The 1116455-nt window shown below is 32.9% G+C and overlaps 16 protein-coding genes, 9 long non-coding RNA genes and 2 pseudogenes across 41 annotated transcripts; 14 read left to right on the forward strand and 13 right to left on the reverse strand.

Moving 5' to 3' along the window:
• The first annotated feature begins 60099 nt into the window (after positions 1–60099).
• LOC139519885 (uncharacterized) lies at positions 60100–61915 on the forward strand. Its single transcript, XR_011663737.1, has 3 exons — positions 60100–60257; positions 60849–60966; positions 61484–61915. It is a non-coding gene; the product is annotated as an uncharacterized lncRNA (long non-coding RNA).
• Positions 61916–66304: 4389 nt separating this feature from the next.
• LOC139521421 (uncharacterized) lies at positions 66305–66862 on the reverse strand. Its single transcript, XM_071314896.1, has one exon. It carries the CDS (start codon positions 66860–66862, stop codon positions 66305–66307), a length of 558 nt encoding a protein of 185 aa, XP_071170997.1.
• Positions 66863–79458: 12596 nt separating this feature from the next.
• LOC139519896 (zinc finger RNA-binding protein-like) lies at positions 79459–111021 on the forward strand. 2 transcript variants are annotated; one of them, XM_071312188.1, is made up of 24 exons: positions 79459–79577; positions 82048–82261; positions 83608–83695; positions 85705–85926; positions 87858–87920; positions 91183–91340; positions 91770–91961; positions 92878–93085; positions 93754–93837; positions 95473–95529; positions 96130–96269; positions 97340–97485; positions 98149–98254; positions 98969–99046; positions 99631–99704; positions 100759–100827; positions 101164–101365; positions 101878–102013; positions 103993–104096; positions 105385–105480; positions 105743–105854; positions 107536–107633; positions 108775–108916; positions 110033–111021. In XM_071312188.1, the coding sequence occupies exons 2-24, from the start codon at positions 82061–82063 to the stop codon at positions 110086–110088; spliced, it is 2832 nt and encodes a 943-aa protein (XP_071168289.1). In that variant the 5' UTR covers positions 79459–79577; positions 82048–82060; the 3' UTR covers positions 110089–111021. The 2 variants fall into 2 exon arrangements, with proteins under 2 accessions (XP_071168289.1, XP_071168290.1); XM_071312189.1 differs by having other exon boundaries at positions 79464–79577; positions 110039–111021.
• Positions 111022–118982: 7961 nt separating this feature from the next.
• Positions 118983–129215, reverse strand: LOC139519900 (ankyrin repeat and SOCS box protein 13-like). Of its 2 annotated transcripts, none has more exons than XM_071312201.1 (2): positions 128865–129215; positions 118983–120225 (listed from the first exon to the last, which is right to left on the reverse strand). In XM_071312201.1, the coding sequence occupies exons 1-2, from the start codon at positions 128866–128868 to the stop codon at positions 119375–119377; spliced, it is 855 nt and encodes a 284-aa protein (XP_071168302.1). In that variant the 5' UTR covers positions 128869–129215; the 3' UTR covers positions 118983–119374. The 2 variants fall into 2 exon arrangements, with proteins under 2 accessions (XP_071168302.1, XP_071168301.1); XM_071312200.1 differs by lacking the exon at positions 128865–129215 and adding an exon at positions 124463–124721.
• Positions 129216–149616: 20401 nt separating this feature from the next.
• On the forward strand, positions 149617–160828 carry LOC139519886 (uncharacterized). Of its 3 annotated transcripts, none has more exons than XR_011663740.1 (12): positions 149617–152352; positions 152847–153095; positions 153472–153540; positions 153892–153940; positions 154475–155100; positions 155477–155545; positions 157252–157904; positions 158271–158461; positions 158838–158906; positions 159253–159320; positions 159957–160021; positions 160261–160828. It is a non-coding gene; the product is annotated as an uncharacterized lncRNA (long non-coding RNA). The 3 variants fall into 3 exon arrangements; XR_011663738.1 differs by having other exon boundaries at positions 149618–152352; positions 158256–158461; XR_011663739.1 differs by having other exon boundaries at positions 149618–152352; positions 158268–158461.
• Positions 160829–183323: 22495 nt separating this feature from the next.
• On the reverse strand, positions 183324–195094 carry LOC139519901 (uncharacterized; annotated as a pseudogene).
• LOC139521422 (uncharacterized) lies at positions 185525–189539 on the reverse strand (annotated as a pseudogene).
• A 3068-nt stretch (positions 195095–198162) lies between the features above and the next one.
• Positions 198163–199878, reverse strand: LOC139519902 (uncharacterized). The gene is made up of 3 exons (XR_011663746.1): positions 199794–199878; positions 198614–198688; positions 198163–198212 (listed from the first exon to the last, which is right to left on the reverse strand). It is a non-coding gene; the product is annotated as an uncharacterized lncRNA (long non-coding RNA).
• A 3838-nt stretch (positions 199879–203716) lies between these two features.
• Positions 203717–212618, forward strand: LOC139519897 (uncharacterized). Its single transcript, XM_071312190.1, has 2 exons — positions 203717–203805; positions 208916–212618. The coding sequence occupies exon 2, from the start codon at positions 208938–208940 to the stop codon at positions 211212–211214; it is 2277 nt and encodes a 758-aa protein (XP_071168291.1). The 5' UTR covers positions 203717–203805; positions 208916–208937; the 3' UTR covers positions 211215–212618.
• An 8025-nt stretch (positions 212619–220643) lies between these two features.
• Positions 220644–295913, reverse strand: LOC139519898 (limbic system-associated membrane protein-like). Of its 8 annotated transcripts, none has more exons than XM_071312195.1 (10): positions 295504–295724; positions 250659–250768; positions 247216–247420; positions 243740–243895; positions 240617–240685; positions 238414–238473; positions 237170–237298; positions 232379–232666; positions 228695–228823; positions 223348–223591 (listed from the first exon to the last, which is right to left on the reverse strand). In XM_071312195.1, exons 1-10 carry the CDS (start codon positions 295571–295573, stop codon positions 223482–223484), a joined length of 1326 nt encoding a protein of 441 aa, XP_071168296.1. In that variant the 5' UTR covers positions 295574–295724; the 3' UTR covers positions 223348–223481. The 8 variants fall into 8 exon arrangements, with proteins under 8 accessions (XP_071168298.1, XP_071168299.1, XP_071168295.1 ...); XM_071312192.1 differs by having other exon boundaries at positions 228626–228823; XM_071312191.1 differs by having other exon boundaries at positions 228611–228823.
• A 26724-nt stretch (positions 295914–322637) lies between these two features.
• On the reverse strand, positions 322638–818042 carry LOC139519895 (erythroid differentiation-related factor 1-like). 2 transcript variants are annotated; one of them, XR_011663745.1, is made up of 23 exons: positions 817906–818042; positions 814551–814777; positions 811566–811629; positions 810825–810950; positions 810090–810146; positions 808517–808596; positions 807230–807323; positions 805089–805210; positions 804347–804458; positions 803007–803154; positions 802111–802319; positions 801026–801145; positions 796307–796468; positions 795194–795533; positions 793715–793906; positions 791399–791611; positions 789596–789819; positions 787748–787906; positions 786006–786155; positions 785240–785387; positions 784198–784417; positions 779897–780562; positions 322638–323265 (listed from the first exon to the last, which is right to left on the reverse strand). XR_011663745.1 is itself a non-coding variant. In XM_071312187.1 (22 exons), the coding sequence occupies exons 1-22, from the start codon at positions 817927–817929 to the stop codon at positions 780394–780396; spliced, it is 3360 nt and encodes a 1119-aa protein (XP_071168288.1). In that variant the 5' UTR covers positions 817930–818042; the 3' UTR covers positions 779889–780393. The 2 variants fall into 2 exon arrangements, 1 of the variants encoding a protein (XP_071168288.1); XM_071312187.1 differs by lacking the exon at positions 322638–323265 and having other exon boundaries at positions 779889–780562.
• On the reverse strand, positions 339395–343779 carry LOC139518460 (uncharacterized). The gene is made up of 3 exons (XR_011663355.1): positions 343610–343779; positions 341197–341399; positions 339395–339784 (listed from the first exon to the last, which is right to left on the reverse strand). It is a non-coding gene; the product is annotated as an uncharacterized lncRNA (long non-coding RNA).
• On the forward strand, positions 349655–354304 carry LOC139518461 (uncharacterized). The gene is made up of 3 exons (XR_011663356.1): positions 349655–349806; positions 352859–352953; positions 353848–354304. It is a non-coding gene; the product is annotated as an uncharacterized lncRNA (long non-coding RNA).
• On the forward strand, positions 367796–386957 carry LOC139519887 (uncharacterized). Of its 2 annotated transcripts, XM_071312180.1 has the most exons (6): positions 367796–368683; positions 370948–371004; positions 375088–375481; positions 379867–380093; positions 380735–380939; positions 381221–386957. In XM_071312180.1, the coding sequence occupies exons 3-6, from the start codon at positions 375217–375219 to the stop codon at positions 383644–383646; spliced, it is 3123 nt and encodes a 1040-aa protein (XP_071168281.1). In that variant the 5' UTR covers positions 367796–368683; positions 370948–371004; positions 375088–375216; the 3' UTR covers positions 383647–386957. The 2 variants fall into 2 exon arrangements, with proteins under 2 accessions (XP_071168281.1, XP_071168282.1); XM_071312181.1 differs by lacking the exon at positions 375088–375481 and having other exon boundaries at positions 367925–368683.
• On the forward strand, positions 438256–439356 carry LOC139521423 (tripartite motif-containing protein 2-like). Its single transcript, XM_071314898.1, has one exon. The coding sequence runs from the start codon at positions 438256–438258 to the stop codon at positions 439354–439356; it is 1101 nt and encodes a 366-aa protein (XP_071170999.1).
• Positions 439978–464680, reverse strand: LOC139519888 (lysophosphatidic acid receptor 6-like). Its single transcript, XM_071312182.1, has 2 exons — positions 463976–464680; positions 439978–441919 (listed from the first exon to the last, which is right to left on the reverse strand). Exons 1-2 carry the CDS (start codon positions 464009–464011, stop codon positions 440705–440707), a joined length of 1251 nt encoding a protein of 416 aa, XP_071168283.1. The 5' UTR covers positions 464012–464680; the 3' UTR covers positions 439978–440704.
• Positions 481531–491490, forward strand: LOC139519891 (uncharacterized). 2 transcript variants are annotated; one of them, XR_011663743.1, is made up of 3 exons: positions 481531–481639; positions 489486–489649; positions 491051–491490. It is a non-coding gene; the product is annotated as an uncharacterized lncRNA (long non-coding RNA). The 2 variants fall into 2 exon arrangements; XR_011663742.1 differs by having other exon boundaries at positions 491055–491488.
• On the reverse strand, positions 492512–528889 carry LOC139519889 (organic cation transporter protein-like). 2 transcript variants are annotated; one of them, XR_011663741.1, is made up of 11 exons: positions 528591–528889; positions 524943–525154; positions 522961–523191; positions 519296–519498; positions 517866–518156; positions 516481–516615; positions 515039–515124; positions 504095–504215; positions 502554–502626; positions 500447–500844; positions 492512–492620 (listed from the first exon to the last, which is right to left on the reverse strand). XR_011663741.1 is itself a non-coding variant. In XM_071312183.1 (10 exons), the coding sequence occupies exons 1-10, from the start codon at positions 528775–528777 to the stop codon at positions 500629–500631; spliced, it is 1755 nt and encodes a 584-aa protein (XP_071168284.1). In that variant the 5' UTR covers positions 528778–528889; the 3' UTR covers positions 499511–500628. The 2 variants fall into 2 exon arrangements, 1 of the variants encoding a protein (XP_071168284.1); XM_071312183.1 differs by lacking the exon at positions 492512–492620 and having other exon boundaries at positions 499511–500844.
• LOC139519892 (uncharacterized) lies at positions 505924–508159 on the forward strand. The gene is made up of 2 exons (XR_011663744.1): positions 505924–506761; positions 507985–508159. It is a non-coding gene; the product is annotated as an uncharacterized lncRNA (long non-coding RNA).
• Positions 562503–621573, forward strand: LOC139519893 (dual oxidase 2-like). Its single transcript, XM_071312184.1, has 31 exons — positions 562503–562664; positions 567765–567851; positions 576124–576285; positions 576840–577021; positions 577947–578166; positions 578599–578765; positions 581244–581349; positions 582849–582972; positions 583451–583562; positions 585119–585212; positions 586692–586879; positions 589685–589869; positions 591407–591528; positions 592018–592182; positions 595221–595334; positions 600450–600667; positions 601453–601638; positions 602806–603031; positions 603673–603766; positions 605894–606075; positions 607387–607465; positions 611010–611203; positions 611451–611681; positions 613444–613537; positions 614414–614463; positions 614936–615217; positions 615704–615936; positions 616594–616752; positions 618531–618686; positions 619042–619170; positions 619533–621573. The coding sequence occupies exons 1-31, from the start codon at positions 562616–562618 to the stop codon at positions 619656–619658; spliced, it is 4716 nt and encodes a 1571-aa protein (XP_071168285.1). The 5' UTR covers positions 562503–562615; the 3' UTR covers positions 619659–621573.
• LOC139521424 (atrial natriuretic peptide receptor 1-like) lies at positions 621705–687287 on the reverse strand. Its single transcript, XM_071314899.1, has 24 exons — positions 687178–687287; positions 683114–683295; positions 682729–682807; positions 668547–668656; positions 664562–664924; positions 662728–662921; positions 661730–661843; positions 661054–661189; positions 660453–660583; positions 660053–660161; positions 655719–655797; positions 654919–655024; positions 654324–654506; positions 653960–654064; positions 649666–649737; positions 648631–648796; positions 648000–648149; positions 646718–646916; positions 639731–639871; positions 631928–632120; positions 630025–630214; positions 629491–629574; positions 623012–623103; positions 621705–622821 (listed from the first exon to the last, which is right to left on the reverse strand). The coding sequence occupies exons 1-24, from the start codon at positions 687285–687287 to the stop codon at positions 622726–622728; spliced, it is 3384 nt and encodes a 1127-aa protein (XP_071171000.1). The 3' UTR covers positions 621705–622725.
• On the forward strand, positions 699673–713718 carry LOC139519894 (uncharacterized). Its single transcript, XM_071312185.1, has 9 exons — positions 699673–699790; positions 701290–701836; positions 702937–703079; positions 703845–703898; positions 705410–705661; positions 706852–706974; positions 707783–708034; positions 709467–709550; positions 712521–713718. Exons 1-9 carry the CDS (start codon positions 699763–699765, stop codon positions 713585–713587), a joined length of 2550 nt encoding a protein of 849 aa, XP_071168286.1. The 5' UTR covers positions 699673–699762; the 3' UTR covers positions 713588–713718.
• A 16009-nt stretch (positions 818043–834051) lies between the features above and the next one.
• Positions 834052–844894, forward strand: LOC139518462 (uncharacterized). The gene is made up of 3 exons (XR_011663357.1): positions 834052–834166; positions 837537–837613; positions 844256–844894. It is a non-coding gene; the product is annotated as an uncharacterized lncRNA (long non-coding RNA).
• A 964-nt stretch (positions 844895–845858) lies between these two features.
• On the forward strand, positions 845859–862363 carry LOC139519903 (uncharacterized). Of its 2 annotated transcripts, XR_011663748.1 has the most exons (8): positions 847149–847475; positions 847561–847785; positions 848281–848530; positions 848902–848970; positions 850591–850797; positions 851166–851234; positions 851712–851776; positions 852012–862363. It is a non-coding gene; the product is annotated as an uncharacterized lncRNA (long non-coding RNA). The 2 variants fall into 2 exon arrangements; XR_011663747.1 differs by having other exon boundaries at positions 845859–847785.
• A 138462-nt stretch (positions 862364–1000825) lies between these two features.
• On the forward strand, positions 1000826–1006518 carry LOC139519904 (cytochrome P450 26A1-like). The gene is made up of 5 exons (XM_071312202.1): positions 1000826–1001007; positions 1001436–1001637; positions 1004298–1004795; positions 1005126–1005548; positions 1005975–1006518. Exons 1-5 carry the CDS (start codon positions 1000892–1000894, stop codon positions 1006302–1006304), a joined length of 1569 nt encoding a protein of 522 aa, XP_071168303.1. The 5' UTR covers positions 1000826–1000891; the 3' UTR covers positions 1006305–1006518.
• Positions 1006519–1029588: 23070 nt separating this feature from the next.
• LOC139518463 (uncharacterized) lies at positions 1029589–1033667 on the reverse strand. Its single transcript, XM_071309994.1, has 2 exons — positions 1033553–1033667; positions 1029589–1030561 (listed from the first exon to the last, which is right to left on the reverse strand). Exons 1-2 carry the CDS (start codon positions 1033572–1033574, stop codon positions 1029600–1029602), a joined length of 984 nt encoding a protein of 327 aa, XP_071166095.1. The 5' UTR covers positions 1033575–1033667; the 3' UTR covers positions 1029589–1029599.
• A 61689-nt stretch (positions 1033668–1095356) lies between these two features.
• Positions 1095357–1102749, reverse strand: LOC139519905 (RING finger protein 145-like). Its single transcript, XM_071312203.1, has 3 exons — positions 1102615–1102749; positions 1099467–1099623; positions 1095357–1097041 (listed from the first exon to the last, which is right to left on the reverse strand). The coding sequence occupies exons 1-3, from the start codon at positions 1102627–1102629 to the stop codon at positions 1095474–1095476; spliced, it is 1740 nt and encodes a 579-aa protein (XP_071168304.1). The 5' UTR covers positions 1102630–1102749; the 3' UTR covers positions 1095357–1095473.
• Positions 1102750–1116455: the final 13706 nt, after the last annotated feature.

The raw sequence follows: 1116455 nt of genomic DNA on the forward strand, positions 1-1116455 counted from the left end.
TTAAGTGGTAAGCTCTTGATGATTCAGAAATACATGCCTCCGCTCGCAAAACTTGAAACTGCATTATCTCTAAAACGACAATAGATATCTCAAATCTGTTAAATGATAAATGATCTACAGTTCAAGGACAACATTATAGAAAAAGAATTGGGACAATTTCAAAGTTCACCAAGGTCACAATTAATCATCAAATATATGATGCAATACAAAACTTGAGAACCGGAAGTCGTAGAGACATGGGACTATCACCATTCAACTCAGAACCACTTGACCTTTCAAATGTCACAAGGTCAAGGTCATAGTATAATGTGAAGGTCAAGGTGAAATTTCATCATGACCTGACATTGACCTCAAATTGAAGGTCTTGAACTACTGATCATCTTTGCAGTTTATAGTAGGTTGATATCTGTTACCTTTAAAAAGATATACACACAATACTATACTTTTAAGAATCATCCCGTCGTAACTTTTGAACAGACAGTCGGAATCTTTTGAGCTCAGTGTATAAAATGTACAGCTCGTCGAGAGGAACGTTTTATACGCTGTAAGTATGCAGCAAACTCTTATCGTTTTCTTAATATGCAAGCTTGAAATTGCAGCGTAATTTTTTTTTGAACTTGGTGACCTTTGAACTTGGGTGCAAATTAAAGGTTACATGAACTTAAGATTATTGGTGTAGGTCCCAAGTCTTTATGACTTCCGGTTCTCGAGATACAATTTTTCAAAAATTGTGTATATTTTTTCAAGGGAAATAACTCCTTATAAGGGTTAACAACCAAATGATTGTATATGTTTATTATCATTGCCATCTGGTCTTGTACATGTTGCCGTTTTCAAATCGATTCTATCTTGAATACTTTTTGAGAAAAATGTAAAAGAAAGAAATTGCTTCAAGGGGACGTAACTCTCATATGGGATAATGAAATCCTTAGCAGCCTCATATGGTAACACATCATGATGAGATCTGACTTTTGTCCAAATAAGGTCATGATATCTTTAAAAACAACGAGGGGGGGCTATGTCGAAAAAAACCAATAAAAGGGAGATAACTTCTAAAGGGGATGATGAAATCCTACACAGCCTCATCTGGTAATACTTCATGATGATGTCTACCGATGGTACATATTTGGTCTTGATAACTCGAACAGAAACGAGGGGAGGATATGTCAAACAAATGCTGGATGAAAAAAAAACAAAAAAACTAGTATCTCAATTGTTTGTAAAACAATTGAAAGGTCTTTCCTGTAAAAGTGATGTTTTCATAATGTACTTTGTATGACCTTTCGTTTGATATAACGACAAGCATACCTTCTGAAACTTTTCGCTTTTTACACTTAATGACCTCATCCGCCTACATTTTTGAGATCGGAAGTATGATATATGTAACACAGGGTAGATGAGCTTCGATTTGATATGTGACAACGCAATGTTCTAAAAAGTTTGATTTTTGCACTTAATAACCCCATCCAACCAATTTTTGGAGGTTGGGAATTTGATATTTCAAATGTACACATCATGACCTTTCATTTGATATACAACAACCCTTTCGTAAAAGAAAATTTATTTTTTGCACTCAATGACTCCTTTCAACCAATTTAGGGGGGACGTCAATTTGAAATTTGAAATGTACGCTTTATGTTCTTTCATTTGATATGCGACAACCTTACCATGTGAGAAATTTGAATTTTTGCACTAAATGACCCCACCCCTTCCGCCTGGGATGAAAAAGAGGTTTAAAATTTTCATTTTTTAGTAGAGTTTATGGAGACCTTCAATTTGATATATCAGATGACCCCATTTGACAAAGTGCCAAAAATGATGCAATATCAATTATATAAATAGAAGTTATGAAACTTATAAAGTCAATGAAAAACATGAAAATTTCAAAATGATTTTTTGGTGTTTTTTTCAATGGATTTTTTTTTGGTATTTGGTCAAACATATAACTATGTTAACTTCTTCAATTTCTTAAACATTTTAAGTTGTAAGATGTTGTAGATTCAGAAATACATGCCGCCGCTCGCAAAATTTCAAACTGCATTATCTCTAAAATGACATAAGATATCTCAAATCTGTTAAATGATAAATGATCTACAGTTAAAGGACAACATTATAGAGAAAGATTTTGGACAATATCAAAGTTCACCACGGTCACAATTAATCATCAAATATATGATGCAATACCAAACTTGAGAACCGGAAGTCGTAGAGACATGGGACTATCACCATTCAACTCAGGACCACTTGACCTTTCAAATATCACAAGGTCAAGGTCATAGTATGCTGTGAAGGTCAAGGTGAAATTTCATCATGACCTGACATTGACCTCAAATTGACGGTCTTGAATTACTGATCATCTTTGCTGTTTATAATAGGTTGATATCTGTTACCTTTAAAAAGATATACACACAATACTATACTTTTAAGAATCATCCCGTTGTAACTTTTGAACAGACAGTCAGACATTTTTCAACTTATCATATAAAATGTAGAGCTCGTCGAGAGGATCAATTTATACGCTGTATGTATGCAGCAAAGTCTTATCGTGTTCTTAATATGTACGCTTGAAATTGCAGCATAATTTTTTTTTGCACTCAGTGACCTTTGACCTTGACTGCATATTAAAGGTCACATGAATTAAAGATTATTGGTGAAGGTCCCAAGTCTCTACGACTTCTGGTTCTCGAAATACAATTTTTCTAAAATTATGTACAATTTTTCAAGGAGAATAACTCCTTATAAGGGTTAATAACAAAATGATTGTACATGTTCATTAACATTGCCATCTGTTCCTGTACATGTTGCCGTTTTGAAATCGATTCTATCTCTTATACTTTTTGAGAAAAATGCAAAGGAAAGAAATTGTTTCAAGGGGATGTAACTCTCATAGGGGACGATGAAATCCTATTCAGCTTCACATGGTAATACATCATGATGAGATCTACATTATGTCTAATTAAGGTCATGATATCTTTAAAACCAACGAGGGGGGGCCATGTTCAAAAAAATCAATAAAAGGGAGATAACTCCTAAAGGGGATGATGAAATCCTTAACAGGGTCATTTGGTAATACATCTTGGTGAGGTCTAGCTATGGTCCATATTTGGTCTTAATAACTTCAACAGAAACAAGAGGCGGGCATGTCAAAAAAATGTTGGAAGAAAAAAAAGAAAAAGAAAAAAAAACACTAGTATCTCAATTGTTTGTAAAACAATTGAAAGGTCTTTCCTGTAAAAGTGATGTTTTCGTAATGTTCTTTGTACGACCCTTCGTTTGATATACGACAAGCATACCTTCTGAACCTTTTCGCTTTTTACACTTAATGACCTCATCCGCCTACATTTTTGAGATCGGAAGTATGATATATGTAACACAGGGTAGATGAGCTTCCATTTGATATGCGACAACGCCATGTTCTAAAAAGTTAGATTTTTGCACTTAATAACCCCATCCAACCAATTTTTGAAGGTTGGAAATTTGATATTTCAAATGTATACATCATGACCTTTCATTTGATATACAACAACCCTATCGTAAAAGAAAATTTATTTTTTGCACTCAATGAACCCATCCAACCAATTTTTGGGGGACGTCAATTTGAAATTTGAAATGTACGCTTTATGTTCTTTCATTTGATATGCGACAACCTTACCATCTGAGAAATTTGAATGTTTGCACTAAATGACCCCACCCTTCCCCCTGGGATGAAAAGGGGGTTTAAAATTTTCATTTTTTAAGTAGAGTTTATTAAGACCTTCAATTTGATATATATGAGGCCCCCATTTGACAAAGTGCAAATAATGATGCAATATCAACTATATAAATAGAAGTTATGAAACATACAAAGTCAATGCAAAACATGAAAATTTCAAATTGATTTTTTGGTGTTTTTTTCCATGGAATGTTTTTGGTATTTGGTCAAACATATAACTATGTCAACCTCTTCAATTACTAAAACATTTTAAGTGGTAAGTTCTTGATGATTCAGAAATACATGCCTCCGCTCGCAAAACTTGAAACTGCATTATCTCTAAAACGACAATAGATATCTCAAATTTGTTAAATGATAAATGATCTACAGTTGAAGGACAACATTATAGAAAAAAATGTGAACAATTTCAAAGTTCACCAAGGTCACAATTAATCATCAAATATATGATGCAATACCAAACTTGAGAACCGGAAGTCGTAGAGACATGGGACTATCACCATTCAACTCAGGATCACTTGACCTTTCAAATGTCACAAGGTCAAGGTCATAGTATAATGTGAAGTTCAAGGTGAAATTTCATCATGACCTGACATTGACCTCAAATTGAAAGTCTTGAACTACTGATCATCTTTGCATTTTATAGTAGGTTGATATCTGTTACCATTAAAAAGATATACACACAATACTATACTTTTAAGAATCATCCCGTCGTAACTTTTGAACAGACAGTCGGACTCTTTTGAGCTCAGTGTATGAAATGTAGAGCTCGTCGAGAGGAACATTTTATACGCTGTAAGTATGCAGAAAACTCTTATCGTTTTCTTAATATGAAAGCTTGAAATTGCAGCGTAATTTTTTTTTGCACTCAGCGACCTTTGACCTTGGGTGCAAATTAAAGGTCACATGAACTTAAGATTATTGGTGCAGGTCCGAAGTCTTTACGACTTCCGGTTCTCGAGATACAATTTTTCAAAAATTGTGTATATTTTTTCAAGGGAAATAACTCCTTATAAGGGTTAACAACAAAATGATTGTATATGTTTATTATCATTGCCATCTGGTCTTGTACATGTTGCCGTTTTCAAATCGATTCTATCTTGAATACTTTTTGAGAAAAATGTAAAAGAAAGAAATTGCTTCAAGGGGACGTAACTCTCATAGGGAATGATGAAATCCTTAGCAGCCTCATATGGTAACACATCATGATGAGATCTAACTTTTGTCCAAATAAGGTCATGATATCTTTAAAAACAACGAGGGGGGGCCATGTCGAAAAAAACCAATAAAAGGGAGATAACTTCTAAAGGGGATGATGAAATCCTACACAGCCTCATCTGGTAATACTTCATGATGAGGTCTACCGATGGTCCATATTTGGTCTTGATAACTCCAATAGAAACGAGGGGAGGCCATGTCAAACAAATGCTGGATGAAAAAAAAAAAAAAAAAAAAAAAAAAAAAAAAAAAAAAAACAGGAGAAAAACAATAAGGTCTTTCCTCGCGGAGAGGAAAGACCTTAAAAAGAAAAAAACTAGTATCTCAATTGTTTGTAAAACAATTGAAAGGTCTTTCCTGTAAAATTGATGTTTTCGTATTGTACTTTGTAAGACCTTTTGTTTGAAAAACGACAAGCATACCTTCTGAAACTTTTCGCTTTTTACACTTAATGACCTAATCCGCCTACATTTTTGAGATCGGAATTATGATATATAGAACAGAGTAGATGAGCTTTCATTTGATATGCGACAACACCATGTTCTAAAAAGTTTGATTTTTGCACTTAATTACCTTATCCAACTAATTTTTGGAGGTCGGGAATTTGATATTTCAAATGTACACATCATGACCTTTCATTTGATATGCAACAACCCTACCTTAAAAGAACATTTATTTTTTGCACTCAATGACCCCATCCAACAAATTTTTGGGAGACGTCAATTTGAAATTTGAAATGTACGCTTTATGTTCTTTCATTTGATATGCGACAACCTTACCATCTGAGAAATTTGAATGTTTGCACTAAATGACCCCACCCGTCCCCCTGGTATGAAAAGGGGGTTTAAAATTTTCATTTTTAAGTAGAGTTTATTAAGATCTTCAATTTGATATATCAGATGACCCCATTTGACAAAGTGCAAATAATGATGCAATATCAACTATATAAATAGAAGTTATGAAACTTACAAAGTCAATGCAAAACTTGAAAATTTCAAATTGATTTTTTGGTGTTTTTATCCATGGAATGTTTTTGGTATTTGGTCAAACATATAACTATGTCAACCTCTTCAATTTCTAAAACATTTTAAGTGGTAAGCTCTTGACGATTCAGAAATACATGCCTCCGCTTGCAAAATTTCAAACTGCATTATCTCTAAAACGACAATAGATATCTCAAATCTGTTAAATGATAAATGATTTACAGTTGAAGGACAACATTATAAAAAAAGAATTGGGACAATTTCAAAGTTCACCAAGGTCACAATTAATCATCAAATATATGATGCAATACAAAACTTGAGAACCGGAAGTCGTAGAGACATGGGACTATCACCATTCAAATCAGAACCACTTGACCTTTCAAATATCAAAAGGTCAAAGTCATAGTATAATGTGAAGGTCAAGGTGAAATTTCATCATGACCTGACATTGACCTCAAATTGAAGGTCTTGAACTACTGATTATCTTTGCAGTTTATAGTAGGTTGATATCTGTTACCTTTAAAAAGATATACACACAATACTATACTTTTAAGAATCATCCCGTTGTAACTTTTGAACAGACAGTCGAATCCTTTTGAGCTCAGTGTATGAAATGTAGAGCTCGTCGAGAGGAACATTTTATATGCTGTAAGTATGCAGCAAACTCTTATCGTTTTCCTAATATGAAAGCTTGAAATTGCAGCGTAATTTTTTTTTTGCACTCAGTGACCTTTGACCTTGGGTGCAAATTAAAGGTCACATGAACTTAAGATTATTGGTGCAGGTCCCAAGTCTTTACGACTTCCGGTTCTCGAGATACAATTTTTCAAAAATTGTTTATATTTTTTCAAGGGAAATAACTCCTTATAAGGGTAAACAACAAAATGATTGTATATGTTAATTAACATTGCCATCTGGTCTTGTACATGTTGCCGTTTTCAAATGGATTCTATCTTGAATACTTTTTGAGAAAAATGTAAAAGAAAGAAATTGCTTTAAGGGGACATAACTCTCATAGGGAATAATGAAATCCTTAGCAGCCTCATATGGTAACACATCATGATGAGATCTAACTATTGTCCAAATAAGGTCATGATATCTTCAAAAAAAACGAGGGGGGGCCATGTCGAAAAAAACCAATAAAAGAGAGATAACTTCTAAAGGGGATGATGAAATCCTACACAGCCTCATCTGGTAATACTTCATGATGAGGTCTACAGATGGTCCATATTTGGTCTTGATAACTCCAAAAGAAACGAGGGGAGGCCATGTCAAACAAATGCTGGATGAAAAAAAAAAAAAAAAAAAAAAAAAAAAAACAGGAGAAAAACAATAAGGTCTTTCCTCGCGGAGAGGAAAGACCTTAAAAACAGGAGAAAAACAATAAGGTCTTTCCTCGCGGAGAGGAAAGACCTTAAAAACAATAAGGTCTTTCCTCGCGGAGAGGAAAGACCTTAAATATAAATAACATAGAGTAGATGAGCTTTCATTTGATATGCAACAACTCTATGTTCTAGAAAGTTTGATTTTTGCACTTAATAACCCTATCCAACTAATTTTTGGAGGTCGGGATTTGATATTTCCAATGTACACATCGTGACCTTTCATTTAATATACAACAACCCTATCTAAAAAGAAAATTTATTTTTTGCACTCAATGACACCATCCAACCCATTTTTGGGAGACGTCAATTTGAAATTTGAAATGTACGCTTTATGTTCTTTCATTTGATGTGCGACAACCTTACCATCTGAGAAATTTGAATGTTTGCACTAAATGACCCCACCCGTCCTAGTGGGATTAAAAGGGGGTTTAAAATTTTCATTTTTAATTAGAGTTTATTTAGACCTTCAATTTGATATATCAGATGACCCCATTTGATAAAGTGCAAAAAATGATGCAATATCAACTATATAAATAGAAGTTATGAAACTTAAAAAGTCAATGCAAAACTTGAAAATTTCAAATTGAATTTTTGGCGTTTTTTTCCATGGAATGTTTTTGGTATTTGGTCAAACATAGAACTATGTTAACCTTTTCAATTTCTAAAACATTTTAAGTGGTACGCTCTTGTTGCTTCAGAAATACGTGCCTCCGCTCGCAAAATTTCAAACTGCATTATCTCTACAACGACAATAGATATCTCAAATCTGTTAAATGATAAATGATCTACAGTTGAAGGACAACATAACAGAAAAAGAATTGGGACAATTTCAAAGTTCACCAAGGTCACAATTAATCATCAAATATATGATGCAATACCAAACTTAAGAACCGGAAGTCGTAGAGACATGGGACTAGCACCATTCAACTCAGGACCACTTGACCTTTCAAATATCACAAGGTCAAGGTCATAGTATACTGTGAAGGTTAAGGTGAAATTTCATCATGACCTGACATTGACCCCAAATTGAAGGTCTTGAATTACTGATCATCTTTGCAGTTTATAGTAGGTTGATATCTGTTACCTTTAAAAAGATATACACAAAATACTATACTATTAAGAATCATCCCGTTGTAACTTTTGAACAGACTGTCGGACATTTATGGGCTTATAATATAAAATGTAGAGCTCGTCGAAAGGAACATTTTATACGCTGTATGTATGCAGCAAAGTCTTATCGTTTTCCTAATATGTAAGCTTGAAATTGCAGCGTAATTTTATTTTGCACTCGGTGACCTTTGACCTTGGGTGCATATTGAAGGTCACATGAATTAAAGATTATTGGTGAAGGTTCAAGGTCTCTATGACTTCCGGTTCTGAAAATAGAATTTTTCAAAAATCATTTATAATTTTTAAAGGGAAATAACTCCTTATAAGGGTAAGTAACAAATTAATTGTTTATGTTTATAAACATTGCCATCTGTTCTTGTACATGCTGTCATTTTCAATTACATTCTATCTCTAATACTTTTTGAGAAAAATGCAAATATAAAAAATTGCTACAAGGGGATATAACTCTCGAAGGGGATGATGAAATCCTATGCAGCCTCATGTGGTAATACATCATGATAATATCTACCTATTGTCCATATAAGGTCATGATATCTTTTAAAACATTAAAGGGGGGCCATGTTGAAGAAAATCAATAAAAGGGAGATAACTTCTAAAGTGGATGATGAAATCCTACAAAAGTTCATCTGGTAAAAATTCATGATGAGGTCTATCGATGGTACATATTTGGTCTCAATAACTTCAACAGAAACAAGAGGCGGGCATGTCAAAAAATGTTGGAAGAAAAAAAAGAAAAAAAAAAAGAAAAAGAAAAAAAAACATTAGAAAAACAATAAGGTCTTTCCCATGTAGGGGAAAGACCTTAAAAAAACATTAGAAAAACAATAAGGTCTTTCCCATGTAGGGGAAAGACCTTAAAAACTAGTATCTCAATTGTTTGTAAAACAATTGAAAGGTCTTTCCTGTAAAAGTGATGTTTTCGTAATGTTCTTTGTACGACCTTTCGTTTGATATACGACAAGCATACCTTTTGAAACTTTTCGCTTTTTACACTTAATGACCTCATCCGCCTACATTCTTGAGATCGGAAGTATGATATATGTAACACAGGGTAGATGAGCTTTCATTTGATATGCGACAACGCCATGTTCTAAAAAGTTTGATTTTTGCACTTAATAACCCCATCCAACCAATTTTTGGAGGTTGGGAATTTGATATTTCAAATGTACACATCATGACCTTTCATTTGATATACAACAACCCTATCGTAAAAGAAAATTTATTTTTTGCACTCAATGACCCCATTCAACCAATTTTTGGGGGACGTCAATTTGAAATTTGAAATGTACGCTTTATGTTCTTTCATTTGATATGCGACAACCTTACCATCTGAGAAATTTGAATTTTTGCACTTAATGACCCCACCCTTCCACCTGGGATGAAAAAGAGGTTTAAAATTTTCATTTTTAAGTAGAGTTTATTGAGACTGTCAATTTGATATATCAGTTGACCCCATTTGACAAAGTGCCAAAAATGATGCAATAACAACTATATAAATAGAAGTTATGAAACTTACAAAGTCAATGCAAAACTTGAAAATTTCAAACTGATTTTTTGGTGTTTTTTCCCATGGAATATTTTTGGTATTAAGTCAAACATGTAACTATGTTAACCTCTTCAATTTCTTAAACATTTTAAGAGGTAAGCTCTTGTTAATTCAGAAATGCATGCCTCCGCTCACAAAAGTTCAAACTGCATTATCTCTAAAACGACAATAGATATCTCAAATCTGTTAAATGATAAATGATCTACAATTGAAGGACAACATTATAGAAAAAGAATTGGGACAATTTCAAAGTTCACCAAGGTCACAATTAATCATCAAATATATGATGCAATACCAAACTTGAGAACCGGAAGTCGTAGGGACATGGGATTACCACCATTCAACTCAAGACCACTTAACCTTTCAAATATCAGAAGGTCAAGGTCATAGTATAATGTGAAGGTCAAGGTGAAATTTCATCATGACCTGACATTGACCTCAAATTGAAGGTCTGGAATTAGTGATCATCTTTGCAGTTTATAGTAGATTGATATCTGTTACCTTTAAAAAGATATACACAAAATACTATACTTTTAAGAATCATCCCGTTGTAACTTTTGAACAGACGGTCGGACATGTTTGGGCTTATTATATAAAATGTAGAGCTCGTCGAGAGGAACAACTTATACGCTGTATGTATGCAGGAAAGTCTTATCGTTTTCCTAATATGTAAGCTTGAAATTGCAGCGTAATTTTTTTTTGCACTCTGTGACCTTTGGCCTTGACTGCATATTAAAGGTCACATGAATTAAAGATTATTGGTGAAGGTCCCAAGTCTCTACGACTTCTGGTTCTCGAAATAAAAAATTTCTAAAATTATGTTCATTTTTTCAAGGGGAATAACTCCTTATAAGGGTTAATAACAAATGATTGTACATGTTCATAAACATTGCCATTTGTTCCTGTGCATGTTGCCGTTTTCAAATCGATTCTATCTCTTATACTTTTTGGGGAAAATGCAAAAGAAAGAAATTGTTTCAAGGGGATATAACTCTCATAGGGGACGATAAAATCCTATTCAGCCTCACATGGTAATACATCATGATGAGATCTACATTTTGTCCAGTTAAGGTCATTATATCTTTAAAACCAACGAGGGAGGGCCATGTTGAGAAAAATCAATAAAAGGGAGATAACTCCTAAAGGGGATCATGAAATCCTTAACAGGGTCATTTGGTAATACATCTTGGTGAGGTCTATCGATGGTCCATATTTGGTCTTAATAACTTCAACAGAAACAAGAGGCGGGCATGTCAAAAAAATGTTGGAAGAAAAAAAAAAAAAACTAGTATCTCAATTGTTTGTAAAACAATTGAAAGGTCTTTCCGGTAAAAATGATGTTTTCGTCTTGTATTTTGTACGACCTTTTGTTTGATATACGACAAGCATACCTTCTGAAACTTTTCGCTTTTTACACTTAATGACCTCATCCGCCTACATTTTTGAGATCGGAATTATGATATATGGAACAGAGTAGATGAGCTTTCATTTGATATGCGACAACACCATGTTCTAGAAAGCTTGATTTTTGCACTTAATAACCCTATCCAACTAATTTTTGGAGGTCGGGAATTTGATATTTCAAATGTACACATCATGACCTTTCATTTGATATACAACAACCCTACCTTAAAAGAACATTTATTTTTTGCACTCAATGACCCCATCCTACCCATTTTTGGGAGACGTCAATTTTAAATTTGAAATGTACGCTTTATGTTCTTTCATTTGATATGCGACAACCTTACCATCTGAGAAATTTGAATGTTTGCACTAAATGACCCCACCCGTCCCCCTGGGATGAAAAGGGGGTTTAAAATTTTCATTTTTAAGTAGAGTTTATTAAGACCTTCAATTTGATATATCAGATGACCCCATTTGACAAAGTGCAAATAATGATGCAATATCAACTATATAAATAGAAGTTATGAAACTTACAAAGTCAATGCAAAACTTGAAAATTTCAAAAGGATTTTTTGGTGTTTTTTTCCATGGAATGTTTTTGGTATTCGGTCAAACATATAACTATGTCAACCTCTTCAATTTCTAAAACATTTTAAGTGGTAAGCTCTTGATGATTCAGAAATACTTGCCGCCGCTCGCAAAACTTCAAACTGCATTATCTCTAAAACGACAATAGATATCTCAAATCTGTTAAATGATAAATGATCTACAGTTGAAGGACAACATTATAGAAAAAGAATTGGGACAATTTCAAAGTTCACCAAGGTCACAATTAATCATCAAATATATGATGCAATACAAATCTTGAGAACCGGAAGTCGTAGAGACATGGGACTATCACCATTCAACTCATGACCACTTGACCTTTCAAATATCACAAGGTCAAGGTCATAGTACAATGTGAAGGTCAAGGTGAAATTTCATCATGACCTTACATTGATCTCAAATTGAAGTTCTTGAACTACTGATCATCTTTGCAGTTTATAGTAGGTTGATATCTGTTACCTTTAAAAACATATACTCACAATACTATACTTTTAAGAATCATCCCGTCGTAACTTTTGAACAGACAGTCGGACTCTTTTGAGCTCAGTGTATAAAATGTAGAGCTCGTCGAGAGGAATATTTTATACGCTGTAAGTATGCAGCAAACTCTTATCGTTTTCTTAATATTTAAGCTTGAAATTGCAGCGTAATTTTTTTTTGTACTCAGTGACCTTTGACCTTGAATGCAAATTAAAGGTCACATGAATTAAAGAATATTGGTGAAGGTCCCAAGTCTCTACGACTTCCGGTTCTCGAGATACAATTTTTCAAAAATTGTGTATATTTTTTCAAGGGAAATAACTCCTTATAAGGGTTAACAATAAAATGATTGTATATGTTAATTAACATTGCCATCTGGTCTTGTACATGTTGCCGTTTTCAAATGGATTCTATCTTGAATACTTTTTGAGAAAAATGTAAAAGAAAGAAATTGCTTCAAGGGGACATAACTCTCATAGGGAATGATGAAATCCTTAGCAGCCTCATATGGTAACACATCATGATGAGATCTAACTATTGTACAAATAAGTTCATGATATCTTCAAAAACAACGAGGGGGGGCCATGTCGAATAAAACCAATAAAAGGGAGATAACTTCTAAAGGGGATGATGAAATCCTACACAGCCTCATCTGGTAATACTTCATGATGAGGTCTACCAATGGTCCATGTTTGGTCTTGATAACTCCAATAGAAACGAGGGGAGGCCATGTTAAACAAATGCTGGATGAAAAAAAAAAAAAAAACAGGAGAAAAACTAGTATCTCAATTGTTTGTAAAACAATTGAAAGGTCTTTCCTGTAAAAGTGATGTTTTCGTAATGTACCTTGTACGACCTTTCGTTTGATATACGACAAGCATACCTTCTGAAACTTTCCACTTTTAACACTTAATGACCTCATCCGCCTACAATTTTGAGATCGGAATTATGATATAAATAACATAGAGTAGATGAGCTTTCATTTGATATGCAACAACTCTATGTTCTAGAAAGTTTGATTTTTGCACTTAATAACCCTATCCAACTAATTTTTGGAGGTCAGGATTTGATATTCCAAATGTACACATCATGACCTTTCATTTAATATACAACAACCCTATCTTAAAAGAAAATTAATTTTTTGCACTCAGTGACCCCATCCAACCCATTTTTGGGAGACGTCAATTTTAAATTTGAAATGTACGCTTTATGTTCTTTCATTTGATATGCGACAACCTTACCATCTGAGAAATTTGAATGTTTGCACTAAATGACCCCACCCGTCCTCCTGGGATGAAAAGGGGGTTTAAAATTTTCCTTTTTAAGTAGAGTACATTTAGACTTTTAATTTGATATATCAGATGACCCCATTTGATAAAGTGCAAAAAATGATGCAATATCAACTATATAAATAGAAGTTATGAAACTGACAAAGTCAATGCAAAACTTGAAAATTTCAAATTGAATTTTTGGTGTTTTTTTTCATGGAATGTTTTTGGTATTTGGTCAAACATAGAACTATGTTAACCTCTTCAATTTCTAAAACATTTTAAGAGGTACGCTCTTGTTGATTCAGAAATACATGCCTCCGCTCGAAAAATTTCAAACTGCATTATCTCTACAACGACAATAGATATCTCAAATCTGTTAAATGATAAATTATCTACAATTGAAGGACATCATTATAGAAAAAGAATTGGGACAATTTCAAAGTTCACCAAGGTCACAATTAATCATCAAATATATGATGCAATACCAAACTTAAGAACTGGAAGTCGTAGAGACATGGGACTAGTACCATTCAACTCAGGACCACTTGACCCTTCAAATATTACAAGGTCAAGGTCATAGTATAATGTGAAGGTCAAGGTGAAATTTCATCATGACCTGACATTGACCTCAAATTGAAGGTCTTGGATTACTGATCATCTTTGCAGTTTATAGTAGGTTGATATCTGTGACCTTTAAAAAGATATACACAAAATACTATACTTTTAAGAATCATCCCGTTCTAACTTTTGAACAGAAGGTCGGACATTTTTTGACTTATTATATAAAATGTAGAGCTCGTCGAGAGGAACATTTTATACGCTGTATATATGCAGCAAAGTCTTATCGTTTTCCTAATATGTAAGCTTGAAATTGCAGCGTAATTTTTATTTGCACTCAGTGACCTTTGACCTTGGGTGCAAGTTAAAGGTCACATGAATTACAGATTATTGGTCAAGGTCCCAAGTGTCTACGACTTCCGGTTCTCGTAGTAGAATTTTTCAAAAAATGTGTATAATTTTTAAAGAGAAATAACTCCTTATAAGGGTTGGTAACAAAATAATTGTTTATGTTTATTAACATTTCCATCTGTTCCTGTACATGTTGCCGTTTTCAATTTGATTCTATCTCTAATACTTTTTAAGAAAAATACAATTAAAAGAAATTGCTTCAAGGGGATATAACTCTCAAAGGGGATGATGAAATCCTATGCAGCCTCATATGGTAATACATCATGATGATATCTACCTATTGTCCATATAAGGTCATGATATCTTTTAAAACATTTAGGGGGGGCCATGTTGAAAAAAATCAATAAAAGGGAGATAACTTCTAAAGGGGATGATGAAATCCTACAAATGTTCATCTGGTAAAAGTTCATGATGAGGTCTATCGATGGTTCAAATTTGGTATTGATAACTCTAATAGAAGCGGTAGGAGGGCGTGCCAATGAAATGCTGGAAGGAAAAAAAAAAGAAAAAAAAACATTAGAAAAACAATAAGGTCTTTCCTCGCGGAGAGGAAAGACCTTAAAAACTAGTATGAAAGGTCTTTCCTGTAAAAGTGATGCTTTTGTAATGTTCTTTGTACGACCTTTCGTTTGATATACGACAAGCATACCTTTTAAAACTGTTCGCTTTTTACACTTGACCTCATCCTCCTTCATTTTTTAGATCGGAAGTATGATATATGTAACACAGGGTAGATGAGCTTTCATTTGATATGCCAGAACGCCATGTTCTAAAAAGTTTGATTTTTGCACTTAATAATCCCATCCAACCAATTTTTGGAGGTTGGGAATTTGATATTTCCAATGTACACATCATGACCTTTCATTTGATATACAACAACCCTATCGTAAAAGAATATTTATTTTTTGCACTCAATGACCCCATCCAACCAATTTTTGCGGGACGTCAATTTGAAGTTTGAAATGTACGCTTTATGTTCTTTCATTTGATATGCATCAACCTTACCATCTGAGAAATTTGAATGTTTGCACTAAATGACCCCACCCGTCCTCCTGGGATGGAAAGGGGGTTTAAAATTTTCATTTTTAAGTAGAGTTTATTAAGACCTTCAATTTGATATATCAGATGACCCAATTTGACAAAGTGCAAATAATGATGCAATATCAACTATATAAATAGAAGTTATGAAACTTACAAAGTCAATGCAAAACTTGAAAATTTCAAATTGAATTTTTGGTGTTTTTTTCCATGGAATCTTTTTGGTATTTGGTCAAACATATAACTATGTTAACCTCTTCAATTTCTAAAACATTTTAAGTGGTAAGCTCTTGTTAATTCAGAAATACATGCCTCCGCTTGCAAAACTTCAAACTGCATTATCTCTAAAACGACAATAGATATCTCAAAACTGTTAAATGATAAATGATCTACAGTTGAAGGACAACATTGTAGAAAAAGAATTGGGACAATTTCAAAGTTCACCAAGGTCTCAATTAATCATCAAATATATGATGCAATACCAAACTTGAGAACCGGAAGTCGTAGAGACATGGGACTATCACCATTCAACTCAGGACCACTTGACCTTTCAAATATCACAAGGTCAAGGTCATAGTATAATGTGAAGGTCAAGGTGAAATTTCATCATGACCTGACATTGATCTCAAATTGAAGGTCTTGAACTACTGATCATCTTTGCAGTTTATAGTAGGTTGATATCTGTTACCTTTAAAAAGATATACACATAATACTATACTTTTAAGAATCATCCCGTCGTAACTTTTGAACAGACAGTCGGACTCTTTTGAGCTCAGTGTATAAAATGTAGAGCTCGTCGAGAGGAACATTTTATACGCTGTAAGTATGCAGAAAACTCTTATCGTTGTCTTAATATGAAAGCTTGAAATTGCAGCGTAATTTTTTTTTGCACTCAGTGACCTTTGACTTTGGGTGCAAATTAAAGGTCACACGAACTTAAGATTATTGGTGTAGGTCCCAAGTCTTTACGACTTCCGGTTCTCGAGATACAAATTTTCAAAAATTGTGTATATTTTTTCAAGGGAAATAACTCCTTATAAGGGTTAACAACAAAATGATTGTATATGTTAATTAACATTGCCATCTGGTCTTGTACATGTTGCCGTTTTCAAATAGATTCTATCTTGAATACTTTTTGAGAAAAATGTAAAAGAAAGAAATTGCTTTAAGGGGACATAACTCTCATAGGAAATGATGAAACCCTTAGCAGCCTCATATAGTAACACATCATGATGAGATCTAACTATTGTCCAAATAAGGTCATGATATCTTAAAAAACAACGAGGGGGGCCATGTCGAAAAAAACCAATAAAAGGGAGATAACTTCTAAAGGGGATGATGAAATCCTACACAGCCTCATCTGGTAATACTTCATGATGAGGTCTACCGATGGTCCATATTTGGTCTTGATAACTCCAATAGAAACGAGGGGAGGCCATGTCAAACAAATGCTGGATGAAAAAAAAAAAAAAAAAAAAAAAACTAGTATCTCAATTGTTTGTAAAACAATTGAAAGGTCTTTCCTGTAAAAGTGATGTTTTCGTAATGTTCTCTGTACGACCTTTCGTTTGATATACTACAAGCATACCTTTTGAAACTTTTCGCTTTTTACACTTAATGACCTCATCCATCTACATTTTTGAGATCGGAATTATGATATATGTAACACAGGGTAGATGAGCTTTCATTTGATATGCGACAACGCCATGTTCTAAAAAGTTTGATTTTTGCACTTAATAACCCCATCCAACTAATTTTTGGAGGTCGGGAATTTGATATTTCAAATGTACACCTAATGACCTTTCATTTGATATACAACAACCCTATCGTAAAAGAAAATTTATTTTTTGCACTCAATGACCCCATTCAACCAATTTTTGGGAGACGTCAATTTGAAATTTGAAATGTACGCTTTATGTTCTTTCATTTGATATGCGACAACCTTACCATCTGAGAAATTTGAATTTTTGCACTAAATGACCCCACCCTTCCACCTCGGATGAAAAAGAGGTTTAAATTTTTCATCTTTAAGTAGAGTTTATCGAGACCTTCAATTTGATATTTCAGATGACCCCTTTTGACAAAGTGCCAAAAATGATGCAATATCAACTATATAAATAGAAGTTATGAAACTTACAAAGTCAATGCAAAACATGAAAATTTCAAAATGATTTTTTGGTGTTTTTTTCAATGGAATGTTTTTGGTATTTGGTCAAACATATAACTATGTTAACCTCTTCAATTTCTTAAACATTTTAAGTGGTAAGCTGTTGTTGATTCAGAAATACATACCACAGCTCGCAAAATTTCAAACTGCATTATCTCTTTAACGACAATAGATATCTCAAATCTGTTAAATGGTAAATGATCTACAGTTAAAGGACAATATTATAGAAAAAGAATTGGGACAATTTTAAAGTTCACCAAGGTCACAATTAATCATCAAATATAAGATGCAATACCAAACTTGAGAACCGGAAGTCGTTGAGACATGGGACTATCACCATTCAAATCAGGACCACTTGACCTTTCAAATATCACAAGGTCAAGGTCATAGTATAATGTGAAGGTCAAGGTGAAATTTCATCATGACCTGACATTGACCTCAAATTGAAGGTCTGGAATTACTGATCATCTTTGCAGTTTGTAGTAGGTTGATATCTGTTACCTTTAAAAAGATATACACACAATACTATACTTTTAAGAATCATCCCGTTGTAACTTTTGAACAGACGGTCGGACATTTTTGGGCTTATTGTATAAAATGTAGAGCTCGTCGAGAAGAACATTTTATACGCTGTATGTATGCAGGAAAGTCTTATCGTTTTCCTAATATGTAAGCTTGAAATTGCAGCGTAATTTTTTTTGCACTCGGTGACCCTTGACCTTGGGTGCATATTAAAGGTCATATGAATTTAAGATTATTGGTGAAGGTTACAAGTCTCTATGACTTTCGGTTCTCGAATATAAATTTTTGAAAAAATATTTTTAATTTTTAAAGGGAAATAACTCCTTATAAGGGTTAATAACAAATTAATTGTTTATGTTTATAAACATTGCCATCTGTTCTAATACATGCTGTCACTTTGAATTCAATTCTATCTCTAATACTTTTTGAAAAAAATGCAAATGAAAGAAATTGCTTCAAGGGGATATAACTCTCAAAGTAGATGATGAAATCCTATGCAGTCTCATATGGTAATACATTATGATGAGATCTACCTATTGTCCAAATAAAGTCATGATATCTTTTAACACATTTTGGGGGGACCATGTTGAAAAAAATCAATAAAAGGGAGATAACTTCTTAAGGGGAAGGTGAAATCCTACAAAAGTTCATCTGGTAAAAGTTCATGTTGAGCTCTATCGATGGTTCAATTTTGGTATTGATAACTCCAATAGAAGCGGTAGGAGGGCGAGCCAAACAAATGCTGGAAGAAAAAGAAAAAAAAACATTAGAAAAACAATAAGGTCTTTCCCATGTAGGGGAAAGACCTTAAAAACTAGTATCTCAATTGTTTGTAAAACAATTGAAAGGTCTTTCCTGTAAAAGTGATGTTTTCGTAATGTACCTTGTACGACCTTCCGTTTGATATACGACAAGCATACCTTCTGAAACGTTCCGCTTTTAACACTTAATGACCTCATCCGCCTACATTTTTGAGATTGGAATTATGATATAAACAACATAGAGTAGATGAGTTTTCATTTGAAATGCGACAACGCCGTGTTCTAAAAAGTTTGATTATTGCACTTAATAACCCCATCCAACCAATTTGTGGAGGTTGGGAATTCGATATTTCAAATGTTCACATCATGACCTTTCATTTGATATACAACAAACCTATCGTAAAGAAAATTTATTTTTTGCACTCAATGACCCCATCTCACCAATTTTCGAGAGACGTCAATTTGAAATGTGAAATGTACGCTTTATGTTCTTTCATTTGATATGCGACAACCTTACCATCTAAGAAGTTTGAATTTTTGCACTAAATAACCCCACCCTTCCACCTGGGATGAAAAAGAGGTTTAAAATTTTCGTTTTTAAGTAGAGTTTATTGAGACCTTCAATTTGATATATCAGATGACCCCATTTGACAAAGTGCAAAAAATGATGCAATATCAATTATATAAATAAAAGTTATGAAACTTACAAAGTCAATGCAAAACATGAAAATTTCGAAATGATTTTTTTGGTGTTTTTTTCAATGGAATGTTTTCGGTATTTGGTCAAAGATATAACTATGTTAACTTCTTCAATTTGTAAAACTTTTTAAGTGGTAAGCTGTTGTTGATTCAGAAATACATGCTACCGCTCGCAAAACTTCAAATTGCATTTTCTCTAAAACGACAATAGATATCTCAAATCTGTTAAATGATAAATGATCTACAGTTGAAGGACAATATTATAGAAAAAGAATTGGGACAATTTCAAAGTTCACCAAGGTCACAATTAATCATCAAATATATGATGCAATACCAAACTTGAGAACCGGAAGTCGTAGAGACATGGGACTAGCACCATTCAACTCAGGACCACTTGACCTTTCAAATATCACAAGGTCAAGGTCATAGTATACTGTGAAGGTCAAGGTGAAATTTCATCATGACCTGACATTGACCTTAAATTGAAGGTCTTGAATTACTGATCATCTTTGCAGTTTATAGTAGGTTAATATCTGTTACCTTTATAAAGATATACACAAAATACTATACTTTTAAGAATCATCCCGTTGTAACTTTTGAACAGACGGTCGGACATTTTTGGGCTTATTACATAAAATGTAGAGCTCGTTGAGAGGAACATTTTATACGCTGTAAGTATGCAGCAAACTCTTATCGTTTTCTTAATATGAAAGCTTGAAATTGCAGCGTAATTTTTTTTTGCACTCGGTGACCTTTGACCTTGGGTGCAAATTAAAGGTCACATGAACTTAAGATTATTGGTGTAGGTCCCAAGTCTTTACGACTTCCGGTTCTCGAGATACAATTTTTCAAAAATTGTGTATATTTTTTCAAGGGAAATAACTCCTTATAAGGGTTAAAAACAAAATGATTGTATATGTTTATTAACATTGCCATCTGGTCTTGTACATGTTGCCGTTTTCAAATCGATTCTATCTTAAATACTTTTTGAGAAAAATGCAAAAGAAAGAAATTGCTTTAAGGGGACATAACTCTCATAGGGAATGATGAAATCCTTAGCAGCCTCATATGGTAACACATCATGATGAGATCTAACTTTTGTCTAAATAAGGTCATGATATCTTCAACAACAACGAGGGGGGGCCATGTTGAAAAAAATCAATAAAAGGGAGATAACTTCTAAAGGGGATGATGAAATCCTACACAGCCTCATCTGGTAATACCTCATGATGAGATCTATCGATGGTTCATATTTGGTCTTGATGACATCAATAGAAACGGGGGGAGGGCATTTAGAAAAAATGTTGGAAAAAAAAACATTAGAACTAGTATCTCAATTGTTTGTAAAACAATTGAAAGGTCTTTCCTGTAAAAGTGATGTTTTCGTAATGTTCTTTGTACGATCTTTCGTTTGATATATGACAAGCATACCTTCTGAAACTTTTCGCTTTTTACACTTAATGACTTCATCCGCCTACATTTTTGAGATCGGAAGTATGATATATGTAACACAGGGTAGATGAGCTTTCATTTGATATGCGACAATGCCATGTTCTAAAAACTTTGAGTTTTGCACTTAATAACGCCATGCAACCAATTTTTGGAGGTTGGGAATTTGATATTTCAAATGTACACATCATGACCTTTCATTTGATATACAACAACCCTATAGTAAAAGAAAAAAAATGTTTTTGCACTCAATGACCCCATCCAACCAATTTTTGGGGGACGTCAATTTGAAATTTGAAATGTACGCTTTATGTTCTTTCATTTGATATGCGACAACCTTACCATCTAAGAAATTTTAATTTTTGCACTAAATGACCCCACCCTTCCTCCTGGGATGAAGAAAAGAGGTTTCAAATTTTCATTTTTAAGTAGACCTTCAATTTGATATATCAGATGACCCCATTTGACAAAGTGCCAAAAATGATGCAATATCAACGATATAAATAGAAGTTATGAAATTTACAAAGTCAATGCAAAACATGAAAATTTCAAAATGATTTTTTGGTGTTTTTTTTACATGGAATGTTTTTGGAATTTAGTCAAACATATAACTATGTTAACCTCTTCAATTTCTTAAACATTTTAAGTGGTACGCTGTTGTTGATTCAGAAATACATGCCGCCGCTCGCAAAATTGCAAACTGCATTATTTCTAAAACGACAATAGATATCTCAAATCTGTTCAATGGTAAATGATCTACAGTTAAAGGACAACATTATAGAAAAAGAATTGGGACAATTTCAAAGTTCACCAAGGTCACAATTAATCATCAAATATATGATGCAATACCAAACTTGAGAACCGGACGTCGTAGAGACATGGGATTACCACCATTCAACTCAAGACCACTTGACCTTTCAAATATCAAAAGGTCAAGGTCATAGTATAATGTGAAGGTCAAGGTGAAATTTCATCATGACCTGACATTGACCTCAAATTGAAGGTCTGGAATTACTGATCATCTTTGCAGTTTATAGTATTTTGATATCTGTTACCTTTAAAAAGATATACACAAAATACTATACTTTTAAGAATCATCCCGTTGTAACTTTTGAACAGACGGTCGGACATTTTTGAGCTTATGATATAAAATGTAGAGCTCGTCGAGAGGAACAAATTATACGCTGTATGTATGCAGCAAAGTCTTATCGTTTTCCTAATATGTAAGCTTGAAATTGCAGCGTAATTTTTTTTGGCACTCAGTGACCTTTGACCTTGACTGCATATTAAAGGTCACATGAATTAAAGATTAATGGTGAAGGTCCCAAGTCTCTACGACTTTTGGTTCTCGAAATACAATTTTTCTAAAATTATGTTCAATTTTTCAAGGGGAATAATTCCTTATAAGGGTTAATAACAAATGATTGTACATGTCCATTAACATTGCCATCTGTTCCTGTACATGTTGCCGTTTTCAAATCGATTCTATCTCTTATACTTTTTGAGAAAAATGCAAAGGAAAGAAATTGTTTCAAGGGGATATAACTCTCATAGGGGACGATGAAATCCTATTCAGCCTCACATGGTAATACATCATGATGAGATCTACATTATGTCCAATTAAGGTCATGATATCTTTAGAACCAACAAAGGGGGGCCATGTTGAAAAAAATCAATAAAAGGGAGATAACTCCTAAAGGGGATGATGAAATCCTTAACAAGGACATTTGATAATACATCTTGGTGAGGTCTAGCGATGGTCCATATTTGGTCTAAATAACTTCAACAGAAACAAGAGGCGGGCATGTCAAAAAAATGTTGGAAGAAAAAAAAGAAAAAAAAGAAAAAGAAAAAACATTAGAAAAACAATAAGGTCTTTCCCGTCTTTCCCATGTAGGGGAAAGACCTTAAAAAAAAAACAGGAGAACTAGTATCTCAATTGTTTGTAAAACAATTGAAAGGTCTTTCCTGTAAAAGTGATGCTTTCATAATGTACTTTGTACGACCTTTCGTTTGATATACGACAAGCATACCTTCTGAAACTTTTTACTTTTATCACTTAATGACCTCATCCGCCTACATTTTTGAGATCGGAATTATTATATATGTAACATAGAGTAGATGAGCTTTCATTTGATATGCGACAACGCCATATTCTAGAAAGTTTGATTTTTGCACTCAATAACCCTATCTTACTAATTTTTGGAGGTCAGGAATTTGCTATTTGAAATGTACACATCATGACCTTTCATTTGATATACAACAACCCTACCTTAAAAGAACATTTATTTTTTGCACTCAATGACCCCATCCAACTCATTTTTGGGAGACGTCAATTTGAAATTTGAAATGTTCGCTTTATGTTCTTTCATTTGATATGCGACAACCTTACCATCTGAGAAATTTGAATGTTTGCACTAAATGACCCCACCCGTCTCCCTTGGATGAAAAGGGGGTTTCAAATTTTCATTTTTAAGTAGGGTTTATTAAGACCTTCAATTTGATATATCAGATGACCCCATTTGACAAAGTGCAAATAATGATGCAATATCAACTATATAAATAGAAATTATGTAACTTACAAAGTCAATGCAAAACATGAAAATTTCAAATTGAATTTTTGGTGTTTTTTTCCATGGATTGTTTTTGGTATTTGGTCAAACATATAGCTATGTCAACCTCTTCAATTTCTTAAACATTTTAAGTGGTAAGCTCTTGATGATTCAGAAATACATGCCTCCGCTCGCAAAACTTAAAACTGCATTATCTCTAAAACGACAATAGATATCTCAAATCTGTTAAATGATAAATGATCTACAGTTAAAGGACAACATTATAGAAAAAGAATTAAGAAAATTTTAAAGTTCACCAAGGTCACAATTAATCATCAAATATATGATGCAATACAAAACTTGAGAACCGGAAGTCGTAAAGACATGGGACTATCACCATTCAACTCAGGACCACTTGACCTTTAAAATATCACAAGGTCAAGGTCAAAGTATAATGTGAAGGTCAAGGTGAAATTTCATCATGACCTGACATTGACCTCAAATTGAAGGTCTTGAACTACTGATCATCTTTTAAGTTTATAGTAGGTTGATATCTGTTAACTTTAAAAAGATATACACACAATACTATACTTTGTAGAATCATCCCGTCGTAACTTTTGAACAGACGGTCTGACTCTTTTGAGCTCAGTGTATAAAATGTAGAGCTCGTCGAGAGGAACATTTTATACGCTGTAAGTATGCAGCAAACTCTTATCGTTTTCTTAATATGGAAGCTTAAAATTGCAGCGTAATTTTTTTTTGCACTCGGTGACCTTTGACCTTGGGTGCAAATTAAAGGTCATATGAACTTAAGATTATTGGTGTAGGTCCCAAGTCTTTACGACTTCCGGTTCTCGAGATACAATTTTTCAAAAATTGTGTATATTTTTTTAAGGGAAATAACTCCTTATAAGGGTTAAGAACAAAATGAGTGTATATGTTAATTAACATTGCCATCTGGTCTTGTACATGTTGCCGTTTTCAAATGGATTTTATCTTAAATACTTTTTGAGAAAAATGTAAAAGAAAGAAATAACTTCAAGGGGACATAACTCTCATAGGGAATGCTGAAATCCTTAGCAGCCTCATATGGTAACACATCATGATGAGATCTAACTATTGTCTAAATAAAGTCATGATATCTTCAAAAACAACGAGGGGGGGCCATGTCGAAAAAAACCAATAAAAGGGAGATAACTTCTAAAGGGGATGATGAAATCCTACACAGCCTCATCTGGTAATACCTCATAATGAGGTCTACCGATGGTCCATATTTGGTCTTGATAACTCCAATGGAAACGAGGGGAGGCCATGTCAAACAAATGCTGGATGAAAAAAAAAAAAAAAAAAAAACAGGAGAAAAACAATAAGGTCTTTCCTCGCGGAGAGGAAAGACCTTAAAAACTAGTATCTCAATTGTTTGTAAAACAATTGAAAGGTCTTTCCTGTAAAAGTGATGTTTTCGTAATGTTCTTTGTACGTCCTTTCGTTTGATATATGACAAGCATACCTTCTGAGACTTTTCGCTTTTTACACTTAATGACCTCATCCGCCTACATTTTTGAGATCGGAATTATGATATATGGAACAGAGTAGATGAGTTTTCATTTGATATGCGACAACACCATCTTCTAGAAAGTTTGATTTTTGCACTTAATTACCCTATCCAACTAATTTTTGGAGGTTGGGAATTTGAAATTTCAAATGTACACATCATGACCTTTCATTTGATATACAACAACCCTACCTTAAAAGAACATTTTTTTTTTGCACTCAATGACCCCATCCAGCCCATTTTTGGGAGACGTCAGTTTGAAATTTGAAATGTACGCTTTATGTTCTTTCATTTGATATGCGACAACCTTACCATCTGAGAAATTTGAATGTTTGCACTAAATGACCCCACCCGTCCCCCTGGGATGAAAAGGGGGTTTAAAATTTTCATTTTTAAGTAGAGTTTATTAAGACCTTCAATTTGATATATCAGATGACCCCATTTGACAAAGTGCAAATAATGATGCAATAACAACTATATAAATAGAAGTTATGAAACTTACAAAGTCAATGCAAAACTTGAAAATTTCAAATTGATTTTTTGGTGTTTTTTTCCATGGAATGTTTTTGGTATTTGGTCAAACATATAACTATGTCAACCTCTTCAATTTCTAAAACATTTTAAGTGTTAAGCTCTTGATGATTCAGAAATACATGCCTCCGCTCGCAAAACTTCAAACTGCATTATCTCTAAAACGACAATAGATATCTCAAATCTGTTAAATGATAAATGATCTACAGTTGAATGACAACATTATAGAAAAAGAATTGGGACAATTTCAAAGTTCACCAAGGTCACAATTAATCATCAAATATATGATGCAATACAAAACTTGAGAACCGGAAGTCGTAGAGACATGGGACTATCACCATTCAACTCAGGACCACTTGACCTTTCAAATATCACAAGGTCAAGGTCATAGTATAATGTGAAGGTCAAGGTAAAATTTCATCATGACCTGACATTGACCTCAAATTGAAGGTCTTGAACTACTGATCATCTTTGCAGTTTATAGTAGGTTGATATCTGTTACCTTTAAAAAGATATACACACAATACTATACTTTTAAGAATCATCCCGTCGTAACGTTTGAACAGACAGTCGGACTCTTTTGAGGTCAGAGTATAAAATGTAGAGCTCGTCGAGAGGAACATTTTATACGCTGTAAGTATGCAGCAAACTCTTTTCGTTTTCTTAATATGAAAGCTTGAAATTGCAGCGTAAATTTTTTTTGCACTTGGTGACCTTTGACCTTGGGTGCAAATTAAAGGTCACATGAACTTAAGATTATTGGTGTAGGTCCCAAGTCTTTACGACTTCCGGTTCTCGAGATACAATTTTTCTAAAATTGTTTATATTTTTTCAAGGGAAATAACTCCTTATAAGGGTTAACAACAAAATGATTGTATATGTTAATTAACATTGCCATCTGGTCCTGTACATGTTGCCGTTTTCAAATCGATTCTATCTTGAATACTTTTTGAGAAAAATGTAAAAGAAAGAAATTGCTTCAAGGGGACATAACTCTCATAGGGAATAATGAAATCCTCAGCAGCCTCATATGGTAACACATCATGATGAGATCTAACTTTTGTCCAAATAAGGTCATGATATCTTCAAAAACAACGAGGGGGGGCCATGTCGAAAAAAACCAATAAAAGGGAGATAACTTCTAAAGGGGATGATGAAATCCTACACAGCCTCATATGGTAATACTTCATGATGAGGTCTACCGATGGTCCATATTTGGTCTTGATAACTTCAATAGAAACATTGGGAGGCCATGTTAAACAAATGCTGGATGAAAAAAAAAAAAAAAAAAAAAAAAAAAAAAAAAAAACTAGTATCTCAATTGTTTGTAAAACAATTGAAAGGTCTTTCCTGTAAAAGTGATGTTTTCGTAATGTTCTTTGTACGACCTTTCGTTTGATATACGACAAGCATACCTTCTGAAACTTTTCGCTTTTTACACTTAATGACCTCATCCGCCTACATTTTTAAGATCGGAAGTATGATATATGTAACACAGGATAGATGAGCTTTCATTTGATATGCGACAACGCCATGTTCTAAAAAGTTTGATTTTTGCACTTAATAACCCCAACCAACCAATTTTTGGAGGTTGGGAATTTGATATTTCAAATGTACACATCATGACCTTTCATTTGATATACAACAACCCTATCGTAAAAGAAAATTTATTATTTGCACTCAATGACCCCATCCAACCAATTTTTGGGGGACGTCAATTTGAAATTTGAAATGTACAGTTTATGTGCTTTCATTTGATATGCGACAACCTTACCATCTGAGAAATTTGAATATTTGCACTAAATGACCCCACCCTTCCACCTGGGATGAAAAAGAGGCTTAAATTTTTCATTTTTAAGTAGAGTTTATTGAGACCTTCAATTTGATATATCAGATGACCCCATTTGACAAAGTGCCAAAAATGATGCAATATCAACGATATAAATAGAAGTTATGAAACTTACAAAGTCGATGCAAAACATAAAAATTTCAAAGTGATTTTTTGGTGTTTTATTCAATGGAATGTTTTTGGTATTTGGTCAAACATATAACTATGTTAACCTCTTCAATTTCTTAAACATTTTAAGTGGTAAGCTGTTGTTGATTCAGAAATACATGCCGCCGCTCATAAAATTTCAAACTGGATTATCTCTAAAACATTTTATTTGCTGTAAGTATGCAGCAAACTCTTATCGTTTTCCTAATATGTAAGCTTGAAATTGCAGCGTAATTTTATTTTGCACTCTATGACCTTTGACCTTGGGTGCATATTAAAGGTCACATGAATTAAAGATTATTGGTGAAGGTCCCATGTCTCTACGACTTCCGCTTCTGGAAATACAATTTTTCTAAAATTGTACACAATTTTTCAAGGGGAATAACTCCTTATAAGGGTTAATAACAAAATAATTGTATATGTTCATTAACATTGCCATCTGTTCCTGTACATGTTGCCGTTTTCAAATCAATTCTATCTCTTATACTTTTTGAGAAAAATGCAAAGGAAAGAAATTGTTTCAAGGGGATATAACTCTCATAGGGGACGATGAAATCCTATTCAGGCTCACATGGTAATACATCATGATGAGATCTACATTATGTCCAATAAAGGTCACAATATCTTTAAAACCAACGAGGGAGGGCCATGTTGAAAAAAATCAATAAAAGGGAGATAACTTCTAAAGAGGATGATGAAATCCTTAACAAGGTCATTTGGTAAAACTGCATGATGAGGTCTATCAAAGGTCCATATTTGGTCTCGGTAACTTTAACAGAAAGAAGGGGTGAGCTTGTCAAAAAAATGTTGGAAGAAAAAAAAGAAAAAAAAGAAAAAAAAATTAAAAACACTAGTATCTCAATTGTTTGTAAACAATTGAAAGGTCTTTCCTGTAAAAGTGATGTTTTCATAATGTACTTTGCATGACCTTTCGTTTGATATACGACACGCATACCTTCTGAAACTTTTCGCTTTTTACACTTAAGGACCTCATCCGCCTACATTTTTGAGATCAGAAGTATGATATATGTAACACAGGGTAGATGAGCTTTCATTTGATATGCGACAACGCCATGTTCTAGAAAGTTTGATTTTTGCACTTAATAACCCCACCCAACTAATTTTTGGAGGTCAGGAAATTGATATTTCAAATGTACACATCATGACCTTTCATTTGATATGCAACAACCATATCGTAAAAGAATTTTTTTTTTTTTTTGCACTCAATGACCCCATCCCACCAATTTTTGGGGGACGTCAATTTGAAATTTGAAATGTACGCTTTATGTTCTTTCATTTAATATGCAACAACCTTACCATCTGAGAAATTTGAATTTTTGCACTAAATGACCCCACCCTTCCACCTGGGATAAAAAAAAAAAGTTTAAATTTTTCATTTTTAAGTAGAGTTTATTGAGACCTTCAATTTGATATATCAGATGACCCAATTTGACAAAGTGCCAAAAATGATGCAATATCAACGATATAAATAGAAGTTATGAAACCTACAAAGTCAATGCAAAACATGAAAATTTCAAAATGATTTTTTGGTGTTTTTTTCCATGGAATGTTTTTGGTATTTGGTCAAACATATAACTATGTCAACCTCTTCAATTTCTAAAACATTTTAAGTGGTAAGCTCTTGATGATTCAGAAATACATGCTTCCGCTCGAAAAACTTCAAACTGCATTACCTCTATAACGACAATAGATATCTCAAATCTGTTAAATGATATATGATCTACAGTTGAAGGACAATATTATAAAAAAAAAATTGGGACAATTTCAAAGTTCACCAAGGTCACAATTAATCATCAAATATATGATGCAATACAAAACTTGAGAACCGGAAGTCGTAGAGACATGGGACTATCACTATTCAACTCAAGACTACTTGACCTTTCAAATATCACAAGGTCAAGGTCATAGTATAATGTGAAGGTCAAGGTGAAATTTCATCATGACCTGACATTGACCTCAAATTGAAGGTCTTGAACTACTGATCATCTTTGCAGTTTATAGTTGGTTGATATCTGTTACCTTTAAAAAGATATACACACAATACTATACTTTTAAGAATCATCCCGTCGTAGCTTTTGAACAGACAGTCGGACTCTTTTGAGCTCAGTGTATAAAATGTAGAGCTCGTCGCGAGGAACATTTTATACGCTGTTAGTATGCAGCAAACTCTTATCGTTTTCTTAATATGAAAGCTTGAAATTGCAGCGTAATTTTTTTTTGCACTCGGTGACCTTTGACCTTGGGTGCCAATTAAAGGTCACATGAACTTAAGATTATTGGTGTAGGTCTCAAGTCTTTACGACTTCCGGTTCTCGATATACAATTTTTCAAAAATTGTGTATATTTTTTCAAGGGAAATAACTCCTTATAACGGTTCACAACAAAATGATTGTATATGTTTATTAACATTGCCATCTGGTCTTGTACATGTTGCTGTTTTCAAATCGACTCTATCTTAAATACTTTTTGAGAAAAATGCAAAAAAAATAAATTGCTTCAAGGGGACATAACTCTCATAGGGAATGATGAAATCCTTAGGAGCCTCATATGGTAACACATCATGATGAGATCTAACTATTGTCCAAATAAGGTCATGATATCTTTAAAAACAACGAGGGGGGGCCATGTTGAAAAAAATCAATAAAAGGGAGATAACTTCTAAAGGGGATGATGAAATCCTACACAGCCTCATCTGGTAATACCTCATGATGAGATCTATCGATGGTCCATATTTGGTCTTGATGACATCAATAGAAACGTGGGGAGGGCATTTAGAAAAAATGTTGGAAAAAAAAACATTAGAAAAACAGTAAGGTCTTTCCCCACGTAGGGGAAAGACCTTAATTAGAAAAACAATAAGGTCTTTCCCATGTAGGGGAAAGACCTTAAAAACATTAGAAAAACAATAAGGTCTTTCCTCACGAAGGGGAAAGACCTTAAAAAAAAACCGAAATGTTATTTTTATAATAAAGAGATAGAAATTGTCAAAGACAACTAGTATCTTGGTGTATATTTTGCTGGAAATGGATTTATCATAATCATTTGAAAATCAAATAAATGCATTTAATGTCTCCATGATAATCTTGAAAATAACTAAATATTGAAAAAAACAATATTGCTTATAGTAAATGTTTGGCTCAGGTTAGCTGTCAAGCAACACAGTTAAATAAAGAACCCTATGGGAAAAACAGAACTCCTTTTGTCAGATTACACTGACGAACATCAAAACATACAATCCACACTGATCTGTGTCCACACTTGTATTGAAAAAAAAATGTTCAATACAAGTGTGGACACAGATTTAAACTCTTATATTTTCTCGAGGAAGAATTTCAGAAAAAAAAACGAAATGTTATTTTTGTAATAAAGAGATAGAAATTGTCAAAGACAACTGTATCTTGGTGTATATTTTGCTGGAAATGAATTTATCATAATCATTTGAAAATCAAATAAATGCATTTAATGTCTTCATGATAATCTTGAAAATAAACTTAATATTAAATAAACAATATTGCTTATAGTAAACGTTTGGCTCTGGTTAGCTGTCAAGCAACACAGTTAAATAAAGAACCCTATGGGAAAAGCAGAACTCCTTTTGTCAGATTACACTGACGAACATGGGTCATCAAAACATACAATCCACACTGATCTGTGTCCACACTTGTATTGAAAAAAAGGACGAAAATTCTTATATTTTCCCGAGGTAGACTTTCAGAAAAATAATAATTTTGTAATCGAGAAATAGAAATTGTAAAAGACTACAAGTATCTTGTAATGTTTGCTACAAGTTGGTCGTTTTAACAACAAAACAATATTTAAGAGACCAGGAAACAAATAACAATGTATAGTTTATTTTAAAAAAAACATATGGTGAATGTCAACCGTAGAAAACCATGAAAAATCGTTGATGACGTCACGGTCACAAGACTAACTTATGTCTATGGGCTGATAACAAAATAACTTCAGCCAATCAAAAGACGCGTTACATCCAAAATTAGATTATTAAAAAATTAACATAAAAGTATCACATATTATATATATTGAATTTTGGAGTTGAGATATTCATAATGTGCAAATGTTTACACAATTTATACCCCAATTATAAACTTTAAATTAACTGAATGAAATATTAGTTCACATGGTTGACTGTAAAAACAATGGTTTTAATTTTATTTTTAAATTGTTACGTTTATCTGCATGACATCATCAAAACTGGTGCTGTCTGTGACGTTTATGCGTTTAAAAGTTGCAGGTACTTGAAATTACTGGAAACGTTTTGCAGTGAGTAAAACCATTGAGTTTTTGTCGATTTTTACAATATGAAGTGTGGCAGATCGAAAATCATTCGATAATTGGTAACACAGTTTGTTGTGTGAAAATATGTTCAATAAAACTGTTTGTTCAAATTAAAAATGTTAGCTCGACAAATAAAGTCAGCTGTAGAATTCGGGAATATTTCTTTTTAAATGCACTATTTAATTTTTACCCATCATATTTCTTCAGAAATTTACCCATTTGAGGTTGGTTTAAACATGGGTTAACTTCTCTAGAATCCAAAACAACAAATATTTAAGTAATATATATAAAAGAAGATGTGGTATGATTGCCAATGAGAAAACTCTCCACAAGAGACCAAAATAACCTAAATTTTTGACAATTTTGACAATGCCGATCTTCTAAAATAATTTCTGCGAAAACCGAATCAAACCCGGATTTTTATATTTATCATTCTAATACTTTTAAATTATGGCATCTGCATATTCCGCCGTGTGTGTACATATGTCTCACTTTGTTGTCTTTTCAATGTTGGGATACATATTCAATTTTGAGTTAAGATCGTGTTTTGATTTTCCCATCACTTACTGAGTATTTTTGAATTTATTTTTTTCCTTTGTTACTGTGTTGGTTTTTATCTTTTGTGCTTTGTCCAATTTTGACAAGTCAAGCTCTTTTTAAAAGTTTTTTGCTATTTGTTCTAACGTTAAACTGGAACCAGACAGTTATAGATTAGAGGAGGGAAGTAACGCCTACAATAATTTAACGAGTTATTCCAAAGTCCTTTGGCAAAGTGTCTGTCGTATCAAATTCCCTTTGCTTTTCATGTTTTTTAAAAGCCTATACATGTCGCGTTTATGTCATTTTAAATGTTTCACATTGAATTATATAGTAACTAATCGTGCATAGAAAAATAGAGGTAAAAGATACCAAAAAGCTAAGAATACTTAAGACTGAGCAACATCAACCCAACCAAAAACTGGAGGAGATCATAATATAATATAATTATGTTGTGTACAAGATGTAAGTTTGTACAAATTGTAATTTGTACAGGGTTTTTGTATAAGTTGTTAGTTTTTTTACACATGCCTTCTTGCAACAGGAGATACAGGTTTATCTTATAAAATGTACTAGTGTAATCGTGAAGCAACAATGTGATATGATAATGAATATGACAAATAAAATATGATATGAATTGATATAAGAAGATGTGGTATGAGTGTCAATGAGACAACTCTCCATCCGAGTCACAATTTATAAAAGTAAACCACGATAGGTCAAGACACATGCTTCAACACGGAGCCTTGGCTGACACCGAACAGCAAGATATAAAGGACCACAAACAATTAAAGTGTAAAAAAAGGGAAAACCAACGGTCTAATCTCTATAACAAAAACCAGAAACGAGAAACACTTATGAACCACACCAACAAACGACAACTACTGAACATCAGTATAACTAAGAAAAGAATAACAGTAGTAAACACAAGAAATATTTCAAGTGATGACACTAGCGTCGGTGCAACCATTATCTACACAGAAAAGGGAACGAGACGATTACAGTGTTTCACTGACGGAGAATATTTACGGAGACAGATCCATTTTACAGTATACATAGCAAAACATTTCACAGCATTAACACATTTTTGGCATCTTTAAACATTTCTATTTAAAAAAAGGATATAAGGTGTGCATGTGTAAACACCATTAATCTTAAATGTGTCTTTCTTAAGAAATTAAGGCTGAAAACTAATTGCGTCGATATATCGGTTCTCGGCACTTACAGAGGAAACTCGAAAAGCCGAAAGCCGATATATCGGCTTCTGGCATAGTAAGGGTTAAGCCAATAAAATTGTTTTTTTTTAGATGTGGCGATATTTATGTTGGTGCACATACATCCTTTATAACATTATATCAACTTGAGCATAGTTAACCTAATAGCACAGCACTAATAAACTCAGATTGGTTTGTATAACTTGCTAATCGTTTGACTTTTAAAAAGCTTACCTATGTTTTGTTATACCAAAATATGAAAGCTTACTTCTTACAAATCAAAAATAAGTGCACAATCACTTGTTATTGAAACGGTGTGAAATTCAGGTGTGCAGGGTGAAAATGTCGGTTACAGAAGACGGCAAAAGTGATGCTGATACATCCGACTCATTTGTCACAGATGTTGAAGATTCCGAAAATGAAATCAATAAACCTGGGAACCTGAGAAATGGACCATGGTTCACTATTATAAAGCCAATTTCTTTTATTATAGATAGACTGCCATCATTCAGTCCAGATCATGGTCCTGTTGGCTTTGATGCAAAAACTCCATCTGATTACTTTGAGAAATTTATAAGTGAAGAGGACAACAGTTTGTTTGATATCATAATTGAAGAAACAAATAGGTATGCGACAACAAAGTTAAACGCTATTAATGATCGAACCCTACAAGGAAGAGGAAACAACTGGAAACCAGTTTCCAAGCAGGAAATCAGTGCCTTTTTTGGTTTACTGAAGAAGAAATCAAAGTCGAAATCCAAAATTCAGAGAGACAGTGACCGTATGAGAACGTTTATCGAGAAGAAACAAATGTCTCAATTTCCGTTTCAAGGACTCGAGGACAAGGAACTCTCCGTTTTTACGTGCTCCATACAAGACGAATCCGCTAAACAGAACCTAAAGAAGTTAAAAGTTTCTCACAGTAACTCGTTGAAAGAAATAGCTGTACTCAAAGGTGAAAATTCAAAATTGGATACCGTAAGAAAAGACAATGTTATTTTAAAGAACAGTTTGGACAAAGTAAATTTGGAACGTTTAGAACATGGCCGGATAATTCAAACGATAGAACATGAGTTAGCCGATCATAGAAGTAGAACTGAGCATTTGGAAAGAGTAGTAGTTCAACTGGAAGAGGAAAACCTAAATTTAACGAACTCTAGACAACGCTTAACAATGGAGTTTAAAAATACTGACTTGCAGTACAATCGCATCTTAAATGATATGGAAGACGAAATTCAGAGACTTAAGGCAGAGAACGTAAACAGTAGACACGAGATTCAACATCTAGATATAAAACATTCAAACCGAGGTGCGCTTTCGACCTATGCAATTTGCTCGCGTGGCAATTCGCAGCAACGTCATCGGCGAGGAGGAGGATACCCACGACGATAACAAAATTCATTCGGCAAACTCGGAGACCGAGTTTAGGTGGAGTAGTGGCGAATATAACCAGGAAGATTTGGACTATTTGCGATTACAAATAAATTAAGATCAGACATTATATTTTAAGTGCTAAAGTGACAATTTGTTAATCCGTCTATCTAACCTTTTATATTTCTTTGTGTTTAATTAATTCTATTGTTAATATATGTTTGTCGTGATGGAAATCACTCTGACCATGACAAGTTAATCCGTTGGACACTAATCCTTTGCTATAGAAACTGTTTTCTATATATGCTTTTGTATGTTATTTTGTAGCCAGTTTAGGTCTTAGGTCTGGTACTGTCCGGACCTTGCTAATAAAGTTTAAAGTATTGGTATTCCGTCTTTGAATCACTATAACACGGAAAACTCCCGGTTATATGTACTAAAATACACGTCAAATTTTTCCCAGATTATGTCAAGAAACAGATTTCAGGAAGTTTTGAGGTTTTTACTCTACAATGACAATGCTTTAGCAGTCAAGAGAGGCCAAGCTAGTTATGACCCACTTCATAAAGTTGCTAATATCATAGAATTTTTTAACAAACTTATGTAAGAAAAGAATATACATCTTGCAACTATATAAAAAAGGCACAATTATTATTGCACAAATGTCTGCAGAATTTGTTTCATATCTAAAAATACTGATTTTAAAATAATTTACTTCATTATTGTTTCGATTCATTCACAGTATATCAATAACTATTTCATAATGTATGTATTCTTAAAATATTAACTTATTTCAGACTTTCGCAAAATGCATTGACGAAAGAATAATTGGTGATTTACAGGAATAAATATTACAGTAGATGTTCCTAACGGAATAAATAGTATAGAATATTTGTTCCGACAGGTACAGGTATTATGACATTGTTTATAATAAAGTTCCACTGGAACTTCTGTAAGTTGGAACAAATATACGTTGACAGCACCTCGTCATCCTCATGGACGAGGGTATGCTGTTGAAATTATATTACTACTAGTATACATTTATATTGTGTCATTTCAAGAATAATTCAAGTCTGGAAATGATTGATTTTCTTCTTTTATTTTTACATGTAGCATCATGAATTTAACACCAGTCAACCTTTTTCTAAATAATCACACTAAGCAAATAGAAAGTGATCGTCTCCTATAACACTCCGGTTTGCAACGAACGAATTTTTGATTGTCCTGTTAATCTTTTGTGATAAACTAATCTTAGTAATAGTAAGTCCGTTGTAACTGTTCAAGTGGTATTCGTCAAATCGGTAGCATTCAATAACAAAATTTAATAAAACGACTATAGAGAGCAACATGGTTCTTCATTCAGACTGCAATTAAATGTAATGCACAATAGTAAGTTATAAAGTTCAGTTGTTAATTTTTTTAAAATAAAAACAGTTTATTTTATGTTTCTCAAATTTTTACATACCGTTAACTCAAACATACAATAGTATAGTGTACAACATACGAGCGCTGTGAGCACTGTGAACTACATGTACATGTATATTCTAAAAAATATATAATCATGAAAACATATACCGTACACACATTCTCGTAGAAGGCCTTTGGTGTATTATAACCATCGACATGAATTTCTGACTTATTTCAAACGACATATTTAGATTCATTCTAAAGTGTAGTAAATATTGAATGCAATGCCATGTATATTCTAGATACAAAGTTGTTTAATATGGATCTGATAAATCAAAATTAATATGGTTAATGTCATCTGAGGATAATGTTATAATTAAAAAAGTAAAGTTTATTATTGTGTACTTCATGATTCAAAGAGAGAAAATCAATTCTAGTTACAGTTTAGTCACCGGTAGTTTGTCCATCTATATTATATTGTAAAACTATATATACTTATATTGTAAAACTATATATACTTTCTGCAGAAATTATTTGGGTGAAAAAGACTTGTTTGAATGGTTTTACACTAGTAATTTTGGGGCCCTTTATAGCTTGTTGTTCGGTGTGAGCCAAGGCTCCGTGTTGAAGGCCGTACTTTAACCTATAATGGTTTACTTTTTAAATTGTTACTTGGATGGAGAGTTGTCTCATTGGCACTCACACCACATCTTCCTATATCTATTGACTTTGTTTAATTAATGTAATCAATATATATGTAATCACTTGTATAAAATTGAACCTAATTGAACTGCTCAAATTATTGGGCGTCATAATTGACAGTAAAAAAACTTTGTATTGTATTGAATTGATGAGACCCCACTTTAGAAACCAGCACCATGTGACCATCGACAGTTGGTTTACCAGTCCGAAATTAGTACACGACCTCAGAAACAGGAGTACATATTGTACTGCATGGTACCATACCCGTAGTCAAGGGGAGGGGGGTCGAACTACTCCCCCTTGAAAACAAATAAGCACTGTTAAAGTCGACGTTCTGTTCGAATTGTGACTGTTAAAGTCAAGTTTGTGAGTCCAAATACACCCCCCCCCCCTTTTTTGGGAGTTTTAGAAAGCAAAACTTCCAAAGGGGGCAATTCATGCAAAGTCGCAAGGACCAGTTATGTCTGTTTTATAAAGTGATCGTCGACAGGTGTCCTTGCCTTGCGGTCATAAAACTTTCGAGCACGATTTTTGTACTCAGACTCAAGAATCAACCAATCAAAATACTGGATTTCATGTTTCGAGCATGATTTTTGTGCTCCGAGCACTGATCAAAGTTTTATGACTGCAACCCCTTGTAGTAGGGTGCCCAATCAACAAATTTTATCGATTTGCCTTAACGGAATAACATACGGCTATATTTCATTCCTTGTAAAGAGAACAAGCCTCATCGAAATAGCGTTGTCGTCGTTGTCTGCCGTGGTCACGTTTTTTTTTAATCAGGGTCAAAGGTCAAAGCAAAAAATCAAGAAAAATGCACAGTCACATTTAGATAGCTAGTTTCTCCTACATATATGCTTTTTGGCATGTAGGGTGCAAATTTGAAATTTTCGAATAGCTATTCAAAAACAGTGACCTTGACCTATTTTAATTTCTAAATTTGATTTTTTTGTATTAAATTCGCTACAAGTACGATCTAAAGATGTTTTTTAGATCTTAACTGTAATCATTTGTTGAAAAAAAAATGTGAATTTCACGTCTTTTGATAGTAAGGTGTTCGTCAATTTCTAGGTAAAAATCAAATTTCTATTATTGTATGTTAAAGAGTATATATAAATAATTTGTTTCAAAATTTATATCACATTTGGTTGAATATAAAACTCTGTGTATAGCTTTGCTTTACAGAAGTAAAAGTTACTGCAAACAGAGAAAAAGGGGGAGGGGGAAAAGTTTTGAAAACAAAACAGGTATTAGAAACAGGCAAACCACATCTTCCTATATCTAAAACACCCTTTCCTACATATGCAGATGACTAAATGAGCAACACTTGGCTATATCGTTTACAAGTATTCTAAAAGTATAATAAGGGAGAGGGTTATGTTCAGCATTAATGTATTTTACAAACAATTGCAAACAAAATAGGCGTGAGAAACCAAAGGAACATCAAAAACTTATCAACTGAAGACAAGCAGACTTCAGCATGGCAAAAACACGAAAAAGAAAAAGAAATGCAAATAGAAAATTATGATCGAGGTTAGTTTTACCTACACTACATTCTATGGTCTCCTGTAGTTCACCGGCCAACGTCAAAGAACATACATAAAAAAGAAGATGTGGTATGATTGCCAATGAGACAACTATCCACAAAAGACCAAAATGACACAAACATTAACAACTATAGGTCACCGTACGGCCTTCAACAATGAGCAAAGCCCATACCGCATAGTCAGCTATAAAAGGCCCCGATAAGACAATGTAAACCAATTGAAACGAAAAAACTAACGGCCTTATTTAAGTAAAAAAAAAAATGAACGAAAACAAATATGTAACACATAAACAAAAGACAACCACTGAATTACAGGCTCCTGACTTGGGACAGGCACATACATAAATAATGTGGCAGGGTTAAAGCATGTTTTTATTATTATTATTATTTTTACATATCTTTCCCAATTAGATAGATTATTACTATATTTCTCACGATTTCAAAATTGAGAAGATGTTTTATATATTGTTTAGAAAATATTATGGACTGAGTTATTTTAAATTGTAGCCAATTTGACGCTCAAATTGTTTAGGTCGCAGTGATCTATTTCTAGTTTTGACTTAAGATTATTCAACCTGACAACAAGATCTCGATCTGCATCTATAGGTTCAGCGATGTCACAATAAGAAAGGTTTGGCAAATCGGTAAAATCATCTGGGCTGTCCTTTGGAGACTAAAAAACAGTGCGCTTACTGATCCTAAACAGGGTCCAATACGTTGTATTGCATCATGTAACAGCATGGTAGAAAGTTACAGATGGCAAACCTAAGACTTTTACATATTTCGTAGACAGGTATACAGTAGTTGTCAATTGTTTATGTAATTTATACGTGTTTTTCGTTTCTACGAAAAAATCGTTTTTATATCGATTAGACCGATGGTTTTCCCGTTTGAACGGTTTTACACTAGTAATTTTTGGGCTCTTTATAGATTGTTGTTCGGTGTGAACCAAGGCTGCGTGTTGAAGGCCGTACATTGACCTATAATGGTTTACTTTTTTAATTGTTATTTGCATGGAGAGTTGTCTCATTGGCACTCACACCACATCTTCCTATATTTATAAAGATGCGAAAATCTTGATCTTGTATTCAAGTAATAGTGTCCGTTTGAAACCATAGCTCATGTGTATGCTGTATGGAGTGGATGTTTCCAAGGAACGCATACGATTAGAACATCTGTATCTTGTGACTTTGTTATTATCCTACCCTTGATTCCTTTCACACCTATCTCTTTGTCTACATGAAAAGCATGCATATGTAAAATCATGCGAGTATCTACTTCATACTTTCGATTGATTTTTAACTATTTTTGAAAATTTAAGGAAGATTTGTACCTTAGACTTTAGTGTTATCTAAGGCGTTTCCTTAGTATAAGGAGTTTTATGCATACCACAAATGACTTAAGTTTTGTGGGCGTGAGGCCATAATAAATAATAGGTTTGTTTGCCCAAACGCTATCTACCCAGAAAAAAGCTGCCTACTCAAATTCTTTTATTGTCCTGATTTGAAGATTTTTTTTTAATCAAATAGGCATGAAGACTAATAAACATCTGATACTTCATTTTCTTTTTTTGAAAAAAAAAAGAAAATGCCTACCTACCTACCCACTGTCTCAACCTTTGGGTAGGGTTGGGGCAAACCAAAATATTTTTAAGTGTGGCCGGACTTAAAACAACTAAGATTTTACTTAGGAAATACTTATTTTAAGATTTTTTTATGCATACCACTTAGATAAAAAGAGTTTCCTTTACTTAATTGTTAGCTAAGGGAAATCTTAACTTAAGTAGCTTTATGCATACGGGCCCAAATCATCATTATAATGTAAGCCAATTCAACAACCTAATGTCATTGGTGTATGCAACTGATGATTTTTAACACAGAGCATTGTTTTACACAGCATGCTTTTTTATAAAGATCAATCGGCCTTAAGGTTTATGACCAAGGCATCTCAGATTTTTTCCCCTATATACCTTTATATAACATAAAAAAAAATCCTATATACCGTATATAGGACTTTTTTCCTGAGACGAGTAGCCAGTCAAGTACGAACTTTTCTAACTGAAATAGTATCAAAACAACAAATATAATGAATAATAGTGATATGCCATTGTGTACATATACAAAGGATAAACTTCGTGTAAAGCATGAATAGTTACCGTTTTGTTGCATTCAATAGAGAAAGGGAGGACTGTGTGGCAAATAAACTAATATTTATATAGAAAATCCATAGCCTTTATAAATACAAAGATGTTATAAAATTTCAAACATAGATTACTCACTTGGTTTTAATGATGTGCTGGTGTTTATTTTTTACAAAAAGTTCTAAACAACCTTTAAATTAAAAAAAAAAAAACTCCTGCGGAGTCACTAAAAGGTGTACTTGATTTGGTCTATATGTATATTTGTTTTAACCAATAAATTAATTTATAAACCTGTTTTAAGGAAATAGCACTGTATGTAATAATTCTCTATCAGTCACCGAATTGCAAAATATGAAAGTACAAGGGGAAAGGCTGTGGATTTTCTATAGAATTTCCATATTTTTTATATCATTGAACACAAGGGTACATAATCCTAAAAAAAACGTGTCAAACAATTCAAAGAAAAAATAGCAACCCGTTTCAAATTTTAAAAAAAGAATCCAACGGCAAAAAATGAAATATACTATCTAACCGCATGTATGCAACTAATAATCATACGGTCGTCAACGTAAAACCATGGTCCATGCGGTTACTCGCCATTATTCCTACAGCCCATTAGTCCGACAGCCCATTTGTTCGACAACCAATGTGTCCGACAACCCATGTGTCCGACAACCCATTAGTCCGACAACCCATTAGTCCGACAACTCATTGCTCCGACAACCCACAAGTCCGGTATCAGGGGCCTTGTCAATGAAAGTATCCTAGGATATGTCCTAAGATAGGTCTTAGGCAGCAACCATTTGATTTTCTGGGGGGGGCTATGGTTTTTTTTGGAAAAAAAAGTTTGTTTCCAGTTTTTGGAGAAAAAAATAATTTGTTTTTGATTGTGAGAAAAAAAAATTGTTTGTTTCACCCCCAGCTGCCACTATATGTAATGCTAAAATTGAAAGAAAAAAATTGTTTTCGACTTGTCGCGAAAAAAATAGATTGTTTTTCGCCGTAGGCGAAAAAAAAAGTTTGTACAGAAAAAAAAACCATAGCCCCCCCCCCGAAAATCAAATGGTTGCTGCCTTAGGACATTATTTAGGATGGTCTTAGGACGTGTCTGAGACATGTCTTAGGATGTAAAACAAAGCTATCTTAGGACAGTCCTAACTACGATGGTCCTAGGACCATCCTAACACATTTATTAAATCGAAAAAAAAAATATGTAGAGAATAAAATTACATATATTTTATTGTATTTCACTATATGTGTAAAGGAAGAGAGGATGATGACTCTTTTATGATCTTTTATGGAAAACAATTTATGCATAATAAAAGTTTTAACGTAATACTAGTAAATACGTTATTATACACGATAAAAATATATAAATGAATCGCATACGACAATAAAACTAAAAAGTCACACAACTTTGTTAAATGAGATATTCGTGCTATAATTTATGTTAGTATGTAAGTTGTTTTGTCTTTGGGTCCACTCGATTTCATTGCATGTATTGCATAAGGATTAGTAAAAGGAAGTATTTTTTTCCATATTTGTATTAACATTGCACCGTTTGGCTAGGTGCAAAAAATGTTACTCAATTGAATCTTTAACAAATATGGAAAAGTTTGGTGTAATTAGTTTATTTTTATAACATTATACTAGTTAAGTATTGTATAAGTATTTTTATTAATGAATTTATGCCATATTTTTTGTTTTTATTTCGTTTTAGGACATCGTAACTTTTAGGACTATCCTAAGACACCTATTTATATATCCTAACTTTAGGACCAAATTTAGGACATATCTTATTTTAGGACACCTTCGTTAACCATCCTAAGACATGTCCTAGTCCTAGGACAGCTTCGTTGACACGGCCCCAGGGTATCAGGGTGAAATAAGATTTGTCTGTCTGAATCATTACGTTTATGTAATAACATTTTTTAAGAAACAACTCAGTATATATTACATTCGGCTAAAGTAGTTCGAATACTTTCTATTATATACTCAATTCGAAATCTGTATAAAGAAGGAACAGAAAAGAATATTTCATTTTCCAAATTACAGGGTCTATAAAGAGCAAGAACATTCAGTGATGGTGCGAGCTACTGATGATATAACCCTCGCCCAAATATTTCGGTAAACAGGAAGTTGTTGAGTACTGAATCCGAAAACGCATCACACGATATAACCTACTTCAATAAACCCTGAAACCAAATTCATTCAGAAATCCTTGTAATGTAGTTCATGAAAAAGATGCAACAAATTTTTATGGGACGGACGGACGAACTGACGGACCGACTGACGGATGAACGGACGTACAGACAGAGGTAAAACAGTATCCCCCCTTTTTCGAAGCGATGGTATAATGATTGGGTCAACATTAAGACATTAAAATTGAGAAAGGAAATGGTGAATATGTCAAAGCGACAACCACCCGACCATAGAGCAGACAACAGCCGAAGGCAACCAATGGGTCTTCAATGTAGCGAGAATTCCCACAATACTATTATATGATATAATTATCTTTATTTCACCATAAGCTTCAGTTACATATGGAGCCAAAACAAAATAGAAAAAAAAACCTAACTCGTTGATCGATTTCAAAAGCAGAGTCAGTATCAAGACGTGTATAATACATAATTGAAAAGAACTAACAATAAAATCATCCGTTTTCCCATAATAGTCAAGTTTTCTAGTGTTGACATCGACGATTTATCATATTTATCTTATACGCGAAAGGGAGAAACCAAAAAATCAAAGTGAAAGAAGGTAGACCAAAATACTAACAAATAACGAACTAGAACAGCACAGACTGACAGTGGACACACAAACGAAGAAATAAAAAGACAAATTAAATACCAAGACACGAAAACGAAAGAGGGACGAGGGAAAGGACTGAGCAGTTGCAATAAGCATGTGTATCAACTCTAATATACTGAGACAAATATACCCTGCATGGAAAGAATAATTGGATTCAAAACGGACAACTACAAATATTAAAGAGAACGGAGTTGGTCATTTTAGAGAAAATTTAGCCATAGACATAGGACAGAGCTTTGCCGGAATAATGGGCTGTCGGAGTAATGGGTTTTCGGAATATTTGGCTGTCGGAGTAATGGGCTGTTGGAATAGTGGGCTGTCGGAGTATTGGGCTGTCGGGAAATTGGGCTGTCTGAGTAATTGGCTGTCGGAATAATGGTTGCCGGACTAATGTAATGTCACAGTCCATGCAGCATATAGGGTTATATATTGACCAGTGTAAAACAATTCAAAAGAGAAATAAAATTAAGAATGGAAATCGGGAATGTGTCAAATAGACAACAACCCGACCATAGAAAAAACAACAGCAGAAGGTCTCCAACAGGTCTTCAATGAAGGAAGAAATTCCCGCACCTGGATGCGTCCTTAATCTGGCCCCTAAACAAATATATACTAGTTCAAGGATAATGAACGCCATACTAATTTCCAAATTATACACAAGAAAATAAAATTTAAATAATACAAAACTAACAAAGGCCAGAGGCTCCTGACTTGGGACAGGCGCAAACATGCGGCGGGGTTAACATGTGTATGAGATCTCAACCCTTCCCCTATACCTCTAGCCAATGTAGATAAGTAAACGCATAACAATACGCACATTTAAAATTCAGTTCAAGAGAAGTCCGAGTCTAATGTCAGAAGATGAAACCAAGGAAAATAAACAAAATGACAATAATACATAAATAACAACAGACTACTAGCAGTTTTCTTTTTCTATCAAATGCAATGAAACAGTAAAAAATAATGCTTTGCATCAAGTTTCCCCTTGGAATATGTACTAAATGGTCTATCTCTATTATTCATTATATCTGTAGTTTTGATACAATTGAGGTTTGAAAAATTCGTACAAAAATGGCTACAGAAGGGTACATAAACCTTAAAAAGCAAACAACCATCGCACTTTCAGGGGCAGATCCAGCCATTTTAAAAAGGGGAATCCTAACACATGATAAAGGGGGAGGGGTGTTCCAACCACATGTCCTCATTCAAATGCATTGATCGTCCCCAAAGAGGGGGTCAAACCTCCGGATCCCCCTTTCATGGATCCGCCACATATGAGCCAGTCCATGCGAAAAGGTACAAAACGAAAATTTACGAACTTCTAAAAAATGTGCATAATTATTGGTAGTAGACTTGTGATTTATAAAACACATTTACTTTTCCCTCATAACATCAAGCTGTGAGCTACACGCACCTGCAAGTGTTGAGACCCCCTTTAGTTTTATCAAGATTTTCAATGAATTATTTCATATATTTCATTCATTTTCAAAGTACAGTTTAACTAACTTGATGTTACTTTGTTAACCCCGGTAGCAGTGGGGATAAGGCTCTCGCTAACGATGCTGATATCAATGCTTTTAATCCGGGCAACGGTTCAAATCCCATGCAACTAAGGTTGATTTATATAATATTAAATAACTTCAATTTCTAAAAACACAAGATGCCATAGATTTTGTAATTTTTTCGGATAAAATCATTTTTCAAAAATACTATCACAAACTTTGATAACGTGTCCTGTAAAGTTTACCATAAGGATTTTTTGTACCTTTTCGCATGGACTGGCTCATATTTTTTTTTTAAGAGGATGAAAATGTCTCATCTGTCCTAAAGACCTCCGTATCTAATATGGTTCTAAAGATTTTTTTATTGTATATTGCAATATGCCGATGTATATTAGATTATGACACCATAATAAACTATCGATTTACTATAACTAACCTTTCTGTAAATGCGAAAATCCCACGACTTTTTTTGGCGGTAACTAGAAAGCATGCAGGTAAAAAGGTGTGCTTGATTTTGACTTTGTCATGAGTCTAGTAGCATCAGTGTGATATGATAATGATAAATAATATAAAATATGAAAAATACGTGTAAAGCATAGAAAAACATGAATTACATATATGACCAATTACTATTTTCTTTATAACGTCCATAGAGACGTTGTTCTTCAGAAGGTATTATTTTTTTTCACTACGGGCTTTTATCAGAATTGGTTTCCTTTTTTCAAGTCAGTCTGGTATTTTAAAAGCTCTTCAAATCATAAACTGGTTTATCAGAGCTCTTTTTTTTACATAAATATGACATTCTCCCTATACGAGGTATCTGGTTTAACATCTACAATTTTAAAAGCTGAGCTTGACTGCTTACATTAACATCCAGCATAGCCGGACGGACGCCCAAACTATTAATAAGCGCCTGTATTATGGAAGGGAATATCCACTATAATTATTCAATTCTTGATTATTGAAATGCAATTTTTTAAAGTGTAAACACAATTTCTTAATTTGTTCACGTATATTCTTCATTCGTTACATGAATTTCTTTTTTTTTTAATTGTGAAATGTAATTAATGTGTTTGAGTCACGTATGGTGAGATCGCGACTGTATACTAAGTAATTGTTATCGCTGCCAGTCAATGAGAAGTTCCGTTTCTAAAGAAAAACTACAAGTTAGAACGCCCTCTTTTTCAGAAGAGACTGACTGACTTAACCCGGTTTGAAAACAATAATATAAGATTATTTATTACGTTTTTCTTGTTTTCTCAAGAGGTGTGTCCACTCCAACCAATTTTACACAAGACATCATGTGTCAAACTGTACAGCTATTTTACTATGAAGCTCCCCCCCCCCCCCCAAAAAAAAAAAACCCACCTTGCATGACGTCATATGTACTCACTAATAAATAAAAATCTAGCCCCTCTATCTAGATGTTTAAAATGCATAACCAATGTCCCTCAGTTAACCCATACAGATCTTATTCTAACAACTTATAGGGTAACATAGTGTCCCAGATAAAAAAAAAATGCAGTTGAGCACTCGCATGTTAAACCGGCCACACTAGTCTTTATGTGCCTGTCTCAAGTCAAGAGCCTATATATGTATATCTTAATCTTTGAAATTAACCTGTTCTTGTCCTAAATATAGATCAATGTACATTTGTCGGTGGACGAAATAAAGTCATCATCCCTTGTAAAAAAAAAGAAAGAAACGACGCGGTCTCAACTTATTACAATAGGCAATTACTTAACAACAACCTGCATACCAAAGGATTGAATGGTCAACTACAGCGAACAACATTTTCTTTGACATTAATGCAACAGGCTTAGGTAGAATTGCAGTAAAAAGATATATCTCTACTATAGAAATTTTGATTTGACAAATGTTTTTAGAATTGCTTTGGTATGGTCATGTGTTGAAATTGCAACCCTGTTACTTTATACATGTGTCTAAATTACCAGACAAATTCATTGACCAACTACAAAAACGATGAACCACACTAAAACATAAAATATATTCAGGTACTCTAAAAGGGTGAGCTGTTTGTGCTATATATTATACTTGTATGCCTCCAAGATATTGTGTATATAAAAATATGTGGTATGAGTGCCACTGAAACAACTCTTCACAAGATACTAAATAGCATAGAAATTAACAACAAAAGGTCACTGTATTCCCTTCAACAATAAGCAAAATCCATACTTCAAAGGAAGCTATAAAAAGTCCAAAACATGTATGGCTACTATGCTCAAAGAACATTTGTATGGTCAAATATTAGGTCTCAAATTTACAAAACAAATTTATTCTCAAAACGGACTATTCAGTACCCAGGTTAAATTATAGTCCCTGATTTGACAAGTTTAGCTTCAGTTTACTACTTTCTTGAAAACAAAAACGGGGATCAATGAGCAATCAAAAAGTATGATAATATGAATGACAGGCTTCAAAAGCCTGGGCTTGAAAAGTTAAAAAAATTTTTAGTAAATGCATGTTTCAATTCTTATTGGCATTATTATGATGGCTAGTGCTTGTTCAACATGCCTATCATGAAAGTGATTTACCAATATTATGCCTTTTATATTTCAGCAAGAAACTCTCACATAACACAGATTTCCGTCACATCTGACAATGGTTCTATCAACACATGTGTACTTCTAAAGAAACCAATAACACCTAAGGCACAGGAAATAACAGGGATCAAAGTTGAAGGGAGCAAGATGTTTTGCCATGACAAGGAAGTGAAATCTGTTGGCATCAAAGAGGCTTTTAAGATGTTTATATTATTTTTAGCGCAATACAAGAACAACGTAATTATTGGTCATAACATCAAGTCATATGACTTACCAGTGCTGTTTTGTGCTTTAAATGACAGTTCAATTATGAACGAATTTTCATGTTTTTTCTTGGATTTTTAGACACGCTAAAATTATTCAAATCTTTATTACTTGGATTCGCAATCAAATTTGTACAATACAGTATTAAATGAAACATATGACGGGCATGATTCAATGGAGGACATTGTTGCTTTGAGTCGTCTTTTCCATCACTTGGCTTCATCAACAGAAGCAAAACAATTGTCATCTTTTTCCTTTGATTCAGCTGCAAGGAGATATGACCACAACCAGAAAACGAAACTACTTCTCCCTACTTTGACACCTTTTACAGAGAAAAAAGTAATCACACTAAGAACTGCAAATGTTATAGCAGCAAGTGGCATGTCTTTTTCTCATTTACGCATTTCATATGCTAGAGATGGCCGCCAAGGAATAGAAGAAACTAAGAAGATGTTCTGAAAGAGGAGGATGTAAATGGAAAAGTGCGTGTTACCAAATCAGAGAAGATAGTGGATACCATATCTGACTTTTTCATAAGTTTAAAACCAGATGCTTGATGTACTTTAGCATGTACCTCTCATATGTGTATACCCGAATTAGAACTACATTCCAATTTTGCTTTAGGTTATTTCATATTTACAATTCATAATAAATGTCTATAGATTATGGCCTTCAGAGGAAAAATTTGTTTTCTTAAAAAAACTAATTGACATGTAAAATTATGTTCAGATATTTTTTTCCTTTCTTGAGAATGTTTATTTTTCTATCCGTTTATTATCTGAAGCATGTAATTCTGGTTTAAGCAATAGTGGAGAGTCATCTATTGATATTTTGGAAAATACTTTATTTCAAATTGATCATAGGGACTGTATTGAGCAAAAATTTATGTGAAAATTAAAATACATATATCAGCTATTTCAAATGATTGATTCTGAAAAAAAATAAATGGGACGATTTTAAGTATTGTCATGGTATTACCTCTTGCTGCACTTGTCAATATTTACATGGTAAGGGAACTTTGGTATCTGAATGGTGCCTAAATTGTTTTAAATCCCCTTCCAATTTCAAGGTAAAGTTACAATTATGCCATATTATGGTATGCATGATAAGTTTGTTAATTTTTATGACTGTGTGTTACAGATTGAAAAAAAAATGAAAAAGTTGGAAAACTATGTTTACTAGCTAACATCACATGATCATTTTCTCTATAATGGCATACTTTAATTTTTGTTTATGAAGTTTTTAAAGTAAAATGAGGCAGTAATACTATTGAAATTGGACAAAATATGGGCAAATCCACAGTTTTGGGAAAATTCAAATTCAATTTGTTTTTTTAATTTCAACACACAGTGTGGGAACGGAACTGTACGGTTTTCTAATATTTTGGTCATTCGGGAGACTGTCAAGCGGTTCACCGACATTCAAAAAATAACAAGTTGCTTGATGGAAACTTTGACGAACTCTTATGTTCCTATATATCGTTTCTGCTTCAAGTTTTGATAGCTAAAACATTCTTTATGTAAATATGAACCAATAAAATAATAAGAAAGATATATGCATCAAAACGTTTTCCTTAGAATGGTGGAGCTCCGTGTAAAACGATAAAAATTGTCACACAACAGCGATCTAAAATGTCAAATAAACATCGAAAAATCAATGTTTGCTACCTGGATTTTCACATGCACCTTTTCTGATATATATAGTCTTACCTGTCTGAAAGTTTCAAAGCCATTGTCGCAGTAGAAATCCCAATATATTCAATTTCTCCATGTCGGATATTTTTATTGACTGTACAATCGCTCGCAAGTTGACTGTAATATCACTCGGAGCCTTCCTGTAAATCACTTGGAGCTTTCCTGTAGAATTGCTTGGCCAAATTTATCAAATACATTGCATATATGCATTGCATTGGTTGTTTCTTGCTGTCCTGTTTGTTCATCTATGGTATTTGAAGTGAAAATAAGCACAAAACCAGTCATTTTGACAATTGAGATTTTATCAAAGAACCCTTTTAAGGTGACTATATCAGAGACAAAAACAAAACGTGTACACTACACATAAAAAAGAAGATGTGGTATGATTGCAAGAGACAACTTTCCACAAGAGACCAAAATGACACAGAAATTACCAACTATAGGTCACCGTACGGTCGTCAACAATGAATAAAGCCCATACCGCATAGTCATCTTTAAAATGTCCCGAAATAACAATGGAAAACGACTTCGGAAAACTAACGACTTATTTATGTACAAAAAAATGAACGAAAAACAAATATGTAACACATAAACAAACAACCACTGAATAAGTATACAAGACAAAAAGAAAAGGATAGGACAAAATATGTTAAGAATCTAATCTTAAATAAAAATGAAAATAATCCTCGTACAAAATAAATATTTATATATATCGAAAAGATTCTCTGGAAAGTTAATTGGCATATTTTGAATTTTACTAAATATATTATTTACCAGCAATTTTAGAAAAATAATACAACTAAGAATTTTTCAGCACAGGATCGGGATATTGTAACTTGATATGTACCATAGTTTGCTTGAAAAGTAGTGAGGGTATCGACACATACACCACAGTTCCATATCGACCCTCTGATTGGTTTACCAGAATATTGAAAATGGTCATGTGGTGTATGTTAGATACCTCACACTTTTAGCAAGAAACTACATTGTAACACATTATCTTTTCTGTGATATCAGTTGAGAACTTTGACACATGTCATTTACCAAATAAAAAAGTAATAGGCTATATGTGTAGATACACCATAGGATGAACTAAATTTCAAAGCAAAGCTTTCTCGTGAAATTTAGCCTCTCTTATGGTGTATCTATACATACCCAACACTTTTTAATTTGGTATAACAAGGAATTCGAATGTGGAATTATGGTAGCTAACCACTGACCCAAGAAAAGACAATTATATGTCAATAAACATGATATTAAAATAGAAGATGTGGTATAATTACAAATGAGATGTCTGTTTATTACAAGCTATACATGTAGCTACTGGTAGAAAAAGCTCCAGTAAAATTAAATTTTATCAAGGATGGGAGAGGACTTGTTATCTGAAAGACAGAGAAAACACAAAATTCGTCAACATTTTTTTTTTTATATCAATGTCACGATTCAGGAACTTTTTAATATTCCCAACTATAGCATCCGACAAACGAACGAAACAGTTGTTTTTATTTAGGGAAAACAACATTTTATCAAACCACATTTATATTTTCAACATAAAAATAAGGAGATGTGATATGATTGTCAAAGTTAAAAAATAAATGGATTTAAGCAATTATAGTCGGCTATAAAAGGTCCGAAAAGAAAAATAAGAATCAATACCTTTCGAATTTAACTGACGGCCTAATTCATATTAAAACAATTTACAAAAAACATATTTGACAGACACGAACCAACGACAACCACTAAACTACGAGCTCTTGACTTAAAACAGGTACATAAAGAATTTGGCAAGGGTAAAAATGTTTGCGCTCATTTCTCCCCAAAACTATCACAGCACAAGACCAAACTATAAAAATCAGATGAATAATCGGATCATAATACTATCATTGACGATATCAGACCAGGTGCGGATCCCGCCTTTCTACAAAGGGGATCAAAACCACGGAACACCATAAAAATCGAAAACAAGTTGTTGTCTTTAAAAAAAGAAAAGCAATACATGAACCTAAGACCGCTGACTGCCGGGTCACCAGAAGATTGTTGCTGAATTTGTGTTTGCTTTTGAATTGAAATAATTGACTGAATAGAAGAAGCCAGTTGAAATTATAAATTTACAGCTTCTTTTTTAATAGTTATTTTAAAGCTCGACTATTTTATTTATTACTTGGGAATGTAAATAATGTTTCCGATTATAACTCTTTGGCAAATCCTAATTTCTACTAACCGGATAATTTATGCAAATTGAACAAACTTATCGCAATATAAATTTATGCACTCAGTTTGCTTTATAATCTAGAATTCTGGATGCATTTATTTTATCTATCATATCTTTATATTTTGTTCTCATGGTAGATGGTGTATGCGGTGAAACCTGCGGCATGCAATTGATTGGGACCTCTTATGAAGAGACTTATTTTGGTCTCATAAAAATCTCAAATTTTAAAGTTTCCTGCATCAATTTCACTAAATCAATTCAAACATTATACAGGGAAACTTAGTTTTGCCGAAGAATTTCTTAATTTAGAAGTTTATGAATACCTTTATACACTTTCGAAATAACCAATTTATATAAAAAGGTATGTAGATATAAAAAGATACCAGAATAAAAATGATGTTCGCCAGACACGAGTTACAGTGGAGATCACTTCTAACCTCTCATTAGAACTGTCAGAATATCTGTCATAGAACTGTTCTAACCTATCCTAGAACAGTTCTACCTCGAACAGTTTTACCCTAGAACTGTTCTAAGTAGAACTGTCAGAATCAGTTCTAGGTAGAACTGACTAAATCAGTTCTAGGTAGAACTGTCAGGATCAGAAATAAATCACTTCCAATACTTTGCTATATATTTTTTTACTGATCAAACGTTACATGTACAAATATCGAAGTGAATAGTAGGCAGTGATAGGAGGTTATCCAAGTCATCGGAGAAATATTTTTATGATATTGCATAGGAAACATCATTGTTTACGTTTCTTCGTTCCCCGTTTTTAACAGTCTCTTCATAAATATAACCTCTGCATTTATTTCATGGAATTTTAATCGTAATTTACCTTGTTTGCCTTGGATTTACATTCATTTAAGATACTGTTATGACAAATGTTCAAACGAAAATTGTGGTGTATTTTTTCTTATTTTTTTTTCTTTCCCTTTAAAGGTATGCCGAGAGATATCGAATGGCCCATAGACACATCCAAAACTCGCCAATATATAAGCATGAACCAGGGGGTTCATGCGAAAAAATAGGCTTCAACCACCAAAAACTCCTTCTCCCCGCATACCAGATCCGCTAATGCAGGCTGCAGCCATTCAAATAAAACGTTCAAAAATCATTAACACTTTTGAGTGTATAATTTAGGTTAAAACAAAAATCGATAACAAAACCAAAAATCGTAACAGACATATATTGTATTGGATTGCAGTAGTTTTAATAAATATTTAGATGACAAAAGTATCATGGAAAACATAAACTGATCATGAATGTGGCAGAATAAGTTTAGCATTATCTAAAGAGTTATAATTAGTCATATGCCACTAGAAACTATTACAGCAAAATGCATTGACTAGCTTGCTTGCTAGCTGGACCGTGAAGTCATAAGAAGGTTAAGTAGGTTACCCTCCTTTCGGAGTAGTCTAGTTGGCCAAACGATGAAAAGAAAAGCTCCAAGTGATTGTACAGGAAGGCTCCGAGTGATATTACAGTCAAGTTGCTAGCGATTGTATAGTCAATAAAAATATCCGACATTGAGAAAATGAATATATTTGGGTTTCTACTGGGACAATGGCTTTGAAACTTTCAGACAGGTAAGACTATATATATCAGAAAAGGTACATGTGAAAATCCAGGTAGCAAACATTGATTTTTCGATGTTTATTTGACATTTTTGATCGCTGTTGTGTGACCATTTTGATTATTTACACGGAGCTCCACCATTCTAAGGAAAACGTTTCGATGCATACTAGTATATCTTTCTTATTATTTTATTGGTTCATATTGACATAAAGAATGTTTTAGCTATCAAAACTTGAAGCAGAAACGTTATATGGGAACATAAGAGTTTGTCAAAGTTTCCATCAAGCAACTTGTTATTTTCCGAATGTCGGAGCACCGCTTGACAGTCTCCCGAATGACCAAAATATTAGAAAACCGTACAGTTCCGTTCCCACACTGTGAACATGGATTTTATTCTTGTGTCAGTTTTCAAATTATTTTTTACCCCCCCCCCCCCCCCCCCCCCGGCAAAAAAAAAAGATTGTAGAAAGTGGATTTTGATTAAATCTATTTTTTGGAAATCTCAATTATGCTTATAAAGAGGTAGGGCCATTTTATCGATGATTTTTTTCACAGAAGGGCCAATTTCAAAAAGTGCCGAAAGAATAAAATTTACTATAAAAACAAAAAATAAAAATGCTTTTTGATCAATATCTCGATTTACATATATTATGACATGTGTGATCAAAAGTTAATTTGACCCTAAAAAAGGATGAAAGTCCAATAAGCGGATTTTCAGGTGTTTTTAGGTGAGAAAAACATGGAATCCCCTAAGAAGGACATTTCAAACCAAAAAAAAAGTTATACTTTTTATGACTGTTGTTATTCATACAACTTGTTCACTCAAAAATGAAATTGGTTTATAGTGTCCTTATTACATAAAAAAACAACTTTTTAAAGAAAAAATTGTAACATCGATAAATTGTACCGATATAGATTCTTAATAAGAGAGATATGTATAAGCATCGCCGTAGCTCCATTAGTAGAGCACAGAACTACATAATAAAGATTAAAAAAAAAGAGCACAGAACTACTAATAAATGATGGTTTTAAAGAAAGGGTTCGAATCTCGCTCAGAATATTTGCACTTTTTGTATTGTTATATTAAATTTTAATGTTTCTATCATATTTTTTCGGATGTTTGCTTAATTCATAGAGTCATTCTGGTTCATTTTGACTATATAGTTTACTAGTTTATCATTTTACATGTATCAAAGAAAAAAAAATGTATTGCTTATTGTGTGCATTCCTAGACTATCCATACTCTTGACTTACTTTCTATTAATGTGGTTACATTTATTACATATATCCAAGGACCAACTGCCGTCAAACTGATAACCAATAACACGAGAATTAATTCTATAGCAATGAAACCTACATGTTGCGGGGGTTATATACACATAACCTAAAATAAGGCCATTGTATACAAGTTTCAAAACAACACAAACTATTTTTCGAAACCTTTTTTGAACATGGTATCATATGTAACAAATGCAGTCAACAACAACTTTGTCGCCAATTCACAAACTGTTAAGATACTAGTTCTGAAATGTTAACCACCGTCCCTACACCGGTACTTCAGTCATCAGAAAATAAAACAACACAACAGAACAATCAATTACACTACAAATCGTGATTGTAGGTAAAACATCAAGAAGCTGTTGCATCTGTATCACAACGAAGGTCCGATTTGTTAAAATGACAGAAAAGGCAATATAACATGTGTCAGTAACACAGGGTGATCTATGAATTACTGACGGTATTTAAGCTGTTCTCGGGTTAAAATATAAACATGTAGTATCTTATCTTATAGACGATAAAACCTTAAAAGACCAGGAAAAGTACAGATATACATATATTTAGAATGAGACAATCAAGATTTGAATTTGTTCCGTGTTATTTGGCTCCTTGGCATGTTACGTGGTATGGCACCTTGCATAAAGGATTTTAATAATAAAATAAAATCAATATTAAAAAATCAATAGTCTTGGCCTTGTTTATGTAGGAATACCTGTCAAGGTATGAAAATAGATGACGTGACGTATTATCATGTACTATAATTAACATCTATCGGGCTATTTAAAGCATGATTTACCTATCTAATCGAATGAAACAAATCGCCGGCAAATTGGCCATGGCGCTTTTCGAATTCCAACGGAATTTTTTTCTTGTATCAGTTTTTGAGATCATTAGACCTTTATTTTTTTAATCTTTAACTTTGAACTGTGTTGTTAGATACGTCCTAAAAGGTTGTAAAAAGTGTAGATTTTGGGTAAAAATCCAGTTTTTAAAAAAATTCAAATTCAGATTTTTTTTCGATTTCCAACATGGATTTTTTTCTTGTATCAGTTTTTAAGATCATAAGACCTTCCTTTTTACCTATTAGTGTAAACAATATTTTTATTATGATAAATACAAGTATAAATTATAAACACATATTCACAATAAGGATCCAGAAACAAGCAGCAATTGCTTATATTAATCTGTCTCCTTGGTAAATTAAATACATTATACACAAATAAATCAAAACTACATGCTCTGTTACATAATAAAAATATTGATATTGTCAGTGAGTTACATTTTGAACTGAAAAGTAAAGAAAAATGCAACTGATAAGACGAAATGCTTACAGGTTAATTGTGCGAGTCATTAGTTTGTAAACCTTTTAGTTTTGATAATGAACCTTTGTACCATGAGAAATAAACTAATATTTTCTGCATTCGAAATTGTATCTGAACCATTTAATAGAAGTTCGGTGTCCATAAGTGAGGGGGAGGACAGGGGTAAGGGAGACAGGGAGAAAGGGGGTAGGAGAAAGGAGAATGGGGGTAGGAGAAAGGAGAGGAAGGCTGGGAGAAAGGAGAAAAAGTTGGAGAAAGGAGAAAAAATAAAATATCTCTTCTTTTAAAAAAAATTCTAATATTTCAAGAAAAAATATCTCAAAAGGAGATGTTTTATTCCAATGGGAGAAAGGAGAACGGGGGTAGGAGAAAGGAGAAGAGTGGTGGGAGAAGGGAGAAGGGTACCCCCCTGTCCTCCCCCTCATAAGTGCCGTTAATTTTAGGCTTCCAAATGACATTATCAGTTCTTGTCTTATGTCCGAGTATAATGGGCAAAAAAGTAAAAAATGTGAGCTAGTTTCTAAGTCACCACAGTGACATTTAGGGGAAAAAACTAAGTTTCTTGGAAACAAGTGACAGTTTAAAGAACTACTATTCATTCTAAGTCGCGCGTGAAGAATTTGGCCTTTTCTACATCCAGCATAAAAGTCAGTGGCGGATCCAGGGGGTGGTCCCACGGCGCACCGGACCACCCCCATGACGAACCTCAATTTTTTTAAGTGTCTAATTTTTTCAATAACTAGCTAATTAAACAATTAACACTTAAGATTAATCCTGTCATCGCACTAATTGGTTATGGATTACCTGGATACCTGGAGGTGTCACAATGCGTTTCACCTGTATACATGTAATTAAATTGGCAAAACAGCTCGTTAATATGAAGAAGTTGACTTCTTCTTTTGTAAGGGTAAATACAAATTATTTTTGTATTTTTAAGTGAAATTACCATATATAATTTCATTCTCCAACTAACGGAGTCTCGGTTTTAAGTTTCATTTATGTAAATTTTGAAAAAAAATACAATCATTATGAATGAATTAAATTAAATTTGTTTATCTATCGCTTTGAGCCCCCCCCCCCCCCCCTTCCCCCCCCCCAACATCAACAGCAATTGAAGCACTGAAGTTGGTACCGGCATTTGTACAAAGCGCAACATTTGATGAAATTAAACGTTTTGTAGAGCTTTATACTGATTTTCTGAGTCCATCTACAATGCCTTCCGTACTGTGGCAAAAGACTTGCGAGTCAAATTATAGATAGCTTTGCAAGGAAACCCCGCGGAGCATGATGTTGAATGACCTGATAAACGACTCTTAAGTTTGTTAAATTAGTAAATTTTGAACAATTTTACGTAAAACTATTTTTACCGATTCGGAACATTTTAGCTAAACCCGTTTTACAGCTTGCCTTATTCAGATGGCAGTTGTATTTTGTGCTATTTTAGATTGCAAGATATTGTATAGAGTCTTAGGGACGACATCAAAAGATCGATGTAGGATAAAAAACCTAAATCAAATAGTTGGGGGGGGGGGGGGGGGGGCGTCAACATTGCTGAAAGTTTTGTTAATCTAAAATCGATTTTACATATATTCCTATTGGTCAATCAATTTTTCCCAAATTAAGTTAAGAGGGGGGGGGGGGGGGGGGGGTCAGTGAAAAAACTATGTGAATTAAGTTTTTTTTATCCTTCATTGAACTTTAGATGTCGTCCCTTAAATAAAAATCAGTTTTACTAGTCTTTAAATTCCTTTACCTAGGACAAGAATTTGTATAGTTAACCTTTTTCATACCATTCAATATTCATTTGGGACCACCCCTAAAAACATTTCTGGATCCGCCACTGAAAGTATAAAGGGACGCGATCGTTCTGATTACAAATTTGTTTCTTAAATAGAGAGATTACGGAAGCCGATAAGGGCCATTCAAAAAAAAAAATTATGTCGTAATTACGACATAGCATGTCGTAATTTCGACATAACATGTCGTTATTACGACATCGCTATGTCGTAATTTCGACATAACATGTCGTTATAACGACATCGCTATGTCGTAATTTCGACATAACATGTCGTTATTACGACATCGCTATGTCGTAATTTCGACATAACATTTCGTTATAACGACATCGCTATGTCGTAATTTCGACATATCATGTCGTAATAACGACATCACTATGTCGTTAAAACGACATAGCTATCGCTATATATAAAAGAATATGTATTATGATTGCCAAGAGACTAAATGACACAGAAATTAACAACTATAGGTCATCATAATGCCCCCAATAATTAGAAAAGCCCCACATAGTCAGCTATAAAAGAGGGAGGGAGGAAAGATACCAGAGGAAGAGCCCCCGAAATGCTGTGAGGCAGACAGTGTTATAATTAATTATTAGCTCCCTTGGTAAAACTCCAAATTTTATATTTAATGTATTTCATTGTTAAATAATTTACACGAAGCTTAATAAGTACATATTTGTGAATTGCATAGACTTTGCTATTTGAATTCATTGGTTAAAGATATTTATTTATATTGTAAAGTTTAATATTTGCATCGTCGCAAAATCTTTGGTTACCTTCTTTGAATAGATTCAGTGAGAAACTTATATATTTTATAGATCCCATGTAATTATACCGACCCGACCGTGTATGTTAGGTCTAACAATCATTCCTACCAAGGCAAGTCAAGCTGTTCATCTCCCTACAAATAAGTGCAAACTTCAAGGCTTTTTGTTAAAAGTTTGAATTGAAGTCTTGAGTGCTCTATTTCTACTTTCAAACGTTGGGCACGATGTTCCTACAACGCCTAGGATTTAAAACAGAATCTTCGAAATGTCATTCGCAAAACAAAATAAAAATAAAAATGTTAGAAAACACGAAACAATATTGTAACAAATTCAGTATATGTTTTAAATTATGTTTTTACAGCTCTTGATCATATACTAAGTAATATCTAGTTTATTTGAGGATTAAAATAAGAAAGCTATGTGAAAAAAACGGATGTCCAACGTTACATTTAAGAAAAACTGTTTTAACTCTTATGTATAGTGATCCTATTTCTTATTCTCTGATCTTCTTGATTTTTGGCAGGAACAACGACATGTGTTGGTTCTCTGTGCCGTTAAAGCCGTTATTTTGCCAAATTTCATTTGACTCGGTGGCTGCATATTAAGCTGCACTGCAAATATTGCAGACGCCTGACGCGTCTGGACGCGTTCCAGTTTTAAACACAATATGTTCAGTTATTAACATTAGTGTTCCACATTGAACGCCAGCGTTAAAGAATATAACACATTGTGTTCAGTCTTTTAACGCACATATTCAAGACAAGTGTTCTAAATTGAACACTAAAAATGTTCTTATATTGTAATGGGGAGTGAAAAAAAATTCATCATTTCAGAGTCAAACAGACGATGAATAAGGGTGATTCGTACTATGATTTGACGATAAATGTATTTTAGCTGTATCGGCATATAAGCAAATTATAGTTTGGTAAAAAAAAAATGAAACATTTTACAAGAGCGTATTTATAAGCGTGCAAATGATTGATTTTTAATATGAATCTTTTTCTAAACGACTTAAGTTCTTAAGGTATTTTTTTTAACAATGTAAATGCGTAAATGCTCATGAAAACGTTGCTCTTATATAAGCATTCTGGTGTCGAACATGATGCGTTCAAATTTACCATTTTCCCTGAACGCCATGTGTTCCAAACATATCCGCGTACATAACAGCGCGTGACGTATTAATGTACCGGAAGTTTGGTTTTTGATCGTGATTGAAGAAGCTTCACTGAAGAAAATTAACAACAAAACTTGATATAATAGGTATGTTTATCTATATTTATCTACACATGACGAACATAAAAAATATTTTTTTTAGTCATGAAATCAACAAATGTCTACTTGGACAGGACACACTGAAGTATAAATGGAAGAACGTTTTGTTCGAACATAAAACTGCCCCCTCCACTTCCACTTAACTGTGCTGTCATAATTCGATTAAAAAAGTAGCGGTTCTTTGAGAGATTACATTCAAATTATCATGTTTAAAAAAAAAATTAACCTCTGTAAATTTATACGTAAATGTTAAATGATATCGTTTCTATTGTAAATGTGTTCTGGTCTCGAACATGATGCGTTCAAGCTAATCGTTTTCTCCGAACGCCATGTATTCTTACACGACTCAAACATTGTGTATAGAAAGTATAAAGATTTGTTCACAAATGCAAAAACTGTCATGACATTGCAATGTCAAGACAGAAGTTTGTAAAAAAAGGCATACTGCAACACTAATTTTAAATTTCTCATGTATATGTTATTTATAATAGCTTTGTAATTAGTAATTCATTTTAGCAAATGTCCACCCTTGTGCACTGCATTCATGTATTGTAATGTATTCCTATGTTACTTTTATAGGGTACAAACCCAACTATACTGTACTTAAGGGTAATTGTTCGTGCATACCTCGAGAATAAAGAGAACATGTTGCAGTTCAAGAGATGACTACTTATCCTGCACCATAAAAGTACTATATGTAAGTCTAAGAATTTTGAATAGGAGTGCATGTCCATTGACTTCTTACAAGTGTTGTTATTGCAGATTTATCAATAAAATGTGCACCATTCACTTGTTTACATTAATCAGAAAGCTATTTGAGCTAAATTTGATGCAATTACATCATCCGTCAATTATCCGTATACAGATCATAAGTGAAAAAATTACTAAATATCTTTCAAAATAAAGGCAAATGGTAATTAGTTTCTTGAAATGTTAGCAGTTAATTTAGTGACAAGTCTAAGTTGACGATAAAGTTTTGCCTAAAAAACATAATAGCACTTGCTGGACACTTTCTATCATTTTTTTTAAAAGATATAGAACACGAGCGCACATTTGACCACTCAATTACCACTCATTGGCAAATGCATCTTATCTTATAATGCTGACAAGTATAATGGAATTACAAAAACGAAATAAGATTTTCTAATATTCTTAAGGAATGTCGACATGATGAATAATTTGTTTACTCATACACTTCATATTTCACATTTTAGAACTTACGGTTGATGGATAACAAGGTTAAAGAATAATTATAACCCAAGGAGACGAATCCTCTAAAAATGGAAGCTCAAAATCAGTTGTAAATGACTCAAATCATGTTTAAAAGTGTCCAAGGAAGCAGTGTTACATGAACACCGACTCGACTACTAGCATCATATACACAGGGTATTTTATGTTTGATATTGACTATCTGAGTGCTATGCAGCCAGTGGATTATGGAACATTTTGGTGATAAAAGAGTCAGTGGCATCAGTATTTTGTAAAGAAATTCAGAACAGTTCTTGACTTAGGAAGTTGCAAACGATGAGTTAAACATAAGACACTTGACTTTGTTGTAACATAATAATTTTAAATATATGACGAACATTTTGTTTATGAGTAAATATTTGGACACATTTTGCAAATTACAAATGTTATATTTCTAACTTGTCTAACTTGTCATTTTAAAGTTGCTTCAATATTTCACATTTTATTGTACTTTTTTTTTTAAATGTTGCCTTTTTTAATCAATTAAAGACGTTTTTAATCAATTAAAATATTTGTTTTACAAGACCACAATAATGTTTCAGAGAATATAACACTTTTTCTGGAACATGTAAAATTGTGTTCCAGTAATATACACTATGTGTTCTGGATATTAACACATATTTCTGGAACACAGTCCGAGCGTTCCAGAAGTGTTACAAGGCTTAGAACGCGTAACGGCATACAATTTTGCTCACAAGGACATGTTCCAGATTCAAACACTAGGCGTTCAAGAAATACACGCTATCCGTTCAAGAATAACACATAACGTTCGAAAGATGCACACATGATGTTAAAAACTGGAACACGAAAGTTAATATCTAGAACACTGTTACGCGTTCCAGATTCAAACACTAGGTGTTCAAGGAGTACACACTATCCGTTCAAAAATAACACACATAGCGTTCAAAAGATGCACACATAATGTTAAAAACTGGAACACCAATGTTAATATTGAGAACACCGTTACGCGTTCCAGAAGTGTTACAAAAGGGCGTTCAAAAAGTGTTCAGATTCTTAACACTTTTATTTACAGTGTGGAATAAGAAAAATGTCCAACGACGTTTTTCATTAACTCAACATCTGAAAGTGAATTTTATAAGTAGATATAGCAGAAAATGAATTAAAAGAGTAAGACAATAATAATATCTAACAAAAGTACAAATATTTGCCTCATGTGAGTTCAAATATTGCTGATTCAATAAAATCTACTCTACACAGTCGTTTTTCAAACGGTAGCCATTTTGTCCAAGTTGAAATTTCATTTTTCAAATCAGTTAACGCGTATTTTTTATAATTGAAAAGAACAAAAGTTAGATACACGAAGAGTAAAAAATGCCAAGATTCTTTTCTTATTACCTACATATTTGGGTCTTAAAGGTATAAAATGCTTCCACACATTACAAAACGGTAGCCAATTTGTCCAAACGTCTGAAAACGCCTAAAATCCTAAAGACGCTAATTTCCGACGTTACATGTGCTAAAGTTTCAATTAAATGTTCAGGATAATTAAAACAAATCATGTTATGAAATTTGGAAAAAGAGGTTGATGATTGCTGCCGAAAAAAAAGAATAATGCATGTTGCTATAGACTCCGCCCGGGGACATAGGTTCGACACAGGTTAAATTTTGCAATTTTTATTAATCGTTTATAGCTTTTAACGATTTATTTAAAAGAATTGGGAAATGGGGAAAACATCCCATTACATGAACTTCGTCCAACTTTTGCAAAGACAAATTGGAGACACCAAGACAGTCTCTAAATGTAAAATGCGAATTGAAATTTATGTTACGGAAGTACTCCGAAATAGATCATTTAAAGTCGTCACTTCAGTAAGGTGCAATCACCAATATTAAAAGACTTAATACCAGTTCACGGAATGTTTTACTTCGCGATTTGTCCTGCTATTTATGTTATAACAGTCGTGATGAAAATAATTCCTGTACTAGCGAAGCCGGAACTTTTCGTCAATATAAACTTGTGCATGAAATGGAGGTAATTGAAAGACGAATCCCAAACAGCAACGAAAACCGTTTCATCGAATTGATAAAAACCCGGGATTATATTTGCCGTTTTCGCGGACGATCCAGGAGTAGATAACTATATTTTAGAATGTATATCAGAAGTTAAACGCTATATATGACTTGGGAAATAATTCTCAAGCCAAGGTTCAAGTAATTGAAGGGGTGTATTTCGACAACTTATTTGCCAGGGAAAATACAAATTTAACCAAGGGTAAAAATGTTCGATTTATTTGCAGAGTGTCAGATATATTTGTATTGATTGAATTAAGATATAGAAATTTTACAATGACAGATGATATGCACCTTGAAAGTTAAACATCCTATGATAAAACAAAAATATGGAAAACCGTATACATGTACTTCCGTCCCATCTTTCCTTCCTACATTACTTGCGACAGTACTGCATTTTTAGTTGAAATAACTTAAAGGGTAAACATTATTAAATCGATTTCCACAACTCGAGGTAATGTTTTATAAAATGACATCACAAAACGAACAGAACCAGAATCAACCAACAATATAAAAAAACCGAATAAAACTTGCAAAAATTAGACGAAGTCACAAACCCTCTTCGACACCGCAATGTGAAAGTGTAACGTCGTGTTGTAGGAATGTCGTGCCCAACGTTTGAAAGTAGAAATAGAGCTATCAATACTTCAATTCACCCTTATTACAAGAAGCCATGTAGTTTGCGCTTATATAAAGGGAGATGGAATGATTGGCATGCAATGTCAGTCCTCATATATTTCCACGTCTTATTTGTCTATTTCAAAGTTGTCTGATTGAACAGCCCTTCCACGGCAGGTATCTTATAAAACTTAAATGGGATTTTAAAAATATATAAGTTTCTCACTGAAGGTATCCAAAGAAGGTAACCAAAGATTTTGCGACGATGCAAATATTAAACTTTACAATATAAATAAAAAACCTTTAACCAATGAATTCAAATAGCAAAAGCTATGCAATTAACAAATATATACTTATTAAGCTTCATGTAAATCATTTAACAATAAAATACATTAAATATGAAATTTGGAGTTTTACCAAGGGAGCTAATAATTAATTAATAACACTGTCTGCCACACAGCATTTCGGGGACTCTCCCTTTGGTATCTTTCCTCCCTCTTTTATAGCTGACTAATCGGGGGCTTTTCTAATTATTGGGGGCATTATGATGACCTATAGTTGTTAATTTCAGTGTCATTTAGTCTCTTGGCAATCATAATGCATATTCTTTTATATATAGCGATGTCGTTATTACGATATAGCTATGTCGTTTTAACGACATAGTGATGTCGTTATTACGACATGATATGTCGAAATAACGACATAGCGATGTCGTTATAACGACATGTTATGTCGAAATTACGACATAGCGATGTTGTAATAACGACATGTTATGTCGAAATTACGACATAAAATATTTTTTTTGAATGGCCCTTATCGGCTTCCGTAAGAGATAGATTCACAATTTCTAACACTTAACGGTAAATGATTCCATAATTTGATGGATGACGGAAGATAATAATCAGAATAAAGTTTTGTACGTGATTTAACATGTAAAAGATTATTACTTTGTCTTGTACTGTGGTCGTGTCGACTACAGACATATCCAGGCAATAGCTCTTGCAAATAATTTGGGGTTTTATTATTTACAATTTTATGAAGCAATATTAATTTGTGGTTACTTCTTCGATCTGAAAGTTTCTCCCATTGCGTTTCTTTATATAACATCGACGTACTTGTGAGCTTAGTCCCCCCTATAACTATACGAGCAGCATCCAACTTGATATTTTCAAGTTTATTCATTAAAGATTGATTTCCTGAATCCCAGATAACATCAGCATATTCAATAATAGGTCTTATAAACGATATATATATATTTTCCAGGGTCATTCTATCTAAAGTGTGTTTTATTTTCCTTAATATATTAAGTCTTTTGTATGATTTCTGTACAATATAATCAATATGGACATTCCATGAACCATTTTTAGAAAAATAGACTCCTAAGTGCTTGTGCTTTTCAACTACATGTAGTTCTTCGTTGTTCATGTTTAAAGGTGGGTGGTAAGGTTTTGAAATTTTACGGGAAATAGTCATAGTTTCAGTTTTCTTGGGGTTAAATTTTACAAGCCATTTCTGGGACCATTCGTGAATTTTATTCAAATCGCTATTTAAAATTTCAGCGCCCTCTATTTGGTTATCAACAGTTAAATAAAGACTTGTATCGTCAGCAAAAAGTTTAATTTGGGCTTCAATATCAGTGACTATATCATTAATAAATACCAAGAACAAAAGGGGACCTAATATAGAACCTTGTGGGACGCCAGCGTTAGTAGATAACCAGTCAGAATTTGAACCATTTATAACTGCTCTTTGAGACCTCCCATTCGAATAATTTTCTATCCATTTAAGTAAGTTTCCAGATATACCATATCTTTGTAATTTAATGAGAAGACCTTTATGCCAAACTCTATCAAACGCCTTACTTATGTCACAGAACACAACCCGTATTTCTTTGCCACTATCCAAAGCTTTACCAAAATCATTCGCAATGTCTACCAACTGATTTACAGCAGAGTCCCCTTTGGTGAAGCCAGACTGGTTTTGCGTTAGAATATTATTCTGTCTTAGGTAATTATAAATATGTTTATAAATACAGCGTTCCATACATTTTGATAAGACGCTTAGAAGAGATATAGGTCTGTAATTTTTAACTTCGTTTGGTGAACTATTTTTAAAGACAGGTATGACATTAGCTTTTTTCATTGGCTAGGAAATTCAGCTTTCCTTAACGACAGATTAAATAATTTGCAAAGAGGATATTTTATGATCGATGAAGCTTCTTTTAATAAACTTGGACTTAACGTGTCAAATCCAGATGCTTTAGACGGATTAAGAACATTTAAGGTATCCTCAATTTCTGTTTCATTTAATTCAATTTCGTTTAAGTTGTTAACAGCATCGTTAAGGTTACTTAAGTTATCGGTCTCTATGTCGTCTAGTTTAGATTGTGAAGCAAAGTAAGAGTTAAATTCATTTGCTTTTTCAATATCATCAAAGATTAATGTCCCTTTTCGTTCGATAGGTGGTATACCTTTATCGCTTGGTTTAATACCAGAAAATTGTTTAACTGTTTTCCACCAGTTAGTGCAAGACGGGCTACCATTCATAATTTTGTTTATAAGGTTATTATTGTAATCTTCTTTAGATTTTCTAATAAGTCCAGTGACTTTGTTTCTTATTTTTTTAAACTTATTCCAGTCAGATTGTTTATTAAATTTTTTAGCCTTTCTATGAATTCTATTTTTTTTCCTAATCATTTTTTTAATATCATTTTTTAGCCATACAGGGCTGTTTTTTCGAACTGTAATAATTTTATTGGGGATACTTATAGCAGCTGCTTGAAGTATCGTATTTGTTATATTCTCAGTTATTTCGTCTACAATGTCGGATGCTATTATCGTGTTCCAGTCCGCTTCATTTAGAGTATTTCTAAATAATTCGTAATCGCCTTTGTCGTATAAGTTATACATTGTAACCATATTTTACGTTTAAAACTTTTTACCTATTAATTTTTAAAATGCGGTTCTTATTACAATTTCCTATTTGTCAAGCCTTAAAAGGTCGTAAAAAGTGAAGATTTTGGGCAAAATCCAGTTTTTGAAAATTCAAATTTATGGAATTTTTTTTTCTAATTCCAACATTGATGTTTTTCTTGTATCAGTTTTTAAGATCATTAGACCTTCCTTTTTAACTTTAGTTTTTGAAATGTGGTTCTGATTACAATTTCTTATTTTTTTAAGCCTAAAAAGGTCGTAAAAAGTAAAGATTTGGGGCAAAATCCAGTTTTTGAAAATTGAAATGAAGATTTTTTTTCTAATTCCAGCATGGTTTTTTTTCTTGTATCAGTTTTTAAGATCATAAGACCTTCCTTTTTAGCTATTAATAATTGAAATGTGGTTCTTATTGCAATTTCCTATTTTTTGCTTCCTAAAAGGTTGTAGGAAGTGTGGATTTTTGGAAAAATCCATGTTAAAGGTGGTGCTGAAATTTATCATCATTCTGCAAAACAAGTATTATACTTAATATTATGAATTGTAATTGATTTATTGTTTTATATTTTACTTATATGAGATTTTTTTATTTAAAGGTAAAGGTATTTTTTTCTATTGAAAATGGGAAGATTTACCTCCCTTTACTGATATGATAAAAAATCAAAGAGCTGAAAGCTCTGAAGAAAAATGACGCCACTGTCTCTAATATTGGGATAGTTTTTATGCAAGTCTTGATTTTCACATACCGTAATTAGTTTAACAATGCAACATGTCTCGTAAGCATATAATTGATATTCGTATATGTGTGTGTGTGAAGTGAAGGTGCCAACTGGCTGGGTTTTTTTTTTAAGACAAATGAATAGGTCAAGACTACCTGAATTGTACAAATAAATACCGTAGAAAGGCTTCTATATTTCTCACTGGTACATAGGCTGAATCCGGGTCCGTTCGCGCCCATTCACGTTTGCACCAACTCATGTTCGCCCCCTTTCACTTTCACACCCTACATGTTCTCAACTAATCTTAATTGGTTTTGTGTTTAATAACTCTGTAAGCAAGTGTTTTCTTATAAGTATAATTGTTGTCATTGTCTCAAAATAAAGTGAGACAGCATTTTTTTTTTGTGTTGAATAAATCTTAATCATGTTTTGGATAGCGTATTGTTAAAGATAACTAGAACACACCCGCGAAATCGCGGGCATTCAGAGCGTAGTTTAAAGTATCAATATGTAAAGTGTTGTTGGAAGAATTTTGTTAAATACAGAATGACTGGAGAATTTCAGTAAAAGTATCGTAAGTCATAGGTTATTGGGGACAGGAAAATGTTTTTTTTTACCCTCCACCTTTATTTCCAAAGTTCCCAATTTTTGGTTTTCTATCAATTTCAATATGAACATACATTTAGTATGTTATGAACATTTATTTAAGTAAGGAGCCTGTAATTCAGTGGTTGTCATTTGTTTATGTGTTACATATTTGTTTTTCGTTCATTTTTTGTACATAAATAAGGCCGCTAGTTTTTGTTTGCATTGTTTTACATTGTCATTTCGGGCCCTTTTGAAGCTGAGTATGAGGTATGGGCTTTGCTCTTTGTTGAAGGCCGTACGGTAACCTATAATTGTTAATTTCTGTGTCATTTTGGTCTATTGTGGAGAGTTGTCTCAACATGGTTATCATACCACATCTTCTTCCTTTTTGTAATCAATGAATTTTGTAAAAGATTTAATGACTGGGGAATTTCAGAAAAAGTATTAAAAGTTCACATGAATAATTTTAGCGCTTATCTGTATATTATGAACATTCATTTCTATATAAATAAAGCGTATTTACTTTCAATTCTAAGTTTACTAATCGATCCATGGTGATCATTGATATAGTATACAGAACATTTCTATTTAATAAACTATGTGACTGTCGTGGATAGTAAACTTGAAAAGGATAGCAGATAAAATTCTGAAAATACACTTTATTCGTAGTATATGTATGTTCAAAGTATACAGAAAAACGCAAACCGGAAGTCTAATCTGACTTAAAATTTCGTACAATGACGGGACAATACCCGGATGCCTTTTTTCTCGTTTTTCTCCTAAAATAATTCAACCTGAATAATCATATGAATGGATGACAAATGCGACTATGTACTGTACCTCTAGGACACAGAGGCGTGTTGATTAATTTATTGTGGAAAGAAGAGAAGCGACACCAAAAATGAGGTCTTCTCGTTTAATAGTATAGATAATAATCCTTTCTAAATAAAGTGGTATTTTGTCAACGTTTTATTTAGCGTTGAATAACTCTTAATCATGTTTTGGTTAGTGTATTGCTATACTTTGTTTCATTGACCTCTTTCATAATGAAGTGAGATTCTGACTATTTTTTTTCTGTGTGTTGAATAAATTTTATCATGTTTTGGTTATAATAGTGGATTGCTATATTTTGGTTCCTATATTTTATTGTTTCGTTGTTTCAGATCAAAGGGCTTAAAAACAATTATCTTTTGTGTTTTTCCTTTAAAATCTTCAATGTTTTACTCATACCAAGCTAAATATACATTCAGTATTTACACCAAAGCAATTTAAAACAACAATCATGATTTTCCAATTATTCAACTTGAATTTGAATTAAAATTGGGCGCGAATGAGTAGAGTGCGAATGGACCTTGGGTGTGAACGTGCGAGGTGCGAAAGTGTATTGGGCGCAAACAGACCTGATACCACATAGTCTGAACCCCCTTCTCCCACAAAATATGATGTAAATTAAAAACAAATTGTTCAGAGAATAATTGAAGTCTTTCCACTAGAAAAGATCTATTTTTATATTGAAATATGAAAAATCAGTTTAAAATGTTAGTTCCTATGGCTTTATGACGTCCTATTAACCTATGACCTTGACCTCAATTTCAAGGTCACAAACCATGGACCTTGAATCAAAATATCCTAGGTCTTTAATATGTTTGGTTAATGAGAACTACCACTTGACGCGTAATTTTAAATGTAAGATGGACAAAAACTCCCTTTTATTGTATGCGCAGCCTTTCAACCAAAATATACAAGTAAGGACATGTCGCAACTAATAATTTATGAAAAATTATTTGTCAAAATGTCATACAGTATTTGAAAAGAAGTGAAAATAAGCCAAAATCAAAATTTATAATATGACCTTGACCTTTGACATTGACCTCATTTTCATTTTTAGTACCAATGACCTCATGAAGACCCTAGGTCTCTATCAGTTATGGTTTACCAGTTGAAAATGCATATCGCTTGAATCAAATGAAAAAGGGGGAATAACTCTCATATGGAGTCCCCATAGAGCTATGGTTCAAACGAATATTCTTATCCTAAATATGTAACGAGCAATTTGGTAAAATAAAATCTTTTACGGTTACGAAGGAGAGGTGGCCACAAGAAAAACAGTGTTTGGGGAGATAACTCTTACAACGTAATGTATTTTGTTATAATTACATTTGATATATGTTTCATTATAATACTTTATTCTGATTGGCTAACTGCACATCACATGTTATTCCTCAAGCAATTGCATCACTCAATAAAACTTTTCATTCATGATAACACGTGGTCCCACAATAAAGTGCACAGATGAATTGAATAAAAAAGTTATAAAATTCGTGTTTTCATGATCCTAGCTAAAAAAAGTAATTATAAGTATTAAATGTTTCTTTTTGTAACCTCATAGGGTTGCAAAAGCGTTGACCATGTGCACATTTTTAGAATGAAGCGCTTATGCGCTTCATACAAAAAGTACTTCGGTCAACGCTTTTACACCTCAATGAATTTACAAAAAAAAAGCATTCAATACTTATATGCAGTTGTAAATTTTTAAAGCAAAAAGAGTTAATACTAACTTTCACTTTTTTTGATGTTCATGTACATTTTGAATGTATTTATTTTTCTCAACTACATGAATTTTTTGGTGTATTTTTAATGATATATATGAGTAGTCCAAATAATTATTAAGTCTGGCAAGGCTTTTTAAATTTTATTCTGGGACACCTTCCTATGACCACAAGGCTATGTTAATTTTTTTCTGGGACGCCTTCTTAGGAAGCCTTCCTACGAACGTCTTAGGAAGGCGTCCCAGAAAAAAATAAAATAGCCTTATTGGATATTTTTATGCATTATTTAACCAGTTGAGTCTTTTACAGGATTGTTTGTTTAATGCTGTTTAAACATTACTGGAAAAAAAAACACCTTAAATTTGCTAATTATTTGGCATGAAAGTTTGATTTATTGAAAGGGACTCATAGTTTTCCATTTAATTTTAATAATTGTCTAATGGTTAAAACAATAGCTTCGTTGTTTACTTTTATACACAACAACTTATTCACTTTGGTCTCGTTGTTTACCTAATATTCACTATGTACTTGGTAACAGTTATTAATTAATTGAATAGAAAATATTATAATAAATATTATTGGAAGCCGAATTGACGTCAAATAGGTGCCGATTTGACTAGATGCCAATTTAACCAGGTGCCGACTTGACTTGTACGTTTCAATTCCTCTGCGATCGTTTGCGGTATTTTCTTGAGAAAAACTATTTTCCATCATCAAAGAGAAGAAGAAACTGCTTGAAATGATTCCCGAACGCTTCGTGATTGTTAAAATAAGTTTAATTCACTCAAAAAACAATTTTAAAACTTGCGATGTTTAAACAGGAAGTTTCAAAAGCACGTGTAAAAGAAGAAATTAACCGGTGAGAGTGGAAATCCGTACATAACATATATCACTATAGTACGACTTTTAAAGCAAAACAGTTTCATCCTTTTGTAAAACAGTCTTTAATATACCTATCACATTAATGTTTGAAGGGTCTTAAGCTTATTCAAACCATATAAGTCGGTATGAAACACCAAAACGGAATGATAATAACCGATTACGTTTTGTAGTTTACAAAATTCTGGACTGGTTCCCGTCAAACTACAACACTTTCTTCGACTGTAGTGGAATACAAACAGAAACCAGTTAGTTTGTAAACTGGTTCCTGGCTGATTACTACACAATGCTCATGCATAATGATAACACAAGCACATTCCTCCAGTTTGTATTGAAATTAGTAAATACGAAACCAAGCGCGGTAGGCAGAGAAATCAGGTCGGCAGTTATGGAACAATGACTGCGTCATTTTCCAAAAATGACATGGATTTCTTAATTAAACATGAAAACATGCTAAAAAGTGTATATCTTTATTTTCCATGCCATTTTGAAGCACTCTAATTACATCATCATGAGCAGCGTACTCCCTTAACAACAATTGGTTAATTTTAAGGCAGACTCACTCAAGGCCAAGGGACACTCAGAACCTGGCAGAAAAACATACCCTTTTCAGCTTGCGGCATGCAATATTATCCGCTTGACATCATATGTTTCAGGTAAAAAATCTCTCCTTTCGACTGTCTATGTCGCTGTACGATCAGTGCCACCAAAGTTTCCGTCGGTTAGTCGCTTGAAATCAATTTTCCTTTCACGTGTGTTTGGCATGTGAGTGTTTTAGTAAATAAAAGGGAGATAACTCGCACAAAGGGGCGGATTAAGTATAGGTCACGTGATTTAGTATAGGACCCGCAATTTGGCCGTATGTGAATCATTGGTTCATAATTAGTCGTATTTCTTTTTCGTAAATTGTTTTGCCATAATAATGGTTTCTGATTTTTCATGTTGGGTCCCATAGGCGGATGCCTTAATTGGGTCCCGGGCCACCCCTTTTTTGGGAAAAATTTGGTTTATTATAGGGAATCACTGAATCATGACCCCCCCCCCCCCCCCCCCCTAAATGAAAAGTTTTTGATCCGCCACTGGATCGTACTTTTATCATCTGACTATACGATATTGGTTTTTCTCATTATTGAAGTCCGTACAGTTTCCTATACTTGCTTTTTGAAAGAAAAAAAAATGCCTACCTATATATACCTACCCACTGCCCCCACTGTCTCAACCTCTGGGTAGGGTTTGGGCAAACCAAAATATATTTAAGTGTGGCCTAATGGGTCTTTGTTCTGTGTATCCGGGATCTAACCCATCTTGCCCGTTAACACTGTTATAGGGAACATATATAAGCTCACTACTGTCTACATACTAGTAACGAAGTCCGTGTAATGTTGATATGTTTAAGGTGGTATGGGAGACTAAAATAAAAACGATGGAAATTGTTCATACTTTGCAAAAACGTAGTATCTATTGATACATGTCCAAAAATATAATAAAAATTTGTAAGGGTTCCGCGGAACCCAGTGTCTCGCCTATTTTTGCTGTAAATCGCAGACTCAACAACAATGAGGAAAAAAATCAATAAAATATTCCTCTTGTTACTATTTTATGATTGTAAGAAAATCTAAGTCCATTTAAAAGTAAATTACAGAAAAAACGGAGTAATCTTTTTACAAACTTTACTTCTGGATACAATCTTATGATCATAAATAAGCTTCTGTCCAAGTTTGGTACAAATCCAGGATAGTTTAAGAAAGTTATTAAAATTTTAAAAACTTTAAACACAGAGTGAATGTAATGGTTCCCCGCAGAAAATCTAAGTCCATTTAAAAGTAAAATATGGAAAAATGGATTTATTTATTTACAAAATTTACTTCTGGATAATATCTTATGATCATAAACAAGCTTCTGTTCAAGTTTGGTACAAACCCAGGAGAGTTTAAGAAAGTTATTAAAATTCTAAAAACTTTAACCACAGAGTGAATGTAATGTTTCCCCGCAGAAAAAACTAAGTCCATTTATAGTAAAATACGGAAAAAATGGAATTTTATTTTTACAAAATTTACTTCTGGATACTATCTTATGATCATAAACAAGCTTCTGTCAAAGTTTGGTAGAAATCCAGTATAGTTTAAGAAAGTTATTAAAATTTCAAAAACTTTAACCACAGAGTGAATATTTGTTGACGCCGCCGACGACGCCGACGACGACGGAATGTAGGATCGCTTAGTCTCGCTTTTTCGACTAAAGTCGAAGGCTCGACAAAAATGATAGGTCACCGTGCATTTTCTCAAGATACAGCCGTTGTGACAAAATGACACATTTTGTATGGATTATACAGGGGGGGGGGGGGGGGGGGGGAGATTTTGTGATTAGAAACTAAACAAAATGATAGATTTGTAAAATAAGTTAAGAAAATGTAGCTTATAGACAGTGCTTTGAGAATATCAAAAGAAAAGATAGGGTCACCGTAAGTTTTTTTCTGGCTAAAATACAAAATGAAAAATTCCATGAAGATTCCTTCAGAAAATGCACTGTTTATAATTAAATGCGATTCAACCAACATACGAAATAAATCTCAAGACTTTACACTGTTTTTTTTACATTTCATTTGATGAAAGTTTGTTGCCTATAATTAAAATAATAACTAACAGTGTTTCGAGATTTTTTGCTTATACCATTAAAGCATTGGCCCCTTTTCAAAAGTCTCCCAACTATATCCTTGATTTAGCAAGGTATTCTTTGATATTTTTATTACATCTATACGCTATGATAGGCACCTGGGTGAAGATTTCACTAATATAAACATTGCTTGTCTTTTTGCAGATTGCTTTAATGTTTTCTTATAACCTTACTAAGAATTTTAACCATTGGATTATATTTAGCAATGAGAGTGAGTGGGTCATTTTTTGTCCTATCGGCCTTCAATAAGGCCACACCAATTTGATTCCTTGTTCGACGGACCCGCCCGCACCTATTTTTTTCAAAACAGAATTTTTTTATTTTTTTTTATATTCCCGCTTCCCGCATCCGGAAATGTAATCATGTCCATTTCCCGCACCGTTTTTGTTTTGTAAATATTATAAAAAGATATCAACATTTGTTTTTAAAATCACAGTCTTAACCTGTATATAACGATTTTAAACATAAAAGCACCCCACCACACTTTGTAAATATCTGTGAGAATATTTGTTTCAGCATGAAACCTATTTATCCAAAGCGGGAGTGCTCCGATATAAATTAAAAGAACAAAAAATTGGTTACTTTCCCCCTTACTTACATTCCCTATCGAAAAAATGTTCGTTATGTTAGAATAAAGTACAAAGAACTTCTGAAAGATTTGCCTTCAACTGCAATTATATTGTATGCTGGCAAAACAAAACTATCCATAGCCTCTGCATGTTTATGCACCTGTCCTAATTGATTGAGGGGCCTGTCGTTCAGCAGTTATCGTTTGTTGATGTTGTTCATTTGTATTTTCCCGTTTGGTTATAATACATGATATATAAATTAGATCGTTGGTTTTCCTATTCGAATTGTGTACGCTAATAATTTTGGGGTCCTTTATAGCCTGCTGTTTGGTCTGTATCAAAGCCCTGTGTAAAAGGCCGTATTTTGACCTGTGTTTGTTATTATCAGGTTGAGAACAATCCTCCCTCAGACAAGGGGTCATTTTACTGATGTAGAAAAGAAAATAGAAATACCAAGGATTTGTATAGTTCTTCTATACAAAACCTTTGAAAACTTAGAATTTTGAACTCAAAAAGAGAAGAGTTACATCATTTTTTAAACAACTTTTTCTAAAAAGAGGGGTCCACTTATTTTGAATAATATTAAACTTTTAAAGTAAATGTGTCAACATGGTTAAAGTCCAGGAATATTACAAAATTCTTGGACATGTTTTGACCATTTAATACCAGATAGATATATAGTTCTCTGAGAAAATATGAGCCCTTTTGTACAAACAAATATATTATAACTTATATTGATCCCTCATAAAACATGTAAAAGGGATATTTATAACATTAAGGGGTTGTCCCCAAACTGATTATGACTTGTATGGAGAATTGTCTCATTGTCAGTCACACATACATAATCCAGATTTAATTATTTCTTGGTGAACAGGGAAAAAATACTTCAGAAATTAAAGAAATGTCAAAGTACAAGTGATAAATCAAGCTTTAATATTGTCAAAACCTACTATTTTATGTTTACAAAAAAAAAATTATAATCGCTCGCCTTTACTTTTCAAGCTTCGCCTCAAAAATTTGCAAATTAAATATTTTTTTATTAAAATTTTCAAATCGCTCGCTCGCCCCAAATTTTGGAGTCCAAAAATCCGTAGAACAAGAAATTAAATTGGTGTGGCCTTAAAAACTAAATATACGAATAATGTGTGCGCACAATACATTAGAAAGTTAGCACCTTTTAAGACACGTTTTACCATGATGATATAAATTTACATTCGCCGTCAAAAAGAAACTTGTTGATGACTAAAATAATCGAAACTAACATATATATATTTAAATACAACAGTATTCTTGTATAAAATGAAAATAAACTGTTGTTTATAGAATTAATTACCTTGTCATTTTATTTTATCCCAAGCTCTTCAACTGAATTAAAACTCATTGAACCGAAACAATATTAATTAAAAAGTCAATAATTTCTTCACAAAACGATAAAAATTGTTAGCTTTGAACAGGTACTTGTATGACAATTAACATGTCAGCTTCAGGCTATATACCTGTGGATACTCGAGGTGGATATATGGTGGAAACAATGCTGGAAGCTTGTATTATTTTATTAAAAACAGGAAAAGGTCAATAAATATGACATTTCCTAGATTTTATTTTCAGACATGATTTAAGTTTGTTGTCATAACGTAGATACAAACAAAAGGTAGAATCTGCTTTTGAAATGACGCTTTCTCACTTTCTTCGTGCAACCGTATAAGTAACTGTATGGCTTTTATCAATTAGCTAAACTCATATCGTATAGTAGCTTTATAACTTCAATAGAATTGAGAATGGAAACGGGAAATGTGTTATAAAAAGAGACAACAACCCGACAAAAGAGCAGAAAACAACCGATAGTCACCAATGGGTCTTTAACGCAAAAAAGGGGGATCATAGGCGGATCCAGGGGGGGGGCCTGGGGGGCCGGGCCCCCCTTTCGTGGGAAAAATTTGGTTGATTATATAGGGAATAACTGAAGCATGACTGTAGAGCCCCCCCCCCCTTTAGGTCAGACAGAGGGCCTCCCTTAGGAAAAGTTCTGGATCCGCCACTGGGGATATTCAATACAATAATGTTATAACTATATATAGTTTAGCGAAAAGAACGTTACACAAAACTCCGTAACATATAAATAAACCAAAATTGAAAAAAAACACACACACACATAAGACTAACAAAATTTCTGTGTCATATTTTCTCTCGTGGATAGCATGAAACGACAACTTCATAATTACAAGTAATTTGTTCCTGACTTAAAAGCACAACACAAGGCTGTGTTAAAATTAGTAGGAAAATGCTTTCCCTATACATTGGGCACGAAACTTATCTAACAGAATACAAAAGATCTAAAGTATATATTGAAGATACACAATACACATCGAACATACATATGAAAATAAGAAAAATGTGATATGATTGCCAATAAGACAACTGTCCACCAAAGTTCAAACGAAAAAAAGTAAAATCACAAAAATACTGAACTCCGAGGAAAATTCAAAACGAAAAGTATGTAATCAAATGGCAATATCCAATGATAAAACACATCAAATGAATTGATACATGTAACAACTGTCATATTCCTGACTTGGTATAGGTGGTCGTATCCAACTATAGACAACCGTACGGTCTTCAACGTTGAGGGAAAAAACATACCGTACGTATAGTCTGATATTAATGGCCCCAACATTAAAAAAATATGGAATTATTCAATTGAGAAAACTAACGACTTCATTTATAACAAAAGAATTTACGAAAAACAAATCAGAACTCGCGGAATTGTGCTGTTATCCTCACTCAAAGTGAGTGTAAATTTAATAATTATTAACTGTCAATGAATTTTAAAATTGAATTAAACAACAGACATTCCGAATTCTCGAGGTACCTGTTATATATAAACACATAAAAATAATAAATAAAAGAATCGTTAGACAACGACCTTTCGGCCAATTGTGTTAGTTGAACTAAAATTTCAAATACATTTCAGTCAGTTTGATGATCAATCCATTTTGAATAAGAAAATCTAATTTATTTATATGCATTTTTCATTTACCAATTTGGGTCAAACATCTTGCGCCATTTTAATGTTTCAACTAGGACTAATTAATACACTAATTCAATAGTCCCCGGTTTCAACAAAGATCGGAACTCCGGCCTTCAATTAATTTTACAAATTGCACCAAAATACAGAAAACATGAATCCAAATTATTTTAGCGATAACATCTGGTATTGGTTTTCACTGAAGTTATCTTTACAGACCAGCGGGTGTTCAACCCCATAATTGTGAGTCTTATCGCACATGTCAAATTATTTAGTAACCTCATGTGGAGCGAGGATGGATTATCGTCCTTGTCGATACAGATAATTGTTATCAAATTGAGTTATCTCCCTTAAACCGGACAGATTCTTGGCAATGGGCGAAACAGACATTCCGGTCAGACATGCAAACCCCGGCCACAAAAAAAAATACGCCCGTTTGTTTCATCATTATCATTTAATGCTAAATAATTTTGTTGGAAATTTTCGTTTTAATAGCAAAAAAGTGGACCAGACTTTTGTTTTCACGGATGAACCAGATACGAACAGAATTTTTTTTTAAGGCAAGAATCAGAGTCAATTTTTGTCTCTCTCAAATATCTCAGACTGCCTCCTCAAATCAAATGGTTCGTACCTGAAACTTTAAATCTTTCTAGAGCTTGTACTGACTTGGGATCATTATTCAACTTTGTTATTTAAAAATAGGCTGGGGCATTTGGGGTTAAACATGTTTTCGTAGGTAAATAATATTGTGGAACTTTTTATTTTCATGAGAGTGTAATTATAGTCTATGAGTATTTACTATCATACTTTCTGTTAGGTGGAGTAGTGAAGTAGAAGTCAATGCGTTCTTGCTCAATCCTGTGTCGCTTTGAAGGTTTCCTAAAATTGTCGTCATGGCATCCTCAGCCTAGATCAGCCTAAGCAATGTGTCAATGATTACTCACGGTAATTTGAATTTCAAAATGACCGAGTGTCGTTTTTTTCAACGCACTGGTCAACTAATTAAAAACAACAATCATGATTTTCCAATTATTCAACTGGAATTTGAATTAAAATTGGGCGCGAACGTGAACGGCATGCGAACGGACCTTGGGTGCGAACGTGCGAGGTGCGAACGTGTAGGGTGCGAAAGTTTATTGGGCGCGAACGGATCTGATACCACCATAGCAAATCACTAAACTGGTCCGCCGATCTATCTCTAGCTACGAAACTAGGTCTAGGTAAAACTAAACGTTGTAATAGAAAAAATAAACAAAAACAGAACAGCAATTTGCCAAACAAGATGTTAAATTTCATTTAGAAATTAAGGTGCGAGCTTGTTATAGGCCGAGAATTTTTTAGGCCGAATTAACCGACTGCTAAAATAATATATGTGTGACGTCATTGTTTGAGTCTGTGATAATTTCGGGCATTCATTACTATTTAGCAATCAAAAAAACAAGTTTATTGGTAATTTTTCAAATTAACAGCTCAATACAGGTAATTTCAATAATATTAACTACACGTTTAGCAATTATAGATTAACATTCAATCAAATACTGAGATATATAAACCCATTCAAATGCAAAAATCAGACAAGGAAATGTAAACCGCATGCATGTCTGAAAAATGGCGTCTCATAACGCGAACCAAGAAAGGAACACGACGAAAAGACATCCAGCCAAGACTTACTTCGTGTGCTTTAAAATGAAATCTATATTTTAATTTCTCTTCACTATCTGATGAAAGTCAAAACCAATAATGAAATAAGCACTATAGGGTCTGGGAGACATGAAAATAAACAGCACAAAACCGGTATAAAATTCTATTATTATTGGAGCAAGTTGGGACTGAAATTTTTGAATAGGAAAGTTGCAGGTCTTGTGTATGGCTGCTATGGCATCAATGGCCATTGAAAAGAGTCCAACCATTTGGGAACAACTTAAAAGTTTTAAAGGTCCGGACTATTCAGCAAAGTGGCTTCTGAAATGAAGTTGCCAATTGGCCACCAGACATTAAAATTTAGTGCCAACTCAAAATTTCAGTCTCTGGGAAATAATTTCAGGTTGCCTACGTTTTTTGTCTAGCTAAAGTAGTTTTTGCCCTGTGTTTTTATGGTGCTACATAACCACATGATTTATTTAATTTTATTACATTGTACATGTTTTATGACAACCTCTATCAGAAGTCTGAAGCCCCAGTCTAGTAAAATTCTATAGGACTTGTGCAGAAGCACTGGCGATTGCCCCATCAATCAACATGAACACCTGACAATTTTTGCGAAATTGTAGCCAGTATTTTATTGAATCAATGAGAATGATGAGAACAAGTTTAAAAAACAAAATTGTCACCGACATTGTTTCATCTGTTTATTTACAAAATCGAGAATGGAGCTCGGACATGTATTTCAATAAACACAAGCTATAAATGACAATGGTTTTCTTTCTAACGGCACTTAATAGTCAAAGTTGTGACTGAGTGGGCTAAAATACGAAGACAGCTTACAAACGACCTACATTTACCTGATGTAATAAAGCGCTGACAAGATCGAACTTGAATCTAAAAGGTGCTTGGAAAACAATATAAATTTGTGTTACTGTCAAGCAATCAGACGATCTTTTTAAACCTGACTCGGATCAGCCAAAATTTCATCAATTTACGGTCCTCATGTCTTTGCCATTTCAGAAGGCTACATTGAGTTGAGGGCTGCTATTGTCTTGACACACATGACAATCACCATGACTCATGAGGGCAGATATTGTTAGGTGGTCTAATCCATTTAGAAATTGTTCTTACAAACAATGACTGTAATGTTTACATGTATATTGGTCAGATGTATTAGTTAGAAATTTGAAACACTGGCTGTTGTTCTTATTTAATAGTACAAATTTGTATACATAGCTGTTTAGCAAATGCCTGAAATCAGGCTACATGAAATATGTTGGACCGTCAGACAAATCCAGTGAATAATGGATCTGTGGTAAAATTTTGTTGAATTCAGGTCCGAATGTCCGGTGTTTTTTTTCATGGATTTTTCTAACATTCTAGTAATATTGCCAAATGATCTCAAATTCATTTTCATCTTTATTATCATCACAGCAATGTTTATTTTGTTCAACCCCTAGAAAATCGCCAACCAGTGATGTGTAAATCCGGGTAAAAACATATCTGTGACTGTCAAAAAACATATCTATGACTGTCAAAAACAACAATGGCTGCCATCATTGGCACAACGGGAAATGTAAATAAAACCGGATCTGATTCTGGGAACGTATGAGGATAATTCCGGGTTTGCCAATTAAATTCAATAAATGAATAAAAATCCAAGCAGATCACAAAAATCAGCTTTAAAATATAAACACTAGAATTGAAAACCAAAAGATATATAAAAAAGAAAGAAGAAACAGGAAATAATATTTTATACTTTATGTAAATTATGTTTAGTTCACAAACATTGTCAAAATCCAATAAAATTGGACATAACTCTTCACTGAAAATCATTCAAGCATTGAATTGTGCACAACTTTCATAACAATAAACCCTCTTGTTACATTTTACATCATTTTGTTTTTGTGCATTTTGGGGAGGAGTAGGGCACAACAAAGTCATATGTTTGTTGTTTTTTGTTGGATAATATACAATTAGATGTAAAAAAAATACCAGACCAATTTAAATGAAGATATTGTCAAGAAAATGAAAATTTGTACATAGGAAAATGTTTGCGACAGAAATATCGCCGGCAGACATATTTTGTGTCCAGATTAGATAAAAAAATCGCAAATTGCGACATTGATGAAGCACAGCGCAGTACATGATATAGCTTAAAAGAAATGTACTACTTTGCTGAAATATTGTGTAAATAGACACCTGGACCAACGAATAAAAAATGATTGATCCCATTAGGAAAAAGTTAACAAAACAATATTAAAAAGTAGTTTTTGAAGATTTACATATTTATGTTTCTTTGTAGGTAGCCCGATAAGATGGCTCACTTTGTATATCCTACTGGCCAACCCCAACCAACAGCTGCATACCCAACTGTTCAGACTGCCTATGTAGCAGCTGCACCTCAGGCTGCTTATGCTGCAGCTGCTGCACCAAGGGCTGCAGGTGGATATGAAGGATATCAGACTACACCTGCTGCACCACAGTATGCATATACACGTACACAAGTTGCAGTTACTGTAAGTATTACAAGGTTATTTTTTGTAATATTACCAACTCCTATCTGAATTTTTTTTAAGACAATTACATGTAGATGCTACTTTTAACTACATTTACCATTTGTTACTAAACGTTAAAATTAAAGAAACGGATGAAAAAGCACTGTGCAAACATGTATTGAACGAGCTATTTGCCATGGAAGGTTTTACTTTCCTTTCAACTAGCATGTATGCCACACAAATTTAAATGGCCAATGATTATACTAAAGGAAAATGGAAAAAATAGGTTCTCTGGTTATTTCTTGTTTGCTGATTTTCCAGAACAATTTAAAGGTTTCTATTCAGATCAGGTCCTCCAATTCATAAATGCATGTATATGAATAGCCTCTGGTGATAGGTCTGGAAGCATGCTCGCCTTGAGAGTAGGAGGTCGTTGGTTCAAAAGATCTGCCAGGTAAAAAGAAAGAAAATTGGTATTTGCTGCTTCTCTTGCTAAGCTCATGGCATTTAGAAGTTAGAGCAAAGACTGGTCGTCTTGGAGTCAGAATAATGTGTCCAGGTAGGGTGACATGCATGCCAAGAGTACGATCTACTTCCACCTTGGCAGATCAAGCCAACCTTTGTGATAACCATGTTGTGCCATCTATCAGTTGATTAAAGTCACGCCCATTCCAATTGCATTATTCTTGACCAATTGGAGCATGTGAACTCTCTTCAGTGTGGAGGTGAAAACACAGAAGAGTCTAAAGTCTACAAACTTTGTGAAGCAGAAAACGAAAATTATTTGTTTACATTCCAAAATTTGTGTAAGAAACATACTTAGGAACTTCATTTAGGTGATTAAAAACATTTAAATTGTCACTAAATATTGTCGCATATTTGGTGTAAAGACTTGTTGTACAATCAGCATGTGGAAATTGTTTACCTTCATTTTCTACTTTAACGTGTGATCATGTTATAGGCAATTTTTGATTGAACTGCATCCAATGAAAATTATTACTTTGTGTCTCTGAAATACTATCTCAATCCTCCAAAGTTGGAGAGGAGGGAAGTGGGTCGTAACCCTTGGCTAGGGAAGATAGGCGACATGTCATCCTGTAGACTTTTACCTGACATATACTTGTTAGCCTATTAGAAAATCAGCTCAGTGTATGATAGACATCAGTCTAGTACAAACTAGAGAATATATCAATATTACATTATCATTTTCTCATCCAGACTATTCATTTAACTTGCCACTGGATGTTAAATAGCCATTGATCTCCATCACATACATGTATATAATTAGTAGAATGAAGGCATTATTGGGTTATTTTTGTTGAGAGGGGAGAGCAACACATTTTAATGATGTTTATTTCTATTGACAGCCTGCAGGAACATATGATCAGAAAGCATATTATCAACCAGCTCAAGCAACTGTATCATACAGTGGTGCTGAAACACATTATCAGCCAGGTAAGGAGAATGTTTCACAGGAAACTTTCTTTTTTCTGATTTCGTTTCATGTAAATAGAATGCAAAGATAATGTTAAGCAAACAAAGCAGATACAGATTTAAAAGAACAAAATGTCTATTAACTTTTATTTGAGTACAACAGTTTTGTGTACAGCTAAACTGGAAAGATACTGTTAAAACTAAAACTTACATAATTAAAAGACTGAAGGGAATGTTGTTTTTTGAATGGGTAAATACATTTAAGATAAACAGATATTTTGTACAGAGACTGGAGAAATATGGCCTTCTGTGAATGTGAAAAAAACATTAAAAAATGGAAACAGATATTGTAGTGATTAGAAATCATACAATTATTCCACCTTGATAATATATATATATATATGTGTGTGTTTGTGTGTACAAAAGAGGGTATATTGTATATTAAATTAAAAGAGGGACGAAAGATACCAAAGGGACAGTCAAACTCATAAATCTAAAACAAACTGACAACTCCATGGCTAAATATGAAAAAGACAAACAGAAAAACAATAGTACACACGACACAACATAGAAAACTAAAGAATAAACAACACGAACCCCACCAAAAACTAGGGGTGATCTCAGGTGCTCCGGAAGGGTAAGCAGATCCTGCTCCACATGTGGCACCCGTCGTGTTGCTTATGTGATTACAAATCCGGTAAATAGTCTAATTCGGTAGGTCATATTCATGAAAGGGAAGGGGATTGTAGTTACGACGTAAGGAACATATCCGATATCATTTGTGAAACGGTTATTCCATAACGGTCAACCAACTCGTGATGGCGTCCGTAAAATTTACGAAGGGATGATTTCAACTTCACTATTTGGAACTCTTGGTTTAATAGCTTCCTTGTGAGCAGCAAACCTCTATCAAGAAAATCATGATAGGAAATGCAAGCACGGGAATATCGTATCAATTGGGAGATATATACCCCGTATGCAGGTGCTGCTGGAATGTTGCTACTTAGAAATGGAAAGTTCACAATTGGAAAGCTGAAATCATCTCTTTTGTCGTAAAGTTTTGTTTTCAACCGACCCTCATTGTCAATTTCTAGATGTACTTACACAATGCACACACTAAATTTGTCATGAACAGCTAAAATGTATATTTCTTAGTCCACTTTTAAAGGACTTGAGTTCAGTACTAGCCATATTTGACCCAAAATATTAACCTTTTGTTTAAAGATAGTAAATATGTCAAGTTGATGACAAAAAACATGGAAAGTGAAATGTTTGTGCCAAGCTTAATGAAGCTTTACTGAATCATGTTAATAAAGCGTTAAAATTATGATTTTCATCAAAAATAAGGTCTGTGAAACAGCCTTAATATTCAAGTCATATTTATCTTTTGTCGATACATAAGCTCTGTTTTAAGTCAAATGCCAATATCAAATGCCTGTAGGAAGATATTTTAACAAATTTCAAAGTCATTATTCAGCTGTGACTTATTGTTGTATTGCTTAGTTAATCTTAATATGAGACTTTGACAGAAAAACTTGCCAAATAAATACTGGGACCTTATCAAACCTACACCTTTCATTCAGGCTAATAAAATGAATGAACAATCAATTGAAGTCTTGTCAAAAGTGAAGTTAGAGTTGCCACTAAGCATGATAAAAGAAATCAATTGTTTAATACATCCTTATTTTACACAATCGTAAATATGACAGTTGTTTTTAGGAAATTTGAAACTCCTTATATGAAATAAACACTTTGCTAATTTTTTCAAATTAATAACTTAGGGAAATAATCAACTCATTAAAGATATTGGGAAATTCTGCTTATAGACCACACGGACCATAGCAAAATGGACAGCATGACTCCTAATCATGTCAATAAAAAAGAAATATGAATACTGACCTTTCTACCCTATTTTTGTTAATAAACCTTAAACAAACAAATAGTTTTTTGGGGCCTCATATTATTGATGCAAATAGTTTTTTGACACAAAAACTACAATAATATAAAATGTATTATTTTTTTATTATTAGTTCATGTTCAAGCAGCTGCCAAACCAGTATATTCAACAAATACAACAAATTATGCTACACCCAGAGTTGTAGCACAGCAAAAAGTGCAGGCACCAATCCAGGCTTCTAGTGCTGCCACCTATGTATATCCAACAGCTGTTACTACTCCTCAGGTGTCATCATACTCAACAACTTATGCTGGTAACACAAATGCTACAACTACAGTATCATATACAAGCAAGGGTAAGGACAACAGGAAAGCAGTTTTAGTATTGTTACATACATACATGGAACATTGCATACTTCACTTTCACACACATAAGCTCAAGTTGACACAAGAAGTAACAAATGTGAACTTTGTTTGTTGTTTATTTGTATATATACAAACAAAAATAAGCACTGTAGAATTTTTTGTAACTAGTATTTATTAACTTAGGCTGTTCCAGAAATAAATGTTTGTGTGTGGGATCAGCTGTTATTGGACAGTACTTGTGATTTACCCTGCCATTCATAAAATTGTTCATGCCACATAGGCATCTTATCAAAAATAATCAGTCCTTCAATTATTGATAGAATAACCTTCCAAACCCATTTATAAGATTAATTCTGGTATAGCCTTAAGTAAATGAACATTATAAACATTTAACTGATAAAAATAAGTACACAGGATGAAATCCGTGAAGTCTAGAATTAAAGAATTTGGTAATTGCTTATTCATTAAGATTACCAGTAGACCAGGTCTATTTGTTTACAGAATTTGACAATTATTTGTTAAAATTTGGAAAGCTGCTGGTACATGTATTTAGTCCAAAACTGTTTATTCTAGGCTTGTTTCACTTGTGATAAACATGATTTCATAAATAGTCCAGAATTTATTATACAAAAAAAATCATGGTAAATATTAACAGACTTGTAAAAAAATTCAATTGAATGTTCAAAATTATCTGACAGTTTCACAATCTTCATTTGTTTCAATGTAAGATACATGTATCATTCACTTTTTTTATAAATTATGAAATCATGTAGAGCTTCTGGATTTGTTTTTATATTAATCACACCACTTCATGTGCAGATATGTGTGATATTTGTTAGTTTAGAAGGACAATACTTTTGCAGTAGAACTGTTTGTTGAATTAATATCTTAGCCAAACTTGAAGATTACACTTGACAGAATTAATTTCAAACGATGTACACATTGTGTTCCATCAAACCGATTCGTTGCATTTTTTTAAGAAAGAATATGTAAAGTTTTATACTTAATGCTTCGAAAAAATTAATATAATTTTATCTTGCATTGGAAACCCTGATGTATTTTTTGTATGCTTACATCTTAAAAAACAAAAGACAATGCAATATTAAGAGAAGCGACAGAGATTCACTTCTTTTCATACAGGAAGTGAAATCTCGGTCTAGTAGATTTTGGGAGTGTTATAAATGAAGCACATTTATCTTTGTGTGTATATCAGTATATAGATTTTAGAAAAAAGAACACCTGATCAGTTTGGTGTAGCATTATGTCTTCGTTGATGGGTTGATGCATTGGATATTTACGGGAAGATGCTTTATCATTTGTACATATGTAGCTAATTGTTTTAGATAACCAAGCTTTGAATTGTTCTCAGATTTGTAAAATGTGAGAAAACATTGATTTGCATGAATTGAAGCAAATGTTTTTACATTGGAATTGCTAATGTGACATGTGTGAAGCCATTGTAAAAATGTATGCTTTGAATTTCTTATTACAGAATTATCTGCTATGCTTGTTAGAATCAGTGAATTAAAGATTGAAATGTTATTAAAGGATAATTTGATAGATTACAGTAGAGACATTTAACTAGAAATCTGGCATATTTACAAGTAAACAAAACAAAAAAAAAACAAAAAATCAGTTAAATTAGGGTTTTTCACTCTAAACTATTTTGAAAAATAATGATGTTAAATTTTCAACTATATGCTTGATTCTTGATAAGTTAATGTATTAACATTTATGTATATGAATTACCATACCGGAATTTGCTTGTATGTCAATTATATTTATTTATACTTTTAAAGTATTTCAAAAAAATGTTTTTGAGAATGCATTGATTCAGAACAAGGTTAGCAATTTAGTTTATCACAGCTTGGTTAGGATATTTGTTTGGCTAACTTTCTAACCCTTGATGTTCACATTTCAGCCCCACAAGGCGTGTCCAACTATACCACCATAAAACAAACAGTACAACCAGTTGTCATAAAAGGTAGGTTATGACTATGTCTATTGGGTCATCAGACATTTGTCATATTTGGCATGTAAATTTGGGATCTTTTGGTTAAAGTTTTAAATGTGCATTGAAATGGTCCTAATTGTTGAATTCCATGAACATGGACTTTAACAATTATTATTGGAACGAAATACAGTAATGAGAAATATTTTTGAAATAATTAAAAGGAGGTTAATTTGAAAGATTTTTAATAGTGTAGCTAATATGCATACTATATAAGGCCAATTAAAATTAATTGATAGATTTTCATCCCCGCCCGCCCCACTGAAATCGTCCCGCCCCGAATTTTTTTATTTTTAAAAAATTACGATTTCCGGATTTTTTTCATGTCCGTTACCGGTAACCATCGATAGTTTCATTTCATTCAAAACTTCCTGTTTCAAACTTTGGTTTTGTATTTCTTCGAGTTATCTAACGAAAATGATTAAGTCGACATATATTCTGCTGCTCAATGATAACATCAATATCTACCGAAAATAGAGATTGATTACGAGAAGGGCATGAAATATTCGGGTTATGAGTAAAATGATGTGTCTAAAAACGCAAATCGCAGTATGTCACAAAAGATTAGAAAACTGTTCTTATTTTTATTTATTACAATGACTTTGTGTCAGGAAATTGGGCTGTGAATGATATCCAAAGCGCAAGAATCGTGGAACACACTGGTACAAAAGCATTACTGGCTTAAAGAAATTGACACAAGCACGAACTTGTTAGATTTATGACCGTATATTGAGCTAAACAGAAAGTCTACAAACATATGCATTTTATAGCAAGCCCTTAGTTTTACCTTAGATGGCTGTCGTTTTTTGTTGACAAACAGCAAACACCCTCTGTCCCAATATCCTCAATTCTTTATTTAAACAACAACTTCTTTTTGGTAAAGTTCATAATTATATCAAGTTGCATCTTGGTTTAGCACCAACACTATTACTTTCAATACTGTTTGAGTTTTTATTTTATTCTGTACTCATAACACTTGTGTTGCATACATTTGTACCAATACATTTGATTAATTTTATGGGGACTACACAACATCGCTTAAAAAGCAAACTAAATTTGGTGAAGGTATACATTGTAGTCCAACTGAAGAGAGCATTTCTCTACGTTTTTTAAGTTAACTATAAATATAGGATTCTAAAGTTTCAATTACATGTATAACAGTAGTTGCAAATCAGAGATATTCATTCAAGAGTTTGAAAAGTTATGTACGATTTCTTATGCATGTATATACATGATATTAGCTTAGTTTACACTTGCTTATACCCTCCGCGGTATGAAGAACTCGTCACAAGAAATAAAATTTAAAAAATAAAATCCTCCCACCCACCCCATTTTTTTCAAAAATCTGGATGAAAATCTACTTATTAATTTTAGTTGGCCTAATATAATATAATATACTATACTGGACAGAATGAAGTATCCTATACAAATAATTTTGATGAGCACATGAAATTTGTGCTTTATATTGAATGGGTCATTACAACTCTATCATGATGTTTGAGAAGTGGTAGTGTAGTTTCATGCTTATGTCTTTATTTCTTACTATTTCATTATTACCATTATAGTTTGTTGTGTTAGATTTCATTTAAAATGTTGAAGAAGAAACAATCACAAATTTTGCATGTTGTTTTTTGTGTGTGTGTGCTTTTTACACTATTAGTCAGTAAAATATACCTGGTAAAAAAAACAAGCTATTTCATACTCTGCTGAAAAATTAGATATTTGTTAATAAAACTTTAACTACCCATACAGTCTAGATGCTTGTCTGGGCCAGTTACTGTCAAAAATTGCTAGCTTAAAAGTGTGCTGACATTTAATTTAGACAGAAACTTTTATTAACTACCTGGTACATTCCTTAGTTAGATTGAAGATGTTAACAAAGTTGTATGGAATTAATTTGTGACAAGTTGTCAATCTTATAATTCTCTAATTTTTTGCATGTTCTTTTCTTTTTTTATTATTACAAAAATATTATTTTTTGTGTTAATACTTTAAAGATTTCTTTAGAGCAAAAATTAGAAATAGCTGCTTTATGTTTCAAATACCTGTATATGACTGAAAAACTTTTTATTACATGTTACATTGGGCGTTCCCTTTTCATTTTTGTGGGGATTCTTCTGGTAGTAAATAGTTATTTCCAGGATATTTTTTGTTGTTCTTTTTCACTCATGTATATGATCCTATTTAATAGAAATGTCACATTACACTGATTAAAGGGGCTACAAGATATATTAAATTGTTTTGCTCAATCATTAATGAAATGCCAATAGTGAAATAATAATTAGCTTTTAGCAGCCAGTATGTTTCAATTTTGTCAAAATAAGCTAAAAAACATTGATTATGAATTATTCTATAATTATTCACTTGCAAGTGAATAATTCGACCTCATTGATTCCGTATTCATGTGAACTTCAATTTAACCCCTTGGCTTGATTGATAACACGTGAATTGTTTGTGTAAAGTTATTTAAAGGAAAAGAATGTCAACATTGAATGTGAAACAAAGGCAAATCATTTGATTGAATGATTCGATCTCCACAAAAAATCATTCTTATAAGGTAAAAACGATGGTAAACATTTAATTTTTCATCTATAATATGAAATTAAATAGACCTAGAAAAATCCAACAGCACAAGTTTACTTAATCTATTAATATCTATATTTATGTGTGCATCGTTTATAAGGTCATCGGGATGACTTTAGGGGTCAACTCGATGGTTAATTAGATGGCGTCTAGACTAAAATACACATGAAACAAAGCTATGTCTTTTCATGCCAGTGCCCTGTTTGTTTTTTATTTCAGACTTTTAATAGTTTGGATAAATGTTTTACATTATTATAAATCAAATATGATAATTTGATTAAAATCAATAAACATGAATTTGACGGCTAGTGCCCCTTTAACTCTAGCATTGTGTATTGCAGTACATCAATCAAATTGTACACAATACAAATTTTTAAATATTTTGAACAGCATTATTTTCTAAAATCTGTGTTATCTCACAATTTTTTACAGTATTTTTTTCATGAATTCTTTGAAGTATATATGTCTTTCATAGTGACAATCTTAATTTCCTTGAGAACCTTTAACTTCTTACATATCCTTCATGTATAACAAATCTCATTGTAAATGTGGTGTTAACAATCCTTGAATCCAGTATTGTCAAATGAAAAATTAAAAAGGTGCAGGCCATTATTTGTTTATACTTGACTTTGTATTTTATATTTCTCTACAGGTTATGATGCTGCTTTATACTCAGCAGCTACATCTTATTACCAGCAGCAACAGGCTGCCAAGGTTAAAGTTGGTGTGAAAACAAAGACAAAAATGCCACCGAAGCAACCACAGCTACATTACTGTGATGTTTGTAAAATTAGCTGTGCAGGACCACAGGTATGAAACTGTTTAAATTCATATCTTTAAAAAAAATAATTTATAATTCAATGGTCAAGGGGAAGTAACTCTTAAATTTTAATTATGTTTCTAATTGATGCATGAGAATAACAATTGATTGTTGGTTACTTAACAGAGAATATATACATGTATTTCATTTGGTAGAGCATTTTCATCTTATCATATAACGATTAAATGATACCATGAAATGTTTTACATACTTATTGTGTAACAAAATTGGAAAACGATAATAATGCTATAAAGTTGACTTACCGTGGTTGATGTATATTAAGAGTAGTGTACATTTATAATCGTGTTATGATGATTATGGCAAGGTGTTGTCCCTGAAAAAGCAACAATTGTTTTATGCAAAGCAAAGAATTTATTACAGTATGGAATTGACAAAAAACTTGTTTTTACCCAATACAGACATACAGAGAGCATTTGGAAGGACAGAAACACAAGAAAAAGGAGGCTGCAATGAAAAGCCAAACTGGAACAACAACATCATCATCATCAACCCCTCGTGGTCAAAATCAGCTGAGATGTGAGCTGTGTGATGTCACATGTACAGGAGCTGATGCTTATGCTGCTCATATCAGAGGAGCTAAACATCAAAAGGTTTTAGTACAATTTCTTTGTTTCTTCATCAGATTGAGTAAAAGTATATACAAGTAGTAAAAATATTGGGGGAAAACAATTAAAAATGTTCCTGTTAAACATATTTTGCAAGCCATGTCCCTTCAAACATATTGATTAGAGATTTTTCAAAGCCTCATCACCCTTCAAACATTAACAAGTTTTATATATTTAAATCTTATTTTGTGTAAAGTATGGATGACAACTTGGTGAAGAACTGCTTAAATAGTATTAGTTGGGTTTACCTTGTGATAATCTAATACATCTTACTTAGAAAATGTTTACAAAACGGGGACATGATTCAGATAGTTTTATCTTCTATTTATTATTGGTTGTCTAGTGTATGCTCTATATAATAAGAAGTCCAAAGAAATGTTTTGCATAGTTAATGCTCTTATAATACATATTCTTATTAGTATACAATAATCAAATCAATAATAAACTTTTGAATAAATATATAAAAGATTACAAAGTCAACAATATAAAAAAAAAAAACAGTTACATTTATAATCGCAAAGAATTACATTTTCAAAGTTCGACAAGTTAGACAAGTTAGACATGTAATGATTTGAAGTCACGACAAGTTAGACAAGTTAGACATGTAATGATTTGAAGTCACTGATGTGTTCAACCTTTCACTGAGAATCACCACAGAGTGCAAAGTATTAGTTCTTAGCAATATCCTTTATCTTTTGAATTATTTAAACAATATCCTTTATCTTGTGAATTATTTTAGAGTAAAGTGCATGCCTTTGAGAACAGTTTTTCTGCGTAGTTTACCACTTTGAATGATATATCTCTAGATTTTGTTAGTTATTACAAAACTGAAAACTGAAATGTCTGTATATTTTTGAGAGTGTACTTTTACTATCAATATATAATATTTGTTTTGTTACAGGTTTTAAAACTTCATACAAGACTTGGAAAGCCCATTCCATCAACTAATCCAGTAGTATTATCAACAGCTACCTCCTCTACTGCCAAAGCTGGTGTGTCTACCACAACAATAACAACAGGGGTGAAGCCGGGTATCAAGCCTGTAACTGCTGTCCCAGTACCAACTATAACAAAGAAAGTTGCAGCTACTCCTAAGATTACGTTTGTTGGTAAGTTTCTTGTCTGTTTGTGATAACATTTCTTTCAAATGGAAAGTTTGAGCCATAAAACAGTCCAGCTGCCATTTAGAACATGGCAGTTAAAAAGTGGAAGAAAAATGTAATAAAACCGAAGTATCATGTATTCAAACTTATTCTTGTGAAAATATAATACTAACCAAATGAAAAATCTAGATCACTATACTGCATGGGTAGCATGGCTGGGTTTGCAATTTTAACATGATTTTAAAAGAAAATAGGTTTATGCTGTCTCTGACCTGACCTATTGCTTTAAATTGCTTAACAATTCTTGTCATAAAAGGTAAAAAAAAAACAAGCAGAGATATATGCCTTAAAAAATAGACAAAACTACATTGTTTGAACTAGTACAAGTGTGCGCTGTTGTGATGCTTAATGAAAATGTCACTGTCTGTACTTAACCATTGTCATGTCTATATCAGGTATTTGGAAAATGTGATTTTAAATAACAAAAAAAGTCTTTTCTAAGTTTAAAGAGATTGAAAAATGTCTTTTTGTTTCAAATATTTTTGGGTCCTATTGTCAAGGTGTATGAAATAATTCATTGCTTATTGCTGCAACTACTGAAGAGAGAACTAAAGAATTTGCAACATATCATCTCATTATATAAAGTTACATTGTTACATTTCTATATATTGTAGGAGGAACACAATTGAAAATTCTTGGAATAAAGACAGAGGAAGTTAAAGTTGAAGAACCTATGAATACATCTAATACATCTGAAGGTACCATTTTATTTTGTGTTGAATTTTAACTTTTTTCACTAAAATGACTAATTTATACCACATGGAGCTTCTAAAGTCTCTGATGTTTAAGCTTAGGCTAAGATAGTTAAGTGTCGTTAGGTTTTCTGGTCTGTGAGTCGGTCTGTCTGTCCATCTTTTACCAGCTTAAAATTTGATATGGGTAAATGTACATGTGCTCCCTTCAACTTAACAAACTTAGTACACATGACTGTTACCCAATTATTTAATAATATGCCAAATATTCTAGATAATATTCCTCTCAATTCCTCCATCAAATAAAGAAAGCAAAGGTTGTGCTATAAAGAAAGCGTAATACTCTTTTTGAACTATCAATAAATAATAGAATTGTATAAATAGTAAAACTGTAAGATAGTAAATTAAAATTGATATATACAAATTTGAATAAGAAAATAGTCAGATGTCAGATTTTTTGATAGAAAAAATGAATCAAATGTAATTTGGATAAACTCTACTGAAAAATTGACAGGATAGTCATAAACTTACCAAAAACCCACTCATCTGATGACTTGAAAATTGGTAAATTTTCCTGTCGAACAAGTTGTTAAAAACTGGATCGCTTTGTTGGCAGTACATTTGTGATTTAATCTATTTTGGAACAAGAAATTATGACGCCCATTAAATTTCATATATGCAGTTTAAATTTGTGTCTTTTTTCAGTTCATATTTAAGATTTTTTTTACGTCTCCTACCGACAAAGTCGAAGGGGACTTTAGGTTTGCACTCTGTTCGTCTGTCTGTCCATCCGTCAGTCCGGCAAATCAGCTTTCCACACTTTTTTTCTTAGTTCTTAAAGATATTGATTTAATATTTGTTATATGGTTTTATCATGACAAGTTATATAGATCAAGTTGGAATTTTGTTCCATTCTGATGATTTAGTCCTGAGATGTGGTCCTTAAAAATCTAAAATCTAATGTTAGAGTACTATGTTAAACCATATTTCTATACAAAGAAAGATAACTAATTATCAAGTGGCATCCTTTAATTAGATAATAATCTATTTTTATTAAGGTATATATTTCATTACATTACATTGTGTAGATAAAAGTTGTTGACACTATAGATAAGTTACAAATCTATATTAGTTTGTGACAAATGAAAGAAAAAATATTTGGAACTATTAATTATATATTTGATTATAATTTAAAAATAGATATACATTGTATTACATCATATCTAATTTTAGAGAACTATTAATCATATCCAATGTTAAGAGTGTTTTTCCACACTTTTTTCCATCATGCTTGAAGATATTGATTGATAATTGGTATATATAGTTTTATCATGACAAGTTCCAGATCAAGTTCAAATTTTTGTTTTGGTCTGATAATTTTCTGCATGTTATGGTCCTTGGGACTTGAAAAATTCACACATATAATCAGTTATTCACACTGTTTTTAGTCATGCTTAAGTATAATGACTTGATATTTACTTTTGTTTACACCATGACAAGTTATAGAATAACAGCATTTTGTTCCAGTATAATTTAATTTTTAACCGGTAGGGAACTATGTATTGCCATACAATACTCTCAGAATGCTTGTTTGTGTAAATGTTGTACTCCTTGATTAAGTGAATATATTTATATATACAGATGAGAAAGATGATGGTCCATTGAATATTTTGGGAGAGAAAGACGTAGCTCCAGTAGGTTAGTAGAAGTACATGCAATGTTTTATAGTACTTTAAGATGTGGATAAATATAGAATAATTATACATTTTCTTGAAATATAAATTTTATTTGAACTCCGTGTGGTGAACCAAGGCCTTTGAAATCGTTTTGGTAGAGTCCCTGAAGTGGATACCTTGGTATGCCGGGTTGTCAAATCATGCAAAAGAATGCAATACTTAAATAATATTCAAAATTGACAACAACACTTCAGTTGGTCTGCAATTTTATTATCTAAGGTCTACATTTTATTTGTACAAGGCTTAGAAGCAGGTGGGAAAATAGTGTTTTTAATACAAATAAAACAACATACTATCAATAGCTTAAAGATTTTGAAGAGTGTTTTGGTAATGATATGGAAACAAACCTATTAAACTTGATGGTCTTTAAACACAGAAAAGTATTGGGTATGCTGCTTTTCGAATGTAGTTAGCTGAGGAAACACAAAATAGGAATTTTGTTGATATTTTACAAGTGTTCAAGTTATTCAAGTGATGTAATAAATTAAAGATTAATAATTGAATTATATTCAATCATGACTTTTCTATGAGTAAAAAATTCAATGAACTTTTATCTTTAAAGGACATGAGTACATTGAGGAAGTTAAAAATGAACACGGAAAGACAGTCAGCTTTAATTGCAAACTATGTGAATGTAAATTTAATGATCCTAATGCTAAAGACATGCACATGAAAGGAAGACGTCACAGACTTCAGTATAAGGTATGTCTGGTTAACAGTGTCCTGAATTAAGTGGCTCTGTAACGAAAAATAAACATTCCTTGATATATGTTAAGGGCAGAACTGTTTCAGAGCACTATATAGAATTAAGTTTAATGTAATCTAGATAAACACATGTGATCTTTATTTTTAAGTGTTGAAGTTTTTAGGTAAAGATTGCATGAAATGCAATCAAAACCTTATGGGACTGACTTGATATCTAAATGTTCAAAGGCTGATCACTACTTTTTTGATACACAAAATATAGTGCATTGATCATAACATTCTATGCATCCTATCCATGAACATTTCTAGAAATTTATCGACACAATATATGCTCAGATATTCAAAGCACAAAATGATGTTTCACTTGTCAAGAAAATCACATAACTTTTGCAAGGTGCAGGAATCTTAATATCTGTCCTAAAAATATAAATTATGTCATTGTTAACCTGTTCTTCAAAAGTTGGAGTTATCTTCCTTTGTCTAGAATAGCTGTTAAATCAACAACAACCAATGCAATATTTGATTTTACTTCCCACTGATAAATTGAAGCAATCTTTACCGTTCAGTGCTTTCAAGCACTTTGATTATATTCAAGGTAGGTGCTTTTTTATGCCCTGTCAAGAGGCATTACGTTTTTCCGTCTGTGCGTCAGTTTGTCCATCTATTCTTCCTACTGTCCCGCTTTAGGTTAAAGTATTTGGGCAAAGTAGTTTTTGATTGAAGTCCAATTTACTTGAAACTTAGTACACATGATCGCTATGACATGATCTTTCTAATTTTAATGCCAAATTTAGTTTGTACTGCTCTGCTAATCTTTGTTGAAATTACGGGCTTTGGACTTTGATAAATTGTTGAAAATCATAGTTATACAGACTTTTTTTCTATACACCTTCAGATTTTGAGCTGATTTTCGACATGTGAGACTACCATCATGTTTGTGTCTACATGTGTTGTTGAAATTGAAGATTTTTTAACTTTTTTAGACGGGGCCATTTGTGTCGTTTCGACACATCTAGTTTAGAAAAGTTTTATTTAATTGATATACATTTGATTTATATTTTTGATAGAAAAAAGTTGATCCTCATCTTCAAGTTGAAGTCAAGCCAAGTATTAGAGCACGAAAACTTCAGGAAGAAAAGATGAGAAGACAACAACAGAAAGAGGAATACTGGAGAAGAAAAGAACAAGAAGCAAGATGGAGGGAAGAAATGAGGTACAGACTCAAACAAGTCTGTTTTTTTAAATGTATTTGAATTCAACAGATATCTTATTTAAAATTAAAAGATTTCTTGTCAATTATGTATCTATTCTCAATATTAGAAGAATCTGCATTCAGATCATGTATCTGTGTAAATATGAAATTTATGTAATTTAAATCTTCAGAGCCCTAAGCTGACTTAGATCACAATCTTTGGGAATGTAAACACTTTGATTGCCACTTGCATTAAATAAAGTCATAAACTTGGAACAAGGAAAAGATTGCACATTAAGTTAGTTTGTTACAGATCCAGATTTGCAATTTTATGAAAATCAGTGTTAAAATAGTATGGTAAAGCAAAATAATTTTGTGGTTAGTATGTTTTTTGGAAGGAATGACCCAATTTGTGGTTTATAGGTTACAGGGCTCCAATCATAGAATATTCAGGTATAAAAATAAAGGAGGTGTGGTATCACTAGCAATGAAACCACTATCAACCAAGGAATACAGAATGAGGAAGTTAAGAACTAAAGGTAGAGCCTTCAATGATGAGAAAACACATACCTCAGGACCTCAAATAGCATAATGTAGAACCATTCAACCCAGACAACTCATAATGGCCTGATAATATATATTTACCACAATGACTAATTAAATTTGATTTTTCAATCTTTTTAGAATGGAAGAAGAGATGTATTGGGATGGAAGAGATTACTATGACTGGCGAGGAAGACCAGGAATGATGCCACGTGGCCCATTTATGCCAGGAGCAGGTCCTATGGGAGTAAGATATCTTTAAAATTGAATTACACATATAGGTTGACAAATAGTATGATATATATTGTGTTATTTTTTATAGGAGTTTTGAAGTCTAAATTATACCAGAAATCATCAATTACAAGTTAGGTTGATACTAAATCAAGGGATTGACAGTTTAAAGTTTATACAACATATTGGACATTTCAAATCTGAAATGCCTATGGATCTTAAAACTTAATGTCCTGCACACTAAAAAGATATTAGAGACTGCAAGAAATAGGTTCTTTGACAATTCAAAATTTTAAATTGATTACCATGAAAAAATGTCAAAGTATTCACATAGTACAGCAGACAGTGAAAATTTTATTTATGTTCAATCCTGTGTTGTTAGATGTTTAAAGATGTATCCTAAATAGAAGAAAAAATACAGAAATGAATAAAAAAATATTCAACTTATGATTTGATCTAAAAGTGGTATCAATCCAGTTGATGGTAGACAGTGTAGTAAAGATGAGAGATATGATTAAAGGACAAGGTCATAATTGTTATGACATCATTTGAAGTTCCCTACATATTGTGTCTTGGCTTTATATTTTTTAAGTAACACAAGTTATGATTGAAAACACAATATTGCTACATTGACTTCAGGTACTGGGCAAAGTAAAGAATCCTATAGTTGCATTTTATTGATATTTTGTTTGCCAAAAATAGAAGTAATTTATTTGGTGTGTTTTTGTAGCCAATGCGACGTCCAGACACTTCAGATGATCGTCATGTGATGGCAAAACATTCCAGCATTTATCCAAATGAGGCTGAGGTAAGCATTGCATTAAAGAAGCTTGTAGTTTATAATTGTCAAGGTACAATATTACATATTCTGAATGAGCATTCCATTGATGCTATCTTAATATTTTATTGCGAACCCAATTATACCTTTCCATAGAGACCTGTTATTTCTATCTATTTAGCAGATACACTTTTTACTCAGGTAGATTAATCAATGAGTGATAGATTTCTCTTACAAGAAATTTAAAGGTCTGAGTGAATAAACTACACAGAGAACAATACCTATTGTATTTGTTCAACGGGACAAACTGCCTAAAGTTTAAATGGACAGGTAACTATCAGGAGAATCTATGGATAGGTACAATTAGGTTCGCAATAATTGAAAATGCAAAGAGTATTGGATTAGAAAATTACTAGAAGAGGCATATGAAATTATACAAGGAATAATGTAAGGATCACTGTCATCTCTTTAAAGAACAAAACACAATATAAATAATGATTTTTTTATTCTATATGTACAATTATATTTCAAATATTAGACTAATATATGCTCTCTTCAAATTTTTTATAAGATGTGATATGAAGATGTTGAAATACTAAAAAACCTTTTTTCAGCTTCAAGCAGTACAGAATATAGTATCACTATGTGAAAAAGCACTGAAATTGGTGTCTGATTTCTTAGCAGAAAGGTTTGTACTTCATATTTATGCCGTGCTGTAAATGCATGTTGGTCTTTCCGGGCTACGGTATTTTTTCACAAATTGAGAAAAACTTTGTTTATCTCCTATAACAAACTCCTGATATTTTCCTTATAATTTATTTATTTACTATATAATCTTCATTTTACAATAAATATTTGCAAGAAGGCAGGACTTTTGATCATCTCATGAGACTGCTATAAAGCAGCTATGTTATCTCTGTGTTGTTTTGTTTCTGAAATAACTTGATTTGTTTACATGCCATGTCTCAGCACATATGAGTTATGTTGCACCATACATAAAAAGACAAATAAGAGGTTTGAAATTGAACAAAGAAAATGTATTATATCATTCAAATTATGAATGGCCAGATTGTAGACAGATTTTTTTTTTCTAAAGGAAAATATCAGTTATTGATTTGGTGATGTGGGGGAGTGGCTGTCAAACACTTAAAAACGCTTTGTCAAATTCTTTACGAAGGTCCGGATCGATTTTCATGATTTAAGCTTTTATTGTTGTGGAGTTATAACCCTTTTGGCCTTTCCATTTGCAACCTCTACAAATGTTTTTTGTTTACTTGATCCTGTTTGGGGGTCCAGATTTGCAAATATAATTTTTATGTAGGAAAATCTGGTTTGCTGTCAATCTGACAGCCTTTTGTTTTAAATAGTCTCAAAATGTAGATCCTTTAAACTAATATGTTTAATTTCATATACAGATTTAATTATACAAGTAAATTCTTTGTGATTCTTAGCATTTGAAGATTGAAGGTACTGATTAGATTCTCAGTTGTGACAAGTAGAAAGTAGGCAAGAAGTTCGAAGAACACGGACAAATTGATCAAAGGTTGTTTCTTTGTCTTCTTATAGAAGAGAAAAATGGGTTAAACTTTTCACATTTCTTATCATCAAGATGTTGTTTAATGAATCAGCCGTATTATTTTTAAATGTTATGAATTTTTCATTTTGGAAAGCATTTTACTGCCAAAAATCACATATAAAACATGACTATCCTTTTCTTTTATGCAAGAAACTTTTTTTTTCAGCTTGCCAAAGAAAGTAGAAGTTAAGATGGAAGTTGAAAATAAAGAAGCTGCTAAGGATGCAAAGGAGGGGTTAGTGTTAACAATCACATATATTTTTATGACTCAGTATGAAAGTTCCATGTAAATAGATACCCATGTAAGGCTTCACTCGAAATGGTCACCCTTTGACAAATTTATCCTGCCTATTCAATATGAAAACATTTATGAACCGCTGTTTGTTTGATATCACATAGATTGAAATGGGACAGATTAGATTTGTTGCAGTACATAAAACAACAAAAACTATGAGTATATAGAATGAACTAGTTCCTGGTATTTGATGCCTTAATTAATCGATGATCTTGGACATTTTTCACATCTATGATTGTTTTGAATGTAATCATCAAGAAATATATTATATTCCAGAGAGAAGAAAGAAGACAATCAGCCACCTAGAACACTGAAGGGTGTAATGAGAGTTGGTGTCCTTGCTAAAGGACTGTTATTACATGGAGATCTCAATGTTAACTTGGTAGTCTTATGTGCAGAGAAACCTACCAGAACATTACTGGAAAGAGTTGCAGATAATTTACCAAAACAAATTGCAGCATGTCTAACTGAAATGAAGGTATCTTACAATCATATAGCTGCCTCTCTGTCATACAAGCACCATCCATGATTCAATCATTGCAAAAATACATTAAACAATACATCCAAGAAAGGACAATTATAATATATGCATCTTTAAAGGTGAGATAATACAAACTATAAACAAATACTTAAGGATGCATTATGTTAAGGCATACAATTAAAAAAAACCACATGTGTCTACAGGTTTTGTAAAAAAATACATTGATTTTAGTTGATTTCAACTTGTTTATTGATCTTCAAATTCAAATAAGTATTTAGATGCATGATTGTCTCGAAGTACAAAGTAGCTAATGTAAAAAAAAATCTTGATACTTTCACTCTTATATAGTTTCCACACTTCAACAAAAAATAATTAGATATTTTGTTTTTCAACCATTTAACCTGGGTAAATGTACAAAGTATTTGAAAAAAATATTTTTTGCAAATACCTACTGGATATTAATAGTTTTTACTAAAATAAAGTTCCTAACCAATCAGTTCTATTTTCAGTCTGAGGAAAAATTTGAAGTGAGACGATGTGTGGAAGAAGCAGCTATTGTTGTTACCAGTGATGCAGAAATTAAAGCATCATGTACCATCACTCTGACCTCTCCAGTCATGAGGGAAACAGCAACCCCTGAAGGAGGTAAAGACAAGTATTAACAAAAGTTTTTATTTCTTAAATTTTGGCATTAAAGGAAAATTGTAGAGTGGTCATGAACATCTTCAGGCTTATTGTGGACTCATTTAAATGAAGTGCAGTCAAGCTCAAAAGTATATATAAACTATAGGATAGGGGCCTGGATGTACTTCACTTTGATAGAAAGAGTCTCACAGTTCAAAAGTTCCTAGATTCTGAGGTCATTTTGTATTTGAGGTGGTTTGGTTTGTAGTGAGGACATGATCATTCTACATTTTCTAAAAAAATAATTTCTACCACATATTGCATTAGACATGTCAATAGGAAAATAGAAGGCTTTACCATACTGGGTTTATGTATTGTCAGAATTAGTAATCTAAACACAGATTAGTACATCGCATAAACATTGGTTCTTCATAGGGAGAGTTGTCAGTATTTACACAAGTCTCAACGTTAATTTTAATATGAAAGTTCATCATGGCACTTCTGGACTAAATTTTAAAGTTGTTCATCTATACAACAAATATGTCCACTTTACATATACAGTACTAAGGTTATGGAGATTTAAGTGGGACTTTGATGTTGCTGATAGTTGTTGAAGCTGTCTGTTTATTAAGTCCAATGCACACAGGTAATAATAGTTGTAAATATGTATTATTATACATCCTACAAAAGTTTAAAGTTTGAAATTTATTTTATGCCAGTTCCTGTAATGAGTTCTTGGTAATTATCCTTGATCTTTGTTTTCTTAGTTTTTGTACAAGTAAAATAAGTAAGTAAGAAGATACACTGTTCATGAATAATATATTTCACAGAATATGTAATGTTTAAAAAGAATAACTTAAAATGAGGATAAAAGAATTGTTCCATTTACTGTACAGAAAACATTAAATAAAAAAATAATGGTAAAGAAGCAATGCTTGAAGAAAGATTAATTTGTAGATTGTTCTACTTCTTTATTACATGTTGTCAAATATAGTATGGTGAGCAGTATATTTTCTTGCTAATTTATATGTCCTTAGTGATATCATATGTCCAGAAGTGACCAAGAATTCCTCGAGTTTATTCTCATGCAATGCGAAGTACTAAACTTGTCAGACAACTTCTAACCAAGTATGACTTGTATTCTGTATCATATATTTCTATACATATTCAAATATATGTAAACAAGATTGGTACAGAAAAACATTTCATGCTGCCTTTGATTATGATATCAATGGAAGTTATTAACAATATGACACTACATGAAAAACAAATTATTTATACTTTGATTATGTTAATAACTGTTTATATTGTGCTAACATTGGGAAGCCTTCTAGACAATCTACTGCACAGGTCAGAGAACATCCAGTCTCTCAGCGGAAGGATTTTTGACCATAGCAGCAGTTGTGGACTCCATTGGGAGAAATCTGCATTCAGACATTTTTTTGGTCAATTTCTTAAGTTTTAGAGAAAGATAGAAGAATTCCTACAGATTTTTTTCATGGTTTTTGTACTCGTGTTTTTTGCATGCTCTGTGTCCATCAGTTTTAATGGAGGAGGATTATTTTGCATGGTTAAATTGGAGAAATACATTAGTATTGTAATTTTATTTAATTTTTTCTATTTTAACTTACAAGCTGGATCATTTAACATAATTGTCAAGGAAATCAATAACCATTTATGCAGTTAGTAATTAAAAAAAATATCTTTGAAATTTGTAACATTTTTTTTCTTTTTTTTTCTTTTAAAAGCCTAATTTTATTGTGAAAATTGATACTCAGTTAACCAATGTTTATTTTCTGTTTGTTTTGTTACTGTGTCAATGTTCTGGTAAGGATATGTGATGATTGACATAATATTTTTAATTAGAATAAAGCATGCTTATAAAAAACAAAACAATGAATGCGAAGATTTCATCCTTTGGGGTCTGCATAAAAAGGCTTGCCAGTCTGCTTTGCTCATGGTCAAACACCCATTCCTACAACCTGCTATTGTGTTAACAGAAACTTCAGCCACGCCTGTAACCACCAAAGATCCACCAGATGTATTGGACAGGCAGAAATGCCTTGATGCCCTAGCAGCTCTACGCCATGCTAAATGGTTCCAGGTTGGAAACTTTTAATTTACTACTTTGCAGCCTTATGAAATATACTTTTGATGTTTTAAAGCAAGTTTTTGTACATATTTTTGTGGTTACTAAGTTATGTAAGAAATGTGCAGTCACTACCTGAAATCTAAAGCACCTATAAATATGTTCATGAGACTATTTTTGTGTGCATGAAAAGAAAATTAAGAATGTCCTGGTTCGTAAATACTTCCAGAAATATACTGTAGAGCTTATATGGTGATTTTATAGTTATAGGTGCTTACAGAAAAACCACAAGAATCTGAACAAGTATGAAAGCAAACAAAACAAAACAATGATCAATCTTTCTTGTGTATAAAATACCATAAATAAAAGCTGATATATTTAGATGCAAAATGTTCCATACTTCTAATCATGGTTACATAAAGACATTCATTGGTAAAAAAAGCTAATCAATGTAAACAGTGAAATAGTAGGTTTCTGCCATTGTCATATTTAAATTAGTTAACAAGCTTTCTACAAGTCAAAGCCAATATCTCAGCTTACAATATTTTGTTTTACTGTAGTTCACATATTTTAATGTCAAGCTTATGTTTTCTTTCAAAGATTTATTCAAAATATTGCACTTGCTTTGTTCAAAATGCAGGTTTTTCATTGAGAAAATGAAGAACTACAGTAAATTTGTTTTTTTTTGCAATAACTGTAAACCTGACTTTAACAAGTAAGGCCATTTAATTGTTTTATTTATACTCTCAACATTAAGCAAGAGTTTCAACCATGTAAAAAGATTGATCATTTGTGCCAACATGAGGCTGGAAAGTTGATATGCACACACAGGGCTTTCAATTATATGACCAAAGGTGGCTCCATTCTTCCAATAATATAAGAATGGAAGCTGTCAAGTTTGTTAAATGGATTACATAGAAAAAAGCAAGACTTGTTTTATTTGAAAGCCCTGAAAACTAGGTCTAAATAGAAAAATCTAGTTTCATATATCGTGATAACCCATTTACACTCAACTTTCTCTTTAAACACATTTATTTGACCTCCAAAATAGATGATTGTTTATTGTTGAAATTTGAGTGTTAGTGTGAAAATACTTTTGGAAAATGTGGATGAAATTTATATAACGATAGTTCAATTTATATTAACCATTAAAAAATTTCAACAAAAAATTAGAATTCATGACAAGGTAAGTCATTTTATTTTTCTTTGAACAAAAAAAAAACTTTTTTTCACCATCCACATTTTTCTTTTTATTATTACAGAAACTTGTGTAAAGTAGATTTGTTTTGTATAATTTTTACAGGCTAGAGCAAATGGACTGCAATCCTGTGTAGTGGTGATTCGTATCTTGCGTGATCTTTGTCAGAGAGTACCAACATGGACACCTCTCAACGAATGGGTAGGTCATTTGAAACTAAGTATAGTGTTTTCTTTAGGAGTTGGCTTGCAATAAAAATGCCTTTACTTGAAACAAATGAAAGGGCTTATACTAATCTGCAGGACTTGTTTAATATTTAAGTCATTAGATTATATAGAGTTCTTAATGATGGCAATACATTATAAAGGTATGGAAGAAATTTATTAAACCTAATACAAATGAATGAACTAAAAATATTTTTCCTCCTTGTATTATGATACTAATTGTTATAAACTGTTTACAGGCTATGGAACTATTAGTAGAGAAGTGTGTAGCCAGTGGAGGACCCAGCATGAGTCCTGGTGACGCTTTAAGAAGAGTTTTTGAATGTATTGCATCTGGATTACTCCTTCCAGGTAAATATCAAAATTATCTAAATTATTTAAAATATTTTGAAGCTCGGACTTAATGCAATTTAATTTATTTTAAAGTTGTGTGTGTTTGACACTTGACACATTTTTCAGCACACTCAAGTAATTTTTTACAGAGGAAAAAAAAAAGAGTATAAAATATAATAAAACATATTAACTGCCTTGTTGATATCCAGATTTTTCATCCAAGACCGGTTCACTCAGTCTTAGAAACATATCTGGTTGCAATTACATAGTAAGTTACCATACCTGCCAACTTTTCAAAATGCCCATGGGGTTTTTTACATGCAAGATGGCTATTGTAGTCCTACAAAACCTTCAATTGGGGCCTTCAAATACATTTTAAAGTTGTTTTTTGGCTTCTCCTTACTTGAACAAGCCTATGGCCATTTTAAAATTAATTGTTTTGTTAAAAATTATGCACAAAATTGATCTTTCAAAATTATTTTTTTTGGAGCCTTCATGGGGGAAATCCCCCACAAATAGTGACAGTTGGCAGATATGAGTTACCTGCAGATATTTTCTTAAAGAGTTGGCTTGATAATTCAAGGCATTGTTACTGACCAAAACATAGTAGGGTTTTGTTTTTGTATTCATACTTTATCAGCATATTCTTGTAATGAATATTGTTGAAAGGTAACTGCAAACATTGCACTTGAGGATAGGGAGTCCTTGAAAAGTATATCAACCTGTATAATTATACATGTTTAGAAGTAAAAAATAGGGCACCAATTTTCATGGTTTTCGTGGATGGCATTATCCACGAATTTATGTGTCCAAAGAAATATATAGATTGTTCAAATTATTGTTCAAATTAAGATGTGGAAAGATCGTAAAAAGAAAGTAGGTTTGACTCCAAAGATATGGATGGACATACAATCTATAGTATATATCAAATTCTGCAAATATATATAAGTGAAGGCAGGATTTTATCCTTTTAATTTTAAAAAATCCTACACTGTACGACTCTTAGATTTCCAGTGATGATATGCAATGATGAAGTACTTTTACTCCACACAATTTTCATACACAAAAAAATTATTGGGATTACCTTTAATAAGAATGAATTTTATAATTTAGGGTATACTTAAAGCATTTGTTTATTTAACCATTTTCTTTAGGTGATATGTTTATGGCCCAATAAACTACTTTGAAGTTTGTTAATCAGTTGATCATTCGATCTTAGGTTAATTAGTGTCAATACTTCTGATTACATGGTTGCAACGACTGAAAGGCAATTTCATTCATTCGAGACAATGAGAAGGCATAAATGATGCAGCTTATTTGAAAGCAATTATTTTATCATAAATGTGTTGAATGTTGTCAGTTAGGACAGACAAAGAACGAAGTGTTTTTACAATGTCCCACAAATCATTATAAAACAACATATGATTATTTTCGTGAGTCTGCATTTCTGGTTGCTTCAAATTTGTCACTTGGTCTTTTTTTTCTTCAAAAACATAAAACCCAGGAACATGTAACTTTTGCTCAAACTACGAAAATTGATATACACGAATATATGTAATATTTGTTTTCATTTTGTGCTATACATGTATGTTTTTAAGCAATTTTCAATAAAGTAAAACTAAATATCCCTCATTTCTACATTTCAAGTAGATTTTAAAAATATTTCAGCTGTTAAAAACCTGATTGTGTTTTATTTTAGCTGGACCAGGATTACATGATCCATGTGAGAAAGATCCAATGGATGCTGCTACATCACTGACCAATCAGGAGAGAGAAGATATTACAGCCTCTGCACAGGTATTAGACATTTCTAGATCCAGATCCCAGACATGAGACAAATAAACAAAAAAAAGATTCTTTATGATTATTATAAGACAAATAAACAAAAAAAAGATTCTTTATGATTATTATAAGATTTAATGAAAAAAGATATTTTCATGACATTATTTAAATGATTAAGAAATTTTGAATTCTTTAACAGTAACCACGCACGATGTTAGGAACTTAGGAATCAGTGAAATATTGCAGAAAATTAAATGGGTTCATTATTAATTGTTTGATTCTCAGATTAAATGAGACTACATACTTCTGTGAAATATACATTTTCTTTTTTAGCTCACCTGGTCCGAAGGGCCAAGTGAGCTTTTCTTATCACTTAGCGTTTGTCGTCTGTTAACTTTTGCAAAAATATTCTCCTCGGAAACTACTGGGCCAAATTTAACCATACTTAGCCACAATCATTATAAGAGTATCTAGTTTAAAAAATATGTCTGATGACCCCTCCCACCAATCCAGATGGTCAATATTGCTAAAAAAAAGAAGATAGGGGTAAAATACAGTATTTGGATTTTAACTCTGAAACCAAAGCATTTAGTTTCAATCTGACACTGGGTAAAAATGTTTATTAAGTCAAGATCTATCTGCTCTGAAATTTGCAGATGAATCGGACAACCTGTTGTTAGGTTGCTGCCCCTGAATTTGTAATTTTAAGAATATTTTGCAGCTTTTGGTTATATCTTGAATTTTATTATAGATAAAGATAAACTGTAAGCAGAAATTATGTACAGCAAAATAAGATCTACTAATAAGTCATCATGACCAAAATGGTCAATTGACCCCTTAAGGAGTTGAGGTCAATTTTTAACAATTTTCATAAATTTTGTAAATTTTTACAAAATATTTTCCACTGTAACTACTAGGCCAAGTTCATTATAGATTGAGATAATTGTAACCAGCAAGAATGTTCAGTAAAGAAAGATCTAAAAACACATCACCATCACCAAAACACAATTATGTCAAAAAACCATGTGTCCTTAGTTTAATATGCACATAGACCAAGGTAAGCGACACAGTCTCTTTAGAGCCTTTTTTTTTTAAAAGGAATAAGTGATTTACCATGAAATAAAATATCCTAACTGATGTTACATTTTTTGCTTAGCATGCATTGAGGCTGATTGCATTTAGACAAATACACAAGGTTCTTGGTATGGATGCCCTGCCAGCACCAAAATTACGAATGCGCATGACTCCACGGAAACGACGCCGCACTGACAGTGAGAATACTGGTGCTGATGGTGATGGTATGTAATGTGATTTATTTACTAAAGTTGTGATTATTAGTCCCCTACCGACAAAGTCAAAGTGGACTTGAGGTTTGCACTCCGTCCGTCTGTCTGTCTGTCTGTCTGTCAATCAGTCAGTTCAGCAAATCAGTTTTCCACACTTTTTATCATCATGCTTGAAGATATTGATTTGAAAATTGAAATATAGTTTTATCATGACAATTTACAGATCCAAGTTCAAATTTTGTTCCTGTTGGATGAGTTTGTGCAGAGTTATGGTCCTTTGACTTAATTCACTCAAATAGTCAGTTTTCTGCTCTTTTTCTCGTCATGCTTAAAGATATTGACTTGATATTTGTTAAATAGTTTACACCATTACAAGTTAAAGAACAAGAAATACAATAATTCTGTGCTGAAATGTTTTCAGACAAACCATTCGTTTATATGACTGCAGAAATTTTTTGGGTTGGTATAATGCTATGATGTGGTCTGCATTGTCGTTGTCGTCCGAAGACACATTTGGTTTTCGGATAGTAAATATAGTTAAAGTGAATGGATCTCTATGACATTTTACAGAAAGGTTCAATATTGCATAAGGAAGGTTGGGATTGAATTTGGGGGTTATGGTACCATCAGTTAAGGAATTAGGTGCCAAAAACGCATTTTTGTAGTTTCCAGACAATAACTTGTGTTAAGTGTATGGATCTCTCTGAAATTGTAGCAAAAGGTTCCATATCACAAAGGGAAGGCTGTGATTGTGTCTTGGGGTATCAAGCTTGAATATTGTGCCAAAATTTGAACCAACTGTTCAGGATTCTCCTCCTTGGTTGTATGAGGCTGTGCTTAGTGAAGCATTTCATCATGAATGATATTGTATGTATATGTGTCGCAAACTGTCTATTATATCTGTAATTAAAGCAAAAAAAAAAGGAAAATTCATTCTTTATATTTGGCTTCATGAAATAAATCATCGAAAGAAAGCATTTATGACATCAATCTGCTTTTAAAATAATACTTAACATGTATTTATTAATGTTCATATATTAATATGAATGTTCAAATTTGCTTTTTATCCATAATGTTTGATTTTAAGATAACTTTGTTTTATATACATTTAAAATATATCATTTTTAGTTGCAGGTGAGAAAAAGGACAAAAAAGATGAAGTGACAGAAGAGTTGAAGAAATGAATTTGTAACAGTCTTTCAAGGGACCATAAGCAGTTGTGTTTATATGATCAAAGTGGATAATTGTATCATTGTTAAATTGGCAAACTTTAACATTACTTATTGTTCAGTAGATATTTACTTATTCACCTTATATGAATGTTTTATTATTCTTTTTTATTTTGTAAAGCCTGAAAGACAATGGGAGAAATCAATAGGGCGTTTTATTTACTAACATGTATGCCCTACACAAACTAGATAACCCTGTGTCTTTCTCTGACAGTGTCAACTTGTAGCAAAAGCTTATGGTTGATGAATTTGTAAAGTATTCATTTCATTTCTTTTAAAAACAATTCTTATTTTTGATTACTTGCATATAGTTAGTTACCCGTTGTTCCATTCCTCTTGATCATGAGTACAGAACATATTCTTTGTAGGCTGGAAATTGTGTTAGTTCTTTAAAAAAATATACAAATTGAAGATTGATATATGAAGACAGGTGTTAAGAGATGATATCATTCAGGTTGTTGCATTAAATGAAAAGCACAATATTTTACCAGCATATTCAAATGTGTTTATGTGGTAGATTGGTAATAAAACAAAGGTTTTCATTGATGAGGGACATATTGTGCAAGCTTGTGCTTGAATGTTAAGTACAAGCTTTGTTGTTTATGAAGTCAGACATGATAATAAACAAAGTTTTTGATTTGATAAGGAAGATATTGTATATTAAGCTTGTGCTTGAGTGTTAGGTAAAAGCTTTGTTGTTTATGAAGTCAGACATGATTATCAAACAAAGGTTTGATTTGATAAGGAAGATATTGTATATTAAGCTTATGCTTGAGTGTTAGGTAAAAGCTTTGTTAGTTTTCAAGTCAAACATTTGAAAGCTTGGTAATTGTAAAATGTATATAGAAGGCTATATTAGCCATGAGTGAATAAAAGTGCATACAAACATCATGTCTGTATTCCTTATATATATATATATGTTTAGACGAGTTGTATAAACATATATATATACAGCTATTGAAAAAATGTATTTCTCCCATTATGACTTGTTAAGTCTGGCAGGCAGTGAATAATAGTTGTAAAAGCCATTCAAGGAACCAAGTTGCAAGATTGCACAACCCACATCTACCTTTTCCTTTCAGTGCTTATAAAAAAAAACATGTAAATTTTACAGGGAATTTTTCGACAAATTCAAAACAAGAATATAAATACATATTATCCAGCTGTGCTCTAGACAGTCAAAATAAACTAAATTGAATCATTGTCCTTCACAATTTAACAACAGATTACAAGATATATGACCCAGATTGTTATTACTCTTGAGGCTTTAATTGAAACATGTGTTGAATACAAATTAAAAATTGTATATGTGAAACCAACAGGAATTACTGATAATATTGGACGGAACAACAAATACTGCATGCATATTGGGATAATAGATATAAGAAGTAGTTGTATGAGTGCCAATGAGACAACTCTCAATCCAGTTGCTGAGCCAATCAAGTCTTTATTGTTGCTGCTAAATACTGCCTGGTTCGGGAAGAAACAACCAATTTTAAAGTCTGATTTGACCCTGCCTTTGATTAAACCCACTCTGCTTGAGGGAGAATATATATTATACAAATAAGATGCTGATTTTTGTTGAGCCTTCAACTTTACTCAAAAAAGCAAGACATATAGTGATCCTACATTCCGTTGGTGGCGGTGGCCACAAATATTTAATAACTTTCGGTGGCCACAAATATTTAATAACTTTCTTAAACTGTCCTGGATTTCTACCAGACTTGGACAGAAGTTTGTTTATGATTATAAGATACTAAGATAGTATCCAGAAGTAAATTAAAAAAAAATCCATTTTTTTCGTATTTTACTTATAAATGGACTTAGTTTTTTGTCGAGCCTGCAACTTTTGTTGCAGAAAGCTCGACATAGGGATAGTGATCCGGCAGCGGCGTTAGCTAACTTCTTAAAAGCTTTATATTTTAGAAGGTAGAAGACCTGGATGCTTCATACTTTGTATATAGATGCCTCATGTTACGAAGTTTCCGTCAGTCACGTATCCAATATCCTTGACCTCATTTTCATGGTTCAGTGACCACTTGAAAAAAAGTTTCAGATTTTTTGTAATGTTGAATTCTCTCTTATTATAAGTAATAAGATAACTATATTTGATATGTGCGTACTTTGCAAGGTCCTCATGTTTGTCAGACAGTTCACTTGACCTCAACCTCATTTCATGGATCAGTGAACAAGGTTAAGTTTTGGTGGTCAAGTCCATATTTCAGATACTATAAGCAATAGGGCTAGTATATTCGGTGTATGGAAGGACTGTAAGGTGTACATGTCCAACTGGCAGGTGTCATCTGACCTTGACCTCATTTTCATGGTTCAGTGGTTATAGTTAAATTTTTGTGTTTTGGTCTGTTTTTCTCATACTACATGCAATAGGTCTACTATATTTGTTGTATGGAATGTTTGTAAGGTGTACATGTCTAGTGGGAAGAGGTCATGTGACCTTGACCTCATTTTCATGGTTCAGTGGTCAAAGTTGAGTTTTTGAGTTTTGGTCTTTTTATCTAATACTATATGCCATAGGTCAACTATATTTGGTGTATGGAAATATTTTATGATCTTTATGTCAGTTGCGCAGGATTAATTTGACCGTGACCTCATTTTCACGGTTCATTGCACAGTGTTAAGTTTTTTGTGTTTTGATCTATTTTTCTTAAACTATAAGTAATAGGTCAACTATATAGGTTGTATAGAAGCATTGCTAGCTGTACATATCTGCCTGGCATGGTTCATCTGACCTTGACCTCATTTTCAAGGTTCATTGGTCTTTGTTTAGTTATCTTGGTTAATGTTAAGTTTATGTGACAGTTGTAATTAAGCTTAGCTTTATACTTAGGACTATCAACATAACATCAATGATTAGTATAGAAGGCGAGACATTTCAGCGTGTGCACTCTTGTCTTCCAGTTAACATTACATACAGTCTTCTTACAATCAAAATACAGTATCAAGAGGAATATTTTATTAATTTTGTTGAGCCTGTCAGTAATAAAACCCTTACAAATTTTATAATTTACTGGAAGCTATTTGATTGATTGATAACTAAACATCCAGTGTCAAATATTTATGTATGTTCAGGATAAAAAACAATACAACAGGTAGCTAGGTCTTGTAATAGGGGTCGTCCAGGATGAAGGTCTGGAAATTTTAAAATACCATGCATTGGAAAATATATCTAAATATTTCCAAGGGACATTATATATATATATCTATCAATATTTCCAAGGGACACAACTCTTTTAAATATATATATAACTCTTTTAAATATATATATATGGCATGGGTTCAAATCCCGGCGAGGGAAGAACCAAAAATTTGCGAAAGCAAATTACCAGATCTAACATTGTTGGGTTGATGTTTAGACGAGTTGTATATACATTATGTACACAGCCATGTATCACCATCATTGATGGACATCTGTTGTAGAGTTGTCACTGACTCAGACGTACTTATAAATATAATTATTTTCTGTGACTGTATATTACATTAATTTGTAGGATCCTTTACTATAGATAATTTAGCTGATCTGTAACAATAACATCTTCATGCCTTATATATCATGTACTGTAGTACGCCGCTAGATTAAAACTGACGAGGAAAGGTAACACACGGCCAGCGAAAGCTCTTTTTTTGAGAGCCCAGGTGGTCGTGTTGTCTAGCGGGACGGCTGCAGTGCAGGTGATTTGGTGTCACAATATCACAGTAGCATGGGTTCGAATCCCGGCGAGGGAAGAACCAAAAATTTGCGAAAGCAAATTTACAGATCTAACATTGTTGGGTTGATGTTTAGACGAGTTGTATATACATTATGTACACAGCCACGTATCACCATCATTGATGGCTATCCGATGGATATATCTGTTGTAGAGTTGTCACTGACTCAGACGTACTTATAAATATAATTATTTTCTGTGACTGTATATTACATTAATTTGTAGGATCCTTTACTATAGAAAATTTAGCTGATCTGTAACAATAACATCTTCATGCCTTATATATCATGTACTGTAGTACGCCGCTAGATTAAAACTGACGAGGAAAGGTAACACACGGCCAGCGAAATCTCTTTTTTTTTATTTTTTTAGAGCCCAGGTGGTCGTGTGGTCTAGCGGGACGGCTGCAGTCAGGGCCGTAACTACATGGAGGCAAATGCCTCATGTTGGAAATTTGAAAAAAAAAGATTGAAACAAAAGCTTGTCTTCATATCAAATTGTTTTCACGGCGAGTGTCTTGCAAAAAGCAAGTTCTCTTCACACTCTGATGTCGCCCCTGCATGTTTTTCGTGATCTATGTTTCTAATTTACTTTTAGTTTTCAGTGTTGATGGTCTATTATTTGTAGTTATGTGTCTTATCTTTACCCGGGTTTGTCTTTTGTTCATTTATTGTCCTACTTTATGACTATAGTTTAAGTGTTGATTTTCTTTTGTAAATCGAGTAATTTTGTTTTCTTATACTGAAGTACCTTTTGTCTAATTGAAAAAAACTACATTCAATTGTAAGAATATTTTAAATTAGATCTACGATGACGGGGGAACGGTTGTGTGGTTTTTGGCAATGTTGCATGTCCACCGATGTCCAGACATAGTGCGAGAAAATATTTTAAGAAGATACGATGCTACTGAACACAGAAAAATTGGTCGTTTCTTCATGGAGAATTGAATTTAATATTAAAGAATACAAAACTGGCTCTCTTTTTTGTAGATAAAACTAGATAGCTGACATGGGTTAAATTAAAGTGAGACCACCAATCTCGCGGTATCAAATCATTGCAAATCATTTGAAAAAAAACAACAATGTATTGCCATCATTGAAGTGCTTGCAATTAAGTCGTTCAGACCCTTTAATACAAAATAAAGGAATATGGAGTAAACGTGCACGGGACTTAATCGCACACAAAGTCAATACATAGAAAAAATACAAATTAAGATCTATCTATGATCAGAGTTTTTATCCCTGTTCTTCATCTTGATAGTCGCTGGCCTGAGGGTCTTCAGCAATGAAAGAATCATTAATACCATAAAACAAAGTCAAGAAGGTCCCTAATGTCGACTTAAGCGGTATTTAAAGTATAATACTGCACTGTCACTATATCTAAATTCAGTCATAAAAAAATTTATCCAAAGTCTAAACACAATACAAGACAAGAACAGACTGATCTGGTATTAAAATGATTATGAGAATTACGATTTTTGCTTTATCCTACATATCGGTCTTTTGATGTTGTCCCTTAAACCTAAAAGTTTTTATTTACAATGAATCTATATATTTTGCTTTGAGACCAGAATATTGTCGAAAAAATAGCTGAAAATTAATTGCGTTTCAGAGAAAGAAAGAGTCCGGGAAACGGTCAGAATGCACGATTTTGCATCATTTTTTTCAGAGCTTCTGGGGGCTTTGAGCGGCCTCCAGACCCTTCGCTCGGCGAATATATTTTGCCTCACTTTTAAAAGAAGCTAGTTACGGCCCTGGCAGTGCAGGCGATTTGGTGTCACGATAGACGAGTTGTATATATATATTATATATATATTTATATATATTTAAAAGAGTTGTGTCCCTTGGAAATATTGATAGATATATATGAGGGGGGGGGGGGGCAAGGGGGGTCCCAATAACAGCAAAACAGCAAATTGATTTGGCTCATAACAGATAACAAGGAATTAAAATGGACAAAAACAGATAACAGTAAATGAAATATTAAAATAATATGGTCTTTGACAAATGAGTATTTCTTATTACGGATATAATCCTTTGTAATGCATTCCATTTTCTATGACTATGTTTTAGTATTAATTTATGTATCTAGAATGTGTTTAAATTACTACTCAATAAATTATAATATTTTTTATACGCTCGTTAACGGAACGTATTATGGTATACTGTTGTCCGTCTGTTGTCCACATGTCGGACATTAACTCAAAAACTCTTTAACCAATTTACATTAAACTTTGGGAAATTGTTTATATCTATTGACGTGAGCTCCCTTTTTGTTTTTTTATTAAATTTCAGATTTTAAGTTTCTGGGTAATGGCTGGTTTTTATTCCGAGGCAATAAAATCGGTGAGTTTTTTTCAGTTTTCTGATAATATCTCAAAAATGCTTTCACAAAGCAAGGAATTTTGGTGAACTGTTTATATCTATTAACATGAGGTCACTTTCAACTTTTATAAATTTTAGATTTTACGTTTCCGAGTTAACGGGTTTTATTAATTAAAAAGGGGGGATTTTCCAGTTTTCAGACATTAACACAAAAATGTTTTCAGCAGTTCTCATGAAACTTTGCTGAAATCTTTATATCTATTGTTGTTAACTCCCTTTCGATTTTTATTATTTTAGATTTTATGTTATTGAGTTAAGGGATTTTATTCATTAGAAAAAGGTGGTATTTTCTAGTTTTCAAAAATAACTCAAAAATGTTTTCAGCAGTTCTCATGAAACTTTGCTGAAATCTTTATATCTATTGTTGTTAACTCCCTTTCAATTTTTATTATTTTAGATTTTATGTTATTGAGTTAAGGGATTTTATTCATTAGAAAAAGGTGGTATTTTCTAGTTTTCAAAAATAACTCGAAAATGCTTTCAGCAGTTCCCATGAAACGTTGGTGTATTGTTTATATATATTGACTGAAGCTCCCTTTGTTGCTAATAAAAAAAATGACCTAAAAGAGTTTGAATATTCTGACTTTTTCTAAATTACCATCTAATGAGGTGTGTGAATTTTTCTTAATAAGACTATGAGGCAAGGTGGTATATAGGGTAGAAAAATCAAAAGCACCAATCATAAGCATGCAAATTATCAAGTACTTCGAACGAATTTTGACACTCCAAAAGCAATTTATTCCACTATTTTCAAAGGCCTTATTTGAACAATTTTTATCAGGTTTTTGATTGTACCAAGTGTACTAGTAAATAGAATACATAGTTTAGAAGGAAAACAATGGCTTGAAACGAAATAAATCTTTGTTTGTAATGAGTTATGTGCAGCTTCGGACCCAATTACATGGTTGAAACTGTCATTGTACAATGCATTTGGTTCTGCTTTGAAAAGAATCACAGAGCTGAGTCTATGTACCATATTATATAAAAGGTTAAGTGGTTGTTAGGACCTAGTCCATTATTGAGATCCTTGTCAGGTATTCCTGGCCATATGTTTTCCTTTTTGTCATATTAAGAATTGTTTTAATTTAATATGTTCGTAGGGGAAACAAGGAACATTATTATCATACAAAAAATTAAGATAATTCTAAATACACATTCATAAAAAAATGGAATTTATTACAAAGGATAATCATAAGATATACTTGAATTTTCCTGGACCTCACTTCTGTGGTGGGTATATGTTAATGGAATCCTTCTCTGAATACGGGACAAACATATAAGTAGTGGTAGACCCCAATGTCCAATGATCTTCAATTTATACCGAATATTGACTGTCAAAAAAATGCTAACATTCCAATTTTCATTAACAGTTAACAGCAAATTCATTATCACAATAACAGATAACAAAAAAACTAAAAGCCCAATAACAGCTAACAAAGAATAAGACAATAACAGCTAACAGCAAATACATTTTCAAAATAACAGATAACAAAGAATTAAATTGCCCCATAACAGCATAACAGTTAAACCCCTTGCCCCCCCCCCCCCCCCCATATATAATGTCCCTTGGAAATATTTAGATATATATCTATAATACTAAAATTACGAGGTCAAATTTGTCAGCTGTCATCGGGTAAAAACGACAAATCAAAGAATTCAACTCTATATATAACTAATATAGGACAATGGTGTAGATTAAAAATTACACCACTACAGACCCTTTTGTTTTCCACATAATTAATATTGCCAATAATTAACAAGTTCCGGGTCTAATCCGATACCGATACCAATAGTATATTCACCTGTTAGCTATTACCTTATCTGTACGTTCCGCATTTGACAGGCGCACCACCAAACGGTGTATTTAGGATTTTGCTATATACACGGGTCATAATCAAAGGGCTGACACTACTAAATTCAATCATTGTCAAATTGTTCCCTATTGTAGCTTTATTCAGCAATCTCGAGTCAGCAATCAGCAAGACTTTCTAAGATAACTAATATAGGACAATGCTGTTGATTAAAAAATACCCCATTCCTGGATAGCCTGGACCTTTTGTTTTCCAAATAATTAATATTTCCAATAATTGATAAGTTCCAGGTCGACGGGTTCAAACAGAAAGATTTGAAAGCAGAGAAAACTGTGTATCTTATAATCGACATGACTTTATCAGATGACAATACCAATTACTAAAATAAGGCTTAGGCATAGTTATATACTTTAATTCAGTCACGGACCCGCGATATCACGGGTGTGTACTTGTATATTATATAAATATCAATATTTCCAAGGGACATAACTCTTTTAAAATAATTGGCCGGCACTGATTTTCAATCTCGTCCAAGACCTTGCAGCTTTAAAATAATTGACGGGCACTGACTTTCGATCTCGTCCAAAACATTGCTGATATAAACCTATGATATAAGTTTCAAGAAAAATCTGACTCACGTGACAGCGCTACCAAGACCGGACGGACGAACGTTTCAAGGGGGACAATAACAATGTCAATGAAAATATGTAAAATACCAATGAAAATCGCATTAGTTCAAAAGCTTGATTTCTTACAATGCAAAGACCGTGTTATTCATATCATATAAAACTTCCATTGCATTAACCAAACCGATTGTGCTAAAGACAATATTTACTTTAGATATACAAAGTGTTTGGTGAATTCAAAATATTGTAACTTAACAAATATATTCATTAATAATGTAATGTTAATAGTTAATAAACCAAGTATGATTGTTTACGGTTTTATTTGTCAAAAATGTAAAAATATGCAGTTGTAAAAATGGTGTTTAGATCCTAAACACAATTCTAAGCACATCTGTTGTGAACTTTTTTTTTACATGTTTAGGTATAAACGTGTTTCAGTACAATATGTTTAGGATTGTGTTTAGAATCGTGTTTAGCTTAGAAAAATGTGTTTAATTTCTAAACACTTTCATTTTTAAGTGTGTTTAAAACAAAGTCATGTTTAAATATTATGTGCTTACTGGGAAATGTGTTTAGAAATTAAACACAATCCTAAACACATTTAGTGTTTAATTTCTAAGCACGAGTTTTACAGTGTGTATATAAAATATATGCAAAATATGTACCCAAAAATTACTATGACAGCTTTCGGATAACTATACTTCTTCCATGTTCAAAAAGTGTATCAAGTTATTCGGAATTTCAAGTGAATTTATTGTTTGTTCTATTTTCACACCTTTCAACAACTGTCTTCTAACATTTATTCGACACAAGTTTTTTAGTGACTTAATGGTTTTCTGATGGTCAATGAGAGTTTTAATTCTATGGTCATCATGGCATTTCTTACTCTGTTCAAACCAAGAATCACCCCGAAGATTATAACCAGCATTCAACAATAAAGAACAGTTTTGCATATCCATGTTAATAACTATATTAGATAATGGCGTTCCTTTCGCAAGACTAGAATGATTGTTTAGAACACAACCACTTTTAATTATGATTTCTACTAATGAAGGATTACGATACATGCATGCATAATGAAGAGGCGAACACTGCAGACGGTCCACTAAGTTGGCATCGGCGCCATGATGAATAAGCAAACGAACAAGATCAAGATTTTGACAAAGTGATGCTTGAATCAAAGGAGTCACGAGGTCTTTGTCTGTATGATTTACAGCAGCACCGTTTTCAATGAGAAATTTCGCTATTTTATACTGATTGCCCATGCATGCCCAGTGCAGGGAGTTTCTTCCCATGCATGGGTCAATGAAATTGACGGATGTTCCTGATTCTACCAGATATCTAACAATTTCAAAATGTCCCTCGTAAGCAGCAGTACCGAGGATCGTAGCACCTTCCCACTTGACTGGGCTATGAATGACTGTATTTTTGTCTATTCCACTAGAAACAAGCTGTTTGACCTTCACAGTATTTCCTTGCAATACAGCATCAAACAGTAATGTTTTGGGGTCTTGGTACTGAAGTCTAAGGACATCATTGTAAGATTCTGAAAGGGAAAAATATAATAAGATAAGATTATTACGACATGGAGTATGACACATGTTGCATTGCAATGAAACATTCGTAAGTAATTTTTGCCATATAGACAAATCACTCTTTTTTTTTCTTTTTTTTTACGTAAATGGGATAGTAACCATCCATTTAACAAATAAAAATATAGAAAAGTTGGATTGGATTATTTAACAGTGTAATTTGTAAAACATGTGCTAGTGATAACCTGACAAAGTGTAATCAATCAATCAACATTTGTGCTTTAGAAGTATATTCATTTGTTGAAATTTTAGTTGTAATACAAGATTGACATCTCTGGTGGAGAGTTGTCTCATTGGCAATCATACAACATCTTCTTGTGTTTATGTTGACACCATCTCATTAAAACAAACGGTTTTAATTGATTAAAATGCACGAGACCATTATAGGAGTTAATGCCCTGAAATGATAATGTTTGACGAACTTTGAGCATTGTTATTATACGGTGGCAGAATGCGGCCATGAAAGAAAAAACAAATATGTTGTTCCCTCAAGATATTATGTCGTTCCCTCAAAATACTATGTCGTTCCCACAAGATAGTTATCTCGTTCCCTAAAGATGCTGTGTCGTTCCCTCGTGATACTATGTCGTTCCCTCAAGATGTTATGTTGTTCCATCAAGATAGTTATCTCGTTCCCTCAAGATACTATGTCGTTCCCACAAGATAGTTATCTCGTTCCTTCAAGATGATATGTTGTTCCCTCAAGATATCATGTCGTTCCCTCAAGATATTATGTCGTTCCCTCAAGATATTACGTTTCCCCTCAAGATGATATGTCGTTCCCTCCAAATGCTATGTTGTTCCCTCAAGTTAGTTATCTCGTTCCCTCAACATAGCAATATCAATACAATTTTAAAACTATGTTGAGGGAACGACATTATATCTTGAGGGAACAACATAGTATCTTGAGGAAACGACATAGCATCTTGAGGGAACAACATAACATCTTGAGGAAATGACATAGTATCTTGAGGGAACGACATATCATCTTGAGGGAACGAGATAACTATCTTGAGGGAACGAGATAACTATCTTGTGGGAACGACATAGTATCTTGAGGGAACGAGATAACTATCTTGTGGGAACGACATAGCATCTTGAGGGAACGACATAATATCTTGAGGGAACGACATAGTACCTTGTGGGAACGACATAGAATCTTGAGGGAACGAGAAAGCTATCTTGTGGGAACGACATAGCATCTTGAGGGAACGACATAGTATCTTGAGGGAACGAGATAACTATCTTGTGGGAACGACATAGCATCTTGAGGGAACGACATAATATCTTGAGGGAACGACATAGTACCTTGTGGGAACGACATAGAATCTTGAGGGAACGAGAAAGCTATCTTGTGGGAACGACATAGCATCTTGAGGGAACGACATAGTATCTTGAGGGAACAACATATTTTTTTTTCTTTCATGGCCGCATTCTGCCACCGTATTATTATCTTGTGATAAAAAGAATAATAAATAAGCAGACATAACCAACAATAAAAGATATAATAAAAGATGAATATATATCAACTTGTTCGATTCACTCACGAGTGTACATAACAACGCAATTGATTTCAAAGAAAGAAATCTCTGTATTACTGAAAAATTATAACACCAGGGTTTTCGATATCATAAACTAGTCGCAACATTTACTAAATTTTATCATCAGTACATGGACACCATTCGTAAAAATAAATCAACATGCAGACACCTTATACGTTCAGGTATTTCACATCTTATATTTAAATATAATATTCTTTACAAAGCACACAAATGTCAGCATGCACCTCAAAATCTAATCAAACCTTTAAATAGACTTATTAGGAAAGGATATAGTTACGATACAGTTTTCAGGTCATTAAGGATTGCATATTTTGGTATTGATATTGATTCACTCATAGGGTCTTTGCATCGGAAATAAACACATTTATTCTAATTTAAAACCAGCTGCTGGTATGATTGGATTATGTTCTTCTCATATTTTTTATGATGGTATGATACACTAAACCCCTAACGGGAGGGATTGTACTTGATTTTCATATGATGAAAACATAAATCTTTCAATCAGTTTAATTGATGTCTGGAGCTGCCATGACAGTAACTGCTAGTAGTCCTTTGTTGATTTATGTATCATTGTCATTTTGCTAGTTTTTTCTTTACCTTTTCTGACATCGGACTCGGACTTCTCTTAAACTCAGTTGTACTGTGCTTATAACTATGTGTTTCTTTATTCTACATTATCTAGAGGTATAGGGAGAGGTTTTGGATCTCACAGAACATGTTTAACCCCGACGCATTTTTGCGCTTGTCCAAAGTCTGGAGCCGCTGGTCTATGATAGTCTTGTATGTTTTTTTTTAAATTTTAGTTCATTTATATGTTTTGGGGTCAAATGTGACGTCCATTTTCACTGAACTACACACTTTTATTTAGGGGCCAGCTGAGGATCATCTCCGGTTGCGGGATTTTCTGCTGCGTTACATTTTATTGTATTGTCATAAATTTGGCCATTAGTTTACTCGTTTGAAATGTTTTAGATTTTCCATGTCGTGGTCTTTTAAACCGATTGACTGAAATAAATGAAGATATTTTACATATTTTAGCATGTTTACCTTTTATCTTTTAATAGCTACATCCTAGTAGTAAAGCAGAAAGATAGAAACTGAAACATCAAATGTGACCAGATACAATATCTACAATAATGTGAATAATGTAACTTCAGTCGACTAATTGCTCTTAAATGATTTTTTTTTCACACATTATATGTGTTTTTCATTATATTATTTAAAGTTAGTCTTGAAGGGAAGACATATCTGAAACTAGTTCACAGTTCTTAGAGGTTAGGGGCATGGATGGGATGATTTTGCAAATATATTCTTCCATGATAAGCAGAGACGGGGGCAGCTTTTTGAATTTTAAAAGGGGGCGTAATTGATACACCGCCGAACGAATCGAGGCGAAAAATCTTTTGGACGATTTAACACTAAAATGTATATATATCGTGATTAGACTTGATTTTTTTTTATCTTATTTTTTTTGGCCACTGGATAATCAGTTTTAATACCTAATGTCTGTGTGCGGGCTTCTGATCCTAGCTTCACAACAAACTAACCGCCCTAAATGAACTTTCGTTGTTTTGACATTCAACTTAGTTATACGATATACCAAATGTATCATGCCCTATAGCGTGCAAGTTTGAAAAAAGGTTTCAAGTTTACATAACATAGGATTGACTGGCTATAGTAATAATGTGTTATTTGTGGTTAATCTCGGGGTTTAATGATTGTAGGATGAAGAGAATGAAACATAATATTTTGTGTGTTATTTCTATGTAAAACCTTTAACACATTTGTGAAAGTAAATGGTATTAAAGGGACATGGCTTGACTTTAATCTGATTTTTAAATGTTAACACAGCTATTACGATCAGCAAGATGAACCATTACCAAAGTTGAAGTGGTGTCTAAAGATTGCACTGAAAAAAAAGGGTTACAGAAGCAGACAAAATTTAAATAATTATTTATCAATTTTGAGTCAACCGATTAAGAAACATTTTTCAGATCTCAAAAGTTTGACTGAAGGGACCAAGAATATGGTAGCCTTTCTTCGTTGACGCTCACAAAAATACCTGAAATTGCCTTAATCATGATGTTTTTTAACGATATTCCAATGGTATAGTTTTAAACCCTTAGTTACTGGATTCAAGTGCAGGATGTTGTGTGTTTGATATACGGTTAGGCCAAACCAAATAAAAAGAGCAAAGACTTGTGGGCTCAGATTCAGAAGAAGTATATGTCCGATTGAGGTAATAGATTGCACATTGTCGGCTAGCACATACACATATCCCAAAATTGTACAGAGAAGAGTTCATTAATATCTAACTACAACATGTCCTGTATATGCATTTAATATTTGCCGCTGGACGTTAAACAACCACCAACCAATCAATCAATTAAAACAACTAACATACACGTTCATGAAAATCAAAAAGGTGTGTGCAAGTCATTGAAGGTAGAAATAATGAGTCGATGATTCTAAGTTATTATATATGTCCATTCGAGATCATTCAAAGGAACATTTCTAACGTAATGTTGTTTTGAGGTGTGGCATCGTTGGTGCCAATCCTTTAATATTCAAACATTAATTTTTTTTTTTTAAATAAATTATTATTTTTATATTAATTTTATCATCTTACCTTTATTTAACTTCCAGTTGCATTTTGTAATTATACCATGATCTAAGGTTATCCAAAACATATTTTTTTCAAATCTTAATACACAATGTATGTACTCCGTTATCAATGTTACCACGCTTGTACAGACATTTAAAAAAAATATTCAATAAATATTTATATAAATATCCATAGCTGCGTGACGTACAGTGTCAAAAAATATGTTCAATCATATGAACAAGTACAAATGAGTCATTGAAAATTTAAAGTTCGTGTCGATATTGGTCATGGCAGTTACATAAATGGCCCTTTCCACAAGGGCTATTTACTATTTACGCCTTCTTTCTGGTACGATTAGTGTATTATCATACCCTGAGAAGCATGTTTTTTCATTTATGTTGTTGATTTTCGAGAGGACTTGGGTGAGGTGGGGTGTGTATGGTATTTCATGTAACGTTAGGAGTATGACTTGTAAAAAGTCTATGCATTTAACACATAAACAGCCCAATAGACATATATACCCAGTATATCTATTTATTGTTGTAGATTAAGATTATCATTATCCACTATTTCGTGGATGATAGGGAGGTACAGAGAAGTATAAATGCAAAAGGACTGTTTATGTAATTATCAAACCAATGGCCTGAGTCAAATACAAAAAAGATTTTAAAACAGTAAAATCTAAATTATCAATATTTCTAGTAATCACGTCAAGGGTGGACTTTTAAGTTTAAGTATAACTAAGTGGGGTCAAGGTAATTACAGTAGTTCGCTAGCTTTCTGTCATATCGGACTAGAGCAGTAGTCGTGGATGGTGAAAGCTCCTCACATATTGATGTAGAGTCTGATGAGTATCCCCATATTCTGTACGTGGGGCTACATTATTTCTATTCTACATTAACGATATGCCATACGGGATTAAATCAACCGTCCGATTATTTGCAGACATTACAATAAACGGTACCTAATCAGCAGACAAAGATTAAAAAAAAAAAAGATCTAGACAAACTTGGAATTTGGGAAAAGAAATGGAAATGTCCTTCCATCCGGACAAATGCAATTTGCTTACCATCAGCAGAAAAAAAATAAAAAAATTGCAACTTCATACAACTAACATAGCAACATTCTTTTAACAGTTATCAGTGCTAAATACACAGGCTTCACATTTACATCAGAACTAATATGGAATGACCATGTACACAACATCTATAATAAAGCGAATAAAACAATTGGATTCCTTAAAAGAAATCTAAATATAGGATCAACCACAGTAAAGAGAATGCCTACAAAACACTAGTACTCGACCAATTGTGGAATACGCATGTCCAGTATGGGATGATAAAATAGAAATTGACAGAATCGAGATGGTCCAAGGAAGACATGTTATGTATCGAACAAACACCATACCAGCTCCAGTGTAAGCATGATACCGTGACACCTTAAATGGACATCTCTGGAGTAAAGACGAAAAGAAGCAAGTCTTACAATGCTCTATAAAATAGAAAACAATAAAGTGGCCATATCAAATTGAGCGCGATAATACCACCAGAAAGACAGTATAGAAACATGTATGACAAATGCTTCAAACCACCATCGGCATCCAGTGATTATCATAATTCTTCCCAAGAACCATCCGGGTTTGGAATGCTCTCCCTCCTGGGGTTTTATCAGCTCCGTGAATGACAAAGCTGAATGATGTTAAAATAAATTTGGGGAAGGGGGTGGTTCTGTAAGCGCACCAAACCCATGGCAGTATAATCAGTTTGTTGATTGTGTTCATTATTTGGAAGAAGAAGAAGAAGCAAACTGGCTTATAAATCAAATATACCGAAGTCCGACAATGCAATTCTATCAAATAAGAAAAATGTGTAGTGAATATAAATGCTATTTGTATCCCGGATGCTCAATTTTGATAAACATATATTATATTGCATTTTTGTTTATCATCAATTGCATATTATATTGAACTATTGATGGTATATGATAAGCAGCAGACAGATCAAGTTGGGCTGTTGAATTCATGGGATATTGTGCTGACGGACACACTCGGGGATTGTCATCACTGGAGACTATTTTGGTTAATAAGTGTTATTGTGCTGTTTCAATGACATTTACTTAACATCTACTTCTTTCGTAAAATAGGTGGGTGGGAGGGGGAGAGATACCAGAGGGGCATTCAAACTCATAGATAGAAAATAAACTGACAACGCCATGGGTAAAAAAGAAAAAAGACAAACAGACATATAATATAGTACACAGGACACAACATAGAAAACTAAAGACTACGCAATATGAAGAACCCCACAAAAAAACTGGGGGCGATCTTAGGTGCCCAAGAAGGGTAAGCAGGTCCTCCTCCACATGCAATATAATGCCATAAAGATATAAAAATATTGCATCAAATCAAATCTTTATTGCTTTTCAAAAGCATTTAGATAAGAAAAATGCTATCTGTTTAAAATATAAAGTTTGATTATGATAATATGTTATTAGCTAAATATACCAGGCATGTAAATACAAAACTAAAAAAAACTTTTAAAACACCCCGTTTCATAGGACGGTGTCATCGCTGAGCTTACTATTTTTGAACCACACTTTCATGAAGACAACCTGCCCATTGGCAAGTACTTTACTTAGTTATGAATGAATATCTAAGAGGAAACACCTGACTAATAGTTTTATTAAGTATTAAAATGAATTACGAATACAAACAAGCTATATATAACCAGCCTTTGTACATTTTTACCACACATTATTTAACCATGTTTACTAAATCTAAAAGTCTTTAACCGAATTATATATATGTTACCTTGACCCATTTCTAGACCAGCATTTGTTTAATAGTAACCTATCACAGGATATTGACTCACTCTTCATTTGAATCGGTCGAGCTTACACAAATGGATATCGACCTCGGATATATGATACTTGAACAGCTAACTATGTTTTTCGTTGTCGTGCGCTTTTTGATAGCGGTTTTGGGGATATGAGATTTTTTTGTTGAAATAAACCGACTGAAAATTTAAAAAAAACAGGATAAGATTGCAATATGGACGTTTGAATTTGAATCATGCTGATGTACTGTTTTCCAGATACATTTCATACAAGTAAAATATTTTTTATATTCAAAATTGCTTCAAACTGAGAGTAGATGCTAGTTTAGTTTTGGGTGTACCCTTCTTTGCTGGCTTGTATGTCAGTAATGACTTGACACGACAAAACAAATTTAAATAAAATTGAAAGATAGACGGAGCCTTACAATTTTTTTTAGGAAAAACTTACACCTACCATATAGAGATGAATTGAATGAAACTATATTAAAAATATTGCTATACCCTATTGCAAAATGTCCTCCGCTACTGCGAAAACGAGGAATTCAACTGTTTGTGCAGGGTCAACATAAGTCGTTTGAAAGTTTCTTGTAATTTCAATTTTAAAGGAATTATTGGCCCAATTCACGCACATATTTACCACTAAAATAACGAGGTCCAATTTGTTAGCCTGCCTGACGTAAAACATTACTTGTCGAGAACTAAACATGAGACATTCGAATTTATAAGCCGACCTAGCAGACGAAATGCATATTCCGTCCGCTGCTAATGGCGGATCCAGTTTTCCACTGACTGTCTAAGAAAGGGCCCGCTCAAGTCATGCCTCAGTAATTCCCGATATATTCAACCATTTTTCCTACAAAAGGGGAAACCCTGTGCAATCGAAATCCGGCTCTGTCCCTTCTGTCCTTTTTGCCCCAACTCCCTCCTGCCAGAAAATCTGTTATTCGTCCTGCATTTGGTTATTTGTGCGATGGTCGCACGGGTGTTTGGAGTGTTACTTAATTTAAATACGACTTATATTTTGAAAAAGAAAAGCTACTAACATCTGATATACAGATGATCATGTGTTGGAATGTAAATACATTTGTTTACATGAATTTTTCAAAGAACGAAATGACGTCACGAACAGAAAAAAAATAATCGGATAAAGACAATTAAAATGCAAAACATCTAAATCTTTCAATGGCATGATATATGTTCGCCCCGGAGTCGAGTGGACTGAAGTTATCTTGCTAACGCTGTCTTATTTTAAGTGTACATATTGGTAAGATAATTTCGTGGCATTTTATGGCGTCAGCGCTTTTGCTTTCTGCTGAGGGTCGTACGATTACCTGTAGTTGTTATCTGGTGAAGAGCTGATCATCTCATTGGAAAGCATACCATGTATCCATGGTATCTTCTTATTTCTATATTTGTACAAATAATCAAGTTAGAAAATAACTTTAAATATTTTAGTTTAATGCAAAAAAGTATTTCATTTTATGTAATCGTTATATTTGTATTTTATACCTGGATAAAATATGGAGAAATTATGATTTACCATACCTTGATTCATTCCTTTATTTCAACGAGAATAAAATTAAACAACTTACCCATTTAAGAGATAATTTACTGATCTGTTGTATAGTAGAAACAATTTACTATCAGTTCAGTACAGAACAACATACTGTCATGACTTAGTTATCGACCAATATTTATGTTATCACGAGGAAATACACTGATATGAAGTAGAGGCCTTGAGGAGGCAAATCAACGCAGACTATAAATACATTTCTTGGTTTTTAATTATAACGACGTATTCCCGTTTTATTTTATTCATCATGTATATGTGTACAATATCATTTTCAGAAGAGACGACATCGTTCTGAATTGGAACATGGTCATTGAGGTTGCACTTTTGTAAATATAGACAACTCTTTTTACTCCGGAAACTCGTTCACTTTGAACTTTCTAACACAACCTTATCCTTGTATGGAAAGTTCACACGCACTTCTTTTTTTGCAAAGGATTGTGTATATTTTCAACATTTTTATGCCTAGAACGTTTACGATTTACATTCACTATTTAGATTTAATGCTAAACATAATATTATGTTTAAGCCTTCTACTTTAGTCTTCCTGATTATTTAATTTGATCGGTATCAAACTGTTTTACTGTTGAATTTTCCAAGTATTAATATATGTTAAATATGGACATCAAATCTGAGGGTAAGGCTCATGAGTAAGGTAACCAAAAACAAACTATAGTCACCTTTTAGACATGATGGCTCGATGGGTCAATATTTAAAGTGATACTGTGACCAGGTTGTTCAATTTGAGAAACATTTTGCAAAATAGTAGATGGGGATAATTAAGGTTCTAAGTCAATAGTTTATTTGTCGAGTACCAAATTGTAATTTTCATGTGAATTTGAAATTGTAGTAAAATCGTGTAAAAGATATATTCTACAATACTGTTCAGCATAAATATTGTAGCATACGCGACAAATGTATTACTTTGGGATACCACACGGCATATTGTGTTAATAACTTTATAGTGAAGAAAAAGGTAAAACATGCTATACAGACTGTCAACAAAGTGAGAGGTTTAGCGCTATAAAACCAGGTTTAATCCACCTTTTTCTACATTTAAAATGCCTGTACCAAGTCAGGAATATGACAGTTCTTGTTATTTCGTTTTTGATGTATGCGTTTTGTCATTTGATTTTGCCATGTGATTAGGGACTTTCCGATTTGATTTTCCTCTCGAGTTCAGTATTTTTGTGATTTTACTTTTTACAGAGGAACACATGATTTTAAGTATTCTAGAGTTTCTTATTGACAACATATTTGTTGAATTTTGAGGACTATTTCAACAAAAAGTCGGCATTCCTATGAGAACTTTTCGCTTATCCTTGTTGGCCTCTTCGTATTTCGTCATGAGTTCCTTCAGGCACTTGTCAAAAAAAGAAGATCAAAGTAGCCAGATCATTTCAGTTGACGTTCAGATATATTGCTGTTTATATTAACAATCCAAATTTTTCTCATCGAATCCATTAAAATATTCTCAGTACAAGAACTAGAAATTAAAGAAATAGACACGGCTTCCCTCGCCTCATTAATACACTTATGCCTCAAATTTGACAAACACAGTCATTTCAGTTCCAGAATGTATAACAAACGAGACGATTTTAATTTTGAACTAATTAATTTCCCCCAACTAAGCAGCTATATATACCAACTTCACCTGCACATGGGATATATATATTTCCAATATTATTCGGTATTCAAGAGCTTGGAACTGCCACTCAGACTATGTATACGTCATACTTTGCTGAGTAGAAATTTGATGAACAAAGCGTTTGCCTAAGAACGTCTCGTCCTCTTTCTAAAAAATAATGACGTGGCTCCGTACTTATAAATCACGTCATGGTCCTATGATTATTTTCTTTCAATGGTGTTGAACTTTGTCTATCTATATGCCTCGTGCGTTTCTTTGTTACGTTAGACGTTGCTCTGTACTTATACATCCCAGTCACATTGCGCTATGGTTATTTTTTCTATTCTTTTCATTGTTGCTTCTGTGCTTTGTCTATATGTCTTTTTTTTTATTTCTTTCTTACATATTTGTTTGTTTATATGGTGATTAAGATTATAACAATTATGATGTCTGCTGTACCCTAATTGTTGACCATTTTTTACATATGTGTTGTGCTTTTGATATTGCCATATGATAAGGGACTTTCCTTTTTTGAATTTTACTCGGAGTTCAGTATTCTTATGATTTTACTTTTTACCACTCAAGAAAGCGTTTCACTGCCAGTCGAAAGAAGACCGAGTGACCATATTACTATTCCCCAGTCAACCTAGGTGATTTATTTGATTTCATTCCACATCTTTTTTTAATTTTACTGAATGTTCAGTTACATTAGACCGGAAACAGAACCAATCATTATCATTTACTAGTATATGATTACGGATTTGGGTACACATTTCGTTTTTTCTCTCTCAAAAAATGTAAATTGTTTAACAAATGATACTACGCACACCTTATATTTCAGAAAGCTGTTCATTCAGTTTACATCAGTTTTGGGGCCTCAGTGCTCTTAATCTTCGCGCCTTAATTAGTCTTCGACTTTTTTAAATTCAGGCGTCACTAATGAATCTTAAAAAGTTTAATAAAAGTCTCGTGTACACTATTTTATTCCCGGTATCAATGATAAGTTTATTTTCTTCTTATTCAGTTGAACTCTCTTTATTTTCGTTTCTCCGTCGTTTATTTGGAAACCACATCTTATACCATTTAGGACAACATTTTGTTGAAAAACTGAAGTCTCTACTCAATTCAATGACGCGTTGTGTTTGTTTAAGGTCTTCTTTCGACTGACAGTAAAACTCTTTTCAAGATATTGCGTTCGTTTGGCTGTTCGGGATGTACAAGTACGCAGCCATGTCCGGTCAGATGGACTTTTAAATCGGTGCTGTCACTCTGTTTGCACGTTAAAATCCTATGCAACAACTTTCTGAGAGGTCCGCACTTCGTCTGTTGGTAAAAAATAATGTTATTCGTTCTTGTATACCCTGTTTTAAAAGTAGTCTTAATTTCTCAGACCTTGTTCCAAGACAAACTTTACACTAATACCGACGTATTATATAACCTCCTTGATAAGACTCATCAGTGACGCCCAGATAAAAGTAGTTTAGTCTTAGATGCATGATTTTTTTTATTAGTTGTTAGTGACTTTGAACTAGCTGTCAGATAACTGCGAGTACTCTCAGATCTGTTCATTGTGTCTTTTTGTGTCGGGATGTATAAGTACCCGGCCACGTCCACTTGTATTTTTGTCCATCTGATGAGTTCAACTTTTTCAACTGATTTTTATAGTTCGTTCTTATGTTGTACTGTTATACCACTGTCCCAGGTTAGGGGGAGGGTTGGGATCCCGCTAACATGTTTAACCCCGCCACATTATTTATGTATGTGCCTGTCCCAAATCAGGAGCCTGTAATTCAGTGGTTGTCGTTTGTTTATGCGTTACATATTTGGTTTTCGTTCATTTTATTTATATATAAATAAGGCCGTTAGTTTTCTCGTTTGAATTGTTTTACATTGTCTTATCGGGACCTTTTATAGCTGACTATGCGGTATGGGCTTTGCTCGTTGTTGAAGGCCGTACGGTGACCTATAGTTGTTAATGTCTGTGTCATTTTGGTCCCTTGTGGACAGTTGTCTCATTGGCAATCATACCACATCAAGTACAACGACGAAGAGCATTGAAGACCCAAAATTCCCAAAAGTTGTGCCAAATACGACTAAGGTAATCTATTCCTCGGATAAGAAAATTCTTAGTTTTTTTCGAAACATTCAAAGTTTTGTAACAGGAAATTTATAAAAATGACCATATAATTGATATTCATGTCAAAACCCAACCAATTAAAAATCTTAGCTGCAATTTGCAAGAAAAACACATACTATATATATGTCGTGTACAAGTTGCGATTTTGTACAGGTTATAACATGTACAAAAATATTGTACATGTTATAACTTGTATAATGCAAAAAAAACAAGTTATAACATGCACAAAAGTATCTCATACATGTTGTAACATGTACAAAATATTGCTTAAAAATGGTTTTAACTTGTACAAAATCGAAAAATTAGAATATTTTTCTGTTATCGCAACAGATGATATTCATTTGATATTGACCTCAATAACATTTTCATAACTTTTGTATTATTCCTTCATGTTAGTGTGTTTTGTCCTTTTTTGATACAGTTAATGTCCGGGGGTCGGTATTACGAAGCATTCCTAAGACCTGTCATAAGATATATATTAGGACATGTCTTGTGATCCTCTTATGACTATCTATGGACATATCTTTATTTGATGAATTATAATTGTGAGTGTCCACTTTGAAGGCAATAGTAAAATACTTTCTTTCTAGTTGACACTAAAAGACATAAGAGGATAGCCAGGATAGATGTGTCTACAAATAAAATAATATATATATACATGTACAAGTTGCGATTTTGTACAGGTTATAACATGTACAAAAATATTGTACATGTTATAACTTGTATAATGCAAAAATACAAGTTATAATATGTACAAAAGTACCTCATACATGTTATAACCTGTACAAAATATTGCTTAAAAATGGTTTTAACTTGTACAAAATCGTAAAAGGATATTTTTCTATTACTGCAACAGATGATATTGACCTCAATAACACTTTCATAACTTTTTTATCTTATATAGGATATGTCTTATGATCCTCTTATGACTATCTATGGACATATCTTTATTTAATGAATTATACTTGTGAGTGTCCACTTTGAAGGCAATAGTAAAAAACTTTCATTCTAGTTAACACTTAAAGACATAAGAGGATAGCCAGGATAGATGTGTCTTCAAATAAAATTAGGAATTGAAATGGGGTATGTGTCTAAAAGAAAACAACCCGCCCATGGAGCAGACAACATCCAAAGGCCACAAATACATGCTTTCATAGTAGAGGATATATATTTAAAACATCAAAATTACATTCGCCTCATGCAATGACCTTATAGTTTATAAACAAAAATTGAGTTACAAATTTACATAAGTCATGCTGAAGGCCAAAAATGTTGAAGAGTAGATCCAAAGATATTGATAATGAAGCACGGTCCAATGAAAATTATTTCAGCTCTCTTGCTTTTACAGAGTAAGCATATAAGACATTGTTTTAGTCTTTGCATGCTATAAAATCGAGAGGGAGGAGTATTTCCTAAATTATTAGGAATCGTTCTTAATTTTGTTGGAAGAATTTAGTTACAAGTATATAATGTAATTGTCATTGAGGAATGCAAGCTTTTAGTAAATAGTTTCACACGTATTTAAGCCAAGGTGGACTGCATAAAACATACAATTACATGAAAACACATTTTGCCAACATAAGTCATGAAACATATATTTCTGAAACTTTGTGATCATTGTCCTCAACAGAAAAAGACATGTTCTGGCCTATTTATTGTTGCTCTTTATGCGTTGGTGAATTTAAATGTATATTTTACTTTATTAAGAATTATTTTAAATTTTGTACAAGTTAAAACCATTTTTAAGCAGTATTTTGTACAGGTTATAACATGTATGACGTACTTTTGTACATGTTATAACTTGTATTTTTGCATTATACAAGTTATAACATGTACAATATTTTTGTACATGTTATAACCTGTATAAAATCGCAACTTGTACACGACATATATATACACAGGCTGATTTTGTAAGTAGGGAGGGAATATTAAAACGTTTGAAAAGAGGGTTCACAGAACGGAGTCTTGGTCTATGCAATGTTAGTTAAAGAATCGTTTTCGAATGGTCTGCGTGGTGTGTTCAATCATTCTAGTTATTATATTATAATCAGTTTTATTGTTTTCGAATGGTCTGCGTGGTGTGTTCAATCATTCTCAATCTAATTGAAATTAAATCTCTCACTCGCTATTTTTTTTATTCTTGGTCGCTGCGTCTCCCGCAGCGACCAAGAATAAAAAAAATAGCGAGTGAGAGATTTAATTTCAATTAGATTGAATCATTCTAGTTATTATATTATAATCAGTTTTATTGTTTTCGAATGGTCTGCGTGGTGTGTTCAATCATTCTAGTTATTATATTATAATCAGTTTTATTGTTTTCGAATGGTCTGCGTGGTGTGTTCAATCATTCTAGTTATTATATTATAATCAGTTTTATTGTTTTCGAATGGTCTGCGTGGTGTGTTCAATCATTCTAGTTATTATATTATAATCAGTTTTACGTTTAATCGAAAATCATCCGAAAACGTCATTAAGGGCATACGATACAGTTTTGATCCTGTATTTACAAGTTGATGAAAATTTGCATATAGACTATTTTAAACCTGATCAAATCAAATATGTTATAAAAAATATACCTTCATGTGCTACTTTTTGAGTAAATTGAGGTTCAAATTTCAGATATTTCCTCAAAATACGGATTTGTGGACATATTTTTCCTTTCGATAGAAATACATAACTTTTTTGTTTTAAAACATAAACACGGTCTGTTTTTTGTTAAATTATTTGTAATTAGTGTTTTATATAAATATTGCATAAATTTATACATTTTATTTTTACAAATAACTCAAATTTATCAAATGATCATGAATGTAGGAAAAATGTAATTTTTGGCTGTACTCACTGTATATTTATCAAATTTAAAAAAAATGCATTATTTACGTTTTCATGAAAATTGGTACACATAATCTTCTTACGTAATCAAACCAAATGTCATTTTAAAAAAGGTGGGTCCATGAAATCGTTTTCAAGTTAAATCAGTTTGAATGCTAAAAATTAGCCGAAAACTGCATCTTTTCCCGATAAGTCTCCGTTTGACGTCGCGAAAAAAACAATTTACGTTATCAACGTCATTACCTCCCCTGTAACTGTATCGTATGCCCTTGAGATATGCTTAATCGTTCAAATGACTTATCAAAATAAATTCTTTTTTTGTGCCTTTTTGTACAAGGAAAGTATTCCTTCATTCTATAAAGTTTGTAGCATTACTAGAACCACTGTCATTTATTTAACTTTTCATACTCACAAGCACTTTTTTGGCATGTTTTAAGCTGTCGTGATTTGGGATTGGTTTTTTTGCAAAAATATGAAAAAAAATCCGGTGCAGTCAAAAATCATGAATATATTATTATTTTTTTTAGATATGGCCGAAAAGCATCGTCTCATTTCTTCTTTTTGCTATGAAATTGATATAAAAAAGTACTGGTTCTTTGAATTAAATACATTGTCACCAATTTCTAAAGCAGTTTTATTCATTCCAAATGAGAACTAAAAAAAGTTTGTAAGTCGCCTTTACAATTTTCCTTTATATTTATTTTTCGTTTGACTATTTAAATATCAAGGCAAGACATTTTAGTAGCAGGACATTCACATTAAAATTAAATTCATATTTCTAAATAGAAATATTTGTTTTCTTTTCGTACACAGTACATGGAATTACACAATAAGTTTTGATTTTTTTTTATTCTTTTCGTTTATAGTACATGAAATTTCACAATAAGTTTTGAAATATTTGTTTTCTTTTCGTACATAGTACATGGAATTTCACATTAAGTTTTATATATTCCGAACCGTGTCTTAATTTTTAAAGTAACAAGTGGTGGCATCCTTAACTTATAATTATAAAGTAGAAACTGTAAAAAGGTGAAATCTTTGCTTAAATGTCCGTTTTAACGGTCATTGACATAACATCATATTAGAGATTGAACACTGGGAATGTCTTAAGACAATGCATGCAGATCTTAATCCGGATGAAAACAGATCTTTCACTCTACTCTGTTTGCTGTTTGCTAGTGACGTGTATTCTTTTACAAGTGCCACGGTAAAAGAGATAATGGCGGTGAATTTTCAATGAACTCTATTAAAAAAAATCAAAATCTGTTGAAATTTGATTCAGAATACTAAAAATTCTACTGCATATGCTTTAAACTTTTATCAACAATTTTGCATGTTACCAAGTTTTTTTTTTTTTTTTTTTTAAATACTTCAGAGCTATAAGTTACTATTGCCGGAATGCGAATTTCAAATGTTTTTGTACAGTAGAAATATATATTTGTAAAATTATGTTTCGATAGACGTATGGGGTTTTATTTGAGAATATCCATATTCATTTTCTGGGCAAATACGCCATCGTCACCATTGCGTTTGGGCCATTCGCATGCATTTAAAATCCTGTTAGAAATAATCCTTAATATTGTTAGTATTTCAGTCAAGGCACACACATGGAGTTGTTGTAATACAATAGATCAAAATTAAGATTTTAATACAGAGATTCTGAAAATGTTCCTTCTGTGAAAATAAATTCAGAATATTGAGCTGATTTTTATCAGATTGTATATATCTATCACCCATTGGTTGACAATTATATGACGGCAAAGATGCTGAAACAAAATACAAAAAAAAAAAACAACTTTACAAAGGAAACCAATTTGAACAAGTTAAATAGATATTTTTATTTTAATTTCAGATCTTAAAGCCCGTTTGTCTTGGATTAGATGGGATAATCTTGGAGTTCATCGTAGACCAAAGCTAGAGGACCTTTCTTGATGAATCGACTATACCACTATGCCACTGTGTCGCTATTTATATATTTTATTTTTCGTTTTTGTTTTGTAATAAATATAGATTTTAAACATATGTATGCAGTCGCATTATCATCGACCCCGTTCTCAATTACGACAAAGAACGTAAATATGGAAGTCAATAAGACGGCAAACACGACTAAAAAGAACAAAAAAACAAAAAAAACCAACACAACAACATTGGGTCAACATACAGTATTCGTCTATAGACAAATATATGAACCGTGCACATGACAAGCCCTAACAAGATAGTCGAGAAAAGCTTAAATAAATTGAAAAGAGACTAGAAAATATCTGCCAAAAAGATCAAACTCTTTAATGTCACGAAATACGTTATAATTAACTAAAACATTACAATGGACTTAAACAACCAATAATTATATGCCAAACTTGGTATAGGCACCGGCCATATGTTATGGCGGTTTCAGCAAGTTCTTTTCAGAGCGGATAAATTCATCCTTAAGTATAAATAGTAGAATAAGTAAGAGTTCAGTATGTGGATTAAAAATTGAAAATTAAAAATTCAGTGCAAAACAAGGAAAAATTATAATCCAAATTCTGTATCAAAGCGCCTGTGGAATTTACCAACAAGATCTATTACAAACCAGTTTCATGTGTACACTTGTTTGTCTGTTTGTCTTTTTCATTTTTGCCATGGCGTTGTCAGTTTAATTTCGATTTATGAGTTTGACTGTTCCTTTGGTATATTTCGTCCCTCTTTACAATTTATAATAAAGTTTACATTCATGTGGAATCTTTGGTGGGTCTTTTAAAACATAAAAGTGTTCATATTTAAACTGTTTGATTATTTAAATGTTTATTGATAATTTTAAGTATAGAAATTGTATTGTCAAATTCAATAGCAGCTTGATGCCAATATTATTTTTTATTTTATTTTTTTGAAAAGGGGGGCGTACGTCACTTACGCCCTTACCTGGACCCACCCATGCAAAATGCTATTGTTCTGCAAACTAAAAAACAAATTGATACTGATGAAAAAAAATAATCCTCATTTAATTTTTCTAGTGTCTTTGCACCTAAAATTTCACAATAAAACAGAAGTTGGTGTTTTTTTTCATATGGCTTTAGCAGGTCGTGACCACTACCTTATATAGAAATGCATAAATTAGCACACTTATGTTCTCGCACATGTAATTGTTTATTTACATGTGACGCAATTTATTTCTGCCTAGGTTTTTGACCAATCCACTAAATGAGTAACAATGCATGATGGACTACTACGTGTTTACACTCAACCGAGAACACGTGTTATTTACTGAAATACAACACATTTTTTTCGTGCAATGCGGGATTCACAATTTCGTTTAGTTTTTCATTTTGTGTATCCTCATTTATAGTTCGTAATACAAAGTATTCCCTCCATACTCAGATTAACGAAGAGTTGTTTCTATGCGAAGAAAAAAAGTTTTGAATTACCCGATATAAAGCCATTAATGTGTTTGATGATTGCACGGAGATTTCATGTATTCGTCCATCAGACAGCAACGAAACAACAGCGAAAAACACAATTACCCATGAGACAAACTTACTCAGTAGTGTAAAGTATTACGTCGATAACAGCCGGTGCTAATATTCACAGGCAATTTCCGTATAGACAATTAAAGGCAAATGTGTGATCCTTTAATTTTGTGTTTGTAAAAAAGGCGAAGAAATATTTACATACATGGCAGTGTTAACAAAATCTAGTAAGTATTTATTTTTGTCACATTTCAGTATATGAGACTTCCAAACTGTTCCCTTTCTTTTGAAGGTAGTGAAGTCAGCAACTGTAGTTTTATTTTGTTTTCGTTTTTTAACGGGCTCGGACATTTGCCAAACTGAATAAAATCATTACAGCTGATTTCCTAATGCTTGCAAAGTAAAAATTTGGTTGGCTTGCTTGCTTTGTGTGTATAGTTGTTTATGCAAGCTTTGACAATAAGATTGACATCTTTAAACAATATATATAGGCATAGTTTAACTTGTATATTTTATATTTGAATTTAATTGGTTGTTATCCTATTAGTAATATGATTGTACAATATACAAACAAAGCAAGCAAGCTAACCAAAGTTTTGCTCTACATACATTAGGAAATAAGCTGTAATGATGTTATCCATATGTAAGTGCGACGAGGTGGAAAATTTCATATGTTTTGTGAAAATTGCAGCGTTGGATCTAATATAAAAAAGAAGAAGTGGTATGATTGCCAATGGGACAACTGTTCACAAGAGACCAAAATGACACAGAAATTAACATTTATAGGTCACCGTACGGCCTTCAACAATGAACAAAGCCCATCCCGCGTAGTCAACTATAAAAGGCCCGATATGACAATATAAAACGATTCAAACGAGAAAACTCGCCTTAATTATATAAAAAAAATGACGAAAAACAAATATGTAACACATAAACAAACGACAACCATTAAAATACAGGCTCCTATATATACAAACTTATATACTATGTAAAAAAGAAGATATTTGCTTATGTAGAGGATTGTTTGAATAAGTTACTTTTAATAAATTTTTCAATTTCAAAATTCGACATTTTTTGAAAATGACCCTATATTGGGCCGTTTTTTTTTGTTTTTTGTTTTTTTTTGTTTTTTTGTTTGGGTTGTTTTACACAAGTAATTTTTGTGTCATTTATAGCGTACTTTTCGGCATTGAACCTATGACTGCTTACTTTACTAGATTATGTCTTTTATGGAAAGATGTCTCAATTGGCCTTTTTAACTTTTTTGGATTCGAGCGTCACTGATGAGTCTTTTGTAGACTAAACGCGCGTCTGGCGTATATACAAAATTTAGTCCTGGTATCTATGATGAGTTTATTGGCACTCATACCTCATCTTCTTATTTCTATATACAAAGCACGTTTTAGAATAAAAATAATAGGTAATAGTAATATGGCACCCACTGTGATCCAGAGGCTTTAAATATTGGAGATATTTCACATACATCAACATGACAGCAGCCGAACGATAAAAAACCTCTGAGGTATATTTTGTGATAAAATTAGCAACAAACGGACTTTATCGATGGATGAAGCTATCTATACAAAATGTATTAAGCTATATACCGTACCCGCTCAGTAGCGGATCCGAGGGAGGGGGTCCGGGTGTTGGACCCCCCTTTTTTTAACGATCAATGCATTTGAATGGGGACGGTAGTTGGAACCTCCCCCCCCAACACACAGACACACTTTTTTCCTGGGTTAGGACCCCCCTTTTTGAAATGGCTGGATCCGCCCTGCCGCTTTCATAACACTTATTTATAGCATACTGAATATTATGATGTTCTTACTTAAAGTTCAGGTCCTGATAAAAATTTTACACATCCAGTACAGAAAGAAGTGTTTCAATGAAAGTTTTCGTGTTTTTCTAGGCAGAAGACAGTATACAGGTTTAAAAGAGCTCAAAAAATGTCATAGTGGACAGTGGTCATTTCATCTGAAATTCCAGTTGTTTCAGGTCGTAAAACTATTGCACAGGTACCAGAGGCGGATTTAGGGGGGGGGGGGGGGCAGTTGCTCATATAGGGAATCACTGAAGCGTGACTGGAGCGGGCCCCCTCTTAGGTCAGTCAGTGGGCCCCCACTTATGAAAATTTCTGGATCCGCCACTGGGTACAATGCATAACAATGGAAAAAAAACCTGTTCAACAACTTTAACAAGGCAAAAAAGAAAGTCGAATAGTGAGGCCCGTAAACAATACTTTTTTAATCTGAGCATGGAAATTGAAGATTATGTTATATATTTTACAATAATCACATTCGCAGAACAAAAACATATATTTTGAGAATCCCAGACACTATGTTAGTTGACAGTTCTTCCACTAATTCCACGTGTTTTCCGGTTGTAGTAAACTCGTAGTAGCCCACAATGCATTGTAGCTCATTGAGTCGATTGGTCAGTTTTTCAAGGCCGTATTGGCCTTGTGTTTGGGAAATTACTATGCAAATATATTCTGACGTAAAGACATCTAGAGTTCTCGACCTGTTTAGAAAGGTTAAACTTGTGTTTTGAACTTGAACAGATTTTACAATGATTTCTTTTGTTCTAATTTGTGAACACTTTTATCAAGAGGGAATTCATTTCGAATTACTAGTTTCACTGAACTGGCTGTTATCACTTTGGTTGGAAAGTCTCTTGCAGAAGGTAGCTTTTATTCTTTCATGTTAACAAATTAATGGAATAGTAATAGAAGTGTTGCACAAAATGAATGTCAAGTTTATTTTGGTGGCTGTCGAAAAAGAATTTATAAAAAGACAATCCAAAAAGAACATTCAAATTTCATAATTCAGTAATCTGCTTTGAATTTGTTACACTACTATATTTTCCCCGGCGGGTCTACTCGACCGCACGCCGCATGCATGCTTTTTTTGTGTAAATCAATTTAGAATAAAATACCATATTAATAAATAGAAATGAAAAAAGGTCTATAAAGTATTATGTAGTATAAACCATATGTAATGCTTTACAGGATTGTATAGTTGAGTCTATCATTTTTGTTGTACTGACATCATTTCAGGTTGGGAACAACCCCTCAAATGAGGGATAACCTCTCAATTAAATGACCATCCCTATTATGAGGGATACACTTCAAGTGATATAAAAAAAATTTTGTTTGTAAAAATCACTTAGTACAAATGAGCACATATTTATATTATTATATTATTTGAGGAAACTATACCCAAAGAACCATAGGTGGATCCAAAAGGGGGGGGGCATTTCTTTGGAAAAAATAGGTTGATTATATGGTCACTGAAGCAAGCCCCCCTTAGGACAATCAGCAGGACCCCTTATGAAAAGTTCTGGATCTGCCACTAAGAACTCTACATCTATCTGGTATTATATGGTCAAAACATGTCCAAGAATTTTTTCACAAATATAGTCACTAGTGTTGACAGTGGGTTACTTGCCATTAATTTTTATACCCCTTCCAAATTTATTTCTCCATGTTTAATGCCTCAAATTGCAAGTAGGGGGTGAAATAAATTTGGGCCAAGAATTTTAAAGGAAAGTAGTGATTTAGTCCAGCTGAAAAAGGTTTAACATTAGCACTTTGGAAGCTGTCAAAAGATTTCAAGACGCCCTAAACATAAAATTGTCCATATTTAGAGTAAGAGCCGATGAAGTTTTCTATAATTTTTATATAATTTGTCCAAAAAGTAGTACAACACACTGTAAAAGTTTCTTTGAGAAAGCGCAGGTGGGATTTTTTTAATTTTTATTTATGTTCTAAAAACAATGCACTAGGAAATAATTGTGTTCTCGGACTTAAGAGTAAAATGTCACCCCATTGACTGATGGACAGTCCCTAATTTAAGGGATATCTCCACCTGGGAGGTGGCAACCTGTATATACATTTGTGTAGGTCCTGCCAAAAACATGAATGATACAACACAATTATGTTTTATGGTCACTATGGAAATGTGCTACATGCACAATATGTGAGATAAGCTAAGAATTATTTTGAATTAATAAACTTGGCATGTTTTTTTTTCCTTATATGCTCTCTCTGTGAAAATGTCAAGCAAGCTATACTAGTTATAAAATTATAAATTTAACTAATGAAAAGGAACATTAATTACTAAAATATCAAGGCACACTGGTCATCAACAAAAATAACTTTTCAGGAGAACTTCATGAGAGAAAGTTTTAAACATTTTCCTTGTTTAATTTGGTGCAATGAAAGACCAAGTGTATTTCATCTTTTACTTCACCTAATCCACACTGGAAAATGAAAAAAGAATGAAATTTCAGCATGAAAATTTCAAAGAATTAAGTCTGTCAATAAACCAATAAGTTAAAAATTCTTGCCTTATTAAAACTGAAATTATTTTATATTTCACAAAAGTAAACACTTTCCTGAAAGAAATTCTTTTTGTCTGATAATATAAACCACTTGAATTTCAATAATAGAGTAAACTTATTTACACAGCTGGAGTTTCTGTGCAGAAAAAAGTACTTTTTTTTTTATAAAAGAAACCTGCGTCTTCAAATTTATAAAACCAAAATTTTAATCAGACTGATAATGCAATATCTATAAAGTGCTTCGTGGAAGACCACAATTTGGCACAATAAGCACTGATACCTCCGAATAATTTGGAAGATTTTTCAATGTCTTGATGACAATTTAACATGGATGAAGAGCGAATCCCAATGATGGCAGTGCAATGCATTGGAGTGGTACCAAAATGATACTATTATGTTTTAATTGGTAACCTCAATCGAACATAAAACATTTATCAATATAATACAAAACTCTCACATGGGAGTAGCCACTTGCAAAAGTCAAGTGCATTTTTATTCAGGTAATAAGTACACATAATTCATTTTATATCAATGAGAATTATGAAAATTGTCTTGTCTCTAACTAGCACTGCAACATCAATATTTGCGACTCTTCTTGGACTATCAACCTGTAAATAAATAATTTTCGTAATTATTTATTTGGAAAAAAGCATCTAGAGCACTTGACTGCAATGACTCGAATGACTTTAACTACTATCAAACCACCCGTGCATGAAATTCTACCCGCATACTTTATATAGCCAATCAAACAGAACTTTCTATAAATAGCATAAACACATGCCCCTTACCAAACAAAACAAACTAACATGGATATATGTACAACTTTGATAAATATATTAATTATATTTGTTAACTATTTTATGCGCCACCTTCAATAAAAGAGGGGCATTATGATTTCTGGTCTGTGCGTCCGTTTTAGTTTGTCCGATTGTTTGTTCATTAGTCTGTCAAATTGTTCATCCTTCTGTTCGCTCATCGGTCCATCTGTTCATCTGTCCATCTGTCCCACTTCAGGTTAAAGTTTTTGGTCAAGGTAGTTTTTAATGGAGTTGAAGTCCAATCAACTAGTGAAACTTAGTACCCATGTTCCCCTTGATATTATATTTAATGCCAAATTAAAGTTTTGATCCCTAGTTCACCGTCCACTAAACATGGAAAATGATAGTACGAGTGGGGCATCCGTGTACTTTCAACACATTCTTGTTTTTGTTGAGCCTGCGACTTTTGTTGCAGAAAGCTCGACATAGGGATAGTGATCTGGCGGCCATGTTAGCTAACTTCTTTAAAGCTTTATGTTTTAGAAGGTGGAAGACCTGGATGCTTCATACTTTGTATATGGATGCCTAATGTTACAAAATTTCTGTCAGTCACTTGTCAAATGTCTTTGACCTAATGTTTATGGTTCAGTGACTACTTGAAAAAAAAATTAAGATTTTTTGTAATGTTAAATTCTCTCTTATTATAATTAAGTAATAGGATAACTATATTTGGTATGTGAGTACCTTGCAAGGTTTTCATGTCCGTCAGACAGTTTTCACTTGACCTTGACCTCATTTCATGGTTCAGTTAACAATGAAGTTTTGATGGTCAAGTCCATATCTCAGATACTATAAGCAATAGGTCTAGCATATTCAGTGTATGAAAGGACTGTAAGGTGTTTTTCTTATACTGTATGCAATAGGTCTACTATATTTGGTGTATGGAACAATTGTAAGGTGTACATGTCTAGCTAACAGGTGTCATATGACCTTGTCCTCATTTTCATTGTCCTGTGATCAAAGTTAAGTTTTTCAGTTTTGGTCTTTTTTTCTAATACTATATGCAATAGGTCAACTATATTTGGTGTATGGAAATATTTTATGATCAATATGTCAGTCTTGCAGTTTTTATTTGACCTTGACCTCATGTTCACAGTTCATTGCTCATTGTTAAGTTTTTGTGTTTTAGTCTGTTTTTCTTTAACTATAAGTACAATAAAGCTTTATATTAAGGACTGTCAACATAATATTATTAAATGATTAGTAAAGAAGGCGAGACATTTCAGGGTGTGCACTCTTGTTGAAATTTTAACAACTTTCCTAAACTACCCTGGATTTTTACCAAACTTGGACAGAAGCTTGTTTATGATCATAAGATAGTATCAAGATGTAAATTTTGTTAAAAAAAAATCCTGTTTTTCCACATTTTACTTAAAATGGACTTTATCTAACATTACATACAGTCTGCAGATTAAGTTTTTTTTTTTAAACTTTTATTATTTATTAGATTCATAAAATATCCTGGATTTCTACCAAACTTAGAAGCTTCTTACAATCAAAAGATAGTACAATGTATTGAGAAAATATTTAAAAAAAAAATTCCCTGATTTGTGTTTAGCCTTCGATTTACAGAAAATATTAGGTTAGACACAGGGTTCCACTTACAAATTTTTTATATATTTTGAAAGAGAAAAAAGCTAAAGAAGCTAATTTTTTATAAGTTTTATATTTTGTTTGATATTTTTGAACTTGTTTTGTTTTTGTTTCAGATTCCAGCACCAGGTAATTATTAATACTGTTTATCTATTTCCTTTTATATGGTTTCATGTGTATGGTTGTTTTCTTCCTTTATATTCTATTGGTTACTTTGAATAATTGATATGGAGGTTGGTTTGTCTATTTCTTTTTATTTGTTTATGTGTGTATTGTTGTGTGGAAAGACCTATCGGTTATCTTCTGAAAATTTTTCTTTTTTTTTTCTTCCGCCTAATTTTTTTCCTTAGCTGTTGTGTTGTTTCGCAAGATTTCGCTTAGATATTTGGAATATGATATCATACAGTTTGTACACTTTTGTAACTACTATTGCGTAACCAAATACTTTTCCATGTAAGAGTTATCTCCACGAACACTTTTTCTCTTGTTAATTCGAAAACATTGTATAAGAATCCGACAAACTTATTTCTCCTATTTGCTCGTTATATCCTCAGGATGTTTCGTTTAATTTTGACCAAAGCTGTATAAAGATTCTATATGAGAGTTATTTCCCCTTTTGCATTTGATATAAGTGAAATGTATTTGTAACTGGAAAACCATAAGTGATAGAGGCCTAGGGTCATTTGATTTTTTAGATCCTTGGTCCATAAAAATGAATATGAAGTCAAGGTCATGTTCAAAATTTTGATTTTAGCTTGTTATCACTAATTTTCAGAAATCTTAGTTATAAGATATCAAGAAAACATTTTTAAGAATTATTAGTTGCGACATGTCCTAATACATAAATTTGAGTTGATAGGGTACAGTCATTTAATGAGAGTTTTCTCCCCTATAATATCTAAAATTACAGGTCTGGTTATATTTATCTCATTTATCTTATATAATTAAAACATAGGGTCTTTTGATTTGAGGCCCTTGTTTCGGACCTTCTTACGTTCTATAATTTGACCTTTGCTTTTTATAACTCATATACATAATAAAGTCATGGGACTTTTTGCATTAGCTTGTAATCCATTTATCCTTAAAAAAAACAACTGTAAGTGACCTTTTCTAAACTGGAAGTATAACTATTTTTTTCACTTAATGTAAAGTATATAGAACCATATATTTTTGAAATCAGTGTCAAGTAAACTATCAAACAATACCGGAAGTGACATTTTTCAAATTAAAAATAATCTCCCTTCTTTTATATTTTTTTTGTATAGAAACCATATATTTTTGGAATCGGGGTACAATAAACTGGAATCGACATTCATAATCAAATTTTAATATTTTAAAATTATCCTTATTTGTGGAAAGACCTTCAATTGTTCTCTCAATAATTGGTTTTTAATTTTCTTTATATTTTCTATAGCCTATAGAAAATATATAGTATAGGTAACTTCAAAGATTTGAAAGTGATGTATGTTTATCTATTTCATTTTATATGTTTTGATGTTTATCTGTTTCATTTTATATGTTTTCATATTTATGGTGTTTTTTTCTTTCCATTTTCTATAGGTTACTTCAAATAATTGAAAGTGAAGTATGGTAATCTATTTCATTTTATGTTTTAGATTACGTCCAGGATCAGACAGTGAGGTAAGTTTTGATAGGATTGTGTGCATGTTTGTATGTATTTTTGTCCAAGTTTCCTCTAGGTGTCGTCAAAGGATCCAACGGAAAGGTATGTTAAGATAAGATTGTGTTTTTGTATGTATTTTTGTCCAAGTTTCCTCTAGGTGCGTTCAAAGGATCTAACGGAAAGGTATGTTAAGATAAGATTGTGTGTTTGTATGCATTTTTGCCCAAGTTTCCTGTAGGTGCCGCCAAAGGATCCAAGGGAAAGGTATGTTAAGATAAGATTGTGTGTTTGTATGTATTTTTGTCCAAATTTCCTCTAGGTGTCGTCAAAGGATCCAAGGGAAAGGTATGTTAAGATAAGATTGTGTTTTTGTATGTATTTTTGTCCAAGTTTCCTCTAGGTGCCGTCAAAGGATCCAAGGGAAAGGTATGTTAAGATAAGATTGTGTTTTTGTATGTATTTTTGTCCAAGTTTCCTCTAGGTGCCGTCAAAGGATCCAACGGAAAGGTATGTTAAGATAAGATTGTGTTTTTGTATGTATTTTTGTCCAAGTTTCCTCTAGGTGCCGTCAAAGGATCCAACGGAAAGGTATGTTAAGATAAGATTGTGTTTTTGTATGTATTTTTGTCCAAGTTTCCTCTAGGTGTCGTCAAAGGATCCAAGGGAAAGGTATGTTAAGATAAGATTGTGTTTTTGTATGTATTTTTGTCCAAGTTTCCTCTAGGTGCCGTCAAAGGATCCAACGGAAAGGTATGTTAAGATAAGATTGTGTTTTTGTATGTATTTTTGTCCAAGTTTCCTCTAGGTGACGTCAAAGGATCCAAGGGAAAGGTATGTTAAGATAAGATTGTGTTTTTGTATGCCTTTTTCTCCAAATTTCCTCTAGGTGGCGTCAAAGGATCCAAGGGAAAGGTATGTTAAGATAAGATTGTGTTTTTGTATGTATTTTTGTCAAAGTTTCCTCTAGGTGCCGTCAAAGGATCCAACGGAAAGGTATGTTAAGATAAGATTGTGTTTTTGTATGTATTTTTGTCCAAGTTTCCTCTAGGTGCCGTCAAAGGATCCAACGGAAAGGTATGTTAAGATAAGATTGTGTTTTTGTATGTATTTTTGTCAAAGTTTCCTCTAGGTGCCGTCAAAGGATCCAACGGAAAGGTATGTTAAGATAAGATTGTGTTTTTGTATGTATTTTTGTCAAAGTTTCCTCTAGGTGCCGTCAAAGGATCCAACGGAAAGGTATGTTAAGATAAGATTGTGTTTTTGTATGTATTTTTGTCAAAGTTTCCTCTAGGTGCCGTCAAAGGATCCAACGGAAAGGTATGTTAAGATAAGATTGTGTTTTTGTATGTATTTTTGTCCAAGTTTCCTCTAAGTGCCGTTAAAGGATCCAAGGGAAAGGTATGTTAAGATAAGATTGTGTGTTTGTATGTATTTTTGTCCCAAGTTTCCTCTAGGTGCCGTCAAAGGATCCAAGGGAAAGGTATGTTAAGATAAGATTGTGTTTTTGTATGTATTTTTGTCCAAGTTTCCTCTAGGTGCCGTCAAAGGATCCAACGGAAAGGTATGTTAAGATAAGATTGTGTTTTTGTATGTATTTTTGTCCAAGTTTCCTCTAGGTGCTGTCAAAGGATCCAACGGAAAGGTATGTTAAGATAAGGTTGTGTGTTTGTATGTATTTTTGTCCAAGTTTCCTGTAGGTGCCGTCAAAGGATCTAAGGGAAAGGTATGTTAAGATAAGATTGTGTTTTTGTATGCCTTTTCTCCAAATTTCCTCTAAGTGGCGTCAAAGGATCCAAGGGAAAGGTATGTTAAGATAAGATTGTGTTTTTGTATGTATTTTTGTCAAAGTTTCCTCTAGGTGCCGTCAAAGGATCCAACGGAAAGGTATGTTAAGATAAGATTGTGTTTTTGTATGTATTTTTGTCCAAGTTTCCTCTAGGCGCCGTCAAAGGATCCAAGGGAAAGGTATGTTAAGATAAGATTGTGTTTTTGTATGCCTTTTTCTCCAAATTTCCTCTAGGTGGCATCAAAGGATCCAAGGGAAAGGTATGTTAAGATAAGATTGTGTGTTTGTATGTATTTTTGTCCAAGTTTCCTCTAGGTGCCGTCAAAGGATCCAACAGAAAGGTATGTTAAGATAAGATTGTGTTTTTGTATGTATTTTTGTCCAAGTTTCCTCTAGGCACCGTCAAAGGATCCAAGGGAAAGGTATGTTAAGATAAGATTGTGTTTTTGTATGTATTTTTGTCCAAGTTTCCTCTAGGTGCCGTCAAAGGATCCAACGGAAAGGTATGTTAAGATAAGGTTGTGTGTTTGTATGTATTTTTGTCCAAGTTTCCTCTAGGTGCCATCAAAGGATCTAAGGGAAAGGTATGTTAAGATAAGATTGTGTTTTTGTATGCCTTTTTCTCCAAATTTCCTCTAGGTGGCGTCAAAGGATCCAAGGGAAAGGTATGTTAAGATAAGATTGTGTTTTTGTATGTATTTTTGTCAAGGTTTCCTCTAGGTGCCGTCAAAGGATCCAACGGAAAGGTATGTTAAGATAAGATTGTGTTTTTGTATGTATTTTTGTCCAAGTTTCCTCTAGGCGCCGTCAAAGGATCCAAGGGAAAGGTATGTTAAGATAAGATTGTGTTTTTGTATGCCTTTTTCTCCAAATTTCCTCTAGGTGGCGTCAAAGGATCCAAGGGAAAGGTATGTTAAGATAAGATTGTGTGTTTGTATGTATTTTTGTCCAAGTTTCCTCTAGGTGCCGTCAAAGGATCCAACGGAAAGGTATGTTAAGATAAGATTGTGTTTTTGTATGTATTTTTGTCCAAGTTTCCTCTAGGTGATGTCAAAGGATCCAAGGGAAAGGTATGTTAAGATAAGATTGTGTTTTTGTATGCCTTTTTCTCCAAATTTCCTCTAGGTGCCGTCAAAGGATCCAAGGGAAAGGTATGTTAAGATAAGATTGTGTTTTTGTATGTATTTTTGTCCAAGTTTCCTCTAGGTGCCGTCAAAGGATCCAACGGAAAGGTATGTTAAGATAAGATTGTGTTTTTGTATGTATTTTTGTCCAAGTTTCCTCTAGGCACCGTCAAAGGATCCAAGGGAAAGGTATGTTAAGATAAGATTGTGTTTTTGTATGTATTTTTGTCCAAGTTTCCTCTAGGTGCCGTCAAAGGATCCAACGGAAAGGTATGTTAAGATAAGATTGTGTTTTTGTATGTATTTTTGTCCAAGTTTCCTCTAGGCGCCGTCAAAGGATCCAAGGGAAAGGTATGTTAAGATAAGATTGTGTTTTTGTATGCCTTTTTCTCCAAATTTCCTCTAGGCGCTGTCATTTTAAGGATCCAAGGGAAAGGTATGTTAAGATAAGATTGTGTTTTTATATGCTTTTTTCTCCAAATTTCCTCTAGGTGACGTCAAAGGATCCAACGGAAAGGTATGTTAAGATAAGATTGTGTTTTTGTATGCCTTTTTCTCCAAATTTCCTCTAGGTGCCGTCAAAGGATCCAACGGAAAGGTATGTTAAGATAAGATTGTGTGTTTGCATGTATTTTTGTCCAAGTTTCCTCTAGGTGCCGTCAAAGGATCCAAGGGAAAGGTATGTTAAGATAAGATTGTGTGTTTGTATGTATTTTTGTCCAAGTTTCCTCTAGGTGGTGTCAAAGGATCCACCAGAAAGGTATGTTAAGATAAGATTGTGTTTTTGTATGTATTTTTGTCCAAGTTTCCTCTAGGTGCCGTCAAAGGATCCAACGGAAAGGTATGTTAAGATAAGATTGTGTTTTTGTATGTATTTTTGTCCAAGTTTCCTCTAGGTGACGTCAAAGAATCCAAGGGAAAGGTATGTTAAGATAAGATTGTTTTTGTATGCCTTTTTCTCCAAATTTCCTCTAGGTGGCGTCAAAGGATCCAAGGGAAAGGTATGTTAAGATAAGATTGTGTTTTTGTATGTATTTTTGTCCAAGTTTCCTCTAGGTGCTGTCAAAGGATCCAACGGAAAGGTATGTTAAGATAAGATTGTGTGTTTGTATGTATTTTTGTCCAAGTTTCCTGTAGGTGCCGTCAAAGGATCCAAGGGAAAGGTATGTTAAGATAAGATTGTGTGTTTGTATGTATTTTTGTCCAAGTTTCCTCTAGGTGCCGTCAAAGGATCCAAGGGAAAGGTATGTTAAGATAAGATTGTGTTTTTGTATGTATTTTTGTCCAAGTTTCCTCTAGGTGCCGTCAAAGGATCCAACGGAAAGGTATGTTAAGATAAGATTGTGTTTTTGTATGTATTTTTGTCCAAGTTTCCTCTAGGTGGCGTCAAAGGATCAGACAGCAGGTATGTTAAGATAAGATTGTGTGTTTGTATGCCTTTTTCTCCAAATTTCCTTTAGGTGGCATCAAAGGATCAGACAGCAGGTATGTTAAGATAAGATTGTGTGTATGTTTGTATGTCTTTTTGTCCAAGTTTCCTCTAGGTGCCGTCAAAGGATCAAACGGAAAGGTATGTTAAGATAAGATTGTGTGTTTGTATGCATTTTTGTCCAAATTTCCTTTAGGTGGTGTCAAAAGATCAGATGAACAGGTATGTTAAGATAACATTGTGTGTTTGTATGCATTTTGTCCAAATTTCCTCTAGGTGGTGTCAAAAGATTGGAGGGACAGGTATGTTTAGATAAGATTGTGTGTTTGTATGCATTTTTGTCCAAATTTTCTCTAGATGGCGTCAAAGGATCAGACAGCAGGTATGTTAAGATAAGATTTTGTGTTTGTATGCCTTTTTTTCCAAATTTCCTCTAGGTAGCGTCAAAGGATTAGACAGCAGGTATGTTTAAGATAAGATTGTGTGCATGTTTGTATGCCTTTTGCCCAGGTTTCCTGTAGGTGGCGTCCAGGATGGTGTTTTACTTTCTTTTTTCTATAGGTGTATGGTGTTTTTTCCCGGTTGACAGGTTGTCCACAAGGTTAAGTATGTATTTTTTTTCAATTTACTAACTGTTGTCTCATAAATATTAAGATGATTTAAGTTTGTATTACAGATGAATGAGCACAGATGAAAGTTCAGTCCTACACCTGAAGGAAGATGGTTTCATTTTAGTCGCCAGATAATGATGATGTAAGTATTTGGTCATAACAATTGTATTTAAACTATTTAAAAAAATAAATTTAGGTAATAAAAATCAGTTTTCCTTTGAAAGTTCACTTGAAATTTTATTACAAAATTGTCGTTAATTTCTTGTTAAAATTTATTCTCTAATGAAATATAATTCTAAAAGATTATTATTGTATTTGTAAATAGACTGATCCCCCCAATTTAGGATTTGAAATAAAACAGGCATCACATTAACTTCTAATTTAATTATTACAACAAATAGACTTAATTATTGACAATTTGGATATTTATATACATATTTATTTACATTTTAATTGGGAAAATATGACTTTGTTTAGATTGTTTGTTCAAAATGTATTCATCAGATTGTTTTGGTTAGCCACCACATTCTGATAATTATCTGCATACATTAATTTCAGAATTAATGATGTGATCATAATAAACTGTCTTCATAATACTGATTAAAAGATAAAATGAAAATGGTTAATAAATTACAGGCAAAAAGAGCAGACACAGAAAATTGCGCCATTGACACAGATTTGGATAAGAAGCTTAAAGGAAGGTCCATGTTTCAGTCGAGATGGCAGATGAGTAGCAACTCCATGGAAGATGTTTGTTTAGATCTTCAACCAAGTCCAAGGCTTTGCCATGTAAGCAATCAAGCAGCAAGGATAGCAGCTGGAATGAAGATTAATTATTACATTGATCTTCAAACAAGTCTGAGGCTTTGTCATGAAAGAAATAATGCAAGTATATTTAAGCCAAATAATTCTGTACATTATCAGGAAAAATGTGATAAAGTCTATAAGGAATATCTGTAAGGCAACACACATTTTTGTTATTTTGCACATTTACTGTACACACAAAAATAGATATTTATCAGTTTGATAAATGTTGTTCTGGTACAGGAATAAAATTTTATACCATGAAAAGTAAATCCTAATAGAATTTTTACTTCAAGGAAGACTAGTACAATAAACAGCAAGAATGTTTCTTTCATGGGGAGATAACTCACCTCACTATTACACAATCAGAATACAGAATAGATTAATAAAAATTTAGGCTGGCAATTTAACAAATTTGTAAAATATATAATTTGTGTCAATTTTAATTCCTTTTTAGGTTATAAAACAGTGCCAATGTTTTCATGAAGGGGAGTAAGACTTGTGGTATAAGATATCTTAAATACAAGTACGTATATAATTCCTCTATTTAAACAAATTTTATCGTCATAAAACAAGTTTACAGGATAAAAACGTGCACTAGGCTTAAAGTTGAAACAGGTTAAATGGTTTTTTGTTGTTGACTAAAGGTTCTAAAATTTTAAATTGATCACACTGATGTCATTGTTAAGACTTGTATGCAGGCTTTGGCTAAACCACAAAATGAAGTACCAACAAAATTACAATTGTTCACCAAATAAGACGCTGAAAATGGCCCCGTTGATGTAGGTCAGGATATGAAGCTTGAAGGAATATATGTCTATTTCATTTATATTAACCAACAGAAGTCTTATAAATATAATTTAATTGATAATTTTAGTTTTTGTTCAAGAAGCCGGCCAGTCCAAGTTTCAGTCCAGATGGCAGATGTAAGTAGCAACTCCATGGAAGATGTTTACTTAAATCTTCAACCAAGTCCGAGGCTTTGCCATGTGAGCAATCAAGCAGCAAGGATAGCAGCTGGAATGAAGATTGATAATTACATTGATCTTCAAACAAGTCTGAGGCTTTGTCATGAAAGAAATAATGCAAGTATATTTAAGCCAATTAATTCTGTACATTATCAGGAAAAATGTGATAAAGTCTATAAGGAATATCTGTAAGGCAACACACATTTTTGTTATTTTGCACATTTACTGTACACACAAAAATAGATATTTATCAGTTTGATAAATGTTTTTCTGGTACAGGAATAAAATTTTATACCATGAAAAGTAAATCCTAATAGAATTTTTACTTCAAGGAAGACTAGTACAATAAACAGCAAGAATGTTTCTTTCATGGGGAGATAACTCACCTCACTATTACACAATCAGAATACAGAATAGATTAATAAAAATTTAGGCTGGCAATTTAACAAATTTGTAAAATATATAATTTGTGTCAATTTTAATTCCTTTTAGGTTATAAAACAGTGCCAATGTTTTCATGAAGGGGAGTAAGACTTGTGGTATAAGATATCTTAAATACAAGTACGTATATAATTCCTCTATTTAAACAAATTTTATCGTCATAAAACAAGTTTACAGGATAAAAACGTACACTAGACTTAAAGTTGAAAGAGGTCAAATGGTTTTTTGTTGTTGACTAAAGGTTCTAAAATTTTTAATTGATCACACTGATGTTATTGTAAAGACTTGTATGCAGGCTTTGGCTAAACCACAAAATGAAGTACCAACAAAATTACAATTGTTCACCAAATAAGACGCTGAAAATGGCCCCGTTGATGTAGGTCAGGATATGAAGCTTGAAGGAATATATGTCTATTTCATTTATATTAACCAACAGAAGTCTTATAAATATAATTTAATTGATCATTTTAGTTTTTTTTCAAGAAGCTGGCCAGTCCAAGTTTCAGTCCAGATGGCAGATGAGTAGCAACTCCATGGAACATGTTTACTTAAATCTTCAACCAAGTCCGAGGCTTTGCCATGTAAGCAATCAAGCAGCAAGGATAGCAGCTGGAATGAAGATTAATTATTACATTGATCTTCAAACAAGTCTGAGGCTTTGTCATGAAAGAAATAATGCAAGTATATTTAAGCCAAATAATTCTGTACATTATCAGGAAAAATGTGATAAAGTCTATAAGGAATATCTATAAGGCAACACACATTTTTGTTATTTTGCACATTTACAACACACCAAAAAAGATATTTATCAGTTTGATAAATGTTTTTCCGGTACACGAATAAAATTTATAGCCATGAAAAGTAAATCCTGTTAGAATTTTTACTTCAAGGGAGACTAGTACAATAAACAGCAAGAATGTTTCTTTCAATGGGAGATAACTCACTATTACTCAATCAGAATACAGAATACAGAATAGATTAATAAAAATTTACGCTGGCAATTTAACAAACTTGTAAAATATATAATTTGTGTCAATTTTAATTCCTTTTTAGGTTATAAAACAGTGCCAATGTTTTCATGAAGGGGAGTAAGACTTGTGGTATAAGATATCTTAAATACAAGTATGTATATAATTCCTTTATTTAAACAAATATTATCGTCATAAAACAAGTTTACAGGATTAAAACATACACTAGGCTTAAAGTTGAAAGAGGTCAAATGGTTTTTTGTTGTTGACTAAAGGGTTCTAAAATTTGAATTGATCACACTGATGTCATTGTTAAGAATAATGTATGCAGACTTTGGCTAAACCACGAAATAAAGTACCAACAAAATTACAATTGTTCCTCAACGAATTGGTGCCCAAGAAAATGAGGAAATCTACAATTATATGCAAACCATATTCCAACACTGATTCTATTTATTTTGTAAGAATTTTTTATTGACTATAAACATTTTACTTTTCAGGCTAGCAATAATTACTGCTTTTCAGTATGGATAGAGTTTTAGAATAATCATTGGAGCAGGCTTTTGAGGTAAGAAAGAACCATTGCATAGATTTATAAACTTGTTAATTAACCACAAAATGAAGTACCAACAAAATTACAATTGTTCACCAAATAAGACGCTGAAAATGGCCCCGTTGATGTAGGTCAGGATATGAAGCTTGAAGGAATATATAAAATTGAGAAAGGAAATGGTGAATATGTCAAAGCGACAACCACCCGACCATAGAGCAAACAACAGCCGAAGGCAACCAATGGGTCTTCAATGTAGCGAGAATTCCCGCACCCGTAGGTGTCCTTCAGCTGGCCCCTAAAATATGCATAATAGTACAGTGATAATGGACGTCATACTAAACTCCGAATTATACACAAGAAACTAAAATTTAAAATCATACAAGACTAACAAAGGCCAGAGGCTCCTGACTTGGGACAGGCGCAAAATTGCGGCGGGGTTAAACATGTTTATGAGATCTCAACCCTCCCCCTATACCTCTAGCCAATGTAGAAAAGTAAAACAATAACAATACGCACATTAAAATTCAGTTCAAGAGAAGTCCGAGTCTGATGTCAAAAGATGTAACAAAAGAAAATAAATAAAATGACAATAATACATAAATAACAACAGACTACTAGCAGTTAACTGACATGCCAGCTCCAGACCTCAATTAAACTGATTGAAAGATTATGTCTTCATCATATGAATATCAGGTACAATCCCTCCCGTTAGGGGTTTAGTATCATACTATCATAAAATATATGAGAAGAACATAACCCGTGTCATGCCAACAACTGTTTTTTTAGAAATAAATGTGTTTAGTTCCGATGCAGAGACCCTATCAGTGAATCAATGTTAAAGCCAAAATATGCAATCTTTAATGACCTGACAACAGTATCGTAACTATATCCCCTTTTAATAAGTCTATTTAAAGGTTTTGTTAGTTTCTGAGGAGAATACTGACATTTTTGTGCTTTATAAAGAATATTTCCATAAAATTTTGGATGTGAAATACCTGAACGTATAAGATGTCTGCATGTTGAGTTATATTTACGAATTATTTCCTTATACCGGTGATAAAATTTAGTAAATGTTTTGACCAGTTTGTGATATCGAAAACCCTGGTGTAATAATTTTTCAGTAATACATAAATTTCTCTCGCTAAAATCTAATACATTGTTACATACACGAGCGAATCGTACAAGTTGAGATATATAAACACCATAAGATGGTGACAAGGGAACGTCACCATCTAAAAAATATATGTCTATTTCATTTATATTAACCAACAGAAGTCTTATAAATATAATTTAATTGATAATTTTAGTTTTTGTTCAAGAAGCCGGCCAGTCCAAGTTTCAGTCCAGATGGCAGATGTAAGTAGCAACTCCATGGAAGATGTTTACTTAAATCTTCAACCAAGTCCGAGGCTTTGCCATGTAAGCAATCAAGCAGCAAGGATAGCAGCTGGAATGAAGATTGATAATTACATTGATCTTCAAACAAGTCTGAGGCTTTGTCATGAAAGAAATAATGCAAGTATATTTAAGCCAATTAATTCTGTACATTATCAGGAAAAATGTGATAAAGTCTATAAGGAATATCTGTAAGGCAACACACATTTTTGTTATTTTGCACATTTACTGTACACACAAAAATAGATATTTATCAGTTTGATAAATGTTGTTCTGGTACAGGAATAAAATTTTATACCATGAAAAGTAAATCCTAATAGAATTTTTACTTCAAGGAAGACTAGTACAATAAACAGCAAGAATGTTTCTTTCATGGGGAGATAACTCACCTCACTATTACACAATCAGAATACAGAATAGATTAATAAAAATTTAGGCTGGCAATTTAACAAATTTGTAAAATATATAATTTGTGTCAATTTTAATTCCTTTTTAGGTTATAAAACAGTGCCAATGTTTTCATGAAGGGGAGTAAGACTTGTGGTATAAGATATCTTAAATACAAGTACGTATATAATTCCTCTATTTAAACAAATTTTATCGTCATAAAACAAATTTACAGGATAAAAACGTACACTAGACTTAAAGTTGAAAGAGGTCAAATGGTTTTTTGTTGTTGACTAAAGGTTCTAAAATTTTAAATTGATCACACTGATGTTATTGTAAAGACTTGTATGCAGGCTTTGGCTAAACCACAAAATGAAGTACCAACAAAATTACAATTGTTCACCAAATAAGACGCTGAAAATGGCCCCGATGATGTAGGTCAGGATATGAAGCTTGAAGGAATATATGTCTATTTCATTTATATTAACCAACAGAAGTCTTATAAATAAAATTTAATTGATCATTTTAGTTTTTTTTCAAGAAGCTGGCCAGTCCAAGTTTCAGTCCAGATGGCAGATGAGTAGCAACTCCATGGAAGATGTTTACTTAAATCTTCAACCAAGTCCGAGGCTTTGCCATGTAAGCAATCAAGCAGCAAGGATAGCAGCTGGAATGAAGATTAATAATTACATTGATCTTCAAACAAGTCTGAGGCTTTGTCATGAAAGAAATAATGCAAGTATATTTAAGCCAATTAATTCTGTACATTATCAGGAAAAATGTGATAAAGTCTATAAGGAATATCTATAAGGCAACACACATTTTTGTTATTTTGCACATTTACAACACACCAAAAAAGATATTTATCAGTTTGATAAATGTTTTTCCGGTACACGAATAAAATTTATAGCCATGAAAAGTAAATCCTGTTAGAATTTTTACTTCAAGGGAGACTAGTACAATAAACAGCAAGAATGTTTCTTTCAATGGGAGATAACTCACTATTACTCAATCAGAATACAGAATACAGAATAGATTAATAAAAATTTACGCTGGCAATTTAACAAACTTGTAAAATATATAATTTGTGTCAATTTTAATTCCTTTTTAGGTTATAAAACAGTGCCAATGTTTTCATGAAGGGGAGTAAGACTTGTGGTATAAGATATCTTAAATACAAGTACGTATATAATTCCTTTATTTAAACAAATATTATCGTCATAAAACAAGTTTACAGGATTAAAACATACACTAGGCTTAAAGTTGAAAGAGGTCAAATGGTTTTTTGTTGTTGACTAAAGGGTTCTAAAATTTGAATTGATCACACTGATGTCATTGTTAAGAATAATGTATGCAGACTTTGGCTAAACCACGAAATAAAGTACCAACAAAATTACAATTGTTCCTCAACGAATTGGTGCCCAAGAAAATGAGGAAATCTACAATTATATGCAAACCATATTCCAACACTGATTCTATTTATTTTGTAAGAATTTTTTGTTGACTATAAACATTTTACTTTTCAGGCTAGCAATAATTACTGCTTTTCAGTATGGATAGAGTTTTAGAATAATCATTGGAGCAGACTTTTGAGGTAAGAAAGAACCATTGCATAGATTTATAAACTTGTTAATTACAGATTATTTGAATGCCCTTAAATTTTGTTTAAGTCTGTGACATTTGAGACAAAAGCTTAAGACATGTGGGTTTCATAGAAGTCTAAGGGTTAAGTGGGATTGGCTGATTTTTTATTAGCATGACAGAGGAAAGTCAAGGGTCTGGGATCAGACAGAAAGCCATCATACTTGGTCAAATTGTTTTCCATCATGTGTAGTTGACCATAATGTACCACCATTTTGATTTGACAATTTTTTTAAAAGTTATAGGAAGTCTATCACAATTTTAAATATTATGACCAAAAATTAACTTCTGATCACAACTCCTCTGATCAAGACTCTTTTACAGAAAGCTCCTGCCTCCTGTACGGATTGTTTTCCCGTCATGTATAGTTATAAAAAACAAGGAGATGTGGTTTAACTGCTAATGAGACAACTATCCACCAAAGTTCAAATGAAGTGGATGGAAGCAATTATTGTCACATTGATGTGTTCTCTGCATCTTCTTTCACCTTGATATGTTATATATCACCTATTTCTATATAATGTACATAAGTATACCAACATTGATTCCTTTTTTACTATTTTGAATGACTAAGCATTTTATTTTTCAGGTTAGCATTACAGCTTGTCCTTGCAGATTGATGTTGGAAATGGCTATTAGAGTTGACTTTTAAAGGTAAAAAACTATTTTATAGATTTAAAAATTTTCTATTTTTAAATCATGCAAGTTCCCACAATTTTTACAATCTTTTTACAATTTAATGTTCTCTGGAATGACATTTCAAGTTTTAGGAAGCGAAAAATTATTATTTTGAAAGTTTCAATGCTTTAATTGTTATTCCCAGCTTGCTATTTGTTGCCTATTTCAGTTTCTTAAAATATCACAGAAAATTGAAAAGTGTATTTCTTTTTCAGTTAATAATTACTGTGGCTGAAGGATATAATTGTGTGATTAATTCTCCATACTCCTTAGAGATGTTGTGAAGGTTGTTAAAATGTTGACAGCTGGGCATGCTCATCAGACATTAGATTTAAAATCCCCATTCTGACAGGACATGACTGCTGATTTGTATATCCTGCACTTAGTAACCAAACAGACACCTTACTTTTGCATGGATTTTACTGCCAGTCTGAGGAAGACCAAGAGTTACCATATTTCCCTTTGTGGTCTTTCTAACTCTACCAAACAGTTTCCAATGTGAACGATTCATATAAATCTTGCATAAACAAGAGCAAGAATGTAGTTGATAAATTCTAAAATAATTAATGTAAAGATTCTCCATTTTCAACAAGAGTGGAAGTTTTTAGTTAAGGTTAATGTATTGTGTTTTGAATTTTCACCTTACTTTCTTTTTTTCTCCAATCCATTAAATGCTATGGACTTTTGAAGTCCATGGTTCAAGTTTCTCAAACATCAATAACCATGTCAAACCTTCTTGGAATTTTGTGAAAAATTAAAAGCAGAAGCATATTCTTATTCAAAGATAGTTATGGCGCGGAATCAGGGTCATAAATATCGATTTTAGTATATCCTAAAATGATTTCAGTATATACTAAATTACATTTTAGCATATCCTAAATTGATTTTAGGGTATCCTAAAATGATTTTAGTATATCCTAAAATGATTTTAGTGTATCCTAAAGTCAATTCAGTATATACTAAAATGATTTTAGCATATACTAAAATCATTTTAGGATACCCTAAAATCAACTTAGCATATACTGAAATATTCAGCATATACAGAAATATTGGCGCGGTTTCAAGGTCATAAATAACGATTTTAGTATACACTTAATTGATTTTAGTATATCCTTAATTCAATTTGCTAATAGTTTTGTTCACCAATGAAAAGATCGCTTTCTGGGGGAGTTGGAAAGACAGTCACTTCGGACCTTGCTGAGATGTGGCAAATGTCCTCTCACTTGACTTCAAACCTTTAAATATTAATACTTATTCGCAAAAGATATAGTTACGAAACTGTTGACAGGTCATTAAGGATTGCATATTTTGGTATTAATATTGATTCAATCATTGTCTTTGCATCGGAAATAAACACATTTATTCTAAAACCAGTTGTTGGCATGATACGTGTTATGTTCTTCTCATTTATTTTATGATGGTATGATACTAAACCCCTAAGGGGAGGGATTGTACTTGATTTTCACATGATGAAGACATAATCTTTCAATCAGTTTAATTGAGGTCTGCAGCTTGCATGTCAGTCCTTTGTTAATTTATTTATCATTGTCATTTTGCTTGGTTTCTTTTGTTTCCTACTCTGCCATCGGACTCGGACTTCTTTTAAACTGAGTTTTACTGTGCGTATTGCTATGTGTTTCTTTATTCTACATTGGCTAGAGGTATAGGGGGAGGGTTGAGAACTCACAAAACATGTTTAACCCCGCCGCATTTTCAGTTGCGCCTGTCTCAAGTCAGGAGCCTCTGGCCGTTGTTAGTCTTGTATGGTTTTTTTTTTTTTTTTCATTTATATGTTTTGGAATTAAGTGTGACGTCCATTTTCACTAAACGAGAACACATTTTTAGTTTGGGACTAGCTGAGGACCACCTCCGGGTACGAGATTTTCTCGCTGCGTTGAAGACCCATTGGTTGCCTTCGGCTGTTGTCTGCTCTTTGGTCGGGTTGTTGTCTCTTTGACATATTCCCCATTTCCATTCTCAATCTTATAAATATCTCAAGGGGCGGATGCAGGATTTTCAAAGGCATATGGGTTTCCTAGTAAGTTGGAAATCAATCAGACTTCGTTTAGATGGAAAAGTTAAACGTTTTTTGTTTGTTTTGTTTACTAAATGCACAATAAATTTATGTACATCTCTTTTCGGTTAATCTTCCTCTTGGCATATTCATTTAACGATTTAAAAGTACATCAAACCGAACTAAAACTGTAGAAGATGTGTGTTATACGCCAATAAGACCGCTATCAAAGGACACAAAAACACCTAATAGATAAAGGAAGATGTGGTATGAGTGTCCATGAGACAACTCTCCAACCAAGTCATAGTTATAAAAGTAAATCATTATAGATCAAGGTACGGTCTTCAGTACTGAGCCTTGGCTCACACCGAACAGCAAGATATAAAGGGCCCAAAAAACAGTTACTAGTGTAAAACCATTCAAACGGGAAAACCAACGGTCTTATTTATATAAAAATCGACAAACGAGAAACACTTATGAACCACATACGCATGTCTAGAGGGCAACATATAGTGTTCAAAAATAGACAGGTGTCTAAACTAAATCGTTATGTTGGTTCAAAAGCTCACTCAGAGCTTAAGTAGTGTTACTTATCCTGCAAAATTAACAGAAAACTTACTTGATGTGATTTGATCGTCTCGAATGCATGTAAAAGAGAGGCGAAAGATATACCAGAGGGACATTCTGGTCTTGTCGAATCCAAAGAAATTTGGCATATTGGTGCTTCTCGGAAAATCACAAGGTGTAAGGTCAAATACTAGTTGACTACGAGTTGCTTGTTGCTTTGTAAATCCTCCTCCTAAACATCATCCTCATCCTCATCCTCATCCTCGTCACCATGTCACGGGGCATTTTATAGGCGACTATACGGTATGGGTGTTTCTCACTGGTGAAGGCCGTACTGTTGCCAAAAATTGCTTACATCCACTTTATTTGAACTATGGTTGGTAGTTGTCTCATTGGCAATCATACCTCATCTTACAACCTTTATATAGTATTTATAAAGGTCTCTGAAAACTGAAATGCGGCATTAGGGACAGACAAGATGCATATTTCAATGCAAAACTAAAAACCATATCTGTTAAAACCCCCATAAGTAAGTACGAACTACATTTACTTTTCAGCTGTCCAAGTTTCATGACAATCAAGCGAGAAATGCTAATATTATCCATTGAAACCAGTGGTATTATGCAAGAAAATTTCAGACATACTAAGACTATTTGCCCCAGGAATTACGACCTCCATAGATAGCATATTGAGAAATAGCCTTGGTCAATACCTTTGAAATGATCTGAGTCCGGTTCGGAACTTTGCCGTTGAGATATGCCAAGTAGTATCGAATGTGTGGTTGGAATGAAAAATACATATTGCCTTGATTAGGGGCTGATGGTTGCAGCAGTCCATTCCATTATTCAAAATAAGCGATTTCTCAATGTTCAAGCGTATTTCGATATTTCGGTCCTTCGTTACTCCCGTCTAATATGCGTTACGGAACATATTGACTATATACCTTTTGTTCCTATCTTGATAAGATTTCGAATGAGGTATAAGTATATCTGCAATGAGGGTCGGTTCCGCAACGCATATTAGAGGGTCTAAATATCGAATTACGCTTGAACATTAAGAAATAGCTCATTTTGAATAATGGAATGGACTGCTACAACCCGTCAGCCCCTAATGAAGGCAAAATGTATACACCAAATTAAAGCTTATTGATAGTGGAATACACTGAGTATAAACGATATGTACAGCAGTGAACATTAAAGGGGTTACGGAGGACCTTAATGGTAAAATACACGTGAAAATAAGAAATAGCCAATTGTGTATAATGAAATGGATATTTTGAATAATGGAATGGACTGCTGCGACCCTTTAGTCCCTAATTATAGATATACCTTCAACCTTATTCGAAAGCTTATCAAGAGAGGAACAAAAGGCATATAGTCAATATGTACCGTAACGCATATTAGAGGAGTAACGAAGGACCGAAATATCGAAATACGCTTGAACATTGAGAAATCGCTTATTTTGAACAATGGAATGGACTGCTGCAACCCGTCAGCCCCTAATCAAGGCAAATAGTTCTTAGTATGTCTGAAATTCTCTAGCATAATACCACTGATTTCAATGGATAATATTAGCATTTCTCGCTTGATTGTAATGAAACTTGGACAGCTGAAAAGTAAAAGTAAATGTAGTTCTTACTTACTTATGGGGGTTTTAACAGATATGGCTTTTAGTTTTGGATTGAAATATGCATCTGTCCTTAATGCCGCATTTCATTTTTCAGAGACCTTTATAAAAATATAAGATGAGGTATGATTGCCAATGAGACAGCTATCAACCATAGTTCAAATAAAGTGGATGTAAGCAATTATGGGCAACAGTACGGCCTTCACCGTTGAGAAACACCCATACCGTAAAGTTGGCTATAAAATGCCCGGCCGACATGATGACGAGGATGAGGATGATGTTAAGGAGGAGGATTTACAAAGTAATAAGCCACTCTAAGTCAACTAGTCTTTGACCTTACACCTTGTGATTTTCCGAGAAGCACCAATATGCCAAATTTCTTTGGATTCGACAAGACCAGAATGTCCCTCTGGTATATCTTTCGCCTCTCTTTTACATGCATTCGAGACGATCAAATCACATCAAGTAAGTTTTCTGTTAATTTTGCAGGATAAGTAACACTACAAAAGAGGGACGAAAGATACCAAAGGGACAGTCAAACTCATAAATCTAAAACTAACTGACAACGCCATGGCTAAAAATGAAAAAGACAAACAAACAAACAATATTACACATGACACAACATAGAAAACTAAAGAATAGACAACACGAACCCTATAAGCTCTGAGTGAGCTTTTGAACCAACATAACGATTTAGTTTAGACACCTGTCTATTGTTGAACACTATATGTTGCCCTCTAGGCATGCTTATGTGGTTCATAAGTGTTTTTCGTTTGTCGTTTTTTATATAGATTAGACCGTTGGTTTTCATGGACGTCAAGATGGTTACTTATTCCCTATTCCCTATTCGTTACCTATTCCCTATTCCCTATTCGTTACCTATTCCCTATTTGTTACCTATTCCCTATTCGTTACCTATTCGTTACCTATTCGCTACCTATTCCCTACTCCCTATTCGTTACCTATTCGTTACTTATTCCCTATTTGTTACTTATTCCCTATTCCCTATTCGTTACCTATTCGTTACTTATTCCCTATTCGTTACCTATTCGTTACTAATTCCTTATTACCTATTCGTTACTTATTACTTATTCCTTATTCGTTACTTATTCGATTTTTGATATCCTTCCCCCTTTTTAATTGTTTATATTCTTATCTTTGGTTATAATTCTAAATTTGTTGAGGTAAAATGACCTTTTTATGACCTATTTATATGTGTTTGTGCTCAACCGATCCTGTTGCTCTATGCTATAGATACTTATTTGTTTCTTATTTGATTTTTATACGTTCTACCTTTTAAATGTTTTATATTCGTATGTTTGAAGATCTGGTTCTTGGTTCGAAGAGGTGAAATCACCTTTTAGCGCTTGTATAAAAATGAAAATGTGGTATGATCGCCAATGAGACAACTCCCCACAATAGACCAAAATGACACAGAAATTAACAACTATAGTTCACGATACGGCCTTCAACAATAAGCAAAGTCCATACCGCATGGTCAGCTATAAAACATGTTAGCGGGGTGTACATCGTTTCGGAGCTTGACTAATTATACCTTGTTTATAACGCGTATTATACGTTGTACATTTTAGAAAATTATTTTCAATTGTGTTCTTGTCTCTGGCGGTAACTATGTGTTCTTAAAGATGAAAATAACACCATTAGCGCGTATGTACCCGTTCCAGCGCTCGGTTTATACCCTGTTACTTATTCGTTCCTTAATCGCTTTTAATACGCGTGGTATACGTTGCACCTTTAAAAAAAAGGATTTAAATTGTTTTCTTGTTTCTAGTGGTAGATTTCGTTTCTAAGAGGTGATATACCCCTATCAGCGCGTATGTAGCAGTTTCAGCGCTCGACTGTTATCCTGTTACTTATTCGTTTCTTATTCGCGTCTCATACGTTTGTTATACGTTGCACCATTTAGAAAATGATTTTCAATTGTTTTCTTGTCTCTTGTGGTACCTATGTGTTCTAAGAAGGGAAAAACCCTATTACCGCCTATGAACCCGTTTCAGCGCTACACTGTTATCCTGTTTCTTATTCGTTCCTTATTCGCTTATAAAACGTGTGTTATACGTTCCAATTTTAAAAAGAAATATTTTCGTGTCTCTGGTGGTTACTGCCGGTTCTTAGAGGTTAAATAACACTAATAGAACATATGTACCCGTTTCAGCGCTCGACTGTTATCCTGTTACTTATTCGTTCCTTATTCGCTTTTAATACGCGTGGTATATGTTGCACCTTGAAATAAATCGATTATCGATTGCTTTTATGTCTCTGGCGGTAATTATCAGTCAGGAGTCTACTTCGTCAAAATTATCTCCCCATTACGCCAGTTCATTTTCACAATCGTAGAAATGGAAGCCATTGTAGGGATGACGCGCTACCAATATAATTTGTTCTTGGAAACCGATAAATTTATCAACATTGCACCATTACGATCCTTATATGTCAGTTGTATTTTAAAAGACAAATGTATCAACTAGCTAATGAGCATCAGTTAATAATCTTGTCTGCATTGATTTAACTTAAAACTATTGTCTGATCGGTTGTCAGGTGGAATTTTCGAAAATTCATAAACATTTAAAAAAATTCTAATTAAATATTTCGTGGAAGGGCAGACTAGATTTTTATAGTGTATGAAGACTATAAACCCTAGTAATCACACACAAAAAATTAGAATTTTTCGAAGATATGCATTTTCATCATCCAACTTGAAAGACTGTCGTCAAGTACTTTCAGTAAAAAAATAGCTATTCGAACACACCTTCTCTGTTTTTGTGACTCATTAGATAGGTATTTCACTTGACCCATATATTTCATCTTTTAGTACTGTGATGTTTTTGTGTTATAAAGTCAACCTGTAGCTTTAATATATAAAAATAATAGAATCTGAAGCGAGACGATGTATGAAATATTCTTACTTTGTACGATATCAAGACAAAATACTAAATTCAAACACGCCCTAACATAAAAAGGTGCACTCGATTTTCTCTTTTCGATACAATTGTTACCCATTTTTTGGAATTTTTTCTTCAGTCACATAGGCCAAGTTCGGATGGATATCTAGAGTAGATTGAATTGACGTGGTCATATATAACACCTGTTATGATTGGATAAAGCTTTTCCGCCATTAACACTCGAGGAACCCTGGTTGTGGCAGGGTTCCTAGAGATCGACTCGATATCCCGTATGTTATGACGTCAATCCAATCAAATTTGAATGTAAACATATTCAGAGTAGGGGCCTTGTACTTCCGGTAATCTAGAGACCTTACTCTTCAAAATTATTTACCGTTCATATGGAACTCTAGTCAGAACTCTAGTTCCATCCGAACTTGGCCATAATGGAAGGCCTAGGGCAGACACGAAAATTACTGAACTAATAGATTGATATGTTTTCCGTCCGTGGTAATTTTTTCAAAAAAATCGGAGGTTATGCATTTTCTTCATCCAACTTGAAAGATACCCATGTCGTCGACTTGATATCTAATTGTTCTGCTTAACTATGTACTAGATAAATAGAAAACTTATGCAAATGGTGTTTTTAAAATAAAGCACCTCGAAGTTGAGAAGAAAATTGCAATTTTCTTTGTTTCTATTAACTTTTAAACATTTTGTCACTATAGTAAACAATACAGTAAACATTTATCGCCTTCTCTAACAAAGAGCTTCGATTCTTTTGTTCTATTTCAACCCGGTTTCCGACTGTTATGTGTTCTCTGAGGTGAAATAACCCTATTAACGCTTATGTACCCGTTCCAGCGCTCGGATAATACCTTGTTACTTATTCGCTTATAATACGTTTATACGTTGCACCTTTTAGAAAATGATTTTCAATTGTATTCATGTCTCTGGTGGTAACAATGTGTTCTTAGAAATGAAATAACCCTATTAGCGCGTATGTACCCGTTCCAGCGCAGGGATAACATCCCGTTACTTATTCGTTACTTATTCGCTTATAATACGTTTGTTATAAGTTGCACCTTTTAGAAATGGAGAATAAGTAACGAATAGGTAACGAATAGGGAATATGGAATAAGTAACGAATAGGGGATAGGGAATAGGTAACGAATAGGGAATAGGGAATAAGTAACGAATAGGGAATAAGTATCGAACATAAAGCAACAGGATCGGTTGAGCACAAACACATATAAATAGGTCATAAAAAGGTCATTTTACCTCAACAAAGTTAGAACTATAACCAGAGATAAGAATATAAACAAATAAAAAGGTGGAAGGATATCAAAAATCGAATAAGTAACGAATAAGGAATAAGTAAAATTATAAGTAACGAATAGGTAATAAGGAATTAGTAACGAATAGGTCACGAATAATGAATAAGGAATAAGTAACGAATAGGTAACGAATAGGGAATAGGGAATAAGTAACGAATAGATCACGAATAAGGAATAAGGAATAAGTAACGAATAGGTAACGAATAGGGAATACGGAATAAGTAACGAATAGGTAACGAATAGGGAATAGGGAATAAGTAACGAATAGGTTACGAATAGGGAATAGGGAATAGGTAACGAATAGGGAATAGGTAACGAATAGGTAACGAATAGGGAATAGGGAATAGGTAACGAATAGGTAACGAATAGGGAATAGAGAATGAGTAACGAATAGGTAACGAATAGGGAATATGGAATTAGTAACGAATAGATAACGAATAGGGAATAGGGAATAGGTAACGAATAGGGAATAGAGAATAAGTAACGAATAGGGAATAGGGAATAGGTTACGAATAGGTAACAATTAGGGAATAGTGAATAGGTAACGAATAGGTAACGAATAGGTAACGAATAGGTAATAGGGAATTAGTAACGAATAGGGAATAGGGAATAGATAACGAATATGTAACGAATAGGGAATAGGGAATTAGTAACGAATAGGTAACGAATAGGGAATAGGGAATAGGTAACGAATAGGGAATAGGGAATAAGTAACGAATAGGTAACGAATAGGGAATAGGGAATAAGTAACGAAAAGGTAACGAATAGGGAAAAGGTAACGAATAGGTTACGAATAGGGAATAGGGAATAAGGAATAAGTAACCAACTTGAAGTCCATGTTGGTTTTCCCGTTTGAATGGTTTTACACTAGTAACTGTTTTTTGGGCCCTTTATAGCTTGTTGTTCGGTGTGAGCCAAGGCTCAGTGTTGAAGACCGTACCTTGACCTATAATGATTTACTTTTATAATTATGACTTGGTTTGAGAGTTGTCTCATGGACACTCATACCACATCTTCCTATATCTATTAGGTGTTTTTGTGTCCTTTGATTGCGGTCTTATTGACGTATAACACACATCTTCTATAGTTTTAGTTCCGTTTGATGGACTTTTAAATCGTTAAATGAATATGCCAAGAGGAAGATTAACCGAAAAGAGATGTATACAAATTTATTGTGCATTTAGTAAACAAAACAAACAAAAAACGTTTAACTTTTCAATCTTTTACCCCCCCTCCCCATATTGGTCATCTTTATTCATTCTAAAGACATGTCCTATCTAAACGAAGTCTGATTGATTTCCAACTTACTAGTAAACCCATATGCCTTTGAAAATCCTGCATCCGCCCCTTGAGATATTTATACGATGGAGAATGAAAATGGGGAATATGTCAAAGAGACAACAACCCGACCAAAGAGCAGACAACAGCCGAAGGCAACCAATGGGTCTTCAACGCAGCGAGAAAATCTCGCACCCGGAGGTGAACATCCCAAACTAAAAATGTGTTCTCGTTCAGTGAAAATGGACGCCACACTTAATTCCAAAACATATAAATGAAATAAAAAAAAAACATACAAGACTAACAACGGCCAGAGGCTCCTGACTTGAGACAGGCGCAACTGAAAATGCGGCGGGGTTAAACATGTTTTGTGAGATTTCAACCCTCCCCCTATACCTCTAGCCAATGTAGAATAAGGAAACACATAGAAATACTCACAGTAAAACTCAGTTTAAAAGAAGTTCGAGTCCGATGTCAGAATAGGCAACAAAAGAAACCAAGCAAAATGACAATGATAAATAAATTAACAAAGGACTGACATGCAAGCTGCAGACCTCAATTAAACTGATTAAAAGATTATGTCTTCATCATATGAAAATTAAGTACAATCCCTCCCCTAGGGGGTTTAGTATCAAACCATCATAAAATAAATGAGAAGAAAATAACCCGTATCATGCCAACAACTGGTTTTAGAATAAATGTGTTTATTTCCGATGCAAAGACAATATAAGTGAATCAATATTAATACCAAAATATGCAATCCTTAATGACCTGTCAACAGTTTCTTAACTATATTCTTTCCGAATAAGTATATCTAAAGGTTTGAAATAAATTGAGAGGACATTTGCCAGATCTCAGCAAGATCCGAAGTGACTGTCCTTCCAACTCGTCCAGAAAGTTATCTTTTCATTGGTAAACAAAACTATTAGCAAATTGAATTAAGGATATACTAAAATCAATTAAGTGTATACTAAAATCGTTATTTATGACCTTGATTCCGCGCCTATATTTCTGTATTTGCTGAATATTTCAGTATATGCTAAATTGATTTTAGGGTATCCTAAAATCATTTTAGTATATACTAAAATCATTTTAGTATATACTGAATTGACTTTAGGATACCCTAAAATCATTTTAGTATATACTAAAATCATTTTAGGATACCCTAAAATCAATTAAGGGTATGCTGAAATGTAATTTAGTATATACTGAAATCATTTTAGGATATACTAAAATCGATATTTATGACCCTGATTCCGCGCCATAGATAGTATCAAAAGCAAAACTTGGAATTCAATTTTTTGTATCTCACTTATAAATTGACTATAGTTTTTCCTGACAGTCTTAATTTACAAATTTTAGACATCAATAGTGTCATGGCTTCATAGAATTCTATAAAGCCTTAACATAAGAGAAAATACCAAAAGTAATATTTAAAAATTTTCAGTATTTTTCTGATAGATGAAATTAGTTTTGTTTTGCATTTATGATTTACATTTAGCCTTTGGTTATCCTCTTTAAGACACCAATAACAGCTTAAAAACTTCCTTGGAATGTTAACATAATTATCTTTATGATTAAGAAAAATTATTTCATTTTCATTTCATCCTTCCATATTTTATTTTGGTTTTTACCGCCTACTTTACACAGCAGTAACACAGAAAAATCTTTGGGGTTCTGCGTAATCCTTTCAAAAGTTTTTTATTGCTGTTTTGACAAGTTGTGTAGTGCACATGTGTTCATTATTTCTACTTGTATCATATAAATGTTTTTTGATGATGATTAAACTGTAAAACTATTGTAATTTGAGCAGTACCAGAGTTAATGAACTGTTTTACAAAGCATCCATAAAACTTTTCATGCATTGAGTTATGCCAAGTCCAAAAAAACAACCCAGAATATTGATGAAACATCCTACTTTCAAAGAATGTCAAATAATAGTTTCTGTAAAACAATAATTTGTGTACTGAGTGTACTTAATGAAATGTAAAATTTAGTATTGAATTACAGACCACCTTAATTTATAGTTGTCCATATTTTGAGTTAGAGCCAATAGACTTTTCTATAATTTTGATATAATTTGTCTCATAAGTAGTGCACTACACCTTAAAAAACTGTCAAAACAAGAATAATTTTTTGTATTTGTGTTTATTGTCTAAAAGAAATGCACTTTTAAAAAACTTTTTGTGCCTAAGAGATGAATTCAGCAAATGTAGATTCAGCAAATTCCCTGATCAGTAAATGTAGATTCTTCAAATTCCGTGATAAGCAGCTATGTACATAAAAGTTGAATTAGTTGAATTCCATCTTAAAGAGTTCACTTAGTCTGTAAAAAAAAATCATATTTCAAAGATAAGTGTACCCGTTTCCTTTCATATGAAACTTTTTCTTCTTCTGTAGGACAGTTAGTGGTTCAAATATATGCAAGTTGGGAATAAAATTACATGCAAGTTTTCAGAATTTCCACGGAAAAATGAAAATAAATTTGCATCAAAGTTACACTGTCTGCAAAAAAAGTTCAATGCAAGAGTCTCACATAAACTTTTTTTATCATGTCAATTAAGCATGGAAATAACCAAAAAGAAACAAATTTCTCTTTCCTATAGCTTCTATATGCACTTTCATATGTAAATATGTGTTACGGCCGAAATTGACCTCAACTTACAATTTTTTAGAAGCACCCCCCTAAATTTTATTTAATGCATGAAATAACAAGCCCCCTATTAATATACGGTGAAGGAATGGGATAAAGTCAACTTGGTTATCAGAATTTGTGATTATCAACCCTTATCAAAAAGAACTTTTGCCAGTGTAGAAATTTTACTTGAAATATTTTTTTGTAAAGGAGGGCTTTCAATACAATTCAAAGTATTATAAGTAAGCTGAAATCTGAAAGTAGGCAGCTATTTGACATGCGGACATAATAACTTGCCGTCTTAACGCAGGAGGTAAATAGAGCAAAATCTTGCATTCTCCCAATCTCCTGGCATCCATCTTTCAAATTACATTATTTTTTATATGAAATTAAGGAAGTTCGCTTGCTTTGGGATATTTGTCAGATTTTCAGAATTCTCTAGTTTTATTCATTTGAATGTCTTAAAAAAAATTGCCCATTGACCCCCAATTTTTCTTTTTATCAATCTTTTACATGTATACCGGTAATGATGAGCCATCTGTAAGTCTCATGAACTTAAACTTGGCAATGATAAAGCTATAAGTCAAGAGAGAATATTTTTCCCGCAAAAATTTCAATGATTTATCTCGGTAACAAGCACATTGACCTTTAAATTATTTTTGCTCTTTTGATTCCTTTATAAATCGCCTATCAATATAAACTAGTGTTTTGAAAGTTCATTATTTTGAAACTGAGAAGCAAACTGCTTAATATTCCCTTAAAAAAAAAATGCCCCATGTCCTCTGCAAATGGGATAACTGTAAAGAAAGTCCTTATAAAATGATGAACAATTGTTTCTTTGATCCAAAAAAATGAATATAAGAGGAATGCAACTAATGCAAAGGTTGTCTAATTTAATAAGAAAGACAACTTTTGGTTCGTACCGCACTGTCATCATGATTAAAACTACAGAAGAGTACAAAATTCCCAAGTGATAATGTGTTCTTCACAATTTGTCACCATAAGAAGAAATTACAAATAGAGAGTGAAAGAAGGTATGACGGTAAACTGGATTAAGAATGTTAAATAAAATATGTTTTTGCAAATTTGGACGACAATTAACTGCAATTATGTACCATTTCAACAATAGAAGTAGTATAGACTTGCAAATCCATACCATTACATCACAGGAAGTAGTATGGTTGTCTGAGCGAAGCCAATTGGAAGCACGTACCTCTTAGTGAAGCTAATTGGGAGCACACCCTCTGTCTTGTTGCGAAGCTGATTGGAAGCAGTACATATATACCTCTGTCTGCAAAAGCTAGTTAGAAGCAGTACCCCTGGCAGAGAGGTCCCAATTAGAAGTATGTAACTCTGAGGGAAGCCAATTGGAAGCATGTACCTCTGCAAAATTTGATTAAAAATTATTCAACAAATTTTATTTAACATTCTTTTTAAAGTTTACTTTCATACCAGCTCTCATTTTCTATTTATAATTACTCCCCTTGTTGACATTTTGACATGCAAATTATCACTCCACCATTTAGAAGATCATTCTAATAAATTACTACAACACACGCTCAAGTATTGTTATAAGGGTAAAATATTTTATTAATTTTGGTTTATGCACCTTTAAACGATAACTTATTACTTACTTAAACTTTTTGACAGCTAAGGTTCCTCAAGATCTATAGGGAGGCTGATATAAGTTTGCTATCAACGACATATGATACAGTAACAGGGGAGGTAATGATGTCGCTAATGTCAAATGTTACTTTTAGCCATGTCAAATAGTTGCATATCAGGAAAAGACCCATTTTTTTACTGATTTAACATGAAAATGAATTCATGGACCCCTCTTTTTAAAAATTACATGAGGCTTGAATATGTTTAAAGATTATTTGTGCTAATTTGAAGAAATCACCAATGGAATTTTTCTAAATAAGATAAATATACAGCCAATAATGATTTTTTTTTTTTTTTACTAAAATCATGTATAAAGATCATTTGTGCCAATTTGAAGAAATCACCAGTGATATATTTTAAATTAGATAAATATGCATTCAAAAATGATGTTTTTTTTACTGAATCCATTATTTGGAAATATCTAAGAAACCGAAATGTCTAGTATGAAATGTCTAAAATTTGACCACTCATCTATACAAGTAGCAAATGAAGGTACATGTATTATTACATATTTGAATTGACTACATGAATAAATAGCTTGTGAGCAAACTTTTGTGTTTTTTATTTTCAATAAATTTTATTTAAATGTAAAATACAATAAATTATTTTTTTTAGATTAAATTGTCTATGGGGTAGAATCATCGGTTCTTAAGTTAATGATTTTATAAGAACAGACTTTGCAATCATATTAGTTTGTTAAATAATATTTGTGGTCTTGAAAAATCATGATATCCTTGAAATAGAATAATTACTCATGGCACCAAATAGATTTGACTAGAAATTATTTTGTTATGTAGTAGTTTAAGTGAAAATAGAAACCCTTAATATTTCTTTTAACAGTTTTGAATTATAAACCTCATATATACTTTAAAAACACTTTTTTTAGTTTAAATTCAAATTGCAGATTTGACATGATAAATTCATTATTTTTATGTACGTTCCCTAGTAAGCTTAAGATTAGAAAATCTTGAAAAAGAAAAAGAAAAAAAATGTACCAGCAGTGAAAGGATTTATAATTTTAAGAATGAATTCAAAGTTTTCCAATGTATATAGCTGCATACTAGGATTGGTATTTGTTTACTTGACAAAAACAGGATTTTTATTTTCAGTCTTCGTGTCATGTATAAAAAAAAAAAATGAATTTCCTGCAAGTTGGCTTTTGAGGCTTGAACTTCTTTTCTTTACACTATTGAACCCCAACCAAAAAGATACACTAGTTTTCTCCACCAATTAAAAGTGGTGTGTTTACAAACAATTAAAAAAGTTTTGCTGTTTCAGTTATTTTTTGGATATAAAATACTCTTTTACTTTGATAGAAACAAATCCTCACAATTTCAATATCTCACAACGGCCATCATAAGGACTCCCTGGTGAGAATGTGGGAGCCCTACAGTTTTCACTTTGTTCGTCTGTCTACAATTTTTGTAAATGCAAAATCTCCCCCCAAAAAGATAGGTAAATTAAAGCAATCTTTACCATACACTGTGCTTCCAAGCACTTTGGTTACCATTTCTAGGGTTATGCCCCTTTCCATATGGAAAAAATCCTGAATGTTTGTTTCTGTTCTCTTAATTTAAGTTTGTCTCAACTAAATTTAATGAAATGTGTATACATGTATATAATGCTTATTACCACTAAACGCAGTTTAAGTTCAAATTTTGGCAGCTTCATTTTTACAGTTCTTGAGTTATGTCCCTTTATAACGTTATATGCAAGCGGGGGCATCATCTGTGTCCTTATGGAGGTATTGACCCCATTTATTTTTAATATAGTGGAAGCAGATTAGTTATTTGGGTATTTTGTAGCATGATTAATTATAATTAAATTTTGCTTGAAATTATTGTATATACGGTACTAGCATAGTATTTTTATGAGTTCACATCAGTAGGTATAAGACATGTGACTAATATTATAGCAGGAAATTTTTTCCCAGAGATTATCACTTTCTAGCCCGCTGCAGACAGGGCAACATTCATGTTCCATTCATATTCTACAGTGATACATGCATTTATATATTTTTCAAAACAATATACGTCCAAGTATGTCTCGTGAGACGACTTGTCGCATTGGGTCGTGGCATATATGACTGTTTCCGGACCCTTGGGTTGGACCCAGGTTTCCAGTTTCCCATTATTGGGTTTGTTTGGTTGTTCCTGGCCGGCGAGGTCGTTTATGATCGAGTTATTCATTTGTTCAGTTATTCAGTTTACATTCATGTCAACCATATTATATCTCTTGTTTGTTCTAGCTAAGTTGTACCTAATAGTATTTTTCAAGTACATTTCAAGGATTTTGTTATTAGGAGTAATTGTTGTGATTGCTTTTTTCATATGTTTATATATATTTATGTATGTAATTATTTAATAAATTCTGTTGTTCACTATGCTTGCTGGGCTATCGGTAACACTTTATTATTGTATTCATTTATGCCTTATAATAGATATGAGTGTATAGGGTATACGTATAGTTATTCAAATGCAAAAGGTTGACATGAGATTATTTCTCTAGTACATATGTACTGGTACAAGTTATTGAATTCATATTGTATAATATATGTTTATATTGATAATTTGTCTTATTAAATGGCAGCTCACAATACGCTGTACTCGAGCTAGTCAACAAACATAAGTTTGTGTTGTGTTTTTCTTTGAGGAGTTAAAGGTTAAATGTATTTTGTGGAAAGAAGACTAATTTAAGATCCTATGTCCTTCAAGCTGTCTGAGTTATTGATAAAAATCAGATGTGGTACATGTATGATTGCCATTTAGGCTCAACTCTCCACAAGAGACCAAATGACACTAAAATAAACAACCATAGGTCACAGTACTGCCTTCAACAATGAGCAAAACCCATACTGAATAGTCAGCTTCAAAGGCCATGAAATGACAAATTTAAAATAATTCAAACATTTGTTTTGTTAAGCCTTATAATACATATTTGAGGGAAAGAAGTTAAGGTAATATTATATATATTTTATATATAAGTATGTCTGAACCAGTGACCACTCTACAATAGATTTTATCCATCAGATCATCATCAGTGATGGGGATACAAGGCTGACAATTATTCTGTATATAGTATAATTCCTCTAAACATCTGGTGAGCTCTTTATTTGACGATTGCAAATGGCAGTCAGCAGGGTTTAAGAACATGCGTTGTTCAACCTGCTTTAAGTCAAATGCGTTTTGTTAAAATATTCTTTTTCACTTTTTTGGTCTTTTGGAAAATGCTGTTTGTGCTGTATTTAGACCCTTCTACCAACAAATTTGTTTTGCATTCACACATATAAAAAAAATGCGGTTTTTATCAAATGCAATCATGTTTGAACATTGTTTTCAATTTAGACTTATTTATATTTTTTTCGTGTGAATAGACTCGTATATAAAATTGATTTGACATAACCTTTGTTAATACCCCTGCTATAAAGAGTGGTATACCTATAGTGATGCACATGTCCATTCATCCCCTATGAACTTCTGTTAGAACTATAATTTCCACTCCAGGTTTCAAGTACAGCTTTAACAAATCTTTTGGAAATATCAAGGCAATGTCATGGACCATAAAATTTAGGATAAGTTAGATTTTGATAGTTTTGACATTAAAGTTGAACAAGAAATGCCCTACTTCCTGCTAAAATATGGGTTTCCATAATAATACTGCTTGACCAAATCAATTGAAATGATGTTAGTATAAAAAAGATGTGGTATGATTGCCAATGAGACAACTAAATGTCACTGCACGGCCTTCAATAATGAGGAAAGCCCATACCAAACAGAAAGCTATAAAAGGCCCCAAAATGACAAACAAGTCAAACGAGAAAACTTGTGGCCGACTTTATTTACAAGAAAATGAATGGAAAACAAATATGTAACACATCAACAAACAACAACCACTGAATACCAGGCTCCTGACTTGGGACAGGTACATACAAACTGAATGTGGCGGGGTAAATAAACATATTAGCGGGATCACAACCCTCCCTAACCTTGGACAGTGGTATAACAGTACAACACAAGAACAAACTATAAAAAATAGTTGAAAAAGGCTTATATAACTCATCAGATTGATACAAATAGAAATACATCTAACAAAAACACAAGAATAAATTTGATGTTTTTCACATTTATCATTTACTAGTTATGCCCATACTAAGTATTGATCTTATCAAAAGTTGCTGCGGACTATACACGAGAACTAGACTTTTTCCTCGATGTTTGGGGATAAAGAGGGGGTGCGGACTATACACAAATGCGGACAATACACGGCCGTATCTCGTCTGAATTGTTTTAGATTGTTATATCTGGGCCTTTTAAAGCTGACTATGCATTATGGGCTTTGCTCATTGTTGAAGGCTGTACAGTGACCTATAATTGTTAATGTCTTTTTCATTTTGGTATCTTGTGGACAGTTGTCTCATTAGCAATCATACCACATCTTCTTTTTTATATATAAATAATAGGGAAGATGTGTTTTAGAGGTCAGTTTGTATATGTTGTTTCACAAGCTAATTGGAAAGTGTAGATTGTGTCAAAGAGACAACAACCCGACCATAGAAAAAACAACAGCAGAAGGTCACCAACAGGTCTTCAATGTAGCAAGAAATTCCCGCACCTGGAGGTGTCCTTCAGCTGGCCCCTAAACAAATATATACTAGTTTTTTTTCTGCTGAAAATTAGCTTTTGTTGTCACTTGGCTTCCCTAGTAAACTTTTTAAAAAATCTTGTGAAACTACGAGAACAATGGAGTAATTTAAAATTGTCTTTAGAATTGTATGTTTTGTTTTAATCAGGCCAAAATACTACAAATTATACATAGGAATAGTTTGGATAAAACTATTAATACAAAATAACTTCTTTTTTGGCACATCACAATAAAAGTGACAAAGGAATGACCCCTTAAATATGCATTACTTGAGCTGTAATGCCAGTTTTGGTCAAATTTTCAATAATTTGATCTTCCACCTTTTTGTGGAAAGACCTCTGCTTTTGTTCTGATTATTAATTTTTGTATTGCCCAGTATTATTTTTTCACAAGATATCACTTAGATTTTTGGTATATGATATCAAACAGTTTATACGCTTTCAAACCTGACCCTCTTTAACCAAACTCCTTTTCTTATGAGAATTATCTCCACAAAAACTGTTTTTCTTTTGTTCACTACTCCGTCACAACCAAAAAAGATTACAACAATTTTTTTTTACCAAATTGCTAGTTACAACTTCAGGATTTAAAAGTGCTATGAGCAGTGTTTATTAAACTTTGGTGCCTGATTTATATCTATTAAGATAACCTCCCTTTTAATTTTTATGAATTTCTGATATATACAGAGTAGCAAAATCTCAAAATCCATCATTTTCCAACTTCAATTATTTTTAGCAAATATAAATTTTTAGCCTAAATCATAGGCATACTGAACAAATAGAGGTCTTGAATGAGACTGTATTTTGAATCCATTCAAAACATTAAAACTTGGATCTGAAAAGTGCCGATTTTGCATTTTTTTTCAAATTTCAAAGTGATTTTTTTCCCCTAAGATCACATTTTTTTGTAATGCCTCCAAAATGATCTTCATATATCATTCTTTTACCAAGAAAAAAATGAGTATGTGTTTTTTGTTGTTTAAAAAAAAGAATCCAAAATTTTCAGAAATTTGGAAAAAACTTGAAATTGTGAAGTGCAGACTAGAAGAAAGTATGCTTTTATATTCATCAATTTCAAAGTTTTTCTTATTTAATTTTGTAAAATCATACTGATTAGGAATTTTATCCTGATTTAGAGTAATTTTTCGCAATTTGATTGGCTGATATTGTCCTAATAAATTTCAGTACAATTTTTTATTACGTCAATAGAATTATCTCCCTTATTTATTACGTCAATTGGGATAATCTCCCTTATACCATTGATCTAATAAAAAAATGAGTTGCTTCATAGTCCTAATATTTTATTTTTTCACAGTTTTAGATAAAATATCTAAAATATAATTGGTTGATATTGTCCTTACATTGAATTTAAATATAATAATATGCAATATAACAAAATCAGGATAAATTCGTTACACAGTGTTCAATTGTCCTAATACGGAATTTATCGGGTCAATAAAATTCATATCAGGTTTGGCTTCGCCTCACCCGATATGAATTTTATTGACCCGATAAATTTTCGTATTAGGACAATTACACACTGTGTAACTAATAGTATTGATACACAACCAATATTATTTAAAATAAATATCAATAACAGTTGCTATGGAAAAGTATAACAAAGAACTTCCAAGTTGGCTTCAGACCACAATTAAATTCCCTTTGTTTTTGATCTAGAAATATAGTTCCCAATTATTATATGGGGTATTTCTTCCGAAGTGTTCTGTCTACTGTTTGTTTTACTATTTAAGTGGTCCTATCAGTGAAATTAGTAAAACATATTGAAAAAAATTATTGTTGAAAGTGAATATAGCAATCTGGTCAAAATGAAAGCAAGGTAAAATTCACAACAGGAAATCCTTTATCAAATGGCAAATGGCAAAATCAAAAGCTCAAACACATCAAAAGAATGACTAAGAATTGTTATATTCCTGACTTGGTACAGAAAATGAGGATTAAACCTGGTTTTACAGCTAGCTAAACCACTCACTAGTATGACAGTTAGATACATTTCAAGAATATGAATGTCAAACATGAAACTTGAGATGAAACTATGACAGTAAAATTGGCTTTTATAAAAGAGATTTTAAAACAGGAAAATTGAAATCAGTTTTATTTGGCAGCTAGATGTCATATTGACAGTTTTGACTACAGAACTCTAATATAACAATAAAAAAAAAACAATGAGTCATTTTGTTCTTGTTTAATCAATTACTGCAAATAAGGTTGACATACCGTTATATAGCAACTGTAACATTGAAACTCATATAATTAATTGAAAAAACAAATGAATTTGTATATAATGCCATGGGACATTTTAAAAACAATTGTTTTCCAATATTCAGAATATTCTGATTCCTGTACATTATCATATCTGAGATGTGTATTCTGAGATTATAAACATTTACCCATACATATAACAAAATATAGTCTATACTGACTTTTAAACCATTGTGTATATTGCTATTCTTAAAAGAAAATAAAAAAACATGGTCAAAATTATTTCCTTTCTCTCATTTTTTCATGTAAAATATGTGAACAAATGAATGAAAAAACTAGTTTTGTTTGCTTAAGATATCTTTTTTTTGTATCTTATATAATACTTTATTGTAGAAATGCCAAGATATCAAAAAAATGTGGAAAAATAATGTTCAGTATTTACAGAGGGGGGATAGGAGGGGTCCTGATCCCAAAATCCCGGGCTTAAAAACATGAAATCCCGAGGTCCCGAATTTAAATAAAGTAAATCCCGACGTCCCGAAATCAGAAAAAAAGAATTCCCGGATCCCGAAAGGGTCAATCCCGAAATCCCGAGCTTAAAAACATGCGATCCCGGAGTCCCGATAAAGGTCCTATCCCCCCTCATTTACAGATGGGTGTTGAAATAATCCATAATGTAAAATTTTATATTGCCAATTATGCAGAAATGAATATCTTCACATGATATTTTGGCAATAAAAAGTAACAAGTTTGTAGCAACTAGATCTAAAAAGTCATTCAAGTTATTATTGTTTTAATATTTTGAAATTCTTAAATCAAACAACAGTCTGACAGTTACCCGTATATAAAATATCAATAGATTTTTCCATAAAAAACAAGGTTGTTGTTAGTGTCATAACAAAGTCCCCTTACTTGACATGAATGATTCATTTTAAGCGCCTGATCATGATCTCTCTATATTGGGAACTTTATACAGATCTTGTAAGTCACCATATCCTGATTCAAATACATGTATAGTGTTTCATAAGTAAAGGGTATAAGCTCGGTCAAGAAATCATCTGAATGTATTACTCTGAACCATCTCCTTGCATGACTATAAATCAATCTACAAACAAAATAAATTAATTCGGGTGTCATGCATAAACTGAATTACTTATCCTTCTTAGAATTTCTTAATAAAAAGTCTGTAACTGTATTAAAATAAATAACAGATTTACTAGATAACAATACTAACACAACATAATCTTAATCCACAAAAATTCCAATGGGGACTTATTTATGATTTCAGTTATAATGACCAGTACCGTGTACTATGCTTAGTTCAGCAGTCATCTTTGTTTGTAAATAGGGTAATTTCACATAATTTTTATTTAAGGTCACTTAAACTAATTTGGCTCGTTAAATTTTTTATAAAATTTTGACAATGCATTTACTTTGACCCTTTGAAAAAAATATAAAAATTAAAAAAAATTTGAACCAACCATTATCAGAAAAATTACACAGGTTACATAGCAGTTTGACAGACACTAGTTTTGATCATTGAGAAGCTTAATATTCCATTAACAACACAACGTAGTTAAAACTTTTACCTGATTTTACAGAGTTATCTCCCTGTAGTGTTAGGTACCACCTTAAAGATGACTCAGATTCTGTTAAACCAGTGATTTCAGAGAAGAACCCATAAGAGATAGTTTTTGATCAGTAAGACAGATAAAAATGGTGGCAAAGATGACAACAAGTGATATATATAACAATCAAAATTTGAATATAGTACATGTAGCAGATAAAATCATTTAGTCATTTTCAAAAATCTGATTTCGAAGTTTACAAATTTCTGTTTCCCTAATAGCTTCAGAATCTTCTGTACATTTTCCTTTTTTGTTCATTTGCGAAAAGAAGCTTGTTATCTGCTGAACAGCAGAATTTCATCATAGGTGAATCTTCTGGTGCCGTCTGTGTTTTTCTAATTTAGCATGGATTCCAACACTATGAAGGGGTCTTCTTTCCGACCAGTAGTAAGACCTATATTGAATTTTTCTGTTAGATAATTTTTTTGGTCGTTGAATCTTTTACATTCTCTTTCATCCTTGAGGCAAACCCAGAAGGATGTTGGCTTTCTTGGTTGTTACTTGGCTCTAATTGTTTGGTTTCTGCTGTTAAGCAATCATCTGTTTGTATAATACTGCATTCAGCTATTTTTTGCAAATAAATATGTTTAGTTACATCAGAATTAATACTGAATTTGTGGTCGAGCTCGAGACAACATTTCCCTACAATTATATGATTTGTCAAGGCGTCATCCTTATCAAAAGATGGCAAACATCCATTGTTTGTACATGTCATGTGAATAATGCCTGTTTTTCTGTTTCATCCTGCTGATTTGATTTTTCTCTAAAGTCTGCAGAATGATTGCTTCCTATAATTGGATTGACGCCCTATTTGGTCTGGTTCTTTCAAAATAGTCAAAGGTTCGAATTAATTGTGGGTATTTTTTCCTTTGCAATCAACAATCCTGTCAAATAAAAGAACAGTATTTTAACATATACTTTAAAATTTTAAACTTCTGATAAATAATTTAAAGTACCTTATAAAAATTCTCCAACTTTGTTAGCATATTGTATAAATGATGATGTAATTTTTTTAATGGACATACAGTTAAGATGCTTGCTAGTTTCTAGGGCAATACTAATAATTGTTTTCTAAACATCAGATATTTTAGCTAGTAATATGCAATAGCTTGTAAAAAGTTTTAATTAAATCAGGTGAATACATATATACCATAGTTTTAACAGTAATATTTTGCAAAATGTGAAATTTCCCAGCACAATATCATATTGAAAGAATACATGTAGCCACTTTACCTATTTTTATAAACTGAAAGTCTGACCATGATTTAAGAGAAAATGAATTTGTTTGTGCCTAAATATAGATAGAGTTATACCAAATTTTATTGATTGTGAGTATATATAATAAATTGGTATTTTTAAGTGGTTCTGTTAACTTCTGTCATATTTGCAAAGTGACAAAAGGGAAGTAATTCAATTCTTTAATGTCAATAGCCAATATATAAGGGAGATAACAATACAACTTACTTTCTATAGTCTATTTTCTTTATTAAAACAACTGTTCTTCTTATGCATCCTTATCTGAAAGTGAAAAGATACATTTTACAGAGGTATTAGTAGGTGTTGTATACATAATTCTAATGTTGATGCGATATTATACAAATATAGCCTTTGTATGAGGTCGATACAAGGATATATTGACCTGAAAGAAGTATATTGACTGAGGACGAAGTCCGAGGTCGATATACTTCTTTGGGTCGATATATCCTGTATTGACCTCATACAAAGGCTATATTTGTTATATTATTAATTTCTGACCATATTTGAATCAAAATCGTCATTTAGGTTTGTTGGAATTGTATAGATATTACATTGTCTCCTTGACAATAACAACTATTTCATTTACTTTTTTTTTGGACATCTTTAATTATGTATTTGAAGATTTTTTTTGTCAAATAATCGATCACAGATATCATGTGTTTCAAAACATTAAACAATATCCTGAATTCATTACATGACGTCACAAAGTATATTGGTTTTTAGATATTCTAAAAATAACCTTGCAATATGCTTTTTGCAAGTCAATATGCGTTTTGCTATCCGCCGTTTTCTCTCTACCTTCGAAAATATAGTTTAACATGTGACTATCCCTAAACGAATCAAATTTGTTAAAATATACGAATTAATGATATTAAAATAAATACACCTAGTTTCTTTAAAATGTTCTTATTACAGTTAATGTCATACTTTTTATGTGTTATGAATATGATTAAATAATTGCCTTTACTGGATAATCATGATTTTTGAAAACAAAATATCAAATAAAATATTAACCCGTGAACTGCAGACTACCACTCCTATAATCTGTCACTATTTCTTCTATCTGCATATCATAGCACTCTTTACTACTACTGGTTGATATGTCTTAGTTCCAATATTTAATCTGTAATATATTAAGACATAAACATGTGATGATCCATAAAGTTATAAATACTAGTACTCAGTATAGCAGAAATTAACTCTTTAACAAAATCATGACTGAAACAAATCTTTCAACATTAATTTATGAAAATGTTCAAGCTCTGACAGATGCCCATTTTGAATTTGTTTTTATACAATCTATACTGAATATATTTAGAGCTTAATTCTTTCAAAATATGATAGTTATCTCCTATATGATATAAAAGTAACAACTTTAATATATAATATTCTTTAGCTTAGACGTACATAACAATACATAAGAAAAATGGATGCCTCTTTGTCATTCTGTCAAACAAAACCTTCACCATAGTGAAAAGAATGCAGATAAGAAGCACCAATAAAAGACATGCATGGTGGTTGTGTTCTAATATGATCTTAAACTTCTTTACTTCACTGTAATCATGGTTTATGCAACAGCTAGAATATACAGTCAATAAATGTGACAAGTCTATTGTTATATGCTTAAGCTTTCAATGATAGCAAAATGTTTTAATAAATAGAGTTAAATAATGGAAAGTTTTATTCATATTTTAATTTTGGACTGGTAATGTGCTATGTTGAAAAGGATTTGTGATCCACCATTTAAAAAAAATGTTAGTTTCAGATTATGAACAGTCAATAACCTTAAATGTTCCGCTGTCATATGTGAGAATTTTTCCTAGCCAGTTGCAATCCGTCTGTTTTTCATCATCATGTCATACATGTAAAATTTGGTACCCAATAAGTAGCTCTGGTTCTTTAGATAATTTTGCCAAATAGAAATCATTTTCAGATGAATTTTGAGAACTTTGATGTTTTTTTATATCCAAAAGTTGAAGAAGATTTTCTACTAATTTCAGTTCACTGTATGGTTTTCCTTTGCAACTGTATAAAAATAAATGTTTCTGTTCACAATTTACTGTAACCAACTCCTTTATCATGTTAAATTGTTGTTTCAAAGCTTTAATTTTTTAGTTTTGGTTCGACATTATTCTAGTTCTGTATTTATTTTATTTCTATCTTCCCAAATTCCAATATCTCTCATTTGCTCTAAAATATCTTGTTTGTGTTTACTTCTTTTTTCTAATTTCTTTTTCTGCTGTTCCTCCCTTTGTCTTATTGTTGCTAAATGACTTTTAAAAAGATTACTCTTTCTCTCTTTCATTATTTTAATGTTACTCCTGTTAGATTTTCTTGCCTCAGATATAATATTTTTTTTATCATTAGAAGATTTTTTCTCTAACCATGCACCAGTTTTATTACCACTATACATAATTGTATTTTCTATACTATTTATATTGCAATTAGGTGCACTTTTAAATTTCAAATCAACTTTTGCCATAAGTCTTTCCAAACAAATATTATTTGGTGGACATGATGCAGATTTTTTTTATAATGTTGTTACTAGGTTCATGATATATGCCATGTTTCAAAAAGTCTTTAAATAAAAGTTCACATTTGCAGCGCAATACAACAACTAATTTGGCAAGTATAGCCTCTGTCTGTCTGTCCAAAAGAGATTCTTCAAAGAGAGACGTAGATACATCACTCAGCTGTGTGGATGGTCCGAAAAACAGTGAAATATAATTTTTTAACATTAAAAATGGGTTTTCTTCACAACATTTAAGTACATCAATAAGGTGATTATACACATTTCTTATAGATAGTGCAGTAGAACTTTCATCAGATGCTCTGTTAAATATGGTTCAGTAATAATTTTAGATATGATGCCCAAAGCTCTGCAAATTGCCAATATTCTGTCATCTTTTAGTGCTTTCAAAATATAACGGTGTGTAAAATTTAGTGTGCTTTTAGAATTTTGTCAAAGTACTGTACCAAATGAGAAGCTAAATAAAATGTTCCTGCTGCATTAAAAAACAAAACATTAAATCTGTTTCCTCTAAAATTCATTACAGGAATTGATTTCATCCCTTTATCCTTCATGTAAATCGACAAATACAAGGGATCTCCTGACCCATCTTTATAAAAAAAGTTTGGAAACAAATCTGAGCAGTGAATCTGAAGAACTTTTAGAATCTGACGCAGCACAAAAACCAATATTACTTTCAAATTTCATAATTTCTTTTTGACAAATATCTGCAAACTGCAATACTGGATGAACAGCACATCTAAATTCATTGATATTGTTATCCATGCATGTACCAGTAGCATTATTTTCAGCATTTAACAATCTATTGGTTTTTATTTCAGTTGCACTTCTCTCAGTCATAAAGTTTGATGTTTTTTTCTAAAAAGTTGGTACTCTCAGAAATATCATTTAAGATTTCTTTCGTATTCTTAACATATGTTTCAGCTTTACCATCTGAAACGTCTCGTACCCCTGCAGTCAAAATTTTACCTGACTCAGTTGAATATCCGACACCATATATATGTCTCCCTTTTTTAGTAGTCGCATCTCTGTGCATAGTTAAGTTTTTATCATTTTTAAATTCATCCTCTATATGATGCCTTGACACACTATCTAATTCATGCATCATTTTTGATGCTGTGCTAACACTTGGAAGTTCATTAATTTCATAGTTCACGAGTGAGAGAACAGTACGAATAATTGGCTGAATATGTTGTAACCCTATATTTCTACCCAGAAATTCATAGTATACTTTTCTGATGTTTTCATCATATGGCTTGCCTTTTTCACTCAATCGTACACTTAACTGTTTGTCAGTGATAGTTTCTATACCAATATTTTGATTTTCACATGTATTAGGTAACTTTGATAGTACAAGTTTTGGTAGTTTAAATTGTCTTAAGCTATAGGTTATAAACCGTTCCCCGCCGTGTTAACCTTATGTTTTCATAAAATGTGCTACTCTTCTGGCTTTGATTTGCAAACTATATGCATTTACTGTATCAATATGCACACAAGCGACATCACATAGTGCCACATGTAGCTTTTTAACATTTCCATTTAACCTATCCAGGGGCGGATCCAGCCATTTTAAAAAGGGGGGGTTCCCAACCCAGAGTAAAGGGGGGGTTCCAGCTATATGCTCCCATTCAAATGCATTGATCGGCCAAAAAAAAGGGTGGGTTCCAACCCCCGGAACCCCCCCTCTGGATCCGCGCCTGATACATATATTTCCTTCACTATTTTATTTGTTGTTTTTTCCATGACAGTTCACAAATGAAAAAATATCTCAGATATTTACCATAATTCTCTGTTTTGAAGAAATAAACAATCAAGCATAAGCAAGCAATAGCAAGTAAGCACAACGAAATATAATTGCAAAATAAAAGCAAAGGGTAATACAAGCAGCACAAAAAATTATATTAGAATTAAATAATAAAAAAAGCAATTGTAAAAAACTGTAATGAAAATGATTTACATACCAAATTACAACAAGATCACATTGTGTTTTCATAACAACACATCCACTATAGTTTAGGAAACTTGTGTTTTGCATCAACCTAAAAAAAAACAGTACTGATCAGTACTACTAATAAATTCACATAAATTACTAGTGCAATAAAATTTAAAAAAATCAGGTGTATGAAAAAATTTAGTTTTACAGCTAATTTCCAAATGCTTGTAGAGAAAAACTTTGAAAGGCTTGCTTGCCCTGTTTGTATAAATTTTAATTCAAGATTTGTAAGTAACATTGACATCTTCAAACAATATATATAGGCATACTTTAACTTGTATATATTATATCTAAATTTGATTGGACATTATCCCTATTACAATAAACAAACAAAGCAAGCAAGACAACCAACTTGTGCTATGAAAACTCACATATCCAAACCAGTATCACCATGATCAGACTTTATTTTAGTAAAATTAGTGCTTGGATAGAACAAATGCACCAATTTTCTTACCTTATTTTCTCTTATTGATACATAGATGGCACTTTAGACATACTAATTCTAAGACTCATTTTGATTCCATACTTAAATTTATTATTCAAAATTAGTATACAATTTAAGAAACTTGACAAAATGTTTGGCCAATCAACTAGGTTCTGTAAAATTTAATACTTTAATTATGCACAATGCTTAGTGAGTCATCACTGTCAGTATCATCAGGAGGATAGTATGGTCCCCGCGCTGTGGGTTATTCAAACTAACTGAATGTGAAGAAGAATCAGATTCCATTATGTCAACAATTTGAATATGACCTGTGTCTATCAAATTCTGTCGGATATCTTCGTCATCAGTATATTCAATATCTATACTTGAGGACTGATTCAAAGAATCAGTTTCTGAATCAGATCTTAAAAAGTATGACTCAAATGTATTTGATTCTAGTTCCTGATATTGCTCTTCGTCTGTATCTGTATTAGAACTTACAAAAGAATCCATAGAACCAAAGATATCTGGAGAATAGATAGTGTCTCCATTTACACAATTTATACTTCCATGGACAACATTACAAATTTCACACAAACACCCTGGAGACAGATTACTGACTGATTCCTCAATTTCAGAATCAGTTTCTATTCCAAAATATTCATTATATACACAGCGATATAAAAGTGCTGCACTTCCATTATAAAGTGATATATATCCTTCTTCAGGAACAGGAGTCTGAAAGTAAGGGTATTCCCAAAATGCACATCTAGCCATTTTTCTGAAATTTAAGTATTTTAATTTAGTTTTTTTTTTAATTTAAATATTTTTACATCTTGTATGCATTTTTATTTTTTGTCGGTTGCTGCATATTCCTGGGAGGGAATAAGTATAATATTGTTTCTTTTTGTTTTTTTTTTTCAAATGTGAAGATGATTTGAAATGTTAGCATATGAACAAGGGAAGTAATCATAATAATATTAAATAATTATCTCCCCTATTAATGTTTTGTATCACAAGTATATTAAATCATATCAAGTCAAAGTTTTATTCATTGTTGATACATAGTAAACAAAGTAACACAAGGTCTAGTGAGCTTTTAAAATCAATCCTCCCACTGTTTATTATTCTTTTATGCTTTATATACTTAATGATTTTGTTGTCATGAAAAAAAAACAACATTGTCATCATTACTTTTAACTCATACAGTCAAGACTGCATGAATAGTTAGTGAAGAATTTCTATTTAAATATAAATATGAGTATTTCAGTGTTAAAGATTCTTCATTACTTAATAATTATTAATTGTTATATGAATAAAAGGAGATGTGGTATGTACATCAATAAGACAACAAATCAATGACATACTATAAATAGATAACAAAAAGACAAAATACATTCTTCTGTCCCAAGTCAGGAGCCTCTGGCCTTTATTAGTCTTGTATTATTTTAACTTTTAGTTTCTTGTGTACAATTTGGAGTTTAGTATGGCGTTCTTTATCACTGAATTGGTATATATTTGTTTAGGGGCCAGCTGAAGGAAGCCTACGGGTGCTGGAATTTCTCGTTGTATTGAAGACCTGTTGGTGGCCTTCTACTGTTGTCTGCTCTATGGTCGGGTTGTTGTCTCTTGGCACATTCCCCATTTCTATTCTCAATGTTATTCAATAACTCAAAAGTTAAAATTTCTTATGAAGAGATTGATTCCTTCTTAAAAAATTTAAAAGCTGCATTTGTTTTACAACACAGTTATCTCTTTTTCTAAAATATCTAAACATTAGCTTACCAAGTTCCTTTTATATTCAGTTATATCAAAGTCCAACTTCAAAGTTCAAATACAGATAATGAAAAATAGGATCCTGAAAATATATGAAACTTGTCTCACTTTTATAAATAGATTTAAGAAAATTCAATTTATAGCACTAGTGGAACCCTCAGGTTGCATAACACTTGCAGAGCCTGATTAATGATCCACACGAATATGTGTTAAGATAGTTCACCATGCTTACATGTTACAAAGCCAACTAGCATAAAGCAGAGGGTGAATAAGGATCAAGAGGTGCATACACTATAAAGTGTGTGTTGTATAAGAGCGAGAGAGAAGAGAACATGCATATAAACTGAATTCATTTTTTTCTTGTGACATGCAATGGAAGTGTTATAGGTATTAGAGAAGGAATATTAAAATTCATAGGATAATATAAAAAAAAATATAACCATGATAACAGACCATCACTGACATTTGACTTTATTGATATTTAAATAAAAAATACTTACTGTGTTGCAAATCATAAATAAGAAGAAATCAACGGTTCGTTGTTTTAAATCAGTAACTGAAAAAGAGATATAGGTCAGTTTAATATATTTTTATTGATATAAGAGGGTGGTAATGAGTTATTTTTTAGCAACGCTGTCGTCCCTTTCATTTCCAGTGTTCTCTAATGGGGTAATGAGTAAGTTTTTGTTCATGCAATTTTGTTTGGTTTTTCATTTCATTTTGTTTGTGTGTTTTATTTCCAGTTTTTCTCATGTTTGATTCCATGTGCTCGCTTCATGTTTCCCCTTACTTATTTTCCATGTTTTGGGTAAACTCTTTATTTCTCATAGTTGTAACACATTTGACTAAAAGTCACTATAAAGTCTGGACTTAACTTATAGAATTTTTATATGTACAAAATGTATTAACAATTTTATTTCTTGTGCTTCTTTTTTCAGTTTTTTTTTCACTCATAGTGCTTTTATGTTCAGATCCCCTCCCCCTACCCTTTTATCACCCTCTTAAATGATAATATGTCAATAAAATTATTTAAATAATGAACAATATTGAATTACTTTATTGTTATTGTCATTTTGATTGCTTTATTTCCGTGAGGAGACAAAAAATATTTTATCATTCATTAGATTTCTTTTCTGATATAGAATATAGTATAAGGAAAATTAATACCGGCAGAGGAAAAATCATATAAAGTTAAAAGCACTGGAGTGACGTTTTTGAAATTTTCATACTTAATTGTCCATCTTAATGGCTCATTTAAGACATACATGGTAAGGATAGCTATTACACCTCTTTATATTAAAAAAAATATATTTCAGTGAAGGATCGCTTTTGCCATGTTGAATATTAACAAATAGATTTCATAATAATTCATATTTGGTATGTACCCTTTTATTCCTACCAATCTCATAATTTCTACTTCGTTACAAAACGTCATTTAGCAGCACCACTTGTCAATTTTTCCTTGGTATCGTGCAGCACACAACCGAATCACACTTCCGGTATACATAAGAGTTATCTTTTCTTTTCCCGCAATCGTCAAGTAGAAACGCTAATACATGTGTACATTATTGTGCTATAATTCTTTATGTTTACTTTTGAACTAATAGTCTTATAGGATTTGTCTAGAGAACTTCTGGTAGTTGTTCTTGACGGGTTTCTTTCTTCGATAGACTGTTTGACTGAACTTCTTTTAGTCAACAATGTAAACATGATGGCGGTGGTAATAACACAATCTGGCTTGACATTAAAAATATCTATTTTTACTTCAGCTTAAGGTTTATGTACCCTTCTGTAGCCATTTTTGTAAGAACTTTTCAAACTTCAATTGTATCAAAACTACAGATATTATGAATAATAGAGATAGGCCATTTTGTACATATTCCAAGGGGAAACTTGATGCAAAGCATTATTTTTTACTGTTCCATTGCATTTAATAGAAAAAGAGGACTTTGTGGCAAATAAATCAAGATTTTTATAGAAAATCCACAGCCTTTATCCTTGTACTCTCATATTTGGCAATTTGATGACTGATAGATATAGGATTATTGCATGCAGTGCTAGCATTGATTTCCTTAAAACAAGTTTATAAATGTAGTTATTGGTTAAGACAAGTATAAATATGGCCAAAATCAAGTACACCTTTTAGGGTGCGCTCGACTTTAGTGACTCAGCACGAGGTGTTTTGGAATTTACAGGTTACTTAGAACTTTTTGTAAAAAATAAACACTAGCACATCATAGAAAATCAAGTGAGTAATTTATGTTTCAAATTTTATAACAAAAATCTCTGTATTCAAGGCTGTGGATTTTCTATAAAAATCTTGATTTATTTGCCACAAAGTCCTCTTTTTCTATCAAATGCAATGAAACAGTAAAAAATAATGCTTTGCATCAAGTTTCCCCTTGGAACATGTACTAAATGGCCCATCTCTATTTTTTATTATATCTTTAGTTTTGATACAATTGAGGTTTGAAAAATTCGTACAAAAATGGCTACAGAAGGGTACATAAACCTTAATCATTTAATAAAATAATAAACTTTAGGTTATGAGTGTGAAAAAATAAATTCCATTTCTCCAATTTTAAAGAAATTATAGTTAAATGCATTTTTATAGGAATTTATTGATGTATAAACTGAACCAATATTACTCACAAAAATATCATAGTTTATGAGTGAATTTGTCGAGTTTATACACCAATGAATTCATTTAAAAAGGCATTTAATCCTTTACTATTAAATCTATCAGTGGTTCTTATTTCAAATATTTAATTTTTTGTTAGGTTTAATTAAATTACTTCCAAGTTCTTTATAATAATACTTGAATACATGTATAACTATGTAATTTTTTTGTATAACAGTAATTGTTTGAGTTTTTAGTCTGACATCAAATAATTACCTGGACCAACACCACAGGCTTTCCAAACACAAATACCCTGCTCTTCAAACTGAAAATTTGAGTAGGAACCAATGGCTGGTATGGCCTTGAAAGCAGTCTTCTTTGAAGGGTTGTACTCTACTACTCTCACTCTGTGTTTCACATTTTTCATTGTAGTTTCAATATCCTAAAATTAACATAAAAAATCATTTATGAAATAGTTTCTACTTATTGTAAGAAAATCCATGATTACAATAGACAACTTTTGAGTTCGATGCATTTCCGTCAAAAACTCTGGTTTTAGTGAACGTCGTTTGTGCGTTTAGGGGCGTCGTCACTTCCATTCCAATGTTGAGCGAGTGGTTGGAAAACTGGAATTCTATGTTGTACGAATTATACGGCAAATTGAATTCAAAAAAATTGACAATCAGCCATTCTGTCATTAGGGAATTGTCATTAAGTACTTACAGAACAACCATTATTTTTAGTTTATCCTGCACAATGACGATCACTGAGACGCTTGATGAACGTAAATATTGCAGGGATACAGGCAATCCCCTCTATCTGGTAAATGACGTCATAAAGACGTGCATAATTGACGAGTTTTTTACGGTGACGGATGAACTTGAAAGTGGTCTATTAGTTTACAATAGCCTTGACACACTTTTAAAGTCAGTCCTGGATGTTCAACTCATATTTGTGTTCATGTTCATGTTCTTTTTTTTCCCCAAACAATAAACTGTCTTTTAATCAAAAAGAAGATAATTGACTGATTTGGGTAATATTCTTCTGTTACAAGTACGTGTATATAATGGCAACTGGAAAAAATACCTATGATGTCACCATTTGTAGCAATAGTATATTTTTGTTTGAAATTAAAATATACTGGTAGCTCACATTAATATTGCATTAAAAAAAATGTCAAGTTTTATTTATGGGTGCTTTTTGTCAAAAATGAAGCTTAGGATCTAAATGAAACACAATGTATCAAAATTTATTATTACATATTTTTAGGTTAACAATCATTATGTCTCATAATACTGTTTTTTTAAATTTTTATCTAAAATGGTTGAACTGATAGTAATATTCTGCAACCAGTTTCATTATAACTGTTATTCTATGTAAACTTAAAACTGAGCGAGTAAGGACAGAAAATTTGCAACTTTTTAAAGAAAAAAAATATAAAATATTACAGAGAAACATATACCTTTTTCATTGCAAATGCTGTTAAAACATCTTTTTTCCTGGTTTATAAATCTTCTTATAGCTGATTTCAGAGTCGCTCCTGTTCTGTCTCAAGGTTCTTTGCCAATCTGTGACTCACAGAAATCATACGAAGCAATACTTCCATTTGCGTTAAGGAGGGCCATCATCTCAGAAGATTTGTAGCATCCTGCATTATATGACCATAAATGAAATGATAAATCAGAACCTTTCATAGTTTGGATGCAGTTGATGACATCAATGATTATTGCAGCTGTGGTCAAGCTGTCCTGAGCAATTTGACTCTGGAAAATGTGAACAAACCCGAAACTTTCAATTACCTCATCTGATTTCCTGAAGGCCATAGTAATATGCCAAGGTAAGCCACGTTTGGCAAACCAGTTGTCTGGTCCTCATGATACTTTCGTGGCAAATACTTCAGTCTGAGACCAGAAATACTTCATCTTGACCCATAGTTTCAAACAATTTGCTCTTTGCCTTAATATCTTGATTCTTACAATGAACAATATGCCTCTTTAAATTATTGATACTATAGATGGATTGCTTGATTTTAAAATTCATATCATTCGGTTTTTAATTTTCTCTGACAATATTTGTGCAGCACTCCACCAGTTTCTGTATTGGTAAGGTTGCATCTTTAAGTTGCTCACACGAGAAACACTAAATTGTGTTGATGCTGGCAAGGATGTGCAATCTGTGGATGAATAGAATCACTAAGTGCATACATCAGACAATGATCTCCTATTTCACTATTTGCAGCAATATGCACCTGAAACATAAATGTACAATATGAAACATTTTTTGACTACTTCATGGAATGTTAATTTTATTTTGGTCTCTGTCTTACAAGCATTAAGCTCTCCTCATCTCTGGCTTGGTCTGTTTTTCAGATACATTATGTACTCTAAGAAATATATATTTAGTGTATGACATAATTGGAACATGTGCACATCTGTCTAGCAGTATTATCTGTTCTTAATCCAATTTTCATGGTTCATTATTTTTTTTAAAGTTTGCCCAGTTTTCAGAAATTGCATATTTGGCACAACTTTTTGGAATTTTGGATCCTCAATGCTCTTCAACTTTGTAATTGTTTGGCTTTATAACTATTTTGATATCAGCCTCACTGATGAGTCTTATGTAGACGAAATGCGTGTCTGGCGTACTAAATTATAATCCTGGTACTTTTGATAACTATTTCAGATTCTATAAGTGATACATGTAAGTCAATTATATCTTGTATATGGTATAATTGTAAGGTGCATGTACATGTATTTCTGGCTGTGTTATCTTTCCTTAAACTCATTTGATGGTTCATTGGTAAAATTAAGTTTTCTTGGTGAGTTTTGTTTCTAAGAGACTTAAGCAATAGGTTAAATGAATTTGCTGTACAAGGAATGATTGTACAGCCTATATGTGTTTGTCTTAAAGAATTTATCTGAACTTGACTTCCATTTACATTGATCTTTGACATGTGAATTCAATGAAATACTTGCAGTATAATTGTTTTTTTCGTTTCAACAAAAATTCAATTATGAACAATACAACGTGACAAGACATTTGATTGTGTTTATTCTTGTTTTTTTTCTTTATAAATTCCTCAAACTACCTGAAGCCGGCATGTCAGTTTAGTGCTAGTAGTCTGTTGTTATTTAGGTATTATTGTCATTTTATTTATTTTCTTTCTTCTGACATCGGACTTGGACTTCTCTTGAACTGAATTTTTATGTGCGTATTTTTATGCGTTTACTTTTCTACATTGGCTAGAGGTATAGGGGGAGGGTTGAGATCTCATAAACATGTTTAACCCCGCCACATTTTTGTGCCTGTCCCAAGTCAGAAGCCTCTGGCCTTTGTTAGTCTTGTATTATTCTTAATTTTAGTTTCTTTTGTAAAATTTGGAGTTTATCACTGAACTAGTATATATATTTGTTTAGGGGCCAGCTGAAGTATGCCTCTGGGTGCTGAAATTTCTGGCTGCATTGAAGACCTGTTGGTGACTTTCTGCTGTTGTCTGTTCTATGGTCCGGTAGTTGTCTCTTTGACACATTCCCCATTTCCAATCTCAATTTTACCTTGAAATCTGTTGTAGATACTGTTTACACTGCAGAAGCAATGAAGAAAATTCTTTGCGTTTTTCTCGATCAATTATGTTCATCTTAGCTAATTCGTCTAGGATATCTATGATGGTACGGATTGCACTTCCTCCTTCAGCAACAAATTAACCTATGCCTTCAAGACTTGTTCTCACTTGTGCTCCACATTGCGCCAATATTCTATACATGGTGCTATCACGGTATCACCTAAAAATTAAAAATTTATAATTTAATTCTAAAATTTGAAGAGAGCAAATGGAAATAGGAATATCAATTCAATGTTTTTGTTCACAGACTGAGAGTGAGAATAGTGTAATTCTAACATAAGAATAACACAAGTTGAGCATTAATAGTAAGCCAAATTTGTTGAGACATGAGATTATCATGTAAATATCACAATATTTAATCATGAAAATTATGTTTCTACTGGTTTTACATTATATTCACATGATTATTTGAGACAAAATTAATTTAAGGTTAAATTGATGTTAATATCTACTACAAAAATAAGTAATCGTCCATTGTAAACAGACAGAACTCAGGAATGTTAAAATAATAATAGATAACGGAGTAGTTATGACTGTGGCCAAGTTTGCTTGAATCTGGCCTAGGAGTTTCATGGAAGACGATCTAAGTAATCATATATTGTAAAAAAATGACTTTGAAGGGCAATAACTCCAATAGTGAGTCAATTGATAATTTTGTTATGCTCAACTTATTTGTAGATCTGACTTCATTTAACTTTTTTGCTGAATTCAGTTTATCTCTATTCATATAAAGTTATACGTAATTGTGGACCAATTTGATAATGCGTCACAAAATCCAAGTTCTAAATATGGTAAGATTCACCATATCAAAGAACCCAAAAATTTCAATTTTTTTATCAAATCAAACCAAGTTTAATTTTGGACCCTTTTGGGCCTGTAGACAGAATAGAAAATTGGGTCCAATATCTAAAATATAAGTACAATGTTAGATTTAGAATATCATAGAACCCCAAGTATTAATTTTTTGTTAAATCAAACTTAGTCACTTTTTTACCTGTAATGTTGACCAATTTGAAAGAGGATCCAATATCAAAAATAAGAATTCACAGTTACATTAGGCATATCAAAGAACCCCAAAAATTCAAAACTTTGAAAAAATCCATTGAAATTGGTCAAGAAATAAGAATAAGCAATTTATACAAATTATTAGAAAAGTAGTCATTCCTTTTTTTATAAGGAGCATTGTAATACATGAATTTGGATGCAATTCTTACAAATGTAAAGCAGCAAGCATTAGTTTTACTATGAAAAGAAGTAAAAATACAAAATAATACCTGTGATAAAAATTCCATGCTACTTTCAGAAATTATGCTACTGCATTCACTCAAATTCAATCCTCTTGTCTTTGTTACATCACTCTGAAAAATAAAAGGTTAGAGGTGATCTTTTCTGGACATGTTGGCATATTCCCTTTTCTTCTTGTTGATTTAACCTATAAAATAAAAATTGGTTATTCAAGAATTTTTATCTGGATCTATATATATAATAATATAATCACTGTATCTGAACTAAATATATAGGGCAATAGCATTTTAACAAAATATTTTCTATGTAGTGGAAGTAAATTTATATTTCTGATAAGAAAAAAAATCACTATATGAAAGAATGATAATTATTTGCACAAAATAGATTCAGTTAATTAAAATGGAGAATAAAAATAAAATCAATACTATAAACAGCATAACAAGTTTGCTACTAATATCAATTTCCAAGATTTCTCTCAATCAAAGGTAATTATTGTTTTATACATTTGGTACTGACTTTTCTTGTTTAACATGAGACTCTAAGATATTTCATTAATTAAAATACACATTAAGTTATATATTAACTTACAACTTCTGAGTAATCAGTATACTCAAACTCTGTCTGAACTGCTGAATTGATCGTACATTAAGCTGGTTCATTCACCTGGAAAAAAAAATAATTAAAATGTCCGTGATACAGTATACTGATGATAATACGTGATTTACTATAAAATTCATATATATATATATATATATATATATTATTGTAAATATGTACAATATATTGAATAGAAACCAGGGTACAATAGGTACTATTGGTTTTCCAGATAACCCTTTCCTCCATTGAAATTTTTTTTTGCATACTTGATTCGCATAGAATTTTTCAATAAAATGCTGTAAATATGCTTTAATGTATTAATGCATTGTGAAAAACAAATATTTCATCAAATAAATTTGAGTCAGATATTCCTATTCATATTGGATACAAATTTTCTTAAGTCTACTGCAGACACTTTGTAGTCAAATTGTTTCAACTGAGGTACTACACAGGCGTCAAAAGGCGTCATTATGGAGTAAAGGGGGTGGCGTCAAAAAGCGTCATTATGAAGGAGAGTGATAAAGTGCCATTTCTTTGTCTTTTGCATCATCCTTAGACCATTTTTGCATAGAGAATAAATATACCCTGTTCAGTTATAGTATCATTTGTGAAATAGATTTTTATGTTGTACTGTAACACCACTGTCCCAGGTTAGGGGGAGTTTTGGGATCCCTCTAACATGTTTAACCCCATCACATTCTGTATGTATGTGGCTGTCCCAAGTCAGAACTGTTATTGAGTGGTTGTCCTTTATTGATGTGTTACATATTTGTTTTTGGTTCATTTTTTTTTTTACAGAAATTAGGTCGTTAGTTTTCTCTGATAATTAAATTGTATTACATTTGTCATTTTGGGGCCTTTTATAGCTGACTATGCGGTATGGGCTTTGCTCATTGTTGAAGGCCATACAGTGACCTATCTGGCTATCGTTGTTAATTTCTGTGTCATTTGATATCTTGTAGAGAATCGTCTCATCAGCAATCATACTACATCTTCTTTTTTAGACTTTCCAATATAATATAAATTTTTCAAGGCTTCTCGACTCAGGGAATGTAGTAAAATGAGCCTTTATCCTGGCATGTGAAGACTTTGTATGCCATATATTACTCAACACATGCTGAACCTTTTGTGAAGATACAAGGATTACTTTAAAACAAGATATTATTATTACCTCATTTCCCTCTTCAAGTACTGCATCATTGGCATCTATTCTTATTTTCTTCTGACATAAAGTACAACATACTGGAAAAAAGATACTTTAATTTATAAAACTACAGTAAAACATTGAAACTAATATGGATTTTTCGATGCTCATTTTCCTGCATGCTAACTTCTACACCATTAATATTAGTGCATTTGATTCTAACAGGATAACAGTCTAATAAAATTATAAGAAATAAAACACATTACTGTTTCTGTGAGATCTTCAACAAAATACTGTATAGTTAGCAATCTCAAGATGACTGACCCTTTTGGTTGTTACTAATATAATGCACGTCAAATATCATTTTAAATATGAGGATGGCGCTACCTTAAATGTCCGATTTATACTAAGACTATGTCCTATATATTGATTGATTGTTGATTGCTTAACGTCCAGTGGCAAATATTTCATGCATGTAAAAAAAGTCAATGTATTGCCATATGACCTTTTACATTGAAGGGTTAAACTTGCATTAAGTCGTGTTCAGACCCTTAAACAGAAAATAAAGGAATATGAAGTAAATGTGCACGGGACCTAATTGCTATGGATTTTTTTTTCGTCTGTGGCCTGCGCCTGTTTTTTTCACGACAAGTCAAAAACAATTTTTTCCTTTCAATTTTAGCATTACATATAGTGGCAGCTGAGGCGGAAATTTTTTTTTCCCCTCAGAATCAAAAACAAATTATTTTTTCTCCAAAAACTGATCAAAACTGGAAACAAACTTTTTTTCCCAAATCAAATGGTTGCTGCTTATAATGTTGTCCATAAAACCTAAAAGTCTAAAAATAAATTACCATGAATCTATGTTTTTGCTTTGAGACCAGAATATTGTCGAAAAAAATAGCTAAAAATAAATTGCGTTTCAATGTATTTTTAAAGAAAGAGTCCCGGAAACCCTCAAAATGCACGACTTTGCGTTATTTTTTTCTCAGAGCTTCTGGGCTCGTCAAATTTTTTTCTGCCTCACTATTAAAAGAGGCTAGTTATGGCCCTGTATAATGTTTTACGCAATAACACTTTCAAAACGACATAATTTTGTTTGTCTAGACAGTTACTGCAAACTGAAATTTGATTGGTTGTTAGAACAAAAGATCACATTCCAATGTAAAATTATCGATCGCACCTAGGTGTGTTTGACTTTTGAAAATATTTTGGAGTTGTCTCGCTTTCAATACATAACTTGTATTGAATTTGTCCAGTGTCAATTCATATATACACTGTTTTGAAAATGAATCACCATAAAATAAATAGGAACATGTATGCTATATATTTTTTTTAACTTTTAAACGTGTATCATCTAGATGTATTTTATTTTTTACTAATGTAGGAGGATAACTTCTAACAACTCTGTATATATAGAAAACTTCTCACAACTCTGTATATAGAAAACTTCTCACCAATGAGGGGTGTCTCATGGTGGCAGTATGTATTTATGTAATATATTTTTTTAATATTTATTATTTGATAAAAAGAAAAAAAATGATGGGTACTGTTCCCTTACACTCAAATTCAGTTTAAAATAGCCTTTTTTCAATGACATGTACGAGTTAAATTGCCCTTTTTCTGACTAGCACACTGCCCTTTTCAAATCCTGACTAGAACACTGCTATGTATGCACAAATCATATATGTGGCTATGTTTCAATAACCTTTTAGTCTTTGTCTTGCCTTCCTGGACTGGTTTATTCACTCTCATTAAATTACATGGACATGATACGTTAATTTCTGTTGATTGTCGACATTCAAGTGACGTTCTTAAATTGGAGACGACAATTTGTTATTAACAAGTTCGACTTGTATATATTTTCAATTCAATTTAAATATGTATTGCCATATAAACTACATCAACATTAAGTTTGTGACGTCAAAATCACTCTTCATACAAAGCCTTTCTTACCTGATTACAATACTGAAATTATCAGTGATAATGGATGTCTCCGAAATAAAAGTTTCATATATCATAGTAGATGATTTTTTCACACCCGGCAGTGAGATTCGAACACGCGAGCTTTCTTCCTTGGGATAGTTCAGCATACCCCTGTACCACTGGCATCGTCTCGAACATTTTGAAATTTAAGTACTTAAGTCTACTACTCCAAATCGAAAAAAAATAATAAAAATATCCTCTGCCAGTTTGTTTTCTTTTAGAAATTATGTGTTGCAGATGATATATTTTTGTTGCTAAATGCATGATTTTTACGCAAATATAGGAAGAATCAACTCCTTAGTCTGTCATTTTCCCATTGAAATATACATGTTCCTTTATCAGAACAAAAGTGTTTTCAACTCATGTTATCATTCTCCAACACTGACGAAACCATGTTTTGTTACATCTATTTCAACTTTGCCCAAAATTTTCAGGATATTTTAGTGATTTTTTGTCTCTTTTACCATACAACATCTTTAAGAAATGACTTCGGATTTTTAGCGCATTTCATGTTTGCGATTGTGCTGGTACACTAAAAATTATATTTTTAACTAGTGTACATGTTATAACTATTAATTTAATACTATTCTTCAAAAACTCACTGCACAATTATTGAGAAAGTCCCAATTCCCCTAAAAGCACAGTTTTCTAAGCCCTTCTTTTTGAAAATATTCTTCAAAATTCAACTTGAAAAAAATAAATGGTTTTAACAGAAAAAATACATGTCATTAGAGTCGACTTGACTCTTAACCCGATAATGATAAAAGTTTAATAGACAGTAAATCACATTGCTGGTTATCTGAGGATTAATTTGAGCCCTTAACCACATCTGTACGTCAGCAAATGGCGATGAAACAAGTCTCTGAAATGCCCCTAAAATATCTTAAAATTTGCTTCACTGGTTAAACAAAACTGTGTACTATAGTTCAGTGATAATGGATGTCTCCGAAATAAAAGTTACATTTATTATAGATGATTTTTGCACACCCGGCAGTGAGATTCGAACACGCACCCTTTCTTCCTTGGGATAGTTCAGCATCATGACCCCTGTACCATTGGCATCGTCTCAAAAATTTTGAAATTTAAGTAGTACTACTTAAGTCTACTACTCCAAATCGAAAAAAAAAATAATTAAGAAGACCCTCTGCCAGTTTGTTTTCTTTTAGAAATTATGTATTCAGATGATATATTTTTGTTGCTAAATGCATGATTTTTACGCAAATATAGGAAGAATCAACTCCTTAGTCTGTCATTTTCCATTGAAATACACATGTTCCTTTATCTGTACAAAAGTTTTTTTTCCAACTTTATCATACCCCAACACTGACGAAACCATGTTTTGTTACATCTATTTCAACTTTGCCTAAAATATTCAGGATATTTTAGTGACTTTTTGTCTCTTTTACCATATACTACATCTTTAAGAAATGACTTCGGATTTTTAGCGCATTTCAAGTTTGCGATTGCGCTGGTACACTAAAATTATATTTTTAACTAGTGAACATGTTATAACTATTAATTTAATACTATTCTCAGTCAAAAACTCACTGCGCAATTATTGAAAAAAGTCAGCACAGTTTTTAAGCCCCTTTTTTTTTTTGAAAATATCAGTCTTCAAAATTCAACTTAAGCAAAAATAAATGGATTTAACAGAAAAAATACATGTCATTAGAGTCGACTTGACTCTAAATCGATAATGATAGAAGTTTGATGCACAATAAATCACATTGCTGGTTATCTGAGGATTAATTTGAGCCCTTAACCACATCTGTACGTCAGCAGATGGCGATGAAACAAGTCTTTGAAATGCCCCCAAAATATCTTCAAATTTGCTTCACTGGTTAAACAAAACTGTGTAGACTACTATATAGTTCAGTGATAATAGATGTCTCCGAAATAAAAGTTACATCTGTACGTCAGCAACACTTGACTTTTACAACTATTGTTTCCTACAGAGATCCTCCTACGACAAATAAAAATACTTGACTAGGGGAGGCAATTCAATACAAAAACTGATTTCCTGTACATAGAATGATAATTTACAACGTGTGTGGTGAGTTTCGTCATTCGGTCTTGTGTTATACGGCGCTTTCCTAAAAAAGAACAAAGCCGCCTCTTCCATATATATTCATAATGTTCACGAGGAAGTCAGAATAAGTATTCATTAAATGCTCAATCATCATGTGTTGTTACAGTAGATACATTCATAATTTTACACTTGATTGATTACAATTGTACACAATAAACACACATAATATATCAGTGTAGTCTGTAGAGAGCCTCAACTCAAGGTTGCTTGATTTTGTCATTTTAAGCTCACCTGGCCCAATGGGCCAAGCTCAGGGGCCAAGTGAGCTTTTATCATTACTTGGCGTTTGTCGTCCGTCGTTTACTTTTACAAAAATCTTAGATCTTCTGAAACTACTGGGCAAAATTTAACCAAACTTGGCCACAATGATTATTAGGGTATCTAATTTAAAAAGGTAGTGGCTATTTGACCGGCACCAACAAAATAGCAAATTTGTTTGACTGGCACAGGCAAAATAGCAAAGGAGTAGGTCCGGTAAGGGCCGATTTTGGCCCCAAATTTCAGTTTCATCTAACGAGATATTTAGGACACTTTTTAAACACTTAAGTGTCTATTTCAATTGATTCGATTAGTTTATGTTAAAGATTTTAACTGATGTAGTCATTAAAAACGCTCCGATTGTTCAAAGCTTAGATATGAAAAATCTATCAAATATGCCAAAAAACGTCACTTTTCAGATGGTTTTCGTCAAAAATGAAAGTGGCCGCATCCGTGTTCATCCTCAACCTTTATATATGTTATGTATTATCATCAAATACAACTTACATTTCAATATTATGAATGAACACGAATGCGGCCACTTTCATTTAAGACGGAAACCGTCTAAAATTTAACTAAAATGCTATAATTGTGAAGATTTCAGTAATTTAGCATGACTTTATGATGCTAGTACACGATATATGTGCATTGTATTGTCAAAAACAGCACATATTTATGTAGCAGAAGCATTCTACTTTCCAAAAAATAGCTAAAAGATTACATTTTCACAATTTTGCAAAACTGCTTAATTTTGGGGCCAAAAAGGGGTCTTACTGAAACTACTCCTTTGCTATTTAGCATGTTTAGCCGGCACTGAATAAAACTGTTCATTGATGTGATTAGTAGAGAATAAAATAGCTAAATAATAATTTTAAATAATTTCATCACAATATCAAGGATTAAAAATACAGTACAATCAACAACAACAAAAAAATGAATTAAATAACTAAAACTTTATAATATTAATTAAAAGCATGAAAACACATTTGTACATGTATATACATTACTAAATATATTTTTTTCTAAAATATTTGTAAAAAAGTTGATGTCCAAATCTGTGTAAAATCTATGGTTTGAATATCCTGCCATGCGATAAAAATAGTGTTATGTAAAACTATGTACACAATAAAAATGACAATATTAACACGATTAAAAGCTGTTTGCTACAAATTTCAAAAGGATGCATGATTTAACATTTGCAATTGTTACAAAACCAATTCTTTGCCTTTGGAAGTTGTTTTAATCTAGCACAAGATAAATGTTGCCACTCCAAACAGGAACTACACATTACACTGGCTTCCTTTCATCTGCATCATGTGTGCATATGTTGTATATGTAGATAGGGTTCTTTTTATATATGTGTACGCATTCTTCAATATCATGAAAATAGCAAATATAAAATAAACAGAAATCAACCTTTTCTCTCTCTATAAATGTTCCCTCACCGTGCCGGATATTAGATACCATCAAGTAGAAACATTTTTTGCTGGTGTGGTTTAGACACAGTGAAGTCATATACAGGTACATTATCATGATGATAGGTTTTTTTTCTAATTGAGAGTTGCATTTTGATTTTTAGAATTTATTTAATTTGATAGTTAAAAGTTTAAGTGTTAATATGAGTAACAGTAACAAAAGTTTTTAAATATAAAATTATATTTAATTATTTTTTATTCTTCCATTTTCATTCCAGTGAGATTTAATTTAAACAGAGCCAGCTAAATAGCAAATTTGCTATTTTGTCGGTGCCGGTCAAATAGCAATGGCCATTTAAAAAAATGAGTCCGATGACCCTGCCATACATCTGATGGCCACCATGGCTAAAAATAGAACATAGGGGTAAAATGAAGATTTTAGCTTATGTCTCTTAAACCAAAGCATTTAGAGCAAATCTGACATGGGTTAAAATTGTTTATCAGGTCAAGATCTATCTGTCCTGAAATTTTCAACCATATCAATCAAACTGTTGTTGGGTTGCTGCCCCTGAATTGGTTATTTTAAGGAAATTTTGCAGTTTTTGGTTACTATCATGAATATTACTCATGGCTATCTTGGGGAAACAAATAATTTCAAACTAGGCAACAGTTGTATTGTATACATGTCTGTGATGTATGTAAACATAGTATTGTCAGGGCCGTAACTACATTGAGGCAAATGCCTCATGTTGGAGTTTAAAAAAAAAATAATAAAAAAAAAGATTGCCTCCATATCAAATTGTTTTAACGGAAAGTGTCTTGCAAGAAGCAAGTTCTCTTCACTCTCTAATGACATCATGTCGCCCCTGCATGTTTTTCGTGATCAATCTTGTATACTGTTACCATTTCCATTTCCATTCTCAATTTTATATTTGTTGTATGGAAGGATTGTAAGCTGTATATGTCTTCCTGGCATTGTACATCCGACCTTGACCTAATTTTCATGGTTCATTGGTCAATGTTTAGTTTTTCTTGGTTGAGTCTGTCTTAGAAACTATAAGCAATAGGTCAAGGTTGTAATGAGTACATGTATTTCTCCTTCTTTTTATTTGACGTAGGCCTCATTTTCTTGGATCATGTTAAGTTTATGTGATAGTTGTAGTAAAGCTTTATATTTAGGACTATCAACATAATATTAATTGTTAGTAAAGAAGGTGAGACCTTTCAGCGTGTGCACTCTTGTAATATTTCTAAAGACAATGCTAAAGTTCTCAGGGACTATTGCATAGATTTAACATTTCATATTAACACATTTTGCTTCACTTTGGTTTATCTCACAATGATTGTGAGTGTGTTTGTTCGTTAGACGTTCAGAGCTTATATGGTGAATCTAATTTCCCGGTCATGATTGCTTAATATAATCAAAGTATTGAAGTTCTGAACATCGGATGACCGCAAGTTATGTTAGAAGATTCATAAATGACAGGCAGTAATGTGATATCTGCCAGACAGATATGTACACCGCTCAGTTATTCAATACACATGATATAAATCACATATTCATCCGAAAACAAATTTTTTCAGTATTTTCTCGGGGTGACAATCTTCTTTATCACACTGTCCGCCGTATGTGTGTGTGGGTGTGTGTTTTAATAGTGTCTTGACCGAAAGGTCAGGTTTTAGAAGTGTGTCTGTTTCTTTTTTACAACCTTTTCCGGGTCACAGCTGTTTTATCTTTGAATACTTGTGCTGGCTTTATATGCTATGTGACATATAGGGGTATGACCATAATATGGTGTGTCATAACGACCTTCAGTTATGTGATCTTGACATCAGAATAATGGATTTTTCGATGCATGCTAGTATCCTGATTATTACTATTTTATCCTTTGACAGAGACTTTATATAGTAGTTTATCATATGCCATGAGTGCCACATCTCTAAACTTCTAATTTTGACCTTTGACCTTCAATATCATATATTTTTATGTCCACCTCAATATCAATATCATATTTTTATTACTTGCTAGCCAGACCTTTTTCAAAAATGGTTTAGATCTCTACCTTAAGTAACAAAAAATCTTAGTTGTCATAATAAAACATACTGGTTTGTTCCTAGGAGACTTGTCGCGCCCTGTATATTATTAATAGTTAAATAGATAGGACTTTATTCATATCCCAACCCTAAACTATACATATTTTAAATTGGAATGTCAGATCAGACCTTTCAGTGCACCGTGTTCGATTTTAATGAGGTCATACAAAGCCGCGTATATCTATACTATTAAACGAGAAGACCTCATTTTTGGTGTCGCTTCTCTGCTTTCCACAATAAATTAATCAACACGCCTCTGTGTCCTCTAGGTACAGTGCATAGTCGCATTTGTCATCCATTCATATGATTATTCAGATTGAGTTATTTTAGGAGAAAAACGAGAAAAAAGGCATCCGGGTATTGTCCCGTCATTGTACGAAATTTTAAGTCAGATTAGACTTCCGGTTTGCGTTTTTCTGTATACTTTGAACATACATATACTACGAATAAAGTGTATTTTCAGAATTTTATCTGCTATCATTTTCAAGTTTACTATCCACGGCAGTCACAGAGTTTATTAAATAGAGAGGGTCTGTATACTATATCAATGATCACCATGGATCGATTAGTAAACTTAGAATTGAAAGTAAAAACGCTTTATTTATATAGTAATGAATGTTCATAATATACAGATAAGCGCTAAAATTATTCATGTGAACTTTTGGTACTTTTTCTGAAATTCTCCAGTCATTAAATCTTTTACAAAATTCATTGATTACAAAAAAAAAAGAAGATGAGGTATGATTGCCATGTTGAGACAACTCTCCACAAGAGACCAAAATGACACAGAAATTAACAATTATAGGTTACCGTACGGCCTTCAACAAAGAGCAAAGCCCATACCGCATACTCAGCTTCAAAAGGCCCCGAAATGACAATGTAAAACAATGCAAACGAGAAAACTAGCGGCCTTATGTATGTACAAAAAATGAACGAAAAACAAATATATGTAACACATAAACAAACGACAACCACTGAATTACAGGCTCCTTACTTAAATAAATGTTCATAACATACTAAATGTATGTTCATATTGAAATTGATAGAAAACCAAAACTTGTGAACTTTGGAAATAAAGGTGGAGGGTAAAAAAAAACATTTTCCTGTCCCCAATAACCTATGACTTATGATACTTTTGCTGAAATTCTCCAGTCATTCTGTATTTAACAAAATTCTTCCAACAACACTTTACATACTGATACTTTAAACTACGCTCTGAATGCCCGCGATTTCGCGGGTGTGTTCTAGTCGTTATAATACCGTAATATTTACTAAATAATAATTACGTCGTTATCTTATATTTTTAGACTTGGAATAAAGTACTTGGTGATGACTTTAACTCCCGCATTCAATTTAACAGAGTACTACAAATTTCTTTTCAAAGTGCACTATTGGAAGTGTACAGATGAAATACCACATTGTAACATCTCAAATATCAGTAATGAAACAATCAATTATAATACGACAACTTGGAGGGACACCGGATTTTGGCTAATTTCAATTATCAAAGAATCTGCCAAACGATTTTCGCTTTTTCCTCCGCCTCCGACACCATCAATTAGCAAACTTAAACCAGAGATTATTGATCCATGTGGAGAACCCGTAGAATGGGAATATGAATGGAAGATTCGACCACTCGTCCTTTCAGTTTATATTTTGCTACTATTTTTTTCGATTTTCATTTGTGTAGTGGTTTATAAAATTGTCAAACGGTGCCTTAAACATGGAGAAAAGTTTGAAAGAAATGCGAACACTAGTGCACTAGACAAAAATAATGAGTTAATAGATGATGAGGAACATACTGACGATGAACTTGCAGCATTTAAGCCAACACACACGTTAGACCACAGCAATATCACAGAGGACTCAAAGTCTCATATTGAAGAATTGGAACGGGTAAAATCTCAAATATCTGTGACAAACGATAGAATATTATTGCAGTATCAAGTCTTTACAAAAGTCCCAAATCACGTTAATCCTAAACCTAGACAAGTACCTGTTCTAACATTCCTGAAACATACTACTGATTACCTGTTTTCTATGATGGATAAGCTCTTATTGGATAATAGACAAAGCCCAAGTAGGAGTTCACCTACTCGTTCTGTTTCTGATCTTGGATTTGGTCCTACATACAATACTTTGAATTCTACACCAAGAAGACCACTGCGTAGGTCAATGAATAGATCTCGCGGCAGCTCACCTCATCTTCCAGAGCAAGACGACCAATCGACAGATCCGTTAGAGAAGAGAGCGTGGGAGGAACTGATTCAAAATATTGCAATGAATAATCATGTGGCTGTTGATTTTGATGTTGATCTGAATATGTCGATTTCTGGAGAACCTTCAACCAGAAAACTTCTTCAGTTCTTTTTGAATCAAGGTTCTATAAAAATGGAACAGCTTCAGGTTGCAAATCTTATTGTAAATTATAGCCTGTATCTTGTATCTAAGGAAATAGAAGCAAATTCGTCTGTAGGCGGAATCAAATTTGAGAATTTCAAGTTAACAGGAAGTATGCGCAAAGGACTAAAAGTTGCACATGCAAGTCAATTTGACTTTCATATGAACTTTCATGGGAAAGACTTTTTTGTTTATGAAATTTTGGACCAAATGAAATCTGACGAAATTCCTCCTGGAAAGATAATTCTTCGAGCAAAACCAAACAATGTGTGCACAGAACCAAAATGTTTAAAAACAGTACAAATCAAGCAAAAAAGTCATGTGTGCCTTTGTGCAAAATCGGTATCATTTATAGCTGAGGAGATGATTGATAGGGCATTGCAAAATCTTTATACAGGAACAAGGTCACTAATCGACCGCCTGCCGTTCCGCATACAGCGTTCTCCATTAGCTAACATAGTTCTTTCAATAGACACTCGAAGCGTCATTGGCTTAGGTCTTTCAGAAATACGAGTACAATTAATTCCCGCCATCTTTTTACCAATACATGGATGGTTTCAATCAGTTCCCCTGTTCGCAACTGCATATTCATCTACGCAACAAGAATACAAAAGTAAAAGTGCTAGAGGACAGGATCCAGTTCCGGTACCATTAGGCAGATCTGATGTCATCTGGAGTTTAGATCTCAGTTCTTTCGAACAATTGTATTTGAATGAAGTAAATAGGAAAATGGAAGGTGCAGGAATACATAGTTGTCACAAAACCTGCATTAAAGTCCTCAAAGTACTTTTTACAGCATTATCTAGAAAGTCTCTATTGGATCGTGGCGAGTTGAACACTAATATGATTGAGACTGTTGTGTATTACTTATTGCTGGAGTCAACACCGGACCAATGGGCTTTCTCTTTAATATCTGACAGAATCTCAGACGCGTATTTATATTTAAAGAGTGCGCTTGAATCGGGTAGGCTTCCGAACTTTTTCATTAATAACCCTCACTTGTTAAAACAAATGCCATTTTTGCGTTCTTTTCACTTTTTGTTGAGAGGCAAACAGAATAATCTTCTATCAGACATCAGATTGGAAACAGTTGACAAGAAGCTGAACTTCATGCAAGATAGAATACGTGAGAATGGACTAGACGATTGCTTCAAAGACTCTTATTCTCCAGACACATGGGAATTCGAATTCTTTGTGTATAGTTAAATTACGAAGATATATTTATGTTTGTTGCTGCGATAGGGCTTAACATTTCAGATCTGACATTGAACTAGTTCAGTGATCCTAGTAGATAGCTTTAAAATTTGCTTGCTGTTTGGTTTTTGTCATTATTCTTGCGTTAATTCAGACAATGCACTATTTGTTTCCAAGCTTTAACTATATATAGGCGAGTGTGGGCGAGTCATGTATTTTCTGAAGGTAAATTAACCCCTTAATGATTCTTGGACTGAAAAACCATATGAAAGCTTGTGTTTTCATCACTTATTGGTATTTAATTACTTATTCATTTGAGAAGTACATAGTTATTTCCCTTGTACTATTTAGCTGTAAACCTTTAATTTTAAATTGCATTAGATAGATAAATCGTCTTTCACACGAACCGTAAAAGTTAAAAACAATAAATTGGTGACTATAGAATTTAGAACACGTAAGAGTTAGCTCGCATAGTTTATGAAAGTAACATTTAAGACCCATGCAACAAAAATAGACGCTTCTTTCTTGTCAATAATTGTAATGTCTGTGATGAAAAATAAATTATGAGTGATAATAGTACAACTATATTTGGTCTTTGGCATCATTGAAAGATGAACAAGTCTGTTAGACAGAAGTCACGTGACTTTGGCATGATTCTGAATCCATGAATCCATAGACCAGTGAACAACTATATTTGATTTATTGAATGACAGGGTGAACATGACCGTTTGGCAGGATTCATCTAACCTTGTCCTCATATTTATGAATCATTGATAATATTAAGTTTTAAAATCATGCATAAAGTTAAACCTTATTTTAAATACTTGCCACACAAAACTATATTAAAATCAGTAAAATAGGCAACACATTTCAGTGATGTAATTTTGTTATTATGTTGGAACACTGTCATTTAACCAACAAATTTGATTCATACATAGACGATGAAGTGGTACTGGAAACACTAGATTTCGCATGTTTTTCGCTCTAGAGTTTCACTAACTTTTCTTGATACTGGAATCTTGCTACAGTATTTGTTTTTTTTTATTTTTGAAAAAAGTATTCCGCAAACTAGTCCGAAATTCATTCATATACCAAAGATATAATGGTGTCTCATAACAAGAAGCTAGTAGATATGTATATGTAGAAGCAAGAGCTTTTAATTATTTTTTTCTAACTTTTTGTAATAAATTATAATGTAGAAAGCTTTTTTGTTCATTTTTATTTTATAAATTTGAGAACAACAGGAGTTGTTTAGATTGTTCATTGTTTTTTTATTTATTATAAATTTGAGAGCAATAGGAGTTGTTTTGATTGTTCATTTTTTTAATTTATAAATTTGAGAACAACAGGAGTTGTTTTGATTGTTAAATGTTTTTCATATGTTGATATTTTAATGATTAAAGGTTGTTTTGTTTATGTGTGTATACCAATTTCTATTTACCAGTTTGCCTTGTGTCCCTTTCCAATGTTCACTTTCAAGAAGTGAAATTTATTAAATGTTGGAATGTTGAATATTGCCTAAATTTACAATGTATTATTTTTCTCAAGACAAAAATGAAAAAAAGAGTTTTGATGTCAGGAGTCTGTTTTACAAAAAAAAACTTACGACTAAGATTGATTGTAAGTCATGAACAAAATCAGTATACTTACGATCAATCTTAGTCGTATGATTTTTGTGAAACCGACTCCAGATCATCAAATCCCTCCCTCCAAGTTAGAACGTAAAAGTAGCCCTATTTGGACGAGAAAATAGTGCTTAAGATGTCATTGTAGACTTTTAAAAACTAACCATAAAATTTGCAGATATGAAACTTTAGGTGAAAGAGACATCTATTTAGATCATTTTGAGCAAATATTAACTTGTCTATCATCTTCGCTAGCCAAGGGTTACGATCCACTCCCGCTCTCTTCACCCTTGGCGGATTGAGATAATATTTCGGAGACACAAGGTAAGAATTTTTATTGGTTGCAGTAGAAACTCGCTGCATCCAATCAAAAAGCGCCTATAACATTATCACGTGTAAATGTAGAAAGTGTTTGTAAACAATTGCCACGTGTTTATTGTGCAACAGGTCTTTACATCACTAAACATACGACTATATTTAGTGACAACTTGAATGTTTTTAATCAACAAATAGAAGTTCCTGTGTATGTTTCATGCACAAATGCATGGATGTTGACGTATATTTTCGTTTCCGGCTTTACCAAGTGGGTAGAATCTAGACACTATCGTGTTTTTACCTCCAAATTGAAGAGTTCAAGTGCTACCATTGGTCAAGAATAATGTATTCGGAATGGGCGTGACTTTAATCTTCCGATAGATGGCGCGACATTGATATAACAAATATTGGCTCAATCTGCCAAGGGTGAAGAGAGCGGGAGTGGATCGTAACCCTTGGCTAGCGAAGATGCTTGTCTATGAGGTGGCATTAAAAATTGACATTAAATGCACTCCATAGTATACATAACATTCTGTGTGTATGTGTCTGTCCCAAGTCAGAAGCCTGTAATTCAGTGGTTGTCGTTTGTTTCTGTGTTACATATTTGTTTTTTTTTCGTCCATTTTGTGTACATTGATTGAGTCGTTAGTTTTCTCGTTTGAATTGTTTTTTATACGACCGCAATAATTGATTTTTTTTTGGTCGTATATTGGCATGACGTTGGCGTCGTCGTCGTCGTCGTCCGAAGACATTTGGTTTTCGCACTATAATTTTAGTATAAGTAAATAGAAATCTATGAAATTTAAACACAAGGTTTATAACCATAAAAGGAAGGTTGAGATTGATTTTGGGAGTTTTGGTCCCAACAGTTTAGGAATTGGGGGCCAAAAAAGGTCCCAAATAAGCATTTTTCTTGGTTTTTTTTCCGGTATACTACTGTTGCCTTTATTTAATTCTACCCTAATGTATACGCGGAATATAATCGAACCTTTTCATTTAGATACGATCCTAGTAAACTTTTCGATAAACTTATTCTAAATATTTGCCAAATTCAATTTAATACCTTGATTATATATCTCTGAAATAGTTTTTATATGGTATGAGTATTAATTTGTTATCAAAGAATCAAAACCAAACTTGTTATACACCATCCATGGTCTTAATACGTTCTGTCGATACCTATATTTTGGTATTGTACAGAATTATGTTTTCTCTGACTCTTCATGATGTTTTTATACTGAATCCTTTAGATATTGGTGTGTTCGTATTGCTTTTTTAGTTTAGATACATTTTTGGCTCGCTTGACGGTGTAAAAAAGCGAGACATAGGTATGCTGTTTCCGGCGTCGGCGACGGCGGCGTCAACAATGTATTAGTTTGTGATTAGGTCTAGTTTATGGTGAACCACTAGTGGTAAGTCAAAGATATTTGGTATGCAGTTGTATAAGTATTGGCACATCTTATTACCATGGGGATTATTTGACCCCGTCCCCTCAGTTATGGTCTATTGACTTTGAAACTTTTGATTAGTTTTCATGTATTAGTTTGTGATTAGGTCAGTTTACGGGGAACCAGTAGTGGTAGGTTAATGGTATTTGGTATGCAGTTGTATCAACAGTGGCACATCTCATTACCATGGATTTTTTTACCCTCCCAGTTATGTTTTTTTGACTTTGAAATTTTGCTTAGTTTATGTTACATGTATTAGTTTGTGTTTAGGTTTGTTTGTAAAAAGAGAACTATTTATGATAAGTCAATGGTATTTGGTATGCAATTGTATTAGCACTGTCTCATCTCATTTCCATGGAGATTGTTCAGCCGTGTGCCTTCAGTCATAGTTCATTGACTTTGAATATTTGCTAACTTAAATGTTAAAGTGTTGCTATTTTTTATTTCAACATTTGCATTATCGAAATTACAAATAAGCGAGACATATCTCTGTGATAACAGTTTATTTTTATTAGTAATCCCAATATCCTCAACGCGCCTTAAATTGAAGTGCCTACTTATTCCTTTGGGATACCATAAGGCATATTTTGTTAAGAGTGAACAAAAAGGTAAAACATGCTACACAGAGGAACAAGTGATCAGTATGCTGGAGTTTCTTATTGACAACATATTTATTGAATTTGGAGGTAGAATTTTTAACCAAATAAACAAATTGTCGCATTCTTATGGGAGCGAACTGTGCACATCTCCTTGCCGACCTCTTCTTTTTAGCTCACCTGGCCCGAAGGGCCAAGTGAGCTTTTCTCACCACTTGGCGTCCGTCGTCCGTCGTCGTCGTCCGTCGTCGTCCGTCGTCGTCCGTCGTCGTCGTCGTTAACAATTTACATTTTGAACTTCTTCTAGAGAACCACTGAATGGAATGGAACCAAACATGGCATGAATGTTCCTTATGAGGTGCTGACCAAGTGTTGTTACTTTGTAGCCGATCCATCATCCAAGATGGCCGCCAGCGGGGGACTTAGTTTAACATAGGACGCTATGGAAAATGCATACAAATGACTTCTTTTAGAGAACCACTGAATGGAATGAAACCAAACATGGCATGAATGTTCCTTATGAGGTGCTGACCAAGTGTTGTTACTTTGTTGCCGATCCATTATCCAAGATGGCCGCCAGCCGGGGACTTAGTTTAACATAGGACCCTATGGGAAATGCATACAAATGACTTCTTTTAGAGAACCACTGAATGGAATAAAACCAAACATAGCATGAATTATCCTTATGGGGTGCTGACCAAGTGTTGTTACTTTGTAGCCGATCCATCATCCAAATGGCCGCCAGCGGGGGACTTAGTTTAACATAGGACCCTATGGGAAATGCATACAAATGACTTCTTCTAGAGAACCACTAAATGGAATGAAACCAAACATTGCATGAATGTTCCTTATGGAGTGCTGACCAATTGTTGTTACTTTGTAGCTGATCCATTATCCAAGATGGCCGCCAGCGGGGACTTAGTTTAACATAGGACCCTATGGGAAATGCATACAAATGACTTCTTTTAGAGAACCACTGAATGGAATAAAACCAAACATAGCATGAATTATCCTTATGGGGTGCTGACCAAGTGTTGTTACTTTGTAGCCGATCCATCATCCAAATGGCCGCCAGCGGGGGACTTAGTTTAACATAGGACCCTATTGGAAATGCATACAAATGACTTTTTCTAGTGAACCACTGAATGGAATGAAACCAAACATGGCATGAATGTTCCTTATGTGGTGCTGACCAAGTGTTGTTACTTTGTAGCCGATCCATCATCAAAGATGGCCCCCATTAGGGGACTTAGTTTAACATAGGACCCTATGGGAAATGCATACAAATGACTTCTTTTAGAGAACCACTGAATGGAATAAAACCAAACATAGCATGAATGTTCCTTATGGGGTGCTGACCAAGTGTTGTTACTTTATAGCCGATCCATCATCCAAGATGGCCGTCAGCGGGGGACTTAGTTTAACATAGGACCCTATGGGAAATGCATACAAATGACTTCTTTTAGAGAACCACTGAATGGAATGAAACCAAACATGGCATGAATGTTCCTTATGAGGTGCTGACCAAGTGTTGTTACTTTGTTGCTGATCCATCATCCAAGATGGCCACCAGCCGGGGACTTAGTTTAACATAGGACCCTATGGGAAATGCATACAAATGACTTCTTTTAGAGAACCACTGAATGGAATAAAACCAAACATAGCATGAATGTTCCTTATGGGGTGCTGACCAAGTGTTGTTACTTTGTAGCCGATCCATCATCCAAGATGGCCGCCAGCGGGGGACTTAGTTTAACATAGGACCCTATGGGAAATGCATACACATGACTTCTTCTAGAGAACCACTAAATGGAATTAAACCAAACATAGCATGAATGTTCCTTATAGAGTGCTGACCAAGTGTTGTTACTTTGTAGCTGATCCATTATCCAAGATGGCCGCCAGCGGGGGACTTAGTTTAACATAGGACCCTATTGGAAATGCATACAAATCACTTCTTCTAGTGAACCACTGAATGGAATGAAACCAAACATGGCATGAATGTTCCTTATGTGGTGCTGACCAAGTGTTGTTACTTTGTAGCCGATCCATCATCCAAGATGGCCGCCAGCGTGGGACTTAGTTTAACATAGGACCCTATGGGAAATGCATACAAATGACTTCTTTTAGAGAACCACTGAATGGAATGAAATCAAACATGGCATGAATGTTCCTAATGTGGTGCTGACCAAGTGTTGTTACTTTGTAGCCGATCCATTATCCAAGATTGCCGCCAGCGGGGGACTTAGTTTAACATAGGACCCTATGGGAAATGCATACAAATGACTTCTTTTAGAGAACCACTGAATGGAATAAAACCAAACATTGCATGAATGTTCCTTATGAGGTGCTGACCAAGTGTTGTTACTTTGTAGCCGATCCATCATCCAAGATGGCCGCCAGCAGGAGACTTAGTTTAACATAGGACCCTTGGGAAATGCATACAAATGACTTCTTTTAGAGAACCACTGAATGGAATAAAACCAAACATTGCATGAATGTTCCTAATGAGGTGCTGACCAAGTGTTGTTACTTTGTAGCCGATCCGTCATCCAAGATGGCCGCCAGTGGGGGACTTTTGAATGAAATTAAACATGTTCCTTTCCTTATAAATGAGGTTGTGTTGTCACTTTTAGCCAAATTTTATATTTTTTTATATGATTTCAAAAACCCAAGTAGAATCAGGTGAGCGATACAGGCTCTTGAGAGCCACTAGTTTTAAATGATTAGTTCCTTCAGACACTAGTCAAAAACAAGAAGATTAAGAAAGCCATGTCCTTTAATTTTACATTCAGATATATAGATGATTAACTAAAAATTAAAGAAACAACAGACATGGCTTCCTTCTCCTCACTTTTAGACACATACCTCGAATTTGACATTCACGGCCATCTCAGTACCAGAACCAATGACAAACGAGACGATTTTTATTTTGAAATTATCTATTTCCCCCACCCTTAGTAGCAATATAACAACTATACCTGCATATGGGATATACATTTTCTAACTTATTCGGCATTCAAGAGCTTGCAGCTCCTATTCAGACATCTGTAAAACGTCAACAGTTTCTGAGCAGGAAGTTGATGAACCAGGGGTATGTCAAAGAACGTCTCGTCCTTTTTCTAAAAAAAGTTCAAAGCACAAAAATGCCAGCATTCCTCTAAAAAACTTTATTAACCAAACCTCTAAATAGACTTATTAAGAAGGGATATAAATACTAATTTATTTTGGCATAAATATTTATTAACTTATAGGGTCTTTGCATTGAAAATAATCACATTTATGGCATGACACGGGTTATATTCTCACATTTTATGATGGTATGATACTAAACCCCTAACGGTAGGATCGTGCTTGATATTCATATGATGAAGACATAATCTTTCAATCAGTTTAATTGAGGTCTGGAGCTGGCACGTCAGTAACTGCTAGTAGTCCTTTGTTAACTTGTGTGTCGTTGTCATTTTGCTAAGTTTCTTTTGTTAACTATTTTGACATCAGATTCGGACTTCTTTTAAACTGGGTTTGATGCATATTGCTGTGTTTTTGTTTTTCGACATTGGCTAGATGTATAGAGGGAGGGTTGAGATCTCACAAACCATGTTTAACCCCACCGCATGTTTGCGCCTGTCCGAAGTCAGGAGCATTTGGCTTGTGTTAGTCTTGTATGAATTGTTTTATTATAGTACATTTATATATTACGGAGTATAGTATAGCGTCCATTATCACTGAACTAGTAAATATTTTTGTTTATGGTCCAGCTGAAGCACGCCTCCGGGTGCGGGTTTTTTTCCCGCTGTGTTGAAGACCCATTGGGGCCCTTCTTTTTGTCTCTTTGACACATTTTCCAATTCCGTTCTCAATATTATTTACTGTCTGCTAAAAGAGAATTATAATTTCACTAGTTCAGTTCCATCTGGCTATTCAACAAATAAAATCATATATTCCACCCTTTTCTACATAAGAAAACAAGAAAATGCCTGTTCCATGGCCAAGTCAGGAATATAAGAGTTGTTAACTATTCGTTTGATGTGTTTGAGCTTTTGATTTTGCCATTTGATAAGGAACTTTCCTTTTTGAATTTTCCTCGGAGTTTAGTATTTTTGTGATTTTACTTTTTTATATCTCGTAGCTAACGCCTCTTTATAGCTCTAAAACAGGGTTGAATTGATAACCTGTTAGATGAAGTTTATCTAAAGGATCGATTAGTTTACCAAGATCGTTTCTAAGTTTCCGGGCTCGATACACAGAATCTCCGTAAAAATAAGAATCTGCTTTCCCGTTTTAAATAGGTTTTCTACAGGTAGAGCCCAACTTACACACCAAATCTTTGTGTCTTTGGAAGAACTTAGTAAATGGTTCTGCTAACTTCAAGTAATTTGTGGTAACGAACTCCCTGGGTTTATGAGTTCGTTTAAATCTGAGCACCTAAAGTTTACGTATGTTGGCATCTATTTTGAAAATTGCGACCACTGATAAATTTTGACACAATGAATTTAAGATAGAATTTTCTATGCAAAAGCAAATTTGTTACAATCAACTATGATTTTTTTATATATATTTTAGAGCTTTTTTCGAAATTAGCACAAACTAGAAATTTGAACATCGTGAAAGTATTTAATGGCAACTTTTCCAGTTGGGTACGGACAGATTATTCTTGACACACAGAATAAATATATATATATCTTTATTATATTTATAAATATATATATATATATATCTTTATTCTGATAAAACCTTTGTCAATACAATGGTATACCGAAGTTTAAAAAATGGAATCGCATATTTTACCTCTTCATTAATTTCCGTTGGAATCCTACATTTTATAAATACATGCAGTTGACAAAAGATGTAAAAATAGCAATCATTTTGATCGTGTCAAATACGATGAATTACTAGTTTCTTAAATGGATGTTATAACAAGGCGTGTGTGCCTTCAATGCTTTTTAGAATGAAATTCAAAACAGTGTAGCTGTGGCCACTGATTGACACATTAAAATCATTCATTGACTGGGACAATTTAGGTTAACGTTTGTATGTAACGACCAATGCTCACTATGTACTTTTTAAAGACACTTAAACTATGGGGTCACCAAAGGTTCTCAACACCTAAATAAAGTAATTCGAAAAATTAATCAGAAATAACACGATATTTTGATTTATATCAATTATATAAATCTAAACACAAAGGTTATTCCTGATTAATTTTTCGAATTATTTTATAATTAAAGGCGTTAAGAAACCTTTGGTGACCCCACAGTTTAAATGTCTATCGTAGGTACGTCGTGAACAGTGGTCGTTACAGACAAACGTTCACGTAAATTGTCCCAGTCAATGGATGATTTTAATGTGTCAATCAATGGCCACAGCTACACTGTTTTGAATTCCATTCTATTAGATATGGTCTGTAGTAAGAAGTCCATCCATTCATGGATGTGTCAAACAACAATAAAGGTATTAGTATAAAATAATTTTATTTGCAAACCACAAATCTATACAGCTAACGTTCTGTATAATAGGAATGTACACATTGTATGAATATAACGCTACTAAACGGTGACTAGTAATATCAGAGGCAAGCTTGAAAATAGAAAAAAAAGAACAAATTCTTTATTTCAAATGTCTTAATAATGATAAGTTACATAATAATGTCACCATGATTTAACTCCTCTTTAAAGCAAATATTATACAAAGTTAAGCTTGTTTATAAATATTACAGTTGTAACTCAGATGGCATTGCACATATGATTGGTCGGACCATAAGCTTGGAAATTACCAAAAATGATGTAATACTATTATTTGATGTTGGTTATAATTGTACAAGCTATAGAACTTCAGAATTTTGATAATACTGTCGTACGCTATGAGCGAGAGGATAAAATCATTGGCTTTTATGGATAGCTTTAGTCTGAGTTTATGAAAATGAACGGGAGCCCCGTCTAATTATTTGAAAAAAGGTAAGTGATAATGCATGTCGATAATCCATCCATGGAAAAAGACGTTTTATCCTAGGCCCTTAACTTTTATTCTAGGCCCTTAACTTTTATTCTAATGCTAAAGATTAATAAGAAACCATATCATAACATATGATTAATATACCAGTTGAACTATGTCAATCTATATGATAAAAAAAAACTATTGCAAAACAAGTTCTGTTGTGAAACTTATGTTAATTGTAATAGATTTCGCGAAAGGGCTTACTTTGAATTATAAACTTTTTAGAACTTGTTGAATCAAACTAAAGATACCACACATTAGCAACACATTACAAGTAAATGGAATCTTTCAGAACGAAACCAATCATTGTCTATTCGTTTCATATATCATATCCACAGAAAATGCAAACTACGTAAATATCTCTACATTCAACAATACTTTATTTAAACCAGATATCGAACAGAAAAATGAAAAACGTTAACAACATATTTGGCATCCTATGGATATTTACATTTAAAAATTACAAAAAAAACCCATTCACAATCATTTACAACTTGCATTGGATTTCAATACTGATAATAACAATCTGCATGTCTGTGAACATTATTGAAATCACATTATGAATTCCAGAAAGAAAGGAAAAGAAAATATAAACTTACAGATTTTGGAGCATAAAATCTTACAATAATAAAAGTTTATGGATCATAGTTGTCTTGTTGACAATCATATCACATATAGTGTTGTTTTGGTTGTTACGCGAATATTAAATACGATTAGCTTACGAATTATCATTACAGTATTCTAATAGTGACAATTCTCACTTACATGCTAAAAGTAAAAAAAACACACGGTTACAAAAACATGTACTATATTTCCCTCCTTCTTCATATTTTGTTTAAATTTAAGTTATCTGGTTGTGCTACGCAATGTTTTGGCTCTCTCTCTCTCTCTCTCTCTCTCTCTCTCTCTCTCTCTCTCTCTCTCTCTCTCTCTCTCTCTCTCTCTCTCTCTCTCTCTCTCTCTCTCTCTCTCTCTCAGTACCCCAAGATAGAATACAAAGAGACTGCTATTTATACTGTAACTATTATAAAATGTACATACATTACATAAAAATAAAATAAATTAATCGACTAAAAAAAACTACAGGATTTGCTCTTGTGTAGACATTTTGTACATAGAATAATTGTTTGTCCTTATAAACTGGGACACTCGTCATAATTCTTATACAGTCACTTTTAGCTACATAGCGTCAACAACTTGAGAGATTAGGAAATGGTAAAAAGGTACAGCTTGTTCCTTACGTCGTAACTACAATCCCCTTCCCTTTCATGAATGTGACCTACCGAATTAGACTATTTACCGGATTTGTTATCTCATAAGCAACACGACAGGTGCCACATTTGGAGCAGGATCTGCTTACCACCTGAGATCACCTCTAGTTTTTGGTGGGGTTCGTGTTGTTTATTCTTTAGTTTTCTATGTTGTGTCATGTGTACTATTGTTTGTCTGTTTGTCCTTTTCATTTTTAGCCATGGTGTTGTCAGTTTATTTTCGATTTATGAGTTTGACTGTCCCTCTGGTATCTTTCGTCCCTCTGGTATCTTTCGTCCCTCTTTTGTACAAAATGAGAGGTGACCAAAACAAAAAGTATAGTTGTAATCCCATTTTTGAAATTAAGGAAAGAGACAACTTTTAAAAATCAAATTAATGGGAATAGAAAAGAACAGATTTGATGCATATAGTTACATTAACTATGTACCATTTTTACGAAATATTTCACAGAAAAAAAAATCAACATAGAAACTAATAATGAATCAAAAGAAAGAAAGAGATATACAAAATAACTAGACATAAGAACAATAATTCAATCTCTCATCATAATACAGCCTTGAAACATTCTATGTTTATACGTTTAAGCGTCCGTTAACACATATAATAGGACGCCAGTGAAATTTCACAATCTTTTATGTTGTCGTCTTCAAATATACACGACGATTGTAGGCATGGAACATCATATATGAATTACAAATTCAGAAATTTTCTAAAAAAAATCATATTTCACCCATTAATCCTACGAATAATACCAGTTTCCCTTACTTGCAATAAGTGACACAAATAAATATTTACTGGAATAAACAGAAAACAAATGTTTATATTGTTTTGTTTGCGCTAGTTTGGGAAATAGTTTCAAGGAAACTAATTTCTCTTAAGCATCTCATATTGTTTCTGTTCAATTTTTCTTTTGCCTAATTTTTCTGAACACCGAACACATATATTTGTATGTAGGTATTTGGTTAATTATAATTCACTTTTGAGTCTTCCATTTTGATATTATGCGCAAAGAAAATCACCAGTTCGTCAGCTTACTATGAATACAAGTAATAGTGTAAAAGAAACAAAAATCAAAGACAAAGAATTCCTGCATGACGAGTTACTACCTTTCTGTGGCATTTTTCCTATTCCGTTGCCTGAAAATAGAGAGAAGAACATAGCAATAGATTTCTTTGTTTTAGAATATTCTTTTCATAGAACTAATATGCAAAAAAAGGAAACCAGCTGTAAGCAAAGGATGATATACTTTAAGATAACTTATAATTTTTTTTTGACTATTAAAAAATGCTTAGTTTTAATGATATAAAATTCTCATTGATCTATACAATAGTTGACCAGATAGCACCTAACCAGTGTAGATCAGTTTATCCCCGATTTTTAGTTTGGGTCGTCTTGTTCAATGTTTTGTTGTCTAGTATTTTCTAGTCTGTTGTTGTTTTTTTTCCGTATATTTTTGTTTGATCATGTGTTGTCTATTTCTTTTCTTCGACTGCTCGTTTTTTATCATCATCTTGGTATGTTTTATTCAAAGAATTAAATGATTTCGGTTAGTGCGACCCGATGAGACAGCACACTCCAATTTTCTACTGTATGCCAAGCTATAAATGCTTCGAGTCTAGAAAATACGTTGATGTATTTAAAAGAGAATATCAAAGAATGGCTGTTTGAAAGACGTTTTGTAATGTAAATTTCTAGTAGGTTTTGTTTTAGTTCAGCGGCCTTGGAATTCAACACATTTGCATGTATAACAAACGCAAACCATTCAATGCAGAGATAAATGTATGTATATATAAATGATTATGTGCTTTCCCTACAGAATAAAAGTTAATTAGTCAAGCACATGCAAAATTTTATATGATATAAAAAAGATGATGTGGTATGATTGCCAATGAGACAACTCTCCACAAGAGACGGATGCAGAAATTAACATCCATAGGTCACCGTAAGGTCTTCAACCATGAGCAAAGCCCATACCGCATAGTCCCACAAAAAGACCCGAGATGACAAAGGTAAAACAATTCAAAGGAGAAAACTAACGGCCTAATTTATGTACAAAAAATTAACGAAAAAACAAATATGAGTATATTTGTCCTGATAAATGTTTAAATAGAAAAAATTAATAGTGTTATGTTTATAACATAAGAGTATACTGTATGTTCTTGTACTAATTATAAGTTTCAAAACGAGTAAGAATTTGATATAAAGCGATATCAAATTCTCAAAAATTGATAAACCTATTTCTCTTGTGGTCAAAACTTTCATTGCTTTGAATTTAAAATCTCGCGAATCGTTGAGTCTTTTGTACATACCAGTATGACGGCATGTGTCTGTTCCGACATCAGACATTTTAAAACTTTTTTGTTCGCCTTAGGATTTAATATTTGACAAAACTAAGATTTTCAGGAGAAAAGTGGGTGTTTTTTAGTGTTCCTGATGTGTTTCCTTCAGTTTTAGTTTGTAACCCGAATTTGTTTTTTCTCAATCGATTTATGAATTTCGAACAGCGGTATACTACTGTTGCCTTTATATATTATTTAAGGAATGATTGAATATGTTCCGTCTATGAAGAAATAACATAAACAATGTGGTGCACACTGTATATTTCTATTTTTTTTTATGTTATTTCGAATAGACAGAAAACATATTACAGTAATACCTTATAATTTAAATCTAAATTGCATTATTAACCGGAGTTAATCATGAAAAAAACTGTGATGACGTCACAGTCACATGACAAAATCATTTCTATGAGCCGAAAGGCAAAGCATTGTCAGCCAATCAGATGACGCGTTACATCTAAAATTATGAAAAAATCACATGTTTTCGTTTCCACGGAAGAAATGTACATCGTCTTTACCTTAAAAGTTATCATTGACCTAACGAGTAGCCAATGGGAAATTTCATAATATAGTCTCTTATCGGTCGTTCCACTGTCTATATCCTTCTGTTAAGCTCTTAATATTATTCTATACCACGGCTATGTGACGTCAAATACGTTGACCCGGCCTTTTAAGAACTTTTACCCGGACATATTAGCGACATCATAATGTTTGAACCGACGTTGATAAGTATGACCCGAAGTTTTCAAGTCATCTTCCGGTTTCTGTTGAAACTGGGAAACACTTCCAAAAGACGCAAATACAGCCCGATAAATCGATTATCAGATTATCTGCATAATGATATTGTAAAATATAAGTTGCTCAACACAGTATGAGATTTGAATACACCCTGCTGTATTATCTAACTAACAAGGTAATAAGTTTCCGTAGAAACAATTTTCAACCAGGTGCTCCGCAGGGCGCAGCTTTATACGACCGCAGAGGTCGAACCCTGAACAGTTGGGGCAAGTATGGACAAAACATTCTAGCGTGATACAGCTCTGAATTTGGATTGTGATCAAATTTTTGACATTACATGGTTTTTTTTTACACAAAACAAATGTCAAGATTTTACAAATTTTACAATTAAAGATTTCTTCTTCAAACTTTTTAAATCTAAAATTAAATAGTTGACACAGCATAGGTTTCTGACACAGAATGAATGTGGTCTAATGAACTTAAAAGTTTGTTTTTGCCTTTTAGCAATTCACTATGCTGTTGAATATTAATCCTCTCAAAAAAATGTTTGAAGAAATTTTCTTTTTATTTATGAAATCTGAAATGAGAAAAATTTAACCCCCCCCTTTTTTCACATCCCCGTTTCCCTTTTTCCAAAACTGATATCAATTCAAATTTCTAATGGAGTTTGCAACAATAACTACTCTTTTAAATACATCATAAAATATTAAAATGTAAAATAAAGTGCTTGTTATCACTGAATGGTAAAGATTGGTTGGTAGTAAAAGTGAATATACATTGTTTATTGTATAAAACAATAAAAAAACTTCATCAGCAACATTTTATATTGGCAAATTTCCAATGAAGTTATTTACATAAAGTTATTGGCAAATAAAAATAGAAAATGACATCATAGTCATGTCTGGCAAATGTCCAACATACATTATCTAAAAACATTTTAGATAAGATAAGGAAATAAGATGTAAAAAAACTGCTTGTTATCACTGAATGGTAAAGATTATTTTAATTTATCAGTTGGTAGTAAAAAGTGAATATACATTGTATATTGTATATAACAAAGATTTAAGTTGATTCTGGACAAAGAAAGATAACTCCAATTAAAAAAAAATCTTGCTATTGCACAATATTTTGCAATTAGATATTTCTTGCTTACTGTTCTGGACAAAGAAAGATAACTCTAATTAAAAAAAAAAATTGCTATTTCACAATATTGTGCAATTAGATATTTCTTGCCATTGCACAATACTGTGCAATTGAAAAGACTTGCTATTGCACAATACTTAATATAATAATTTTAGATCCTGATTTGGACCAACTTGAAAACTGGGCCCATAATAAAAAATCTAAGTACATTTTTGGATTCAGCATATCAAAGAACCCCAAGATTTCAATTTTTGTTAAAATCAGACTAAGTTTAATTTTGGACCCTTTGGACCTTAGTGTAGACCAATTTGAAAACAGGACCAAAAATGAAGAATCTACATACACAGTTAGATTTGGTATATCAAAGAACCCCATTTATTCAATTTTTGATGAAATCAAACAAAGTTTAATTTTGGACCCCGATTTGGACCAACGTGAAAACTGGGCCAATAATCAAGAATCCAAGTACATTTTTAGATTCAGCATATCAAAGAACCGAACTGATTCATTTTTTGTCAAAATCAAACTAAGTTTAATTTTGGACCCTTTGGACCTTAATGTAGACCAATTTGAAAACGGGACCAAAAGTTTAGAATCTACATACACAGTCATGACAGTTAGATTCGGCATATCAAAGAACCCCAATTATTCAATTTTGATGAAATCAAACAAAGTTTAATTTTGGACCCTTTGGGCCCCTTATTCTGTTGGGACCAAAACTCCCAAAATCAATACCAACCTTCCTTTTATGGTCATAAAGCTTGTGTTTAAATTTCATAGATTTCTATTTACTTATACTAACATGGTGCGAAAACCAAGAAAAATGCTTATTTGGGTCCCTTTTTGGCCCCTAATTCCTAAACTGTTGGGACCTAAACTCCCAAAATCAATACCAACCTTCCTTTTGTAGTCATTAACATTGTGTTTAAAATTCATTGATTTCTATTTACTTAAACTAAAGTTATTGTGCGAAAACCAAGAATAATGCTTATTTGGGCCCTTTTTTGGCCCCTAATTCCTAAACTGTTGAAACCAAAACTCCCAAAATCAATCCCAACCGTTCTTTTGTGGTCATAAACCTTGTGTCAAAATTTCATAGATTTCTATTCACTTAAACTAAAGTTATAGTGCGAAAATCAAGAAAATGCTTATTTGGGCCCTTTTTGGCCCCTAATTCCTAAAATGTTGGGACCAAAACTCCCAAAATCAATACCAACCTTCCTTTTGTGGTCATAAACCTTGTGTTAAAATTTCATAGATTTCCATTCACTTTTACTAAAGTTAGAGTGCGAAAACTAAAAGTATTCGGACGACGGACGACGACGACGACGCCGACGCCAACGTGATAGCAATATACGACGAAAATTTTTTCAAATTTTGCGGTCGTATAAAAACCTGAGCCATTCAATCTCTCTTTTAAATAATGCATGCGTTGTAAGCTTACAAAAATTAACCACTCCACCAAGTCATTAATTTGTTTTGGTCGGGCATTGAATCCACAACGCTTCCATTCGCATCGAGTTGTTATTCTTTTTGGCAACACTTCAAATTAAATTTTAGCTGTTTTGATATGTTTCATCGCCATACACGAAAGTCATGGGATGGAAGTTTGTTTGAATTATTTCAAGAAGACAATAATCGGCAACATGACCAACCATAGAGCATTCCGTTAGGTATATGTATGTTGATCGTTTTAGTGCCTTTTTGTTTTTTTTACCTTTGACTTGCAGAAAAAAATTACATATGACGATTTTAACATTTGCAAAAGAATGTTAAAATAAGACATTCCAAGAAAAATAAAGTGTTATACAAAGTCCTTGCAACATGCCTCAGAGATAATGTTTTCATGAAGTTTCGTGCCATAAAGTTAAATGATATTAATTTTACAGATAGACTTTTTTTCATGCATTCTAAAATGCAGTTTTAGGGGCATACCCCTTTTGGACGTACAAATAACTACAAGATTGCCGGTGCATGTTATTCCTCCATTTTGTTGGGGTTCTGTTTGGAGATTATTACCATCAATGTGCGTGTCCACATGCCCAAGTTTATCCTGTGGTTCTGGTAACCAAATCGTTTTTGGGAGTGTTGTTCTCGTCAGTGGTTGACTGGTTGTCGTTGTTGTTGGAATACTAGGTTTTCTGGAATCTGTATTTTAAAAAAGAAATCATGAAACTTTGAAAATCAATGTTTTGGGGGAAAATAACCAAAAACATTTTGAAAAAGAAAATCGACCAATTTTGTTTCCTTCGAATAATTCAGTTATGGGAAAAGATTTGTTTTCCAGTAAATAAAGGTTTTTTTTTTGTACAACAATGATTTTTTATAGAACTAAAATATATGTTATCATTATTTCGTAAACACAGCTGGTAATCTACACACGCAGAACATTTGGTTCTGCAATGAAAACCGTGAGAGGATTTTCCGGTTGTGCTTGAGTGTGGTAATTGTTACCGCTTCAAAAGGTATGTACATTTCTAAATCTCAATTTTCTTATTCAACTGATCAAAATATTGAAAATCAGAGAATGCTATGCTGTGGTGAATACTTTAACGAAGAGATACATGTATCATTTACTGTTGTACGTAGAGTTGAACTCCTACAAAATCAGTTGCCCCACGAGAAATTGCCTTAAAAAGTTACATTTCAATTTTGAAATGGTTCTATTTACAGACCTACAAGTTCAAATTAAGTTTTTTTTTTCGGGCAATGGGTATAAATGTTGTTTTTGGCGGCGTGTATGCTGGCCGGTCTTCATAGACGTCTGAATAATTCTAAAAACTACATTTTTTCATTAAGTCGTGCGTGAGGGGATCGGTTCTGACTGAGGACATCGTGAATGCGTGAGGGGAAGTACAAATTATATTTTTATATTCAAGTTATGAGTCGTTGAAACTTACATAAATAAGGCTACATTGTTCATGAAAAAACAGTGCTTAGAAAAATTTATGAGTGGATTGAGGACATCGTGAATGCTTGAGGGGAAGTACAAACATTTTTTTTAATCTTTGGCTTTGTGACTTTTGTTGACTCAATAAATGTGATCAATGCTGATTAAAAGCACAGATTTATCCTTATACTTTAATAGATAAAAACTGATCACTGATTCAATGAAATCAAACTATTAATTGTTTGTTCAATTTCAAAAAATGCCATTGTTCAAAGGAAAAAGGAAAAGAGGACTGAAATTGAATCTCTACAAAAAGCCATGGAGATACAAGTTATCCCCGCCCTCGAAGCGAACTAAACCCTCTGGGAGTAGTCCTATCGTCAAATACATGTCACAGAGATCACCACATATATTTAAGAAAAGTATATCGCCGATCAAAACTTCAACACCTATATATATTAGACGTAATCTGTTCACCCAAAATCACGAAATTTTCGAAACAAAAATGGCAGATCAACAGAATTTATTATTCACGAACATCGATGAAAGCCAAGATAATCTCGAGGAAGACCATAAGGAAGAGCATGTATTAGACAACGAAGAAGATATAGAAGACGGCCACGTAGAAGACCACGATAAAGACCACATGGAAAATCTCGAGGAAGAATATAATGTTTTTCAAAGTGCTTTAGATAAACTCTCAGACGTAGGGAAAAGGGAAAGATTTTTGATTTTTTTTCATTAGTACAGAGTGGACGTTTTCCTTTTAAATAACATTGCATTCGACCTGTTTTTGGACATTGTTGAGTAGTTTGAAAAGAACGAATCCAGACGAATGAGATACTCACCAACATCTCTGCAGTATTTTTGGTTATCATTGACAACATTTTTTCTTTTTATTCTTCGTGAAACATATTATTAAACCTAGGTTCCCACAATTTATTTCATAATTCAATCTCATAAATTTTTCTAAGCACTGTTTTTTTCATGAACAATGTAGCCTTATTTATGCAAGTTTCAACGACTCATAACTAGAATATAAAAATATAATTTGTACTTCCCCTCACGCATTCACGATGTCCTCAGTCAGAACCGATCCCCTCACGCACGACTTAATGAAAAAATGTAGTTTTTAGAATTATTCAGACGTCTATCAACACCGGACAGCGTACGAGCCTCCAAATACAACATTCATACCCTTTGCCCTAAAAAAACTAAATTTGAACTTGTAGGTCTGTAAATAGAACCATTTCAAAATTGAAATGTAACTTTTTAAGGCAATTTCTCGTGGGGCAACTGATTTTGTAGGAGTTCAACTCTACGTGCAACAGTAAATGATACATGTATCTCTTCGTTAAAGTATTCACCACAGCATAGCATTCTCTGATTTTCAATATTTTGATCAGTTGAATAAAAAAATTGAGATTTAGAAATGTAAATACCTTTTGAAGCGGTGAAAATAACTCCACTCAAGCACAACCGGAAAATCCTCTCACGGTTTTCATTGCAGAACCAAATGTTCTGCGTGTGTAGATTACCAGCTGTGTAAAGCTCTTAACATAATTCGACAAAACAAACACATTGTTTTTTCTCATGTTTTCACAGCCATATATTTGCATGACTCGTGCTACATCATTACATATAAGACTGATACCATTAATGTACGAAAAAGTTAAATATATTTGATATTTTAAATCTGCTATAAGCGAAGTTTTTTTTTTAAATACATATAACTCAATATGATTATCATTTGAAACTTAAGGCCAAAATGGACGATGCATAATACTACGTTAAAGTATAAATTGCGATTAATGATCCAAAAAATAAATCATTTAAGATATAACTTGCGTCACTTAGTAGATGCAGTTGGGTGTCAAATAACGAGAAGTCCATACAAATTATAATTAGAACGCATTAGGTATTACATGTGTATGTTGCTACTATGTTATCCTTTTGAAAGTTGCAGATGATTTAAGGCACGGCCACTAATGCTATCTTTAAGTTGCACCAATTATAACTACTTCAGTGAAATCTTTGATACATCACTTTATAGTAAATAAAGGAAATATTTGAAGCTGACAATTATTTAGAAAATTCGAAGTTTTGTTGAACTCGGTGGCTTTGTTTGTACGAGCTACCAGCGCTATATTATTGATACAACGTGTAATCTTCAAACGGTTGCTCATTGCAAGTTTTAATTGCCAAAATGACACAGAACTTAACAACTATAAGTCTTAGTATGGCCTTCAACAATGAGCAAAGCCCATACCGTATAGTCAGTTATAAAAAGGCACACAAATGAAAACTGTAAAACAATTCAAACGAGATGTTATCCTATAACTTTTATTCCAAAGTCCGCTCAGGAGGATTGAACACGATAGAAGGAGCACGAGGATCTATTGTCACCGACTTATAAACTGCTTAGAATGCCATAAGAAACGTTCATTTGTGTTCTTCCAGCGTTATGATTGAATGATGTACGACAGACGCTATAAACCCACATTATGGTTTCGAATGAAACTATCCTCAACTCATCTATTTTTTGAAAATAATTAAAAAATCAATATTGGTAAACAAGAAAAACGTAATCCTTATGATAAAACGAATGCTGAACGAAAAATAATCCCGAATTTTTAATTACATTAACAACTCTAAAACACTACAAAATATAAGACATCGCAAGTTCGTATTTATATTTACGACTTTACAAATCAAAAATATGTTTGAAGCAGATTTAAGACGGACAACCTCAGTCCTTATTACTGAGGTTACTTTACTGGATACACCAACTTTATGAAAGTTCATGTTCTTACCATGTAAAATCATAATTTCTTCATCGGTGCCAAGCTTATTTTGGGCTACACAAGTATAATTTCCGTAATCTGCATATGTTATATCCATAACACGTAGGCTAAGCGTCATTCTGTGGTTTCCATCGTTATATATTTCTATTCGATGTTTCGTGGTTGTTTTCAAATCCTTCCCTTTAAATCGCCACACATTGTAGTTATTTGGAAAAGCTGTTATTTGACACTCTAAAATAGTCTCCCTTCCAGGAAATTGTCCTATTCTTCGGTTTTGAAGTTGTATTTCTGGAGGAACTGCATAAATAAAAAAATATCAATCGAAGCCGTATATTTAAGTAATGAAACTAATATTTACACTTCAGTTTTTTTAACATCCCCTATAACCGTTTACTTTTACCTTACAAGTATACCTACATTTTCAAGTTGAATTTGCTTGATATAATAAATAAAATGCATGCCACTTACTAAAAATTGCATTCTGAAACACTTTCAGTACCATGACAAAACACGTTTAGTACAAGAAGATACTGTACGCTCCCAGATTTGAGAGATAATGACGTATCTATCGTTTTTCTTATTGCATTATTTTTTAGAATGATGATACTACTCTAATGCAAAGTTGCTCACCTATTTTCCTACCTTAATTTATGCAGTAACAACTATGTAAATATATATATCATTAGTGCGTCAGATGGAAAGTTCTCATTGTAAATAGTTATACCAAATACAACAACGTCAAATATACTAAATTTATTTAAGCTTTGAAAGTTATCATTCTATGAGGGAATGCATACCGATGATCCATCTTAACTCACAAGATATTACAAGAGAAATACAAGTATAATGTGTAGACCATGACTTCAAAAGACATATATGATCAATTTGCCTATAAAAAGTAAAATAACAATAGCTTAAGTAACGAAAATAATAAAAGGTAAATATGGGTCAAGACAGACCTTATATCTTCTATTGAACACAACCAATGAAATATTAACAGGACGAAAATCTTTTTGTGATGCAAATGAAAACTTCCTACGAAATATCAAAAATGTATTATTAAACAGATGAAATTACTATAAAAAAGTAGTCTTGTCAAACTAGGTAAACATACATGACCAAATTTTATTAATGAACATTGTAGTTTAAGAGAGCTTTAACACCACTCCAAACACGCAAATATTTTGTAAGTCCCTAGAAAGATCAAATTGCAGTTTATTACACGCTCTGTCTCATAATGCAACAAATCGTTAGTATGGCTTAAGTATACATTGTATTGAAGTCGTAATCGAAGGCTTTTACCTAATAAGATTACGTTCCTCGAGTATATTAGAAGAAAATGTGTTTTCGTCTTAGAAGATGTAAATTTTATTCTTTACGAAATTAATCACAAGTGTGATGTATTATTTGGCAAACTATCTATCTTTCACTTGGAAAGATAAGACTCTAAAAAGTGTTATTCTGATCCGACACTGAACTCATTTGGGCCTTAAGATGTGTCGAACTTGATTATCTCTTGTGTGAATTATCATATCAGAAAGGGAAAATCCAATATTGCTTATGCTGTTCAAATCAGCCAGAATAGTCCTAAATTTAATTATAAATAGATTAAAAAGAGAAATTACAAGCAACTGGATGTCTGCTAAATTGTCTCATTACAGAAAAGGGCAAGAAAATTACATTCTGGTCAAAAGAACATACGGTTAGTGATTATTCTACAAAAAATAGTCTAAGTATCATCAGAACGAAGTAAAAAACAACATTGTCTAGTTCATTGATAATCAATGGTGTTGTCACTTAATTGCACTGCAGTTCTCTGAAATACATATACGAATCATTTTTGATGCTCTTCAACTTTTTACTTGTTTGGCTTTATAAATATTTTGATATGAGCGTCACTGATGAGTCTTATGTAGACGAAACGCGTGTCTGGCGTACTAAATTATAATCCTTGTACCTTTGATAACTATATTCCTCTGTTAAATTTCAATCGTTGTAATAAGTTCTAATTGAATTTGCATCGTTATCTTTCAATTTTTAAATTATGCAACAAAAATAGACCAAAACTCATAGCCACTTTATGATGAACAATGTTCTTTGTTAATTCAATTTTAAAAGAATATCAAAATGTTATCTTAGTTTTTTAAAATAAAAATAAAAAAGAATTTTTTAAGTATCTATTTTTTATTTGACTTGTGATTCTTGATTGCCAATTTGTACCTTCTCTTTTTCCTTTAAACGATGCTTACGAATTCGCACATTTCTACATAAGCAAATGACTGTACCCAGGCAGGAATATTACAGTTATTTTCCATTCGTTTGATGTGTTTGATGTTCAAATTATGCATTTTAATTAGGAACTTTCCGTTTTCAACTTTCCATGAAGTTTTGTATTTCTGTTTTTTTCTTTTCAGTTTGTAATAGTGTGAACATTTATTTTACTGAAAACAATAAATGATGTATTTTTATATCACAAATTAGTCTGAAGTTTTAATGAATTGACACAATTATTATAATGGTACTATTCCAGGAATACAGCCAATCGTTATTCCACACCGTTTTATTGTACTATTGTTAAAACAATCAAAGCAACAGGTTTATTCTACCAAAACCCAAACTTTAATGCCAAAAGTATTCCAACATTTTTGTTTTTCAATCCTTACTATTGTATATATTTGTTTGTTAATCTGCTGATTAAATCAAATGGTAATCTCAGTCATAGTACAGCTGAATTAACAAAAAAGGCAAAAAAGGTTTTGTTTTCTATTAAAACATATACTAATTCTCTTGGCAGCCTTCCTATCAGAGTGTCAAATAACTTAGAGTGTCAAATAACTTATTTGACACCTTAGTGAGACCTATATTAACTTATAATTCTGAGATAACATATTTGGACTCATATATAAATAAAGGCAACAGTAGTATACCGCTGTTCAAAACTCATAAATCCATGGACAAAAAACGAAATCGGTGTAACAAACCAAAACCGAGGGAAACGCATTAAATATAAGAGGAGAACAACGACATAACACTAAAATGTAACACACTTGGACAAAATCCCACGAGAATAACAAATATAACATATATATATAACATCAAAACCAAATACATGAATTTGGGATAGACAAGTACCGTGACACGTCTTATCGCAATGTGAATTTACACTCAAAAATAAGAGAAAACAAACGACACAACCTTATAATGTAATACACACAGAAACGAACTACAATATAACAATGGCCATATTCCTGACTTGGTATAGGGCATTTTTAAAGGAAAAAATGGTGGGTTGAACCTGGTTTTGTGGCATGCCAAACCTCGCACTTTTATGGCCATGTGAAATATAACATCAAAATGACAACACAGGACTACAATATATAACATATTTCAAAGATTAAAAAAAGAGCTTTGGTTTCTGGAAAAATTGTGGACCCATTTAATTTTATTGACAAGACTCCAATAGAAAACTTGCATCTTGGTTATTGCAAGTTTACCCTTGGCACTAACAAGAGTGCCTCAAATTTTGGTACAAGGAACGAATTGGGAAGACTGCCCATTGAATGTCATATAAAAACCCAAACTATTATGTATTTAGCAAGGCTTTTCACCTCAAATTTGAATTCCTTATTACATGAATCTGTTCAATTAACTAAAACTTTGGATTCTAGTGGCTCCTAATCATGGTTCACTTTTGCAAAAGATATTCTTTCTGAATCTAACATTGATATGGATAGACTAAAAACCTGTAATAATTTAAAACAATTAAAAAATATTAAAAGCTATATTAAACCCCAAATAAACTCATATTACAACAACCTGTTGATGGATAAGTTGAAATCTATTGACGATAAAAGTAAATTAAATTTTTATAAAGGACTTGAGCCAAATCTATTGATCAAACCTTACCTCTCTAACCCAAACTTTGAATTTAGAAAATTAATTACAAAACTTAGAATCAGTGACCATTCATTACTAATTGAAAAAGGAAGGCATTTTAAAATTCCTTGCGAAGAGAGACTTTGCAAAAAATGCAAAGTACTAGATGATGAGAAACATTTCTTAATAAATTGTTCTCATAATTCAAATATTAGATTAACATATTTTAATTGCATTAACAGAGAAAGTAATTCATTTGCTAATCTCACTGACAATGACAAAGTTATATATATACTTAACCCCATCAACACCAACACAAATGAATAAACTAGGATCCTTTATAAAAAAAGTCAATGGAACTGAGGACAGGGGACCCTTTAATATTTACCTGAATTTGTGTATATATATTGAGTTACTTAGTTATTGTCTTAATTTTTTTTTGTTGTTGTTATATGTCACAAACTGTATAGTTTATATGGCAATAAAACTTTGAATTGAATTGAATTGAATTGTTAATGTGTCTTATGGCGATATTTATATAAAAGAACCAGTTCACATAGATCACCGAATAACTTAAAATTGACTGATTTTATGTGAAAATTGATGTCTATTTTTTTAATTGACATATATTTATCACGAATATTTGTTTTCAATGTGATTTTGTTTGACTTAAAAGATAGATAAAACAGTGATATACGAAACCTCATTGAACATTTATATGTAAAAATATTATCTCCTTGATCATTAGTATATAATTTTTCAGGGAATCGACTGTAAAAATGAATTTATTGGAATGATATCAAGAAATAGTCATTGCGACTTCCTATTTGTAAAATTATCAACACAGTCATCTTCTTTACTATCTTTTGTTGAAGACTTAGTTTGTTGAGTGAATATTTCTAGTTATCTGACTGCTAAACTTACACTCAACTTCCACTTTAATGTCTTTGTTGACCGCTGGTGGTACATCGTTGAAAGCCACACATTCGTAGATGCCATCACAGTAACGAGAAATATTGTGAATGATCAAATATTCTCCGTTCATACCGACTCCTGATTAAAAGTAAAAAAGAAATATTGAAAGAAATATGATTAATGAAAAATCAGTGTTTTCTTCTTATTTAAAATAAGGATATGCACATGAAAAAAGAGAGTGTGTTAAAACTCAATTGAGAAAAAAATAACTTGCTTTGCATTCAATAGGAACTAATATAGGCTTTAGTTTGGATTTGGAAAACAATTTATATTCATACTTAAGCGTTAAATGTTTACATTCCGTTAATGATGTACAAGTAGCTGTCGTTATATTGTCAAAAGATGGAAAGGAAAGGAGGAGGATTTTGTTAGTAAGTGTGTATGTAAAGAGGGATGGGTATTGAATTGTTGTGATTATATTAGGAACTCATATTGGTATATCAAAACTACAGAAGATTTTCTGTGACTATTAGAAATTTATCTACGATTGCTGCTGTGAGAAAATACACAATGAAAGCGTGATGATAAAATGTGTTCAATGTAGAAATACCGGATAAAAGAAATTGATATAACATACGTGTATTAATATTAATATTCAAACCATCAAAACAAAGGCTTCATAAAAGATTCATTTATTTCATCAAATGATTCCTGACCATATCTAAACGTTTCTTCAACGCACAATTTATGAAGCCTTTACTTATCGGATAATTTCAACCAGCTAATTATAGCTTACAAAAAAACTCTAATATAAGACAACTGTTTTGGTGCTACAAATAATTCAAAAATTCCCGTTGAAATTAAGCTTTTGGAAAATAATTTAAGATATAAGACAGATAAAGGAACATAGATTTAATTCCGTCAAAATAAAGCAAAACATTGAAATTTTTTATAACGAATACAGCACACTGATAAAAAACAACAACGGCATTTTGATTAGCGATGAACACATTTGTATGTTAAATGAAGCGTGTATGAAAGGGAATGACAAGACTTCGAAAGGATATCGTCTAAAGTGTCTATAGGAAATATATAAATATACACAGATGAAGGTTTATGTTCCTACTCCGGGAATAATATATGGGAATACGTTAAAAGGCGCAGAAAACTAGGGTTCAAGATATTTGTACTTTTGGTTGCTTATACACTGCACACCAAGCAAATGTGGGATTGAAGAAATCACACGATAGTACCATGTTTTAAAATTGTTGTAAAACCAACCACAGGTGAAGTAGGTACTTCGACAGTAGTAACTGTAAACAAATATATATATATACATCATCAAAATATGTTTTACACAACTGTTTACCATGTTATCCCCGTAGAATACATTAGATTATGAAAAAAAAAAATATAAATATATATATGCAACGTATTTCAAATGAAAAATTGCATAAAAAAACCGACAATGAAGAAGTTTATTTTCTTTGGCTCAAGTTTTGATGATCAATTTTAAAAACGTGATATTTTAAATATATTCAATGAAATATTGGTCCTCTTTTTAATACACACAACCTTTACCTAAAAGTAGTATGAAATTTTTGTTTTAAAAGTCAAAATATTTTGCCAAACTTTAGTCTATAAACTGATATCTCACCATATGTAATGCTATTTTTTTTACAGGTTCTCTCTATATTATATTACTGCAAATAATAAATATAAAAAACCCGAGCCCAGTCGCATTATCTCGCTTCATAATTACATAAAGTACAACAAGTACAATAGTGCACGAAAATAGGTCAACTAAAAAATAAATTCTTTAATCTTTTATTTTATTAATCAAAGATATCACGTTATTTATTGAACATTATTTAAAAGGTATATTTAACATTTCGTCATTTTAACAAAGATTTAAAATGTTCATATCTGCATTGCTTCTAATTTCAATAAAACAGTTCAAGTATTTTACACCTATACTTCCTTACACAATTATGACTGGTAAAACATAGTTACACTCAATCATGTAAATACAGGCACATTCAGTGGTTCAATCTAAACAAAGTGAACACATCACTTGAAACACTGTAAAGTGTAAGTGCTTTGAAAAAAAAGAACGACGACATTAAATGTAAACTGAAATATGATGCTTTCATTTTTCTCAACTATTGCATTTTCCCTTTAAAACATGTTAAATCTTAGTTGTTTGAATTATTTTGATACATAGCTATACATGAATGTGACTATATATATTAATATATTAAGAGCGCAATCAAATGTTACTGGCGGTTAGAAACTGGCAAAACCATGCACGTACACGATTCTGCATATATATGAATAAACAAAAGCATTAAAAAAGCATTTTACAAACAGCAAACATATGTTAAATACAAAAATACATTTTTTTACTAGACTACAATATATAAGACTATTATTCTATTTAGTTATGATTAATGTACATTTAGGCTAAGGTAGCAATCACGCATAATCAATCTTTCATTAGGTAAAGTTATAAAATATTTCTCGTTTGTCTTTCAATAGATGTTCTGTTACCTATTTTCACTAAAAGTTATGCATCATATCGGTTGCCAATGACATGCAATGCTGTATGAAGCTTACTTTTGTCAGGTTCATAAAAAAGTCTAACATTTTGATATTAGCTTTGCGATGGGTCTGGAAATGATTTTGAGCCAGGTCAAACTAAATACTTGAAGAAAATTAGTATCGATGCTTATATACTAGGCAAAACAAATAGAGGAACAAGATGAAAGAATGGTCAACTCGAAGTCAGATTAATGTTACCGATCAATCTCTCTGCAAACTGTTAATCTGTTAATATTGCTCGTCAAAAATTTAAAAAAAAAAGCGGATTGGGGAAGCAGAATATGTTGACATTATCGACACTATGTCATCATAAATATTCAGGTAATAATTAAAGATAAACATTAGACAATTATCAGTCTCAAACCATAGCGAAAGATATGAAAAAGTTGTCATTATTGACATGTCAAATTTAATTTTATCTTTAAAACAACTCAGCGAGTTCAGCAAGGAAGTGCCCATTCGGCAATCCTCGGTAGAATCCGCTTCTCTCCTTCTAGATGAGGATACGGAATCGGCCGAGTTGAGACGAATGAGGAAGTGCCATTTCCAAAAGTAAGCATTATTCATTATAATTTCACAATGGAATGCAGACTGAGTAGTCACGTGAACATACGTGTCCTTATTTTTATATATCTTCATGCTGAATAATTATCTTTTGTTTTCAAATTAGAAAAATGTAAAATATCATCTTCAATTTAGTTAGTTATGATATGTTATAAGTTTTAAATATAAAATTAGTAAAACAATAGTGTCTAACAAATGAAATTTTATATCATTATTTTTTAACCACGACACAGAAGCAAGCTTAGCTATGTGGCTATGCGAAAATAAATAAAAAATAACGTGAATTTATACCTGTTTTGTGAAACGTGTATGTGCATGATGGCCAATAGTTGTAATATGTATGCTTCGTCTGTTCCAACTCTAAAAGTTTAAACATAGAACGAACGATTCAATGAATGAAGAACAAAGGAGCCAATTTGAATAAGTTAATAATTATTAGAGACACTTTCTGAGTATATCATTCATTTATAGCTTTATACAAAATATACATTCGTGGTGTATTATAAAGATAGAATAAGGTTTATATATTAATATTACTGTCAAATAGTGGGTCTGAAAGGATAAAAGTCTTAATAAGTTGAGCTTGCTATTCACTTGTCTCAATAATTTTGGAAGGATACCAAAGAGACATTCGAAGTCGAATATCAACTGACAACGCCATGGTTCCAAAAAAAAAAGAACCAACAGACACACAACTATACACAATTTACAATACGGAAAACTGAAGACTAAAGAAGATAAACCCATAAAAAACTGGGGGTGAACTTACGTGACCCAGCAGGGTAAGCATATCCATCTTTACATATGGCACCTGTCAAGTTGCTCATACAAGTATAAACCAGGTGATAAAACTAATTCGGTAAGTCAAAAAAAAAAGGGAAGGAATTGTAGTTACGACAATTGGAGCATATCCATCGTCATCTTTTAAACAGATTTCCATTATGGTCATCTAACTCGTGATGACGTCCTTAAAATTTACGAAGGGATGATTCAACTTCACCAATCGGAACTCCTGTTAATAGCTACCGTGTGAGTTGCAGTCATCTATAAAGAAATTCATGATCAGAAAAACAAGCCTATGAATATCGATTCAACTGGGAGATATATATATAATACGTAAGCAGGTGCTGCTTTACTTTTGCAACATGGAAATGGACAGTTCACAATTGGGAAAATTAAATCATATCTTTTTTGTAAAGTTTTGATTGTAACCGAACTTCATAGTCAACTTTTATATGTAAGTCAAGATATCGAGACAGACTTTACTTGTGGAAATATTAATCAAGGTTCACAGTAAGCTTAAAAATAAAAAAAACCCAGATATATGTGTTTAAGCATAAAAAATCACTAAAATCTAGGTTGAAGAGGTTTGTCGCTTAAAATGCATTACTTCTGTGAAATTTTAAAATATAGAACACGACCTCGCAAAGTGTTAAAGCTGAGACCCATACGCTTAAAAAGCTGGAGTTGATGATGTTATATTACACTGGAACGATAGGCTTCAGATATAAGTATATGTCATTATCTTTGCTCCTATTCATTCCTAGAAATATCATTAGTTAAAATTGTGGAGAACCTATATATATAATATGGGGTTAATAGGCTGAATTTATTGTAATAAAGGTAGTGGTGTTACATCCATCAATAAAAACAACACAGCGTTGCGGACAAACCTCTTTTTTTTTCTCCCAGACAACACATGAAGTAATTGTAGATCAACAATTGCAAAAAATGCCAAAAAAACCCACTTTCAAAGCTGCAAATAGACCAATGGAAGTTGTTTTTTTATATTGAAAACTTAATCTCTTTGATATGTCGCTGTTCTTAAAGTCACAGGTTACCATAGTCTGTTAGGTCAATTCATTAGGCAGTGTGCTAGTGACCTAATGCGATGTATATTTGATCAGTAAACCCCATATAGAATCAGAGATTCGCTCGCTATAAAGGTCAGTATTTTCATATGGAGTGAGAGATTCACTCCCTATAAGGGGTAAGTCAATTTCAAATGAGATTAAAGCAAACACTCTATATATCGTATTTGGTCACCGGAACACTGTGCAACTAATAGTATGTTGTATGAATCATTGAATTAAACACTTTGACACTGAAAGTGTATCTTTTGGTCCTTTCTTAAAATGTAAATATATAGAGAAATGATTAATGAATGAAAATGTATCCTCGATTTACATATGTGCCAGATATTTGAAGTTTTAAAAATACAAATATCACTGTCATGACTGTGTTTGTGATCTTCGGAAAATGCATGTACCAAGTCATGATTATAAATGTTGTTTTTCATTCGTTCCGTTGATTGATAAGTTTGATTTTGTAAGTTTTATTGACAATTTTGCTTGGAGTTCAGTATTTTGGTCATACTATTTAGTACTTATTACTATATTTGCATACTTTAAATAGATGTTGTCATACACAGAATTGCAACAATATCCTAAATATCTGAAATAAAAATGACGCGCACCAAATAAATCAGAACAGACTCTAATCATTTAAAAGAAATAAAAAAAAATAGTTCATAACTTCTTGCATGTTTAATACTTGTTCATATTACGCCTGTTATAGGTGCATTGCATTTTGGCAACATTTTGTATTTCACTTACAACAATACCAAAAAAAAAAGAAACTCATCAAAGATATCAGGATTGAAATTTTGTATTAAAGCCAGACGCGCGTTTTGTCTACAAAAGATTCATCAGTGACGCTAGAATTAAAAATTAAAAAGGCCTAATAAAGTACAAAGTTTAATGAGCATTGAGGACCAAAAATTCCTAAAAATTAACCGCTAAGGTAATCTATTCTTGATGTAGGAAAGCCTTAGTATTTAGTATTTCAAGAATTCCAAGTTTTGTGAACAGTTAATTTATAATTATGACCTTATCAATGATAAGTCATGTCATCACAGAAGTGCGTTTGGGCCAATTTATAGGTTAAATATAACGGCAACGTTTGAAAACGGTATCAGATGTATACAAGAATATCCAAAATGAGTTAACAAATAAATTCAAAATTATTTTTCATACAAAACTAAGTCAATTAAAGGTATACACTATATAATGGTCACATGTTCGAGTAGAAAAAACTGAGCATAACTAGTTCGGAGATATAATTGAGGAAGAAATACGTCAGTAATTAGTTTAAAGACCTCACATTTAAGATATCCATTGAAAAAAGCCAATAATATTGTTTATGTACAATCAATTATGAATACAAGCATAAATTGATAGCTGTTTGTTTGCTTATCTATTGGCTGCAATAAATTTCCGGAACTCATTCCATTACTTTTCATCGTATTGATTAGAAAAGTATGTCTTTTTGATTCAAAATTACTATGGTATTTTCATGAATGCAAGAGTTGAGACTAAATTAAACATTGATAAAGTGAAGAAAAATGCATCTTACTTTCTTTGGCTTTACTAATGCCATGATCAAGTGGACGTCTATACCAATGGACGGTTGGGGCAGGAATGCCCGAAACGTTACATGTCAAAGTAACAGTGTCCCCTTCTCTGGCAATGATGTCACCGGATGAAAGACTGACGTTGATTTTAGGGGGAACTGCAATATAAAACGAAAATTAGGAATGATAGAGAAATCATTAACTAATACAACATGTAGGACTACAATGCTTACCAGCTTACAGTAATCGTTTTGACTATTGGTTGTACTATTTCTTTTTCCTGATTCTTATTGTAATCAAATGTTCAAATGTTTTAGAGTAACATCTGTGGTTTTAAAGTTATGAATATATTTATATATCAATATAATAGCGTTAGGCTAAATATCAGACGTATATATAAAGCATGGTGTTAGCCTTTTCTAAGCATAGGCTTTGCGATCGAGAACGTATATCATATAGTTGTCATGTATTCAGACATATATAATACAATAGATATTTATGTGTTGCATAGTAAGTAAAATGATAATCCTGAACGACAAACTAAAAACTGATAATTTGCGAGGTAAAGCATGTACTAGGCACTATTTGTTCCATGCTCTTAAATCAATCTCGTTAAAAAACGAACATGAAAGGCATTACTCGACGAACGAAATCTTTATTTTAATAAAGCCTAGTTGGTCGATTGGTCTGTGAGGTTTCAAAGCAAGGTTTTGAAACCCGCTGATGAAAGAACAATAAAAAGTCCTAGTGCAGATTTTCAGAATTAACACTGTTCTGATGGAAGTTTATAACTTATAAAAATAGCTCTGTATTGAAATGACTATATGATAGGGAACAACTATTGTAAATTTGTGACAAACTAAAAGTTAATTAGACGTATATAATTTGTTGATTGTGATGCATAGTGAGCAAAATTACCATCCTTTATAACAAACAAAAACAGTTATACCATCTACTTGCTACTATCAATTAAGTACTGTGTTACAACCCTAGATAAATCCGACGAGGAAAAGCATCCCTTTATTAACGGAAGGTATATTGTTATGAAACGTAAATAACCGAATAGTTTAGGGTTCTGTACATATGATATTGCACACGATGTCACAAAATCGTGTGTTCAAATCTTTCAGAGAGAATGACAAAACCTATGTTATTTACTAACGCAAATTACAGATAGAATAATAGAAACAAAATATATGTATTGTGTTGTGCCAGCCCTTGTTTTCCGATGGAATATTTCATGCATAGAATTGTCACAAATGTTACGATAACTCAACACAAACAGAAAATCGTATTAAAGCCCTCAGATTTTGTTCAACGTGTACGAATAAAAGATAAAATAAAAATAAAAAATAACCGAACAAAATAATATTTCACTTATTCTTGTTTGTATCAGTATTGCTTTACAAATCCTAAGACTTTCATAAATCTCTTATTGAAAGACTTTTATTTATAATACTAAAATAACGAGGTCCAATTTATCAGCCGTCATGGGGTACAAACGACAAATCAAAGAATTTAACCGTATATATAGCTAATCCTATAAATTACACCACTCCAGACCCTTTTGTTTTCCACATAATTAATATTGCCAATAATTAACAAGGTTCGGTTCAAATCCGATACCGATACCAATAGTATATTCACCTATTACCCTATTACCTTATCTGTACGTTTCGCATCTGACAAGCGCACCACCAAACGGTGTATTTAGGATTTTGCTATATACACGGGTCATACTCACAGGGTTGACACTACTAAATTCAATCATTGTCAAATGGTTCCCTATTGTAGTATTTTAATCAGTAAGACTTTCTAAGATAACAATACGAATACTAAAAATCTGGACTTAAAATAAGGCGTATAGGTACAGTTTTCAATTTGTTAGCGGGCATGATGAGAAACAGCGAATAAAAGAATTCAACTTTATTCATAACTAATAAAGAACATTGATCTTGATCAGAAAATACACCATTCCAAGCCCTTTTGTTTTCCAAATAATTAATATTACCAATAATTGATAAGTTCCAGGTCGACGGGTTCAAACAGAAAGATTTGAAAGCAGAGAAAACTGTGCATCAATACTAAAATAAGGCTAACGCATAGTTATATACTTTAATTCAGTAACGGACCCGCGATATCACGGGTGTGTTCTAGTTTATAAATAAATATATATATACAACTCGTCTAAACATCAACCTAACAATGTTAGATCTGTAAATTTGCTTTCGCAAATTTTTTGTTCTTCCCTCATCGAGATTCGAACCCATGCTACTGAGATATCGTGACACCAAATCGCCTGCACTGTAACTAGCGCGCTAGACCACACGACCTCCTGGGCTTCATAAAAAATGAAGCTTTCGGTGGCCGGGAGTTACCTTTCCACGTCAGTTTTAATCTAGCGTCGTACTACAGTACATGATATATAAGGCATGAAGATGTATATATGTATTCCTCATAATAAAATAAAAAAAAAAAACAACCAACAGAAAATTTCAGAAAGCATCGAATCGCCAGGAAAGAAATTTGGAGTAAGATGCAATGAAAATTCAAAATAGACAAAACAAAAAATGGAATTTTCTTTATCATACTTTTTTAAACCATTTTTTTTTGCGGAAATCTATATTATTCCAGTTGTTTAACATATGAGAGATATAGAATTGTTAAATGATCGACGGGAGCTTCAAACACATTGGACCGTGAACAGCACTACTGAAATGCTGTCAGCATGAATCACATAAAATAAAATGGATGATGTGAGATACAAGCAAGGTCAACACTGAGTAGAAATACCGTATATATTCAAATTATTCGATCATTAGTCGGAACAAAGGGACTTGCAGTTTCTGACAACTCATCAATAAATGTTTTAGTCATATAAAAGGTATACACAGAAGGGAATAAATACAAAGGGTAGAAGCTTAATATTTTACACCTTGTAAGAGTGCTAAGTGTAAATGTATTCCATAATTTAGGATGATTTATCACAAATCGACTCTTGGAAATGTAATTATATCTCCTAAATAATGGTTTTATGCTACCAGAGAAGAAATCAGTGAACAAACCAGTTTCCTTTACTTTTTTGTTGTTGTAAATGCTAGGGAATATTACTTTGAGCAACTGAATATCAACTAATCTACTAGGAGTTCCACAGAGAACTTTTCAATCTAATTGAATTGCAACATACACCGAATATTTTTTGTAACAATGTGAAGACTATCGTTTAAAGACTGTGAATCCCATGATTCAAAATGTACATGAACATTATTCAATTGTTGAATCCCTGTGTGAACAATTAACGTCCGTTACTTCGTTATATATAGTGTACTATAAGGAAAGGATATGATGCTTCATATTAATTTAATCACAATTGTCAATCAATAAATGTTAGATACACCAACAACTATTTTAATCCTCTGTGATAAATTACACATACTAACTATTTTACACAAGACAAAAAATGTAATATCTTAAATACCTAGCACATGTAGCATAACTGTTTTCGTTTTGACTGGTTTTGTGTTAATTTGGCAGACGTATTTTCCAGCGTCTTCGTACTTTACGTCATGAATCAGTAAATTCCAGTCATTTGTAAATGGTCTTTCTATGCCTATTCTATCATCGTCTATTATCCGTCCTATATCGTAGGTAAGCAAAGTAGAAAATCTATCCGTCCAGACGACCTGTAGCAAAATAATATTTCAACATGTTATTATGGCAACTGGTAAAAATTGTATTTAGCAAGCATCTGTTTGTATAATATTAAAGGTACTTAGTAATACATGAAATTTATGTGAAAATGATTCTATAAATTGACAAAATATCTCGATGACCTTTATCCGTAATGGTATCTACATGTATACATTACCATATTAACGCTGAGTCCTTCACACTGACATGTCGAATTATTTACATATATGAGTTGGAAGTTAAGTCCCTGAAGAGTTTCAATGGCCGAGAAAAACAACCGTTAACCATGCATTTACCCTGAATTCATCTGCTTTTATCAGCTCTTAATCGAACAATTTTACACTGAAGGAATAATCTAAACCTAATTCAGAAGTTTGAGCGCGTAATAAAGTTTGACACTGTCAGCATGTGACAAGACTTTGATGTTTTATAGTGTTAAAGTCGAACACTCGATAATTATATAAGAACATTTTAACGAACTTGTGTTTTAAAACTAGCCATTCGATTTTACAGCTGGTAATTTAGTTGAACTGATAATTATACAATGCGAAAGATAATTATAAATAAAGGCAACAGTAGTATACCGCTGTTCAAAACTCATAAATCCATGGACAAAAAACAAAATCGGGGTAACAAACTAAAACCGAGGGAAACGCATTAAATATAAGAGGAGAACAACGACACAACACCGAAACGCAACACACACAGAAACGGACCAAGCAACAGACAAAACACCACGAGAATAACAAATATAACATCAAAACCAAATACATGAATTTGGGATAGACAAGTACCGTGCCACGTCTTATCTCAAAAATAAGAGAAAACACAAACGACTCAACGTTAAAATGCAACACACACAGAAACGAACAATATTATAACAATGGCCATCTTCCTGACTTATAAGTGGTGGCTTGTGAAACATTTATTTGTAGCTACGTTGTGGAACTATAATATACATTGATACGCTTAAGGACTTGAAGGTTGATTAAACTGTTAGATATTGCTTTAGCTGTTTTAATATTTAATTACAGTGTAATTTGTTTCCACGATTATACGAATTATGCCTTAGTTCCGAAAAGGGAAATTTAAACATACAAAACCGTATTCAATTCTGGAATTGAACTGTCGTTATATTTTATGATTTTTAAGATGTACGTTCATTAACCAGTTTATTGTGGAAAAACATGTTAACATTGTGAGGTTCGAAAGGTTCTTTCATTTCAAAGTACCGTTAGAACCAAAGTTAACCATGTACATAAAGCCAAACCATACTATGTGTTTTAGTTGAACAAGAGTCCACTTTGAAAATAAGACCTTACTGTTAACTGAGACTTAGACTTATTTTAAGCCGAATTTAAATATTTTAATGTCAGGGTGATAGACTTGCGTTAATGTGATAACTAATACTTATACATGTAGATAACTATACGGGTACAAGTTCATTGATATATTGTCCATTTATATAAGTATGTGCCTCTCTAAGTCATCACCTTTAACATGATATGAATAGATATTGGAGGAATACAATTGGTCAGTTGAATTAAAAAACATAAAGTCTTCAACTGTTTCGGTCCTTATATATTCTTGACGTTCATGTATTCGGCTTTTAGCGTTCCTCATGAAGTAAATCAAGAAAAAAGTACAGACGCATTACATTTATAAAGTTATGTTTTATTTGTTGATACCTCTGCTGACCTTAGATGGATTTTGCTGTTATTTAAGGACCTTTCATAATATGATAAGGCTGTTTGTACTATGTTATAAATTCTTAATTCATAAATTATTTCGAATACGGATTGTCGTCGTATCAAGACTAGTATAGGCAAAACATGATTGCTATTAGTGAGACGGAAACTGAACAAAACACCTAAAGTTAACTTTTGATTTTCATTGGCTTATTTTCCCGCCTAATTCTTGTCAATCTTTTTTAGTCTTGTGCTTTTTGATGGTCAGTCTCCTTTTAATTCTTTAGAATTTCCTTTAAAAAAACACTTTACATATTTTTTTGTAATTTATTGATAAGAATTTAAAATCATAAATCAATAGGAAGAATTTTCGATTATTTTCATTTATATTGAGTATGTAAAATTTTCATGGTGGACTATTAATCCTGATGGAAACATTGGCTCAATAGTCAGTGCTTTGGACATGATTCCCTTGCATGAATACAGACGTTATTATGAAACTAAGGTTCACGAAGTTGACTATAGTTGATATGGCATAAAAGTTTAGAACTGGGTAAATACAACTGCTGGTGGAGACTAAGTCACTAAGGATATTATCAGCTCAGAAGTGAATGCTTCGGTCCTGGCAAGATTTATAACAAACCTTTCTTAAATTTTGTTTTGATAAATTCAGAAATTATAATGAACTCTCTAAGGCAAAGTTGGCCGTATAGAATTTTAATGTTGGTCATATAGTTCTTCTCGTGTTTCGGTACTTATACATCCTTTGCTTCCGAATTTTTGTCTTTGGTCATTCCGGGTGGCAGTAAATCCAGAGAAAAAAACGCTTCGAACGCAGGCAATTTATTAGATGTTGATGTCATCATGTCAATGTTTATGAATAAATATGGACAACAGTAGTATACCGCTGTTCAAAATTAATAAATCGATAAAGAAAAAAACAAATGAGTTATGCATATATTTTCATAGCAGTTTTTCTTATTCTATTGATAAAAAGTAGTCCCTTATTACAAGATAGGGTCAATTTTAGTACAAAGTTGTATTCATAAACACCCATATAAGATAGAAAACGACATAATTCTTTGGTTCCTTGACTACAGCAATGACAAATCAGATATGATAACTTGGAGTTTCTTGAAAACAGCAATGGTAAAGTGTTTATTACTATTATAATATCAGGGGAGAAACAAAAATAGTGGGGGTCAAAAGAAAGGATCCTATTTCAAAGATCTGGTTTTAGCTTTTCTAAACTTATGGATGCATTGATAACCATAATGTAACTGAACAATAACAGTCAAGATACAAATTATCAAAGATAAATATACTTAACAATATCTAGACTTGACTCAAGAGAGAGAACTATGAAAGTACATCAAGTCAAATGACATAGGGATAAATGACAAAGTTTTGACAAGAAACTAGAACTTCAAAATAACAATGAAATTTCGATCTTCATTTAAACGTCGCCTAATTCCTCTGCACTTTATTTTGCAGTCTATTCACGGAAAGGATTATAAATTCTAATCATTGAAATAGTATGTACCTTGTGCCCAGCAAGATGCTCTATAGTACATGGTAATATGGCAGTCTTTCCTGCAATGACAGTGACATTGAAGACTGGAACATCAAAACTTGGATCGACTGCAAAAACATCTGAAATTATAGGTAAAGAACGGTTTATCAATAGCCTTGATTACATCATCAAGATAAAAATGTTGTTTTATTTTCTTATTCAAAAACCAATTTACTTAGTATGATATGTAGGAGAACACATCAACAACTATGTCATATGATGACACCATTTATGTTCGTCAATAGCTAAAACAAGATCATTAACAATGATATAGTTACAGTGACCTCCTTAAGTAGACATTCATTAACACATTTAATTAAATATTCTATAATTGCTGGATATGATAAAATGTTTGTGTAATTCATATTACAACTTATCGCAAGAGCTAACGTTATTTTTTAATATAGAGTTCATGATTTCCATAACAAATGTTAATGTAATTATTGTGATTGATTGAGTAATTACCTAGTCTTAACAAGGTTAATCTTAGCCAGATCTCTAGCACTGACTGTCCCTTTTCTACTTATGATTGTTGTTGTCCTTTGAGTTTTTCTTTGTTTTATTTAGATATTTTGTTTATGGTTTATACCAATTACTGTACAGTATAGCATATATAGTAATACATGACTGTGATTTGACGCAACAATATAAATTCTGTTAATGAATAGCAAAAGCATTGCAGTTTCCGACATTTGAATGATCGTTAAAGTGCGTTTTAGATCCTATAATGTCACGTTATCAGTACAGAAAATGTGTCCGTAAAAGACAGTCTTTAATTTAAGAACTATAACACCAATTAGACTTGTCTTTTCAATTAATAGATTGTTTTCTAATTGAGTGAGTTTCTGAATACAGTATTTCAAATTGACTCAAACATTCAATTACCGCTTAGGCGATTCTTTAATTCATTTTCTACTATATCTAACGATGAACAAAGTGGCAAACGCCGTCATATGTCTTTTGAATATTAAGCACTAATTACCCAAACATAAGAATGCTGTGAACAATCTCAAATCAATATCTTGCTATAGATGATTAAAGCATTATGATGATCTCGATTTCTCTTTTTGGATGCTTATAAAAATCGAAAAGTGTCTTTTGAGATTTGTCAGATCGCATGCTTGCTTAACTGACAGAGAAATTCATTTGGGTGTGATAATCTATTTGAGCACCTCAATCAACTATCAACAAATTGAACTCTAGGGAAATAAAAGTGAAAAATACATATTTAAAACAGCATTCTTAATAAGACAATATTTTCGAGTTAGAAAGGAGTTCTTCTTCTTAATCCTAACTAAGTAATCAGTTCTAGACAACAACTTTACCACTGGAATGCTTTTTTTCGTTTAAAAGTTACAGTTTGCACGCAAATCATCTTGTGTCCAAAGAGAACCAAATCCCAAGATAATAAGAGTAGAGAATTAAACTGTCTTCTTCAAAATATATATTACTTCACTAAACGAAAACATCACGCATTGAAAAATATTTATGAATAATGTTGTAATTTTATGAGAAAAAAAATTGCTATTTTGACAAAAGTTACGAAAAGATGATTTTAATTTGAATATAAATTGAATTTTAGTGCTATCATAGAAAATGACAATTTTGAAGAAAAAACATATTGTCATAATTCCAATAGGTATTTCTATCGTATGACCATTTTATTCGTACTTTGATATTTCTTGCATAATGTGTTTGGTCGTTTACTATCCAATGTCTCTTTAAAGTCTTAAATGATGTACTGTTTATTTGTACTGTTTTCCTGTCACGTAGTGTTGTAATTTTAGCGGGTTTATTTTTTATAATTGCCACTTAAACGGGGAGGTTTGGCTAGCTATACAGCCAAGTCCAACCCACAATTTTTTTCTTAAAATGTCCTGTACTTATTCATGAATATGGCAGATGTCCATTTCCGTGTATTTTGGCGTTTGATTTTTTTTCTTCGGTATTAGTTTGTTACTCGGATTTGTTTCTCTTAATCGATTTATGAATATTTGACAGCGGTAAACTACTATTGCCTTTATTTGAACGGCAGGGAAAATACAGAAAGATTATACCTGTGGAAATACAATGATATCATAGCCTTTTCAAATGCGTTATCATTATTCACTTTGTCATTACTTAACGATAATAACAAACAGTCTAGCCATATATTTTATGATTTAAGAAAGCAAGAACATGTCATTTTATGAAATAAAAACATAAAACTTATCGAATGTATATAAGTCATATTAACATTATACTTTATATTAATATGCATAAGTTTTATTGTGATCCAGTTTAAGGTGAAAGAAATGTCTGTAAACTTTTTAAATGGCAGCTTTTTTTCTTTTTTTTTCTTTGAAATATCACACCAAGCAACTGAAAGACCCCATTTAAATAACAGACGTCAAGTGATAATATTATATATTGTTAGTCTCTACATTGATAAGTGAAGGATAGTATTTATATATGTTTATATAGACAAAACAGACAAAACGCTGACAAATATCAAGTGAGACAGGGGACATTTGTATTGGAGACTTCAATTGTATTCCTGCTGGATTTGCTAAACTCATGTGACAAGCATCATCACTGAAGGAAAATTGTCACTGTCTATATGATACGTCGATGTTATGATTTATATGTCTAACAATGCATGTGTTTTGTTCGAGTTGTAACAAATCACGGATATGTGTGGAACTCTTTTTTGCATGGTGTACAAATATATAAATTAATGTGTTTTGTAAACAAGTACTTTGAAATAATAGTTACTTTCATGAGTCACGTTCAATTTCATCAAAGTCGAACTATTACAAAAAATAAATTGGTTCTAATTTCCATTCCTACCAAATCGTTGGAAAGAGCCTTTAGAATTGTACTATAGCTTTTGTACAAATGTCCTGAGAGGGTATTATTGATTGGATTTGATCAGGTCAAAGCTATAAATTACCCTTTTAAGATGTAAATTTCATGCATATTTACAAATATTGGTTTAGTCATCAGAACAGTCATAAAGGGTTAGATATTTAAGATACATAGACGAGACCATTGTATTTTATAGATAAGAGCGATGGGAATCCTTAAAGATACAAAATCGATGATAAAAATTTCTTAAAGTCAGTATATCAGGATTAAATAGAAAAGTTGTTAAAACTATTTATTTCTTGTATGTTTGTTTCCTGTTTTACTACTCCCTTGAGACAAAGCATTTAGTAATGAAAATTGAATTTAATACGAGCCTGGCAATATAAACTTTATTGACTTTGAATTACACATATATCTAAAGAATCGGACATTTTAAACAACTACTCCCAAGGGTTTATTTTAACTGTGCGTGTGTCGGAACTGACACATACAATTTACTGTACAAGTGTTAATGGTGGCACATTGTTAGACTTTTTTCAATGAAATACATGTTTACAGTTACTGAAACTCTCAAGTTAAGTTTGTTATTTTGTGCAGTCTAGATGAAAATAAGTGTTTATATACGCACGTTTCTAAAAAAAAATATAATTCGGCAGACTTTCAAATAACGTTTATATGGACCACTCCATGATGAACATTTCTTGAATAATCTATATATGACAGAATAGAATTACAAAAGTCATGACAATTCATGCAAATGATTAATGAAATATAGTATTGCTAAGCTTTGTTACGACATGTTATTATTCACTGATGTTATCAGTCTAGAAGATATTTTAGACAAGCGATGCAATGAATACCTAGTATGAAAAAAGAGAACTATAGAAGAAATAGTCTTTTGAAGTATCATTAAAGGGTCTTGAACAGACGTGTAACGTTAGAAAATTCAGTTTGAAAATGTAGAATTAATAGATTTTTCAATACTGTCTACATTAAATGTAAAATATGATAAATGGTAAGAAGATTCTGTGCTCAATCTGAAAGGACAACAAGAAAAAAAGCATGCTTATTAAACAGACTAATGCTTCAACATGCCTTTTAATCGTCGACCTGTAAGAGACTAATTGTAATGTCGAATGAGAAATTCCATCATACAATAAACCTGTTTTATTGAAACAATAAAAACTTGTTAAAATGTTAAATTATGCCATTGCAGTTAAAGCAAATAGAAATTGATTATGAAGTCTAAATTGACAGCAAAAATTAGTTAAGAAAAGTTATAAGAGTTTTGCTTTTCTACAGATTTATGTTAAACGGAATTGATCAATCAAGTGAAAGTATCACAATATCGATAGAAAAAAAAATTGCAGCTGCGCAGATGTGCTTAAATAGTAGTAGTTTTTAGTCGCAATATCTATAAGGCTAATAGGTTAAGACATACCATCACATTTTTTATGTTAAATTATGTTAAATGAATACATCATACAATTTAATATGTTTGAAAAATCGTATGTAGTCTTTTGTTATTTTCCCGTTAATTGCAACTAAAATATTCTTCAATTACACCAACATTTTTCGATTTTTAACAAATTTGATGGGTTTAAATGAAGCCCCAAAATAATTTTATGTCAACTGATCGTTCTAAAAAAAAGCCATTTATGGACGGGATGATTAAACGCTTAACAAAATTAAAGAAAACAAAACTTGATATCTAAATGTAGTTGAAAAGTAACAACCGGTCAATAGTATGACCCAACGAGTTGCCGTCTATACGAGTTTCTTCAAGCTAGTATGGTGTATTATCTAGATTAAAAACAATATTGCAAAAACGTTTATTCAATTTTGATGGTTAATGTCCATTGGCAAATGTTTGCTAGCATCTCAAGAACAAAACTGTAGTAGGATGTGTGGTAATTAAGAGGCTAGTTTTTATGGATCAAAACTCCTCTGAAACTTACAAAATTACACACACTTATTTCTCTGTCCTATAATTATGTTCTCCCATTTATTTGTATTGTAAGCCTGTCATGCAATATTGTCATTTTAATGTTTTATTTAAAATTGCCATAAAAGTGGGAGTTTTGGCTAGCCACAAAACCAGGTTCAACCAACCCTTTTTTTCCTTATAAATGTCCTGTACCAAGTCAGGAAAATGGCCATTGTTATATTATAGTTCGTTTCTGTGTTTGTTTCATTTTAATGTTGTGCTTCTGTTGTGTCATAGTTCTCATCTTATATTTGTAGTGTTTACCTCAGTTTTAATTTGTAAACTGGATTTGTTTTTTTCTCAATCGATTTATGAATTTCGAACAACGGTATAGTACTGTTGACTTTATTTATCATGTGGTGTGACAAACTACAATACAAAGACTACATCTTACTCATACTAACAACCAATGTGCTCTCGTGTTAGTGTTCTCGCTCCGAGCGAAAGAAAACGTGATTTGATCCCTACTTGCGGGTCAAGCCAAAAAAATTGGAAATCTTCGGTCCATTTGCTAACCATATCGTATTTCGGAATAAGGGCAAATTATTGTTGGCTCGGAGGCACAATAATATGACTAGTAAGGATAAAGTGGCTTCCAAGGGACTGTTATTTTGTGAACCAACGCGATAAAAAATCGACTCGGTGATTCGGTATAGTTCAAAAAGAGTTTATACTCATATAATATTTACATGTTCTCTTCTGGACATGCATGCAAAATTGGACAGTAGACAAAAACACCAATCCATAATGATTCACTTTCCAAATTGTGAATCTAGCGCTTTGTTAATATTCAGGAATTTAGACATAAGACACAAGTTTTAAAGTCTATGACAAATATAAAAACTGTAGTTTACATTTCAACTATTGAAAAATTCAAAATAAACAAAAAAATCCCCATTAATGCATTTGCGATTTTAAAGTGACAACGTTAACTGTTGTTCATAAGACATATCGACGTGTTGGTGTAATTGCTAATTATGCGCTGTGTGTTCTGCAATTGCATAAAATATACCTCCTGGTTTAGGGACATTTGCTGGAGCGCCACTGTCTGCAATGCAAGTATCAAAATAGTAATAACGTCTTCCCATAAATGTACAATATCAAGTTAAATGTAACAATGAGGAAATATAATAAACATATAAAGTGATGAAATATGAACTTATTCTTCTTTTCTTATAAATTAAATTGAGTAGAACTGGAAAAGATATCATGTTAGCAAGAATCTATCTTGCATTTTCTAAAAAAAAAGTTTATTTACGTCATTATAAAGTGGTATTGCTTTTTGTAGTTAAGTCCGTGCTTGCAAAACACATGTTTTACCAAGTAAAAGAGAGAAAAGGACACTAAATACTGGTTTTGTATATTGATTTCTCTATTTTAAGAATTAAAATAAAAAATTGAAAGCATTTGGAAAACATACTCGGTAACAACAAGTTTGATAATCATTTATATAGAATTGCTTCGGTTTGATAACTTCATCGATAATTTTTAACTTTGCAGTTTTCTGTCATAAAGGGGAAAATTATATATAGGTAAAAACAATATCTTCAAATCAATGACTCGATACATACAGATCGCTGACTGTAAACACTCATCACTGATATAAAAAAATAAATATCTTTCATTAACAATATAATAAAACATGATATATATAAAAAAAAAAGAGGGAAAAAAGGAAATGTTCAAAAGTGCTTACGCAAAAACATCTGCATATGTGATACATGTTAAACAATCATATACAAAATATTGGTAAGAGATATACATTCCATCTATGTCAAACACAGTGACTCGTCCGCATCCAAACTGCTATTTTGCTCTTAGAACCAAAAGTGACCAAGACCTCAAATTGACCAAATATATATGTAAACAACAACATATTTGTTTTTATTCAAATGGAGACGATAAGTGTATTGTTACTTTGAATCCCTTGAGGGCGTATCTAACCATAGTAGTTCTTAATTTTTTCCGTAAATTATATAAAAACGACACTTGTTTTTAAAAAGTGTACCAACTATATAAAATGAGTTTCTTAAAATTATAACTATATAAAGTCATTATGATATAAAAATCCGTTTTATTTCATGTTTGTTAAATTTGAAATTGATATGTGCCAAAATGCATGTATAATAATAATAATAAAAAAAGAAACGTTAAAAGATCTATGGTGATGAAACCGATTTATAAATAAAAATTGTTTCAGATGCAGAGTAACTTCATGCATATCAAAATAATGGCACATACCTTCATTGCCTTGTGTCAAAACAACGAGCTCTGATTGTAAACGGGATATAAATATTATTGATGGATTCTAGCTAGTTGTAACATAAACTTTAAAGTTTTTCTACAATAGTTTTTTCGAAATTAATGTTCAGTTCTATTTGCGTTTGCGAAAGCCTCTGATTATGTAGGAGCCTCTTTAATTTTAATCATTACTTAATCTATGAACTATGATATACCTAACGACACAAAGAGACAACTAAACATCACATTTGCTTTTCTTTGCTAAATTGAAATGTTACCTTTGCCATTAAAACGTGAATAAATGGTACATTGAAAAAAGACAACGATAAAAATCAAAATTAAAACATCAGAAAAAATTGACACATATTGTGCTTTGATTTTATTGGTGCAGTTTACGCCTGACTTTTGTGATTTCGATGCAATTGTGCGCAAAAGTGAAAAATGCATTGCGTCTGTTTTGCATGAATTTGATTTTTTGTTAATATAATTTTACTCGAAAAAAATGTTCATGCAATACAGATGTTGCTGATGATGCGATCACAAGGATACCTTGAGGGTTAGGGTATACTGTTTCCTGCGCGCTGCAATCTACAATAAAGCACAAACAAATTATACAAAGTATATAAGTATACATATTGGATTATATTCAATAAATAATATTATTAAAGAATATACGTATTGTAAAAATACGAATTAATGCACGAATACACATATGATGACATTCTAAAACAATCCTTGCTAATATAGTTTCAAAATGTCAATATTGAGTACGATACCTTTGTATGACCCTGTCGTATGCAAAATAACGGGACATTTTTATTCAAAACGTAGTTGAAACGTAGCATTTTAAACAGTAATTAAACGTGACGGTTTGACTGGGGCTCAAGGGTCTTCCCGTTTTGAGTATTCTTTGGAGTTCGGTATTTTTGTTAATTTGATTTAAACAAAAATGTTCAGTTGTATCACAGTAACCGGTAATAATATTGGATCAGCTATATCTGTTGCATTTTACTTAATACTTTGTTTGTTTGTTCACCTGAAATAGCACACTATTTTTACTGAATATATTGCAATCATTGGTCCCTTACATTTTCTTTGTTAATTATGTAAAATCTACAAGTAAAGTGTTTATGCCCGCGTCACACTGTCCCGATTTTTATATACGATGGACACCCGAATGCGAAAATTGTAAGTTCGAACGAAGTTGGTCCCGATCTCGTTAAAATACCCAAAAGTGACCGAAGCAAGTACGATGAATAAAGAAGTCTATACGAGGGTGCCGAAAGTATATACGATAGCAAAAGATGGACATACGAAGGTTAACCGAAGACGGTATCTAAGCTTCATATCTCAGCCGATGCCTACAGGATGGATCACGAAGGCTACACGATGGTTTACGATGATGGCGCGATGGCCATACGATGTCTAAAAGACGTCGTGTATAGCTTACGATGCATTTAAATTATATGCCGAAGGCATCACGCGTTTTAAATTGTTTGATCAATATTGAATATACATTATATATACATTTAATTTTTGGTTTAATCATAAGACGGAAGACCGTGGGTATTTCCAGTTACTGACTAAGGAGTAGGTCCGGTAAGGACGGATTTTGGCCTCAAATTTCAGGTTCATCTGACGAAAGATTTTGACCGCTTTTTAAACACTTTTAAGTGTCTATTTTATTTGAATTAATTAGTTTATGTGAAAGATTTAAACAGATTTAGTCATTAAAAACGATCCGATTCAAGCTCAAATATGAAAAATCTACCTAATATGCCGAAAAATGTCACTTTTCAGATGGTTTTTGGTAAAAATAAAAGTGGCCGCATCCGTGTTCATCCTCAATCTTTATATATGTTATGTTATATCATCAAATACAACTTACATTTCAATATTAAGGATGAACACGAATGCGGCCACTTTCGTTTTACACGAAAACCGTCTGAAATTTAACTAAAATGCTAGAATTATGAGGATTTCAGTAATTTAGTATGACTTAATGGTGCTAGTACCGGATATAGGTGCATTGTATTGTCAAAAACAGCCCATATTTATGTAGCAGAAGCATTCTACTGTCCAATAAATAACTAAAGGTTTACATTTTAACAATTTTGTAAAACTGCTATATTTTGGGGCCAAAAAGGGGTCTTACTGAACCTACTCCTTTGGTTGATTTCTAAAAAAATAGTTTATGTATCAAATATGCGTATTCACCATTTTCTGCATGTGTCATATACAAATATAGTGTCCATATTTGTCCCCAATATGTTACATACGAGGGGATGCCACGCTCGGCACTGCCTTGTTTGAACTGTTAAATGTTTGCACTAGTCTGGATAATCACCCATAATTATGCCCATGTTTACTGATCTATCTTAAAGGTACTGTAATGGGTTCGTTGATCCCTTTTATTCAAAAAGAGCTCTTTCCAGGAGAATATCATAATAATATAGACTAAAGGAAGGATGTGGGGAAAGCAACAAATGCGGCAAAATATGACATATAGAAAATAAAATGTTTATGGAGTAAACATTCGTGTGACAACAACTCAGACGATACATAAAAAATCAGAATAATGAAGAAAAGGTTGGTTTCCCTATATACGTGTACCTGCAGTGTTGATGATTTTCATTATGTTATTTGATATGAAAAATTGACAAAAAAAAAATTATTTGTAAAAGTTAATCCTGAGCCTGTAATACCTGCTCTTCTTGTTCCATTTGAATTAATAGAAACAACGCTGTCGCCTTTCTTGTTCTCATAGAATCATATGATATGAGCTCCATGTTTTGTGAACGTCTTTCTTAACTGTCGTATTAGACTGACCAGTGCATATCGCGCATAGCACTTTAAATGTATTTAAGCGCGAAAATTAACTTACATTTAGCTGGATTTATTGCCGTCGTAGTTCCATCTTGTCACCTTCGTACTTTTATTCGATGGCATCACGACGGGATTACGAGGTCTTCACGAAGTCGTGTTGCCATCGTAAGACCTTCGGGTAGCTTCGTGATTCATTCGTGTAGACATCGTAATGTCAAAACTGCCCGATGGAAACGATGGAAACACGAATGCAATACGATGTTCAAAGATGCATTCCCGGTGACATTACGATGGTGAGGATGGTGATACGAACTCAATACGAACCCTCAACATCGGACGCACCTTCGGGGATTTTTTAACATGTTAAAAAATTTAGAACCCTTCCCGAAGTTGTCCCCGAAGGCTAGAAAAAGTGGCCGATGGTTCTACGATGGTTAAAGATGGCACTACGAATAGTCCGATCTGAATACGATCAGTCCCGATTTTGAAAATTTCCATAATCGTGTTGCCATCGGCGTAAAAATCGGGACAGTGTGACGCGGGCATTATGAATTAAATAATAAAAATTGTAATTAAAAAATTAAGAATGTATAAACTATTTTTAAGATAATTTTCATAAAAATGTGCAGAGTTTCTTTGAATAATGTCTCAACAACAGTCATGGAACTTGGTATATGACATCTTTACTTTATTTCATGATCCCTGGCACTTTGATTAAATGATTCATATACATAATTTATATTGCAGAAGTTCGCAGGTCCTAGGAGTCTCAATCGACATTAGATGTTCAAAAGAGTTGACATATCTATTAAATATGAAGAATGTGTTTCTTTAGCTGATGAAAAATATTTTGTAAATGGAATACATAATCTTCATCAGAGAAACGATTCTAAGTCCACAGGTTATTCAATTTACAAATTCCTTTGACTCTATACAGTCGTCAAATATAGTTATTTTTTTACCAAGTTTCATGCGATGACAAGTAAACCAAAAGATTAAGTGAACAATTAAGAGATCCCATGATTTGATGCCTCCTCGTTTAATGTCATTTGTCATTTAAAGCCATTCTCATATCCAAAGTGGTGAAGATTCTATCTATTTCATTGATTACATCGTTCACAAGTGGACTTGCGTGAATTTCATTTTCGCATTGTTTTAAAACTATGTTCTTCTTCCCTCCTAGCTTATCTAATACGAGGGTAGGTTTGCATGCTTATTTTGTCATTTACATTCAACAGGTGCCGAAGAGATTTCTATCTATGCTGATTTGAAAAATAAATATTGCACAGTTTAATGGCATGCGTTAAGAAATTAGGCACTGTTTCAATGAATATTCTTGAAAATAACAGTATGATATATTTTCTGTAAATAATTGCGACTGCACAAAAGTACGTCTTCATAATATACTAATGTAAATTAAACTAAAGGTACTGTACCTGAAAAGTAAAATGCCGTAAAAACATAGAGGAATAACTCTTATTATGAATAAAGGATACGTAATATGACTGACAATGAGACCACAATCCAATAGAGTCAAAATAACTTTACATAAAGCAATTATATGTCACCGTTTGACCTAAAGCCAGCTACAAATGGCGTCAACATGATGAACTTTTGAACAATTCCAACGAAAAAGATAACGAGCAGATTAATGACATAAATGATAAACAAAAAACAGAAACATCAGACAACAACTAACGACAACCACTGAATAACAGGTTCGAGGTTATTAATAAGCTCATACAGGTTGTGGCGAGGTTATTGACAAGCTCATACAGGTTGTGGCGTGGTTATTGACAAGCTCGTACAGGTTGTGGTGAGGTTATTAACAAGCTCATACAGGTTGTGGCGGTTATTGACAAGCTCATACAGGTTGTGGCGAGGTTAAACATGTCGCCCGTTCAACACTCGCGTATCTTGGGCCAATCTAACATACCAACTTAAGAATAAACTGTAAAAAATCAGATGTGACTTTCTTTATCAAATACAAATTTCAAGCACAAGCATAGTTAAATTCGACATAAAGTTAGTAACTCATTAGAAATAACAGTCATTACAAGCATCATGGTTTTAGTTACGTGGAGAACAAACCTGTAGACCAGTCGTGTTGATCGTCAAGACATTTTGTCAAAGAAAAATGAAGCTTGAATTAAAATTACTTTAAATGTATGATAGTTTCTTTATTCAGCTAAAATCTTTTTGCTGCTACCAAAGGAAATTCAATGACTTAAATGGATTAGAATTGATAGAAACAAAATAACACTGGCAGCCTTACAATATTTCATAGTTTGATCAAACATACTGCACGGAAAATTCAAATATTTTAAGATCAAAACTGATTTTCAAAATTAATGTGGGTGTGGAAACATTCTTTTGGCTATGCTTCAAATCCTTTGAAACGATTGGCAATAAAGTTCGAACAAATCAATGATTTTGTTGCTATTTTTGCGTAACCACGTTTCTAGTCATCATAGAATTATTGATATTTAGCAAATTACAAAAGAGCACAAGCCCCATTGATAATTATTTGTATGTTTGATTAATACAATGAATGTGGACTAATTATATTTTGTTATTATCAGATTCCAAACAGGTGTTTGTGTACATTTGAAATATAACAATATAATATTGGTTTTAATTACTTAATTCAATCAGAAATCTATTACTCTTTCTGTAAATGGAACTTAAGAATTTCTTTTATCATTTTTTCCGTTCAAGCAGTTTTTATGTGTTCAAAATAACTTAAGTATCTGTGTTAAGATATACCAATTAAAATATTCTTTCAAATATATATCCAAAATAACTATAAAATACATATTTTATCGTAGATTTAATGCGTCCGAAACGTGTTTTTTTTAAACACCATCACGAAGAACCGTAGATTCTAAATGATTTCAAAATTTAACAAAGGACAATTTAAGAAATGTATGATATATAAAGAAATCAGTTTAATGGTGAAGAACTGACTATTGCGTTTTTACAGTTCCATTTAAAATTAAAAAAAAACCATTTCAATTATATACAAAAGGAACAATTTGAGTTTATATTTTTATGTACATATACGTACAATGTAAGCTAAGTGTAGGCAAAGTTTTAGAAAAGTGTTCATATACATCATGTTGGTTCCGGAACCGAAGTCCAAGGTGCTACATACCAAATTAATTTTGGTTTTTTAGGCTTCACATTATCCAAAACAATACAAGGACAATAAGAGGTTTAGTTCTGCAGCAAATAAAGTCAAATATACTTATAATCTTTCAGAGCGATGAAAGTCTTCAGTTCATATAGCGCAATTATCAAAGTTTTTTTCAGCACTCAGAGGTTCGCAATAGCGTCAAGAATGTTAAAAATGTGCCCCGTTTTGTCAAATTGTTATAATTTAGAATTTTGCAACGGAGCTTCCATTATATTACTCTAAATTTTAACATTTCATTATATATATAGTAACAAGTTTATCTGATCTAACTATTAAAGAAAATTCTTTGAAAATATGGACGCAATATTAAAGTAATCCCGTACAATTATGTTAGAAGGTCAAAGGTACAAAATTGATCGTCAAATTGACAATCACCATTATCAGTTACCAAACGATTTTCAACAACGGCTGACCTCTCACATCGTATCACAAGTTCTTATTTCTGTCATAATCTGGACGATATGATATATATTCACCAACTTTTATAGACTCTTTTATATACGAAAACATCAAGAGAAGTTGACGACAATTTTGGTTAAAATCATTAATGAAGGGCAATAAGTCTATAAAGAGATAAATGAACTCATCATAGAAAGCAGGTTTAATTTTGTATTAACGCCAGACGCACGTTTCGTCTACAAAAGACTTATCAGTGACGATAGAATTCAAAAATGTTAAAAAAAAAAAAAAAAGGTCAAATAAAGTACGAAGAGCATTGACGACAAACATTCCTAAAAGTTTTGCCAAATACAGCTAAGGCAATCTATTCCTCAGGTAGGAAAGCCTTAATATTTCAAAAATTCAAAAGTTTTGTGAACAGTTAATTTATAAATATGACCATAGGACGTTCTACTTAGGTCACGGCTGGAGGAGTATACACATTTTTATCGAGAATTCAAAGACAAAATTCAGGCTTGTTAGAATCACCATTGGTATTTCTTAATGATTATTCTATGTTAAAACAATTTAAATGAACAAATGCAAACATTCTTTTATAACGTATCAAAACAAAGATAGCAAAAAGTCATAAATCATTTTTGAATATAAAAATTCCGATGTTCAAGTGACAGGGTTTAATTAGTTCCTTGACACTGTTGTCGTTTTCATGTAAATGATATAGCTGCATATAGTTGATTAACCATAGGTTGTATCATGATAACGATGAAACAATCCAGACGGAGATGACCCGAATGTCAATAATATTATTAGAACCATATTGAAACAAATATTGGAAATGTCCGGAAAAGGCAATCATTTCATATTTTGTGCATGAATAAGTGTCGCGAAATGAACCATAATTCGTAGAATATATTTTGACTTAACATATTAAAGAGAAGAAAACAGCTACAGTGGTCAACATATTACAAAATTCTTAGCAATTGTTCATACTCTGAAAAAAAAAAAAAAAATATATATCTCATTTTCCTGTCATCACTTGTTTTCCTACTATCACTTGTTTCCAGTAACTCCGGCTTCGGTACTGGATTTACAGTTTGAAGATTTTTTTTTTAAAATCATACCAGTTTAAATTACAGGGCTCCATTGATTTGGGATGGATGTACAAGTACGTAGCAACGTTCGATTATTTTACCTTATTAAATAACATTTTACTTATTTTTCTAACCATTATTAAACTGCTATTCGGTTGGGAGGCTTAAATATGAAGTTTCTGTTGCAATTGCACTACCGTTGTCAAATTTGAAATATTATACTTGGATCGGTTAGGACATTTCTGGTTTTTTTATTTGGGGACTGCTATTCATGCAGTTGTTGTAACATCTCAACTGTCACCTCCTTTTGAAAATTTAGAGTTGTGCCAGTTCACATCGCAAATAACTATTTTTATTTTGGCATATTTTTGTAGTCTTTACGCTGTGTTTGGAAATTTAAAAATTTTACCAGCGTCTATGATGTTCGCTTAAATTGTATAAATTTCAAGATTTTGATAGAGACTTAATTTGAATATATTGACATGATTCTTTTGATATCGTGCTATTACCGAAGAAGGATTTCTGTTATCCGAAATTTCTAATATTTGTTCATTTCATAGTTATTTTATGGTGATGTTGTACCCTTTTTGACTTGTTAAATATTATATTTTGTAGTGTACTGTATCATATTACATGATCCATTGCCCTGTAAGATTAATCGTTGACTATGTGTTCAGTCATTTCATATATTAATTACACCTTATGTAAGAATCAGGCCTGGGTTTCGATTAGTTGATAGCCAATGTATTTTTCACCAATTCACTGTTATCAAATGAATATCGTTCACTTTTTAACGCCGCCGGGGTATATGCAAAAAGGATATGCCTTTTTTACCCTCTCTGCCGTTGTATTTGCCAAAAAAATACTCTATCCGACTGGACGCTTTTCATCAGTGCCGTTTTTGAACGTTAACATTAGGTGTAATTAAACAGATATAGCATGTTCTTGAGGGGTATTTGCTAAAAATACCAGTCTTGAAAATGAATTTCCCTAACTTACGGCTCGTGAAATTTAACATTCTCTCGACTGGTATTTTTCGCAAATACCTCTCCTTAACATGATATATTTGTTCAGTATATATATATATATATATACGTGAACCAGTGACAACTCTACAACAGATACATCCATCGGATCACCAGTAGTGATGGTGGTACATGGCTGTGTACATTCTGCATATACAATTCGTCTAAACATCAACCCAGCAAAATACATATACGAAGGGGTTAACTTATATAAATCTGATAAATTGATCTTTCTTGAAACTGTCAACAAATCAGTTGTAGAATACGATAGATGATGCATTTTACAAAGGAATGGGACGAAAAGTGAATTAAAGAAGGAGGATAACAGGAAATTTCAACAATGCCATAAACAATGCATATTCACAAATAATTTGTTTGGTACATTACATTTCCGACCACAACTTTGGGCTAAATAAGGCCAAAGAAATACACTGAAGAAAGAAAGAAAGTGGATAAGACAGTTATTAATTGGAAGAACAAATATAAGTAAGGGGACATCCCGGCTTTTGGTTGTACACGATTAAAATGTATTAAAATGATACATTTTGTGTATTACCAGGCCAAGTTATTCAATCTCAAAAACATTTCCCCCTCTTTCAATGTAACTAACAATAAGATAACATTGAAAGGAAAAAGAAATATCCACTTCAATAACATTATTGAAAGCGCAATTATAATCTTATTTATTTATATCATGGCCTTATAAGGATGCCTCAACTGTCAGTTTCATTACCAGACTGACAATTTTTATCACATTTGTTCTTTTTTTTGGTATCTTATCTTCAGCTTGACTTAAGTGTTCGACGTTTGATGTTTCCCAGCAGAGACATATACAAGCGGAAAAAGACGATGAATGTTATTAAGTGAAAACTCCAACAAATATTGTACGTGTGTAGAATTTCTATCCTAGAACATTCGAAAAAAGAGCATATTTACTGTGATATTTTTATCATCAACAAATCACTTAAACTCAAACAGTCAAAATCCAATCGAGGTAAATATTATACATTTATTTCCCGTACCTGAGACAGATATGAAGATTTGTTTACCAAAGAAAATTAATATTTCCCCGAGTGCCACTCCACGCAACGTAACGTCGCACAAGTTAGTCTCGATGTTCAGAAGGGAATATGATACTCCGAAGGCAATAAGAAGTTTTTGTTCGATGTCACATGGAATGGTCTCAATCAATCATAATCTGATTAAACTATTAAATTTAACAGAGTGGAATAATAATAAATATTCCACCGGGAACATCATTATCAAATGCGATAACTTTCAACATATATAGTCCATTGGCGTGAATTTGAGCCATTATATACCAAAAACTTAGAGCAAAGCATATCCTGAATAGTCAGGTAAAACAATTCTATCGGAAAAGAAACGAATTGGCTTGATTTATGACAAAACAAAACAAAACAAAATATAACAGACAACAACCAGAAACAACCATTGAATAACATACAGATAAAGAATGTGGCGGTTATTCAGCGCTTATTCATGTGTTGAGAATTAATATCATTTTGCTATTTCTGACACTTCAAAGAAAAGTTCACGAAGTAGAGAAGAAAAGCTAGAAAAGGGATCTTATCTTTAAATTCATTTTCTAGATCGTAATAAATTTGTTTTATAAATGGTTTAACATCATCTCATGACACAAAGTTACTGACAAAGCAGTTATTATTATATTCCATTTGGAGTCTAAGACATTAACCAAATAGGCAAATTAGAGAAGAAACAAATTTAGAATGGCGGATGATTGACGTGTATCAATTATATGGCAGTCGGAAGCACTAAATATGAAGTGAATGACGGAATGACTAATCCGGATGCAATATCATGCTGCAATGATCTTTTTATGAAGACTATGATTTGTTTTCTTATTTTGGTATTAAATATCTAAGACAGAGGCATCTGTTTGATTTATTATTCTGATATCTGATGACGATAAGAAAAAAAATGAAGGCGTAGAAAATCAACAACCAGTTATTTGAGATACGAGATATCGTCCGGGTATTTTCCATGTTGCTTAAAATAGGTATGATTGCCATTGATACAACTATACACTAAAGACTGACAATGATGTAATACAAGCCTTTCAAGAGTCATTTTTGAATGCCCGAGTTTCTGTTGAGAATAAAATTTTTGACTAGTTTGACTTCGAATTGTTCTCCATTTCTGGGAAGTAATACAAGTTCGCTGCAATTAAGAGCAATGATTAAAATCAGGACTTTCCCCCATTAATGTTCATGCAATATATGGTTTGAATAAATTCCTTAATTATTTAGATTTTTTAATTGTTTAAAAAGGCGAAGATTGGAAAAATGTCAAATAGATTGTATATGATGCATGCTGCTTATTTGAATAAGATATACAGATCTTTCGAGAAAAGTTGTCATATCAGTTTCGATATAATTCAAAAATATAGAGATATATCCTCTATATAGATATTGAGATACCAGTACAAGGTATTGTTATCTGTACGATTACCCTTTTAAGATGACATCGCGCTCAACAGATTTATAGATTCAATTTGTAATATATATAATATATAAAAATAAAGATTAATAATAGTATGTTCTTGTTTTTATGAATCAAGCATTTGGAACAGTAATGATAATTTGCAAAAAAAAAACAACATTTAGTAGAATTGTATGCAATCTTATCAAAGATCAAATTAAAAAAAAAACCTTGCAAAATTATAGAAGCGAATATTGCATGCATGTATCAACAACCTTGTCACACAGGTGGTGGTCTATCATTTCAAATTTATCACCTTACATGAAAAAAAACCTGGCAAAGTCTGTACTTATTACAGGATATGTCAAAGCTGTTGTAAAAGTTAAAAGATATGTCTAATAGATGTTTAATCATACGAATAAAAACTAGGCATATAATTATTTTCAGTTTTGTGTCGCGTCAATTTCTTTCATATAACTGGTTCCATATTTTCTTTACACATTGCAGTATGTGCATACAAACTAACATCATGGAAGCATGTGTCAGAATTTGAATATTCTAAAATGAAATAAAAACATGTTACCATGAACTTACTTTGCAGGTTAAAATAATAAATCTTTATATTCAGATGAATTGTGTGCTGCAATAAATATTACAATTAAACGGCTTTATGATTTACATATTATAAAAATATAATAAGAGGGATAATTATATGGTGATAAAAAAAATCATTTAAAATTGATGCTTACGTTATTTTATTTACCTCTCATAGTAAGTACAAAGTGTAGTGAATATATCCTTTTTAATTTTCAGTTTTGTAAACGCACTATTAATAAGTTATTGTTTATTTTCGTCATTGCTACGTCTTGTCTTTGTCTTGTTCTTGGTACATACTTTTAAAATGCATTTACATATCAATTTGTTCGAAAGGGGTTAGTACAGCTTCTATATTAACACACATGATGCAAAATTTAAGTTGTTGATATTTGTTTAGATAAGAAACCCTAACTCTATGCAAGTCGAACAATGGTACACGAATTATTTAGTCTAGGGAACATTATATGCTAGCAACTGGCCAAACAATTTAGGCTTGAACACCTTAACATCCTTTATTCGTTTTGTAGCGAAAGTCGGATATTCGGCATCTAGAGAAGTACAAAAGAGGGACGAAAGATACCAGAGGGACAGTCAAACTCATAAATCGAAAATAAACTGACAACGCTATGGCTAAAAATAAAAAAAAGACAAACAGACAAACAATAGTACACATGACACAACATAGAAAACTAAAATAAAGCAACACGAACACCTAAAAAAACTAGGGGGGATCTCAGGTGCTCCGGAAGAGTAAGCAGATCCTGATCCATATGTGACACTCGTCGTGTTGCTTATGTGATAACAAATCCGGTAAATAGTCTAATTCGGTAGGTCACATTCATGAAAGGGAAGGGGATTGTAGTTACGACGTAAAGAACATACTAGTATCCGATATCATTTGTGAAACGGTTATTCCATAACGGTTAACCAACCCGTGATGGCGTCCGTAAAATTTACGAAGGGATGATTTCAACTTCACCATTTGGAACTCTTTGTTTAATAGCTTCCTTGTTAGCAGCAACCCTCTATCAAGAAAATCATGATAGGAAATACAAGCACGGGAATATCGTATCAATTGGGAGATATATACCCCGTATGCAGGTGCTGCTGGAATGTTGCTACTTAGAAATGGAAAGTTCATAATTGGAAAGCTGAAATCATCGCTTTTGTCGTAAAGTTTTGTTTTCAACCGACCCCATTGTCAATTTCTAGATGTAGATGTAAGTCAAGATATGAGGCCGACTAAACTGTATCTGTAGTATCCTTTATCTTTAGTTCAATGGGATAGATGAGTTCAACATGGTCACCAAATTTTGAATTATTTAGTGAAAGAACATCATCTTTATAGCGGAAAGTAGAGTTAAAGGATATTGCTAACTTCTTGTCCTTCTTCATAAGAAGTTCCTGTACGAAGTCAGCCCCACAATGATAAAGAAACAAGTCGGAAAGAAGAGGGGCACAATTTGTAACCATTGGAATGCCGACAGTCTGTTGAAAAACACGTCCTCCGAACGTAACAAATATGTTGTCAATCAAGAAATCAAGCATCTTTTTTTGATAATGTCAGTTTCAGAGATTTTTTTTTTGTTTGTATCAGAGTGATCCTTTACAAAGTAGGATTTATCCCTCCCTAAGAAAAGATACTTGTATCTACGTTGGCCATTCTTTTTTATGAACTCTTTCAATTTGTCTTTTAAATTTGGAATGTGGAATACTTGTGTAAAGTGTAGAAAAGTAGTAAATGTTTTAATACTATTACACGATGAAAGAGAATTAGATTGTATGTACTCTAAAAAAATCTTTGGAATTTTTAAGTATTCATATCTGATTCACGCCACCTCTAGAATAGGCAGTTTCACAATAACTTTGAAGCCCGTCTTTGATTGCTGATAAAATAAATGTTAATAATTTAGAAAGAGGTTTCGTGGAGCACTTGGAAGACCCAGCAATATACATTTGTTTGTAAGGACACTTATGTAGTTTAGGTATCCAATACAGTGATGGAAGATCCAGTTCTTAATCTTTGGTTGAAATTCCAAAGGAACATAGAACAGACCTATGATTATCCAGGATTTCCTCTTTGGTAGGTGTCGTGGGGTATATATTGAGTTTCCAAGTGAATTGTCAGTACCTAATTCGTTTATCAAGCAGTTAATGTAAAGAGTTTTAAACACAAAAACGATGTTGTTTGGGGCTTTATCTGCGGGGCCAATAACATATTTGTTTTGGAGGTAGGATAAGTGTTTTGCAACATTTCGGTCTTTAAAGATTGACGTAGCATGGGCATTGATAGACCCATTCAGTTTCTTAATTCTGATTTGTATCAACGACCTCACTGCCTTAATCTATTCTGAAAGAGTGTCTATGTCTTCCTTCTCGCGCTTAGCCCATTGCCTGGCATAATCCTCGACTGAATCCATCAAAATTTTAAAGTTGTATTTCCAATTGATTGATTTAGGCTCACGATATTTTGGACCTTTTGATAACACATTTCGTAGGGAAGTGTTATTAACAATGTTGATGTCACCGGTAATAACGTGGTCAGCCGGATTATATGTGAATTGGGAACTAGCACAAGTGCAATCAGGAGGTTTAGACTTGAAGTCGTCAATATTGAGATCCTGAAAAACTGTTTGTAATTGAAAATTTTAGTTGTAATAGGTTTGGTATAGGTAAAAGAAATGATTGGTACAGACTGATCTTTGAAATAAGGAGGTATTTTCGATTGAACTAATTTATGATGAAGGATATTGCCTAAGTTGACGCCATCAAGACCTTTGTTGGCAAAGGAAAGATTCATGAAAGATCTTTTATCTTTTTCATCTTTTCCAATGCGGACTGGCTTGAAAAGTCTGTGACTTGCAATATCCGAAATCAAAGCTGTAAGTTTGTATTGGTTTGAATGAGGGTTTGTAACAGTGGTTTCCAAACATAAATTGAACAGAGAAAGAAGTTTAGAAAGGGGTAATGAATAAAGTTCGTGCGAATGTGATGAATACCTAACTGCTTTTGTATAAATGGCAGCAAGTCATTTATAGAGACACCATGCAGAGTAGGTGATGTATAATGACGATGACCATGACTGCGTCTACGTCGAGGAGTAGAGTTGAAAATATTCATCACATCCACTTAGCTACACGAAAGCTAGATAGAATACCTTTACCATCAATTTTGTCATTGCAACCATATGTACACAACAGTCGTTATCAATTGAAATTGTCTGGCTTTATATATGATTTTAAGATGCAAGAGGTTTCCTGGTTATGCTTAATTTTACTTAAATACCATCAATATCGTATCCAGTCTTAATCAATTTACAATAATGTACAATATTCATACAAGGGCAAGCTACAATATTTCAATATAAAAGTTTGAATTACAGAATTGTAGTTTTATATGTCAAAGATTTCGTAATTACACTAGCTGTTACTTTGTTGTAGTTAACTACATCCGCTATCGACCGTTATCCTCTGCTTAATTATAAAATTGCTCATACGAAGTTTCAATTGCAAGGCAGATATATGCTACATAGCAATTTACTCGTACATTAGTTTCATTATCATTTGAATAGGAAAATTGAAATAGATTACTCCCATTGTATCACAGCATGTGAAATTTACAACTATTTCTGTACAATACGTATACCATTGGGGCATTTGTTTGTATAAAAGTATTGTCCTGTCTGATTTTCGTTATTTGGATTAACTATAAAACCGAAGAGTTTTTATATATAACACAGCGTATTGAATGTAGAAAGCTTATGATTGTACTCAACAGATGAACTTGTGTTATTTATAATACAAGTCTTTATTACAAGAAACACTACTTAAATATGATATAATGTTCAAAGAATGATATAAAGCCAAACTACCAATCTCTTGTTTCAAAACTTATGCCCCGTATGTATTCAAATTCTGAAAGAAGTAAAGGCCTTATGGAACCCGACTACAAATTCCTATGTTTTTCAAGTTTACGACAATGTTTAGTTTACTAGAAGACCTGCATTAAAGAAAATGAAATTTATCTTTATCTTTACCAAACTTTTATTGACGTTTAGATCTTGCGTATCCATAAAATAGAGATTTTCTGAATAGTTGATAAAACTGTATTTTAAGCAAATAATGGCATAGGAAACAAAGAGTGCAGACTTTGACAAACTTAATTTTCTAGTATGTAAAAAGTTGTAACAAGACTCAGGTTAAAAAAAAGTTTTATTCTATGTTTCTAAAAATCAATGGAAACTCATGTTTTTGTGAGATTAATAAAAAATTCTGTTTTATATTTATGACGTCGTGAAATGAAAACTAAAATATATTTGGGCCTTAATAATATATACACCTCGCCAAAAGTTAAGCAACTTACACCTGATAATTTTCAAGAATCATTTTATACTGAGTTCATAACTATACAAAATATCGATATAATGAACTGAATTTGTGTTTTATAGGATAACATATAGCATGTTTATTGAAAAGTGAAAGTTTTTGGACTGTTTTCATAATTGCACTTTTCACTGTTTCGTTTTGGGCAAATGGTTGTAAAATAGCAAAATAAGAAACTTTTACTGTAGTTTTTGAAAAATGTGCTTTGCACAGGACACATTTTTTTCCAAGATTCCAGAGTGACAATTTGTGAACACATTATAGTACAATTTAGGTCAGTATTGAGTGTATCCTTCACGCTTCTGGAAAAGTTTTCTTCTGCACGTTGTCTCGTGCTTTGAACCTAGGCGTCTTAATTTTCGAACAGGAATTCTTTGCCATTCTTTAATCAAGACTGCTAGTAATTCCTGTAATTTCTTACTAGCAGGAACCCTACTGTCGATTTTTCGACCAATATCATCCTAGACATGCTCAAGGAATTCATATCAGGTGACATAGGTGGACAGGGAATAGTGTCAATTGGCTCCTGACGAAAATAATCTAAAACAACGGGTCCTCTGTGGCCTAGTATAATCGTCCATAAATATTGGTCTAGTTGCAAGATTCTGATTGTCAAAATGTGGCACAACGATATCCCGTATGATGTTATCGTGATATTTAAATCTCAGCCAGAACATAAAGGTCCATGTTACAGTCGAATAAAAAACTGTCAGACACCCACCACCAAACATTGTAGTTCCGAGGATGTTTGTTTCCTGTATGCTGTATTCCTACGACGCCATGCGCGCATGAGCCCATCAATATGATGTAGGAGGAATCTGCTCTCGTCAGACCAATGGACTTGACGCCACTGTCTCAAATTCCAATTGAGGTGACCACGTGAACACTGATGTCGAACTTAACGATGCCTACGAGTCAGCAATGGTCGTTTGACTGGTATACGGTCACATAATTTAACACAATTTTGTCTGCAGTTAACAGTTATATTTCATTACACGAATCTTGAAGAAAAAAAATTGTATGCAGCTTTTGGAAACCTGTTTTTTAGGTACCTAGGAACAAATCTTATACCTGAAGTCTTACCTGTCGAAAAACGATAGATTAACGAAATATATGGAAACAAAGCAGTATCAAATCTAATTTTAAAACAAAAAATAGAAGCAAAATCATTTAAGTGTTGCTTAAATTTTGGCCGGGTGTCTGTATTAAAATGCAATCTTTTTTGAAGAACTACAAAACTAGTGTAATGCCGAATACATCAACTATTATGGTTTAAATGGATTTAGAAATTGTTTCAAATACTTATATCACGATAAATATAAATGGATGTCACGGCCACACAGATTCCTGCTAGACAAAAAGATATAAATTTATTAAAAGTTTTAGCCTTAGAATATGAAATATTGCAGTGCTGTCTACACACGGGGATAAATACATTCACACTTATAAAGATCTTATGATTTAAAGCAGCTTTCAAGATCTAAAATACATCATTGCCTTATGTTTATCACTAGGAAGACAGTGTGTCTACAAAGCAATCATTAAAGAAATCCTGTGTGACCAATGGTGTCACAAAAAAGTTCATATGTAGGTAGAATTCTACTTTGCTTAAACGCCTTTCGTATAATGTGTCACCTTTATAAATAATGTATAGAAAATAACGATAAAGAATTATAACCAACTTCTATTTGAAATTATTACACGTTTACGCTTTCAATTTATTTTCTTAGCAATGGAATTAAAAAAATACAAAGCCTTTGGAAAATTCGACATTAATTTTATTAGGGAATTTCTCAGTACTTTTTGCTCTTCAACTAATTGAATAAAAACCGGTAAATAAGCTTTCTGTTAAAAAAAAGGTGTTTTTCAGACGGATCTTCCGACAGACATATACATTTTCGCTTGTTATCATGAGTAACAGAACAACTTTTAAATTAACCAAACATCATTTTAAACAAAACGCGTATCATGTTTTTTTGGAAAGAAAACAGTTGTTTTGGAGGAATTATCATACTTATATTGCCATGCTGTTACAGGAGAAAGTGTTCGAATCCCGATGAGGGAAGATAGAAAAAATGCTAAAGCTAATTTAAAGATCTGTAACAATATTTCGTTGTAAAGCCACGCGCAGACACCTATATGTAAAACATGAGGTAAATAATTTAAGACGAATTATATATATACATTGTAAAGCCTAGGTGGTCGAGTTGTCTAGTGCGACGAGCATAGAGCAAGGCGATTTGGTGCCACGATATCTTACTTGCATGAGTTCGAATCCCGGCCAGGGAAGAACAACAAATTTGCTTCCGCTACAAATCTATAACATTGTGGGGCTGATGTTAAGACGAACTATATATATATACATATATATATATGGAAGTGTTTAACGACCTTGACTGCCTATACAGCCCTCGCACGGTCGGCTCGGTGCCCGAAGGCGATTGGTGAGCGTTATCATATTTTGATGCCGTGGGTCAGGAACAGGTAGTAGAGGACGCCATATGTTGGCCGCCATCTTGGTTTTGGTAAGTTGTTTTTCTTTTGTTGACTATTTTGATGTTAGTTTACTTCACAACGGCTGCTTTCAGGGCCAGTATGGTCAGCTTGGCAGCCCGCTTAACTCGATGATGGAGTACTGGTAGATGAATCGTGGACGTAGTTCTAAAGATGACAGGAAGCGTTATCAGGACCAAAGCCGTGAGGCAGTGAAATGAAGGTCGTATCACCCAATACCTAGGATACAGCCCTCGGACGTTAATCGGCATAACACTCCCCATGATACAATGGTTTTGGAGTGCATGTTAACGCGGGTACGCCAACTACTACGTCTATCTGTACGGCTTGGATTGGTTTCTGTCATCTTAAGTAGTAAGTCGTTGATCATCTAACTGTAAACCCTCGTCGAAGATAGCGGGTAAAGGAGAGCTGGCCCAGCACGTCCGTTCAGCTGTAATGCCTGAGACGTGACTGTAGTGATTGCGAACTATACATATATATATGTATTTATATTTATACTAGTGTAAGCCATGTATAACCACGTGTTATCCAATGGAGAATGTCTGTCATAAAACTGTGACATGTTTAGACGTATATATAGTGTTTGTTTTTATCTACTGAATATAATCCGGTCCATGCATACAGCTTTGGACCAGTCGATAATTATATTGTATGACACATAACTATTAACAGTTTTATCAAACAAACCAACATAAAACCAGAAGTCCATTTCTAGTCTAGTAATGGACTTCTCATTACTAGTCTAGCGATTGACTTCTGATTACTAGTCTAGCGATGGACTTCTGATTATTAGTCTAGTGATGGACTTTTGATTACTTGTCTAGTAATGGACTTCTGATAATACTTAATATTTTCAGTGAGATTACCTGCAAATAACAAAGGAATGAATCACGAAAAACAAAATACCATGCATCCCTCTATGAATTTTAACATAATGCTGAAAAAACACGTATCATTCAGAAAACAAAATATTTTAGATTAACGGTAAAACAACATTATGCTGCTTCGTTTGAACACTATAACTTTCAAGTTGTTTCTCCCGTCGAATTCTTTATGTGCCCATGGCTTGTGTCTATCCCAAAAAAGGATCTTGTAATTCAGTGGTTTTCGTTGGTTGATGTCTGTCATATTTGTTTTCTTTCTATCGGGCCTTTATAACTGACTGTACAGTATGGGGTTTGCTCATTGTTATGGACTATACGATACACTATATATAGTTGCTTACATCTACGTCATATTAACTCGGTCTCGCTCCTGTTGAAGTTCATTCTATTCCCCATGGTTTTTGTTTACCCTTGACATGTGTCATCTTAATCAATTTACGAGATTTGAATATCGGTAAACTATTGAAGCCTATGTTTGTGTCACATCGGCCCAATGGATCTTTTAGTCATTTATCAAATAACCATCCAGTACTGTCACCCGTTCATCACTGAATAATTACATTAGATGTATGTTTCATTATAATATTTTATTCTGATTGGCTAACTGCACATCACGTGTTAATCCGTAAGCAGTTGCATTGCTCAATACAACTTTTCATTCATGATAACACATGCTCCAACAATAAAATGCACAGGTGAATTAAATAATAAAATATATAAAATTCGTGTTTTCATAATCATAGCTAAAAATGTAATTATAAGTATTGAATGCTTCTTTTTGTAACTTTATAGGGTTGTAAAAGCGTTGACCGTGCGTACATTTTAAGAATGAAGCGCTTCCGCGCTTCATACAAAATGTACATCGGTCAACGCTTTTACACCCCAATAAATTTACAAAAAGAAGCATTCAATTCTTAAATGTTATTTGTGTGAGTAATTATATTGTCACAGAACCCCCCTTTTTTCGATAACAAGTAATTTAAGCTTAAGTTTATCAAAATAAAAGCATTGTATTTTTTTTTCGAAATGTATTGTTCTACAACTCGAATGTTTGTGTACAATCGTTTAGAACAGATATTGATATTGATTTACAGATTCAATGATGCAGTACCGATTTATAGAACTATACTAGAGAACATTGATTTTTAGAAATAATGACATTGACGTATAAATCTGTTCGGATTTATTTTTAATACCTCAGGTCGAAATAAAGACAAATGATAAAGGTTTAACTTGCATCGTATTTTTTTTTTTTTACGGCGGAAATAATTTTTAGTGCAATTGCCAAAGACGATACTACGTTTGAAGTTGACTGAAACCTGTGGTCATTAATCAACTATCACAATATGACAAATATGAAGGTCCATAAAAGGGGATAATGTACCAAAAATCGAAGAAAACAGAACACAGCAAGGAAATAGATAAAGAAGAACAGACAACAGATGAAGAAAGGCAAACAGAAAAACCGCCCACCTTTGATCAAGATTGAGATTGGTACAATACCTTCAAAAGCCTTGTGTAAGCACTGTTCCTGTTAATTCCAAAAATACACACATAGTTCATATTGGATTTCATTGGTTAAGGTTTTTGTTTTTGTTACTTTTCAAAATTACGCACTGCTTTTGTATACAAACAATATCGTATATTAAGTTTTGTTTAAAACACTGACAATTTTTAGGTCAAAATTCTTTCAAAATTGAAATAACTTCTAAATAATCAAACATTAAAAAAATGAGTTTCTCTTCACCGCTTGCTGTCCCCCATCAGGATACGGTAATGTTAACAATCAACTTTAACAAAAAAGTTGTTATCTCGGCGACAATGCTCATTCAAAACTTAAAAATGATAAAAAGAAGGCGAACAAATAACATATGGTCGATGAGGAAACAAAAATAAAGACAAACCACAGCATTATATTAAAAAAGATGTATAAACAAGCAAAAGTACACAAGACTTATTTTAAAAGATCCACCAAATTCACATTCTAACATGTATTATTTCAATATAAGTCCCACGGGGGTTATCAACACGCAACAATCATAATTAAGCATTAATTTAATGACTAGGCGGACCCAACTAAAAAATGAGAATCCAAATTGCTTCGAAGATTAAGCTGTTCCAGTAGAGGTAGTGGCTAAAATTGTGTTGCATATGACGAGTGAAAATCCGCAGATATTGTCTTCTTGAAGAGAGCATAAAGTTTATTTTATAAGTTTCGTAACATCTACTCCAAAATGTATTTATTTAAATTGTTGTTTTTTCAATATCTTTGATGAGTTTTGGTTTTATCCTGTGAAAAAAAAAGAGTATCAAGTGTGTATTGATTAATATGCGTTTTGATTGATAAATAAATCATAATTTATAAATTATATCGGTCTGGTAAAATAACACCAACAATGTTACATGTAAATAAATATTCTTTAGATAAATGGATCATCATTAAACAATTTATTATATTTGATATCAAAATGGTTGTGGATTGTTTTGGTAAAAATACGGTTTGGATACATGTATACAAATACTATAAATGAAATACATGCATACTAATACCACCGAATCTTTTACACACTGTCAAAACTCTAAAATACCAAAAACTATACCTCTTCATTGTATCCATACACCGATAAAGAATGATAATGATTTTTGACGGTATCTTATTTACATGACATTATTTGAGCAAGAAAAAACAAAGCACTTCAAGTTTCATTCTAAGGAAGAGAGCATAGTGTTTTAGTGAATGTATCTTTTTAAAGAGCAGAGCATAGTGTTTTTGTGAATGTACGTTCTAAAAATGGACTGTAAAGTGTTGTAGTGAATATACGTGACAGTTACCGTCATCAATTGAGTCGTCGTCGTCTTTTTTTTTTTTTTTTTTTTTTTATCTTATTGTCCATCAATGAATTGATTTTCAAGAATCATGAATTTTTTTGCTAATTCAGTGATTAGAAACTGTTTTAACTAGAATGAGAAGATACCGAGGGACAATAACAAACAAGACACAATAAAGAGATTTATAAAAGTGAAACAAAAAATAACATATTTATTTAAAAGACTGGGCAAAAAAGGCAACAATAGTAAACTGCTTTTTGAAAGCCATAAATCGATTTAGAGAAAACAAATCCGGGTTACAATCTAAAAAGTAAAATAACAAAAATACTGAACTCCGAGGAAAATTCAAAACGGAAAGTCTCTAATCAAATGACAAAATAAAAGGATAAAACACATTACTAAACCTCTGACTTTTATGACAGTCGCATCAAATTCCGTTATTTTTACAACAATGCGTGAACAAAACAGACATAATCGGTAAAATAGTCAAAATATGGTTACAGCAGTCATCACTGTGTTACAATCTCAAGACAAATAAACACATACAAAAAACACAAAAAGCATCTATCAAATTAAAAAACACATTCCTTGTTTCGCGTGTTTGGCGTCAGAAAATGCAAACGTCACAAAAAAGAAATTTTGTCGTTCAATCAAACCGAGGGAAGCACATCAACTATAAAAGGAAAATAACGAAACAACAGAAACACTGAAGTGCAACAAAAAACAAACGACAATGTAAGACACACAGAAACGAACTATAAGATAACAATGACATTTCCCTGACTTGGTAAAGGACATTTTACGAAAAAAAAGAAAAACACAGATGCCACCAACAAACTGGGAACGAATTATGTGCATCTGTAGAGTTATAAATTCCCTCTCCACCAGTGGCACTCATCGTGTTGCTCATGGCAAGTAAAATAGTTCGTTAATAAATTAATAATTCACATTCGATGATGTTCAAATCGAAGAAACGAGGACATGATTGTGGCTATGACAAGTTCATTTTGTCTGTCTTCGTCTGTGACACAGATATTTTACATCCAAAATTTATGGTGATGCCATTTCAAATGGATAGTTTTAACTTTACAATTGAGAAGTCTAGGTTCAAATGTTCAAAATCTTTGTATATAAACAACAACCCTCTAGCAATGAAATAATTAACTGAAAGGCACACACTGGGTTAGCGTATGAACTTGGAGATGTATGCAACATGTGTATGTGCTATGGAATATTGCTTAAAAGAAGAAAGTTCAAAATGTCGAGTATGAAATAATATAAGTTTTGTCGTAATATCGCGTTCACAACCCACACTTCATTCGAATAATGGACCAAGTGGACCAGACAAGGTGCGTAGTTTATGTTAATGTCTTAAGTCTGTTTAAAAACACTTACGTGTTGTATTTTGAACACATTAGGGTTTGTTATTTCTAAAAACACGATACTTTATTTATATATAAGTTGGTCATTCTTTTCTAAGAAACAAGTTTATATAGACTAATTCTCTCAATCTGTCTGTAAGTTTATAATAATTAAAACGTACGATAAGGATAGAGAAGTAACACATTGTACAATATACAAATGTTACAAAAGTGTTGAAATTAAAGAAAGTGTATTGTGTTTAGCATACTTTTTTTCATTCGCCACCAATGCCTATCGTATTGAGCGTTCTTTTTTATTCCCCAATACCGCCCATTGTACTGAGCGAACTTTTTTATTCCCCAATACCGCCCATTGTACTGAGCGAACTTTTTTATTCGCCAATAATGCCCATAGAACTAATCGATCTTTTTCATTCGCAAATAATGCCCATAGTACTCAGACATCTTTTTTATTCGTCAATAATGTCCTTAGTATTGAGTTTATTACATATCCTAGACTGGTTTTAGCAAAAATTCTCACATCCTTTTGTTGTTGATGGTTGAATAGCCAGAAATAATAATAATGAAATAATCTAATTTAATCCGACCACAATAATGTATATGGCCTTTTCGAAAGTATAGCTAAAAAAATAATCATATTGTGGTCTATTCCTCTTTATTGATCACGTAGGAAGTTCATGTTTAAGCATATCCAATTTAGGAAGTGTTTATAGGTCACAATTTGTTTTTTATATTTTAAAATTATTTAGGGTTGGATACTGTTTATCATTGAAAACAATACTATCGTCATGCAATCGTTCTCTTTGTTTGATATGCTTACCGACAGTAACCCGTGTGTCAAGTTATGGACGATAAGTGAAACATTATGACGTTTGTAATATACGACAGAGGAAAACACTACTTTACATCAAACAGTAATTAACTGAGATTTAAAAGAAGAGCTGAGCACAATATTTAGTTTAAAGTATTTTATTATGTAATATTTATCCTTTTTGGATGTCCACACACCTACATCCTATTGGTGTTATTATTCTTCAAAGTACTTTACAATGAAGTTGTCTTTACAATGAAATTGTGAAAACATCAACTTGAAAATAAGTATTCCCCATTTCCTTTCTCGATTTTATATATGTTTATTCATATGATGGGAACTTTAAGAAATATATATGCCACATTAGGATTTTGATTATGGTTACCTGAACATGGAAACGTATAAGTGTGGACCTTGTCACTCATATTCATGCTATTAAAAAAAAGAGTACCCCGAATGGCAATATAACAACACCACCAAATAGCATACACAGAGAACGTATTCAGATAAGAACAAGAACAAGAAAGACCCAATGGTTACGACCTAGTTTTATTGCGCATAAACTAAGTATTAAAACTCGCTTAGCAAAATTATTTCATCAAAGTTATGTGTACGTGATTCAATTGATTAATTAACTGATTGATTGGTGTTTAACACCACCAGTTTCCATACTATTTATTGAGAAAGCCGGCATACAGGGAGACAACCACTGACATTCATCAGGAAAACTGACAATACTAGTCAATAAAGCTGAGAGTCGAGTGCTCCAGCTACGTCCGGGATTCGAACTCAAAACCTCAGTGTTGACAGGCTAGTGATACAGTATTTGGGCTTCGTAGACAACTCGGTCCCCGATGTCCCCAAGTTAGTTGATTACAGTTAGTATAGTAAAATCAAAATTGATTATATAAAAAGAATACAGAACTAGATATTTGGTGGTGATGAATAAACTACTATAGGAACGGAACTATGGGGTCTTATATGATAAGGCGTGAAATATAAACATTGCGTAAGGAAGAATAGGAAGTTTACTGCATAAAATAGTTACAAAATGCTGAAAACTAGAGCCGACAAAACGACAAAACGAAATATCACTTATATTCTAGAGCAAAAGGGCACACTGAGAACAAGTCAAATTCAAATGTAGATGAAACCATTGATAAAAAAGACATAATTTTACACAAGGGAGAAAGACACCAGCTTTCAAAGCAAACATCGACTACGCATTTCAGTCAAACGACAAAGTACTACAAAGATAATAATGATCTGAATTTTATTATCCGAAAATGCAATAAATTAATCATTATCATCATCCGTAAATGCACAGAACGTGTCGGAGGTGTGCAAATATTGATTTTGGACCTGTTTAGACTAATCAGTGAAAAGAATAGATAAGTTTAATTTCACAATTTTCGATCGTCTTCTGGGTTATTGGTATTGGTTCTTGCCACTGTGATTGGACAATGTAGTACTGATTGGTGATTATGTAGTACCTTGGGAAAAATTCCCTCTGACTTTGTTTCACACCCCGTATAAAGTAGAAATATTTACTACATTATTTATACTGTTATCAGGGCCGTAACTACATTGAGGCAAATGAGGCAAATGCCTCATGCTGGAAATTTCAAAAAAAAAAAAAAAATGAAAAAAACATTGTCTTTATATCAAATTGTTTTCACGGAAAGTGTCTTGCAAGAAGCAAGTTCTCTTCACTCCCTGATGTCGCCCCTGCAATTTTTCGTGATCTATGTTTCTATTTAACTTTTGGTTTATTGTTTGTACTTCTGTGCCTCGGGTTTGTCTTTTGTTCTTTTATTGTCCTACTTTATGACTATAGTCTGAGTGTTGTTTTTCATTTGTAAACGTATGCAATGTTGCATGCATGTCCACCGATGTCCAGATATTGTGTGGGAAAATATTTTAAGAATATGCTCTCGTTTTTTATATAGATTGGTTTTCCCGTTTGAATGGTTTTACACTAGTAATTTTGGGGCCCTTTATAGCTTTTTGTTCGGTGTGAGCCAAGGCTCCGTGTTGAAGGCCGTACATTGACTTATAATGGTTTACTTTTATAAATTGTTATTTGGATGGAGAGTTGTCTCATTGGCACTCACACCACATCTTCCTATAAATATCTACGATGCTATACTGGACACAGAAAAAAATGTCGTTTCTGCATGGATAATTGAACTTGATATCAAAGAATACAAAATTTTTGTTTCCTGTTGATTAAGATATTCAATTTTCTATATTAATAATACATATCTATCACTTTTGTGCATGTCTCACCTAGTTTCGAGTGATTTAAACGACTCAGAGAAAATACCGGCAATTTTTCTTAGTATGGATTGTAAAATTGGGTATTTTCTCTGAGTCGTTTAAATCACTCGAAACTAGCTATATATAGCACGCCTGGTAAACCATCTAATCTCAACCAAATGGTTGAGACGGAAAAAAGTATTCTGGCACTTCCTGTTGAGCTTTTCTGGTTCAAAATATTGAAAATAAACACAGGGTAGTTCGAATTTTCGTCGATTTACTGAAAATCAATGACTTTTTTTGTAAAATCGGAGAATGTCATGCCATAGATAAATCATAATTGTAACTAATATGTCTCTTCTTGGTTTAAAATATTTTAAATTGAAGTCACAATCACTTTTCTCCTACGGATAATAATGTTTACATTCTTTAAATCCGATAGAACTTCTATGATATTAATGACTAGCAAGAAAATATGTCAATTATTTGTGTTTTTTTAGGCTTTACGATAACCACGTCTGTAAATGCCCAAATATTTTTTTGTCAAGCCTACTCTGAGCAGAAAAATATAAATGGTTGAGATATAAAGGTATTGGTTGAGTCTTTCTGTCACAATGTTGAGACTTTCTGGTTGCGATGTACTATTCGAGTTTACCTTTTTTTACGGTTAACCTGATTCATGTTTTCTGTCTGTGGTAAATCTAAATACACTCAGATACAATTTTAAGCATTGCCGATAGAAAAATGCATGCCTTACAAATATAAATAAGATTATTTTACAATGGTTATTTATTAATATGATTTGGATGAATTCGATTCCTAACAGACATCCAGAGGCGGATTTAGGGAGGGGGGCCAGGGGGCCCGGGCCCCGCCTTTTTGGGAAAAAAATTGGTTGCTTATATAGGGAATCACTGAAGCATGACTGGAGCGGGCCCCCTCTTAGGTCAGTCAGTGGGCCCCCACTTATGAAAATTTCTGGATCCGCCACTGACATCAAAATTTATTTAATGCCGAAAATGCATTCATTTATAAAGAAATAAAATAGTTAAAAACTAAACAATCGAACAGGACCCCTTTTCTAGGTTTATTTTATCGTACACATTATTTCAGGTAAAAGGTGGTGCTAGGATGAAATTTGAAAAAAATAGGCAGGACAGAGTTTTGAGTAAAAAAAAAAGACAGGATGAGACACTATGCAAAAAAAAAAGGCATGATGACAATTTAGGTAAAAAAGTCAGGATAAACTAATTAAAAAAAAGGCAGGACCGAATAGAGTGAAAAATAAAAAGGCAGGACAGAGATTACAACTAAAAAAAATGCAGGACAAAATTTTTCATCCTAGCCCCCCCCTAAAAATCAAATGGTAGCTCCTTAAGTGACGTCCAACTTAGTGTAATCACAGGTGTTGTATTGAAATAATTAAAACTTTAATGTTTGTTCACAACTGCATTCAGGGCAAATCCTTAATATTGGTAATATTCAGTAACATTTATATTATAACCCGGGCCCCGTCACACTAGGCCGTGATCGCACTACGATCTCTAAAAATATAATCGTAGTGCAGTATGGTCGAGTTACGGTCTTGATGAGGTCTTGGTATTCGTGTTGAGAGTAGCCAACTTTTATTAATTTAAACATGTTCAAAACAATCGAGATGCGTTCGTGGCGAAATCAGGTCGCAGTTCTATTCTAGTCGTAGATTTTTTTAGTCTCGATTACCCAGACGCATATTTAAATATATCTACTTTGAAAAATAAAGCGGCTGAATGATCGAGACTAAGATTTTTTTAGCCTTGGAACTGTCAGGATCAGTTCCAGGTTGAACTGTGTAAATCGATTCTAGGTATATAACTTACCAATGACCAAATCAGTTCTTTGTTAGAACTGTTCTAGCTAGAACTGTCTTAAAAGTGTCCGGTAGAACAGTTCTCCTTCAGATTATGACAGTTAGGGGTAATCTCCATTGTATGTACATCTCCTTTGCAATTTTTTTTAAATGAGAATAACTTTTGATGAAATGAATGAATTTAATGATTATCCATTTCTGAATATTAATTCAGTTTTCTTTTGAAATATTTTAAAACTGGATTCGACGTAGGTAAATTGTGGTAGATAGTTAGTTTGAACTCTGGCCTGGTCAACTTAAATTCTAAAAAAAAATTGTATGTGTCTATGCTAAGCATGCGATATCTGCTAAAAAACTGTGGTCACACCTTACCAGATAGCTCGAACTAACGCCGAAAGGATAAACAAAAGTTTTACATTTACAAAATTTTTGCATCCGTTAGGAGTCCGCGATGTAATGACCAAATAAAACGGACGTGTAATATGCCGAAAAATGGGGTGGAATAGGAATAAGAAAAAAAATAATGTCAGAATAAAAAGCCAATAATTTTGCCTGATCATGATTAAGAAGTTGAGCCAAAAATATTAATGATACCAAAGAAAACTAACATACCAATAATTGATTTTTCTTACGCGATTTGTTTTCAATTTGTATGTATCCGTTTTATTATCAATGTTCTTTCTGTGGTACGATTGTCAATGATACAACTCTCCACAAGAGACCAAAATGACACATAAAGTAACAACTAGAGGTCGCCGTACGGTTTTCAGTAATAAGCAAAGCCCATACTGCATAGACAGCTATAAAAGGCCCCGAAATGACAATGTAAAACAATTGTAACGAAAAAACTAACGGCCTTATTGATATATAAAGAAAAAATGAACGAAAAACAAATATGTTACACATAAAAAAATAAATAAATTCTAGCCCTGGAGATGTCAATTACAACATTATTAAAGATTCTGTGCAAAACTGCATCTCAAACGCTAGACTTAATCTCCAGCGTTAGAACTTTAATACTAGTACTTAAAAACACAGCTATTTACTATTTAGACTCTATTACAACCAAAGGCCTCTTTAGAAGCTGCTGTGATAACTACAGACAAGATTAAAATGACTGTTGAAATGTCAAACAATATACGGCAAGTTTATGAATTTTGACAGTTGTATATGTAATTGATACTAAGCTACACAAGGTCATGTTTTTCTCTGACTGTTTATGACGTCTTTACACTAAATTCATTGGATGTTGGATGTGTACGGATTGATAGTTTAGTCTTACCTGCATGATTTTTTTATTAGTTGTTAGTGGCTTTGAACTAGCTGTCAGATAACTGCGAGTACTCTCAGATCTGTTCCTATTGTCTTTTTGTTGTCGGGATGTTCAAGAACCCGGCCACGTCCAATTGTATTTTTGTCCATCTGATGAGTTAAACCTTTTTCAACTGATTTTTATAGTTCGTTCTTATGTTCTTATGTTGTACTGTTATATATACCACTGTCCCAGGTAAAAGGGGGGGGGGTGATTCCGCTAACATGTTTAACCCCTCCACACTATTTATGTATGTGCCTGTCCCAAGTCAGGGTCCTGTAATTCAGTGGTTGTCGTTTGTTTATGTGTTAAATATTGAATCATATTTGTTTTTCGTTATTTATTTTTTTTATAGATAAGGCCTTTAGTTTTCTCGTTTAAATTGTTTTGCATTGTCATATCGGGGCCTTTTATAGCTGACTATGCGGTATGGGCTTTGCTCATTGTTGAAGGCTGTACGGTGACCTATGGTTGTTAATGTCTGTGTCATATTGGTCTCTTGTGGACAGCTGTCCCATTGGCAGTCATACCACATCTTCCTTTTTATAGTTGAAAAATTCATTCACCAGAAGATCTCAACATTGTTCCAGAATATCTCAACCGATACCAGAAAATCTCAACATGACATACTTTATAACATATTTAGCATAATGAAATTATATTAGTAAAGAAAAAGAACAAACTATAATTTTATGTTTATAATGTTTTAGAAAAATACTAATTTACTAATATATATGCTAGTTTATCAATGATATCACTGTCATTTTGTCAATAGCAGACTGCGCTGGCCATATTTACCTGCTAGAGAAAAGTCATTACGATGTCATTTTAAATCCCATTCATTTGTGTTATACACGAGACCAACTGTAAGTCAAATATCTCTGGCATGACATTCTCCGATTTTACAAAAAAACGCATTGATTTTCAGTAAATTGACGAAAAGTCGACCTACCCTGTGTTTATTTTCAATATTTTGAACCAGAATAGCTCAACAGGAAGTGCCAGAATACTTTTTTACGTCTCAACATTTGGTTGAGATTAGATGGTTTACCAGGCGTGTATAGGTGAGACATGCACAGAAGTGATAGATATGTATTATAAATATAGAAAATTTACTATTTTAATCGGCAACAACAAAAAAATAAATAAAAAAAATATCTGTATCATATACCCAAGCTCCTGTGGATAAAACTACATAGCTGACATGGTTTAAATCAAAGAAAGACCACCAATTTCCCGGTATCAAATCATTTGAAAAAAACAATGTATTGCCATATGACCTTTTACATTGAAGGGTTAAACTTGCATTAAGTCGTGTTTAGACAGAAAATAAAGGAATATGGAGTGAATGTGCACGAGACCTAATCGCACACAAAGTCAATGCATTGAAAAAATACAAATGATCAATGGTCAAGGTTTTTATTCCTGTTCTCATCTTGATAGTTGCTGGAGGGTCTTGGACTTCAATAATCATTAATACCGTAAAAGAAGGTCAAGATGGTCTCTAGTGTCGACTTAAGCAGTACTAGTACTTAAAGTATAATACTGCACTGTCACTATATTTGAATCTAGTCATAAAAAAATCACCAAAGTCAGCACAAGACAAGAGCAGACAGACAGACCCAGTATTAATGATTATGAGAAATACGAATACATATCGGTCTTTTAATGTTGCCCCTGAAACCTTAAATTACAATAAATCTATGTTTTTGCTTTGAGACCAGAATATTATCAAAATAATAGCTAAAGATTATTTGCGTTTCAATGTAAGAAAGAGTCCGTGAAACGCTCAGAATGCATGATTTTGCGTTATTTGCCCAGACCCCTCGCCAAATTTTTGTTTTGCCTCACTATTAAAAGAGGCTAGTTACGGCCCTGGTTATTATCTACTATTGTTCAGGAATTCCCCGACATTGATATATGTCCCAAAATGCATTGGATGTTTTGTTCAAATGTCCAAACTTATTCCATTGGGATTTGGACGCGACTATTAAGTCAATCACTAACGAAGCAAACAATACAGTTAATTTCAGTAATCTTGACAAATCACGAATCTTCGGTGTTTGATAACAAAACTTGATATAACTCTCTAATACGATATGTGACGGCTTTCTAGTCTAAGTCCCAAAATACAAAATTTATTATTAATCGCCATTATTTAAGTTTTATGGACATCGGTGGCCGAGTGTTCTAAGTTGTCCAACAACTGTATAACTGACACTGAGGTTGTGAGTTCGAACTAAGCATGTGGCCGTTGTGCAAATCGAATCGAAATTGACAATAAAAATATAAAACAACACGTTTAATAATTTATTGCGTCCGAAGCGCTTTTCTGGATTTACCTTCATCAGGAACGCTCAAAGCCAAACATTTGAAATCCGAAGATGTATAAGTACCGAAAATCGTTGAAGAGCTATATGTTAAAAATACCTAAAATAAATAGCCAAATTCATCTAAAGCCAACTTTGCCTGAGGGAGTTGAAACCTTAGTTTCATAATAATTTCAAAATTTATAAACGGACAATTTTAGTAAAGTTTGTTTAATCATGTCAGTACCGAAGCACTGACTACTGAGCTGATGATACCCTCGGGGACTGATAGTCCACCAGCAGAGGTATACAATAATTGTCAGTTATCATGCCAAATGTATGTGACTCTCTCTCTCTCTCTCTCTCTCTCTCTCTCTCTCTCTCTCTCTCTCTCTCTCTCTCTCTCTCTCTCTCTCTCTCTCTCTCTCTCTCTCTCTCTCTCTCTCTCTCTCTCTCTCTTGGTACTCTAGCTACCCCCACCTATACATGTATATACTTAGTACTAACAATTACGAAATAGTCAATGGTGCTGAATGTGGCGTTAAATACTTAATAAATCAATTTAAAAAAATGCACACTTTAAATTTAATTTTTTGAAATAAAATTTTGTTGGCTAATATTATAAAAGATAATATATATTGCCTAGATGATCTAATTGTTTATGTACCACAATCAGAGGCCTTTGCGATTGTCTTTCAGCCCTATAATTGAGTCAAAACGTTTACTGTGATCCCAAAAGCAAATACTTCGGTACTTTTATAATACAGGGCAAACAGTTTCTTCCATAACGTTACTCAAGTAAGTTTGTGTTACTCCTTATACCCATTTTGTAATGATCCTCTTCCGTTTAGACTTTTGACTTTCCACACTTTAGGATGGAGGTGTGCATTCCTTGTTGAAATTAAATCAGTAAAGCGATTTTGACGCTTAAAATGATGTATACTTAATAGGAAAGTTACTTCTCTTTAGTCATTACAGTTACTTTCCAAACAAAATGATACTGAACAATAAGTTAACATAGTTTTACCAGGATCTCCATAGTGTTGTAACATTTGGATAGATTTAACCCAGACTTGGTTTAAACACGTATGTAACAGAAGAGGTTCATACAGTTTCATTTTGGATTTCATATCCAAAGCAAATTAAGATACTGCTTGATCGTCAAACGTTGTGAACAAGGATAAAGTTATAAAGCGATGACACCATGTTCCCGCAAGCATATCTTCCGCTACCGTTATTGTATAAAATTCCAGTTTACGGTTACTAGTTATCGGCTAGTACAGTTGAACGAGTATAAGAATTCAAAATACAATACTTGCATAAGATGCGTTGGTCTAGTAACTTCAACATCCCAAGATAACTGCACTTAATAGTCGAGTGTAGTTAGTGACAAAAGTGAGAAAATAGTAACACAAAACTTTATTTATAGAGTCAAGGAAGCAAGTAATAAAACAATTACATAGTGCAGATGTACTTAAATCCAAGTTTGTGTTTTATCACTTAACTTTGACTTATTTGTTAGTTCGAGGAAGTATGCAGTGACTTCTGTGGTCTTGTCTGTGGTCATAATACTGTTGAGTACCTTTAAGGTGTCTCTGTTATGTGCCTCTAAGGATAGTACTATTAGAATTATTGAAATCTAATATGAGCAACTGAAGCTGACATGTGTGAAATCACTGCATATAACGATTACTTACAAATTATTTAAAGCTATAGAATGTAAAAGATATTACTAATGAAACAGGGACCTTCACTGAGATAGATGTGTCAGTGGAGTAATTGTTAACAGCGAGCAATACTGTTGTTGAATAAAAAAAAAAAGAAAAGAAAAAGATATTAAATGAAATCTTTACATAATCTGAGATTCTCAAGTTTAATTTTAAAATTGTATTTTTTTTCCTTTAATTTTTTTTTATAAATTAAAGAGTTGAGATATAGAATGTAGTGTTGATTACATTGATGTTACTATTCACGTGTAGGTGAACAAATATAATTCAATTTCTCATTGTACATAACCATCGAAGTTTTAATTAAATTTTATCTTTAGAATTGAAAATTTTACACCGAAAAAAATATTGTATTTAATCTAATAAATGAAAAAAAGTTAACAATTTAGGAAAATACAAAACGACAAGCGGGTAAAGACGACAGTTTAACATGCAACTCTAGTCATAAGACCATCCGAGACACCCCCCCCCACCCCCCACCCCTAAAAAAAATTGAAAAAAGGAAAGAATATATGGGAAAATGAATATTGCTATTGGTTTTAAATATTTTTCAATTGTATCCTGAATGTATTTTTTCGTTTGTTATGTTGTTAGTTACATGTATGTCCTAAATTGGAAACAATGGCAATTAAAAAGAAAGGATTTTTTTTCTCAATTTCACGAAGATTACATTTGCATTAGCATCATAGAAAACGTGGGATATGAGCGATTAAAACTTGTCTATACCTTGTTTAAATCGAGCTTAATTTCTTTCTTGAAATGTACTTGTCTGATCGGTTATGATCTTTATCTAGAATAAACCTTTATACACATTTTTTTTAATTTTACAAGCTACCTCAGTTTTACATAACGTACACATGTAGTATGGTATGTCAGATTAATAGCACTTTAGTAACGCACGTGGTAGGACACAAGACAATACATCAAGTACAATTTCATAAGAATTATGATTTCAAGATGTCAATGGGGAATATGAGATGTTATTGATAAAGTACTATATTTGACATAATCCTTACAAAAGAGGCCCTTCGTATCATCTTGAAACGACTGTACATAATGCCCAAACTGGTCATTAAGTGATCGAAGTCTAACATCAACCCAGCTTAATGTCATACTTGATCAGCATTCACATACCGTACCTATCTAATATGATTGTCTACTCTGGGAATGAAAGGGAAAACACGTTTCGACCTTTATTGATACTGAAAATTTATAATAATTGCCAGATAAATTCATTCTGACATTTGATAAACAAAATGGCAGTGACACCGGAAGTACATGACAGAGAGAGGCTTAATCACTGCGGTTCAGTAACCACAAATCCAAACATTAGTATGCTTTACTTAAATTTTCAAAATGATGCACAGCTTAATTTGGTACCAAATGTAAAAGCGACAACAAGTGGTAACTCGCAAAAAATTCTTTAAAATAGACGCATCTAAAAAATGTTGGTGTTTCTAACATTTTTCCTCAACCTCCACTTTAAGCGTGTACTCTTCTGTTAATAACTCTAGATTGACATACAAAAAAAAACTTAGTTTAAAATGCCGATCTATTACGACACCAAACATCTGTTGATAGACGAATTGGTGATCTTCAGTGAGATTGCAATAGACTGACATTTTCAAATATGAAAAATTGAACCGAAGTTGTAAAACTGACATTCATTTCTTTGCGACATTGAACTCTATTGGGAGACCGTATCAATATACTGAAAAGTCACGTGTGACATTCATACTGTTACTGTAAATACGTTTTCCATAGTCGTTTTTCTTTTCCATATATTCGTTTTTCTTTTCCATATTCGTTTTTCTTTATCTTGATTAAGTTGCTTGGAAAGTCTGAATACAGGACCTAGTAAATCTAATTTTTGAGTGACTAAATTGAAATATATGAAAACTGACTACCTTTTTCTTATTCAAAAACGTAAATTTAAACTGAACTTGTTTACTTCGTTCGTATTCTTGTTTTCTAGCATCAATAGTTGGGGAGGGGGGGGGGAGTGAGCCGTTAATTTGCTTCTGAAACTGCTAAAAACATTAACTATTTCATGATAGACAAAAGAATGGTAGTTTAAAGTGGAAAAAGAAGTTATGTGTGTTGTCGCTGTGACATCATCCAGATATTGTCATTTTTTGGTACACAATTTTTTTTTAAGAAGTTGATCAGTAAAAAACCAAGATATGTAAAATGAGAACTTGTAACTGAACTGATAACTCAATGATAACTGTAAAAACTGCATGCACATGTTGTACTTTAAGGCACGTGCCCAAGCAACATTTGACCACAAAAGGATTGTTCTAAGATCGAATATACTTTACATGCATGGTGGTGCGAATTAATAGATATTAATTATAAAAGTAGCAGACGTGAAGTCGCGTGACGAAATCGATAACAGCGTTAACCATGTGGGCTTGTGCAGATTCTTGTCATACAAAAACAATAAATCAAACAGCTACGAGAAAAAAGTCATCTGGGTCATATTTTTAATAATATAAGCTGAAAACTACAATAGTGTGATTATTTAATAAAAGATGTTATGAATATCAAGTTCTATCAAAATGATAATTATCCATAAAGAGCAGGGGTGCGTGTATACAGGGGAAATTCGAATACTGTATTGCACAAAAAACTCATGCACAAAGTTATATATTTTTTTAAATAATGATTTGTGCTGAAATTTTCAATTGCCGAATGATTGCTGTCTATTGCCACCGTCCTGCACTATAAAATGTAAAATTGATAGCAAGAAAGACTATTTGGTAAATTGTGTCATTCAAAATTGTGTCATTCAAAATTACTTATTCTTCCAGCCTTTTAAAAGAATAACACACTAGTCAGAATAAGTTAGATTTTGCATACATTGACATATAGGTATCTTAAATCAAAATGGATTATTTTGCATACATTGACATATAGGTATCTTAAATCAAAATGGATTTTTTTGCATACGAAATTCTCATATAAAAACAATTGATGCACTGTTCAAATTATCATGAACATGAAAACAAAAAAATACATGTACGAAAAAACCAGGTACAAATTACATCAAATTATTTAACGTATTTTAAAGTTAAAAGAAAGTTTTGTACATGTTATGGTAACGTTTTGTATAAAAGTATTATTGTTAGTGCAATGAAGTAAGATAAAATCTTCTCAGTGCTGTTCGCTTTTATTTAACTTTTGTGCAGTCAACTGACAAATCTTTAACGAAGTATGCACAAAGTACTTAAACAAATGTACGCTAATTAAATTGAATAAAAGTTGTTTAATCAAAATACGGGTGGTCATTATATTTTAAGAGTAGCAATGTTATTTTTCAATTAAAAAGAAATAAACAGCATATGAAATCTGACCTGACTGATATGTTTATTGTTTTTCTATCTATTTTCTAGGTACAATAAAATGATAACATTGAACAGAAGCATACGCTACAGATTGCATGCTACTGGAATCTTAATTAAAAGATAACATGCTTCATTTCCCATAAAATGTCACCGAAAACGACATGTAGATTTCCGAAATCATTTAAGATAAATAACAAATCTACAACAAAATTTATGTAAAAAAATAAAAAAAATTCTCAACCATCTTTATTTAATTACGATTGCATTAAATACCCATGCAAGTTCTAATTAGTTATATATAACGTAAACTTGTAGGGGTGACCTATCAAAATTCAGACAGGTAAAACGTGTCATCATTGTATGCTGAAACAAATCAAATGTAGAAATACATAATAACATGTAAAAAAAACAATACAGTGTTCATTCGTGAAATGTGAAAGTTAGATTTTTTTAAACAGCAATCTAAATTAATCTGTAAAACAATAATACATGTTAAGTTTTTGAGAATAACATAGAATAAAAGAACTTCATTACTAACCTGGCAGGCAGCACATTAAAATATAGTAGATAAAAACTGGAAATAAAAAAGTTCGCTTCAAGTTTTCCATCTTTTCTCAGCTGTAAATTTATATCCAACTGTTAACTTAAATTAAGAAAAGATAAATGTGTATAGCATATTGCATCCAGAAACTGTGACACAGTATTTTATTCCAAAAGTATTAGAAGTTCTGTTAAAACTAAATCACAATCAGTAGACACTTTCATACAGAGTTATACAAAGTTTACAACTTTGGTATCAATTTCCATATGACTAACATACTTTTAAATCCAAAATCATTTCATCAAAGGTCAAAGTATAATATAGCACATTTAATCTTATTTACAATTTTTACTCTAGCTGATTCTCGGGGCTCGTCGGTGATTTACACGAAAGTCAATTTACATATACTTGATATCGAAGTTCCCGCCCTCGTACGTTTGTCTTCTGCTATTACTTTTCCAATCCGGAAATGAAGATCCAATCAGGAACGTGGTTGTATTGACCGTTTCTCAAAAAAACCAGAAAACTAATCTTTAACTACTGGGCAATTGTTAATTGAAATATACATCAGCTTGTAGTGACAGTAATGCATTATAACACTGCACTTAATGTTGCTTTAATCCTTAAAGAAATTGTATCTTTTTATTTTTAAATTTAATTGATTGTGATCAATTGTTTTACAGCGATCTTTTGTGATAGTTAAGATCAATTAAAGGAAAATGTTAGACATAGAATGAGGCTTTTACTGATGATTTTATTATCTTTTACAATAAAAACATATTTTCTCGCCCAAGTTCATCGTAGTATACAAAAGACATGCATGTTGACACAAAGATATACAAAAGACATGTATGTTGACACAAAGATATTTTTCTTTGCTCTTATACTAGGAAACCAATACAATGAAGCTTCGTCGTTTTGCATCAATAAGAACAATGTATGGGGAAATGTTTACATGTATTGAGCTCATATATCAATAAAAGAATGAGACAATTATGAAAATGATTTGTAATATCACCGGAATTTTCCGATATATCTCGCCAATAATTAATCTCCCTGAATAGCAAACCATTACATGATCAGGTTTTAATTAGATGATTGCCCCTGTGTACTGGCACTAACAAGAAAATAGTGACAAGAAAACGACAGAAAAGCCATTGGTATTAATTTACAAAGCTATAATTTTCTACATGTTCTATTTAAGAAATTAACATTTTTCCTTTTTGACGAAGTATCTAATTTCGACTGTAGACAGATTTAATTGTAACAAAAAGTACTTCAACAGGCTAATTTGCTAAAACGGGGCGTAGCATTTTTTTGGATGGACATTTCTAAACAATATATGGGGTGTTTGAACTGTGGAATTCTTTTAAAGTTTTTACGTCGTTTAAACCCTTATTCAAAGACATGATCAAAGTACACAACTAACAATGGATGATCAAAACAAAGATATGATATATACAATAACTGTAATGTCAGTTAGAAGTTTGTCTTCCGAACATATTAAATACTATGAATTTTGTATAAGTTTTAGCACGAAATGCAGTACTAAGGCACTATAAGATATATCCATAGACAGATTGACCTAGCGGCTTATATCATCATTATAAGGACTGGAACACATATTTCATCGAAAGAAAATTGAATATCATACCTATTTAACTTTCTGGCTATACAGGGTAAACTGGTTCGAGGGTGACCTTAAGCTATAAAACCACTAATTGGGATCCGAAAGAACACACAAGACAGTGGTACACATTTTTTTTTGAAACAAAACTGTTATTTCACATAGCTGTAAATTTGTCAACATGTAAAATATTGTACCACACAGACTTCCAGGATCAACTGCGCACTAATATACAATTTAAGGTGTTGAATTTTCAAGCACAAGTCAGAATAAGGTATTGTTTGACATGAAATAACTTTCACACTATCTAAACCTAAGACAACATTGCTATGAATGATTGATTAAGATGCACAATTTAACATAGAAAGAAATGGGACAATGAGCTATTGGTTTTATTATTAAGGTAGAAAAGTGAGTTCCTGGGTATACGACAGTTTATTTCTTATGCAGCAAAAATACTGCAATCTGATTGGTTGACTACCCCGGTGTAAATAACACCTTACCCTTGTTCACCCGGGGATAAATAAAATTAATTTAAAAAAAATGAAATTTTGCCAAAATAAAGAAAATAAAATAGGTAAAAAAGTTTTTGACAATGTGCAGCAACCATGGACATTGAAAAAATATGACGCTGGAAAATTTTCATCACCATTTTTACAATTTTACATCCTGATTTCAAAATGAGTAAAGGAATTGTTCATAAGAAATAAATTCGTTATCTTGGTGTAATCAGGGGTGTACGGAATTTTACACCGTTGTTGAAAATTCATACACCCATTCGGCTGCGCCTCAGGGTGTATGAATTTTCAACAACGGTGTAAAATTCTGTACACCCCTGATTACACCAAGATAACTAATATTGACAACAACTCAACGGGGCTAAAAGCTGTAAAGAGATATATTTAGATGTTCCATTGATTATTCCGTTGTCATTGGTGGATAGTTATTGTTTTATTTGCAATTATATCACATCCTATCTTTACATTCTAAAGTCTTCATACTTCATATTCTCAAAAAAGAAAAAAAAAACGTGCTAAAATAAAAAAAAAAAAAACACAAACCACTGAGTGTTAAAATGTTCATAGAAATTCATTATAAACCAGCATCAAACATTCCTCAATAAAATGTTCCCTTTTTGCATTGAATATGGAGCTTAAAAGTTTATTCTTATATATGGTTTCTTCCTAGATTATACATGTACGTGTAGACATACATATGATATCGAAGCCATTGTTGACATCACGTGTTTTTGGAATACCCTACATTCGGGACACGAATGTACAATAAAATTTAAAAAGCAAAAAAAAAAAAAAAAGCCATTACCACCCCCCCCCCCCCCCCCTCAGCTAAACAGAAGAGATTAATCTGACTTTACTTAAGGGAGCTGCAATCTAAGTTTGAGTACAGCTACATTTATATAGAGATTAATACATGGCTTTTTCCATATCGGCCCGGGTATCATCCCTCGACCCATATCAGCACCTCGACTTCGACTTATGGGGGTCTCGGTATGATACACTTCCGACAATTGTTTTATGTATGGCAAATTAACAAATAAAATAACTAAAACAGTCAAAAAGTTAAATTATGAATCCAACAAATACACTATAATTGCCCAACAATAACATCACTTCCATAGTTATTTTATGTTACTATTTCCTATAGAGGCATTTTGAAACATTGAAAATTTGGAAGAGTTTGATGATCACTCTCACTCCAAGTTTGCTGTACTATAAAATGATTCATAATTGTTAATGGCATTTGTTAGCAAGTACTAAACTATTCCAACAAAAGTTTGAAGTTGTCTGATTAGGAGTGAAAAATCTTTGTATTGTGCTAACTTGAAAATAAATACTTCTCTATTAAAATATTATAACAAAACTGCCAACAGATTTAACAACATATGCCGACAACTTTTACTAAACTATTACTGATTCCAAAATCTGTCGTTTGTACGTGTATACATGTACTAGTAAAACTTACCCATAACCGAACCAATAAAATTGAAATTTCGGTACAGTTTTTGTTTATAGATACCTGATATCTTTGATGGCTATATTGAATATAAAGTCCAAAAAGACTGATAGACAGCGATATGGCTAATGAATATTGGATTTCAACAACACCGGGTAAATTACGGAATAGTTTTTCTTCTAATGATAACGTTTTGTCTTTTCCAACGTTAAGGGAAATGCGATTATTTTTGTTTAAATGACGTTTATGGTATGTTCGCACGCAAAATCGTGTGTGTGTTTAATAGGATATTAAATAATAGAATTGCACAGTAAATATCAGATAGCTTTAGATATCTAACAAGATTACGACAAGTAAAACTGACAGGCTATTCAAAATCACTTTTCATTTTATAAAGTTAAAAATAATAAAAAGACAGTTTAGGAGATTATAAATACATGAGCTTTTTGTTAGTATTTTTTTTAAAGGTAAATCTCAAAATGTAAACCGTTAAAATTGGAAATGACTAATAAACAACTTGTTATCAGGACCAGGCTAATTGGATTCCCTAAGAAGATAATAGATGTGCAATAAACTACAACGACTCTTGGAAAAGATCAGTACAACTTATTTGGCTCTTGTGGATAGAGGTAGTACCTCACTGGAAATCATACCTTGTCTTTTAATTTTTATACTATATGACCCTGCAAATGCTTCCAACTGGTTGGTAAATGAATCGTCAGATCTTTCACCGTCCTTGTTAAATGTTTTAGAAAGACAGAAAATATTTAGGTGTAACTATACTATGATCTTGACATAAACAATAGTACCTGTAAAGCAAATAAAACCTTAGCTTTTCTTCGTAGAAACTTGAAAAACTGCACACGTATGGTTAAAAACCATAAGTACACATCACTTGTCCGTCCAGTCGTCGAATACTCTTCCCCTGTCTGGGATCCATACAAAAAGCAACACATCACTCAGGTTGAGCGGATACAGCGTAAGGCAGTCAGATTTGTCTTTAACTATTATGAAGACAGAACATCTGGAGCTGTTTCCAACATGATTAATTCTTAGAATGGGAAAGTTTACAAATTAGAAGAAAAAAGTCTAGATTAACTACATAGGCTATATAAAATTAATTGGGGGTTAGTTGAAGTTCCAAAGGACAATTTAACAATATCTGATAGATGTACTAGGAGGAAACATAAATTTAGGCAAGTAGCGACCAAGAAAGATTTCTACAATTTTTCATTCTATCCTAACACTATTTCTGATTGGAATTCACTATCTGAAGCAATAGGTATGTCTGACACCCTGGAATCCTTCAAAGATGGCATAGCCACTATAACATTTGAAGGACCCACAACAATTTATTAAACTACCAAGCCACTGTACATAATGTATATATGTTATTGTCAACCATTTTTCATTATTAAATTGATTTTGATTAAGTCCATATGTACATAGCACACAAGTTCCTAAATTTTTACATTCTTACAAAGTCTACTCTCGTATTCGGAAGAAGAAGAAGACTATGTTGAAGTCAATCTGTTAATACTCTGTATAGATATTCATATTTGGTTATCGGTTATCATAACTTAATCTAAGTAAGGAGTTAATTATATATTAATTGATCGTCCTTGTTCTTGTTTCTTTTCATTGACAAACTTATTTGCATCGTCATTCGATCATTGACAAGAAGTTTTCAAACGTTCCTCCTTTCCTGGTTGGAGTTATAGATTGCCATAAACACGTGTCGTGCTCAATGGATTCAATAATATAAGTTTACCATATGCGCACTCCCATTGTATTTGTTTAACTGATTGTGATTGTCACTCCTAAAGATATCAGAAGCCATAGCTTCGCATAGGGTATTGTATGAAATCGTTAGATTTCAGTTCATGAGACATTTTTACTTTTAAAGGTTATGGTAATTCTCCTGACCTTTTTGGTGCATATGTCTAAAACGTTTTATCATATGATCAGTGTATATGTTTTCGTACGTTATATGCATTTGTATTATGTGTGCCTTTTCAATGGAAATTATGAGGTCACAATACGTTATAGCACGAAAATTCATAATACATGGATATATTTGAGTCCCAAACTTTCTGCCTCGTAAGTATCTGAGGTTGATTAAGGAGACAGTATGTTGCCAGTTTAAATATGTATTTTATGTTACATAACATTTTATATAAATGTGTCGTTTTGTACGATGTACCTTATGTTGCAGCGATTGTCTGGCTTTAAAAGGGTTAATTTTTCTATCGTAATTTGCTGTAAGTTAAATGGTGAAATAAAACATTAAACACTTAAATCGAAAATACCCTTAATTGTATATCACAAACGAATAAAAGGTTAAATTACACCGAATTTTATGCCATGAAATTAAAGACAGCCATGTGAAAAATATATCAGTGTTCTATAATCTCTTATATTCAGATTTATACAAATGGCAATATCGTTTGAAACTAATTTTCAAACAAGCAGTCATTACATTTTATTCCCAACAAAATTGCACTCTAATTTTAGGTATTATATTATGATGATAGCATTTTAAAGATAATTACATGGTTATGTCAACTCGTTAATATTAAGGATTCTTTTTAAGATTTAATAGAATATCTCGGTTACCGTTTAGAACAGGTATTTAAAACTACTTTCATTGTTGCATTCCTGTTTACTTTAATGGATACTTTACATGAAACGTCGATATGCTGTCTCTGTTGCACGGTAAATTGTTGACTTAAAGGACAACCAGGTGTAAAACTTCACATGCAATTTTCTAATGTAGGATTTTACCTGTTTGGATTGGAAAATTAATTATTTCTTTTATTGATTGACAATCAATGTAATTCGTTATTTATTGGTCAAATGTAAACAAATGAGCATTGAAATTAATTCTATATAATGAGATTAGTAGAGTTTTGTGACAACTTAATTGGGCTCTGAAGTATCATTGCTACTGACACGCACAACAACTATCAGAGACATCTACAAAGTTCAAAAGATTCTCTCAATTTAGTCTTTGATTAAGATTTTGAAGAAAAGAGTAGAACCAATGAAACATTATAGCAAGAGTGAACACGCTGAAACAAATTACCTACAAATAAAATACATTAGAGCATATTTTTTTTTCATTGATCGTTTATATGCATGTCATATTGGTGCTCTGGAACATAACTGACAACATTACCAAAAACCGAATTTAAATCTCAGCAGTCTGTTGTTCTCAATTTTTTAAACTATGTCCTTTATAAAGTGACAACAATCCCTCTTTATCATGCACGAATTACATGGAATATCTGCTAAACTATATGTTTTCCATTGTAATTTCTTCACTTCTGACCGCCTTTTTACTTTTTAGATGGATATACATATTTTTGTAATACCAATGTATAGTGATGGATTAAATAACTTATAGCATTAATGACGATTACCACTTCCTTTACCTGACTATCATTTTGATAATGATTTGATGAATTCCAATAGATATAGGAAGATGTGGTATGAGTGCCAATGAGACAACTCTCCTTCCAAGATGTATCACTTTATAAAAGTAAACATTGCATAGGTCAAGGTACGGCCTTCAAAACGGAGCTTTGGCTCACACCGAAGAGCAAGCTATAAAAAATTACTAGTGTAAAACCATTCAAAGTTTGTTTTCCATTTTCGAAATTGTGGTATCTATATCTCTTGTTGCTTTAGTTGATATCATGACTATGTCTTATTTTGGTTTCTTTATTTTGTGTGGACATGTTTTATCGATAAGTACTACTCAGTCTTATGAAATATCATCAGTACTATTCTTACCAGAAAATTGATAAATTAGAATTAGAATAAGTGTCACAGTGTTTTTGGCAATATCATTTGATTCAGTGAACACCTAATTTCTACATATCGTCTTCATAAGGTAACCCGATTAAGCCAGCTGTAGAGTATGCCCTAATTGAAGGGTAACATATTAATCTGAAAAGATCACAGCAAAATTCACATAGGAGTTTTCTAAGAAGAATGAAAAGAAGCTGGTGTTATCCTTTCGCTTCATAAATAAAGTTATTTCACTCAAAATACACAATTTGAGGACTATACTGAGCTCTTAAGCCTAAAGATATACCAAATAGCAATGTATGTGGCACCTCTTGATGAAGCTTATGCCCGTCTACAGCTCTCAACAATTGCAGCATTGCCTACATATAGAAGGGCGTATTAGAAAAACGTTATTCCGAAAGTTGGTGTCATGTGCACGGAAACCCGAGATAACTGTTTATATGTCTACCCTGGAACCTTGATAATCCTTGTCAATTCATCCTAGAGTTGTGTATTAATGTGTGGATGCGTTGATGTATTTCAACTTTGATCGTATCTGATGGATTCATTGATATATGTTTACACTCGAAGAAAGTTTCCATTGTCTTTTAAATTCAGTTTTTATAAAGTAAATTTGGATTGACAAAATATTCAAGTACAAGCGGCTTACTCATTCATTTGTCAAGTGGATTTATATTTGATTAAGAATCGTTTGTTATACAAAACGTGGAAGCTTAGGAATGAAGTCACGCTAAGTTCATCATTATTTTCATTGGAAAGTGTGTGAACCAAGTAAGGACTATTACAGTTAATCGCAAATTATTTTGATAAGGATTCTCTCGAAAGTAACCTTTACAAATGGTAATCATTTTTTATTATCCCGCAAGTTTTGTTTTCTGACTTCTTGTGATTAGCTAAGGCCTCTGCAACTTTACAAGTTATCAAAGGTACCAGGATTATATTTTAGTACGCCAGACGCGCGTTTCATCTACATATATAAGACTCACACGTGACGCCCATATTAAAATAGCTATAATAAAGCCAAACAAGTACAAAGTTGAAAAGTATAGAGGATCCAAAATTACAAAAGAGTTGTGCCAAATACGGCTTAGGTAATCTATGCCTGGGATAAGAAAATCCTCGCGCTTTGAATAATAAAATGTAACTGTCTCGAGTGGAGAAATATCGTAATACACTTGTTGCAGTGTAGGAATCTATATGTAATTGTAAGATGTGATGTGACTACCTATATATCAAAAATGAAACTCTTCTTAAAAAAGAAAAGTCAATTGCTGTATTCCTTTAATATCAATTTCAGTTTTTGAATGTTTTTTTTTTCTGTAAAATTTAGATTAATCAAAAATAAACATGAGACTTTATTGATTCTTTAGAATCATTTTGAATTATAGCAAAATTAAGCATTGTGTTAATGAACCTATTATTTTAGACTCTTGGGAATATTGGTATAAAATGATAGTTTATTTCTCCGCACAAACAGTAAATTTTTGGTAATGACATTACTATAATTATGTTTGTGTTGTTTGTGAAGGATCAATACATTCTAATCTATTGGTTTACTTGTCATTCCACCAACAGAAGAATGAACTGAGGAGTTTTTAAATAGTGCCATTATATAGAGGGTGACAAATCAATTGAATTTTCTTCAAAAATTTACGCAATTGTCTCTTTGTTAAGTATAAAAAGGGATCTATCACCATGATGCATATGAACTCAAAATACAAAAAGAATGTATAACTATTTCAATGATTTAAAAAAAACCCCAAAAAACCCCAGAAAATAGCAAAATACCGAACTCCGAGGAAAATTCTAAACGGAAAGTTCCTAAGTAAATGGCAAAATCAAAAGCTCAAAAACATCAAACGAATGGATAACAACTGTCATATTTCTGACTTGGTAAAGGAACTTTCTTATGTAGAAAATAGTGGATTAAACCCTGGTTGTATAGCTGGCTAAACCGCAGTCTCATTTGTATGTTGTATACAAAACTCTACGACACACATGCTTACAAAGTACTGAACTATTTTATTAGACTTCTCTTTTTTTAAGACAGTATGACCCGCCTGTACAAATTGAAGGTACGACATCTTTTTTCCCAAATTATTCGTATTTTCAGCTGATAACTGTTAAAAAAGGCAACACTAAATGTTGAAATAATATGATGACTTGTGGCAAGTACTTTTTTTAATTCTTTTTTTTTTTTAATTGATGTCTCGCGTTATCTTTGGTTTTATTCTACTATTGTTTCTTTCACGTTTATGGTTGTTAATTCAGTATTCTGACCTTTCAGGTTAAATAAGGCTTAATCTAAGCATGCTGTGTGTTGCATTGGTTTAAACAGTACTATTTTAACCACATTTGTAACAATTCTGCAAGTAATTATGCACAAAAGGTGTAAAATACAGGTTCCAATTTCTCGACATTTTTCAAGCCCAAGGATCATTTATGTGATATTTTCGTTGATATTTATTTAAAAGATATCTTGAAAAGCTATAATGAATAGGCGAAAGATACCAAAGAGACATTTGAAATATACTTCAGTCTCTAAAAACTAAATACAAGTTTACAGAGTAACATACAATATAAATACAAATACAAAAAATGAGGTGAACAAATGCAGATATTCTAAAATAAAGTACAAAATTATGATGGCATACATGTTTAGTAACATGTATTACACTAGATTTGACCAGTACGATGATTATGCGTATACTACATTTTCATGGAGGGACTAACATTTGTTTTTTTATTTATACACTTAATAAAAAACACAGTTCAACTTTCTACTTGTTTCGCTTTATAAATATTTTGATATGAGCGTCACTGATGAGTCTTATGTAGACGAAACGCGCGTCTGGCGTACTAAATTATAATCCTGGTATCTTTGATAACTATTAACACCACTGGGTCTATGCCACTGCTGGTGGACGTTTCGTCCCCGAGGGTATCACCAGCCCAGTAGTCAACACTTCGGTGTTGACATGAATATCAATAATGTGGTCATTTTTATAAATTTCCTATTTACAAAACTGAATTTTTCGAAAAACTTAGGATTTTCTTATCCCAGGCATAGATTACCTTAGCCGTATTTGGCACAACTTTTTGGAATTTGGGATCCTCAATGCTCTTCAGTTCACAGTTCAACTTTCTACTTGTTTGGCTTTATAAATATTTTGATATGAACGTCACTGATGAATCTTATGTAGACGAAACGCGCGTCTGGCGTACTAAATTATAACCCTGGTAACTTTGATAACCATTTACTAAAACAGATTGCTTTTTAATATTAAACAGAGAGCAAATTGAAATTATATTTGGACTATGTGATCATTTTGTTTCTAGAATTAATTTTCGCTCGTTCATCAATTGTGAACAGCAAAATAAATAATGAAATTCGTCACCTATAACACAGGAACTAAACAACGCACATGTCCTTTCATTGCGAGCAATGTTTGCCATCTACCATTTTCTATAGGCATCGCATGGTTACCTGCTCTGAATTTACATAAGATAACCACATTTTTATCATCAAGAATATTCAGGTAGTTCTCGAATTCCATTTTTTTACAGCCTATAGTTTATGCATTTTGGGGAGTTTTGTATTGACGAATAACATGTATGCTTCTATTGGTCAATTAACCTCATTTTGATGCTCTTATTGAGCCACTTTGAGAAATGTCCTTTGTGAAGTTGGCAAATATTTGAAAATCCCCACATGCTTAGAACATCTTGAACATTCTTCCTCATTTGATTCTGTCATTTTTCCACTGTGTTGATACCGGGTAGTTAGTATGTGATCTTGTAAATCGATGACGATTTGTTTTCGTCTGAACATAGTTTGCAACAAATCGAAAAAGTTCTGCATTTAATGCTGATGTCAAGTGGACATCTGCCGGTTTCACCGTAAACAATAATGCTTGGTGTTGATTTTTTCAAGTGCAGTATATGTTTCAGAAATTTCAAGTGAACTTGATTGATGATAGATTTTTTTTTAAAGTCCCAAACTTCACATCCATACAGTAAGATAGGTTTTACTATGTTGTCAAACAGATCAAGTTGCCATTAAACTGAAAGATTGAATAAATGACTTTTTTAATAACTTAAATACATAGCTTCCGTTGCTTTCTCTTCTTTTTTTTCTTTGCTTCAGTTAATATAGAAACATTCAACCTAATTCTCAATCATATGCCTACTACTCTCTGCCTGGCATATAATTCTCAGAAATTGGTCGTATTCCTAAACTGGACTCTTCCTATTCAACAAGATAAGAAAACATACAGCTTTTAACAGAAATCATTTTGTTGTGATTGATATAATAATTTTCAAACAAACCCCCCTGAAATTTATAAGTGCTCTCTATATCAAAGCATATTTAAATCACGCCTCTACATCTATCTACTTTCCTCACCATACTTAAGGTAAATACTCTCAAATAAAATTACTGTTCAAATTAGACAAATCATTGTAACATGTATAGTTTATATATGTATATATGTCATTGAGGATTAAATAGAACCGTGCTATACGTAGATTTAATTTTTAAAATCGAGTCGTGCTCTTAGTTTCGTTAAAGCTTTTCTCAAGTCCTTTGCAAAGTTGTCAAATTTTAGCTGCCTCATCTTCTTTTTTGAAAATTTTGTTGAACATCTGCCGATGTTGAACACCAAGTAATAGTGGTAAGTATAGTGAAAAAAATGTGAATATAAGCTTTAAGTACATTTGTTCATTCCTGATTGTTTCTTTCAATTTTGTTTTTTTGTTTAAAGTTTTACAGTCTTTGGTTTCTATGTTCTGTTTTGCATGCTGTTGTTCGTCTATCGGTCGTTTTACGTATTTTACCATGTGATTGTCAGTTTGTTTTACGTAATGGTTTGAATGTCCCTTTTGTATCTTTTGCTTCACTTTCTACTTTTGTTGATTTTTCATACACAGGAAGTGATTTGTTGAGTATTGCTTAATCGAATAAATTTATGACAAATTAACATCACAAATTGTTAGATATAACAAATCTTTCCAATAGTAACAAGCTATATGCAATCAGCGTTTGGTAGAACAACAATTAGATGTATTTAAACTAAAAGTCCAATATACTACGTTTGAGGAATATTTACCATGTTTTGTCGTCATGATATCTATAAATAGCGTTATGTCACACAAATTTATTTGTTAAACAAAGCTTAAGATTTTCGGCCTAATAGTCGTTAGTACATAAGAACGGTATTTCTTCTCCAAAACACATCTGCGCCAATAAATGGTTGTACCGTTTATTTTCCATTCATTGACACATCAGTTTTTCCCGAAGAAGAATGATTTGACGATTTGAAGGACATGTATTTGTCATAATTATGAACGACAATTGTTACCATCGCTATTGAAAACAAAGTATGGCGGGGGAAATGTAAATAATGTAACAATCACTATCGTGGGGTTCGTTTATCCCTTTTACAGACGAAAAGTATACATAAGTGTGTCTTCAAATTTGTACTTGTTTGGCTATACAACTATTTTGATCTGAGCGGCGTCACTGATGAGTCTTTTGTAGACGAAACGAGCGCCTGGCGTATTACATTATAATCCCGGTACCTTTGATAACTATTTCCTCTGTTTCAGTTTCTGTGCATATGACAAAAAGTATCAATAAAGGTAACTGTAGTATATCACTGTTCAAAATTCATAAATCGGTTGAGAAAAAACCAAATCCGGGTTACAAACTAAAACTGAGATAAACACATCAGCTAGGAGGGAAAACAACGAAACAACAGAAACACTGAAGTTCAACAAATTTTTATCTTATTCTATGCAGATGACACTATCATACTTGCTGAAACAGCAAGTTGATATGCAAAATACATTAGATATTTTTGAATTATATTGTACACAATGGAAACTGTCTGTGAACACAGATAAAACAAAGATTATGATATTTTCAAAAAGAAAAAGCGAAAGAAACCCCTTACATGATTTCAAATTATATGGTTATGATATTGAAATAGTAGATTTTTATCCTTATCTAGGCTTGCTGTTTAATTGTAACGGTAGATTTACAAATGCCAGAAAAAATTGATAGAACACGCAGAAAAGGCACTCTATGCTCTCTACAGAAAAATAAGGACTTTAAATATTCCTATTGATTTGCAACTAAAATTGTTCGATTCTTCGGTTGAACCCATACTGATTTACTCTTGTGAAATATGGGGTTTCGAAAACATTGATGCTTTAGAAAGAGTTCATTAAAAATTTTTGAAAAGAATTCTTTCATTAAGAAGCAGTACTCCTAATTATATGGTGTACGGTGAAACTGGCAGGTATCCATTGAGAATTAAAGTACAATTACGAATGTTATCATTCTGGTCAAAATTATTATTAAACAGCACGAAATTATCAGGATTATTATACCAATTTTTGTATAACATGCATAATTCTGGAAATATTGTTTCTAAATGGATTAATTGTATTAAATCTACATTAGAAAACACAGGTTAAAGCTATGTATGGAACAATCAATGTATTTTAAGAAATGTTGACATCAAAATATATGTAAAGCAAATTTTACAAGATCAGTTTATTCAAAAATGGTTTAGTGATGCTGAAAACTCCTCTACAGGTGGATATTATTTACTGTTTAAACACGCTTTTTGCTTAGAAATTTATTTAGTAAAATTGAAAAAAGAAAATAGAATATATATTACCAAACTTAGATACTCAAATATCAAAATTCCACTAGAAACTGGTCGATGGCATAATATTCCAAAAGAGGAAAGACTATGTACTTTGTGCAAAAATAATTGTATTGGAAATCAGTTTCATTACTTATTTGCATGCCGACATGACGAGGTTAAAAAATTAAGACGTGCATATATCCCAAATTACTTTATTGTTAACCCTTCAGAATATAAAATGAAAGGTTTGATGTCTTTATGTAATGTAAAAGTCTTAAATAACTTGTCTATTTTTATAAAAAAAACTTATGAAATATCTATGATTCTAATATATTATTTATTTACATGTATTGGACTGGCGATCTCAGATCCCATTATTATAGCTTTGAATGATTATCACGTGTTATGTATGTGTATACTTGTGTACAGAGAATTAGGTATAATGAACTATAAAATTGAGAATGGAAATGGGGAATGTGCCAAAGAGACAACAACCCGACCATAGAAAAAAACAACAGCAGAAGGTCACCAACAGGTCTTCAATGTAGCGAGAAATTCCCGCACCCGGAGGCGTCCTTCAGCTGGCCCCTAAACAAATATATACTAGTTCAGTGATAATGAACGCCATACTAATTTCCAAATTGTACACAAGAAACTAAAATGAAAATAATACAAGACTAAACAAAGGCCAAAGGCTCCTGACTTGGGACATGCGCAAAAATGCGGCGGGGTTAAACATGTTTGTGAGATCTCAACCCTCCGCCTATACCTCTAGCCAAGGTAGAAAAGTAAACGCATAACAATACGCCCATTAAAATTCAGTCATATGTTTATCGTCTGTGTCTAAAAACCTAATCTTACCTTGATAACAGTTTGTTACATCTATACTGTTGTCAATATTATTCATTATGAAAAAATGCTTTTTTCCAAATTACATAAAAAAGAAATTTGCTAAAAATATTGATGTTAAAAACCATTTAACCACAGGATGAACCTAAATGTTGATGCAACGGATGACAACACTGCTGACAAAAATGTTGTAGGGTTGACAATATATAAAAAGGAAGGATGAATCTCGTATACTTTTATTAATAATGCTCAAAATGTGCTAACTCTTGAAAGTAAAGATACTATTTCAACAAAAAAATTACAATGACTAAAACTTTCAGTGAAGAAATGTTTTGGTTATTAAATATTTTATGTAAAAAAAAAAGAATTATGGTAACCCCCACAATGATTTGTGGAGGTTTAAAATTTACTAAAGCATTTGATATAAAATACAGTAGTTACACGTTTTGAAAAATAATATAAAAAAAAGGAACAAAATGAATTTTCGAAATGTGTGTATGTATATTTCTTTCTATCTTGTTCACCATTGTAAATTATTATTTGTATCATTTGTCTGCCTCTTGTTACAGTGTAAACTGTCTAGAAAGTTAATAAAGTTCTAAGTTCTAAGTAGACTGTTACTGGATTCCAATGGTTTGTGTTATTGTCGTCTGTCGTAATGGTCTTCGTTTAATGCTACACCTTATATCAGACTAATAATTATTTTATTCTAATTTGTGTACATCAAGGTAACTACTACAGCTGACCTAAAGTTTTGAGTTTGCTCATTGCTAAAAGCCGTTCCATTTTAACACCATTGTATTTGTGGGTCTGTGATACATCATTAGAAATTATACGACATACACATAATGGTTTGTTTTATTCTATTTAAGCAAAGTTATCAAATAAAGACAAAGCATACTCACAAAAGTAGATTACTAGTATATATACGTGTACCCAATTTTGATATATTACAATCCTACATGTTTCCATTCAATTTGTTTCTATGATTAATATTTGTCAAACTTCTGATCTACAATTAGTTACAAATAACAAACAAATATATTGTAAAATTGAAAATGGAAATGGGTAATGTGTCTACGAGACAACAACCAGACCAAAGAACAGATGACAGCTGAAGGTCACCAATTGGTCTTCCATGTAGCGAGAAAATCCCGTACCCAGAGGTGTTCTTCAGCTGACCCCTAAACAAAAATGTACACGTTTAGTGATAATGGACGTCATACTAAACTCCGAAACAATAGTTATTGCATTAACTCGAACCATTTTACTAGTCTTACCGTAATAAATATTTCGATTACGAACATCGTATTACATGGACTCAAAAATCATCGAATCAAACTGGATTTTGTGTTTCGAGCAAGCAGTTTGTGCTACGAGTACTGAAAAAGTAGAATAATAAAAAATTACCTTTTTCAAAGACAAAATCACAGGCTCAGACAGATATCAAACGGATGGAAAACAACTGTCATTTTCCTAAGTAAAGCTTTACGATTGAAAGGCCATTTGTATTGGCAAAATATGGTTCTTCTGTTGCAAACAGGTCACACAATTTCTTAATAGATGATAACAGTAGGACCAAACATTTTATTACTTTTGTAATTCGATAGTTACAAATTATTATTCACCTACCGACTATTTCCTTATTATTATGAGGCTGACTTCATGCAGGAACTTCTTAGGAAGAAAGGCAAGAAGTTAGCAATATCCTTTAACTCTACTTTCCGCTATATAGATGATGTTCTTTCACTAAATAATTCAAAATTTGGTGACTATGTGGAACGCATCTATCCCATCGAACTAGAGATAAAGGATACTACAGATACAGTTAAGTCAGCTTCATATCTTGACTTACATCTAGAAATTGACAATGAAGGTCGGTTGAAAACAAAACTTTACGACAAAAGAGATGATTTCAGTTTTCCAATTGTGAACTTTCCATTTCTAAGTAGCAACATTCCAGCAGCACCTGCATACGGGGTATATATCTCCCAATTGATACGATATTCCCGTGCTTGCATTTCCTATCATGATTTTCTTGATAGAGGGTTGCTGCTCACAAAGAAGCTATTAAACCAAGAGTTCCAAACGGTGAAGTTGAAATCATCCCTTCGTAAATTTTACGGACGCCATCACGAGTTGGTTGACCGTTATGGAATAACCGTTTCACAAATGATATCGGATGTGTTCCTTACGTCGTAACTACTATCCGCTTCCCTTTCATGAATGTGACCTACCGAATTAGACTATTTACTGGATTTGTTATCACATAAGCAACACGACGGGTGCCACATGTGGAGCAGGATCTGCTTACCCTTCCAGAGCACCTGAGATCACCCCTAGTTTTTGGTGGGGTTCGTGTTGTTTATTCTTTAGTTTTCTATGTTGTGTCATGTGTACTATTTTTTTTCTGTTTGTCATTTTCATTTTTAGCCATGGCGTTGTCAGTTTATTTTAGATTTCTGAGTTTGACTGTCCATTTGGTATCTTTCGTCCCTCTTTTAAATATTATCATTGATGTTATAAAATCTAAAGACAGTTGCATATCTTATTTCGGTTAAAACATATTTAAATGTTCTCTTTAAAACCGAATCATTTGAGATGAAAAATGCGAGAGAGAAAAGTGTCACTATCTCCATTTATAACTAGACTATAAGAACCCATTATAATATTTAAGCACAAAAAGTACTATATTACAAACACGTTGATGTGAAGAAAGTATTGTTTTAGTAAGACAATTGTTCATTATACCACAGATGTATTGAACATACTATTTTGGGTCAAATGTGCCAATATGTCAAGTTGTTTTTCTATGTTTTTTTTTAAGTTTTCTATGTTGTGTCATGTGTGCTGTTTTTTGTTTGTCTTTTTCATTTTTAGCCATGGCGTTGTCAGTTTGTTTTAGATTTATGAGTTTGACTGTCCCTTTGGTATCTTTCGTCCCTCTTTTGTTGTTATCATATTCATTTGCCAATAACATGTTTTATTCTATTTTAAGATCCCAATGTTTAAAAGGTCACACACAAACTCTTATCTTACCTCCTGCTTTTTAGGAAGCTTAGCAACGTAATATTACAGTTAAACATACATGTATACATGTTAAGGGAGTTCGCTTCTCAGTTTCAAAGTAATTAACTTTTAAAAACACTAGTTTATATAGATAGGGGATTAATAAAGGAATCCAAAGAGCCAAAAAAATATATAGGTCACCGTGCTTGTTTTCGAGATATTAGCCTTTGATATTTTGGCGGTAATATATTCTCTCTTGACTTTTCATAGCTTTATCATTGACAAGTTGAAGTTCTCAAAAACTGTTAAAAAGTAATTAAAATTTTATAAGACTTTTACAGATGGCTTATCATTATACATGTTAAAGATTTACAAAAAGAAAAATGGGGGTCAGCGGGCAAATTTTTTCAAGGCATTCAAATGGATAAAACCAAAGAATTCCGAAAATTTAACAACAAATCTAAAACATGACAAGCCAGCTTCCTTAAGTTCAACACCTTATGAGCAGTATATTCGGATGCAAACACGTTGCCTAACGATTCAACAAGAACTACCAAATATCTGAAACCATCCAATTCTTTAAAATAGACAAATCATAACGAGACAGAGACTATCAAGGGTAAAGCGGAGGTAGAACTAATTCTGTGGGTGCTCAACCCTCGATCTACTGCTACGATCATTAAAAAAAAATACATAATTGTTGTGCGAATAAAGATTAAACAAGAAATGAAGATGATAATAGTTATTATCCATCGCTTCAGTCAAACTCAGAGTCAGATAACAATGACGACATGAACGACGATGAGACGCAACATCCATTAGGTGATGTACAGCCAGATGACTTGTTTAACTGCACTATAGACCAATCACAGTCAATCCTCACAACTGCCACTGCAGACAAAACAAAAGCAGCGTCACAAAAAATTGATCCACCAGCAGCTACCCCTAAAGTTTTTCCTGCACGTAAAGCAGGCCCAACAAACAAACACGCTAATCCTGATCATGTCAAACAAAGCAGAAATACAGGTCAATCACAAATGACACAATTTATGCAAGTCACAATTCAGGAATTCCGTTCAACAAAAAAAAATGAAAATAAACAAGTCAATACGCCAGGAAAATCAACATCGGGACGCGGCATCGAAAAGTCACCAGTGACACCTACTGAGCAATTACAAGATGGAACCCGTAATAATGCAAACAAAAGATCAAATAAAATTGAGAAAGGAAATGGTGAATATGTCAAAGCGACAACCACCCGACCATAGAGCAAACAACAGCCGAAGGCAACCAATGGGTCTTCAATGTAGCGAGGATTCCCGCACCCGTAGGTGTCCTTCAGCTGGCCCCTAAAATATGCATAATAGTACAGTGATAATGGACGTCATACTAAACTCCGAATTATACACAAGAAACTAAAATTTAAAATCATACAAGACTAACAAAGGCCAGAGGCTCCTGACTTGGGACAGGCGCAAAATTGCGGCGGGGTTAAACATGTTTATGAGATCTCAACCCTCCCCCTATACCTCTAGCCAATGTAGAAAAGTAAAAGAATAACAATACGCACATTAAAATTCAGTTCAAAAACCGCTTCCTAGACGTCATGCCAATTAAAGACCAGAATACTATACAGACTTATTCTTTTTAATATAAAATCTAAAAAAAAAACTATAAAAAAAAACATCTTCTCCTACTGTTTGTTATCTTCCATAAAGATAACTACTCAAAGTCATTCAACTACTTGTCACTGGAATGGTCATACCATTCATCATCAAATAATATGAAACCTAAAAGAGAGAGAAAAATTATATTTCAAACAAAGCTTAAAAGCAAGACAAATTCAGTCTGATTTTGTTCATAATATTCATGACATGTACAGAATTTACTGTCTTTTTGGCATTTACTGTCAGCTCATTATTACAATAAATTGGAAAACAACTATTATTCACTATTGTAATATACTACAGAATTATATCCTGAAAAAAAACCCAAAAAAACGAAGACCATAATACAGCTTATCTTCAGTTTTTCTTTGAAAACATAAAATATTCACAATCTAGTAGTCGACCTTTTGAATAGTCTTTTACAAATTTAGACGTTTAAGCGTTTAGCCTGATATTCGATTCTGTCAAAAGACCATAAACTAATCAGAGAATATGAGCTCCAACAACATAAAAATATTTCGTTTATATTACTTTCATTACAAAAGAAGCAATCTTTGTAGATCTGTAGCCCAATTCAATTTCTGTGAAAGGGATGCTACGCCGAACATTCATCAGTTTCATTGTCCATAAACGTTTCTATCCGCCTTATTGATTGGCTATGAGTAACTGTCATGATTTCTATCGTGTTTGTGGAGGTAAAGGTTGCAGTATTCAGCTAATGTTGCATAATATTTTCTCATCAGTTTGGTGTTTAAATCATCTTATGCAAAGCATAATTATTTTTTTAATTATTTTGTCTGCTAGTTAAATGAATGATATTCATATATAAAGTTGTGGGAATCTTTGTCACTAAGCAATATCACTTCCAAATCAAAACTTTCAGAAACTTGTTAAGCACATGCTGTACTTGACTGTTTTCCGTCCATTATTTGACAAGTTTGCAAAACGCTTACTGATTACTTTACGGATGGAACCAACCTAATGATGTATGCAACAACCACTGTCAGCGTCTAGGCTGTCGTCAATTATTCAATTATGGTTCTTTATTTTTACAAGCAAACGTGGTGCAAGCAAACGTGACAACTAGTTTTAAATTCTTATTATTGGTGGACTCATTTCAATTGACAAACAGAAATGGTTATAAATAAAATGAAAGCAAGATTAAAAAAGACATTTAAGTTAAGTAATTGTTTTGTATTTGCCAAAATAAATTAAAAGGGTTTGATACATATTCACAAAAAAAAGAAGACTTAAAAATAATGCGTTGTAGCTGTTTAATTTGTGTGCTGAGTATATGTTATGATCTCACTAGTTACATGATTTAAAATATACAATGTATATATTATCTATGAGTCACAGTCACGGAACAGTGTGTTTTTGTGATAAAAGCCTAGTACCTGTCTATCCTGCCAGGTCCATGTGTAAATTCCAGCAATTCTACATTCTTTACTGGTCTAAGTTATCCTTGTATAATTGATGATTTTGGTTCATTTACATGTTTTGGAGTTTAGGCTGACATCCATTTTCTCTGGACTATTTTATTTAATATTTATAAACGACTATATCTACTCATCAGTAATGAGAATGTTCGAAAGTCTAAAATGTTCGAGATAATTTGTTCTTAATAATTCATTAAACCTATTTCTATCTTTTCACAGTATTTCTGAGAAAAACAATAAAAATGAACTAAAAGGGCTAGCAAAATTAGATTAGTTAATCATTTCTATTAAATTCCACCATAAGTCTACAAGGCGTGTATTTAGAGGCAATAAATGTAAGATACGTCGATCGTAAAACCGAAAACTAAAGTGATATTCTTCCTCAAAACGATTGGGGATTACAATCAATAGGATTATGTTCAACTGGAGCCAAGATACTGCTAAATGTGCTAACGCATGCGACGTTTGCCGGCTGCTAAAGGAACGCTGCTTCATTGGGTATGTAAATATTTTGCTATTTAATGGATTTTTATGGTAAACATTGCCGATTGTTTATGACAAACTGATATCGCAAGCTACTTTTCATGATGCTAGTCACGCCAAGTTGTCAGAGAGAGGCATATTTTACTTGCTAGAAAATCACAGATTTATGGAGTTTGAAATTAAACCAATAGCTTTTTGAATTGATTGCTAAATAAAGTCATAAATTTGTATAACAAGAATAAGAGCACAATGGATTAAAAACAAATGATCTTGTTTTCTGGTCATATTATGTCTTCATTTTACCAATAATATCACCCCCAAAACGAATACATATCACTAACTAATTACACGTTATTATTTTGAATAACAAAAACAATTTCAAAGTCACAACAACAACAACAACTGTTACAATACTAATGATAATAATGATTATGATAATGATGAAGGTGTATATTAAAATGATGATATAGTTATAATAATTATAAATCAAAGTACCGAAATACTGAACATCGGATGACCGCAGGTTCTTGTGGATGGTCAAAAGCACATGTCACAGAAACAGATCACATCTCTATACCTGAAACTGAGGTTAATTTTTTCTGATACAAGTTCGTGCTCGGATGATGAATAAATGACAGGAAATTCAACATCACCGTAATAACTATTGTATTGTAGTGAAACAAATCAGTATACCTTGGACTTTTATACTAATATAATAATAGTCCCAGAGAATACACTGGTTTGTTGTCAGATATTATATTAATATAACGGTTGCATGTATATATAATTTTCATCTATTTATATCATAGCATCCTATTCTACTATTATTATAGTGCAGTGCAAGTGCATAGTGGACACTCTTTTGTAAAAAATGACACTCTTCTGTAAAAAAAAATCAAAGCCTTAAAAGCTTTAAATGCAATTGCTGCCATGTTAATGTTTTGGGGACTTTTATTTTTCATCCACATATATAAGAATTAAACCTGACAGGACTGGAGTGATGTCTAGTGATCAGAAGCAAGAAGGATTTAACTTTATATCAACAAAAGACTTTATTGCCCAGTTACAAACACTACCAGGGGATAATCCATAATGATTTTTTTTGGTAATATGTTTCAGCACATGTATAATAATAAATTAACCCCAACTTAATAAAATTGAGAATGGAAATGGGGAATGTGTCAAAGAGACAACAACCCGACCAAATAAAAAACAACAGCAGAGGGTCACCAACAGGTCTTCAATGTAGCGAGAAATTCCCGCACCCGGAGGCGTCCTTCAGCTGGCCCCTAAACAAATATATACTAGTCCAGTGATAATGAACGCCATTCTAATTTCCAAATTGTACAAACATTTTATATTTCACAAGGAGACAACAAGTAAAAATCATTTTAATATGCTTTATATTTCACAAGGAGACAACAAGTTTACCAGGCTTAAGTTGGGGTTAATTTATTATTATATATGTGCTGAAACATATTACTAAAAAAAATCATTACCGATTATCTTGCTTTTATATAAGCTTTGGATTTCAAATATTTTGGCCACGAGCATCACTGAAGAGACATGTATTGTCGAAATGCGCATCTGATGCAGGAAAATTGGTACCGTTAATGTTATTATCTCCTGGTAGTGTTTGTAACTGGGCAATAATTTCCTTTATTGATTTAATTTTAGAAAGATCATATCACATGTGACATGTGTACTAAGAGTTTGAAGTTAATAGGACTTTAACTTCATCAAAAACTACTTTGACCAAAAACTTTAACCTGAAGCGGGACAGTCGAACGTACGGGGTGAAATGACACGGTAAAAAAAGTAGTGATTTGGGCCAGCTGAAAAAGATAAAAAATAAAATTAGCACATCGGCAGCTGTCAAAAGATTTCAAGACCCCTTAAAATAAAATTGTCCATATTTCGAGTAGAACTGATGATGTTTTCTATAATTTTGATATAATTTGTCCCAAAAGTATTACAACAGACTGTAAAAATATTAGTGAGAAAACGCAAGTGGGATTTTTTTAATTTTCGTTTATTGTCTAAAAGAAATTCACTACGAAATAACTGTGGTTTCGGACCAATTGGTTTTTCATTTACATCATTTTTTAAATTTTTATTTGTATTTGAATTCATCGAAAGTACATGCACCAAATGAAGGATGTCACAGAGAAACACGTGTTGTGGTAATCAATTTCTATATCAGGCCATACTTATTATAAAAGACATTCCACAATCAACAAAATACAACCCACTAAGACTACTGACTACGCTTTGTCTCGGCGGTCTCCCTTTTCTGTTATCAACTTCCAGTGTTTTGTCTTGCTGGTATCCGTGTGTTTTTATACGAATCTGTTGATTACACTAGGTTGTCCTCTCTTTTTTGTTGTTTAAAGTGTTTCTAAGTTAGGCATCAATAGTAAACTTTCAATTAAGTCTTATCCTGCGTTTTTAAGAACCTGAATTGTGAGATAAGAAAGCTAGTTAACTGCTAAATGACTTTTATATATTCTATCAAATGTCTTCGGCACTGATTAAAAGCTTTTGTAATTATATATTGTCAGTCTTTCAGCATTTTAGATAACAGTTAAAGTTTACCCTATGCTTTGTGATATTAAGCGAGGAAAAACGTTTATTCGAAATCGATTTCGAACCCAAGTATCATAGGAGTCTTATCTTTGTTCTTGATAAAACCAGTATCACCAAATATTTAAATGTCCATTCTGTCATCTTGGTCACAATGATGATAGTATGTTGTCTTAACTTTATATTTTAGAACATGATAATAAAATAGCTGTAGACAAAGATCATATCCAACGTATTTAGGACAACACATAGATCATTCTCCTCGCGTTAATGATTACGCAGTTATACTGTCCATGACAATGTGAGAAAATATTGATTCCGAGCTCCAAATGGTTTTCTGTGGCACTAACACAACAGCAATACATGATATTTGCTTTAAGATTTCATTTGCTGCATTTTCCTTTGATTTTTTTTGAAGAACAAAACATAAATATTATTTATGGTTCGAGACTAATAGTGCAAACAATAGTGTATCGTTTTTATAATAGTATACCACAGAAAAAGAAATCGAATATATAACAGAAAATAGCATTATATTGTGAACAGATGATTATTATCTAAATTCAAAAAGTTATCGTCGAAAAAAACTAAACAGCCATGAAATCTTATTAGAATTAAATGCTCTTTTTTGGAAAATACAAATAAGCATGAGTGACAATCGTTTGCTGCATGAACCGCGGATTTCAGAATAAAACAACTACTATCTGTGTGTCTCCTGACAGTGCCCAGCTGGGTGAACACAAAGCGATTATTAATGTAGTCGTCGTCTTGGTGACGCTTTGATGACACCTTTAAATCTATTTAAAAGGGTTACCAAACGTCGACAGATTTTTCTGCAGGTCATGAAGTTGTGCACCTATTTTCTTTTATTTGATCTGTTATTTTGTGTGTTTCCTGTATTAAACACATACTCTTCCTTTCTAATTTCATTATTTCGCAACAATCGCCGACAACATCTGCTTTGAAATAGCCAACCATATTTCAATTCATATACAGTTGTTTGTACCTTATATTTGACATTCTTTGGATGATGTTTTTGGAAAATGATTTTATTGGTTAACAAGATACATCTCCTTGTTTTTATATTCTTTCTAAATTTCATAACACATTATATCAGATTGAATGAACATAGTACATCAAGGACCAGTTTGTAATAAACAAACCCAAACATATACAACATAAGCAAATTTGGGATTGAACGTCCATGAAACAACGATGATGTATTAAATGTACGCAAGTTTTGATCCTATACATCGTTTTGTGAATTTATGAAGCAATAGTCTATCAACACTTGCATATGGAGTATATGTCTCCCAGTTGATACGTATTTACAGTGCTTGTGTTTCCTATCATGACTTCATTGATAGAGGGTTGCTGCTTATAGGTACATACATAATTTTAAACATCTTTTTTTTTAAGACTTTACGGACACCACCAAGATTTGGTTGACCGATATGGATAAGGTATGTTGTAAATCACCATAAATATGTTTCATTTATGATGAAAATTACCTTGTTTCTGTACATTTTTCCGTCGTTTTATTTTTTATAATGCCCGCGTCACACTGTCCCGATTTTTATATACGATGGACACCCGAATGCGAAAATTGTAAGTTCGTACGAAGTTGGTCCCGATCTCGTTAAAATACCAAAAAGTGACCGAAGCAAGTACGATGAATAACGAAGTCTATACGATGGTGCCGAAATTATATACGATAGCAAAAGATGGACATACGAAGGTTAACCGAAGACGGGTATTTAAGCTTCATATATCAGTCGAAGCCTACACGATGGATCACGAAGGCTACACGATGGATTACGAAGGCTACACGATGGATTACGCTGATGGCGCGATGTCCATACGATGTCTAAAAGATACGAACAGAATTTCGACAACATATCGTTTCTGTACAAGTCTGCAATGCATGGCGGGAAATCGATCTTTTTGTCTAATTCTTATAAAACTTAGTTTATTATCCCCTCGCCTACTACATGTAAGTTGCGTGTAGATAAAATTGTTATGGACACTCTAGAACCAAAATGCTCAAAACTTGGTATGGTGTTACTCCTTAAGAATATCTTAAGCGCTATTGACTTTAAAGTTCAAAGGTCAAGGTCACAGTGGCAGTTGTAATACAAGGCAATACCACCCTTGTGGACACTATAAAACCAATATGCTTCAAAAGGTTTTAACCACATTTGGTATATTGTTCCTCCTTGTAATGATCTGACATTTTTTACGTTCAAGGCCAAAGGTCAAGGTCATGCAGATGGACTTGTTTTTTCTCCTTGAAATAGCATAATACACAGGAAATTGGTTGCTCATTTTTTACCTGCTGGTTCTAAAGACAATATTAAAGGTAATTCCAGTTACTGAATGTTTTGGTTGATTTCTAAAAAAATAGCTTATGTATCAAATATGCATATTCAATTTACCATTTTCTGCATGTGTCATATACAAATATAGTGTCCATATTTGTCCCCAATATGTTACATACGAGGGGATGCCACGCACGGCATTGCCTTGTTTAAACTGTAAAATGTGTGCACTAGTCTGAATAATCACCCATAATTATGCCCATGTTTACTGATCTATCTTAAAGGTAAGGTAATGGGTTCGTTGATCCCTTTTATTCAAAAAGAGCTCTTTCCAGGAGAATATCATAATAATATAGACAAAAGGAAGGATGAGGGGAAAGAAACAAATGCGGCAAAATATGACATATAGAAAACAAAATGGTTATGGAGTAAACATTCGTGTGACAACAACTCAGACGATACATAAAAAATCAGAATAATGAAGAAAAAGTTGGTTTCCCTATATACGCGTACCTGCAGTGTTGGTGTACGAGGCGCGTTTATGATTTTCATTATGTTACTTGATATGAAAAATTGACAAAAAATAATATTTTACTTGTAAAAGAAAATCCTGAGCCTGTAATAGCTGCTCTTCTTGTTCCATTTGTCGCCTTTCTTGTTCTCATAGAATCATATGATATGAGCTCCATGTTTTGTGAACGTCTTTCTTAATTTTAAGGGCATACGATACAGTTACAGGGAAGGTAATGACGTTGCTAACGTAAAATGTTATTTTCGAGACGTCAAACCCTGACATATCGGGAAAAGATGCATTTTTCGACTGATTTTTATCATTCAAACTGATTTAATTTGAAAACGAGTGCATCGACCCCTATTTTTTAAAACAGCAATTTGTTTCATTTTGCAAGGAGATTATGTGACCCAAATTTTATAAAACTGTAAATAGCGCATTTTTTTTAATTTTGATAAACATGCAGCAAAAAATGACGTTTTTTCCTCTATTCATGAACGTTTGATAAATATAGAGTTATTTCGGAATAAAAATTGCATAATTTTTAATGATACTTATAAAATACAGAAATTACCGATTATTTAACAAAAACCATTTTGTGTTTATCTTTTAAAACAAAAATGTTATGTCTTTCTTTCGAAAAAGAAAATACGGACACAAATCTGAATTTTGAGCAAATATACAAAATTTCGAACTCATTTTACTCAAAAAGTAGCAGATGAAGGTATATTTTTTATTACAAATTTGATTTAATGAGGTAAAAAATAGCCTATATGCAAATTTTCATTAACTTGTAAATACAGGTTCAAAACTGTATCGTATGCCCTTAACTGTCGTATTAGACTGACCAGGGCATATCGCGCATGGCACTTTAAATGTATTTTAGCGCGAAAATTAACTTATATTTAGCTGGATTTATTGCCGTCGTAGTTCCATCTTGTCGCCTTCGTACTTTTATTCGATGGCAACACGACGGGATTACGAGGTCTTCACGAAGTCGTGTTGCCATCGTAAGACCTTCGGGTATCTTCGGGATTTACTCGTGTAGACATCGTAATGTCAAAACTGCCCGATGGAAGCGACGGAAACACGAATGCAATACGATGTGCAAAGATGCATTCCCGGTGACAATACGATGGTGAGGATGGTGATACGAACTCAATACGAACCCTCAACATCGGACGCACCTTCGGGGATTTTTTAACATGTTAAAAATTTAGAACCCTTCCCGAAGTTGTCCCCGAAGGCTAGAAAAAGTGGCCGATGGTTCTAAGATGGATAAAGATGACACTACGAATAGCCCGATCTGGATACGATTAGTCCCGATTTTGAAAATTTCCATTATCGTGTTACCATCGGCGTAAAAATCGGGACAGTGTGACGCGGGCATTATGATCTTGACTCATTTTCATCTACAAATCATTTTTCATTGCCTTTGACAACTTATCCTTCACCATAGAATTTTAGTTTATGCGATATCTCCCAAAATCCAAAATGTTTAAATTTTCTCCATTCACAGCTAACGAAAAAAAATCAAATAGAAGCAAACATTTAAAAACTTAAGATGCGACCTATAAACACACGAACTAAATAAATCCTTATAAGTACATATTTGTAAGTTTTTTTTTATATTTAATTCATTTGTCCAGTCTGTAAAATCCTAATTGTAGCATTGGTATGTTGAAATAAAATGTGTGTGGTTCAGAAATAAAGAACGACAAATCCTATATATTGAAGTATCTCATTTTACAGTTCATTTCATTTTTGTTAACTTTTGTGCAGTTCTACGATATACTGTAAATTCAGAAATTATTGCGATGTTTTTATTATTGAGAAAAATGCGACAGGGCTATCATCGCCATTCGTATTTTGAAATTTTTTATATGTATCAAACAGGATTTTTCTTAATATCGCAAAAATTAAAATCGCATTTTAGTCTAAATTCACAACATATCAATAATAAATGCACACAATAATTTCAGAATTTACAGTAGTATTTATAATGAAAATTATTATTTGTTTTTTTCTGCCATCAGTCAATTTTTATATAATTATCTCAATAATTATCAATCTCGTGTTTCTAAACATAGGGATATTAACTAATAAAACTGATATATGCGACATGCAATTGCATTCTGAAAACTCCTAATGCTTTCCCGTTGTTTTTAATATACAAAAAAAAATATTGTTCCAACCTTCAAAATAGTGGTTCGAGACAGATGTATAAAATATGATTTTCTTAATATCCCTTCTAACTAGCATTAGTGTGTATGCACAGCTATCTGTTTTACCAAGTGATGTCATGCAAGTAAGGAAAAGCACTGATCAATGTATTAATGGTTTAGGTTAGTTACATTTATAATGCTAGGACAAATCCATGTTAATTTTGAGTAGCCTTACGAACAAACCAAATAATATTACTTTTTATACCGCGCTGAAGTACGTCCATTATTTTGTACTTCGGCGCGGTATTTTATATTTCTGTTTTATTGCGAACCCAATGAAAGTTTTCAACAGTGCTATCTTCATCTGACCAGGCTATTTCGACTTTTGTTAGTCCACCTGTCATATTGAATGAATACAATATGTATTGTTCTCTGTGTAGAAAAACTCTTTTAGGTCATTTTTTAGTAGCAATGAACAAAAAAACTATGTCAATTGGGCATGCTTTGATACTATATATCTGCTCTTGAATTTTAACTAGATACCATTTTTGTTCGCTTTGGAGATTCTGTATATCGTCAGAATATCGGAATTCCAATTGGGACCAACTGTGCACCACTTATTGCGGACCTGTTTTTGTATTACTATGAGTTACAATTTATGACAAAAATCAGCAAAGACCCATCGAAACAGGATACACAAATTTAATAATACTTTTAGATATTTGGATTATATTTTGGCTCTCAATAATGACGATTTCAGTATGTATACTAAAGAAAATTCTGTTGAACTTACTTCAAATAAAGCTAATACTAACAATGACCACTGCCCTTTCCTCGATCTAGATATCTATATCATTAACGGAAAGCTTAATACTAACATTTATGATAAAAGAGATGAATTTTCATTTCCTATCGTTAATTATCCATTTTTAGATGGTGACGTTCCCTTGTCACCATCTTACGGTGTTTATATATCTCATCTTGAACGATTCGCTCATATATAGCTCAATATGCAGACTTCTTATAAGTTCAGGTATTTCACATCTAGTTGTTTATGGAATTATTCTTTATAAAGCACAAAAATGTCAGTATTCACCGCAGAAGCTAACAAAACCTTCAAATAGAATTATTAAGAAGGGATATAGTTACGATACTGTTGTCAGGTCATTAAAGATTTCATAGTTTGGCTTAATATTGACTCACTTATAGCGTCTTTGCATCAGAACTAAACACATTTATTTAAAACCCAGTTGTTGGCATGACACGGGTTATGTTCTTCTCATGTATGTTATGATGGTTTGATACTAAACCCCTAACGGGAAGCATTGTGCCTGATATTCATATGATGAAGACATAATCTTTCAATCAGTTAAATTGAAGTCTGGAGCTGGCATGTCAGTTAACTGCTAGTAGTCTGTTGTTATTTATGTATTATTGTCATTTTGTTTATTTTCTTTGGTAACATCTTCTGACATCAGACTCGGACTTCTCTTGAACTGAATTTCAATGTGCGTATTGCTATGCGTTTACTTTTGTACATTGGCTAGAGGTATAGGGATTTGGTTGAGATCTCATAAACATTTTTGCGCCTGTCCCCAGTCAGGAGCCTCTGGCCTTTGTTAGTCTTGTATTATTTTTAATTTTAGTTTCTGTGTACAATATGGAGTTTAGTATGGCGTTCATTATCACTGAACTAATATATATATTTGTTGAGGAGCCAGCTAAAGGACGCCTCCGGGTAAGGGAATTTCTCGTCGCATTGAAGACCTGTTGGTGACCTTCTCCTGTTGTCTGTTCTATTCTCAATTCTATACTAGTAATACAGATATGTATATTAAAAAGAAGATTTGGTATGATTGACAATGAGACAAATTTTAACCAGAGATCGAATGAGTCGACGTAGAACATGTAGGATGTAGAAGAAAGCAACTATAGGTTACCATCATACTTCATCAATGAGCTAAACCAATACGCACAGTAAGAGTTAGACGACACAATCGCCCTGACATATGTACAAAATTTAACAACAACCGACAAAAAAATATGACGCACAGAAACAAACTACAATCACTGAATTATAGCGTCCTGACTAGGTAAGACTCATACAATGTATAACGACACCCCACCACAACGGTACCTTAACTCTGGAAAGTGGTGTACCAGCACAACACGTCATTTATACCTTAAAGTTTACCACAAAAAAATCACTCAAAACAACTAAGATAGAGGTGTGTCAGAGTTTTTGCTTCATAACTAACAAGACGATTGGAAGCGACTATTTTCGTATTTAGCAATATCGTAAACATTATTTTATGAAGAAAAGTCTTGGTTCTATGTTTTTCATATAGATTTATTTTTTACGAGCAGAAAAAGAAAGGTAAGATGATGTTGTATGCATTCCTATACGAAAATATTGTATTTAAAAATTTTCTTAGTACAATAACATTTCACTTATATCAGCGAAAGTACATACAGTACTGACAACATAAATGAAAGAAAATTCAAAGAACGTTTCAGATAGTAGTACAAACAAATTAAATATTTTTATATATATTAACATTTGAAGTAAGTATAATGTATTATAAAGAAAACTTAAATCATTGAGAACAATGGTAAAGCCAAATCAAAAGACTTTTAAATGCTATTACACTTTAAGTGATAGATAAAAATTATGCTAGTTTTGTCAATTTTACAAAACTTGTAGCATGAAAATAGCACTGGGACCCATACTTTTTATGCTTTTTAAAATAGTGATAGTAGAGACTTCATTGTGTCGGTATACATCAGTCAAAGTGTGGTTCTAAGTGAAAAAGTACAACAAAACGTCAAAATAATCGTACCAAACCAAAGCTGGCAACCACTTTTCAAAAAGGGTCCTAAATAATAATTTTTTAAATTCTTAATGCTCTTGGATATTCCGAGTGAATCTAGATCTATAATCAACAGCATGCAAAATTTAAGCAAATTTCATTTACTATTTCTACACCTTATGGTGTTTTAAACGTCCAATATCGCTCTTTGATTTGTTACATACATGAACATCCGTATACTATATACTATATACATGGCTGTTGAGTAAACGTCGTAAGTATATATACGCAGCATAATAGTAAAGAAAGGATATGGTGTACTAGTACACAGGCACAATTTGCTCACGTGAATTTAACATGAATGTCAAATGATATTCACGTGAAAAATGTCACGTGAAATTCACCTCAAACGAGATTAATATACATGAAATTCACGTGAAAATTTTCAGGCTAATTTCAATTAATTTTTTAGATTTATGTGAATTTCACGTGAAAAAAAAAATCATTTGAATTTCACGTGAAAAAAAAATCATTTGAATTTCACGTGAAAAAAAAATCATTTGAATTTCACGTGAAAAAAAAATCTTGTGATTTTCACGAATTTCTCATGAGTTTCACATATAAGCTCGTTTGAGGTGAAATTGACGTGAATTTCATGTGAGATTAATATGAATTCAAATTCACGTAAAATTTACCTGTGTGTTCATATATGACACAAAGTCAGTAAATGCATGTAGCAAAACAAAAAAAACACCAAAAAAAAAAATCCACAAAAATCAAAAAATCTGCGCTCTTTAACAATATTTGGATTGAATTCAAAACGACTTCTCCTATAATTACAGACAGACTATTGCAAATTTTGACTTTTTAACAACAACAAAAAATGCATAAGAGGAACATCGTTAACCAACATCACAATTATATCGGGAAATATGTGTGAAACTAATGTATTAAAATTTAGATCCATTTAGGGCTAAATTCAAAATTTGTTAAAGTATGTAACATTTGAAATTTTCCATCAAAATGCCAACAGCATCAACATAAAGCAATGAGAGTTTGATCTTATGGACACTGTAAATTTATGAAATGATATTTGTAGAATTATGATATAGACTTTATAATTCTATTATGCTTTGACAACATATAGATTTTGACGCTGTGAGTGTAACAAATACAGGGGAAATTGACCAAAATTCTTTGTTTACAGCCTATCAATTGAGAAGCTTAAAAAGTATAAAAAAAAAAGACAAAACACTGACAATTGGTCAGTTGCAACTCTGTGGATCTTCATAGATTGAGACCTACTATTCTACTTTGAGTCAGCAATCCAAGTACACAAGAAAATTCATAAAATTCATCACGTTTTGTTTGTTTCTAAGGTGCTTTTATCTTCAAATGAATAAGCCGAGTTGAAACAAACCGCATTTCAAACTGTAACTTTTGAGAATTTTAAACTAATGCATGCTATCGCAAGAAGTAGAACTGATAATTTAGCTTTGAAAGCTTTGAAAGTATTATTCAAAATCTTCCTCGCTTTCGATATCGACTTCGGTACTGACATGATTCATAACATACCGTCCTAAATTCTGTTCTGATAGCTTCTCTCACATACTCAAAGATTTATTCATCAGTTGCTTTCATGATGCATTTTTTAGGGTTTTGAACGTTCCTGATAAATAAATAAAAGCTCCGAATTGATAATTAATTATTTTTATTGATAAAGCCCATATCATAGATTCCAGGCCTACCATTTTATGCGCAAGTCACACACTTTACGAGACACTCCTGGTATCTTTTAAAGTCTTAAACTGTAATAAGACATGAAACAGGACTTCATATTATTTTACTGATCAGTTAAAGTTCTGGTATATTTTACTCTTTTATATATGATAGATGTTTTTATTCTGTTATCATGATTATAGTTTTGACAACCAAATAATAAATCATGATAAACAAAAAAACTTCCATTGATCCTACAAAACACAAAACCACTTCCATTGATCCTACAAAAACAGATACCAACAATAACAACTTGCTTGGTTTAAATGTGTTTTATGAATTGATTTCAATCTTAATCAATTTCTTCGTCTGTTGAAATAACATTAACGGTACCAATTTTACTGCACCAGATGCGCATTTCGACAATACATGTCTCTTCAGTGATGCTCGTGGCCAAAATGTGTAAAACCCAAAGCTTATATAAAAGATGAAGAGCTATAATCCAAAAGTTCCAAAAAGTATAGCCAAATCCGTGAAAGGAATCAGAGCTTTGCATGAGGGAGATACATTCCTTAATTTATTATAATTTTTAACATTTCGTAACAGCAAATTTAATAACACAAAAAAATCCGTACTTTCATGCCAGTAGCGGAGAACTGGCTACTGGGCTGGTGGTACCCTCAGGGACTATAAGTCCACCTGCAGAAGCATCGACCCAGTGGTAGTAATAACATTAACGGTACCAATTTTACTGCACCAGATGCGCATTTCGACAGTACATGTCTCTTCAGTGATGTTCGTGGCCAGAATGTGTAAAATCCAAAGCTTAACCTTTACGATTTCTTCTCAGTACCGTTCTGTTTTTATAAAGGGACGTAACACCACTACTATCCGTGTATGAAATAACCCCCGCCTCCCTACTACAGACTTTGTAAAACGTCACCAGTGTCTGAGCAGAAAGTTGATGAACCAGGGGTATGTCAAAGAACGTCTCGTCCTTTTTCTAAAAAAGTTCATCGGAAGGTACCCAGAACTTGTTGATAAATATTCCGTATCAACTTCACAAATAATACACGATGGTCTTGAAGTATAGATTTTGCGTACTGACGTTGTTTATCATCTTAATTACGTGTTATATTATTCCTTTTTTTTGTCTTTATTAATATTACTTTTACTGTTGTCTGTTTTTTTGAGATATCCTTTTGACGTAACTCTGTGCTTATGCATCCCATCATACTTTGAACGACAAAATTATTTTATGATGTGACTCTGTACCTATGTATCTTGTCATACTTTGAATGACAAAATTATTTTATGATGTGAATCTGTACCTATGTATCTTGTCATACTTTGAATGACAAAATTATTTTATTCATTAATATTACTTTTACTGTTAACCAACTTTTTTTGTGATATACATTTTACGTGACTCTGTACTTATGTATCACGTCATACTTTGAACCACACTATTATTTTATATTTATTATTATTACTTTAACTGCTAAGTCAGTGTTTGTTATATCTATTTTGCGTGACTGTATTTATGCATCCCGTCATACTTTGAACGACAAAATTATTTCATGTCTACCTGTGCGAATTTCAAACGCGCAATTTTACACCAGTACCCATACCCTCCTTCCTTGATGGGTGCATTTTACATAGACAAATATAATCGTATAATATAATCAAAATGAGGATGTTAATTTGATGTATGCCTTTTTGTGCTTCTTCGTTACATTTGTTGTTTTTATAGTGATTAAGATGATAACACAATGTTGACTGCTGTACCCCTATTTTTGACATTTTTACCTATTATGTCTGTTTGTTTTGTTCACGCATCGGTGACTATATAATGGAATTTGATGCGACTGTCATACAAGTGAGAGGTTTAGCTAGCTATAAAACCAGGTTCAATCCACCATTTTCTACATTTGAAAATGCCTGTACCAAGTCAGGAATATGACAGTTCTTGTCCATTCGTTTTTGATGCGTTTTGTTATTTGATTTTGCCATGTGATTATGGACTTTCCGAATTGATTTTCCTCTGAGTTCAGTATTTTTGTGATTTTACTTTTTTCTCCCTACTACCTTATATGGAATATAAAGGGACGTAACACCACTTCTAACCGTGTATGAGATAAGCCCCGCCTCCTTACTAACCTAATATCACATATACACGGTCTCCACGAGGGCGCTTTTAACCTTAACTTACTTCAGGAATTCTCAAACCAAACATTTGAAAGCCGAAGATGTTTAGAAAGGTAGAAAAGTTAAGAGCCTTGTGGGAAGTATAAGAATAGCCGATTTTTTTCGGCAGCAGTCATTTTGCGCCAACTGTTATTTTTTAGATGACCGTTGTGTCATTTGCACAAAATATTATTTTTCTCATGTTTCAATTAGGCAAATATCTATACGGAACACATTTGCACCAATTTACCTGTTACAGTATACATATCTATTGCGCATAATAATCATAAATAAATTTAGGTACCTTAAATATAATTAATGAAATAAATGGGACTAGTGTATTGCTACTTAAACATGGAATGGAAGGCGAGACGAGTATACATTATACATGTTATAGGAGAAGTCGTATTGACTATTGATATAAATTCATTCTGAATCTGTTAAAATTATTTCCAATCGAAATATGTATTAACAGATTTTCTTTTTTTCTAAATTCGAAGAAAAGGTTCTATATCCAGAAAGTTTTCTCTTTATTCACTTTATCCTCCAAATCTGAAGAGGAAGCAAAGCTTAATGAAGCAGATTAAAACACAACGAACAAAGAGACGAACATCACACAGCAGGATAAACAACTTATTAGGATGTTGGATTATAAATCAAAACGTTGCTTTTGCATCTTATTGCAAGCAGGTCGAACGAAAAATCTTAATCCTTGAGGCGCTTGATTTTCGTCTCAACTGTGTACCATTTCCGGGACATATATTATTCAATACGCACTGTTTCCTGTTATAAAAATCCAATTAATTTTCTGTGTGATTGTCAGAATCGGAGAGAAGATGTAGGCATGGTTCAATAGTATAAAATTAAATGACGTGTAATCGCCAGTTAATGTCGCATCCATCGGGCATTCTTTTGCTTAAAAGCCAATTTTGTAATGCAGTGAAGTGTGAAAATCTAGCTTTTCGCCAGGAACAAATTGTCACAAAGGGAAAATCAATATGGCTGCCGTAAAAAATTAAATGAAATATCTGTATTCAAAAAGACAAACCATTATTTCTCAATGATATTGTCATATCCATTGATTTATTTCTTATGACTGTTGTCTTTCATCCTGATATTAATATCATTTGCAAATAATTCTTCGTTTTGACGTTAAAATGAAGCAGCGGGTAGCTCAATTACATAATTCAGATTATTATATGAATTTGACTGTTCAAATAGGTTTTGAATATTTCCAAAATGGGAAATCAAATTAATTTTGATTTAATAATGATTTAATAAATCAACGAGTGATGTATTTACAAATGAATGATTCCTTAACATGAAAAATTTTGGTTTCAGTTTTTGGAAAATGGAATTTGATTCAAGGCAAAGTAACTTTAAACCAAATCAATCTATTTGTGATCATTTGTTTTTAAACATCACCTGTAGTGACCTTAATTTCATATTTCAAATCGGGTTATACTAAATGTGTGCATTTAATGCCACCACTAACCTTAAAATACCTCCGTCTTACTTACAATCGAAATAGAAACTATCAGCTAAAATCGGATTTAGTCAAAACCTTACCAACATTTTAAATCTGTGGTTGAAGCGCAAACGGAAGCCACTGTTTAAATCACAAAAAAAAACATTAAATATAGTTTAACCATGCTGTCAACTTTACCACCTCTTCCAAGGTTTGCCGATCCTCCACTCATGCAGTGGCGTAGCTAGGTCATTTTAACGTGTACGCCCGAACCTTGGCGAAGGGTCTGAGGACCCCAAACTGCTCCATGTCAAACAATTTCGGGTAGTGGATTAGATCTAGGGAGCGAGGCCCCCGGAAGCTAACGAGTTATCGAGAATGAATACCATTCCTGTCATTAAAAACTCATCAGTAGCAACATACTTTACAATCTAAATGGTTTATTTGTTATGTTAAATTATTCATTTTGTTAATTTGAAATATAATAGTCCTAGGATTCAGAGATAATTTCAAAACCAGTAGCTTTTAAATATGTTTTAAAAGAGCTGTGAGGGTAAAGCAATTAACCAACAAAATCACCTTTCTATTTCCAAATTTCGTAAATGAACATTAATCTTCAGAGATGGTCAGGTCCAATATAAGATATCGTAAAGGGTTCTGTGGAATCCTGTTTTTTTTTTGTCAAGGATTCCTCCTTCAAAAAGTGAATCCATTTATCAATCCATTACAGGATTTTTAAAAAATCCAACATTTTCTTTAGATATTTTTTCTTGATCTGGAGTACTACTAGTTTTAGCGCGGGCCAAGTTTCATGACAATTTATGAAGATTGATGCATTGATAATTTATAAAAAGCCATATAGGATCGCTATGTCGCGCTTTGGCGTCAGAAATACAAATGTATGTCACAGGCTCAACAAAACTGTAAACCACAAAACGATTTTAAGGAGATAAAGGATTGCTTAAAACAAAAGGGAACGGAGTATAAAACTCAAAGTAGCTTCAGACTTGACAGAAAATGAACAAATAAATGATATGATACCATTTGACTGAAAGTAAATTTCGTCAATTTTATCCACAATTACAAGCCAACGAAGAAAGAATTATAAAGCTGATGTGCTTCTAACAAGTTATTTTTATTTTCTTTAGACTAAAATATTTTTTTAACAAAAATTCAAGTGTACGCCCGGGCGTTTTGACGTAAACGTAGAAATAACACTACGCGCCTGTCATGGACAAACCGCAGGCACTTACACCCGACCTCGATGATCTGTATCTTGAACTAGTTTTTATATGACTCCAAATGTCGACCATATATTTGGATTAACGTCGGAACACAACATTTTACTTATTGGGAATCCAACCGACACCTTCGATGGGTATGGTTTCTTCGTAGATGGTGTACGATACAAAGATTCACAGGATTGTTGGAATTCGTAATTAAGAAGCGTCCTAACACTTGTATGAACATTTAGATTTAACTTGTACGTATTATGAAGAAATTCAAAGAAACAGTGAGGACATGTACAGAGGCAACGCTGTTCTCATCATCCGAAATCGAATAAGAGTTCTTATGTTATACTGTTACACCCCTGTTCCAGGGGAAGGGTCGAGGGTGGAGGATCCCCCTCACATGTTTAACCCCGCCACATTCTGTATGTATGTGCCTGTCCCAAGTCAGGAGCCTGTAATTAAGTGGCTGTCGTTTATTGATGTGTTACATATTTGTTTTTCGTTCATTTTTATGTACATAAATTAGGCCGTTTGTTTTTAGTTTGAATTGTTTTACATTTGTCATTTTGGGGACTTATAGCTGACTATGCGGTATGGGCTTTGCTAATTGTTAAAGCCTCGGTCACACCTTTATTAATGATTTATTAATTACTTTCATAATTATTTAGATACAATTGTATATTGTGTATAATATATCATTATAATACTGTATGTATTTATAAATACGTTATTATTATTTTGCGGACTCCCAGAGAGATTATTTTTAACTAGTGGGATCATTCACTTGAAATAAAGATTATTTATTTATTTTAAAGGCCGTACGGTGACTTACAGTTGTTAATTTCTTTGTCTTTGTCCTGTAATAACCTGTCTGGGTGTTATCACTTTAACTGATTATTCGGCGGTGTTAACATTTGATTATTCCTCTTACACTGCAATGAATACCGTCGTTCTTCACAGTTCCGTTACAACTGGTACCATAGTGATGTCAACTTCGACTTTCTACTTTTTTGTTGCTCACCGAATGGTTAATATCAGTGTGAATCTGACTTCGACTGAAAAAAGTCTTTAAACTGTGATATAAAATGTACACCTTCTCAGATTGACGACATTGCATGCCTATTTTACACAGGTCTACGCGGAAGTAAGTCCCGCGCTAAAATTTGTTTTTTTTGTTTGTTAATGCCGTAATGATCATAACTCAACCCCTTGCATGTGAAACGTGGTGTAGATTCGAAGTGACAATTAGATAAAGTAAAAACAGAGAATATCATGCAGTGCAGATGGGTGTTGTTGTGTTTCTGTTCAATTGATAAATAAGGCCGTTAGTTTTCTCGTTTGGGTTGTTTTACATTGTTATTTCGGGGCCTTTTTTTTGCTGACTATGCGGTATGAGCTTTGCTCATTGTTGAAGGCCGTACGGTGACCTATCATGGTTGTTAATTTCTGTCATTTTGGTCTCTTGTGAAGATGACAACCATACCACATACTTTTTTTTTTTTATATATATATATACCTTGCATCTCCCTTTATTGATATTCTCTGTTATATAATAGGTACATTTAATAAAAGTTATTTGTTTATCAATAAAAAGGTCTACACAGGCAAATTTCACTCACATCAATTTAACGTGAATTTAAATTCATGTGAATCTCACGTGAAATTCACATCAATTTCACCTCAAACGAGCTTATACGTGAAACTCACGTGAAAACAATTTTTGTGAGTTTCACATGATTCTCATGTGAAACTCATGTAAATTTCACATGAAAATCACGTAAAACTTTTCATGTGAAATTCACATGAAGTTTTAAAATAGAGTAATTCAAATAACATATAAATTTTCAAATCTAATTAAAATCATGAAAAATATCAATTTTTTTGTTGTAAATTTCACGTGAAATTCATGTGAAAAATTTAACATCAGAATCATGTGAATCTCAATTCACGTGAAATTCACATGAAAATTTTCACGTGAGTTTCATGTATAAGCTCGATTGAGGTGAATCTCACGTGAAATTTTTCATGTGAATTTCACGTGAGATTGATGTGAAATTCATGTGAGCAAATTTTGCCTGTGTATCTCACCGCACTCCCTCTTTTCTAAAAGAAAAATCAAAACACAAAACTATGCAAAAAGCTAAAGAAAAACACACCAAAAAAAAAATTTTCCACACATAATTCGAAAGAAAACAAGCTCCCAGTGACTTCTCTCAGAGGATAGCATACGATGTAAAGGTTTTTAACTCCTTATATAGTAGAAAATTTGCAAGATACCAACAGAGAAGGTATTGGCAAAAACCTGCGTCGTTTATATATTATAGCCCTCGTTGGGATTGAGTGCAACCCGAACATCATGATAGAGTCGACGGGATATTATCTAAGATGCAACAGAACTCCTTTCTTTTCTCTCCTAGAAAATTGTAAGATAAAAGGGGAATGGTCGAGATTGAAAAGTTACTATTATTTAACCCTGTTACATTTCATTTTCTGAAACTTTTGTGAGGAACATCGCCGTTAGTGATGGTACATATCATAGTGTTATGTGCCCCCTCCCTTATTAAGAAAAAAATGATAAATCTTTGATTGTTTCTGTCGAATCTATGTATATCTATCATGGAATCTAGACAATAACGAGCGAGACATATTGTGTGATTATTTGCCAAAGACTGTATGTATGCACCAAGATGTGTTTTTTTTTTATTTCTGTCGTCGGGCTTCTGTCCTATTGACATATACACACCATCTGATTCTCTTCTATGTCACATATAATGTTTCGTGTACACTGCTGGCTAAAAAAAAAAATCTATTAGTACATTTTAGACAGATTGTTATGACACCTGTCTTTTGTTGACTACAGGTCTCCCTCAAGATTTCTTTCGAGTATTTCTGTAGTTATCCCAGGCTGTATAACAAATGTTTACAATATTGTTTATTTTCATAAACCTTGAACAACAGTGAAAGTAATTAAAATAAGAATATATAGAAGTTATTAGTATTTGGCAGCAAAACCGAACATTTCTTAAAGGGAAACTCCGCAAAAAAAATTCAAAAATTGATATTATGTCCATTCTGTATAAAAATGCTCAAATTCGTAGATATTAAAGTTTTATTCTGCTAGACAAGAGATCACCATCGATTTTAAATTTAGAGTATCAATTCTCTGCGTGCCGCCATTTTGACCATCTTCTCTGTTTTTAGCCACGATATGTCTATGAACCACAAAGGACCAAAACCACAGTAACCTAATGTAGCCGTAATCGCTTGTCAATCGTACGGTTGTTTTATCCGATTAACTAACTTGATACGAAAAATGTTTTTTTAAGGTCTGTCGTTTTTAACTGTTTATATGGGAATTGGTTAATAAGTCATAGTTCAAAGTCATAAATGATCATAAATAAGTGTTCCGTGAAAATTGTTTTCGAAAATCTAATTTGTTCATAATTCTATTATGTAATAAACTTATTTAAATAAATTCGGACCTTCCCTTGTCTGATCACCAGCATGGCTAAAGGTATTACTCCCAAATGTATTGTGAGATGACACGTCCAGGTATTAAAGCGATTTCCTGTCGGACTTGCAAGTTCATGCATCGTTTCACTTCTAAGGGTATTGATCAGTACATACACGACCGATAACTTGAAACTTTCCATTTTGAACTATCAGGTGTATAATATACATCTCTGTCTTGCGTGTTCGATAGTGATATACTAGTCATTACTAAAACTCATACGCTTGTTTATAAATAACATTTCTGGTGTAAAAAATATTATTTATAAAAATCTAAATAATTCAAAAAAAAAAAAAGATTTGATAAAATTGAAATCTGTTTACACATTTTTTCCAAGGGTAAATTTCAGTAAAATGTATGTTGTTCATTTGCGTTTAGGTTTGTTCATCACCACAGGTATATAATGGTATGCATTTATTACACAGAGAGTGTTTATACCATGTGCCAAGCTTTACAACAATACATGTATAAAATACTATGAATTTATTATTCGGAGTGTTTATATCATGTGTCAACCTATTTACCACCACCTGTCTAAAATGATATGAATATATTACACAAAGGGTGTTTATACCACGAGTCCAACTTTTCATCGCCACATGCATAAATTGGTATGAATATATTACACAGAGTGTGTTTATACCTTGTGTCAAGCTTTTGGAAGTACACCACTAATGCATGGCCCCATTGCTTTCTATGTTAAATTCCTTAATTTCAAGCAGACACAGCTCTTTCATTTTATGTTCAAATAAAGTGACATTCATTGCATGTCAAAGCAACACTTTAAAGTTCATGGTGTCTTGTACTGAAAAAAATCAACATACTTTTAATGGCATATAAGAAAGAACAGGTTCCCGAAACTTCGAATATACCAAAACAGGTACGTCCGATCTGACAAACAAACAAGAAGTCTCTTTTTAAAATTTGGTGAAGTTTTTTTTAAATATCCAAAATTATAAGTCAAAAAGGATTCTTCAATGATCACCCGTCATTCGGCCTTCATTTGATACCACAAGTATATAAATAATCTACATATCTAGAAAGTTACACTCATGCGTAGGAACTAGTTTTGTGTTGGATATGTACTACTTTCGGGTGTGTGCTTTCTGGCCGGGCCCGAAATTGTGGTGTTACACCTTTACATCACCACATGTATAACATGTATGAATATATTACACAGATAGTGTTTAAAGCATGTGTTAAGCTATGAATATACAACAAAAAGTGTGTTTATATTCTTGTGTCAAGCTGTACAGCACCAAATGTGTAAAATTGTATGAATATATAACACTGGACACTTTTAATTTGCAAAACACTCATTTGCAAATCCGCCGCCGCCTCAAACAAGAGCCACAATATCATGTATATAACCAAAATGTGCGGAATTACATGGGATTCAACAATTTCATTGGTTTTCTACTGTTACTTTTATATTTATTTTTCTATTTGATTTATAAAAACATGGGATTTTCAATATCCCATGGGACAGGGCAAAATCCCATGGGATTGACCATTATCCCATGGGATTTTGGTTAAATCCCATGGGATTTTTTTTTGTCCCATGGGATAATTGTAGTCCCATGGGATATTTGTTGTCCCATGGGACAAAAAAAATCCCATGGGATTATAATTATCCCATGGGATTTTTAATATCCCATGGGACAAATTAAAATCCTATGGGATTCTAATTATAAAAATATAGATATAAATATACAGTAATGTGTATGTTACAATGTATTCTATTTGGTAGTAAATTATTATAAGATGAATCTTTTTAATTGAATATCTTTTTTTCTTTGGAAATGTTAATTTAGCATATTGTTCTATAACTGTTCAAAACTAAACTTTTAGACAACAAAGCAGATAATATAAGTATCAATATATGTTTATTCATGAATTATAGAATACTTTCTTGAAACACAATTATTTTCCATTTGAAATCAATAAAAACTATATTATTAAGCTTAACATACTAGTAGCTATTTAAGTAAATCTAATTTTTTCACAATATCCCTCCACACAAAACATTAATAGTTTCTTATCATCCAGCATTGTTTGATGGTATAGTCCACTTTTTGGTCATCCAGCACAGAACTTTAACATTATTGTGGTTTCAATATTTTTTTATATTTAAAAGAACTTCAAATCATTGACTGAAAGATGAAAATAATAACTGATCCAACTTTTGTCTTTGAATTTATTCTGGTCTTGTTTCTATGTTTTCTCCATTTATTCTAGGTGGTGAATTTCAATCCTTCTGAAAAAGAACCAATAAAATCTAAAGTAATGTATTATACAGAATTGTTTGCATACATGTAGCAATAATGTGATTTTCAATAAAAATAGCTATGCGCTATGGATTTTACTGATTGTTAAAGATTGTCCAGTGTCATCAGTTGCTAACCTCCTACATCCTTTGGTCTCTGATGGAGGATTGTCAAATTAGCAATATACCACATCTTCCTATTCTAATACTATATAACAATCGATTAATTTCTTCTTCTTTATAACATTTGGGTATTTTCCAGAGTTATATACATAATATATATACTGTAAATTCAGAAATTAATGCGAGGTTTTTTTTATTGCAAAAAATGCAAAAGAGTTGTAAACGCAATAATTTAAACTCGCATTATGAAATATTGTATATGGATTAAACAGGATTTTTCTCAAAATCGTAAAATTTAAAATCGCATTTAAGTCTAAAATGACAGAATCGAAATAATAAATGCACGCAATAATTTATGAATTTACAGTTTAAAGATCAATGTTAAAACTTTAGACAACTATAATAACATTCCATTATTCACAAGAATTTGCAATATATAATACAAAATGCAGACAACAGAAACAATATGAAGTTCTGACAGTTTCAATTTGTGTTTTATTTCAATGAAAAAATACCTTGAACTCTTTGAACATATTGGAAATTATAACATTGATAAAAAAAAAATTATATTGTTTTATCCTTATTTTTTGTGTTGTTGGCTTGCTGTCTCATTTTAATATACATTTATACATACATCAATAATCTTCTTCTTAATTAAAAGTAAAAATGGGATATTTTTGATTTTGATAATCTCAAAACATTATAGTTCTATCGAATAACTTATTACCAAGTTCAAAAACACCAATATGTTTGATATTAATTTTAAGACATGTATAAATGTTCCAGACCATACCAGTATTTGGACCTTACGTTAACGGTCCAGAACATAAAAGTATACACTAAGACTTACAGTCCCACCATTTGTGTACAGTCAGACCATTTGAGTATACTTGTACTGTCTAGTACCAGCTCGACCAAACCTGTGTTTTTATTTCAATTGAATTAAACTTTTTGTAATTATCTATTAAAGATTTCAGTTATGTTGATCTGTACTGTACATTTGTTTCTAATAAACTTGACCAACTTCTTAAAATTGGGCAGACAGTCCAAATACTTGTATGTTCTGGAACATAAACATGATTAACAAGCATTTGGAAGGATGTCATGCTAGAATCCCATTAATATTGAGTACTAAATTTTGAGTATATAATGTAAATCCACAAGTTACTTACTGAAATTCATGGCGAACACTCACCAAAAACTTAAAAGAGGATACAATTTAGAGCAAAGACTGGACAGATGAATGCACTAACACTATCAAAACAGAGCATAAAACTTACCGAAAACAAGATGTTTTACATTTATCCTTCAGGAGCAGGATAATTGAAAAGTGGTTTTTTTTTCTTTCTCTGCCGTCCATCATATAACCTTTGAATTCATTCATGCAAAATATGAAAATCTGCAAAGGTAGGACCTTGAACCTCAGCTCATACACATTTTGAATTTTGAACTGCATACTTGTCCTTTTCATCTTGCTGACAACCTAAACATAAAAAAATTATAAAAACATAATTCTAGATTGACTTTGTGTTTTTTTTTGTTGGTATAAACAATTTTCCCAACTTTAAAACGAAAACATCATCACCAAAAAGGAGGTCATACTAACCTCCGAAATATTTAAACAAACCGAAATTATTACTTGATTAAGATCTTGTTGTAAATTAATGGCATAGATACTCTTATTTTTGAAAACTTGATGTCTATTGCATACTTATATTCCTTTGTACTAGAGTATGCATATAAAGATAGACTCCAAGGACTTTAATGTTAAATAAGCATGATTAATTTTACAGTTTCTCAGCTCTATGTGTACATTTTGAGAGAATCTTGCAATACTGTATATTCAGAACTTATTGTGAGGTTTTTATTAATACAACTGAAAGCTGTATCTCATTTTCATTTCTGATACATATTTATGAGCTAAAGACCAGTGCCGAAATTTTCTCACTGCATTGAAGACCCACAGGTGACCTTCGGCTGTTGTCTGCTCTTTGGTTGGGTTGTTGTCTCTTTGTCAAATTCCCAGTTTCCACTTCCCATTTTATAACATGTATGCTGATTTTTCTTAAATTACAATATTTAATCATGCAATTTTGTCCATTATTGAAAATACGGTAAGCAAAAATAAATGCACAAAACAATTTAACATTGTTATATGTAAAAGGCTTTTTTTTAAATTCAAAACAGTTGCCTACACTGTTAACTTCCTTGTTTGATTTCATATTTTTAAAGCCTTTAAAGCTAGCTAGATGGTATGCCAGGGCGGATCCTGCCATTTTAAAAAGGGGGGTTCCCAACCCAAGACAAAGGGAATGGTCCTATATTCATTTGATTTGTTTTATTGTCCCATATATAAGAATATTTATGGTATAGGGGTGGGGATCTTGACTGTTAACATGATAACAGCACATTCTCAAATTGAACGGGATGGGGTGACCCCAAGGGAGTTCCCTTTCATTTTATTTCATTAATTTTATTGTCCCGTACAAGAATATATATGGTTTAGGGGTGGGGATCTGGATCGTTCATAAGATAATAGCACATTCTCAAATTGAACAGGGTGGGGTAACCCCCAGGGACCTCCCTTTAATTTCAATCGATTTGTTTTATCGTCCCATTCAAGAACATATATGGTATAAGGGTGGGGATCTGGACTGTAAACATGAGAACAGCACATACTCAATTTGAACGGAGTTGGGTGACCCCCAGGGACTTCCCTTTCATTTTATTTCATTAATTTTATTGTCACCTACAAGAATAGATATGGTTTAGAGGTGGGGATCTGGATCGTTCACAAGATAATAGCACATTCTTAAATTGATCAGGGTGGGGTAACCCCCCAAAGACCTCCTTTTAATTTCATTTGATTTGTTTTATCGTCCCATTCAAGAATATACATGGTTTATGGGTGGGGATCTGGACGTTTACAAGATAATAGCATATTCTCAAATTGAAGGGGGTGGGAATTACCTCCCATTGACTCACCCTCTCTTCTTTCTTCCCTCCAAATTACCCTTTAATAGGTCCCAATGCACAGATAGTTTACATTATTTTCGCTTGATTTACACTTTAGAATATATATACACTATACAGGTGTAATTTTTTAAGATAATACAACTGAAGACCACAGTCATGACAGTGGTGGATCTAGTCCGAGATTACTCTGACGTCCGACGGCTGTTTTGCCAGACAAGCTGGGGTCGTGGGACGTCAGAGCTTGTCCCATATCAAAAAGTGTCTGGCAAAACAGCCGTCGGACGTCAGAGTAATCTCGGACTATTGTGGATCCAGAATTTTTCATAAGTGGGGGCCCACCGACTTCCTAAGAGGGGCCTGCTCCTGCCATGCTTCAGTGATTCCCTTTATAATCAACCAATTTTTTTCCCAAAAAGGGGGCCCTGAACTCCTGACCCCCCCTTTTTTCCTCATTTCAATCACCCTGATATAAATTTAGTTTTATCACTTACAATAGGAATGGTTAGAATTCCCCAATAATTCTTATATACCATTGATATCAACATATTTCATTTTTGATAAATGAAAGGCAAAAGTTTTCTATGGGTAGAAAAGGATAGTGGGAAGCTTTCAGATTCACACCATGCCGGTGGCTGGGTCTTTATGACCCTCGTTCTTTGCGGACTAACTATTTAGGCCAGTGGTGGATAATAGTGTGCGTGCATTAATCTTCTATACCTTCTTAATCAATATATTCAAATACTGACGGGAAGTGTTGTAATGTATCAATGTCATCAATGTCTTATTTGAGACCACCGTGCTATTTACATGTGGGATCGAGAATGCAGGGGAAGGAAACTTGTCAATTATGTTTATTTTTAAGCCAAAATAAAATGAGCCGCCGTAAAATTAACCTTGGGTAATCCTCAAATTGATGCAAGAGGCTTTAATTTTTTAAAAACTTACACTTTTTTCCATTATTCTCTTTCTTTCACTATTCTTTATTCCTTTTTTTTTTCTTTGTACTTTGTTCTCTATTCTGTTAATTAACATCCATACCCTCTTATGTGGACTTACGGTAGTTTATTTTTTAGTTCTGGCAGAGATATTAGATACAATACAGTGGCGGATCCAGAAATTTTCATAAGTGGGGGCCCACTGACTGGCCTGAGAGGGGGCCCGCTCCGGTCACGCTTCATTGATTCCCTATATAAGCAACCAAATTTTTTCTCAAAAAGGGGGGGGGGCGGGCCCCTGGCCCCCTAAATCCGCCTCTGCAATATATATGTCTCTGGTTCTGGTATTATGCGATAAGTCAATTTCTTTCTCATTCAGTGTCATAAAATATATTGGTTTTATGCATATCAGCCAAGATTGTGCGTAAAATTTTAATAAACAATTCAACACTATATATATACACGTTATGTGAATTTGATTAAAATCGATGATGAACATGAATTTGGCAGCTAGTGCCCCTTAAACAGGCAAAGTTCAATTAACAAATCCTGATCTACTGACATTCAACACCAAATTACTTACTTGCTGTATATTGATATGTGATTGTATATTGCCAATACCTCAAAATCGTGAATACGGCATTTGAGGTGTTGGCCGCTATGTTTGATACGGGGTCACCGGTGGCGGCTTCGAGTCAGAGAAAAAATGCAGGTAAAAAGTGTAGAATTTTGTTTTTGAAAATTTGAGTTGTAAATTTTCCAAAAAAAGCCGTTCATCTATAGTTGTAAATTTTCCTAAAAAAAGCCGTTCATCTAGTTGTAAATTTTCCTAAAAAAGCCGTTCATCTAGTTGTAAATTTTCCTAAAAAAGTACTAAATTCCGTTCATCTATTAATATGGGTATAACAAAAACTGAACAAGAAAAGTATTAGTAAACAGATAGAAAGTCGTTGAATTAATTATTTTACAATTGTTTTAATATATGAGAGAATGTTTTAGTCGAATTTTCTTTAATTACAGATAAATGTAGTTTAGGTCAGGAAATGGTTTATTCTTCGGGAACGTCTAAACACCGCTCAGGACATACAAAGTGCACTCAGGACCCTTTATAGTCATCGTATCTGCACACAGGATGGATGTTTATATTCGTTATACGCTTCTTATTTTAGAGTTAAATTTTGGTAGAATTTGAAATCGAACTTAGATAGATATGTTAATTCTTATAAAATAATGATGGCTCGTGTCACTGATTACACAACTACTGAGCCATGAATTATCCAATCAACAAAATTGATTGGATTATCTTTAAAGTTGTTTATGAATTGTATTGTTAGTTCAGTGTTATACCTTTAACATGAATTTGCATATAGAAAAAATAAAATATCTCATTCGATGTAATTTATTAGTTTATTTTTCATGATGACGGGTAAATTAATTTGTTGTGTTTTGCAGTTCACGAATAAAGAAAATTATTTTATAGTTGCGTTATTTTCTGTAACAAGTTCGATTTTTGTTTTTCAGTGTGATTCTTTTATCTCTCTCTAAATCAAGTTTTTAAACAAACACAATGTTAACTGAATATCAAATTTTATTAATTTGTATATCTTTATTCTCAACAAACCATTATACAAGAGAAGACAATTATGTACAATATTCAGTGTAACCTTAACGAAGACTTAGTCGTGGTTTGAACGGATTTCGTGTCAATAAACTGTCTTCGAAATAGTCTTTCTCGCTTTAACAAAAATCTTTTTTTACAATTAAGTTTAGAATTTTACTACAATCTAACTTACATATTGAAAGAATTATACCCAAAATATCAATAATTATACCCAAAATATCATAATTTTCAACAACAAAAAACGGAGACGAAAACGGAGACAAGTTCATTTTCAGAATTTATTTTCACATTGAAATTCGTTTCAGGCTCGTGAAACTGGACAAAACGACTTTAATTAGAGCAACAAAAAAAAACTTAATAAATGCGGATTTCTTAAAACATTCGTATAACTCAAAAATAAAATTCCCGGACAGGTTCGATAAAAATGAGAAATAACATCCAACTACATGTATATGAGTTTGATTGTTTGAAAAGTACGGCTTTTACAGTTAAGAACGGGTTCCATATACAAAACTTTTATTAATATAAATTCTTGAAAAGTATGAACATTTATTTCCCTTTTCAGACTTGTGCAAAGAATAAATTACTGGTCCAGGACAGGATAATAAAATTAAGAATAAAACTAAAAAATTTATCGAACGAAATTTTAATCAAATACGAAAATCTTAAAACATCGTGATATTCATTTTAAACGTCACACTGTTACTTCCCGCGGTGCATTACGTTTGCGCGCATTACCATTACATTTGCGCGCAAAAATCATTACGTTTGCGCGCAGCTTTTGATTACAATTGCGCGCATTTTTATGACAGGTAAACTCAGGTAAAATACAGGTAATAATACTTATTTATTTATAATTAGTTCAATTATTTACAAGTATAAGTACTCGTTCCGTAAGTCTTGGTCACCTACTCACCAATGTTGAGTTGGAAGTGGGATTTCGAGCAAAATAAGTCCGTTTTATTATGCACAAGCACTAAATCCTAGAAATATGTACAGATGAAAATGTTAAAATACTAAAACATAGCTAATCTTAAAGGTAAAAGTATTGATAATTTCATTACTTTACATGTAGGTACGTGTCGAAACTCCATATTTGTGCCTTGGTGTAATTTTACAAACTAACTTAAATGAATTACTTATTTTAAAAACGATCACTATTCGTTTACATTCACTCTGAAATATTGAAATATTCGCAATGAAGTTACATGTATTAAACTACGGAGTTTCTAATGATCACTTTATAATTGGTTTCATAATTCAATATGAACAATATATAATTAGAATTAAGAATTATTTTCAAAATTAATAATTGATAGTCATATTTATTATGAAAATAAAAAAATATTTAGTCAATTATAATCTAATTTCATTTTTATTTATATTTTTACCTGAGTTTACCTGTAAAATTATGCGCGCAAATGTAATCAAAAGCTGCGCGCAAACGTAAAACATTTTAATCCCCAAATGCGCGCAAACGTAGTGCGCCCACTTCCCGCATGGTCACACTGTACTAACAACACAATCTATAAACAACAATAAAGATAATCCAATCAATTTTGTTGATTGGATAATTCATGGCTCAGTAGTTGTGTAATCAGTGACACGTGCCCTCATTATTTTATAAGAATTAACATATCTATCTAAGTTCGATTTCAAATTCTACCAAAATTTAACTCTAAAATAAGAAGCGTATAACGAATATATAAACATCCATCCTGTGTGCAGATACGACGACTATAAAGGGTCCTAAGTGCACTTTGTATGTCATGAGTGCCCCCAGGAGGTCCTGGGCGGTGTTTAGACGTAACGTTATTCGTCTGGCGGCTTCAAATATTTTTTTATCAATAACTGATACACACGGAGACATTTTTGATTTTTGACAGCATGAACCCAAGTTAATTAGCAAACACAAATTAAGAAACAAAATCGTTTACAATTATAAATTTTAAAGAAGGAAAAAAGGGGGGGGGGTAGGGGACGGTAATAAACAAATTTTATTTACGCTCACATAATTCTAAAAAGTTTGCATATGTAAGCTCTCTATAGATAATGTTAAATTATTTCAGGAGTTTTGAAAAAAGAAGATATACAGTTTAATTTCGACTAAAATAGTGATTCTTTTTATAGAATTGTGATCTCCAAGCGGCCCACATTGTACATCGAATAAGATCTATATTTCTCAACGTTTTCAAAATGAAATAACTTGAATTGAAAACTTCTTAACTGTGAAAATTTGTTATTTCTAAACGTATTTAATTATTAATTCGGAAAGAAAAATTTATCTAGCATATTCATATATTTTTATAAATTTTTCCAAGGAAACCTTTTTTTTTGCAAAGTTTACTTCTATGTGTTTATAACCATCACCAGAGACATATTCTCTGCCATCACCAATTAGTCCTAATTATTAAAGATCAATTGACCAAATTCAAATGATTATATTGAATATGATCATCGGTCATGCATCCGTGACGTATTCCAAATAACGGCGCATGCCGATAGATAGATAGTTTATTAATTAGCGTCTCGCCTTTTAAATTTCATCAAGGGGACTTTATTAAACCAGTTACTATACAAATCCTTGATAAAACTATCATATGTACATGTACTTATTAATATTTTTAAAACAAATTACGAAAACGTTTAGTGTAAAAATCACCGAATATAAATGTTTCTTTCTGCCTAAAATATATTTGCAGGTTTTGGCATAACCACCCCCTTTTTTGAACGATCAATGCATTTGAATGGGGACATATGGTTGGAACCACCCCCTCCCCCCTTATCAGACCAAATGACTTCCCAATTAGCAGAGGCGGGTTTAGTTTCCCCCCTAAATCATGGGAAACAAATGGTAGATTATATAGGGAATCACGGAAGCATCACTGGACGTGACCCCTCTAAGGTAGTCAATGAGTCCCCACTTATGAAAATTTCTGGATCAACCATTGCTTAGTTCTAGTTATCTTTGGTCCTAGTGTGAAATAAAGCCAATGGGTCTTTTTAAACACATCTTCATACATGTATACGTTTTCTCACCTTTTTTTTTTCATGCAAAATTGAAATTATGTTTACTACTTTTCTTCTTAATTTCATATAAATGATGTTTTGATTATTTTTTTTTTTTCGAAAAATTAGTGGTGTTGAAATAGGGAATGGACACAGATACCTTATCACATTTAACAACAGAAATGTTGTATAATGTCATCAATCTGTATTACACGTAGACAGGATGTTCTGTAGAAAACTATACGTTATACACACCCGAGAATACACGCACTGTCGTAATGGAAAATTACTGTATGTTATAGTTACCTGTAATCAGCTTTGCAACACCATGTCATGACAGTTCAAAAAGATTTTCTTCAAATCAAAATGGAATATTCATTTTTTCTTTAAAATTTAAAACTTTAAAAAGTAGACTTTGACAAAATTATGAAATACAAAGAATTGAACAATTTAAAATCGTATTTTAACAAAGATTTAGATATAATTTTACAACGATCCTAAAAAAATATCCAAACGAACGTTGAATCAAACGATATGAACCTACGCAGTTTTATATTAAAATACTGACACACACCAGTTTGCCATCTCAGTGTGCAAGGCAAGGGTGCTTGGTGAGGTGCTGGAACTTGATGTACATGTATCATTAAGTTACAGTTCTGTTGGATTTGACTGCCTTTTTACAGAGACTTTCTATTCTTACTGTTGTCAGTTAGTATAGACTGTTCCTGGCTTAGAATGATTCTCTGCTCAGCAAATGGTGCGTTATTAGCATTTGATTCAAATTTCTTGTAGAAGTAAAAAACACAAATTAATGTATTTAACAACTTTATTCAGGAGCACAGTCTGTATTATCGTAAATAACTTCGAGATTTATGTCATTGTCAATGTGGATCGCAAGTTTATTCTGCTGCTCGATCTATGCTAATCGATGTTCAAGTATTTCATATTTATATTTATTCGTGAGGCCCTCGTCATCATTTATATTCACTAAAAGATTTAATAATTATTGCGAAAAAAATGCGAAACATGGGGGAAATAATATATTTTTAGTAGCATTATTATTTTAAAATCTTAAGAGGTTCCACGGCCGTTACTTGCAAATTTAACTCTAAAATGAGAAGTGTATAACGAATGTATACATCCATCCTGTGTGCAGATACGACGACTATATAGGTCCTGAGTGCACTTTGTATGTCCTGCATGTGTGCACTCAGGATGTCCTCCTGAGCGGTGTTTAGACGTACCGGGAAAATCTTATCTGATTCAGGATCAATTCATCGGTTACACTCCCCTATCACCAGTGAATCTTTTTTGCTGACATTCTGAAAAAAGTATTGTGTAGTCCATGTGTAAGTGTTGACTCTCAATTTACACATGTGTTTTTATACCCCCGCTTTAAAAAAAAAGGGGGGGGGGGGGGTATACTGTTTTACCTCTGTCTGTCCTTCCGTCAGTCCGTCCGTCCCATGAATATTTTTCGTAGCATTTTTCTCAGGAACTACAATACAAGGATTTCTGAAATTTGGTTTCAGGGTTTATCTAAGTCAGCTATACCGTGTGATGCGTTTTCAGATTGATCACTTGACAACTTCCTGTTTACCGAACACTTGTATGATTTTGCAAATGATAGCCAAGTTGAAAATTTTCGTCACATTTTTTCAGGAACTACAATACAAGGTTTCTGAAATTTGGTTTCCGGATTTATATAAGTCAGCTATACCGTGTGATGCGTTTTCAGATTCATCACTCGACAACTTCCTGTTTACCGAACACTTACATATTTTTACACTATTAAAATTATCCACTTGCGGCGGGGGTATCATCAGTGAGCAGTAGCTCGCAGTTTCACTTGTTTTAACATTCCCCGGACTTCTGCAAAAAACAATTATTCAGTTCACTGATTAAGATGGAAGGTAAACGAACAGAAAGTCACAGGACATTCCGACAAAAAGTTACAGGACAAAAAGTCAGACTAGTCCAAATAATTATGACGTCTGGCAAGGCTATTTTTTTTTTCTGGGACGCCTTCCTACGTCTCAGAAAAACGTCATAATTATTTGGACTAATGTCAGACATAAAGTCACAAAGTTGATAGGACAAAACATGCAAAAAGTCACAAACAATTTGTTGACAATTGTTTGAATATAAACGAAAAAGATTTTGAAATATCTTCTTTTTATTACATATACTCATTTTTGATTTAAGGAAATTATTCATAATATAAAAAAGAAGATGAGGTATGATTGCCAATAAAACAACTGTCCACAAGAGACCAAAATGACACAGACATTAACAACTATAGGTCTTTACAGCCTTCAACAATGAACCAATATAAAAAAGATGTGGTATGATTGCCAATGAGACAACTGTCCACAAGAGACCAACATGACACATACATTAACAACTATAGGTCACTGTACGGATTTCAACAATGAGCAAGCCCATGCTGCATAGTCATGATAGTCAGCTGTAAAAGGCAATCATACCATAACTTTTTTTATATATTTACATGTAAAAAAATGCATGCAAATGTAATCAAAAGCTGCACACAAACCTAATGATTTTTGTGCGCAAATGTAATGGTAATGTGCGCAAACCTAATGCACCGATTAATTTGTTTTTAATAAATTTTAATTACATTTAAGTTGCTACATCATGTTCATGTATAAAACTTCAAGAAAAATACAAAAAGAGTATTTTCTTGTTCAAAGAAAAATAATCTCAAAACTGAATTGTGACTTTTTGTCCTGTGACAATGTGTGACTTTTTGACCGTGACTTTTTGTCCTGTGACTTTCTGTCCTACATTCAGGTTGAATAGGGGAGTTTGGTTGACCGTGTCTCCCTCTATCTGAGACTTCTATCTCAGTGATGAGCTTTATGTTTCATGTATTGTGCTTGTCATATATGTATGTGGGATAAAAGCTCTACAGAGCTTATGTTGTATTGATATATATGAATAACCGACAATAAATAAATCTTTTTTGGTAGCCCTTAACAAGTAAGAATTAGGTTACTTCTTTTTGTTTTGACATCTTGCAACGGTTTTTATACCCCCGTTTTAAAATTATACCCCAACTTTAAAAAAGGGGGGGTATACTGTTTTACCTCTCTCTCTGTCCATCCATCCTTCTGTCAGTCCATCAGTCCGTCCGTCCGATGAATATTTTTTTGTCCCATTTTTCTCAGGAACTACAATACAAGGATTTCTGAAATTTGGTTTCAGGGTTTATATAAGTCAGCTATACCGTGTGATGCGTTTTCATATTCATCGCTGGACAACTTCCTGTTTACCAAACACTTGTATGATTTTACACATGATAGCCAAGTTGAAAGTTGAAAACTAACAACCTTATTTATGAACTAAAAATTGAAGAACAGATATGTTACACATAAATAAACGACAATCACTGAATTATAGGATCCTGACTTGGAACAGGCACATCCATAACAAATTGGCAGGGTATAAGGAACTTTGAAAATGTTTCGTTTTTGTGGTTTGGTCTATTTTCCGGATACTGTAAGAAATAAGGCCCCTTTATTTAGTGAATGAAAAGATTGAAAGATGCACATGTCTGTCTGCCATATTTTATATGAACTTGACCTCATTTTCATGGTTCATTGGGCAATGAAACACTGCATTGTTTTGACAGTTTATCATATATGTTTAAAGTTAAGGTAGATTATATTTGGTAAATTTATATGAAACAATTGTAAGGTGTGCATGTCTGAATGTCAGATTCATATAACCATGACCGCATTTTATGGTTCTTTGGTCAATGATAAGTTTTCTTGGTTTTGTCATTTTATCAGATTTTCTAAGCATAGGTCTACTTGTTGTTGTATAGAATGACTACAAGGTATCATATAAAAAAAGAAGATGTCTGCCTGCCAGGGTTAATTTTACTGTGACCTCATATTCATAGAATAATGATAATATTCATGATAATGAACAGCAAGAATGATGAGTAAGTTGACGTTATATACAAATAAGGCAAAATTTTCAGTTGCCTACTAATTATGTAATAGTAGTTATTCCATATTGGTATTATTTTAGTAGGTTTCTCTATACGAATTTGATTTTGAATAAAAAAAGCATATTCACCTGGGAAAGTGTTATTCGCCGCGCTTAACATCAGGCGCTTGTACATGCAACGTTATGGTAAAATGTTTCATGTAAAATTTGTTTTGGTATATGTTTTCTTCTCTCGGAATATGGAATAAAACAATTACTGGATTTTTTTTCGTTAAATATGGGGTTTAATTGACGCTTGAAAAACTGATATTCACTTCGGACATCAGCCTCAGTGAATAGTCAATAAAACCGCATATTTACCTTATCAAAAGACAGTAGCTGTATATTATTTTTGTTATTAAATGAGGTTTACCCTTTTATGTGTAGGGCAAGAAGCAAGAACATTAAAGATAAAGGCGAAACTATAAACAGAAGAAATTATCAACAAAATTAGATTTACAGAGGTCAACAAAGCCTAAATGGTAAGTCCACTGTTATAAAAGTTTTTGTCCTTGAATAATGATTAAATACTTATAAAAATAAGATGTGGTATGATGAATGAGAAAACTATCCATCAGAGTTCAATTTAGTGGATGTAAGCATTGTAATTACTTATTAGAGGCCATTGATGACCTGTAAGTATAAATGAGAAAACCCATACCCTATACATGTTATAGTAATCTATAAAAGACAACACTAACCAAATTTGAAACAAGGCATCAATTCGAACGTCAAATATACCAGACTAATTTATAAAAACAAAAAATTATGAAAAATAAAAATGACGGATATGAACCAACATCAACCACTGAACTATGTACAAGCTCCTGATATTGGACGGGTATAATATGGCTGGGTTGATATAAAAATAAGAAGCACTTAGCAGTCTGATTTCCAATGAGACATTTCTCCAATAGAGATCAAATGACATTTAAGGAGACTCTAGGGTATAACAATTTCAGAAAAATATTTAATATTTTTTTTTCATAAGTCATTTTATTTATAACTTTATTAGTTGTTACTTTATCATATGGTACACCAAATCATTCAAAACTATCAATTCGGTTCGGCCCCAGGTGACTTTTAAAATGTACATATCATTGAAAAAGCTCCAAATTATCTCCCTTTGGTGCAAAATGCCATTTTTTTGGCATTAGAAATGTAATATCTTTTTTAACTCATCGGTGGCCTATATTTTTTTACTATAATTTTTAAATAAGCTGTACTTAAACTAAACTATTATAAAATTTAAGCGATTTCTGTAATTTAGTACTTGAATATTCAAATGAAAGTTTATCATAATATTCATAAACATGATAAAATAGCCATTTTATTGATCTCTTCACTGATAATTTTTGATTTTTTTGTATTTGTAGGTCAGACATCTCGATTTTTATGGTCATCATTCAACAGATCAATACTGAACGGAAAACTTAAAGTTGATATTTTTCTCCATAATGCGACTTTTTATTAATTTGAAATGGAACGTGTTTTTTCCTACATTTATTTGAAAGAGGAAATTTCAACATGATGACTATAAACAAAAAGGAGTCATATCATCACGATCATTGATGCACAAGAACTTGATCATATAAATACAACAATGTAATTATCAATTGAAAGATGGAACGAATGAACAAAATATAAGTATGTTGTTGTCCAAATAAACTTGCTTTGTCTTCTCATTTGAATCACTCCATTCAATAAAGATGTACCGAGGAAGATCTTTGAAGAACAGATTGAAAAAATGATTTGTCAAAGAATTGCAGGAATATTCTAGTGAATGAAATTATTAATTGACTTCACTCTTAAATAGTGGACTGAATAATTGTACATAGCAAGTTGAGAATAAAGAAAACAAAAACTTTAACAGAAAGTGTTTATATTATAAATTTGCAAATATGAGCATACTATTATGTACACCACAAAGGTATATAATTCAAATTGTTTGCATATACAAGTATTGCAATGAAACTATAACAAAGAAAATCTTACCTCATGAAAAGAGTAAACTATTCAGTCAGAATATGAAATATTTTTTCAGTTCTATTTTTCATGATAATAGAATAAACAAGACAATAATTTCAAAACAATTTTTTCATTTATTTAGACATTTCATCATTTTGTTTTAGTGAAAGGACTTTACTCTTTGACTGTAAATATTATTATACATTCCAAAATAAGAATTTAATCTTTATTGTCATATAAACAAATATAAAAACATGTTTGTGACAAAATTAAAATCAAAAATATATATTATGTATGTATAAAAAATATAAAAAAACTTGTATACATTTAAAACATTTTAGTACCAAACAGCATTCATTGTAACATAGATATAGGAAGATGTGGTGTGAGTGCCAATGAGACAACTCTCCATACAAATAACAATTTAAAAAGTAAACCATTATAGGTTAAAGTACGGCCTTCAACACGGAGCCTTAGCTCACACCGAACAACAAGCTATAAAGGGCCCCAAAATTACTAGTGTAAAACAATACACATAACTTTATATTTATATCTATATATTTATAATTTTAATCCCATAGGATTTTATTTTGTCCCATGGGATATTGAAAATCCCATGGGATATTTAAAGTCCCATGGGATTTTTTTGGTCCCATGGGACAACAAATATCCCATGGGACTACAATTATCCCATGGGACAAAAAAAAATCCCATGGGATTTAACCAAAATCCCATGGGATAATGGTCAATCCCATGGGATTTTGCCCTGTCCCATGGGATATTGAAAATCCCATGTTTTTATAAATCAAATAGCAAAATAAATATGCTAGTAACAGTAGAAAACCAATGAAATTATTGAATCCCATGTAATTCCGCACATTTTGGTTATATTCATGACATTGTAGCTCTTGTTTGAGGCGGCGGCGGATTTGCAAATGAGTGTTTTGCAAATTAAAAGTGTCCAGTGTTATATATATATGGAAGTGTTTAACGACCTTGACTGGCTATACAGCCCTATGAATATATTACACAGAGTGTACTGTTTATACCATGTGTCCAGCTTTACATCGCCACAAGTCTAAAATTGTATGAATATATTACACAGTTACTCACTGCAAAGTATACATGATTGTCTCGCTGACGGTGCTTTACATATACAGTGAACACGAAGTTGAAGAGCAATGGTTATGAATATGCATCACAAGGTTAAAGATGTTCAAATGGGGTCTGATAACAAATTAAAGGAAAATAGTTTTCTCGAAAAATGCGACGAAAATTTCATACTTAGCCAATATGTTGTAATGAATATAATAAAGTATACAAGTATTCATAGAGCAGGGATAAGATTAGAAATGAATCTGAAAACGCGTCACACGATAAAGCATCTTTAGGCAGCAACCATTTGATTTTCTCGGGGGGGGGGGGGGGGGGGGCTATGGTTTTTTTTGGAAAAAAAGTTTGTTTCCAGTTTTTGGAGAAAAAAATAATTTGTTTTTGATTCTGAGAAAAACAAATTGTTTGTTTCACCCTCAGCTGCCACTATATGTAATGCTAAAATTGAAAGAAAAAAATTGTTTTCGACTTGTCGCGAAAAAAATAGATTGTTTTTCGCCGTAAGTTTGTACAGAAAAAAAAACCATAGCCCCCCCCCCCAGAAAATCAAATGGTTGCTGCCTTACATGAAACCAAATAACAAATGTTTGTAGTTGAGGATGTTTGAAAGTCTTGTTTTTAACTTTTTTGTTAGACATTCGGAATACTCTAGTTTTATCCATGTAGCGTCAAATTTTTTTTGACAACTTACCTCTACTTTGTTTTCATAATTGTATAAAATATTGTTTTGAAAAAGCCATTTTTTCCAAATTTTTGTAAGAAAAGGTGCCAATGTTAAATGTAAGAAAAATCTAGAGAGAATCATTTACCGCCAAGTTTTCAATGATGATATCTAAATAACAAGGACATGGTCATGTAATTTTTTTCTGCTTTTTATACGCCCGTCAAAATTTTGACGGGACATATTATGGTATACAAATGTCCGGGATTTCGGGATTGATCCTTTCGGGATCCGGGAATTCTTTTTTTGAATTTCGGGATGACGGGGTTTAAATTTCTTTATATTTGGGACCTCGGAACTTCATGTTCTTAAACCTAGGATTCGGTAGCAGGACCCCTCCGACCCGTTCAATAAAAGTGACAAAATTTTCTTTTGATCAAATGGTACGGTATTATATATTGGTTAAAGTTTTTCTGCCAGATATAGTCTGAATCTTCTTGGAAGTCTTCTTACTTTCCTTCATTTAAAGAAATTCATAATCAGCTGAGATTCGATATGTGCTTTGAATTTTAGCCGAGCCGACATTTTTGACTTGAAAACAAGAAAATTTCATCGGCGGCGTCAACATTTAGGTTCAATATGTGGTAAAAGTTTATTTTAATATCAATAATTTTGTCAATCCTTCATGAAATTTTACGAAAGTTGGACAGGAGCTTTTTATTCTCATAAGAGTATCCAGACCATAATGATGAATTTATATTTTTAATTTTCCCGTATTTTACTGATAAAAGGAATTTCTGTTTGCAGTTAACAAGTGATACAGTCTGTGGATGAAGTTTGTAACACTTCAATTACTTTGCCTACCCTTCATTTTATGAAACTTTGGCAGAATTTGTTTGTGATTTTTGTCTGAAGCACAATTTTGAAAGTATATTTTTTTCCATTTTTCAATTGACATATGGACTTATCTTTTAGCAGCTGACAGACTCTCTATGCTTATTATTTTTACATGATAATTTTGAAAACCTTCAGATATTGTCATGACACTTGGGTAAACTGAGTTAATATTCCAGATCAAGAAAAAAAATCTAAAGAAAATGTTTGATTATTTAAAATCTAGGTGTAATGGACTGATAAAATGATTCAATTTTGGTGGGAAGCGGTAATCTAGCGAGAACCACGGTTACATGGAACCCTTTACGAATGTTCATAATGCACCGACACAACTTGGAAATTAATCATTTCATAGACATTTGTGCAAAAAGGGGCTTTACGCCACGGTTCATTTTAAACATATTTTAAAGTAAGTGGTTTAGATATTTTCTCTAACACCAATGACCATTAGATTTCAAATCAACACAACGAATACCGTAAACATAAAAGATAAATAAAACAAAAGTAGTCTATAAGGTATGTTCAACTTTTTTAATGACAGAAATGTGCCTCCGCCTCGAACCTACTACTGGAAGGTGTTATAGCCTGGGTCTGATTGGGGCTCTAAAACCCCTCGCGGAGGTTAGGGCGTACACTTAAAAATAGCATAGCTACGCCACTGGCATGTCACAAACTACCCCATATGCGGGGTTGGATGTGACATAGGTTGGGGCAAGTTGTGACAAATACATACTAATGAAAAAGCTCTATTTATATGCTCAAATGTATACGTTTGCTTTTTATGTTGTTATGTGTGCCCAAGACCATATTTAAAAGTGGATATAAAGTATAAAATAAAAGCACCAGTAGTATCCCGCTGTTCAATAGTTATACTTCGATTAAGCAAAATCACATTCTGGTAATAAACTAAAACCGAGGAAAAGACATCAACTATAGGTGGAAAACAGTGGAACAACAGATACACTGAACTGCAACAAAAGACAACACCAACATACATAGAAACAGACAGTAGATAAAAGACATGGACAAAGTACTCAAATCTTTCGCATTCAACGAATATTGTTTTAAAAGACATTTTTTTGCAATGCAATACACCATTGTTTTAACTTCTGCATAAGTAAGTGATATGACAGTTTTTTTTAATCGGTCTTTCTATTTGTTGATTTTGTGGTTAAACGTATATATCTTGTTTCAATATAATAATTCCCCATGGATTTTGAATTGCATAAAAAGTTTGACAAAAATATTTTTACGAAATCAGAAACAATAGAATATAAATATGAGAAAACAAGCTATTCAAGCTAAATGTTAACATTGTTTTTCCTTTCTTGTTTGTTTCGTTTGCGCTTTGTCGTTTGGAATGGAACTGGTTTTCGAAATAAGATAATAATGTTCTTGTTTATTTATTTTCTCTCTTTAGAGTAATGCAAGTTTCTACTTATTTTACTCCCACTTTTCTTAATTTACATTGGACTTTGGTATCTTGTAAATCCTTTTTGTTGTATAAAATGAAAGAAAAAAATAAGGTTTCAACAAGAATTTTTATATTCAAGTCTAAATATATTTGCATCAACAGTACACCATATCGTCTTTCTAGTCTTCATCATAGTCACAATTATGACATATAAATATTTTGTCTCCTTTGGTGCATTCTTCATGTGCCCATTCTTTGCAACTAGTGCACTGAATCCAAGATTCTCTTGATTTACTGTTGGAATATGGTTCTAGGCAATACTAATCAATAACATTCATCTTCGTCGTCTGAATTGTTTGATTTCCTCATCTGTTTCTGTTTGTTGGTTCTTCTCGTGCTTTTTTGGAGGGGCAACTTTCGTTTAACAGTCTTTTGTTGTTTCTGACATTTTCTTTTTTCTTCCTCTTCAAGTGCGTTCTTTTCTGGTGTATCAATGAGAATAACAGTCTTCCTCTTTCTACTTGAAGTTTTTCTAGGGTTTTTCAATGGAGGTGCTTTTGGGAATGGTCGTACTTCGCTTGGGTCAAATGATGTTGCTGTTTTCTTTTGGTGATCCTGACGACCTGCTGCTGTCTCTCGGACTGTAGCACTGTAATGTGCTACTGCATGTTATCCTGTCAAAACCAGATAGATCATGTTCGTTCTCTGTCAGCCGATGACGTAGTTGGTAACTGCGTTAGCTGAGATATGTTGTTGTTCTCAACTCTTATTATATTGGGACAGACTTGATACGCGTTGCATAACAGCACCAGGATTAAATCCGCAGTTCCAGACATATAATTGTTTTAGTCAATGTAACTGTTAACCTCGGTAATTAAATCTTGGTCATCAGTTATGAAATCCTCGTAGAAGTTTTTATTTCTATTAGCTTCAACTCTCAGGTTTTGAAATATCTCTTCAGTCCCGATTTTTTCATTTAACTCTGCTTCCATGCAAATCTAAAATGCATAAACCAGGCAATATCTGTCACCTCTGACGTTTACAAGAACTCGTTTTCGTTCCTGAAGATATTTTTGCCAATTAGATTCTTCGTTAGGGTCACCTCTCTGTTCTTGATTGTTATCCGTTTTGTCTTGTTCTTCATTTGATTTTTCTCCCTCGTGTTGCTCATCTGCTTCTTCTGGTTGATTATCATTTGACTCTTTTTAATTTGTATTACTATTCGGCACAGTGGGTGGAGATTCGTCGCTCATTTGTTCTCAGGCTTTGTGTCAAGTCATCAGAACTGGTTTGCATTGGTCTGTCTGTTACATATGAAGGTGCGAAGTCAGTATCTTCAAAAACATCAGGATTTATTGGAAGTATTCCACTTACTCTGAACCTATTTATGATATTTCTTGGTGTAGCAGCATTCGGCCAAGACTCTCTCAAGATCCCAGGTAGGTCATATATAGTCATTGGCTTTCCAGGGTTATTTCTCAGCCAACAATCCTGTGCTGTTGCAACGTATCTTTTCAATGGACCATACACAGTCCTGTCCAATGGTTGAAGCTTGTAGGAACAATGCGGAGGGAATGAAAGCATTACAATTCCATTGAGTTTTGAAAAGGCAAGTGTTGTTACAGCAAGATGAGAATTGTGTTTATCTAACAAAAGTAAAACAGGGTGTGCTGTAATGGGTTTGGTGTGCTTTACAAAGTGTTGTAGAAAAATGAGAAAATTCTCAGCTGTCATCCAACCGGATGGATGGGCTCCACCACAAACTCCTTGAGGTCCATCTCTAATAAAGTGGTCTTTGAAGTGCTTTCTAGGGAAAATCATCATGGGTGGTACAGTGTTCCCAATGTCATTTACGGATCCGCATACAGTAACAAGATAACCTCTCTCAGCAGACGTTATACCTCCTACTTGCTTTACTCCTTTAGCACCGACAGTTTTGGATGGCTTTTGTACTGTGGTAATACCTGTCTCATCTATATTCCAGATATCAGAAGCAATGAATTTATATCGATCCATCATTTCTCCAAGCTTTGTAAAAAACAAATTTACATTGGTGTGGTTGAAACTAGTTGTCCTTGACAGACTAGTGGCTTCTGGCGTTCTAATAGATAGATTAGGATGTCTCCGCATAAACAGAAGAAACCAATCTACTCCTGCACACTTGTTTTCAACCCATGATTGTGGCATGTGTATGGAGAACTTCTCTGCACATTCATATGCAAGTCTTTTAACTTCTTTAGGTGTGAGTCCAAAGTAGATGTAAGAGGCATTCAGTAAATATCTTTCCAGTGCTTGCTCTTGTAAGTCATTGAAAACTTTCCTGTTACCAAAGTAACCAACTGTTACATTACTGGAACCAGCTTCTGTGCATTTCTTTATGAATCTGATCAAGGTCATGTGATTAATTTCAAACTCAGACGCTGCCGATCTCACACTACGGTGTTCTTTAACTACGCAAATCATTGCTCTTTCCATTATTCCATGTGGTGTTGTTCCTCTATTTGTTTTACGAACATGCGTTCTTGTCATGTTGACCTGAAAAGTTAAAAAGAATAATTTCTTAAAGAATGGATGAAGATGTTATGTTTTATAAGACATATTCATATCATCTATATATTCAATTTAGCACTGTCATGTTACGTGTAGTATACGATCTTGTTGTCTGTGTGCACATCCATTTTAGTGTTTGCATTACAGATGCATGTAAGGCATAAGCAAATGTTGCTCAAATAGGCATATTTGTTATTTCTGTTGCAGAACATTCATTTGTCCCTACAGTATATCTAATCTTATGTCTATTACAAGAACGATTTTTATTTCAAAATACAATTTAGTGTTTAACTAAAGTTTTACGGAATGTGTGTATTCCTTTATGGATTGATAATGTCATTAATGATGTCAAAATGGAAGAAATAGTTGAAATTAAAATGTAATGGGGTAGGTTGTGACACTGTCACAACCTGCCCCGTATGTGTTGTATCCACCTGCCCCTTAATGATGGTGGTCACGTGGAAATCACGTGTGAAAAAACGAAATGCACTGAGGTTTTATATGATGGCTCATATGATGCCGTTGATTTTATCTTCATTTATTTATCTCAATTTTTTGATAGGTATTGATAATATTGGCAGATGAAGAATTATTTTGAATATCTAAAAAAATACTCACGGTTTATGTTTTCTGTTTTTACTGCTTACTATCTTCAATAACGCTACTAGGGCATCACCATTGCCATCTTGACGCACGCTAGAAATGACGTCACAAAAAAAACGATTAACGCAAAACGTTTTTTTAGCGTCGATCCGGATTGTGTTATTATCGCCGCCATTTTGTTTACATTGGTTCGGTCAACGTCGTATATCGAAAAATAAACAACTTCAAGAACAACTACCGGAAGTCCTCTCGACCAATCATATCAACGCATTCCCTAATTTGAAAATGATATCAGAATTATATTAATCTAAAGATCTGTATACTTTTTGGTGATGATTCAAAATTTTATTTTAGAGTTATTGAGTTTTTTGTATCTCAGAAACTATGTATGAATATCGCATAAAACTTCACACACAAAACGACGGGTGTATCATGCGCTCGTGGCGCAGCTGTTTATTAAGTTCTGTTATTTAAATAATGTAAATTTATAACAGTAAAATTGTGAAAGGAAATGGGGAATGTGTCAAAGCGACAACAACCCGACCATAGAGCAGACAACAGCCGAAGGCCACCAATGGGTCTTCAATGTAGAGAGAATTCCCGCACCCGTAGGTGTCCTTCAGCTGGCCCCTAAAAATATGTTTACTAGTACAGTGATAATTGACGTCATACTAAACTCCGAATTATACACAAGAAACTAAAATTAAAAATCATACAAGACTAGGTTTATTTATAAAGCTTGTTATTTTGAAACTGAGGAGCGATCATCCCTTTTCTCGTTTTCTGTTCTTCGGTAATAAATAGACCTAGTTTTTGGTAGTCAACATCGTATCATTAATATACTTTACGGCTACACACACAGAACACATTTGAAAATGAAATGATTTTTACTTTTTTACTTGAGAGATATGAATGAATGATAAGCCACTTTTAAAAGTTTTTAAAAAGATGAGGGGTATAGTTGCTCAATTTTCAATGATTTCTTTCATTAAGCTTTGATTTCTAAAAAAAAGCATGGATGAAAATATGGATTGGTGTTTGATTTCCAATGACTAGTATAACATGCATAATGGGACGAGTGCATGTTAATTTGATACGAATTTTAATCCTGTTCTGTACTAGACCGACTCTCGGGGACGGATTTTTACCGTACTAGTTCCAAAGGTAACAGTCTGTAGGAAGACATGTCCCCCTACATTGACTCCAAGCCGATTGGTCTTTACTATTATTGACATAAACGTGATCATTTCTATTAATATTTAGCAGGCAATCAAAATTCGTATACTAGTATGTCATTTATAAATCAGTCCGATTGTACCTCTATTCTCGACGACATTTACTTAATTAATTGTCTGAGGTAGACATAATTCTAGGACTTCATATTAAAAATGGGGAAAAAATCTGTTAACTTCAGATTTTACAATATTCAAGATATCCAGTCACTGAATTAGTCAAAGTTTGATGTTTAAGTTTTCAGGGGCGGATTCAGACGGGGCCTGGCGGGCTTGTGCCCCCTAAAATTTGAAAGGCATGGGGTTTCCTCAGCTTAATAAAGAATATTTCGATAATTTACCTTGAAAAAAAAACGAAAATTTAATTTTTCGCCCCATCCCCTCCCTCCCCAAACCTAAAATCCTGGATCCGCCCCTGGAACGTAAATAGTTTGCACTATCGATCCAACTGACCTTTAACAAACAAAACACATGTACATAAACATCAAATTAAATAGTTCGAGAATGATTTTTAAGGAAGGTGATCCAAGTGTGACTTTTCCATTTATGTATTACAACATTCCAGCAGCTCTTGCACAGAGAATGCTTTGAATTGAAGTAAGATCAAGTAACCTTTAATATTTTTTTTAGAAAAAAATTGGCAACATAATAATAAGGATGATCGAAATTGAACAGATTTTATAGATAAAAATAGACGACTAGAACCTAGAACATATTAGAATGACATTCAAAACAGTGTGGCTGTGGCCATTGATTGACATATTAAATTCATCCATTGACTGGGACAATTTACATGAACGACTACTGTTTACGACGTACCTACGATAGACATTTAAACTGTGGGGTCACCAAAGGTTTCTTAACGCCTTTAATTATAAAATAATTCAAAAAATTAATCAGGAATAACCTTTATGTTTTGATTTATATAATTGATATAAATCAAAACATCGTGTTATTTCTGATTAGTTTTTCGAATAACTTTATTAAGCTGTTGAGAACCTTTGGTGACCCCATAGTTTAAGTGTCTTTAAAAAGAACATAGTGAGCAGTGGTCGTTACATACAAACGTTCACCTAAATTGTCCCAGTCAATGGATGAATTTAATTTAACTTACCATAAAATCCCACCGACCACGCCTCACTGTGGTACATATGCAGTGGACGCACTTTCGAAAAGGCCATGACGTACAATAAAAGTAATTCTTAATCAAAGTTACAGTGCTTTCATAAGTACATTTGTTATAAAAAATGACTTACACACATGCATATAAATTACTCTTAAAGAACTAACAGCAAAAGCAAAGTATAACACAGTATTAACAAAGGTTTTGAAACGGTATCTATAGAACAATGACCTCTTATAATTTCTACCAACAGTTTTAAGACATACAGGGAACCTCCCTCTTTTTTCTTTTTCTCCACAGCCTTTTCTGTCTTTTTTCTCTCCAGGGCAGAAACAGCTGCTGCATTTAACAGATCATGTCTCTTACAATGAGTTGCATTCTTGTCCAGGTAGTATCCAGTCCGATATGTACACATATTACTACCTACAGTGTTCCTACAAATTTGATCTGTTGGGCAATCGTAGTCTTCTTCATATCATTCGTCCCTGTCAACACAGAAACTGTACATGGCACTCCATACCATACCTTTTTTTCCCAAACTCACAGTCGCATGAATAATTGAATTTATTTCTTACCAAGTCTTCGAAATTTTTGTTTTTACCAATACCCCAAAGACAGTATTTCTTTTGCAATTCTCCACAAGGATTTAAATGGTCGTTTAGGGCTTCTTCTTTACTTTTTACGTTTCCTCCGGAAGATTTACCATAACAAGAGTCAGGACAGAACCACAAGTACGCACATGTAAAAATCGAATAGTCATCTGAAATGTTTACCTTACTTCTAAAGTCTTTTATGTTCTTTCTACCTGCCTCTTCTGTTTCATTTAAATCTTTAAAACACTTATTAGTGCCCGGCAAAGCAAGCACATCTTCTCTCATTTCAGTGAACCAACACATGTAATAACTCTGTTACCCTGTAACGGAACAGTTCTAGGCTATCTTTAAATGGATGATAAGATGCATAGCTTATGGCATTTTTACCAAAATTTTTGTGGATTTTGGCAAGAGAACCAGAATGATTAGCCGTTTTGAAAATTTCTTCTACGCATGGTAAATATCCTAATTCACATGCTCCTACTACGGCCTGGTGTCGCTCACGAAGACGTGGGATCGGAAAATGTTTGTAAAATTTCGGCTTCTCAAACTGTGATGATGAACGGTATACCGTCTATCAACTTCAAAATACTTATGTGCAGCCAAGAAAAGTCCAATTATTCTTAACTCCTTCGTCGATGGATTGAGTATAGCATCTCAAATATGTTTTCCAGGTACCAGTTCGACCCAGCTGAAATCTCTGGTACCCTTTAATGATCTTTGTGTGCTATGTTCGTTAAAACGCAGTCGTTTGAAGGTTTTCAACTTGTTCATCGTAACACATTCTGTAAACTTGAAACCAAATAGGTATTCTATCGTTAGTATAATTATAAGTATGTATACATTTTCCATATTTATCAGTCACACGAAATTTGAATCGACATTCTGTTGAGTTTGTTCCCTCCGTAAATATTTAGTTTTCCTTCGGAATATACAAATATTCAAATGCCGTACGGGAACCAGACTATCATTCTGTAAACGACATTGCAGCATACATTATCGCGCGTTACCTTAATATGGTTGCGCGGATAATTATGCACGTATTTGGCGTACTACGATTAAACGTTTATCGGTATACATCTCTTTATAAGACTCTTTCGTCGTAAAATAATTACTTTATGGTGAAAATGATCGTAAGTTGTTCTGAAATGCATTACTTTTTTCAAGAAGTTCCGTAAAAAGAGCCACATAATCTTTTGTATTAAAGTTAGTTTTCTCTTACACCAAAGCACCACCGCCTAAACAATGGAAATTAAGCAGTTGTTGATGTTATTCTCATTTTTTGAAACAATTTTTTTATTCTATATAGTCCTTTATATTTTCAGTATACCTCATAGTTAAATATTTTTTTTGTTACTTATCTGTGGAAAATTCTCCAACTCTTATATGACTTCTGTATAATTTTATACTCATAATTACACTTCCGTGGTGCATTTTGGTCGATGTCATTATTATCATATGTTTAGTGTTGACCTCGTCAGATAACTGCCCTGCATGCCTTTTATTTATTTGTATTGAAATCTTATTACAAATTAATAAGATAACTTTTAATTATAACTTTGTTTAAAAGGTTCGATGGGTTTATACGGATTACTAATGGGTTTCCGCGCTTCTAGTACAATATTACCGTAAAATTTAGGATGTGAAATACCGTTTTTGATTTGTTTTCTAAAGGTACATGTACAGCCAAATTTACTCATCAAATCTTTGTATCTATGAAAGAATTAAGTAAATGTGTTCAGTAATTTATTCTAATGCAATTATTTTGTAACAATTGTTCTGATTGGATAACAGCAAGCGTAAAATTCTCTATCTCCTTGTCTGTAACTAAGGAAGCCGACATTTTGAATTTCGGAATGTATTGACATGTTATTTCTACAATAATAAACAAAAAACTCACTTGTTGCGCCTAAAAATCTTCTTTTTATCAAATTTTATTACATTCTGAAGCGGCACAGAAGCCAGAAAACGGCCGGTGTTTATGTTTGACGCCGGAAGCATACCTATGACGTCACCTAGTGTAGGGACCAAAGAACATAACATCTTTTCGCGGAATTTTCTTTACTGAACATTTTACACTGAAATAATGATTGAAATTTAATTATAAACTTGTTTTGCATTAGAATAGAGATAACTGTATTGTATTTGAAGCTTTGCGGACGTCCATCGGTAGTTTTACTGTCGCAAATACCCGTTTACCTGTCTCCGCTCCGCGTCGCCAGGTAAACTAAATTTGCGACAGTAAAACTACCGATGGACGTCCTTAAAGCTTCAAATACAATACAGTTATCTCTTAATTGTAACGAAATCCCTGACTTAATAATTTACCAGTGGAGCATTGATTACGTTCGTTAAAATCTATCACATCACTTCACAAACACTACAGCATTAATTTTTAATTTGTTCTCGTTCATTCATGAAATATTTGCCACTGAACGTCAATCAATCAAATTCTATTTTTTTAACGGAGTATTTTTTATGAAATACCTAGAGCAGACTTTTTATTAGTTAATACCACGTTTACCATTCATGAAGTTTATAGATTTTTTATTATGACATGTGTCGGACTAATTGGGTGTCGAACTATTGGGGTGTCGGACAAATGGGGTGTCGGAATAATGGGGTGTCGCACCAATGGTGTGTCGGAATATAAACATGTGACAACTTTATGACAGAAATTATCCATCTGAATGAATCGAGTGGTCTAGGGCACTGGACACGGTGCAGGCGGTGGTGCCACGATGTCACAGAAGCAAGGGTTCGGCGTGAATCCCGCCGAGGGAAGAAAAAAATTGATAATGAAACTTGAAGATCTAACATTGTTGGGCTAAATGTAAGACGAATTATATATATAACCAAAAAGGACATGTCTCATTGTTAAACGACGTATGGTATAGTTGTTTACATCCTCGTCCCATTGATATGTGATGACGTATAGTCTCATTGGCAATCATTATACATCTCCTTATTTGTATGTGGGAAGAACAATCAAACCATTTAAAAATGAGTTCGGGGAAATATATTAGATGTGGAAGTATATGAAAAAAAACAAACAAAGGAAATAACAATACATTAAAGAAGGAACTGTTTATACATTTAAAAGATATGAACCAATCAGTCTGTACAAAGCGTTGAGGTGTAGTCAAGTGGTTGTAGTAGTCTTCTTCCTGTTTATACTTTGTTTTATTTTTAGGCTTTTGCGAGGGATTTTTCGGTTATTGTATATTTTAGCCTGAGACCATCCCGTTTTTGGTGGGGTTCGGGTTTTTAGTTTTCTATTTTGTGTTTTTATACTGTTGTTTGTCTTTTAGAAGGTTTTTTTTTGCCATGCAGTTTGTTTTCGACTTATTGAATGTCCCTTCGGTATCTTTCGCCTCTTCTTTACACATCTCCATATTAGCCCCGACAATGTTTATTAAAGATCTACAAGGACAAGTTTTGGAGTGGATTCCACTGTTGAATAAAACTTGTGTCTTGTCGAGTTAATGTGAATAAAATTCAGGTTCCCGCCTTTTGTATTTATATATATAGTAGTCAGTGTTTTGGAGGATAACACGGGCTCTGCGCTCTAGACTCCATCCTAATTTAATCATTGGACTCCGGGCTCCATCACAATTTTATCGTTGGTCTCTAGGCTCCATCCTAATTTTATCCACATTATGAGCTACGGGTTCTTTTGAGGAATGTTTTGGGTCTCTGTACTCCACTTATATGGCACCAGGCTCCAATGATAGGGCTCCCAGCTCCGTCCGTACCGATTCGGGCTCAAGATACTTGGGATCAGGGCTCCTAAGGAAATGTGGAGCCCATGTTATTATCCCACAGTTCTTCGGTATTTGCATAATGTAAATGATACATGTTATATTTGTTAGTTTCCAGTCTATGTTAAAATATGTTTGGGCGAAAACTAAGGTTGTAAATCTTTACACTCAGTAATTGAATCTCTAGTGGATAATGACGTAAACATAAACATTATACAACAATGGAGTTACTTCCGATATTTGTTATTTGTTTCCTGATAACTGATGTTGTTGAAATATGCACATTGAAAAAAAACCAGGGTACCGTTTCACAAAGCCTTCGTAAGTCTACGTGTCATCGTAAGTCCATCGTAAATAAATCGTAGGATTTACAGCCGTTTCACAAAGCCGTCGTAAGTTAAGATGATCGTAAATAATGCGTAAATCCTGGCGTAACTTACTACAGCTATACCCAGTCGTAACTCCATCGTAGTTTTTTCTACGAAAATGAATTAATCCATCTAAAATGGCTGAAGCGTTCTTTATTCTTGGTCAAGATGCCTCAAATGTTAGAAGACGAAGAAGAATCTTCAATATTATAGAACTACACTTATAGTCTTTCTTCGTTTGTTTATTTGTATATGCAAGCAACTTACTTAATGTAAATCTAAGGTATTAATCATTGTTTACTCATCTTATTACCTACCGGCGTACGTCTTTTTAAACAATTTAATAAATAGGCTTTCTATCACGTCCGCGTTCTGAAATCTATTTATAATTATATCACTACCATGTCAGAAAAGGAAACAAAAGAAACTAATCAAAATAACAATGATAATAAATTAACAAAGGACTACTATATATAAAGCTAGCAGTTACTGACAAATGCCAGCTCCAGACCTCAATTAAGCTTATTTAAAGATAATAACTTCATCATATGAATAACAGGCTAACTGTTGGGTTTATTGCTTATTTGTTCCTGAACACTCATGAAATATTTGTCACTGGCAACCAAAAATGGATAATTTAACATCCTGAACATTTGATAAATTTAAGATATTTATAAACAAAATATTAAATAAATTTATATAATACATATGTAAAAGAGGACTTATAAATAATTTATCAAAAAACAGCTTGTGTTTATCTTTTAAAACAAAAAAGTTGTGCATTTCTGTCGGGAGGAAAAATACGTCCACAAATCAGAATTTCGAGCAAAGATCTGAAATTTCTACCTCGTTTTACTCAAAAAGTAGCACATGAAGGTATATTTTTTTTTATTAAATATTTGATTTAAGAAGGTAAAAATAGCCTATATATCTTAAAGGGAAGAAATTCTCACCGTCAGAAATAAACTGTTAATGGATATGCCCTTAAAAATGCACAAGTAACAAATACGGAACAATGATATCCCTTCAAACAAACAAAAAACCCATTTCCTTTTATTTTCTATTTGAAAACAGTGGTTGGTCCTTTAGGGCCCCTAATGGATATATTATGGTCAATGGGTATACTTTGTACAAGCATCAGTCCAAACGTTGTCTAAGGGTGCAACCATTTAACTTCAAAAGTGGGGATATAGTTGTTTTGTCAAAGTGAAGAAAAAAACGCTCTGAGCGCAAACAATTTCATTAAGTTTTCCATCGCTTAAGATTTTTTATATATCTCGTAGCTAGTGCCCCTTTAACAAAATTGATAAATGGTTTCATTTGTTTAGTGCAAATTCTAAAGGGTTACATAACTTAAAGTATTAGCATATTTTTTAATGCTGAAAAGATAAGAATGGCTAAAAGAATTACAGAACAAAGAAAATTAATGCTACCCCTCCCCCCCTCGTTGCCACTAATCTAGACCCTCACTGTGTCGGATAGTTTTGTTTAATATATTTTACTGTTTTTGTCTCCAAATAGAATATTGGTACAAAGTGTTGTTAATATATGTATTATTACTGACGAGGTGAACACAAAGAAATATATTGCTTGACTCACGGCAAAGTTTGCTATGTATTCTTACCAAATTAAAAATTGCATTTGTGTTTAACCCATTGAATAATGAAAAAGAACCTCACTAAAAATATGGTCAAATAAACAATTAAACTTCAGACATTTCTGCATCTTATGGTATCTATTTTATAAAAATCACTCATAGACTTACTTGGTAATATTTTTTTGAAAAATACCGATTTTAGTTGAAATAATAAGACATTTTTTTAGTGGGAACTCACTTTTGTCCTATGACTGTAAGCGTCATATATCTTGAATTTATATTGAAAACGGACTGAAATTCTTTAGTTGTATTAATGTTGATATAAAAATATCGCCATAATTCACCATCCATAATAATTATTTCTAAAAATGTTTATTTGGCATGCCATACTCGATAAAAGTGCGGACGTGAAAGAAAGCACTCTTCTCGGTTTACGATACACTTACGATGATACACACGACGTAACTTACGATCAACTTAGTAGTCCTTTACGATGCCTTTGTGAAACACACGTAACGGGAACGTAGAACCACACGTAAACCGATCGTAAACTGATACGATGATCGTAAGTTAAGAAGGCTTTGTGAAACGGTGGCCAGACTTTGATGATTTTGGCTTCTGGCAAATTGTATAGACAACGAATTCAGCTGCTTAAGGTAATATAAATATATATATATATATATATATATATTACACATGTTTTATTAAATAGCCGTTTCCTCAGGAACTACAGATATTAACAAAAAAACATCTCTTATTATTGCACGTAACAGCATTAACAACAATAGGTATAATAATAATATGTTGTAAATAAAATCGAGGATCTTTATGGTGTGCCCTTTTAGTATAAAAAAAAGTAAAAATGCTGCAGGCTTAAACAATTAACACTGCTATCTAATAATTTGCTATTTTTCTATTCGTTAAAAAATAACCAACAAGTTCTTCGGTAAAGATGACTAACAAGTTCTTTCAAAAGCCACCAGCGGCTCATATGGGAATTATAAAAAGCCTTCTATGGAGTTTGACTAGCATTGCTCATTCTAGTTAATTGGTAGATAGATTGTTTATTTCCATGAAGATGAGATTAAAATATTTATAAATACATACGATACTGTCATAAATCAAAAGGTCGTCTGCGGATAAAGGTGCTGGGGGCATTGGAACCCCTTTTATTTCATTTTTTTTTGTGTGTAAGATTTTTTATTAGCATTTCTTAAATTTTCCTTAGCTATGTATGCTTGTTTTTATCCATATGGTCTAACAATAACTGCCCACTGTCGCTTTTACGTTTTGAACCTCTACACTCATTTTCTTAATTGGTAAATTTTCATTTTTTTATTTGCACACAATCGACCATCTTGTAGATTTAATGTCCCCTCTCTTTATATCATGATTTTCACAAAGTGCTTGAATTTGTACATAAAACAATGATATAGCAAAATTAGTTAAATCTGGTGGAAAATGACGTGCTTGAATGTGAGAAAATCTGAGATTAATTTTCTATGGCTAAGGTTCTATTGTCTTGAAAGATTTATACAATTCAGAACATGTTACGGAGAGGAGTAAAAATCATGTATGAATGATCAGGATCGGAATTGAATAAAATAATAAACAGTATGGGTATTCGAGCAGCGATCGCCGAATCATATTGCCATAGCTTTCGCTTTTGGGTACAAATTGTTAGATGAGCACTTAAAGTCAAACCTAATACATTTATTTTATAATACGCATTCCCTTTTCTTAATTTATCTTTATTAAACACCGATTCGTTTTCCTATGTATGACCATGGAAGCAATATGATACTTCAATGATATGACATTTTATAATATATCACCAGACATTACTTCACATGGTAAAAGATTTCAGAATTAATTTAAAGGTATCGCGTTTCCGTCTAATCAAGGAGATCCGAATATCTCCTTCTTTGCCTGGTCTATCTAATACACTTGTCTCATTCGCAATCATGACACACCTGAAACATGGTGAAAATTCTAAAAAAGGCTATCTTTATCCATATGGGCCAGGAAATACTACCGTGCCACCTATAACATTGCACTTTTGCCGCATTTCCTCGTTTATATTGTCCATCTGGTATCGTAATGTGAATAATATTCTGTTTAGTTATTCGGAATTTTTGAGACAGTTTAGATATTGACAAATTGATAGACTCCTGTCTATTTCTGAATGCCTCTTACTGACCTCTAGATATTGTGTGTTGAATTGCTATCTCATTGACTTATTTTCTGCATCGGTCGTGACATTCTGCATTACAGTCTTTATGTGTTCACCTACTTGATATAAGAAAAGTGATAAACAACTACATGCATGATCTACAGTGCTTTCCTTTCTGTCGATGAATCCTCCTATAAAATTGTAAAATACTAGAAGTACACTTCCGTCTTTATTATATATAAAATTTATCAAACTATTAGTTTTCCCTTGACGTACACAAACAGTGTATCTTGGACTGAATTTTAATGTGCGTATTGTTATGCGTTTACTTTTCTACATTGGCTAGAGGTATAGGGGGAGGGTTGAGATCTCATAAACATATTTAACCCCGCCACATTTTTGCGCCTGTTCCAAGTCAGGAGCCTCTGGCCTTTGTTAGTCTTGTATTATTTTAATTTTAGTTTCGTGTGTACAATTTGGAAATTAGTAGGGCGTTCATTATCACTGAACTAGTATATATTTGTTTAGGGGCCAGCTCAAGGACGACTCCGGGTGCGGGAATTTCTCGCTACATTGAAGACCTGTTGGTGACCTTCTGCTGTTGTTTTTTTCTATGGTCGGGTTGTTGTCTCTTTGGCACATTCCCCATTTCCATTCTAAATTTTATTTACATTGAAAAGATATAGTTTATTTAAAAATATAACTGTATCATTTAAAGATAACTAATTTGATGAACCCTTTAACTTTTAATTCAGTTAAACGGAAACTGTAACTTATATATGATAAAAAATCTAAGTACAGGAAAAAAAAATAATATATAAAATCAAAATTGCTGAACTTTCGTACGATATTGTAATTCTATTTTCCGGATATGTAATTTACTATATCTCAGAAAGTATTAAAATTATATTTATTAATTTTTCGATATTCAATAAAGTTTCGTATGCTTAAGTTGCATTGTAATTTTCATAAAATTCACTGAAATCACCCATTTATGTACCTGTTACATTAAAAAGATACCTCTAGAAGTTTCACTATTTGTCTGTTCGTCGTTTTTCGTTTTTTTGCCATGGTAAAATCGGTTTCTCTTCGACTTAAGAATTTTAATTGTCCCTTTGGTATCTTTCGCTTCTTTTTTGACACTAAAACACTTAAAAGATACCTCTGTTACGCTGAAACACTTAAAAGGTACCTCTGTTACGCTGAAACACTTAAAAGGTACCTCTGTTACGCTGAAACACTTAAAAGGTACCTCTGTTACGCTGAAACACTTAAAAGGTACCTCTGTTACGCTGAAATATTTAAAAATACCTCTGTTACGCTGAAACTCTTTAAAGATACCTCTGTTACGTTGAAACACTTAAAAGATACCTCTGTTATGCTGAAACACTTAAAAGGTACCTCTGTTACGCTGAAACATTTAAAAATACCTCTGTTACGCTGAAACTCTTAAAAGATACCTCTGTTACGTTGAAACACTTAATACACTGAAACACTTTAAAAAAAAGATACCTCTGTCACGCTGAAACTCATAAAAGATACCTCTGTTACGCTGAAACTCATAAAAGATACCTCTGTTACGCTGAAACACTTAAAAGGTACCTCTGTTACGCTGAAACACTTAAAAGGTACCTCTGTTACGCTGAAACACTTAAAAGGTACCTCTGTTACGCTGAAACACTTAAAAGATACCTCTGTTACGCTGAAACTCTTAAAAGATACCTCTGTTATACGCTGAAACACTTAAAAGATACCTTTGTTACGCTGAAACTCGTAAAAGATACCTCTGTTACGCTGATACTCGTAAAAGATACCTCTACCCTGAAACTCTTAAAAGATACCTCTGTTACGCTGAAACTCTTAAAAGATACCTCTGTTATGCTGAAACTCTTAAAAGATACTTCTGTTACGCTGAAACTCTTAAAAGATACCTCTGTTACGCTGAAACTCTTAAAAGGTATCTCTGTAACGCTGAAACTCTTAAAAGGCATTCCGTTACACTGTCATGAAATGCTTTATGGTATTTATGTTATACTGGAACTTTTGCGGCGTTCACTGAAGCCGATTTTCTAGGTTCTCTACTATGATGTTTAGAAAATATAAACCCAGGGCGCAATAATAAAAATAAGTAGAATGAAAAACCACATTGAGCACCATGACATACAAATCCAAACAAACAACAATTCGTAAAATTATTCACAGAAAATTAAAGATTGAGTGTGTTGCATGAACTTGCATCCATGCACTAAAAAACAGGGATGTATTCAAGTGCTTCTGGGAGGTAAGTGCGCCGTGCTGCTTATGAACAGGGAAGGACGGAACTAAATAAAACTTAGGGAGAGATTATTTCAACCTCAGCATTAAGTAACGTCTTTATACGCAGCCACACTCTGACAATGACATCCTTTAAGAATTTTGTTTTTAGGAACTTAGTTATAATTATTATGATTTTTTGTAACTACATTAATAATAACTTTGTTAATAGAAATTAATGGAAGAGGAAGAGAGTATAAATAAATGCATTAATTAGGAATATGTAAGCTGTAATCAACTTTTATTTAAACAGATACTAGAGTACTTGCATACTGTAATATAAAGGAAAACAAGTGACTGATGTTGGCAAAGATGAAAAACGAAATTCTTGACTGAATACAGCGAACCAAAGTTGTTCTTCAGAGGCTCTTATTTTGTGATCATGACTTCAAAACTTACTGAAGAAGAAGGAAACTTCACCAAATTTTTCTTGCTCAACTTTAAAGTATCACCTGATATTGCCAGGCGATTCTTTGACGGAGTATTTCCGCCAACCCACTTAGCTCAAAGTATTAACAGTAGAATGCATGCTATTATCAAATTGAAAAATCAAAAAAGAATCAATCAGGCCCAGTTAGAACTTCTTATGGCTATTCCAGGAACGGTGTGGCCAAATTACCTTCCTCCGATGCCCGTTGGAACAACAGGTAAAACTATTATAATAATATAATTAATAGTTTTTCTTTTACATTCACATTCTGTTTTTAGGTACACTAACATTGTGACGTAAATCTGTGATTAAACCTACGATTGTTACATATTTGCTTCGCATCATGGTGCGGAGCTATTGGAAGTTCACCACTAATTCATGGTCCCATTGCTTTCTATGTTAAATTCCTCCGTTTCGAACAGGCACAACCCTTTTGTTTTAAGTTCAAATAAAGTGGCAATCATTGCATTTCAAAGCAACACTTTATGGTGTCTTGTACTAAAAAAAACCATACCTTTAATGGCATTTAAGAAAGAACTGGTTCCCGGAACTTCGGATGTACAAAAACAGGTACTTCAGATCTGACAAACAGACAAAATATACCCTCTTTTTAAAATTTGGTGCAGTTTTTTTAATTTTCAAAATAAAAAGTCCAAAAGTGTTCTACAATGATCACCAGTCCTTCAGCTTTCATTTGATACCAAAAATATATAAATATTGTACATATTTTGAAAGTTACACTCATGCGTAGGAACTATTTTGTGTTAAATATGTTCTATTTTCTGGTATGTGCTTTCTGGCCGGGCCCGAATTAGTGGTGTTACACCTATTCGTTCTTTCAGTTGACATACACGCCATCTTGAAATAATAACTTATCACAAATAGATTCTTATTGGTTGCTTTGCGATGCGGCTGAGATACTGCAACAGCTATTGGCTTAAATGAAATAAAGAATTACAGATTTTTCTGTCTCAGGATAAGACATCAAATGCCGGAAAATTAACTATGTGTATTTCAGTTCCGATCAACTGCTTTTAATTCATATTCGTTTTATTATGCATATATTGCACACTGAAATTCAATATTGGAATTACAATTATTAATACATGTTTATTTGCTTTGTTAAGTAAGTATGTAAGTACGTAAAATGTATTTAGAGTCGGCATATATATACATAATAACAGACAAAACATGAGCTCTGGTGAGCTCTGGTGAGCTCTTTAACCGACTATCACATAAAAATCATGCAGCATCATGCAAATACTAATAAATAAAAATAAAGAATTCGTAAGGGTTCCATGGAACCCAGTGTCTCGTCTACTCTTTCTGTTAATCTCAGGCTCAACAAAATTGAGGAAATAATTCAATAAAATATTACTGTTGATACTATCTTTTGATTGTAGGAAGCTTCTGTCAAATTTGGTAAAAACCCAGGATAGTTTATGAATCTTATAAATGTTTGAAAACTTTAACTGCAGACTGAATGTAATGTTAACTGGAAGAAAACAAAATTTCCTTCTAGATACTAGCTTTTAATCATAAACAAGCTTATGTCCAAGTTTGATACAAATCCAAAATAGTATAAGAAAGTTATTAAAATTTTAAAAAGTTTAGCCACAGAGTGAATGTGGTGTTTCCTGGCAGAAAATATAAGTCCATTTAAAAGTAAAATACGAAAAAAAAAGATTTATTTTTTTACAAAATTTACTTCTAAATACTAGCTTTTGATCATAAAGAAGCTTCTGTCCAAGTTTGATACAAATCCAAAATAGTATAAGAAAGTTATTCAAATTTTAAAAAGTTTAACCACAGAGTGAATGTGTTGTTTCCTGGCAGAAAATCTAAGTCCATTTAAAAGTAATTAAGATACGGAAAAATGGATTTATTTTTTTACAAAATTTACTTCTGGATACTATCTTAAGATCATAAACAAGCTTCTGTCAAAGTTTGTTACCAACCGAGGATAGTTTAAAAAAGTCATTAAAATTTTAAAAACTTTAACCACAGAATGAATGTAATATTTCCTGGCAGAAAAACTAAGTCCATTTATAAATAAAATATGGAAAAAATGGAATTTTATTTTTACAAAATTTACTTCTGGATAATTATTATCTTATGATCATAAACAAGCGTCTGTCTAAGTTTGGTAGAAATCCAGGATAGTTTCAGAAAGTTATTAAAATTTCAAAAACTTTAACCACAGAGTGAATATTTGTGGACGCCGCCGCCGCCGACGACGACGGAATGTAGGATCGCTTAGTCTCGCTTTTTCAAATAAAGTCGAAGGCTCGACACAAAGCATGCAAATATAATGAAAGCAAATTCATTTTGATTTATGAGCCTCCAGAGTCAAAGCTCATGCGGCAAGCCATTAAATCACTTGATTATCATAAAATACTAACAAACTAAAAAGCATAAAATCAATAAATAAGTAAATTATTAAGCACTGGCATTTAATAGAAGGTATATGTAATAAATGCATAAAAAGCAGAACAAAAGGCCATAATAAAAAATTGTTAATTTGCAATATGCGCGATTTGTTTTACTAAACAATGTTCCTATACAATGTTTCCAAAAATGTATTGTCTGTATTTTGTAACTTCTGCCAATCTAGGCACACCTCCAGAGAGGCACAACCTTCAATAGTCGTGTCTGTTTGTAAATGTTTTAATTTTCAACAAGTAAAGAGAACAAAATTTTAAAAGCATGGGTGTATAATGCACGCTCTTCAAGTAAAAATACCACATTTCCAATACTAAATCAACAACCACATGCACACATATTACCTTAAATTATGATGAAGCGAAGCAGTCCATAGCTTTTTTAGAAAGCTCAAACTTGTACACTTTTGTTTCTGTAACAAAATAAAGAATGGATTCGGTTCAGCCTGTTTTGTTTACGCCAACCGACACATGAGTTAAATCGAACTGTCTTTTTCTATGTGAAAACGTTATAGCTTTTGTTCTGAGATTCACTTTGACTTGTGATTTTCAGTCTATCGACCTGAAGTTTTCATGCTTCAAATTTCCAACCTGTGGACGAGTCAACAGTACTGTTAAAAGTTTTAATAGAAATTAGATTTCTTTTTCAATTTTTAGCTAATGACAAGATGTTTCTTTTTAATTTTGATAACCGTCTGCCTCGTGTCTGGATTTACATCTTGAAATTGACAATGATCGTGGTTGAGAACAAACTTAAGGTGGTATGGGAGTCTAAAATAAAAATGATAGAATTTGTTCATTCTTTGCCAAAATGTAGTATCTATTGATAAATGTTGAAAAATATAATAAAAATGATAGGTCACCGTGCATTTACTCAAGCTACAGGGCGTGACAAAATGACAAAATTTGTATGGATTATGCAGGAAAAAACACCATTTTGTAATTAGAAACTAAACAAAATGATAGAATTGTTAAATACTTAAGGAAAAGATAGCTTTCAGACAATGCTTTGAGAATATCAAAAGAAAAGATAGGGTCACCGTACGTTTTTTTTTGGCTAAAATACAAAATAGGAAAATTCCATGTAGAATCCTTCAGAAAATGCACTGTTTTAGAGTTACCTCCCCTTAAAATGCCAATTTAATTTTTTTTTTAAAAACAACCAAAAATAATCAACATTTGCAAAAATATTAATATTGATAAGTTATATTCTTATAAATTGGTTCTTTTAAATGAAAATTCACATTAAATATCTGCATTCCTGCATCAAATTTTGCTAACTCGATAGAAAATTTGGACCTTTGGTTCTCTGTTTTTTACAATCCAAGATGGAGGAAGACACCCATACCACCTTAACGACTCAAAAGAAGGATATTTTAAACTTTTCTTTTATGTAGCAACATTCCAGCAGCGCCTGTATATGGAGTATATATTTCAGAGCTTGCGTTTCCTATCATGATTTACTTGATACAGATTTGTTTCTTACAAGAAAGCTGTCGAACCAAGTGTTCCAAGTGGTAAAGTTTTAGTTATTCCTTTCGAAAGACGTATGCCAACACGGTTGGTTGACTATTGTGAAATATCTGTGTCACAGATGACCAAGGATATGTTTTAATCGTCGTAACCAAAAACTCCGTACTTTGTCATCGATAGTAACATCTCCGAATAAGACTTATAACCGGATATGTACTTGCATGATCATAATGACGGGATGCTTACCCTTCCAAATCACATAAGTTCACATCGCTTCCAGTTGGGTTCGTGTTGCTCAGTCCTTAGTTTTCTAATTGGTGTGTTGTGCCCTTAGACCCCTTGGTATGCGAGTATTTATAAACAAAAAAATAATAGCTTTTTTCATACTATGCCAAATAGTACATTCCTTAACACATTATAATAGTTTCTGAGTTACCTCCCATTAGCCATAATTAAATCAATTATTATCAAGCAAAAATAATCTATATTTGTAAAAATATAAGAAGTTAGAATAACAAAAATTTGTTCATTAAATTAAAAATTCGCAATGCTCTTAAAGAACATGTATAAAGATGTGATTCCCTAAAGTTTTATAGTACAGATTTGTGAAAATAACAGTAGTGTGAAATGAGTATAAGGGGAAATTAACCCAACATCTTTTCATATTATCTTATTCTTTTTGTTTTAGCTACTTCTTCTAAGGACTTTGATCTAACACTGATAATATGTCTGCTGCGTAATATAGGAGGTTTATTTGCGCCCTCCAATGGTTGGGACCAACTTCCGCATCCGAGTGATATATTACCTGGAGCTCACTTAGCTACAATGAAGTGGTACAGAAATAAGTTAGCCCATACAGCAGTAACTTCTATGGATAAACATGAATTTACAGACAAATGGAATCGCGTTGAAAAGGTATGTTGTAACAACCAATCATTTTGTGTCATGTTGTATTTAAGACATTACAAGTTCATCTTTTTTTTAAATATTATATTAACCTTTCTTGGACCTGATTCGAACCATTGCCTCTATTTAATTGCATTATCTTCACTGCTTCTCGAGTGAACATAATCAAGAGGCAAGTAAAGACACTTAAACTATACACGAAAAAATGAATAAAAAAAGTAATCAATCGAGCAAAACCTTTTAAGAAACATCAACGGTTGGGTGTAAGCACTGAAATGTGTGTGTCTATCAATTTATGAAAAAACGTTATTACACGAGGATAGATGAAACGTGCATCTGGCTACCTAAATTATAAGCCTAGTATCTTTTGAGTACTTTTGATAACATTGAGAATGGAAATGGGGAATATGTCAAAGAGACAACAATCCGACCAAAGAGCAGATAACAGCCGAGGGCCACCAATGAGTCTTCAACGCAGCGAGAAAATCCCGCATCCGGAGGTGGGCCTCAGCTTGTCTCTAAATAAAAAGGTTTGATGTATGTCCTTTCAATAAAAATTTGAAAAAATTGATTACTAGGAAATCTTCAAATATTATACGCCCGATAAGCTAATCATTTATTAATTAGCATATATGCTCAACTTATTTTAGGCATTGACATCTTTAAATAATGGCCAAAGACCACATGAGGTCAGTGATATCTTAAGTCTTGATCTTGATGGAGAACTAGCAAAACGTGCAAACGCAGAACTAAACCATCTTAAAAAGGAATACCTTGAATGTGAAAAGGAAAAAGAACAGATAGAAAGTGATTTCTCATTTTACAGGGAAGGACATCTTCCAAAAAACATAGCAGGTTTGTTTAATCTTGAGTTAATGAATAGTACAAGATTAATTTAAGATGACACCTTAAGGCAACGCAAGTGTAAATATTTAGATAAGCAATAAAACGTTCAACTAATTTTGACAGAGTTATCTCTCTGTAGTGTTATGTACCACCGTAATTTTATCTGAAGAAAAAACTTTCCAGGGGTCTGTTGTAGTTACTCTGAAGCATGATTTGTTTTGGTCAGTAATCATGTGAGTTTCGTGTTTCCTTTCTTTATTTACTGATTATATATATATGAATATTTACAGAAGCGAATGCAGCTATAGTTGATGCATGGCGGATAGAAGACGAAAGTTTTTACGAGACAAAGGGAACAGAATTTGTGTATGACAAAGTAAAGGAGTCTGATTGTATGTTGGTGACATCAAATTCAGGATTAGGAAAGACAGCCACCATCCGACACATCGCATTAAAGCTTCATTCAGAAGGATTTGAAATTGTTCCCGTAGAGTCCCCAGAGGATATAATCAAATACAAAACAAATCAAAAACAAGTTTTTCTTATTGATGATGTCCTTGGAAAATACGATTTAAGTCTTACACTGTTGGAAAAATGGGAAAGAATAAACGAAAAGCTGATATGCTACTTGAAAACAGAAATAGGTTCAAACAAAATATTGTGTACATTGAGATTACTAGTAGAACGTCACAAAAGATTCAAAAATGCATCGACAATTTTAAACCAGGTAGTCATTAATTTAGAACACGAGTCTACTGCACTTTCAAAAGAGGAAAAACGGAAAATGTTATTGAAACACCTAAATCGAAGTAACACAGAGAATGAAATAAAAGCAGAAGAGATTGAGATAATGTGTGATTCAAAATATGCCTTTCCACTTCTTTGCAAATTAGTTTCAAATAATGAGGAAAGATTCAGAAAAAGAATTGCATTCTTTAGGCAACCTTTATCACTTTTGAAAGAGGAACTTATTAAGATCAGTATTGAAAATAAGAAGTTATATTGTACATTGGTGCTATGTATGTTATATAATGGTACTCTAAGTAGAAGTATGTTTGACATTGACTCACATGAATGTGACGAGAAAATATACACAATAATTCAAACGTGTGAGCTTCAAAGAAACATGTCGAAGAAAGAACTTGAGGAAAGTGCCCTCTCTGCTATGGGATCTTATTTCACTAAGGACAGTTACAATATACGGTTTATTCATGACGCTCTTGCAGAGACTGTCGGTTGTCATTTCTGTACTTTTAATCCAAAAGTAATGTTTTCAGAGTGTCATATCTTATTCATAAGAGATCGGGTCAGAGTTGGACTTCGTTCCGATGAAAATGAGAATGACAATGAAGATGAGAATATTGTGATAATTCAGGAAGACGAGTTAAATGAAAATCATTTTAGACCATTATTTAATAGATTGTTTAATGAATTAAAAAGTGGGAGATTTTCCAGTTTATTGATGAGCCACCTTTTTAAGAATAGAAACTTCGTCCGTATATTTGGAATAACTATTGACAATAATCGGAGCATATTTGTATCGATACATACCTTATTGACAAAGGTTAGCTCCGAGAGAGTACAAAGGGATCAGTCCATCTTTGAAAAGACTGTTGAGTTTTTATCCAGTTATAGGGACCAGTCAGTTGTAGGGAAAAAGGTAGAAGAAATATGTTCATCAAATAAAGAATTCCAAGATAACAACGATGCAATTAGGCGTGTTATAGAGGCTATATGGTCCAGAAGTACACTTATGTACTGGATTATTGCCTTCGGCTGTTATGAGTTCTTCAAGTATACATGGAGCAAGATTACTACTATAGAACGTAAATGGTTTTTAGGAAGAGATATTATACAGCTACCAACATTCAAGTCCTTCTTTCCTCTAGCTGTTTTGGGTGGTAACATAGATATTGTTACACAGTTAATTTCTTCTGGGGCAGATGTTAACTGCTTTTCGGAATTTTGGGAAACACCGTTATATATAGCAGTAAAATCAGGTCGGTATGACATGGTAAGCTTACTGGTGAGCAAAGGAGCAAAGGTTAACCTGAGAGGATGGTTTGCAATGAAAATTCCAGTTTCGGTTACAGCAAACAATCACGAATTGACAAGTTTGATGCTAGAATCTGATTTAAATCAAACCGAACTTCATATTGCAGTCCGACAAAATGACTTAACAAAATTGAGATCAAGTATTCGATCAGAGAATATTGATTCTAAAATAAAAAGTGGATGGACAGTTCTCCATTACGCGGTAATATTAAATAATATAGCTGCCGTGAAGGCTTTATTACATGAAGTATTACATCAAAACGATGATCACTGTTTTGACTCAATTCAAGACGACCAAGGAGATTTGATATGCAGAAAGCCGACACCAAAAGTAAACATAGTTGACAATAACGGACTTACTGCTCTCCATCTGGCAGTTATAAACAACAACATCGAAATTGTAGCTCTTCTGCTTCGTAAAAAAGCTAAGGTAAAAATACCTGATCATTTCGATAGAACACCTTTACATTACACAAAGAGTGACCGTGCAACAAAATTATTGCTAATACATAGCTCTGGGACTAATCAAAGCGCAGAAGAGGAAAATGGATATAACAAACCAGCTCTGTCAGCTTTAATGACCGTGCTTAGGAATATTACCCTTCAAACTGCACTCAGAGTTGCTTGTCGGGACTGTACACATGCCAAACAAAGAGGGTGATAAACCCTTACATTCTGTTATTAAGAGGCGCTTAGTAATAGAGGAGTGCAGTGATTGCATAGAAACTTTGCTACTGAATGGGGCTGATCCTTATTTATGTAATGAAAGTGGCTTTTCAGCATATGAGTTAATCGATTCCAGTTCTGAAACAGCCAAATATATAAACTACAGTGCAACGTATAAACAATCACTTGAAAAGACTCATGCAGTATTTGCTTTAGTCCTGTTTACCTTTATTGTACTGACTATTGGTCTACCAGTATGGCTTTCCGTTATGATTAGTAAAGAAAGTCAAAATGCAGTTAATTGCGTTGGGCAAGTTGCAGAATCTGGTAATATTACCTTAGTGCCGCTGACGAAAAGTATATATGTTATACTGTTCACTTTTTTACTATTTTGGTCATTATCAATTACGTTCAAAATAACATATTCAGATTTTCTAAGGCATATATTTATAATTGTTGCATTAATAGGATGTGGTGGTTTCTTATTATTTGGTGCATTAGTGTACATTCAATTTATATATAAGTTCATGTATATGGCGGTTTTTGTTGCTATTTTATTTATCCTGATTTCACAAGGAATGTCACATTCAAATACGGTAATATTTATACATAAGCCTTCTTGGGCAGGGCTGTTTGGTACTGTAATCATTCCATTCATTTGTATATTTTCTATGTTTTTTTTTGGTATTTATCACTGATACATCTGTTATAGAAAATAGAAGAAAATCTCTTTACTACATTGATTTTTATACCATTCGCGATATGAATACGCTGAACATAACTACTTTAAATTGTACAGAATTTAGCCTGGAAAATATTACATGTTCAAGTCTATCCTATAACATTACTTATAAGAATGGTGTCGATTTCAATATACAGTGTCATACTGACCCAAATATGACAAGTTATAGAGGCACACTTGCATTGGAATCAGAATTTATAGACTGGTCAAAAATGGGCTTTATAGCTTTATTTTGTCTTAATTTTTGTTTACATGCAATACTTTCCTATTGTTATTTACACTGTATATTTATTTTTGTTCAGAAAATATTCAGGAGGATTTTCAAAAAACCAGTACTGTTTTTAAATGGAGTGGCAATATGCAGTAACATCAATGTATCATTTTTGATTGCCGGTTATGTATATTTTTTAATGAATAAGTAGTTGATTTTTATAGTCTTTCAGATAATGAATGTTTTATATTCACCTGTTCAAAAATAAGACAAAATATTACAGAATGTAGTAACAAATAATGTAAATGATGAAACAATTATCATGATTTATAACCCACTGTCGCGAAATAGAAGTTCCATCACAATACTAGTTCCAAATGGAAAAAAATATTCTGGAATATTATTTCCACTGGAATAAATATTTCCACTGGAATAAATATTACAGTATAAGTCCCTAACGCAATAAATGGTATAGAATATTTGTTCCAACTGGAACAGGTATTATGACATTGTTTATAACAAATTTTCCAGTGGATCTTCTGTTAGGCGGAACAAATATACGTAAGCAAATACATTTAGAAATACACAGGAGTCAGAACTGAAAGAAAGACAACGAGGTGTTTATGTTGTGGACGGGTTATGTTATATTCTAGAATATCTACCAGTAGAGAATTAGTCCTTTCCTCTATTTATCATTCCAATTATATTGGTATAATCATATATAATACAGTTAAATATTAGCATTTGTTCTTCAAGTTAGTTGGACTTTTTGTAAACTTATCTGTAACGACAGTCAAAGTATCATTCTTGTCGGTTTTTTTTTAATTAACATTCGGTTTTCCATATTATTATCATATAATCAACATTTTTTGTATCTTTACATATCGAGTCGATGGAATTTCAGTTATTCAAAAAATGGATCGAGATACTCTTCACTGTTTGTAGTTTCTCTTAATTATTTTAGAAGACAGATTAACGAAAACTAGAAGTTAATGTATTAGCTCTGTAAATACAAGAGTACTGGCGGACACAGTTGATTTGCCGAAATAGGGAAAAAGAGGACTAAGATACCAAGGGAACATGAAAAACTCATATTGAAGATAAACTGATAACGCGATGGCAAAAAACGAAAGACGTCGAAAAGATGTAAATAAGCGCTCAAAACTCTACATAAAAACTAAAGAATGAGTTTTCAATTATGAACTTTCAATTTCTATGTAGCATATATCTCACAATTGATACGATATTCCCGGGCTTGTATTTCCTATCATGATTTTCTTGATAGAGTGTTACTGCTCACAAGGAAGCTATTAAACCAAGAGTTCCAAATAGTGAAGCTGAAATCATCCCTTCGTAATTTTGTGGACGCCATCACGAGTTGGTTGACCGTTATGTAATATCCGTTTCACAGATGATAGCGGATAAGTTCCTTATGTCGTAACTACAATCCTGTTCTGTTCCATTCTCACGAATGTGACCTAGCGAATAATACTTGTTACCGGGTTTGTACTAACATGAGAAACACGACGGTTGCCACATGTGTAGCAGGATCTGCTTACCCTTCCGGAGCACCTGATATCACCCCAGTTTCTGGTGGGGTTCGTGTTGTTTATAGTCTTTATTTTTCTATATTGTGTTTTGTGTACTATTGTTTGTCTGTTTGTCTTTTTCTTTTTTAGGCATGGCGTTGTCAGTTTATTTTGGTATCTTTCGCCCCTCTTTCGACGATCCCGCAAAAACCTAAGAGTGGTGTCTGGGGCTCCGGAACACGATCCTTATAAAATACAACCTGTTCTGTTAGATGGATCAGAAAATATGAGGATTCAATAACTGTGATATTATTGAAAAAGGTCCATCTAAAGTTTTGTAAGTTCATCCTGAATCTGAAATCTTCTACCCACAACTGTATGATATACGATGAGTTTGGACGTTTTCAACTTATCATTGATGTAAAATTAAGGATGATATCCTTCTTGTCACGAAATTGATAATGGAAAAACAGTCAAAGTATTCTTGTATTATTTTTCAAAGCTAGATTGCGTGGTCACTTCCAACAAACATGGCATGAGACTATTCAAAATTTTTGAAAGCTTTGAATTACCGTATTTTTAAGAATTTATTTTGTTTTATAGAAAATTTAAATATTTTAGAAGAAAAAGATTTTTGACATTATGTAAATTAAGATTATGTAAGAATGTGTAACCATCAATGTCCAGTCGAACTTGGTTTTATGGTTACACATTCTTACATAATCTTAATTTACATAATGTCAAAAAATCTTTTTCCTCCAATTATTGATTTCATGACATGAAGGATATCATAAATGGTTCAATATGGAAAGAGAAAAAAGAAAGTGTAACATATGCAATCTAGACATTGGAGATGAATTCCATCACATTATAAATTGTTCACATTATATAGAAGAGAGCAATAAATTTACAAATAAAATTTTAATATAGGGCTAAATATTTATACTATTTACTGAAATTATGTCTTCTACAAATAGGACAGATCTCATAAAGTTTATACGAATTATAAACAAGCGAATATGTCCTCCTGAATAAGTTTGTTTTTGTTTTTGTTGTATTTATTGTATATTTATTTTTGTTTATTTAATGTAATGTATTACATATCTGCTATGCACCTATGTATTTGGTGATGAGAATAAAGATATACATAAATAAATAAATAAATAAATAATCTTTATTTCAAGAGGATGATCCCATTAGTTAAAACTAATCTTCCTGAGAGTCCTCAAAATAATAATAACATATTTATAAGTACATAGAGTATTATAAAGTTATATTATACACAATATACAATTGCATTTAAATAATAATGAAAAAGCATATTAATTTGCACAATTGATGACAAATTTGTAACATTTTGTTTTAAAAGATGCAAGTTTATTTCTCATTTTTATTTCATTTGGTAAACTGTTCCATATTTGAGAACCTGAATATGTAAATGTTTTCTTTGAAAAATTTGTTTTTGGTTTTGGAAGATTTAATAGTTTTTCATCAGCTGAACGTAAGTTATAATTTTGATTATCAGTAAAATGAAAATTTTCTTGTAAATAGTTAGGAACCATACCATTTAATGATTTAAATACAAGTATTGCCTTTTGGTATTGAATGCGTTTTTCCACATTTAACCAGCGTAAACTATTAAACAATAAACCGGATGATGTCATTATGTCAGCTTCTACTATAACCCTAGCAGATTTCTTTAATAACTTATTAAGTTTATTTATTCCACTTTCACAACAGCTTCCCCATATATTGCAACAATAATCAAATAATGGCAGAATATAAGCATTAAAATAGATAATACGTATATGCATAGGTAAATATTTTCTTATCTTTTGTAATAAATTGATTCTGTTTGATATAGTACATGACATTTTATCTATCTGCTGATTCCAATTTAGGTTTTTGTCAATATATAAACCAAGAAGTTTTTCACAATCTACATTTTCTATTTGTTCATTTGAAATATTGATATCTAAACTGTTTCCAGTTGAACAAAGTCTTTGTTTTGAACCAACAATCATTGATTTACACTTTTTGGCATTTAATTTCATACAATTTTGCGAACACCAGTTTTCAATTACATGAATATCATTTTGAAGGTTAGAAGTTAACTGAAGTAAATTATTACCTTTACAATGTAATGTAGAATCATCTGCATATAAATCTATTAATGAATGTTCTATATTAAGTGGTAAATCATTGATATATAAAATAAATAACAGAGGGCCCAGGATAGAACCTTGTGGTACCCCAGTTTTTATGCATTTAGTATTAGACATGACGTTATGACCTTAACTTGTTGGCTTCGTTCAAGCAAGTATGACTTAAACCAGTCTAGTGTACAATTTGAAACATTATAATATTCAAGTTTTTTCAATAAAATTATATGATTAACCAGATCAAAAGCTTTCTTTAAATCTAAAAATATAACTCCGTTTATCTCTCCATTATCTATATTTACCAACCATTCATCTACTAATTTAGTAAGTGCAGTAGTACACGAATGTTTAGGTCTGAAACCTGACTGTGTAGTATTAAGAAGGTCATTACTATTTAAAAATATATACAAACTATTAGCTATATGTCGTTCTATGATTTTTGAGAGACAAGGCAAAACTGTTATTGGTCTATAATTATCAGGATTACAGGCATCGCCACTTTTAAAAATTGGGCAAACTCTTGCAGTTTTAAAAATACTTGGAAATTTACCACTTTTGATGCTTAGATTAAATATATATGTCAACGCTGGTGCAATGACATCGCTGCACATACTTAAAATATTTGGTCCGACATCATCTAAACCAGTTGCTTTAGACTTGTCAAGTTTTTTTAAATACATGTTTACATCTAAAATACTCATTTCTGGTATAATGAATTTTTCACTACCCGTTTGTAACTTTGATTTTATAAATTTATTGAGTGCATCAAATCTGACACCATCATCATTATTACATAATTTGTCATCAACTATCCTATAGATAGTGTTATGCATCGGTGATGTGAAAGCTGATATTTTAACTGTGGTTTAACTTGTGTAAATAAGATAGATGTGTTTATATTATCACTGTTATACATGCAGATGTCCGTTGTTGTGTTCTGATTCGTTTTTTACAGAAGAAACAGCTTATCTGGACCTTTATACATATACTGACCTCTTTAAATCTATATATAGACTTTATTTATGTGTGTAATTGTTCATTTTGTATTTGTTTATACTTAGTTTCAGTATAACTCGCCAAATGTAACGTTACGTGTTCCTGTTCTTGTTTATGAATAACTTGTGTATTACGTCACACGTAACGACGATTTTGTATAAATACGGAACTGATGTTCCTACTGGGAGCTTATCTCCAAGAACCTCCATGCAGTTAGCAGTATCTCTTAAATTATAATTTGCTGTACCAAATAAGAGTACTTGGTTATGATATTTAATAGACTTGATAATTAACCCTCTTGCTGCCGGAGGGACACATATGTCCAAACCGGCAGTGCCGGAGGGACACATATGTCCATGGATAAATTTATGCAAGCTTCTTATCAATGCTGTATCTCTTTCAATTAAAATACGGAAGAATAAACAGGGTTATGTTTTTCTCCAATTGGTCCCAAATGTAGTGGTCATTTTGTCGTGACGTCATACATCGAATGACGTCGTTGTTTGGCATGTTACGTCACAGACGTTGAGCTGTCGTATTTTCCGGCATATGAAAAGCAACCTTGAAAAACGGTCGGCAGCAAGAGGGTTAACCAAGTCTTCATATAAAAATGCTGACGTACTGTTTGCTCGGGTAAATTGCTAATCATGCACCGAGTATTGGCCGTTTCAGAATCTAAAGGACTATGGGTAATTTGATTGTTCGTACCCCAAAATGAAAATAACGTCACGTCATTGGTTGAACTTCAATTTTTAGGACGTTTTTGTATGTTTACATTTCTGTACATGTACATTTATGATTGTATAAGAATACACGACTGTGCAGTAATTTTTTTTCATATGAAAGCCACTTGCTTTATTGTTCGTACACAAATGTATATTATCATGTCATACTAAACAATTTAATGTGTTAGTGCTAATAAATATTGTCTTTAAAAATTTGTCTTTTTTTTACTTCGATATTATTTCCTGCGTTTTGGCTTTAAGACGAGGTAGACCTTTCATACATATAGCAGTATGTATACCATAGGCGAATTCCAGTTTGATCAAAAATCTTATCCCATGTAATACCAGTATAGTTTGTATCCTTGAAATCAGCAAAATGCACAAGCTACCAAACAATATTTTGAAAAGACAACTATCAGACACGAAACTAACCTTCATTCATAAAATCGAAAGTCGAAAAATGCGAAACATAGGGATGCTAATTCTTGCGTCGGAGGAGGCGGCGTAAACTATTTGTACAAATATTCATATTTCAAAAGATAGAAGACCTGGATGACACATACCTCTTTGTATATAAGCCTTATGTCTCGTAGTTACCGTCTGTCATATGCCCATTGTCCTTGAGCTAATTTCCTTGCGTCTTTAAACTGCTTTGTAAGGTTAGTTCCTCTGCACTTCATGTCTATCAGGAAAGATACACCTAACCTTAAACCCAATTTCATGAATCCGGTTGGTCAATGTTAATGTGTTTTCTTTTCAAATGCTATCAGCAATATATCGACTAATTTTAGGGTATGAAACCGACCAGACGCACATGTTCACCTAATAGTTCGTCTGGTCGGTTTCATCTGACCTTGACCTCATTTTAATAGTTCATGGAACAATGTTTTAAGATTGTTGTGTTTTGTTTTGTTTCTCATATACAATAAGCAATAAGTCAACTATATTTGGTGTATGGACAGGACTGAATGTTAGTTGTACATGTCTGTCTGGCAAGTATCATCTGACCTTGACCACAATTGTATGGTTCATTGGTGAATGGTTAGTTTTCTTAGTTTGCTTCTCTTCTCAGATAATATAAGCAATATGTCAACTATATTTTAAACAGAATCATTGTAAGGTTTAGGTTTACATACATGTGTGTCAGTGGTCGTCTCATCTAGATCTCATTTTCACAGCCACTGAAATACAGATTTCTGACTTAGGACAGATACAAACAGCATGTGGCGGAGTTAAACATGTTTGCGAGAGCCCAACCCTCCTAACATGGGAAGTGTGTTCCCCGATCTACATTATTCTGAAATGATAGCTTTCATTACCATTATTATCGCTTGATATCAATGTTCGTTATGACCAAATATGCCATTTATTACGTGGTTGACGAAATAATCAAAATATACAGGTCAGGGGGTTCAAATTAAAGACTAGCTATACCAAGTGACAACGGAAATATTTTATCCTATAAGGCCAAGACCACTGACGAGCTGATGAAGCACCCAGCATCAGAAAGAACACCATTAGCTGTCGATTCGGCACCCAAGAGAGTACATTTGATTTGCCTCCCTTTGCACAGATGCTTGAGATTCAGAGATACTTTGGAATATGTTTTGATGAAAGAGAAACATTAACGTTTTATTTTCAGAATTTGATTTTTAAAAAGATGTGCACTTCCACAACCATTGTTAAATTACATATACATTCATAAATGTATTTTCACGAAAAAAAAGATTTAACATACAAAACCTTTCTTATCGTTTAAACCTAAAATTGTTTTGTCAGAAATAATTTGAATATTTTGAATATTAAAATATTTTTTCACAGGCTATAAACGATCTTTTATAGCTATACATCTTAATCTTAAGTAAAACTGTAACTAGCAAACTAAAATATTAACTCTTTAAGAATAAGCCCACGACAAAAAAGAGAGAGACCAACTGTTCCATTTGTTTAACTTACTTTGTACCATGATGTAACGAACAAGTGTTGTCAAAATATACAACCTCTGGAAATAGCATACAAAAGATAAAGTCAACAACATTCAAAACCTTTAACGAACATTAATTTATGTTACAATAAATTATGTACTTAATGGGGATAATAAAACCCCAAAAAAAGACAAAACATTGCACAAGAATTGGGATTCATCTTCAGATCTTTTTTTCTGGTTTCTATTTGATTGGCAAAGCACTCAAAATAACTTTATCTGGTTGGCTCTCAATATTTATTTTGACTAAACGTGTTTAAGTAGAGAACATTATTACGCTTTGTACAGGTCATATGTTAAAGGACAGTTAATTCATTTATTGCAAATTTAACAAAAATATTTACACAGATCAATTGTTTTTCTCTTTTTCAAATTCTTTCAAGTTCTTTCTTTCTTTAATAATCTTACGACCAGATGCAACTTCTCATATAGATGAAAGAGTTTATTGCCTATATAATTAGCTAATAAATTAACCAAAAATGTAAGTTCAATGATACCATATGTCGATTGTCTGTCTTCATCTAGTCGTTTAAAATAGAGTTTTCACTAAGTTACAAAGTAGAGTGAAAATTAATGCGTTTTGGCAAATGAACGGCAGAAATTATAAGAAAGGGGTTATTTTTATACAGAACAATCTGACAGATACGAGTTACCAATTGACTTGCTTAAGCCTCCTGACAGATTCGTAGCCTTTTTTTAAAGTAACAGTTTCTTAGTATATTGCACAACATTACCGGATCACTTTCAAAGTATTTCAATGCATATGTTTCTGTTGTAACATCAATTTCAACGTATTTTTACCAATTTGATCTAATCGGCCGCTTTCGTATCTAGTTTTTAACCAAATAAACACTTACTTTTTACGTATACGTATCGTATGAAAATGTTGAAATAGATTTACATTCAATGTTTATCAACTGGAAAATATTGGAGATACAACGAGACTTGTAAGACATACTTATTTTTTTATAATTTAAAAACATGTATAAGTGTCACTGTAAAAGCAATGAAAGGACATTACTTCTAAACGAAAAAAATAAAAAATCTTTAATATCAAACTTTTATACTCAATTTTTGAAAAGCATTCGGCATTTCACGAAAACGATTTAAATGACATTTTCATATCAATCAAGGAACATAACTCCTGAATTGCAAAAGTGGAAATCACGATTATTGATATTTTGTTACAATTATTTGATGCAATGGTTGCACCTATATTGTTATATGGTGCTGAAGTGTAGGGTTCAGGGCCGTAACTAGCCTCTTTTAATAGTGAGGCAAAACAAAAATTTGGCGAGGGGTCTGGGCAAATAACGCAAAATCATGCATTCTGAGCGTTTCACGGACTCTTTCTTACATTGAAACGCAAATAATCTTTAGCTATTATTTTGATAATATTCTGGTCTCAAAGCAAAAACATAGATTTATTGTAATTTAAGGTTTCAGGGGCAACATTAAAAGACCGATATGTATTCGTATTTCTCATAATCATTAATACTGGGTCTGTCTGTCTGCTCTTGTCTTGTGCTGACTTTGGTGATTTTTTTATGACTAGATTCAAATATAGTGACAGTGCAGTATTATACTTTAAGTACTAGTACTGCTTAAGTCGACACTAGAGACCATCTTGACCTTCTTTTACGGTATTAATGATTATTGAAGTCCAAGACCCTCCAGCAACTATCAAGATGAGAACAGGAATAAAAACCTTGACCATTGATCATTTGTATTTTTTCAATGCATTGACTTTGTGTGCGATTAGGTCTCGTGCACATTCACTCCATATTCCTTTATTTTCTGTCTAAACACGACTTAATGCAAGTTTAACCCTTCAATGTAAAAGGTCATATGGCAATACATTGTTTTTTTCAAATGATTTGATACCGGGAAATTGGTGGTCTTTCTTTGATTTAAACCATGTCAGCTATGTAGTTTTATCCACAGGAGCTTGGGTATATGATACAGATATTTTTTTTATTTATTTTTTTGTTGTTGCCGATTAAAATAGTAAATTTTCTATATTTATAATACATATCTATCACTTCTGTGCATGTCTCACCTATACACGCCTGGTAAACCATCTAATCTCAACCAAATGTTGAGACGTAAAAAAGTATTCTGGCACTTCCTGTTGAGCTATTCTGGTTCAAAATATTGAAAATAAACACAGGGTAGGTCGACTTTTCGTCAATTTACTGAAAATCAATGCGTTTTTTTGTAAAATCGGAGAATGTCATGCCAGAGATATTTGACTTACAGTTGGTCTCGTGTATAACACAAATGAATGGGATTTAAAATGACATCGTAATGACTTTTCTCTAGCAGGTAAATATGGCCAGCGCAGTCTGCTATTGACAAAATGACAGTGATATCATTGATAAACTAGCATATATATTAGTAAATTAGTATTTTTCTAAAACATTATAAACATAAAATTATAGTTTGTTCTTTTTCTTTACTAATATAATTTCATTATGCTAAATATGTTATAAAGTATGTCATGTTGAGATTTTCTGGTATCGGTTGAGATATTCTGGAACAATGTTGAGATCTTCTGGTGAATGAATTTTTCAACTATAAAAAGGAAGATGTGGTATGACTGCCAATGGGACAGCTGTCCACAAGAGACCAATATGACACAGACATTAACAACCATAGGTCACCGTACAGCCTTCAACAATGAGCAAAGCCCATACCGCATAGTCAGCTATAAAAGGCCCCGATATGACAATGCAAAACAATTTAAACGAGAAAACTAAAGGCCTTATCTATAAAAAAAATAAATAACGAAAAACAAATATGATTCAATATTTAACACATAAACAAACGACAACCACTGAATTACAGGACCCTGACTTGGGACAGGCACATACATAAATAGTGTGGAGGGGTTAAACATGTTAGCGGAATCACCCCCCCCCCTTTTACCTGGGACAGTGGTATATATAACAGTACAACATAAGAACATAAGAACGAACTATAAAAATCAGTTGAAAAAGGTTTAACTCATCAGATGGACAAAAATACAATTGGACGTGGCCGGGTTCTTGAACATCCCGACAACAAAAAGACAATAGGAACAGATCTGAGAGTACTCGCAGTTATCTGACAGCTAGTTCAAAGCCACTAACAACTAATAAAAAAATCATGCAGGTAAGACTAAACTATCAATCCGTACACATCCAACATCCAATGAATTTAGTGTAAAGACGTCATAAACAGTCAGAGAAAAACATGACCTTGTGTAGCTTAGTATCAATTACATATACAACTGTCAAAATTCATAAACTTGCCGTATATTGTTTGACATTTCAACAGTCATTTTAATCTTGTCTGTAGTTATCACAGCAGCTTCTAAAGAGGCCTTTGGTTGTAATAGAGTCTAAATAGTAAATAGCTGTGTTTTTAAGTACTAGTATTAAAGTTCTAACGCTGGAGATTAAGTCTAGCGTTTGAGATGCAGTTTTGCACAGAATCTTTAATAATGTTGTAATTGACATCTCCAGGGCTAGAATTTATTTATTTTTTTATGTGTAACATATTTGTTTTTCGTTCATTTTTTCTTTATATATCAATAAGGCCGTTAGTTTTTTCGTTACAATTGTTTTACATTGTCATTTCGGGGCCTTTTATAGCTGTCTATGCAGTATGGGCTTTGCTTATTACTGAAAACCGTACGGCGACCTCTAGTTGTTACTTTATGTGTCATTTTGGTCTCTTGTGGAGAGTTGTATCATTGACAATCGTACCACAGAAAGAACATTGATAATAAAACGGATACATACAAATTGAAAACAAATCGCGTAAGAAAAATCAATTATTGGTATGTTAGTTTTCTTTGGTATCATTAATATTTTTGGCTCAACTTCTTAATCATGATCAGGCAAAATTATTGGCTTTTTATTCTGACATTATTTTTTTTCTTATTCCTATTCCACCCCATTTTTCGGCATATTACACGTCCGTTTTATTTGGTCATTACATCGCGGACTCCTAACGGATGCAAAAATTTTGTAAATGTAAAACTTTTGTTTATCCTTTCGGCGTTAGTTCGAGCTATCTGGTAAGGTGTGACCACAGTTTTTTAGCAGATATCGCATGCTTAGCATAGACACATACAATTTTTTTTTAGAATTTAAGTTGACCAGGCCAGAGTTCAAACTAACTATCTACCACAATTTACCTACGTCGAATCCAGTTTTAAAATATTTCAAAAGAAAACTGAATTAATATTCAGAAATGGATAATCATTAAATTCATTCATTTCATCAAAAGTTATTCTCATTTAAAAAAAATTGCAAAGGAGATGTACATACAATGGAGATTACCCCTAACTGTCATAATCTGAAGGAGAACTGTTCTACCGGACACTTTTAAGACAGTTCTAGCTAGAACAGTTCTAACAAAGAACTGATTTGGTCATTGGTAAGTTATATACCTAGAATCGATTTACACAGTTCAACCTGGAACTGATCCTGACAGTTCCAAGGCTAAAAAAATCTTAGTCTCGATCATTCAGCCGCTTTATTTTTCAAAGTAGATATATTTAAATATGCGTCTGGGTAATCGAGACTAAAAAAATCTACGACTAGAATAGAACTGCGACCTGATTTCGCCACGAACGCATCTCGATTGTTTTGAACATGTTTAAATTAATAAAAGTTGGCTACTCTCAACACGAATACCAAGACCTCATCAAGACCGTAACTCGACCATACTGCACTACGATTATATTTTTAGAGATCGTAGTGCGATCACGGCCTAGTGTGACGGGGCCCGGGTTATAATATAAATGTTACTGAATATTACCAATATTAAGGATTTGCCCTGAATGCAGTTGTGAACAAACATTAAAGTTTTAATTATTTCAATACAACACCTGTGATTACACTAAGTTGGACGTCACTTAAGGAGCTACCATTTGATTTTTAGGGGGGGGCTAGGATGAAAAATTTTGTCCTGCATTTTTTTTAGTTGTAATCTCTGTCCTGCCTTTTTATTTTTCACTCTATTCGGTCCTGCCTTTTTTTTAATTAGTTTATCCTGACTTTTTTACCTAAATTGTCATCATGCCTTTTTTTTTTGCATAGTGTCTCATCCTGTCTTTTTTTTTTACTCAAAACTCTGTCCTGCCTATTTTTTTCAAATTTCATCCTAGCACCACCTTTTACCTGAAATAATGTGTACGATAAAATAAACCTAGAAAAGGGGTCCTGTTCGATTGTTTAGTTTTTAACTATTTTATTTCTTTATAAATGAATGCATTTTCGGCATTAAATAAATTTTGATGTCAGTGGCGGATCCAGAAATTTTCATAAGTGGGGGCCCACTGACTGACCTAAGAGGGGGCCCGCTCCAGTCATGCTTCAGTGATTCCCTATATAAGCAACCAATTTTTTTCCCAAAAAGGCGGGGCCCGGGCCCCCTGGCCCCCCTCCCTAAATCCGCCTCTGGATGTCTGTTAGGAATCGAATTCATCCAAATCATATTAATAAATAACCATTGTAAAATAATCTTATTTATATTTGTAAGGCATGCATTTTTCTATCGGCAATGCTTAAAATTGTATCTGAGTGTATTTAGATTTACCACAGACAGAAAACATGAATCAGGTTAACCGTAAAAAAAGGTAAACTCGAATAGTACATCGCAACCAGAAAGTCTCAACATTGTGACAGAAAGACTCAACCAATACCTTTATATCTCAACCATTTATATTTTTCTGCTCAGAGTAGGCTTGACAAAAAAATATTTGGGCATTTACAGACGTGGTTATCGTAAAGCCTAAAAAAACACAAATAATTGACATATTTTCTTGCTAGTCATTAATATCATAGAAGTTCTATCGGATTTAAAGAATGTAAACATTATTATCCGTAGGAGAAAAGTGATTGTGACTTCAATTTAAAATATTTTAAACCAAGAAGAGACATATTAGTTACAATTATGATTTATCTATGGCATGACATTCTCCGATTTTACAAAAAAAGTCATTGATTTTCAGTAAATCGACGAAAATTCGAACTACCCTGTGTTTATTTTCAATATTTTGAACCAGAAAAGCTCAACAGGAAGTGCCAGAATACTTTTTTCCGTCTCAACCATTTGGTTGAGATTAGATGGTTTACCAGGCGTGCTATATATAGCTAGTTTCGAGTGATTTAAACGACTCAGAGAAAATACCCAATTTTACAATCCATACTAAGAAAAATTGCCGGTATTTTCTCTGAGTCGTTTAAATCACTCGAAACTAGGTGAGACATGCACAAAAGTGATAGATATGTATTATTAATATAGAAAATTGAATATCTTAATCAACAGGAAACAAAAATTTTGTATTCTTTGATATCAAGTTCAATTATCCATGCAGAAACGACATTTTTTTCTGTGTCCAGTATAGCATCGTAGATATTTATAGGAAGATGTGGTGTGAGTGCCAATGAGACAACTCTCCATCCAAATAACAATTTATAAAAGTAAACCATTATAAGTCAATGTACGGCCTTCAACACGGAGCCTTGGCTCACACCGAACAAAAAGCTATAAAGGGCCCCAAAATTACTAGTGTAAAACCATTCAAACGGGAAAACCAATCTATATAAAAAACGAGAGCATATTCTTAAAATATTTTCCCACACAATATCTGGACATCGGTGGACATGCATGCAACATTGCATACGTTTACAAATGAAAAACAACACTCAGACTATAGTCATAAAGTAGGACAATAAAAGAACAAAAGACAAACCCGAGGCACAGAAGTACAAACAATAAACCAAAAGTTAAATAGAAACATAGATCACGAAAAATTGCAGGGGCGACATCAGGGAGTGAAGAGAACTTGCTTCTTGCAAGACACTTTCCGTGAAAACAATTTGATATAAAGACAATGTTTTTTTCATTTTTTTTTTTTTTTTGAAATTTCCAGCATGAGGCATTTGCCTCATTTGCCTCAATGTAGTTACGGCCCTGGGGTTACGAAAACAATGATATTATTGAATCTTTGCATATAGAATTTTGCAAGTATATTTTGAAGGTTAAAAAATTTACTCCAAATTGTATTGTTTATGGAGAGCTTGGTAGAATAGCTATGTCTATTTGTATTAAAGCCAGAATGGTTGATTTTTGGCAACGTATTATAAATGGTTAAAAAGAGAAAATATCTCGCACGTTATATGATATGTTATAGACTTGATGAAGGTGTTGTGTATTAAATAATCATATTTGTAATGTTCAACTCCCAGCTGCATACATCAGCTTCATATGTATATATGTTTGTTCATGCATTAATTATATTTGTTGTTAAATTTATTGTACTTTTATGCCTCATGTGAGGCCTTTAGTGAAATAAAAACTTTCAAAGTTTCAAAGTTTCATTATTTGACTTGACCTTACTTTGATTACCAGTAACAACACATTAGAATAGAAATCATTGGTTGAACAGTTCTCAAGGTTTTACACCGTCAAACCCGGGAAACGACTTAAAGAGTTTAATGAGAAAAAAAAAAACAACTTTTGTACCTATAATGGTCATATTCCAATATATATTGATATATTTGAAACTGAATCTTTGGTGTGTCAAATAGTACAGTAAAATAAAAGTTGTTTTTCGCTTGAAGCCGTTAATTTTGATTTTGAAATCATTGAATTTTGTTGATTTAATATCACAATTGATCGTGAAAGATCGGGCAACGCATTATCTTGATCGTGAAAGACAAGGCGTGACCAGAAGTACGCAGGACGTTTTCGTGTTTTTTTTTTATACCTGTAACACTATTGGACATTTGCACTTCAAACACTATGGACATTTCCGCTTTAAACTTTGATACACCTGAACAAAATTGACAAGACATTTGCGCTTTTTACCTATAATATTTTACCTGTAATCTTCAGAAAAATTACCAAGTTCATGGAAAGATGTTCACATATTCTTCTGAAGAAACGACAAAATCAGAAAAAAATATTCGGTTAAACCAGACATCTTATAAAAAAAATAATATACTTTTCTGGGTAAACGATAGAGGAAAAGAAATTTTTATGGATGGAACATTTAAATTTTGCCCGAAATTCTTCAATTAGCTTTCTTATAAGTGGATTAAAATTGGAAACTATATTCCTCTTGTGGTTATTCTGTTGCTTGAATAGTCTAAGGAACTGTACCATCATAGTTTATCTAAGCTTGTTTTAATTTGTGAAGACCGAAATTTTTATTTTTCAATCCACGGAACCTGCTGTACCTTTTGACTTTACAAAGACTCATGGTTGTTATAAGAAATTTACTCCCATCCACCCTCTTGGATTGTTGTCGTTTTCATCTGACACAAGCATGATGGGGAAAGGTTGATGCTTTTAGCTGTGTATAAATATATGAATGTTTTGTGTGTTTATTTTTTTGTTTTTTTTTTTTAATATTTCATATGATTTTTTATGTTAATATGTTGATAAAACGCAAATGTCCTATTGGAAAAAAACCGCAAATGTCCTAAACATTTAAGTGAAATGTCCATTAAAAAAAAGCGCAAGTTTCCTATCAAAAAATTGCAAACATTCCGCTCCGGACCAGGCTCAATAACAGAAAACAATATTTTTGTTTCCAATCAATAAACTTGCAACTAGTTGAAGCGTGTAATTATATTAATAAGAACGAACATTAATGCTTTCATCTTTTTTCACTTTTTTTTTAATTCAACACTTTTCCTAAAAAGTCATCAAAATAATTAAAAACGTGTCTAAATAAGAAGATTTCCAAGATAAAATGACATACAGGAGCGTAAATTTTCGAAAAGTATAAGTACATTATAAGTTACATGGTGTGTTAGTGACCTAATACGATATATATGGGGTCAGTAAATTCAATATGGGGTGAGAGCGAAGCCATCTTTTTTTTGTTTTGAAAGGGAAGTAACTCCTTACTAACCCTATATGGTAACTAACCCTATATGGTAGCTAACCCCATATTTTTTAGGACACTCTATATCAAATATATAAAGTCACCACGTGTAGTCCTTTAAACAATCATATCCCTATAAATCTATAGGAGGTAAGAGAAATGTATCTATAATGCTTAATGCATCCGCCCTGGAAATATATGCATGTTTACGCATTTTGTTTTTTTTTGTTTGTTTGTAAAGGTTGTTACTTTCAGTTATATGGGGTGTCGTTCGTGCGTCCATAGTATGACAATATTGGCTAATTTGTTGTTAATGTCGTGGCTGCGCTGACATAAACTAAAAAGGTACCAATATAACGTTATTTTTACTTGATTGTTTGATCAGTCTGTTCACAATAGCTATACGTCATTGTACCAACTCAGTGTGGAAATTACCAATCAACGTACCTCGCGATCGATTGTGCATGATGCCAAGCTTGAACTGTAATTTAGCCGATTAGGTTCTATTCTCAATCTTAATTTGTATAAGAAATCAAAACTTATGAAGGACGGACAAAAAAAAAATGATATTGCTATAAAGCAACTAGCCGGTGTGGTATTATAAGAAATAACAGATCCAATGGTATGGAACGCCACTACTGCCTTATGTTAATAATCAGCATTATACGCAGTGTTCCCAGCATTATATGAAGTGATCACAGCATTATATGTAGTGCTCACAACATTATATGAAGTGATCACAGCATTATATGCAGTGCTCACAGCATTATATGCAGTGTTCACAACATTATATGAAGTGCTCACAACATTATATTAAGTGCTCACAACATTATATTAAGTGCTCACAACATTATATTAAGTGCTCACAACATTATATTAAGTGTTCACAACATTATACGTTTGTTGTTGTATGATGAGATTGATGTATGATGAGATTTATGAATGATGAGATCATTCGGTAAACTTCGTTTTTTAGCGGAGATTACCGAATCCATAGTTGGTAAATAACGGTAATGCCCAGCAAACAAATTTAAAAAGTTATTAAAATCATGTTATCATAAGGTAGCATACAATATTTAAAACTGATTGAAATAAGTAAGGAAAAGATGAAACTGAGAGGTGAATGATTGAAGTAGTTCTGTTCGTCGTAAGAAATACGAATGGCAAAATTTAAGTTAAATAATAAAAAGTTTATTTAATGAAATATCGAAGGAAAATTTGTATGATATATTCTCGAGTTCATTTCCTACTGAAGAAATTTAGCAAGGTGCCACTTTATAGTCCGTACTCAGTTTTAAAAAGCTTAATTACCTTTTAAATAAAACAGTCAGCTTTCTATAACACATAGGTGCCATATTACGCTAGCTTATATATGTCATGATAGAGTCATTTTTGGCATCGATTTTCAGAATTTTGCATTTTTACATGTATAAGTATCTAACAGATATGGAAAATGCAGTTTAAAGCATTTCACTGTAGGTGTTAAACATAACTTTACATCAATTATTCCATTTTTTTACAAGCTTTTTAGCACGGCAAGTACTAAGATTGTCTTCTAAATATGATCAGCAGTCTTATATAGAAATTTAAACTTTCATAGAAAAAATTACCCTTTCAAGACCCTGTTTAACATATTCATTTAAAGTTATCATCTCTTATGAAAATTGAGTGTGTGGGGATGAATAAAACGTTTACTACGTTTGTTCGTCAGTTTGCACGGTACATATATATATAAAAGTGGTATGCTTGCCAATGAAACAACTTTCCACAAGAGACAAAATGACATCACAGAAATTTTAAACAGCTAAACGGCCACAGTACGACCTTCAACAATGAGGAAAGCCCATACCGGATAGTCAGCTATAGAAGGCCCCGAAATGATAAACGAAAAATATTCCTAATTTATGTACAAACAAACGATTGAAAAATTAACATGTATATATAACACATTAATTAACAAACGACAACCACTGAAATAAAGGCTCCTCCTGACTTGGGACGGCCACATATATGCAAAATGTGGCGGGTTTTAACATGTTAGCGGGATGTTGGTATCCTCCCTCTAACCTGGGACAGTGGCGTAACAGAACAACATAAGAACGAACTATGAAAATCAGTTGTAAAAGGCTTGTTAGTTTTCTCGTTTGAATTGTTTTACATGGTCGTATCGGGGCCTTTTATAGCTGACTATGCGGTATGGGCTTTGCTCATTGTTGAAGGCCGTACGGTGACCTATAGTTGTTAATGTTTGTGTCATTTTGGTATTTTGTGGACAGTTGTCTCATTGGCAATCATACCACATCTTTTTTTTTATATTAACTCATTAGATTGGTACAAATATAAATACATATGATCTAACAAGAAAATAGAGTGAACGTGCATGTGGGCGGGTACTTGTATATTCCAATAAAAAGACTGATCTGAGAGTATATATAACTAATATAGTACCATGCTGTTGATTAAAAATAACATCACTCCAGACCCTTTTGTTTTCCACATAATTAATATTGCCAATGATTAAGAAGTTCGGGGTCGAATAGATACCAATAATATATTCACCTGTTAACTATTACATTATCTGTACGTTCCGCATCTGACAGGAGTACCACGCAACGCTGTATTTAAGATTTTGCTATATACACGGGTCGTAATCACAGGGTTGAAACTACTTAATTCAATCATTGTCACATTGTTCCCGATTGTAGTACTTTTAAAATCAGTATGACTTTCTAAGATGACAATACGAATAATAAAAATCTGGACTTACAATAATGCGTATAGGTACAACATGTACAGTTTTCAATTTGTTAGACGTAAAACAGCGAATCAAAGATTCAATTTTATTCATAACTCATAAAGGACAAAACTGTTGATTAAAAAATACTCCTTTCCAGAGACTTTTGTTTTCCAAACAAAATCAATAATACCAATATTAAATTGACAAGTTCCAGGTCGACGGATTCAAACAGAAAGATGTTAAAAGCAGAAAAAACTTCATCTTACAATCGGCATGACTTTATCAGATGACAATACCAATACTCAAATAAGGCTTACGCATAGTTATATTCTTTAATTCAGTCACAGACCCGCGATATCACGGATGTGTTCTAGTAAATATATATACATATTAATTTGTGAATATGGTGAAACTAATCCTCAAAATAAGTTTAAAATGCCCTGGTGTGGAATAAACTTGGGTTAAATTGATCATACTTCTTAATTTACTTATTTCAATCCGTTTTAAATATTGGATACTGCCTTAAATGATCACATATATAATAATAACTGTTTAAATTTGTTTGCTGGGCATTGATTTACCGTAATTTACCAATTATGGATTCGGTAATTTCCGCTAAAAACGAAGTTTACCGAATGATCTCATCATTCATAAATCTCATCATACATCAATCTCATCATACAACAAAAAACGTATAATGTTGTGAACACTTAATATAATGTTGTGAGCACTTAATATAATGTTGTGAGCACTGCATATAATGCTGTGAGCACTTAATATTATGTTGTGAGCACTTAATATAATGCTGTGAGCACTTGATATAATGTTGTGAGCACTTAATATAATGTTGTGAGCACTGCATATAATGCTGTGAGCACTTAATATAATGTTGTGAGCACTTAATATAATGCTGTGAGCACTTAATATAATGTTGTGAGCACTTAATATAATGTTGTGAGCACTGCATATAATGCTGTGAGCACTTAATATAATGTTGTGAGCACTTAATATAATGCTGTGAGCACTTAATATAATGTTGTGAGCACTTAATATAATGCTGTGAGCACTTAATATAATGCTGTGAGCACTGCATATAATGCTGTGATCACATCATATAATGTTGTGAGCACTACATATAATGCTGTGATCACTTCATATAATGCTGTGAACACTGCGTATAATGCTGATTATTAACATAAGGCAGTCGTGGCGTTCCATACAATGGCATTGAACGATTATAGTCCTATTCGCCAACAACAGAGAACAGGAATGAGGCATGCAAATCCAATATTTGCTATACCAATTAAAAATATAAATTATCTTACAATTAAATATTGATTTGAACGTTTTCATAGCATTAGATCTTTCACGATCCTTTTCACGATCTTCAAAAAGCGGTACGCAATCTTTCACGATCCAAAAAAAAAATCATTTTTTGTAAATACTTCATTTTTTGCCAAATTTCTGATTATGCTAACACAAAAAAACTTCAAGAACCATTTGAACCATTAAAATGGAATGACATGTTTCAAAGAAAAGTTGTTTAGTCATTCGAATTATGAATACAATCTTGTTTGTTTACATATTTATTGTCATTGAAATGTCGAGGAGCAATCTGCCTTTTGTAGTTTACTTGTTGTTTACTTTTAAGTCTTAATTTTCTCAGATACTAGTACTGATCATAATGTTGAACCATTTTGACAGACAGTTTTATTCTTTTGGTAAATTTTTCCGTATAATTCATTAAATTAGATCAGTAATTGACCTTGCATATGTCTTCTCGATAAGATTTCCTTCACGATCCTTTACCAGAGCTTTCACGATCCAATCGTAATACTTGACCACCGTTAGGTATTCTTTCACGATCTTTTTTTCTCGATATACCGAATGACATCCATATAGTGTATGTTAACAAACAATAAATTGCAGTTGTTACGATATTCCAGGTTGCACTTTCTATAGTGATATAATTGCTTCTGTTTACAATGAAGCTATTGTACACAGAGTTTCAAGTGGTAACAATTGAAAGTTTTACAGACACCATCAATACTCTGTTGATCGTTATAGAATACCTGTGTCACAAATGACTACGTCTATGTTTTAATTGTCGTTATCACAATCCCGTTCCCGTTTTCTCGATTATGAAGTCATCGAATGAGACTTTTGAGGAACTGACGCCGAATTTGATGTAGCTATGAGTTACTTTTCCTGGCCAAAGATGTGATGGTAGAACAGCTACAACATATGTAGAAATGAGCGTTTCGCCCCTGCCAGCATAAAAGAAGTTTTAAGTCTGTTGAAATACCAGGATGTCGACAACAATGTCCTAAAACTGCGGAATAAACCTAAAGCAAAACGATCCTTTCATCCGTAAAGTAGACAGTGCCATGGTATTGACATGATTTAAATCTCTCTCAGGTAACGTTGGCATTTTGGAGACTTTTTGTTTAAAAACTTCTGATTTTTTTATATGCTTTTTTGGTTCTAAAGCCGGTAAGGATTCGTTATGCTCAGTCTTTATTTTTCTATGTTGTGTTTTGTGTACTGTCGTTTGTCTTTTTCTTTTTAGCGTCAGTTTATTTGATATCTTTAGCCTCTCTTTCATTCCAGAAAAAGCGTTGTGTGAATGGAAAACAAATACGTTTTTCATAACTTACTTCCAAGGATCGTTAACGGACTTAAATCTCCATCGGTTCCATCCGCCAAGTAGTCAGTTCTTCGATTTTTGAAAGATTTTATGACGCATTTAGTCACATTGTGTTATTCCTGAATGAGGCTTATCACCGAATGTTTTATTGTCATGAACAACATGTCGAGTGCCTCATAGAGCAAAATCTTTCCCGACAAGAATCTAGAGGATGAGAATGCTTTATCCTCTCTCCACGACAAGTATGGTGTTGTTCCAGCAGACAAAGTCTCTTAAAATATTGTTTCATACGCAACAATTAAATTTCTTGTTTAGGTCATATAATCTTAATCTGTGAAGAACCTCAATGATTCTAAAACAAATACACCGAACATGATATTATCAAAATGCTTGACTTTTTGATCGACATCATAATTGGTGAGTTTGGTAGATTGATATTTCAACCTTCATAAAAAAAAACATCTTGCAAATATATTTATGATGATCTAACTTTATATATGTAAGAAACCTACACTACATAAATTTTGTGTGTGTGCTTACATCTCATATATCCCAGTGAACTTGGGATCGAGGATACTTTCGAAACTTGAAAGCAGGCTTCGTATTTTGATCTTTTTCTCGATATTGACACATATAGACGACTTAAAAACTAGAATCTATGACAAAAGTGATAATTTCAACTTTCATATATATTGTCAACTTTCCATTTCTCAGCAGTAACATATTATCTGTACCGTCGTATGGTGTTTACATAAGCCAATTGACACGTTACACTCTTTGACGTTCGTAATATTCGGAATAAATTAGCAGGAGCGCCCTCCCAACACAAAAACTGTTCCAACAGAGTTATAAGGAAGAACGACTGAAATCGACACTGCATAAAATATACAGTCAACCTGACGATTGGTTGAGATAAACGATATTTCTATGTCTCAACTCACTAGCGACATATAACGCAGTCTAAGATCTTTTGATTTAAGAATAGTCGTCTAATCTGTAATTTTATCAATTGTGTCCATTTCCCGAATGTGACAGTTTGAAGTATGAATTCGTATGGCGGATGATGTATACATATCAGGAGACGCTTACCCTGGCAATGAAACTGGTCTGTCGTGCAATTTACTGAGTTTGTGTGTGTCACCTTGATTTGTATCTTCTTAATCGATTTATGAGATTTGAACATCGGTAAGGGAGCTACCATTTGATTTTTATGGGGGGGGGGGGGGGGGGGGGGGGGGCTAGGATGAAAAATTTTGTCCTGCATTTTTTTTAGCTGTAATCTCTGTCCTGCCTTTTTATTTTTCACTCTGTTCGGTCCTGCCTTTTTTTTTTAGTTTATCCTGACTTTTTTTTACCTAAATTGTCGTCCTGATTTTTTTTTTTTGCAAGTGTCTCATCCTGCCTTTTTTTTACTCAAAACACCTGTCCTGCCTATTTTTTTCAAATTTCATCCTAGTCCCCCCCCCCCCATAAAAATCAAATGGTAGCTCCCTAAATAATTGTGCCTTAATTCATCGCTCAGGAGCACATGCGATCACCCCCGGTTTTTGAACGTTCGTGTTCAATGTCTTGAATTTTCTTTGTATAGATGTTACACTATAAACTGTTTTTTTTTTGTCGTTTTTTGTTTTGTTTTACAGTGGAGTTTATTCGATTTTGTTATCTTCTACCTCTTTATATTTTATTTGTTCTTATTGTAAAAGACCATGCCCGAAGACGTCACACAGATAAAACACATATTTTGTTATAGATTATTAAAAAAAAGATAGGTTTGTCTACACATGTTCTAAAGCACATTTCTTCACTTTGTTTGCTACTCCCTCAACCAAAGTTGAATATAAAAGGTTTTAACGGCTCAGTTTATGCCTTTGATGCTTTCAGACGTTATATATTTTCTGTTTTTAAACGTCACATATTTTCTGTGCGCAAACGTTACACATTGTCTGCTTTCATGTGTTATACATTTTCTGCTTTCCAACTTTCTACATTTTCTACTTTCCAATCATTGGTCTTGAGTATAACTGGTGACATCTATTCCAGAAATCATATCATATGTTCAATTCAAAGACTTTTTGTATGGTCAACAGCAGGATTATGAGGATGGAAATATCTTGACACCCACTTTTTTTTCAGTGTCAGTTGTACCGTTTTCCTGGTGAACAATGCACCTTATCTTTTTACCTAATTATATAATATATATAGTTTTAAGAATTGTTTCTTATTTCTAATGAATCTCTTATAAATTTGTATAAATAATTACATTCAGTAATATTTTGTGGATTTAAAAGTTTAGAAACTGAAAAAAACAATTATTATGTGAATCTTTCAAATCTAAACCATAAGATTGGAAACAAATGTTTGCCTTATATCTTTATATTAATCACAAGATATCAAAAAATGTTCTTCTTTCTCTACTTCAGTGCAAAATTTGCAAAACCGTTGTTCTCTTGGAATTTTGGGTTTATTATATCTACCCCGTTCTATATTTAAACACTGAGCACTGATACGTAGTTGTGTAATTTTACTTTTTATATTTTTGGTAAGATTGGTATATATATTTTAAAGATACTGTATGGAGCTTACTCAATAGGACTAAAAAAAAACACTATTAAAGTTTCCCCGCTTAAACCAGTCAAAAACCTTTAAGAAAATAACATTATCACGCCTCATAGTTAAAGGCAATTTAAAAAAAAACTCTAGTCTGGTCATGAGAAGAAATATTCATTTATAATTTTGTCTTTATTTATAAACACACATATATATGGATATAACGATACATCATCTATTGATAAATGCAGAAGATGATTATGTTTAATAAAGCATGATAGCAGACGATCACGAACAATGACAAATGATCTTTGTCTGAAATTATTAGGTCAATATTTATATAAAAGGATGACATGATTTATCTAACAACATCACGAAGATCATTTCAATGTGTATGTGTCGGTTGTTTGCGTGCAGAAATGATAATTTACAATAACTGACCATTTCACATGAAAAATATTTGTCTAATTTGACCAATGTCGTCAAAGTATAGCCTTCCATTTCATATGAAATGACCACATTAACTTTTCGTCCGAAAGGTTTGAAAAGTCTTCAGATCATGTTCAAAATTCTCCCATTAAACAGGACATAAATCACAAATTACATTACCTGAGTATAATACTTTCTGCACTGATTTTTTAAAACAAAGCTGGTTATTTATACTGGATATAAGTTATCTTAGTAGTGAAAAAAACCTCTTCATTCATATAATTTATATATAAGGCCACACCAATTTAATTTCTTGTTCTACGGATTTTTGGACTCCAAAATTTAGGGCGAGCGAGCGATTTGAAAATTTTAATAAAAAAATATTTAATTTGCAAATTTTTGAGGCGAAGCTTGAAAAGTAATGGCGAGCGATTATAATTTTTTTCTGTAAACATAAAATAGTAGGTTTTGACAATATTTAAGCTTGATTTATCACTTGTACTTTGACATTTCTTTAATTTCTGAAGTATTTTTTCCCTGTTCACCAAGAAATAATTAAATCTGGTCTATGTATGTGTGACTGACAATGAGACAATTCTCCATCCAAGTCATAATCAGTTTGGGGACAACCCCTTAATGTTATAAATATCCCTTTTACATGTTTTATGAGGGATCAATATAAGTTATAATATATTTGTTTGTACAAAAGGGCTCATATTTTCTCAGAGAACTATATATCTATCTGGTATTAAATGGTCAAAACATGTCCAAGAATTTTGTAATATTCCTGGACTTTAACCATGTTAACACATTTTTAAAACAGTTTAATATTATTCAAAATAAGTGCATGGACCCCTCTTTTAGAAAAAGTTGTTTAAAATATGATGTAACTCTCCTCTTTTTGAGTACAAAATTCTAAGTTTTCAAAGGTTTTGTATAGAAGAACTATACAAATCCTTGGTATTTCTATTTTCTTTTCTACATCAGTAAAATGACCCCTTGACGTTGTCTGAGGGAGGATTGTTCTCAACCTGATAATAACAAACACAGGCCAAAATACGGCTTTTTACTGTTTTACACAGGGCTTTGCTTTTGCTTTTGCTTTGATACAGACCAAACAGCAGGCTATAAAGGACCCCAAAATTATTAGCGTACACAATTCGAACAGGAAAACCAACGATCTAATTTATATATCATGTTTATCTAAACGGGAAAATACAAATGAACAACATCAACAAACGATAACTGCTGAACGACAGGCCCCTCAATCAATCAGGACAGGTGCATAAACATGCAGCGGCTATGGATAGTTTTGTTTTGCCAGCATACAATAATTGCAGTCGAAGGCAAATCTTTCAGAAGTTCTTTGTACTTTATTCTAACGCAACGAACATTTTTTTGATAGGGAATATTAGTAAGGGGGAAAGTAACCAATTTTTTGTTCTTTAAATTTATATCGGCGCACTCCCGCTTTGGATAAATAGGTTTCATGCTGAAACAAATATTCTCACAGATATTTACAAAGTGTGGTGGGGTGCTTTTATGTTTAAAATCGTTATATACAGGTTAAGACTGTGATTTTTAAATTTAAAAACAAATGTAGATATCTTTTTATAATATTTACAAAAAAAAACGGTGCGGGAAATGGACATGATTACATTTCCGGATGCGGGAAGCGGGAATATAAAAAAAATAAAAAAATTCTGTTTTGAAAAAAATAGGTGCGGGCGGGTCCGTCGAACAAGGAATCAAATTGGTGTGGCCTAATAGTTGCACTGAAAAATGCCATTTCTGATATGTGTTCTGAGTTTACAACACCATAATTCAGAGCTAAAAGCCATCATGGTAACGACTCACAATACCATATGAGAATACTAAAACCTAGATAACTTCTTTGAAGACCCAGATAAAAAATTCACACGAAACACATAAAAAGGGTATTATTATCAAAACAAAAAGGCTTAATTTCGTAATTGTATGGCGCTGTCACCAAAGCTTTTAAACACTTTTATTGTTTATTTTCATTTATTTTCATAAATTTGACAACATACGAGTACGTATTTAGCCGACCTAATAAGGAATAAGGGCTTGGATCATAATATGAAAATTAATAACGCTATTTATGTTTCAACTTTATCATGAAACGGTGACCTTAGATGGATTTGGATATTTTTATAGGTCCTTTTTGTTATATAGCTCTTCAACTGTTTGGGTTCTTATACATCCTTAGCATTCAAACATTTAGTCAATCCAGAAAAGCGCTTCGTTGGCACAAAATTAATAACGTGTTGTTTTATTTTTTTATTTACATTGTGTAGCTATTTTTCACATTTCATTCATGAAATATTATAAAAAAGCAAATTAAACTAAATTCCATCACTGGAAGATGAACAGAGAAAAAATCCGTCTTGAATATTTTGTAAAGCTTAAATCCGATTATGCAAACAACCGCCTTTTACTTTATTTATTTCAGTGTGCATAAGAGCTAAAACTGGAGGGAAGGTTGTCTGTTATGCTTCTGTTTTTTAAATGAGAAATAGAGAAGGAGGTATTATAAGGACTACATTTTTGTCAATATTATATTTTTACTAAAATTTCTCACTAAACGTGCAGCGTTCATATGTTTGTTTGCAGTAAAATATCTGTTTGGATAAGGCTAATGTTCAAATATATACTGATGACAAGATCTCAAAGTAATGACATTCTGGTATTTAAACACTTTTTATTCTATAAATGCAAAACGTTTGAAGTGTCTTCATTAAATATCTAAGTCAGGTCTAAATTTAATTATTATTATTGTCTTGTGAATATTTGAACGATGTTATTTCATAGATTTATAACTCTGAAAAGTGCTCTTGTTGTTAGGATTTTATTGGGAAACTTCTGTACGTCCGTCCGAAACACATCAATATTCAAAGACAATTTGACATAAAGCGTTCATACTTAATAGAATTGTTTGTCGTCATATGCTCTTACCCGTTCTATATTGTCAGTTTGGTTTTATTTGACAAATTTTACGGGAGTTACGGTACTTTGACCATTTGTTGGAGTATTGTAATAACAACACCTTGTAAACGCAACTCATTTACGACCGTTATTCAGAAACTCATATTTGATAGGATTTGGTTCCATTATGTGTAGTTTGTATTGTACCACCATTTTTGTTCTACCATTTTTACGGGAGTGGTGGTACTGACTTTTTTAAGTATAGTAACAGTGTCACCTTACGAAAGCAACTCATATGAGACAGTTTGACAGACATCTCCAATACTTGGTAGATGTGTAGTTTATCATATCATACCTTCATTTTGATATTATCATTTTAATGGGAGTTATGGGACTTTTACCATATTTTGACTATTATACAACAATTACATATTGTGACACACAATTAAATATCTCATTTATACATAGGATGTTGGGCGATGCATTTTTAGCAGAAAACGCTTACCCTGTCGTCGCACTTGGCGTAACTCCTTTTGGAGTTCTTGCGATTCCCTCAGATATTGTGTGTTACCTTGATGTGTCTCGTTTTAATCTATTTGTTAGATTTGAACATTGATAAACTAATGTCGCCTTAAACTATACATGGCGGGGACAGGGTGCTACTGCGTAGCATTCTTGTAAGCTTGGTATCTTTGTTGAGTAATTTTTTTCAAGAAAAACATAACAATATCCAATAGCTTCACGTTCCGCTATAAAGATCTTGTACTCTCACTATAAAACCACCGGAAGTTTAGTGACTATGTTAATTACATCTATCCCATTGAAATTAAAATAAAGGATTCCAGACACAGCTAGATTTGTTTCATACCTTCACTTGCATCTAAAAGTCGACAGTGTAAGTTGGTTTTGAACTATGCTTTGAAGATAATAGGAGACTTTTATTTTCCTATTGTAAAAATGTCTTGTAGCACGTAGCAACATTCCTTCAGCATCTGTATATGCAGTAAAGGTTCTTACTTGACACACTATTCACAAGCGTGTGATATCGACCAGGATTTCCTTTTTACAACGGGTTTAATAGAAGCTATTTTAATCAAGATGTCTTAAAGCTACAGTTGAAGCCATTTCTTCGAAACTTTTACGGACCCATTCATAACTTGGTAGTCTGTTACATGATATTTATGTCACATTATGACCACAGAAATGTTCCATTTGTGGTAGCCACAATACTGTCACATTTCTTCATTTCTGACATATCTGCGATGTATCACCAAACCAGAGTTTTCTTCATTATACTCTGTAATTTGTGTGCCATTTTCATGCAAAACTGTTCGTGTTTTCATTTCAAACATTACTATTTGGCATATATGGAGTAAATAATTTACCAGTTATGAGCACTCAGGTAATCCCACATACAAAGACATATCATTTGACAAGGATGAGATTTTAGCAAATCATAAGTCCTTCATGGCTTCAATGAACATAACATTGAACACCAAATCGGAGGTCTTACCTTGTTTGTATTGGATACCTAAGCTTCATAAAATTCCGTACAAACAACAGTATATTGCTGGCTCATCTTCATGTTCCACTAAAGAATTGTCCATTAGATTGACTAAAATTCTGTCCGCAGTGAAAGAAGGTCTTCAGAAATACTGTGAAACTGTTTACTCACTTAAATTCTGTACGCAGTGAAAGAGGGTCTTCAGAAATATTGTGCAACTGTTTACTCGCTTAGTGGTATTAACCATATTCGGATTCTTAAAAATTCTAAAGAACTTTTCACGAATCAAAACTAAGAAAAAATAATTCTTTTAAGGATCCACTGAATGTTCTTTTATTAGGAGAATTTTCCATGTTTAACTCTTCAAACAATATGCTATTTATACATGTATCTTTTTAAAGATTTGTGTTCTATTCTTAACTTCGAAACTTTCCACAAAATTGCGGACGTGAAAGAAAACACCATTACAAAAAAACAAAAACGGAGAATGCAAAATATAGCGATGGGTTAATGATCGTGAAACATCACTTTTGTTAATATTTTATTTGTTATCTAATTTTTTTTATTAAGTATAAATATTAAATGATTGTTGCAACCGTGGAGAAGGTTAATCAATTTAAATATAAAATCGTTTTGTGTCATCTGTCGTCGTTCACTGACTGACGACTCACGCAGCGGAGAACTTTTGCTCAGGATATATTTATGTGGTTCATTTCCTTTTCTTAAATTTGAAAAGGTTTTTACTTGTTCCGACTGGTGTGATAATTTTTAAAATAGGGAATATCTAGTCTAACCGTACAATACAAAGTTTATGATTAATGTCTAAAACTTGTACTCCCTTCTGCTTATTTTCTGCCGAACGATGTCTTTTCTCAGTGAATAAAGGGGTTTTTGTTTGGACAGTTTTGACATAGGTCTACTACGTACATATAGAATACTTCCGAGACCATACTGTTTTTTTCTAATCACAGCTTAGGAAGAAATGCACACTGTTTAAATTGCTTAGCGAGCTATCAAAGTTCTACCACCTTATACCCGTCAAGTTCGCGATTTTCATTTTGAAGATCTTCTTCATGACTTTTTTCATATTCATTTTTAAAATCCTGTAGTATTTCTTCATCTTCAATTTTAGCAAAAAAGTTAATTCTCCTAGAAGTTGCATACTTTACATCATATATTTACCGTTGTCCCGTCGGAAAGTCGCCGGTTGCAACAATGCAAAATCTAGTCAAAGGGACGAAAATCGTACAAAACGTCGCAATATTTCGCGGAATCCGGTAGACGGCGTTAATTTACTGTTACTTGACCTTAAGTAAAATAACAAAAATACCGAGCTCTGCGAAAAACTCAAAACGGGAAGTCCGTAATCAAATGGCAAAATCAAAAGCTTAAACACATCGAATGAATGGATACTTACTGTCATATTCCGGACTTGGTACAGGTTTTTTTTAATGTAGAAAATGGGGATTGAACCTGGCAACAGTCCCGTCCTATTTTCATCGATTTTGACATCACGGAACAAGAATTATAGTCTAGCTGATTCGTGCATATTTTTAGAAAAATTGTTGGTTTGAAGATAAAAGCATGAAACTTGCACAAGTGTAAACATTTATATGGTAGTCAATTTAGGCTATGGACCCACTCTGAAAAATCAAAAATGGCGGACAACAAAGGATTGCCATATTAACAGCTCGTTTTGTGTGTTCTAGCAAAGCAGATTCTGATAGAGGAATTTTGTCCATTGCCCTTGCTTTCCTGGTGAATAGATCTTTCCGTGCGTCGTTCACCTTCATACATTCACTTGTTTTATCGTATATCAGTATTACATATCGCTCTTTCTGAAGCATGAATTTGGAAACAATATTAGGTGATGCTGTTCTTCTTAATATTTCAAACACAGGTGAAATCTCCCCAAAAGAAGTCCATGTATCTCATGCAGTTTTCTTTCCCTTGTAAGCAAACGACGATATTTGATCACAACCTGTAAAGGAGTAAAAGAACAAAAGCCCCCGTAATTTTACAGGTCCAAGACTATTGGCGATGTCGTGAACGACTAAATATCTGAAATTTTTGCCAACTCCAAAAGCAATCCAAAACTCATTCACATCAATTTTATGAACAACAGAAATTGCATTAACTACAATATATGTATCAACAGTCCGCAAGATAACTCGTTTTAATCTTTTTTCTACAGCATCATAAACAAGCAGCATCATCCGTGTATTTGCTTCTTCGTGTGTGCATGGTGATAATTTACTTATATCTTTAGGTGGTCGGCATAGAACATTAATTCCTTTCGTAGTTATCACCTGTTTTTGTTCATCGTACCTTGTTGCGGAAGCTACCATTTGTTCAGCTAGATATGTGGACAACTAAGTTTTATTGTCATTGACCCTAAGAAATGCCTCCCAGTTTCCCCGTGCTCTTGAATCTGTCAGGACACGTCTTCTCAGACCTTTGCCTATTTTACATCTCGTTGAGGCTTTCAAACTATTTGAGTACTCATCCCAAACTACATCAAGGCGACTTACAAAACGCAACTGATCATGTATGTAAGGCATGAACATGTCGCTAAATAGTCTCCAAATGTCTTACGTCCACGGGGTTTCAACATACTAATGATTGATGCGCCATCTTGACCAAAAGGTCTGCATTTGGTGCTTCCTCGTGTAGCACTGTCAATCTTTCCAATGGAACTAACAGGTCAGATTTTGATCCTAGACGCATTTCTCCAAATTATGAGAGAGCTGGAGGATATGATTGGTTTTCATGCAGAAAGAATTCATCTAAGTCACCATTCCGTACTTGACATGAAACATACAATTGTGAAAACAAAGAATAGTTTTGTTTCAAAAATGTTATCTGCTGTTAGTCATTTGTCTCGGTCTTCGGTTGTTTTCGACTGAACAACAATAGCTTGTTTTGTTTTGTTTAATTGATACAAAGAGGGACTTTGACTTATTTTCACCTTAGAAAAAAAAATTAAATCATAAAAAATGTGTTGGACTCACTTTAAAAGAAGGATGGACTGAAAACCAACCTTGATCAATTGCATTACCTGTTCTTTAGTCATTTGATGGACAAGGTGCAGTTAGTTTTGGTTTTTAATATAAAATGCAAGTGGGAATAGCAATGTGGTCATTTTGGTCTTCTTCCGACTGCCAGTGAACCCTTGCCAAAGTTGGACGTACTTTCAGTTGTGCGGAATGTATAATTTTTCACAAATATCAGAGTGGTGACATTATATCCGACTTCTCCGCAGGTTTAGTCTTTCAGCTACACACTGATGGTATTGTTCTTTTCCAAAATTTTCTACATTTCTTATAGTCTCCAAGACACCTTGATCAACAATGTCTCGTGTATCTAGAATCAACACATCTGTACTTTGCTACTGAAAAGGATTTCCCATTTCGTCAAAAAACGGTTACAAAGCTTTAACTTGGTTTGAGAAAGCTACATGTATTTGTTTACTTTTAATTTGTTCATGATGTCGAACATCCGGTCCTTTACTTTGATCTCGTTTGATCCGACCATTCTTGTGAAGATTGGAATTCGTTGATTACTCTGGTCATTCCCAGTCCAGACACCATCCAACGCTGAAGTTGTGCTAAGCCAATCGCCGAATTGGTACTTACTATGTGTCACACCAAGGGTGCCACACGTGGTGTAGGATTGTATTCATTCTTTGGCATATTGGCATATCATGTATGGACACATCGATAATACATAATGTAAAAACATAAAAATTTAAAAGAGGAGGACATTTTGGAGTACTTTTTATAAACAAAAATTATTTCTTATATTTTAATGCTTACTTCAACAAGCAAAATTGACCTAAAACCTGTATGATGGTTTCATTATGACCCTTTTGGTTGTCCAATGTCTTAAAACGTTTTGAAACTTTGTTCTTTCTAGTGTACTATTTTCGGGCGTACCCAACGAAGGTGAAGGTTATTACTGAAACACGTGTGGTAAGCACTGAAATTGGCACCATACGTCTATAATACTGACGCGTGTTACAGATTTAGTTTTAGACGGATTATGCACTTTCTTGTACATTCGTATTAATAGTAACATTTTCTTTACTCATCGTTTTTTTTTAACAGCGAATTTACCAGTTGTTGTAAATTCGAGAAGGAAGTTTTAAATCTAAACATTTCAAAGATGTTTATTTCTTTTCAGCATTTTAGTGGAATGGTTATGCTATTTGTAGCCGTATGGTATTAAGTTCGTACAAGATGCGTTTTCTGTTTTACTTATTTTTGGAGTATAATCTGTGGTAGGTTTGATCTTTTCTCTCTCTTCATTGTATATAATACATGCGGGTCATACACATCTGTTGTATCCCCTTTACAAGAACTGCATTATTTTTTGTAAGTGTCGAGTCTAGCGCATTTGTTCTTTTAATTTTCCCACACGTGTTATATATCTGTATGTTGAATCCGTACTTTCCGGAAACGTTGTATTGTCTTAACCATGATTGTTTTGATGATTACATGTATCAGCCTCTTTTGGCGTTTGAATCCAAAGTAAAAGGATCATAATTTGAAAGCTGTTCTTTTTATTTACCATATATATACTTCGTCTTTAGTCCCCCAAACCTAAGCCAGGTATATCACATGGTGGAGGAACCTAAAATCGAACAATTGGTACCTTATATTACAAAATGAACATATGAAACATTAAAATGAAGATAATTGTCAACAGTGCAAAACACGTGGTAATGCAGTGGTATGACTCGCAACGTTACATAAGGGCAGAAAATGGCTGTATATTTGAATAAAACTGTTTATTTCTGTATGTGAGATTTATCTCGTTACATTTGAATTTTATATGACAAGAAGCGTCACCCATGAACCGATATGATAGTGAAGACGATCTAGCTCTTTTTCATGACACTTATTTGCCACGAAATTACGAATCTGAGGATGCCGAATTCAACGAATTACTTTCTTTAGTTCCTAAAATTAACACTCCCAATATTTCTGTGTCATTGGCAAATCAATCAGTTAGTTTCATTCGAGATTCAGATGCAATAATGGAAAAATTGGCTGCTTGTCGCAAATTTGGGGGGTATCCCCACGAAAATGCGTCTGTGTTTATGAAAGAATTTACTTCATTTGCAACTCTGCACAAAATTGACCATATCGATGATCAGAGATTGATTGCCGCTTTCCACCTTAATTTAACAGGGCCTGCATTAACATGGTTTAATTCACTAGATTCGGGAAGCAAACGTACATGGAGACATTTTCTTACAATTTTTGAAGAAAAGTATATTGAGTTAGATTGGCAAAGTCCGACTGTGTTCCTTGAGAGCGAAAATTTTCAAAATATGAAATTAAGTAGGGGTCAAATTTTGGAAGATTTTTATGGACAGATAGTTGAGAAAGCTCAGATTTTGAAAAAGAAGGACCATGAAATTCTCTCTCAGTTTATCAAGGGTTTACCGGAACAGCTTGCGTTTTTTGTAAGGGCTGGTACACATAAAGACAGTGTTAGTGCGTTGGCCGCAGCTAAAATGGGTGAAGCCTATGGGTATAGAAAGAATGATGAAGTTTGTGTTGCAGCTGCTAAGCCAATGATTGCTAATGATAATAATGCGGTTCAAGATTTACAAAACCAAGTTAAAGAGCTCACAAAAGCATTATCAGAATTAAAATCACAAAGTACTGAGTCTGATATCAAACCAGAAATGCCTCCAAAATATCAAAAACCTCGTTACAACAACCCTCGTTACAACAATAACTTTTCAAGTCAGGCAGGAAATAACCGACCAAAACATGCTTTAATTGTCAGGCTCCTGGTCATTATCGAGCAAATTGCAACTGGAATGGTCACGGTGAAATAAGTCCAACTACGCAGTGTCAACTTTGTCAGCAATTCGGTCATGGTGCTTTTCAGTGTTACCATCATAGTAATCCGGGAAACCAGCCGAACCCGGGGGTCATAGGGCACACTCCCCGGGCGTTCATCCATAGGTGCCAGAAAAAGGAGTCCGCCTCAAAGTCGTCAACATGAAGAAATAAACTATGTTAATTATTGCACTGATACTGAAGACTGCGAATTTACTGATGAAAATTTAACTAGTTTCAAATCTCAATTTATACATATGCCCATCAAGGTCAATCACATATCTGTCGCTGCACTTGTAGACTCTGGAAGTTCAATAAACATTATTTCTAAAAGTTTTTATGATTCTTTGCCTGACACTTGTAAAACGTCAATATGTTCAGTATCAGAGAAAATAGTTTTGGCGAATAACCAGTCCGTAAATATTGTTGGCAAATGTACCGTCAAAATACAAGTGCCACAGGGCAAGCATTGGATACATACATATATTCTAACTCAATCTTCACATCCATTGATTCTTGGTACGAGTTACTTAATTTCAAAGAAAATTGTATTGGATTTTAGTAGTTTATCTGTCTCAAATAAAACAGTGAAAGTAAAATTACAAAAGCATGTTACTGTAGATCCAAATTCTGAACTTTTGATATGGGGTAAAGTGGCCAACTTTATTCTACAGGGACAAACAGGAATGTGTCAGAATAGTTCTCATTTGTTGAAAAGCGGACTTCTAATTTCAAAAGCCGTTGTAACTGTAAATAGTCATAAAACTGTTCCGATCAAGTTATTAAATCCTACTAATGACCAAATATTTATCTCACGTGGAGACATTATTGCTAGATTTGAACCGTTCACGGAAGATTACATGTTAATCAATGCAGATGAAAAAGACAAACACTTTGTTCAAAATGTACAATTAGATAAAAGTAGTCATAATTCAGGTGAAGAAACTGAGTCCAAGTTTTTGTCAAACTTTGAATTGCCGAAACATTTATCAAACGATGAGCAGCGGCAAATATCACAATTTTTAATTCAATATAAAGATTTGTTTGTTACCGATGAAAATCCAAGGTTAGGATATACAGAACTTGTTAAACATAACATTTGCTTAAAACCAGACTTTAAACCAAAGCATCAGCAACCTTATAGATTGTCACCGGACAAGAAAAATGTACTGCGTGATCACTTGGATGAATTACTAAAACAGGGCATTATTTCACCGGTTCAAGAAACGGAAGATATACCGATTACTAGTCCGATAGTTCTTGTATCTAAAAGAACGAGACCTCAATCAAAAAACACTACAATGAACAAATCTACAAGTTTGTCACAGTTCAGATTTTGTTGTGACTTTAGATACTTAAATAGTCAATGTCAAGACTTCCGGTATTCGATTCCAGATTTACAAGACTTAACCGAATCTTTTTCTGACCGAAAACCAGTTTTTATTACATCAATAGATTTGAGCTCTGGATTTTTCCAATTACCTATTTCAATGGAAAGTCAACGATATACTGCGTTTAACACTTGTTTTGGATCATATAAATTTCTCCGTTTACCAATGGGTTTAAGTTCCGCTCCAGCGTCCATGCAGCTATTAATGGACAAAGTTTTGAAGGGCTTGACATTTCGATCTTGTTTATGTTACTTGGACGATATACTGATAGTTTCTGAAACATTTGAGGATCATATTGGTGATTTAAATGAAGTTTTCAATCGTCTTGCCACTGCCGGATTAAAGCTCGGACCGAAGAAATGTTCATTCGCACAAAGTTCTTGCGTTTTTCTTGGACATCTAATATCCAAAGATGGAATTCACCCTCCCGCCGATCGTGTTAGTGCAGTACTAGATATGCCATCGCCAACTTCTGTTAAAGATTTACGGCGAGCCATTGGACTTTTTAACTGGTTTCGAAAGTACATACAAAACTTTAGTGCGGAAGTTGACCCAATGACCAAGTTACTGAAAAAATCTGTAAAATTTAAATGGGGAATCGAACAGGAGCAGGCTTTTAAGAAAGTTAAAACATTACTAGCGAACTCACCAGTTCTTGCGTTTCCGAAGTACGACCTGCCGTTTTACCTTGCAGTTGACACATCGTGTAAAGGAATAGGATATATGTTATATCAACAACACCCAATAGATGATTCTTGTGAAGAATTGCGTGTTATTCGTTTTGGTTCAAAGTCTCTAAGTAAATGGCAGAGGTCTTATGGTCCCACAAAATTGGAGCTTCTTGGTATGGTAACAGCAATATTAGACTGCTCAATGTATTTAAGGGGACAAAAATTCGTAGTTGAATGCGATCACCAAGCACTTAAGCCACTTTTTCAAAAACAGTTAAAAGGAGCAATCTATGAAAGATGGGTCGCCATATTACAGCAGTTTAATTTTGAATTGAGATATAAACCGGGTAAAGACATGCAAGTCGCCGACGCTCTTTCCCGTGCGCCTAACAAATTGTCAACAACAGGTTTTGAAAGTCCAGACCAGCTTGTAGATATAGGAAGATGTGGTGTGAGTGCCAATGAGACAACTCTCCATACAAATAACAATTTAAAAAGTAAACCATTATAGGTTAAAGTACGGCCTTCAACACGGAGCCTTAGCTCACACCGAACAACAAGCTATAAAGGGCCCCAAAATTACTAGTGTAAAACCATTCAAACGGGAAAACCAACGGTCTAATCTATATAAACAAAACGAGAAACGAGAAACACGTATATATTACATAAACAAACGACAACTACTGTACATCAGATTCCTGACTTAGGACAGGTGCAAACATTTGCAGCGGGATTAAACGTTTTAATGGATCCAAACCTTCTCCCTTTTTCTGAAACAATAGCATAACATCACAACAAAGAAAAACATACGATAAAATATCAATTGGCAGACTTAACTCAATCAAAAAACGTATGATTAAACAATGAACGAATAAATTTGATCTGCGATATCTGAATACAAATTTATCCATATTTTCCCTATCACACTGAAAATGTCGGAAATATTATTACACCGAATGGCATGCCTTTTACAAACTTATTGTGTAGTGACAAATCAAGTGACACCGACGAGCTACAGCTTAATAATATTGATATTTTGCAAAATTTGTTTAGTAGGCCAGTCAGTGAATTTGTCAAACAAACAGACTTTGAATATGATGGCGATACCGAGGAAAATGATGATTGTGCTATTCGCAAATTTACAAAGAAACGAGTTCGCACGAATCAACCCATATCGATAGTCGAAAAACCGGTGGCGTCTGACATGTCCGACTCACCTGCAAAAGTTTCCGAAAAAGAACATTCTGTACAATCTTCCGATAGAGGTGAAACAAGTGAGGAAAAACTTATGATGAACAATTCAAGCGAAGCAGGTCAATTTACTACAAATAACGTTGAAACGAGCCAATCTGCATTAAGCTCATCAAATATACCTGAAAGTGATAGCATAGTATCGGCAACTGTAGACGATTCGTCAGATGTTAATTTTATTTCCGATGAGCAAACTGTCCAACAGAAAATAGAATCGATGAAAATTTTCCGAAATTGTGATTTCAGTCCGAAAAGTTTAAAACAGTTACAAGTTAATGACCCGCAATTTGGCAATATTTTCCGATATTTAGAAAATGGTGATTTACCACAATCACAAAAACTAGCTCGTAAAGTTTTACTTGAATCAGGAGATTTTTCTTTATTCGATGACTTGCTTTTTCACACTAGAGTCGCAAGATCTAAGCGAACACAACAATTTTGTCAGTATCAGCTTGCATTACCTGAAATAGCCGTAAAAACAATTATTTCGCTTTACCACGATTCACCACTTGGAGGCCATGGCGGGATTCAGCATACAGTAGATTTGATAAGGGAACATTATTATTTTTCAAATTTAGCAGGAAAAGTGTCCGACTTCATAAAATCTTGTCATGCTTGCCAGTGTCGTAAGATGACTACTAGAAAGACTAAAGCCGGCATTGTTGCTTTTCAAACTCCAATTCGTCCTTTTCAAGTTTGGGAAATTGACCTTTTTGGTCCTGTTCCAGTGTCTAAGTCAGGCAACAGTTACGTGTGTACTGCAGTCGATATGTTTAGCAAGTTTATTTTTACAGAGCCTATACCAAATTCCGATCCAATTACTGTTTCGCATGCACTTTATAAAATAATCACTCAGTTTGGTGTTTTTGATACTCTTATTAGCGATCATGGATCCGAGATGATAGGAAAATGCACAAAAGAAATATGTAGACTTTTAGATATCAAACAACAATTCACACCAAGTTTTACACATCACTGTTTGGGAACTTGCGAACGCTCACACAGAACCTTAGCAGAGCGAATTACACCGTATTTGTTGAACAATACAAATTGGGAGGATTTTATTCCAAGCATAGTCTTTTCTATGAACAATTCCGTGAATGAAGGAACAAAATATTCACCATTTGAGATTATCTATGGACAAAGACCACCATTTCCCTTATCGTGTGTATGAAAAACCGCATTTTCAGAAATTCCCAAAGATTATCACAATTATATTCGAGAGTTTGCTGACAAACTTGAATTCATTCGAAAACAAGTGCGTGAAAATTCAGAAAAATCTAAAATATCAATGATTGAACGGGCTAATCAGAAAGCTCATAACTTGTCTCTAGAAAAAGGGGATTATGTGTACTTAGGAAAAGACCCAAGAGGAGCTGGTCAGAAATTTAAGCTAAAACATGCAGGACCGTATTTCATTCATCAAATAGACAGTCCTCATATTTATTCGTTAATGGACCCAAATACAAACAAAATTATTCCAAAAGTGCATATTAACCGTTTAAAACCAGCGTATATTCGTGTACCAAATCCATGTGAATATTTTATGAATCGTGTTATAAACAAACAAGATACCGTGGATACTGCGTCAGCAAGTCATGATAATTTGATTAGTGAACAATCTAGCACAAATAACGATATTCAAAAAGTGCCAAATCTCCGGCGATCAACAAGACAGAGACAAAAACCTATTCGCTTCAGAGACGATTATTTTGTTACATCAGGCAACGAAACAAGCTCTGCGTCAGACGGGACATTATTAAAAGTGAAAAGATTTTTAGCAAAGAAAAATCACGATGGAAATGCTCGCTACCTTGCGCATTTAATAGGGGAACCGGCGCAAAATGCAATTTGGATCGAAGACAATCAGTTAGGACCAAAGGCGCGTGCCTTATTGAAGTCGAGACCACCTCCGATTATTCCGTAAACGCATGTCTGTGAGATTTGTCTCGTGACAACGCAATCAGAAGGCTGAATAAGACATATTTTGCTGTGAGATTTATCTCATGCATATCGAAAGTTACAGAACAAGATACAATTTACTTGAACTGTTTTGAAGATACATTTTATTTGATACATTTTATGATTAGTACATGTAGTAATATCATTTATTGCAAACATATGTTGAAGATGTTGTTTTTTTTTGTCACAGAACTGTTATTTTTTGCAAGTATTTCAACTATTTGAATATAACGACATACAAAGTTTTGAGAAAAGTATTAATTTTTCTTTTTAAAAGTTTCCTTTTGAAAAGACTTTCATGTTTTGGCTCACTTAAGACAGTTAATTGTTTTATTACTAAAAAGATTTAAATGAATCAGTTAATTATTTTTTTTTAAATACACTGAGTGCGAAAATACCGTCAAAGTTCACTGTGTTGAATGATTTTTGTTTTTTGTTGGTCCACATGTACATATGTTGATTAGATTAGATAGGCCAGTTATCTTATTGGATTTATTGTTGTATTTTTTAAGTAGTTAAGTTGCTAATGGTTAGTTTTTTAGTATACCTCAACATGTGAAATATTTTGACAAGTCACAGAGGTAGAAGTTAATGTTTTGAAATGAAGTACTCCGATACTTAAATTTACTTGTTAGTAAAGATTAATGAAGACTTGTTTTGGTATGAAAACGAACATTATGTATGACTTATATGATGGAAATCCTAGCATTTAAATTTTCAATCGATCTGTCTGTGCACAGTAAGAAAAGGAAATCTGATTTGTGTGTTAGTGGTGCATTAGAGATGACTCAGAAATAAACCCTGGTTGATAGTCTTGTTCTGCTGAAATTTATTTGTTTCACTTTATTGTTTTATTTAATCGAGAGAATGTGTGTATAATAGGGATGGTATACCGTGCAAGTCGGCGCAATAGTAGATTTTTTTTTATAGTGTAACCTATAAATTTTATTCATTATAAGGTGTATTTAACCATTAGCAGGAGTAGGGACTCCACTGAATCTAATCTCGTACTGTATATCAATCACTTTTTAGCAAGCACACTAAAATTCAGTAAATGATAATATGCTATATTTTATAAGATTTCGCCACATCATATGAATGTTGAAGTTAAAGAGAAACTAGCATTTGGTCATATGTATTTGTATTTACATGTCTGTGAAACATGAGAAATTAATTAGTGATGAAGTTTAAAGGCGCCTGTTATTTTGTATGTTGTATTGTTATATATAAATGGAAATTTTGAATCTTTTTCTTTTTGGAGTACGAATTCAACATTTTCGAAAAATAGGGGAATTTTTCATTTTTGGGCGGGGATGTTATATATCTGTATGTTGAATCCGTACTTTCCGGAAACGTTGTATTGTCTTAACCATGATTGTTTTGATGATTACATGTATCAGCCTCTTTTGGCGTTTGAATCCAAAGTAAAAGGATCATAATTTGAAAGCTGTTCTTTTTATTTACAATATATGTACTTCGTCTTTAGTCCCCCAAACCTAAGCCAGGTATATCACACACGTCCCGAATATATTAGTGTAAATGTACTGGCAGAGCGTCATCAAATTTGCATTGATAGTGAGGCCCCTCATGGGGGGGGTCCTAGTAATCACATAATCACTATTTTTTTGCCAATATAATCACATAATCATTAAATATTTGCTTATCTTTAGTAATCAAATAATCATAAACTAAAAATACAGTCCTAGGTAATCAAATAATCATGAAATATTTGGCTTAATAATCAAATAATCATTAAAAAAACGGCCAAGTAATCACATAATCAAAAACCCCATGAGGGCCCTCGATAGTATACGACTTGTGAATCAAAATGAAGGTACTCCAATTAACGAATGCTTTACACAATAAATTGATTAAGCATATACATATTTTCATATCAAAACAAAATCTTAAATAAATGTATTGGTGATTTGGTTAGTTGTTTAATGATGATATTCATACGTTTTGAATCAAATACGTGATACATTTAGCTTTATTACTTAATCAAACACCATGTTACATCTATCTAAAATATATACAATTAAGTTGGTTGTTGTAAGTATTCGCTCATTGATGTTTACTTCTGAAATTCTTTTAATTTTAGAGAAATGAATATCACTTCATCGCGTTGGTCTGAATACGAATTTCATATTAATAAAAGATGAGAGTATATAAAACAGATAGATCTCGGAGAGTATTAACCTTTATCGGTATTTTGTACATTTTCCCTTTTATCCTACTGCCTAATATGTTTTAAATCAAGGAAATGACTTAATCCTCGAAATTATTAGGAAATGGCTTCAACATTCACGTAGTAACGTCACGTCTTATCCATCGGTGTTAATTTAGTATCAATGAAATGCACGCAACGTTGTTCATACATATTTTTGGAGTATAATCTGGAGAACAACTACATGTACCAAGGCGCGTAAAACGCGTGGAACGCGTATAGAAAGTCTTATTTTAATATCACTTCATGTAATTTCACATTCTAAACAAATACAAATTAAAAATTAAAAAACATTGTTGAAAATAAACTTTCAATAAAAACTTTTAAAACATTTGATAGTGACTTCATCAGCTCGCCCGAGCGAGTTCGCTAGATATTCTCTCTCATAAAGTCGGAATAAAAAACAAAAAAAACGAGGATATCATTACTCTATATTTGTTGAAGAAGAAAATGAACTTTTACAAAGATCGATGCATTTCCTTTAAATGTATCGTATAGATCTAAATCTGAAAACAACAGTTTGTAGGTTTTTTTTTTTACGTCTCTTTCAATCTGACACTTGTTATTGCTTTAATTCTAAATCTTAAAAAAAAAAAACCTCCACCATAATGAATAATTGACACAGTAAAAGACATCTGTTCAAGATGTCCGATTTATCGGTAATTAGTATGTTTTTCCTTTGATCTTACTGCCTAATATTTTCGAGTATCAACGTACCGGCTGTATCACTGAAAATATTAGGCAATATTTTGTGTGACGTCATGATTACCGATAAACAGAATAATAGGTAGTTTCGTTTTTGATACTGACTATATCATGTGGAATATCTTAACTCGTCCTAACGGGCTGGTCTAGATATTCCACATGATATAGTCAGTATCAAAATCGAAACTACCTATTATTCTATATGTATCAATTACTTTCCTTATCATGTGGTTCCACTTTAAAATGATATATCTAAACGAATAAAGGTAAAGAATGTCATCTTGTTCTTTATTATTATATATTAAATCTTAGCTTATTCTTGATTTCTATAATGGTTGGTTTTGTTATAAGCCATATTTGGCTATATACAGGTTCGTCAATTCCTTACATCATGCCATGCGCTATGTTTTTGTATACGTTTAATGAGAAAAACTAAAAAACGATGTGTACATATCTGCTCAAAAGTTTTACAATTGCCATTAGAAATGTGTTGATGGCTACAGTGTATAATTGTCTAAATATTAGAGACCATGATGATGATTTATTTCGTCATGATATTACGTATCTAATATCATCCATTTGATTTGGTTTTGTCACCTCCTTTTTTATGGTACTTCTAGTTGGAAATGAATTTGGATCGGATAAAATCCCGGCAAATCAAGAGATGGGTGCTACATGTAGATCAGCATCTGCTTATTCTTAAGAAGAACGTCCCGATATCACTCTTGGTTTTTGTAAATAGTTCGTGTTGCTTAGTCTTAGTTCCAATGTTGTGTTTTGTATATTGTTGTTTGTCTTTTGAGTGTTTTTCGCTTTTGTCATTATATTGCCAGTTTTTCTTTGATTTATGAGCGCCTGCTGATGTAGTATATATCTCCCAGTTGATACGATATCCCAGAACTTGCGTTTCAATAGTGGTTTAATCCACCATTTTCTACATTTGAAAATGCCTGTACCAAGTCAGGAATATGACAGTTCTTGTCCATTCGTTTTTGATGCGTTTTGTTATTTGATTTTGCCATGTGATTATGGACTTTCCCAATTGATCTTCCTCTAAGTTCAGTATTTTTGTGATTTTACTTTTTCCTGTCATGATTTCCGTGATAGAGGGTTACTGCTCACACGAAAGCTATTAAACCAAGAGTTTCAGTTTGTGAAGTTGAAATCATCCCTTTGAACATTTTGCAGACGCCATCACGTGTTGGTTGTCCGTTATGGAATATCTATTTCACAGATGACGACGAAAATGTTCTCAGTCGTCGTAACCAAAATCCCGTCCTTCTTTTCCCCCCGAATGTAATTACCGAATTAGAATTATCATCGGTTTGTTCTTACATGAGCAACACGACGGTTTTCACATGTGGAGCTAAATCTACTTATCATTCAGGGGCACATGAGATCCCTTTCGTTTTTTAGTGGGGTTCGTGTTGCTCAGTGTCAAATATCTATGTTATGTTTGTATATTGAGTTTGTCTATTGGTCTTTTTCTTTTGTTGTGCCGTGGTGTTGTTAGTTTATTTTCGACTTTTGAGTTTGAATGTCCATTTGATAATTTTTGTCTCTCTTCGAATATCCCTTTGGTATCTTCCGTCTCTTTTTTACACTGTATTATTATACTAACCTCGTTTTAATACATTTGGAGATAATGCGATTCCAGGTGTTTCCATTCAAACTACTGATCCCTTATCATAGTACATGGTTTAAGAGATTCAAAGTTTTTTGGTATACTTAATTTATATTTAATATAGATGACAGACGGACATATACGAAAGCGGATTATCTATAAAGCTGATTTTTTTTTTCAAATTAAAAGTATGAGATCATACAAATACTCTTATGATTGACTCATTTAAATAGACAATATCCAAATTGATCATAATAAGGCTACCACAACCAAAGTATTCTGGAAACATTCATTGCTCACACCCACTAGACGTTAAGCAATTAACAGTCATCAATCATTGTTCACACCCACTGGACGTTAAGCAAGCAACATTCAATCAATCATTGTTCACACCCACTGGACGATAAGCAAATAACAGTCAATATATCATTGTTCACACTCACTGGACGTTAAGCAAGCAACAGTCAATCAATCATTGTTCACACTCACTGGACGTTAAGCAAGCAAGTCAATCAATCATTGTTCACATCCATTTCACGTTAAGCAAGCAAGTCAATCAATCATTGTTCACACCCACTGGACGTTAAGCAAGCAAGCTAATCAATCATTGTTCACACCCACTGGACGTTAAGCAAACAACAGTCAATCATTCATTGTTCACACCCACTGGACGTTAAATAAGCAAGTCAATCAATCATTGTTCACACCCACTGGACGTTCAGCAAGCAACAAGCAGTCAAGCATTGTTCATTTCCACTGGACGTTAAGCAAACAACAGTCAATCATTCATTGTTCACACCCACTGGAAGTTAAGCAAGCAAGTCAATCAATCATTGTTCACACCAACTGGACGTTCAGCAAGCAACAAGCAGTCAAGCATTGTTCACACCCACTGGACGTTAAGCAAACAAAAGTCAATCAGTCATTGTTAACACCCACTGGACGTTAAGCAAACAAGTCAATCAATCATTGTTCACACCCACTGGACGTTAAATGAAACAACAATCAATCATTGTTCAAACTCACTGGACGTTAAAAAAAACCAACAATCAATCAATCATTGTTCACACCCACTGAACGTTAAGCAATCAATAGTCAATCAATCATTGTTCACTCCCACTGGACGTTAAGCAATTAACAGTCAATACAATATATTGTTGTTCACACCCATTGGATGTTAAGCAATTAACAGTCAATCAGTCATTGTTCATTCCCACTGGACGTTAAGCAAGCAACAGTCAATCAGTCATTATTAACACCTACTGGATGTTAAGCAAGCAAGTCAATCAATCATTGTTCAAACTCACTGGACGTTAAAAAAAAACAACAATCAATCAAGCAGTGTTCACACCAACTGAACGTTAAGCAATCAACAGTCAATCAGTCATTGTTCACACCCAAAGGACGATACGCATGCAGCAGTCAATCAATCAATCAATCAAAGCTTTATTTACTTAACTCAAGATCGTTATACATTTGCCTTTCCAGATACTTCTTATAATCGCAGATTAACTTATAAAATATAGAAACAGGTATTGGAATACGGACCAAACAAAAACAATTAATGACTCAACTTAGGAATTATTATTAATGAGAATCATTTACAGGATATATCTGATTTATGCTAGATTTACTTCACATCTGTTTCATATGAAAATAGTAATTGTTTAGGTCCAACTTAAATATCAAAATAAAACTAAACTGCCATGATGACTATGATCCATTAGGTTACTCAAAAATAGAAAAACAATGAGCAATGAAAAAAATAGAGACAGAAAAGACACGTGACCTATTAAATTACTAACGACAGTTACATTTTTATATTAATTTTAAAAATATATTTCCGACTTCAGATGTTCGAAATCAGTAGACATATCCTGATCCACGCGAATAACCAGACATCTTGGTCAATGTATACTAAATATTATAAGTCAAGTTCCAAATGACGGATTGATTTCTAAAAAGTTTACTATTAATTAGATATGTTTCTTTATTACTAATTCTAACAAGGGATTTCCGACTTCAGATGTTCGAAGGCAGTCGTTTTGGCCAATGGATACTCAATATTGCAAGTCAAGTTCTAAATGACGGACACTTGTTTGAGTGACCTTAGACCAATTAAATTTCATCTTCTTTTAAATATATCAGTGCTTTGAAGAAAAAAAAATAACCAATTCAAATCATTTCCAAAAAAATTGATTTCATCTGAGATTACTATAACAACTATGTGTGTGTTATAGTAATCTCAGATGTCTAAATTTTGTGCAATGCATAGCAGAACATTTTATAGATAGTAAAAGTGATTGAAATATAGGTGTCAGACCACCAATTACTCCCTCCAATTTAGAACGTGGCCCTACTCTGACACAAAATAGTGCTTTTGATGTCCTTGTTTACTTAAACTAACCAACAAATTTGCAGAAATGAAACTTTTGGTGAAAGATTATTTTGAGCCAAAATTTACTTGTCTATGAGTTGGCATTAAAAATTGAGGATAATGCGATCCATAGTATACTAATTTCAGATTTCCAGAAAACCAGTTTTTTTTTTTTTGTGGAGTACCTCTGTTTTAAGGTCAGTTATTTTGTTAGAAGGCTTTCAAGGTATGGTGAAAATTGGCATGTAGAAAGCTGATACATGTAAAATTAAGGATATACCTGGTTTCTATGAAGTTAAACTTAAAGTAAAATATTTAGAAAGCTGTGAAAATTGAAAAAGTGGTTGAACAGATAGGGAATTTTAATTGGTGGTCTGACAGCTATACGGAAGCGTATTAGCGCCACACATTTTTCTTTTTTTTATAATTTTCTTCCTATCTTTGCGTTATAACGCAAACATCTTCATTTCAATTATTCATTAAGTTTTGTATACATGTCCGTCTGTCATTAATTTCGGTTTTGATTTACTATAGTAGATAAGAAAAGAACCATAAATACAAAGCCAAATCATCATAATGAATATGCATAGGAATATTAAAGGGACTACTTGAAGTGCCATTATACATAAATTAAGAATGACTTGTGCATCAGAATATATAATTTAACAAGAGAATAGATATGGTATAAGGCAAATTTTAATTGAAAGAGCAAAAATACTGTCATACAATTGTGAAACTTTCAAGTCAAATAGACAAGATGATCTTTCTTTTTAAAATGAATTATTAATAAAGAAACTTTTTTTCAAAATTTTAATGTAAGAAATCTTTTTTTTACATCTCAAAATATGATAAGGATTCTTTGATAGAAAGTCATGGAATTTTCATTTCAATCTAGTGAAGTAACTTTAAGATGCTTGGGTAGCAATTTGAATGGAGAAAACATCATTTTAATAATAAAACATTTTTATTTAATTGCAAAATGGTAACTTGTTTGGATCTCACCAACCGTACACAATCCTTACTTTCCAAGTATATTTATATTTTGCTATAGCTGTATTACTAGGGTTGATTTTTTATATTCTTCGATATAACTTCAATTTACTAAATTTTCTTTGTAATATATATTATCATGTATACAATTTATGGGACCCTTTATAGCTTGCTGTTCGGTGTGAGCAAAGGTTCCGTGTAAAAGACAGTACTTTGACCTATAATGGTTTACTTTTAGAAATTGTGACTAAACGTCAATTCTAATTCGAATTGCAATGCGCGTCAAATTCGCTTTACTGTCCAAACAACGTTAGCTTTTAATTCGTATTAACAAAAACGTTTTTCTAATACGAATTGACTATTTCGAATTAGTTAATTCGAATCAATTCGAATTAAAAAAGAAGAGTGTGTCAACGCGATAAACGAATTCGATTCGCATTCGATTCGAATTCAATTCGAATTAAATGTCCGTGTGAACGAGGCATTAGATGGAGACTTGGGTCACCGGGGAAACAAGGGTGACTTTTAGGGTGTGTAACAAGACCCGAATGAATGGCCTTTTGTTACTGAAACTGTGTGATGCACCTGATCACACAACGAACGATTGCTGTGAATAGCAATGAGAACTCTGGGACTGAAATTCTGGTGAAAAGTAACTACTGAGACTCTGGAACTAGCGATGAATAAACCAATAATTCAGCATGGAATACTAATACTTTTATTACAGATGGACTGTGTTTAGTGTAAAGTCCTGAGTCCAAATCTTGCTTATAAAAATTATAAACAAGTATTTATACACAATTGAATTGACAAGTATAGACATAACAAATAACAATAATTTGAGTAATATTGTTCACTGACAAAGATTAAACTATTTTTAGAACTTGAAGAATGAATATTAAATGATAATCTGATTATGACAATTAAGAACATACATTATGAATAAGGTAAAATGTCACTAATTAGCTAACAAAGTATAACATGTCACTCAATGTCCAAACTGAGAATTAAATGCATATCAAAGCATGTTGATTTTAAGTCCTGGATACGAAATGTAAATAGAAACGAAATTATAAAATATAGGGAATTATAAAATATAGAGAATTAAAGTCTAAAATATCAAAATTGAGAATTTTATATTAAAGTTCAATAAAGGGCTGCGCTTTAGCGCATGATACGCCAGTTGTTTGAAAGACGACGGGCGTATAAAAATGGCAAAAAAGACTACAATGACAATGAGGAGCAGAAAGAAGATAACAGGGAAAGTGAAGATGGTCAAAGTGACTCTACTGATAGTTATCAAAAGTACCAGGATTATAATGAAAGTTATGATCTAAATGAGGAAGTAGGTGATGAAAGTAAGGATTTCATTGACGACGGGCGTATAAAAATGGCAAAAAAGACTACAATGACAATGAGGAGCAGCAAGAAGATAACAGGGAAAGTGAAGATGGTGCAAGTGACTCTACTGAAAGTTATGATCTAAATGAGGAAATAGGTGATGAAAGTAAGGATTTTATTGATGATGAAGATAAAGATTTCATTGATGATGAGGAGGCCTCTTCTGAGAATGAAAATGAGGATTTTTCTGATGATGAGGACGGTGATTACAGTGAAGACGACACTGATGATTAAACCTAGATCAGCTTTTCAACATTTAGCATAAAAAACAAATATCATTAACATTGGCATATAACATAAAAGTCTTCAATGCAATACAAGGAAAGTGATATATGATTATGGGTTTTAGTAATTCTATGGCTGATTTTCAAATTTTATAGTAGTTTGAAAGAAGGTAATTTTCTTGGGGTATATTGCTCATAGTTAGATTCTGTTGAACACAGTAAGGAATCCATACTAAATTATACAAAGATGTATGCAAAAGTTGTTCAAATGGTGCTTAATATGGTGGATAATGATTATTACCTTTTTATTGTTTAGAATATTCACAAGATGATCATATTGATAAATGTTTAGGAGACTTGATTTCCTATTTTTTTTCTTCATAAAATGACACCCTTTAACATTTAAGAAATATTTAGTCACATGTTAGGATTTTCATGTTGTCACTTGTTCACTTATTATGTGCTATTGTAGACTAGTTATGTTTTATAACATTTTTTATTGCGCTCAACCCTTCCACCGAAACCGAACTCTAGAAAAAAGCTGCAATGCTAAGGTATCATTTGTGATTTCAATTGCAACCAATTTTAACAAGAGTAAAACATCCTATATGCAAAAACAGTATTTGATTTTTATCCATAGCTTAGATAGTAAAAATGTTATCATAAAATGATATATGCCTCAGGGAACAGTTAGTATCTCAGGGACTGCTAATGTGCTTTCATCCTTGCAACCATTCAATAATAGTACAAACGTATGACATGCATGGAACCTATTTTTTACAAGAAATTTAATGTTTTAAATTGAACTAAAGATTTTACAAATTTTATGTTTTCATCAGATTTTATTAAGTATTATTTGTTACATCAATAGTGTAAACAATTCATCAAAGTTTCATGGACATTGGTGAAAGACTTTTTGAGTTATTGTCCGAAGTGTTAAAAATCCCCCTTTTTTATGAATAAAGCCCCATTTATCCAAAACTTAAAATCTGAAGTTTATAAAAATTGAAAGGGAGCTTACATCAATAGATATAAACAATTCACCAAAGTTTCATGGACATTGGTGAAAGCCTTTTTGAGTTATTGTCCGAAGTGTTGAAAATCCCCCCTTTTTTCATAAATAAAGCCCCATAATCCAAAACTTAAAATCTGAAATTGAAAAAAAACGAAAGGGAGCTTACGTCAATAGATATAAACAATTCACTTAAGTTTCATGGAAATTGATGAAAGTGTTTTTGAGTTATTGTCCGAAGTGTGGACGACGGACGGATGGACAGACGGACGGACGGACGGACGGACAACGGTATACCATAATACGTCCCGTCTAAAAGACGGGTGTATAAAAATAATAACTGAAGCTGCTTTTTCCTTGGTTACATATGCCTCTTCTCCCATTTAAGTCCGTCCTCGGACTTAGCACTATCTATATCGGCCACCTCTTCTGTTGTTATAGTGTCTGTTATGATTGGGTCGCTGTTGGTTTTTGCAGGATACAAAATGGAGTTCGTAGTTAAGGTCCTGAAGTTGCAAAGTCAATTGAGAAATCGAATCCGCTTGAAAATTTACCTTTGAACAAAGGTCTGTCTTTTTTTTTCCAATGCTTGTTTTTCATTTTCCAAACTTTGTTTCTCGTCTGAAAATTCACTGCAACGTATTGCAAACAGTCCAAGAACTAGTTTAACGCACTTCTTTTCTTCCTCTAAACTGTGTTGCAATTTCTGAATTTGCTGTACATATTCCTGTACGTCTGTAAGCGGAGCATTTTCTTCTTTCTGTTTACGAATGTTTTCAATCTCTTGTTTACACTGATCTCTCTCAGATTTAACTCTCTAGATGGTTCAATTTAAATTTTAAGTCCTGAATGTACTGTTGCTGTTCTGAATTTTTCCGTTTTTCCTCCGATAATTTTGACTTAACACCATTTAGTTCTGTTTTAAGCACACTTGCAATGTCCAAATGTTGAATGAAGGCTGAATTTCTCATACCCGAGAAAGGTAAGGCTCGGATAATATTTTTGCGCTCAATACAACTGCTGATTCTAGCTATATCACGCTCCTTTTGTTTTCTAGATTTCATACTAACTGATTTACTTTGTATGTTCTTAGCTACTTTCGAAAAAACACTTACTAGCATAATGTCCGAATTTTCCACACGAATAGCATCTCTGATTAATTGAATTGCATAAATAGAATTTGTGAAATTTGCCGCATCTTCCACATGCTGGACTGTAACCTAACTGGATGTTCCATGGTCTCCATTGTGGTCTGAAGCTGTACTCCATCGCTGAATATTGTTTATACTACTTATCTGGGGAACTCGCTTGGCTGCTTGAGGTCTCTGCATCGTGTGTTGAGCATAGAAGTCAGCACGCCGTCGTCGTCCACCAATCTGTCACCGGGGAAACAAGGGTGACTTTTAGGGTATGTAACAAGAGCCTGAATAAATGGCCTCTTGTTACTGAAACTGTGTGATGCACCTGATCACACAACGAACGATTGCTGTGAATAGCAATGAGAACTCTGGGACTGAAACTCTGGTGAAAAGTAACTACTGAGACTCTGGAACTAGCGATGAATAAACCAATAATTCAGCATGGAATACTAATAATTTTATTACAGATGGACTGTGTTCAGTGTAAAGTCCTGAGTCCAAATCTTGCTTATAAAAATTATAAACAAGTATTTATACACAATTGAATTGACAAGTATAGACATAACAAATAACAATAATTTGAGTAATATTGTTCACTGACAAAGATTAAACTATTTTTAGAACTTGAAGAATGAATATTAAATGATAATCTGATTAATATGACAATTAAGAACATACATTATGAATAAGGTAAAATGTCACTAATTAGCTTACAAAGTATAACATGTCGCTCAATGTCCAAACTGAAAATTAAATGCATATCAAAGCATGTTGATTTTAAGTCCTGGATACGAAATGTAAATAGAAACGAAATTATAAAATATAGTGAATTATAAAATACAGAGAATTAAAGTCTAAAATATCATAATTGAGAATTTTATATTAAAGTTCAAAAATAATAACTGAAGCTGCTCTTTCCTTGGTCACAGTTGTCTCATTGACATTCGTACCACATCTTTATATCTCTCATAACTAGTCAATGATATCTTCAAAATATTCAAGCATTTTACTTGCAATGAGTACAAAGGGGGATACATTTTAATATATGCAGCCTCCTCCATTTATAACTGCTGCTTCCTTTGAATCTCAAAGAAGAAATAAGATAAAACAAAGGTACTTGTTTTCGCGATTTTTGTATTGTTGATGAATTTGCGTGCATTTGATTTCGCGGTGTTCCCCAATATATTACAGCATAACTAAAATAATTTTATTGGCAATCATACCACATCTTTATAATCTTCTTATTTTTATATTTAAACTCTTAAAATTGTCTATGCTTTACTAAAAGATTATTAGATTATCTAATAGCCTAATCAGTCTTATTTTATATAGTATTTGGTTTTTTTATTATTTTTAAAAAGCCGTACTGTAACCTAAATTAAGTAGCTTTTATATTATTTGAACTGCGTCGGACATTGGTAATCCTAATGTTTATAAAATTAAAAAAAAATATTATTTAAAACAAATCTGGTTTAAAAACAAATGTATGCATTATTGATTAGGTGATTTAATCTTATTTGCAACAACGTCTTTTGTATTTAACAATTACTTAATAAGTTGTATTTAAATATAAGCAAAAAAAAGAAAACAATTACTTTAAAAAATAGATCAATACAAGTAATTTCGTCACTTTGTAAACCCAAACGATAACAGTCGAACTATAAATAACTCTCAATGTGCGTCACGTTAATGAACGAGGAAGTAATACATCTTCTCAAACTAAAAAATGGCGTCGAAGACGGCAAGTTTGAGGAAAGCGCAAGTGCCTTTGTCCTGCCATTTTTGTAATGAACAAGCAATCCAATGGAAATGTGAAGAATGCGATGTATTTATGTGTACGTCGTGTAAGGAGAAAATCCATCAGCGAATTAAATCTATACAGGATCATGAAATTGTGTCTGTGTCCGATATTTTTAAGGATAATCCTACTCAAAGAGAAGTTTCTTCGGAAGTAATTTCTTCAGTTTTTAATATCTACACAACCACAGTACCTGCTATAAATGCCTTGTTGTGCTCTGGTGATGATTTTATATATTTTATCTGTCATAACCAAGAAGAAATGTCTCGATTGGTGAAGGGGAAGATGCTTAAATCCTCGATAAGGATCTTGCAAACATTAGAAAAAAAAATATTTGACATTGCAGTAAATAAAGAAGGTGTCATTCTTTTCACTGAGATGGTTAATAACGATGTATGTATTTTAAATAGTTCAGGTGAGATAAAGACCGTTTTAGACATTTCTCCAATGAAACCCCTTGCACTGCATGTGAATATGGACAATGAGATAATAGTTGGATTTAGAGAACAAGGACCAGCATTTCCAGTTACAGATTTCTCCGTCCGACAAATTATGATTTTTGACAGCGATTATAAACGAAAAGTGGTATTGGCAACCGACACAAAAGGAAGAAAGCTGTTTAACTATCCCGCCCGTATAAGAACAGACTCAAGAAATGTCTTATATGTATCCGACTTTATGGAAGACAATAAACTCGGCAGAATAGTTGCAGTAGACGTAAAAGGTCGTGTTAAGTTTACATATTATGGTTATCCAGACTTACACTCATTCTATCCCTTTGGAATAGCAATAACACCCAGTGATAATATTATTCTTTCAGACCTGAAGAATAACGCATTTCATGTTTTAAATTCACGAGGAGAACTTCTTGGTCTACATTTTGTTGACAAAGAATATAATATTGAGCTACCTAATGCATTGGCTATAGACAGTGAAGGCTATTTATTAATTGGAAATGTTTCGTCAGATGACCATGGTGACAGTTACGCAAAAGTTTATGTGGGCAAAATAGCAGAAAACTTTATGTAATCATGTGAGCAACTAGCACTCTCTTAAATGTATTTATTAAATCATTAAATTCTATACAAATATTTCCATTTCAATTGTATCTTCATACTAACACTTAAGTATAAGAATATGTTTATGTGATAAGGTTAATTGTGTTGGGTAGACCGTGTATGTGTGACCTTTCCCTCCACTGATTTTAAACATTAATTTAGTACATAAGAGAATTGTTGGTGTTCCGTTACATATGCAGACTAGTCTGATAGACATCTAAAACGTACCAACAGCTGTAAGAGAATAGTTTGAATATAGTTTGTTTAACAGTTTTATCGCTCAACGAATACTACAGTTTACAATTGTGTGCGCCAAACGCAGTGACGCTCAAATCATAAAAAGTAAAATGCGTGAGGTTTTGTCACAGCGAATGTTTTCTATTCCCTGTTCACTAACCAACAAAACACCCGTACTAAAACATCAATAAAAAGCATTTAGTCATGCAACGGTCGTAATGTTGCAAACATTTGAGAAATGGTTAATGAAAGACTTATGATTTATGGACCCAACCTCCATTTTTTAAACGAGAGTCCACCTAATTTTTGGTTTCTTAATCGTTTTTATGCCGCGACACGCTTTATAAAGAACATAATGACATTTCTTGATTATCGGCCCAAAAGTCAACGTGAAGACCTTTTTTTTCTTGTACAAATCTGATTTGTATATATGGAATAGCCGAGGTGCAAGTGAAAATGGAATAAGATTTGGTTCAGAGAGTTTTGAATCACAAGATAAACATTTAATTTTTCGAAATTCACAGTGGAAAAATGGACAAATCACGCATTTTGATAGTAGGGCTCTGTAGGGCTGAGACTAAAGATTAGCTCTCATTATAGGCTAATAAACACAAATGACATACTGTGTTTTTTCTTACGCGATATACTGAACATTATATTAGATGCTTTAACGTGCAGAACTTTACTTTTTTTCAATTTTGGGCCAAAGTATTACGGGATTCAGGAAAGAATGCTTTATTTTGTCGACATTCAGATGAAACCGCTTCTAACCCCTACGTACGAGGGGACATTAACCCCGCCACATATTCTATTCTCTATTCTGTTGTCTCTTTGACGTATACTCCACTTTAACTTTATACAAATTTTTAAAAGCAATTCTACATTTCCTTTGTCAATTTGCTATGTATATATTTATGGCTCTGTAACATATTAGATGAAACAATATAATTTATATGAAGCAACAATCAGTTGATATAAAACACATATAAGGTGAGATGTTACTAAAGCTTCACGTGAACTATAATACGTCATATTATGATCTCACAATGGCGTCTCTGAATCGACAAAGATTGTCGTTTCCGCTATGTCCATTCGGTTGACCATTTACCATGCGGACTGTTAAATGATTTGAACTCTCTGGGTATTCCAAGACGGAATACGTTTTTTTTATCGCGACGACAAATTATCCTTCGAACAAAAGATAGAAATTCCTCTCGAAAAAGTTTACCCGTTATCAAATAAATATAAAAGTTGAAAGCATAATGAGTCAAACCAATCTCTTCAATGATACTTTTCACAAGTATGTATCGAAAATGACTAGACCACTGGTGAGTCAACGCTGAGGCATCTACTAAGTTGTATGTCGTGTTGTCGGATAAATAAGGCATACTACTGTTCACTAACGAAAGCGAGTCTTCAGGTTCCACACTGTATTGAACATACAACGCCACAGCTATTGTCACTGGGAAAGTCGTGAATATATGGTAAAATGAAACTGCAATTAACATCACTGTTGTAGCATTTCCATGACATTTGGCATGAGATTTCAACTGATGTTTTTCAAACTTTGAGAGTCTTCTAGCCTCATTTATTACAAGGATATTAAAAAATAAAATCAACAGCGGTACTAACATAAAGACCACAGTCTCCGAAAACCAGGTCCAAACAGACCAAAGAGATTTATCGCCAGTTTTTATTGCTGAAGGACGAGGAAGACACTTGTCATATTGAGAATTGTACGACCAAAAATAGCCTTGTATGAGGTTCACGCAAAGGCAAAATATCGCGAGACAGACGATCACTATCATAGCACGTGTTGTAGTGCAGAATCTTTCCCGCTTAAATGGATGGCAAATTGAAATATATCTTTCAACTGTAAAGGCTAAAACTAACAACGGCGATAAGTATTGTGATGTCATAAAAATAATAGGATAGAACTCACAAAGAAATTTAACATCAAGTGTGCTTATTTTCCAAGTATCATTCAGTTCATGAAGCACTTGCAATGTAAGAAATAACAAATCCGACAAGGCTAAAGCTGCTAGGTAATATCCGGAGGAATTCGACATCCGTTTTTGTAACCATATGCATAAAGCAAATACGTTTCCAGGGAATCCAATGCTATAGGTTAATAACGTTACATATCTCCCAACTATTGTCTTCTCTGGTATATATTTAGTGTAATACTGAGATGGATTAACCCACGAGATATTTGCAGTAGTAGGAGTTACTGTTGTAGGAAGAGTAAAGCCAATCTGATCCGATCTATCCGAAATGTTGTATTCCATTTTGTCAGCCTGAAAAAGAACAAGATTCAATTTAATTGTCCAATCAAAAAATTGCAGAGAGAGTCTGTTACATATTAGTTCTTATATCCTATGGGTTACCGGTATTATACAAGACAGGAGGGGAACTGCATCAAATATGCGTAAGGGTCGTATCTTGCTATTAACGTTTTACTACGTTGTAAAGTGACAAATAAACCGCTAATGAACACGACTAACAGAGGCGTATTGTGTATATATACGTCAACGAGACAGCAACGCAGCAATGTAATAATTTGTACAAAAAAGACATGGAGTCTTTGAAATCATAAGAATGGTTTCCAACAATAGACATGTAGCCATCCTTGTCAAGCTTTAAATACCCCCGTGTCTAGGCAATTTGAATATATAAATATATTAAGAGAGGAAGATCTGCATTAATAACAAATTCTTGAATGGACAAAAACCGAAAGATATAAACAAACATAATCACTAATGAGCTTCCTAACTTGATACATATGCATTAACGGCGTATTGGTTGTATTAGACTACAAAGATGATACCTATTTATGATTTTAATTTATATATAATTTTCTACCGCCGTTTCAGAAACTACAGTTGTTAGCATGTCAATTTCTTGTGATCCCTACAAGAACTTCCCGAAGAGGACTCAATCACACTATGATATCAATCATAAATTGGTTCATTATAGAATTATAGAATGGGTGTGTCACGTTATAGTAGATGTTTACCCCTGAGAGTCCGGTTGCTTTTTTCAAGTTTCTCTGTATGCTTTGGTCTCTCCTTATTTGCCCTTCACCTCTCTTGTTATTTTTTATTCGTCTCGTTAGTGTATTTTCCTTTAGTTTTTAGTTTTTCTTTAGTTTTCTAGCATTCTCAAGTTTACACAAGAATAAGTAAAGGTACTAGCGTCGTGTGAGGTGGTAAACAAAGGCAAACATACACGTATTATACTTATCAATTCAAGAAATCAAAATAATTCAAGAATCAATTACCAGTTACATCTTGTTTACTGACATAATAACGAAGAAGAAGAAATGTATATGGAAACTCGCTTGGATCAAAATATTGAATTCGGTGTTATTACATAACATGTTAATACCTAAAATATTAAGATTAGATATGGATAGGCACATGAATAATTAGGAGGTCTCAATTGTTGAACTGGAATATGCATATCTATCATGACCGAAATATTTTGTTCATCAAAAACTTTTACAGTAAACATTTACATATAGACAATAATGATCTGGCCGTACCTCAGATTAAATTCTTTAATTCTGAAGGCGATACCATATGATCTTCTGCAATGTTTAATAAAAAAAAGATCGAACAACTATGATAATAAATTTTGGTTAATTATTGGTATATTATTTGTGTTACAGTAATCCAATACTCAGAGCTTGCATCGCTTTATCGGAAGAAAAGCATATTCTGATCTACCAACCAAACAGAATAGATATGAGGTCAAAACCTCTAATGATATGTATTATAAGATGAAAAAAGATAAAAACTTTGTCTTTCAGCCGGTTTCAATAAAAATGTTATTTTTTTAAATTTTAAATTCCATAATTAGAAGATAAAACTAAACCCCTGGACAACCCGAAGATCTTACTACACTGTGAAATTGTTGATGTACTGAAGAATAAATTTCAAAAGAACAATACAGTTTACAAGTACGTGGAACGTTTATGAAATTACGAGCTCTATAAACAACATCACCGTAAAAATTCGGATGTGATATATCGTTAATAATAATGTTTTACAGGTAGAGCCGAACTTCCTATACGTCTTGAATGATCTTAGAGCTGTAACCTTGAATACTTCATTGCAAATTTAACCGAAAACTGATGAGACATAAAAGCTCAAAAAACAAAATTGTATTCTATAATATCTTTAAGTCAGCGTTTGATACAACATTGTTATGTTGTTTTCTGTCATTATAATGATCACTTATATGTATATTGTGTTGTTTTGTTTAAGCATTATGGTTGCTTCTTCAAAAAAGTTAAATGTATGCATTATCCCAAATAAAGCTCATTTGTCTCGCTATTACAAAGATTTCAAAACCATTCAATGCACAATTTAAAAGAACATTAGAACTAGAAACACCCAAAATCGATGAAGTTGGTAAAGTCGAGTAAACCGATTATTGTTATCAAATTAAAAATAATTTTTCAACACTTGAGATAATTATTTGATACATGTAAATGGTGTGCATATTTGACCTTAACTTCAGAAGTCTCGTCTAGAAATAAACATACTGATGCATGAGACGTAACGAGTAGAGTGGCATTAAATATAATTGCCACTTAGGAATTATACATTCATCTTTTTAAAAAAAAATCACATTTACGGAACTGAATAAGCAATCGATTGCAATAAATATGCTCGTATTCTCATCTCGATATGACATGTAAATGAAATACATGTGGTAATTCTTTTGTATAATTGCGAAGTGTTCCGTAAGTGATTTATAATACAATTCGCAACTTAATTAATGAGCATTTTGCGTTCAATCTAAGCATTTATTTCACATGCGACTGTGGAGGCTAAAGACAAAAATTAAATTTATGAAGGAAGAAGATTTTTTTTAATTGGCAACTAGAAAACATTCATTCCACGCATGTAGCACCGTTAAAGTCCACAATTCCTCTAAAGTCCACAACACCGCTATAGTCCACGACGCCGTTAAAGTCCACAAACTTTCCGCTAAAGTCCACAACAATTTTCCGCTAAAGTCCACAACAATTTTCCGCTAAAGTCCACAACGCCGTTAAAGTCCACAACAATTTCCCGCTAAAGTCCACAACGCCGTTAAAGTCCACAAACTTTCCGCTAAAGTTCACAAAATGACCTCCGCTAAAGTCCACAAGAAAACGCCGTTAAAGTCCACAATAACAAGTTCCGCTAAAGTCCACAAAAAAAGCACCGTTAAAGTCCAAACATATTTTTTTATTATCAAAAGATCAATTCGCTATTTTTTACTCCCAATAGTATAGATCTAATAAAAAGCATGAACTTTTGTTCTTTCAAAGTATTTCTTATGATAGCGTATTTGGGACATAGTAAACATAAAATTGGTGGTGAAACATTTTTCGAAGTCGAAATTTTGACATTCCAAATCTTAAAATTTCGACTTTATCTCGAAATTTTGACCTTTTCAAATCTTTGAATTCCGACTAATTAAAAAGTCAAAATTCTGATTTTTTTTAAAACTCTAAATTTCGACTTTTCTCAAACGCAAAATTTCGACTTTTCTCAAACTCAAAATTTCTACCTTACTTAAACTCAACTTAAACTCAAAATTTAGACTTTTCTCAAACTCCAAAATTTGTTGACTTTCTTAAACTCAAAATTTTGACTTTTCTTATGATGCGTTCACACGTAATTCGAATTTGATTCGCATTAACTAATTCCAATTAGTTTAATTCTCATTCGAAACGTTTTACGTCCAAACGTAAATTCTAAATCGAATTGCCCTGCGCGTCAAATTCGCTTTACTGTCCGAACGTCGTTAACTTTTAATTCGTATCAACAAAAACGGATTTCTAAGGCGAATTGGTTAATGCGAATCAGACAATTCGAATCAATTCAAATTAAAAAGGAAGAGTGTGTGAACGCTCTTAACGAATTCGATTGGCATTCGATTCGAATCAAATGTACGTGCGAACTAGCTATATATAGGCATTAAACTTAACATATCGACTTTTTTAAACTAACAAATTTCAACTTTTAAAACTGAAAATTTCGTCTTTTCCTCATTCCGGTTTTGTCATCGGCCTTTGGTACCATGACTTTAAAGGTAACAGGTCCCTGAAGATAGATTAAAACTTTGCAACACATTCACAGAAGACATAGTAAACATAGCACTATTTGATGTTAGTATTCAAACACAGTTATAACAATTCAAGGAGGAGAAGACATGGACGCAACTTATTAAAGCATCCGAGGATCCACACATTTTGGCAATTTATTTTCAGAAATTCGTTTTGTTCTAAGAATATGATAAGGATAAGTATTTTATATTGAAGAGTTTCATTTGGAAAGAATATGCATGTTGACAGAAATTTTGAGTTTGAATAAATTTCAAGATTTACGAATGTCAAAATTTCATGTTAAAGTCAAAATTTCGAGATTTGAATAGTTAAAATTTCGAGTTACAGTCGAAATTTAATGATTTGAAATGTCAAATTTCGACTTTGAAAAAAAAAAGTTCACTGCCAATTTTATTTCTACTATGTCCCTAATACGCTTCCGTAATTTCTTATCACTTTGAATTATTTTTGATAAATGAAAAGATTATACATGTAGTATCTGCTTTTGATCCTCATAAATTTGATCTTTGTATTGTGATTTTCTATCAATCAAACAGACAACATTTCTGAAAAGTTATCTAGCTATGGTTCTCTTTTTTTCTTCTTTAGTAAACATTTGTTCATCCACAAGAAATTCCAACATAGCGTTCTATTTATGTATATGCTGGAGACACTGACATAATTTGGAGCCTATATTTGACATTAATAATTTCCTTTGCAAATATCTATAAAACATAAAAAAAAAGTTTTCCATTCAGTGTCTGTTAGACTCAACAGCAGCCAAAAACGGTCCGTAAATCTCAAAAATAGTCTTTGAACTATAATGCTATATTTGTTTGAATCAAAATAATTATAAAGAATTCCACACATTCATGCATTCTGATGTAATCAGCACATTTCCATCACTCATTGGTTTGCATGGTTGTTTTGTTTTCAAAAAGGAAAATGTATTTGTTTCAGAATAAAAGATGAATTGATTTATACGCAGATGCGGTTCTGTATTGTGTATTACCCATGAAGAGTACAAGTATAAATTAAAAAAAAATTCAACAATGTTACATGTATATCTGTTCGGACAATTCGAGTATTTGGACCGTATAAGTATACTCGAACGTATGATCGTACCGTATGAGTATACTCGTACGGTCTAGTACGAGCTGGACCATACACGTACATTTGTCAAATTTATCAAGAGTCAAACAAAATTCTGATGATATAACACAAAGTTTATATTTTATCCCAAAAAATGATTTGCATCAATAGAAAAACAAACATAACCGAAGAAAGTTATGACCAATTAAACAAATATATATTCAGACAATTCTGCGTCTTTCAACAAATGGTTTGTGAAAATCCAACTGTAAATGCCGTCAATGCATTTTTTTTACATTCACTTGTCAAAGTATTTGTGTGTTGAGAAATCCAGAACTAATAAAAATATATGTATATGAGCATTTGGAAGGTGTGGATATAGGATAAAGGCAATAATAACGTTCATCTTGCATTGAGCCCGAACAGTTGTGGAACCATCCTATTGTCATAAGATTGATAAATTGTAAACTTTCAAGGAACGTTTTTGTTCATTTCAATACAATTTCATTGGTTACTGTAGAACAGATTTAGCGTTTTGAGAGTTTATACATATTAATCTTAAAGTTTGAGTAATTTAACATCTTATTAAATACACTTTACCAAGTTAGACAACTAGTGTATGTATATTTTTATTCCCCATTTATGGGCATTACGTGTTCTGGTCTGTGCGTTCGTTCGTCCGTCCCGCTTCAGGTTAAAGTTTTTGGTCGAGGTAGTTTTTTATGAAGTTGAAGTCCAATCAACTTGAAACTTAGTACGATATGATCTTTTTAATTTTAATGCCAAATTAGAGTTTTTACCCCATTTTCATGGTCCACAGAACATAGAAAAATTACAATGCGGATGGGGCATCCGTGTAGCATGGACACATTCTTGTTTTTATGTTATAGTTATTGAACAAGCAAGTCGGTATATATATATGATTTATTCTGCACGGCTCGGTTGACCCTCATTAACCAGAACGAGGTAGGAGTTCGGGTTATCCTTTAAACCGAGTCATGCAGATTAAATCATTAAACACTTCAAACAGAAAGGTATATACTTACATAACAATAAACGGAAATAATATGATATATACAGCAAAAAACGACAGCCAACGAGTTACAGGTTCCAAACTTGCGACAGGCACATACAGAATGTGGAGACGTTACACATATTGCTGGCGCCAAACCCTTTCCTACCTAGAACAGTGATAAAACATTACAGCACATACACTATTGTGCGAATGTTTGTGTCAATTTATTTGGTCAAAACATATCAATATTCTATTAACTGTTATTAATGTTACACAAGTATGGTGCAAGTAATATTTCTAATTTCCACTTTGGTTTCCGGGAGAGTAGTGTTAATATGTATTATTTCATATCGGTTAAAAATAAGCTTCTCTAATTGGATAAAAAGAGGCCACATGACAGTTTTTATTCTTCGGTTATTAATTCCAGCGGTCATTAACAGAACAAAACGGACCGGAAACCGGTCATTAACAACCACTTTTACATGATTCAGACTTGTTTACCGTGAGTTGACTATAGAACGCCACAGCTGTCTTATGAGGAACTCTGATATTACTTTATGTTGTTTTATTATTATTACTTAATGATATTTTGTCTTTACTTAATATGGTTTTGACATTACGTAATGATGTTTTAATATAACTCAATATGGAATAGTCATTACTTAATGGCATTTCGATATTACACGATATGGTTTCGTATTGACTTGATATAGTTTTGTCATTACTCAATATGGTTTTGTCATTACTCGATGTGGTTTCACCATTATTTGATATGGTTGTGTCATTAGTCAATGTGGTTTTAACATTACTTGATGTGTATGTGACTTAACGTAATGTAGTTGTTTCATTACATGATGTGGTTTTGTTATTTCGTAATGATGGTTTGTCTATTCTTTATATGGTTTTAACATTACGTAATGATGTTTCAAAATTTGACGATTTTACACTACTTGATGTGTTTGTTTCATTATTTGATGTGGTCTTGTCATTCTTTGATGTGGTCCTGTCATTTTTTGATGTGGTTATTCCCATTACTTGATGAGGTAAAACCACGTGACCAATTCGGGAAAACCTGTTCTATTTTTAGATAGATTTCCATGTTGTATGTGCCTTGAATGCGTGTGGCCATCCATCTAATTAGTGTTCAAATTAAAGTTCGGGTTACTGTTCGAGTTATATTTGAGTTATTTTTCGAATTCAAGTCATGCTTAGAATTAAAGTTCTAGTTAGCATTGAGTTTCGAGTTGGACTTCGAGTTTAAGTCACATTTAAAGGCAGAGTTCTAGTTTCAACTTTAAATTTGAGTCACTTCTTGAGGTAGAGTTTGAGTAATATCCGAATTTAAGTCTCATTTAGATTAATTAAGATTTCGAATTGAAATTCGAGCTATTTTATATGTCAATTTTGAGTTCGTACATTTGTAATTAAATTTTCTATCGCGAAACAAGGGCTTTTGCTCGGGCTTTCGAAAAGAGGGCTCCGGGATATATGCGTACTAGATAAACAATGTTGCAGTATACAAAACGTAACATAGGAGTTGAAATAAAGTTAGATGTGGTGTGATTGCCGATGAGACATCTATCCACCAGAGTTTAAATGCAGTGGGTATAAGAAATCATATATAGGCAACCGTACAGCCTTCAACACTCTGTGTAGTCAGCTACAAAAGGCCACCATGCATTATGTGAAAAAAAAATCAAACGAAAAAACTAACGGTCTATCTTACAAAAAAAAACAAATATGACACATATGTATACAACAACAACAATTCAACTTCATGCTCCTGACTTGGGGAAGGTACATAAAGAAAGTGCACGTGGCTGAGTTTAACATGTATTTGAGCGATAAATCCTAATCTAACATCGGACTGCAACAGTAGTGTAACAGCACAACACGAGAAAAAAATGTAAACTAGACAAAGTGATGCCCCCGCACTCCACTCATATGAAACCTCGTTCAATCCACCATTTTCTACATTTAAAATGCCTGTACCAAGTCAGGAATATAACAGTTGTCATCCATTCGTTTGATGTGTTTGGACTTTTGATTTTGCCTTTTGATTTTGGACTTTCCTTTTTGAATTTTCCTCGGAGTTCTGTATTTTTATGTTTTTACTTTTTAAACGCTTTATACCCCAAAAAGGACAAAGTTCAATTTTTCTCCCAAAAGAGGAAAAATAATAAAAAGAAAAAACCCTGACCACATGCACACTTTCAATACATGTACAAACAGCTAGCAGAGTGATAAATTGCTAGCATTCAAACTGTAGGAGGAGTTATCTGGAAACGCCCTACTTATGCAAAGTTCAACTTTCTCCCAAAAAGAGCACATATAAATAAAAATTAAACCCTGACCACATGCAGTACACCTTCAATATATGTACAAACACACAGTAAAGAGAAAACTTCCCAGGATTCAAAATGTTGGAGGGTTATATATGCGGAATAACTAAACGTCGCACGATACTGGTGTCACCTAACGTTACACACTCAAAGACGTAAGCCAAAATAAAAACGTTGGAATGCATGTTGTTCAGATTGCTTTTTACAATAAATTTTAAAGGATTATTTTTTTTTTTGCTAAGAAAGGATTAATTGTTTTTTCTTAGATAAAAGATGTTAAGCTTTAGTTTTTAGTTTATTAACAAATTAAAAATTAAAAAGTAACCTGAATTGAAACCATTTGTTTTATATACATTTCAATCATAAAGGCAATCGATTACTTTTTTATGGATAAACTATGCACTGCAAATGCACTCATCTTTGCACTCCAGAATGTCAAGGCGAAGGACTAAGGCATATCTAGCATGTCAGTTCTGCACAAATATATGCAAGGGAATAAGCGGAAAAAAATATTATTGCTGTTTTTTTTTCTATTAATTTGTATTATAGCGGATCCGACTATTATAGTCCGGAAAACACTTCAGTTCCGCGAGAAAATCTCTCCCAACCCCTTCTCTATGAATCGGTAGAGATTCAACATTAAACATTAATTTTAAAGTTTTCTTATTAAGCAACAAAATAAAATAGCCGTATTCCAAATCGTCTGTGAAAACCGCAATAATGACAATTAGACGGAACGTTAGAAGTATATTTTATCAAATAACGTCAAAATCGTATGTGGGGACATTGTATCGGACATTTTAGTTTTATCTGATATCTCGTATATTAGATTTAATTTATGGGAATTTAATATCAAAATAGAGATAATTTTTTGTACTTTTATCCATTATAATTTGTTTTATGTAGAGAATGGCACTGTATTAAATAAACATCATGAAAAAACAGAAAACGTAACCCTACGTTTAATTTGGTTTGAAGGGGACAAAATGTCGGACATTGCTATTCAACTCGAATAATAAATTTATTTTAAAAATTCCTGATTATTGTATGAGGCGAAAGTGTGATCTTTGTACAAAATACTAGTGTAAGAATTATTTACTTTCGATATGGGGATTGCTCTGGAATTCCCTTTTTTGGGACAATTTAACAAAAATTACGGCAACCTTTCGTGCATGGGACACATAATGTTTATCATCTTGATCCCTTTTTTTATATTTCCGTCTTTTCGAGAGAAAAAAATCGACATTACGTCATCGCCCAATTATGAATTGCTTGTTCTAGACTAACTTTTATATCGTTTGGTAATACAATTTATATGTTTTTTACGGTATTCAGAATTTCACAAAACTAAAAGTGTAACGCGGGACAAGGAAATCATATTGCAAAATAAAGGTTTTATTGAGTTTTAATTAATAAAAAGGGTCTGTTACATAGACAAAATTGCAATAATCTGAAAGAAGAGTTTAAAAGCTTTAAAATGATATACAACACTTTATAATATCAATTTTTATGTTTAAAAATTAATTAGATGAATGTGTCTTGTCCGTGATTTTACCAAAGTAACACCAGTAGCGTGCGACGTTTCTATATATTTATAACAGAGGTTTCCCGATTTGCTACGTATCAGGTACGGTTGGTACGTTACACAACCGTTGGTGCAGTTTTGGAGATATCATTTAATGCATGAGATAATTGTATTCATCATGATGAAATAATTTAATTTTGGATGTAACGCGTCTTCTACGCGCGTTATTCAGTGTGCACCAAATTTTTTATGTTGTTTCTTCATAGACAGAAAAAATATTACAGTCATTTCTTAATTAAAGAAATCGAATTGCATATCAGCGATAAAAAACATAATTATACGTTAAAATGGCAAAATTGTGTTCACAATTGTGTTGACTTCTCATTAAAACCAATTATTATTAATTAAGTTATCTTTTCAATCATTGCAGCAACATTTTTCTGAAACGCAACACACTTTATACAAATATCGATATATCTTTTTCCTTATATTTTGTCACTGAACTTTCCGGGGTGGATGTAATCATCAGAAAAAAGTTGTTGATTATATTACTTATTAAAGGGGCACTAGCTGTCAAATTCATTGTAACCGATTTGACTCAAATTCTCATATTTGGTTTATAACAATGTAAAACATTTATCCAAACTATCAAAAGTCTAAAATAAACAGTTTACAGAGCATGGGGTAGATAATATATAGGTTCGTTTCGTGTGTATTTTAGTCCAGACGCCATCTAATTAACTATCGATTTGACCTCAGATGACCATATAAGCGATGTAAACAAAAATAAAGATACGAATAGATTAAACCAACACGTGCAATTGGATTTTTATAGGTCTGTTTGATTTTATTTTATAGATTAAAAATAGATGTTTCTCATTGTTTTTAACCATATAAGAATGATTTTATGTGTATCGAATTAGTAATCAAATGATTTACCGTAGTTTCACTTTCATTGTTGACATTCTTTTTCTTTAAATAACCATTACACGTACAATTGCATGCGTTGTCAATCTCTAGCTAGGGGTTAACTTGAAGTTCACATGAATACCGGTTAGAATGATGATGACGTTTTCACTTGCAAGTGAATCAGTCAAAAATTATGTTTAATCGCTTATTTCAACAAAATTAAAGAAAATTGATTGCTAAAAGCAAATTATTATTTCATTATTCCAATTTGATTAATGATTGATCTAAAAAAAAATCATACTTTATTTTTTTATATATATCGTAGCTAGTGCCCCTTTAAGAATATAAATTTTATGACACTAACGAAATTCATTTCTTGAGTCGAAATATTCATCATTACGATGTTATTTCATCTTGTTCGTTTATTATTATATCATTAAATATTGCGAGTAAGGTTGTGTACTGCACGAGCTTGCGAGTAGTAAATATAATCTGCGAGGGATAATATGTTAACCAAAACCTTTTATCGTACAGCAATGGTAGAAAAACTGATTACGGCAATAATTTGACGCTATTTTTGCACTAATGCAATATGAACATGTTTTTTCTAACTCTTGGTATTGTTCTACGGGAAATACTATGTTGCTATACAATGTTTTTTGCACCATTGACAACTGATTTCTGGACTCAAAATGAAGAATCATTTTCATCGGTTGGCCAGGTTTTCTAGATAATTTGTTCAGGTTTATATGTATCATGAATTGGATCTTACCAAAAATACTTTAACTCTAGGTTTCTTATTTTTCTCACTCGCCTTACTGCGAAAAAGATATATGAACTGTTGTGTTTTATAAAAGGACATGTTTCTAAAATGTATATAGCAATTTGCTACTCAAAGTTTCTATCAATCAAGGGCAATAACTACAATTATAACATTTGTTTTATCTTATTTCTTATTTAAGATTCAAAGGAAACAGCAGTTATTAATGGAGGAGGCTGTATATATTAAAATTTATCACCTTTGTAGTCATTGCAAAGTAAAATGCTTGAATAATTAGAACATATCATTGACTAATAATGAGCAGAATAATATAAGAAGATGTGGTATGAGTGCCAATAAGAAAACTCTCCACCTAAGTCACTATTTGTAAAATTAAACCATCATAGGCCAAAGTACGGTCTTCAACACGGGGCATTGACTCTCACCGAACAGCAAACTATAAAGGCCCCCAAAGACTATATCCATGTTACTACTAGTATATATATTACAAAGAAAATTGAGTAAATTGAGGTAATACAGAAGAAAAAAATCAACCCTGCTAATATAGCTATAACCGAATATAAATATACTTCCAAAGTAAGCTCTCGTTTGAGAACTGTGTAAAGCTGATTAGATTCAAACAAGCCACCCTTTGGCAATAAATGTATAGAATGAAGATGTTTTATTAATAAACTTATGTTCTCTCCATTCAAATTGCTACCCAAGCATCTTAAAAAGACTTCATTATATTGAACTAAAATTCAATGACTTTCTATCAAAAAATCTTTATTCTGAGATTTAAAAAAAAATGTTTCCTTATTAAAATAATTCAGTTTAAAGCAGAAAGATCATTTTGTCTATTTGACTTTGAAGTTTCACAATTGTATGACATTATTTTTGATCTTTTAATTTAAATATGCCTATATACTACACTATATCTATTTTCTTGTTAAATTATATATTTTTCTGATGCCCAAATCAGTCTAGTTAATTTATTTATAATTGCACTTCAAGTATTCTATTATTCCTATGCATATTTATTATAATGATTTGGCCTTGTATGTGACATTTATACAAAACTAAATAATTTAATTTTGGATGTAACGCGTCTTCTGATTGGCTGACGTTATTTTGTTATCAGCCCATAGACATAAATTAGTCATGTGACCGTGACGTCATCAACGTTTTTTCATGGTTTTCTACGGTTTAAAATGGAATTTAGAAATATTCGTTATGTTTTTGTTATTTAGGTCAATTTATTTTATTAAAATAAGATTTATTTGTTCAACTTTTAAAAACTTATAAAAACCTACCTTAAAATACACCAGACTCAAGCTAGCGACCAATTCTAGCGACCGCTAAAGAACACAACGAGAATCAAGTTGTCAAAGAATCATAATGTGGTATATGAGATAACGACATAATGAAACAACGTTCTGTTAAAAATAAAATCTAGCTACCAATACGGTTTATATTGTTTTTTAACCTTTAAATAACTAGAGATATCCATCATATCAAGTCAGATGGGACATTACAACATCAATGTCGTCTAATGTACTGACTAGTTTGGTTGCTAAATGTCAGCATCAATATAAATCAGAAAAGGGAGAACGTGCCAGAAAATCGTAATAAGTCATAATATCTAAATACGATAGAAAAACAAAGGAGATCGGGTATCTTTAATCAGCAAATGCATAGCGAAAAATACACAAAAAGCAAAGGAACAATCTTTTTTAGCGAACGATTTTTATTCCCCTACATAAACACATACTTTATGTTATTATATATGTATTTATAGAATGGAAAGTGCGCTCCTGTACGTATTTTACTCTATCGAGAAGGGCAGTTGGGAAAAAATGTAAACTATATTTTGAGGTCTTCTTTACGCTTTCTCGGTTTTCCAAACTCTTAACCGAGATCGTAAACAAAAAACAAGGATTGCAAATAAAATATTAAAAACGGATCGTATATCCCCCAATCACATAATAGTTATATACGAGTAATTTACGGATACGAAATGAGAATAAAAAGTAAACGAATGGTATTAGAAAAAAAACCAACAGTGTTTGTCTATGATGATTTGCTCGCACAATTATTTTTCATATTCAGAGAACCGTAAATAATTTTAAAAAGAACATATTTTAATAAACATGTGTACCTAGTTTCAACTTGATCTGACTACAACGTCACCTTAGATTCAATCTAATACAGTATAAATGGATGGATACACGGACAAACGAAAGAACGAACGAACAAACCTACAGACCAGATAACATTCTGGTCTTTACTGTTGTAGACGGAGCATAGAATAACTATTTAATGTGAGTTGACTTAATCTCGTTCCTGTATACAATGTATAAGCTTTCAAATAAACGAAATAAGAAATACATTATGTTCGAAAGAATTACTATATACTGGCTTTCTATACATTCGGCATCCTCAAATGGTCCGAGTACACAGTTATCGTCCTTTGATTTTTGGTATAGTCCTTAGTGTGTACAGTGTGTTACTTGCAATTTTTTTTTATACCCCTTCCAAATGTATTTCTTCATGTTTTATGCCTCAAATAGCAAGAAGGGGGATTAAAGCACACTGTAAACAAATTTTGGTCATGAATTTTAAAGTAAAGTAGTGATTTGGTCCGGTTAATAAGAAAAGGTTAAAAAAATAGCACATCGAAAGCTTTCAAAATCTTTTAGGACCCTCTTAGCATAAAATTGTCCATATTTGGAGTTAGAGCCAGACTTTGGATGGCCAGTGAATTCTTCAGGTTCATTTTCCCACCCAGGGATTAATACGAGTTAAAGATATGGATAATAGCTTTCAATCTAACCACCTGCGGTCAAGAACTTTGCCGTAGGGGGATGGGAGTAAAGCGACTGCTGCCACCACCCGTAATGATCCAAAATGAGAAATTGAGTATGTTGTTGTCAGCTTCCAATGCACTTTCCCACCTGGGCATTTTCATGAATAAAAGGGTCTGGGCCAAGCTTTCAATCCCACTAGGTGTGGGAAAAAACTTTGCTGTTGGGAACTGTACAGAAAGACTGAAAAATGAGCCCATACCCATAACTGTATAGGTACCTCAGACTTTGGATGGCCAGTGAAGTCTTCAGGTGCACTTTCCCACCCAGGGACTAATACGAATTAAAGATATGGATAATAGCTTTCAATCTAACCACCTACGGTCAAGAACTTTGCTGTAGGGGGTGGGAGTAAAGCGACTGCTGCCACCACCCGTAATGATCCAAAATGAGAAATTGAGTATGTTGTTGTCAGCTTCCGGTCCACTTTCCCACCTGGGCATTTTCATGAATAAAAGGGTTTGGGCCAAGCTTTCAATCCCACTAGGTGTGGGAAAAAACTTTGCCGTAGGGAACTGTACAGAAAAACTGAAAAATGAGCCAATACCCATAACTGTATAGGTACCTCAGACTTTGGATGGCCAGTGAAGTCTTCAGGTGCACTTTCCCACCCAGGGACTAATACGAGTTAAAGATATGGATAATAGCTTTCAATCTAACCACCTGCGGTCAAGAACTTTGCCGTAGGGGGATGGGAGTAAAGCGACTGCTGCCACCACCCGTAATGATCCAAAATGAGAAATTGAGTATGTTGTTGTCAGCTTCCGGTGTACTTTCCCACCTGGGCATTTTCATGAATAAAAGGGTCTGGGCCAAGCTTTCAATCCCACTAAGTGTGGGAAAAAACTTTGCCGTAGGGAACTGTACAGAAAGACTGAAAAATGAGCCCATACCCATAAATGTTTAGGTACCTCAGACTTTGGATGGCCAGTGAAGTCTTCAGGTGCACTTTCCCACCCAAAGACTAATACGAGTTGAAGATATGGATAATAGCTTTCAATCTAACCACCTGCGGTCAAGAACTTTGCTGTAGGGGGTGGGAGTAAAGCGACTGCTGCCACCACCCGTAATGATCCAAAATGAGAAATTGAGTATGTTGTTGTCAGCTTCCGGTGCACTTTACCACCTGGTCATTTTTATGAATAAAAGGGTCTGGGCCAAGCTTTCAATCCAACTAGGTGTGGGAAAAAACTTTGCCGTAGGGAACTGTACAGAAAGACTGAAAAATGAGCCCATACCCATAAATGTTTAGGTACCTCAGACTTTGGATGGCCAGTGAAGTCTTCAGGTGCACTTTCCCACCCAGGGACTAATACGAGTTGAAGATATGGATAATAGCTTTCAATCTAACCACCTGCGGTCAAGAACTTTGCCGTAGGGGGATGGGAGTAAAGCGACTGCTGCCACCACCCGTAATGATCCAAAATGAGAAATTGAGTATGTTGTTGTCAGCTTCCGGTGTACTTTCCCACCTGGGCATTTTCATGAATAAAAGGGTCTGGGCCAAGCTTTCAATCCCACTAGGTGTGGGAAAAAACTTTCCCGTAGGGAACTGTACAGAAAGACTGAAAAATGAGCCCATACCCAAAACTGTATAAGTACCTCAGACTTTGGATGGCCAGTGGTGTCTTCAGTTGCACTTTCCCACCCAGGGACTAATACAAGTTGAAGATATGGATAATAGCTTTCAATCTAACCACCTGCGGTCAAGAACCTCCGTAAACATAGAAGTTTATCCAAATTCATTTAAGTCACGTTTTATCTTTATATGAACTAATTATCTGCATAGTATTGGGAAGATTGAGAGATCAGGGATCTTACCATCGCCTTATGCCCTTTAACCTGAATTTTGGACAGTTTTAAGCTGAAAAGTGACAATTTAAGTCCTCCGTAGATACTACAAATGACATCATTCTTGAAATTCATTTTGATTGCATCTTTATATATATGTTACAGTGAATTTGTATAATCAGGGATTATGTAGAATCCCTGATTTTTCAGGGATTATGTAGAATCACTAAAATAATTAGTGATTATAAAGATTCCCTGAAAATGATCAGTGATTTTATATAATCACTGATAATTTTAATTATTATTCTACAAATTTCTTATATGATTTCAGGGATTATCAATAATTAAAGCTTCAAAAGATTATGAAACAAATTAACATAGACAAATTATCATTTTTCTTTTCTTATTCCTTGAAACTATTTTAAGTAAACAGTTTTCATTTCTGATCTACATATATGTGAATCTTAAGTGATGAGTTTTCCCCTTTATACTTTATTCAAGTGTTGAACCTCATTATGTTGGGTTGAAGGAAACGTATACTCAAAAGTTAAAGCAAATTGCAGAGGAAAAACAAAATGCAACATATGCATATCTCAAACCAATTACACTAGTGGTTCCAGGAAAGGGAGATCCCAAAAACTAATGGTCATTATTCACGAAAAAAACTGAAGAAGGATATCGCCTTGCCATATATCATGGAATCCTGCTCGGATCTTTAATACAAGAAATCAGTTTGCGGTTGCTAATTTCAATTCATTGGTACCTTCAGATTTTTGTGCTGAAAACTCTATTTCTCTGAGACGTGCCGTAAAATCTGATTTGATATGGCGGACAAGTTTTTTTTCAATGTTGATATTGTGATAAAAACAGATGTGAATTTGATAGATATGCCTGTAAAAAGCAGGGCAAATGTGTAATAGTAGATGCAATCCAATTTAGTTTGTGAATAAAATGTTTATTTTTAAAACATTGTGCATAACATTAACAATTGTCATAATGATTGTACGCGTAGAAATAGATTTGATAACAATTTCATTTTATTTCATATTCTCAACCTAAAAACAAATACTAAAACAATACAATAAAAAGAATAATCATTATGCCATTTAATATTTTCATACTGACTTTATCAACCCGCCCGTCACGTTGGGCTCGCTTCAAATTATTTATACTGATACAGTCAGTATGAAAAAGGGCTCGCTTGATATTATTGTGAATAAAATGTTTATTTTTAAAACATTGTGCATAACATTAACAATTGTCATAATGATTGTACGCGTAGAAATAGATTTGATAACAATTTCATTTTATTTCATATTCTCAACCTAAAAACAAATACTAAAACAATACAATAAAAAGAATAATCATTATGCCATTTAATATTTTCATACTGACTTTATCAACCCGCCCGTCACGTTGGGCTCGCTTCAAATTATTTATACTGATACAGTCAGTATGAAAAAGGGCTCGCTTGATATTATTGTGAATAAAATGTTTATTTTTAAAACATTGTGCATAACATTAACAATTGTCATAATGATTGTACGCGTAGAAATAGATTTGATAACAATTTCATTTTATTTCATATTCTCAACCTAAAAACAAATACTAAAACAATACAATAAAAAGAATAATCATTATGCCATTTAATATTTTCATACTGACTTTATCAACCCGCCCGTCACGTTGGGCTCGCTTCAAATTATTTATACTGATACAGTCAGTATGAAAAAGGGCTCGCTTGATATTATTACTGATAAAGTCAGTATTAAAAACAAAACATCAATTATTCTATATATATTTTGCATATCACTTAATTATATTGTGCTTATCATTTAATTATATTGTGTTTGCCATTTCAATATTTTTGTGTCTTTCATATTAATATATTATGCCTAACGTTTTAAAATATTAAGGTTATTATTTGGATATATTACAGTTAACTTTTTATAAATATATTTCAATATGTTATATATTTCAGTATCATTTCAGTTATTCTGTATAATCCCTCACGTTTTTTCTAGTAATTATACATTATCCCTGAAAATTTTAGGGATTCTACATAATCCCTGATTATACAGATTCACTGTAACATATACAAACTATAGTAGTCGAATTTTATGAACATTGAAAGACCAGGTGTGTCTCATTGTCATTTAAGAGGTCTCCAGTAGGTTTTCGCTTAAAATGTCTTTTATGTTTGTCTTTCCATAACTATTTCTAAATGTTTCTAGCGTGATCGGGTTTTGTTTTTGTTTTATTAATAAGAAATAATATATCTAAAGTTACATCTTTGTTGTCGTTTTATTGATAAAGATCTATATTTCATAAACACAAATCTCGACTCACAAAAGGGTTTTTATTTGAGGACAACGAGAGTTTGCAACAGCTTGAAGGGGTCATTAGACAATTTGTTACATATCTGTTGACTCCTCTCATATATGACAATCATGCTTTTAAAGTTTTTTAACCAAATTTCAATATCAAACCGACTGCTAGCAGCCGGTTGGATATAGAATATCGAATGACGAATAACGAAACGGCCGCTAACTTCACATATATCCCATAGAACTAACTATGCCCTAGACCAATACAATATTTTGTCAGCATGAAGTGGGGTACTGATTATGTCAAATAGTCAAACTTTACTCCATCCGGCTGACCAAACTAACAGATTTTGCACATGGGCCATTAAACCAGAGGAAGAGGTAACTAAGGACTCTAAAGTGGACAATAACACTTATGCCAAGACCAAGTAAGAGTTGGTCAGCATTTGGTGGGATGAACCCAGAATGTCGCATACTTAAAGTCCAACTTAACGATTGACGGCTGACCGATCTAAGAGATTCTCCACGTGAGTCATTATTTCAGTGGTAGAGGAAGGGATGGATTTTGAAATGGCAAATAGTCACTTCGCAAAATAATTTTCAGCGGATTTGATTTTAGTTTCTCGGCACAATGGTATTCAAATTCGACTTTATCTATTGAATAACAATTTCCACTTGTGTACATACACACTCATCAGCACTCACTTTCACCCCCGATTTGGATTTAATAAAGTTTGCATACGACATCGATAGCAAACTTCTCTCCGCTCATCTATCATGTCCTTGGTATGACGATATTCTTTTTCATCTTTTTTTCATTCATCGGAAGTTATATTCCGTTGAGCGCTTATTAAACCTATTATTCCAAGCTGTGCTGCATATGTATTCTAGATGTTGCATCTATCTCTAATTTAGATTCAGAGTATTCATTTACATTTTTATGTAAATCAGCCAAATAATTTCTTTAGTTCTGACTGGCGAGATTAATGGTGGCATAACCATGTGGTTCTGACCAACACCGATAGCACAGCAGACATGAACTCTGCTCTTGTGATATCACGACAGTGTTCTCGATACATAAACTCATCATAGATACCAGGATTAAGATTTTATATATACGCCAGACGCGCGTTTCGTTTACAAAAGACTCACCAGTGACGCTCGAATCAAAAAATGTTTAAAGGCTAACAAAAGTACGAAGTTGAAGATCATTGAGGACCAAAAATTCCTAAAAGTTTTGCCAAATACAGCTAAGGTAATCTATTCCTGAGGTAGAAAAGCGTTAGTATTTCAAAAATTTGATGTTTTGTTAACAGTTAGTTTATTATTATGCACATATCAATGATAACTCAAGTCAACACAAAAGTGCTGACTACTGGGCTAGTGATACCCTCGGGAAAATAAATCTCCACCAGCAGTGGCATCGACCCAGTGGTTGTAAATAAACTCATCATAGATACCAGGATTAAAATTTTATATATACGCCAGACGCGCGTTTCGTCTACAAAAGACTTATCAGTGACGCTCGAATCAAAAATTGTTTAAAAAGCCAAATAAAGTACCAAGTTGAAGAGCATTGAGGACCGAAGATTCCTAAAAGTTTTGCCAAATACAGCTAAGGTAATATATTCCTGAGGTAGAAAAGCCTTTGATAACCATGATAATCAAAAACTTTTTCAAAATCACTTTGTACTTTTTGTTAACTATACTCTTTGTTGAACGTTTAGTTCTCATTTGATAAGGGACTTTCCGTTTTGAATTTTCCTTGGAAATCTGTATTTTTGTTATTTTACTTTTTAGCCTGTACAGTGCCATAATGTTGATATGCTAAAAGACAATATGTGCAACAAGTATATATAATAAGACCAAAATAACAGCTTTTATCTGACAGATTACATCCACATTTTATTCGTTCCCCTGCTTTTTTATTTTTACAAAACACAATTATTGTAATTCTAAAAACAAATTTCAATGAAGGAAAAAGGAAGTCAACAGTATGCTTATGCGCATGTTATAATCGAAAATGGATTAATTATGGCTTTATATATTGAAGTTTTTATGAAGTCCTTTACAGCGCATATTATGAAGGTATATGACAGTAGTTCATAAGGAATATGACCGTTGTTTAAATAACTTCCTTTGGGTGATCTTTCCATATTGGTCGGGTGTTGTTTGTTGGTTTGGTCAGTTGTACTGTCCAGTATTTTGGTAATACCTGCATATTATCCGTTTTATATACTATTCATTTCCGTCTTTATTCTATTATAAAGAGAGCCGTGGTGTAGTCGTTAGTGCATCGGACTACTAACACAAAGGTTCCTGGTTCGATTCCCGTTTGGGATGAAAACAGAAACTCAATTTTCGGTTCTCCCTTGACACCATCTGCGAGTATGTTCTTGAGGAAACGATGATAGTCCGTCGGAAGGGGACGATAAATGGCTGGCCCGTGTTAAGAGAGAGACAGATCTCTTGCACGTTAAAGACACCCTTGTAGATTTCGAAAAAGAGTAGGCTAATGCCGCTACAAGGCAGCACTCGCACCCGCAAAGTGGAAAGGGATTAATATAAGTTGCAAAACTTGTTTCCCAATCCACTATAAATAAATATGTTTAAACTATTCTATTATTAAAAAAAATTCTAGATGGTTTGTAAAAATACCTGTGATGAACAGGACTGGTAGTTAATAGTATTATGTTAGAACACTGAAAGTGGTTTTTTTTTATCATTTTGAAAATTATTGTACAATTCTCTGACAATTTGTTGAATTAACCAACATCATTTGTGTTACATCAGATAAAAATATGGCAATGCATGTTTTGTTATCTCATGACAATCTCGTTTTCCTTCCAACAGGAAATTTACACTACAATCATTTTTTCAACAGAATTACAAATGCCTTTGCAACAATGAATCAATTGGCATGTATGGTTATCTTCATTGTGTACTGTGTTGATAAGACGCAAGAAGTTCACTTGAATTCCTGTAACTGTACTTTATTCAACTATTTCATTTAGGTTTTGAATTAATGTAAATAAATCTATAAATAGGTTCAAAACGGAAGGAGAGAAAGTCGGGTACCAATTGGTTCTAATAACATCAGTTTACAATATCGTAAAATATGAAGGTGAATGTCGTGTTTCAAGAAATTACTTATATTATCAGGAAAATCAAAATTAATATATTATGATAAGTGATAAAGAATGAGTTTCCTTTTATCAAGTAGAGGGGAGATTAAAAAAAACTAATGTACAGCAAAAAACACAAAGATTTTAAATGAAGTAAATTAAAGTTAACTCCAAAAAAACGGGAAACTATCGTTAAAAAAAACTATTAGCCTGAAAGTGTTTTTCAAGTATGCTTCGAATTCAGACAATTATTTTCTAGTATACAATATAAGTTAAATAAAACTTTACAATTTAAAACATATCTTGAAATAAACCAAATACCAAACTATGTTGTATTAGTATGATATTAACAAACAGATGCAGTGTTACAGACAATGGTAGCAAACGGTTAAGCTATTAACCCCTCTCCTCTCAACACAAACCAATTAAGAGAAAAATAAAATAAAATAAAACAACAAAAAATATAATCCTTAATTAAAAATGGAAAAAATTACACATACCTCTATGTAATCAAAGTCCGGGAACTTGTACGCCATGATTAACGTTAAAGAGAAACCCTCTACGAATGGCAAAACTAAACGGGCATATATTTACAGATATTAGTTTATATAATCAAGTGTCCATTGTTTGAGGCAAAACTAAATGTAATGATTGTTTTGAAGACAAATCCTATTAGTTCCGTCTCCTTCTAGTGCATGGAAGCGTCAGTGTCAACAATAACCAATATATGTCCTCTATGATTTATTTCTTGTAGAAACTCTATCTTGGGAATATTTGAATAATTTGAAAATGCTCAAGCTTTCTATTGATTCGAGTAGATAATTTTATACGAATTATCCAGAGTGTTCCGAATGTGTTTCTGACCTAGACAATTTCCGTTCAGTGTTTTTTTTACTCGAGATTAGCTTGCGAAAAATTTACTTTGGTTGAAACGTTGACATTATAACACATTTTTCTTAAGAACGTTTGAGTAAATTCTTCTTTATACTGTACTCGAAGTTGTAATCGGTCAAGTTTCAACACTTGTAACAATTATAAACTGATCTTCCAATACCATTAGTTTTATAGCTAAGCTGTTTAATTTTTCCCTGGCGATACTCTCCGCAGTAATATCCAACTTAAAAGCAAAATACATAGGAACAAATGATCCAAAATAAGACACGGTGATCCAATTCTCTTTGCAAAGTAAGTCGTTCGAAGTTACAATGTATTTATATACTCGACACTCGCACGTGGAAAATAAAACATTCAAAATTATGTAAGAGAAAAAAAATATCGAATGCATTACTGTCATGTACTTCATTGGTAAGTGATATTCAGATAGGGCGTTTTTTGAAATTGTAATAACTTTTGTCGAAATGAGACTTGACCATTAAGATTTCTTCGTCCTAGAATGTTTTTAGTACTAGATTATTAATCGAAAAGAATGTTTTACATTTCTCACTTAACTGTTTTATTAGACAATTGAAATGTTGAATTATTTATTCATTCTTTGATTTCTCCGACTGTAATTCAAATGAATTGGTTAATACAAAGCAGTGTAAAGTTTTGCAAATCTCATATGCGGAAAACAGATCAATTTGTGTTTTCTACTTTTATTTCTTTAAGTACATTTACGATGGACATTGTCCCAAATTTCTAATGTGGCTTAAAGCTTTTTTTTTTTAGATGTATACAATACATAAATAAGAAGATTTGGTAACAATGAAATGAGAGAACTTTCAGGCCACCAGAGACTAAATGACGTAGACGTTAGCAATTATAATATACGTTACCGTACGGACTTCAACAATGAGCAAAAACCATACCGCATAACTAGCTTTAAAAAGCCCCGATATGACAAATGCAAAACAATTCAAACAAGAAAAACTAGGTGTTAGTGTACAGCAGTATGCTTTCCTTATCAACACTTCAAGTTTGATTTTAAAATCCGTGATGCTCTTTTCGTTAATTTAGTTTTTCATAAATCTTTAAAATCATCCGAAAGATTACGATTTTTCTTGCCCCTGACAGGCATAGACTACCTAAGCCAGATTTGGCACAATTTTGGGGAATTTTGGGTTTTAAATGCTCTTCAACTTCCTAACTGATTTGGCCTGCCAACTGTTTTGATTCGAGCGCCACATATATGGTGCTTGTTTAGACGAAACGCGTGCCTGGCGTAGTAAGTTATAAGCCTGGTATCTTCGATGAGTTTTTAAATTGTATTTAGTAACTGAATGATTACGAATTTCTAAACTGACCTATATTCTAAAAGAACATACATCGAATATGTTTAAATAATATGTATTAACCGAACATCTGTCTTAATACACTGAACATTTTAAATTTGCAAAAGACTCATTTGCAAATCCAGCGCCGCACTTTAAATACGGTGTCATGTTAATAAGCAAAATGTGCTGAATAACATTGGATTAATTAAATACCAAGTTTTAAAGCTCTAGACTATAAAGTTCTTCTGCAGTTTGAATTTAAAAAGCATGGGATATCAAATGGTCAGTGCCGACTAGACGTACACGATTTTTGAACAATGTCAGTATATATGCTGCTATTCTGCTTGTTAAGTATAATAGGAAGAGGACCGAGTTCTAATAAAACTAGTTTAACTACATGTCTCTGTCCTCAAACACAAAAATGGTCCGTCGTTGTCGCTTTTTCTTCTTATTTTTATCTATTTTTTTAAAGTTTTTTTTTGGATATTGTTTGTCTATCGAAAATGTTGTAAGATATTTGGTTCTCCAGAAATCCAATGAATGGTATTTAGAACAAGAGAGTATAATAATATAGTCTATCTTACAAACGTAAATACATGTAGAATCTTTAAAAAATTGACAGTCAGGGAGGTAACTATACTGATGTCATTGTTGACAGAATTTGAAACAATATTTAACAAAGTAGGGTTTTTTGTAAGGAATTTTAAAAGTTAGTTATGAAAAAAAATCAGTACAGACAAGCTGTAATAAATTTGACAGTAAGGGAAGTATGCTGATGTTGTTGAAAGAACTTGAAACAATATATTAATAAAAGTGGGGTTTTTAAAGGAATTTTAAAAATTAAGTCAGGAAAAAAAATATCTGTACAGACCAGCTGTAATAATTCGCAATCTTTTTTAATACTCTCGATAATCAATTTTCGATGTTTTAAGAAGACAGCTTTATGACCAAAACAGGACATAATAAAAATAGCCAAATCCAACTAAGGTCAACTTCGCCTGAGAAAGTTGGAAGCTTGGTATAGAAGAAAGTTATTCCTCTATGATGAAATCCTTTGTTAGATCACGCTTAACATTATTACAAAGATACAAAGATATTTTAATGAAATCTTGTCTTGAATTTAAAATCACGAAACAGCTGCAGTTCGTTTACCCCTTTCTTTATCTCTCTGATAATCACAATTTGTAAATGTGTTAAGTTGGTCATAAACAGAACATTTCGGTAGAAAGTTTTAACTACTGTACTTTGTTTTGCAAATTAAGCATATATCTAAAACTTGCTAGCGTGCATACAAAATAATATAAACATAAGGGTATGTGGTATGATTACCAATGAGACAACTCTCCACCAGAGACCAAATGATGTGTACATTGTATGTAAGAAACTATAGGTCACCGTATGACATTCAGCAATGAGAGAGAAAAACCACACCGCATTATAAAGTAAGTTATGAAAGACCACAGCATGACAAGATATGACTCATTTCAAATGAGAAACCAACGGCCTGATTTTTGCTATAACAATTATCGAAAAACAAATATGACAGACATGCATTTATAAATTATATTATGAATGTTTATAATGTTTATAGCCATTTTCATTTTTATAAAAAGTTAATTGTATGATTTTATCACCAGAAATTTCGAAAAACACACTGTTTCTATACATAATCGATTGAAAATATAAAAAAATTCTTTGTTGATTTCTTTTCTTCACAACTATCAAAGAGATATTTCAGCTAATTGAACACTGCAACTAAACTACACTAATATTCATTTTAGTTACAGACTTTAGTTGTTTGATGTTTTGTCTATAAACTTGTTCATTTTTTCAAAAATATTTTTTCAGTAAAAATAAATGAATATTTACACGGGTTTGCAATTTGTCAAAAATATAAAAGGGTGTTATTTGCCGGATATGGCCTACAACGGGCTATTTCTGAATTTCAATTTGGTGTAACGTAACACATTTTATTCATTACCATGAAGTAAAGCTTTGTAGACAGAAGACTTAAAACATGATCACGCCGATTACATAAGTATTAAAGATGCAACAGATCATTATCTGCTGAAATAAATAACACTTACTGTGCAAAGAAAATATATCAAAAGTGAAAATCATATTTTTAATACAAATTTAATATTTAAACGTGGTGTTCATTGATTGGTGTTTTATATAACGCCACTTTGTCGATAAAAGATTAATGAGCCAATAATTACATTAGATAAAATTGAGAATGGAAATGGGGAATGTGTCAAAGAGACAACAACCCGACCAAATAAAAAACAACAGCAGAGGGTCACCAACAGGTCTTCAATGTAGCGAGAAATTCCCGCACCGGAGGCGTCCTTCAGCTGGCCCCTAAACAAATATATACTAGTCCAGTGATAATGAACGCCATACTAATTTCCAAATTGTACACAAGAAACTAAAATAAAAATAATACAAGACTAACAAAGGCAAGAGGCTCCTGATTTGGGACAGGCGCAAAAATGCGGCGGGGTTAAACATGTTTGTGAGATCTCAACCCTCCCCCTATACCTCTAACCAATGTAGTAAAGTAAACGCATAACAATACGCACATTAAAATTCAGTTCAAGAGAAATCCGAGTCCGATTGTCAGAAGATGTAACCAAAGAAAAAAAACAAAATGACAATAATACATAAATAACAACAGACTACTAGCAGTTAACTGACATGCCAGCTCCAGACTTCAATTAAACTGAATGAAAGATTATGATTTCATCATATGAACATCAGGCACAATCCTTCCCGTTAGGGGTTTAGTATCATACCATCATAACATATATGAGAAGAACATAACCCGTGTCATGCCAACAACTGTTTTTTAAAAAAATAATGTGTTTAGTTCCGATGCAAAGACCTTATCAGTGACTCAATATTAACGCCAAAATATGCAATCTTTAATGACTTGACAACAGTATCGTAATTATATCCCTTCTTAATAAGTCTATTCAAAGGTTTTGTAAGTTTCTGAGGTGAATACTGACACCTTTGTGCTTTATAAGATATTACCATAAAAATTGGATATGAAATACCTGAACGTATTAGAAGTCTGCATGTTGAGCTATATTTACGAATGATGCCTTTATACCGATGATAAAATTTAGTAAATGTTTTGACTAGTTTGTGATATCGAAAACCCTGGTGTAATAATTTTTCAGTAATACATAAATTTCTCTCGTTAAAATCTAAAACATTGTTACATACACGAGCGAATCGTACAAGTTGAGATATATAAACACCGTAAGATGGTGACAAGGGAACGTCACCATCTAAAAACGGATAATTAACAATAGGAAATGAAAAATCATCCCTTTTATCATAAATTTTAGTATTCAGCTTTCCATTAGTGATATAGATATCAAGATCGAGAAAAGGGCAGTGGTCATTGTTAGTATTAGCTTTATTTAAAGTAAGTTCAACAGGATAAATTTCATTAATATACATACTGAAGTCGTCATTATTGAGAGCCAAAATATCATCCAAATATCTAAAAGTATTATTAAATTTGTTTATCAGATGTTGTTTCGATGGGTCTTTGCTTATTTTTGTCATAAATTGTAACTCATAACAATACAAAAACAGGTCTGCAATAAGTGGTGCACAGTTAGTCCCCATTGGAATTCCGATAATCTGACGATATACGGAATCCCCAAAGCGAACAAAAATGTTATCCAGTAAAAATTCAAGGGCATACATAGTATCAAAGCATGTCCAATTAACATAGTTTTTTTGTTTATTGCTACTAAAAAATGACCTAAAAGAGTTTGAACATATATATTCACATTCTGATTTTTTGAATGCCCATTTAATTAGGTGTGTGAATTTTTTCTTAATGAGAATGTGAGGCAATGTGGTATACAGGGTAGAAAAATCAAAACTTTGAACAGATTCAAAATCACCAATATAAACATGCAATTTATCAAGTACTTCCAACGAGTTTTTGACACTCCAAAAGTAATTTATTCCACTATTTTCGAAGGCCTTATTTGAACAATTTATTATCAGGTTTTTAATTGTATCAAGTGTGCTGGTAAGAAGAATAGACAATTTAGTAGTTGAACAATGGCTTGAAGACGAAATAAATCTATATTTGTAAGGGGTTTTGTGTAGCTTCGGAAGCCAATACATAGTTGGGACTTTCATTGTATTTGGCTCTGCTTGTAAAGCGGTGGCTAAAAGTTTATGTTTGTTACAGATTTCGTTTTCTGAAAATGGAGTCAGTTGGAATGTTGGTGAATTGGTGATTTCCTTTTTCAGAACCTCAATGTAAAATTTACGTCAAACAATAATAATATTATTAGCAGCTTTATCTGCCGGGACAAAAACAAATTCCTTGGCTAGTTCTTTTAGTTTATGTTTGATACGAGAAATAGGTTTATTGTGATTATAGTTTATAGTAAAATGTTCTTTAAAATGTTGAATACGTATATCAACTATCTTCATTACTGAATTAAAAAAAGAGTCCAAAGATTTTTTGTCAGCTTTTTCCCGTTTTATCCATTTCATACAGTAAGTATGGAGTGAGTCGTGGATGATATTACGACACTCATTCCAATTAATAATTGACGGGGGACGATATTTAGGTCCTTTACTGAGGAATGATTTTAACTCTCGGTCTTGAACGATGTTAAGATCTCCTGTTATAACATGGGAAATGGGTCCATAAATATATTCGGAATTACTGCAATTACATGAAGTAGGTGTATTTTCACTGATATTAACATCTTTACACAATTGACTATAATTAAACACAAATTTCCGGGTAGATTTCTTGTAAATATAACAAATAAGAGGTAGCTCAGTATTGTTAAAATATCCAGGAATTTGTTCTTTAACAGAATGGTCGTTAAATATACCGGCAATATTTACAAAATCAAAGCCTTTATTGACATACTTAATTTTAATAAAATGTTTTTTATGATCTTCAGGGCGATCAATTTTGGGAAATAATTTAGAATAACAATATGCCATAATAATTTGAACAATTTCATACTTAGGACTGCTATATGAAATTGTGTTGCAATCCTCCAAAATTTTATTTAACTTATTAACCGGTAACGAACAGAGTTTTGTTAACAGATAATGTCTGCCGTTGTTTTTTGAAATAGAAATTAGGTCCGAAATATTGGTATGATTAGCCCGAAATTTTCTTTGATTGCGATTTGTTCTACGACCGTGAGAACGTTTTTTACGAACAGTTTTAGAAACTATATCCAAAATGTTAACGGAATTGGTTCTAGATATATTACCAATTCCCATGATATTATCATTTAGACCGAGAGGGTAAACTGTCTGTAATTTTTTAATCCAATTTAATTCAATTATTTTCCGTGATCGTACAAACTTTGAATGCGATTCACCAGGCTGCTTATTTACTACTTCTAAAGGTTGAACTGCTAAATATTTAAAAGGATGGTTGTGCTTCTTAAGGTGTTGGTAAATGATACTTTTGAATGTATTGGGTCTTTTAAAACGATACAAATGTTCTTGAGTGCGTTTAGATAAATATCGTCCAGTTTCTCCTACGTACTGAATACCACACCCCGGTTTGTTTCATGTGAGTAAATAAATAATACTGTTTGTTTTTCAAGCTATATCAGTTTCAAAATTTAAAGAAAATGTGCGACCATTAAACGTGGACCTTACCGTATTGTTGGTGGAAAGACGGGGACATGTAAGTCATTTTTTGGCATGACACTTATCGATAGAAGGGTAACCACGATTTTTATTGTTAAAAATGTTAGCGATGGTAGTATTTTTAGATAACCGATTTTGAAGATTGAGACGTGTGGATACCCTTTGAACAAGTTTAGTATTTAGTAATTTTCCATTTCTAAGCTTCATAATTGTTTTGTTAGTGAATTATATAATAAAGGAGCAAAGATTGGCGTCCAGAATATGACCCAGCATACAATAATTGAAGTTATATAAAAGGGATAAATTTGTTCGGCTAAAAATGTCAAACGCTATTAGTATTAAATAGTAGAATGGGGCTGAATATTGAAATACTACTTTTTGATAAATATTCCTAAAGTAATGCATTAGAGCAGTTCTCGCTCGGACACACACTCCATAATCTAGTATATTATAAGAGCATAAACCTGAAGCACGGGGAGGCACTCTACTGCCTCCACACGGCACTAAAGACAAACTCTGTAAAAAATAAAATTGAGAATGGAAATGGGGAATGTGTCAAAGAGACAACAACCCGACCAAATAAAAAACAACAGCAGAGGGTCACCAACAGGTCTTCAATGTAGCGAGAAATTCCCGCACCCGGAGGCGTCCTTCAGCTGGCCCCTAAACAAATATATACTAGTCCAGTGATGATGTATGTTTCATTATAATATTTTATTCTGATTGGCTAACTGCACATCAAGTGTTATTCCGTAAGCAGTTGCATTGCTCAATACAACTTTTCACTCATGATAATACGTGCTCCAACAATAAAGTGCACAGGTGAATTAAATAATAAAATATATAAAATTCGTGTTTTCATGATCATAGCTAAAAAATGTAATTATAAGTATTGAATGCTTCTTATTGTAACTTTATAGGGTTGTAAAAGCGTTGACCGTGCGTACATTTTTAGAATGAAGCGCTTCCGCGCTTCATACAAAATGTACTTCGGTCAACGCTTTTACACCCCAATAAATTTACAAAAAGAAGCATTCAATTCTTAATTAACATACCGTAATGGCTAAGGAACACAGTTCTTTTTTTATTCTGAAATTCCATTTAAGAATACAAACCCTGTTGAAATTTTGACTTGATTACGCTGATCACAGTTTGGTCTGACCGCAAACTCTAAGGGCCAATTTATAATCTTTGAAATATAGGTTATATCTTTTAAAACACATTTAGTTTGGTATATATGTGTGCGTGTTCATCAAATAAGCATGACTTAGATACACTACAAAATACAATATGCTTTATTTCAAAAACACTCCGTCACATTGACATGTGAAACAAGAGGTAAATTACAAAATACAATCACATACAATTAAAGAAATAAATAAAACAACTTAGAAATATTATATTTATTATAATATTTTAGTTAACTTTGAAATGAATAAAGACACATTTTTAAGTACGTTAATATTAGTCAATGACAGTAGTCCAAGGTCATTCTCAGAAACAACATCAGGAGTCGATAGATACTTGTAGTTCCTAGTACATGTATGCAAAACGTCCTTTTTAAAGTCAGTGGGAAAACTTATGAAAGAAAATGCAAAAAGCAATCCTTCAAAAAAGACCTACACTCATGTCACAATCGTTTGATGTTTTGTTAACTTTGGTATAGTGAATAACGGTGTTCGCACCTTCAAGTCTTCAACCTTTTCAGAATCTGAAATATCATGAGTAATTTCGTTGTTCGTACCCCAAAATGAAAATAACGTCACGTCATCGATTGAATTTTTATTGTTTATGAAATTTTTAACCAATCACGATGTTTTGGTGTACACTTTTGAAAGTATTACAATGTACACAGGATGAATTAGATTCTGAAACGGCGAATTTATTGTACGTTTAAGTGAACCACCCTTTATAAAAATCATGCTTACAACGCTTGTTGTGGACGGGTTAATAGTATTGTTTAGAGCATTTTGGGGTTTAAGCTCATAAAGGTTTTGTATCTGTTTAGATTTCTCCAGGATTTATGTCTCGATATAACCCAATGAAGGTTATTCATACGATTACTTAGAAAAAAAAACTCATCATAGATACCAGGATTAAATTTTGAATTTACGCCAGACGCGCGTTTCGTCTACAAAAGACTCATCAGTGACGCTCGAATCTGAAAAAGTGAAAAGGCCAAATAAAGTACGAATTTGAAAAGCATTGAGGACCAAAGGCTCCTAAAAGTTTTGTCAAATACATCTAAGGTAACATATATATATATATATATATATCTTTATACTAATTGTTTAGTACAGCTTTAGAAGGAACATTGTACTTTCTCTTTTAAACGATTTTAAAAATGAAAAAAACAAAACGTTATATAATACGCATGCGTCCAATACGCTCTTCTGGATTTTACTTCATCAGGGACGATCAAAGCCATATATTACGTGTATAGGAATTTTTGACCATTTTACACTCATGAGAGAGATAAAATAATGTTACTTATACAGTATCGTCTTTAAGGATGTATTCTTCTGTCGTTTTAGTCTCGTTCAAATCTCGCTCTGGAATTATTTTCAAAATATGGGGTAAAAGTGGAAAATATCAATGAATTTATAAAATGTTATAATCAAACTTAAGTTAACTCTGTGAAAAAATTTGTACTTACAAGGAGTAGTTTTTGAGTAGACAATTTTTCAAGTTTTATTACCAATCAAGTCAGTCTTTGTAGCCAAAAATTTGAGAAAATGGGTAAGGGATACAATACGTTAGTTTACCAGAAACATGAACATCCCATATCCTTTTTTTTCATTCCAAATTTCTTAGATATGTATTTTTCAATCATTTATAACAAAAAAGGTGAAAAAAAATGCATTTTGTTCTTAAAACAACGTAAAATCACAAATTTACAAAATTTACAGCATGGTAAATTTGACACAAAAAAGCTTAAAAAAATTGATAAAACTTTCTTATATTAAGGATGTTCGCTATTTTGTTAAAAAATAACAAGCTTTTTAAAAGACTATAATGAATTGATAGAATATAAATAAAGAAACTAAACAATTAGAACAAAATGGAGGGTCCGTGTGCTCGTTTTTGAGATATAAGCCATTGAAAATTTGGCGGGAAATAATTCTCTCTAGATTTTTCATACATATTACATTGGCACCTTATTTGTTTCAAAAACTATGAAAAATAACAAGAATTTTATAAAATTTTGAAATATGGCTTTTTAAACTTTATGTAATACAATTATGAAAAGAAAAGTAGGGGTTAGTGGGCAAATTTTTTTTAATGACAATACATGGATACAACCAGAGGATTCCGAAAATCTGACAAAAAATCAAAAAAATAGAGGAGCAAACATCCTTAACACCTTCCTATAGTTTTTTTTTATTATTAAGATTTATTAACATTGGTTCACTTTATCTTTATTGAAAGTATGAAAAAAAAATCATAATTGTGGAACTGATTTTCTCACGATGATAGCCCAAAAATAGGTAAAAATTGATGAAAATATGTGAAAATCATCAAAATTGGGTACTTTCAGAGGGCCGTAGCAAAAAAGGAAGCGCACCACCATATGATTTTTTTCTTCGACAATCATTGTTTTATAGTCTTATAAACCCAAAAATCTGGTTAAGAAAAAAAGTTTAATTCTAGAAATTTTTGGCTCCACAGAGGTGTACATCCTTAACTAAAATGAAGGATATGCAGAGGACAACTCACATACTAAAGTACGGTTCATCTTAATTACATACACACATTAGTTGATGTTAATTAAAGCAAAGCAAGTTAAGTAGAACAAACAGCTCCGATAAAATCACAACTGATCACCTTTTATAAAGGTTTTATAGAAAGCAAATATCCAAAAACATACACAAAAGTGACCTTTTGCAAAAATGTATTTAAACAACAACACTTAAACAAGGTTATCTTTTAAAAGTACACTAAGTATCTCTAACTTCTATTTTAGAAGATTGCTTACTGCTTAATAATCATTTCTGACTTCTGAGATTGAGATTGAGAATACGATTGGAAGCGAAATATATTTCAATATAACTTTTTTGCGATTGCTTTCTTTTTTAACATTGTGATGATGTCATCAACAAGGGATTACGTTTAATTAAAATGTCTTCGAGTTATTATGTCAAACATAACGAGTGACCAAGTATAGAATTTAAGATTTAGAAAACAATAGTTTGTTCATTCCAAAAACATTTAATACATTTTCATGAACAACAACGAACATAATCATATTTAAGTCACACATTTTACTGAGATGACATTTGTTCAAATATTTTGTTATTTAGATCTTTTAAGTTCATATAGTAAATTAAATGTTCAGAAGCTGCTGTTTACCTGTACATACTTCGATATAAATTTATAGAAGAGATACATGCTCTCCGGTTACATATGGATAGTTGACTTTCATATCGAAAGAAACAAGTGACTGTGCTGTATCGTCTGTACAATGTCAATGGCCAATGCTAATGTCAAAATTATCTTTTGGTTAAAACATGCATAAAAAACATTCAATAATAGATATCGTGAATCAGGAACATAATTATATATTAGATATACTGTTCCCAGCGTGAATCAGTTGAATGTAAAATACACAGAAACACTCATAAAACATGTAAAATGAAAATAATTAAGTCATATTTTGAACAACCCCTTTAATCTATCTATATTTAGACTGATGTAATTCCAAACTGCTTGCCCAACTGTAACTACAAGATCTCAAGACAAGACAAACAATTAAGCCAGAAGTTAATATTTATGTACAAAGTGGTTGAGGGGCTGGTTGCAGATACATGTTTTGAACCAGACGAATTCCTCAAATAAGCACGTCCGAAGAGAACCACAACTGCCAAGAAATTCGAACAATACCCAGATTCCACACAACAAAAATTGTGGAAAATCAAGTAAAGAATCACTTTAAATGTTTTGACATTCCACAAAGCAAAACACCACAATATTCAGACTCATTCTTTGTATCTATAAAGACGGTGATCGTGTGGAATCATCTAGGCAACACTGTAGTGAGCACATCAAGAAATGAAGCGTAGAGAGCTTGAAATCTGCTCTCATGCCCCATCAATAAATAGGCAGTACTCTTTACAAAATATATATTAAGTTTTTGTATTAAAGCCAGTCATGCCAGTATTGGTATTAAATTGACAACATACATGTATTCATTCAGACACAGAGATCTTTTTGCTTTAAATACTTAAAAAAATATTTATTTAACATATATTTAAAATGGGTGCTATAATTTAACCAGGTGCCGATTTGATCTTAGGTTATTAGAAGACCATATTCAGCTAAATACGTTAACACATAACCCACTCGGAGATCATTATTTGCTTTCCAAATTGAATAACTGTACCGATCCAAATTTGAACCGAACCTGTGACCCTTGCAGAAAAAGTCTCTGCTCTACCAACTTCGCTCAATGAGTAATCATGTGAAAATATCAACAAGGTCAGTGAAAGTGAGACTTAAAGTGGAAGTACAGCTACACTCCCCCGTTTCAAGAGACATAATGATATACCGGCAGTATCAATTAACATCACTTATAGTCCAGGGAATCTGAGGTGAAAAATGGCTCAACCTCAAAGTAATTGCAACAGAAATAATTTATATCAATTTTGTTTCATTGGATACCTGTTAGTGACATATTAAAAATCGGCGTTTCACAGAACACGGGAAATTTGTGTTTTGGGGGTAAAATGGGGATTTTTATGTAAAAATCGCTAAAAACTGGAAAAAATGATTTTTTTTTTTAATTTTTACTCAAAGTCCCTATTTTTTTCAGAAAACGTTTCAATCATATGTATCATCGTGATCAAATATTAAAAATGCATAGTCTTCAGGTTTTTTTTCCAAAAAACGCTCATTTTGAATAGAAAATCGCTGAAAACTTAAATTTTTACTCGAAGTCCCTATTTTTTTTCGGAAACGTTGCAATTATATGTATTATCGTGATGAAATCTTAAAAATGCATAGCCGTAAGTTTTTTTTGGAGAAAAAACGCTGATTTTAAATAGAAAATCGCTGAAAACTGGAAAATTTATAAACCTAAAAATTAAAAAAAAAATCATCTCGAATATTAACTTGAAGAATTTTAATCCCTCAAAGAAAGAATAGACTTCAACAGAAACATCGTATTCATTATTTTGACACATTAATGTAGTTTGAATAAAGAAAAAACAGTTACAGAAGAGGGAGACCAAATACAATATTTCTGAATTCACATTGTCATAAAAATAAATCTTATAAAAACAAAATTTCGTTCAAAGTTTTTGCTTAAATGTTATAGAGTCACATCACCAACCAATCATGTATATGCAAGAATCAAATGTCACTATCGTACTCGTCTTCATGAATCTCAAGTACTTTACAGTTTGAACAGTTCAGTCCCTTGCATTCGCTACATGCTGAGCTACAGTCAAGACCGTTTTTTCTACAAGTGCATCTGCGTGTATCGCAACCAGATTTGCATTTACATCTAATCACGTGCAATAAATTATCTGGAGCTGGAGGCAAAATTGTTCTAATTGGACAAAGTGATGTACCTTGTAGAACCCATCCCCAGTCTGATGGACTTAACATATGGACAGAGTCATTTGTCCATTCTTGGATCTGATAATATGCACGCTTGCAGTGCTGAGACGCTGCTTCTGAGGTAGGTGGCAATGACTGAACATGTACACAAGACAAAGAATTGGTAAGAACTTTATGGTTAAATTTTCTGTAGCGTAACTGGTCTAAGCTTTCTCCTGTCTCACCTCCGTATAATATAACAAGAGCTGACTGTCCTGATTGTATAACATCATCTGACGTTGCATCTTGTTTTAAAAATACTGAAGCTAACTCTCTAAAAAAGGCATTCTCACGCAACCGCTTTAGTCCTTCCTTCTTCCCTATACCGTAAAGTCTAGATGTCGTGTCACACCCTGTGATAGCATGAATAAATGGTAACAAATCGACTATTTCATTTCCAAGCAACTCTTTAGTCTTTTTAATGTCCCATACTTTAGACTTTCGAATTTTATCGGATTGAAAAACCAATGGTTTAGAATTTTCCTCTGCATGGAAAAGCAGTAGTATGAGAACATCAGTGTCTTCACCAATGACAACGGTAGGGTAACAAGATGCATATCGTACAGCAGTTGATGCAATAAGAACATCAGCATCAGCAGCAGCTTGAAGAGAAATAAATCCTTCATTATCCATTTTATTACAAAGCATATTGATAAAGTTTTGCTTGTTTTCTCCATTAGCTAAGAAAATTTCCTTCTTTGATTTAAACGGTGTGCTATCTTTAAATGAGATGTGTGTACCAGTCACACCTTTCGATCTCCGTTCATGTACATGATCTTTTGTCGTTGGTCCGGAACCATACCCATCAAAGACAATTATTGGAATGGGATATCTGTTATTAATATGGTCGATGTATAACTGACATATTTCTGCAAATGTCGCACCTTTTTTCCATGGGATTCGCTGTATCAGGGAACCACCGTCGATTACGTGGCGAACATCGGTACCAAGGTCATCTGAAAATACACAACTTCCCGTGTTCCATATTTCATCTGCCAATGTTGATTTCTGTGCCTGTCGCATCAACCTAGACGGTCCAAACAAAGCAGCTGGTACAGCGCTTAGTTCGTACTTAAAGACTTGAGATACATCTGGAAACATGGTATTAGCAGTAGTAACTAGTCGTTGAAACAACAATTGTGGATCGACAGATATTTCTTCATTATCTACTTTGATATTTAATTTTGAAGATAGAGTTGTTACTTGGTTTTTTCTTTTGAATACAAACTCGTCAATACATTTACCTTCCATTGACGATATTATATTGTGTCCTATGACCAGTGCATTGTCAGAATTTACGTTGCTGTCGCCAGTTGCTCCTGTTTCGATGTTCCTCAGATTTTTATCGATAGAAAATGGACTTCTTTCTCCAAGAAATTCAAGAAATGTTGTTGTGTCTTTGGTATCCCGTACGTTCCTTGGAATGCACATTTCTTTGTGCTGTTCGCTCGTTTCAAAATTTACACCAGTTACTTGTTGCATGGCCTCATTCATCTGAATACACTGTGGCATAGACAAAATCCACAATGATCTCTGCGCATCTGTCATCCCTCGACCTCTGGTGAGACCTCCAGTTGTTTTAATGCATCTCATCAGAACTTGCTCTATGATCAGATCCGATGATAAACCTGACCAAAACCGATCACTTCTTCTCATCACATGGAAGCCTGACATGAGAGCTTCGTTTATTGCAGGATTTGTTCTTGATAACCCATGCATTTGCTGCAGGTAAACATACGCAGATTTTAGATATAAGTTATGTCCTGCAGCAGCAAAGTATGGTAACATCTTTTGAATGGTTTGAAGATGAAGGGTCCAGTTTCCAGTTCTTTCAGCTTTGATGAAATTACGCAGCAAGTCCACCATATCCATATATAGAAACCATAGTCGAGCTGTCCGGTTTTCGATATGTGATTTTCTAAAACTTGATATACTGTCGCGTATTTTTCTCAATACCTCATTCTGATCAAGGGTGTCTACTGGAAGATGTCGTTCGAGGATTTCATCAAAAATATAACTCAATTTATTTAAATCCTAGATAAAAGTGTTTTCATTGTGAATTTCAGAGTCTTCAAGAGAAGAAAGATGTTCTACATTTTCAGTGTCATGATCTTTCAAGACAGTGGAAGATACATGAAACTGTTCGCACAACAATAATGAAGTTAAAGCATTGTAAATCAAGAAATGACCACGCACTGCTCTCGCAACTGCCTTTCCGGTAAACATATGCGTAACAGCGTTAGGTGCATAGACAGTTTCCTTGAGCTCTGCAAGTCCAGATCCGCTCATAATATTACCAATGGAACCAAGAAAGCTCATTTCGAGATGAAAACCTCCTAATCTAAGAACTATCGATTTCAAGTCGCTGTCCTTTGGTTCGTTGTCAATAATTGTAAGAGCTTTCCAATAAAGCGGTTGGTCAAATGTAAGCATGGGATTAGCCCTGTACTTAAACGCTTCGTTACATACGAACTTCATGGTCGAAAAGATACATGAAAGGTTTCCCGGCTCAAGGTCTATCATAGGCAAAAATACAATTGTCGATTTACCAGGGTATGCTCCATCTTGCACTAAATTACACATTGCTGACCACCCAATCCTTTTCTTTGGCCAAAGAGTACTACAGAGAAGACTGATGTTATCAGGTAACGCTACCGACTGTTGCGCTGCAAGTGATTCGAATTTTAAACTAAGTTTTGATGTTCGGTCAAAGTTGTATTGATGGAGATCGATTTTCCCTATTTGTTTTATATCGTCAAGCGAAACATTTAATCTCTGCACAATAGTTTTGTGGTTATATCCTGGTGTGATGCCTGCTATTATCCCCATTCCATGGAATGTCCCATGACCGTCAAGTGTTCTGATGTTATGGTCCACATTATCTGCCACGTGTTGAATACATCTCCCTTCAAGGTCTTAAGGAGAATCATCACCTTGAAGAGCAGAATTCACGCCGTGTTTTTGAACTTCCTTATAAGATGATAAAAAGCCAAGTTGGTATAAGGTATCGAGAAGGAATTTTGAACCAAAATGGTGATGCATTTGAACTCCTAGACCTAGCTGTAAAGGGGCAATCAGAGATCTTGGTCTTGTGGCTTGCATGATAGACTGGCCAATGGCTGCCACTTTAAGATCGCAATCTTTTTCAGAAAATATTCCACCAAGTAGCTGTTAAAGACTGTCAGGTAAGTATGCGATGTTTTCCTCACAAGATGCTATTGTACCTGGTGATTGTTACACCGCCCTTGAAAATTCCATTGATTTTATATCAGATTTGATCAGTTTAGCTGCTGTTTTGATAATATTACCCTGGCTGTAGGTTTTACTCACTGTTAGTAGCCATCCTTTGTTCTTTTTGTGTGTTGCTTAAGCATGTTAAGTGTTTTGTGTGTTGCTTAAGCATGTTAAGTGTTTTGTGTGGTGTTTATAATAATAAAAACAATTTGAAGATATGGACAAAAATTAAAAAAAATTGCCATATATAATACGTACTAATAATAATATGTATATACAATGTAGATAATATGATAATTCCATATTATGTGAACAGATTGATTGCTATTAATGGTTTGTTTATATCTTCTTTATCGAAGCTCAATGCATGGACTGCACAGTTTTTGGCAATTTTCAACAATGGAAGAAAACTTGAAACAGAAACCAAGATACAGATATTAGCAGTTAATGTATAATGTAAAACTTGTATTTTAACATATTCAACCTCTCCTGACTTTGTACTTGTATTAATGTTTGTGTCAAAAAATTTAAGAGCAGAAAACAAAGTCCCTCTAAACTATTCTAAGTTAGATAATTATTCACTAATTACAAATGAATGAGTCTTAGACTAGTAAATAATTTTACAATGAATGCATAAAATGTAATTTTATTCTTTAATTCACATTATATATATTGTTGTTGGGGCTCCGATTCTGACCAATAAGTCATTTCTGGATTAAAGTTTTTCACCAGAAAAGATCGTCAATTTCGCACGTCTTTATGACGTCATTAACCAGAGATGGCTCGCCTGTATCCTTGCTCTATTAAAAGGCTCTAGCACCTTCATAATCGTAATTCTGTAGGGTAGTATAGAATATAGAAATAATTAATGTTCTGTAAGTACATCTACGTAATCTTGATTCCTGTATGACCTTGATGACTGAGGTGTCACGGAATATAAGTTCCTTCATAGTATAAGTTCTAAAAGGAAAAACCTTTTTGAGTTACGGCACTTTGTAACTAAAACAGGGGTGTGTTTTTATACGCCCGTCAAAATTTTGACGGGACGTATTATGGTATACAAATGTCCAGTGTCCGTCCGTCTGTCTGTCTGTCCGTCCGTCTGTCCGGCATAAACATGTCTCACCGTAACTTGAGAACTACTTATCCAAATTTCATGAAACTTAATAAAGTTGTTTCTTATGATGGTCAAATGATCTGTATACTTTTTGGTGAAAATAAGATTTAAACTTTTTGAGTTACGGCACTTTATAACTAAATCAGGGGTGTGTTTTTTTCACATGTCGCACTGTATCTCAAAAACGATTCTTGATTATGACTTAAAACTTTAAACACTTCTTAGTTACATTAATCTCAATATCTGTATACTTTTTGGTGATGATTCAAAATTTCATTTTTGAGTTATTAGTATTTTGTAAAAAAGGTGGAGTTTTTTTTTACATGTTGTGCCGTATCTCAAAAACGATTTATGATTATTGCTTAAAACTTTACAGACTTCTTTGTTCTATTAATCTAAAGATCTGTATACTTTTTGCTGATTATTTAATATATACTGAATATATGGTTATTGCTTAAAACTTTCTCAGAAACTATTTATGATTATTGCATAAAACTTCCACACAAGACGTCGGGCGTATCATGCGCTCATGGCGCAGCTGTTTATTGTCTTATATGAAGGAGGTTTTAGGTCATGTTTTCCTAAACACCTTATTGCCATTTGTCTGTCTGGATTGTTAAAACCACAAAATCAAATATCGATGAATATGCAAGTATTCAACAATCCAGGAGAATTGACATCCACGAAAAAATATAGGAATCCCCAGTAAGATAGCTCCTCTCTAGGTTTTGATAAATTTTGGATATGACATTAGGAAGTTATAAAACTTTATTCTTTGAATATGTTTCGAGCATACCATGCATGCTCAGCACCGCTTTTTATCAGGAAATTTATAATTTATGTCTTAAAATTCAGGTTTTATCCATTCTAATAGGTGAATTTTCAAGTTAATGAGAAAAATGCTTTGTTCACTAACTCAGCAACGCTTTAACTGTTGTGAATGTGAGCTCCCTTCGGCTATTATTAGAATCTAGATTTCATCATTCATTTTTAATGTAAGAGTTCTCCTTTCATTCAAAAGGTAGATTTTCATTTTTGCTGGTCACGTGACTAGAAAATGCATTCAGTGATAATGTTTGTCTCGATTTACACCTGAATTTCAGATTTTTCCTAATTGCCAATCACTAAAATAAATGTCATTTGATACATAATAAATAGTATTGTATGTAACTATCATATTCATGTTTTTATTTGACATTATGAAAGTACTGTTAAGATCCAGGATTCTGACTTGAATAAACAGTGTTTGTAACACACATGGTTTTATCTGTTTCTTTCCCTTCCCTTAAAAGTATCTTACAGTTTGAAACTACCTGACAATCATACTGAGTTCACACCTAATTTGAATTGGATTGACATTAACTAATTTGAATTAGTTTAATTCACATTTGTTGATGAACTAAATTCTTCTAAAACTGTACATGCATTATGTCTGTATAATTTGAATCACATTCACGTTGCATGTTTGCATGATTATGGGTTCAGTATGAGTGAACTGTAGTGAATTGCAAGATCGATGCAAATTGTGACGTCAGTGAGTGCGCCTTCACGTGACATTATTATTTGTAAACAAACCGGCTCCTCATGTAACACGTGTCTGAATTATACATTCAAAGTGCAATCAATCTTTCAATCACTATTTTATGTTATTTTTGTGTCTGTTTTTAGGTTTGCATTAGTCAAAATAATTATGACGTCTGGCAAGGCTACATGTATTTCAATTTTTTTTCTTCAGGAAGGCGTACTAGAAAAAAAATGAATAGCCAGATGCATAATTATTTGGACTAGGTTTGGGTATCAGCTGATCAGTAGTCGAAGTAAATTAGACATAGTGTCATTGTTCCTGTTCGGAGTTATGATTTTTCACAAGAATTAAAAGGCAAGTCTAAATAAGTCATTATTAAAAGGGGGGATCCGAGAGGTCCTGATCCCGAAATCCCTGGCTTAAAAACATGAAATCCAAAGTCCCGAATTTAAAAAATATCAAATCCCAACATCCCGGATCCCGAAAGGGTCAATAGTACATGGGTTTAAGGTCAGGTTTGTAAGCATGAAATCTCTAGTCTAAAAAAAGCCAGTGATAGAACGATAAACAGATAAGCAACTGTCTAGGGCCAAGTAAGAAAAGGGGGGAAAAGCCAGTATTAGTATTATTACGCAGAATGATTTACAAATGATTTAGTTGATTATATAGGAAATCATCGAAGCATGACAGGAGTGGTCAACCCTCTGGTCAGTCAGAGGCTCCACCCCTTTATGAACAATTCTCGATCCGCCACTGAGATTTGCAGGTTTTCTTTGTAAAGATACCTTAAAATATCACCAACTCTGACTGAGTACACAATTTGATTCATTTTAGCTCATTAGCTGGGCTCACTCTCTAAAAATTTTTATTACGGTCACTGGCAAATATTTCATGATTATTATGTGTAGAAAAGCCTATAATCAAAACATGTGTGTGAGGAGTATAGTTATGAAGCTTGCTTTCGTCTGTAAAAAATGCCATAGGCCAAGTTAGGGAGGTGAAAAATCCAGTAAAAAAATATAACAGAACGATAAACAGATAATCAGGTTTTCTTCGCATAGATCCCTTAAAATATCCCCCACTGAGTACACAATTTGATTCACATTAGCTCATTAGCTGCACTCACTCGCCATTATGTTCATTGCGGCTCATTGGCTTATATGTAGAAAGCTGATAACATGTACATACATGAGGGTGGTTAAGCCCTTTACTGTCGGGCGTCAAATGGTCATTCTCGGCTACCTTTAGCTTCAAATTGGTTAAAATTCAACTTTGATTAGTCAAAATATTGAGTTAAGGTGATTTGTCAGATGTCTCAAATAATTATCATTACTGTTATTTTGGGAAAACAAATAGCATGATTCGTCAAATTCAGCTGATGTTTTTACCGTCTGAAAAAAAGTGTACATTGTATCGTCATGTCTAAAAATTACTGTTGACTTCATTTGGCATGAATACCTCAATAACATACCCAAAACTTTACCCTCATACATGTACATGTATAGACTCAAGAATGCATTCTTAATAGCACAATAACGGATGAGAAGATGATACGTATGTCAACCAAAATTTTGCAGCCACGTCAAAATGTGTGAGGACACCCTATCAAGCTTGCGTTTATGTTGTGTTAAAGCATGATTTTGTCAAATTTCGGTACTAAGCCGCCCCACTACATGTATCACTTATATTTGTATCCATATAACCAAAAAAAAAATGAAAAGGTATAATTTTGCAATACCTTTTGAATACTAAAACTTTTTAGATATTTAAACATATTAAGACTTATTAAGTAGATGTTGATAATATCCACTTGACATGCTTGAAATTCTATCAGATTACTCTTGGAGCAGTTATGAGTCTTAGAAGCATGATCACAAAGATTCTTTTGGTGAAATCATTTTCATATTGGTCAAAATGTTACTTTGCTTCGACCAGGTTTGGAGGAGATATAATAAAAAATTGATAAAAATCAGCACAGAAGTTTACTTCCTTGCTCATCTAGCCCCAAGCAACATGTCAGGCATTGTCATTTAATACTAAAAACCAATAAATGTATTCTAATCTGAGAAACAATTTGACATTTTAACAAAAAAAATTACTAATGACACTGACGATCCACCACAAAGTAATATAAATAGAACCATACAAATAGTAAGCAAAAACATATAAAATGATTGGTATGATTGACAATGAGAAAATTCTCCACAAGAGACCAAATCGACACAAAAATTAACAACTACAGGTCACCGTACGGCCATCAACAATGAGCAAAGCCAATACCGCATAATCAGCTATATAAAAAGGCCCGGAAATGACAAATGTAAAACAATTCAAACAAGAAAAATAATGGCATTATTTATGTTAAAAAAATAAACAAAAAACGAATATGTAACACATAAACAAACCACAACCACTGAATTACAGGCTTCTTATATCATGTTTTCAAATCTAGATATCATCTCCCATTTAGAAAAAATAAAAAAACGATTATGTGTTGCTCTCCTTGCTACAAAATGTATCCAAAATCAAAGATGTAGAACATATTCTATCATAACCATTTGGTAACTAATGCAATTACTGTTTCCTCCATGCCTCATAAAAAAGGATATTAAATAAATAACACTCCAAATGCTCAGATTGGTTGTCATCGTGCAACACAGTTAATAACACCATATGAAAAACATAGAACTCCTTTTGTCATACAGTAAAACACTGTCAAACATCCAAATATACTATCCACACTTATTTGTGTCCACACTTGTTTCCATAGGAATAAATATTACAGTATATGTTCCTAACGGAATAAATAGTATAGAATATTTGTTCCAACAGGAATATATATTATGACATTGTTTATAACAAAGTTTCCAGTGGAACTTCTGTTAGGGGGAACAAATATACGATGACAGAGGGAGGGTGACCATCTTATTTGATTTTAATTTCCCAAATATTTTGTGCAGTATAAAATCTAACTTTTTCTCCATTTTGTTCAACATGTATGCATGCGTTAGGAATGATGCTGCATACATTTTGTCACATGGTGATGGAAGTCACATGACAGATTCGTCTGAAAACCACATCTCAGAACTGGCCTATGCTCCCATAGTTAATATACTGTAGCAAGGTACCCCCACCCCCTCTTTATTTTTGGTAAGAACACCCCTCCCCCTCTTTTGTTTTTGTAAACAGTAAAGAGTATTTTATTTGTAGGTGTAATGCTGTTTTATGACAAGAGTTATATACTGTGGTCTAGACAGCTGGCCAAAACATAATTGGCTTCATAAGTATCTTATAATTGTTTACATATGAGATTCTGTAATGTTTCTGAAGTTTCATTGTTGACATTTTTTTTTATTATGTTTTGGACATGTTTAACAATTTCTATTTATAGCTTGGGGTTCTCATATATTGCTTTTAAGACTTTCTGAGTATAATAACTGTGTATAACTATAGTAGTCAGGGTATCCTTTAGAATATGGATGTAGTTTTACTTGAAATATGTTTTTCAGACCGTCTATATATTTTGAGATTTTCCCTCATTGTAAAAGTTGCAGAAGACGTTCATTCACACGGACTTTTAGTAATAATTGGGCCATGTCAGCTAAAATTACTTACACAAGTATTTTCCTGAAGTCGAATTGACTTTCAGAATTCACATTAGATCAGTGAGAAGTTGTAAATTACGGCTTAATCTGTCGAAACTCGTGTCACTGCAACTTCTGCCATCCTCGCAATCCGCCATTGTTAACAAGTACGGTCTGCGATTCGATTGGTTGGGAAAACTAAAATTCTTTATTTTTATTCTTTTATTAAAATAAATTTGTACAATATACCATTTTTATGTACATACAAGAATATATATGTGAAACTTATTTTAAAATATGTTTTAGTAATTCCAATGTTCGATTCTGCTGTGTCAGAAGCACTGTAGCACACTAGCGCACATTTGAACTCTCGAAAGGTCAACGGTGTACTTGTGCAGATGATTTGATTGGTTATCGATCTGCAAATGCACAGTTGACCTAAAAGGGGTGAAATGTGCGGCGCGGGTAGTATAAAAAGGGCCCGAAAACGCTACTTCTACGTCACTTTTTCCATATTGACAAATGGAAGGACTCTGTCAAATTTATTCAAAAAAAAGTAAGACCAGTTATTTTCTATAGAAAATATTTAAGTTAAAGTTTAGCTCTTATAGGAAACGATATTTTATTCCTTTTAGGAACTTTTAAATGAAAAGTGCACTAATAAAAATGCTTTACAAATTTAGATAAAATTATTCTATTTGGAAATTATAAACATGTTTAAATTCACGTTCACGGCAATGAACCATATTATTTAGGAAAGTATTAAAAACTTTTAGAACAGTTGTTTAAAAGAGTCCTGTTAAATTTAAAGAACAAATAAATAAAGATTCAGAGCTAGAAAGATTATTATTTATTTAAATAAAAGGGTATCTGAGTTTACCATTCTCATTCTGTAAGATCAAGACTAGTATTTTAAGAACGTCTCTTTATGAGAATTAAGCCTTTATCATTAATTTGAATAAATCTATAAGCAGTAGGATTTCATGAATTTAGGCACACATTACTAGTAAAGTTTCTAGTGTAGTGCATTATTATTTTAGCATAATGAATAAACGTATTTTATAATAAGATACATCAGCTGGTAAGCTCTAGCTGCATTTCTGATCATATAAGGTTAACTTTATTAACAAGGTGTTTTATAATTAAACACACATTTTAGAATTCTATCAAAATTCATTCTATTCACAATTCTGAAAAAGAACATTATTTAAGTTTTCTATGCATAAGAAGATTGGCAGTGTAAACTGGTTAAACATTACATTGTATGTGTTTATATTCTAAACACTTAGGGATATACTCAGATTCACCTTTATTATTAGTATAGTTATATTAACCTGTACAGTTTGCTTATAGGTTACTTGTGACCCGTTACTAGTAAGTTCTAGTACCCTTGTCCATTATTTTGGACTTTCATTATTTGTAAAAACTTCAAATATACGTTACTGGTATTGTCTCCAGTATGAATGTTATTCAAAATTACCCCTTTTAGTGACCAAACACCTTAGCAAACTGTACCTTATATATATATATATATGTATAGCGATCTCAGTATCTGTGCATCTGGAGATAAACTAAATATTTTACTTTAGATAGCTCATGAAACAGCTCTGGTACAGTCAATCTAGCATTTTAATGTTTGTCAAATTGAGTAATATATTGAATTTTTGAATGAACATTCTGCCTTAGCAAAATGTTGAAATAAAGTATTGAAACTTGAAACGTATCCATTTCTATTTACATAGATACATTATATAGACAGCAGACATAAATATTACTTTTCGGTGGTTATTGTTTCATCCGGTATTTGGTCATTGGTTCTTTTTAGTCAGTTCTTGAATAGTTTCATGGTCTAATAGTGTTTAAAGATTTTGGTGGTCATTGATACACTAGATATCATCAAAACCCCTTGCGCGCTACAATACCTTTACATGTACATTGTGATGTTTATTGTTGTAATTACCAATTATGTCTATTGATTGTAACTGATTATATGCCCTTTATTGGCCCTGTAATTTGGGAAATAAAAATATTCTATTCTATTCTACTCACATACAGGAATAAATCCTTTTATTTCAGGTACAGATGCCCTTAAACATGTTAAAGTGTTTGATGAAGTAAAGAGCAAGATACTATCCCATTTAGCAGCGATACTGCATGACTTTTATTCCCAGACAATATGACAAAGAATACCGATTGGACACCAATAGTTCACACATGAGAACTGAGAAGATGTTTTCAGGGTAGACCACATCGCATTGAAATTATTCAAATAATTTAAAGATATTAAGCAAATATTTAAAGAAATTGTCTGTCTTCCAATGACACAGAAGTCAACAAATATAGGTCACTGTAAGCCTTCAACAAAGAGCAAAACTAACACCACATAGTCAGCTGTAAAAAGACCCATAATAAAAAATGTAAAACAATTCAAACGTGAAAACTAATGGCCTTATTTATGTAAAAAATAATATGTAACTCGGTAACAAACAACAACTACTGAATTACATGTTCTTGACATGGGACAGGCACATACAGAATATGCAGGGTTAAACTTGTTTGAAGGTGCCATTCCCCTAACCGGGAACAGTGGTGAACATTATAAAGAGTCATTGTAACAACAAAGTATAAAAATCAATTGAAAAAGGCTTAACTCATCTCATGGGATATGAATAGGAATACATCTATAACAAAAACAAAAAAACTAGGAAACTAACAGCCTAAAGTTATTAATGAACGAAAAACAAATATTCAACACAGCAACAAGAGACAACCACTGAATTACAGGCACATACACTAAGGATAGATCTGTTACTGACAGCTGGTTCATGTAGTTCAAAGCCAATAATAATTAATAAAAATGATGCATCTAAGACTAAATAATTAATCAATACACATGCAACAGCCAATGGATTTAGTGATAAGGCGTCATAAACAGGAAGAGAAAAACATGAGCATGTGCAATGCCAAGAGGTCCGAGATCACAATTATTTCGTAGTGCATTTCTTTTAGAACATAAATGAAAAATAAAAAAAATCCCACCTGCGCTTTCTCAAAGAAACTTTTACAGTGTGTTGTACTACTTTCGGGACAAATTATATCAAAATTATAGAAAACTTCATCGTCTCTAACTCAAAATATGGACAATTTTATGTTTAGGGCGTCTTGAAATTTTTTGACAGCTTCCGAAGTGCTAATTTTAAATCTTTTTCAGCTGGACCAAATCACTACTTTCCTTTAAAATACTGGACCCAAATTTTTTAACAGTGTAATTTTATCCCCTACTTGCAATTTGAGGCATTAAACATGGAGAAATAAATTTGGAAGGGGTATAAAAATTAATGGCAAGTAACCCACTGTCAACACTAGGGACTATATTTGTACCAATATACAGGTATTGACATATTGTAGATCCATGAATGTGCATATGTAAACAACTATAATAGTTTGTTTTTAATTTACAGATAACAAATCAATAATAAAAAAAACAGTATTCAAAGATCTAATTATTGTGTTGATTCGATAACCTTTTCGAATAAATTTATTTAAAAGATCGATAAGTCTACCTGGATCATTTCTATACTTCTGGGCTCAAAAAGCAACATATGATCAAGATATACATTTGTTCTTTTTTTTCATATGAGGCAGACTTCATACATGTACAGGAGCTTCTAAGGAGGTTTGAAAAGAAGCATTATCCTATACTTCACAATTTGCTATAAAGATGATTTCCTCTTATTGAATAATTCAAAGTATGGTGACTTTGTTGAACGCATGTATCCTATTGAACTTGAAATAAAGGATACAACAGATACAGGTAAGTCTGCCTCATATCTTAACTGACATCTAGAAAAAGACAGTAATGGTCGGTAAAGAACAAAACTTTTAAGACTAAAGAGATGATTTCATCCTACTCAATTATGAACTTTATATTTCTGCGGTTACAAGGATCTCAATATGGAGGAGGTAGACATAAGTAAAATAGATTTCTGCTAGTTTTCCGTTTAAACATTTTGTTTATAAGAACTATACTCAGCCGCCAGGTTGATCATGCAGTTTTGTTGTGTACATGTATGTGTAACATAAAACATTGTCCCCCATGAAATATTGTCTGTCGGACAAAATTTTATATAAAATATTGTCCACTGACAGTATTTCATAATGAAATATTGTCCTGGACCATTATTCATTATGAAATAGTATCCTTGTCCATGAAATTTTGTCACCTCCTTCTGGACAATATTTCACTATGAAATTCTGTTCATGACAATACTTCTCTATGAAATACTGGGTTTAAAAATATTTTTAAATTGAATTATTACACAATTTGAAATAGTACATAAGCATGCAGCATGCATATTTTTAGATTTACAATTGAAATGGTTTTGTATAGCAAGGAATTTCTATTATTACTAATAGTGAGTTTCAAATTTGCATAGATACATTACAAATGGTTAAGTATAGATTAAAGAATTGTCTAACGTATATGTTTCATTGTATTACATTATAATATACAAATATAAGTAATGCAGTTTTTTTGCACTGAGAATCACTTATTTTGTAAATATATACACAGGCAAATGTCGCAGAAAAAAAATCCTATATACCATGTATACCTTCTCTAACATGAATATAATTATGTTAATAACCTCCCCTTCATGAGACAAAATTCAATGACAATTTGTCTATGAAATATTGTCTCAATAATCACAAAATATAACCAAAATATAACCTCCCTTTAACAGGACAAAGTTTCATAGTATTCATCTGTGAAATATTGTCTCAATTCACACAAATATAACCTCTATCATGTATGGCCTTTTTACCGAAATAATACCCATCAAATATTTTAGGAAGATAATCGTAACTTAAAAAAAGATAATGGTTACTTGTAGGCAAATCACTTGAACGATAATTGTATTTGAAGAATATTAAAATAATAATAGTTGATGATTTTGTTTAAAAAAAAAAAGGAGAGATATCACTGGTGTTAAACTTATGGTAACTGCAGTTACCATGATCCCAATATGGCTGATGTAGAAATAAGTAAAATTGTTTTGAGTTAATTTCTCTGTGTAAATCGATGATGTTGTTGTCGAGTATTAGTCTGCTGCTAGGTTGATCTGTTGATTGAGACAGCGACTATATCTTAATATTGCTTAACGTTTGATAGTGGTACCAAAATTGTGAATACTGATGCATGGTTATCTTAAACTAATTTACTTTTTGCTTTGTGGATATATTATTCTATATATTTTACCAAAGTTTGAATTAATTAAGGGTAAATATTGATTGGTACAAAAATGTATATACAGCATACTTAAAATGGAACATGTATTCATTAATTTAAATGATTTTAAAGTTTTATCAGATAAAAAATCAATCAATCAATAACTGTTTATTAAGTCTTTTTCAATAAGTGATTCTCTAGACCAAAACCTATTCCCTAATATGCTACAAATGCTAATTGCTGTAATGTTAAACTATCTTCTGTGTTTTTTGGACAACTTGATATATTATATTTCTTAATAATAAACACAATTTGTCAATATTTTATGCTCAGAAGCCAAAAAACAATTAAAATATTAAAATATATTTGAAGGCCCCCTTGCTGGTTTTGTAGGAGTATAGGATCCATCTTGCATGTAACATAGCCAGAAATGAGTAGTGGTTTTGCTAATTAATATTCATAATATGTAAATGAGAATTGTACCACGTGATATTAGTTTGAACTGGACTGGCTTGATAGGCTTTATATCATTAAAATCTTTAAAACACGGATATTATAAGTTGCCCGTCACAGAGTCCTTATTTACAATCATTTTGATATTTCCGTAAAGTTGTCAGGCGGTCAAAATCAAAACAATGAACGCGAATTTAGTGAATTTTTCGTGCTTTCGTGAGTTTATTCTTCTTGAAATAGTGACATTTTAATTTTACGTGGGAACCTAGAGTTCAACGACTACACATACAAGGTTTGGACTTGCTTATTCTTTGGAAATTCAAGTTTCAAATTTCACCCCGGCAACCTGTTTTTGTAAAGACCTTGTAAGCCAATTTTCAACACGAAGTTTGCAAATTTGACGTTTCAGCCATTTTAGCCTGTATTTTACACAGCAATGTTAAAAGCCTCTCGCTTCGATTTTTAAAATACCTCAGGAACCTGTATTTTTGCAACAACAGTCATTATGTTTCGTTTAAATGGTGTATATTGTTGTGTATATTCATTTTCTGCCCCGGCAACCTGTCTATCACTTAAATTAAAATTAAAACAGACCTTTTTTCAAAATTCCCTATCATTTTAATGTAATTTCCGTGACCCGTATCCGATTTCTTTAGTATAATATTCAAATAAGCAAAGTGGCGTTGATTTCTGGATATGAAACCCCCATGGGCATTTTGAAAAGTTGGCAGGTATGTATAAATGGTAAATTTCATTAGCGAATATGAATTTGTAAGACTCATCTAATCTGGGAACTGTTCCTGATCCAATTAATGCCAATGTGACAATGGCTCCAACCCGTTCCTTGGTGCAAGCTAACATAACAGTACCCAAATTGCACCTCTTTAGCAAAAATAGCAGTGGAAATCTCACAAGATTTCTGTAAGATTTCCTAGAGACTAAACAACTTGTATTTTTATGATTTGATACTATGCACATCTTTCAACATAGGTAAAAATATTTAGATATGCACAAAACGTTCACAGTTTTTACAACAGATGAAGTGTTTACTGAAAAAGCAAAATGTACCGAAACATCGCCATGCGACGTCATCAAATCGTCATCCTTTTAAAATGAGCAAATACAATATGTTACAAGTATCCATTTCTTAAAAAATGAAGAGTAAGCATGGACTAAAAATCGGTTATCTAAAAAAACTACCATCGCTAACATTTTTAACAATAAAAATCGTGGTTACCCTTCTATCGATAAGTGTCATGCCAAAAAAATGACTTACATGTCCCCGTCTTTCCACCAACAATACGGTAAGGTCCACGTTTAATGGTCGCGCATTTTCTTTAAATTTTGAAACTGATATAACTTGAAAAACAAACAGTATTATTTATTTACTCACATGAAACAAACCGGGGTGTGGTATTCAGTTCGTAGGAGAAACTGGACGATATTTATCTAAACGCACTCAAGAACATCTGTATCGTTTTAAAAGACCCAATAAATTCAAAAGTATCATTTACCAACACCTTAAGAAGCACAACCATCCTTTTAAACATTTAGCAGTTCAACCTTTAGAAGTAGTAAATAAGCAGCCTGGTGAATCGCATTCAAAGTTTGTACGATCACGGAGAATAATTGAATTAAATTGGATTAAAAAATTACAGACAGTTTACCCTCTCGGTCTAAATGATAATATCATGGGAATTGGTAATATATCTAGAACCAATTCCGTTAACATTTTGGATATAGTTTCTAAAACTGTTCGTAAAAAACGTTCTCACGGTCGTAGAACAAATCGCAATCAAAGAAAATTTCGGGCCAATCATACCAGTATTTCGGACCTAATTTCTATTTAAAAAAACAACGGCAGACATTATCTGTTAACAAAACTCTGTTCGTTACCGTTTAATAAGTTAAATAAAATTTTGGAGGATTGCAACACAATTTCATATAGCAGTCCTAAGTATGAAATTGCTCAAATTATTATGGCATATTGTTATTCTAAATTATTTCCCAAAATTGATCGCCCTGAAGATCATAAAAAACATTTTATTAAAATTAAGTATGTCAATAAAGGCTTTGATTTTGTAAATATTGCCGGTATATTTAACGACCATTCTGTTAAAGAACAAATTCCTGGATATTTTGACAATACTGAGCTACCTCTTATTTGTTATATTTACAAGAAATCTACCCGGAAATTTGTGTTTAATTATAGTCAATTGTGTAAAGATGTTAATATCAGTGAAAATACACCTACTTCATGTAATTGCAGTAATTCCGAATATATCTATGGACCCATTTCCCATGTTATAACAGGAGATCATAACATCGTTCAAGACCGAGAGTTAAAATCATTCCTCAGTAAAGGACCTAAATATCGTCCCCCGTCAATTATTAATTGGAATGAGTGTCGTAATATCATCCACGACTCACTCCATACTTACTGTATGAAATGGATAAAACGGGAAAAAGCTGACAAAAAATCTTTGGACTCTTTTTTTTAATTCAGTAATGAAGATAGTTGATATACGTATTCAACATTTTAAAGAACATTTTACTATTAACAATAACCACAATAAACCTATTTCTCGTATCAAACATAAACTAAAAGAACTAGCCAAGGAATTTGTTTTTGTCCCGGCCGATAAAGCTGCTAATAATATTATTATTGTTTGACGTAAATTTTACATTGAGGTTCTGAAAAAGGAAATCACCAATTCACCAACATTCCAACTGACTCCATTTTCAGAAAACGAAATCTGTAACAAACATAAACTTTTAGCCACCGCTTTACAAGCAGAGCCAAATACAATGAAAGTCCCAACTATGTATTGGCTTCCGAAGCTACACAAAACCCCTTACAAATATAGATTTATTTCGTCTTCAAGCCATTGTTCAACTACTAAATTGTCTATTCTTCTCACCAGCACACTTGGTACAATTAAAAACCTGATAATAAATTGTTAAAATAAGGCCTTCGAAAATAGTGGAATAAATTACTTTTGGAGTGTCAAGAACTCGTTGGAAGTACTTGATAAATTGCATGCTTATATTGGTGATTTTGAATCTGTTCAAAGTTTTGATTTTTCTACCCTGTATACCACATTGCCTCATATTCTCATTAAGAAAAAATTCACACACCTAATTAAATGGGCATTCAAAAAATCAGAATGTGAATATATATGTTCAAACTCTTTTAGGTCATTTTTTTAGTAGCAATAAACAAAAAAACTGTGTTAATTGGACATGCTTTGATACTATATATGCCCTAGAATTTTTACTAGATAACATTTTTGTTCGCTTTGGGGATTCCGTATATCGTCAGATTATCGGAATTCCAATGGGGACTAACTGTGCACTACTTATTGCGGACCTGTTTTTGTATTGTTATGAGTTACAATTTATGACAAAAATAAGCAAAGACCCATCGAAACAACATCTGATAAACAAATTTAATAATACTTTTAGATATTTGGATGATATTTTGGCTCTCAATAATGACGACTTCAGTATGTATATTAATGAAATTTATCCTGTTGAACTTACTTTAAATAAAGCTAATACTAACAATGACCACTGCCCTTTTCTCGATCTTGATATCTATATCACTAATGGAAAGCTGAATACTAAAATTTATGATAAAAGGGATGATTTTTCATTTCCTATCGTTAATTATCCGTTTTTAGATGGTGACGTTCCCTTGTCACCATCTTACGGTGTTTGTATATCTCAACTTGTACGATTCGCTCGTGTATGTAACAATGTTTTAGATTTTAACGAGAGAAATTTATGTATTACTGAAAAATTATTACACCAGGGTTTTCGATATCACAAACTAGTCAAAACATTTACTAAATTTTATCATCGGTATAAAGACATCATTCGTAAATATAGCTCAACATGCAGACTTCTAATACGTTCAGGTATTTCACATCCAATTTTTTATGGAAATATTCTTTATAAAGCACAAAGGTGTCAGTATTCACCTCAGAAACTTACAAAACCTTTGAATAGACTTATTAAGAAGGGATATAATTACGATACTGTTGTCAAGTCATTAAAGATTGCATATTTTGGCGTTAATATTGAGTCACTAATAAGGTCTTTGCATCGGAACTAAACACATTTATTCTAAAAATAGTTGTTGGCATGACACGGGTTATGTTCTTCTCATATATGTTATGATGGTATGATACTAAACCCCTAACGGGAAGGATTGTATCTGATGTTCATATGATGAAATCATAATCTTTCATTCAGTTTAATTGAATTCTGGAGCTGGCATGTCAGTTAACTGCTAGTAGTCTGTTGTTATTTATGTATTATTGTCATTTTGTTTATTTTCTTTGGTTACATCTTCTGACATCAGACTCGGACTTCTCTCTTGAACTGAATTTTAATGTGCGTATTGTTATGCGTTTACTTTTCTACATTGGTTAGAGGTATAGGGGGAGGGTTGAGATTTCACAAACATGTTTAACCCCGCCGCATTTTTGAGCCTGTCCCAAGTCAGGAGCCTCTGGCCTTTGTTAGTCTTGTATTATTTTAATTTTAGTTTCTTTTAGTTAATTTGGAAATTAGTATGGCGTTCATTATCACTGGACTAGTATATATTTGTTTAGGGGCCAGTTGAAGGACGCCTCCGGGTGCGGGAATTTCTCGCTACATTGAAGACCTGTTGGTGACCCTCTGCTGTTGTTTTTTTAATTTGGTCGGGTTGTTGTCTCTTTGACACATTCCCCATTTCCATTCTCAATTTTACTAATATCCAATTGTTCAAAATATTTGAAGAAATTAAACAAAAGCTCTGTTATTCGACGTTTGACGATGTGAATTTAAGCATGGATGCAATTTGGGTACTCCTCATAATAAAATTTACAGAATTATTGATGAGTTAGAGGTCAGTTAAGACCAATTTTCTATGGAATCAACATTAAATTGGTGAAACCTGGGAACAGTATACCTTACTGTCAAAAAAGGTGCAAGTATGGTTACCCTGACGTTATAGATGGAACGGCGGACTAGTTTAATTTCAAAAGAGAAGGAAAATTAACTTTTATATTTATATATACCTTTTCTACCTCACTTGTAGAGATCTAAAATAAAATATAAACCGGAATCAAAATCGGAATCCTTCCGGAGTAATCGTTTAGTAGAGAATGATCCGTTTTTTAAATAAAATATATAAATGAGTAAATTGACGTTGGCGTTTAATGTTGTATTCTCACTTTTGACAGCATTTCATACACTATAAAGTTTGTTTTTTAAAAGTTTATGTATTTAATGAAATTGAAGGATACGGCGTTGCAAACGGCACTGTATGTAAAACCGAGTATACATCGGAATAACTTGACTTGTATCGTTTATAAACATTTTCTTCAAAAGATTTAATTACCCTCATTATTATTACCAGCTGTTTATTAGACCCAACCTGAATGCCATGTGGATATTTCTGCTTTGTTTCTTCATTCAATCAGAGACATATATACACATGTGTATATATGTCTCTGATTCAATGCTGTATGTGCCTGACTTGTAAAGTTGACAGCTACCAGGGGTGATGATACGTGCAAATCACGAAAAGGATCTGACAGCAAAGCCCTTCTTTTACCTGTTCTCTTTTATTGTGTAACTGAATTGAAATTTATTCCTTATGGAAACCATGTTGGTGCCTGTGATTCAGAACGCCATTTTCTTTAAATCAAAACAACCCTTGTCATGAGTTTTGCTATCCCCGAATTGAACATACTTTTGTTATAACTATCAGCACTTAACATCTATACTGTACAGTATAAAAGTATAGTTAGTGTTACTAGTGGACTAATTTTACTAATATATCTCCACTAATAGTGGATAATATTGCAGGATCGGGTGGTTGTTTTTAAAATTTGCTCACGCATCGTTGTCAATATAATGGAATTTGATGCGACTGTAATACAACTGAGAGGTTTAGCTACTATAAAACCAGGTTCAATTCACTATTTTCTATAAGAAAATGCCTGTACCAAGTCAGGAATATGACAGTTGTTATCCATTTGTTTGATGTGTTTGAGCTTTTGATTTTGCCATTCGATTACGGGCTTTCTGTTTTAAATTTTTCTCGGAGTTAATTAGTATTTTTGTGATTTTTTTTTTACATTAGTTTTTCGAGCATTCTTTCGTTCATTTGACTGATTATACTTTTAACACATTACTCAATATGCACAATTGTAGGGGAATGATATTAGACCATAACATTTCAAAATTCGCACTAAAACGGCCATGAATTTAAAACTGTTTGCTTGTGCAATTTCTTTAATTTTCTGTGAGTAATCAATTTGATTATGTTAATATAATTGGCACATTCAGAGGTTGTTGAGTCAATATTCCCGGAGATACTTATGTGGGCCTCCGGTGAAAGTAGTAATTAAACATAAATCATAAAAGTAGTTCATATATTTTGTTATTTGCTGCTTCAGTATTCAATAAAAACAAACAAAGTGGTTCATAAAACATACGACATGACATAAAATAGATTTGTATATATTAAATAAAGGTGTATTTCTTGTTCTAGTTTAATGAAAACAATTCTGCTATCACTTTGAATCTATTTTAGACACTGCATTCTTATACTCTGCAAACTTAGTGCCGGAATATCTGATCATCATACCCCGTGCATTGTTAACAAAAGTGGGGCGAAAGATACCAGAGGGACAGTCAAATTTATCCGAGCAAACACTACGCATTTTGAAATAAAGACTTGGTTAAGATATAGTTTATTAAATCATTATTACCAAGCACCATTATATATTTTTTTCAAATATACTGTTAACAGTAATGAGACTCTTTGAGAAAATTTCCTATTTGGAACATGCTTTTCCGTTATTTACACAAAAGAGCCGTTTTCTGATGACACAGTTTTTTTTTGTACACAGGAACGTTACAAGTATGCGCTATTCAATGAAAGTAAATGTAAGCAAATATAAAACTTAAACAATAACATTCATAAATAAAGTCGATACAAAGATTTAAAAAAGTCATTTAATAATGCACGATGAAAATAAGCCATTCGTTCATTAAAATAAGGAAAAGGACACAATAACGGACATGTGCATGCATCAACAGTGGAAAGTTTGTAATTTACACACAAAAAAATAAACAATAAGCTGTCTAGTGACTGAGGCGGAACAGTATTACTGATTATAAAAACAGGCTTAATCAGGAAAAGAGAAAAAACTACACTCCTTTATCGACGTTTTTTTCTTCTTTTCACATTTAATGGTGAAAATGAAAGATGCACGCTGATGATTTCAAACGGCAAATAAATTTCAGTCACCAAAACATTAGACACACCATAGCTATTAACAAAATATTACAAAACCATTCTACTTAACATTACATTAAACAAACTAGATAAGACGTCTCAACACAAACCTGACTTAAAACCGTTAGTGATCACAGATGCTCTAATATTGGTATAAACTTGATAAATCGATAACTACACAAATATTCCAGCTGTTTGCGCCAATATTAATGAAACACAATTATCACATGTTATTAACATCATATTGCATCATTAATGTTATTTTTCAAATTGTGTGTCTTCTTTGAACATCGACTGAAGGTACATGAATTATTATCTTTGTACCAGGAATTCAGCTCTGAAACAGTTGTTGGTAGCTCACGTCCCATAGTCTCAGGTAGAACCAATAAAGAAAGGGTGACAAATAAATTTAAACTAGCAAACACTGCTGCTGGGCCCCATCGAACAATGTAAGACTGAAAAAAGTATGTAACAAGTGTTTAATTCTTCGCTTCCTCATGATACAAATAAATTAGAAAGATATAGAAAAATTGTATCAATTACTACTGCATTGTATAAACTTAAACATTAAGAATATATAATAATTACAGTGACTTCTACGGGTGTTTTTTCTTTCTTTTTTGTATTCCATACCTGTGGTGGTTTGTTTTTTCGTGATTTGGTTTTCCCTGATTTGTTTTGTCTGAGAAATCTGTAAGATTTTTGTTGTACAGTTAAAGCAAAGTCTTTTAAGGCATGAATGTCTATTTGAAATGAAATACAACCTGACAAGTTTGTTATATTCTTAATATCCTAGTAAAAAATGAATAAGGACCACCATAGACGTATTTACACTTGTATATGCAAAGTTGTCCGCCATTACGTAGAATCACACAGGTTCCCGTAAACTTTGACATAACAATTCAAAAAATTTGACGTCACAATAAAAAAAATGATTGTTGCTTGACATCAAAAGGTTATTCGAAGGTGATCTAATGTCATTTTGCGAAAAAAATCAGCGAAATATGTTTTTTATTTTTTAATATTTATTTAAGTTGCTGTGTTCTTCAGACTTTTTCCCTATCAAGTGTATTAACATGCTATTTTAAAATGTTTTTTTTTTAATATATTACCTCTCTTGAAGCATATGACTATGCATCAGTTTTTCGTAAACTTAGTAGATGTTTTACTTACATGTTTTCGGTATAAATTTTTACGTGGTAAAACAATGATTACGTGGGATTTTGTCTGATGCTTGGTCCGTTTCTGTGTGTGTTAGTTACATTGTAGTGTTGTATCGTTGTTCTCCTCTTATATTTATGCGTTTCCCTCAGTTTTGGTTTGTTGCCCCGGTTTTGTTTTTTGTCCATGGATTTATGAGTTTGAACAGCGGTATACTACTGTTGCCTTTATTTACAATAGATTTAGTTGCAAAAATCGGACACTGACTATTACTGAAACTTTCGTCAGCACCAATAATTGTGATATGACAAGAAAGACATCGTGTTCATTAATAGTGTGAGGTCCATGTAAGCTCCTTCTGTAAAATATGTAACAGAACACAACAACGGACATCTGTATGTATCGAGGAAGGGACGAAGACCACAGTGAAAAATATAAACTCACGTTTATCAACAAAAAAAATGACATGCTGTAAGAAAACATACCTTCTTGAATAGTTTAGTAAAACAACTGACGAAACTGATAGGATATTGGCAATAGACAAAATCTACTTAATATTTTCGGTCCAAGAAAATATTAAAAAAATATAAGTTAGAGTCGAGTGTTTGTGGTTGGTGTGATTCTGATGTACTATTACTCTCTTGTAAATTTGATGACTCGTGTTTCCTTTTTTGTTTAACATTAAATAACATCATAACTAAAAGAAAAGGTCGTGAAGACAATGCAAACAACAATCTTTAAACACTACACAGACAAAATCGAGTAGCGAAATTCAATACAAAAATCTGGGTTGAAAGTGCTACGGCATGGTAAAAACGAAAAACTACGAAAAGACAAACAACGGTCTACAAAACCCAACGATAAAAATTTAAGAGACTGACCAACACGAATCCCACAAAAGATCTCTGGTGGTCCGATATGTTTGGATACAAAGAGTGTAGTGTTTCAGTGTGTAAATAAACCACTCAGTATCGTTGATATAATAAGTTGAATGATTACTCACAAGAGTCATAGCAAATGGTGACAACATGGATCCTATTCTAGCAATAGTTGATGCAATGCCTAAACCAGCATTCCTGAAATATATTAAATACTTAGGATACTGTTGATGCTATGCTTATTTATACAGAATTTCTTAAATATAAACCTACTCTATGAACAAAAGATGTCATGCCAAATCCAACATCTCAGAAATAAACATACTCTATGAAGAATTGGTTTCATAGCTTATCAGTATTTCTGAAATATAAACCTAATCTAAATACAGCATTTATAAAATATGTACCTACTCTATGAATAATTGGTGTCATGACTAATCCAGCATTTTAAAACATAAACAGTACATATCTTGTCTAATCAACTATTGTTATGCGTTTACTTTTCTGCATTGGCTAGAGGTATAGGGGGAGGGTTGAGATCTCACAAACATGTTTAACCCCGCCGCATTATTGGGTAGGTTCCAATGGTGTGGTCACGTTTCTCCAACATTTTATATTTTTATGTACCTCAGAAATCAGTTGATGCAAAACAATATCCAGTATTTCTGAACTATAAACCAACTCTAATAGCAGTTGTCTTGATGCAAAGCAATATCGAGTATTTCAGAACTATAAGCCAACTGTAATAGCATTTGATGTCTTATCCTAAATATCTAAAATATAACCATAATTTATGAGCACTTAATTCGATGTCTCACCCAGCGTTTCTGAAACATAAACTTACTGTAAATTCAGTTGATGCCATGCAGTATCCAGCATTTCTAAAATGTAAACCTACTCTTCAAACAGTTGATGTCTTAAATATCTGAACTAAACCCTGTTTCTATGAAGAATTGATGATATGTCTAATTTATCATTTTTACAATATAAACACACTCTAGAAACAGTTGATGCCATTTCTGATCAGCATTTTAACAATACTAACTTTCTCTAAAGACAGTTAATCAAGTATTCCTGAATTAAAATCTACATTAGATACAGTTGATGCCATGCCTTATCCATCATTTCTGACATATTAACCTACTCAAGAAACAGTTGATGTCTTATCTGAAATATCTGAAATATGAATCTGCTCTTTGAACAATTTATGCATTGCCTTATCTTGAATATTTGAAGTATAAATCTATTCTTTGAAGAATTGATTATATGCCTAATCCTTTATTTCTGAAATATACAAACTCTGAAATTTGACTTTACTCTAGGACCTTTTGATACCATATAAACTACTTCATCATGTCTGAAATATAAATCTACTCTTGATATGATTAATGCCAGGCCGTATCGGTAATTTCTGAAATATAGACCAAAATTGGAAACATCATTATCGTTTATCATATCTAAATTATACTATTTCAGGTTCAGCTATGCTTTTTGTAATCATCTCTTCAAATATAAAAAGAAGATGTGGTATGATTGCCAATGAGACAACTGTCCACAAGAGACCAACATGACACAGACTTTAACAAGTATAGGTCACCGTACGGCCTTCAAAGTTTGTATTTTAAAATTAGTGATAAATCTCATTGATTTACGTTACATTACATACCTTAAATTCGTAGGATATAATTCTGATGTATATAGAAACACTGTACTGAACGATCCTGTTATGGCAAATCTTCCAAGCAATGCGAAGACTGTTCCCAATACTGGTAGCCATTCATTTTCACCTGAATCAAAAGATGTAAAAAGTGAACATAAGCATTATAGAACAAAATCATTGAGAACATGAACCGTTACACTCTACATTATCAAATTAATCTATTTCCCGTTTTCCAGTAAATCTAATACTCCTGGTAATGGCAGCAGAGACGTTATAACTACAGTGGAGATCACTTCTAACCTCTCATTAGAACTGTCAGAATATTCTGTCATAGAACTGTCCTAATCTGTCCGAGAACAGTTCTACCTAGAACAGTTCTACCCTAGAACTGTTCTAAGTAGAACTGTCAGAATCAGTTCTAGGTAGAACTGACTAAATCAGTTCTAGGTAGAACTGTCAGGATCAGTTCTAGGGTAGAACTGTCCAAATCACTTCTAACCGTAAAACTGTCAGCAGAACTGACTAATTCAGTCAGGACTGTAGAACAGTTCTAAATGAAGTCACTGCAGTAAGGGCACTTTAGAATTTAGAAGAAATAAATCACTTCCAATTACTTTGCTATATAATAGCAGATTTTTTACATGTTTTTACTGATCAAACGTTACATGTACAAATATCGAAGTGAATAGAAGGTTATCCAACTCATCGGAGAAATATTTTTATAAGATTGCATACGGAAACATCATTGTTTACGTTTCTTCGTTCCCCGTTTTTAACAGTCTCTTCCTAAATATAACTGCATTTAATTCATGGAATTTTAATCGAAATTTACCTTGTTTGCCTTGGATTTACATTCATTTAAGATTCTGTTTTGACAAATGTTCAAACGAAAATTGTACAGTGGATGAATTATGGGATATTAATGAAAAAAAGTGTTGTATAACGTAAAAAAAACTATATAGTTATACATTTGCACCATCTCGTCAATTTAGACAGACTTATCCATAATGATTATAAACGATATCTGGGAGTCAGGAACTCAGAAAAATATACTCGATCTGAACATGAATGAAACATTTGCCCCTGGACGTTCGGCTACAAATAAAATCATGCATTTCCTTTGCCTTCTTCAAATAATATTAACAGTATACTATTCCAAGAAGAGAACTTCCCATACATGTACTTTTTATTTTTATTTTTAAAATAAAGTATATGAATCAGTCATGTGAGTGTTGGATAATGCCGTTTTAAAAATAGTTTTGTTTTAAAAAAAAACATCAAAAACTACTGACTTAAACATGTTAAAAAGTCACTTTAGTGGCGATTCATTATTATGGATACAGAGAGGAAAAACGGCGCGCTAAATTCTTAGATATGGTATAAATACACCTTGTCGCTATTTGTCTGCCATTACTGGATATCACAAAGGTTCCCGTAAAATTTTGACGTCATAAAACAAAATATCTGACGCCACAATGGAAAAGTGATTGTTGTATATGCTTCAAAAGTTCAAGAGGCCGGGTCAGCCAGGATTAGCGATAATGTGTATTGTGTTTCAAAGTTGGTGTCATTTTTATCATACGATCCGTCCTCACATAGAAATATTATTGGTTTACAATGAGGCCATATATATTTACATGATAAAGTGTAAATAAGTTCAGTTTTGGTTGATGCGGTAAAATAATTTTGATAACCCTTTCATGACGAATGTATCCTTTTGGCACACCCGCGCGCATGCCGAATGTATCCTTTTGGCACACCGGTGTAGATGCCGAATGTATCCTTAAGGATACATAGATTTCTATTTTTAGACGGTCACAGCCCTGCAGGCACACTTTGTTGAATCAACGTTGAATCTTTGTTGATTTTAGGTTATACATTGATCAACAAATATTCAACATTGATTCAACGTTGACAATGCAACGTTGAAATTAGTACATTGTTTCAACGTTGAATTGACATTGTGTTGAAATACCAACACTGAATCAACGTTGGCTAAACAATATATAAAACCCAGTAGTTGTGGATACCAGAATTGTCAAAAAAGAAGTATTTGACACATCACAATTATTTTCAAATTGAAAACGATATTCACATTAAATAAAATATTTAGTAGATTTATCAGTAATTGTTGTGGTGATTATAGAATAACACATAAAACAATCGCAGTGTATATATAAGCATTACTAATTAATCATGAAATTCGCACCCCAAATATTGAAATAATAGAAAATTCAAAAATTTCATCCCACCCCAAAACATAATAAAAGAACCAGCGAGTATACAGGATCATACAGTAAATATAAAATTAAATATTTGTGAATAACTCCTTCCCCTTAAAAGATCCCTCCACCTTTTTCCTTGACTTCTGATGTCAAATATCTTGTTTTCATTTCTTTTTTTTTCTATTCTTTTTATTAATTCCAAGAGAAAGACGTATACATCAGTTCATAAACAATGGTTGACAACTTGAAATATAAACAACGGATAGATCTATTTAAATAACGATTTAAATTTTCGCGGCATTGTAACATTTCTATTTAAAGACTTCAGGTATGCGCATGCGCAGTTGTTTTTGTTGCCAAAGTTTGAATATCCGCCAACGAGACCACAAGTGATTTGTGCGGAGTTTTTATCAATATCTTTCCTCTATACAGCTTTTACATTTTTATCGTAAGTATTTATATTAATTGTTGTGATTACGTTATCGTATTTTAGAAATGTGAACATATCATGTTGTTATGAAACTGTACAGTACTGAAAAGTTGAAATTTTACACGTGAAAAAGGGGGATGTTTAGGACAATCTATGGATTGACCTTAGGATCAGGATCAGGATAGCATGTTACCATTCCCAAGATATCTTGCAACGTCTCATGAATTTTTATCATTGACTATTTGAAATCATATGATTGAATCAAAAGTGAAAAGAAATTTTAATCGCATAAAAAGGGTGGCTTGTTTACAACTTTGGGATGGAAAGGTCAGAAGCTATATATGACTCACCAAGTTGAACCTTTAACTTTACTGTCAAAATTGAGGTAGAGTTTGGACAAGGTAATTAAACATAAAGGGTATATGAGGGTGGTAAAAAGTTATTTGCATTTATGGCCTTTTTATTTCACGTGTTTTAGCGTTTTATTTCTCGTAATTGGTTTCGACATGCATTATTTTTGTTTCCTCTTATTTATTTTCCGTGTTTCGTCTGGGTATTCTTTAATTTCTCGTGCTAGTCCAACATTCAAGATAAAAAAAAAGTAAACCAGGACTAAATTCGAAGTCCAGTCGGGAGATTGTTTTAAATTATGTGTTCCCAGGATATTAATTGCGATCAAGTTATCTTTTCCACGATTCGGATGCAACAAGCGGAAGCGAAAAGGTGACTGCAGGGTCTTCGTGTTCATTATCATGACTGTGTGATCTCCAATAACGACTGAGTATTAACTTCTAGTACTTTTTTCCTTAATAATATTCATGATTTAATTTTTCGTGTGTCCTTTATCCAAATTTTTATTTTCAGTGCAGTGGTTGTTTTTAGTTTTATTTCACGTGTTTCCGTGTTAAAAGTCCCCTTTACCATCCTCTAATATGTCAATTAGTCAGATATCCATGCCGCAGCACAAGTAATACAGAAAAAGACATAAGTGGATAAACCTTCAATTTGTTCAAATTAAAATGTAGTAGTTAGGATTTTCTTGCAGATTATACCTAAGTCCTTCTAGTCTATCTAAAAGGAAATGTAGTTGAGACTTCAAAGGACAACTGTTATTTACTTTAGTTTTCATCGGTTCTTATGCTTTTTATTTATACTTTAAAGTAATATCATTATGAAGTTAAAATAGTTAAATGTGTTGAACAGAATACAACTTTACAATGTTATAACTTTTGATTTTGTAGATGTCATCATGAAGACCTAGATGGAATCACGGAACAGCAATTCAAGTGTCTGAAAAAACAATAAACTTTCTAAAACGGGCTCCAAAAAGACAAGGTGTGAGAAAAAAGAAGTTGAAGTTTCACTATTAATAAATAAAAAGTTTCAGTATTAATAAATAAATTTATTTTAATTTTATCGTATTGAATATTTCTCTATAATCAGTGGTTGGACATTAGAATACATAGGATAGAAAGTGTCCGAACAGCAAATTTTGTTTTGTATTTTTACCACTCAGATATTTCAAATAGACATTGAGCAAAATTTGTGTATTAAGGGTTGTGCGCTTTCGAAATCAATAATTCTCTTGGATGATAATTTGTGTTGTTGTAAGCATGTTGTTAAATGTTAAAAAAATCTTGGTGGTTAAATTATGGTTCGTAGGATATCCCTCAACACCCATATTTGTTATTCAGTTGATTGGTTGTTATCATCATCATTGTCAAGCCATGCTCTCATCACACGAATGTGGTCACTCAGTTTTATTGTTGAAAATTACTGATATTTTACAAGTAATTGGCAGTCAATGGCATCTACATTGTATTAAAAGTTTTGTGCACCCAAACACTTTTTATTGTTGTACCTATTGTTAACAAGACAACCATCAATTAAAGAACATTATTTATATATCTTTGCGTTACCATACAGTCTTCAACAATGAACTAAAGAACACACCATGTAGTGGGGCGGCTTAGTACCAAATACAACCAGACAATGACTTTATTTAAAGATAATCAATTTTGTTTTGAGATTATTTTTCAAACTTGAGTCTAATGGAGCAGTTATTGGATCAGGTTTCCTGAGGCAGAATGTTGCTATGGCGTTTTGCATATTGAGCGCCTAGAGAAGACAATAGCTTGAACATTGCTACAGTATAAAATTATGGACTGCAAGACAAAGAAAATACAGGATGAATGAAACATATCAGTTTGGGTGGAAACACAGTTGAACACAATCACTAACCAATTTTGATTCCGTGTTGAATACTAGTATTGTATTCACCCTGAATTCAATCTGAATTCAAATTAAGCTATTGGTTGAAACAATGTTGAAGCAACTATTATTCTATATAGATTCAATGTTGAACATCAACGTTGATTCAACATAGGATTTCAACGTTGATACAAATTTGCAAAATCTAATAATAATTCAACATTGATTCAACATAGAAAATAAACATTGATTCAATGTTAAATCAACGTTGTGTGCCTGCTGGGAGTGCAAACAGTAAAAATAACGTTTAAACATGTTTCTTGGCCCCGTTGCTCCATGGATGTTATGATAAACACCAAATGCATTCGATATTTTAGTATCGGGCGTAAAAACACTGTTAAAATATGTTTTTTCAAAGATTGTTGAGAAAAAAAACCTCGTGAAAAACAAAATGGCGGAATCATAAACAATCGTGGTCAGGAGTTTCATATCGAGTTGAAATATCTCGAAAACTTAACCTGCGGTCATAAAAGTCGTTTAACCTGTACAAAAGTAGTGATTGTACGTATATTTTAGAGTTGTGAGAAGGATATTTGTAAAACAACCTGAAATCGAGACTTTGATTGTCGCCATCAGGTGCACGACTGTAAATTACTATTTCTCGTTGCCGTTTGACAGTCAATCTTTCATTACCGATTGAGTCAGAGTCTTTTATCATCGTTTTAGACACTCTCATGAGTCTGTAGTGCTACGGATTTTATTTCTTTTCATTGAAAGGCTGTACTGCAGTATGTAGGTCGACAAAACGAAAGTCCACTTTCATTTAAAATAGAACCGGATATTGACAAAATTAACAGCTGAGTCTAAAAATAGTGCGGTTCATAAAAACACGTGTTGTTACATCTCATAGCTTTATTATTTTACACAAAAGTGGTTTCAAAAGATGAGACAATAATCTGCAATCTTATTCGTATTTTAATCGAGTGTAAACTATTTTCCATGATGTATCTCGTCTTGTGACAGAGGTATTTAAAAGTCTTGTTCAGCATACAAAAATTTTAAAAGTTGTTTTGAAAAACAATGTTGACAGAGAGCAAGATGCCAAGATGATTATTTTTATGTAACAAATTGTTTCCTTTCTCATTTAATAAAAAAAAACATTGTCAAAGAAAAAAAAATATTTGTTTAGAAGGGAAGGGAAAATTATTTTTTTCAGAATTGGAAAGGGAAAAAAAAAGAAAAAAATTGTGCTGAGGGAAGTGATTTTTTCCCAAAAGTGAATTAACATAAGGTGTTGTCTGCAGTTTCTGATTAATCTTGAGATGACATCATTTATTATTATAAAATAATACTGTTCCTGTATGTTTCTGAAAACAATTAATAGGGGTTCAATTTTTTGTTTTGGAAATTATGAGGAAGAACTCCCCCCTCCTGTTGCACACAAACACTAAAGATGAATGACCAGTGCGGCAGTGCCTAAAGTTTATTACAATTTGTAATGCCAATATAAGCAACCATTTTTAACACTAGGAAACATCTTTTTTGTGTTCAAAAAGGGACTTCAAATGGTATATAAATTGCTTCTTCTCTCAGATGCCAAGTCATATACATGTAGTAGTAAGGAGTAAGAGAAAAAAACTGATCAAATTGGAAATGGGATTATGGGACCACATTAGGGTCTTGTAGCTGTTACCTTGTAAGTCAGCTTCTTAAATTTACACTGTTTATGGGACTAGTACACATAAGCAGGTATCTTCATACCACATTAATATATAGGCTTATATGTAAGTAACACTTGCTGATGGATGTAATAGATTAATTAATAGACTGGTAACAATGGTTATACATGTAGTATAAAAACCTCACTCAAGTTATTTTTATTCACTGTTTGACAAACCATTCCATTAAATAACCCAACATTATAAACAGAAAATTAAAAAATAGTTTCCATTGTCCTCACTCAATTTCAAAATCAAAATTTATGATATAAATCCTCCTATTCAACGAGTACGCAGCCTTATAAATTAAAACAAATTTCATAGCTTCCATATGTTATTACAAACTATATCAGCTCCCTGATGTAGCTTTCAATCAATGATTTTTAAAACTGCATTTTGCAGTAAAACTAAATTTTGCACTAGTTTTCAACGACTTGAATCTGTGTGTACATATCATGAGTTTAAATAAAACAGTACCCTGTAGTTGTCTGCATATATTATCTTCTTTAATTCTACTGCATGTGAATAATAAATTTAACTATGATAAAAATAAATTTATAAAATATTAATTGTCAGCTTTTAGTATTTATTTGTGCTGCTTTAACAAACATCAGTTGATGTATTTGTCAATTTTATGTTATCTTATACATCCTAAATTTTGACTACATAGTTCAGATTTTCATTTCAACAATTTAAAAAATATTCACTCTAGTTGGCTCTTTATCTTGAGATACAGCTGAATATTTGCTTATTTGTAGTACATTTATTTATGATTAAATATTTTTTATATTATACAGCCCCCATGACCCAAATCAAATTTATTGGAAATTTTATGAATTTAGAACTTTAAATCACTTTTTGGGTTCATTTACCTTTGTTTATTGGAAAGCTTTATCTCATTCACATGTATAAGAATTAAGGCATTACTGGGGTTAAGTCATAAAGTAAAGAAGTTCCATCGATTATTATTGCAGTTAAAAATTTTTTTTAATTAGTTCAGTAATCGCACATCAACGCTGGGTTATTGTTCGTAATCGATCCCGAGTTATCTTTCTTCTTTCGAAACCGTAAACAAATGGCGGCCAAAATCTACGTGAACGACAGTCTCGATTTACAAGTATTTTTGCCAAGAAAACGAAAACGGAAACGGGTTTTGAAAGAAAATAATTCAGTAGCTCATAGAAATCGAATTTTGAAACACACGTGTGCTTAAGAAATGTTGCCGAATGGAAGTGAATTGATATACGGTAGGCAATGATAAAAATTATCTTCCGTCTCCATCAATCTACGTTTTCGACACGCGTTTTTAAGGTAAACTGCTTCTCACTCTATGAAGAGGTTACGGAAGATCAACCTATGATATTTATCTACATTTAATCAAAATTTGACCGCACAACTCGCTACGGTTCCCGAGTTTTCAATGACCAAAACTACGAGGTCGTTTTTGCTGAAGCACATGTCAAATTAATCCCGGTCAGGCAAACGGCTCGTGCAAATAAATTTCGGCCAGGGAATCCCGCGAAAAAAAATAATTCAGTAGTGAAAGTGTTAAAACGACTCGCATACCTGCCAACTGTCATTATTTGCGGGGGATTTCCCCCATGAAAGCTCCCAAATGGAAATTTTGAAAGAGCAATTTTGTCCACTATCTTAACCAAAACAGTTAGTTTTATAAATGCTACAAGCTGTCAAAAGTATGTGAAGAAGCCTAAAAACAACATTAAAGTGCATTTAAAGGCCCCCTTGAAGGTAATTTGGGATCACAAAAGTCCTCTTGCACGTAAAATCCCAATGGGCAATTTGAAAAGTTGGCAGGTATGGACTCAGTCGGATATATATATCAAACTACTGAAATTTGTTTACAACTCAATATTTTGAATAAAAAGAAGACTTGCTGATACTCTAAATTGATGTGGAAAGTTTTTTGTAGCCAATGTGTTCCAATATTCATTGATATTGCTGTCATTTGAATTATACAATCCATCGTAATATGTATTACTATAAGTGATTTAGTATGCGGCTATATATATATTAAGATTTACATAACAAAGTGTACATATGGTCAGTTTTGGTTGATGCTGTCACATATGGTCAGTTTTGGTTGATGCTGTCAAATATGGTCAGTTTTGGTTGATGCGGACAAATGATTTTGTTATAATATTCATGAGTCAGTCTGAGATATCAAAACTACTGAAATTAGTTTACGATTCAAAATTTTGATTAAAAAGAAGACATGCTGGCACTATAAACTGATGTGAGCATAAATTGTTTTCCAATATTGCTTTCATTTATATTAAACAATCCATCCTGATATAAAAATATAAGTGATTTACTTTGCTGCTATTAAGATTGACATCATGTACATAATAAAGTGCAAATATGGTCAGTTTTGGTTGATGCGGACAAATTATTTTGTTATACCAGTCAGTCTGAGGTATGAAAACTACTGATATTTGTTTATGATGCAATATTTTGAATAAAAAGAGGACATGCTGGCATTCTAAATTGATGCAAATGAAATTAGGTAGCATTGTGTTCCAATATTTCTATCATTTGTATTCCCATGATTTTACAATCCATCCTTACACAAAAATATTACAGATTTACTATGCGACTATAAGAGTTACATAAAACAGAGCAAATCTGGTCAGTTTTGGTTGATGCGGTCAAATATGGTCAGTTTTGGTTGATGCTGTCAAATATGGTCAGTTTTGATTGCTGCAGACAAATAATTTTGTTACATGAGTCAGTCTGAGGTATGAAAACTACTGATATTTGTTTCTGATGCGATATTTTGAATAAAAATAGGAAATGCTGGCACTCTCAATTGGTGCGAGAAAAAATTGTGGTCATTGATTTTCAATATTGTACTTATTTATAAACTACAGTCCCTCTTGACCTAAAATTATAACTGAATTACTGTGCAGCTATTTAGATTTACATTTAAAAAAAAAAGCAAATATGGTAAGTTTTGGTTGATGCAGTCAAAAGATTTTATTACACGACTCAGTCTGAAGTATGAAAAATACTGATATTTGATTATGATTCAATATTTTGAATAAAAAGAGGACATGCTCATTGGTGGATCAAAAAAACAATTTTTTTTTTCTCAGAATCAAAACAATTTTTTTTTTTTCTCCAAAAACTGGAAACAAACTTTTTTTTCCAAAAAAAACCATAGCCCCCCCTCCCACAGAAAATCAAATGGTTGCTGCCTAACGAGCCATCCTGACTCCCGGAATAACAAATGTAAAACAATTCAAATAATACCCCCCTCATAATACTAACGGCCTAATTTATGTACAAAAAAAAAATTTAAAAAAATAAAATATGTAAACACATCAACAAAAGAAAATCAATGAATTACGGGATCCTGATTTGGAACAGGCACATACATGCAGAATATGGCGAGGTTAAACATGTTCTCTTGCCGATTATAAATCTGAAATAAAACCAGCAAAATAGCAAAACTCTATATAATATTAATCGCTATTTTGCCGAAGCCTTTATATTTAGACAAAGAGTTCTTAAAACTTCTAAATCAATTCTATCCGTAGAATTTATAAATCAATTTTAGCCGTAGAATTTATAAATTAGTTCTAGCCGTAGAATTTGAAATCAGTTCTAACCGTAGAACTGTTCTAGAAGTAGAACTGACCAAAGATTTGGTCAGATCTAGCTAGAACTGTCTAAATAAAGGCAACAGTAGTATACCGGTGTTCAAACTCATAAATCCATGGACAAAAAACAAAATCGGGGTAACAAACTAAAACTGAGGGAAACGCATTAAATATAAGAGGAGAACAACGACACAACACTACAATTTAACACACACAGAAACGGACCAAGAAACAGACATAATCCCACGAGAATAACAAATATAACATCAAAACCAAATACATGAATTTGGGATAGACAAGTATAAAAACTGTTCTAGGGTAGAACTGTCCAAATCAGTTCTAGGTAGAACTGACCAAATCAGTTCTAGGTTAGAACTGTTCTAGCTAGAACTGACTAAAAGGTGTCAGGCTGACAGTTCTACGTACTGTCCTAGAACAGTTCTCCTGACAGATTCTGACAGATTTAATGAGAGCTTAGAAGTGATCTCCACTGTAGTTGTCGTAATTTCATGAAATGACATTTCCAGCTTTAATATTTTACCGTTTAGTAATCTGTTAACTTTACAGAATAAGATATATGAGGGAATACAGATAGATTGTAAATTAAAAAAGGTAAAAATGAATCTCTGAAGAAACTGTGTATCTCTAAAAGTGTAATGTGCATTACATTTCATTGTTTACTTTTTTTTTCTTTTTTCTTTGGAAATAGTTGAAAGTGTCATTTGATAAGAAGTCTATCAACTTACCACCATATGTTGTACAGACCATTGCCAAAACCATTGAAATTCCAGCTATACCATGAAATATTATTAGCATGCATTTTCTTCCTATTCTGTAACAAACAATTGAATAAGCAGTACATAACATTTATTCATATGTTGAAGTCATACACTGTAATAAGATCATTGAATATTGTTTTTATTGGTATAAATATTGATTTTGTTATCCGTAAATTAAAAGCAAACTAAATATTACTAGTATGTTATATACATATACACATTCATGGATCTACAATCTGTCGATACCTGTAACTTGGCATTGCACAAGGTCGCGGTTTTCTCTGACTGTTTATGACGTCTTTACACTAAATCCATTGGATGTTGGATGTGTACGGATTGATAGTTTAGTCTTAGATGCATGATTTTTTATTAGTCGTTAATGGCTTTGAACTAGCTATCAGATAACTGCGAGTACTCTCAGATCTGTTCCTAGTGTATTTTTGTTGTCGGGATGTACAAGTACCCGGCCACGTCCACTTGTATCTTTGTGCATCTGATGAGTTAAGCCTTTTTCAACTGATTAGTTCGTTCTTATGTTGTACCGTTATACCACTGTCCCAGGTTAGGGGAGGGTTGGGATCCCGCTAACTGGCCTTTGTTAGTCTTGTATTATTTTAATTTTAGTTTCTTGTGTACAATTTGGAAATGTGTATGGCGTTCATTATCACTGAACTAGTATATATTTGTTTAGGGGCCAGTTGAAGGACGCCTCTGGGTGCGGGAATTTCTCGCTACATTGAAGACCTGTTGGTGACCTTCTGTTGTTGTTTTTTTTCTATGGTCGGGTTGTTGTCTCTTTGGCACATTCCCCTTTTCCATTCTCAATTTTACATAATGTATGTGCCTGTCCCAAGTCAGGAGCCTGTAATGCAGTGGTTGTCGTTTGTTTATGTGTTACATATTTGTTTTTCGTTCATTTTTTTTATATATAAATAGAGCCGTTAGTTTTTTCGTTTGAATTGTTTTACATTGTTATATCGGGGCCTTTTATAGCTGACTATACGGGTATGGACTTTGCTCATTGTTGAAGGCCGTACGGTGACCTATAGTTGTTTTAAAATGTCTGTGTCATTTTGGTCTCTTGTGGACAGTTGTCTCATTGGCAATCATACCACATCTTCTTTTTTTATATCTATATGCATTTATTTTGTAGTATATATATGCATGGTCACTTATTGGACTGTTTTAATACTGCAAGGTGGAACATCATCACTGTACTTCAACTACTTGTGTCCTATGTGTTTTGTGTTTTGTTGACAACTTACAAATATAATATATGCAAAGGACTTGAAATGCTAAAAATATGTTTTTGTTGTCGCTCAATAAGAATCAGAAGCATGCTAATAAAGACTAGTTATATTGATATGAAAATGGAGATGTTTTTATTTTACACATGATGAATATGATACCTGTTAACAAAAAGTTGTTGTACCATCGCAGCCGGATATTCAGCAAGGCAAGCTAGAATATTATTGAGATATCGGTCACCAGAGAGGGTCGATGTAGTTAGCATTAATCCATAGTATGTTAGGGAATTGGTGATCCTAAAATTACATGTGAAACTAACAATTTAAGTTTCTCACTATACTACAGTTTTAAAAATATACTCTGCACAAAAAAAAAAAGAAACACGTAAGTCAAATTCATTTTTGAAATAAAGTTAACCATAGATAAGATAATAAAATAGTTAAGCAATGAGTTTATAATACAAAAGAGAGTTAACCAAGAAAAATACACAGAACAGCACATTCTATATGCTTAACTTAAATTTACAACATTATAAATACATCATTTTAAATATTCTCAAATACAATCTGCTTTCAATCAATATTCAGTGTTTTCCTGTAAAATGTGCAATCAGTTCATGTCAGCTTAGTAGTACTAACTATATGGTCGTGGGTTCAAAACACGGCCGGGTTAAACTAAAGACTTAAAACATTGGTATGTGCCTGCTACTTTTCTTATCACGCGACATGAACGTGAAAGAACAGACTTATCGCCTCGGAGTCAAAACAATGTTTTATGATGAGATGAGATGTCATCCTAGGGGCATAGCTAGGCTTCAGATCAACTGTAGGCACAAATCGGCAGGGGGTTTGGGGTACTGTAACAGATCGGCATTTGTTACGTTAAGGACACCAAGAAGTCTATCTGGTCTGTTGTCTTCAATACGCCAACGGGCTTTCCATCGTGCTATCTCATCTTCAAATTCTGTTTTTTCACCTAAATCCGAACGGTAAGAGTTGTAAATTTTGTCTGCTATTTCTGGATTCAAGTTCCCTAATTTTGCAATAATACGCATTAGAATTAAAATGTTTATTTTTTTATTTTTTTTTCCAAAAGGGGTTTAATCTGCAAATTTATGTATAGGCACGTGCCTAGTCGAGCCTTAGGTAGCTACGCCTCTGGTCCGACTCACTCACTGCGAACTATTTCTCTGTGAAGAAGCACGTTAAAAATCAGGCTCAGCATGTCGGTCTAGAACTAAGCAGGATTAATACTAGTATTCATATTATATTATCATTTTTCGTTCTGAATATGCATTTTATATGCTGATGGATGTTTAAAAGTCCCCAATTATCGTTATCGTAGTTAGTATTCTTGAGATAAGAAAATGCAGACATGCTTTCAAATGGAAATGTAAGTGATCATGTTTTGTCTTTATAATTGCTTATAGATATTTTATGTAGGGTTAAAAAAAAACAGCTTTAAATTGTTCATATTCTATTAGCATTCAGTAATTTAAGCGTATTGCAATTGTAAACCTACAATGTTACGAATCGCTTAAACTCACCAAGCAATCCAAAGTATAATAGAACATCCCAGCATTCGTTTGTTCTTCAATATTGTGAAAATGCTATATTTATGTACTGTTGATTTTTCCTCTTCATCTGAATCCGCAGATTGGGCTGTTATTGTGGCATCTTGATTTTTCATTGGAATATCTTTTGACTGTTCAACTTCAATGCTTTTAATGACCAATTGATAATTAGTATTATTCGCCTTCGTGGCTTTTTTCAACAAATTTTCAGCTTTCTCAGTTTTACCATTAGCTATAAGCCATCTTAATGACTCATCTAAAAACCTACAATATACTTAAAATATACCAAATATGTAACAGGGTATGTATTAAACCGATTCCTTGCCGATTCATTGATATGGTTATATTTATAAATTTACTGTTTACAAATTTTTGAATTTTTTGAAATACTAATGCTTTTCTACCTCAGGCATATTTTCCCTTAGCTGTATTTGGCAAAACTTTTAGGAATTTTGGTCCTCAATGCTCTTCAACTTCGTACTTTATTTGGCCTTTTTAACTTTTTTGGATTCGAGCGTCACTGATGAGTCTTTTGTAAACGAAACGCGCGTCCGGCGTATATACTAAATTTAGTCCTGGTAACTATGATGAGTTTATTTATTTGCCTGTTAACATTTAAAATTTTAATATTTGGTTAAAATGACAAATTTTCAATTCTGATTTTGAAAATATTTGGTAATACTATACATCGAATAGTTTAAGTATCTATAATATTTTAAGAAATTTGCCACAATAATGATTATCAGCAGAACAAGGAAATAAAAATTAAAAAAAACAACGTAATAGCAATAATTGTATCATTTGAAATACTAAGGCTTTTCAACGTCAGGAATAAATTACCTTAGCTGTATTTGGCAAAACTTTTAGGAATGTTGGTTCTCATTGCTCTTCAACTTCGTACTTTAATTGGCCTTATTTGGATTCGAGCGTCACTGATGAGTCTTTTGTAAACAAAACGCGCTTCTGGCGTAAATACAAAATTTAATCCTGGTATCTGTGATGAGTTTATTGTTAAACATTTTTCTATAACGATAACCAACTAAGATGAAGGAGATGGCTTAGGTGTTAAAAATACTTACTCAAAGTGCAAGCATGTAAATGTGCGACTATCATGTTTATATTATGAAATTAAGTTCAATTTATGTTTTGCCTGAAATATAAAGTAGGGTCTCTAAATCCTTAAATAACCAGCAATTATTCAATACCTCAAAAAACAACATTTTGTTTATATTTATATTTTTTCTTCTCGATCAGACAGACATTCTTATTTATCTATCAAACTCTTCAATGTATTCATACGTGTAATAGTATTTGAAACTTTCAGCATCATTTATAAGGGAAAAGTGATTGTTCTCTTCTTTTCATTTCATAAAAATTGCACAGCCTAATTATAGTTTACTTACAACCAATCAAATAGTGTGTGACAAGTTATGATGGCTAGAATCAGTTGCATGTATCTCCATGTTAAATCCCGACACAAATAGCCAATCACTGATGTCAAGACAAGCCCTGTTGTCCATGCGGTTATATTAGCACCTTCAGCACGATGTCGTAGTTCCTTTGGGAGCAATTCTATATACAGAATTGTACATGTCATAAGACTTCCCTAAAATACAACAGCAGTTTCAATCTACAGTGTCTAGAACCTCATCGTGAAGATAACTTTTTCAGTTCAATAAATATAGGAAGATGTGGTATGATTGCCAATGAGACAACTCTCCATCCAAGTAACAATTTATTAAAGTAAACCATTATAGGTCAATTTACGGCCTTCAACACGGAGCCTTGACTTTCACCAAACAGCAAGCTATAAAGGGCACCAAAAAATACTAGTGTAAAACCATTCAAACGGAGAAACCAACAGTCTAATCTATATAAAAACGAGAAACGAGGATCACTTCTGAACCACATAAACAGACGACAACCACTGAATATCAGATTCCTGACTTGGGACAGGTGCAAACAATTGCAGCGGGATTAAACGTTTAAATGGTACCAAACCTTCTTCCTTTTCTGAAACAATAGTATAACATCACAACATAGAAAGACACACTATAAAATATCAATTGGAAGGCTTTATAATTCAATAAAAAAAAAATGATACTTCGAACTCACGAAGTTTAGATAACGTGTTGTTTTCATTTATGCTACTGTTTTTTTTTTTACTTTTAAATGTGCTGGGTGTAAATTGAAAAATTTTCCGATTCATTATCTTATTGACTATACATGATTTCGTTGTTCGTACCCCAAAACAAAACAAAAGTCATGTCATTTGTTAAATATCATTTCTTGAACGTTTTTAAGCAATCCTTATGTTTTGGTGTCCGCTTGTGAAACCGGTCTCACTGATTAGCGACAAGAAGAATTTTAGCGACATGAAGCATCAAGAAGCGACAAGAAGCGTCAAGAAGCGACAAGAAGCGTCAAGAAGAATAATATTAGCGACAAGAAGCGACAAGGAACTATTCAGCGACAAGAAAACATATTTCTTTTTAATTAAAATTATTTATTCCAAATAAATATTAAAATTAAAAGAATATGCAAAAGAAAACAATTTTAATGACAAGAAAGTTAATATTGATAGAAAAAAAAATGAAACATATATCTAATTCAGTTGCTATATTTATTTACATGATATTTTATTATGTATAACAGCAAGTATTACGTTTACCCTGTCGTATCATAATATTACTTTTACTTGTGTTTTAGAACAATGATATATTTATCTTATAATTTGTTTTTAAAACTATCTTTGTACAATATATAATAAACTTGCAAAATACATTATGTGTGTGCATCATTGTCCAGAAAATACATGCACAAATTGTGAAATACAAAAGAACTGAAATCAAACAAGAGGAAAACACAATTAAAATGTAATCTTTTTCATCATTTTATATAGTGTATTGCCTCATTTAACGATATTTATCATGTTTATGCATATTGATTGAAGATTAAAGGAAATCAATGACAATTTTGAGTTTTCCTTTTGCGTCAATTACTGTTTTTCAGGGGTATCATTTGCGCCAAATTTTATTTTTAAAATGTATCATTTGCGCCAATAATCGGAACTCATTTGCGCCAATTTACCTGTACACATATCAATCATAAATATATTAATGATTAATAGTTGTTCTTATTTTTTGGCTTAAAAAGTATCATATGATCGGAGAAATTTCACCATGAAGATGAGCATCTGGAGAGAAATGACTTGAAATTCAGTAGACAGTCCATGTACAGAGAGAGAGACAATCTTTTGCTTTGCTGAATATTTAATATAAGATATGCCAAAAGAGAAGAAAATATTATAAGCTTTTGCTGATTATGTTTTGCTTTGCTCCCACCATCCGTATGGGCGGAAACTCTATATACCGCCAGACGTACTAGTAATGGAGCAGAAGCATTCCACGGGGAATTATTATGAACTGTTTTATGTATTTCATCCTAAACTGTTTGTCTTTTTGGACAATGAAGTGAAGTTACAAGCTACTACATACATTAAATAAGGAATTACCCATGCAGCAGCAGTAAGACGAAAGTATTTTGAAAAAAGGAAACATTTGCCGTGTAAACTGCCGTTTCCAAGTCGAATAAAGGTAGAGGGAAGTCATTTTTCTTCTAATTGGCGCAATCGTATGATTTATTTTGGCGCAATTGATACCATGTAATTTTAAAACAGGTGGCGCAAACGTAGCATTGGAGAAAAAAGTTGTGGCGCAAAAGGACGCATTTTTGGCGCAAACGGATCTCTCCCAGTTTTCAATAGGTGCACTGTAAAAACGGTGTTTAGATCCTAAACACAATTCTAAGCACATCTTTTGTGCACTTTTTTTACATGTTTAGATCTAAACGTGTCTCAGTACAATGTGTTTAGGATTGTGTTTAGAATCGTGTTTAGCTTAGAAAAATGTGTTTAATTTCTATACACTTTCATTTTAAACGTGTTTAAATTCACGTCATGTTTAAATATTATGTGCTTACTGAAAAATGTGTTTAGAAATTAAACACAATCCTAGATCTAAACATGTATCACAAGTGTTTAAATTCTAAGCACGATTTTGACAGTGTGTTCACTATTGGTTTATTACCAATGTAAATTGTATGCCAAACTCCGCTATATATTAATGCTGTATATGTATATTTAAACTGTATAATTTGTGTATGTATTTAATCCTATGAGCTGTATATTTGCTTACGGAATAAAGAATTATTACAATGATTGTATATTCTGGCGCGTGTAATTGTATAGTCTGACGCGTGTACAAAGTTGAAGGTGTTAATTGTATGTTATTGTAGCAATATTGTGAAACTATTACCCAGATGCATTAAATTCTGAAACGGCGAATTGATATCACTTGGCATGTTTATTTATTTTTTTGAAAATCTCTCAAGTTTTCCTTATTCTGAAATAGACATAAAACAGATTTTGCTCCATGTCTTTACAAATAAGAGTTAAATAAACACCATGATATATCGAATTTAAAGGCAAAACCCATGCGTCTACCCAACAGAAATAATCAAGCATAGTTAAGTTTCATTGAAGAGTGAATCATGCAGTGAAAGTTTTAAGATTTCTTTATTTGTCAATTTTATACACGCACAAAAAATAAGTAGTTATTCTATACTGGAACAAAATATTAAGATAGAGAGTTTAAATTTTAGACATACTACTGTCCCGAGATGGCTTGTGTAACTGTCAAAAGATACAAAAGTCAACGTATTATAAAATGACAAACATATCTACAAAATGTTTACTATAACATAACAACAATCTATGTAACGAAGCAAAAAATAACAGGAATAACTCAAGCAACCAACAACCTAACGGTAAGGCAGAACTGAGTACATGTACTTCAAGAAACGACCTTATGGCATCTCATTATAGACTAGTACAACTTATAATTTATCTGAGTACTACATGTACATACTTAAACTAACGACGTAATGGTATCACGATACTTAAAGGTTTTTTTTTATAAGACAAGTCCTATTTTTAGTAAGTTTAATATAAGAAATTATCTGCTTTACAGTAAAACAAAAATGGAAAAGGTAAGATTCAAGTACTTACGCCCTGAAATGTTCCTTGTAGAAATCTGAACACCAAAAATACTGAAATGTTAGGAGAGAACACAGTCGCCAAAGCTGTTAAAAAGTACATAATTCTAGCGAATATATTGCTTGGTTTTCGTCCTATCTTATCTGATATAGGAGAGAAAATAACTGCTCCTGTTGCTTGACCTAGCATAATCAGGGTTGTTGCCAGCTCTGAACGTTCTGCGCCACTGCAAACAAGATCCCACTGTTAGAAAAGAAGAATAGAGTTAAAGTAAATTTAATCGGTACTATTTCAATGAATAAAATGTACAATGAACTGTAAATGCGCTGACATTTAATTTGTACTCCTTTGGTTCTGAAATTAATAACAATCTCACTGGCAAGCATACAATACGCTATACAATATAAGAGGGCAGTCAAAAACTGTAAGTTGAATACATACAGATACGCCGAATCAATACACAACAAATCTGGGGCCGTGTCAATGAAAGTATCCTAGGACATGTCCTAAGATAGGTCTTAGGACATTATTTAGGATGGTCTTAGGACGTGTCTGAGACATGTCTTAGGATGTAAAACAAAGCTGTCTTAGGACAGTCCTAACTACGATGGTCCTAGGACCATCCTAACACATTTATTTAATTGAAAATATATGTAGAGATTTGTATGACATAGATTGAATTGTATTTTAGAACATATATGTAAAGAGAGGGAGGATGACTCTTATATAGAAAACAATTAACGCAAAATAAAAGTTAAAGTTTTTACGGAATACTAATAAATACGTTATTAAATATGATAAAAGATATAAATGAATTTAATACGAAAACAAAAGTAAATGGTCACAAAACTTTGTGATATTCGTGCTGCAATTTTAGTTCATAAACTAGTTTTGTCCTTAGGTCCACTCGATTTCATTACATGTATCGAATCAGGATTAGGTAAAAAAGAAGTAAACTTTTTCCCATATTTGAAAATATGTTGCTTATGATGATAGTATTGTTTAGGCTTCAAAAAAGGCATCACGAAATAATTTAATATAATACAATTAAATCTTTAACAAACATTAAACAATAATTTTTTTTATTAATTTTATCTAATGATAGTTTAATATTGTATTAGTATTTTTAGTATTGAGTTTATGCCATATTTGTTGTTTTTATTACGTTTTAGGACGATGTAACCTTTAGGACTATCCTAAGACACCTAATTGTATATCCTAACTTTAGGACCAAATTTAGGACATATCTTATTTTAGGAGACTTTCGTTAAGCCGACTTAGGACTAAGACGTGTCCTAAGACCATCCTAAGACATGTCTTAGTCCTAGGACAGCTTCGTTGACACGGCCCCTGAACATTTTCAAACTTCAATTCTTACGCAAATATGTGGGTGTGATTGTAATATGTGTTAATAACTAAAAGATTCTCCTCATGTTTGATATTAACCAAACAAAAATTGTGCAAAACAGTAATAAGTCAATTATGTAAATTTTAAATGTTTCTAGCGATTTGAAAGACATTTTTCTTCCTTCAACTGTCATCTATGGTTTAAAACTAAGGTTGCAACTTCAACATGATATTAAAATATGAACGGTTATGAGGACCTTAATTATCTTATTGTAGAAAACTTCAATAGCAAAATCATTTTCATGAGAATTTTACAGAATAAGTGTTGTTCTTAAAGATAAACAAAGATGCACTAATGAATAAAGAAATTAAAGACTCCCATCAATTAACACTTTTATTTATTACTGTTCTCTTTTACTTTTTATGCCCTTTCATCATTTTTTCCTCTGAAATATTTAGTTCTTTTTTTTCTAAAACTTTTGGTTTCCAGGAACCTAAAGAAGAAGCATTTGTCGTCTGCATTGAAATCAGAATCAAATCAAATTGCTTGAAAAATATGCTCCGTTCAAAGAAAATATCAATGAAAGTTTTGTAAATAATGAAGGATTATTTATCAACTTAAGAACTAATTTATACTGAATCAATACCTCAGTGACCGTCGTTCTGTCCTTTGGAATGTCATACTTGTAGCCATTCATACAAGCCTCCTTTGAGGTGAAACTGGAGAGAGACGTATTCACGCGTATACCTATATCACATTTCCCGTATGATATATCTATGGTAGATGATTGGCTAACATTACGGTCTTGTAAGTATTTGGTAGAGTTAATGTCTTCACATTGGTAAAAGGGTCGATAAGCTGAAATAAAACATCAAATGTATACAGGATAAAATCTTAGGGCAAAGTATTTTTTGGCCTTTTCATTTGCGGTTAGTGTGAAGGTTTAAAAGATAGCAAAAAGTACTGATTTCGGTCTTTGGTTCACAGGCACTTAAGTGTTTCTGAAGAAAATTCCTTTATATATATCTTTATAGAACACGTGTTAGAGACACGTGTCTGTGCTTTATTTTATTGTTATTGGTGAGTTCGAAACAGTACGAACAAATGTCAAAGACTGGTAAATGTTATAAAGAAATTTTTCTGAGGTTTCCTTTTATATACGCTGTGAATGAAGATCATCTATTAATTTCCCAGAAAGAAAACTCACCAAAGATACCATGATTATGTGATACGCCATGTAGACGAAAGACTCATCAGTGACGTTCGAAGAAAAAAAAAGAAGTACCCATAAAACGCAGTCATTAATTTGTAAAGAAGAGGTTGCCATACAAGATGCCTATCCTTTTTTTTTTTTTTTTAGATATACGTATTGTACAAGTTTTCTATGGAAAACTCAAAGACATCGTTCAGATAAACAACCAAAACACGTGTGCAGAAACAGAAGTCAAATCCGCTAAAAAGAAGAGTTGCGAAAACGAGTTGTTGACGCGGACGAACGTACAATACGAATGAACATGCGTTCTATGGAAAAACAATTATTATATATAAACTGACTCTGCTTGCTATAATAATAGTTTAGAATTCAGGCTATAACAGTCGGTTTATAACATCATCTTTATGCATGACAGATGCACCGTAATGTGTTTTAATGCTCTTACATTTGTGATCAAACGCGGCCAAGGTCAAGGTTGCTAAAGGATTCTTCAAAATATGTTAAAACCTAAATTTTATTGATATCAATGCATCAACAAAACATAACTTTTAGGTTTTTTTTTTACATCGTCAGAAGATTGATTTGAGTTTTTGACAACAAATTCATTGTAGGCGTATTTATCATTTAACTTAAAATTCCTCCATTAAGATAATGTCATTTCGATGAATAATTACTTTTTTGTGACTATTTTGATCGAAACTATCTAAAATTGACATAGAAAATGTGAACTGAAGTCCATACAAAGAGTATTGTTGTAAACTTCGTGATTCATCTTTGGTATATTATATATTATCGATCCAGTTTGAAAGTAAAAAAACATCAAAAAGCGACTTACAATTCGACGACGTTACGCCTATTTGAACATTTTGTAGAGTATTTTTTGATATGGGCGTTTTTCAATAAAAACGTACTTTCTTGTCCCAGCCACTTTAAAAAAATGTGTTTGATCTTTGCAAGTAATTTTTTGTGCAGTCAGTACATTGAATTAGATTTAACATTTTTAAGCAAAGAAACAGTTTATTTTTTAGAGGGATTGATAAGATATTGATTCTTGAATGGTCCAAAACAACCAAAATGGCATGTCCCTAGATCGCCTGTTCAACATTCATACTCTAAAATATCGTAAAAAAAATGTAGAAATAAATATTATTTTTACTTAATATAAGTTCTTTAATAATTCAAAAGTATGTTTAGAGCCAACATATTTTAATAAACAGCTTTTACATAGGATTTTTGATTTCAGAAGGTGTGTCCCTGACACAATGTCCACTACGAAACGAAGTCACTAAAATTTACTAATAAACAGTTTTATAAAATCAATGTAAGTTTTTGTTTGCAAGAGATATAAACATTAGGGTCTTACAAAAGAAGTGATGCTTTTATAACGGCAATTAAATTGTTGGTAAGAAAAATTGAGCACATCAAATGGACCAGAGTGATACCGTATTTTTGTAAATGTCCACTACGAAACGGATCAAATCTCCTTCAGTATCTGGTTTTAAAATTATAAAAAAAATATCAGTGTACAGATTAATACAGGCTTTGATGAATACAGTCAGTCTTGTTACTATTGCAATATAGGGGTTGTGGGGAAAAAATAAAACATGTGAATATGTCCCCTACGAAACGGTCACCTACGAAACAAGTTTGGGAGAAAAACGTTTCGCAGTGGACACTACCATTCCCATGCAGTCTTTTTTTACTCTTTTGTCAATTATATTCGTGCAAAACAAATAACAAGGGTTAGTTTCATGTTTTTATTAACATAGAATAGGGTTGATGTCAACTACGAAACTTTTTGTCCACTACAAAACGGTTTTGTCAACTACGAAACGCATCAAAATGTCCTCTACGTAACATGAGTTGTACCTTCATATGTGAAGTACTGTCTAGTCTTTATCGAAAAAAATGGTTCTCCAGTTCAGAAAAAAATGAGATTTTTCTAGTGTATAAAGTAAACAAACTGGAATGTCTATAGGAAACATTTAAAATTGCAAAAATATGTGTGTTTAGAAGCAGTTTCGTCGAAACAGTACACAAATTATGAAAATAATATCATTTTAAAGAGTAATTAAGATTGCACGTTTTGTTTACAAACAGGTCTGTAATAGAGGTATTTAAAATAACTCTTGAAAATAAATTTTAGACAAGTTGATTTTTCATTTTTTTTTTAGGTCTGAAAGGAACGCTTTTATTGAAAAACTCCCATATATAAACCACTTTGAAACTTTGAATGATGAACTATGTGACCGTACTTTTATTACACATCATTAAAACGTATATATGTAATATGATAAAGAGCTGCGCCATGGCCGCTAATAAGCCAGGCGCTTTTTCAATGTTAATTCCGATGTTTATTTCAAATACCAAAAAGGACTGGGAAATTACTTTAATATATAAACCAGTCACCAAAGTTTGATGACAAATGCTCAAGCCTTTTCGAGTTATTGGTAGAAAACTAGAAATTCCCATAGCTTAGACAAGTAAAAACTAAAATTTTATAAATATCTAAATGGAGCTTACGTCAATAATAAACAATTCACCAAACGGTTTCATGAAAATTGGTTAAAGCGTGTTTAAGTAAACGGGCGAATAAAAAAATGTGTATGAAAGATAACACTCCTAACAATAAAAAAACTAAACTTTTAAGTAAGTCGAAGTTGTACGCAAAATTTTACCAAAATATGTAACTTATAGCCAATTGATGTTTGATACGTATTGATTATTAATCATATTTTATAGAAGAGATAAATTGCGAAAATTCACTGAACGCGAGAATAAAAGAAAAATAGGAACAAAGGCTAAAAAAAAAGTATAAAGTTAAAGAACATTTAGGACCAAAAATTCTGAAAGTTTTTGCCAAAAACAGATAAGGTTATCTATTCCTGGGTAGAAAATCATTAGAAATTACATTTTTGTGAAAAGGGCATACATATACTTTTGTATATAGTTTGCTTGTTAGTTATGCATTTATTTTTCATTCTGTTATGTGAAAAGGAAAGACATTATTAGTATCTTCATATGCCTAGGAATTCGCTATATACGAGTTATATATCTTATAGAATCTATATGAATACTTACCTATATAAACGGATGAAATTAAATGAAAACTATCTTCCAATACAAAGAAACATATTAAAAGTAACTGAATTTTTTGGTATCTTCCAAAACCTCCTAGTGTTTTCAGGATGTTGTCTACGTCTGTAGCCGGACTAATTTCATTCAGTCTATTTTGACCTGAGCTACAAGTTATTGTAGATACCTCCATGTTCAAATGTGTATCATAATAAGTAACACTTTCGTCAAATACTACTGTTACCTCTAGGATTGTTTACAAGATATACTGTCTAAAAAGTATTACGCACATTTAAGTATATACGTTCATCAAATTATTAAAGATGTGCATGATGACCTAATTTGAAGTGTTACCAGTGTAATTAAGGATTTTTTCTTTTTATATGTTTTGTCTTCTCCTTAAATGTCACCAGTGATGTACATGTTACAATAAATTGTTTTGTTCTTGTAATGATAAAAACCTTGACAGTTTTGTTACGTGTTTATCAGTATGATTATCTTCTACAGCATGTGAAGAGAAATGACCAAAAACTAACAATATCATGAACATCTAAGTCAAGTTGTGGTTTTTAGGACACAATAGCGTCCAATACAGTGTAACCTGTGTAATCTGACACTCTTATTTGGGGGGGGGGGGGAGGGGGAGGGACGGCAGCAAAAATGATGGATTGAGCAGGATGTCGGAAAACTTTTTTCTGAAAGGATTTGTATATTTTGGGACCATGAAAATGTGTCGGTTAAAGCAGGATGTTTGAATACTCAGGTGTCGGATATGGCCGGTTGACTGTAATATGAATAATGGCAAATTGTCAGGTCATTTTTGGGCCCTTTAGCTATGCTGTTCAGTGTGAGATAAGACTTCTCGCTGAAGGCCGTATAATTGTAAACTTTTTATACATTGTGACTTGGATGGAGAGTTGTCTCATTGGCACTCATACCACATATTCTTATTCATAAATAGGATATCTTTTCACACAAGTGAACAATGAAGTTCTACTGAAATGTGTGTAACTTGCTGTTATTTTTTTTTACTCTTAAGATGTGTTTAGAAAGGAACTGATGGCAGTGATAATCTGTGACGTCAGATATGCATTTCATCTACATTCAGTTCTGACTCCTGTGCATTACTAAATTTATTTGCCTACGTGGTGTTAACGTATATTTGTTCCGCCTAACAGAAGTTCCACTGGAAACTTTGTTATAAACAATGTCATAATACCTGTTCCAGTTGGAACAAATATTCTATACCATTTATTCCGTTAGGAACTTATACTGTAATATTTAATCCAGTAGAAATATTCATTCCAGTGGAAATATTCATTCCAGTGGAAATATTTATTCCAGTGGAAATAATATTCCAGAATATTCTTCTATTTCGCGACAGTGGGTTATAAATCATGATAATTGTTTCATCATTTACATTATTTGTTACTACATTCTGTAATATTTTGTCTTATTTTTGAACAGGTGAATATAAAACATTAATTATCTGAAAGACTATAAAAATCAACTACTATTCATTTAAAAATATACATAACCGGCAATCAAAAATGATACATTGATGTTACTGCATATTGCCACTCCATTTAAAAACAGTACTGGTTTTTTGAAAATCCTCCTGAATATTTTCTGAACAAAAATAAATATATATTGTAAAAAATAATAGGAAAGTATTGCATGTAAACAAAAATTAAGACAAAATAAGGCTATAAATATAAAAAAAAAGAAGATGTGGTATGATTGCCAATGAGACAACTATCCCAAAAAGACCAAAATGACACAGACATTAACAACTATAGGTCACCGTACGGCCTTTAACAATGAGCAAAGTCCATACCGCATAGTCAGCTATAAAAGGCCCCGATAAGACAATGTAAAACAATTCAAACGAGAAAACTAACGGCCTTATTTATGTAAAAAAAAACCATTTTTGACCAGTCTATAAATTCTGATTCCAATGCAAATGTGCCTCTATAACTTGTCATATTTGGGTCAGTATGAAACTGTATATTGAAATCGACACCATTCTTATAAGTAATATTATGGAATAAACTTGAACATGTAATATTTTCCAGGCTAAATTCTGTACAATTTAAAGTAGTTAATATGTTCAGCGTATTCATATCGCGAATGGTATAAAAATCAATGTTGTAAAGAGATTTTCTTAATTTTTCTTTAACAGATGTATCAGTGACAAAATACCAAAAAAAAACATAGAAAATATACAAATGCTGGGTAAGATTCCAATACCAAACAGCCCTGGCCAAGAAGGCCTATGTATAAATAATACCGTATTTGAATGTGACATTCTTTGTGACATCAGGATAAATAAAATAGCAACAAAACCCGCCATATACATGAACTTATATATAAATTGAATGTACACTAATGCACCGAATAATACGAAACCACCACATCCTATTAATACAACAATTATAAATATACGCCTTAGAAAAACTGAATATGTTATTTTGAACGTAATTGATAATGACCAAAATAGTGAAAAAGTGAGCAATATAACATTATATGCTTTTCGTCAGTGGCACCAAGGTAATATTACCAGATTCTGCAACTTGCCCAACTCAATAAACTGCATTTTGACTTTCTTTACTAATCATAACGGAAAACCATACTGGAAGATCAATAGTCAGTGCAATAAAGGTAAACAGGACTAAAGCAAATACTGCATGAGTCTTCTCAAGTGATTGTTTATACGTTGCACTGTAGCTTATATGTTTGGCTGTTTCAGAACTGGAATCGATCAACTCATATGCTGAAAAGCCACTTTCATTACATAAATAAGGATCAGCCCCATTCCGTAGCAATGTTTCTATGCAACCACTACACTCCTCTATTACTAAGCGCCTCTTAATAACAAAATGTAAGGGTGTATCACCCTCTTTGTCTAACATGTTTACACAGTCCCGACAAACAAATCTGAGTGCAGTTTGAAGGGTAATATTCACGGTCCTCAAAGCTGACAGAGCTGGTTTGTTATATCCATTTTCCTCTTCTGTGCTTTGATTAATCCCAGAGCTATGTATGAGCAATAATTGTGTTGCACGGTTACTCTTTGTGTAATAGAAAGGTGTTCTATCGAAATGATCAGGTATTTTTACCTTAGCTTTTTTACAAAGCTACAATTTCGATGTTGTTGTTTATAACCGCCAGATGGAGAGCAGTAAGTCCGTTATTGTCAACTATGTTTACTTTTGGTGTCGGCTTTCTGCATATCAAATCTCCTTGGTCGTCTTGAGTTGAGTCAAAACAGTGATCATCGTTTTGATGTAATACTTCATGTAATAAAGCCTTCACGGCAGCTATATTATTTAATATTACCGCGTAATGGAGAACTGTCCATCCACTTTTTGTTTTAGAATCAATATTCTCTGATCGAATACGTGATCTCAATTTTGTTAAGTCATTTTGTCGGACTGCAATATAAAGTTCGGTTTGATTTAAATCAGATGCAAGCATCAAACTTGTCAATTCGTGTTTGTTTGCTGTAACCGAAACTGAAATTTTCATTGCAAACCATCCTCTCAGGTTAACCTTTGCTCCTTTGCTCACCAGTAAGCTTACCATGTCATATCGACCTGATTTTACTGCTATATATAACGGTGTTTCCCAAAAATCCGAAAAGCAGTTAACATCTGCCCCAGAAGAAATTAACTGTAACAATATCTATGATACCACCCAAAACAGCTAGAGGAAAGAAGGACTTGAATGTTGGTTGCTGTATAATATCTCTTCCTAGAAACCATTTACGTTCTATAGTAGTAATCTTGCTCCATGTATACTCGAAGAACTCATAACAGCCGAAGCCAATAATCCAGTACATAAGTGTACTTCTGGACCATACAGCCTCTATAACACGACTAATTGCATCGTTGTTATCTTGGAATTCTTTATTTGATGAACATATTTCTTCTACCTTTTTCCCTACAACTGACTGGTCCCTATAACTGGATAAAAACTCAACAGTCTTTTCAAAGATGGACTGATCCCTTTGTACTCTCTCGGAGCTAACCTTTGTCAATAAGGTATGTATCGATACAAACATGCTCCGATTATTGTCAATAGTGATTCCAAATATACGGACGAAGTTTCTATTCTTAAAAAGGTGGCTTATCAATAAACTGGAAAATCTCCCACTTTTAAATTCATTAAACAATCTATTAAATAATGGTCTAAAATGATTTTCATTTAACTCGTCTTCCTGAATTATCACAATATTCTCATCTTCATTGTAATTCTCATTTTCATCGGAACAAATTCCAACTTTGACCCGATCTCTTATGAACAAGATATGACACTCTGAAACCAATATACAATATAACTTCTTATTTTCAATACTAATCTTAATAAGTTCCTCATTCAAAAGTGATAAAGGTTGCCTAAAGAATGCAATTCTTTTTCTGAATCTTTCCTCATTATTTGAAACTAATTTGTAAAGAAGTGGAAATGGCATATTTTGAATCACACATTATCTCAATCTCTTCTGCTTTTATTTCATTCTCTGTGTTACTTCGATTTAGGTGTTTCAATAACATTTTCCGTTTTTCCTCTTTTGAAAGTGCAGTAGACTCGTGTTCTAAATTAAGGGAGCTACCATTTGATTTTTATGGGGGGGCTAGGATGAAAAATTTTGTCCTGCTTTTTTTTTTAGTTGTAATCTCTGTCCTGCCTTTTTATTTTTTACTCTATTCGGTCCTGCCTTTTTTTTTACTAGTTATCCTGACTTTTTTTTACACAAATTGTCATCCTGCCTTTTTTTTTTACCAAGTTGCTCATCCTGCCTTTTTTTTTACTCAAAACTCCTGTCCTGCCTATTTTTTTCAAATTTCATCCTAGCCCCCCCATAAAAATCAAATGGTAGCTCCCTAATGACTACCTGGTTTAAAAGTGTCGATGCATTTTTGAATCTTTTGTGACGTTCTACTTGTAATCTCAATGTACACAATATTTTGTTTGAACCCATTTCTGTTTTCAAGTAGCGTATCAGCTTTTCGTTTATTCTTTCCCATTTTTCCAACAGTGTAAGACTTAAATCGTATTTTCCAATCCTGAATTTGATGTCACCAACATACAAACAGACTCCTTTACTTTGTCATACTCAAATTCTGTTCCCTTTGTCTCGTAAAAACTTTCGTCTTCTATCCGCCATGCATCAACTATAGCTGCATTAGCTTCTGTAAAGATTCATATATATAAGCAGTAAATAAAAGAAAGAAAACACGAAACTCACATGATTATTGACCAAAACAAATCATGCTTCAGAGTAACTACAACAGACCCCTGTAAAGTGTTTTCTTCAGATAAAATTAAAGTGGTACATAACACTACAGAGAGATAACTCTGTCAAAATTAGTTGAACGTTTTATTGCTTACCTAAATATTTACACTTGCTTTGCCTTAAGGTTTCATCTTAAATTAATCGTGTACTATTCATTAACTCAAGATTAAACAAACCTGCTATGTTTTTTGGAAGATGTCCTTCCCTGTAAAATTTTTGTTAACACATGGTATGGGTAAAATCTCTTTGTTCTTACTGTGCTATAATCTGGATAATGCACAGCAAAGGTGTGCATTAACTACCTCAGATATACTGCACAGTTCAAATCTATTTTTACCTTTAGGGGCGGTTCCTAGATTTTAAAAGGGGCGTTATTCTATCAAATTAAAAAAAATATATCACCGAGCGTAGCGAGACTAAAAACAATATTGACGATTTTAAGGCAAAACACGATAATTTGTCCAATCCTTGGGTGGACGACATGTTCGTCCCCTGACCCGAATCCACCATTTGCCTTGAAATTACGACAAAACTGAACTTTGTACAAACATCGTAGTTTCAGAATAGGAAAAAAGAAAGGTTTCTCATTCCTTTTTTTCATCTTAGCTTGAACATAAAATGTTTCAGTAATATAATTTGCGTACAACATAAAACTTAAATCAGTGTTTTAAAGTCAGAAAGAAAGTTAAAAACAATTTTTGGTAACTTCCGCCAAAAAAGAAATGTATCTAAGAATATCCGAATAAAAGAAATCTGATTTGGACTAGTTTTAGATTCAATGGAATTTATAACGACTTCTTGAATATCTATTCCCCATATTTTTGGATCGAATTTGGGGGAGGGGGAGTAAAAGATTGGAAAGAGAAAGGTATTTTCTGTTTATTAAACATTTAAAATTTAAAATATAACATCTAATTCTTCCTCGGTTTATCTTTCTCTATTAAAAAAAATGGGAATAGATTTAATAGAAACATTAAAAAAAAATCTACCATTAAATTGCAATTTTACAATAAGTCTAAACCTAAAAAAAAGTTATCAATTTAAAACTTACCAATGAAAGTCGTGTTTTCCCCTTTCTTTACCCTACCATAAACTTTCCTAGGATCCGTGGATTGCGGAATATCATCCACATATAAAACGTTCACGTAAATTAATGACGTCATGTGTTAAAACACTTATTGGCCAATCAAATCGGTATATAAAATTTAATCTGCACGCGCTCAGGATGACCCTTTAACCCGAACTCCTACGTCGTTCGGGTTAATAAGGGTCACCTGAGCTGTGCAGATTAAATTCTATATACCGACTTGCTTGGTCAATAACTATAATAACTTATTCTAACTTCTTATATTTTTACAAATATAGATTATTTTTCCTTGATAATAATTGATTTAATTATGGCTAATGGGAGGTAACTCAGAAACTATTATAATGTGTTAAGGAATGTACTATTTGGCATAGTATGAAAAAAGCTATTATTTTGCTTTGTTTATACTCGCATACCAAGGGGTATAAGGTCACAACACACTAATAAGAAAACTAAGGACTGAGCATTACGAGCCCAACCTGGAAGCGATGTGAACTTATGTGATTTGGAAGGGTAAGCATCCCGTCATCAGGATCATGCAAGTACATATCCGGTGATGAGTCTTATTCGGAGATGTTACTATCGATGACAAAGTACGGAATTTTTGGTTACGACGATTAGAACATATCCTTGGTCATCTGTGACACATATATTCCACAATAGTCAACCAACCGTGTTGGCATACGTCTTTCGAAAGGAATAACTAAAACTTTACCACTTGGAACCCTTGGTTCAACAGCTTTCTTGTAAGAAACAAATCTGTATCAAGTGAATCATAATAGAAACCGCAAGCTCTCAAATATATACTCCAAAAGTTTAAAATATCATCCTTTTAATCGTTAAGTTTGTTCTCAACCACGATCATTGTCAAGTTCAAGATGTAAATCCAGACTCGAGGCAGACGGTTATCAAAATTAAAAAGAAACATCTTGTCATTAGCCAAAAAATTGAAAAAGAAATCTAATTTCTATTAAAAATTTTAACAGTATTGTTGACTCGTCCACAGGTTGGAAATTTGAAGCATGAAAACTTCAGATCGATAGACTGAAAATCACAAGTCAAAGTGAATCTCAGAACAAAAGCTATAACGTTTCTACATAGATAAGACAGATCGATTTAACTCATATGTCGGTTGGCGTAAACAAAACAGGCTGAATCGAATCCATTCTTTATTTTGTTACAGAAACAAAAGTGTACAAGTTTGAGCTTTCTAAAAAGCTGTGGACTGCTCTGCTTTATCATAATTTAAGGTAATATGTGTGCATGTGGTTGTTGATTTAGTATTGGAAATGTGATATTTTTAGAAATTGATTTACTTGAAGAGTGTGCATTATACACCCATGCTTTTAAAATTTTGTTCTCTTTACTTGCTGAAATTTAAAACATTTACAAATAGACACGACTATTAAAGGTTGTGCCTCTCTGGAGGTGTGCCTAGATTGGCAGAAGTTATAAAATACAGACAATACATTTTAGTAAACATTGTATAGGAACGTTGTTTATAGTAAAACAAATCGCGCATATTGCAAATTAACAATTTTTTATTATGGCCTTTTGCTCTGCTTTTTATGCATTTATTACATATACCTGCTATTAAATGCCATTGCCTAATTATTTGTTTATTTATTTACAAGATTGATCGTTTATATAAATATACAGTGTTAATTTCCATTGTTTAACGCAAGCGTACATTTTAGATAAATAAATTGACTGAAAACTATATGTATACGGTTCCTTATTTGTGCATTGTCATTAGAAATTCGTATGTATCATTACTTTCATTTGTTTACAACTCTGTCTTGTATTGTTCTGGTCGTACTATTGCAAATATTAAGTTTCATGACTGTATCATGTGTTTCCATCAGTTTATCATAGAACTATCACATGGCTAGGTTTGAAATTAATGGTAAACCTTAGTTTTTAGTGCTTACCGTTTTAATTAAATTTTATTGACATAACTGCACGACTCGATTCTCAATTGATAGTGTTAAGATAATCGTTGCAAAGAATCCTGTTAAACTTTTGTGAAAGACGGTTTTAAATTTGCAGTGTTGCGAGAGTTTATGTTCTATTTTTAAGGCAATTGTAGTGACCTGCAATACAAGTACCGTTCCATTGAGTTTAGTTATATGTCTTGTATTTCTGTCTCTGACCTAAGTTTTCTGTATTTGGCATATGTAGTGCATTATGCCATAAGACATTGTTATGTATACCATGATGAACTTTCGTGCATGACTGCTGTGTATATTTTTGACATGGAACTATTGACCAGAATATGACTTTTTGACTCTTGACCTATGCACGTTGGGTGTGTCATAGGGATACAGTGTGTATATTACCTTGACCTCAAGATATAATTTTCAATTTACCTTGCTTCTGAATATGTGGCATGTAGATATATTGTCATAAGATGGTGAGTCTAGTTGCAATATAAACTTCATGTGAGCTTGACCTCCGGCCTCAATGTACAACTTGTATATTTTGTTTGAATTAAATGAGTTATTGTCTGATTGGCACTCATACCACATCTTATTATATCTATTTTAGATATAAAGATATATGTTAGTTTTGTGTAGCACGATTACCCTTTCCTCGAAATCTGCTTTGTGTTTTTTGATAAGGAACTCTTGACCAGACTATGATTTTTTTACTCTTGACCTCTGCATATTGGGTGTGTCTCTTGGTATAATTACATTGACGACAAGTTAGGAGTTTCTGTTTTTTGTTGAGATTGTATGTTTTAATTGTAAGTTCATTTTTATGTTTTTGAGTTTGAACTAGTACACACTTTGTTTAGGGGCCATCTGAAGCCCGCCTGCGGTCGAGGGATTTTCACGCTTTATTGAAGACCCATTTCATGGACATGCAGATATGGATAGTCTGTTTTTACATCTTAAAAATTCACACAGAAGATATACTCATATCAATAAACTGAACTCAATGCAAAGAACCTTTAAAGTACACTTAGACAAAGAGCTCAATCTAGTGAAACACTTTGTTATGCTGGTCACATGTAACTTAAAATATCATTGTCTGTTACCAAACTGCACCGAGATCCTGAAAAAAATATGCAAGTTAATTCTAGAAGTATAATTCAATGGAAGTAAATAAGCTGTTTACTTAAAAAATGTAAAATATGTCAATGGGCCAGAGATGCCCCTGCTTGTGAAAAAAACATGAGTTAACTTCCACATATAAATGCAGGATTCACGTTATTTTGACCGTTCTGTGACCATAAGCATTATGTATAAGTTTCAAAACATTTGGTTAAGGCAAACTGAAGTTGAAGAACGGTAACAACAGATTTGGAATTTTTCCTATTTTAAGGCTCCGTGTTGACATTTCTATCATTGGAACTCGTACCACATCTTCTTACATCTGATGACTCATTAACAGTAAAAGTGACGCCACCCAATACCGAACTTCAAAGATCTGTGTTATGGGCAATAAGCATCATGAGCATTGCGTATAAGGTTTATAACGTTTGATTGAGTAAAACTTATTTAAGAGAACGGAAACGAAAAATTCAGCATTTTCTATGTTTTAATAGGGACACGAATACTCATAAACGGTAAAAGTGACGCTACCAAATTTCAAATTTTATTTTGTGTTGTGTGTGGTAATAAGCATTGTCCGAGGTTAGGGGGGTGGTGGGGATCCCGCCTTATTCGGTATGTATGTGTCTGTCGCATGTAAGGAATCTGTAATTCAGTGTTTGTCGTTTGTTTATGTGTTACATATTTGTTATTCGTTAATTTTTTGTTCATACATTTGTCCGTTTCTATTCTCGTTTGAATTGTTTTACATTGTCATTTCGGTGCCTTTTATAGGTGACTATGAGGTTTGGTCTTTGCTCATTGTTAAAGACCGTATTGTGACCTATAGTTGTTAATTCCTGTGTCATCTGATCTCTTGTGGAGAGTTCTCATTGGCACTCAATCCATATTAGGTAAAGGGTGGGGATCCCGTTAACAAATTTAACCCCGCCTTATTCTGTATGTATGTGCCTGTCCCAAATCAGGAGACTGTAATTCAGTGATTGTCGTTTGTTTATGTGTTACATATTTGTTTTTGGTACATAAATTAGGCCGTTAGTTCTCTCGTTTGAATTGTTTTACATTGTCATTTCGTAGCCTTTTATAGCTGACTATTGTGTATGGACTTTGCTCATTGTTGAAGGCCGTATGGTGACCTATAGTTGTGAATTTCTGAGTCATTTGGTCTCTTGTGGAGAGTTTTCATTGACACTCATGCCACATTTTCTTTTTTATATTGTGTATAAGTTTTGTAGTATTTCCCAATATTGGTAGAGGCAAACTAAAGTTAGGAGAACGAGACTCATTTTTGGGGGATGTTCGGGAAGGACGGACTAGGGTTACACCTTATGCCTCTCCACTATGGCACCAACACAGAAGTTCCCCACAAGCACTGTCATTAACACACACACACACACACACACACACAATTTTATTATAAAAAATATTCAATCTTAATTTTGATTTTTTTTTTTGTTGTTGGGCCGAATGATTATAAGCATCCCCTTCACAAGGAGTCTCAAATTTGACAAATTTATTGTACATATACATTTTTGTAATATTTAATAGCTCATTTTTTAACTAATTCAAAAAGCTTACAAACTTAAATTGATCATGCATCTCTTTCTTTTTATATGTCTTTTAACATTTTTTTTTAACAAAACGATTTGTTACATATACTTCACATGTATATTTCTATCAAATCTGGCATTATTACAAAACCAAATAAATAAAATTCAGTCGAACTTGAAAATAAATAAAAAAAGGGGGGTCCCAACCCAGGACAAAGGCGGGGAGGGTTCAAACTATATGTCCCCATTCAAATGCATTGATCACCCCCAAAAAAGGAGGGTCCAACCCCCGGATCCCTCCACCTGGATCCGCCACTGAAAAAAAATTTAACAGAAAAATTAAGGGATGAGTAAAGAAAAATAAATGAAAACAGAACGACTGAATTAAATAAAAGTATGTTCGATATACTGTATATTTCGGTTTATTTTAAAAATATATACGATGCTTTATTTTAATCTAGTTTCCTAATGAAAATAATTAAAAGAAAAGATAAATACCTTACAGCTTCCTTTACCGCCGATGCTGAAATGTTTAATGTTATAAAACAATTTTAGCGTCTTTGACCTACTTTATCTTTTTATTCGAATACTTGCGGATATCTTCTCCAAGTTCAACGGGATTATTAGAATGATCTAGAATAGAACCCAGATGGAACCAAGAAGTTGGGTTTCAATAACCAATCAACCCGGATGTTGAACCAGTTACCATGCATGGTTTCGAACCAAAGAACCAAGGTTCAGAACCAAAAACCCCAGATGGAACCAAGGTTTAGAACCACAGTGCCCGGATAGAACCTAATTGCATTCAGAATTCTCTTGACTTTTTATACCTTCAACGTATTTTCCAAATCATTTATTTATTTAGTATATTTACAAGATTGATCGTTTATATAAATATAGTGTTAATTTCCATTGTTTAACCCAAGCGTACATTTAAGATAAATAAATTGAATGAAAACCACGGTTCCTAATTTGTGCATTGGAATTAAAAATTCGATATGCATCATTACTTTTTTTTGTTTACAACTTTGTCTTGTATTGTTCTGGTCGTACTATTTCAAATATTCAATTTCATGACTGTATCATGTGTATCCATAAGTTTACCATAGTACTATCATATGGTTGGGTTAAAAATTAATGGTAAACCCTTAGGCTAGTTTTTACTGTTTTAATGTTTAAGGTAGATTCATGGTATACCGCCATCTTGGATTGTACAATCACAGTACAAAATCGGTCTAATTATTTGCCTAAATCTGCAAATTTGGAGACAGATTTGCAATTCAATGGTTAGAATGTTTTTTCTATTTCAAGAAAACTTGTTAATTAATTGTATTATTCAAAATATTTTAACAAATATCATTTTTTTTGGTTTAAAAATCATTTTTTTCAAATGAGCAATTTAAGGGGAAATAACTCTTTTAGTACAAAATTTATACTGGGCTAATAGGGAAATTTTTTATTTTTACTTGTAGCAAGAAAACAAGTTCGGTGACACCATGTTTTCTTTTTATTTTCTTAAAACATATTATGAAACCTTTCTTCTCACAATTTATTTCGGAATTCTATCTCATAGAATTATTTTTATGCACACTAATGTGTTTTTTCATGAACAAATTAACCAAATTTTGGCGATTTTCAACGACTCATAGCTTGAAAAATAGCACGGTGACCGATACTTTTTATCAAATTTTTGAAAAGAGCATAGTAAAATCTTCATTTTGGCAAATTATAAAAAAATTCTGTCTCAAAAAATATATACTTGTGATCTACCTTAATCTTACCGTTTTAATTTCTTGACATAACTGCACGACTCGATTCTCAATTATATGTGTTAAGATAATCGTTGCAAAGAATCCTGCTCAAACTTTAGTGAAAGACGGGGTTAATCTTGCTTTGTTGCGAGAGTTTATATTCTTTGTTGAAGGCAATTGTAGTGACCTGCAATACAAGTTCCATTCAATTGAGTTTAGTTATTATATGTCTTGTGTTTCTGTCTCTGCCCTAGGTTTTCTATATGAGTCTATTGGCACGAGAAACTTCATGTGAGCTTGACCTTTGCCCTCAATGTAAAACTTGTATATTTTGTTTGAATTAAATGGAAAATTAACTGTATGATTGGCATTCGTACCACATCTTCTAAGATATATTAGATACATAAGATATATTGTTAGTTTAGTGTACCACAATGACCCTTTTTTCAAAATCCTTTTTTTTTTCACAAGAATCTCTTGAACAGACTATGACTTTTTGACTCTTTACCTTTGCATATTGGATGTGTCTCTTGGTATGATAACCTTGACGTCAAGTCAGGAGTCTCTGGTTTTTGTTAGTCTTGTATATTTTTAATTGTAAGTTGATTTTATAATTTGAAGTTTGAACTGGTACATATTTTGTTAAGAGCCCGCCTTTGGAAGAGGGATTTTCTCGCTTTGTTGAAGATATAAAAAAGAAGATGTAGTATGGTTGCCAATGAGACAACTATCCACAAAAGACCAAAATGACACAGACTTTAACAGCTATAGGTCACCGTACGGGCTTCAACAATGAGCAAAGCCCATACCGCATAGTCAGCTATGAGGACTCATAAATGGCCTTTGACTGCTTTCTGCTCTTTTGACATTGTTACTGTCTCTTTTACACATTCCACATTTCCATTCTCAATTTTTTAGAATGTTTGGTTCAAATGAAACTAAATCCTTTAATTTCCGTGAATATCAAGTAAGAAAATTTACTGCTTCAGTAGCATCATGTTCTGCCAGCTGTGATAGATAATGCAAAATGTTTCAATCATTTTACCTTAGATTTCATTTCATGGACATGTAGGTATGCGCCAATGTATTGTATTGATTGTCACATGTATTAATCTGTATTATCTCCCTTACTCCATGTGTCATGATTATACATGTATGATTGATGGGTTATTTCCCTTTACTGTTTACCGCCTCACGATCATTGTTAAATGTGCCTTTCTAACGATCACATGTGTTATGTTTTCTCTGCTTACTGGCGTGGCGGCAGCGGTTTAAGAAACCCACATCTCAAATAACTCAACAATTTGAACATTATTCCACTCTAGAAGTAAAAGGTGAGCAGGAAAATTTGTCATTTATTCTGACTAACACGACAACATTTTCTATTGTTGGACTTAACTGATCTTTACAAAATGGCAGGCACACGTGCTCCAAAACAATGGTCACTTTCAAAAGTTGAAACAATAACATCGTTTGAAGCATGGAGACAAAACTTACAATATACCTTGTCCCTTGATCAAAACTTCGCAGCGTTCCTTGTAGATGGATTTACATGGCTGAAGAAAACCAACGCCAATCCTTTACGTGGCATTGTTGACGATGGCGAGGCGGTTGCCGAAGCTAACCGACGAACAGCAGCCCAAAAGTGCACACATTTGGACCTTATGCTTGGGCAAATAGCAAATTACTGTCCGATTATTTCAAGAAACACTATAATTAAAAATTCGACATCCATTAATTCTATTTGGCAGTCAATTCGTCTACACTACGGATTTCAGTCTACTGGTGGACACTTTCTTGATTTTAATAGCATCTTTTTGGAACCAGATGAGCGTCCTGAGGACTTATTTCAGCGATTGGCTAGTTTTATTGAAGACAATATGCTTCGTGCCGGTGGCAATATTCATCACCACGGAGAAGTACCTGAAGCCGACGAAGAACTATCGCCTTCTTTGGAAAACCTGATTGTACTAACTTGGTTAAGACTTATTAATCGTGACTTGCCCAACCTAGTGAAGCAGCGATATGGAACCGAGTTACGGTCAAAAACATTAGCTTCTTTGAAACCTGAAATTTCACAGGCACTTGATAGTTTACTTGACGAAATTCATTCAGCCACTGATGCCAAAGTTTTACGGGCGTCAATAAAAGACAAACATTTTGACAGAAGTGCAAAAAAGACAGGTAGTATAAGAACTGGTCGTCAAATAAAGTGTTGTATTTTATGTAAGCAAGCAGGTCGTCCGTCCCAACATTTTTTAAGTACTTGTAAATATTTACCTGATGAAGACAAACAATATATGTCCAGAGTAAGGCAATCTTATTGTACAGAAGTAGGTGATAGTGAGTCTGAGGACAATGTTGATAATGAACAAGTCTCATTTTTAAATGATAATGTAGGTCCTAGTAAGCTTAGAGTTGTATCTGCTTTAAGACGGGTGAGCACTAAACAGTCCCCTTACTTTAAGGCATTTTATAAACATTTCCCACTTGAGCTAACACTAGATACGGGTGCTGAGGTGAGTATGATAAAAGCTTCTTCCGCGGATTACATCGGCGTATCAATCAAGAAAAGCAACCATTCCGCTTTACAAGCTGACGGTGTTACCCCGTTAAATATAGTTGGTGAATGTCATTTCACACTTTCGAGAGACGGAATCGAGTTACAGTTAGAGGCCCTAGTAGTGAACGACTTGGACGTTGATATACTCGCCGGTATTCCTTTCATGTCTTCGAACGACATCGCGATTTTCCCTAGCAAACATAAAATCGTAGTACGCGATAAGGTAACTGTTATGTATGGTAGCCCAAACGAGGAACTTAACTCTAGTAATACTCGCGTACGTAGAACACAGGCCTTTCTTATCCGGGCTCCATCAGCAAGTTCAGTAGTTTGGCCAGGATGTTACGGCGAATACGACATCCCATCGGAAATAGAATCGGATTGCATTCTCGCGGTCGAGCCTCACACTGACGCTTCTCGTACGAAAGATTGGCCCAGTCCCCAAATTGCTCAGTCGGTCGCAGGCAAAATACGCATCGTGAATAACACGTCGGTACCGCAGTTCATACAACGAAATGAACATTTCTGTCGAGTACGACTTACGACTACCATAGACAACGCACCAGAGGCACCGGACAATATCCGTGACATAAAAACAACAAACTACATAGACTCCACACATACTTCCCAATTTTTCAAACAAGTCTCTGTAGACCCAGATAATTTACTTAGTCCAGATCTCCAAACCCAGTTTAATGAACTTCTTCGAAAGTTCAGTTAAGTTTTTAGTCCTAACTTTGAAGGTTATAATGGGGAAATAGGTCCTTTTGAAGCATCTGTTAATATGGGTCCTGTCCAGCCTCCCCAACGGAAAGGTAGAATGCCACAGTATTCAAAAAATAATTTGGTAGAACTCCAAAACAAATTTGACGAATTGGAATGTAAAGGAGTGTTCCGTAAACCCGAAGACGTCGGAATTTCAGTCGAGTATATTAACCCTTCATTTCTTGTCAAAAAAGCTTCCGGTGGTTTCCGACTTGTAACAGCATTTGCCGATGTTGGCAGATATAGTAAGCCGCAACCCTCTCTTATGCCTGACGTGGATTCCACACTCCGTACGATCGCACAGTGGAAATATATAATCAAGTCTGATCTTACGAGCGCATTTTACCAAATCCCCCTGGCAAAAGATTCGATGAAGTATTGCGGAGTCGCGACCCCTTACCGTGGAGTTCGCGTATATACACGTTGTGCGATGGGAATGCCTGGTTCCGAAACGGCTCTTGAAGAACTAATGTGTCGTATAGTGGGGGATTTCTTACAAAAAGGTTGCGTAGCTAAGTTGGCAGATGACTTATTTTGTGGCGGTAATACCCCGGAGGAGCTTTTATACAATTGGGAGTGCGTTCTTCAGTCGCTACAAAAATCAGGAATTTGCCTATCACCTAGCAAAACTGTTATTTGCCCAAAATCGATAACAATCCTAGGTTGGATTTGGTCACAGGGTTCGATTTCCGCTAGCACACACAGAGTAGCAACACTAGCCTCGTGTCCCGTACCAGACACTGTACGGGGTCTTCGATCATTTATCGGTGCGTACAAGATGCTAAGCCGCGTCATTCCGAATTGTTCCAATTTAATTGCCCCATTAGAAGAGAAAATAAGTGGTATGAAATCAGCTGACAAAATTATTTGGTCCGACATGCTAAGAGAACATTTCGAGTTTGCCCAAAAGTCTCTGAGCTCTCGTAAAGCCATCACGCTACCTAAATGCAGTGATCAACTGTGGATAGTCACAGACGGTTCCGTCACTAAACGCGGTATCGGAGCGACCCTATACATAAATTTACTGGCGATGGATAGTCTGCTTTTACATCATAAAAATTCACACAGAAGGTATACGCATATCAATAAACTGAACTCAATGCTAAGAACCATTGAAGTACACTGAGACAGAGAGCTCAATCTAGTGAAACACTTTGTTAAGTTGGTCACATTTAAGTTGATATCACTGTCTGTTACCAAACTGCACCGAGATCCTGAAAAAAAATGTGCAAGTTCAGTTTATTTAAAAAAGAATTCAATGGAAGAAAATAAGCTGATTAGGGGTCATCCATAATTGTCAACCATTTTCCAAAGTGTACAAAACGTACACTTGGGGGGAGGGGGTTAAAAAATCAACATTTTTACCGTACGCTTTTTTTTTATTTACGGAATTTATATCGTTTCCGTAGGGAAAGTCGATTTATGAAATCGAGAATTGGCTTGGGTGGGTTTCTCATCTTATTTCTTCTTTATTATTTTCACTTGATGATATTGATTTCGATATCATAATTCTACTCAATTGGGATTGAACGATTAAAAGATCAAATCCTATGAAAACTAAATCTTTCAAAAATGTGAACTAGTAAAATTATTTAAACAAAAAGTTTGCAAGCATTTCTCAGTACCCCCGATTTTCAATTTCACCAGCTTTATTATTGATCGATATCGTTTTACTCTGTTTAATAAACAAAATTGATTGAAACACTAAAATTCTTTGAATATTTTGATTTTGACAAGACGCCATTTTGTGAAAAGATTTTAAACTGGTCCTTCGATTAATTTCCTTGTAATGCACTCCAAAATAGTAAACCAGTAAACCGGAAGTAAACTTATTTTTCTTAGTAAAAGCCTCCATCAATTAGGAGCACCTCCATATGAAGTTTAACCTTAACTTAGAAAATATCAAATATATGTACACATTACAGTATATATACATAAACGATAATAGTGCCATGAATGGCATATTTACAGGGACCATTTAAATAGAAATACAGGCGGGAAATTTAAAACCTCAAAATGTTTAAAAACATTACACTTTTATTGATTGCTGTCTTGAGCTCTGATTCCATCAACAACTGTCAGTCCATACTCATGATACTTTACCAATGCAATAAAACCATGCATTTCCCTTTCTTTTATTCTTAGCATAATTTATGTGCCCTTTTGTTAATCTTTTGCATGCTCTAGGTGCCCTATTTTATTGGAGTTACCATTTCCACTGTGTGATAGGGGAAACACTAATCTTTGTACTCTTTATTCTGACAAAACACAAGCATCACAGATAGATGTCATCAAATAAAACAGTCAGATATGTTTTAGTTTTTTTTTCAATGCAAAGTTCTATATTAAACTAAAATATAATAATATAATAAACAGGATCTTCTTTTTATTGAGAATGACTGATTCTTCTCTTGAAATCTGAAAATGGTTGATGTACACTTTTTGAGGGAGGGTGGGGGGTCTGAAAAAGTGTACGTTTTGTACACTTTGGAAAATGGTTGACAATTATGGATGACCCCTTACTGAAATAAATGTAGAATATGTCTATTAATCACAGATGCCCCTGCTTGTGAAAAAAATGAGTAAACTTCCACATATAGATGCAGGATTCGCGTAATTTTGACCGTTTTGTGACCATAAGCATTGTGAATAAGTTTCAAAACATTTGGCTGAGGCAAATTAAAGTTTAAGAACGGAAACAATAGATTTAGCAGTTTTCCTATCTCAAGGCTCCGGGTTGACATTTGTATCATTGGTACTCGTACCACAACTTTTTACATCTAAAAAAACATGAACAGTGACGCCATCGTGACCCAATATTGAGCTTCACAGATCTGTGTTATGGGGTAATGTGAATCGCGTATAAGGTTCATAACATTTGATTGAGTCAGACTTATTTAAAACAAAGGAAACGAAAGAGTCAGCACTTTTTATATTTTTTAAAGGGACATGATAACTCTTGAACGGTAAAAGTGACACTTAAAAATTTCAAATTTGATTTTGTGTTGAGGTGGGGATCCCGCTTACATGTTCAACCCGTCTTATTCGGTATGTATGTGCTTGTGGTAAGTCAGGAGCCTGTAATTCAATGAATGTCGTTTTTTATGTGTTACATACTTGTTTTTCGTTCATTTTTTGTACATAAATTTGTTCGTTTATTTTCTCGTTTGAATATTGTTTTACAATGTCATTTCAGTGCCTTTATTTGCTGACTATATGCGGAATTGACTTTGCTCATTGTTGAAAGCTGCATATGACCCATAGTTGTTAGTGTTTGTGTGATCTGGTCTTTTGTGGAGAGTTCTTATTGGCACTCATGCCACATACGAGGGAGGGTTGGGATCCCGCTAACATTTTTAACCCTGCCTTATTTTATATGCACGTACCGATCTTGTTTTTCGTTTATTTTTTGTACATAACTTATACCGTTTGTTTTCTCGTTTGAATTGTTTTACATTGTCATGTCGGTGCCTTTAAAAGCTGACTTTGCGGTATGAACCTTGCCCATTGTTGAAGACCGTGTTGGTGACCTAGGCTACATTGTATAATTGTTAATTTCTGTGTCATTTAGTCTCTTGTGGAGAGTTCTCATTGGCACTCATGCATCAGCTCCTTTTATATATTGTGTTAGGTTTTGAAGTATTTGATTGAGGCAAACTAAAGTAAGAAGTCCTAAGAAGAGCAGAACCCGTTTTTATGGGACATTCGGGACAGACGGACTAGTGTAACTCTTTATGTTCCTAAATCATGGCGCCAACACAGAAGTTCGTACTATTGTGCTGGTGATACACATCCCACTAGCACTGTCATTAACACATGTACAATTAATTTTATTATAAAAATAATATTCAATCTTAATCTTGATTTCTTTATTTTTGACCGAATGATTATATACATGCCCTTCACAACGACTGAATGAGTATCAAATTTGACAAATTCATTGTACATAATTATACATTTTATTATATTTATAACTTTTTTTCCAACTAATTAAAGCTTACCAACTTATTGATCATAACTTTCCTTTATATGTCTTTTAACATTCTGTTTTGAACAAAAAGATTTCTAACATATACAGTACTTCACATGTATTTCTTTCAAATCTGACATTATTAAAAATCCATTAAATAAATTCAGTCGAACTTGATAATAAATGTGCAATCAAATATATATGCAAGTCGTCAACTGGTCAAGTGGCTAGATGCACATATCGTTAGCCATATAAACAACATGTCCTAATTGGGTGGTTTTAAAACTTCTAGCATAGGTGGATCCAGGGGGCGCCCCCAAACCCTTTATTGGGGAAATTTGGTTGATTATATAGGGAATCATTGAAGCATGAATGAAGCGGGCCCCCTTAGGAAAAATTCTGGATCTCTTCTTTTTTTTCTTCTTCTTCTTTAGTTACGGAATACCATCAACTTTTTGAGGATTACTTTCCGGCGCATGCCTGTATGAGGTCGCTTTAAGTTAATTTCATTTTTTTTATTACTTTTATTTATTTATGAAATTTACAATTTTTTTTAGTTTCAATTTTTACATTTTTTATATATATTTTTTTTATAACTATAAGATAAAAACAATAAGCACATTTAGTTCAGATGAGAGTATGTTTTAAGGAGCACCTCATCTCGCCACTGTCTAGACATATTTACGTAAATAAGGGATGAGTAAAGGAAAAAAAAGAATACAGCATGACTGAAATAAATAAAAAGATGTTCGATGTACTGTATACTTCGGTTTGTTTTAAAAATATATACGATGCTTTATTTTTATCTAGTTTTCTTATCAAAATAATTAAAATGAGAAGATAAATACCTTATAGCTTCCTTTGCCGTCGATGCTAAAATGTTTAATGTTATAAAATAATTTTAGCGTCTTTGACCTACTTTACCTTTTTATTCGGAGACTTGCGGTTATCTTCTGTTATGTTCAACGGGAACATTAGAATGATCTAGAATAGAACTAAGATGGAACCAAGAGCGGATCCAGGGGGGGGGGGGGGGGTCCTTCGTGGGAAAAATTTGGTAGATTATATAGGGAATCATTGAAGCATGACTGAAGCGGGCCCCCCTTAGGAAAAGTTCTGGATCCGCCACTGACTAGACATATTTATGTAAATAAGGGATGAGTAAAGGGAAAAAAAAGAAAACAAAATGAGTGAATTAAATAAAAGGATGTTCGATATACTGTATACTTCGGTTTGTTTTAAAAATCTATACGATGCTTTATTTTTATCTAGTTTCCTTATCAAAATAATTAAAATGAGAAGATAAATACCTTATAGCTTCCTTTACCGTCGATGCTAAAATGTTTAATGTTATAAACTAATTTTAGCGTCTTTGACCTACTTTACCTTTTTATTCGGAGACTTGCGGTTATCTTCTGTTATGTTCAACGGGAACATTAGAATGTTCTAGAATAGAACCAAGATGGAACCAAGAAGTTGGGTTGCCTTAACTAAACAACCCGGATGTTGAACCAGTTACCATGGTTTCGAACCAAAGAACCAAGGTTTAGAACCAGAGTGCCCGGATATGACCTAATTGCATTCGGAATTCTCATGACTTTTTATACCTTCAATGTATTTTCCAAATCATTTATTTATTTAGTATATTTACAAGTTTTATCGTTTATATCAATATACAATGTTATTTCCATTGTTTTATGTAATGAAGGTCTACATATAATAGTAATGCTGCAGCTGATTTAATAAGTTTATGTAAATAAATCGGGAAAAAAACTTTGGTTTCTTTATTATAGTACAATCTGAATAAAATTTGGATCTATTATAATTTTCATTCGTATAGTTCTGGACAAAATATTCAATTTCATGATGTTTGATGTATAGGGAAAACGGTAGTATTACATTTTCCCAGCATTAGGTTGGCCTTTTGTGTACCCAAGACAGGGCGTAGGAAGTCAACTTAAGAACGCTGTGATTGGATGTATTAAAGGGTACAAGTTATTTTTTTATTTATCTATTAATAACTGCAGTGTGTATATTTACAATATAAATTTTAGAACCTATTGAAATATTTTCTAGAGAATTAGTCGAAAATGTTGCATAATTAGTAAAGGTTGAATCTAGTGCATTTGGTTACTATGCAATTATTCTAAAAATAGTAAAATCACGTGAAGGCCGCGTGGAGTCTGCATGCACAAAGCGTGATAGATATTGTTTGGAACCAAATTGCGTTCTGAAATTCTCTTGACTTTTTATTACTTTAACGTATTCCCAATCATTTATTTATTTAGTATATTGATATATAATATATAATATGTATAATTTTATGCTTTTTAGTTCACTGGGGTAAAGCTGATGACCTTAACTGCATTCACGGTCATCCCAAGATGTCGGATGAAAAAATAGGTCAGTATCTGTATTGTCTGTTGCAGTGTTTCTATATCATTTTCTTCACAAAGGAGACATTGATACGATGTAAATTTATAAAAGATTCACACGGAAATCACAAATTACTTCCGAGAAATGTGCATGGAACTGGAAATTCGATTTTAAAAAATCGCTAAGATGACCGTAAATCACAATCGAGATGACCGTAACAGAATCAGCAATTCATAACAAGGGTGACCGTAATTGGTTAAAAGATGACCGTAATTTGTAAAGGATGACCGTATTTTCTAAATGATGACCGTAACTTTTAAAGGATGTTCGTCAATTCTAAGAAACATCCGTATTTGTATCACTACTTTGTTTTGTATCAAATGATTAATGGTGTTGACATAAAACGTATTTATATGAGAGTATTATCCTATAGGTAGGAGAAAATAAGACGCTCTTTAAATACAAAGTTCACCATATATATCTTTTTTACGGTAGAGGGTATAACTTTTAAAATGAACATACAACAAGACATGCACATGAAAAAGTGGGGAAAACATGCAACAAAAGCGCGATTAAATGACACCTTACAAGTAAATAAAAAAAATTGTGCTGCACGGCCTCCAACTAAAAGCCAAAAGATTTTTTTTTATTTCTGGAATTCCTTGTAATGACATATGAGCCAGTCCATGCGAAAAGGTACAAAAAGTTCTTTTGGTAAACTTTACAGGACACGTTATCAAAGTTTGTTATAGTATTTTTGAAAAACGATTTTATCCGAAAAAACATTTACATTAATGTAAACATTCATAAGATTGTCAATTCTATCCCGAATTTGTCAACTAAAACCGAAAAAGACGTAGAAATATTTGAATTTTGGGTATTTGAGCAAGTGTAAAATCATTTGTTCCCCGGTCTAATGCTATACCGATCAGAAACTATAAAAAAAATCATGACACTACAGATACAAAAGTCAATAATTTCCGTCAGTTCTACAGGTTTAAAGAAAGTAAGACAACATTAAAACATGAGGAAAAATACAAAAACTATGACATCTTGTGTTTTAGAAATTGAAATTTAAGTTAAGTTAAGTTAAGTTATTTAATATTATATAAAGTTAAGTTAAGTTATTTAATATTATATAAAGTTAAGTTAAGTTATTTAATATTATATAAATCAACTTTAGTTGCACGGGATTCGAATAAGTTAAGTTATTTAATATTATATAAAGTTAAGTTACGTTATTTAATATTATATAAATCAACTTTAGTTGCACGGGATTCGAACCGTTGCCAGGTTTGATTGCATTGATATCCCCACTGCTACCGGGGTTAACATTATCAAGTGGCAAATCAAGCCATTTAAACTGTACTTTGAAAAAGGTTGAAATATATGAAATAATTCACTAAAAATCTTGATAAAACTAAAGGGGGGGGGGTCTCAACACTCGCAGGTGCGTGTAGCTCACAGCTTGATGATATGAGGGAGAGTAAATGTGTTTTATAAATCACAAGTCTACTACCAATAATTATGCACACTTTTTAGAATTTCGTCAATTTTTCGTTTTTGTACCTTTTCGCATGGACTGGCTCATATAATAAATGCACTTTTTTAAAAATGCCAATGGATGTACACCCATTGATATTATATCGTCTTTGATTTGTCTTCTATTTTGTCTTGCAAGTAAAATAACAGAACCTGTTTTTAAAATACTACGACCAAACTAGTGAAGGCGAGCTCCAGCAAAATAGATCCTTAAAATAGTCTTGTGAGTATAGCGTATCACAAGGGGCAGGGGCAGATTAAGCCATTTTCAAAAAAAGGGGGGTCCCAACCCAGGGTAAAGGGGTTTCAAACGATCTATGTGTCCCCATTCAAATGCACTGATCGGTAAATAAAAAGGGACCCCCGGACCCCGGAACACCCCCCCCCCCGCCCTGGATCCACCACCGAGGGGAATCTTGTCAATTTGTATATACAGCAATGTTATTCATATATAAAGACAAACTTAGATTTTAATCTGCTTCCTCTGGAACCATACACACAGGCTCGATTACCGGATATTCATATGTTTGATTAGTGTTTTTTATGCTCCATTCATGGGCATTATGTTTTCTGGTCTGTGCGTCCGTTCGTTTGTTCGTCCGTTCGTCTGCTCGTTCGTCCGTCTGTCCCACCTCAGGTTTAAGTTTTTGGTCGAAGAGGTTTTTGATGATGTTGAACTCCAATCAACTTGAAATTTAGTACACATGTTTTCTATGAAAATAATTTTCTAATCATAATGCCAAATTACAGTTTTTTCCAATTTTAACTGTCCACTGAACATAGAAAATTATAGTGTAGATGAGGCATGTACTAGAGACACCTCAGAGGGACACATTCTTGTTTCTTCAACTTTTCGTCGTATTTCTGTCAATTTGTATTAAAATTTTAAAGTTGTTATCAATAAATATTTCATTGTTTACTAGAAATTTGCAATTTACTATCATTGTCATGAACTCAAAATACTGCAAATAGTTAAAAATAAATTGATGAAACATGTTTATATCCGCTTACTAAGCCCCTATTGAGACAAACACAACAAAAAGCTATGAATACAAATACGGATATTCTTAGAATTGAGGGTCATCATTTAAAAGTTACGATCATCCTTTATAAATTACAGTCAATCTGTACAAGTTGCGGTCATCTGTTTACTAATCACGGTCATCCTTGTTTTATGTTACGGTCATCTTGAAAATATTTTGATAATGATTTACGGACATCTTAGCGATTTTTTCAAATTGAATTTCGCGTTTCCTGAACATTTTTCGGTAGTAATTTGTGATTTCTGTGTGAATCTTTTATAAATTTACATCGTATCAATGTATTCTTTGTAAAGAAAATGATATAGAAACACTGTAACAGACAGTACAGATACTGAATAAAAGTGTCAATCCAAATGCTATGAATATTAATGTCTATCGATGTCTAAGTCTAAGTGTGTCTTTTTAACTTTAGTGTCTGTATATATATAGTTGTCACGGAAAATTCCAGAACACTCTAGAATGGAACGTCCTAGAAAGTTACAACGGAAGTTTCTAGTAAAATATAGAAGTTTATATAACGCATCTTTTATTAGGATCATTCTGGAATCATTATGTAAGTCAAATGGAAAGTTCCAACCATTCTGTTCTGTGATTGTTCCAGTGATTTCTAAACTGCACAGTTCTAAGATTATTCTGTAAACAACTATCAGGTCACACAACACAAATCAGGCCAACATAAATAAATACAATAATTACAATATCATAACACTGTATTCAGTCAAGAATTTCGTTTTTCATCTTTGCAAACATCAGTCACCTGTTTTTCTTTATATTACAGTATGAAGGTACTCTAGTATCTGTTTAAATAAAAGTTGATTACAGCTTACATTTTGACCTAAGATATATATGCTTAATTAATAAAATTGAGAATGGAAATGGGGAATGTGTCAAAGAGACAACAACCCGACCAAATAAAAAACAACAGCAGAGGGTCACCAACAGGTCTTCAATGTAGCGAAAAATTCCCGCACCCGGAGGCGTCCTTCAGCTGGCCCCTAAACAAATATATACTAGTCCAGTGATAATGAACGCCATACTAATTTCCAAATTGTACACAAGAAACTAAAATTAAAATAATACAAGACTAACAAAGGCCAGAGGCTCCTGACTTGGGACAGGCGCAAAAATGCGGCGGGGTTAAACATGTTTGTGAGATCTCAACCCTCCCCCTATACCTCTAACCAATGTAGTAAAGTAAACGCATAACAATACGCACATTAAAATTCAGTTCAAGAGAAATCCGAGTCTGATGTCAGAAGATGTAACCAAAGAAAATAAACAAAATGACAATAATACATAAATAACAACAGACTACTAGCAGTTAACTGACATGCCAGCTCCAGACTTCAATTAAACTGACTGAAAGATTATGATTTCATCATATGAACATCAGGCACAATCCTTCCCGTTAGGGGTTTAGTATCATACCATCATAACATATATGAGAAGAACATAAAAGCATTCATTTATACTCTCTTCCTCTTCCATTAATTTCTAATTAACAAAGTTATTATTAACGTAGTTAAATAAAAATCATAATAATTATAACTAAGTTCCTGAACACAAAATTCTTAAAGGATGTCATTGTCAGAGTGTGGCTGCGTTAAAATACGCTACTTAATGCTGAGGTTGAAATAATCTCTCCCTAAGTTTTATTTAGTTCCATCCTCCCCTTTTCACGACCAATCATTGATTTTTGACTCGTCATAAGCATCAAGGCGCACTTACCTCCCAGAAGCACTTGAATACATCCCTGTTTTAGTGCATGGATGCAACAAACTCAATCTTTAATTTTCTGTGAATAATTTTACGAATTGTTGTTTGTTTGAATTTGTATGGCATGGTGCTCAGTGTCTTTTTTCATTCTACTTTGTTTTTGTTATTGCGCCCTGGGTTTATATTTTTTAAACATCATAGTAGAGAACCTAGGAAATCGGCTTCAGTGAACGCCGTAAAAGTTCCAGTGTAACATAAATACCATAAAGCATTTCATGACAGTGTAACGGAATACCTTTTAAGAGTTTCATCGTAACAGAGGTACCTTTTAAGAGTTTCAGCGTAACAGAGGTATCTTTTAAGAGTGTCAGCGTAACAGAGGTATCTTTTAAGAGATTCAGCGTAACAGAGGTATCTTTTAAGAGTTTCAGCGTAACAGAGGTATCTTTTAAGTGTTTCAGCGTAACAGAGATATCTTTTAAGTGTTTCAGCGTAACAGAGGTATCTTTTAAGTGTTTCAGCGTAACAGAGATATCTTTTAAGTATTTCAACGTAACAGAGGTATCTTTTAAGAGTTTCAGCGTAACAGAGGTATTTTTAAATGTTTCAGCGTAACAGAGGTACCTTTTAAGTGTTTCAGCGTAACAGAGGTATCTTTTAAGTGTTTCAGCGTAACAGAGGTATCTGTTAAGTGTTTGAGCGTAACAGAGGTATCTTTTAAGTATTTCAGCGTAACAGAGATATCTTTTAAGTATTTCAACGTAACAGAGGTATCTTTCAAGTGTTTCAGCGTAACAGAGGTATTTTTAAATGTTTCAGCGTAACAGAGGTACCTTTTAAGTGTTTCAGCGTAACAGAGGTATTTTTAAATGTTTCAGCGTAACAGAGGTACCTTTTAAGTGTTTCAGCGTAACAGAGGTATCTTTTAACTGTTTCAGCGTAACAGAGGTATTTTTAAATGTTTCAGCGTAACAGAGGTACCTTTTAAGTGTTTCAGCGTAACAGAGGTATCTTTTAAGTGTTTCAGCGTAACAGAGGTGCCTTTTAAGTGTTTCAGCGTAACAGAGGTACCTTTTAAGTGTTTCAGCGTAACAGAGGTATCTTTTAAGTTTTTCAGCGTAACAGAGGTACCTTTTAAGTGTTTGAGCGTAACAGAGGTACCTTTTAAGTGTTTCAGTGTAACAGAGGTATCTTTTAAGTGTTTCAGCGTAACAGAGGTATCTTTTAAGTGTTTCAGAGTAACAGAGGTATCTTTTAAGTGTATCAGCGTAACAGAGGTATCTTTTAAGTGTTTGAGCGTAACAGAGGTATCTTTTAAGTGTTTCAGCGTAACAGAGGTACCTTTTAATTGTTTCAGCGTAACAGAGGTACCTTTTAAGTGTTTCAGCGTAACAGAGGTACCTTTTAAGTGTTTCAGCGTAACAGAGGTACATTTTAAGTGTTTCAGTGTAACAGAGGTATCTTTTAAGTGTTTAAGTGTCAAAAAAAGAAGCGGAAGATACCAAAGGGACAATTGAATATCGAAAATCTAATAAATATAATTTTAATACTTTCTGAGATATAGTAAATTACATATCCGGAAAATAGAATTACAAATGTATAGAATAAAAGTAGTATCGTGAGAAAGTTCAGCAATTTTGATTTTATAAATTGTTATTTTTTCCCCTGTACTATGATTTTTTTTATCATATATAAGTTACAATTTCCGTTTAATTGAATTAAAAGTTAAAGGGGTCATCAAATTAGTTATCTTTAAATGATACAGTTATATTTTTAAATAAACTATATCATTTCAATGTACACTGTTTGTGTACGTCAAGGGAAAACTAATAGTTTGATAAACTTTATATATAATATAGACGGAAGCGTACTTCTAGTATTTTACAATTTTATATAGGAGGATCCATCGACAGAAAGAAAAGCACTGTAGATCATGCATGTAGATGTTTATCACTTTTCTTATATCAAGTAGGTGAGCACATAAAGACTGTAATGCAGAATGTCAATTTCATTAGCAACGCCACGTGGCTCCTTCGTTTCTAGCGATAATTTTCCATCTCAAGCCAGTAGCATGATATGAAAAATTATCACAAAAAATATCAAAGGAAAAATGAACAAAATAGCGATAATATTAATTCTTCCATTTCTTCCGTTTTCTGACTCAAACTCAAAGCTCAAACACACAAAAAGAATTTAAAACAACTGTCACATTCCTGACTTGGTATAGGCGTTTCCTTTTGTGGAAAATGGTGAATTAAACCCGCTTTTATAGCTAGGTAAACCGCTCACTTGTATGACATACAAACTTTACACATAAAATTCCATTATTTTGACAAGAAAGTGTTAACAAAACAAACAGACATAAAAGGTAAAAATATCAAAAATAAACACATATCTGCAGCTTTTGTTTGGATTATAAAGTTATGTGTGCCCCTACTTTTGTCATAGTATTTTATTTGCATCTATGTAATACTAGATAAATAAACTGGATAATTGTAAATAAAAAGATGCGATCGACTTGTATCCTCTGTTTGTCTCTGATTGAATTATGTCAATAGCGACACATCAAACATGTTACTCAAGGTATACTGAAATGCAGTCGACTTTAGCGTTTGATAGTTCATTGATAACATTCTGGCGTATCACAAACAAACAACTTGTTACGTCTCATTTCATTTGCCGAAAGATTTAAATACAACAACAATGTAATAAGTGTGCACGTGAATTGACACAGGTGATCGACAATGGAATTTACTAAGTTACTACGAACGTAAAAACAATGATTTGTATAGTTTACAAACCTTTGGTCAAAAGAAATAAATAAATGTTTTATTAACTTCAAAAAGTGGGGTCGAAATATTATACTGATAGTTATTAACTTCAAATAGTGGGGTCGAAATATTATACTGATAGTTTTTTTTAAGTAATATTCCAAGTTCTTTGCATGCAGCATCTCAATTATCTTGTACCCGGCATGATATCATGAGAAATATAAGGATAAAATAAAATACATGTGCCGCTTTTATACGGATGAATATATGAACCACTTTTAATTTCTTTCATACTGACGATAGGTTATAATCCTAACAATGTAGTAGTCACTTATAATAAGTATCTCATAATACTGATCCATTACAATCATTAATCAGTGGTTGCCAGAGTCGGATTTAGAGGGGGGCCCAGGGGGCCCGGCCCCCCCCCCTTTTTGGGAAAAAATTTGGTTGTTTATATAGGGAATCACTGAAGCGTGACTGAAGCGGGTCCCCTCTTAGGTCAGTTAGTGGGCCCCCACTTATGAAAATTTCTGGATCCGCCACTGGTTGCACTGACATTCCTCTTTTATTATTTTCGTGCTATGAAACATACACACAGTACAAAAATGTAGCTATAAGCGTACCATAAACGGAGGAAATTGTCCCCCAAAGATAGAAACAAAATAACTTTAATCGTATCATTGGTGCACCTGAATGAATTCAGTGAAGGCATGTTGTTGTAATAAATTGAAATGTTACATCGGCGAAGATTATTTCTTATGCATGTGTGGAACTAATTTAAAATAATAAATTAATTCTTGTGAGAAATCGTAGTTTATAAGGAACAATTCTCTTGTTTGAATTCGGGGCCTTTTATAGCTGACTATGCGGTATGGGCTTTGCTCATTATTGAAAGCCGTAAGGTGACCTATAGTTGTTAATTTCTGTGTCATTTTGGTCTCTTGTGGATAGTTGTCTCATTTGCAATCATACCACATCTTCTTTTTTTTAAATATAAATGTACTGATTTTAAATGGATGAACATTTATCTTTCAATTTTATACTGTAAGATTAGAGCTGCATAACATTGTTGAACTTTCCGAAAGCATATGTAGTATGTATTCGTATTTAAAATGAAATACAAAACGAAACGTGTATGATAAACTGATAAACAAAATATCAAGAAATTAAGGACGACTAAATGCATGCACAAGAAGAAACTCACCTTTCTATCGATACATTTGAATGATTTAATGAATAAACACTTTTTTAAAAACTGTTTGTGTCTATTTACATAGATATAGGAGGATGTGGTGTGAATGCCAATGAGACAACTCCCCATCCAAATAACAATTTATAAAAGTAAACCATGATAGGTCAATGTACGGCCTTCAACACGGAACCACTGAACAACAAGCTATAAAGGACCTCAAAATTACTAGTGTAAAACCATCTAAACGGGAAAACCAATGGTCTATAAATATTTACAATATATAATTTAAGTTCGTTTTTCAACCGAGAATAGCAAACCTAATGAAGTATATCGTTGGAGTTTAGGGAGCTACCATTTGATTTTTATGGGGGGGCTAGGATGAAATTTGAAAAAAATAGGCAGGACAGGAGTTTTGAGTAAAAAAAAAGGCAGGATGAGACACTTAGCAAAAAAAAAAAGGCAGGATGACAATTTAGGTAAAAAAAGTCAGGATAAACTAATAAAAAAAAAGGCAGGACCGGATAGAGTGAAAAATAAAAAGGCAGGACAGAGATTACAACTAAAATAAAATGCAGGACAAAATTTTTCATCCTAGCCCCCCCATAAAAATCAAATGGTAGCTCCCTTATAAACTACATTTAATCATCCCCTGTGCCATGATTGGCCATCTCCGTTTTTTCTTAACAAAGCATGGTTGGTTACATGTTATGAATTTACTTACAATTTCGGGATTTTTTTTTCTTCAAGTAAACGGAATCAGAAAAAATCGCTATCCTATGTCGAATACATAAAACTTGGAAAAGAATATGAAGTTTTTGTAGAAAAGTACGGTTTTATTTTTCAAGTACAACGTTAATTCATCGAGTCCATTGAGTAAAAGAAAATGCAGGATAAGCAAGGGGGGGGGGGGGAATAGATGAAAAAATATGTGAATTGAGTTTTTTTTTATCCTACATTGAACTTTTGATGTCGTCCCTTGATCTAGAGAAGACATTTAAATTGAATAGTTAGATGTGAAAACTGTTAAGATTTTAAAGTTTAAACTTTACTACATAATGTACCAATTGCAGAAAACTATAAAACCAATGAATTTCACATGCACATTTATAAAAGCTAGAATTGTGATTGGAATCATGTATGAGAATTTACATCCCAGCTCCTTTGTTCTAACAGGGGTGATCTGAGCCGGATCACCCCTACCTCCGGCCATCGGGATGATCTTACACTGACACACCGCGTCCTTATGGGATAACTATTAAATGTCGATGGAAGCTTTAAACGATCTTGACCAGATACGTGAATATTAATCAGTCCATTCAACGTTATAGTATGTGTGTTCTATATATTTTCGAAGGTGTGAGGTCCAAAGTTTGAATTGACCAATGGAAACGATCGTTCCTTAGAGAGTTAATCTAATAAAGAGCGCATTTGTTTCTAACCTAAACGATGTAAACGACTACGCGCGTAGTCGTTTAATCCATTTGTTTCTTACATTTTCCGGTCAACGTTGACATCCGATGCATGATCGTTCACATAAACGATGTACGCGCAAAATAGTCGCGTAGTCGTTGATCGTTTATCGTTGAGACGTTTGATCGTTTATCGTTGAGACGTGTAAACGATAAATTTGTTTCTGCATCTGTCGTTTAAATAATTACGAGCACGTGTTGTTTTCGCAAAGTACTGTTTATTTATTTCCCGCACTTTTACCTGTTTGTTTACAGTGCGTGAGTGTAATCTATTTTTGTCTGACAACGTGGGGTCGATAAAGTTTATTAAACGATGTATTTGTTTCTAGCAGCTTAAAGTTTACTAAACGATAGTCATCGATGACAAAATTTCGGGTTAGAAACAAATGCACTCAAAGTTTGTTTGACTGATTACGTCGCACTACCTTTCGCTAATGAGTGTACATACATTTTAATATTTGAAGTACAAGGTAGATGAAAAACATCATTAAATCGTTTGATGTCACGGGACCAAGTCGGTTTAAAATACAATAAGAATATAGATTAATTTAAAGTTGTAGATGTAGAGATGCTTTTTATTAAAATTACTTTTCTCATCCTGTTATAAAAATGTTCTATCTCATGTATCCTGAACTACATAAAGCGGTTATTCACCTAGTTAGTATATTGAACGGACTTTGAGAAAGTAAATGTCTAGGAAGAAGAAAGCTTCATTTCATTTAAAATACTTTTATAGGATAAATAAAAAGGATAAAAAAAACATGTAGCGTTTATACAAATCCTCTCCTACAACAAAATTGGGGGAAAAGAGGCAGAAAATACAATACTGATACTAAAAATTAATAAGTAAATGAGGAAAAGACTGTACGGCTTACTTTAGCGTTAAGTAATCAAGGGTTCTTCAAGTGTGTATGCTCTCTATTTACAGATTGTGTATTGAAACTGGAACATTTGTGAAACTGGCTGAAATTCATATGCATCATGCCAGATATTGATGTAAAACCATCCAACGACAATATCCAATTCCAGAATTATTTAAAAACAATTTGTCAAAATATAATCATTTCAACGATGTCAGTTTCAAATAAAATTGGAAATGGAAAAAAGGAATTTGTCGAAGAGACAACAACCCAAATAATGAGCCGAAAACACCATAAGGCTAACTACGGGTCAAATAAATTACTGTTTGTGAAACAGAGTTTGACTTATACTTTTAATACTTCTTCAAGTTTAGAGTTAGATGTAATTGTTTAAAGGGTGTGAAAGCCAAATGTTGAGGAGATGGACAAATTAAAGTTTATCGCATAGAGTTGGATAGATCTTTGGATTTTTAAGTATCACTATCAAAAACAGATTATTCACATCACACCTTATTATCAATTACTGATAGATATGACAAATAATGATAAATCTAAACTACCTCTTTAAAATACGAGTCACGAGTTTCTTTTTGTTTGTATACGGTTAATACCTAGTATAACTATTGGTATATTCTTAGAAAACTGTAATAGTCAGATTTTTCTTCAAAAATGTCAAATATAATTCATAATGATTGAAAACTTTCAAAGTAAATAAATAAGAATGCCACATTACGGGTAATACTGCACCATTTTCAAACTTTATCAATACTTTAAAAATTGATGATAATGACAAATTGTCCTAACAAAATTTAAGTACTAATTCACATGTAGTTATCAAAATTAAAATCCACTATTTCATAGGTAAATTATTTTCCTGTAGTTAAATTCCATCGGGTCAAGTCACGTGTTTTCACAAATAACTTCCTCATATGTAAGGTATATCAAAAAGTTGACAAAAGTTTAGATATGAGTTCGTTAATGCATTGAATGCACAACATTTGCTAGTAAGAGAACATTACAAATGACTAGTTACCGAATTTTCCTGTTTCTACTATCCTTTTCACTGGCAGGTAAGGCTTTTAATAGCAATATGTTTTTACAGTTTCTTTTTCAATTATAAGAAGACTATAGATATATTTATATATATTCAAAATTATCATACATTTGGTAAAATTATCAACCTACTTCTTTAATTTTATATCTCGGAAAATTACTTTTTGTAAATAAATTTGAATTAATACGTCCGGTTTTTTTCTTCATGAAAACTGATAGCAACTCTATTTGACTCATTTGTAAGCCACTGCTTTTATTGCTTCATTAGATAAAATAGAGTGATGTATGCTTTATAGATATATGGGAATAATCAGACAGCATAAAACTCTGTACGTTTACAGAAATTAACTCGAAAGAATTTACCACATTTGACACTTTAAACTAGCTACTTGCGAATGCACGACCTTAAGATAAGTACTAAGTGTATATATATATAGTATTGATGTAAGCTTTTCAATTTCTCAAAGTCCCGACTTCATAAAGCTTACATTTTTTTTTGACTACTTGAAAATAACTTCCTCGTCTTTATACTTATCAAAAATAGGTAACTTCTAATACTTAGAAAAAGAAATTTTATAGTTGATATTCGTTTAACGTCCTTGTGGACTAAACGACACATTATAAAATAGTTAGCCTTTTAAATCTTTGAATTCGGTCATTTTGTATTATCGATAACAATCTAAGTTCGACTATATATAAAAGAACAATAATGTGTGCAACTTTAACATATTGTCACATTAAAAATAAGGTGAACGCCCATTGCAGTGCACTTTGTATAGTTAATTTGTTGATTTTTGGCCAGTGTGTAAAGCCCCTTTCAACCAAGTGTTATGGCTTATTGTTGACGGAGGATGTCGGAGTCCTCAGAGAAAATCATAGGCTGGGTAAATTAGCAATCTTATAGTCAACAATGATTGGAGTAAACAACCCTCCGCATGCAGACAGGGTAAGAACTCGCAACTTCAGTGCTGCCTAGATACATGTAGTGATACCTGAGACCTCTCAGTGACCGAGGCCACTTGTCACATATAGTTAAGGAAAACGTCAAATTTATTAGTATTTTAATAAACATATTGTATCAAAAACGTTTAAGTCGGTTGCATAAACTCCGAGAAGGCATCATAGCTTTTTAATAAATAATTGTATTAACCGTTAACGGACCAGATGGAGATGCTGTGGTTTGCGGGGCCCTTTCTTCGTATTTTTTAATCACTTGACGAACATTATTCTGGAACCTGAATTTTAAAAACATCTATATAGCATACTGTCCAATTGAAGATATGCATAGAGTCTATGTTACAGTAAATACCTGTAATTACTAATCAATTTATGTAATCATTCATGTTTAGGTTATTATTAGAATTTTTTGCTTACTTGATATTTTTGTTTCAAAATTGTAGATATAATTCAAGAAATAAAATAATAAAATAAAGGGATATATGATTGTATGGCTTACATTAGGTTTAAAGAACACACGGTTATTCATGATTGCATGCTCATTATCTACAGTGTGTGTATTGAAACTGGAAAAAGTTTGAGCCACTTGCATGACATTCCCTTGAACACATTCGGGACGGATACAAAAGTTAAACCATATTTGTTATTTTGTTTCGTCTGAAAATATACAGAAAAGTTGTTGTATATGCGTTCCTTTTGTAAGTTATGCATCTCATGCGAAGTGTGGGCCATTTTCAACAATTACGTTATTATAGACAGTTTAACATCGACGGTAATTTTGTTTTAATTTATATGATATACATTGTATATAACACTCATTTATTTTTACAAATTTTAAACTTCAGCACTGATAGTCGGGAATGTTTTCCTTTATAACATTATAACGTTATCATTTATTTTGATAAAAAAAAAAAAAATCCGATAACTACAGTCCAAATATTGACAATGTATTCTTACTTCCTTGTTATATCTTAGATAGTGTAAATAAACTTTTAATTCATTGTTTGGTTTACAAATATTTTTTTCTTTTTAAAATATATTTTAGACTTTAATCGTACTTGTGAAAAACGTTTTCACTTTCATTTTACATAGGTAATGTGTAAGCTTGTTATGACTGTACTTCCTTAACGGTCTCCATAATCCAAGTATACCTTTTAAATTAATTATTGCGTCTGTACTTGACACTGAGATGAATGACTTGTTTTTGTTTTTGTTTTTGTGTGTTAGTTTGTATTAGAGAGGAATTAACATTCATAAAGTCCAATCATCAGAACTCGTTATTATATGAATATTATAAACATTGGAAGTTCACACTAAATTGATATTTCGGTAACCTGTGACTTTCTAACAGGATGATTTTCACGGACTTTTTAATTCATTCACGATTTTTTTTACAGAAAGCGAAAGAAAATTTGTTATGCTAAGAATACATATAAAATAAAGAGATGTGATAAGATTGGTATGATTGATAATGAGACAATGTCCACCTGATACTAAGTATAAAAAAGAAGATGTGGTATGATTGTCAATGAGACAACTGTCTACAAGAGACCAAAATGACACGGACATTAACAACTATAGGCCTTTATGTATGAATTACTTGACATTCTATAGCGCATAGATACATTATTAATTGATAATTGGTTGGTTAACGTCCAGTGTCAAGTTGTGTCTACAGGAACGGGTCTCTGACAGAACCAAGTGCGTGTAATTATGTTTATCCTGCAATTAGCCAATTATTGTACAAAAAATAGGTATACAACTAAATTTTTGCTTTATATGTACTTGTACAAATAAAGTATCCTGTTATCCCACTTCCATGTTGAGCATATTTATTACTCCGTACCAGTTCATTTTGGGCACCTCTTCGCGGTTCGCGTTTAAACTATTTCGACTTTTTTTTTAAATTTAGAGACAATGATTCGTATTAAAATAACTGAAGTTTCGAGTATGGAATGAATTTCAGGATGAAAACAGTACATGTACATTGTTGGAAAATATAAAATATATATGAAACAGGAGAAAAGCCCGGCAAGCCTCGCTATTCGTCCTGTTTCTAAAGCTCATACAAATAAATTTCATATTTTCCGACAATGTACATATATTGCACGGCTGTTGTTTGCTCTATGGTCGGGTGGTTGTCGCTTTGACATATTCACCATTTCCTTTCTCAATTTTATTTTTACATAAGACTGCCACTAGTAACGACATGCAATGTTGTATAGGGACAGAAATGTTGAATCCGCGATCTCGATCAGAAGAATTTGGCAAGTAATCAGACTAACAATGACTAACTGATGAGAAAAGACTAAACACTACTTTCATGCGTAAACTACTAAAGGACAAACATATTTCAGCTTTGACATAAACTTGAGGAAACAAAAGCTTTACTCCTCAATTTGTATAGCTCTACATGGAAAGCTGTTTGATAGCATACGAAAGCGGAAGTAAATGTGTACAGTAAACTGTCTATTCTCTGTACCATATTCTGTTTAATATGACAAAAGATAAATACAAAGCAATACGACCTTTAAACGACCCATTGTATATTTAAAAGTTATTACGAAGACGTTTTATCGAAACTAGTTTTATATGTTAGAACATTTAGCATAACCCAACAAAGTTGTATAACTAAAAAAAGCTTTAAAAATATAGCAAAATACATCCATGACCAACTTTTTCTGAGCTCTTAAAATGGTGTGCTTATAATGTAGTATCATCCTTGTTTTCCTTTTCTTAGACAATGTAATTTATTAAAAAAAAAACACCAATCAGCCGGAAATATGAAGCTTGTAAAAGAAAATACATTACGTCGTCAAATTCTGCAATCTATATAAAATTATTTGATGTTGGTTGGTGAATGAATATAATACAAAAATAGTCGTGTACAATAAAATGATTCGGAAAATTGAATATGAGCACACAGCTTTACTCAAAACAATTATATTTGATTCAAATCAGCATGTTTAAGTAACTTAAAATAAGAAAATGTTATTATTTTTTCTTTTTCATTAATGCAAAAAGTATTACAGCCTTATTTGAAAAATAGTTGAAATAAATTATCATATTTCTTACACTGATAGGTTAATTTCTTGTAACGTCTCAAAGAGGATATTTAACAGAACCTGCATACATGTGTACGTCCTGTAATTAAATCGAATAGACTAACTAATGGTTTTTCGTCTCCTCTCCTGCGTATTGAAATTTAACTCAGTTTCATAATCTGAGGCATACGACTCCCGCAATAGGCGTCCGTTGTTTTACGGGAAATATCAAATACACAACCCGTGTGGTTGAAATATAGAGGCGTAAAATCCGATCGATGCACCGTGATGAAAGAATGTCACGCTCTTTGCATGCAACAAATCTTAAAATTTTCAAAGGTAGCCTGTATGCAAGGTGAAACATATGTTGCTATCAAACACTCCACTTTTGAAGTTGAAGTCCAATGTTGCCCCAATCTGCATTACATACTTATTGTTACTATTGTTAAAGTGGTAGGTTCACGAAGGGCTGCAGTTGGCCGTAAGACTTCAATATTATTTTCGTTCTTTAAAAGATATTGCCGATTTTACATAGGAATAGTTGTAATATAACTATCAATTAAAATATATGTTTTTGTACATCTGATTACAAATTACAAGGTTAAGCTCCCTTATTGTGACATTTGTTGTGTTGTAATGTCACTTCTCGCAATCCCCGAGCCTTAAAATTGTAATTTTATATTGGTCAATCCCATGGGATTTTGCCCTGTCCAATAGGATATTGAAAATCCTATGTTTTTTAAATCAAATTGCAGTATATGTAAAATAATAACAGCAGAAAAGCAATGAAATTATTGAATCCCATGTAATTCCGCACATTTTGGTTATTTAAACGATCCTTTAGCTCTAAGGAGAGGCGGCGGCGGATTTGCAAATGAGTATCTTGCAAATTATAAGTGTCCAGTGTTTATACACATGAGATAATTGACTTACTCAGTATTATTCGGCTTTGAACTAGACAAATTTAAGTGCTCTAAATTGTGATCTATTTGAAAAATTCTGATGATATTGAAATTCAAGCCATATTTCGGCAAAAGTGAAATTCTTCTTAAATTTCTTAAATTTGTTTTTGTGTTAGATACGCCCGAAATATATAATAATGCTGTTTTATTGTAGACTGTCAAGATGATCCTCCAGAACATGAACTTCCACCGTTTGATGGCTGGTTTAATAATTTAGTACATCCTGACTGGGGAGGAATTGGTAAGTAGATACAATTTGCACGAACAAAGTCAGCTTGTGACTCTTTACCAACTTTAACATGAAAAACTTACTTACTACTTGGTATCTCAGCCTAAACAGACTTAGTAAAATTCCGATACATAGTATACTAGTTTTAAAAAAATCAAACAAGGCAATGTATTTTCAATATACATGTATAATGAAATTTGATACACTGTACCAAAATAAGTAATTGACAAATTTGTCTAATATTTACAGAGTGAAGGCAAAATCACAATTTTTTGGGGCAATTTTTTGTTATTTAAAAAATCGTATTTTCACTCTTAAATTCAAAAATCGAAAATAGACCTTAAAACTCTAAGCTTAAAAATGGTCTGCTTAAAATTTTGAATGCATTTGCAGACATTTGAATACTTATTTCTCATCTTCGAAATTAATTTCAGCAAAATAACTCGGTATTATCTCACTTGAAACGTTGGTTGAAACGTCGTACAAGTCAGATAAAAAACAAAAGTAACAAAAGAAACAGGCCGGTTACAACCAGCCGAATAGTTTTCATGCACTTGAAGTCAGGTCAAGGTCCTCGGCTATCGCCTCGGACCTTCACCTGACTACTCGTGCAGAAAAACTATCAGGCAACGGTTGTTACCGGCCTGTTTCTTTGTTACCGTTGTATTTTATCTAATACATGTACGAGATCAAAATGTTGATGGTATTTAAATTGTATTGAATGAAAAACTTCAAGTGCACAGGCTATTGTAAAAGTATCCTATCTGCAGTAGAAAGAACTTAGAAGACACATTCCTTTGTTTGTATTCGTCTAAAAGAAATAAAGAATAAACGTATTTGTAGCATTTGTTTTGTTTCATTTTCATTTTATAAGTCAACATTGTAAAACTATATGGGAGTTTTACTAAAGGGTTCATAATACCTTTGTATTAGAGTGTTGCAACTTTAGCTATATGTGAGGTTTTAATTTTTTGTCAATTAACGTAAACAATATTATCCAAATGAAACAAAAAACCTTGCAGTCGTCAAATGTACTCGTACTATTATAATATAAGGAGTAGAAAAAGACATTTGTATGTCTCACTGTAACATCATTTATTGAAGTTGATTTCTAAACATGAGTGAAAAAAACACAAAGAAAAGAAACCCACTTAGATCAAACTGGTTAAAAATGCATATTGACCTGCATGTTTTGAGAAAACATTATAACCTGAATTAAGCAAAACGCTCCAGTAAACATTTCAGGAATAATTAATGATAACGACATTTTATTTGTTGATGGTTATTTGTTACTTGTTTAATTAGTAATATATATCATTGTTTACTGGTTAAGCATGATAATAAATGTATGAATGTGACTATATTGTTATATTGCGTTTTGCTTTTGATTTACAAGCCCAAATCAAGAAATAAAATAATGTATTTAAAGTATTGTCAGTTTAAATTCTGAATTTGATTTAGAATGAGAAACTTATAAGAGAGTACTGTGTATTACTATGAATGAAACGATTAAATGGTATAATACAAGTGTGTCAATGGTGTAGCAATGCTATAAACAGACAAAGGAACCCAAATAACATCTGGTTTTAGTGAGACAAACACCAATATTACCCATTTGTAAATCAAATATATCAAGTACTTTTTTATAACTAAATATTCCTTAGTCTTATATATCTGGCGTCAACATCGAATACCTTAACCCTTTAACATTCAAGGATTTTTTACCTTTTCTTCCCGAATAAAGGATAAATGTTTTCAGTCAATTGCACATTTCGATAAAAAGCTCACTCAAAGGACAAGTGAGACTCATCTGATAGATAATTGACCAAGGTTTCAGGAAAACTTGATTTGGGGAAAATAATTTCTTACTTTGGTCACGTGATATCCCTCAAAAGTCACGTGACATGCTGAATCAAAGTGACAAATATGTACAATTCAAGCGGAAAAGCGGTTTTACAGACATTTAGTGACAAAAATAGAACATAATTTTAGTGTTGAATTAATGCATGAAGACTTTCGGAAACATTATCGGTGAAAACTTTATACAGAAAGATGCAAAACTTGTCTGATTGGTAGAAATATCAAGACTCGAAACACCGAAAAATAGTGGATTTTTTGAGAATTTTTGTCATAGTCAAATAAATGGCCCAAGTTTATGTTAAAGATGTACTATTCATAACTGCTTACAGAATAAGCCTTTAGGACAGAATTTTGAGTAAATATTGAATGAAAATCTGGTATTTTTTGAGCGTCCAGGCTAAGAATGTAACAAAAACAGAGAGAGGGGAGAAAAAAAAGGGGGGGTAATTTTTCTTTTTGATGTAAATCATGTATTTCAGTTGTCTTAATTGAAATTGAAGTTAAGTTAAGTTAAGTTAAGTTAAGTTAAGTTACATTTAATATAGGAATTTAAGTTAAGTTAAGTTACATTTAATATAGGAATTTATTTTTTCGTCCTCCGGCAGTGAGGTTTGAACACGCGATCATCCGGGTGTAAGACTGTGCATCTTTCCACTGAGCCACAGAAACCATTGCAAATTTGTAAGAAAGTTATTCAGAAATGTTCGTTTTTTCGTCTATATGTCACTTTTTCTATACCTTAGCGATACGATATCCAACACCCTAATAACCAGACACTAAAGAAACAAAGATTTGTTATTGCTATTCCGACTTGGCTAACAATTTTTAACACATTTTAGATGTTCTCATCTCTTTTGCTATAAAAACTGACAAAACAAAACATGAAAACTCCTTGTAATTTGAGTTTGTTTCAGTGTTGATACTCTATGAATCAGATTTTTTGTATGTGTATGAGTTTTACTTACAGTTTTGATAGTATTCTTGTAAATGATCACGGCACAGTTATCAAAATTTTCATTTTAAAACAAAAAACAGCAACAATTTGTCTTGTGACATTTTGTGAAAATATTCTATTTAAAAATAGAAATAAAACAGTTTTCCCCCCCAAAAAATCTTGTCAATATAGGGCAAATTGACATAATGCATTGCATTTTATTGGTTTCAAACACCAAAAATCAAGTTGGTGGTATACTGATCTTCAATTTGAGCCCACAACCACATATGTACGTCAAAAATTGTCAACGATACAAAACTTCATGCAAACGACTCCGCCACAAATTTTGCTTAACGGTCAAATTGACCGATAGGAACGTTAAAGGGTTAAACGACAAAACATTATAAAATCAAAAAGATATTGACGTCACTGGTTTATTTTAAATATCAATAAACTGCAAAATCAGTAGGTGAAATTTCATCAGTTAATTAGTCTGCGTCGCTTTTCAAACTATACCGACTTCAAATTTATGACAACAAAACAATGTGTACTGGAATTCTCTTTCATATCTTTGTTTCTAGAGAGTTTACAAGTAGTGAATTTACAGTTTAAGGCAATTTTTAGTTTGCTTTATAACCCATCCGACAGATAACCAGGAAGACAACACACATCAAAATAAAGACACACGTATGGATGCCCAGTTAAACACACAAACATCCAGATGACAATTTTAAACATCGACTTTTTCATATTCAAAACTTTTATCGATAGCAAACAACACATAAGCTAATTACGTAACTAAACAGTTATGAACAGGAAATACATTTGACTTTAATTACTAGTAATTTAAAATTTCTACTTTGATCTTATTTTTTTATTCAAACCGTTCGTAACACCCTACCATCAAACGAACGCAAAATACATGTAACTATAATTGTAACGCTACCTAGTTGCAGAAAAGATAGATCACAGAAACACTGATGTGATATTATTCGAAATATAGGATGAACAATTTTAATGTTTTAACAATTTTACAGAAATTATATATTAAGGTTGTATTTTTAAATACCATTATAAATAAGTGCATGCTGTAAATATTCAGTGAACAATTAAACTTTTATTTCGTTTTCATGTCACTTGATATATGGTATATAGGTATATATGGGTGTTGACCCGTGTATACTTCCTGGTTAAATTGTATTGAAAAAGAGTAATTACCCGGAACGAGATACGCGTTTAACGTTGCATGTAACATATAACAAGACATTTATTACTCTTATCATAGTATTTAGGTTAGGCAAATTATAGGAACAAAGTATTTTATGGATTTCAAAACTTAGAATAAAGAAAATGTTCTGCATTATATTAATGTGCATATAGACGGCGGCGTGCACAAAGTTGACAGCAACTGTAAAATGCGCTTTTAAAATAGTTTTATACAACCGTGTTTAAAATATTTTTTTATAATAGAAGTTTTTTTTATGCCCCACCTACGATAGTAGAAGGGCATTATGTTTTCTGGTCTGTGCCTCCGTTCGTCCGTGCGTCCGTTCGTCCGTCTGTGCTTCCGTTCGCTTCAGGTTAAAGTTTTTGGTCAAGGTAGTTTTTGAAGAAGTTGAAGTCTAATCAACTTGAAACTTAGTACACATGTTCCCTATGATATGATCTTTCTAATTTTAATTCCAAATTAAAGTTTTGACCCCAATTTCACGGTCCACTGAACATAGAAAATGATAGTGCGAGTGGGGCATCCGTGTACTTGGGACACATTCTTGTTTATGATAAAATGATGAATGCATGCCAAAAAAATCCACATAACTAGTAAGGCAAATTAAAATTAAATCTATAAAGTATGAAACAAACATATAGAAAACGCCAAAAATACGGTGAAACTTGTAACATTAAATAATTTTTGAGCTAACATTTATACAAATTCAACATATTTTCCTGCATCTTCGTATAATAGAACTGTCCGGATTCGGACTCTGACAGCATACGAAATTCACCGCAAAAAATTCAAAAACGACAATGGTAGATAAGTTTGGAATGTATAAGTTTCGTTTTGTGTAAGAAGTAGTAATTTGGAAAGACTAATATTCGAAATTGAAGAATCGGTATGAAGAAAAATTGTAATTGCAATCTTTTTATTTTCAAAATAACTTGGTATTCCAAATGTGCATAACCAGTGGTTAAAAAATCTGCAAAATATGTATGATTCGATAGTCCAGACTGAACACCTGATTTTTTTTAATGTCCAGCTATTATGTTCTAAAGAAATGACGTTAACGCTATTTTCTGAAAAGGGTCAACGACATAGTCGCTAATTATTTCCATTACACTGCTCATAACATATATTTATTTATATTTCCAGAATGTGCATTTGCTGCACTTTTTATTCGAAAAAAAAAAGAAATATGTTGAACGTTAATGTTAAAATTATGTGATAAACTAAGTGTCCAGTGTTTTTGTTACGCGTTTGTTTTCCAAGGAAAAATTCCGACGTCGTAAACGATTTTAGTAATTGGAAGACGTTAACGTTTGTGGACTCAGATTTGCGCACGCCGTCACAAGCTTATATCCCAAATACCCTCTGTAACCTCATTAACTTCATTGTTGATTACTTGTCTCTCTCCAATTATAACATTGACCTGGTCACTTTCCCGTCACATGGTTCACTTCGTCTTTGCAGTTATACAATATATCTGGTCACATTCCCGTCACATGATTCACTAAGTCTTTAGGTCACATTTCCGTCACATGATTCACTAAGTCTTTACAGTTATACAATATATCTGGTCACATTCCCGTCACATGATTCACTTCGTCTTTGCAATTATACAATATATTTGGTCACTTTCCCGTCACATGATTCACTTCGTCTTTGCAGTTATACAATATATCTGGTCACTTTCCCGTCACATGATTCACTTCGTCTTTGCAGTTATACAATATATTTGATCACTTTCCCGTCACATGATTCACTTCGTCTTTACATTTATACAATATATCTGGTCACATTCCCGTCACATGATTCACACCGTCTATACAGTTATACAATATATCTGGTCACTTTCCCAGTCACATGTTTCACTTCGTCTTTACAGTTATATAATATATCTGGTCACTTTCCCGTCACATGATTCACATCGTCTTTACAGTTATACAATATATCTGGTCACTTTTCCGTCACATGTTTCACTTCGTCTTTACAGTTATACAATATATCTGGTCACTTTCCCGTCACATGTTTCAATTCGTCTTTGCAGTTATATAATATATCTGGTCACTTTCCCGTCACATGATTCACTTCGTCTTTACAGTTATATAATATATCTGGTCACTTTCCCGTCACATGATTCACTTCGTCTTTGCAGTTATATAATATATCTGGTCACATTCCCGTCACATGATTCACATCGTCTTTGCAGTTATATAATATATCTGGTCACTTTCCCGTCACATGATTCACTTCGTCTTTACAGTTATACAATTGACCTGGTCAATTTTCCAGTCACATGATTCACTTTGTCTTTACAGTTATACAATTGACTTGGTCAATTTTTCCGTCACATGATTCACTTCGTCTTTACAGTTATATAATTGACCTGGTCAATTTTCCAGTCACATGATTCACTTTGTCTTTACAGTTATACAATTGACTTGGTCAATTTTCCCGTCACATGATTCACTTCGTCTTTACAGTTATATAATATATCTGGTCACTTTCCCGTCACATGATTCACTTCGTCTTTGCAGTTATATAATATATCTGGTCACATTCCCGTCACATGATTCACATCGTCTTTGCAGTTATATAATATATCTGGTCACTTTCCCGTCACATGATTCACTTCGTCTTTACAGTTATACAATTGACCTGGTCACATTCCTGTCATATGATTCACTTCGTCTTTACAGTCATACAATTGACCTGGTCAATTTTCCCGTCACATGATTCACTTCGTCTTTACAGTTATACAATTGACCTGGTCAATTTTCCCGTCACATGATTTACTTCGTCTTTACAGTTATACAATTGACCTGGTCAATTTTCCCGTCACATGATTTACTTCGTCTTTACAGTTATACAATTGACCTAGCCAATTTTCCCGTCACATGATTCACTTCGTCTTTGCAGTTATATAATATATCTGGTCACTTTCCCGTCACATGATTCACTTCGTCTTTACAGTTATACAATTGACCTGGTCAATTTTCCAGTCACATGATTCACTTTGTCTTTACAGTTATACAATTGACTTGGTCACATTCCTGTCACATGATTCACTTTGTCTTTACAGTTATACAATTGACTTGGTCAATTTTTCCGTCACATGATTCACTTCGTCTTTACAGTTATACAATTGACCTGGTCAATTTTCCCATCACATGATTCATTTAGTCTTTGCAGTTTTAAAATTGACCTGACCTCTCCCCAGACATATGATTCCTCTGGTCACTCTCCCGTTACATCACCCCTGATCTTGTCCATCATCGCATTCTCCTGGTCACTCTCCCGTTTTATCATCCCTGGTCTCACCCGTCATCTCATTCACCTGGTCACTCTATCATCATAACATACATTTGGTCACGCTCACGTCGCATTATCCACCCACTACATGTTTTATTTTAAATTAGTGAATTCTAGAAAAAATAATCGTGGATACTTGATTTCTCTGTTTTGACATTCTAAATCAAGCCTTGTAGAGTTTAAATTTCGCAGAACACTTAATTTATCATTACCAAAATTTAAACTTGCCTTTCAATTACAAACTATGTACATTTTTTTTATTGCTCGGACTTTTGATTTATGATACTCCTGACGACTCCATAGCTTCATCAACCTTAAATTGTGATAACCCAAAAATAGAGTGCTGTATCAATTTCAGTTTGAATAGTTCATTGAATTTTGAACAACAGAAAATAGTTCAATCCGAAGTATCAAACCATTCAAATTTTAGATTTTTATCAGTTTGTTTAAATTTAAATAAACAACTGAAATATGACTATAATCTTAAATTTTATACAAAAGATCAGATGGGTTTATCAAAAATAAATAACAATTTAAATGCTGTATTAACTTGTGATATTATTTGTAAGGAAAAAAACCTTATCAACAAAATTTTCTTCTTTGGTACGTTGGCATTCAATTTTACCTTTATCAAAACTAAGTGAATCATTTTTGAGACGGCGTTTGAAAGGGAAATTGAAACTTCAGTCTAACATTCTTTCCCAGATAAATAACATTATTAAAACAAATCTGTCAGAATAAGGAAGATTTGCATATAAGAGAGGAAGATGTGTTTGACTTTTGGAATCCTTAATTACTTTACATGGTATTGCATTGCAATTGCATTGTATTGTAGTGCAATGTACTGCATTGCAAATGTATTGCAGTACATTTCTTTAAATATTGATGCAATGAAGATGATCCTAAATTATTTTTATTTTCAAAAGACAAGATAATTGTATTTGATTAAATTATTTTAGATGGCCAACTTCTAAGAAGGTCTGTACCGAAGTATGCTGATGGAGTTTACCATCCATCCGGCGCAGACAGACCCAATCCTTTTGAACTCAGTAAGGCAGCACATCATGGAGAAGCCGGATTGGGTTCGAAGCGACACAGAAATGCTTTGCTCGTATTTTTTGGTAAGAATGTACTGGCCCATTCAGATTAATCAAACTGTCATGATTAAAGATCGTTACATATACTTGTGTTTATGTATGTTATATACAATTTGCTAGTATATTAAGCTAATCATTTGTTTGGGGAATCAATTTATATCGTCCTTTGCATTTCGTATTCAGTATCTGAACTCTAATGATTATTTTATGTAAATTTTGAGGAAATTCGTTTTGTATTTTATCAAATAAAATTTGGGCAGATAAACCATGCATAAACCAATCATTTTTAAGCAGTTTCCATAAGATATCAATATTCTTTTCTAGTGTTTAGATGCATATATAATTATATAGTTCAACATATATAGAGGTCATTGTATTAGATATTATTACATTACTAGTACCAAACAGACACAATCTAAAGTGTAAACATGTTTTGCATGACAAAAACATTGAAAAGAAAGCAGACAAGAAAGCAGACAAGAAAGGAATAAAAATAAGAAGGAATATAACATTGTCGATTTTAAACTAACTAATCGTCAAAGTATACTTTTTTTTATCATCGTCTATTAATATTTTAGGCCAACAAATAGTAGAAGAGATCTTGGATTCACAACGGCCAGGTTGTCCAATAGAATATTTCAATATTCCAGTACCTAAAGATCATCCCTTTTTACAAGGAAAGGAGAGTTTAGAAATGCCTTTTCCAAGAACAAGATACGATTCTAGAACTGGATATTCACCCAATAACCCAAGACAACAGGTCTGGCACTAAAATGCAAATAACAAAATATTACAACATACAAATAAGAAAATAATAACAATATGCAATAAGAAAATATTACAACAGACTCTGAGTGAAAAAATAACTAACATGTTCACCTAATTCACTTTGTACATATTACACTGTTGTGCGATTTTCTGACTGATATTGCAAGGATATAGTTAGTTACATTGTATACTAGTGACCTACTACAATGTTTATAGGGTCAGTATATTCCACACGTGATGAGAGCGAATCCTAAACCTCATATGGAATTTATTGAAAACATAGTATCACTATGTAGGTTACTAGAGCACTGTGTAACGAACTTATCTTACCGACTATCTTAACATCATTGTGACACATGGAATTTATCAGTAAATATAGACAAATCAAAGGTTGTTATATTCAATAGATCTGGATGAGTAATTAAAGTCATATGAAACGATTGACTGGTGAAAAATAAGGTTAACCAATTCTTGAACCAATGCATATATATCGTAAAACTTAGTCTTCTGTGCACGATTTTACATTTTTTTACGCATCCATATCGTATAATTGTCAACAAATATTTCTCTCGGTTTGTTCTGATGTGAAAATATGGCAGCTAATTATTAACCGTGTTTGGAAGACGTAGTTAACCGATTGTCACCTTTATAGTAAACAATCAACATAGAAGCATGGATATTGAGCACGCGTACAACATATACAATAAGTTAATAGGTTTTTTTTTTAAATAACAGATCCATGCGTATTGCGATCACCAGATTTTAACAAAAAAAGGTCACGCTGAATTCACTACATACGGAAAACATATCGGCGATTATCGAGTTTTCTTGAGAAACTTATTTAATAACGTTTTTTTCTTCTATTTTTCAAATGCAAACACTTTTGGGGTAATAATTCTGTTCCTATATTCTGACAGCTAAATGAAATTTCACCATACATTGATGGAACATTGATGTATGGACCTGGCAAGGCATGGACTGATGCTATAAGAGAATTCAAAGATGGACGATTGAAAACTAATGATTCAACGGCTGACATCAACGCAAGCTTTCCAGCAGTAAATGACATTCGTCTTCCTTTTGCCAATCCTCCGGCTCCAAGGGACCACTTTCTTAGACCTGTCAATCGATTTTGGAGTAAGTTTTGACTAGCTTAACAAATAATGCAGCTGAAGGACACCTCCAGGTGCGGGGATTTCTCACTGCATTGAAGACCTATTGGTGACCTTCTGCTGTTGTCTGTTCTATGGTCGAGTAGTGGTCTCTTTGACACATTCCCAATTTCCCATCTCAATTTTATGTTATAGTTATTAGTGGTAATAAATGGACTGCACGATGACCTATATAGTTGTTGCTTTCTGTGTCATTTGGTCTATTGTGAAGAGTTGTCTCATTGGCAATCATACCACAATCTTCTTTTTTATATTGTCACAATATCAATTCGCACACGTTTCATTATAATCTATAGACTATAGTAATACATTTTGTAGTTGGTTCGTAGAGAATGATGTAATCAGATTTTTGTAATGAAACTATTTGTTATGTAAGTTTCATTAAATATATTTACAGGGATTGGAAATCCTCGTGGTTTTGAGAATCCCTTTCTCCTTACTTTCGGTGTTTTATTCTTTCGATGGCATAATTATGTGGCAAGCGATCTAAAAGCTAAGCATAAGGATTGGAACGATGAAGTACTATTTAATGAAGCAAGAAGACTGGTGATAGCTTACCATCAGGTAATATTTGGATGTTAATCGGTAGGTTTAAAAAGCAAACACGAGTTGATGAAGATGTGATTGGAGCCGATAAAATAGAATAAGTTTTCAAAATATGTCTGACACCGTACACTCTTCATTGATCACCGCTTAAACTAAATGACATTCTTTTATTTGAAAATCGTCTCGAATTGAAAAGAATTTTTTTCTGAGACAAACTTTTTTTTCAACTTTTAGCCAAAACAACTTGTAATTTTTTCAGGGCCAATCAAAAACATTTTTTTTTCACTAACTATTGAAAACAATTTTTTTTTTATTGTCATCTTACTACTACAAAGTAGTCCAGATGAGTTTTTAATATATAAATAAATGGTTTACTTATTTGGAGCGGATGAGAAAAAAAGGTGGTGGGCAAACACAAAAACAGGTTGGGGGGGTCCTTGGAGGGCCTGATCCTCCCGAATATTTCTGACCTGACATGGAAAATGGTGCACTCTGAGGCATTTTCAGACAATTTACAAGTGCATAAAAGATGGTTTTTTTTCAGCTTGTAGGTCTATCTTGCGATATTGCTTATCGAAATAGGATAAATAAAAATATATCAATATTGATCTTAATTGTAATTGTATTGCCAGATTTTACAAAAAGTAAAAAAGCAGCGGAAAGGGGCATCATTAACCATGAATACCAAGAAACAAAAATCTGGAAACAACATAAAAAAACTCAAAAATAATCTATCCAAACATTTTATATCGGGGCCTTATGGGCATACGATACAGTTTTGATCCTGTATTTACAGTTTGATGAACATTTCCATAGAGGACTGATTTTATCAAATATGTAAAAAAAATATACCTCCATGTGCTACTTTTTGAGTTAAATGAGGTCGAAATTTTGTGTATTTGCTCAAAATTCGGATTTGTGGCCGTATTTTTCCTTTCGAAAGAAAGACATAACGTTTTTGTTTTAAAAGATAAAACACATATTGTATTTTGTTAAGTAATTTGTAATTTCTGTATTTTATAAGTATTCTAAAAATTATGCATTTTTTATTTAGAAATAACTTATATTTATCAAATGGTCATGAATTGAGAAAAAAACTTCATTTTTTGCTGTACATTTATCAAAATTAAAAAAAATGCACTATTTACAGTTTTATAAAATTTAGTCCACATAATCTCCCTGGAAAATGAAACAAAATGTCATTTTGAAAAATAGGGGTCCATGCACTCGTTTTCAAATTAAATCAGTTTGATTGATAAAAATCAGTCGAAAAATGCATCTTTTCCCGATATGTCACAGTTTGACGTCGCGAAAATAACATTTTACGTTAGCAACGTCATTACCTCCCCTGTAACTGTATTGTATGCCCTTATATAGCCGATTATATTGTATTTGGTTTTCTCATTGTCGAAAGCCACGTACGGTTGCCCGTAATTGATATATCCACTTCATTTGAACTTTGATGAAAATTGATTATATAGGGAATCACATGACTGTAGCGGTTCCCTTCTTATGGCTGTCAATGCCTCCTTATTTTATAACGTATTATGGAACCCCCCCCCCCCCCCACTGGAAACATAAGCTGCCTTTTTGTCTGGTCATGAGCTTAGAGAGACAAGGCCAGGATAAGAAAAAAAACAACTATTTAAACCCTTTTAATCTACACAAGCAGGAACCCTTCCTAGCATAGGAAGTTTTTTCAAGAAGTGCATGGGCTATAAATAAACAAAGGGGAAACAAAACTATGAAAAAATACAACCATTCCCCTAGCCTTGACATTTACCCTCATCCCTGCTTTTACAGTAAAAATTGAGGGGGAAAGGCCCACCTATATATAAATTGTAATCATTCCTCCTCTCCTAGCCTAGGTTCCTTTGTTGACCCCATCCAGTTTTTAAATATTCGGTTAACCAGTAAATAATTGTGTTTATAGTAAGGGACCATATTCAGCTTACCCTTTGGTATGAAGCTGCCATGGCCATGGCCGTTGTTGAAAAAACCATGCCCTTTGGTGATATTTTATCCTCTTTGGATTGTTGTCACTTTGACTTTATATTCACCATTTTTTTTTATTTCATTGGTCAATTATAATTTTGCCTTCGTGTCGCTGAATACTGAATAGTTTAGTCGAACTTCAAATTCAGTACATACATGCAACTTCATATTGATAATGGTCGAACTCCTAGGTATATGTCTATTTGGTTGCTGATATAATAAATAATAGAAATTTTATACTGATAGCGAAACTATTTACATTTGAGGCAACACTAAATGCTATAAAATGAAATTAATAATTGAAGCAAACCTCATACCCCCCTGTCACTTTTAAGTCAGAGTTCTTTCCTGAAAAAAGAGCTGTACTACAATATTGCACGGCATATATTAAAAAACAAACAATAATTATAGTTCATTGAAATTATTGATAAAACTAAAAACTAATTTCAAACTTCGTTTTATATTTATCACTTTCTATACCTTCTTTTAAAATAATTGTAGAAAATTATTATGTATGATTGGTTACCAAGATGGCTTCAAATAGAAGACCCAGCAAACAACAACACCTTTTTCAAAGTTCCCAGTTATTATAGAGATCGATCAGAACGTATGTATCTTTTTGTTGCTGACACATTACTTTTAAACCTGTAACAAATGGATACACCATAATTATAATCATCACATTTCAAATTCAGCAAATTCAACCATAATATTGAAAATTAACAAAATTTCACGTCATCAATTTTAACAACGTGAGATAAAACTGAATGCTCCAAATACTTTAAATACCACTGCAATATATTTTTTTTTTATCAAAGAGCCCGTTACAGCCATCTCCTTAATTTATAAAATGTTAAACCTTTTCATACCATGATAGTTGTATTTAGCACACATATAAAAAAAAAAAAACACCTTTTAAAATCCTTCTGTACAAGATTTTGAAAAGAAGAACACTGGATACCATCCTAAGCACATTGTGACAATTGTGAATTATTATCATATTTGAATTCTAGCCGTATTGATTTGTGTTTTACTTTCAAATACGATACTTTCGGTTGTATTCAAAAATGAAATGCTTTTTTTGTGATTCTATTTGGGTGTGAAAGTGTTTACGATGCACATTTTATTAAGCGATGCAGATTTTATTTTCTCATACTTAAAATCGAATGCTTTTACAATTAGGAGATAACTGTATTGTATTTTAAGCTCCGACCGCATCAATTGGGGATTTGATGGTCGCAAATTAAGTTTACTGGCGACGCGTTAGCGGAGACAGTAAACGGGTATTTGCGACCATCAAATCCCCAATTGATGCCGTCGGAGCTTAAAATACAATATTGTTATCTCCATTCTAATGAAACTGACAGAAAACAACGTTAAAACATGTATTTAAAATCTGTCATATGCCGTCTGCGCTTGCGCGTACGTCCCATAGCATCAATTGTCAATTGATGCCATGTAAGAAAGTGACGTTATCCAATCAAAATGAACGTTACAAACGTTGTTGCATTAGAATTTTATTTTTATGCTAGAGATACTAAACCAAACCTTTAATTTGTTTTTCTTTGCAGTTTCACATTGCGTCATAGAGCACATAATTTCTCGTCATAGATGTTGTATTTTGTATACAATATATTTACTTTGGGAATGTTTTGGCCAAATAAAATTACGAATATAAAAATTCTGTTTAATTTAATGATTTCATTTTATTTTCATCGTATTAGAGAGACAGAATAAATCCAAGGGATAAACAAAGTCATAAGTCTAAGAAAATATAACGACATTGCAAAAAACAATATACGACTAACAGACAATACACAGTCTATAACCATAAACATAGAAAACTAAAGACGGAGTACCATGAACGATACCAAATTATTCGACCGATATATTAAAGGCTAGCACCTCTCAAACCAAATAGTTTAGAGTTTAGAGTGGAACGGTCCATTTATAAATGTAACAACTTTTTGCATAGCAATTGTATTATCAAGAGAGGTAAAGAACTGAGGACTGATTTAAATTAATCAAAAAAATATTATATAAAATTTACCAGATGCTTTCCATATTTTCACTTTCTTAAAACAAGTCTCTTATATTTTTAACCAGCTTGTGAAGAACAGTTTTGCTTCAGTGGTTACAGTTCAGAAATACACCCTGGTATTACCCAGGAATTCCAAACTGCTGCCATGCGATGGGGACATACGGTAGTTACACCGGGCATCTGGACTAGGTAATGTGAATTGATATGTACACAAATATTTTACTCAACATCATTTTACGGAATGTTTGCAGTTTTTCTTTGCCCTATTTAGCTAAAAATTCGATCAATAAACTCGAATATAAAAACCACGATTCCAACCTGACTTTTACATTCCATGTAATTATGACAGATTTGTAAAAAAATATAAAAAAATTAGTGTGCACGTTTGTGTTTATTTTATTTTTTACTCAATACTACATATATGACAGAGCTGGAACATTTGATACAATTTTTTGACAGTCTTACTCTGAATGGAAAAGAAATGAAAAACCAAACAAACGTTATTTCTATAAAATTGTGAAACCATTAATATTTATCAGTAAGGATTTGAAGTCACACAATTACCCACACGCTTTTAAACCATAATTTCGTCATAAAGGTGTTATATCACACACATTTTTCAGGGCAAGTATTTAGAATATATCTCTATTATCTGGCTATTTTACAGGGGTGCAGGTACAAGTGATTGTCCTTCTCGATACCAAAATCACACAGTATCTTCTCCAACATCGCACAAAGTTCATGCCATCAGACTATGTAATGCCTACTGGGTTGGTCAGGTATGTTCTTATTGAAATTCTGGTAAAATAGTTAAATGTTGTTTCCTGAAAATTTCATAAAAAGCACAAATTCATTATCGTGTATGTTTTTTTGTATTTTTTAAAAACTATTAAGAAAAAATCCTGAGGCTGAGGCGCTACAATCAAACATTACAAACAAGATTGATTAAATACGATGTGGTATGATTGCTTACCCTTCCGGAGCACCTGAGATCACCCCTAGTTTTTGGTGGGGTTCGTGTTGTTTATTCTTTAGTTTTCTATGTTGTGTCATGTGTACTATTGTTTTTCTGTTTGTCTTTTTCATTTTTAGCCATGGCGTTGTCAGTTTGTTTTAGATTTATGAGTTTGACTGTCCCTTTGGTAACTTTCGTCCCTCTTTTGCTATTGAAACAACTATCCACTAGAAACCAAATGACTTTTATGTTAGTAACTTTAGTTTACCATACGACCTTTATTAAAAGGCAAACCATATAGCAAGTTATGCATGACCCCAGAAAGAACTAAATGTGAAACAATTCAAACGAGAAAAAAAAATTGATTTTGGCTACGGAAGTTTTCTCGATTAGGAACTATATCCTTTTATGATTTTAAAAACAAGTATTGCCATTTGAAATACTAAGGCTTTTCTACCTCAGGCATAGATCACCTTAGTTGTATTTGGCAAAACTTTTAGGAATTTTGGTTCTCAATGCTCTTCAACTTCGTACTTTATTTGGCCATTTTAACTTTTTTGGATTCGAGCGTCACTGATGAGTCTTTTGTAAACGAAACGCGCGTCTGGCGTATATACTAAATTTCGTCGAGTTTATTGATATTGAATTTGTTTCCACATTCCACTAAAACTTTGCATATAATTGATAATATAGTTCTGCATATTCTCATAATTCGTTTGCTTTGAGGTTATTATCAATTAAAGCTTAATATACACATACTTTATTAATCCAAACAAGTATGAAAGCTTTTCATCAAATGGTCTTAGAGGAGTTGCATTTGCAAAGTGGTAGGATAGTTAAAAAAAGTCCAAGTCCCTTAAAAACCGGTCAATCAAAACGACCGGTAAAATATGCTGGCAAAAAATCCTGAGTAGTACAATAGCTGACTCGGACTTCTTTTGAACTGAGTTTTACTGTGCGTATTGTTGTGTGTGTTGTGTATTTGTTTTTCTACATTGGCTAGAGGTATAGGAGAAGAGGGAGATTTAAAAAAGACATGGTTAACCCGACGCATTTTTGAGCCTGTCCCAAGTCAGGAGACTCTGGCCTTTGTTAGACTTGTATGATTTTTAATTTTAGTTTCTTGTGTATATTTCGAAGTTAAATATGACATCCATTTTTACTGAACTAGTATACATTTTTGTTTAGGGCCATAGAAGTACGCATCCGGGTGCGGGAGTTTCTCGCTGCATTGAAGATCCATTGGTGGCCTTCGGCTGTTGTCTGTACTTTGGCACATTCACCATTTCCATTCTCAATTTTATCAAACTAAAATTAATACTGCAAAGTTATAGATATTGTTGAGAAAGACGTAACTTTTTTCATGATTTGTTATTATAGGAATCAGTTGGCCCGAATATAGAAGGACTCATACGTGGGATGACATCCACATTGAGCGAGCAGGAAGACCACATTTTAGTTCCTGATCTTAGAGGTAATTTGATATGGCGGTCTTTGTTTTCTTTTTTTCAATGAACATGAAAATTCTGTACGCTTGGCACCCGCCGTGTACTCTTAGTAGCCACCGCCTGTAGATACAAACCCTACTATTAGTCTTATTCGGTAGTTTATGCCGGCGTCACACATTAGCGTACAGACCAACGTGTACCAGACGTACAGAGAAAATTGACCTAAGTCCGTTTATGTTAGGTGCATGCAAGAAGAACACTATAGCAATCGTTAGACGCGCGTTGTTTAAGTTTGAAGTACGACGAAATGCAGAGGTATATGCTTGGTGAACGTTTTAACTCCAGGAAATTTTTATGCGGCGTAAACACTTTCATCTAGCTCTAGCATTTGTCAAGTGTATACCTGTTCGCTACACGCACGTACTATATACGTTACAAGCACGTTGCAAACGCTACAGACACGTTTGGAACACGTTGTATACGCCTCAATACGTTTGACTTTGACTTTGACTTTTTATTGGATGTATGCGGGGCGTGTTTGTAACATAGTTTCAGCGCTCTGTGAACGTATAAAACGCACACATGGCGTATCAAAAACGTATTCTTTCATGTAACGAAACTTGCCCTGATATTTATTGTCGCATATGTTCGTGAATTTACAGCACCAAGTGTATCCAAAAGTAGTTCAAACACCCATTATAGGTCAAAGTACGGTCTTCAACACGGAGCCTGGGCTTATACCGAACAGTAAGCTATAAATGGGCAATAAAACTTACTTCAGTAAAACCATTCAAAAGGGAAAACCAACGGTATAATTTATATAAAAAAGCGAGAAACACTTATGAACCACATCAACAAACGGCGGGTTCCTGATTTAGGATAGATGCAAACAAATGCAGGGAAGATGTTAATACAAAATCAATAAAATAATGGGGTGAATAAATAAAGGCAACAGAAGTATACAGTTGTTCAATGTTGAATAATTACAGTAAGGAACAAATAACCTTGCCACCAAATAGAAAATTGTACACAGGTAAAAGAAAATATGTGGAGAACGAATTTATTTTTTGCAAACTAAATAATTCAGTTGTTCATAGTACGAGAAACAGAAGTGAACATTTATTGACAATGAGGGTCGGTTGAAAACAAAACTTTACGACAAAAAAAATGATATTAGCTTTCCAATTGTAATTGTGAAGGAACTTTCCATTTCTAAGTAGCAACATTCCAGCAGCACCTGCATACGGGGTATATATCACCCAATTGATACGATATTCCCGTGCTTGCATTTCCTATCATGAATTTTCTTGATAGAGGGTTGCTGCTCACAAGGAAGCTATTAAACCAAGAGTTCCAAATGGTAAAGTTGAAATCATCCCTTCGTAAATACGGACGCATCACGAGTTGGTTGACCGTTATGGAATAACCGTTTCAAGAAAAATTAACATTAGGGAATGAAAATCTTTTTTACCTATTTTTTTTTATTAAAAAACCTTCTTTTTTAGAGCATTTATTTGGAACTCTGGATTTTTCTCGGCGCGATTTGGCAGCTTTAAATATACAGAGAGCTAGAGATCATGGTCTTCCTGGATATAACGACATCCGACAGGCTTATGGATTACCCCGTGTGGACTGGACGGGAATCAACAACTTAACTGTTAATAGCGGAAAAATCAACCAAAGCCTAATCGATGTTAGTATTGAGTAAACTAAAAAAATATCTGTTTTAAGAAAGCATCATTAATGCCTATCTTTCTCTTTCTGAGCTAATTGTACAAATTGTAAATAGTTATATCAGAAAAAAAGACGCAAAAGATACCAAAGGGAAATTTATACGATAACATAAACGAGCAAAAGGTTAAACTTAGATATGTAAAAACCACACTGAGGGGCAGAGGGTATATTACTGCTGAGAAATGGGAAATTGATAATTGGGAAGTTGCAATCATCCCGTTTGTCATAAATTGTAGTGTGAAGTCGTTCATCCGTGTGAATATTGAGGAAAAGACCTGGGCATGTAGAAGGTTTTCTGGTATCCGTAATATCCTTAATTTCAAGTTCACAGGGATATATGAGATGTAAGTACTGACTGACATATGGGTTATTCAGTGATTGAACATCATCAATAATTATAGAAGTTCGCAAAGTGCTTTTTCGTTTTGTCTTTTTGTCTTTTAGAAAGTCCTGAATAAATTCTGCTTCAAAGTACAAAAAAAATTCGGCCAGTAGGGTTGTATTATTGGTACCAATTGGAATTCTGACTATCAGTTTGAGTATCAATTCTCCAAACTCAACAAATATTTTTTCGATCAATAAGTCCAGTATTTTGATAATTTCGGCTTCAGTGTATTTTCTTATAGAATCAGTGTGGTCCTTAAAGTGGCACTAGTTTTCAAATTCACATGAATACGGGTTAATGAGGTTGAATTATGCACTTGCAAGTGAATAATTCAAAATCAATGTTTCCTAGCTTAATTTGACAAAATTGGACTATACTGGCTGCTAAACACAAATTATTATTTCAATCTTTCACTTTCATTAATGATTGAACAAAAAAAAAAAATCATTCTTTAGATTTTTTATAGATCTCGTATCGAGTGCCCCTTTTATTACTATTATCTTAACCTAAACGAGAAATTTATATCCACGATACCCATTTTCATAGAAAAGACTATGTTAAATTAGATGTTGAAGTCGATCATTCCATTGGGCATGAGAATAGTTGTGTAAAGCGTAGAAGAAATCGAAACTAAATGCTGCTGCAAGATTGCTGAGATTGTGATCTAAGATTTAGCAGTAGATCTTTAGATTTGTTTTAGAAATTCACATCTAATTGACACCATTGGTTGTACATATCTCATCACAATACTTTGAAGGCCATCTTTTACTTATAATCCTGGTACATTTGATAAGTATTTACTGTAAAAAAAGAATAGTAGTTAGCACTAAATAAAGATGTTTAGTCGATTTCTTGATGACTCAGCCATTTATCGTTCTTTACAAGGAGTTTTGTGAAGTTTTGATAATAACGGTAGATTTTCTCTTCGTTTCTTTGATGTAAAGAAAGAAGGACAGATTTATTATTTTGTAAAATTTCATCCTTTTTAAATGATGTTAATGACTATGTATGATTACCAGTTTTGCTGTTTGAAGCACCCCTTTTATGAGACATTCCAAGTGATGGTTTTTATATATTATTTAACACATTAATATTAATGGCTTTATATGCTGGAAAAACGACAAATTCGTCCTGCAATGAGGATAAAGCATCCACAACATCCGGGCTCTTGAATGGGTAAGAAAAACCTTGTGCTCATAGTACATCGTAGTTTCAGAATGCGTTTCTTTCTGAATGTATGATAGAACAGCTTTGATTCATTCAGACCAAATGTCTAGTTAAGGTTTATTTGGCTCGCTCTTTATCCATTTCTGCTATAGTATTCAATTTCATCCATCAATAACCTGAAGTTGTTTTCCAGTTGATGGACTGGGAAATTCTATATTTTGGTCCCTTTGTTAATAACTCTCTTAGTTAGTTTAGTTTAAACATATTTATTTATAGTGGATTGGGAAACAAGTTTTGCAACTTATATTAATCACTTTCAGTTGCGGGTGCGAGTAAATATTATTTTGAAAATGATCAATTGTAAACAGCAATAATGTTCAGCAAGATACGATTTACAAATAAAACAATATGAACAAAATGTTCAATTGACCACTTAAGGAGTTATTGCCCTTACTAGTCAACTTTTAACTATTTTTCTTATATTTTTGTAATATTTTACTCCACTTAATCTACTGGGCCAAATAGATTTAAACTAACTTAATATCCAAATTTTCAAAAGGTTATATTGATTGAAAAATGTAACCGATGACCCTGCCATCTAACCAACATGGCCACCATGGCTAAAATACAACATAGGGGTTTACTATAGAAATTTAAAGGGCAATTGTGAAACAAAACAATTTCACTTGTCTACAACTTGAAAACTAAATTAAATAATGACGAGGGGTCTTCATTACCTATTCATTAAGACTACGATGGGATAGCCTGCTTTTAATTTAACTGCAGGGCCAAATTAAACTAAAATTGACCTCAATTATTATAAGGGTATCTAATACTATATATTATGAACTTAACATGATTTCCAAAACTACAGTAGATACAGGTGAGCGACACAGACTTTTGGGAGACTAGTTTATGAAACAAATCAACTAAAACAAATAAACCTTTTTTTTCTTCTTTTTTTTCTAATGAGCAGGTCTCGTATAACAGTCGTATTTGAACTTTTGTTACATTTAACATAATTAAACCTATTGATTGAGAAGAGAAATAATTCGCACGTTGTTTTTTATCACTGCCAATCAAATTGAAATATGGATAGACAGTTTTTAAACTTACAAACTTGCATAGGGATCCGACAGTGAAGTACTCAGACATGAGTATCAAGTCTTTATATATAAATGTATATTTATTGTATTATTTTGCTATAATTAGGCAATTGAAAGAGTACGAAGTTTATATGGAAACAGTTCAGCACCTGATGAACTTGATCTCTTTGTTGGGGGAATGTTAGAAACAACATTTGATGGACCAGGGCCATTGTTTAGAAACATACTTCTTGAACAGTTCTTACGTATTCGACATGGGGATAGGTTTTGGTATGAAAATACAGATGAAAGGTAATACTTCTTTATATACGAGTTAAAAGTTGATGCCATAACACGAAAAACATATACGCCTGTTTACGTGACGTAGGAATGTATACCGTCAACATAAAAAGAAGATGTGGTATGAATGCCAATGAGAAAACTCTCCACAAAAGACTAAAATGACACAGAAATTAACAACTTGAAAACTTGGTGATTTGTTTATATCTATTGACGTATGGTAACGTTTAAGAGTTCTGGGATTGTATTCATTAAAATAATTGGGATTTTTGAGTTTTTAGACAATAACTCAAAAGTGCTTTGAGAAGTATTCATAAAACTTTGATGACAGGTAAATATCTAATAAAATTACCTCCCGTTAGTTTTTTTAGAACAATTTTTGAGACGACATTTTGGATTCATGAAACTTTATTTTTTGAAAAGCGACGGGAGTATCATGCTCCTCTGGCGCAAGTCTTTATTTCTGGTTATTCGAACCGATCTATTGAGTTTAGCCTTTTACAATTTATTGACTGTCACGACTTGGGAGGGGCATTGAGAGCTCATAAACATGTTTAAATCCCGAAAAGTTTTTCGGACGCGTGCAAATGATTGAATAGATGTTCATTCATTACATTTTTACCTCTGCTGGTGTACTCAGTCCCATAAGGTATCATCAGCTCAGTGGCCAGTACTTTAGAATTGACACGATTTATGACATACCTTTCTTAAATGTTCCGTTTACAAAATGATGAATTATAAAGAAACTTACGGTTTCAACTCCCTCAGGCAAATTTTACCTTATATGCATGGGCTATTATGTTAGGCCTTGTCTTTGTCATATATTTTTTCAGCTGTTATTTATAGTGTACTATCAAACTAGATTTCAATTATAATTTCATGGAACCAGCGATACTACAGATACGGTATAATGTAAGCTTTCAAAAATAATTTAGCTCCAGGACTTTGTCTTCGACCAGTTATTATGCTCTACTTGAACAATACAGATTATCGAAAGGACAAAGCTAAGATTCACCGGGTTGTCTATGCGTGCCAGTGGACCACCCGCGTGATTGTTGGCTACTGAGTCGAGGCACGAGAAGTTAGTTGAAAAAAGGGAAATGTTTCAATAGGTCACATGAAACTCGGACTCAAACTCACACCTTCAGTAAATCAACAATAAACATAATAATAAACATGAAACAAAATATACATATCAAGCAAGAAGTTATACTTATGTTCAATAATCAAACTGAATACATTATTATTACAAATGAATGATAAATTGAGTCACCAAGCTCATGCTGTGTTAACGTTGGATATTGTCATCGTCGCTGTGTTGTGTCATGGCTGAAAAGTGAATAATTCTTCCCGGTCAATTTTTAACTTCTAGTATTTGCATGCATTATCTGAAATACATAAATACAAAAAAACGATTTATGACAAACAGGATACATAATATGCCTAAAATTTTATTAATTAGTCTAAAGTATTAGTCGGTTCTTCAAGTTAGGCATATTATTAACTTTATCTTTTCAAACAGTAACAGTTGATTTCAAAATTCATTTAGATTTCGACAGTTTGATGACGCAACGATTGCAGAAATAAACAGTGTAACCTTGAAAGACATAATTTTGAAAGTGACAACAATACCAAGCAGCGAACTTCCACCAGACGTTTTTTCAAGTTTCAGTAAGAACATCGTATTTATAAAAGTAATTTTCAAAACAAAACCAGAAATCATTTCCGTAGTCCTTTACCACTGCCCATAATGATATACAAAGACACTTGTTGCACGTTCTCAGTATAGTTATTTTCAGATAGGATATTAAGAAATGATAATGATAAAATTAGAATCTTCTTGATCTTGTCTTGTAGATTTGAAGGGATTACTCATATTGATAAACTATAATATAGAAGAGAAACAAGCGATATGCAATTATCTACGGTCTTTATGCACAAAGAAAAAACTCATTATAATCGTTATGTCCTTGAATGAGGATGAAACGAACAGACCGAGAAAAGAAGCTGTCTATTTTCTGTCATGAATAAAGCAGTCGGTTTGGGTTTTTTTTGTGCTTTTGTTTAGTTTTCCTGTTTGGTTCTTTTAATAAAGTATTTAATGTTGCAAGTGTATTAAATAGCAAATTAATTAATTCTTTATTTGTTTCTTTTTTTTAGATGATCCATGCCCGCAACCAAGCCAATTAAAGGCAGACTCAAACCAGACGGAACAGTCGATCCCCACCATAGAAAACTGCACCAGATTACAACACTATGATTATTTCTCTGGAAGTGAAGTTTCTTTTCCGTTAACATTTATTTTCCTTGGGCTATGTGTCCCTGGTAAGTGAAATACTTCATTGTGATATCACTATCCTCTTCTCTTTTTTTTTTTTTACAGAAAAAGGCTAGTACACACAAGTTTATTTCTTATATAAGCTATTCAACATTTGCACACAAGAACATACCCATTGCTAGCTCTTCAAAACACGTTTTAATTATAGTTTCTAGAATAAAAAGCGGCTATTAATTATACGATTTAAATTTATTTATATAAACAGACTTACCAATGCGTCTTTTGACCTGGTCATTTTTTTCCAATCAATAATTCATAGTTACTGTAAGTTGTAAACTTAATACAACTTTATCATTCGTCGTTCAACTTAAAACATACGTCAAAGAGATGTGAAAAAAATACCAAAGTGACATTAAAACTCATCAGTCGAATGTCTGTGGTTATAGTTAAGGTCTATTTAAAACATAACCTATTTTAAATCATAAAGTGTTTTTTTAACTATGCTTTCAAATATAAGATTTGAGGCTTGACGTTATTTGTCGATCAAATTAAGCAAACAATTGTGACTAGAACTGTTTAGTTAATCATTTCTACAGCAAATTGAATGTTATATATAATGTCATACAATAATACAAGATACTGGACGTTTTCCATTTTATGGATATTTACTGTAGGAAGAGAACTTTATCTGTAAAAAGTAAAATAACAAAAACACTGAACAAAGGAAATTCAAAACGGAGAGTCTTTTATCAAATGGCAAAATTAAAAGCTCAAACACACAAAACGAACGGGAAACAACTGTCATATTCATAACTTGGTACAGGGATTTCCTTATGTAGAATGACAGTCGTGCAAACAAGCATCATATGAACATTGGACTATTAGTCAATTTATTATCTCCAATATATCATTAATTACTGAAGGCAAATTAAATTTCATTTCTGTTATATATGCACATTAGTTCATAGCTATTATGATTTGTAATAGGATATTCTTCACTTTCAAGTCTATCGTGTGTTAAAAATGTTGTAAGAATAAAATCTTGAACAAAAGATCTTCGTTTTTTGTGGGGTTTAAGTTGCTCAGTCTTTATTTTCTATGTTGTTTATCGTTGTTTCGATGGGTTTTTTTTTTATGTTAGTTTATTTTCGACTTAATATGAGTTTAAATACATCTATGGTATCTTCGGTCACTTTTTAACAATAGAAGTGTGACTCTAAATATTAAGATATTTGATGACAGTACACTCGAAATATATGAAGAGTAAGACATATTTGAACAAGACTATACAAAAAAAAGATTTATTTCTAATTGTCAAAACTGTGGATAGCAGATTAATAGAATCTTGACTGTTTTATGAGATCATTTTTTATGATACTAATTCTTCTATTTGACTACATGAAAAATTGCTTGTAAAATTCTTAAAGAGTTGTTCGATCCTTATCTTTCTTATAAAACAACAAGACTTTTTATTTAAATACGAATTAATGACGTAAAGTGCAAAAAAATATATTTAATTGAATAAGCAAAGTATGAAAACAGTGATATGATATAAAAAATGTAAATAACAAAAATACTGATTTCTGAGGAAAATTCAAAAAGGAAAGTTCCTAATCAAATGGAAAAATCAAAAGCTCAAATACATCAAACTACTGGACAACAACTGTCATATTTCTGACTTGGTACAGGCATTTTCTTATTTTAAAGCTTGCTAAACCGCTCACTTGTATGACAGTCGCATCAATTTCTATTATATTGCATCGATGTGTGAACAAAACAAACAGACATAATAGGTAAAAATGTTAACAATAAGGGTACATCAGTCAAAATTGTGTTATAATCTTAATCCATAGAAAAATAACAATATGTAAAAAAAAAAGGATAAAAGGGCATAAAGACCAAGCCTATTAGCATTAAACTAAAGATAAGAACACACAAATTTACCATAATGAATAACGCAATGCCGGGATGTGTAAGTACAGAGCCACGTCATATATGTATCAAAGAAACATAAAAAGGCATATAGACAAAGCACATTAGCGAAAATGAAAGGCAAGAATACAAAAATGTCCATACCAAGAATCTATACTTCTAGACCATCGTGTATTATTTGTGAAGTTGAGATGAACTGTTTTTTAGAAAAATGACGAGCATTCTTTGTCAAACCACTGGTTTCAACAACTTTCTGCTCAGACATATGACGTTTTAGTAGTCTGAGTAAGAACCCCAAGCTCTTGAATACCGAATAAGTTGGGAAGTGTATATCCCATATGCAGGTGAATTTGATATTCTCAATTTATATTGCTACTACGGTGGTGGAAATTGACTATTTTAAAATCAAAATTGTCTCTTTTGTCAAAGATTCTAGTACAAAGGTGACTGTGTATGTCAAATTCGAGGTATATGTCTCAAAATGAGACAGAGGAAGCTGTGTCTGTTGTTTCTTTAATTTCAAGTTCTGGGGGATATATCGAAAGAATTTAATCAAAAAAATTTGGATTGTTAATGGAAAGAACATCATCAATATATCTGAAAGTAAAATTAAATCACCTGGCTTCTTTGATCTTCCTGTTTTTGACAAGTGTCTGAATGAACTCTGATTCATATGCAAATAAGAAAACAAGAAAATTTCGCCAAGTAGAGGCGCACTTTTTTTTTTATAGAAATGCCGACAATTTGTTGAAAAAGTCTACCTCCAAATTCAACAATTATGTTGTCAATTAGAAACTCGAGCATACTACACAATCGTTCCTCTGTGCACAAAAAAAAAACTGAACTCTGAGGGAAGTTGAAAACGGAAAGTCCTTAATAAAATAGCAAAATCAAAAGCTCAAACAAATCAAACGGATGGATAGCTGTCATATAACTGACTTGGCACAGGCATTTTCTTATGTAGAAAATGGTGCATTGAACCTGTTTTATCTTTTTTTCTCACTATTTACTATATATGCCGTACAGTATTTATTCTAAAGTAATAAACTTAAGCGAATGCTACCAATAAATGCAATAAATACTATCAATGATTATTACATATTCATAACTATGAAGAAATAACGTACTGTCAATAAAATGTTTTCTCTTTCAGCCACTATCGGGATAATGTTGTTTTTGAACAAAAGAAAACAGAAAGAAATTGCAGAAGCAAGGAAGAGACTTGCACCAAGACGACAAAAAACTGCTGATCCAAATACTTTTACCGGTAAAATAATCGTTAAGTTTAATTATGAACGCTTTACACTTTGATATAAAATTGACATCAACGAAAACAATAAAAAAAATAAGACGATGTGGAATGATAGCCAATGAAAATATTCTACACAAGAGAGAAAGAAACCAACAACTATAAGTCCTTGACTATTATATGCAATATATGTAACCAATTTAATTAACTTTTCGATAATTGACGATTTACATTTTTGAAAAAAGTATTTCACATCGGTCTTACAAATAGGAACATTGCCTTTTTGTAATGTTGGTCGAATGCTATCTAGCCCAATAAAAGGTTAATATTTATCAATATTGTTTTATTAACTAGCCACTTCTGTATCGGCCCAAGTTTGAATTCAAGATGAGCCAGTATAGCTCATTATGCATTATACCAGTATCAGCGATATTCCTGTGTTTGCATTTCCTATCATGATTTTCTTTATAGAGGGTTGCTGCTCACAAAGAAGCTATTAAATCAAGAGTTCCAAATGGTGAAGTTGAAATCATCCCTTCGTAAATTTTACGGACGGCATCACGAGTTGGTTGACTGTTATGGAATAACCGTTTCACAAATGATATCGGATATGTTCCTTACGTCGTAACTACAATCCCCTTCCCTTTAATGAATTTGACCTACCGAATTAGACTATTTACCGGATTTGTTATAACATAAGCAACACTTATTCTTTAATTTTTTATGTTGTGTCATGTGTTCTATTGTTTGTTTGTCTTCTTTCGTTTTTAGCCAGGTGTTGTCAGTAAATTTTTTGATTTATGAGTTTGACAGTCCCTCTGGTATCTTTCGCCCCTCTTTACATGCATATTTTGAACATTTTCGGTCCCCACTATGTATTGGTTACCTAAAGTTAAGTTAAAACCGTAATATATCGTTTAACCTCGGCCTATAGTAATTGTTTTTTATGCGTTCCTTCTCTACTATCAGAGAAGAATTGATCGTTAATGTTTTGTCCTTAAGCATATAAAAGTAGTGGAACTATTCAATTTGTGAAGCGTAAAAATTTCTCTGGACGTTTTGGATATAATAAAGACTAGTGCTTTTAATTGTCCCTTTGATTGGGTTGAAATTTTTTGGCTTTTCTACTCTTTACTCTACACTTCCACACACTTTGTTAAACAATAGTTTTCCTATTTAATCACATGGTCGGGTTTCTTCTACAAAAGACTCAGCAGTGACGATCGAATACAAAACCCTTAAAAAGACCAAATAAAGTACAAAGTTGAAGAGCATTGAGGACCAAAATTCCTAAAAGGTTTGCCAAATAAAGCTAAGATAATATATTCCTGAAGAAACTAGTTTTTATAATTGTAGTTTAGCTACATAGTTTATACTTTTGAATACTAAGATTGGTAAGGCAATTTACCGCGAGAGTAGTGCATCTGCTTCAAATTCATTCTGATTCTGGAATTGATTATTTTTGAAGCCATACTCATACGCACAAAGACAAAAGCATACCATTTCAGAAACCTAAAACTTGTGTCAAAGGTTTTATTGAGTAATAATGATTTGAACCTACACAAAAAGATTTTGTTTAAAAAAGACTATAAATGAAAACCGAATTATATTGTCTCCCCATAAGGATAAAATTTTGGAAGATTTCCCAGGGTTATCTTACATTTATCACTGAGAGGAGCTAGCACACAATTTTTAATTAGCGCTTATTGAACGTCAAAACTATTTTCCCGAAAAAAGGAATGTTTATTTAATCAAGCATAAGGACTTAGTTAGCCAAATATACTAATTTTTTTTTGAGTTATGATCGTTTTATAACAATGGATAAACATTCTACTAAAAGGTTACATATTCAACGCTGTAATTAAAGTAATATGAAACTTCAAATTAAAAAATAAGATTTAAATGTTTTTATACCTATATGGCTAGTTTTCATTTTTTGTACATACACTTTTTTTTCTGAAGAACACTCTTTGATTTGTCGTTTCATATGACTTAAACTGATTTTTATTGGTATACATATTGAATTTATAATCAGTTTATTGAAAACATACTTAATATTACACGTGTGTACTTTCACGGTGCTACAACATGTCGATATCTTTAGTTTGGCATTGTACAATGTCATGTTTTTCTCTGACTTTCTCTGTCTTCACACGGGATGCATTGGATATTGGATGTGTGAAGATTGATATTTTAGTACAAGAAACATGATTGTTTTTATTAGTTTTTGGCTTTGCAATAGTTTTCAGTAACTGTGAGTACTCTCGTGTCTGTACATTTTGTTGTTTGGGATGAGGGTTGGATATGTACCCTGCTACGTCCTTCAGTGTTTTTGTTTGTATCGATCTGAAAATTGATTGGCCTAATTTATGTACATTTTTTTTAACGAAAAATATATATGTAACACATCAACAAACGACAAGCACTGAATTACAGGCTCCTAGCTTGGGACAGGTACATAGATACAGAAAGTGGCGGGGTTAAACAGGTAAGCGGGATCCCAACTCTCTCCTAACCTGGGACAGTGGTGTAACAGTACAAAATAAGAACGAATCATAAAAATTAGTTGAAAAAGGCAAACCTCAGATGGATACAAGTAGAAATACGTCTAACAAAAACGAAGAGTGAACGAGTAATCCAAATACATAAAGACACTAGGTACAGATTTGAGAGTACTCGCAGTTACTGATCGCTAGTTCAAAGACACAAATAACAAATAAACAAATCATGAATCTAAGACTAAATTATCAATCAGTACACATCCAACTTCAAAAGGATTAAGTGTAAATACGTAATAAACAGTCCGAGAAAAACATGACTTTGAGCATTGCCAAGATACAGGTATTCAAAGATTGTAGATCTGTGAATGTGTATATGTATATAACAATAACATGTAAGTTGCCTTTAATTTACTGATAACAAAATCAATATTAATACCAATAAAACGATATTATATGATCTTTTTACAACGTTGAATTTGAAATATTTAAGAAAATGTGTATTTAAAGGATCGACTAGTTTAATAGGATCGTTACTAATTTTCTGGGCACGATAAACAACATCTCCGTAAATAAGAAGATGTGCTATCCCGTTTAATATAAGTTTTCTACATAGACAACCAAATTTTAAACCCAGATCTTTATATCTATGGAAGAATGTAGTAAAGGTTTTATTTAATTTGTGATAACGAAAGCCTTTTTCAATTGATTTGTATAGTTTGTTCTTATGCTGTGCGGTTTAACGGTTCACGTCTGTCACATTTGTTTTTCGTATAAAATGTTTGTTATACATTTGATCGCACACAACGCCAAATATTTAATACACAATTAGAAAAATAATTGAAAAGTCCAGAAAACTAACCGTCATATAGGTACACGAAAACTCAATTGAGCTCGTTCATTCTCACGTCATAATTTTTGTCTGTCCACGAGATTTTATATTTTCCGTCGAAGTTATATTTTTTGTCTATACTAAGTCTATTGCTTTACTGTATTTAGCAAATAAAATGTTACTGTTGATTATAATTTAAAGACGTTTAAGCACTCTTATTGTTACGGTCTGTGTTGTCCCAATTTTGGACAACGGAAATAAAGCAGTGATGAGATTGGAATACGTTAAAAGAAAAGTGTGCATTTCTACTGTTTAATAATGTTTCAAAACATGGAACATACTTACAATTTTTTATCCATGGCGTTGTCAGTTTATTTTCGATTAATGAGTTTGACTGTCCCTCTGGTATCTTTCATCCCTCTTTTACAACGTTCCCATTCCATGTTGAGTTAAAACCGAGATAAAGCATATATTCATCAAAATGCGTTCAAAATTTGTGAAGCATGATGGTGTCTAATAAGCTTGTGTCTGCATTTGCCTATGGACCAAATAGTTCTTTTAATATCAGCAGAGCTATGTCATTAGTATTGTAATTATAAATTTTACAGTTTTACGGATGACTCGATAATATCATTTAATACCAAGAGTTCATATAACTCTACCTAACTAAAATATTCAAAACTAAAAACGTGTTAAGTAAGATAAAAAAAACAACTCTCAAATGGATTTAAGATTGTAAATAAAAGCTTTAAATCTTTGTTTTTCTTATACATTCATAACTGCTGTAAAACGTTGTAACATAAAAACATTTTTTTTATAATAAACTCTGTTGAATTGGTTGCATTTAGCAAAATATTATTTTTTTTTTTTCATTTTAAAAACAACAAAAAATCATACGTTAAAGGAATATTGATGTCATATTGTTTGCCCTGTGTCAAGTTATCACCCTTACCTTTTTTGATTAACCCTATAAAAATGTAAAAGGTTGCGGTGCCTTTCGTGTATCCTTGTAAATGCCAATATACTAATATAATGCTTAATTAAAGAACTTATTGAAATTGTTAAATATTTAGGAATTTTATATTCATTAGCTCAGGGTTAGGCCGCACTTTGAAAATTAATATAACAAGACCAGTTTTATTGCAAATGGCCAAACTTATGCTGAATAGATTAATAAAAACTCCTGAATAATTTAAATTAATTGAATATTTTACAGTTAAATGCAGTAGTTTTCAAAAGTTAAGTTACTCAGTAGTAAATATTTGTATGTGTATCAATACAAAAGGATGATAGGAAACAATAAGAAATCGATAAAATGTGATAACCCTACTTGAAGTTAACTGATTTTTTTCTGCGTAATGTATTCGAAATTCTTATAGTTTGGCATATTGCACGGCCGTTGTTGAAAATTGTATATCCTTCCCCTCGGTTTCTTATCTGGATATATTTGTTATTGAATTGCATTCTTTAAATATGTTCACCCCTCAGACACTTTCATCCATTCTGGTCATTTATTCAAAAGAAATATTATTGTATGCTACATGCGCCTTCGTCAGATAGACTTGTCTGAAGATCAAACACAATAAGCATCTCAAAGGATCAGAAAAAAAAACCCAATGGAAATGTATTGGCTAGTGTAAAAACGTTTATACCCTTTTTTTATTCTTAAATTGTTATTTGGATGGAGAGTTGTCTCATTGGCACTCACACCACATCTTCTTATATCTATGTCTTTTAGTAGAAATTTCGAACATGCTATGCTTACCTTTTTTACTCTTTACTTTGTTGGTTTTCTTTATTTAGTTGTTGAATGGGTCGGGCCTAAAAACGGAGAGAGAACAGATAAGGTAGTATTCGACAAAGAGAGAAAGAAGATTCATGTAAATGATTTACGTAGAAAACCACTGAGGATGCTCGATTTTAGACGTATTGAGGGAACTGTTCAGAAGGTTCATTTCCGAATATCAACTGACCACGAAAACAACATGCTTTCTGTGCGGTTACCTGGAGAAATAGATTTGGTAAGTTTATCAATCGGCTTTGAATTCGCAGTACCATATTACCAGTTACAGCTAATATTTTTTTTTCTAAATTTATTTATCAAAATGTCTCTTAATTTTCACAACTTAGGATGCTGTATTGCATTGGTTGTCGTTTATTGAGGTTTATCATACTTTTTGTTTGTTTATTGTTTTGTGCATATGTCAGTCCGTTTGTTTTCTAGTTCCATGTATATCATTGCGGGGCCTTTATATCTTGTTGGGTGGTATGGTTTTACTCACTGTTGAAGACTATACGATGATTATGATTACTATTTTCTACGTCATTTGGTATACGTGGAAAATTTATTTCCACATCTTTTTTATTCTAAAATCTTTTCAGAAGAAGTCTTGTCCATTTAAGTTCTCTCAATGAACATGAATAGTATCTGACCTTTTTACCGGCCCATGAATCATCACTTTTTTGTTGACATGAATTTCACTGAAATGTTCATTTTCCTTAAATATAATCTTCATAAAATGTTATATTATCCGAAACTCTCAGGTTTTTTTACCCTCAGCACAAATAGCTTTAGCCGCATTGGAACAAGTTGTCAGAAATTTACTTTTCAATGTTCTTCATCTTTGATATGGTTTGACTCCTTAACTGTTCTTTTAAGCACCACTGATTGTTGTTTTTAGACGAAACTCGCATCTAACGTATCATATCATATCATAAGTTTGTTATCTTTGATGAGTTTTTATATATCTTTGAATTGAAAACTTTTAGTTCTTTCGGTAATTCTGATCACATTTTTATGACACAGATTCTTAAATTCAATGACATGGAAGAAAGAGGGGGATTTATTATGACATTGGAAGCGTTTTTAAGAGACCTAAAAATCAATCGCGAAAAACATCAGTTTACAGAAAAGACCATAATGGATGAGGCTAATACAAAAGAGAAAAGACAAGAACTGTTAGACACATTCTTTCGTGTTGTCTGCCTGCAGGTATGTTATTTCATAGCCTAGGTATTTAAATGTCTCCTGCTATGTCTTTAACCTGATCATCAAAAGTTGTATCTTTATAGTCCACGGAATAAAGTTCCATATGGGTATAATTTTTTTGACCAATCCGTCCGTCCGTCCGTCCATCTGTCCATCCGTATGTCCACTCGTCTATCCGTCTGTCCGCTCGTCTATCCGTCAGTCCGACAGTCATGTTCATATCATCGCAACTCCTTTGAAACCACACAATAGAATTTCAAGATTTGTTGTAGATATAAGGACATTTTATGTGATTGTTCATATCTACAGGAAATTATGACTCATTATTTTTATTTCAATATCATGAAACTTTGTAGATAATAAGGACATATTATGTAGACATTATATGCATATCCCGGAGAAATTTTTAATCTTTAGACTTTTGTTAAGTCGAATAATTCAAGCCCTTACTGTCTCCGATTATGTAGTGATCGATAGTGAGTGTAATAGAACGACTGGATTATTCGGGTTAGACTTTGTAGGAATTATGAGTCTTTTCACTTAGGAAATATGTATTATGATGCTTTGCTTTTTGACCTGCAGAATACATGTTTTACCATTTCATTTTCGAAGAAGATACCGAGTATTATATCGATTAAGTACAGTTGTCGATTGGCTGCCAACAGTTTCCATGGGCTAAGGCAAGCCTTTGGTCAAAGAAAAAATATAATTTAGAAAATTACACTTTCTGTTGTTTCCGTAGAACAAAATAGATATTCAAACAAGTCGAAAACAAACTGACAGTGCCACAGTATATACAACACTATACAGAAAACAACAAAGATTGAGAAAAAAGAAGCCTAAAAAACAGCGGGTTGATCTCATATGCTTTTCATTATGAGCTTTTTTACCAACGATTTCCCCAATGTTAAATATTGTTGCCTAACGATTACAAAAAGAGATGTCTGTTGACAGCACAATTTGAACAAATAGATATATTTTCAGAATCCATAATTGTGCAAATATACTTGTCTTTTTTTATCAATTGGACTCATATCTTTTTTAATAGAATAGCAGGATTTTCCCCTTAGTCTTTTTTTAATTATATCCAATCAATTCATTATTTTGCATGAATTTAATGTTGCTCTTGTTTCAATGTGATATATTTCAGCAGTATCAAAAATTTTACAGGGTTTTAAAAATACAAAATCTAACTTAGACATGGGTCATAACTTACAACTGGAAGAATTGAACAAGATTAGAAACATTCAACTGACACGTACTGAATTTTCCGAAGCACTTGGCCTGAAACCTACATCAGTGTTTGTACGAAACATGTTTCTTATGGTAGATAAAGACAAAAATGGATTTGTTGGATTTGAGGAGTTTCTGGATCTCTTTCAGATTTTAGCAGCTGGTATAGTAAAATTATTAATTGGGGCAACGTCAATCTGGTAACAATAGTTTTGGCTTGTTTACTGAAATATGACCATATCATTACAATTTTTCTATGTGTTTTTAAAGCTGTACTTCATTCGTTGAGTACATCAAATTTCTAGATACAACTCGACAACATTTGTTGTAATTTTGCATTTCACTTACTAAAAATTCAGAAATTAGTGAGTGCTTTTATTAAGCCGATTTTGTTATTTTGTAAAATTCGATTTTAAATTTTGAGAAAAATCTTGTTTAAGGCATATACAAATTTCATAATGCGAGTTTAAATCAATGCGAACATAACCTGTCGTATTTGTGGCAATAATAAAAACAGTGCAATATTTTTTTAATTTACAGTATTGTGTACCTTTCACAACTATTCCTTTCACCTTTTTTTTATGCATTGTATATGGCACATTCATATAACTTTTGTATACCTTGCAGTGTGAAATGCGATAGAAAGTAAATCATTGATATTTTTCATAAACTGTACTATTGCATACAAAAAGGCAACACGTATTAAGTATGGCGACAGTTATAAGCGACATTTATTAACCGATGATTAACGAGTCGACAAAAAGATGTGTTTTCTTTAATTGTGCGTACTTTTTTGTTTTACAGGTGATGCCGAAGAAAAAGCACAGATGATTTTCAATATGTATGACATTAAGAAGCAAGGACACCTCACAAAACAAGATTTCAGCAAAATGTTAAAGTAAATAAAAATCAATATCATCTTCTTTACAACCATTTTTAACTATATCTGCCGTACATCCGTCGCGTATCAAGTTTAAGTTTAGATTTAAAAGGTTTACCTTGAAAATTTGAATCCTTCCTGTACGAACTGTGACGCCCGTATATGACACGGAAACCAGGCGTAAAAATCATACTTTATCCTGGCGGCATTGCAGTGTTTACTGAATACATGTCCAGGCGTCAACCAGGCGTAAACCAGGCGTAAATTAGGCGTAACTAAGGCGTAAACCAGGCGTAAAATTAGGCGTAATATTTAAATGAGTACGCCTGGTTCACAAAAAAATAGGCGTAATATGCAAATGAGTACGCCTGGTCAATAAATAAACCAGGCGTAATATCCTTACATAATACTACACTTATTTTAGTTCAGTGTATTAACCCTAAGCTGTGTACTTTTGTGTATTGATACAAACTTCTGTACTGTTGCTTTTATTTCTTATTGTTTGACAAAAAACTTGAAATATTAACCATTGAAGAAGCTAATATAGAAATAAATACATTTTATGCAGACAATGGCTCAAATAAGTTTAAGTTTAAATCAGAATTATAACAACTATTTTTTCTTGAAATAGCATTTTAACTAAGTTGTTTTTGAAAATTATTGTCTTTTGAACTAATTTATAAATGATAATACTGCAATTTAACTTAAAGTAAAAGATTTTAATGTTATTATCCAAGGATAAAGGTTTTGGGATTTCAAAAATTCTGATAGAACATAATACTTTTAAATAACTTAGTTATACTCACATTATTATTATTTACCATGTATAACTACTTTCCTTTTATTTCACAATTTTCATTTATTTATTAGATTCAGTATTTCCAATTTCAGATTCTTCCAAAAAGCACAAAAAAGGCAAATTATCCCTGAATATATGAAGCTGCCATGTGTCCAACCTTTACAAACTAAAACCAAAGAGCCAAATTTTGAAAAAAAAATCCCATGATCCTTTAAACAAAGCATTATGGGTATTTCTATTTACGCCATACCAACAGTTTTACGCCCGTAAGAAAATTTACGTCTTGCCTATTTCAATTTACGCCCGTAAGAAAACTTACGCCTTGCTTATTTCAATTTACGCCAGGTTAACTGCTTTTTTCTACGCCCGTAAGGACTACAAATTTACGTTTCCTGCTCCCTTACGCTTGGATCTAGACACGTAACTACCACTTACGCCTAGTTTACGCCTTATTTCCAGGCGTAATACGCCTTATAATTTCGTACGGGTTAAACATATAAACATCATGATAAGATTTAAGGATATACTGATGTCAAAATAAACAATTCAGGAAATTAAAATTGATAATATAAGTCAGAAGAGCATGAGTAAGGGAACAAAAAGTCAAAAGTATTGATAGGGTATAGAGCTCCTTTTCGAATTATTTGATCTTAAAAAATGGTCGGTAATGGTGACTAGGATTTCTATTTGCAATGGTATAAATTGGGTCTCAAATCGAAGGAAAAGAAGTCTAGAATATGCTTAAATTTTGGAATATGACCTTTTATGAGCTATTGAAGTAAGATATAAACAGAAAAATAGAAAAAAAAATGAAAGAAAAGCCCCAAAAGGAATCCTAACATCTGACGCCAATTCCTAAAACTCTTCTAAGTACATCCTTGAACAAAAATACAAAAGTAAGTTGAAGTTTGGTCCATCTGGCTAGGTATTTACAAATTCAATAGCAGTCAGATTCAAATAAATGTTAACTTTGAATATACCCCAAAAAAATCGAATTTATTATACATTTTGAATTTGTGTTCGTTAAAATAAGTATCATAAAAATATCGAACTCCAAGGGAAATTAAAAAACAGAAAACTTCCTGAAAATTGAAACATCAAACGCTATCAAACAACAAGTGATAAACAATTACTGTCCTATTCCTATTGACGTTTTTCTAAATCATCCTTCATCAGGAATGCCAGAAGCTACCTATTTAAAAGCCACGTATTTACAAAAACAAGTATCAAACAAGAAAGCAATTGTAAAGCTTGTAATATTAGTTGATATAATAATAATTATGTTTAAGTTTTGAATACATTTTTGCAATAACTGGATTCAATGTAAGCCGCCTCATAATTTTTAGGTCGCTTCTTGACCTGTCAGACACGTCCATCGACCAGAAAGATCTTAATGATTTGATAGATACTATGTATTCATCAGCTGGTTTGTCACCAGGTGAAAAGATTGGATTCGAGAGTTTCAAGAAGATTTTTGCCTCTGAGGAATATGGTAGTACTCTTCAAAATGCTACACTAAATATAACATGTAAGTATCCATAAACATTGCATATTTCAATTGATCTGTTCTGAGTTTTATAATATCAAATGTTTATGGTAGCATTTTAAATACACGAGAATTAAAGAAGATTCACTGCATACCGCCATCTTGGATTGTACAATATCAGTACATAATTGGTGTAGTTTCTTGCAGTAATCTGAATTTTTTTTAGAGATTAGTAATTTATGTGATTTTTATTTAATCAAAGAAAAAAAGTGATTTATTTAAATATCAAAAATTTTAAAACTATCAATATTTGTGTTTCTAGGGTCAAATTTTCAAAGTTGCCATTTAAGGGGAGATAACTTTTATTTTAATACTTTTATACTGGAATGATAGTGAAATTTTCCTTTTTTTCACTGGTAGCAAGAAAACAAGTTCAGTTACATCATTTTTTCCTATCATTTTCTTAAAGCATATTATAAAACCTATTTTCTATCTCATAGATTTCTTTTTATTCACAAAAACAAATGTTTTTCATGGAACTAACTATACAAATTTGGCCAATTTTGCACGACTTGTAACTTGAAATATAGCATTGTAAAAAGTAAAATCACAAAAATACTGAACTCTGAGGAAAATTTAAAAGGAAAGTCCCTAATCAAATGGCAAAATCCAAAGCTCTTGTTTTTTTACCTTTTGTCAGATATTCGGAATCTTCTAGTTTTATCCTTGTATCCTTGTAATACCATAACAAAATTTGCCTGCTGATCCCTTTTTTTTGATAATCTTATTTGATATAGTTGAAATGGTCGCCTTTGAGAATCTGTGAAAATCATTATTATATTCTATTTTTTAATATATGGAAAATCACAAGCAAATCTTTTCCCACCAATTTTTTTATTTTTCAAAAATTACAAATACAATCTACTGATTTATTTTTCAAACTAGACCATAGTTTAGTGCATTGTAACGAATTATTTCTGAAGTCACGAATCTCATTCTATGTTATAATCTGAAGAAAGTCACTTCCCTTGCTTCCAAGAAGTATAAGTTTTCTATAAAGAACAGTGAAATGTCGTTAGGGTTCAGCACATATATTTGCTCCTGAAAATCATTTTCTTCAATATCTTATTATCTGGTTTTTTAGCATCATCATAAACATGATTAACGTAATTAAGCTTGTTTTTAGCAAAACAAAAATGACAAAGTAATTGATAATTGACGGTTTATTTCTCATGGTTGTTTTGCTTAATTTTCATCAGTTAAGCTCTCGATTAGGCAACTTATCTTAATGTAAGATTCATGGTTTCAAGGTGTTAGTTAAAAGACTAAGATATATGATTCATATGTTAACAGCTGATGCAGTTGGAGATCTGAAACAAAATAAATCAGCAAAATTTGAACAGAGACGAAAGACATTCATAAAGAGCTACAGGTATGTTACAAACGTAGTAGATTTGTTTTTAAATATGTATTATTTTTATATAAAAGTTTATTTAATCTTCTAAAACAAAAGGAACAGATCAGATTTGGTAATACATGATATATGCCATCGACAGTTGTCAGTGTTAATGTTTCTAAATAAATCCTCCCTTTGGATGACAGGCCAAATAAAACCAAGTTAACCAGAACAATCTGTAGACTGTCTGTCATAATTTTGGGTTGTTATTAACTCATTTAGATAATTTTGGGTTGTCCTTAACTCATTTAGGTAAAATTTATACATAATGATAAATGGTAGTAGTTGTTCAATATCTTGAAATTATGACAGATAAAAAAATTCTGTCAAGGCACAAGGTCCAGAAAGTCAGGATGAACAAATAAAGATGGGATCTATACACTACCGTCAGTGTGACTGAAAACATCACCGGACTCCTTTTATGTAATTTAATTAAAGGTATGTGATAAGAATTCCAATTAGACAACTATCCATCAGAAATCAAATGCCGTTGATATTAGCAATTAGTAAAGGTCACTGTAAGACCTTTAACAAGGAGCAAAACCCAAAAACCCATACCGTTAGAAAACGACTTTTTAGAAAGTTTATGTGTTTAAATATTATCCAGAAAACTGAAATATAGATACCGTACTTTACAAAGCTAAAGACCGTACTTGTACAAAGCAAAATTGATTATTAATACTAGATCCATAAAAATAAGTGGTTACTAACTTTAATCATCAATGTTTAAAAATAGTCGCTGTAACAATAGAGTTTGGTACATGTAATGACTGTTAGTTTATTATCTTTAAAACTATGGCACACAGAAAAAAAAGTTTAAAAAAAAGAAATATGATTGAAATATATAATGACTCCTTCTAAACATTTTGATTTGATCATTCGACGACTTATCATGACACTTAATGAAAATTTTGTTTGCTAGCTTGAGAACTAAATAAATTGAACGAAACTGGAAAAAAATATAAAACCAATCGAATTTTATAAATAATTAAACGACAATTCACTTTAAAGAGGATGAATTTTAACAAAAGTTATGAACTTCTGATATAGGTCTTATATTGATGAAACAATCATTCAGCAGAATTTATGTAACTTGAATTCGAATTGCTGTTCTTTTCACAATTCGAAAAGAGGTACGCATGCATATCAAATTTACCTTTTTGTGAGATGATTGGGAACCATCCAACGTGATAGTCTTTATGTAATCCAGTAGGTTATATCTGGTATTACATATTTTTTTATCATGCTTTCTTCAAAATTTTTAGATAAAAATTTGACATTTATGCAAGGTACAGGTTATGTAACATATTTTCTATAACATTTGATATAGATTATATTTAGACATCTCAGAGATCCTGTTCTTCCAAAAAAACGATAAATTCATATCAAAGTTCCATTATCTGATCTATTTCTCCTGCTATAACGGAAAGCATAATATTTCATACCTGACTTCAGGAACCGATATTAACTCTTTTTCATCTTCTATTGCTATACATCATATGAAAGTTTGCTTATTGAATTTAGACAAATATAAGAACATATTGATATGCATTATGTTTTTGATGTTTTGAACGCAACATTATAAAAGATTTGATAACAACTCGTTTAATAATTTCATGCGTCCGAAGCGCTTTTCTGGATTTACCTTCATCAGGAACGCTATAAATGCAGTAATAGTTTTGAGTTTAGTGACCGTCAGTAGGCATTGTCATGATAGTGATTCATAAATAAGGCTGTTAGTTTTCTCGTTTAATTTTTTTACATATGTCATTTCGGGGCCTTTTATAGCTTACTATACGGTTTTGGCTTTGCTCATTGTTGAAGGCCGTAATGTGACCTATAGTTGTTAATTTCTGTGTCATCTTGTCTCTTTTGGATAGTTGTCTCATTGACAATTATACCACATCTTCTTTTTACACATAATAATGTATAAAGTACACTTTTGATCAGGATATTTGCTTTCATCTTATGTTTGATATAGATTATATTTAGACATCTCAGAGATCCTGTTCTTCGAAAAAACGATGAATTCATATCAAAGTTCCATTATCCGACCTATTTCTTCTGCTATAACGGAAAGCATAATATTTCATTCCTGACTTCAGGAACCGATATTAACTCTATTTCATCTTCGATTGCTATATACATCATATGAAAGTTTGCTTATTGAATTTAGACAAATATATGAACATATTGATATGCATTATGTTTTGATGTTTTGAACGCAACATTATAAAAAATTTAATAAAAACACGTTTAATAATTTCATGCGTCCGAAGCGCTTTTCTGGATTTACCTTCATCAAGAACGCTATAAATGCAGTAATAGTTTTGAGTTAAGTGACCGTCGGTAGGCATTGTCATGATAGTGATTAAGCCGTTAGTTTCCTCTTTTAAATTGTTTCACATTTGTCATTTCGGGGCCTTTTATAGCTTATTATACGGTTTTGGCTTTGCTCATTGTTGAAGGCCTAAATGTGACACATAGTTGTTAATTTCTGTGTGATCTTGTCTCTTATGGATAGTTGTCTAATTGGAAATTATACCACATCTTCTTTTTTACATATAATAATGTATAAAGTACACTTTTGATGCAGGATATTTGCTTGCATCTTATGTTTGAGTAAGTTTAAATCATGGTTGCACGAACCTGCGTGTATCATCTGATTCATTACATTCTTCTTTCATCTAACATCCGAAATAGAAAAACAAATGTATGCGCTTTTGATTTTCTCCAGTCCATATGTCTGTTAGTTTTTATAGTGGTTTGCATGTACTGATGTATATAATTAGCTGTAAAACAAAAGCATCACAGTTATCCTGCATCAATCATAGGAAAACATAATTAATGAAATCACTTTGGCGATGATGTAGTTTATAAAGCTCGTAAATTGATAAACCACACATATAAACTCTTTGAATACACTTATTCTACAAGTCATCCACTGTACGCTGTATTAAAATCTTTTATTGTTTCTAGCAGTAACGACAATTGTTTTACCTTTTATAGTTGAAAATTTATCATCATGTGACTTCACCAAATATCTACTTGAATAAGACGTGGATAGTTATCTCAGCTAATCCACTAATTTTTAGCAAAGAACATTTTCCATGAATTTAATGAATTACTCTTTAATCATATTTTGATTTGGAAACATTTGATTTGATGTTATTTTTTTTTGCCGTACCACTTCATTAAATGTATACGGTCTCTTGTGGACAGTTGTCTCATTGACAATCATACCACATCTTCTTTTTATAAGTAACAGTATACTACCGATTTTACCGAATATAATATCTTAATATTTGAATTATTAATTTGAAAAGAGACGCAATATGTATTTTAAGGAAAAAAATCCTTCATAGAGATTGCGTAGTACTATTCGGTAGATAACTTTTTGTAGATTTATTATACACTTAACTGCTAGATATTCAAGCAAAAAGAACACATGGTACGGTACGTCAATCAAACTACGATTGAAGATTAACTTAATTAAAACTTGGGTTCAATTTTATTTCAGAACTTTAGACAGGAAAGCAGACAACAGGAAAACTAAAGTGCTTGTTACTACAAAACAGAAAGAATTTCCACAAACAAAACTAAGACAGAAATGGTTTGAGTTTATAAGTTATGTGGAAAACTACAGATTACAAATATTCTGGGTGACATTATACTCTTTAGTAACAGTTGGAATATTCGTAGAGAGAGCATATTGTAAGTGTTTATATCGTGTTTTTTCTTGTACATCTTGTTTGTAAAAGGTTTAAATTTATATTGTCAAAGGACAAAACTACAAGATAATGTGTTTTAAATAGATAGCATTATATTAACGTCAACACACTTGTAATTAACATTTTATAACATGTAGTTGTTTTCTTAACTGCACAGAAATTACTCAGCACTGATGATAAGTACAGTTTAATTGCTCTTATTTCGTATAAACAGTTTCTGTTTCCAATAGATTATTCCGTGGACAGAGAGCATGGTGGACTACGACGAATTGCTGGATATGGTGTAACAATAACACGAGGTGCTGCCAGTGTTATGATGTGGGCATATTCTTGTTTGCTGGTAACAATGAGCAGAAATACTATCACATTTATGAGAGAGACGTTTCTACATAGGTTTATCCCTTTTGACTCTGCAATTGCTATGCATAAGTTCATTGCAGCATTAGCTCTTGTTTTCACTGGTACGTGTATATAGCTTTTTAGTTTTAATTTGAGATAAATAGCTTATGCCTTAAACCAATAAAAACACTAACAACACCAAAATATCAATGATTACAGTACCACAAATGTGCTGGTTCAACTGCCGGTAAATTGTTAAAAGTCAAAGAAGAATAAATGACACAAAGAACATTCCTTCAGAACGACAAAGGTTGAAATGTTTCTACGTTACTGTAAAATTTCTGATGATCACATGTATAAATGTAGCAATAACATAAACGTTACCGATTTTATAACACCACACGCATTTGGATCCATACCGTGCCACTCCCGCTGTCAAAATTTTAATTATACAACTATACACTATTCTGAGCTTTTATTTAAGAATTGAATGCTGTAACTTTATCGGGGTGTAAAAGCGTTGAACGAAGTACATTTTCTAAAAATGTGCGCACGGTCAACGCTTTTACAACCATATGAAGTTACAAAAAGAAGCATTCATTACTTATAATTACATTTTGTTAGCTAGGATCATGAAAACACGAATTTTATAATTTTTTTATTTAATTCACCTGTGCACTTTGTTGTGGGACCTCGTGTTATCATGGTCCGAGACCACAATTATTTCGTAGTGCATTTCTTTAAGAACATAAATGAAAATTTAAAAATCCCACCTGCGAGTTCTCAATGAAATGTTTACAGTGCGTTGTACTACTTTTGGGATTATATCAAAATTATAGAAAACTTCATCGGCTCTAACTCAAAAATGGACAATTTTATGTTTAGGGCGTCTTGAAATAATTGACAGCTTCCGAAGTGCTAATTTTCAACCTTTTTCAGCTGGACCAAATCACTACTTTCCTTTAAAATTTTGGACCCAAATTTTATTACAGTGTAATTTCACTCCCCTATTTGCAATTTGAGGCATTGAACATGAAGAAATAAATCTGAAAGGAGTATAAAAATTAATGGCAAGTAGCCCACTGTCAACACTAGGGACTACATTCGTGGACCACGAAAATCAAGGGACGACAATTGTGTTCTCGAAGTTTTATTGAGAAATGCAATTGCTTAAGGAATATTACGTGATGTGCAGTTAGTCAATCAGAATAACGTAGTCCCAAAAAAACCCAATCATTTATTAATTGTTAATAAATTGTTAGTATAATGAAACATAAATCTAGTGTAATTATATAAGAATAGGGCTATATGGTAGGAGAACTTATGATGCAACTATTCATTAGAGACAAAGAGAAGAGAAAGTTTGTGCAGCCCATTTTCATGTATTTGTCTTCCAAAACAAATCTTTTTGATGCATGATATTCAACAAACTAATGTTTTATGCATCGTGATTCGAAAAACCCGAATTCATCCTTATGACTAAATGGGTTATTGCACTTCATTTTTTGATATCTCTGTACTAATTAACGAGTTAATGCGACTTAAAAAAAAGACATATAATATTCGTCAGCCCCTTAGTTTTAATCAGTATCTTTCACCTGTGAACAGATTGCACAACTATTTATGCTGATCATGTTCTTTGAGGAATGATGCACCTAGTTCATTTTATAGATACATAACCAAAATTTATTGTGTATTCAGTCTTCAGTATTCAGTCTTAACCTAAATTCATAATGAGGTAGGATTTTTCACTAACATGTATTAGTTTCATTAATTGTAGGACTCGTCCAATTGAACGCTCCACATTTATATATCCTACCCTGATTGCTCAGAAATTGATTTGTGTTTTATTGATAATAAGGTTTAACTTCTTTTTAATTTTAGTTGTACATTGTGTTGGACATGGAATAAATTTGTATCATATCAGTACACAACCATCATCTGATGCTAACTGTTATTTTAGGGAATATTTCAGGGCGTAAGTATGTCAGGGGCATAAAGGCCTGGTTTTGGCCAAGAAAATAAAATGTTTGCTAACTTCTTCAAATAGGCACATAATGTTGAGAAATACATAGGGAGAAGAAATATAAACGAAAATATTAAGATTTTTATGTGATGACGTCACAATTACGTCATACTATTTTCACAAAAACGATGAAAAATACAGAATTGATGCAGTTTCCTATCTTTATTTACGTTGTGGAAACATCGTGCACAGCCAAGAAACAACAAAATAATTTAACAGAAGCTTTATTATAACTATTGACAAAATATCACAAAATATAAAGTTGTTTCTTGGGTGCACTCATACTTTTTCAATCTAAAATATGCTAAAAATTGGATGGAAAAAAAGGAAAATCACGAAATTTTAAAAAAAATATTCAAATTAAGTCATGATTTGTTGCCATGGTAACTTGTTCAATGTCCAAAATTGTTTTGTTATTCTGAGTACCTTGTAACTTAGTGAAGTTTTCGGTACTTTAAAAATATGTATGATAACTTTGCAGTAATTTTTGGGCCAAATAAGGACCTTATTGCGCCTACTCCATCGTAATAGGAATATGACACAGCATGAAATATACAAATTCTATACAGCAAAACATCAGAACAGTTCAATTTACTGGATTTGTCATATTTTTCAGGCATAATGTTTAAATTAATTTAGACGTCAACGTCAAAGAAAATTTAATTATGAAAAATATGATATTAAAAAACGAGCTCAAAGGAAAATTCAAAAATACTTATATTCTCTAAAAAAAAATCTTTTTTTGAAATTTATTACATTTTGTCATTGGAATCTATTAGATATTTTTCATATTCGATTTAACTATAAATCACATTTCTTCACTTGTAGAACAGACGTGCTTGCATCTTTCCACTACTGGGCATTCCAGACAATAACAGGTACGTTCAGTATATATTTTAGTTTTTTACTTCTTAAACATAAACGAAAGAAATTGTTTGTATTACAAGCATTTACTCAATTGCTTGTTTTAATGTCCCGCCTAACGCTGAACATCTGTTCGTTCATGACGCTGTGGTTACATCATTATAAAACTAAGTACACATGTCAATTATTGACCATTGTAATGTGAACTTTAAAAAAACATATAACTAATCAAGTTTACAACACAAATTCCGTGTTTACTGAATATGGAAATTGGTTGTTGAGAGCGGGACATGGAATGATATGGTCAAATATTTTTAGAGGAGATGATGACAATTTGTAGAAACTTAATTTGATAGCATGTACTGTAATGTGATTACTGTACTTGCATAATAATGAATGTTGGTTAGTTTCTTTTTAATTTGTGCATATTGATAGCTTTATTTTAAATCCACTGTTACTGATATTGTTAATTATCTGTTTCTTTAGGAATGACTGGAATTATTCTGACTTTGATTGTTATAGTGATGTATGTGTTCGCCATGCCATTTGTCAGACGTAACCTGTTCAGAGCGTTTTGGATTACTCATAGTTTTTATATCTTACTATACATTTTCCTTATAATGCATGGTCTTGGAAGACTGGTGCAGAGTCCACTTACTCATTATTATCTCTTAGGACCACTAATACTGTTTGTTTTGGACAAACTATTCAGTTTATCACGGAATCAGATACTGATTGAAGTAAAACAGGCAGAACTTCTACCCTCTGGTGAGTGTAGTTTGACATTATTTCCAGATTAAAGTTCTCAATTTCTTGGTCATGTAACTGCATACATTTTATGAATATAAAGGAAAATTGCAAACTGTGTTCATGCATTTGATTCGAGCAAATGTCTGATCGCGAGTACTTTGGTCTATACCATGATTTTACACTTTGTCTGTAACTTTTCAATGAATAAAGCTATATAAATGTGCTTAAACTTACGTCATGTACGATGCAACTACTCGTGTAAAGATGACACTAAACAGTACAGGATGATCTGTTTCTGTGGTTCTCAAATGCTTTACATTCTTTTTTTTTTTCAATCTGAGAATAATTTTCCAAATATTAAGGACTTTACGATCGAATTTTCCTCGTAGTTCAGTATTTTTGTGACTTTACGTTTTGAGTATCCTCGTTAATGCACAAAGCGCTACTTTAGATCACCGTGCATTATGATATTTTAATATAAGAAACATACTTTGATATTTGCAGAGGTGACGGCTTTGAAATTCAGAAGACCGTTGAATTTTGAGTACAAATCTGGACAGTGGGTACGAATAGCTTGTATAAAGTTAGGAGATTCGGAATATCATCCATTTACTCTTACATCTGCTCCTCATGAGGACTTCTTGAGTCTACACATCAGAGCGGTAGGACCGTGGACAACGAATCTCAGAAGAGTGTACGATGCAAATAATATAGAAGAGGGAGACAAATATCCACCTGTAAATATTGAATTAAACAAATAAATATCTGTAACATTACTAGCAGGAAAGATCCTTGAATCTGCAACGATAATACTAATTGATTACGTTGCCATCTAAAATAAATATTTCTTTTTTTTTGTGCAACACCGTTGCGAGGGAAAACAGGACAAAATATAGTTATCTAAAGCAAACTTGTTGTCATAATACAGATTGTCCACGTTTGTAAATATGAACTTGTGATCTGCGTTGGTAATAATTCAAATAAATTTTTAACCCGAATTTCAAGCTCCTGTTAAACGCATGTCCATTTGTTTTCTGATTTGTATTGTTTTAAATTTTTGTCCAGCGAATACCCCATCTACTGATTTTCACATTTTTTATTTGATAAAAAAAAATGATTTAAATACGAATCAAGGTGCAATCAAATTAATAGTTAAAGATTCAGCTATCTTTTTCGATGATATAAATACTTTAATATAATAGATATGGGTAGACTTTTAAATAGTGATAACAAGGGTAATTTATTTTCCATCGTTGACGATGTTAGTGTTATCTTTGACAAATTAATCAACTTTTTTGTGTTCTTTGGATGCTGACCCTTTCACACCCATCCTTAATCCATTGAGATTTATTGGTATATATATATATTAACATTATTGGAATTTTAATTTTCAGTTATATGTTGATGGTCCATTCGGAGAAGGTCATCAAGATTGGTATAAATATCCCGTTGCTGTATTAGTTGGTGGTGGCATTGGCGTCACACCTTTTGCATCAATTCTTAAAGACATTGTTTACAGATCTAAATCTCCTGTAAAATTTCCATGTCAAAAGGTAACCTTTAAAAATCATTTATGGATAATATCCTGCTTTAAAATGATTACAAACTGTATCGATTTCTACTGTTAGAATACAAAATTCTGTGCAATTTATTTTGTTTTTGTACCTGCGTATTTATTGTTGACTTCTACATCAAAGCACGCAATCAATTAGGGTAGTTAAAAGTTTAATTTTCTATAATATATGAACAAGTGGATACGAACAAATTAAGCTTTGCTACATCGATACAGATTTCGATTGCAAAGCTACAGGGAATAAACACAAGTCTTTTTGAAAAGTAGTTATAAAAGGTGTGGCAATAAATAAACTGATCATGGATACCAGGATTAAATTTTGTATTTACACCAGACGCGCGTTTCGTCTACAAAAGACTCATCAGTGACGCTCGAATTAGAAAAAGTTAAAACTGCCAAATAAGTACAAAGTTGAATCAAGTAATAGAAAATCAGTTTCTAGTTATTATAATGTTAAGGAAATTATTGAACCTATGCATGCATTCATTCAAAACGATGTTATCTGTGCATGTTTATTTTCAAATTATCGGATCGCAATTTTAGCTGCTGATTAATTGGGCATTAGATCAGGAAAAAATAGAATATGATTTTGTTTGTTTCATTATTACATTATTAAAAATGAAATAATGCAATAGTAATTCGTTTTTAGCAGCCAATTTGGTTCAATTTTTTCCATAATAAGCAAATATACTTCGGTGATGAATTATTCACCTGCAAGTGCATAAAATGACCTCATTGAATCTGTATTCATATGACCTGCAATTCAACCCATTATCTAGAGCTTTGTTACGCATGTTTAAGTTGTGGTCTGCCTTCTAAAGGAAAATAATGTTAATATTAAAAGAAAAACACAGCTAAACCATTTCATTTACTGATTCGATGCATTCTTATACAGGTAATTCACGTATTATTTAATCTATAACATGAAATTAAACCAACCTGGCAAAATAAAATCGCACGGGGTCGCTATCTATCGATATCGGGTTATGTTTATATCGTGTTATGTTACGATTGGAAGTCTTCGGATGTCATCTTGATAGTTAATAATATGGCGTCCTGTTGAAATACACACGATATTCTGATATATTTAATGGAGTACATGCATTGTTTACTGTTTATTTCAGACTGATTGTAATTTAAATATATGTTTTAGTATGTTTTAGTGTGTTTTAAATCAAATGTGAGAATTTGAGTCAAATCAATCAACATAAATTTGACAGCTAATGCCTCTTTTACACTCGATGTTTACCTATCGTTATCTGTTGACAAACAATCCTTACTATTGTTAAACAATAAATCATCAATTGTTTTCTTTCAGAATCTATTTATACATTTGTCTTTTAACGTTTATTAACTTTTAAGATCACAAGATACAAAAAAGCTGTCTGCAAATAAGAGTAAGGAAAGACTTACTCGTTGAGGTATATAGAACATATTCCGCTGTATTATTAAATCTATATCCCATTAATTAAGAAAAGAGGGACGAACGATACCAAAGGGACAGTCAAACTCATAAATCTAAAACAAACTGACAACGCCATGGCTAAAAATAAAAAAGACAAACAGAAAAACAATAGTACACACGACACAACATAGAAAACTAAAGAATAAACAAGAACATTTGTCAGAATCACAACATTGACATATTTCACGGAAATAAATAAATTCAGGTCCAAGGTGAATTAAATTTTATTGTAATTTTTGATTCGAATTGTTAGTTGATATAATTTTACGCCATATTGTATTTCGTTACATTAGGTCTATTTCATTTGGGTAACCCGATCTCAAAAGCAATTTGAATGGTTGACAGACGTGATTCGTGAAGTTGAAACAAACGATACAAATAACCTGGTGGCTACACACATATTTATCACTCAGTTTCAGCAAAAATTTGATTTGAGAACCACTATGCTGGTATGTATGATAATTCTTTTGTAATAGTTTGCAGTATGCAAAAAAAAGCGTGAAAGAAATAAGCATGTTGCAAGCATTTTTCATCTCCTTCCATCAAAATTGAACGACTACGCTGTTGAAAGGCTTCTACACTTTTAATTATATATTGCTTTCTTTGATTTCTATTATTTCACAGGGTTTTGATGTAAAAATTCTTTCTAAAATTATTCCGATATATTATTATTTGCATTGCATGTAGTAGCTGTACTTATAAAAATGTAGCTAACTCAGTGTAGCCAACATATTTCCATCTATTTGTGTTAATTTACGATAAGGATATAATTTTTATCTAGCATTCTCGTTTTCCTGTTTTTAGTACATATGTGAGCGTCATTTCCAAAAGATCGCAGGTAAAAGTTTGTTTACTGGATTGGCGGCAAAGACACATTTTGGACGACCAAATTTTCAAGACTTCCTGCAGTCACTAAAATATGAACATCCAAATGTAAGTGAATTAAACAACATGCACCTATTTTATTTTGTAAGGATTTTTTTCCGAAATGTCGAAGAGACATTATGCATATCATTCGATACCAAAGATGCTTAATGTAAATTCATATCTCAATTCAATTGACAATTCGAATCGAAATTCATAATTTTGTAGCATTATTAAATGTATGTTCACAACGTAAAGTGCGATATGCGTATTTAGCTTAAATTAGTATAAACTTACAGTTTACATGTAGTAACGTAAAGAAACAAAAACGTTATGAAAACATATTAGAATAACGTGTTTTAATTTGAATAGCTTACATATTTATATCTGTTTACTAGAAAAATATAATTCTTGTGGATATTTTATTATAGGTTAAGCAAGTAGGAGTTTTCAGCTGTGGTCCTCCACCAATGACGTTACAAGTAGAGAAAGCTAAAACTGCAGTTAACAAGCTAGAAGGATTTCCCACGTATTCACATCATTTTGAGAACTTTTGATACATCAAAAAGAAATATTAATGTGTGGTATGTCTTCATGCAAACATTTTGTTACTGCAATAAATATGCCGGTCCCATATCATAACATGTATGCATATTCCTTTATTGTTCTCAAATACACTTAAGATTTGTACTAACTGCAAGTATTTAATAGTAGAACTAAATTATACAACAAAACATATTTACATGCATTCACTCAACTGGTGTTGAACATGTTCAGTCTTTGTTGGTATGGCTTAAAAATTATTCTACATCAAATGTTGTTGTTTTTAATTGTTTTATTGTAGACATCTTGTCATTTATATTGCAAAAAGCCAAATTTTGGAGATTACCCATAAATAAAATTTCAGTCCGATTTTACAATTATTCGAAATGAATATACGAAAAAAACCTGATCTTTTATAAATGGACTGTTCTTCGAAAACACGTCACGATATAAAAGAAACTGTATATTGTATACACGTGCAGCGTATCTCCTATTATATTTATCTTGAAGTTTATATATAAAATGCTTCAATTGCATTCATTCAACATCTATCTTTCTATATGGTTAAAACTTAGAATTTATATTCTCAAAATCAAATTTGAAAATAATCTCGTCGTGTTTATAAGAATATTGGCATATATATCAGTAGTCAATATAGTTCATGATCATAAAAAAGTCTTTACATCATGTTGATTTTCTTATATTCTTAACAGTTCAACAAAGCTTGCAATACGCAAATGAATCACAAAATATCCCTGTAATGCCACTGTGAAATCAGAAAAGTTGAAGAGCCTTTTTGCTTTGGAAATAAGATAAAATGGAGAAAAAAAGAATGGTATTAAAATTCTTTTTGTCAACCCCTGAATGAAATTTGCTCGATATTTTGAGGTAAACAAAATATTAAAAGAGTCGTATTAATGGCTGATAATATGTCTACATACATAGCAGATTAAATCTTCATTTATATTTTTAACAAAATGAGGGGAAAGAAAGTAGACAGAAGAAAAAAACGTTACTTAATGTATCCAAGGGCGAATAAATAATTCCAAACTGGTAACCAAACCATCTAAATATACAACTTAATGCATAAGATAGCTATCAGGAATCTAGTATGTGTGTGTTTAAAATATTAATACACAAATAATACAAACCGTTTAAAAGAAGAAAAGGTTTATTTTTTTACTTATACACAGACTGTTTAGTGCGTGTCTACAGAGTTAATAAGATATCAAAATGTTATCAAAAATTAGTAATTAACTTTAATACATTTATTTTTATATAAAAAAAATACAAAAATCAGCTATGTACTGTTGATTCATTAATGTTCGTTGGATACCAATTTTCGTGGATTTCGTGGGTAGAGGGGAACTACGAATTTAAATTTTCAACGAAATACAAATGTTCTGAAGGAATGAATGCAAACTTTGTCAAATCCATGAAATTGAATATCGACGAATATTCAAGTGTTCCTAAAACCACCAAAATTGGTATCTACGAAAATAAATGAATCTGCAGTAGATAATAAAATATTAGCATCATTGATCTAACATTTCCATCATCGAAGGGACTTATCAGGATATGTAACTCAGCAATGTTACCACGGAGTAGTGTGTTATAACGTTATTGTTGTGCATAAACTACGTACTTCCTTTACGCATTTAGCTTTGATATCATTGTCTTTATAAAGGGTTTTTCAAGATCTTTTCTGTATCCCGTGAAGGATGAAAACGTTAGAACAACGATGATAAAATTTGATTATCTACTAATATATTTTTTGTGGATTTTTTTATGAATAAACGAAGCTGTATACAACTTGATTTAACCTGTAATTAATATATAAATATATGTATATAAAAACATCATTATTTTTATTTTAGTTTATTATATTCATGAATGTACTTTTTATAAATAAACGCATTATTAACTGTATTCATTGATAAATTAGCTATTGTAACCATGTTTGAAAAAAAACCGATCATTATGGTAAGTCACTTTACAGTATCCACGGCAAGCCTCTATGAATAGAATTAGAAATATGTTTTTACTCATCGAATAAACCAAGCCATATACTTTCACTTTACTTTACGCTATATAGATGATGTTCCTTCGCTAAATCATTCATAATTTTGTGACTATGTTGAACGCCTCTTTCCAATCGAACTAGAGAGGAAGGATACAACAGATACAGTTAATTCTGTCTCATATCTTGACTTACATCTAGAAATTGGCAATCAGGGTCGATTAAAACTGTACCAAGTCAGGAATATGACAGTTGGTATCCATTCGTTTCGTGTGTTTGAGCTTTTTATTTTGCTATTTGATTAGGGACTTTCCGTTTTAAATTTTCCTCGGAGTTCAGTATTTTTGTGATTTACTTTTTGAGAGCAACACTTTACGAAAGAAAAAAGAGATGATTTCAGCTTCTCGATTTCGAACTTTCCATTTCTATGTAGCAATATTCCAGCAGCGCCTGCATACAGAGTATATACCTCCCAATTTATACGATATTCCCCCATCACTCGTTGGTGGCGCACGAATGGAAAATGTTAAAAAGCCAAAATCCTAAACGAAGTTTTAAAAACCTTAAATTCCAAAAAGGAGTCTCAAATACGACTTCGGCTTTTTTGAATGAATTTTAAACAATGAATCCACACAAAATGTCGTTTCAGTTATATTGCATGTCAACAAAAACATGCTGAAAACTGGGTTGTTGATCCATGCACCCTCGGGATTAAAACTTCCACCAGCAGTTGTTTCAATTTAATTCAATAGTTAACTGTGAAATAATGGTGGTGCATGTTGTTAATCATTTCACCTATATATAATAAGGTCGACCGTTTATATTGTTGGCGTATTTTATCAATTGACCCAGAGAAATCTATTTTAAATGATTGCATATGAGATGATGATCGAGTTGATAATTTGAAAACAAAATATTGGCCCATTCTACTGTCATATATTTATAAACAAACAACAAATAATAGTAATGAGATAATGGATAATTAATTACATAGTCCTGACATGCTCCATTAGAATTAAAGAACAGTGTGGGTCATTCTCAATTTTATTGCTTTCCTGAATCTATCTTTTTTCCGCTTGGTCACTTGATTCTAAACAACCGTCATTTCTTTGATCCTTTTTTCCTTGGACCCAATAGGTTCTTTGCAATCCTTTTCCCTGAAAAAAGCAGATTGCAGGTACAAATGATTTTGGATTTCACCCTTTTTTGTTCAAATAGAAAAACAATTTTTAAATAATTTTACATTTTACATCTTATTTTCTAATTCTATTCACAATTTCTTTGAAAATAATGAAGTTATCAATAAACAAAGGTTATAATTAAAATTTCTACAAGCATATATTATACCTTTATTAGAAGCTCCCCGCGGAAGGTCAAGTCATATCGATTTGTAGGGTTTAATATTTCGTATGTTTGATGACTAATGTGTATTCTTGAATCTACAATATACAATAAAATAAAATTATTTTGCACCGAATTTTGGTTTAGCTACATCGATGTGCATACTTACCATGTCATTTAGAGTCCAAGTAACTATATGTAAAAAAGCCAATTGAATGAGATGGTAAAGTAAACTAGAAGCTCTAAAGAGCCTGTGTCGCTCACCCTGGTCTATGCGAATATTAAACAAAGAAAGCAGATGGATTCATGACTAAATTGTGTTTTGGTGATGGTGATGTGTTTGTACATCTTACTTTACTAAACAGTCTTGCTGCTTACAATTATCTCCATCAATAATAAACTTGGCCCAGTATTTTCAGTAGAAAATGTTAATAAAAATTTACAAATTTTATGAAAATTGTTAAAAATTGACTATAAAGGCCAATAACTCCTTAAAGGGTCAATTGACCATTTCGGTCATATTGACTTATTTGTAAATCTTACTTTGCTGAACATTATTGCTGTTTACAGTTTATCTCTATCTATAATAATATTCAAGATAATAACCAAAAACAGCAAAATTTCCTTAAAATTACCGATTCAGGGGCATCAACCCTACAACGGGTTGTCCGATTCATCTGAAAATTTCAGGGCAGATAGATCTTGACCTGATAAACAATTTTACCCCTGTCAGATTTGCTCTAAATGCTTTGGTTTTTGAGTTATAAGCCAAAAACTGCATTTTACCCCTATGTTCTATTTTTAGCCGTGGGGGGCATCTTGGTTGTTGGCCGGGTCACCGGACACATTTTCTAAACTAGATACCCCAATGATGTTTGTGACCAAGTTTGGTTTAATTTAGCCCAGTAGTTTCAGAGGAGCAGATTTTTGTAAAAGTTAACGACGACGGACGACGACGGACGCAAAGTGATGGTAAAAGCTCACTTGGCCCTGTGGGCCAGGTGAGCTAAAAAGGGACGAAAGATACCAAAAGGGACAGTCAAACTCAAAAATCGAAATTAAACTAACAACGCAAAGGCTAAAAATGAAAAAGACAAACAGACAAACAATAGTACAAATGACACAACATAGAAAACTAAAGAATAAGCAAAACGAACTAACTCCACCAAAAACTAGGGGTGATCTCATGTGCTCCGGAAAGGTAAGCAGATCCTGCTCCACATGCGGCACCCGTCGTGTTGCTTAGGTAGCAATAAACAGTTAGGAAAAAATACTAAAATTTGCCCTTTATGAATTTTACCATCCCCTTTTCATTGCTTTCTTGCAATATCAAGCTTACTGTTTGTGTCATATATGGGCATATGTATGTAATCAGAATCTTCCATAGATTTTATATCCAGCATATAAAATGGTAAAATATAATTTCTTTTTGGTGTATCCATGGCAACAATCTGCATTTATTTGTTATAAAATATTGCAAAAAGGGGGGGAAAGATGTCACATATTTCCCCAAAATTTGGCTAAAAGTAGAATTTCAATCGCTTTAAGTAATACCTTTTCTGAAACTGTGTACATATATCATTCAGCAAATCCAATGAAAATCATATGTCTTTCATCTCATTTTTTTGTAAAATTGCGTCAAAAACTTCGTGTAGAAAAAGAGTGTTTGTAAACAGTACAATAATTTCTGGACCGATGGCCGGTCTATCTATGAAAATACGGATTGTCAAACAGAAAACAGCCCATAAAACATGTAAAAAATAATCTTGATGTACTTATAAACCATATTTGAAGGCTAAATTAGCACTCATCTGTCTAAAAATGAATTTTATTACACAATAACTTTCCTATTTGAAAAATCCACAGGGGCCAAAATGCGAAACTAAACTCCTAACTGTGTATTGCTACCTTAATAGTAAATATTTTTTTCAAATTCTCCCTTTTAACTTATTTTCTGAGTTCTGCTAGCTAATACCAGTAAAATGGCCTTTTATTTTTGAAAATTGGTTGAGTAATGAATACTTTATGAAGGTTAGCAGTTGACACTGAAACGCGACAAAAACTGATTTTAAAGAAAGGTGCCAAGTCAAAGTGTAAAATCTTGTCTCTACCTCAATTTTTAGCCAAATCTTAAAAACTGTACCTCTTTTGTCAGTTTTTTAATGTTGAATATCTTAATAAGATCTCTGATGATGCAACATTGTATAAAATTTAGCAATTTCAAGCATAAAAATGTTAATCTTTATGCTTATTGCATACTAAAGACTTGATAAAAAACTTGGTGATAGGGAATCAATTTCTTACATCTAATTTAACTATACATTTAATATATGCCAAAATGTAACATGAAATCTTGATAAAAACAATAATTTGATATATTCGCAAGAAAAAAACCAACACGTTCAATACTTATGCTACTACATGCAGACCAATCCATCAGAAGCAAGAGTTAAACCGATAGAGTACAAATATAAGCCTTGTGTCAAAATGTCTAATTTTGGTTGCTAAGGACTGTAAACAACAAAATTGATATATATTGTCATTCTTAAACACTAAATTTACTCAGAAGTTGATTTAGAATCTAAATATCAATAGATTTGTGGCATGAAAAGTCTTAAATTATACAATTCTGAGCTTGGTAAGTATGCCATAAGGTAGCAATAAACAGTTAGGAAAAAATACTAAAATTTGCCCTTTATGAATTTTACCATCCCCTTTTCATTGCTTTCTTGCAATATCAAGCTTACTGTTTGTGTCATATATGGGCATATGTATGTAATCAGAATCTTCCATAGATGTTATATCCAGCATATAAAATGGTAAAATATAATTTCTTTTTGGTGTATCCATGGCAACAATCTGCATTTATTTGTTATAAAATATTGCAAAAAAGGGGGGGAAAGATGTCACATATTTCCCCAAAATTTGGCTAAAAGTAGAATTTCAATCGCTTTAAGTAATACCTTTTCTGAAACTGTGTACATATATCATTCAGCAAATCCAATGAAAATTATATGTCTTTCATCTCATTTTTTTGTAAAATTGCGTCAAAAACTTCGTGTAGAAAAAGAGTGTTTGTAAACAGTACAATAATTTCTGGACCGATGGCCGGTCTATCTATGAAAATACGGATTGTCAAACAGAAAACAGCCCATAAAACATGTAAAAAATAATCTTGATGTACTTATAAACCATCTTTGAAGGCTAAATTAGCACTCATCTGTCTAAAAATGAATTTTATTACACAATAACTTTCCTATTTGAAAAATCCACAGGGGCCAAAATGCGAAACTAAACTCCTAACTGTGTATTGCTACCTTAATAGTAAATATTTTTTTCAAATTCTCCCTTTTAACTTATTTTCTGAGTTCTGCTAGCTAATACCAGTAAAATGGCCTTTTATTTTTGAAAATTGGTTGAGTAATGAATACTTTATGAAGGTTAGCAGTTGACACTGAAACGCGACAAAAACTGATTTTAAAGAAAGGTGCCAAGTCAAAGTGTAAAATCTTGTCTCTACCTCAATTTTTAGCCAAATCTTAAAAACTGTACCTCTTTTGTCAGTTTTTTAATGTTGAATATCTTAATAAGATCTCTGATGATGCAACATTGTATAAAATTTAGCAATTTCAAGCATAAAAATGTTAATCTTTATGCTTATTGCATACTAAAGACTTGATAAAAAACTTGGTGATAGGGAATCAATTTCTTACATCTAATTTAACTATACATTTAATATATGCCAAAATGTAACATGAAATCTTGATAAAAACAATAATTTGATATATTCGCAAGAAAAAAACCAACACGTTCAATACTTAGGCTACTACATGCAGACCAATCCATCAGAAGCAAGAGTTAAACCGATAGAGTACAAATATAAGCCTTGTGTCAAAATGTCTAATTTTGGTTGCTAAGGACTGTAAACAACAAAATTGATATATATTGTCATTCTTAAACACTAAATTTACTCAGAAGTTGATTTAGAATCTAAATATCAATAGATTTGTGGCATGAAAAGTCTTAAATTATACAATTCTGAGCTTGGTAAGTATGCCATAAGGTAGCAATAAACAGTTAGGAAAAAATACTAAAATTTGCCCTTTATGAATTTTACCATCCCCTTTTCATTGCTTTCTTGCAATATCAAGCTTACTGTTTGTGTCATATATGGGCATATGTATGTAATCAGAATCTTCCATAGATGTTATATCCAGCATATAAAATGGTAAAATATAATTTCTTTTTGGTGTATCCATGGCAACAATCTGCATTTATTTGTTATAAAATATTGCAAAAAGGGGGGGAAAGATGTCACATATTTCCCCAAAATTTGGCTAAAAGTAGAATTTCAATCGCTTTAAGTAATACCTTTTCTGAAACTGTGTACATATATCATTCAGCAAATCCAATGAAAATTATATGTCTTTCATCTCATTTTTTTGTAAAATTGCGTCAAAAACTTCGTGTAGAAAAAGAGTGTTTGTAAACAGTACAATAATTTCTGGACCGATGGCCGGTCTATCTATGAAAATACGGATTGTCAAACAGAAAACAGCCCATAAAACATGTAAAAAATAATCTTGATGTACTTATAAACCATCTTTGAAGGCTAAATTAGCACTCATCTGTCTAAAAATGAATTTTATTACACAATAACTTTCCTATTTGAAAAATCCACAGGGGCCAAAATGCGAAACTAAACTCCTAACTGTGTATTGCTACCTTATGTGATAACAAATCCGGTAAATAGTCTAATTCGGTAGGTCATATTCATGAAAGGGAAACTTGTATTCCTATTCGGATGCATAATGAAAAGAAGTAATGCACAAGAGCTCGAAGAAATTAACAAAATACAAATAAATTAATTAATTCCGCGAAAGTTTTTGCGCATTTAAGTAATTTAAAACATGACGTCATACAAATGAAAACGCTTGAGTTGAAAGTTTTCTGTTACTTGAGCCATCCAAATACGTATAATAGTGTATTTAAATTGATTTTTGAGGTAGGTTTTGATTAATTTTCTATTTTATTGCATTATTTGCATATTTACTGATTTCAGCAAGTCAACATGGCTGCTCCTTAGTTACAAAATGTCAACTTTGGATTTGACAGTAGCTTACGAGAAAAACATGTAAATTAAAAATGGCAAATGTTAGGTTGGAGAATTAAAAGAATAATATAGTTTTTTCGAGCGGTTATTCACGAAATTATCCATGCAGGCTATATATTTATTAGAATGCATGAGCTTTATCTAACGGGGAGGTAAAAAGAACAACCACACACACAGCATACCCACTCTCGCTTCAGTTTTTTAATGATCGTATTTGTCCTATTTGAATCGAAATAATTCATGGAAGCCATAGATTGTTGGAAAGTTACACATGGCCTGGGTGTTTCTTAATTAAATTGCAATTAGAATAAAATAAGTATTGCAGAATCATTCATTGTCGAAATGCGCATTTTGTGCATAAGAATTGGTACCGTTCTAATTTTAACTGTATCGAAATATTTGCCTTTATGAAAACAAGATCAACCCGCCGAAGAACTTAAGTAAGACCCCGTTCACACTAGGACATTTTTATCGATTTAAACTAGACCGGTTCACATTAGATCGGTTTAAGGGCTAATGTGAACGCATTGAATCGATCTTCAATCGGTCTAAACTAAAACACCAAAAGAGGTAGTTTAGTTTGAATCGATCTAAAGTAAACCGATCTTACTTTAGATGTGAACGCAGAGATCGGTTTAAACTAGTACGATTGAATCGAAAATAACGTATGCGCATGTATAGCGGCAAAACTATCACATAGGTTCGTTGTTTAACTCATAGTTCTCTGTTAAAAGACCTTTAAAACAAACTGTAAACATGTTGTCTTCGCCATAGCATTGATTTGCAAAATCTGTGTCTTCTTTTCTTATGTTGATATTTTTTACTTTGCAGGAACCGCAGTATTTCCGGCGTCGTGTTGTAACTTCGTTTCTACAGTTATTTTTTTCAAAATTAAAGAAAACTGCAATAACACCAGTATCAAAATTTTAAATTGTGATTTAAGAGAAACAATAACTTTATCCAATTTTTTTTCCCAAGTGTGTGTATCAGTGTATCAGCACATGCATTTGATAAATCAGTTCTATTTATAACATTTATACACAGTGTTTACAGTTTTACGGGCAAAAAGGTTAGATCGATTGCGTTTTTAATTGTAGTGTGAACGCAGTGGTTCATATTAGACCGATAGAGATCGATATGATTAAAGATAATGTGAACGCTAACTGGTTTTATTTAGATCGATTCAAATTAAATCGATAAAAAAAAATGCTAGTGTGAACAGGGTCTAAGTGAATGAAAATCTAGTCTACTCAGTTTTATTTGTTGTGTCGGTCTTCAATTAATGAATCCCTTCTTGAATAACCACTTTCAGTTTTAGATTTTAACTATGTAGATTTTGTAAGTTTATTTTTGTGAAAGAAATGTACTTTACCTTTTCCGTGTGATTCCATTCTTGATGCAGTGTTTACTGTGTCTCCAAATAAACAATATCTTGGCATTGTTCTCCCTACTACACCTGTTTGAAGCAAAAAAGGCTTTGATATCAAAATCATTGTTTACGGTATCACACAATCATAAGACTCAGAAGATGTGCATCAGCGTCAACAACCGAACTAATCGAATCAAAAAAGAAACAGGGAATAAGACATTTCTGAAAACCTTTGCAATGAAACGAAAGATGAATAAAAAAAATAGCAAACTGTTTCTTCGATGAAATACAACAGGATAAACACCAGTAATAGATTTCTAAAGCTGTATTTAGCAAATTCTGGAATTTTGGAGCCTTTATTATCTTCAACTTTGTAATTTATTTGCCCATTCCAATCTTTTGAATTCGAGCGTCATTGAGGAGTCTTTTAAAATTGAAAGCACCGTGCGTCTGGCTTAAAATGATCAATTCTGGTATCTATGACGAGGGATTTTTTTCAATACAAAATCACGATGAAAATATATATTGAAGATTTACCTGCAGCGCAAGATCCAGAATGTAGTCCAATCCTTAACTTTAATGTGTACTCTGGATTAAAACTAACTTCAAATTTATCTGCAAATTGCAGTAAGTCTAAAGACATATCGGTTATTTCTCTGGCATGATTTAGACCATTTTCTATAGGTAGCCCACTAACAACCATGTAAGCATCGCCAATAGTTTCAACCTGAAAAGATTTCGTGATAAAAGGTTCAGAATGTTACAGAAGTTTACAGTAAACAACAGTAACTGTACGCTCAACAACATGGCTAATCTAGGAATTGCTTATACATGTATATATAAACGCATAAAAAGTGTACAAAACAACACCAATATTAAAAATTATTACTTTTAATTGTTGAATATAAATAGTTATAAATATTGCAGATAACGTATATCTTTCATCAATACGATTATGATGATTCAAAGTGAATCATATCAATCTATTCCGATTTAAATGTAACCTCAACTAACTGTTAGACAATTAAAAACCGAACAGAGATCGTTTCCATGTCATTCTAAAATTTAAAAAGGTAACATAAGCAAAGTTTTTACAAAAGAGACTGTAAAGATATGCTACTAAAACGACGAGGATTGTTTTTAACGAAATCGGCTACCCATGAAGGTATTGCACGGTTGGTATTAAAAGAATGTTAATGTGCGATATTAAGTAGTACCATACTAAATTTGCACAGGTAAAGAAAAGGACAACCATCCTAATTTCTGTTTTTGGCTTATTTTCCCGATTATGACAGCATTTACACCTACCATTGTGACGTCAAGAAACAATTTTTTGGTAGATGAAACAGTGTATTATAAATCAGTGAATCATATTCTAATCAAAGAGGGATGAAAAATACCAAAAGGACAGCCAAACTCTTAGATCGAAAATAAACTGATAACGCCTTGGCTAAAAAAGAAAAAGACAAACGGACAAATATTGGTACGCAAGACACAACATAAAACTAAAGACTTAGCAAAACGAAGTCGACCAAAAAATGGAAGTGATCACAGGTGCTCCGGAGGGTAAGCAGATCCTGCTCAAAATGTGTCATCCGTGTTGTTGCTCATGTTATTACAAAACCCGGTAAATGGTCTTATTCGGTAGGTCACATTCGTTAAAAGTGAACGGGATTGAAATTACGATAGGGGAAAATAGGGAACATATCCGATATCATCTGTGAATAGATTATTCCATAAAGGTCAACCAACTTGTGATGACGTCCGTAAAATTTACGAATGGATGATTTCAACTTCAGCATTTGGTACTCTTGGTTTAATAGCTTCATTGTGAGCAACAACCCTCTATCAAGGGAATCGTGATCGAAAATACAATCCCGGGAATATCGTATTAATTGGGAGATGCGATACATACTCCGTATGCATGCGCTGCTGGAATTTTGCTACATAGTAATGGAAATTTCACAATTTGGAAGCTGCAATCATCTTTTTTGTCGAAAAGTTTTGTTTTCGACCGACTCTCTTTGTCAATTTCTAGATGTAAGTCAAGATGTGAGGCAGACTTGACTGTATCTGTTGTATCCTTTATCATGTTTATATCTAGTTCGATTTAGATGCGTTCAACATAGTCACAAAAAGGGGCCATGTTAGGTAATTACAGCCCTTTCTGTTTTAGTTATTTCAACAGAGGCAGCGTAGAAAGGTTTAGCTGGCTATAAAACCAGGTTTAATTCACCATTTTCTACATAGGAAGATGCCTTTACGAAGTCAGGAATATGACAGCTGTTTGTTTGATGTCTGTGAGCTTTTGATTTTGCCATTTGATTTGGAACTTTCAATTTTGAATTTTCCAAGAAGTTCAGTATTTTTGTGAATTTACTTTTTGTTATTTTCAATAAATGAATTATGTAAGCTGCAATAAAAAAAAAGAACTTCATACCTTATACACATCGTAATGCGAAATTGTAGAATCAAATCCAGAGTACAATTCGTTTAATAAGTCTACCACTTGGATTGGAGTACTGAGCGATGATAATTTTGTAAATCCCACTATGTCTGAGAAACAAATAGTGACTGAGTCGAATATTTCTGGTTGTACATTCATGCCCATCTTCAATTGTTCAGCTACAGGCCTGAAAAGATTAATATTTGGTGTAATGTATGTATTTCCTTTTAAACAATGTATCTTTTTTAATCATTTTCTATTTGCTTTGTTAGCTTAAACCGAGAGCATGGCAATGCAAAATAACATACAACTTCACAAAGTGAATCACGTTTACCTCACCATTTTGCAAAATATTTCATACATAAGAATGATTATATGAATTGATGATGATGTCGATAAAGTGTTATGTAAAAACTTTTTTTTCGAAAAACTAAGGATTTTTTTGTCCCAGGAATAGATTACCTTAGTCGTATTTGGCACTACTTTTTGAAATTTTGGATCCTCTATGCTCTTCAACTTTTATATTGTTTGGCTTTATAACTATTTTGATATGAGCGTCACTGATAAGTCTTATGAGAGATTTCCAATAAAATGACATACGTACCTAACTCGACGTACGCACGTAACGGGACCGGTAATTACTTTTGTTAAATGCGTTACTCAAGTTTTAACTAAGTATTCCTAAACTATGAAACCCATTCATAATAAATTTTATCAATATCAAATATTTCTAAGATGATGTAAAACGAAAGAAATCATGATTTTTATATATCACGTGATTATTGAGATTCCCGCCTAAACTTCACTGTCATAAGATCCACGTATATATACGTATCTTTACCTATCATACGATTCATTTGAGTTGTCTTTCATGGTTTTGACAATGACTTTGATTTTCAGATATACTTTGTAAAATTTAATGAACCTTTTATTATTTGATATTTGTATGGATTTTGTTTGTCGTTATCAGATAGATTCTTCTTTTCGATTTTTAATTTTTATTTATAATATTTAATTTCTGTGGGTATTATTTATATAGATTTTGTCGTAATTTCAGAAAAAATGAACTCAAAATGTTAATCAGAACGTGTCTCTGTTAAAGTTGATAACTGGGGTTGCATCATACTTTTAATTATTAAGTATCATTTCAAACGTTCTCTTCTTCTGCACTTAATTTCCTCAATTTACAATCTTCTAAAAACAAATTCAACAGGTAAAACGTACGTCAACGGGAAGTGAATATTTAAAAAAAAACATCAATAAAAGGTCATGTACTTCTTTAAATTTTAATAGTTGACATATACTTGTCTTTCAAATGAGAGTCGATGAACATTGAAAACAGAAAATTGTTATTGATAATATAAATGTGTGCAAATAAATGTGTACACCAATTCGTTATATAGATTGTAATTTGGAAGGTGTACTTGATTAGCAATTGATGACTAATAATCTGCATTGACCACTGTGGATAGTAAACTTTCAACTTATTATAGTACATAGTAATTGGCTAAAAATATTCTGTACTCAAGTATTTCTAATTAAAAGTGGATGAGAATGTCAATTTACATAGTTGTTACATTTTTGAGACAACTATAATGTCACTTCAGTCTTTACGGGAATTTTCTTTTACTCGTATTCATTCAATTAGAAGTAGATTCTAAAGCTATCGCATATATTGATTGAGTTAGTAAAAATTTTAAGTTTCAATTTTTGTCTCGTTTTGGAGGTATATATATATAAAAGTGACAACTATGCGACAGATCCAATGACAGGATCACCAGTGAAGGTGTTACACGACTGGAAAAAAAAAATTTATATTCATAATTATATACTTGTATATGGGATTGACTGGTAGCAGGCTAGCCTCGAATACAAATTCAATTATTTTGTTTTACCCCCTGATCGAATGACTTTAAGACTGTATTTTTCGGCTTCTCCACCAAGCATGATGCATTCACGAGCAAGAGCAGGTATTGGTTTACTCGTAGAAAGACAAGTGTTTCTTTATAGTGGTTACGCTCTCTTGTTACCTAGCATATGAAAATGCGACTCTTAATTGTCGGGCATGTTTAAAAAGGTATATGTATTTATCATTATAATTAATTTTCATCATCCTCAATATATATGTAATATTTGCCGCTGGATATAAGACATACATCAGTATCATCATCATCATAAGTACTATAGCTTGAGGCTTAATCTTCGTCGTAAGTACATGTATTATATATAGCTTGAGGCTTCTTCGTCGTAAATATAACGTGAGGCTTAATTCTTATCTGATATTTTAGCCAGTTTATGTCGAGAACTTATTTTACGCATGCATCTCTATGATACACAGTTTTTATAAATATCCAAGTTAAAGCCAATGGAGTTCATAGAAGTATGTTTATCAAATGATCATGTCACAATTAAAACAGATAGAAAGGGAATGACTCGTGCGACTGAAACGAAGCATAACACAGCTAGCCATTTCTAGTATTTCCAAATAAGCTCAATGTACCGAGTGATAGTATCCACAGCTGCTGAACACTATCTTAAAAACAACTACAACTAATAAATAAAGAATAATTATCCCGTTTATAATATTGATCAACTATTTCGTACTGTTACACCATTGAAAACCTGAGATTTTAAAACTTATTTAGGCATCGAAAATGGGGAGTACGCCCTCTACCCCTGTATCCTCGGATGCAAGTTTAGGTATACTTAAACACAAACCTTGCCCCATAATTTGGTATAGGTAAAGACGAAAAAATACTTTTGAAAATATATCATTGATATGAATTTCTGCCCACATCAAATTATCTTCAATTAAATTATAGAAAAATATTATTTTGTTTTAAAAGTCGAGTACACCTTTTACATTCGGGTGTGTTGGAATCTACTTTAAACGTTAAATCTTTTTAAAACAATAAAAAGGCAACCTTCTCGCTTCGGATTTCGTTATTTTAATATTTGCATGCTAAATTTCGTCTCGGTAGTTTTTAAAATTCATAATTTGAGAAGAACTAAAATATGGGTCAAGTGAAATGACAAGAAATGATGAGTGTGTTTGATTACAAGTTGCTAATTTACTTGTTCCATTATATTATTTGTGTCAATAAAATCATTCAAAGTTTAATGACAAAATATTTAAAGAGTAAAAAAATTAGTTGGGGTTGATTTTTACTGAAGGTATATTCCAGCAAACAATGCGTGTTCAAAGAGCAAAACATGCATGCAGTGTATGCTCCCCTCCGTCATGCTTCAATGCAGTAGGACGAAATACGTTGAGTTAGGTCGGTTATGTCGAGTAAAGTAATTTTATTGGAAATCTCTATGAAGACAAAACGCGCGTCATAATCCTGGTACTTTTGATAACTATGTATTCTTGATTTATGATTCTGGTCTGAAATAACAATTTTGATTGAGTATTCGTAATACTAAAAAAACACGAATGTACTGTCATGCAGTATAAACCATTGGTTTATATAAGACTTGCAGAAAACGAATGTCACTAGTTACGTACACTTGTCAAACACATACTTGCTTCAATGAAGAATATTGCTTTAAAACTTTATTAAATTTGAAAAAAACGAAAGTGCAAATCTGATGAAACCATATTGATTCCGAACAGATATACGTACGGATATATAATCTGATAATTGTTTTCCATGAATTTCTATTTATGAAATTTTGAATTACTCGAAACACCAAGGTTCTTCTATCGCAAAAGCATAGATGGAGTACGCCGTATTTAGCACAACTATTTGGATTTTATGCAGGCAATACTCTTTTACTTTGTGCACAATTTTAGTCTTCTAGTCTACGAGTAGGGTCTGATGTAGACTAAAAATATGTGACAACTTTTGAAAGTGCCTATGGTGGTTTTAATGCGCGACAACAATTTCACAGGTCACAATTCTTTGCAACATGTTTTGCGCGTGCTTTTTTTGTGGTCTAAAAAAGTGTCATATTTGTAAGATGAACTTGCAAGCCCTTTTCTTAAGTCTTTTTGCATGATTCTAGTTATTATATCAGTAGAAAAGATGAACATAAAGCTAGAAGACCAGGATTTATATTTTTACGCTAAACCAGAATTTTTACTCTAAAAGCTGGTTTAGAGTTAAAAAGATAAGCATTGAATATTTTCAGTAAGTGCTGCATACAAAAGGTATCAAAATTAAAAAAAACAATGATCCTTTTTATGCGAACCCTTTTCTTTTCTTTTTTCTCGCTTTTCTTTGCAGTTATAGAAATATCGCAAGATCTTCATCATATTTTTTGAATCCCATTATTTCGCATTTTTTGACGATCATAAAAACGTCGCAAGGAATGTATAAATTTCAGATCGTTTGAATTTTTGAAGCTGAAGGTAAAAACATGTTTAGTTGCGATAAGTTAGCAGTTTTAAAGAAATACGTATAATGTGCAAACACTGCAAGAAGGTATAGTTAAGGATCAAACAACACAAAAAAGATAGTATCTCAAAAACAGAATTATAAGAGATCTTATTGTAAATCTAAGTATTACCAACTATGTAAGAGCTCTCATGCAAATAAACTCATCAGAGATACCAGGACTAAATTTTTTATATACGCCAGATGCGTTTCGTCTACAAAAGACTCATCAGTGAAGCACAAATCCAAAAAAGTTTAAAATGCCAAATATAGTACGAAGTTGAAGAGCATTGAGATCCAAAATTCCTAAAAGTGTTGCCAAATACAGCTAAGGTAATCTATGCCTGAGGTAGAAAAGCCTTAGTATTTCAAAAAAATCTAAATTTTGTAAACAGTTAATTTATAAATATAACAATATCAATGATAATTCATGTCAGCACAAAACGTGCTGATTAATACTGATCTTATCAGGAAAAAAAATTATCAATGTCAGCTAAATATGTCATAAAGCAACCATGTTTTTATTTTTGTACAAAAATAATCGACCGAAAAAGCTCTAGTTTTATTCATGACAGTATTCATGAAAAAAATTAAGCTATGCCCAGCAAAGCATATGCGTTCTGAAAAATGCCTGCGAAACTGTCCTTATGTTGTAGAGCTTTTAAAATAAAATTGAGAATGGAAATGGTGAATGTGTCAAAGATTCAACAACCCGACCAAAGAACAGAAAACAACCAAAGCCACCAATAGGTCTTCAACACAGCGAATAAATCCCGCATCCTGATGCATGGTGCCTTAACAAAAATGTGACTAGTTGAGTGATAAAGGACCTCATACTAAACGATAAAACATATAAATGAAATAAAATTACAAATGATACAAAACTGACAAAGATCGGAGGCTCCTAACTTGGGACAGACGTAAAATGATGCGGGGTCTAACATGTTTTGTGATATCTCAACCGTCCTCTTATACCTCTAGCCAGTGTAAAAAAAAACCACACACAACAATACGTACAATAAAACTCGATTTAAAAGAAGTCCGAGTCCTATGTCAGAATCGATAACGAAAGAAACAAAGCAAAATGACAATGATACACAAATAAACAAAGGATTACTAGCAGTTATTGACATGCCAGCTCCAGACCTCAATTGAATTAATTGAAAGATAATGTCTTCAGCATAAAAATGATAAAAGCGAGACAACTACTATAAACTTTAAATAGATTTCGACAAAATTGCAAACTGTAGAGAATAAATACCCCTTCAATTCTGTGTAAATCTAAAAAGATGATACAGGGGTGGTTTGTTCTAGTGCAGGAGTAGTAAACCCTCACACATTTAATGACCATATGTACAGTGATTAGTTTATTTAATTTTACAGCAAAATAAAGATAAATGTTTAACGTTTTTATATAACTAGGTCGTGAACTAATTCGAGTTTCAGAGCGAAATTAAGAAATTGGTGGTACCTATTAGAATATTAAACCCGCTTCAATTGTTTGCACCTGTCTTAAGTCAGGAATCTGATGTTCTGTAGTTGTCATTTGTTGATGTGGTTCTTTTTGATGTTTTGGTCCTCGATGCTGTTCAACTTTGTACTCGTTTCGGCTTTCAAACTTTTGTATCTGGGCGTCACACGTAGGTCTTGTGTGGACAAAATACACTTCTGGCGTATTAAAATTTTGAACTTGTTGCCTTTTGTTGGCTGTTGTTCGTGTGATTCTTTGTCATTTGTGTTCTCCAATTTATTTATATTGTAGTCCTGTGTTGTCATTTTGATGTTATATTTCACATGGCCATAAAAGTGCGAGGTTTGGCATGCCACAAAACCAGGTTCAACCCACTATTTTTTCCTTTAAAAATGCCCTGTACCAAGTCAGGAATATGGCCATTGTTATATTATAGTTCGTTTCTGTGTGTATTACATTATAACGTTGTGTCGTTTGTTTTCTCTTATTTTTGAGTGTAAATTCACATTGCGATAAGACGTGTCACGGTACTTGTCTATCCCAAATTCATGTATTTGGTTTTGATGTTATATATATATGTTATATTTGTTATTCTCGTGGGATTTTTTCTATGTGTGTTACATTTTAGTGTTATGTCGTTGTTCTCCTCTTATATTTAATGCGTTTCCCTCGGTTTTAGTTTGTTACCCCGATTTAGTTTTTTGTCCATGGATTTATGAGTTTTGAACAGCGGTATACTACTGTTGCCTTTATTCATAAGTATTTCGGGTTTCTCATTTTTTTATATGGATTATACCGTTTGTTTTTGCGTTTGAATGGTTTTACACTAATCATTTTTGGGGCCCTTTATAGCTTGCTGTGAGCCTAGGCTCCGTGTTGAAGACCGTACTTTGACTATAATGGTTAACTTGGATGGAGAGTTCTCTCATTGGCACTTATACCACATCTTCTTATATTTATGTATTTTTTTTTGGTGGAAACTGTTTCGCTGATGATTTTATAATAGTGATTGCAGTATTCAGAATTCATACGGCTAGAAATTACAATAGACACTAACACTTATGTAATTAACGTGTATTTATCAAACTCATTATGATTTGAGAAACAATTAAAGAGCATTATGACTTTTTTTCTCACATATTCCTCTAAATTCGTAATAATAGATATTCTATGACATAATAAAATTGAGAATGGAAATGGGGAATGTGTCAAAGAGACAACAACCCGACAATAGAGCTGACAACAGCCGAAGGGCACCAATGGGTCTTCAATGCACAAGAAACTAAAATTAAAAATCATACAAAACTTACAAATGCCAAAATTCTTCTTCATGTCGAGTATGTTTATTCAAATCGGTTGTTAAAGACAACTTTAAACTTAGATAAATTACGAAATTGATTATTTAAGTTTCCCTATTGTCAACTTCTCAACCTTTAATAATCACATATTATCTCCCACATCCTATGCTGCTCACGTATGTCAGTTTAAAAGATTTACCAAAGCTTGTACACTTTAAAATATATACAAGAGTTAATGACGACGGACTGTATTGTGAATATTCAAAATATATAGATGTCACGACTCAACTAATAGTTACAGTGAAGTGACATGTCTCTAATGTCTTCCACTATGTCCTTTTTTGGTGGTTTGGAATGTACCTAAATGCATACATACAGTGAAGTACGAATGTATTTACCGTGGTAACACCCCTGATCCATTTGATCATACACTGTTTACAGTTTATACAGTTCTTAAAGTTTTAATTTTCACCTTGATGTGTATATGTTTCATACCTGGACTTGTCCTTAGATATTTTACGTGAACATTTCACTTCTATATAATATATGCTGACAATGTTTGTACTTCATGCTTATATGACATTTTTTAATTTTATGTTTTTCAAAAGACATCTAATTGATAAATTAAGATAAGGATCAATGTACTTACGACGGTAGCATTTGATATAATAATCTATCCGTTTTCTTCTTCTCTTCGATCAAGGCTTCAGTTCTTACTTCAACTATTTCTTCTAAGTTGTTAGCGTATTTCTCCAAGATTTTTATCATATTATCAACAATATTCGTCTTTCTTGAATGATACATAAACAAAATTGTATGACACTACCCAAAGGCTAAGAGAGAGAGACGAAATATAGCAGAGGGACTTTCAAACAAAAATGTCGAAAAAAACTGATACTGCCCATCACCAGTAGCGTTTTTACCTGACGATATATGGATTTTGATATTTAGTCAAATCTTGACCAGAAAATATTATATTAAAATTCCGACACGGATAAAAACATAAACAATGTCATATTTTTAGGCTTTGGATGAATCTTTATTTGGGTAAGTTGATGCAAGCATACGATCTGTATTGTGTCTTTTACTGTTAGAGGTATATAATATTTAACAACACTATTATTTATATCAATGTGTAATCACGTCATTTATGAGCTACAAAATTAAAACAAATATATTTCACTTTGGGTAAGCATCCATTAGCTGTCCCTATCTTATAGATTTACAACTGTTATATTGATCATTTAGAATCGTCATTGAAGCTGGAGAACACATTTTATGATATTGAATTTGATTTATGTCTCTTTCGTTTACAAGAGTGACATCCCTTTGTACTATGTTCAATTCCAAAAAGTAAACGAGCTGGTTGTCTCCCTTGAATCGGATCCTAATTTCATTTTTACGTATAGTTACTTCATTGAACTTTAAATCAATACAAAATCTGTAAAATCTAGATCTAAGTATTTATCATTAGTTTATTAAAGACATTTATGTATATATATAATTTTATTTAGTTGTTTTGAAACGCTTAAATAATACATTACACTATAAAGAATTATTTTATTATTTTATAAATAGTGTCTTGTTACTCTTAAATATCCTGCCCTTGCAATGTCGTGTATAACCACCCTCGTCATCATCATTAAAAATCTACGTGTGGTGAGAAATTTAACAGTACCACCATTTTGTTCCGGAAACTTTAAACAGTGAAAATGATAGAAACCTAAATAAAACATTTTTATCATTTTTTTAAAAGACTACAAATTGAAATCGAATTATATTTTATCCCCATAATGATCAAATGTCGATAACATTAACCAGAGCAATCTTACACTAATCACAGAGAGGGGCTATCAAACAATTTTTAATTAAAGCTTAATTAACGATAAAACAATTTTCCAATAAAAATATATGTTTCTTTGTTCAAATATAAGTATTTTGATAGCTAAATCTACTATTTTTATTTGATATTATGATTTTTTATGACAAAAGATAGACATGCTACGCCATGGCAAGTAAAGAAAAATTAAAGACAAACACCGTACACAAAACAAAACATAGAAAACTAAAGACAGAGCATTACGAACCCCATCAAATACTGGGGATGATCTCATGTGCGCCGGAAGGGAAAGCAGATCCTGCCCACAGTTTGCCCCATCGTGTTGCCAATGTAAGGTAGCAATAAACAGTTAGGAAAAATATTAAAATTTGCCCTTATAAATTTTACCATCCCTTTTTCATTGCTTTCTTGCAATATCAAGCTTACTGTTTGTGTCATATATGGGCATATGTATGTAATCAGAATCTTCCATAGATTTTATATCCAGTATATAAAATGGTAAAATATAATTTCTTTTGAGTGTATCCATGACAACAATCTGCATTTATTTGTTATAAAATATTGCAAAAAGGGGGGAAAAGATGTCCCATATTTCCCCAAAATTTGGCTAAAAGTAGAATTTCAATCGCTTGAAGTTATACCTTTTCTGAAACTGTGTACATATATCATTCAGCAAATCCAATGAAAATCATATGTCTTTCATCTCATTTTTTTGTAAAATTGCGTCAAAAACTTCGTGTAGAAAAACAATGTGTTTGGAAACATTACATTAATTTCTGGACCGATGGCCGATCTAGCTATGAAAATACGGATTGTCAAACAGAAAACAGCCCACCAACATGTAAAAAATAATCTTGATGCTCTTATACACCATCTTTGAAGGCTAAATTAGCACTCAGCTGTCTAAAAATGAATTTTATTACAAGATAACTTTCCTATTTGAAAAATCCAAAGGGGCCAAAATGCGAAACTAAACTCCAAACTGTGTATTGCTACCTTAATAGTAAATATTTTTTTCAAATACTCCCTTTTAACTTATTTTCTGTGTTCTGCTAGCTAAATCGAGCAAAATGGCCTTTTATTTTTGAAAATTGGTTGAGTAATGAATATTTTATGAAGGTTAGCAGTTGACACTGAAACGCGACAAAAACTGATTTTTAAGAAAGGTGCCAAGTCAAAGTGTAAAATCTTGTCTCTACCTCAATTTTTAGCAAAATCTTAAAAACTATACCTCTTTTGTCAGTTTTTTAATGTTGAAAATCTTAATAAGATCTCTGATGATGCAAAATAGTACAAAATTTAGCAATTTCAAGCATAAAAATGTTAATCTTTATGCTTATTGCATACCAAAGACTTGATTAAAAAACTTGGTGATAGGGAATCAATTTCTTACTTCTGATTTAACTATACATTTAAAATATGCCAAAATGTAACATGAAATCTTGATTAAAACAATAATTTGATATATTCGCAAGAAAAAAACCAACGCGTTCAATACTTAGGCAACTACATGCAGCCCAATCCATCAGAAGCAAGAGTTAAGCCGACAGAGTACAAATATAAGCCTTGTGTCAAAATGTCTAATTTTGGTTGCTAAGGACTGTAAACAATAAAATTAACATGTATTGTCATTCTTAAACACTTAATTTCCTCAGAAGTTGATTTAGAATCTAAATATCAATAGATTTGTGGCATGAAAAGTCTTAAATTATACAATTCTGAGCTTGGTAAGTATGCCATAAGGTAGCAATAAACAGTTAGGAAAAAATATTAAAATTTGCCCTTATAAATTTTACCATCCCCTTTTCATTGCTTTCTTGCAATATCAAGCTACTGTTTGTGTCATATATGGGCATATGTATGTAATCAGAATCTTCCATAGATTTTATATCCAGTATATAAAATGGTAAAATATAATTTCTTTTGAGTGTATCCATGGCAACAATCTGCATTTATTTGTTATAAAATATTGCAAAAAGGGGGGAAAAGATGTCCCATATTTCCCCAAAATTTGGCTAAAAGTAGAATTTCAATCGCTTGAAGTAATACCTTTTCTGAAACTGTGTACATATATCATTCAGCAAATCCAATGAAAATCATATGTCTTTCATCTCATTTTTTTGTAAAATTGCGCCAAAAACTTCGTGTAGAAAAAAAAGTGTTTGGAAACATTACATTAATTTCTGGACCGATGGCCGATCTAGCTATGAAAATACGGATGGCAAACAGAAAACAGCCCACCAACATGTAAAAAATAATCTTGATGCTCTTATACACCATCTTTGAATGCTAAATTAGCACTCAGCTGTCTAAAAATTAATTTTATTACACAATAACTTTCCTATTTGAAAAATCCAAAGGGGCCAAAATGCGAAACTAAACTCCAAACTGTGTATTGCTACCTAAGTACAAACCCGATAGTGAATCTCATTCTGAAGGACACAATCGGGGAAAAGATGACAGGATTTTGGTTAGACAATTGGAACATATCCATCGTGAAACAGATATTCCATAACGGTCAACCAACTCATTATGGCGTCTGTCAAATTCACGGAGGGATGATTTCCACTTCACCACTTGATCTCTTTCTTTAACAGGTTCCTTATGAGCAGAAACACTCTACATGGAAATCATGATAGGAAATACAAACGTGGAATATCGTTTCGACTGCAAGATATGCATGCGCCTGTGGAACGTTGCTTCTCAAGAATTAAATGCTTCTTTTTATGCCCCACCTACGATAGTAGAGGGGCATTATGTTTTCTGGTCTGTGCGTCCGTCCGTTCGCCCGTCCGTCTGTTCGTTCGTCCGTCCGTCTGTCCCGCTTCAGGTTAAAGTTTTTGGTCAAGGTAGTTTTTGATGAAGCTGAAGTCCAATCAACTTGAAACTTAGTACACCTGTTACTTATGATATGATCTTTCTAATTCTAAAGCCAAATTAGACTTTTGACCCCAATTTCACGGTCCACTGAACATAGAAAATGAAAGTGCGAGTTTCAGGTTAAAGTTTTTGGTCACGGTAGTTTTGGATGAAGCTGAAGTCCAATCAACTTGAAACTTAGTACACTTGTTCCCTATGATATGATCTTTCTAATTTTAATGCCATATTATTTTTTTAACCAATTTTCACGGTCCATTGAATTTGGAAAATGATAGTGCGAGTGTGGCATCCGTGTACTTTGGACACATTCTTGTTTTTAATTTATAACTAAAGCACAGTTTGTAAAATTGTGCACACGGTCAATGCTATTACAACCCTATGAAATTTCATAAAGCAGCGTTCAATACTCATGATTACACTTGTTGCTAGGAACACTATTTATATCAAGTTTTTATTTTAATTACCTGTGCAATTTGTTGTGGAAGCTCGTGTCATCATGAATATTACATTTCATTTAGAAATAAAGGTCAATTTCAGAATGACGGAAGATTGCTGTTAGCCAATCAAAACAATCAAACATAATGAAACATACATGCAATGTAATTTTATAGAAATGAAAGTTCACAGTCATCACTGTTGTCGTTAGTTTTATCGTTCAGCCGCCCCTCTTGTTGATTTCTAGATATTAGTCAAGATAAGAAGTAGGCTAAACAGTATCTGGTCTATCATTTATATCATGATAATGATGCGTTCAACATAGTCACCAAACTTTGAATTATTAAGTGAAAGAACACCTTCTATAAAGTGAAAGGTGAACGTAAAGGATAGTGCAAACTTGTTTTTTCCTTCCTAAGAAGTCTGCTATCTGTATGATACAAGGTTTTTAGATACGTTTATCCTTTTAAATTACATCATTTGAAGAGCCAGGTTTCGGACCATTCGTAAACAAGGAAACTATCGAATACGTACAATACGTGATAGGCAAATGCAGATACATTTTATTTAAGAAGCAACAAATTATAATTTGCAAAACAAAAAAGTGGTTAAAACCTGACATCTTTTATATCTTACAAGTACACACCCGTGATATCGCGGGTCCGTGACTGACTTAAAGTATTTAACTATGCCTAAGCCTTATTTTAGTAATTGGTATTGTCATCTGATAAAGTCATGTCGATTATAAGATACACACTTTTTTTTTTGCTTTCAAATGTTTGAACCCGTCGACCTGGAACTTATCAATTATTGGTAATATTAATTATTTGGAAAACAAAAGGTCCTGGCTATCCAGGAATGGAGTATTTTTTAATCAACAGCATTGCCCTATATTAGTTATCTTAGAAAGTCTTGCTGATTGCTGAATAAAACTATAATAGGGAACAATTTGACAATGATAGAATTTAGTAGTGTCAGCCCTTTGATTATGACCCGTGTATATAGCAAAATCCTAAATACACCGTTTGGTGGTGCGCGGAACGTACAGATAAGGTAATAGCTAACAGGTGAATATACTATTGGTATCGGTATCGGATTCGACCCGGAACTTGTTAATTATTGGCAATATTAATTTGGAAAACAAAAGGGTATGGAGTGGTGTAATTTTTAATCTACACCATTGTTCTATATTAGTTCTATATAGAGTTGAATTCTTTGATTTGTCGTTTTTACCCGATGACGGCTGACAAATTGGACCTCGTAATTTTAGTATTATAGATACATTTGAATTGTTATTCACAAGATATTTGTTATGAATTGATGACCGTTCTTCTCAAGAGGAACTTATATTTCCTAAGGGAACATGTGATTTTCTGTTTTTCAATAGGTTTTTTATTCGTAATAGGCAAGATGAAAAAAGTTAACATAAAGTATCGACGTCACGTTTTGTCCATTAAGTTAAGAATTAAAATGGTGAATATATTGAAACATTTTCCAGATTGATTTATTGATTGTTGGTGTTTTAACGCCACTTTTAAGCACCACATTTGAGCTATTTTTAGGCGGTCAGTTTTTATTAATGAGTGGAGGAAGCTACCAATGATAGGAAAACTGACAATCCTAGTTAATTAAGATTGGATTCGGGTGCACCCGCACGAGCGGTGTTCGAACTTACAACCTTGGTGTTGACTGGCTAGTGATTACAGTATTAAAACTACCTAGATCATTTTGCACCTCTTTTCCAGATTGAATTCCATACAAAAGAGACCACAGATACAGAATGTTCTGCTTTATATCTTGACTTGCATTTTAGACTTACAGTCATGGTCATTATTAGGTTGGTCCCCTCCGTAAAACATTCAGTATGCCTTCGGAATATACAAATATTAAGTATTGTCAAGAATTTCAATAACGGCCGGGAAACAGACTAGGTCATTATAGAACTTAAATTTACGACCCAAAGCAACTGTGTAGTTTTAGAACATATACAGTATAACATTTCGAAGCTGATACTCTATAACAGGATTTTTTTCTTTCATGTAACTTCCTTGGGGTTTATAAATACATGGAAACTATTGAATCAAGGTTTCCTAATACACCTATCGATGGACAATAAGATAAATACCACTATTTGAACAGTAACTTATAACATTTCCTGAACTTTAAGTACGACCACATGATTTGATAGTGTTTGTGTTGATCAGTCTTTTCTTTCTGTGTAATGTTTTGTGAATTGGTCTTTAAATGTTAGTTTTTACTATGGTGTTGTCCTTCTCTTTTGTCATTTTATGGCTTCAGATTGACATTTTTATTTGTCAGAAAATGGGAGCATTATATTTTGTTTCTTTTTACGCATACTTTAACAAACGAGTCGGTGAATTATCGATATTATGAATTGCGTGCAATGTATATTCATTCTAAAAACTAAAAAGCATCTGATTGACTAAACTAGATAAATAAAATAAATGTTTAGGTAAATACCTTCCACCTTGAAGCTGTGAAACTCTCTGTTTAATGGCCACCACAGTTGGTCGATAGATCGGGTTTTCATTCCAACAGTTTTCCATTAGAGGTTTTAATTTCTGCATTTCTGGAATTTTGTCGAAGTTTTGTTCCGCATATCCATCTAAATCTGGTCGAAATGGGGGATTTGATGAAGCAAGAATTTTCTGAATCACATCTTAAAGATAAATAAATTATATTATGTTTCTAGAAAGAGATTTATTTCTATAAAAGAAACACACTGAAGTGCAAAATTCTTATTGCAATACATATATTTTTATTTTAAATTGGTTTAAATTCTCATCTATAATGCTTTGCATGGGCACCAGCCCCTTTGGTTCAGTAAAGAACCACACTACAACATTGGCATAATGACACACAACTTGTTATTTGTTCATTGCACTTATGAGTTTTAATGTGCCTTTGGTATTTTTCGGCTCTATTTTATAAAATTTTATAGTGAATATAAATCAATTGGTAAAAACTTATTTGATAAAATTCTTTTCACTAAACATATCAGACGACCAGAAGTGAGGTTCAATAGAGATTATATTTACGATTTGAACTTAAGATTTCATTTCAAATGTCTAAATTGCAGATTTATAAGAGACAGTTCTGGTTTGATTTATTTTTTTTAACGTTCATTCTCTAAATTGTTTTAATTAACCTCTGTCTCTCCTACAAAACATTTTTTTTTTCATAAAAGTTCGTTTGCAATATAACATGCAGTATTGTATAGGTCACATCCATCCTGATATAAAACTCAAGAAATCATTGTAAGTTGAGGAATATATATCCCTTATGCAAAACTCGGTTTTGGCTATACTTCATGTACCAGCTCTTAACGTTTGTGTTCGGTTTTAGGTTTCAAATAGTTTGGCACCGATAATCACTGTTAATATTTCAAATCTTGTACTGTGAAATTGGTACCGTTAATTTTATCACTATATTAGTAATTGTAGAACTAAAAATAATACTAGTATATGTGTTCTTTCATGTACTTGTAAAAGTTTGTAACCCAAAATTTTCAAGATCTGTTTTTTTCTACTCTCAATGTAAGTAGAACCTCTTTGAAATGTTTGATCAGTCATGATCCATATAAGAAAAATAAGGATACACTAAAATTTGTTCGGATTTTCAAGAATCATGAAATATTTAGTCCAGGGTTGTTTCATTGTTGAAGCAAATGTATAATGTATTAATCAAAGAACAGTTTCTCCAATAGCTGTAAAAATGGAATCTAAAAAAATGCAGTTCTGACCTTGTGGTGAAATAAGATCTGTATTGTATGGTTCTGTCCTGAAAATAATTTCATATAGAATAATTCCAAAACTGTAGATGTCTCCTTTTTGTGAACCATAACGTGGTTTGTCTTCCATTGTAACATGTTCAGGGGCTGTCCAAAACTGATCTTAAATTAGAGAACGAGAAGAAACCTTTAACCAAACACTATTTACTATCGATGCGTAGATTCTTCATTTACTAGACACAAATATTAATAGGATAACATCGATTTTTGAATTATTTTGTCAATTAAACAATGAATTCATATTTTGCAATTAAACTTACAATGTTAGGTAATAAAATGTCTGTTATAAGAATGTGAAGGGTACTTTTCTACATATGGTTCATAAAATTAGACGATAAATCGTGATTGTAAAGGCATTGGAAATCATAATTCCTTATTTGATATGAATATAAAATTTAAATTTATATGTCCAACAAAAACTTAAATAGTATTTGAGGTTAGATCAAATGATTGGTTCTTTTTAAAACATTTGCACTGAGTGTCTGTAGAGTTATAATATGAAAATCACAGAAAGTGCCTGTACTACAATTGAGACAGTACAACACCAACGAAATTGACAATCGTATTAAATCGTCATACATACTGCTGAAACGCTGATATTCTGATGGGTTAGTGTTCCTATAACAATAATTTAAATTAGCCAATCCAAAGTCTGTGACCTTTAACACCCAGCGATTATCAATAACACAGTTACTACTCTTTAGATTTCCAAGAAACTTGAGTAATGAATTGTGAATGAAGTTCATTCCCTGACAAAAATAAACACAAAATAACTATATAATGTGTAACGCAATTAATAAGTTATACACAAATTTTAAAGACAAAGAAAAAATTTGTTACCTTATTAGTTATTTAAAAGAGTGTTCGTTTAATACAAGGCATTTAAACTCTTTTAGTATAGAAAAGATGTAAGAAAATCTTTGGAAAGTAAAGAAATTTAAAAAAGAAATGGAATATCAACAAAATCTCAAAGTTTACCACTTAAATGTAACATATGTACATAACAATAAATAGCCGATGAAAACCAATGAAAAGTCTGAGGGTTGAAGACAGAAATCTCAAGCTGTTAATTGTTGAACTGTTAAAATGTACATTTTTTTTCTTAATATACAAATGAAATGCATCTCATATCATATCCACGGTAAAGGGTTGTTTCCTTTTAAGAACTTTTGAATCCGCTGGCTTTTACATATGGGTTTAACATTTATCAGTTTGCTGGATATTTTATTTTTTACAGAAACTTCCCAGATTTCAACTTATGTCAAATAGATTTCTAAATCAGCTTTAAAAGCAGGTATCATAAGTTTGTAATTTGTTTCACTACATTTGTTTACGCATTTAGAAGTTATTATATTCATTAAGCTAACGAGTATATTAATTGATAAAAAGTATGCATGTTTAGATGTATACAGTTGTCATTCAAGCATTGCGTCTCCGTTTTGGTTGTTTTTGTGTTGTGTTTTGGTGGGTGAGGTAATGATTCACTCATTAATGTATAAAAATTCAGAGTAAGACTTTTGATAATTCGTCTGTTAAACAACTTTAAACATAGAAAACGTGAGTGTCAGTGTTAGCCTTTTTTAGTTTAAAGATATATTCATTATTACTGAATACTTACTATTATCAGGTCTGTTATGAGTGAAAATTTAAACAAGGAATCTAACTTAATATCCTCATTGGCAATGATATCCTGAAATACATGATTATCATAGTAATGTATATTATATTCCGAGTTTTATGCATATTTTTTCCATTAATCGGCAATATTCCTTTATAATAACTCAATGCTTTGGTACTGAAATGATTTATAATCTTTCAAAAATTGTCTATTTATAAATTTTGAAAATATAAAGAAACTAATATTTATAATCCCACAGGCAAAGTTGTCGTTTGGTGAATTTGGTTATGCTCAGGTTGATTTTTTTCTTCTTTCAGCTCTTCTTATATCCATCATTGGCTTTCAAATATTCAGATTTGAGCGTTCCAAATGCAGTTAAAAATGCAGAAAAGCACTTCAGGTGCATGTACTTTATAACATGTCGTTTTATTTTTTACAGCACTGGGTCGATATCAGCTCAGTAGGCAATATTTCGGAACATTTTTTGTAGGTTCTTTTTGGTCATATAGATGAAACTAACGTTTCGACTCCCTCAGGCAGAGTTTATCTTTGATGCATTTTCTATTAGGTTTTTCCTTATATCTCTTATAAATTACGATTTGCATATATATATTCTTGGCTACCAAATATTCGACTGTGAACTTTCGTGATGAAGGTAAATCAAGAAAAGCTCTTAGAACGCATGACATTTATAACGTGTTTTATTTTCTTAATTTTTTTTCAATCCTTCAACCAGGTTCTGTGTTTCTGTTGAATTTCACTATTAGATATAAAGATACACAAATGTGTTATTCTGCAGATCATAAAACTGATCAAACTCACACAATTTCTAAATATAAATCTTCTATCCAGGAAGACAGTAGTTCATTAATTTACTGGTACTTTGTTCAATTCAGGATCAAAATGCTTCATGGCAATTGAATGCACGAAAGCGGAAAGGAAAACCTTTGAACTGTCTTTTGGAAAATTAACCATAGTTTTATCATTCTTTTATTTCGTAAATTCAAATTCCTGTCTGCTTACTTCTGAAAATCCGTAGATTTGTACTTCGTTTTTGAAACCAATCATGAAACAATTACATGGGAATTAAAACTGAATTGGTTTAATTTTTCCAACTGCTTAACGATACATGATTATTGTTTCGCTATACTCTTATGATATTGCGCGCTGCTAATTGTAATTTCTAAAATTCGTTAAATCATGATCTATGTACTTATGTGACATTTTAAAAGTGCTTTTGGTCCATATTCTGTTTGATTTCAATCTGATAATTACTTTATTAAATGTTTATGAGTACTGATTTTATTTGATTATTATTTGTGCTAATTTTTTTTGTCTCTATGTGTTAAAACCGTCTATTGGGATGTTATATGTTATGATTTGCTTTAAAAGCTTTTATAAGTAAACATGTGGCGACTCCTAATAGAATATAAAATAGTTGCTTACTCAATAAAATTGAGAATGGAAATGGGGAATGTGCCAAAGAGACAACAACCCGACCATAGAAAAAAACAACAGCAGAAGGTCACCAACAGGTCTTCAATGTAGCGAGAAATTCCCGCACCCGGAGGCGTCCTTCAACTGGCCCCTAAACAAATATATACTATTTCAGTGATAATGAACGCCATACTAATTTCCAAATTGTACACAAGAAACTAAAATTAAAATAATACAAGACTAACAAAGGCCAGAGGCTCCTGACTTGGGACAGGCGCAAAAATGCGGCGGGGTTAAACATGTTTGTGAGATCTCAACCCTCCCCCTATACCTCTATGTCCTTTACTGTATGTTGGGGAGTACAAAACTTTTAGACGAACAAGACAATCAAATTATAGCTTGAACTACAGAATCTTTACAACCTATATCGCTCACTTTAAAAGCTAGATAAACGATCAAGGGTCATGATATTATCCCTTGTGCTGCAAAAAAATTGTGACATTCTTCAATACTTTAAAAAAAACTTTGTAATTTCAACTGGAAAGGGGGATGTATTAATCTACACACTTCAAATAAGATACTATTGACTACTGTGGATTCATTTATTTTCGTGAGTATTAATTCGTGGATTGCTGAAAACTTGCATATTCGGGGATATTTGATGTCTTTGTTTTGACAATCTCCGAATACAAAACCTATTTAAAATATGTATTTCGTTGAACATTTGATTTCGTGGTTCACTTGTGCCCACGAAATGCACGAAAATTGGTATACAACGAATAATAATGAATCCACAGTAATATCTAAAGAATTGTGTTCGAAATAACATATGTTTTCAAACATAATGGCTAAAAGGTAGTCTTATTAAATCATCTCCTTTGTGACTTAATTGCTCAATAGAAGATAGTATACCCTCTAACAAATTACTTATAGTTTCAAACATTTCATTGTGTAGTTTCGGTGGAAAGTGAAAAGCAAATGTGAGTTTACTGAAAGGATTTTTATAAAAGTATTATATATAACCAATTGTGATGCAATCCGATCGTAGAGTGTCCTCCAATCATCTTTTGCCTCAAATTTCAAAATTTTCACCATGTTGTGTCACAAGAGGGGATTTTAATTTGAGTTGCCACTTTGTATCAAAGATTTCTTTTGTTGGCGATGTTCAACTAATAGTAAAGAAATGATGATATTTCATAAGGGATGTTGTATAAATTATTTCTTTCAGGACTGGTTCTGGTTATGTATTATGTGTTCCGGCCCAATTGATAATTAGCAGATGATAAAAATTAAATATGTTTAACGAGTTTAAGTTTGCCATATAGGGACACAAAATTGTGTCTTAAAATAGTGAAAGAGAATAGATATTGTCCTAGCCCAAACCAAAAGGGCAGATAAACTTTTATTTCGAAAAGCTTTTAAGAAATCTTATAGCAAACCGGATATAAGTACACCAATTAAAGTTAAAAATGCAAAAAGGAAACTAATATTCAAATAAGCGATCTGCATAGACCAACACTCCATTATTTATTTGTAATTATAATCATTTTATATTCAGCAGCAAGCTGTTTTATAAAAGGTATGTAAATTATGCATCATGAAGGCGTCAGATGTACCATAGTGATCTTTAGCGAGTTGATATCAATTTAGCATTGTGCATGTACGAATGTTTACAAAAAACTTATAACAGAATAAAAACTAATCTTCTAATCACCAGGTTAAAGTTGAACTATGTAACGCCGATTTGGATTGCATAATGTATTGTATTTTTTTAGTAAACTATGAATGTATAAATTTATTCATAAAGTAGTTCGTTCATCAATTAATCAATCACAAAAAGTTGCTGTAGTCTTCTTTTTTTATATAATCGGATGGAAAAGTTTAATAATCAGTTACGACACTGTTCTCATTTAAAATGTGTATCAGGACGTTAAAAGAAATATACCATATGTTGATATAAAACTTAATAGATATCCGTAACTTGATATATATTGTGAAAGCTAGAATGTTTCTGATTATAACATGACGTCCTTCAAACGCTCTGAGTATACACCCGTGGTAAAATATGAATATAGTGTTTGGGCTGTTCCGATCGTACTCCAATGTCATATGTTCTTTTATGAATAAGCTACCCGACTACATAGAACTATGACGTCAGAATATAAGCGTTTTACGGGAAAATACACGCTTGTGAAACCGAAAATCATCACAAACAAGTAAACAAACGATGCTGAAATGTGTTATATAAGCCATTTTAGACATATAAGTACAATTGTCATTTAGATTCATCCAAACATATTTAAATATTTTAGTGTAAATAGTTTAAGAATGTCACTTATTCAGATTGCTCTGTTCTTTTATGTCAATTTAATAGTGTGTTTATTTATGGGAACAGCAAATAATGCCTTCACCTAGAGCGCTTCGATCAAAAAACAAATGCAGTATTTGTCCTATAAGAATCGAAATAATCCATGGGGGCTTGAATATATTGTCATTTTACCACGGGTTGTCACTTTAAGCCGAAAGTTTACCCCTCGCTTTCGCTTAGGGTAAAATATTTGTCCTAAAGGGCCAACCCGCGGTAAAATCACGATATGTTCAAGCCACCGTGAATCGTTTCTTTACTAGTTGATGCCAGCTAAAACACTTAGTAGTACAGTGTTTTAGACATAAAGCAACATCTTGAATTGCAAAATATGTGACCGAGTCTAGTTTATAATCTTGTAGAAAAATAAGAGAAGGAATCACGGTGCCTTCTTAAAAAAGATTATAGTTGTTTGTTTATTTATTAATTCAAGGTTTGCTAGCATCCATAAATATCAATTTATTTATGTTAAACGAATTCATATAAACCTACCTGAAGGCTTCCTTTAGCGCAATACAGTGTCAATACCATTGGCCCCCTTTCATCAACACTCATTCCAATAAATCTGTTAACATTTTCATGAACAAATTCTCTCATCTAAAATACCATTATAAAAACTTCTATGGAATCAACACTTTAACGTTTTGATTTCAATAGTAATAAAACCGAATTCATTCTTTGAAAGTTTTATTTTGTACAAAAAGTCGTTTTACTTCTAATTTTATTTCACGAATTGTCGAGTAAATAAATAATTAACATGAGGCTGATTCCTCGTGCATACTATCATGATTCACTTTGAAAATAAACTATAACATCATTATTTAATGACTTAAATATTTCTATAAAAGGTTCTTACTTCTTTCAGTTCCATTTGTGTGTTTCTGTCAATAGTAATCCTGCACTTTTTTAATTGTCTTATAGTTACAGTCATTCCTTTGTAGTGGCCAATCGTTGAAAAAACCTGATAATCGTTCACTTTTTGACTAGGACTATTCATCGAATTGGAAGTGTCATCCGTCATTCCTGTGCACAGACTCAGCTGTAAATAATCAAAAATCGTTTCGCCAAGTAACTCTAATATCTCTTTAAAGGTATACAGATTGATTATAATATTAAACTAGAAAAATGTGTGGCGCATGAAACTCTGCTAAAATTTAAATCGTCAAAGCACGTTTAAACAACATTAAAGTTTTTATTCTCTCAAATGGCCCAATTATCAGCTCTTGTTAAATCACAAGTAGAACTTTTAAAAAACTCAACAGAAAAATATGATTGTGAGATCCCCTACAAGGCTTTATATTCACGTTGGTACATAACAGTCACAAAAAATTTATGTATCATGAAGGAAAGCTCAAAAAGGTTCACCCTGTTTGTATATTGAATTCGGCAGAAATGTTATATTGTGTATTTTTTCAGTTTGTTGTTGACTAGGAAGAATGTTATATTCGTACCATACTTATACTGCCACTTCTAGATAATGCCTTTTTTGTTTTATGTACGTCTTCGTATTTGATTTTCCATAACTCCAACACAAGGTCTTTTTCATATTTATAGCGCCTGTAAAATATTTGATGAAAACTCTTAGTCATTTCATGCGATATAGTTTTTAATGTAATGTATCATTTTATTTTAAAAAGAAATTCTTGTTTAGTAACGCCAGTAGAGTTTACAACTGTCGAGATTCCTTTGAGAAGAGTTAGAACCAGCGTCAGTTGACAGCAGAAACAAATACTAGTTGAATAAAAACAGATGTAATATAAAGAAAATTGAACAGACATAGGGGTCAATTCCAAGGGTCTACTCGTGAGAATATGTAATAGCAAATGTATTTTAAACTAATGGTATGTTCAAAAATATCAACGACAAGATATACTTCTTAGTTCCAGGAAATCTATCTACATGATCCGTAATGTTTAAACTGGTGATTGGCTGTAATAGACATGTCCATACCAATATGGTACAATTACAATACCTAAAACTTGTGTGACCATGTTTCAGTTCGAATCAAAAAATAAATTGCTATTTAATTTTTGTTTATTGTAGAGAATCCCATTTTCGCTGGGATGTCCACTTTTCTCATTAGGAATGCGTAATCAACTCTTGTAAAACTTTTTTTTGTTCAAATTAAAAACTGTGTTTTCTTTGTCAATTCTATTTTCATTATCTTTTGTTAGTAACAGTATTCGCAATTACTATTCCCGAAAATTTCCGTAAAAAATCATGGGGCTACCACATGTCAACTTAAACTAACCGATAGCAATTAAATGATCCCGCCACCAGAAGAACCATAACCAATGCCATGCATATACATACTATTAAAACGGTCTTATCTGAAACAAAACAAATAAAAACGTTAACAAAAGCTAAATTATATGTTATCGTGTATGTTGAAATATTGCCTAAAAAAAATAAAGAAAATAATGAAAACACAATCGATGTTTGACAGTTACACTTTAATTTCGAACACAAATGACTAAATAATGTAACATTAAGGATGTATTCTTCTGACGTTTCAGTCACGTTGAAATCTCGTTCTGGAGTTATTTCCAAAACATGTGATAGAAGTGGAAAATATCAATATTTTAAAAAGATTATAATCAAACATGACTCTGTGAAAAATTGTGTATTTACAAGAATAGTTTTTGAACAATCCAGTTTTTAAATTTTACGACCATTCAAGTCAGTCTTATTAGCCAACATTTTGAGAAAACGGGTGAGGGGTACAAAAAATGATTTTACAAGAATCATGTTCATCCCATATCATTTTTGTCTTTTCAAATTTCTTAGATATTTATTTTTTCAATCATTTATAACAAAAAAGTTGAAATGATATGCATTTTGTTCTTAAAACTTAGAAAAATAACAAATTTACAAATTTGACAGCATGGTTTTGACACAAAAAGCATCAAAATATGATAAAACTTTCTTAGTATAGTTTTTTTAAAGTTATATGTATTCAGATTGGTCCACTTCATCTTTATTGAAAAAAATAAATGTATAAATTTTTCACAATAATAGCCCAAAAATATGTAAAAATTGATGAAAAATGGGAAAATCATCAAATTTGGGTATTTTCAAAGGGTCGTACTTATAAAAGAAGTGCACCACCATATGAGGTTTTCTTAACCAGTTATTGTTTTACAGTCTTATAAACCAAAAGATCTGCTTAAGAAAAAAAGTTTGATTCTAAAAATGTTTTGCTCGTGTACATCCTTAATATGCATTATTTGAGAAATTGACAAATAGGTTGATTACGGAAAATGTATATAGATTTATATCAACATCTCATGTTAGATTTGTTTCTTAATCATAACTTTCATGTGTGATTTTATATTTAAAAAGTAGAGTAAATTAAAGAATTCAAATCTGATTCGTGCTTTTAAAAAATACGTTCAATAATGCTTTAAAAATACCAAAGGTGTGGTAGCGATAAGTTTTTTTTGCAACTGGTGATTTGTTAAAGACCAAAACCGATACTGAGTTTTTAAATATCAAATAAGTGTCTTATGATTTCATAAAATAAATAAAATTTACTAGGCGGTTAAACAAAATTATTAGTCGATGAATGAAAACATAACTTAGGATAATATCTGTCATAGAAAAACTAAATTTTGAGCAATATGAGTGCACTAAAAATAAACAAGGTGAACATAAGTGATACAGAAAAAAGCAGCTTTGCTCAAAAGAGGTATCCACAGTATATCTGACTACTATAACATACCCTTAATATATTATGAATTTTAAGGGCTACTTTTAATGTATTTTCTTCTCAGATAAAGGATGATTTGTTTTGTAACTATATATGTTTTTCGGTACAAAGACGATGAAAAGTATGAATATCCTGCTAAGCCCCTTAAATCTGCAACAAAGCAAAAACTAGTTTCGTCTCAACAAGTTTGTGTTGCCAGTCCGGAAGTTATATTACCGGCTTACCATTTCTGGGTGGTCTGTTTTAAAAATCTCTTTTTGATGACGACTTCAAACTTATTTTTACTTAAATATTAAGTGCCCCATATGTACTAGTAACAGCAGGTAACTGTATAAGTAAGAAGATGTGATATGATGGCGTTTGTTTTTTTTCTTTTGAAATCCTAATAGTTTACTTTATACAGATACAGAGGCTTGTTGTTTGATCTGTAAATTTAGATCTTGTTGTTTTTTCAAATAAAAACATTACTTGTCACAAATTGTAATAAAATTATGAACAACTATGGCCAGAGATGGTTTTGATACTTATATTATGGCATTTACCAAAGGTTATACATTTCTCAGACTTTTAATGACGTCTTTTAAGAAAAAGGCAATACTAATAACATACAAACAATTATTCAGCACATTTAAGCTATAATCTACAAAAATTAATATATATGAATTCTTATATAAAATCAATAAGTGATCTCCTATTCCCATTATTTTCTAATTCTGTGAGCCGAGTAATACAATCCTATTAATCCGGAATAAACACTAAAGATTTTTATTATCTAAGGTAAAGCCAGCAATTTCATGTGCCAAATGATGTCTTCTCATTTATTTTATAAAAATTGTTATTTCATTGTAATGACGTAGTTTTTTTATATATCATATGTGCGCGTACTATAGAAGACAGGGTGGTTAAAAATCCTAGTGAATATTAAAGTCAAGGCTTTTATCTCCAACGTTTGGTACAATTAAAACATAAGCAAGACTATTTGTTTGACATTAAAAGGGCATTAGCTAAGAAATAAAAAAAAGGAAAATATGATTCGTTTTTGTTCAATCATTAATAATAACATTAACGGTACCAATTTTCATGCACCAGATGTGGATTTCGACAATACATGTCTCTTCAGTGATGCTCGTGGCCAAACTATTTGAAATCCAAAGCTTATATAAAAGATGAAGGGCTATAATCTAAAAGGTTCAAACATATAGTCAAATCCGTTACAAAAGTTAAATAAAAATTTTCTTTAAGCACCCAATTTGGTTCAATTTTGTCAAAAATAAACGTCGCTGATAAATTATTCACTTTTGAAAGTGAATAAATCGACCTCATCAAATCCTTATACATGTGACCCTCAATTTAAAAACTAAAATCACAAAAATACTTAACTCAGAGGAAAATTAAAACAGGAGAGTCCCTAATCGAATTGCAAAATCAAAAGCTCATCAACACATCAAGCGAATAAACAACTGCCATGTTTCTGTCTTGGCGCAGAACTTTAAACCATTTAGCTAGAGATAGGTTACGCATGTATTCAGCAATTAAATCTATATTAAAGTGATACAAGGATGAACCATTTGGTGGACTGATTTAAATTACACAAAAAAAATCTTATTAAAATAAAAACGATGATAACATAAAATATGAAATCAAACAGACCTAGAAAAAATCCAGTTGCATTTGGTCGGTATTAGTTTATATTTATACCCCGCTTTAAAAAACAATGGGGGTATACTGTTTGACCTCTTTCTGTCTTTCCGTCTCATAACAAGGATTTCTAAAATTCGGTTTCAGGATTTATGTAAGCCAGCTACACCTAGTGATGCATTTTCAGGGTCATCACTCAACAACATCCTGTTAACCGATATGTATTTTTAAGATCCACTTGTAAAGTCTGTCGTCAATTACTTTGAGTAAAAATGATTTATTCGAACACAACATTGACTCATTAGACATATATTTCACTTGACCCACATGTGGGATACATGTATAAAAATGATAGAATTCAAAGCGAGATGATGTATCAAATATTCTTACTATTTACGTTTTCAAGACAGTATAGCCAACTCAAGCACTCCCGAACATAAAAGGTGCACTTGTTCTTCCCTTTTTTGATAGAATTATTGCCTTTTTTTAAGGAATATTTTGTTCTTCTTTTAAAGGTATCGCCTGTTGCAGAGATGCAAATTAATGTTTAAAAAAAATCAATATATCATCTTTCTTTGAAATTTGTTTTCGGTGGAATTTATGCTTATGTACAAAAAAATATCCACTTGTATTTGTACTAACCACAATCGACTATTTTATTGATAAGTGTCTATAATTTAAAAGTTTACAAATATCTCGAAGCTCCGTTCTATAATTTAAGTAAAACCATGTATATAAAATGCATAAAATCCTAAATTATGCACTTCTTTTAAACTTTTAAAGCCCATAGAAACAGAAGAAAACAGTTAAAATATACCAATTTGGCTTTCTTTACCTTCACTAATTGACAAACAGTTCCACTTCTTTTTCTTTTCTTTCAACTAGATATCCGATCCGGCAGTAATGTAATCAATTAAATATGAAAATTTGGGCCAAATCCGTGAACATGAATTTGACAAACACAAAATTTAATTATTTTGACAATGATTATTATTTTTATAATGTTAAGTTAAAAAAAACAAAGACTAAGTCATCAACAAAATAATTCAACAGCCCAACTTTTATGATGACGGAAAATGCATTTAGAAACTTTCTGTTGAAAAATCGTGGTTGTTGGAAGTTATGCTGGTTATATGTATTGTGTTGACGTTTGCTTTATTTTTTCCTTGTTTTTTTATAGGATATTTACTTTGTTTTAATATTAATTTAACTCATTCTTTTGTAAAAGCACGTTTTACCTATTCTGGACTCTTGGCACTTCTCTCCATTGAAACCGCATATTGGTTCATCTGGTGGTGGACCGTGGTCAATTGTTTTCCATTCTATCGATTGCACTTGGAAAATTTTCTTCAAAGATAAAAGAAAATACTCTCTTGAATAGTTCATATATGTTTATGTCACCTAATATTCCTGTCATAAAAAATTAATTAAGATAGTATTAAAGACCTTTACTGATCATATATCAAATTGAAAGCAGATTAAAACAAAATGATAATGATATTGAAACACGCCAAAAAGAAAGAATAGAACATTTTTTTCACAAATGATTAAGTATCTTGTGAATGATCCTCTGTTTTCTTTAACTGGACAATGAGCTGTTACAATTTAAACTTTGTTTTTTTTTTAAATATTTCGTACCTGCTGTATCTGATTTGTCATTTTTGCTTCCATGACAACTTCATATTTAGCTGAGGCCGATTTCAGTCCCCATATCCAATAATCTGGTTCTCGATCACCATGATCATCCAGATGTACATTTCCTGTAACACCTGTGCATGCAAACAAAACAGGATGAAAGAAAGTGCGGTTAAGATGATTTTCTAGTTATCTTATGTTCTTTTCGCTGACTTCAGAGAAGAATGAAACCAATCCTCAGGAATTAAATCCATTCTGTTATATAGAGAAAAAAATGTAAGTCGGATATTTTATACTGACATATGTTCCCGAGAATTTAACATTTTTCATCAAATTAAATACGAATATTTTAGTACAATTCAAGTTGAAGGACAGTTATCGATATTCTATTCGAGTATTACATGTTCAATCTATAAATTGAAAAGGGGCTTTGAACTACATAAATTTTCGGTTGCTAATACATGTAATAGTACTGTTAGATCGGTACTATACATTTTTGCCTTGTTTTTTATATTTGTACTGATTTATCAATCGGATGAGATAAGCCTTTTCCAACTGGGTTTTTGTGTTGTTCCATCACATAAAAGGAAACAAATTGTAATACCTCGGAAAGATTTGCCTTTGGCCCGTTCAAACATCAACGTGCCATTTTTATAATCAAGTCCTTCCTCTAATGTATCATTCAGTGTTAGGAGGTAAAGATATACTGCATCATGAAGAAAGGCTGAATATTCTGAACCCTGAAAATGTGCACTATGGAATTATTACCTTTTTTCATTATGGGATATTTATATGTTGAAAATTATTTTTTCTCTTGAATGATTTTTGTAATGTGATCATACCTAAAGTGCGGCATTCGGTACACATACGATAACTTCGACGTACTACATAAGTGTGTTGAAAATGTGAGAAGATAACAGAGACAGGCAATTAAAAACCATAAGTCGATGAAATACTGACAACATCATGGAAACATTATAAATGACGCATAGACGGATCAGTAAACAGAAAATTTATGATTAACAAAATATGTTTTCTGTTTGTTCCTGTGATCTCTCCATCTTCTATGCTTATCTCGTTTTTAACAATGCGGTTTGCTTTTTTCTCTATTTCACCTTGAATGTATTCACTAGACACAATTTAAACGACTAATGTAAAAGTTTCTAAGTTTCTGTGAAACTTTTGATGGTTTGCAAGGCGAGCAAGTATGAATCAAAGCAAAAAGAAAACGACGGACATATAAAACCCCTTTCTGTTCCTCAAATATAATCAGAATTTACCTTAATCCCGTTCACATAAGTGTAATTGTAATTCCAAGGAGGAAACGCCATATTGTGTGATACTTGGTCAAGAAAGTTTTCGATATCTTGTCCTCCCATTTCAGCAACTGTGACCTGAAATATTGAAAACATAGTATTTCATTTATTATACTTATTCTGTATAGTTCTTCACTTTATACCCGTTAACTGATGACATCTTAATGAAATCAAGGACATGATGTATACATATGTCATCGGGACTTGTCCATTCAACTTCTTAATAAATCTTACCAAGTATGCACCATATTGTTGTGTGTAACAGAACATATTCTTCATTAATTTATATGAATCAAAGATTAAGAGCAACAGCAGATTTAACATCTTTCAATCAACTACAGATAACAGGAACATGATCGTTATTATTTCGCTATAAAGTTTCGAAAAGCAATTTTTTTTCTTTGTTAAAGAGATTTGCAATGAGGTATGATCATTAATGAAAGTAAAAAAGTATAAAGGGCACTGCTACCATTTATATAAACACTTTAAAATATGATTGATTTAGTTCAATCATTATCGAAAGTGAAGTTAAAAAATCGCTTTAAGCAGCCAGTATGGTTAAGTTTTGTCAATTTACGCTAAGAAACATTCATGATGAATTATTCACTTTCAAATGATTAATACGACCTCATTGAATCCGTATTCATGTGAACTTCAAGTCAACCCCTTACTATGAGATGGATAATGCATAAAGTGGCGTGTTCGGTTATTTAAAGGAAAATAATGTCAACATTGAAAGTGAAACAAAGGTAAATCTGACTGATTCCATCCACCAAAAAAATCATTCTTATAAAGGTAAAAACAATGATTAACAAATATATTTAATCTATAATATGAAATTAAACAGACCTAGACAAATTCAACTGCACGAGTTTTTCTTTCTATTTATATCTATATTTATGTTTATATCGATTAAATTAGTTGCGTAATTGTTCAAGAAATTTGAATAATGTAGCAATTACCTGGAAGGCATGGGAATACATTAGCTTTGCTTTTTCGTCATCTTGATTTCCACCTATCCATGGAGTTTCTACATTTGATGGCTGGAGGTGGTAAGGAAGAAAGAATACGTACGATCCATCAGCCATTCCTTTATCTACTGCTCGTAATAAAAACCTTCGCTTGTCCCCATTGTTCTCAGTACAAAATATAATTACTGGAAAATAGGGATACACAATTAGCTGAATGATGTCTAGTTAGTTCCTTTTGGAAAACATGCAATAATAAAAAAGAATATCATCACATTAATAGGTTCTGCAAAGAGGTGATCCTGTTTTAAGAGTTGGAAAATTGGACTTTGAAAAGGGGTATGGTAGAAAGGCGTTTACATTTTGCCTGACAACAGACCCTCTACGTACATCTTTGTCTTCTTGAATGCGAGGTATATGATTTAATGGACTTTGCTGCTACGTTAATTTTTTTTTCAAATCCCACACAGCCGAACATGTGACCCCTCCTTTTCCCTATCTGCATGGATCTTGCTGCTAGACTGTAGACTATCAATATTTATATAGCCCAGTCTATTATTCCTGTCCAGTTTTCCATTAGATATAGAGAACACTAACTAGGTTGTTTTGATCAACCTGATTTTTATTTTGCTACTTTTAGGGCTGTTTTGTCATATCTCTTGAATATTTACTTGATCTCATAGATAACACACCCTGTTTTATAACATAATATGCCATTTTATATTAGATTTAATCATAGATTGTTTATGCAATAATGGTAATAGTTATAGATATATAATATTTGAATTTGAAATTTAATGCAAAGATTTGAAATTATTGTATATTCTAAAACTTACGCCAGTTACCTATCCGACAAGTTTCTGATATTGAAAAGAGTATCAGTAATTCTGCAATGTTTTTTTATAAAATAGGATTATGCATACGAATGCTACACATATAACTTTGTTAGATACGTGTATTTGTATTTAGCAAGTTCATTCCTTCAAACCTATATATATATATAGGTTGCTGCTTTTTACTTCTAATTCACATCTACCCTACATCTATTTTTCTTATATTTTTTTAGAAGTGATTTTCGTTTATATTTCGCATACCACTTTTTGTTTGTATCGTACTGAATAGTACAAAAACTGACAAAGACGTGTCACGGTACTTGTCTATCCCAAATTCATGTATTTGGTTTTGATGTTATATATATTATTCTCGTGGGATTTTGTCTATGTGTCTTACATTTTAGTGTTATGTCGTTGTTCTCCTCTTATATTTAATGCGTTTCCCTCGGTTTTAGTTTGTTATCCCGATTTTGTTTTTTGTCCATGGATTTATGAGTTTTGAACAGCGGTATACTACTGTTGCCTTATTTATACTGCTTTTCCAATTTTGTCAGTATAATGGAACTATAAACAATTAAAAAACTGTCATACAGATGGAAGGTTTAGCATGCAATAAAACCAGGTTTAAAATACCATTTTCGACCAAAAGACAACTTCAGGAAATCATATTCAAACTTTTATCTGTTATTTAAGACGATCACGCTTGTATCCATGTTTGTTTTGTAATAACAGTCGTTTCTAGACAATGCCCCTTTATTCTGATTATGTTTTACTCAACCAGTTGAACCTGTTGAACTTGACAGGAAATGATGTATCATCGATTGAGTGTTCATTGTTTAACATATAATAGTGAGTATTTCACTTTATCGATCAATATTGTCTTCCAGTACGCCCATATGATTGTTGTTTCCCTCAATTTGCCACTAGAGGTGGATCTGCAGTAAGAATTGATATAAGTTTGTCGGATGTATATTTCAAACTGTGTTGATACTTACTTCTGCCTCTTTGTTTTATCCTGTCCAATACATCATCTATCGCAACATCGATAATACCATCGTCGATAACAATCCATTCTGCCAATGTTATATTGTTATCGCGAAAAGCTTTTTCGTTCGACCTTGATGAATAATCGCAAAAAACATTCTTCTGGTCAGTTTTTCGTCTTGAAATCATCACCAGTCGATCCCATTTGAAATGTTTGCAAAGTTGAACAAATGCTGCACCAAGCTTGTCAAACGGTGGACCAAGTCTTATTAGTGTTTTATATATCCCTTTGTCTTCTAATACAGGATCTGTTGACCCTTGTGAAAACATCGGAATATTCCATACTGCTGCCAACAGACCAGTTGGAATTGTAGCTACGATGTTAGAAAAATTGAATAGTGAGATAAATTAAAGAATTTAGCATATACTTCTTTGATAAACTGGTACCCAAATACTTTATCAAATAATATAACAAAACACTACTATTCGGGAAAGGAACAAGCTTTAATGTTGAGACAATAAATTATAATGTTAATATGGATACGGAAAATACTAGAAAACGATTGCTTTGGTCTTAGTGAGGTTAAAAAGATATTTGTTTGATTAGGAATATATTTCAATCAACATTAAAATGAAAAAAAATACAGAAAGTAGAATGATATCAATTCAATTTATGTTGCGCAATCTTTTTGTGTCTATTTTTTCGATTGTTTTTTGTCGGCTAGTTCTTTTTACTTTTGATCATGCTGTTGTCAGGTTTTTTACAATACAGTTTGTTTTGCCTATTGGAATATAGGAATATATTTTTTATAAACAATTTGTTGAATAAATGTGTTGACATAAACATATGCTGACTCAAACTGTTATTAATATCGTTTTCTCTTATGTTAACTGTTTAAAAAAACTTTATCAATATGTTTTTAATTTTTGGATCTGCAAAGAGGTGATCCTGTTTTAAGAGTTGGAAAATTGGACTTTGAAAAGGGGTATGGTAGAACGACGTTTACATTTTGCCTGACAACAGACCCTCTACGTACATCTTTGCCTTCTTGAATGCGAGGTATATGATTTAACGGACTTTGCTGCTACGTTTTTTTTTTCAAATCCCACACAGCCGAACATGTGACCCCTCCTTTTCCCTATCTGCATGGATCTTGCTGCTAGACTGTAGACTATCAATATTTATATAGCCCAGTCTATTATTCCTGTCCAGTTTTCCATTAGATATAGAGAGCACTAACTAGGTTGCTTTGATCAACCTGATTTTTATTTTGCTACTTTTAGGGCTGTTTTGTCATATCTCTTGAATATTTACTTGATCTCATAGATAACACACCCTGTTTTATAACATAATATGCCATTTTATATTAGATTTAATCATAGATTGTTTATGCAATAATGGTAATAGTTATAGATATATAATATTTGAAATTGAAATTTAATGCAAAGATTTGAAATTATTGTATATTCTAAAACTTACGCCAGTTACCTATCCGACAAGTTTCTGATATTGAAAAGAGTATCAGTAATTCTGCAATGTTTTTTTTTTATAAAATAGGATTATGCATACGAATGCTACACATATAACTTTGTTAGATATGTTAACTGTTTAAAAAAACTTTATCAATATGTTTTTAATTTTTGGATCCTCGATGCTAATCAACTTCGAGTCCTATTTAGCATTATATTTTTTTTTTGTTCAGGCGTCATGGTCGAGTCTTTTGTAGACGAAACATGCGTCTGGTGTACAATATTATAAGCCCAGCATCTTTAATAAGTTTTTTACGATAGAAATCTGGAATATAGTTTTTACAATTTCTACCAGCAATGTAACATTTGTTTTCCCTATACCTAACTCTAGATCTGTATTAATCTGAATATGAGAAGTATTCATTCATCAAATCAACTTAAAAATTCGAGAGAAAAAAACATTTTGTTGTGCCTACATTATATTCCGTAGACATTTCGAGGGAATTTATCATCCTTGTTTATCTAGTCTTATTAAAATTTGTGGAGATCATATATTAATTTATAAAACAATAGTAATTCTACATAATAACACATCACTGTCTCTCAAATGTTTGGGAAAGCGCTTAGCACACACGAAATTCATAAACAATTCTTTGAATAAAGAGTCATGGTTGTTATTCGTTTCGTTGGTTTTATTGTTAAACGAACGCGCCAGTCAGGGTACTGCGCTATCAAAAATTAATGTATTTAGTTATGATGTTGTAATTCTGATCAGAAATTGTTAAATGTGTTATTGGTTGTAGTTGTGGTTCTAATTTTTTAATATTCTATTCCTATGTAAAAGTAAAGATAACAAATCACCCAGTTCATATATAAGATTTTAGTTTGGGGCAACTTAACGTATACGCTTTATTTGTTTTATAGTCTTATTTATAAAATAAATACCTACATAGCTAGATATTACAATTAATAATCTGGTTGCTAACACGATTCTTTATCAATTAAATTGTAAGTGTTGTATTATACATTAAAAGCCATAATTACAAACCTATTTTTGAACTATATCAAACTTTTCGAAAATTATTGTGAAATCACAATCACCTGTGACGTCATTTTGTAGCGTAGCGTTATTCTGGAGGTGACAATGCAAGTTTATTTTGTACTGTTTTTATGTGCTTTCGTTTTTAGTTTTACATGTTTGTTTTTATTCTGTAGTAAGTCAACACTTCGGTGTTGACATGAACATCAATTATATGGTCATTTTCATAAATCTACTGTTTGCAAAAGGATGAATTATTCTAAGTACTAAGGATTTTCTTAGCCCAGGCATAGACAACCTTAGCCGTATTTGGCAACATTTTTTTTATAATTTTGGGTCACCAATGATCTTCAACTTTGTACTTGGTTGGCTTTCTTTGCTATTTTAATCTGAGCGTCACTGGTGTGTCTTATGTAGACGAACCGAACGTATGGTATATTAAATTATAAGCCTAATACCTTTGATAACAATTAGCATGTCAAAATGTCAAATTGTAATGTTTATTTGTGTATTTATTTGTCCTGAATGTTCTTGCATTATTTTGTATTGTAGTCCTGTCATGTTATGATGTCATTTTAATGTTATATTTAACATTGAAATAAAAGCGCGAGGTTCGGCTAGCCGCTAAACCAGGTTCAACCCACCATTTTTTCTTAAAAGTCCTGTACCAAGTCATTATATTATATTATATATCATAGTTCGTTCCTGTGTGTGTTACATTTTAGTGTTGTGCTTCTGGTATGTCGTAGTTCTCCTCTTATATTTGATGTTTGTCTCAGTTTTACTAGTAGTTTCTAACCCGGATTTGGTTTTTTTTCTCAATCGATTTATGAATTTCGAAAAGCAGTTTACTACTGTTGCCTTTATTCATCATCTGACACACAATTTGTTGCAAAAGATTCAGCCATAGTGACTCTATAAGAAAGCATGTAAATGTGAAGAAGAAAAATGTTAAAATAAATTTAGTCCAGTCTGTTAAATGAGAATGGAAATTTTATATTCTTATCCCAGGCATAGATTACCTTAGCCGTATTTGGCACAACTTTTTGGAATTTTGGATCCTCAATGCTCTTCAACTTTGTACTTGTTTGACTTGATAAATATTTTGATTTGAGCTTCACTGATGAGTCTTATGTAGACGAGACGCTCGTCTGCCGTACCTAGTTATAATCCTGGTACCTTTGATAACTATATAACACTCACATTAAAATGTCATGATGATTAAAAACCAAATGTCCCGAATATACCTGATTTTCAAAACTTATAAGAAAGAATATCATCTTTATCAATTAATCGAAATAAAAGAACTGCCGTGTGTATATAAATACAGTAATACATCTAATAATAGCTCAATAGATGGGATAAAATTGAACCAAAAATATTTTGTTTAAAAGACGTAGTACTGACAATTTAATTACGCTTCGATTGAAAATCAAAACATATATTAGGGAGGGAAAACATCGATATTAAAGTCTCCGTTAACTTACATGCAGAACATGGTGGGCCAATAAAAACATCAACACCATCGTCTTCCTTAAGTGTTAAGGCACTAGCTACACCTCCTGATGCCGAACAGTCGTCATTTCGCCATTGTACCCTATAAAATGTGCGAAAAAAAATTAAAATATAAATCGAAATTCAAAATATTGATAACGACAGATTCCAGAATAGTGATCATTAAAATATCTTATTTACATATATGTTAACAGACGTTACGGTATGGATCATTAGAAAATCTACAAATTATGAAATATTGATCGTTTATGTTTTAAAGTTCATCGCACTTTATTACCCTATCATCTGTTACAGTAATTATAATTGACAGATCAGCAACTTTCACATGTCTACACGTTCTTAAATAAACATAATTAAATAGATCAATTGAAGTTATTATACAAATCTTGACATTCTGTAGTCTGACCATCAAACGATGAACTTTTAAATTAGTTATAGAAACTGGATTGTATTATTACATAGCAAATATATTCAAGTTTAGATATCTACAAATATCAAAATCGAATAATTGATCATTTGAATATCTTAAGTGTAGATTGTTAAAATATCTGTTCTACAGATATTAACGTATTGTTCATTACGACATCTAAAGATGTCAAAGTAATGGTCATGAAATTTGTTCAAATGCCCGTATCGATTATTACATTATCTACAAATGTCAATGCATTGTTCATTGAGAAATCTATAGATGTCAAAGTAATGGTCATGTAATTTGTTGAAATGTCAGTATCGACCATTACAATATCTACAGATGTCAAAATAAAATGAGATTTAGTATGATTGCCAATGATACAACTATCCAACTATTAGCTAACGTGGATAAACTTGGATTACGATTGTAAATGCTTATTTATAAGCAACTGTAGGTAACAGAACGGCATTTAGCAATGAGAATAACGCATACATTATAGTCAAAATGTGAAATTACAAAAGTATTGATGATTTTCAGTTGTCAAACCACCGGTTAAAGACTCAAGTATTGTAGACCTAATTTTTCTTTAATCATTATCTGAAGATCTTTCCTTTCGATATACTTAATAGGAATCACACATATTATGATTTGAACATGTTCACCTGTCTATATGCCGACTTTCAAAATAGGTCTTCACTATCCTTTTATCAACTTTTCAGGGTTAACGTTATTGAAACAAAAAGCAATCGACAAAATAAAAACAAGACATATAGAGAATACAATATTTAACAAAAAGATGTATAAATTCAGTGACAGCCATCGTGTTACTCACTCCCGTTAATTCCCGTATACGATGGTCGGTAACAATAGAAAATCAACATAATTTAAAACAGCGAAATTTTTTTGTGTATGTTTTGCTTGTGTTCAATACATTGATATAGATTATAAATCGTATTATTCTCCAGATGATTTTATACAATAGTTTTCCCGCACTTTTTTGTCAATTTTGACATACCATTGATATATCAATCTCCTGATTCTGGTTCCTGATGAAGGTAAATCCAGAAAAGAGCATCGGACGCATGAAATCTAATAAGCGTTGATTTCTTTTTCGTTTTTTTATAAATTTAGAATTATTCGAAAGAGTGATGTTTTTTTCACCCAAATCATACATCATATTACTATTGATTCATCAATTTTCGTTGGATACACATTTTTATGGGTGTTGTTTGTACAGGTGAACCACGAATTCCAATGTTCAACGAATTCACATATTGTATGGGCTTTGTATGTAGAAATCTTTCGTATTGATTTTATTAGCTTATACACCTTATCGCTATTCCAGACTGACCCGAGAATCTGTCCCACTTGAACAATTGAGGTCATGCAACAATCACTTGTCCATTTTGGCGTCAGATATTTTGTATTATTTTACGAGAACCTGTGTGATGTCCAGTATAAAGGCGGACAAATGGTTATAAGGTGTATTGATTAATGTTTTTTTGTAAAGTAATTCAGTCTGATTTTAAGAGCGAAATAAACAGTTATTCGCCAATTTAAAACCTGGAGGAGACCTTTACTATTTGTAAACTGTAATTATCTACTTTCTAATTCTGGCATTGTACAAGTCCGTGTCTTCTCCTGCTGTTTGTGACATTACTGTTGAAAATTATTCCACAGTACATCCACATATATATCATAGGTTGTTGTTTTTGTTTCAGTCGCTGTTTTGCTGAAAGTACTTGACATTTTTAGCTTTATCGATTAATAACAACGATACACCTTTACTCGGGTTACTCCAGGCCTCGTTGTATTACTCAGTAGTTTGTCTTTTTCATTTTAAGCCATGGCGTTGTCGGTTTATTTTCGATTTATGAGTTTGACTGTCCCTCTGGTATCTTTTGTCCCTCTTGTATATACGTCTATCTCAACGAGTGTGCGCTCCTTATACGAAATGGGACCAAAAGACTAAAATAACGACAAAAATCGACACTACATAAATTGACGATAATTATAGGTTTCATAACGAGTGAGAATTAGATATCGATTGATATCAACTCGAGTTATTTAATTTCAATAATAATAAACGAGCCTATTGCGAGTTTATTATTATTGAAATTAAATAACGAGAGTTGATATCAAGCGATATCTAATTCTCACAAGTTGTTAAACCTATTTCTCTTATGGCAAAAAGTTGTATGTGCGTGGCCTATTTGTTGCGAGTTGTGTTGCTACGGCCGTTTTTCTTTGCAACGCGTACTGATCTTTCTCTTATGGTTGGGGCCTGTTATCTAATTTGTAACAAGTGTATTGACACGTTTTTCTACAATAATTAACAAATAACTCACTTGTTGCGCCTTAAAATATTCTTTTTATCAAATTTTATTACACTCTAAAGCGACACAGAAGCCAGAAAACGCCCGGTGTTTATGTATGACACCGGAAGCATACCTATGACGTCATGTAGTGTAGGGACCAAAGAAGATAACATCTTTTCGCGGAATTTTCTTTAATGAAGATTTTACACTGAAATTGTGATTGAAATTTAATTATGAACTTGTTTTGCATTAGAATAGAGATAACTGTATTGTATTTGAAGCTTTGCGGACGTCCATCGGTAGTTTTACTGTCGCATACAGAGGGAAATTGAAATTGGAAGTTGTGCCAGTTACAATGCCCTTTGCTCCGTTACATAACCGTACACGGGTTCCTTTCTTTATTTCTCCGTCCATGATAAGATTTATATTAGATTATGCAGACGATAAAGCAGACGAAAATCGCGAAAACCGGAAGTAAACAATCAATTGTCAAGAAAAAAAGTAGTCCCGGCATGACCTTTTCCAGTGAATAATGACCTGATCAACGGCCAATGAAAATATTGGAAATTTACGAGATAAACCAATCAAATTAACGTAATTTTGATATTATCACACTCCGTACGGTGTGATACGAAAAATATCTATTCACGTGGGAGTTAGATAACAGGCCCCAACCATAAGAGAACCATCAATACTACATGTATGTTGTCTGATACCATTTGTCCATGTCTGAACCCACTGATGACATGTTTTCGATTACTTAAATTTTCAAATTGTGTCTTATCTTCGATTGGTATATTTTGATGGAGTTTTGATTTACATGTTGAACAAATACACTTTAAGTACGTATCACAAAAATAGAGAAAGTCTGTAGGATCTGATGAAATCTGACCAGGTAAACTACTGATGTGTCTTATTTATTCAACGAATCTCATTTTTCTAAATACAAAAAAATCCACATGGTTTGAAAATTACCCAGAGATATTCTAATAAATACTTATGGAGTTGCATGCAGCCTATTTAGATTTGTAAAACAGACAACTTGCAATGGCACACTATTGATTTTAATGGAAAACACGAAGGGGTTAAGATTTTATAGAATGCTAACTTAAAATGTAAACAGAAAAAATCACTAGTAATTCTTCTGTGCCAGTGGTTCGATTAATTTAGTTATAAAATGAGTTGTTTTGTTAATAAGATCCATATGATATTATACAATGACTGTCTTTTGATGAGATAATGTGTAGTTTTATTGACTTTTGAAAAACTGATATTCACTGAGGCCATCGGCCGAATTGGATATTAGTTTTTAAAAAGTCAATTAAACCACATATTTACCGAAACAAAAGACAGTAATTGTTTTATTCCATATTCCAAGAGAAATGTATATCATGGCAATTATTCACCAAAAGCATTTGTACATGAAACGTTTTTTACCAAAACTATTCATGTAAAAGCACGCGACGTTTTGCGCGGTGAATATACTTTTTCGGCAGTTTAATATGCTTATTTATTCAAAATCCCATTCATATAGAAAAACCTACTAATTTTTTTTCAATGTGGAATAATCTTTTATATTTGCAATCACTATTTTATTAATATCGTCTGTTTCCTGCTGTTTTAGCTTTAATTTTGCACTCAATAAGACATAATGTCTTTGTTTAAATGATTTTTCTAAATTTGTAATTAAACTAATAAATTTTCACAAACAGCGAATATTGACAGAAATACGAATTCAGTTGCACACATCTTGCAGTAATGTATATTTATAAAAAGGCAGATTTCATATAGAAAGAGACATTGTTATTTTCATATTTAAAAAGGGAAGGCTTGCCGAGCGTTTTAAGCTGTGTCAATTTTAACTTTCAAGAGTCGTAATACACGTTATCCGGTCAAAGTATGTGTTTCTCTTATATTTTTTAAACGATATTAAGGTATATTCATGGTATACCATCATCTTGGATTGTAAATTCGCAGTACACAATCAGACATTGCTGGAATGTTACTACAAATAAATGGAAAGTGTACAAATGGGAAGCTGAAATAAATCTTTCTTTTTTTGTAAGGTTTTGTTTACAACTGACCCTAGATGAAGGTCCAGATGTGAGGGAGACTTAATTCTATCTGTTGTTTCCTTCATCTTAAGTTCGATAATCAACCAACATTGTCACCAAATGAGTGAAAATCATCTATATAGCAGGAAATAAGATTAAATGATATTGATGAATAAAGGAAGTCGGTAAGTAGAGGAACACAGTTGGTTCCCATGGGAATGCCGGCCAGCTATTTCCTAAAAACCTAACTTATATGTTTTCAATCAAGGCATCTTGATAATGCAAGTTTCGGAGAGAAAAATAATTCTTTTTTACACAATAGGATTTATCCCTCCTTAAGAGTAGATATTTGTATCTACGTTGTCCATTTCTAATTAGGAAAGCAGAACCAACTCTTTCAATTTGTCTTTTATTTTTGAATTGGGAATACATGTGTAAAGTGTGGAAAATTCAAATGTTTCAATACTATTGCAAGATAAAAGAGGCTTAGATTGAAAGTACTCTAAAAGATTTTTGTTTTTTGTATCCACATCTGATTAACGCATACTCTATAATAAGTAATTTCGCATTACTATTGAAGCCCAGCTTTGATTGCTGACAAAATTGATGTTATTATTTAGAAAGAGGTTTCGTGGAACACTTGGAAGACCCAACAATAAATGTTGTTTGTAAAGACATTAATGTAGTTTATATATCCAATACAATGATGGAAGGTCCAATTATTTATCATTGGTTAAAATTCCAAAAGGAACATACCTGTGATTATTCATGAATTCCTCTTTGGTAAGTATTGTTGGGGTGTATGTTGAGTTTCAAAGTGAATTGTCAATATCTAATGCATTGATCAAGCATTTTATGTATCTAGATATACACACAATATGATGTTGTTTTGGGCTTTATCTGCGGGGACAAAAACATATTTGTAATAAAGGTGTGTTTTGCAACATTTTATGTCTTTGAAGTTTGATGATAATAGGTTTTTATATACACATTAAGTTCCTTCATTTTGATTTGTATCAACGACATCACAGCAGTAATCCATCTGGAAAGAAAATATATGTCTTCTTTTTCGCATTTAACCCTCGCCTAACATAATCATCGGATGAATCTATCAAAATTTCAAAGTTGTATTTCCAATTGATAGATTTAGGTTCACGAAATTTCTGATATTTGGATAACACATTTTGCGGAGAAGTGTTATTTTCAATGTTTAGGTCAACAATATAAACTTGGCCAGCCGGATTATTTATGAATGAAGAACTAGTACGTGTGCAATCAGGAGGTTTAGACTTGAAGTCGTCAATAGTGAGATCTTGCAACACGTGTTTGTAATACAAGTTATTTTGGTTGCAATTGATTCGGTATAGGTATAAGAAATGATACGTACAGACTGCTCTCTAAATTATGGCGGTATTTTCGAGTGAATTGGTTTATGATGAGGATATTGTCGAAGTTGATAACAATCAGACCTTTGTTGGCAAGAAAAGTTTTAAAAGGGATCTTTTCTCCTTTTCATCTTTTTCAATACGAGCTGGCTTGAAAAGTCTGTGACATGCAATATCCTAATTGCGAACTGGCTTGAAAAGTCTCTGACATTCAATATCCTAATTGATGGTTGTAAGTTGGTTTTTGTTTGAATGAGGGTTTGTAAAGCCAATAACATATCATCGAAAACAACTAAATCAGATAAGACATCTGACGAGAAATATTGTATTGACAGCGGGATTAAAAACTCACATCATGCAGTATTCTTAACAAAAGTACAGTACCAATTATGTTGGGAATTCTACATAGATGCTATTATATTTATATTAATAGACTTCACGCTCGATCATTAAATGTGCGAAATGAAAAGGTCCATTTCGTGTGAATTTTACAATAATGATCCAATATACGCTTTGATATAGGATATTGTCAGTAAATACACCTTATGAATAAATCTGTCAAATAATTATTATGGAGATCTTACTGTGAATGGAACAAATAATAGATTTCAATACATCTGTACGTTTTATTAAAATAATGATGTAGATTGAGGAGCATCTACTCCAATAACAAAAATGTCTGGCATTTCACATGCGTGGTTGCTTTACATATTGTATTAACATCAACGGTACCAAAGTTACTGCAATCGATGCGCATTTCGACAATAAATGACGATGTTATGGGCCAATATATTTGAAAATCCAAACCTTGCAGAGTTTGTAAACCGAAAAGGACAAACAGTAAAGCAAAACCGGGCAATGAAACTTAGCTTTGTAACTTTTAGAGCCTAGCTTTTGATGTTTTCGACAATTTCCCAGCCGTTATATTTTCTAATAAATGAAACCATCGAATATATTGTGGCAAGGTGGACCTTTCTTCACTAAACATGATGCATGAATTAAAAAAAAGGAGATAAAATGGTTATTAGTAGTCAATGATAAGTGGCAGGAAAAGACCGGGCATATGTGCTCGACTACATTTAATCTGTGGTGGGGCTATGTCTCATTGGCAATCATATAAAGCTTCTTGTTGTTATACATTAATTAATCCACAGTATATTATATGCATCGGTTAATTCTTATGAAAAATGGCAAAATAGTGTTCTGAATATCTGATTTTTTGCAACAGTTAATTTTTCCAGTGTCCTTACCATATCTTTTTTTAAATGTGCAGGTTATAACTTGTTTTGCAGATTCCGCTATTCTTTACATTTAATGTGAAAGGGGTTAAGTATCATATCAGTAAGTAAGTATATTTAGCCGAGAAAAATAACTTGATATGGTATTTGTTAATGGCCGTATGTAAATTTTAACAACGAAGAACTTGAAACAATTGCAATGATATTTTATCGATTTACTTTCTCCCGACAAGCGTAGCAAAATATACTGAAGGAACATTTAAATTCAAAGGTCGACAACGCATTTGCCAAAAAAAAACCAAAAGACAAACAAGAGTCATATGACGCCTTCTATGTACAAGAAAAGTTAAAAACGTTTTATATACTTGAATGTCCAAGGTTTACTATTGAACTAGTGCAGTTGGACTTCATTGTAACATTAAAGCCTTTCGTGCAATTGTATTTTTCTAGGTCTGATCAATTTCTTATTATAGATTAAAAATATATGTTAATGCATACGATTTTTTTTCATCTGTTGATCGAATCAGTCAATAAAATGATTTACTTCAAACACTGATCGTTAAGATAAGATAAGATAACTTTATTAGCACTAACGCATTAACAGTAAATGGTTATGGCAACAAATTAAAGACGAGCTACAATAACATATATACAATGAAGGAATGACAGTGGATAATTATGAGAAAAATAAAAGTAAAGGAGAAGCATATAAATTATTACAGAAATCAAGTACCTTTTAATAATGAGTTTCTCACCAACAAGCATTCATTCAAATAGTTGATAACAATTTTTAATATTCTTGGGGAATTACTATTTAGAATTGATATCAGCAAGTTATATGATAAAGAAGGTGATTTGTTGTTCAATAGAGATTTCCAATAAAATGACTTTACTCGACATAACCGACCTAACTCAACGTATTTCGTGACTATCAATGACATAGCCTTTCAGAAGCAAGAGACTGGCATCAGTCAAAATAAAAAAACAAACTTTTTTAATATACTATATAAACCAAATAAAAGACCTTCATATGTTGATCAATGCAAATCCAAATGTGATAGATCAACATTATGTAAAATTAAGGTTAAGTGCTCATACTTTATCTATTGAAAGAGGGCGATATCTTGAAATACCAAAGCAGAGTAGGGTATGTCTTTGCTGCAACAATGGAGACATAGAAGATGAACTACACTTTCTTTTGAAACGTTCATCCTACATGTATATATATATACTATATGAGAGATAACCTCATTAATAAAACTAAATAACGTTCTAGTAGAGATTTTCAATAAAATGACATACGTATCTAACTCGACGCACGCACGTAACGGGACCGGTTATTGCTAACCAATTAATTTTGTTAAATGCGTTACTCAAGTTTTAACTATTAAAGTATTCATAAACTATGAAACCCATTTAAAATAAATTTTATCAATATCAAATAATTTAATTTTGGATGTAACGTGTTTTCTGATTGGCTGACGTTATTTTGTTACATTGCCAAGAGTTAGTCCGGTTTAAGGGAGGTAATCCAATCTTGTCAATACATTTATCTTAAGGACTGATAACTCTAGCATACATTGTTATCAATCCATCTCAGCGTGTGTGGTTAAATATCGAGGTCAGGCAATCAGCACCTTGTACATTTTGTCTCTTATCTTAAATTCATGTTATAAACACACGCAATAAATTTTCTGAATTTATCATGGAAATTGATAACATATCAAGAACCGACTCTCTTTAACATTTCAACATGTTCAAGTTGGATATAGTTTTCTAAAATTGTTCGGAAAACCCGTTCTTATGAACGTATATATAACAAGCTGCTGTCCCTTTGACAACTTCTCTGTTTCCATTCTCTATTTTGTTTCAGTTTTGATACATTAACTGGTTGTTACAATTAACAACGTGTCTTTTGTTTTAGATTTAAAATTTTTATTTTTTTTAATTTGTTGGTTGGGTTTTGTCCTTTTTTCTTTTCATAATTTGAATCTTTGATATAAAAATATGGCCAGTTATATAGTTATAGCTCTCCATTCTTTTGCTCATTCAATAAATCGGCAATCGTCTACGCAAACAACATTCATGAAAGTTAGTCATGTCACATGGTCTACATGGTCCTGCCTCGGTACGGATATATATAATCATACAATTCGGTCATATTATTCGCACATAAACATAAGTTGCATTTAAGGAAATAAGTGTGTTTTTCTCGATCTACGACAATTTTTTTGACCCACTCCAATACTATATGTTAACGAAGGAACCATAGGACGGTAATCTATATTTCAATTCAATCCCATTCAGTGTAATATTATGAATGGTTATCAATTAAATGTCTATACACGTAAAGAAAGTAATGCTTATGACATGAACGCAAACCAAAGTTGTGCAGGACCTATAACCATAAAAGTACAACACTTAATACAATTTCCAAACTTTAATAACTTGTAAGCCTATGAACTCAAGTTTTGAAAACTAGTGCGCAAAATCTACTTAAAAGGTTTGTGGGATACAACAGAAGTTGGAACAATACGTTTTCAACTACTTCTATAGATCATGACATATAAAGAAACCTAGTGTTGGTCATACGAATAGCCCTGATTCTTCGTTGATTGATAAAAAATGATAAATCATATTTTATTTTCTTATTTTTTTTTATGCATAGTCCGTTGGGACTGTCTTTCAAAAAACAGGCTACATACACAAAGAAACACTCATGACGCACAAGTTAAGAAAACTCTTAAAAACACTGACATCGCCATGCATGGCAACTTAATAAGGCGTAAATTAGATGATATATGGAATAAAATTAAAACAGAAATTGTTTCCATCGAGAAAAAAGGGGGTCTTTTGCAAAAGCACCAATATGAGAATTTTCAGTATAAAGTATTGGCATAATAAACAACTCTTAATTAATGAAATAAACTCGCTATGTTTTGACACCAATCAGTCTTAATTATGCATAGAAGAGAACAAAATAAACCAAACCACACTCACATTAATCATTGACCAAATATGAGATGCGGTGCTTAGAAAAAAATATTTAAGCAAAAAGTATCAATATTGTATCGATCGACTACCAGTTGTTTTCTCCTTATCATACATGTACTCCGCGAGAGGTTATCAAACATCTTACTTTACAATATTACAAATATACAATGCAACTACCACATACTATGAACAGATCATGGATGTATTATATTGACATTTTACTTCCATGGATAAAGGGTATTCTAAACTGGTCAACCATTTCATCTAAAGCACCACCCAAAAGTGACCTCTTAAACATGCTACAAAGTAATATGATAAATGACACAAATACTATATTCTGTGTTTAATATTAAAAAAGAATATGACACTGGTAATTCTTCTTTTGTGAAGAGTAATGTTATATTTTTTCTCTTTCAAGAAATCATTTGAAATTAAAACTACTAGTATATATTTGGGTCATGGTGGATACCCGATGTCCTTTAGTATTCTATTATGACAACATTTATGGAATTATTAGTTTGTTTTTCTAAACTCTCATATCTTTATAGGACACGTTATATATTGTATTATCGGTACAGAAAAGCTCTACGTTATTATTATATCAATTTACAGTACTGTTTAGCCTTCATATAGCCCGTACCGATAATACAATATATAACGTGTCCTTCAAAGATATGAGAGTTTAGTAAAACAAACGAATAATTCCATAAATTTTGTCATGATAGAATACTAAAGGATATCGGGTATCCACCCATGACAAAATAGATAGTTTCAATTTCAAATGATTTCTTTAAAAATGAAAAATTATAACATAACTCTTCACAAAAGAAGAATTACCAGTGTCATATTCTTTTTTATATATTAAACACAGAATATAGTATTTGTGTCATTACTCATATTACTTTGTAGCATGTTTAAGAGATCACTTTTGAGTGATGCTTTAGATGAAATAGTTGCAAAAATTGTCTACTTGTAACATTGTAAAGTAAGATGTTTGATAACCTCCCGCGGAGTACCTGTATAATAAGGAGAAACCCAACTGGAAGTCGATCGATACAATGTTGTTACTTTTTGTTAAAATATTTTTTTCTAAGCATCGCATCTCATATTTGGTCAATGATTAATGTGAGTGTGGTTTAGTTTATTTTGTTCTCTTCTATGTATAATTAAGACTGATTGATTTCGAAACATAGCGAGTTTATTTCATTAATTAAGAGTTGTTTATTATGCCAATATTTTTATACTGAAAATTTCAGATAACAGTTCTCATATTGGTGCTTTTGCCAAAGACCCCCTTTTTTCTCGATGGAAACAATTTCTATTTAAATTTTATTCCATATGACATCTAGTTTACGCCTTATCAAGTTGCCATGCATGGCGATGTCAGTGTTAATTAGGGGTTTCTTTACTTGTGCGTCATGAGTGTTTCTTTGTGTCTGTAGTCTCTTTTTTGAAAGACAGACCCAACGGACTATGCATTTAAAAAAACAAAAAAAATATGATTTATCAATTTTATATCAATCAACGAAGAATCAGGGCTATTCTTATGACCAACACTAGATTTCTTTGTATATCATGATCTATATAAGTAGTTTAAAACGTATTGTTCCAACTTCTCTTGTATCCCAGAAACCTTTTAAGTAGATTTTGCGCACTAGTTTTCAAAACTTGAGTTCATCGGCTTGCAAGTTATTAAAGTTTGAAAATTGAATTAAGTGTTGTACTTTTATGGTTATAGGTCCTGCACAACTTCGGTTTGCGTTCATGTCAGAAAAAACGAGCCGCGTCTTTACGGTCACAAGACAAACATTTCTTGTCATAAGCATTACTTTCTTTACGTTTTTTAGACATTCGATTGATAACCATTCATAATATAACAATGGGATTAAATTGTAATATAGATTACCGTCCTATGGTTCCTTCGTTAACATATAGTATTGAAGTGGGTCAAATAAATTGTCGTAGAGAAAAACATACTGATTTCCTTAAATGCAACTTATGTTTATGCGCGAATAATATGACCGAATTGTATGATTATATATAAGCGTACCAATCCAGGACCATGTAGTCTGAGTGTTGCCATCTAGACGTTGTTTGGTTATATCTGTCTTTGGGTTACTGTCTTATTGCCGTTAACATCATCTTTTATCATAACTCAAAACACATTTATGTTATGCGTGTGACGTGACTAACTTTCATGAATGTTGTTTGCGTAGACGATTGCCGATTTATTGAATGAAAAAAGAATGGAGAGCTATAACTATATAACTGGAAATTTTTTATATCAAAGATTCAAATTATGAAAAGAAAAAAGGACAAAAACCGACCAACATATTAAAAAAAATAATAATTCAAAATTTAAAACAAAAGACACGTTGTTAATTGTAACAACCAGTTAATGTATCAAAACTGAAACAAAATAGAGAATGGAAACAGAGAAGTTGTCAAAGGGACAACAGCTTGTTATATATACGTTCATAAGAACGGGTTTTCCGAACAATTTTAGAAAACTTTATCCAACTTGAAATGTTAAACAGAGTCGTTTCTTGATATATTATCAATTTCCATGATAAAATCAGAAAATTTATTTTGTGTGTTTATAACATGAATTTAAGATAAGAGACAAAATGTACAAGGTGCTGATTGCCTGACCTCGATATTTAACCACACACGCTGAGATGGATTGATAACAATGTATGCTAGAGTTATCAGTCCTTAAGATAAATGTATTGACAAGATTGGATTACCTCCCTTAAACCGGACTAATTCTTGGCAATGTAACAAAATAACGTCAGCCAATCAGAAAACACTTTACATCCAAAATTAAATTATTTGATATTGATAAAACTTATTTTGAATGGGTTTCATAGTTTATGAGTACTTAGTTAAAACTTGAGTAACGCATTTAACAAAATTAATTGGTTAGCAATAACCGGTCCCGTTACGTGCGTACGTCGAGTAAGGTAGGTATGTAATTTAATTGATAATCTCTACTTGAACGTTATTTAATTTTATTAATGAGGTTATCTCTCATATGGTATATATATACATGTAGGATGAACAGTTCAAAAGAAAGTGTAGTTCATCGTCAATGTCTCCATTGTTGCAGCAAAGACATCTTTATATATATAATATATATATGTATTACCAAAGTCTATATAAACTATAGGTATACAATTATATCAACATCAATAATACATACATAAACACAGACTATGTGACAGCAGAAGGTGTTGTAATGATAAACAAATATTATTTTAACATTTCGGATCTAAGCTTAAAAGATCCAAATATAAATTTACCTAAATTACACAATTCTTTTACATTATTAGTACTCATCAGTTTAATTAATTTGTACATCGACGTTTTTTCCAATAAAATGGCTTAATATAAATTGTTCTAAAACCTTGAAAACGTGGACATTTGAGGATGAAATGAAACTCATCCTCTATATCATTTTTACAAAAAGTACATATTCTATTATTTCTTGTTATACCATAAAATCTTCCATTTTCTATAGCTAAGTTGTGGCTACTTAATCTTATTTTTGTTATACATTTTTTGTAAACATTTGGAATTGATTTGCATGAATAAAATTGCAGACAAAAATTATCTAACATATATTTATAATTAGAACATTTTGGAGACATATGCAACTGAGCATCAAGTTCTTGTTTTAGACAATCGTACAAACGTTGCTTTATAACAGCAAAATATACATCAGACAAGTCACAAATAAGGTTTTGGCTATACCATACATCACCTAAACCAATAAGAAAAAGTTCGTTCTTTATAAAATACAACCAGTTACACTTATTATTTGGACATCTCTCTAATTCACAATATAAGTAGTTATAACATTTTTTCAATATACAGTTTGAAGTATTCAGCAATTTAAACCAATATTTGAAAATCTTACATTTTCTTGCAAAAATAAGAGGCAATCTACCTAGTCCTTGATCTATCATAACATTGTTAGTAGACAACTTAACACCAAGTATATTTTTACAATAGTTCATATGGACTATCTCTATTGCCGGGGCTTTATGTGCACCCCATATTTCGCTTGCATAACTCAATAAATAATTTATATAAGTATCAAACAGTGATAACAAAGTGACATAGTTTAAACACATACTTTTCACATTTCTTCTTAAAGCAAACATTGCTTTTCTACCTTGTTCTGACAATTTCTGTTGTAACATATTATATTTGCCATTAAAATTTAAAAGTACACCAAGGTAAGTAAAATTATCAACAACTTCAATTTCCTTATTATCATGATACCATTTCTCATCAACATGAACTCTTCCACCTTTCCTAAATACAACAATTTTAGTTTTATCAATATTAACATTCAATGACCATTTTGATGTATACTCATATTATGTATCAAGCATATTTTGTAACCCCAAAACAGATTCTGAGAAAATAACCATATCATCAGCATACATAAGTAAAAATAAATTCAATTCTTTCATCTCATATGGTATGGCATTACTATTAATGAAAGCCATTTCACAATCGTTAACATATAATGAAAAAATTATGGGAGATAACACCTCTCCCTGCATCAAGCCCAATTCATTGGTAAAGTATTCAGAATTAAAACCATCAACACATACACAAGTAGACACATTGGTATACATAGATTTAATTACAGTTAAAAGTTTACCCTACTCTGCTTTGGTATTTCAAGATATCGCCCTCTTTCAATAGATAAAGTATGAGCACTTTTATTTTGTTTATATAGTATATTAAAAAAGAGGGGTTTTTTTTGTTTTGACTGATGCCAGTCTCTTGCATCTAAAAGGCTATGTCATTGATTCTCTCTTGAAAGGGTTTTAAATACATTTTAATATCAAAAGAATTTAGATTAATAAAATGAAATCCAAGTCCGGAAATAAACCATTTTGACATTTCATTCTTGATATTTGAATGTTTCTATATCTCAGTAAATTGGATTGAATACTGAACTTTTGCGTCATATCGATCAAATTATTTGACTATCCGATATATATATACTGGTCCAAGGACACAGTTATCGTCCTTTGGTTTTCATAGTCCCTAGTGTGAATAGTGTATAACTTGCATTTTTTTTATACACTTTCCCAAATTATTTCTTGATACTTAATGCATGAAATATTAAGTAGGGGTGAAATGACAGTGCACGCAGGATCAATCATCAAAAATTCAAAATTCATCCAGACTAAAATTGTATCAACAATTTCATAATTCAAATCAGCGTAGTCCTTATTTTGTTGTGGCTGAGTAATAAATTAGAAAGGACATCTGTGTGTATAATAAGATTGAGTGCACACAATATTGCTATTGAAAAATAGGCGACATTTAGGTTAACCCACTGATGAACTAGTGTGTAATGTATGTAAATCGGGCGAGGTAGAAGATGAAAATCACTTTTTAATGAAATGTGAAAAATCTTCTAACTACAGAATAAACTTTAAAACTATTATATTAAATATACTTCGTACATGTTGTAATGAAAATCAGCTAAATATTAAAAGTTGCATTAATAGTAATTCTTTAAAAGTCCTGAAAGTGACATGTTCCTATATATATACATAAATGTCTGGTATATAGAAATGAGATTTTACCTTCTTAACTATAACATATTTAATTATGCTGTACTCATTGTTCAGTATATTGTACTGAAATATGGGCCTTTGCCAATTATTGTTATTGTGTTTGTGCCAAAAAGATATTTGTATTTTTATATTTGTTAAAAAAAAATTGGCTGCTGAATCTTTATGTTAAGTAGTGATTTGGTCCAGTTAAAAAAGGTCAGAAATTAGTTCGTCTGAAGCTGTCAAACTGAATTTTAGACCCCCTTAATACATAATTGTCAATATTTTGAGTTAGAGCTGGTAGAAATTTCTATAATCTTAGTATTATTTGTACAACAGCAGTATATACTACACGGTAAAAACCTTTTAGATAGAGTAGGTGCGATTTTTTTAATTTGAATTTATTGTCTAAAAGAAATGCACTACGAAAAATACTGTGTTCTCGGGCCTACTAAATCCCAATACTTGACCACCGTTACCCATTTGCCTCGATATACTTAATGACAAACTCGACTTAAACTTCCATCATAATTTGATTGAATCAACTAATGTCGATATGCATGTGTTGTAACTAACATGTATATACATACATGTATACCAGTGGCGTAGCTATGCTATTTTTAAGTGTACGCCCTAACCTCCGCGAGGGGTTTTAGGCCCCAATCAGACCCAGGCTATAACACCTTCCAGTAGTAGGTTCGAGGCGGAGGCACATTTCTGTCATTAAAAAAGTTGAACATACCTTATAGACTACTTTTGTTTTATTTATCTTTTATGTTTAAGGTATTCGTTGTGTTGATTTGAAATCTAATGGTCATTGGTGTTAGAGAAAATATCTAAACCAGTTACTTTAAAATATGTTTAAAATGAACCGTGGCGTAAAGCCCCTTTTTGCACAAATGTCTATGAAATGATTAATTTCCAAGTTGTGTAGGTGCATTATGAACATTCGTAAAGGGTTCCATGTAACCGTGGTTCTCGCTAGATTACCGCTTCCCACCAAAATTGAATCATTTTATCAGTCCATTACACCTAGATTTTAAATAATCAAACATTTTCTTTAGATTTTTTTTCTTGATCTGGAATATTAACTCAGTTTACCCAAGTGTCATGACAATATCTGAAGGTTTTCAAAATTATCATGTAAAAATAATAAGCATAGAGAGTCTGTCAGCTGCTAAAAGATAAGTCCATATGTCAATTGAAAAATGGAAAAAAATATACTTTCAAAATTTTGCTTCAGACAAAAATCACAAACAAATTCTGCCAAAGTTTCATAAAATGAAGGGTAGGCAAAGTAATTGAAGTGTTACAAACTTCAACCACAGACTGTATCACTTGTTAACTGCAAACAGAAATTCCTTTTATCAGTAAAATACGGGAAAATTAAAAATATAAATTCATCATTATGGTCTGGATACTCTTATGAGAATAAAAAGCTCCTGTCCAACTTTCGTAAAATTTCATGAAGGATTGACAAAATTATTGATATTAAAATAAACTTTTACCACATATTGAACCTAAATGTTGACGCCGCCGATGAAATTTTCTTGTTTTCAAGTCAAAAATGTCGGCTCGGCTAAAATTCAAAGCACATATCGAATCTCAGCTGATTATGAATTTCTTTAAATGAAGGAAAGTAAGAAGACTTCCAAGAAGATTCAGACTATATCTGGCAGAAAAACTTTAACCAATATATAATACCGTACCATTTGATCAAAAGAAAATTTTGTCACTTTTATTGAACGGGTCGGAGGGGTCCTGCTACCGAATCCTAGGTTTAAGAACATGAAGTTCCGAGGTCCCAAATATAAAGAAATTTAAACCCCGACATCCCGAAATTCAAAAAAAGAATTCCCGGATCCCGAAAGGATCAATCCCGAAATCCCGAGCTTAAAAACATCCGATCCCGACGTCCTGAAAAAATTCCTGCCCCATCTTTATTCGCAATTACAAGCTATTGAAGAAAGATTTAAAAGACTGGTGTGCTTTAAACCAGATCTTTTTAACTTATTGAGATTAAAATAATATTTTTTATCGAAATTCAAGTGTACGCCCGGGCGTTTTGACGTAAACGTAGCTACGCGCCTGCATACATTAGGATACTCGTGTAAAATTAGATTTTGAATTCCATCTTAAAAATGCGCTTACGGCGAGTATAGTTCCAACTTCCGTACCACGTCTTGATAACGGAAACATGACGAGGTCCATAGATGCTACAAACCTTCATTTTCTAATTCATATTTGTTTTTTTGTTCATTATACTGTACATAAATCAGGTCATTAGTTTTCTCGTTTGAATTAATTTACATTTGTCAATTCGGGGTTTTTTATAGCTAACTATATGGTATGAGTTTTTACTCATTGTTGAAGACCGTACGGTGACCTTTAGTTGACAATTTCGGTGTCATTTGGTCGTTTGGGGTGAGTTGTCTCATTGGCAAGCATATACCAAATTGTTTAATTACTTTACATTATACACATAACAATTTATTGTGGGTTGCTTCATGTAACAACGATAAAACGTTTTTTCAGAATAATTTACAAGTAAAATAATTAAAGAAAAGTTTAAATTATTCATAGGAAAATTTTGTTTAAGAAAAAGACTTTGACTTACGTAATGTTGACTCCATTAATAATTCCTTCTGAAATGGCTTTGTCAATTGCAATTGTGGCCGCTGCCGCATTGTTTTCAAAACCAAGTCTTGGATGTCTGAATGGACTCATCATTCCAAGTTTAATGTTCTTATTCGCAATTAGCTTAAATATTAATAACATTAAAACTCCTTTGAATAAACCAAACATAACTGTTATGTTATTTTTCTACATTAGATATTGCATAAAAAATAATGAATTCGAAATATTTGGAAACTGTCTACAAACTCCTAGTGGTGGAGTTTAGTAGTAGTGGATTTGTAATGTAATTAATTGTCTAAAGGTAGGAATATATAATGCAATCCAAAAGATAATCATGTGATAGGATTATACTGACGAATAAGAAACGATTTCTATTTATAATTTGACCAATATAATATAGATTATTTAAGCTTCATCCGATAATTAACCAAGACCATACGGTGACCAATAATTACTTTCTTGAACATAATTCTATACTATCTGGTGGGTAGTCTCATTTGGCAAGCATACCAATAACCATAACCGTTTAACACATAGTTTTTTGACAAACTAGATATGAAAAACAGCCCTATACACACAAAAAAAATTCGACACATTAACATATGTGTAGCATATATCTTGCAATGAAATACATTTTGGGGTAAAACTGCTGTTCCTAAATGAATATAATTTAAAATTAAGATTTCAAAATGAAGCTATTTTTTCGTTTTTGCAGCACGAAAATAGGTCGAAAAAAATCCCTTGAATTTGACAGTTGTAGGTAACTAAATCCTACATTTTATTGCAGTAAAACATTTATGGGTCATAAAAATATATCTTGGGTATTTCAAAGCAATTCTATAGAATATTTTGGAAACTTAAGGTTACATGGTTACTAAAGCTTGTACACAGGTTAAATAAGTGGGAAATTTGAATGGTTAACTTCCAATGATGGTTGGTTTCTTATATGCGATGAAATGAAAATATGTGAATTTTTCTCAATAGTACTGTTCACTATTGGACAGGATATAGACAATAACTGTTTAGTGTCTTTAAATATCAGCTGTATTTGTACGAGGCTAGGAAACAAGGTGTATGCGAGCTTTTAGCGAGCTACTACACCTGTTTCGAGCCGAGTACAAATACAGCTGATATTTAAAGACACTAAACAGTTATTGTCTTTATCCTGCAATTAATTCTGTATATTGTTTGTGTTTTGAAAGACACAAAAACTAACATATTAAGCATTTATTTTAGATTTGTAATCCCTTGAGGCCCGCGTAGTAATATCAAAATCACACATTACGCTGAAGACGGGTTCGCAAAAAAGAATCTCAAATGGTCAACAATAATACATCGCTCAAGGTGAATAATTATCTATTTTAACATAACAACTAATTTCAACAGTAAAAACAAATAACAAAACATTGTCAAATTTGAAACAGAAGTATACGAGTTGTCCTACGCTTCAGACTTGACATTCACTAAACATGCATGCTGAAATTGACATGGTTGATTTTGTAACACAATCATACACATTCAAGTTTTGAAATCGACAATTGTCATCGTCATTGGAATGCAACTGGAATACACATTCTGAGGTCACACAGGTTCAAACAATACTCAGTCCGGCAGTGGGCGGAGCTTTAAAGCGATATCTGTATAGTATACAGATACAGTATAGCGATATCTGTAGGGCTGTATCTGTATAGTAGGACACCCAATTGCAGGATAAAAAACTTTAATCATGCCAAGTATTTCTTTATTTAAAACAAAGATAGATTCTGCACATTTTTTTGAAAAGTGCAAATTTAACAAAGACTAATGTATAATGAACATCTGAAGGGTCATATTTAGTAGATTTATGAAACTTAGTTTTAAGACATGCAAATATAGATCAAATGCTATTACCATCCATAATTAAGAAGCATATACAACAGCTAAAAGAAAAACGAAACCCACCGTATTATTAACTATAGGTCGATGAGGGAATATAGAAAAAAAATTCAAAAACATATGAAAAACCTGAGGACAAAAAATCCGAAGGAATATTGGAAAATTTAAAATGGGGGAGGGAAAAGAAATAAACCTAACATAGCATTAGATGTACTGTTTGATTTTTTTCAAAAATTTAAATAACGCCGAGAATACCAATGACGTCACAACTGAGCCGAATGACATGTAAATGAAGTTTTGAATTCAGAAATTACCCGCGCAGATGGATTATAAGTGTATACGAGAATTGAAAAACGGAAAGGCCAGTGGCGATGATTTAATAATCAATGAATTTATTAAAAGCACATCACACATTTGTATACCCGTTTATGTGAAACTTTTTAATATGATTTTTGATTCTGGTACTTTGCCTGAAATATGGGATATTGGAAATATTATACCTTTTTATAAAAACAAGGGTGTCCAATCTGATCCCCAAAATTATAGACCAATTACTATACTCAGCTGCCTGGGAAAACTTTTCACATCTGTTTTAAATTTTAGATTGAGTTCTTTCTTAGAGGATTATTCATTATATGAAAACCAGGCTTTCGATACTGTTTGGCGGTCTGGTCTATGGTCAAAACTTATAAAACATTTGATTAACGGAAAGATGTATAACGTTATTGTCAACATGTACAATAATATCAAATCACGTATTCACTTTGGCTCAGATTTTTCTGAATTTTTCCCTTGTTCCATTGGTGTTAGGCAGGCAGAAAATCTCTCTCCTTTGCTTTTTTCCATTTATCTCAACGATCTGGAATTGTTTTTACAGAATGATAATATAGAAGGTTTGTGTACTATCTCTGATGAGTTAGAGATAGAGTTAAATGTTTATTTAAAATTGTTTGTCATTTTATATGCTGACGATACTGTCTTAATTAATGGCAGAATCTCAGATAGATTTACAAAGACAACTGGACTCCTTATATGGATATTGTGAGTTATGGAAACTAAGAGTAAAGCTGGAAAAAAGTAAGAATGTAATTTTTTCACAAGGTAGACTACCGCAGAATATTGTTTTTAAGTATGATAATATAAAACTAGATATTGTGAGTGAATTTACTTATCTTGGTGTATTACTGTCTAGATCAGGAAATTTTTCAAGAGCTAAAAAAAGGCAATGTGAAAAAGCAACACATGCTATGTACGATATCATTCGAAAAGGTAGAGTACATAATCTTTCAATTGAATGCCAACTTGATCTATTTGATAAAATTGTTAAACCAATACTTCTGTATGGGTGTGAAGTCTGGAGTTTTGGAAATAATTCCGATGCTAATCGAGAGGGTTTATATTAAATTTTGTAAAATATTACTTGGAGTAAAAAAGTCTACTCCTGATTTTATGATTTATGGTGAATTGAGAAGATATATCCATTAGATATTTCAATTAAGTTACGAATGATAAACTATTGGTTCAAGTTGGTAACCGGAAAACTTGACAAATTGCCTTTTATTTTGTATAACTTAGCAACTGCCATATATGGTACAAATATGTTATGGTTAAAACAAGTCAAATCAATTTTAGACACGTGTGGTTTGTCATATGTATGGGACAATATCTTTTTTGTAAATAAAACATGGCTACATGTAACCATCAAACAGAATTTAATAGATCAATTCAAACAAAAATGGCTAGCAAGCCTACAGGAATCACCAAAAGCATTAAATTATCGTTTATTTAAAGATACTTTGGAGTTTGAGAAATACTTAAATATTTTGGATGACAGGCAAATATCCTTATTTCTTAAATTTCGAACTTTGAACATGAAATTTCCAATAAAAACTGGAAGATGGCAAAACATAGAATGAGAAAACAGAAAATATGTATTGTGTAATTCAGATGCCATTGGTGATGAATACCATTACATTTTTAATTGTTCAGCTTTTGATTACTGTAGAAAACAATGTTATTGCATTTTACTATAGAAATAGACCAAACACATTGAAGTTTTATGACTTAATGAATTCAAAAAAGTGTACAGAACTGAACGAACTATGTAAACTTATTAAGGAGATCAATAACAAATTGAACTTTTCTGGGTGAAGAAATGTGAATGCCTCTTTCGTACATTATTTATTTATGTAATTGTATTGAAATATGCACAATTATCTCTATACCTTTGTAATTTGGTTTGTGAGAATTAAGATATATAGGTAAAACGAAAATATCAGACAAAATTTATTTAATGATATACAATTAGATGGTGAACATTTTATTCATTTCCCTGATGATCAAAAAAAAATTATCATATATATTAAACCCAACTTCCTTTAGACATGTTAGATTATTGGCTTCTTTATTAAAAGGTCATTAGAACTGAGGACTGACGTCTTATTGTAACATGGATATTGAATATTGAAATAAAATAAAATCACTTATGTTTTAGTGTCTATTGGATTAACTTTCGTACATTATTGTTTTATTGTTATTTTGTTGTTTATTGTTTGTTTAAACTTGTAAAGCCACAAATATTGTAAATGTTTAATGACAGTTAATAAAATTATTTTATTTTTAAAAAATATTAACATTTTGTACACATGACGGTCGTTTTGTCTGCAAGTTCGAATTAATATATACCGTGAAGGATATCTTTTGGTGGCTTTCGATCCGCCTCTTTGTAAATATGACATTAGCATAAAAATAAGAAAATGAGGTATGATTTCCAATGAGCCAGAGACAACTTAAGTTTAATCTGCTGTTTGATTGGATATTATAGAATAGGAAGAAACGAAGAAAAGACAGAATAACTCATATTTCACAAAACATTTTTTTTCTAACCGGAATAATAAGTTTTACTTGCACAAATCCCAACAAAAACCGGGGATGCCCCGAAATGGTCTGCATGTAAGATGGTCGCATTAAAAATGAACACAACTGCCGATTCATTCATATCTGACATATCAATGCACCATGATATAAAATTGATTAGATAACGACCATTCTGAACAAATGATCACAAATCCTATTATCGCTGCGTAGCAGTAGCTTTGTTAACCCCTTATCGTTTCTTTCCTGTTTAATTATTAAGAATAAGGCTTATTTTGTCGGAAATTGGTATAAATATAGTAGCATCACAATTCAATTCGTAAAGTCTAATTAGAGCGGTTAATATAGATTTATTTAGATCTGGACTGACCCGTTAATATCATTAAGAAATAAATCCGTTGGCCGACTTTTACTAGTACTTTCACTGCTTTCACAGAGTGTCTTCAACCTATGCCAACATTTGAAAAATAAATATGCAACCTATGCCTACAAACAAAATACAATAGGTGTTGTTATAATGTGAACACTATGTTACTAACGCAATGCCACGCCACTTACGAAGTAATTTATGTAAACTTAGATGTGGAACTTTACCTCTGTCTGTCGAGACGGGTCGTTATACGAAACCACCAATACTGTTAGGAGAAAGAATTTGTCCATTTTGTAATAATGCTGTAGAAGATGAAATACACTTTTTGATTAATTGTGACATTTACAGTGACTTAAGGTTTAATTTGTTTCACAGAGCTATGGTCATGGATAATTCTTTTTGTACAAAGTCAGATTTTAATCAATTTGTATTTTTAATTCAAAATGCTGAATTACAATACGAGTTATCTATCTTGGTGCATAATATGATAAGAAGACGTCGCGCTCTGAAAAGTAATCTACAGTCTTAATTGTATATTTTCGTAAAAGTCAAAGTTATATTTAATTTATTTATTTTTTAATTCATGATTGTATATTTCTGTAAAAGTCAAAGTAACAGTTATTTTTTAATTATTATTTTTTTTTTAATTCATTTCAATCATATTCTTTTATTGACTATTTTACTGAGAGGGTTTTAATAAAACAAGATTATTTCGTTTTATTCTTCGCAATCTGTTTGTATAACCTCTTTAAAATATATTCTTTTATCACATATCATTTATTTATTTTTTACGTCATACTTAATTTTGTCATATCTATTTTTAAAAGATATGTTTTTTGGTTTGTTTTTTTTGGGTTTTTCTTTTTACTACTTATGTTAATATTTTTTTTATGATGTGTAATATCCGGATAATTTTAAACATTTTTAACATTTTATTATGTTTTTATTTTGTATTTGTTAAATAGATATATATTTGTATATATAGTGTCTCATAAGCCTTTCTAGGCTGGGTATTTGTCTTATTTTATTATTGTGCAATGTATATTATATAAACTGTATAAACAATCTGTAGACAAGTATGTGACACTTTAATAAAATAAATTATTATTATTATTATTTATAATTGAATTATTAATTACCTGTTAAATACAGTCAGTATTTTAAAGAATTCAAACTTACTCCTTTTGAATAAAACAACACCAGTGAAATACTGATTATAAATTATAAGTATGGTGACCAGACCCAATATTTTTTAGAATTAATCGTCAAACATAGTATATGGCTATATTATATATCATTGGATTCGGAAACATGAGTACTTTTGAAATAACGATGTCGTCAAAAAGAAATGTGGTAACAGTTTTGCATAAAATAAGATCAAAGATCAAATTTCGTTTTTTTTTTTTTTTTTCTTACATTATTTTGAAATTTGAAGATCTATACAACAATTAAGGTTAAATTTCAGATACAGACATTTTTTTCAAATCAATGAACAATGAATTATCTCGAATATGTAAAAAAAAAAATGAATTAGGAAATCGATTTATTCTGGAAATTGGCGTTTTTCAAACACTTGATCTATTATGCAAATATTCTGTTAAAGTTACAGTAGTTAACTTGGCTGCTGACATTCAACTTAGCAATAAAGGATAAATATTATTATTTTACCTGAAGCCTACTATCATGGAGGCGTATCTTGCATTAGCTCATTCATGTAATTCATTAAAACTAAAAAGCTCCCAATACCTCGAAAACAGTTCCAATTCAAAAATCCAACCAAAAGAGATCAATACAACAGAATTATGTTAGGAGTATCTTCTGGTTCATCTATCAAGGAACGTGATTTGAAATTTCTACACAATTCTGACCCTTTACAGGAGTAAAGCTTTTTGTTGTTAACAAACACAAGACTGTTTTACAATGAAATTTCCCTTCAATGAAAACACAAGATCCTGCAAGAATTCGGCTGACATATGCCCTTTAAAATACACGGAGTGTAATCAATCATTTTAACACTCGCCAACCGTATTGTAAAATTTACGGAGTAGGGGGGTTAGCAATGTGTAAGGTGCTCCAAATTTTTAGTTTGAAACGAAGTACGTAAACAAGCTGTTTCAGTGCCGCCTCACGGGGAGGTAACCCGACTAAACTTGCATCTTTACTGGTGGCAAGCTTGGGGTGCATTGGACAATTATTATGATGGAATGGTTTTAAAGAGATTTTTCTGATCATAAAGCTTTGAAATTTACTTCCATGCACAAGCAAGGGCTTCATCTACACAATTTTTCTAGTAAGACAATATTGACTGTAGTGAATACATTTTTAAATTTAAAGTCATAAGAAACCTCAAATCAAAAAAAATTAATGCATATGATTTTTATAACTCAATGGATAGTTTTCATTATAAAACTTATGTACATATACTTTTTTCTGAAGAAAATTCTTTAATTTATTCATATTTAGAAGAAGTTTACTTTATTTGAATAGCTTCCTTCCAGCAAGCTATTCCCCCGACATATTTTCCGTATGCAAGGTGACCTCAGTGTGACCCATCTCGTAAAAATCCGGTGACCACAATACGCATGGATGTCCTTAAAATAAACTATTATCTGAATTTACATGTTAAACACGTGCTCACTTTCCATGCTTTTTTGTTTATTTTTCGTCAATTGTTGACAAACAGGTGACAATCGTTAAACTTCGGCTTCAAAACACGAACTTTAATTACCTGCCATATTTTCACAACAACACTGACCGATTGAGAAAAAAAATTGACAATTATACGAAATTTACACGAAAAAATGATAAATTCGAGCACAGAAGACGAAGTTTAGGATGTTTGTATGCATTAGTTCAAGAATTGGAAGAACATTATTTTTCACCGGTCACTCGTTTCTTATGACTTTAAGAATATTAACATTTGTACAACAATAGTGTGGTAAATATTTATATCGTTCTTTTTTGAAAAAAAGGACAAGACATTATATAATGGAATTCATCACCGATGTCAGCAGATTCACAAAGGTGGCATAGCCTCTCGGGTCTTTGAACATTTTGCCACCTCCCTGTCTCCACTGGCAAACGGTGATTGCCACATCTAAATTTACATAGTTTCAGTGCATTTTTTAACGATAAAACTGAAATATAATCAGTTTCAAATTTAAGTTCTGTTTTGAATAATTTATAACATAAACCTTTTGATGATTGATTTACATTTGCAAACCATTCTTGTTTAAACTGATCTTTTAACTTTTGTTCAATACTTAATACAATCCATTTTTTTGAGATACAATCTTGATTTTGCCAAATGTTTGACATACCACAATTATCAAAAATACTTTTGATAAATAACAACCATTTGTTTTCAATTCCATACTTATTATAATTAATATATATCAACTTATATAACATTGACGAAATCTTGTTATCAAGTGTGTTATCAAGAAGGTTGCATCAAAATTTTATCATCCGTAATTTAAAGTATAAAGAAATCGGATATCTTCCCAATTTCCCGTAAACCATAAAATTTGGAGTCGATCTTTTTAACCGTAAAACATGCTTACAAAAACTCAAATGTACTCTTTCTAAAATGTCAAGATTTTCGTATCCCCAGATTTCGGCCCCATATAAGAGTATAGGTAAAACAGCTTTGCCAAACATATCGAGCTGGCATTCTATAGATAGATGGTTTGATCTACACTTCTTAATAACACAATACATAGCTCTAGTAGCTTGATCTCTAAGATATTTTCTAGTTGCAAAAAAAAAGATGCAGTTCTAGAGAATATAACACCAAGGTATTTATAGTTTTTAACAATTTCTATCTCTTCGTTATTTATATAAAATTTCAAATTATTCTGTGGTTTACCTTTTGAAAATATCATTACCTTTGTCTTGTTAACATTAATTTTAAGTTTCTAGTTTTCACAATATTGAGAAAAACTATTTAGAAGTAATTGCAAATCTGTGCTTAACTCAGCAAGTAAAATCGAGTCATCAGCATACAATAAGACAAATATCTTAAAATAAATATCCAGTTCATCTTCTATATCAGATGTAATCATGATCTAAAAATTCATGAAGATCATTTAAGTATAAAGAAAATAATAAAGGAGAAAGATTTTCCCCTTGGCGGACCCCAATATCACTAACAAACATGTCAGATGCTTCATTATTATGTACAACTCTTGATTTTACATCTTTATACAAATTTTCTACAATTCTGAGAAATTTACCAGTTATCTTATTTAAAACAAGCTTATACAGAAGCGAGTTTCTTTGAACAAAGTCGAAGGCTTTTTCAAAGTCAACGAATGCACAATGTAATTTTTTTCGTTTGACACATAGCAACTCAAAGAGTGCATACAATGAAAAAATATGATCGTTAGTAGAGTAGCCCTGTCGGAAGCCTGCTTGATTTTCGTTCAAGATATTAAGTTCATCAACAAATTGAATGACGATTAAACTCCTCAAATAAGCGACTTTTCCTTACTTGGTCACCGTATTATAAGTTTATATATATATCTAAAATAGGATAAAGATATATAGATTCCTACACTGCAACAAGTGTGTTACGATATTTCTCCACTCGAGACAGTTAAATTTCATTATTTAAAGCGCGAGGCTTGCCGAGCATTTTAAATAATTAAATTTAACTGTCGAGAGTGGAGAAATATCGTAATGCACGAGTTATAGTGTCGGAATCTGTTTCTCTGATGACTTTAATCATTCTTTTTCAAAGATTTTCAGAAACTTGTGTTCTTTATATGCGACGTCATCGGGCAAGGTCGCCTTTTTTCATGACGTCACAATAGGAAAATTGAGAAGAAAACAAAACATTTTGACGTCATAATCAAATTTCGACTAATCATTTGCCGAGAACAGATTTTTCACTAGTGAGGAGAAATATTTTTCTCACACCGGTCAGGAAATGTGAAAATAGCATAAAAATTAGAGAAATATATATATACAATTCGTCTAAACATCAACCCAACAATGTTAGATCTGTAAATTTGCAAAATTGGTTCTTCCCTCGCCGGGATTCGAACCCATGCTACTGTGATATCGTGACACCAAATCGCCTGCACTGCAGCCGTCCCGCTAGACCACACGACCACCTGGGCTCTCAAATTAAAGAGCTTTCGGTGGGCATGTGTTACCTTTCCACGTCAGTTTTAATCTAGCGGCGTACTACAGTACATGATATATAAGGCATGAAGATGTTATTGTTACAGATCAGCTAAATTATCTATAGTAAAGGATCCTACAAATTAATGTAAGATACAGTCACAGAAAATAATTATATTCATAAGTACGTCTGAGTCAGTGACAACCCTACAACAGATGTATCCATCGGATCGCCATCAATGATGGTGATACATGGCTGTGTACATAATGTATATACAACTCGTCTAAACATCAACCCAACAATGTTAGATCTATATATATAAAAGTCTATAAAAACGACCAACCAGCAAATTTACTATGTACCGGATCGTCTAGAATAGGCGATACTATGCAGATAAGGAAAAAATTATATCAGTCTAAAGATTTGCACAACGGTACTGATATAAGATGTTATAATACGAAAATGTTGTTATATATATATATAGATTCCTACACTGCAACAAGTGTGTTACGATATTTCTCCACTCGAGACAGTTAAATTTCATTATTTAAAGCGCGAGGCTTGCCGAGCATTTTAAATAATTAAATTTAACTGTCGAGAGTGGAGAAATATCGTAATGCACGAGTTATAGTGTCGGAATCTGTTTCTCTGATGACTTTAATCATTCTTTTTCAAAGATTTTCAGAAACTTGTGTTCTTTATATGCGACGTCATCGGGCAAGGTCGCCTTTTTTCATGACGTCACAATAGGAAAATTGAGAAGAAAACAAAACATTTTGACGTCATAATCAAATTTCGACTAATCATTTGCCGAGAACAGATTTTTCACTAGTGAGGAGAAATATTTTTCTCACACCGGTCAGGAAATGTGAAAATAGCATAAAAATTAGAGAAATATAAATGATAAATTTTATGGGGGCGATGGATCATATAATTATGATACAGTACACTACTCAATATGATATTTTAAAACAGTACTAGTATACTACAAAAAATAATATATATATCAGTCTAAAAATTTGCACAACGGTACTGATATAAGATGTTATTATACGAAAATGTTGTTATTAAATCGTGTTGACAAATATTTCGGCTCAACAAATGGCCTTCTTCAAGTGTCACAAGTTATTTGTCAGCACGATTTAATAACAACATTTTCGTATTATAACATCTTATATCAGTACCGTTGTGCAAATCTTTAGACTGATATATATATATATTTAAATTTAAATTTTATTTCATTCTGATGTCAGTATTTGTGAAATATATGTATTTGTACAATAGAATACATGGAAAGGTAGAATAAAGCATTTTTATAATAAGTAAAACAAATATATAAAAAACACCATAATTTCATAAATACTGAACTGTGAAAAAATACACTTTTCAATGTGAAGAAGTTTTTAAATAGGGTTATATTCATTATTTCCATGCATTTGATGATGTGGTTCTAATTTTTTTTAAATACCATAAAAAAATTTCATCATATATTGTATTATATTCACATGGTAATGGTATATCCTGAAATAGTTGCCACTGGACCTTAAGCAATCTTCAATAATCAATTATTTTATTACGTTAATTTCTAATACAAATGAGATCAGCAACACATAGAGTTGCCTTTATTTTGACTATTACAAGTAACAAAAAAAGTTTTGTGTACACTTAACGCCAATTTTTAACTGTTTGTAAATTGATTGGCCTCTAATTATTTTTTGTTTTTATAACACTTAATCTGTTATATTTTATTTATCCTATGCCAACATAATTTCATACAATTTTATACCTAAATTTCAAAATTTTGGCATAGGTTGAATGAACCCTTTCACAGATCTTTAGGTAATGTGACTGTGTATACATAAGTATAATATAAAACAATTGATTGACGGTAACAATTAATTTTTTAAGAGTATGACGTTAACAAATTACTAATGTCATTTGAAGTCTTTAAAATGTTACGATAAGATTAAAATATTATTTAAGAAATAATTGATGTTACGATAGAATTGAAATATTATTTATGAAATAATTGATGCAAGCTAAGCTATACTTTATTGTACTTTTAACATGGGTAGGCGTTATATTCGTGATTATTTTTGCCCGAGCGATAGTGCCTACCTCCTTAAGATATTTTATCTATTTTCATTTAAAATTCTTGAATTGTTCATTTATTTTACATTTGTGCAACGGGGACAGATATTGCGGCATAGTTCACAACCGAGGAACAGTTCAACTTCAGTTAGCCAACAGTGGTCGCTATGTGGTTTACATACATTTGTGTACATCTTACTGGTAATAGGGCTTACCAATGAAACAAAATGGCTGCCGCTTGTGTTCAAGATGATGGTAATATTCTGCGACTGTTTTATCCTTATTATGACAGTTTAAATCTGCTTTCACTGAAAGCTAATTATCAGTTAAGATAAGTCAGATAATACAATGCAAACTATATTATAGAACAAGGGCAGAGTTACTATACCAAAGGTCTTAGTTGCCCCTAAAGACACTGACAAAAATGGTCAATGTACATGTATCAACTATAATGTAATTTTGGATCACCCGGGAACTTTAACTGGACCCCTGCTGTTGTTTCAATCTTATCTACAGAGTGTCTAAGTATCAATCAACGGGTGGCCAGTTAACCGGGAACTTATATTCTGTTAGATATGTTCCCAGAATCACTCTAATGTAAGACTAAATCGAGGTTTTCTCTTGTAACGAACCTATTTGTTTGACAGTTCAAATTGATGTTGACTTTGTCCATGGAAAAGATCAATGTATTTATTAGTCCAAATAATTGTGAGTCTTGAAAGGCTATTATATGTTTTTTTCTTTGACACCTTACGACAATGTAAGGTGTCAAAGAAAAAAAAATATAATAGCCTTTCAAGACGTCATAATTATTTGGCCTGTGTATTTATATCCAATAGACGTATTTACACTTGTATGCAAATTTGTCCGCCATTACGTATAATCACACAGGTTCCCGTAAACTTTGACATCATAATTCAAAACATTTGATGTCAAAAGGTTATTCGGAGGTGATATAAGGTCATTCGGAGGCAAAATACATCTAAATACCAAAAGTTTAAATACGTTTATATATAGGTTGGAACAAACGGCCTCTATATGGTTTTTATACCTGTATAAAATGATAACATGGGGCCCTATTACGGTAGAAAAATAAAAAAAATATGAAAAATTTCCCCGCTTTTTCAATAAACTAATGAACAATGATGAACTGAAAATTATTCAAACTTTTTTATCAGACTTTTTAAAATCCGTGCATTTGCGCCGAAATTTACTTCCTTTTCCGGTCTTGTTTGGATGAGAGTTTGAATAAAATATATATTTATCAGTCTGGTGTGATTGGCACTCAAATTATACCAATTCATTTTTAATAATTGTTTGATATGAATAAAACGTTACCTGATGAAAGCATTTCTTTGTTTACATTGAATATGACGTCATAACTTAAATAACTTCACAACTAAATCCCTAACAACAGAACCAAAATCGGAAACATAACGGTATTTCCCTTTCTTTTATTAACATGTTTGAAGGAAAAAAAAATAAAACTTGAGAATTTTTGTGGGATTGTAAGAAAAATTTACTTATAAATACAAGGAAATTTTTGAGAAAATTAAGGGGAGATTATTCAAACATTATTTATTTACTTATATGTGTATAATTTTTTTATCTTTAAGTAAATAAAATTAACTTGTAAAAGTAGTACCCCTGACTGACTGTCACAGCCATGACTACATGTACATGTATGTTTCTCATAACTTGAAAGTACATTTATGACATTAATAAACATTTACAATTGTATAATTATTAAACAGGTGGTGGTTCAATAGTAGATGAAGGCGAGAAGTACATCTCTCTTGAAGAACTTCAAAATCAACTTCAGTTATCTGGGAATGAAGCATTAACTGTCCAAGTAGACAATGCATCAGGTTACATTATCAAATGCAACAGTTCAGAATCTTCCTGTGATTCAGGACAAGTTATTACTGCAGGAGGAGACTCCACTGTAATAGCATATGCATTGCCAGTAGATTCAAACAGACACTCCGCTTACATTGTTCATGGGTCTGGAGTTGAAGGTACAAATGAGGGTAATCTGGTGACTTTCAATAGTGAGGTTGGTGATTCATCAACTGAAAATGTTTCAGCTAGAGAGTTGGTTTCCAAAGATAACAAAGAGATTGTTGATCAGAATGGTACCTTTGGACTGGATAATAAATCAAATCAAGCAACAAAGAAAACTAACAGTAAAAAAGATGACAAATCTCTAGTAGAAACAGCAGTACAAGCTAATGATTATGATATAGAGAGGAGGTCGGGAAAAGTTCCTGCAAGGAGGAGAGTAATCCCATTTAAATTCAGGTCAGTTTAAAAAAAATGGAAAATAGTAGGTCATCATAAGTTACTTGGACTCTACCAGTAAGTCCAAATTACTGAAGTTGACCTACAAATTTGATATTGTTTGTATGATGATAGATCCATTATATATCCAAAATGCAAAGCCATTTAGTGCCAGCTTAATATCAATCTAGAAACGCTTTGGATTTAGCTTATCATTTACATTCTCTAGTTCTACTTGCCTTTGCTTGATTTTCCTGATAATAAGTGATACGATAATTACCAATTACAACCATGATCATGTTTAGTTGTATGCAAATAGTCAGATAATATGTACATGTACATGTATACAGAAAATATAAAAATTAAACTTGTTTATATTGATCGATCTATTTTTTTGTTGCAAAAAATAAGATGTAGTATGATGGCTAACTAGACAATTGCAACTATCCACCAAAGTTCCAATGAAATGGATGTAAGCAATTAAAGGCCACTGTACGGTGTCAATGATTATGAGAAAAAATCACTCCATCTTCACTTGTTGGCTATAAACATGATAAAAAAGAATAAAAAATATGAAACACTCAAATGTATATACTGTGGATTCATTATGATACGTTGGATACCAATTTTTCGCGGGTTACGTGGATACAGGTCGGCTAGGTGAACCACAAATTTAATTGTTCAACGAATTATAAATTTTATATAGGCTTTGTTTCCAGAGTTTGGCAAAACCACAAAATTAAATATCCACGAAAATGAAAGTTTTTCTCAATCTCCAAAACTTGATACCCTAAAAAACAAAAGAATCCACAGTGGTCAATAGTGCTATGTTCAACACCTATAATCATAAAACCCTTCAATACTTATAATTATAGATTGTTTATGGTTCTGAAAATGAGTAGTTGTTTCCTATGTTAAAACTTCATACATTATACATTAATAATATGAAAATAAGCTGAAAAACTTCTGTAAGTTTGAAGACCATAGATATTCTGTTCTTGTTTTTTCTTAGGAAACATGATTGATGTTTGGCTTACAATGTTACCATAGATTCACTCTACTGTCTCAGCAATACCTTTTTCAGTGGCATGAAAATTAAGAATGCATTTCTTTTTTTTCAGAGATTATAAGAATCCTGACTTAGTCAAGGAAGAGGGAAATGAAAGTGATTCTGATTATGATCCAGACATCATTGAGGAATCTTCTTTGAAGAGAAAAAGACCAGTGGCTCGTAAGTCAACTACTCCTGGTAGTGGAAAAAGAGGTAAAACACTTTATTTTAAGTAATGATTTTTAACTAAATTGGTCATGTGAGCTATTTATTTCAAAATCTATAAATTGTCTCAATTGAACCCTGCTATACAGCTAACGGCAAATAAAAATATATTTGTGGTGACCCTAGTTCAAACCCCCGTTTTTGTGAACTGTAATAACAACCAAAAAAAATGTAAAATGGCAAACTTCCATTTATAATACCAGAATTAATTTTGGTAGGCATACAAAAAAAATGTAAAATGGCAAATTTCCATTTATAATACCGGAATTAATTTTGGTAGGCATACAATTTTTCCGGATCTTGACAAAATTTTTTTTTTTTAAATTCTGACCTACTGACCCTATTTTTTTAAAAAGGATGTAACTGGAGCCACACATATAATTTCATTTGGCCTAAGCCAAATTTACACCAAAATTGTCAGAAATCAACATTGGGTTCACTCATTTAAAAAAAAATGCAAAAAATGATAAAGGTTCATGAAAAAAAAGGACTTGAAAAAGTTACATCACTTAAATACATCATAAGTATTTGAAATGGTCCACTAGACATGTATATACCTATAGTCTTGCTGACCAATGGTGCCTTGAATATACTGAAACTCCTTGTGGCATATCTGGCAGATGAGAAAAAAAAATAATTTAAAAGTCACATGTGGCATTGTTTAATAAATGTTGATGTGACACAAGTTTCAGTTGTCCCTTACATTTTAGGCACACATTATATCTATTTAATTTTTTTATACTTTTCCTACAGGGAGACCTAGAAAATCAGCATCAAATGAAGTTGTCATTCTTATTCAATCCTCAGGTATTTATAAATAGTTATTACATTATTATAAATCTGATACAATGTAAATAGATATTAAACAGTTATGTGTTGTGATCACAGACCACTGAGGACTGTAAAGGTATTGTTTTAGAAACATGAAGAAATGTTTATTTGAGGAGAAAAATATTTGAGAAAAATATTATTGTGTACAGTATTGAAAGGCAAAATTTTAGTAACTTTTTTCAAACATCAAATTCAATAATTATATACAGCATTAAAAACCAGTACAGCAAGATACTTGTTTTGAGAAACAACTAACATTTCAATAAACTATATTAAAGTAAAAAATATTTGGTGGTGCAAATAAATATCATATCAATTAAACAAAAAACAGCAGTGTGCTAAAGCATTCATACAAAGTATTTTTACATGAAGGTCATATTTTATAGAAAGAATGATTTAACATGTTTAAAGTGTAATTATATATGTTTTCTGATTATTTTATGTGCAGTTTATACATTTTCACCTCTATTTGACTAATTTTCAACCAATGTCTAGAAATGTTCAAGTCAACTTTTGTTGGTGATTTGATCAAGTAAAGGGAAGAGTTAAATTGTTGCTTCTGTTAATTGTTTACCATTTGAAGGTATTTTAATTTCAATTACCATTTCTATATTATCCTTTTTTCAAAATTCCAATAAGGAACATTTCAGTAGTCAGATGCAGGTTCTTATTCTCTTGTTAAATATATCATAGATATAGGACACATTGCTAATTTATGTACTTGTTACTTTAATAGTTATAATGGAAAAAAAATTGCAAATAATATTGAAATTACATTTTTTACACAAAAAAGACAAAATTTTGAAACTTAAAAATATGTATGGTTTTGAAATTGTACTCTGTAATAAGCATGCACCATACATTTGCCATATATAAAGCTGTACAGTAAAAAATTCATGAGAATTATTTTGGGAGGGAAAAAAAGATTCACAAAAGTCAGTTGTAAAACCAGATAAAAAAAAGTTTAGGAATACAAGTCTCCAAAAAGAAACAATTATCATAATTATTCTTATATCCATGAAAGTTCATGCCATAAACAAATAAAATCTTAAGAGGAATAATTTAAAATCAAAATTCGGATAACAATATAAGTACCAGAGAAGTAAGAAATAACAACTTTTTTTTATCTTTTGTTTATTTTCTAACTTATTTAATGTTTAAGTTCTTGATCTGTTAATCTTGTAAATGTTCTGGGTTATTTTTATCACAAAAAATAACTTTGCGGAGAAATATCTTTGAAATATCTATATGGTCTTATATATACATGGTCAATCATCTAATAATTTATTCCATTAAGAGAATTTTGTTGGTGTGTTTTTTTTATCTGATTTTCTTCACTTGTGTCATAGCATACATTGTACATTGGTGACTTCATTGACAATACATGTACATTTGATGTGTTCATAATGCCTACAGTAAATAGACAACATTAGTTTTGTAGCAAATGGGGTAAGTTGTTTAAAGTAAGCTTGTTTACAATCTTTCAGGTTTAGGCAATTCAACAAGTCAGATTGTGCCATTAGAGTCTTTAAATGAAACTGTTCAACAGACTATTTCAACAGCTATAGCTAATCAGGAAGCCAAAAGTGATGCTGAAAAAGACGAAGAGATAACAGAAACAAAAAGTAGTGAGAACCAGGATCAAACTGAAGAGCAAGTGGTGAAGAGAAGGGAAAAAAACAGAGGTGTAGGAAAAGATTTTAAGTGTGATAGTTGTCGTAAAACCTTTTCTTCCAAAGGTAGCTATATACATTAGTATTATATACATCAGAAAAAATTCTTGGACCTACATCATGTAGGTGATGACTTTTGTATACATGTGTAAAAAATTCAAATGCAGATCTGAAAGTTTTTCTCTGCAAATAATATATTTAACCAGATTTGAAAATGCATCATTAGCATATTTGTTGCTTACTTTAGTTTTTGTTCAACAGGTCCTGTGCTCAACCTTACTGTTTGTCCCATTGTCAGGGACAATCTAACATGATAGGTGTCAGACAGGCAAAATCGTCATATTAGTTGTCCTATATAAAACTTATCAATCTTTCAAGACTTACAAATGCCTAAAATATATTTTTCTTCTCTTTTTCATAAATCATAATAAAAATATCTAACATAACAATCATGGCAGTAAAACATTCCAATTGATTTTAGAAATTAAATTTGTGTAATCAACTCCTCATACAGTTTTCAACCGGACTTTTGAAAACTAGATCAATTTTTTGTCTCGCTTGACAGAGTCAAAAAGCAAGACATGTATGCTGTTTCGGACGTCGGCCACGTCAACAATGTATTAGTTTGTGATTAGGTCTAGTTTATGTTGAGTAGTAGTAAGTCAAAGATATTTGGTATGCAGTTATATTAGCATTGGCACATCTCATTACCATGGAGATTTTTTGGCCCTGCCCCCTCAGTTATGGGCCGGGCTATTGACAAGATGAAATGACTTATTTATTTTATAGTTATTCAATAAGGATTGTTGTCCCCTGTGTATGATAGTAATGAACATAATAATTTCTGTTTATCCGTTAGTTTCATGTTAGAGTTTTTGGTTCAGGTAGTTTGCCATGTAGTAGTGGTCACACCAAAATGGAACTTGATACATACATTGTAATTTCATTATGATGAGAACTTTTGACATTTTATGCTTAACTACAGGTTTGATACCAATTTCATGATTCAGCAATTCAACAATAAAGTATGATAATAAATATTTTATTTAAAGATAAAATCAAATAGGACTATACAAATCTCCCCTGATGCCCTCTGAATAACTCAAAATATAATAATAAAATATATATGAAAATACAACTGACAAGGTAGTTCATCATGAAGTTTTATTGGCATCAACATGAAAATTAGTTCTCATCTTCATTGAAAACTTTATTAAAGTTTACAATTTCTTAACCTTATTTAATTTTATTTCTAGGAAATCTGAAAACTCATGAAAAAATCCATGAAGATGAAAAACCATTTAAATGTGATTTTAATGGATGTGGGAAAGCCTTTAGAAGTAATGAAAGTTTGAGAAGACACAGATTATCTCATATGGGTTTGTTTATATGAATATCATAGATAAGTAATAGCCATGCAAATAAATAGGATTTCTCATTATCCATTCTAAATTATATTGCATTTATTTAAAAAAAAAAAAAAAAAAAAGTGGATTTGGGGTTCATCATTTGTTTCTGACTTGGTGATACAGTGGGCAACATGCAAACAAAAAACAAAGTTACTAAGGAGGAGATAATGAGTCTGTGCAATGTCAGGCGGTGATGTGGAAGTGAGAGGTGAAACGTACAGGTTCCAGTACTGCTTGGAGAGGAAGTAAAGAATCAGATCTACTCGAACATTGTTAGATAGATTTTCTAGCCACTTTATAAATGTAAAATAAATGTATACATTGTGTATAGAAAAAAATATAACATCCACATAAGCAGCTCTAGAATCACCTTACGTGACAAGGTAACACTACAACTATTGAAGATATATTTATATATAGGGCATGTGGTAAACTGGTCTAGAGTGCTCGACATGAGGCTAAGTGATTGGTGCTGTAGTGTATCAAAGGTGTGAGTTCAAATTCAGTTTAGGGAAAACAGTTTGTCAGCATAAAAATCAAATTTCAACACTTGGGTTATTTTTCAGATTTTAGTTACTACATTCAACTACCAACTACAAATGTATCATGGCCTTCTACCATTAAAATTATAATCTTAAAAATTTTGATATTGCTTGTTGCAGAAATAGTTGAGTGAATGAATTAAAATAGACCAGCGTGTTATGATATAGATCATCCAGTTGAATAAATGAGAATATCTTATATGTCACTTTATTTAACACTCATATCTTTTCTTCAGGTATCAAACCATTTGAATGTTCTATCTGCAAGAATAAATTTGCTAGTAATGTAAGCCTTCAGGAACATATATCTAGGCATACAGATGAGAAACCACACCAGTGCCACATCTGTGAAAAGAATTTCCGTCAAGTCAGCTGTTTACGTAGGCACCTCTTCACACATTCTTCAGAACTGCCATTTTCCTGCCATGTGTGTGGGCGCAAATTCTCACAGAACGTTTATCTGAGATCACATATGAAAGTTCATACTGGTATGTAATTTCATGATAGCCTTTTTGAAATGTTATAATTTGCTTAAAGGGCACTAGCTATGGGATAAAAAATCTAGAGTATGATTATTATTTTTCCATCATTAATAAACAATGATGAAAGTGAAATAGTGAAACAATAACTGGCTTTTAGCAGACAGTATGGTTTTATTTGGTGTAATTAAGCTAAGAAACATAGATGATGAATTATAAACCTGCAAGTGAGTAATTCGACCTCATTGAATCTGTATTCATGTGAACTTCAATTTAACCCCTTAGCTAGAGATGGATAATGCATGCATTGTGCTAGTTCAGTTATTTAAAGGAAAATAATGTCAACATTGAAAGTGAAACAAAGGTAAATCATTTGATTGACTGATTCGATCCACAAAATAACATTCTTATACAGGTAAAAACAATGATTAACATATATTTTTAAGTTATAATATGAAATTAAACTGAACTAGAAAAATCCAATTGCACGGGTCCACTTTCAATTTATATCTTTTTTTTTGTTAATATTGCTTATATGACCATCGGAGATCTTCGTAGGTCAACTTGATAGTTAATTAGATGGTGCAACGACTAAAATACAGAAGAATCGAAGCTACATATTATCAAGTCCATGCCCTGTAAATTTTATTTTAGACTTTTAATGAAATTTATGATTTGGGACTTTCCGATTGAATTTTCCTCGGAGTTCAGTATTTTTGCATGACATGGTAATAAATCAAATATGAGAATTTAAGTCAAATTGATGAACATAAATTTGACAGATAGTGCACCTTTAAGAAGCTACTCTTCTTTTCTCAGTAATGATAATGTGTTAATTTTGATTGTTGAATTGATTTTGTAATTATTAAGACCAAAAAATAGACACCTTATCATGCTTAACAGAAGGAAAGTAACAAATATTTGATAGGACAAAATATTCCAAATAATTTGGTTTCAATCAATTGAATACATAAGAAAAATTCTGGAAATAATTTCTTTTCATAAGATAAATTCATTTTACAGTTTGTGGATACACAGTTTTTAACTGAGACATTTTTTTGATTTAATAGTTCAGTTATAAGTTATTTGATTTTCGAAACCAAAGATTTTATGACACTGAAGCGTACAAAAAGTTTAAAAGTTTTTAGATATCTAATGTTTAAAGTCTGACGCCAGAATAGGACATATGATCATGAAGTCATACTGGTATGTGCAAAAGATTATAGATGAATAATTCACGGAATTTTTAATTTAACACAGAGGTTTGACCAAAAGAGAATAGGATGAATTATCAAATCAAATATAAGATTTTTGTTCTGTTTAACATTTTGTTTATGAATAATTGTGTGTTTCTTAGGATCATGAAGAAAATCACATTTCAATATATCAACCCTCACCCAAAAAACATTATGTCTAGCTTGCATCATATTTTGTATTTCAGGAGAAAGACCCTTTAAATGTACAGAGTGTGGGAAAGCATTTGCTCATCAGTCTGATCTAACAAGGCATAAAATTGTTCACACTGGTAATTATAATATTATATGACAAACAATATTATAGTCAACTTATATCTGATTATACATGTAGGTGTGTCCAGTTTATGTACATCCTATTAGAATTGAGAATGGAAATGGGGAATGTGTCAAAGAGACAACAACCCGACCAAATAAAAAACAACAGCAGAGGGTCACCAACAGGTCTTCAATGTAGCGAGAAATTCCAGCACCCGGAGGCATCCTTCAGCTGGCCCCTAAACAAATATATACTAGTCCAGTGATAATGAACGCCATACTAATTTCCAAATTGTACACAAGAAACTAAAATTAAAATAATACAAGACTAACAAAGGCCAGAGGCTCCTGACTTGGGACAGGCGCAAAAATGCGGCTACTAGTCCAGTGATAATGAACGCCATACTAATTTCCAAATTGTACACAAGAAACTAAAATTAAAATAATACAAGACTAACAAAAGCCAGAGGCTCCTATACCATGGTTATTAAACTTATGAAGGCAGAATTAAGTATAATTAACATAAACCAAAAACTATACCATAGCAAACTCTGCTATCATTTATTTATCTATGGTTTATTTTTAGCAAGTGTGTTATTTAACATTGACCTTGACACAATTATACCATAGTTTTATTATGTAATAACAATTTAGATTCTTTTTGAAATATTTGTTCAGCCCTGAAAAGAGCTTTTATCTTCTAATTCTGCTTTGGCAAGATTTAATTTCTTTATGTTGACTTCTCCTGACATGCATCCTTGCTGCTCTACAAAATTTAAAATTTGCATACATGGATTCTCGTCAATTGTCAACTTTCAACATCTTTTGTGTCTTTCCTTTCCTCTATAAACGAAACTATTAGCCTGGAAATTTTTTTTTTATTCTAAAGGGTAAATAATCACATTTACTATTAGGTCTTATAAAAAAAAGTATGTTTAGGGTGACATGTTAAAAATGTAAATGTAGGTTGGAAATAGATAAGATTAGACTGCAGCTGACAATTCAACTTAACATGAGTTTTCTTACTTAAAAAAAATGTCACGGAAGACCATAATAATTAGGTAGGGTCAATTTACGTAGCATTTTTCTTAATCTAGAAATAAGCTTTCAATTATGGTTTTGGCTTTTCATATAAATTAAAAAAGATTTGAGTTTTTCATAATCTTAAAGATAAGAAGTACAAACATTTTTGACTTAATATTGTTGATTGATGAAACAAATAGTCACCATTTACAGCTAAACAATTTCATTTTCAACTGGGAACAGTCAATGCAGTTTATGCTTTAATCTCCAATGCAGCATAACTATAGTCTGACAAATAACATTCTTTAAACTGTCATTCCTAAAACTGTCCTTGTGAAATTATTTTCCTGTTTGCTGCAATCCATTAGTCTGTAATCATGTTATTAGGTCTTTTCCTGTATATCTAAATCTTCACATATTTGTGTCAGGGTAATGTCTTCTTCTTCATCGCACACATATAACAATCATCTTATTCTTTCTACATTATCATATTTTGTTGTAAATGTTGGCTGCGTTTGTATGTGAAGCCCAAACCAAGGATATATTTTTACTGAATCTTATCAAATTATTTTTAATGCAAAACAAAAATATTTTCAACAGTTCAAGTTGCAATTGGTTAAAACAGATACATGTATTTCATATCTTTTTGATAGTTTTGCTGTGTTTCATAAATTATACCACCCTTTTTGTTGAAACCCCCTGGCAACCTTACTTGACCTTGTCTCCTTAGGTTAAGGCTGGGGTTTTCAACAAAAGTTGTGGTATAATTTACAAAACATTGGAAAATTATTCAAAAGATATGAAATATCTATAACTTAACTTATGAAAAATTACTTTTTATGCCCGTGCCGTAGAAGAGCGGGGATTAAGTTTTACTCTTGTCCATCTGTACGTAGTCTGTCCCAAAATTGGTTTCCTTTCTCTTACTTTAGTTTGACTCAACCAAACGTTATGCAGATTGAGAAAACACAGATTGAGTTTGAATTTTGGTGGTTTCACTTTTACCATTCTAGAGTTATGTCCCATTACAAATGAAAATATTGCTGAATTTTTAGTTTCCATTCTTTTACTTTAGTTTACCTCAACAAAGTATATGAAACTTATCCGGAATGTTAATTACGACAAAACACAGAGATCAAGTTTGAATTTTGGTGTAGGCACTTTTACCATTCGAGTTATGCCCCTTTACAAAATGAAAAGTTGCTGAAATTTTAAATTCTGTTCTCTTACTTCAGTATGCCTCAACCAAATGTTATGAAACTTTTCCAGAATGTCTATTACCACAAAACACAGATCAAGTTTTAATTTTGGTGGGGTCACTTTTACCATTCTAGAGTTATACCACTTTACCAATGGAAAAATTGCTGATTTTTTAGTTTTTGTTCTCTAACCCAAGTTTGCCCAAACTAAATGTTTTGAAACTTTGAAATAATGCTTATTACCACAAAACTCAGATCAAGTACAAATTGAGTAGCGTCACTTTAACAGTTCTTGAGTTATGGCCCTTTTATAACTTTATATGCAAGGGGCATCATCTGTGTCCCATGGGCACATTCCCCATAATGAGAGAGGAAAAAATCTGCTTTGTTTACCCCAAATAGTATAGCAACTGTAGCATGTGGAAACATTTAAAATGAAATGATAAATGGCATACATGTACAAATGTGTTATGACTTATGCATATCTCAACATATTTAAAATATTGATTAAATCTGCATATTAATGAACAATCCACTGGATACAACACACTTCATATGGTCTTCAATTTTATTAAACATATCTACATGTTAGCCTTCAAGACAGGTGTCATCAGGACAATTTATATAAGAATCCTGTACTGATTTACACAATGTGATAATCTAAATGTGATGTTAAAAACAATAATCGTAATATTAGTAGTTTATCTTAATGAAATTTATAGTTATTATGCCAAGATATACTCATATTGTGTTCATTTGTAGGCCGTAAACCTTATGCCTGTGAAGTTTGTAATGCCAAATTTAGTGATCCGTCAAGTAAAAGGAGACATGAGAAAGAACATGTAGGAGCAAAGCCTTATGTTTGTCAGTTGTGCTTTGAGTCATTCAAACGTGGGGGACAACTAAAAACTCATCTAAGTAGGAAACACACAAATCAGAAAGAAGAAGTTCAAGTCATTCAGAAAGATGGATTATTACAATTCATATACAAGGATGGAAATTGTCAAACTATTCCTGTGTCACAAGCTGACAACTTTGAACAAGTAAAAGATAAGAAAATAGTCAAATTAATTAAAGACTTGAACAATAAAATGGTCCAACATGTTCATATAGGCCTTCCCCAAGAAGCTGAAATGGATTCAAATATAGAGGAATTAGCAGCCATTGAAACAGTTGTCATGGAAACTGAACATGAAAACAGTGATGATCTAATGCAAAATATTTCAGGAATGACAAATGATAGTAGTAAAAATATTAAAGTTGAGACTAAAAATAGTGATGATGAAACAGTGATTACTATTGCTGAAGTTCAGGATTTTCAGGAAGTTTCAGGGTCAGAGGTGCCAGTAGAATATTTACAAATTATAAATGGTGTTATTCCAGAATCTGAAAACCAGGAAGTTGTTGTGTTTCCTTACAATCAAGGGGAGGTAATTCAGTCTGAATCAATTACTACAGAGGAGGTCTGTGTGATTGGCAAGGACATTTCAGAACAAGAAAGGAATGACTCTATCATAGAGGTCACAGCAGATGATGACACTCAGGGAGTTGATTATGTTGCAAACCCAGATTTCAACAGTCAACAATATTATAACTGGTTATCAAGTTTTACAGAACTATGTAAAGTAATGCCAATGCCTTTAGATCTGTCTTTATTTCAGAAAATTAACCAGGTACACAAAACATTATCAGATGTAATGGCAACACCATCAGGAGTTGTGGCTGACAAAGAAAATTTTAAGATTCTCATGAATATATCTCAGGAATTGAATAGTATTATTAATGAACATTTGTTCCATGTGATGCAAAATTTAGACACTGAAAAATGATAGCAAAATTAGTATATTTAAATGTGAGAATCTAAGATTTTCAGTTTTGCATTTATTATTTATTTTTTTATGGTTACAATTGTATTTATTGCAGTTTCTATGATTATATAAATAAATTTTAAACAAGCACATATAGCCACAATTGAATAAAGATACATACTGTATTAACAACAACAACAATAACAACAACAATAGTAGTAGTTGAATAAATCAAATATTGTGAAAGTACTTTAATTCGTGGGTATCAATTTTCATGGTTTGAGCAACATTTACAAGTTTCTTGGTTTTTAAATTCGTGGATTTTAGTTTTCTAAAAAAAATAAAAAATTGAAGCCTTTAGAAGGGAAGGTTACAAATTGTTTGGATTGAAAGAAATGGCAAAGTAAACATAGACCTGTGTAAATGTGTTAATCGTAGTGAGCACACTAATTAACCTGAGATAGAGTGATCAACAGATTAACATGATTAAAGACCATCAAAGGTTTAATTAGGCCATTAACATGTCACCTAAAGAAAACAGCTATATAAACAAATGCTATAAATGTGTCTTGAATTGTAAAAATAATTTTTTTCAAAAGCAAGCCCAGTATGAAATTATTATTTTATATACGTACAGGAATTTTGAGGATAGAAGATGTACACTTTATCATAGCATATAAATATCAGAAATCTGACTTTCATCGATCAAAAATATTTTTTTGATGATAATTAGAAGATTAAAAGTTGTACAGTTTAGAGTTTTTTAAGATTAAATGAGTATAATCCTGCAGTTTAGAGTTTTTAAAGATTAAATGAGTATAATCCTGCCTGCAGTTGTAGTACATAGTGTGTTTGCCATGCAACTACTATAATAGTATTCTCAGATTTGGCAATATATCTCTAGATCATATCCGTAGTCAAACCTACGTGGGGATCTTTCCACTTCTAGATTTGGACAGCAGTTGTTTTATTTCATTAGACACTTAAACTCTTGGATGAAATTTTGGTTCCCCACGAATAAAAGTACTTTCACAGTAAAACAAGAATGTGTCCCTAGTACACAGATCCACACTATCATTTTTGTTCAGTGGACCGTGAAAATGGGGTAAACACACTAATTTGGTATTAAAATTTGAAAAATCATATCATAGGGAACATTTGTACTAAGTTTCAAGTTGATTGGACTTCAACTTCATCAAAATCTACCTTGACCAAAAACTTTAACCTGAAGCAGGACATACGGACGGACGACGTATACCATAATACGTCCCAGATGGGGGTATAAAAACCAATCAGCCATTTGTGCTTATAAGCATGATAATCAACACATACATGCCACTAGAACCAGAGTCGGATTAAGGGGGGGGGAGGCCTAGCCCCCCTTTTCGGGAAAAAATTTGGTTGCTTATATAGGGAATCACTGAAGCATGACTGGAGCAGGCCCCCCTTTAGGCAGTCAGGGGGCCCCACTTATGAAAATTTCTAGATCCGCCAGTGAGAACTTTCCTTCTCAGGAATGTACAAACGTTTAGGACAATTTGAACCATTCCGTGATATTCATAACTAGAGGCTCTCAAGAAGCCCCTAACGCTCACCTGACTCTACCTGGGTTTTTGAATCATATAAAAAAAGATGAAATTTGGCTACAAAGTAACAACACATGGCCAGCACCTCATTAGGAAAGGAACATTTATGCTATGTTTGGTTTCATTCAATTCAGTGGTTCTCTAAAAGATGAAATTTGTATGTATTTCCCATAGGGTCCTATGTTAAACTAAGCCCCCTGCTGGCGGTCATCTTGGATGATGGATCAGCCACAAAGTAACAACACTTGGTCAGCATCTCATAAGGAACATTCATTCTATGTTTGGTTTCATTCCATTTAGTGGTTCTCTAAAAGAAGACATTTGTATGTATTTCCCATTGGGTCCTATGTTAAACTAAGTCCCCCCACTGGGGTGTTGCTAAACAGAAAACAGAAACATAGAAAATTAACCTCTTTTTTTTTTTGGCTGTTTTATCTAGATAGGAATGTTTTATATAGTATTACACATGTAATACTATATTAAATGAGACTTTGCTTTTGAAATATTTGATAAGGTCTTGCATACGTTGTTCTTGCGATCCAGTATGACCCAGTATGTTGACAGTCTGTTCGACTTTTCTTATTAAAAAAATGTTGGATCAATGTCTATGATATTGTTAACCAACAACACAAAAAACAAATTACATACGGCTTAAATAGACGAACATTGGCCTCGATTCTATAGAAAAGTTATCGGCAGTAATAATTTTTTGGAAAATGCTTTTCATCGTTTTTTCTTTGTGTCTTTTTATAATTGTCATGAATAAAGATAAGCTATGTGATACATCTTGTTGCGTTGTTCTGCACTTGTGATATTTATTGTATCTTTTTATGTATAATTGAAAGAAAACGTAAGAATTAGCTAATATGACGTATGGACAACCGATAAGCGGAAACCCATGAACTAGAATAATAACTTTAAATACTTTATTTTTATGAAAAAATTTACAAAATAACTCACTTTACAACATCTTTCTCATCCGATTACATACTGAAGAAAGCTGTTTGGTATTAACGTCCGAAAAGCATTATACATAGTCTAGAATTTAAAATCATGAAATACGAATTGACGTGAAACAAGTGGCGGAAAATTATTAGCTTACATGAATATAAAATTTGAACAGTGGTGCCTCCTCACCAAGTTAATCGTGATTTGAATATCATGCCGTTTAATTCTTCTCTGAAAATTCAATCTCCACAAGAAACCGTGATGATTTTATTTCATAATATTACAATTGAAAATAGTGTCACTCATTCAGTATGCTATTTTACTATAGTTGAAAACATTAAAAGAAAGGCGAAAGATACCAAAGGGACATTCTCAGAAGTCAAAATATAAACCGACAATGCCATGACTGAAAAAAAGAAAAAAAAAGACCAAAAAGACTAACAGACAAACAATAGTAGGTCTACATAAAACAACATATATATTAACAACATATAAACACGAACCCCACCCCAAAAAACTGGGTTTTATCTTAGTTGCCGCCCGTAAGGGTGAACAGATCCAACTTCACATGTGTTACCTGTTAACACCATGATAAACATGAATTTTATATATTCATTCACAATTAAAGAATGTTGAAATTTGAAAGTCACTTTTATATTTATTGGTGCTATGTCAAGGCAACTGAGAACTTATTCTTCTCTGTTCTTTTTATGACGGAAATGACTTTATTTTACGCTTCGCATCTGATCGTCTGGGTATTTCTACTAGCCAAACACCTGATTATCCAAGATATCACTGATATCATTTTCTATATATCCCTGGACCAAGAACAATTCCTTGGAAACCACAGAATCAACAGCTTGGTGAACCTGGTTGATGATGTCGAGTATACCACGACTCTTTGCTTACGGAAGCATAGGATTAGAATGAAATTCAAAACAGTTTGGCTGTGGCCACTGAGTGACACATTAAATTCATCCATTAACTGGGACAATTTACGTGAACATTTGTCTGTAACGACCACTGTTCACGACGTACCTACGATAGACATTTAAACTGTGGGGTCACCAAAGGTTTCTTAACGCCTTTAATTATAAAATAATTCGAAAAAATAATCAGGAATAACCTTTATGTTTTGATTTATATAATTGATTTTAATCAAAACATCTTGTTATTTCTGATTAATTTTTCGAATTACTTTATTGAGGTGTTGAGAACCTTTGGTGACCCCATAGTTTAAGTGGCTTTAAAAAGTACATAGTGAGCAGTGGTCGTTACATACAAACATTCACCTAAATTGTCCCAGTCAATGGATGAATTTAATGTGTCAATCAATGGCCACAGCCACACTGTTTTGAATTTCATTCTATGTCAATCCATCATTGTGTTTCACCTGGTTTCCTGTTTCTGTTTAATTTCGATTTCAGTAGTTTATATATATGCTTTTTCTATAAAATATAACAAACATATCTGTAACGTGTTCTTATCAATGTTTTTTTGTGCAATCTTTGATGACAGCCTGCTCACATAGTTGCAACTGCGATACTACGAAAATCATTTATGATATTATAATAATCCAGAGAGTGTTACGCATTAGGTTGAGAGCATCTTGCAGAGAATGCGTGTTTGTGATACTAGTAGGTATCAAGCTGGTATTGATCGTTGTTGAAAAATTGATGAATAATAATATGATAGCTGCTGATTCGTTTTTATACGACCGCAAAATTTGAAAATTTTTTCGTCGTATATTGCTATCACGTTGGCGTCGGCGTCGTTGTCGTCGTCGTCGTCCTGCATCCGAATACTTTTAGTTTTCGCACTCTAACTTTAGTAAAAGTGAATGGAAATCTATGAAATTTTAACACAAGGTTTATGACCACAAAAGGAAGGTTGGTATTGATTTTGGGAGTTTTGGTCCCAACATTTTAGGAATTAGGGGCCAAAAAGGGCCCAAATAAGCATTTTCTTGGTTTTCGCACTATAACTTTAGTTTAAGTTAATAGAAATCTATGAAATTTTGACACAAGGTTTATGACCACAAAAGAACGGTTGGGATTGATTTTGGGAGTTTTGGTTTCAACAGTTTAGGAATTAGGGGCCAAAAAAGGGCCCAAATAAGCATTATTCTTGGTTTTCGCACAATAACTTTAGTTTAAGTAAATAGAAATCAATGAAATTTAAACACAATGTTAATGACTACAAAAGGAAGGTTGGTATTGATTTTGGGAGTTTAGGTCCCAACAGTTTAGGAATTAGGGGCCAAAAAGGGACCCAAATAAGCATTTTTCTTGGTTTTCGCACCATAACGTTAGTATAAGTAAATAGAAATCTATGAAATTTAAACACAAGGTTTATGACCATAAAAGGAAGGTTGGTATTGATTTTGGGAGTTTTGGTCCCAACAGAATAAGGGGCCCAAAGGGTCCAAAATTAAACTTTGTTTGATTTCATCAAAATTGAATAATTGGGGTTCTTTGATATGCTGAATCTAACTGTCATGACTGTGTATGTAGATTCTTAACCTTTGGTCCGGTTTTCAAATTGGTCTACATTAAGGTCCAAAGGGTCCAAAATTAAACTTAGTTTGATTTTGACAAAAAATGAATCAGTTAGGTTCTTTGATATGCTGAATCTAAAAATGTACTTAGATTCTTGATTATTGGCCCAGTTTTCAAGTTGGTCCAAATCGGGTCCAAAATTAAACTTTGTTTGATTTCATCAAAAATTGAATAAATGGGGTTCTTTGATATACCAAATCTAACTGTGTATGTAGATTCTTCATTTTTGGTCCTGTTTTCAAATTGGTCTACACTAAAGTCCAAAGGGTCCAAAATTAAACTTAGTCTGATTTTAACAAAAATTGAAATCTTGGGGTTCTTTGAAATGCTGAATCCAAAAATGTACTTAGATTTTTTTATTATGGGCCCAGTTTTCAAGTTGGTCCAAATCAGGATCCAAAATTATTATATTAAGTATTGTGCAATAGCAAGTCTTTTCAATTGCACAGTATTGCGCAATGGCAAGAAATATCTAATTGCACAATATTGTGAAATAGCAAATTTTTTTTTAATTAGAGTTATCTTTCTTTGTCCAGAATAGTAAGCAAGAAATATCTAATTGCAAAATATTGTGCAATAGCAAGATTTTTTTTAATTGGAGTTATCTTTCTTTGTCCAGAATCAACTTAAATCTTTGTTATATACAATATTCAATGTATATTCACTTTTTACTACCAACTGATAAATTAAAATAATCTTTACCATTCAGTGATAACAAGCAGTTTTTTTTACATCTTAATATTTTATGATGTATTTAAATGAGTAGTTATTGTTGCAAACTCCATTAGAAATTTTAATTGAGATTAGTTTTGGAATAAGGGAAAGGGGAATGTGACTAAAAAAATTGGGTTCAATTTTTCTCATTTGAAATTTCATAAATAAAAAAGAAAATTTCTTCAAACATTTTTTTGAGAGGATTAATATTCAACAGCATAGTGAATTGCTCTAAGAGAAAACAAAAATTTTAAGTTCATTAATAAACATTCATTCTGTGTCAGAAACCTATGCTGTGTCAACTATTTAATCACAATCCAAATTTAGAGCTGAATCCAGCTTGAATGTTGTGTCCATACTTGCCCCAACTGTTCAGGGTTCAACCTCTGCGGTCGTATAAAGCTACGCCCTGCGAAGCATCTGGTATAAATAATTTTTAGACATATGGCTTATTTCTTCTGGCCCTCAAAAGTCATACTTCTAATGTATTGAGTCCATAGATTCCATTTTTATGCCCCACCTAAGATAGTAAGGGGGCATTTTGTTTTCTGGTCTGTGTCTCCTCTGAAAATTCAATTCCTCTCAAGCAGCCGTGAATTTTGTTTCATAATATTACAATTGAAAATAGTGTAACTCATTCAGTGTGCTGTTTTACTATAGTAGAAAACATACAAAGATAGGCGAAAATTACCAAAGGGTTATTAAAACCCAGAAGTCGAAAACAAACCGTCAAAGCCATGAATAAAAAAGAAAAATGTCCAAAAAGACCAAAAGACAAACAGACCAACAATTGCACACAAATTGAAAACACAATATATAAACTAAAGGCTGAGCAACATATTAGCCCCACCAAAAACTTGGGGTGATCTCAGCTGCTCCAGAAGGGAAAAAGATCTAGCTTCTCAGGTGACACCTGTTAACATAGACATGTATTCATATTCATTCACACAAAAGCAATATTGAAATTTGAAAGCTACTTTTATTTATATTGGTAGTCTTTTATGATTTTGGTGCTATGTCAAGACAACTGAAAATTCATTCTGCTCTGTTCTTTTTTTATGACAGAATGATACTTTATTTCACACTACGCATCTGATCGTTTGGATGTTTCTACTGGCTGTACATACGTTTTTCCAAAGTATCACTTATATCATTTACTAAATAACACCTGACCCAGAACAGTTCCTTGATATACCACAGAATCAACGGCCTGTTGGACCTGTTTGATGTTGTTCAATTTACCACGACTTTTTGCTTGCGTACGGCCTTCAACAATGAGCAAAGCCCATACCACATAGTCAGCTTTAAAAGGCCCCCGAAATATAAACATACTGTAACCAATCTCTGTTTGCAAATGGCATATTGTATCCTATTGTTTTATATACAATGCAAATGTTTTTTCATCATGACATGTTTAAGTTGCATGGCATTATTTTTTTTTTCTGAAGATCATAATTTGATTCACTGGTAAATGCACCCATCATTACAATACTTCTAGATTATTTTTTTAAGAAAAATATTTATATTGCTCAGGAATATTGTTTTATTTTGCATCCTTTTAATTTTATACAAGTATAAATAAACCCGGTTTTCTCTAGTGATTCAATAAAGTAGAGAAATAGAAAGTTTGACAGACAAAATTAATCAAAATACAGGACACGCATGGGATGGATAAACATTTATACATATTTTTTATAGCACTGACAGAAAAATGACAAATTGTATTTCTGTTTCTTTGAAAGTTTAAACTAGTCTACATATACTACAAAGTAAGTGTAAAATTGTGTTGCAGAAATTTTTCATTCTTATTTCAAAGAAGGAATAAGGTATTTTAAGGAGCAATTTAGCCCCTTTTATAAATAAATTTCAAAAGTTGGCTTTGTAAACGTTAGACAAAATGCAATATTTCTTAGGACTCTTGAGTATTTTCATTTGTTAGTTAAATGCTGAAAATGTGGTTTTTTTTTCATACCACACAAAAAACATGATTTTGATATCAACTTTTAACTGTTGTATTATGTATATCATTCCACAAACCAGTGATTTATTTTAAACACACCACTCTCTAATTTATATATATTTCTTAGATTAACTTATCTCTTTGTTTTGAAAAGTAATTGAAATTCCTGATACAAAAAAAAAAGAATTTTGGAAAATGCCAAATTTTGAGGGTAACAGTTAATTAAATATTTAATGCACCATGTTCTCTCAAAACTAAAAAGTTTTAATATTTAAGGGTATCAAGGGACATTTCTTGACACATCGTGTCCTTTGTTATTACATCTTATGTCCGTCTATTTATTTCTATTGTCTGTGATATGTACAGGACAATTTTTTTAGTTATTTTGTTTTATATTGTTACTTATCATTGTATTAATAAATAAAGTCTACACATGAGATATTGTATATATATGTTTTCTCACAGCTACTGAATATGAGTGCAACAAACAAATTAGTTAGTGAATTGATTTGTATATCCCTACTGCAAAGGAGGGAATAAGTTTAGGTTTATGTCTGTCTGTCTGTCATTCTTTCCTTCTGGCTTTCAATCCTTCTGTCCGTCCATGTTTTTGTCAATCCTTCTGTCCGTCCAAGTTTTTGTCAATCCTTCCTTTTCATTATAGCAGAGACTAAGAATAAGAGTTTCCTGAAATTTAGTTTCATGTGATCATGCTATACTGTTTTATGTGGTCATTTTTTGAATTTCCTGTTTACCAAGTTTTGAATTTTTTTTTAAAAGCTAAGGATTTTCTAATCCCAGGCATAGATTACCTTAGCCGTATTTGGCGCAACTTATTGGAATTTTGGATCCTCAATGCTCTTCAACTTTGAACTATTTTGGCTTCATAAAAAATTTTGATATGAGTGTCACTGATGAGCCTTTGACAACTATTTATACATTTTCAGATCAAACACTTATAAACAGCCTGTTACTTGAATACTTATATATTCTTCTACAAAATAGAAAACTGCAAATCAAGACTTTCTGAAATCTGGACTTGATCATGTGAGCAATCTGATTTGCATACAATTCTTATGTGCATCTCATGTGCTTCACATGTGAGACTCATGTGCTTTTGTTAGCAATTTCTGTACTGGATATCCTTTAATATGGATTTAATTGAATGATCATAAAAATGTGGCAATACAAGTCTGAGACTTAACCAAGAAGACTGAAAATTGACCAATGAACCATGAAAATGAAGTCAAGGTCAGATGAACCATGCCAAGCAGACATGTACAGCTTACATTACTTCCATGTTACAAATATATTTTACCTATTTCTTATACCCGTAGTTAGAAAAAACAGACCAAAACACAAAAACTTAACACTGAGCAATGAGCCATGAAAATGAGGTCAAGGTCAAATAAAACCTGTGATACTAACATGTACATCATAAAATATTTCCATACACCATATATAGTTGACCTATTGCATATGAGTAGTATTATAGTAAAAAAGTCCAAAACTCCAAAACTTAAATTTGACCACTGAACCATGAAAATGAGGTCAAGATCAAATGACACCTGCCAGTCAGTTAGACATGTACACCTTACAATCATTCCATACACCAAACATTATAGACCTTAGTCACTATAATAATTGCATCATTAAGAAAAACAGACCAAAACACAAAAATTTAACAATAACCATATGCACTGAACCAAGAAAATGAGGTCAAAACAGATTACATCTGCCAGTTGGACATGTACACCGTACAATCCTTTCATACACCAAATATACTAGACCTTTTGCTTATAGTATCTGAGATATGGACTTGACCACCAAAACTAAACCTAAGTGTTCACTGACCCATGAAGTGAGGTCAGGGTCAAGCGAAAAAACTTTGACAGGCATGATACCTTGCAAGGTACGCACATATCAAAGATAGTTATCATATTTCTCATAATAAGAGACAAAATAACATTACAAAAAACTTAACTTTTTATGCAAGTAGTCACTGAACCATGTAAAAGAGGTCAAGGACAATGGACATGTGACAGATGGAAACTTCCTAACATAAGACATCTATTTAGTATGATTAGCATCAAGGTCAACCTGCGTCTAAAATATAAAGCTTTTAATAAGTTAACTAACACAGCTGCCAGATCACTATGATGTCGAGCTTGCTGCGATAGAAGTAACAGGCTCTACAAAAAACATCAAAAATAGACCTTAAACTGCATTCAATGATCCACAGTACAATTTCAAAGGATTGGGTCTAGTAGGACTATAACTATCGTCCAGAAATATATGAAATACCATGTTCAAAAGCAAGCCTACAACTCTTGAACAATTATTGTAAAAAACAAATTTTACTTGACCTGTATTATTAAGCGCCAATTTAACATTTAAACCTGCTGCATTTGTTTTCACCTGTCCATATTCAGGAACCTGATGTGATTCATAAGTGTTTCTCATTTCTTGTTTTTTAAATAGATTATACCATTGGTTTTCCTGTTTGAATTATATTACAGTGGCCATTGTTGGGGCCCTTTATAGTTGCTGTCGAATGAGAGCCAAGGCTCTATGCTGAAAGCTGTACAATAATGGTTTACATTTACAAATTTTGACTTGGATGGAGAGTTGTCTCATTGGCACTCATACCACATCTTCTTATATCTATTTACTATAACTTCTACCCCTAAAATATTTAGGCTTAAACAAATCAAACAATATATATTTTTATGGTCCGCTAAATCAAAATAAAAACTAACACATGTTATGATGATGCAGGTCACAGATGTGACAGTTTATGTGTCAAAATCAATCATATCAAAAGATACATGTACAAAATTTACATACACTACAATTATAAGTACCAATTGTGAATTTAAATATACAATACTTTCATTACAGTCAGAACCAATGAGCATATTATGTAATAAATGAAATGACAAAATTAATGTCATCAATTATTGAAATTGAATTTTTTGAAAAGTCAATCAATTTAGAGTTATCTCCCCTTGACTAGAAATTTGTTAATAATAGTGTAACTGAGTGACCTCAACTTTTTGGAGCAGATACTGCTCTTGTTATCACCTTTACTTCAACAATAAACCAACCTCTTTTCAAGTTTTTTTTTAAATTAAATGTCACCAAATTTCTGTAGGTGTTCTTCCTTCGGCAACTATTTGGACAATAGGCTCGATATTAAAACATGTGCTTGAAGTAGTTCCACCTTATCAATTACAAAATTCCAATGAGTTTTAACTTAGATAAACACATATGTACAAAAACTATTTTCTACATATTTCTAAAATTTACAAAACATAACACAAGACTGGATACAATTAAAAATTACAATCTTTCATTGTACCATAAAGTCACTTATGCTGCACATAAGTGTATATAATTCTGATAATTTGGACAGCTTGTGAGGACACACTGGTTTTAATGAGTATTACCTATATTCCATGACTAAAATAAAACTAAAACCCAAATGTAAATGTAAATGAGATAGATGCCATATTTAATTTATATCATAAATAATTTCCAGCAGTACACGTACATTTTACAAATATCAAACATATACAATGTATTATATATCAATGTATCAATAGTGTTTTTGCTTATTTTTCTGAATTTTTACCCTTCATAAATAGCCAAGGCCATCCAAGAAAACCAACAATATCATCATTTATATTTACATGAATATGAAAGGAAACCTATATCCGAGCCTTATCTCAGGATAAAAGTGTCGGACCACACCTTTAATTAGCAAAAAGGTAAATAAATAGAAAATTAGAAAAGCAACTTTAATTGCAATCAGCAATTATAAAAAGGCCCTTGTATATAATCACTATGTTGAACAATGGCGTAAGAAAGTGAAGCGATAGAAAAAACAACATTATATGGTAACACAAAATTCGACATCCTGATTGGTATAAGTATAATTTGTCATGCCTTAATATGAATATTTATGAAAATGTAACAACAATACAATATTTCCTGCTTTACTAATAGAACTGCAGGAAAATACCATTTATTAAATAAACATGAAAACAAATCATAAGCATATATAAAATATAAATAAGTGTCTCATAAGTCAAATTTATGACTAGCAGAGACATGTATTTAGGCAGCAACCATTTGATTTTCTGGGGGGGGGGGGGCTATGGGTTTTTTTCTGGACAAGTCGAAAACAATTTTTTTCTTTCAATTTTAGCATTACATATTGGCAGCTGAGGGTGAAACAAACAATTTTTTTTTCTCAGAATCAAAAACAAATTATTTTTTTCTCCTAAAAATGGAAACAAATTGTGACAATAATAAAATATATATTTATTCATGATTATTTTATAAATAAAGGAAATAATGAAAATCAAAATTGATGAAAATTTGCTTGTGTGCTATATTTAGAACTTTTACCAAATAGACTCTATGATATCTACAATCCTGCTGGCCAGGAACAGCCAGCTAAAACCATATTGACAGCAGTCAAATTAACTTCTTTAAAACTAAACTGGGAGTTGGGAAAAGTTAGAAACCTGTGTCCAAAACCCAATACTCTAAAGACGTGTACGTAAATATGTTGCCCTTTGAGCTTGTCTTTATGCTTTGAATAAAAAAATTGAACTTTAATTAGGCTGTTTAATAAGTTTTCTCATTTGATTTGTATGAGACGGGTTTATAAAAAATGTGGTTTTGAATGAAAAATGATTAGAAACTGTTTAATGCAGTTATTGATATAATACGTGTTTAATGGCATTCATTAAACTATAGGTCAGACTATAGGTACTGTTTCATTATGCATTCTTCAGGTGAAAATAATTGCAAAATGTTAATTATATGGGTGGAAGTAAGGTTGTAAAAGATCAAAATCTAGAATGAATAGAAATTGATAACAAAGTATTGTAATATGGATGTGTGAATTTAGGACTCATCAGTAGGTGTTTCACACAGCAATATTATTAACAACAAAAAAATGAAACTCAATTAGTTGAAATCAAGAGAATTACTTTCTGGTGACTGCTCAAATAAAAATTTGATCGCTATTTTTGAAAAGTTAAGTACTGCCTATACCCCCAAGGCCAGGTTGACTAAGTCTAAATTGTGAAAAGTTGTTTTAGAGATAATTTTGAATATTTGATAAACATAGATTTCATTTATAATAAACAAAATATTCTAATGAAAAAAATCAATTTAATGTGTCGGTATGGCCTTGTGAGTTTCGTCCCTTTAGTACAACTTTTCAAGTTACATTTGAATACTTTTATAGATTAGACATGTATTGATGGCTCATTAAGTTAAGTTTTTAGTTTAACAAAATCATGGTTTGTATACATAAAATATGGTTGAATAGTGGATTGTAGCAGTACTTGCTGATGATTTAATAAGAGTTTATGTGAAACAAAATGAATGAATATGATTAGAATAATTCAAATTGTCTTTGAAAAAATAATACTGCTATTAAACTGATCAAAAGATAAAAGACTCAATAAATATGTTAAAGGTTCTGATATTGTATTAGGGGAAGTGATATTAATTAATGTGGACATGATGCCAAACATAGAGATATAATAAATGGTACAGAGATAAAATTTCAAGGAAGTTCTGTGGAAACTGAAGCTTGATGGTATATGCTAATTTTCATTAAAAATCATTTTTTGGCAAACTAGGCCATGGAAAGTGGCATAACTCTTTGTCCTTATTAGGGAGAAACGCAAATACTAAGTTATACTTTTCCCTGATCATGTCATATGATCTCAAAAGGCGCTTCAGTTCCAATTAGTTGGAAGTGGCAGGAAAATTTTGGAACTAAAAATTATATTACATTCTGCGTAATTTGTGTTTTAAATAGTACGATTATACTGTGATTTGAGAAGGAAAAGGATTATATTCTGTAGACAATTAGGTACTTTTAATATGTTATTTGACATTGTAATTTATATGTCCGTAATTTTTTCGTAATTTACATCTACCTGCTTGAGATTTCCAGAGTTTAAAGAACATTGAAGTCTAGTTTTATTAAAAGTTTTATCTAATTATTACTTTTCACGGAACAGTTACTAAATGTGGAATAATTTAAAACAAATTAAAGCAATTGGTGCTTGATTTAAAGCAACAATAAAAAGATATTGTGAGAAATAATTTGATAAAATTATATTAAATTAATATAAGAAAAGATGCTAGTTTGTTTACTTACAAATAAAGGGACGAAATGAAAAAAAGATATGAAACAAATATTATACAGTAACATGTGTAATAAAATGACAAACATATTATGCATAAAAAACAAAATGTAAAAATGTCTATTGTAAAATCGTAAAGCTATAAAAATGGTATCAAGTTTTTTACATCATAATGTTCCATCTATTGTCTCTATTATTATGGGTTACTTATGTGTTGAATGTATTGAGTTAAAAATATGTTAATAAAGTTGCAAAGTTGCAAAGTATTAAAAATAAAATAATTTAGAAATTAAAATGTTATTGTCCACTGTTTTCAAATGATGAAGATGTTATACATTCCTCATACTGTTACTAATGTGTCATCTAATTATCCTCGGAGAGTTATCTCTGCATACTGTTTCGGGCTTGAGCTTTGAACTGGTCCCTTGTATGTTTTATAACTATTGGTAGATTGGTATTTTTGTTCTTCTTTCACTAAATAGCAGTAGTGGTTTGTACTGTATTTCTGCGGTCTTGATCAGTGGTTTTCACACATATTACATCGTCATCTTAATCTTCAGGATTGCTGAGCTGTAAGTATACTCTGTCAGTATATCTTTGGTTGATTTTTCTGGTGTCTTTTGTGTGTTAAATGAGACTGTGTATTTAGATGGTGCTGCTACGATTCTAAATTTCCTGTTTTAAGAGAGGGATTCTACCAGTGGAATTCATTTGGCTATTGGTTCTGCTGCGCCTTTAGGTCAGAGTTGCCGTTTTCTCCATGAATTCTGTTGTTGTGCATACACAAAAATTTTGTATTTTTGTTCGACACGAACCTTTTATGCAGCCACAGTAGAAGTAACCTGAAAAAGAAATGTAGATTCTTAAACATATCTCAGACAAAACTATATAATTGAAAAACTATTTAATTCAAGAGAATAATTATCTGGACATAATAACAATAAGAATAATATATTAACACATAACTCTTCTTTTACATTTTTTTTAAATGATTTGGTAGCATTATTAACTTTTAAATCAACAGTCTTTATTAGCAAAATATGATGAACAACAAGTTATTTGATGCCTCATGACATTAAATATTATGTTTTTCTTTTTAATTGATTTATCATTCATCAGGCCTTTTAAGTTTTACCTTTGAATGCTTCACATTTTTTTTATGTTGTGGACTCTCATAGTTAACAATACAGTATAGATTTTTCTCTTTGTTGAAGGTGGTAAAGTGATAGGGGTTGCTAAAATCCTTGTCATATGTGTCAATTGTCTCATTGCATTGGCAATCACACTGCATCTCTTATTATTTATTATAGTGGTAAAAATCATCATTGACATGCTATTTAAGATAAATAGTTCATAAATCTACTGATTCTCACCATAAAGGTCAGCTCCAATGGCCATATCCAGCCTCAATCCTTATAGACAAGCTGTAAAGATAACCTAAAATATAAATTAAATGCTTCATCATAAAAAAATGATTTTTAGTATATAAAGGTGTAATAAATGTTGAGAGTATATAGATTAATTAGACAGCTTAGATATCCAGCAACACAGCAATTATTTATGAAGTTAGAAGATATCCTCTTATTTACTCATATAATGGTACTGATAAATGCGAGTAGACTTCTCACCAACTATATATTTGGTTTTTTTTAAACAAACTGGTACATACCTTTGTATTAGCTGTATAAGACTACCAAGTTTATTGCCAACACCATGAAAACATCTCACTGAAAGAACATAAAAATAAAATAAAATGGATACATTAAATATTTTACAAATCCATTTTTATTATCAACATAACAAAAATTTACTAAATATTGTTTTGATTTCTTAATGCATAATCAAAATAGTATTATATCAACACTGAAGTTTGTAAAATACATATAACGATGTTATCCAAAAAAAAAGAAGTAAAATAATAATGACTTGAATTTCCACTGCACAAAAATCTCATTATTTTACTGAGTTATCTCTTATTGAATTAACAAATCTTGGTTGAAATTGTCTCCCCTTGGATGTAATATTCCAATCTTTATAATTTTAATAGTAAATTTTGTTGATATACCTGGTACATGTATAGAAATTGTTTGGCTTAAATAAACTTGCTTCTCTTATTTTCTAGGTAAAGCTGCAGACTAATTTCTGACTTGGTTGAAGATTTCTTTAACCATCTTCAATGGAATTGCTCTGTGACATGGAAAATCTATCTTGAAAATAATTGAAACAATATTTAATGCAAAAGAATAATTAACTGAGTAAATAAACAATTTAACATTTCTTTACTTAGTTTACTAATGCTTTAAGTGACATGTTGACATATCTTTTAAACTATCAGTCTTTGTTGGCACAAAACGATGGAAAAAGTCATTGTTTGCTGTTTATCATATTTGTTTTTGGATTTCATTTTATCATATATCAAGCCATTAGAGTTTGGTGTCCATAGTACATGGATGCCCCACTCGCACTATCATTTTACATGTTCATTGGACAGTGAAATTGGGGTCAATATTTTTAATTTGGCATTAAAATTAGACAGATCATATCATAGGGAACACATGTATACTAAGTTTCAAGTTGATTGGACTTCAACTTCATCAAAAAAACTACCTTGACCAAAATCTTTAACCAAAACTTTAACCTGATCGAGCTTCACACTATCTTTTTCTTTGTTCAGTGGACCATGAAATTGGGGTCAGAGCTTTAATTTGGCATTAAAATTAGAAAGATCATATCATGAGAAACATGTGTACTAAGTTTCAAGTTGATTGGACTTCAACTTCATCTAAAACTATCTGGACCAAAAACTTTAACCTGAAGCGGGACGAACTGACGAACAGATAGACAAACGGACGAACAGATGGACAAATGGACAAACAGATGGAAGAACGGATGGACGGACTGATGCACAGACCAGAAAACATAATGCCCTCTACTATCGTAGGTGGGGCATAAAAATTAGATGATATGTTTTACAGAACTGGATATTATCTTATTGCGACTGATATTTAAAAACCTTTCCATCATATGTTAAAGAATATAAATACACTAATGTGTGGCTTAGTCAAATCTGAAATTGACCGTCGTAACCTGTGTGAATCATCTGTATCGGTCAAAGGAAAATTTCGAAATATGATTACAGAACTGGAGATAAATTACCTATTGCCACTGGATATTTAAAACCTTTCCATCATTGTTTAAAACATGTTTTTAATATCAATTTTTAATATAAATACCCTGATAAAGAATAAATGATTAAGTATAAATACCCTGATGGAGAGCCAAATTGATTTCTCAAATTGAGGGGTGTAATGTGTACGAATCGTCTGCATCAGGTAATGGAAAATTTCGAAAATTTAACCTACATGGTCAAACCAATATTTTTGTTCTCTATATTGTTGATAATTAAGAGAACTTCAAGTGAAGTTAGATTTCCAAATTTTGGTTGTATTCAAGAAATTATTTACTTATTATTTTCAATAGTTCAATAGAAGTTCCAATAATTAAAATTGTTTTGTAGAAAAGATGGGAACATGTCCATGATAACTATCCAAGGATACAGCTTCTATCAACATGAGTTCTTAACAAATGTTAAACATGACATACAATCCAAGGATACAGCTTCTATCAACATGAGTTCTTAACAAATGTTAAACATGACATACAATCAAGGATACAGCTTCTATCAATATGAGTTCTTAACAAATGTTAAACATGACATACAATCCAAGGATACAGCTTCTATCAACAAGAGTTCTTAACAAATGTTAAACATGACATACAATCCAAGGATACAGCTTCTATCAACATGAGTTCTAATAACAAATGTTAAACATGACATACAATCCAAGGATACAGCTTCTATCAACATGAGTTCTTAACAAATGTTAAACATGACATACAATCCAAGGATACAGCTTCTATCAACATGAGTTCTTAACAAATGTTAAACATGACACTACAATCCAAGGATACAGCTTCTATCAACATGAGTTCTTAACAAATGTTAAACATGACATACAATCCAAGGATACAGCTTCTATCAACATGAGTTCTTAACAAATGTTAAACATGACACTACAATCCAAGGATACAGCTTCTATCAACATGAGTTCTAATAACAAATGTTAGACATGACATACAATCCAAGGATACAGCTTCTATCAACATGAGTTCTTAACAAATGTTAGACATGACATACAATCCAAGGATACAGCTTCTATCAACATGAGTTCTTAACAAATGTTAAACATGACATACAATCCAAGGATACAGCTTCTATCAACATGAGTTCTTAACAAATGTTAAACATGACATACAATCCAAGGATACAGCTTCTATCAACATGAGTTCTTAACAAATGTTAAACATGACATACAATCCAAGGATACAGCTTCTATCAACATGAGTTCTTAACAAATGTTAAACATGACATACAATCCAAGGATACAGCTTCTATCAACATGAGTTCTAATAACAAATGTTAAACATGACATACAATCCAAGGATACAGCTTCTATCAACATGAGTTCTTAACAAATGTTAAACATGACACTACAATCCAAGGATACAGCTTCTTTCAACATGAGTTCTTAACAAATGTTAAACATGACACTACAATCCAAGGATACAGCTTCTATCAACATGAGTTCTTAACAAATGTTAAACATGACATACAATCCAAGGATACAGCTTCTATCAACATGAGTTCTTAACAAATGTTAAACATGACATACAATCCAAGGATACAGCTTCTATCAACATGAGTTCTTAACAAATGTTAGACATGACATACAATCCAAGGATACAGCTTCTATCAACATGAGTTCTTAACAAATGTTAAACATGACACTACAATCCAAGGATACAGCTTCTATCAACATGAGTTCTTAACAAATGTTAAACATGACAATACAAATTAAAGAGGAATAACCTTTACTGTATGTTGAAAAATGTCTGCATTTTATGTGCCACCTTTATCTAGTCACATAGGTTTTAACATTTTTAAATATTGAAGAATGTGAAAATGAATGAAATAAAAAAGCTTTGTTGAAGACCCATTGGTTGATTTCGGCTGTAACTTTCTACTTTCTGGTTGGGTTAATTGTTGTTACTTTGACACATTCCCAATTTCCATTCTCAGTTTTATTTGTTACTTTGACACATTCCCAATTTCCATTCTCAATTTTATTTGTCAATTTGTACAGACTTAGTAAACATAATAAATACTTACCACTTTTCTGCTGTGCCTGAATTCATCCATGGTCTTTGGTTGGGTTGGTGTTTTCACAATTTTTAGTTTTCAGTTTTCTGACTTAGGGAGCTACCTTTAGATTTTTATGGAGGGGCTAGGATGAAATTTGAAAAAAATAGGCAGGACAGGAGTTTTGAGTTAAAAAAAAAAAAGGCCAAGTCCTGGGTCGCACAACCTAAAGGAAAAAAAATAAGGACAAAAAAGGACAAGACATATACACAAAGACCTTAACAATAACATATTTACCTGGTATGGCCAAGTCCTGGGTCGCACAACCTAAAGGAAAAAAAATAAGGACAAAAAAAGGACAAGACATATACACAAAGACCTTAACAATAACATATATACCTGGTATGGCCAAGTCCTGGGTCACACAACCTAAAGGAAAAAAACATAGGGAAAAAAAAGGATATGAGACATACACAACGACTTTAACAATAACATATATACCTGGTATGGCCAAGTCTTGGGCCTAACAACCTAAAGGAAAAAAAATAAGGACAAAAAAAGGACAAGACATATACACAAAGACCTTAACAATAACATATATACCTGGTATGGCCAAGTCCTGGGCCGAACAACCTAAAGGAAAAAAAGGACAAGACATCAACACAAAAACCTTAACAATAACATATATACCTGGTATGGCCAAGTCCTGGGTCGCACAACCTAAAGGAAAAAAAATAAGGACAAAAAAAAAAAAAAACATAGACACAAAGACCTTAACAATAACATATATACCTGGTATGGCCAAGTCCAGGGTTGCACAACCTAAAGGATAAAAAATAAGGACAAAAAAAGGACAAGACATATACACAAAGACCTTAACAATAACATATATACCTGGTATGGCCAAGTCCTGGGCCGAACAACCTAAAGGAAAAAAAGGACAAGACATCAACACAAAAACCTTAACAATAACATATATACCTGGTATGGCCAAGTCCTGGGTCGCACAACCTAAAGGAAAAAAAATAAGGACAAAAAAAGGACAAGACATATACACAAAGACCTTACCAATAACATATATACCTGGTATGGCCAAGTCCTGGGCCGCACAACCTAAAGGAAAAAAAATAAGGACAAAAAAAGGACAAGACATATACACAAAGACCTTAACAATAACATATATACCTGGTATGGCCAAGTCCTGGGCCGAACAACCTAAAGGAAAAAAAAGGACAAGACATCAACACAAAAACCTTAACAATAACATATATACCTGGTATGGCCAAGTCCAGGGTTGCACAACCTAAAGGAAAAAAAAATAAGGACAAAAAAAGGACAAGACATATACACAAAGACCTTACCAATAACATATATACCTGGTATGGCCAAGTCCTGGGCCGCACAACCTAAAGGAAAAAAAATAAGGACAAAAAAAGGACAAGACATATACACAAAGACCTTAACAATAACATATATACCTGGTATGGCCAAGTCCTGGGCCGAACAACCTAAAGGAAAAAAAAGAACAAGACATCAACACAAAAACCTTAACAATAACATATATACCTGGTATGGCCAAGTCCTGGGTCGCACAACCTAAAGGAAAAAAAATAAGGACAAAAAAAGAACAAGACATATACACAAAGACCTTAACAATAACATATATACCTGGTATGGCCAAGTCCTGGGTCACACAACCTAAAGGGAAAAAAAATAGGGAAAAAAAAGGACATGAGACATACACAACGACTTTAACAATAACATATATACCTGGTATGGACAAGTCCTGGGCCTAACAACCTAAAGGAAAAAAATAAGGACAAAAAAAGAACAAGACATATACACAAAGACCTTAACAACAACATATATACCTGGTATGGCCAAGTCCTGGGCCGCACAACCTAAAGGAAAAAAAATAAGGACAAAAAAAGGACAAGATATATACACAAAGACCTTAACAATAACATATCTACCTGGTATGGCCTAGTCCTGGGTCGCACAACCTAAAGGGGAAAAAATAAGGACAAAAAAAGGACAAGACATACACACAAAGACCTTAACAATAACATATATACCTGGTATGGCCAAGTCCTGGGCCGCACAACCTAAAGGAAAAAAAAATAAGGACAAAAAAAGGACAAGACATATACACAAAGACCTTGACAATAACATATATACCTGGTATGGCCAAGTCCTGGGCCGAACAACCTAAAGGAAACAAAAGGACAAGACATATACACAAAAACCTTAAGAATAACATATATACCTGGTATGGCCAAGTCCTGGGTCGCACAACATAAAGGAAAAAAAATAAGGACAAAAAAAGAACAAGACATATACACAAAGACCTTAACAATAACATATATACCTGGTATGGCCAAGTCCTGGGCCGCACAACCTAAAGGGAAAAAAATAAGGACAAAAAAAGGACAAGACATACACACAAAGACCTTCACAATAACATATATACCTGGTATGGCCAAGTCCTGGGCCACACAACCTAAAGGACAAAAAATAAGGACAAAAAAAGGACAAGACATATACACAAAGACCTTAACAATAACATATATACCTGGTATGGCCAAGTCCTGGGTAGCACAACCTTAATAAAAAAAAACATAGGGAAAAAAAAGGACATGAGACATACACAACGACTTTAACAATAACATATATACCTGGTATGGCCAAGTCCTGGGCCTAACAACCTAAAGGAAAAAAATAAGGACAAAAAAAGGACAAGTCATATACACAAAGACCTTAACAATAACATATATACCTGGTATGGCCAAGTCCTGGGCCGCACAACATAAAGGAAAAAAAAAGGACAAGACATATACACAAAAGTTTTAACAATAACATATATACCTGGTATGGCCAAGTCCTGGGTCGCACAACCTAAAGGAAAAAAAATAAGAACAAAAAAAGGACAAGATATATACACAAAGACCTTAACAATAACATATATACCTGGTCTGGCCTAGTCCTGGGTCGCACAACCTAAAGGAAAAAAAATAAGGACAAAAAAAGGACAAGACATACACACAAAGACCTTAACAATAACATATATACCTGGTATGGCCAAGTCCTGGGCCGCACAACCTAAAGGAAAAAAAAAGGACGAGACATATACACAAAAGTTTTAACAATAACATATATACCTGGTATGGCCAAGTCCTGGGTCGCACAACCTAAAGGAAAAAAAATAAGAACAAAAAAAGGACAAGATATATACACAAAGACCTTAACAATAACATATATACCTGGTATGGCCTAGTCCTGGGTCACACAACCTAAAGGGAAAAAAATAAGGACAAAAAAAGGACAAGACATACACACAAAGACCTTAACAATAACATATATACCTGGTATGGCCAAGTCCTGGGCCTAACAACCTAAAGGAAAAAAAAGGACAAGACATATACACAAAAGTCTTAACAATAACATATATACCTGGTATGGCCAAGTCCTGGGTCGCACAACCTAAAGGAAAAAAAAAATAAGGACAAAAAAAGGACAAGATATATACACAAAGACCTTAACAATAACATATATACCTGGTATGGCCTAGTCCTGGGCCGCACAACCTAAAGAAAAAAAAAAGGACAAGACATATACACCAAAGTCTCAACAATAACATATATACCTGGTATGGCCAAGTCCTGGGTCGCACAACCTAAAGGAAAAAAAAATAAGGACAAAAAAAGGACAAGATATATACACAAAGACCTTAACAATAACATATATACCTGGTATGGCCTAGTCCAGGTCGCACAACCTAAAGGAAAAAGAATAAGGACAAAAAAAGGACAAGACATACACACAAAGACCTTAACAATAACATATATACCTGGTAAGGCCAAGTCCTGGGCCGCACAACCTAAAGGAAGAAAAAAAGGACAAGACATATACACAAAAGTCTTAACAATAACATATATACCTGGTATGGCCAAGTCCTGGGTCGCACAACATAAAGGAAAAAAATAAGGACAAAAAAAGAACAAGACATATACACAAAGACCTTAACAATAACATATATACCTGGTATGGCCAAGTCCTGGGCCGCACAACCTAAACGGAAAAAAATAAGGACAAAAAAAAGGACAAGATATATACACAAAGACCTTAACAATAACATATATACCTGGTATGGCCTAGTCCTGGGTCGCACAACCTAAAGGGAAAAAAATAAGGACAAAAAAAGGACAAGATATATACACAAAGACCTTAACAATAACATATATACCTGGTATGGCCTAGTCCTGGGTCGCACAACCTAAAGGGAAAAAAATAAGGTCAAAAAAGGATAAGACATACACACAAAGACCATCACAATAACATATATACCTGGTATGGCCAAGTCCTGGGCCGCACAACCTAAAGGAAAAAAATAAGGACAAAAAAGGACAAGACATATACACAAAGACCTTAACAATAACATATATACCTGGTATGGCCAAGTCCTGGGTCGCACAACCAAAACGGAAAAAAACATAGGAAAAAAAAGGACATCAGACATACACAACGACTTTAACAATAACATATATACCTGGTATGGCCAAGTCCTGGGCCTAACAACCTCAAGGAAAAAAAATAAGGACAAAAAAAGGACAAGACATATACACAAAGACCTTAACAATAACATATATACCTGGTATGGCCAAGTCCTGGGCCGCACAACCTAAAGGGAAAAAAAAGGACAAGACATCTACACAAAAGTCTTAACAATAACATATATACCTGGTATGGCCAAGTCCTGGGTCGCACAACCTAAAGGAAATAAAAATAAGGACAAAAAAAGGACAAGATATATACACAAAGACCTTAACAATAACATATATACCTGGTCTGGCCTAGTCCTGGGTCGCACAACCTAAAGGAAAAAAATAAGGACGAAAAAAGGACAAGACATACACACAAAGACCTTAACAATAACATATATACCTGGTATGGCCAAGTCCTGGGCCACACAACCTAAAGGAAAAACAAAGGACAAGACATATACACAAAAGTCTTAACAATAACATATATACCTGGTATGGCCAAGTCCTGGGTCGCACAACCTAAAGGAAAAAAAATAAGAACAAAAAAAGGACAAGATATATACACAAAGACCTTAACAATAACATATATACCTGGTATGGCCTAGTCCTGGGTCGCACAACCTAAAGGAAAAAAAATAAGGACAAAAAAAGGACAAGACATACACACAAAGACCTTAACAATAACATATATACCTGGTAAGGCCAAGTCCTGGGCCGAACAACCTGAAGGAAATAAAAGGACAAGACATATACACAAAAACCTTCACAATAACATATATACCTGGTATGGCCTAGTCATGGGTCGCACAGCATAAAGGAAAAAAAATAAGGACAAAAAAAGAACAAGACATACACAAAGACCTTAACAATAACATATATACCTGGTATGGCCAAGTCCTGGGCCACACAACCTAAAGGGCAAAAAATTAGGACAAAAAAAGGACAAGACACACACACAAAGACCTTCACAATAACATATATACCTGGTATGGCCAAGTCCTGGGCCTACCAACCTAAAGGAAAAAAATAAGGACAAAAAAAGGACAAGACATATACACAAAGACCTTAACAATAACTTATATACCTGGTATGACCAAGTCCTGGGTCGCACAACCTAAAGGGAAAACAAAGGACAAGACATATACACAAAAGTCTTAACAATAACATATATACCTGGTATGGCCAAGTCCTGGGTCGCACAACCTAAAGGAAAAAAAATAAGGACAAAAAAAGGACAAGATATATACACAAAGACCTTAACAATAACATATATACCTGGTCTGGCCTAGTCCTGGGTCGAACAACCTAACGGGAAAAAAATAAGGACAAAAAAAGGACAAGACATACACACAAAGACCTTAACAATAACATATATACCTGGTATGGCCAAGTCCTGGGCCACACAACCTAAAGGAAAAACAAAGGACAAGACATATACACAAAAGTCTTAACAATAACATATATACCTGGTATGGCCAAGTCCTGGGTCGCACAACCTAAAGGAAAAAAAATAAGGACAAAAAAAGGACAAGATATATACACAAAGACCTTAACAATAACATATATACCTGGTCTGGCCTAGTCCTGGGTCGCACAACCTAAAGGAAAAAAATAAGGACGAAAAAAGGACAAGACATACACACAAAGACCTTAACAATAACATATATACCTGGTATGGCCAAGTCCTGGGCCACACAACCTAAAGGAAAAACAAAGGACAAGACATATACACAAAAGTCTTAACAATAACATATATACCTGGTATGGCCAAGTCCTGGGTCGCACAACCTAAAGGAAAAAAAATAAGAACAAAAAAAGGACAAGATATATACACAAAGACCTTAACAATAACATATATACCTGGTATGGCCTAGTCCTGGGTCGCACAACCTAAAGGAAAAAAAATAAGGACAAAAAAAGGACAAGACATACACACAAAGACCTTAACAATAACATATATACCTGGTAAGGCCAAGTCCTGGGCCGAACAACCTGAAGGAAATAAAAGGACAAGACATATACACAAAAACCTTCACAATAACATATATACCTGGTATGGCCTAGTCATGGGTCGCACAGCATAAAGGAAAAAAAATAAGGACAAAAAAAGAACAAGACATACACAAAGACCTTAACAATAACATATATACCTGGTATGGCCAAGTCCTGGGCCACACAACCTAAAGGGCAAAAAATTAGGACAAAAAAAGGACAAGACACACACACAAAGACCTTCACAATAACATATATACCTGGTATGGCCAAGTCCTGGGCCTACCAACCTAAAGGAAAAAAATAAGGACAAAAAAAGGACAAGACATATACACAAAGACCTTAACAATAACTTATATACCTGGTATGACCAAGTCCTGGGTCGCACAACCTAAAGGGAAAACAAAGGACAAGACATATACACAAAAGTCTTAACAATAACATATATACCTGGTATGGCCAAGTCCTGGGTCGCACAACCTAAAGGAAAAAAAATAAGGACAAAAAAAGGACAAGATATATACACAAAGACCTTAACAATAACATATATACCTGGTCTGGCCTAGTCCTGGGTCGAACAACCTAACGGGAAAAAAATAAGGACAAAAAAAGGACAAGACATACACACAAAGACCTTAACAATAACATATATACCTGGTATGGCCAAGTCCTGGGCCACACAACCTAAAGGAAAAACAAAGGACAAGACATATACACAAAAGTCTTAACAATAACATATATACCTGGTATGGCCAAGTCCTGGGTCGCACAACCTAAAGGAAAAAAAATAAGGACAAAAAAAGGACAAGATATATACACAAAGACCTTAACAATAACATATATACCTGGTATGGCCTAGTCCTGGGTCGCACAACCTAAAGGAAAAAAAATAAGGACAAAAAAAGGACAAGACATACACACAAAGACCTTAACAATAACATATATACCTGGTATGGCCAAGTCCTGGGCCGAACAACCTAAAGGAAATAAAAGGACAAGACATATACACAAAAACCTTAACAATAACATATATACCTGGTATGGCCTAGTCCTGGGTCGCACAACATAAAGGAAAAAAAATAAGGACAAAAAAAGAACAAGACATATACACAAAGACCTTAACAATAACATATATACCTGGTATGGCCAAGTCCTGGGCCACACAACCTAAAGGAAAAAAAATAAGGACAAAAAAAGGACAAGACATACACACAAAGACCTTCACAATAACATATATACCTGGTATGGCCAAGTCCTGGGCCGCACAACCTAAAGGAAAAAAAATAAGGACAAAAAAAGGACAAGACATATACACAAAGACCTTAACCATAACATATATACCTGGTATGGCCAAGTCCTGGGTAGCACAACCTAAATGAAAAAAACATAGGGAAAAAAAAGGACATGAGACATACACAACGACTTTAACAATAACATATATACCTGGTATGGCCAAGTCCTGGGCCTACCAACCTAAAGGAAAAAAATAAGGACAAAAAAAGGACAAGACATATACACAAAGACCTTAACAATAACATATATACCTGGTATGGCCAAGTCCTAGGCCGCACAACCTAAAGGAAAAAAAAAGGACAAGACATATACACAAAAGTCTTAACAATAACATATATACCTGGTATGACCAAGTCCTGGGTCGCACAACCTAAAGGAAAAAAAATAAGGACAAAAAAAGGACAAGATATATACACAAAGACCTTAACAATAACATATATACCTGGTATGGCCTAGTCCTGGGTCGCACAACCTAAAGGAAAAAGAATAAGGACAAAAAAAGGACAAGACATACACACAAAGACCTTAACAATAACATATATACCTGGTAAGGCCAAGTCCTGGGCCGCACAACATAAAGGGAAAAAAAAGGACAAGACATATACACAAAAATCTTAACAATAACATATATACCTGGTATGGCCAAGTCCTGGGTCGCACAACCTAAAGGAAAAAAAATAAGGACAAAAAAAGGACAAGATATATACACAAAGACCTTAACAATAACATATATACCTGGTATGGCCAAGTCCTGGGCCGCACAACCTAAAGAAAAAAAAAAGGACAAGACATATACACCAAAGTCTTAACAATAACATATATACCTGGTATGGCCAAGTCCTGGGTCGCACAACCTAAAGGAAAAAAAATAAGGACAAAAAAAGGACAAGATATATACACAAAGACCTTAACAATAACATATATACCTGGTATGGCCAAGTCCTGGGCCGCACAACCTAAAGGAAAAAAAATAAGGACAAAAAAAGGACATACACAAAGACCTTAACAATAACATATATACCTGGTATGGCCAAGTCCTGGGTCGCACAACATAAAGGAAAAAAAATAAGGACAAAAAAAGAACAAGACATATACACAAAGACCTTAACTATAACATATATACCGGGTATGGCCAAGTCCTGGGCCGCACAACCTAAAGGGAAAAAAATAAGGACAAAAAAAGGACAAGACATACACACAAAGACATTCACAATAACATATATACCTGGTATGGCCAAGTCCTGGGCCGCACAACCTAAAGGAAAAAAATAAGGACCAAAAAAGGACAAGACATATACACAAAGACCTTAACAATAACATATATACCTGGAATGGCCAAGTCCTGGGCCAAACAACCTAAAGGAAAAAAAAGGACAAGACATATACACAAAAACCTTAACAATAACATATATACCTGGTATGGCCAAGTCCTGGGTCGCACAACATAAAGGACAAAAAATAAGCACAAAAAAAGAACAAGACATTTACACAAAGAGCTTAACAATAACATATATACCTGGTATGGCCAAGTCCTGGGCCGCACAACCTAAAGGGAAAAAAATAAGGACAAAAAAAGGACAAGACATACACACAAAGACATTCACAATAACATATATACCTGGTATGGCCAAGTCCTGGGCCACACAACCTAAAGGAAAAAAAATAAGGACAAAAAAAGGACAAGACATATACACAAAGACCTTAACAATAACATATATACCTGGTATGGCCAAGTCCTGGGTCGCAAAACCTAAAGGAAAAAAACATAGGGAAAAAAAAGTACATGAGACATACACAACGACTTTAACAATAACATATATACCTGGTATGGCCAAGTCCTGGGCCTTACAACCTAAAGGAAAACAAATATGGACAAAAAAAGGACAAGACATATACACAAAGACCTTAACAATAACATATATACCTGGTATGGCCAAGTCCTGGGCCGCACAACCTAAAGGAAAAAAAAAGGACAAGACATATACACAAAAGTCTTAACAATAACATATATACCTGGTATTGCCAAGTCCTGGGTCGCACAACCTAAAGGAAAAAAAATAAGGACAAAAAAAGGACAAGATATATACACAAAGACCTTAACAATAACATATATACCTGGTCTGGCCTAGTCCTGGGTCGCACAACCTAAAGGAAAAAAAATAAGGACAAAAAAAGGACAAGACATACACACAAAGACCTTAACAATAACATATATACCTGGTATGGCCAAGTCCTGGGCCGCACAACCTAAAGGAAAAAAAAGGACAAGACATATACACAAAAGTCTGAACAATAACATATATACCTGGTATGGCCAAGTCCTGGGTCGCACAACCTAAAGGAAAAAAAATAAGGACAAAAAAGGACAAGATATATACACAAAGACCTTAACAATAACATATATACCTGGTATGGCCTAGTCCTGGGTCGCACAACCTAAAAGAAAAAAAATAAGGACAAAAAAAGGACAAGACATACACACAAAGACCTTAACAATAACATATATACCTGGTATGGCCAAGTCCTGGGCTGCACAACCTAAAGGAAAAAAAATAAGGACAAGACATATACACTAAAGTCTTAACAATAACATATATACCAGGTATGGCCAAGTCCTGGGTCGCACAACCTAAAGGAAAACAAATAAGGACAAAAAAAGGACAAGATATATACACAAAGACCTTAACAATAACATATATACCTGGTATGGCCTAGTCCTGGGTCGCACAACCTACAGGAAAAAAAATAAGGACAAAAAAAGGAAAAGACATACACACAAAGACCTTAACAATAACATATATACCTGGTATGGCCAAGTCCTGGGCCGTACAACCTAAAGGACAAAAAAAGGACAAGACATATACACAAAGACCTTAACAATAACATATATACATGGTATGGCCAAGTCCTGGGTCGCACAACCTAAAGGAAAAAAAATAAGGACAAAAAAAGGACAAGATATATACACAAAGACCTTAACAATAACATATATACCTGGTATGGCCAAGTCCTGGGTCGCACAACCTAAAGGAAAAAAAATAAGGACAAAAAAAGGACAAGACATATACACATAAGTCTTAACAATAACATATATACCTGGTGTGGCCAAGTCCTGGGTCGCACAACCTAAAGGAAAAAAAATAAGGACAAAAAAAGAACAATATATATACACAAAGACCTTAACAATAACATATATACCTGGTATGGCCTAGTCCTGGGTCGCACAACCTAAAGAAAAAAAAATAAGGACAAAAAAAGGACAAGACATACACACAAAGACCTTAACAATAACATATAAAACTGGTATGGCCAAGTCCTGGGCCGAACAACCTAAAGGAAAAAAAAAATACAAGACATATACACAAAAGTCTTAACAATAACATATATACCTGGTATGGCCAAGTCCTGGGTCGCACAACCTAAAGGAAAAAAAATAAGGACAAAAAAAGGACAAGATATATACACAAAGACCTTAACAATAACATATATACCTGGTATGGCCAAGTCCTGGGCCTAACAACCTAAAGGAAAACAAATAAGGACAAAAAAAAGGACAAGACATATACACAAAGACCTTAACAATAACATATATACCTGGTATGGCCAAGTCCTGGGCTGCACAACCTAAAGGAAAAAAAAGGACAAGACATATACACAAAAGTCTTAACAATAATATATATACCTGGTATGGCCAAGTCCTGGGTCGCACAACCTAAAGGGAAAAAAATAAGGACAAAAAAAGGACAAGATATACTGTGAAAGTACTTTTATTCGTGGGGTACCAATTTTCGTGGTTTTCGTGGATGACTTTATCCACGAATTTAAGTGTCCAACGAAATAAAACAACCATTGTCCAAATTAAGACATAGAAAGATCCCCATCGGTAGGTTTGACTACTAATCAATATGATCTAGAGAATATATTGAATAACGCCAAATCTGAGAATACTTTAGTAGCAGTCACAACCACATGCAGGAAATATACCCATTTAATCTAACCTAAACTGTACAACTTTTGATCTTAAAATTCTCATAAAATTTTTTTTGATCGATGAAAGCAGAGACATATAATGCATATAATATTGTATTATATGTCTCTGATGAAAGTTAGATTTCCGGACTTGACATGCTAGTATGATAAAGTGTTCATTTTATATCCTCCTAGTTCTCGTACATATGGGAAATAATAATTTCATGCTGGGCTTGAATTTGATAAGAATTATTTGACAATTCAAGATACGTTTATAGCATTTGTTTATGTTACTGTTTTCTTTAGGTGACATGTTTATGGCCTAATTAACACCTTTGTTGGTCTTTAATCTGTTGATCACTTTATCATGGGTTAATTAGTGTTATCACTACGATTTACACGGGTCAATGTTTACTTTTCAATTTCCTTCAATCCAGACTGTTTGTAACCTTCGTTTCTAAAGGCTTTAATTTTTCAATTTTTTTCTTTTAGAAAACTAAAATCCACGAATTTAAAAACCCACGAACATGTAAATATTGCTTAAACCACGAAAATTGATACCCACGAATTAAAGTACTTTCACAGTATACACAAAGACCTTAACAATAACATATATACCTGGTCTGGCCTAGTCCTGGGTCGCACAACCTAAAGGGAAAAAAATAAGGACAAAAAAAGGACAAGATATATACACAAAGACCTTAACAATAACATATATACCTGGTATGGCCAAGTCCTGGGTCGCACAACCTAAAGGGAAAAAAATAAGGACAAAAAAAGGACAAGACATACACACAAAGACCTTAACAATAACATATATACCTGGTATGGCCAAGTCCTGGGCCGCACAACCTAAAGGGAAAAAAATAAGGACAAAAAAAGGACAAGACATACACACAAAGACCTTAACAATAACATATATACCTGGTATGGCCAAGTCCTGGGCCGCACAACCTAAAGGAAAAAAATAAGGACAAAAAAAGGACAAGACATATACACAAAGACCTTAACAATAACATATATACCTGGAATGGCCAAGTCCTGGGCCGAACAACCTAAAGGAAAAAAAAGGACAAGACATATACACAAAAACCTTAACAATAACATATATACCTGGTATGGCCAAGTCCTGGGTCGCACAACATAAAGGACAAAAAATAAGCACAAAAAAAGAACAAGACATTTACACAAAGAGCTTAACAATAACATATATACCTGGTATGGTCAAGTCCTGGGCCGCACAACCTAAAGGGAAAAAAATAAGGACAAAAAAAGGACAAGACATACACACAAAGACCTTCACAATAACATATATACCTGGTATGGCCAAGTCCTGGGCCACACAACCTAAAGGAAAAAAATAAGGACAAAAAAAGGACAAGACATATACACAAAGACCTTAACAATAACATATATACCTGGTATGGCCAAGTCCTGGGTCGCAAAACCTAAAGGAAAAAAACATAGGGAAAAAAAAGTACATGAGACATACACAACGACTTTAACAATAACATATATACCTGGTATGGCCAAGTCCTGGGCCTTACAACCTAAAGGAAAACAAATATGGACAAAAAAAGGACAAGACATATATACAAAGACCTTAACAATAACATATATACCTGGTATGGCCAAGTCCTGGGCCGCACAACCTAAAGGAAAAAAAAAGGACAAGACATATACACAAAAGTCTTAACAATAACATATATACCTGGTATGGCCAAGTCCTGGGTCGCACAACCTAAAGGAAAAAAAATAAGGACAAAAAAAGGACAAGATATATACACAAAGACCTTAACAATAACATATATACCTGGTCTGGCCTAGTCCTGGGTCGCACAACCTAAAGGAAAAAAAATAAGGACAAAAAAAGGACAAGACACACACACAAAGACCTTAACAATAACATATATACCTGGTATGGCCAAGTCCTGGGCCGCACAACCTAAAGGAAAAAAAAAGGACAAGACATATACACAAAAGTCTGAACAATAACATATATACCTGGTATGGCCAAGTCCTGGGTCGCACAACCTAAAGGAAAAAAAATAAGGACAAAAAAGGACAAGATATATACACAAAGACCTTAACAATAACATATATACCTGGTATGGCCTAGTCCTGGGTCGCACAACCTAAAAGAAAAAAAATAAGGACAAAAAAAGGACAAGACATACACACAAAGACCTTAACAATAACATATATACCTGGTATGGCCAAGTCCTGGGCTGCACAACCTAAAGGAAAAAAAATAAGGACAAGACATATACACAAAAGTCTTAACAATAACATATATACCAGGTATGGCCAAGTCCTGAGTCGCACAACCTAAAGGAAAACAAATAAGGACAAAAAAAGGACAAGATATATACACAAAGACCTTAACAATAACATATATACCTGGTATGGCCTAGTCCTGGGTCGCACAACCTACAGGAAAAAAAATAAGGACAAAAAAAGGACAAGACATACACACAAAGACCTTAACAATAACATATATACCTGGTATGGCCAAGTCCTGGGCCGCACAACCTAAAGGACAAAAAAAGGACAAGACATATACACAAAGACCTTAACAATAACATATATACATGGTATGGCCAAGTCCTGGGTCGCACAACCTAAAGGAAAAAAAATAAGGACAAAAAAAGGACAAGATATATACACAAAGACCTTAACAATAACATATATACCTGGTATGGCCAAGTCCTGGGCCTAACAACCTAAAGGAAAACAAATAAGGACAAAAAAAAGGACAAGACATATACACAAAGACCTTAACAATAACATATATACCTGGTATGGCCAAGTCCTGGGCCGCACAACCTAAAGGAAAAAAAAGGACAAGACATATACACAAAAGTCTTAACAATAATATATATACCTGGTATGGCCAAGTCCTGGGTCGCACAACCTAAAGGGAAAAAAATAAGGACAAAAAAAGGACAAGATATATACACAAAGACCTTAACAATAACATATATACCTGGTCTGGCCTAGTCCTGGGTCGCACAACCTAAAGGGAAAAAAATAAGGACAAAAAAAGGACAAGATATATACACAAAGACCTTAACAATAACATATATACCTGGTATGGCCAAGTCCTGGGTCGCACAACCTAAAGGGAAAAAAATAAGGACAAAAAAAGGACAAGACATACACACAAAGACCTTAACAATAACATATATACCTGGTATGGCCAAGTCCTGGGCCGCACAACCTAAAGGGAAAAAAATAAGGACAAAAAAAGGACAAGACATACACACAAAGACCTTAACAATAACATATATACCTGGTATGGCCAAGTCCTGGGCCGCACAACCTAAAGGAAAAAAATAAGGACAAAAAAAGGACAAGACATATACACAAAGACCTTAACAATAACATATATACCTGGAATGGCCAAGTCCTGGGCCAAACAACCTAAAGGAAAAAAAAGGACAAGACATATACACAAAAACCTTAACAATAACATATATACCTGGTATGGCCAAGTCCTGGGTCGCACAACATAAAGGACAAAAAATAAGCACAAAAAAAGAACAAGACATTTACACAAAGAGCTTAACAATAACATATATACCTGGTATGGTCAAGTCCTGGGCCGCACAACCTAAAGGGAAAAAAATAAGGACAAAAAAAGGACAAGACATACACACAAAGACATTCACAATAACATATATACCTGGTATGGCCAAGTCCTGGGCCACACAACCTAAAGGAAAAAAAATAAGGACAAAAAAAGGACAAGACATATACACAAAGACCTTAACAATAACATATATACCTGGTATGGCCAAGTCCTGGGTCGCAAAACCTAAAGGAAAAAAACATAGGGAAAAAAAAGTACATGAGACATACACAACGACTTTAACAATAACATATATACCTGGTATGGCCAAGTCCTGGGCCTTACAACCTAAAGGAAAACAAATATGGACAAAAAAAGGACAAGACATATACACAAAGACCTTAACAATAACATATATACCTGGTATGGCCAAGTCCTGGGCCGCACAACCTAAAGGAAAAAAAAAGGACAAGACATATACACAAAAGTCTTAACAATAACATATATACCTGGTATGGCCAAGTCCTGGGTCGCACAACCTAAAGGAAAAAAAATAAGGACAAAAAAAGGACAAGATATATACACAAAGACCTTAACAATAACATATATACCTGGTCTGGCCTAGTCCTGGGTCGCACAACCTAAAGGAAAAAAAATAAGGACAAAAAAAGGACAAGACATACACACAAAGACCTTAACAATAACATATATACCTGGTATGGCCAAGTCCTGGGCCGCACAACCTAAAGGAAAAAAAAAGGACAAGACATATACACAAAAGTCTGAACAATAACATATATACCTGGTATGGCCAAGTCCTGGGTCGCACAACCTAAAGGAAAAAAAATAAGGACAAAAAAGGACAAGATATATACACAAAGACCTTAACAATAACATATATACCTGGTATGGCCTAGTCCTGGGTCGCACAACCTAAAAGAAAAAAAATAAGGACAAAAAAAGGACAAGACATACACACAAAGACCTTAACAATAACATATATACCTGGTATGGCCAAGTCCTGGGCTGCACAACCTAAAGGAAAAAAAATAAGGACAAGACATATACACAAAAGTCTTAACAATAACATATATACCAGGTATGGCCAAGTCCTGGGTCGCACAACCTAAAGGAAAACAAATAAGGACAAAAAAAGGACAAGATATATACACAAAGACCTTAACAATAACATATATACCTGGTATGGCCTAGTCCTGGGTCGCACAACCTACAGGAAAAAAAATAAGGACAAAAAAAGGACAAGACATACACACAAAGACCTTAACAATAACATATATACCTGGTATGGCCAAGTCCTGGGCCGCACAACCTAAAGGACAAAAAAAGGACAAGACATATACACAAAGACCTTAACAATAACATATATACATGGTATGGCCAAGTCCTGGGTCGCACAACCTAAAGGAAAAAAAATAAGGACAAAAAAAGGACAAGATATATACACAAAGACCTTAACAATAACATATATACCTGGTATGGCCAAGTCCTGGGTCGCACAACCTAAAGGAAAAAAAATAAGGACAAAAAAAGGACAAGACATATACACATAAGTCTTAACAATAACATATATACCTGGTGTGGCCAAGTCCTGGGTCGCACAACCTAAAGGAAAAAAAATAAGGACAAAAAAAGAACAATATATATACACAAAGACCTTAACAATAACATATATACCTGGTATGGCCTAGTCCTGGGTCGCACAACCTAAAGAAAAAAAAATAAGGACAAAAAAAGGACAAGACATACACACAAAGACCTTAACAATAACATATAAACCTGGTATGGCCAAGTCCTGGGCCGAACAACCTAAAGGAAAAAAAAAATACAAGACATATACACAAAAGTCTTAACAATAACATATATACCTGGTATGGCCAAGTCCTGGGTCGCACAACCTAAAGGAAAAAAAATAAGGACAAAAAAAGGACAAGATATATACACAAAGACCTTAACAATAACATATATACCTGGTATGGCTAGGTCCTGGGCCTAACAACCTAAAGGAAAACAAATAAGGACAAAAAAAAGGACAAGACATATACACAAAGACCTTAACAATAACATATATACCTGGTATGGCCAAGTCCTGGGCCGCACAACCTAAAGGAAAAAAAAGGACAAGACATATACACAAAAGTCTTAACAATAATATATATACCTGGTATGGCCAAGTCCTGGGTCGCACAACCTAAAGGGAAAAAAAATAAGGACAAAAAAAGGACAAGATATATACACAAAGACCTTAACAATAACATATATACCTGGTCTGGCCTAGTCCTGGGTCGCACAACCTAAAGGGAAAAAAATAAGGACAAAAAAAGGACAAGATATATACACAAAGACCTTAACAATAACATATATACCTGGTATGGCCAAGTCCTGGGTCGCACAACCTAAAGGGAAAAAAATAAGGACAAAAAAAGGACAAGACATACACACAAAGACCTTAACAATAACATATATACCTGGTATGGCCAAGTCCTGGGCCGCACAACCTAAAGGGAAAAAAAAGGACAAGACATATACACAAAAGTCTTAACAATAACATATATACCTGGTATGGCCAAGTCCTGGGTCGCACAACCTAAACGAAAAAAAATAAGGACAAAAAAAGGACAAGATATATACACAAAGACCTTAACAATAACATATATACCTGGTAAGGCCTAGTCCTGGGTCGCACAACCTAAAGGAAAAAAAATAAGGACAAAAAAAGGACAAGACATACACACAAAGACCTTAACAATAACATATATACCTGGTATGACCAAGTCCTGGGCCGCACAACCTAAAGGGAAAAAAATAAGGACAAAAAAAGGACAAGACATATACACAAAGACCTTAACAATAACATATATACCTGGTATGGCCAAGTCCTGGGCCGCACAACCTAAAGAAAAAAAAAAGGACAAGACATATACACAAAAGTCTTAACAATAACATATATACCTGGTATGGCCAAGTCCTGGGTCGCACAACCTAAAAGGAAACAAATAAGGACAAAAAAAGGACAAGATATATACACAAAGACCTTAACAATAACATATATACCTGGTATGGCCTAGTCCTGGGTCGCACAACCTAAAGGAAAAAAAATAAGGACAAAAAAAGGACAAGACATACACACAAAGACCTTAACAATAACATATATACCTGGTATGGCCAAGTCCTGGGCCGCACAACCTAAAGGAAAAAAAATAAGGACAAAAAAAGGACAAGACATATACACAAAGACCTTAACAATAACATATATACCTGGTATGGCCAAGTCCTGGGCCGCACAACCTAAAGGAAAAATAAAGGACAAGACATATACACAAAAGTCTTAACAATAATATATATACCTGGTATGGCCAAGTCTTGGGTCGCACAACCTAAAGGAAAAAAAATTAGGACAAAAAAAGGACAAGACATATACACAAAAGTCTTAACAATAACATATATACCTGGTATGGCCAAGTCCTGGGTCGCACAACCTAAAGGAAAAAAAATAAGGACAAAAAAAGGACAAGATATATACACAAAGACCTTAACAATAACATATATACCTGGTATGGCCAAGTCCTGGGTCGCACAACCTAAAGGGGAAAAAATAAGGACAAAAAAAGGACAAGACTTACACACAAAGACCTTAACAATAACATATAAACCTAGTATGGCCAAGTCCTGGGCCGCACAACCTAAAGGAAAAAAAAAATACAAGACATATACACAAAAATCTTAACAATAACATATATACCTGGTATGGCCAAGTCCTGGGTCGCACAATCGAAAGGAAAAAAATAAGGACAAAAAAAGGACAAGATATATACACAAATACCTTAACAATACCATATATACATTTTGTACCTGGCATGGCCTAGTCCTGGGTCGCACAACCTAAAGGGAAAAAAATAAGGACAAAAAAAGGACAAGACATACACACAAAGACCTTAACAATAACATATATACCTGGTATGGCCAAGTCCTGGGCCGCACAACCTAAAGGAAAAAAAATAAGGACAAAAAAAGGACAAGACATATACACAAAGACCTTAACAATAACATATATACCTGGTATGGCCAAGTCCTTGGCCAAACAACCTAAAGGAAAAAAAATTAGGACAAAAAAAGGACAAGACATATACACAAAGACCTTAACAATAACATATATACCTGGCATGGCCAAGTCCTGGGTCCCACAACCTAAAGGAAAAAAAATAAAGGCAAAAAAAGGACAAGACATATACACAAAGACCTTCACAATAACATATATTTCTGGTATGGCCAAGTTCTGGGCCGCACAACCTAAAGGAAAAAAATAAGGACAAAAAAAGGACAAGACATATACACAAAGACCTTAACAATAACATATATACCTGGCATGGCCAAGTCCTGGGTCCCACAACCTAAAGGAAAAAAAATAAAGGCAAAAAAAGGACAAGACATATACACAAAGACCTTCACAATAACATATATTTCTGGTATGGCCAAGTCCTGGGTCGCACAACCTAAAGGAAAAAAATAAGGACAAAAAAAGGACAAGACATATACACAAAGACCTTAACAATAACATATATACCTGGTATGGCCAAGTCCTGGGTCGCACAACCTATAGGAAAAAAAATAAGGACAAAAAAAGGACAAGACATATACACAAAGACCTTAACAATAACATATATACCTGGTATGGCCAAGTCCTGGGTCGCACAACCTAAAGGAAAAAAAAGGACAAGACATATACACAAAAACCTTAACAATAACATATATACCTGGTATGGCCAAGTCCTGGGTCGCACAACCTAAAGGGAAAAAAATAGGGACAAAAAAGGACATGAAACATACACAAAGACCTTAACAATGACATATATATTTTACGGACGACAGACGACAGATGCCAGATGATAGACTACAGATGCTGGAGGACAGATGCTGGATGCGAGATGACAGACAACAGATGCTGGATGACAGACGACGGATGCCTGACAACGGACGCTAGACGAGGGACTACAATGACAGACGACTGATGACAGACGACGGACACCAAGTGATGAAAAAAGGTGATCTAAAAAGGGGGTATATCGAGTTGGTGAAGGAAAATGGGGGTAATTTTTGTTAAATTTTAGGGACAACAGACGACAGATGCCAGATGACAGATGACAGAAGCCGGACGACAGATGCTGGACGACAGATGCCGGACGACGGATGCCGGACGACGGATGCCGGAAGACAGACGACGGATGCCCGACAACGGACGCCAGACAAGGGACTACAATGACAGACGACTGATGACAGACGACGGACTCCAAGTGATGAGAAAAGGTGATCTAAAAAGGGGGTATATCGAGTTGGTACTGTTTTTAAAAACATTAACAGGCTCTTGAAAATTCCGATGAACAGCAAAATAATTCAAAATGATTGCAACTTGTAGTTGTTATCTCTTCATTTGTGAATAATTACTCAAAATAAAATAAAACACTGAGGTGCACTCGATATGGACCTTCAAAATAACATGCCTTGTATGGCCCGTTCTGGGACTCACAACCTAGAGGAAAATGGGGGCAATTTTTGTTAAATTTTACGAACGACGGATGCCAGATGACAGACGACGGATGCCGGACGACAGATGACAGATGCTGGACGACAGACGACGGCTGCCTTACGAAAGACGACGGATGCCGGACGACAGATGAGGGATGCCTGACAATGGATGCCAGACGAGAAACTACAATGACTGACGACTGATGACAGACGACGGACATCAAGTGATGAGAAAAGGTGAGCTAAAAAGGGGGTATATTAAGTTGGTACTGTTTTTGAAAACAATAACAGTCTCTCAATAATTCTGATGAACAGCAAAATAATTCAAAATGATTGCAACTTTTAGTTTTTATCTCTTCATTTGTTCATTATTATAATTGAAATAAAAAAAAAACTGCGGTGCACTCGATATGGTTTGAACGTGAACATGTATTCACGGTTTTTTTGTCACTCATTCACCTTGTAAGAAATAAAACCCGAGTAGACAAGAAACTAATAGCAGACGACTGCATTGTCAAAAATAATATTTAAAAAACTTACCATTATAAGCTGCTACAGATAACAATATCATCTTTGTAATCCACATTGAAATCGAATATATCTGAACACACATTTGAAATTAATCCACAGTTTGAATCAACACAATCACTGATAACGTCATTACTTTCTTCGTTTTTTGCACTAAGAATATAATTCCATTGTCTATATCCATTCTAAAACATAAAACGCATGTAAAGGTATTCACTTAAAATATTGAAGTCCTTGCACACGCAGTTATATAAACATACCTTGTGTCTTAGGGTGTGTTCGGATATCTACCTATATTAAGCGACGTACATCCTTAATCTTCATGTTGTTAAATTTAAGTTGTAATTTCTTTCTGTCTATTGTTTAAGAGCCAGTCTGCCATAAAACCATGCAAAATCTCAAATTTCGCCCAAATTGGTAGCTACAACTTGGCAACATTATATATATTTCCAAAATATTTGGGTATTTAGGAGTTAAAAAAAAAAAAAAAATTTGTTAATTCACACTATTTTCCATTTAACAGCCTAATTTGCATATTTGTGAATTATTAAAAAAAAATGCAAAAAAAAAATCACCATATTTAGGTACTTTTTAAAGGTCTGGATAATTGATATATCTCTTAAATATAACATTATCTTGTTATATTTTGCAAAGAACATAAAAAAAAATAATTTAAAAATGCATTTTGAGATTTTTTTTACCTTTTGACAGGTTGCCAGAGAGGTTCGTGCAACAGATGTATTAGATAACTAGTATGTAGTACAAGTACTCAGTAGGTGTTTTCTCTTAAGATCATGTTTATTTTTTTTTACTTTTAGGATTTTTTAAAGGTGTATGTCAGTTCTAAGACAAGTAAAAAACTTTAGCCTGGCAAATAATGGGAAGCTAGTAAAAAAATGCTCCCAAAGTATCTATAAAATGTACTAATTGTAATAGTTTTGTCCCTTAATATTTTAACTAAAACTGATCAAAGTAGACTTATATTCCGGACAATAACTTTAGTTTAAGTGAAAAGATCTTAATGATTTTTTTCAGAAGGTTTAATACCACAAAAGGAAGGTTGGGATCGATTTTGGGGATGATGGTCGCAACCGTTTACGAATTAAGGGCCCAAAGGGGGCCCAAAACAAGCATTTTATAGTTTAAGGATAATAACTTGTGTATAAGTATTTCAATTGCTCTGCTGTTGTACCACAATGTTCAGAACCACAAGTAGAAGGTTTGGATTCATTTAATGGGTCATGGGTTCAAAGTTAGGAATTAAGGGGCAAAAAGGGGCCAAAAACATGCATTTTTTATAGTTTCAAGACAATAACTTGAGTGTAATTGTATGGATCTCTCTAGAATTATACCACAATGCTCCATATAACAAACGGGAGGCTGGGAACTAGTTTTGGATTTATTGCCCAAAAAATGTAGGAAAAAGGGGCCAAGAAAGGGCCAAAAAGAAGCATGTTTCTATTTTTCAAACAATAAGATAAGATAAGATAAGATATTTTTATTTCCAATTATGGGCCCCAAAGGGCATAAACATTACAACATCAATAATTTTTTCATAATACAATACAAACAATGAGATAAAAAAAAAAAAAGTTAAACGAGAACTATTTAAGTTCTTAAAGAATACGTAGATAAAGAATCTATAGTATGTTGGGTTTTTTTAATACTAATGCATTTTATTACAAGTGTGGTTGATATAGATAACAAACAAGCAGCCCAAAAAGAAAAAAATAGAAAAATAGATATCCACATATGTATAGTACACAAAAAGTTGGATCAATTAAATATATAATAATTAGCCAAAAAGAAAGTAGAAATTAAACATGTCCATGACTCATCCTGTGTCAGCAGCAAATAGGAAAGCATTATGGTTTCCTAAAGGCAGCTGACACCAGGGGACGATACCTTATGGGCCATAGGCATGTAAAATGTGTGTAAATGTCTCTTTCCTACCTGTATCAAAAGCAAACAAGGAAGCATCATAGGTAACTTGAATGCAGTTGATACCAGGGGACGATGCCTCAAGGATATAAGAGAACATTTGAATAAATAATATATCTTAACAATTATTTTTTTTTTTAATCGGCTAGTATGTCTGTGATATTCAGATGAATATAATTTTCTATGTCCAATCAAATGTATATACACACATAGATTTCCTTTAACTAATCTTCAATAACTTGGGTTTAAGTGTATGGATCTCTCTGTAATTGTACTACAAGGTTCTATACTACAAAGGAAAGGATGGGATTGAGTTTAAGGGTTATTGCTTAAAGGAGGGTTTCAATAAGTTGGGTGGGGGGATTTGTTTTCAATTCTATTAAGGGATTTCTTTTTTTTTCCAACATTTTCAAATTTCAAATTTTGAAAAGTTTCAAGAAGAAATCTTCAATTGCACAGTATTGTGCAATAGATTTGTTTGATCCTTGACCACATTTATTTTGTAACAAAAACCTTTATTTTGTCAAAAATTCAATCACAATCCAAATTCAGACAGCATCAAGCTTGAACATTGTGACCAAATTTAATTTGCCCCAACTGTTCAGGATCCAACCACTGCGGTTGTATAAAGCTGTGCCTTGCGGAGCACCTGGGTTTCACATACTTTCAATTGATAATAGTCTTTTAAAAAGCTTGTTATATGAAACAGAGTTGTGAAAATACTTGTACTTCAAAATATCTTCCTCTTTGAAACTTTTGATTGGAATGAAACCAATTATAGGGGCAATCACTAATTGAGTGTCTAGATTAGAAAGTTGTCTATTAGAGCGTATGTAAAACAAATTGGCTATTTTTTTTTATCTACGAAAACAGTTTATATGTGCATAAATAATAAGCCATATAAAAGTTTGTGATTTATATCTCAGATTAAATCCAGATAAAAGAAAGACAGTTGAGGTGACCCTACTTCTTCAAAATCGAAAGCTTTTCCAAAACTATCTTGAATGTCCCCTCTCCAAAGATTATCTCTTTCCTGTTGATTTTGATTTTTAGTCCCCTAACGGCTAACGTCGAAGTGGACTTAGGTTTGCACTGCGTCTGTCTGTCTGTCTGTCTGTCTGTCTGTCTGTCTATCTGTCAGTTCCGCAAATGAGAATTTTTTGTGCTTTGATTTATCATGACAAGTTACAGGTCAAATTCATTTTTCACGCTTTAAGCTTTTCTTTATGTTCAGTTAAAGCCCTTTCTCTAGAATTACACTTTAGATGAAATACTTATTCATTAGAAGATTTCTGTTCAAACGGAATAACTCATTTTTTTAAAGACAAAATGACATTTTTGGATGTTTTTTCTTTTCTTTGGTATTTATTGGTTCAATTTTGTCCCAGTCTGATATATTTGTGTGCAGATTTGTGGTCTTTGGACAATGAAAAAATCACTTAGATAGTCAGAATTCAACAAGTTTTTTTTTCGTTTTGCTTATAGATTTTGTGTAGATATTTTTATGTAGTTTACACCATGACAAATTATAGATCAAGTTAAAAAATTTTGTTCCATTACAATAAATTTGTAACGAGTTGGCCAATGGGGACTATGTATTGCCATGCATTACTCACAGAATGCTTGTTTTTATCAAAATTTTCTCAACTCTGATGCTGCAAAATTGTTTGATATTTAGTTAAAATAGATATTGATGACTTTATTATGTTATTTTTTTTCAGATCTATCAAACTTTTACTCTTTTTTGCTAATACCTTCATCATGTTCATTCATAACTAAAAACTTGTATATAGACCATTTTGCACGTTTTTTCTTTACGGCAGACCACCATAATATTACATGTATATAAACAGTAAAAATTAAATCATAACTATTTTAATGACAATCTAAAAAAGAAGATGTGGTATGATTGCCAATGAGACAACTGTCCACAAGAGACCAAAATGACACAGACATTAACAACTATAGGTCACTGTACGGCCTTCAACAATGAGCAAAGCCCATACCGCATAGTCAGCTATAAAAGGCCCCGATAAGACAATGTAAAACAATTTAAACGAGAAAACTAACGGCCTTATTTATATTAAAAAAATGAACGAAAAACAAATATGTAACACATAAACAAACGACAACAACTGATTAACAGGCTCCTGACTTGGGACAGGCACATACATAAATAATGTGGCGGGGTTAAACATGTTAGCGGGATCTCAACCTTCCCCCTAACCTAGGACAGTGGTATAACAGTAAAACATAAGAGCGAACTATACAAATCAGTTGAAAATGCTTAACAATCAGATGGACAAGAATACAAGTGGACGTGGCCGGGTAATTGTATGTCTGCTCAACAGATTAACCATTTATCTGTGTATATTTGTTTTTATACTACCGCAAAAATTGAAATATTTTGGTCGTATATTGGTAGGATGTTGTCGTTGTCATCTTCGTCGTCGTCCGAAGACATTTGGTTTACGCACTATAACTTTAGTATAAGTAAAAAGAAATCTATGAAATTTAAACACAAGGTTTATGACCATAAAAGAAAGATTGGGATTGATTTCGGGAGTTTTGGTCCCAACAGTTTAGGAATTAGGAGCCAAAAAGGGCCCAAATAAGCATTTTTCTTGGTTTTCGCACAATAACTTAAGTACAAGTTAACAGAAATCTATGATATTTTAACATAAGGTTTATGACCACAAAAGGAAGGTTGGGATTGATTTTGGGAGTTTGGTCCAAACAGTTTAGGAATAAGGGGACAAAAAAGGTCCCAAATAAGCATTTTTCTTGGTTTTTGCACAATAACTTTAGTAAAAGTAAATAGAAATCTATAAATTTTAACACAAGGTGTATGACCACAAAGGGAATTGAGAGTTTTGGTCCCAAAAGTTTAGGAATTAGGGACCAAAAGGGTCCAAAATTAAACTTTGTTTGATTTCATCAAAAAATGAATTATTGTTTTTTTTTAATATGCCAAATGTAACAGTGTATTTAGATTCTTAATTTTTGGTCCTGTTTTCAAATTTGTTTACATTAAGGTCCAAAGGGTCCAAAATTAAACTTATTTTGATTTTAACAAAAATTGAATTCTTGGGGTTCTTCGATATGCTGAATCTAAAAATGTACTTAGATTTTTGATTATGGGCCCAGTTTTCAAGTTTGTCCAAATCGGGGTCCAAAATTAAACTTTGTTTGATTTCAACAAAATTGAATATTTGGGGTTCTTCAATATGTTGAATCTAACCATGTATTTAGATTTTTAATATTTGGGCCCGGTTATCAAATTGGTTCACATTGAGGTCTTAGGGTCTACAATTGAACATTATTTGATTTCATCAAAAATTGAATTCTTGGGGTTCTATGATATGCTGAATCTAATCATGTATTTATTGGACCATAACAGGTAAATGTCAAATCAAATTTTTTAAAGTTTTCAAGTTTAAGTTCTTAGACCCCACTCATTCTGTGTCAGAAACCTATGTTGAACTTGTGTCAACTATTTAATCACAATCCAAATTCAGAGCTGTATCAAGCTTAAATGTTGTGTCCATACTTGCCCCAACTATTCAGGGTTCGACCTCTGCGGCTGTATAAAGCTGCGCACTGCGGAGTATCTGGTTATTACATGTGGTTATGAAATAAATTTTATTGCAATTAGAAATATTTGTGTTTGTCTCAGCTGGTAGTATTAGGCCAACTGTATTTTACATGTCTTATTCACAAGCCTCAAATTGCTAGAGATTACATTCTAGGAGGAAACTTAACATTACTGTTATGTCCACTGTTCTCCCAGAATTGACATAGGGATTACTAACTGGTTCATGTCAGCGACACAAAATTTCAGTTGCAGTTTTATCAGGAACTATTAGGAGTAGTCTCTTTATATTTGGCATAAAGCTATATCTTTATATCTTTAAAGTTTATATTTTAAACATATTGTAAAAATGCGCAGTTTAGTGGCAAAAAAAGGGTCTCCCCGGGTTTACTTCTTCATTATATTTTGTAATTTAAACTAAGTTAAACTTGGTTTATTCAATTAATAGAACCAGTAAACATTAGTTCAGTCATTATTTTTCTTATATTTTGACTATCCCATACTTTTGAAAAGGTTCTATTGAAACAGATAAAAAATTCAAAAATTCGGCAAAATTGCCATCATGCCTATCTTTAATTATTATTTTATCGTAAGAAGGTATCATTTGCCGAGCACCATGTTCTTGCATTTTGTAAATAGATATATAAGCTTCACGAAATATTACATTTTATTAAAAATAAAACATGATCTTACAAGATTCAAGTCTTCAAAAATATACAAATTTTGCTGAACCGGCACTTTTTCAAAACCATGCAATTTCAACCTGTCAGTAGGGGTATTGAGAAATCTCACAACTTTTTGAATTATCATAATTTCCTTTCCGATTTTAAGTTTTTTGTTAAGATATTTTTTAAGCTGTAATTTTTCTATAAAACTGAAAAAAAATCAGGTCAAAATACCCTAAAATAGGCTTAAAATGACCTTTTGTCAGTACAGAAATGGACAATTATCGAATGTTTGGCATACACAAAAAATGGCTGAATATTTTTTCAAAATATTTTGCACAAATAGTTATTACATATAAGGTATCTAAAATACAAAATATCAGTCTGATTGGAATATTTTGGGTTTGGACAATTTTGCATGGTTTTATGGCAGACTGGCTCTTAAGACGAGCTACTGTATTTTTTAAATGGGGCCAACATGTAGGATAAAAAGTTTATTCCCAAAACATTTTTTTACAGAATGGACTGTTATTGGCTTTTATCCTTTACAGAAATGTTTCAGGGGCGGATCCGGTCATTTTAAGAAGGGGTTCCCAAAACAGGACAAAAGGGGGGGTCCAACTATATGTCCCCATTCAAATGCTTTGATCGTGTAACAAAAGGGAGGTTCCAACCCCCGGAACCCTCCCCCTGGATCCGCCACTGTTAAATATTAAAAAAGGTCAAAATATTTTTTTTCAGTAGGTTGTTCTTAACCACTACAAAAACAAGAAAAAAATGGAGTAGAACTGTCAAAAAGTTATCATTAACCATAAATGTAGTTTCATAAGGGGCAAGGCAAATTGTGAAATATTTTGTTTATTCAAAAGCATTTTTTTTCAAACTAAACAGTTTAAAATTCTTAACAGTTAACTTGAAGCCACTCATTATACATAGTACATTGTAACTACCTTTAACTCCTCAAAATACTCTTAATATGAAATGCATATCTTAATTGTCCAATAAAGATCAAACTAGAAAGGGGCCTTCTTCTAGCCTTTCGATCACATGATCAAATTAGTAATTAATCTGTTCACTCACATTTACTCACTTCACACTTGAGTAACTCTGGTTGTGTACAAAAATAATTTTATTTGACAATACCCGTAAATGTACTGTTTTTCTATAGCTCTGCGGGGGGCGGGGGGGGGGGGTGCAAAGTCGTACAAAGGTATTTCACCAAGTTATGAAACAGGATTTGGTTCAGATATTAAAGCATACCCCTAAAGTAAAAGTTTTAATCTACATGTAAGACAGTAAAACCTTCAACCCCGAGAACCTGCATTATACTCTTGTAAACTATGCATATATACATGTAATAGTGACCAATGCATTTTAGTTGGTCTTTGTAAGAATCATACAGAGGGTAATTAATGACATGTCTTTGAAATTGAGGGGGTATTGAGGAGCTCAGAAATTTCGTGTATGGCATGCATGTAATTTTATATACATTGTTCTCCATTCGTATCACTTATTTTAAAACTATTATATTTAATGCTAGAATAAATTGATAAATCTACAATGATCTACAATAGCAGCCTACTTTTTGCTAAATGGTTATATCTTATTGGCATAAATTTGAATATATGATCCACTCATTCTATGAAATTGTGAAATATTGCACGAAATAAAGAATGAATAATTGATATTACAATGAATTATTTATTATACATTCATGCCAATTATAAAATCCTATAATGCAGGTGTGTAAGTCAGTCATCTATACAGTGTCAATTATTGCAGAATGATACCCAATCTAGCCAAAGATTCAAGAACTTTTTTAACACTTTGTTAATATTAAAGCACCGACCCTTTATGTTTTTCTGTTTAACCGGTTCGGGGGGAGGAGGTAACCGTTTTGCTCGATTTAATAAATTTGGATATTAGCTATTGATGAAGGAAAAACTATTTCAGTAATAAACACAATATTTAGTATTGAAACTTAATATGCAGTTAAACTGGGACTGAGAAATTGGGGCTGGTGCCGTGTCATCGAAAGTGTTTTAAGATTTGTCTTAAGATATATTTTCGGACAAATTATAGGACAGCCCTACAACTGCCTTATGATACATCTCAGACTGTCCATCGAATGTATATTTTAAGACAATCTTAAGATAATCTTAACAAAGATGCCCAATCGTACGTAGTCCTAAGTGAAATTTTCTCGTTGTCGTACAAGTACATGTATTTATGTTTCTTGTTACACGTGTATATAATGTTTGCATCTTAACCCGTCAAACTTTAAACATTTCTACATGTTATTGTATGTATGTTGCTCATTGTTGAAGCCTTATATCAACTTGTTTGTTTGAATCACCGTCGTTTTGTCTTTGGCGGACAGTTGTGTTATTTAAAAATATACAACATATTTCGTATTTCTATATTCAAGCCATCCTTCAGTTATCAATTATTTTGAGTGTTTCGTGTAGTATAGAATAATTAACGAAACCACGTCACGACACGAGCTTGCACAAAAGTTAGTATTCAATCTCGGCCTAGTTGTTATTTATATAAGAGGAACACAGAAGCTTGTGCTTTTGACTATTGTCATGCGTGGAAGCAGGCGCGTAGCTCCCTATACGCCAACACGCAGTTGCGTGCACATCGGTTCGGCATGCAAAAAAAATTATTGCAAAATTAAAAATTTACAAATTAAATTTTAAAGGAAACACATATGTTGTCACTTTTTTAATTTGTGAAATGTCATTAAATAACGGCATTTGGTTTCAGAATAGAAGTTTTATTAAAGATCATGCATGACGAAATCGGACAGTATAACTTGTATCTTTTACAAGTTTTGAATTTGTTATACTCAGTCTAACACATGTAGTTTCGGAGCACATTTTACAGAGTACGGTTTATCTGTTTGGAATGAGATGTATCAATCGGCATGAGATTTATCAGAACCCGTCGATATCGTTGAAATTATGCCATGGCGATGTGTTCGACGGACTACCAGAGCCACTCATCCTGCAACCACACCAAAACAGTATTGGAAAGTCTCATTATATTTTGCGTTTATAGACCATATGAAAATCGAATGCCTATTATAATGGAACTGGAGAGTGGAGTCGCGTCTGGTATTATCAGAAAATCGCTTCTTTGTGTCGTATCTTCTTCCTCCTGTTGTAGGAAATATAAAAAACGAACAAATCTCAACATTGTCAGAGACATACGAAACTGACCTGGTATGTAATTTTGACGAATTCAATTGGGAGGTCGCTCGATGGCGAACACGTACACTGGTTTATAACATCTCGCGGAGATCTATCAATGTACTACGTCTGTTGAAATCAAATGTACGATCACCAATGAACAATTACAGGTAATCATCGCTAGCATAACTGCATATTCATCGGGATAGTGTGAATATTGCCGACAAATACATAGAGAAGTTCGTTTCTGCCTAGACCCGAAGAGCAGATTTTTGACAATTTCGAGTAAATTCTGTATCAGAAAAATGTAGTTTATGTTTTCAATTAACCATGATTTACTCCATTCAGAAGCTTTATAAATAGTTTTACATTCATAAATTGTTTATAAGTCATATCTATATGAAGCTCCTCTATCAACTGTCCTATGACCGAAAACCGAAAAAGAACCCATTTTCCTGCATAAAAGGGTCCCAAAATTTTTCGCCTCGCTCCGCTCGGCGAAGTTGCTTGCACATCGTTTCTTTCTAGCTACGCCCCTGGGAAGGATTATCAATAGCGATTGTTTCTGACTGTTTACCAATGGAGGTGTGTTCTTATTTCCAACAGAGGGACACTCAACCTATATCAATATGTGCATGAAGCAAATTGATAGTTGCTAGATACTGAATGATTTTACCACAAGAAAGTTTTGACCTGTGCATATATACTTAAAATACGATAAAAAAATCATGTCTTTTTCAGGACTTTTGAATCCAACCATGTAGTATGGAATGTTCTTGAGATATGGTTTTGGTCGATGGATGTTCATGAAGGACCTGAAGGACAAAGTATATCACTGGATTTAGCTCTTTGTCTAAGTGTATTATTAAAGTACTTTGCTTTGAGCTCAGTTCATTGTTATGCAATTCATTCTTTGTGAAATAAAGATTTGACCGACAATTCTCATGCACAAGGATTTGTCAAAGTAGTATCACCTCTATGTACAATGTAAGTATTAGGGCGATAAACGCAATCTATTTTGATTTGAACCAAACATATTATAAAAAAAGAACAAATTTACCCGAGAATGCTACTCCCGCTACTAGCAATATGATGCTAGGTTGTTTTAATACATCTGTACTGCCTACTGATGACTTGGTCCTGAGTGTAAATGGTCCTTCAATTATGTTAAAAAAAATATAAGGCCTATCTAGCCTAATCGATTTCTAAAACTATATTTCATAAATTTTGCGGTGGTAAATTGGTATCCTGTCGTCGTCGTCAGCGTCGTCCGAAGACGGATGGTTTTCGGATAATAACATTAGTATAAGTCAAAAGAAATCAATAAAATTATAACACAATGTTTATAACCACAAAAGGAAGCTTGGGATTGGTTTTGGGGGTTATGGTCCCTAAGGTGTAGGAATAAGTGTTCCAAAGGTGCCCAAAACAAGCATTAATATAGTGTCAGTACAAAAAGTTGTGTATAAGTATTTAATTGTTCTGAAATTGTACTACAATGTTTAATACCATAAGTAGAAGGTTGGGGTATATTTTGTGGGTTATGGGGCAAACAGTCTAGGAATTAAGGACCAAAACAAGCGTTTTTGTAGATTCAAGACAATAAATTGGAGTTATCTTTCTTTGTTTGTAGAATTACCTAAAACCAATACTTTATGAAATCTTCTTTGAAAGTTGGAGTTATCTTTCTTTGTCCAGAATGGTAGTTGAATCAACTCAAATCAATGCTATATACAATATACATTTGCAAAATTAACTTTACTACCAACTGATAAATTAAAGCAGTCTTTAATAACCATTCAGTAATTACAAGCACTTTGATTATCATTCTAGGGTTATGCCCTTTTACAAATGAAAAAATTAAAGAATTATTAAGTTTCTGTTCTCTTAACTTAAGTTTGTCTCAACTCAATTTAGTGAAATGTGTATGTATATAATGCTTATTACCTCTAAACTTGGTTTCAGTTCAATATTTGGCAGCTTCACTTTTACAGTTTTTGATTTATGTCCATTTATAACGTTATATGCTAGCGGGGGCATCATCACCATGACTGTATGACATTTTATATTTTAATATTTTATGATGTATTTAAATGAGTAGTTATTGTTGCAAACTCCATTAGAAATTTAAATAGAGATCATTTTTGGAATAAGGGAAAGGGGGAGGTAAAAAAAATTGGGGGAGATGGGGGTCAATTTTTCTCATTTCAGATTTCAGAAATTTAAAAGAAAATTTCTTCAAGTATATTTCTTTTGAAAGGATTAATATTTAATATTCAATAGCTTGGTGAATTGCTCAAAAGCAAAAAAAAATTATTTTAAGTTCATTAAACCACATCCATTCTGTGTCAGAAACCTAAGCTGTGTCAACTATTTAATCACAATCCAAATTCAGAGCTGTATCCCAAAGGCGGATTTAGAGGGGGGCAGGGGGCCCGGGTCCCCCCTTTTTGGGAAAAAATTTGGTTGCTTATATAGGGAATCATTGAAGCATGACTGGAGCCGGCCCCCTCTTAGGTCAGTCAGTGGGCCCCACTTATGAAAATGTCTGGATCCGCCACTGTATCCAGCTTGAATGTTGTGTCCATACTAGCCCCAACCGTTCGGGAATCGTGCGGTCGTATAAAGCTATACCCTGCAGAGCATCTGTTCCATTCATTTGTTTATTTCTTAATTTGTGTGAATTATCAGTGTTACAGTAAATGTTAATTACTACACTTTCATACCACAACAAATATTGTATTGGTACATGTATCACTTATATTTGTATCCATTTAACAAAACAAAAAATGAAAAGGAATAATTTTTGCAATACCTTTTGAATACTATAACTTTTTAGATATTTAGACATATTAAGTCTAATTAAGTAAATGTTGATAATATCTGCTTGACATGCTTGAAATTCTATCAGATTACTTATGGAGCACTTATGAGTCTTTGAAGCATGATCACAAAGGTTCTTTTGGTGAAATCATTTTCATATTGGTCAAAATTTTTCTTTGCTTCGACCAGCTTTGGAGGAGATATAATCAAAGAATTGATATAAATCAGCACAGAAGTTTACTTCCTAGCTCATCTAGCCCCAAGTATCATGTCAGGCATTGCCATTACTAAAAACCAATAAATGTATTCTAATCTGAGGAACAATTCGACATTTTAACAAACAAAATTACTAATGATACTGACGATCCACCACAAAGTATATAAATAAAACCATACCAATAGTAAGCAAATACATATAAAAAAGACGTGGTATGATTGCCAATGAGACAATTCTGTACAAGAGACCAAATCGACACAGAAATTAACAACTACAGGTCACCGTACGGCCATAAACAATGAGCAAAGCCAATACCGCATAATCAGCTATAAAAGGCCCCGAAATGACAATGTAAAACAATTCAAACGAGAAAACTAATGGCCTTACTAGTATTTATGTTAAAAAATAAACAAAAAACTAATATGTAACACATAAACAAACGACAACCACTGAGTTACAGGCTCCTTATATCATGTTCTCAAATCTAGATATCATCTCCCATTTAGAAAAAAAACATTTGAAAAATGAACCTATTATGTGTTGCTCTCCTAGCTACAAAATGTATCCAAAATCAAAGATGTAGAACATATTCTATCATAATCATTTGGTAACTAATGTTATTACTGTCTCCTCCATGCCCGTCTTGAACATAAAAAAAAATAAATAGATAACACTCCTAATGCTCAGTTCTGTTGTCATCGTGCAAGACAGTTAATAACACCATATAGGAAAAAAACATAGAACTCCTTTTGTCATAAGACACTGTCAAACATCCAAACATCCAAACATACTATCCACACTCATCTGTGTCCACACTTGTAAATATTAAACAAAAATATATTACATAAATACATACTGTCACCATGAGACACCCCTCATTGGTGAGAAGTTTTCTATATACAGAGTTGTTAGAAATTAGTAAAACATAAAATACATCTAGATGATACACGTTTAAAAATTAAAAAAATATATAGCATACATGTCCCTAGTATTTATTTTATGGTGATTCATTTTTCAAAACAGTGTATATGAATTGACGGTGGACAAAATCAATACAAGTTATATATGTAAAGCGAGACAACTCCAAAATATTTTCAAAAGTCAAACACACCTAGGTGCGATCGATAATTTTACATTGGAATGTGATCTTTTGTTCTAACAACCAATCAAATTGAAGAAACTGTCTAGACAAACAAAACTATGTTGTCGTTTTGAATGTTATTACGAAAAAAAAAATTTCTTGTAGAATAATTGTGTCATTTTATAATACATGTATGCGTATTCTATGTACTTTTTAATTGTGTATTTGAATGTGCATCTATTTCAGTGAGTGTGGTAAAGAAAGCATACAATGAAAACTTAAACTCAGGCTTTCCTAATTGTTTTTGTAGTAAATTAAAAGTGTTATTATGTAAACTTGGTTTTCAGCATGTCTGGGAAAATCGAAATACTGTGTCTAAGACAAAATTACTTTTTTTCATTTCAAAAGAAAGTAGAAGAGGAATTCGTAAAATCCTCATAAAGATATAAAGATATTCATGGTAATATAACTAAAAACATATCACAAAGTTAAAGATAATTTTGAATTAGAAAAATATCTTCTACTGGACCTTAACAAAAGTGTTATTTCTAAAATGATAATAGCAAATTACTAATAGAAGTTGGTAGATATACCTTTAGAACAGAGAATTTGTCCAATTTTAAAGGATGGAATTGAAGATGATTTCCATTTCCTCATTGAATGCATTGGCCCCCATCTTTTTTTTTTTGGACGATCAATGCATTTGAATGGGGACATGTGGTTGGAAACCCCCACCTCTTTTATCCTGGGTTAGGAACCTCCTTTTTTAAAATGGCTATATCCGCCCCTGCATCTAATGATATGTTTTAATACAAGAAGCAAATGGACGAACAATCTTTATTTATTTGGCTCCTGATTAAGAAAAATAAAAATCTTTTATTTTATCATATTTGTACTTTGCAAAACAAACTGAATGAAAAATTATCTTAAATGAGTCACTTTGTTAATGTATACTATATATTAAAACTGTGTATGCACTATTTTGTAATAAAATCTAAAGGAATCAGAAAACTAAAGGAGGACCTAAAATGACTACCAATATTTCCAACGTAACCAAGAAGGCAAAATTAATACTAGGATTCCTGATAAGAAATTTGAGATATTGTCCATCGGAATGCAAGAAAACCGCATATATTTCAATGGTCAGGTCAATAATGGGATATCATATGGTCAATAGTATGGGACCAGTACACATCTTCAAACATCAATAAGCTTGAAAGAATACAGCGACAACCTGCAACATTTATAACAGGAGACTACAAATCCAACAAAGTAGGTTGCGTCTCAAACACGCTCTCCAAACTGAAACTACAAGACATACAGGCAAGATGCTCAAGCCAGAAGCTTATATTTTTGTACGAGGTGGCCGAAGGGCTAGTTTCTCAGTGCTATAGAACCAGACATTTAAAAAAAAAGCTCGTCAAAAAAGAACACTGAATTGCTGCCAAGGGCCCGATTTAACAATTATCAGTCAAGAAATTTTGTGAAAAAACATGCAGATCAAACACTACACAAAGAGTTTGAGATCTCAACGAGCCGAAAAAAAACAGAATATTCTAACTCATTTTTCGTAAAAACAGTATTCGAATGGAACCACCATGAAGAAACTGTAGTGCGCACACCGAGCGTTGACAGCCGTTTAAAAACTGCTCTCATGCATCGTCAATACATCGACAGCACTCCTCATGAATATAAACGCCGGCTAGCTTCACACTAGTCATTTCTTGTCATGGGTTTGTAATACTGAAAATCCATGGGGTCGAAATGAACCTTGTGTTGGCTTCGAACGAAGGAGGTTGTTGATATCTATCTATTTTATACTGCTATCCGCTATACACACTGAACTTAAGAAAGGAATCAAATACATGTATGAGTAGCTTGTAACCAGGATAATATTAAAAGATAGAACTTTAGCAGTGTTAAATATATATCAACAATTTTATTGTGACATTAACATATCATTATTCTAATTTTTTGCTTATCTAAAAGAATATGTACCATTATTTCAACATCTTGATACATTTAACAAACTAAAACACATTCTAAACCCCATCCCTGAACTTGTTTGTCCTATTGGAGTCTTTATTAAGCAGTCTTTAGAACTAAGGGGTCAGACCCATGTCAGACAAGCTCATGATTGTGTTTTATACATCAATTTATAATTTGAACTCTTAAAATATGTTCTATTATATTGTATTGTATTTCATTATATTGCATTGTGTTTAAAATGTATAAATGTTTGTTTGTATTGCTTGACCCTTATGGGTGTAATTTTGCAATAAAGATATAATATTCCCACTCGTTATATAATTGGTGAAAAATAAAGACAAGTTAAAAACCGGTGCATTACGTTTGCGCGCATTACCATTACATTTGCGCGCAAAAATCATTACGTTTACGCGCAGCTTTTGATTACAACTTTTTATTTGACAGGTAAACTCAGGTAAGCTCAGCTAATATTTATTTATTTATTTATAAATTTATTCAATTATTTTTAAGTAAAAGTACCCTTTCTGTTAGTCTAAGTCACCTACTCACCCACGAGGATGTGGAAGTGGGATTCAAGCAGGATAAGTCGGTTGCGTTGCCTCGGGCCATTACAGACTTCCTCGACCATCATTACAAACCTTGGACATATAACAGGGCCATTATAAAAACACCCATTCATTAATACTATATAAATAATTAAAATATATTTTCAAAGTTAATGATTTTAGTCATATCTTATATGAAATTTATAGTTATTTATATTTTGATATTATTTATATTTATATACCCTTATAAATGTAATCAAATGTAATCAAAAGCTGCGCGCAAATGTAAAACATTTTAATTCCCAAATGCGCGCAAACGTAATGCGCCCTTAAAAACTCCAGGATTCCGATTGCATTTTTGGATTTAATTTCATCATGAACGACCAAAAGCCGAATATTTGAAGCCAATGGTTAACAAGAACTGCAATAGCTGGTTAAAAGTTAAAGATGATTATTCAAAATTGTACGTTCAATAATCATCTACCGACATTATTGTAGATAATAAAAAGTCGTAAATAAAAAAAAAAACTTAAAACAAATATGAGGGAATACACACGTGTATTTAACAATTTTATGCCTTAACGTGCAGTAAAAATATATATTTATACCAACCCTAACATACGTTTTGGCTTAATGCGAGTTGATTAGTTGACTGTTACTCCTAAATTATGGGCGTTTGGAATACATCAGAACTGTGTAAGCTACATAATTCTTTAGCGTAATTTCTGCATGCCATTATCAGAGCAAGGAGGTTATATGAAATATAATCTCCATGATCAGAGTTACACATACTATTGTTTGTAGCAAACCATATAATAGTATGACATCTGAGTTTATTACTTTTACTTTTAAAATACTTTAATAAAAGTTCGTTTAAATACTCGAGTTACGGTCATCTTTCAAAGTTACGACCATCTTGTTGTCGGTAAAGCTACTAGATTCACACTGCCGATCAGATCAACTCGATAAAGCCCGATCAAGACATATTACGTGATCGGGAGACTGGTCTGACTCAATCGACAAGAATGTTCGGGATAGTCTACCTAGCTCGTTATCGATCTGACTGACGAGAGTTTTTGACATGTCAATAATATTCGAGTAAGGATCGAGAAGCAAGTCACTCGAGAAGAGATCGAGAATTAGTCGAGTAGCGATATAATTGATCGGGAAAGGATTGTGTAGAGATCGAGTTTGGTCGGGATACAAAAATTTTACCAATCAGTACTCGATTATTTCTAGACTAACTCGACTAATGTCCGATCGCTTCCAGAACACTGCGACTTTTATCCCAGACCAACCCGACCAATACCCGATATCTTCGCAACCACATTTGACCACTCTTCGATCTCTACTAGAGCATACAAGAGAACACATGACTGCTACACGATTCTCTAAAACTGTGTGCAGATCTGATTAACTCTCATAACTCTGCTTCGGCAAAATATATATTGGCATCATTATTTTTAACTGTACAAAAAATCCTCCATGTACAATACGTGTCTTTACTTTTGCAAGGAGAGGTTACATTTTAAAAGAGACAAAAGACACCAAAGGAACAATCAAACTCAGAGGTCGAAAACAAACCGACACAGCCATAGAGAAAATGGTAACCGACGAGAAGACAAATGTAGCAGTCCACATAACATAGAAAACAAAAAACTTAGCAACACGTAACCCAACAAAACCTGGGATGATCTCAGATGTTCCGGAAGGGAAGAAAATCAATTTTGCAATTTTGGCACTGGCGAATTTTTCAAATATTAAAGTTATTGTGCAATATTCATTGTTAGACTGCTAATGACTAAGTTATTTTCCAAAGTTGATTTATAAGAACATCAAAATTATATTTTACCTGTTTTATGGGCTATTTTCTGTTTTGTCTGTCCGTATTTTTCGTTTGCCTAGAAATGTCTGTAGCATAAAAAAAAAAGAAGACGTGGTAAAATTGCCAATGAGACAACTCTTCACAGAACACAAAATGACACAGAAATTATCAATAACAACTATGATAGGTTACCTTGCAGTCATTTTTTTCATTCGAACTGTCTGTCCCATGTCAGGAGCCTGTAATTCAGTGATTGTCGTTTGTTTATGTGTTACATATTTGTTTTTCGTTCATATTTTTACATAAATAAGGCCGTTAGTTTTCTCGTTTGAATTGTTTTACATTGTCTTACATTGAATTTTAAACCTGATGCTTTTTGTTATCTATTATTCATGTGTTTCTATGCCTAATACGTTCTGCTATTTATTTATATTGTAGTCCTGTATTATTATGTTGTCATTTTAATGTTATATTTAACAATGCCATCAAAGTGCGAGGTTTGGCATGCCACAAAACCAGATTCAACCCACCATTTTTTTTCTTTAAAAATGTCCTGTACCAAGTCAGGAAAATGGCCATTGTTATATAATAGTTCGTTTCTGTGTGTGTAACATTTTTACGTTGTGTCGTCTGTTTTCTCCTATTTTTGAGTGTGAATTCACATTACTATAAGACGTGTCACGGTACTTTTCTATCCCACATTTATGTATTTGGTTTTGATGTTATATTGGTTATTATCATCGGATGTTGTCTAATGCTTAGTCCGTTGCTGTGTGTGTTACATTTTAATGTTGTGTCGTTGTTCTCCTCTAATATTTAATGCGTTTCCCTCAGTTTTAGTTTGTTACTCCGATTTTGTTTTTTGTCCATAGATTTATGAGTTTTGAACAGCGGTATACTACTGTTGCCTTTATTTATCGGGGCCTTTTATAGCCGACTAAACGGGATGGGCTTTGCTCATTGTTGAAGGCCATATGGTGACCTATAGTTGTTAATGTCTGTGTCATTTTGGTCTTTTATGGATAGTTGTCTCATTGGCAATCATACCACATCTTCTTTTCTATATTTTTGACGTAATTTCTAGGGATGTCAACGAGTACTCGAGTATCGCTCGGTAGTATCGATTACCAAAATGATACTCGACTATTCGGTATCTTGTTTGATTTTGTGGCTTTCTAAGTTTAAAACAAAAAATATATTTTTATTAAGAGCGCCACCCGGGAAATTTAGAATACAATTCGAATGTTTGTGTTTAACTGTCATTTAAAATTCTTCCAACCAGATGTAGGATATACGTTTTTAACTAATCTTATTCACTCTCCCATCTCTGTACCGTCAGAACATGACTGTTTGTTACATTTTGTGTACATAAAAATCGCTAATTCCCAGAGATACGTTGACAAGATAATATTTTTAATTAACGGAACAAATTCATTGAACCCTGTGTCGACCCTCAAACAATGATTAATGGTACCAGTAAGTTTTAATCCTCACCCCTTTCTTGATCATTAAATGTGTTTTTCTATGGTTCCCAAATACTGTTGTTTGAGTAATATTTTTTTTTAAATATTACTTAATGACTTGATTTGATTAATACCAGTTTACATAATTAGTACATGTCGTAAATGAGCTATTTTATTGTAACTGTTATCTAGCAATAAGTAATAATGTAGAGGTTTTTACGACCCTCAATACATGAACATAAAAAGGTATAATTTTATGTTTCCATTTTGTAAATGTTTACCGAGCAAGTACTCAAATATCGGTCGGTAAATTCAACGAGTAATCGATTAGTAAATCTTCACCGAGTTGACAAATACTGTTGTTTGAGTAGTATTTCTTTCCGTTTTCGCTGTTTAGCCCAACCCCGCCACCCCCACCAAAGCTGGCCATCTTGGACGATGTATCGGCAACAACACTTGGTCAGCACCTCATAAGGAACATTCATACTATGTTTGGTTTCATTTCATTCAGTAGTTCTCTAAAAGAGGACATTTGTATGCATTTCCCATAGGGTCCTATGTTGAACTAAGTCCCCCGCTGGCGGCCATCTTGGATGATGGATCGGCTACAAAGTAACAACACTTGGTCAGCACCTCATAAGGAACATTTATGCCATGTTTGGTTCCATTCCATTCAGTGGTTCTCTAAAAGAAGTTACAAATGTAAAAAGTTTACGACGACGACAGACACCAAGTGATGAGAAATGCTCACTTGGCCCTTCAGGCCAGGTGAGCTAAAAATAAATTAACAGCTAATCACCTGAAAAGAATACAACATTTCTTTATAACAAAACCATGGAAAACTTAGAATTGGTTATAGATTTGAATTTATGCACAATGTTTTGCTTTTGTGCAATTTACTTCGGTGTTGCAAATTGACATCCCTCCCCTAAAAAAAAATATACCCCCTCTTTTCACATCCCCCACCAACAAAAAAAATAAATTACCACCCTCCTTTTTTAATATTCATATTCCCCACCCTTTTATTTTAACCCCCATTTTTTTACAAAAAAATTATATCCCCCTCTTACAATTTCTTTTTTACACCCCTTTTTTAACCCCTCCCACCCTTTTTCCAAACAAAAAATTCTTTCCCTCAAGTTTGGTCGTAATCTCAATCCAAATTTCCATTGGAATTTGAAACCATAATTACCCATTTAAATAAGTCTAAAAATAGAAAATGACATACAAAACCATGGCTAAAATAAATATTAATATTCCTCAATCATCATAAATTTAGTAATAACTTCTTACCTCAAAATTATAAAATTTCTTTATACATAATTTAAAAGCAATATAAAAGGTAATCAAACATATAATATTTGAATTACCTGCCTTAGACTGTTTTTAAAACGTCTCAATTGTCCTTTAACAAGAAAAACCCCTGTTCTTGCCACTAATTCCTAAATGGTTTGAGTCATATCCCCCCAAAGTCAATCCCAACCATCCCTTTGTAGAATGGAAACTTGTGGTATAATTTTAGAGAGATTCATACACCTCAAAAAGAATTTTTTAACAGCAAATAGTGCAATTTATGTATGTTGTGTGTTTGGGCTTAAACAGTATCATATACCCTTTCAGTAATATATCACAGAAAGAATAAAACTGACTTAAAATACAGATGAAAGAATCTCAAAAGAAGCTCAAAGACAAAAAAAAATTTAAGTTCATTAGACCACATTCATTCTGTGTCAGAAACCTATGCTGTGTCAACTATTTAATTTTAGATTTAAATAAGTATGAAGAAGAAATCTTTAATTGATTTGTAAAATCTTGACATTTGTTTTGTGTAAAAAACCCATATAATGTCAAAAATTTGATCACAATCCAAATTCAGAGCTGTATCACGCTTAAATGTTTTGTCCATAGACTCCATACCTGCCCCAACTGTTCAGGGATCGACCTCTGCGGTCGTATAAAGCTGCGCCCTGCGGAGCACCTGGTTTTGGTTGATTTAGTACCATATCAGAAAGTAACAAATAATAGTGTAATTTTTAAAATTTGTAATGAAATACAAATGTTTCAATTTGTTGTTGAATTTTTTGGACCCTCGAGCCTCCTTAAATACACCATAAAAGTTTTAAGATATAAAATGACATACATAGTAATGGCTAAAATTAATATTAAATAATATAAACAGCTAAAAATAAATTGACAGCTGCAATCTGTGTGACTTCAAGACAATCATCATTTCTTAATACATAATTTACAAGCAGTGTAATGGAGGTATCAAACATTGTTCTTTAATTTTTAATTTGATTTGGATTACCCCCCTTTAACCACTTTTAAATTGTCTCAATTGTCCTAACCACCCCTTTGAAGTATGGAAACTTGTAGTATAATTTCAGAGAGATTCATGCACTTTAACACAAGTTATTGTCTGGAAACTACAAAAATGCTTATTTGGGCACCTTATTCCTAAACGGTTAGGACCATAACTCCCAAAATCAATTCCAATCTTCCTTTAATGTGAATAAACCTTGAGTTAAAATTTTATTGATTTATTTTCATGAATACTAAAGTTATTATCCGGAAAACCATCTGTCTTCAGACAACACTAATGACCTTCTACCAATATACGACCAAAATTTTTTGAATTTTTGCAGTAGTATAAAAACTTAACAATGAGCAATAAACCTTGAAAATGAGGTCAAGGTCAAATAAAACCGGTGAAACTGCCATGTACATTATAAAATATTTCCATACACCAAATATAGTTTACCTATTGCATATAGTATTAGAAAAAAGACCAAAACTCAAAATCTTAACTTTAACAAGGAAAATGAGGTCACGGTCAGATAACACCTGCCAGATGGACATGTTCACCTTTCAGTCCTTCCATACACCGAACACACTAAACCTATTGCTTATAGAATCTAAGATAAGGATTTGACCACCAAACCTTAACCACTGATCCTTGTAATGAGGTAAATGTCAAGTCAAAACTGTCTGACAGGCATAAGGACATTGAACATACCAAATATAGTTATCCTTTAACTAATAATAAGAGAGAAATTAACATTACAAAACATTCTGATGTTTTTTTTCAAGTAGTCACTGAACCATGAAAATGAGGTCAAGGACAATGGATGTGTGACTGACAAAAACTTCATAACATGAGGCATCTATAAAAAGTATAAAGCATGCAGATCTTCCACCTTCTACAATATTAAGGTTTTAAGAAGTTAGGAACCATAGCCACCACTGATGCATCACTACTCCTATGTTGAGCTTCTGCGACACTAGGAGCAGACTTGACAAAAATGAGGTCAAGGTTAAATAAAACATACCAGTATAAAAATTCATTGTACTGGAACAAAATGCTAATTTGATCTATAACTGGTCATGGTGTTAACTTTATAAAACATACAAAGTCAATAACTTCAAGCATGACGAATAAAAGTGTGGAAAAATGATTATTCAAGTGAATTTAATTTAAGTCCAAGGACCACATCTCTGCACAAAATCATTAGACCAAATTAACATTCAATCTTGATCTGTAACTTGTCATGATAAAACTATATACCAATTATCAAATTAATATCTTCAAGCATGCCTGAGATAAGTGTGGAAAACTGATTATTTGAGAGAATTTTTTAATTCCAAGGTCCATAACTCTGCACAAAATCATCAGACAAGAACAAAATTCTAACTTGATCTGTAACTTGTAATGATAAAACAATGCACCAAAAATCAAATAAATATATTCAAGTATGATGATAAAAAGTGCAGAAAACAGACTTGCTGAACAGATGGATGGACAAACCAGTCAGACAGACAGACAGACAGACAACAGAGTGCAAACTTAAGTCGCTTTGACTTTGTCGGCAGAAGACTTGTAATAGATTATGATGGAAAGAAACTTTAAACAAAAATTATAAGCAAGACAAGATCTACGCAAAAAATTAAGTTCTTAAATCGTGTGAGGACTTATTGAAGTAATTGCTCTATTTTGTTATTATGATGATCTTTACATCTGATGACCGCGAGAGCATTCCAGTGTATTGCTATTGCCTAGATTTCCATTAGGTAACTTATGTGTTGGGACTGTAAATGACCTTTAAACATGATTAGAAATATATATATAATATCTATGCAAACATACAGAAAAAAGTGTGTTAACACTTTCTGAAGAATATCTCAAGAACGCTTGCATTATTGCATACCGACTTACTTATCAGTCTTTACTCATTCTCACGGACCGATAACTCTGCATTGTAAATTGAACATTTGGCAGGATAAATATGAATGCCATCTCAAATCCAATCTATTAGAAAAATCGAATTATTACAGAAGAGTGTCCACCATGCACTTGTACTGTACTATTAGTGATATAGAAGAATAGAATGATATACAAATGGATGAAAAATGTATATACATGTAACTGTAATATAAATATATTAATAATATATAACTACAAACCGGAGTATACTGATTTTTATCATATGTTTAGTAGTAAATACAGTAGTTTTGCATATGTGATAAATAGCCTGCTGTTTAATCCATATCGCGTAACTTTGATGCGCACCCTTTATCGCATACCCTTTATCACACCCATACCCTTTATCGCATACCCTTTATCACACCCCTACCCTTTATCGCATACCCTTTATCACACCCCTACTTTTTTTCTTTTTTTTTTTTTACATAATGTCAATTTTGATATTTTTTTTGCTTAAGAAATATTTTCCTTTATAGGCAAATTTTTTGAATGACGTCATTGTTTGGTATGTGACGTCCTGAACGTCGAGTTTTCATATTGTATGTGACTTCACGAACGTCAAGTTTTCATATTTTTTGGCACACTAAATGCAACTATGAAAAATACAAAACACACAAATTAATACAATAATAAACAAAATATTTTTAAAACAACAGCACGCAAATTGTAAGGTAACCCAGGTGCTTCGGATAAGTAATTGAGTAGTTCTTTTAAGGCCTTTGAAACAAAAGTAGAACTGAAGGTAACCCAGTGCTATGGATAAAAAAACAGTTCATATAATATAATACTCTTCTGTTGAAATATATGATAAAGTGTATAATACATGGCAAAATCCGTATCACATGCCATATCACCCTCGACCAATATCATCCCTCGGGCCTAAAGGCCCTTGGGCTGATATTGATGTCTCGGGATGATACGACATATGATACGGATTTTGCCATGTATTATTCTCTATGTATCACTACAATATATACAATATAATAGTTATTACGATGAGGTTGAATTCCCTGTCATTTATTTATCATCAACGCACAAACTTGTCTCAGAAAACAAAATATCTGTTCATGAACCTCACTTTCAGGTATACTTGGCAATGTGATTTTTTCCCCAAGACAAGTGCTTGTGACCCTCCACAAGAACTTGCAGTCATCCAATATTCAGTACTTCAGTACTTTGATTAACAATGTTTCTGCATTTTTGGCAATTTCTTGAAATTTAGGATAGATATATAGAAATCTTAAACAAATAAGATTACATGGCCAAAATTGAGCTATTTCCCTTTAAAGATGAGCATGTAATTCAGTGGTTGTCATTTGTTTAAGTGTTACATATATTTAAATAAGGCTGTTAGTTTTCTCATTTGAATTTTTTTAGTGTCATTTCAGGGCCTTTTATAGCTGACTATGTAGTGTGGGCTTTGCTCATTGTTTAAGGTCATACGATGACCTATAGTTGTTAATTTCTGTGTCATTTTGGTCTATTGTGGAGAGTTGTCTAATTCATTTTTCATTGGCAATCATACCATATCTTCTTTTTTTTATTTTTACCATTTTTTAAAGTTTTTGCCTCTCATCTTGAAAAGTTTAATAGTTACAAATGTAGATAGAAAATTTACAAGGTATTTTTACCAAAAAGATACCATTGTTAAAGGTACAGGTGAGCCACACAGGCTCTTAAGAGTCTCTAGTTGAATGCTACAAGGCAGCACTCACACATGCAAAATGAAAAAGAAATAAATACAAGTTGTAATAACTTTTTTCCCAATCTACTATTACAATTTTGCCTGAAAGAGGGATGAAAGATACCAAAGGGACAGTCAAACTCATAAATCCAAAATAAACTGACAATGCAATGGCCAAAAATGAAACTAGTTGAGAGCTTTGCATAGTACTTCTAGTTTCACAGCTATGCTGAAATTATGGTATTATTGTCCACTACACTAATTATTTAGATTTTTTAGAATTGTTCCTAAAGGTTACAAAATTTTATTTGTAAAAATATGACCTGCATTGTTAAAATGTAAATTCAATTATTTTCATCACACATTTTATTTGATGATTTTTTTTTTTACTCTTTGTATAGTATTTAAAAATGAACAAAACATATATTTCAAACTAGTATCTGATGTTCTATACAAACAAGAAAGTCATACACTAACAACTTTAATGAAACCAATGTGTATCACAGTAAGAAATTGCACATGTACAATACAAAAGGATGTTGCAAAATAAAGCATACAATCACCATGCAGTTTATGGATTTTATCCATAAGTGTAGTACAAAATGTTATAATGTATACAAAAAATAATTGTCAAAGTTATACTATTTTGTCCATTTAACAAAAAATAGTCATAATTTTATCTTTAACAAAAAATATTGTTAATCTTCCCTTATTTTCAAAAGTTATTGAATGTTTTAAAGAAAGTTTAAAAGCTCTCTTAAAAGACCATTTGCTTATTTCTAATTTGAACCTGATTTTAATTATATCTATAAAAATAAATTTGTCAAATTCACAAAAAAGTAATTTGTTCTAAAATATTTGAAAACAAGTAAACTGAAAGACAAAGAATAAATAATTACTGACTTATGATCACTTATTATAGAAATCAATTGACAAGGTATATAAGGAATTATCCAAAGAATATTCTTATTTATCCTGGTTGAATCTCATGCACTAAACTTTCTTCATAAAACACTCTAACATCATCTAAAATACACAAGATCACAGGTAGTTTTTCTAATCCAGTAGTTGCTCCATTTCCTTTTTTCAAACTAGATGCATACAATGTCTTTATTTTGTCCATATCTGTTTTCCCTATTCTGTTAAAAAAAAAAGACAAGGAAACTTTTACTGAAAAGTAAAAATATGATTTATAATATATTGCAGTAGACTCAAGCAAATCGGATACACAAAATGTCAGCAAAAAATATCCCATTACCCAATATATTCAATTTGACAATAAATGATTATTCATTAAATATTCTTCAGAGTCCATCTAATCCTGAGATGTTAACTAGCCCTGAACACTGTTTTAAGAAGTATGTTTTCTTGGGTTTTTTTTTCAAGGTACACAACTATGATGTTTGAGTAAAAAAGATATATCAGCTGTTTGTTATGTAACTCTATTAGTAAAAAAAAATATATATCAGCTGTTTGTTATGTAACTCTATTAGTAAAAAAAGATATATCAGCTGTTTGTTATGTAACTCTATTAGTAAACAAGAATGTGTCCAAAGTACACGGATGCCCCACTTGCACTATCCTTTTCCATGTTCCATGGACTGTAAAAATTGGGTAATAATCTAATTTGGCATTAAAATTAGAAAGATTATATTATAGGGAACATATGTACTAAGTTTCAAGTTGATTGGACTTCAATTTCATCAAAAACTACCTTGACCAAAAACTTTAACCTGAAACTCCCACTTTCATTTTCTATGTATAGTGAACCACGAAATTGGGGTCAAAAGTCTAATTTGGCATTAAAATTAGAAAGATCATATCATAAGCAACATGTGTACTCAGTTTCAAGTTGATTGGATTTCAGCTTCATCAAAAACTTCCTTGACCAAAAACTTTAACCTGAAACACCCCCTTTCATTTTCTATGTTCAGTGGACCGTGAAATTTGGGTCAAAAGTCTAATTTGACTTTAAAATTAGAAAGATCATATCATAAGCAACAAGTGTACTAAGTTTCAAGTTGATTGGACTTCAGCTTCATCAAAAACTACCTTGACCAAAAACTTTAACCTGAAACTCCCACTTTCATTTTCTATGTTCAGTGGACCGTGAAATTTGGGTCAAAAGTCTAATTAGACTTTAAAATTAAAAAGATCATATCATAAGCAACAAGTGTACTAAGTTTCAAGTTGATTGGACTTCAGCTTCATCAAAAACTACCTTGACCAAAAACTTTAACCTAAAACTCCCCCTTTCATTTTCTATGTTCAGTAAACATGAAATTGGGGTCAAAAGTCTAATTTGGTATTAAAATTAGAAAGATCATATCATAAGCAACAAGTGTACTAAGTTTGAAGTTGATTGGACTTCAGCTTCATCAAAAACTACCTTGACCAAAAACTTTAACCTGAATGGACAGACGAACGGAGGCACAGACCAGAAAACATAATGCCCCTCTACTATCGTAGGTGGGGCATAAAAAGATATATCAGCTGTTTGTTATGTAACTCTAATAGTAAAAAAAATATATCAGCTGTTTGTTATGTAACTTTATTTGATTTCTGCCTTTGTTTATGTATATAAAGAAAATAAAATACTCATTATTTTAATATGTGAATACTAACAACTTTCTACTGAAGCCAAGATATACATGCTTGACCAGTTGATCAGTTTGTTGATAAGAATTCAAACTGCAATTTAGCAAAACATTTTAGTAATTGGGATTGTAAAATGACATGCAATTTAAATTGTAAATTCTTTTGAAATAAATGGAAATGTTCTACAGCTAGCTTAGATTTTATTTTGTCTTAAACTGTTTGCCAAAAATTTTCCAAAATCAAGGACATCAAAAAGCAATGACTATATATTCCCACAAGTGGTCCGAGACCACATTTGTCGTCCCTTGATTTTGATTTTTGTTGTTCACGAATATAGTCCCTAGTGTTGACAGTGGGTTACTTGCCATTAATTTTTATACCCCTTCCCAATTTATTTCTGCATGTTTAATGACTCCTCAAATTGCAAGTAAGGGGGTGAAAACACTGTAAAAAAAATTGGTTTCAGAATTTTAAAGGAAAGTAGTGATTTGGTCCAGCTGAAAAAGGTTAAAAATTAGCACTTCGGAAGCTGTCAAAAGATTTCAAGACGCCCTAAACATAAAATTGTCCATATTTTGAGTTAGAGCCAATTAAGTTTTCTATAATTTTGATATAATTTGTCCCAATAGTAGTACAACACACTGTAAAAATTTCATTGAGAAAGCGCAGGTGGGATTTTTTTAATTTTCATTTATGTTCTAAAAGAAATGCACTACGAAATAATTGTGGTCTAAGACCAAGTGTATCTTCCCATGAAGCGTACAAATAAGTCGGCATTACCTATCATAATCAGATAAAAGAAAAGAAAATTTGTACAAATGCAGTGACGATAACAGCAGTAAGTCATATTAATGCTTCTACTATTCAGTCTATTGCACTAAATGCTTGGTGATGGTAAATTGTACATTACAGAAACTGGTCTCATTACAGTGGAGAAAACTGTGTTTAGCATAACATCTTTTTTAAAGAATTTTTTTACCACTCACAATAAGCATCCTGCAGAGGGAGTAGGCATTCAGTCATTTGTACACAAACATTTTCTGTTTTGTGTCTTTTAAAAAGTTATTCGGGATATTTAACAAAACTTTTTGATCTTTTATCACCAACAAGCTTACACTAAATACTTTGAAATTGCTTCTGTAACAGTGGTTTGCTTCTGCCAATGTACTATATCTGGAGGACAAAAATTCAATAGGCATTTTAATCCAGGTTCAGAGTAAAATATCCACCACTCATAATAGGATTCTAAAGAGAATATTTTAAGGGGAAATGTATATGGTATATTTTGGAGGTATTTGAATTATAGAAAACTTGCATAATTGATTTATGTAAATAATGGACAAAATAAACAAGTGTTTTTCATGCTCTGAATGGTTGAACCAGGAAAGATTACACTAGAGCTTTTAGACCAGGAATGTTTAAAACAGTGATTTTGTACCAGAAAAGATTGTACATGTACTAGTTATTTGGAATAAGGGTTCATTATATTAGTGGTATAGATCCATACATTGATGAAGTGTTTTAGTACTCATTTTGGACAGACGATAACAAAATAATGCTTCAATTACAATTGAATCTAAATCATTTTTTATGCAAATCCATAAAATCACATGCTTTTATATTGTCGCTAATTGGAAGATTCATAAATACGGCATTTGCGTTTTTGTCGTTTTTGTCTAACTAAGAGATCAAATTATATCTACTTTGTCAATAAAACGATAGATTAATTTAGATCATTTACACTGGTTTCTTCAAAATAATCTAATTTAAACCATTTATTTATGTAAACAATAAAAAAAACCAGTCTAATATAATCAAAACAACGGTATCAAGATCGACGCTATCACACTTTTTACAACCAACATTCTCTAGTTAAAAAACAGCTAACCGGAATAAACACACCATGGAATGAAATTATGCTTACTCTTCTACTATAAATTCAGAAATTATTGCATTTTTTTTAAAAATGAACCAAAAATGCAAGATTAGTTGTGATTTCAGGGAAATGTGCATTCAAAATACATGTTATCAGATATCAAAATGCAAGTTTTTGTTATTGCAATACTTTAATCCAGTTGCATTATTTGTATAGTAATTAAAAGCCTTGCAATTATTTTTTATTTATAGTATTTACATTCACATTCTGTACTGAATATTAATTAAAACTGAAGGTTACCTCTTCTTATTGCAAGTCTGACATTTCATTATCTGCAGTAATACAAACTGAAGTCGAGATTGTAAAATATCTGACAAATTTACAGCTTCCTGTTTTGATTTCTCATCAAAATCTGGCTCCTGGGACTGTTTTAAAATCTTCTGTACAATATCATGGCAGGACAATATATAAGATAAAGCTAATGTCAGTGTTCTTTGTTTACTTCTATTGTTGCTTTGTGCTACAAATGAGTAAAGGAGAATATACAAATTATAAGCGATACAATATTCATTTTAAAAGTTTCCCTTTTTTTTTAAATTGCTTTTATTCATTATTGCAAACAACTTTAGATCTTAGGATTTTTCTTATTCTTAAATGATATGATGAAAACCAGTGTATTATTTTATATTTTGGTGGTAAAAGGTTTTATATTTTGTTTGTTAAAGGGATTAATTTTAATAGATATATAGGAAGATGTGGTATGAGTGCCAATGAGACAACTCTCCATACAAGTCACAATTTATAAAAGTAAACCATAATGGGTAGTCTTCAAGGCAAAGCCTACGCTCACACCGAACAGCAAGCTATAAAGGGCCCCAAAAACACTACTAGTGTAAAACCATTCAAACGGGAAAACCAACAGCTAATCTATATTAAAAAAATGAGAAACGAGAAACACTTATGAACCACATCTTAAAATATAAAATTTGAATTTTCATCCCATATTGATATCAATAACATATATAATGACAGTGCCAATTTTACTGCACAAGATGCCCATTTCAACAATGAATGTCTGTGTAGTGATGCTTGAGGCTTAAATATTTTAAATTCCAAAACCTCATTAAAACCTTGAAAAGCTAATAAAACTAACTACAGCGGACTAAAACATAATGAAAATAAACACTTTTTCCTATAAACAATGTTTGAAATGTTGAAATATGCTGTATTTCGGTGTTTTTTTTCAAAATATATTATAATTCTGGATTTATATCTGTCAGAAAGATAATTTTATACACTAATTCATTATCAAAGGAAACCTTTGCCAATAAAGAATACTCACAAGATAAAATATATTCCTGCAAAGCCACTTGTTCTAACTGTACACGGAAAAGCTCCAGTGTAGAGTCAACAGACTGGAAATATCTGATAGCTTTACTGTAATGACTCTCAGCTAACTGTTTCAGATACTTCTGTTTTTGCTCGTTTTCCTGAATTTAAATTAAAGCATTAAAGCTCAGCACACAATATGACACAAATAACAAGATTCATAACAGAACATATCAAGGGTTGGGGAGCATTTTTTCCCTAAAATATTTTAATGCAAATTAAACACAACTTACAATAGTACAACAAGTGGCACTTGTAAAATGGCAATATTTGTTTGGTTTTCAGACTCTTTAATTTAAAAAAAAGTCTTTTTTATCAGCTACAACCAGAAGTGGACAATAGATTCAGATAAAAATGATCAATGTAGGACCAACATAAGGCAGAGATAAGAAGGGTGTTAAAGGCAATAAAGACAGATAAATTAGTAGTTATGTTCATTTAGTAATTATCATTCAAAAGTAAGAAGCCACTGTAGTTTCTAGATTTTTTAAAACAGGTAAATTCATTTGGTAAATATATACCAACCGAGAAAAAAATGTCAAACTACTCCAAATAAAGTCAACAGGGTAATTATCTCCTGCAATGAATGTATACACTGCTATACAAATTTGGAATCTCAATAGGACTTAATCAGGAAATGGTCAGATGAGGGGATGATTCTTGTATCTTAAGATCTGAAACTGAGATTAATACATTTTATGAGTGAATAAAAAAGTTACCTGCTGTCTAAGTCCATTGTGGTATAATGAAGCAAGTCGATGATTGATAGTTCCAGCTCTGTATGTATACATTGGTTGCTTGGCAGAAGTAGTTTGTGTATTGCAATATCGTAATGATTTATTCATTAAAACAGCAACTTCTTTTTCAACCTATTAAAAATTATATTCTAATTTATATGTATAGTATCCCATATACCAAAAAAAGTCATCTTTTTTACTTATATTATCTGTGAAACTGTAATTAACTTAGAAAACATAACATCCAAATTTTGGAACTAGAAGTTTATTTAGAAAAATACAAGAAAATAGATTTCTCCCAGCATATGGAATCCCAAATCTTTTGTTTCTAAATCTCTAATGCTTTCTGGTAACAGATGCCTATAATACATACTTATATGTCAGATTACCCAATCAAATGATTTAGAAAAAGGGACAATTACTAACAGATAGAACAGGGTAAATATTCCAATTTACTTTGAAATCAAAGAGCCAGTCTAACCTGTAAAACTATGGAAGATTTAAACTACGTTCTTCTTAATTGTAAAAATAACAATTACAGTAACTATGTATTAATATTGTTTTTTCCTAAAATGATATTGCTATAAATAATCTTATATTTCCAAATACTAACTCTTTTAAAAGTGAAAAATGGATTCCTTTTTAAAACAGTCTTTAGAGCTGCGGGTAGGGAACTCTTTATTATTTTTGCTTGTTTACACATATATATATATGTGTGTAAGTGTGCATTCAAATTAGTTCATGTTTGTTGTTGTTTATCATTTGTGTTTGTCTCAAGTATTAATTACGTTAACTTATAGGGCAATACAATTTTTTTATCAACCAATGTAAAAGGGAACTAAGTTTAGTAAATGCACTATTAGCAGGATCTGCTTACCCTTCCGGAGCACCTGAGATCACCCCTAGTTTTTTGGTGGGGTTCGTGTTGTTTATTCTTTAGTTTTCTATGTTGTGTCGTGTGTGCTGTTGTTTGTTTGTCTTTTTCATTTTTAGCCATGGCGTTGTCCGTTTGTTTTAGATTTATGAGTTTGACTGTCCCTTTGGTATCTTTCGTCCCTCTTTTAGTCCAATAATTTCCTTAACTTTATTATCACAAGAACTTTTACATTACATGTACTTTACTTTTTTTGAAGGATCAGCACCCTATACCTAAACATAGATAAGATAAGATATAAGATAAGATATATTTTATCTCCAATTAAGGGCTCACAAGGGGCATATAGAGAATACAAGTATTTAAGGGAAAAGAATTTTGATTAGCAAAGATACATAGAATTTACATACACAATTACTATACAATTAGACTGTAGAAAATAAAACCCTTGGTTTATATTTATATGAGAAATTAATACATCTAACTCATATTGACTTGAATAATTTTCCAACAGCATTAAGAACCTGATTGCCTTCACAGCTTAACAAATAAATAACTTTTTGCTGATTGTTTAGTAAAGTAAAGTTAGGTATTTTATGGCAAAGTTAAAGAGATCATCTCTATCAGATTTAAATTTTTCACATGAAGATAAAACTGGATTTCATCTTCAACACAGCCAGGTGAGCATATGATTCAGACTAGGAGCCAACCATCATTTGCTTTTAATGAATAACAAAATAAAGAATGTTTGCTTTATAAAAAAAAACAGAAACAGCAAAATAGATCAAGATAGCTTAAAACAGCACACAACATTGTTCTCAAAAAGATTATTCTTGGCACTAAATAATACCTCTTCTTGAGATGTAGAAGATAATGGAGCATAATCTTGTAGCAATATGGCCATGTTAAAGAAAGTTGTTGATAACTCCCAGCATATGGAATCCCAAATCTCTTGGAAACTCTCTCTATGTTTCAAAATCTCCAATGCTTTCTGGTAACAGCTAATTGCCTATAATACATACTTAGATGTCAGATTACCCAACAAAAAAACCAGAAAGATTAAATGATTTAAATCAAGCATTCAATCATGGAAATACAGTCCCCTACTGGTGAAAATTATATTATACTGAAACAAAATGCTATACTTGATCTGAAACTTGACATGGTGTAAACTATATAAGAAATATCACATCAATATTTTCAAGCATGATGAAAAAAGGTGTGGAAATTGATTAATTGAGTGAATTTCCAATTTTAAGGGCCATAACTCTGCCCAAAATCATCAGAGCGGAACAAAATTTGTACTTGACATGATAACACTATATACATACTAATGATCAAATCAATCTCTTCAAGCATGAAGGAAAAATTGTGAAAATCTGAATATTTAAGTGAATTTACTAAGTCCATAGATCATATAAACTTTGGACAAAATCATCAGAACGGAACAAAATTTCATCTGATCATATGGCATGATGAAAATGTATATAAAATATCAAATCTATATCTTCAAGTACCAATAGAAAAGTGCGGAAAACTGATTTGCCTGACTGATGGATGGAAAGACAGATGAACAGAATGCAAATCAAAAGTCCCAAAGTCTGAGCACTTGTTTTTGGGCAAGTGGAACTGAATTTGACCATTAAGGAAAACAGGTTACTTGTCCTGAATTTCTATTATGAAAACTTATGAACTTAGAATTGTTTTCAGATAAAAATTGTATTTGTGATCTATTTTTAAAGAGTATAGGTTTTACATCAGTGAGGTGGCAACAAACAACAACAAAATACCAACAGAGATCTAAAGGGCTAAAACTGTTATCTTTCTATTAATTGGCATTTTTTTACTTTAAATAACATTACCAAAATTTTTTTAACTTTAAATAACATTACCAAAAAAAATTTGAGATATTTAGTTTTTTATTTTGAGCATTATTTTGTCAAGTAACATTTCCTAGCTTGTATGTAGGCTAATAAAAAAAAACACTCTTGGACACTTTGTGAGATACAAGTCTGGGCAAGGTGGACATAGATTTCCATATTCCTGAATATAGAAGAAAACTGTTTTGAATCTAGATGTAAGACAGATATTTTAAAAGTACTCTCTTTAACAATTTTGACCCCAAAAATAATGTTCCATATACGGTGGATTCATTTATTTTTTGTGGGAACCAAATTTCATGGATTGAGGAAAACTTTCATGTTCGTCGATATTTAATTTTGTGGTTTTCCCAAAGTCTGCATAAGAGCCTACAGAAACATTTAATTTCGTGGATGACTTATACCCACGATATAAACAAAAATTGGTATCCAATGAATCATTAGAAATTCACAGTATGAGAAACCTGAAAAAATAATTCAAATACATCTTTAATCCTTGTTTGATTATTGTACAAAGTTTCAACATTTTCATAGGAAGATTGATGTATGGCACAAACTATGGTTTTTTTTTAGCTTTTTTTCTAAAGTTGAAGGCCTCACTGTGAGATGAAGAATGGCAATAGAAGCCCTGTTCCTTTGCTTTTTGTGTATTTGTTGAACATGAACTAAATGTTTGGTCATGGATGGATACCCCATATCTTTTGTGTAACTGTTAGGTAATAGATCTCTATGTGTTTTGAATGGACAGAATAATTGACTTGAAAATGCCACTAAAACATGCCAAAATCAACAATATTACTTTCTTTTATCATCTTTACCAGTTTGCAAGAATTTCTTTCTTCAGTACTAAATTCTTTCCCTGCAGTTCTGGACTTCTGTGACTGTTCCTGTGCCTTTACACGATACAGTCTACCCTTGTTGGACATGAGAAGGGCCTTGTTAGCTTTATCACCTACTGCCTGGAATTTAGACATTCCTTTCTTTAAACAAGCACAGCTTTCCTCACATAAAGATTCAAATTCTCCTTTTGGAAAAATTCCATCTGAAATACAGAGGCATATATATCATTTATATATGCAACTTTCTAAAAAAAGACACTAGCTAGCTTAAAAAAATTATAACACTTTTTAAATTTAATGACAACAATAAGGCCAAGATTTGTAGTAAATTGTTGAAGAATCTAAACTAAGTAACTCCAATGTTCCTGAAATATTCCCTTAGGCATAAAGCATAATTTTCTCAATTGAATTGTTTCATATTTTTTCATGTCATGGCCTTTTAAAGCTGACCATACAATAGGTGTTATTCTCATGGTTGAAGGTCATACTGTTGCCTATAATTGCTTACATCTACTTCATTTGAATTTTGGTGGATAGTGGGCAATGGTACCACATCTCCTTAATTTCACTTATTTACTGATAAAGTGCAAGTAGAATGTTTTAAATGTATTTCTTAATGGGTCAACGAAAAACTATATGCAATCTTAGGGTCGTAACTATGGTCAATGGAACATATTGACCAGACTAAAAACTTTACATTCACAAACAAATTGATAGTGAACAGTAGCAACTAGATATCATTGAGATGGGATCCATCTCTATGGGCTCTGCCCTGAATAACATGTGGTAAAAAATTTGTATCTTTACAATAGGACATGAGGTTGTCAACTGAAACCAAAGTTTTTGACCTTGACCTTTGACCTAGGAAGTTGTACATGAATTATTATTCAACCTCTGGTGTTGGTTTATATACATGTCCCAAGTATACAATTTAAAATCATAAAGGTTCTCAAGATATAGAGCAGACACAGTTTGTTACGAACGGACGTACGGACAGACAGACGGCCAGACAGATGAACAGACGGATTGATCGCTATAGGGTTTCTGCCATCTGGCAGGGCCCTTATTAAAATCCTGAAGCTGATTTTGTATCTATCAAGCTGTATTTCTCCTGTCATTTTATTGTCCTTATCAAAGAACATTGTTGCTGGGAAAACATTATCTCACTAGATTGTTTAGTTAAAAGACTCATCACTCCTACAATGGTCACCTGATAAAAATTTCTTGTGGATATGCACATCTTAATATTATATTCACATTTTAAAATTACAAAGTTTCATGCAATTCTGTAGTGTGGTTTCAGAGAAGTTGCACTGACAACTATTGAAGTAGTAATTTTGGTAAAAATTCTAACTTCAAAGGGGCATTACTTATGTAAAATAACATTGACTCATACTTTTATGTCAATAATTAGAACACCTGAATAATATGTCATCGTTAACTAAAAAGTTTCATGAAATTCTAATGTATGGTTCCAGCAGGAATGCACTAACAAACTGTTGTTGTAGCATATCATTGCCAAAGTCGCATAACTCTAGACCAAAATTGAATCATTTTAATTCCTGTCAATAAGAGTATCCTTATTATCTACGTCTCATGAAATTCTGTCATGTAGTTTCAGAGAATATATGATGACAAGAACTGGACTGACAGACAGATGGACCAGTTAAAAACATTATACAACTTTGATACATTGGGTATTAAGATACCTACCAATAGTTTCTGAATTGAAGGTTTTGTAGTTATAAATACATTTGATCTGTCTTGTATTTAAAAAATTACCTGCTTTTTGTAGAAGACATTGTGCTTGGTTCATGTACCATACTCCCAATTCATTAAGAATATTACCATGTCTTTTTGTTAATGAAAGTACTGGTTCACATTTTGAATCTGTTGTTATTGATTGGGCTGTTTCAATGGCAACAGAATAACACTGGCAACACAAAAGTAGTCTCCCTTTCATCTCATCATGTAGTGAACATACCCATTCATATTCTGAAAGAATGAAACATAAATTAGAGATTTTGATTTAAACATAGATGCTGTCAAAGGTAAACTATTGATTGGGGGTCACCATTATTTAAAGGGACTGGAAATATACTGACTTGATATTGGTCTCTTTTTAAGCTTGAAATTTAGGTTCAAGAAAAAATGTATTTTGAACAAATCTGCTAAGTTTTTAAAGTAAACCACTGTCTGTTAATGTATACTATCTTACTTTGTGTTTCAATAGTTTTGCACTTTTAAATAAACATCCTGGACATAAGTATCTCAGAGGATATAAGAAAGATTTCCAATTTGTAACTACCGCGGTATATTATATATATATATACTTAAAAAAGATAATTTTCTTTTTAGCTTTGATAAATTCTGTACAGGACTGACCTATATAGAGATCATCAAAAATGGCTGACACACACACAAAATTCATAAGTGTTCCACGGAACCCAGTGTCTTACCTACTTTTACTGTTAATCGCAGGCTCAACAAAAATTAGGAAAAAAAATAATAAAGATTCCTCTTGATACTATCTTTTATTTATAAGAAGCTTCTGTCCAATTTTTGGTAAAAATCCAGGATAGTTTATGAATCTAATAAGTGTTTTAGAAACTTTAACTGCAGACTATATGTCATGTTAACTGGAAGAAAAAACAAAGTCCATTTACAGTCAAACCTGATTAAACCGGACGGTTTGTCTAATTAATTTCAATGATCGATATGCAATCAAAACATATTTGTTTATACAGTATGACTTTTCAGGATAATCAATTAGTCAGGTGTTAAACTGTGAAGTGAACTTACAATCGTACAGAAGTGAGCTGTATTATTTATTAAAACATTATAAACGTGTCAATTAAACGACAAGACACACCGAATATATCTCGGATTTAACTTACGTTTTGTAACTTGGATAAACAAATTTAAATCGCAGCGTAAGAAATTTACATCGTGATGTCGAAACCCTGGGTTCCCTACTGTGAACCCCTAAACAAATGACCTTGATAATGAAAAAGACCCGGAAGACAACTATCAATGGGTAAAGTACACTGTACGACAACGTTTCGATAGTGATGAAATTACGTTTGATATTATATTCTGGCTTTTTAATAGGCCATTCCAACATTTCAAATAAATAATCACGGAAGTAAATCATAACTCTCGTCTCACAATCCAAACAACGCGAGCATTATGATGCAAATGCAAACAATGGAAATGGAAAACGAAGTGAAAGTATTTTCATTGATCACATATTCTTTACAATCAAAGAAAACTTTTATATGCAAAAATATCGGACGTCACAAGTCATTTACTTCCAGTCAAAACGGAAACCTGAATAAATCGGCTCACTGTCCAAACCGGCCCTTTTTCATAGTCCCGTAGCCGGCTGGTTTATACAGGTTTTACTGTATAAGTAAAATACTGAAAAACAGGTACAAAATTTTAACAAAATTTCCTTCTAGATACTAGCTTTTGATCATAAACAAGCTTCTGTTCTAGTTTGGTAGAAATCCAGGATAGTTAAAGAAAGTTATTAAAATTTCAAAAACTTTAACCACAGAGTAAATATTTGTGGACGCTTACGACGGAATGTAAGATCGCTATGTCTTGCTTTTTCGACAAGAATCAAAGGCTCAACAAAAACCAGCCATTGATTGTTACTGTATTACACATTTAAGAAGTCAGTGAACCATGAATATGATGTCAAGACCAAGATATGTCTCACATTCAGCCAAATTTGTCATAGGTGAGACCATAACAGGCCCACAAGATGTCAGGCTAACGTCATACATACTTGAATAATGATGATGATAGAAGTTTTTTATGACCTTGACTGGCTATACAGCACTTTGACAGTCGGCCCTGGTTTGCACCTTTCGGGGCATTTACTGTAAATAATTTAATATTTACTATATGGTAATTTACTTGAATAAACTATTGTAAAGATATTTATATTGACATAACAACTATATATTTGGAACTATATTTCAGTGTGTATAGATTTAGTGGATTATGCAATATGGCTAACTCCTGGATAGTGATGCAATATATAAAAAAATGATTGAAAAAATAGTTCTTATCTTTTAAAAACCTATTTACCAAATGTTTCTAATTCTCTGTTGACACTATCCATGATAGTGATTTCTTCCTCACTGTATTCTGGAACAATAGTTTCTGTGTCAACACCTCTGTGTATGTACATAAGATGAATATCACCAGCTAAACTCAAAATCTGTACAAGTATCCCTGCATCGCCATGTGCTTTCTTTGGTAACAATATTCTTATTCCAGCTAGAATCGAAACATAAGTACTTATGATGGAATAATACAGTATATAATCCATGAGCTTGAGAGAACCTTTCATTCCCAACCAACAAATTTGTTTCCCCAAGTAAAGTTTTAAATTATTAAAGTATTCTGGTTTCTACATCCATCTTTACAAAACATGATAACCACTGTAAAAAACTGTAAAAACCTTATATCAGTACTCTAAGCTGAGCGAAGCCTGATACGACAGCAGAGGTTGAACCCTGAACAGTTTTGGCAAATTTGGACACAATATTGAAGCTTGATTAGATCTGAATTTGGATTGTGATCAAATTTTTGACATAGGTTTCTGACACAAAATAATATCAAGATCTTTCAAATCTATTGCACAGTACTGTGCAATTAAAGATTCTTCTTGAAAATTAAAAAAAAAAAAAAAATTTAAAAATTAAAAAACTTTATAATGAATGTATGCAACTCTTAAACTTAGAAATGTAAAATCTAAAATTTATAAAAAAAACAAAAGGGATCTCACGTCAATAGTTATAAACAATTCACCAAAGTTTCATGCAAAATTTATGCAAATTGGTTAAAGCGTTTTTGAGTTAATGACCTACATGTTGACAAATGGACAGCATTTTTGAGTTATTGTGTGAAAACTTGAAAATCAACCTTTTTCATGAATAAGATCCCTTACACAGAAATGTAAATCTAAAATGCATACATATCGATTGGGAGCTTACAACAACAAATATATACAATTTACTCAAGTTTCATGAAAAATTCCCCCACTTTAAAATGAATGCAACTCCAAAACTTAGAAACGTAAAATCTAAAATTTATAAAAAAACAAAAGGGATCCCACAACAATAGATATAAACAATTCACCAAAGTTTCATGCAAATTTCAATTTTGAGTTAATGTCCTACATGTTGACAGAAGGACAGACTGACCAGGGTATACCATTTATAATACATCCCATAAACAGCATATAAAAATCATTTCTTTTAAGTATGGGTTTTTCCAATTGTTGAAGGCTGCATACATTTACAGCATTTGGTCTCTGGTTGATAGTTGTTTCATCAGCAATCCTATCACATTTTTTTTATTTCTATATCAATGTGATCTTTTTCCAAGAAATACAGGCAAATGTAAAATAAATGACAACATACTCATAGCATAACAAGCCAAAACCTTTTTTCATTTTTTTTTTAAAATCCATGCTTATTTCAACTTCACAGTTAAAATAAAAGCATTCAACATTGAAATTATTAAAAAAATACTTTTTTTAGAATCATTAGTAGTACCTACCAAAACATTGTAATGCTAGCTTTATATATTTAAAGCTGCAAGACAGATTATGTGCAACAAATGATGATTTTGCAATGGAATAGAAAGTTATAGTTGCTTTCTGCAGCAGTAAAACTTTTGATAAACGATGCCAAGTTCTTGAAGCCGTAGTTTCTGAAACCTGTAAATGTTCCATGTCATGCAGTGGAGTATGTTTATCATCAAAGGGTGGAGCTGATTTCTTTAAAGGTTCATAGTGAAGAGGAATCGCCTCATTACTGTAACATCGTCTTTGTTCTTCTACAATATGATGCTGCTTTCTAGTTTGTATTGTAAAATCTTTATCTACAGATTTCAAACCCTAATAAATATAAAGAAATTGATTCTTTATGTCATGAAATATATTGCTTATAATCTAAATCTGCTAATCATGTCATAATTACTTTTTTGGATTCGAGCGTCACTGATGAGTCTTTTATAGACGAAACGTGCTTCTGGCGTATATACAAAATTTAGTCCTGGTATCTATGGTGAGTTTATTTGCATATGATATATATATTAAATACAATTGACTCTCTCATGCTCGAAATGTGAAAATGAAAATTAAAGTAATGACTTTTTTATAAGTTGTTATTGGCTATGTACTTAGGGTCAGAAACTGATAGTACTCTCAGATCTGTACTTTGTGTCTTTTTTTGGTAGGGGATATATAAAATACCCTGCCATGTCCAATCTTTGTTTTTGTTAGTTTTTCTTCTTTGTATCAATCTGACAAGTTAAGCCCTTTCATCTGATTTTTTTATAGTTGGTTCTTATATTGTACTGTTACACCACTGTCCCAGGTTAGGTGAGGCTTTGTCCTGCAAACTAGTTCTGATTTTAATGCCTGTCCTAAGTCAGGAGCCTGTACTTAAGTGATAATTGTAATGTAATGTACATAAATCCTTAGTATTCTTTTTTGAATTGTTTCACATTTTTCATTGCCTTTTATAGTTGACTATGTGGTTAGGATTTTGCTTATTGTTGTAAGCCATGTGGTGACCTTTAGTTGTTTAATTCTATGTCATAAAGGTTGCAATCATACCACATATTCTTTCTAATTGTAAAGTACTCCATCAAACAAGGAATACATACCTTGGCAATAAACTGTAATGTAATGTTACATCTTTCGTGTACATTTTCTGTCATACATTTGGTATGTATAAACTCCCTAGCCTTACAATAACTCTGTGATTTGACACATAAAGCTTTAACATCTATGGTTGTTGTTGTATTATCTCTACACTCCTCCTCTTGCTGAAAAGTCAAATGAGAAAAAGTGTAAGTATAAGGCAAAATTTTTATAAATATGAAATGCAAATGGAAGCAAAATCAGGCATAGGGATAAATGATGCAAGGGTTTTATAAGCAAAGTTTATAATAATAACTGGAGAAAAAACAAATGTTTTTAATATCATGATAAATTTATAACCATAAATTGTTTAGCTTCAACAGTAAAAATGTCCTTCAGGATCTGAGACTTAAATATGCAAATTAAACTTTTTTGAGACATTAAATTTTACTGTAGCTACTAAAATTTCTTGAAACTCAGTTTAAGTCATTAAAGATTGAAGTAATTATAAAACTGCATGTCAGCAAGCGTCCTATTTGTGCAGTATGGCACATAAACAAATTATCAATACTGATGCTAAAAAGGAAAACCTGTGGAAAACACATTTGATTTTTTTTTTATCTTGGCTGCATATTGATAAAAAAACAAGAGTATTTACCATGAATTATCTAGCCTGCTTTGATTATCTAGTTGAATTCATGTTGTAATGTGAAGGTTTAACTAGTAGAAGTATCACATACACTTTAGTTATCAATTATCCATGAAAATTAGGACAATGTTAGTTTAACCCTGTCAGACAGACATTAACAACTTTCAATCATGTTACACACACACTAAATCAAAGTACCCCTTTTGCTTATAGCTTTTGAAAAAGAGACCAAACTACAAACACTTAACATTAAATAATTAACCATTAAAATAAGGGCAAGGTCAGAAGAATAAGACACACATGTACACCTTACAATTATTCCATACACCAGATATCACTAGAATAAGACTTGCAAGTAAAACAGTATCATTCTTGTGTAAAACAATGTTTAATATATCTATCACTTTAACGTTTGAAGGATCTTAAGCTAATACAATTTTGGTGTTTCAAACTGACTCCAGTATTAATTTGATATTGAATAAAAATAACATATTTATTAATATACAGGGGCGTAGCTGCCGTTAGGCACCTTAGGCACTTGCCTACACATATTTTTTTCACAAATATTTTTTTTTGTTAAAAAAAATAATAAACAACGTAATCTGTAGATGAAAGCAGATGAAGTTGTCATAACTCTTTAATTATCAAATGCCATGTGTACACTAGTCTCTTGTCCTTAGTGAATGGAATATTGGTTAGAATTGAATGTTTTTACGATTTTACCTATATAGAAACTATAAACTAGAACTTTGGTTTAGATCATTTCGCTTCTATCAACAAAAACTTGAATGAACTTCAACTTAGACAAATGAGCTTTCTAATTAGTTGTTGTTAGTTTAAACTTTTATTCAAAATTACTAAGCAGGTAGGGATTTGCGTGTAATGGCCACAATTATTCAAAATTCCTAAGCAGGTAGAGATTTAACAGTAGAGGATATAAAGAAATACAAATTTCTTGAATTTTGTCTTTCTATCTTGTTCACCATTGTAAATTATTATTTGTATCATTTGTATTAATTAAGTTAAACGTATATATCAATCAGAACGGAATAGATACGATAATACCAAACAGGGTGTACTGTTAAATTAAAGGGATACGCTTATCCTGCTGGGCAATGCATATCGTAAATAATTTTTATATTACGGATTGCACTGCCTGATTTAATTCACCAGTCAGATGTTATGGTACATTATTCATAATTCTTCGAACTTTTCATCATGCATATTATAATTATCATAATTAAATAACCAGTAAATTTAACATTTTTGTACATAAAATTTTGCAGCTAAAACGCTGAAAACCGTTTTCCGTCAGGGGGCGAAGTAAACCTCCTACCAGGGCTCTGCCCTGGACCTGCTGGGGGCCTTTAATGGCCACCAGACCCCCTGCTGATTGGTGCCTACAGTTGACTAAATACCTAGCTAAGCCCCTGATATAGATTACCAGAAGGTAATATTATTAATTTTGAAAAAGATAAGAGCGTCCTCTACAATATAAGTAACAAACATGACAGAACTTAACAAACCACTTATAAGTAACAAACATGACAGAACTTAACAAACCACTTAGCAAAATCCAATTGTTTCTCTTTTCTTGCTTATTGTACTCAATAGTCAGCACCCCTGTTTGGCAGGTTCATTTTTGAGAATAAAACCGTGGACTATATAAACCTTGATTCAGTAGGTAGTTTCTATTTTTATATATAAATATGCAGTCTCCACCCTGTACTCTTGTTCAATGATTATGTAGGTATAAAGCTCATTTGAATTTGCTAAGTAACTTAATGTCAAAATTGTCAATCTTTGGTGCATATCTATTAATTTTTAGTTATTATTTTCATGATCGTCTTCGATAATTTTGTTCTATGATTTTGAGTTTATTTCAATTAACTTTTATCATGATTAGTCACCAGAATGTTTTCTTTTGAATTTATTATTAATAATGCTCTTCTGGAAATTTCATAACATTGAATACCAGTACTGTGGATTCATTTATTTATGTGGGGAACAATTTTTCGTTGATTGAACAAAACTCACACTTTCATGGACATTTAATTTTGTGTTTCTGCCAAGTCTTCATACAGGCCAATTGAAAATTTGTAATTCTTTGAATATTTAAATTGGTTGGTCACCTCTACCCCAGAAATCCAGGAAAATTGGTATTCAATGAAAATTTATGAATCCACATTAGATACAGTTTTCAGTGATTGCAAGGGAGATAATTTTCTGTCACTAGATTATCCACTGTTGGACATCAATTATCATGAATAAACTTACTTAAAATGGCAATCAATGATTTAATACTAACATTAGATTAATTAGGGATAAAATGTTCTATGCTAATGTTAAATGTTGTTGAAATTCAAACCACGAACATTTAGCGCAAAACAGTAAAAGGTCAAAGTCAAATAAATATTTAGATAGGAGTAACAGCTTACCAACAAAAAATCCTTAACAACAAGGTATATTTTTAAAAGAAGTTTATTTATGTACAATATCTTTTTGAATACAGCTGTTACTTAAATATTTTTAGACCAAAAACTAAGCTTTTAATGGCCATTTCATCTTAAAAGTTAGATGTTTACATGTTCATCGGAACTAAGCATATTTATTTTAAAACCAGCTGTTGGCATGACACAGGTTGCTTTCTTCACATATATGTTATAATGGTATAATACTAAACCCCTAACAGGAGGGATTGTGCCTGATATTCATATGATGAAGACATAATCTTTCAATCAGTCTAATTGAAGTCTGGAGCTGGCATGTCAGTTAACTGCTAGTAGTCTGTTGCTATTTATGTATTATTGTCATTTTGTTTAGTTTTTTTTGTTGCATCTTCTGACATCAGACTCAGACTTCTCTTGAACTGAATTTTAATGTACGTATTGTTATGCTTTTACTTTTCTACATTGGTTAGAGGTATAGGGGGAGGGTTGAGATCTCATAAACATGTTGAACCCCGCCACATTTTTGCGCCTGTCCCAAGCCAGAATACTATGGCCTTTGTTAGTTTTGTATTAATTTTAACTTTAGTTTCTTGTGAATAATTTGGAGTTTAGTATGTGTTCATTATCACTGAACTAATATATATATATATTTATTTGGGGCAAGCTGAAGGACGCCTCCTGGTGTGGGGTTTTCTCGCTGCATTGAAGACCTATTGATGACTTTCTGCTGTTGTCTGTTATACGGTAGGGTTGCTGTCTCTTTGACACATTCCCCATTTCCATTCTCAATTTTATCATGATTGAAACTCTCAAATAAACCTAACATTAACCAAGAAAACTAAACACTGACCAATGGACCACAAAATTGAGGTCAAGGTCATATGAACCATGCAAGACAGACATGTGCAGTTAAAAATTCTTCCATACAACAAATGTAGTTGACCTATTGCTTATAGTTTAAGAAAAACAGACCAAAACACAAAAACTTAACACTGAACAATGAACTTTGAAATTGAGGTCAAGGTCAGATAAAACTTGTTTGCCTGACATATAAATCATAAATTATTTCCGTACACCAAATAAAGTTGACCTATGCATATAGTAATAGAAAAAAAAGACGAAAACTCAAAAACTTAACCTATACCACTGAACCATGAAAATGAGGTCAAGGTCAGATGACACCTGCCAGCTAGATGTGTACACCTTACAATGATTCCATACACCAAATATAGTAGACCTATTGCATACAGTATAAGAAAAACAGACCAAAACACAAAACCTAATTTTAACCACTAAACCATGAAGATGAAAAACATAATAGTTAAACACATTGATCATTTTGAGTGGTTCTTAAATAGAAGTTTAAATCATTTTTTCATATACTCTTAGCAGAAAAAATACATACATGACCTTTTTCTAAAACTTTGAATATAAAATTCATTTTATTGAATAATTTGCTTTGCATTATTCAAAATATATTTTCCTGTTTACTGATATTTTCGAATTTTTGGGGGAAAATGTGGACTTCATGTAAACTTTATCATATGATCATACAGTAAAAATTATAAGCTCTTTGCTCTAAGTATACACCAAACTAACATATTCCCTTGTTGTTGTTTTTTTATATATATGACCATATTTACTTCACTATGTTCACTGTCGTCTGTGTCTCCATTTTCACTACCACCATCATCCCAATCATCATTTACTGCAGATTCAGGTACATACAAGTCTGATAGAAGATAACAAGCAGATGTAAAAACCTGAAATATAAATAACATTGGTCTGATACTGTATTTAATAATAGTCACCAGCAGATGTAAAAACCTGAAATATAAAAAAACATTGGTCTGATACTGTATTTAATAATAGTCACCAGCGGATGTATAAACCTGAAATATAAAAAAACATTGGTCTGATACTGTATTTAATAATAGTCACCAGCGGATGTAAAAACCTGAAATATAATAATCATTAAGTGAGGGACTTGATGTGTAATAATATCACCTACATGTAGGTGTAATACAACCATTGATTTTCCCCTATTAGTTAAATGTGTTAAATTTGCACTTTTCAAAAAAATGTGTAGAATTTATCTTTGTTTCAAATAAAGAAATACTTGGCATGAGTAAAGTTTTATCCTGTCCAGTACTATAGAAATTCACATAACATTTTGTTGCATAAAAGAAAATAATCATCACTGGAAGGTAACCAATCTAATATCTCCCCTTATTTTATCTGCGTACAAGGTTTAGTCACCATGTAACCTCAAGATTACAAAATATTCTATAGAAATCCCAAATAAAAAAATAATGGTGCTTTAAAATACCAAAGACATATGTTTATGACACAGAAATCTTTTACTGCAATAAAATGTAGGATTAATTACCTACAACTGTCAAATTCAAGGGAATATTTTTGTTGGACCTATTTTCGTATACAACCGGATGTGACGTACCATGATTTGGTGGTATTACACCTGTAGCTGTTATATCTGTTATTTGTGGTAACTATGTCAAATCTTTTATTTCATCTTGTTATTTATTGTAATTTCAAAAGACAAAGCAGCAAAAGCAGAACTTGTTTGGCTAGTCTGAGACTATTAAAATGCTTTAAAGCAATAAAATGACCTTATGTTGACCTTTAAAAGTCTTCTGTTTTGTTCTTGATTGTCACCTTTTTGACTTATACCTTTCACCTTGTTTTATGCAGATATAATATTCTTAACCTGTGCATGCTTGTCTTCATCTAGTAAAATTAAACAATTTTCTAATAATGTTCTGATGGTAGATCTCTTTTTCTTAACATCTTGCTGCCACAAATTCCTAGCAACCCTGTACAACAACATGCCCAGGGGTACTGTAAAGGGACTATCATTCACACTGTCTGAACATAAAGCTGTTAAGTCATATAACTTCACAACTTCATCATCTATTCCTGAAATATACAAGAAGATATACATCAAAAGAAATAGGGATATTTTTATAGAAGTTGACATAAAGAATTCTAAAATAAATAGAAACAATTTAATTTGCACCACCCATCAGACCGAAACATGTGTCTGATATACCTAATGCTTATACTTGAATTCTTTTTTTGTTCTTAAGCAAAGTATTATATATAATACTGGAAACAGACTCTACAAAAGCCCAGTAATTTCATGATTGTGACTAATAAATGTCCTGACCTACTGACCCTATCATTGATTTTACAAAGGAAACCATTACCACACATATAGTTTTGCTTTATCAATCTCAAATTATTTATTTATTCAATTCTTCTAACATTATTCTATATTAAAACAATTTTGATAACTATATCAACCAAATATTATCTTTAAATCAACAGGTATTAAGAACTTCTAATCACTGACTCTGACTTGCCATGAAGCAGTTCTATCTCAAGGCAATGGAAATAGTTAGCTGCAAAAACATATTTTATACTCAAATTCATGATTTGTGAAAACAAGTTTCTGAAAAGGGCTTTAAAAATTTGAGCACATAACAATGTGTGATGGTACAGCACCATCTCCTAATATTGCTTCTTTTGAATATTCAGAGCAAGTTATTAGAAGATTCATTTATAATGCTGTTATCTTACATCAAGTCAGTCAAGAATTAATACCTTTATATAACCAGTAAGTATGTCCCTCCTTTGTAGCATTAGATTTAAGGAATGCTAATATATTCCTAGCAACATCAGCCATCATTGCAGGATCAAACTCAGAATTCTTCAAATTTGGTATATCTTCTGTCTTTATTAATTCATATTTCTTGAAAATATAATAAAGGTCCCTACATTTAGTAAGAAAATCTTGTAGATTATATAATAATTGCAGCCTCTGTCATTTAAAGTGGTTCAAAATATTCAAAGAAAAAAAAATGACAAAAAGTCAGAAAAATAATGCTCTTTAATATAGGTTACCTGTCTATTGCATTTCAAACATATCTTTAGTGCAAATTACAAAATCTGTAGCTAAGTTAACAGTTTTGAACTTCAATCAACATAATATGTATCTAAAAAATCTTTTGGATCAAGGTTCTGTTTTATATTCAATAAACTGTTGACACAGATATATGTCTCCTCTGTTGAACTGGCAAATTTGTGGGTGATACATGTATTTTTCTCTACTTAGAAGATGATTTATTTACTAAGTAAAGTTAAAATAATCAATGAGTGAAGGATTTTAAAAGGTCCCAGTAATTAAACTACTGTGCATTCATTTTTATTTGTAGGTATCAATTTTCGTGGATCGCTGAAAACTTGTATTTTCGTGGATATTTAAATTTGTTGTTTTGCCAATCTCTGTATACAAAGCCTATTGAAAATATGTTATTCACTGAACATTTGAATTTGTGGTTCTTCTTTACCCACGAAACCAACGAAAATTGATATCCAACGAATAATAATGAATCCACAGTACACAGAGAACAATAGCTATATTGTGTTTATTCAATGGAACAATAGAACAGACAAAAGTTTAAATACCTTGACCAAGAGGAGATGGCTATGTGGAAATGTTTCATTTGGTTCTCAATAATATTTTATGGTAGGTTACCTGTTTATATGATTTCAATATGTGTAGCATAGTTTTAACTGTATTGATTTACTAGAATAATCTTCTCCATCAAATAACATTATTCCATCCATAACACTAAAAATATTGCTAAAACTTTAGTAGGTTTTCCTACATGAATGGGATTTTGAATAAATAAGCATATTCACCTGCGGAAAAGTATATTCACCGCGCAAAACGTCACATGCTTTTACATGTATAATTTTGATAAAAAAAAACGTTTGATGTACAATTGATTTTGGTAAATATATTCCATTACATACGTTTCTCCATTGGCCTCAGTGAATATCAGTTTTTCAAAAGTCAATAAAACCACACATTTACCTCATCAAAAGACATTAATTGTATATAATTCATAATACATGTATTCAGTATTCCTAATATTTACCTGTACAATACCGTTGAGATGATAACACATGGCTACTTCAGGTACACTACTCATAAGGTTATCTAACCAATAATCAAGACCTGTTAGTACATTTATAGGGGTCTGCATATCCCTGAAAACAAAACTTACAAGTATTACATTAATATACAATTATAAATGTCCTCCATATATCTAAGAACATGTTAATTTGTCAATTTGGATATCCTGCAGTTTTGTATGGAAAATTTTAGTTGCAATAGGCATTATGTATGTATTAGAGGTGAATAACAAAGTCAATCTTTAGTGGGTGGGTATCATATATTTGATTGATTAGTAGACTCAAGATATTGCATAAATAATTTGCATTAACGCAGTTTGCTAGCAAAGGAAACCTAAAAATTGTTTAATTTTCTTAATTAGTAAAATTGAAAATTGAAATGGGGAGTGTGTGAAAGAGACATCACCCTGAATAAAGGACAGAAAACAGCAGAAGTCAACCCCCATATTGGTCTTCACCACAGCAAGAAAACTCCTGGAGGAGTGCTTTAGCTGGCCCTAAACAAAATGTGTACTAGTTGAGTGACATATTGACTATTTAAGATACAATAACTTAAAGGCTACTTGCATTTGGGGTATGGTATTAAATTCATTTATGATAGATAAAGAAGGCAAGATATTTCTATGTGTGCACTCATGTTTTATACATGTTGTCTGTTCAGTTTAAATAATATCAGTTAGTTGATGTTAAAACTATGATACTAACCTTAACCTAAGGCTGATACAGGGACAGTTCTGGTCTCCAAAGATTGGAAGATCTGTACCGATTAACATTCTGATGTCTTCAAAAGTCCATAATACTTCTCTGGAAAAACCTGGTGCTTCAAGCTGTCAAAATATTTTTTTGATAACATATTTTTATTTTGTTTTAATAACTATGTAGTCTATGTAGCTAGTTCAAATGTATATTACTACACAAGTCCAAAACCAGTCTTTCTTCACATATTTGTGCAGCAAAAGTAATTTAGAAAGGACCAAAGATGAACATAAACAAAACAAATCCAAAAGTTTTAAATGTTTAACTTGATATTTCAAAACTAATAATAAACCGTCATGAATCTTACATGCTCAAATAACCAACAACAAATATTCATAAAAGAATAACAATTTTCAAAAACATAGAATTCAGTTTATGATGAAATCAAACAAAGTGTAATTTTGTATTTGGCAAAACTTTTAGGGATTTTGGTCCTCAATGCTCTTCAACTTCGTACTTTATTTTTTTATATTTCTAACTTTTGGATTTGAGCGTCACTGATGAGTCTTTTGTAGACGAAATGCGTATCTGGCGTATATACTAAACTTAGTCCTGGTATCTATGATGAGTTTATTTAGACCCTTTGAACCTCAATGTAGACCAATCTAAAATAGGGCCCAATATCCAAAATAGTAATACCAGGTTAGAACCCAAAAATATTAAAGACTTTAAACTAATCCCATTGAAATTGGTTAAAAAATTGTATTGATTTTCAATAAAAGATTTCTTGCTATTGGTCAAAACTTTGCAATTAAAAAATTCTTGCTATTGCCCAATACTGTGCAATTAAAGATTTCTTGCTATTGCCCAATACTGTACAAAAAATTATGACAAATAAATACTTCCCCCCCCAAACAAAACCCTTTGAAGTATTTACCCCCAAACTCAATCCCAGTCTTCACTTTGTGATATAGAACCTTGTAGTACAATTTCAGAGAGATCCATACACTTACACAAAATTACAAAAATTCTTATTTGTGGCCCCTAATTCCTAAACCAATGGTAACATAACTCCAAAAATCAATCCCAACAATAATTTGTCCAGAAATCCAACACAAACAACGCTGATGCGAATGAAGATGACATCATAGCATTATATTATTTTGGGGTGGTTGTATTAAAAATAAAAGTTTTGATTAATCCTGTTCAATTGTATAAATAATCCACTTTTTAAAGTAAGAACAAATGATTCAAACAAGTGAAACTGCGAGCTACTGCTCACTGATGATACCCCCGCCGCAAGTGGATAATATTAATAGTGTAAAAATATGCAAGTGTTCGGTAAACAGGAAGTTGTCGAGTGATGAATCTGAAAACACATCACACGGTATAGCTGACTTATAAAAATCCTGAAACCAAATTTCAGAAATCCTTGTATTGTAGTTCCTCAGAAAAATGTGACGAAAATTTTTAACTTGGTTATCATGTGTAAAATCATACAAGTGTTCGGTAAACAGGAAGTAGTCGAGTGGTGAATCTGAAAACGCATCACAGGGTATAGCTGACTTATATAAATCCTGAAACCAAATTTCAGAAATCCTTGTATTGTAGTTCCTGAGAAAAATGTGACGAAAATTTTCAACTTGGTTATCATGTGTAAAATCATACAAGTGTTCGGTAAACAGGAAGTTGTCGAGTGATGAATCTGAAAACGCATCACACGGTATAGCTGACTTATATAAATCCTGAAACCAAATTTCAGAAATCCTTGTATTGTAGTTCCTGAGAAACTGACGGACGGACGGACTGATGGACGGACGGACAGAGGTAAAACAGTATACCCCCCCTTTTTTAAAGCGGGGGTATAATTATGAAGTGTTCTACTAGTGACTTTTACTGAACTCAAAATTGTTTACGAATATGCAACATGCTATTTGGTTTCTGCGTATCATAATTTTTAACCAATCACTAATAAGAACATATATGACAAAGACCCTTCTTATCCAAACCCGGGACTAAATATACAAAATTCTAAGATATGTGACCATTTTGGAACCATTGTTTGTCATCAGAGTACAGGATTGATAAATTCAGCAACACAAAATTACTGTTGTATTTAGCATATAATTCTTATTTTGTATTCTATGTACCTGTTCTGTCCTTACAAGATTGTCATCATGGTTATTTGATATATCTTCTACTGTCTGAGAAAATTCATCAACAGCTTCATTGGTATCTGCAATGCTGTCAAATATTAAATCAAAGCCTAGAATGATCCACTAGTAGCTTCATTAAGATGTTATAAAAAAAAGTACATGTATCTACTGATGAGAATATTAATAGAAGAAAATATGGTATGATGAATAAAATGCCAATCCAACAAAACCTGAAAATAAAATAGTTGTCAGCATTCAGTCTTTAATAGTACAGGGGCGGACCCAGCCATTTTAAAAAGGGGGGGTTCCTAACCCAGTACAAAGGGGGGTTCCAATTACATGTCCCCATTCAAATGCATTGATCGTCCAAAAAAAAGGGGGGGGTTCCAACCCCCGGAACCCCCCTCTGGATCCGCGCCTGTAGTATCTCTAATGGGTGTAACCAGAAAGATTTAAATAGAATTAGCAGAGATTACCAAAGGTTATTATTACTGTAAATTCTGAAATTATTTCCTGTATCTATTATTGGGATTTTGTAATTTTAGACTAAAATGCGATTTCCTTTTTTGTGATATTGAGAAAATTCTGTTTAATTCATATAAAAAATTTCAAAATGCTTAACTCCTATTTCCTTTTTTGTGATATTGAGAAAATTCTGTTTAATTCATATAAAAAATTTCAAAATGCTTAACTCCTAGTTTAAATTATTGCAAATATAACCATGTCGCATTTTCACAATGATAAAAACATCACAATAATTTTTGAATTTACAGTACTTCCATTAAGGAAAAAAAAAACACTAAGATATACCATCAATGAGAATAAATTCATTTTATCACCCTGAACTGTCTGGAACTTATGGCAGACACAAAACTTAAAGAAATTGAAGGAAAACAATGTATAAGTTTTGAATTTTTACAAAATACTGTCTATAAGATTTTGTCAAAGTGAAAGCAGATGACTGCTCATTTAGTCATATTTGCAGATGGATAAAACATTTTTTTTAATTTTATCAATTTTGTCTTTATTCTGTGGTGTTGAGGAAAATCTTAGGCAATGGACACTTCTCATCATGAAACTATAGTACTGGTTCTAAAAAAAAGATGATTTGCAAAGCATTCAATGGTCACTTCTTAACAACAAATATAACATAGAAACACAATTGAATATTCTAACAAAGTAACAATATCCTTTAAAATATTATAAAATAAATTCAAGTCATCAAGATTTATTGTAATTCAAAAATTCTCAATAATGTATAAAAAGAATCGAAAATATTACCTCCTGTATAAAAACTTGGACAGCATATTTCTGTTCTGAAGTGTGTCTCTACTTTTATTTTTCTTTGGAACACACTTTATCTTAAAAGAAAACAATATCTGGTTATGTAACAGATACTATAAATATTTAACAGTTAAATTGTACCACTGAAACAGTGACAAAAATGAATTTGAATAAAAAAAGTGATAGATAGATATAGAAAGATGTGGTATGAGTGCCAATAAGGCAACTCTCCATCCAAATAACAATTTATAAAAGTAAACCATCATAGGTCAAGGTACAGCCTTCAACACAAAACAGCAAGCTATAAAGGGCCCCACAAAATTAGTAATGTAAAACCATTCAAACAGGAAAATAGAGCTTACTTATTTAACCAGCAGTTGATATATAATCCCACATCTAAATTGAAGTGATAATAACTTCATGGTAACCTACCTTACCTAAAACAGCATAATTTTTTTAGTTAATGAAGAGTTATATTTTGTTACTGTATACGTATTTTTTGCATGCACCTTTAAACAGCTTATATACTTATATCGAATATCACCTATCTATATCTGCAATAGAACAAACTAAGCAATTTCTCATATTGCTTTATTGCATTTGGAAATTAGATTGATACTGAGGAAGGCCACCAATTGCTATGAAATATTTGTCAATACAATATTAGTTGTTTTATTCATACATAATTATTAGTATTGCTCCACAAATCTCTAGACATGTGTATGTATAAACATAAAAAAAAAGAATAAAAGTATAATACTTTAAAGTGGTTTAATATGTACAGTTTAAGTTTCATGATTTCGTAAAGGCCAAACCTGTTTAAGTGTTATTATTTCAAGATGCATGATTTTTTTTTATTAGTTGTTATTTGCTTTGAATGTGCTGTCAGAAAATGCCAGTACTCTATGATCTGTATTTAGTGTCTTTTTGTTGAGGGGATATATTAGTACACTGCCACATCTATTCTGTGAGATTTCTTTCTGCTTTGTATGGGTCTGATGAGTTAAACCCTTTTCAACTGATTTTTCTAATTGTTTTGAACTGTTACACCTCTGTCCCAGGTTAGGAAAGGGTTGGTGGGTCATTGTTTCACACTGCAACATTCTGTATATGTCTGTTCCAAGTCAGGAGCCTGAAGTTCAGTGGTTTATGTTTGTTCCTGTATATCATATTTGTTTTGTTCATTATTTTGTACATTAATGAGGCCGTTCATTTTCTCGTTTGAATAGTTTTACACTTGCTATTTCAGGGCCTTTTATAGCCAACTATGTGTTATGGGTTTTACTCATTAATGAAGGCTGTACAATTACCAATAGGAGTTAATTGTGTGTCATGTGATCTCTTGTGAAGAGTAGTCTCTTTGGCAATCATACCACATCTTCTTATTATTAGACAAAGGTATGACAAAATATGTCCTGTCTTTAAAAGATAGGTATATAAAAAGCATAAATGTTACCATTTTTATTAAAACATGATTTATAATAAGGATATTTGCATACTATCTTTAAATATAGCAAAAAAAACTTTCTATATAATCTTACAAAAGACAATTAATTTTATTTAATGATACCTGCATTTCTTTGGCTACAGATTGATAATAGAATTCCCTCAACCATTTCCAATCATCCTGAAAAATACAACATTGCATTAATGACCCTCCTTAATTCTGTATTCAGTATATAAGTTTTATGTAAATAAATCATAAATTAGTGTATAGAATTTCTATTGGATAATTGTTATTTAATATTAGATATTATTTTTTCTTTCATTCATCAAAATTGATCTTGTTCTTTCTTTCTTTTTTTCTTTTTTTTTAAAATAATTATAGATTATTACATGGCATTTTTCATATTGGTCCAGGTACCAGCCACTAGACTCACATTACCAAGTTTGCATTACTTTCCTATAAAATAAGTCAAATTAGTTACCTTACAACTTAGAGCTTTTATATCCAAATTTCAGTTTATATGTGCATATGTTCACAGATATGAAAATCATAGGTAACTATATTTCAGAGTGTATACATTTTGAATATTTAGTATCTAACCTGTTCTACTTGTTGTTAGGGAGGCTGGTGTCTTATGAAAGATTAGAACAAGTTCCAATCTTTCCAAAAATCATCCTCTTGAAAGAATGACAATCAAATGAAATTTGGAATAAACACCAAAGATTAACTCCCCTGGCACTGCTTCAACAACTTTTATCAGACTCACAACATATTTATTTTAATTTGAAAACCTTAATCAGAATCATTTTTACAACTTTTCAGATACTTCATAAATAACTATCCTGTGAGAATTATCACCTGTTGTTGTCTTAGTAAATGTTTGTGTACATCAAATTCATCTATTAGTAAAGTCTTCCCGATCCGATGAACCATCATACTTATATGTCCTTTAGACACTGGCATCTTTAGAATCTTCTTTATATTCTAAAATAGATAACACAGCAAGTATTAAGTTAAATCATTAGTGTTTTGCTTTGTTGAATTCGAAATACAGCATACTATGGATGTCCAAGTGTGCAGTTATGTATACTACACAGGTATTTTTGTCAGTTTGTAACTTTTAGATTCACTTGTATGCTTTTAAAACCAGATATTATAAGATAATGGTGAATAGATTTATAAAAAGTTGTTATTTAAAATATATATCACTTCAATTATGGAACATGCAGAATATATCAAGTACACATGCATACCTGTCAACCTGTGACAATGAAAATGTAGATCATGCAGGTCATGACCTGCATTGAAGAATGAAATCTCAGATGATAACGCATACAAACTTTTTCGAGCTGAATTTCAGTATTAAGGGAACATTTACTATTTAAATCAATCAGCTTACAAGTCTAATTTTATACTAGCCATCATGCGTCAAATAAACCATCTCATTCAGTGAACGGACCATCGCACTTCAGCCTGATCATCACACTTCATATCCCCATCCCACCTCTGCCTCCTACATATATATTACTGATTACAGAAAATATGTTCAGTGGTTAGATAACAACTGAGAGATGATTCACAAGTATACGAAGTACTTACATTAGAATTTGAAATCACATCCACTTCTCCTGTCAAGTCTAAGTCATTATTAGCCATTTCGATACTATAAAAGAAGACAAAGTAAGCTTAAACAAATGAACTGGTAATACAGTATTCTGGTTTTTTTTCAAAAAAATAAATTTTGTAAATATTCTGTGTAATTTGTTTTTACCTTTTTTTGTAGAATTTATATCCAGATTTTTTTTTTTTAATGAAGAATTATTTTGTATTTTCTCAAGCATTGTCATGATTGTTATTATCATTTTGAATTATTTGTAGATCTTACTTACTTAACAATGCTTAAATTCATTATCAAATTGTCCAGTTCATAGTATCTTATGACTATACAAATAATACAATCAAAGCCTTAAAGGCTGTAAAAGCAATTGCTGCCATGTTAATGTTTGGAGACTTTTATTTTTCATCCACATATATACAAGAATTAAACCTGACATGAGTGTTGTCTAGTTAAAAGTAAGAAGGTTTTAACTTTATATAAATAAAAGACTTTAGCAGAAAGTCATTTTTAATATGTTTTATATTTCACAAGGAGACAACACGTTTACCAGGCTAAAGTTGGGGTCAAATATACATGTGCTGAAACATATAACTCAAAAAGAAATCATCATGGATTATCCCCTGGTAGTGTTTGTAACTTCCTTGGCAATAATTTCCTTTATTGATTTAATTTTAACAATTTTCATTATTAATTTATATTTAACCATTAACACAAATGATTAAGTTAAAACATTTCAACTTTCCAGACGCAAATGTTAAAAAACGGGAAAGAAATAAAATATCTTACAAGACATAAACATGTAAAGAATAAATGTATATTTCAGCTTAATAAAAATATTTTCATAATGTTACTTTGTCATCATTTTTAAAACTAAGTTCCAAACATTATTGCTCAGTTGATATGTGTCCTTCTGATGCGGTACGAGCACATGCACTTGTTTCTATCCATAGGAAGATCGATTATCCATATAAATAGTTTTATATGGATAGTCGACCTTCCTATGGATAGAAACAAGTGCATGTGGGTACGAGATAACTACAATTCTCATGCAATCCCGAAAAGGGGGGTCATCACAGACAAACATGACATTAAATCGTTATCACTGAACTAGTATATATATTGTATAGGGGCCAGCTGAAGGACGCCTCCGGGTGCGGGAATTTTTCGCTGCATTGAAGACCTGTTGGTGACCTTAATTCTGCTGTTGTATGTTTTTCTATGGTCGGGTTGTTGTCTCTTTGACAAATTCCCCATTTCCATTCTCAATTTTATTATACGAAGAAGAACAAACAGCTCTACGTTGCTTTGATATTTATCAATTTTCAGGAAACATTGCGAAACATGATCTTCAATATTTCGAAAACATGTGAAATAAAATTGCTAACACGGTGGACCGTCGAGTGTCAACAAACGTAGTAGACTTGTTCACTGAAAAGACGAGGATAATGGTTTCATCTGACATTTGTTATGCAAACCCAGTTTTGATCATGATATTTAAAAAGACGTACTTTTTTTCAATCTATGTATTAATAAACTAGAAAATTCCAAATTGTAAATATCTCTTCATCTGGACTGACTTGGCATCTACTACGTTTGGACGGGTCCATTTCATTAGTAAGGTGGTCGATAAATATTACGGAGTTTTGACAGAAAAGGAAAACAAACTTATTGTTATGTGTTTTCAACAAGGGTTTCGTTCCGCTAAATTATTTGCGCAAATAAAGTTTGTCTATTTTTAGATTACAGGTAATAATTTGACACTACGCATTAACCTGTGTAGTGATTTTGATTTTACGATAAATGTATGAATGAACGATAATTTTATGAATGAACAAGAGCACCTGACCTCTTAAAGAAACACAAATTAAACATAAAAACCGTATTTATTAGGAGATAATTCAGTTAAATTTTCAATACTAAATCAACAACTGAAATGAATCCATATTTTGTTGAAACATCGTACAAACGGCGGAAAACGGAATCGCATTTATAAAAATGTACTTTTTTTCACTCGGACTTCTATGTTATTTGATAGTCAAACGGTTGACCCTTTAAATACAAAAATACATCTACAAGAACATATTCTGAAACTTCTTAAATCCACTAACTTTTTTTTAAAGTTTCAAGCTATGTATTGCATTAGAAAACATACATAGGTGTTAAAGAATGACTGACAAGGAGCCTGTTTAACAAAATACTATGGCTTGATCTGGGCGGAGTCTCTGATCTGGGTCACAAAGATGGCCATACGCGACGGCATAAAAGCAATTGCTTTAAAAATTGGTGAAATAGTTATTAAAAGGGCAATATATATAACTTCTGTAAGAAGTATATTGACAATTGACACTGAGGCTAAATAGAAGATCTTAGTCTTGAAGATTATTTTGGCTGCTTAAAGTTCTTTTTTTTTTTTTTTTTATCTATTATAGTTTTCTAGAAAACATTAGACAAAAACACAAAATATTGGTAAAGCACAATTCCCATAAGGAGTCAACTGACAAATTCTGTCATTTACATTTATATGTACAAATGTATATCATAATTTTCTTGTGGTACATGAAAATTTAAAACAAAAAATATGTTTAAGTTAGTAGGCGAAAAAATAAATTGAAAGGGATGAAAATCTTGTTTTTTTGGTGAAAGAGGTGTAAAAAAAAACTTGACTTATTGCAAATACTCTTAGTTCCATGAAACCTCTTTCACCAAAAAAATAAGATTTTCATCCCTTTCAATTTATATTGTTCATTTAGCTGATAGATTAAAAACAATCCTTGGGAATGATGATCATGATAAATTGCTTGCCCTTTTTAAAAATCGGAGAAGACCCTATAAAAAGGACAAGCAATTAATCATGATCATCATTCCCAAGGATTTTTTTTAATCTAACAGCTAAATGAAAATTAACAGTATCATTAATATTACTGCATCAGGGGTTAATACCAACAAAATAGCACACTAAATATTACCTTGAAAATTGAGAGTGTTCCTTTTTGTCCCATGTAAAATCAAATATATTTTTCTCCATTCTTGAAGAGTTTCTCAGCCAATTTGATGGTGGTACATTAAGATTTGTAGAAGGTTGCAAAATTGAAAAGGCTGTTGACACAGGCACTGTTGAATGCTTGACTACTACCATGCTTTTAACTTCCTGGTTATCATCCTTGTTTCTTTTTACCAACTCTTTTCCTTTTGTCTAGAAATAACAATAGACTAGTTTATATAGAACACATACATGACATATAAGCCTTTATCATTTTCAAAACAAAAGACTGATATCACAAATCTGTTGAAAATGTACATGATATACTTTTATTACTTCATCCAACTCAATTGTTAAATAATCATTCCAAAGAGTTTTTAGTTGATACTGTTAAAAATATGTAAGGAATTTTAATTATCCTATCGTTGCCACATCTATCCTGATTCCCTGACAATGTCTATCCATATCGAATCCTTTACGCGCAATTCAGCGGTACGCGGCTCCTTTGTGAACAGATAACGGATCCTTGCCGTAAACATAAGGTGAGTTAACCTAAACGTTCCTTTAAAATTGTGTTTTATTCTGTCTAAACACTCTGGTCAACAAAAAACAAATAGCAGGCGAAATAAGCCAACTATCAAGGTAAGTATATAGATGTATTTTATTTCGTTAGCTAGTATGATTACGAAATAATCACTGAAACAAGGGAGTGCAATTGTATGAAATTGCGAAGTGATGTTGACATTTTCCAGACTTTCAAGCATTTCTTCCCTGTTTTTGCTGATAAAAGTACTGAATTGTATTAGAAATTGACGTTCTTTTATTGGGTAAAACAATCTACCGAAATTCTAATGTTCAGTCTTCTGAAATTAGTTCAAAATGTTATAAAATTTGTGGCAACGGATCTTTATGATCCGTTTCCAACACGGTCTTTTAATTCTATCTGGAGCTTATTGTATACTCTTTTATACTCAATAAAATGAAATGAGCAATTAAAAAATGATGAACTGTTTATTCAAATCCATATTGACAGAAATAACATGCATAAAACGCTGTTTTTTGGAAAAAACAAAGGTTATGTGAGACACTTGCCCACTTTTTCTTGTAAAAATAGCCTGTTATTCTTAAAACTATCTATAGTCATAAGAAGAGTGGATCAGTTTGACATTCTAAAGTTCCGTGAACTAAGAATTTAACACAAAATACCTCTCTGATTTGTTGTCATCCATAACTTTCTAACAACATCACGTTGTTTTTACGGCAAGGATCCGTTATCTGTTCACAAAGGAGCCATGTACCGCTGAATTGCGTGTAAAGGATCCGATATGGATAGACACCCTGACCCTTGTTTTCCCCCTTTTTTGCCCCTAATTGCTGAATGATTTGAGCCATAACCCCCCATATCCATCCCTTTGTAGTATGGAAACTTGTGGTATAATTTCAGGGAGATTTATACACTTAAACATAAGTTATTGACTGAAAACTACAAAAATGCTTATTTCGGCCTCTTTTTTGACCCCTCACTTATTGAAAGTTTCAGAAACCCGCCTCCCACCTTGGAGCAAGAACCCCAAAACTCAATTCCAGCCTTTCCTTTGTAGTAAGAAACCTTGTAGCATAATTAAAGAGAGATCCATTCTGGCATTCAGTTAAACCCAATTTTTTGCCTGTAATCTAGAAAAATGCATCTTTTTGGCCCCTCATTCCTAAATGTTCAGGGATATTAACCCCAAACTAAATTAAAGCCTTCCCTTCGTTATATGGAACCTTGTGGTACAAAGTCAGAGATATCCATACAGTTATACATAAGTTATTGTCCTGAAACTACAAAAATGCTTGTTTTTGACCCCTTTCTGGCACTTAATTCCTAGACTGTTTGCCCACACAACCCTTAAAATAAATCTCAACCTTCTACTTTATAGTATGACCATTGTGGTACAATATCAGAGCAATTAAAATACTTATACACAACTTATTGTCCTGAAACTAGATAAATACTTGTCTTGGGCACCTTTGGGCCCCTAATTTCCAAACCGTTGGGACCATAACCCCCAAAATCAATCCTAACCTTACTATTGTGGTAACAAACATTGTGTAAAATTTTTATTGGTTTTTATTAACTTATACTAAAGTTATTATCCGGAAACCATTCATCTTAGGATGACGCTGATGAAGAAGACGACGGCGTGATACCAATATACGACCAAATTTTTTTTAATTTTTGCGGTCGTATAAAAACATATATTCAATTTTTAATGTAATCAAAGTTTAATTTTGGACCCTTTGGACCTCATTAAAAACTGGCCCAATTATCAAAAACATGTTTAGATTCAAGCATATCAAAGAATCTCAAGAATTCAGACATTTTTACTTTTATTTTCAAAGATTATCACGTGACCACGAGAAAACAGTGACGATTTATGCAAATGACCAATATCTAACACCTCGTTCATTCACGATGCAAGTTATCAAAATGTTCGAGAGCTTCCGATTGTTATTGTGGTTGGCACTAAATGCTTAATATCGATCTCCTGTCCTATGAAGGAGGTGAAAAAGTATAAACATGATAAATATTTGCATATTTGAGTCTCGAGTTCATGAAGTCTCTCGTAACTTGACGTCCTTTTGAAAATAAAAGTAAAAATGTCTGAATCGATGGGTCACTGTGAAAACTGTCTAATTACATATGTATGAGAAATTAAAGGGCGACAGGTACATTAATGAGGGGGGATAGGAGGGGTCTTGATCCCGAAATCCCGGACTTGAAAAAACGAAATCCCGAGGTCCCGAATTTAAATAAAGCAAATCCCGACATCCCGAAATCCGAAAAAAAGGATTCCCGGATCCCGAAAGGGTCAATCCCGAAATCCCGATCTTAAAAACACCCGATCCCGGAGTCCCGATAAAGGTCCTATCCCCCCTCATTAATGAAGAGATAAATGAAAAATGAAAGAATTGATACCCGATCTATATAATGCCAAGGCCAACAGTTGGCACCAGAAGGGAGGAAGCAGCACATCTATTTTGGACAGGCAAATATCCACTTTTTAATATGGGACCAGCTCTGACGTCCCACGGCCCCAGCTTGTCTTGAAACACAGCCGTTAGACGTCAGAGTAATCTCGGACTTCCCACAGAAGTTTTCACAGTAGAGCTTCTCTCAAAGAGACAGAATCTCTACTGTGATAGTCGAGTTTGGTATATTTTTACCCCATTATTGATAGGATTTCAAACTCCTGTGGACTACCTATGGATAGAAACAAATATAAAATTTGCCTGTGCTACACTTGGGGGAACTTTAAGAGTGCAGAACTCAGCAGATCTCGTTCCCGTAGTCTTACCTTAATTTTCTCTGTGTTTTGCATTTTAGTCAGAAATTATTTAGGCTTATAGTTTCAAGATTTCGGACTAAGTCTGGAAATTTCCCGATTTCTTTAACTAAAGGGAGGTTATCATCTTCTCTATCATTAAAGTGTTTGAATTGATGGTGTATATTGGAACTTTTAAACGTTTTAAAGATAATGAAAATTAAGGTATAACTCGTTTGTAATGTATAAAAATACTCCTGTTTGCTAATGAACCTGCAGCCGGGGCGTGTTTTTTTTATCTTCGGTAGTGAACCAGAAGAGGTCCTTTTCTGTTTTTTTTTTGCATTGGGAAGATCTTCTGGCTCTCTTCCACCTCTTCTTTTTTAATAGGTGGTTTATACGACAGAGTCACAAAACTAATGACATTAATTAGTTTATGAAAGTAGATATAAGTTAGAATGTGAGCTGTGTAATACTGAAAAGTTTTTATGGTACGACAGCCTTAGTAGGACATCTCTGAATTGATTTATTGGTGTTAAACGCTAATTTCAACACTCATAATTTGGCTAGTGCTCAGTTTAAATCAATAGATGAGGAATGAGGAAGGAAAGAGTTCATTATTAAAATTGAGAAAGGAAATGGGGAATGTGTCAAAGCGATAACAACCCGACCATCAATAGAGCAGACAACAGCCGAAGGCCACCAATGGGTCTTAATTATTGTTCATTTTAATTTGTCGCTAATCAAGCCTATTTTCAGCCCTTACCAGGCAACCATATTCATATACGAAATCCTCATTTTCCCTAACCCCATCAAATTAATACTGATTTATCTGATGTTTTTCTCTTATTTAACACAAGTTTAAATTGATTCTAATTTTTAACGCCCAGTGATAAATATTTCATGCATACCTGAAGAAAACACGAGAAATATAATTATATAAAAACAAAGATATGTGATATGATTGCTTATTAGACAACTTTCGACCGGAGTTCAAATGATGAAGTGGACAAAAATGGTGGATGTAAGCAGTTATAGGCAACGGCCTTCAACAATGACAGAACCCGATACCATATGTAAAGCCGTTTATAAAAGGCCATGAAAAGTGTGAAACAATTTAAATGAAAAACTATACATAACAATTGTTTTTACACAATATCAAATATGAGTTCAAACAATCGGCCAGTCAAAGAAGAAAACTAACAACCTAACCAACGGTACAAAATAATGAACGAAAGACAAGTAAGTAACACAGCAACAAACGACAAGTACTGACTTACAGGCTCCTGACTTGGGACAGGCACATACATATAGTAATGTGGCGGAGTTAAACATGTCAGCCGCGGATCCCAACCATCCCTTAACATTGGACAGTGGTGTAACAGTTCAACAAAATGTTTGTGAGCGCTCAATTCTCCCCGAAGCTGAAACCGTATAGTGTAGCAAACAAAAATGGCTAGCAAACCTACAGGAATCACCAAAAGCATTAAATTATCGTTTATTTAAAGATACTTTGGAGTTTGAGAAATATTTAAATATTTTGAATGACAGGCATATATCCTAATTTCGAACTTTGAACATGAAATTTCCAATACAAACTATTATAAATTGTTATTTGGATGGAGAGTTGTCTGATTGGCACTCACAAAACATCTTCCTATATCTATTTAAAAGATGGCAAAACATAGAAAGGGAAAACAGAAAATGTGTATTGTGTAATTCAGAGGCCATTGGTGATGAATACCATTATATTTTTTAATTATTCAGCTTTTGATAACTGTAGAAAACAATGTATTGCATTTTGCTATAGAAATGGACCAAACACATTGAAGTTTTATGACTTAATGAATTCAAAAAAATGTACAGAACTGAACGAACTATGTAAACTTATTAAGGAGATCAATAACAAATTGAACTTTTCTGGGTGAACAATTGTAAATGCCTCTATCTACTTTCGTACATTATTTATTTATGTAATTGTATTGAAATATGTATAATTATCTCTATACCTTTGTAATTTGGTTTGTGAGAATAAAGATATATAGTACAATATAAAAATAACCTGCACAAATCAGTTGCTATTAAATTAACTCAAAAGATCGGTACGAGACACACACACAAAACCAGCCAACTAGAATAATGCCAAGAAATCCTCGCTAAAAATTCCGGTCGACCCCCAACGGCAGTCATTAGTAGCTAAAGATTTGATTTCATTCAAGAAATTAATGTATGACCTTCAAGTACGTGTCGCTTAGAACACGGCCATATACCAAATGGTCAAAATTAATCATCCATGTAATTTGCTCTATGGGGTGTTTGCAGAATTTCAACGGAGGCAATTTCTTGGCAAGACCAATAAAACACGCCCCTGACTTTGTTTATTGCAAAAGCATTTTAAAGGGACAATAGCTGTAAAATTCATGTTCACCGATTTGACTAAAATTCTCATATTAGATTAGATTTAATATGAGGAAGGCGCTACCTTAAATGCTTAACAAGACTGTAGTTTTTGTCTTGGATAAAATGATTAATTACGAGATGTTTAGGGAACGACCATCGAACATCAAACTGAGGCGGGAGGGGGGATATGTTATTTCTCTTTAAAAAATGTTCTTATTCCCAAATTGAAACAAAAAATATTCTTCAAGCAGAGGACAAACAAAAATTTAATCCAACAGATTTTCCCTAGCCATACATTCATGTAAAATGCTTAAATTTTGATTTTTTTTATATTGGAAACGTTGACATGGTTGAATCGCTTCGCGTGAAAAAAAATATTACTTAAACAAAAACAAAAAAATACCTCCCCTCCCTTTTTTTGAAGATAAATGGTTGCTCCCTTATGGTCCATACTGTTTTCTTCTGAAAATGAATTTACACATTTCTTATCTTGTTCAGGTGTATCAATTGAAAGCAAGTTAAAAGCGCAAAGTTAAAAATCCAGTTCGGGATGAAAATTTCAGGAACTCTTTTTTTTACTCTCCCTTGACACCATTTGAAAGTATGTTAAGAGGAAACGATGATAGTCCGTCGGAAGGGGACGATAAATGGCTGACCCGTGTTAAGAGAGAGCCATATCTCTTGCACCGTTAAAGACACCCTTGTAGAGTTCGAAAAAGAGCAGGCTAATGCCGCTACAAGGCAGCACTCGCACCCGCAAAGTGGAAAGGGATAAATTTACAAAACTTGTTTCCCAATCCACTATAAATGAGGGGGGATAGGAGGGGTCCTGATCCCGAAATCCCGAGTTTAAAAACATGAAATCCCAAAATCCCGAATTTGAATAAAGTAAATCCCGACGTCCCGAAATCCTAAAAAAAGAATTCCCGGATCCCGAAAGGGTCAATCCCGAAATCCCGAGCTTAAAAACACCCGATCCCGGAGTCCCGATAAAGGTCCTATCCCCCCTCATAAATAAATATGTTTAAACTCAACTAAAACAAAAAGCGCAAATGCCCGAAGTGTTTCAATGGCAAATACCCATAGTTTTTGAAGTGCAAATGTCCTTTTATGTCTAATCCTATTGTCAATGTTTTTGGACAATAAAATATGTTTAAACTAATGTTACAGGTTAAAAAGCGCAACCTTCATACGCCTTGTCTTTCACGATAAAGAAAATGCGTTGCCCATGGATCTTTCACGATCAATTTTGATGAAAAACCAACAAACTTCAATGTTTTCAAAAACAAAATGAACGGTTTCAAGGGGGAAAATCTCACATTTTCCTGTACTATCTGACACACCAAATATATCATTATATCTTGGAATATGATCATTATATATGCAAAACGTTGATCATTATATATGCAAAACGTGTTTTTTTTTAATCCTCTTTATCCTATTGCACACTAGTATTATCTAAAAAGTTGAATACTTTTGACAGACGTAATTATTTTTTCCAAATTTGTTCCGCGTTTTAAAAAAAACAGTAGATTTTTCACAGATTTTGAAGTAAAACTACAATTAATTAGATTCACGATCCGAAACCAGGCCTTGCGGTCATAAAACTTTAGAGCACGATTTTTGTACTCAGACTCAAGAATCAACCAATCAAAACGGTGCTTTGCTTTTGGCATTTCAATTGCGCCAAAAGAAATCTTTCATTTGCGTCACAAACCATATTTCATTTGCGCCCAGGGGCGTAGCTGCCGTTAGGCACTTTAGGCACGTGCCTACACATAATTTTTTCACAAATATTTTTTTTTTTTATTAAAAAAAATAATAAACAACGTTATCTGTAGATGAAGTTGTCAAAACTCTTTAATTATCGAATGTCATGTGTACACTAGTCTCTCGTCCTTAGTGAATGGAATATTGGCTAGAATTGAATGTTTTTACGATTTTACCTTATATAGAAACTATAAACTAGAACTTTGGTTTAGATCATTTCACTTCTAGACTATCAACAAAAACTTGAATAAACCTCAACTTAGACACATGAGTTTTTTAATTAGCTGTTGTTAGTTTTCAACTAGCTTTCCACTTTGTCTTCACCCGAATAGCCAATGTTGGTCGTCCGTTTGGCTGTGCAGGATGTATAAATACGCAGTCACGTCTGGTCAGAATGGGGACATTAAATCCGATGCCTAGTTGTAGACACGGGGGGGGGGGGGGTCTCTTCCTATATAAAGGTATATACATATGTGCCGCTGGAATGGGTCCCTTTTTTGATCCGTCAAATATATCAATGGGGTGCAATTTTACGGAGGAAATATATCAATAGGTAGTAATTGACCGATTGTGATATATCAATGGGTCATAAATTTCAGTTTGTTGTGCAACGATCTTCACTGAATTTCCCAAACTCTTTGTCATTAAAATTTCCACATCTGCTGAAACTTATTTACACAAGTTTTGATATTGATTAAATTTAATTACACTGTCACAATTAATAATCTTCAGTAAATTACCCAGTAGATATCGAAAGTTCAATGTTTCATATAAATTAAAGTGTATTGTATAATTGAAAAGTGTTTTTGATGTATAATAAGATTGTATATGCATATAGGTACTATTTGAGCTGATAAATATATGAATGGGTTATGATTTCGCTGTGAAATATATGTATAGGTAGGGATTTCACAATTATTCAATATATGAATGGGGGGTGTTTTTAAAATCCCAGCTGCACACCTGTACCCAAAATCCCATGTTGAGACCCCCCCCCCCCCCCCCCCCCCCGTGGTTGTAGAGAGAATGCAACTCTTTGAGGAGTTCATACTTGGTCTACTGAAAGGCAAAATTTCTGCTCCTATCCAATAATCCCTCATTTTCCAATGCATGGCATTTTAAAATTTCCAGACCTTCGTCCTGGACGACACCTAGTTTAAACATATTTTATTTGCTGAATTAAAGCAAAATGGATTAGACACAAGTAAATCATACTTATGAAGTCTTTTCCATAATACAATATAAAGTTACAATAATAGTATAATATAATGGACATGCATATAAAACAAACAGTTTATACAATATAATACTAGCTTTCATAGGTGAACAAAGAGGAGACAAAGAAGTAAAAAAGGAAAAAGAAAGTTTGAAAAATCGTATACTTCTGTGACGATGACTTGTGGATTGATGGCAACGATGACGTCCTGTGTCAGCAATAATAACGCTCTATCAAGGCATAAGAAATCTGTTTGACCTTTTTACGTAATTCTGAACATGTTTGAAAATTTGAATATTTTGTTCGTTCGAAAGTTCCAAGTGTCCGCAAATTAATAGTTTTGTATCTAAAACAAAGTTTTCAGATAGCCAGTTAAGGTTATCGAATAAGTTTTTCCTACATAATGTGTATTTTGGGCAAACGAAAAAGTAATGGTAGACATCCTCAATATCGGACCCACAATGACAAGAGGGATCATTTATAATGTTAGCTCTAAATAGGTCATTGTTTAAGGATGAAGCGGAACATCGCAATTGCGTTAAGATAATATTTAATTTCCTTGGGCCGTACAAATAAAACGTTTCAATTTTACATACTAGACTATCGTTTTTTAATTCTTTCTTAAATTTAGAAATAGAGTCGACACTGCGAATTTTTGGATCAAGTTTATTCCATTCACGTATAGTAGAGGGAATAAACGATTCAGTAGTAAGGGAAAGTCTACAAAATGGAACAATAATATCTTGACCATTTCGCAACGGGTAGTTGGTTGTACTTTGTACACAAGGAGGTACAAGATTACATAGATATTCTGGTGCATGCTTTTGGTTCATGTTATAAAACATCTGTAATTTTCTTCTTCTTCTTCTTTCAAAAAGAGATTCCCAGCCAACCTCAGAATATAAAGTTTCAGTTTTTGTAAATATTGGTAGACCTGTTACTATTCTTGCGGCCTCCAATTGTAAATTTTCTAATTTATTTGAGTAGCCTATTCCACAATTATCCCACACTTCCGTGGCATATTCGAAAATGGGTCTAATAAATTATTTCGAGATAATCGATATTTAAGTTTACGTAGAACATTTAAGTGTTTCTTTACACTTGTAATTATACTTTCAATATGATTGTTCCATTTTGCGTCACTACTGAAATTAACTCCCAGGTGCTTATGAGATGTACTTAAAGGTATATTTTTACCATTTAAGGAAAAGCTGAGGTCTGGAGTCTTAATATTTGAAAAAATCATAATTTCGGTTTTATCTGGGTTGAATGACATGAGCCATTTAGAAGACCAAACATCCAGCTCTTTCAAGTCGCGATCAATAACAGATCTAATCTGTTCTCCATCGTTACCAGAATAGTTGAATGATGTGTCGTCAGCAAATAGCCGACACAGTGAAGTAAGCTTATCAGCAATATCATTAATATATAAGACAAAGAGAAGAGGGCCCAGAACTGATCCCTGGGGGACACCAGCTGAGACATTACAGAAGGAAGAAGACGAGTTATTTAATACTACTCTCTGTTTTCTGTCGTGTAGATAATCCTGAAACCAATTCAATACGTTTCCATCAACACCATAAGCTTTCATGTTATATATAAGACCCCTATGCCAAACTTTGTCAAAAGCTTAAGAGAAGTCACAGAATACAAAACAATTTATATCTTTTTTTTCCAAGGAGTTTAATATGCAATTATATATTTCTAAGAGTTGATGAACAGTTGAATTTTTAGGGAGGAATCCTGATTGATACTCATAAATTAATTTATTAGCTTTTAAATGATTGTATAAGTGCTTAAACACCACTCTTTCCATAACTTTTCCTACACAACTAATTAAGGATATCGGTCTATAATTTGATGGCAAAGATGAATCTCCCTTTTTGAAAATGGGTATCAGATTTGCTATCTTCCAGCTAGTTGGGTATATTCCCTCTCTTAAGGATTTATTAAATATAATATGGAGTGGAACTGCTACCTTTTCTGGACACAGCTTTAGCATCTTATGACTGATCACATCAGGACCAGATGCTTTGTTTGGATCTAATATCTGAATAATATCTATTATTTCTTTTATATTTACTTGAATATCTGAAAACTTACTATTAGTTTTTGTATCAAATTCGGGCAAATCAACATGATCTTCATCCAATTTTGAAATCATACTAAAATATTTGTTCAACAAATTACATTTCTCCTCATCTTCATATACAGTATCATTTAGTTCATTATCATTTATAATATTTTGGAGAGGGGGTATGGTTTCTGAACCTTTTTTGGATTTAATTAACGTTTTCATTAATTTCCAATACGTTTTTGAGTTTGAGGGTTGTTTTGATATTAGACAGTCCAAATTTGTTTCAAAATTTTCTTTGGCGATTTTTTTCATATTATTTACCTTATTTCGTTGTTTTTTGTACTTCATAATATTATTTTCACAATTATATTTAATCGCTTTTTTTTTGGACGACACCTATTACAGGACCTAGCTCCAAGTTGTATTTATTGTAAAAAAAAAAAAATCAACGGTCCTGAACTTGCATACATATTTGACACTGGGTGTAAAAAAATCAATCAATCAACTGGCTTCCAGTAATTTTGAGTACTCTCAAATTTGCGTGTAATCCATTATGGCCACAATTGTTCAAAATTCCTAAGCAGGTAGGGATTTTACAGTAGAGGATATAAAAAAATACGAATTTCTTGAATTTTGTTAGGCATCGACTATGTATGTATGTGTTTGTGTGGCTAGGGTGAAGGTTTAAGATTCAAGAGATTGATGGTTGATGTCTAGCCAAATGGATAGTTCTATTATATAGTAGTATCAGTGTTTACGTGCCTATTTTTTTTAATGAAGGATTGTCAAATTGTACTATTAATTAAGTTAAACGTATACATCAATCAGAACGGAATAGATATGATAATACCAAACAGGGTGTACTGCTTAATTAAAGGGATACGCTGATCTACGCTGGGCAATGCATATTGTAAATATTTTTTTTTTATATTACGGATTGTAATGCGTTATTTAATTCACCAGTCAGATGTTATGGTACCTTATTCATAATTCTTCGAACTTTTCATCATGTACATTATAATTATCATGATTAAATAACCAGTAAATTTAATATTTTTGTACATAAAATTTTGCAGCTAAAACGCTGAAAACCATTTTCCGTCGGGGGGCTTCGCCCCCCCGGACCCCCCTACCAGGGCTCTGCCCAGGACCTGCAGGAGGCCTTAAGCAGCCCCCAGACCCCCTGCCGATTGGTGCCTACAGTTGACTGAATACCTAGCTACGCCCCTGGCGCCAAAAATAAAACATTTCATTTGCGCCAATATTACAGGTAAATGCAGGCAATTGTATAAAAATAGTTTAAAAAAAAGACTTTTAATCATTAAGGCAGTTTTTGTTTGCATAATTCAAACATATTTATTCCTCAGAAATCATTCGACATAGAACCATTGATAACCTTGATAAAACACAGTTCTGTAAATAGATCAACGTGATCATAAAACATAAAAATTAAACACAAAAGAAATATTATCACTATACACTGGAGTAAAACTTGTAAGCGGCAGTCCTGATGTATTAAGGTCTGAAAATTTCGCGTCTCATGTGCATGGATAGTCCGGTCTTTTCTTTCTTTTTTCCGTCTTTTTATTTTTTATATATACCAGCTTTGATGTAACACTATTCTTCCAAGTAAGGGTGAAGTTTGGTTCATATTATAACGTTTAAGCCTGCTGCAATTGTTTGCATCTGTCATAAGTCAGGAACCTGATGTTCAGTGGTTGACGTTTCTTGGTGAGGTTCATAAATGTTTCTCGTTTTTATATAGATTAGACTGTCGGTTTTCTTGTTTGAATGGTATTACACAGCCCTTTAAAGCTTGCAGCTCGTTTTGAAGACTGTACTTTGACCTATAATGGTTTACTTTTAGAGACTCTCAGTTTTGTATCAGAAATGAGTATGAACTCACTCAATTATCCAGGGGGAATACCGTAGAAATTTAACTTTTTAAGCAATGAATATTTAACTTTTTTTTATAATATCTTACCTGTATTACCTGTAAAATGGCGCAAATGAAGTTTTATTTTTTGGCGCAAATGAAATATAACCTTGTGGCGCAAATGAAATATGGGATTTTTCAAAAATTGGCGCAAATGCAATGCACCCAATCAAAATACTGGATTTTGTGTTTCGAGCACTTATTTTGTACTCGGAGTACTGAGTAAAGCTTTATGACCGAGAACCAAGATCTTTTGACCGCCGTTAGGAATTCTTTCAAGATCATGTTTCCAGATATACCGAAAGTCAGACGTTGTTGATATAATGACATTCAGAATTCACAGTGCTAAACATGAAATATATGGTTCAAGTGGAATACATTTCTAATGAGTCATAATAACAGAGTAGGTGTGTTTGAATGACAATTTTTAAATAAAAGTACTTGACGACAGACTTTACAAGTGGATCTTAAAAATGCCCTACTTCAACAACAAAATTCTTGTTTGCGTTGTGTCATTTAGTCTGCCCTTCCACCAAATAATTAATTAGATTTTTTTTATCTGTCGCAAATTCCTCCTGACCAGCGATCAGAAAATTCTTTTTATTAGTTGAAAAAAGGTTTTATATAAAAGTACATCAAATGATGCTAAATAGCTAGTCGATACATTTGTCTTTTGAGATACAACTGTCATGTAAAAATAGTAATGAACCACAATCTAATGAAAATATAGAAGTCGGATTTCGTTATCTTTGGTGTTTTATAATAATAATAAAAATCAAAGTACTGAAGTACTGAACATCGGATGACCGCAAGTTCTTGTGGATGGTTCGACAAGCACTTGTATCAGAAACAAAACACATCTCTTTACCTGAAAGTGAGGTTAGTAAACAGATATATTATTTTTCTGGGACAAGTTCGTGCGTGGATGATAAATTAATGACAGGGAATTCATCCTCATCGTAATAACTATAAATATTGTAGCTATTCGTATTTTCTCGCAAAAAATGTTTAATCATCCATGCAGAGTTATCGTTTCTTAAGATTGCAAACGTTCTTGAGATGTTCTTCCGCACGCGTGTGCATAGATATTAATGCTATTTCACTTTTATGTATATACATATAACAAATTAAAACCTTTTAATATTATTAATTTATCTTTTTTAAGTTAAAAGTATTTGATGAGTATTCATTGGAGAAATGCATTTATAACAAGCGATAAGGACTGTTATTTTGTACTTGATGATATCTACGTATTCATCATGTCTATAGATCGGTAAAAAACCCAAAACGAATATTACGTAATGGAAATCTAGGCGATAGCAATACACCGGAATGCCCGTACGGTCATCTGCTGTAAAAAAAGAGATGCAGGATTTTCTCGCTGTGTTGAAGACCCGTTGGTGGCCTTGTGATGGTTTTTTTTGGTGAAATATTGTAAACCAGTAATCGTGCCGCAGTTAACAACATTGAAAAAGCTATTTGTAGAAACTGGTGTATTTCCTGATAGACTCAAGCAGGCTCAAGTAATAGCACTATACAACAACCAACTTGACAAAGCCAATAATAGGCCTGTCAGTGTGTTTCCAATTTTTTCTAAAATTTATGAAAAGGTGGGCGAAATTCAACTTGGTAATTTTTTGGAAAATATATTTTTCATCCTTCTTCTTCTTTAAGTTTTCCAGTTTTCCATCTGAATAAAGAGGATTAATAACTAATGAATACGTGGCCTATTTATTTAAAACTAGTTAATATTTTAGTTATATATACAAAACGGTACAGAGAACAGATGTAGTGATTAAAACTATGTTCAGGAGATGAAGCTATTTAAATGATAGTGTAGAGAACATCATATGTAAGCTGCTCTCTGACTGTGTATTTACAAATGTAGTTTGTAAAAGATTCCATTGCGTTTTTGTGTATGGGAAACTTGAAATGAAAATCTGTACGAGTCTTTGGATGTATAAATGTGTCTGAAAGTGTGAGCATGATATTTTCTGGTTCTTGAGTCTGATGGAATGAGAACTGTGCTAGATGGTATAGCAACAAGACCTTGTACATCAGTGCACGCAGTCTGCGTTGTGTTAATTGAGGGCAGTTGAGTGTGTTCAGCATGTTTGATACACTGCTAGTGTTATGATACCTGTTGCAGGCATACCGAGCAGCTCTCCTTTGGGCCATCTATATCTTCGAGATAGATTCTGAAATATGGGGGTCCCAAACCGGGCAGAGTACTCGAGTTTGGGACGGACAAGTGCTTGGTATGCCTGACTCTTAATATTTTGATTTGATGTTTTCATGTTTCTTCGAAGGAAGCCGGAGTGTTTCGTTGGCTTTCGAGATATGGACATCTATATGTTTGTCCCATTTTAGGTTTGATTGAAATATGATGCCTAAGTACTTAGCAGATGTAACAGTTTCTAAAATATGATTGTGAAGAGTGTGATTATGTTGTAAAGGTTGACGTTTAGTTGTGACAGAGAGAACATTACACTTGTCTGGTCGGAAGGCCATCAGCCAGTCCTCTTCCCATTTTGCAGCTGCAGCAAGATCAGCTTGCAGCTTTAGGCAGTCACTCTGGTGTTTAACTGGCATGTATATGATACTGTCATCAGTAAATAATCTGAGTTTGCTATGTGTAAGGTAGTCTGAAAGATCGTTAATATAGGTCAAGAATAAGACTGGACATAAGACAGTAAGTACCCTGTGTAATCCCAGAGGTGACTTAACTGTGCTTGATGATCTTCCATCCAGAACAACCGTCTGAGTTCGATCGGAGAGAAATGCAGAGATCCAGTTAAATGTGTTTCCATTTATGCCAAAATAATGTAATTTGTATAGTATATCCCTATCTGTGTGCTCTTAGACTTGGCCATGGGTGTCAGACCACACTGTTACGACTGCTAGAAGGTAAGCGTGCAGTATTAGATAACAACCAGTATATAGCTGCTGTTCTTATGGACCTTTCAAAGGCCTTTGATTGCCTACCACATGAAATTATGCTTGATAAATTATCATCACATGGTGTCTTTTTTCATTCTATTTCACTTCTTAAATCTTATTTCACAAACAGGAAACAACAAATCAAAATTAATAGTATCCTTAGCAGTTAGGCTTGCATTCATAATAAGGGTTCCCCAGGATTCTATTCTTTGGCATGGCAATTCTGTAACGATAAAAATTCCAAAACAAAAAGTGCAAGAAAGAGCACCGAGGGCCTGTCAGCGTTCTTTCATTTTTTTTCTATAATTTATGAAAAGGTGTTTGAAATTCAACATGCTATTTTTTTTCAAAATATTTTTCATCCTTATCTGTGTGCTTTCATGTTTGGTCATGGGTTCTAGACCACATTGTTACGAAATGAGGGACGAAAGATACCAAAGGGACAGTCAAACTCATAAATCGAAAATAAACTGACAACGCCATGGCTAAAAATGAAAAAAGACAAACAGACAAACAATAGTACACTAATCACAACATAGAAAACTAAAGAATAAACAACACGAACCCCAGAAGAAGGTAAGCATGCAGCATTAGATAACAACCAGTTAATAGCTGCTGTTCTAATGTACCTTTCAAAGTTAGGCTTACATTCATAATGGGGTTTCTCAGGATTCTATCCTTTGGCATTGCAATTCTGTATCGATAAAAAATCCAGAAAAAAGTACAAGAAAGAGCACTGAGGTTTGTGAACGAAGACCAAATTTAAGCTCATATCAACAGCTGCTTGAAAAGGCTAAGCTGCCTGCACTGCATATTAAAACACAAAGATCAATGGTAATGGAAACTTTTAATATAGTTAGTAAATAAGCACCAGTCTGTTTACATGATTTATAGAATGTAAAAGATTGTAAATATTCTTTCAGATATAATAATATACTGGATATACGTGTAACACATGTAAAAACTACACACTTTCAGTTTGGTAAGAAAAGTTTTATATTTGCAGCTGCTACTCTGTGGAACAGGATCAACGCTGAGCCTACCTGAGTATTTCAGGACTGGAAACAGTTTGTCTCAATTGAAGAGCCTTATGATAGTTAGGGGACGACCATTTGATATTCGAGGGGCAGGAGGATTTGTTTTTGATCGGTTATTTATTTTTGTAAACTAAGAGGACAGATTATTCATTTTCTGCACTATTGAAGCAAGATTTTTCATTTTCATTAAAGCAAGGGACTGATTATTCATTTTCAAACTATAATGATGATATTCGAAAACATATTTTTTAAAATAATTTGTTTATTATAAATAATACATGTGTAGTCAAGTCATTGTGTACCATTTAATCAGAATTAATCATCATCCTGTACAGAAATTAATCTTTTATATTCCCAACTGCATGTACATGTATTGCATACCTATTTATTATTAAAGTTTGGTTGTAACAAGCTTCTTTAAAAGTATTGGCAAACATATTTCGCCGAGCGGAGCGAGGCAAATATTTTTTTTAAGGGTTTTGGAGCCACTGAAGGCCCAAGAAACCATAGAACAAATGAGGCAAAATCATGCTCTTTTAATAGTTGTTTCCCAGACCTTTTCTTAATCTGAAAATGCAAGTTTTGTTTTAATAATTTTAACTTAAGTTTCTAGGGACAACATCAAAAGACCAGTGTGCATGATAAGGCAAAAATGGATTTTACACAATTAAGTCTGTGGCTGCTGTTTTTTTTAACTCATGATCAAGTTCATAACAAAATTACTAGATTACAAAAGGAATGCAACACTAACAGAATACGGAAGGGCAATCAATGAACAAAAGACAAATAATGAAGAAACATTGATCCCGAAAAATCAGGACTACGTCTGAGGGAAAACAGAACTTGCTTCTTGCAAGGCACTCGCCGTGGACACAATTTTATATGTAGACAAGCGTTTGGTCTTTTCCTACATGAGGCATTTGCTTCAATGTAGTTACGGCCCTGTTAAAAATAAAAGTGAGGTAAGGTTTCCTGAGACAATATACCTCAAGTTAAATGAAACCAATTTTCAGACATTTTAAGTATATTTAAATAATATCTATACTTAAATTATTAAAAAAAAATAGGAAGATTTTCCCGATTTTTTTTGGGGGGGGAGATGAATTTATGAAGAACCTGTTGCCCTCTCGATTAGACCTGCTGAGTTATTTATTTTCAATACATTGCAAGTCAGGTAATTTATTTTCAAACTACCACAGAACAAACCATTTATTTTGGTGATTATCAAGGCTGAGTTATTTATTTTCAAAATCCTCCAGCCCCTCCCCCCAGAATATCAATTGGTCACCCCCTTATACAGTCTTGGTTTGGTTCAAAATGCTGTTGTTCTGCTTGACTAACTTATTGATACTGATAAAAAAAATATTATCCTTATTTTCTATTGTCTTTGCACCTAAAAATCACCAATAAAACCCAACAGAAGTTGGCGTATCTTTTTCATACGGACGCTACCATTTAGCGTAACAGAAAAATGACGTTAAACTCGCACTATCAAATTTTTCCTGCTTTCCTTGTTGGGTAAATGCAAAGAATAAAACACAAGTAGAAATGTCGTGAGATTCCAATCCAATATGCTTTTATAATTTACATAGGATATTAATTTTTACTGCTATTAATTATGTAATTTTTGGAAATAATGCTGCATTATATATTCAACCCGAGTATGATTTTATTCAAGTAGTTGTACAAGAGACAATACAATGGCTTAATATTGATGATACTGAAGATTTCGTACTTTATGATTGTCTAATAGATATGAAGTTTTTAATATGTACATCATTTCGTTTTTTTGAAAGTAGGACATTTACATTAAGTGGAAGAAGGAACCCGCGAATGCAATTTATGTCATCCCTAACATATTACGGCGACGTCAAATACTGCTACATTTTTGTAACGGACAACCTTAATTGCAAGACATTTTCATTAATCCGTATTTTTTATAGAAAACCCTATAATCTTAATTCAATTTGGTGTAACAATTTCAACTTTTAAAGTACTTGTTATTAGTATAGAAAACGAAGCCGAAAAATAATCTTCACGAAATCAAATCTCTGTTTTTTGGCCGTAAAAGTTTTGTGCAGGTATGAAAGTTTAACTCGGACATTTCCGCAAGACATTGCAAACCTATTGTTTGAATTGAATATGCAGCTCAATTTATTTATTAATTTGGAATTTTTTGGAGCTTACATTGAGAACAAAACGATCGGGCTTACAATTTAATAAATTATTTGTCAAAACTTTATTTTTTTAACTGAAATGTTTCAAGTTTCCAAACAAAATTTCCCATGGGACATTTCCGAACATCATATTCATTTCAAAATGTCTATGCATATTTTAAATGGAGACAGCAATGTAAACCAATACTGAAATATATCACGTAAAAAGTTTGAAGAGTTGCGTGAACACTTTCGCGAATTTTTGGAGTTTTATGTTTCGAGTTTGTTACATGGGACAACGCTTTAAGTAAACGTTTTTTTTTCTGTTAATCTGTGTCTTCCGAAGCCTATAAATGTCTTATGATTATTCTTTCTCTATCTTAATGTGAACATTTAAGAATAAATCTTTATTTTTATATATAATTTAAATTTCAGCATTTCTAAGAAATTTTCCCCGTTAAATATTTACTTAGCGCTATTTTTCGTGGTAGTAGCAATATCTAACGTTGCGTCACGGTCGTGGCTTAAGAAAGGTTAAACTTGTGTTTTGAACTTGAACAGATTTTACAATACTGTATTTAGGCTTCATGGTTCATTAGACAAAATACCTCACGGCTGTTTATTGGGAATAGTTCTTTTGTTCTAATTTGTGAACACTTTATCACTGATAAGTGAGGGAATTCATTCCGAATTACTAGTTACACTAAACAGGCTGTTCACTTAGGTTACATATCACTTTGGTTGGAAAGTCTCTTGCATTAGGTAGGTTTTATTCTTTCTTTAATGATAAAATTAAGGAGTGATAGAAGTGTTGCACAAAATGAATGTCAAGTTTATTTTGGTGGCTGTCGAAAACGAAGTTATAAAAAGACAATCCAGAAAGAATATTTAACATTCAGATTTCATAATTCAGTAATCTGCTATAAATTTGTTACACTATTATATTTTCCCTGGCGGGTCTACTCGACCCACACGGCATGCATGTCAGTTTTTTTTTTGTGTAAATCGATTTGAAATAACATATCTTTTCAGGTTGGGAACAACCCCTCAAATGAGGGATAACCTTTCAATGTAATGACTATCCCTATTAAGTTAAAAAATCTAAAGTTTTTCTACAACAGTAAAATGTCAACCCATTGACTGATGGACAGTTCCCAATTTAAGGGATATCTCCACCTGGGGTGGCACACTGTATATATACATTTGTGTAGGTCCTGCCAAAAACATGAATGGTACAACAAAATCATATTTTATGGTCACTATGGAAATGTGCTACATGCACAATATGTGAGGTAAGCTAAGAATTCATACCCACCAACTGTCACTATTTGCAGGGGATTTCCCCCATTGAGGCTCCCAAGTGGAAATTTTGTAAGAGCAATTTTGTCCACTATTTTAAAGAAACAATTAATCTAACAATGGCTATGAGCTTGTTAAAAAGCATGAAGAAACCAAAAAACCACATTAGAATATATTTGAAGGTCCCCTTGAAGGTTTTTGTAGGACTATAAGACCCATCCTTCACGTAAAACCCCCATGGGCATTTTGAAAAGTTGGCAGGTATGAGAATTATTTTGAATTAATTTACTTGGCATGGTTTTTTTTCCATATGCTCTCTCTGTCTAAAAATGTCAAGCAAGCTATAGTCATGAAATTATAAATTTAACCTAATGAAAAGGAACAAATTACTAAAATGTCAAGGCACAGGACATCTCAGATACTATAAGCAATGGGTGTTGCATATTCAATGTATGAAAGGACTGTAAAGTGTACATGTCCAACTGGCAGGTAACATCTGACCTTGACCTCATTTTCATGGTTCAGTTTCTTATACTGTTTACAATAGGTCTACTACATTTGGTGATTGGTGTATGGAATAATTGTAAGGTATACATGTCTAGCTGGCAGGTGTCGTATGACCTTGACCTCATTTTCATGGTTCAGTGGTCAAAGTTAAGTTTTTGAGTTTTGGTCTTTTTTTTTAATACTATATATGCAATTGATCAACTATATTTGGTGCATGGAAATATTTTATGATCTATATGTCAGTTGTGCAGGTTTTATTTGACCTTGACCTCATGTTCACAGTTCATTGCTAATTGTTAAGTTTTTGTGTTTTGGTCTGTTTTTCTTAAACTATAATCAATAGGTTAATTATATTTGTTGTATAGAAGAATTGTTAGCTGTACATGCCTGCCTGGCATGGTTCATTTGACCTTGACCTCATTGTCATGATTCATTGGTCAATGTTTAGTTTTCTTGGTTAATGTTAAGTTTATGTTACAGTTATAATAAAGCTTTATATTTAAGCTTTATATTTAGGACTATCAACATAATATCAATGATTTGTAAAGAAGGCCAGACATTTCAGCATGTGTACTCTTGTTAATCTTTTAAAAGTTTTTTTTCCCTCCAAACTTTAATTTATATTTTTTAGTATCATTACAAAGTTATAAAGCATGGTATTTGATAAGAAAGTGTTTGTGGTAATTGAAAAAGCACATCAAATCAACTGAACAATGTATTAAATCTTTTAAAAATAATTTGTATGATTGTCAATGAGACAAACTTTCACCAGACCAAATTTGTTGAGGTTTGTTACCAATACAATTCACACACAGTATGGCCTTCAACACAGAGCAATATATCCCATAAAGATCTGATTGCTATTAAATTTTTCTTTTCCCTTGGGTTACTGGGGACTAGAAATATCAAGTCACCATAGGGCTTTCTCAAACTGGAAGTAAAACCCTCGCCTGAGTGGGACATTCATATCGCTGTGCAGTAAAAATATGAATGTTAAATATGATGCATTTGTGTAAATACAAAAAAATGTAGTTCAGAACTCTGTGGATTATAAACCGTTGCTTTAACATTAACTCTTTGAGATTTTCAAAAATAATATTGGTCACTAGTAAAACAATACTTTCTCCTGCCAAGAATTGAAATTTTGAAAAAAAACATTTTTTTTTTATTCTCTTGCTACCCTTTTTTAGCTCACCTGGCCCAAAGGGCCAAAGAATTACTATAAATGCGGTTTTTGGCTTATAACTCAAAAACCAAAGCATTTAGAGCAAATCTGACAAGGAGGTAAAATTGTTCATCAGGTCAAGATCTATCTGCCCTGAAATTTTCAGATGAATCGGACAACCCGTTGTTGGGTTGCTGCCCCTGAATTGGTAATTTTATGGAGATTTTACTGTTTTGGGTTATTATCTTGAATATTATTATAGATAGAGATAAACTGTAAACAGCAATAATGTTCAGCAAAGTAAGATTTATAAATAAGTCAACATGACCGAAATGGTCAGTTGACCCCTTTAGGAGTTATTGCCCTTTATAGTCAATTTTTAACCATTTTCATAAAATTTTTACTAACATTTTCCACTGAAACTAAATGGCCAAGTTCATTATAGATAGAGATAATTGTAAGCAGCAAGAATGTTCAGTAAAGTAAGATGTACAAACACATCACTATCACCAAAACACAATTTTGTCATGAATCTATCTGCTTCTTTTGTTTAATACATTTGTACTCACATATATATACCAAGGTGAGCGACACAGGCTCTTTAGAGCCTCTAGTTTTTGAGAAGTGTCAGAAGAACTAGAAATTAATTTGTTGTGGCCTTAAGCTTATAATGTTTCCTGAAAATTGTAAATTATGGGCCATGCATGAACATCAAAACTTTTATTTTAGATCATTTGAATTCTCGTTGGACTGTTTACTCATATTCATTAATGTCTTTTAGCTGCATGTAGGGTCTGAACACTTTTCATTGGTTTGTGATGACCAGAAGGTTTATTTGAAATACCACATCCTCCAGACATATTGTCATTACACAGGCTGTCTTATAGTTGTTAATTTCTGTGTCATTTGGTCTCTTGTGGAGAGTTGTCTCATCATACCCCATCTTTTTATTTTTATACACCTGTTTAAGGGACGTATTATGGTATACCTTGTCCAACAATAACTCCAAAATGCTTTAACCAATTTCCATTAAATCTTTGATGAATTATTTTTAAAATCTTTTGACATAATTAAGCTCCCTTTCAATTTTTATAAGTTTTAAATTTTGTGTTTTGTAAGTCATGAGATTTTATATAAGAATAATTTTATTTTGTATTACAGATGGAGGAGCCCAGATGAAAGTTCAGTCCTAGACCTGAAGGAAGACGGTTTCATTTTAGTTGCCCGATAATGATGATGTAAGTATATGATGGTCATTACAATTGTATTTGAAACTATTTTAAAATTTGTTAGATAATAAAAAATAGTTTTCAAATTGGTTGGAGAAACAGCTTGAAAACAAGTTTTCAAATTAGTTGGAGAAACAGCTTGAAAAATCATTACAAATTAGTCCAAAATTTCTTTTTCAAATTTATACTTGAATGAAATATATTTTATAATTTATATAATATATACAGTAATACAATTCTTTATAATTACTTAATGTCTATAATATATGTTCTAATAACTTGAAATCTTAGAGTTCAATAAATATTAAGATAATTGGTCCGAGTACACAGTTATTATAGAAAACTTCATCAGCTCTAACTCAATATGGACAATTTTATGTTAATGGGGTCTTGAAATCTTTTGACAGCTTCCGAAGTGCTAATTTTTAACCTTTTTTCAACTGGACCAAATCACTTCTTTACTCTAAAATTCATTACCCAAATTTTTTTACAGTGTCATTTCATCCCTTGACTTACTATATGAGGCATAAAACATGGAGAAATACATTTGGAAGGGGTATTAACAAAATTGGCATGTAACACACTGTCCACACTAGGGACTACATTTGTGGACAACGAAAAATCAAGGGACTATAACTATGTACTCTGACCCAATAGGATAGAAAATTGACCAATCTTAATAAAACTTGGTATGATCTAAGCTTAATACATTATGAGACTGCTAACAAAGTTTCATGGCAATAGCATATATATAGACAGTATGATAAATTCTATATTCAACATTGCATATTAAAATTTAACATTAAAATTGAAAAATTTCAACTATCAACATTTGGGTCTTTAAAAATCAAAATATTACCAATAAATACTTTTTAAATGCCTTTATATATAATATATCATGTATTAAAAGCAATAGAATACTCATTTGATCTATCAGACTTAGCATAATTAGTCAAAAGTCAAATTTATATGAGCCTGTGCATAAAAATTGAGGTTTTCCAATGAAGGGTGGCCTTACATGAAGATGTAATATTTTCCAGCAATTTTGAATTTGTGAAGTTTTTTGGTTATAAATAATCCTTACATATGTATTTAATGTACTTTAAATGTAAAGAAACATATAAATAAATGTAGTATATCATATTAGTTCAAAAGGGTCTTAGGCCAAGTAAGGCTGAAAATAATTTAGGGTCAATTTAGGCCGTAGCACATATTTACATTTAAAAATGCATACTGAAGCTATAGGAAATAAAAAATTGTGTTTTTATCATTTCTATACTCAGGTTACATGATACAATAGATATGAGCACAAAAGGACTCTTGAATTCAACTTTTTTTACAGACAGAATGGTCAGATGAAAACATTTTTCAATTTTTAGTGAAAAACTTGCATGCACTTTTAGTCGCAATAGGTTTATACTTGTACCACTAGCTATCCTACAGAAGAAAAGAAAGATATTATATGAAATGAAACAGGTGCAAAAGACATTATAAAGTGCTTTTTATGCAAATTTAGTGAAATCTTTATTATGGACTTTAACTTTTATGTACCATTTAGCTCCTCACATTTAACTTAATCCAAACAGGGCGTTAGACAAGGGTCATTTATACAACACATTTTGCACACATTATCTGAGATAATCATCTTTTCTGTAGATTCAAAGTTCACAAATGAGTTATACAACTGGATTAAATTATAGAAACACAAATATTGACTCATGAAAACCTGTCAGATAGAAATGCCACTTGTGCATCAAAATTGAAAAAGTTTTGAAATGCTCATTTTGACCATGTAATGCCAAAATTGGTCATTTTTGCAGAATTTCTATCAAATAAAAGTTTAAATCCTTTAGTTTTATGCTATATGACATAATTAAACCATTTAATCATTCAGGGAAGTTGTCAAAGTACAGATTCTATTTTTCATGATATCACCTCTTAGGTCCGAGTACACAGTTATTTCGTAGTGCATTTCTTTTAGACAATAAATGGAAATAAAAAAAATCCCAACTGCGCTTTCTCAATAATATTTTTACAGTGTTATGTACTACTTTTGGGACAAATTATATCAAAATTATAGAAAACTTCATTAGCTCTAACTCAAAATATGGAAAATTTTATGTTAAGGGGGTCTTGAAATCTTTTTTCAGCTTCCGAAGTGCTAATTTTTAACCTTTTTCAACTGGACCAAATCACTTCTTTACTCTAAAATTCATTACCCAAATTTGTTTACAGTGTCATTTCATCCCTTGACTTACTATATGAGGCATAAAACATGGAGAAATACATTTGGAAGGGGTATAAACAAAATTGGCAAGTAACACACTGTCCACACTAGGGACTACATTTGTGGACAATGAAAATCAAGGGACGATAACTGTGTACTCGGACCAATTTCTACTCATTATACCCCTGCTTTGAAAAAGGGGGCGGGGGTAGGTAAAATTGTTTTCAGTGGTGGATCCAGAAATTTTCCCAAGTGGGGGTCCACTGACTGCCTAAGAGGGGCCCGATCCAGTCACTCTTCAGTGATTCTCTATATAAGCAACCAAATTTTTTCCCAAAAAGGGGAGCCCGGCCTCCTGGGCCCTCTAAATCCGCCTCTGGTTTTACCTCTGTCTGTCCATCCATCAGTTGGTCCCATGAACATTTTTGTCACATTTTTTTTAGAAACTACAATACAAGGATTTCTGAAGAAAAAAATTTCGGGGTTTATATTATATCAACTATACAGTGTGATATGCGTTTTCAGATTCATCACCCAGCAACTTCCTGTTTACCGAATATGTGTATCATTTTACACCTGATACTTAGCCAAGTTGAAAATTTTCGTCACTTTTTTCCTAGGAACTCCAATACAAGAATTTCTGAAATTTGGTTTCAGGGTTTATACAAGTCAGCTATACTGTGTGATACATTTTCAGATTAATCACTCAACAACTTCCTATTTAACGAACACTTACATATTTTTACGGTGGGGTATCATCAGTGACCATGAGTAGCTCACAGTTTCACTTGTTCTGTCATCTGTAATTATAATGTACTATGTATAATTAATTGATGCTCCTGTAGCGCAGTTACTGCGTCTGAGTTTGTTTAATAAAGGATAATAAGAATGTATTGTAATTTACTAATTGTAAATAAACAACTTGTCCTAGAATTAAGTATTTGACATAAACCATGCTTTCACATTAATTTCTAAATTAATTTCAACAGCAAATAGTCTCTTAGCAATGACAATTTGGAAACCAATTCTCTTAGTCTTACTAAAATTATCTGAATGCAAGTAAAGTTTCTGATTGTCAATATTTTTTTTAAGTAATTTGAAAAATATGACTTGATTAAGAATTTGTTTGAAATTCAGTTGATATTGAATCATTTTAGATCAAAATGTATATATCAGATTGTTTTGGTTAGCCACCAACTTCTGATAATTTGACATGCACATTAATTTTAAAATACTGATTATATCATCTGATTGAAATCTATATTTAAAATGAAAATAGTCAATGATAAGTAAACAAAAGGGCAATTGACCAATGATGCATATGTAGCTGATTTAAAGCCACTTCTTTTTGTTAAGCCTACGACTTTTGTCGAAAAAGAGAGACATAGCAATCCTACATTCCGTCGTTGATGGCGTCATCCACAAACATTCACTCTGTGGTTAAAGTTTTTGTCGAGCATGCGACATAGGGATAGTGATCTGGTGGCGGCGGCGTTAGCTTATCTATTTTCTTAAAAGCTTTATATTTTAGAAAGGGAAGACCTGGATGTTTCATACTTTGTATATGGATGCCTCATGTTATGAGGTTTCCGTCAGTCACATGTCCAATGTCCTTGACCTCATTTTCATGGTTCAGTGACTACTTTTTGTAAATTCTCCCTTATTATAAGTAATGAGATAACGGTAACTATATTTGGTATGTTCGTACCTTGCAAGGTCCTCATGCTAGTCGGACAGTTTTCTCTTGCTCTTGACCTCATTTCATGGAACATTGAACAAGGTTAAGTTTTGCCGGTCAAGTCCATATCTCTAATACTATAAGCAATTATAGGTTTAGTATATTCAGTGATTGGAAGGACTGCAAGGTGTACATGTCCAACTGGCAGGTGTCATCTGACCTTGACCTTGACCTCATTTTCATGGTTCAGTGGTTATAGATAAGTTTTTGTGTTTTAGTCTTGTTTTTCTTATACTGTATGCAATAGGTCTACTATATTTGGTGTATGAAATATTGTAAGGTGTACATGTCTAGCTGGCAGGTGTCATATGACCTTGACCTCATTTTCATGATTCAGTGGTCAAAGTTAAGTTTTTGAGTTTTGATCTTTTTTTCTTATACTATATGCAATAGGTCAACTATATTTGGTGTATGGAAATATTTTATGATCAATATGTCAGTCGTGCAGGTTTTATTTGACCTTGACCTCATGTTCACAGTTCATTGCTCATTTTTAAGTTCTTGTGTTTTAGTCTGATTTTCTTTAACTGTAAGCAATAGGTCAATTATATTTGTTGTATGGAAGAATTGTTAGCAGTACATGTCTGCCTGTCATTGTAATTAATAATAATGTTTATCTATTTCCTTTTATATGTTTTTTCATGTGTTTGGTTGTTTTTTTCCCTTTCTATTCTATAGGTAATTTAAAATAATTGATATGGAGGTTGGTTTATCTATTTTGTTTTATATGTTTTCATGTGTATGGTTGTGTGGAAAGACCTATAGGTTATCTCCTGATTATTTTTTCTTTTTTTTTCTTCTGCCTAATTTTTTCCTTAGCTGTTGTGTTGTTTTGCAAGATGTCGCTTAGATATTTGGAACATGATATACAGTTTGTACACTTTTGTAACTACTACTGCCTAACCAAATACTTTTCCATGTAAGAGTTATCTCCCCGAACACTGTTTCTATTGTTATTTCGAAAACATCGCAACTGTATAAGAAACCAACAAACTTATTTTTCCAATTTGCTCTTTATATCCTCAGGATGTTTTCGTTTAATTTTTATCAAAGCTGTATAAAGATTCTATATGAGAGTTATTTCCCCTTTTGTATTTGGTATGTTCAAAATTTTGATTTTGGCTTGTTTAGGCCACAGTTTTTTAATTTGTTGGTTTACGGATTTTCTCCATGAAAAAGTCGGGTCGGTCGTTTTTTTTTTATCATCTATGAAACAAGAAAATATCAAATGATTTGTTAAAATTCAGTACTTTAACTTGATGTCTTGAACTTCCACCTGTCCACATTTGGACAAGTCTATTTCTATGAGAACATGCATCTTACGGATTGGTGACATATAAGGGAAACAAACTTATTGTGTAATTGGTTTTAAACACAGGTTTCGTTCCGCAAAATTATATGTGCAAACGACATTTCAAGGTCATTGATAATTGATTTGTTTATTTTTAGAAACGTAAACTGGAAGTTTTATTTTTTCACAACAGAAAGTGTCATCACTTTTGTTAGTGATTAATGCATTTCATTTCATAAAATAAGGATCTTTTAATTAATTTTCAGGGATAATGCATTTGTTAGGGTCGGCCGGAATAAAAAAGCCTGAAAAGTCAATTTTATTTTTATTCTGGAAATCGACAAAATCTGGTCGGCAGATCTGTAAACCAACAAATTAAAAAATCCTGGCCTTATATTACAAACTTTCAAAAATCTTAGTTATAAGATATCAACAAAACATTTTTAAGAATTATTAGTTGCGGCATGTCCTAATACATAAATTTGAGTTGAAAAAGTAGTCACTTAATGAGAGTTTTTTCCCCTGTAATATCTAAAATTACAGGTATGGTTATATAATCAAATCAAATCAAATCAAATATTTTATTGTCATATAAACTTTACAGTTTGTGACCAACATATATTAATACAATAAACACAATAAACATATATACATACATATTAAACATACAAAATATCAACAGCATTAAAATTTATAACAACAAACAAGTTGTTAAGAGTCCCCTATAATTCATTTATCATATATAATTAAAACATAGGGTCTTTTGATTTGAGGCCCTTGTTTCGGACCTTTCACATTCTATAATTTGACCTTTGCTTTTTATATCTCATGTGTATACATAATAAAGTAGTGGGACTTTTTGCATTAGGTTGCAATCCATTTAACCTTGAAAAAAACAACCGGAAGTGACCTTTTCTAAACTGGAAGTAGCTATTTTTTTCACTAAATTAATGTAAAAGTATATAGAACCATATATTTTTTAAATCCGTGTCAAGTAAACTATCAAACAATACCTGAAGTGACATTTTTCAAAGTAAAAATAATCTTTTTTTTTATGTTTCTTGGCTGCGCACATACTTTTTCAATCTAAAATATAGTTAAAATTTGATGAAAAAACAAGGAAAAATCACTATATTTAACATAATATGCAAGTTAAGTCATGATTTGTTGCCATGGTAACTTGTTCGATATCAAATTTGTTTTGTTTTTCTTAGTACCTTAGTCAAGTTTTCAGTTATTTTAGACTATGTATGATAACTTTTAAATTTGCAGTAATTTTTGGGCCACAAAAGGGCCTTATTGCCCCTTAGTAACTCCTTTATTTCATTTTATGTTATAGGTTACTTCAAAGAATTGATAGTGAAGTATGGTTATCTATTTCATTTTATGTTTTAGGTGGCGTCCAAGGATCTGACTGGCAGGTATGTTAAGATAAGATTGTGTATATGTTTGTATGCCTTTTTGTTCAAATTTTCTCTAGGTGGCATCCCAAGAATCGGAACGGCAGGTATGTTAAGATAAGAATGTGTATATGTTTGTATGCTTTTTTGTCCAAGTTTCCTCTAGGTGGCGTCCAAGGATCAGACAGCAGGTATGTTAAGATAAGATTGTGTATATGTTTGTATGCCTTTTTGTCCAAGTTTCCTCTAGGTGGCTTCCAAGGATCGGACAGCAGGTATGTTAAGATAAGATTGTGTATATGTGTGTATGCCTTTTTGTCCAAGTTTCCTCTAGGTGGCGTCCAAGGATCGGACAGCAGGTATGTTAAGATAAGATTGTGTATATGTTTGTATGCTTTTTTGTCCAAGTTTCCTCTAGGTGGCATCCAAGGATCGGACAGCAGGTATGTTAAGATAAGATTGTGTATATGTTTGTATGCCTTTTTGTCCAAGTTTCCTCTAGGTGGCGTCCAAGGATCGGACAGCAGGTATGTTAAGATAAGATTGTGTATATGTTTGTATGCCTTTTTGTCCAAGTTTCCTCTAGGTGGCGTCCAAGGATCGGACAGCAGGTATGTTAAGATAAGATTGTGTATATGTGTGTATGCCTTTTGTCCAAGTTTCCTCTAGGTGGCGTCCAAGGATCGGACAGCAGGTATGTTAAGATAAGATTGTGTATATGTGTGTATGCCTTTTTGTCCAAGTTTCCTCTAGGTGGCGTCCAAGGATCGGACAGCAGGTATGTTAAGATAAGATTGTGTATATGTGTGTATGCCTTTTTGTCCAAGTTTCCTCTAGGTGGCTTCCAAGGATCGGACAGCAGGTATGTTAAGATAAGATTGTGTATATGTTTGTATGCCTTTTTGTCCAAGTTTCCTCTAGGTGGCGTCCAAGGATCGCACAGCAGGTATGTTAAGATAAGATTGTGTATATGTTTGTATGCCTTTTTGTCCAAGTTTCCTCTAGGTGGCGTCCAAGGATCGGACAGCAGGTATGTTTAGATAAGATTGTGTATATGTCTGTATGCCTTTTTGTCCAAGTTTCCTCTAGGTGGCGTCCAAGGATCGGACAGCAGGTATGTTAAGATAAGATTGTGTATATGTTTGTATGCTTTTTTGTCCAAGTTTCCTCTAGGTGGCGTCCAAGGATCGGACAGCAGGTATGTTAAGATAAGATTGTGTATATGTTTGTATGCTTTTTTGTCCAAGTTTCCTCTAGGAGGCGTCCAAGGATCGGACAGCAGGTATGTTAAGATAAGATTGTGTATATGTTTGTATGCCTTTTTGTCCAAGTTTCCTCTAGGTGGCGTCCAAGGATCGGACAGCAGGTATGTTAAGATAAGATTGTGTGCATGTTTGTATGCCTTTTTGTCCAAGTTTCCTCTAGGTGGCGTCCAAGGATCGGACAGCAGGTATGTTAAGATAAGATTGTGTATATGTTTGTATGCTTTTTTGTCAAAGTTTCCTCTAGGTGGCGTCCAAGGATCGGACAGCAGGTATGTTAAGATAAGATTGTGTATATGTTTGTATGTCTTTTGTCCAAGTTTCCTCTAGGTGGCGTCCAAGGATCGGACAGCAGGTATGTTAAGATAAGATTGTGTATATGTGTGTATGCATTTTTGTCCAAGTTTCCTCTAGGTGGCGTCCAAGCATCGGACAGCAGGTATGTTAAGATAAGATTGTGTATATGTTTGTATGCTTTTTTGTCCAAGTTTCCTCTAGGTGGCGTCCAAGGATCGGACAGCAGGTATGTTAAGATAAGATTGTGTATATGTTTGTATGCCTTTTTGTCCAAGTTTCCTCTAGGTGGCGTCCAAGGATCGGACAGCAGGTATGTTAAGATAAGATTGTGTATATGTGTGTATGCCTTTTTGTCCAAGTTTCCTCTAGGTGACGTCCAAGGATCGGACCGCAGGTATGTTAAGATAAGATTGTGTATATGTTTGTATGCCTTTTTGTCCAAGTTTCCTCTAGGTGGCGTCCAAGGATCGGACAGCAGGTATGTTAAGATAAGATTGTGTATATGTTGTTTGTATGCCTTTTTGTCCAAGTTTCCTCTAGGTGGCGTCCAAGGATCGGACAGCAGGTATGTTAAGATAAGATTGTGTATATGTTTGTATGCCTTTTTGTCCAAGTTTCCTTTAGGTGGCGTTCAAGGATCAGACAGAAGGTATGTTAAGATAAGATTGTGTATATGTGTGTATGCATTTTTGTCCAAGTTTCTTCTAGGTGGTGTCCAAGGATCTGAACAGCAGGTATGTTAAGATAAGATTGTGTGCATATTTGTATGCCTTTTTGTCCAAGTTTCCTCTAGGTGACGTCCAAGGATCGGACTGCAGGTATGTTAAGATAAGATTGTGTATATGTTTGTATGCCTTTTTGTCCAAGTTTCCTCTAGGTGGCGTCCAAGGATCGGACAGCAGGTATGTTAAGAAAAGATTGTGTATATGTTTGTATGCCTTTTTGTCCAAGTTTCCTCTAGGTGGCGTCCAAGGATCGGACAGCAGGTATGTTAAGATAAGATTGTGTATATGTTTGTATGCTTTTTTGTCCAAGTTTCCTCTAGGTGGCGTCCAAGGATCGGACAGCAGGTATGTTAAGATAAGATTGTGTATATGTTTGTATGTCTTTTGTCCAAGTTTCCTCTAGGTGGCGTCCAAGGATCGGACAGCAGGTATGTTAAGATAAGATTGTGTATATGTTTGTATGCTTTTTTGTCCAAGTTTCCTCTAGGTGGCGTCCAAGGATCAGACAGCAGGTATGTTAAGATAAGATTGTGTATATGTTTGTATGCCTTTTTGTCCAAGTTTCCTCTAGGTGGCGTCCAAGGATCGGACAGCAGGTATGTTAAGATAAGATTGTGTATATGTTTGTATGTCTTTTGTCCAAGTTTCCTCTAGGTGGCATCCAAGGATCGGACAGCAGGTATGTTAAGATAAGATTGTGTATATGTTTGTATGCCTTTTTGTCCAAGTTTCCTCTAGGTGGCGTCCAAGGATAGGACAGCAGGTATGTTAAGATAAGATTGTGTATATGTGTGTATGCCTTTTTGTCCAAGTTTCCTCTAGGTGGCGTCCAAGGATAGGACAGCAGGTATGTTAAGATAAGATTGTGTATATGTTTGTATGCCTTTTTGTCCAAGTTTCCTTTAGGTGGCGTCCAAGGATCAGACAGCAGGTATGTTAAGATAAGATTGTGTATATGTGTGTATGCATTTTTGTCCAAGTTTCTTCTAGGTGGCGTCCAAGGATCTGAACAGCAGGTATGTTAAGATAAGATTGTGTGCATATTTGTATGCCTTTTTGTCCAAATTTCCTCTAGGTGCCGTCAAAGGATCCAAAGGAAAGGTATGTTAAGATAAGATTGTGTGCATGTTTGTCTTATATTAAGATGATTTAAGTTTGTATTACAGATGGAGGAGCACAGATGAAAGTTCAGAAATAGACCTGAAGGAAAATTTTCATTTTATTTGCCAGCTAATGATGATGTAAGTATTTGGTCATTACAATTAAATTTGTGTTTAAAACTATCTAAAAAAAAAATTAGGTAATAAAAATCACTTTTTTTCTTTGAAAGACCTGTGACTTGAAATTTTATTACAAAATTGTCCATAATTTCTTGTTCAAATTTATTTGCTAATGAAACATAATTTTAAAAGAATCATTGTAATTGTAAATGTAGACTGATCCCCCAATTTAGGATTTGAAATAAAACATCACATTTATTTCTGAGTTAATTATTACAACAAATATACTCTTAATATTGACAATTTGGATATTTACATAATTATTTACATTTTAATTGGGAAAATATGACTTTGTTTAGATCCTTTGTTCAAAATTGATACATCAGATTGTTTTGGTTAGCCACCACATTCTGATAATTATCTACATACATTAATTTCAGAAATAATGATGTTATCATTAAACAGTCTTCATAATACTGAATTAAAGTTAAAATGAAAATGGTTAATGAATTATAGGCAAAAAGAGCATAGACACAGAAAATTGCGCCATTGACAAAGATCTGGAAAGAAGCTTAAAGGAAGGACCAAGTGTCAGTCGAGATGGCAGATGAGAAGCAACTCGATGGAAGATGTTTACTTAGATCTTCAACCAAGTCCAAGGCTTTGCCATGTATGCAATCAAGCAGCAAGGATAGCAGCTGGAATGAAGATTAATTATTACATTGATCTTCAACCAAGTCTGAGGCTTTGTCATGAAAGAAATAATGCAAGTATATTCAAGCCAATTAATTCTGTACATTATCAGGAAAAATGTGATAGAGTCTATAAGCATTATCGATAAGGCAACACACATTTTTGTTATTTTGCACATTTACAACACACAAAAAAAGATATTTATCAGTTTGCTAAATGTTTTCCAGTACACGAATAAAATGTTATTCCATGAAAAGTAAATCCTGAAAGAATTTTTACTTCATTAAGGGAGACTAGTACAATAAACAGCAAGAATGTTTCTTTCAGTGGGAGATAACTCACTATTACGCAATCAGAATACAGAGTAGATTAATAAAAATTTAGACTGGCAATTTAACAAATTTGTAAAATATATAATTTGTGTCAATTTTAATTCCTTTTTAGGTAATAAAACAGTGCCAATGTTTTCATGAAGGGGAGTAAGACTTGTGGTATAAGATGTCTTAAATACAAGTATGTATAAAGTAAAATCACAAAAATACTGAACATAGAGGAAGATCAATTGGGAAAGTCCATAATCACATGGCAAAATCAAATAACAAAACGCATCAAAAACGAATGGACAAAAACTGTCATATTCCTGACTTGGTACAGGCATTTTCAAATGTAGAAAATGGTGGATTAAACCTGGTTCTATAGCGCTAACCCTCTCACTTTAATGACAGTCTCATCAATTTCCGATATTTTTACATTGATGCGTTAAATAAACAGACACAATAAATATAATATAACTCCTCTATTTAAACAAATTTTATCATCATCAAATAAGTTTACAGGGAAAATACGTTCACTAGGCTTAAAGTTGTAATTTTTAGGTCAAATGGTTTTTTGTTGTTGACTAAAGGTTCTAAAATTTTGACTTGATCACTCTGGTGTCATTGTAAAGACTTGTATGCAGGCTTTGGCTTAACCACGAAATGAAGTACCAAAAAAATTTCAATTGTTCACCAAATGAGACGCTGAAAATGGCTCCATTGATGCAGGTCAGGATATGAAACTTGAAGGAATGTCTATTTCATTTATATTGACCAACAGCAGTCTTATACGGTAAATATAATCTAATTTATAATTTTAGTTTTTGTTCCAATAGACGGCCAGTACCAACTTTCAGTCTAGATGGCAGATGAAAAGGAACTCCATGGAAGATGTTTACTTAAATCTTTAACCAAGTTCAAGGCTTTGCCATGTAAGCAGCAAGCAGCAAGGATAGCAGCTGGAATGAAGATTAATTATTACATTGATCTTCAACCAAGTCTGAGGCTTTGTCATGAAAGAAATAATGCAAGTATATTCAAGCCAATTAATTATGTACAATACATGTATCAGGAAAAATGTGATAAAGTATATAAGCGTTATCTATAAGTCAACACACTTTTTTGTTATTTTGCACATTTACAACACACCAAAAAAGATATTTATCAGTTTAATCAATGTTTACTTGTACACGAATAAAATTTGATGCCATAAAAAGTAAATCCTGATAGAATTTTGATCTCAAGGGAGACTAGTATAATAAGCAGCAAGAATGTTTCTTTCAGTGGGAGATAACCTTCTATTACCCAATCAGAATACAGAATAGATTAATAAAAATTTAGGCTGGCAATTTAACAAATTTGTAAAATATATAATTTGTGTCAATTTTAATTCCTTTTTAGGTAATTAAACAGTGGCAATGTTTTCATGAAGGGGAGTAAGACTTGTGGTATAAGATATCTTAAATACAAGTATGTATACAAATCCTCTATTTAAACAAATTTTATCGTCATAAAATAAGTTTACAGAGAAAAAACCTGCACTAGGCTTAAAGTTGTAAGAGGTCAAATGGTTTTTTGTTGTTGACTAAAGGTTCTAAAATTTTGAATTGATCACTCTGATGTCATTGTAAAGACTAATGTATGCAGACTTTGGCCAAACCACAAAATGAAGTACCAACAAAATTACAATTGTTCACCAAATAAGACACTGAAAATGGCTCCATTGATGCAGGTCAGGATATGAACTTTGAAGGAATGTCTATTTCATTTATATTGACCAACAGCAGTCTTATAAATATAATCTAATTTATAATTTTAGTTTTTGTTCCAGTAGCCGGCCAGTACCAACTTTCAGTCCAGATGGCAGATGAGTAGCAACTCCATGGAAGATGTTTACTTAGATCTTCAACCAAGTCCAAGGCTTTGCCATGTAAGCAATCAAGCAGCAAGGATAGCAGCTGGAATGAAGATTAATTATTACATTGATCTTCAACCAAGTCTGAGGCTTTGTCATGAAAGAAATAATGCAAGTATATTCAAGCCAATTAATTCTATACATTATCAGGAAAAATGTGATAGTCTTATAAGCATAATCTATAAGGCAACACACAGTTTTGTTATTTTGCACATTTACAACACACCAAAAAAGATATTTATCAGTTTGATAAATGTTTTTCTGGTACACGAATAAAACTTAATGCCATGAAAATTAAATCCTGATAGAATTTTTACTTCAAGGGAGACTAGTATAATAAACAGCAAGAATGTTTCTTTAAGTGGGAGATAACTCACTATTACGCAATCAGAATACAGAATAGATTAATAAAAATTTAGGCTGGCAATTTAACAAATTTGTTAAATATATAATTTGTGTCAATTTTAATTCCTTTTTAGGTTATAAAACAGTGCCAATGTTTTCATGAAAGGGAGTAAGACTTGTGGTATAAGATATCTTAAATACAAGTATGTATATAATTCCTTTATTTAAACAAGTTTTATCATACTGTCAATAAAAAGAAACAAACAATCAGCTATCACTGGGCTTGAAAACTTTTTGTCAGTAGTTTTAATGTTTAATTTATTAGTATTGGTAATTGAAAATCATTTTAGCTATGTCAACTCGAACTAGATAGAGATCTTGTCTGGTTTTATTGGTGTTTTGTAGATAAGTTAGTGCATGTATAGGTCATATATTTAACTTCAAAATGTCATTAACGCAAAATCTCCTCCTAAGCTGTCAAGGCTGAGAGGGATTATCACTCTTTGAGGTTTCAGAGGTTGGAAAGTATGTCGTATTTATTATTGTTGTTGGGATGTTGTCACATTGATGTTTTCTCTGCATCTTCTTTTACCTTAAAATGTTTATATCTATTTCTATATGTATACCAACAGTGATTTCTTTTTCTACTATTTTGAATGACTTAGTATTTTATTTTTCAGGTTAGCATTACAGCGTGTCCTTACAGATTGATGTTGGAAATGGCTATTAGAGTTGACTTTTAAAGGTAAGAAAGAACTATTTTATAGATTTATAAAATTTTCGATTTAAGATCATGTGATTTTTATAATCTTTTTAGAATTTTAATATTTTCTGGAATGACCTGTCAAGCTTTAGGAAGGGAAAAAATTACTGTTTTCAAAAGTTTCTCTGCTTAAATTGTTATTCCCAGTTTGCTATTTTTTGCCTATTTCAGTTTCTTAAAATATGACAGAAAATTTAAAAGTGTATTTCTTTTTCAGATAACAATTGCTATGGCTGAAGGATATAATTATGTGATTAATTACTCCTTGGAGATTATGTGAATGTTCTTAACATGTTGACAGCTGAGCACTCTCTTCACAAGACATCAGATTTAACATCCTCATTCTGACACTGGACATAGCTGCCAATTTGTACATCCTGCACTACCAAACAGACGCCTTACATTTGCAAGTCTGAAGAAGACCCAATTAGAGTGACCATATTTCCCTTTACGGTCTTTCTAACTCCATGGAACAGTTTCCAATATGAACGGTTCATATAAATCTTGCATAAACAAGAGAAAGAATGTAGTTGATAAATTCTAAAATAATTAATGTAAAGATTCTCCATTTTCAACAAGAGTGGAAGTTTTAATTAAGGTTAGTGTATTGTGTTTTGAATTTTCACTCAACTTTCTTTTTCTCTCTTCCATTATATGCTATGGATTTTTTTTAACTTGTGGCTCAACAGATAAAATGGTTCTTATTAAGTTAAAATTTACATTTGTTAAGAATGGAGAATCTAAAAATAACAAAAATATTGTAAATATTTTTAGTATAGCAATGGTTTTATATGGAAATCAAAAATATTACTGTCAAAATTGGTATAATGATACATTCAAGAGATTACACGTAGCAATATTTAAGTAATCCTTATTTACTACCAGTCACAGCCATTTCTTGACTAAGTATCAAGTCTATTGCTACATGTACTCAACTCTGTTGTAATGGAACATAAGTCTAACAGGGTCAAGGGGAGGTAATGCACCTGTTTAATGCCTCATACTAGAAGTTTCTTTAGTGCACAGTTTACCAATATAACTTAGACATTCTCTTCTGTAATTTGAGCAGTACCAGAGTACTGGATCTGTTTTACAAAGCATCCATTAAACTTTTCATGCATTGGCTGAATTTTTGACAAGTCCAAAAAATAGGAGAATATTGATAAAACAATGTCCTTACTTTCAGGGAATGTAAAATAATATAGTTTCTGTAAAACAATAATTTGTGTACTATATGTACTTAATGTAATGTAAAATGTTGTATATTATTGAATTATAGACCACCTTAATGTATAATTGTCCATATTTTGAGTTAAGAGTCGATAGACTTTTCTATAATATTGATATAATTTGTCCCATAAGTAGTGCACTACACCTTAAAAAACTGTTAAAACAAGTGTGCTTTTTTTATTTGTGTTTAGTGTCTAAAAGAAATGCACTTTGAAATAACTGTTCTTGGGCCTAGGAGTTCAGTAAATGTAGATTCTGCAAATTCCCAGATCAGTAAATGTAGATTCTGCAATTTCCCTGATAAGGAGCTATGTACATAAAAGTCGAATTAGTTGAATTCCATTTTTAAGAGTTCTCTTAGTCAGTAAAACAAATCACTTTACAAAGATTGCTGTACCTGTTTCCTTTCATATGAAACTTTTTTCTTCTTCTGTAGGATAGTTAGTGGTTCAAATATATGCCTGTTGAGAATAAAATTACATGCAAGTTTTCCAATGAAAAATGAAAATAAAATTTGCATCAGACTATACTGTCATCCAAAAAGGTCCAATGAAAGGGTCTTGTTGCGCTCAGACTTTTTGTATCATGTCAATTTAGCATAGAAATTACCAAAAAGAAACAAATTGCTCTTTCCCATAGTTTCTATATGCACTTTTATATGTAAATATGTGTTACGGCCTAAATTGACCCCAACTTATTTTTAGTCTTGCATAGCCTATAGGACCATGTTATTACTGTGTGGTGTGCTATTTTTAACTTTTCATTCCAGTTAAAGCACATTTAAATATAAGAAAGAATTATTTATAGCAAAATTGCTTCACAAATTCTAATTCTGTTGAAAAATATCACAATTTGTTATAAGCACCCCCCCCCCCTCAAATTTTCATAAGTAATTTAGTTGCTGTTTTCCAGATTTCCTACAACATTATATATTTCACTTTCTATTCTTTGACTGATATTATATCACAACACATTATTGTCATATTCTCTGACTCTCCTCCCTTTCTTGAAGCAAAAACTAAACAGTATTTGATCGCTATATTGTTGACCATCAGAACTTCCCTTTTTATTATCCTTACAAAAATACGATGCTTTTCAATTAAAGATGATGTAAACTTGTACTTTTATTGACAATTACCCATTGACTGGAATTCACGTGAACTACTTTTAACAAATGCAAACATAGATTTATGATTTTTTGCATCCTGTTTACATGTTTGTACTAGAATTATAGTATGCAGCTTAGATATATCTGGAAACTTTTTAATTGAGAACAATTTTCACAAAACAAAAGCGAATTGTTTTACACCATGTACACTTAGGCGTTTTATAGCGGACTATAGTATGGGATTTCCTCATTGTTAAAGGCTGAACATTGACCTAAAGTTGTTAATTTCTGTGTCATTTGGTCTCTTGTGGAGAGATGTCTCAAAATCATACCACATCGTCTTTTTATATATATTAAGTGAAAATACTTCTGGATCTTGAAGATGCCTAGGCATCAATTCCATTAAAAAAATATCCACAAAAAGATTGATCTTTTAAAAGCATAATTATGCCATGTAAATAAATTTATCAGTTTTCAAGAGTAAACTTGACAACATGTCATCCTTATATGTTAAAAGCAAGTAATTAAAATGACTGGTGCCACATATTTTTACATCCATTATAATAGGTAGAAGTAAATTTATTTTCTGCTGCCCTGTAAACTAGAAATAGCGAGAACACTGGAGGAAAATCTCGGTGATGAGCAAAATTATTCTGTGTTCCATATGTGTTTTGCAGTTTTATTTACACCCAAAAGTGTTAAAAATTCAGAATTTGACAGATATTTCAAAAATCTTTACTCGTGAAAACGCAGAACCCAAAAAAGCTATCATTGTCGCCTATGTAAATAAATACTTCATTTAAACCTAAAGCGAAATAACAATTTCTGGTACATCACTATATTTTTCGAGATATATTAGAATTAGGATAGGTTATCAATAAGCTACTAGGTAGTAATCTGTATCAGAAGAAAATTGCTGATCATAATGAATATATACCGGTAGTTTATATCAAATTTTTAGTGTTTTTTTATTCTTATGTTCAAGGGGTAGAATTCTCTGTAAGAACCAGTATTCTGTCAAGGACCTTGTCTTTAGGCATTTCTCTTTGCATGTATTAAGGCATATAAAAAAAGGGGGGCATATTATTGCTAATTTAGTGACATTTGTGTATTTCTTATTGCATTATGTTGCCAAAATCTCCATAAAATATTAAAATAAGTTAAAAATTAAGAGGCTTTAAATTTGCTTAGTAACGTCAAATTGAATTTTCTGTACACGGTTTACATAAAACACATAACAGCTGTGATAAAATCTTAATTTCATCCATTTCATATTTCATGTAATTTTTATTTGCTCATACATTGGTGACAAACATATATAAATGAGTTATTAAATCATCAGCTTTAAGTTTTTAAAAATAGACCTAAATCAAACTTGATTTATCAAACACCTTAATAAGTAAATTCATAGTTTCCAACTTCTGTTGAAATTGATTGCATATAAGATAGACAAGTTTTGGTTCCTACGGCACCCTCATCAGTATCAAAACTACAGAAGAGTACAAAATTCCCAAGTGATAATGTGCACTTCACAATTTGTCACCATAAGAAGAAATTATAAATAGAAAGTGAAAGTAGGTATGAAAGTAAACTGGATTAAGAATGTTAAATAAAATATGTTTTTGCAAATTTGGACGACAATTAATTGCAATTATGTACCATTTCAACAATAGAAGTAGTATAGACTTGCAAATCCGTACCATTACATCACAGGAAGTAGTATGGTTGTCTGAGCGAAGCCAATTGGAAGTATGTACCTCTTAGTGAAGCTAATAGGGAGTACACCCTCTGTCTTGTTGCGAAGCTGATTGGAAGCAGTACATATATACCTCTGTCTGCAAAAGCTAATTAGAAGCAGTACCCCTGGCAGAGTGGTCCCAATTAGAAGCACGTAACTCTGAGGGAAGCCAATTGGAAGCATGTACCTCTGCAAAATTTGATTAAACATTATTCAACAAATTTTATTTATCATTCTTTTTAAAGTTTAATTTCATACTAACTCTCATTTTCTATTTATAATTACTCCCCTTGTTGACATTGTGACATGCAAATTATCACTTCACCATTTTGTACTCGCCTGTGGTTTTCATCCTGATGAAGATGCACTAGAAACAGAAACACGTAAATTTAAATAACTACAGCACACCCTCAAGTATTGTTATAATTAAGGGCCAAATTTTTTAAAGTCAAAGGTGCATAATTTTAGTTTATGCACCTTTAAATGATAACTTAACTTACTGTATCTTTTTGACAGCCAAGGTTCCTCAAGATCTATAGGGAGGCTGATATAAGTTTGCTGTCAAGGGCATATGATACAGTAACAGGGGAGGTAATGATGTCGCTAATGTCAAATGTTACTTTTTGCCATGTCAAATAGTTACATATTAAGAAAAGATTAATTTTTGACTGATTTTTATCATTCAGACTGATTTAACTTGAAAATAAGTTCATGAACCCCTCTTTTTAAATATGACGTAAGCTTGAAAATATATCAAGATTGTTTGTGCCAATTTGAAGAAAACATCAATGGAAATTTTTTAAATAAGATAAATAATATAATATAATTAGATAATATATAAAATATCCAAAAATGACGTTTTTATTTTACTAAAATAATGAAAACATGATAATGAATTATTTCAAAAGAATTGTTACACAAATTTAACTCAAAATACTCTTAATATGCAGAGATGATATTCCAGTTTTTTGGTTTTTTTTACATAACTCCGCTTGTGTTTATCTTTTAAAACAAAAAAGTTAAGTATATTTTTCCATTAGAGGGAAATGTCCAAGAAACCGAAATGTCTAAAAATTTGACCCCATTTGTCTATAAAAGTAGCACATGAAGGTATATTTGTTATTACACAATTGAATTGACTAGGTGAATAAATAGCTTGTAAGCACAGTAATATAAAACTTAGGGTTTTTTATTATCAATAAATTTTATTTAAATGTAAAATACAATAAATTAATTTTTATGCCCCAACTAGGTAGTAGAGGGGCATTATGTTTTCTGGTCTGTGCATCAGTTCGCCCATTTGTCTGTTCATTCGTTCATCAATTCGCCCATTTGTCTGTTCATTCGTTCATCTGTTCGTCCGTCTGTCCCGCTTTAGGTTTAAGTTTTTGGTCAAAGTAGTTTTTGATGTAGTTGCAGTTCAATCAACTTGAAACTTAGTATCCCTGGTCCCAAATGATATAATCTTTTCAAATTTCAATGCCAAATTAAAGTTTTGACCCCAATTTCACTGGCCAGTGAACATAGAAATTGAAAGTTCAGGTTAAAGTTTTTGGTCAAGGTAGTTTTTGATGAAGTTGAAGTCCATTTAACTTGAAACTTAGTACACATGCTCCCCATGATATGATCTTTCTAATTTTAATGCCAAATTAAAGTTTTGATCCCAATTTCACGGTCCACTGAACATGAAAAATTATATTGTGAGTGGGGCATCCGTGTACTATGGACACATTCTTGTTTTAAGTTAAATTGTCAGAGGATGGGGTAGAATCATTGGTTCTTAAGTTAATGAATTCATAAGAACAGACTCTGTAAGCATATATATCAGTTTGTTAATTAATATTTGTGGTCTTGAAAAATCGTGATATCTTTGAAAATAGAATTATTACTCATGGTACCAAAAAGATTTTACTAGAAATTATTTTGTTATGTTTAAGTGAAAATGGAAACCCTTATTATTTCTTTGAACAGTTTTGAATTATGAACCTCATATATACTTTAAAAATTTGATTTTAATAAATGAAGAAAAAAGTTGTGATAATTTTCAGTATAAATTCAAATTGTAGATTTGACATGATAAATTACGAAATTTGTTAATTTTTCGAAACAACTCCCTAGTAAGCTTTAGATTAGAAAATCTTGAAAAAGAAAACGAAAAAAAGTGTACTGGCAGTGAAAGGAATTTAATCACTTTAAAATGAATTAAAAGTTTTCCAATGTTTATAGCTGCATACTAGGAATTGGTATTTGTTTACTTGACATAAAGAGGATTTTTATTTTTAGTCTTCGGGTCATGTATTAAAAAATGAATTTCCTGCAAGTTGGCTTTTGAGGCTTGAACTTCTTTTCTTTACACTATTGAACCCCAACCAAAAAGATACACACTAGTTTACTCTGCCAATAAAAAGTGGTGTGTTTACAAACAATTCAAAAAGATTTGCTATTTCAGTTAGTGTTTGGATATTAAATACTCTTTTACTTTGATAGAAACAGAAATCATCACAAATTCAATATCTCAAAACGGACATCATAAGGACTCTCCTGAGAGAATGTGGGAGCCCTACACTTTTCACTCTGTTCATTGGTCTAAATGCAAAATCTCCAAAAATATAGATAGTAAACTGGATCAAGAATGTTAAATAAAATATGTTTTTGCAAATTTGGACGACAATTAATTGCAATTATGTACCATTTCAACAATAGAAGTAGTATAGACTTGCAAATCCATACCATTACATCACAGGAAGTAGTATGGTTGTCTGAGCGAAGCCAATTGGAAGTATGTACCTCTTAGTGAAGCTAATTGGGAGCACACCCTCTGTCTTGTTGCGAAGCTAATTGGAAGCAGTACATATATACCTCTGTCTGCAAAAGCTAATTAGAAGCAGTACCCCTGGCAGAGTGGTCCCAATTAGAAGCACGTAACTCTGAGGGAAGCCAATTGGAAGCATGTACCTCTGCAAAATTTGATTAAACATCATTCAACAAATTTTATTTAACATTCTTTTTAAAGTTTAATTTCATACCAACTCTCATTTTCTATTCATAATTACTCCCCTTGTTGACATTGTGACATGCAAATTATCACTCCACCATTTTGTACTCGCCTGTGGTTTTCATCCTGATGAAGATGCACTAGAAACAGAAACACGTAGATTTAAATTACTACAGCACACCCTCAAGTATTGTTATAATTAAGGGCCAAAACCCCAAACCAAACAGATACACTAGTTTTCTCTGCCAATTAAAAGTGGTGTGTTTACAAACAACTCGAAAAGACTTGCTATTTCAGTTATTGTTTGGATACAAAAAATCAGACGATGATGATGGAAAACCAAGGAAAAAGAGTGCATGTGCACCAAAAAAGAAAAAATGCTATGATGTATAAAGACAAACTTGCTTATAGGTGATTTGAACATCAAAAACTAAAACATTGTACAACACTTCATTAATTAATATTTTACTTCAAACTAAAAGACAAAAAATAGCGTTGTTTTCATCCCTGAAAATATCAACTACAGATATTGAAACATACCCTTTAAATAAATATTGGCCTTACCCCCATAATTAAAATCATTAGTGTTCCTTACTGAAAATACCTATAAAAATGTAACTGCTGAATGCCTCGCTTTTTTGTTATCAAATTTTTAGTGTAAAACATCACTCAAAGACCTTTGATATACTATTCTCATAAATTTTTTATACAACCGCAATTTTTATTATGTTCTTTAGTCATATATAGGTATCAAGTCGTCAGTGTCATCCAAAACCAGATGGTTTCAGATAATAACATAAGTATAAGTAAATAGAAATCAATAAAATTTTAAACTATAACCACTGAAGGAAGGTTAAGATCAATTTTGGAGGTTTTTATCCCAACAGTTTAGGAGCAAGGGGTCCAAAAGGGGTCAAAATAAGTATTTTTATAGTTTCAAGACAATAATTTGTGAATCTCTCTGGACTTGTACCACAAGGTTCCATTCCAAAAAAGAAAGTTTGATCTTAGGATTTATGGCCCCACTGGTCAGGAATTAGGGTCCAAAAACGGGGCCAAAAACTATACTATTCTTATACTTTGTATAAATTGCTTATTTCTCGATGAATTTCAATGGGGTTTTATTCTTGAATTCTTGGAGTTCTTAAATATGGTAAATCTAACAGTGTATAAAGTTTTTGGAATTTGGTCTTCATTTTTTAAATGGGTTCAAAGAGTCCAAAATTAAACTTATTTGATTTCATCAAAAATTGAACTGTTGAAGTTCTTTGATATGCCAAATCTAATCGTGTATTCAAATATTTAATCTTGGGTCTCTTTTTCAAATTGGTCTACATTATGGTCCAAAGGGTGCAAAATAAAATTTAGTTGATTTTTAAAGGAATTTTGAATTTTTGATGTTCAATGATATGCTGAATCCAAACAAGTATTTAGATACTTGATAATGAGCCCCATTATCTGCAGTAAGTGTACATGTATATAGTTATATTTATTGTTTAAACACATCTGCAGTCCACCAAATGGTGGCAGATATAGTGTAGTTATATTTATTGTATTGTAACTTTGGAATAGCTTACCGTGTTAACATCTGCAGTCCACCAAATGGTGGCAGATATAAGGTGATTATATTTATTGTATTGTAACTTTGGAATAGCTGACCATGTTAACATCTGCAGTCCACCAAAGGGTGGCAGATATAAGGTGGTTATATTTATTGTATTGTAACTTTGGAATAACTGACCATGTTTACATCTGCAGTTCACCAAATGGTGGCAGATATAAGGTAGTTATATTTATTGTTTAGTCTAATTGGAATAGCTGAATACCATTTTAACATTTGCAGTCCACCAAATGGTGGCAGATGTCATTAAACGTTGCAAGCCACATATTGGTGGCTAATGTCATAAATCATGTAAATATTTCCTTTTTGAATTTCCTGAGGAATCTTTCTTTATAAGTAATGTTTCTGTAAAAGATAATTTCAATCTTGCCATTCCTACAAATATTATTGCATTGTATGAATCTCCAGTTAAGATAATGTATATTGTGTAGTTAGATTCTAAGAGTTCCATTCCTCATCTGCAGTCCACCAAATAGTGGCAGATGCTACATTTTACCATGTATTATTATTTATTTATACTGTTTTTTTTTCCAATATAGCTATTTAAACCTCAACATATGATATTCAAAACATTCCTAAATTTTCTATTATAGCTTTAGATTTTACAATAGACATTTTACATTTTGTTTTTTTATGCATAATACAAGGTATGTTTGTCATTTTATTACACATGTTACTGTACATATGTTTATTTCATATCATTTTTCAATTCGTCCCTTTATAAACAAACTAGCATCTTTTCTCTTATTAATTAAATATAATTTTATCAAATTATTTCTCACAATATCTTTTTATTGTTGCTTTAAAGCAAACTACAATTGCTTTAATTTATTTAAAATTATTCAACATATTCAGACTTTAATTGTAAACAATTTTAAAGATTTAAATAATTCATTTCCATATATTGAAAAAAAAACCAAGGAAATAAATTTTCCTGAATGCATACCAACACAAATGCAAGTCCATTATCAAACTCCCACATTGATCTCAATAATTACACATTAAATCATATACAGTTTGTACCATCAAGCTTCAGTTTCTATAGAACTTCCTTGAAATTTTATCTCTATTTTTTGCATCATGTCAGCATTAATAAAAACCATGGCCACTTCTCCTAAAAAACATGATAGTTCATCATGCCAAAATTAAAGTTACTTGCATATTTCACAAATTGTTTAGATCAATAAAATTCAGTAAAGACAAAACTATGCCTTTCAATGAAATAAAGACGATTGGTCATTATTAAAAAAACAAATCCCTGTATAAAAATTGTGCTTATTTTTATAAAAAAAGATAAAACCTGACAACCAACAATCTAAAACTAACGGCAATCCTATCAATTAATAGAGAAATACATTTTACTAGGAACAAACTTATTATATCAAACAGTACAAACAGAATATAACCATACAAAATCAGAACCTTTATCATATTTATTGAGTCTATTATCTTTTGATCAGTTAGCAGTATTATTCCTTCAAAGAAAATTTTAATTGTTCCAATTATATAATTCATTCATTTTGTTTTACATAAACTCTTATTAAATCATCCACAAGTACTGCTACAATCCACTATTCAACCATATATTATGTAAAAAAACCACATGTTTTTGTTAAACTAAAATTTTAAATGAATGAGCCATCAACACATGTCTAATATATAAAAGTATTCAAATGCAACTTGAAAAGATGTACTAAAGGGACGAAACTCACAAGGCCAAACCGACACATTAAATTGATTATCCCATTAAAATATTTTGTTCATTATTTCATAAATGTAATTTATGTTTATCACATATTCAAAATTTTCTCTAAAACAATTTTTCACTATTTAGACTTTTCCACATTTTAGACTTAGTCAACTCGGCCTTGGGGGTATAGGCAGTACTAACTTTTCAAAGTTTGCGATCAAATTCTTATTTCTTTTATTTGCGCAGTCACCAGAAACTGATTCACTGGATTTCAACCAATTGAGTTATATTTTTTTGTTGTTAATAATATTGATGTGTGAAACACCTACTGATGAGTCCTATTCACACATCCATATTATAATACTTTGTTACCAATTTCTATTAATTCCAGATTTTGATCTTTTACAACCTTACTACCACCTATAAATAATTAACATTTTGCAATAATTTTCCCCTGAAACATGCATAATAAAACAGTACCCATAGTCTGACCTATAGTCTAATAATGCCCTTTAACAAGTATTATATCAATAACTGCATTAAACAGTTTCTAATCATTATTCATTCAAAACCATTTTTTTATACCACTGTCTCATACACAACTTATTATAGTATACTGTTGTCCATCCGTCCATCATCCACACTTCAGACAATTAATAGAAAACACTTCCCCCTACTTTCATGAAACTTTGTTGAAATATTGATCTAAGGTCCCTTTTGATTTTTAATAAATTTCAGATTTTATGTTTCTGTGTTACGATATTTTATATATGCTCAAAAAGGAGGGATTTTTTGGTTTCTGGACGCCTACAGGTGCAGGAGTTTCTCGCTACATTGAAAACCCATTTGTGGCCTTCGATGTTGTCTGCTCTATGGTCGGGTTGTTGTCGCTTTGACACTCTCCCCATTTCCTATCTCAATTATTCTCATAACACTTTCACAAAATTTTATGAAACTTTGGTTAATTATCTATGTCTTTTGACTTCAGCTACCTTTCAAAAATTAAAACAAGATTAACAACTACAGGTCCTCGAATAGCCTTCAACAATGACAAAAGCTCAAACAGCACAGTCAGCTATAAAGAGCCTAAAATGACAAATATAAAACAAATCAAATGAGAAAACTAATAGCCTAATAAATGTACAAAAAAAATCAGTTAAACCTTTAAGCAAGCCTAAAAGGAATCAGGCACATAATGCGCCTACAGTGCAGCTATTTATTACAGAGATTTATTAACAAACTCCATATTCAAACTCTCAACAATTTAATTCTTAGAGGGGGGGTGGAAGTTGAAGCCCCCTTTTCCTATTAGTCAATCATTTGAATGAAGACATGTACACATCGACTAAGTTTGTTAATACACATTTCCAGTCAATGCATTTGTAACAACCTTTAACCCCACTGACTATTTGCATCTGTGTCCATACTTGTTTGGATATAAAATACTCTTTTACTTTGATAGAAACAAATCATCACAAATTCAATATCTCAAAACGGGCATTATGTTTTTTGGTCTGTGCCTACGTTCGTTCGTTTGTTTGTTCGTCTGTCCTTCTGTCCATCTGTCCTTCCATTCGTTTGTCCCGCTTCAGGTTACAGTTTTTGGTCAAGGTAGTTTTTGATGAAGTTGAAGTCCAATCAACTTGAAACTCAGTACACATGATATGATCTTTCTAATTTGAATGCCAAATAAGTGTTTTGACCCCAATTTCACGGTTCACTGAAAATAGAAAATGATAGTGCAAATTTCAGGGTAAAGTTTTTGATGAAGTTGAAGTCCAATCGACTTGAAACTTAGTATACATGTTCCCTGTGATATGATCTTTCTAGTTTAAATGCTAAATTAGAGTTTTTACCCCAATTTCGCGGTCCACTAAACACAGAAAATGATAGTGTGAGTGGGGCATCCGTGTACTATGGACACATTCCTCTATTAAATTAATTGCCAATGTGAAAGGGTCAGGTTCCATAAGTGCCCTTAATGATCCTTAAGATGAAAAGTGTTTCTAGTTGATGCTTATGTGCCAGAAAGTGAAATACTATTAACTTTGCCAGTAGCATCCTGATTATGTTGAAAATAGGATTTTTTTTGTGAAAGTTAATTTCAACCACAATGAGGCCAAGGAAATAAAGAGATTAGGGTTCCACAAACTATATTCAAGTCTATAATTCATTTGTTATAACAAACACAATGTGTAGAAGTAGGTTTTGTTGATGTATTGAAACCCTTTTAAATGTATAGCTTTGTTTGTATTGTATCAGAATTATTTATTTGCTTATGTGACATGTGCCACACAAAATGTTCTTGCCCAGCCTGAAACTGTCATTTTTCTAGCTTTTTTCTAAAAACCAGACTGAGTGCTGGTATGCAGCAAATAAGAATGAATCAACAATAAATACTGCAATGTATTTTGTACAACTAGTATTTTCCTAATGATACCTTAGTGACCTTATCCTTGGTGTTATTAAATCCTTTTCTTCCTTATAATTGTAAGATGATATACTTCAGTGGCAAAACATGTAGTTGCAATTTGAGATGTTTTAATATAGTAGAAGCAGATTTATAGTTATTTAGGTATTTTGTAGCATGATGTATTATAATTAAATTTTGCTTGTCTTTCATAGAATTATGGTTGAAAATATTTTGAAAACCTTCACTTTCTACCCAGAGTGTCAAGTTTCTTTTTATATACTCTATAAATTATATATTTTAACATGATCGTGTATTTTGTTTTGATTAGTTCTCCTTTTTTAGCTTCGGGCCAGGTGAGCTTTTCTCATCACTTGGCGTCCGGCGTCGTCCGTCGTCGTTAACTTTTACAAAAATCTTCTCCTCTGAAACTGCTGGGCCAAATTAATCCAAACTTGGCCATAATCATCATTGGGGTATCTAGTTTAGAAATTGTGTGGCGTGACCCCGCCAACCAACCAAGATGGCCGCCACGGCTAAAAATAGAACATAGGGGTAAAATGCAGTTTTTGGCTTATAACTCAAAAACCAAAGCATTTAGAGCAAATCTGACATGGGGTAAAAATGTTCATCAGGTAAAGATCTATCTGCCCTGAAATTTTCAGATGAATCAGACAACCAGTTGTTGGGTTGCTGCCCCTAAATTGGTAATTTTAAGGAAATTTTGCTGTTTTTGGTTATTATCTTGAATATTATTATAGATAGAGATAAACTGTAAACAGCAATAATGTTCAGCAATGTAAGATTTACAAATAAGTTAACATGACGGAAATGGTCAAATGACCCCTTTAAGAGTTATTGCCCTTTATAGTCAATTTTTAACCATTTTTTGTAGATCTTAGTTATCTTTTACAAAAATCTTCTCCTCTGAAACTGCTGGGCCAAATTAATCCAAACTTGGCCATAATCATCATTGGGGTATCTAGTTTAGAAATTGTGTGGCGTGACCCCGCCAACCAACCAAGATGGCCGCCACGGCTAAAAATAGAACATAGGGGTAAAATGCAGTTTTTGGCTTATAACTCAAAAACCAAAGCATTTAGAGCAAATCTAACATGGGGTAAAAATGTTCATCAGGTAAAGATCTATCTGCCCTGAAATTTTCAGATGAATCAGACAACCAGTTGTTGGGTTGCTGCCCCTAAATTGGTAATTTTAAGGAAATTTTGCTGTTTTTGGTTATTATCTTGAATATTATTATAGATAGAGATAAACTGTAAACAGCAATAATGTTCAACAAAGTAAGATTTACAAATAAGTTAACATGACGGAAATGGTCAAATGACCCCTTTAAGAGTTATTGCCCTTTATAGTCAATTTTTAACCATTTTTTGTAGATCTTAGTTATCTTTTACAAAAATCTTCTCCTCTGAAACTGCTGGGCCAAATTAATCCAAACTTGGCCATAATCATCATTGGGGTATCTAGTTTAGAAATTGTGTGGCGTGACCCCGCCAACCAACCAAGATGGCCGCCACGGCTAAAAATAGAACATAGGGGTAAAATGCAGTTTTTGGCTTATAACTCAAAAACCAAAGCATTTAGAGCAAATCTGACATGGGGTCAAAATGTTCATCAGGTAAAGATCTATCTGCCCTGAATTTTTCAGGTGAATCGGACAACCTGTTGTTGGGTTGCTGCCCCTAAATTGGTAATTTTAAGGAAATTTTCCCGTTTTTGGTTATTATCTTGAATATTATTATAGATAGAGATAAACTGTAAACAGCAATAATGTTCAGCAAAGTAAGATTTACAAATAAGTTAAAATGACCGAAATGGTCAGTTGACCCCTTTAGGAGTTATTTCCCTTTATAGTCAATTTTTAACAATTTTTTGTAAATCTTAGTTATCTTTTACAAAAATCTTCTCCTCTGATAATACGTGGCCAAATTAAACCAAACTTGGCCACAATCATCATTTGGGTATTTAGTTTTAAAAATGTGTGGCGTGACCCGGTCAACTTACCATGATGGCCGCCATGGCTAAAAGTAGAACATAGGGGTAAAATTCAGTTTTTGGCTTATAACTCAAAAACCAAAGCATTTAGAGCAAATCTGACATGGGGTAAATGTTCATCAGGTCCAGATCTATCTGCCCTGAATTTTTCAGGTGATTCGGACAACCTGTTGTTGGGTTTTACAAAAATCTTCTCTGAAACTACTAAGCCAAGTTAAGGCCAACTAAAATTAATTAGTAGATTTTCATCCAAATTTTTTAAAAAAATGGGGCGGGTGGGAGGATTTTATTTTTTAATTTTTATTTCTTATGAAACCCTCTTGTGACGTTTTCTTCATATATGCAAGTGTAATAATAAGCTTATATCATGTATATACATGTATAAGGAATCGTACATGATTTTTCAAATCTCACATTAAAATCTCTGATTGGCAACCAAGTGGCGGATCCAGGGGGAGGGGGTCAGGGGTTTGGAACTTCAGAGGCGGATTTAGGGGGGGGATCAATGCATTTGAATAGGGACATATAGTTGGAACCGCCCCCTTTTAAAATGGCTAGATCCGCCACTGTTCCACATGTAACTGCTGCTTTAAAAACCTTTTGTTAGTAAACAGCAAAAACGTAGAGAAATGCTTTCTTCAGTTGGACTACCTCCACCAAATTTGATGGTCTTTCTAAGCGATGTTTTCTGTTTCCATAAAATGAAACTAATATGCATTGGTATGCAACAAACTTTTAAGTACAGATAAAATGAAAACTCAAACTGTTTTATGAATATAATTCTGAACTTAACAAACAAAAAAATAAGAAGAAGTTGTTGAATGACTCTACTATTGGGACAGAAGGTATTTGCTGTAACAGTTGATGTTTGTCAACAACAAAACAAAAGCCATATGTAAATCTAAGTGTATGTTTGCCGACTTTTTGAACTCAATATACTGTTATAAATTTAACAACTTCGTGCTTATGTCAATTTGTTTAGTCCAGTTATGTTTTAGTATCAATGTGTTCCACGATTCTTGCTCTTTGGATATAATTCACAGTCCAAAATTCCTGCCACAAAGTCATTTTATTAATAAAGATATTAACGGTTTCCTAATCACAGAAATTTATGCCCTGCCGCGATTTGCGTTCTTGGACACGGCGTATAACTTGTAACCCGATTATTTCATGCCCTTTCGAATTCTCGTAATCAATCTCTATTCTCCATAGATGATTTTGTCATCTTAGAGCTGCAGAGTCATTTTAGAATACTCGGAAGAAATACGAAAACCGAAATTTGAAACAGGAAGCTTTGAAGGAAACGAAATTTTTTACGGTCACCGAAAACGGAAATGAACAAAATCCGGAAATCGTAAATTTTCAAAAATAAAAAAAATCGGGGCGGGACGATTTCAGAGGGGCGGGCGGGGATGAAAATCTATCAATTAATTTTAATTGGCCTAATTATAGCATGTATAGATAGAGATAATTGTAAGCAGTTAGAATGTTCAGTAAAGTAAGATGAACAAACACATCACCATCACCAAAACACAATTTTGTCATGAATCCATCTACGTCCTTTGTTTAATATTCACAAAAACCAAGGTGAGCGACACAGGCTCTTTAGAGCCTCTAGTTTATACTGTCCAAAGTATACCTCCTGACACAGTTCTTCCAAGCAATTAGTTATAAAGCAGGTTTCCAACATTTTCCACTACATATTTATTTAATCTCGTTTTAAGTACAGTTTACAAGTAATTATATATTTTTCAGCGTTTCGCAGTATAGCGAAAAAATACTGTCTTAAATTTTCTTTCATATTTTGTATGGGTCAATGATGTATGATTTGATCGTTCATGTGACCTAATGTTTTGTTATGCTTATTTGTTTTTCGCGTGTTTTGAAAAAAAAATGTCTAGGTGGTCATTCTAGTCGTAGACATTGACAGTTAAAACTTCCTTTTATGTATAAAAATTTGTCTTTTTATATAACTATAATCATGATGGAGTACGGCATCATTACCCAGAAACAGTTCTTGCATTGCTCCATGACTCAGGTTTCCAAACTATTTGGTTTTTCCTGGGCGGCGAGTGTCTGTTTATGACGGGTATTCAAAATATGATATTTAATATTTGGAATGTTCTTGGATGTTAATAGATTTACCAGTATTACTATTGTTGCAGAAAGTATATATATTTTTTTTCTCTCCAACGTGGTGTGTAAACTACTAATTAGTATATATATACTATTACTGTGTTATATGATGTTTGCATATGTATATGAGATTATTGTATTGTATTACATTACAAATTTGATTAAATGCTGGCTCAAGTCTGTCTGCACGGCAAAATGCATATTTGAGTTGAGTCTATTTAGATGGCCAAAATTATTGTGTAGTTAGGACCATTAATTATCATTTATAATGATTTTCTTTATGTGTATATGTTTATGCTTATGAGTTGTATTCATGTATATTGTATGTATAATTCCCTAGGCATAAAAGTGTAACAGGAATAATTTGTCTTCTTGCATATTTGTGATACATGTAGGCGTAGGAATTTTAGCACCAAAAAATTTGGATTGTAACATGTGAAAAGTGACATCTTACTGTATTTAGTTGTAGCCTGAACTTTAAACATTATAATTTTTATGTCAGAATGTCTATACAAACGTTATCATATTTCCACTTTTGTACCAAATATTTTAAAGCTGTAGTCCTAATCAAGGATTTGTATAGTAGCATCTTACTATACAAATCCTTGTCCTAATGATAAAAAGATTTCTTTTTTACTTACACATTTACAAACAAAATTATGTTTTTTTTTCTCATTTGCCTAGTGAGGTCAAACGCTCGAGTTTCGCTCGCATTGACAAATATAGTTTGTATAGTTATTCAAATGTATAAGGTTGAAATGAGATATTTTTTCTAGTACCAGTACAAGTTACTGAATTCATATTGCATTACATGTATGTTTATATTGATAATTTGTCTAAGGGAGCTACCATTTGATTTTTATGGGGGGGCTAGGATGAAAAATTTTGTCCTGCATTTTTTTTTAGTTGTAATCTCTGTCCTGCCTTTTTATTTTTCACTCTATTCGGTCCTGCCTTTTTTTTTATTAGTTTATCCTGACTTTTTTTACCTAAATTGTCATCCTGCCTTTTTTTTTTGCAAAGTGTCTCATCCTGCCTTTTTTTTTTACTCAAAACTCCTGTCCTGCCTATTTTTTTCAAATTTCATCCTAGCCCCCCCCCCCCCCCCCCCCCCCCCCATAAAAATCAAATGGTAGCTCCCTAATTATTAAATCGGCAGCTAACAATATGCAGTACTTCAGCTGGTCAACAAAATAAGTTTGTGTTTTGTTTTTCTTTGAGGAGTTAAAGGTTAAATGTATTTACGGTAGTTGAAAGAAGACTTATTTTAAGATCCGATGTCCTTCAAGCTGTCTGAGTTGTTGATAAAAATAAGAGGTGGTACGATTGCCATTTAGACTCAACTCTCCACAAGAGACCAAATGACACTGAAATTAGCAATCATAGGTCACGGTACAGCCTTCAATAATGAGCAAAACCCATACCGCATAGTCAGCTATAAAAGGCCTTGAAATGACAAATGTAAAACAATTCAAACATTTGTTTTGTTTATATTAAAAAGTAGATGTGGTATGATTGCCAATGAGACAACTCGTTCTCCACAAGAGACTAAAATGACACAGAAGTTAACAACTATAGGTCACTGTACTGCCTTCAACAATGAGCAAAGCCCATACCGCTTAGTCGGCCTATATATTTGAGGGAAAGAAGTTAAGGTTATAGTTATCAAAGGTTCCAGGCTTCTAATTTAATATGCCAGATGTGAGAATATGTATACCATCTTTTCCGCAAGTTTATTGTTTCCTGTTTTCTGTTTGATTAAATTGATAACTAAGATCCATTTTATTGTTGAGCCTGTAACCTTTGTTGCAGAAAGCTCGACATAGGGATAGTGATCCGGCAGCTGCTACAGCTAACTTCTTAAAAGACCTTATATTTTTGAAGGTGGAAGACCTGGATGCTTCATACTTTGTATATAGATGTTTCATGTTACGAAGTTTCCGTCAATTACATGTTCAATGTCCTTGACCGCATTTTCATGGTACAGTGACTACTTGAAAAATAGATTTTTTTGTAATGTTTAATTCTTTCTTATTAATAGGATAGCTATATTTGGTATGTGCATACCTTGCAAGGTCATCATGCCCGTCAGCCAGTTTTCACTTGACCTCGACCTCATTTCATGGATCAGTGAAAGTCAAGTCCAGTTCTCAGATATTATAAGCAATAGGTCTAGTATATTCGGTGTATGGAATGATTGTAAAGTGTACATGTCTGGCTGACAGGTGTCATCTGACCTTGACCTCATTTCATGGTTCAGTGGTCAAAATTAAGTTTTTGAATTTTGGTAATTTTTTCTAATACTATATGTAATAGGTCAACTATATTTGGTGTATGGAAATATTTTATGATCTATGTTAGTCGCAATGGTTTTATTTGACCTTGACCTCATTTTTGCAGTTCATTGCTGGTTGTTAATTTATAAGCAATAGGTAACCATATTTGTTGTATGGAATAATTGTTAGCTGTACATGTCTGCCTGGCAGGGTTCATCTGACCTTGACCAATGTTTAGTTTTCTTGGTTAATGTTGAGTTTATGTGATAGTTGTAATAAAGCTTTATATTAAGGACTATCAACATAATATCAATGATTAGTAAAGAAGGTGAGACATTTCAGCAGGTAACAATGTACCAAATAAAATTACATGGGCACAGCCATTTTATGAAGGGAACATGACATAGAGATAAAAATAGATGGCTCTATGTGATTGGTTGTTATATCTTTTATATTTTTTTCTTCTGGAAAGCATTATGAATGAAGTTTCATGCAAGCACAAATTTGTCCTTAAATGTATAGTATGAAGGGCCGGAAATATTTTTTTTATGTTGCTTAAAATTTTGGAAATTTTTCTGCGAAATCGTCAGGTATCGTGAAAAACTCCAAAATTCACCAAGAAAAGCCATGGGACCATATATATTTGAGTACGGTAAAATCGCAAAAAGATATCGAGCTTCAATTAGACAACAGTAGTTTTTCCGTAATTAGTTTACTAAAAGCGCCTTTTAAGGAGATAATTGCTAAAAATAGCATTGCCGGCAATGGGGCCACCATTTAGTACTTTATATCCAGCATGTGCACTCTTGTTACATCTAGTGAGCTGTTTATTTAGCAATTCGGCAAATGGCAGTTAGCAGGGTTTAAGAACATGCCTTGTTCAACCTGTTAGTCAAATGCGTTTTGTTAAAATATACTTTTTTACTTTTTTGGTCTTTTAGAAAATGCTGTTTGTGCTGTATTTTGACGCCTCTGCCAAGAAATTTGTTTTGCATGCACACTTAAAGTCGTATAAAAATTGCGTTTTTTATCCAACGCAATCATGTTTGAAATTTGTTTTCAATTTAGACTTGTTTATATTGATTTGACAAAACCTATCATGTTAATATCCCTGCTATAAAGAGCGGTATATAGTGATGGCAGATGCACATGTCCATCCATCCCTATAACAGTACTTCTGAAAACGGTAGAGCAATGTTTGTGAAAGAAGCACTTCTCATGAATATTCAAAGAATAGACTCACAAATACATCACTGAGTCTATTCTCCAAAAACTGGAAACAAACTTTTTTTTCCTAAAAAAATCCTCCCCAGAAAATCAAATGGTTGCTGCCTAAGGACTAAGGTGTCAACAATTGATAAGTGTCATATCGCATCTCTTCGTTGAGCTTCTGATGTTTTAGAACATATGAGATAGTCGTTGAATATTGATTAGTGGCATAATTGATCAGATGGATGTTTGTATCCCAAGCTAAGTTTTGACGATTTTGAAAGGGAGATAATCACGATAATTTTCATGTATTAATGAATTTATATACGATTTTCTTTGTGAATTGTAATTTTAACAAATGTGATATTTTTTCGTTACTATTTGCACACGTGTGTCCCAATGCAGACTAGTTCTAGTTCATTTTCTTGTGTCAATCTGTAACTTTCTTATGACGAAGTAAAACCCATTTTTCCAAGCACAAACTAGTGCTACTATGTTAAAGAAAGTTGCACACAGCGTGTTCCTGGGGAAATGAACCGTTGCTTTATACATGTATTTCTGCCTTATGTTTGTAGGTATTTTTCCGTAATCCTTCCAAGCACAAGCTAGTGCTAATGTGTATCGATTATTAGCACATAACAAGTACCTGGAAACATTTTGGACATGGGTGGTACCTTTTGAGTACTTCTTCTGTATTCCTGTGTTGAAGTTATTTCAGACTCCTCTCCAAGCACAGACTAGTGCTAATGCTTGTTTATCATTTGCACATAACTAGTACTTGGGAAGATATCAGATTGATCTGTAAATCTGTCGACTTTGTCTTCGTCTTCGTCTAGCTTTTCTTTTCCATTATCTCTTGATGCTGTACTGTGATGTTAAACCTTTGATCTCTCTCCAAGCACAGGCTAGTGCTAATGCTGTATTTTCATAAGCACATAACAAGTACCTGGAAAGATCTCAATGTAATTTTCACGGCTTCTCTGATGTTATCAAATTTTCATCTGTTTTTTTCTTCTTCCTCTAAGATGCAAATTGCCAATCCCCTCTCCAATCACAGACTAGTGCTAATGTAAATTTATCATTAGCACTTAGTAAGTACCCGGGAAGATCTCGGCTTTATTTTCGACTTTCTTCTTCTGATGAAATGTTGGTTCTGACAATCTTACATCAAGTCTTTGTATTTAAGGGCTAAGGTGTCAACAATTGATAAGTGTCATATCGCATCTCTTCGTTGAGCTTCTGATGTTTTAGAACATATGAGATAGTCGTTGAATATTGATTAGTGGCATAATTGATCAGATGGATGTTTGTATCCCAAGCTAAGTTTTGACGATTTTGAAAGGGAGATAATCACGATAATTTTCATGTATTAATGAATTTATATACGATTTTCTTTGTGAATTGTAATTTTAACAAATGTGATATTTTTTCGTTACTATTTGCACACGTGTGTCCCAATGCAGACTAGTTCTAGTTCATTTTCTTGTGTCAATCTGTAACTTTCTTATGACGAAGTAAAACCCATTTTTCCAAGCACAAACTAGTGCTACTATGTTAAAGAAAGTTGCACACAGCGTGTTCCTGGGGAAATGAACCGTTGCTTTATACATGTATTTCTGCCTTATGTTTGTAGGTATTTTTCCGTAATCCTTCCAAGCACAAGCTAGTGCTAATGTGTATCGATTATTAGCACATAACAAGTACCTGGAAACATTTTGGACATGGGTGGTACCTTTTGAGTACTTCTTCTGTATTCCTGTGTTGAAGTTATTTCAGACTCCTCTCCAAGCACAGACTAGTGCTAATGCTTGTTTATCATTTGCACATAACTAGTACTTGGGAAGATATCAGATTGATCTGTAAATCTGTCGACTTTGTCTTCGTCTTCGTCTAGCTTTTCTTTTCCATTATCTCTTGATGCTGTACTGTGATGTTAAACCTTTGATCTCTCTCCAAGCACAGGCTAGTGCTAATGCTGTATTTTCATAAGCACATAACAAGTACCTGGAAAGATCTCAATGTAATTTTCACGGCTTCTCTGATGTTATCAAATTTTCATCTGTTTTTTTCTTCTTCCTCTAAGATGCAAATTGCCAATCCCCTCTCCAATCACAGACTAGTGCTAATGTAAATTTATCATTAGCACTTAGTAAGTACCCGGGAAGATCTCGGCTTTATTTTCGACTTTCTTCTTCTGATGAAATGTTGGTTCTGACAATCTTACATCAAGTCTTTGTATTTAAGGGCTAAGGTGTCAACAATTGATAAGTGTCATATCGCATCTCTTCGTTGAGCTTCTGATGTTTTAGAACATATGAGATAGTCGTTGAATATTGATTAGTGGCATAATTGATCAGATGGATGTTTGTATCCCAAGCTAAGTTTTGACGATTTTGAAAGGGAGATAATCACGATAATTTTCATGTATTAATGAATTTATATACGATTTTCTTTGTGAATTGTAATTTTAACAAATGTGATATTTTTTCGTTACTATTTGCACACGTGTGTCCCAATGCAGACTAGTTCTAGTTCATTTTCTTGTGTCAATCTGTAACTTTCTTATGACGAAGTAAAACCCATTTTTCCAAGCACAAACTAGTGCTACTATGTTAAAGAAAGTTGCACACAGCGTGTTCCTGGGGAAATGAACCGTTGCTTTATACATGTATTTCTGCCTTATGTTTGTAGGTATTTTTCCGTAATCCTTCCAAGCACAAGCTAGTGCTAATGTGTATCGATTATTAGCACATAACAAGTACCTGGAAACATTTTGGACATGGGTGGTACCTTTTGAGTACTTCTTCTGTATTCCTGTGTTGAAGTTATTTCAGACTCCTCTCCAAGCACAGACTAGTGCTAATGCTTGTTTATCATTTGCACATAACTAGTACTTGGGAAGATATCAGATTGATCTGTAAATCTGTCGACTTTGTCTTCGTCTTCGTCTAGCTTTTCTTTTCCATTATCTCTTGATGCTGTACTGTGATGTTAAACCTTTGATCTCTCTCCAAGCACAGGCTAGTGCTAATGCTGTATTTTCATAAGCACATAACAAGTACCTGGAAAGATCTCAATGTAATTTTCACGGCTTCTCTGATGTTATCAAATTTTCATCTGTTTTTTTCTTCTTCCTCTAAGATGCAAATTGCCAATCCCCTCTCCAATCACAGACTAGTGCTAATGTAAATTTATCATTAGCACTTAGTAAGTACCCGGGAAGATCTCGGCTTTATTTTCGACTTTCTTCTTCTGATGAAATGTTGGTTCTGACAATCTTACATCAAGTCTTTGTATTTAAGGGCTAAGGTGTCAACAATTGATAAGTGTCATATCGCATCTCTTCGTTGAGCTTCTGATGTTTTAGAACATATGAGATAGTCGTTGAATATTGATTAGTGGCATAATTGATCAGATGGATGTTTGTATCCCAAGCTAAGTTTTGACGATTTTGAAAGGGAGATAATCACGATAATTTTCATGTATTAATGAATTTATATACGATTTTCTTTGTGAATTGTAATTTTAACAAATGTGATATTTTTTCGTTACTATTTGCACACGTGTGTCCCAATGCAGACTAGTTCTAGTTCATTTTCTTGTGTCAATCTGTAACTTTCTTATGACGAAGTAAAACCCATTTTTCCAAGCACAAACTAGTGCTACTATGTTAAAGAAAGTTGCACACAGCGTGTTCCTGGGGAAATGAACCGTTGCTTTATACATGTATTTCTGCCTTATGTTTGTAGGTATTTTTCCGTAATCCTTCCAAGCACAAGCTAGTGCTAATGTGTATCGATTATTAGCACATAACAAGTACCTGGAAACATTTTGGACATGGGTGGTACCTTTTGAGTACTTCTTCTGTATTCCTGTGTTGAAGTTATTTCAGACTCCTCTCCAAGCACAGACTAGTGCTAATGCTTGTTTATCATTTGCACATAACTAGTACTTGGGAAGATATCAGATTGATCTGTAAATCTGTCGACTTTGTCTTCGTCTTCGTCTAGCTTTTCTTTTCCATTATCTCTTGATGCTGTACTGTGATGTTAAACCTTTGATCTCTCTCCAAGCACAGGCTAGTGCTAATGCTGTATTTTCATAAGCACATAACAAGTACCTGGAAAGATCTCAATGTAATTTTCACGGCTTCTCTGATGTTATCAAATTTTCATCTGTTTTTTTCTTCTTCCTCTAAGATGCAAATTGCCAATCCCCTCTCCAATCACAGACTAGTGCTAATGTAAATTTATCATTAGCACTTAGTAAGTACCCGGGAAGATCTCGGCTTTATTTTCGACTTTCTTCTTCTGATGAAATGTTGGTTCTGACAATCTTACATCAAGTCTTTGTATTTAAGGGCTAAGGTGTCAACAATTGATAAGTGTCATATCGCATCTCTTCGTTGAGCTTCTGATGTTTTAGAACATATGAGATAGTCGTTGAATATTGATTAGTGGCATAATTGATCAGATGGATGTTTGTATCCCAAGCTAAGTTTTGACGATTTTGAAAGGGAGATAATCACGATAATTTTCATGTATTAATGAATTTATATACGATTTTCTTTGTGAATTGTAATTTTAACAAATGTGATATTTTTTCGTTACTATTTGCACACGTGTGTCCCAATGCAGACTAGTTCTAGTTCATTTTCTTGTGTCAATCTGTAACTTTCTTATGACGAAGTAAAACCCATTTTTCCAAGCACAAACTAGTGCTACTATGTTAAAGAAAGTTGCACACAGCGTGTTCCTGGGGAAATGAACCGTTGCTTTATACATGTATTTCTGCCTTATGTTTGTAGGTATTTTTCCGTAATCCTTCCAAGCACAAGCTAGTGCTAATGTGTATCGATTATTAGCACATAACAAGTACCTGGAAACATTTTGGACATGGGTGGTACCTTTTGAGTACTTCTTCTGTATTCCTGTGTTGAAGTTATTTCAGACTCCTCTCCAAGCACAGACTAGTGCTAATGCTTGTTTATCATTTGCACATAACTAGTACTTGGGAAGATATCAGATTGATCTGTAAATCTGTCGACTTTGTCTTCGTCTTCGTCTAGCTTTTCTTTTCCATTATCTCTTGATGCTGTACTGTGATGTTAAACCTTTGATCTCTCTCCAAGCACAGGCTAGTGCTAATGCTGTATTTTCATAAGCACATAACAAGTACCTGGAAAGATCTCAATGTAATTTTCACGGCTTCTCTGATGTTATCAAATTTTCATCTGTTTTTTTCTTCTTCCTCTAAGATGCAAATTGCCAATCCCCTCTCCAATCACAGACTAGTGCTAATGTAAATTTATCATTAGCACTTAGTAAGTACCCGGGAAGATCTCGGCTTTATTTTCGACTTTCTTCTTCTGATGAAATGTTGGTTCTGACAATCTTACATCAAGTCTTTGTATTTAAGGGCTAAGGTGTCAACAATTGATAAGTGTCATATCGCATCTCTTCGTTGAGCTTCTGATGTTTTAGAACATATGAGATAGTCGTTGAATATTGATTAGTGGCATAATTGATCAGATGGATGTTTGTATCCCAAGCTAAGTTTTGACGATTTTGAAAGGGAGATAATCACGATAATTTTCATGTATTAATGAATTTATATACGATTTTCTTTGTGAATTGTAATTTTAACAAATGTGATATTTTTTCGTTACTATTTGCACACGTGTGTCCCAATGCAGACTAGTTCTAGTTCATTTTCTTGTGTCAATCTGTAACTTTCTTATGACGAAGTAAAACCCATTTTTCCAAGCACAAACTAGTGCTACTATGTTAAAGAAAGTTGCACACAGCGTGTTCCTGGGGAAATGAACCGTTGCTTTATACATGTATTTCTGCCTTATGTTTGTAGGTATTTTTCCGTAATCCTTCCAAGCACAAGCTAGTGCTAATGTGTATCGATTATTAGCACATAACAAGTACCTGGAAACATTTTGGACATGGGTGGTACCTTTTGAGTACTTCTTCTGTATTCCTGTGTTGAAGTTATTTCAGACTCCTCTCCAAGCACAGACTAGTGCTAATGCTTGTTTATCATTTGCACATAACTAGTACTTGGGAAGATATCAGATTGATCTGTAAATCTGTCGACTTTGTCTTCGTCTTCGTCTAGCTTTTCTTTTCCATTATCTCTTGATGCTGTACTGTGATGTTAAACCTTTGATCTCTCTCCAAGCACAGGCTAGTGCTAATGCTGTATTTTCATAAGCACATAACAAGTACCTGGAAAGATCTCAATGTAATTTTCACGGCTTCTCTGATGTTATCAAATTTTCATCTGTTTTTTTCTTCTTCCTCTAAGATGCAAATTGCCAATCCCCTCTCCAATCACAGACTAGTGCTAATGTAAATTTATCATTAGCACTTAGTAAGTACCCGGGAAGATCTCGGCTTTATTTTCGACTTTCTTCTTCTGATGAAATGTTGGTTCTGACAATCTTACATCAAGTCTTTGTATTTAAGGGCTAAGGTGTCAACAATTGATAAGTGTCATATCGCATCTCTTCGTTGAGCTTCTGATGTTTTAGAACATATGAGATAGTCGTTGAATATTGATTAGTGGCATAATTGATCAGATGGATGTTTGTATCCCAAGCTAAGTTTTGACGATTTTGAAAGGGAGATAATCACGATAATTTTCATGTATTAATGAATTTATATACGATTTTCTTTGTGAATTGTAATTTTAACAAATGTGATATTTTTTCGTTACTATTTGCACACGTGTGTCCCAATGCAGACTAGTTCTAGTTCATTTTCTTGTGTCAATCTGTAACTTTCTTATGACGAAGTAAAACCCATTTTTCCAAGCACAAACTAGTGCTACTATGTTAAAGAAAGTTGCACACAGCGTGTTCCTGGGGAAATGAACCGTTGCTTTATACATGTATTTCTGCCTTATGTTTGTAGGTATTTTTCCGTAATCCTTCCAAGCACAAGCTAGTGCTAATGTGTATCGATTATTAGCACATAACAAGTACCTGGAAACATTTTGGACATGGGTGGTACCTTTTGAGTACTTCTTCTGTATTCCTGTGTTGAAGTTATTTCAGACTCCTCTCCAAGCACAGACTAGTGCTAATGCTTGTTTATCATTTGCACATAACTAGTACTTGGGAAGATATCAGATTGATCTGTAAATCTGTCGACTTTGTCTTCGTCTTCGTCTAGCTTTTCTTTTCCATTATCTCTTGATGCTGTACTGTGATGTTAAACCTTTGATCTCTCTCCAAGCACAGGCTAGTGCTAATGCTGTATTTTCATAAGCACATAACAAGTACCTGGAAAGATCTCAATGTAATTTTCACGGCTTCTCTGATGTTATCAAATTTTCATCTGTTTTTTTCTTCTTCCTCTAAGATGCAAATTGCCAATCCCCTCTCCAATCACAGACTAGTGCTAATGTAAATTTATCATTAGCACTTAGTAAGTACCCGGGAAGATCTCGGCTTTATTTTCGACTTTCTTCTTCTGATGAAATGTTGGTTCTGACAATCTTACATCAAGTCTTTGTATTTAAGGGCTAAGGTGTCAACAATTGATAAGTGTCATATCGCATCTCTTCGTTGAGCTTCTGATGTTTTAGAACATATGAGATAGTCGTTGAATATTGATTAGTGGCATAATTGATCAGATGGATGTTTGTATCCCAAGCTAAGTTTTGACGATTTTGAAAGGGAGATAATCACGATAATTTTCATGTATTAATGAATTTATATACGATTTTCTTTGTGAATTGTAATTTTAACAAATGTGATATTTTTTCGTTACTATTTGCACACGTGTGTCCCAATGCAGACTAGTTCTAGTTCATTTTCTTGTGTCAATCTGTAACTTTCTTATGACGAAGTAAAACCCATTTTTCCAAGCACAAACTAGTGCTACTATGTTAAAGAAAGTTGCACACAGCGTGTTCCTGGGGAAATGAACCGTTGCTTTATACATGTATTTCTGCCTTATGTTTGTAGGTATTTTTCCGTAATCCTTCCAAGCACAAGCTAGTGCTAATGTGTATCGATTATTAGCACATAACAAGTACCTGGAAACATTTTGGACATGGGTGGTACCTTTTGAGTACTTCTTCTGTATTCCTGTGTTGAAGTTATTTCAGACTCCTCTCCAAGCACAGACTAGTGCTAATGCTTGTTTATCATTTGCACATAACTAGTACTTGGGAAGATATCAGATTGATCTGTAAATCTGTCGACTTTGTCTTCGTCTTCGTCTAGCTTTTCTTTTCCATTATCTCTTGATGCTGTACTGTGATGTTAAACCTTTGATCTCTCTCCAAGCACAGGCTAGTGCTAATGCTGTATTTTCATAAGCACATAACAAGTACCTGGAAAGATCTCAATGTAATTTTCACGGCTTCTCTGATGTTATCAAATTTTCATCTGTTTTTTTCTTCTTCCTCTAAGATGCAAATTGCCAATCCCCTCTCCAATCACAGACTAGTGCTAATGTAAATTTATCATTAGCACTTAGTAAGTACCCGGGAAGATCTCGGCTTTATTTTCGACTTTCTTCTTCTGATGAAATGTTGGTTCTGACAATCTTACATCAAGTCTTTGTATTTAAGGGCTAAGGTGTCAACAATTGATAAGTGTCATATCGCATCTCTTCGTTGAGCTTCTGATGTTTTAGAACATATGAGATAGTCGTTGAATATTGATTAGTGGCATAATTGATCAGATGGATGTTTGTATCCCAAGCTAAGTTTTGACGATTTTGAAAGGGAGATAATCACGATAATTTTCATGTATTAATGAATTTATATATGATTTTCTTTGTGAATTGTAATTTTAACAAATGTGATATTTTTTCGTTACTATTTGCACACGTGTGTCCCAATGCAGACTAGTTCTAGTTCATTTTCTTGTGTCAATCTGTAACTTTCTTATGACGAAGTAAAACCCATTTTTCCAAGCACAAACTAGTGCTACTATGTTAAAGAAAGTTGCACACAGCGTGTTCCTGGGGAAATGAACCGTTGCTTTATACATGTATTTCTGCCTTATGTTTGTAGGTATTTTTCCGTAATCCTTCCAAGCACAAGCTAGTGCTAATGTGTATCGATTATTAGCACATAACAAGTACCTGGAAACATTTTGGACATGGGTGGTACCTTTTGAGTTCTTCTGTATTCCTGTGGTGAATTTATTTCCGACTCCTCTCAAAGCACAGACTAGTGCTAATGCTTGTTTATCATTTGCACATAACTAGTACTTGGGAAGATATCAGATTGATCTGTAAATCTGTCGACTTTGTCTTCGTCTTCGTCTTGCTTTTCTTTTCCATTATCTCTTGATGCTGTACTGTGATGTTAAACCTTTGATCTCTCTCCAAGCACAGGCTAGTGCTAATGCTGTATTTTTATAAGCACATAACAAGTACCTGGAAAGATCTCAATGTAATTTTCACGGCTTCTCTGATGTTATCAAATTTTCATCTGTTTTTTTCTTCTTCCTCTAAGATGCAAATTGCCAATCCCCTCTCCAAGCACAGACTAGTGCTAATGTAAATTTATCATTAGCACTTAGTAACGACTTTCTTCTTCTGATGAAATGTTGGTTCTGACAATCTTACATCAAGTCTTTGTATTTAAGGGCTAAGGTGTCAACAATTGATAAGTGTCATATCGCATCTCTTCGTTGAGCTTCTGATGTTTTAGAACATATGAGATAGTCGTTGAATATTGATTAGTGGCATAATTGATCAGATGGATGTTTGTATCCCAAGCTAAGTTTTGACGATTTTGAAAGGGAGATAATCACGATAATTTTCATGTATTAATGAATTTATATACGATTTTCTTTGTGAATTGTAATTTTAACAAATGTGATATTTTTTCGTTACTATTTGCACACGTGTGTCCCAATGCAGACTAGTTCTAGTTCATTTTCTTGTGTCAATCTGTAACTTTCTTATGACGAAGTAAAACCCATTTTTCCAAGCACAAACTAGTGCTACTATGTTAAAGAAAGTTGCACACAGCGTGTTCCTGGGGAAATGAACCGTTGCTTTATACATGTATTTCTGCCTTATGTTTGTAGGTATTTTTCCGTAATCCTTCCAAGCACAAGCTAGTGCTAATGTGTATCGATTATTAGCACATAACAAGTACCTGGAAACATTTTGGACATGGGTGGTACCTTTTGAGTTCTTCTGTATTCCTGTGGTGAATTTATTTCCGACTCCTCTCAAAGCACAGACTAGTGCTAATGCTTGTTTATCATTTGCACATAACTAGTACTTGGGAAGATATCAGATTGATCTGTAAATCTGTCGACTTTGTCTTCGTCTTCGTCTTGCTTTTCTTTTCCATTATCTCTTGATGCTGTACTGTGATGTTAAACCTTTGATCTCTCTCCAAGCACAGGCTAGTGCTAATGCTGTATTTTTATAAGCACATAACAAGTACCTGGAAAGATCTCAATGTAATTTTCACGGCTTCTCTGATGTTATCAAATTTTCATCTGTTTTTTTCTTCTTCCTCTAAGATGCAAATTGCCAATCCCCTCTCCAAGCACAGACTAGTGCTAATGTAAATTTATCATTAGCACTTAGTAAGTACCCGGGAAGATCTCAGCTTTATTTTCGACTTTCTTCTTCTGATGAAATGTTGGTTCTGACAATCTTACATCAAGTCTTTGTATTTAAGGGCTAAGGTGTCAACAATTGATAAGTGTCATATCGCATCTCTTCGTTGAGCTTCTGATGTTTTAGAACATATGAGATAGTCGTTGAATATTGATTAGTGGCATAATTGATCAGATGGATGTTTGTATCCCAAGCTAAGTTTTGACGATTTTGAAAGGGAGATAATCACGATAATTTTCATGTATTAATGAATTTATATACGATTTTCTTTGTGAATTGTAATTTTAACAAATGTGATATTTTTTCGTTACTATTTGCACACGTGTGTCCCAATGCAGACTAGTTCTAGTTCATTTTCTTGTGTCAATCTGTAACTTTCTTATGACGAAGTAAAACCCATTTTTCCAAGCACAAACTAGTGCTACTATGTTAAAGAAAGTTGCACACAGCGTGTTCCTGGGGAAATGAACCGTTGCTTTATACATGTATTTCTGCCTTATGTTTGTAGGTATTTTTCCGTAATCCTTCCAAGCACAAGCTAGTGCTAATGTGTATCGATTATTAGCACATAACAAGTACCTGGAAACATTTTGGACATGGGTGGTACCTTTTGAGTTCTTCTGTATTCCTGTGGTGAATTTATTTCCGACTCCTCTCCAAGCACAGACTAGTGCTAATGCTTGTTTATCATTTGCACATAACTAGTACTTGGGAAGATATCAGATTGATCTGTAAATCTGTCGACTTTGTCTTCGTCTTCGTCTTGCTTTTCTTTTCCATTATCTCTTGATGCTGTACTGTGATGTTAAACCTTTGATCTCTCTCCAAGCACAGGCTAGTGCTAATGCTGTATTTTTATAAGCACATAACAAGTACCTGGAAAGATCTCAATGTAATTTTCACGGCTTCTCTGATGTTATCAAATTTTCATCTGTTTTTTTCTTCTTCCTCTAAGATGCAAATTGCCAATCCCCTCTCCAAGCACAGACTAGTGCTAATGTAAATTTATCATTAGCACTTAGTAACGACTTTCTTCTTCTGATGAAATGTTGGTTCTGACAATCTTACATCAAGTCTTTGTATTTAAGGGCTTAGGTGTCAACAATTGATAAGTGTCATATCGCATCTCTTCGTTGAGCTTCTGATGTTTTAGAACATATGAGATAGTCGTTGAATATTGATTAGTGGCATAATTGATCAGATGGATGTTTGTATCCCAAGCTAAGTTTTGACGATTTTGAAAGGGAGATAATCACGATAATTTTCATGTATTAATGAATTTATATACGATTTTCTTTGTGAATTGTAATTTTAACAAATGTGATATTTTTTCGTTACTATTTGCACACGTGTGTCCCAATGCAGACTAGTTCTAGTTCATTTTCTTGTGTCAATCTGTAACTTTCTTATGACGAAGTAAAACCCATTTTTCCAAGCACAAACTAGTGCTACTATGTTAAAGAAAGTTGCACACAGCGTGTTCCTGGGGAAATGAACCGTTGCTTTATACATGTATTTCTGCCTTATGTTTGTAGGTATTTTTCCGTAATCCTTCCAAGCACAAGCTAGTGCTAATGTGTATCGATTATTAGCACATAACAAGTACCTGGAAACATTTTGGACATGGGTGGTACCTTTTGAGTTCTTCTGTATTCCTGTGGTGAATTTATTTCCGACTCCTCTCAAAGCACAGACTAGTGCTAATGCTTGTTTATCATTTGCACATAACTAGTACTTGGGAAGATATCAGATTGATCTGTAAATCTGTCGACTTTGTCTTCGTCTTCGTCTTGCTTTTCTTTTCCATTATCTCTTGATGCTGTACTGTGATGTTAAACCTTTGATCTCTCTCCAAGCACAGGCTAGTGCTAATGCTGTATTTTTATAAGCACATAACAAGTACCTGGAAAGATCTCAATGTAATTTTCACGGCTTCTCTGATGTTATCAAATTTTCATCTGTTTTTTTCTTCTTCCTCTAAGATGCAAATTGCCAATCCCCTCTCCAAGCACAGACTAGTGCTAATGTAAATTTATCATTAGCACTTAGTAAGTACCCGGGAAGATCTCAGCTTTATTTTCGACTTTCTTCTTCTGATGAAATGTTGGTTCTGACAATCTTACATCAAGTCTTTGTATTTAAGGGCTAAGGTGTCAACAATTGATAAGTGTCATATCGCATCTCTTCGTTGAGCTTCTGATGTTTTAGAACATATGAGATAGTCGTTGAATATTGATTAGTGGCATAATTGATCAGATGGATGTTTGTATCCCAAGCTAAGTTTTGACGATTTTGAAAGGGAGATAATCACGATAATTTTCATGTATTAATGAATTTATATACGATTTTCTTTGTGAATTGTAATTTTAACAAATGTGATATTTTTTCGTTACTATTTGCACACGTGTGTCCCAATGCAGACTAGTTCTAGTTCATTTTCTTGTGTCAATCTGTAACTTTCTTATGACGAAGTAAAACCCATTTTTCCAAGCACAAACTAGTGCTACTATGTTAAAGAAAGTTGCACACAGCGTGTTCCTGGGGAAATGAACCGTTGCTTTATACATGTATTTCTGCCTTATGTTTGTAGGTATTTTTCCGTAATCCTTCCAAGCACAAGCTAGTGCTAATGTGTATCGATTATTAGCACATAACAAGTACCTGGAAACATTTTGGACATGGGTGGTACCTTTTGAGTTCTTCTGTATTCCTGTGGTGAAGTTATTTCCGACTCCTCTCCAAGCACAGACTAGTGCTAATGCTTGTTTATCATTTGCACATAACAAGTACTTGGGAAGATATCAGATTGATCTGTAAATCTGTCGACTTTGTCTTCGTCTTCGTCTTGCTTTTCTTTTCCATTATCTCTTGATGCTGTACTGTGATGTTAAACCTTTGATCTCTCTCCAAGCACAGGCTAGTGCTAATGCTGTATTTTCATAAGCACATAACAAGTACCTGGAAAGATCTCAATGTAATTTTCACGGCTTCTCTGATGTTATCAAATTTTCATCTGTTTTTTTCTTCTTCCTCTAAGATGCAAATTGCCAATCCCCTCTCCAAGCACAGACTAGTGCTAATGTAAATTTATCATTAGCACTTAGTAAGTACCCGGGAAGATCTCAGCTTTATTTTCGACTTTCTTCTTCTGATGAAATGTTGGTTCTGACAATCTTACATCAAGTCTTTGTATTTAAGGGCTAAGGTGTCAACAATTGATAAGTGTCATATCGCATCTCTTCGTTGAGCTTCTGATGTTTTAGAACATATGAGATAGTCGTTGAATATTGATTAGTGGCATAATTGATCAGATGGATGTTTGTATCCCAAGCTAAGTTTTGACGATTTTGAAAGGGAGATAATCACGATAATTTTCATGTATTAATGAATTTATATACGATTTTCTTTGTGAATTGTAATTTTAACAAATGTGATATTTTTTCGTTACTATTTGCACACGTGTGTCCCAATGCAGACTAGTTCTAGTTCATTTTCTTGTGTCAATCTGTAACTTCCTTATGACGAAGTAAAACCCATTTTTCCAAGCACTAACTAGTGCTACTATGTTAAAGAAAGTTGCACACAGCGTGTTCCTGGGGAAATGAACCGTTGCTTTATACATGTATTTCTGCCTTATGTTTGTAGGTATTTTTCCGTAACCTTCCAAGCACAAGCTAGTGCTAATGTGTATCGATTATTAGCACATAACAAGTACCTGGAAACATTTTGGACATGGGTGGTACCTTTTGAGTTCTTCTGTATTCCTGTGGTGAAGTTATTTCCGACTCCTCTCCAAGCACAGACTAGTGCTAATGCTTGTTTATCATTTGCACATAACAAGTACTTGGGAAGATATCAGATTGATCTGTAAATCTGTCGACTTTGTCTTCGTCTTCGTCTTGCTTTTCTTTTCCATTATCTCTTGATGCTGTACTGTGATATTAAACCTTTGATCTCTCTCCAAGCACAGGCTAGTGCTAATGCTGTATTTTCATAAGCACATAACAAGTACCTGGAAAGATCTCAATGTAATTTTCACGGCTTCTCTGATGTTATCAAATTTTCATCTGTTTTTTTCTTCTTCCTCTAAGATGCAAATTGCCAATCCCCTCTCCAAGCACAGACTAGTGCTAATGTAAATTTATCATTAGCACTTAGTAAGTACCCGGGAAGATCTCAGCTTTATTTTCGACTTTCTTCTTCTGATGAAATGTTGGTTCTGACAATCTTACATCAAGTCTTTGTATTTAAGGGCTAAGGTGTCAACAATTGATAAGTGTCATATCGCATCTCTTCGTTGAGCTTCTGATGTTTTAGAACATATGAGATAGTCGTTGAATATTGATTAGTGGCATAATTGATCAGATGGATGTTTGTATCCCAAGCTAAGTTTTGACGATTTTGAAAGGGAGATAATCACGATAATTTTCATGTATTAATGAATTTATATACGATTTTCTTTGTGAATTGTAATTTTAACAAATGTGATATTTTTTCGTTACTATTTGCACACGTGTGTCCCAATGCAGACTAGTTCTAGTTCATTTTCTTGTGTCAATCTGTAACTTCCTTATGACGAAGTAAAACCCATTTTTCCAAGCACTAACTAGTGCTACTATGTTAAAGAAAGTTGCACACAGCGTGTTCCTGGGGAAATGAACCGTTGCTTTATACATGTATTTCTGCCTTATGTTTGTAGGTATTTTTCCGTAACCTTCCAAGCACAAGCTAGTGCTAATGTGTATCGATTATTAGCACATAACAAGTACCTGGAAACATTTTGGACATGGGTGGTACCTTTTGAGTTCTTCTGTATTCCTGTGGTGAAGTTATTTCCGACTCCTCTCCAAGCACAGACTAGTGCTAATGCTTGTTTATCATTTGCACATAACAAGTACTTGGGAAGATATCAGATTGATCTGTAAATCTGTCGACTTTGTCTTCGTCTTCGTCTTGCTTTTCTTTTCCATTATCTCTTGATGCTGTACTGTGATGTTAAACCTTTGATCTCTCTCCAAGCACAGGCTAGTGCTAATGCTGTATTTTTATAAGCACATAACAAGTACCTGGAAAGATCTCAATGTAATTTTCACGGCTTCTCTGATGTTATCAAATTTTCATCTGTTTTTTTCTTCTTCCTCTAAGATGCAAATTGCCAATCCCCTCTCCAAGCACAGACTAGTGCTAATGTAAATTTATCATTAGCACTTAGTAAGTACCCGGGAAGATCTCAGCTTTATTTTCGACTTTCTTCTTCTGATGAAATGTTGGTTCTGACAATCTTACATCAAGTCTTTGTATTTAAGGGCTAAGGTGTCAACAATTGATAAGTGTCATATCGCATCTCTTCGTTGAGCTTCTGATGTTTTAGAACATATGAGATAGTCGTTGAATATTGATTAGTGGCATAATTGATCAGATGGATGTTTGTATCCCAAGCTAAGTTTTGACGATTTTGAAAGGGAGATAATCACGATAATTTTCATGTATTAATGAATTTATATACGATTTTCTTTGTGAATTGTAATTTTAACAAATGTGATATTTTTTCGTTACTATTTGCACACGTGTGTCCCAATGCAGACTAGTTCTAGTTCATTTTCTTGTGTCAATCTGTAACTTTCTTATGACGAAGTAAAACCCATTTTTCCAAGCACAAACTAGTGCTACTATGTTAAAGAAAGTTGCACACAGCGTGTTCCTGGGGAAATGAACCGTTGCTTTATACATGTATTTCTGCCTTATGTTTGTAGGTATTTTTCCGTAATCCTTCCAAGCACAAGCTAGTGCTAATGTGTATCGATTATTAGCACATAACAAGTACCTGGAAACATTTTGGACATGGGTGGTACCTTTTGAGTTCTTCTGTATTCCTGTGGTGAAGTTATTTCCGACTCCTCTCCAAGCACAGACTAGTGCTAATGCTTGTTTATCATTTGCACATAACAAGTACTTGGGAAGATATCAGATTGATCTGTAAATCTGTCGACTTTGTCTTCGTCTTCGTCTTGCTTTTCTTTTCCATTATCTCTTGATGCTGTACTGTGATGTTAAACCTTTGATCTCTCTCCAAGCACAGGCTAGTGCTAATGCTGTATTTTCATAAGCACATAACAAGTACCTGGAAAGATCTCAATGTAATTTTCACGGCTTCTCTGATGTTATCAAATTTTCATCTGTTTTTTTCTTCTTCCTCTAAGATGCAAATTGCCAATCCCCTCTCCAAGCACAGACTAGTGCTAATGTAAATTTATCATTAGCACTTAGTAAGTACCCGGGAAGATCTCAGCTTTATTTTCGACTTTCTTCTTCTGATGAAATGTTGGTTCTGACAATCTTACATCAAGTCTTTGTATTTAAGGGCTAAGGTGTCAACAATTGATAAGTGTCATATCGCATCTCTTCGTTGAGCTTCTGATGTTTTAGAACATATGAGATAGTCGTTGAATATTGATTAGTGGCATAATTGATCAGATGGATGTTTGTATCCCAAGCTAAGTTTTGACGATTTTGAAAGGGAGATAATCACGATAATTTTCATGTATTAATGAATTTATATACGATTTTCTTTGTGAATTGTAATTTTAACAAATGTGATATTTTTTCGTTACTATTTGCACACGTGTGTCCCAATGCAGACTAGTTCTAGTTCATTTTCTTGTGTCAATCTGTAACTTCCTTATGACGAAGTAAAACCCATTTTTCCAAGCACTAACTAGTGCTACTATGTTAAAGAAAGTTGCACACAGCGTGTTCCTGGGGAAATGAACCGTTGCTTTATACATGTATTTCTGCCTTATGTTTGTAGGTATTTTTCCGTAACCTTCCAAGCACAAGCTAGTGCTAATGTGTATCGATTATTAGCACATAACAAGTACCTGGAAACATTTTGGACATGGGTGGTACCTTTTGAGTTCTTCTGTATTCCTGTGGTGAAGTTATTTCCGACTCCTCTCCAAGCACAGACTAGTGCTAATGCTTGTTTATCATTTGCACATAACAAGTACTTGGGAAGATATCAGATTGATCTGTAAATCTGTCGACTTTGTCTTCGTCTTCGTCTTGCTTTTCTTTTCCATTATCTCTTGATGCTGTACTGTGATATTAAACCTTTGATCTCTCTCCAAGCACAGGCTAGTGCTAATGCTGTATTTTCATAAGCACATAACAAGTACCTGGAAAGATCTCAATGTAATTTTCACGGCTTCTCTGATGTTATCAAATTTTCATCTGTTTTTTTCTTCTTCCTCTAAGATGCAAATTGCCAATCCCCTCTCCAAGCACAGACTAGTGCTAATGTAAATTTATCATTAGCACTTAGTAAGTACCCGGGAAGATCTCAGCTTTATTTTCGACTTTCTTCTTCTGATGAAATGTTGGTTCTGACAATCTTACATCAAGTCTTTGTATTTAAGGGCTAAGGTGTCAACAATTGATAAGTGTCATATCGCATCTCTTCGTTGAGCTTCTGATGTTTTAGAACATATGAGATAGTCGTTGAATATTGATTAGTGGCATAATTGATCAGATGGATGTTTGTATCCCAAGCTAAGTTTTGACGATTTTGAAAGGGAGATAATCACGATAATTTTCATGTATTAATGAATTTATATACGATTTTCTTTGTGAATTGTAATTTTAACAAATGTGATATTTTTTCGTTACTATTTGCACACGTGTGTCCCAATGCAGACTAGTTCTAGTTCATTTTCTTGTGTCAATCTGTAACTTCCTTATGACGAAGTAAAACCCATTTTTTCAAGCACTAACTAGTGCTACTATGTTAAAGAAAGTTGCACACAGCGTGTTCCTGGGGAAATGAACCGTTGCTTTATACATGTATTTCTGCCTTATGTTTGTAGGTATTTTTCCGTAACCTTCCAAGCACAAGCTAGTGCTAATGTGTATCGATTATTAGCACATAACAAGTACCTGGAAACATTTTGGACATGGGTGGTACCTTTTGAGTTCTTCTGTATTCCTGTGGTGAAGTTATTTCCGACTCCTCTCCAAGCACAGACTAGTGCTAATGCTTGTTTATCATTTGCACATAACAAGTACTTGGGAAGATATCAGATTGATCTGTAAATCTGTCGACTTTGTCTTCGTCTTCGTCTTGCTTTTCTTTTCCATTATCTCTTGATGCTGTACTGTGATGTTAAACCTTTGATCTCTCTCCAAGCACAGGCTAGTGCTAATGCTGTATTTTCATAAGCACATAACAAGTACCTGGAAAGATCTCAATGTAATTTTCACGGCTTCTCTGATGTTATCAAATTTTGATCTGTTTTTTTCTTCTTCCTCTAAGATGCAAATTGCCAATCCCCTCTCCAAGCACAGACTAGTGCTAATGTAAATTTATCATTAGCACTTAGTAAGTACCCGGGAAGATCTCGGCTTTATTTTCGACTTTCTTCTTCTGATGAAATGTTGGTTCTGACAATCTTACATCAAGTCTTTGTATTTAAGGGCTAAGGTGTCAACAATTGATAAGTGTCATATCGCATCTCTTCGTTGAGCTTCTGATGTTTTAGAACATATGAGATAGTCGTTGAATATTGATTAGTGGCATAATTGATCAGATGGATGTTTGTATCCCAAGCTAAGTTTTGACGATTTTGAAAGGGAGATAATCACGATAATTTTCATGTATTAATGAATTTATATACGATTTTCTTTGTGAATTGTAATTTTAACAAATGTGATATTTTTTCGTTACTATTTGCACACGTGTGTCCCAATGCAGACTAGTTCTAGTTCATTTTCTTGTGTCAATCTGTAACTTTCTTATGACGAAGTAAAACCCATTTTTCCAAGCACAAACTAGTGCTACTATGTTAAAGAAAGTTGCACACAGCGTGTTCCTGGGGAAATGAACCGTTGCTTTATACATGTATTTCTGCCTTATGTTTGTAGGTATTTTTCCGTAATCCTTCCAAGCACAAGCTAGTGCTAATGTGTATCGATTATTAGCACATAACAAGTACCTGGAAACATTTTGGACATGGGTGGTACCTTTTGAGTTCTTCTGTATTCCTGTGGTGAAGTTATTTCCGACTCCTCTCCAAGCACAGACTAGTGCTAATGCTTGTTTATCATTTGCACATAACAAGTACTTGGGAAGATATCAGATTGATCTGTAAATCTGTCGACTTTGTCTTCGTCTTCGTCTTGCTTTTCTTTTCCATTATCTCTTGATGCTGTACTGTGATGTTAAACCTTTGATCTCTCTCCAAGCACAGGCTAGTGCTAATGCTGTATTTTCATAAGCACATAACAAGTACCTGGAAAGATCTCAATGTAATTTTCACGGCTTCTCTGATGTTATCAAATTTTCATCTGTTTTTTTCTTCTTCCTCTAAGATGCAAATTGCCAATCCCCTCTCCAAGCACAGACTAGTGCTAATGTAAATTTATCATTAGCACTTAGTAAGTACCCGGGAAGATCTCAGCTTTATTTTCGACTTTCTTCTTCTGATGAAATGTTGGTTCTGACAATCTTACATCAAGTCTTTGTATTTAAGGGCTAAGGTGTCAACAATTGATAAGTGTCATATCGCATCTCTTCGTTGAGCTTCTGATGTTTTAGAACATATGAGATAGTCGTTGAATATTGATTAGTGGCATAATTGATCAGATGGATGTTTGTATCCCAAGCTAAGTTTTGACGATTTTGAAAGGGAGATAATCACGATAATTTTCATGTATTAATGAATTTATATACGATTTTCTTTGTGAATTGTAATTTTAACAAATGTGATATTTTTTCGTTACTATTTGCACACGTGTGTCCCAATGCAGACTAGTTCTAGTTCATTTTCTTGTGTCAATCTGTAACTTCCTTATGACGAAGTAAAACCCATTTTTTCAAGCACTAACTAGTGCTACTATGTTAAAGAAAGTTGCACACAGCGTGTTCCTGGGGAAATGAACCGTTGCTTTATACATGTATTTCTGCCTTATGTTTGTAGGTATTTTTCCGTAACCTTCCAAGCACAAGCTAGTGCTAATGTGTATCGATTATTAGCACATAACAAGTACCTGGAAACATTTTGGACATGGGTGGTACCTTTTGAGTTCTTCTGTATTCCTGTGGTGAAGTTATTTCCGACTCCTCTCCAAGCACAGACTAGTGCTAATGCTTGTTTATCATTTGCACATAACAAGTACTTGGGAAGATATCAGATTGATCTGTAAATCTGTCGACTTTGTCTTCGTCTTCGTCTTGCTTTTCTTTTCCATTATCTCTTGATGCTGTACTGTGATGTTAAACCTTTGATCTCTCTCCAAGCACAGGCTAGTGCTAATGCTGTATTTTCATAAGCACATAACAAGTACCTGGAAAGATCTCAATGTAATTTTCACGGCTTCTCTGATGTTATCAAATTTTGATCTGTTTTTTTCTTCTTCCTCTAAGATGCAAATTGCCAATCCCCTCTCCAAGCACAGACTAGTGCTAATGTAAATTTATCATTAGCACTTAGTAAGTACCCGGGAAGATCTCGGCTTTATTTTCGACTTTCTTCTTCTGATGAAATGTTGGTTCTGACAATCTTACATCAAGTCTTTGTATTTAAGGGCTAAGGTGTCAACAATTGATAAGTGTCATATCGCATCTCTTCGTTGAGCTTCTGATGTTTTAGAACATATGAGATAGTCGTTGAATATTGATTAGTGGCATAATTGATCAGATGGATGTTTGTATCCCAAGCTAAGTTTTGACGATTTTGAAAGGGAGATAATCACGATAATTTTCATGTATTAATGAATTTATATACGATTTTCTTTGTGAATTGTAATTTTAACAAATGTGATATTTTTTCGTTACTATTTGCACACGTGTGTCCCAATGCAGACTAGTTCTAGTTCATTTTCTTGTGTCAATCTGTAACTTTCTTATGACGAAGTAAAACCCATTTTTCCAAGCACAAACTAGTGCTACTATGTTAAAGAAAGTTGCACACAGCGTGTTCCTGGGGAAATGAACCGTTGCTTTATACATGTATTTCTGCCTTATGTTTGTAGGTATTTTTCCGTAATCCTTCCAAGCACAAGCTAGTGCTAATGTGTATCGATTATTAGCACATAACAAGTACCTGGAAACATTTTGGACATGGGTGGTACCTTTTGAGTTCTTCTGTATTCCTGTGGTGAAGTTATTTCCGACTCCTCTCCAAGCACAGACTAGTGCTAATGCTTGTTTATCATTTGCACATAACAAGTACTTGGGAAGATATCAGATTGATCTGTAAATCTGTCGACTTTGTCTTCGTCTTCGTCTTGCTTTTCTTTTCCATTATCTCTTGATGCTGTACTGTGATGTTAAACCTTTGATCTCTCTCCAAGCACAGGCTAGTGCTAATGCTGTATTTTCATAAGCACATAACAAGTACCTGGAAAGATCTCAATGTAATTTTCACGGCTTCTCTGATGTTATCAAATTTTCATCTGTTTTTTTCTTCTTCCTCTAAGATGCAAATTGCCAATCCCCTCTCCAAGCACAGACTAGTGCTAATGTAAATTTATCATTAGCACTTAGTAAGTACCCGGGAAGATCTCAGCTTTATTTTCGACTTTCTTCTTCTGATGAAATGTTGGTTCTGACAATCTTACATCAAGTCTTTGTATTTAAGGGCTAAGGTGTCAACAATTGATAAGTGTCATATCGCATCTCTTCGTTGAGCTTCTGATGTTTTAGAACATATGAGATAGTCGTTGAATATTGATTAGTGGCATAATTGATCAGATGGATGTTTGTATCCCAAGCTAAGTTTTGACGATTTTGAAAGGGAGATAATCACGATAATTTTCATGTATTAATGAATTTATATACGATTTTCTTTGTGAATTGTAATTTTAACAAATGTGATATTTTTTCGTTACTATTTGCACACGTGTGTCCCAATGCAGACTAGTTCTAGTTCATTTTCTTGTGTCAATCTGTAACTTTCTTATGACGAAGTAAAACCCATTTTTCCAAGCACAAACTAGTGCTACTATGTTAAAGAAAGTTGCACACAGCGTGTTCCTGGGGAAATGAACCGTTGCTTTATACATGTATTTCTGCCTTATGTTTGTAGGTATTTTTCCGTAATCCTTCCAAGCACAAGCTAGTGCTAATGTGTATCGATTATTAGCACATAACAAGTACCTGGAAACATTTTGGACATGGGTGGTACCTTTTGAGTTCTTCTGTATTCCTGTGGTGAAGTTATTTCCGACTCCTCTCCAAGCACAGACTAGTGCTAATGCTTGTTTATCATTTGCACATAACAAGTACTTGGGAAGATATCAGATTGATCTGTAAATCTGTCGACTTTGTCTTCGTCTTCGTCTTGCTTTTCTTTTCCATTATCTCTTGATGCTGTACTGTGATGTTAAACCTTTGATCTCTCTCCAAGCACAGGCTAGTGCTAATGCTGTATTTTCATAAGCACATAACAAGTACCTGGAAAGATCTCAATGTAATTTTCACGGCTTCTCTGATGTTATCAAATTTTCATCTGTTTTTTTTCTTCTTCCTCTAAGATGCAAATTGCCAATCCCCTCTCCAAGCACAGACTAGTGCTAATGTAAATTTATCATTAGCACTTAGTAACGACTTTCTTCTTCTGATGAAATGTTGGTTCTGACAATCTTACATCAAGTCTTTGTATTTAAGGGCTAAGGTGTCAACAATTGATAAGTGTCATATCGCATCTCTTCGTTGAGCTTCTGATGTTTTAGAACATATGAGATAGTCGTTGAATATTGATTAGTGGCATAATTGATCAGATGGATGTTTGTATCCCAAGCTAAGTTTTGACGATTTTGAAAGGGAGATAATCACGATAATTTTCATGTATTAATGAATTTATATACGATTTTCTTTGTGAATTGTAATTTTAACAAATGTGATATTTTTTCATTACTATTTGCACACGTGTGTCCCAATGCAGACTAGTTCTAGTTCATTTTCTTGTGTCAATCTGTAACTTTCTTATGACGAAGTAAAACCCATTTTTCCAAGCACAAACTAGTGCTACTATGTTAAAGAAAGTTGCACACAGCGTGTTCCTGGGGAAATGAACCGTTGCTTTATACATGTATTTCTGCCTTATGTTTGTAGGTATTTTTCCGTAATCCTTCCAAGCACAAGCTAGTGCTAATGTGTATCGATTATTAGCACATAACAAGTACCTGGAAACATTTTGGACATGGGTGGTACCTTTTGAGTTCTTCTGTATTCCTGTGGTGAATTTATTTCCGACTCCTCTCAAAGCACAGACTAGTGCTAATGCTTGTTTATCATTTGCACATAACTAGTACTTGGGAAGATATCAGATTGATCTGTAAATCTGTCGACTTTGTCTTCGTCTTCGTCTTGCTTTTCTTTTCCATTATCTCTTGATGCTGTACTGTGATGTTAAACCTTTGATCTCTCTCCAAGCACAGGCTAGTGCTAATGCTGTATTTTTATAAGCACATAACAAGTACCTGGAAAGATCTCAATGTAATTTTCACGGCTTCTCTGATGTTATCAAATTTTCATCTGTTTTTTTCTTCTTCCTCTAAGATGCAAATTGCCAATCCCCTCTCCAAGCACAGACTAGTGCTAATGTAAATTTATCATTAGCACTTAGTAACGACTTTCTTCTTCTGATGAAATGTTGGTTCTGACAATCTTACATCAAGTCTTTGTATTTAAGGGCTAAGGTGTCAACAATTGATAAGTGTCATATCGCATCTCTTCGTTGAGCTTCTGATGTTTTAGAACATATGAGATAGTCGTTGAATATTGATTAGTGGCATAATTGATCAGATGGATGTTTGTATCCCAAGCTAAGTTTTGACGATTTTGAAAGGGAGATAATCACGATAATTTTCATGTATTAATGAATTTATATACGATTTTCTTTGTGAATTGTAATTTTAACAAATGTGATATTTTTTCGTTACTATTTGCACACGTGTGTCCCAATGCAGACTAGTTCTAGTTCATTTTCTTGTGTCAATCTGTAACTTTCTTATGACGAAGTAAAACCCATTTTTCCAAGCACAAACTAGTGCTACTATGTTAAAGAAAGTTGCACACAGCGTGTTCCTGGGGAAATGAACCGTTGCTTTATACATGTATTTCTGCCTTATGTTTGTAGGTATTTTTCCGTAATCCTTCCAAGCACAAGCTAGTGCTAATGTGTATCGATTATTAGCACATAACAAGTACCTGGAAACATTTTGGACATGGGTGGTACCTTTTGAGTTCTTCTGTATTCCTGTGGTGAATTTATTTCCGACTCCTCTCAAAGCACAGACTAGTGCTAATGCTTGTTTATCATTTGCACATAACTAGTACTTGGGAAGATATCAGATTGATCTGTAAATCTGTCGACTTTGTCTTCGTCTTCGTCTTGCTTTTCTTTTCCATTATCTCTTGATGCTGTACTGTGATGTTAAACCTTTGATCTCTCTCCAAGCACAGGCTAGTGCTAATGCTGTATTTTTATAAGCACATAACAAGTACCTGGAAAGATCTCAATGTAATTTTCACGGCTTCTCTGATGTTATCAAATTTTCATCTGTTTTTTTCTTCTTCCTCTAAGATGCAAATTGCCAATCCCCTCTCCAAGCACAGACTAGTGCTAATGTAAATTTATCATTAGCACTTAGTAAGTACCCGGGAAGATCTCAGCTTTATTTTCGACTTTCTTCTTCTGATGAAATGTTGGTTCTGACAATCTTACATCAAGTCTTTGTATTTAAGGGCTAAGGTGTCAACAATTGATAAGTGTCATATCGCATCTCTTCGTTGAGCTTCTGATGTTTTAGAACATATGAGATAGTCGTTGAATATTGATTAGTGGCATAATTGATCAGATGGATGTTTGTATCCCAAGCTAAGTTTTGACGATTTTGAAAGGGAGATAATCACGATAATTTTCATGTATTAATGAATTTATATACGATTTTCTTTGTGAATTGTAATTTTAACAAATGTGATATTTTTTCGTTACTATTTGCACACGTGTGTCCCAATGCAGACTAGTTCTAGTTCATTTTCTTGTGTCAATCTGTAACTTTCTTATGACGAAGTAAAACCCATTTTTCCAAGCACAAACTAGTGCTACTATGTTAAAGAAAGTTGCACACAGCGTGTTCCTGGGGAAATGAACCGTTGCTTTATACATGTATTTCTGCCTTATGTTTGTAGGTATTTTTCCGTAATCCTTCCAAGCACAAGCTAGTGCTAATGTGTATCGATTATTAGCACATAACAAGTACCTGGAAACATTTTGGACATGGGTGGTACCTTTTGAGTTCTTCTGTATTCCTGTGGTGAATTTATTTCCGACTCCTCTCAAAGCACAGACTAGTGCTAATGCTTGTTTATCATTTGCACATAACTAGTACTTGGGAAGATATCAGATTGATCTGTAAATCTGTCGACTTTGTCTTCGTCTTCGTCTTGCTTTTCTTTTCCATTATCTCTTGATGCTGTACTGTGATGTTAAACCTTTGATCTCTCTCCAAGCACAGGCTAGTGCTAATGCTGTATTTTTATAAGCACATAACAAGTACCTGGAAAGATCTCAATGTAATTTTCACGGCTTCTCTGATGTTATCAAATTTTCATCTGTTTTTTTCTTCTTCCTCTAAGATGCAAATTGCCAATCCCCTCTCCAAGCACAGACTAGTGCTAATGTAAATTTATCATTAGCACTTAGTAAGTACCCGGGAAGATCTCAGCTTTATTTTCGACTTTCTTCTTCTGATGAAATGTTGGTTCTGACAATCTTACATCAAGTCTTTGTATTTAAGGGCTAAGGTGTCAACAATTGATAAGTGTCATATCGCATCTCTTCGTTGAGCTTCTGATGTTTTAGAACATATGAGATAGTCGTTGAATATTGATTAGTGGCATAATTGATCAGATGGATGTTTGTATCCCAAGCTAAGTTTTGACGATTTTGAAAGGGAGATAATCACGATAATTTTCATGTATTAATGAATTTATATACGATTTTCTTTGTGAATTGTAATTTTAACAAATGTGATATTTTTTCGTTACTATTTGCACACGTGTGTCCCAATGCAGACTAGTTCTAGTTCATTTTCTTGTGTCAATCTGTAACTTTCTTATGACGAAGTAAAACCCATTTTTCCAAGCACAAACTAGTGCTACTATGTTAAAGAAAGTTGCACACAGCGTGTTCCTGGGGAAATGAACCGTTGCTTTATACATGTATTTCTGCCTTATGTTTGTAGGTATTTTTCCGTAATCCTTCCAAGCACAAGCTAGTGCTAATGTGTATCGATTATTAGCACATAACAAGTACCTGGAAACATTTTGGACATGGGTGGTACCTTTTGAGTTCTTCTGTATTCCTGTGGTGAAGTTATTTCCGACTCCTCTCCAAGCACAGACTAGTGCTAATGCTTGTTTATCATTTGCACATAACAAGTACTTGGGAAGATATCAGATTGATCTGTAAATCTGTCGACTTTGTCTTCGTCTTCGTCTTCCTTTTCTTTTCCATTATCTCTTGATGCTGTACTGTGATGTTAAACCTTTGATCTCTCTCCAAGCACAGGCTAGTGCTAATGCTGTATTTTCATAAGCACATAACAAGTACCTGGAAAGATCTCAATGTAATTTTCACGGCTTCTCTGATGTTATCAAATTTTCATCTGTTTTTTTCTTCTTCCTCTAAGATGCAAATTGCCAATCCCCTCTCCAAGCACAGACTAGTGCTAATGTAAATTTATCATTAGCACTTAGTAAGTACCCGGGAAGATCTCAGCTTTATTTTCGACTTTCTTCTTCTGATGAAATGTTGGTTCTGACAATCTTACATCAAGTCTTTGTATTTAAGGGCTAAGGTGTCAACAATTGATAAGTGTCATATCGCATCTCTTCGTTGAGCTTCTGATGTTTTAGAACATATGAGATAGTCGTTGAATATTGATTAGTGGCATAATTGATCAGATGGATGTTTGTATCCCAAGCTAAGTTTTGACGATTTTGAAAGGGAGATAATCACGATAATTTTCATGTATTAATGAATTTATATACGATTTTCTTTGTGAATTGTAATTTTAACAAATGTGATATTTTTTCGTTACTATTTGCACACGTGTGTCCCAATGCAGACTAGTTCTAGTTCATTTTCTTGTGTCAATCTGTAACTTTCTTATGACGAAGTAAAACCCATTTTTCCAAGCACAAACTAGTGCTACTATGTTAAAGAAAGTTGCACACAGCGTGTTCCTGGGGAAATGAACCGTTGCTTTATACATGTATTTCTGCCTTATGTTTGTAGGTATTTTTCCGTAATCCTTCCAAGCACAAGCTAGTGCTAATGTGTATCGATTATTAGCACATAACAAGTACCTGGAAACATTTTGGACATGGGTGGTACCTTTTGAGTACTTCTTCTGTATTCCTGTGTTGAAGTTATTTCAGACTCCTCTCCAAGCACAGACTAGTGCTAATGCTTGTTTATCATTTGCACATAACTAGTACTTGGGAAGATATCAGATTGATCTGTAAATCTGTCGACTTTGTCTTCGTCTTCGTCTAGCTTTTCTTTTCCATTATCTCTTGATGCTGTACTGTGATGTTAAACCTTTGATCTCTCTCCAAGCACAGGCTAGTGCTAATGCTGTATTTTCATAAGCACATAACAAGTACCTGGAAAGATCTCAATGTAATTTTCACGGCTTCTCTGATGTTATCAAATTTTCATCTGTTTTTTTCTTCTTCCTCTAAGATGCAAATTGCCAATCCCCTCTCCAATCACAGACTAGTGCTAATGTAAATTTATCATTAGCACTTAGTAAGTACCCGGGAAGATCTCGGCTTTATTTTCGACTTTCTTCTTCTGATGAAATGTTGGTTCTGACAATCTTACATCAAGTCTTTGTATTTAAGGGCTAAGGTGTCAACAATTGATAAGTGTCATATCGCATCTCTTCGTTGAGCTTCTGATGTTTTAGAACATATGAGATAGTCGTTGAATATTGATTAGTGGCATAATTGATCAGATGGATGTTTGTATCCCAAGCTAAGTTTTGACGATTTTGAAAGGGAGATAATCACGATAATTTTCATGTATTAATGAATTTATATACGATTTTCTTTGTGAATTGTAATTTTAACAAATGTGATATTTTTTCGTTACTATTTGCACACGTGTGTCCCAATGCAGACTAGTTCTAGTTCATTTTCTTGTGTCAATCTGTAACTTTCTTATGACGAAGTAAAACCCATTTTTCCAAGCACAAACTAGTGCTACTATGTTAAAGAAAGTTGCACACAGCGTGTTCCTGGGGAAATGAACCGTTGCTTTATACATGTATTTCTGCCTTATGTTTGTAGGTATTTTTCCGTAATCCTTCCAAGCACAAGCTAGTGCTAATGTGTATCGATTATTAGCACATAACAAGTACCTGGAAACATTTTGGACATGGGTGGTACCTTTTGAGTTCTTCTGTATTCCTGTGGTGAATTTATTTCCGACTCCTCTCAAAGCACAGACTAGTGCTAATGCTTGTTTATCATTTGCACATAACTAGTACTTGGGAAGATATCAGATTGATCTGTAAATCTGTCGACTTTGTCTTCGTCTTCGTCTTGCTTTTCTTTTCCATTATCTCTTGATGCTGTACTGTGATGTTAAACCTTTGATCTCTCTCCAAGCACAGGCTAGTGCTAATGCTGTATTTTTATAAGCACATAACAAGTACCTGGAAAGATCTCAATGTAATTTTCACGGCTTCTCTGATGTTATCAAATTTTCATCTGTTTTTTTCTTCTTCCTCTAAGATGCAAATTGCCAATCCCCTCTCCAAGCACAGACTAGTGCTAATGTAAATTTATCATTAGCACTTAGTAACGACTTTCTTCTTCTGATGAAATGTTGGTTCTGACAATCTTACATCAAGTCTTTGTATTTAAGGGCTAAGGTGTCAACAATTGATAAGTGTCATATCGCATCTCTTCGTTGAGCTTCTGATGTTTTAGAACATATGAGATAGTCGTTGAATATTGATTAGTGGCATAATTGATCAGATGGATGTTTGTATCCCAAGCTAAGTTTTGACGATTTTGAAAGGGAGATAATCACGATAATTTTCATGTATTAATGAATTTATATACGATTTTCTTTGTGAATTGTAATTTTAACAAATGTGATATTTTTTCGTTACTATTTGCACACGTGTGTCCCAATGCAGACTAGTTCTAGTTCATTTTCTTGTGTCAATCTGTAACTTTCTTATGACGAAGTAAAACCCATTTTTCCAAGCACAAACTAGTGCTACTATGTTAAAGAAAGTTGCACACAGCGTGTTCCTGGGGAAATGAACCGTTGCTTTATACATGTATTTCTGCCTTATGTTTGTAGGTATTTTTCCGTAATCCTTCCAAGCACAAGCTAGTGCTAATGTGTATCGATTATTAGCACATAACAAGTACCTGGAAACATTTTGGACATGGGTGGTACCTTTTGAGTTCTTCTGTATTCCTGTGGTGAATTTATTTCCGACTCCTCTCAAAGCACAGACTAGTGCTAATGCTTGTTTATCATTTGCACATAACTAGTACTTGGGAAGATATCAGATTGATCTGTAAATCTGTCGACTTTGTCTTCGTCTTCGTCTTGCTTTTCTTTTCCATTATCTCTTGATGCTGTACTGTGATGTTAAACCTTTGATCTCTCTCCAAGCACAGGCTAGTGCTAATGCTGTATTTTTATAAGCACATAACAAGTACCTGGAAAGATCTCAATGTAATTTTCACGGCTTCTCTGATGTTATCAAATTTTCATCTGTTTTTTTCTTCTTCCTCTAAGATGCAAATTGCCAATCCCCTCTCCAAGCACAGACTAGTGCTAATGTAAATTTATCATTAGCACTTAGTAAGTACCCGGGAAGATCTCAGCTTTATTTTCGACTTTCTTCTTCTGATGAAATGTTGGTTCTGACAATCTTACATCAAGTCTTTGTATTTAAGGGCTAAGGTGTCAACAATTGATAAGTGTCATATCGCATCTCTTCGTTGAGCTTCTGATGTTTTAGAACATATGAGATAGTCGTTGAATATTGATTAGTGGCATAATTGATCAGATGGATGTTTGTATCCCAAGCTAAGTTTTGACGATTTTGAAAGGGAGATAATCACGATAATTTTCATGTATTAATGAATTTATATACGATTTTCTTTGTGAATTGTAATTTTAACAAATGTGATATTTTTTCGTTACTATTTGCACACGTGTGTCCCAATGCAGACTAGTTCTAGTTCATTTTCTTGTGTCAATCTGTAACTTTCTTATGACGAAGTAAAACCCATTTTTCCAAGCACAAACTAGTGCTACTATGTTAAAGAAAGTTGCACACAGCGTGTTCCTGGGGAAATGAACCGTTGCTTTATACATGTATTTCTGCCTTATGTTTGTAGGTATTTTTCCGTAATCCTTCCAAGCACAAGCTAGTGCTAATGTGTATCGATTATTAGCACATAACAAGTACCTGGAAACATTTTGGACATGGGTGGTACCTTTTGAGTTCTTCTGTATTCCTGTGGTGAAGTTATTTCCGACTCCTCTCCAAGCACAGACTAGTGCTAATGCTTGTTTATCATTTGCACATAACAAGTACTTGGGAAGATATCAGATTGATCTGTAAATCTGTCGACTTTGTCTTCGTCTTCGTCTTCCTTTTCTTTTCCATTATCTCTTGATGCTGTACTGTGATGTTAAACCTTTGATCTCTCTCCAAGCACAGGCTAGTGCTAATGCTGTATTTTCATAAGCACATAACAAGTACCTGGAAAGATCTCAATGTAATTTTCACGGCTTCTCTGATGTTATCAAATTTTCATCTGTTTTTTTCTTCTTCCTCTAAGATGCAAATTGCCAATCCCCTCTCCAAGCACAGACTAGTGCTAATGTAAATTTATCATTAGCACTTAGTAAGTACCCGGGAAGATCTCAGCTTTATTTTCGACTTTCTTCTTCTGATGAAATGTTGGTTCTGACAATCTTACATCAAGTCTTTGTATTTAAGGGCTAAGGTGTCAACAATTGATAAGTGTCATATCGCATCTCTTCGTTGAGCTTCTGATGTTTTAGAACATATGAGATAGTCGTTGAATATTGATTAGTGGCATAATTGATCAGATGGATGTTTGTATCCCAAGCTAAGTTTTGACGATTTTGAAAGGGAGATAATCACGATAATTTTCATGTATTAATGAATTTATATACGATTTTCTTTGTGAATTGTAATTTTAACAAATGTGATATTTTTTCGTTACTATTTGCACACGTGTGTCCCAATGCAGACTAGTTCTAGTTCATTTTCTTGTGTCAATCTGTAACTTCCTTATGACGAAGTAAAACCCATTTTTCCAAGCACTAACTAGTGCTACTATGTTAAAGAAAGTTGCACACAGCGTGTTCCTGGGGAAATGAACCGTTGCTTTATACATGTATTTCTGCCTTATGTTTGTAGGTATTTTTCCGTAACCTTCCAAGCACAAGCTAGTGCTAATGTGTATCGATTATTAGCACATAACAAGTACCTGGAAACATTTTGGACATGGGTGGTACCTTTTGAGTTCTTCTGTATTCCTGTGGTGAAGTTATTTCCGACTCCTCTCCAAGCACAGACTAGTGCTAATGCTTGTTTATCATTTGCACATAACAAGTACTTGGAAAGATATCAGATTGATCTGTAAATCTGTCGACTTTGTCTTCGTCTTCGTCTTGCTTTTCTTTTCCATTATCTCTTGATGCTGTACTGTGATATTAAACCTTTGATCTCTCTCCAAGCACAGGCTAGTGCTAATGCTGTATTTTCATAAGCACATAACAAGTACCTGGAAAGATCTCAATGTAATTTTCACGGCTTCTCTGATGTTATCAAATTTTCATCTGTTTTTTTCTTCTTCCTCTAAGATGCAAATTGCCAATCCCCTCTCCAAGCACAGACTAGTGCTAATGTAAATTTATCATTAGCACTTAGTAAGTACCCGGGAAGATCTCAGCTTTATTTTCGACTTTCTTCTTCTGATGAAATGTTGGTTCTGACAATCTTACATCAAGTCTTTGTATTTAAGGGCTAAGGTGTCAACAATTGATAAGTGTCATATCGCATCTCTTCGTTGAGCTTCTGATGTTTTAGAACATATGAGATAGTCGTTGAATATTGATTAGTGGCATAATTGATCAGATGGATGTTTGTATCCCAAGCTAAGTTTTGACGATTTTGAAAGGGAGATAATCACGATAATTTTCATGTATTAATGAATTTATATACGATTTTCTTTGTGAATTGTAATTTTAACAAATGTGATATTTTTTCGTTACTATTTGCACACGTGTGTCCCAATGCAGACTAGTTCTAGTTCATTTTCTTGTGTCAATCTGTAACTTCCTTATGACGAAGTAAAACCCATTTTTCCAAGCACTAACTAGTGCTACTATGTTAAAGAAAGTTGCACACAGCGTGTTCCTGGGGAAATGAACCGTTGCTTTATACATGTATTTCTGCCTTATGTTTGTAGGTATTTTTCCGTAACCTTCCAAGCACAAGCTAGTGCTAATGTGTATCGATTATTAGCACATAACAAGTACCTGGAAACATTTTGGACATGGGTGGTACCTTTTGAGTTCTTCTGTATTCCTGTGGTGAAGTTATTTCCGACTCCTCTCCAAGCACAGACTAGTGCTAATGCTTGTTTATCATTTGCACATAACAAGTACTTGGGAAGATATCAGATTGATCTGTAAATCTGTCGACTTTGTCTTCGTCTTCGTCTTGCTTTTCTTTTCCATTATCTCTTGATGCTGTACTGTGATGTTAAACCTTTGATCTCTCTCCAAGCACAGGCTAGTGCTAATGCTGTATTTTCATAAGCACATAACAAGTACCTGGAAAGATCTCAATGTAATTTTCACGGCTTCTCTGATGTTATCAAATTTTCATCTGTTTTTTTCTTCTTCCTCTAAGATGCAAATTGCCAATCCCCTCTCCAAGCACAGACTAGTGCTAATGTAAATTTATCATTAGCACTTAGTAAGTACCCGGGAAGATCTCGGCTTTATTTTCGACTTTCTTCTTCTGATGAAATGTTGGTTCTGACAATCTTACATCAAGTCTTTGTATTTAAGGGCTAAGGTGTCAACAATTGATAAGTGTCATATCGCATCTCTTCGTTGAGCTTCTGATGTTTTAGAACATATGAGATAGTCGTTGAATATTGATTAGTGGCATAATTGATCAGATGGATGTTTGTATCCCAAGCTAAGTTTTGACGATTTTGAAAGGGAGATAATCACGATAATTTTCATGTATTAATGAATTTATATACGATTTTCTTTGTGAATTGTAATTTTAACAAATGTGATATTTTTTCGTTACTATTTGCACACGTGTGTCCCAATGCAGACTAGTTCTAGTTCATTTTCTTGTGTCAATCTGTAACTTTCTTATGACGAAGTAAAACCCATTTTTCCCAGCACAAACTAGTGCTACTATGTTAAAGAAAGTTGCACACAGCGTGTTCCTGGGGAAATGAACCGTTGCTTTATACATGTATTTCTGCCTTATGTTTGTAGGTATTTTTCCGTAATCCTTCCAAGCACAAGCTAGTGCTAATGTGTATCGATTATTAGCACATAACAAGTACCTGGAAACATTTTGGACATGGGTGGTACCTTTTGAGTTCTTCTGTATTCCTGTGGTGAAGTTATTTCCGACTCCTCTCCAAGCACAGACTAGTGCTAATGCTTGTTTATCATTTGCACATAACAAGTACTTGGGAAGATATCAGATTGATCTGTAAATCTGTCGACTTTGTCTTCGTCTTCGTCTTGCTTTTCTTTTCCATTATCTCTTGATGCTGTACTGTGATGTTAAACCTTTGATCTCTCTCCAAGCACAGGCTAGTGCTAATGCTGTATTTTCATAAGCACATAACAAGTACCTGGAAAGATCTCAATGTAATTTTCACGGCTTCTCTGATGTTATCAAATTTTCATCTGTTTTTTTCTTCTTCCTCTAAGATGCAAATTGCCAATCCCCTCTCCAAGCACAGACTAGTGCTAATGTAAATTTATCATTAGCACTTAGTAAGTACCCGGGAAGATCTCGGCTTTATTTTCGACTTTCTTCTTCTGATGAAATGTTGGTTCTGACAATCTTACATCAAGTCTTTGTATTTAAGGGCTAAGGTGTCAACAATTGATAAGTGTCATATCGCATCTCTTCGTTGAGCTTCTGATGTTTTAGAACATATGAGATAGTCGTTGAATATTGATTAGTGGCATAATTGATCAGATGGATGTTTGTATCCCAAGCTAAGTTTTGACGATTTTGAAAGGGAGATAATCACGATAATTTTCATGTATTAATGAATTTATATACGATTTTCTTTGTGAATTGTAATTTTAACAAATGTGATATTTTTTCGTTACTATTTGCACACGTGTGTCCCAATGCAGACTAGTTCTAGTTCATTTTCTTGTGTCAATCTGTAACTTTCTTATGACGAAGTAAAACCCATTTTTCCAAGCACAAACTAGTGCTACTATGTTAAAGAAAGTTGCACACAGCGTGTTCCTGGGGAAATGAACCGTTGCTTTATACATGTATTTCTGCCTTATGTTTGTAGGTATTTTTCCGTAATCCTTCCAAGCACAAGCTAGTGCTAATGTGTATCGATTATTAGCACATAACAAGTACCTGGAAACATTTTGGACATGGGTGGTACCTTTTGAGTTCTTCTGTATTCCTGTGGTGAAGTTATTTCCGACTCCTCTCCAAGCACAGACTAGTGCTAATGCTTGTTTATCATTTGCACATAACAAGTACTTGGGAAGATATCAGATTGATCTGTAAATCTGTCGACTTTGTCGTCGTCTTCGTCTTGCGTTTCTTTTCCATTATCTCTTGATGCTGTGATGTTAAACCTTTGATCTCTCTCCAAGCACAGGCTAGTGCTAATGCTGTATTTTCATAAGCACATAACAAGTACCTGGAAAGATCTTAATGTATTTTCACGGCTTCTCTGATGTTATCAAATTTTCATCTGTTTTTTTCTTCTTCCTCTAAGATGCAAATTGCCAATCCCCTCTCCAAGCACAGACTAGTGCTAATGTAAATTTATCATTAGCACTTAGTAAGTACCCGGGAAGATCTCAGCTTTATTTTCCACTTTCTTCTTCTGATGAAATGTTGGTTCTGACAATCTTACATCAAGTCTTTGTATTTAAGGGCCAAGGTGTCAACAATTGATAAGTGTCATATCGCATCTCTTCGTTGAGCTTCTGATGTTTTAGAACATGAGATAGTCGTTGAATATTGATTAGTGGCATAATTGATCAGATGGATGTTTGTATCCCAAGCTAAGTTTTGACGATTTTGAAAGGGAGATAATCACGATAATTTTCATGTATTAATGAATTTATATACGATTTTCTTTGTGAATTGTAATTTTAACAAATGTGATATTTTTTCGTTACTATTTGCACACGTGTGTCCCAATGCAGACTAGTTCTAGTTCATTTTCTTGTGTCAATCTGTAACTTTCTTATGACGAAGTAAAACCCATTTTTCCAAGCACAAGCTAGTGCTACTATGTTAAAGAAAGTTGCACACAGCGTGTTCCTGGGGAAATGAACCGTTGCTTTATACATGTATTTCTGCCTTATGTTTGTAGGTATTTTTCCGTAATCCTTCCAAGCACAAGCTAGTGCTAATGTGTATCGATTATTAGCACATAACAAGTACCTGGAAACATTTTGGACATGGGTGGTACCTTTTGAGTTCTTCTGTATTCCTGTGGTGAAGTTATTTCCGACTCCTCTCCAAGCACAGGCTAGTGCTAATGCTTGTTTATCATTTGCACATAACAAGTACTTGGGAGGATATCAGATTGATCTGTAAATCTGTCGACTTTGTCTTCGTCTTCGTCTTGCTTTTCTTTTCCATTATCTCTTGATGCTGTTAAACCTTTGATCTCTCTCCAAGCACAGGCTAGTGCTAATGCTGAATTTTCATAATCACATAACAAGTACCTGGAAATTTAAAGATCTCAATGTAATTTTCACGGCTTCTCTGATGTTATCAAATTTTCATCTGTTTTTTTCTTCTTCCTCTAAGATGCAAATTGCCAATCCCCTCTCCAAGCACAGACTAGTGCTAATGTAAATTTATCATTAGCACTTAGTAAGTACCCGGGAAGATCTCAGCTTTATTTTCCACTTTCTTCTTCTGATGAAATGTTGGTTCTGACAATCTTACATCAAGTCTTTGTATTTAAGGGCTAAGGTGTCAACAATTGATAAGTGTCATATCGCATCTCTTCGTTGAGCTTCTGATGTTTTAGAACATATGAGATAGTCGTTGAATATTGATTAGTGGCATAATTGATCAGATGGATGTTTGTATCCCAAGCTAAGTTTTGACGATTTTGAAAGGGAGATAATCACGATAATTTTCATGTATTAATGAATTTATATACGATTTTCTTTGTGAATTGTAATTTTAACAAATGTGATATTTTTTCGTTACTATTTGCACACGTGTGTCCCAATGCAGACTAGTTCTAGTTCATTTTCTTGTGTCAATCTGTAACTTTCTTATGACGAAGTAAAACCCATTTTTCCAAGCACAAGCTAGTGCTACTATGTTAAAGAAAGTTGCAAATAGCGTGTACCTGGGGAAATGAACCGTTGCTTTATACATGTATTTCTGCCTTATGTTTGTAGGTATTTTTCCGTAATCCTTCCAAGCACAAGCTAGTGCTAATGTGTATCGATTATTAGCACATAACAAGTACCTGGAAACATTTTGGACATGGGTGGTACCTTTTGAGTTCTTCTGTATTCCTGTGGTGAAGTTATTTCCGACTCCTCTCCAAGCACAGGCTAGTGCTAATGCTTGTTTATCATTTGCACATAACAAGTACTTGGGAAGATATCAGATTGATCTGTAAATCTGTCGACTTTGTCGTCGTCTTCGTCTTGCTTTTCTTTTCCATTATCTCTTGATGCTGTGATGTTAAACCTTTGATCTCTCTCCAAGCGCAGGCTAGTGCTAATGCTGTATTTTCATAAGCACATAACAAGTACCTGGAAAGATCTTAATGTAATTTTCACGGCTTCTCTGATGTTATCAAATTTTCATCTGTATTTTTCTTCTTCCTCTAAGATACAAATTGCCAATCCCCTCTCCAAGCACAGACTAGTGCTAATGTAAATTTATCATTAGCACTAAGTAAGTACCCGGGAAGATCTCAGCTTTATTTTCGACTTTCTTCTTCTGATGAAATGTTGGTTCTGACAATCTTACATCAAGTCTTTGTATTTAAGGGCTAAGGTGTCAACAATTGATAAGTGTCATATCGCATCTCTTCGTTGAGCTTCTGATGTCTTAGAACATATGAGATAGTCGTTGAATATTGATTAGTGGCATAATTGATCAGATGGATGTTTGTATCCCAAGCTAAGTTTTGACGATTTTGAAAGGGAGATAATCACGATAATTTTCATGTATTAATGAATTTATATACGATTTTCTTTGTGAATTGTAATTTTAACAAATGTGATATTTTTTCGTTACTATTTGCACACGTGTGTCCCAATGCAGACTAGTTCTAGTTCATTTTCTTGTGTCAATCTGTAACTTTCTTATGACGAAGTAAAACCCATTTTTCCAAGCACAAACTAGTGCTACTATGTTTTAAAAAGAAAGTTGCACACAGCGTGTTCCTGGGGAAATGAACCGTTGCTTTATACATGTATTTCTGCCTTATGTTTGTAGGTATTTTTCCGTAATCCTTCCAAGCACAAGCTAGTGCTAATGTGTATCGATTATTAGCACATAACAAGTACCTGGAAACATTTTGGACATGGGTGGTACCTTTTGAGTTCTTCTGTATTCCTGTGGTGAAGTTATTTCCGACTCCTCTCCAAGCACAGGCTAGTGCTAATGCTTGTTTATCATTTGCACATAACAAGTACTTGGGAAGATATCAGATTGATCTGTAAAGCTGTCGACTTTGTCTTCGTCTTCGTCTTGCTTTTCTTTTCCATTATCTCTTGATGCTGTGATGTTAAACCTTTGATTTCTCTCCAAGCACAGGCTAGTGCTAATGCTGTATTTTCATAAGCACATAACAAGTACCTGGAAAGATCTCAATGTAATTTTCACGGCTTCTCTGATGTTATCAAATTTTCATCTGTTTTTTTCTTCTTCCTCTAAGATGCAAATTGCCAATCCCCTCTCCAAGCACAGACTAGTGCTAATGTAAATTTATCATTAGCACTTAGTAAGTACCCGGGAAGATCTCAGCTTTATTTTCGACTTTCTTCTTCTGGTGAAATGTTGGTTCTGACAATCTTACATCAAGTCTTTGTATTTAAGGGCTAAAGTGTCAACAATTGATAAGTGTCATATCGCATCTCTTCGTTGAGCTTCTGATGTTTCAGAACATATGAGATAGTCATTGAATATTGATTAGTGTCATAATTGATCAGATCGATGTTTGTATCCCAAGCTAAGTTTTGACGATTTTGAAAGGGAGATAATCACCATAATTTTCACATATAAATGAATTTATTTACGATTTTCTTTGTGAATTGAAATTTTAACAAATGTGATATTTTTTCGTTACTATTTGCACACGTGTGTCCCAATGTAGACTAGTTCTAGTTCATTTTCTTGTGTCAATCTGTAACTTTCGTATGACGAAGTAAAGCCCATTTTTCCAAGCACAAGCTAGTGCTACTATGTTAAAGAAAGTTGCACACAGCGTGTTCCTGGGAAAATGAACCGTTGCTTTATACATGTATTTCTGCCTTATGTTTGTAGGTATTTTTCCGTAATCCTTCCAAGCACAAGCTAGTGCTAATGTGTATCGATTATTAGCACATAACAAGTACCTGGAAACATTTTGGACATGGGTGGTACCTTTTGAGTTCTTCTGTATTTCTGTGGTGAAGTTATTTCCGACTCCTCTCCAAGCACAGGCTAGTGCTAATGCTTGTTTATCATTTGCACATAACAAGTACTTGGGAAGATATCAGATTGACCTGTAAATTTGTCGACTTTGTCTTCGTCTTCCTCTTGCTTTTCTTTTCCATTATCTCTTGATGTTGTGATGTTAAACCTTTGATCTCTCTCCAAGCACAGGCTAGTGCTAATGCTGTATTTTCATAAGCACATAACAAGTACCTGGAAAGATCTCAATGTAATTTTCTCGGCTTCTCTGATGTTATCAAATTTTCATCTGTTTTTTCTTCTTCCTCTAAGATGCAAATTGCCAATCCCCTCTCCAAGCACAGACTAGTGCTAATGTAAATTTATCATTAGCACTTATAATTAGTAAGTACCCGGGAAGATCTCAGCTTTATTTTCGACTTTCATCTCTGGTGAAATGTTGGTTCTGACAATCTTACATCAAGTCTTTGTATTTAAGGGCTAAAGTGTCAACAATAGATAAGTGTCATATCGCATCTCTTCGTTGAGCTTCTGATGTTTAAGAACATATGAGATAGTCATTGAATATTGATTAGTGTCATAATTGATCAGATCGATGTTTGTATCCCAAGCTAAGTTTTGACGATTTTGAAAGGGAGATAATCACCATAATTTTCACATATAAATGAATTTATTTACGATTTTCTTTGTGAATTGAAATTTTAACAAATGTGATATTTTTTCGTTACTATTTGCACACGTGTGTCCCAATGTAGACTAGTTCTAGTTCATTTTCTTGTGTCAATCTGTAACTTTCTTATGACGAAGTAAAGCCCATTTTTCCAAGCACAAGCTAGTGCTACTATGTTAAAGAAAGTTGCACACAGCGTGTTCCTGGGAAAATGAACCGTTGCTTTATACATGTATTTCTGCCTTATGTTTGTAGGTATTTTTCCGTAATCCTTCCAAGCACAAGCTAGTGCTAATGTGTATCGATTATTAGCACATAACAAGTACCTGGAAACATTTTGGACATGGGTGGTACCTTTTGAGTTCTTCTGTATTTCTGTGGTGAAGTTATTTCCGACTCCTCTCCAAGCACAGGCTAGTGCTAATGCTTGTTTATCATTTGCACATAACAAGTACTTGGGAAGATATCAGATTGACCTGTAAATCTGTCGACTTTGTCTTCGTCTTCGTCTTGCTTTTCTTTTCCATTATCTCTTGATGTTGTGATGTTAAACCTTTGATCTCTCTCCAAGCACAGGGTAGTGCTAATGCTGTATTTTCATAAGCACATAAAAAGTACCTGGAAAGATCTCAATGTAATTTTCTCGGCTTCTCTGATGTTATCAAATTTTCATCTGGTTTTTCTTCTTCCTCTAAGATGCAAATTGCCAATCCCCTCTCCAAGCACAGACTAGTGCTAATGTAAATTTATCATTAGCACTTAGTAAGTACCCGGGAAGATCTCAGCTTTATTTTCGACTTTCTTCTTCTGGTGAAATGTTGGTTCTGACAATCTTACATCAAGTCTTTGTATTTAAGGGCTAAAGTATCAACAATTGATAAGTGTCATATCGCATCTCTTCGTTGAGCTTCTGATGTTTTAGAACAGATGAGATAGTCATTGAATATTGATTAGTGTCATAATTGATCAGATCGATGTTTGTATCCCAAGCTAAGTTTTGACGATTTTGAAAGGGAGATAATCACGATAATTTTCACATATAAATGAATTTATTTACGATTTTCTTTGTGAATTGAAATTTTAACAAATGTGATATTGTTTCGTTACTATTTGGACACGTGTGTCCCAATGTAGACTAGTTCTAGTTCATTTTCTTGTGTCAATCTGTAACTTTCTTATGACGAAGTAAAGCCCATTTTTCCAAGCACAAGCTAGTGCTACTATGTTAAAGAAAGTTGCACACAGCGTGTTCCTGGGAAAATGAACCGTTGCTTTATACATGTATTTCTGCCTTATGTTTGTAGGTATTTTTCCGTAATCCTTCCAAGCACAAGCTAGTGCTAATGTGTATCGATTATTAGCACATAACAAGTACCTGGAAACATTTTGGACATGGGTGGTACCTTTTGAGTTCTTCTGTATTTCTGTGGTGAAGTTATTTCCGACTCCTCTCCAAGCACAGGCTAGTGCTAATGCTTGTTTATCATTTGCACATAACAAGTACTTGGGAAGATAGCAGATTGACCTGTAAATTTGTCGACTTTGTCTTCGTCTTCCTCTTGCTTTTCTTTTCCATTATCTCTTGATGTTGTGATGTTAAACCTTTGATCTCTCTCCAAGCACAGGCTAGTGCTAATGCTGTATTTTCATAAGCACATAAAAAGTACCTGGAAAGATCTCAATGTAATTTTCTCGGCTTCTCTGATGTTATCAAATTTTCATCTGATTTTTCTTCTTCCTCTAAGATGCAAATTGCCAATCCCCTCTCCAAGCACAGACTAGTGCTAATGTAAATTTATCATTAGCACTTAGTAAGTATCCGGGAAGATCTCAGCTTTATTTTCGACTTTCTTCTTCTGGTGAAATGTTGGTTCTGACAATCTTACATCAAGTCTGTGTATTTAAGGGCTAAAGTGTCAACAATTGATAAGTGTCATATCGCATCTCTTCGTTGAGCTTCTGATGTTTTAGAACATATGAGATAGTCATTGAATATTGATTAGTGTCATAATTGATCAGATCGATGTTTGTATCCCAAGCTAAGTTTTGACGATTTTGAAAGGGAGATAATCACGATAATTTTCACATATAAATGAATTTATTTACGATTTTCTTTGTGAATTGAAATTTTAACAAATGTGATATTTTTTCGTTACTATTTGCACACGTGTGTCCCAATGTAGACTAGTTCTAGTTCATTTTCTTGTGTCAATCTGTAACTTTCTTATGACGAAGTAAAGCCCATTTTTCCAAGCACAAGCTAGTGCTACTATGTTAAAGAAAGTTGCACACAGCGTGTTCCTGGGAAAATGAACCGTTGCTTTATACATGTATTTCTGCCTTATGTTTGTAGGTATTTTTCCGTAATCCTTCCAAGCACAAGCTAGTGCTAATGTGTATCGATTATTAGCACATAACAAGTACCTGGAAACATTTTGGACATGGGTAGTAGCTTTTGAGTTCTTCTGTATTTCTGTGGTGAAGTTATTTCCGACTCCTCTCCAAGCACAGGCTAGTGCTAATGCTTGTTTATCATTTGCACATAACAAGTACTTGGGAAGATATCAGATTGACCTGTAAATCTGTCGACTTTGTCTTCGTCTTCGTCTTGCTTTTCTTTTCCATCATCTCTTCATGTTGTGATGTTAAACCTTTGATCTCTCTCCAAGCACAGGCTAGTGCTAATGCTGTATTTTCATAAGCACATAACAAGTACCTGGAAAGATCTCAATTTAATTTTCTCGGCTTCTCTGATGTTATCAAATTTTCATCTGTTTTTTCTTCTTCCTCTAAGATGCAAATTGCCAATCCCCTCTCCAAGCACAGACTAGTGCTAATGTAAATTTATCATTAGCACTTAGTAAGTACCCGGGAAGATCTCAGCTTTATTTTCGACTTTCTTCTTCTGGTGAAATGTTGGTTCTGACAATCTTACATCAAGTCTTTGTATTTAAGGGCTAAAGTGTCAACAATTGATAAGTGTCATATCGCATCTCTTCGTTGAGCTTCTGATGTTTTAGAACATATGAGATAGTCATTGAATATTGATTAGTGTCATAATTGATCAGATCGATGTTTGTATCCCAAGCTAAGTTTTGACGATTTTGAAAGGGAGATAATCACGATAATTTTCACATATAAATGAATTTATTTACGATTTTCTTTGTGAATTGAAATTTTAACAAATGTGATATTTTTTCGTTACTATTTGCACACGTGTGTCCCAATGTAGACTAGTTCTAGTTCATTTACTTGTGTCAATCTGTAACTTTCTTATGACGAAGTAAAGCCCATTTTTCCAAGCACAAGCTAGTGCTACTATGTTAAAGAAAGTTGCACACAGCGTGTTCCTGGGAAAATGAACCGTTGCTTTATACATGTATTTCTGCCTTATGTTTGTAGGTATTTTTCCGTAATCCTTCCAAGCACAAGCTAGTGCTAATGTGTATCGATTATTAGCACATAACAAGTACCTGGAAACATTTTGGACATGGGTGGTACCTTTTGAGTTCTTCTGTATTTCTGTGGTGAAGTTATTTCCGACTCCTCTCCAAGCACAGGCTAGTGCTAATGCTTGTTTATCATTTGCACATAACAAGTACTTGGGAAGATATCAGATTGAATTGTAAATCTGTCGACTTTGTCTTCGTCTTCGTCTTGCTTTTCTTTTCCATCATCTCTTGATGTTGTGATGTTAAACCTTTGATCTCTCTCCAAGCACAGGCTAGTGCTAATGCTGTATTTTCATAAGCACATAACAAGTACCTGGAAAGATCTCAATTTAATTTTCTCGGCTTCTCTGATGTTATCAAATTTTCATGTGTTTTTTCTTCTTCCTCTAAGATGCAAATTGCCAATCCCCTCTCCAAGCACAGACTAGTGCTAATGTAAATTTATCATTAGCACTTAGTAAGTACCCGGGAAGATCTCAGCTTTATTTTCGACTTTCTTCTTCTGGTGAAATGTTGGTTCTGACAATCTTACATCAAGTCTTTGTATTTAAGGGCTAAAGTGTCAACAATTGATAAGTGTCATATCGCATCTCTTCGTTGAGCTTCTGATGTTTTAGAACATATGAGATAGTCATTGAATATTGATTAGTGTCATAATTGATCAGATCGATGTTTGTATCCCAAGCTAAGTTTTGACGATTTTGAAAGGGAGATAATCACGATAATTTTCACATATAAATGAATTTATTTACGATTTTCTTTGTGAATTGAAATTTTAACAAATGTGATATTTTTTCGTTACTATTTGCACACGTGTGTCCCAATGTAGACTAGTTCTAGTTCATTTACTTGTGTCAATCTGTAACTTTCTTATGACGAAGTAAAGCCCATTTTTCCAAGCACAAGCTAGTGCTACTATGTTAAAGAAAGTTGCACACAGCGTGTTCCTGGGAAAATGAACCGTTGCTTTATACATGTATTTCTGCCTTATGTTTGTAGGTATTTTTCCGTAATCCTTCCAAGCACAAGCTAGTGCTAATGTGTATCGATTATTAGCACATAACAAGTACCTGGAAACATTTTGGACATGGGTGGTACCTTTTGAGTTCTTCTGTATTTCTGTGGTGAAGTTATTTCCGACTCCTCTCCAAGCACAGGCTAGTGCTAATGCTTGTTTATCATTTGCACATAACAAGTACTTGGGAAGATATCAGATTGACCTGTAAATTTGTCGACTTTGTCTTCGTCTTCCTCTTGCTTTTCTTTTCCATTATCTCTTGATGTTGTGATGTTAAACCTTTGATCTCTCTCCAAGCACAGGCTAGTGCTAATGCTGTATTTTCATAAGCACATAACAAGTACCTGGAAAGATCTCAATGTAATTTTCTCGGCTTCTCTGATGTTATCAAATTTTCATCTGTTTTTTCTACTTCCTCTAAGATGCAAATTGCCAATCCCCTCTCCAAGCACAGACTAGTGCTAATGTAAATTTATCATTAGCACTTATAATTAGTAAGTACCCGGGAAGATCTCAGCTTTATTTTCGACTTTCATCTCTGGTGAAATGTTGGTTCTGACAATCTTACATCAAGTCTTTGTATTTAAGGGCTAAAGTGTCAACAATAGATAAGTGTCATATCGCATCTCTTCGTTGAGCTTCTGATGTTTTAGAACATATGAGATAGTCATTGAATATTGATTAGTGTCATAATTGATCAGATCGATGTTTGTATCCCAAGCTAAGTTTTGACGATTTTGAAAGGGAGATAATCACCATAATTTTCACATATAAATGAATTTATTTACGATTTTCTTTGTGAATTGAAATTTTAACAAATGTGATATTTTTTCGTTACTATTTGCACACGTGTGTCCCAATGTAGACTAGTTCTAGTTCATTTTCTTGTGTCAATCTGTAACTTTCTTATGACGAAGTAAAGCCCATTTTTCCAAGCACAAGCTAGTGCTACTATGTTAAAGAAAGTTGCACACAGCGTGTTCCTGGGAAAATGAACCGTTGCTTTATACATGTATTTCTGCCTTATGTTTGTAGGTATTTTTCCGTAATCCTTCCAAGCACAAGCTAGTGCTAATGTGTATCGATTATTAGCACATAACAAGTACCTGGAAACATTTTGGACATGGGTGGTACCTTTTGAGTTCTTCTGTATTTCTGTGGTGAAGTTATTTCCGACTCCTCTCCAAGCACAGGCTAGTGCTAATGCTTGTTTATCATTTGCACATAACAAGTACTTGGGAAGATATCAGATTGACCTGTAAATCTGTCGACTTTGTCTTCGTCTTCGTCTTGCTTTTCTTTTCCATTATCTCTTGATGTTGTGATGTTAAACCTTTGATCTCTCTCCAAGCACAGGCTAGTGCTAATGCTGTATTTTCATAAGCACATAAAAAGTACCTGGAAAGATCTCAATGTAATTTTCTCGGCTTCTCTGATGTTATCAAATTTTCATCTGATTTTTCTTCTTCCTCTAAGATGCAAATTGCCAATCCCCTCTCCAAGCACAGACTAGTGCTAATGTAAATTTATCATTAGCACTTAGTAAGTATCCGGGAAGATCTCAGCTTTATTTTCGACTTTCTTCTTCTGGTGAAATGTTGGTTCTGACAATCTTACATCAAGTCTTTGTATTTAAGGGCTAAAGTGTCAACAATTGATAAGTGTCATATCGCATCTCTTCGTTGAGCTTCTGATGTTTTAGAACATATGAGATAGTCATTGAATATTGATTAGTGTCATAATTGATCAGATCGATGTTTGTATCCCAAGCTAAGTTTTGACGATTTTGAAAGGGAGATAATCACGATAATTTTCACATATAAATGAATTTATTTACGATTTTCTTTGTGAATTGAAATTTTAACAAATGTGATATTTTTTCGTTACTATTTGCACACGTGTGTCCCAATGTAGACTAGTTCTAGTTCATTTACTTGTGTCAATCTGTAACTTTCTTATGACGAAGTAAAGCCCATTTTTCCAAGCACAAGCTAGTGCTACTATGTTAAAGAAAGTTGCACACAGCGTGTTCCTGGGAAAATGAACTGTTGCTTTATACATGTATTTCTGCCTTATGTTTGTAGGTATTTTTCCGTAATCCTTCCAAGCACAAGCTAGTGCTAATGTGTATCGATTATTAGCACATAACAAGTACCTGGAAACATTTTGGACATGGGTGGTACCTTTTGAGTTCTTCTGTATTTCTGTGGTGAAGTTATTTCCGACTCCTCTCCAAGCACAGGCTAGTGCTAATGCTTGTTTATCATTTGCACATAACAAGTACTTGGGAAGATATCAGATTGACCTGTAAATCTGTCGACTTTGTCTTCGTCTTCGTCTCGCTTTTCTTTTCCCTTATCTCTTGATGTTGTGATGTTAAACCTTTGATCTCTCTCCAAGCACAGGCTAGTGCTAATGCTGTATTTTCATAAGCACATAACAAGTACCTGGAAAGATCTCAATGTAATTTTCTCGGCTTCTCTGATGTTATCAAATTTTCATCTGTTTTTTCTTCTTCCTCTAAGATGCAAATTGCCAATCCCCTCTCCAAGCACAGACTAGTGCTAATGTAAATTTATCATTAGCACTTAGTAAGTACCCGGGAAGATCTCAGCTTTATTTTCGACTTTCTTCTTCTGGTGAAATGTTGGTTCTGACAATCTTACATCAAGTCTTTGTATTTAAGGGCTAAAGTGTCAACAATTGATAAGTGTCATATCGCATCTCTTCGTTGAGCTTCTGATGTTTTAGAACATATGAGATAGTCATTGAATATTGATTAGTGTCATAATTGATCAGATCGATGTTTGTATCCCAAGCTAAGTTTTGACGATTTTGAAAGGGAGATAATCACGATAATTTTCACATATAAATGAATTTATTTACGATTTTCTTTGTGAATTGAAATTTTAACAAATGTGATATTTTTTCGTTACTATTTGCACACGTGTGTCCCAATGTAGACTAGTTCTAGTTCATTTTCTTGTGTCAATCTGTAACTTTCTTATGACGAAGTAAAGCCCATTTTTCCAAGCACAAGCTAGTGCTACTATGTTAAAGAAAGTTGCACACAGCGTGTTCCTGGGAAAATGAACCGTTGCTTTATACATGTATTTCTGCCTTATGTTTGTAGGTATTTTTCCGTAATCCTTCCAAGCACAAGCTAGTGCTAATGTGTATCGATTATTAGCACATAACAAGTACCTGGAAACATTTTGGACATGGGTGGTAGCTTTTGAGTTCTTCTGTATTTCTGTGGTGAAGTTATTTCCGACTCCTCTCCAAGCACAGGCTAGTGCTAATGCTTGTTTATCATTTGCACATAACAAGTACTTGGGAAGATATCAGATTGACCTGTAAATCTGTCGACTTTGTCTTCGTCTTCGTCTTGCTTTTCTTTTCCATCATCTCTTCATGTTGTGATGTTAAACCTTTGATCTCTCTCCAAGCACAGGCTAGTGCTAATGCTGTATTTTCATAAGCACATAACAAGTACCTGGAAAGATCTCAATTTAATTTTCTCGGCTTCTCTGATGTTATCAAATTTTCATGTGTTTTTTCTTCTTCCTCTAAGATGCAAATTGCCAATCCCCTCTCCAAGCACAGACTAGTGCTAATGTAAATTTATCATTAGCACCTAGTAAGTACCCGGGAAGATCTCAGCTTTATTTTCGACTTTCTTCTTCTGGTGAAATGTTGGTTCTGACAATCTTACATCAAGTCTTTGTATTTAAGGGCTAAAGTGTCAACAATTGATAAGTGTCATATCGCATCTCTTCGTTGAGCTTCTGATGTTTTAGAACATATGAGATAGTCATTGAATATTGATTAGTGTCATAATTGATCAGATCGATGTTTGTATCCCAAGCTAAGTTTTGACGATTTTGAAAGGGAGATAATCACGATAATTTTCACATATAAATGAATTTATTTACGATTTTCTTTGTGAATTGAAATTTTAACAAATGTGATATTTTTTCGTTACTATTTGCACACGTGTGTCCCAATGTAGACTAGTTCTAGTTCATTTACTTGTGTCAATCTGTAACTTTCTTATGACGAAGTAAAGCCCATTTTTCCAAGCACAAGCTAGTGCTACTATGTTAAAGAAAGTTGCACACAGCGTGTTCCTGGGAAAATGAACCGTTGCTTTATACATGTATTTCTGCCTTATGTTTGTAGGTATTTTTCCGTAATCCTTCCAAGCACAAGCTAGTGCTAATGTGTATCGATTATTAGCACATAACAAGTACCTGGAAACATTTTGGACATGGGTGGTACCTTTTGAGTTCTTCTGTATTTCTGTGGTGAAGTTATTTCCGACTCCTCTCCAAGCACAGGCTAGTGCTAATGCTTGTTTATCATTTGCACATAACAAGTACTTGGGAAGATATCAGATTGACCTGTAAATCTGTCGACTTTGTCTTCGTCTTCGTCTCGCTTTTCTTTTCCCTTATCTCTTGATGTTGTGATGTTAAACCTTTGATCTCTCTCCAAGCACAGGCTAGTGCTAATGCTGTATTTTCATAAGCACATAACAAGTACCTGGAAAGATCTCAATGTAATTTTCTCGGCTTCTCTGATGTTATCAAATTTTCATCTGTTTTTTCTTCTTCCTCTAAGATGCAAATTGCCAATCCCCTCTCCAAGCACAGACTAGTGCTAATGTAAATTTATCATTAGCACTTAGTAAGTACCCGGGAAGATCTCAGCTTTATTTTCGACTTTCTTCTTCTGGTGAAATGTTGGTTCTGACAATCTTACATCAAGTCTTTGTATTTAAGGGCTAAAGTGTCAACAATTGATAAGTGTCATATCGCATCTCTTCGTTGAGCTTCTGATGTTTTAGAACATATGAGATAGTCATTGAATATTGATTAGTGTCATAATTGATCAGATCGATGTTTGTATCCCAAGCTAAGTTTTGACGATTTTGAAAGGGAGATAATCACGATAATTTTCACATATAAATGAATTTATTTACGATTTTCTTTGTAAATTGAAATTTTAACAAATGTGATATTTTTTCGTTACTATTTGCACACGTGTGTCCCAATGTAGACTAGTTCTAGTTCATTTTCTTGTGTCAATCTGTAACTTTCGTATGACGAAGTAAAGCCCATTTTTCCAAGCACAAGCTAGTGCTACTATGTTAAAGAAAGTTGCACACAGCGTGTTCCTGGGAAAATGAACCGTTGCTTTATACATGTATTTCTGCCTTATGTTTGTAGGTATTTTTCCGTAATCCTTCCAAGCACAAGCTAGTGCTAATGTGTATCGATTATTAGCACATAACAAGTACCTGGAAACATTTTGGACATGGGTGGTACCTTTTGAGTTCTTCTGTATTTCTGTGGTGAAGTTATTTCCGACTCCTCTCCAAGCACAGGCTAGTGCTAATGCTTGTTTATCATTTCATTTGCACATAACAAGTACTTGGGAAGATATCAGATTGACCTGTAAATCTGTCGACTTTGTCTTCGTCTTCGTCTTGCTTTTCTTTGCCATCATCTCTTGATGTTGTGATGTTAAACCTTTGATCTCTCTCCAAGCACAGGCTAGTGCTAATGCTGTATTTTCATAAGCACATAACAAGTACCTGGAAAGATCTCAATGTAATTTTTTCGGCTTCTCTGATGTTATCAAATTTTCATGTGTTTTTTCTTCTTCCTCTAAGATGCAAATTGCCAATCCCCTCTCCAAGCACAGACTAGTGCTAATGTAAATTTATCATTAGCACTTAGTAAGTACCCGGGAAGATCTCAGCTTTATTTTCGACTTTCTTCTTCTGGTGAAATGTTGGTTCTGACAATCTTACATCAAGTCTTTGTATTTAAGGGCTAAAGTGTCAACAATTGATAAGTGTCATATCGCATCTCTTCGTTGAGCTTCTGATGTTTTAGAACATATGAGATAGTCATTGAATATTGATTAGTGTCATAATTGATCAGATCGATGTTTGTATCCCAAGCTAAGTTTTGACGATTTTGAAAGGGAGATAATCACGATAATTTTCACATATAAATGAATTTATTTACGATTTTCTTTGTGAATTGAAATTTTAACAAATGTGATATTTTTTCGTTACTATTTGCACACGTGTGTCCCAATGCAGACTAGTTCTAGTTCATTTTCTTGTGTCAATCTGTAACTTTCTTATGAAGAAGTAAAGCCCATTTTTCCAAGCACAAGCTAGTGCTACTATGTTAAAGAAAGTTGCACACAGCGTGTTCCTGGGAAAATGAACCGTTGCTTTATACATGTATTTCTGCCTTATGTTTGTAGGTATTTTTCCGTAATCCTTCCAAGCACAAGCTAGTGCTAATGTGTATCGATTATTAGCACATAACAAGTACCTGGAAACATTTTGGACATGGGTGGTACCTTTTGAGTTCTTCTGTATTTCTGTGGTGAAGTTATTTCCGACTCCTCTCCAAGCACAGGCTAGTGCTAATGCTTGTTTATCATTTGCACATAACAAGTACTTGGGAAGATATCAGATTGACCTGTAAATCTGTCGACTTTGTCTTCGTCTTCGTCTTGCTTTTCTTTTCCATTATCTCTTGATGTTGTGATGTTAAACCTTTGATCTCTCTCCAAGCACAGGCTAGTGCTAATGCTGTATTTTCATAAGCACATAAAAAGTACCTGGAAAGATCTCAATGTAATTTTCTCGGCTTCTCTGATGTTATCAAATTTTCATCTGATTTTTCTTCTTCCTCTAAGATGCAAATTGCCAATCCCCTCTCCAAGCACAGACTAGTGCTAATGTAAATTTATCATTAGCACTTAGTAAGTATCCGGGAAGATCTCAGCTTTATTTTCGACTTTCTTCTTCTGGTGAAATGTTGGTTCTGACAATCTTACATCAAGTCTTTGTATTTAAGGGCTAAAGTGTCAACAATTGATAAGTGTCATATCGCATCTCTTCGTTGAGCTTCTGATGTTTTAGAACATATGAGATAGTCATTGAATATTGATTAGTGTCATAATTGATCAGATCGATGTTTGTATCCCAAGCTAAGTTTTGACGATTTTGAAAGGGAGATAATCACGATAATTTTCACATATAAATGAATTTATTTACGATTTTCTTTGTGAATTGAAATTTTAACAAATGTGATATTTTTTCGTTACTATTTGCACACGTGTGTCCCAATGTAGACTAGTTCTAGTTCATTTACTTGTGTCAATCTGTAACTTTCTTATGACGAAGTAAAGCCCATTTTTCCAAGCACAAGCTAGTGCTACTATGTTAAAGAAAGTTGCACACAGCGTGTTCCTGGGAAAATGAACTGTTGCTTTATACATGTATTTCTGCCTTATGTTTGTAGGTATTTTTCCGTAATCCTTCCAAGCACAAGCTAGTGCTAATGTGTATCGATTATTAGCACATAACAAGTACCTGGAAACATTTTGGACATGGGTGGTACCTTTTGAGTTCTTCTGTATTTCTGTGGTGAAGTTATTTCCGACTCCTCTCCAAGCACAGGCTAGTGCTAATGCTTGTTTATCATTTGCACATAACAAGTACTTGGGAAGATATCAGATTGACCTGTAAATCTGTCGACTTTGTCTTCGTCTTCGTCTCGCTTTTCTTTTCCCTTATCTCTTGATGTTGTGATGTTAAACCTTTGATCTCTCTCCAAGCACAGGCTAGTGCTAATGCTGTATTTTCATAAGCACATAACAAGTACCTGGAAAGATCTCAATGTAATTTTCTCGGCTTCTCTGATGTTATCAAATTTTCATCTGTTTTTTCTTCTTCCTCTAAGATGCAAATTGCCAATCCCCTCTCCAAGCACAGACTAGTGCTAATGTAAATTTATCATTAGCACTTAGTAAGTACCCGGGAAGATCTCAGCTTTATTTTCGACTTTCTTCTTCTGGTGAAATGTTGGTTCTGACAATCTTACATCAAGTCTTTGTATTTAAGGGCTAAAGTGTCAACAATTGATAAGTGTCATATCGCATCTCTTCGTTGAGCTTCTGATGTTTTAGAACATATGAGATAGTCATTGAATATTGATTAGTGTCATAATTGATCAGATCGATGTTTGTATCCCAAGCTAAGTTTTGACGATTTTGAAAGGGAGATAATCACCATAATTTTCACATATAAATGAATTTATTTACGATTTTCTTTGTGAATTGAAATTTTAACAAATGTGATATTTTTTCGTTACTATTTGCACACGTGTGTCCCAATGTAGACTAGTTCTAGTTCATTTTCTTGTGTCAATCTGTAACTTTCTTATGACGAAGTAAAGCCCATTTTTCCAAGCACAAGCTAGTGCTACTATGTTAAAGAAAGTTGCACACAGCGTGTTCCTGGGAAAATGAACCGTTGCTTTATACATGTATTTCTGCCTTATGTTTGTAGGTATTTTTCCGTAATCCTTCCAAGCACAAGCTAGTGCTAATGTGTATCGATTATTAGCACATAACAAGTACCTGGAAACATTTTGGACATGGGTGGTACCTTTTGAGTTCTTCTGTATTTCTGTGGTGAAGTTATTTTCGACTCCTCTCCAAGCACAGGCTAGTGCTAATGCTTGTTTATCATTTGCACATAACAAGTACTTGGGAAGATATCAGATTGACCTGTAAATCTGTCGACTTTGTCTTCGTCTTTGTCTTGCTTTTCTTTTCCATTATCTCTTGATGTTGTGATGTTAAACCTTTGATCTCTCTCCAAGCACAGGCTAGTGCTAATGCTGTATTTTCATAAGCACATAACAAGTACCTGGAAAGATCTCAATGTAATTTTTTCGGCTTCTCTGATGTTATCAAATTTTCATGTGTTTTTTCTTCTTCCTCTAAGATGCAAATTGCCAATCCCCTCTCCAAGCACAGACTAGTGCTAATGTAAATTTATCATTAGCACTTAGTAAGTACCCGGGAAGATCTCAGCTTTATTTTCGACTTTCTTCTTCTGGTGAAATGTTGGTTCTGACAATCTTACATCAAGTCTTTGTATTTAAGGGCTAAAGTGTCAACAATTGATAAGTGTCATATCGCATCTCTTCGTTGAGCTTCTGATGTTTTAGAACATATGAGATAGTCATTGAATATTGATTAGTGTCATAATTGATCAGATCGATGTTTGTATCCCAAGCTAAGTTTTGACGATTTTGAAAGGGAGATAATCACGATAATTTTCACATATAAATGAATTTATTTACGATTTTCTTTGTGAATTGAAATTTTAACAAATGTGATATTTTTTCGTTACTATTTGCACACGTGTGTCCCAATGTAGACTAGTTCTAGTTCATTTACTTGTGTCAATCTGTAACTTTCTTATGACGAAGTAAAGCCCATTTTTCCAAGCACAAGCTAGTGCTACTATGTTAAAGAAAGTTGCACACAGCGTGTTCCTGGGAAAATGAACCGTTGCTTTATACATGTATTTCTGCCTTATGTTTGTAGGTATTTTTCCGTAATCCTTCCAAGCACAAGCTAGTGCTAATGTGTATCGATTATTAGCACATAACAAGTACCTGGAAACATTTTGGACATGGGTGGTACCTTTTGAGTTCTTCTGTATTTCTGTGGTGAAGTTATTTCCGACTCCTCTCCAAGCACAGGCTAGTGCTAATGCTTGTTTATCATTTGCACATAACAAGTACTTGGGAAGATATCAGATTGACCTGTAAATTTGTCGACTTTGTCTTCGTCTTCCTCTTGCTTTTCTTTTCCATTATCTCTTGATGTTGTGATGTTAAACCTTTGATCTCTCTCCAAGCACAGGCTAGTGCTAATGCTGTATTTTCATAAGCACATAACAAGTACCTGGAAAGATCTCAATGTAATTTTCTCGGCTTCTCTGATGTTATCAAATTTTCATCTGTTTTTTCTACTTCCTCTAAGATGCAAATTGCCAATCCCCTCTCCAAGCACAGACTAGTGCTAATGTAAATTTATCATTAGCACTTATAATTAGTAAGTACCCGGGAAGATCTCAGCTTTATTTTCGACTTTCATCTCTGGTGAAATGTTGGTTCTGACAATCTTACATCAAGTCTTTGTATTTAAGGGCTAAAGTGTCAACAATAGATAAGTGTCATATCGCATCTCTTCGTTGAGCTTCTGATGTTTTAGAACATATGAGATAGTCATTGAATATTGATTAGTGTCATAATTGATCAGATCGATGTTTGTATCCCAAGCTAAGTTTTGACGATTTTGAAAGGGAGATAATCACCATAATTTTCACATATAAATGAATTTATTTACGATTTTCTTTGTGAATTGAAATTTTAACAAATGTGATATTTTTTCGTTACTATTTGCACACGTGTGTCCCAATGTAGACTAGTTCTAGTTCATTTTCTTGTGTCAATCTGTAACTTTCTTATGACGAAGTAAAGCCCATTTTTCCAAGCACAAGCTAGTGCTACTATGTTAAAGAAAGTTGCACACAGCGTGTTCCTGGGAAAATGAACCGTTGCTTTATACATGTATTTCTGCCTTATGTTTGTAGGTATTTTTCCGTAATCCTTCCAAGCACAAGCTAGTGCTAATGTGTATCGATTATTAGCACATAACAAGTACCTGGAAACATTTTGGACATGGGTGGTACCTTTTGAGTTCTTCTGTATTTCTGTGGTGAAGTTATTTCCGACTCCTCTCCAAGCACAGGCTAGTGCTAATGCTTGTTTATCATTTGCACATAACAAGTACTTGGGAAGATATCAGATTGACCTGTAAATCTGTCGACTTTGTCTTCGTCTTCGTCTTGCTTTTCTTTTCCATTATCTCTTGATGTTGTGATGTTAAACCTTTGATCTCTCTCCAAGCACAGGCTAGTGCTAATGCTGTATTTTCATAAGCACATAAAAAGTACCTGGAAAGATCTCAATGTAATTTTCTCGGCTTCTCTGATGTTATCAAATTTTCATCTGATTTTTCTTCTTCCTCTAAGATGCAAATTGCCAATCCCCTCTCCAAGCACAGACTAGTGCTAATGTAAATTTATCATTAGCACTTAGTAAGTATCCGGGAAGATCTCAGCTTTATTTTCGACTTTCTTCTTCTGGTGAAATGTTGGTTCTGACAATCTTACATCAAGTCTTTGTATTTAAGGGCTAAAGTGTCAACAATTGATAAGTGTCATATCGCATCTCTTCGTTGAGCTTCTGATGTTTTAGAACATATGAGATAGTCATTGAATATTGATTAGTGTCATAATTGATCAGATCGATGTTTGTATCCCAAGCTAAGTTTTGACGATTTTGAAAGGGAGATAATCACGATAATTTTCACATATAAATGAATTTATTTACGATTTTCTTTGTGAATTGAAATTTTAACAAATGTGATATTTTTTCGTTACTATTTGCACACGTGTGTCCCAATGTAGACTAGTTCTAGTTCATTTACTTGTGTCAATCTGTAACTTTCTTATGACGAAGTAAAGCCCATTTTTCCAAGCACAAGCTAGTGCTACTATGTTAAAGAAAGTTGCACACAGCGTGTTCCTGGGAAAATGAACCGTTGCTTTATACATGTATTTCTGCCTTATGTTTGTAGGTATTTTTCCGTAATCCTTCCAAGCACAAGCTAGTGCTAATGTGTATCGATTATTAGCACATAACAAGTACCTGGAAACATTTTGGACATGGGTGGTACCTTTTGAGTTCTTCTGTATTTCTGTGGTGAAGTTATTTCCGACTCCTCTCCAAGCACAGGCTAGTGCTAATGCTTGTTTATCATTTGCACATAACAAGTACTTGGGAAGATATCAGATTGACCTGTAAATCTGTCGACTTTGTCTTCGTCTTCGTCTCGCTTTTCTTTTCCCTTATCTCTTGATGTTGTGATGTTAAACCTTTGATCTCTCTCCAAGCACAGGCTAGTGCTAATGCTGTATTTTCATAAGCACATAACAAGTACCTGGAAAGATCTCAATGTAATTTTCTCGGCTTCTCTGATGTTATCAAATTTTCATCTGTTTTTTCTTCTTCCTCTAAGATGCAAATTGCCAATCCCCTCTCCAAGCACAGACTAGTGCTAATGTAAATTTATCATTAGCACTTAGTAAGTACCCGGGAAGATCTCAGCTTTATTTTCGACTTTCTTCTTCTGGTGAAATGTTGGTTCTGACAATCTTACATCAAGTCTTTGTATTTAAGGGCTAAAGTGTCAACAATTGATAAGTGTCATATCGCATCTCTTCGTTGAGCTTCTGATGTTTTAGAACAGATGAGATAGTCATTGAATATTGATTAGTGTCATAATTGATCAGATCGATGTTTGTATCCCAAGCTAAGTTTTGACGATTTTGAAAGGGAGATAATCACGATAATTTTCACATATAAATGAATTTATTTACGATTTTCTTTGTGAATTGAAATTTTAACAAATGTGATATTTTTTCGTTACTATTTGCACACGTGTGTCCCAATGTAGACTAGTTCTAGTTCATTTACTTGTGTCAATCTGTAACTTTCTTATGACGAAGTAAAGCCCATTTTTCCAAGCACAAGCTAGTGCTACTATGTTAAAGAAAGTTGCACACAGCGTGTTCCTGGGAAAATGAACCGTTGCTTTATACATGTATTTCTGCCTTATGTTTGTAGGTATTTTTCCGTAATCCTTCCAAGCACAAGCTAGTGCTAATGTGTATCGATTATTAGCACATAACAAGTACCTGGAAACATTTTGGACATGGGTGGTACCTTTTGAGTTCTTCTGTATTTCTGTGGTGAAGTTATTTCCGACTCCTCTCCAAGCACAGGCTAGTGCTAATGCTTGTTTATCATTTGCACATAACAAGTACTTGGGAAGATATCAGATTGACCTGTAAATCTGTCGACTTTGTCTTCGTCTTCGTCTCGCTTTTCTTTTCCCTTATCTCTTGATGTTGTGATGTTAAACCTTTGATCTCTCTCCAAGCACAGGCTAGTGCTAATGCTGTATTTTCATAAGCACATAACAAGTACCTGGAAAGATCTCAATGTAATTTTCTCGGCTTCTCTGATGTTATCAAATTTTCATCTGTTTTTTCTTCTTCCTCTAAGATGCAAATTGCCAATCCCCTCTCCAAGCACAGACTAGTGCTAATGTAAATTTATCATTAGCACTTAGTAAGTACCCGGGAAGATCTCAGCTTTATTTTCGACTTTCTTCTTCTGGTGAAATGTTGGTTCTGACAATCTTACATCAAGTCTTTGTATTTAAGGGCTAAAGTGTCAACAATTGATAAGTGTCATATCGCATCTCTTCGTTGAGCTTCTGATGTTTTAGAACAGATGAGATAGTCATTGAATATTGATTAGTGTCATAATTGATCAGATCGATGTTTGTATCCCAAGCTAAGTTTTGACGATTTTGAAAGGGAGATAATCACGATAATTTTCACATATAAATGAATTTATTTACGATTTTCTTTGTGAATTGAAATTTTAACAAATGTGATATTTTTTCGTTACTTTTTGCACACGTGTGTCCCAATGTAGACTAGTTCTAGTTCATTTTTTTGTGTCAATCTGTAACTTTCTTATGACGAAGTAAAGCCCATTTTTCCAAGCACAAGCTAGTGCTACTATGTTAAAGAAAGTTGCACACAGCGTGTTCCTGGGAAAATGAACCGTTGCTTTATACATGTATTTCTGCCTTATGTTTGTAGGTATTTTTCCGTAATCCTTCCAAGCACAAGCTAGTGCTAATGTGTATCGATTATTAGCACATAACATGTACCTGGAAACATTTTGGACATGGGTGGTACCTTTTGAGTTCTTCTGTATTTCTGTGGTGAAGTTATTTCCGACTCCTCTCCAAGCACAGGCTAGTGCTAATGCTTGTTTATCATTTGAACATAACAAGTACTTGGGAAGATATCAGATTGACCTGTAAATCTGTCGACTTTGTCTTCGTCTTCGTCTTGCTTTTCTTTTCCATTATCTCTTGATGTTGTGATGTTAAACCTTTGATCTCTCTCCAAGCACAGGCTAGTGCTAATGCTGTATTTTCATAAGCACATAACAAGTACCTGGAAAGATCTCAATGTAATTTTCTCGGCTTCTCTGATGTTATCAAATTTTCATCTGTTTTTTCTTCTTCCTCTAAGATGCAAATTGCCAATCCCCTCTCCAAGCACAGACTAGTGCTAATGTAAATTTATCATTAGCACTTAGTAAGTACCCGGGAAGATCTCAGCTTTATTTTCGACTTTCTTCTTCTGGTGAAATGTTGGTTCTGACAATCTTACATCAAGTCTTTGTATTTAAGGGCTAAAGTGTCAACAATTGATAAGTGTCATATCGCATCTCTTCGTTGAGCTTCTGATGTTTTAGAACATATGAGATAGTCATTGAATATTGATTAGTGTCATAATTGATCAGATCGATGTTTGTATCCCAAGCTAAGTTTTGACGATTTTGAAAGGGAGATAATCACGATAATTTTCACATATAAATGAATTTATTTACGATTTTCTTTGTGAATTGAAATTTTAACAAATGTGATATTTTTTCGTTACTATTTGCACACGTGTGTCCCAATGTAGACTAGTTCTAGTTCATTTTCTTGTGTCAATCTGTAACTTTCTTATGACGAAGTAAAGCCCATTTTTCCAAGCACAAGCTAGTGCTACTATGTTAAAGAAAGTTGCACACAGCGTGTTCCTGGAGAAATGAACCGTTGCTTTATACATGTATTTCTGCCTTATGTTTGTAGGTATTTTTCCGTATCCTTCCAAGCACAAGCTAGTGCTAATGTGTATCGATTATTAGCACATAACAAGTACCTGGAAACATTTTGGACATGGGTGGTACCTTTTGAGTTCTTCTGTATTTCTGTAGTGAAGTTATTTCCGACTCCTCTCCAAGCACAGGCTAGTGCTAATGCTTGTTTATCATTTGCACATAACAAGTACTTGGGAAGATATCAGATTGACCTGTAAATCTGTCGACTTTGTCTTCGTCTTCGTCTTGCTTTTCTTTTCCATTATCTCTTGATGTTGTGATGTTAAACCTTTGATCTCTCTCCAAGCACAGGCTAGTGCTAATGCTGAATTTTCATAAGCACATAACAAGTACCTGGAAAGATCTCAATGTAATTTTTTCGGCTTCTCTGATGTTATTAAATTTTCATCTGTTTTTTCTTCTTCCTCTAAGATGCAAATTGCCAATCCCCTCTCCAAGCACAGACTAGTGCTAATATAAATTTATCATTAGCACTTAGTAAGTATCCGGGAAGATCTCAGCTTTATTTTCGACTTTCTTCTTCTGGTGAAATGTTGGTTCTGACAATCTTACATCAAGTCTGTGTATTTAAGGGCTAAAGTGTCAACAATTGATAAGTGTCATATCGCATCTCTTCGTTGAGCTTCTGATGTTTTAGAACATATGAGATAGTCATTGAATATTGATTAGTGTCATAATTGATCAGATCGATGTTTGTATCCCAAGCTAAGTTTTGACGATTTTGAAAGGGAGATAATCACGATAATTTTCACATATAAATGAATTTATTTACGATTTTCTTTGTGAATTGAAATTTTAACAAATGTGATATTTTTTCGTTACTATTTGCACACGTGTGTCCCAATGTAGACTAGTTCTAGTTCATTTTCTTGTGTCAATCTGTAACTTTCTTATGACGAAGTAAAGCCCATTTTTCCAAGCACAAGCTAGTGCTACTATGTTAAAGAAAGTTGCACACAGCGTGTTCCTGGGAAAATGAACCGTTGCTTTATACATGTATTTCTGCCTTATGTTTGTAGGTATTTTTCCGTAATCCTTCCAAGCACAAGCTAGTGCTAATGTGTATCGATTATTAGCACATAACAAGTACCTGGAAACATTTTGGACATGGGTGGTACCTTTTGAGTTCTTCTGTATTTCTGTGGTGAAGTTATTTCCGACTCCTCTCCAAGCACAGGCTAGTGCTAATGCTTGTTTATCATTTGCACATAACAAGTACTTGGGAAGATATCAGATTGACCTGTAAATCTGTCGACTTTGTCTTCGTCTTCGTCTTGCTTTTCTTTTCCATCATCTCTTCATGTTGTGATGTTAAACCTTTGATCTCTCTCCAAGCACAGGCTAGTGCTAATGCTGTATTTTCATAAGCACATAACAAGTACCTGGAAAGATCTCAATTTAATTTTCTCGGCTTCTCTGATGTTATCAAATTTTCATGTGTTTTTTCTTCTTCCTCTAAGATGCAAATTGCCAATCCCCTCTCCAAGCACAGACTAGTGCTAATGTAAATTTATCATTAGCACCTAGTAAGTACCCGGGAAGATCTCAGCTTTATTTTCGACTTTCTTCTTCTGGTGAAATGTTGGTTCTGACAATCTTACATCAAGTCTTTGTATTTAAGGGCTAAAGTGTCAACAATTGATAAGTGTCATATCGCATCTCTTCGTTGAGCTTCTGATGTTTTAGAACATATGAGATAGTCATTGAATATTGATTAGTGTCATAATTGATCAGATCGATGTTTGTATCCCAAGCTAAGTTTTGACGATTTTGAAAGGGAGATAATCACGATAATTTTCACATATAAATGAATTTATTTACGATTTTCTTTGTGAATTGAAATTTTAACAAATGTGATATTTTTTCGTTACTATTTGCACACGTGTGTCCCAATGTAGACTAGTTCTAGTTCATTTACTTGTGTCAATCTGTAACTTTCTTATGACGAAGTAAAGCCCATTTTTCCAAGCACAAGCTAGTGCTACTATGTTAAAGAAAGTTGCACACAGCGTGTTCCTGGGAAAATGAACCGTTGCTTTATACATGTATTTCTGCCTTATGTTTGTAGGTATTTTTCCGTAATCCTTCCAAGCACAAGCTAGTGCTAATGTGTATCGATTATTAGCACATAACAAGTACCTGGAAACATTTTGGACATGGGTGGTACCTTTTGAGTTCTTCTGTATTTCTGTGGTGAAGTTATTTCCGACTCCTCTCCAAGCACAGGCTAGTGCTAATGCTTGTTTATCATTTGCACATAACAAGTACTTGGGAAGATATCAGATTGACCTGTAAATCTGTCGACTTTGTCTTCGTCTTCGTCTCGCTTTTCTTTTCCCTTATCTCTTGATGTTGTGATGTTAAACCTTTGATCTCTCTCCAAGCACAGGCTAGTGCTAATGCTGTATTTTCATAAGCACATAACAAGTACCTGGAAAGATCTCAATGTAATTTTCTCGGCTTCTCTGATGTTATCAAATTTTCATCTGTTTTTTCTTCTTCCTCTAAGATGCAAATTGCCAATCCCCTCTCCAAGCACAGACTAGTGCTAATGTAAATTTATCATTAGCACTTAGTAAGTACCCGGGAAGATCTCAGCTTTATTTTCGACTTTCTTCTTCTGGTGAAATGTTGGTTCTGACAATCTTACATCAAGTCTTTGTATTTAAGGGCTAAAGTGTCAACAATTGATAAGTGTCATATCGCATCTCTTCGTTGAGCTTCTGATGTTTTAGAACATATGAGATAGTCATTGAATATTGATTAGTGTCATAATTGATCAGATCGATGTTTGTATCCCAAGCTAAGTTTTGACGATTTTGAAAGGGAGATAATCACGATAATTTTCACATATAAATGAATTTATTTACGATTTTCTTTGTAAATTGAAATTTTAACAAATGTGATATTTTTTCGTTACTATTTGCACACGTGTGTCCCAATGTAGACTAGTTCTAGTTCATTTTCTTGTGTCAATCTGTAACTTTCTTATGACGAAGTAAAGCCCATTTTTCCAAGCACAAGCTAGTGCTACTATGTTAAAGAAAGTTGCACACAGCGTGTTCCTGGGAAAATGAACCGTTGCTTTATACATGTATTTCTGCCTTATGTTTGTAGGTATTTTTCCGTAATCCTTCCAAGCACAAGCTAGTGCTAATGTGTATCGATTATTAGCACATAACAAGTACCTGGAAACATTTTGGACATGGGTGGTACCTTTTGAGTTCTTCTGTATTTCTGTGGTGAAGTTATTTCCGACTCCTCTCCAAGCACAGGCTAGTGCTAATGCTTGTTTATCATTTCATTTGCACATAACAAGTACTTGGGAAGATATCAGATTGACCTGTAAATCTGTCGACTTTGTCTTCGTCTTCGTCTTGCTTTTCTTTGCCATCATCTCTTGATGTTGTGATGTTAAACCTTTGATCTCTCTCCAAGCACAGGCTAGTGCTAATGCTGTATTTTCATAAGCACATAACAAGTACCTGGAAAGATCTCAATGTAATTTTTTCGGCTTCTCTGATGTTATCAAATTTTCATGTGTTTTTTCTTCTTCCTCTAAGATGCAAATTGCCAATCCCCTCTCCAAGCACAGACTAGTGCTAATGTAAATTTATCATTAGCACTTAGTAAGTACCCGGGAAGATCTCAGCTTTATTTTCGACTTTCTTCTTCTGGTGAAATGTTGGTTCTGACAATCTTACATCAAGTCTTTGTATTTAAGGGCTAAAGTGTCAACAATTGATAAGTGTCATATCGCATCTCTTCGTTGAGCTTCTGATGTTTTAGAACATATGAGATAGTCATTGAATATTGATTAGTGTCATAATTGATCAGATCGATGTTTGTATCCCAAGCTAAGTTTTGACGATTTTGAAAGGGAGATAATCACCATAATTTTCACATATAAATGAATTTATTTACGATTTTCTTTGTGAATTGAAATTTTAACAAATGTGATATTTTTTCGTTACTATTTGCACACGTGTGTCCCAATGCAGACTAGTTCTAGTTCATTTTCTTGTGTCAATCTGTAACTTTCTTATGAAGAAGTAAAGCCCATTTTTCCAAGCACAAGCTAGTGCTACTATGTTAAAGAAAGTTGCACACAGCGTGTTCCTGGGAAAATGAACCGTTGCTTTATACATGTATTTCTGCCTTATGTTTGTAGGTTTTTTTCCGTAATCCTTCCAAGCACAAGCTAGTGCTAATGTGTATCGATTATTAGCACATAACAAGTACCTGGAAACATTTTGGACATGGGTGGTACCTTTTGAGTTCTTCTGTATTTCTGTGGTGAAGTTATTTCCGACTCCTCTCCAAGCACAGGCTAGTGCTAATGCTTGTTTATCATTTCATTTGCACATAACAAGTACTTGGGAAGATATTAGATTGACCTGTAAATCTGTCGACTTTGTCTTCGTCTTCGTCTTGCTTTTCTTTTCCATTATCTCTTGATGTTGTGATGTTAAACCTTTGATCTCTCTCCAAGCACAGGCTAGTGCTAATGCTGTATTTTCATAAGCACATAAAAAGTACCTGGAAAGATCTCAATGTAATTTTCTCGGCTTCTTTGATGTTATCAAATTTTCATCTGTTTTTTCTTCTTCCTCTAAGATGCAAATTGCTAATCCCCTCTCCAAGCACAGACTAGTGCTAATGTAAATTTATCATTAGCACTTAGTAAGTATCCGGGAAGATCTCAGCTTTATTTTCGACTTTCTTCTTCTGGTGAAATGTTGGTTCTGACAATCTTACATCAAGTCTTTGTATTTAAGGGCTAAAGTGTCAACAATTGATAAGTGTCATATCGCATCTCTTCGTTGAGCTTCTGACGTTTAGAACATATGAGATAGTCATTGATTATTGATTAGTGTCATAATTGATCAGATCGATGTTTGTATCCCAAGCTAAGTTTTGACGATTTTGAAAGGGAGATAATCACGATAATTTTCACATATAAATGAATTTATTTACGATTTTCTTTGTGAATTGAAATTTTAACAAATGTGATATTTTTTCGTTACTATTTGCACACATGTGTCCCAATGTAGACTAGTTCTAGTTCATTTTCTTGTGTCAATCTGTAACTTTCTTATGACGAAGTAAAGCCCATTTTTCCAAGCACAAGCTAGTGCTACTATGTTCAAGAAAGTTGCACACAGCGTGTTCCTGGGAAAATGAACCGTTGCTTTATACATGTATTTCTGCCTTATGGTTGTAGGTATTTTTCCGTAATCCTTCCAAGCACAAGCTAGTGCTAATGTGTATCGATTATTAGCACATAACAAGTACCTGGAAACATTTTGGACATGGGTGGTACCTTTTGAGTTCTTCTGTATTTCTGTGGTGAAGTTATTTTCGACTCCTCTCCAAGCACAGGCTAGTGCTAATGCTTGTTTATCATTTGCACATAACAAGTACTTGGGAAGATATCAGATTGACCTGTAAATCTGTCGACTTTGTCTTCGTCTTCGTCTCGCTTTTCTTTTCCATTATCTCTTGATGTTGTGATGTTAAACCTTTGATCTCTCTCCAAGCACAGGCTAGTGCTAATGCTGTATTTTCATAAGCACATAACAAGTACCTGGAAAGATCTCAATGTAATTTTTTCGGCTTCTCTGATGTTATCAAATTTTCATGTGTTTTTTCTTCTTCCTCTAAGATGAAAATTGCCAATCCCCTCTCCAAGCACAGACTAGTGCTAATGTAAATTTATCATTAGCACTTAGTAAGTACCCGGGAAGATCTCAGCTTTATTTTCGACTTTCTTCTTCTGGTGAAATGTTGGTTCTGACAATCTTACATCAAGTCTTTGTATTTAAGGGCTAAAGTGTCAACAATTGATAAGTGTCATATCGCATCTCTTCGTTGAGCTTCTGATGTTTTAGAACATATGAGATAGTCATTGAATATTGATTAGTGTCATAATTGATCAGATCGATGTTTGTATCCCAAGCTAAGTTTTGACGATTTTGAAAGGGAGATAATCACCATAATTTTCACATATAAATGAATTTATTTACGATTTTCTTTGTGAATTGAAATTTTAACAAATGTGATATTTTTTCGTTACTATTTGCACACGTGTGTCCCAATGTAGACTAGTTCTAGTTCATTTTCTTGTGTCAATCTGTAACTTTCTTATGACGAAGTAAAGCCCATTTTTCCAAGCACAAGCTAGTGCTACTATGTTAAAGAAAGTTGCACACAGCGTGTTCCTGGGAAAATGAACCGTTGCTTTATACATGTATTTCTGCCTTATGTTTGTAGGTATTTTTCCGTAATCCTTCCAAGCACAAGCTAGTGCTAATGTGTATCGATTATTAGCACATAACAAGTACCTGGAAACATTTTGGACATGGGTGGTACCTTTTGAGTTCTTCTGTATTTCTGTGGTGAAGTTATTTTCGACTCCTCTCCAAGCACAGGCTAGTGCTAATGCTTGTTTATCATTTGCACATAACAAGTACTTGGGAAGATATCAGATTGACCTGTAAATCTGTCGACTTTGTCTTCGTCTTTGTCTTGCTTTTCTTTTCCATTATCTCTTGATGTTGTGATGTTAAACCTTTGATCTCTCTCCAAGCACAGGCTAGTGCTAATGCTGTATTTTCATAAGCACATAACAAGTACCTGGAAAGATCTCAATGTAATTTTTTCGGCTTCTCTGATGTTATCAAATTTTCATGTGTTTTTTCTTCTTCCTCTAAGATGCAAATTGCCAATCCCCTCTCCAAGCACAGACTAGTGCTAATGTAAATTTATCATTAGCACTTAGTAAGTACCCGGGAAGATCTCAGCTTTATTTTCGACTTTCTTCTTCTGGTGAAATGTTGGTTCTGACAATCTTACATCAAGTCTTTGTATTTAAGGGCTAAAGTGTCAACAATTGATAAGTGTCATATCGCATCTCTTCGTTGAGCTTCTGATGTTTTAGAACATATGAGATAGTCATTGAATATTGATTAGTGTCATAATTGATCAGATCGATGTTTGTATCCCAAGCTAAGTTTTGACGATTTTGAAAGGGAGATAATCACCATAATTTTCACATATAAATGAATTTATTTACGATTTTCTTTGTGAATTGAAATTTTAACAAATGTGATATTTTTTCGTTACTATTTGCACACGTGTGTCCCAATGTAGACTAGTTCTAGTTCATTTTCTTGTGTCAATCTGTAACTTTCGTATGACGAAGTAAAGCCCATTTTTCCAAGCACAAGCTAGTGCTACTATGTTAAAGAAAGTTGCACACAGCGTGTTCCTGGGAAAATGAACCGTTGCTTTATACATGTATTTCTGCCTTATGTTTGTAGGTATTTTTCCGTAATCCTTCCAAGCACAAGCTAGTGCTAATGTGTATCGATTATTAGCACATAACAAGTACCTGGAAACATTTTGGACATGGGTGGTACCTTTTGAGTTCTTCTGTATTTCTGTGGTGAAGTTATTTTCGACTCCTCTCCAAGCACAGGCTAGTGCTAATGCTTGTTTATCATTTGCACATAACAAGTACTTGGGAAGATATCAGATTGACCTGTAAATCTGTCGACTTTGTCTTCGTCTTTGTCTTGCTTTTCTTTTCCATTATCTCTTGATGTTGTGATGTTAAACCTTTGATCTCTCTCCAAGCACAGGCTAGTGCTAATGCTGTATTTTCATAAGCACATAACAAGTACCTGGAAAGATCTCAATGTAATTTTTTCGGCTTCTCTGATGTTATCAAATTTTCATGTGTTTTTTCTTCTTCCTCTAAGATGCAAATTGCCAATCCCCTCTCCAAGCACAGACTAGTGCTAATGTAAATTTATCATTAGCACTTAGTAAGTACCCGGGAAGATCTCAGCTTTATTTTCGACTTTCTTCTTCTGGTGAAATGTTGGTTCTGACAATCTTACATCAAGTCTTTGTATTTAAGGGCTAAAGTGTCAACAATTGATAAGTGTCATATCGCATCTCTTCGTTGAGCTTCTGATGTTTTAGAACATATGAGATAGTCATTGAATATTGATTAGTGTCATAATTGATCAGATCGATGTTTGTATCCCAAGCTAAGTTTTGACGATTTTGAAAGGGAGATAATCACCATAATTTTCACATATAAATGAATTTATTTACGATTTTCTTTGTGAATTGAAATTTTAACAAATGTGATATTTTTTCGTTACTATTTGCACACGTGTGTCCCAATGTAGACTAGTTCTAGTTCATTTTCTTGTGTCAATCTGTAACTTTCGTATGACGAAGTAAAGCCCATTTTTCCAAGCACAAGCTAGTGCTACTATGTTAAAGAAAGTTGCACACAGCGTGTTCCTGGGAAAATGAACCGTTGCTTTATACATGTATTTCTGCCTTATGTTTGTAGGTATTTTTCCGTAATCCTTCCAAGCACAAGCTAGTGCTAATGTGTATCGATTATTAGCACATAACAAGTACCTGGAAACATTTTGGACATGGGTGGTACCTTTTGAGTTCTTCTGTATTTCTGTGGTGAAGTTATTTTCGACTCCTCTCCAAGCACAGGCTAGTGCTAATGCTTGTTTATCATTTGCACATAACAAGTACTTGGGAAGATATCAGATTGACCTGTAAATCTGTCGACTTTGTCTTCGTCTTTGTCTTGCTTTTCTTTTCCATTATCTCTTGATGTTGTGATGTTAAACCTTTGATCTCTCTCCAAGCACAGGCTAGTGCTAATGCTGTATTTTCATAAGCACATAACAAGTACCTGGAAAGATCTCAATGTAATTTTTTCGGCTTCTCTGATGTTATCAAATTTTCATGTGTTTTTTCTTCTTCCTCTAAGATGCAAATTGCCAATCCCCTCTCCAAGCACAGACTAGTGCTAATGTAAATTTATCATTAGCACTTAGTAAGTACCCGGGAAGATCTCAGATTTATTTTCGACTTTCTTCTTCTGGTGAAATGTTGGTTCTGACAATCTTACATCAAGTCTTTGTATTTAAGGGCTAAAGTGTCAACAATTGATAAGTGTCATATCGCATCTCTTCGTTGAGCTTCTGATGTTTTAGAACATATGAGATAGTCATTGAATATTGATTAGTGTCATAATTGATCAGATCGATGTTTGTATCCCAAGCTAAGTTTTGACGATTTTGAAAGGGAGATAATCACCATAATTTTCACATATAAATGAATTTATTTACGATTTTCTTTGTGAATTGAAATTTTAACAAATGTGATATTTTTTCGTTACTATTTGCACACGTGTGTCCCAATGTAGACTAGTTCTAGTTCATTTTCTTGTGTCAATCTGTAACTTTCGTATGACGAAGTAAAGCCCATTTTTCCAAGCACAAGCTAGTGCTACTATGTTAAAGAAAGTTGCACACAGCGTGTTCCTGGGAAAATGAACCGTTGCTTTATACATGTATTTCTGCCTTATGTTTGTAGGTATTTTTCCGTAATCCTTCCAAGCACAAGCTAGTGCTAATGTGTATCGATTATTAGCACATAACAAGTACCTGGAAACATTTTGGACATGGGTGGTACCTTTTGAGTTCTTCTGTATTTCTGTGGTGAAGTTATTTTCGACTCCTCTCCAAGCACAGGCTAGTGCTAATGCTTGTTTATCATTTGCACATAACAAGTACTTGGGAAGATATCAGATTGACCTGTAAATCTGTCGACTTTGTCTTCGTCTTTGTCTTGCTTTTCTTTTCCATTATCTCTTGATGTTGTGATGTTAAACCTTTGATCTCTCTCCAAGCACAGGCTAGTGCTAATGCTGTATTTTCATAAGCACATAACAAGTACCTGGAAAGATCTCAATGTAATTTTTTCGGCTTCTCTGATGTTATCAAATTTTCATGTGTTTTTTCTTCTTCCTCTAAGATGCAAATTGCCAATCCCCTCTCCAAGCACAGACTAGTGCTAATGTAAATTTATCATTAGCACTTAGTAAGTACCCGGGAAGATCTCAGATTTATTTTCGACTTTCTTCTTCTGGTGAAATGTTGGTTCTGACAATCTTACATCAAGTCTTTGTATTTAAGGGCTAAAGTGTCAACAATTGATAAGTGTCATATCGCATCTCTTCGTTGAGCTTCTGATGTTTTAGAACATATGAGATAGTCATTGAATATTGATTAGTGTCATAATTGATCAGATCGATGTTTGTATCCCAAGCTAAGTTTTGACGATTTTGAAAGGGAGATAATCACCATAATTTTCACATATAAATGAATTTATTTACGATTTTCTTTGTGAATTGAAATTTTAACAAATGTGATATTTTTTCGTTACTATTTGCACACGTGTGTCCCAATGTAGACTAGTTCTAGTTCATTTTCTTGTGTCAATCTGTAACTTTCGTATGACGAAGTAAAGCCCATTTTTCCAAGCACAAGCTAGTGCTACTATGTTAAAGAAAGTTGCACACAGCGTGTTCCTGGGAAAATGAACCGTTGCTTTATACATGTATTTCTGCCTTATGTTTGTAGGTATTTTTCCGTAATCCTTCCAAGCACAAGCTAGTGCTAATGTGTATCGATTATTAGCACATAACAAGTACCTGGAAACATTTTGGACATGGGTGGTACCTTTTGAGTTCTTCTGTATTTCTGTGGTGAAGTTATTTTCGACTCCTCTCCAAGCACAGGCTAGTGCTAATGCTTGTTTATCATTTGCACATAACAAGTACTTGGGAAGATATCAGATTGACCTGTAAATCTGTCGACTTTGTCTTCGTCTTTGTCTTGCTTTTCTTTTCCATTATCTCTTGATGTTGTGATGTTAAACCTTTGATCTCTCTCCAAGCACAGGCTAGTGCTAATGCTGTATTTTCATAAGCACATAACAAGTACCTGGAAAGATCTCAATGTAATTTTTTCGGCTTCTCTGATGTTATCAAATTTTCATGTGTTTTTTCTTCTTCCTCTAAAATGCAAATTGCCAATCCCCTCTCCAAGCACAGACTAGTGCTAATGTAAATTTATCATTAGCACTTAGTAAGTACCCGGGAAGATCTCAGCTTTATTTTCGACTTTCTTCTTCTGGTGAAATGTTGGTTCTGACAATCTTACATCAAGTCTTTGTATTTAAGGGCTAAAGTGTCAACAATTGATAAGTGTCATATCGCATCTCTTCGTTGAGCTTCTGATGTTTTAGAACATATGAGATAGTCATTGAATATTGATTAGTGTCATAATTGATCAGATCGATGTTTGTATCCCAAGCTAAGTTTTGACGACTTTGAAAGGGAGATAATCACGATAATTTTCACATATAAATGAATTTATTTACGATTTTCTTTGTGAATTGAAATTTTAACAAATGTGATATTTTTTCGTTACTATTTGCACACATGTGTCCCAATGTAGACTAGTTCTAGTTCATTTTCTTGTGTCAATCTGTAACTTTCTTATGACGAAGTAAAGCCCATTTTTCCAAGCACAAGCTAGTGCTACTATGTTCAAGAAAGTTGCACACAGCGTGTTCCTGGGAAAATGAACCGTTGCTTTATACATGTATTTCTGCCTTATGGTTGTAGGTATTTTTCCGTAATCCTTCCAAGCACAAGCTAGTGCTAATGTGTATCGATTATTAGCACATAACAAGTACCTGGAAACATTTTGGACATGGGTGGTACCTTTTGAGTTCTTCTGTATTTCTGTGGTGAAGTTATTTTCGACTCCTCTCCAAGCACAGGCTAGTGCTAATGCTTGTTTATCATTTGCACATAACAAGTACTTGGGAAGATATCAGATTGACCTGTAAATCTGTCGACTTTGTCTTCGTCTTCGTCTCGCTTTTCTTTTCCATTATCTCTTGATGTTGTGATGTTAAACCTTTGATCTCTCTCCAAGCACAGGCTAGTGCTAATGCTGTATTTTCATAAGCACATAACAAGTACCTGGAAAGATCTCAATGTAATTTTTTCGGCTTCTCTGATGTTATCAAATTTTCATGTGTTTTTTCTTCTTCCTCTAAGATGAAAATTGCCAATCCCCTCTCCAAGCACAGACTAGTGCTAATGTAAATTTATCATTAGCACTTAGTAAGTACCCGGGAAGATCTCAGCTTTATTTTCGACTTTCTTCTTCTGGTGAAATGTTGGTTCTGACAATCTTACATCAAGTCTTTGTATTTAAGGGCTAAAGTGTCAACAATTGATAAGTGTCATATCGCATCTCTTCGTTGAGCTTCTGATGTTTTAGAACATATGAGATAGTCATTGAATATTGATTAGTGTCATAATTGATCAGATCGATGTTTGTATCCCAAGCTAAGTTTTGACGATTTTGAAAGGGAGATAATCACCATAATTTTCACATATAAATGAATTTATTTACGATTTTCTTTGTGAATTGAAATTTTAACAAATGTGATATTTTTTCGTTACTATTTGCACACGTGTGTCCCAATGTAGACTAGTTCTAGTTCATTTTCTTGTGTCAATCTGTAACTTTCGTATGACGAAGTAAAGCCCATTTTTCCAAGCACAAGCTAGTGCTACTATGTTAAAGAAAGTTGCACACAGCGTGTTCCTGGGAAAATGAACCGTTGCTTTATACATGTATTTCTGCCTTATGTTTGTAGGTATTTTTCCGTAATCCTTCCAAGCACAAGCTAGTGCTAATGTGTATCGATTATTAGCACATAACAAGTACCTGGAAACATTTTGGACATGGGTGGTACCTTTTGAGTTCTTCTGTATTTCTGTGGTGAAGTTATTTTCGACTCCTCTCCAAGCACAGGCTAGTGCTAATGCTTGTTTATCATTTGCACATAACAAGTACTTGGGAAGATATCATTGACCTGTAAATCTGTCGACTTTGTCTTCGTCTTTGTCTTGCTTTTCTTTTCCATTATCTCTTGATGTTGTGATGTTAAACCTTTGATCTCTCTCCAAGCACAGGCTAGTGCTAATGCTGTATTTTCATAAGCACATAACAAGTACCTGGAAAGATCTCAATGTAATTTTTTCGGCTTCTCTGATGTTATCAAATTTTCATGTGTTTTTTCTTCTTCCTCTAAGATGCAAATTGCCAATCCCCTCTCCAAGCACAGACTAGTGCTAATGTAAATTTATCATTAGCACTTAGTAAGTACCCGGGAAGATCTCAGATTTATTTTCGACTTTCTTCTTCTGGTGAAATGTTGGTTCTGACAATCTTACATCAAGTCTTTGTATTTAAGGGCTAAAGTGTCAACAATTGATAAGTGTCATATCGCATCTCTTCGTTGAGCTTCTGATGTTTTAGAACATATGAGATAGTCATTGAATATTGATTAGTGTCATAATTGATCAGATCGATGTTTGTATCCCAAGCTAAGTTTTGACGATTTTGAAAGGGAGATAATCACCATAATTTTCACATATAAATGAATTTATTTACGATTTTCTTTGTGAATTGAAATTTTAACAAATGTGATATTTTTTCGTTACTATTTGCACACGTGTGTCCCAATGTAGACTAGTTCTAGTTCATTTTCTTGTGTCAATCTGTAACTTTCGTATGACGAAGTAAAGCCCATTTTTCCAAGCACAAGCTAGTGCTACTATGTTAAAGAAAGTTGCACACAGCGTGTTCCTGGGAAAATGAACCGTTGCTTTATACATGTATTTCTGCCTTATGTTTGTAGGTATTTTTCCGTAATCCTTCCAAGCACAAGCTAGTGCTAATGTGTATCGATTATTAGCACATAACAAGTACCTGGAAACATTTTGGACATGGGTGGTACCTTTTGAGTTCTTCTGTATTTCTGTGGTGAAGTTATTTTCGACTCCTCTCCAAGCACAGGCTAGTGCTAATGCTTGTTTATCATTTGCACATAACAAGTACTTGGGAAGATATCAGATTGACCTGTAAATCTGTCGACTTTGTCTTCGTCTTTGTCTTGCTTTTCTTTTCCATTATCTCTTGATGTTGTGATGTTAAACCTTTGATCTCTCTCCAAGCACAGGCTAGTGCTAATGCTGTATTTTCATAAGCACATAACAAGTACCTGGAAAGATCTCAATGTAATTTTTTCGGCTTCTCTGATGTTATCAAATTTTCATGTGTTTTTTCTTCTTCCTCTAAAATGCAAATTGCCAATCCCCTCTCCAAGCACAGACTAGTGCTAATGTAAATTTATCATTAGCACTTAGTAAGTACCCGGGAAGATCTCAGCTTTATTTTCGACTTTCTTCTTCTGGTGAAATGTTGGTTCTGACAATCTTACATCAAGTCTTTGTATTTAAGGGCTAAAGTGTCAACAATTGATAAGTGTCATATCGCATCTCTTCGTTGAGCTTCTGATGTTTTAGAACATATGAGATAGTCATTGAATATTGATTAGTGTCATAATTGATCAGATCGATGTTTGTATCCCAAGCTAAGTTTTGACGACTTTGAAAGGGAGATAATCACGATAATTTTCACATATAAATGAATTTATTTACGATTTTCTTTGTAAATTGTAATTTTAACAAATGTGATATTTTTTCGTTACTTTTTGCACACGTGTGTCCCAATGTAGACTAGTTCTAGTTCATTTTCTTGTGTCAATCTGTAACTTTCGTATGACGAAGTAAAGCTCATTTTTCCAAGCACAAGCTAGTGCTACTATGTTAAAGAAAGTTGCACACAGCGTGTTCCTGGGAAAATGAACCGTTGCTTTATACATGTATTTCTGCCTTATGTTTGTAGGTATTTTTCCGTAATCCTTCCAAGCACAAGCTAGTGCTAATGTGTATCGATTATTAGCACATAACAAGTACCTGGAAACATTTTGGACATGGGTGGTACCTTTTGAGTTCTTCTGTATTTCTGTGGTGAAGTTATTTCCGACTCCTCTCCAAGCACAGGCTAGTGCTAATGCTTGTTTATCATTTGCACATAACAAGTACTTGGGAAGATATCAGATTGACCTGTAAATCTGTCGACTTTGTTTTCGTCTTCGTCTTGCTTTTCTTTTCCATTATCTCTTGATGTTGTGATGTTAAACCTTTGATCTCTCTCCAAGCACAGGCTAGTGCTAATGCTGTATTTTCATAAGCACATAACAAGTACCTGGAAAGATCTCAATGTAATTTTCTCGGCTTCTCTGATGTTATCAAATTTTCATGTGTTTTTTCTTCTTCCTCTAAGATGCGAATTGCCAATCCCCTCTCCAAGCACAGACTAGTGCTAATGTAAATTTATCATTAGCACTTAGTAAGTACCCGGGAAGATCTCAGCTTTATTTTCGACTTTCTTCTTCTGGTGAAATGTTGGTTCTGACAATCTTACATCAAGTCTTTGTATTTAAGGGCTAAAGTGTCAACAATTGATAAGTGTCATATCGCATCTCTTCGTTGAGCTTCTGATGTTTTAGAACATATGAGATAGTCATTGAATATTGATTAGTGTCATAATTGATCAGATCGATGTTTGTATCCCAAGCTGAGTTTTGACGATTTTGAAAGGGAGATAATCACGATAATTTTCACATATAAATGAATTTATTTACGATTTTCTTTGTAAATTGAAATTTTAACAAATGTGATATTTTTTCGTTACTATTTGCACACGTGTGTCCCAATGTAGACTAGTTCTAGTTCATTTTCTTGTGTCAATCTGTAACTTTCGTATGACGAAGTAAAGCCCATTTTTCCAAGCACAAGCTAGTGCTACTATGTTAAAGAAAGTTGCACACAGCGTGTTCCTGGGAAAATGAACCGTTGCTTTATACATGTATTTCTGCCTTATGTTTGTAGGTATTTTTCCGTAATCCTTCCAAGCACAAGCTAGTGCTAATGTGTATCGATTATTAGCACATAACAAGTACCTGGAAACATTTTGGACATGGGTGGTACCTTTTGAGTTCTTCTGTATTTCTGTGGTGAAGTTATTTCCGACTCCTCTCCAAGCACAGGCTAGTGCTAATGCTTGTTTATCATTTCATTTGCACATAACAAGTACTTGGGAAGATATCAGATTGACCTGTAAATCTGTCGACTTTGTCTTCGTCTTCGTCTTGCTTTTCTTTTCCATTATCTCTTGATGTTGTGATGTTAAACCTTTGATCTCTCTCCAAGCACAGGCTAGTGCTAATGCTGTATTTTCATAAGCACATAAAAAGTACCTGGAAAGATCTCAATGTAATTTTCTCGGCTTCTCTGATGTTATCAAATTTTCATCTGTTTTTTCTCCTTCCTCTAAGATGCAAATTGCCAATCCCCTCTCCAAGCACAGACTAGTGCTAATGTAAATTTATCATTAGCACTTAGTAAGTATCCGGGAAGATCTCAGCTTTATTTTCGACTTTCTTCTTCTGGTGAAATGTTGGTTCTGACAATCTTACATCAAGTCTTTGTATTTAAGGGCTAAAGTGTCAACAATTGATAAGTGTCATATCGCATCTCTTCGTTGAGCTTCTGACGTTTAGAACATATGAGATAGTCATTGAATATTGATTAGTGTCATAATTGATCAGATCGATGTTTGTATCCCAAGCTAAGTTTTGACGATTTTGAAAGGGAGATAATCACGATAATTTTCACATATAAATGAATTTATTTACGATTTTCTTTGTGAATTGAAATTTTAACAAATGTGATATTTTTTCGTTACTATTTGCACACGTGTGTCCCAATGTAGACTAGTTCTAGTTCATTTACTTGTGTCAATCTGTAACTTTCTTATGACGAAGTAAAGCCCATTTTTCCAAGCACAAGCTAGTGCTACTATGTTAAAGAAAGTTGCACACAGCGTGTTCCTGGGAAAATGAACCGTTGCTTTATACATGTATTTCTGCCTTATGTTTGTAGGTATTTTTCCGTAATCCTTCCAAGCACAAGCTAGTGCTAATGTGTATCGATTATTAGCACATAACAAGTACCTGGAAACATTTTGGACATGGGTGGTACCTTTTGAGTTCTTCTGTATTTCTGTGGTGAAGTTATTTCCGACTCCTCTCCAAGCACAGGCTAGTGCTAATGCTTGTTTATCATTTGCACATAACAAGTACTTGGGAAGATATCAGATTGACCTGTAAATCTGTCGACTTTGTCTTCGTCTTCGTCTCGCTTTTCTTTTCCCTTATCTCTTGATGTTGTGATGTTAAACCTTTGATCTCTCTCCAAGCACAGGCTAGTGCTAATGCTGTATTTTCATAAGCACATAACAAGTACCTGGAAAGATCTCAATGTAATTTTCTCGGCTTCTCTGATGTTATCAAATTTTCATCTGTTTTTTCTTCTTCCTCTAAGATGCAAATTGCCAATCCCCTCTCCAAGCACAGACTAGTGCTAATGTAAATTTATCATTAGCACTTAGTAAGTACCCGGGAAGATCTCAGCTTTATTTTCGACTTTCTTCTTCTGGTGAAATGTTGGTTCTGACAATCTTACATCAAGTCTTTGTATTTAAGGGCTAAAGTGTCAACAATTGATAAGTGTCATATCGCATCTCTTCGTTGAGCTTCTGATGTTTTAGAACAGATGAGATAGTCATTGAATATTGATTAGTGTCATAATTGATCAGATCGATGTTTGTATCCCAAGCTAAGTTTTGACGATTTTGAAAGGGAGATAATCACGATAATTTTCACATATAAATGAATTTATTTACGATTTTCTTTGTGAATTGAAATTTTAACAAAGGTGATATTTTTTCGTTACTTTTTGCACACGTGTGTCCCAATGTAGACTAGTTCTAGTTCATTTTTTTGTGTCAATCTGTAACTTTCTTATGACGAAGTAAAGCCCATTTTTCCAAGCACAAGCTAGTGCTACTATGTTAAAGAAAGTTGCACACAGCGTGTTCCTGGGAAAATGAACCGTTGCTTTATACATGTATTTCTGCCTTATGTTTGTAGGTATTTTTCCGTAATCCTTCCAAGCACAAGCTAGTGCTAATGTGTATCGATTATTAGCACATAACATGTACCTGGAAACATTTTGGACATGGGTGGTACCTTTTGAGTTCTTCTGTATTTCTGTGGTGAAGTTATTTCCGACTCCTCTCCAAGCACAGGCTAGTGCTAATGCTTGTTTATCATTTGAACATAACAAGTACTTGGGAAGATATCAGATTGACCTGTAAATCTGTCGACTTTGTCTTCGTCTTCGTCTTGCTTTTCTTTTCCATTATCTCTTGATGTTGTGATGTTAAACCTTTGATCTCTCTCCAAGCACAGGCTAGTGCTAATGCTGTATTTTCATAAGCACATAACAAGTACCTGGAAAGATCTCAATGTAATTTTCTCGGCTTCTCTGATGTTATCAAATTTTCATCTGTTTTTTCTTCTTCCTCTAAGATGCAAATTGCCAATCCCCTCTCCAAGCACAGACTAGTGCTAATGTAAATTTATCATTAGCACTTAGTAAGTACCCGGGAAGATCTCAGCTTTATTTTCGACTTTCTTCTTCTGGTGAAATGTTGGTTCTGACAATCTTACATCAAGTCTTTGTATTTAAGGGCTAAAGTGTCAACAATTGATAAGTGTCATATCGCATCTCTTCGTTGAGCTTCTGATGTTTTAGAACATATGAGATAGTCATTGAATATTGATTAGTGTCATAATTGATCAGATCGATGTTTGTATCCCAAGCTAAGTTTTGACGATTTTGAAAGGGAGATAATCACGATAATTTTCACATATAAATGAATTTATTTACGATTTTCTTTGTGAATTGAAATTTTAACAAATGTGATATTTTTTCGTTACTATTTGCACACGTGTGTCCCAATGTAGACTAGTTCTAGTTCATTTTCTTGTGTCAATCTGTAACTTTCTTATGACGAAGTAAAGCCCATTTTTCCAAGCACAAGCTAGTGCTACTATGTTAAAGAAAGTTGCACACAGCGTGTTCCTGGAGAAATGAACCGTTGCTTTATACATGTATTTCTGCCTTATGTTTGTAGGTATTTTTCCGTAATCCTTCCAAGCACAAGCTAGTGCTAATGTGTATCGATTATTAGCACATAACAAGTACCTGGAAACATTTTGGACATGGGTGGTACCTTTTGAGTTCTTCTGTATTTCTGTAGTGAAGTTATTTCCGACTCCTCTCCAAGCACAGGCTAGTGCTAATGCTTGTTTATCATTTGCACATAACAAGTACTTGGGAAGATATCAGATTGACCTGTAAATCTGTCGACTTTGTCTTCGTCTTCGTCTTGCTTTTCTTTTCCATTATCTCTTGATGTTGTGATGTTAAACCTTTGATCTCTCTCCAAGCACAGGCTAGTGCTAATGCTGAATTTTCATAAGCACATAACAAGTACCTGGAAAGATCTCAATGTAATTTTTTCGGCTTCTCTGATGTTATTAAATTTTCATCTGTTTTTTCTTCTTCCTCTAAGATGCAAATTGCCAATCCCCTCTCCAAGCACAGACTAGTGCTAATATAAATTTATCATTAGCACTTAGTAAGTATCCGGGAAGATCTCAGCTTTATTTTCGACTTTCTTCTTCTGGTGAAATGTTGGTTCTGACAATCTTACATCAAGTCTGTGTATTTAAGGGCTAAAGTGTCAACAATTGATAAGTGTCATATCGCATCTCTTCGTTGAGCTTCTGATGTTTTAGAACATATGAGATAGTCATTGAATATTGATTAGTGTCATAATTGATCAGATCGATGTTTGTATCCCAAGCTAAGTTTTGACGATTTTGAAAGGGAGATAATCACGATAATTTTCACATATAAATGAATTTATTTACGATTTTCTTTGTGAATTGAAATTTTAACAAATGTGATATTTTTTCGTTACTATTTGCACACGTGTGTCCCAATGTAGACTAGTTCTAGTTCATTTTCTTGTGTCAATCTGTAACTTTCTTATGACGAAGTAAAGCCCATTTTTCCAAGCACAAGCTAGTGCTACTATGTTAAAGAAAGTTGCACACAGCGTGTTCCTGGGAAAATGAACCGTTGCTTTATACATGTATTTCTGCCTTATGTTTGTAGGTATTTTTCCGTAATCCTTCCAAGCACAAGCTAGTGCTAATGTGTATCGATTATTAGCACATAACAAGTACCTGGAAACATTTTGGACATGGGTGGTACCTTTTGAGTTCTTCTGTATTTCTGTGGTGAAGTTATTTCCGACTCCTCTCCAAGCACAGGCTAGTGCTAATGCTTGTTTATCATTTGCACATAACAAGTACTTGGGAAGATATCAGATTGACCTGTAAATCTGTCGACTTTGTCTTCGTCTTCGTCTTGCTTTTCTTTTCCATCATCTCTTCATGTTGTGATGTTAAACCTTTGATCTCTCTCCAAGCACAGGCTAGTGCTAATGCTGTATTTTCATAAGCACATAACAAGTACCTGGAAAGATCTCAATTTAATTTTCTCGGCTTCTCTGATGTTATCAAATTTTCATGTGTTTTTTCTTCTTCCTCTAAGATGCAAATTGCCAATCCCCTCTCCAAGCACAGACTAGTGCTAATGTAAATTTATCATTAGCACCTAGTAAGTACCCGGGAAGATCTCAGCTTTATTTTCGACTTTCTTCTTCTGGTGAAATGTTGGTTCTGACAATCTTACATCAAGTCTTTGTATTTAAGGGCTAAAGTGTCAACAATTGATAAGTGTCATATCGCATCTCTTCGTTGAGCTTCTGATGTTTTAGAACATATGAGATAGTCATTGAATATTGATTAGTGTCATAATTGATCAGATCGATGTTTGTATCCCAAGCTAAGTTTTGACGATTTTGAAAGGGAGATAATCACGATAATTTTCACATATAAATGAATTTATTTACGATTTTCTTTGTGAATTGAAATTTTAACAAATGTGATATTTTTTCGTTACTATTTGCACACGTGTGTCCCAATGTAGACTAGTTCTAGTTCATTTACTTGTGTCAATCTGTAACTTTCTTATGACGAAGTAAAGCCCATTTTTCCAAGCACAAGCTAGTGCTACTATGTTAAAGAAAGTTGCACACAGCGTGTTCCTGGGAAAATGAACCGTTGCTTTATACATGTATTTCTGCCTTATGTTTGTAGGTATTTTTCCGTAATCCTTCCAAGCACAAGCTAGTGCTAATGTGTATCGATTATTAGCACATAACAAGTACCTGGAAACATTTTGGACATGGGTGGTACCTTTTGAGTTCTTCTGTATTTCTGTGGTGAAGTTATTTCCGACTCCTCTCCAAGCACAGGCTAGTGCTAATGCTTGTTTATCATTTGCACATAACAAGTACTTGGGAAGATATCAGATTGACCTGTAAATCTGTCGACTTTGTCTTCGTCTTCGTCTCGCTTTTCTTTTCCCTTATCTCTTGATGTTGTGATGTTAAACCTTTGATCTCTCTCCAAGCACAGGCTAGTGCTAATGCTGTATTTTCATAAGCACATAACAAGTACCTGGAAAGATCTCAATGTAATTTTCTCGGCTTCTCTGATGTTATCAAATTTTCATCTGTTTTTTCTTCTTCCTCTAAGATGCAAATTGCCAATCCCCTCTCCAAGCACAGACTAGTGCTAATGTAAATTTATCATTAGCACTTAGTAAGTACCCGGGAAGATCTCAGCTTTATTTTCGACTTTCTTCTTCTGGTGAAATGTTGGTTCTGACAATCTTACATCAAGTCTTTGTATTTAAGGGCTAAAGTGTCAACAATTGATAAGTGTCATATCGCATCTCTTCGTTGAGCTTCTGATGTTTTAGAACATATGAGATAGTCATTGAATATTGATTAGTGTCATAATTGATCAGATCGATGTTTGTATCCCAAGCTAAGTTTTGACGATTTTGAAAGGGAGATAATCACGATAATTTTCACATATAAATGAATTTATTTACGATTTTCTTTGTAAATTGAAATTTTAACAAATGTGATATTTTTTCGTTACTATTTGCACACGTGTGTCCCAATGTAGACTAGTTCTAGTTCATTTTCTTGTGTCAATCTGTAACTTTCGTATGACGAAGTAAAGCCCATTTTTCCAAGCACAAGCTAGTGCTACTATGTTAAAGAAAGTTGCACACAGCGTGTTCCTGGGAAAATGAACCGTTGCTTTATACATGTATTTCTGCCTTATGTTTGTAGGTATTTTTCCGTAATCCTTCCAAGCACAAGCTAGTGCTAATGTGTATCGATTATTAGCACATAACAAGTACCTGGAAACATTTTGGACATGGGTGGTACCTTTTGAGTTCTTCTGTATTTCTGTGGTGAAGTTATTTCCGACTCCTCTCCAAGCACAGGCTAGTGCTAATGCTTGTTTATCATTTCATTTGCACATAACAAGTACTTGGGAAGATATCAGATTGACCTGTAAATCTGTCGACTTTGTCTTCGTCTTCGTCTTGCTTTTCTTTGCCATCATCTCTTGATGTTGTGATGTTAAACCTTTGATCTCTCTCCAAGCACAGGCTAGTGCTAATGCTGTATTTTCATAAGCACATAACAAGTACCTGGAAAGATCTCAATGTAATTTTTTCGGCTTCTCTGATGTTATCAAATTTTCATGTGTTTTTTCTTCTTCCTCTAAGATGCAAATTGCCAATCCCCTCTCCAAGCACAGACTAGTGCTAATGTAAATTTATCATTAGCACTTAGTAAGTACCCGGGAAGATCTCAGCTTTATTTTCGACTTTCTTCTTCTGGTGAAATGTTGGTTCTGACAATCTTACATCAAGTCTTTGTATTTAAGGGCTAAAGTGTCAACAATTGATAAGTGTCATATCGCATCTCTTCGTTGAGCTTCTGATGTTTTAGAACATATGAGATAGTCATTGAATATTGATTAGTGTCATAATTGATCAGATCGATGTTTGTATCCCAAGCTAAGTTTTGACGATTTTGAAAGGGAGATAATCACGATAATTTTCACATATAAATGAATTTATTTACGATTTTCTTTGTGAATTGAAATTTTAACAAATGTGATATTTTTTCGTTACTATTTGCACACGTGTGTCCCAATGCAGACTAGTTCTAGTTCATTTTCTTGTGTCAATCTGTAACTTTCTTATGAAGAAGTAAAGCCCATTTTTCCAAGCACAAGCTAGTGCTACTATGTTAAAGAAAGTTGCACACAGCGTGTTCCTGGGAAAATGAACCGTTGCTTTATACATGTATTTCTGCCTTATGTTTGTAGGTTTTTTTCCGTAATCCTTCCAAGCACAAGCTAGTGCTAATGTGTATCGATTATTAGCACATAACAAGTACCTGGAAACATTTTGGACATGGGTGGTACCTTTTGAGTTCTTCTGTATTTCTGTGGTGAAGTTATTTCCGACTCCTCTCCAAGCACAGGCTAGTGCTAATGCTTGTTTATCATTTCATTTGCACATAACAAGTACTTGGGAAGATATTAGATTGACCTGTAAATCTGTCGACTTTGTCTTCGTCTTCGTCTTGCTTTTCTTTTCCATTATCTCTTGATGTTGTGATGTTAAACCTTTGATCTCTCTCCAAGCACAGGCTAGTGCTAATGCTGTATTTTCATAAGCACATAAAAAGTACCTGGAAAGATCTCAATGTAATTTTCTCGGCTTCTTTGATGTTATCAAATTTTCATCTGTTTTTTCTTCTTCCTCTAAGATGCAAATTGCTAATCCCCTCTCCAAGCACAGACTAGTGCTAATGTAAATTTATCATTAGCACTTAGTAAGTATCCGGGAAGATCTCAGCTTTATTTTCGACTTTCTTCTTCTGGTGAAATGTTGGTTCTGACAATCTTACATCAAGTCTTTGTATTTAAGGGCTAAAGTGTCAACAATTGATAAGTGTCATATCGCATCTCTTCGTTGAGCTTCTGACGTTTAGAACATATGAGATAGTCATTGATTATTGATTAGTGTCATAATTGATCAGATCGATGTTTGTATCCCAAGCTAAGTTTTGACGATTTTGAAAGGGAGATAATCACGATAATTTTCACATATAAATGAATTTATTTACGATTTTCTTTGTGAATTGAAATTTTAACAAATGTGATATTTTTTCGTTACTATTTGCACACATGTGTCCCAATGTAGACTAGTTCTAGTTCATTTTCTTGTGTCAATCTGTAACTTTCTTATGACGAAGTAAAGCCCATTTTTCCAAGCACAAGCTAGTGCTACTATGTTCAAGAAAGTTGCACACAGCGTGTTCCTGGGAAAATGAACCGTTGCTTTATACATGTATTTCTGCCTTATGGTTGTAGGTATTTTTCCGTAATCCTTCCAAGCACAAGCTAGTGCTAATGTGTATCGATTATTAGCACATAACAAGTACCTGGAAACATTTTGGACATGGGTGGTACCTTTTGAGTTCTTCTGTATTTCTGTGGTGAAGTTATTTTCGACTCCTCTCCAAGCACAGGCTAGTGCTAATGCTTGTTTATCATTTGCACATAACAAGTACTTGGGAAGATATCAGATTGACCTGTAAATCTGTCGACTTTGTCTTCGTCTTCGTCTCGCTTTTCTTTTCCATTATCTCTTGATGTTGTGATGTTAAACCTTTGATCTCTCTCCAAGCACAGGCTAGTGCTAATGCTGTATTTTCATAAGCACATAACAAGTACCTGGAAAGATCTCAATGTAATTTTTTCGGCTTCTCTGATGTTATCAAATTTTCATGTGTTTTTTCTTCTTCCTCTAAGATGAAAATTGCCAATCCCCTCTCCAAGCACAGACTAGTGCTAATGTAAATTTATCATTAGCACTTAGTAAGTACCCGGGAAGATCTCAGCTTTATTTTCGACTTTCTTCTTCTGGTGAAATGTTGGTTCTGACAATCTTACATCAAGTCTTTGTATTTAAGGGCTAAAGTGTCAACAATTGATAAGTGTCATATCGCATCTCTTCGTTGAGCTTCTGATGTTTTAGAACATATGAGATAGTCATTGAATATTGATTAGTGTCATAATTGATCAGATCGATGTTTGTATCCCAAGCTAAGTTTTGACGATTTTGAAAGGGAGATAATCACCATAATTTTCACATATAAATGAATTTATTTACGATTTTCTTTGTGAATTGAAATTTTAACAAATGTGATATTTTTTCGTTACTATTTGCACACGTGTGTCCCAATGTAGACTAGTTCTAGTTCATTTTCTTGTGTCAATCTGTAACTTTCGTATGACGAAGTAAAGCCCATTTTTCCAAGCACAAGCTAGTGCTACTATGTTAAAGAAAGTTGCACACAGCGTGTTCCTGGGAAAATGAACCGTTGCTTTATACATGTATTTCTGCCTTATGTTTGTAGGTATTTTTCCGTAATCCTTCCAAGCACAAGCTAGTGCTAATGTGTATCGATTATTAGCACATAACAAGTACCTGGAAACATTTTGGACATGGGTGGTACCTTTTGAGTTCTTCTGTATTTCTGTGGTGAAGTTATTTTCGACTCCTCTCCAAGCACAGGCTAGTGCTAATGCTTGTTTATCATTTGCACATAACAAGTACTTGGGAAGATATCAGATTGACCTGTAAATCTGTCGACTTTGTCTTCGTCTTTGTCTTGCTTTTCTTTTCCATTATCTCTTGATGTTGTGATGTTAAACCTTTGATCTCTCTCCAAGCACAGGCTAGTGCTAATGCTGTATTTTCATAAGCACATAACAAGTACCTGGAAAGATCTCAATGTAATTTTTTCGGCTTCTCTGATGTTATCAAATTTTCATGTGTTTTTTCTTCTTCCTCTAAGATGCAAATTGCCAATCCCCTCTCCAAGCACAGACTAGTGCTAATGTAAATTTATCATTAGCACTTAGTAAGTACCCGGGAAGATCTCAGCTTTATTTTCGACTTTCTTCTTCTGGTGAAATGTTGGTTCTGACAATCTTACATCAAGTCTTTGTATTTAAGGGCTAAAGTGTCAACAATTGATAAGTGTCATATCGCATCTCTTCGTTGAGCTTCTGATGTTTTAGAACATATGAGATAGTCATTGAATATTGATTAGTGTCATAATTGATCAGATCGATGTTTGTATCCCAAGCTAAGTTTTGACGATTTTGAAAGGGAGATAATCACCATAATTTTCACATATAAATGAATTTATTTACGATTTTCTTTGTGAATTGAAATTTTAACAAATGTGATATTTTTTCGTTACTATTTGCACACGTGTGTCCCAATGTAGACTAGTTCTAGTTCATTTTCTTGTGTCAATCTGTAACTTTCGTATGACGAAGTAAAGCCCATTTTTCCAAGCACAAGCTAGTGCTACTATGTTAAAGAAAGTTGCACACAGCGTGTTCCTGGGAAAATGAACCGTTGCTTTATACATGTATTTCTGCCTTATGTTTGTAGGTATTTTTCCGTAATCCTTCCAAGCACAAGCTAGTGCTAATGTGTATCGATTATTAGCACATAACAAGTACCTGGAAACATTTTGGACATGGGTGGTACCTTTTGAGTTCTTCTGTATTTCTGTGGTGAAGTTATTTTCGACTCCTCTCCAAGCACAGGCTAGTGCTAATGCTTGTTTATCATTTGCACATAACAAGTACTTGGGAAGATATCAGATTGACCTGTAAATCTGTCGACTTTGTCTTCGTCTTTGTCTTGCTTTTCTTTTCCATTATCTCTTGATGTTGTGATGTTAAACCTTTGATCTCTCTCCAAGCACAGGCTAGTGCTAATGCTGTATTTTCATAAGCACATAACAAGTACCTGGAAAGATCTCAATGTAATTTTTTCGGCTTCTCTGATGTTATCAAATTTTCATGTGTTTTTTCTTCTTCCTCTAAAATGCAAATTGCCAATCCCCTCTCCAAGCACAGACTAGTGCTAATGTAAATTTATCATTAGCACTTAGTAAGTACCCGGGAAGATCTCAGCTTTATTTTCGACTTTCTTCTTCTGGTGAAATGTTGGTTCTGACAATCTTACATCAAGTCTTTGTATTTAAGGGCTAAAGTGTCAACAATTGATAAGTGTCATATCGCATCTCTTCGTTGAGCTTCTGATGTTTTAGAACATATGAGATAGTCATTGAATATTGATTAGTGTCATAATTGATCAGATCGATGTTTGTATCCCAAGCTAAGTTTTGACGACTTTGAAAGGGAGATAATCACGATAATTTTCACATATAAATGAATTTATTTACGATTTTCTTTGTAAATTGTAATTTTAACAAATGTGATATTTTTTCGTTACTTTTTGCACACGTGTGTCCCAATGTAGACTAGTTCTAGTTCATTTTCTTGTGTCAATCTGTAACTTTCGTATGACGAAGTAAAGCTCATTTTTCCAAGCACAAGCTAGTGCTACTATGTTAAAGAAAGTTGCACACAGCGTGTTCCTGGGAAAATGAACCGTTGCTTTATACATGTATTTCTGCCTTATGTTTGTAGGTATTTTTCCGTAATCCTTCCAAGCACAAGCTAGTGCTAATGTGTATCGATTATTAGCACATAACAAGTACCTGGAAACATTTTGGACATGGGTGGTACCTTTTGAGTTCTTCTGTATTTCTGTGGTGAAGTTATTTCCGACTCCTCTCCAAGCACAGGCTAGTGCTAATGCTTGTTTATCATTTGCACATAACAAGTACTTGGGAAGATATCAGATTGACCTGTAAATCTGTCGACTTTGTTTTCGTCTTCGTCTTGCTTTTCTTTTCCATTATCTCTTGATGTTGTGATGTTAAACCTTTGATCTCTCTCCAAGCACAGGCTAGTGCTAATGCTGTATTTTCATAAGCACATAACAAGTACCTGGAAAGATCTCAATGTAATTTTCTCGGCTTCTCTGATGTTATCAAATTTTCATGTGTTTTTTCTTCTTCCTCTAAGATGCGAATTGCCAATCCCCTCTCCAAGCACAGACTAGTGCTAATGTAAATTTATCATTAGCACTTAGTAAGTACCCGGGAAGATCTCAGCTTTATTTTCGACTTTCTTCTTCTGGTGAAATGTTGGTTCTGACAATCTTACATCAAGTCTTTGTATTTAAGGGCTAAAGTGTCAACAATTGATAAGTGTCATATCGCATCTCTTCGTTGAGCTTCTGATGTTTTAGAACATATGAGATAGTCATTGAATATTGATTAGTGTCATAATTGATCAGATCGATGTTTGTATCCCAAGCTAAGTTTTGACGATTTTGAAAGGGAGATAATCACGATAATTTTCACATATAAATGAATTTATTTACGATTTTCTTTGTAAATTGAAATTTTAACAAATGTGATATTTTTTCGTTACTATTTGCACACGTGTGTCCCAATGTAGACTAGTTCTAGTTCATTTTCTTGTGTCAATCTGTAACTTTCGTATGACGAAGTAAAGCCCATTTTTCCAAGCACAAGCTAGTGCTACTATGTTAAAGAAAGTTGCACACAGCGTGTTCCTGGGAAAATGAACCGTTGCTTTATACATGTATTTCTGCCTTATGTTTGTAGGTATTTTTCCGTAATCCTTCCAAGCACAAGCTAGTGCTAATGTGTATCGATTATTAGCACATAACAAGTACCTGGAAACATTTTGGACATGGGTGGTACCTTTTGAGTTCTTCTGTATTTCTGTGGTGAAGTTATTTCCGACTCCTCTCCAAGCACAGGCTAGTGCTAATGCTTGTTTATCATTTCATTTGCACATAACAAGTACTTGGGAAGATATCAGATTGACCTGTAAATCTGTCGACTTTGTCTTCGTCTTCGTCTTGCTTTTCTTTTCCATTATCTCTTGATGTTGTGATGTTAAACCTTTGATCTCTCTCCAAGCACAGGCTAGTGCTAATGCTGTATTTTCATAAGCACATAAAAAGTACCTGGAAAGATCTCAATGTAATTTTCTCGGCTTCTCTGATGTTATCAAATTTTCATCTGTTTTTTCTCCTTCCTCTAAGATGCAAATTGCCAATCCCCTCTCCAAGCACAGACTAGTGCTAATGTAAATTTATCATTAGCACTTAGTAAGTATCCGGGAAGATCTCAGCTTTATTTTCGACTTTCTTCTTCTGGTGAAATGTTGGTTCTGACAATCTTACATCAAGTCTTTGTATTTAAGGGCTAAAGTGTCAACAATTGATAAGTGTCATATCGCATCTCTTCGTTGAGCTTCTGACGTTTAGAACATATGAGATAGTCATTGAATATTGATTAGTGTCATAATTGATCAGATCGATGTTTGTATCCCAAGCTAAGTTTTGACGATTTTGAAAGGGAGATAATCACGATAATTTTCACATATAAATGAATTTATTTACGATTTTCTTTGTGAATTGAAATTTTAACAAATGTGATATTTTTTCGTTACTATTTGCACACGTGTGTCCCAATGTAGACTAGTTCTAGTTCATTTTCTTGTGTCAATCTGTAACTTTCTTATGACGAAGTAAAGCCCATTTTTCCAAGCACAAGCTAGTGCTACTATGTTAAAGAAAGTTGCACACAGCGTGTTCCTGGGAAAATGAACCGTTGCTTTATACATGTATTTCTGCCTTATGGTTGTAGGTATTTTTCCGTAATCCTTCCAAGCACAAGCTAGTGCTAATGTGTATCGATTATTAGCACATAACAAGTACCTGGAAACATTTTGGACATGGGTGGTACCTTTTGAGTTCTTCTGTATTTCTGTGGTGAAGTTATTTTCGACTCCTCTCCAAGCACAGGCTAGTGCTAATGCTTGTTTATCATTTGCACATAACAAGTACTTGGGAAGATATCAGATTGACCTGTAAATCTGTCGACTTTGTCTTCGTCTTCGTCTCGCTTTTCTTTTCCATTATCTCTTGATGTTGTGATGTTAAACCTTTGATCTCTCTCCAAGCACAGGCTAGTGCTAATGCTGTATTTTCATAAGCACATAACAAGTACCTGGAAAGATCTCAATGTAATTTTCTCGGCTTCTCTGATGTTATCAAATTTTCATCTGTTTTTTCTTCTTCCTCTAAGATGCAAATTGCCAATCCCCTCTCCAAGCACAGACTAGTTGTAATGTAAATTTATCATTAGCACTTAGTAAGTACCCGGGAAGATCTCAGCTTTATTTTCGACTTTCTTCTTCTGGTGAAATGTTGGTTCTGACAATCTTACATCAAGTCTTTGTATTTAAGGGCTAAAGTGTCAACAATTGATAAGTGTCATATCGCATCTCTTCGTTGAGCTTCTGATGTTTTAGAACATATGAGATAGTCATTGAATATTGATTAGTGTCATAATTGATCAGATCGATGTTTGTATCCCAAGCTAAGTTTTGACGATTTTGAAAGGGAGATAATCACGATAATTTTCACATATAAATGAATTTATTTACGATTTTCTTTGTGAATTGAAATTTTAACAAATGTGATATTTTTTCGTTACTATTTGCACACGTGTGTCCCAATGTAGACTAGTTCTAGTTCATTTTTTTGTGTCAATCTGTAACTTTCTTATGACGAAGTAAAGCCCATTTTTCCAAGCACAAGCTAGTGCTACTATGTTAAAGAAAGTTGCACACAGCGTGTTCCTGGGAAAATGAACCGTTGCTTTATACATGTATTTCTGCCTTATGTTTGTAGGTATTTTCCCGTAATCCTTCCAAGCACAAGCTAGTGCTAATGTGTATCGATTATTAGCACATAACATGTACCTGGAAACATTTTGGACATGGGTGGTACCTTTTGAGTTCTTCTGTATTTCTATGGTGAAGTTATTTCCGACTCCTCTCCAAGCACAGGCTAGTGCTAATGCTTGTTTATCATTTGAACATAACAAGTACTTGGGAAGATATCAGATTGACCTGTAAATCTGTCGACTTTGTCTTCGTCTTCGTCTTGCTTTTCTTTTCCATTATCTCTTGATGTTGTGATGTTAAACCTTTGATCTCTCTCCAAGCACAGGCTAGTGCTAATGCTGTATTTTCATAAGCACATAAAAAGTACCTGGAAAGATCTCAATGTAATTTTCTCGGCTTCTCTGATGTTATCAAATTTTCATCTGTTTTTTCTCCTTCCTCTAAGATGCAAATTGCCAATCCCCTCTCCAAGCACAGACTAGTGCTAATGTAAATTTATCATTAGCACTTAGTAAGTATCCGGGAAGATCTCAGCTTTATTTTCGACTTTCTTCTTCTGGTGAAATGTTGGTTCTGACAATCTTACATCAAGTCTTTGTATTTAAGGGCTAAAGTGTCAACAATTGATAAGTGTCATATCGCATCTCTTCGTTGAGCTTCTGACGTTTAGAACATATGAGATAGTCATTGAATATTGATTAGTGTCATAATTGATCAGATCGATGTTTGTATCCCAAGCTAAGTTTTGACGATTTTGAAAGGGAGATAATCACGATAATTTTCACATATAAATGAATTTATTTACGATTTTCTTTGTGAATTGAAATTTTAACAAATGTGATATTTTTTCGTTACTATTTGCACACGTGTGTCCCAATGTAGACTAGTTCTAGTTCATTTTCTTGTGTCAATCTGTAACTTTCTTATGACGAAGTAAAGCCCATTTTTCCAAGCACAAGCTAGTGCTACTATGTTAAAGAAAGTTGCACACAGCGTGTTCCTGGGAAAATGAACCGTTGCTTTATACATGTATTTCTGCCTTATGGTTGTAGGTATTTTTCCGTAATCCTTCCAAGCACAAGCTAGTGCTAATGTGTATCGATTATTAGCACATAACAAGTACCTGGAAACATTTTGGACATGGGTGGTACCTTTTGAGTTCTTCTGTATTTCTGTGGTGAAGTTATTTTCGACTCCTCTCCAAGCACAGGCTAGTGCTAATGCTTGTTTATCATTTGCACATAACAAGTACTTGGGAAGATATCAGATTGACCTGTAAATCTGTCGACTTTGTCTTCGTCTTCGTCTCGCTTTTCTTTTCCATTATCTCTTGATGTTGTGATGTTAAACCTTTGATCTCTCTCCAAGCACAGGCTAGTGCTAATGCTGTATTTTCATAAGCACATAACAAGTACCTGGAAAGATCTCAATGTAATTTTCTCGGCTTCTCTGATGTTATCAAATTTTCATCTGTTTTTTCTTCTTCCTCTAAGATGCAAATTGCCAATCCCCTCTCCAAGCACAGACTAGTTGTAATGTAAATTTATCATTAGCACTTAGTAAGTACCCGGGAAGATCTCAGCTTTATTTTCGACTTTCTTCTTCTGGTGAAATGTTGGTTCTGACAATCTTACATCAAGTCTTTGTATTTAAGGGCTAAAGTGTCAACAATTGATAAGTGTCATATCGCATCTCTTCGTTGAGCTTCTGATGTTTTAGAACATATGAGATAGTCATTGAATATTGATTAGTGTCATAATTGATCAGATCGATGTTTGTATCCCAAGCTAAGTTTTGACGATTTTGAAAGGGAGATAATCACGATAATTTTCACATATAAATGAATTTATTTACGATTTTCTTTGTGAATTGAAATTTTAACAAATGTGATATTTTTTCGTTACTATTTGCACACGTGTGTCCCAATGTAGACTAGTTCTAGTTCATTTTTTTGTGTCAATCTGTAACTTTCTTATGACGAAGTAAAGCCCATTTTTCCAAGCACAAGCTAGTGCTACTATGTTAAAGAAAGTTGCACACAGCGTGTTCCTGGGAAAATGAACCGTTGCTTTATACATGTATTTCTGCCTTATGTTTGTAGGTATTTTCCCGTAATCCTTCCAAGCACAAGCTAGTGCTAATGTGTATCGATTATTAGCACATAACATGTACCTGGAAACATTTTGGACATGGGTGGTACCTTTTGAGTTCTTCTGTATTTCTATGGTGAAGTTATTTCCGACTCCTCTCCAAGCACAGGCTAGTGCTAATGCTTGTTTATCATTTGAACATAACAAGTACTTGGGAAGATATCAGATTGACCTGTAAATCTGTCGACTTTGTCTTCGTCTTCGTCTTGCTTTTCTTTTCCATTATCTCTTGATGTTGTGATGTTAAACCTTTGATCTCTCTCCAAGCACAGGCTAGTGCTAATGTTGTATTTTCATAAGCACATAACAAGTACCTGGAAAGATCTCAATGTAATTTTCTCGGCTTCTCTGATGTTATCAAATTTTCATGTGTTTTTTCTTCTTCCTCTAAGATGCAAATTGCCAATCCCCTCTCCAAGCACAGACTAGTGCTAATGTAAATTTGTCATTAGCACTTAGTAAGTACCCGGGAAGATCTCAGCTTTATTTTCGACTTTCTTCTTCTGGTGAAATGTTGGTTCTGACAATCTTACATCAAGTCTTTGTATTTAAGGGCTAAAGTGTCAACAATTGATAAGTGTCATATCGCATCTCTTCGTTGAGCCTCTAATGTTTTAGAACATATGAGATAGTCATTGAATATTGATTAGTGTCATAATTGATCAGATCGATGTTTGTATCCCAAGCTAAGTTTTGACGATTTTGAAAGGGAGATAATAACGATAATTTTCACATATAAATGAATTTATTTACGATTTTCTTTGTGAATTGAAATTTTAACAAATGTGATATTTTTTCGTTACTATTTGCACACGTGTGTCCCAATGTAGACTAGTTCTAGTTCTTTCTTTTGTGTCAATCTGTAACTTTCTTATGACGAAGTAAAGCCCATTTTTCCAAGCACAAGCTAGTGCTACTATGTTAAAGAAAGTTGCACACAGCGTGTTCCTGGGAAAATGAACCGTTGCTTTATACATGTATTTCTGCCTTATGTTTGTAGGTATTTTCCCGTAATCCTTCCAAGCACAAGCTAGTGCTAATGTGTATCGATTATTAGCACATAACATGTACCTGGAAACATTTTGGACATGGGTGGTACCTTTTGAGTTCTTCTGTATTTCTGTGGTGAAGTTATTTCCGACTCCTCTCCAAGCACAGGCTAGTGCTAATGCTTGTTTATCATTTGAACATAACAAGTACTTGGGAAGATATCAGATTGACCTGTAAATCTGTCGACTTTGTCTTCGTCTTCGTCTTGCTTTTCTTTTCCATTATCTCTTGATGTTGTGATGTTAAACCTTTGATCTCTCTCCAAGCACAGGCTAGTGCTAATGCTGTATTTTCATAAGCACATAACAAGTACCTGGAAAGATCTCAATGTAATTTTCTCGGCTTCTCTGATGTTATCAAATTTTCATGTGTTTTTTCTTCTTCCTCTAAGATGCGAATTGCCAATCCCCTCTCCAAGCACAGACTAGTGCTAATGTAAATGTATCATTAGCACTTAGTAAGTACCCGGGAAGATCTCAGCTTTATTTTCGACTTTCTTCTTCTGGTGAAATGTTGGTTCTGACAATCTTACATCAAGTCTTTGTATTTAAGGGCTAAAGTGTCAACAATTGATAAGTGTCATATTGCATCTCTTCGTTGAGCTTCTGATGTTTTAGAACATATGAGATAGTCATTGAATATTGATTAGTGTCATAATTGATCAGATCGATGTTTGTATCCCAAGCTACGTTTTGACGATTTTGAAAGGGAGATAATCACGATAATTTTCACATATAAATGAATTTATTTACGATTTTCTTTGTAAATTGAAATTTTAACAAATGTGATATTTTTTCGTTACTATTTGCACACGTGTGTCCCAATGTAGACTAGTTCTAGTTCATTTTCTTGTGTCAATCTGTAACTTTCGTATGACGAAGTAAAGCCCATTTTTCCAAGCACAAGCTAGTGCTACTATGTTAAAGAAAGTTGCACACAGCGTGTTCCTGGGAAAATGAACCGTTGCTTTATACATGTATTTCTGCCTTATGTTTGTAGGTATTTTTCCGTAATCCTTCCAAGCACAAGCTAGTGCTAATGTGTATCGATTATTAGCACATAACAAGTACCTGGAAACATTTTGGACATGGGTGGTACCTTTTGAGTTCTTCTGAATTTCTGTGGTGAAGTTATTTCCGACTCCTCTCCAAGCACAGGCTAGTGCTAATGCTTGTTTATCATTTGCACATAACAAGTACTTGGGAAGATATCAGATTGACCTGTAAATCTGTCGACTTTGTCTTCGTCTTCGTCTTGCTTTTCTTTTCCATTATCTCTTGATGTTGTGATGTTAAACCTTTGATCTCTCTCCAAGCACAGGCTAGTGCTAATGCTGTATTTTCATAAGCACATAACAAGTACCTGGAAAGATCTCAATGTAATTTTCTCGGCTTCTCTGATGTTATCAAATTTTCATGTGTTTTTTCTTCTTCCTCTAAGATGCGAATTGCCAATCCCCTCTCCAAGCACAGACTAGTGCTAATGTAAATTTATCATTAGCACTTAGTAAGTACCCGGGAAGATCTCAGCTTTATTTTCGACTTTCTTCTTCTGGTGAAATGTTGGTTCTGACAATCTTACATCAAGTCTTTGTATTTAAGGGCTAAAGTGTCAACAATTGATAAGTGTCATATCGCATCTCTTCGTTGAGCTTCTGATGTTTTAGAACATATGAGATAGTCATTGAATATTGATTAGTGTCATAATTGATCAGATCGATGTTTGTATCCCAAGCTAAGTTTTGACGATTTTGAAAGGGAGATAATCACGATAATTTTCACATATAAATGAATTTATTTACGATTTTCTTTGTAAATTGAAATTTTAACAAATGTGATATTTTTTCGTTACTATTTGCACACGTGTGTCCCAATGTAGACTAGTTCTAGTTCATTTTCTTGTGTCAATCTGTAACTTTCGTATGACGAAGTAAAGCCCATTTTTCCAAGCACAAGCTAGTGCTACTATGTTAAAGAAAGTTGCACACAGCGTGTTCCTGGGAAAATGAACCGTTGCTTTATACATGTATTTCTGCCTTATGTTTGTAGGTATTTTTCCGTAATCCTTCCAAGCACAAGCTAGTGCTAATGTGTATCGATTATTAGCACATAACAAGTACCTGGAAACATTTTGGACATGGGTGGTACCTTTTGAGTTCTTCTGTATTTCTGTGGTGAAGTTATTTCCGACTCCTCTCCAAGCACAGGCTAGTGCTAATGCTTGTTTATCATTTGCACATAACAAGTACTTGGGAAGATATCAGATTGACCTGTAAATCTGTCTATTTTGTCTTCGTCTTCGTCTTGCTTTTCTTTTCCATTATCTCTTGATTTTGTGATGTTAAACCTTTGATCTCTCTCCAAGCACAGGCTAGTGCTAATGCTGTATTTTCATAAGCACATAACAAGTACCTGGAAAGATCTCAATGTAATTTTCTCGGCTTCTATGATGTTATCAAATTTTCATGTGTTTTTTCTTCTTCCTCTAAGATGCAAATTGCCAATCCCCTCTCCAAGCACAGACTAGTGCTAATGTAAATTTATCATTAGCACTTAGTAAGTACCCGGGAAGATCTCAGCTTTATTTTCGACTTTCTTCTTCTGGTGAAATGTTGGTTCTGACAATCTTACATCAAGTCTTTGTATTTAAGGGCTAAAGTGTCAACAATTGATAAGTGTCTTATCGCATCTCTTCGTTGAGCTTCTGACGTTTAGAACATATGAGATAGTCATTGAATATTGATTAGTGTCATAATTGATCAGATCGATGTTTGTATCCCAAGCTAAGTTTTGACGATTTTGAAAGGGAGATAATCACGATAATTTTCACATATAAATGAATTTATTTACGATTTTCTTTGTAAATTGAAATTTTAACAAATGTGATATTTTTTCGTTACTTTTTGCACACGTGTGTCCCAATGTAGACTAGTTCTAGTTCATTTTCTTGTGTCAATCTGTAACTTTCGTATGACGAAGTAAAGCTCATTTTTCCAAGCACAAGCTAGTGCTACTATGTTAAAGAAAGTTGCACACAGCGTGTTCCTGGGAAAATGAACCGTTGCTTTATACATGTATTTCTGCCTTATGTTTGTAGGTATTTTTCCGTAATCCTTCCAAGCACAAGCTAGTGCTAATGTGTATCGATTATTAGCGCATAACAAGTACCTGGAAACATTTTGGACATGGGTGGTACCTTTTGAGTTCTTCTGTATTTCTGTGGTGAAGTTATTTCCGACTCCTCTCCAAGCACAGGCTAGTGCTAATGCTTGTTTATCATTTGAACATAACAAGTACTTGGGAAGATATCAGATTGACCTGTAAATCTGTCGACTTTGTCTTCGTCTTCGTCTTGCTTTTCTTTTCCATTATCTCTTGATGTTGTGATGTTAAACCTTTGATCTCTCTCCAAGCACAGGCTAGTGCTAATGCTGTATTTTCATAAGCACATAACAAGTACCTGGAAAGATCTCAATGTAATTTTCTCGGCTTCTCTGATGTTATCAAATTTTCATCTGTTTTTTCTTCTTCCTCTAAGATGCAAATTTCCAATCCCCTCTCCAAGCACAGACTAGTGCTAATGTAAATTTATCATTAGCACTTAGTAAGTACCCGGGAAGATCTCAGCTTTATTTTCGACTTTCTTCTTCTGGTGAAATGTTGGTTCTGACAATCTTACATCAAGTCTTTGTATTTAAGGGCTAAAGTGTCAACAATTGATAAGTGTCATATCGCATCTCTTCGTTGAGCTTCTGATGTTTTAGAACATATGAGATAGTCATTGAATATTGATTAGTGTCATAATTGATCAGATCGATGTTTGTATCCCAAGCTAAGTTTTGACGATTTTGAAAGGGAGATAATCACGATAATTTTCACATATAAATGAATTTATTTACGATTTTCTTTGTGAATTGAAATTTTAACAAATGTGATATTTTTTCGTTACTATTTGCACACGTGTGTCCCAATGTAGACTAGTTCTAGTTCATTTTTTTGTGTCAATCTGTAACTTTCTTATGACGAAGTAAAGCCCATTTTTCCAAGCACAAGCTAGTGCTACTATGTTAAAGAAAGTTGCACACAGCGTGTTCCTGGGAAAATGAACCGTTGCTTTATACATGTATTTCTGCCTTATGTTTGTAGGTATTTTTCCGTAATCCTTCCAAGCACAAGCTAGTGCTAATGTGTATCGATTATTAGCACATAACATGTACCTGGAAACATTTTGGACATGGGTGGTACCTTTTGAGTTCTTCTGTATTTCTGTGGTGAAGTTATTTCCGACTCCTCTCCAAGCACAGGCTAGTGCTAATGCTTGTTTATCATTTGAACATAACAAGTACTTGGGAAGATATCAGATTGACCTGTAAATCTGTCGACTTTGTCTTCGTCTTCGTCTTGCTTTTCTTTTCCATTATCTCTTGATGTTGTGATGTTAAACCTTTGATCTCTCTCCAAGCACAGGCTAGTGCTAATGTTGTATTGTCATAAGCACATAACAAGTACCTGGAAAGATCTCAATGTAATTTTCTCGGCTTCTCTGATGTTATCAAATTTTCATCTGTTTTTTCTTCTTCCTCTAAGATGCAAATTGCCAATCCCCTCTCCAAGCACAGACTAGTGCTAATGTAAATTTGTCATTAGCACTTAGTAAGTACCCGGGAAGATCTCAGCTTTATTTTCGACTTTCTTCTTCTGGTGAAATGTTGGTTCTGACAATCTTACATCAAGTCTTTGTATTTAAGGGCTAAAGTGTCAACAATTGATAAGTGTCATATCGCATCTCTTCGTTGAGCCTCTGATGTTTTAGAACATATGAGATAGTCATTGAATATTGATTAGTGTCATTATTGATCAGATCGATGTTTGTATCCCAAGCTAAGTTTTGACGATTTTGAAAGGGAGATAATCACGATAATTTTCACATATAAATGAATTTATTTACGATTTTCTTTGTGAATTGAAATTTTAACAAATGTGATATTTTTTCGTTACTATTTGCACACGTGTGTCCCAATGTAGACTAGTTCTAGTTCATTTTCTTGTGTCAATCTGTAACTTTCTTATGACGAAGTAAAGCCCATTTTTCCAAGCACAAGCTAGTGCTACTATGTTAAAGAAAGTTGCACACAGCGTGTTCCTGGGAAAATGAACCGTTGCTTTATACATGTATTTCTGCCTTATGTTTGTAGGTATTTTTCCGTAATCCTTCCAAGCACAAGCTAGTGCTAATGTGTATCGATTATTAGCACATAACATGTACCTGGAAACATTTTGGACATGGGTGGTACCTTTTGAGTTCTTCTGTATTTCTGTGGTGAAGTTATTTCCGACTCCTCTCCAAGCACAGGCTAGTGCTAATGCTTGTTTATCATTTGCACATAACAAGTACTTGGGAAGATATCAGATTGACCTGTAAATCTGTCGACTTTGTCTTCGTCTTCGTCTTGCTTTTCTTTTCCATTATCTCTTGATGTTGTGATGTTAAACCTTTGATCTCTCTTCAAGCACAGGCTAGTGCTAATGCTGTATTTTCATAAGCACATAACAAGTACCTGGAAAGATCTCAATGTAATTTTCTCGGCTTCTCTGATGTTATCAAATTTTCATCTGTTTTTTCTTCTTCCTCTAAGATGCAAATTGCCAATCCCCTCTCCAAGCACAGACTAGTTGTAATGTAAATTTATCATTAGCACTTAGTAAGTACCCGGGAAGATCTCAGCTTTATTTTCGACTTTCTTCTTCTGGTGAAATGTTGGTTCTGACAATCTTACATCAAGTCTTTGTATTTAAGGGCTAAAGTGTCAACAATTGATAAGTGTCATATCGCATCTCTTCGTTGAGCTTCTGATGTTTTAGAACATATGAGATAGTCATTGAATATTGATTAGTGTCATAATTGATCAGATCGATGTTTGTATCCCAAGCTAAGTTTTGACGATTTTGAAAGGGAGATAATCACGATAATTTTCACATATAAATGAATTTATTTACGATTTTCTTTGTGAATTGAAATTTTAACAAATGTGATATTTTTTTTCGTTACTATTTGCACACGTGTGTCCCAATGTAGACTAGTTCTAGTTCATTTTCTTGTGTCAATCTGTAACTTTCTTATGACGAAGTAAAGCCCATTTTTCCAAGCACAAGCTAGTGCTACTATGTTAAAGAAAGTTGCACACAGCGTGTTCCTGGGAAAATGAACCGTTGCTTTATACATGTATTTCTGCCTTATGTTTGTAGGTATTTTTCCGTAATCCTTCCAAGCACAAGCTAGTGCTAATGTGTATCGATTATTAGCACATAACATGTACCTGGAAACATTTTGGACATGGGTGGTACCTTTTGAGTTCTTCTGTATTTCTGTGGTGAAGTTATTTCCGACTCCTCTCCAAGCACAGGCTAGTGCTAATGCTTGTTTATCATTTGCACATAACAAGTACTTGGGAAGATATCAGATTGACCTGTAAATCTGTCGACTTTGTCTTCGTCTTCGTCTTGCTTTTCTTTTCCATTATCTCTTGATGTTGTGATGTTAAACCTTTGATCTCTCTCCAAGCACAGGCTAGTGCTAATGCTGTATTTTCATAAGCACATAACAAGTACCTGGAAAGATCTCAATGTAATTTTCTCGGCTTCTCTGATGTTATCAAATTTTCATCTGTTTTTTCTTCTTCCTCTAAGATGCAAATTGCCAATCCCCTCTCCAAGCACAGACTAGTTGTAATGTAAATTTATCATTAGCACTTAGTAAGTACCCGGGAAGATCTCAGCTTTATTTTCGACTTTCTTCTTCTGGTGAAATGTTGGTTCTGACAATCTTACATCAAGTCTTTGTATTTAAGGGCTAAAGTGTCAACAATTGATAAGTGTCATATCGCATCTCTTCGTTGAGCTTCTGATGTTTTAGAACATATGAGATAGTCATTGAATATTGATTAGTGTCATAATTGATCAGATCGATGTTTGTATCCCAAGCTAAGTTTTGACGATTTTGAAAGGGAGATAATCACGATAATTTTCACATATAAATGAATTTATTTACGATTTTCTTTGTGAATTGAAATTTTAACAAATGTGATATTTTTTCGTTACTATTTGCACACGTGTGTCCCAATGTAGACTAGTTCTAGTTCATTTTCTTGTGTCAATCTGTAACTTTCTTATGACGAAGTAAAGCCCATTTTTCCAAGCACAAGCTAGTGCTACTATGTTAAAGAAAGTTGCACACAGCGTGTTCCTGGGAAAATGAACCGTTGCTTTATACATGTATTTCTGCCTTATGTTTGTAGGTATTTTCCCGTAATCCTTCCAAGCACAAGCTAGTGCTAATGTGTATCGATTATTAGCACATAACATGTACCTGGAAACATTTTGGACATGGGTGGTACCTTTTGAGTTCTTCTGTATTTCTGTGGTGAAGTTATTTCCGACTCCTCTCCAAGCACAGGCTAGTGCTAATGCTTGTTTATCATTTGAACATAACAAGTACTTGGGAAGATATCAGATTGACCTGTAAATCTGTCGACTTTGTCTTCGTCTTCGTCTTGCTTTTCTTTTCCATTATCTCTTGATGTTGTGATGTTAAACCTTTGATCTCTCTCCAAGCACAGGCTAGTGCTAATGCTGTATTTTCATAAGCACATAACAAGTACCTGGAAAGATCTCAATGTAATTTTCTCGGCTTCTCTGATGTTATCAAATTTTCATCTGTTTTTTCTTCTTCCTCTAAGATGCAAATTGCCAATCCCCTCTCCAAGCACAGACTAGTGCTAATGTAAATTTATCATTAGCACTTAGTAAGTACCCGGGAAGATCTCAGCTTTATTTTCGACTTTCTTCTTCTGGTGAAATGTTGGTTCTGACAATCTTACATCAAGTCTTTGTATTTAAGGGCTAAAGTGTCAACAATTGATAAGTGTCATATCGCATCTCTTCGTTGAGCTTCTGATGTTTTAGAACATATGAGATAGTCATTGAATATTGATTAGTGTCATAATTGATCAGATCGATGTTTGTATCCCAAGCTAAGTTTTGACGATTTTGAAAGGGAGATAATCACGATAATTTTCACATATAAATGAATTTATTTACGATTTTCTTTGTGAATTGAAATTTTAACAAATGTGATATTTTTTCGTTACTATTTGCACACGTGTGTCCCAATGTAGACTAGTTCTAGTTCATTTTCTTGTGTCAATCTGTAACTTTCTTATGACGAAGTAAAGCCCATTTTTCCAAGCACAAGCTAGTGCTACTATGTTAAAGAAAGTTGCACACAGCGTGTTCCTGGGAAAATGAACCGTTGCTTTATACATGTATTTCTGCCTTATGTTTGTAGGTATTTTTCCGTAATCCTTCCAAGCACAAGCTAGTGCTAATGTGTATCGATTATTAGCACATAACATGTACCTGGAAACATTTTGGACATGGGTGGTACCTTTTGAGTTCTTCTGTATTTCTGTGGTGAAGTTATTTCCGACTCCTCTCCAAGCACAGGCTAGTGCTAATGCTTGTTTATCATTTGCACATAACAAGTACTTGGGAAGATATCAGATTGACCTGTAAATCTGTCGACTTTGTCTTCGTCTTCGTCTTGCTTTTCTTTTCCATTATCTCTTGATGTTGTGATGTTAAACCTTTGATCTCTCTCCAAGCACAGGCTAGTGCTAATGCTGTATTTTCATAAGCACATAACAAGTACCTGGAAAGATCTCAATGTAATTTTCTCGGCTTCTCTGATGTTATCAAATTTTCATCTGTTTTTTCTTCTTCCTCTAAGATGCAAATTGCCAATCCCCTCTCCAAGCACAGACTAGTTGTAATGTAAATTTATCATTAGCACTTAGTAAGTACCCGGGAAGATCTCAGCTTTATTTTCGACTTTCTTCTTCTGGTGAAATGTTGGTTCTGACAATCTTACATCAAGTCTTTGTATTTAAGGGCTAAAGTGTCAACAATTGATAAGTGTCATATCGCATCTCTTCGTTGAGCTTCTGATGTTTTAGAACATATGAGATAGTCATTGAATATTGATTAGTGTCATAATTGATCAGATCGATGTTTGTATCCCAAGCTAAGTTTTGACGATTTTGAAAGGGAGATAATCACGATAATTTTCACATATAAATGAATTTATTTACGATTTTCTTTGTGAATTGAAATTTTAACAAATGTGATATTTTTTCGTTACTATTTGCACACGTGTGTCCCAATGTAGACTAGTTCTAGTTCATTTTCTTGTGTCAATCTGTAACTTTCTTATGACGAAGTAAAGCCCATTTTTCCAAGCACAAGCTAGTGCTACTATGTTAAAGAAAGTTGCACACAGCGTGTTCCTGGGAAAATGAACCGTTGCTTTATACATGTATTTCTGCCTTATGTTTGTAGGTATTTTCCCGTAATCCTTCCAAGCACAAGCTAGTGCTAATGTGTATCGATTATTAGCACATAACATGTACCTGGAAACATTTTGGACATGGGTGGTACCTTTTGAGTTCTTCTGTATTTCTGTGGTGAAGTTATTTCCGACTCCTCTCCAAGCACAGGCTAGTGCTAATGCTTGTTTATCATTTGAACATAACAAGTACTTGGGAAGATATCAGATTGACCTGTAAATCTGTCGACTTTGTCTTCGTCTTCGTCTTGCTTTTCTTTTCCATTATCTCTTGATGTTGTGATGTTAAACCTTTGATCTCTCTCCAAGCACAGGCTAGTGCTAATGCTGTATTTTCATAAGCACATAACAAGTACCTGGAAAGATCTCAATGTAATTTTCTCGGCTTCTCTGATGTTATCAAATTTTCATCTGTTTTTTCTTCTTCCTCTAAGATGCAAATTGCCAATCCCCTCTCCAAGCACAGACTAGTGCTAATGTAAATTTATCATTAGCACTTAGTAAGTACCCGGGAAGATCTCAGCTTTATTTTCGACTTTCTTCTTCTGGTGAAATGTTGGTTCTGACAATCTTACATCAAGTCTTTGTATTTAAGGGCTAAAGTGTCAACAATTGATAAGTGTCATATCGCATCTCTTCGTTGAGCTTCTGATGTTTTAGAACATATGAGATAGTCATTGAATATTGATTAGTGTCATAATTGATCAGATCGATGTTTGTATCCCAAGCTAAGTTTTGACGATTTTGAAAGGGAGATAATCACGATAATTTTCACATATAAATGAATTTATTTACGATTTTCTTTGTGAATTGAAATTTTAACAAATGTGATATTTTTTCGTTACTATTTGCACACGTGTGTCCCAATGTAGACTAGTTCTAGTTCATTTTCTTGTGTCAATCTGTAACTTTCTTATGACGAAGTAAAGCCCATTTTTCCAAGCACAAGCTAGTGCTACTATGTTAAAGAAAGTTGCACACAGCGTGTTCCTGGAGAAATGAACCGTTGCTTTATACATGTATTTCTGCCTTATGTTTGTAGGTATTTTTCCGTAATCCTTCCAAGCACAAGCTAGTGCTAATGTGTATCGATTATTAGCACATAACAAGTACCTGGAAACATTTTGGACATGGGTGGTACCTTTTGAGTTCTTCTGTATTTCTGTAGTGAAGTTATTTCCGACTCCTCTCCAAGCACAGGCTAGTCCTAATGCTTGTTTATCATTTGCACATTACAAGTACTTGGGAAGATATCAGATTGACCTGTAAATCTGTCGACTTTGTCTTCGTCTTCGTCTTGCTTTTCTTTTCCATTATCTCTTGATGTTGTGATGTTAAACCTTTGATCTCTCTCCAAGCACAGGCTAGTGCTAATGCTGTATTTTCATAAGCACATAACAAGTACCTGGAAAGATCTCAATGTAATTTTCTCGGCTTCTCTGATGTTATCAAATTTTCATCTGTTTTTTCTTCTTCCTCTAAGATGCAAATTGCCAATCCCCTCTCCAAGCACAGACTAGTGCTAATGTAAATTTGTCATTAGCACTTAGTAAGTACCCGGGAAGATCTCAGCTTTATTTTCGACTTTCTTCTTCTGGTGGAATGTTGGTTCTGACAATCTTACATCAAGTCTTTGTATTTAAGGGCTAAAGTGTCAACAATTGATAAGTGTCATATCGCATCTCTTCGTTGAGCTTCTGATGTTTTAGAACATATGAGATAGTCATTGAATATTGATTAGTGTCATAATTGATCAGATCGATGTTTGTATCCCAAGCTAAGTTTTGACGATTTTGAAAGGGAGATAATCACGATAATTTTCACATATAAATGAATTTATTTACGATTTTCTTTGTGAATTGAAATTTTAACAAATGTGATATTTTTTCGTTACTATTTGCACACGTGTGTCCCAATGTAGACTAGTTCTAGTTCATTTTTTTGTGTCAATCTGTAACTTTCTTATGACGAAGTAAAGCCCATTTTTCCAAGCACAAGCTAGTGCTACTATGTTAAAGAAAGTTGCACACAGCGTGTTCCTGGGAAAATGAACCGTTGCTTTATACATGTATTTCTGCCTTATGTTTGTAGGTATTTTCCCGTAATCCTTCCAAGCACAAGCTAGTGCTAATGTGTATCGATTATTAGCACATAACATGTACCTGGAAACATTTTGGACATGGGTGGTACCTTTTGAGTTCTTCTGTATTTCTGTGGTGAAGTTATTTCCGACTCCTCTCCAAGCACAGGCTAGTGCTAATGCTTGTTTATCATTTGAACATAACAAGTACTTGGGAAGATATCAGATTGACCTGTAAATCTGTCGACTTTGTCTTCGTCTTCGTCTTGCTTTTCTTTTCCATTATCTCTTGATGTTGTGATGTTAAACCTTTGATCTCTCTCCAAGCACAGGCTAGTGCTAATGTTGTATTTTCATAAGCACATAACAAGTACCTGGAAAGATCTCAATGTAATTTTCTCGGCTTCTCTGATGTTATCAAATTTTCATCTGTTTTTTCTTCTTCCTCTAAGATGCAAATTGCCAATCCCCTCTCCAAGCACAGACTAGTGCTAATGTAAATTTATCATTAGCACTTAGTAAGTACCCGGGAAGATCTCAGCTTTATTTTCGACTTTCTTCTTCTGGTGAAATGTTGGTTCTGACAATCTTACATCAAGTCTTTGTATTTAAGGGCTAAAGTGTCAACAATTGATAAGTGTCATATCGCATCTCTTCGTTGAGCTTCTGATGTTTTAGAACATATGAGATAGTCATTGAATATTGATTAGTGTCATAATTGATCAGATCGATGTTTGTATCCCAAGCTAAGTTTTGACGATTTTGAAAGGGAGATAATAACGATAATTTTCACATATAAATGAATTTATTTACGATTTTCTTTGTGAATTGAAATTTTAACAAATGTGATATTTTTTCGTTACTATTTGCACACGTGTGTCCCAATGTACACTAGTTCTAGTTCTTTTTTTTGTTTCAATCTGTAACTTTCTTATGACGAAGTAAAGCCCATTTTTCCAAGCACAAGCTTGTGCCACTATGTTTAAGAAAGTTGCACACAGCGTGTTCCTGGGAAAATGAACCGTTGCTTTATACATGATTTTCTGCCTTATGTTTGTAGGTATTTTTCCGTAATCCTTCCAAGCACAAGCTAGTGCTAATGTGTATCGATTATTAGCACATAACATGTACCTGGAAACATTTTGGACATGGGTGGTACCTTTTGAGTTCTTCTGTATTTCTGTGGTGAAGTTATTTCCGACTCCTCTCCAAGCACAGGCTAGTGCTAATGCTTGTTTATCATTTGAACATAACAAGTACTTGGGAAGATATCAGATTGACCTGTAAATCTGTCGACTTTGTCTTCGTCTTCGTCTTGCTTTTCTTTTCCATTATCTCTTGATGTTGTGATGTTAAACCTTTGATCTCTCTCCAAGCACAGGCTAGTGCTAATGCTGTATTTTCATAAGCACATAACAAGTACCTGGAAAGATCTCAATGTAATTTTCTCGGCTTCTCTGATGTTATCAAATTTTCATCTGTTTTTTCTTCTTCCTCTAAGATGCAAATTGCCAATCCCCTCTCCAAGCACAGACTAGTGCTAATGTAAATTTATCATTAGCACTTAGTAAGTACCCGGGAAGATCTCAGCTTTATTTTCGACTTTCTTCTTCTGGTGAAATGTTGGTTCTGACAATCTTACATCAAGTCTTTGTATTTAAGGGCTAAAGTGTCAACAATTGATAAGTGTCATATCGCATCTCTTCGTTGAGCTTCTGATGTTTTAGAACATATGAGATAGTCATTGAATATTGATTAGTGTCATAATTGATCAGATCGATGTTTGTATCCCAAGCTAAGTTTTGACGATTTTGAAAGGGAGATAATCACGATAATTTTCACATATAAATGAATTTATTTACGATTTTCTTTGTGAATTGAAATTTTAACAAATGTGATATTTTTTCGTTACTATTTGCACACGTGTGTCCCAATGTAGACTAGTTCTAGTTCATTTTCTTGTGTCAATCTGTAACTTTCTTATGACGAAGTAAAGCCCATTTTTCCAAGCACAAGCTAGTGCTACTATGTTAAAGAAAGTTGCACACAGCGTGTTCCTGCAGAAATGAACCGTTGCTTTATACATGTATTTCTGCCTTATGTTTGTAGGTATTTTTCCGTAATCCTTCCAAGCACAAGCTAGTGCTAATGTGTATCGATTATTAGCACATAACAAGTACCTGGAAACATTTTGGACATGGGTGGTACCTTTTGAGTTCTTCTGTATTTCTGTAGTGAAGTTATTTCCGACTCCTCTCCAAGCACAGGCTAGTGCTAATGCTTGTTTATCATTTGCACATAACAAGTACTTGGGAAGATATCAGATTGACCTGTAAATCTGTCGACTTTGTCTTCGTCTTCGTCTTGCTTTTCTTTTCCATTATCTCTTGATGTTGTGATGTTAAACCTTTGATCTCTCTCCAAGCACAGGCTAGTGCTAATGCTGTATTTTCATAAGCACATAACAAGTACCTGGAAAGATCTCAATGTAATTTTCTCGGCTTCTCTGATGTTATCAAATTTTCATCTGTTTTTTCTTCTTCCTCTAAGATGCAAATTGCCAATCCCCTCTCCAAGCACAGACTAGTGCTAATGTAAATTTGTCATTAGCACTTAGTAAGTACCCGGGAAGATCTCAGCTTTATTTTCGACTTTCTTCTTCTGGTGGAATGTTGGTTCTGACAATCTTACATCAAGTCTTTGTATTTAAGGGCTAAAGTGTCAACAATTGATAAGTGTCATATCGCATCTCTTCGTTGAGCTTCTGATGTTTTAGAACATATGAGATAGTCATTGAATATTGATTAGTGTCATAATTGATCAGATCGATGTTTGTATCCCAAGCTAAGTTTTGACGATTTTGAAAGGGAGATAATCACGATAATTTTCACATATAAATGAATTTATTTACGATTTTCTTTGTGAATTGAAATTTTAACAAATGTGATATTTTTTCGTTACTATTTGCACACGTGTGTCCCAATGTAGACTAGTTCTAGTTCATTTTTTTGTGTCAATCTGTAACTTTCTTATGACGAAGTAAAGCCCATTTTTCCAAGCACAAGCTAGTGCTACTATGTTAAAGAAAGTTGCACACAGCGTGTTCCTGGGAAAATGAACCGTTGCTTTATACATGTATTTCTGCCTTATGTTTGTAGGTATTTTCCCGTAATCCTTCCAAGCACAAGCTAGTGCTAATGTGTATCGATTATTAGCACATAACATGTACCTGGAAACATTTTGGACATGGGTGGTACCTTTTGAGTTCTTCTGTATTTCTGTGGTGAAGTTATTTCCGACTCCTCTCCAAGCACAGGCTAGTGCTAATGCTTGTTTATCATTTGAACATAACAAGTACTTGGGAAGATATCAGATTGACCTGTAAATCTGTCGACTTTGTCTTCGTCTTCGTCTTGCTTTTCTTTTCCATTATCTCTTGATGTTGTGATGTTAAACCTTTGATCTCTCTCCAAGCACAGGCTAGTGCTAATGCTGTATTTTCATAAGCACATAACAAGTACCTGGAAAGATCTCAATGTAATTTTCTCGGCTTCTCTGATGTTATCAAATTTTCATCTGTTTTTTCTTCTTCCTCTAAGATGCAAATTGCCAATCCCCTCTCCAAGCACAGACTAGTGCTAATGTAAATTTATCATTAGCACTTAGTAAGTACCCGGGAAGATCTCAGCTTTATTTTCGACTTTCTTCTTCTGGTGAAATGTTGGTTCTGACAATCTTACATCAAGTCTTTGTATTTAAGGGCTAAAGTGTCAACAATTGATAAGTGTCATATCGCATCTCTTCGTTGAGCTTCTGATGTTTTAGAACATATGAGATAGTCATTGAATATTGATTAGTGTCATAATTGATCAGATCGATGTTTGTATCCCAAGCTAAGTTTTGACGATTTTGAAAGGGAGATAATCACGATAATTTTCACATATAAATGAATTTATTTACGATTTTCTTTGTGAATTGAAATTTTAACAAATGTGATATTTTTTCGTTACTATTTGCACACGTGTGTCCCAATGTAGACTAGTTCTAGTTCATTTTCTTGTGTCAATCTGTAACTTTCTTATGACGAAGTAAAGCCCATTTTTCCAAGCACAAGCTAGTGCTACTATGTTAAAGAAAGTTGCACACAGCGTGTTCCTGCAGAAATGAACCGTTGCTTTATACATGTATTTCTGCCTTATGTTTGTAGGTATTTTTCCGTAATCCTTCCAAGCACAAGCTAGTGCTAATGTGTATCGATTATTAGCACATAACAAGTACCTGGAAACATTTTGGACATGGGTGGTACCTTTTGAGTTCTTCTGTATTTCTGTAGTGAAGTTATTTCCGACTCCTCTCCAAGCACAGGCTAGTGCTAATGCTTGTTTATCATTTGCACATAACAAGTACTTGGGAAGATATCAGATTGACCTGTAAATCTGTCGACTTTGTCTTCGTCTTCGTCTTGCTTTTCTTTTCCATTATCTCTTGATGTTGTGATGTTAAACCTTTGATCTCTCTCCAAGCACAGGCTAGTGCTAATGCTGTATTTTCATAAGCACATAACAAGTACCTGGAAAGATCTCAATGTAATTTTCTCGGCTTCTCTGATGTTATCAAATTTTCATCTGTTTTTTCTTCTTCCTCTAAGATGCAAATTGCCAATCCCCTCTCCAAGCACAGACTAGTGCTAATGTAAATTTGTCATTAGCACTTAGTAAGTACCCGGGAAGATCTCAGCTTTATTTTCGACTTTCTTCTTCTGGTGGAATGTTGGTTCTGACAATCTTACATCAAGTCTTTGTATTTAAGGGCTAAAGTGTCAACAATTGATAAGTGTCATATCGCATCTCTTCGTTGAGCTTCTGATGTTTTAGAACATATGAGATAGTCATTGAATATTGATTAGTGTCATAATTGATCAGATCGATGTTTGTATCCCAAGCTAAGTTTTGACGATTTTGAAAGGGAGATAATCACGATAATTTTCACATATAAATGAATTTATTTACGATTTTCTTTGTGAATTGAAATTTTAACAAATGTGATATTTTTTCGTTACTATTTGCACACGTGTGTCCCAATGTAGACTAGTTCTAGTTCATTTTTTTGTGTCAATCTGTAACTTTCTTATGACGAAGTAAAGCCCATTTTTCCAAGCACAAGCTAGTGCTACTATGTTAAAGAAAGTTGCACACAGCGTGTTCCTGGGAAAATGAACCGTTGCTTTATACATGTATTTCTGCCTTATGTTTGTAGGTATTTTCCCGTAATCCTTCCAAGCACAAGCTAGTGCTAATGTGTATCGATTATTAGCACATAACATGTACCTGGAAACATTTTGGACATGGGTGGTACCTTTTGAGTTCTTCTGTATTTCTGTGGTGAAGTTATTTCCGACTCCTCTCCAAGCACAGGCTAGTGCTAATGCTTGTTTATCATTTGAACATAACAAGTACTTGGGAAGATATCAGATTGACCTGTAAATCTGGCGACTTTGTCTTCGTCTTCGTCTTGCTTTTCTTTTCCATTATCTCTTGATGTTGTGATGTTAAACCTTTGATCTCTCTCCAAGCACAGGCTAGTGCTAATGCTGTATTTTCATAAGCACATAACAAGTACCTGGAAAGATCTCAATGTAATTTTCTCGGCTTCTCTGATGTTATCAAATTTTCATCTGTTTTTTCTTCTTCCTCTAAGATGCAAATTGCCAATCCCCTCTCCAAGCACAGACTAGTGCTAATGTAAATTTGTCATTAGCACTTAGTAAGTACCCGGGAAGATCTCAGCTTTATTTTCGACTTTCTTCTTCTGGTGAAATGTTGGTTCTGACAATCTTACATCAAGTCTTTGTATTTAAGGGCTAAAGTGTCAACAATTGATAAGTGTCATATCGCATCTCTTCGTTGAGCCTCTGATGTTTTAGAACATATGAGATAGTCATTGAATATTGATTAGTGTCATAATTGATCAGATCGATGTTTGTATCCCAAGCTAAGTTTTGACGATTTTGAAAGGGAGATAATAACGATAATTTTCACATATAAATGAATTTATTTACGATTTTCTTTGTGAATTGAAATTTTAACAAATGTGATATTTTTTCGTTACTATTTGCACACGTGTGTCCTAATGTAGACTAGTTCTAGTTCTTTTTTTTGTGTCAATCTGTAACTTTCTTATGACGAAGTAAAGCCCATTTTTCCAAGCACAAGCTTGTGCTACTATGTTAAAGAAAGTTGCACACAGCGTGTTCCTGGGAAAATGAACCGTTGCTTTATACATGTATTTCTGCCTTATGTTTGTAGGTATTTTTCCGTAATCCTTCCAAGCACAAGCTAGTGCTAATGTGTATCGATTATTAGCACATAACATGTACCTGGAAACATTTTGGACATGGGTGGTACCTTTTGAGTTCTTCTGTATTTCTGTGGTGAAGTTATTTCCGACTCCTCTCCAAGCACAGGCTAGTGCTAATGCTTGTTTATCATTTGAACATAACAAGTACTTGGGAAGATATCAGATTGACCTGTAAATCTGTCGACTTTGTCTTCGTCTTCGTCTTGCTTTTCTTTTCCATTATCTCTTGATGTTGTGATGTTAAACCTTTGATCTCTCTCCAAGCACAGGCTAGTGCTAATGCTGTATTTTCATAAGCACATAACAAGTACCTGGAAAGATCTCAATGTAATTTTCTCGGCTTCTCTGATGTTATCAAATTTTCATCTGTTTTTTCTTCTTCCTCTAAGATGCAAATTGCCAATCCCCTCTCCAAGCACAGACTAGTGCTAATGTAAATTTGTCATTAGCACTTAGTAAGTACCCGGGAAGATCTCAGCTTTATTTTCGACTTTCTTCTTCTGGTGGAATGTTGGTTCTAACAATCTTACATCAAGTCTTTGTATTTAAGGGCTAAAGTGTCAACAATTGATAAGTGTCATATCGCATCTCTTCGTTGAGCTTCTGATGTTTTAGAACATATGAGATAGTCATTGAATATTGATTAGTGTCATAATTGATCAGATCGATGTTTGTATCCCAAGCTAAGTTTTGACGATTTTGAAAGGGAGATAATCACGATAATTTTCACATATAAATGAATTTATTTACGATTTTCTTTGTGAATTGAAATTTTAACAAATGTGATATTTTTTCGTTACTATTTGCACACGTGTGTCCCAATGTAGACTAGTTCTAGTTCATTTTTTTGTGTCAATCTGTAACTTTCTTATGACGAAGTAAAGCCCATTTTTCCAAGCACAAGCTAGTGCTACTATGTTAAAGAAAGTTGCACACAGCGTGTTCCTGGAGAAATGAACCGTTGCTTTATACATGTATTTCTGCCTTATGTTTGTAGGTATTTTTCCGTAATCCTTCCAAGCACAAGCTAGTGCTAATGTGTATCGATTATTAGCACATAACAAGTACCTGGAAACATTTTGGACATGGGTGGTACCTTTTGAGTTCTTCTGTATTTCTGTGGTGAAGTTATTTCCGACTCCTCTCCAAGCACAGGCTAGTGCTAATGCTTGTTTATCATTTGCACATAACAAGTACTTGGGAAGATATCAGATTGACCTGTAAATCTGTCGACTTTGTCTTCGTCTTCGTCTTGCTTTTCTTTTCCATTATCTCTTGATGTTGTGATGTTAAACCTTTGATCTCTCTCCAAGCACAGGCTAGTGCTAATGCTGTATTTTCATAAGCACATAACAAGTACCTGGAAAGATCTCAATGTAATTTTCTCGGCTTCTCTGATGTTATCAAATTTTCATCTGTTTTTTCTTCTTCCTCTAAGATGCAAATTGCCAATCCCCTCTCCAAGCACAGACTAGTGCTAATGTAAATTTATCATTAGCACTTAGTAAGTACCCGGGAAGATCTCAGCTTTATTTTCGACTTTCTTCTTCTGGTGAAATGTTGGTTCTGACAATCTTACATCAAGTCTTTGTATTTAAGGGCTAAAGTGTCAACAATTGATAAGTGTCATATCGCATCTCTTCGTTGAGCTTCTGATGTTTTAGAACATATGAGATAGTCATTGAATATTGATTAGTGTCATAATTGATCAGATCGATGTTTGTATCCCAAGCTAAGTTTTGAAGATTTTGAAAGGAAGATAATCACGATAATTTTCACATATAAATGAATTTAATTACGATTTTCTTTGTGAATTGAAATTTTAACAAATGTGATATTTTTTCGTTACTATTTGCACACGTGTGTCCCAATGTAGACTTGTTCTAGTTCATTTTTTTGTGTCAATCTGTAACTTTCTTATGACGAAGTAAAGCCCATTTTTCCAAGCACAAGCTAGTGCTACTATGTTAAAGAAAGTTGCACACAGCGTGTTCCTGGGAAAATGAACCGTTGCTTTATACATGTATTTCTGCCTTATGTTTGTAGGTATTTTCCCGTAATCCTTCCAAGCACAAGCTAGTGCTAATGTGTATCGATTATTAGCACATAACATGTACCTGGAAATATTTTGGACATGGGTGTTACCTTTTGAGTTCTTCTGTATTTCTGTGGTGAAGTTATTTCCGACTCCTCTCCAAGCACAGGCTAGTGCTAATGCTTGTTTATCATTTGCACATAACAAGTACTTGGGAAGATATCAGATTGACCTGTAAATCTGTCGACTTTGTCTTCGTCTTCGTCTTGCTTTTCTTTTCCATTATCTCTTGATGTTGTGATGTTAAACCTTTGATCTCTCTCCAAGCACAGGCTAGTGCTAATGCTGTATTTTCATAAGCACATAACAAGTACCTGGAAAGATCTCAATGTAATTTTCTCGGCTTCTCTGATGTTATCAAATTTTCATCTGTTTTTTCTTCTTCCTCTAAGATGCAAATTGCCAATCCCCTCTCCAAGCACAGACTAGTGCTAATGTAAATTTATCATTAGCACTTAGTAAGTACCCGGGAAGATCTCAGCTTTATTTTCGACTTTCTTCTTCTGGTGAAATGTTGGTTCTGACAATCTTACATCAAGTCTTTGTATTTAAGGGCTAAAGTGTCAACAATTGATAAGTGTCATATCGCATCTCTTCGTTGAGCTTCTGATGTTTTAGAACATATGAGATAGTCATTGAATATTGATTAGTGTCATAATTGATCAGATCGATGTTTGTACCCCAAGCTAAGTTTTGAAGATTTTGAAAGGAAGATAATCACGATAATTTTCACATATAAATGAATTGAATTACGATTTTCTTTGTGAATTGAAATTTTAACAAATGTGATATTTTTTCGTTACTATTTGCACACGTGTGTCCCAATGTAGACTAGTTCTAGTTCATTTTTTTGTGTCAATCTGTAACTTTCTTATGACGAAGTAAAGCCCATTTTTCCAAGCACAAGCTAGTGCTACTATGTTAAAGAAAGTTGCACACAGCGTGTTCCTGGAGAAATGAACCGTTGCTTTATACATGTATTTCTGCCTTATGTTTGTAGGTATTTTTCCGTAATCCTTCCAAGCACAAGCTAGTGCTAATGTGTATCGATTATTAGCACATAACAAGTACCTGGAAACATTTTGGACATGGGTGGTACCTTTTGAGTTCTTCTGTATTTCTGTGGTGAAGTTATTTCCGACTCCTCTCCAAGCACAGGCTAGTGCTAATGCTTGTTTATCATTTGCACATAACAAGTACTTGGGAAGATATCAGATTGACCTGTAAATCTGTCGACTTTGTCTTCGTCTTGCTTTTCTTTTCCATTATCTCTTGATGTTGTGATGTTAAACCTTTGATCTCTCTCCAAGCACAGGCTAGTGCTAATGCTGTATTTTCATAAGCACATAACAAGTACCTGGAAAGATCTCAATGTAATTTTCTCGGCTTCTCTGATGTTATCAAATTTTCATCTGTTTTTTCTTCTTCCTCTAAGATGCAAATTGCCAATCCCCTCTCCAAGCACAGACTAGTGCTAATGTAAATTTATCATTAGCACTTAGTAAGTACCCGGGAAGATCTCAGCTTTATTTTCGACTTTCTTCTTCTGGTGAAATGTTGGTTCTGACAATCTTACATCAAGTCTTTGTATTTAAGGGCTAAAGTGTCAACAATTGATAAGTGTCATATCGCATCTCTTCGTTGAGCTTCTGATGTTTTAGAACATATGAGATAGTCATTGAATATTGATTAGTGTCATAATTGATCAGATCGATGTTTGTATCCCAAGCTAAGTTTTGACGATTTTGAAAAGAAGATAATCACGATAATTTTCACATATAAATGAATTTATTTACGATTTTCTTTGTGAATTGAAATTTTAACAAATGTGATATTTTTTCGTTACTATTTGCACACGTGTGTCCCAATGTAGACTAGTTCTAGTTCATTTTTTTGTGTCAATCTGTAACTTTCTTATGACGTAGTAAAGCCCATTTTTCCAAGCACAAGCTAGTGCTACTATGTTAAAGAAAGTTGCACACAGCGTGTTCCTGGGAAAATGAACCGTTGCTTTATACATGTATTTCTGCCTTATGTTTGTAGGTATTTTTCCGTAATCCTTCCAAGCACAAGCTAGTGCTAATGTGTATCGATTATTAGCACATAACATGTACCTGGAAATATTTTGGACATGGGTGGTACCTTTTGAGTTCTTCTGTATTTCTGTGGTGAAGTTATTTCCGACTCCTCTCCAAGCACAGGCTAGTGCTAATGCTTGTTTATCATTTGCACATAACAAGTACTTGAGAAGATATCAGATTGACCTGTAAATCTGTCGACTTAGTCTTCGTCTTCGTCTTGCTTTTCTTTTCCATTATCTCTTGATGTTGTGATGTTAAACCTTTGATCTCTCTCCAAGCACAGGCTAGTGCTAATGCTGTATTTTCATAAGCACATAACAAGTACCTGGAAAGATCTCTAAGTAATTTTCTCGGCTTCTCTGATGTTATCAAATTTTCATCTGTTTTTTCTTCTTCCTCTAAGATGCAAATTGCCAATCCCCTCTCCAAGCACAGACTAGTGCTAATGTAAATTTATCATTAGCACTTAGTAAGTACCCGGGAAGATCTCAGCTTTATTTTCGACTTTCGCCTTCTGGTGAAATGTTGGTTCTGACAATCTTACATCAAGTCTTTGTATTTAAGGGCTAAAGTGTCAACAATTGATAAGTGTCATATCACATCTCTTCGTTGAGCTTCTGATGTTTTAGAACATATGAGATAGTCATTGAATATTGATTAGTGTCATTATTGATCAGATCGATGTTTGTATCCCAAGCTAAGTTTTGACGATTTTGAAAGGGAGATAATCACGATAATTTTCACATATAAATGAATTTATTTACGATTTTCTTTGTGAATTGAAATTTTAACAAATGTGATATTTTTTCGTTACTATTTGCACACGTGTGTCCCAATGTAGACTAGTTCTAGTTCATTTTCTTGTGTCAATCTGTAACTTTCTTATGACGAAGTAAAGCCCATTTTCCAAGCACAAGCTAGTGCTACTATGTTAAAGAAAGTTGCACACAGCGTGTTCCTGGGAAAATGAACCGTTGCTTTATACATGTATTTCTGGCTTATGTTTGTAGGTATTTTTCCGTAATCATTCCAAGCACAAGCTAGTGCTAATGTGTATCGATTATTAGCACATAACAAGTACCTGGAAACATTTTGGACATGGGTGGTACCTTTTGAGTTCTTCTGTATTTCTGTGGTGAAGTTATTTCCGACTCCTCTCCAAGCACAGGCTAGTGCTAATGCTTGTTTATCATTTGCACATAACAAGTACTTGGGAAGATATCAGATTGACCTGTAAATCTGTCGACTTTGTCTTCGTCTTCGTCTTGCTTTTCTTTTCCATTATCTCTTGATGTTGTGATGTTAAACCTTTGATCTCTCTCCAAGCACAGGCTAGTGCTAATGCTGTATTTTCATAAGCACATAACAAGTACCTGCAAAGATCTCAATGTAATTTTCTCGGCTTCTCTGATGTTATCAAATTTTCATCTGTTTTTTCTTCTTCCTCTCAGATGCAAATTGCCAATCCCCTCTCCAAGCAAAGACTAGTGCTAATGTAAATTTATCATTAGCACTTAGTAAGTACCCGGGAAGATCTCAGCTTTATTTTCGACTTTCTTCTTCTGATGAAATGTTGGTTCTGACAATCTTACATCAAGTCTTTGTAATTTGTAAGTTGAAATTTTAACAAATGTGATATTTTTTCGTTACTACGAATGTCTGGATGTTAGTTTTACTCGTAATAGATTAGGGTGGTCACCGGTCACGGCAAGTCTGAAGCATGTAATTGTCATCAGATAGATGGATTTCTGTATACTAGTATCTTGGGGCTTGCTTCAGTTGATATACTCCCATAGTAATATCTCTGATTTGTTGGAGAGTAAGTTTAGGAAAATCTAAAACGTTTTCCGTGCAATTTACTTCAGAATAGATATCTTTTTTGCGAATTAAATTATTGTCCTCGACATACTTCTGTACCTGGTTACCAAGCTGTGCTCTATCCAGCATAGTTTAGCCAAGCTATTCATTGCAAAAGTCATTAATCAGTGGAGCCCGGAAGCAATTAATAATGCAGAAACAATTCTCACAAAATCTCCAATATAGGGAACGAAGTGGTTTAAAACGACTTTGTCGAGAAAGCACCACTGTCTAATGCGTCCGTTGGCGCTTTCAACTACAGACCGAACTTTTGTTATAAGTCGTGAAGAATTTGCCTCCTCGGTAATGTGTTGTTTTTTGTCCCTTTTTGATTAAACAAGGCATATCTACTTTTAAGTTCAAACTCTCAAGGAAACACGGCTTGGGCATCTCTGAAACCTCTGTCGACTACTAATACGTCATCGTCCTTTATCCATTGCTTTATATCTTCAGCATTGGTTTTAAATAAATGCTTGGTAATCGAGGCATCGTTGTTGTGGGCATTGGCATAATATGGCACCAAGACACTCAAAATGTAGCCATCAGATCCAACTATAATCATGGGGTTGACTAAAGGTCGTTTTTTATGCATTCTGTAGGTTTTCTTCTGGAACTTGTGGTATGAACTTTTCTGTATGTATATGTATGTCCCATCTAGGATCCGAACAGCTGTGTCTTCATTGTTTCCTGTAAACAATGTTTTGGCAGTTGGAGTGGTATGACTCTGAGCAAAAACGGAATGACTCATATTGTTTAATCCTAAATATGATGGAACAAAATTTTTGATTAGAGATTCTCGAGTGTACGGCTCGCCGTATATTATAGGACTTAAGGCTGAAAAGAGGTCCCAAGATTGTGTTTGACAATCCAGTGAGTAATTTGACAAGGAGAATAGCTAGAAATGTTCTAATTGAGCGTACTGAGCGTATTGAGCGTACTTCAGAGTTTCTCAAGTCTGTAACGTGTGTGGCGACAACGTCAAACTGTTGTTTGGTGAGTCCAGTGAGATTAACAAAATCGTCATCTGACATAGATATCTGGACATCGAAATAAAGTTTTCCAACATCTTTTAGCATTGACATGGTTCTATCTAACAAGTCGTTAATATCCGTACGGTTGAAGAATGTCGACGGAGAAGTATGCTTTAATGCTTTCAAAGCCTCTTGCTTGAAGTATTTACCAACAAGGTGATCAGAACAACACCTACTGTTCGTGGAAATAAAGATGAACTCGAAAACAGAAATTACCTCTCAGATCCAGGAGTTACAACAACCCTCTTTTTGTCGTTAATTATTTATGATTATATAATTCATGACCCAGTATATACTGCAACGAACCCGGTTTAAAAAGGCATAACGTCACGGTACCCAAATTGCACATATTCAGCAAAATAACAAATGGAAATCTAGAGACTAAATAATTTGTATTTTTATGATTTGATACTAGTTTGTACGGAAGCCGTCTGACAACATAGGTAAAGATATTTAGATATACACAAAACGTTCACAGTATTTATCAACACATGAAGTGTTTTTTTCAACTAATGAAGCAAGATTTAAATTTTTGTATGCGTGTGGTGAGACTGATATAATAAGAATTATTATTGTAAAATTCATAAGCAACATTTACCATTCTAGAAATGTTTAACAATATGTTCTTTTAATAATGGACTAAAGCGAATTTGCTCCTCGGAATCCAAACTGAACTATGATCGTTTGGAACAACTAAAAAAACCAACTAAAATCAAGAGGTAATATATACACTGTGTATCATCGCCACCGTAAATTGGGTACTAACGAAGCGGAGAGAAATAGAAAAAAAAAGTAAACAAGTTAAGAATTCATTCACTTTAAGGCATTTCTACTCGTTTGATGAGGGTGTCGCTTAAGAAATGATTTTCTGATATATAATTCTTTAAATCATACGGCTAATAAGTACAAAATTAAGACAAGATTTTGTGTTATACTCCAAAACTTGCAACTTAGTACCGGAAAATTTCGAGCCCAATCGTCCTCTGTCGCCCCATTATCAAGATATTGAACTGTTTTTCATTATTTTTCCAGACACGTTTTTAGATTATTATAGTGTGGCATCATATTTACTGGAATTTGTTGTCAAAAAGATGTTTTTAAAAGAATATGGACAAAAACATTGTTTGTTTATTGTACGGCGAATTGCAGGACGTTGTACGGCGAATAGCAAAATAACAACTTTTGCAGGGGCGTATCTCCCTATACGCTAACACGCAGTTGTGTGCACATCGATTCGGCATGCAAAAAATAAAAATGGCAAAATAAAAATTTATAAATTGAATGTTAAAGGAAACACTTATCTTGTCACTTTTTTAATTGATGAACTATCATATTCAGATAACGGCATTTGGTTTCAAAATGAAAGTTTTATTGGAGATTATGACAAAATCGGACAGTAACTTGTATCTTTTACAAGATTTTAATTTGTAAGGGAGCTACCATTTGATTTTTATGGGGGGCTAGGATGAAAAATTTTGTCCTGCATTTTTTTTTAGCTGTAATCTCTGTCCTGCCTTTTTATTTTTCACTCTGTTGGTCCTGCCTTTTTTTTTTAGTTTATCCTGACTTTATTTTACCTCAATTGTCGTCCTGACTTTGTTTTTTGCAAGTGTCTCATCCTGCCTTTTTTTTTTACTCAAAACTCCTGTCCTGCCTATTTTTTTCAAATTTCATCCTAGCCCCCCCCCCCCCCCCCCCCTAAAAATCAAATGGTAGCTCCCTAACACTCAGTCTAAGACATGTAGTTATGGAGCACATTTTACAGTGTAGGTTCATCAGTTTGGAATGAGATGTACCAATCGAAATTAGAATTATCAGATCCCTTCGATATCGTTGAAAAGATAAACAGAGGCGATGTGGTCGACAGACTACCGGAGCCAATCACCCTGCAAACACGCCAAAACAGTATTGGAAAATCTCATTATTTGTTGCGTTCATAGACCATATGATAAGGGAACTGGAGAGTGGAGTCGCATCTAGTACTAGTATTATCAGGAAATCGCTTCTTTGCGCTGTATCTGTTTCATCGTGTTGTAGGAAATATAACAAAAAATTAACGAACAAATCTCAACATTGTCTGAGACATAAGAAACTGACCTTGCATGTAATTTTGACGAATTCAATTGGGAGGTCGCTCGATGCCGAACACGTACGCTGGTTTATAACATCTCGCGAGTGCTGCCATGGAGATCTATCAGTGTACTACGTATGTTGAAAACAAATGTACGATCAACAATGAACAACGACAGTTACTAGCATTACTGCATATTCATCGGGAATTCAGTGTGAATATTGACAAAGCAAAAGAGAAGTTTGTTTCTGCCTAGACCCGTAGAGGAGATTTTGAGTAAATTCTGTATTACATATGTGTTGTTTATGTATTACTCAATTCAAAAGATTTATCTAATAGTTTTCATTCATAAATTTTTTATAAGTCCTATCTACATATAGCTCTTTTAACCGTCCTATGACCGAAAACCGAAAAAAATTTTCTGTATAAAAGGGTCCCAATGATGAGCGTGGTCAAGTTTTGTACTTATTGGCCAAGTAATTTTCGAAGAGAAGAACTTTGTAAAACGGACAACGGATAACAGACGCCAAGGGATGATAATATATTTCATTTTACCCTTTGTTCTTTTATAAAAAATATAAATACTAGTGTTTGTACTCCTGGCTTGTAACTTTTGTAACCTCTCTCGCTTGTTTTGTACATATTGTAAATATTTATTGTTGTATTTGTTATCTCTGTACCGATGTAATGCATTGGCTTTATGAGAATAAAGATATATGTCAGGTTAGCTAAAAACGAGAATAAAAAACCCGGTTTTGATTTATTTAAAACCACATTAAAACAAAATTTATTGTACGACAGTATCTAAAGCCATGAAGGTTCATGTTGTAAAAACATCTTTAATGTACATAGCAGCAATTAAGATTTCAGGAGCAAAATAAAATGTGGATCTTAAATTTATATTTTCGCCTTAATGAAATACAAGTTCGCTGTTCAAATCTCAGATGCATATTATGGACGATAAGGAAGATAAGATTGCTTTAAAAGAATCTGTATAATTTATAAGGAAACGTGTTTTTATATATAATTACATCTCAGTGCAGGCAACACAACTTCAAGAATCAAGAATAAATGTTCAAAGCAAGTAATTAATGTAAATTATGGGGAGATGGACGTCGTTTCTTCAAGTATAACAGTCGGGAAATGATAACATGTCAGTATTGTACATTTCTATGTCCAGAGGCAAAATTTGACCAATTTAGAAAGAGAAAAAACTAGGTAAAAAATACAAATCAAGTGAGCTTAGGGCAAAGTAACATTATCATAAGAATAATATGTTTCCTTTCTTTTCGTTCAATTGTTAAAATAAGTATTCATTGATTCCGATTACATACGTCAGTAAATAAACAAGTTATCTAATTCGAAGGTAAAATCTAGTAAAAATGCCTGCAACCTATCGATTTTATTTGAAAAGATGAGCCTTTAATTTATACTAGAACACACCCGCGAAATCGCGGGCATTCAGAGCGTATTTGAGAGAATATAAAGTGTTGTAGGCAGAATTTTGTAAAAGATTTATAATGACTTCAGAATCTCAGGAAAAGTATCAAAAGTCATAGGTACTTGGGGACAGGAAAATGTTTTTTTATTAACCCTCCTCCTTTATTTCCAAAATTCCTATTTTTTGTTTTCTATTAATGTCATTATTAACATACATTTAGTGTACATGTATTATGAACATTCCAGTCAGGAGCCTGTAATTCAGTGGTTCAGTGATATTTGTTTTTCGTTCATTTTTTGTACATAAATAAGGCTGTTAATTTTCTCATTTGAATTGTTTTACATTGTCATTTCGGGGCCTTTTATATCAGACTATGCAGTATCGGCTTTTGCTTATTGTTGAAGGCCGTAAGGTGACCTTTAAATGTTAATTTGTGTCATTTTGGTCTCTTGTGGGGAGCTGTCTCATTGGCATTCATAATACCACATCTTCTTTTTTTGTAAAACATTTAGCGACTTGAGAATTTCAGAAAAGGTATCAAAAGTCATAGGTAATTTGGGACAGGATAACTGTTTTTCTAGCCCGGCTCCTCCTTCTTCCACAAATTTTTTTTTGTTCTCTATTTATTTTAATGACACATGAATAATTTTAGCGCTTATCTGTATATTATGAACATTCATTAAAGGGGGGATCGGGGCAGAGGCGGATTTAGGGAGCCCGCCCCCCCCCCCCTTTTCTGAAAAATAATTGGTTGCTTATATAGGGAATCACTGAAGCATGACCGGAGCGGACCCCTTCTTAGGCAGTCAACGGGCCCCTGCGTATGAACATTTCTGGATCCGCCACTTCGGAGGGGCCCTGATCCCAATATCCCGGGCTTAAAAACATGAAATCCCGAGGTTCTGAATTTATTATACAAATTAAATATCTCGACATCCCGAAATTCGAAAAAAAGAAATCCCGGATCCCGAAATGGTCAATCCTGAAATTTCGATCTTAAAAACACCCGCTCCAGTCGTCCTGAAAGTGTATTTTCGTTTTACAGTCAATTCTCAGTTTAATAATTGATCCACAGCGGTCATTGATATATTATTCAGACCTATTAAATAAACCTTGTGACTGCCGTGGATAGTAAACTTGAAAATGATATCAGACAGAAAATACACTTTATTCGTAGAATATGTATTTGTTTCAAAGTAAAAAGAAAAATGCAAACCGGAGGTCTAATCTGATTTAAATTTCGTCCAATGACGGATATAAGACAGAAAATACACTGTATTCGTAGTATTAATGTATGTTCAAAGTATACAGAAAAACGCAAACCGGAAGTTTAATCTGACTTAAAATTTCGCCCAATGACGGAAACATATCCGGACGTCTTTTTTCTCGTTTTTCACCCAAAATAACTCAATCTGAATAATCATATGAATGGATGACAAATGCGATTATGCACTGAACCCATAGGACACAGAGGCATGATGATTAATTTATTGTGGAAAGAAGAGAAGCGACACCCAAAATGAGGTCTTCTCGTTTAATAGTATAGATTACAGCTTTTTAATTTTAATCCTTAACACCAAATACATTATTACATTTTCTTATCTCAAAGTATATATTTGGTAAATTTCATTTTTAAAAACGAGAAAGTCGTCTAATATACCACCCGGTGAATATACATATGAATATACTGGTATGTCATTATCAAAGATCATCATTGATTTTGTGAATCATTTATAGCTAAATTTAATTAGTCCGGATGTGGTTAGTGGGATGTTCTGCAAGAAATGTTCGTTCTTTACGCTTTTGTTCCTCTGTTAAGGGTGCAGTGTAGTCTTACAACGGGTGTCCTTTTAACAAAAGTCAAATGGCTTTCATTCAGTTCAACCATCTGTTACGATTCTTATACTCGTAGTAACATGGTTTATGAATGAAATATCTCCAATGGGAACAAAATATTTTAAATACTTTAGTCCTTTTAAATTACTATTTGACCTGAAACAGCGTGCGGTGAGGCCATTGTAAAATTCCTGTGACCTCACCGTGTCCCGGTAATCAGGGCCGCTTATGCAATTGATTATTGTTCATAGTGGTCCATTTAAGTTTTCTAATGTCATACTGCGGTCACGGCTAATTTTATTTATACTTATAATGATAAATTTAATGTTGTGTACTTATGTTTCTATTATTGTAAATACCTAAAGGAGAAAAATTGTTTTCACGAAAGATCATAACAAGAATGTTTACTATGTTCTAAGGTCACTGGTACACACACGCGGTTTACATTGTGAACTTTCGAATCACTCTGGAGTCTTAAGTCTTGAAAAGTAAAACGTTCATATACATACTGATTCAGTTGTAAATATCGGACCCCTCACTTAATTACATTCACTTTATCTGTTGCATTCAACTTTAGATCTGTTGCATTCAACTTTAGCAATGTACGCTTTGTGGTACATTTTTGGTAAACTTAAAAGTTAAAATTAAAAAGATGTACATGTATCTATGTGTACTATTTAGAAACAAGAACAACAATGGGAATAATAATCTTTTAATAATATTCATAAAAAAAACCAATAAGAACAGACACTGAATCAATCATCTTAAAAACCTTATCGTATTAAGCAATAATAACATTTAATTTAAAACGAAAAGCTAAATTTGACTTTTTAACTCATATTTTAATGAGTCGCTTGCAATAAACAAAGCAGGGGGTTGGGTTTTTGAAGCCGTTCAAGGCCAACTTCGTTGGGATTAAGGTTAAGTCAAATCCAATTCGAAATTAACATTGCCAACACCCAATGAGAAGCTGTACATAATTACATCTTTTACCCAGAAACAACTTACTGAGGGTATGCTATGGTGAAGCATAAATTGGAAATTTCGTTTAAGATACTTTACACCTAAAACAGGGTGGAATTTTATTTCGGGTTGGATCTCCTCGGGTTAAAACGTTCATAAATCATAAAATTAACCCGAATTAAAAGATGTTAGATACAAATGTATCTCAATTTCCTTTTTTGCGTAGACCTAAGGAATTATAAAACAAATAATCGGATACAAACTGGGTTGGCTGCTGTAATAGTTGAATGGAACATTGATAATTCACTGATACATTAAAGTAGAAAACCCTGTAAAACAACCTTCGAGTCGAGCTTACTGTAAATAGTTATCAAAAGTACCAGGATTATAATTTTATACGCCAGACGCGCGTTTCGTCTACATAAAAATAAGCCTTGATTGTATTTTTGAAATTGAAAAGGCTAGAAAACATTTATTTCGTAGTGCACTTCTTTTAGACAATAAATTAAAATTTAAAAAAATCGCATCTGCTCTATCTCAAAATTATTTTTACAGTGTAGTCTACTACTATTTGGACAAATAATATCAAAAGAATAGAAAATTCTACCAGTTCTAACTTAAAATATGAACAACACAATGTTAAGGGGGTCTAAAATTCAGTTAGACATTTTCAGACATACTGATTTTTTAACTAAACCAAAATGACCTACATAAAGATTCAGCACCCAATTTTTTTTTAACATATAAATATTGGAAGATGTGTTATGAGTGTCAATGACACAACTCTCCATCCAAGTAACAATTTATAATAGTAAACCATTATAGGTCAAGGTACGGCCTTATACATATTGAAAGTGTATTAAAAAAAAGTGCAAGTTATATACAACGCTGACATAAGGGATCGACTAAATTCGAATTGCAAAGGACGATAACTGTCCATGGACCATATAATGTAGCATTACGTTCGTGTAGGTATATAAGCAAAATCATATGAAAAAAATTACCTAAACCAAGATGATTTCTAAGATAAAATCTTCAAATCACACGATCGACGGTATCAACCAACAGAACGACTGGAAAACTATTGTCATATCCCGGACTAAATAATCTGGGTTAAACCTGGTTTTACAGCTAGCAGCGTAAACCTCCTACTTATATCACAGTTGTGTATTGTTTCACATCACGCATCTTCGCTAGCCAAGGGTTACGATCCACTCCCGCTCTCGTGAAGAGAGCGGGAGTGGATCGTAACCCTTGGCTAGCGAAGATGCACATCACGATGCAAAGCTATTAATTTCAGAATGTATACATGCCGTCTTGAAATATTATAAGATAACAGCTGGTTCCGATTGTTTGAATATTGGTGTACCTAAGATTCTATTCGTTTGAAGAATTATGAAATTTGAAAAACGTCAGAAAACTAGAATTATACGGAGGGTCTGACAGTATGTGTATTCAAAACCTGTATGTTGCTATATTTGTTGGATAAGTCAAAATCGATGAATCTATTATTATGCACTTCCTTTATTCGCATGATTTCTTATGTATGTTGTTCATGGTTTTAATAACACACCAGTCATAACCGATGTAATACAGTACAACATAATAACTCTAGCTGCTAATATTGGTGAACTACATTACTCAAAGCCGTTAGTTTCTCATTTGAAATGTTATAAAAATATTCGACTTTGAGCGAAACTGATGAAGGTTAATCCAGAAAAACGATTCGGACTAATTTAATTTATAAAATGTTGTTTTCATTTTTTACATTTGCCATTTTTAACTTGCTATGTGGTATGGGTTTGCTCATTGCTTAAGATCGTAAGGTGAAGTAGATAAATTCTATGTCATAAGGTCTTCAGTTGAAAGATATTCATTAGCAATTCAACCACATTTTTTTTATTTTCATAATGTAACCTTAATTTTGCCTAAGACAAGATTTTGAGTCATGTTTCATTTATTCAATCATGTTTTCTTTTTTTAGTTTTGATCTTGTATTTAAATGATTGCTTTCTCGAATTTTTCTAAATTAACAATTAAGGATGTTTTGTGATCAAGGTTTGACTTTTATCATGTTGATGACGCGAGTATTCATACAATTGTTAATAATGACGAGCAAACATATATCATTCGGTATTTTACATTTGGTTATATCCTTTGTCGTAATTTCATCGCTGTAAAACATACGTCATATATATATACTAGTGGTTTTCCCCAAACTCTATAACATGTGTCTTACATGCCATTACATTCTATTACGAATGTTAAGAAAACCAAAAGAATGGGTCGGAAATCGACCCCCCCCCCTTCCAACTAGAACCTAGTATAGAAATAAATTCACGGAAAATCCCAATTGAAGTACAATACTAATTTATGACTGTCTTTTGTTGGTTTTCGTTTATAACCATGGCGTTGTCAGTTCGTCTTAGACTAATGAATTTGAATATCTCTCTGGAATCTTTCGTCATTTGATTTTTTTTTTTTAGCTTTTCTCATCACTAGGCGTCCGTTGTCGTCTGTCGTCCGTTATCTTTTACAAAACTCTTCTCCCCTGAAACTAAACTTGGCTACATTCATCATTGTGCTGTCTAGTTCAAAAAATGTGTCCGGTGATCCCGATAGCAAATCAAGATGTCCGACATGGCAAAAAATATAACAAAGGGGTAAAATTACTATTTTGAAAATCGTTACAAAAAGGGAAATTCCGACAGGTCAAATATGTTAAAAATTTTGAGTCCATACACGTCAAAACTGTCAGACGACTTTTTTTGTATAGGAGTTACTGCCTTTAAATGACAAATTTTACCATTTTTTTTCATTTTTGTCTCTTATCTTGAAATCTATTATAGATAGAGAGAAACTTTAAAACGCAAACATGCATGATCAACAAGACAAGTTCTACAAAAATGCCTGATGATCGAAATCGTCAGTTGACTCCTTATTAGATTTAATGCATTTGATGACGATGTTTACCAATTTTGAGCGTTTGGGCCATATCTCTTAAAATATAATAGATAAATAGAAACTTAAATAAGCAACCATGATCAACAGGCTTGACAAGATCTACATTTAGGACAACATGACAGAAATCGCCCAAAGATTCCTCTTTTGAGTTATAATTGCCTTTTGATGGCTATTTTTACCAATTTTTTTTTTTCGTTTTTCCCTATATGATAAAAATAATTATAGATAAATAGACACTGTAAATCAAAAAAAATAATCAGCAAGGCAAGATCTACTACATGTAACATGTCAAATTTTGCATAATTTTTAACTAATTAAGTTAGTGACCGTCACTGTTTTTAGGATTGCCCTTAAATGAAGATGTTTTACCTTTTTTGTGTTTTGAACAAGAACTAAAGAGGGTATAAAGAGAGACACTAAACAGACTAAAAAGTTAGCAATACAAGATCAACAACTGAACAGATATTTTTGTCATAATTAATGTTTTCGTCTACAATGTTAGAGAGTGTCCTTTGTCGAATATGCATATAGACCAAGATGAGCGACTTATGCTCTCAAGAGCATCTAGTTTTATAAGGAAAAAGTTGTTGAGACCAATTTGACTAAAGATAAATTTTTGATGCACAATCAATTCAGTTAGAACCACATGCAGTGTTCGTATTTTTCCTTTCATTTCAACCAAACATAGTAAAAAATATTTATTTTCATCGGAAACTGACAACAGGATGTAGTGGAAAATGTATGAAATAGAATCTTATTTGTAGTGATACGAAATCGTAAATTTAAAATCTTTAGTTCTAAGTCTGATGTAGAAGCAGCGTCAATGTCAATTTCATACATATATATACCCATCAGAAAAACACTTGAATGGTATATTTATATTAAAAAGTTAAAAAGTTTGAGGCATGTTTAAGAGAATTTAACTTTATATTTACATTTCAAAATATAAAAAATAAGGAAATGTCGTGTCATGAACAAGCCAACTATCCACCAAAGTTAAAATGAAGTGGATGTAAGCAATTATAGGCCTTCAACAATAAGAAACAATTAAAGAAGAAAATTGTGACATACTTGAACCAACAACAAGAGTTTCACAAAGTCTGACTATAATATCTATAAATGCCATCAAGTAGCTAGATAAACTTATTCTAAATTCTTTCTTTATTAAATTTTATTCAAACATAGAAAAATAATAAGAAAACGCATCAATGAATGATCGTGCACTTTTGATTACTGTTTGACCTTTTAACATGTTGGTCATTCAAGTGGTCATTCCTGTTAGGCTCCACCCATTCATGTGTCATTGATTACGTTAGCACATGTCTAGTTTGGTCCCCAATGGTCAATTGTACAAAACACCTCCACATAATATAAATACTCTCGTAGAACCACTTTTGTTATTTAAAAGTTGAAAACTAATAAACGTGATATGACCGATTCCTCTTTATTAATTAGATACAATATGGAATGCCTGATTCCGCCAAATTGTAGCAGTTTAACAGAAAATAACGGAGTTATTGAAGAATTCAACACTTTTACTACTGTGTAAGTTATCTTTTATCAAAATGTAATGTGCTTGATATGAAGAAAAATAGTATTTATAAGGACTTAATTCCAATACATGTTTATTTAATAAATCAAAGCAGAGAAAAAAGAAAATTGGTTTAGATTGCACCCTGAAAGATTGAAAAATGCCGTTTAAGCAACTTATATTTATAGAATTAAATCCTAATCTAAGTTGTCCCGAAGCGAGGTCATCTAAATCGGATATGAAATGGTATTGTATTATATGGATTAATTTCTTGTGTAAATGTTATGTAATTTAACAAACATTTCGTTTTTATTAGTTTACATTTCCAATTTTTATTAGCAGTATTAGGTGTTGTTCCATATCACGTTTTGCGTGTGAAATATTTTCCTCGTTTCTCCAGAAATTGAGAAAAAAAATTATAATTTTATCTCTTTTTTTTCAGAGTTTTTGTTCAGGTGGCGCTTGTATGGCTAATTAAGGAATTGTTAATACCTCTTATAACCCCTGTTCTACTGACGGTTATATGTTGCCATTTGTGGGAGGTTTATAATGACTACCAGAGGGATTCTAAATCAAACCTGCCTCTCCCACCGGGAGGTTATGGATTCCCTGTGTTCGGAGAAACTCTTGGATTCTTAATTCAGGTAATTTGAGTTCAATCCAACTGCGAAAAGTATTAAATTATGTGTTTTATTGCAGAAAAAAAGAGTAGAAAACGTATAATTTGCATTCCCGACAATTAAATATGGATATTTTTCAGGTAAAAGAGTCATTATTTTCATTTTGCTTGCATTGTCAGCCGATATAAAACAGTGATATGTTCGTTATAAACATGCCTCAGTTAAAAGAGCAATACGTATATGTTTCTTTACTTCGTGCTTGCATTGGGAGTCGATACTGAACAGTAATATGCTCGTTATATACATACAGTAAAAGAGCCATACTTATACTTATGACTTCGTGCTTGCATTGGGAGCCGATACTGAACAGTAATATGCTTGTTATATGCATACAGTAAAAGAGCCATACTTATACTTTTGACTTCGTGCTTGCATTGGGAGCCGATACTGAACAGTAATATGCTTGTTATATACATACAGTAAAAGAGCCATACTTATACTTTTGACTTCGTGCTTGCATTGGGAGCCGATACTGAACAGTAATATGCTTGTTATATGCATACAGTAAAAGAGCCATACTTATACTTTTGACTTCGTGCTTGCATTGGGAGCCGATACTGAACAGTAATATGCTTGTTATATACATACAGTAAAAGAGCCATACTTATACTTTTGACTTCGTGCTTGCATTGGGAGCCGATACTGAACAGTAATATGCTTGTTATATGCATACAGTAAAAGAGCCATACTTATACTTTTGACTTCGTGCTTGCATTGGGAGCCGATACTGAACAGTAATATGCTTGTTATATGCATACAGTAAAAGAGCCATACTTATACTTTTGACTTCGTGCTTGCATTGGGAGCCGATACTGAACAGTAATATGCTTGTTATATGCATACAGTAAAAGAGCCATACTTATACTTTTGACTTCGTGCTTGCATTGGGAGCCGATACTGAACAGTAATATGCTTGTTATATACATACAGTAAAAGAGCCATACTTATACTTTTGACTTCGTGCTTGCATTGGGAGCCGATACTGAACAGTAATATGCTTGTTATATGCATACAGTAAAAGAGCCTTCTGTTCAGATGGGTGGAAATATTCTTTATAAAGCACAAAAATGTCAGTATTCTCCTCAGAAACTAACAAAACCTTTAAATAGACTTATTAAAAGGGGATATAGTTACGATACTGTTGTCAGGTCATTAAAGATTGCATATTTTGGCTTTAACATTGATTCACTGATAGGGTCTTTGCATCGGAACTAAACACATTTATTTCTAAAAAAACAGTTGTTGGCATGACACGGGTTATGTTCTTCTCATATATTTTATGATAGTATGATACTAAACCCCTAACGGGAGGGATTGTACCTGATATTCATATGATGAAGACATAATCTTTCAATCAGTTTAATTGAGGTCTGGAGCTGGCATGTCAGTTAACTGCTAGTAGTCTGTTGTTATTTATGTATTATTGTCATTTTATTTATTTTCTTTTGTTACATCTTTTGACATCAGACTCGGACTTCTCTTGAACTGAATTTTAATGTGCGTATTGTTATTGTTTTACTTTTCTACATTGGCTAGAGGTATAGGGGGAGGGTTGAGATCTCATAAACATGTTTAACCCCGCCGCAATTTTGCGCCTGTCCCAAGTCAGGAGCCTCTGGCCTTTGTTAGTCTTGTATGATTTTAAATTTTAGTTTCTTTTGTATAATTCGGAGTTTAGTATGACGTCCATTATCACTGTACTATTATGCATATTTTAGGGGCCAGCTGAGGGACACCTACGGGTGCGGGAATTCTCGCTACATTGAAGATCCATTGGTTGCCTTCGGCTGTTGTTTGCTCTATGGTCGGGTGGTTGTCGCTTTGACATATTCACCATTTCCTTTCTCAATTTTATTGTTATATGCATACAGTAAAAGAGCCATACTTATACTTTTGACTTCGTGCTTGCATTGGGAGCCGATACTGAACAGTAATATGCTTGTTATATACATACAGTAAAAGAGTCATACTTATACTTTTGACTTCGTGCTTGCATTTGCATTGGGAGCCGATACTGAACAGTAATATGGGTGTTATATACATACAGTAAAAGAGCCATACTTATACTTTTGACTTCGTGCTTGCATTCGGAGCCGATACTGAACAGTAATATGCTTGTTTAATACATACAGTAAAAGAGCCATACTTATACTTTTGACTTCGTGCTTGCATTGGGAGCCGATACTGAACAGTAATATGCTTGTTATATACATGCCTCGGTTAAAAGAGCCATACTTATATGTTTCTTTACTTCGATCTTACATTGGGAGAAAATACTGAACAGTAATATGCCCGTTATATGCATACAGTAAAAGAGCCATACTTATGTATCTTTACTTCGTGCTTGCATTGCGAGCTGACACTGAACAGTAATATGTTCGTTATCTGCATGCAGTAAAAGACCCATACGTATGTTATTCTTTACTTTGTGCTTGCATTGCGAGCCGATACTTAGCAGTGCTATGCTCTTTATATGTTATATAAATGAGTCATCATTTTAAATACTTCTTTACTTTTTATTTGCATTGCCAGCCGATACTGTATAGGATATGTTTGTATCAGATAAGAGAGCCATACTTATTTAATTTTTAAAAAGCATTAATAGAGGCATTATTTTTTTTCAGGGCAAAGCATTTTTTGATAAAAGACGAGAAAAATTTGGTACAGTATATAAAACTCATTTGTTAGGGAAACCAACTATCCGTGTAATTGGAGTACAGAATGTGAAAAGAATTTTGGCTGGTGAAAATGATCTTGTGACTGCTCAATGGCCTACAAGTACCAAACTACTACTTGGGGATGGAAGTCTGACAGGTTCAAGTGGCAATATCCATAATCTCAGAAAAAAGGCACTTTTCAAAGCTTTTAGTAATACAGCATTAGAGGAATACACTCAAGTTATTCAAAGTATAACTAAAGACTGCATTGAACACTGGTGTACACAAGAAAACATCCTTACACATCAAGAATTCAAAAGTCTGACATTTGAAATTGCATGCAGAGTACTTCTTGGTATTAAAATGAACAAAGTCGAAAAAACTGAGTTATTAGGTCATTTTGATACTTTCCTATCAAATTTGTTCAGTTTACCGATGCAGATTCCTGGACTTGGACTTTACAAGGTAAGCTAAATATTAATTAAAAAAGCGCGTTTTTATTGATACCATTGCCAGTATGAGAGGCGATTATATAATACGTCACAAGATTTATCAGAAAAATATGGAGGTGTTTAAACCTGAAGTATGAATGAATTATACGTGCTCTGTTTGTCTATATATATTTCACATATAACGTGATATACGATTTTGAAAATCTCCACAAAGAAAACATGAGACTATCACTGTCTCTTATGTCAATGTATTAAGTGATCTCTTAAATTCGATATAAATTGACTTTAAAGAATAAATAATGTTCTTAGACTGCTAGTAAACGATAAATATTGTGTATTTTAGGGTCTCAAAGCAAGAACTATTTTGCTAAATAAAATAGGAGAATGTATTCAAAAGAAAGAAAAACGTGGCTCTTGTGATGCCTTCCAAGACGCACTCAGTCTTCTGATGGATATGTCAGGTACAGGCAGACTTTCAGTGACAGAAATTAAGGACGTTGGACTGGAACTTCTGTTTGCTGGTCATGAAACTACAGCAAGCGCAACAGTAACTATCATTCTGCAATTGACCAAAAACAAAGATGTTGTGAGCAAATTTATGGAAGAACTAAAATCTTTTGGAATGAGTCACAGTAATTATGGCGATCTTAACTTTGAAACTTTAAACAAAATGAAATATTTAAACAACGTTGTGAAGGAAGCTATCCGAATTACACCACCTATTGGAGGAGGTTACAGAAAGGTCCTTAAAACATTTGAAATCGACGTAAGTGCATCTGTTATATGGATACATGTATTAACAAATATATATCACTCTACTAAGCACAGATTTTATTAACATTATACATAGTTCACTTTTGTATCAACATTTTTAAAGTCAAGATACAAATGGCATTCATAGGAATCATAATTTTTTAAAGGAAACAAAAAAAAACGTTTATAATTAAAAACGCTGTCGTTACAACTGAAGAAAGCACTGTCCAATTAGGAAGAAAAAATATACATATTTGTATAGACTTAATTTAAAAAAATCATGAAAGCAAATATGGTATCAAAGGCAATAACTAGTAAACAACTATTATTTGTTTTTCTTTTTAGCTTTGTTTAATTTCAATAATAATGTCGCAAAATAAGTTTATATAACATGCTATTATAAATAAAAATCTTAATTGAATAAATCCTTTTTTTTCAGGGATACCAAATTCCGAAAGGCTGGACAGTTGCTTATAGCATTAGAGACACGCATGAACTTGGTAACGAATTGGTTTTAAATCCAGATGAATTCGACCCCGATCGTTGGGAATCTTTGCAAAGACGTGATAATGAACATTTTGTGGCATTTGGAGGTGGTAGAAGAGGTTGTGCAGGGAAACAGTTCGCGTTACTTATTCTGAAAATATTTACTCTTGAAATTGTGCGATCTTGTCAATGGACAATACCGAATATCAATCCAAAGATGAAAATAATACCAGTTCCTCATCCCGCTGGTGATTTACCTGCACAATTTACAAGAAAAGACTAGAATTGAAAATAAACATGACAAGTCAATTACCCGGTGTTTGAGAAATCCACAATGAAATGCGCTCAAGTTTGTATTTGTTATCTCAGGTTTATTTATTTATTGTTTTTGTATGCATGCCTGCATTTGTGTACACGTTCATTACATGTATGATGTAATTACGTATTTGTTTTTTTTGTAAATAAATGAAAAATGCTTAGTAAAACATGAAATGAAACAGTTTTTTTTTTATTATGCTGTGATACATTCGTCATTATACAGTGTATTTGGTTCTTTTTTTATTCCCCCATGGAGGCTCCCAAGTGGAAATTTTGTATGAGCAACTTTGTCCACTATTTTAAAGAAAACAATTAATTTAACAATGGCTATGAGCTTGTTAAAGCACGAAGAAACAAAAAAAAACACATTAGAATATATTTGAAGGCCCCCTTGAAGGTTTTGTAGAACTATAAGAACCATCTTTCACGTAAAACCCCATTGGCATTTTGAAAAGTTGGCATGTATGCAATATGATCTCTCTATTGATATTCAATAACTTCTACTGTTGCTGAACTTATTTTCTTTGTTTACAAGATATGTTTATACTGAATTTAAATGTAAATGGCAATAGTCAGAGTTAACTTCTTGATGCTATTATTTTTTTTAATTGTTATAAAGTAAACAAAAATGTGTGCAATGAACAAAATGGTCAAGCTGCTTTAATAGCAACACAAGTTCCTCTGATTAACGTTAACCTGAAGGTATTTGTAAGAACACAGCTTAGAATTAATAATTTATATATGTACGATAATTTAATCTTTTTTTAAAATTTCATCATGACGTAACCCGAATAATTCAGTCGTTATATTCCGCTTACTACATCAAGTAGGAGAGATCGATTACGGGGAGGGACTGAATTATTCGGGTTAATCATGACGTTGAATGTTTATTGTGTGGGGTTATTTTCCGGACACATAGTCGGGACATATTACATAAGTAATTTCCAATAACTTTAAACAAGTTGTAATGTTACGTAACAGTAAGTCACCTCAGGGTGACATACTAAAACATTCGATAAAGCCACTCTTATGAAATCGTGATTTTAATAATGATGTTATTTGGTGAGCGGGATTTCATACTTTTACGTATTCATCTTTCGTGATTAAAAAAAAACTACCATGAGTTTATAAGGTAATTTTCTATGGCACCGCAAACAAAGCCGTTTAATATGTATAGAAGATGAAAGTTGAAATTCCACAAGTAACGATTTGAGTTCAGCAACGATAAATTTGGTAAAAACTGACTTTTCTAATCTTTTTTAAATCGTTTCTGTTATGTACAGCCTTCCACCAATGTAACATTCAACTAGTAAAAAAAAACAAAAAAACTTTAAAAGTTGCTATAAAGACGTTAAAAAGACGAAATTACTGAACATACGAAATTTCAATGTTATAAATAAATTCGAAATAAGTGAATACATTTTACAAGCGTATAGTCCTATTACTTAAAAATAATCTTCCAAGTCCTCAAAATCATAAAAAGCATAAACATACCATAGGAGACATATAATCTCTGATTAAATTATTTTATATGAGAAACTTTGGTTCCTCAATGCTCTTCAACTTCGTTATTTATTTGGCCTTTGCGAAATGCGTATCTTGCGTAAGTGTAAAATTTGAGTCCTGGTATCTATGATGAGTTTATTTATAAAGATATTTGTAACACTCAGAAACGTGTCCTTCCCAATACTTGTCCACACAAAGTCACTGAACTGAAAAAAAACATCTAGTTGTAAAAGGGCGACAAAGCGTGTCATTTGTATAAACGCCCCAAACAAACAAGTCCAACCCCCAAAACGTGTCCATTTCAATATAAAAAAGAAGATGTGGTATGATTGCCAATGGGACAACTCTCCACAAGAGACCAAAATGATATAGACATTTACAACTATAGGTCACTGTACAGCCTTCAACAATGAGAAAAGCCCTTTACCGTACAGTCAGCTATAAAAGGCCCCGGAATGACAATGTAAAACAATTCAAACGAGAAAACTTACGGCCTTATTTATGTACAAAAAAAGAACGAAAAACAAATATTTAACACATAAACAAACGACAACCACTGAATTACAAGCTCCTGACTTTGGACAGGCATATAAATAGAGAATGTGAAGGGGTTGTACATGTAAGCGGGATCCCAACTCTCATAACCTAGGACAGTGGTGTAACAGTACAACATATGAACGAACTATATGAAAATCCGTTGAAAAAGGCTTCAATCATCAGATGGATACAAATACAGGTGGGCGTGGCCGGATACTTGTACATCCCAACAACAAAAAGACACTAAGTACAGATCTGAGAGTAATCACAGTTACTGACAGCTAGTTCAATGCCACTGACAACTAATACAAAAAAATCATGCATCTAAGACTCAATTGTCAAATAGTACACATCCAACATCCAATGGATTTAGTGAAAGACGTCATAAACAGTCAGAGAAAAACACGACCTTGTGCAATACCAAGATACAGTTATCGACATTGTAGATCAATGAATGTGTGTATTATATGTATATAACAATATCAGTAAGGTAAACGGACAGAAAGTCACAGGACAAAAAGTCACAAAAAATTTGTTAGCAATTATTTGAATATATGAGAGACAGGTCTTGAAATTATATCTTTTTGTAACATATATTTATCTTTAAGTTTAGGCAAAGTTTCATAAGCCTTGATAAATGAAAATCTAATAAAATTAAATCATACAAAGGATATAATAATTTCTTGGCAGAATGAAGCCATTTTAGTAAGAAGTCACTTTGACATTTTGTTTTCATAACAATTATTTGATCATTATTGATATTTATTGAATATAAATCTAAATAACAAAGTTGCTTCATATTCCATAGTTCAAGAAAAACATTTTTTTTTTAAATTAAGGTTTTCTTGTTCAAAGAAAAATAATCTCAGAACTGAATTGTGACCTTATTGTCCTGTGACTTTCTGATCTGCATCCAACAATAATATTTAGTTTGCTTTTAATTTACTGATAACAAAATCAATATTAATACCAATAAAGATCTAATTAGTGTGGTAACGAAATCCCTGGCTTAATAATTTGCCAGTAATACATTATTATAGATAACGTACGTTAAAATAAAAAAAAGTAATAACGGACACGGGCATATGCGAACGAGTTGTGAAATATAAACACCGTAAGATGGTACAAAGGAACATCACCGTCCAAAAAAGGGAAAATTAACAATAGGGAACGAAACAAATCAGATAACTCGTGTAGGTGAATGTCCCATTCTCTTTGCATTAAATCTTTGTAGAATTTCTTTCCTTCATGTATGGTTTCTTGGTACTTTTCAATGCAAAAAATGCAAAAATGGCCACTACCGCTTCACTCAAGGTCACTTGTGGTTGATATTTTTCAAGGTCATATGTCACTGTAAATAACATTTTCCAAAAAAACTTTAATTGTTTTTAATATGTACCAAATTGACGAATAATCAGTTAACCTTACAGTACGAATAGTCCCGGGCAAGAACGTCTATCAGATGTCAGGCTTTGGATTGTTTTAGACCAAATATATCATATATCTTCATCACAATAAAGAAATATTTTGCACAATAAAGAAATATTTTGCACAAGTTTTATAATATATATTAAACAAGTCTGAATTGAAAACAACGTCTAAACCTATGATTGCGTTGGATAAAAACCGCAATTGTTATACGTGTGCATGTAAAACAAATTTCGTTGTACAGGGGTATAAAACGAGTGAAAAATAGTCAACGATTTTTCCCACGAGGGCGCTGGATCTTTATGAGTAACGATTCATGTACACAATAAATAAATTATATTAACGCCTAAAAAAGTGTACAAAACAACACCAATAACAAAAAAATGTAACTATAAATGTAATTACTTCTATAAATATTTTGGATTACAGGTATCCTTCATCGGTATGATTATGATGTTAAATGAATGTTGTCAATCTACTTTGATAAAACTGTAACAATCTAATTGAATTTCAGAGTATCTAGTATACAATTTTGTATTTTTATTTTTCTTGTACGTCAAGAAACATAGCCACTATGGCTAAAATGAAACATAGGGGATAAAATGCAAATCTTTGCGTTTGAAGAAAATATGACAGATATATACAAAGAACATATTTCAACGGATTTTTAAGCCTCTCATTAATATACATTACATTATTTACGAAATAAGAAATGTTTATGCAGGAATGCAATTAACTTGTGACTTTTCGATCCGGTTAACGAACAAAATGTAAGATTTTATCAGAATTTTAAAATTGATTAAATAAATAAAACTTTGCTATTTATAAGGGGAATTAACTCAGAAAATTCAATTTCATAAATTGTCTTATTTAGAAACAAAAAAAGATTGATCATCCTCAACTCTCAACACCATGACAAAAGGGAAAGACAACGAAGACTAACAACGCTATAAAACAATACATAGAAAACTAAAGACGACGAAGACTAACAACGCCATAAAACAATACATAGAAAACTAAAGACGACGAAGACTAACAACGCTATAAAACATACATAGAAAACTAAAGACGACGAAGACTAACAACGCTATAAAACAATACATAGAAAACTAAAGACGACGAAGACTAACAACGCCATAAAATAATACATAGAAAACTAAAGACGACGAAGACTAACAACGCCATAAAACAATACATAGAAACCTAAAGACGACGAAGACTAACAACGCTATAAAACAATACATAGAAAACTAAAGACGACGAAGGCTAACAACGCTATAAAACAAAACATAGAAAACTAAAGACGACGAAGACTAACAACGCCATAAAACAATACATAGAAAACTAAAGACGACGAAGACTAACAACGCCATAAAACAATACATAGAAAACTAAAGACGACGAAGACTAACAACGCTATAAAACAATACATAGAAAACTAAAGACGACGAAGACTAACAACGCCATAAAATAATACATAGAAAACTAAAGACGACGAAGACTAACAACGCCATAAAATAATACATAGAAAACTAAAGACGACGAAGACTAACAACGCCATAAAACAATACATAGAAAACTAAAGACGACGAAGACTAACAACGCTATAAAACAATACATAGAAAACTAAAGACGACGAAGACTAACAACGCCATAAAATAATACATAGAAAACTAAAGACGACGAAGACTAACAACGCTATAAAACAATACTTCTAATATGACGTTCTTCTTTAGCTTTGGGTACAAATCGAATAGAACATGGGCTGCACGTAATTGACGTCACAATTGAAATTGCAACGTCAGATGAATTTTGAACAAAGTCAGAGATCAACATGGACATTTTTGTTGGTGTTGCTCGCTAGGGAATTAAATAAAAACATTCTAAAAGTAAGTTTAAATGTTTCTGTTCTTTTTTTATTGATAAACTGTTTATTTTTCCATAACGTTTTTGTTCATGAAATCAAAATGGCGACATTTCGAGCGTCTACTTTAGGTCCGCTTCGAAGTACAAAAGTTCAAAATATTCCTATTAGAATCGAAATAATTCTATCATGCCATGCTCTATGCTCATTTTAACATGGGTAGGCATTATATTTGTTAACATTTAATACCTCGCTAACGCTCGGTATTAAGATATTAACAAATATAATGCCTACCCATGTTAAAATGAGCATAGAGCATGGCATGAAAGAATTATTTCTTAAATAGAAAACTAAAGTCGAGGAAGACTAACAACGCCATTAAATAATACATAGAAAACTAAAGACGACGAAGACTAACAACGCTATAAAACATACATAGAAACCTAAAGACGACGAAGACTAACAACGCTATAAAACAATACATAGAAAACTAAAGACGACGAAGGCTAACAACGCCATAAAATAATACATAGAAAACTAAAGACGACGAAGACTAACAACGCTATAAAATAATACAAAGAAAACTAAAGACAACGAAGACTAACAACGCTATAAAACAATACATAGAAAACTAAAGACGACGAAGACTAACAACGCTATAAAACAATACATAGAAAACTAAAGACGACGAAGACTAACAACGCCATAAAACAATACATAGAAAACTAAAGACGACGAAGACTAACAACGCCATAAAACAATACATAGAAAACTAAAGACGACGAAGACTAACAACGCTATAAAACAATACATAGAAAACTAAAGACGACGAAGACTAACAACGCCATAAAACAATACATAGAAAACTAAAGACGACGAAGACTAACAACGCCATAAAACAATACATAGAAAACTAAAGACGACGAAGACTAACAACGCCATAAAACAATACATAGAAAACTAAAGACAACGAAGACTAACAACGCCATAAAATAATACATAGAAAACTAAAGACTGGGCAACACGAACACGATAAAAAAAACCCCAACCCGGGAGCATTCTCGTGTGGTCTGTAAGGGTAAGCAGACCCTGTTCCACTAGAGGTAATCGTAATTTTTGCTCATAATAAGTACATCTTCGGTGATAAATCCCACTCGGTCATTCACCATCGCGGGAAAGAATGACATGATTGTGGTACCGAAAATTGAAACATATCCATAGACCCACATAACAAAGATATTCCATAACGATCGAACTTCTTCTATTCAAAAAATGACGAGTTGTTTACCGTTATGGAAACGGTGAAATATACCACTTATCATCCTATTGTCAATCACTTTAGTAACATTCAATCAATGAAATCATGATAAGAATCGCAAGCACTTGGATTTCATTTCAACTGAGATATGTATACACCCAATGCATGTGCTGATTGAATTTTGCTACATTAAATTAAATGGAAAATTGTGAAGTAACAATCATCCCTTTTATCTTTGTCGTAAAGTTTTGTTCTCAATTCTCATTGTCAGTTTCCAGATGTAATTCAAAATATGAAAGAGACTTACCGAGAGACTTACTTGTATCTATGATATCCATTATTTCAAGTAAGAGTAGGGCAAGTGCGTTCAACATAGTCAACAAACTTTTAATTATTTAGTGAGAGGAAATTATCTGCATTAAAGGATTATGCTAGCTTTTTTCATTCTTCCTGAATTGCTCCTGTTTGAAGTATGCTTGAAGTGTGTCACATATGATAAAGAAACAAACATCAACAACAAGAGCACAGTTGGTACCTATTGGCATAAAAAACGTCTTCAAAACTTATTTATATTTGTATCTTTCTTGGAATTGTTGTCATTTAGTTTTCTTTTTTCCGTGTATAATCATTCAAAAAAGTATATTGAAAAAATCTGAGTGACCTACAATGTATATATACGTTATTTCATATTTGTAAAATAGTACGAAATCGATTCAACTACAATATGGCAAAATATGGCAAAGTTATTTTATTTTTTTGTTATACATTTACCCACTTATCGTAAGTTCTATTCCTGGCCGGGTCAAAGACTGGTTGACATGGAATCTGAATGATGATTCCTGGTATTATGACATGTCTTCCTGTGGACTTTTATACCTTGTGAAATAGCACGTTAAAAACCAGCGTATCGGCCTAGTACAATTAGGTTTCATATTCATGTAGCAATTACATATCTTAAAATTTGCCACTAGACGTTGTCCTCCATCCATATCATCTTTATAATGTGCACGGGTCGCTACTCTTGTTTCAATGTCGACAAATCCAAACAATGCACAACCCAACAGCTGTTCTATCAAGAAATATCTTTGTTGGGAGGGATTAATTCAGGTAAAATCATCGTTGAAAATGGATCCGCAAATTACTCTTGATCCTTTTTATAGATAATTATAAACATGTTCATAACACATAATTTAATCAGGGTTGGCTTTAAAATCGACGCATGGTGAAAAAACTAATAAAGTAAATGTAGAAAGAAAACGCCATTCATGATAGAAATATCGACATATTGAACAAATAAACTTTTGTCTGTCTCTGAGATCCTGTAAGGTACATATAAAATTTGATAGCGCGTCCGCCGACATATTGAACAAATACATTTCTGTCTCTGAGATTCTGTAAGGTACATATAAAATTTGATAGCGCGTCCGCCGACATATTGAACAAATACATTTCTGTCTCTGAGATCCTGTAAGGTACATATAAAATTTGATAGCGCGTCCGCCGACATATTGAACAAATACATTTCTGTCTCTGAGATCCTGTAAGGTACATATAAAATTTGAAAGCGCGTCCGCCGACATATTGAACAAAATACACTTCTGTCTCTGAGATTCTGTAAGGTACATATAAAGTTTGAAAGCGCGACCACCGACATATTGAACAAATACATTTCTGTCTCTGAGATCCTGTAAGGTACATATAAAATTTGAAAGCGCGTCCGCCGACATATTGAACAAATACACTTCTGTCTCTGAGATTCTGTAAGGTACATATAAAGTTTGAAAGCGCGACCACCGACATATTGAACAAATAAACTTCTGTCTCTGAGATTCTGTAAGGTACATATAAAGTTTGAAAGCGCGACCACCGACATATTGAACAAATACACTTCTGTCTCTGAGATTCTGTAAGGTACATATAAATTTTGAAAGCGCGTCCGCCGACATATTGAACAAATACACTTCTGTCTCTGAGATTCTGTAAGGTACATATAAAGTTTGAAAGCGCGTCCGCCGACATATTGAACAAATACATTTCTGTCTCTGAGATCCTGTAAGGTACATATAAAATTTGATAGCGCGTCCGCCGACATATTGAACAAATACATTTCTGTCTCTGAGATCCTGTAAGGTACATATAAAATTTGAAAGCGCGTCCGCCGACATATTGAACAAATACACTTCTGTCTCTGAGATTCTGTAAGGTACATATAAAGTTTGAAAGCGCGACCACCGACATATTGAACAAATACATTTCTGTCTCTGAGATCCTGTAAGGTACATATAAAGTTTGAAAGCGCGACCACCGACATATTGAACAAATACATTTCTGTCTCTGTGATTCTGTAAGGTACATATAAAGTTTGAAAGCGCGACCACCGACATATTGAACAAATACATTTCTGTCTCTGAGATCCTGTAAGGTACATATAAAATTTGAAAGCGCGTCCGCCGACATATTGAACAAATACACTTCTGTCTCTGAGATTCTGTAAGGTACATATAAAGTTTGAAAGCGTGACCACCGACATATTGAACAAATACACTTCTGTCTCTGTGATTCTGTAAGGTACATATAAATTTTGAAAGCGCGTCCGCCGACATATTGAACAAATACACTTCTGTCTCTGAGATTCTGTAAGGTACATATAAAGTTTGAAAGCGCGTCCGCCGACATATTGAACAAATACACTTCTGTCTCTGAGATTCTGTAAGGTACATATAAAGTTTGAAAGCGCGACCACCGACATATTGAACAAATACACTTCTGTCTCTGAGATTCTGTAAGGTACATATAAAGTTTGAAAGCGCGACCACCGACATATTGAACAAATACACTTCTGTCTCTGAGATTCTGTAAGGTACATATAAAGTTTGAAAGCGCGACCACCGACATATTGAACAAATACACTTCTGTCTCTGAGATTCTGTAAGGTACATATAAAGTTTGAAAGCGCGACCACCGACATATTGAACAAATAAACTTCTGTCTCTGAGATTCTGTAAGGTACATATAAAGTTTGAAAGCGCGACCACCGACATATTGAACAAATACACTTCTGTCTCTGAGATCCTGTAAGGTACATATAAAGTTTGAAAGCGCGACCACCGACATATTGAACAAATACGCTTCTGTCTCTGAGATTCTGTAAGGTACATGTAAAGCTTGGAAGCGTGTCCGAACGTAAACACTCCAAAGTATACAAACACAATACAATGGCTTCATGTTTCCATCAAAGCATATTTTAGTGAATTATATTTGTACAATTTCTAACCTAACAATATTCAAATTTACTTCCTCTAGTGCATACTAACCATATTAAAGTAATTGCTGTGGATTTTAGTAAAGTTTTGATTGATTGATTGGTAATTGCTTTAAGCTGCATCAGTACAAAAAGGCTCACGGTAGTTTTGTTGTTCATAACTAATAATTTAACAATTAGAAAGGAAAAGAGTAAAATTCATTTTTTAGAATATATATATATATTTTTTATATATAGATAGGAAATGTTCGTAGTCTTCAAAATCCTTATGTTTAAATTAAACCATAGTTTGGTTAGTTCAGTTAGTTCAAATAGGTTAGGATTTGTCCTTAAGTAAGACCCTGCATAGTTTGATCTGAACAATAGGTCGACCATCTGCTGTACTTTACATGAATAAAAATAAAATGTTACCTAATACACAGAGCCTACTTTTAGGTTTGTCCTGATGGTCGAAGAATGACCTCTATTACGTAGTGGACGACAGATGACCTCTGTTACGTCTAAATAGAATAGAGATCTCACCCTGTAAAGGTCGCATCACTTGTTATAACAATTACTAAAATTGTCATTCATGCTTGAGCTTTTACATTCAAACAATTTTAAAGAATCTGTTACAAAATTTTAACACAATGGACGAAGGTGTGGGCTTCAAGATGACCTCTGAGATACCTTTTAAAATAGCGGAAGTTTGACCAATATGTGATTAAGTATCATTCAAAACTTACTCATGTGTGTCTTCTTTGAGGTTGCAACCCAGAATTGTTGACCATTGTTGGAATCTCGTTTAATTTTGTGGTTTCTGTAATGATTACTTTCACCATAAACCAGTTTATTGCTCAATAATTTGACGTGAAGGTCACCTTATCGTTAAGAGCTATTATTTGCTTTTTATAAGGGAGGAAGGGGGGGGGGGGGGGACAAGGATGAAAAAAAGTTGTCCTACATTTTTTTTAGTCGTATTAAATCTCTGTCCTGCCTTTTTATTTTTCACTCTTTTCGTTCCTTCCTTTTTTTTCTTAGTTTATCCTGACTTTTTTTACATTAATTGTCATCCTGCTTTTTTTTGCCAAGTTGCTCATCCTGCCTTTTTTTTTTACTCAAAACTCCTGTCCTGCCTTTTTTCAAATTTCATTCATAGCCCCCCATAAAAATCAGATGGTAGCTCCCTTACACATGTTTTAATGTACAATTTTTACTTTTGCTGTAATGATAGCCAGCCAGTCGATCATTTGGTTTGACAATTAAAACTACGGGGTCATTGAAATGACAGAATTAGTTGGCTAAAAAGTTTACATTGTTACCTTTTAAAATACATTATTGAAAATTGTGTTGTATATTGTAGTGTCCGTGAATAGAATAGAACACTCTAATCGAGCCTTCGGTCTAATTGCTCCATCGGTTTAAGTAGAAAGACAATGCAAGATGGTGTGAGTGTGTATGTGTGTATGTGTGGTATGGGAGGTTGAGATGCATCGACTGTGAGTGTGTACGTTTGTGTGGCCTGGGAGAATGAGATGCATCGACTGTGAGTATGTATGTTTGTGTGGTCTTGGAGAGTGAGATGCTTCGACTGGGAGGGTGAAGCATCGACTGTAAGTGTGTTTGTTTGTGTGGTCTGGGAGGGTGAAGCATCGACTGTAAGTGTGTTTGTTTGTGTGGTCTGGGAGGGTGAAGCATCGACTGTGAGTGTGTATGTTTTGATTGTCTGGGAGAATGAGATGCATCGACTATGAGTGTGTATGTTTGTGTGGTCTGGGAGGGTGAGATGCATCGACTGTGAGGGTGTATGTTTGTGTGGTCTGGGAGGGTGAGATGCATCGACTGTGAGTGTGAATGTTACTGTGAGTGTGTATGTTTGTGTGGTCTGGGAGGGTGAGATGCATCGACTGTGAGTGTGAATGTTACTGTGAGTGTGTATGTGTGTGTGGTCTTGGAGGGTGAAGCATCGACTGTGATTGTGTGTTTGTAAGTTCTGGGAGGGTGAGATGCATCAACTGTGAGTGTGTGTGTGTGTGATTGTGTCGTCTGGGAGGGCGAAGCATTGATTGTGAGTGTGTATGTTTGTGTGGTCTTGGAGGGTGAAGCATCGACTGTGAGTGTGTATGTTTGTAAGGTCTGGGAGGGTGAGATGCACCGGCTGTGAGTGTGTGTGATTGTGTCGTCTGTGAGGGTGAATCATTGACTGTGAGTGGGTATGTTTGTGTGGTCTGGAAGAGTAAAGCATCAAGTATGAGTGTGTATGTTTATGTGGTCTTGGAGGGTGAAGCATCGACTGTGAGTGTGTATGTTTGTAAGGTCTGGGAGGGTGAGATGCATCGACTGTGAGTGTGTGTGATTGTGTTTTCTGGGAGGGTGAAGTATGACTGCGAGTGTGTATGTTTGTGTGGTCTTGGAGGATGAAGCATCGACTGTAATTGTGTATGTTTGTGAGGTCTGGGAGGGTAAAGCATCGAATGTGAGTGTGTATGTTTGTGTGGTCTGGGAGGGTGAGATGCCTCGACTGTTAGTGTGTATGTTTGTGTGGTCTGGGAGGATGAGATGCATCGACTGTGAGTGTGTATGTTTGTGTCGTCTTGGAGGGTGAAGCATCTAGTGGAAGTGTGTATGTTTGTGTGGTCTTTGCGTATATGTTGTGTACAAGTTGTTAATTTGTACTAAAAATAATTTGTTCCGGGTTTTTGTAAAAGTTATCAGTATTTTGACACACATACACAGTCGAAAGTACCTTCTTTCATCAGTTACAAGTTAACTTCAGTAGATATCCATTTCGAAGTTTTACTTACAAATTTGTATATTAATACTTAATTCAACCAAATTTTATGCCCACACAATTATATATTTAAGTGTTTTTTCATAAACTGTGTGTCAGTACTACGCGTAAGACTGTAGCATTCAGATGTGGAAACAAAACAGTGATATTAAGCTCAACAAAAGTATTTTGTTGATTTTAACTTGTTATGTAAAGAGATTCACAAAATACTAATACTTTGTACAAAATACTAGACAAATCAAGATTTGTACAACATTATAATTTGTACACAACATATATATCAATGATACTCGATCAGAGAGGAATAAATATGAAAATATTAATCAGAGTGTACAGCTTAATAAAGGGCTACGCTTATATCTTTTTGATTGTGCTGCCGGTTAATTTATCCGTCAGCTGACATGTTATTATAGTAAAATCATATATATATATATTTCTTAGATTTTTTTCATACTTATTATCATGATAAAATGGCCAGTAAAGGACAAGGTACGATAAGCTATTACAACTGGCCCCCCATTTTCGTTGAAATTAGAATGCAAAATATCCAAGAAACATGGCTATTTCTAAAGAGAATAATGTCTCATCTAACAAAAAATCAATATAACTTTTCTTTTTCCGAGTGAAAAAAATATTAAATACCTCTCTCTTTCTCATGAAAAACGTAAATTTTATGAAAATTCGAAGTTTTTCCGTCCGTTCGAGCAATTTTAAACTATGAGCGGACGCGAGTACCACGAAAATATTTCAATGTGTTGTTTGTTGTAAGGAAACAATAAACTGTTTTAAATATATTTGTGGTACTCGCGTCCGCTCATGTTCAAAATTCAATAATTCTACACTGAAAATTCCTTGTTTTTACGGAAACGTCGATAATATGTGAACCAAGGACCGGAACGAACTTGCATTTCCGAATCTGCTCGAGTATCTTATTTTAACTCAGGTGATCTTGGTTGAGTTACAAAACTTCGATGCCGGGAAGGAAAAAAAAAAGCTTTTTCGTTCTTTGTCATGTTTACGGTTTTTTTTAAAGTTGGGCAAAGAAAAGGAACATGTGATTTTGCATCATTTTTTAAAAATGTCAGTGGCAGTGTTGTCAAAGAACAACCATCAAACTGTACATTCAACAACACTAAATGAATAAAGACCCTACCAAATTATAACCCTTTTTATCCGTGTACATAGTCAGTCATTCCCAAAAAATGGGTACAATTACAAAATTTCAGTGTCGCCGGCAAATAACCACAAAATGCAAGCTTATTAATAACATATGTCACAGATAATCTTTTTCGTGTTCTAAGTGATTAATATGTATACTAACATAAAATTATATTCTTTTGTGATGTATATCGTAAATATATTTGTGTGATTTTCTATTCAATATACGGAAATCACACGAATTCCGAATGTCGCCAAGAAAAACTCCAAATATCGGTGTGAATTAAAATACTTTATTTCATCTAAATCATGATTAGATATGCTTTTTTTATTTGACACTATATTGATTTTTATCCGCAAAAATATTTTAGAATCAAAAGTTATAATATACACTTTGATTTACCCATTAAACCAATGTCGCCGATAAACGTATAACCTACCGTAACGTAACTTGAGGTACAGTCAAAACATATTTATATGATTGGAAATCATGCCCAAAGTGACTTTAAGCAAAGTTGATACATCAAATTTTAAAATCCTGCCTTTAACTTTTATTGCAAAGAAACGAAAAATAAAAAAAAATCTTCTCTTTCTCTTTTTTTCGATTGTCGCATATAAGAATCCAACCTACGTAACGCGTATTTTGGAACGCACTAACCAAGAACAAATCAAAATGATGATTATTTCATTGAAAGCACCCATAAAGCTTCTCAATAATCAGTTTTGAGAAAGCAACTCAACAATATTGTTACATATTTCCATGTATAATGTAAATAAAACTAACCTCCGTTTAAATAACCTCCGTGACGCAGTTATTTACAGTTAAGTTGTCAGACTTTTTTTATCAGTATCAGCGGCTGCCGACACTGCCGAAAGTCATTTTTGTAGCAGACATCATTTATTATAAAGAAAACAGACAAACAAAATACAGATTTTGAGAAAAAAAATGTTGTTTTGAGAAAGGTAGGTTAACTTGTTTTTTCCCTATTATGTGAGCAACATTATAACGTTTAATAAACGTTATATCAGCCATTTTCTTAGATTTAAAATAGTCTACAACACAACTTGTGTAATTACGACGACAATCATAACTTTAACAGCGGTTTATGGCGAACATTTTCAAGATTATTTAGGACTCATCAATGTAACGGAGGTTATGCAAATAAAAAAAATCTAAAGATGCATGTAAACACGATCATACCAATTGAAATTCTTGTACATTGTTATAGATACCAAATCAGTTCATCAATTATCACTAATAAAAATCAAAAGGGGATTTCAATCATAGACGACATCATTGATTTACGTTACGGAGGATAGAAATTTAAGGAAAAAAAGTTTTTTTTCTCTAACAGGACTTTACTCTTTTTAGATAACGATTTACTAAGAAAAATGTTTAATTCTGTTGTCTTGTTTGTCATTTAACTCCAATATTTACATTCATTTATATGTTTGCTGTTGGTTAGAACTGGAATTGTCCGTTATGGAGGTTTTAAATGTCGTTACGGAGGATAGAAATTTTCGAAATGAAACTATTTTGACTCCAAAACTTTATAGTTGAGTATAATACATACATTATGGTGTGAAGGAAGATGGCATTATCTGTATAGAGCTAATAAAATTAAGTAGAACAGTATTTGGTTTAGGTAAAACATATTTTTGAGTGAAAGTTCATGAATCGTTACGGAGATTTTGACAAGAACAAGTCCATTTGACTAAAAGAAACATATAACTTGATAGAAAACAGTTTTTTAGTTTGTAATGTCAATAAATTGTTTAGAAAAGCTAGCATTAAAGAGTTAAGTGTTACTATGTATCAGCATTCAGATACTGGTTTGATATCAACCTCCGTAACAAAGATGAGGGTGTGGATTAATACAAGCATAAAAAATACATACAAGTGATTCAAAACATAAATAATAGGGTTTTTCCTGGAAAGCTGTATTATGAAACTAAAATATTATACAGCATAACATTTCATTAGTTTAAATTTATTACTAAATAAGTTGTGAAAACTACTTATTTGAATTATTTTTTAAACACTATATGAATTCAGACCTTAAAATTGGTATTTGCTTTCAATATATACAGAATAATACGTATAAATCAGTTTGCTATGGTGGTAAATGTAACCCATTTCACATGAGCCTGGATTTAAATCTTGTGTTTTTCTCTAATGCAATTTTTAAGATGACTTTATACAACACTAACCTCCGATACGTTCATACTTACCTTGTCTTACAAAAAATGCTAAAACTAGAAAACAACTAAAATGGTGTAAGTAAAAATTAAAAAAATGACAGACTAGATATAGACACAGAAGAAAACAACACTCTCACTCTGCTCAGTTGAAATTTATTTTTTAACAGTGTCTACATTCGAATTGTACCCATTTTTTGGGAATGACTGAGTACATAAATGGCAACTGGAAATTTAAATCGATTTCACCTGGAAACAAAATTAGAACCAAGATTACCTCCCCTGTCAATGGATAGTACAGGAAATTATTTGAATTATTTGTTTAAAAATAATTTTAAAGAAACAAAATTTCTTAACTCATTAAATTTATTATAAATATTTTAAATATATAACATGTATTAAAAAGAAATACTGCAAGGTTTAGATATAATTTTGAAACGTTAATTAAGTGTATGCAAATATTGTAAACCTTTGAAAAAATACAAAGTCAAATATAATACTATATAATAATCTCAACAAAATTCGACTTTCAAAATCCGAAGATACATTACAGATGCATGCTTAATTTTTTAGAACGAAAATCCATGCGTCTACTCTCGTATATAAGCCCATCAGCTGTTACTTGCTAAAAGCTGACATTATAAAATGATAAACGTCTCAGTTAAAAAAATATAATACTATCTTTTCTGTGACTATTTTATTTTATTTCTGTTTTACTTTTTTATACGACCGTAAAATTTGAAAAAATTTTCGTCGTATATTGCTATCACGTTGGCGTCGTCGTCGTCGTCGTCGTCGTCGTCGTCGTCCGAATACTTTTAGTTTTCGCACTCTAACTTTAGTAAAAGTGAATGGAAATCTATGAAATTTTAACACAAGGTTTATGACCACAAAAGGTAGGTTGGTATTGATTTTGGGAGTTTTGGTCCCAACATTTTAGGAATTAGGGGCCAAAAAGGGCCCAAATAAGCATTTTCTTGGTTTTCGAATTTTAACTTTAGTTTAAGTTAATAGAAATCTATGAAATTTTGACCGGCAAGGTTTATGACCACAAAAGAACGGTTGGGATTGATTTTGGGAGTTTTGGTTTCAACAGTTTAGGAATTAGGGGCCAAAAAAGGGCCCAAATAAGCATTATTCTTGGTTTTCGCACAATAACTTTAGTTTAAGTAAATAGAAATCAATGAAATTTAAACACAATGTTAATGACTACAAAAGGAAGGTTGGTATTGATTTTGGGAGTTTAGGTCCCAACAGTTTAGGAATTAGGGGCCAAAAAGGGACCCAAATAAGCATTTTTCTTGGTTTTCGCACCATAACGTTAGTATAAGTAAATAGAAATCTATGATATTTAAACACAAGGTTTATGACCATAAAAGGAAGGTTGGTATTGATTTTGGGAGTTTTGGTCCCAACAGAATAAGGGGCCCAAAGGGTCCAAAATTAAACTTTGTTTGATTTCATCAAAATTGAATAATTGGGGTTCTTTGATATGCCGAATCTAACTGTCATGACTGTGTATGTAGATTCTTAACTTTTGGTCCCGTTTTCAAATTGGTCTACATTAAGGTCCAAAGGGTCCAAAATTAAACTTAGTTTGATTTTGACAAAAAATGAATCAGTTAGGTTCTTTGATATGCTGTATCTAAAAATGTACATAGATTCTTGATTATTGGCCCAGTTTTCAAGTTGGTCCAAATCGGGGTCCAAAATTAAACTTTGTTTGATTTCATCAAAAATTGAATAAATGGGGTTCTTTGATATACCAAATCTAACTGTGTATGTAGATTCTTCATTTTTGGTCCTGTTTTCAAATTGGTCTACACTAAAGTCCAAAGGGTCCAAAATTAAACTTAGTCTGATTTTAACAAAAATTGAAATCTTGGGGTTCTTTGATATGCTGAATCCAAAAATGTACTTAGATTTTTTATTATGGGCCCAGTTTTCAAGTTGGTCCAAATCAGGATCTAAAATTATTATATTAAGTATTGTGCAATAGCAAGTCTTTTCAATTGCACAGTATTGCGCAATGGCAAGAAATATCTAATTGCACAATATTGTGAAATAGCAAATTTTTTTTTAATTAGAGTTATCTTTCTTTGTCCAGAATAGTAAGCAAGAAATATCTAATTGCAAAATATTGTGCAATAGCAAGATTTTTTTTTAATTGGAGTTATCTTTCTTTGTCCAGAATCAACTTAAATCTTTGTTATATACAATATACAATGTATATTCACTTTTTACTACCAACTGATAAATTGAAATAATCTTTACCATTCAGTGATAACAAGCAGTTTTTTTACATCTTAATATTTTATGATGTATTTAAATGAGTAGTTATTGTTGCAAACTCCATTAGAAATTTTAATTGAGATTAGTTTTGGAATAAGGGAAAGGGGGATGTGATTAAAAAAATTGGGTTCAATTTTTCTCATTTGAAATTTCATAAAAAAAAAGAAAATTTCTTCAAACATTTTTTTGAGAGGATTAATATTAAACAGCATAGTGAATTGCTCTAAGAGAAAACAAAAAATTTTAAGTTCATTAGAACACATTCATTCTGTGTCAGAAACCTATGCTGTGTCAACTATTTAATCACAATCCAAATTTAGAGCTGAATCCAGCTTGAATGTTGTGTCCATACTTGCCCCAACCGTTCAGGGTTCAACCTCTGCGGTCGTATAAAGCTACGCCCTGCGGAGCATCTGGTCTATTTTGGAATCTTTTCTCTAATATAAAATAAAAGGAGAAGCTGCTATGTGTGCGACTTGTTAATCGATAAAAGGATAACAACTATTTTTTGTAAAAGAAATAAATTCACTTTTTGACACATCCCCTATCCAGTCCATTCCAATTTTAGACAATGTATATTAAACTTGTATTTTGTGTATCTTCTCAAGGGATGTAGAAAAATACATTTCCTTACTCAAGAGAAGCACCTTTTAGATAATGAGGAACAAAAAGATTCAGTGTCTTTTTGTTTTTGGAAAGTACAAGTACTCGGCCACTTCCAATTATCTGTAATATTTGTATTTTTATTGATATTAGCCTTTTTTTATAGTTCGTTCTTATGTTTTACTGTTACACCACTGTCCAAGGTTAGGGTGAGGTTTCAGATCCCGCTAACATGTTAAACCTGCCGCATTCTCTATGTATGTGCCTGTCCCAAGTCATATATTCTTCATCATTCTTAGTCGTAAGTTTCTTCTGTGAAACCGACTCCTATAATTTAGTGGTTATCGTTTGCTTATGTGTTACATATTTGTTTTTGGTTAATTTTTGTCTGCATAGATTAGGCCGTTGGTTATCTCATTTGAATCGTTCGACATTGTTATTTCGGGGCCTTTTATGACTGACAATGCGGTATGGGGTTTGCTCATGTTGAAAGCCGTACGGTTGTTAATTTCTGTGTTATTTTGGTCTTTTGAGTAAAGAGGTGTCCCATTGTCAACCATACCACATCTTCTTATTTATAATAAATGCATTGAACAAAATGACTAAAACCACTAGACTCCTATCATTTTCCGGATTGCTCAAAGATATATTATGTTATTATTATACTTTTTCATGATATATTCATCTTTTGTCTTAGATTGAAAATAAAACTGTAAAAGAACCCAAAGTCATCGTCCCTATCCTCTTGGCCCCAGTGGAAAAATATCAATATCATAGATCAATTTAACAATCACAGTGTACAGTATGCACCAATTTACTCAATGTTCTAAATAATAATATGAATGGTACTACTTTTTACTGCATAAAATTTATTTTACAACTAAAAGGTTGATCAAAATGGACGTTTATGTAAATTTTGAAAGTCAGCAGCCAAGTTTACACATCAATAATTCCTACTCTTATAATTCTCAACTATTTTTTTGTGCTCCACGTATGTAGTAAAGAGCATGCATACGTCCTCTCTGTACCGGAGCGAGCATTAAGTTGTTCCCTTCTCCGTCTATACATACATACATACATAGGTCCGTCCGTCTGTACGTTTCAAAATTGGTTTCCGTTTTCCAACTTTAGTTTGTCTCTACCAAATGATATAAAACTTATACACACTGTTCATTACCACAAACCACAGATAGCGTTTGAATGTTGATGGCGCCACTTTTCCAGTTCAAGAGTTATGCCCCTGTACTAAAAGCAAACTTGCTGAATTGTTCGTTTCCGTTCTCTAACTTTAGTTTGCTTCAACCAAATGTTATGAAACTTATAAACAATGCTTATTACCACAAAACACAGACCCAGTATGAATTTTTGTGATTTCTTTTTCCTATTCAAGGGTTATGCTCCTTTACAAATGAAAAAAAATGCTGATTTTTTTTTTCGATCTCTATCTTGAGTTTGTCTCAATTCAATGTTATGAAATGCATATATAATGATTATTGCCACAAAACTCAGTTTAAGTTCAAATTTTAGTAGCGTCACTTTTAAAATTCTTGAGATATGTCTCTGTATAACTTTATATGTTAGCGGGGGAATCAACTGAGTCCCTATGTCAATAGACACATTCTCCATTTATTTAAGTTAAATTATTTAATCTTTGGGCGAAGAAAAAAATACGGAAATTAATTGAAACCATATAGTCATAAATAGCATTGTCTATTCATCAGGGCCGCGTTCAATATCGTAGCTGCTACGTAGTGCTACGTAGATTAGCTATAGACTAGTTGCTACATAGATATTGATAGCATCTACGTAGCCGCTACGTAGCTGCTACGATATTGAACTCAACCCAGATCATGCACAATTGATTTTGTTTTGAAAATAACAATAGAGGGATGGGGGCGGGGTACATGCCATAAGGCTGTTGTTAGCAGCAAAGAATCCTAGATTATTATACAGTATGCAAAACTAAAAAAAATATGTATCTGCTGTCTCTCTTTTATATGAAAATACATACTTAGATATGCATAAGAATTATTTTATCTGATTTGCGATGGTTGCTAAGCAAGATATTATATCATGGATACGTTCCTGTGTAACCATGGAAACACTGAATTAAGAATTATATTAGAATTGCACATTTGCACTAAAGGTACTCATAAATATCCTTTAGTTCCACGTTTCAAGCTTAAAAGTTATACTCAGTGACACTAAACATCTTTTTAAATGTTCTTCAACTGTTTACTTAAAACTAACTATGCGTTGCTAAGGAAAACTCGGGTTGATTTGACGGATTATACAGATACAAAATCAAATTGTTTTTTCATGCAAACATTGTTACTAAATATATCAATATAGGAGTCGACTTAATATGAGTTGTATAAAAACATTTGAATTTTTCATTTTTTTTTTAAGGATAGCATTGGATAAAAAAGTACTTTTTAGTGGTCACTAGGCAACATTGTGGTTGCTAGGTTACTATTAAGAACTTTTTAAAATGATAGACCCAACAATAGTAAATATTCAAGTGTGTGGTAACACATCACCATTCATTTTAATAGATTCAGAAGTCTTTTCCTTTGGCAATTGCAATAAAGATTGATATTATAGTTCGTTTTATAAAACCCGTTGCTAGGCAACCAAATAATCACATAAACACAAAATGTTCAACATTTTTTTAAGTCACTATGCATAGACTAGTGATGGATTGAATATGAAGTCATTTGAAGAGGGGGCCAAAAATGCCCCTTATCATACCTTGTCCAAATTTGTGTTTTTTTTTGTACACAAAATTATGCAACTAAAATACTGAAACGCGTTTTATAATTCTAAGATACTATCTTATCAAGAAATTAGTATATGATATAAAATGGCAAGTAACATTAATAAATCAAAGAATGAAGTACTGATCATCGGATGACAACAAGTTTTTGTAGATGGTCATAAGCAATGGTTTCAGAAAAAATATCATATCTCTATACCTGAAAAAGAGGTTAATGTACAGATATATAATTCGTCTGAGACAAGTTCGTGCGTGGATGATGAATAAATAACAGAAAATTCAACCTCACCATAAAAAACTATTACTTTGTAGTGATAAAAATCATGTAGTTATTTGATTTTTTTTAATAGATTCTAAATTGAAAACTACGTTCAAACCTATGATTGCGTTGGATAAAAACCGCAATTTTTATACGTGTGCATGTAAAACAAATTTCGTTGTAGAAGGGTTTAAAAACAGCACAAACAACATTTTCCAAAGACCAAAAAAGTGAAAAAGTATATTTAAACAAAACGCATTTGACTAATAGGTCGAACAACTGATGTTCTTTAACCCTGCTGACTGCCATTGGCGATTGCCAAATAAAATTGATCACAAGATGTAACAAAATGGATCTTAATATAAATTGAATACTAAACAGAATTTTTTTTAACTTGTAACCACGATGTTATGCCACAAACATACGGTGTCAATATTTTTTAGTACACCAGATCCGGATTTCGACAATAAATGTCTCTTCAGTGATGTTAGGGATCGAAACGGTATATGGAAGGCCATATAAAAAGTACCCTCACTTTTAGAAAAAGTACCCTTATTTTTAGATAAGACTCTTGAATTTTAAGAGTCAATATAGGATGAACGGATCATATAAACCGGAGGGAAAATATGATACAAGCCCAAACGAAAAAATATAAACGAGTCTAAATTGAAAACTACGTTCAAACCTATGATTGCGTTCTATAAAAACGGCAATTTATATACGTGTGCATGTAAAACAAATTTCGTTGTAGAAGGGTCTAAAAACAGCACAAACAACATTTTCCAAAAGACCAAAAAAGTGATAAAGTATATTTAAACAAAACGCATTTGACTAACAGGTCGAACAACTGATGTTCTTTAACCCTGCTGACTGCCATTGGCGATTGCCAAATAAAATTGATCACAAGATGTAACAAAATGGATCTTAATATAAATTAAATACTAAACAGAAAATAAATTTAACTTGTGGCCACGATTTTATGCCACAAACATACGGTGTCAATATTTTTTTAGTACACCAGATCCGGATTTCGACAATAAATGTCTCTTCAGTGATGTTAGGGATCGAAACGGTATTTGGAAGGCCATATAAAAAGTACCCTCATTTTTAGTATATATATATGTATACACATATGGACCCGATGGATCAATCTGTTGTAAAGTTGTCACTGGTTCAGACGTACTTATAAATATAATTATTTCTGTGACTGTATCTTGCATTAATTTGTAGGATCCTTTACTATAGATAATTCAGTTGATCTGTAACAATACCATATTCATGTCTTGAGAGAAAACAAACAATCATAACGCAGAAGAATACAAGAAAATGACTTGACACAGAATTTTACTCATTTATTTAATATTTGTCGACATACTGGACATGAATTTTGTCTTTGCAAGCACAATTCTAAACAACTTTCATGAAACACATGTTTACACCGTGTGATATTTGCAGATGTCATTGGAGATAAACAAACTGGACATGGATCTGAGTTTCGTTGTAATTGGCTAATAGGAACTGGATGCGTATAAGCTGATATACGTACTTTTCTGTCAAATATCTCTAGTATTTTCACAGTAGAGTCATGATAAAATTTGAATAAAACTATGACAGCAATAGCTGTCAATTTAAAACTGGAATAGACATTCAGGTATACGTTTAAATATATATTGAAGACAGTGATTGAAAATATTACAACTCGAAAGACATAAATTTGCCAGGCTATGTTTAAAAATAGTGTAAAATGTTGAGTACGCAGCGATAAATTCCTCCAAAACGTGTCACTACTCAATAAAACTAAGATGGCACTAAATAATGAATTAAGAAATGAGAAAGTATAAAATAATGTCAGCAAAAACCAGGTGACGAATATTATATGGAAAGAGCGAGAACTCTCGTTTCTCTCCGAACTTTCTCCATTTTCCTCTTTTTGACTCAGTTTATGAATAGCGTAAGATAAAACCATAACACAACTTATCCAAACGAAGAAACTGTTATAACCATCACAGGAAAATAATAAAGTTACGCCAAACATTTGTAGAGAATTGATATCCCCGTCCATGAAAGTTTCGGGAGAGTGCACTACTCCAATGTCATCGATATTTGGCAAAAAAATTGCAATGTTTGAAAAATAAGAATAAACACCAATGATTGTGTAGGATGCTAGTTCTTGAAACGGAATTTGAGTTAATTTCACTGCAACAAATGTCAAAACGATGAATATGTAGAATAAATTTATCAATAATCTAGGTGATATTTGATAATCCAATGCTTCATATACAAGCCCACTCCACAATAAAAGATTTAGTACTGAAAAATAGAAAAAAAACATACATTAGTTTTATAATGACTAAATTTTAATTTACCAGTACCTTCGATTAATCATAACCACGTGTTATCTATTGTATTTTCACAATTCTATTCTCAATTTTTCGTATTTCTTCAAATTTTCAACTTTTGACTGCAAGTGTTCTCGAATGTAATGTGTGACCAGTTAAGAACTTCGAACGCGCTAAGTGTGTGATTAAATATTATCCGCCATAAAATTATGTCCACCGGACACTTTCTCACAGTAAATTGTGTTCATGGACATATTGTTTTTATGAAATAGAGTCCGGACAATATTTAACTATGAAATCGTGTGTCACTCACAGAAAGCATATAACGTTTTACATATATAAATAAAGCGTCCTTCGTAAATTATACAATAAAACATTTACTAATACAAAAAGAAACAGTAAAATATTTAATAGAACTTAATTGGGGATCCCGCTAACATGTTTAACCCCACCACATTATGTATGTATGTGCCTGTCCCAAGTCAGGAGCCTGTAATTCAGTGGTTGTCGTTTGTTTATGTGTTACTTATTTGTTTTTCGTTCATTTTTTTTATATATAAATAAGGCCGTTAGTTTTCTTGTTTGAATTGTTTTACATTGTCATTTCGGGGCCTTTTATAACTGACTTTGCGGTATGGGCTTTTCTCATTCCTGACGGTGACATATAGTTGTTAATTTCTGTGTCATTTTGGTCTCTTGTGGAGAGTTGTTTCATTTGCACATCTTCTTTATTATATTTCTAAATATAATATGTAATTCATTTCAATTTACAAATTAAAATCATGTAATAATCAAGGATAGAACTCATGAATACTTTTCATCCTACATTTGGTCTTTCTTGTTCTTTTAATAGGGTTTGTGACAAAAACATCTGCCTGTAGAACCTGAATTTTAGAATTGGAGTTTGATTCACTAGTTGGAAGAAACATTTCTTTTAATGGAGTGTCAAAATCAAACGAATCACTGACTAAGTGAATCACTGTTAAGTGGCGTAAGACCAATTAAATTAGATTCAGCAAAGATGGGGATATTCTGAACCTGAAGGTGAATCACCACATGGACCTCTACTTCTAAAGAAACGTCATTAGGATATATAAGGATGTAGAATCCAATTTTCAAATTTGCATCGTTCATTGTTGATTTATCTACGCTATAGCGGTACGCTATTCAAATTCTCATTCCAGATTTTTAAGGGATTTCTGGTTTTACAGTCCGATTTAATCTGTGAAATTAGTTCTTCCAGAATGTAATAATTTACAAGATTTATTTTAATTATCTATGAACCCTTGTAACGTACAAAAATATAATTTTTCAAAATGGTACCCAATTTGAAACCATGCGTTTTTAAGCAAAACCTTCTGAAAAACAGATTATTGTCAACATTACGACTTTACGTAGTTCTCTTTTGGTCGTTTTTGTGTTTCAGCAATATATGTAATTATTTGTTCTTCAATATCATTTCTTTTTGACGGGATAAAACAACAATTATCACATCTTTTATATTTTCTTCAGCTTCTACGGACACTGGTCAAATAGCAGCTTCAATAGGAAGAACTGAAATTGACTCAAAAGGGGTATATTTCGAACTTTTGTGTACGCATGTTCAATATGCAATTAATGCTTTTCTTAAATTCTAGTCTTAATCGGAGCCATTTTCAGAAACAACCTTGTTAATCATGCTTTTCGACGTCAAGTATATATAATCTAACTAAAAGCATTCTGGGTAATATTAAAAAAAAAGCGTACACCAAAACGTTGTGATTGGTTTCAAAACGTGATAAACAATAGAAATTCAACCAATGACGTAACGTTTTGAGATTACTCATAGTCCTCTATAGATTCTGAAAAGGCTATTTGGCCGTATAGTTTTGAAATGCTATCGGAAACGACTCAAAAAGTACCAATTTTAATGCACTAGAAGCGCTTTTCGACAATCAATGTATCGAAGACAAATTATTTGATTATCTAATTCAAATGTTTATAAAGCGGATCAAACCAAAAAGGACATGAAGTATGAAGTCAAATCCGGGCAAGGAATCTGAGCTTTGCATACAGGGAGATAGACAACTCTCAACAAGAGACAAAATGACATAGAAATTAACAACTACATAGTTAAAGGAAAATCTAGTATGAGTGCCAATGAGAAAACTCTCCATCCAAGTAGCAATTTATAAAAGTAAACCATGATAAGTCAAGGCACGGCCTTCAACCGAGCCTTCAACACGGAGCTTTGGTCACATGTAGGTCACCGTAGACATTTAACAACGACAACGAGCAAAGCTCTGTAGTACTCTGAAATCGGTGATTTTGATCTTGTTTTTATGATAGTTGTTTGTGCTTCATACCGGTCTGTTTAATTACGCCATGGACAACTGATTTTAACAACTTGTTCTGATGTTTTGTAGTTAAACACATGGTCTCAGAATAGGGAGGAATGCACTCTCGCAAGCATTTTTTACCCCGCCATTTTATGCGCCAGTCCTTAGCCTGTTATTCAAATGTTGTCATTGATTCGTGTCTATTAAACTTTTATTTTTGTAAACTGTTTCGTTTCCAACTTGGCCGTTCATTTGCTTGTTGAAATCACATTTTGTCTACAGTTGAATTCTGTACGATATTAATCTACAATCATCGACTGCATTGCTTACTTCGTACATATCATCTGGACTCAAGTTGATAGTTGTTTTTAATTTTTTTGTATTGCAATAATACCACATCTTCTTATTTTTATATAGCATAATACTAGTATTGTACACGCACTAATCTTCCCCTTAATATGTTTTAAAATTGCCTTTTTAATTCACACAATACAATCATGGCCATACGACCGTGTGTGGTAAGTTATTGTTTGTACCGATATTTATATTATAATATTTTGTGTACAGTTTTCTAATAAATTCTATCATATATCTTATATTTTACTATACTTTTAAGATATCAAATTAAAACAATTGCAATTTACCTTTTCTAATCCAATGCGTCATCTTCCTTTACAAATATTCTAGACATCACGTGACCACTGGTCAACATAACCGTGTCTGGCGGAAGTGATTGACCTATTGTACAGATTTACCATTACCTGTAATAATTGTCCAGTGTGAAAGTAAATACGTCCACACATTTTTAACTATTATATAATTGTTGTGCATTTGTCAAGGTCATTGATTTGATACAAGTAGCATTTAGAAATTAGTCCTAGCATGTTCTAAAATTGGATAAAATGATTACAGCAAACACATCAACGTTGGAATTTATAACGTCTACGGTTGATAATATTAGAACTGAGGACAGGGGACTCTTGATTTATTTATAAAATATATTTATATATCATATAGATAGATTGTTTTGCTTTTTTGCTTTTTTTGTTTTCATGGTTTTGGTTGTTAAATGTATTTTGTGTATGTTTATATTATTTGTCACAAACGTATTGTTCAGAGTTTATATGACAATAAATATTTGAATTAAAAGTGTATAGTCAGAATTAAAAAGATACCTATATACAGGGACTTTCTATATACGGCACCGCAAATGCATGATTTGAAGCATACATGAGCATTCTGCATGCATACGTTATATATTCTTGACAACATAACTTGCCTGGTTGATTTCAATTCTTTAATAGAAAGCTACATTTTGTCATGTCTGATACTTTTACAGCAGACTTTAGGGAACGAGCATTTAACCACAGGGACTCGGTTAGCAGATTAAAATTTTGTAAATCAATGTTTTTAATTCATTTTTTATTATTTCCTGTCTATTTGCATTACTATATTAACGTATTAAACGTTGCCATCACTATTTCTTTATTTTCTGGCAAACCTAGGTTTTTTCAGTATATGGATATGGATAGTAAACTAGGTCTTTTTCAGTATATGGATATGGATAGTAAACTGCACATTGCCAGAAAACAAAGAAATAGTGATGGCAACGTTAAATACGTTAATATAGTAATGCAAATAGACAGGAAATAATAAAAAATAAATTAAAAACATTGATTTACAAAATTTTAATCTGCTAACCGAGTCCTTGTGATTGAGAACTGTCCTGTATGTCGGGAAGTGTTGTATGATTTAAAGCTTTAAGTGACGTTTGCATAGGTTGCAGCGTTAAATGAAGATATTGTCAGAGATTTTTGTTAAATATATCTAGGGGGAAGAAAGCTCCGAATTTTGCGTTATTGTCGAGGTATTGGAAATAATAACTTTGAAGGAGAATGTTTTTGGTTTAGTTCATTCTAGGAGTTTCGTTAAGAGCACATTTATTTTTTTGAATGTTCATACGTTAATTTAGAAAAAGATATTTGAATCTTCAATTTATGATGAAGACAGTCCGCATTGCACGATTTTTAATTAACTTATTTATTTATTCATGAAATTCACATTTATACCCCTGGGGGTTGAAGGCATATAAAAACAATACAATACAATATACACAATGGAAAAATGAACATATTAAACATCATTTATCGCTAATTTGTGCATTTTTCCTTTGATCTTTTTTTGTGATAATTTTTCATATCATGCTACTCGCTTGAGATGGAAAATTATCGCTAGAAACTAAGCAGGCACGTGGCCTTGCTAACGAAGTTGACATGAAATTGACAACGTTGTCATAGGTAAAATAGCGATAAACAGATTATCATTTGTCATCTCAACTCGATTGCCTTTCTCGCTTTCGCCGTCCCGGCTCAAGCGAGAAAATTAATCTCGTTGAGGTGATCATCGATAATCTATAAATATAAATGATAAAACAGTAATATTTATGCCGGCGTTGTGTCCACCTCCCTCAGTGCAAATGACTTTTTAATGAACGGAACAGTAAGCTGCATAATATCAAATGAAGATAGAATTAATTGTAATCTATCTGTTTCAGACAATGTAAAGTATTCTGGACATGTATTATTTATATCTTTTTCAAGCTGATTACGTTAAGATTTATTAATTTTACATTTTAAGAAAAAGTGGGTTTCATCTTCAACCGCATTTATATTACAATGTTTACATATTCTATTTTCCCTTTGAATTCTTTTATATCTACCCCTCTCTATTTCCAAGAAATGGTCACTTACTCGCATTTTACATAATAATTTTCTATTTTCAAAACTATTTTTAGAAATGTATTTGTCTATTTCATATTTTGTTTTTTTTTACTGTACAAGAATATTTTACTGGTTTCATTAGTTAATTTTAATTTTTCAAAGAAATTTTTTCAAAGCTATCTTTTAGTTCTTTTTTAATATTTTTTGAGAATGAACTCTTCTCTTGTTTATAGTTTATATCCTGTATTTTATTTATGTCTAATTTATTAACATTGGCTATATTTTCTACATATGAGAACCATGAAAATATACCGTTAGTGCTAAGCCATTTAGATAAACAGAAAGCATCATATAATAAAGGGGTATTTTCATCACTAGAAATTCTTGCTAAGTACTTCAATGATTGTACTTTAATAAAGACATCTATGGGATACTGAGCTAGTTCTGCTCTTGCAGCTATATTGACAGATTGTTTACTAAGCCCCAGTATATATTTGCAAAAATTTAAATGTGTTTTCTCCACTTGGCTACTATCAATCATTGCTAGAATATCAAATTTACTCATGTCTTTAATTTGTGCTCGTCTTTCAGCTCTTTTTATTTTTTCATAAAAATCCATATACCAAATTTCAGAGTTATACATGAGAATAGGTTTAACTAGTGATTCAAACAATTTTTTGTATAGTTTTATAGACACATTTTCTAAAGGAGAAAGAAACTTAAAACTAGAAAACAAAACTTTAGTACCTTTCTTAGCCAATTCAGTGTGTGATGAAGTCAATTTCCCAGATGCTTCAATTATATTTCCAAGATATTTATATTTTAAAACTTTTTCTAGTTTGTCACCATTTAAGTAAAAATCATATTTATTATATAAAATATTTTTCTGTTGAAAGACTATTATTTTAGTTTTTTGTGTATTTATTGTGAGCTGCCACTTATTACAATAAGAATTTAGTTTATTTATAGAGTTCTGTAAACCTTCAGGAGTTTCAGATAATAACAAAATGTCATCTGCAAACATAAGGCAGTTCATTGACATATATTTTGCAGAGTCACTGGTTTACAACTTTCATCAAATATTTCTGGTAGACCATTTATGTAAACATTAAATAAGTTTGGACTCATATTATCCCCTTGTTTCAATCCTCTATCATTAGAGACATATTCAGATATATTCTCCTTTGATTTCACTGAAGCTTCAGTATTCTTATACATATTTTTTATCAAATTGTAAAATTTTACACCAATATTCTCATTTTAAAGTGATCTGCAAACTGACTTAAATCCAGCATATTATCATCATTCTTGTCCTCATTAATTTTTATTGTTCTTAATAGTTTCCAAATTCCTTGCTTTCATTTGGTGACATGTTGTCTAGTTTATTCAGAACATTGAGTTTAAATTCTCTTTTTTTAAGTTTAGAAACTGTTTTTAATTGTTTTGAATAAAAGAAGTATTTCAGTCTTATAGATTGGTCAAAGGGAGATAACTTTAATTTTTTACTATACAGATTAAAAGTACTTTTTGGCAGTTTTCCTTCACATTTTAAATGGGTAACAATTTGATTATGATCTGAAAAAGTATGATGGAGTTTTAACTATAAGATAATTCACTGAGGAGAGTAGACTTTCACTAGTTATTGCATAATCAATTACACTGCATCCTTTCATGCTAAAAAATGTCATATTTCCTAACAAATCTCCAATAAATCTCCCATTTAGAATACGGAGTTGGGCAGAAACACAGAGGTCTAGTAAATCCCTCCCTTGTGGGTTTATGATTTTATCTTGACTTTTTCTAGTCAGTTGAAAATCTGACTTGTAGTTATCTGGTAAAATATGAGTCAAATTTATGTTGTTTTCATGGCGGATTTGTAATGGGGTTACTAAATTTATTCTTTTTAATTTCAGCTATGGCTCAGGTATTGAAGCCGAATTGCTCCCTGGCGGGTAAAAGTTTAATACAGATCATTTTGAGGGTAAAAAACGCAGATGCGGTTTTAGAGCTGTCAAGACTGAAAAAAGATGAATCTTTAGAGAGTTTAACAAAAGTAGAATTAATTGTTTAGTTTGAGAAGCTGACAGGTAATTTATAATTTATTATAACGTTTTCTTAAGACTTTCAAAGAACCTTGTATTCAAAGTGAATATGGCTTTAATTTTTGTTTTTGATAATTTAATTAGCTTCATTTGACCGATAATGCTCTTTTGAGAAAACATTTTTGTTAGAAATGTAGATCTGCTTCTGGTGCGATAAATTTAGCCTTTGGTTTTTATGTTAATTCTTGTTATTTAGTGTCATCAGAAGTTATGATTTTATTGACGGTAACTTGGCAAGTTACCTCCGAGATTTTCGCTTTTCACGGTTCGTGATTTTTTACACATTATACATGAAATTGTATCTGTTCCGTTTGATTGATTAGTGCCTTTTTAAATTCCAGGTGAATCCGTTAAAGATGTATTAATTCTTCTGTGTGGGAAGGATGACAATATTGAGAATGTGAGACTTCTAGTGCATGAAAGCATATTGTTGGCTAATTCTGTTGGTGCTAGAGGTCAGAGGTTAAGTACTAGTAATCCGAGTACAGATACACCAGCGGCGAAAGGTATGAATGTTTCTTTTTACCTTTTTTCTTTGGATAAGCTTGCTTGTCCGTCTGTTCTAATTAAGCCCTTTTTAAATGGTTATCGAAGATAATCTCTCCTTATTTGTAACTTGATGTTTATGGACCTTTATGTAGGCTTTTGTTTATTTAAGTGAGATATTATTCACGGCAACATATATCATTCACGGCAACACATATCGTTCACGGCAACAGATCTAGTCTTGTTTTGTTGCATTTTCAAGAAATCTGGATTTCTTTGCTTAAGTATAATTTTTACAGAAAACAAGACTTGATAATTTTATATAGTTTTTCCTTATTTCGTTTTACACTTAATTTTGTTTTAATGTTGGCACTACTTTCATGGTTTCCTACATTTACAGCTTACGAATGTTATTTAGAGCAAGACATTATCCTGTATTTGTATTGCTAGTATGTTTTGATATTCTTGATTTTTCTTTTGATATATATTTAAAAACTGTTGCAAGGAAGTTTTATAGTTATTTTTCGTTTTGTTTGTTGTAGGAAGTGATGGCAAAGCGGCTCAGGGAGACCCATCCACAACAAACCAGCAGCTGTAAGCAATGAGACAAGACCTGGATGAGTTGAAGAAAAATTCAAAGGTTTTACAGGTAGATGAAGCACTATCATACGTTAGAACTTTGGCAGCAAGACCAAAACTTACAACACCGGGAGTATTACTTGCGGCCATCGAAATGTTGGTTGATGCAGCTAACAAAGCGAATCATAAGGACTGTTCTCTTTTTTTCAAAATCTTTTTCAATGTGTAAAAAATACGAAGATAATGTTGATTTTTGTGGGCTCGTCTTAAAGTTATTTGGTTCCCAGGAGGACAAGAAGATTTCCTCCTTAATTTCAGACTCGGCAAAATCTAAAAAAATACGAGGAACCATCAGGTTCAAAGGAGAGGCAGGATATATTAGATTCTCCACCTACTTCAGCTCCTGCATTTCCCTTTCCAGAAGATATCAGAATCCAGGTTTTGGTTTCCCGTATCCTAATTTTTATCCAGGGCCAAACTATAATTCAGGTGGTTTTAGGCCTCCAAGAATGCAAGGAGGTAGAGGCAGGAGAGTGTCAAACGGTGTATGTTATTTTTGCAAGGAGTCGGGACATTTTATTGCAAATTGTCCAAAGATGAAAAAAGACAATTAATTATGTACTTTGTAATTTTTTTAATATTAATCTTTTAGATGCCTTTCCCTTTCCCAGGAGCTTCGATCTCCAGTGAAATTTTGTTCACGCGGGCAAGGGTTGAGTGTCTCTCTCCTTTATTTTATTTTATAAATCTCAAGCAATTTTTCAGAGTTGAAAAGATTTTCTTTTTTGTTAATTTCAGAATATCAGGGATCATGAACCTTTGGCTAAGAAAGAAAAGTTTGAACCAGAAATTCCAGATTGGGAGTTAAAATCGGGTTTAGATCCACTTAGCGTTAAATTAAGAAAGCAAAGTGACATACTTTTGGTAAATTATAAAGGAGAGATCACCCAACCCTCTGATTGCTTACCAAGTGCTGAAGAGGTTGTAAATGGTAGCGACTATGATTTTGAGGATCTGTCTTTTTTAGATCCTAATTTTTTCAAAGCAAAAAAAATTAATGTATTGTTCAAAACAATGGGAGAACATAGGTTGTCCTGGTGAACTTTTGGACTTGATTAAACAGGGGGTAGATATTAGGCCCATGTTTAAACATTTTAAGGGAAATTTTAGGGGTTGTTGTTACGATTCAAGTCTTCCCCAACCTGCTTATTTTCAAAATTCTGCTAGTTGCAAAGGATTTGAGAAATTTTTGTGTGACACTTTATTAGAAAGAATAGCCAATGGATCATTAACTGTAATTGGCAGAGTTGGGGAATGTGATCCGCCGTAAACCACGTATGTGCCATGATGAAAGATACTTGAATTTATGGATTAAGGATTTCCCTTTTTCGTTAGATACTCTTAAAGAGGTTCCTAGATTAATAGAAAAGGATTCTTTCATGGCATCTCTTGATGATAAGTCTGGTTACGATCATATACTTTTAAATCACAATTCTAGACAGTATTTTGGAATCCAGTTTGCAGGCTGGTACATGGTTGTTAACTCTCTTCCTTTCGGATTCAAAGCTAGTGCTTTTATTTATCACACTACTGGTCTGGTTCCAATCAGCTATTGTCGCTCCCTTGGTGTACCTTCTTTATTGTACATAGATGATAGGTTAGTTTGCAAGTTTAAAAATACAAGTTTGAAGAAGAAATCAGGTCATGCCGAATTGGTAAAAAGTCTGTACATTCTGTGTCAGGTTCTTGTTAGATTGGGATATTTTTTAAACTTGGAAAAGTGTTGTTTTATACCAACCAGGTGTTTGAAATTCTTGGGAATGTTTTGTGACTCAGCTAAACTGGCCTTTATCTTGCCGGAGCAGAAAAAAGAATCATTTAGAATTTTAAGGGAATCTATCCTTGATGGCAATGACGTAGGCATTAAAACCCTTCAACGTTTCGCAGGAAAATGTATTTCATTTTTTCTTGCTGTCCCCTCTGCCAGATTGTTTTCAAGGGAAATCAATAGGGCCATAAGCCTTGCTTCTAAAAATAGTAAGAAAATTAACATTTACAAAGAGTTAAAAGAGGAGTTAGAATATTGGCGTTTTTTTGGATAATTGGAAGGGAACTGCCTCTTGGAGATTAGAAACCCATTTACAATTGATTTTAGCAACTGACTCGTCGCTTTTTAAGTGGGGTGCCTTTATGATTTGCAAAGAGGTTACGGTAGAGTTTGGTGACTTTTGGAATAAGAATGAGAGATCTCCTATCCACGTTAAGGAGGCAAATGCCCTACTACACTCCCTCTGTTCTGTTAAAGAGAGAATTGTCGACTCTCGGGTGGACGCGTTTTGTGATAATCTTGCGGTAGTTAATGCTTGGAGTAATCAAGGAGGTAGAGACCCCTCGTTGAATGGAGTTTTGCGAAAGATATTCACTCTTTCAAAAACAGTTAACATGGACCTACGTCTTGTATATGTTAGTTCTAGTAGAAACCCTGCTGACAGGGAGTCCAGAAAGTTGAGATTATCAGATGCTATGTTATCTCCTATGAAGTGGAAATTTGTTGAAGAGGTTTGGTCCCCACACTTCAGATTTGATGGCATTAGACTCGAATGCTATGAATGATACTAATGGTAATCCGTTTTACACCATTCCCCACAGTTCTTTCAGATGGTGTTTATGTTTTTTCTTTTTTCTGGGAACATGTGTCAGTATGGAATGTTTTAGCTGAACGAAATGAACACAAAGCCCTGTTGTACCCATCTACTAAAGGGTTTAAGTTGGACACTAATGGTTTACCATGGCGTTTAATTGTCGCACGACTTTATTTTTAGTTTTACCTTTTTGTAGAATGGTGTACCACGAGTTTGGCTGCCAGCAGAACAGTGTTTAGTGTGTGGTTATGCAAATGATGTTGGGTATCAATTTTGCCAGTCGTGTGGACAAAACCCCGTTTTGATTGAAAGTTCGGAAAAATCACGAGTTATTGTTCAGTGGAAAGGCGTTTGAGATATTTAGACAGTTTGGTTGGAAGCATTAGTTATAATAAGAAAAAACTTTCGCTGGAAAAAGAGTTTGAGAAGTTTTTATTTCGAGGTGAACCTGTAAAGTGTTTAAAAACCGCTTCCCCTTTAGATGTAAGGTGATTTATGGTCATGAAGGATTCAAGGGGGAAAACGCAAGTACATGACTTAAACATGTGAATGTCTTGGTAAGTTGGGTATTCACTCATGTCAGTGTCCGTTAAGGTTAGCAGCGGGAACTGTTCAGTCTATGCTAGGACAATTAAAAGCTATATTTGAATCTAATGGTCGGGGTTCTGAGTTGAATGAAATAACTAAAATTGGTAATCCTGTGTGTAGTCCTGAGGTAGACAAATATTTGCATGCTATTCAGTTTGAGCAGTCAAAATCCCATGTTGTACAAAAACAGGCAAATCCTCTGTTTTAGACAAACTCCGATCAATTAGTGTTCATATTGATGATTTGTTGTTGGATCCTGTTTTGAAATCCTCTGAAAGATTCATATTTCTTAGAGATCAAGCTTTCTTCAAAGTTCAATACTTTTCAGGGAACAGAGCAAATGACATTTTCCAAGTGTTTTGCCTACTGTGTGTGAAAATAGAAAACCGTCACCATTTGGTAATTATAATTTAACCTCTTGTGAAGTACACAAACTTCACAAGAGGTTAAATTATTACCAAATGGTGACGGTTTTCTATTTTCACACACAGTAGGCAAAACACTTGGAAAAGGGAAAGTGAATGAATTTTCCATCTTAAGATTTGATGATACTTTAATTTGTCCAGTTAAAGCACTGGAAAGGTATGTTGAAGGTGCCAGGGCACTTGGAGTTGATTTACGGTTTGGTTATTTATTCCGTACGTTGAGTAAAAATCGACAAGATGTTACTGACAATCCTGTATCTTCGAATGCTATGTATGATCGCTTGAGGAAATATTTAAAGAAACTCGATATTTACGACGGTGAGACCCCTCATGGAATTCGGGGAGCTTGTGCTATTACTTTAGCTTTGTCAGGGGGGTCTACAAGTGACGTCATGCAGCATATAGGTTGGTCTTCTTCGTCCTCATATATATATATACCAAAGATATAGTAGATTGTCAAGTATGGTAGGAAGAGGGTCAGTCAGTTCCATCATGGCTAATACAGGGGTTTCTGAATCTAATATTTGTAGATCTATATTCGAGTCGTATTGTGAGGTCAATAAACTTTCCAGTGCTTTTCAGTGACAATTTGAAGTGTTTAGAGTAAAAGTTTGTTACTTTTGATGCTTGTTTAATTATTTTTTGTATTTTGAGGGAATTATGTACTACTACTTTTATGTATATTGACTATGACTAGCTTGTATTTTGAGGGATATTATGTATTTCTATAAGTATGAAGGTATGTAAAAATAGAGAATTTTTTAAATTGGACTTGCCTCTATTTTTCGAGGGATATTATGTATTACTTTTTTGTACATGTATGTTAAAATTGAATTTTGTGAAGACGTACTGTATTGAATACACTTTTCTTTAATAAATATTACTTTTCATAATCTGTTTAACGTAATTTGTTTTGAAAACAAGTTTATTAAGTTTAGAGGGAGACTTGTGGTTTCTGTTCTATTTAGATATGCGAATTGCTTACATCAACAACATTTGATCTTGGCTAGTTTGTTGTCTCATTGGTAATTAAACCGCATCTGATTTTATATGGACAAAAATGGACAACATATAACACATTCTTTTTATTTCATACATGTAGTGGATGTATTTAATATTCAAGAGTATTTCCCTGATTATGGGAAGTAAGGGATAAAGGGCAAAGACACCAAACATTTCTTAGTCACCCGATGTAATACATAAAAACCATCTAGAACTCATGCACCACTTGATCGTTCTTGAAGTATGCAAAAACTACTGCATAACAGATAGTTCGCTCTGGGTGTCTACAAACATAAGAGCAGTTCAACTGAAAATATTAACACTTTAATTTAAGTCATAGGTTGCATACGTTTGTTAAAATTCATGATATGGAGCATGCACGTGAAAATCTCAGAAACAACACAAGAAGTACACGGAATATTTAGCAGTTGGCATAATTTGCTTTTATCAGTTTTCTGCATGGGATGTATTCATTTGAAATTTCTTAACTTTTTGATGTTTGCTTAGATGGCGATATTTCAAGTTTTGTCATGGACTCAAAACTCCCATTTGTTTAAGAATTTTGACTTCTTCATTTATACAAGACAATTTTTAAGTTTTGGGTGAGTATTGGGAATGTTAAAGGTTAGAATTGGGAATTATAAGTGTGTTGTCGTTATACTAGCTTATAGTATTGAGGTCTGCTGTATAACCCAATTTTCACCCAATACTCATATAAATTTGGTCATATCGAGCAAGGGCTCACCTATAATATTACTAAATGAAAAACATATTCTGGTCAAGCAGATGACAAAAAAAATATATTCTGAAGGCAGATTTCCCCTATACCTTGTAGTTTAATTAAAAAAAAGATAATTTGATTGATAGTGTCAAAAAACTAAAAATTCTGAATGAGAGAAAAAAACCATAACCTCCCCTTTACCCTTGAAGTTAACTGGTTGCTCCCTTACGGGCTGTGTTTTGTGCAACTTTAAAGGTCGTAGATGATCTGTATAAGTCTTTACATCCAAGTGAATTGGAATTTAGTAAATAGCTGGAATATAGTCATTTCGTACCCGAACTTTTTCGTACCCTCCATTTCTTATGCTGACCATTTCGTACCTCATGGAATTTTATACATTTATTTTCCGTGCCTGAGGGAGATGTGAAGATTTGTTCACCCAAGAATATTCATATTTCACGAGTACTCTGTCCGAGGGAAATATGATTTTTCGAGGGTGAGCAAATCTTCATATCTCCCGAAGCAATGGGAAATTAATGTTTTATTCCACTACTTATGCTTTGTTTACTATCAATTCATTAAATATTATTTTGCATACATTTTGGTTTTTTATCCGCTTGTTTTTATAAGTTAAACTAAACACCACATACTATTGATAAAACAGTACGGATCAAACGTTAATTATTAGTCTTTTTTTTTTATCATCTATACCTATAATTCTGTTCTTTACTGAACTTAAGTTCATAACACTTTTTAGAAATAGTATCTGTATTAGTAATAGTATTAAAAAAGTTCAAGTCAGTTTGAACCACAGACATTTGAAATACATTACATTTAGACACCGCCAAGTGTTGCATAAAAAAATAAATATTTAGTAGAATTATGAAAACTCGCATACCGTTGACATGTAAAATATTTATTGACTTGAATACAAAAAACATTTCAGTTTAGGCTATATAAAAAAAGAAGCAGAATGGATGTTAAATGTTCACTACTACATTTACTGGTCTAGTCAGAAAAGTGACATATCATCAGAACCAAATCGGCAAATTAAAATGAAGGATAAGTCACACAATTGTAATGTTAAACCAAACTTATTTCAGATTATACATTTACAGAAAAACGATAAGTTATTGTTGTATATTCATGAAATATTTGCCACTAAAATATTTATTACTCAATAAGTTGACTGATATGCAAAGTGTGAAGTCGAACTCTTCATCCGCGATGGTGCTTTAGAAAAAAACAGACTTTTGTCCTTTATTTTAATAGTATTCTAGAAAAGAATAGAAATTAAATTAAATTAACTTCGAATTCTAGCCCGAAAATTAAACAAAAATCACTGAAAATACGCATTCGCTACGTGTACTCAAGTTGATTCAAAGGTCGCCGTAGAGGTGGGAAATTTCCCTGAATGTATGAGATGTCCAATTTCAAAATCGATTAACGAGGATAGCGTGCATGTGCTTGTAGGTAATGTGTTGACGTTACGTTTACGTATCATTTTAGTAACGTCATTGAAATATGTATGGCAAGGTAACAATATGAAAAAACAGCTTCTCGGCGCTCAAAGGGTTAAGGATAAACTTTTTTTTCCGATTCCACTTTAAATGGATTTTTGTGTTCTGCTAGCTAAAACGAGCAAATTGGCCTGCTAGTTTTGAAAATTTGTTTAGAAATAAATATTTTATGAAGGTTAGCAGTTGACACTGAAACGCAACAAAAAAAAAGTGATTTGGTGAAACATCCCATGTCAAAGTGTAAATTCTCCTTTTTCAGTCAAATTTCAAATATAAAGCGTTCCCTTCTGAGGTTTCTACATAACGCGAATTCTTTCTTTTCCAAGTGGTAGCCAATAAAGTATCAAATTTTTGACCGAATCAAGTCTTGTGTCAAAATGTCTATATTGGTTGCTAAGGACAATAAACAACAAAACTAGCATATATTGTCATACTAAAAGATGTTAATCCCTCAGAGTTGACACACAGTTAGGAAAAAAAAACCTTAAAATTGACACTCTCTTTCCCTTCCTTTCTAACAAATAAGGCTTAATATTTGTGCAATGCCTGTGTATATTTATAGAAAAAGAATCTTCCATATGTATAAACAGTGGAATAATAACATGTATACCATTTCGTACCTCATGGAAGATTATTTCCTACCTAATAGAAGGGTTGTGTGTATAGTTTTTCGTACCTCGTGGAAGATTTATATGTATACCATTTCGTACCTCATGCAAGATTTATATGTGTATACCATTTCGTACCTCAAGCAAGATTTATATGTGTATACCATTTCGTACCTCAAGCAAGATTTATATATATACCATTTCGTACCTCATGGAAGAGGTTGTCAATCATTGCACATAAATAAATGGAAAAGTGCATATTTTGTGAAAAAGCAAAATCCTTCAAAGTCCAGACAAATAGCTATTTTTCTAAATGGTCTTTTAATCACATTTGTGTTTCGTTCCCACAAACGAATATAGTTTAGCATCGAGAGTTATTTTTCTTACTCTATCGCTCGGTTTTGTTAATCTTATAGATTTGATAAACATGATAAATTCTGAATGTCGAATAATTTAAACGCACGAGTTGACTGAGGTAAACGCTACCTAGTCAACAGGTTAGAACTTGTCGCATCCGAAAGTTAGATCCCTACTAAAAAAAGGTGTCCGTTTGGTATGTGCAAATTCGCAGCCAATGTCATAATAGGGACCTTAAATCCAAAGCCTCGTGTAGAGATGTCACGCTTTATGCACTTGAAAAAACTTTGCAACAATATTTCATTAATGGTCTGTAGGTGGCCTATTTCAAACGATAGGTTGACACTTATTTCTAGTGAAACAAACCATTTGTGTTGTGGGAGTCAAGGCTGAATTGAGCGCGATGCAGCTTGAGAATGGATCTATAGAAAAACATAACTGAAATTGCAAAACCTAAGATTGTTCAGCTTTAGATGCAAAAACAATGTAGTTATACTGGTTTGGTTGATTGATTTTGTATTTTTGATGTCCAGTTACGAATATTCCATGCATGATAAGAACGAATACAGATTGATAATAACCGAATACACATGTTCTGTGTTGTGAGTCTACTAAAATTAAGAGTAGGAATTTCAACTGAATCTGGGAAAGAATGTTACTTTTACTTATGGTGAGAAGTCTTGCTATGGTAGTTCCATTATGGGTCGGAACCAGTCTTTGCAAGTATTTTTTATCGAGAGAGCGTTGATGTCTCTCTATACGATTTAACGTCTCTATTCCAACCCGACTTGGCTGTATATTTATTATACATCCCGAAATTTATACAGACACCCCTCTTAACATCATTCAAAGGATAGCCATATTCTTTATCACAGTCAAATCTTTAGATTGCTTTTCTGCTTGATGAAACACAAATTACCCAGATATTCAGTATCATAAAAGTTTGTTTTGGTCATTTAACATTATGAATTTATCACTTGTTTTTAAATGTTAAAGTTTGGACATTCCTGATTAATGTAGAGCCTATATTGACTATGTCTGACTCTTGATACTCGAGGGCAAAATGTTTGAAAGTAAAAAAATCTAATACAAACGTTGTAACGCATGTAAAACAAAAACAAAAAGGGTCAAGTTAATATTTAAAGGAGATACATTCCTTAATTCAAAAGTGTTTCCCAAATTTTATAACATCAAATTTAAATACCCTGGTATCCGTATCTCCATGTCAGTAAAAAAACTACTACTACTACTACATACCAATGAATACAATCTCCATGTCAGTAACACACTACTACTACTACTACATACCAATAAATACAATCTAATATTATCTCCATGTCAGTAACACACTACTACTACTACTACATACCAATGAATACAATCTAATACTATCTCCATGTCAGTAACAAACTACTACTACTACTACATACCAATGAATACAATCTCATACTATCTCCATGTCAGTAACAAACTACTACTACGACTACATACCAATGAATACAATCTAATACTATCTCCATGTCAGTAACAAACTACTACTACTACATACCAATTAATACAATCTAATACTATCTCCATGTCAGTAACAAACTACTACTACTACTACATACCAATGAATACAATTTAATACTATCTCCATGTCAGTAACAAACTACTACTTCTACTACTACATACCAATGAATACAATTTAATACTATCTCCATGTCAGTAACAAACTACTACTACTACTACATACCAATCAATACAATATAATACTCTTTTACTAACTGAAAACCAAAGTGGGTTAAAACATGTTATAACTGATAAAAATGTTACTATCTCTAATTTTTTATTGGTACAGGTTATACTTTAAGTCCTTTTTGGTTTGATCTGCTATGCAAAGCTGGGACAGTGGTGTTACAGCACAACATAATAAAAATGAGCTAAAAAGAAACAGTGTTTAACTCATCAGATCGATGCAAAGCAGAAAAACATCAAACAAAAACACAGACCTGAAGGGTATTTATGCATCCCTCATCCATAACAACAACAAAACAAGCACGTACAGGTCGCAGCTACAGCTATTTCAAAGCCAATAATAACTAATAAACACATTCATGTATTTTAGACCTAAAATATAGATCAGAACACTTCAAATATCAAATGGATTAGTGTGACGACTCAATCACAGTCAGAGAAAAACACGATCTTTGCAATGGACAGATTGTTGTACCATGAAAGTGCATAATGTTATAACAGTAATATTTAGTATGGTTTTAACTGATTACAAAATCAATATTTATACCAATAAAAAACAATATTGAATGATATAATTAAACTTATTAAAGTGATGAACTGGTTACCTTTTAGAATAAGTTTATTTAAAGAATTGACAAGTTTTCTCGGATCGTATATAAATTTCCGGGATTGGTAAACAACATCACCGTAAAACATAGGTTGTGGTTCTCCGTTTGTAATAAGTTGTGTACACATTTTTCTACGAGCACAGCCAAACTAGCAAGCTGAAACTCTGTATCAAAGGATAAATTTGTAAAGTTCGTAGTGTGTGGTAACGAAATCCCGGACTTAATTATTTACCAGTAATACATAGATTTCGCTAATTGAATCAAAAATGCAACTACAGACACGGGCATAACGAACGAGCTGGAATATATAAACACCGTAAAACGGTGCGAAAGGAACATCATCGTCCAAAAAAGGAATATTAACCTTAGGGAAAGGAAATTCGCCCCTTTCGTCGTAAATTTATTAGTAGATTTTCTGTTGTAAAACTGAAATATCTGAATAATGTAAAGGACATTTTGTTGCTAGTAAATTTTGATTTGTTAAAAATAAGCTCCTTTGGTTAAATTTCGGATTTATATTTAGAGAATTCGTGATATTATAATGAAACAGTAAGTGTTGGCGAAGTTATCAATTACATGAAATTTTGTAAGGTCTTTACTGATTTCGGCAATGAACTGTTAATCATAACAATACAAGAATAAATCTGCTATAAAAGGGGCACAGTTGGTCCCCATAGGAAGACTTATTGTGTCCGCTATATATCCAGAAAACCGTTATAATTTCATACTTTATACTTGACATTTATATAAACCAACACCAGAGGTTGTGTCATAATGTATATATACTTTCTATGTCAAAGGTAAATAACTTTGGTTTCAGTGGACAACCCCATGTCCTACCACACGTTTTTTTTCAGCGGGGCCCACAGAGATATGGCTAAGCTATACTTTATTGTAGTTTTAACATGGGTAAGCATTATATTCGTAATTATTTTTGCCCGAGCGATAGTGAGGGCTAAAATAAAATACATTAAAGTATAGCTTGCATCAATTATTTCGATTTTGATTAGGACAATTAATTTAATTTCTATGTCCGATGTGTATAAGTGTTGATCGTTTGTGTAGGCTCTTCCATAAACCTCCCTTTCTTGTTTGTAAAGAAGCAAACGACTGGCACTGTGATTTTTCAGAGGGAGGAGTTTAAACAGCCAACATGAACGGTTGTCGTATCTAGGTCAAATATGTCAATTTCGGAATGCAACACATTACAGTCATAATAAATGAATCAGTAACAACATGTGCATCATTTAAGAGTTTGGAAGTGTTTTCATTTAATGAACTATATTAAATGCATGCCAATTTGATAAAATTCATTATTTCTTATGCAGCAAAAATACTTCAATTTGATTGGTTGACTACCCCTGTGTAAATAACACCCCACCGGATAAATATAATTTTGCCAAAATTTAAAAAAAAATGAAATTTTGCCAAAACGTGATGAAAATAGGAAATTCCTTCAAGTTCAGTTTTCTGATAAAGAAATTGGTGCTTTCAAAATTAACAACGTTCCTCATCTTAAACACGTAACATCTAAAATTAGTTTATTAATCCTATTGTATTCTACAGTTACAAGAAAACCATTGAAACTTAACATTTTACTATCAGCAAGCAAATTTGACGTATATGGGATGTACACTGCTAAAGTGTGCAGCTGCTAATATTACTTTTGTTAAATTTCACCAGTTTCTAAGCAGAAAGTTAATGAACCTAAAGTATGTCAAAGAATGTCTCGTCTTTTTTCTTAAAAAGTTCACCGGACCTTGTTGATAAATATTTGTTTATCAACTTCCCAAATAATGCATGATGGTCTTAAAGTATAGCTTCTTGGCATTGACGTTGTTCATCATCTTAATTACGTGTTATTGTGTTCTTTTTAACCTTAACTGTCCAGTTAAGTTGTTTTTTTCATTCATTTTTTTTTCATTTTTGGTAATATTCTTTTGGTGTTGCTCTGTGTATTATTACAACTCACCACTGTTTTATTGTTCTATGGTCATAGTTTTATTCTTATATTTCATTTGTGCATTGTCTATAGAGTGTCTATATCCCATTTTATGTTTCTAAGTTGACATATTTCTTTTATTTTAATAGCGATCTAAATTATAGCACAATGTTGACTGCTGTACGCCAATATTTGACATTTTAATCTTATCAAGTGTTTGTTTTTCTCACACATTGTTGTCAATATAATGGTATTATATGAGACTGGCATACAAGTGAGAGTTTAGAAAGCTATAAAACCAGGTTTAATCCCCAACTGTTAACATAAGAAAATACATGTCAAATATAAGGAATAAGACAGTTGTGGTCCATTTGTTTGATCTGTTTGTGTTTTTGATATTGCTTCTTGATAAAAGACTTTCCGTTTTAAATTTTCTTTGAAATTCGGCGTTTTCGTTATTTTCCTTTAACTCGTTTAAGTAACAGCCTAACAATGTTAGATCTGCAAATTTGCCGGAGCAAATTTTTGTTTTTCCCTGACCGGGGTTTCGAACTCGTGCTTCTAAGATACTGTGGCACCTTTCTTCGTAATATTTAGCTTTCTTATTAACCTACATATTAAAATCTGTCTATTTCAAAGCATGAAATGACATTATAACCAGAATTAACTACATCATTGTCATTCAAGTTGTACGCATGATTTGGTCCGACTCAGATAGCCAAGAATGGTCAAATTAAAAAAAACCAAACCTTTTATCACCGCTAGTGTGTTATCCATGACCTTTTTAAAAGCAAATCACATGCTTTGGTCTTTATAATTATTTAGTTAAGTTGCTTATATTCATTGCTTATACGAAGAGATTATACGTGTATAATATAAGAGCTGTCATGCATAATAACTTGTATATTTGATCAAAGCGGGAGAATAACACAGCTTGGACGTCAAAACTGTGAAGAGTGCATTCAAATCATTGCATTGTTACCAATGTTGTCATACACTAAGATTTGATGAAATAGTATTGGATCTGTTGTCAGTTTCATTTTCCTGTATTGTGCAACTTATTCAAATAAAATGCGATGTGTTGTAACTTGGGAAAATGTTCTAAACTAGATAATAAAGCTCAATTAATGGTTGACGTAACGAAGTTTTGTGGAAAAAATTTAAATCAGTATCTGGCTGATTGATGTTTTTGGCTTTTATTTTATGCCATTGTAATCTATTAACAATTCTCTCCTGGGATGATTATTTCTGTCAGTGAAATGTCTAACTAGCCTGTTATGATTACTATAATAGCGAAGGAAATAATTTATTATTAGGAAGTTCTCATTGACACGTTAATTTTCAAGTTGTGCAAACATAACTATTGTATGAGCAGCAATCACACATCAGATCGAATAAAATTAAATTCTATGCAAATGTACACGAAGAAACAAGCACGAAGTAGCATTCCACATTGATAACGTTGTATTGTTTCTTAATTCCCACAGGTAAACAATTTATGGCTGAGAGATAACTTTATTGGACACAGTTTAGACAATAGCTGTCCTGACAAGTTTACATGCGACAAGAAAGGTTAAGTAAGAAGAAAACATAACGTAATCCTGTTGATCTACATGTCCGTATCAGTAATACCACTGTACGTTTGCCGGTTTGTATTGCGGAGGTTTTCAGTTTTAAATACTCATTTTAATCCTCTTGGATATAATGTAGTCACATATATATATATATAGGTTTACATACTCTGTTCATCATAACGAACATTTAATCAATGAAGAGTTGAAGTCACTTGTAATGCGTCTTGTATTGAAACTGTTAATCGGCACTCACTATTCTTATTTAGGTATTGTAATAAAATATGATGGTAATTTCAACTAAGCCATTTTATACTCTTATATAAAAGGCAAGAAAAAACTATTTCAAAATAGAGAAATTTGTCTGTCTGAATAATCCGCGTAGGTTACTTGAAAACATATTTGATACATTAATATCACCCATACTTAACACACTATGCAAAAAGTAAAATAACACAAATACTGAACTCCGAGGAAAATTCAAAACGGAAAGTCCCGAATCAAATTGCAAAATCAAATGATGAAACACATCAAACGAATGGACAATAACTGCAATATTCCTGACTTGGTACAGGCATTTTTAATTGTAGAAAATGGAAGATTATACCTGGTTTTTTAGCGCTAAATCTCTCACTTGAATGACAGTCGCATCAAATTCCGTTATATGTATACCGATGCGTGAACAAAACAGACATTTATTTTATGATAGTATGGTACTAAACCCCTAACGGGAGGGATTGTGCCTGATATTCATATGATGAAGACATAATCTTTCAATCAGTTTAATTGAGGTCTGGAGCTGGCATGTCAGTTAACTGCTAGTAGTCTGTTGTTATTTATGTATTATTTAGATAATTATAGATTATCGTTGGTCATATCAACGAGATTGATTTTCTCGCTTGAGCTGGTACAGCGAAAGTGAGAAGAGCAATCGAGTTGAGATGACCAATGATAATCTGTTTATCGCTATTTTACCTATGAGGACGTTGTCAATTTCATGTCAATTTCGTTAGCAACGCCACGTGACTCCTTAGTTTCTAGCGATAATTTTTCCATCTCAAGCGAGAAGCATGATATGAAAATTATCACAAAAAAAGATCAAAAGAAAAATGCACAAAATAGCGATAAATACGTTTATTGCAATAAGCACAATTATGCTATAGCACATTTAAATTACAACATTATCATGTGTAAGCAACATGAAATTTATATTAATACATAGCAGGCGCGTAGCTGCCTATACGCTAATACGCAGTTGCGTGCACATCGATTCGGCATGCAAAAAAAAATATGGCAAAATAAAAATGTATAGATTGAAAGTAACTTGTATCTTTTACTAGATTTGAATTTGTAATACTCAGTCTAAGACATGTAGTTTTGGAGCACATTTTACAATGCACGGTTCATCAGTTTGGAATGAGATTTACCAATTGGCATTAGAATTATCAGAACCCCTCGATATCGTTGAAAATATGCCGAGGCGATGTGGTCGACAGACTACCAGAGCCAATCACCCTGCAAACACGCTAAAACAGTATTGGAAAGTCTCATTATTTTTTGCGTTCATAGACCGTATGATATGATAAGGGAACTGGAGAGTGCAGCGAGAGTCGCGTCTAGTATTATCAGAAAATCGCTTTTTTGCGTTGTATCGTGTTGTAAGAAATATAACAAACGAACAAATCTCAACATTATCTGAGACATACGAAACTGACCTGGCATGTGATTTTGACGAATTCAATTGGGAGGTCGCTCGATGCAGAACACGTACGCTGGTTTATAACATCTCGCGAGTGCTACCATGGAGATCTATTAGTGTACTACATATGTTGAAAACATATGTACGATCAACAATGAACGACAGTTACTAGCATTACTGCATATTCATCAGGATTTCAGTGTGAATATTGACAATTAAAGTAATACAGAAGTTTGTTTCTGCCTAGACCCGAAGAGCAGATTTTTGACAGTTTTGAGTAAATTCTGTATCACAAATATGTGTTGTTTATGTATTACTCTATTCAGAAGATTTATTAATAGTTTTGTATTCATAATTTTTTTATAAGTTCTATCGACATATAGCTCATCTTTTAACAGTCCTATGACCGAAAACCAAAAAAAAACCATTTTTCTCCATAAAAGGGTCCCAAAAAATTTTCGCATCGCTCCGCTCGGCAGAAGTTGCTTGCACATCATTTCTTTCTAGCTACGCCCCTGCATAGGTATACAAAACTGCAGAGAACATAATTAACAATATGAACATTTTGTTAATGAAAAAGACAATTAGATGCATATATATAACTACGTTAATATGAAAGTTCTGAGTTTCCAACTTTCACGCAAAAAACACATCAAATTGTAAATAACAGTTCTTGTTTGAACTTGTAGTAGTGAATACAGTTTGTTGATATTTGGCCATGTATGATATTGTTTTGAGAAGTATTTAAGTCTATACTGTCTATATGCTGGACAAACCATAATAAAATGATATTCGTTCTCTATAAATTGCATAGTACAACATTTACAAATTCTATCCTCCCTTCGTTGTTTTATGTTACGACCAGTTTCCATATTTAGTTTTAATACACCAAGTCTTAATAAAGACAACATTTTAACATTGATATTTTTCAATATATATTGTTCCATCTTAAAACCTGGCTTATCATTTTGTACAATATTAGTTTTTCAGAGCTCTATACAGACTCACGCCAGCTCTGATAAAATTGATCTAACAGACGTTCATTCAAAATATCAAAGTTTACATTAACATTCTCTTGTGCATACCATAAATAATTAAATCCAATTTGAAAAAGTAAATTACGAACATTTGTGGCCCAATTTTCTTTACCATTATTACAATCAGCAACTAGAACTTGATATATTTCATATACAATATCTGGTTTCTTGTTTATAATATTAACCCAGTATTTCAACAACTTTTGTTTCCTAGTAACATACATAGGTAAATGACCAAGATCGCCAATAATACAACAGACAGGCGTGTTTTTGGGTACTTTTAAAACAAATCTACAAAATTTATTATGCGTACAGTTTCGATTTCTTTTGCATGATGAAAACCCCATACTTCGGAGGCGTAGTTTAAAATAGACATAACTAGACTGTCAAACATAGCACATTGCTGTTCTGGTGAAATATAAGTAGATCTTAATGAGTTTAACCAGGCTGCAAAGCGCTCTACTTCCCTGTCCCGCTAGGCGTTTTTGAGTTTGTTGAAATTTACCGTTGTAATGTAGAAGAACTCCAAGGTATACATAGTGATCGACTACTTTTAGTTCCGTATTGTCATAATGCCATGAATGGTTTACACTTTGCCATCCTTTACGAAAAACTACAACTTCTGTTTTATCCTTATTAACCCCAATTTTCCATTTTGTACAGTAGACGAATAATTTATCTACAAGAAACTGGAGAGCTTCCGGTGTTTTTCCAAAAAGCACAGTGTCATCAGCGAATAACAACAAGTATATCAAATATCCATTAAGGCTAATGTAATCACTAGTTCTATTATCATTCATACGTAGATCATCAGCAATGTCATTTATAAAAAATATGAAAAGTAGAGGAGACAAGGGTTCACCTTGTTTTACACCAATATTATTACAAAAAACATCTGAAAGTAATCCATCGCATTTAACGCGAATGTTCACAGTTGCATATACTGACTGCAACATGGAAACAAACTTGCTACTAATTCCACTATTGAAAAGCTTATACCAAAGTATGCGACGGTCGACATTGTCAAAAGCTTTACAAAAGTCCACGAATGCTGAATACAGTTTTTCCTTTTGCGACAAGGTTGTTGATATTATTCCATGAAGAATAAAAACAGCGTCGATAGTTGATTTTTGGCGACGAAATCCAAACTGGTTTGCTAAAAGAATCTCATTATCTTCGGCCCAACAAAGTAAACGATTATTCAAAATTGAAGTAAAGATCTTTGAAAATACACTAATCAATATAATTGGCCTATAGTTATTAGGGTTTTAAAGATCCCCTTTCTTTGGTACAGGTATAGAAATTCCTTCTATCCAATTATCGGGGTATATACTAAATTCAAAAAGTTTATTAAACAAAACTGTTAAAAATGTTGAAAATAGTTGTGAATCTGATAAAAACATTTCTCCACTGATTTCATCTGTTCCTGTACTTTTACCACGCTTTAGTTTTTTAATAGCAGATTCAATTTCAGATTCAGTAAATTCGTTATCTAAATCGTCTATGTGAAGATCTTCCGAACGAATATTGTCTATTAACGTTTTAATTTCTTCTGATAAATCACCAGGTTCCGCACCAAGAAAGTTTTATTTAAAAATGTTCAAAAATGTCTTTTGCATCGGCCGCGCATCTAGATCGACCCTTAGGTCTAACTTTTGACCAGAATTTTCTAGGATTCACTTTAGCCAATCGAGTTAGCTCCTGTCCACGTACACGTTTATATCGTGTTTTCGTTTTTCGTTTAACTTTGTTGTATTCGTTTCTTGTTGACACGTACAATTTTCTATTGGGATTGCTTGGGTAGCGCCGTGCTTGGTGAACTTCACTTCTAAACAGTTTACATGAGTGATCGAACCAATCATTTGTACTAAGTTTATGTTTACTTAAATGTTTTTTAACAGATGTTTTACCAAAAACATTATGCGCGCATTTAAATATAACATCGGGGATTACATTTACGGCGTTGTTCGCACTTGTCATTTTGTTTATTTTCTTTTGTTAATACATCTTCTGACATCGGACTCGGTCTTCTCTTGAACTGAATTTTAATGTGCGTATTGTAATGCGTTTACTTTTCTACATTGGCTAGAGGTAAAGGGGATGGTTGAGATTTTATAAACATGTTTAACCCCGCCGCAATTATGCACGTGTCCCAAGTCAGGAGCCTCTGGCCTTTGTTAGTCTTGTATGATTTTTAATTTTAGTTTCTTGTGTATAATTCGGAGTTTAGTATGACGTCCATTATCACTGAACTAGTATACATATTTGTTAAGGGGCCAACTGAAAGACGCCTCCGGGTGCGGGAGTTTCTCGCTACATTGAAGATCAATTGATGGCTTTCGGCTGTTGTCTGCTCTATGGTCGGGTTGTTGTCGCTTTGACACATTCCCCATTTCCTTTCTCAATTTTATTATAGGTAAAATTGTCAAAATGGGGATACAGCAATCATCACCGTTTCACAATCTCAATGAGAACAAAAACAAACAAACATTTAACAAAGAAGCAAGGATATATAAAATAACATGCATTAGATACTTATGTATGTATTTTAAAAAAATCAACTCAAATATTTGTATTGTGACTGCATGGCAAGGTCCACATCAACTCTAGTCGCGTGTTTGACGTTAGAATGTTCCGTCACACAGGAAAAGATATAACATAATTCTGCCTTTCAAAGTAATTTCAATATTGCTATAGAACAATAACATAATGACATTATAATAGAACAATAACATAATGGCATAATGGCATAATAATAGAACAATAACATAACGGTGGAATGTCGGTACAAAGCCACGTCATATGTACCAAATAAACACAAAAAGTTACACGTACAAAGCACACCGGAAAAATGAAAGATAAATTACAAACAACACATTGATATAAAATATTTTTGTTGTTCAAAGTATTTTCAAAATTATAATAGAACATTAACATAATGGCATCTTAATAGAACAAAAACATGATGGCGGGATATATGACCCACAGAAACACAAAAAGTCACACGTACAAAGCATACCAGTAAAAATGAAAGGTAATACAAAAACATTAACGGGATGCATAAGTACCGAGCCACGTCAAATGGGTATCACCGAAAACAGTAAAAGTAATATTAATAATAACAGAGACAAATGAAAGAACCGAATATAACACGTTATTAATATGATAAGCAACGTCAGTACACATAATCTGTACATATAGACCATCATGTATCATTTGTGAAGTTGATACGGAATATTTATCAACAAGATCTTGGTACCTTCCGATGAACTTTTTTTTTAAAGAAAAAGAACGAGACGTTCTTTGACATACCTCTGGTTAATCAACTTTCTGCTCAGACACTGGTGTCTGATGTGTCAAAAGGGGGGAAATTTGTCGATAAAACACAGCTGGGAACACCAAGAAAGATGACGAGGCTTCATATATTAAAACAAGTAATGGGAACTTTATTGACCTTATCATATATTCCTGGTAGTTCAACACCTATTTACATATTTAGCTAGAAAATGTGACATATTTCTGCTGCACATCCTGTCATCTTGTAAATATTGTTGTTCCTCGGTGTTGAAAATGAAAGTGACAGTACCCCTACAACGCGAATGCATTTGTTTTATAGAGAAAAACGTGTACATTGTGTGCTTATGATCTGTTATCAATTTTGAAGTTTTTACTTATCCTTATAGGATTCTGAACCCTTGGAAAAATGCACACATTAAATGTATCAAAGAAGCAGTTGGTGTACATTGTAATGCTCCAAATGTTGATTGTCGTGCAGAGCTTGGTCGAATTTCATCCAAAAGTAAGATTGTAGATTCAACCATATGTTTTTTTTTTTCGGAACACATATTCATAAACACTTACACTTGTTTTAACCAACTTACACTTATGTTAGTAAAACAAAGAATTTATTATCAGTGCTTGCAAAATCATTATCCACATAAGCAATAATCGTCTTAAATTAGTTTCTTTCTAATTTTTTTTTATTGAGTTTTCATCGTTAAAAGAGGGACGAAAGATACCAGAGGGACAGTCAAACTCATAAATCGAAAATAAACTGACAACGCCATGGCTAAAAATGAAAAAAGACGAACCGACAAACAATAGTACAAATGACACAACACAACACAGAATAAGCAACACGAACACCACAAAAACAAGGGGTGCTCTGGAAGGGTAAGCAGATCTTGCTCCACATGTGGCACACGTCGGGTTGCTCATGTTATAACAAATCCGGTAAATAGTCTAATTCGGTAGGTCACATTCGTGAAATGGAAGGGGATTGTAGTTACGACGTAAGAAACATATCCGATATCATCTGTGAAACGGTTATTCCATAACGGTCAACCAACTCGTGATGGCGTTCGTAAAATTTACGAAGGGAGGATTTCAACTTCACCATTTGGAACTCTTGGTTTAATAGCTTCCTTGTGAGCAGCAAACCCTGTATCATGAAAATCACGATATGAAATACAAGCACGGGAATATTAATAAATCAATTGGTAGATATATATATTAAAATGAGCTATCAAAAACTCAGGCGAAGAGATTAATCAAGCGCTAACATGGGTTATAATGTCTGCGCTAAAATGCTAAAATGTCCTATTTATAGTGATCAACATCAACACTTTTATATCGTATGATAAGTCAATAGCGTATCATCTTATTTAAATCATTTATTAGTTTTAGATCTTTAAAAGAAAGATCCATCAACAATTGATAAAATAAAAAAAAGTGTGTTGAAACTCACATAATTTTATTTTGTTTATGTACTTTAATGAATGGATAAATTGCAATCAAATTGGCATCGGGGATTGTTGGCATGAAAGAAATGCATGAAAAATATATTGTTATCAGTGAGTTTTCCCTTTAAAACAGTACAACTGATGAGAAACATATGTTAATGCTAGAAAATCGACAACAAATATATGGAGATTAATATAGGATTCCAGTGTCAAAGCAGTTACAATAGTTTTGAATAAAAAAATAAAAAGTCTTATATTCGAGAACCTGAACGAAATTGAAATATGCATTTAGATATTTGGATAATATATTGCTCTCAATAATGACGACTTCAGTATGTACACTTAAGAGATTTATCCTGCCGAACTTACTTTAAATAAAGCTAATACGAAAAATTAACATGGCCCTTTCCTGGATCTTGATATCCATATTTTCAACGGCAAGCTTAATACCACCAAAGAGATGATTTTTCATTTCTTACTGTTAGTTATTCATTTTTAGATGATGAAATTCCCTTGTCACCATCTTATGATGTTTATTCATCTGAACTTGTTCGATTCGCTCGTATATATAAAAAACGTATTTGATTTTAATAAAAGAAATCTCTGTTTTACTAAATTGATCCCTCTTATATATAATGCTTTTCTCTCAGTTTTAGTTTGTTACCCCGATTTTGTTTTTTGTCCATGAATTTATGAGTTTTGAACAGCGGTATACTACTGTTGCCTTTATTTACTAAAAAAATGATTACAAATGGGTTTCCAATATCACAAATGAATTAAAACACTTACTAAATTTTATCATCGGTACAAGGACATCATTCGTAAATATAAATCAACATGTAGACATCTTATACGTTCAGGTATTTCACATCCAATCTATTATCATGGTAATATTCTTTACAAAGCACAAAAATGTCGACATTCACACCAAAAACTACCCAAATCTTTAAAAAGAATTATTCATAAGGGATACAGTTACAATACTGTTGTCAGGTCATTAAGGATTGCATATTTTGATATCAATATTGAATCACTCATAGGGTCTTTGCATAAAAAATAACACATTTAATCTAAAACCAGTTGTTGGCATGATACAGGTGATGTTCTTCTCATACTAGTAAATGTTATGATGGTATGATACTGAACCCCTAATGGGAGGAATTGTGATTGATTATCAGATGATAGAGACATAATCTTTCTATCAGCTGATTTGAAGTCTGGAGCTGGCATGTCAGTAACTGATATTAGTCCTTTGCTAATGTATGTACCATTGTCGTGTTGCTTAGTTTCTTTTGTTACCTATTCTAACATCAGACTTTTTAAAACTGAGTTTTACTGTGCGTATTGCTGTATGTTTCTTTATTCTACATTGTTTAGAGGTATAGGGGGAGGGTTGAGATCTCACAAAATATGTTTAACGCCGCCGATTTTTTGCGACTGTCCCAATTCAGGAGCCTTTGTCTTGTATTTGATTTTTTTGACTTGAGTTCACTCATATGTTTGGTTGTTTAGTATGACGTCTATTTTCACAGAACTAGTACCGATTTTTTATTTAGGGGCCAGCTGAGGCTCACCTCTTAGTGCGGGATTTTCTCGCTGCATTGAAGACTCTTTGCTGGCCTTCGTCGGTTATCTGCTCTTTGATCGGGTTGTCTCTATCCATTGGCAATTTCAACATACGCGATTCTAAAATGACAAACGTTGTCCAGTTCGAGGTAAAAACACAATTTTATTTAAAAAAACCACACACCCACATTTTGGATTTAAACGAATTTCATACATAGATATTATATATTTTTCAAAATTTGCTTTTTCAATAAGCCTTCATTGATAAACATGTTATCTGTATTACATTATACATTATATATAGAGAGCAAAGTATTCTCACCAAAATATCATGAAATGTTTCAATTTAAACTGTAAATGACAGATGATGCTATCGCTATTATAGATACATTAGATGCATCATGGTAATTTATTGTATTTAAACGTTTCACTGTCACGGACTGAATGACAGTGAAGACATATTGTGCTTATCTTAAATGCTGAAGCTGGATTATTTTCACGTTCCAGCTTAAAAGGGAAATAACAGTTCGCAGACGAAATACAACTGGACCAGTTCTCTTTAAATCTGTCTGGAGAACTGTTCTAGAATAGTTTGTAGTACAGTTACCTCGACACCTTTGTGAAAACTACTTCAATTTTTGGCATATATTATATATATATAATATATGCCAAAGCGAAAGCTCTTTTTTTGAGAGCCCAGGTGGTCGTGTGGTCTAGCGGGACGGCTGCAGTGCAGGGGATTTGGTGTCACGATATCACAGTAGCATGAGTTCGAATCCCGGCGAGGGAAGAACCAAAAATTTGCGAAAGCAAATTTACAGATCCAACATTGTTGGGTTGATGTTTAGACGAGTTGTATATACATTATGTACACAGCCATGTATCACCATCATTGATGGCGATCCGATGGATACATCTGTTGTAGAGTTGTCACTGACTCAGACGTACTTATAAATATAATTATTTTCTGTGACTGTATATTACATTAATTTGTAGGATCCTTTACTATAGATAATTTAGCTGATCTGTAACAATAGCATCTTCATGCCTTATATATCATGTACTGTAGTACGCCGCTAGATTAAAACTGACGAGGAAAGGTAACACACGGCCAGCGAAAGCTCTTTTTTTGAGAGCCCAGGTGGTCGTGTGGTCTTGCGGGACGGCTGCAGTGCAGGCGATTTGGTGTCACGATATCACAGTAGCATGGGTTCGAATCCCGGCGAGGGAAGAACCAAAAATTTGCGAAAGCAAATTTACAGATCTAACATTGTTGGGTTGATGTTTAGACGAGTTGTATATACATTATGTACACAGCCATGTATCACCATCATTGATGGCGATCCGATGGATACATCTGTTGTAGGGTTGTCACTGACTCAGACGTACTTATATATATATATATATATATATATAAGTACGTCTGAGTCAGTATATATATAAGTACGTCTGAGTCAGTGACAACCCTACAACAGATGTATCCATCGGATCGCCATCAATGATGGTGATACATGGCTGTGTACATAATGTATATACAACTCGTCATGCCTTATATATCATGTACTGTATTACGCCGCTAGATTAAAACTGACGTGGAAAGGTAACACATGCCCACCGAAAGCTCTTTTTTTGAGAGCCCAGGTGGTCGTGTGGTCTAGCGGGACGGCTGCAGTGCAGGCGATTTGGTGTCACGATATCACAGTAGCATGGGTTCGAATCCCGGCGAGGGAAGAACCAAAAATTTGCGAAAGCAAATTTACAGATCTAACATTGTTGGGTTGATGTTTAGACGAGTTGTATATATATATATATACATATCTCTAAAAAAAAATTACCCATATTAACGTTTTATTCCTTAATATTTCCTGCAGCTTAGTAGTTTAGGTAACGGAATAAGGGTCCTTGTTTACAAAAGAGCCATCTATTCAAGGGTAATAGGAGGCAAAAATGTAGTTCGCTTTATGCATTGGATTTATTATTTTCAAAATAAGTTTCAAAAATATCGACATAATGTTAGAAGCATCTTTTAATTTCAAAATAGCGAGTAATTAATACCCACACCAAAATGTGCACTTACTACAATACAGGTGATGGACTAAAACTTTTTTTTGTAATAATTTTTTTAAGTATGCATATATTGATAAATTCGATATTCTTGCACAATAAAAGAGAAGAAAATAACTTTGTCTCAAGTTAATACATGTACTCTATTTATTGTCTAAATTTTCATTATCACCGCCTTCAATTTTGTCTTATCGACGGCGTTAATGCCTTTCAATTTAAGAACAAATTTTAGATTATTTTTCAAGTTATGTTTCCAGATATAATAAAAATCTTGAGGTGATTTAGGCGTTTTGTTATATTTTTTTTGCATATATTAATTTTAGCAACTGCTGGTTAACTGTTATTTTTTGATAAACTGCTTTTCTGTTTAAATGATAAGGGTGTCTAAGAATCGTGACACATAAACTTTCGGAATCGATAATGAAAACATTAATAAGAGTCAAATGATAAAACATGTCATTATTTGACCCTTTTTGGATACGTGTAGCAGAGCTGAAACTGCTATTTGCTATTATGTACCTTGACAAATAAAATAAATAAATGTGAACAGTATCTTATCATCAGTGAACTTTAACGATCGTTTCACTATCCTGATCTTAAGTATTCAAATTAGGCTTTAAAAGCAAAGATTGATGATATGTTTTCCTTTTATTTATTAATGGTGCATTATGTTTCTGATAAAATGCTTTGTTGTCCGTTATTATCATCAATTGCTCATATAGCCTTATATCAAATCTATTTTTTATCCTAATTTCGTGCTTAGAAATATAAAGAGTTGGATTCTGTTGAAAGAAATTACCTTAACGATGTAAGCAAAGCTTATTATGGCTTGGTGTCTAATAAAATAAATGTTTCTGTGAAGTACGATGGCATTTAGAGCCTAAGTTTTCCTGATGGGATTAATCGCATGGTTGCCCAGTCCGTGCTCAGACGCAAGAAACATTACTAAATGAAATGAATGCTGTTGTACACATCGTTCTAATTACCGTCACAAATGTAAAATCAATGTAATCTTTTACGAACACTTTTACTATGGTAAATAGTTTTAGGTTTGTCTTGTTACGCATAATAGCAATGAACCACGCCAAAACAGAACTATATTAGATTCTGATTTACACGACAATAGACAATTTAAACTGAGTACCATGACGAACATTGAATGATTGAAGGACACATTTCCATCACGATTGAAAATTAAGTCTGTTGAAAGTGTAATCAAAATTGCTTAACACTCATTTTTCAGCACATCAACGAATCAATGAAACATTCCTTCTAAAGTAGCTTGAAGAAATGCCAAGTTACAGTAACGCTAACAAAATTTAACCCAACGTTATTTCATTTTCTGTTTTTGTCATATACTGAATATGATGCTGAAATTGAACACTCAACGGTCAATCAGACATCTTTGTAATTTGTCATCATAACAGAGTATCAGATGAAGGCCGAATTATATGCAAATCTATTCTTTTTTTATTTAGAAAAAGCCTCTTACCCGTAATACATTAAATATGACACCCGAGCGACACATTGTATAGTATTCTGATGCAAAATTAGTTTTAAAAACAATAGTTATTTTATATTTACTTTAGATGACATTTGGTTAATATTCAATTACAGGAATTCATTTATATATAACTCCTACAGGAACAAATCGTCAAAAGTAGTTTTTTACCCTAAAACTTGCATACGATTCCTCAAAATATCTTCAACACGGATACCTAGGGAGAGGTGTTAGAGAAAACAGTGCACTGAAAACGTCTTCTTCTGCTTGTTGGAAATAGATAATGGTTCGTTTCCTTCTGTGCAATACATTATTTGCTACTTACAATTTTCAAATAAGAAATTTTGGTACTTGAACTTGTCTTGATCGATTTTCTCCGCTTCAAAACCGCCACCACGTGTCAAACATAGCCGACAGCCCGTATATGGCGTTCTACACGTTGAATCAAGGGGAAAAATAACAAAAATACCGAACTCTGAGGAAAATTCAAAACGGAAAGTCCGTCATCATGTGTCAAAATGAAAAGCTTTAAAAAGGGGTTTCAGTGGACACAATATACAATTGAATATTGTTCCATTAAGATGTGTAAATCTTTTCAATATTCAATTATTCAACAATCTTTTGCATAACTTGCATCCAAAATGCACTATTTTGAAGTTGAAGTTCGTGTTTGGTATATAGTTAACTGTGAAAACTTCATAAACAAAACATAAATACCCATTTAACAAAATTGGCGTTTAAAATCCAAGAGCCACATTTCCATGAGAAACTAAAATGGCAAAAAGCCAAGTTCCCCCTAGTATTTGTTTTGATCACTGTCAGCAATACCAGAAAGTTTTTTTTTAATTTGAATAAAAGAGATTAGAAATAATATAAATTCAAATAGTTATTGTCATATAAACTCTAAGCAATATGTTTGATAAATACAAAATATAAAGTAAACAACACAACTGAGATTCATATGCGAATGTCATACAAGTGAGAGGTTTAGGACTATAAAACCAGGTTCAATCCACCATTTTCTACATTTGAAAATGTTTGTACAAAGTAAGGAATATGACAGTTGTTATCCTATTGTTTGATGTGATTTGTTATTTGATTTTGCCAACTGGTTAGGGTCTTTCCATTTGAATATTCCTCGGAGTTCAGTACTTTTTTTCATATATCTATATCATACTCAGGAATTATTTCAATTGTTTCTATATAAAAAAACCATTTTTTATTCAAAAATCAAGTGGATAACTTTGTTGCTGAAGGAAACAGTTTGATAATTCCCTATTATTTGTATCAAATTTGCATACCAGATATATTTATAAGAATATGATTTTTAAGTTTAAACAATAATGAAAGTGAACTAGTGAAATAATAATTCGCTTTTAACAGCCAGTGTGGTTCAATTTTTTTTGTCAAAATAATTTAAGAAACACCGATGATGAATTATTCACTTGAATGTGAATACTAGTTATCTAACCTCAATGAATCCATACTCATGTGACCTTCAATGTATCCCCTGATTTAGAGATGGATTACGCAATAAATTAGGCGTGTTCAGTTATTAAAAGGAAAATAATGTCGACACTGAAAATGACACAAAAGTGTATCGTTTGATTGACTGATTCGATCCACAAAAACTAATCATACATATGTTTAACATGCAATATGAGGTTAAACAGAACTAGAAAACATCCAATTACAAGAGTACACTATCTATCTTTATCTATATTTAAGTTTATATCGCTTATTTGGCAGTCGGCAGTCTTCTGAGACCAACTCGATAGTTAATTAGATGGTGTCTAGATTAAATTACATTGACAAAATCAAATAAGAGACTTGGGGCAAATCGGTGAAGTTGAATTTGAATAGAGGTCGGTCAATTAAAAACGTATTAACCGTATCATATACGTTGACGTATACGCATCTGCATATAACCAAAGCTGTTCTTTTATATATACATGTAATTGGATCCTATTCAAAATAATCAAACACAAACTTTCAATATTTGCGATGATAGTGTTTTGCAAAAAAGGGCGTCTATCAACGACTCCTGCATGCTCTCGAAAAGGAGCGAATGTGGAGCAGTGACACGAATTTTGTACAAAATCCATTTATAAAACACGTAAAACAAATTGCAAGATCTTACCTGAATAAACACAATAAATTCAAATATACTACTTATTTACATGTAGGAACTACCAATATCGTTCGTTTGCGATTTTATTAAAAATGAGTAATAGATTCATTCATTGTTTTCATATGTAATATAAATACATTAATTTTGAAGAAAAAAGACATACTGCATGAGCATTGCAACAACAATTTGGTTCTACGAGCGCACAACGCAAGTTAGCACATAAACAAACGATTTGGCCGTATTCCATCTTATCATGCCTGTACACTGTATTAACCTTTGAATATAAAAACTCAATATTTCCTAATTGTTTTCAAGTGAATTTCACGTGAACAAGATAGATCAGACACGCGAGTTTCGGATGAAAAGGAATACAAAATCAGTTTATGTCAACTTTACGTATGTATAAGCTTATTTTATCTGAAAGGAATATACATTGTAATTCAAAAAAAAAATCAATACATGGAAATTTTTCGTGAAAACAAATATTTGTACAACGAAACGGGAGAAAACCAAATAAGCCATGATATGTGCCCTGTTTCTAAACCCCGAAAAGATAAAATATATAAATTCCGCTCATCGAAACAAGATCTTCTTTGGAAGTTGACGAGTTATTACAAGACTTGATTTCACACACTGTTCTTATCCTGACAAAAAATACCTGTTTCTGATTTATGGTTAAAAAACATGTTTAATATATCTTTGTAAAAAATGTTTGTCAATAATTTTATACACATTGTAAAGCAATACCTACCACCTCTATATATACATGTGAGTGTACGCATCGTCAGTGCATGCGTTTCATGTCATCTTTCCGTGTTGTAAACATAATTTAAATCATATGAAATAGAAGCAAACACATTCAATATAAAAAAGAAGATGTGGTATGATTGCTAATGAGACAACTTTCCACAAAAGACCAAAAGGATACAGACATTAACAACTATATGTCACCATACGGCCTTCAACAATGAGCAAAGCCCATACCGCATAGTCAGCTATAAAAGGCCCGGATATGACAATGTAAAACAATTAAAACAAGAAAACTAACGGCCTTATTTATATACAACAATGAACGAAAAACAAATATGTAACACATAAACAAACAACAACCACTGAATTACAGGCTCCTGACTTGGGACAGGCACATACATAAATAATGTGGCGGGGTTAAACATGTTAGCGGGATCCCTTCCCTCCCCCTAACCTGGGATAGTGGTATAGCAGTACAACGAACTATAAAAATCAGTTGAAATAGGATTAACTCATCAGATGGACAAAAATACAAGTGATCGTGGCCGGGTACTTGTACTTGTAGGTAGTATGTAAAATCTGCAATTGTGTATGTTATTATTTTCATATTTCTCCTCATAATTCAGAAAATGCTTAAGTGCAGAAGGTAATGAATAAACTTATCATACAAAATACTAGTATTCAAATTTGGTACGTCAGACTCGTTTAGTCTGCAAAATCTCATCAATGACATTCATATAAAAAAGTTAAACAGGCATAATAAAGAACGAAGTTAATGAGCATTTGGGACCCAATTCCAAAATGATTTGTCAAATTATGTACAAACTATTTGTTAATTCTTTATTAGATTGTGGTTTGCACAAACTTGGGGCGGTCTGTTTGCAATATGAGGAGCTGAACACTATAAGCAGCCTACAATATGACTCTAATACCACAAATGTTCTTCATATTTTCAGATGGATTTAACATTACAGGTATGTTTTGACCTTTCTATCAGATCAGAAATAAACCCATCATAAACCAGGATTTAATTTTGTATTTACGCCAGACGCGCGTTTCGTCTACTAAAGACACAGCAGTGACGCTCGAATCCACAAAACTTAAAAAGGCCAAATAAAGTATGAAGTTGAAGAGCGTTGATGACCAAAATTCCTAAAAGTTTTGCCAAATACAGCTAAGGTAATCTATTCCTGAGGTAGAAAAGCCTTAGTATTTCAAAATTTCAAAAATGTTTGTAAACAATTATTTTATAAATATTACCATATCAAGAGACGTGCTGACTACTGGGCTGGTGATACCCTCGGGGAATTAAAACTCACTTAGCAGTTACATCGACCCAGTGGTAGTAAATAAACTCATCATAGATACCAGAATTTAATTTTGTATTTACGTCAGACTCGCGTTTCGTTTACTAAAAATTCATCAGTGAATGCATTCAATGGGAACTTCATGCAAGTGGTTAAACTTAATTACCTGGCCGAAAGAAGGTTTGCTGAACCAACCTCATTTTGCTACTTGTTCAGTCGGTAATATCGTAAGTTTTCCTTTCCTTAATGTCGATAAAGAACACTGTGATCCAAGAAATCTTGTGTTTCTAGTTTTGGAACATGATCAGACAAATGACCAATTTAAACTCTACTCAAAAGATGGAATTTTAAATGGATCGTACTCGAGGAATCAATTCACATTCTCAGCAATTCATTCGATGGCTTTGAAACATGCAAATATCTAGGTCGAGTTTAGTATTATGGATGAAATGCTTTTAGTCAGTAGGGGATTGGCATGGATTTGTGACGGGTGCTGGGTGCATGCAAGACAGATTGAGTGCGTAAACCATGTAAATAAGTCAAAGTCACAGTTTGTCGTGTCACAATAAGTTATTTTTACTCATTCGGTAATAGGCATCCATTCCATGTATACTGATGACAAATGCATGTTTCGTTGAGATAATTAAACATTGTCTTTGCATGGCTTAAAATCATTGTCTTGCATGTTGCAATGATATTTCGCGAGTTTAAAAAATTAATAAACAGCCATTTGCCAGTTTCAATACACAAACTGTTAATAAAGAACATGTTGTCTAACGGACCTTTGCTGTATAAACACCAATGTAAGCGCTACAATTCCCACCCCTTTACTTGGTTATTCGTTTCTTGAATTATGTCTTAACTTTTAAAGCAAACATATCAGGTCAGTAAAAAGTTGTAAAACTGACAAAACAAATCAGTGGTTGCCTGTAATCACTGAAACAATAAGTAAATCTTGGTACAAACTTACTAAATTGATAAGTAATTACGGGTATAATATAGTTACTGAATCGTTTATTAATTACAATGTAAGTGTAATTCCTAGTTTCGCCTTTTTACTGAAACATGTATATTGTTATTGAAAATATATAAAATCAATTAAGGAATCACCAAAACGTGTTTGATTTAGTATCGTAAATATAAATGTAAAAGTATCAATAATTCAGTTGAATATATTCTAACGAGCAACTATCCGGTGTTAAAACAATTAAGTGTATTACTTAGTATAGTATGGTAAGTTCCTGGTATATAACTACAATCGGTCAGAAGCATCAATTTCTGTATCAAATAGAAATCCATATAATTTACTGTCCTTGAACAAGATAAAGTGTTCCATTATATTGGTAATTACTGTTGTTTTGTATATCGGTGTATGATAATGTGATGGTAAACAATTAGCTTTTACTCTTTCAAATGGCAAGAAAGAACATTTAAAAAAAAATTCATTCTAATCTTGTGGAATAGTGTTCAGTAAGATATGGTAAATGGCATTCGTTCAGACATTTTTATTTAAATGTATTCTTCATTTTCACATTCAGTACTAGTGTTTTATGCATTTTAGGAACCTGACACTTTTTATTACCTCGGTTTCAATACCAACTTAAGAATGTATTCTTCTGACGTTTCAGTCTCGTTGAAATCTCGTTCTGGAATTATTTCCAAAACATGTGATACAAGGTGAAAATATCAATGAATTTTAAAAATATTATTATCAAACATAACTCTGTGAAATAATTGTGTATTTGCAATTATTAGTTTTTGAGTAATCTAGTTTTCAAATTTTATGACCAATCATGTCAGTTTTTTAGCAAAAATTTGGAGAATCATGTACATATATCATTTTTGTCTGTTCAAATGTCTTAGATATGTATTTTTTCAATCATCTAACAAAAAAGTTGAAATGATATGCATGTTGTTCTTAAAACTGAGAAAAATCACAAATTTTCAAAATTGACAGCATGGTAAATTTTACACAAAAAGCATCAAAATATGATAAAACTTTCTTATATTAACACCAACCTATAGCTTTTTAAGTTATTTTTTTTTTAGATTGGTCCACTTCATCTTTCTTGAAAGTATGACAAAATATTTAAATGTGGAACTATTATTTTTTCACGATGATAGCCCAAAAATAGGTAAAAATCGATAACTGATTGAAGTATCATCAAAATTGGGTATTTTCAAAGTGCTGTAGCGAAAAAAGAAGTGCGCCCCCATATGATTTTTTTTTCACCAATTATTTTTTATAGTCTTATAAACTTAAAATTCAGGTTAAGAAAAAAAGTTTAATTCTAGAAATGTTTGGCTCCTCAGAGGTGTACATCCTTGTTCGATTTAAGACAGTTCACAGGATACTCTATCCATATTTACTAATACTAGTAAGTCAGTGTCAGAACCCTCTGCTCATAGCTGACCTGGGTAGCCATTTTATACCTCTGCTTCATTACACAACTTGAGTTTTTCCATCTGTTTTTATTACACTCGCACTCACTTTAAGGTTTGATTCCTCTGCTTGCAATGCACTCACTATGTGCCTAATTAACAGTTTTTAAGTTTGTGTTCTTACTATAATTCCGCCCGTGCAGGTGCTCTACACTCCACTTTTAATAGACTAGGATTGTCAGTTTTCCTATCGAAGGTCGGTGGTTTTCTACGGGCACTTCGGCTTCCTCCAACAATAAAAACTGGCTGCCACGAAATAGCCCAAAAGTGGCGCTCATAAGTAGCTTTAAAACACGTACACAAACAATCAATCAATCTTACATTAATCAGCACTTTATCTTTACTAGTCACAATTAAGCCTCAATTTCCCACACACCATGTAGGAAGTCCCTTCCATCCGTATAATTGTCTTGTTCACAGTGAAAGATGTTTTAACAGTAATACACATCCTTTGAAAACGGATAAATAATGAGCAAGAACTCGGTGAACTCTAATTATAAGATCCACTGTACCGGTTGGTGGAAAAATAAAAGATAAACCAATCCACAACCGCTAAATGCACCAAGGACATAATCCGTTGCTCTTTTTATATTGTTTCCGCTAATTTGATAAACCTTCAGTCCAATTGAAGAATTCTGTGTTTGATGGAGGATCTCCGGATTCACCTACCAAAAAATCGAATGATATTCCAGACTTCTATGACCGTTATTTACGTACTCTGATATAAATAGACCGGTGACACTTCACAGAGAAAGTCGACGTTGTTCTCCACAAATTGTTTTTTCTTTGTTTTTTTCTTCGTTTTTTTCACTGTCGTTTTAGATATTAGTTGTTTCTACACAAACTTGGCTTCACAGATGTTTGTCGAACTTTACTTCACACATTTGCAGCTTTCATGACTGTAAATAAAAACGCGTTATTAATTTCGTGCGACCGAAACGCTTTACTAAATTTACCTTCATAAGGAACGCTCAAACCATCCCATAAGAAAGCCAGGGTGGTTAAGACTTACAGAGATCAGGCGCTATATGTCCATAGAGACCAACATAATTACATGTAGTCAAATCTCGTAATGCGGCATGTTGTATGAAATAACTCTTAATTATAATTTCCTAATTTATCAACGTAGAATTTACAAAATTCTGTTTAAACAACTTAATCCTTCAGCACTTATGACCTTATACTGTCATTGATTGATAACGTTTCACAAATATCAACGTTTGGACTAAGAAAAAATTAAAAAACATTTATATTCTATAAAAACCGTCAGTGGAAGAAATAGACAAAACTTTAACCACATATGTTTCAATAGCGTACACTTTCTGATTGTTAATATGTTTCATTAAATTTTAGCATTGTAAAACACAAAGTTTAATTCCAACAAGAACATTTATTACTCTTTTGAGGACATTTATTACGTATCACAGGGTCAGTGTACTAGTATTTTGAAAACCGTGGACCTGTGATTTTAAATATTCTATCAATGGTGTAGTTCGACCCTTATTTCTAGTCTGGCAAAACGTCTGGGTTTGGGAGTCAAAGACCACGACGCGGATAGACAATGTAAAATAATGACAAACCTGCGTCGAGCAAACTACTTTTCAGCAAATACAAATGCAAAAGTAGAATTTTATAAATGTTTGATTTTTGTTATAAGCGTATTCAGGACAAGAATAATTTTCGACTGCAACTAGAAAATGAGAGCATGTTAAACAAATGTGTCAAAGAGACAACTATCCGACCAAGAGGTTTAATTCATATATTTATTTTGTGTTGGCCATGTACGTTTTGACACATGTCTTTTTTTACTATATCGAAAAGAGTTTAGTTTGTACAAAACCAATGATGTTATATATATAATACTGTTAATCCAAATTAGTTCGTTTATAAGGGATTTTTTTTCTCCCTTTCCAAACATGTACATCGTCTTCAAAGCAGAATTATCTCAATCTTGCCATCTACCAAAATTTTTGTGTAAATTAATAAATTAAAAGATTTAAAAAAATGATATTGTACATGACATTTTATCTTTTCGTTCATTCCTATAAGGCTAGTGTCAAAATGTACACCAAAACGTTTTGAACAATCTATAGTTTAATCGATCAACTGAAATATTAATGTCTAAATTATTCCCAGTTGAGTAAAGCCTCTGTTTTGAACCTATAATCATTGATTCACATATTTTTGGCATTTAGTTTTATACAATTTTCGAACACCAGTATTCAATAGTATAAATATCATTTTTAATGTTTATAGCATTTAAATCGTGTACAGTATAAAAGAGGGACGAAAGATACCAAAGGGACAGTCAAACTCATAAATCTAAAACAAACTGACAACGCCATGGCTAGAAATGAAAAAGACAAACAAACAACAGCACACATGACACAACATAGAAAACTAAAGAATAAACAACACGAACCCCACCAAAAAACTAGGGGTGATAACATTTATTATGTAAAATAGAATAATTTTATATTTATGATCATTTATACACATCTCCAATTCTTGTTGGTATCGGTAGCTATTTATATCAAAAGTCAACCACTCGGGTTGTTTGCTTGGTCTTCCCCCTTTTTCTTATAATTTTGAAATTCGTAAGTCGTTTGTCGAGTGTTTGGAAAAAACAAAAATTAGCTGCTTCGTCGACATCTCTAAACGATTTGTTTTAAATAAATTCCATAATATAATATTGATTACCTATTGCTAAAAGTATCTAAACACAAAAAACATAAGAAAAGCTAGCATTATCAATACACTGTGAAAGTGATGTCACGGTCAGGTGACAGGAGTCAGACAGACATGAACATCTTTGGTTGATTTCATACACTAAATGTCATTTACCTACAATGTACAGTTATTAAGGAACAGACCCAATAAAAAAAAAAACTAACATGATAAGTGGACCATCAAAAAGAGGTCAATGTCACCTGACAGGAGTTGGACAGACAGGTATACCAGCAGATAATTCCATATACTAAATATCATTGACCATTTTCACTTTTTGGTCCTATTGTTTCATGGCAGACATTTGTCAGGATGATGCATTCTTGCTTCATAAGCAATGGTCAGGCGACTTGTCCATAAATTTTGTTTTATTTTTTGTTATCAGGAGGACACAGAAGCTGTGAACAGCATTGGATTTGCCTGTCCGGAGCCTGGATGCCAAAGGGAGTTTGTTTCGGCAAATGGTCTCGAAAGGCACATTTTGAAAGGATCCCATCAATACGTTAAACCAGCAGGAACAGATGTTGTAAAACAAATGTGGGTTGACAAATGCAATAATATCGGAAGTGAATACAAATCTGTGATTGACCAATCTGTTATCTCAGGCTCTGAAGATGATTCCGTTGTTGAAGGATGGGCTTTGAAGAAAAATCGAAAAGTTGTTCGTTTTTCTCCGCAAATTAAAATCTTCCTGAAAAACATTTATGATGAGGGTGAAAGAACAGGGAAACGCCCCTACTATGACGATCTTTGTGACAGGTTAAGGAAACAACGAACAGAAAATGGAACCAAAATGTTTTCCCCTGCTGAATGGCTATCTGTTAGTCAAATTAAAAGTTTGTTTGCAGGTTTTGCATCTAAACAACATTCAAGAAGGGATATCCCACATGCTTTACATGTTGTAGCTCCTGATCAAGTTGATGTAAATGATGTTGAATTGAGAAATGTATTGTCTGAAATAGAAAACTGGGAGATACAAGAGAACATGTCACTCTTAACCGACAAAATTTTGTCAACAGAACTTGACCCGTTTCATGCAGATACATGTAATTGAAAGTGTTTGTAGCAGATCATGGACTTCTTATGAATACACTTATGAATTGTCTCCCTTTAATGTTATTATAAATGATTAATTGTCTTTTAAAATATTCAGAATCAAGTGAGAAATTGAAGTCCGGCTTGTTCACTCTTCCTTTTATCATATCAATTTTGGCTGTACAAATCATTAAAAATGAAGGATAATGAAAGACAGTCCTTGCTTTCCAAAAGTCTTAACCTGCCAGGTGGTGCATTCAGCCTCTAGTTAGAAAAAAAATAATCTAAGCTATGACCATTGCCTGAGATGAAAGTTTTTAAAAATAAATTAGGCATCGTCGTTTGATGGTGCATGTTTTGTACAAATTTAAATCATTTACCCTCTAATTTTCCTTGTGAAAAAATACAAAATATCAAATGCTGTTGTCTTAAAGTAAGTTGTGACCTTGACTTTTTGACCTTTAAGGCTACTACAGAGCCTGAAAATGATAAGAGACTGTTTCCTCTTGTTACATAGGTGCATGTTTGTACCATATATTTTAATGAAAACTTGATTTGTTTGAAGGTGCTGTTATATGAAAAACTTTAAAAAAAAAATATAAAAAATTGCTATTATCTGTATATATTGTGACCATGACCTTTGATCTACACAGCCAAATTTGAATCAATTTCTTTTCTCCTCATTCCTTTGGGTGTTTGTTGATTAAGTTTCATGAAAATCCAAAGATGTGTTTCTTTGAGTTCATCTGTAAATGATATTGTGACTTACAAAATGACTTAGGAACAACCAGATGCCAACTTGTATTTATAATTTTGTTAACAGGGGTAAACCTATTTGCCCCTTCCATATATTCATATCTTATGTTGATAGAATATCTTTTTAATACAATTTCAATAATTTTTCAACATAATTGACCTAATAGCTCCAGTTTTAATGTTACTTATTCATGTGCAGAAATTTTGATTTTTACAGTGTTTGAAGAAAAATCACAAAATTTCATAATTTTCATGTCTCTGCCAGACACATAAGAATATGAGTGCCCACCAATTTTATTCTTAAATTAGTTTGTACTATACTTCAACTTTGCAGTGTGATATGATTTTTTCAATTGTCAGTGGTAGATGAGATTTTGTATCTGTTTTAAAATGTGTAATTTTCAACAAAAAAAATACGGGAAAATTTAATATAATTATCTCCCTTTGACAGGCAAAACTTTGAAATTTGATTTTGATTATAATTGTGTAAAATGATTATTTTACCATCAAACTTACTGTCAATAAAAGTTAAAATAGTAAGATTTATACTTTGTTGCTTTTTTTTTTCATCTCAATATTGTCACAAAATCGAAGAAATTCATTTTTCTGAGCCAAAAAACTGGTTCCCTGTATAAAATACTGCATTACTCGTTCCAGTGATAAGGTCCAGGGGTAATATTTTGTGTGAAGTCTTGTACTACTATGGTGTTTTTATTCACCAAGTTTCTAGGAGATTTGAAGACCCCCCATGTGTCACTCAATACATGGTTTTATGGTGGATTGGGTGTTAAATTGTTTAAACGATCTGTATTAAATGTATATATTATATTTGGGTTGAATATTCTTATTACACATACATGTATAGAATAGTTAGCACTAATTCATAACTAGGGATATTAAATTTTCCTTCTATGATAAGATCTTCATCAGTCACCAGTATATATGTGGTCTATAATAGTAGTCACACAGTTATCTGTTACTCTTGTCGGTTTATGTATAATTTTTTCTGACCCATATAAATAAATAGTCTTTCCAATTTGATTTCCGACAACCGTATTTTCTATATGTGAATAGCTTATATTGAAATAAAAAGTATAATTTCTTTATTTTCTGTTGACGCCTGGTCTATTTAATTTCAATTGAATCAATATAAGATTGCAGATACTTTGTGGACGATAAAAAATGCCTATCAAAACAGATTTTGTTTTTGGATTTTAATTCCAATCCAATATCCATATAGATTCAATACCACCTAATTCTGTATCAATTTTTCTCTCGTGGCAATTACGATACTTGCAATATTCCTGTCAATACGAAAGAACTGAAATAATGTTCAATGAACTTTTTTCAATTATTTTCAGTAGAGTGACCAAGCCAATACATTTTCCACTTAAATGGACCACCAAACCTGCAAGCTAAATTGTGATTTTCGTGTAGAGATATGTTTCAATTTTTGTCTGGTGGAAGAATTGAAAACAGGAGCAAAGTTCGGTAACTGAGATTTTCATAAGTGTTAAACAAATTTCATATTGGGTATTAATTGAAAGTAAGAAAATGATATCCGATATGTGAAATAAGCAAGACAATACTCCTTTAACAAAAGAATAAACAATGGCAATTCTTTTTCGAATTTTGAACTTAAAAAACAAAAAAACCGATAAAATATCATAGTCACAAAAATTTATCAGCCAAAAACTTTTTATAAACATTGGTCAACAATTATGTGATACAAAAATATCAATCCTAACAATTTTATTTGGCACAAACAAAACAATGGTATGATGCGGTCTTGAAGCGCTTCGTTAATAAAAGTAAATATGCTTCGTGGCGTTAAAAGTAATAAATCGGGAAATTCACAGAATTATAATGTTTATCAAGAACATGTTGAAAAATGTGAATTTATTAGACAAACTGAGCAGGATTGGTCTCATAACTTTTCCAAATAAAGTGTTAATTCTTTTTAACACACACACACAAATTGAAAGATATTGGTTTAATGTAAATATACAAATGTGTGTAACCACTCATTGGAAATAAAACAGGGTGCATATTCTTAAAACTGAGAGAAAACGAAAAAAATAAGGCTACATTTTTTAAGAAATTATAGGTACGCCTTATGAAATAGCACTTGAACTTTCATAAAATGGAGTTTGAGGACTATAACAAAGAAATAAATTAAATATTTAAATTTTTGGAGTTTCATTTTGAATGTCTTTTTATTTCCATTTTATGAAAAAAACAGCACATTATGAAATGGCTACGACCGGGCAAAAATGTAAGATTAGGGAAATTTGCTAAGCAATTTTTTTTTTGCCGGTCCGTCAAATTCGTAAAATAAGCACCTTTTTCTCGATTTCCCACTCCACTATAATTTTAAATAAATGAGAGAAAACAAAAATAAAAAAACAACTTTTTTTGGTACCCTTTTCAATGATTCCTTGAAACCGTTTACCATTAAACGTATTGTCTTCTTCGAGTCCTTTATAACTTAATTTTTTTAGCCGTTGGTGCTTGGGAGTGATTCTGTGGAGTTCGTTTCTGTCGAATTGCGTTTTTGGTGTGTGTCATTTGTGCCTTCTAGATGATTCTTTCAATTACAGGAGCATATTTTTCGTTTATATATGTGTTGTTCTTGTAGTCGCTAATTTCATGCACCCTGCATATCAACATACATATCAATTGTAACTTGTCCATTTTGCTTCTGACTTTCTTTGAATATTCGGAAAGCAAAAATGGCTTTTGTTTATTTATTTTTATTTTCATGATCACTTACTTTGTAATGAAAAAAAAGTAAAACCACAAAAATACTGAACTGAGAGGAAAATCTAATCGGAAAGTCCATAATCACATGGCAAAATCAAATGACAAAACACATCAAAAATAAATGGACAAGAACTGTCATATTCCTGACTTGGGTATAGGCATTTTCCAACAGATTCCAAACATACCACTTTTGGCTGTGGGTATGCACCATTATGGCAGAAGCTTCAATGGAACTTTCAGTTGGTTGTAGTTATCATTTTGAAGCAAATCCATTAAATAAATGACACCATAACGCTGTTGCAATTGATGATGATGTCAGAAAGGTATAAAGCTTAAAGAGAGAATACGCAACAGTTATTGCTGCAGTGATGAAACTTAACTCGGCAAAGTTGAGATATGTAATAAAACCGACAAAATAGAATGAAGTGATATCACTGGAAATCGGACCACAATAATTGTGCCATAAGAAAGTTTTCTTACTTCAAAGCAGAAAACGACAAAGCTGATGAAATCAGGACGGAGATCAAGTTACATCCGTGAGTTTCTCTTATTATTTCGTATATGACCCTTTATCTAATTATACAATAATCTACAATTCCGAATGTTTGGCATCCTTGTGTTCGAAAGGACTATATGCCGGAATATTTTTCTTTCTATTTTGCAATTAACAATACGTCTTTCCATAGAAGGATTCAGTCATTTTCAGTACAGAAAATTTCTGGCATTTTTAAGTACTGTAAATTTAAGTCATTATTCAGTATTGAAAATTTCAGTCATTTTACAGTACTGAAAATTCAACCATTTAAAGTACTGAAAGTTGTAGTCATATTTAACACCTAAAAGAAAAGTTCTCGGTTATGCTATCACACATATCATAAACCCAAAGGGTGAGTTGGGAAGAGAAATATGGTCACTTGGTCTTCTTCCGACCGACAGTGAAAGGCTTGCCAAAGACGTGAAAGTGGGGAGTCCGTTTGGCTGTGCGGGATGTATCGAGTTTGCAACTACGTCCTGTCAGAATGGTGAGGTTCAATCCGATGCCTCGTGTAAAGAGAGTGCAAATCTCTTTGCACATGAAGAACCTTTGCAACAACTCTTCGAGGGGCCCGTAGGTGACCTGTTGCAAGGCAAGATTTCTGTCCATATTCATTATACCCTCATTTTCCAGTGGTAGTCGAAATTCAACTAACCATCATCCAGGTGGGCCTCTATTATAAAAAAATCTACCTGTTGTATCTCTTGTTAACTTGTTCTCGTCTTGAACATGCATGTAATATTTGCCAGTGGACTTTAAGCAACCAACAATCAATCAATCATCAACAAAGTTGGTTTGGGATAAATACAAGTATTTTATTTTTAAACTAGATCGCTGTATGTATTCTTTCATTTCAACCCATGAATGAATGGAAGATGATTTTTTTTTTATGAATTATATGGCCACATTTTTTATGTGCATGTTTCAAGCCATGACTTCTCATTTTCTCAATTGTCGTTGTTTGTTCATGTTGTGTGTCATTAATGATGTTATTACATGATTTTGGATGTAGATCAGTGCGTTTTTTTTTCTTACGATTATTTAGTAGTTTCGCTAGTTATCAAGTAGACATTTACAGCTTTCAATGCGCTATGATTTTTCGTTGTTGATTTGTGCGAAAGACGGATAAGGAGCTGTCATAAAGACAGTCAAATTCAATCACATAAGCAACAAATACAAAACCATCAAACAGAGGTCACCAATACAGTTCCTCAATGTTTGGCAGTCCACACCATACAAGAAGCGCTGAATTGCTTCGACAAACATATAGCTGTCATGTAGCTGTGCAGCACAATGTCAGAATATCGTTCATTAAACTAAATGTATAACTACACAAAGACATATCTATGACAAGACTATGTCCGACTTGGGACAGAGGTGCATATAAATGTGGCGGGTTAAACATATTTTGTCGGCGTCTGACGTTGGACATTATGGTTACTAGTATACATAGTATCCTTGTTCTGTTGTTTATAGTTGGGAGGCATACCACATCTCTTTTTGAATTCGGCATAAAACTGGGGAAGGGCTCAGCAAAAACTCTCCTTTCCCTAGTTTCTCAGCCTCATACAAACATTTAAAAAAAATTCTGACATTGACCTTACATTGTATGTGTAGAAGTACTTAACGATGATAAAAAGTTTAAGTACTGAAAAATGACTAAAATATTTAGTATTGTGACATGACTGAAATTAACAGTACTGTAAAATGACTGAAATTTTCAGTACTGAAAAATGACTAAAATTTACAGTACAAAAAATCGACTGAAATTTTCTGTACTGAAAAATGAGTGAAATTTTCTGTACTTAAAAATAACTTTTTCACAATATAACTGAACAAAATACATACAATTAATTGTACTGAATACATATGAGTAAGAAATGTACTGATTGATGGCTTTTTATACCGGTACTGTATTTGTAGTGGCATTTACATAACAACATATAAATGCTGCATATATTCCTGGTAGTGTACAGTTTGATAAAATAAACTATTACATATAGTTGAATTCCTCTAGGTATCAATGACTGAGAGTGAAACAAAAACAGGTGAATGAGGCTGAACCCTTTATCGGTGTGCGTAATTTGTTCGATTGGTTCAATTCACAAATACTATATCTTTCGACAGAACAACAGACTAGAAAATTATTGTATGCAAAGTTAATCCGCCAGTTTCTATGCTTAAACTGAAAAAAATGGCACTTATCAATACTAGTGTCTTTTTGTTCTTTTTCCCTTCTTAATCATTATTGATTTGGGCAAATATTTACCAGATTATGTCTTTTCGGTTTCTTTCGTGATTTTTATTTAACCACTGTGAAATCAAATAATGAAATAAAACACATCTATCTTAACAACTTCCGGAGTCATGGATTGAAGCTATTCCGTCATACTTTGTGATCGAATAAATATAAAAGAAAAAATATGAAGCGTAAGTAATTGAATCCAGGATTCAAATACACAAATATATTGCACATAGTGTTTAAAGCAGTGTTTATGTTCATAAATGCAATGCATAAGAAAACAAGTTAACGATGAAGATAATAAATGCTGAACGTTTTATGGAAAATGTTTACATTCATATAAATATGTGAACAAATTAATGTTAATTATATCAAATCCTGCTTTGTACTAGACATAATTATGACAAGCAAAGCCATATTGTTAACGTGACAGTTCACAAGGTAATGACATGACCCCGGGCACATCTGTCTGTTTTCCGATCCGACTGGTAATGGTTCTTACTTCAAAATGCCACGTAATTAACAATCAACCCTTATTTTCAAGGCTTCTGCTTAGACCCGTTGGGAGATCGAACCCAAAACCCCCTTAGTTTAAAGATATTTATTTAAAGTCGATTGTGAAACAAGTTATTGCAACTTATATTTATCCTTTTCCACTTTGCGGGTGCGAGTGTTGCCTTGTAGCGGCATTATCCTGCTCTTTAGAAATCTGCAAGGGTGTCTTTTACGGTCAAGAAATATGGCACTATCTTAACACGAATCAGCCATTTATCGTATCTTTCCAACGGACTATCATCGTTTCTCAAGACCATACTCTAATGGTGTCGACAGAGAGCCGAAAATTCAGTCCCTGAAACCAGGAACCTTTGTGTTAGTAATCCGATGAGCTAACCACTACACAAGGATTCTCCCAGCCCCCTTATCAAGTCAAGTAGGCTACATCGAGACCCCCAAATAGTATACAAGAAGAAACGAACCATTATTCAGAACCTGTTTTTGCAAGAATCATGCAGGTTCCTGCTAATTAATGATTTTTACCCCTCTTTACATGTCTTTATATTATGCCTTTGAATAAGGTATCATAATAGTGTGAAAAAAAGTTTCATCATTTAGCCTAAATAAAGAAGGGAATTCTACAAAGCACAAAAAAAAATCTAAATTGTTCAAAATTTTTATTTACCACATACTGAAGGGTACATCATCCCTAAACAGAAATAAATTAGCCCACCCTATATTCGTTTTTTTAATAAAATGAGTTCCAAATGAAATACGATTAGCGCGTTGAGGATTTTATCTGTTACTTAAATAGAGAGGCGTTGCTAAGGACTTCATAACATTGTAGTACTGGTACTACTCTGCGACTTTCCCCAATAACATCGTATTAAATAAAGGCAACAGTAGTATACCGCTGTTCAAAATCACACGACATTTTTTTCCTTTTCAGCTATACGACATTATCTGCTGCAAAGAGGGATCAAAAACATGAAACAACGAAACAAGATTAGAGTTTATATAACTATATTGTTAAAATGGAAGCACACAAAATGTTTTTTCTGATTATTAAAGCAAATGTTGTCGCATTAATTTACTGTCTTCATTTTTCTTTCCAACTAGGCAGAAAAATTACATGTAATTAAAGTCCTAGATGATGCTACATATATTATTGATTATTATTGGTCATTAATTGAAATTATTGCATTTGTAATCATCATTATAGATAATTCTTAAACACATTTCTCTTGAACTATCCTTGTGGGAGATAATTATTCTATCGACTAGTTTTTCAATAAAAGTTTTCTCTTGTATCTAATCATTCCTAGACAATAAAATCTGACTGACTGCCTTATCGTCATACTTAGAAAAGAAAATTAGTATATTATTACACTACAGGGTTTTAGGTCTTTGTAGAATCAAGTGCTGTGATAAATCAGTGTCGCTTCGGGGATCATTTAGCGCCCATTGGGGTGTGTACTTAAAGATCCATTTCGATGTTGTTAATCAAATCATAGGTTAAGTGGAAGGAACTGGCTATCATACAACTCGAAACACGGATAATACACTGCAGCATTAGTACAATGAAGAGGCTATTTTATGTATAAGATTGACTGGCCATGACGTTAAAATACTGATTCCCTGGGATATGATTTGGTTCATTTTAGTCTCTGATGCATGATGTTTTATTAATAATTGTGTGTGGCTTTTAAAACTAGCTGTCAGTAACTGCGATGTGTTTTAGTTAATTTTAATAAAGGCAACTTGTATCAGCATCTCCCTCTTAATCACTTACTTAATTTCCATGCATTTTTTAAAACTACCTTGACAATGGTTAATCGTCGACAGATTTCATTTTCATGGAGATTATTTGACCTGCACTCTCAGTCATGGTCTTTTGACTTGGAAACTTTAACTTAGTTAACATGTTGAGGTTTGTGATCATGCCACTTTAAAGGGAATCACAGGTTATGCTGTTGTATATGCATTGGGAAATTATATTTTCGTGGAGATTACGGGTGTAAAAGGTCAAAATCTATGGTAAGAAATACATCTCCAAAACATAATAGATGGATGCGCGGAAATAAAGACTCCAAATCACGACGATGACCAACCATTTAGAACATATAATCTCCTCCAACTTTCGTCAGACATGCACTTTATTATGTCACAGTATTAATTTTAATTTTTGTTTAGTAACTGACATGATAAACTACCATTTTGGACTGCCCATTAAACTCTGTATACACAACCGCTTCATTTTGTCGCAATTTATAACTGTTGATGTAAATGTCTTTTGGTTTTACGAGTCTTTGTTTACTCCTTGGTTTTGATTGTTATTGTCTTTACACCTGAAATTGTTGTTTTCTTGTTGAAACTGTATACGATATATACCTCATCGAACAATCGTAACATACAGTAATAGAAGACGCATCACATCCTATCCTACCATCAAATAGTCACATTTTATAACTTTCAGAGTCCAACTTCGATCAGCTTTTAAAATCCGGAAAAGGATCATGTCGTCTCGTGTGGTTGTATTTTGTCTTCCATCACTTAAAACATTAAATATTTTGTGTCCCTCCTGTTCCAGAATCCGGTTAAAAAAATTATGATGCTTTAACGTTGATTCAGGTCGCGATTGAAATTTTATAACTAGAAAATCAATCATTTGACATAAATTGGGTTCCTTACCGCGATGTGTCATACCTAGGAGATGGTTTTCTGGTTTCCTAGTCTTACTTGCACATGACATCAAAGTGAAAATAGGGCCAACTATCAATTCTAAAACGATAGAAGGAAAGAAATTAAGACGAATTTCTTAATATACTGGTTTCAAAGAGGGTGATGATGTGTGTATTACTGCTGACTCAAATTAATAAAAGTCAACGCTTTTGTGACATGATTTCTCAGCTGCTTTTAAGTTTTCAACAAAATTTCGTAAAACTACTGACAACTAAGAAATTCATTTACTATTTTCGTGGATTGGAATAAGGCTTAGAAATTAAACCATCTTATTCGGTTTACTTCAGGTGAACAAAAAGCCACAGGATATTACCACATCAGTGATGGCTGTCGTAGTTGTTTCTTTTATCTTTTTTTTTTAAACACAACTTGGCCAGTTGGAATCAAACCTGTTCTCAACTTTCACGTATTCTTATGATGTAAATTTAAAGTTCATACCAGTATCTAACGTTTCTAACGATCACCCATCAGCATGATCAACGTTCATATATAGATTTTATGTTTAAAATCCACGAAATTCAATTAAAAAACCTGTTAGTTAACACTCATTTGATAGCTTTCATTTCTTAAGAAAATGTATAAATTGATGATCTTCATTAAAATTTTAGACTAAGATCCAAACCGGCATATTAAAAAGATTATATATAAAGGACTGAACAAAGTGTTTGTATAAAAAAAATCTGAAAAATCACGTTGAAGCTTCAGTTATTTCTTACATTTTTTTGACAAATGGAACCTCTGAAGTAATCTTCCATATTTTAAGACAGCCCATGCAAACCAAGATGACCAAGAAATGTGTAAATATACTTTCAATTGTGAAGCGCACTTAGATAATACATAATCTAAAGCTATCTTTGTTTCTGTCGTATATGCACATTGTGTTCTATCAGCTTTCAGCAAACATATATGCTTTCGTTAAAAAAAATATCAGCAATTTTTGATGGCACATATAATAAAAACATTGTATTACACTTTAATTTCATGGGATCAAAGATAATAATGAATTACTTAACTCATTATTGGGGGCATCTACTGCTGTTTGTAATTTAGGATTTTAATCATAGAGAAAGAAAAACGCCTTTGACCAAAAGTTTAGAAAGCCAATATTATCAAGTAGTTTGAAATGAGCGTCACTGATGAGTCTTATGTAGACGAAACGCGCGTCTGGCGTACTAAATTATAATCCTGGTACCCAGCCCAGTATTTCAACACTTTGGTGTTGACATGAATATCAATAATGTGGTCTTTTATATAAATTTCCTGTTTGTAAAACTGTGATTTTTTTTGAAAAACGAAGGATTTTTCTATCCCAGGCATAGATTACATTAGCCGTATTTAGTACAACTTTTTAGAATTTTGGATATTCAATGCTCTTCAACTTAGCTTTGAACTTGTTTGGCTTTATAACTATTTTGATATGAGCGTCACTGATGAGTTTTATGTAGACGAAACGCGCGTCTGGCGTACTAAATTACAATCCTGGTACCTTTGATAACTATTAACGTCATACGGACAATGGGCTCATTAGAAGAAATTTTCGCAATATTTACATGAAACACAACTGTCACCAAAAATATGTGTGACAATGCATAGAATATCATACTAAGTCACACACATCTAATGTTGAATATCACGTTTGGCGACGTTAAGAAATAATATTTATTAATAATTTCTCCATTTTACAGAATTTTCTGTTATTTCATGTTTGTCTGACTTATAAAAAGGGAAAACAATTAACCTAAGTGTTGTTTTTTTCTTTTTATCTAAGTACATACACTAAACATTAAAATATGAAAGTGCATTGTAAATTGAAATACAGTATGTTCAATTTAATGACCTATTTTGGCTTGGATGTGTACCTAGTCCTTTCCAGTAACTAAAGACAACAAAAAAGAAAATGTACAAAAAAGAAATTAAATATCTCAGTACTTCGGTGTTGACATGAATATCAATTATATGGTCTTTTTTTTTTTTTTATAAATTTACTGTTTTCAAAAGTTTAAAATATTAAGAATTTTCGTAGCCCAGGCATAGACGCTGCTGGTGGACGTTTCGTCCCAGAGGGTAACATCAGCCCAGTAGTCAACACTTCGGTGTTGACATGAATATTAATAATGTGGTCATTTTTATAAATTTCCTGTTTACAAAACTTTAAATTTTTTGAAAAACGAAGGATTTTCTTATCCCAGGCAGAGATTACCTTAGCCGTATTTGGCACAACTTTTCGGAGTTTTGGAACCTGAATGCTCTTCAACTTTTTACCTGTTTGGCTTTATAAGTATTTTGATATGAGCGTCACTGATGAGTCTTATGTAGACGAAACGCGCGTCTGGCGTACTGTAATATAATCCTGGCACCTTTGATAACTATAGTTAACAGAACAACCAAAACCGTCTAATGAAAATTCGTCTGTGGGAGTAAAACTGTTGTACCATAGTTTTTTGTGGTTTACAAGCTGGAGATGTTTCATTTATAACAGTATTTACACAATAAGCAATGGTTTCACGCTCAAACAACAAGATCTAACATATGTATCTGTGGGTTGTGGAATCAAACAGTGTGCTTGACCAGGAAAAATGTAACAATAACTCATCATTAATTTGTATATCTGTTCAAGGCTAATTATAGTCCTTTGTAGCAAGTATTCAATGTATATGACGAGGATTTTGGAATAGACAACTCGGAGCCTGCAACTCGTTAATACCTTTACATTAATCTCTACAGTTCTTTTTACAGCTTAAACTAGAGATGATCTGTAACTTGTGTGTTGTACATTTTATATTAACAAAGTATCTTTATTGTTTTTCAAAGCGGCTTGTTCTTAAAGCTTTTTTTCAATCATGAATAACAAAATATGTTATGGAAAATAAGATTTGTCGTTTTTTTTTATTGTTTTGAAACTTTCGGTCAAAAAGATAAAGACAGTTCTTGTGTTAACTCATTAATAACTCCTGTTATAATGAACTTTACGCTAACAATTCCGTGTTTCTATGATATGAAATAAGTTCAAAGATAATTTGCACGAAACCATGAAATAATGTTTTCTTTACTCGTTTGTAGGAGTTTCATTGCCTTCCGGAAATTGTTTTTCTTTCGGGTCATAGAACCGCCTTGACGCATTCATACTTTTAATGATTCTAATTCAGTTCTATGATTAATTGTAAATGTAACATTTGATTTATTTGAAATGATGAAACTTATTCCTACGAGAAAGTAATTATGAATATGAAAAGGGGATTTATGGTTTGTTCTTTTCAAATAAATGTTTATAATGAAGATAATCGATCAAACAAGCCAAGATATCTTCCGAAAATTAGTTTTCTACATAACAGAAAATTCTATAGGATTGGAAAAAACACAAAAATTCCGGTGATAATGTCTGTCATTGTTAATTGTATATGTCATTTTTTGGTAAACAAATTTCAAAATTTTACGAGATAACCTTAAGGTTGATATGATAAAAAACAAATCTCGAGAGTAAGAATGACTTTATTTGAAATTACAAAAGCAAGAAATAATGAATAAGCCTTTATTGTTGTTCTTATTAAATGATTGGTGTCAATATGATGAGTCAAGTCTTTTGCAACTGATTTTTCAGTTCGTTTTCATGTTGTGCTGTTACACCACTATTCCGGATTAGATAACGGATAATGGCATTTTTAATGCCGTATAGTATTCTTTGTGCGACTATCCCATAGGCGACAATAATAATTTATTTTCTAAATTTAACACTTTTTATAATTAAAATTTGTATAAAACAGTCAAGTGTTGTGTTAGTACGTTATTATTCTGTTTTAAAGATTGAAGCAAAATAGTATCATGACCAACTTCCAGCGGAGCTTTTTTATGTTATTCCTGCCCACCGTCATTTTACACAAAACTTATGAAATTTTGTAAGTCTTTTCGAAAAAATCTATAGAAAATATTTCAATAGGTTTCAAAATGTATATTGTAAATATATACATACTGCAATTATACTGCAATTATTCATAGATAAATAAAAACATACATATTGTACCCTTACTTCCAATCACAGCGCTCCTAAAAGGGTACACAAAGGTCAACCTGGGTAAATGTGATAGTATCGTTTTCCTAATGCCGTAAAAATTTCTGTTTTACAAATTCAAATGACGTCATTTTTTCGTCATTTTTCAGTTTCAAATAGGACGTCACTTGGCGTTGAGGTTTAAACTTATTCGGATGTGTCTACTTTTGTGTTTCAAATGTCTGGTTATGTAAATGTATTTCAGTTGTTTTCTGTAATTAGTTAATACTTCAATTTTATCATGTACATCTTTTGAATATTCATTTTATAAAATTTACTGTTTGCAAAAGTATAAATTATTCTAAATTATAGGGATTTTCTGGTAACGAACAGAAAACCCTTGCCGTTTTTGGCACAACCTTTTTGATCTTTTTGGTCCTCGATGCTGTTCAACTTTGTACTCGTTTCGGCTTTCAAACTTTTGTATCTGGGCGTCACACGTAGGTCTTGTGTGGACAAAATACACATCTGGCGTATTAAAATTTTGAACTTGTTGCCTTTTGTTGGCTGTTGTTCGTGTGATTCTTTGTCAGTTGTGTTCTCCAATTTATTTATATTGTAGTCCTGTGTTGTCATTTTGATGTTATATTTCACATGGCCATAAAAGTGCGAGGTTTGGCATGCCACAAAACCAGGTTCAACCAAACCATTTTTTCCTTTAAAAATGCCCTGTACCAAGTCAGGAATATGGCCATTGTTATATTATAGTTCGTTTCTGTGTGTATTACATTATAACGTTGTGTCGTTTGTTTTCTCTTATTTTTGAGTGTAAATTCACATTGCGATAAGACGTGTCACGGTACTTGTCTATCCCAAATTCATGTATTTGGTTTTGATGTTATACATATATGTTGTATTTGTTATTCTCGTGGGATTTTGTCTATGTGTGTTACATTTTAGTGTTATGTCGTTGTTCTCCTCTTATATTTAATGCGTTTCCCTCGGTTTTAGTTTGTTCTCCCGATTTTGTTTTTTGTCCATGGATTTATGAGTTTTGAACAGCGGTATACTACTGTTGCCTTTATTTCCTTATAGTATTAACCGTTTATGTTTTGTACATATATGAGTCCGTTCTTTTCATGTTTAAATTTAATAAATTATCATATCGGGCCACTTTATAGCTCACTATATATACGATTTTGTTCATCTTTGCAGTCAGACTGTGACCTATACATTGTAGTTGTTTACATACACGTCGTTAGATATTGGAAGGACCTCGGCGAAGTGTCTGAATGCGTGTTGCTCATTTTTTAATTTTCTATGGTGTGTTTCATGTACGATTGTTTGTATGTTAGTCTTTCTCTTTTCTAGCCATGGCTTTGTCAGCTTATGATTTTGAATATCCCTCTGGTGTCTTTCGACTCTTTTTGTGAATGAAATGCACGCAATTGTCCGTTTATAAATTTTGAAATTATTAAGAAACTAAGGTTTCAAGTCCCTCAGGAAGAGTTGACTTTGGATGAATTGGCCATTTGTTTTACGTATTGTTGACATATAGCTCTTCAATGGTTTTGGTACTTATACATCCTCGGATTTCAAATGTTTGGCTTTGAGAGTTCCTGATGAAGGTAAATCCAGAAAATCGCTTCGGACACAAGAAATTATTAAACGTGTTGTTTTCAATTTTTCATTCAAACAACTGAACAACTATCCCAACGTAAAGTTTGTTATAGTTTGGATCTTAAAAGTCCGATTTTTGCGCTTAAATGACGTCGTTCCCTGTGCGATACATGGTCAGTTCGGCTCTTTACAGAATCTTGATGAAACGATGAAAAAAATTAAATTAAGAATAGAAATTGGGAACATATCAAAAAGACAATAACCCGACCAAAGAGCAGATAACAGCCGAAGGCCACTAATGGCTCTTTAACGCAGCGAGGTAAAAAGTAAAATCACAAAAATACTGAACTTAGAGGAAGATCAATTATCACATGGCAAAATCAAATAACAAAACGCATAAAAAACGAATGGACAAAAACTGTTATATTCCTGACTTGGTACAGGCATTTTCAAATGTAGAAAATGGTGGATTAAACCTGGTTCTATAGCGCTAACCCTCTCACTTTTATGACAGTCTCATCAATTTCCGGTAATCCCGCACCTAGAGGTGGACCTCAGCTGGTCAAAGTCGGTCAAACTAAATTAAAGATGATTTTTTAATTGCATTCTGATCTAATACGAAAATAAAAAATACTAATTACATATATGTTTTGTTTAAAAAAATCATGACCATTAACCGATATTTATCGACAATTCTACTATATACTAGTGCGGGTGTACAGATAATAGGAAGCGAAATACGTATACGAGACGCTATGTTTATAGTCTCCTGGTATCCTGTTTCTGTTGCGATCGAACAGTTATGTCGAATAATATTACTGTTTACTTCCAAGTTCTTTTTGGGGTTCTCATTGCGCTCTGCGTTTACGTCATATCGATTCCTTTCAAAAAACTAATTCAAAGATTTAAACGGGGAAAAAAGTTTAAATTAGTTGCAGGATGTATCAGCTGTATTTGTAGTTGGCTCGCATTACATCTGTTTCGTAGCCTCGTACAAATACAGCTGATGTTTAAAGACACTAAACATTTATTGTCTATATTATACCCTTCTGATTAAAAGGGGAGGTTTCAGTTCATTTCCAATTTGTCAACATCCAAATCCTTGTTACTAAAACGACAGGCTTACACAAAGTTATATATCATATTGATTTATTGTTATTATTTACCGCCATATCTTTCTCATTTCTCAAAGCTCTGCAGAGAAGTATTTTATTATTTCTCAGATAGATTTTTTAAACTTAATCTTTATGACTTGACTTTCACTTACGCCAAGGTCGTCCGACAATCAAAGCCAGGGGAAAAAATCAAATTAGTCTCCATCATAGCGGCAAATAAAGAAGTAATTACTAGTATCTTGCTTTCTCATCACATGGTCGTACCTAGTTGAGTTAAGGACGCAATATCAATTATCTTTCTTAAAAAACACGCAGTTGACACAAAAAATGCAATCAACAAACAACCACACACATTATACCCATCATGAAACTATTTTTGGGTGATTCGTTGGGATTCAGTGGTAGAAACAGCACATAGAATGTCTTATATACTTGTGAAATCATTACATCTTTTGTTTGTTATACACATTCTTATCATTGTAAACACTGTATATATAGCCTTTCTCGTTAGGAACCATGTCAAAACGTTAATCTATATCACAAAGAATGGATTAACACATCAGGTGCATACTTATAGATCCATTATGTACCATGATACAATCACCTCAACGTATTCTGATAAGTATCAGACAAATACACTATGTTGTTTACTCAAATACCACCTTTCATCATAAGTAATGAATTTCTTTATCCTTATTGTCTTATACTTCATATATGATATTTTTGATTATTCTCTTCATTGTAATTTTTCATCAAAAAAAAAATCAGAGACCTATTTTTAAATTATCTAAATGCTTAAGTTAATGAATTCCTTATGTAAATATTTAATCATTCAACGAAAACACAATCTATTTACATAACAAATTAAACCTTAATTTCGAATTTTCGAAATAAACAGAAAATACTACTAAGACCAATTAGATATTAAATATAGTAGTGCTGAAAGGGTTTTACAGATATAATTCTAAGTAGAATTTTGTTGTGAATATGTTTTGGATATATTTTTTATCTCGACTATAAAGTGTTCTCGGTTATTTCGTCTTAACGTCTTTTGTGTAAAAATCGATTTTGCATTATTTTAAAACAAAAATTGTTTTATTTCTTATGCAAAATAAAGAGACATCAAACTTCTATATCGTTTGTCTAATTTTTATGTACGAATGTGTCTTAAAGCTAGCTCCATTTCCCATTTAGGAATCAGTAACAATATGACAAATATATACCAGTCTTATGTAGACAAAACGCGCGTCTGACATTCCCAGTTTTAGTCTTTGCGTCTACGATGAGTTTATTTGGTTTATAACTATTTTGATATGAGCGTCACTGATGAGTCTTATGCAGACGAAACGCGCGTCTGGTGTACTAAATTATAATCCTGGTACCTTTGATAACTATTATTTCATACCATATATCAGGATAAGGTTCATCATAGTCATTATTAGTAGATTTGTGTAACACAATACTACGGTCTAAAATCATAATCGAACAAAATCATATATTAAGTATACATACTGTTACGATTCTAAAGCTCTATGGTTTTCTTTACCACTGGAACATTTCTTATATTAAGATATTTTATAGGGCCGCCGGGTATACATTGATTTGTTTGTCTGGTTGTATCTTACAGATCACATAACAAAATGACATTAAAGACATAGAAATAACAAATGTCAATTCCAGGTTTCCAATTTCAGCTGTCTTTGTAGTTCTTCAGTGTTTTATAATTCTATTTTGTTACAGGATTAAGTTTAAACCTGTGAAATTATAGTGCAGAATAGATATCCAGATATTAGATAAATCCCGAATATAGTATCTGTTTTACATCTATAGAAAAACCTTCCTTGATTACGTTAATCAAAAAACAAAAAAGTAAACAACAATCCAAGCAAGTGAAATATTATTGAGTTATTAATTTTCATTGTCACAGTCGGACTGTTATATAGTCTCCCTATAATTAATGCAGTTACCTCTTATTCTACATAATGATGAAAAAAAAGATAAATGATATACATTCTCATAGTTTAAAAATTGAACATTTAAGAAAGAAAACAAAAGGTACGATATACATGTAGTAAGCGAATTCTTCATCCCGCAAACATATAAATTTTAAAAGGGAAGAAGATACCAAGGAGCAATCAAATCAAATTCATTCGAAGAAAAATACACATCTCTATACTTCAAAGAAAAAACATAGACGAAATACAGTTCACAAAACACTACAGGAAAACTAAAGGTTAATCTTCACGAACCCCATCTAAAATGGGGGTTAAACAGATGCTTTGGAAAGGCTCACCGTTCTAACATCAGACGTCTTGTTACTCATGCAAAATGTTTAGTACGTTCCAATAGAGTAAATGAGAAAATGGCATTTATCAGTGTCATATATTTTTTATAATTACAGTTAACCGGATTTAAGTCTGTTAATTCTATTTAACCGATATACCCTTTTGAAATATAAGTTGAACATCTTCTTCTTTATATACAGAAAAACATACTAGTATATGGATGAATCATCGAAATATTCGAGACAGCCGTAGAAAGTATCTCTGGATGGAACGATATGTTACCACTGTATATCCTCTGATTGTTAAGCACTTTCATTATCATTTTGTTAACATTGCCCACGATACGTATATACAGGTACCAATGCAGATAAAACATTTGTGGATTGATTTACGGATATCTGTGTGCTATGAGATGGGTCTTGAAAGCCTCATCGTCATCAATATCAAATAGGCTAAGCAGCAGTTCATTCTATAGTGTTTGATGTTCTAGTTCATTCTAGTGTCTTGTTGTTAAGAACTTGATCCTAATTTGACAAATCGTTTTGGATAGAATTGACGAGCAGTTCTTGCCGATGTCATCAAGTATTCTGGAAATTTGATAGTTTTGGGTCCTCTAATAAATATGTCGCTATGCCTGGGCCTCGAGAATACTCATGCCTGATGAATCTGGCTGCTCTCCTTTGGACCGTTTCAAGTTGGTGTATGTGTTTTTGGAGGTTTGGGTCCCAGACACTGCTAGCGTATTCTAGTGTTGGTCTTAAAAGGATTATTTATGCATGACATTTTATATTCATTTACCAAATGTCTTCGTAAACAGCCAAATGTTTTGTTTGCCTTTGTAGTAATATATTCGATATTGCCATTCCACAAAAAGGTTTTTGATAGGTCCAGGTATAAATTTTGGTTGATTGTTTCAAAGATGTGTTCTTTGATTTCATATGCTCAGATTATTGGTTGCCGTCTTGTAATTATACGTAGTACAAATGATTTCTCCTTAGTAGAAAACATTAATATTTTACGTTTAACCCGAAAACTTACATAATATGTAGTACGGATTTACATATTTAATTCTTTAAATTTCTTATTATTGTCTTGTGATTTCATTTGAAAGGTTTGGAATATAAGCAAGACAGATTTTAACCTTAAAAGCTTATTTCTTTCTTATCAAAAGGCTTAAATATAAGATATAAAAAGAAGAAAAACAAAAGTAGATAAAATTTCACTTTTTTTTGTAGTGAATAAAATCTCAGATTGTTTTGGAGAGAGATAAAAATTTGTTGAAAATATAAAATAAGTATGTAACAGATTACTGACTTTTAATCATCTTTAATACAAACATTGTAAGATGCATATCAGTGTCGAATTGAAGAGGGAAAGTATCTTTGCTAGTGAAGAGGTCCGTGTACGATATTTTATTGTTATGTTCTAGAGAGGTTTCTAATGACAACTCGATTACATTTTGGACATTTGACCTGTGACTTAAGAAACCATTTCACAATGCACGTCTCATGGAAAATATGGTTGCAAGGTGTAACTTTTGCTGAATCCATGTTCTGAAAACATATTGAACATACGTCATTGTTCAGTACAATTTGATCCTCGGTGGCATTGTTCAATCCTGCAGTAAACTGAAAAATCTGCTTTCTTTGAATATAAACTTTCCAAATAGCCATTATAGCATGATAAATACCAAGAGATGCAATTCCAATTAATTGAAATACATCCAACTTTGTGTAAACGCCGATATTAAGGTGTGTGAAAAAACTACGTACAAGTGTCACGATGCCAAAACAAACGGTTAAAATGTTAACCATTATTATTGTTGCAAAACCTACGAGTCTAATACTAAATACAATATCATCAAAATTTTCCCAAAACTCCTGGCGTATGAACTCGTATTTAGTCAGGATAAATATTAACAATGACGTAACAGCTCGCACTCCTAAAGTTACATAAAATGAAGTTGTCAGAAATATTGCCAAATTCGTCATAGAGTAAGTTCTAGTAAACTCTAAAGTAATGTAGACTGGAAGAACGATTAACAATAATTCAATGAAAACCACTCTCGCTGCTTGAAGAAGGGTACCTTGTATTAATTCAGGTTCTGCTGATATTTTATCCACTTTTATCAAACAAGCCTCCAGTAGAAATACTACCAATATCCATACACGATTTATTATAAATTCGCCACGTATTACTGACTCTAAATCAAAAAAGCACATATCATAAGTCACCAAAAGGACTCCTATCATGTATCTTAAATCAATAATTTGTTCTTCTTTAAAAGCATGGAGACCTTTGACAAACGTAGAGCACATTTTACCGATGAATTTTGAAATAAGGAAGAATGATTCGTTGAATGATTTCAAGGAAACTATCGTGCAAACGCATGAGCCGATTGTGGATTGTATGATCCATTTGGTACTATTACTTTCCTCATCTACATTTACCCAATAATAACTAAAGGTTACAGTTATTAATAACGCAAAATAGATCTCATATACATTGTGTGTTCCCCGAATAAATGTCAATATAAGTTGTTTATATTGTTCTACTTCGTTGCCATTCTCAAAATTGTGGAATATGTTATTTATTTCGTTTTCTGAGATGGGTATTCCATTGTCTAAAACGTATAAAAAACCCAAGACAAGAAGAAACAATGTAACCATGGAAATGATATTGACGGTCCAGGGAGGTGTAACTTTCAGTATAGTTCCTGTGAGTATAAACAGGTAAACGTACATGGCAAACCGAAATGCTGAGTTCACGGCCATCACATAGCATATCAGAATGCCGATACAAAATTGGATGTGTGCATGAATGAAAAAAACAGTTAAAGGAAAATTCTCCCGATCATCGTCAATTCTTTTAAACTCTGAAACAAAATACCACGCGAGTCCTATGAGGCTGATTCCACAAACAAACCGTGTTACAGCCTTGAACTGATACCCTCTCAATAATGGAATCCAGATGACAAATGTCACAGCTACAAGGGGAGAAAAAAAACATGAAAACAAAAACAATTTGGATTTACATCAATGCATACATTTTGTACTTTTTACTCGAGTAATAATTTTAAGAGATCTTTTACAGCACGGGACGTTTACGCTCTTTAATTTCCGATATATTTAGGATTAAGGAACGGTGAAACGATATTTCGCCTATTATGTTGACATTCATGTGTTTCTTAATATCAAGGTCACAATGATTGATTTCATTGACATTTTCATGTCCAGAACATACCTGTTGTATCCTTTGACATATGTTTTTGATATCTTATATTTGGGAGCACCATCTCGAGAGGCTGTTTTATCTGCTATGGAATAATATATCAACTTTGATCTGATTACAATCAGGGTCAAATTGTAGATTTTAAATTGTTCACTTTAAACCATTTATATTCCGGCATGTCAATTAAATACCTTTTCGACTACTAGGATGTGTTTTACGACCTTGACTACCCATAAGGATATCACACGATCGGCCCTGGCTTTCGTCTTTTGGGACATTTCAATAATTCATTTTTACCTTATGGTTATTCATATAATTTTGAGAGACAAAAATATAAATATTGTAAAAAGTAAAATGAACAATTATAAAAAAAAGGGAGAAAAATATGAATGAATAAACTGATGAATAGTATACAATTATGGCCCGTTGAAGAGGTGAATATCCAAAATTGTCAACACGAGAAGGTTATTTCATTGAGGGCGCAGCCCGAAATGAAATAACTTTTAAGGGTTGACAATTTTGGATATTCATCGATTCTAAGGGGCCACAATTGTTTTATTATACCGAACTAACAGTGGAAGTGCATTTCGAACACTTACTATAGTCGCCGTCACGTAAAATTGGCACCATGTTTTTTGTCAAAATTTTCTTAAATATCGACCGCGTTTACTAAAGATCATGTTTTTCAATTAGCGGAATCAAATATCATTCCAAAAAACAACTACTGTCCTACCTTTTATTGTGTTTACACTGTATAATCCTGACCTTCACATAATCCAAGATTAATTTGTATGGTGGAATCCGACATTGTTATTACCGGAAGTGTTGCCGTGGAGTTCCACGTGCTCTCAATTTTCTTGTGTCTCTCGGAGCTTTTCGTCATCTTTACGTAAAAAGCGCGGGAAATTGTATCATCAATGACAATGATATTACCGGAGAGTAACGAATGTTATGGAATAAGGGACCCTCATAGAAACCAAGATGGCGGTTATATAATGTAAATAATCTTGAAAAATGTGAAGGTCAGGATTATACAGTGCAAACACAATAAAAGGTAGGACAGTAGTGGATATTTGGACAGGATTTTACTTCCGCTAAAAGAAAAACATCATCTTGAGTAAACGCGGCTGATATTTAAAAAAATTTTAACAAAAAACATGGTGCCAATTTTACATGACGGCGACTATAGTCTATAGTTTTAACATAACACACAGACTGACGTTTGAAAATACATTTGTGTTCGATTTTCTCGAATATACAACAAAAGTAGAATCTTTTTGTAAAATATTGATGGCCTTGAAAAGGACCGTTTATAAGAGACATCATCGGCTGCTGCCACTCTCAGCTCTATTTATGTCCAATGCCGTATTTCCTCGTCTCTCGATGGGCTTCCAGTGTAACGTGAACGCTGCCATTTTGTTTATTTACGTTTGTGACGTCATTTTTATGGGAGGTAACTCAAGTACAAATAAACAAACTCAAAAGGTTATTCACCGGTGAATAATAGGGTTATTCACCGCTGGTGTAAATTCTTTAGGGTTATTCGTCCTTCCTTCAATTGAATGAAAATTAACTGAATTATTCCATGTCACGTGATTACGTTTCACCCAATAGAATTGTTTGAAATATACGTAAGGTATAATAATAACTATTAGTTCAATGAATAAAAAGTAAAGTAATATATAGAGTGAACTAAAATAAATCATTATGGAGAATAAAAAATGAGGAATTAGAAATAATAAAAATAGGTGCCACCAATAGAGAAAGGGAAAGCAAGCGTAGGCCTAAATATGTGTATGTGAATTAAGGAAAAATAATCAGAGAAAGTTTCATGTGAACATAAAAATGAAAGTATATAAAAGGAATATTCAACCGTTCTTGTTCACTTCATTCTTTATAACTTGTTAGTCTGTACATGTAGTGACGCCGGTAGTGTCACCAACTTTGCAATTTATGATATAGATATGCTTTGACAAAAAACTCTCCTACAACTGTTGATATTGATTCCAAAGTGTGCGGAAAACTTTGTTCTGTCCATTTACATAATCCTGTTGTTTTCCTAAGAGCTGGGGTAGAGGTAGTGGAAGATCTATATGTTCACAGGGCCTACCGTGACTAGCTAATGTTAAAAAGATATTACTAAAGTAAAAGGTAACTTATTAATTTAAAAATAGACTTACCAAAAAAACGAGCAATGTACGATAACCATCCAATGTAATAATAGCTGTATCTGCATACTACATCTGTGAAAGCAAGACACAGTACGAAGGAACCTGTGTTGAACAGATTTGATATTTGAACGGATTGATATACAATCTCAAACAAATAATTTATTTTCTAAAAAAAAAAATATGAAAATTTATCAACAAAAAGTTAAAAAAAACATAAGAAACAATAGATGATTTTAAAGTTTTAATTTCAGAATTATTTGAAACTTTAATGATTTTCTAATTTCACGTGAATCTGGCAATATTTGGCTTAGTACGTTTGTCGTATTTTTGGTTTACAATGCTCTTCAATTTCGATAAGGAGATGAGGTTTGATTGACAATGGGACAACAATCCACCAGTGTCTCAATGACAAAGAAATTAAACAATGATATATATGAGATCGGTCACGGTGCAGCCTTTAACCATAAGAAAAGCACATATCGTAGTCAGCTATCACCAGAATACGAATGAGAAAACTAAAAGCCTGATTTATGACATAAAAAACTAAACGATAACAGAAATGACAAGACAGCAACCAAACCCCAACACTGAATTACATCCTAAATTTGGTAAGAGACATCAGAAATGAGACGGGGTCGAACCCTCAACCCTCCTCTTACATGGGACAGTGATAAATATAAAGCAAAATATAAAATTGGCACACTTACAAGTACCCGGCCACGTCCATTTGTATTTTTGTCCATCTGATGAGTTAAGCCTTTTTCAACTGATTTTTATAGTTCGTTCTTATGTTGTACTGTTATACCACTGTCCCAGGTTAGGATCCCGCTAAAATGTTAAACCTCGCCACATTATTTATGTTTGTGCCTGTCCCAAGTCAGGAGCCTGTAATTCAATGGTTGTTTGTTTTTGCGTTTCATATTTGTTTTTCGTTAATTTTTTTATTTAAATAAGGCCGTTTGTTTTCTCGTTTGAATTGTTTTACAGTGTCATATCTGGCCTTTTATAGCTGACTATGCGGTATGGGCTTTGCTCATTGTTGAAGGCCGTACGGTGACCTATAGTTGTTAATGTCTGTGTCATTTTGGTCTCTTGTGGACAGTTGTCTCATTGGCAATCATACCACATCTTCTTTTTTTTTTTATACAAAACAAAAACACAACTAACATAATGATAAAAACACAAAGTACCGAATGATAAGTTTATTTTAGATAGTTCCTAGCCATTTACAACTAATAAATAAACTATATTCTCCTTAACTAAATTCACCTTTTCCCAACTGTTGAAGTTACCAATGAGGACGAAACTTGTTTCCTTTGTACTAAATTTCAAAACCATTATCTTCAGTAGTTTTTTCAGAAGCCAATCTAAAGGATAGTAATGGAGCAATGATCACAGTTGACCGCGATCGAATCACAAGTACACTGTGGAGGTTATCAAGGTTATTACATCAAAACATAGTTATATCCTCGCAGAAACAGTACTATCCTTTTACCCGGAAGTAAACCAACATCTTATAATCTGGGACAGTGGTATAACAGTACAACATAAGAAGGAACTATAAAAATCAGTTGAAAAAGGCTTAACTCATGAGATGGAGTGTCTGTTTTGGAGTCAAGTGCGGCGTTCAGTTTTCGTGACTAGTATACATTATTTTTAGTGAACCAGCTGAAGTCCTTCTCCGGGAGCGGGAATTTCTCGCTGAGTTGTAGATACATTGATGGCCTTGTGCTGTTTTTCTGCTCTTTGGTCGGGTTGGTGTCTCACTGACACATTTTCCGATTTCATTCTCTCTATTTAAAATTTAGGGGCTATAACATTTCGAAAATAGTTGAGCATAAAATATGAAAATAAAAATTCATTTAGCATTGTCACGAATGGACGTCTTTTATATCCCAAATTCATATATTTAGTGTTGATGTTATATTTGTTATTATCATCGCGGATTTTGTCTAATGCTTAGTCCGTTTCTGTGTGTGTTACATTTTAATGTTGTGTCGTTGTTCTCCTCTTATATTTAATGCGTTGCCCTCAGTTTTAGTTTGTAACACGGATTTGGGTTTTTTCTACCGATTTATGAGTTTTGAACAACGGTATACTACTGTTGCCTTTATTGAATTAGAAATATGCCGTTTAAAAGTAAACAGACCACATTGACCTGCATTGCCTCCTTCATTTTACATCGAATTCATTATTTGTTCATACGTTTTAAGGTATTATATGTAGTTACTGTCAAATGAATAAGGACTTAGGTGACTGTGTAATTCTTTAAACTAAAGATTTGTTTGTTTTTGACAGTCATTGCTTATTCTACGATAAGTTCTTATAAAGTATGATAGTTAAGTTTCTCCTTCATTTATTGTGTTTTCTATTTAAAAAAACGAAGAAAAAAACCGAACCAAGAACATAACGTTTCGGTCTGAACTGAACCAGTTTTGATATTATGAACATGGAGTACATCAAATTAAACGCATTAAGTAAAATTGTGTGTCTCTCTGGAAATAACTTTTAACATCCCTACACAGAAATAAAAAAGATATGTAAAACCATAGATGAATATTTATTGAATAACCTAATCCAAGTGACTAGTTGAAGTGAATTGGAATGTGGAAAACTATTCCACGAGTGACCGACCAGCACGTTTTTTTTTTACAAATACGCAGGCGTCAATTGTCAGTGTGTTGTCTAAATTTGAAGGTAAATCAACTGAAACGAAGATATCACGGGAATAACATTTCAAAGCGGCAAGAAAAAAAAAACATTGCTTGCTTCTGAACCCCATTTGTGAATTTGAAAATATTTCGTATAATTCAAAATAAAATATTGTTTACACTAAAAAGATTGGTTATCACGATGTCTGTTTTCTATGACATTGAAGCAACCCTTAAGTTTCCTTTTTACACACTCGACCTGTTTGAGATCGTTTGAGTAAAACACACTCATACTCATGTTGTGAAAGCCTTCACTTTTAACATATATGTAGACAATGTTAAGGATGTAGGCTAGCAGTTTTGAGTACACCCCTCTCGTTTATTCCTTACAGGTAATATACAGTCTGTATCAACTATCAACACCAACACTTTGTTCCAATCAATTATAATTCTTATACTGATTTCTGTTACATAGGAAATGGAATACTATAGTTCATGTTTCTTACCTGCAAAGCTGCCATACTTTTTTCAGTTTTGAAACTACTTTCGTTTTTTGTGGAATGTTTTTAAAATATAACCCATGTAAATCTTCGGGATCTTTGCCAATTTATGTCATTTTCAAATGATATTTTAAATAATCTATTTTTAGACTTTTAATAAGCGGGAAAACCAACTAGCTTGAAATCAAAGGATTTTGAATATCAAATATATGTGTAAATAGGAAAAAATATTAATGCAGTGCTTGCATTAACAAATGGGAATAAAATTAAAAAATACAAAAAGTCTTCAAAATATTAGAAATAAATAAACTGCATCTCTATGGACTATTGATCTTGTGTCGCCTTCTTTAAAGGGGCTTTACCTACACATTAACAAAACTAAGCGATAAAAAAAAACATTGCTGCTGTATTATTGGCTCGCACGTCATTTAAGTTAGTGCATGTGTGCATCATGCTGTAAATAGATATAGGAAGATGTGATATGAGTGTAAATTCATTTAAGAATTGCAAGAATGTCAACATTGAAAAGTGAAACAAGGGATAAGACTAACAAAAATCATTTCTTTACTGGTAAAACGATGATGAACACGACCGATGAACACACAGTTTTCATTGACAGTATTGGCTCAATGTAAATGGTAGCAAACCAGAGGCGGATTTAAGGGGGGGCCAGGGGGCCCGGCCCCCCCCCCTTTTTGGGAAAAAATTTGGTTGCTTATATAGGGAATCACTGAAGCGTGACTGGAGCGGGCCCCTTCTTAGGTCAGTCAGTGGGCCCCCACTTATGAAAATTTCTGGATCCGCCACTGCAAACTCAACCTCACAAGTCATCGTTCGTTTAAAGCGGTTTTTTAATTACATAAACAATAAAGAGTTGCGCTTCCTAAATTACATTGACAGAAGGTTGGTGCTTATATTGATGCTATTGCACCAATGGTTCCTGTATGTTGAATTCATTCTAAAAGATATCATCATGATTTGGTTGATTGTTATGGAATATGTGTTTCAACGGAGACCATGACTTTGATCCAATTATCAAAGCTACAATCCTGCCCTTTTCCTCGATCATGACATAGCTTCCGCGCTTCATACAAAATGTACTTCGGTCAAAACTTTTACACACCAATGAAGTAACAAAAGAGAAGCATTCAATTCTTAAATAATATACTTGTCATGTACAAAACGACGAGTGACACTCTGTTGAGCCGAATTTTATTTCTTTCACCTTCCGTTTTTTGTTACTCAATCATAGGGTTCTTTTTGGTGTTTTGTAAATTGTTGTTTGTCTTTCCATCTTTGTTCTTTCTTTTCATAAGATTAGCTGTTTGTCTTCGACTCGTAATTTATCGTTAACTTTGTCTCATTATATCAATAACAATCAATAAATCCGTTGATCTCGGACAGATACAGGGTAAAGACAGTATACGCAGTCTGGGAACAGCATGGTATCGTATACAATGCCAAATGTAAGCATCGACAGTATGCACGACTTAAAAAGCATTAATTTCCAGATAGCAACTGGTGCATAGTTTTAGTACCGATAAAGACAATAGGCAAAGATCTTACTAAATTGTTATTTTCGAATTATTACCGTTGAGAAGGACCAATAAATTTACATTGGTCGTGACTTAATTTGCAAGCCTAATTCATGTAACATCAACTTAATGAAATATATTCCGTTTGTTATTAAGCTATCTTGAAGTACAGTTCAATAATTTTGTGTAATATAACTGCAGATTCTATAATTGTATCAACACACTGTGCTTGTCATGAAGATGCAAACACTGTTTTGAATAACAATTCAATGATTTTGGGTAATATTGAGTTAATGTACAGTAACGTGTCTCCAAAAAATCACGTATAATATTTTAGAAAAAATAAACTATACTCCGAGCAAATAGATTTCCAGTTATACTTCATTTAATGTTAAGAAATATTATATATGTACTTTTAATACCGGCCTGTTTATGAAAGAACCATAACTTTCAAGATAAAGGCCATTTCCAAAACCATTTATCATTTGACATGTGACATAAAAATATTTTGTTTCTTTGCATTTTAAAGATAAATATATTTGGGATACATATATAGTGTTTTATTAAAACTATAAAACAAAAAATGTAACCGATAACTTATCACAATCGTAGCATTACTATCTATGTTCTGTTAAAATGTGTAATATAAGATACTTTTCATGGTTACCAGTTTTAAGATAAATCGACTAGACTAATTGACTCTCCATTGTTATTAATGATTATTGATAGCTTCTTGTTAGATCTTTGGTTATTCAAAAGCCCATTTCCTGAAGTAAATACAGGAGTCGTATCATCGAAGGACAATCAAGATAAGTGGAGGAAGCAAGCAAGTTTAGAACGTCATTGACCATGTTCAGAGGATTAATTGTTTCTCCCGCTCTTCAAGTCTTAAAACTAATTACTGGGGTAGTCGAAACGACATTTGTCTTTATATGAACACTCAGCAAACTTACAAAAACATGGGTCACAATCGCATATAAAACCAAAAATCAAATTAAATAAAAGCTACGTACATCATATATCGATCATTCAATTTGCCTGTTAAAACTTTGAAAGGATTGCAAAGAGTATTAAGAGACTGAAAACATAACATTAAATCTAATTACCTTATTCTTTAGCTTGTCTTATAATGGAAAGTCGACTCCAATTTAATATGTCTTTTTCCCTAGAACCAGAATCGATAAGAGTCATGTCTTATTAAATAAATTGTTTTAAACTTCTTCAATATTATGGTGGTTTAAATAGTAATGTTTAAATCTAATACCAATTAGTTTACTTAATTATTTTTTTAAATCAAGGATTGTCAAAGATTAAGCAAATTTGTACACTTATTTCGATGTAACAAATATCTCATTGCATAAGTTTAGTGACTTCAAACGGCCTCTTTTACAAATGAAATTTGATTATATTGGCCTAAAATATGTTTTACAACAAATTGGAGTATGAACAGTCTGAGACTTGATTTTGAAACCACCTGATGATGATCTTGTAAAATATATGTGGTATATTGTAATAAATGCTTTAAAGATGTTATTGTGCTACAATTATTACTTCAAACTTCACTTTTACATTTGTGATTAATGTTTAAATTACTTGTTCATTACATTGATTTGGTAATTATGGTAAATAAATCCCAGATTAAAAATCGTCTTGTTTTAGTTTAAACTTATCGTATCGTTATAAAGTAAAACAATCACTGAAAAAGCGAATGAGACTGGTGGTAAGCGGAAGGTCAGGTTATCCGAAAATGGGAGACAACTCTGGAAGTCAGTTTTTCTTTTCCGATTTTCGTACAGAACATATTTTATTTCCAACTAAGGGCCCACAAGGGGCATACAGAGCATACATGAATAAGGAAAAAGAATATTGATTTGCATAGATACATAGATACAAACAATTTTTTACATACCGTTACAATACAATTACTAACTCATATTCACTTTAATAAATTTACCAACAGCATTAAGGACCTGATTGTCTTCACAGTTTAATAAATAAATAAATTTATGCTGATTATCAAGTGACTTTAGTGATGTATATGTACATGCATGCTGTTCCTGCATTTGCACTTTAGAGCTGCGCGAATTGTGGTGGAGTATTATCATCGAGAATTTTCCGCTACAACTTTATTCTGAGCTAAGTGAATATGACGATGAGGAGATATATCAAATTTTGCTCGGAAGAATTCCATTAAATTTAAGTGTTGAACATTCTGAGTTTGAGAGACTATGTCACGCCCATGTGGTTCAGTGCTTAGCATTATATGGCCGGTGTGTCAGGCTATGCAATACATGATATGTCATCAATCGAGATAATAGAAGGCCTTAATTCTGAGAGACCAAAGTGTATATATTTGTCTGTATACGAGAAAAACTGTTGTGTACCTATTTCGTTTATTTATTTATTTATTTTTATTTTTTTTTTGTTGTTGTTGTTGTCTGATATTTAGTTAATTGTATGTATTCATTGTATCTCAATTATGAGGAAATAAAGACATGAATGAATGAATGAATTTGAAGCTTATGAGCAGAAATACATAATTTGCATATAGATCTTCTAAAATCAAAGTTCTTAATTAAAGAAAGATAATTTTCATAACCAAAATTCTGCTTCACATAATTAAACAGTTTTTCATCAGAAGCTTTATTTTAGCTAGGATACCAATTGCTAATATATTTAGTGTGAATTAATTTGCTAGATATGTTCAAAAATTTATATTGTCCGAAATTTTTTACTTCTTGTTTAATTTCAAAAACTTCAGTGGCGGATCCAGAGGGGGGGTTCCGGGGGTCCGCACCCCCCCCTTTATTTTGGCCGATCAATGCATTTGAATCGGGACATATGTTTTGCACCCCCTGCACCCCCCCTTTGCCCTGGGCTAGCACCCCCCCCCCTTTCGAAAATTCCTGCATCCGCCACTGAACTTCTAATACTTTTTTAACAAATGAGAACCAAGAAGTTATGTTAGAGTTGTGAAATTCTTGGCTGCATTTATAAGCATCTTTCAACAGACTGAATTCAGTTGTAAGATTTTCAAATCTATACCAGTATTTTACGTACAGTAAAAGGTTTATTCGAGCCAAACCGCTTGTCTCATACACACTAATCGTTAGTGGTTGAAATTGAAAAAAAACTTTGACACATAAAAACATTCCAATTTTCGTAAAATAGCCATTCAAAAATTCAAGCTAATGGTCGTAACTAAAACAATAAAAATGTTGAGGATGATCGTAACGTAAATTGAGATGGTCGGAACTATTTATTGAATATGACCGAATAAGGCAAGTCCAGATTTTTAAACTAGCCTTTTTTATATGAATATATTATATGATATTTTTGTGATTTTTTTTTAAATTTTTACACACAACGTATAATAAAGCAATTTCGGTCCGTGTAACACTAATCAATTCAATATTTTAAAGAGTTTTCAAAGTTTAGTTTTTTTGAAATCTTTATTAAAGTTTTGAAATATAAAAATTCCAAATTTTTTAAATGTTTTCAAATTTTTACCAAATGATAAAATCTACAAGGGATGAGAGAGAGGAACCTGTAAAATGCGAAACGGGAGAAAAGTGGAACGTATCGAACGAAACAATACAAAATGAAAAGAGCATTCACTGTTACTTAAAATATAATGTATAAAAAAAATCAAGAGGCGTGTTTGCACAAATTAAACATCACATGGAATAACAGTGTCATGATTTTTTTTTATATAGATTTTGCATCTATTGAGAAAAAAAAACTTTTTAAAAATAATTTGAGGATGTACTTACTAGGTGAAATTTAAAAAATAATAATTTGTAGAATGAAATCACATCGTTAACTACTGATGAGTGCCGTATGAGGTCCACGGGAGTTTTGAGCGAGGATTCTTGGCATGGGTTGAAATACTGAATCCATGGGGTCGCAATGAACGTTGCGTTAGCTTCGAATGTAGGAGGTTGTTGTCTATAAAGTCTACACTGCTATCCCGCTATACACACTAAACTTAAGAATGAAATCAAATTCATAGATATAGGAAGATGTGGTAAGAGTACCAACGAGACAGCTCTCCATCCAAGTCACAATTATAAAAGTAAACCATTATAGGTCGATATACGGTTTTCATCACGGAGCCTAGGCACACACCGAACAGCAAGCTATAAAGGGGCCCCAAAATTACTAGTGTTAAACCATTCAAACGGGAAAACCAACTGTCTAATGTATGAGTATCTTGAAGCCAGGATAATATTAAAGTTATAACTTTATGCTTCAATTCAGGGTGCTGGTCTTTTTAAGTTGAATACATTCATACAATATAAAAATATAGCTTAAACATTATCTTAAAACCTGTATATGTATGTGATAGTTGCCGCAGTACATTAAGTTCTACCTTGTGAATATTATCCTGTCTACCAGCTACCAATATTTGATCTTACTCTTAAATTCAGCGCGTGTAGCAGTGTTAAATATATATCAACAATATTCATAGTTTCGAGATTAACACACGGTTCATTGCGATACCAAGGATTCAGTTTTCACTCCGTACCAATACTTAGAACTAATATCAATGATATACAGAAATACATATATCGTATATGATCGTCATGCAATCGATAAAAAATAAAAGCAACACGTTAAAAACTGCAGGACTTCGAAGCGCATGTGTGGAGTTACCTTCATCAGGATCTACCGAAAGCCGAATATTTAAAGGCCAATAGATTATTAGAACTGCAATAGTTGATTAAAAGTTAAAGATGATTTTTCAAAATTTACCTTCAATAATTTCATTTTCCGACATGATTGCATATAATAAAAAATTCGTAAATAAAAAAATAATTTTAAAACAAAAATGAGGGAATACACGTGTATTGAACAATTGTATGCCTAAACGTACAGTAAAAATATATAAATACCCAACCCTAACATACTATTTGGCTGACTGCGATCGAGTTGATCAGTTTAATACTGTTACTCTTAAATGATGGGCGTTTGGAATACATCAGAACTGTGTATGTTTTATATTTCTTTAACTTAATTTCTGCATACCATTATCAGAGTAGCAAATAATATTGTTTGCAGTAAACCATATATGACATCTGAGTTTATTAACATGGTTATGTGCATAGTACTTTTAAATAACTTGATAAATGTTCGTCTAGATACTCGAATTCAATCATCTTTCAAAAATTACGACCATCTTTTGCCGGTTACGACCATCATCCAAAATACTATAGTTGACGTTACGACCATCACACATTAAAAAGTTACAACCATCATGCTCCAATTTTTCAATAACTGTTATACGAAAATTTTATCCCTAGAGTTGTCTCCCATTTTCGACTAAACGTAACTTTACGTTACGACCATCCGCACCAGTGTTAGTGGGATCATTATCCACGATGTATTCTGAAATGTAATGTATTCTCGAGTTTGAATAACAATCATCCTAACTTGAGTCAACCTCCAATGCTTCAATTACATGCTTTTTTTTTTTATAAATATAATTGCCTTTTGATGCAAATGAAAGGATTCAACGATCTTATGTAATTTGATTATATACACCAAACGAGCAAGTATCGTTATGCGTGATCATATTAACATTTAATAGTTTGTTTGTGACATAAAATTATGTAAATACACGTTTAGTTCTCTGAAACTCTCATTTTATGTATACTGAACTTTGTAGCGATCTCCAAGATAATAAATAAGGTAGTTTACTCCCATGATCTGAATTTAGCCACACTGACAAGCGGGATTACGGGAAACATTCATTTTTAAAACTAGACCCCCCATGATAAGTTTTATTCAAATTGGTCCGTTCGTTTCAGAGGAGAATGACATACGACGATTTCGCTGTCTGGGATCCGTACACAAAGCAACATATCACTCAGGTTGAGCAGGTACAGCGTAAGGCAGCCAGGTTTGTCTTCAATGATTATAAAGACAGATCACCTGGAGCAGTTTCAAATTTAATTAAATCATTGGAATGGGAAAATTTAGAAATAAGAAGGAAAAAAGCTAGATTAACTATGCTATATAAAATAAATTGGGGGTTAGCTGAAGTTCCTAAGGACAATTTAACAATATCTAATAGACGTACTAGGGGGAAACATAAATTTAGGCAAATATCAACAAATAAAGATTTCTATAAATTTTCATTTTATCCTCGCACTATTTCGGACTGGAACTCACTACCTGAAGCAATAGGTATGTCTGACACCCTATAATCCTTCAAAAGTGGCATATCCACTCTAACATTTGAAGGATCCACAACTAACTTATTAAACTACAAAGCCACTGTACATAATGTATATATGTTATTGTTAACGATTTTTCTTTGTCATATTATTTTTAAATTAAGTCCATACAAGTTCGGGAAGTTTAACACTCCTACCTAGGAGTCTACTCCCGTATTCGGAAGACGAAGAAGAAGAACACTAAGTTATTGAAAAAGATCAAACTGGTCTTTTGGCCAGGTGAGTTTACAATGAAAATTAACTAAAGTGAATGCAATATGTAGAACTGAGTTTGGTATAATATTTTACTATGAGACTAATAATATATCCAATTCAAGAAAAGGACTTTGTTTTGAATTTTCATATAATTAGAATTTTTAAATGTCATTCCCAGGTTAACTAGACTTTCAAATTGAATAACTTTCATAACTTTCAAATTATTGTTCACCGATTTAAAAAAAGAAAATAGTAACTCCAAGAAAAAATCGAAACGGAAAGTCCTATATCAAATGGAAAAATCGAAAGCCCCCCCAGACACACCAGACGAATGGAAAACAACTGTCATATACCTGACTTGGTATAGGCATTTTTTTTCTTATGTAGAAAATGGTGCATTGAAGCTGGTTTTATATCTAGAAAAAACCTCTCAGTCGTATGATAATCGTATAGTCTTCTTTTATAATTTTTTTTTGCGTATGCTTCAGTGTGATTGTCGGGCTTAATAATGACAGTATATTGTTTTCTTTGCTAGATTTATTTTATTGATATATCTCCATGGCTTTGTTCGTCGATTCACAGTTGTGGTGTGATCGTCATTTTGCAAAGAATTTCGCTCAAAATGGAGCAGAGGGCATTCTGAAACTTACGAAAGAGCTGTTTTTTTTTTTATCTGTGTTGACGGCCTCGCTGTAACTTGAAGATGCAGAACATCAATAAAAGCGTTCCCTTGCTTTTTGTGTTGTTTTTGTGCTGTGAATTTACTTATTAAGTGTCATGGATTGATACCTATATGCTTTCTTTCCTACCAAGTTTGAAATATAAAATAAAGTTTAACCCTGCCATTTATTCGTGTCTCTGTCAAAAGTCAGAAACCTCATTGTCTTGTGTCGAGAATATATATCGTCTTCTATAGGTGTCTTTTTAGCTTTTGTTGCGGTTGGGTTGCTGGAGTCGTTTTTTTTTAAAAAGTTTTAATGTGGTACCTAACACTACAGGGAGATAACTCTGTAAAATCAACTAAACGTTTTAATTACGTTGTGTTCACTGTGCTTAAACGGCTGTGGGTACCACAGCCCAAGATGGAGCCGCCTTGCGTCGGTTAGATACTTTTCTTCTATAGAATAACAATACCACGAATGCATCAATTAAACAACAGAATTTAAAAGTTGTATTAATCGTTTAGGGAAACCCCTAAACTGGAAAGGTGATTAAATTCTACAAAATAAACGATCACAGCACGATTTTAAAAAACACTTAGGCTGTCCGTAACTCCAAAACAACTTGTCCGTAACTTTTTTCATCATACCAATAGAGATGTCCGTAACTTTCAAAGAATCGACATACGCGGATGTAATGTTTTAACTGATGATAGAGACTGCATCGAATACATATTCACAAAACGAAGTAGATGTCTAGTATGATATAATTCATTGTATCGATGGAAGACAAAATTGGGAAAAATATGAAAAAATCACGATAAATCCGCAAAACTCGGGTTTCATTTTGTATAACGTCGGGGTACTCGAATCGCCTAGTTCGGAGGGTTGTTTCCGATCATAGCAGATAAACTGTTGAAACATCATTGTTCGTTTTTATTTTTGAACAAGTAGACTACACAAGTATTTTTTACACATGAAGCACGTATACACTTACTGATTTTCTGCCAGCAACGACAAGCCGGGTAGCGTGAATCCGGGATTTTGGAGGGGAACCCAAATTGCCCAGGCATGCAGTGGATAGACTATACGAGACTTAAGTGCACAAACTGTTTCCGTCTTTTTGAAAAAGCCAAAAACACTTTTCTCTCATCCCTACAAAAACAAATCCCATCAGCATTGACAGTAAAATAAAAGGGATGTCAATCTGGACACACTGGGACGTTGCGCACGGTGATATTGCGGCACCCTGGCCAAGGTTTACAGTAAATGGGAAAAATTTTGTATAAATGAATAAACCTAGTTTTACAGCTAGCTGCATATTTCATTTGTATGCAAGTTGCATTAAATCTCATTAAACTGAATAAAACTAAAAGACACAATTATAGGTAAAAGTCAGTGACAATAAAAGGAAAAGAGCGGTCAACATAGTGTAACAATTCGACATAGTATATAAAAATATAAATAACTACGTAGGACAACAGGGTAATGTAATAGTCTAACAACCCCTGATAACATACAAAGAGAGAAAAAAACATACTAGGAAACATATTCAAAAAATCATAACACTATAACTAACTGGTGGGATGTATAAATACCGAGCCGCGTCAAAGAGTATTCATCAAAATACACATAGAAAGAAACAGAGGTGAAGGTAAACCGCAAACATATAATTAAACTCAAAACATTAACGAGTATGGAAAAGCCTTGGTCTGACAAGCGAAAAACGTCGATAAGACGCACATCAATAAATAAAAGTTCAAACCATAACCAGGATGGAGTACCACAAACCCCACATAAAACTGTGTAAGTATGATTGCGTTAATAAAATCACATTTGGTTACAAGGTTACAAATATGATGTTAATTGTCTTCTTATTGTTGAAATTATAATTTTAAAAAATTTAAATCAAAAATTACCCACATCTAAAAATAAAGTTACGGACAGTCTGCTTAATTTCGATCAAAAAGTTACGGACATCTTATGCATTTTTTAAAGTTGACCTTGCGCTTTAGTGAACTCTATATTAACAAATGTATGGTAATTTTTAGTCATTTCTTTATTCAATAATCCTATAAATATTTACATTCTGCATGAAAAACGTCGCAAAAGGTACATTTTGTATGAATTAAATATCAACGAGTTTAGAGTCCGCCATCTTGGGCTGTGGGTAACTTACCCACAGCCGTTTAAGCACAGTGGTGTTGTTTAGGGAATATAATAGCTTCTCGATGATCAAAATAAGTGTTTGTCAAACTGCTATATAACCAGTGTAATTTTTCTGATAAAACGGTTGGCTAAAATTTTTTGAAATTTTTATATTTTTGTCAAAGGGTCAAGGTAAATACTTTGTCAAAATTTTATGAAAATTAAACGAGCCAAATTAATTTTAGTTAAAGTGTTGGGTATCACCTTAACAGCATCTTCATTTTTTTTTAACGTCTTTCATTACTATATATCCATGGGTTCTGTTGACGTTTACAATTTGGTTTATTCGAATTTAATCTCTTCACATTGTTCTAGATCTTGTATAAAAGTTTTATTCGTCAAATAAAAAAAAAAAATTAAAAAAATAAACTAAACTATACCAAAACTCGATGGTGAACGTCAAAAAAGAATGATTAACAGTTGATGTCCCAAACAAATAATTATTTATAAATTTGAAGATATCAAAGATTAGTTTATGCATCTTGTTGTTTACAGTTCCTTTGAGTTTCTATTAATTAGTATTCTCGATTTGGGCGATATCTTTTTGCGCCAAAAAGTAACTCATTTGCGCCACAACTTAATTGCGCCAATGCCTCTTTTGCGCCACCTAATTTTCAAAACTATAGATATCATTTGCGCCAATAAAATAATCATCTAATTGCGCCAATTTTATTTATTTTTATTTATACATGTATATAACAACTAAATGATTGACTAGGTACCAACAGCAAAAAATTCCTCTGACATTGTACAATGAAATTTTAAACTAGCCTCGCATCCTAATAAAATTATACCGCTTTCTGGATCGTTACACAATACAAAGTCATCATCTTTGTTTGTAACCACACCAATATCATCCAATATTCTGTGAAATTCTGCTCGATTTTTAGATTAAGCCGGACAGTACTAGTTTTCTTCTCTTTATATACATAGACTGACACACATATTTTAAATCTTTCTTTTCTAAATTTTCTTTTTCAATTTTCAAGATCTCTGAATTTATTATTTTTGAAGGTCTCTCTGACAACACATTGGTTGCTTTTATTTTACACGCAGTTCTCAAAATTTGACGTTCTAATTTCTGGACACTGATAATAAAAAAAAATATATTTCTATTTACAAATGAAAATATGGTATTTTATACTGCCAAAATCTGCTATGAAATTTGGATAAAGCGAAAATGTATTTTATACTCGTGATAGTTGACTTGTATTTGCATTATAATTTTAAGAAAAAATTGTTTTATAGTCTCTCAAAACTCTTTATAGAGTGGCTCTTGTTGTTAACTTGTGTTTTAAAAAGCTGTATATTTTATATGTAACAAGTGGCGAGACTTTAATAAAGTATTTGTCTTGTCTTGTCTTGATATAGGTAAAACATGTACATTTTAAAGTGAAATGAAATTCATCTTCAACTTCTAAGAGGCACAAAGGACAAATTCTTTCTTCTACAGGGGTTTTAGTGTGACGCCCTTGTTTAATTCTAAGAACACTATTACTAATACGAATTTTAGCAAAATGCCCTATTACTTTTCTGTCTATATTTAACAATAAATAGTTTTCCAATTTATAATTTTCTTTAAGCTGTCTATATGTTCTCAGCTTATTACCATGTACTGATTTATTATCACAAAATATATTTTCTTTCCAATAATTAAGATATCTATCATTAAGTTTGGTATGAATTGCATATAATAAACGCCTTTTTAAAATAGTATCATGATTTTTCCAAACATGTGAAAAATTTAATGTAGCAAGTAACTGTTCAATCCTTTTAGCAAATCCATTGGTTAATTGCAGGTTGGAACAATATACATCTTTTAGTAAACAATTGTTATCAGATTTGATCACATGCAACCAGAAGCCAATTGACAGCTTTAAAGCTTCTATAAAAACTGGATACATACCAAGTTCAGCTAGTACTGCTAAATTGACAGCTGATTTATTTACTCCAATTAAAGTTTTTGCAAATTTAATTTGATCGACTTTGATGGTAACCAATGACCAATATTTTGACTCTAGATTTGTAATATCTTTTATCATATACAGAGACCAAACTTCACTACAGTAAAGAAGTATAGGTTTAACACAAGCATCAAAAAGCTTTAAGTGAGGTAATACATTGATATCTTCAGAAAATAACCGTTTTCTAATACAAAATATAGCTTTTGAGGCTTTTTTACAAAGAAGTCTCACTGCTTCTGTGACACTACCAGATGGTTTAAACAGTATACCCAAATATTTATATTCTGTACAGTGTTCCAAAATATTATCACTAAAAACAAACTTGTCTTTTGTAAGTTTTTTACCTGTTTTGTCAAGATTTACTGTTAAATCCCAACTAGTGCAATATAAACTAAGCTTGTCAAGGCATTTTTGTAAGCCATTAGCCGATTCAGTCTGACAATCAAGGAAACGTCAGTCCAATTTTTGAAGAATTCATAGTAGATTATTGCTTTCAAAGCATAGTGTTAGACAATTATTTGCATTTACATGTTACACTATGGTTTCTTTTCAGTCATTGCGGTAATGTTGCTTGGTACTCAACTTTACGATAGATGAAAATATAACTTGGCTAACATCTCTGATTCATCTTTTAAAAAGACTAAATCGTACTAGCAATTTGAAAACAAGTTCTTATTTAAACCTCTTTTATAAACTAAAAATTGTCTGAGTTATCTCCACTTACTAACGATTTAAAATAATGAATCAAACAAAACGTATTCTGTTTTTATAACAAGAAAAATACAACCTCTATAGTAATATGTTTAAGAGTTTTATAAAAGAAAAAGGTACCAAAAGGACATTCAAAACTCATAGGTCAAATATAAACTGACTGAAAAAGAAAAAATACCAACAGACATATATAACAGCACACAAACACAAAGACTGAGCAAAAACGACGTTTTTTTTTAAAACGACTCCAGCTACCCAACCGCAACAAAAGCCAAACAGACATCTTTGGTGATGCGGAATGGTAAGCAGATCCTGCTCCACACGTGGATCCTGTCG

This window comes from Mytilus edulis, chromosome 4, assembly GCF_963676685.1.
Source record: "Mytilus edulis chromosome 4, xbMytEdul2.2, whole genome shotgun sequence".
In the NCBI taxonomy this organism is placed as follows: domain Eukaryota; kingdom Metazoa; phylum Mollusca; class Bivalvia; order Mytilida; family Mytilidae; genus Mytilus; species Mytilus edulis.

Bases quoted from the DNA above. Each gene is read 5' to 3' on its own strand.
- LOC139519888 (XM_071312182.1), bottom strand. From the start codon at position 464,011: ATGGCGTACAAGTTCCCGGACTTTGATTACATAGAG. The intron at 441,920-463,975 runs GTATGTGTAATT...GTTCTTTTTCAG, and splicing joins CGGACTTTGATTACATAGAG to GCTGACAAAATGGAATACAA.
- LOC139519900 (XM_071312200.1), bottom strand. From the start codon at position 124,523: ATGTTTTGGATAACCTTAGATCATGGTATAATTACAAAATGCAACTGG. The intron at 120,226-124,462 runs GTAAGATGATAA...TTTCCCTTTCAG, and splicing joins CAACTGGAAGTTAAATAAAG to AATCTTACAATGATGTCCTT.
- LOC139519898 (XM_071312191.1), bottom strand. From the start codon at position 295,573: ATGGAAAACTTGAAGCGAACTTTTTTATTTCCAGTTTTTATCTACTAT. The intron at 250,769-295,503 runs GTTAGTAATGAA...CTATAATTTCAG, and splicing joins TTTAATGTGCTGCCTGCCAG to ATGTTTTTGCAGTCGATCCA. The intron at 240,686-243,739 runs GTAAGATGCATT...TTAAACTTTTAG, and splicing joins CATTAGTAAAGCCAAAGAAA to AGTTGGAACAGACGAAGCAT.
- LOC139519905 (XM_071312203.1), bottom strand. The intron at 1,097,042-1,099,466 runs GTAAGTCTATTT...CTCCCCTTGTAG, and splicing joins GTACATTGCTCGTTTTTTTG to CTGTGACATTTGTCATCTGG.
- LOC139519887 (XM_071312180.1), top strand. From the start codon at position 375,217: ATGACTTCAAAACTTACTGAAGAAGAAGGAAACTTCACCAAATTTTTC. The intron at 380,094-380,734 runs GTATGTTGTAAC...AACTTATTTTAG, and splicing joins AATGGAATCGCGTTGAAAAG to GCATTGACATCTTTAAATAA. The intron at 380,940-381,220 runs GTTTGTTTAATC...GAATATTTACAG, and splicing joins TCTTCCAAAAAACATAGCAG to AAGCGAATGCAGCTATAGTT.
- LOC139521421 (XM_071314896.1), bottom strand. From the start codon at position 66,862: ATGATTAGGAAAAAAAATAGAATTCATAGAAAGGCTAAAAAATTTAAT.
- LOC139519895 (XM_071312187.1), bottom strand. From the start codon at position 817,929: ATGCAAAACACAGAGAAAATTAAG. The intron at 810,147-810,824 runs GTGATAATTCTC...TGTATTTTTCAG, and splicing joins ATTTACTAAGACAACAACAG to GATGATTGGAAATGGTTGAG. The intron at 787,907-789,595 runs GTAAAGATGATA...TATGTATTATAG, and splicing joins AAAGAAATTCTTGCAAACTG to GCAATTAGCTGTTACCAGAA.
- LOC139519896 (XM_071312188.1), top strand. From the start codon at position 82,061: ATGGCTCACTTTGTATATCCTACTGGCCAACCCCAACCAACAGCTGCA. The intron at 83,696-85,704 runs GTAAGGAGAATG...TTTTATTATTAG, and splicing joins TGAAACACATTATCAGCCAG to TTCATGTTCAAGCAGCTGCC. The intron at 102,014-103,992 runs GTAAAGACAAGT...TTGTGTTAACAG, and splicing joins AACAGCAACCCCTGAAGGAG to AAACTTCAGCCACGCCTGTA.
- LOC139521423 (XM_071314898.1), top strand. From the start codon at position 438,256: ATGGCGTCGAAGACGGCAAGTTTGAGGAAAGCGCAAGTGCCTTTGTCC.
- LOC139521424 (XM_071314899.1), bottom strand. From the start codon at position 687,287: ATGAGTCCATTCAGACATCCAAGACTTGGTTTTGAAAACAATGCGGCA. The intron at 654,065-654,323 runs GTAAGAACCTTT...ATGGTATTTTAG, and splicing joins CACAAATGGAACTGAAAGAA to ATGAGAGAATTTGTTCATGA. The intron at 630,215-631,927 runs GTATGAAGTTCT...AAATCTTTTCAG, and splicing joins CGCATTACGATGTGTATAAG to GTTGAAACTATTGGCGATGC.
- LOC139519894 (XM_071312185.1), top strand. From the start codon at position 699,763: ATGGCTGCCGCTTGTGTTCAAGATGATG. The intron at 699,791-701,289 runs GTAATATTCTGC...ATTATTAAACAG, and splicing joins CGCTTGTGTTCAAGATGATG to GTGGTGGTTCAATAGTAGAT. The intron at 706,975-707,782 runs GTTTGTTTATAT...TCTTTTCTTCAG, and splicing joins ACACAGATTATCTCATATGG to GTATCAAACCATTTGAATGT.
- LOC139519897 (XM_071312190.1), top strand. From the start codon at position 208,938: ATGACTTTAACTCCCGCATTCAATTTAACAGAGTACTACAAATTTCTT.
- LOC139519904 (XM_071312202.1), top strand. From the start codon at position 1,000,892: ATGACCGATTCCTCTTTATTAATTAGATACAATATGGAATGCCTGATT. The intron at 1,004,796-1,005,125 runs GTAAGCTAAATA...TGTGTATTTTAG, and splicing joins CTGGACTTGGACTTTACAAG to GGTCTCAAAGCAAGAACTAT. The intron at 1,005,549-1,005,974 runs GTAAGTGCATCT...CTTTTTTTTCAG, and splicing joins TTAAAACATTTGAAATCGAC to GGATACCAAATTCCGAAAGG.
- LOC139519893 (XM_071312184.1), top strand. From the start codon at position 562,616: ATGACTAGTTACCGAATTTTCCTGTTTCTACTATCCTTTTCACTGGCA. The intron at 611,682-613,443 runs GTACGTGTATAT...TTTTAATTTTAG, and splicing joins ATTAGCTCTTGTTTTCACTG to TTGTACATTGTGTTGGACAT. The intron at 618,687-619,041 runs GTATGTATGATA...TCCTGTTTTTAG, and splicing joins ATTTGAGAACCACTATGCTG to TACATATGTGAGCGTCATTT.
- LOC139518463 (XM_071309994.1), bottom strand. From the start codon at position 1,033,574: ATGACGCATTGGATTAGAAAAG. The intron at 1,030,562-1,033,552 runs GTAAATTGCAAT...TCTATTTTTCAG, and splicing joins GACGCATTGGATTAGAAAAG to TACTAAATCTTTTATTGTGG.
- LOC139519889 (XM_071312183.1), bottom strand. From the start codon at position 528,777: ATGGAGGTATCTACAATAACTTGTAGCTCAGGTCAAAATAGACTGAAT. The intron at 519,499-522,960 runs GTAAGTACTTGA...GTTGTATTTTAG, and splicing joins TACAAGGAACATTTCAGGGC to GGAAGTCTTATGACATGTAC. The intron at 515,125-516,480 runs GTATCATATTCA...TGTTTGTTACAG, and splicing joins CAACAACTTTTTGTTAACAG to AATAGGAAGAAAATGCATGC.